Here is a 1,060,234-nt window from a genome sequence, read left to right as displayed (position 1 = left end):
CTAACACCCATAAAGGCTTGTGGAGGAGGATGAACGCTATCAGACAAACCTCTGAGGTCCTCCCAGGATGCGCAGAGGGAGGAGACTAGCAATCATTGTGTGGCTCCAATGGGGTCTGGAGGTCTCCATTGGCCTACAGTGTCTCCCTTGTGTGTCACCGTCACTTCCATGTTATAGGTGGGGAAGCAGGTTCACAGGGGTAAAGGGGGCTCCCCAGGCCATACAGAAAGCCTGCCTTCTAACCCGTGGCCCTGGTGACTCCAAAGCCAGCCCTCATTCCCCTGCGTGAGGCAACAAGTACTTACTAAGCACTGAAGTATGCCAGCTACTGTTCCAGGCACTCGGGATTTATCAGTGAGGCAAATAGCCAATTGTCAGCAACTTCTGCCTGTGGGAGGCCTAATAGATACTAATTTCTGCCCTCATTCTAGTTGGGCAAACATAAGAAAAGGAATCAGTAACTACCTGGTGAGGTTAGATATTGAAATCTGGGAGAGAACAAAATGACATGGGGAAGGAGGATTCTCAGCTGAGTAATCTAAGAGAAATCTGAGGGGTAACTGCGATTTGGGACTAACTTCCTTCCAATAACAAAAAGCACATTCTTTGCAACTGAATACATACACCCTCAATTTTAGCAGTAGAAAATTAAGATTAAGGCCGGCACCGTGCCTTAACAGGCTAATCCTCCGCCTTGTGGCTCCGGCACACCGGGTTCTAGTCCCGGTTGGGGTGCCGGATTCTGTCCCGGTTGCCCCTCTTCCAGGCCAGCTCTCTGCTATGGCCGGGAAGGCAGTGGAGGATGGCCCAAGTGCTTGGGCCCTGCACCCGCATGGGAGACCAGGAGAAGCACCTGGCTCCTGGCTTCGGATCAGTGTGGTGCGTCGGCCGCGGTGGCCATTGGAGGGTGAACCAACGGCAAAAAGGAAGACCTTTCTCTCTGTCTCTCTCTCACTATCCACTCTGCTTGTCAAAAAAAAAAAAAAAGAAAAGAAAGAAAGAAAATTAAGATTAAAAAAAATCCAACGCTTGAGCCACCATCACTACTTCTCAGTGTCTGCATTAGCAGGGAGCTAGAATCAGGAGCAGAGCCAGGTATCCAGCACGGGTCCCCTGACCTGGGACAGGGTTAGTCTAACCCGCACCTCAACCCCTAGACCAAATGACCATCCTCGATTTCAACATTTTCTGCACCAATATAAACATCCTTCAATGAACATTTTGAAGTAGTCTTATAGTTATCCTAGAAATAGCACATTGCATCTGAATTCAATTACTGTCTTCTTTTTTTATATATTTTTAAAATCACTGTTTGTTTGAGAAAAAGAGAGACTGACATAGCTCCCACCTGCTGGTTCACTCCCCAGATATCTACAATGGCCAGGACTGGGCCTGGGCCAGAGCCAAGAATCAAAAACTCAATCCAGGCTCTCTCCACATGGGTGTCAGGAACCCAATTACTTGAGCCATCATTGTTGCCTCTTGGGTAGCTGGAGCCAGCAGCCGTAGCTGAAGTAGGCACTGCAGCATGGGATGTGAGCATTTTACACACGCGGCTAGCTGTCTGCCCCCCCCCCCCCCGCCCCCGACTGCTGTTACCATAACCGTCTTCAACTGCATTTCACTTACTCGTTTCTCTGACCAGGCTGGAAGTGTTGGAATAAAGACAAAATCTTACCCACTTTTCTCATCTGAAGGATCTAGCATATCAGTTAACCTAAAATAACAATTCACAATGATTTTTAAAATAAGAAGCCTAGAAGTAGGTATTTCTGGGAAGAATAATTATCCAATGGACTTCCAGTTTCTGATCTGCTCTGCACAGCAAAGTCTCCTCAGAATCCCCTCCCCCTCCAACATCACATGGGGACATGACAATGTGCAGCGACAGAAGAGAATGACTTCTCCTAAAAATACCACCATTTTTAATTTTTATTTTTCTATGATTTTTTTTTTTTTTTTGACAGGCAGAGTGGACAGTGAGAGAGAGAGACAGAGAGAAAGGTCTTCCTTTGCCGTTGGTTCACCCTCCAATGGCTGCCACGGCCGGCGCACCGCGCTGATCCGAAGGCAGGAACCAGGTGCTTCTCCTGGTCTCCCATGCGGGTGCAGGGCCCAAGCACTTGGGCCATCCTCCACTGCACTCCCGGGCCATAGCAGAGAGCTGGCCTGGAAGAGGGGCAACCGGGACAGAATCCGGTGCCCTGACCAGGACTAGAACCCGGTGTGCCGGCGCCACAAGGCAAAGGATTAGCCTATTGAGCCACGGCACTGGCTCTATTATTCTATGATTTTAAACAAGATTTATTTATTTGAAGGGCAGAGGAACAGAGAGAGACATAGATAGACAGATAGGCAGACAGATCTTCCATTCACTGACTCACCCCCAAAATGGCTGCAGCAGCCAGGTCTGGGCCAGGCCCAGATCACGAGCTGAGAACACCATCTAGGTCTTTCACATGGGTGGCAAGGACCCAAATACTTGAGTCATCTGCTGCTGCATCCTGCAGCCCATAGTAGCAGGAATCTAGATTGGAAGTGGAGTTGGGACTCGATTCTATACACTCTGATATGAGAGACAGGCATCCCAATTAACATTTTTTTAAAGATTTATTTATTTTATTTGAAAGGCAGAGTTACAGAGAGAGAGAGGCAGAGACAGAGAGATCTTCCATCCACTGGTTCACTCTCTAAATAGCCACAACAGCCATAGCTGGGCCAATCTGAAGGCAGGAGCCAGGATCCTCCTCCAGGTCTCCCAAGTGGGTGCAGGGGCCCAAGTACTTGGGCCATTTTCTGCTGTTTTCCCAAGCACATTAGCAGTAATCTGGACCAGAAACAGAGTAGCCAGGACTCAAATCAGCGCCCATATAGGATGCTGGCACTGCAGGCAGAGGCTTTACCTGCTATGTCACAGTGCTGCCCAGCCCCCAACTAACATCATAACCCCTGCACCAAATGCCCGTCCTCCATTTTTTAAGATAATAGAAAAACCTATCCTCAAAGCCAAAAGTGTGTCACAGCCCAGTGCTGGCAAAGGAAAGGCGATCATCCGAACTTGTTAGACCAACTATAATTCACCTCAGGAACTGGGCTTGCAACTGAGATCGGGCCCAGACTTCCCTGTAGCCTCTGACATGGAAAATCATAGGGAGAAGCACAAAATTGGGTTGTGGGGCCAGCACTGTGGCGCAGTAGGTTAATCCTCCGCCTGTGGCGCCGGCATCCTGTATGGGCACCAGTTCTAGTCCCAGCTTTTCCTCTTCCAGTCCAGCTCTCTACTATGGCCTGAGAAATTAGTAGAAGATGGCCCAAGTGCCTAGGCCCCTGTACCCACATGGGAGACCTGAAGAAGCTCCTTGCTCCTGGCTTCAGATTGGCCCAGCTCTGGCTGGTGAGGCCATTTTGGGAGTGAACCAGACGATGGAAGACCTCTCTCTCTCTCCTCTCTGTCTGTAAGTCTACCTCTCAAACAAATAAAATCTTTTTTAAAAAAAAATGGGTTTCTATTATTAAGAAAAAAGTGAAGGAACTGGAACTGGTGCTGTGGCATAGTGGGTAAAGCCACCACCTGCAGTGCCAACATCCCAGATGGACTTCGGTTCCAGTCCTGGCCACTCCACTTCTGATCCAGCTCTCTGCTATGGCCTGGGAAAGCAGTAGAAGATGGCCCAAGTCCTTGGGTCCCTGCACCCACGTGAGAGACCCGGAGGAAGCTCCTGACTCCTGGCTTGGGATCAGCCCAGCTCTAGCCATTGTGGCCATTTGGGGAGTGATCCAGTGGACAGAGGCTCTCTCTCTCTTTCTCTGCATCTCCTCTCTCTGTGTAACTCTGACTTTCAAATAAATAAATATTTTTTAAAAAGTGAAGGAATTGTTACCAAGCAACATACTACAATGTGCACTTCAATTAAGTACCTAGAATGTTACAATCACTGGATAAATAGTTGTTGAATGAATAGATTTCCGTACAAAGAAAACAACAAGAATTTTAAGAGACACAGTAATATCTTATAAACTACATATTAAGGGAAAGTGAGTGTGCCATGTGTCATTTTATTTCTTCTCAGTTCCAAATTCATCCTTCATTGCCTGTTCTGTTAAAATACAGCTAGTCCCTAATATGTTTCTTCACCAGATGTTATGATGCTAAACTTCATCAATAGAGGGTGCTAGAGAGACATAGTAAAAGAGAAAGCTTTTCCTCTCTGGTTGACTCAAGCTTGTGTTCCCTCTGTGGTTCCTGCACCAGGGTAGCTTCTCTGGATCCTGCCTCATGGGCAGCTTCCGTGGTGTGCAGCTGCTGCAATGTGCATAGCTCCTGCACGCTCAGCACCAGTAGCACCCATTGACTGAGACTTTCCCTCCTGCCATACCCCACCCCTTCTCCAGGCAGCTTTTCTTCAATGTGTCCCCCACCCCCATACACCTCACCATGAACAGCTGCCTCTGCAACCTAAGGGGAGGATTTCTGGAAAGTTCCAGAAAGGACAGATTTCTAGTAAGTTCTGCCAGCGTGGACCCACAGCAACCTCTCTGTCATTCAGCTGTTTTCTCTCCAGTAAGGTCTGGAACATGGTCTTGTGGGGCCCATTCCCTGGATGCTACACCTCAGTGCTCCTGGTATCTGCCATTCCTACTGTTGCCACTGTGAGCAGCTGTAATGAAATACCATACACGGGTGGCTAATGGACAACAGATGTACTTCTCCCATTCTGAAGGCAGGGAGGTCTAGGATCAGGCACTGCAGCTTAGATGTCTGCTAAGGGCCCATTTCCACGGATGACCCACAGCTGGCCTCTTCTCGCTATGTCCCGACATACTGCACAGGGTGAACAGGTTCCTCAAGCCTTTTTTATTAAAGCGCAACCGCCTGTCCTATCCTAGGGGGGTCCACTTTCAAACACTACTACTTTGGAGATTAGAATCTCAACATAGGAATTCTGAGGGACACAAGCCTTGGAGGTCCCTTTGCTTCTTATTAGCCAGTCCCTTGTTCCTGTAATCCTCTATTATAGTGAATGAGTCTTTGTATTAAACTTCCTCTATTCCAATAAATATGTGATCTCTGTCTTTTGTGGTTTCCTTTGGGTCAGGTTGCAATGAAAGCAGAGAATTCCAGGCCCCACTGCAGACTCAGGAAAATGATCGATAAGACCAGATGGATTCACTTTCAGTTCGATGTATAATTATCTACACCAGCAGTTCCCAAACTGTTTGGTCTTAGGACCACTTTACACTCTGAAAACCTTAAAATGCTTTCACCGCTGTGGGTTGTATCTATGAATATTATGAAAGTAAAACTGATGGGGCCGGCGCTGTGGCTCAGCAGGTTAATGCCCTTGCCTGAAGCGCCAGCATCCCATATGGGCACCAGTTCTAACCCCGGCTGCTCCTCTTCTGATCCAGCTCTCTGCTGTGGCCTGGGAAAGCAGTAGAAGATGGCCCAAGTCCTTGGGCCCCTGCACCTACATGGGAGACCCAGAAGAAGCTCCTGGCTCCTGGCTTTGGATTGGCACAGCTCCGGCCATTGCCGCCAATTGGGGAGTAAACCATCGGATGGAAAACCTCTCTCTCACTCTCTGCCTCTCTTCTCTCTGTGTAACTCTGACTTTCAAATAAATAAAATCTTTTTTAAAAAAGAAACTAAAACTGAGAAATGTTTAAAACACAAGAACATACAAGTGATCCCCATACATTACATGCATCCAGAACATTCCATAATATGCTCAGGAGACAATAAAAATGCAAAATGCAAACATATGTCTGAACACTGTTTTATGGTAATTTTGATCTTGTGGATTCCTTGAAAGGGTTTCAGGTACCCCTCAGAAGTACCCAGATCACACTTTGAGAACCTCTGGTCTACATGAATTTTATATAAACATAACCCTACCAGGGGACATATAGAAGATATGTTCCTTGCTCTTTAAGAAGAGTTTTGTTGAAAATACATATTATATATATATATATATATATATATATATATTTTCATTCATTCATAAAAGAGTAAAATAATGGGCCAATGCTGTATGTAATAAATAATGAGTATGCTATAGTTCAAACTGCTATGGACTACAGCAAAATAAAAATGTGTTCCACATCAAATCTACCCTCCTTCTCATCAGTTTTAAAGGGGAATATTTTCTGTTATACACAAACATGAGTCCAGCAGAAGCTGAAGATCTTTCAAAACACAGCAGTGATTGGTTAAGACAGCGAACGCTTAGACAGAGCTAAGGGACAGAAAGGAATCAGCACTAAGAACCGGGTGAACTCCATCAGTTGAAACACCTCAATGACCAGGCTTCAGTTACCTAAATATAAGGAACTTAAATCCATAAACTTCTCTGCTTTGTGCTTTTCTTTTGTATGTTTTTAGTTTCTGGTTTCTTTTCCTTCCTACCTATGGTTCCTATGAATAATTTCTTCTAACTAGTCTTGACTGAACCAAGCAGAAGGGAGAAAGACTGAAAGTGTAACTAATATTTTTGTCCCTGTCAAACATTCTTTCAGTTAAAATTTACTTATTTATTTTTTCAAATATTTATTTTATTTATTTGAAAGGAATAGTTACAGAGACAGAGAAAGAGATCTTCCATCCACTCATTCACTCCCTAGATGGCTGCAACGGCCAGAACTGTGCCGACACGAAGCCAGGAGTCTGGAGATTCCTGGGTCTCCCACATGGGTACAAGGACCCAAGGGCTTGAGCCATCTTCTTCCACTTTCCCAGATTCATTTGTAGGGAGCTGGATCAGAAGTGGAGCAGCCAGGACTCCAACCAGTGCCCATATAGGATGTCAGCGCTGCAGACAACCTGCTGCGCCACAGTGCCGGCCCCAACATTTACTTATTTAATTGCTAGACACAGACAATGAGGAATGGTCCCCATCAGGAACCTATGAGGTTGTCCTATTAAAGTTTATCCTTGTACTTCTTTTCAAAGGGAGTGATTCCCTCACAAAAGATCTTTTTTTTTTTTTCCTTAATAAAGTGATTATTTTACAAAATTCACCCACGGAATACCTTCACATGGTTAATTTCCTTCAATCAGTTAAGCTATGACTCCAATTTCAGTCTTCACTGAAAAAGGGGTTAAAATAGCTATCATTTCTAAAATTTCTTTTAAAACAAATAATCTAAGGTATTATAAAAAAACTATCTTAAGGGCATCTTGATAATAAATAAGTCATTACTCAAACATTTTAAATAATTCAAAAGAGAACAAACAGAATTCTCTGACACAAAATCAGTTGTTATAAAACACCATTGTTATCTCTTTATAGTCAGCCACAAATAAAAGGCAGAAGTATAAGAGAGAAGCTTCCGAATGCCAGATTTGTGCTTAGTCAACTGAAATTATTTTGAGAAAAATAAAAAAGTTGAGAGTAAGAACACTGAAAATATAAACATAATTTAAAATTCCTTTATGTATTAGTTATCTACTGTTGTGTAACAGATTATCCCAAAACTCATCAATTTCATTCAGCATGCATTTATTATCTCCCAGTTTCTAAAAGTCGGGAATCCAAGCACAGCTCAGCATGATCCTCTAACTCAGGCTGTAGTCAAGATATTGGCCAACTAGGAAAGCAAAAGAAGATGGCCCAAGTGCTTGGGCCCCTGCACCCATGTGTGAGACCCAGAAGAAGCTCCTGGCTCCTGGCTTTGGATCAGCCCAGCTCTGGCCATTGCATCCATCTGGGGAGTGAGCCAGGGGATGGAAGACCTCTCTTTCTCTCTGTCTCTGTCTCTGTCTCTGTCCCTCTCTCTCTGCCTCTGCTTCTCTGTACCTCTGCCTTTCAAATAAATAAGTAAATCTTAAAAAAAAAAAAGTTGGCCAAAGCCATGATCGCCTCAAAGTTTAACTGGGCCATTCAACCCTTGTTGGCATAATTCAGTTCCTTGTGGGGTGTTGGACTCAAGATCTCTGTTCCTTGTTAGCAAATGGCCAGGAGCAATTCAGATCTGTTCCATGTGGCCCTCGGTGGGGGGCGGGGGGGGGGGGCGGGAGGGCAGCTCACAGCATGGGGTCTGACTCATCCACATGGGCAAGACGGAGAGCAAACAAGATGGCTGTCAGTCTGTTGTCACCTAGCCACTATCAGCTAGAAGGAAATCACTAGGTCTAGCCCGCACTCAAGGGGAGAGGTTTATACATGGTTTGAACATCAGGAGTGATGGAAATGTTCATGATTCTGATTGTGAGGATGGTTTCACAGGTGTATAAGTAAGATCAAATGGTAAGCTTGTCAAGCGATATACAAATGTTCAGTTTATCGCACGTCTATTATATCACAATAAATAATGGTTAAGATGCTTGCATCTCATATCAGAAGGTCTGGGTTTGAGTTCCAGTTCCAGTTCCCAATTTGAACATCATGCCCATGCAAACCCTGGGATGCAGTTCCTACCACCCTTGTGGGAGACTTGGATGGAGTCCCCTGTTCCTGGCCAGAACCAGCCCTTGCCAAGCACTGGGAGAAGAAATCAGCAGATAGGAATGCTTCTTTTCCCTTTCTCTCTCAAATTAGGCTTAAGAAGTCTTATTTTATCCAAGTGCAAAATGGAGTTTCTTTAGAGCATGAAGTATTTTTGCAGTTTTACCTTAAAAATAAAAAAAGAAAAGTAAAAAACTGTCTACTGGAAAATGTAAGAAAAATACAACAATGAGGAACAACCAAGCATCTTTCTAGCACAGTGGTTCTCAAACTTCAGCATGCATCACAATTGCCTGGAAATTCTTTATTCCTAACAAGTGGTGCTAATACTACTGATTCGGGACCATACTTAAAGAACCACTGTTCTAGATCGAAAGCAAGAATCAATTGGAAATGTAAAAGAGAAAAATATAACATTCATAAAGATAACAAGCCCTAAAAAAAAAAAAGCTAACAAGCCCTGTAAAATTAACAATAAACTGAATGAAAATATACAGGGCCTCTATGAATACACAAATTAGTGAGGGGTGTATAAGATCTGAATAAAAGATATGCCAGATTTTTAAATGAGAAGACTCAAAATATAAAATTCTCCTTGAATTAATCTATAAATAAGGTATAATTCCAATTCTTAAAAATCTCAAATTAATTGTTTATGGAATGTAATTTTTTATGGAATGTAACAAATTAACTCTCAAGTTTCAAGAGAACAGAAAATACATTGGAAGAGCCAGTAAGCTTGAAGGGAAAAGAGTAGTAAGGTGAGACTTGTTCTGTCAAATGGCCAACCATATAATAAAAACACAGAAATTAAAACAGTGCAGTATTAATTGAAAAATAGATAAATTAATATATGCAATGAATAGTAAACCCAGAGTACAACCATTTTTATATAGAAATGTTGTGATAACGTGATATTTTACATTACAAAGAATAGGTCACTCCATAAATTGGGATAGGACAACTGACTCTGTATTGAGGAAAATAAAATTATATCTCTTTTATTTTTAGATTTTATTTATTTATTTATTGGAGAGGTACAGTTACAGCCACAACAACCAGAAATAGGCTGATCTGAAGGCAGGAGCTCCCTCTGGGTCTCCCATTTGACAGTGCCGGCATCCCTTATGGGCACCGGTTCAAGTCCCAGCTGCTCCACTTCTGATCCAGCTCTCTGCTGTGGTCTGGGAAAGCAGTAAAAGATGGCTCAAGTCCTTGGGGACCTGCACCTGCATGGGAGAACCGGAAGAAGCTCCTGGCTACTGGCTTCGGATCAGCCCAGCTCCAGCCCTTATGGCCACCTGGGGGGTGAACCATCACATAGAAGATCTCTCTCTGCTCTCTGGAACTCTGCCTTTCAAATAAATAAGTAAATCTTTAAAAAAAAAAAAGAAAGAAAGAAAGAAAGAAAGAAAGAAAGAAAGAAAGAAAGAAAGAAAGTAAGTTTCCAGCTCCTGGCTTTGTGCTTGTCTGCCTTGGATATTGCAGGCATTTGAGGACAGATAGGAGCAGATGTGAGCATTCTCTGTCTCTGTCTCTGTGTCTCTCTGCCTCTCAAATAGATTTTTAAAAACAATTGCAAAATACAATGAGAGAGCATCCCGCAAAAAAAAAAAAAAAAAAAAAAAAAAGATTTGTTGTGGCACAGTGGGTTAAGCCACTGTCTGTGACGATGGCATCCCCAGTGTGAGTCCCAGCAGCTCTGCTTCCAATCCAACTCCCTGCTATTGCCCCTGGGAAGGCAGCAAAAGATGACCTGAGTGCTTGGATACCTGCCACTCATGCAAGAGCCCCGGACGGAGTTTCAGGCTCCTGGCTTTGCAGCCATTTGGGGAGTGACCCAGCAGATGCAAGATCCCTCTGTCAGTCCCTCTCTCTCACTCTGTAACTCTGCTTTTCAAATACATAAATGAATAATCTTTCAAGAAAAAATTTGGGGGCTGGAGCTGTGTTGTAGTGGGTAAAACCACCTCCTGCAGTGCCAGTATCCCATATGTGCGCCGGTTCGAGTCCCGGCTGCTTCACTTCCAATCCAGCTCTCTGCTATGGCCTGGGAGAACAGTAGAAGATGGCCCAAGTGCTGGAGCTCCTGCACCCACATGGGAGACCTGGAAAAAGCTCCTGGCTCCTGGCCTTAGATTGGCGCAGTTCTGGTCATTGTGGCTAATTGGGGAGTGAACCAGCAGATGGAAGATGTCTCTCTCTGTTTCTCCCTCTCTCTCTCTGTAACTCTGCCTTTCAAATAAATAAATAAATCTTAAAAAAAAAAAAAGAAAAAACTATTTGAATGGTTAAAAACAAATGGGATACTCCAAGCTTATGGAAGCAGAGGACCTCCTCGTTACTTCAGGGTGTCCACATAGAGCGACTCCCTTCTAAAGAACAAAGTATGAAAGAGGGGAGGGAAAATTTACAGCAGAGAAGCACTGCATTGGCGGGATGAAGATTAACAAGAGTGATGAGGGGCCGGCTCCATGGCGCAGCAGGTTAATCCTCTGCCTGTGGTGCCGCCATCCCGTATGGACGCCGGTTCTAGTCCTGGGTGCCCCTCTTCCAATCCAGCTCTCTGCTGTGGCGTGGGAAAGCAGTAGAAGATGGCCCAAGTGCTTGGGCCCCTGTACCCGCATGGGTGATCTGGAAGAAGCTCCTGGCTCCTGGCTTCGGATCAGCACAGCTCAGGCCATTGGGGCCATTTGGGGAGTGAACCAGCGGATGGAAGACTTTTCTGTCTCTCCCTCTCACTATCTGTAACTCTACCTCTCAAATAAATAAAATAAACCTTTAAAAAAAAAAACAGTGAGGAGTCGTATTAATGTGTGGGATATGGATTCAATGAGATGTCATGAGAAGGGCGCTCGGCCTCTGTGTCTTCCTCCTACACACGCACATCTTGTCTCATTCCGAGAATACCAGCCAGATGCCAGTGGAGGGGCGTTCCACACGGTGTCTGAGCAGCACTCTCACTACTGACAAGATAGTTTTCAAAACCAAGTCTGAAATTGTCACAGACCACAGCTGGGGAAGAGACCCGAGGACTAAGCAAACAGGGCATCCCAGATGTATTGTGAGGCCTGGAGAGTAGGTAAAGACAACATAGAGAGCTACTTCAATAAACACTGGTTCTTAATTGGGACAATGAAGATGTTAATAAGAGGAAAGATTGGATTTGGAGTATATGGAAGCTCTCTCTGCTATCTTTACAATTTTTTGTAACCTTGAAATGGTCCTAAAATTCAAAGTTTATGTTTAAAACTTTTAAACAAATGAGAGACTCCTCAAAAGTAAAGCTTTTGGAAGAGAGTACAATAGATTTTGATAATCACTAGGAAGAAGATCTGATCAACAAAACAGTAAAACTCAGCACCTAGGACAAACTCAACAGATTCGATCACATAAGAATTGGAGACTTGAATAGAGGACTGACAATAACCAATGTTAACAGATACCAAAGAGAACAAAATAAAAGTATTTTCTTTCTTTTTTTTTTTATTTTTTGACAGGCAGAGTGGATAGTGAGAGAGAGAGAGACAGAGAGAAAGGTCTTCCTTTTGCCATTGGTTCACCCTCCAATGGCCGCTACAGTAGGTGCGCTGCGGCCGGCGCACCGCGCTGATCCGATGGCAGGAGCCAGGTGCTTATCCTGGTCTCCCATGGGGTGCCGGGCCCCAAGCACTTGGGCCATCCTCCACTGCACTCCCTGGTCACAGCAGAGAGCTGGCCTGGAAGAGGGGCAACCGGGACAGGATCGGTGCCCTGACCGGGACTAGAACCTGGTGTGCCTTGCGCCGCAAGGCGGAGGATTAGCCTAGTGAGCCACGGCGCCGGCCAATAAAAGTATTTTCTAGGGGTAGGAATTTGTCTTTGTTTTGAAGACATGACTTGGGATGCCCACATCCCATATGGGAACACCAGGGTTCAAGTCTCAGCTCCATTCCTGACTTCAGCTTCCGCTATGCACACCCTGGGAGGCTGCAAGGATTGGTTCAAGTATTTGAATCCCTGCACCCACATGGGAAACCTGGATTGAGTTCTGCGGCCCCGGCTTCCACCTGGCCCAGCCCCAGCAGCTGCGCACATTTGAACCAGTGAATGAAAGATTCTCTATCACATTCTCCCTCTTTCGGCCTTTCAAATAAATTTTAAAAAATTTTAAAGAAATAAAGGTATTTGTAACATATATAAAAATATAGGATTCATAACTAGGATGCATTAAGAGATAAAAGAGGCTAATTAGGAAGAAGTCTAACCAGACAAAGGGTGAAAAATGTAAACTGACAAATTCATAGATGAAACACAAATGGCTAGAAAACATGAAACAATGCTCAAGTTCAGCAATAATCAGAAAAATGCAAATGAAGGGAACAGCAATGTTTTGAAGTCATTGTGGAGAGAGCAGCAGAAGAAAAATAGCAATGGAACAATTATATGATTGCCCGTGGAGCAACTTGTTTATCATTTTGCAATGTGTAAGTCACTGTATAGTGCTTCAAGGAAGCCTCTGAAAGACAAATTGTTGCAAAGCTTAATATAGAATTTAATGAGGTAGAATAAAAACTGCTGCTTTAGGTTAGGAAAATATCTTAGTGCTTCCTTGGCTGGGAAGGTGACTTGCAAAGGTTTGCTCTGTTCTGAGGCAATACATAAATAGGCAAAGTGAGCTGGAGTCAGAATTGGAAATGTGTGTAAGTTTCAAATGTCTTTGGACCCTAGGAAGAGAAGTAAAGTACTGAACTAGAGACAACTAGATTTGAAGTGTATTCAAGAGTCACTAAGTGGGCCTTACGGATCGGCATATTTTAAAACCCGTGTTCGATTTTATCTGTTCTTAACATTAGGTTCTGGTAGTTACTACTGTTTACTATTTAATCTAAGTTTGGGAAGTACTTGTGGAAAAGTGTAGGTTGTAAGCTTTGGTGGGAGGAAGCCTGGACTTTGGCATGCAGCCACGTCAAGGTCAACCATTTACCTGGGGGCACCACATTCTAGGCATGTGCCTCATATGTTTTAACTTACAAACTCATGGCAAGCTTCAAATGTGGATAGGGTTAATTTAAACTGACTCCAAAAATATAGGAGTATTAGCAGGGGAGGATGGCTCTTCAAGCTTCACAGAGACAATATTAATATTACAAAAGTACCAATGTTCTATAACAGGAACTCATTACCTCATGCGATCATATAGATTGAACCTATAAACAGATATAAGAAAGGTCTGAGTAATGCTATCATTATGGTTATCTTTATGATTATTGCAGACCATGGATCCATTATAAAGCCTTTTTTTTTTCCTTGAAGGAGAAGGAAATTCCTAGCATTCTGTAAGTATTTTGGAATTGTCATCATGGAGAATAACCATCTCTTCCCCACAAAGCCCCATGTTTAATCCCAAAGCCTTCTTCTCCATGATCAGTATCATAACCTCACCAGCAGCAGCAGCAGCAGCAACACTCACTGAATACACGCTCTGTGCTGAGTACATGGATTTTTTTTAAGTGCCTAATATTTTAAATCTACAAATACCTCTGAATGCCATTGCAGTTTACAAAATAGCAGTGAATCCCTGGGTTAGAAGGAAGGGAACATAGGGGCCGGCGCTATGGTGTGGTGGGTAAGACTGCCACTTGCAGTGCCGGCATCCCATATGGGCGCTGGTTCGAGTCCCGGCTGCTCCACTTCCAATCCAGCTCTCTGCTATGGCCTGAGAAAGCAGTGGAAGATGGTCCAAATAGTTGGGCTCCTGTACCCGCACGGGAGACCCAGAAGAAGTTCCTGGTTCCTGGCTTCGGATTGGAGCAGCACCGGCCATTGTAGCCAACTGGAGAGTGAACCAGCAGATAGAAGACCTCTCTCTCTCTCTCTCTTTCTGTCTCTCTGCCTCTCCTCTCTCTGTGTAACTCTGAATTTCAAATAAATAAATAAATAAATCCTTAAAAATAAAAAGAAAGAAACCAGAGCCAGGATTTGTACTCAGTACTCTGATGTTGGATGTGCGCATCTTAACCACTAACTGAAATGCCTACTCCAGTCGTATTGTATTTTTATTCAGCTTCTTTCTATCAAATGCCTCAGGGATAGTCATCAAAGAAACTACTGAATATCTAACAAGTGCGGAACATTTTCCTAAGTGCTCTTATTAAATGTTGATTTGCTTGTTTGTTTGTTATTGGAAAAGTGTAGCCTTCTGCTATGGTCTAAATGTTTGTGTCCACCCAAAATTCATAGGTTCATGGTGATGACATTAGGAAGTGGTGGGATTCTCTGGGAAGTGATTAGATCATGGGGGGAGGGCCCTCATGAGTGGAGTTTGGTCCCTATAATATAGGCCTCTCACCCTTTTTCCCAAGCAAGGACACAGCAACAAGGCATAATCAGTGAACCAGAAAATGGACCCTCACCTGTCACTGAATCTGCTTTGATTTTGGGCATCCAATTCTTCAGGGTGGTCAGAAATGAATTCTGTTGTTTATGGTATTTTGTTACAGCAGCTTGCATGGACTAAGACATTTTCATGGAAGAAAATCAGAGCAATGGAGAATATAGCAGGATAAGTGAAAGAATGCAACTTTAATAGGTACACATCCAAAAAATTATCTTGAACATTTTAACTAAATTTTTAATAATTACATCCTGCCATTTTCAAATAACATTATATCATGAACAGTTTCCATATTATTAAACTCTTTGTAATCGTCCTTTTAATTGCTGCACAGTGCTCTACAATAAATTAACTGCTCTATTTTAAAATTTATTTTTATACAGCTTTTCACTGTTATGTATACTGCTACTGCTACAATGCACATATTCATATAAGATTCATTTTTGTATTCGGAATTTTTTTTAGGTATAAATGTCCATAAATAAAATTTCTGGGAGAAGAAACTTGAGCAGTTTAAAGTTTTTGATATATTATTAGCAAAAATTATTTGCCAAGAGACAATTGAACATATGCACTCATTTAGAAATACAAATTATTAAAGATTTTTAGAGAGTAATTTTATAGCATCTTTTGAAATAAAAACACACATATATGCTTTGAACCAGCAATCCCACTTCTAGGAATCTTTCCAAGAAAAATATTTTCACACACACACACACAACTGTGGATGTACAAAGTTTTGTTTTAGCATTGTTTGAATTAGGAAGCAATGTGGAAGTACCCTAAAGGGAAATTGTTAAATAAGTGATGTCGTGACTATACTGTATTATGGAAAGCATGAAGCTGTTAAGAGTGAAGTGGCTCTTTGTTGATGTAGAAAGATTTCTTAGACAAGTAAGTGGAGAAAAAAGCTAATAGTTGATCAGTCAGAATAACTTCATTTATAAAATAATCAGTAAATATGTGTCTGAATGCATTTAAAAACCAATAAGCATTGCACACTTGTGGAATGCTAGGTGTCCCACCAACCCAATCTCCCCTTCTTCTTTAGAAACAGAAACCGAAGTCTTAGCTGGTCACATTTCCCAGCTTCCCTTGTAGTTAGAATTGGCCACGTGACCACATCCTGGCCAGTGAAGTATCTGTGGCAATTCCTGGGACGCTTCCTTAAGAAAGAACCAGTACACTTTATGGACTAGCTCGCAATAGTTTAAAACAGCATGATTTGTTCCCATGGCTCTGTGTGTAAGCGGGGGCCATGGTGCTCCACGTGCTCCCCCAGGGGCCCAAGCTGCAAAGGCAGCTGCTCACTACACAAAGTTCCCACAGCAGTGGCAACAGAGGGGCTGTGGAGGCTCCATAAGGCAGAGGCCTGCCACTGAAACAGGTGGCACTGAAAATAGCTCGTCACAAGGACCCAGAGGGCCCAGAGGCAGGGAAGTACTGTTCACTCTGTCCATGAGACCTCGGCAAGGATGTGTGCGTGGGGGTAGGCTAGCAGGATAGGACAGTTCCTTTCTATAACGCACACTTGGCTTAAGGTTAAGTTAGAGGACCAGTGCTGTTGTCTAGCCGACTAAGCCAGCATCTGGGCCACCAGCACCCTGTATCAGAGTGCCAGTCGGAGTCCCACCTGCTTCACTTCTGATCCAGCTCCCTGCTTAGGCACCTGGGAAAGCAGTGGAACATGGCCCAAGTGTTTGAGCCCCTGCATCCACATGGGAGACACAGATGGCTCAGTCCCAACTGCTGTGGCCATTTGGGGAATCAATGAACGGAAGATATTGTCTCTCTACCCACCCCCTCTGGCTGTACCTTTCAAATAAATATACAAATAAACCTCTAAAAAATTAATTGCCAAGTAACACAGCTACTCTGTGTTAGAGCCTAGAATCCAAACCTAAATCTACTGTGCCTAAGACCCATTTTTTCCCCCTTCTCGCCACTATGCATTTTTGTACTTTCATTTTGTTTGAATTCTGGTACAGTAAATTATCACTCATTACCCTAGTTTTTCACCTTTTCCTCTCCCATTATAATGTGTCTATTATTGCAAACGAACTTTAGAATCATTTTGTCAAGATCCCAGAAAACAAACAAGAACACAAACCTATAAGAAAGAGGAACACAATAAACCTATAAAGTAATTTGGGAGGTTCTGAAGTCTATTAAATGGCTAGTTTTTCCTGAAATGAAAATGGCATGTCCATCACTATCAATTTCATTTATTCAGGCCTCTCATGATAATATTATTCACAATCCTTTCAGAGCTCCGAGGTCTTCAATCATTTCATCTATAAATATTAATAGCGTTGTCACTCTCTAACACTTGCAATTCTTAGTTCTGTTTTCTGCCTTTTTATGTTGAATAAAATTTCCAGAGGGAAGTTATTGAGAGCTTCTCACCAAAACTACGATGACAGGGTTTTTTTTTTTATTTTAGATTTATTTATTTATTTTTATCTGAAAGGCAGAGTGATGGAGGGAGAGAGAGAGAGAGAGAGAGAGAGAGAGCAGAGATCTTTCATCTACTGGTCTGCTCCCCACATGGCTGCAATGGTCAGGGCTGGGCCAGGCTAAAGTTGGGAGCCAGGAACTCCATCCTGGTCTCCCATATGGGTGGCAGCGACCCAGGCACTTGGACTTGCTGCTTCCTTCCCTTCTTGTAAGTGAGCTGGATCAGAAGCAGAGCAGCTGGAACTCAAACTGGCACTCTGATATGGGATGCCGGCATTGCAAGTGACTGCTTAATCTGTTCTGCTACAACACTAGCCCCTATGATGACCCTTTATTAAAAAAAAAAAAAGATTTGTTTATTTATTTGAAAGCCTGAGATACAGAGAGAAAGGCGAGAGAGAAAGAGATCTTCCAATTGTTTGTTCACTCCCTCCATGGCCACAACAGCCGGGGCTGGGCCCATCCCAAGCCAAGAGCCAGGAGCTTCCTCCAGGTCTCCCATGTGGGTGCAGGGGCCCAAGAACTTGGATCACCTTTCACTACTTTTCTCAGGCACATGAGCAGGGAGCCGGATCAGAAGTGGAGTAGCTGAGCCTGCACCCGTATGGGATGCTGACACTGCAGGCAGAGGCTTAACCTTCTATGCACAGCACCAGCCCTGATGATCCTTTAAAACATCTTTTTAAATTACTGTTTAAAATTATCCTTCTTTTATACATTTTAAAGGTTTTTCCGTTTACATTAATATTTGTCAGATGACACCCAATAGTCATTGTTAGCATTAAGAGGATTTTTAAAATTATCCTTAGGCTATCCTAATATCTTTCCTAATATTGAAAACTCTTAGGTTCCTAGGACATATACTCCTTGGTCAGTATAGATTAGTATTTTAGGATGTAGTTAGTATTGGTAGACTAACCTTTATTTAGGATATTCAAATCTGTGTAATCTACATGTCAATGGGTATATATCAAAGCTTTATAATCAGGAAAAGATTGTTTTCATGTCCACTACATGGTTTGCAAAAGTAAAACTCTTCGTATAATTTCTATAGATTCCCAGAGAGTTTAACATTGCCGTGGTCTCCTCAAATGTCAAGATCCTGGTTTTGTTTTTGGAGCAGCTGATAGATGAAATTGACGGACTGTTTCTCACTCCTAGTCTTCCGGACAGTTATTACAAATTGACATCTTCCCTTAGATTTCCACCAGAAACACACTCATATATGGCGTATATGGCATGTATGAGGGTACTTTTAAAAGCCCATGGAAAATGGGCCTGGTGCCGTGGCTCACTTGGCTGATCCTCTGCCTGCAGTGCCGGCACCCCATATGAGCGCCGGTTCTAGTCCAGGTTGCTCCTCTTCCAGTCAGCTCTCTGCTGTGGCCTGGGAGGGCAGTGGAGGGTGCTTGGGCCCTGCACCCACATGGGAGACCAGGAGGAAGCACCTGGCTCCTGGCTTCGGATCAGCACAGCGTTGGCCATAGCGGTCATTTGGGGAGTGAACCAACGGAAGGAAGACCTTTCTCTCTGTCTCTCTCTCTCACTGTCTATAACTCTACCTGTCAAATTAAATTAATTAATTAATTAAAAAATTCATGGAAGAGGGCCGGCGCTGTGGTGTAATAGGTCAATCCTCCGCCTGTGGCGCCGGCATCCCATATGGGTACCGGTTCTAATCCCAGCTGCTCCTCTTCTGATCCAGCTCTCTGCTGTGGCCTCGGAAAGCAGCAGAGGATGGCCCAAGTACTTGGACTACTGCATCCATGTGGGAAGAGCCAGAAGAAACTCCTAGCTCCTGGCTTTGGGTAGGCTCAGCTCCAGTCATTTTACCCATTTGGGGAGTAACTAGCAGATGGAAGACCTTTCTCTATGTCCCCCCTCATTGTCTGTAACTCTACCTCTCAAATAAATAAATAATATCTTTTTTTAAAAAAGTTCATGGAAAACGGAATGAAAAGCATGAGTTTATTTTGGTGGATACTGTAAAAAATGCATGAATTTCAAAAATTTTTGCACCAAAATAAACTCATATTTTTAATTCTAGATTTTCCACAAAGCTTTTGAAACATTCTTGTATATGCAATAGACTTAGCTAAAACAGAAGGTTTATAAAATTCCAAGGTAGTTATACTTGGCCTGAACATGCTTTAACAACTGGGGGATGGGGAGCAGGCATTGGAGCAACATTTAACTTACTGTTTGGGATACCTGCATCCCACACAGGAGTGGCTAATTTAAGTCTCAGTGTCCCTGTTTCCCATAAAGCTCCCTACTGATGTCCACCCTAGGAGGCAGAAGATGATGACAGGTACCTGGGTCCCTGTCACCCACAAATGAGACCTGGATTGAGCTCTGGGATTCTGGCTTCCACCTGTCTGTCCCAGCCCTGGCTGTTGCGGACACTTGGGGACTAAAGCAGAGGATGGAAGATGTCTCTGTCTGTCTGTCTATATGTCTGTATGTCTCTCTCTCTGCCTTTCAAATAAAATGAAAATAAATAAATGATTTCCAGTTTTATTGCTTAGACCTCTGTTCTCTCTGCTGTATTTCCCTAAGCAATTTCCCCTCTACCAAATGAAACAAAATTTTCTCACTTTCTTATACGAGGAAATCTAGCTATCTGTAGTTTATAATCTTAAACTCAAACTCGGGTGTTGCTTTGAATATCTAACCAAATCCATCAAAGTGCTGAGCAAAATATGTATATATAAATAATATTAAATCACTTCATGTATCATAATCAGATTTGCTACAGTAACAAAGTCAGTATCTTTATTGCCTCTAGAAAACTTTTCTTTCTTACTCACAGGACTAGTCTGTAGCTACAACTCTGTTCTACGTGACCTCACTGTGAACCTAGGCTGGAGGGACATGCCTTTCTTATGGTAGAAGGAAAGCAAAGGAGCAGGCACAAACACACACTGCCTCTGGAAGCTTCTGTGTAGAACCCGTATGTTGTCATTTCCTCTCATCATCCGTTAACTCAAGTCCCATGGCTAACCCAGAAGACAGGACATGAAGATACTTCACCATCCTTTTATACAGCAAAGATTAGCTGGAAACATGAACACAATTTACGATAATAAATAGTCACCTCTCTTATAATTAATTGTAAATAGCAAGCTTACCCTTCCCTTGTCCTGCATCCACAATGAAGATGGTGTTTAGCAGTGGTTCTGCGGGCAGTGAGTTGTGAGTTTAGGAGTTTCCAGTATGCATGGCCTCCCAACCCTCACCTCCACCATCGTTCAGATCTGACCCTGGGAAGGGAAGGGTCCATTATACAGAAGCTCTTTGAGCGAGTTTGATACTTTCCACTCTCAACCATTTTGATTACCATTGGAAGATGGTTATTTGGGGAGCAGGGGAGGGATGCTCTTATCAGATTTATTGTCTGCACCATCCCCAGTACCTTAAATACAATTAAGTGAGCCAATGCATATATGGGACAAGGACAGACAATAACATCTGCCTCCCATATTTGGCCAGGACCGGCCTTTTGCTAAGAGGCTTTCACACTGCAAGGATTACAGGGACTTACTACTTTAAATAAACACTCCTGGTGGAGTTTTTGTGAGAATATATTTTGAAAGCCGTCAACCAAGAAGAGCGAAACATAATTTTAGACTGGGCTGAATTTGTCAATCGGGACACACTTACCAGAAGTGCCGCCTTGAGTGCTGCTCAAGCAGCTGGGTGTCTAACTGGGTTGGACAAGGCAAATCAGACTCCAACACTGGCCCTCATTAAAGCAAGTGCAGATGCCAAAAATCCCTTGGCACGTATACAGGAAGGAAATTGAAGACTCCTTGAGATAGGAATGCTGGAGCAGCTCCACCGAGCGTATCCTGCTTGCACAGCCGAAGCTGTTGTCCCGAAAGCGATTGGAGGGCCTCTCCCTTCCCTAGTGCCTTGAGACTGGCACAAAAACACTTCACTATTTTCTGAGTGCTAACAATTGTTGGAGGGAAATGCTATAGTTGAAATGTGGGCCCCCCCCCCATTTCAATCTGGCTAAGAGAACAACAGGCTCGTATTGGTGAGAGAGCCGTACACAGCACTCAGAGGCAAGTGTGCGTGATTACTACGGGCCTGAACACCTGCTCAGCAATCAGTGATCTCACCCCCAGAGATCTTGAGCTATGCCTATTTGAACATAGGATCCCTCGCTAAAGTCTTACATGACCTATGTACCCAAAATGCCTTAAGTGTCTCCAACAAAGGTCTGACTTGAGGCAAGACAACACAGAGTCATGACTCTTCATCCAATTTCCAGAGAAGAATGCATAAAGCATAGCATTCTGCTAGAACAGGAGGTAAACTACCTACCATGTTATAAGAGACAAAGTTCACTCTTTGACTATTAATCCTAGAGATCCCTGAAGACAACTTAATAGGATAACTATGTAGGGTGAGGAAAGTAATTAAGGCTCTTGGGAAACTTTGATGCTTGCTCTGAGCTAATAGCAATTTCTGACACACAGCAATCAACCAGAGCGCCTATCACAGGGAATATAAACCTAGGTCAGGTAAAATAAATAAGGTTTTGCCAGTCCAACCTTATTTATTTATTTTATTTGAAAGGCAGAGAGACAGACATGTATTTTTCATCTAGTTCACTCCCCAAATGCCCACAACAGCCAGGACTGGACCAGGCCAAAGTCGGGAAGCTTGAACTCCCTCCAGGTTTCCCATGTGTGGGACAGGGACCCAACTGCTTGAGCCATCATCTGTTTCTTCCCACAGTGTGCATTAGCAGGAAGCTAGATGGGAAGCAGAGCAGCCAGGACTCAAACCAAGCACTCCAATATGGTATGTGGGCACCCCATGCCATGACTTGTGTATACTGTGGTATACACATGTCCCATGCCCTGTGCCCTTCCACCCAACCCACTCAAACTTTAAACCTATTCCTTCAGTGGATTTTCTCTAGTTCCTATGTTGGCTAAAACATTCTCAACAACTGGGGAAAATGCACAATTCTTTGCCCTGTCTATGAAGTAAGGACTACAGAGGTAGGAAGAATCAAATGGAAGGCCTTGGCGCTCCCTCTGTCAATTAAAAATAGCAAATCAAAGTCCATACCGCATTGCTGGCAGCATTTCAAATATTAATGGCAGTGTTTATAGCCTCCTGAAAGCTGTTTGTACTTGCTAAACAAAACACTTGGGTTTGTTTTTGTTTTACACTTCCCACAAAGGAGAGTAATGTAGATGAAAAGATGGCGAGGGCGAGGTATGGCAGAAGAGTTTCCATGCCCTCCGTGGGTGTTCCATCCCCCAGGAACATCCGCATGTCCAGCCATCCAGAAGCTCTCCGTTTTCTTTTCTTTGGAAAATGGCCAGTTATTTTAAAGAAAAATTTTCAATATAGTAAAAGACGGCAACAATTGCTACATACATTAATTCAAATTATTTTCACTAAGCACCAAGTAGCATAGCTTTCAATCATTTCACCAAGAGTGCTTTTATTATTAAAGGACTAAAATTTGGGGCTAGTGGCTGGTGTTGGAAAGTAGCGAGTGGGTTAAGCCACTGCCTTCAGTGCCAGCATCCCATAGGAGTGGCAGTTTGGATCCTGGCTGTTCCACTTTCAATCCAGCTCCCTGGTAGTGTCCCTAGAAAAGCAATGGAGGATGGCCCAAGTGCTTGGGCCCCTGCCACGCTTCTGGGAGACCCAGATGGTGTTCCAGGTTTCTGGCTTCAGCCTGACAGGGTCCTGGCTGTTGCAGCCATCTGGGGGAGTGAGCCAGCAGATGAAAGATCTCTCTCTCTCTCTCTCTCTAGCTCTGCCTTTCAAATAAATAAATAAATCTTTAAAAATAATAATAAAGACACAATGAATTTTTTAAAAAGGACCAACAATTAAGTTCTTTTTAAAAGATTTACTTATTTTATTTGAAAGGCAGAGAGTTATGGAGAGGCAGAGGGAGAGAGAGAGAGAGAGAGAGAGAGAGAAAGAGGGAGAGAGAGAGAGAGAGAGAGAGGTCTTCCATCCACTGGTTCACTCCCCAAGTGGCCACAATGGCTAGAGCTGGGCCGATCTGAAGCCAGGAGCCAGGAGCTTCTTCCAGGTCTCCCATGCGGGTGCAGGGGCCCAAGGACTTGGGCCATCTTCTACTACTTTCCCAGGCCATAGCAGAGAGCTGGATCGGAAGTGGTGCAGCCAGAACTCAAACCGGTGCACATATGAGATGTTGGCACTGCAGTCTTACCTGCTAACGCCACAGTGCCAGCCCCCAAACTTAAGTTTTTAATCAAGAATTGAAAGCTGCCAAACAGGGGCCAGCGCTGTGGCGCGGCGGGTTGACGCCCTGGCCTGAAGCAGCGGCGTCCCACGTGGGCGCCGGTTTTAGTCCCAGCTGCTCCTCTTCCAATCCAGCTCTCTGCTGTGGCCTGGGAAGGCAGTGGAGGATGGCCCAGGTCCTTGGACCCCTGCACCCATGTGGGAGTCCTGGAGGAGGCTCTGGCTCCTGACTTTGGATAGGCACAGCTCTGGCAGTTGTGGCCAATTGGGGAGTGAACCATCGGATGGAAGACCAACCTTCTCTTTCTCTGCCTCTTCTCTCTCTGTGTAACTCTGATTTTCAAATAAATAAATGAATCTTAAAAAAAAAGCTGCCAAACAGAGAAGCTATCCATTCTTTAAAATGTATTTTAAAGTTGTAAAATCACCCTGAGCTTCAAAGACACTGATCTCCCCAAAACACAAGAGTAGACCTTATTTATATTAAGCCCAAATCTCAATTCATTGTATTAACTGATACAGGAATGGGAATATGATGCCATGCTAGCTGGTGACATGAGAAGAAATCCTGCTGGGTGCTAAGTGCTCCAATGGCCTTGAAGAGTGACAATGGATTTCTGCTAGCCTGAGTAGATGGTGATTGTGTTCTAGATCCGTACACTTGTCCCTCTTCATCTGTGGTTTCTATCAGCAGTGGTCCACAAGGAGAGTGAGAATGGTACAGTAAGATATTTTGAGAAAGAGAATGAGAACATTTATAAAATTTTTACAATAATGCATTGTTATAATTGTTCTGTATTATTGCTGTTGCTAATCTCTTACTGTGTCTAATCTATAAATTTTATCATAGGTATGTTTGTATAAGGAAAAAAACATAGGGTACACAGGACTTGATAATATCAATGGTTTCAGATCTCCACTGAGGGTTGTAAGATGCATCCCCCAAGGATAAGGGGGCGCTGCTGTATGGGGGAACATACAACAGCCTCAGGCGCCGGGCATTTGGGGCTGCAGTTGAGTTGCCACTTGAGACCCTTACATCTCAGCATGCCTGCTTCAATTCTGGGCTCCTCTGCTTCTGCTCCAACTTCCTGCTAATGTACACCCTAAGAGGCAGCAGGTGATGGCTCAAGAACTTGGGTTCCAGGGAGGAGATGTACAATTTGGGACATGCTCAATCTGACCTGCCCCAAATGGTAGAGTTAGAAACATGCCAGGGGATTCCAATTCAATCCCATCAAGGTGGCATGTACCAATGCCATCTCACTAGTCCAAGTGATCAATTTCAGTTCACAATCGATCATAATGTTAGGACTAAGAGTCAAAGGGATCACATAATCAAGACTAGTGTCTGCTAATACTAACTGATAGAATTAAAAAGGAGAGAACGATCCAACATGGGAAGCAGGATACACAGCAGACTCATAGAATGGCAGATGTCCTAAACAGCACTCTGGCCTCAGAATCAGCCCTTAAGGCATTCGGACCTGGCTCAAGAGCCCATGAGAGTATTTCAGGCATGGAAAGCCAAGACACTTTGGGGAAAAAAAAAAAAGACCTAAATGGAAGATCTCTGTGAGTGAGATCCCAGTAGAAAGAACTGGCCATCAAAGAAGGAGGTACCTTTCTCTGAAGGGAGGAGAGAACTTCCACTTTGACTATGACCTTGTCTAACTAAGATTGGAGTTGGTGAACTCAAAAGGCTTCCATAGCCTTGGCAACTCATGACAAGAGCCTAGGGTGATTACTGACGCCATAAACAAGAGTGTCAATTTGTTAAGTCAACAGGAGTCACTGTGCACTTACTCATCATGTAGGATCTCTGTCCTTAATGTGTTGTCCAATGTAAATATAACTAGTACTGAAACAGTATTTTACACTTTGTGTTTCTGTGTGGGTGCAAACTATTGAAATCTTACTTATTATATACTAAATTGATCTTCTGTATATAAAGAGAATTGAAAATGAATCTTGATGTGAATGGAATGGGAGAGGGAGTGGGAGATGGGAGGATTGTGGGTGGGAGGGAAGTTATGGGGGGGGGGAGCCACTGTAATCCATAAGCTGTACTTTGGAAATTTGTATTCATTAAATAAAAGTTAAAAAAAAAAGAACTTGGGTTCCAGTTACTTATGTGGGGGACCCAAATGGAGTTCCTGATTTGCGGCTCCTGAATTTGGCCTGGTGCAGCCCTTGGCTATTGTGGGCATTTTGGAGAATGAGCCAGTGGATGGAAGACATCTCTGTCTGTCTCTCCATCTTTCAAATAAAATGGAAAAAAATAAGTTTAAGTTACTGGTATACAGCAATGAACTAGGAAGTGTTCTTTTCTGCTTTGTAATAAACACAGTATACTAGAAGCACTTTCCTTTCACCTGAAAAAAACCAACAACAGCTGGAGGCCTCAGGAAGTTCCTTTGAGATCCCTGAACTGGCTGTGGTTCATATACTTTCTGACAACTGATTCTATAGTTATTCTTTTTTAAAAAAGAGAACAAAAGTATAAAGTATTTTATTTCCTTTGCGATTCTAATACTCTTCCAAAGTTCGCAATGTATTCTGGGGCAGAAGTGATGATGATTTTTTTATTAACACATAATTATTGTATATATTTATAGGTTATAGCATGACTGTTCAACACATACAAACATACATAATGTGTAACAATGAGATCATGGTAATTGGTATCTCCATCACTTCAAACATTTCTAATTCTATAGTTCTTGTTTTAAAGATTTATTTATTTGGAAGACAGAAACAGATCTTCCATCTACTGATTCTCTCTCCAAATGGCTGTAACAGCCAAATCTAGGCCAGGCCAAAGCCAGAACCCAGAAACGTCATCCTGGTCTCTAACATGGGTGACATAGTCATCACTGGCTGCCTTCTCAGGCACATTAATAGGAAGCTTTATTGGAATCGGAACTCGGACCTGCACTCTGATGTGAAATGGCAGTATCACAAATGGTGGCTTAAACTGATGTGTGACAATACACACCACTAGTTTTTTATTCTGGTCACCCTATGGCTCTCTAATCAACCTTTGTTCTTGCTTAAGTTACTTAGGTTTCATTTCTATTGCTTGCAAGAACTGAGATAGATATCCCTTCTTTTCTTTCTTTTTTTTTTTTTTTTTGACAGGCAAAGTGGACAGTGAGAGAGAGAGAGAGACAGAGAGAAAGGTCTTCCTTTTTGCCATTGGTTCACCTTCCAATGGCCGCTGCAGCTGGCGCGCTGTGGCCAGCGCACCACGCTGATCCAATGGCAAGAGCCAGGTGCTTATCCTGGTCTCCCATGGGGTGCAGGGCCCAATCACTTGGGCCATCCTCCACTGCACTCCCGGGCCACAGCAGAGAGCTGGCCTGGAAGAGGGGCAACCGGGAGAGGATCGGTGCCCCGACCAGGACTAGAACTCGGCGTGCCAGCACCGCAAGGCGGAGGATTAGCCTATTGAGCTGCGGCACCAGCCAATATCCCTTCTTATAAAAGGAAATCTTGTTTTATATTGAGTTTCATTATATATTCATCAGTTTTATTATGTGCTAACTTGATATTGTTACATATCAGCAGTTTCTTTTCTACTCTAATTTCCCAATTTTTTAATTCTTTAGTTTTAACAAATTTCTCAGTAGAGTCCATCCTTGAGGAATTTTTCAGATAGGAATCATAGATGGTCTAATCCTGAGATCTTTTATTTCTGAAAGTGCCATTCTTTTGACATCACACATAATTACAGCATTCCCACCCTCAAGTTTCTATGGATATTGCTTTATTGTTTTATGGTATTTGGTGTTGCCCCGAAGTCTGAGGCCAGTCTCAGATTTTTCCACTGAAAATAACCATTTTTCTGTGTTTTTATACTTGGTACTATTCTCATATGTTTTGTTGCTATTTCTGCTTCATTTGTTGGTTTTTCTTGTTTCACCTTCAGATGCGCTACAAAATTAGTGTGGACTCTTACAGTTGTGATAGAAAATCAACTAAAAATTCATTATGTGGTTAGAGTTCAACGGTAGACAAAAGAATTCACTCAAACCAGGCCAAGCAGAGAGATACTTACTACAGAGGACTGACGTGCTACGGAATGGTAGGGAAAACCTACGCTAGGGGACTGGCTTCCAGAGTCAGCTCCTGGAGCTACATCTAAATCTGCCTCAGCAAGGCTGAGGCCACTGCTTGCCCCTGCCACTGCCATTGCACCTGCTTCTGGCTTCCAGATCATGCTGCCTCTGCTGTGTCCAGAAAACCCCCAGACCATTGGCTGGCCACACAGAGCGAGGGACTGAATTGACACAGTCCCATAGAGCTGCTGACATAGTCCCAATGCCTTTGTTACCGTAGCCCCTTTCCAGATCTCATTCGATGCATCTACTTGGTGGGTACGAAAAATCCTCACGGCAAAGGCAGCTGGGTAATAGAGACTTTAAATTTCCAGTCTCTGGTGTACATAAAGCCATGTTAGTATGGCGTTGGGTGGTATTGAGCGAGCAAATTGCAATATGTGCCACACTAAGTAAGAGAATAAAGGGCATTTGCTGGCCTGTACCTGCCAAGTCCAAGGGGGTAGAACTGGCTTTAGACACAACTGGAACCACAAGTTCAGACAATGACATCAGCATTCTTCTCTTTTATCAGTTCTGATTTTATTCCTTCGACTAGCCTTTACTGAGCTCCTACTATGTGCCAGACACTTGTTCTAAGAGCTGGGGTGCCATTGTGAAAGCGCACGCACACACACACACACATCATAAATCTTTACTCCCTTGGTGACTACTTTCCTCTGTGTTTACTCTTGGTGATTGCTTTTTGCTTTGTTCTCTGGAAGATTTTCTGAAAATGGCAGCAAAAATCGTTCCCAGTAGCTGCAAGCTTATAGGTTACTTAGGGCATGATCACAGGACAACAGGCTTTTCTCCTCCAGAATCCATCTAAATTTCACCCAATAAAAAGATCCTAGTTGGTTATATCACGTGATGCACCCGACTACTACTCTGAGTACTGCAGGGCCATGTACCATATGTACAATAATTCATATGTGCACCAGATGTTGGAGAGGCGGTTCCCAAGCAGAAAAGGTGCTGAAATGACAAAGACAGAGTTGATGTCTATTACATTCCATTCCCAAACTACCCAGAATCCTAAACACACACACACACACACACTCTCATCTCCATCTATTCATTTTCAAACGTGTCTTTCCCCTCCACAATGAATTTCTCTTCCATGAACAAAAGCACACTCTTTCTCCCCAAGCCAATCTAGTCAGCACATTGTGCTCTAAAGTTAAGGGTTTTAGGTCCAGATATGACTCTTCCTCATCTAACAACCTCTGGATAAATGAGAAATATAACCAGCCCAAACATATTCACTACTTCAACACATGAGATAAAACAGGAAATTACATCAGAAACTCTCATTTGAAAACAGGAAACCCACTTCCCATGGCCATCACCCTTCAGCCCAGGCCGACGCCGCTGGATGGAAGAGCACAGTGGGTCTGTTGGCCTCATCAACTCCACGGGCTACCAGCCAACACCGGAGAGCAGGCAGGTCTTGGCTCTGGAACCTAAAACCCCAGCACCTGTGGCTTTTCCTCTTTGCACCAGACCTCAAAGTTCTGCACGACACCCAGCCCTTGGTTTAACTGCTTCTGTCCCTAATGTGACTGAATATTCCAACACACAGTCATTTTCCTCCGACCCACATCCCAGTGGGCCCCGGAATAACTCTTCCCTTTGTACTACAGAGAAGTGACGGTGGGAGGTGTCGCCGTGAGTAGCAGGAGGTCAAGCTTCCACCTTGGCCAGGCTTCCCCATTCTCATCTCCCTGCATTTACACTCAGTAGCAGCAGTCTGAGGTTCAAGCAGAGAATACCGTTCGTAGTTTCTCCTGGCACAGGAGTAGCTGGCTCCCAGGTTTGGATTGCTGACTATAGGCAGAAAAGGCCTTTCCCAAAGCCCACTGGCATTTCCTCTCTGTTTGCTGTGTAGGCTATAGCCTTCAATTTAATGTTGTAATTTCCATATCATACAGCGTACCCACTTAAAGTTTACAATTCAGTGACCTTTTAGTATATCCATTCAGTTGTGCATCCATCATCATAATCCATTTTCAAACAGTTTCATCAGTTTAGTACTCACCTCCCAATCATCCCATCTCTCCAAGCTCTGGGCAGCTACTGATCTTCGCTCTGTCTCTATAGATCTGTCTATTCTGAACATTTACCATAAATAGAATCACACAATAAGTGGTCTATTGTGACTGGCTCCTTCCACTTTGCATAAGGATTTGAAGATTCATCTATGTTGTAGCAAGTATCAGAACTTCACCTTACCTTTTAAAAACAAAATTAAGAAGATAAGCTTTTTATTTGTTTGAAAGGCAAAGAGATAGACAGAGAAGAGACAGACAGACAGATGGAGTCGACAACTTCCATCCACCGGTTCACTCCTCAGATGCCCACAACAGCTAGGGTTGAGCCCTGCTGAAGCTGGGAGATGGAGCTCAATCCAGGTCTCCCAGGCAGGTGGTAAGGACCTAGGTACTTTCACCATAACTTGCAGCCTCCGAGGTTTGATTTCCAGGTGCAAGGGAGTAGGGTTGATCAGCCTGGGTTACATGCCATTCCTATAGCAGAGATGGAAAGGCAAAATGATTAACATTCACAGTAGTATAGCAAAAGAGCTTACTGAAGGGAAAAACACAGACGGAAAACAGAAAAGCAACAGCTGTCCAACAACACACTTTTCGTATCTGTTATAGTTTATCTCATCATTTTCATCTCTTAACCAATGTTCTCTGTGTCCTTTGAAAGCACTCTTAATCTGCCCTGTACATCATTTACTCAGTTTTCTGTAAAGTTAAGTCTGTAATTTGTAAACATTTGGGTTTCTATGCTGTTTGAAAATTTTGATTTATGTGGGGCTGGTGCTGTGGTGTAGTGAGCAAAGCCGCCGCCTGCAGTGCCGGCATCCCATGTGGGCACCAATTCTAGACTCAGCTGCTCCACTCTCTGCTATGAGCCAGCTCCCTGCTATGGCCTGGGAAAGCAGTAAAAGATGGCCCAAGTCCTTGGGCCCCTGCACCCACATGGGCGACCCGGAAGAAGCTCCTGGCTCCTGGCTTCAGATCAGTGCAGCTCCCGCCATTGCGGCCAATTGGGGGGAATGAACCAGTGGATGGGAGACCTCTCTCTCTCTCTCTCTCTGTCTCTCTCTCTCTCTCTCTGCCTCTGCTTCTCTGTAACTATTCCTTTCAAGTAAATAAAATAAATCTTTAAAAATAGATGATCTATGTATTTAAGATTTTCATTATGAGTCTACTCTGTCCTGGATATTATGCTAGGACAGGGACTCTGTCTTCAGAGAGATTATTGTCTGGTAAAAGAGGAATCAAATAAAAAGAAAATTAGGCTGGCGCCGTGGCTTAACAGGCTAATCCTGCGCCTTGCGGCGCCGGCACACCGGGTTCTAGTCCCGGTTTGGGCGCCGGATTCTATCCTGGTTGCCCCTCTTCCAGGCCAGCTCTCTGCTATGGCCCGGGAAGGCAGTGGAGGATGGCCCAAGTGCTTGGGCCCTGCACCCGCATGGGAGACCAGGAGAAGCACCTGGCTCCTGCCTTCGGATCAGTGAGATGCGCCGGCCGCAGCGGCCATTGGAGGGTGAACCAGCGGCAAAAAGGAAGACCTTTCTCTCTGTCTCTCTCACTGTCCACTCTGCCTGTCAAAAAAAAAAAAAAAAAAAGGACAATAAAAAGAAAATTACAACAAAATCATGTGATTATAGTAAATTCATGGTGCTGGCGCTGTGGCGTAGTGGGCTAAGCGTCGGCCTGCAGAGCTGGCATCCCATATGGGCGCTGGTTCACGTGCCGGCTGCTCCACTTCCAATCCAGCTGTTCGCTGTGGACTGGGAAAGCAGCAGAAGACGGCTCTGGGCCAAGTGCTTGGGCTCCTGCACCCATGTGGGAGTCCAGAAAGAAGCTCCCAGCTTTGGATCAGCTCAGCTCCAGCCACTGTGGCCATCTAGGGAGTGAACCAGAGGATGGAAGACCTCTCTCTCTCTCTCTCACTGTCTCTCTGCTCTCCCTGTAACTCTACCTTTCAAATAAATAAATAATCTAAAAAATGTAAATTATATATATGTGTGTCTGTGTGTGTATATATATATATATATATAGTGCTCTGCACAGGTGTCCAACCCTGCCTGGGAGCTTGCTGAAACCACAAAGGTGAGAGACGGTGCGCACCTCAATTATGTGCAGGTGGCAGGTAGGTGACCCTCCCACGCCCGGGGCCTCCTTCCGATGGAATCAGAAACTCAGCTGGCATCTCCTTGGTGATTTTCTCTGCCTTCCTAGAAAGTGATTTCATAGGGCTAACACCTCCTGATTTTTAAGGTAGTCACATTCTCAGAGACCTTGGCCAGCCAGGAGCCTAAGGAGGCAACACCCACAAAACACAGCCTCATTCAAATGCAAATTCCTGAAGGTCACTGACCTCTGTCTCCTAAAGCCCAAGGAGCTTAAGAACATGGTCCAGTGGGGGAATGTGGAATGAACTACAGCCATTCTCATCTCCGGGCAACATACAGAAGCCCCTCAGGTCCAGGCTGCTGGGGAGAAAGGCTCTTGGGGTGAGGTCAAGGTTGAAAGGACAGCGGCCACAGAATCAGAGGGGAGATCTTCGGGGGTGATCTTTGGGCCTCTCTCTTGCCTTCCGTGTCACTACAGTTCTCCTGGCCTGAACTGTGTTCGTGAGCCCTGCGATCAATGTGCAGCCTGAAGCAATCTGAGATGCCTCTTTGTCAGAGGTCATCCTCCTCAGCCAGAGACGGGAGGACCCATCTACAGAATGAAGCAACCAGGTAAGAGAAGAAGAGAAGGAGAGGGAGAAGTCAGGGACGGGTTAGGAAAAGAGGAGGAAGAAAAAGCCGAGAGCTAGAAAAACAAAAGAATGACGGAGAGCGTGCAGCTACGTAGACTCTGCCGCTGCATGGATCAACAAATCACCGTGGAGTTAAGCTAACTCGTGTTGGTTTTTGAACTCTGAACTGAAAGAGTCCTGGCCCAGCTAGTAACAAACCCAGGAATCTATCTATTTACCTGTCTATTAACGCATTTCTTTAAAGACAGAGTTCAAAAATTCATTTTTCTAGGTTTTTTTTTCCTCTTTTTCTACTCTTCTAGGAATTTTTATCTTTTCCTTGAGATTTCAAAAGAGCCAGAGGGTGGAAAAAACTTTGTAGGGGTGATTCTCACAGTTTATTTTTGTTGTGTTTCTCCCAAATCTTCTTACATGTTTATGTTAGATACTACTGCGGCTCTCTGTTATCCACAGAATCTTAAAAGGGATTATTAGCATAGCTGTGGCTTTCCCCCTTTAAAATAAACCCCATCTTAACTTGGAGTTTTTATTCCTCCAGGGACTGTCTTTTTCCAGATACACATAATACTAAATATCTTAATCAAATATGTGATCAAAAATATTTTCCATTTTACTCCTTTTATTTATTTAATGGAGTCATGTTACCCATTCTTTTTAAAAAAGAATGGATTTAGAATAATAGCTCAGCTTTTACATTTCAAAATATGAAAAAATAATTTCTTGTTTCTGGGACGAATAACATGTCAGTTTAATCATGCATCATTTGGTGTAGGTCAAGAATAGATTTTAATATTCTATTTATACAAATTAAATTTAACATTCTTGGGATGTCGCCAAGCCATTAAGGGCATCGGTTTAGGGTACACCGAGATCCTTTTAGAATTTTCACACATTAATTCAACTCTGACTGTCATTCCCCAGTGTAGTCAGATAGTCCCACATGGCTTCCTCTTTGAATTCTAGGGCACCACGCTCAGAGAGTGGTTTCCACCTTCACCCCAAGCTCAGAAAGTGTCCCGGGTTGAAGCATACAACATTAAACTCTATCCTTTCTGCTGGTCTCTGATGTTTCTGTCCCAGACCTATTCTGCTTTTCCTTCTATTGCTGTTTTCCCTCCCAGCTTTGCGCTCCTCCTGGTTCTTGTCCGCCCTTTGGGGAGTGACCACCCACTGGCTCTGTTTCATGGTTGGTCTCAACTTACCTGCTAATGCACGTTTGGCTTCTACTGCTCCACAAGTTGCTAACTCCTGACTACTTTTGATTCCTTCTAAATCTCAAATCCAGCCACACTCACTTGTGGTCCACAATACTGATACTGATTCACCACATCTGCCAGCGATGTTTGGAGACAATCAAGAGACAATCATAGATGGGCATAATGCTAAGTGGATAAGTCAGTTGTAAAAGACCACTTGCTGTATGATTCCATTCATATGAAAGTCCAGCAGAGAGAAATCTATAAAGAAAAGGGAGATTAGTGGTTGCATAGGGGAAGAGGAAGTGGAAGGTAAGGGAGGAGATGGCTAAAGAATGGGAGTGGGGAGGGCAGCAGGCCCTATGGTGCAGCAGTCAGGCTCTGCTTGAGACATCTGCACCCCACGTTGGAGTGCTTGGAGAGTGAACCAGCAGACGGGAATGCTCTCACGTTTTCTCTCTCTCTCTCTCTCTCTCTTTCTCTCTTTCTCTTTCTTCTCTTTCAAATAAATACAATAAATATATTTTCTAAAAAAGAATAGGAGGCTTTCAAAGGTGATGAAAATGTTCAAAAGTGTATTGTGGTCATGGCTGGATGTATTTGTGAATGTGCTAAAACCATTAAATTCTACACCGTAAATGTGAATTGCACATTGTAGAGTTACATCTCAATAAAGCCGTCAAAAATAAACATTAACCAAATCCACCCAGTGATTGTATTTGATGACTCCTCAAAACCTTAAAAAACTTTGAACATCTAGTTCAGATTCCTGAAGGTTTAGCTTCATGGATCTGTTTGTTTTGCAGTTAATGGAGGTTAAAGGAGCATTCTCGAAAATTGTTACTTGGGAGCTTAGAATTTCTAGTTAGGACTCTAAGCGCAAGTAGAGCACCTGTCACATCTTTCAAAGGAGGATTTATTTGCCTTATTAACAAATCAAGAGTGCTAAGCTTCTTTCAAGGAGTACAGAAAAAAAGAAAAAAAGACGAAATGTTTTATTTGCCCATTGTTTACAGAAGCATGTTATGAATAATGGATAGGTTTAAACTTCTTTAAGAGTTACCAATATTTCAAGTTCTTAAAAAGGAATAATGCATAAAAGTCCATTTGAAACATCTGAGAGTGACTTCAATGACCAGGGTTTCAAGTGAAAATTAATGACGAGACCAACTACCGGCCATAAGCAAGGAAAGTAAATACAGAGTTATTGAGTTAGGACCAAAAAGAAGGGAAACATGCAGCACCCAAGGAATGAGCTGTATTGATATCCGAATAGAAGGATGATAACAGAACCAATTAGAAGGCAAAACTAGAGAAAGGAGAGAAAGAAAAGAAGAAGGCATACAAAATATTAAACTGACTGCTGGAAAACATGATGATTCTTATCAAATCTTTTACTAATTTTCTCACAGGTTTACCAGTGGCTGGATGATACATATTGACTGGACAACACTTTTCAACATGCAATAAAGTAATTTTTCAAAAATAATCAGGTAGGCCTGGTGATTTTTTAAATGCTCGCTTGTATCTGCCTCTAGCCATATATAGCAAAGAAAGATGGAAAATTGAGGCTCCAAGCTTAATCATGACTTGTCTAGTTTGAAGAAATAGTGGGAGAGGCTCAGGCATCTGAAAGGAGCTGGCTGCACCCACGTGGACATGCGCACAGGAAAACAGGATAGCTACATGGTTGTCAGTGAAAGGAAAGAGAACCGAGTTTCTGTAAGAAGAAATCATGCTGGGTCAATCTATACACATTCTTTCAGGAGGAAAAGACGCTTGAGAAGAAAAGGAAAATCATGAATGTATTTTATTCTTAGAAAAATCCTTGAAATATTGTCACATCGATAGCTGCTTCTTTACTGAGTTTACCCTAGGATCAAGCTGAGGGTTTTATTATGGATAAAGAATTATTGTCAAAGTAGGGAGGCAAGGGTAGTATCAAATGGAGAAGTGTAAATTGTAGTATTTCCCAAGGAATCAATTCTAGGGCAATCTGATTTAACGGTTTATTATGTTTTGGAAACGAGCGCTGTAAAATCTCTAAATCTGAAAATCGACTAAGTTTTTGTACAGACTGATACGCCAAAATGGCAGGGATAAACTGTGCAGAGCAAAAACGGCAGAGGAACTTGGCCTACGCTAAGTTAACAAGCACATCAGCGGGAACGTTTTTCCAAGTGCTAGTTGTAAATGGATTTGATTGCTAAGTCACAAGGGGACACAGGGTTCTAGGTGTCACTGAGGCTTTTCTTTAGAGATAGCCTGTGATACTGCCAAAGTTCAAAAGCATCAGGCTATTGGAAATAAGGCAACTGACAACGTTGATTTTTCTATCCATGAACAATACTGCTCTCATGACTGATACCAGGCACTCTGGGCTCTGGGTCCCACAGCAGGATCTTGGGCAATGATATCACACAGCACACCCCGATGCTAGGGTATCTCAATTAAGAAAGGACTATTGATTGAAACAAGTTCAAGGATTTCTCCAAGCATAAACTACATGCATGACTTTCCCTTTCTTCTAAAACATCTTTTCCTGATGAAAGAATGTGCATAGATTAGTCAAGCATGATTTCTTCTTATAGAAATTGAGTTTGCTCTCCTCTAATTGAAAACAAAATTTAGTCATCCTGTTTTTCATATACACGTCCACTCCCGTGCTGCTGACTCCAAGATAGCTCCTGAGGCTGGCACTGTGGAGTAGGGGTTTAAACCTCCACCTGTAGCACTGGAATGCCATATGACTCAAGTCCTGGCTGCTCTTATTCCAAACCAGCTCTCTGCTATGGCCTGGGAAAGCAGTGGACGATGGCCCAAGTGCTTGGGCCCCTGCACTCACTTGGGAGACCTAAAAGAAGCTCCTGACTCCTGGCTTTGGATTGGTGCAGCTCTGGGCCATTGCAGCCATGTGGAGAGTGAACCAGCAGATGGAAGACTCTTCTCTCTGTCTCTCTTCCTCTGCCTCTCTGTAACTCTGCCTTTCAAATAAATAAATAAATCTTAAATAAATAAATAAGAGATAGCTCCTGGATCATTGGTAAGAACCCAAATGGCATTTCTCGATTTCCTGGTCTATGCAGAGAAATTAGACAATTGCAGTATGGGGGCACTGGGAACAATGCTACATGGAAGGTTTGGATTTGGAGGTGCAGAGGAAGGCAAAGTTAAACAGCATTACTCATGTGTTCATTCATTCAGCAAGCTTTTGTTGGCACTGCTATTCATTTATGTATTACATCAGTGTGTGCTTACTGCTTATTGAGTGCCAGCTGCTGTTCTAGGTGCTGGAGATGTAGCAGTGAATCAGATGAGGCCCCTGTTCTCATGGAGTTAAATTAAGGGTTTTTTGTTTTGTTTTGTTTAAAGTGTCCAAAATATGCCTGTTAACAACAGATCAACAAGTACTGTGGGGGCCTGCTCTGTGGCGCAGTGGGTTAAAGCTCTGGCCTGAGGCACTGACATCCCATATGTGGGAGACCCAGAAGAAGCTCCTGGCTCCTGGCTTCGGATTGGTGCAGCTCCAGCCATTACAACCATCTGGGGAGTGAATCAGCAGATGGAAGACCTCCCCCTCTCTCTATCTCTCTCTCTGTAACTCTGTCTTTCAAATAAATAAAATAAATCTTTTAAAAAAATGCTATGAAGAAAACAAAGCAGACAGGTATGATTAAGTGTTTGGAGGTTAGCAGTTACCTTACATGGAATCAGGAAAAAGTCTCTCATCTGACCTCACACCTGTTGATGAGAAAAAGACTGCTGCATGAAGATGCAAAGGAAGAGAGCAGAGGGGACAGCAAGTGCAAAGGCCCTGAGGTGGGGAAGAGGTTGTTGTGCTCAAGAAGCAAAAATAATCCCAGCTAGATAGGTCAGTGAGCCTGGAGAAGTTAGACAAGATGGGAAGCCCGATTCGCCTTCTGAGGATCCCTGACAGCCCAGCAGAAAAAAGAGAATATGGATGCAATTACATTCTCACATGGGGAGTGCTCAGAGAGAGGAAGACATTAATTTTATTTTAAATATGAAACAGGAGTGAAAGAGGATAGGTGGTGAATCACATTTTAAGGAAAAGCTGAGAGCATAAAGCTGAGGAAGAGGGACGATGGACAAGGCTACTACAGACACAACCATCTGGACCCCAGGCTGAAAACAAGCTGTCCTGTGGAGCAGAAGCGAAGAAGAGGGAATGGAGAGAAGGTGCTGTCCAGGGCTGGTACAGGGCTGCAGGAGCTGAGCTCAAAACATCACAGAATTTGAAAGACCCCTGGAAGCTCCATCAGGCCCATCCCACCCCTCCCCCCGAAACAGGAACTAATGCTCCACCAGGTCACATTGTGTCATCCTTCTGTGACTTAAGATTTTGTCAATTAAAACAAAGCACCCTGGGAGGAAAAAAAAAAACACTTTATACATAGTTACCTCACAGCGTATTATTAGCGCTTCATTTCTTTGGACATTTAATCTTCAAGAGATCTCTGTTAAGAGCGAAAGGCAACCGATCGATTTGTACCTGTGATTGTAACTCATCCATCTTTATAATGAGGCAACAGACAGTAATGAGGCACTTACAGATGTTGAATCACAAAGGCTGAAGCGGTGGTTTGAGGAGGTCTTATGAACCGGGGGCTGTGTTTCACTGTAGACCTGGGAAGAATGGCTCTGTTATTGGAAGTCCCGGGCTCCTCATCTCAAAGAATGGCAGCCCAAGAGATCTGTTGTGGAGATTTCACTGGATATTGTATATCAAAGTGCCTGCCAGACTCAGGAAATGTTCAACGGTCTCTCTTTCCCACTCAAGCCCGTGGCTGCAATGCAGGGGCATGGCATGGTGGGATGTGCTGGGAGACCCAGTCTGGGGGGGAACAGAGAGTCCACAGATCCTGAGCAGAGAGGGTAGAAGGAAGATGGGGTCATTAGGAGAGGCCAATCCTACTTAGTAGGCAATAAACAGATTCTCTCCCTTCTTAATGCAGGAAGCTAACACCAACATTGGTTTCAAGCATGTTAAGATACAATAGGGCTAAAATCACTTACTGCTAGGGTTTTGATAACAAAATCCAAACGTAAGACCCACCTACCTCGCTTGCCAGAATTTTAACCAAGTTAGGCTTAAATCAATCCACAGGACATCCAAGGGAAAGCATTTTTTACACTGTATGACCTGGGACTCCAGCAAACAATCTTCAACTCTGTAAACTCATAGGCCTCTTTAATTCTATGTTGGTTTAGGTTCACATTAATTGTTTCTTGCCAGGAAAATAGATTTTTCATTTGGAGATGGCTCAGTGCCAGACCGAACAGGGCTCTGTGGAGGCATTGGAACTCCTAAATGTCACCAGTCACAGTCAATGCAATTTCAGCTCATGCGATTTTAGTTAATGCGATCATTGAAAGAAACGAGAAGGCAGAAATGATGATACTGGACTGCAGGACCCATGGAGATGGCATCTACTGGAGAAGGAGTCAGGTGACCTACACTACGATCTTAGTTCTATTAATAAACTAGAAGTGGGACTTAATTGGATGAAGTGACAGATGTCTAATATTTTTCATTCTTATGTACACAAAACAGGTTCAAACCAGCCTGGCAGAGATTCAGGCACTCACCCTGTGGATTGGCCAATTTACTCGGCGGCGAGGAGGCACTCCCAAACATACCAGACTCCTTGGAAGTATGTTAAGTGGTATTGATGATGGCCAGGGCTGCCAAGGATGTCAAATGTATTTAAAAGTGAGCAGAACCCAAGCCCGCTGCCCTCTGGGTGGGGACACAGTGGATTTCAGGAGGCTATGGTTCCTTTATTGTGGTGTGTGCAGGAGGCCCCCAGCCAAGGATCTCACTCAACAAAGAGCACATGGAGATCATCTGAGGGATGGTAGAGATGCAGCTCTCGGCTTTATGAAAATAGTGAGAACGGTTGATACTCGCAGCCTTTGCCTTCTTTTCTTTACCTTCTTTGTTTAATTCCCCTCTTGGAGTGGCAGTACAACACAGATCAAGCACAGACTCTCAGCGAGACTCCCCGGGGCTTAAACACTGGCTCTTCCCTCTAGTGAATCGATTCACACCGGCCAAGTCTCTTAATGTCCCTTGCCTCTGTTTCACCCTAAATATAATGAAAATAACAGCAGCACGCACCTCAAAGGTTCACATTGTGGAATTCATACACATATATCCTGTTAAGACCAGGCCTACCATGTGGTAGTAATCAATAAAGTTAGCTGTTAGTCTATGTCTGTGTGGATGACTGCAGCAATAATGCATGTTTACAATGAAACAACCAGTATACAAATTTTTTTTAAAGGAAACAAGCCACTGGCGAGCATCTTCCCACTAGCCACAGACACTGGGAACATTTTGAGAAGGAAGTGCAGGTAGCAGAGGCAGAAGCAAGCCTGTGCTAACCAAGATGCATTCCTCCCCTCTCCCTTAGCAGCCACATCCTGCTTTTGTTGTGGATAACCAACCACAGCCCCCAGGCTTCTTCGCAGATGACGCTGGTCATGTGACTTCACTGATAACGTTGGTCATGTGACTCACTAGAGCCAAGGAGGCTAAAATGGAAGTCGCAGGATAGAGCTTCCAGGAGAGCTCCTTTAAAAGAAGGCTTTTGAAACAGTCAGGTTTTGAAACATTTTGTTATCATTGAGCCCACCTCATTGCTGTTGTCCTAAACATGGTCCTGACGACTGACATTCCAGCCACTGTGTTGCAAACCCGAGCATAAAACCCATGCCACGGGGATGACAGAGTGAGAAACCACAAAGAGGCTGGGTTGGAGAACATGAAGGAGCACCTTCAGGTACCTTCATGCACCAGCTAGAAACTGCTGTCCTGTGGACTTCTCACTCGGTGCCAGAAAAAACAATCCTTCTCACTGGAGCCACTAGCTACGTCAAACGTCTGTTTCGTATGTAAGGGGAAACTTCAAAAAGTTCATAGGAGATGCAGATTGTGTAAAAACGTTGTGTGGATTTCAAAAATCTTTCACAACAAAATAAACGTTTCCTTTCATTCCATTTTCCACAAACTTCCCGAAGTCCCATCATAACTAAATCCCTGAGTGCCTGCGTTGTCTCTGCCTTGCATTGTACCCTCTGTTTTCTGAGTCTCATGGTTTTCCCTTGGTTGACTCCCTTGTGTTAGTGGAGCACAGCTCGGACTGCATCCAGGCACACTGTGAGAGATTTGGGGTCTTGGGCAAAAGACGGAGGTAGCTGCTATTTTGTCAAAGAATAAAGTAACCATGTCCTGAGTAACACACACATTTGGCTCTGCCTTGCTTAAGCAAAAGCAGCCCAAAGCTAATGTGATGAATTCTGGCCTTTTCTCCTATTTCTTCGTCCTCTTCCACAAGTAGCTTTTCATGGTCCACGTTGACTGTCTTGACTCCTCCCACTACCCCTTCGTTTCAGTCAGGAGGAAGGAAAGAAGAGGAAAAGGCAAGCTCCCTTCTCTTTAGAGCATGACCCAGAAGTTGAGTATACTCATTCCACTTCAGTTTTTAATCTCATTTCCCAAGACCTTGTCACATGGTCACACCTAGCTGCAGGGGAGGATGGGAAATACAACCTTGGGGTAGGCATTTAGGGCAGTGGGTAAGTCACCTCTTGGGATTCCTGTGTCATATATCAGAGAGCCTGATACCTGAACCAGCCACATCTCCTAATTTCTAATAGCAAAGAAAGTTTTATATTAAAACCTCCTGGGGCCAGCATTGTGTAGGGGGTAAACCACCACCTGTGACACCAGTGTCTCCTATGGGCACTGGTTCATGTCTCAGCTGCTCCGCTTCCAGTCCAGCTCCCTGCTAAGAGCCTGGGAAAGCAACAGAAAACAGCCCAAATGCTTAGGTCCCTGCCATCCACATGGGAACCTGGCTTCAGCCTGGCCAAACCCCAGCTGCTGCAGCCATTTGAGGAGTGAACCAGTGAATGGAAAATGTCTCTCCCACTCCTTCTCTCTCTGTCATTCTGACATTCAAAATTAATCAGTTAAAAGAAAAACTCCTACATGGAGCATATTGGAAAATATTAAGTGGTGTCAATTAAGGTTGAATAAATGCATACACACTTTGCAACCTAAAAATTCCTCTCTTAGGCATATACACAAGAGAAAGGCACAGATATGTTCTGCTAAAAGTCATGGTTATAGCAACTCAGTCCATCATAGTCCCGGAGTGGAAACTACCTAAATGTCCATTGACTATACAAGGCATAAGTCAATAGAGGAACAGAGTGTTATGCAGCAATGGAAATATCTAAATTGCAAGGCAGCAACCTGAGTGAATTTCACAAATACAGTGTTGAGTCTAACGTGTACTGTAGTCTCTGTTTCCTCATTTGTGATAAAGAGAATAATACCAACTTCTCAGATCTCCCATGTAAAATTCCATCTTTGGAGACCAAGAAATGTTAGTTACTCTGCACTGGACGTAGTAACCCTCTGCTGGTGATTTGCTTTTATGTAGCTGTTTCTCACTTTGAAGAAAATATCTACTGCCATCTTTAATTCCTGGTTGCCCACTGAAGCAAACTTGCTTAGCAAAGATTTCCCTCAAGAATGCCAAATAAACTAGCTTCAGTACTGCTGTGTTCAGGACTGGTCTCATCCTCAATGAGGTGCTGAATTCCAGATATTTCTCTTTTTTTAAAGATTTATTTGAAAGACAGAGTTACAGAGAGAGGTAGAGACAGAGAGAAAGGTCTTCCATCCACTGGTTCACTCCCCAGATGGCCGCAATGGCCAGAGCTGCGCTGATCCGAAGCCAGGAGCCAGGAGCCAGGAGCCAGGAGCCTCTTCTGGGTCTGCCACGTGGATGCAGGGGCCCAAGCACCTGGGCCACAGCAGAGAGCTGGATTGGAAGAGGAGCAGCTGGGACTAGAACCAGCGCCCATATGGGATACTGGTGCCCCAGCCCAGGGCATCAACCAGCTGAGCCACAGCACTGGCCCCCCAGATATTTCTTTTGTTAATGTCCCTCCTTCCCATCCTTCTTCATCTCATGAATGATGCGTGGACTTTTACCATCAGAGGCTCATATTTGTTCTAGAATTGGAAGAAATATAATCTATGTGCTGAAATGTACACATATCACAAGTATACAGTTCAATGAATTCCACACATGGAACACACTTGTGTAACCATCATCCAAATTAAGAAACAGGACACTAACCGGCATCTCAAAAGCCTCCCTCATCTCTCTCACCCCCAGGTGCCATCCTTCCAGAAGGAACCAGTCTCCTGATTTCTGTTAGTATATTTTTCCCGAGTCTTTGCTGTTTGTCTTTATATAAATGGAATCCCACAGAGACTACCCCATAGTGCCTGACACCTTTTGCTCACCACGCAGTAGACTCCTTGAAAAACCATTGATGGCAGTCCTCCAACTTGACATTAAGCCCAATATTTCCCAGGACTCTATTGGCTGCAAGTGCCCATCACTGAATTCACAGACTTCCGGGAAGGGGAATTTTGGGGGGCTCCCCCATCTGGAAGGGGTAGAGGTGATGCTAGTTTCTAGCAGGGCTGCATCCAGGGACTCAGGTGCTTTTAGGCTCTGTCTCTGTCTCCCCACCTCTTGGATTGGCCCAGCCCAGGTGGCACCCCCAGGTTTACATCCTACCAATCCAGCACAAAAGATTGTCTTCCCCACTAGCTCTGGGAGAAAACTCTGCGGAAGGCTCCATTGATTCAGGCTGTGACACGTGTTCATCTCTGAGCCAGCTGATGTAGTCAGGGGAGAAGGGCAATTACGTTCTCTCTCCTTGTGGCTCGAGAACATACGGGCATTGCCAAGCAGGTCAGAGAAATGAATTTCCCACCGGAAAGGGATGTTCTGCTACCCAAAGAACAGGCAAAAGCCACGGTGGTCTCTCTGCAAAACATAAGGAAGGTTTCCTAGGGATCCAGAAATGGTAGACCAGCAAACGTTTAAATATCACCCTTTGCCCCCAGTGTACAAATATCTTTCACTGGGTGGCATTGCACTTCAAAGGGCTTCAAGGTGACTGTTCTCATTTAATCCTCACAACAAACACTGTGAAGAAAAATCATCTTCATGGACGAGACAACAGGTCTTTGAGGTTCAGAACTTGCTCGAGCTTACGCAGCTGGTATGTGGTCCCAGTGTGAATTGAGGCCAGTCTCAGCCCAGAGCCTGTGCCCCCTCCCCATCCTCTCACCCTCCAGCGACAACCATCCACAGAGGCCTTTCTATGCCACTGTCGTTCCAACAGAATTTGGTTCCCAAGCTCCTGCAGGACGGTAAAGCTCCAAATCACAAGTTAATGGTGCTAAGAAGATAGAAACTTAATCCAACTGTGGTATGCAGGAGGTGGCCTTGGTGGGAGAGTCCTAGGTCATTGAAAGCCTGCCCTTGTGAGGAAGGTCTTGGGGAGGGTTGTTTATAAAAGCCGAGTCAGGCCCAGCCATCGTCTCTGCTCCTGGCTTGCCACGTGATCGATCCTTCCTGGGCATGAGTGCTGCCATTCCTTGCAAGACTGTGGAATATCAAGGCCCACTCTGATCCTGTCCATCTAGCAGTGACCATCATGTGGAATATTCCCTTGGCTTTTCCGTAAGACCCAGAGCTTGCCCACAGGGCCGTGCAGAGACTCAACTCAGATGTGGCCACCCAGTCCCCTAGCGTGGAGTGGGCAGAAGCTCTGCAAGCCATGCTCCCAGGGTGCAGGCCCACATGCCCACTTGCTGTGTATGACTCTCTGTGCCCATGGTTGCTACTCCCTGCTCCTTATGTACCCTACAGATTTGAGATCACAGTGCTCGGATCACTCAGGCATGTTGCTGATGGTGTAGAAATTCCGAATTTTGCAAAATTCTCAAAGCGCTTACTGTTGAGAGTGTCTGTGTCTAGTTTTTGCATTCTATTTATTTGGAAGCTGAAAACTGAGCGTTCATTCTTCAGGGTCGGGAGCAGCCTTCCATCATCAACAACAAACTTTCACTGAAAGCCTGTTGTGTCCGGGGCTGTGGGCAGCTATGGATGTGGGGTAACTGGCTCTCCTCCAGAATCAGGCTCTTACCCTGTGACTGCCTAACACAGTCTAGGGATGCACCCTCCAGGTGGAAAGACATTCACTGGCCCATCACTCGACCAGCTCTAGACAAGGTGCTTCCCCTGGCAGTGAGCTGTGGGACCACTGAGATTTGGTAAGGGAGTCAGAGGCACTGAGCTCTCTGGGGTGGGAGACGTTAGAGTAGGGAGTGTGTGAGGTGAGTAGGAGCCCTGGAATGAGTTGATTGCATGGCACTAGGAGTCAGACACTGGATGTACATTCACTGTTCTAGAACAGACTCCCCAGGAAACAGACTGCGAGGTTGGCGGTTTGTGTGTAGAATATGCATTGGGAAATGATCTCAGCACCAATACCTGAGACAGATGAAGGAGGCAGGAGCAGGCAGAGGAACACGCGGAGCCGTGATGCCACAGAGGCCCCCATCTGTCCCCCTACAGAAAGCCTCTGGAGCTGGGCTGGCACTCAGAGTTGTGCTGGGCGGAGGTCAGGCAGCAGGTGCTCTGGGAAGGGGCATGATTTGGTGACTGACTCCCTTCACCTGATGGTAATTTCTAGATGAGGCTCAGCTGTGAACTGTCAACAGGCACCACTTCCAGCAGCAGGGATGGGCATGGGAGGGTGGAAGAGGGCTTTGGTTCTGAAATGGTGATCGGGGCCGCACACCACAGCACTCACTACACTCTATTCCTCGATCCACATGACAACTCTACAAAGGGGCTGCCACAGGCTCTGAGGCTCAGACGGGTCACTGAATCTGTCTAGGGTCACATAGCCAGGGTTTAAACTCAGGTAAGATTGACTAAAAATTCATACGCTTTCTACTCCACTATCCTGCCCGATAAAGGAAGCAAAAAAGGAAAAGGAGGGAGAGTTGGAGCGATACTGGAGACAACCTCGCTCCGTCACAGTTTTGCCAGAAATGGGTTAGGAGCTGCAGATAGCAAAGGCTGACAGCACAGTCTCTAAACCTTCCCCGACTGGCTCTGAAGCTCATCTTTGCTGCTTATCAACCGCAGCCCAACATGTAGCCTCTCTGGCCTCAGACCTCATTTGTAAAATGGAGATGATGCTAGTATGTGCCTCACCAGGTTATTATAAAGTTTAAATGAAAGAACAAATGTAGTCCATGCCAGGGCATAGCACTGTGCCAGCCCTATAGAAGCACCTGGTAAAAGGTAGCTGCTGTTGTAACATTCCCATTTATGGAAACTCTTGGTGGTGCAGGAAATGCTCTCTCCGGGTCTGTTGAGCCATGCCTACAACTTCTAAAAAACTTCCTGCACACCATATATGGTCTCATCACCGATAACAATGCTAGATGCTCCATGGGCCTGGGTGTTTCAAAAATCCAGCTTTCAGATGGTCAGGGTAGCTCCAGAAACCTCAAAGGGGACCAAGTTCCAACCACACCTTAAGCATCGATGCATGATCCTGGAGGCAGAGTAAATAAAACTGTTAAAATAGTCCTTTATTGTCTGCCAAACAAAATATCTTTTATTGAAGTCAGCTTTTTAGAAATCTTGGGCAGTGCATGTGTGGAGCCTGTTCAAGTCTCAAAGAAGCCTCAGCCGAGTTCTGTAATCTGAGTCCCACAGCCCGGGGAGAGAGCTCATTAACCTTATTGCAGCAGTTTCACCACCACTTCCTCTGGGTAGCAAGCTCAGGGAGCTAAGCCCTCAGTGTGCGGCTCCTAGGTGTGTGGCCAGTATTGCATTACCACATTTTCCCCCTGGAGCGACTCAAAGCTCAAACAAAGTGAATTCTGCCGTCAGCTCAGTGCTGCGCATCCTGTAGCAAAATGCAAAAAAAGAAAAAAAGGACATAGAAGTTTAAATCAATCACACTTTTTTTTCAAAAAGGGTTTTGATTTATTTTTTTTGAAAGGCAGATACACACACACACACACACACTTCTTTCAGTTGCTTGTGCACTCCTCAAATGCCTGCAACAGCCAGGGCTGGGCCAGACTGAAGCCCAGAATTCAGCTGAGGTAGCCCACATGGGTAGCAGGGACTCAAGTACTTGAGCCATCACTTCTGCCTGCCGGGGTCTACACTAGCAGGAAGTCAAAGTCAGGCGAGGTGGGAATCCAATCCATATGGAACAGGATATTCTTTATTATTCTTTTTAAAGATTTTATTTATTTATTTGAGAGACAGAGTTACAGAGAGAGGGAGAGACAGAGAGAAAGGTCTTTCATCAGCTGGTTCACTCCCCAAATGGCCGCACTGGCCAGGGCTGGGCCAATCCAAAGCCAGGCACCAAGAGCTTCTTCTGGGCCTCCCATGTGGGTGGTAGGGGCCCACACACTTGGGCCATCTTCTATTGCTTTCCCAGGCCATAGCAAAGCTCCAGATTGAAGTGGAGCAGCCAGGACATGAACTGGAGCTCATAGGTGCCACAGGTGGAGATACAGCTTACTCTGCCACAGTACTGCCCCAGAACAGGGTATCTTAACTGCTAGGTCAAACACCTGCTTCTAAAATATAATTTTTAAGAAAATTATTTAAGTGCAGGAGGTTTAGTGATGGCTCCCCGAAAGATATGTCCACCTAGAACCTATGAATATGACCTTACTCAGATCAAGGGTCTATGCAGATGTAATTAAGAATCTTGGGATGAGTACTCTGAATATTGTGGGTAGGTCTTGAATCTGATAGCAGGAGTCCTATAAGAGAATGCAGAGGGAGGCATGAGATTGACAGGTGGAGACAAGTGCCCTGGCCCTGCTCAGGAACACGCCTGTGGCCACGCAGAAGCTGGGAGAGGCAGGGGGAGGGTTTCGTCCAGAAGCTCAGTGGGCATGGCCTGCCGACACCTTCATTTCCCACTTCTGTCCCACAAAACTCTCAAGGAATAAAATTCCATTGTTTGCAATCACAAGTGCCCGATAATTTGTCACAGCAGATGCAGGAAACAAATACACCCAAACTAGCCAACTCAATCGTGCGGGCCTGCTTTATTGTCCCCTGCTTAACCCGCAAGTATACCTGCATCAGCCGTCAAGATGTCTATGATTTTTAATATACTCAATAAATTAAAAGTACAGGTTATAAACACTGTAACTCAGTTTTTGAAAAACACATAACAACTACCCATTGCCCAGTAAAGCAGAGCTCTACATAGTTTTTCTGAATAAAAAAATCAGAAGGCTTTACACCCTTAGATATACCTACAGATCCTATCCTGTCCTGATTTGTTGAAGTCAACTCTGGGATTGGGCCAGTCTTCCTCACAGGTGTTTAAATATCCAGTGCTTTTCCCATCAATAGACCAGACTAAAGATCAAACACCTGGCCGGCGCTGCGGCTCACTAGGCTAATCCTCCGCCTGCGGCACTGGCACCCTGGGTTCTAGTCCCAGTTGGGGCGCCGGTCTTGTCCCGGTTGCTCCTCTTCCAGTCCAGCTCTCGGCTGTGGCCCGGGAAGGCAGTGGAGGATGGCCCAAGTGCTTGGGCCCTGCACTTGCATGGGAGACCAGGAGGAAGCACCTGGCTCCTGGCTTCGGATCAGTGCAGCGCGCTGGCCGTAGTGGCCATTTGGAGGGTGAACCAACAGAAGGAAGACCTTTCTCTGTCTCTCTCTCTCACTAACTCTGCCTGTCAAAAAAAAAAGATCAAACACCTGAGTGTGGCACCAGCCTTGTGGCACAGTGGGTCAAGCCATCATCCCTTGTCAGAGCACACATTCAAGTCCCAGCCGCCCCACTTCCAATCCAGCTCCCTGCTAATGCAGCTGAGAAAGCAGTAGAAGATGGCCCAAGGACTGGGCCCTTGCCACCCCTGTGGGAGATCTGGATAGAGTTCCAGGCTCCTAGCTTCAGCCTGACCTAGCCCCAGCCATTGCAGCCATTTGGGAAGTGAACCAGCAGATAGAAGACCTCTTTCTATCTCTCCCTTTGTCTCTGTTATTCTGTCTTTCTAATAGATATAAATCTTGAAAGGATTAAACTAAAAGAAAAAAAAAAAAACTCAAGTGTGTAGAAACCAGGCAGCAAAATTCTTCAAGGAAGTGGGAGCTATGGAAGACTCCCAGGTGCACTGGGTACTGTGGCAAACTGGAAGAAGCACCCTTGTCTCAAGGAGCAGCTGCAACTCAGTCCCAGCTGCTTATTGTCACAGAGGAGATAGACTAGACCCAAATCTTCTGATTTTTCAAGGGACACTGGAAATTTGGATTTTTAGATGAAATTTCCTGTTTTTTGTTTTTGTTTTTGTTTTTTTATGTGAGCATCTAACTCAAATTCCCTGAAGACATTTTTCAGGCCAAATACAAGACAGAAGCTCAGATCTCTAGGTTTCCACTTGTGATTTAGAGCTTGGTAAATAAAGGCCATTTCATTCTTCTCAAAGGTTAAAAGAAATCTGGGCTTCAGAACACAATGCCTGAACTCCTTTGCTGGAAGAGATATGGAAAAATTCTTTTCATTCTTTGCTGATAAGTGTACAGCCTTGAACACGAGATACAGTTAATTTTGTAATCAAGTTCTGCCCCATGAAGTTTTTATAAACCAGCCTGCTAAGCAAGCGCTGAGCAGAGGTATAGTAAGTGCTCATGGAATGGTAGCTATTGTTGATACAACGGGTATACATTTTTTCCTCCTCCTCTTCGTTCAGATAGTCCAAGGGTAGGGATAGGAGTAGGATAATGTAGTACCCAGAAAACGGTGGTAGAGTATTCCTTCCTCTGGCCATTACAGTAGCAGCCACTCACTGACCAAGCCTGAAGGGCCTATCCAAGGGCAAAAGGTTATATTTTCCCCCCATTACCCTCAAGGCCAAGCAGTCATAGGAAACCTCCACTGTGGTATCAAAGGCAACACTTTTTAGTGGTCGGTCTGCTTCTCTAGCACCACTGCTTCTGTCTCCATCGGAAGCTCAGTTCCTGTGGGATACAACATGGGAACACCTGCTCCACTTGGCCCCTTTCAGCCCTCAGGGCCTCTCTGCCACTTGGCCACCCCAACACCTCTAGGAACCTAGGACCCGGGGATTAAGCGAGAGAAAGTGTTTGAATTCTTCAGGAGAATAAAAGCAGGACCAACCACCACGCAGGCTCACCCATCTGCTTACAGGAGTGGGTCAGGGTTTAGAAAGTTCTCCTACTGTTTTCCTGTTTTCTTTCTATCTGCAGCATAACAGAAATGAATTGCACAATGGCTCTAGCTACCACATTATCATATTTGGAAGAAATGCCCCTCAAATCTAGACTTCGGAGTCCGCACGGGAGTCCGAAATCACTGATCTCTGGCTGCCATTAGCAAAGCTAACAAGCCAAGTATTGCCAGGAATGTCAGCAGGAGACAAAAGCAAGGGAAAGAGACAGAGAGGCCTCGTGCTGGGAAGGATGCAGGAGAAGCGCCCTCACCAGGCTGGTCACCAGAGCTTCGGCCCACCGGGTCTTGGGGCCAGGATATGTGGCTTCTGGGCCTGGGACAATGACTAGTGAGACTCTGTGAAGGGCACTGCTTCCTCATCTCTAAGACACTGTGTGAATGCAAAAAAGCCTCAGTCTCTCTGTTTCAGCTTCTTGCACATGTGACTAACAGCACCCCTGCCTGTCACTGAGACCTCGCTGCAGACGGAAAGAGAAAAGTACATGTATTTGTACACGTAGTCAATATGCTCACACAATGTGCATTTTGAAAAGCTAGAAATGTCCTTGAGTAAACTGCCAACTGCTTACAGAAAAGATAAAGGAACTTTTCTTCTGTCCAGAACAAAAAGATCCTGGCTATCCGGTTAAACCACTAACATAGCCTTGTAGTGTTATCTCAAAACGCGTTGCGCATTTCGTAAACTTCGTTAGCTAGAATGACTCCGATTAGATAGATAACTGTGATTCTGAATCAATATTTATTCCAAAAGGTTTTCAAAACAACATGCATTACCACGTATTACAACTACAGATTCAACGTACACAGTTCTTTTAGGGTTTACCTTGGCTATGTAACGGCCATGTTACCCATAGGTTAATACAAAAGGGCATTTTGATGACCAAGCAGTATTAGGTCAGCACTTAAGAGTACAATTGTGAGTCTCTCAGCTGTGAGTCTGGAATAAAAATAACAGGCACATTGGTATCCTCTGTACTCCCTCGGTTTAGCTCTGGAGATGGAACCATCTATTTTCCAAATTCCAGAGCTTAAGATGTTGAAGCAATGACTCTGATGTTTTTTTAGACTTTGATTCTTAGGCTCACTAAAAAATTAAGCAGTAATACGACGTTAATAAGTTCAGTCACACCATGTTTCATGGGAAGAACACCTTGAAAAGATATTGGAATAACTACTATTTAGTGTTTTTAAAAGATTTCCAGACATTTCTAAGATATAGTTATAAAACAAAAGAGTTGTGGAATTTAAGGGAACCTTAGAGAATTAGTAGATTCTCTCATTTTTAAAGATTTATTTATTTATTTGAAAGTCAGAGTTACAGAGAGGAGAGACAGACAGAGAGAGAGAGAGAGAGAGAGGTCTTCCATCGGATGGTTCACTCCCCAATTGGCCACAATGGCTGGAGCTGCGCTGATCTGATCCACAGCCAGGAGTTTCTTCCAGTCTTCCACGTGGGTGCAGGGGCCCAAGCACTTGGGCCATCTTCTACTGCTTTCCCAGGCCATAGCAGAAAGCTGGGTTGGAAGTGGAGCAGCTGGGTCTCGAACCAACATCCATATGGGATGTCAGTGCTTCAGGCCAGGGCATTAACCCTCTGTGCCACAGCACTGGCCCCAGCAGATTCTCTCATTTCACAGAAGAAACAGCTGGGCCCAGATCTAGATGTACTGGTATTAAACTGTAATGAAACTTGTCGTAAAAAAAAAAAAAGAGAGAGAGAGAGAGAGAATTAATAAATTGAACTTATGATCTTGAAGGTCTACTTGCTAAGTGTGTAAAGCAAAGGGAATCTAGTTAGAGTGAGTCAATAGAATATTCCAAAAATGGGTGAAGCTGACCTAAGATCCAGTTTACAGTCTTCCGTATCAGAATCACCTAAAGTAACAACATTCCATGTTTTTTGCTAACAACACTTAAAGAGAACTTTTTAAAAAAATATTATTTATTTCTCTTTTTTAAAATTTTTTATTTTTTATTATTTTTTTTGACAGGCAGAGTGGACAGTAGAGGGAGACAGAGAGAAAGGTCTTCCTTTTTGCTGTTGGTTCAACCTCCAATGCCCGCCGCGGTAGGCGCACGGCGGCCGGCACACTGCGCTGATCCGATGGCAGGAGCTAGGTGCTTCTCCTGGTCTCCCATGGGGTGCAGGGCCCAAGCACTTGGGCCATCCTCCACTGCACTCCCTGGCCACAGCAGAGAGCTGGCCTGGAAGAGGGGCAACCGGGACAGGATCGGTGCCCCAACCGGGACTAGAACCCGGTGTGCCGGCGCCGCAAGGCGGAGGATTAGCCTAGTGAGCCGCGGCGCCGGCCTTAAATATTATTTATTTCAAAGTCAGAGTTACACAGAGAGAGAAGCAGAGGCAGAGAGAGAGTTCTTCCATCTGCTGGTTCACTCCCCAACTGGCTGCAACATCTGGAGCCGCGCCGATCCGAAGCCAGGAGCTTTTTCCCAGTCTCCCACGCGGGTGCAGGGCCCCAAGGACTTCGACCATCCTTTACTGCTTTCTCAGGCCATAGCGGAGAGCTAGATCGAAGTGGAGCAGCCAGGTCTCGAACCAGTGCCCATATGGGATGCCAGAACTGCAGGCGGGGGCTTTACCTGCTACGCCACAGTGCTGGCCCCAATAACTTTTTTTTATCATAGGTTTATGTAGCTATATTGATATAATTTCTGACATAAATATAGAATTTTTTTTTGACAGGCAGGGTGGACAGTGAGAGAGAGAGGAGAGAAAGGTCTTCCTTTTCTGTTGGTTCACTCCCCAGTGGCTTCTGCGGCCGTCGCACCACGCTGGTCCAAAGCCAGGAGCCAGGTGCTTCTCCTGGTCTCCCATGCGGGTGCAGGGCCCAAGCACTTGGGCCATCCTCCACTGCACTCCTGAGCCACAGTGGAGAGCTGGACTGGAAGAGGAGCAACAGGGACAGAATCTGGCGCCCCGACCGGGACTAGAACCCAGGGTGCCAGCGCCACAGGCAGAGGATTAGCCTATTGAGCCACAGCGCCGGCCTTATAGAATTTCTAAAATCAGACAGTTACACACAATTTAAATGGATCTAATATGATATAAATCCCACAATGATTGACTGCCATTATGCATCTTGTGTCAAGAATGTGGTGCAGGTTAAGCTGCCAGTTGGGACTCCAGTATGGAGTCCCAGTTGCTCTGCTCCCCATCCAGCACCCTGCAAAATGCCTGTGAAGCCCAGGTACATGGGTTCCTGCCACCCACATTGGAGATCTGGATAGACAGCATTCCTGGCTCCAGGCTTTGGCCTGATCCAGCCCCAGCTGCTGCAGGCATTTAGGGAGTGAACCAGTAGATGGAAGGTTCTCTCTCTCTCACTTTGCTTTTCAAATAGATTTAAAAAAAAAAAAAGCAAGAAAAAAGAAAAAGAGGGTGCAGGCATTGTGGCCTAGTAGATGAAGGTGCAGCCTGAGGCAACAGCATCCCAAATGGTCTGTCTCAGCTGCTCCATTTCTGAACCACCTCCATGTTAATGGCCCAGGAAAAGCAGCAGGGGGCTCAGTAGGTTAATCCTCCACCTGGGGCACTGGCATCCCGTACGGCACAGGTTCTAGTCCCAGCTGCTCCTCTTCCAATCCAGCTCTCTGCTATGGCCTGGGAAAGCAGTAGAAGATGGCCCAAGTCCTTCCACTCACGTGGAAGCCCAAGGAAGAAGCTCCTGGCTCCTGGCTTCAGATTGGTACAGCTCTGGCCCTTGGGGCCACCTGGTGAATGAACTAGTGGATGGAAGATTTTCTCCGCCTCTGCCTCTTTAACTCTGCCTTTCAAATAAATAAATAAATCTTGAGAAGAAAAAAAAAATAGTTCATGTATCCATGGATTAATATGATTTATTGCTAGAAAAAGGTTTTATATAACTTTATATTCCTTGTCTTCATTTTTTAATAAATGTAAGCACTGAGAAATCACAATAAAAAGAAGATAGGAACCAAGGGAATTTTGTTATGGTAATGCCAGTCAAATTTTGAATTCCTTCCAAGTTATATTTCAAAAATATATGGCATCAAAATGATGTTTAGTGATCTACCAGCTGACAACTGGATTAGATCCTTCTATGATTGATAAAGGTATATAGTTGGAAAATTTTTAATTCACAAAAGGATTTATTACTCAGTCACAAGAGTCACTCAGTTTCTCTACTTCCGGAAAATCTACCAAAAGACTTTACCAAGGCTCATTAATTGACCACGCCTATCCTTGTTTCTGTTTCACTTACGGGTACCACGTTTTGTCCTTTGGGCTTAGACAAAGTTAGGAAAATCAAATTAATCTTAATTTTATTACTCTTCTGCAAACTCAATTTTTTTCAGTAAAATGTTCTTAATCAACACAAGCTTTAAATGTTTATTGTCAAAACTTCTAACTGAAGATATAACATATTCAGCTTGTGGAAAATATCCATGAAATTACCTAAAGAGTTAGTCCTCTTTGACAATCCAATCAGCCATGTTTACTCGCACAAAGAGCCTGATTTCATTTTCCAATTCACATTAATATGTTAATTCATATTTTAAAAATGTTATATAAACCCTGTGAACTATCTGCAGGAAAGTACCATATAAGATTACTTGAAAATTATATTGATATAATTTAATTAATATATCCATTTTATTTATAACATGCTATTCAAACATGACAAGCAAGATAAATCAATTTGCTGTTTCTCATTACTTGTAAACCATAACATAATATGTTGCTAAATTTTGGGGTTATTTGTGCAGTGAGTAGTACCATAAAAGGCATAGTATTCCTTTGGTAAAGATGTTTATTTCAAATTCTGGTATTCAATTTTCAGGAAAAAGTAAATAAGAATCAAGATTAAAAATCAAACTCCATTAGGAGAATAAAAAACAAAACAAAGACTTGGAGAAAGTCTTTTACAAAATATGTATCTGATAAAGGACTGGTATCGAAAATATACAAAGAGCTCTAAAATTCAATAATAAAAAAAGAAACAACTCTATTTAAAAATAGGCAAAAGATCTGAATAGAACTCACCTCCCCAAAGAAAATATACAGATGGAAAATAAGCCTCTGAAAAGATGTTCACCATGATATGTCATGAAGCGAATGTACATTGAAACAATGAGATCAAACATAGCTATTAGAATGACTACAGCTCCTGGGCCGGCGCCGCGGCTCACTAGGCTAATCCTCCGCCTTGCGGCGCCGGCACACCGGGTTCTAGTCCCGGTCGGGGCACCAATCCTGTCCCGGTTGCCCCTCTTCCAGGCCAGCTCTCTGCTGTGGCCAGGGAGTGCAGTGGAGGATGGCCCAAGTGCTTGGGGCCCTGCACCCCATGGGAGACCAGGAGAAGCACCTGGCTCCTGCCATCGGATCAGCGCGGTGCGCTGGCGCAGCGCGCTACCGCAGCGGCCATTGGAGGGTGAACCAACGGCAAAAGGAAGACCTCTCTCTCACTGTCCACTCTGCCTGTCAAAAAAAAAAAAAAAAAAAGAATGACTACAGCTCCCAACACTGACAGTGCTGGCACTGGTGCTGCTGAAGGTGCATATGTGGAACAACAGAAACTTCTGTTTATTGCTGGTGCTAGTGCAAAATGGCACAACCCAGTCTGGAAGTCATTTTGGCAGTTTATCACAAACTGAACACACCTTTCCTTTTTTAAAAAAAAAATGTATTTATTTTATCTATTTTGAGAGAGACAGAAACTCAGAGCACCCATCCACTGGCTCATTCCCCAAATGCTTGCAGCAGCCAGGGCTGGGTCAAGCCAAAGCTGTGAGTCAAGAACTCAATTTGGGTCTCCTAAATGGGTGGTGGGACCCCAGCTACTTAAGCCATCACTTGCTGCCTTCCACAGTGGGCTTTAGCAGGAAGCTGAGATTGGGAGCAGAGCTGGGATTCAAATATAGGCACTCCAGGGTGGGATTGTGGCATCCCAAATGGCATCTCAATTGCTAGGCCCAATGCCCCCCCCAAGACATACTTTTAAGAATATGACCTTGAAGTTTCACTCCTTGGTATTTACTCAAATGAATTAAAAACTTATACATTCATAAAACTTTGCATACAAATGATTATAGTAGCTTCATTCATAATTCCCCAAACTTGGACATGACTAAGATGCCCTTCAACAGATGAATAGATAAACTATTTCACATCCATACAATGGAATTTTCTCACATCAAAAACAAATAAGTTATCAAGTTATAAAAAAAGGGCCTTAAATACAAATTCAAAGTGAAAGAAGCCAATCCCAAAAGCTACATGTTGTATGATTCCAACTACATAACATTTTGAAAAAGATACAATGATAGAGAGAGTGAAAATATTAGTTGGTAACTGCAGTCCTGGGCAGGGAGAGGGAATATGAATAGGTGGAGCACAAGGAATTTGAGGGACAGGAAAACTATATTCTGTATGATACCATTATGGTGAATATATGTCATCATACATTTATCAAAACCCATAGAATGTACAATGCACAGAGTGAACCCTAACATAAACTGTGAACTTGATTAATATTAATATATCAATATTCACTTGCTAGTTGTAACAAATGTATCATTTTTTTGACAGGCAGAGTGGACAGTGAGAGAGATAAAGAGAAAGGTCTTCCTTTTCTGTTGGTTCAGCCCCCAGTGGCCACTGCGGCCAGCGCACCACGCTGATCCGAAGCCAGGAGCCAGGTGCTTATCCTGGTCTCCCATGTGGGTGCAGGGCCCAAGGACTTGGGCCATCCTCCACTGCACTCCCGGGCCACAGCAGAGAGCTGGACTGGAAGAGGAGCAACTGGGACAGAGTCCGGCGCCCCAACCGGGACTAGAACCTGGTGTGCTGGCGCCGCAGGCAGAGGATTAGCCTATTGAGCTGTGGTGCTGGCCTAAATGTGTCATATATTAATGCAAGTATATTAATGGGGAAACTGGGAGAAAGGAGTATAAAGAGATGTGTAGCATGGGACACCTTTGTACTTTTCACTAAATTTTTCAGTAAACTGAAAATTTCTCTAAAAAATAAACTCAATCAGATTTAAAAATATCATCTACAACCAAATAATCTGACAAAAGAGCTAAAATCAATTCTTGGAGAAAAGAAAGTCTCTTCAACAAACAGTGCTGGGAAAATTGGATCTCTGCCTGCTGAAGCATGAAGCAAGACCCAAGACCCCCTACCTTACACTTTATACAAAAAACAACTCAAAATGGATCAAGGACCTAAATCTATAACCTAATACCATCAAACTGCTAGAGGGAAACATTGGGGAAACTCTGTAAAACATTGGTATAGGCAAAGACTTCTTGGAAAAGACACTAGAAGCACAGGCAATCAAAGCAAAAATAGACAAATGGGGTTACATCAGCCTAAGAAGCTTCTGCACTGTAAAGGAAACATTCAGCAAAGTGAAGAGGCAACCTACAGAATGGAAGAAAAGAGTTGCAAACTATGAAACTGATAAAGGGGGCCAAAGCTGTGGCACAGCAGGCTAAGCTGAGGCCTGCAGTGCCAGCATCCCATATGGGCAATGATTCAAGTCCCAGCTGTTCCACTTCTGATCCAGCTCCCAGCTAATGAGCTGGGGAAAGCACTGGAAGATGACTCAAGTCCTTGGGCCCCTGCACCCATGTGGGAGACCTGGAGTAAACTCCTGCATCCTGGCTTCAGCCTGGCCCATGCCTGGCCTTTGTGGCCATTTAGGGAGTGAACCAGGAAATGAAAGATCTCTCGCTCTCTCTTTTTCTCTCTCTGTAACTCTGCCTTTCAAATAAATAAATCTTTTTTTAAAAAAGAAACTGATAAAGGATTAATATCCAGAATCTATAAAGAACTCAAGAAACTCAACAACAAAACAAACAATCCAATTAAGAAATGGGCAAAGGACTTGAATAGGCATTTTTCAAAATATGAAATTCAAATGGGTAACAGACACATGAAAAAAATACTCCAGATCACTAACCATCAGGGAAATGCAAGTAAAAAATCACAGTGAGGGGGCCAACACTGTGGTGCAGTAGGTTAATCCTCCGTCTGTGGTGCAGCATCCCATATGGGCGCCGGTCCTGGCTGCTCCTCTTCCATTCCAGCTCTCTGTATGGCCTGGGAAAGCAGTAGAAGATGGCCCAAGTGCTTGAGCCTCTGCACCCGTATGGGAGACCTGGAAAAAGCACCTGGCTCCTGGCTTCAGATCGGCACAGCTCCAGCTATTGCGGCCATTTGGGGAGTGAACCAATGGAGGGAAGACCTTTCTCTCTGTCTCTCCCTCTCACTGTCTTTAGCTCTACCTCTCAAACAAATAAATAAAAATCTTTTAAAAAAATCACAGTGAGGTTTCACCTCACCTCAGAATGGCTCTCATGCAGAAATCAAAAACCAATAAATGCTGGAGAGGATGTGGGGAAAAAGCTACCTAATATCCTCTTAGTGGGAATGTAAACTATTTCAGCCATTGTGGAAGACACTATGGAGATTCCTCAGACATCTAAAAATATGAGCCAACTATTCCATTCCTGAGAATTTCCCCAAAGGAAATGAAATCAGCATATGAAAGAGTTATCTGTACTTCTGTGTTTATTGCAGCTCAATTCACAGTAGCTAAGAGATGGAATGAACCCAGATGCCCATCAACCAATGACTGGATAAAAGAAATGTGATGTAAATATATACTATGGAATACTACTCAGCTGTAAAAAAAGAATGAAATCCTGTCTTTTGCAGTAAAATTGATGCAACTAGAAACTATTATACTTAATGAAATAAGCCAGTCCTAAAAAGACAAATATGTTTTCCCTTATCTGTGGTAACTAATAGAGTACAAAAAAATGTAATGTATATGAGTGAAGTTGACATTATGAAATCTGATTATTTTTTATAGCCCTTGTCTCTATTGTTGGGGAACAGTGGTTTTTTTCTTCTTACTATCTGTTGAGTTCTTTAGTTAGTGGAGGGTTAAGTTTATGATTATAAAATAAACTGAAAGTATGTCATTGTGAAAATTAAAAGAAAGAATAAGAAAGGAAATAAGAGTAAGGGTCTGAGCATGGAGGAAGAGAGGGGGGTATAGTGGGAAGTATCACTATGCTCCTAAATCTGTATATGTTAAATACGTGAAATTTGTTCACCTTATATAAATGTTAAAAAGTAAAAAGAAAAAAAACATTTAAATATCAAATCTTTTAATTTTTTTTTTTTACTTTTTGACAGGCAGAGTGGACAGTGAGAGAGAGAGACAGAGAGAAAGGTCTTCCTTTTGCCGTTGGTTCACCCTCCAATAGCCGCTGTGGCTGGCGTGCTGCGACCAGCGCACCGTGCTGTTCCGAAGGCAGGAGCCAGGTGCTTATCCTGGTCTCCCATGGGGTGCAGGACCCAAGCACTTGGGCCATCCTCCTCTGCACTCCCTGGCCACAGCAGAGAGTTGGCCTGGAAGAGGGGCAACCGGGACAGAATCCGGCGACCCGACCGGGACTAGAACCTGGTGTGCCGGCGCCGCTAGGCGGAGGATTAGCCTGTTGAGCCACGGCGCTGGCCTTAATGTTCTTTAAATATATGATCAAAATTTTCCAATGAATTAATGAAAGAAAATGTATGCATTGCTAAAAACTCATGAATTCAGAAGTTAACATATAACTTTATTAATAAGGATGCCCAGGTCAGAGCCACAGATCTTATTGGCTCTAAGCTGAAAAGCCCTTCTCTCAGCCCAACTTCCAAAGTGACCACTGCAGCTGAGGGGATGGTCAAGTAGGGTCAGCAACATTGCAGGCAGAACTGTAAATTTCTTGTTAGAGATGCCCCCTGACTTTACCTGGCCAGCTCTCCTCCCAGGCCAGCCAAGTCATGAAAGTCAACAGAGTGCCTTCCCCCTAGGAGGTTCACACCTCCCTTAGGATATACCCCATGTGAAGAGATAGATAGGTCTGGGCCTCTGAATTTACAAGGCCTAAAGCCCACCAGATTATTATCAAGCCCCTTCTATCAGGTTCTATTTGCCTCTCAATCAGAAAACTTAATTGTAGCTTAGACAGCACCTTTCTTAGCTCCTCTAATAATGACTCTGGCCTTTGTTCTAGGCCCTGTCTAGTGCACTTGGGCCTCATTCCTTTGTAATCATAACCTCTACTCTACCACCAATGGCTCTACTCCCAACATGTGTGTACTGATGGTCCTCTTCCCCACTAAATGCTGTATAATTGTTCAAACCTGGTAAATGCCACTCTTAGGATCATTGGTTACTATCCTCACTCTGTCTTTTATGACCTTGTCTAAATATGATCAGAGTCGGGGAACTTGGAAGGCTTCCATAGCCTTGGCAACTCATGACGACAGCCTAGGATGGTTACTGGCGCCATAAACTAGAGTGTCAATTTGTTGGGTCAACAACAGGAGCCACTGTGCACTTGCTCCTCATGTGGGATCTCTGTCCTTAATGTGCTGTACATTTTGATTTAATGCTATAACTAGTACTCAAACAGTATGTTTCACTTTGTGTTTCTATGTGGGTGCAAACTGTTGAAATCTTTATACTAAATTGATCTTCTGTATATAAAGAGAATTGAAAATGAATCTTGATGCAAATGGAAGGGGAGAGGGAGCGGGAGAGGGGAGGGTTGCGGGTGGGAGGGAAGTTATGGGGGGGGGGGAAGCCATTGTAATCCATAAGCTGTACACTGGAAATTTATATTCATTAAATAAAAGTTAAAAAAATATATACATTTGGGATCAGTGTTGTGGCACAGTGTGTTAAGCCACCACTTGCGATGCCACCATCCCATAGGTTCAAGTCCCAGCTGCTCTGCTTCTGATCCAGCTCCCTGCTAATGCACATGGGAAGGCAGCAGAAGATGGCTCAAGTCCTTGAGTCCCTGCCATCCATTTGGGAGAATAGGATGGAATTCCTGGCTCCTGGCTTCAACTTGGCCCAGACCTGGAGTTGTGGCCATTTGGGAAGTGAAACAGCAGATAGGGGATCTTTCTCTCTCTCTCTCTCTCTCTCTCTCTCTCCCTCTCTGCCTTTCAAATACATAAAATAAATATTTTTTAAAATATGAAACACTTGATAAATAAAGACAAACTTGGCCATAGTTAGAATAAATATTTTATGATAGTTGATCAAGTTTAACTATATACTGTACTTTATTGAATAACACAAAAAAATTCCAAAATAAATAAAAATTTATCCATGGGTTCATCCTGAAACATTAGGTACTCATGAAAAACATTTAAGATAATCAGAATCACCTCTACTGCTTTGGCTATCCATAGCTACTTCAGCTGCATTGCTAGACTGCTATTTCAGCCTTATCTGAAGGAACCTCTAAGACAAGGAATGCTCAGGTCAAAGAGGGAAATTGTGAAACAAAAACTGTTATTTCTGCCTCCCAACTCTACCAAATATCATAAAATCCACCAAAACACCAATTTCTAGTGGAATACCTATTTTTCAGAAATAAGCCTGATGACTCACCATCATAGGGGCCTTCTCTTTTGTGTTCTGGATGTTTCCATACCCAAGACCAACACCATTTGGGATCATTGATGGGGTCTGTCTATGTAAAGTGAGAAATGGGCTTTGGTGAACACAAGCAGGCTGTCAGGTAAGTCTTTTTAGATGAAAGATTGCAAGACTGTTGAATATCTGAAGCAGAATCTCCCAACACTATTCAGTTGGAAGATCATTAACATAGAGAACTTTAAAAAACACAAATTTCTCTTCCTGCCCCTCTCCAAGTGTTCTCTTTCCATAGCCAGAGGGGAAAGGGAAACCCAGAATCCACACTGTTAGAAATACCTCAGGTTGATTCTGAGGAATAAACACCCAGTTTGGAAACCTCCAAACAATTCACATTTGCTGGGGACTACTGAGGTCGGTGTCCACCATCCATCACCTTCCTTAGGGATTAGCCTTGACCTTCAGAATGAAAGCACAGCACATTACAAGATGGCATCCAAACTGTCTCTCACTCCTTCTCTTGTGTTAAGACATCTACAAGGAAATCCTAACACTTTTTTGCATTACTGATGTCATTTGGTTTCAAGGAATACCTCAACCTATGAGAACTAAAAAGGGAATTTATTTTAATTATACTGAAACATCTCGGGGAAACCAATGCCAGGAATGCTGCACAGCAGACAGGATCCAGGCATTTCTCTGCCTGTCTTAAAATTCTGTCTTCTCCCTGAAGACAAAGGGGATGGTCAGTTATTAAAGCAGAAGGTGATAATGTCACCACCCAGGAGGAGTAACATTGCCTCCAACTCAGAGTCTATCCAGGAAGCATCTCCCAATCCTGTTTCCAAATTCCTGAAGAAAGGACACGGGCTGGCCCTTCTGGAATGGAAAACTCACTTCTTAATCCCATCAACTGAAGCTGAGGTATGTGTAGGGGGAGAAGATTCACAGATAAATAAGGTTGCCAAGGACAACCTCTGCATATTAGAGAAAGGTCCAGGGGAGAGTGCAGGAAGCAGTTTAACGAAGACTTTCCAAGTAGAATTCTCCAAGATGGCTGCTACATCCCCTGAGTTCAGGACAGCCAATGAGGACACAGTAAATGAAATCCTCCAGGCCGGCGCCGCGGCTCAGTAGGCTAATCCTCCGCCTTGCGGCGCCGGCACACCGGGTTCTAGTCCCGGTCGGGGCACCGATCCTGTCCTGGTTGCCCCTCTTCCAGGCCAGCTCTCTGCTGTGGCCAGGGAGTGCAGTGGAGGATGGCCCAAGTGCTTGGGCCCTGCACCCCATGGGAGACCAGGAGAAGCACCTGGCTCCTGCCATCGGATCAGCACGGTGCGCCGGCCGCAGCGCGCTACCGCGGCGGCCATTGGAGGGTGAACCAACGGCAAAAGGAAGACCTTTCTCTCTGTCTCTCTCTCACTGTCCACTCTGCCTGTCAAAAAAAAAAAAAAAAGAAATCCTCCAGATATCAATTACTATGTGTGTAAGGAACAAGGTCATTGAACACCTACCACCAGGACTACTTCGCTGTCTTCTACTTTTCAATAATTTTATTAACTTGATTGCCCACGTGATTCCCATGCCCTTACATGTAGTCTATTTTTTCCCTCTCTGAAAGCCTTCAAGGATATTTCATTATCTCTGGTGCTCTGAGATTTCAGAATGATATTGTAGGATGTCAGTCTATTTTTATTCATTACACTGGGCATTTATTCAGGAACTTTGTTTTTTATGTTTAACATTTTTTAAAAATTTCATTTTGAGATGATTTCAGACTTTCAGGGAGTTGCAAATGCAGTATAAAGAGTTCCCAGATTCTGCGACAGGCATTTGGTACAGCGTTTGGGATGCGGCTTGGTATACCTGTGTCCCGTATCGGAGTGCCAGGATTTGAGTCCTGGCTGCACTTCCCTTTCCAGCTTCCTGCTGAGGAATGCCCAGGGAGGCAGCAGGTGAGCGCTCAAGTTCTTGCATCCTTGTCACCCACATGAGAGACTGGAATTGAGTTCTAATCTCTTGGTTTTGTTCTGGCCCAACCCCGGCTGTTGCAGGCATTTGGGAAGTGAACCGGTAGGTGGAAGATGTCTCTCCCTCTCTCTGTATATCTGTGTCTCTTGGTGTTTCAAATAAATTTTTAAAAATTAAAATGTATAGGCCGGCGCTGTGGCTTAACAGGCTAATCCTCCGCCTTGCAGCACCGGCACACCGGGTTCTAGTCCCCGTTGGGGCACCGGATTCTATCCCTGTTGCCCCTCTTCCAGGCCAGCTCTCTGCTATGGCCCGGGAAGGCAGTGGAGGATGGCCCAAGTGCTTGGGCTCTGCACCCACATGGCAGACCAGGAGAAGCACCTGGCTCCTGGCTTCGGATCAGCGTGGTGCGCTGGCCGCAGCGGCCATTGGGGGGTGAACCAACAGAAAAGGAAGACCTTTCTCTCCTCTCTCTCTCTCTCACTATCCACTCTGCCTGTCAAAAAAAAAATTAAAATATATCATCCAGCATAATTGGCTAAAGTTCCTATTTAAAAAAAATAATTCCCAAATTCCCCACATTTTAACATATTACATAACCACAGTAAAATTAATCAAAATTAGGAAATTAACATTAATAAAATAATATCTCTACAGACCTTACTCAAATTTTGCCAAATCTCACATATTTCCTTTTTTTTCCCCTTCAGGTCCAAGACTGAAGTAGACTGAATGTTTGGGTCCTCCCAAATTCCTGTGCTGAAATTCTCACTTCCAAAGCGATTGCATTTGGAGGAGAGGCCTTTGGGAAATGGCTCAGTCATTACACAGTTTCATAGCCCTGTGGACCTCTCCCTTGTAAAAGTTATCCCGGTTGTAACTTCACATTTATCTGTGAGATTATTGGATTAATTTGTCACCCTGATTTAGAATACCAACTTTATGAGGATAATAACCATGTCATTTTGAAAGTAAGGTCACTATTATATTCCCAGCATCCAAAATGATGTTGTCTTACATATACTATGTGCTCAATGAATATTTACTGATAAACAAATGAATAAGTAAGTCCTTTCAAAGGGCTTTGTGATGCTGGAAATCCTTGTTACAAAGATTATTTTGCCTAAAGCCTAAAAAATACTGCAATACTGTCTTCTAGTTCCCTGTGTGGTGGAGAATGGCTTTCTAAAAGAAATTAATAAATCTCAATAACTGAACCGCCCTATTAACAATGAGGGATGCATCTGACAAATCTTCTATAACTCAGTTGCAAATGGCCACATTATTATGGAGAATGGCCTTTGGTATTAAATGTACTAACAAATACATTAAAGTAATTTGCCAGAATTTGACCTGACCATGGGATATAAAATCACTGGGCAATTCACTGAATCAAGACTGGGGCTGCCGCCATACTCCAGGACAGAGGAGCACTGATGTCAGGACTTTGTTTAGTGGTGAACAAAGCAGGCTTCAGACCAAGAACTTACCAGGGCTCAGTAATGCTAATGCCAGACTTTTCCCTCTCTTTGTAGAGAATAAAGATGATATCATCTTCAACACGTATTGTGCTCCTTTGTTTTTTTTGTGTTTTTTTTTTTTTAGAAACACAATGCATTTATCTGTAATAGCCAAAAATTGGAAACATTTCAAATATTCTTCAACAGTTGGACAAACTGTTATTATACATCTATACTATGGAATGCAACTGAGCAACAAAAAGGAAGGCTTTCACATTTTTATTTATTTTATGTTATTGAAAGGCAGAAAGAGGAAGAGAGCTCCCATCCTCTGATTCATTCTCCATATTCTTACAATGGCAGGGGTTGGGCCAAGCCAACGCCAGGAGCTAGGAACTCAATCTAGGTCTACCATGTGAGTAGCAGGAACTGAAGTCCTTGAGCCTCTCCACCTGTTTCCTCCTCGGGACATGCATAAGCAAGGATCTGGAATCTGGAGTAGAAACCAGAAAATCTGGACAGGAATCCAGGAATTTGATACGTGACGAAAACGTCACAAGTGACATCTTAACCATCATGCCAAACGCCTGCCACAGGAGCAAACAATTGATTTTTTTTGTTGTTTTTTTGCAGCTGAAGGTTTATGCATTATTTATTTTAAATTGCAGGTCTGGAAGCAGCACTGATTTTTTTTTCTTTTTCTTTTTTTTAAGGTTTTTTTTTTTTCTCAAAGAAACTTTTTATTTAAGGAATACAAACTTCATGCATTTTGTAAACACAGCTTTAGGAATATAGTGATTCTTCCCACCATACTTGTCCTTCCACCCACTCTCCCACCCCTCCTCCTCCTTCCTCTCCCATTCCTAGTCCCATTCTCCACTAACATCCATTTTCAGTTAACTTTATACACAGGAAACCAACTCTATACTAAATAGGGTTCAACAGTTTGCAAGAAAAAAATAAGAAAAAAACTGTTCCTCAATAAACTATCGATATCTGAGGGCAGATGGCTCTCAGTAAAAAGAAGTCAATATCAAAAGATTCTGTGCTACACAACTCCAATTATATAACATTTTCAAAACGGCAAAGTTAGAAATGGAGAACTGTGAGTGCTTTCTAGCGTGTGCAGCTGAGGACAGGGAAGAACAATAAAGGGATAGCATAAAGCTCTTTGTGGTAGAACACTTCGCTGTGTTAATTATGGTGAAGTTACCCAAATCTACCTGTGGGAAAATTACACAGAATTTGATGCATACACACACACACACACACAACTGCATGTAAAACTTATGAAATCTGAATAAGGCCCATGTATTATACCAATGTAGCAATATCACTTGGACCTAATTTTGATACTGTACTGTGTAGTTAGCTGAGGTTTATCCAGTGAGGGAATCTGGGTGAAATGTAAATGAAACCTCTCTATAATTTTTGCAACTTTCTGTGAATCTATAGACTTCAAATACAGGGGTTTTTTTTTGTGTGTGTTTTTTTAAATAACACAAGGAATTTCTAGTGGAACAGACTCAGCATACATGTTTACTTTCACTTATTCCCCAAATTCTTAGCAAAAGGAGTAAAGGAATAAAAAAACTATGAACATGAGGGCTGGCACTGTGCGTAGTGGATAAGGCCACCGCCTCCAGTATCAGCATCCCACGTGGGCACCGGTTCGAGTCCTGGCTGCTCCACTTCCAATCCAGCTCTCTGCTGTGGCTTGGGAAAACAGTGGAGGATGGCTCATGTCCTTGGACACCTGCACCCACTTGGGAGACCCAGAAGAGGCTCCTGGCTCCTGGCTTGGGATTGGCGCAGCTCCGGCTGTTGCAGCTAATTGGGGAGTGAACCATCGGATGGACGACCTCTCTCTCTCTCTCTCTCTCTCTCTCTCTCTCTCTGTAACTCTGACTTTCAAATAGATAAATAAATCTTATAAAAAAATCTATGAACATAAAAGTATACACACACACAGGCCATAGAAATCAAGAGATGACTATAAACATAGTGGGAAGTGGAAAACAGATGGATATAAAAGAACTATTACAGCCAGGTAGTCTGAAACTGTACAAGTGGAGATGACACAGGCCAGGCGCAAGCCCCCGGGGCTGACACCATCAGGGACCAGGGCTCTAAGGACACCGGATCATGTAAGCCTGGACAAATTCCCACAAGGCCAAGCAGCTAAAGAGACTATGTGGCTTGAGAGGCCTCTGCTGGCTTCCCCGTCTTTAAGGCAGGTGCTCCGCAATTTGATCAGATGCCGGCCAGCTGGAGACCAGGTAGGGCAGGCAACATCTTCAACAGAGCGGGATCTCTGAGCATTCCCACGCAAGGGTAAAGGGCCGCGAAGGATGGCTGGATGTGGGGCCTGCGGCAATCTGAAGTCTGAACTACTGTGCAAAGCCAGTGCCTAGACTGCACTGGGGCTGAGGAAGCGTGGCTGGCAGCAGACACAGGGTGGGAGGCTTGCCTTGGGGACTAGCAGGTGAATTCACCGGAGTCACCAGGCAAGGGTGGGCAGGACGCCCCTAGTCTAAACCAGAGGCTTTCGGCTGGCGCCGCGGCTCACTAGGCTAATCCTCCGCCTTGCGGCGCCGGCACACCGGGTTCTAGTCCCGGTCGGGGCACCGATCCTGTCCCGGTTGCCCCTCTTCCAGGCCAGCTCTCTGCTGTGGCCAGGGAGTGCAGTGGAGGATGGCCCAAGTTCTTGGGCCCTGCACCCCATGGGAGACCAGGAGAAGCACCTGGCTCCTGCCATCGGATCAGCGCGGTGCGCCGGCCGCGGCGGCCATTGGAGGGTGAACCAATGGCAAAGGAAGACCTTTCTCTCTGTCTCTCTCTCTCACTGTTCACTCTGCCTGTCAAAAATAAAAAAAAATAAATAAATAAAATAAAATAAAAAATAAACCAGAGGCTTTCAAACGTTCTAATGCAGAGGAACGTCTTCTCCAAATGAAGGGAAAACAGAAACACCAGAAACTAAGTGGAGTTGCTCTGGCGGAAGCCGGAGGTAGGGATCGAGGTCCTGCCATGTTGGGCCTGCAGTGCCTCCTCCCTGGCCTCCAGGTGGCCCCACACCCAGATATCCAAGCAAGGAGGAATTCACAAAAGCAGTAGTAATTTTCTCTACTCAGAAGTTAAGTTTGCATACTTTTGAAGTCTGCAAGTTCACTAGAAAGTCCGAGGTCCCCCTCAGACGGAATCTGCCACAGGGAAGTTCGCCCTGCACAGCAGTAACCATTTCCAGTCGGCTCCCTGGGCCGTGCCCCACAGGCCCCGTAATGAGCTGGTTAAACCCTTTCCTGGAGCCAAACAGCTAAACCTGAGCCAGGTGGGCCTCAGCGCACGAACCACTCCAGTTTACCGTCCGAAGATGAGAGAGAAAGGTCGGCCAGCGCCTTCGGCCCGTCCACACGGAGTCCCCAGGAGCAGCACGCAGCCCTCCCCCACTGCACACGCCCAGGGTAACTTGAAACGGAGAGACCCTGAGCCCCCTGGCAAATCGCATCAAAACAAGCCAAAGCGAATGCAACTGTCTCTCCCAGTTTCATAAAGGAATTGCCTGGGAACCATTCCTTTTCAGACCTAATTATAAAGTCAGTTTTGAATTACAGAACAAGATGGTATGAAAGCCAGCGTTCAACAAGCAGAACAAACAAACACGCAAAGATAAAATGCAGCCGTCTTTGGCCCCGGAGCTGCTGCCAGCCACAGCAGAAATGGCTCCTTCAGCCAAGTGTGGGGTGCCCTGGAAAACTTCATACATCTCCAGGGAGACAGTTCCCAGAAGCCTCCTCCCCTCTTTACAAAGCACGCCTGTAGCAGATAAGTAAACTACATTTCCCAGAAGTCTCTGCCTGGGCCTAAGGTAATATTTTGAATGACTCCGAAATTGTTACTAAAAAAAAGGAGACATGTTTAAATGTGACAGCCTTGTGTCATGGGGGGGTTGACTCAGCTCATTTAATGTCTCTCCTTATCACGAGTGCCCTTGGGCATGTTTTTGAAGATCAAAATGCCAAAATGTTAAACTATGTCAGGACCAGCAAAACAGAAGGAAAGTCCTGTGCTTTTCACACTCAGGTACACACCCACACGACCCTTCATTTGGATCGGTGGTTCCGCAATGTGAGCATGCATCAGAATCACCTGCAAGGCCTGTTAAAACAGACCTCTGCCCTCCCCACCCCCCACCCCAATCTAAGATTCAGCTGGTCTGGAGAGGCAGGGGACCCAAGGAGTGTGTATTTCTAACTTTCCAAGCCATGTCAGTGCTGCTTGCCCCTGATTGCTGTTTAAGGACCACCAACAGGGGCAGGCACTTGGCACAGCTATGAAGACCCTGCTTTCTATCCAGCTTCCTGCTAATGAACACCCTGGAAGGTACCAGCTGACGGCTTCAGTACTTGGGTCCCTGCCACCCTGCCAAGTGGGAGACCTGGGTAGAGTTCCATACTCCTGGCCCAGCCCTGACTGCTGTGGGATTTGGGGAGTGAACCAGCAGATGGAAGATCTCTGTCTCTCTGTCTTTCAAACAAAGTCAAAATAATAAATTCAATATTTTTGGAAAGAACCATCTATGGAGTTGATTTACAAGGCCTGGTCTTACTCTCTAGGGGAAGCTGGCAGGCACACAGTTACCAGTTTCTCCGACCTGTGACCCGGCAGAAAAATGAAGACTTTAGTCTCCTCTACTACCAATGGGAAGGGCACAAAGCAAAAGAATTAGCTCAGGACAATCCAGAAAGTGACACTGTCTGGTCCAACACTTTCATTTTCCCAGTGAGGAAATTTAGGCTTAGAACCAATTTGTGTGAAGTCTCCCAGTGAGTACACGGTTGTGCTGGGACAAAGTACCCAGATGTTGTAGCTCCGCTCTGGTGCTCTTGCCACAACTGGAGAAAATGGGACTTGTGGGCTTGGCAGGGAACAAGGAGGCCAACATGATTCTGATTCATACCAATTTTCTCCACTGGCTCCTACCTGGTCATTTTCTCTACATTGGCACAGCTATAATTCCTCTGCTCAAATTCCCAGCCCAGGAATTCATACTCTCCCTTTTCCTAGTGTCTTTGTAGACTAAGAAAGGCAGTCAACTATGGGCAGCCTATTAGCCACACAAGCTCGAGTGACAATAGCTGAGGGATAAACAAGTGAATGGAGTGGCATTTATTTACTTTTCCCTATCTCCCTTGTCTATGTCAGAGCAAGCAAGGATAGGGTCATAGGAAACACTGACCAGACACCCTGCATCGATCCACTACTGTTATTATAAGGAAATCAGCCTTTAAGAAAAATTATTTAGGCACACCAATCACTACCACCAGCCACCAGGGGTCACATAAACAGAAGTTTTCATGAGAACTTTCTAATTCACAAACCTACCCTCTTCCACCATGGGCCTTGGTACAACACATAATTCAACAGCTTAGAGTCTCTTGAACAAGAAAACATCTATAAAGTCTGTTTGTAACTCCAGAGATGTGAGTTTAGGCCAGGGTTCATGACAATCCATTATCTGAAAACACAGATATCCAGATAAACCCTTATTCTGGTACAATATCTATCTTCTAAACACCACTCAGCTCAGGGTTGTGTTTGTCCTTGGATTGAGGAACGACCTCATGTTATTGTCTTAGCCTTGAGCACCATTATCAGTGCCTGTAGCTGAGAGGCCTAATTTTGAAAGATGGCCCTGCTGCCTGACTCACAGATGACTTTTATTCAGTTAAAAGGTACTGCTCCAAGCACATCGGACAAGAGGAAAAGCCAACTTCGCAACAGTTCTCAAAAGCACCAAGTTAGACCCCTGCGGGTCACTCTGCTGGGCCTGGGAGTGTGGAGCCTTTTGCAGTTCAGTGCTGCGTGGTACAGCTATCTTATTGGCCTAAGAAAGTGCTCAGCCCCAGGAGAAAGAGAGACTTAATTCTCTTACAGGAACTTTCCTGAGTGAGTCTTTCAAAGAGCATTTAAGGCAAACCAGGTGCATTTATTTGTTTATTTATTTATTTTTGGCAATCTCATTGCTTTGTCAAGTCTTCCCATTCAGACTCACACTCTTGATGTGCAATGTAAAGCCATCCTGTGTTGCATTAAAATTATAAGCACTTATGAAATATATTTACTGATAATGATTTCTGGGTAAATTCCTTTGGATGCATATATTTACACTGTAGCATGCTTTTTTTGTTTTTTATACATATAAATTTTATTTAAATTATATAAGTTTCATATATACAGATTTAGGAATATAGTGATACTTCCCTTCCTCCCACCCACACTCCAACCCTCCTTCCTCCTCCCTCTTCCATGTCCACTGTTAATTTTTGCAGAGATTTACTTTCTATTCACTAAATGATTGTAAGATTAACCCCACACTGAATAAAAGAGTTCAACAAATAGTATGAAGAAAAAAAAAAAACACTTTCTCAACAGAAGAGACAAGGCTGTAACAATCACTGAACCTCAAAATGTCCATTTCACTTTAATACACTACATTTTAGGTATCCTATTAGTTACCCCTAATCAGGGAAAATATATGCTATTTGTCTTCTTAGGACTGGCTTATTTCACTAAACATAACGTTTTCTAGTTGCATCCATTTTGTTGCAAAAGATAGGATTTTTTTTAACAACTGAGTAGTACTCCATGGTGTATATATACCATAACTTATTTATCCAGTCAACAACTCATGAACATCTGTGTTGATGTTATATCTTAGCTATTGTTGATTCAGCTGCAATGAACATGGGGGTACAGATCACTGTTTTAGATGCTGATTTCTTCTGACTTGGGTAAATTCCCAGGAGTGAGAAGGCTGGATCATGTGGTAGGTCTATATTCAGATTTCTGAGGTATCTCCATACTGTCTGCCACAGTGGCTGCACCAGTTTACACTCCCACCAACAGTGGATTAGAGTACCTCTTCCCCTACATCCTCACCAGCATTAGTTGCTTGATTTCTATATGACAGTCATTTTAACTCATTGCGGTTTTGATTTGCATTTCCCTGATGGCTACTGATCCTGAGCATTTTTTCATATGTCAGCCATTTGAATTTCCTCTCTTGAGAAATGCCAGTTCAAGTCTTTTGCCCACTTCTTAACTGGATTGTTTCTTTTGTTGTTGAATTTCTTGAGCTGTTTATAGATTCTGGATATTAACCCTTTATCAGTTGCATAGTTTGCAAATATTTTCTCCCATTCTGTCAGCTGCTTTTTTAATTTGCTGAGCAATTCCTTTGCAGTGCAGAAGCTTCTCAGCCTGATGTCATCCCATTTGTCAATTTTATCTTTGATTTCCTGTGCTTCTGGTGTCTTTTCCAAGAAGTCTTTGCCTATGCCAATGTCTTGCAGAGTTTCCCCAATGTTCTCTAATAATTTGATGGTATTATGATGTAGATTTAGGTCTTTGATCCATCCCAAGTGGATTTTTGTGTCAGGTGTATGGTAGGTGTCTAACAGTTTCATACTTCTGCATGTGAAGATCCAGTTTCCCCAGCACCATTTGTTAAAGAGACTGTCCTTGCTCCAGGGATTGATTTTTTTATATAAAGACAGAGCAGAAAAATCTTTACTTTCTCATCTCCCATAATGTTGACAGTTAACCATTTATTTTTTTTATGTATATGGCAGGGATTGCAATTTAGATTGCCTGGAATTTCATTACAAGTTTTGTAAGCCAGGCATACTTTTAACAAAATAAAGCCGTGTGTGTGTGTGTGTGTGCAATCCACAATGTTCAGTAGTAAAGGAAGCTGATTCAATTCTGTATGTCATGCTGCTAAAAGACTTCCAGCTGTCAGTTGCTTCCACTATAAACAGGAGGCAGGGAGAATGGGATCCAGAGGGAAAGGAGATTGCAGAAAGGTGAACCCTCACAAAGCGGGGGCCAGGGGTTGGACTCAAGTCGCCATTTCAGTGAACTCTGCCAATAACCAGAACATGAAGGTACTCCAAAAGGTTCATGGAGAATGAAAAAACTATACATAGGTGTCAACATTTTTTTTTTGTTCCAAGATAACTTATCTTCAAATTCCATTTTTCCACAACCTTGTACTTCTAGGAGATGCTCTGAGGTCTTTCAGCGGACTTGGAACTATCCGGTACTTGGTCCACAAACATTCCCAGCCGTCACAGGACAGAAGACCTCCCTAGGCAGGCAGTAAACACGAGGGTCAGTGACATCCTTAAAAGTATAAATATCTGGGGGGCCAGCACTGTGGTGTAGTAGGACAAGCCTCCGCCTATGGCACCGGCATCCCATATGGGTGCTGGTTTGAGTCCTAGCTGCTCCTCTTCCGATCCAGCTTTCTGCTAATGGCCTGGGAAAGCAGTGGAAGATGACCCAAGTACTTGGGCCCTGCACCTGTGTGGACACTTTGAAGAAGCTCCTGGCACCTGGCTTCAGATTGGCCCAGCTCTGGCCATTGAACCATTTGAGAAGTGAAACAATGGATGGAAGACCCCTCTTCTCTTCTCTTCTCTTCTCTTCTCTTCTCTTCTCTTCTCTTCTCTCCTCTCCTCTCCTCTCCTCTCCTCTCCCCTCCTTTCCCCTCCTTTGCCCTCCCCTCCCATCCTTCCCTCTCCCTCTCTTACCCTCTGTAAGTGTGACAAGCACTCAACACCCCCACACACACACCCAAAAAAAATCTATGCTGCAGCCCCAGGTCACAGTCGTCTGCAATTCTGCTGTTAGGGATGTGCCAGTCAGAAACCCAGGAACCATTCTGACTCCTCTCTCCAGTCCCTGACTCCATTTAGTCATAGGCAGATTCCTCCCATTTGGTCTTGGCTCTGTCCTTGTTTTGTCTTCATCCTCCAACTCTGCCATAGCTCAGGTCACCATCCACACCTGCCAGGATGACCAGTGGCCTCCTAACATCTTGTTTCTGCACCTCAGGTCTGATCCCCACACTGCAATGGCCACAGATCTACACTTTCTAAGACACAGGTCTGATGGCCACAATCCCCAGTGAGAAACCATGCTGTTCCATAGGCCCTAGGATAAAGGCAAGGCTTCTTAGCAGATTTTACAAGGCCCCCGGGGTCTAGCCATCACCAATCGCTCCAGGTCTATCTCTTGCGCTGTCTCCCCATCAGCACTCTCACCTTTTCTTGGCCCTTCCTTTCTGCTTGTCACATAAGTCAACCAGTAAATATTTGTTGAATAGATGAACAAATGAATTTCAGTGAAAGTCTTATTTTCTATTAATATACTAACATTGACAACTTACACTTTAGTGTGATTTTCCTTGCTGCATCTCTCCGGGAATATATTTGAAATGGTTAGAGAAATAAAGGCAGGGCCAGAATCTGGCATAGCTGGTAAAGCCAACACTTGCAACACTGGCATCACACATCAGAGCACTGGTTTGAGTCCCAGCTGCTCTGCTTTTGATCCAGCTCCCTGCTAATGCACCTGGCAAGCAGCAGATGGTGGCCCAATTCTTGGGGGTTGTTCCACTCACATGGGAAACCCAGGTGGAGTTCCTGGATCCTGCTTTCACCTGGCCCAGGTCCAGCCATTGCAGCCATTTGGGGAGTGTATCAGTAAATGGGAGATTTCTTTCTGACTCTCCCCCATCTCTATCACTCTGCCTTTCAAATAAATAAATAAATAAGTAACAAACAAACCTTAAAAAAAAGAAAAGATGAATCAATGTTTTAAAATAAAAGGAGAGACCCAGAATTGGCTCTGGAGAACCAAGGAACAGTGTAAAAGCAATGACCAGCCAAGAGAGAAAAACGCTGGAAAGGAAGAAAGACGAGGTATTTCCGAGAGAGGATAGGAGGGCTTTTTGTGGATGAAAAGAAAATAGCAACTCAGACTTGAGTTCCATCCCTAGTTTTGTCTCTGAGGCCACAGTGAATGCTGGCTCTACTGCAGGGTGGAACACTGAGGCACCTGCACTTGACCCAGGGTCTTTGCCTAGGATTGGCCGGATCACTGTGTTCCATTTCCAGGCCTCTACCATGGAGAAGTCTCACGGCCAAGGCATCGTGCCCTGCATAGTCTATTCATCCTAGACAACTTGACTGTGAACTTGTCTAAACATGAGTGGCTCTAATTTTTTGCTTTTCCAGGAAGTGTTAAAGTTTCACCAACCCGTACTTCACATTTTTCCCCCATAAGTAAGCAGTTTTATCTATGAGCAGTACAGAGAGAAAATAGTATGTGAAATTAGTTTCTTCTACAACTGACCTCGATCAATCACTCAGTGAAGTTTCTGGCAACAATATCTTCTTCCAGCCTATGGTTAGGGGCGACTCCAAGGCTCAGCCACGAGCTCATGTTCTGTTCCTTCTGGTTTCTTTCCTTGATGAACAAACTCTCTATCATGGCTCTCATTTTTAGATCTAGGCACCAAACTAGTGATGCCTAATTCTAAAACATCCAACTGACTCCAAAAGCAGACCCCAGGCTCATCCATTCCCGGACCACAGCACATTTTCCTTTGGGTAGCGCACCCACAGCTCCAAGACAACCAGGCCAAACTAACTCAGCATCTTTTCTCCCTCCCAACTCATCCACACCCTCCCCTCCCCGCAAGTAAAAAACAGCTGAGCTGTAGCAACAGTGTCCTTACTTTGGCCAGTAGCAGAACCATTCTCCCAATCACATCAGAAAACTTCCCTCCTTCCTCTAGAATATAAAATGTCACTTCCTCAATGAGGCCCACCCTGACTACCTCATTTAAAGTGGCAACTCCATGGCTCCAGAATTCATCATTGTCCCTTAAATTGCTCTGTTTGTTCTATGGCACTTAAGGCTTTTTCTAACAAACTACATAATTTACTTGCCTACTATGTATCATCTCTCCCCCACCCCTACTAGAATATAAGTAAGCACAACTGAAGGCAGGTATTTGCATTGTTGTTATTCACTGATGGCATCTCAATGTCTAGAACAGTGCCTGGCACACAGTAGGCACTCAATAAATATTTGCTGAATTGGTTCATTCACTCTACGAGTATAAATAAAAAATCATAAAATGTAACATATATCATCCCCTCTGGATAGAACTTCAGCCCCACAAGTGGGATACTTTCTCTACTTTGTTCACTGTTGTGTCCCCAAACTCTTAGAATGGTACCAGGTATCATAGGCAGTCAATAAAAATCTATTGAATAAATGAATGAATACATTCAGTATCTTTTGGTACCAAGCGCTGAGTTAGGTGCTTGGGGAATTCCAAGGTCGTTTGAACAAGTACATGAAACCATGCAATAGAGACAGGAACCAATGCCACGGGGCTCATGTGTGACGGAACCACAGTTAATTCTTCACACTTGGGTCCACACTCACCTGCTCCATGAGCCAGGCGGAAGGCAGCAAAGGGATTAAATTGCATGGCATAGGCAATGCTCTCAATGGTTAACTGCATGGAGAGTGCCTAGACAGACTTGCAGATTCTGACTCAGTGGGCCGGAGCTAAGCCCCAAGATGTTACCTCTCTGACAGAGCCCCAGAGGCTGCTGGTCCTCAAACCACACACGGAGCAACAGGGCTCTCCACTGAGCACCCCTTCTCCCAGAGGTCTTTCTCACCAGGTTTCAATCATGCTCACGTATCTAGCCCTCTCTCCTCCAGCATTCAGAGGTGGTCCCAGGCCCAGCACCAGGGTTACACTGGATTTGTTCTCAAAGCGAATCAGCACAAGGCATTCTCTGGCTGATCACAGGACGGGAATAGGAGCCAAGGATTTCTGTCCATGTTTAAGGGAAAAGTTCTCTTTTCCTTCTGCCAGCCTGGATCAGGCAAGCATGTAGGTTTTGATCACTACAGGCAGCCATGTTGGAACATGAGGAGCATCACTGGGTTGGGTCCGGAGCCTACTCTACCTTTATGTTTTTGTTTGTCTAAGGAACAAATATTTATTGAATACCTATTTTGTCCTAGACACCATCCTAGGTAAGCAAGATAGGCATAATTCCTTACACTCATAAAATGTACAGTCTAGAATATAAATTAACTTGATAGAATCCAAATTTCTGAGATGAATAAAATTTCATTTTTCCCCCACGGACTGAAAACTTCTTCTCCCTCTTGTCTGTGCCTCTGAAAGGGATCTTACTAATCATCTCCGCACTGGTACAACTGCCTTATTCCGAAATCAGATCTTCGTCCCCTCACACTTGGACATTCATACAATTCCCTACACCCGCTTCAGGTCTAGTCTACAAACCTCATGTACCTTCCTGACGCATTAGACCCATGCAATAAAAGTCCCTAGAGGCCCTCCACTGCTTCTTTCTGTGATTTGCATCTTGTTTCATTGAAACAAGAAATTGCTTCAAAGGCAAACGTCCTTATACAAAATCCCCATGGACAAACTACATAGACATGTGCGCGGCAGAGGTAGAGCAGCTTCCATTTCACCAGCCCCACCCCAGAGGAGTCCCAGAGTTCACCCGTCGCCTTCATTGCACGTGATTTCACAAACACCGGAGTTGTCATGGGGTAAAATCAAATACTTCCTCTTGTCATTCCATTACCTGCCCCATTCATGGTCCAGCAACGTCAGTCTCCCCACTACAAACACCTAACATGCTCGTTCTCAAAGCTTTACTAGGGCTATCGCATCAAGAACTCTGCGTGTCCACCTCTGGAGGGTGCCGCAGCTCACTAGGCTAATCCTCCGCCTGCGCTGCCGGCACCCCGGGTTCTAGTCCCAGTTGGGGCGCTGGATTCTGTCCCAGTTGCTCCTCTTCCAGTCCAGCTCTCTGCTGTGGCCTGGGAGGGCAATGGAGGATGGCCCAAGTGCTTGGGTCCCTGTGCCCACATGGGAGACCAGGAGGAAGCACCTGGCTCCTGGCTTCGGATCAGTGCAGCGCGTCGGCCGTGGCAGCCTTTTGGGGGGTGAACCAACGGAAAAGGAGCACCTTTCTCTCTATCTCTCTCTCTCTCTCTCTCTCTCTCACTGTCTAACTCTACCTGTGAAGGAAAAAAAAAAAAAAAAAAAAAAGAACTCTGTGTGTCCACCTCTGTGTCTTGGCAAAACTGATCTACCTTCAATAGAAACCTGAAAACAATGCAACGGGCATGCTCCCACCATCCACCCAGCAGACATTACCAATCAATCCCGACCCATCAAATTTTCCTTCCTCGAGTCTGGTAGCTCCACAGTCCTTACCTAGGTATCACAGTAGTCGAGGACTACCAATCGGATGGCGGTACTGCGAAAGAAACGTTTGTTTATCTGCCTTAGTAAATGCAGCTCTCCTTTCATCCATCACTCTCGCAACTCAAATTTTCACTTACTTACCAAATAGTTTGATGTGTGGGCTTCTTTGGTTAGATTGTAAATATAGTAAGGCCTATATTTTTCTCTTTCTTACCCCTCATTCTCGAGTTCAGCTCTGGCCATTTAGCAGGCTCTAAGTAAACACAGCATGAATTAGTACTATGCTCACTACAGCATACGGAAACCCAGAGCAGCACCATTGTGTGAAGAACAAGTGGTGAACTGGGAAATCTGACCACTCCCAGGAGAGCTGCTGGTTAACCATCCGGCCATTTTGCATTCTGGGCCTTAGTTTTCCTCATCTGTAAGGTGGGACTTCACTAAATTGTTTCTGAGGTTCAATATTAGGGAAGTTTTTTGATTTTGCTGGGAGAGAAAGTACTCAGCCTGCCTGTGGGAGCAGAGTTCACCTTCCAGGGCTCTGGCTATACCGTAGGTACAAGCTGTGGCCATTTGCAGCCCCTGGAGACCAGGAACAGCAGTTCCTGACAGGAAACAGCCCAGCCACCCCTCTCTGTGGGACCTCATTGGCAGTTGGTCCCTACAACAGGGTCTGTGGCCAAATGTCACAGCATATCCTGTCGGTAGCCATTGACCTCCTGCCTATCCAACCTCCTTGTGAGTATCTCCGGCTTGTACACTCATTCTTGGTCTAATCAGTGACCATGGTGTCAGGGTCAGTGTCACTCAGGGAACATGCAAGTAACTTTTCAGAGAGAATAACTGGTATGAGGCCCAATTCTCAGAAAAGTGGACTGCAGGTGTGGCACAAACCCGGCACTCCATAATGTTGTAGGGTTTTACCTACTGTCAATCATCATAAAAAGCATTTAGATATATGCATCATGGATGAAAGATTACATTAGCAACAGCAAAATCTTTCTGTGCTGCAGAAACGTGTAGAGAAAATAGATCCAGAGAAGAGACGAACTACACAAAAATGTAAAACCAACACCCTCAAAGTCGTTCAGGGCCGAAAACTTGAATAAAATATCACTTTACTATTAAAAAACAAAACATTTTAAAGAAGACAAGGGGGCAGATGTGTGGTGCAGTCATCATTGGGACACCTGCGTCTCATCTCAGAGTTCTACTTCCTGCTAATTCACACCCTGGGAGGCAGCAGGTGATGGCCCAAGTGCTTGGGTCCCTGCCACACAGGTGGGTGACCTGGATGTAGTTCCAGGCCTGCCTTAGCCCTGGCAGTTGTGGGCATTTGGGGAATAAACCAGCAGATGGAAAAGCTCTCACCTTAGTCTGTCTGACTCTATCTCTCTTTGTCTCCTCTGTCTCTTTCTCTGTATGTGTGTGTGTTTCTCTGCCTTTCAAATAAAATGAAAATAAATAATAATTTTTTAAAAATTTAATTTAAAAAAAGGATAAAAGAGTTTCTTTTGATGTGTGATTAATCCAAATCTTGGCGGCTGCAGAGTCACGTGTGTAGTACCTCACTTCATTCTGACATGCCGAGCCACAGCCAGTGGCAAAATCTCCAGCCGGCGGACTGGTCCCCTCTCCCATGTCCTGGGACACACCCACAGGGTGCTTTCTAGAAGCAACTGGATAGAGTGTGCTCACCCACACATCTCACGGATGCAGACAGATGAGGTGCTGGCCCTTGAATCCATGGCCTTTAGCCAAGGACACATTGATAAATAGAAAGACGTAGAATATACAGACTTTGTTTTTCGGCTATCGTTCAAAAGCAGAGCTGGAAACGCGCAGATCACGAACTGTTAGATCTGTAGGACAGGCCAGAGACAGCCAGAGAGTCCTTCAGAAAGCACCTTGAGGGAGGAGGAGTCCAGACTGCGCCCTCATCCTGCCCTAGGACTGAACTCTGATTTTGCCTCATCCCAATTGGCAAAACCTTTTGCAAGGTGTTTAATAATAGTTACCGTTTATCAATACTTCGTTCTGTGCCAAAAGCTTGGGGGCATAATCACCTTTACTCCTCACAAGAACCCTGTGAAGGGTTGAAATTACTGAGACCCTGAGACCCTGAGACGGTAACTTTCCTGCACCCAATTAACTCCTGAGACGGAAGCCAGGATGAAGCCAGGTCTCACCGAGCAATCTGCTGCCTTCCCTGCGCCTCTTCTCAGGCACTAATTTGCACTAATTCTCTAGGCCTTCATTTGCCTAGAACACAGCAGTTGCTCAATACATGTTGGTTAGTAATGTAAGTTTCTACAGGAAAAGCTGAGTTAGCAAAACGACCTGCTGGCCAAAAGCTGCTTTCCTTGATTTCCAGTCTGGTGTGTATTTTTTTTAAGTGTCAAATTTAACATTACCCAAAGGGCCATATGTAGAGAAGAATATAAAATGGAGCTCCCTGCTAATGTGCCTGGGGAAGCAGCAGAGGATGGCCCAAGTCCTTGGGCCTCTGCACCCAGGTGTGAGACCCAGAAGAAGCTCTTGGCTCCTGGCTTCAGATAAGCTCAGTTCCAGCCATTGCAGCCATCTAGGGAGTGAACCAGCAAATGGAAGACCTCTCTCTCTCTCTCTCTCTGTAACTGTTTCAAATAAATAAATAAAAATTAAAAAGTAAAATAAGATAAAATCAGCCAGAATCCCATCACACACACATAATTCTCCCACCACACACATCTTTACTGAGGTATTATTAATAAGTAAAAATTGTACATATTTAAGGTACACAATATGTTTCTATTGCACACAGAATTTAAATTGTTTTCTGCTGTTTTCTCATGTGCTATTTATTTTAAAAAATTATTTCAAGGGCTGGCGCTGTGGTATAACAGGTAAAGCCGCTGCCTATAGTGCCAACATCTCATATGAGCACTGGTTTGAGTCCTGGCTGCTCTATTTCTGATCCAGCTCTCTGCTGTGGCCTGGAAAAGCAGTGGAAGATGGCTCATGTCCTTGGGCCCCTGCACCTTCGTGGGAGACCTGGAAGAAGCTCCTGGCTCCTGGCTTTGGATCAACTCAACTCCGGCTGTTGCGGCCAATTGGGGGGAATGAACCAGTGGATGGAAGACCTCTCTCTCTCTCTCTCTCTCTCTCTCTCTCTTTTTCTCTGCCTCTGCCTCTTTGTAACTGCCTTTCAAATAAATATTTAAAAAATTATTTTAAAAGAAGAGAGAAAGAGACAGACAGAACGTACTCTCCTCACTGGTTCACTCCCCCAAATGCCGACAACAGCCAGAGCTGGTTCAGGTCAAAGCCATGAACAAGGAACTCAATCTGTGTCTCCCACACAGGGGGGCAGAGGCTCCACCAATTGGTGCATCACTGCCGCCTTCCAAGGTGCACATTAGCAGGAAGCTAGAATCAGAAGTGGAGGATCTAGGACTTGAACTCAGGGACTCTATATGGGATGCAAGCATCCCAAGCAGTGTCTAAACCACCAGGCCAAACGACCAGCACTGTCACGTGTTTCCTTAATGTTGCCATAGTTCCATATTCTGCTTTTTCATTTAGCACTGTCATAAATTTTACTGAGCTGTCATGAAGAATATGCTACTCATAACTATCATCTTTAATCACAAAGAGATGAGCCATTCTGGGATAATTTTCTCTCAGCCATAGCAGTGAAAATTTGGACCCGTGGGAGAGAAACCTAGAATAGAATCATCAGCTTACTGATGTGATTTTAGGAGCGTTGTTAACTCTCTAAGCCTCTGTTTGTTTGTTTGTAAAATGGGTAGAACGCTTCCTCCATCATAGGATTAGCGTGAGGATTAAGTGAGATACCACACCTAAAGTCCCTATGCTTTTGTCATTCACCATAACCCTTTGCTAACCACAGCTCTCCATGCTCCAGGCTGCTTCGGCATCCCGCTGCAAATGGTGCCATTTCACATTTTCAGTTTCTCAGTGGCTTTACAGATTTGCAAGTAGGCTCAGATCTCATTGGTTGAGGAGAAGGAGAACACCAGGGAGGGTGAGCTGGGAGCCTGGAGGCGCAGCCCGGCTCTCCACTGCTGTCCGGCCTGCCTGCCGCAGCCCTTCCCTGGCAACCACTAGCTGTGGCGGGTGCAGGAGCAGCAGGGGTTCCCAGCTGAAATTCCATTCCCAGGTAGCTCACAGGGCAGATCTGGTCGCTGCTGCGATGTGTGGGCCGTGCCCACCTGCTCCCTCCTGGCGGCCTCATTCCACGCTGGCTCCCTTGGGATGACCCAAGCCGCAGCGGCCTGGGCTGGAGGCAGCTGGGGAGGGCAGGGCAGCTTTCTGTGTCCTGCGAGAGCTTCTCAGTTGTCCGAAAGCCTCAGCCTTTCAAAGTAGGGCTGATCCCTCCATAGAAATGTGAAACTGCTGGGAGTCAAATAAATCATTAATAGGCAAGCTGGGAAAGAATGGGCAGTCCGAGGACAAAGGGTCAAGGCTGCCCCTTCTCCAAAGGATGCGCCCCGCCTGTGCTCTGCGGACGTTTGGCCGTCCCAGGAAGGTTCCAGAAGCATTCCAGTCCGCTGAGCACTCCCTGTCCTCCGGGCTTGCGTGATGCCATCCTCCCCTGGGCTTCCCCCGACTTCTCTGGCCGTTCCATCTCACCCTCCTGTGTCTGCCATTGCTCCTCCACCTGACCTCAGCACGTCAGCGCGCTGAGCCCTGACCTCTCGGTGAACTTTCGCTCTCCCTAAGTGAAGTCATCCACTTCCAGGACTTGAAGTTTCTACTTTTTCTGCTTTCCCCCTGCACCCTGGGCTTTCCTTCACGGCATTTTACCAAATGAATCACACATACGTATCACCGCTTAGTGTTTCTCTCTCCGGTAAGGGTAAGCTCCACCGGAGCAGAGATGGGGATTACTTTGATATCACTGTAGCCCCTGAGCCAGCGTGGCAGTAAAAGCTTAATTAACTAGTTAAATAAATTTATGTATTTATCTGCATGGAATACATAACTGACGCATATCAGTAAGATAAGCACTGTGTTCTCCAGTAGATAAATAGCGTGAATGATACCAATTGACAATGAACAGAATTGGAATCAAATAAACAAGTAGGGAAAAGGGTCTACCTTATTAAGTAAGCAGATAAAAAACAAATGGGATGTGCTTTTTTCCTATTTTAAAATAATATAATTAAATAATTTCATTGAATGAATAATGCTGATGGGGAAGTTGGCCTTTAAAAAAATTTTAAAGGCAGAGCGACAGAGAAAGAGAGAGAGAAAGAAATATTTTCCATCTGCTGGTTCACTCCCCACATGGCTACAATGGCCAATTTTGGGTCCGACTTCAGCCATCTGGGTTTCCCATGGGGATAGCAAGGGCCCAAATACTTGAGCCATCCTCAGTGCCTTCTCGGACACTTTAACAGGGAGCTGGATGGAAATTGTTGCTGCTGGGACTCAAACCGGCACTCTGATATGACGGCTTAACTGGCTGCACCACAACACTTGTCCCCAAGTTGGTCTTTTTATGTTTTAATGGTGAAAGCATTAAATGGTTTAAAAAAGAAAAGAAAATCCTTACCAAAAATAATTTGGCAGCTACCAAGAACCTTAAACTATTTACATGCTTTTATCTTGTAATTCTGTTTCAGGAGCTCTATTGTAAGAAGATAAACTTTTAAAAATTGCTTTTCTGTCAAAATACTTTATGTCAGCATCATTTATAATGGTGAAAACCAAGGTGCAGACAAATGTCTAAAAATAACTCTAGCAGATCCATTGCTCATACTGTACAGCCACTATGATTATGCTTACTGCAACTTCACGGTAACTGGAGGAAATGGCTAGGCTACAGCATGAAAAGCATTGAATAATTGCTCACATTATTGAAGGATGGTTTATATTATATATGCTTGAATATAAAGCAACTTTGACTACTCTCCAACCCCAAATTATCCTAATGAAAATGTTTAAGCAATTGGTTTCTTAAGAGTAGGCAGTAGAAAACAGGAATATGTAAACTTTGAGCAACCATGATGAAATATTCAACTTTCTTATAATAATATTTAACTTGCTAATTTAGTTTCAAATGTACCAAATCACATGTATAGAAAATATGCCATTTTTAAAAATTGCTTTTTGATGCTCCCACATTTCATGAAAAAAAAAATCAACTGAAGCTCTTCACAGGCAGGTTTGACATCACTGTCTTCCCTCATCTCCAGGGAGATGCTGACTTCCAGTCTTCCAAGCCACCTCATCTTTGCCTCTGTGTGAATTACTTGGAACATAGTGCATTTTTCTTCTTTAAAAAAAAATCCTATGACAGAAAATTTCAAACATAATCAAAAGTATATAGAACCCTTAACAATTATTGTCAACTCATGACCATTGTTTTGTTTATAATCCTCTACCTTCTCCCTCGTGTTTGTAAGCAAATTCCAGCCATTAAGTGACTTCATCCAAATATTCCAATATGTATCCCTAAATTAAAGATCCTCCTTATTATATTATTATAAAATAAGATCCTCTTTATTTTTCCAATAAGGTGTCTTTTAACATTTTTTATGTATTTATTGTCATTTTATTTGAAATGCAGAGAGACACAGAGATCTTCCATCCAGCAGTTCACTACCCAAATGTTGGGGCTGGACCAACTGAAGCACAACCCCCACTGCTGCATTTTTCTCTTTCTGTGTTCAAACTTTTCCAGTTATGTATAAAATACATAACAAGTTGTTGCAAACTAGAGTCACCCTACCGTACTGTGGAACATTGGAGCTCATCCCTCCCATCTGACTGCACTTTGGCACCCATTACTCAACTCCCTCCCTCCTTCCCACGCCTTACTTCCCTTAGCCTTTAGCGATGGCTACTCTACTCTCTACATCTTTGAAATCCATTTTTTTGGTTTCCACATATCTCATAAACTTTAAATTATACAAAGGTATAATCTTTAGGAAAGGCAGAATAAATGCTTCATTATTTATTTTGTAGATGTATTTGTTTTAATATTGATCAACATTGATCTAATGTGTATGTGTGTGTTAGTTTTGTTTTATTTATGATATACTGGTTTTCTATTATGCTCTTGGCCCTGGAAATTTTGTTGCAATTAACAAAGAACCAAATGTAAACTATCACTGGAATTGACCTTTCTTCCAGTAGATAATCATGGTTTTTTGATAGATAATTGAATTTTTTCAATAAAATTCGCATACCCTGCAATTCACCAATTTAAAGTGTAGAACCCAATGTTTTTTAGTATAGATGTATGCTACTATCAGCATACTCACTTTTGAACATGTTCATTGTCTAAAAAAGAAATCCCGGTGTCCTTTCACTATCATTTCTGTATATCCTCCCTCCCTCCCTCTGCCCTACGCAACCACCACCCACTGTTCTATAGATTCCTCTGCTCTGGTCTTTCAAACAAATTGGATTACATTGTGTATTACATGGTCTTTTGTTACTGACTTTTCTTCACTTAGTGTGTGTTTTCAAGGTTCATCCGTGATGCAACATGTGTTAGTACTTCATTCCTTTCTATCACCAAATAATATTCCACTGTACAACATCTTTAGCCATCCATCAGTTGATGGACACTTGGGTTGTTGTTCCCACCATTTGTCTCTAGTGAATAAAGCTGCCATAAATATTCATGCACAAGTTTCTCTGGGGACATATGTTTTCATTTTGCTTGGGTATATACCTGGAGTAGAATCGCTGGGTCGTACGGCAATTCTGTTTAATTGTTTGAGGAACTGCCAGACTTTTCCCAAGCAGCTATACCACTTTACTCATTAGCCACATATGAGAATTCCAATTTCTCCACATTCTTAGCAACACTTGTTGTTACCTGATTTTTCTGTTGTGGCTGTTCTAGCTTTCCTAGTGGGTATGAAATGCTATATTGGAGTAGTTTGGATTTGTACTTCTCTGACTAACGATGCTGATCATCTTTTCATGTGTTTATTGGTCGCTTGTACACCTTTTAATATGTATCCCTAAAATAAAGATCCTCTTTATTATATTATTCTAAAATTATTAAAAATAAGATCCTCTTTATTTTTCCAATAAGGAATCTTTTAACATTTTTTATGTATTTATTTTCATTTTATTTGAAAGGCAGAGAGACACAGAGATCTTCCATCCAGCAGTTCAGAGAAATGTTGATTGGAGAAATGTTGATTCAGACTCTTCACCCATTTTTTTAAAGAAAGCTTTTATTTAATGAATACAAATTTCATAGGTACAGCTTTAGGAATATAGCGATTCTTCCCCCTATACCCACCCTCCCACCCCCACTCCTGTCCCACCTCTTATTCCCTCTCCTATCCCATTCTTCAGTAAGATTCATTTTTAATTAACTTTATATGCAGAAGACCAACTCTATACTAAGTAAAGTTTTCCACAATTTGCACCCACACAAACGTACAAAGTATAAAGTACTGTTTGGGAACAAGTTTTACAGTTAATTCTGATAGTACAACTTATTAAGGACAGAGATCCTACATGGGGAGTAAGTGCACAGTGACTCCTGTTGTTGATTTAACAATTGACACTCTAATTTATAATGTCAGTGATCACTCGAGGCTCTTTACATGAGCTGCCAAAGTTTACCAATTTTAAATTGGGTTATTTGTCCTTTTGTTGAATTGTTAAATAAATTACTGTTAAAATTTGCCACACAGGTATGCATTTGGAATATTCATTAAAGTAATCACGCTCTTTAAAACAATCTTTAAAAGACTTAAAAATATAGCCAAAACTTAGAATTATGTAGTCATAACCTCAGGAATGAATCATTAACTCCATATTGGTTTTTAGTAACTTCTAAATATTATAACAGATGACCTCAGTAAACATGGAAAACTAGCATTGGCTGAAGTTTTTTTTAAGCTGAAATATCTTCCACAAACAATATGTTCTCATTCAAAATAAAATAATGGAGAAATAGCCTTCTTTCACATGATAGACTTTACAAGGATTTGGACATGTGATGACTCTCTTCTGAGGAATAATTTTAGGAGAAACCTTTCACTGGGTATATGTCATACATCATTTATAACTCGTTTAAAATCAAGTTCTCTAAACATGTTGCCTCCATGACTGCGTGATTAATCACCAGTCCCTCTGAGTTGCCGCTGGGTTGTAGGAGAGGCAGTGTTAAATTGATACCACCCAGGAAGTGTTCAGCACAGTCTACATCCTGCCCGCGAGAGTATCCTTCAACGTTCACTCCAGAGGAAATGAAGTCTTTCCACCAAAAGGCATTTAAGATGTCTTTGCCATGGTTACAGTGCCCAAGAGAAAACGAACCAGCCAAAAGGATTGCAGCCTGGAGGGTGACACAGATGCAAACCGAACCCACCGGAGGGACTTAGTGGTCAGCCATTGCATTCAGCAAGGAAGCAGCTGTGGCATCACAGAGTTCCCAACGAGCCCACACACAGCAGACAGCCAGAAATTTTTGGGGCAGCTGGAGGGGGAATATGCTAGCAAAATGTATCAGCAGTTCTTGTGCAGGGACGAACTAGGACTGGATTCAGACTCCACTGTACATTTCTTTGTAGTTTGTTGCGTATAACTTGTATTGGTTCTCTGCACAAAGTGGGTTTGGTCATTCTCAATAAGTTACCTTCTTGTCTTCCTGAAATTCTAAGGAAAAAAAAAAAGCTTCTTAGGTTTTGAAAAACTAGGTGGACCACAGCTGATTGCTAAGGCAAGACTGTGCCCTTGGAGTAACCAATGATACATTAGCAGCAGCCGCCCTTCCAGAATCACTAAGGCAGCTACAGGAGTGTGCTACTCCGAGAAAGTGTTCTAAAAAGAAATATGCTGTAACAGTAGTTTCGGTATATTTTGAGTTGTGGTCTTATTAGAGTATTTATCCTAGTTTTTTCCTACCTTCCAGATTGTATTATCAGGCATATGTTTTTAATGAGCCTAATAAACAAAAAAATGAAGAATAACATGTAATATTAAATTATTCATATTTATTACTATGTGTAGTAGTGCTCACTATTCTTGTAATAATGACCAAAATAATTCTCTTGGTGTAAAAAGATGAGCTATAGAGAAACATTATTAAGAATTTGCTAAGTCTTAGAAAAATAAGCACCGTTTTCCCCTTTCCAACTGAGAAGGTAGGTGTTTAAGATAACAGTTAAGATGCTGCTTGGAGTGCCTTCTCTGTACCCTGGGAGGCAGCAAGTGATGGCTCAAGTACTTGGGTCCCTGCCATCCTTGTGGGAGACCCAGAGGGAGTTCCAGCCTCCTGGCTTCAACCTGGCCCTGCCCGGGCTGTTTTGGGCATTAGAAAATGAACTAGCAGATGGAAGATTTCTCTCTCTCTCTCTCTCTCTCTCTCTCTCTCTCAATTCCTCCTCTCTCTCTTTATTTCCCTGTCTTTCAAATAAAATGAAAATAAATAAAAACTTTTGTTGTTTTTTTTTAAAAAAGCAGGCTCTTCCCCAGAAAAGAAGATAGACAGTGTTTAAAAACAAAAGTAAAACCAACCAAGAAATATGAGGATACTTAAAAAAAGTTCATAGAAAATACATATTATGAAAAAAGCTATGCATGGATTTCAAAAATGATTTTAAACCAAAATAAAGCTATCTTTTAATTGCATTCTCCAAAAACTTCCTGAAGTATCTCTCTGAGACACAAGGGCCAGACAGCTGAAGATCACAGCTTTACTTTGGTTACTGGTGAGGCTGGGCGGGCTAACGTGGCTATAGATCTGTGACCACAGTGGACTTACTCACACTGTGCCCCCAAATTAAACTTATCTGCCTGGTCACAGGAAGAGCTCAAAACCAACAGCTTTTCTCACAGGGAAGGAATGTGCCCCGCCAACACCACTATGTGAGGAGCAGACAAGAAACACGCTCTCTGCACGCAGCTGAGCCAACAGGGAAGCGAAATCCAAAAGAATGGAGCCCCATGTGCCCAGGTCTGAAGCCCAGACACAAATCAGAAGGTGGAGGAGTAGAGACAGACCAGGAATGTTAATTTAAGGAAAGTGTTCACTGCAGAACTATGAGACCAGGAAAAAAATAATAATAATCCCATACCATTTCCGACAATAATAAATGGTAAAAACTTCTGATAACCAAGGCTATGTAATCTTAAAAAATAATTTCGAATATGTTTTAGACAGAATTGATTTTTTAAATTTTTAACATTAAATGTCAAAAATTCACTAAACAAAGAAATCTTTTGTATTTTGAAAAGCAAAAAAGAGCTTTCTTTTAAAAATATGTAATAATATATTCATGGGACCAGCACTGTGGCCCAGTGGATAAAGCCTCCACCTGCAGTGCTGGCATCCCATATGGGTGCTGGTTCAAGTCCCGGATGCTCCACTTCTGATCCGGCTCTCTGCTATGGCCTGGGATAGCAGACATCCTCTGAGGTATATGCTTGGGCCCCTGCACCCACATGGGCTACCCGGAGGAAGCTCCCGGTCCTTGGCTTCAGATTGGCACAGCTTGAGCCGTTGTGGCCATCTGGGGAGTGAATCAGTGGATGGAAGACCTCTCTCTGCCTCTGCTTCTCTGTAACTCTTTCAAATAAATAAATAAAAATCTTTTAAAAAATCATTAATAATAAAATAATAATATATTTGCTTGTTTTATGATTCTTTCATATTCCAGGAATATGAAAAGAACTAAAAGTTCCTGCAAATTAAACTTTTATTTAGTAAGTATAAATTTCCAAAGTACAGTTTATGGATTACAATGGCTTTCCCCCCCATAATTTCCCTCCCACTCGCACCCCTCCCATCTCCCACTCCCTCTCCCATTCCATTCACATCAAGATTCATTTTCAATTATCTTTATATACAGAAGATCGATTTAGTATATATTAAATAAAGATTTCATCAGTTTGCACCCACACAGAAACACAAAGTGTAAAATACTGTTTCAGTACTAGTTATAGCATTACTTCACATTGGACAACCCATTAAGGACAGATCCCACATGAGAAGTAAGTACACAGTGACTCCTGTTGTTGACTTAACAATTTGACACTCTTGTTTATGGAGTCAGTAATCTCCCTAGGCTCTAGTCATGAGTTGTCAGGGCTATGGAAGCCTTTTGAGTTTGCCGACTTCGATCTTACTCCGACAGGGTCATAGTCAAAGTGGAAGTTCTCTCCTCCCTTCAGAGAAAGGTACCTCCTTCTTTGATTCAGGTTTTTAAAAATCAGATTGGAGCACACTGGTTTGAGTCTCAGCTACTCCTAGATTCTGTGCGAGTTTCTGATCCAGCTTCCTGCTAATGCACACCTTAGGAGGGAGCAGATGGTGGTACAGAATGTCTTTCCATTTATTTGTATCTTCTTTGATTTCTGTTAGCAATGTTTTGTAGTTAAGTGTATAGAACTTTCACCTCTTATCTTTTTTTTTAAAGGATTTATTTATTTATTTGAAAGTCAGAGTTATAGAGAGGCAGAGGCAGAGGCAGAGAGAGAGAGAGAGATCTTTTTTTTTAAACTTTTATTTAATGAATATAAATTTCCAAAGTACAGCTTATGCATTACAATGGCTTCCCCCCCCCAACTTCCCTCCCACCCGCAACCCTCCCATCTCCGGCTCCCTCTCCCTTCTATTCACATCAAGATTCATTTTCAATTCTCTTTATATACAGAAGATCACTTTAGTATATATTAAGTAAAGATTTCAACAGTTTGCCCTCACATAGCAACACCAAGTGAAAAATACTGTTGGAGTACTAGTTATAGCATTAAATCACAATGTACAGCACATTAAGGACAGAGATCCTACATGATATTTTTTAAAAATTGATTAATTTTCTATGCAATTTCCAATTTAAAACCAAGTTTTTTTTTTCATTTTCAATTATCTTTATATACAGAAGATCGATTCAGTATATACTAAGTAAAGATTTCATCAGTTTGCACCACACAGAAACACAAAGTGTAAAATACTGTTTCAGTACTAGTTATAGCATTACTTCACATTGGACAACACATTAAGGACAGATCCCACATGAGAAGTAAGTATACAGTGACTCCTGTTGTTGACTTAACAATTTGACACTCTTGTTTATGGCGTCAGTAATCTCCCTGGGCTCTAGTCATGAGTTGCCAAGGCTATGGAAGCCTTTTGAGTTTGCCGACTTCGATCTTATTCTGACAGGGTCAGAGTCAAAGTGGAAGTTCTCTCCTCCCTTCAGAGAAAGGTACCTCCTTCTTTGATGGCCCCATTCTTTCCACTGGGATCTCACTCACAGAGATCTTTCATTTAGGTCTTCTTTTTTTTTTTCCAGAGTGTCTTGGCTTTCCATGCCTAAAATACTCTCATGGGCTCTTCAGCCATATCCGAATGCCTTAAGGGCTGATTCTGAGGCCAGAGTGCTATTTAGGACATCTGCCATTCTATGAGTCTGCTGTGTATCCCGCTTCCCATGATGGATCTTTCTCTCCCTTTTTGATTCTATCAGTTAGTATTAGCAGACACTAGTCTTGTTTGTGTGATCCCTTTGACTCTTAGACCTATCAGTGTGATCAGTTGTGAACTGAAATTGATCACTTGCACTAGAGAGATGGCATTGGTACATGCCACCTTGATGGGATTGTATTGGAATCCCCTGGCACGTTTCTAACTCCACCATTTGGGGCAAGTCCAATTTAGCATGTCCCAAACTGTACATCTCCTCCCTCTCTTATTCCCAAGCTTATATTTAACAGGGATCACTTTTCAGTTAAAATTTAAACACCTAAGAATAATTGTGTGTTAATTACAGAGTTCAACCAATAGTACTAGAACAAAAATTTTAAAAAATGCTAAATTGGATAAAGTATTACATTGTATATCAACAGTCAGGACAAGAAATTGCTGGGACAGGTGTTTAGCCTGGTGATTTGGATACCAGTTAGGGAACCCACATCTCAAATCAAGAAACCTGTGATCAAGTCCCAAGTACACTCCCGGTTCCTGCTAATGCAGACCCTGGGAGGTAGCAGGCATTGGCTCAGGTAGTTGAGTCCCTGTCACCCATACAGGAGACCTGGATTGAGCCCCCAGCTCCTGGCTGTGGTCTGGCCCAGCCCTGGCTACTGAGAGCATTTAGGGAGTAAGCCAGCAACAAATGGGAGCTCGCTCTCTCTCTCTCTCTCTCTCTCTCTGTTTATTTATTTTATTTGAAATGCACAGTTAGAGAGAGAAAGAGAGAGAGAGAGATCTTCCACCCACTGATTCACCCCCCAAATGGTTGCAACAGCCAAAGCTGGGCCAGGCTGAAGCCAGGAGCCAGGAGCTTCTTCCCATGTGGGTGCAGGGGCCCAAGCACTTGGGCCATCTTCTGCTGCTTTTCCAGGCAAATTAGCAGGGAGCTAGATGGGAAGTGGAGCAGCTGGGACTCGAACCAGCAGCCAGATGGGATGCTAGTGCTTAACCTGCTACACCATAGCGCCAGCCCCGAGTCTTCTCTCTGTATCTCTGCTTCTCAAATTACATATACATACCTATATATGAATTTTTTTTAAAGACGAAAAATCGTTATGTGCAATGGAATTCTCTCTCCCTTCCGTAAACACAACTTAGTCAGAAATAAATAAAAACGTCTGTAAAAGAGAGTGGAGAAGCTGTTGTTTGTTTTTAGCGAGTTCCCCCAGTGTGTAAAGCCGGGAAGGAAAGCCCGTCCTCTTAGCTGGAGTTGCCTAATCTTCAAAGAAGAGTCCCCGGAGACTCATAACCTGCACTGTTGATTCAACACCCACACTTGCCGTGCTAGGCTGCTGGCCTCTGGCCAGACTCCCCGGGACAAGGTGTCCCCGTGCGCCTGGGTGCCGCCAGGGGATGCCGGGGAAGGAGATTTCACACAGCTATTTCAGCGTTCAAGCCTCTTGCACCACCACATTTGCCCACTCAGCCATTAAACTAAATCCCTTTCCTCACCGCGGTGTGACCAAACCTGAGACAAAGAACCTTCTGCGTCAGGCACAAATGGGTGAGCAGAGCCCAGGAACCGGGAAAGGTGACTGCCACCGCCAGCTGTCACACGGGAGCCTCCAGGCGCCTCTCAGCCCCCCTCTCTCTGCCTCTCTCTCTGCCTCTCTCTCTCTCTCTCTCTCTCTCTCTCTCTCTCTCTCTCTCTCTCTCATACACACACACACACACACACACACTCCCCACGCCCAAGTAAGGGGCTTGACGTCTCATTTCAATTATTTGTTCACACAAGCCCGAATTGCTCAACTTTGGGTTTCAAGTTGCCGCTATTGACATGTTAATTGTAGCGGGTTGTTTTCCGTCCCTTCAAACTGTCCTCATCTCTCTTTAAGCAGAGCGGATTTCTAAACGCGGGCCAGCCGTGGGCACGGGCCGGGCGGAGCCAGCGCCCTGCGCTCGGGGGCAAGTGAGAGCCCAGCGCGCTGATGCGCAGAATGAGGGCCTGAAAGATGGGTATGACACCGGGGCAGTACACGGTGGCTGGCGGAGGGAAGAGTTCCTGAAAACGCGAGCACAAACAACTCCTTCACGAGACAGAACCGCACCGTGTGTGGTCGGACCATGCCCGGCTTTAAAAAGAACACTGGATTGAAACCCAATCTCCCTCTCCCTCTCCCTCTCCCGCTGGTCACTGCCTGCAAAGTGTAGGTAAAATACCCACCTCCGTGGAAAGAGTGTGGTGAGGACTACACAGGAGACTGTCCGTGAAAGTGCCTGCTGGACTCAAAACTTAGTGGAGATTAAAATCAACCTTTTGGAACTGATGCTGTGGCATAGTGGGTTAAACTGCTGGCATCCCATATGTGTACTGGTTCAAGTCCCGGTTGCTCCACTTCTTTTTTTCTTTTTTTTTTTTTTTTTTTTCACAGGCAGAGTTAGACAGTGAGAGAGAGAGAAAGGTCTTCCTTCCATTGGTTCACCCCTCAAATAGCCGCTACGGCTGGTTGCTCCATATCTGATCCAGCTCCTTACTAATGCACCTGGGAAAGCAGCAGAAGATGGCCCAAGTGCTTCGGCCCCTGCACCCATGTGGGAGACCTGGAAGAAAGCTCCTGGCTCCTGGCCCAGGCTTGGCCATTGAAGCCATTAGGGAGGGAACCAGTGGACTGAAAATCAATCTCTCTCTCTCTTTCTGTCTTGCCTCTGTCTGTAACTCTGCCTTTCAAATAAGTAAATAAATCTAAAAAAAAAAAAAAAGAAAGAAAAAGAAAAAATAAATCTTATCATTTGAAGAATCTTTTTGAAATGCAAAGAATAATCAACACTGACTTTTATATGCATGTTATTTTCTTTTTTCTTTCTTTCTTTCTTTTTTTTTTTTTTTTTTGACAGGCAGAGTTAGACAGTGAGAGAGAGAGAGAGACAAAGGTCTTCCTTCCGTTGGTTCACTCCCCAAATGGCCGCTATTGCCAGTACTCTGCGCCGATCCGAAGCCAAGAGCCAGGTGCTTCCTCCTGGTCTCCTATGTGGGTGCAGGGCCCAAGAACCTGGGCCGTCCTCCACTGCCTTCCCGGGCCACAGCAGAGAGCTGGACTGGAAGAGGAGCAACCAGGACAGAACCGATGCCCCAACTGGGACTAGAACCCGGTGTGTCGGCGCCGCAGGCGGAGGATTAGCCCAGTGAGCCATGGCGCCGGCCCTGTGTGTGTTATTTTTCAAAACTGAGTCTTAAAAAAAATTTGTCCTCAGATAGGACACATTCATCACCTGTCACACAGAGCACCCACCACCCAGAGAAGAGTCACCCATCTCCACGCACCACCCATGTCCAGTTCTTCCATAAGGGACAGTTTGCCCCTCCCCAAACCAACATGGCTAGCCTCTACTTCCTTTTCTTTCTTTCTTTCTTTCTTTCTTTCTTTCTTTCTTTCTTTCTTTCTCTCTTTCTTTCTTTCTCTCTCTCTCTCTCTTTCTTTCTTTCCTTCTTTCTCTCTTCCAGATTTATTTTATTTATTTTAAAGACAGAGTTACAGAGAGAGGCAGAGACAGAGAGAGAGGTCTTCTATCAGCTGGTTCACTCCCCAGATGGCCACATTGGCCAAAGCTACACCGATCCGAAGCCAGGAGCCAGGAGCCTCCTCTGGGTCTCCCATGCGGGCACAGGGGCCCAAGGACTTGGGCCATCCTCCACTGCTATCCCAGGCCACAGCAGAGAGCTGGATCGGAAGAGGAGCAGCTGGGACTAGAACCGGCGCCCATATGGGATGCTGGCGCTTTAGGCCAGGGCTTTAACCCACTGTGCCACAGTGCCGGCCTCAAACCCTACTTCCTTTTCCAGTGACGAGATCAAGGACTAAAGGATCATTTTGCCAATCCTTCTACTTCAGGATCCACAAAAGGTGGGGAAAACGCTTCCTGGTTCAAAGACCTACAAAACTGCAGCAGATCCAGCATTTCTTGCTGAAGACTCTTATGAGGAACCTTTATTCACTGTTTCAAAGACACCTTTTGGTCCTGCTATGACATAAGCCTACGAAAGCTTAAGAGAACAGACTTCCTCACAATAAAGAGGGTGTTAACCCTTGCAGCTTCCAGTCGAGGGCTAGGCATGCAGTGAAGGATGCAAACAGTTTCAAAAGGAGAATAGGACAAAGCTCTGCGTTCAGAGGTCAGACTCAGTTTCTCCTTCTGCAACATCAGAATAATTGCCCACCCTTTGTCTCTGGTTATCGACAGGACCACGTGACTATGGGTGGTAGGAAAGCCGCAGTCAATATCACTATCATTATGGTTACTGTTGAGCATCATGCATTCAACAAACACTGAGAGCCTTGCTCTAGGCTAGGAGGATGTAGATTAAATAATCAGACTAAAGTTTCTGCCCTTTGTGTAGCTTCCTAAGTCACTGTAGAGCAATTTCAGCCTAGATTAGTAGTAGGTGAGAAATAAACAGGGTGACATAGTTAAAAAAAAAAAAAAAAAAAAAGAACAGCATGGATATGATGGATATGGGAGTGGTTTGGGGATAGTCAAGCCTCTCTGAGGATGGGGGTCTGGGAGCTGAAACTTAAACTATGGGAAAGAACCAGCTATGAGCCAGGCCGAGACAGGCACCTGTGCTTCCTGGTCCAGGTCCTGAGATGTGTCATGGGCTGGAGGCTGGAGTACGGTGAGCCAATGGGAGGACAGAAGATGAAATCAGAGAAGAGGTGGAAGGAAGGGCATCTAGGCCATGGCAAAGATTATTCCAGAAATCTGCTGTTCAATTGCCTCTACACACAACTGGTGCTTAACCAATCTTTAGAATCACTAATTTCCTAAAGACATTATGCCTTGGGTACACCTGCATTGAACAGTCGTCTAATTGACCAAGTCTCTGAGCACAGCCTTTGTAAGGAAGACGGCAATGCAGATTGTGTTCCAGGGGACAGAACCGAGGCAGACTTCTCAACTAGTATAGACGGGATGCCTTTTTCCACCCCCCACCCCATTCCCATCTTCACAACCTAACCCTGAGTGTCACAGTATTTGGAGGTGGTGCCTTTGGGAAGCAGTTAGGCCATAAGGGTGGAAGCCTATGGAAGGGATTGGTATCCTCCTAACAGAGCTCCTTTGCCCTCTCTGCCACCTGGAAACACAGAACCAGCAAGCCAGCCCTCACTGGACAAAGACTCTGCCAGCCCCTTAATGGTGGAATTCCAGGCCTGCAGAACTGGGAGAAAATACATTTGTTATTCCAAAGCTTCTGTTACACAGCCTGCACGGACAGAGACATCCGCTGTCTTGGCAGAAAGCTCTCTCATTCCATTATAAATTCCAGATCCCACCATTCCACTGCCAAACACCAGAACTAAGCCAAGATTCCTGCTGAGTCTTCTGGGTCCACGAATTCAGAAACCAAACCTGGGGGAGTGTGGCAGGGGAAAGAACACCAGTTTAAGACCCATTCCATGTTGCTCACTGGCCAAGAAATCTCAAGCAAATGAACTAATAATCAAAGCAAATGTTCACATGCGCCTTTCTATGGGACAGGTGCTACTCTCAAAACCTCACGTGTATTAATCAACACATTTGAGCCTCGAGAGGAGGTAATAATAGAATGGTAGTACCTACTTCTTTTTTACAAATTGTGTTTATTTGTTTTTGTTTTAGTTAAAAGGCAGAGATGTAGAAAGGGAAAACAGAGAGACAGAGAGATCTTCCATCCACTGGCCCACTCCCCAGTTGTCCACAATAGCGAACGTTGAGGCAGGCTGAAACCAGGAACCCAGGACTCAATCCAGATCTTCTACGTGGATGGCAGGGAGCCAGTTACTTGAGCCTTCACTGCTGCCTCCCAGGGTGTGTGTTAGCAGGAAGTTGGAGTACAAGCAGAGTCAGGACGCTGATATGGGATGTGGACACCCCAAGCACCATCTTAAATACTGCACCAAACACTGACCCTATGAGTGGCTGCTTCATAGCCCGTGATGTCAGGTAGAAATTGGTACACTTTAAATGTGTGTTCTCACTCTTTTCCTCTGAACACTAGAATGGCTATTTCTTTCTTTCTTTCTTTTTTTTTTTGACAGGCAGAGTGGACAGTGAGAGAGAGAGACAGAGAGAAAGGTCTTCCTTTTGCTGTTGGTTCACCCTCCAATGGCCGCCACAGCCGGCGCGCTGCGGCCGGTGCACCGCGTTGAGCAGAAGGCAGTAGCCAGGTGCTTCTCCTGGTCTCCCATGCGGGTGCAGGGCCCAAGCACTTGGACCATCCTCCACTGCACTCCCTGGCCACAGCAGAGAGCTGGCCTGGAAGAGGGGCAACCGGGACAGAATCCGGCGCCCCGACTGGGACTAGAACCCGGTGTGCTGGCGCCGCAGGTGGAGGATTAGCCTATTGAGCCGAGGTGCCAGCTAGAATGGCTATTTCAAAAGCACTAGGTGAGAAAAAGTGTATAAAGTGCCCAACATGTATAGCTAGCACAATAGCCAAGCCCTAGTTTATCTCAAGGATCCAAGGTCTGCTAAGCAACAAACAGAAGCCAGCTATTTGGGGTGCATTTTGCTGCTTCCTTACCTAAGAGGCTGCTGCAGAGCTTGGCATATAAAAGATGCTCACCAGGGGCCAGCTTTGTGACACTGCGGGTTACACTGCAGCTTGCGATGCTGGCATCCCTCATGGAAGCCCCAGCTCTAATCCTGGCTGCTCTGCTTCTTATCCAGCTCCCTGCCAATGCATCTGGGAAGGCAGCAGATGAGGGTCCAGATACTCACATGGGAGACCTGGAGGGAGTTCTAGCTCCTGCCTTCAGCCTAGCCCGGCCCCAGCTGTTGTAGACATCTGGAGAGTGAACAAGCAAGATGAAAGATATCTCTTTTTGCTTCTTCCTCTCTCTGTCACTCTACCTTTCAAATAAATAAAATTAACCTTTCAAAAAAAAAAAAAAAGATCTTCAACAAATATTCATCCTCTCTGCTGATACCCAGAGCTACATCAAAAAATCACCGCCTTACCTCAAAGAAGACAACGCCATACTGTTAACTGTAGGAAAAATACATCCCAGTCTTTGTTTGAGGGGGCACTTGCCAGCATTCAAACCCAGGCCTCAGCAGAGAGGCTGACAATCAGAACATGAAGAAGGGGCCTTGTGCCTCCATCAGCCAGGTCAGGACCAGCCTCAGACTAAGACGCAAGAGCAGAGTCACAGCCAAGAAGGAGAAAAGATCAGGGGAGCTGGCTCAGGCAGGTGAACTCCAAACAGTGAGAATAAGCCCTGGCGGTTGAGGGCAGGTGGAAGGGCGTGTTCGCAGACCAAGATTTCCCAAGTGAGATGTGCTTGTAACAGCGCATCGCCGCCTTATCCTCCCTAGCTGGCACCATCTACAACAGGCCCCAGGGTGAAAGTGTTGAGAGGTCTCCACCCCAGCTGGCCATGGGACCCAACCTTGGAAGAGGGACCCTCTTTGAGACTACTGTCTGTATCTCCAGGGCCCTCAGTGAAATGGCAAGATCCAACTGGAGAGGGCTAATGTGTCCATCCTTTAGCACCTACCAGGAGATGTGGTGTATTGTCTCTGCAGATAAGACATCTCTTGTCTTAGGAAACTGAGAGTAGAGTTCAGAGATAGGGTACAGATCAGAAGAATCTTTGTCAGTTCTGAAACAGGCTGCCCCACCCCCCAAAAAAAACACCAGAGCAATGGTTGCCTAGGGGAGGTGACTGGGAAGACACACGAGGACAATTTCAGGGGACATGGAAATTCTACTGTGATGGGTAGAGGTTACAAGGGTGACACAGCCTCCATCAAACTCAGACAGCTAAGAGCTGTGCATCTCAATGTGTGCAAGTTCCACCTTTAAAACGTGCAAAAAATACAGCAGTGTAGTGAGAGTGAGTAGAGATATAAATATATAGAAGCAGCAGGATGTGGTGGGTACATGAGGGCTCATTCTTTGTTCTGTTTTGTTTTTGTTTTTAAAGATTTATTTATTATTTATTTGAGAGGCAGAGTCACAGAGAGGGAAAGACAGAGATTAAGGTCTTCCATCCCCTGGTTCATTCCCCAAATGGCCGCCGTGTCCAGAGCTGACCCAATCTGAAGCCAGGAGCTTCTTCCGGATCTCCCATGTGGGTGCAGGGGCCCCAGGACTTGGGCCATCTTCCACTGCTCTTCCAGGCCACAACAGAGAGGTGGATCAGAAGTGGAGCAGCCAGGATTCGAACTGGTGACCACATGGGATGCCAGTGCCGCAGGTGGAGGCCCAACCCACTACACCAAAGCACCCACCCCATGGAGGCTCATATACTTTGTATATGTTTAGAATTTTGCACAATGAGAAGCTCAGGAGCAGAAAAGTTAGGACCAGGGACCACATCAGATGAGCACACATGGTCAAGGGCAGCCCGGTGAACAGACTAAAATGTCCATGGCAGGGGAACCCTTGGTTTCCTGTGCATTTCCTGTCAAATTTAATCCTATGTGCTATTTTTTTTTTTGTCTTATGAATCGAAGCATCCCCATTTAATTTTCTAACTGTATAAAAGAAAGCTCATACTGTTCAATATTTGCACGGGCCACTGTCTTAATAGTTGCAAGCCTTTGAAAGAGAAGGGGAACGAGAAGATGAGAACTGTTTGTGTCCCTGGCAGCCTTGCTCCTACTCAGGGACAGACTTCAGAGAAGAGGGGGCCCGCAAACCTAAACTGAAACTGCTGGAGAAACTTGCACACAAAGATCGTTGTATTCCCAGAAATGATTCTCATCAAACAAAAACTCGGGAGTAGGGGGAGGTGGGTGAGTAGCCTTCGTGTGTAGCTCGGTCTCACCACCAGGGGATGGGGTTGACAGAGCAAGGCCTGCAAGCTCATGGAAATTAGCAGTAATGACACATAAACAGTCAAACCTCAAAATAACATCTCTGGCCTTTAGAGTCAACACAGCTCTCCTGTCAGCCTGCACCTGGCCCGTCCGGCTGGGTCTGGGAGCCAGTGGGGTTTTAGGCCCCTTTAAACAGCTGCCAAGAGCACATTACTCACGGCCGGGATGTTGGCCTTTTATGTTGCCACAAGTGGCCCAGCCGTTGTTCGGGCCTGGTGGTGTCCATTGATGGTTTTTTTTTTTTCCCCCCTCAGGGCTGGGGCTTTGCTCTCTGATTTTTCCAGAAGCTCCAGTTTGTCCAAACGTTCCCCATGTACATTGTGCAAGCCCCCCAGGCTCCTGTGCTGGCCTGCAGCCATGCTCACTGCCTGACCACATCCTCCAGCCCCTGGAGAGGGAGAGCAAGAGGCTGAAGTTGGAACAGCAGACGGTTACAATCTCACCCTGAGCAACTGTTTGATCAACACTGTCAGTGCTCAGGGTTCCTAACACAAAAGAATCAGCCAGGAAGTACCACGTGAACACAAACATTGCCCACTGAAGACATACCTGTAAAACTGCAATGAAACCTGATGTTAACATCCGACTTTGAAATACATCCTTGAGAGGGATCGGTTGGTTAGGGGGTCGGTTGGTTCGTTAAACAGGTGAGGGAGTGTATCAAGTCAGTGAGTGGTCCGTTCTGGGTGTCTATGCTGCGGGTGAGGTGGTGGCTTAAATATGAGGTTAAATCCTAATGGGGGCCGGTGATGTGGCTCAACAGGCTAATCCTCTGCCTTGCGGCGCCGGCACATCGGGTTCTAGTCCCGGTCGGGGCACCGGATTCTGTCCCGGTTGCCCCTCTTCCAGGCCAGCTCTCTGCTGTGGCCAGGGAGTGCAGTGGAGGATGGCCCAAGTCCTTGGGCCCTGCACCGCATGGGAGACCAGGAGAAGCACCTGGCTCCTGCCATCGGATCCTCAGCGCGCCAGCTGCGGCGGCCATTGGAGGGAACCAACGGCAAAGGAAGACCTTTCTCTCTGTCTCTCTCTCTCCCTCACTGTCCACTCTGCCTGTCAAAAATTAAAAAATAAAAAATAAAATAAAATAAAAATTAAAAAAAAATCCTAATGGGGTTATCAATGTATGATGATAAATTCATCATATTTTACTGTAATTATCTGTTTGTTGTGTGCTTTTCCTTCTAGGTTTCAAGTTCTTCCAGGCTAGGAGTTGTGTCTGTCTTTAGGGCCCACCTCACAGAAACATCAAATAAATCTTTACTGAATGAATGATGTTGCCAGGTTTATAGTTCTGGCTAATAAGGCATAAGAGATGATGTTCTGAGTGTACTTCTGGGAAAGATATTGTGTTTCCTCATTTTAAAAAAAAAAATCAGGCAGCAAAAGAAAATGTTCCGAGACTGTCTTTTCGCCTTTTTTTTTGTTGTAAGTGTAGACTGTAAAACCTTTGTTGTAAGTGTAGACTGTAAAACCAGTCACCTTGCAACCAACAATGATGAGCATGAGAGAGAGAACATAGCACTGAGACTGTGGAGCAAAAGCAAAAATAGCCTGGATGCACAGGCTTCGCCGAGCTACTGAGTCATCCCTGGAATCACCTACCTCTTTCTTTACTATTCAGTGGGGTAATAGAAATACCTGTAGTGCTTGCTTCACAATTTCTCTCATTCTATTTCCTACTACTGCGTTCAAATACTTCAGTATTGCTATTTCCCCTTTTTTAATATTTATCTTATTTTTTTAAAGATTGAGTGACAGAGAAGCAGAGAGACAGGGGGAAAAAAATAGGGAGGATCTTGCACCCACTGATTTACTTCCCAAATGGCCACAATAATAAGGGCTAGGCCAGGCTGAAGCCAGAAACCAGGAACTCCATTCCAGTCTCCCGTGTGAGTGCAGCAGCCCAGGTATTCGGGCCATCTTCCACTGCTTTCCCAGGTGCATTAGCAGGAAGCTGGATCAGAAGTGGAGCAGCCGGAGTTCAAGCCAGCACTCCGATATGGGATGTTGACTTTGCAAGTGGCTCCCTAACCCGCTGCACAACACTGGCCCCATAACTGGTAATTCTCTTACTTCCACGCTACATAGATAAGATAGAGACTGTGTTTTTTCAACTTCTTTTTCCCAAGCACCCTGCTCAGAACCTGGCATGTGGTTGGAGCTCAGTAATCATTGGATGCACAAACAAACAAATAAGGAAGCAAATAAAACAGAATTAAGAAGCTCGTTTATTTGGGCTTCTATTACATAAAAGGCACTGGCTGGTTACTGAGTGTGGGCTGGTGTTAGAACTTATTACTTAGTTAAATATTTTAGACATTTAGTATTTATAAGACATTGTTTACAAACTATTGTAATTCTTGCTTCTTGCTCTTTGACGTCTGTAAATTATGGTTTATCAAAGTGCATGATGTTTGCTTATTTTCTTAGTGCACACATATTCGTTCATTTTTGAAGTTTGAATAAAAGTAACTGTTCCTCTGTGTTCCTGTATTATGTTTATTAGCAGAGCCCTTTCTATGAAATATGGAAACTATTTTTCTTCTTTGAAATTAGCTAAAATTGGTTCCGCTGAGGATTGTCAAACTGGCTGTTTGCTGACATCATTTCATTTAGAGCACTAGGATGTATACCATCCATGGGCTTTCAAAATGTTTCATGGTTGGAATTTCTAAATTAAAAAAAAATGTGCAGCCTTGATCAAATGGAAAGGCTTTAAAGATATCTAATGCAAATTGTAATGAAGCAAACTTTATACTAGCTCACAGTCAATGACCCATGTTAGAAGAAGGTCTGAAATAACAAAAAGAGCAGCAATAATGCAAATATTATGTTAATAAGTCTGGGGAATGAGTTTGTGGGAATTACAATAAAACTGCTCTTTTCCTTTCATGCTGGTCTTCATCAGGACTCAAGTGAAACAAGAGTAATAAATTTTCCATCGACAGGTGGCAACACTTGTACTGTTGGCTTTGTAGAGTGGGCCTTGATTGCATTTCAGAGCCAGTGTACTGATAGCTGGTAAGGATGAAGATGGGCTAGTTGTTATTTTTTTTTTTTTTCTAATATAGGAACCAGATCCAGAAATAACATCCTCAGACAAACATAAAATGAGAGCTGTGACAGAAGAAATCATAAAAACAAACAAGGAAACAAACCTAAAACCTAGCACTACTTGTAAAAGTGGCCTGAGAACCCCCAGGGGCGTGTCCTTAAACACAGGTAGATGGATTTTCCCCAGGCTGTGACAATCAGAGGTCCTCAATAGGAAGAAGACTAGTCATGCAGGCTGAGGGCTATAAATAAGAAGGACCGCTGGGTACCCCTTACAAGTTTGGAAGTCTGGGGTACCACTTAAGTCAGGCAAACATGCACATGGAATAAAATGGGAAAAAGCAGTACATAAAACTGTGTGTACACACAGATTACAGCTTTGCAAAAACGTGTGTGTGTGTGTGTGTGTTGACAGTGGTGGGAGAGAATTTGGAAGCATGTCAATGGTTTTGTGTTGAGCCAGCCTGTTCTTATTTTTGCTTTTCTATGGAAGTTGTTTAAGATTCATGACATAGGAAGAAAGGCAACCCCTAGCACTGCCCTGAAGCAGTTGTGCGGCATTTTTACGGGAGCTATAAAGGCTTGAAGGCCCAAAGAGTTCTTGTTCCGAAAGCAAAAGCAGCCTGAAGACCAGGATCCCATCGGTGCCGCTGGGGACTTTCTGCAGCCTGTGTGCCCCCTTGGCAGGCCTCCCTACTCTTACTTCTTCAGATTACAGTGTGGACAGCAGGGAGAACCCTTGTCTGTTTAATAAGTCTGTGCACAAAGGCTGATTGCTTCTCTTGTCAATAAACAACCATTACGTGCTTCTGTTTCTCTGCTAAATTGGGTTCCTGCTGACTCCAACTGGTTCTGGGAAGGCTCTGTGTACACAGGAAAAAGAAATGACAAGGTCGTGTAAGCAGGCAGCCCGGGTTGTGAAGTCAGTCCAGTTCATATCTGGTGGATCCTAGCTTCTGCTTCACACAGACTTTCCCCTCGTGGAAGGCCCAGATGGCTCTTGATGTCATTACTTTCATCTTGCATCAACAGATTAAGAAACCAGTGGATTTATTCTCAGCATTCTTTAAATTTAAAAAAAAAATGAGAAAGGACCCAGACCAAAGAATGAATCATGATAAACTGAGTTTGGGGCCTGGGAGTAGGGTTTATACTTGGAAATGACAATGTTAAATCACACCAAGTAGGCAACAGCCTTGTAAGAAGCCAGAACTGAGGAACAAAGAGTTTAATTTACTGGCTCAAGGTCAGACAACTAACAAGAGGGGATGTCATCATTCCAAGCTAGGTCTGCAGAAAGCGGTAGGTGCACTGAGAGGCTGTGAGAATTCAGAGGAATGTGGACGAACCCAGCTTTCTCTCCCCAAAGGGGAGTGGAGCCTGGGCACTGTGCCCCAACATGCCTCAGGCTTGTGGCTGGTGTGTGACACAGCACAGTACCCACCCAGAAGGAAGGAGATCATAGCCTCAGATTTTGACATAGCTAGTGACAAAGGAGGATACCAGGAGAAAAACTCCGCACTCATTATCCACGGCTTTGCAAAGTCTTAACATTCTCCAGGGTAGCCACAAGAGGGTCAGATTGATGGGATCCGGGGGGTACCCTGGTGCCCACCTGCTCTCCATCACCCATCAGCCTCTGATTGATACCAGGCTGCCTTTTCGCTCTTGGCAATCCCAAAGACAAATTTTTGATCCTTCTTTCTGTTCAACCATCCTAATTTTTCTGCCAGGTTTAATGATATTGGGGCTAATCTTCCAGTTGAAAAACTATAAAATAAGGCCTTACAGCATCAGAAGGTAGGGAAAGACAGTTACTGAAAAATCTAAAGCAAGACGCTGTGGGTATTCTGCAAAACAGTTCATTAGCGCTCACAGATCATGGAGCGATTTGGCGCAGAACTGGAGAAATGGTTTTCAGTACTGTTTTCCTCATTCACTCATATATCTGAGGACACAGACTTTGATTTCATAGTTTGCAAAATCCTTCACACTCTTGCAGTATAGAAAGCAGTTACCATAGCCTTCAATGTCAAGAACATGAACTCATTCAAATGCCTCCAATTTTCAAGAATTTTTTCATCCCCTCTTTCCATCTGAAATTGGTATTGTTGTTGGCTCAGACATCACTTTTTGATTGCCTCTGCTGCTTGCTGAGAATGCAATCTCTAAAACACTCTGTTTAATCTTTGAATCAGCTCAGGAAGATGGAATTACCATCCCTGGAAAACTATAGTTCAGTTTCAAGGAACTCACTGCAGCTGCAACAATAAGATGGAAATGTGACTGGTTTGGAGGAGGCAAGGATTAAAGGTACTGGATTAAGAGAGACCAGCTTGCCCCAGTGCGTAGAATGATCACATAAATCACGGGCTAACCTTGGCTCCGCTCAGCTCAGATGCAAGCATGTAGCGTCGCGGCCTCCCGGTAATCAGGATTTGTCATCTTGAGCATCAGAGTGGAAGGTGCAGATGCCAGAGTGGGGCCAGAAGAGGAACAGAGGATGAAGAGGAAGTGAATAATTTTGGTGACAGTGACTACTATTTTGACAGGAACCAGAACGTCTGCAATATTTCAAGAACCTTGTACAAGGGCAGGAGCTGTTGGAAATGTGCCTTCCTCCAACTTCAAAATGTGCCTGAGCATACGAACACGGGGAAGTGCTGGGGAGACAGCAGCTGGAGTCCTGCAGGCTGCTGTGTTTCCTTTCTTGATATTTACTCCTAGACCACATTTGCAGCTGCTTTTATCTGCTCCTTAGAAGTTCTTCTTTTTGAGGAATCATTATTGTAAAATAAAAACTTACTGACATGGAAAGGTAATTTATTAGCCAACTACAGAACGTATTGTTTAGTAATGTGCATATAGGAAATCTGGAACTTTCCACTCTTACCCAAGAAGCCATTTATAGAGACTTAAGTTTATTGCATTCCCCACAGTGCCCCCATATTAGTGATCTGAGCTAAGACATTGACAATAACAATCTCGGGACTAGTGTTGTGGTGCAGCAGGTTAAGTTGCTGTCTACAATGCCAGCAGCCCATATCGGAATTCAGATTGGAGTTCTGGCTGCTCCGCTTCTGATCCAATTCCCTGCCAATGCACCTGGGAAAGGCAATGAAAGGTGGCCCAAGTGCTTGGGTCTCTGCACTCACTTGGGAGACCCAGAGGAAGCTCCTGGCTCCTAACTTTAATCTGAACAGCCCTGGCCATTGCAACAATTTAAGGGAGTGAACCAATGGATGGAAGTTCTCTTTCTCTGTCTCTCTCTAAAGCTCTTCCATTCTGCCTTTCAAACAGATAAATGTTTTTAAGAAAGAAAATAAAATAACAATATATTCAAGAGAAAGTTATATACAATATATATAAAAGGGGCCAGCGCTGTGGAGCAGTGGGTTAATGCCCTGGCCTGAAGCACTGGCATCCCAAAAGGTTCGAGACCCAGCTGCTCCACTTCTGATCCAGTTCTCTGCTAAGGCCTGGGAAAGCAGGAGAATATGGCTAAAGTGCTTGGGCCCCTGAACCCGCATGGGAGACCCTGAAGAAGCTCCTGGCTCCAGATCAGCGCAGCTCCAGCCATTGTGGCCAACTAGGGAGTGAACCATTGGATGGAAGAGCTCTCTCTCTCTCTCTCTCTCTGATTCTCCTCTCTCTCTGTGTAACTCTGACTTTCAAATAAATAAATAAATCTTTAAAATTTATATATATATATATACATATATATATATATATAATGTAATGTGGGATGTATAGAGACTAGCACTGTGGTGTAGTGGGTAAAGCCGCCACATCCCATAGGGGCACCAGTTCATGTCCCAGATGCTCTACTTCTGATCCTGCTCTCTGCTATGGCCTGGAAAATTGGCGGAAGGTGACCCAAGTGCTTGGGTGCCTGCACCCACAAGGGAGACCTGGAAGAAGCTCCTGGCTCCTGGCTTCGGATCAGCACAGCTCCGGCCATTGCGGTCATTTGGGGAGTAAACCAGCACATAGAAGATTCTTTCTTTCTCTCTCTCTCTCTCTCTCTCTCTCTCTCTCTCTCTCTCTCTCTTTCTGCCTCTCTGTAACTCTGCCTTTCAAATAAATAAATCTTTTTTAAAAAAAGAAAAAGATACTTTGGGAAAAAAAAGAATACATGTGTGTGTGTGTCCCAGTCATACGAATGAGGAAATGGGAAGAGGTGTTTTGGTTTTGTTTTTCATTTCTACTTTATTTGAGAGACAGTGGGAGCAAAGAGAGAGACCAAGAAGGAGAGCTCTCATCTGCTGATTCAGTCTGCAAATGCGCACAGTGGCCATGACTACACCAAACAGAAGAGTCAGGAATTTAATCCAGGTTTCCCACATGGGTGGTAGGAATATGATTACTTGAGTCATTATCATGGCTTCCAGGGTCTGCATTAGCAGGAAACTAGAGTGAGACATCAAACCTAGCATCAAAAGGGCATCAAACCCAGGCACTGTGATGTAGGAAAGGAGTGCCCCAACTGGAACCTTTACTGCTAAGCTAAATGCCCACCCCAGCAAGAGGTATTTGAATAAAAACCAGTGCTCTGAAAGAATGAGCAATAGGGAAAGGCCAGCATGCAAATGGAGTTTATAAGGGCAAGGCCATTGAGAACAGAGCCTGACTCTGTTATAGCATCCAACACTTGTTGAGATTTAGGATAACCAAGGAGGAAGTTAGGGCAGGGCAGAGGTGAAGCCATGAGAAAACTGATCTCAGGACATCTAAGGCACTGTGTCTTAGGACGCAGTGAGCTTAGGTGTTGTTCAGTGCCAGCTGCTCTAAACCAGTGGGCAAGGCAGGCCAGGGAAATGTTCCAGGCAGCCGCGGTAGGTGGTAGTGTGGGTGTCCATCTGAACCATGGGGTTATATGGGACCAGAATCCAGACTAGGCTGTGTAAGGGCCACAGTGTGCCCCAGCTGTATACAGAGTAAGAACTAGGCTGGATAGCAAAGCAGCTTTGGAGCTGGAAATAAGGCATCTAGAGGGGCCCAGTTCTAAGAGAACAAGTGAAGGTGATGATGCTTCCACTTCAGGGCTACAGTAGACCCATGGCTCAACCTCTGAATGGAAGATCATGCTGGCAGCCCAACTCTTTTTTTTTTTTAAAGATTTATTTATTTATTTGAAAGGCAGAGTTATAAAGACAGAGGCAGAGAGAGGAAGAGAGAGAGAGAGAGATCTTCCATCTGCTGGTTCACTCCCCAAATGGCCGCAATGGCCTAGAGTTGGGTCAGGCCAAAGCCGAGAGCCCAGAGCTTTTTCCAGGTCTCCCATGTGGGTGCAAGGGCCTAAGTACTTGGGCCATCTTCCACTGCTTTCCCAGGCCCATTAGCAGGGAACTGGATCAGAAGTGGAGTAGCTGGGACTTGAACTGGCACCCAAATGGGATACCAGCACTACAGATAGAGGCTTAACCCGCTGTTTAAGCACCAGTCCAGCAAACCAACAGCAGTGGAGGTCAGCCTGAGTTTAGTTATCTCTTTCCTGTCGTGATCAGGGTTAGACCACGGATTGGCCCTGGAGTGGATGTACGCTATTTCTCGGTCCAGTAGTCCTTCCCTTAGGTCAGACTTCTTCATGATTTGACGCGGTTTGAAGATTGCCCTCCCAGTGCGTGGAATGAGACTGTGACTCAGATCTGGCCAGTCAGATCAATTGCTTGCCCCTCCCTCAGTGACTGATCCGGAGATAGGTATACAGCACAAACTGAGCCAACTCTTCCTAGAATTTAGTGAATGGTCACCATGTACTAGGAACTACTCTAAATGCTTCAGATACATTATTTTATTTAATCTTCATATAATTGGTAAGGTAATGCTGTTATTATCTCTCCTTTATAGATAAGAGAACTGAAACGAAGATAGAATGACTTGTCCGTGATCACACAGTGAGGTGCTAGAGACAGGCTGTCCAAATGGGTAGTCTCGTCCCAAAGCCTGTGCTGTCACAGGCAGGTAAAGACCCACACGTCTGCCCTGGGATTGTAAACTCTAAGGATAACGTGAACTGGAAATGTGAGTGGCCACTTTCCCACACTGCAGGGTGGGAAGTGTGTGCGGTAGAGAATGGGGCTACAAGGTATGAAGAGGAAAGAGAACGAGATCCTCACGACACGGTTTGAGTTCCTGGATCTAGGTGTGCCTGGAGCTCGCCCACCCAAGGACTTTTCAGTTACGTGCATCATTTAAACTCCCTTGGTTGCTTTCACTAGTTAGAGCTGGGTTTTTGTCACTTGCAAGTAAGAGTCTTAAGGAACGCTGGCTTCTTCAGTATGTAGGGAAGATGGGAGTAGAAATGAGTCAAGATGTTTCAACACAGGTTGGCATCCTATGACGTACGTAGGATCGCTGCGACGGGCCGCAGCTCCACTTGTCCTTACGTCACCATTGTGCCCTGCAGCAATGATGGCCTCTCAACACACTGACTGTCCCTCCACAGACACAGGCCACTGGCCTCTGGAGAGAAGGCTAAAGTCAAAGCAAAACTGGGCTATCACCTCACCAAGAGAAAACGTTTGATCTGCCCTATCAATGCCTGGGTTTAGCGCACACTGCAAATAACCTGTAGAATGCTGGTTGAACACGAAAAGGCCATACCTGTGAAACAGTGAAATGCAATATGAATGCAATATTTGTGCTTTGAAATGCCTCTTCTAAAAGGCTGGGGGTCAGGAGGATTGTTGGTCAGTTAGGCCCTCAGAACAGTTAGAGACCATTACCACCTGTTCTACCTCTGACTAGTTTAAAGAGTCTTTTCTAGGTTCCTGGGCTACATGGAAGTGGAATATTTGGTTTGGCTCAGCCTCAAGGTTAATAAATGAAGCCCTGGGGCCGGCGCTATGGCTCACTTGGTTAATCCTCCGCCTGCAGCCCCAGCATCCCATATGGGCGCCGGGTTCTAGTACTGGTTGCTCCTCTTCCAGTCCAGCTCTCTGCTGTGGCCTGGGAAGGCAGTGGAGGATGGCCCAAGTGCTTGGGTCCTGCACCTGCATGGGAGACCAGGAAGAAGCACCTGGCTCCTGGCTTCGGATCAGAGTAGCTGCAGCAGTAGTGGCCATTTGAGGGGTGAACCATCAAAAGGAAAACCTTTCTTTCTCTACCTCTCTCTCTCACTTTCTAACTCTAGCTGTCAAAAAAAAGAAAGAAAGAAAGAAAGAAAGAAAGAAAAGAAATGAAGCCCTTAGAACAGTGTCCAGCACAAAGTAAGTGCTCACTAGTCAAACATCATTCTTTTCTTCTCAGTTTTTCAAAGACTCCACAATACCAGTAAGATTTCTCTAATTAAATATATAATATATAAATAAAATATATATACATACATACGTATATGTATATGGGTGTGTAGGTATATATAGAGAGACAGAAACAGAGATGGCTACATCAAAAAGTTCATAAGAAGGGGCCGGCACTGTGGTGTAGTGGGTAAAGCTGCCGTCTGCAATGCCATCATCCCATTTGGACGCCGGTTCTAGTCCCGGCTGCTCCACTTCTGATCCAGCTCTCTGCTATGGTCTGGAAAAGCAGTAGAAGATGGCCCAAGTCCTTGGGCCCCTGCACCCACAAAGGAGACCCGGAAGAAGCTCCTGGCTCCTGGCTTTGGATCAGCACAGCTCCAGCCATTGCGGCCATCTGGGGAGTGAACCATCGGATGGATGATCTCTCTCTCTCTCTCTCTCTCTTTCTGCCTCTGCCCTTGCTTCTCTGTAACTGTGCATTTCAAATAAATAAATAAATCTTATTTAAAAAAGAAAAGGTTCATAAGAAATGCAATCAAAAGGTAAAATGGGTGTGAACATTGTGACACAGTGGATAAAGGTGTGGCATGTGACACTAGCATCCCATATGGGCTCCAGTTCACATCCCAACTGTTCCATTTTCAATCCAGCTCCCCGCTGGTGGCCTAGGAAAGCTGCATCCATGTGGGAGACCTGCAAGAAGCTCCTGGCTTTGGACCGGCCCAGCCCTGGCCATTGTGGCCATCTGGGTAGTAAACTAGTGGATGAGAGATGGAGGATCTCTTTCTCTCACTCTCGCTTTCGCTCTCCCTCTCCCTCTCTCCCACTCTCCCTCTCTCTAACTCTAACATTCAAATAAATCAATCTTAAAAAAAAAAAAAGGCAACAAACATTTTCTGTGAACTACTCTTCCAAGAGGAAGCACAAACTTTTTACTTAGAAATGGTTCCCCTCAAAACTGGCTCCATGGACCAGAGGACACTTTCTAAACCTCATAACAGATTCTGAGGTGAAATAAGTGAGAAAGTGTTTAATACCTGCATGAACTACTAGAAGAATCTCTAATCAATATTCAGACAGATGGACAAGTATTAGAGCAAGAAAGGATTTTTTTTTCTAAAGATTGATTTATGGGGCTGGCATCCCATATGGGTGCTAGTTGGAGACCCGGCTGCTCCATTTCCAATCCAGCTCTCTGCTATGGCCTGGGAAAGCAGCAGAAGACGGCCCAAGTGCTTGGGCCCCTGCACTCAAGTGGGAGACCCAGAAGAAGCTCCTGGCTCCTGGCTTCAGGTTGGCCTAGTTCTGGCCATTGCGGCCATTTGGGGAGTGAATCAGAAGATGAAAGATTCTCTCTCTCTCTCTCTCTCTCTCTCTCTAACTCTGCCTTTCAAATAAGTAAATAAATCTTTAAAAAGAATAAAAATTAACTTATTTAAAATGATAGGGAGAGATGATAGGGAGAGAGAAAGAGACAGAGACAGAAAAAGAGATCGCTCTTCCATTGCTGGTCAATCCCAAATAGCCCCAACAGCCAGGGCTAGTCCAAGCCAAAGCCAGGAGTCAGGAACTCCGTCAGGGTCTCCCACACATGAGTGACAGGGACCCAGACACTTGGGCCACCATCTGCTCCCTCCTAGGGTGCGCATTAGCAGGAAGCTGGATCAGAAACTCGCACAGAATCTAGGAGTAGCTGAGACTCAAACCAGTGTGCTCCAATCTGATTTTTAAAAACCTGAATGAACCATCACAGTCTCCCCTGTCATCAAATGAACTATCTTGAAAAGCAGAAAGTGTGTGGTCAGCAAGTATCTGAGGCTGAAAGGTATTTCAGAAACCATGTAGGGGTGAGGAAGACTGGATGACACAGGTGCCTTCAGTGCGGGACTTCTCAGAGCCTTGGTTGTGTCAACAGGGGCTTTGATTCTCCAGTGGACATCTACCATCCAGCCATGCCCAAACTTGTCTAACAGTGGCGTTTCCTTTTTTCTTAGCAAAATCATGAAAATGTTGAGGTGTCCTGAACACCATCTTGGGAAACAGTGGAGTCACTCTCTGAGAGCTCCTTCTGGGGCTCCCATTTGAGGAGGGGCCTTCACAAAGGTCATGGAAAACGCAAATTATGGGAAAGCCATGCGTGCAGTTCAAATCTTTTTGCATGCAACTGAAGTTGCCTTTTAGTTTCTTTTTTTTTTTTTTCCAAGTGTCTTCCTATTCCGTCGATCCTAATTAAGTCCCTTGCAGCTGAGGCCTGAAGTGACAACTCCTTCACCTCAAGTCCCTCACTGCCAGAGGTCCTGCTGGGACCTCCAAGTTCCTGTTCTCCCAGGCCCTCAGCATGTGAGGGAGAAGCCAGGAGCTGCAGCTGCTGCCCCAGGCCCCCAGCTTTGAATTCCCCCCGCGTGTAATTATAAAGTCCGTGTTCAGTTATTTACTTTCCCTGCTCCGTGCACAGTGTGTGACTGAATAATGCAGTTCACAAGTAAACCCAGCTTTTCTGCTGCAAGGTCTGAATTAAGAAGATTACAACCCTCCATCCCTCCAGTTTAAACAGAAACCACTACTTAGGTCGCTTAAAAAAAAAATGGAAACAATGATTCTCTGTCCTCTCGGAAATGCAAGCAGAATGGGAGAATTAAGACGTTTGCATGGATTTTGTTGTTTCTGACAGCCCTAAATTGCCTCATTTAAAAAGGTAGAAAATAAAATGCGTGTGTTGCTTGAATATCCAGGAACCATGTCTGGCAGCTGCTTCCCTCCTGTCTTCTAGTATCTGAAGCAAGAAAAATTACAACCAAAGTGATGTCAATTTGCTCTATTTATCTTGGGAATTAACTTTAAAGCTTAATTGTCAGAGACAGTGACCTCTATACTCACACGAAAATCCCCAGGGAATTACAAAAGCTGACTACTGGAGTGCAGTGTGAGTGTCATTCCAGGGTGAAGACGCGGAGCCCGAGAAGGGAATTGACCCTGCCCGCTTCTCTAGGCCATTTCTCAGCGCTCAGCTTAAGCTCCCAGTGCACTGCTTCTGTCTGACCCAGGTTGTCGCCGCTGAACAGGTCCCGGAGTTGCCTGTGGATGGACCCTGCCACCCAGAGAGGAGGCATCCCTGACATAAGCTGAGCTGAGGTCCAACTGTTGATGCTATGCAGCTCTCCAAGGCCCCTGGGGGAGGGGATGGGGGCGGGGTTAGTGCAGAGGCCAGGGCATGGATTGAAGACGTTTGCTTAGGAAGGCCTCTGGGCAGGGTTTTGTCTGGAAACTTCTTAATCTGGCAAAATTTGGAGCAAATGTTTGGCTGAAACCATATGCTATCAAATTAATAGAACAATTGTAGGATAGAGAACAATAAGTTAGAAAACAAAAATGCAAGCATCCAGCTCATAAAGTCTACTTTATAGAAGTAGTACAATGCTGAAAAAGTACTCATTGTCCTTAGCCGAGTAACCACCCCCTGCCTGCTGCAGTCCCATCCATTTCACAAAAATTTAACTTAAAAAAAAAGGAAAGGAAGAGGAGAAGAACATCATTTGAGCAAATAATGCCCAGGCCTCTGCTGTGGTCAGTGGTAAACCCAGATACCCAGGAGATAGCCCTGTGCTGTCATGGGGTAAAGTGGAGAGCAGGGTAGGACTGGCTTTCTCTGACAGGCTATTACAAGTACTGAAACTTTGCTCTTGCTCCCTTTGACCAAAGCTCAATTTCAGGAGGGACTCTGGTGGAATGATGAGGTAGGTGGATACCTGTACTTAGCCAACAAGATCAACAAAATCAGTCTTGGTGAGTAGTGGAATGACAGACGTGGAAGCCAGATCAACCCAATGCCAGGATCTCCGATTGCTCTAAACAGGACTCCGGTGTGGTTTGTGCCTGCTGGCAATAATAATTAACAGGATAAGTGGGGAGAGGTAATTTGGGAACCCAACTGGGAGCAAGGGAGAACTCAACAAAGCTGGGGGGGTGGGTATCGGAGGGAAACTATCATCATTAGGAAAACAGCTTTTGTGACTTGGCATCTGAGAAAAAAGAAGGGAGCAGGGAGCAGTGCTTGCTGTCTTTGCAAGGTTCACCCATTCTTAGTCATTCCCAAGCAGCATTCTGGATCAATAGTTCTTAAAGGGCGAATTTAAGCCCTTGTGAAGGCTGGTCCCCTGGGGAGGTCTTTCCACAGCTTCATGCCCAGATCCAGCTCTAGACAAAGCCCAGGCCAGGACCAGGGAATAGCACTCCCCAGGTTTAGTGAATAAATCGAGACTAGACTTTCCCAGCATCTGATGGGAATAGACACATGGTGGGAAGCCATCATCGATTTTGGAGGCCTCAGAGAAAAATGACTTAGAAGGGTTTTAAGGAAAGACTCTGTGGCAGTGGAGGCACAAGGGTCCACAGTCGTTCTCCCCACACTGCATCTGTAGGCAAATCACCAAGCCACCAGGCTTGCTGAAATGCAGATCCTGGGTCCCTCACCAGTCCCGGAGTGAGGATAGAGCTGCTTTGTCGAACTGAGCCCTGGAAGGCGGCTAAGGCTGGAGTTCTGGTAGCAGAGGCTCTTGGTATGGCACAGGACCCTGCTGGGATCAAGTCAACATCTTTTCCTGGGGCCAGACTCCAGTTTCAACCTGGTTGAGATTCTGAGCAAACTAGAAAGAGCCTTTGGGGCTGGGGGGCTGGCACTGGGGCAGAGTGGGTTAAACCTGTGATGTCAGAATCTCATTTTGGCACTGGTTCATGTCTGCATTCTCTATCCAATCCAGCTCCCTGCTAAATAGCCTGGGAAGGCAACAGAAGATGTCCCAAGTGCTTGAGCCCCTGTACCCACATGGGAGACTCAGCTGAAGCTCCTGGCTCCTTGATCCTTTGGCTACGACCATCTGGGGAGTGAACCAGCAGATGGAAGGTCTCTCCCTGTAACCTGACTTTCAAATAAATAAATAAATCTTTAAAAAGAAAAAGAAGTAAAGGAGAGAGGGAGGGAGGGAGGGAGGGAGGGAGGGAGGGAGGGAAAAATGGGAGAAAAGGAAGGAAGGACCATCACCTGAAATCAGGAGTTCCAGATCCCACTGTGGAAAAGGCGGCCAGCTTGAGAGAAGCATTTTCTTCCTAAGCCTCCATGGCCACCTCAGTAAAATGAGAAGGCTACTCAGAAGAGCTCTAAAACACTTTCATATTCTATTATCATGAATCCTCTAACCCCAACATGTGGAATAAGGTCAGACCAACTTAGGTGGCCTCGTCTCACTCTGCAGGCCATTAAGTACTGTATTTTAAGGAATCAACACAAGTATTTTCCACCCTTTGGTATGTTTGCTGTAAAACGCACACGTCCTTCCTACCCATCAATTGTATACATTACTATTTAGACATGGAATGACGCCCTGAAAGGGGGAAATACATGTGTGTGTGAAGGGTTGATAAAAGAAAATGCTATTGTATACAGACTGAAACACATTATACTTTATTTTTAAAATATTCTAAGGGCTGGTGTAAACAACCCATAGCTTACAGGTATGTGCAAATCTGCCCAAATTGTGCACATTGACAATGTGGAATGAAAGAAAACTCGGTTTTTAAAATTGTTTGGACTTTATGTTCTCTTCCTTTTTAGAAGGCTGGGGAGCCAAAAAGAATTGAATTACAGGGTAGAGTATAAAATACCTCCTTTAAGGAAATCAATGTGCAATAGGAACTATCTAGCCAGTTTTCGGGCTCATGGGAATCCCCCGGGGCTCACATACATGTGTGTATGAGTCTGTCCTCGGTGGCGCTCCAGATGTTTCTGCAGGGAAAGGCTCCCTCTCCCTGCACACTGCCACAAATGCCTCTTTCCTCAAGCCAGTGAGACTGAGGAGCTCCAGAGCCCTCCTACCCCTCCCTCTCCACCTGCAAGTGCGGGTGACTGAGTGTCCTTCGAGGCCTGAAAGTGTTAACACAGGATAAGGCTCAGAGGCAGAGTTAACCCGAGGCAGAGAGGTCAGGCCAGAACAACTTTCAGTGGTAATTAAGCCTCTCCACACTTATCTTCAGAGATTGTCCTTGGCTCTGGCTGAGCGGGCCCTTCCCACCGTGTGTGAGGTCTGCCTGCATTTTGATGGTGCCCCTCCAGGGACCCTGAGCTGCACATGTTTGCCAGCTTACAGAGGCTGGAACAAAGCCATGTTACTGGCTTTTGCAGTCGCCCCCAGCTCGGCTTTGTATGGCAATAGGGCCAGGAAGAATGTGGAGCTTCACTATAGGGGCTTTTCCACAAGTAATGAGCTGTCCCTTCCCTTCACCCAACTCCTGTGGGAGACCCAGGCAGTCAGCCCACCTGACCCCCAGGATGCACCCCGCAAAGAGAGCATGGCCCCGTGGTATAAGTGGCCTTATGAGCCACAAGATCTGCCCCAGTCAGGCTACAGATACCTCTTCTCCCCAAACCTGACCCACCTCCTTTGTTCATGCCTCTCAGTCTAAGCAGAAGGTTGCATACCAGCATCCACAACTACCAGTGAACAAGGAGCAAGGAGTGGCGATATGCCCAGATGTTTCCAAATAGAATCCTGCTAATACACGTAATGCTTCAAATTCACAAAGCAGCAAAGGAGACAGTGAAAACCAACTAGAACCTATGGCAGTGAGTATGGTGTCCACACATACAAAGAACAATCACTGGGGCCGGCGCTGTGGCATAATAGGCTAAGCTTCCACCTGTGGCGCCAGAATCCCATATGGGTGCCAGTTCAAGTCCTGGCTGCTCCTCTTCCTATCCAGCTCCCTGCTGATGGCTGTGAAAACAGGAGAAGATGGCCCAAGTCCTTGGGATCCTGCACCTGTGTGGGAGACCAAAAAGAAGCTCCTGGCTCCTGGTTTCAGATTGGCTCAGCTCTGGACACTGCAGCCATCTGAGCAGTGAACTAGCAGATGGAAGACCTTTCTCTCTGTCTCTCCCTCTGTCTGTAACTGCACCTCTCAAATAAGTAAATAAAATTTTAAAAAAAGAATAATCATAATACTTGTGTAAGAACCAAGCACCAAGCCTACACATCCTATAGCCAAGACCACTGCTTGTTCCCAGCATTCATTCTCTTTTTTTCTTTTTTTTAAGATTGATTTTATTTATTTGAAAGGCAGAGTTACAGAAAGAAAGAGAGGGAGAGATTTTCCATCCACTGTCTCACTCCCCAAATGGCCACATCAGCCAGGGCTGGGCCAGGCCAAAGCTAGGAGCCAGGAGCTTCTTCTGCACATGGGTGCAGTAGCCCAAGTACTTGTGCTATCTTCCACTGCTTTCCAAGGCACATTAGCAGGGAGTTGGATTGCAAGTGGAACAGCTGTTATTTGAACTGGTGCCCATGGGGGACACCAGCATTGCAGGCGCCTGCTTAACCCATTATGCCACAATGCTGCCTCCCTCCTTTTTTTCTTTTTAAAGGCGTATTTTAGGGGACAGCATTTGGTGCAGCAGGTTAAACCACCACCTGTGTTGCCAGCATCCTCTCTGAGCAGACTGAAGCCCTGGATGCTTTCAGCTAATGTGCCTGAGAAAACAGCAGAAGACGGCTCAAGATATTGGACCCATGCCACACATACGGGAGATCAATTTATTTTAATTATTTGAGTAGGCAGAGTAAGAGAGAGAATCTTGCATCTCTTGGTTCACCCCCTAAATGACTTTAACTGCTACCACTGGGCCAGGCCAAAGCCAGGAACCCAGAACTCCATCCGGGTCTCCCATGTGGGTGGCAGGGTCCGAGCACTTGAGCCATCTTCCTCTGCCTTCCCAAACACATTAGCAGGGAGCTGGATCAGAAGCACAGAAGCCAGGATAAGCACAGGATAAGCACAGAACCAGTGCTTATATGGGATGCTGTTGGTACAGGCAGCAGCTTAACCCACTGCCCCACTCCTCTTCTTCTTTAGCAATGTAAGACTGAGTTTTAGCTGGGCACATAGCCACCCATGTGACTAGGTTCTGGCTGCCAAGGTCTCTCCTTACAGAGGGGGGCATGCCCTCTTCCCTTGCTGGTAGCCAGAACACAGCCACCTTGGACCATAAGGCGAACATAGTGTCTTGAAGGTGATGAAACAACATGATAATAGAATCCCAAGTACAGCAACTGACAATCGAGGATCTGGTCACCATCTTGACACTGGCTTGTCTGTATTTACATGTGAGAGAAGTCAACTTCTCTGTAGTTTAAATTTATGTTATTTTGAATTTTCTGGTACTCCCAGTTCAATTGTATTCTGTTGCCATTTTTCTCATGCCAATGACATACCAAAATCAGTTGCATCATCATTACACTAGAGAGTATTTCCAAAAACAATGGCTTCCAGGCTGAGAAGTCTATTAATCATGGATTCACCCCATGTATTCTCTGGCTGCCATAAAAACAAGTGTACAATGAAATGAAATGCACAATATAAAATAAATCTTGAAAAACTTTGTGAGAATGTGCATTATCTTTTAATTCCATTTTTTCCCCACAAACTTTGAAGTACCCTCACAGTATCCCTACTTCTCAGGAAACAGTGAACTTGCAGACATTTTTCTCTTGATAAAAATCTCACTGTCAAAGATGACTGACTTTTCCTCTAACACGTGTTGCAGCGACTTAATTTGCGTACTCTCAACAACTAGATACAAGCCCTGGGTTAAATTTCTTCTACTGTCTCCTCTCCAAGTCTTTGCAGGAAGAGGAGGAATGATTTTATGCTGACAGGTCAGTTCATGTTAACGGGCAAGAAAGAGTCAGAACTACTAAGAACATTGCTATGCACCCATGTCATTTAACCCTCTGAGTATCCTTAATTTGCAGATTCAGAAACTGAGGCTTTGACAAGGGGTATGACTCGATCAACATGATAGAGCCATTAATTAGGAAGCTTACATCTATGTTCCTGATTTAAACTCTATCATAATTGCCTACTTACTTATCCATCTCTCCACGAGACTGCAGATCCTTATTTCCTGTTGCATCCCTACCTACCACTTGGTAGGGCCTACCTATACCAAATAGCCGCAATAAACAGATGTTACGTGAATTCATAGGTCTCAGATCCCACTCTGCTATTGCTCCCTTGCTCTGCAGGGATTCCACAAACCTTAATATATTCCAGGTCACTCCCAGGACATATGGCTTGTCAAGGGAATGTGGTCAAAGATGAGACAGAGGGAACGAGACTAGAGCACACACCCATATGACACACTCATGTTCTCCCCCACTCTCTCCTGGGCCTGGGCGGGCCCTCCACATAGGGCATTTGGATGGTTGCCTCAGGGCCTGGGAGACAGCTTGCACTGTGTGTTCTTTTCCAGGGAAAGGAAAAGGCAACCATGGCCTAACACATGTTAGAAACGCTGCTGCCTGGTGTCCTGCCATCACAGCATCCACCCAGGCTGATTCCTGGAGGCGAGCCCACTTACCAAGCATGGGTCGGGAAGGGTCTGTGGAGAAGACATGGCAAAAGGGGTTAGGTGGCTGTAAAACAGAGTACACGGCTACGACACGCAGTGCCATCAGGCATTATGAAACAGCATGTGGACTAAGTCTTCTCGGCCTCTCATGCCGGTGCCTTGAAGTTGCCTGGGTTTGGAACTCAGCAGCAAACGTAACAGAGCTCATTACTTCTGCTAAGACCTAGATTTTCTGAAACTTGGATCAGAGCGGGTCCTGGTCCAAGTTCTACCAAAGAACTACCAGGACTGGGCGAATGCAACCATCTGCCCCTGCCTTGTCTCCTGCCTTCAGCAAGGGGGCCAGGGGAAGAAGGATCTGTTTCCTCTACACAGTCAGGAGGTGAGAACAGGCTTGAGTGAGCTACGGTCACCAATCATAAGGAATCTACAGTTGAATTATCACCTGGCATCATGCGAAATAACATTATGGTAAAATGTTGTCTTCCAGTCAGAAAGCCAAAAGTTAAGCCTGTGTTGGCATTCACTTTCCAATAAATGAATGAGTTGGCTTAAATGCTGATTTTCTCTCCTTGACTTGTAAAAATGACCTAAAAATGTAAGAGAGAGTTCAGTAAATGTTTTAACAATTACTGTTAAGTACAAATACTTTAACAATTTAACAAAACCGGGGGGAAATCTACTTTCAAATCCCACTTTTCTTGCCTCCCCCCCAACCCCCAAGTCAGGATGAAAGTCCAGGATTTCAAACAGTAACACAATTGCCTAGTACCTGGTACATAGCAGACACTCAAATATATTTGTCTGAAAGGAACTATATGTGCCTTATGAGTTGGCACCTCACAGATGGTAGAGTTTGCTAACTTGGATTGGATTCAAGAATAGTGTATTAATCCTCTGGGGAATATTCGCAGGCAAACAGCTACAAGGATATACGTTTTCCTTTGTTAAAACTTGTATCTGAATTCAAATATTGGCCTTGGCATTTCCTAAGTGCTGGCTGGTTTGAATGTTACTATGTCAAACCATCTGCACTGGGAAGAAAATCCTGTTGAGAAATACGATCACTGGTTGTAAAGAGATTATCATGTTCCTGACCATTATACATTTTATATTTCGAAAATCCCATAAGGAAAGGTCACTTAAAGATAGCAAGCTTTGTCCAAGGAGAGATGAACGCTTGTGGACAATTGATGAGGGTCAGTGAACACATTGTTTTTGTGTGTGTTTTCCCCTGCCCTGACTCACTAAAATGAAACCTTTTTTTAAATCTGAAAACAGACCGGAGGCTTCTAGTGAGACTGGATTTTTGAGGAACTGGATACTGTCTGGAGGGAGAGGGAGGGGGCCCAAGAAGAGCCTTCTCTGGCTCTCACTGCCCACACCAGAGAATCTCCGAGGGAAGCAAAGGGTCCACGGTGGCCGCTCTTTGTCTGGCTGAGCTCAGAATCTCCCACCTAGAGTTGTGCACAGAGAAATCTGCAGGGTGGTTGATCTGGTGCTTGCGAAGGCTGGAAAGATGTTCAGGTACCCCAGGGAAAGGTGCGGGATGGGTGGACTGTGTTTTACTGCCCAGAGAAAGGAAAAGGACTTGGTCCAAAGTTAAAGTGCCAAATCACCGTGTCTAGAGTCGTACTTCAGCGCCCTTCCTGAGCTGCCTGGGGCTGGCCTATTGGGGCAGCCGGACTCAAGACGCCAGCAGGTGGGAGCCAGTGCGCTCGACCCCCGTGTCCCTCTCGGCTTTGCTCAGCGCGTCCCGAGCAGCACCAGGCACAGAGGCTGGAGCCCTGGTCCACTCAGGATCTGCGGCTGCGACACTCTCCTCGCCCCCCTCACTCTCCCCTCCCCAGCCCCTGCACTCCGACCCGACGCAGAGAGGGTAGGCGGGGTGTGGACAGGGTGTGCGAAGGTGAGTGTGCAAGCACGGCGTGCAGAAGAGACGCAGGGTCCCTAGAGCCGGATGCAAATAGCAAAAGACTGGCATCTGTCTGATCGAGAAGGGAAGGCAAGGGCACCAAAAGGTTGGAAACTAAACTCGGCTGGGGTGCTCCTGTTCCTTGAATGTGATCAAATCTGGTGTTAGATTATAATAATTAACAACAACCAGCCATGAAAGGGAAAGGCACCCGGGCTGCTTTTTCCTCCCTCGCTCTTCGTGCACCGTCCAGGGAGGGGCCGTGTTCAGTTCACCTGTGCAAACTTGAGCACCTTTCCAAGGACTTGGGAGATGCCTCCGCAAAATGAGATGCCTGAGCCAAAGAGTGAGTGAATGAATGAATGACCTTCTCCTTGCCAGATGCCTACCGGGCATTCTCCCAGGGGAAGGCAAAAGGAGGAGGAGGGAGGGAGGGAGCCGGAAAGGTAATCGCACGCCCGCGGTTGCTGTCCAGGGTCCACGGCGGCGGGGAGGTCAGTGGTTCTCAGGCTCCCCCGCGCATCACAATCAACCGCAGGCTCCTGACTCCGGAGGTGGGACCAGAGAACTGGCTTTTTGCGGCACGTTCCAGACGCTGCTGCCGCTGTGAAACCACACTTTGAGGACCTCTGCTTTGGAGGGTCCCTCTAGACCCATCTCAACGCCCCAGAAACCCGTACTCGGCAGCGAGAACCGGAAACTCCAGGGCACTTTCCAAACGGGCGTTCCTTGAACGCACGTCGGAGGCAGACGCTCAGAGCTAACCCAGCAGCATCCCGCTCACTGCCGGGGACCGTGACTTCCGCTAGAATCTCCCCGGAGTTTCAGCGTGGGCAACTGTGGGTACGCACAAAACACCGCGAGGACACCAGAACAAAACCTACGCTTACACAGCGGAGTTTTTTTTTCTAAGGATGATCCTTTGAGAGCTCGGTAACCGGGCCCGTCCCAAACCGCGCAAAAGCAGTTGCCCCGCAGGGACGCCCACCGAAGAGCCCAACGTCTTCCCAACACTGCCGGAATCCGTTAGAAGAGCAGCGAGAGTTTTCGAAGCTGTGCTTTGCCGTAGGAGCTAAGACTTGGCCTGGCTCTCCCCGGGGGGGGGCGGGCGCTGGCGGCAAAAGCACGCCCGGTCCGTGCGGCCTGGAGGCTGCCCAGCCAGACCCGGGCGCCACACGTGCGCAGGGCAGCCCGCGGCTCGGCCGGCTCCGGTCCCCTACACCAGTTTTGGGACAACGGACGGCGCGAAGGCGCGGGGCAGCGGGCAGCATCTCGAGGCGCGCCACGGGTTGGCGGGTCGTCGAGGTACCCGGCCTGGGGTTGGCTGTGGGCTTCGCTGCTACCGCGGCCAGAAGATCTCACCCGGGGAAATCTAAAGTCGGATTGCACCCGAACTCCAGGAAGGATCTGCTCCCAGGATCGGCTCCGGAACGTTCCCACGAGACAGCTCCTCGGCTTGGGGACCCCCGCAAGCTGGAGGCCGGAAGGGCTCTCGTCTCGGCCGCCCGCGGGATGAAGCTGGGAGAGGAAGCAGGCATCTGGAGAGCGCCCTTGGTCCCAACGCGTCCTCCTCACCTCTCCCCGTTGTGCACGGCACTGCCAGCCCCGGGCTCCGGGAACTAGCGGCCTGGCCGGACTCTGGGGTAGCTGGGCCGCAGGACCGGTTGGCAGGGACAGGGAATGGTGCGCACGCCCCTGCCGAGCCCCGCGCCCTCGACACGCGCCTGCGCCCGCTCCAGGCAGCCCCGTCGGGGAAACGTGCCCTACAAGGCCTTAGAGGCTGGGGTGCCGTGAGGCGCAGGCCGCGGTGTGCGGGGCCGCTGTGTAAGGAACCTTGAGAAACCCCTTACATCTCGCGCCGGGGCAATAGCCCTGGCCTTGGAAGCCGCCGCCTGCGAACTCCCCGCGCTGGGGTCAGGACGAAGCGTCTTTCTCCTGTCCTGGGGGAGTCAGGGCAGCCCGGACTGGCGCCGTGGGTCGGAAGCTCCATCTTGGAAACTGGCCAGGCGAGACGTCGTAGGGCCCCCCCCACACACACACACACGTGGAGCGCCTGCAAAGGCCTGGCGGGGAGGGCGGAGTGGTTTATTGGCGCTGACGACGTGCCCAGGCCCTCTCCCAGGACCCCTGCCGCGCGCATTGCCCTTTCCCTGCCGTGCGGGGGCTCGGCTCCAGGGGAACAGGACCTGGCCGCCGCTGGGGTCGCTGGCGTCCACGCACTCACACCCCGGGGCGGGTCGCCCAGGTGGCTGCCCCTGGAGTCCGCGCCACAAAATGCTCAGCCTGCGCCTCCAGGGGGCGCTGCGGCCCTTCCCGCCGGCTGCCGAGCTCCAGCCAGCGCCGGCGCTTTCGCACCTCATCCCAGCTCCGACGCACTTTGGAAAAAGATCAGATACTTCATCTTCTCCGCCCTGCCCCCTTTATTCGCCGACACCCTCTCACCCTCCTTTCTGAGCCCAGTGCCTTCGATCCCGCGTTGCCCCGGCCTCTCACTACTCCAGGACCGGAGGGAGTGCACGCACGCGGGGCAAAGCTGGGCTGCTCATGCCTCCAGGCTAGGGGAAAAAAAAAAAAAAACAGCACACAGTGCGCGAAGTTCAAATACAAAAGGTGTCCGCCCCGCAGAGGCAGAGAAAAGCGGGGGAGTGGGTCGATGAGATCTAAGGAGTAGAGGCAGCTGGGATCCCTGGAAGAAAAAAATATATATAAGGTTTCCATAAGCTGTGTTGCAAAAAAAATAAATAAAAGCGTTTAGTGTGTTCTCGGCGCGCGGCCGGAGAGGGTCGGAAACAGCTCTGGGGAAGTCCTTGTCTGACACCTGCTCGCCGCCCGAACTGGCAGCGCCTCCTGGGTGGGCCGGGGGGGGGCCGGGACCTGCGCGGCGTGCCCCCTCCTCCTCCAGCTCCTCCGCGTTTCCTCTCCCCGGCCTCCCGGGGCGTAAACCTGCAGCGGTCTCGCGCCCCTGGTCAGTCTGTGAGCCGTCCCCCTTGCAAGCGTCCTTGGTGTGGAACGCCCAGAGCCGTGAGGATAGCAGATGACCCGTCCGCCGAAGCGCAGACCGATCCGGCCGCCAAACAGCTGCCGAGGGCGCAGGGGGAGTGGGACGGCTCCGCGGAGACCCAGCCCACCCCGGGGCGCGGCGGGACCGCAGCCGGCTCTGGGACCCACTGCCCTGGCCGCACACCCAGACCTCGCCGCCGGTGGGCCCGGCGGCCTCTCTTCCGCGCCGTGCGCTGTAGCCGGGCGGGAGCCTGGCCGGTGAGCTGTGGTTTGTGGGCCCCCGCAAGGCGTGCGCCGTGGACGCGAGACGGGACGTGGAGTGCTCCGAGTCTGAGCTCGGAGAATCTCCAGGGCCGGCCCCGGGTGGGCGCGGAGGTGGCTGGGGCCGGGGGAGCCCCTAGCTCAGGGCGGCGCGGCGCTCCATCGGCAGGCGCTCGGCCGCTCCGGGCACGCACCTGCGCCTCGCGGCCGCAGAGGCCAGAGGCCGCCGAGGCGCTGCCGGGCCACGCGGCTCTGCCCTACGTCGGCTTATGGATCCTTCCCTACCTTCCGAGCGAATGCGGCGGCGCTCGTGGCCGCCGTGGCCGGGCCTCCATTTTGGAACCTTGGAGGCTGGGGTGGGCGAGGTAAACGCGTGCCTGCACAAAAAAAAAAAAAAAAAAAAAAAGAGAGAAAAGAAAAGAAAAAGAAAGAAAAATCCGGGCTCAGGAGGTTTGTGGAAAGAGGGCGCAGCTCGTGGGTGGTTGGAAGGTCGGGTGGTTCCGCACCCAACGTACACACGCGTAGGGCGGGAAAGGTGTGAAGCCCGCCGCCAGCGAACTGCCTCCGCTGGGGTGGAGAGGAACTACGAGGAGTAGGAACGTTCTTCAGGTCGCCACGCCGCCGAGGGTGCGTCCCGGGGACTCTGAAAGAAGAGAAAGTTCCCTCCAAAGCTCCCAAATTGAGAAAAGCTGCGGAAGGAATGAGGCGGTTGGAGAGAGGGGACCGCAGGCATCCCCGAAGCTGAGGCTCGGTACCGAGCGCTAAAATGAAAGCTCCCCTCTGGACCCCACCAGGGAAAACGGTTGTTTTGTTTTCAACTGCGAACTCTTAGCTACTTCCATGCTGTTTGTTAAATTTACCTTGAAGCAGCTAAGCACTGCATGCTCACTTTTTTTTTTTTTTTTTTACTCTTTCAGAAGTTGGAAAGACAAGGAAGGAGGAAACTGCTGTTCTTGAATTATAGTTAAGCAGAAGAACGAAAAATTCGATCCACCTCGGCATGAACAAGATAGAAAGAGTTTTATCTTAATAAAATAATACCTTGTAGGTTCTACCCGGCTCCCCACTCCGTGCATTCGCCTTTTGGCGGTGTTCAGCCTTCCACGTGCGTTTGTCCACTGCCCCCACAGGATTGAGATGGTTTTCAGAGCCCTCTGGGGAGGCTCATCCAAAACCATCTTTTGGTGGAACCGGTTCAAAAGTGCATGGCCTTTTTGGCAGGAAGACCCGCACCCCTGAGCGCTGGCTTGCCATGGGCTAACGCCAGTCCCCTCTGGCGACTCGTCTGGGACGAAGGACGGTTTTTTTTTGTTTTTTTTGTTTTTTTGTTTTTTTTTTGGGGGGGGGGTTTGCAGAGCGTTGCTCACGCACATTTTCTGCGAAAAGAGGCTGCTTAGAGCGGGTGCGTGCTGTTCTCTTTCTGTCACTCGGCCAGCCTATTCCAGAGGGGCCGAGGTGCGTTTTTGCAGTTCTACTCACGTCTGACCCAACGTTGGGGAGAACTTGGACAACCTATCACTGCACTTCAAATTCGGTTAACTTCCCTTCTCCAACGGTGGACTCAGTTTTCTCTGGGGATGAAGATGTATGCGTCTTGAGAAGCCAGGATCATCTCTGCCAAAAGGTTCTCGATGCTTGCTCACCCAACGCAGTTGGATTACTTAATTTTTTGCCAATGGGTTGCAGATGCCCACCCATTCTAACCAGGTTGGTTAACTGCGTATGAAATATACACGCGCTGATTAAAGCTCAAATACTGGAAGAAATTTCTTCTGGTGCATTCCACATGTCTCTGCAGTAATTACGAAATTAGTCAATTGTCACCTTTATAAACAAACTTCGTTTTGAAACCAGCAGGGGAAAAGCAGACTACACATATCGTCCTAATTGACCAAAAGCATGTCCAAAACTGTTTAAAATTGAGGGGAGGGTGCTAAATGCCGGAGGATATAATCTAGAACTGATTGCCTTTTACCCTGTGAAGAAGGTCGTGTTAAACTTGTTAAGATGTGGAAATGAAGCCAGGGCGCGCACCGAGTAAAACCACAACATGCCCTTTGGGCTTCTCTGCGGGGTCTTCGCCGAGTTTCTAACACTGTAAGGCAAAGTGGCACCACGAAGGAAGGGGGTGGGCGTTGTGTTCGCGCGGGAGTTTCGAACTGAGTCACGTTGGGCTCCATCTCTCTAACAGGGACACCTCAAGCAAACCTGTGCCTTTAAGACTCAGTTGCTATCCAAACACAAGTAAACAGAGTGGACCATTAGCGGGCGCCGGGCGCGGAGGCGGAGCCAGGGCGCAGTGGGCCCGGCTCGGCGGCGGGACGCCCGCCCGGAGGGGAGGCGGGGCCGCTACTAAAGCCCGGGACTCCCGGCCCGGGGCAGCCTGGGGTGGGACGCGGGCGGGGACGGAGCTCGGCGCGCTCGCTCCTGGAGGGGAATGGCCCTGCGAGGCTGCGGGCTCCGACCTCACCCGGAGTCGGCGACGAGAGGCTCGCCTGGGCGCGGAGTTTCGGGGGAGCGCTGAGCGCCGGCCCCAGGCACCCCCGCGTCTTTATACGTTCCGCGTACATTGCCGACGAAAACGAGGATCCACTCTCGCTTTCGCTGCCCGCCGTCCGTCCTCCAGATCATGTCCACGGCTCCCGGGACTCCGCCGGGAAGAAGTTTGTCCGGCGTGGACCCGATGACCTTTCCAAGCCTTGCGCCTCGCAGCCGGGACCTGGTCTGAGCGGGGCTTCCCAGGCAGATTTTTCTGCCGGAGGTGAGTGTCTGCTCTGGGAAGGGTCTGCAACGGACCCCTGCGGCTCCCGGGAAGGAGGGAAGGGCTTGGGGTTTGCAGGGGGCGCTCAGGTTCTCGGTCTGGCGTTGCCGCAAGTTCAGACACTGTGAAAAGAAATCGTACGGATGAGATCCTGGGGCATTGTGCTCACTTCCTCGGATCCCTGGGAAGCGACTTCCAGCTAACACCCAAACCACACACACACACACACACACACACGTAGGTGCTATTTCTCTAGTTCTGTTTGGGGGACATTTAATCAGGAAAGACTTACTTATAAAAGCCGATCGACTTTGGCTGAGATCAAACCCACAACCCCATGGAGTTTCTGTCCCCGCCCTAGGACACCCGAGTGGACCTGTCCCGGAACAGCAGCGGCAGCGCAGCGCGAGGGGCCTGGACGCGCCGTGCCCGCCTGGCCCGCGCAGCTGCAGGCACGTTTCAAGGGGGAAATAGTTCAGTGCTAGGTTAATTCTCCAACCGCCTGCTGGCTTTCTGATTTTCCTTCCACTCTTCAGTCCCAGCGGAGGAGACAGAAGGCAGACTCCGCAGGGGCTTAAAAACATTTGGCTCGCGACAAATAGCCACCGAAAAAGGGAGTTGCGGTTGTAAGAACGAGGGAGGAAAAGGTGTTTGCGGAGGGAGCGCCGGCGGTGTCTCCTTTACCTGTTAGTAGAAGACAAAAGAGGGCCGGGGCTCCCCGGAGCAAAGCGGCGCAGACGGCTACTTTCTCTGCTAAAGGAACTACAGCCCTGAGCAGAACGAGAAAATTACTCACGCAGGGGCAGCGAGAGAACAGAGAGAAACAGAACCCAGATTCTGCGGAAGGCATCTTAATTTAATTAACTCCTCGGGAAGGCAGAGGCGCTGTGAAGGGGCAGGAACCTCCAGTCTGCAACCTCTCCCCTCTCCACCCCCGCCCCCCAATGATCTAAGATTGCCTTAGACTATTGCTTTTCCATTTACTTAAAATTCTATTGTGGTTTGGGCTGAATTTTGTAAGCCTACTGATCCATCAGCCACTTCTCTCAGGTACCCATGCACAAGTTTCAGCAGATGATCCCTGCCTGTGAATTATTTTTAGATAATTCAGTGTAATAACACCATTTCCAAAGAGGGAAACTCCTTATCAAGTTACCGTGCTACCTTTTTCCCTCCCGTGGTTTGAAAACTTCCCTGAACTGAAATTAGTATGTAGACATCTCCCGTGTTGACAGCCAGTGGACCTCACAAAACTCATGTCGGTGCCTGGAAATCCTTGTGAAGGAAGCTGATGACAGAAAAGTAGCCCCAGCTCCACCGACATTATGTATGCCTTTTCCATGGTTTAAGTTCTCTTTCTTGCAAGATTAAGAGTAACCAGTGGTCCCAGGAATGGGATGGAGGAGCAGTGAAGGGCAGGAATGAGCGTCTTACCAGGAACCCAGGGTGGGAACTCCATGGCTCATCTGTGGACAAAACGAAAGTAGTTTAGATGTCTGCACTGACTGCAAACATCTTTGGACAGACATTTCCAGCAGCTAAACGGGCAGCATGTAAATCTAAACTCCCTAATTATGTATGGCCAAAGCATTGGGCCGCTGCTTAGGGCAGCTCGGTTTGTGAAAGGGTTTCAGAAGGCGCCCCTGGTTTGCTGTTCGTCCCTGAAGAAGCCATTTGCTCTGAAAAGTAAAGTGAACAATTCTGTGACATGCACTTTTGTGCCAACGTGATGCGGAATTAGAATAGTCACTAACTCTTGTATCATAAACCGTTCAGGGGAAAAGGAAGGAACATGGCACTCAACTCTACTGGAGAATTAATGTAACCTTTATGGCAAAGCTCACTCTGTGACCTTGGAATCCAAGTCATGGTGGTGATATCTATCAGTCGACAACACTCCCCTCCTACACGCACACCCCAGTGCACACTTCCCGTGGTGAGAGTTGGGCTTCTGCCTCCAGTATTTATAAGAAATCTCGTCTGGGAATACACCCAAATAATAATTTCGGTTTCCTCTCTATGGGAGAGAGATTGCTTTTCAACACTAAGGGAAAATAATATTTTGAATTTCTGGAATATCCTCATTATGCAAAGAGAATCAAATGAATGTGGAATTTATGGTTCTTAATCGGAGGAGAAATTTTCAGATGGGTTACCAGCGATGTTAACAGAATCTTCTTTTCCTACCTCGCCAGGAGAGAGGGCTTGAGGGTTGCCGCTGAACACAAATGCATCATGATTTGTGGTGGGAAAGTTTCCTGCTAATGGGGGTTTACTGATTCGGTTGAATGGTCTGACTGAGACCCTCTGTTAACACACCTCTCATTAACTCCCAGCCTGAGCTCCCAGACTGCATACCACCAGGCAGAAGCGGTTCGTTAATAAATCCCTGTCTCCCAGTCGTTCCAAACGGAGGAGGAAGGTGTGGGCCCCACGGAGACAGCCAGTTTCGGTCTTGCCATCTCGCGGTGTCATTAGCGCAGCCCCCTCGAACTACCCTCCAGTACAGCCACGGGCCACACCTCACAACGATTGGAGAAGAGAATTCGGGCGCAGTAAGGGTTGGCTGGGGAAGGGAGGCTGTATAAGCCCTCCTACCTTTCTGTCGGGTTCGAAGGCGCCACAGACAGGCCCGCCTGCCCTCACCCGGGGTAGACGGAAGCTCTGAGTCCTTGGGAGGCCACCCGCGGGGGAGAGGGGAAGGCCCAGGACCTCAAAGCCGGCTGAACTCACTTCTGAAGGGCGGGAGACTGTGGCCTACGGTGAATGCAGGTGAGGAGCCCGTGTGTTTCCATTGGGGGCGCAGGGAGCAGGCAGCTCCCTGCGGGCGCTCAGGCCGCAGACCTCAGGGCCACCTTCCCGGTGGCTGGAGCCCCAGTGCACACCTAGGAGCGGGTAAACAAGATTGCTCCACTAGGGTCGAGCTGCTTTGCACCCGGCCTGCTGCGGCTGCCCCCCATCCTCGCCCCACCCAGCTCCTTCTCTTTTGCTCCCCAGGGAGCCCTCTCCTCCGCTCGCTCCGCTCTCCAGGGGGCCTTCCCAGTGTAGGGGCTGCTCCTTGTGCCAGGCCGGGCAGCTGCTCGGGCCTTGGGAGAGCTTGGCGCTCAGTCTGGGAAAAGGGGTTCCGGCTTCAGGCACGTTCTCCGCCCCCATCTCACACTCCCCCCCCCCCCCAGCCTGAACCATCTGGAAGGGATCTTGGTGGTGGGGGGGAACGGGAGGGAGGGAGCAGCCCCTGGGAAGGAGGAGGGGCGATTCGAGGCTGGACCCGGCCGCCGAGGTGTCACTTTCTTTCCTGTGTCCCGTCACGGCTGATAATGGGACTGAAGCGGAGGAAGGAAAAAAGCAAGCCTCCAAGGTCAACGCGGGGCGAGGTGGACCCCTCTGCGGGCCGCAGGGCCCAGGAGGATGAAGCGCGCCCGGGTTGCGCTCCAGCATGCCCGGCGTGGGCCGGGTGAACGCAGGAAAGGCGATCGCGCTGCAACGCGGCCCGCGGGGCCGCAGAGGGCAAGGATTCGCCGCACTTGAGCTGATCCCGGTCCTCGGGCCCCAGGTCGGACCCTCAGCCCCTGGTTCCTCCGGCGAGCACCGAGCGACGGCAACTCAATTCCCGGCCTGCGGCCCTTGCTGTCTCCAGTGGTCGCGCTGGACTGAGCTTCGCCTGGTTGGGAGGGGCTGGGTGGGCTGGGCCGGGTGTGGACGGAGCTGGAGCCCCCTACCCACCTTTCTTCCACTGGGATCCGAGTCTCCTGCTGTGTGCGTACCCGGAATCCGACCTCCCCTAGGGCGCCCAGGAGGGCGGCTGGGGCGCTCTGCTCGTCAGGAGTTACTTCCTCCCCGGGCTGGGCCGAGCTCGGTGCGCGCTCGCTGGACAGACGCTGCACTCTCCGCTCCAGGTTCCTTCAGGGGGTCTTGGGGTTGGAGTGGGCACGAGACTGAGAGGGAAGGTGCGGTAAAAGCCCGCGCTAGCGCCAAAGGGCCCAAGGAGCCGGCTGGGATAATAGTCACGGTTTCGCCCTCTCTCCTGCCATTTTCAGGGCTATTTTCTGCGTGTTGTCGCCACTTTGGGTTTTTGCTGGACCCCACGCCCATTCGCCTGTGAGACCTGGAAGAAAGGGGCAGCTCCCTGCGCACCCCAGCATCCCGGAAAATGGGGAGCAAGGCCCTGCCGGCGCCTATCCCGCTCCACCCGTCTCTGCAGCTCACCAACTACTCCTTCCTGCAGGCCGTGAACACCTTCCCCGCCGCCGTGGACCACCTGCAGGGCCTATACGGCCTCAGTGCTGTGCAGACCATGCACATGAACCATTGGACGCTGGGGTACCCCAACGTGCACGAGATTACCCGCTCCACCATCACCGAGATGGCGGCGGCGCAGGGCCTCGTGGACGCGCGCTTCCCCTTCCCGGCTCTGCCCTTCACCACCCACCTCTTCCACCCCAAGCAGGGGGCCATTGCCCATGTACTCCCAGCCCTGCACAAGGACCGGCCCCGTTTCGACTTTGCTAACCTGGCCGTGGCCGCCACGCAAGAGGACCCCCCTAAGATGGCAGACCTGACCAAGCTGAGCCCGGGGCTGGGCAGCCCCCTCTCCGGCCTCAGTAAATTGACTCCGGACAGAAAGCCCTCTCGAGGCAGGTTGCCCTCCAAAACGAAAAAAGAATTTATCTGCAAGTTTTGCGGCAGACACTTTACCAAATCCTACAATTTGCTCATCCACGAGAGGACCCACACGGACGAGAGGCCATACACGTGTGACATCTGCCACAAAGCCTTCCGGAGGCAAGATCACCTGCGGGATCACAGGTGAGGCGCGGAAGGAGGAGGCAGGGAGGGCAGGCGAGTTGGCCCCGACTAGCTTTCCAAGTGCCTCTAAAATCCCCTGGGAGCCAGAATCTGCCTCCAAGGTCAGCCAACCGCGGGCCTCGGCATCCACGCTGCTCCCCAGCCGGCCCCCTGCTGCCTTCTTGTCAGGGGTGAAGCGAGGCCTTCCCCCCCACCTCACCCCCACGTCGTTGGGCTGGAAGAGTCTCTCGGGTTGGCCTTGGTCCTGGGATGGGTGGTCCTGAGGAGTGGGGAGGAGAGAGTGGTGGGTAGTGGAACCCTGGGTGGGTGCTGGTCCTGGCTGCCGTCAGACCATTCTGGAAGTCCCCCACCCACCCACCCCGGGGCCAGGTTCCCTCCCTTCCCTTCCCAGGTGCGCCCCAAAGCCCTTCTTTTGAGTTGTGTGCGAGGGTCTTAAGGTCACTGAATTTAGCAGCAGCAGCTCCCCGCCTCCCCTCCGCAGCCTTCCGCTGGGCGTTAGGAAACGACCATTAGAGAAATCCTGTGACGCAGGTGTTTGCCTAGGTGCACAACGCCCCAGACGCGGCAGAGGGAAGGTACTTTCTCCCAACTCTACCTGCTGTTGTCAGAGGTGGGCGTCTGTACCCACCCTGCCTTGCTGTCAAGGGATTCCCGAGAACGTGCCCCCCACCCCCACCCCCAGCCTGGGTCTAGGTGTAGGTTCCGATTTGGTCAGCCCGAATGCCAGAGAACACGAAGCGCTCCCGCGGGCTCGGTGCGCAGCGCCCGAATACCCGGAGAGGGCGATCCTGTGTACAGAAAAGCCCGGCGTGTTTCGAGGCATCTGTTAGAGGAGGTTGACCGTAAACAGAATTACACCGGGGGGGGGGGGGGGGGATGTCTAAAAACAATTACAATGGAAATTGTTTCTTTTGTCCTTCCAAGTGAGACAGCCCGGAGTGGACTCAGTAATTGTCAAAAGAAACTCAGGTGTGTGTGGGGGGAGGGGGGGCATCCGTGTCAACGAAGCCTTCTGTTGATTTTCAGGTATATCCATTCCAAAGAAAAACCCTTCAAATGTCAGGAGTGTGGGAAAGGATTTTGTCAGTCTAGAACGTTGGCAGTCCACAAAACTTTACATATGCAGGTAAGTTGGTTTTTCTTGTTTAAAAGCAGTGGCTGGTTCGGTTTCATCGTGACTAATTTACAAAAGGTGTTCCATCGCAATGTCTTTCTCTTAAAATGCTCAGAGATCTGTAGGTGGGGAAAGGCAGCACTCCGTATTTTTTTTTTTGAATATACAAAATCAAATTTTATATTTTTCTGAAAGTACAGGCCACTGTTTATGGCAAATCGTACTTTTGGGATTTTTTTTTTTTAACCGATCCGCCTTGCATAGAAAACTTTCGTGTTTGGGAGGAAATAAAGGTAATTTTGATAATGGAGGCAATGATGAAATCCCATACGTGCTTTTTTCCCAGGGGCCTCATAATTTGTAGCTTTCGGAACGTTGAGGAATAGTTTAATTTTCCAGCAAAGAGGAGCCTTATTACCCGGGAGAATGTCGTTCCTTAAGAGAGGATTAGAGTTTTTCCTTCCCCCTTTTCCTGCCTGTGACATGGTGATGAAATGGACGAGCTGGGGATCCCCCACACCGCCCGCCGCGGCGGCCGCGGGTCTGCTCCGCAGTGAGCAGCGCGGCGGGGCCGCCGTGTGCGCCTGCACGTGTGTTTTCGTGATTGGAGGATTAGGAGCCCAGCTTTGTTCCTGCAAGTCCCCTCTTTTGTTGTCGCGCGCTTGTTATGTTAACGCTTGTGATTACCGATAAGACTGGAACTATGGCGGTGGGAAGGATTAATCCTTTGCTTGCTTCACATCTGAACAGGAATCTCCACACAAATGTCCCACATGTGGAAGAACCTTTAATCAGAGAAGTAATCTGAAAACTCACCTTCTCACCCATACAGACATCAAGCCCTACAGCTGCGAGCAGTGCGGCAAAGTGTTCAGGCGAAACTGCGATCTGCGGCGGCACAGCCTGACTCACACTCCGCGCCAGGACTTCTAGAAGAGCCCCGGCTCCGGCCCGGGCGCGCCGCTCCCCTCCCCATGCGCAACTCCCCAACCCTTCACTGACCCCAGCTCTTCCCCGGCTGCAGCCGCACCTGCAGCTCCAAGGAGGGAACTCTTCTGGAGGACTGAGAACTGTAGCAAGCCACGCACTGCGTCCCTTCACCTGTAGATATTCACAGCTCATTTTAGAGCTCTGTACATATTGTCGTGGGTCTTTTGTTTTGTTGTTTTGTTCGTGTTTGTATCTTGTGGGATGCACCTAGATAATGGAAAATGGAAACCAAGTTTATCTTTAAGGACTGTATTTTCAAAATAAAACTTTTCCTTGTTTGGTTTCAACACTCCTGCCCCAGTGTCTTGCTAAGTTAACTTCTGTTTTCCCTTTGGATTCTGGAAGGCTGGGCTGTCTCTAAAAATCCCGATGCTGAGGGGGTATTCTTTGTTCCTAACTTTTAAAGAGAAGACTTCTCACGGCTCTCTTACTGAAACTCCAGCCCTTCCCTATTTGACCGTGGCATTTAGAATTGGACAGTGGTGCTGTCTCTTTGTTTTTCAAAGACATTAAAATTGATACTCCTCAGGTCGTACGTATCCCCTTTTATTCCAATTCTTTGTGTATTATTCCCCCAGATAAAAGTGATACACTGATCATGGTTAATAAGAGGCTGGAAAAGCCAGGCTGGCAAGTAGCATGCAGCAAAGGAAGAGAAGGGAGCTTCTTGCCACTTCATTTTTTAAAAAAAGTCCTTGACCCATTGTCAAAGTTTATGATGGGCAACTTCTCTTACCATCAGACTTTGATCTCTCTGATTTATCACTGTAGACAGACCTTATCCTGCCTTCAGGGGAGAAGTCTAAAATTCTACTGGAGAAGAGTGCAGGAAGATACAGCTTTCAAGAAGATGGGGGAGAAGAGGAAAAAAAGAGAAACTATTAAGAAAAAAAAAATATTTCTTTCCAAGGGTGGAGATCCTTGGAGGACTAGGACTTCTCTGCAAAGCTGAGTTAGGTCACCAGTGTGGAGTCGCCATCACTGGGTGGTCTTTGGTCCCTGGGAAAATGCCAGGAGCGCAGGTTTCTCCATGTACAGAATATTTAAGCACCTGCTGAGGCATTCCAGCCTTTCCCGAATGGTTCCTGGGGGATTTGACATCAGTATAATGGCCACAGTGAAGTGTAGTGTAGGATTTGCATAGAAGGCTCTGGATAGAGAGAGATGGGTGTGATATGGAGAGACTGGAAAGAAAATGACTGAAGTTAAAGAGGGAACAGCAGAGGAAACTTTGGCCCTGTGACCCAGTAGATTCTCACAAATTCTTTAATACCAAACAACAGGGTGAATGAATTATTATCAGATTTTTTAAAAATTTGTATATTTATGAGTGGATAGCATATCTCACCTTCAGAATAATACCAGACAACATGTCCTATGTTTGTACTTTAGAATCTTCCAGAAAGGTATGTACTAGGAGGTTTCAAAAATTATTCCAATTCACTGCTTAATCCTGTTCTCAAGGGAACTGGCTGAAGTCACTTCTGCTTCTCCCGGAAGATCAAGTCTCTCCAGCAAAGCGTCCTCATGGTGTAAGTGCCTAATGCTCACACCAGCGCATTCTCCAGCCAGGGCTGAGCCCTAGGGTTTCACTACCGAGAAGGGGCAGGGATGGAGCCTGGCGTGCGTGTGTGTGGTTCTTAGAAGAATGAAACAGTTGTTTGTTTTCTTTGTTTGTACAGAATTAACTCAGTGACCTCCCTACCCCTACTCTCTCAAAATCCTGCCTGCCTTCATACAGAAGATTTGAATACTTTAGGACAGGGTTATATATTGACTGTCCCAGAGCCCCCTAATCCCGCAGGCTCTTTCTGTGTAGTCAGTCTCACGGCCCCACCCACCCCCACTGACTTCAAGCGCCACAGTTTGATGGCATAAGGTTCAGTCGAATTATCAAAGACTGACCCTTGCTCACTATCAAGCTGCAGGCATATCCTTGAAGTCCCTGCCACAGGGATATGTAGATAGGTGTAACCAGAACGCTGTTCCTCTCTATTTGTTTGATTTGTGTGTGTGGCAGGGCAGGGAGGATCAGAAGTGAAAAAGAAAAAAGAGGGGAAAGTGGAGAAAGCAGCTTCCCTTGCCATACTCACACTATTTCAAAAATTAAAGTTAATTCATCTATTCATTAATTCAATAATTGCTTGGATGGGCTCTTCATGTGCCAAGCCCCTATCCTGGTTTCCACTGATTTTCATGATCAGTTTCTGCTTTTTGATATCTAGTGACACATTTTTGGAATCTTGACTCCTGTGGTAGGAATTACTGCCACAGAAACCCCTCAATTTATATTCTTAAATCCAGGTCTGTCCATGTAGATTCCCAAAGGATCTAGCTTCTATCAGAGTTGACTCTTCCCACATATTTTTCATGCTCTCAGGTGAACTTTTGAACAGTGGGTTCCTCTCCAAATTCTGGGTTTTGTTTTCTTCTTCAGAATGCCAAGTTTACAGGAAATGAATCCTACATGAAACAAACTTATGAGACATCCTAGGGAAAATGACATCTTGTACTTAGGAAACTGACCTGCTGGTTTTCGTGGTTCAGAGAAGAATCATTATTTGAGTTTTAGATTAGCCTGTGTTTTCCTTACACCCCCCTATCATAGTCAACTTATGAATCAATACTCCTGGCAAGAGACCAGGGCCAGGCAGTATCACGAGTCATAACCACAGTGCTGAAGAACTTCATGAACAACAGTTAGATGTGAGTCCTGAGCTGTGACTATCATTGTGTTTTGTCATCTCTGTGGGAGCTTTAAAAATAATTTCTAAAAATGAATTTCATAGTAATCAGTCATTAATGTAGAATTACAAATGTGTGTTAGGTGCTCTTATTAATGCACATGTTGAAATGCAGGTCCTTGTAGCAATGATGCTCTCTAATTGTAGTCATTAACATTGCTGTTGGGTGCAGGCACATTTCCTTTTATGTAAGGAGGCCTTTCTAAACTTGACTCCAAGACAACGAAATAGTTTAAGCATCCAACTAATCCAAATTGTAAAATAGGCCCAACTACTGTTAGTGATGGAATACAAGGAAGTTACCAGGATTTTCTTCTGCTCATTTGTCAGATGTTACCATAGACACTTAGATCTCTTCACTTAAATACTGTTCAATCAGATACCCTTGCCCCGGCTTTGATTGCAGAGGAGCTGCCTATTCATGGAAGGCATTTGAGAAATGCTAGTTGTGGAAGACTATCAACAAGACAGAGCAGATTCATTTGGATTAAACACTGTGTGGAATCTATAGCAAATTTTAATACAAGAAGATATTGGCACAAAGGACTGCCTTTTGTATTTTAATAAGGAAAGATAGACATGATGAAATCATATAACACTTTGCAAACAGGAACGGCTTTTGTATTTAGGAGGATTATTTGTGTTCACCTTCATTCGAGTCTTGTATAGAGACTGTATTTCTCAATTTTTCCTCCTAAAATGTAACTTGCCACTGATAACACCTCTGCTGACAGCAATGAGCAATAAAGGGAGTGGAGATTCAGAATGATTCAGCTTTGATGACCTGAGATATTTCAAGTTCATTCCTGCTTTTTTTTTTTTTTTTGCTTGTTGAGTTTTTCCCCTGAACATGTTACTTAATTACCTAAGCTATGTAATTTTTTTCTTGAAACTATCCAAGGCAAAGACTGACAATGAAAAAATGTAAGCAAACTAAATAGCCCACAAGAGGAAACTTGTTAAGTAAATTTTAATGCTATAGATGTTAGGATGCTTCCTACTTTAAGAAAAGAAATTCCAATTAAACAGGGCTTGCACGATAGGGGATTTATTGACATCTTAAGGTAGGGTCCACTGATGCACAATTATTTCGAGAGATGAGGTCATCTAGGACCCAGATCGTCCCATTTTTCTGTTCTCTTCTTAGTTTGTAGACTCAGCTCCCTTCATGGCCACAAGATGGCTGCAACAGCTCCAAGCACCAGCTCCACCACTGCCTCCTCACACACATTCCTCAGGCAGAAAAAGGGGTTATCTTTTCCTTGCATCAGTTTTTAAGAACTAAGAATCTGTCCCACAAATCCAACCTGTATACTTGCCCTTATAACTTATTGACCAGAAGCGAGTCACTTGCCCTTTTCTCTGACTGACCAAGGGGAAAAGAATTATACCATGATTGACTTAAACAACAGAAAAATCACCTTCCATGCCTGGAAATGGAGGCAGCCTTCCTTGAAACCCTTGACTACCTGAAGAACCCTGAGTTCTGTTAGCAGGGAATGAAAACTGACTATTGTTAATATCAGGCAGACGTTAAAATATTTCCATTAATAATCTTAATTTAGGAGGTGCTGATGTTAGATACAAGATATTTAATGTTATATGAACATTATATCAACTATATAAAACAAACAAAAGCCTCCAGAAACAAAAACCAGCAGAAAATATAGCAAAATGTTAACAGCAGCTGTACATGAGTGACAAATTAAGATATCTTTTTCTTCTCATTTTCTTATTTTTAACTCTTTGACCATGAGTACATATTACATTTGTAAAGGAAAGAGATGATAAGTGTTATTTTTAAAGTCTGAGATAAAGTCTTAATTTGCTCAGTGTTTTTCTTTTTATTCCTTTATCTTGATTTATTACCTCTGACCAGTCTTTGCTTGTCTCTCTTCACACACACCCACAGAAACCCTTGTGCTTCTTCTAAATCATTCCTCCAATTCTAGTTTCCCTTTCTTCCTTGATTTCCATTCAGGTCTCCTTTTCCTTTTATTTTTCTCCTCTTTTCCAGGTTTCTTCATCCAGGTTCTGTTTTCCCCCTTTGAAGAGTTTCAATAATTCTAGTGGTAAGCATTTGAATTACCCAAGGTACTTATTTCTAGGCCCTCCCTTAATGCAGTGGGTGAATTGGAATTTCTGGCAATAAAGACTAAAGGGCTCTGTATTTTAAACAAACACTTCAGGTAGTTCTTATGTGTATTAGAGACTGAGAACTTCTGCGTTAGCCTTTGACACCATCATTCCCTTTATCTTATCCATCAGCCATTCACTATGTGCTTACCATAATAAACATAAAACAAATCTCAACCCACTTTTCTTTACTTATTTACTCACTGTCCTTGAAGTTGTCAAACTTTCCTCTGCTTTGATTCTTACTGCTCTTCCACAGTCTCTCCCTCCGACTTTGCTTTTCTACTGTTGTTGTCCCAGATTTTAATTTTTCTTTTTTATGTTAATAGATATTTCAGGTTTTGAAACTTTATATCTTTATTCTTTATTGTTCTCTTAATTTACTCACTAATTTAAAAAGACAGAAGAAGAGAGAGGGAATGAAATAATTGATTAAAATGAGAAAATTACAGAGAGTAAAATTAATTTTCAACTTGCTTATTGTACTGTTGTCACCAAATGACTTCCTAATTCATTTCTATATGATTATTAATTTGCCTAAGAAATATCTTGTGTATTGTGGTGTGGATACATTATGCTGGTTTTCAGATCAGAGCTAATCTAAATTGCTTTTTAGATTCTTTATATTATTATTATCATACTAAGATTTCAGAGCAGGGAGGCCATTTTGTAATACAGCTATGACCATGAAATGAAATGAGAATATGAACTTAATTTTTTTAAACCCTGTAGGTGTATGGACAAGACCTTTAACCTCTCTAATTTCTCATCTGTAAAATGAGAATTTACATAATTTGTAAGGCCTCTATATTGTAAGATTTCTTGTCTCACTAAGGACTAAGTGCATTTTCAGTAAAGTATGTTTGACTTCACAAAAGCAAGAAAATATCAAGAAATTATGTCACTTCTGTCCCATAAAAATATGAATTCAATAAAAATAAACATGAACTCATTTTTTATTAAAACTACCAAAAGTTTACAACTCTCAAGACTTGATTGGAAGTGATGTTTTACACTGAAAAGTAAATGTATTTTTTCATGGGATAAAAACAATCATGCTTATTGTAAAAAAAAAAAAAAGTCAACCATATACTCATAGAAATGCATTTGTAAAACGTGAATCTCTTTATCCCTGCTCTCACCCTCTACAGATGAACCCCCTCAATGCCTATCCCCAGGTGCGGCCACTGTTAATATTTTTGGTATGTGTTTCTAGATGTTTTGCTATGCAGATACAGATAGAAGTGTATACTTAAACATACACACACACACACACAAATAGGATCATACTATTTTGCAACTTGTTCCACCACCCCATTTCTGACCCATTTAACAGTAAAACAATATATATTTGGTTTATTTTTCCCAGGGAGTATAAATAGATTGTTCCTAATATAATGGGAAAAAATAAACTAAGGACATTTAAACTTGAGAATTAATAATCAATCATTAGAATTTAACATGGAGAAATAGGAAAACCATTCTGTTACTACAATTATTTACAAAACACCGCCCTTAACTGGCAACCTTTAGTCCCCTATCTTTGTGAAGGCAGCTGAGAGAGTGCCTGAAGGGTTTTGCGGACTCTTCAAGGTGTGTCATATTATGGTTCACATCAGTGCACATTGATATACCTCCCTGGCAAGAACTGAAAGATACAGTTCTTAAATCCCCTGGTGACCCATTATCCACGGATCATTGACAAGATAGAATGTAATAGCTCCTGTCTTTTTACCAAGGTAAACTTCCCAGTGAAACTGGACTGTTCATGCCCTATATCTTTTATCTAAGTAAGACAATTAAACTAGGAAAAAGAAACTACATTAAGTAGATAATACAAATGCTCTCATATAGTCTTTATACTTTAGTATTTATTAAATCAGGAAACAGTAATTGTTTAATTGCAGAGTGAGACCGAGGAACCTTTCTCACAGCCTACCTTTCCAAATGACCGCCAGAAATACACAGGTAAACAAATTGCACAAGATAGAGCCTTTGGAACACCCAGTTAAACCAATAGACACTTTGCCTACTTGAGGATAGAATTAAAACAGTAGTTCAGTTGTTATCATGGGTCAGAATTCAACATTTCCCATAATCTTATTCTTAAAAGTCAGTGCTCCTCTGTCCTAAAAATCATTTTGTTTGTGAACTGGGTCACACAGAGTCGTGAGCTCTCAGAGGGACTTATTCACAAGCCTCTGCAATATTTACCACGTGGCACTGTGTTTTTGCAACATCACATATTGACAGTGCTGTGTTGTAAATATCATAATGTGATGACAGAACGTTGCCATGTTTTTATGTGGTTCTCATCTAGATCCATCTGAAAGCTCCTTACTTTGTTAATCTTCTTGACTTCTAAAATGATTCTGCCCCATTTCTATCTGTTCAGAGAAAGTTTGGAAATGAAAGGATGATGCACTTGTCAACTGGATTAACGCTTCATTTCCTGCCCAGGCCAAAGGAATAGAAGAAATAACTTGACCAACCGTTTCAGTAAGAATATGAGCAAGCCAGTCAAATACTGTGACCGGGACTAGCGAAACTGAAAACATCCCTTCAACCCCATGATTCCACTAGAGATATTCAAGTACATCTGCACAGACACAGAAGAGGATATTTTCTGAACTGTTGCTTATAATGGAAAAAAAACTCAAAAGAACATAAATGTCCACCAAAAAGAGAATGGTTATATAAATCATGTATGTATGTGCATGTAAATGATGTACTAGAGAGTGGTTAAAATGACCGGACTACACAACATGTATCAGTATAGATTCATCTCAAGCACATAATGTTGTATGTAAATAAAACAAGTTACAGAAAGACAAGTGCAAGTTATTCCTGTGAAGTTTGAAGAGATGATATGGAGTTTATATAAATATAATGAAAGTATGAAATGTTCTTGGAAATAATAAACACCAAAGTCTAGATCATGATTACCTTTTAGGAGATAGAAGAAAGAAATTAGGGACTAGTACACATTAAAGGGAGATTCCACTTATACTTATGATATGTGACTTCCTAAAATAATATCTGAAGCAAATACAGAAATTAAGACTTGTCAAAAAATTGAGTGAAGGAACCGGTGCTATGGTGTAACAGGTAAAGCCACCAGTACCTTTATGGCACCAGTTCAAGTTCTGGCTGCTCCACTTCCAATACATCTCTCTCTGCTAATTGCCCTGGTACTTGGGCTCCTGCACCCACGAAGGAGACCTGGAAGAGGCTCATGGCTCCTAGCTTTAATGTGGCTATTGTGGCCATTTGAGGAGTGAACCAGCCTGCAGAAGATCTCTCCCTCTCTCTCTTTCTAACTTTGCCTTTCAAACAAACAAATAAATCTTAAACAAAACAAAACAAGAAAACCTGAGTGATGGACATTGGGGCGTTTATTATATTGGTCTCTGTACTTTTGAACATGTTTGGAAATTCTCATTTTTTTTTTAAAGAATGTTAGAGCTGAAAGAAACTTTATAAAATTTCTAGTTATGAATACTTAATAAACAGTAGCTCTGTGATGCTAGAGAAAAATACTGGAACACCAGAGAGACAAGGTCACTGTTGGAGCTTACATTCTACCTGAAAAAGACCAAATTTCTTTTAAAAAGAGGATATTAATAAGGACTATATGGACGATTTTATGTCATTGGAGGATGAGAAAATTGAGGCACAGAAAAGTTAAATGATTTTCCCAAGATGCAAGCCAGTTCTAGAACCTTGCTTTCCCTATTTGTCTTTCTACATACTTCTATTTCTCTAGAAATACTAATTATTGACAGTGTTAGGTCCAACCACTTTGTGTCTCACTTGTTCCATTGCCATCTCTAATTTGAGAAATAAAGCATAAGGTACAAGTTTATCAAATGTTAAAGCTTAACTAAATAGCCTTAAAATTATTGGAATATTTTAACATGACATTATATTTATATAACCTTATTAGGTAGGTCAGCATTATGTTCATTTCATCAGTGAAGAAAGAGATGAATGGGGGAGTAGCAGTTAGGTGAAGGGAATTGCCTAAGACTCTGTGTGTAATAAGAGTGACAGACTCTGGATCAGAATTCAGAACTCTGATCTAATCTAAGGCAGAATCTTGACTCTCTCTCTGCTCTACCCTTCCAGGTTAATGTGTTTCACTTCCACACACTGCTGTAAAGCCAACATCACTTGTTTGAAAATTAGTTTGGAACTAATATCTTGTCAAATAAATTGAGTATTTTTTCACCTTCAAAACTGTAAATTCATTGGTAAAAAAATTAATGCAAGCTTTTGTGTCCATCTACATGTGCAAATTCTTCTTTCCAGATGGTCTCAAAGAATGTTTAGGAAAATCACTTCCCAGACTATAACTGTTACATTCAGAGCTTTGAAGGTAGATTTCAGGTGAGCTTTTATCTGCTGTTGGCAAGTAGAAGAAGAAGAACAAAATGGTTATGGTGACCTAATTTACTTCGACAGTATTATGACATCCATTCTTCTTACACAATTCTAGCATTCATAGTTTCTATTAAAGTGATTGTCTTCATTTCTATTAAAATCATTGTTTTAACATCATGATAGCTGAAGGTGATTTTTTTCAACTTTGTCACCCTGCATTCCTTAAAAAAGAAATGAGCACTTGTAGAATTGTGTTATGGGGGAAAATATGAGCAGAATTTAAATATTGAACATCAGAAGATAGAGTGGCTTAACACTATTGCTAATCAGAATTCCATGAGCAGATTTTACCCTTGTGCACCATATACTTCCCTACAAAGCTGATTATAGGTTCATGTTGTAAGTGTGCAATATTGACTGCTACAGGAACATTCTGGAATTACTCATTATCTTTATTTTCCAATGAATCCTTTCTTCCTTTGGCTGATGTGTGAAGCTAGGCTTCTAAGGACTTCTTCAGTGTCCTTATTAAGAACATCTGTAAAGAGCATCAGAATGAAGTGTTGAATTTCACCCATTTGGATTTCATTAAAGTGTCTATAGTTGTCAAGCATTTAGAAAGTCAAGACACTAAGAGTTTGGGGTTTGACCCAAAGGAAATTGGTCCTCATTTTAAGGCTAAACAGGAGGAATAACTGAGCCAAAGTTTTTTATAGAGTAGGGGATTTAAAAAAAATTCCTTTCAGATATATGCCCCAAAGAATGAAAGATTAAGCAGTTGTACTAATACTACATTTTCCATTTTACAAAAGCAAAGTATGCATTTATTGTAGAAGTTCTTAACCCAAAGTTCATGGACTTTTAGTAGGTAGGTCTATAGGCAAACTTCAGACAGCCCATAAACTCTGAGATCATAAGCAAATTTCATGTGCATATACACATGTGTATTTTTCCCTGAGAAGAGCAAGCTGTATCTTTCATCAGATTTTCAGAAGCATCTGTGATTCAAAAAAGGTTAAGAAAAATTGGTTTATTTTAATTATTCAATGTATCTAATAAGCAGTTTAAATTTTTTCTTTTTATTAAGAAGACATTATATACGTAAATTATCAAAACCTTCTAAGGTAGACTTATTTTAAAATATTAACAAATGACCAGAGTTTTGGTAATTGTGCAGTCACAATTATGACTGAATTTACCTACAGACACACCATGATCTGTCCAGGTTTAACCATAAGACAAAATAAAAAATCCTGACTGGTTTCATGGAACAAATAATGTAAAAAAAAAAAAAAAGTAATTTGAAAAGTGAAAAGATGTTGTGTTGGTGGTGTAAGTGAGAAAAAACAAAATAGCTTAAAAAATTTCAATTACATTTAGTAACAGTAAGTTTTCTATTTGGTTAATTAAGTAAGTTCTAATTATAGTAGTAAAGTGCCCTGAGTTAATTTATATGGTGATTCATATTTACAATGTGTAAAACCAGAAATTTCATTTGATAAATAACAATAAAAGAGAAATTCTGAAAAAGCTGCCAGATATTTTTAAGGTTTGTAACATCTAAAATGGATACCAAGGGCTGGTGCTACGGTCAGGCAGGTAAAGCCACCATCTGCAGTGCCAGCATCCCATATAGGGACCGAGTTGAGTCCTAGCTACTCCACTTCTGATCCAGCTCTCTGCTATGGCCTGGGAAAGCAGTAGAAGATGGCCCAAGTGCTTGGGCCCCTGCACTCGTGTGGGAGACCAGGAAGAAGCTCCTGGCTCCTGGCTTCAGATTGGTGCAGCTCCGGCTGTTGTGGCCATCTGGAGCGTGAACCAGCGGATCTCTCTCTCTGCCTCTGCCTCTCTCGAACTCCGCCTATCAAATAAATAAATCTTTGAGGGGCTGGCTCTGCGGCGGCGTAGCATAAAGCCGCCGCCTGCATTGCCGGCATCCCATAACTTCTCTCTCTCTCTCTCTCTCTCTCTCTCTCTCTCTGCCTCTCCTTCTCTCTCTGTGTAACTCTGACTTTCAAGCAAATAAATAAATATCAAATAAATAAATCTCTGGAAAAAAAATGGATACCAAGTAATCTGATCATCATTACTTTAATCCTAGCTCCATTTATACCTGGTAAAATTCAAGAAGTCATGCTTTAATTTTAAATAAAATATGCTATTTCTTCTCTGTATGTAATTTTTAAATAAGTGACTTTTAACTGGATCCTACAATTATGATGGGTTTTGAAAATGGGTTACTTAGGGGCCTGTCCTGTGGTGCAGTGGGTTAAAGCCCTGGACTGAAGCGCCGGCATCCCCCATGGGCACCCGTTCAAGTCCCAGCTGCTCCACTTCTGATCCAGCTCTCTGCTATGGCCTGGGAAAGCAGTAGAAGATGGCCCAAGTCCTTGGGCCCCTGCACCCTACATGGGAGACCCGGAGGAGGCTCTTGGCTCCTGGTTTTGGATCGGTGCAACTCCGGCCATTGCGGCCATCTGGGGAGTCAACCAGAGGATGGAAGACCCCTCTCTCTGTCTCTACCTCTCTCCGTAACTCTGTCTTTCAAATAAATAAAATAAATCTTCAAAAAAAAAAAAAAAGAAAAGAAAATGGGTTACCTCGTGTATGTTGAACTAACAGCATTTTTTTCAGTGTGGTTTTCCTGATGAATCATCCACTTTAGACTGGAATCAACACACAGAACACAGAAACACAACACATATCCGTGATTAATAGGCTGCCACTCGTCTTTGTTTTGCATCACAGGAGTGTGTACAGCTAATTTCCCCCTTGAGCTGAACTTCAGACATCAGCCTACTCTGTTTTATCTTCACTCCTTGTGTGGCAAGCCTTCCCTGGCCACCTTCTTGAATTACCTATCCTTTCAGACACTTCTTCAGCTTATGATACGTGAACCTGGCTTCTTTCCAAATTAACTTGGCTGGTCTCTTAATCTTTCCCATCCTCTTTCAAAAGCCCCGAGCCACCCTCGTGAAATTCACCGAACCAAACTTGGTTTCCAGGCATCACACTTCCCTGACATATCTGTACTACCTGTCATCAACGTCTCTTTTCTCATAGTTTTTTGTCAGATGCCTTTATTCTCTCCTACGTCTTTGTCTCTGATTTTCCCTTAAAATGTTTTCTTCTATTGATTCTGTTTTTAAAAACACACTTATCTTAAATATTAGTGAAACACGGACCCCTGAAGAGTTGCTAATTTGTTTAACAGGTAAGTCTTTTTCTATTCTTTAGCATCAACTTTATCTCTTACTATTTGAATAAGGTTAAGAATCAGTAAAAGTCATAAGACATGAATTATATATCAAAAAAGATACTGCAAAAAATCAAAGAATAAATTAAAGGAATCTTCATAAAAGCATTTTGAAATACATAAGCTGCAATATGGACCATATATATTTACCATAATTACAATTACTATTATATTCAGTATTTAGCTTTATGGATTTCATAAAGCCTCTCTATAAACTAGTAATTTAATCTTCCCTCCTAACTCATTGCCCTAGAACTATTTATCCAAATACAAACTATGTGAAAGCATCTAGTACAATGGTTGGCATATAATAGATGTCCAATAAATGATAGCAAGAGAAAAAAAAGTTAAAGTACAATTGATGGAGTCAATCACATACATTGGAATAGGGTTTAATGACTAAAATAACTTAGGCTGTCTAAAACAGGAATAAATTTTACATTTTTAAAATATTCTATAATTTCCTATTAGAAACAGCATATTCTGTTGGCACAAAAACAGGATTAGAAAACATGAAATTAAAAATTCATTTTTAGGCCGGTGCCGTGGCTCACTTGCCTGTGGCGCCAGCACCCTGGGGTTCTAGTCCCAGTTAGGGTGCTGGGTACTAGTCCGGGTTGCTCTTCTTCCAGTCCAGCTCTCTGCTGTGGCCCGGGAGGGCAGCGGAGGATGGCCCAAGTGCATTGGAGACCGGGAGGAAGCACCTGGCTCCTGGCTTCGGATTGGCTCAGCGCCGGCCATAGCGGCCATTAGGGGAGTGAACCAACGGAAGGAAGACCTTTCACTGTCTCTCTCTCACTGTCTATAGCTCTCTCTCTCTCTCTCTCACTAACTCTGCCTGGCCAAAAAAAAAAAAAAAAAAAAAATTCATTTTAGCTCCTTCATAGAGGACTGTAATTAAATACAAGCTCAAAACTGGTTTTGTAGAATAATATCATGATTTCTGGTTAGCGTTCTTATTATAGGAATCTCACAACTCTAGTGACCAAGGAGCATTTATTCCAATGTGGTTCCTTCTTTTGGAAACAGAGAAGAACATTTAGCATTTCAATAAAACCTATGCAAAAGTGAATATGTAGTTCAAAATATTTTTGTTGCTCAGGAAGTGTTTTGGCTTTTCCACATTTCAACCCCATCTCTTACTCAGGTTCTCAGAACCAATGAATAAGGGAACATCACTTCTCAAAAAAGATGTGGTACACAACTGATGGGCCATTGATTTGCCTGTCAGGACAGCTAGCACATTTTCAAAGTTGTGATCCTAAGTGTACTTCAAGGATAGCAATGTTTTTGGGTTAGAAGGAACTTTAGAATATCTTTTTTTTTAAGTGGATACTTCTTTTTTTTTAATTTTTAATTTATTTATTTGAGAGGTAGAGTTACAGACAGTGAAAGGGAGATGGAGAGAAAGGTCTTCCGTCCGCTGGTTCACTCCCCAAATGGCTGCAATGGCCGGAGCTGCGCTGATCCAAAGCCAGGAGCAGGAGACTCCTCCGGGTCTCCCACGTGGGGTACAGGGGCCCAAGGACTTGGGCCATCTTCTACTGCTTTCCCAGGCCATAGCAGAGAGCTGGATTGGAAGAGGAGCAGCTGGGACTAGAACTGGCGTCCATATGGGATGCCGGGGCCACATGTGGAGGATTAACCTACTGCGCCACAGCACCACCCCAAGAAATATATATTTTTTAAGATTTATTTATTTATTTGAAAGTCAGAGTTACATAGAGAGAGGAGAGGCAGAGAAAGAGGTCTTCTATCCAATGGTTCTACTGTTTTCCCAGGCCATATCAGAGAGCTGGATTGGAAGAGGAGCAACTGGGACTCGAACCGGCGCTCATATGAGATGTTCATATGAGTTGCCGGCGCTTCAGGCCAGGGCATTAACCTCCTGTGCCACACCCCTCAAGAAGTATCTTTGTATGTCCTTCACATTACTACTAATGAGAGAAGCACTTGCTATTTTGTAAATCTGTTTTGTTTGATAACTCTGAATGTTCAAAAATAGTCTTATGCTTAAAACTCTACCTCATTTTACCATCCAGTGATTGGTCCCAATCCTGCCTTAGATTTCTCCAAGCTACAAAACTTGGAAGAAATCTTATCCAAAGATGTGTGTGTTGAACTTTGTAAGATGTACAGAATTGTTAGAGAATGGTGTCACCTTATCAAGTCCTCAGAAAAATACATTGCTAATTCCTTTCTTGTTTAGATTCTGCACCAAAAAAATCTTATCTTCCACCCAAATATGCCAATGAATTTAGAGAATTTTCATTCTTCCGGTGAGCTCTGCCAATAATTACCAACAAACCAAGACTAGCACACCTTATGGGAGGAGAGAGAAGGAATTAGGAACTCATGGTTTTATTTCCTCCTTTGGTGGTGTGGTAGGAAGGAGGATTAACTGGTTTGAGCTGAAACCTTGCTAGGTATGAGTCTCTTAAATCCTTGGCCCAGATTAAATGAATGATCCCAGAGTTGAGCACACAAGTTGTCAAGTTGTGTGTTTCCATCACACTGATTTGCCTAATAGCTAATCTGATTGCCACCTCCTCCACCTCTAAGGAGGAGGTTCCATTGTCTTCCTCTTGCAAGTTCTAACATGCTCTGTTCCCATCCATCTTGATTCAAAAGGGCCTGATTTTTATGATAACATCTCAAGTTGCTAAAGGCCACAGCTTCTTTATTTTAGAGGAATGATTTATTTTAAAGAGAGAGAGAGAGAGAATGATTACAGATCATGTAGTAGGACTCTTAGCATCTACACCTGGCTGGTCCTGGCTTGGCACATCCTCATCTACTTATCATCCATATATTACCTTCAAAAATGTAAGAAAAAAAATGAGTCACCTTGGTACCAAGCCTGAGATAATGTGTATCAGCTTTGATCACATGCTCTGAGGTTTGGGAAAATGAATTATTATAAACCGGGTGTCATCCTCAGCTCTTCCCTGGAAACACTTTTCTTAAATGTTGCTTTTGATCATATTTTTAAGATGTAATTAAGGAGTCCTTTTCCCTAGTCATGTTTTCCTTCTTGAGCTAAAACCTTATGGAAACAATCCAATGGAATTATACAGCTATGGTTCCACTCACAGGAGCTCTTGGTAATGATTAAGTTTGCCTGGACAAAAGAATATGGAATAGGTGTTTGCCTAGTGGGTGTGTCAAGGGGGCTGTCCTTTTTATTTTTCTACAACCTGTGGTCTTTTGAGTAACCCAAAAGCATATCTGTAACTGAGAAATTTCTCTGACTGAATTTTATTTTTTCCCAATATTTTTCATTTATTTGATAGCCTCTCAACAAATATTTGAGTATCCCTACATTTAAGGTGCTTTTAAAATCTAGTAGGGTAGACAAATACAGAAGAACATGAATAAAGAAATATGTATGTTATGGTCTAGGTATGTCTAGGGTTCTATGGAAGTATGTGGAAATTTCCTCTATCTGTGAGGAAGGAGGGGGAGGGTCTAGGAAGACTCAGTGGAGGAGGTGAATGTGTTATCAATAATGAAAGACTATTCAAATGGCTTTCTCCAATGGAGGCATGATATCCTGGACATGATCCAACAGAAATGGAACAGCAGCTTTCTTTAAAGCATAATCTGATACACCAAATTCTCTTCAGATACTTTGAGACAAAAAGATTTTGTAGTGAAATACATCTGAAATTTCACTATGTCCTTTAACAACTAATGTCTCTGAAGAGTCTGGTAATAAAGAAACATGATTAATAAAGTATAACCAGGCATTTTCCATACCACCAGTACTTGCATTTCTGGATGGAGAGAGACCTATTGCTATCCTGATAGATACCACTAACATTCTTAACCTAAAAAGCATAATTTCCCAGGAAAAAAAAAATGTGTTGGGCCAATGACATGAAGTCTAACAATGCATATTGGCAAAAAAAGTACATATTGGCTTTTCCATGTTTCATAAGTAGTACCATAAAAATAGAGAGCGCTTTTAGAATGGGCAAACATGGGCCATGACTTGGAGTCTTTTGCATACTGGAGTTCTATGCCCAGCTCTCAAATAATCTGCATAGAACCCTCACCTTAGAGGTAAGCAGACTGAAGCCCTAAGGCAGAAAATATCTCCACATTCTTTGAAACAAACGTAAAGAAAAAATTTAAAGAACTGCCATTATTAATTGAACTAGAATGTGATCAAAAGTCTCTATACTCTGAAACTGAATTAATATTAGTAGATTAAAAATACAAGAGTGGACAGTAACCAATAATTTATTCATTTCTGCATCTATTTTAATCTTGTGAACATAAATATTACGGCTTCTTTTTCTTCCATTATACTGACAAAATATTTATCTTCAGTCAGTTAGTCTCCTTTTGCTATAATGTCTAGTACTTGAATTACAATCAGTTTCTGGCTCTAGCCAAACTCACTTTTCATAAGTGACTTTGAATATAAGACCTAAGTGTCAGGGTGAGCTTTGTAGGTATGGGTGCTGGCTCAAGTCCTGGCTGCTCCACTTCTTTTTTTTTTTTTTCTCTTTTAATATTTTATTTATTTATTTGACAGGCAGAGTTACAGACAATGAGAGAGAGAGACAGAGAGAAAGGTCTTCCTTCCGTTGGTTCATTCCCCAAGTGGCTGCAAGATCCGAAGCCAGCAGCCAGGAGCTTCCTCCTGGTCTCCCATGTGGGTGCAGGGGCCCAAGCACTTGGGCCATCCTCCACTGCTTTCCCAGGCCACAGCAGAGAGCTGGACTGGAAGAGGAACAACTGGGACTAGAATTGGCGACCATATGGAATGCCTGCGCCACAGGCGGAGGACTAACCTAGTGTGCCACCAAGGCACTGGCCCCTGCTCCACTCCTTATCCAGCTCTCTGCTCCTAGGAAAGCATGCAGAAGATGGCCCATGTCGGTGGGACCTTACACTCACAAGAGAAGCCTGGAAGAAGTTCTGGACTCCTGATTTCGATTGGCCCAGGCCTGGCCCTCGCAGCTGTTTGGTGAATGAATCAGCAAATGGAAGATCTCTCTCTGCTTGTATCTCTTCTCTCACTCTGTAATTGTCTTTCAAATAAATAACCAAATCTTAAAAAGAAAAAAGAACTAAGGGTTATGAAAAAATAAGAGTTCATACAAGAAATCTCATCTTGTCTGGAAATAATTAAAAGTATATAACCCCTGTATGAACCTTGGGCTTATTTTGTATTCTAATACTCTTGTCTTATTGAGGCCAAAGAGTAAGGCCACACCCCTAAAGGCAGACATGACCATCTCTGAATAAAGTGTGCATTCCTCATATCAATTGTCCAGAAAGAGTAGGTTCTCTGATAAGTAATCAGGTCTTAGAAGGGGGGTCTTAGACTTGAAAATGCACCTCTAGCTCCCTCTGGGACACACTGGTGTTGCAGTTTCATGTAGACTGAATTCTTTGAAGATATTCTCTGGTGATATGGGAAGTGTGTCTTCTCCCAGGGGCTAGACAAGAAGGTGGTCTCTCACTGGGACTCCTAAACAGAAGTGATAAACTTTCAGGTTATCTAGCTTCACGTTGTTCTATGTGTTCCTGCTCATGTAGCCATGTCCAGACTTTTAGTGAAGCCTCAGCATTATACTTTAGCCTCGCTTAGGTCTCAGTTCTCACTAAGCACCATAGGTAAGAATTTAAGGACCATGCTTGGACTGAAGGGCCAAAGAAGAGACAGCAGCACTCAAGTCAATGTATGATATGTGGACCCAGCATTCCTCTTCTGGATGGATACCAAAGGAAATGAAACCACCACCTTGTAAGGATATCTACTCCCACATTCACTGCAGCATTATTCACACTGGCTAAGATGGGGTGGGGGCGTTACGCACAGCAGTTGTTGCCACTTGGGATGCCTGTATCCCATATTCAAGTGCCTACTTTGAGTCTTGGCAACTACTTCCAATCCAGTTTTCAGCCAATACAACAAATAGCCCAGATACTTAAGTCTCTGCCATCCATGTGGGAGACCTCAGTGGAGGTCCAGGTTCCTGGCTTCAGCTTAGCTCAGCTACAACTGTTGGCCAGGAAATCTCTCTTTTGTCTATATCTGTTTCTCTGCCTTTCAGACCAAATAAAAATAAATGAAAAATAAAAAACAGTAGACAAGATAGAAAAATAACCTAGGTATGCACCAGTGGATGAATGGCTAAAGAAACCGTGTGTGTATGTGTGTGGAGAGGAGGAGAGAGGGGAAGGGAGAAAGAGAGGAAGAGAGAGAGAGAATGAGTACTATTCTGCCTTGAAAAGGGAAGCGATGATGCTACCTGTCACAACATGGATGGACCTGGAAGACATTAGGTTAAGTGAAATAAGCCATACATAGGAAGAAAAATATTGCATGATTTCACTTATATGTGGAATCTAAAGAAAAAAGGTCAAATATATAGAAATTGAGAATAAAGCAGTGGTGGAATGGGAGGAAGAAAGGGGGAGATGTAAATCAAAGGATATAAAGTAGCAAATATATGAGATAAGCAAATGGAAAGATCTAATGTACAACATGAGGGATATAGTTAATGATAGTGGCTTATATTCAGTATTTTTGAAAATGAGTAGACAATAGTTGCTGGGGAGGAGAAATGAGTAACCATGTGAGACGGGAGATATGTTAGTTTGTTCCACTATAGTAATCATTTTACTATATATGATTGTGGGTGCATGTGTGTATGTGTTTATGTGTGTATCTTATAACATCATGCTGTATATCTTAAATATATACAACATTTATTTAAAAAAACAAAGTACTATGGGGCTGTGGTCATTATCAAGGGTAATAATCATCAGTCACGTACTTTGTGTGGGGCATTTACACATTTTCTCATCGAATCTTCAGAACTATCCTCAGAGGTAGTAAGTTGTATAAACCCCATTTTTGTGAATGAGGAAACTAAAGTTCAGGGAAATGAAGCATTGACATGAGCTTAGCTATTGGGAGGTGGGATTTAAACCTAAGTTTCATCTGACCTCAGGGGTTCAACATATTCTAGTCCAGTCATTTAACTTCCCAGGAGTTAAGTTTTTCTATTTAAACCTCTACCTTTGTAGGGTTGCTGTAAGTATTCAATAAAATAATGTATAACATAAAGACCCTGGGCCATGGGCTAAAATACGACAGTTATCTCCTAAATAGCGCTTTTTTTTTTTTTTTTTGACAGGCAGAGTGGATAGTGAGAGAGAGAGAGAGACAGAGAGAAAGGTCTTCCTTTTTGCAGTTGGTTCACCCTCCAATGGCTGCTGCGCCCGGCGCATCTCGCTGATCCGAAGCCAGGAGCCAGGTGCTTCTCCTGGTCTCCCATGCGGGTGCAGGGCCCAAGCACTTGGGCCATCCTCCACTGCCTTCCCAGGCCATAGCAGAGAGCTGGCCTGGAAGAGGGGCAACCGGGACAGACTCCGTTGCCCCGACCGGGACTAGAACCCGGTGTGCCGGCGCCGCAAGGCGGAGGATTAGCCTGTTAAGCCACGACGCCGGCCCTAAATAGCGCTTCTTAACATTTTCTTTCTGCCTGTCTAGCCATTCTTTCTTAATATCTTTCAAGGGTTCCTTTTCCTCTAATGACCTGTTAAATGGATGTTCCCTAAATTTGTTCTTTAACACTCTTTTTGAGCAACTTCATCCAGAGTTTTGGCTACTTCTCTCTTCTGGTGACTTCTAAATCTGAAGCTTCTACTCAGATCCTGGCTAAACTCCAGACCCAGCTACCGCTTCCTCTGACATCCCCACGTGGTCAGCTCACAGACTACCAAACTCAGTATGTCTTAAAGCAGCTTGCATCTTTCTGTTCCCATCTTAGCTTCTCTCCAAGTGGCATCATCAAATCTCCAGATGTCTAACCCAGAAGCCTGGGAATCTTCCTGCAGTCCTCATTCTCACTCATTCCCCACACTCAATTAGTCATCAGGTTCTCTCAAGTCTCCCTTCTTATTATCTCTTGTATCAGTCCCTCCCGCTCTTCCTAGCTTCTTTCAATTTCATTTCCACAGTCACTATCTCTGCTCAAACTCAGACTCTCATCACTTCTATCAGCATTACTACAATAGTCTCCTAACTGGTTTTCCTACCTCTAACCAACCTGTTCTCACTATTACTGTCAAAGTGATGTTTCTGAAAAGCAAATAATATCATGCATTTCCCACTGAAAATCTTTTAAGAGCTTCCTGTAGCTTTCAGAGTAAAATTCAAATTCAACACACAATGACCTTCAAGACCCAGGCCCTACCTGCTTTTTAAGCTATATTTCCCATTATTTTATTTTTCCATTTATATTGCTTCTGCTTTAAAGGATTGTTTGAACTTCTCCAAAGAAGGCTATCTTCAACCTTGGGTCTTCCCCTGTTCTTGGTTGCTCAACCCTTCCCCCAATTGACCCCTTTCAATTCTTTCCTTAAAGCTTAGCTCAAGGAGTGTTCCTCTGGAGAGCTTTTCCTTGATCCTAACTCCGTTGTTTCCCCTTAATTATATGCATGTGTTGCTCCGTAACTGCTTTTTCATAATATCCGTATCTCTCTCTAGTTTGTAAACTAGTGATATTATTTACGACAGTTTATTATTTATAGTTTATTGTATTTAGTGTCCTCAGTGCCTAATCCATAGTGCTTTGCTCATCACAGATGCAGACAGTTGGTTAATGAAGGAGTGAATTCAGGAAGAGTTTTTAACCTTTGGCTATGTTGTCTGTAGACCCAAGAAACCAAGGGAAAGACAGCTGGAGATTTTCTAAGCCTCATTTCTCTCTTCCCAGTCCTTTCTTCTTCATTTTAAGTATGGCCAGGTTCTACCACTCAAAGAACATTAAGACACACAATTTAAGACATTCTATGGGACACACAGTTAAGACCCAGTGTATTCTATTTGGCATCCTAGGGAAGGAGATGATAGTGTGATTGGGACCTCCCAAGTAAATACACATCCTGCCCCTACAAACTTGAGCCTCAGTGTTCCTGCAGAACCTAACTCAAAGGGTGAGTTCGAAAGGGATCTGGTTTTACTGTCACTGGGGAAACTGAACATATTTTTATTAATTACTCTCCATTTGCTCAGTTTCCATTTTTTTTATTGTTTCTATTCTTTTTTTATTAAACTTTTATTTAATGAATATAAATTTCCAAAGTATAGCTTATGGGTTACAATGGCTTCCCCCCTCCCATAACTTCCCTCCCGCCCACAACCCTCCCCTTTCCCGCTCCCTTTCCCCTTCCATTCATGTAAAGATTCATTTTCAATTCTCTTTGTATACAGAAGATCAGTTTAGTATATATTAGGTAAAGATTTCAACATTTTGCCCATATAGTAACATCAAGTGAAAAAACTACCATTGGACTTGTTTTCTCCTTCTAAAACTATTTCTCACCTATCTCTGTGAAAATAAAAACTTTCAAATGTTTTAAAAGCTCTCTAAGTTGAAGGACATTAAGAATCATATAGCTCACTCAACAACTTTATTTCGTAAATGACAACAAAAGGGAAAGAGGGGGTTAGTGACTTGCCTGGAAACAGCCAGCTGACAGCAAGACTTGTATTTTGGCCCTAAGACCCCTAACTTTCAAGTTTTTCCTTGGAGACTGTCTTACACATGTTTGTACAGCTCATACATTCTGTCCATGCAAACCAGGGTAATTGGTAAAAACACAATTATATTTAATGTGCATCATACATAATTTTAAAGAATACGAAAGGTTAACAATACCAACTAAAGTAGAGAGAGTCCAACATAGTCCACGTGCAGGGCTCCGAGGTGGCTCTCTCTATTTCGCCCCTGGGAGAATAAGGGCGGTTGCCAAGAGACTCCAAGCTCACAGACCCCTCTCGGCCCTTTATCCACAGAACGAACTGTACCTAGGAAAAGCCTGGGCGGCGAGTGCAGGGGACGGCCATGGCCTGAGCAACCTGGAGGCGCTCTCTTCTCTGGTGCCTAGTGCGAGACCGTGGAAGTCCGGGCTGGCCTCAGCCTCGGGCTCCAGTGGCTGGCTCCTGGTAGGCACTCTGCGAGCACGACCCCCAGCCCCCAGGTCCCACAGCCCCGCGCCCGGCTCGGAGGAGCCCCGGCCTTTTCTGTGGATCTCCGGACCGAATGGGTGACGGTCTTAGAAGCAGTGTAGCCATCTCTGCAGTCCATCGACTTGAGCAACAGAGGAAAGCTTCGTGTAGAGATCCATTTCCTTTCTTTTTGAGCGTTTAGTCGATATTTATACTGATCTCCGTGTGTACCAGATACTATATTCTAAACTGTGGGCTTTAAAAAAAATGCAATTAGACGAATATCCGAGGACAGTTTATTTCCTAAACTAAAAAAAAAAAAATTAGGTGAGAAGGGGGTGGTCGCCGGGGGTCACTGGGTGGGGGAGGGAGGGAGGGAGGGAGGGAGGGAGAGAGAGAGAGGCCGGGGTCGAGTGGGGACGGGACAAATACAGGGAGGGATAGAGGATCTTAGAGACGCCAGCCTCAGTGCCTGGGGCCTCGCGTCGTGGCGCGTTTCCATCAGAAAAGTCTCCCAAGCGGTTGTGCCTCTCCGCTTCGCCCCACGCCCTCTCTCCCGGTGACAGCCCTTCTCCCGGGAGCCTCGGGGTCCCCGTGGCGGACGCACTTCCCGCTCCCCCAGGCTTCGAGCAGGCTGGAGGCCGCGCGGGCGTCCACCCCGACGACGCCGTGGGCTCCCCTCGGCGCCCTCCCGCGCGCACAACGCCCGTGACGCAGGCGGCGCGGTGCGTTCCGGGCCTCGGGGTCCGCAGCCCAGGCCCACGACCCCGCAGGGGAAAGGGAGGTCCTGCGGCACCCGAAGGCGCGGGCCGGCGACGGGCGTCCCTCAGCCAACACTTGGTGGAGCGACGTGGAGTGTTTTTCTTTACCCGTTGCCACGCGGCCGGCAGTGCGTCAGCGGGAGGCCGCGGAAAGCAGAAGAAATGAGACCCAGGCAAGAATCTGGCTGTGGTGCGGGGGTCGGGGGGCAGGAGCCAGGCCTTCTGCAGGCCTGGGGCCATGCGCGCTGGAGGGAGGGCGCGGCCGAGCGCACGGTCGCCGAGCTGTGGGGCCCCAGCCAGCGCGAGCCGAGAGACCGCGCGGCGCCCTCGGTGAGGCGTTCGGGGTGGACCGGGCGGCCGTGGGCGCAGGTGAGGTTCAAGGCCGCTGCCTTCTGGATCCGCGTGCACGACGGGATAACCGGGGCGCAGACGCGAGTTCCCTTCCCAGGTGGGAGCCGTGCCCTTCGTGTGGCGCTTGCTTGCGACACCAGGTGGCCAGCGCCGAGGCCGCTTCCGTTTTCCCGCCTTCTGCGCGCAGCCCGGGTCGGGAAGAGGGGAGGGTGTCCGAGTCCCGGGTGTCCACTGTCCCCGCGGCCTTTGGGGGGTCTGGAGCAGCTTTTGAAACCGGCAGGAGGCGCTGCGCCGACGAGTTCAAAAAGAAGACAAGGGGCCAGCAATGTGGCATAGCGGGTAAAAGCCGCCACTCCGGTTCCGGCATCCCAGAAGGGTCCTTCCCAGAAGGACGTCGGTTCAAGCCCCGGTTGCTCCACTTCCGATCCAGCTCTCCGCTGTGGCCTGGGAAAGCAGTAGAAGATGGCCCAAGTCCTTGGGCCCCTGCACCCACGTGGGAGACTCGGAAGAATTTGAATTCTTGACTATGAAGGGCTCGCCTATTACTGCCATTTATTAAAAATCCTAAGACTATCAACACTTGCATAAGATGGGCTTGTTGGTGAGTTTTGGTTGTAAATTACTTATTGATAAGATGTAAACCTTTCTGCTTATTACTCTCCACAAGGTCACATATCAGTAATAGGAGTCAGGCAAAGCAATTCCAATATACAACCGAACTGTGTATGATGGTCAGCATCAAATTATACAAATTCTGTTTGTGAATCCATAGTAGTCTGAGTCATTAATCAATCTTGCTGGCATTAGAGAAGTTATGCGAAATTTGTCACACGTAAGTATAGGTCCAAATCATACCAGTGAGTAATCTGAAAACAAATCTGAAAGCAGTAGAAGATGGCCCAAGTCCTTGGGCCCCTGCATCTGTGTTTTAGACCTGGAAGAAGTTCCAGGCTCCTGGCTCCTGACTCCTGTCTCTTGGCTTCAAATCAGCTCAGCTCTTGCTGTTGTGGCCATCTGGGGAGTGAATCAGAGGATGGAAGACCTTTCTCTCTGTCTGTCTCTCCCTCTCTCTGCCTCTGCCTCTCTGTAACTCTGCCTTTCAAACAAATAAATAAAAATCTTAATTAAAAGAGAGAGAGAGAGAGACAGAGAGAGACAGAGAGAGAGAGAGAGAGAGAGAGAGAAAGAAAGAAATCTGCCATCTGCTGGTTCACTCCCTCAACTGCCTCCAACAGCCACAGCTGAGTAGGCCAAAGCCAGGAGCCAGGAACTCAATCCCAGTTCCCTGTATGTGGATATCAGAGACTCAAGTATTTTAGCCATCATTTGCTGCCTTCTAGGAAATAGGATCAGAAGTGGAGGATGTTGTCCTTGAACGAGGCACTCAGTTATGGGATGCTGTTCCAAGCCACGTCTTAACTGCTGAGCCAAGAGTCCACTCCTGATGTGCAAGTTTCTAATGGGATTCTACCTCTTTGAATAGGCTAACCCCAAAGGAGGTAAAACCTGGTTAGATGGAATGATACATTTTATTTGCTAAGGAGTAGGTTAGATCGGTGGGTAATTTAAATTATTTTATTGAGTAAAATTACATGGGAGGCTAAATACATAAGAATCACATGTTACATTTGTGTAGCATTATACAATTATCTCATTTAATTCTCATAGTAAATCTTCTGAAGTAGAAACCTTTATGTTTGTTTTAAAGATAGGGACACTGAGACAGTGTTGGCTTCAAGTTCACCTAGCTAGTTTGTGTTGGAGTGAGGACTCAAATCCTAGATATGGGTGGAAACTTCTTTCATATATTCATATTTTAAATGGTATACTTTAAAAGCATGTGTTTTTAAATTAATCAAATTCCTTTCAAGTTAATCTAGGTATTTAGATATATATTTTACTTCAGTAAGGACAACATGAAGGGGCATGACGTTAAGTCATGTGAATGACTTAAGAAGCAAAAACTCAGATTCAAAAAGTTAAATCAACTGACACTTAAACTCCTTCTACATTAAGTATGCATGATTCTGCAACATCCCTCCTACTATTATTTTGTTGGCCTTACATAAATTAGATTAGCATTTAAAAAGTTATTTATAAAAGTACAACTTTTCCATCTGCTGATCTTCTCCCCAAATGCCTACAATGGCCAAAGCTGGGCCAGACCAAAGCCAGGAGCCAGGAACTCAGCCCAGGTCTCTAAAGTCAGTTGCTGGAATCCTAGCACTGAAATCATCACTGCCCCTCCCAGAGTCTGCATTAATAGGAAGTTGGAGTTAGGATCCAAAGAAGGGCATTGAACTCAGGCATTCTGTTGTGGTACATGGGCATCTTAATTGCTATGCTAAACACCCAGTCCTAGAGTACTTTTTGTTTAGTATTTTTTTTTTTAATGTTTCCCTGTGATAGATTCCTGGATATGTACTATCAACTTTCTTTTTTTTTTTTTTTTATCTATTTTTTCACAAGTCAAGTTACACAGAGAGAGGAGAGGCAGAGAGAGAGAGAGGTCTTCCATTCGCTGGCTCACTCCCCAGATGGCCACAATGGCTGGAGCTGTGCCAATGTGAAGCCTGGAGCCAGGAGCTTCCTCTGGGTCTCCCACGAGGGTGCAGGGACCCAAGGACTTGGGCCATCATCCACTGCTTTCCAAGGCCATAGCAGAGAGCTGGATTGGAAGTGGAGCAGCTGGGTCTCAAACTGGTGCCCATATGGGATGCTGGCACTTCAGGCCAGGGTGTTAACCCACTGCGCCATAGTGCTGGCCCCTGTTTAGTATTTGGATATGTGTTCCACTGTACTACGAATTTGGTGAGTTCAGAGTATATGAGATATTTTCAAAAAATTCATGGAATTCATGGAAGGTGCATATTATGATAAAAACACATGGATTCCAAATATTTTTTGCATTGAAATAAACTTTGTTAATTCCATTTTTTTCACAAACTTATTCAAGTGCCCTTATATGTTTATCCATCTTGTTAAATTTTTTTAAGATTTATTTTATTTATTTGAAAGATGGGTAGAGCCAGAGAGAGAGAGAGAGAGAGAGAGATCTTCCATTCTGCTGGTTCATTCCCCAAATGACTGCAACGGCCAGAGCTGAGCCAATCTGAAGCCAGGAGTTTCTTCTGGGTCTCCCATGTGGGTGCAGGGGCCCAAGGGGTTGGGCCATCCCCTACCATTTTCCCAGACCATAGCAGAGAGCTGGATCGGAAGTGGAGCAGCTGGGACTCGAACCTGCACCCATACAGGGTGCTGGCACTGCAGGCTGGGGCTTTAACACGCTGCATCACAGCACTGGCCCCCATCTTGTTAAAAAAAAAGTCACTTATGTGTGTTGGGTGTTTGGTGCAGCAGTTTATACTCTGCTTGGGAACCCACATCTCATATCAGAGTGCCTGAGTTCAAGCTCCACTCCTGATTCTAGCTTCCCGCTAAAATGCATCTTTGGAAGCAGCAGGTGTTTACTCAAGTGATTGTGTCCCTGCCACCCACAAGGGAGACTTGGGTTGATTCCCAGCTCCCAGCTTTGGCTTAGCCCAACCTCAGCCATTGTGGGCATTTGTGGAATGGACCACCAAATGGGAGTTTTCTATGTCTCTGTCTCTCAAAATTTTTTTAGATTTATTTATTTACTTGAGATACATAATTATAGACAGGGGGAGAGACAGAGAGCTCTTCAATCTGCTGGTTTACTCCCCAGATGGCCACAAAAGCTGGGGCTGGTCTGATCTGCAGCCAAGAGCCAAGAGCTGCTTCTGGGTCTCCCACATGGGTGCAGGGGCTCAAGCACTTGGGCCGTCTTTGACTGCTTTTCCCAGGCCATCAGCAGGGAGCTGGATTGGAAGTGGAGCAGCCAGGACTCGAACTGGCACCCATATGGGATGCCGGCACTGCAGGCAGATGCTTAACCTACTGTACCACAGCACTAGCCCCTCAAAATTTTTTAAAAGTTTAAATTAAAATAATTCCATTAACTGCAATGCAACTGGAGTAACCATAAACCAGTAATACTATGATTTTTAAAGTAGATAGAAAACTTTGGTGTCTCTGGAACTAGAAGAATGCAGAAACAAAGTTGTGATATAGTTTTTTTTTTTTTTTTGACAGGCAGAGTGGACAGTGAGAGAGAGAGAGACAGACAGAAAGGTCTTCCTTTTTGCCGTTGGTTCACCCTCCAATGGCCGCACCGCGCTGATCCGATGGCAGTAGCCAGGTGCTTCTCCTGGTCTCCCATGGGGTGCAGGGCCCAAGCACTTGGGCCATCCTCCACTGCACTCCCTGGCCACAGCAGAGAGCTGGCCTGGAAGAGGGGCAACCGGGACAGGATCGGTGCCCCGACCGGGACTAGAACCTGGTGTGCCGGCGCCGCAAGGCGGAGGATTAGCCTATTGAGCCGTGGTGCCGGCCTGTGATATAGTTTTGAAGTGGGAGTGGTGTTGGTAGTGAGGTGTTACTAGTCTAAGATTTAATGTAGAAAAGTATAAATTGTGTATATTCAAAATGCAGTAGTATGATAGGTTTGTAGCTAAAATAGTTCTGCTTTGTTTTCTTTCTTTCTTTCTCTTTCTCTCTTTCCTTCCTTCCTTCCTTCCTTCCTTCCTTTCTTTCTTCCTTCCTTTTTTTTTTTTTTAATCTTTTTATTTGAAAGGCAGAGTTACAAAGAGAGAGGGAGATCTTCCAGCTGCTGGTTTACTTCCCAAATTGTCTGCAAATGTTAGGGCTGGGCCAAACCAAAGCCAGGAGCCAGGAAATTCTTCCAGGTCTCCCACGTGGGTGCAGGGGCCCAAGCACTTGGGTCATCTCCTGCAGCTTTCCCAGGAGCATTAGTAAGGAGCTGGATTGGAAGTAAAGCAACTGGCACCCATATGGGATGCAGTCTTGATGACAGTGGCTCTACCTACTATGCCACAGTGCCAGCCAGCTCCAGTTCCGCTTTTTTAAAAAGGAAGAAACAACGCTACACACCTCAAAATTTAAAGTCACAATTCTAGAATGCCTCTTTTGGTTACTTTAACTAAATGAAAGCAACTATTAAAAGTTTATTTCCTGGTCGGGGCACCGGATTCTGTCCTGGTTGCTCCTCTTCCAGTCCAGCTCTCTGCTACGGCCCGGGAAGGCAGTGGAGGATGGCCCAAGTCCTTGGGCCCTGCACCCACAAGGGAGACCAGGAGAAGCACCTGGCTCCTGCCTTCGGATCAGTGCAGTACACTGGCCGCAGTGGCCATTGGGGGGTTAACCAACAGAAAAAGGAAGACCTTTCTCTCTGTCTCTCTCACTGTCCACTCTGCCTGTCAAAAAAAAAAAAAAAGTTTATTTCCTTAAACTTTGAAATGTAATATAGTTTGGCCAGGAGACTTGAAATAAAAACAGATAAAGATGACTTAGTGGTTGGTGAAACACCAGCCCAAAACAGCTCACTTTTTTTCCCCCTCTTCGTTTTCCTTGGACCAGCTGTTTACGTTTAACCTTCATTTACTATTTCAAGAGTCATATTTACACTTTGCCAGCAACACTTTACCCATATGTTCCTTGGCCTTCTGTGTTGTATAAGGTTCTTTTAGGGCACCTTCCTAGTCATCTCATTAAGAAAGTGTGACATTCACCACAAATAACCCTACAGACGATGTCAGATGCTATCACTATTGAAATAACCTCCTGGAAATGTCATCTGATATCACTTATAGGCTTCCCTTCATTTTTGCCAGTAATAGTCTTTGCCAGGTTGTTCTTCCCTTTAGGCAGCCAGGATGTTTCCTTTTCTTTCTTCAATTGGTAGGAAAAAAGTTCTAAAAATGCTTAACAATTCACTTGATAACAGATAATGAATTTAGTTTCCATAAGAGGATCGTAATGCAAAGGTATTTTTTCTTTGTTATAATCAATAGTCTTACCTAAAAAAAAAAATCATTATTGGTCTCTAAGTTCATATTGGAGTTTTATTGCTTTAACACTAAGAAGAGAATATTGCAAGAAACAACAGAATGGACTTTACCCTCTTATGATTTGCTTATTCCTTTAAGTTCCAGAAATGTGAAGAATTAACAAGTAAGGCTTTGGTAATGTTTCTATGGGCAAATCAATGTGATTATTTTTCTTTTCTTTTTTTTCTTTTTTCTTTTTATTTTTTTTGACAGGCAGAGTGGACAGTGAGAGAGAGAGACAGAGAGAAAGGTCTTCCTTTGCCGTTGGTTCACCCTCCAATGGCTGCCGTGGCCAGCGCGCTGCAGCCGGCGCACCATGCTGATCCAAAGGCAGGAGCCAGGTGCTTCTCCTGGTCTCCCATGGGGTGCAGGGCCCAAGCACTTGGGCCATCCTCCACTGCACTCCCTAGCCACAGCAGAGAGCTGGCCTGGAAGAGGGGCAACTGGGACAGAATCCGGCACCCCGACCGGGACTAAAACCCGGTGTGCCGGCGCCGCTAGGTGGAGGATTAGCCTGTTGAGCCATGGCGCCGGCCTTTTATTTTCTTGAGTATTGATGGTAGTTACACATATTTATTGGGAAAATCAGGTCAGTGGATTTCCAAATTGCTTTGTCTAGGGTTAGTTTCTGGTGGTTAATGGTGAGTTCATTGAAGTTGGAGTTAAGATTTTTGTATCTGAATCCTAGGTGGGCCTTTGACACAGGGGTTGAGATGCATCTTAGGAAGCCAAATACTCTATTGGAAGGCTGGGTTCACAGTGCAGCTCTGCTCCAGATTCCAGCTTCCTGCTAATGCAGACCCTAGTAAGCAGTAGTGATGATTTAAATAGTTGGATCTCTGCCATTCATACTGAGTTCCTTGCTTTAGGCTTTGAACTGGCATAATCCTAGGCCCAGTGTGGGCCACTGCGGGTGTTTTGGAAGTGAATCAGAGGATGGGAGTTTTTTTTTCCTCTCTCTGCCTCTCAAATAAATAAAATTCTAGAAAAGAAAATAAAACCTATCATAATAGACTAATTATCTAGTTGACCTTTATTCACTATCACAAGGCTCAAGATTTTCATCTGCAAAATAGACCTAATTATATACATTATCAGCTTTGAAGAATATTTCACATTTCTTTATTTTTAAGATTTTATTTATTTGAGAGGTAGAGTTACAGACAGTGAGAGGGAGAGACAGAGAGAAAGGTCTTCCCTCCGTTGGTTCACTCCCCAGATGGCCGCAATGGCCGGAGCTGCGCTGATCCGAAGCCAGGAGCCAGGTGCTTCTTCCTGGTCTCCCACATGGGTGCAGGGGCCCAAGAACTTGGGCCATCTTCTGTTGTTTTCCCAGGCCACAGCAGAGAGCTGATTGGAAGAGGGGCAGCCGGGACTAGAACTGGCGCCCATGTGGGATGCCGGCTCTGCAGGCGGAGGATTAACCTACTGCACCACGGAGCCAGCCCCTAACATTTCAACTTAAGAGATGCCAGATAAGTTCTTTTCTTTTCTTTTTTTTTTTGACAGGCAGAGTTAGTGAGAGAGAGAGACAGAGACAGAGAGAAAGGTACTCCTTCCGTTGGTTCACTCTCCAAATGGCCGCTATAGCCGGCACGCTACGTCGATCTGAAGCCAGGAGCCAGGTGCTTCTTCCTGGTCTCCCATGCGGGTGCAGGGCCCAAGCACTTGGACCATCCTCCACTGCCTTCCCAGGCCACAGCAGAGAGCTGGCCTGGAAGAGGAGCAACCGGGACAGAACCGGTGCCCCAACCGGGACTAGAACCTGGAGTGCCGGCGCCGCAGGCGGAGGATTAGCCTGGTGAGCCGCGTGCCGGCCTGCCAGATAAGTTCTATTGTAAAAATAAATGTAATATATTTCAAGTAATTATTAGATCACTTGTGTCTTTAAAGTTGCTTAGTGATTTATAAATAATGCATGATCAGAATGTGTCTCATTCCTCTCTGATTTGTTGTTGGCTCAAGAAGATGTTAACTTTTACCAGAATCTACCACTCCTTTCAGTTGACAAAAAGCCAAGTTGAACTGAAACTTCATTTTGTCAAAAACAATTTCCTGTTTGCCTAGAGTTACATTGTTTCATCCAGGGCAGTGCTGTGTGATGGTGTAGTGCTGAATGTCCACGTTCTTAACATCTCTACACTTTTAAGTCTGAAGAATCATCTCCATGAGTGTCCATTTCTGGAACCAGAGTGAATGAAACTGCCTGAAAAGCCACGTAGCTGAAGCAAAAGTTGCAGTAATTTTCAGTAAAATCCTTTTATGACTAATAGACTTCTCTAACCAAATTACACACTACTTCTTCTCCAGACTATAAAATCATGATGTCAGCCTTGACCCTTGTGAGATATTGATAGCTTTTGACTGTTAAATTTTCACTTTTAGACTTACTACTCCCAATTCTGATAGACTTATTACCTGGATCACTAGTTTTGGTGCTTAATTGCAGGCTTGCATTTTAGCATTTATTTTATGTTTTGTTCCTCTTGAGACTGCAATGCCCTTGAGGGCAGTTTCTGTGTATTATATTTTTGTTGCTTCATAGTTCCTGAGTATAGTTTTGGTACATGGTATGCAATCAGTAAAGAATTATTCAAATACACATTAACTGTTTTTGTTGATTGTTGTTGAAGGGACTTTTCTAGAGATATAAGGAATTCAAATACATGGTCTCTCTCCCTATAATAATTTGCAGTCTAGCCAGAAGACAGATAATCAAAACTAAGGGCCACATTACATATTGTGTCCATAATCATTATGTGTACCTCTGAAATCCAGCAATCTCTGAAAACATACTCTTTTTAATAAGTAATGCACTTGGCAGTAAAATATAACCCACCATTAACTCTTTTGGCAGAAAATCCTTTCTTGAACTGATGTGAAGCTATTTATAGTCTTCATGTGTTTCCCTGCAGAAATATTAGTGCTTTTGATTATGATGTATTTTTTTTCAGATTTATTTATTTATTTGAAAGTCAGAGTTACGCAGAGAGTGAAGGAGAGGCAAAGAGAGAGAGAGAGGTCTTCCAAATGCTGGTTCACTCCTCAACTGGCCGCAACGGCTGGAGATGTGCCAATCCAAAGCCAGGAGCCAAGAGCTTCTTGGTCTCCCACGTGGGTGCAGGAGCCCAAGGACTTGGGCCATCTTCTTTTTTTTTTTTTTAATTTTTTGACAGGCAGAGTGGACAGTGAGAGAGAGAGACAGAGAAAGGTCTTCCTCTTGCCATTAGTTCACCCTCCAATGGCTGCCGTGGCTGGCGCGCTGCGGCCGGTGCACCGTGCTGATCTGAAGCCAGGAGCCAGGTGCTTCTCCTAGTCTCCCATGGGGTGCAGGGCCCGAGCACTTGGGCCATCCTCCACTGCCCTCCCAGGCCACAGCAGAGAGCTGGCCTGGAAGAGGGGCAACTGGGACAGAATCCGGCGCCCCGACCAGGACTAGAACCCGGTGTGCCGGCGCCGCAAGGCGGAGGATTATTGGGCCATCTTCTACTGCTTTCCCAGGCCATAGCAGGGATCAGAAGTGGAGCAGCTGGGTCTCCAACTGGCATCCACAAGGGATGCCGGCACTGCAGGCAGCAACTTCACCCACTATGCCACAGTGCCAGCCCCATGATGTGGTACATGGTACATGTGCTATATATTTCTTTTTGAAATTTGAAAAATTCTTAATTCCAAAATACATCTGACTTAATGAGTTTTGAGGATTATGGATCTGTATAACCAAACAAAAAGTTAAATGATAAAATATGTAATGAACAACCAATGTCATAGTAGTAGAAACATCTGAAATCAGTATTTGAAAAATTATCAGTTCTTGAGTCATGGTGTCTTTGTTGGGTGTCCTCACAATTAAGTAGGTACTCGGTGTTAGATCCTAAGGGACAGAGACAGATGAAGTGGAAATATTTTCCTGACATGTTCAGGCATAAGAAGATTCAGAGTATCTGTAAAAACTGAGTCCTTCAGAGGCCACCAAAGGTTAAAAACCAGAAAACAAATTCAGTCATCAAGAGGTAAGAGAGGGCCCAAAAAAAGGAACCAGAAGATAGTAGAAAGGAAAGATGAGAGTTGTTACAAACAGGGGTGAAACATCTGCAATGTATGGTGCATAAGTGGATGGCTTTAATATATAAAGTTAGAATAAACTGGTACAGACAGATAGTGCTAGGGCCTTAGATTTGGAAGGGGCCTTTAGAGGTTGTTTACCTCTGTATTCTCTCTGTGTTTTATAAAGGAGTTCCATAAAGTGCAATAATTTTCTTTCTAACATCTACTTTGTGGTTGAGCTACTAACAGCAAAAGGAAGACCTTTCTCTCTGTCTCTCTCTCTCACTGTCCACTCTGCCTGTCAAAAAATTAAAAAAAAAAATCATGTTGTGTATCTAGTGCTCTGTCTACTACCATAGGGAGGGAGTATTTCCATGGGGAGTGGTCAGCACTTGACTTTTCAGAGATTATGGGTTTTGAATTGAGTAAACTAATTTGTGAAACTAATTTGTTAAAACTTAACTCCTCATAAATCTCTGAATGTTTTTGCGTTTATTTTCCCATTTTTGAGTACCTTGATACCAAAGATAGTCTTAATATTTGTAATCCCCAGATCATATAGGCAGTGTTTTGCATAGTAAGGAGTAAAAAAAAAGGTTCAAATAGAGACAGACCAAAAATAAGTGGTATTATCTTGAAAAGAATACCACTAAGAATCTTGAGTTCTAGTTCTAGCCCTGCACTGATCATCTGCACAAGCTTTGTGCAAATCATTAAACCTCTCTGAGACCCAGTTTTTATTCTTAAAGAGGGTATAGTTGGGTGACTTTTTAACTCTTTAATCTGTGTTTTAGGTCTGTGTCTTGTTTGTCAGAACACAAAAATTGCCATTAATACTCACTGATTTTAATTGTTTAAAGGTTACAAAAGCATGGTTCATATACATTTAGATTTTTCAGAATCTCTGTGTATAGAGATATCTGTCTTGGTAAAATGTAAAAAAATTAATATGAACAATACATTCAACAGTAATCATTCAGAATTCACTGTGTGTATGCAAAACATTGAATAAAATGTGTTCTTTGTCTTCAAGTTGTTTAGAATTAAGAGTTTAAATAGTTAAAAAAGTAAACATAACAAGCTCTGTAGAGCTCAGATAGGTTTGGCTGAAATGAATCAGCTTCTAAAAGTATGGAATGACTGGCTATTCAACCTTTTGTTGGGACTGTTTAAATTACTTAGTATTTCATAATGTAAATATTTTGATACTGAACACTCCTTGATTCCTATGAAGGTAGTTTACCATCATTGAAGAAAACCTACAATCCTTGCAAATCAACTCAGAATATAATGTTTCTCATTGAATATCGCCAAGAGTAATGTAACTGTATTCCTTACCTCCCTTTTCTGAGTTCCAAGCATATACTAGAGCAATATACTCAGCTCACGTTATGCTGTATTAACTAATGGTAAAAGTATTTGGTGCAACTGCATAGCATTATGATTGACTGGTGAATATTTTAATAAAGGAGATCTAAATAAAGATAACATTTTTCAAAATAAAGGCATTGCTGGTGCTTGACTACCTGTTCTGTAAGATATTTCTTTAGCCTTGTCAGTTAATTTAGAGTATTTGAAGTTACCAGTTTGTGACAGTCTTTATAGAATGAACTATTTTGTGAAAAGTTTTTATGGGTACTTTCCTAGTCAAGTAAACTTTTTCATGCTTTTTAAAAATTTTTATTTATTTATTTAAAAGAGTTACAGAGAGGCAGAAGCAGAGAGAGAGAGAGAGAGAGAGAGAGAGAGAGAGATCCTCCATCCGAAGGTTCACTCCCGAGATGGCTGCAAGGGCTGGAGCTGTGCTGATCTGAAGCCAGGAGCCAGGAGCTTCTTCTGGGTCTCTCACATGGGTGCAGGGGCCCAGGGACCTGGGCCATCTTCTACTGCCTTTTCAGGCCACAGCAGAGAGCTGGATAGGAAGTGGAGCAGCCAGGTCTCGAACCAGTGCCCATATGGGATGCCGGCGATGCAGGCCAGGGCATTAACCTGCTGCGCCACAGCGCCGACCCCCTAGCTCAATGATTTTAATCTCCATGTCCTTCCATGTTTTTATCTGTAGTTTACATGGGACTGATATTTGCTTTTGTTTTTGTTTATTTCATAACATAATGTGAAGATAATAGGAGATCATTATAAAAATGCTCTTTGTAAGTTTAAAAGCGCTCTACATGTATTAATAATTAGTGAGGTGGTGATGGTATAAGATGATATATATATATGAAATGCCCAGCACAATGTTTGTTTGATACAGTGAATACTTAATAATGGTACTGCTGTTAACATTATCTACTTGTATATGTCTCCATAACTTTTCAATCATTTTATATTTCACATATTAAAATTTAATAATGGGGGCCAGCCCTGTGGAGATGTGGGTGAAGCTGCCACGTATAATGCCGGCATCCAGTATGGGCACCAGTTCAAGTCCGGGCTGCTCCACTTCCAATCCAGCTTCCTGTTAATGCATCTGGGAAAGCAGTGGAGGATAGCCCAAGTGTTTGGGCCCCTGCACCTGCCTGGGAGACTGGAAAGAAGCACCTGGCTCCTGACTTCAGCCATTTGGGGAGTGACTCAGAGATGGAAGACCTCTCTGTCTATTTGCCTTTGCCCCTCTGTAACTCTGCCTTTAAATAAGTACATCTTTAAAAAAATTTAATAATCTATTAGCATAATTTTTACAGATTATTTTTCATGCTTCACATTTTCTGTGGTTCTCTTAAGCAGAAACTCTTTTGCCCCAAATATGATCTATGTTTTATTTCTTTTTTTTTTAAATGTTTGTTTATTTATTTGAGAGGCAGTTACAGACAGAAAGAGGGAGAGACAGAGAAAGAGGTGTTCATCTGCTGGTTCACTCCCCAAATGGCCGCAGCAGCTGGAGCTAGATGGATCTGAAGCCAGGAGCCAGGAGCTTCTTCTGTGTCTCTCATGTGGGTGCATAGGCTCAAGTACTTGGGCCATCTTCTGCTATCCCAGGCCATAGCAGAGAGCTGTATCAGAAGAGAAGCAGCTGGGACATGAACCGGTGCCCATATGGGGTGCCAGCACTGTAGGCAGAGGCTTAGCCCACTAGGCCACAGTGCTGACCCCTCTATGTTTTATTTACTATACATTTTTTCCATTTTGTAAGTCTTTCTGTATAATATTATTACTATTTATAATTGTATAATCTTAGAAATAAAAATTTCAAACTAATTGTTTAACAGTTATTCTATGATACTCAATTCTTTTTAAAAAAAGATTTGTTTATTTATTTGAAAGGCAGGGTGACAGAGAGGGAGAAAGAGACAGATATTGTCTGTCTATTTGGGTTCACCCCCAAATACCTGCAATAGCTGGGGTTGGGCCAGGCTGAAGCCAGGAGCTAGGAACCCCATCCAGGTCTCCTACATAGGTGGCAGGGGCCCAAGCATTTGAGTCATCATCTGCTGTTCTCCCAGGCACATTAGCAGGGAGCTAGATTGGAAGCAGAGTAGAGAGGACTTGAACCAGCACTCCAGTATAGGATGCAGGCATTCCTAGAGGTAGCTTAAGCCACAGGTACAACGGCTGCCCCCAAATATTTTGAATTCAATATTTTAAAGTATGTCAATCTGAATTGTTCAATACTTGATCATATAGTAATATCACATTTAGTTATTTGAGTAAAAGCAGATGTTTTGAATTATACAATTTTGACTAAATTTTATCTTAATGTCAGGTAAATATAATTTATATTTCATTTTATTATAAGCAACAGATATTTTGCCCAGAAGGAGAAATTTTAGCCAATTGAAGATAATAGAGTAAAATAGTTTAAATGTAACAGTTTAGAATCCGTATGGATAATTGTTTGACTTACTTTTAATATTGCTAGGATTTCCTTAATATTTTTTCTCAAACTGTTTTTTTCTTCCTACCAAAAAATGATTCCCTAATAGTGATTAGAGCTTTTACTTAAACGTTAATGACTCTCTTCAAAATTAAAGTGGATATTGTTATTCAGGTAGTTTAATTCTTCCTAAGGAGGAATAAAAGTATTTTTCTATGTAAATGTGATTCAAATAATCATTATTCATTCTTTTTTCCTTTCAGGAAACTTGCCTTTGATAGTAGAAGAGGGGTAGAAAAACATTTGCAGTTTTTGTTTCATTTAGTGAACTAGTCAGGGACTGTTTACGCACAATAATCCAATGTTAGTTTAAGGTTTTTGGCTATGTTTCCGCATGAGCAAGAAAAGATTTTGCTTCCAATTCCTGCACATTATTTTTTTTATTAGTTGGTTGGATTTCCTATTCAGCAGCATTTTGCTTTCTTTCCTTTGGTCATTAATCTGTTCATTTTGGAAGGCTAAGTAATTAAAACAGTTTTGAAAGGGTTTGTATGTATGTCAGATCATTTGTTGGAACATCTACAAAAGCAATAAAATCCTAATCCAAATCCTCAAGATGCAGATGGTGTCATGAATGTTTTGAAGGCAGGAAACAATACAATCCTATTTTGAGAAATTCTATTGATTTTTAAGTCAAATAAATTTTCTTCCTACTCTTTAAAATACCTGACTGGCCAGATAATTTTTATGGCATCTGTTTACAGAAAAAAAAGTCTTCTAGTAGATTGAGATTTGAGTACTGCAGTTCCTGAGGCCTCAGAAAGCTCAGGCTTACTGTGGAGTTAACTTGTGTTTTCACCTGCCTTTTGCTGACTTCTGTAAAATGTGTTAATTTTTTCATCTGCTTTTCCTATTTCCTTCAGTGTAATTACCTCATCTCCTTAACTAGTTACTGTCTGCTCCTCAGCTCTGTATCTGTAACTGTGTGTTGGGTTTCTTTGGTACAGGTTAGTGCCTGACTTGGTTTGCTACACAAATATGAACAGATCATTCTGCCTTTAAAAAATTTGATAACTCCCTCTGTGAATTACCAAAAAACAAACAAACAAACAAAAAAAAACCCTCACAAAAACCCAAAACCAAAAAACCAAAAAGTGATCAATGAACCAGCCCCTGCCTACCTTCCTGATGCTTATATAGGACTACAATGTAATTTCCAAAATTTGCTAGGCTATTTTCATTCCTCTCCGCCTTTGCTCTTGTTCTTCCTTGCCTGAAATTTTGATCTCTTTCTCACTCCTACTTTGCCTGGGTGACCACTGTTTATCTTTCAAGACTCTGCTTGGATGTCATTACTTCCAGGAAGTCTTACTGGTTTACCGTGTGGCCCTGTCTTATCTTCCATGACAGACTTTGCTGTTTCATAGCATTTATATTTTTACCTATGGCTACCATTCAGTAGAGAATGAGCTCATTGAGAACAGGAGCCAAATTATAGTTTGTTTTTTGACAGAAAATATTGTAAACAAAAAATCTGTTTTATTGACCTTTCCTCAAGTCTATGTAAAAAGAAAAAGTCATATGTACTAAAGGGTGCTGATAAAAAGGAACTCTACAGCAAACATAAAAGCATGTTATATGTCTCGGACAGCTTTATTGATAGAAGGCAACTCATCCAATAACATAAACATTTAACTGTTTTTTACTCTGAATTCATTCATGGTTAGGGAGTGAGCCACATCATTACACCCTGAAGCTTCTGTATCACAGGAATTTTCTGTTTGTTCTGTGGAAATACCTGACTTAACAGTTGGGCATGACTGGTCAACTCTCAGATCATTTCAGATATAAGTTCTGTGTAGCAGGTGCATTTCCCAGTGTATGTTGACAACAGAGAGAAAAATACAGCTAACTGATTCCAGCTCTAGAACAACCTCAGTCTGTCACCATTCTCCAAAAGCCTTTGGCAGGAGATATATTGGAATGCTCTGACTGTCCACAGGCTTGGAAAGATGGCAATAGGAAAAAGTTGCTTTCATCCAGCCAGCTTTCTACATTTCTACAGTTCATGAAGTTTAACCTCTCAAAGAACTTTTAAAAGACAACAAAATTTTAAACACATTTAAGGAACATATTAATGCTAATCTCTACTTCCACCACTTCTCAGAGAGCTTGGCTCTTTCCTCCCTATGTTTCTGGAAGAAGAATTTCCCTAGAATTTATGAGAGGTAAGCATTTTAAAAACAGTACAGATCCCTGAAATCCCCACAATAGCCAGGAGGCCAAAAGTGGGAACTCAATCCAGGTCTCCCACGTGAGTGGCAGGAACTTGACAACTGGCCTGCTGTCTCCCAGGAAGACAGGAAGCTGGAGTTGGGAGTTTAGGAAACCAACGCATTGTGTCTCAATTTAAAATTTAAAATAAATAAAATGAAAGATGAAAAATATCTCTCTAAAAAATACTTAAGTATTCTCCCTTTTTTTCTGGTTAGTTTGTTTATTTTTTCAAAAATCCAGCTCTTCATTTTATTAATTTTTGTTTCAATTTTGTTTCTTCTCTAGTTTTAATTATTTCTCTTTTCTACTATTAGGGTTTGGTTTGTTCTTATTTTTCTAGGTCTTTGAGATGCATTGTTAGATCATTTATTTGATGCCTTTTCAATTTCTTGATGTAGGTGCTAATTGCTCTAAACTTAAACACTGCTTTAGCTGTATCCCATAGGTTTTCATATGTTGTGTTGTCATTAAATTCATTTCTAGGAAGTTTTTATCTCCCCTTTGATTTTTTCTATGACCCACTCTTCATTCAGGAGCATGTTCTTCATTCTCCAATGTTTGCATATTTTCTAGTTTTTTTTTTTTTTAAGAATTTCTTAAGTTGTTAATTTCTAGCTTCAGTCTTTTGTGGCCAGAAAAGATACAAGGTATGATTTCAATTTTCTTGAATTTATTGAGACTTGCTTTATGGCCTAGTATATTGTCTATCCTAGATAAAGTTCCATGCAATGATGAAAAGAATGTATTCTGTACCTGTAGGATGAATTGTTCTGTTGATAACAATTAGATCCATTTGGTCAGTAGTATAAACTAGCTGTTTCTTTGAAAAAAAAAATAATAAAAACAGTACAGATCCCAGGAGACAAACAAAACCAGAGAAGATTTATTACCACCAGACCTGTCCTATCAGAATGCTAAAGAAAGCTCTTCAGACATTAAACTCAGTGGTAAGGGTTAACTACAGAGGCAAATTGAGATTGCTGTAATATTGTACAGATGTAGAAACCATTTATATCTTTAGCATGAAAGCTACAATAAGTAAAAATAATTATATAATATAATAAAAGAGAGACCATAGGAAACCATTGTCAAATAGGACATCAAAAATTCACCCCAAATAGCCAAAGCAGTCTTTAGGAAAATTAACAAGGCAGGAAGCATTACACTAATTTAAAACATATAACACGGGGGCTGGTGCTGTAGCTCAGCGGGTTAAAGCCCTGGCCTGTGGTGCCGGCATCCCATATGGGCATCGATTCAAGTCCCAGTTGCCCCACTTCTGATCCAGCTCCCTGCTGATGTGCCTGGGAAAGCAGTAGAAGATGGCCCAAGTCCTTGGGCCCCTCCACTCACATGGGACACCTGAAAGAAGCTCTTGGCATCTGGCTTTGGATCGGCTTGGCTCCAGCTGTTGCAGCCATTTGGGGAGTGAACCAGCAGATCTAAGACCTCTCTCTGTCTCTACCTCTCTCTCTAACTCTTTCAAATAAATAAAATAAATCTTAAAAAATCATATTACACAGCTATAATAATTAAACCAGCATGGTATTGTCATAAAAACAGATATATAGACCAATGGACAATATATAGAGAGAACCTAGAAGTAAGCGTACACATTGATAGCCAACTGGTTTCAGACGAAGGTACTAAGAATATGCATTAGAAAAAGAACTATTTTTCAATAGTGCTGGGAAAAAGGACATCCACATGCAGAATAATGAAGATAGACCCTTATCTGTCGCCATGTTCAAAAAATCAACTCAAAACACCTGAAAGATTGAAACTAGTAGAAGAAAACAAAGGAGGTGTTTCAGGATAATGGTTTGAGCCAGGATATTTTGGGAGGATCAGACCCTCAAAGCATGGGCAACAAGCGCTTTTGAAAAACAGAGTAATGGGATTTCATTAAATTAAAGACCTTCTGCACAGCAATAGAAAATCAACAGAGTGAAAAGAGCCTACAGAATGGAAGGAAATATTTGCAAGCTATGCAATGGATTAATAATCAGAATATATAAAGAACTCAACTAAAGAACAAACAAAAATAATTTAAAAATTGGCAGTTGATCTAAACATTTCTCACAGGAATACTTATAAATGGGTAATAGGTATGTTTAATAATTTTCCACATCATTAATCATATGGGAAATGCAGATTGGAACCACAGTGTAACCTCAGTTACACTGGCAATTATCAAAAAGGATGAGGAGAAAAGGCAACCCTTGGGGCCAGGACAGCAGGTTAAGTCATTGCTTGCGATGCTAGCATCCTACATGAGTACTGATTCCTGTCTTGACTGTTCTACTTTTGATTCAGCTTCCTGCTAATGTGCCTGGGATAGCAGCAGAGGATGGCCCAAGTACTTGGGTCCCTGCTGCCTACATGGGAGGCCTGGGTGGAGTTCCAGGTGGTCAATGCAAACATGGTTTTGGCCGGTCCCAGCCCTGGCTGTTGCAGCCATTTGGGGGAGTGAACCAGCAGGTGGAAGATTTTCTCTTTCTTTCCCCTTCACCCCTTCTTTCTTTTCCTGTGTCTTTCTCTAACTCTGCCTTTCAAATAAATAAATCTCTAAAAACAGGCAACCCTTGTACATTGTTGATAGGAATGTAAATTAGTACAGCCATTGTTGAAAATAGTATGGAGGTCCCTTAAAAAGCTAAAAATAGAACTACTATATTGTCCAGCCATCCCTGCTACTTGGTGTATATTCAAGAGCATAAAAAAATCAGTATGTGGAAGACATATCTACACTGTCATGTGTATAGCAGCACTATTCATAGCCAAGAAATGAAAACAACCTAAATGTACATACACTGACGAGTGGATAAAGAAAATATGGTACATATACACAACAGAATACTACTCAGCCATAAAGTGGATAAAATTTTGTCATTTGCAACAACATGGATGGAACCAAAAGTTATTATGTTATGTGAAATATAAGCCAAGCACAGAAAGACAAATATCACATGATCTCCCTCATATGGAAAGCCTAAAAGAGGTGATCTCATGGAAGTTGAAATGTGGTTAACAGAGGCTGGAGAAAGAAGGGTGGAGGGGGGGATGGGTAAAGGGTGATTAATGGGTATGAAGTTATGGCTAGATAGAAGTAAGTTTCTGGGGTTCTACTGCACAGTAAGGTGATATAGATAAATATTAATAGAGTGTATATTTATATCTTAAAAATGAGAAGATAGGATTTTGAATGTTTCACCATAAAGATGTTAAACATTTGAGAGGATTGATTTGTTTACCCTCATCAGACATTATACATACAATGCATACCACATATACATCAAAACATCACATGGTACCTCATAAAAAGTATAATTTTTATTTGTCCATTAAAATTTATTCAAAGATTAATTAAAAAAGAGTTACACAGAGTTAGAAGGGGAAAGAAAGAGAGAGATCTTTCATCTGCTGGTTTACTCCCCAGATAGCCACAATGATCAGGAATGGGCAAGGCCAAAGCCAGGAGTCAGTAGCCAGGAACTTCTTCTGGGATTCCCACATGGATGGCAGGGACCCAAGGACTTGGGCCATTTCCAGGGAGTTGAATTGGAAGTGGAGCAGCTGGGATACGAACCAGTGCTTCTGTGGAGTGCTGGCATCATAGGCAGACTCTTTACCCATTATGCCACAAAAGTAGCCCCTTAAATATGTTTTAAAAACATTTTTAAAAATTCAAAATGTGAGGCCGGCGCCATGATTCAATAGGCTAATCCTCCTCCTTGCGGTGCCGGCACACCAGGTTCTAGTCCCGGTCGGGGCACCAGATTCTGTCCCGGTTGCCCCTCTTCCAGGCCAGCTCTCTGCTGTGGCCCGGGACTGCAGTGGAGGATGGCTCAGGTGCTTGGGCCCTGCACCCCATGGGAGACCAGGAGAAGCACCTGGCTCCTGGCTTCAGATCAGCGCAGTGCGCCAGCCACGACAACCATTGGAGGGTGAACCAATGGCAAAAGGAAGACCTTTCTCTGTCTCTCTCTCACTATCCACTCTACCTGTCCAAAAAAAAAAAAAAATTCAAAATGTGGGAAGGGATGGAATGCAAGTATAGTTTTTGTTACCTTTTTACTTTTTTTGGTTTCTTTTCCTATCTTTATGATCATTGTTGTTACTATCATATCAAAATAGGTTACTATAACCCAAAAGATACTTTTATAGCCTTATGTAACCACAAAGCAAAAATCTATAACAGGTACACCAAAAATAATACCCTCGGGATCAAAACACATCACTAATGAAAATTATTTAACCACAAAGTCTCTAAAAGAAAGAGAAACTTCAAAAACCTAGAAAACAAGTAACAACATGGCAGTAATAAGATTCTACCTAGTGACAATTATGTTAAATGTAAATGGGTTAAATTCTCCAATTAAGAGACATAGGCTGGGGCAGGCATCTGGTTTAGCAGTTAAGATGCTAGCTTGAGGGGCTGGTGCTGTGGCATAGCGGGTAAAGCTGCTGCCTGCAGTGCCAGCAGCCCATATGGGTTCTGGTTTGAGACCTGGCTGCTCTACTTCTGATCCAGCTTTCTGCCATGGCCTGGGAAAGCAGTAGAGGATGGCCCAAGTGCTTTGGTCCCTGCACATGCGTGGGAGACCCAGAAGAAGCTTCTATACCTTGGCTTCAGATAGGCCCAGTTCAGCCTGCTGCAGCCATTTAGAGAATGAACCAATGGATAGAAGATCTCTTTCTCTCTCTCTGCCTCTGCCCCTGTCTCTCTGTAATTCTGCCTTGCACATAAATAAATAAATCTTAAATAAATAAAAATTTTTTTGAAAAAAAAAAAAAAGATGCTTGGATGAGGGGCCAGTGTTATATAATGGGTTAAGCCACTGCCTGTGATGCTGGCATCCCAAATGGGCACTGGTTTAAGTCCCAGCTGCTCCACTTCAAATCCAGGTCTCTGGCAAAGCAGAAGAAGATGATCCAAGTCCTTGGGCTGCTGCACCCATGTGGGAGACCTGGATGAAGTTCCTGGGTCCTAGCCTTGGCCTGGCCTAGTCCCCACCATTGCAGTCATTTGGGGAGTGAACTAGCAGATGGAAGATCTCTATGTCTATATCCCTCCCTCTTTCTCTCTAACTCTGCCTTTCAAATAAATATAAATAAATGAATAAATAAAAAAAAAAGATGCTGGGTTGAGACACCTACACTCCATATCAGAGAGCCTGGGTTCATGTCCCAGTTCTGCTTCTAATTTCAGCTTCCTTCTGTTGTGCATCCTGGGAGCCAACAGGTGAAGGCTAAAATATTTGTGTCTCTGCCACCCATGTGGGAGACTGGGCTAAGTTTCTGGCTCCTGGCTTCAGTCCCAGCCCAGCCACAGTTGACTTGGGCATCTGGGAGAGAGCCAGTGGATGGGAGTTATCTCTCAAAAAATAACTTGTTTAAAAGGTAGGTTAAAAATCCCATTTTTATATAGATAAATTTTACTTATGGCTAACAATTATAGCAATAATTATCTGATGCTATATTTAATATATCTAGACTAGTGCTATCTGATAGTTTCCTGTGATAATATAAATATTCTATGTTTTTGCTCGCCAATAGGGTAGCTGGTGGGTATATGTGGCTGTTGAGCACATAGTAGCTATTGTGGCTGAGGAACTGAATTTTTACTTTGATTTCATTTTAATTAAAATTAAAATTAAAATTTAAATAACCACATTGGCTAGTGGCTACCAAGTTGGACAATGCTATTCTAGGCTGTACAATATCACCAGAAAGGTTGCGTTTTTTCTTTTTAAGTAAGTAATGTTGCAATTCTTTATTTTCATTTTTATTTAAAAGTCAGAGAGAGAGAGATTGAGAGATTGAGATTCTCTGTGCTGGTTCACTCTCCAAATGCCTGTAACATTTGGAAGTAGGACAGGCAAAAGCCAGGAACCTTGAACTCAATCCAGGTCTACTATGTAGGTGGCACAGACCAAAGTACTTGAGGCATCATCCACTGCTTCTCAATTTATGCATTACAGGAAGCTGGACAAGAAGCAGAGGAGCCAGGACCTGAACCACACACTTCACCATGGGTGTGGGAGTCCCAAGTTGTATCTTAACTACTGAGCCAAACACCTACCCCATTGAGGTTTCTTAAAATATATGTTAAATAGAGGCCCGTGCTGTGGCATAGCAGGTAAAGCCACTGCCTGCAGTGCCGGCATCCCATATGGATGCTGGTTCAAGTCTGGCTGCTCTACTTTTGATCCAGCTTTCTGCTGTGGCCTGGGAAAGCAATAGAAGATGACGCAAGTTCTTGGGCCTCTGCACCCACCTGGGAGACTCAGAGGAAGCTCCTGGCTCCTGGCTCTGGATTGGCACAGCTCCGGCCATTGCGGCCATTTGGGGAGTGAACCAGCAGATGGAAGACCACACCCCACCCCATGCCTCTGCCTCTTTGAAACTTTGCCTTTCAAATAAATAAATAAATCTTAAAAAATGTGCTAAATAAAGCACTTGGTTGTAATAAAAGTGTTACCCATAATCAGTTGACACATAGTCTATAATACTGATTATATGTCTCTATTGAATGGAGATTTTTGTATGAAAAATACCTTCATGGCCTAAAAACTCAATGTGCTTGATAATGTTAAGTGAACAGACCATCTTAAAAGAATACTATCATTGTTCTTAAGGGATTTATAATGTAGATATAGAAAAGATGATGAATGGAGCTAGTTCATATTAATAATTTTAGTGTAGACTAGTTGGTATATTTTGTAATATTCTTTCATTATATTTGCTGAGAATCTCTACTATTTGACTAAACTTTTTGGAAACTTGAGAGACAGAAATTTTACATATTAATCATCATCTAAGAGTTTCACCACCATAAGGATGTAATAAAAAACTTTTTGTTATATTGAAGTCTCTGCTTTGGGGTTAACAGTGGAGAGAGTTACCAAAAGTAAAGTGTTAGAGGGCAAGGGTAAAAGAGGAAACAAAGTAAATATAATTAATTGGATTTAAGAAATCTAATTATCTAGAGTGGGTACACAGATTTTTAACCAGATTCTAGTGTGATCCCGGGTTACTTCATAGTTCTGGGAAGAACGATATTAGGAAACTGAATGACCACAAAGGAAAATTGCTTGGAAGACATTGTTGCTGTGTGGGAGGAGATGAAATTAATGGATAGCCTGAACAGTTCAAATTAAATCAGATGTATGATCTGGTCTAACCCCATTTAGTGCTTCTGTTAGATTGGAATGAAAATCACCTTTAATTGTCACTTATATTTTAATTTCACTTGGTTCTTTACATTTTGTAGAACATCACTTTCCTCAACTAAACATATGACCTGCTTGCTATGTAACATTTTACTCTTTCTTGGTTGGTACCTAAAAACGTTTTACTGTGTGAAAAGCCTCTATCACCTGTATCTGAAGCATCCTTCAAAAGAATAAAGAGGTTTCAAGTAAGGAAATCAATTACAGTGAATTTTTTACTACCCTTATAGGTGATCATTCCACCCATCTGAATTGTTAGACATTAAAAACAGTAGGAATGCATTATTTCCAGCTAAATAAAAATGAATCCAAGTCTTTACCATTAATTTAAATGATGCACATTTAAGATTTGGGTTAGCTTTCTCTTTCAGTCATATTAAATTTTGGTGATGTGTTTGTATCTCTGGGAAGGCAGGTTCTATTTAGATTTTCAAGTGGAAAAGCCAAATAAAATGTCTCAAGACATTCTTGGCACAGTTGGAAGCATGAAGTGCCAAAAAATTTCATGAGAAAAAGACAACCTGTTTTCTCAAGGTTTCAAGTGCAGTTAAGGAAATTCAAGAAGGAAGATTCTTAACCCCTACTGTTATCCTCGTTTGTGCAAGAGAAATCGAAGACCTGAGGTTAAGTAGCAGAAAGCAGAGTGTTAAAAGGGTGTTACTACGTCCTCCTTTGCTTGACAGAAAAGAAAGATAAGGTGTGCACATGTGTATACAAGCATGAACATGGGTATAAAGTATAAGCCTCAGGGTTTAAGGTCAGGCAAAGTAAGGAGTATTGAGGCTGTTTTGCTCTGTATTTCCAAGTTAAAAAAAAACAAACAGTTTGATGAAGAGAGAAGTTATATAACTTGCCTAAGGGCATTAATCATGGATGAGTGTGCTGTAAATCCACATTTGCCTGGCTCTAAAACCTGCCCTCTTCATTTTCCCTTTCTTTCCTTCCTTCCTTCCTTCCTTCCTTCCTTCCTTCCTTCCTTCCTTCCTTCCTTCCTTCCTTCTTTTTAAGATTTTATTTATTTATTTGAGAGGTAGAATTACCGACAGTGAGAAAGGTCTTCCTTCGGTTGGTTCACTCCCCAGATGCCCACAATGGCCCAAGCTGCTTCTTCCTGGTCTCCCATGTGGGTGCAGGGGCCCAAGGACTTAGGCCATCTTGTACTGCTTTCCCAGGCCACAGCAGAGAGCTGACTTGGAAGAGGAACAACCGGCACTAGAGCTGGCGCCAATGTTTGATGCCGGTGCCGCAAGTGGATTAACCTAGTGCGCCATGGCAGCAGCCCCGCTTTCGCCCTTTCTAGGCATTGTCCAACCGTATTCATACATCCTGCTCTTCTTTCCCTTCTTACCTCTCTGCTTTGACTCCAATTATTTTCTGAATTTTACTTCTTCTATTGTCTTTCCTAGCTTTTCCTCACTACCTCTTAAACATTTTTCCTTTTCTCTTAAATTACAGTTTTGTTTTTCTTCTATGGAGAAAGTAGAAGTGGCATCAAAAGGTGATTACATTTATGGTTTAAAATCTTTATTTATGGACATTGTGGCACACGGTTTAGGCCACTGCCTGGGTCACCAACAGAGTGCCAGTTTGAATCCCAGCTACTCTGCTTTGGATCCAGCTACCTGCAAACTGCCTGGGAAGGCAGCTGATGATGGCACAAGTTTTGGGTCCCTGCTACAGATATGGAGATCTTGGTGGAGTTCTGGGCTTCTGGCATTGTTTTGGTTCTGGTTGTTGTGAGCATTTGGGGAGTGAGTCCATGAATGGAAAATTTCCTTGTCTCTCCATTCTCTGTCACTCTGCATTTCAAATAATAAATAAATAAATAAATCCTTTTAAAAAAGAAAATACTGCAGGCAGAGTGTCAGCAGAGGATTAAAAAAATAAAAGTTTACTTGTTATGAAAACTCATATTATAGTTATCCTTTTTACAAGATAATTAAATACATTTAATTTAAAGAAAAATAAGCATGTTTCTATCACAACTTATTGAAAAGAACATTATCAATTTGTTTAAATGCCATTTTACAGTAAGTGAAAAAAACAAAAATGATCCTAAAAAACAGTAAAATATAGTGTGGTCAATATAATGTAAATTTAGTGAAAAAAAATGTATGTACAAGAGAAGACTGTGAATATATGCACTAAAATATCACCTTTATGCTTAGTGAAATAAGCCAATCCCCCAAAAAACCTAAATATCATGTTTTCTCTGATTTGTGGAAACTAATATACAGAGTACAAAAAAAGTATGAGTGAAATTTACATCATTTTTTTCCCCACTTAACTTTTCTCATTTTCATTTTAAAAGCATTCAAAATGTACCTTATGGGGGCCGGCGCCTTGGTGCAGTAGATTAATCCTCTGCCTGTGGTGCTAGCATCCCATATGGGCGCCGGTTCTAGTCCCAGCTGTCCCTCTTCCAATTCAGCTCTCTGCTATGGCCTGGGAAAGCAGTAGAAGATGGCCCAAGTGCTTGGGCCGCTGCACCCATGTGGGAGACCAGGAAGAAGCTCCTGGCTAATGGCTTCAGATCGGCTCAGCTCTGGCCACTGTGGCCATTTAGGGAGTGAACCAGTGGAAGGAAGATCTTTCTCTCTGTCTCTCCCTCTCACTGTCTTGTAACTATACCTCTCAAATAAATAAAATCCTGAAAAAAAAAAGTACTGTATGTAATTGTACAAAAGGAGTGCAGTGAAACAAGCAAATGAGGGTACTTCAAAAAGTTTATGGAATACGGAATTAAAAGGTAGGTTTATTTTAGTTTCAAAAAGTTTTGAGATCTATGTGGCTTTTTCATAATATACATTCTCTTTTTTAATTTTTCCTTTTTTATTTATATAAAGGAAGCAAATTCCATGTATTTCATATATACAGATTTAAGAGTATAATGATACTTCCCACCCTACCCTCCCTCCCCCACTCAGTCCCAGCCTCCCTCCCTCCTTCTCCTTTCCATGTTTCTTTTTAATTTTTGCAGTAACATACTTTCAATTTACTTTATATACACAAGCTTAACCCTATACTAAATAAAGAATTTAACAAGTAGTTTGTAGTAAAACCACTGTTCCTCAAGAGGAACTATCAACAATAATAAAATCTCAAAATGTCAATTCCATGCATGTACATTAGATTTTTTTGTACTGTGTCTATTAGTTACCAAATTAGGGAAAAACATATGGCCTTTGTCCTTTTGGGACTGGCTTATTTCACTAAGCATTATGATCTCCTGTCGGGGTCTCAAGTCCAAGGCTGGGCCCTGACCAGCAGGGGCCAGTACAGACACTCCCCAACAAGGCGAACGGGAAGGGTAAGGTCGACGGGTGATGAACACACCACAAGCACCTGTGGGTTCTGTTGAAGCAGGAACCGCTTTATTGAGGAAGTGTACAGGCTTATAAAGCTTACGAAGGACATGCGCAGTAGGGGAGCCAATCAGAGAAAAGGTCACACAGACACGGGTGGACCACGCACAGGGGCACCTTAAGTAAAGTATAGGGATCACGCACTGTCCAGGTGTCCGGAACTAAAACGGGCCTATCCCTGCCAGTGGTCTGATCTTAACCGCAGCAGCTGCAGACTCACCCCTCGAACATCCGAACATCCGCCAGGCGCCATGTTGTAATGGAGATTTTAGGCAATGCCCAACAATCTCCAGTTGCATCCATTTTGTTGTGAGAGACAGAATTTCATTCTTTTTTTTTTTTTTTTTACAACTGAGTAGTAGTCCATCATGTATATATATATACCACAATTTCTTTATCCAGTCATCAGTTAATGGACATCTGGCTTGATTCTCTATCTTAGCTATTGTGAATTGAGCTGCTAAAAATATTGGGGTATAGATAACTCTTTCATATGCTGATTTAATTTACTATGGGAAAATTTCCAGGAGTGGAATGGCTGGGTCATATGGAAGATCTGTTTTTAGATTTATGAAGAATCCCCATACTGTCATCCACAAGCTTATATTAGTTTACATTCTCACCAACAGTGTATTAGGGTACCTTTTTTCTGCAACATCTTCACCAGTATTTGTAATTTTATGATATTTGCATGATAGCCATTTTAACTGGGATGATGTAAAACCTCATTGTGGGAAATTGACATCTTGAGATTTGGTTTTTATTTACAGTCCTTGCCTATATTCCTGAGGACCAGTGGTTTTTCTGCTTAATACTTGTTGAATTCTTTATTTAGTGGAAGACTAAGCTTGTGATTACAAAGTAAATTCAAAGTATGTCATCACAAAAGTTAAAAGAAAAATAAGGGGAGGAGGAGGGAGGGTGAGAAGTATCATTATGTATGTTTTTTTACAACTTTCAAAAATTTATGTAAGGTAAACAAATTTCATATATTTAATGCATACAGGTTTAGGACCATAGTGACACTTCCCAGCCTACTCTTCCTTCCACCCTCCCTCCTCCTTCCTTTCTTATCCCTTCTTTTAATTTTTATGATGACATACTTTCAGTTTACTTTATAATCATAAGCTTAACCCTCTACTAAGTAAAGAATTCAACAGCTAGTAAGAGGGAAATACACAGTTCCTCAACAGTAGAGAAAAGGGATGTAAACAATAGTCTCCAGTTCTCAAAATGTCAGTTTTGCTCATATGAGTTACATTTTTTGTTGCTCTATTAGTTACCACAGATCAGGGAAAGCATGTCTTTTGGGGACTGGCTTATTTCACTAAGAATAATAGTTTTCAGTTGCATCCATTTTGCTGCAAAAGACAGGATTTCATTCCTTTTAGGGCTGGGTAGATTTCCATAGTTATATATATATATCACATTTTCTTATCCAGTCATTGGTTGTTGGGCATCTGGGTTGATCCATATTTTAGTTATTGTGAATTGAGCTGCAAAATACATGGGGGTACAGATAACTCTTTCATGTAATGATTCTGGGTAAATTCCCAGGAGTGAGATGATGGGGTCATATAGTAGATCTATTTTCAGATTTCTGAGGAAGCTCCATACTGTCTTCCACAATGCTGTACTAGTTTGCATTCCCACAGTGTATTAGGGTACCTTTTCCCCCACATCCTTGCCACATTTGTTGTTTTTTGATTTCTGTATGAGAGCTATTCTAACTGGGAAAAGTTGGTATCTTATTGTGGTTTTTATTTGCATTTCCTTAATGGCTATTGATCCTGTTGTCTGTTGGCCATTTGAATTTCATCTTTTGAAAAGTGCTTTTTAAGCCCTTTGCCCAATTCTTAACTGTTTTGTTTATTTAGTTGTTGTTGAGTTTCTTGAGTTCTTTATTAGATTCTGGATGTTAATCCTTTATAAGTTGCATATGTTGCAAATCTTTTCTTCCATTCTGTTGGTTGCCTCTTCATTTTGTTCAGTGTTTTTCCTTTGCAGTGCAGAAGCTTCTCAATTTGATGTAATCCCATTTGTCAATTTTGGCTTTGATTGCCTGTGCTTCTGGGGTATTTTCCTAGAAGTCTACCTATGTCAATGTCTTGCAGAGTTTCCCCAATTTTCTTCTCTAGTAATTTGATGGTATCATGCCATAGATTTAGATACTTTATCCATTTTTAGTGAATTTTTGAATAAGGTGTATGGTAAGGTTCTTGTTTCATTCTTCTGCATGCAGAGATCCAATTTGCCAAGCACCATTTTGTTGAAAAGACTGTCCTTTCTCCAGAGATTGTTTTTAGCTCTGTTATCAAAGACTAGTTGGTTGTAGATGTGTAGATTGATTTCTGTGGTTTCTAATCTGTTCCATTGGTCTTCACGTCTATTTTTGTGCCATAACCAGGATGTTTTGAAATCTGGTATTGTTATGCCTCCAGCTTTGTTTTTGTTGTTTAAGATTGTTTTAGCCTTTTGGGGTCTCTCGTGTTTCCGTATGAATTTTGGCATCTTTTTTTCCTAAATCTGAGAAGAGTGTTGTTCCTATTTTGATTGGGATAATATTCAATCTGTAAATTGCTTTTGGTAGTATGGACATTTTGATGACATTAATTCCTCCAATTCAGAAACATGGAAGATTTTCCCTTTTTTTTTTTGCATTGTCTTCTATTTCTTTCTTTAATGTTTGTAATTTTCGTTATAGAGGTCTTTGACATTCTTGGTTAAATTTATTCCAAGGTATTTAATTTTTTCTATATCTATTGTGAATGGGATTGATCTTAGAAGTTCTTTCTCAAACATGGCATCGTCTGTGTATACAAAGGCTATTGTATGTTAATTTTATTTTTTATTCTATTTTTTAAGATTTATATTTATTTGAAAGGCAGAGTTACACAGAGAGAGAAGGAGAGACAGAGAGGGAGAGGGGTCTTCCATCCACTGGTTCACTCCCCAATTGGCTGCAACAGCCAGAGCTGCGCCGTTCTGAAACCAGGAGCCAGGAGCTTCTTCCGAGTCTCCCACATGGATGCATGGGCCCAAGGACTTGCACCATCTGCTGCTGCTTTCCCAGGCCATAGCAGAGAGCTATGGAAGTGGAGCACCCGAGACTTGAACTGGCACCCATATGGGATGCTGGCACTGCAGGTGGCAGCTTTACCTACTACACCACAGTGCAGGCCCCCATGTGTTAATTTTTTTTTTAACTTTTATTTAATGAATATAAATTTCCAGTGTACAGCTTATGGATTACAGTGGCTTCCCCCTCCCATAACTTCCCTCCCACCCGCAACCCTCCCCTCTCCCGCTCCCTCTCCCCTTCCATTTGCATCAAGATTCATTTTCAATTCTCTTTATATACAGAAGATCAATTTAGTATAAAGGTTTCAACAGTTTGCACTCACATAGACACACAAAGTGAAACATACTGTTTGAGTACTAGTTATAGCATCAAATCAAAATGTACAGCACATTAAGGACAGAGATCCCACATGAGGAACAAGTGCACAGTGGCTCCTGTTGTTGACCCAACAAATTGACACTCTAGTTTATGGCGCCAGTAACCACCCTAGGCTGTTGTCATGAGTTGCCAAGGCTATGGAAGCCTTCCAAGTTTGCCGACTCTGATCATATTTAGACAAGGTCATAAAAGACAGAGTGAGGATAGTAACCAATGATCTTAAGAGTGGCATTAACCAGGTTTGAACAATTATACAGCATTAAGTGGGGAAGAGGACCATCAGTACACACAGGTTGGGAGTAGAGCCATTGGTGGTAGAGTAGAGGTTATGATTACAAAGGAATGAGGCCCAAGTACGCTAGACAGGGTCTAGAACAAAGGACAGAGTCATTCTTAGAGGAGCTAAGAAAGGTGCTGTCTAAGCTACAATTAAGTTTTCTGATTGAGAGGCAAATAGAACCTGACAGAAGGGGCTTGATAATAATCTGGTGGGCTTTAGGCCTTGTAAGTTAAGAGGCCCAGACCTATCTATCTCTTCACATGGGGTATATCCTAAGGGAGGTGTGAACCTCCTAGGGGAAGGCACTCTGTTGACTTTCATTACTTGGCTGGCCTGGGAGGAGAGCTGGCCAGGTAAAGGCAGGTGGCATCTCTAACAAGAAATTCACAGTTCTGCCTGCAATATTGCTGACCCTACTTGGCCATCCCCTCAGCTGCAGTGGTCCCTTTGGAAGTTGGGCTGAGTGAAGGGCTTTTCAGCTTAGAGCCAATAAGATCTGTGGCTCTGACCTGGGCATCCTTCGACTCCAGGGCAGGTCCATTTCCAGTGATCCAACTCTTGGCAGAGCTGCCAGTGCTCTTCACAAGCTGACTTCTGCTGAAGCCCAGGCTTACCACATTGAAAGCCACTGCAGTGGACTGGCCTGTTGGGTCTCCTTGAGGGCAGATCACTGTACAGATCAGCCATTAATAGGCCTGCCACCCATTGCTTCTGATGCCTAGCTTTCTTTTCCTCCTGGTTTGTGTTCAAGCAGACCAGAGGATGCAAGTCAAGGGAGTGCCCGTGTCCCATCTCTAATCTTCGGTGGCCTGAACTACAAGTCTATAGTCACAGGCATGTTCTGTAGTAGTTTTTCTAAGGTAGACAATGCCCATGAGGAAAATTATATTCTCACTTTAAAACTTTCTTTCCCTTTGGTCTGAAAGGGAGGTTTTTTCCTACTTACTGTATACTTCGCTGATGGCGAAGTGAATCTAGCTATGAGATTATTATTTAAGTTCTTATTTTGGCTATGCTATTGCAGAAAAATGTTAGCCATCTCTTTTATAAGGTCTAAAGATTTAATTGTGCATCCTACAGATTCCTTCATAATAGAATTAGTTTCCTACCTTGAAGAGAATAGAGAAATGAAAGAACAAGTTGGGCTTAGACTAGAGAAATGAGGGAGCAAGTCCTAGATCGCTTGCTGACAATAGCAATATCACATGAATACTTAGCAAACAGTTTCAACCATTAGATAACAACTTAAGAAAACATTTACCAGAAGGTCCAATGCCTTCTATAAATTTTAAGAATCATGTATTTGAAAACACCTCTTAAATATCTAACATGGTGTAGTTTGTTTAACCAGTAAACTTAAGCACAACCATCTAAAATGTTTTTAGTTTCTTTCTACCAACAAGTTTAAAACATATGATACACAGATTCAGGTCACACAAATTAAAATGTATCTTTGATTGATTTTAGCAGCTTAAATTTATGGACAATCTTATCTATAAGCCATTTAAAATAAAACTCTTAATAAAATTTCCCCATGTGGACATACAATATGTACACACATATAACATGGCATAATAGACCAATATAGCATTTTTAATAATAGCTTTTAAAATCTTTAACTCTTTTTGTAGATTGCCAATTGATTTGAATTGCTTTTTTAGTAACCTCAGTTAACCATACTTTCTCTCAGTTGGTACTGCTAATACATTATTGGCTTCATCTGTTTACAGAGCCATCCCAAAGTACTGAATACAATGGAAGTGGCTGGAAAAAGTCCATAGGAACCTATAGGAGGACAGCTACACACAGAACCAACAACGCTTTAGTTTTATGAGCAGCAAATCATATATAACTGTGGATGACAAAAGACTTTAAGTCGCCATGTTTAAAATTATAAACTCATAGACCAAATTTGATCTTGTTACAAGGTGATTATTCAAATCTTTGAAAATAAGCACATATTTACATAACCCATAGCTCTTAATAAAAATTCAGCGGGAAAGGGGAGGGTTGTGGGCGGGAGGGAAGTTATGGGAGGGGGGAAGCCATTGTAACCCATAAGCTATACTTTGGAAATTTATATTCATTAAATAAAAGTTTAATAAAAAAATAAATAAAAATTCAGCTGTTTTGAACAATTAGAATTTAACAGACATCAAGAGAACATAATAGATTACTTTAACACATTGCTTTAACAGAGCATCAGAGTTTAATTCTATGTCAAAGAGAAATTGAGCTTCCTGTGATCTTTTGCTGTGAGGTTTCCTTCCTTTACCTTCTTTCATATTGGTGACCATGTTTCTGTGTTTCTGTGTGTAACACATCTTTAAGCATCTTTTGCAGGGCAGGATGAGTGGCAACAAATTCTTTCAGTTTCTGTTTGCTATGAAAAGTCTTAATTTCACCTTCATTCACAAATGAGAGCTATGCAGGATATACTATTCTGGGCTGGCAGTTTTTCTCTCTTAGTACCTGGGCTATGTCTCGCCATTCCCTTCTAGCTTGTAGGGTTTCTGATGAGAAGTCTGCTGTGAGTCTAATTGGAGATCCTCTGAGAGTAATCTGACGTTTCTCTCTTGCACATTTTAGGATCTTTTCTTTGTGTTTCTCTGTGGTGAGTTTGATTACAACATGTCGTGGTGAGGATCTCTTTTGGTCATGTTTATTAGGGGTTCTATAAGCTTCCTGTACTAAGATGCCTCTGTCCTTCTCCAAACCTGGGAAATATTCTGCTAGTATCTCACTGAAAATGCCTTCTAATCCTTTCTCCCTCTCCATGCCTTCAGGAACTCCTAGAACTCGAATGTTGGGTTTTTTAATAGTATCCTGTAGATTCCCGACAATATTTTTTAGAATTCTAATTTCTTCTTCTTTTCTTTGGTTTGCCTGTTTCCTTTCCTGTTCTCTGTCTTCTAAGTCTGATATTCTCTCTTCTGCTTCGCCCATTCTGTTTTTAAGGCTCTCTAATGTGTTTGTCATTTGATCTATTGAATTCTTCATTTCATTATGATTTCTCGTCACTATCTCAGTTTCTTGTTTCACTAGTTGTTTCATTTCATTTTGATTCCTCCTTAATATTTCATTTTCACAAGAGAGATTTTCTATCTTGTCCATGAAGGATTTCTGTAGTTCAAGAATTTGTTTTTGAGAACTTCTTAATGTTCTTATCAATTTTTTGAGATCCGCTTCTTGCATTTCTTCGATCTCATCATCTTCATAATCTTGCATTGGGGTGTCTTTTTCATTTGGGGGCGTCATAGTGTCTTCCTTGTTCTTGTTACCTCGATTTTTGCATTTGTTGTTTGGCATGTTGGAGATATTTGGTTTCTTCACTGTGGTGTTTTTTCTTGTTACACTATGGCTCTATATTAAGTGGACTGTCTGCTTTTGGTGGAGCCTTAGAGGCTTGAGATGAGTGTGGACTGAGAGCTGTGTTTGGTTCCTCAGGGTTGAGGGTGTGTCAAAGATGACACTCCCAGGTTAGGCGTGGTAAATCTCTCTCTTTTTTTTTTTTTTTTTGATTCAAAGGGAAGTAATTCCACACAGCTGAACGTACTTGGAGGTAGTTAGCAGGCAAATGATATACCCACAGGAGCCAGAGATTGGAAGCTCTTTCCCAAGGACCACACAGGGAATCTGTGCTGCCCTCAGTGTGGGCTCCAATTCTCCTGCAGTCTCCCACTGGGTTGCCAAGTTAGATCCTAATCTCCTGTTATTTCACCCCTCCCCCCAGAGTCAGGTTTTTCTGCTAGGCTCAGGGCTGGTGCAGACCTGAGGTCGCCCTGCTTATGACGTATGTCCAAAATGGCGCCTGCTCTGTCTTGCTCGCCTTTGAGAGGTGAGCGGAGAGAGAGAAATTCGTGTCCGTATCGGTCACTTTTTTTTTTTTCCTCTCTCTCTTCTAGTTAGCCTGGTGAACTTTTCCCCACGGAGTTTCAAGCCTCGTTCCCTCTAGTCTCCTCTTTCCGCTTGCCCGCTGGTGTCTCGGGCTATTGTGGTTCGGCTCACCTCACGTTCCAGCGCTGGTGCGTTGAGTCTGCCGCTGGTGTCCCGAACTTGGGCTCCCACGCTCTCCACGCAGGTCCACTGTGAATCACTAGTTCCGGAAGAGTTTCCTCTGCTGTTTCTTCCCCTACTCTTCCTTGACCCTGCAGTATCTCCACTTATATTAACGTGTGTCTTGACGAACTATCAATGTGCTCCCTTCCTATTCCGCCATCTTTGTGTCTAAAAAAAAAAAAAAACCCCATGTGTTAATTTTATATATTGCCACTTTATCAAACTCTTTTATGAGTTCCAGTAGTCTCTTAGTGAAGTCTTTTGGTAGTAGACATTTTGATGATATTAATTCTTCCAACCCACGAACATGGAAGATTTTTCCTTTTTTTGTTTCTTCTATTTCTTTTTTAAAAAATTTTATTTAAGGTGTACAAGCTTCATGTATTTCATATATACAAATTTAGGAACATAGTGATTCTTCCCACCCTACATTCCCTCCCACTTGTACTCTTAACCTTCTTCCTCTTCTCTTTCTTATTCCCATTGTTATCATTACAAATATCTATTTTCAGTTAACTTTATACTCATAAGATTAACCCTACACTAAGAGTTCAACAAATAATATGAAGAAAAAAAAACATTGTTCCTCAGCCATCAAGATGTCTTATATTTCTTCAATGCTTTGTAATTTTCATAGTAGAAATCTTTCATCTTCTTAGTTGAATTTATTCTAAGATATTTAATTTTTTGTAGCAATGTGAATGGGACTGATCTTACAAATTCTTTTCTGCCATGGCATTGTCTATGCATACAGAGGCTATTGATTTTTGTGTTAATTTTATATTCTGCCACTTTATCAAACTCTCTTATGAATTCCAATAGTCTCTTAGTTCCCCTCTGTATAAAATCATGTCATTGGCAAATAGGGATAATTTGACTTCCTCCTTTCCAATTTGTGTCTCTTTGATTTTTTTTTCTTGCCTAATGACTCTGCCTAAAACTTCCAGAACTATATTGAACAGCAATGATGAAAGTGGGCATCCTTGTCTAGTTCTGGATCTTAGTTTGAATGCTTCCAGCTTTTCCCCACTATATATGATGCTGGCTGTGGATTTCTTGTGTATTGCTTTGGTTATATTGAGGAATGTTCCTTCTACACCCAATTTGCTTAAGGTTTTTATCCTGAAAACATGCTGTATTTTATTAAATGTTTTCTCTGCATCTATTGAGATAATCATATGGTTTTCATTCTTCAATTTGTTAATGTGATGTATCACATTTATTGATTTATATATGTTGAACCATCCCCACGTGCTAGGGATAAATCTCACTAGGTCTGGGTGACTGATCTTTCTGATGTGTTGGATTCTGTTAGCTTATATTTTGTTGAGGATTTTTGCATCTATGTTCTTCAGTTATATTGGTCTGTAATTCTCTTTCTTTGTTGTATCTTTTTCTGGTTTTTGGATTAAGGTGATGCTGGCCTCTAAGAAAGAGTTTGGGAGGATTCCTTACCTTTCAGTTGTTTTGAATAGTTTGAGAAGTATTGGAATTAGTTCTTCTTTAAAAGTCTGGTAGAATTAAGCAGTGAAGCTATCCAGTTCTGTCCTTTTCTTCATTGGTAGTGTCTTTATTACTGATTCAATGTCTGTCTTGGTTATTGGTCTGTTTAGGTTTTCTGTGTCTTCATGACTCAATTTTGGTAGATTGTATGTGTCTAGGAATCTATCCATTTCTTCTATATTTTCCATTTTGTTGGCATGTAGCTGTAGTAATTCCTGATTCTTTTTATTTATGTGGCATCCATTGTTACATCTCCTTTTTCATCTTCGATTTTATTGATTTGGGTCTTCTTTTATTTTATTTATTTATTTTTTATTTTATTTTTTACAGGCAGAGTGGACAGTGAGAGAGAGAGAGAGACAGAGGGAAAGGTCTTCCTTTTGCCGTTGGTTCACCCTCCAATGGCCACTGCGGCTGGCGTGCTGCAGCCGGCGCACCGCGCTGATCCGAAGACAGGAGCCAGGTGCTTTTCCTGGTCTCCCATGGGGTGCAGGGCCCAAGCACTTGGGCCATCCTCCTCTGCACTCCCTGGCCACAGCAGAGAGCTGGCCTGGAAGAGGGGCAACCGGGACAGAATCCGGTGCCCCGACCGGGACTAGAACCAGGTGTGCCGGCGCCGCTAGGCGGAGGATTAGCCTGTTGAGCCACGGCGCCGGCCCTTATTTTTAAAGATTTATTTATCTGTTTGAAAATCAGAGTTGCAGAGAGAGAGGAGAGACAAAGACTGAGAGAGAGAGAGAGAGAGAGAGAGAGAGAGAGAGAGAGAGAATGAACTTATCCATTTGTTCATTCCCCAAATGCCTGCAGCAGCTGGGGCTGGGTCAGGCCAGAGTCAGGAGCCAGGAACTTCTTCTGCATCTCCCACGTGGATGCAGGACACAAATACTTGGGCCATCCTAAGCTGCCTTCCCAGGTACATTATCAGGGAGCTGGACTGAAAGTGGAGCAATCGGTCTCAAACTGGGGCCCATATGGGATGCCGGCACTATAGACAGTGGCTTAGCCCACTGTACCACTGTGCTGGCCACTGATTTAGGTCTCTTTCTCTCTCTCTCTCTTTCTCTCTCTCTCTCTTTTTGTTACTTGGACCAATGGTGTATCAATTTTGTTTATATTTTCAAAAATCAGCTATTTGTTTCACTGATATTTTGTGTTTTTTCATTTTAAATTTTGTGTATTTTTTTCTCTAAATTTAATTATATCTTTCTTCCTACTAATTTTGGGTTTCATTGGTTATTGTTTTTCTAGGGCTTTGAGATGCATAGATAGGTCATTTATTTGATGCCTTTACAATTTCCTGATGTAGGCACTAATTGCTATAAACTTCCCTCTTAATAGTGCTTTTGCTTTATCCCCTAAGTTTTGATATGTTGTATTGTCTTCTTCATTACTTCCCAGGAATACTCAGAGGCATGTATGTGCTGAATGGGGCTGGGAGCTCAGGTCAGTGCTCAAATATCCAGGTGACAACCAAGTTGGGCTTGGTAGATCTCCTCTCAGGGGAGAAGGTGTTATCATGCCTATTGGCATAATCACAACCTCATTTCATCTTTTCCAAGTGATCAATTTCCCGGGGTTAGCCCACAGTGGATACAATCCTCACCCATGCTGGCACATGAACTGCACAGTGGATTGTGCAGTCCTCAGTGTGAGCATGGAACCCTCTGCAGTGACCCACCCCAGACAATCAGGGAGCTCTGAGCCTTTGATGCCAGACACAGTGATTGCCTAGAGACCCAGCTACATCCCATACCCTATTGTGCAGTCACAGCGCACAAGACACCCAGAGTCACTGGGTGAAGAGGATCCACTCTCAGCCCCACAAGCCTGCCCTATCCACGGAGATATCAGAGACATTCCCAGAGCCAGCTGCCTGTGGGCATTCTGCTTTGGCAGTTTGAGCGCTGGAGCCTGTGATATATTGAGAGGATGGCAGCACCCCACAATCCTAAGTGGGTGCTGACACCCTGTCATCCCTCCCAGGGAGACTCAAAGTCAGTGGGAAACACAGCTTTTTCCTTCTGGTACAGTCTCCTGATTGCACACATGAGAGCCACCGCAGCCTCTACTGGTGTCATGATGGCGCCTTCTCCCTGCTGCTTGAAGGCACCTTTGTAGGGGGATGGGGATAAAGAAATGTGCTTTTCCTTTGCTGGACTAAGTGGATACCCTGCCCCCTGCTAGGGCTGCAGGCTGGATTCAAAGTCAGTGTGGTCTGCAAGACTCTCTCTCATGCAGTCTCATCAGTGGCAATGGCTGCCACACTCTGCTCTCACGTCGTTGTCAGAAGCTGGCGTCTCCTCCAGACCCGAGCTGCAGGAGACCTGCGTGGTGTCCCTGTTGCTGCATATCTGCTCTTTCCATGTTGCTCTTCGGCATTCTTCTTCTTTCTGTAGAATTTCCACTGCAAACATCTCTCCAACTCTCGCTTTGGAATACACTTCCTCTGCTTTTCTTCTGCTATCTCCCCCTGGTCAAAATCAGCACATCTGTGCCCTATTCAGCTATGTCGGAAACTCCTGAAAATAATTTCTAATAATTAAACATTTGTCTTAAATTCTCCAACACTTCATTAGGAAAGGGTTATGAATGTTGCAGCAAACCCTTGGTGCAGGAGGAAAGACTGTAATAACAGTGATGTCTATAAAATCAGTATCATTATATATAACTGTATTTATGAAATACATGAAACTAGCTCCCTTTATCTATCTATCTACACATACACACATGCACTAAAATATTAGAAGGGGAAAGTTGGTACAGCAGTTTAGATGCTGCTTGGGATGTCTGCATCCCATATGGGAATGCCTGGGTTCGAGTCCCACCTCTGCTTCCAGTTCTAACTTCCTGCTATTACATACCATGGAAGACAGCAGGTAATGGCCCAAGTGCTCAGGTCCCTGCCACCCATGTGGGAGACCTGGATGGAATTCTAGGCTTCTGGCTTCGACCTGGCCCAGCCCTGCTGTTGTGGCCATCTGGGGCATGAACCAGCAAGTAGACAATGTCTGTCTTTGTTTTTCTCTGTCAGTGTCCTTCTCTCTGTCACTTCTGCCTTTAAAATAAGTAAAAATCAATAAAACATTAAAAGCTTAAAACATCAGCAATTGTTATTTCAGGATGATGGCATTGTAGGTAGATTTAATATTTTAAATTTATATTATTTTATTACATTCTTTTCAAAGGAACATTTGTCAGATATAAAATTCAAAAATCATACAAATATATACATTTTCATTAAACTTTCTTATTATTTTTCTTAGGAAAAATGTATATTGAAAAGTCTAGAAAAATTATTTCCTTTCATGATGTGAAGGCTATACTCAATGACTAGAATATATGAAGACTGTTCATGATTCACCATCAAACACATAGGTCTTTTTTTTTTTAATTTATTTTGACAGGTAGAATTATAGACAGTGAGAGAGAGAGACAGAGAGAAAAGTCTTCCTTCTGTTGGTTCACTCCCCAAATGGCCGCAATGGCCGGAGCTACGCCAATCCAAAGCCAGGAGCCAGGTGCTCTTCCCAGTCTCCCATGTGGGTGCAGGGGCCCAAGCATTTGGGCCATCCTCCACAGCTTTCCAAGGCCACAGCAGAGAGCTGGACTGGAAGAGGAGCAACCAGGACTAGAACCCGTGCCCATATGGGATGCCAGTGCTGCAGGCGGAGGATTAACCAAGTGAGCCACGGGGCTGGCCCCCACATAGGTCTTTAATTATCATTCTTCAACAATGTAGCAATAAAACTTTTTTGGCACAAACTCTTACAGGTGAATGGTATGAGAAAGCATAGATGTGTGAGTATGTATATTGAAAGTAGACAAGGAATAGTATCCTTACAAGTGACAACAATCTAAAAACTTATCAAAGCAGAAGCTTTGATTTGGATTTTTAAAAAACGATTATTTATTTGAAAGCAGAGTTACATAGAAAAAGAAAAAGACATGGAGAGATCTTCCATCCACTGGTTCACTCCCCAGATGGACACAATGTTTGGGGCTGGGCCAGGCTGAAGCCAGGAGCCAGGAGCTTCATCTAGATCTCCCACGGAGGTGGTAGGGATCCAGGTATTTGGACCATATTCCACTGCTTTTCCCAGGCCGTCAGGAGGATTGGAAGTGGAGCAGCTGGGACTCTAACTGGCTCCATTATGGGATGTCAGTGTTGTGGGCAGTGGCTTTACCTACTATACTATGTAGCTGGCCCCTTAATTGGATTTTAAAGGATGCAGAACATTTAGATCAATTTTGTCAAACTCTTTTTCCTTAGAATCCTTGTATAATATTCTTCAAAATTATTAAGACCCCATGGCACTTTTGTTTTTTCATTTTTAGGAATTAAAACTGAAAATTTAAGATTATTAATTTAAAATAAAATTTCATGCGAACAAAAATAATATATTTTCATGAAGAATAACTATGTTTTCCCAAACAAAAACATTTAGTTAGGAAAGTGGTGTGTTTTTACATTCTGCATTTTAATATATGGTTTAATAAAAGACACCAGAATTCTCATTCTTCTGTTGTGATATCACAAGTCATGTGGCCTTGGGAGAACTGCACTGTACACTTGTAAGAGAAAGAGGTCTCAGTATTATTATGAACGTTGTGTTGATGTTGTAGGCCCCTTGAGAACCACTTTAAGAACCACAGATTAAAACAGATGGCAACTTACAGTGTAATCTCAGAAGTGGGAAAGCATGACATGTATCACAAACAGTGACCAGACCAAGCTGATAGCTGTCATAGACTCAGGGGGATGTGGAAGAGGTATGACTAGAAATGTAGTTTGGGGATCATATTACATAAATTTAAATAATACCAGCATCCTGGTTTATGACCATCTTTACTGACCTCTACTTTTGGCTTCAGAAAGCTTCAGTGCAACAGTGACAGAAAAGAAATGCATATTTGGTCCCAGGAAATTCTAAAATAATATGTGTGGCAGTATTCTTATTGAGTGTGTTATTCATTCACTTTATTTAGTATTTATTACAGTCTATAAAGCAAGGTAAAATGAGAGATACAAAGATGATAAGGACACTATCTCTAACTTATAGGACACCTCAATTTAATGGGAGAATCAGATATTAAAAAGGTAATTATTATATATGTTACTCCGGAAGAACACGGAGAAGGCTACTAACTGTGACTGGGGGTGTAGTAGACAGTTTGTGGATTGGACAGGAAATCTTTAAATGAAGTTCCAAATATAACAAGTGATAGCTAACCATGGTGAGAAACACTAGAAGTGTAAGGGTGATAGGTACTGTACTAGAGCAAATACAGTAGAACTGGGGAAGTGGTCAGATGGTACTACAGAATAATTTGAATATATGTTCTCTTTTGAAACCATAAATGTACAAAGACTCTTTCTTCTGAAGCCCATTAGCATCTTTCTACCACTTGGCATGGGAAACACTACCAATTATTTTAAAATCTCCATTTTCTTCATTTGAATCACTTTCTTCAGTCTTTCCACTTTTGTCCCCCTGTGGTTCAGTAACTAGAGTAAAGGAAAGGCCATAATTTAGGTAATTACAACAGCTTTAAACTAAGTACTGAGAATTCTTTTACTAACCCAAATAATTCTGTAAATAAATAATTAAATAGAGAACCTATCTCCCAGCACCACCTGCAGGGGATGAGGAAGTCTGCAGCAAGATCCAGCACTTTCTTCTCTGCCAGAGTATCGTCAATCACTTTATTGAGCATCTACTAAGTAAACAGCTTGATATTAGTAGTTGGGGGAATACAAAGATCAAGGAGAGAGGCTGGCCTTATGGTATAGCAGGTTAAGCAGCTGACTGCAGTGCTAACATCCCATATGGGTGTCAGTTCAAATCCTGGCTGTCCCACTTCTGATTCAGCTCCCTGCTAATGGCCTGGGAAAGCAACAGAGGATGGCCCAAGTTCTTGGGAACTTGCACCCATGTGGAAAACCTGGGTGAAGCTCCTGGCTCCTGACTTTAACCTGCCCCAGCCCTGGGGCAGCCATTTGGGGAGTGAACCAGCAGATGGAAGGTCTCTCTCTCTCCCTATGACTATCTCTCTCTCTCTCTCTAACTGTGCCTTTCAAATGAATAAACTAAGTATTAAAAAAAAAAACAAAGCTCAAGGAGAATATCCATCCGTATTATAAAGGACATTGTTAGAGCTTGTGGATGTTTGTAATGATTAGAGCGCCTTGGAATGAACTGATGACACCTAAGACAATCTGTTTCTATTGTGAAGAATAGTAAAGCAATTAGTGCATTGCCTTTTTCCACTCTCCATTGATACAAACTAATAAAGGAGATTTGACAGTTTTAAGGAGTGGAATAATGATGTCTCTTTTTGTGGATTCAAGTCTGTGAAGCTGTGACATGATAAGAAAGGCTAGGTTGCACACTACTTTATGTGAACCAGTTAAGGTTGTTCTTTTCCTAATCAAATCAAATCAAATCAAATCAAATCATAGAAGGTAAGAAGAATGACCTTTTAAACATTCCTAGGCTTTTACAGTCTTGTAAACAAGTACGCTTTTTTTTTATTTCTAGAATTTAAAAATAAAGCAGCATGCACCAGACAAACGAAAGAAATGAGCATTCATCGTAATATTCTCAGAGCAAAGAAAAGACTTCTGCTGTGTGAATGACCAAGAATACGAATGGTGTTGATCTGCCAGATGGCTTTCAGTGGTTTTCTTTGTCTAGGTTTAGAATCTTTGATACATACAGGCAGGATTTTTAGGAAGAATCATCATCAGCCATCATCTCTATAACTCATCCCACAATCTCAGGCAGATCGTCACATGAATTGAGGTAGTCATATTCCAGAGTCCTTTGTCTTTTTCACTAGGTATTTGAATTGTCTAATGCAGATAAAAGCTTGAGTCAATGCTCCCAATTATATCAGTTTTCAAAATCACAGGATAAGTTTTGAAAGCAATGATATGGATGGGTGAGTAGAAAAATGCAGTCAGAAATACAGGGGTCTTAGATATCACGTAGTCCAGCATTAATTTCTTTTTCCTTATAAATGCAGACTATTGGGTCCCAAACTAAAACTAGTTGATATCAATCTCCGGGGCCAGCACTGTGGCGTAGCAGGTAAAGCTGCCGCCTGCAGTGCCAGAATCCCTTATGGGCTCTGATTCAAGTCCTGGCTGCTCCATTTCCAATTCAGCTCTCTGCTATGGCCTGGGAAAGCTATGGAAGATGGCTCAAATCCTTGGGCCCTTGCACCCGGTGGGAGACCTGGAAGAAGGTCCAGGCTCCTGGCTTCAGATCGGGACAGCTCTGGCCATTGCTGTCATTTGGGGAGTGAACCAGTGGACGGAAGACCTCTTTCTTTCTGCCTCTCCTTCTCTTTGTGCATAACTCTGACTTTCACATAAATAAAAAATATTTTAAAAAATCAATCTCCAAGAATCGAATCCAAAAATCTACATTTAGGCCGGCGCCGTGGCTCAACAGGCTAATCCTCCGCCTTGCGGCGCCGGCACACCGGGTTCTAGTCCCGGTCGGGGCACCGGATCCTGTCCCGGTTGCCCCTCTTCCAGGCCAGCTCTCTGCTGTGGCCAGGGAGTGCAGTGGAGGATGGCCCAAGTGCTTGGGCTCTGCACCCCATGGGAGACCAGGAGAAGCACCTGGCTCCTGCCATCGGAACAGCGCGGTGCGCAGGCCGCAGCGCGCTACCGCAGCGGCCATTAGAGGGTGAACCAACGGCAAAGGAAGACCTTTCTCTCTGTCTCTCTCTCTCTCTCACTGTCCACTCTGCCTGTCAAAAATAAAAAAAAAAAATCTACATTTGTAGGAAGTTTTTTAATTTGCTGTTGTTCGATAATGTTTGGGGACCACTCATGTAGTTAAACTTCTTCATATGGCAGATGAAGAAATGAGAAAAGTGAAATGATTTAGCCAAAGTGACACAACCAATCAGAATTAGAAACTGGACTGAGACTCAAATCTTGACTCTCAAGTTAGAATTTTTTCAATTATAAGTAGTTTGTGTTCATTTGTAAATTTCCTATAGACCTCAGTGAAAAGGGAATTTTAGTTCTTAATTCCTTGACATTCCCCTAAAGAGTTAATATCAATAATTTACCATTAATGGGCTCCTTCTACTTGCTAAGTAGCTGCTGCCTTCAAATTTAGGTAATATTGTGGACAAAGGTATATTGTTATCACGTTACCGTCTCACTCCCCCTCACCATAAGACATGCAAGATAATTTATCCAAAAGAACATTTGCTTATTTTTCTCAAATCATTAGAGACAACAATAAAAAGTAAATGGAAAATCTTGCTACTAGTGTTGAATAAGAATATCCCACCCTCTCTAGCAACATACCATATGGCATTTCCCTACCTTGTTCAGTATTTAACCCAACAATTTATTGCTAGGCGTCTTGGCAGCAAGCTGTGCAAGTTGAAGTGGAATCTGATTGAGGTGAGTTAATTAATGTGGTGGCAGCGTGGAATGTTGTCCAGCTGCCAGTGAGAATTATGTTTGTTTGTCTTTGGCCCAAGTGTGAAATGGCTGGCTGTTGATTTCAGAAGTGTGAGTGTACATTTTTATATGTTACACGAATGAATACATTTTTTGTATCCTACACATTTGGGGAAATGCTAAAATTTATTGGGTAATGTTATTTACCACTTGTGTGGCAGAAAGAGAAAGGTGGAATTTTCCCTAAAGGTTGACTTTGCATCCATCAAAAAGGCAAAAGCAGGTGGCATATAAATCCATGAGCAGGTAAATAAGCCATCTGAAATTAGCTCATCTAGTTCTAATGCTTTAAAGAATAACTTTTTTAAAAAATTTAAATTTTTTTGTTTTTTATCCCTCCAAAGAAACCTTTTATTTAAGGAATACAAGCTTCATGCATTTCATAATTGCATCTTTAGGAATATACTGATTTTTCCCACGATACCTGCCCTCCCACCCACTCTCCCACCCCTCCTCCACAAGGAATAACTTTTAAAAGAAGGTAAGTGCAAAGGAAACTGATTTCTTTTAGCAAATGATGGGAACCTTTCTATATGAGGTACTTTGAAAAGGAGATTTTGAGTCCATTCTAATCCTTTGTTTACATTATTAGCTTCCTACTAATATAAAAATAATGGAAATGTTTTAAAAATATTTATTTATTTATTTGAGAGGCAGAGAGAGAGAGAGACAGAGAGAGAGAGAGAGAGATCTTCCATCCACTGGTTCACTTCCTGGGTGGCCAACGTCTGGAGCTGGGCCAATCTAAAGCCAGGAGCCAGGAGCTTCTTCTGCATCTCCCACAGGGGCCCAAGGACTTGGGACATCTTCCACTGTATTCCCAGGCCATAGCAGAGAGCTAGATCAGAAGTGGAGCAGCTGGGACAATATATAATATCAAAACTTATGGATGCAAAAGCAGTGTTAAGAGAGAAGTTTATAGCAATTGATGCCTACATGAAGAAATTGGAAAGGTACCAAATAAATGAGCTATTGATGCATCTCAAGGGCCTAAAGAGACAAAAACAAACCAAACCCAAAATTAGTAGGAGGAATGAATAATTAAAATTAGAGGAGAAATAAATAAAATTGAGACAAAAAATACAGAAGATCAGTGAAAGGGCTGGTTTCTTAAAAAATAAACTAAATTGATACAACACTGGACCAACTAACTCAACATAAAAAAGTGGGAGAAGAGCCAAATCAATAAAATCAGAGATAAAAAGGAAATGTAGCAACAGATATCACAGAAATAAAAATAATCACCAGTAATGACTACAAAGAGCTGTATACCAACAAATTGGGAAACCTAGAAGAAATGTATAGATTCGTAGACACATACAATCTACCAATAACCAAGATAGACATTAAATCATAATGACACTCCCAACAAAGAAAAGCCCAGGACTGGATGGCTTCACTGCTGAATTCTACCTGACGTTTAAAGAATACTAATTCCAATTCTTCTCAAGCATTTCAAAACAATTGAAAGGGAGAAAATCCTCCCAAACTCCTTCTATGAGCATGCATCACCTCAATTCCTAAGCAAGAAAAAGATGCAAAAGAGAAACAATTATAGACCAGTATCTCTGATGAACACAGATGCAAGACTCATAAACAAAATACTAGCTAATCGAATCCAACAACACATCAGAAAGATCAGTCACCTGCACCAAGTGGGATTTATCCCTGGTATGCAGGTATGGTTTAACATTCTCAAATCAAGCAAAGTAATGCATCACATTAACAAACTGAAGTACAAACACCATATGCTTCATGCTGCAAAGGGTGTCATTGAGGGGCAGTAGGGTAGTCTTCTGAGGGTCGATCTAAGGGTCCTGGGTAGAAATGTAGATTTCCTAAGTGGCATTGTCTGAAGTATCACGTGGAGTTTGATGCCTTCACGCTGTTTAATCCTGGATAACAAAAAACATAAGGCACTTAGCATCTCTTTTTAGAGGTCCAGGGATCCTGCTGGAAGCCTCAACACCAGAGACTCATTTTTAGAGCTTTAGATGTAAAAGAATTGTCAAAGTAAGTTAAAATCTGAGCATCATAAGCCGGCACCGTGGCTCAATAGGCTAATCCTCCGCCTTGCGGCGCCGGCACACCAGGTTCTAGTCCCGGTCGGGGCACCGGATTCTGTCCCGGTTGCCCCTCTTCCAGGCCAGCTCTCTGCTGTGGCCCGGGACTGCAGTGGAGGATGGCCCAAGTGCTTGGGCCCTGCATCCCATGGGAGACCAGGAGAAGCACCTGGCTCCTGCCATCGGATCAGCGCGGTGCGCCGGCCGCAGCGCGCCTACCACGGTGGCCATTGGAGGGTGAACCAACTGCAAAAAGGAAGACCTTTCTCTCTATCTCTCTCTCTCTCACTGTCGACTCCGCCTGTCAAAAAAAAAAAAAAGTTTATAAAAAAAAAAAATCTGAGCATCATAAACAAAGCTGTGGACCAGAACTATTCAGATAAAGTTGACTCCTTTAAGATTCAAATTTCTAAAGCAATTAATAAAGGCAACAGAAAACACATGGAACTTTCCTCAGACACATAAAACTTTGTTACCTAGGTCAGTTAAAAAACATGGAAAAACTTTGACTGAAAAGGATCAGCATGAGCCCATCACTTAGCACACTTTAAAAGAACATACATAATTTTAACCCATGGTTATTTTAAAGCCACTTTTGAACTTTGAAAACATTAAAGTGCTTTTTTATTTATTTTATTTTATTTTTTATTTTTTTTGACAGGCAGGTGGATAGTGACAGAGAGGGAGAGAGACAGAGAGAAAGGTCTTCCTTTGCCGTTGGTTCACCCTCCAATGGCCGCCATGGCCGGCGCGCTGCAGCCGGCACATCATGCTGATCCGATGGCAGGAGCCAGGTGCTTCTCCTGGTCTCCCATGGGGTGCAGGGCCCAAGCACTTGGGCCATCCTCCACTGTACTCCCGGGCCACAGCAGAGAGCTGGCCTGGAAGAGGGGCAACCGGGACAGGATCCGGTGCCCCGACCGAGATTAGAACCTGGTGTGCCGGCGCCGCAAGGCGGAGGATTAGCCTATTGAGCCGCGGCGCCGGCCTAAAGTGCTTTTTCATTAACATTGGAAACATTGTTACTTTACCAAAGTGTTGTGAACTCTTAGGAGTCTCAGGAAAATATTTAGCCTAGAAAACAAGGCATTTGAGAGTAGTACCAATAACACTTTGTTAACAGACATAATATTTTTGAGAATTGCATTGTGGATGGTCTTTTTAAGTTTAATACATTTACATTTAAGGTGATTATTAATAAAGATGGGATTCTGCCATTTTGCTGTGTCTACTTTTTAGTTTATTTTCCTAGTTACCCTAAGGATTACAGTTATCAACTTTAATTTATAACATTTGAATTTATGCCAGTTTAGTTTTAATAGCAAGCAAAAACTATACAGCTTTGTTTCCTTGCTTGTTGTGGTTGTCGTAAATTATATCTTTACTCATTGTTGCCCATTATCATAGACTCATAATTAGTTTTTTTTAAAAAAAGATTTATTTATTTACTTGAGAGGCATAGTTTCAGAGAGGCAGAGGCAGAAAGAGAGAAGTCTTCCATCTGCTGGTTCACTTCCCAAATGGCTGCAATGGCCAGAGCTGGGCTAATCCAAAGTCAAGAGTCAGGAGCTTCTTCTGGGTCTCCCACGTGGGTGCAGGGGCCCAAGGACTTAGGCCATTTTCTACTTTTTTCCCAGGCCATGGCAGAGAGGAAAATCGAAAGTGGAGCATGGGGACGGTGCTGTAACGCAGTGGGCTAAGCCTCCACCTGTGGTGCTAGAATACCATATTCTGGTTCAAGACCTGGCTTTTTGGAAATTTGTATTTTAGTTCCATTTTTTCATGAATATTTTGAAAGAATATTCATCTAGGAGACAAAAACAGTTTCAAACTAAAAATACATAAAAATGGCTTTTACATTTCCTTATGTAACTGTAATTACCTCTACTGGTATTCTTTATTTTCTATATTTTGAGTTATTGACTGGTGTTCTTTCATTTCATTCTAGATGAGTCCTTTTAGCATTTCTGGAAGGGCTGGCCTACTAGCAATGAATTCTCTTAGTTTTTGTTTACCTAGGAATGTTTTAATTTCTTCTTTATTTTAAAAGATGGTTTTCTGGGGCTGCCGCTGTGGCTTAGTGGTTAAAGCCGCTGCCTGCAGTGCCAGCATCCCATATGGGCATCGGTTCCAGTCCCAGCTGCTCCACTTCTGATCTAGCTCTCTGCTATGGCCTGGGAAAGCAGCAGATGATGGTCCAAGTCCTTGGGTCCCTGGACCCGTGTGGGAGACCCAGAAGAATCTCCTGGCTCCTGGCTTCAGTTTGGTGCAGCTCTGGCTGTTGCAGCCAGCTGGGGAGTGAACCAGCGGATGGAAGACTGCTTTCTCTCTTTGCCTCTCCTTCTCTCTCTGTGTAACGCTGACTTTTGAATAAATAAATAAATCTAAAAAAATAAAAGATGTTTTCCAGATATAGAACCCTTGGCTAACTTTTTTTTCTTTCACCACCTTTGATATGTCATCCCACGACCTTTTTTAATCTTATTGAGGTTGCATGACACATGTTAAACCACTTTTCTCTTGCTGCTTTCAATATTCTGCTTTTCAACAATTTTATTATGTGTCCTGGAGTCGATATCTTCTGAGTTTAGTTTGTTTATATATGGGATTTTTATATATGGGATGCAAGTGTCTCATTATTCCTTTTTTAAAAAAAATTATTTATTTATTTTTTATTTATTTGAAAGACGGAGTTACAGAGAGAGGTAGAGACAAAGAGAGAAGTCTTCCATCTGCTGGTTCACTCCCCAGATGGCCACAATGACCGGAGCTGCGCCGATCCGCAGTCAGGAGCCAGGCGCTTCTTCCGGGTCTCCCATGTGGGTGCAGGGGCCCAAGGACTTGAGCCATCTTCTATTGCTTTCCCAGGCCATAACAAAGAGCTGTATTGGAAGAGGAGCAGCCGGGACTAGAACCAGTGCCCATATGGGACGCCGGTGCCTCAGGCCAGGGCTTCAACCTGCTGCACCACAGCGCCGGCCCCCCGTTAGTCCCTTTGTCTCTGCTAATTTTCTTCCACTATGTTTTCTTTCTGCTCCTCAGACTGCATAGTTTTAATTGTACTATCCTGTAGTCTGCTTATTTTTATTCTGTCTGCTTAAATTTGTTGTTTGGTTAGTTTTCTCTTATTGCAGCTACTGTACCTTTCAGCTACAGATTTTATAATAATTTGTCTTTATTAATATTTTCTATTTGTTCATACATTGTTCTGCTTTTCTCCAGTCTTTGTCCATATTTTTTTATTTGAATATATGAGAGTACTTCATAAAGTTTGTGGGAAAATGGAATTAAAAATAAGTTTATTTTGGTACAGAAATTCTTTTTATTTATTTACTTGAAAGGAAGAATTATAGTAGTGGCATGGAGAAAGAGAGAGAGAGAGAGATCTTCCATCCACTGGTTACTCCCCAAATGGCCACGATGGCCAGGGCTGCGCCAGGCTGAAGCCAGGAGCCTGGAGCCTCATTGTGGTCTCCCAAGTGGGTAGCGGGGGCCCAAGCACTTGGGCCATCTTCTGCTTTCTCAGGTGCATTAGCAGGGTGTTGAATCTAAAGTAGAGCAGCTGGAACAGCAACTGGTGCCCATATGGGATGCCAGCATTGCAGGCAGTGGCTTAATCTGTTAACACCACAATGTCAGCCCCGCTGCAAACACACACACACACACACACAACAACAACAACTCTTTGAAATCTAATCACAGTTTTTCTTAATAACATGCATTTTCCATGAACTTTTTGAAGATCCTTGATATGCAGGGATTTCAGGGTTTTTTGTTTGGTTGTTTGTTTTTGCAATTTTGAAACTTTTTCAAGTGTGCTTATATTGAAAACAGTTGACTTAATGTCCTTGGGTATTAAGTCTAATGTCTGGGCTTCTTCATATTTGGTTTCTGTCACCCCCCCTTTTTTTTTTTTTGCTATGTAATTGGCTATACTTTCTTGTTTCTTTGTATGCTTTTCCTTTTGTTTTATTTTGTTTTCTCAAAAATTGGATATTTTGATATTACAATATAACCCTGAAAATCAGATTCTCTCTTCTTCGCAGGATTTATTGTTGCTTTTGATGGCTGTAGTCATTCCACACTAAATTTGCTAGCTGTAGACGTTGCGGTCATCTGGGGAATGAACCAGGAGATGGAAGCCCCTTCTCTCTCTCTCTCTCTCTCTCTCTCTCTCTCTCTGGCTCTACCTCTCTCTGTAACTCTATCTTTCAAATAAATAAAATAAATAAATAAATAAAGACTGAAATGTGGCTATTAATTTCCCACTGAAATGCTTGCAAAATTTCCCTTGTTTGATGACAGGAACAAGCAAGAGCGTTGTAGTGATAGAGACGATCTCTCTGATAAAGTTTTTTTTTCCCCTGGGTGGGGGGCATTTATCTGATAAAGCTTTGGCTGAGTTTCTTGAAATACTGTTAATAAGTTGTTACTGTTATTTTTTTTTAAGATTTATTTATTTATTTGAAAGAGTTACACAGAGAGATAAGGAGGCAGAGAGAGAGAGAGAGAGAGAGAGAGAGAGAGAGGTCTTCCATCCGCTGGTTCACTCCCCAAGTGACTGCAATGGCCAGAGCGGGACCAATCTGAAGCCAGGAGCCAGGAGCTTCTTCCAGGTCTCCCATGTGGGTGCAGGGGCCCAAGGACTTGGGCCATCTTCTACTACTTTCCCAGGCCATAGCAGAGAGCTGGATCAGAAGTGAAGCAGCTGGGACTTGAACCAGCGCTCATATGGAATGCTGGTGCCGCAGGTAGTGGCTTTACCCACTGTGCCACAGCATCGGCCCTGAGATGTTTCTGTTCTTTGTCCCTTCTAAGACCAATAAGCAAAATACCTCGAATATCCAAAAATCTGCCATAACCTTGCTCCTAACTGGTCTGCTTTTGCTTTGAGTGGACTACTTCCACTTTTTGGTTAACCAGTGCTTTGATTGTGCTTTGACTTCAGGATCATACTGATAAAGCTCTGTTTCATTTCCTTTTGACATCTTTGAAGAAATGCTTTAGGATCTTGACCATACTCATTTAAAATTTCAATTGAAAGACCTATTCTTGTTGACAGCTGATCTGGGTGCAACAGTGTTGGCACCTATAATGTAGAAATAAATTTATTTGAAAGAAGACAGAGTGAGCAAGAGGGTAAGAGAGTACTCCTCCTTCTGCTGGTCTACTCTCCAAATACCCACAACAGCCAGGGTGGAGTCAGGAGGTGGAACTCAATCTAGATCTCCCTATTGGTAGCAAGAACCCAACTACTTGAGCCATCACTACTGCCTCCCAGCATCTGTGTTAGCAGGAAACTGGAGTCAGTGGTCAGAGCCAGGAGTCAAGCTCAAACACTCTGGTATGGGACACAAATGCCTTAACTGCTACCATATGTGCCCATTTCTAAAACTTGAGAATTTCAGTTGATCATGGTCTTAATATGTGCTAAATTTGTATTATAGTTAATAAACTCAGGCTATATTTATGAGTATATTTTATAGAAAATGAGAAGCATAATTCTTAGTAGTTTGATTATATCACAGTACTATTTTCAATCCTGAGGCTTAATGTTAAGTAGAACATTGTCAAACTTAAATACATTCATAGGAATTAGATTAGCACAAAAAGATGGGAAGAGGGAGGATTGGAGGAATGTGAGGTAATCTAGAAATAAAAGGACTAAGTGGACATAGAAGTTCTAAAATATTTGGGGCTGATGTTGTGGTGCAGCTGCTTCAGCTGTTGCTTGCAGTGCCAGTATCCCATATCAGATGCTGGTTCAGGTTCTGGCTGCTCTGCTTCTGATCCAGCTCCCTGCTAATGCATCTGGAAAGGCAGGAGAAGAGGACCCATTCGCTTGGGCTCCTGCCACCCAAGTAGGAGATCCAGATGGAGTTCCTAGCTCCTGGCTTCAGCCTGGTCCAGCAAGCATCCTGCAGCCATCTGGAGAATGAACTAGAAGACGGAACATTTCTTTCTCATTCTGTCACTCCCTCTCTCTCTGTGTTACTTTTCAAGTAAGTAAAAAAAAAAAAAAAAAAAAAAAAAAAAAGTTCTGGCTGGCGCCGCGGCTCAATAGGCTAATCCTCTGCCTGCAGCGCCAGCACACCGGGTTCTAGTCCCGGTTGGGGTGCTGGATTCTGTCCCGGTTGCTCCTCTTCCAGTCCAGTTCTCTGCTGTGGCCTGGGAGTGCAGTGGAGGATGGCCCAGGTCCTTGGGCCCTGCACCTGCATGGGAGACCAGGAGAAGCACCTTGCTCCTGGCTTCAGATCAGCACGGTGCACCGGCTGCAGCGGCCATTGGGGAGTGAACCAACGGAAGAGGAAGACCTTTCTCTCTGTCTCTCTCTCTCTCTCACTGTCAACTCTGCCTGTCAAAAAAAAAAAAAAAAGTTCTAGTCATAGTACTCAAAGGCTGAGTTTTCTCATTGGTAAAATTCATAGTACATAGGCCAGAGTGTTGTTTAGGACATCTGCCATTCTATGAGTCTGTTGTGCATCCCGCTTCCCATGTTGGATCTTTCTCTCCCTTTTTGATTCTATCAGTTAGTATTAGCAGACACTTGTCTTGTTTGTGTGATCCCTTTGACTCTTAGACCTATCAACACTCTGGCCTCAGAATCAGCCCTCAAGGCATTCGGATCTGGCTGAAGAGCCCATGAGAGTATAGTAGGCATGGAAAGCCAAGATATCATGGAAAAAAAAAAAAAAAGACCTAAATGAAAGATCTCTGCGAGTGAGATCCCAGTGGAAAGAACGGGGCCATCAAAGAAGGAGGTATCTTTCTCTGAAGGGAGGAGAGAACTTCCACTTTGACTATGACCCTATCGGAATAAGATCAAAGTCAGCGAACTCTAAAGGCTTCCATAGCCATGGCAACTCATGACTAGAGCCTAGGGAGATTACTGACGCCATGAACAGGAGTGTCAAATTGTTAAGTCAGCAACAGGAGTCACTATGTACTTACACCCCATGTGGGATCTGTCCTTAATGTGTTGTCTAATGTGAAGTGATGGTATAACTAGTACTGAAACAGTATTTTTATACTTTGTGTTTCTGTGTGGGTACAAACTGATGAGGTCTTCACTAATTATATACTGAATTGATCTTCTGTATATAAAGAGAACTGGAAATGAAAAAAAACAACCTGGTGTTAAATTGGAAATTAAATAGAAAATTAATTAATTTTTTTAAAAAACTATTATGTAGGATCTCTGTCTTTAATGTGCTGTACATTGTTATTTAATGCTATAATTAGTACTCCAATGGTAGTTTTTTCACTTTATGTTGCTATATGGGCAAACTGTTGAAATCTTTACCTAATATGTACTAAACTGATCATCTGTATATAAAGAGAATTGAAAATGAATCTTTACATGAATGGAAGGGGAAAGGGAGCGGGAAAGGGGAGGGTTGCAGGTGGGAGGGAAGTTATGGGAGGGGGGAAGCCATTGTAACCCATAAGCTGTACTTTGGAAATTTATATTCATTAAATAAAAGTTAAAAAAAAATCAAAAGTAGCAAAATTACAATACAACAGGCAAAATGATGGGATTCAGAGGTCAATTGAAAGCAAAATCATAAAACCTTTGAGAATACTGTTTCATTATAAAAGCTATATCTACATATGACACATTGGAAATTTTTCACTCAAATTTTAAATTTAAAAGTCTTACATAGTTTTTAAACCTAGTAGGGGAGTTTTAAACATATTTTTTTCCTTTACAGAAATCTTTGCTTTATATCTCTTGACAAATAAACTTCTTTTATGTATTCTTCAAAAAAAAATTCATAGTACATAGTACTTACTAAACAAATGTTATTTTTTAAAAAATATTTATTTGTAAGAGAGAGAGGGAGACACACACACACACACACACAAACAGGTCTTCCACCTGCTGGCTTACTGCCTAGATGGCTGCAATAGCCAGCACTGGGCCAGGTCAAAGCTAGGAGGCAGGAGTTTCACCAGTGTCTCTCACATTGCTGTTTTCCCCAGGCCATTAGCAGGGAGCTGGATCAGAGGTGGAGCAGCTGGGACGTGAATTGGCACCCATATGGGACGCCAATGTTGCAGTTGGTGGCTTTTTTGTTAGGCCACAATGCCAGCACCTAAATATTATTATTTTCATTTATTTAAATGTATTTGAAAGAAATAATTAGAGATAGAAGATTGATCTTCTATTCACTGGTTTACTCTCTAATTGGTGCCAATCGATAGGGCTGGGCCAGGTTGAAGCTGGGAACCTGGAATTCAGTCTGGGTTTCTGATAGGGTGGCAGGGGCCTAAGTACTTGAGCCATTATCTGCTGCCTTCTATGGTGCACTTTAGCAGGAAGCTGGATCGGAAGTGGAGGTGGGACTTGATCCCAGGTCACCTGGTATGGAATGTGGGTGTCCTAAGCAGCGACTTAATTGTGTTGCCACAAAGCCCACCTGACTTGTCTTATTCTTTTTTTTTAAAGATTTATTTTATTTATTTGAAAGTCAGAGTTACATAGAGAGAAGAGAGGCAGAGAGAGAGAGAGAGAGAGAGAGAGAGAGATCTTCCATCCGATGGTTCACTCCCCAGATGGCTGCAATGGCAGGAGCTGTGCTGATCCGAAGCCAGGAGCCAGGAGCTTCTTCCTGGTCTTCCCATGTGGGTTCAGGGGCCCAAGGACTTGGGCCATCTTCTGCTGCTTTCTAGGGCCATAGCAGAGAGCTGGACAGGAAGTGGAGCAGCCAGGTCTTGAACCGGCGCCCATATGGGATGCCGGTGCTTCAGGTCAGGGCGTTAACCCACTGCGCCACAGCGCCGGCCTGGTCTTATTCTTAAGCTCACTATAAGACAGTAGTGACATCAAGAGTCATTTTGTATGTGACAACTTCTAATGATTCACTGCTGACTGGGACATTTGTTTTATTAAAGCCTTCTGAACAGAATTATCAGTTTATTTGGAAGGTGCATCAATGCATTAGCTATCTGCTATGTAAGAATTTATAATCCCCTTCCATGGCCCATCATTGTGACATAGCAGATAAAGACACCCTCTGCATCACCAGTGTCCCATATGGGCATTGGTTCAAGACTCAGCTTCCTCACTTCTGGTCCCCGCCCCGCCCGCCGCTAATGCTCCTGGGAAAGCAGCAGAGGATGGCCCAAGTCCTTGGGGTCCTGCCACCCACGTGGTAGACTCGGAAGAAACTCCTGGCTCCAGATCAGCTCAGCTCCGGCTGTTGAGGCCATCTGTAACTCTACTTTTCAAATAAATAAATCTTTAAAAAATAACCCTAAAATTTAGTAGATTAAACAGTAAACATTTATCATCTCAGACTTTCTACTGTGGTTCTGGAATTTAGGAGCAGCTTATTTGGCGAGTTCTGGCCCAGCCTCTCTCATAAAGTTGTAGTCAAGGTGACAGCCACAGCTGCATTCATCTTGTGATAGTCCAGAAATAGGACTTGACTCACAAAATCAAGACCTTCCAGACCTGACCATGTATCCATCTGCAATCCAATCATCTATCCATTGCCCACCTGCAACCACAGACTACTCCATCAACATTCAGCCAATTGGGAAGAAGAAACTCCTAACTTGTAGCTACAGAAGACCCTCTTCAGCTCCATTAGGGACTTTCCCAACTTTTGTGTGGGCCCAGAATAGCCCAGTACAACTGACACATGACCTCCTAGGGTAGGTGATAATGTGTAACACTGCCATTCTGAGCATGCACTGTGCAAGAGGAGCAACAGCACCTGCACAGAACACTGAGCTTAATGAAAACTGATGTGCTGTGTACACACCAAGGGAGAGAAGCCAGAGTGACAGGGCATGGCTGTGATTCAACCTGAAGAAAACCCTTTCTCAACTTTCACCTGAGAGCCAGTCGGTAGAACTTCTCTTCACTGTGATGTCTCTCCTGTGCTTGAAGGTAAGTCCCCAGGAAACCTTTTCTGGGTTAAAGTTTGACTTCTTGCAATTTCTATCATAAGGGAGTTAAAGAACTTTGAGTTGATAACAACAATAAGTGTGACTCTGGACAAAAAGCCCAACTTGCTATTGGCAGGAAGCCTGTTTCTGATCAGGTAGACTTTTCCATGGTGCAACCTGAGTGTCCTCATGGTATGGCAGCTCACTTCTCTCAGCAAATAATCTAGATGAAAGAACAAAAAGGAAGCCACATTCCTTTCAGGTCCTAATTCTGAAAGTCACATTTTGTCACTTCTACCACAATGCATTAGTCAGAAGTGAGTTACTGAACACAACCCATACTCAAAGGGAGGGATATTAAAGCTCCACTTTCTGAAAAAGGTATCACAAACAATTTTGGACATATCTTCATGCCACTGCAACCAGCAAGGAAATACGTGCAGCAAAGATTTTTAAAGATGTTCTTATGTTGCTGACTTAGGAAATAAAAACATTCAGCTTCTTTCCCCCCAGCTAGATTGCTGGGCCCAGAATTCCTGTAACATTTCTTCTTCCCAAATCTATGTCCCCAAGTTTTCTTCCTGAACTATTGGGTTCACCTCAGGTAAAGGAATGTTTCTACTATTTATATTTGAAAGAGTCACAGAGAGGGGTAGAGAAAGAGAGAGAGCCAGGAACTTCTGGGTCTCCCATGTGGGTGCAGGGCTCCAAGGACTTGAGCCATCCTCCACTGCTTTCCCAGGTGCATTAGCAGGGAGCTGGTTAGGAAGTGGAGCAGCAGGGACTCAAACCTAATGCCCATATGTGATGCCAGCACTGCAGACCAGGGCTTTAACCCACTAAGCCACAGTGCCAGCCCCTCTACTATTTATCCTGATCTTATAGAGATAGCTGCAGATTTTCCTGTAGTCACCATTGGGTTTCTGTCTTTAGCAAATCAAGATAAAAATCTTAACTCACGTCCTGCTAGATTAGGCTTCATTTTCATGTTATAAAATTATATGAAGAAAATCTCTCCTGCCAATCTGCCCCAGTGTATTAGTTTCCTATGGCTGCTGCACAAGGTTACTACAAACGAGAAGCTTACTCTGTTAGCGTTCTGGAGGTCAGAAGTCTACATAAGGCATCACTAGAGTAGTACTCCCTTAGGAGGCTTTAGGGGAGAATCTACTTTGCCTCTTTCAGTTTCTGGCAACTCTGGCGTCACTTGACTTTTAGTTGCTTCGCTCCAGTTTGCCTCCATGGTTACAATGCCGCCTCTTCTGTTATCTTCCTTTGCCTCAATTTTATAAACACAGTTGTCATTGGATATAGAGTCCATCTGGGAAATCCAGGGCAATGCTCCTCTTTAGATTTTTGAAAAAGATTTATTTATTTGAAAGTCAGGGGGAAAGAGAGAGAGAGAGAGTTAATTCTACCTACTGGTGCACTCTCCAGTGGCCACAATGGCCAGAGGTGAGCCAGCCCAAAGCCAGTAGTCAGGAGCTTCATCCAGGTCTCCTACGCGGCTAGTGGAGGCCCAAGCACTTGGGCCATCTTCCGTTGCTTTTCCTAGATCATTAGCAGGGAGCTGGATTGGAAGTGGAAGTGGCCAGGAGAGAAATCAATGCTCATATCCAAGTTGCAGTTTAACCTGCTATGCCCTAATGCCGGCTTCCCTCTTTAAATTATTAACCATACATCTTGCCTTATAAGGCAATATTTGATATTTTGCCTCAAGGTTGCTATGGTTTGGATATTATATGTTCATCAAATGCCCAAGTTAAAAGTTTGGTTCTCTAATTCTTATGTTACCGGTACAAAGAGGGTAAAATTTTAACCTAACTATAGCATTTACAGGTAGAGCATTTGGGAAGTGTTTGGATGGGATTGGAATGATTAGGGTGGAACTCGTAAGATTAAATCCTGATAGTTTTATATGACACCAAATAGACAGATACTCCCTTTTGCTATGTGATAGTCTATGTTGTGTTGGGACCACCAGAGGCTGAACCAGTGGGGCCTGTCTGATCTTGGACTGTGAACCTATAACTGTGAACTCAAATAAAACTTTTCTCTTTGTAAGTTAGCGGTCTCACATGTTTTGTTATAGTAAGTAATACAAAATAAGCTAATACACAGGTTCTGGAGATTATCAGGATGTGGCCATATTTTTTGGTGGGGGAACCATTCTGCTCACTAAACTAGTATCACTACTAATGAGTTGGGGAAAAAAGATCCTTAAGACAACTTCTCAAGTATGATTAAAGCTTTTGTTTCTTTAAAATTTACTCCAAATGATTAAGATAATTAAATGATTGTAAATGCCTTCTTAGAGACTCATGATTCTTCAAAGTGTGATGTAAGTTTGAGAAATATTACCCTTTTTTGTTTAAGAAAATATTTTGTATATATAAACATAAATCTATGTACTCAATGCCTATTAAACTTTATTTTTCCTATTTAATATATTTAAAAATTAAATTTATTGAAAAAACAGAGAGAGGAAGGGGCAGGGGGTGGAGAGAGAGAAAGAGAGAGAGAGAGAGAGGGAGAGAGATCTTGCCCATCTGCTGGTTCATTTCAGACGGGGCTGGGTCAAGCGGAAGCTAGGAATTAAATCTGCGGGTCCCACATGGGTGGCAAAGACCAAACTACCTGAGCCGTTAACTGCTGCCTTACAAGGAAGCTGGAATCAGGAGCACAGCCAGAAATTGAACTCAAGCACTCTGAAATGGAATGTGATCTTAAATGTTGTGTCAAATGCCTACTTTGTTTTCTCCTTTTAGAAGACATAATTCATAATAAAATCATGGGAACTTCAAAAATTAATGAAAAATGGAATTAAAAGATAATTTTATTTTGGTACAAAATAATTTTGAAATCCATGCATAGTTCTTTCCTAATATACATTTTTCTGTGAACTTTTTTCCTTGTTCATTTGATAGAGACAGTGAGAGAGAAAGTTCACTCCCCAAATATCCACAACAGCTTGTGGTGTGCTGTTGGCCGGCAAAGCCAGGAGTTAGAAAGTCAGTCCAAGTATTTATGTGAGTGGCAGGAGGACATCATGCTTCCTCCCAGGATCTGCATTAACAGGAAGCTGGAATCAGTAGAGATGGGTATCAAACCCAGGTACTACAATGTGGGATGTGAGGGTCCCAACGGGTGGCTGAACTGGTAGGTGAAATGCCCACTTCGCGATGAACTTTGTAAGGAACCTTTGTCTAATTGAACTACTCTGTTTTCTTCCTAATTATCCCATCTCTTGAGTAATTACAATCCTGAACTTAGTGTTTATGAAAGGTTTTTTTTTTTTTTTGCAGTCCCGAGGTCTTTTATTATTTTATACTTATGCCATGAATTCATAGGGAGTAGGTGTAGGTTCCAGCAGCTCAGGCTCCTTTCCATTGGTTCTGACAAAGTGGGTTTTTCTGGGTGAAGCAGCTGGCGCTTTAGTCAAACCCAGGTACCTTTCTCTTTGGCTTCCTTTTCTGATCATTTTCCTTCACGTATTTCAGGAAGCTATCTCACCTCTTAGAGTGCTTAATATGTTTAATACACACATTTATTCTCTCGGCAAGAATCCTGCCCTTCACTTGTTTGTTTACAACAATGCCAACAGCCTGCTGGGTAAACATTGCAGACTCTCCCAGTGTTGCCATGGTAACATTTAAGGGGTATTCCTTTTTGAACAGTACCTATTTCCTTGATGTCTACAATGTCACTATTGTTGTAAATGCACATGTATGTGGCCAGAGGAACAACTACATGTTTTCTAAAAAATATTTTCTATTTAGTCATGTATTTGAGAGGCACACACACAGAGAAAGTTCTCATCCACTGTTTTGAACCCCCAAATCCTGCAATGGCCAGGCCTAAGCTGTGAGCCAGGATCTCAACTCAGGTGTCCCATGTGAGTAGCTGGGACCTAACCAACTTGAGCCATGCTGTCTTCCATGATGTGCATCAGCAAGAAGTCACAATGCAGAGCTGAGTTGGGATTCAAATGTAGGCACTCCCACTGGGGACACTGGTGTCCCAACCATCATGGCAATCACTAGGCCAAATGCCTTCCCCTCATGAAAATTTCAAAAACTAGTTGTAAATATATATGTAAGTATCACAGTTTAATGCAGTTCTTGGAATGTAAATGAATTTATGTATACATGACATGCTATACTTATTTGGTTACTTACGTTTTTAATATTTTCAGGTTTATTAATGTTGACAAATATGTAACTTTGTTCAATGTTTTTCAGATTGTAGGTTACAAATCATTAGTGACTGAAAATCACTTTAACAGGTCATGAGCTTAATGTATTCAAGTATTTTTTTGTGAAAGTCATTCTGAATACATACATATGAATATGTACTACTGTCAATATAACCAACTCTCCTTACAAGTTTTCTTCACAAGATTTAAGATCTTACTAAGATATGGGAACGGCTCTCTATTTGACATTTTTAAAAACATGAGCAATGAAACATTAATAAAAAGTAATTAAATTTATCTTCATTGCTTTTAGAAGAGGGCACTATGGAAGACAAGGTTGAAAATTACTAATTTTTGTTTTTCATTTATTTATTTATTTATTTTGGACAGGCAGAGTGGATAGTGAGAGAGAGAGAGAGAGAAAGGTCTTCCTTTTTGTCGTTGGTGCACCACGCTGATCCGAAGCCAGGAGCCAGGTGCTTCTCCTGGTCTCCCATGCAGGTGCAGGGCCCAAGCACTTGGGCCACCCTCCACTGCCTTCCCGGGCCATAGCAAAGAGCTGGCCTGGAAGAGGGACAACCAAGATAGAATCCGGCGCCCCAACCGGGACTAGAACCCGGTGTGCCGGCGCCGCAAGGTGGAGGATTAGCCTGTTAAGCCACGGCGCTGGCCAGAAAATTACTAATTTTTTGATACTTCAGAACAACAACAACAAAAAACAATGCCCAGATAATTTTCCCAAGTCAGGAATTTGGCAATTTTTTTTGAGTTGGCTCCAAGACCAAAATGGGATACTAGAAAAACAAAAAAAGCTCAGCATTGTATATATTGTTTAGATATCTTAATCACATATTTTCTGTTTATTTGAAATACCTGGCTAATTTCTCAATACAGTATTTTTATTTATTCGGTTGCTACACAATGAAACTAGGTCTTTCCTTTCTTCAGAAAAATGGTAAGACCCGGAGCTCAACCAAGAGCTCAGATTTAAGTAATTATGGAAGCCATTCTCTTTATTAAGCCCTCTCAGTCATGGCTTCAACCTGTTTGCTTTTCAAGTGAAGCAGATAACTAAAAATTTATTTATTTGGTTAATTTACAAGGTCTTCATAAAACCCAAATTATTTGAGTTACTCATTAAGGCTTTTTCTTAGGAAACAGCTGCTCTAAATTAGCTGCTGCTTTTTTTGGGGGGGGGGGTGAAACATAGTTCATTACTTGCAGTAACAAATCTGGATACCTGCACGGCCTCACGTACGCCTTTTTTCCATTGTTACTAAAGCTCTTCCAAGAAGCTGTTTTTAATTCCAGGGAAGAGCTTTAGGCATTTCCCCCCCTCTAATAACCTTATAAAAAAAGTACTTTAAAAATCTGGTGGTAGCTGTCTTCTTCAGGGGTTACCAAAAATAAACTGGCCAACAATTAAGCAGCACGCCCTACGCTACTGCTTTAAGCCGTTTTCTGAGCTGGGTGTTTTCAGTCTGGCTTCGTGAACTCACAGGCGACTAGAAGATAGTATTTTCCACAGCCTCCATCACACCAACGCTGACCCCAGAACGGAACGCATTTCTCGTCAGCTATTTTCCCTGTGTCTGAGTGGCTCTGCCTCTCCACAGCCGTCTCTCTACCATTCCTCGCCCGCAGCCCATCAGCTACCTAGGGAATATTTCACCGCCGCTTCCTGAAAGCTAACAACGCTCCGCGAAGCTCGTCTACTGCTTTGGTTACAACCAAACAAGCTCAAAAGCTGAGCAGCCTCAGCCCGCGATTCTCCTTCTGCGCCCACGCTCCCTCGGGCAGATAAACCTCGGATCTAAGTTGAAGTCGGTCCCCTATCTTGCTCTTCCCACCTGCGGCCGACCGCCATGGCCCTCCCCACGGACCCAAGGTCCTCTTCCCGGCCCGTCCATTTTGCAGGGGGAACAAGAAGCTCTTTTCCAGCGTTAAGGACCAGGAACCCAGCCTGGCCCGTCCGTCCGCCAGCTCTGGAACCACGGCGAGCGCTCAGGCCTCGCCACCCGCGGTCACTCTCGGCCCGGAACGCCACTTCCGGATCACTGGTGTCTCCACTTTACCGGTCCGCTGCCACCCCACCTCCGCCCCGGCACTTCCTAGAGCTTCGCCCTAACCGCTGGCCCGGTCGGAGCCGGGGCCGACGCTAGAGGAGCGCCAAGAGCTCTGCGGGAGGACGCATCAGGTGTCTTCCCCAGTGTGAGGGACCTGTACGGGCCGCGAAGGCCCGGAGCGGCGGCGGTGGAGGGACAGTTTGTTTCGGGCACCGAGCGGAGCACACCCGGAAGTGGCGCGGTACGGGAGCGGTGCGGCCGCCGGGGGGCGGGGGGCGGGTGCCAGGTAGGAGGTAGGGGAGAGGGGACGCCACGGTACTCTTTGGCGTGGGTGTCAGCGCACAGTGGAGTGTGGTGGCAGGGTGGAGTGTGGAAACGCGCCTGGCTCCGGCTGCAGCGCTGTTTCTACTGTGGTAGATCCGGCCAGGTTCCGGGAGGCGAGGGCCTGGCGGGGCGGCTGCAGCACCCGCACGGGAGCCCAGCGCTCACCGACTCCGGGGGACCCGCTCTCCTCAGGTCACCGCTTCTTCCTCCTGACCCTCTCCAGGCAAGGCGAGGGCGGTTGCTGTAGTCGGGAAGTCGTGGCTGGAGCCGGGAGACCGCTGGAGTGTTCCGTGCCGCCTCTTTGGTGGGGTCTGTTGCTTTTCCGCCTCTCCAAACGCTCCTGAGAAATACTTGTTCCTTCGCCGCACGGCTGACTCCTTGATGTTTCTGTCTTTATCCCTTTCAGATTCTGACGTTGGCTCCTAGCGTGAAAATATGCTGGAGTCCTATGTAACTCCAATTTTAATGAGCTATGTGAATCGCTACATCAAGAACTTAAAGCCTTCCGATCTGCAGCTTTCACTATGGGGTGGAGACGTGGTTTTGAGCAAGCTCGAGTTAAAGTTGGATGTCCTGGAACAGGTAAGCTGGGTGGCTGGCGTGGACTGGAAACATTTTTTAATGTGCTAGGATGCAATCCATTTCCTTGTCTTTGATTTCTATGTTACAATATGGTAATTTTTTCTGTAGTGTACTGCAGCTAGAGACCGTGTTTTACAGAATTTTAAGAGAAGGTTTATTATAGTAGACGTCGAAAAAGTTGCTTGGACTGAAAGGAAAACAATTTCATTGTTCTTCCTGTCGGAATTGTTCAGCCTGTTTCCCCAAGTCTCAAGCATTACCGAATATGCTAAAGGTACATTGTCCAAATTCTGTATGAAGTTGAAAATAATACATCCTCCCTTGTGGAGGAAGGGTGTGAAAGAGAGCAAGGTCAACTCTTGAGGGACGTTCTCTCTCTCTCAGAAGGAAAGATGACATTAGCTGTGGCATCCCCACAGTGTTGAATAGACACAGATTGAGAATGGCAGTACAAGTGGACATTTCTCTTAACTGCTGCTTTTTAGTTTCTTTCATTTAACATGGGAATAGTCGGATGCAGATGAACTGTTACTTCAAAGTTCACATGTTCATTCATTTAGTACTTTTATTAGTAACATATGTTAAGCAGTTCTAACAGTATTGAGGATGGGAAATATCTGTGGAAGCTCAGAAGTCAGACTTTTTAGGAGATACAGGGGTAGCTTAATCTGAAGGTCATTGTTACCAGTAATCTTTAGTTATATTTCCCTGCCTCTTCTAGTTAACACCAAGAAATAATACTCTTAGCGCCTTCTCCATTCTCTCCCCAAGGTTAATTGGATGCCTTAGTATTTACTGTAAGTGGACATAAATCCTAAGAGTAGCAATGCAACTTGTCAATATGTGTACACCTGTGCAACTACTATCCAGATCAAGAGAGAGTATTCCTTAAAAGATTCTCATTGTAATTAGTATTCCCCAGTGGTAAAAAGAGACGACTACTAATCTGACTTCTGTCAGCATAAACTTTACTTGTTCTTGAGCCTCTAATAAATTGGAATCACTTGTGTAGTTTCTATCATTTGCTTGGCTAGCAATTGGCTAAGATTGCTAAGATGAACCTATATTGTTGGATGAACAGTTTGTTCTTTGCATTGCCTTGTATAAAGAGTCCACAATTCAGGTTAAGCTGCCACATAGTATGTCCACATCTCGTATCAGAGGATCAGTTCAGGTCCTGGCCACTTTGCTTCTGATCCAATGTCCTGCTGATATGCCTTTTTTTGGAGGCAGCTGATGATGGCCTAGGTACTTTGGTTTCCTCCACCTGTGTGGGAGACCCAGGTGAAGCTCCTGGCTTCAGTCTGGCCCATCCTGGATATTGTGGGCATTTGGGGAGTGGATCAGTAGATGGAAGATCTCTCTTCTCTGTCTCTCCCTCTGTCATTTTGCCTTTCAAATGCAAATAAATTAATCTTTTAAAAAATCTGTGATTTACTTTTCTATTAATGGACATTGAGTTATTTATACAGTAGATGATGGTTCAAGTACTTGGGTCCCTGCCTTCCACATGGGAGACCTGGGTGGATTTCTGGACTCCTGGTTTTAGCCTGGCCCAGCCTTGCTATTGTGGGCACTCTGATATGGGATGCAAGTGTCCCAAGTGGTGACTGAACTGCTGTGCCACAAGTGCCACACATCCGCTCCTGGTAGTACCTATTAAAGCTAAACATGCCTACCACCTAGATACCTACCTGAGGAAAAATAATATTGATGTCCATCAAAATTCATGTATAAGAATGTAGAAGCTTGCTTCATTACAGCTAGAAGTGTGAACAACCTTGGGAGTGGGTGTTTAGCCTAGCAGTTGAGAAGCCAGTATCCTACAATGGATGTTGTGGGCATGTGGAGAGTGAACCAGCAGATGGAAGGTTACTCTTTGTGACTCACTCTTCCTCCCAAATAACATGAAGAAAATAAAAAAATAAAAGATAGTGATGAAATAGTTGTCTTAAGTGGCTATGCCAGTTTACAAGTTTACCAACACAATGTATGAGTTCCAGTTATTTCATGTTTTTGCTACTTCTTGGTATGTTTGTTATTTTAGCCTTTCTGCATAGTGTGTTGTGATATCTCATTGTAATTTCAGTTTGCATTTCCTTAATGACTAATGAAACTGAATATTTTTTCATAGGATTATTGGTTAAATTTTTATTTATTTGAGGGGTAGAGTTACATAAAGAGACAGAGACAGAGACAGAGAGAGAGGTGTTCCATCTGCTGGTTCACTCCTTAAATGGCCGCAGCTGGAGCTGGGCAGATATGAAGCCAGGAGCTTCTTCCAGGTGTCCTACGCGGGTGCAGGGGCTCAAGCACTTGGGCCATCTTCCGATCCAACTTTCTGCTATGGCCTGGGAAAGCAATGGAAGAGGAGCAGCCATGACACAAACCAGCGCCCATATGAGATGCCTACTCTGCAGGTGGTGGCTTAGCCTACTTTGCCACAGCACCAGCCCCTGTTACTTCTCTTAAGTCTTGCCTTTTTTTTTTTTTTTTTTAAAAAAAAAAGATCTATTTATTTGAGAGGCAGAATTACATGGAGAGTTAGATTTTCCATCCACTGGTTAACTCCCCACATGGCCTTAGCAGCCACAGCTAGTGCAAGAAATTGGATTTTTCTGTCTTTCCGATTGATGTGTTGGGATTCTTTGCTAGCTTATGGCTTATCTCTCAGTTAATGGCTTATCTTTTTACTTTCTCCAAAGTATCCTGATGACGGAAGTTTGTGATTTTATTGCGGTAGAGTTTGTCAATCTTGTAGTTAGGGCTTTTCATGTTGTACATAAGGAATCTGGCTTTCTAACTTGTCTAACACATTTTGGTAGGTTCCTTTGGGTTGCCTGTATACACACTCCTGCCATCTACAAATAATGAGTTTTATATCTTTCTATACAATACTTGTACCTTTAATTTCTTTTTCTTTCATTATTGGCACCAGCAAGGTTCTCTTATATCATTTGGAGTGGAGGTCATGAGAATAAATTTTGTTGATATTGTCCCCACCTTTGGTGGGAAAGTGATTGTATTTTATAAGGAGGTATGTTAGTTGTAAATGCTCTTTATTGGGTTAAGGAATTTCTCTTGATTTTTCCAGTGAGTTTATAAAATCACTGATGGGTGTTGAATTTTACCACATGAGTCTTTTAATGGTTACCTAATTTAAAGAAAATTGTTATTATGGTAAATAATACTGATTGAGTTTTTTAAAGATTGATTTACTTATTTGAAAGGCAGCGTTAGAGGCAGAGAGAGAGGTCTTCCATCCACTGGTTTACTCCTCAGCTGGCTGGGATGACTGGAACTGGGCAGATTTGAAGCTAGGAGCCAGGAGCTTCTTCTGGGTCTCCCACATGGGTGCAGGGGCCCAAGGATTTGGGCCATCTGCTTTCCCAGGCACATTAGCAGGGAACAAGATTGGAAGTGAACAGCCAGGACTTAAACTGGCTCCCATATGGGATGCCACAGTGTGGGCCCCGAGGTGTTTTTTTTTTTTTTTTTTTTTTTTTTTTTTTTTTTAATTTATTTGAGAGGTAGAGTTACAGCTAGAGAGAGGGAGAGACAGAGAGAAAGGTCTTCCTTCCACTGGTTCACTTCCCAAATGGCTGCAATGGCTGGAGCTGGGCTGATCTGAAGCCAGGAGCCAGGAGCCAGGAGCCAGGAGCTTCTTCTGGGTGCAGGGGCCCAAGCACTGGACCATTTTCCACTGCTTTCCCAGGCTATAAGCAGAGAGCTGGATCAGAAGAGGAGCACTCAGGACATGAACCGGTGCCCATATGGGATGCTCGTGTCATGGGTGGAAACTCAATCTTCTTTGTCACAGCGCCGACCCCACCAATTCCGTTTTTATTTTTATTTTTTATTTTTTATTTTTGACAGGCAGAGTGGACAGTGAGAGAGAGAGACAGAGAGAAAGGTCTTCCTTTTGCCGTTGGTTCACCCTCCAGTGGCTGCCGTGGCTGGCGTGCTGCGACCGGCGCACCACGCTGATCTGATGGCAGGAGCCAGGTGCTTCTCCTGGTCTCCCATGGGGTGCAGGGCCCAAGCACTTGGGCCATCCTCCACTGCACTCCCTGGCCACAGCAGAGAGCTGGACTGGAAGAGGGGCAACCGGGACAGGACCGGTGCCCCGACCGGGACTAGAACCTGGTGTGCCGGCGCCGCTAGGCGGAGGATTAGCCTATTGAGCCGCGGCGCCGGCCAATTCCATTTTTTAAAAAAAGATTTATTGGGCCAGAGCTGTGGCATGATGTTATTAAGCACCGCCTGTAGTGCAGGCATCCCATATGGGTGCCTGTTCAAGTCCTGGCCGTTCCACTTCTGATCCAGCTCCCTGCTAAAGCACCTGAGAGCAACAGAAGATGGCTCAAGTCCTTGGGCTTCTGCATCCACGTGGGAAACCGGGATGAAGCTCCTGGCTCCTGGCTTTGGCCTGGCCCAGCCCTGGAGGTTGCAGCCATTTGGGGAGTGAACCAGTGGATGAAATATTTCTGTTTTTCCACCCCCCCCAATTTAACTGCCTTTCAAATAAATAAATAGAGTGAGAAAGAGTTATAGATGTCTTCCATCTGCTGGTTCTCTCTCCAGATGGCTGTAATAGCCAGGACTGGGCCAGGCTGAAGCCAGGAGAAGAACTCCATCTGGGTCTCTCACGTGGGAGGCAGGTATCCATGTATTTGAGGCAACATCTCTTGCCTCCCAGATGCATTAGCAGGGAACTGAATGGGAAGCAGAGTTTGCTGGGACTTGACTTGGTGCTATAATTGCTTCTAGCAGCTCTTTAACTTGTGCTGCAGTGTCTACCCTTAATTGAGTTTTTAAGATTGATTTATTTATTTGAAAGAGTTACAGAGAGAGGGAGAGAAAGAGATCGCTCTTCCATCTACTGGTTCACTCCTCAGATAGCTGTGATGGTCAGGGCTGGGCCAGGCTGAAACGAGGAACCAGGAGTTAATCAGGGAATTTTTCCCAGGCCATTAGCAGGGAAATGGGTCAGAAGTGGAGCAACCAGGACATCAGCTGGCGCCCATAAGGGATGCCGGCCTTGCAGGCGGTGGCTTTACCTGCTCTGTCATGACCCTGGCCCCCAAATTGAGTTTTTAAACATTTGCCTTGCATTCCTGAAATAAATCACAGTTGGTTATTTTAAGATTATTTTTGTGTTATTGGGTTTATTAAATTTTGTATGCTTCTAAGTGTTATCTGCATGTCATTTTTTTTTTTTTTTGTAATGTCCTTGTCAGGCTTTGAGATGTACTTGCCTCATGATATTATTTGTGAAGTATTTCCTCATTTTATAATTCTTGGAAGAGTGTATATGATTGATATTGCTAGTTTTTTTCTTTATTGTTGCAAAAACTTATTTTACTACTTTTAGGTGTATACTTATGTGGCAGTAATTCTATTTATATTGTTGTACAACCATTACCACTGTCCATATCCAGAACTTTTTCTCCTCTTCACCCCTTCTAACCATATTCTATTTTGCTTCTATGAATATGGTTGCTCTTAGTACCTTGTATAAGTAGAATCATTCAATATTTGTCCTTTTGTGAATGACTCATTTCACTTGATTCATTATCCTCAAAAGTTAATCCGTGTTCTAGCATGTGTTAGAATTCTCTTAGATTTTAAGGTTGGAAGATATTCCATTGTACATCTGAGGATACTTCAAAGAGCTCAGGAAAAAATGGAATTAAAGTATAAACTTATTTTGGTGCAAAAAATTTTTGAAATCCTTGACTACTACTTTCTCATTGATCTGTTGATGGGCATTTCCATCTTTTGGCCACTGTGAATAAAGCTGCTATGAGCATAGGTGTTTAAATATTTTTTTAGAACTCTGCTTTCAGTTCATTTAGGTATGTACCCAGAAGTTAACTTTGTAGATGATATGGTAACTATGTTTAATTTTTTGAGGTAATACCAGTGTTTGTACGATTTTACATTCTTGCCAAAAATGCACAAGAGTTCCAGTTGTTCCTGTAATTCCATATCTTTGCCAAAACTTTTTATGTCTCTTGTTTTGATTGCTATTCTAATGAGTTGATATGTCATCTTATGGATTTCTATTTTTTGAAAATCTAGCTTTTATCTGTTGATTCACTTGTCAGATACCTCCTGTATCCTGGGCTGGGCTGGGCTGGAGTAGATGGGAACTTAATCTAGGTCTCATGAGGGTGGACAGGAACCCAATCACTTGAGCTATCACTGCTGCTTCTCAGGGTCTGCATCATGAAGCGACGTCAGGAGACAGAGCTGAGCATTGGACCCAGGTACTCTGATCTGGGTACGTCTTCAGCTTGACTGCTAGGTTAGATGCTTACCCCTCATTATAGGATTTTATTTATTTATTTGAAAAGCAGAGTTACAGAAAGAGAAGGAGAGACACACATAGAGAGAAAGATCTTCCATCCACTGGTTCACTCTCCAAATGGCTGCAATGGCCAGGGCTGGGCTAAGCCAAACCCAGGAACTAGGAGTTTTATCTGGGTCTCTCATTTGGGTGGCAGTGTCCCAAGCACTTGGAAGAGGGTACTGGATAGGAAGTAGAGCAGCCAGGACTAGAACTGGTGTCCATATGGGATGCTGGTGTCACAAGTGGTGGCTTAACCCGCTGTAGCACCATGCCAGTCCCCCTCATTATAGTTTTAATTTACATTTCCCTTATGATTAATGACATTGAACAGCTCATGTTCTTGGTGCATTTTTTAAAAAGATTTATTTATTTATTTGAAAGGCAGAAATACAGAGAGGAAGAGTGAGCTTCCATCCGCTGGTTCACTCTCCAAATGGCCACAATGGCTAGGGCTGGACCAGGCTAAAATCAGGAGCCAGGAGCTGCTTCCCTGTCTCCCACATGGGTGCAGGGTCCAAGTACTTGGGCTATTTTCCATTCTTTCCCAGGTGCATTAGCAGGGAGCTGGATTGGAAGTGGAACAGCTGGGACTTAAGCTGGTGCTCATATGGGAGCCGGCACTGCAGGTGGAGGCTTACCTTCTATGCCACAGCCCCAGCCCTGCTTGGTGCACTTTTGAATGAGTTTTGTTAGTGTTGAATTGTAGGAGTTCTGTGTGTAGTATGGATATTAATCTCCCTTATCAGATACATGATTTGCAGACCTTTCCTCCCACTCTGTGATTTGTCTTTTACTCTGTTGATGGTGCCCTTTGTTGCATAAAAGTTTTAAGTTAAGTCCAACTTAGGTGATTTTTCTTTTGTTGCCTAGGATTTTGATGTTGTGTCCAAGAAATTATTGACACGTCTAATTTCATGAAGCTTTTCTACTATATTTTCCCCCTCATTTTTAGTTCCTATGTAAAGTTTTTTGATCCATTTTGTGTTAATTTTTGTGTATGGTAGAAGGTAGGTGTTAAATCTTATTTATTTATAGATATTCTCAGCATCATTTGTTGAAGACTGTCTTTTTCTCTGTTGAATGGTCTTGGTACCCTTGTTGAAAATCATTTGTTCTAGGAACTGGTGCTGTGGTGTAGCACTGGCATCCCCTATGGGTGCCTGTTCGAGTCCTGGCTGCTCCACTTCTGATCCGTCTCCATGCTAATGTGCTTGAGAAAGCAGTGGAAGATGGCCCAAGTGCCTGTGCCCCTGCACCCACATGGGAGACCTAGAAGAAGCTCCTAGTTTCTGGCTTCAGATTGACCCAGCTCTGGCTATTGCAGCCATTTGGGAAGTGAACCAGCAGATGGAAAATCTTCTCCCTCTCTCCATCTCTTTTCCTCCCTCCCTCCCTCCCTCTCTGTCTCTGTCACTCTGCCTTTCAAATAAATAAATACTTAACAACAACAAAAAAGAATCATTTGGCTTAGATGTGAGCAGTTTTTTTCTAGGCCCTGAATACTATTCCATTGGTTTACATGTATGCCTTTATGTGTGACACTAAATCACTATCAAACTGTTTTGATCATTGTAGCTTTTTAGTAAGTATTGGGACAGTGTGAGATATCGGCTCCTTAGTGTTTATATTAAAAATGAATCATGGAGTTCGCTGGGTCATTTTGGAAAGTTGTAAATTATTGACTTAATTTTGTGACAGATACAGGACTATTTAGATTTTATTTCTTATTATATTGCTGAGTTCTGTTTTTCAATGAATCTCTCCTTTCTCTGAAAACTAGCTGTAAGCAAACTGTGGCCAGGTCTATTGTAAATACAGTTTTTTTGGGGGCACAGCTACCCTCATTTGTTTACTTATTGTCTGTGGCTGCTTTTGCATGAAAATGGCAAAGTTGAGTAATTGGGACAGAGATGGCATTGTTTGCAAAAGACTAAAATATTTACTATCTGACTGATTTAAAAAAAACCTGCCTGCTCCTGCTCTAAATTGACATATTTAAAAATATAAAATTGTTTGGTTTTTAAATCAGCGTGCTTTAAAATAATCTGTGAGTCTGCAGTGGTATCCTCTTTTCATTCTTGATATTGGTAATTTGTATTAAAGATTTGTGTATTTGAAAGGTAGAAATAAGAGAGAAGGAGAGAGAGTGAAGGAGAGATTGAGAGATCTTCCATCTGTTACCGATTTGCTTATTAATAATCTGAAACATTAATAAGCTGTGTGGGCTCTTGCCATATATTCAGAGAAGAATTCTGACTACTGGCACAAATAAATCAGGGAATATGGTAAGTTTTAAGCTTTTTATTCAGTGAGAGAAATGCGTAGAAGAGTGGGGACCCTATCTAAGAAAGAAAGGGAAATCTGGATTCATACGGAGCAGTAGGAGCCAGCCATGTGGAGCATGCAGGCCAGAAAGCTTGGAGCGGGTGGCCCGAAAGCACAGGCCACAAGGGGATCAAGGGCAGGGAGAGAAGAAGGGCAAAAGCAAAAAGGGGCAAAAAAGGCCTGGCCCACCGTTTTTCAGGCTTTTAATCCACTTCCAAAGGGGAGTGGTTAATTAGTCTGATTGGCAGGTGGGTGCACAGGTGTAGTCAGGTAGAGACCTGAGATCACAAAAGGGGCGTGGTGGAGGCCTGATCTTCCAGCTCACGAATCTAATCAATTTTACCCTGTATGCCTGCCTATATCACATCCACTGATTCAGTCCACAAATGGCCACCATGGCTGGGGCTAGGCCAGACCAAAGCTGGGAGCTAGGAGCTTCATCTGGGTCTCCCACATGGGTGCTTCTGCTGCTTTCCCAGGCACGTGAGCGGGGAACTGGATTGGAAGTGGAGCAAGTGGGTATCAAACAGGCACCTATATAGGATACCAGCACTGCAGGCAGAGGCTTAATTTTCTATGCCATAGTGCTGGCCCCAATTTGTATTTTCTTTATTTCTTTATCAATATTTCTAAGATCTAAGGGTGGGTGTTTGGCTTGGTGGTTAAGGTGCTGATTGGGATATCTGCTTCCCACATTCTGAGTTTGAGTACTGGCTCTGGCTCTGGATTCTAGCTTCTTGGCAATACATAGCTTGGGAGGCATCAGATTGGTTGGGTCTCTGCCACTCATGTGGGAGACCTGGATTGAGTTTCCTACCCCTGGTTTTGACCTGGCCTTTGTGGACGTTTGGGGAGTGAATCAGTGGATGGAAGATTGTGCGTGTGTGTGTGTGTGTGTGTCTGTCTGCCTCTTAAAAAAAAAGCAGAACCAACCCTGTATTTTGATGCACACACACACAAAAGAAAGGTCTTATCAATTTTATTAATATTTTCAAAGAATTTTTGTTTTGTTTTTGCATCATACTTTGTCATTTCTTTGGTTAATCATCTCGTTTGATTCCACTTTCTTTGTATTTGATTCACTATTTTTCCTTTCTTCCTGTGGTAAAAACTTAGATCATTGTTTTTTTTTTCCACTTCTGCCTACTCAAATACACTTGTATGCAGTTAACACTATAAATTTCTCTGTAACCGTATGTTTAGCTCCATTGAGTAGAATTGCATATTTTTTCAGTTAAAAATTTTTTATAATTTTTGGTTTGATTTTTTTCCCTTAATCAATGATTGTTAAGAAATGTGTTGCTTAATTTCAAACATTTGGGGATTTGCTAATTATCTTTGTGTCATTAATTTCTCATTTAATTCCACTGTGGTTAGCACATTCGCTGTGATTCCAATCCATTAATATTTGTGACTCATTATATGGTGTATTTTTATAAAGTGTTCCATGGGCAATGTCAGAAGAAAATAAATATTTTGCAGTTGTTGCTGCAGTGTTTTAGAACCAAATAAGTTACCAAAGTGAGTTCTTCAAATCTTGTAAGCCCTTATGGATTTTCACTATCTAGTTATTGCACTGAATATTGGGAGAGTAGTAATAATGTCTTCTGTGATTGTGCATGTCTGTTTCTCTTTTTTAGGTTTGTCAGTGTTAACTATCTTTGTCTTAAGATTATGTTATTAAGGCTGCACAAATTTAGAATTTTGATATTTTATTGTTGAATATACTTTTAAAATATTCTGATAGTTCCTTTTAGAACTTAAAAAAAAATTTTGAGAGGGAGATAAATAGTCAAATAGACTACTCTCATTGGCTGCTTCATTCCCCAAATGCTCTCAGTGGAGCCAGGAATCCAGTCTAGGTCTCCCACGTGGGTGCCAGGGACCCAACTTTCTTGTGTCATCATTGCTGCCTCCCAGGGTTCAAATTAGCAGGAATCTGGAGTTAGGAGCAGAACTGGGCATTAAAACCAGGTACTCTGATATGGGAAGTGGGTGTCTTCACTGCCATATAAACTACTAGACCTAACACTTGCCCCTGACATTTTGTTCTAGTAGTAGTTCTTTCCATAAAGATTTTTAACCATGTGTTATTAAAGATATATTTTGTGTATTTGAAAAGCAGAGTGATGGAGAGGGAGAGACACAGAGAAAGAGGTCTTAAATCCACTGATTAACTCCCCAAATGACCACAACCACTGTGGCTCCACCAGGCCAAAGCCAGGAGCCAGGAACTCCATCTGGGTTTCCCACATGGATGGCAGGAATCCCAATACTTGGGCCAGCTTCTGCTTTTCTTGGCACTTAACAGGGAGCTGGATCAGAAGTGGAGCAGCAGGGATTCAAACTGGGATGACTACATCACAGGTGATGACTTAACCCGTTCTGACAGAACTTTGACCCCTATTATATATTTTTAAAAACTATTATTTCAGAGGCTGGCGCTGTGGCATAATGGGTAAAGCTGCCACCTGCAGTGCCGGCATCCCATGTGGACACCAGTTTAAGACCTGGCCGCTCCACTTTGGATTCAGCTCTCTGCTATGGCCTGGGAAAGCAGTGGAAGATGGCCCAAGTGCTTGGGCCCCTACACCCACATGGGAGATCAGGAAAAAGCTCCTGGCACCTGGCTTTGTATTGGCCCATCTCCTGCCATTGTAGCCATTTGGAGAGTGAACCAGTGGATGGAAGAACTCTGTCTCTGCCTTTCTGTAATGCTTCCTTTCAAATAAATAAATAAATAAATAAATCTTAAAAAAAAAAAAGCCTATTATTTCAAATACTTAAACATGTATTTTGTTTATTAGAATTCTCCTTAAATCAGTACTTTTACCATTTCCTAATTAGTCTGATAGCTGTTTAACTTCATATACCCTTATCTCTACTTCCTTGTTTTTTTAAAAATTTATTTATTTGAAAGAGTTAGAGAGAGAGATCTTCCATCCACTGATTCACTCCCCAAATGGCCACAATGACCAGAGATAAGCTGATCTGAAACCAGGAGCCAGGAGCTTTTTCTGGGTCTCCCATGTGGGTGCAGGGGCCCAAGGACTTGGACCATTCCTCACTGCTTTCCCAGGCTGATTAGCAGGGAACTGAATTGGAAGTAGAGCAGCTGGGAGTTGAACTGGTACCCATATGGGATGCAGGTGCTTCAGGCCAGGGTTTTAACCTGCTGTGCCACAGCGCTAGCCCCTCTACTTCCAGTTTAAAATATTATCTTTTTTTGCTTATTTTGGGTTTAGTTTATTTTTTTATTTTCCCACTCTTAAGGTGGAAGATTTGGTTATTGATTTGAGGTATATCTTTTTTTTTTCCTATATAGGCTTTTACAGCTATGAATTTCTTTAGCTGTTTCCCATAACTTTTGGTATGTTGTATTTTATTTTTATTCAGTTAAAATGTTTTCTGTTTTCCTTTGAAATGAATGCATTTTTGCAGTTAATTGGATAGAGTTGTTGGAGGACTATCTAGGTCTTAACTGTTCTTGCTGATTATCTGGCTAGTTCTGTCCATTATTGTAAGGTATTAAAGTCTGCACTATTATTGTTGAATTGACTATTTTGTTGCTCTGTTTTATCTTTAGTAACTTCTTTTTCATAAAATCTTATTTTTTAAAATATTTATTTACTTGAAAGAGTTAGAAAGGGGAGAGGGGAAGGGGGAGATGAAGGGGGAGGGGGAAGAAGGGAGAGGGGAGAGGGGAGAGAGATCCTCTGGTTCACTCTCTGGGCTGGACTGAAGCCAGGAGTGTCTTTTGAATCTCCCACTCTGGTGCAGGGGCCCAAGAACCTAGGCTATCCTCTGCTGCTTTCCCAAGTGATTAGCATGGAACTGGATCTGAAGTGGAGCAGCTGGAACTGGAACCAGTGTCCATATGGGATGCCGATGCTTACCTGCTATGCCACAGTGCCAGCCCCCATAAAATCCATCTAATTTGATATTAATATAAATCACATTAGCTTTTTCTAGTTTTTGCATAATATCTTTTTGTATTTTTTAAATTGCCAACCAATTTTTATTTGTGAATCCAAAGTGCTACTTTTGATGAGAGCATGTTATTACATCTCAATCTAGTCTGAAAATCTTTGGCATTTTTTTGGAGTGTTTAATCCATTCATACTTAATGTTTTTATTCATATGCTTGGATTTCCATCTGTCATTTTGGTGTTTTCTGTTTCATGTCTTTTTTTTTTTTTTTAAAGATTTATTTATTTATTTGAAAGTCAAAGTTACACAGTTACATAGAGAAGGAGAGGCAGAAAGAGAGAGAAAGGTCTTCCATCTGATGGTTCACTCCCCAGTTGGCCGTAACGGCCGGAGCTGTGCCGATCCAAAGCCAGGAGCCAGAAGCTTCTTCTGGGCCTCCCACGCGGGTGCAGCAGCCCAAAGACTTGATCCCTCTTCTACTGCTTTCCCAGGCCATAGCAGGGAGCTGGATCAGAAGTGGAGCAGCCGGATCTTGAACCAGCACCCATATGGGATGCCGGCACTGCAGGCCAGGGCGTTAACCCACTGTGCCACAGCACCAACCACTCATGTCTTTTTTTTATTCCTCTGATATTCCTTTACTACCTTCTTGTGTGTTAAGTAGATATTTTCTTGTGTTCTATTTTAATTTTTTTGTTTTTTAATTATTTTGAGCTATTAGTTGTGGCTGAAAGGATTACAATATACATCTGCTTTGCCACAAAGTACTTGAGCTGTGCAGATCCGAAGCTAGGAGCCAGGAGTTTCTTCTGGGTCTCCCATGCAGGTGCAGGAGCCCAAGGACTTGGGCCATCTTTTACTGCTTTCCCAGGCCATAACAGAGAGCTGGATCGGAATTGGAGCATTGGGGATGTGAACTGGCTCCCATATGGGATACTGGCACTGCAGGTGGTGTGGCTTTATCTGCTACGTCACAGCGCCGGCCCCACAAAGTACTTGAGATTAAAGCTAACTTTATTTCATTAAAATACAGAAAATTTCCCCACTGTAGCTCTATTTCTTCTACTTTGTATTGTAATTGTCAGACACTTCTGTCTTTATATTATAAGCTCAACAATGCAATTTTCATGTTACTGTTTTATGAAGTTGCCTTTTTTTTTTTTTTTTTTTTTGACAGGCAGAGTGGATAGTGAGAGAGAGACAGAAAGAAAGGTCTTTCTTTTTGCCGTTGGTTCACCCTCCAGTGGCCACTGCGGCCAGCGCATCTCGCTGATCCGAAGCCAGGAGCCAGGTACTTCTCCTGGTCTCCCTTGTGGGTGCAGGGCCCAAGCACTTGGGCCATCCTCCACTGCCTTCCCGGGCCATAGCAGAGAGCTGGCCTGGAAGAGGGGCAACAGGGATAGAATCCGGCGCCCCAACTGGGACTAGAACCCGGTGTGCTGGCGCCGCAAGGCGGAGGATTAGCCTGTTAAGCCATGGCGCCATGAAGTTGCCTTTTAAATCAGGAGGAGGAAAAAGCACTTATATTGTCGTTTAATAGTTACCCACATAATTAACTTTATCAATACTCTGCTTTGTGTGGATTTGCTTTACTATCTGGTGTTACTTTTCAATCTGAAGATCTCCTTTAATATTCTAGTAATCAATTGTTTCATTCTTTATTTGCTCTCATTATTGAAGGATAGTTTTGTCTAAATAAAATTCTTGGTTGAAGATATTTTTCTTTCATAATTTGAGTATATTATTCCACAGCTTTCTTGCCTTTTTTGTTTGTAATGAGAAGTTAGTTGTTCATCTACTTAAGGTTTCCTTGTATTTGGTGAGTTGTTTTTCTGCTTTAAAGAGTTTGTTTTTGTTTCTGGCTTTCACCATTTTGGCTTGATGTATTTGGGTCTGACTTTGCTGATTTTCTGTTTTGCCAAGTTAAATCTGCTGGTGAGTCCTTCTAGGGAATTTTTCATTTGTTGTAATTTTTTAACTCCAAAATTTTAATTGATTATTTTCTTAGTTTTTTTTTTTATTGATACTTCCTATTTGCTGAATGATGATTGTCATATATTCATTTGTTTATTTAAATATCATTTCTTTGAACACACTTATAATAGTTGTTTTGAAGTCTTTGTATACTAAGTCCTCCGGATATAATTTCTGTTGACTACTTTTTTCTATGTTTTAGTTTTTTTGTTGTTGTTGTTGAAAATAGGATGCAAGATAATATGTTATTGTAACTGTAGATTCTGAGTTCCTCAACCTTAGAGGATGGTTGTTTTTTTGTTGCTAGTTTATTCGTTTAGTTACTTGCCTGGACTAATTTTGTGGTATACGTTGTGTATGCCCTCTTGATTTCTTTCTCAATTTTGTTTTTTAAAAATTTTTCATTATAAATATATTTTAAAGATTTATTTTACTTATTTGAAAGAGTTACAGAGGGGCCGGCACTGTGGCGTAGCGGTAAAGCCACCACCTGCAGTAGTGGCATCCCATATGGATGCCAGTTCGTGTCCCAGCTGCTCCACTTCCAGTACAGCTCTCTGTTATGGCCTGGGAAAGCAGTAGAGGATGGCCCAAGTCCTTGGGCCCCTGCATCTGCATGGGAAGACCCAGAGGAAGCTCCTGGCTCCTGGCTTCAGGTCGGCTCAACTCCGGCCATTTCAGCCAATTGGGGAGTGAACCAGCAGATGGAAGACCCCTCTCTTTCTCTCTCTGCCTCTTCTCTCTCTGGGTAACTCTGATTTTCAAATAAATAAATAAATAAATAAATCTTTAAAAAAAAAAAAGTTACTGAGAGAGGTAGACACACAGAAAGAGGTCTTCCATCTGCTGCTTCCCTCCCCAAATGGCCCCAATGGCCGGAGCTGAGCCAGTCTGAGCTAGGAGCTTCTTCTGGGTCTCCCAAGTGGGTGCAGAGGCCCAAGGACTTCGGTCACTTTTCACTGCTTTCCCAGGTGCATTAGCAGGGAGCTGGATCCGAAGTGGAGCTCAAACAGGCACCCAAATAGGATGGCAGTGTCACAGGCTGCAGTTTTACCTGCTGCGCCATGGGGCAGACCCCCTCCCCCTCACTTTTTTTTTTAAATAAACATTTTATCATTTTATTTTTTTCACAAAGCTAGTATAATAAAGTTGTTTCTTTTTTTTTTTTTAATTTGTTTATTTGAAAGGCAGAGTTCCAGAGAGGAGGAGGGAGAGGCAGAGAGAGAAAGAGAGATCTTCTATCACTGGTTTACTCCCCAAATGGCTGCAATAGCCAGAGCTGGGACAGTTGAATCCAGGAGCTCCATCTGGGTCTCCCACGTGGGTGCAGGGGCTCAAGCACTTGGGCCTTCTTTCGCTGCTTTTCTATGTGTATTATAGCAGGAAGCTGGATCGGAAGTGGAGCAGCTACGACTTGAAGCAACATTCACTTAGGAGCACTGTCAGTGTCACAGGTGGCATCTTAACCTGCTATACAACAATACTGGCCCTATGTTAGAATATTTTTGTAATAGCTTGCCTAAAATTGGATTTTTGAGAGCTGTTCAACCATCTTAAATTCTTTGCTACTAATACTTTTTGTGTGGTCATAGTTGTTTTGTTTTTAGGGATGCATTTTACAAAATGTAACTCTGAAATTATATATTTTTTATATTTGAGAGATGGGGGTGAGATAGCACATGAATGCACAGTGTCCCAGAGTTCTTATCTGCTGGTTCATACCTCAGCTGCTTGCAGTGGCTCTGGGCTGGGGTTGGGGAAGGCTGGAGTCAAGGTCTGGGAACTCAATCTAGGTCTTCTGTGAGGATGGTAAGAGTTAAGAACAGAGTTACTTGAGCATGCTCCCTTTTAGGATCTGCATTAGCAGGAAGCTGGAGTCAGGAACTTAGGCTAGGTATCAAATCCAGGCACTCTGATACGGGCTGCAGGTATCTTAACTGATGTCTTACCTCCTTGGCCAAATTCCCTCCTGAAGAATGTATTTTTAAGTGGTAGAATTGTATGTCAAGAAGGGAAAAGAATAAACAAAAAAAAAATTGTTTATGATCACTTCAAGGAAGACACATTTGTTAAAACAATCAGCATTCACGGTTCATCTTTTGCAAGATATATATATATTCTTGTCACAACAACTCTGAGGAAGCTATCTTCTAACAGATGAGTAACTAGTGTTGAACTTCAGTGGGATTTTCAGCATGAGCCATAGGTCTCAAAATCCCATGTTCTTTTGAAGAAATTATTTTATTTGAAAGACACTCGGATGGATGAATAGACAGAGACCTCATATCTGCTTTTTCACTGGACTAGGGCTGGGAAATCAATCCTGTATTCCATGTGGATGGCAAGGATGTAACTAATTTGAGCCTTTGCCTGCTGCCTCCTAGGGTCCACATTTGCAGGAAGCTGTACTTCGGAGTGGAGCAGAGACTTGTTACTCGGGCATTTCCTGTATGGGTTGTGGGTGGGTGTTCCAAGCAGCATTAGTGTCTTAACCTCAAACCCTTGCCCCCCAATTCCATACTCTAGTGTGGGAAGCTGCCTTTTTTGTTAATGTTTGGTTAGCATTCTGCTAACACTGATTTCTTGAGTTTGATTCAGGTCTTTTAACTTCTCCCTGGGAAAATCTGATTTGTGACCATAGACTTCAAAACCATGGGTAGCCATCTTGAAAACATAGCATTGTTTCAAGGGTCAGAGGGTGATAGAAGTGTAGATGTCATTTGCTTATTGTTCAAGTAGATCCTTTGCAGGTGGGAACATTGAATGCTCATAATGCAAGTGAAGAGGCTGTGTACTAGTGGTTAAGGGCAGGGCTCTGGCATAGTATTTCTCAGTTTTGAATCCTAGCGCTCCCAGATGATACAATGTGGCAAGTTACTTGACCTTTCTTGCCTCGGATTCTTCATTGTAAAATAAGAAAAGTATATATTTTTATGAGGATTTAATAATTGTATGCAGGTAAGGTGCTTAGAATAGTACCTGGGATGTAGTCAGTGCTTAGTAGGTAATGTTTTGATTGTAGACACTGATCATTCCTGTGCCAGCTGAATAATGCATGAAGAAATTGCTGAATCTTTAAAAATTAATGTAATAATAAAAATATTTAAAAATTGTGACATTCCATTAAAGAATAGTAACAGTAAGTATTTAGTATTTTGACTTTAAGAAACTGGAAACATAAATTAGGCTCACATGTTTGTAATTAAAACGACATTTAGCATCTTTATAATGATTTCTCTGTGAGGAAGACAGTGTTCTAAGCACTTCAGATAAATAAGTTCATTTAATCTTCAATATATTTTCCAGATAATGAAACTGAGATACAGATAATGAAACTGAGGCACGGTGTCATTGGCTTAATAAATGGCAAATGGGATTTAAATTCATGTCTGAGGGCTCCAGAGCTATTGGTCATAACCACCTTGCAGTACTGCCTGTAGTTAGCTATTGCATTCCTGATATGTTGCTAAACTAAGTAGTTAGGCAAAAAAACGAATGAATAAACTATCTATTATAACTTTCACAAATAACTAAAGATATGATGGAAATAGAATTTTTTCTTTGGTTTATAAGAAAAATTTTATATGGAAGTAAAACAAGTATAAAGTGGTTGTGTTGAAATTTGTGTTTTCATTTCTAAATTCTTTAATAATGGAAGCAGAAAACATGTAAAATTTGTGACTAAAGTATACAGGTACAATATATATAAAAAATTTTTTATTTGAAGGAGAGGCAGAGATTTCCACCTACTGGTTTACTCCTCAAATGCTGGCAAAAGCCAATAGCCAGGAACTCAATCCAGGTCTGTCGCATAGAGGGCAAGGACCCAAAAACTTGAACCATCACTTGTTTTCCAAGGTGTATATTACCAGGATGTTGGAAATGAGAGCCCATCCACTACCGGAATCATGGTACTCTAACCTGGAATGTGAGCGTCTTAATTGCTAGTCCAAATGCCTACCCCCAGTTATGTAAATCTTTAATTAGGTGAAGAATTATTTAGGTTGATCAGCTTTAATTTGTCAGGTAATTATCCTATTAAGCCTCCTTCTGAACTTGCCTCACAATTGTATCCTGCTAATTTGACTCACATTTTGATAATGTGATAGTCTTTTTAGAAGATCTCTCTCTCTGTCCCTCTTTCATTAAATAAGAAAATAAGTCTTAAAACAGTGAAAAATCTTAAGCACACACTAACTTTATCTAATGTTTTATGTTTTAAGGAACTGAAATTACCATTCACATTTTTAAGTGGACATATTCATGAATTGAGGATTCATGTACCATGGACAAAACTGGGTTCAGAACCAGTGGTAATTACCATCAATACAATGGAATGCATTTTGAAACTTAAGGATGGAATGCAGGTAAGAAATTATTGAACCCAGTTATTTCTGTTAACTAATCTTAATGGTTATCAGTATTTGATGTTTCTTTAAATTTTGGAATATGTCAGCCATGACATAAACAAAACTTAGCTTATACACTTACTGTATTTTTCTTTTTAAAGGTTAATTTGTTTGAAAGTCATAGTTACAGAGAGGGAGAGAAAGAGGAATTTTCCATCCACTTTCTCACTCCAGATGGCCACAGGGGCCAGGGCTAAACCAGGAGCCAGCAGCTTCATATGGGTCTCTCATATCGGTAGTAGGAGCCCAAACACTTGAGTCATCTTCTGCTTTTCTGAGGCCAATTAGCAGGGAGCTGGATCAGAAGTGGAGCAGCAGGGACAAGAACCAGTGCCCATACTAGATGCTGGTGTTGGAGTCGGTCATTTAACTTCCTATGCCACAATGCCAGCCCCATGCTGTTTTTTACATGCCCATTTTGTAGTAACATAACCATTTTCAAAAAGGTGTTCTTAGATTTATATAAAACACCTAAAGGGGCCGGCGCCATGGCTTAACAGGCTAATCCTCCGCCTTGCGGCGCCGGAACACCGGGTTCTAGTCCCGGTTGGGGCACCGGATTCTATCCCGGTTGCCCCTCTTCCAGGCCAGCTCTCTGCTATGGCCCGGGAAGGCAGTGGAAGATGGCCCAAGTCCTTGGGCCCTGCACCCGCATGGGAGACCAGGAGAAGTACCTGGCTCCTGCCTTCGGATCAGCGAGATGCGCTGGCCGTAGCGGCCACTGGAGGGTGAACCAACGGCAAAAAGGAAGACCTTTCTCTCTGTCTCTCTCACACTATCCACTCTGCCTGTAAAAAAAAAAAAAAAAAAGATTTATATAAAACACCTAAAGGATCTTTTCATATTAATTATACTTAATTGGTTATAGCCTTACTGGGGATCAATTAGATTGCTTATTAATTATAGAAGCGGGGACAGATTGAGTCCAATTTTTGAGAGTTTTGAATTTTTGCAAAGTAATTTATTTATATGACACATCTACGTAAGAAAAAATTTTAGGGAAAATGAACATGTATTTACCTTTATTTCAAATTTCATTGGCGCTGTTGAAGTTTCACTATCAGAAAGTGATATTATCCAAAAAATTTTTATCTATTTCTTTTCTGGTCCATTTTACATTTCTTGTTAGTGGTTTCGGCAGATGTGTAATATAGGTTCTAAGGAGCTTGTACCAAAATTTTTCTAATCTAGAAAGCAAGTAGGTCAGGACAGCAGCATTTTGTGAAGACATTTTTATTTTCAAGTTGCAGAAAAGTAACACATCTTTCATTCATTTTTATTACTTTAGCACACATTAAAATTTAACTGAGTTTTAAGGAAAGTGTCTAGAATTAAGTAAATTGATAAATATTGTTAAAGTGAATTTTCATAAGAACCTTAAAGCAGTGTTAGTAAATATAATTTACTAAATATAACTTCAGTTGCTATGAAATTAAGGTTATTTATGAACTGCTAAAATTATTTCCTATTTTAAGTACCATCTTTTTCCTGTTTATGAAATCTTTGTTGGGAAACTTGTACAAATATTATTCAATTTAACATAACTAATGTAGTTCCTGGAAGTAAATAGACCAATGTTATATTTCCTTGGAAATTTATTTTGTGAACTTTGAATATTTGAGAGATTTTGAAATCTATAGATAATTATATTACAAAATTTTATTTTACATTTGTATTTGGTAATACTTAAGTGGTTCTTAATCATTTGTTACTGGATTTTTTTTTTAAGAGTCTGGATTTGGTTATACCACCCATGTAGTGTTCCATATTAAAAGAAAAGAAAATCCAGACACTAAGTATTTTTTCAGTGGAAATGTGAAAGTTTCAAGGCCAGATGTCTCATAAGAAACACATTTTAAAAGAGGCAAATTACAACTAATTATAGAGGCTGCAGAGAAAGATTTGTAACACATGACTTTAGTGCAACCTAGAACTAATATTTGATATTGGGCCATGCAGATGGCTACTGCAGGAATGATCAGATTTCCTACTTATATGGCATTTGAGACTTAAATTTTGTGGTGTGTACAGCAAAAGGTCAAGTGTCATGAATGTAAACCACTCTCCAAACAAGTATTTTTTTTACAGATGTTTAAAATTTTGGTGTAGAAAGGTGTTTTGAAAATTGCAGTTGACATTTGGACAAATTATTTAGCAGTTTATACCCCTGGAGAGAAATACTTGTACTCATAGTAGTGATTGGAATGAAATTTTGAGTAAAACATTATGTATGAAACATTTAAAATAGTTTATTTTCTAATTTTAAGCTTTGATTAGTATGTAATTGTTCAATTATACATGTATTAGTAAAACTGAGTAACTCCAAATTTAAATTATTTCAAGTTATTACATTATAGAATCACAGTGCAACAAAGACTTATTTTCTAAATGAAACTGGGATGGATGATAGAGAAAGTGCCTTTTAAAGTTATATGTAGCTGAAGATATGAATATAAAAAAACTTACTCCTTGTATATGGGAATATATTAGAAATAATGAGAAGATAGAAATATGAGGCTTAGGGGATGGAGCTGTGGCGTAACTGGTAAAGCCACCACCTGCAGCACTGGCATCTCATATGGACACCGGTTCAATTGCTAGATGCTTCACTTCTGATCCAGCTCCCTGCTAATGTGCTGGGGAAAACAGCAGAAGTACTAAGGCCACTGCACCCATGTGGGGGACCCGGAAGAAGCTTCTGGCTCCTGGCTTCAAATTGGCCCAGCTCGAGTCCTTGAGGCCATTTGGGGAATGATCTAGTGGATGGAAGTTCTCTCTGTCTCTGCCCCTCTTTCTCTCTGTAACTCTGCCTTTCAAATAAAATAAATATATCTTTAAAAAAAAAAAAGGACATATGAGGTTTAGTTCAGATAAGATCATTCCAGAAGTACAGAATTATTAAGTGCCTTGATAGGGAGTCATATCTAGTTTGTAAGGCTTGATTTAATTCTGTTAGTATTGTTGATTGTTTTATGAACTGGAAAGCATTGCTAAGACATTTATATTAGTAAAAACCACTCAGAAAAAGATGTTTGATCGTGACTTTGTCATCACTTTTGATGACACTTTGATGGTTTTTTCATCAGTTTTAATTATAAGGATTTTTAGAGTTGGAGTGGTGGTGAAAAAGTTGTGGTGTTTGGAATAAAGGCCACCTTGATGTCCACTATGAATTATTATTTTTTTAATTTCTCAAAAGCTTCATTGTTTTTTATTTTGCCTTCTGACTCTGTGCTTCTACTTTCAACATTTTCACAATGATTTTTTGCTCTGTGATAAGGAAAGTGTGCTTTATTCCATCACAGATAGATTTAGCACACGTGGAACCACCATAGGTCCTGCTGACATGTTTCTTTGTTATAGGCAATCTCATCAGCACTTTAGTTCTCACAGCATGAATCCCTGGAAGTCTGCCCAAGCACATGCCTCATACAGAGTTTTGGTGCCTTCCCAACATTCTTAGTATGATGGTAAACAATTCTGTTACCAGGAGTTTGGACAGTCTAGTTTTGTTGGAGGCTGTATTGTAGGTATTGTTTGACATACTACAATATATCAAATGCTGGACCACTCTGACCATCTCCAAACACTGTCCTGGAAGAGATACTCTGAATTATTTTTGGAGTTGAAACTTTACTCATAAAATATTTATTAACTGTTTGCTCAGAGTGTAATATGTGTCAATCATGTCCCTACCTTTAGATCATGTGGACTTAATAGTTGGGAACTGTTTTTCTCTTTTGTGGACTTTAGATACACAGATTGATTCATGAATACATTATGCTATGGTAATCTAATCTAAAGAGCTACAGCATTACTGGCAACTTAGATTTGACTATGTACTTTTCTTTTTTGTCATCTTGCCTGTACAGCTTCTGTGGATTTTATCTGCAAAATAGGGCAGAATGCTATGCAGTTGTTTATTCTGTGATTGATATGATTTCTTTGTGCATTGTATTAGATCTTGTGAAAAATATTTCTACCTACAGAGAACTGTAAACTTTTAAGATTTATTTATTTCAGAGGCAGAGTTATAGACAGAGTGATAGAGAGAGGTCTTCTATCTCCTGGTTCACTCCCCAGATGGCTGCAATGGCCAGAGCTGGGCTGATCCAAAGCTAGGAACCAGGAGCTTCTTCTGGGTCTCCCACATGAGTGCAGGAGTCCAAGCACTTGGGCCGTCTTCTACTGCTTTCCCAGGCTGTTAGCAGGGACCTGGGTTGGAAGTGGAGCAGCTGAGTCCTGAACTGGCGCCCATATGGGATGCCGGCACTATAGGCAGAGACTTAACCTACTACGCCACAGCGCTGGCCCCCTGAATTTTTTTTTTAAAGTGTGTATATATTCTGGTTTTGATGTTTCTTGGGAAGTAAATGTTTTAAGATATTTTAACTGAATAAATGCAATTGTTTGTAAGACTGTTTATGGAAATACTATGTGTTCATGAAAAATTTTTATAAAAAGCTTTGAACCAAAACTTCAATTTTATAAAATACCACTAAAAACTTGAGTTAAAGAACTAAGATTTTTGTTAATGTATATACTTTTAAACCCTAGTTAATGCCTAAAGTTAAAGGACAATTTTGCCTGCATTCTTTCCTTGCATCTTAGTTGCTATGAAAATCCTTCGCTGCCTTCTCTAAAAAAGAATAGAGAAGCTTGAATAGTGAAGCTGTGTTACAGCCCTACTTTGCTAGAAGTATTGGTGGGGCAATTTACAATGTTTTCATGGCTTAAAAAAAAAGGACATTTAAGCTTCTTAAAGAAGGTTGGGTTCATTTGATTTATTATCAGAAGGGGCTCAGATATGCTGATGTAGGCTGTGGAATTTATTTTACTTTTATTGGTTCTTTCCTTTCCACTGCTGTTGGTTAATAATGAATGTGATGATAACGTAGTCCGTATTCAGTGTATAGCTTCCTTTTCTCAAAACTAGGAAATAAATGTTTCCTATAAATTATGGCTAATGTGTTTGCTTCCGCTGGGAAAACCCCTATATGTTGCGAAGGAGATGAGTAGTCTGGCACATACACCTGTGAAAGAACTCAGACTACATAATTGTTAATAAACTTTATAACTTTAGTTTCATATGTTTACGATCTGGTTGAATGAATGTCTTAGTTGAAGTGTGTGGCTAAGTAATTCCAAGGCAATGACCATATCTGTTACCTATAAACTTCAGACCTTGAGTGTGAGTTCTTGTTTCTGGTGTTGTAATTGGTATGATAAAATAAGGTTGGTAAGTAGGGCTTCTGACCTTTTGTGCAAAGAAGATGGAGGATTCTGCAAAGGTGGAACCAAAAGTAGCTATAAAATTTTAGAGTCTGCCCTAGTATTGGATTCAGACAGAAGAGTGAAGTTGTTCAAATCAAAACCAAGTAATGGGAGGGTGTTTGGTAGAGCAGTTAAGACACTCATTGGGGTGCTCAGATCCCATATCCGAGTTCCTGGATTTGAGACTTGGTTCTGCACCTGCTTCCTGGTAATGCACACTCTGGGAGGAAATAAGTGATGGCTCAAGTAGTAGAGTCCCTGCCACCCATGTGAGACACTAGGATTGAGGTCCCAGCTCCTGGCTTCAGCCTGGCCCAGTCCTGATTGTTGTGGGCATTTGGGGAATAAACCAATGGATGTGAGATTCATTCTCTCCCCCCACCCCTACACACTGCCTAATAAATATAAGTATCTAAACCTTTAAAACAAAATCAAATAATGTAGCAAAATGAGGATACTTCAAAAAGTTCATAGAAAAAATGCAATTAAAAGATAAAATTATTTTATTGCAAAATTTTGAAATTTGCATTTTTTCCATAATATTCATTTTCCAAGAACCTTCTGAAGATCCCTTATATGCGTGGATTTCAAAAATTTTTGTACCAAAATGAACTTACCTTATTTTGTTTATAAAATTTATTTCAGCAGCTGGGTCCACAGTTGTGGCATAGTGGGTTAAGTCACTGCCTGCAATGCCAGCATCCCATATGAGTGCCAGTTTGTGTCCAGGTTGCTTCTTTTGTGATCCAGCTCTCTGCTAATGTGCCTGGGAAAGCAATGGAAGATAGTCTAAGTGCTTGGGCCCCTAGACTTAACCTACTACGCCACAACATCAACCCTGTCTCATTTCTTTATTTGGTTTATAACTCTTGTTAATTTTTGGAACCGTCCTTTAAGATTATCTTAGTAGGGGTTGCCTTAAATGTTTAGATGAAGGCAGGGGAATTGGCATCTTTGCTAAGAAAGTACTCGAGAGGCCGGCGCCGTGGCTCAATAGGCTAATCCTCCGCCTGTGGCACCGGCACCCCGAGCGCTAGTCCCGGTCGGGGCACCAGATTCTGTCCCGGTTGCCCCTCTTCCAGTCCAGCTTTCTGCTGTGGCCTGGGAGTCCAGTGGAGGATGGCCCAGGTCCTTGGGTCCTGCACCCGCATGGGAGACCAGGAGAAGCACCTGGCTCCTGCCTTCGGATCAGCGCGGTGCACCAGCCGCAGCGGCCATTGGAGGGTGAACCAACGGCAAAAAGGAAGACCTTTCTCTCTGTCTCTCTCTCTCACTGTCCACTCTGCCTGTCAAAAAAAAAAAAAAAAAAAAGAACTTGAGAAAGTTTATTGAAATATTTTGATGCATTTTTGGTAATTCAAGCATAGATTTTACATAAATGAATTTTCTATGAATTTTGGAAGACCTCTCATGTTGAATCTGCCAGTCTTTGAACACCGTATGCCTCTCCAATTATGTTGTTTGATTTCTTTCATCAATGTTTTGTGTTTTCAGCATATACGTACTTTTTAAATACTTTATTTTTGGAGCAGTTATAAATACGTAAAGTCAATAATTTTAGTTTGGTATTAGGTTATTAAGGTATAGCTGGTTTTTGTGCATTGATCTTGTGTCCTATGAGCTTGCTTAACAATAATTCTAAGAGATGTTTTTGTGGTAGATCCTTTAGATTTCTGACATAGATAATAAAAACATCTATAATAGATCCATTTGATTTCTTTGTTTCCAACCTATATGCTCTCTACCTGTTTTAAATTTACAAGTTGGTGTTATGCCTCTCTTTACTGTGCCTCTACAATGCTGTTTTAAGCATTTTGGTATAGGTCATTTAATAATGTCATTGCTGCAAAATCCAGTGAACACTTGTCATTTATTTTTAAATTTCCACTTACTTGCAGCCAGTCTTGTGATGCAGCTTGTTAAGGTGCCACATGCCAGTGTCCCATATGGGCGCTAGTTCATGTACCAGCTGCTCCTCTTCCTATACAGCTCCCTGCTTATGTGCCTGAGAAAACAGAAAAAGATTACCCAAGTGCTTGGACTCTTTCACCCACATGGGAGACCCAGATGGAGTTACAGGCTCCTGGCTTTGGCATAACTCATTCTTAGGCATTGTGGCCATTTGGAGAACAAACCAGTGGATGGAAGATGTCTTTGTCTCTTTCTATAACTGCGTTTCAAATAAATAAATTTAAAAAAAAATGGTAGTATCACCTCAGGCATCATGGAGGAAAAAATGGCTTATTTTAAAATTATAAAATGTATATACAAATATCACTATGTTATGATTTTTTCTACTTTTTTATTTCTAATATGGTAAATTTGGGTATATAGCACACAAATCTAAAATGTTTATGTAATTCTCAGTAATTTTTAATAGAGAAAGAAGTTCTGAGATGAAAATGTTTGACCACTGGTAGAGTAATTTTTTTGTAGATCAGTTTCCTCATTTGCTCACCAAGTAGTTTGTAGGTTTGTAGGCAAAGAACCAGGCATGGAACTCTGGAACCAACAAAATTGCAACTCTATAGTTTGACACAATAACAATGTTGTTTTCTTTTGTAATATGAAAGATAATACTCTGATCTTTCAGGATATGAATATAACTATTTTATAATTTTAAAAAATTGTTTTTAAGACTTATTTATTTATTTGAAAAAGTTAGAGAGAGAGATGTAGAGACACAGAGATCTTTCATCCAATGGTTCACTCTCCAAATGGCCTCAATAGCCAGGTTGGGGCCAAGCTTAAGCCAGGAGTCTCATCCCGGTTTTCCATGTGGGTGCAGGAGCCTAAGAACTTGGACCTTTTTTTTGCTGCCTTCCCAGGCACATCAGCAGGGAGCTGAATCAGAAGTGGAGCAGTCAAGAACTCCAGCTGGCATCCTAATGGGATGCTGGCATTGTAGGTGGTAGTTTAACCCTCGGTGCCACAATGCTGGCCCCTCAAGCAGTGTCTTCACCACTGCACCAAAAGCCTGCCCCTGCATCATAATTTTTGATATGTAGAAAATCTTAAGGCTCTATGATACAACCATAGTATATCAGTAACTAACTGATTTAAGCACTAAGCAGATACACGTTTTAATTTAAATCAAAATATCTTTTTGTTTTGTGCTTTGTATTAAGCCTAAAATTTATTGCACATAAAAACCAAATTACATAAAGTAGTTAAGTGAAAATTTTTTCTTTTATTTACTGAGGAAATTTCAATTTTTTTTTTTTTTGCCACAAGTTTTTGGAGTTCTTTTTTTGTATTTTTGAAAAGACTTTTTCCAGTTTGAATTGAAAAAGGCATATTTATTTTTATTCTCTCATGGCTCTTCTAAGGAAGAAGAAACATTTGGATGGAGAGAACTAAGGAAAACTTTAGTTTCATGAGGGACTTTCTAAGAATGTTATCAATGAATGAAAATATGGGGTTGTAGTAGAAGTGCAAGTACACCCTGAATTAGAGTGTTTAATGCTTCGACACTATAATTTATGTGTTTAAGTACTGCAAACAGAAGAAAATCCTACTTTGAGTTTTTACAGGCTCGCTGGTTTCAAGTTTCCTTTTCCCTATTTTATGCCATTCAAATTGTTACTGGACACTAAAGGTAACAAGGAATGTAGATTGTCGCTTTGTTTGTGTATGGTGCATGGACTCCATAGCTTCTCTTCTAACTCTTCACATGTCACAGTTCTTTGACTTCTGTTTGGATGACTAGATAGATGCTGCTGATTTTGTTTTTTCTTGAACTTGTTCATTTTGCTCTTTTTGAAACTTTACATGTCTAGCATTTAGAAACTGTACTGAGTTATCTAAACTGAGTTTTCTATAGTCAAACTATATTTGGGTGTTACTAGTTTGAAAATTTCCATTTTGTAAAGATTTATTTTATTTATTTGGAAGAAAAGAGTTACAGAAAGAGGTAGAGGCAGAGACAGAGAGAAATCAGATCTTCCTTCTGCTGGTTCACTCCCCAGTAGGCTGCAACAGCCGGCACTGAGCCAATCCGAAGCCAGGATCTAGGAGCTTCTTCTGGGTCTCCCATGTGGGTGCAAGGGCCCAAGGACTTGAACCATCCTCCCCTACTTTTCCATGCCCATTAGCAGGAAGCTAGATCAGAAGTGGAGCAGCCAGAACTCAAACCAGTGCCCATATGGTATGCCAGCACTGCAGGCTGGTGCTTTAACCTGCTGCACCACAGCACTGGGCCCTGGTCTGACAATTTCTATTGAAGTGTTATAGGTTGCTTACATTTCATGTGATTTTTAAAATATGATTAAGTCTGATGTCTTTTGTTTTCTATTTCCTATATGATTTTTCCCCTTTTTTCTTTTCCTACTTTCCTCTGAATTAAGTACACAGTAGTTATCTTTTCCTTTCTGTGGTTCAGTTACTCAAGGTCAACCAAGGTCTGTAATATTAAGTGGAAAATTCTGGAAATAAACAATTCATAAATTTTAAATTGTGCAGTCCTAAGTAGCATGATGGAATTTTGTGCCATCCTACTCTGTTTCACGCTGGTCATGATACCTTTGTCTGGTGTGTTCCCAACTGTATGTGCTGTCTGCCCATTAGTCATTTAGTAACATTTGTCTCAGTTATCAGTTGACAGTTGTTGGTATCACAGTGCTTGTGTTCATGTGACCCTTATTACTACTTAATAATGGCCCCAAAATATAATAGTAGTGATGCTGGAAATTATAGTAAATTGCTATCTCATTATTGTTAATATTATTTGTCTAATATAATTTTACCATAAGTAAGTCTGTGTAAGAAAAAACATGCTACGTACAGGTATTGGTACTAAAGTCTGAGATATCCACTGGGGGTCTTGTAACGTATATCCTGGGTTTTTGGGTGACTTCTGTATTTTGACATTTCATTTTGTTTTTGTTATTACTTTAATAGCTAAATCCCTTTATTTTTCTAATGGTTATTTTAGGAATGACAGAATGCATGTTAAATTTATTGCTATCGACTTTCAAATAATATTATATCATTTTGTGAATAATGTAGGTGTTATCCTTTATATTAGTATACACTTCTGTTTATCTTTTGCCATAATTTTATGTTGATACTGTCTTAACTCTTCTATTTATGTTATAAACTCACAATGTATTATTATTACTACTTTATTATCTTTTTTTTGACAGGCAGAGTGGACAGAGAGAGAAAGAAAGAAAGAGAGACAGAGAGAAAGGTCTTCCTTTTCCGTTGGTTCACCCTCCAATGGCTGCCACGGCTGGCATGCTGCGGCCAGCGTACCGCACTGATCTGAAGCCAGGAGCCAGGTGCTTCTCCTGGTCTCCCATGCAGGTGCAGGGCCCAAGGACCTGGGCCATCCTCCACTGCACTCCCGGGCCACAGCAGAGAGCTGGACTGGAAGAGGGGCAAGCAGGACAGAATCTGGTGCCCCGGCTGGGACTAGAACTTGGGGTGCCGGCGCCACAGGCAGAGGATTAGCCTATTGAGCCGTGGCGCCAGCCATTATTACTAGTTTAAATAGTCATTTTTTAAGAAGTTGAAAATGGGGGCATGTTTTTGGTACAGTAGTTGAGATGCTGGTTGGAATACCCACATTCCATATCAGTGCTTCCAGTCCCGTTACCAGCTAATGTGCACACCGAGAGGCAGCAGATAATGGCTCAAGTACTTGAGTCCCTGCCACCCCATGGAATACTGGGATTGAGTTCGACTCCTGGCTTCAGCTTTGCCCTGTGCTGGTATTTGGGGCAGTGAACTAAGAGATATAAGGTCTTCTTTTTCTGTCTCTGTCTCTCAGCTTTTCAGATGAAATGAAAATTAAATAATTTGGGCCGGCTCTGTGGCTCACTTTGTTGATCCTCTGCCTGCGGTGCCAGCACCCCATATGGGCACCGGGTTCTAGTCCCGGTTGCTCCTCTTCCAGTCCAGCTCTCTGCTGTGACCTGGGAAGGCTGTGGAGGATGGCCCAGGTGCTTGGGCCCCTGCACCCACATGGGAGACCAGGAGGAAGCACCTGGCTCCTGGTTTCTTTCTCTCTGTCTCTCTCTCTCACTGTCTAGCTCTGTCAAAGAAATAAATAAAATTAAATAATTTAAAAAAATCTGTTACATTTACCCATATAATTGGCATTTCTGATACTCTTTATGAGATCAAAGGTTTCATCTACAGCATTTTATTTCAGCTTGAAGAATTTATTTTAATTTGTTTCTTTCTATAAATTCTTTCAACTTTGACTTCTTTGAAAAGTCTTTATTACTTTCTTGGCTTAAAAATTCTGATGTTTGTATTTAACCATGGGGGGTAATTCTTTTTTAAAGATTTATTCATTTATTTGAAAGAGTTACAGAGAGGGAGAGATTGAGATCTTCCATCTGCTGATTCACTCCCCAGATGGCCACAATGGTCAGTGCTGGGCCAGGCCAAAAACGAGAGCTTCTCCGGGTCTCCTACGTGGGTGGCAGGGACCCAAACACGGGACATCTTCTGCTGCTTTTTCCAGGCTATTAGCAGGGACTGGATTGGAAGAGGATCAGCTGGGGCAAGAACCAGTGTGCATATGTAATGCTGGCATTACAGGTGGTAGCTTTACCTGCTATATTACAACGCTGGCCACAGGGTAATTATTCTTTTATCTTATTTGCAAGCCTTTTCTAATAATAGCTCTATCTACTTTATTAAAAAGAGATAACAAGGAGTGCAATGAGAGAAAGATGACCCAAAACTTCAAAGATGAAAGAATATTAGAAATATAGAAACAGTTGCTTCCTTTTCTGACCTTTCACAAGTGTTCAGTGTACTGCTTACTGTTATTTTTCAAATCCTTTTTGTTAGGGGCCGGTGCTGTGATGTAAAGCAAGTAGCAAGTAAAGCTGCCCCCTGTGATACTGCATCTTACACGGATTCTGGTTCATCTGTGTCAGCTGCTCCACTTCTTACTGAGCTCCCTGTTAGTGCGCCTGGGAAAGCAGTGGAAGATGACTCAAATGCTTGGGCCCCAGCACCCACAGTGGGAGACCAGGAAGAAGCTCCTGGCTCCTGGCTTAGAGCTGGCTCAGCTTTGGCTGTTGTAGCCATTTGAGGAGTGAACCAGTGGATGGAATCTCTTTCTTTCTCTCTTTCTCTCCTCTCCCTTCCCCTCCCTCTCCTTCTCTCCTTTTCCTTCTCTATCTCTTGGTAATTCTGGGCTCTTGCAGTGTTGATATCTGGTGATTAAATGGAGCTGCTTATCTCAGTTTTGCTTGAAAGGCGGGTGGGCAGACAGAGCTCCCATCCATTGGTTCACTCCTCAAATGCCTGGGAACTGGAAATTCAATCCAGGCCTCCCATGTGGCTTAGCAGTGACTTAAGTACTTGGGCCATTACCTTCTGCCTCTCAGGGTATGCGTTAAACAGAAGTTGGAATGAGGAGAAGAGCTGTGATTTGAATCTAGGTACTCTGATAAGGGATGTGTGTATACCAGGCTTTGCTCAATTCTTTTTTTATAAGGGTTGTTTGCTTCCAACATCCTTTTTATATGGCTTCATGATATGTTGTTGGCAGCAGTTGGCAATAGTACTTTTTACCCTCCTTTTGGAAATTGGGGCTTTACTCTATATCAAGGGTTGATACTGGTAATAGTCTACCATAAGTGACCAATTTGAGTCCTGCTTATTCCTTGCCTGCCTCTTCTGAGTTTTGCATCTTGAAAATAAGCGTATGATGTCTTCAGTTTGATTCAGTGTTTTGAACTTGGCTGAAATTTTCTTCTTTTTAAATTGGTTACTGCATTTCTTGTCCCCCATACTCCCTCAACCCTGCTTTCAGTGTTTCTGTGTATCCCGTCTGCCATACTATCAGAAGCATAAATCTTTCTTTGTTATTGCTTCAGTTATCACTTTTATTTAAATAAGTCTGAAGTCTTTATGTAGCTGATCTTTGTTTTAATCTCTACTAGTACACCTTTGGCTGCCATATGGATGTAAATGTTCTTATGATGTGCTTTTACTGGAAACCCAGATGTCTAAAATTACATCCATTATTTTACTTTAAAACTTAGGTCTTCATTTGGAATGCCTGTGTTCGAGTTCTGGCTCTGCTCCTGATTCTAGCTTCCTGCTAGTGAATGTCCTGAGAGATAGCAGGTGATGGCTCAAGTGGTTGATTCTCTGCCATTCATCTGGGAGAGTTGGATTTGGCTTCTGGCTTCTGACATTTTTGAGAGTGAACCACTAGATGCTGGCTGGCTGTCTGTCTCTTTGCCTCTCAAATAAAAATCAGGACAAAAAATGGAAAGGATCCTTTTTTAAAAATTTCTTAAAAAATTCAATTAGTCTTTTCTTGTAGTCTGGAGCTTAGTGAGTATTGTCATCCTAAATGACTCATGGTCAGGTAGAAAAGGATTCTGCCAGGTTTACCAATGATGGCGATTCCCCCAAACTCCTGTTAGCCACCCAGCATTTACTTGGAGACCACTATGGGCAACACTGTGCTGGATCTATACTGGAAGCATGCTCCAAAAACCCATAAGAACTTTGCTGAGTTGGCTCCTTGAGGTTACCACAGTGGCACCAAATTCCACAGAATCTGCAAAGACTGAGGTGACTCAGTGAGGTGGTACATCGATCTATAGTAAACAGTTTGAAGGGGAACTTCATCCAGACTGGAAATTCAGTGGTGCTGGATTCTCACAGTGGCCAATGCAGGACTAGAGAGCAACAGCCGCCAGTTCTTTGTGACTTTCAGTCTCATCCAGTGGATTGATGGCAGACACACTGTGTTTGGCCAAGTATGTCAGGGTTGGTGGATTGAGTAGGAATGGTGGCAACCAATTTCCAGGACCACCCTGTGGATGATGTGAAAATCATTAAGGCACACTCTTCTGGATAGATTCTCTGCCTTTCTGGGCACACCCAGGTCTTCAGGGAGGGCCTGTACCCACCAGCTTCCACATGACCTAGAATGACGCACAACTATATACCTCATTTTGGCCTTATGTATCATGAAGTTAGGGAAGCTCGGCATCCTGGCTGAGTTAGGGATAGAAATGCACTCTGGCAGGATGATGCTCTTCTTTATCCTTCCCAACACCTGAGCTGACAGGGCCTTTGCATAAATTCCAGTCTACATTTACTCACAGGCTCCTGCTTGCTGGGAGTGACTGTACTTTCTTATGCTCTGACCCACTCAGAACAAAACGAATCAGACTCACTTCTGAGTGCCTGACCAAACTTCTTCCTGGGAGATTTATATTCTGGCCCACACTGTAGTCATTTGATGGCTGACAGCCACAAAATTCAAAACCAAGTCCTGTCTCTCAGCCTTCTTCACTCTGCATTTGTAGGGAATATATGCATCTATCTCTGTTTTCCCTCCCAAAGCCAGAAATCAACACTGTTGTTCCTGACACTTAGAATTTTTGCCAAATGAAAAATGCATCCAACTATCAAGTTTCTAAGAAGGTGTCAAGTGAGGAATGATAATAAGTAATAATTAAGAAGTGATTTTATTAAAAGGAAGAAACATTGACCACTTTTTTCCCCAAGAAGGAATAAAAATCTATAGTGAGCACAAGGCCAGACTGAATTTTCCTTAAAAAGCAGTTCTTTGATAAAGAAGCTCCTAAGTTTTTTTTTTTTTTTAACGTAAGACTTTAAAGAAATTAGATGAAGTTTTTTTTTTATACATTGTTTTGTTTTCTTAAAAAATGTTTTTGGATTTTGAGGGAAGGACTAGGGACAAGGAAGTTAATACCTATATAATACGTATAAACTTACAAAATAAATGCCATTGATGGTTGGGGAAAAAAAAGATTCATGGTTAGGCATTAATTTTTCTACCCTAAAATTTGCAAAACTCACTAGAATAATTTTCCAGCTAGATCAGATACAAAAGTAAGATCATGTTCCACTTTCTTGAAACTAAGAAGGTGGTAGTGTTGATTGAATTACAGCATAAAGGATATGGGGATGTTTTGGGGAGAGGGGGATGAGGAAGTAGGGGAAAGGAGTTGAATCAGTTGCAGAATTTGTGTTGTTGAATTTCAGGTGCTAACATTTCAAAAAAAATACTTAATTACAGCTTCCCTTGTCATTTAATTTCTAAACTTTTATAATTACTAATTTTTGATATCTGCTTCACTTATTGTCATATAAGAAGAAAATTCTTATCACTGAAGGAAGAAATCCATCTTGTAATTGTATTCATAAATTTCATTGACTTGTCAATATATAAAATAATGGTTAAATTTCTTGGACTGATGTTCTGGACTCTACCATTTGTCTCCCCCCCCCCCCTTTTTTTTTTTAGATTTATTTACTTGAAAGGCAGAGTGACAGAAAAAGGAAGATCTTGGGCTGGCAGTATGTCATAGCAAGTTAAGCTGCCACCTGCAACACTGACATCCCATGTGGATATCAGTTGCAATCCCTGTTGCTTTACTTTCAATTCAGCTCCCTGCTGATGCACCTGGGAAAGCAGTGGAAGATGGCCCCAATGTTTGGATCCCTGCACCTGTATGTGAGATTCAGATGGAATTCCTGGCTCTTGGCTTTGGCCTTGCTCAGTCTTGGCTTTTTTCAGCCATTTGTAGAGAGAACAAGTGGGTGGAAGATCTCTCTTTGCTGTCTCTCTCTCTGTAACTCTGCCTTTCAAATCAACAAATCTTTTTTTTTTTTTTTTTTTTTAAAGATCTTCCTTCTGGTTCATCCTCAAATGCTGGCAAAAGCCAGGTCAGGGCCAGCCCAAAGTGGGGAACTCTTTCTGGGTCTCTCATATGGATGGTAAGAGCCCAAACACTTGGACATCTTCTGCTGCCTTTCTTGGCATATTAGCAGGAAGCTGCACTGGAAGCAGAGCAGTCAAGACATTGACCAGAACCGTGATGTGAGGGATGCTGGCTTTGCAGTTGTTGGCTTAACCTACTGCAGCATACATAGTACTAGCACCTAGTGATCTCTATTATTAAAATGTGACCTGATGAACGTTCAGCTTTGGTTCAGTAAGATTTTAATTATTCCTCCTTTTGAGATGATCAGGTGAAAGAACTGCAAAGGAGAGGCAGCTCTGTCAGCCTATCATAACTCCTCCCCACTCTTGATGAGAGAGAAGATAGAAGTAATGTTTTCTCTAGGCTATAGTTGACAGGTAAAGAGATTGGTGCTGCACATTCCTCCTTCATTTAAGCATGCTTGAATAACTATCTTTGTTTTCTGTTGCTCAAACAAAATACCCAATGCCTGGTAATTTATAAAGAATAGAAGTTTATTTGGCTCATGCTTCTTGTGTCAGGGAATTCCAAGAGCTTAGCACCATCATCTGCTTGGCATCAGCGGAGCACCTTTTTTGCTGTCTGCTACAGAGAGCATCATCACATGGTGAGGCAAAGCAAATATGCTAGTGCAGGTCTCTTTTTATAAAGCCACTCATGCCATTGGTGGGGTGGGGGGCCCTTCATGACTTCATCTACTATTACCTCTCAAAGGGTTCATCTTTAAATACCATTTTCTTATGATTTGGGGGATTAAGTTTTCAACATATGAAAGTTTAGGGGTGCAGTCATACCATAGGAACAACTAACATTAAGTTTATTAACATTACTCTTAGGGTAGTTAATGTCTTCACTTTCGCTTTTCATGTTCTCAAAGCATACTTCTGAGTGAGTACATTTGCCTCTTTGACTTTTCAAAGTGTGATGTTACTTATATTCTCGATGGCATCTGACAGTTGCCTCTATACTTGCTAATGGAGAGGATAGAGGTGAATATTCCCTTAGAGCCTCATAAGAGTTCATTTCCAAGCCCCATTTGACTGTTTCAGCAGTCTTTTTAGTGGCCAAAGCTGCTAGAAGAGTCTTAGTCCTTTCTGCTTGCCAAGTTTGTTGCCAGAAGTTTGAAGAGGGTAAGGTACTCTTACTTTCATCATTCAGTTTTTCATTCTTCAGTTCTTTTTTGTATCTTAACCTATTGCTCTGTTTTTAAACAAGGAGGTGGAATGTTTCAGCTACTTGTTTTAAGTTTTGTCCTCTGTCTTATTCACAGTGTTGTAAATCTGGAGTTGATGGTTTTTAAGTTTTAGTAGATGAGCCCTATAAGGGCTGAGGGGAAAAGCATGCAACATGAACCCATGGTCTGTCAGTATGAAAGTAGCGGATCTATTTACATACAGTGTTTGTCACATTTTCCTTCTGTTAGGAACTTTTGTAAGGAAATGACATTCTTGCTTGTTTCATGAGGAGCAAAGGGCAGTATTTTCAGAAATAGCTATGTGGTCCCCAAGAGAAAACATTCTTTTGCCATGAAATATACTTGCCAGAAATTTTGGAAAAATTGCAACTTAAATAAGAAAGATACAACTGTAATGTGTTGAGGTTAAAATTATCTCAAAATATTTTAACTAGTATATTTGAGAACAGGGTTTCTTTTCTTAGTAATTGAATGAAGGAAAAAATGTATAATAGTCCAAAATGGTACCTGCTGGCTGAAAGCAGAAGATGAACTCAAAACTAATGATATAAGTAATTCTAGTTTAAGTGGTAAATATTATAATCTTGTTTTACTTTATTTTAAAAAATATTTATTTATCTGAAAGGCAGAGTTAGAGAGACAGAGAGAGGGAGGGAGGGGAGAGATACCTTCATCTGCGGGTTCACTCCTCAAATGGCTGTGACAGCTGGCCAGAGCTGGGCTGATCTGAAACCAGGAGCCAGGGGCTTCTTCTGGGTCTCCCACATGGATGCAGGGGCCCAACCACTTGGGCCATCCTCTACTGCTCTCCCAGGCATATTAGCAGGGAGCTGGATCGGAAGTGGAGCAGCTGGGACCTGAACCGGCACCCATATGGTGCCGGTGCTGCGTGTGGTGGCTTTATCCACTATATCACAACGCTGGACAGGATTTGAATTGAAGCTTACTTGTGATGGATAGAATTAAAATGTAATTAAATGAAAACAAATTCATATCAAAAGAATTTTTTGGTAAATATATGTGGTAGTAATTTCTCAACTGATTAAGAAAGGTTTACACATTTTTTATTTGTTGGTGTATATTCTTTTTTTTTTTTTTTTTTTGACAGGAAGAGTGGACAGTGAGAGAGACAGGCAGAGAGAAAGGTCTTCCTTTGCTGTTGGTTCACCCTCCAATGGCCGCCGCGGCAGGCGCACTGCGGCCGTCACACCGTGCTGATCTGATGGCAGGAGCCAGGTGCTTCTCCTGGTCTCCCATGGGGTGCAGGGCCCAAGCACTTGGGCCATCCTCCACTGCACTCCCTGGCCACAGCAGAGAGCTGGCCTGGAAGAGGGGCAACCGGGACAGAATCCAGTGCCCCAACCGGGACTAGAACCCAGTGTGCCGGCGCCGCAAGGCGGAAAATTAGCCTAGTGAGCTGCGGCACCGGCCGGTGTATATTCTTATGAGTACCCTAAATAATGCTGATTTTGTAACTATACCAGAATTTCAGGTTTATTATAAATTTTGTTTCAGCAAATAATTTCAAAATATTTTCTTTGGAATAATAAAAATGTGTAGGTTGTAGAAGAAGCTTTATTTACTTTTTTTTTTTTACTTGAAAACTCATATTTAGTCTACCTTACCCTTTTTTGCTGGTAATAACTTTTAAAAAATAAAAATAACATATTCCTTCTTTTGCTGTAAAATGTTTGTCATCTTATGTATGCCAGATTTATTAGACTGCTGTAGTTTCAGTGCATTTTGGCTGGAATGTTTATTATGACATCACTGTAATCTATATACAGTATGTGATTTCAGTTGGTTTCAGTGTCAAATGCTTTCATAATTATGCTAGTTTTGGCAGTTCACTTGGAACTTTTTCACATGTCTTTAATGAACATGTTTTACTTCTGGACTTTTGAGCAAAGCAACCACATGTTTTAAAAATTAATAGTGTGCTTTTAATGTTAATGTGCAGAAGGGTATGACTACAGATATTTCTATGGAAATAAGTTCAACTAGAAGTAATTACAGTAAAGTTTTTATTCACAGTAGTAGTCCTTTAATACTTAAAAACTATCTCATTCCTCAAATAACAGAAAATATAATCAAAAGATTGAATAATGAAATTGTTTTGTGGAATGAAACTCTGATGTTTGTTTTGCAATAACTTAAAATGAACATAAGTTCATGTGAAAAATTTCTTTGTTTATGATATTAAATGTTTTACTTTTTGCTTGTATCGAGTTTCAAGTCCCCCCCCCCCCCAGTGTATCACAGCATCTGAAGCCATATGCAGTATGAGATTTCACCTTTTATTGTTTATTTTGTAATATGGTGCTGGATAGAATTTTTGGTATTTAATTGGGTTTTATCATGGTTCTTACTAGCCTGTAGTATCAGATTGGGAAATTTAATATTCTTTTTATTTGCTCTAATATAAAAACTAAATTTGACTTCGTTATAAATATTATAAAGTGGTGTTATTGATTAATGGATTTAGTGGTGCACAGTGCACTGTTAGTTACCCTTTGTGTAGGTATGATTGTGCTCCCATTCCACATCTCCATCTTTTTTCCAGCATAAATATGGTATTATATTTATTTATTTTTAAACTTTTATTTAATGAATATAAATTTCCAGTGTACAGCTATGGATTACAATGGCTTCCCCCTCCCATAACTTCCCTCCCACCTGCAACCCTCCCCTCTCCCGCTCCCTCTCCCCTTCCATTTGCATCAAGATTCATTTTCAATTCTCTTTATATACAGAAGATCAATTTAGTATAAAGGTTTCAACAGTTTGCACCCACATAGACACACAAAGTGAAACATACTGTTTGAGTACTAGTTATAGCATCAAATCAAAATGTACAGCACATTAAGGACAGAGATCCCACATGAGGAGCAAGTGCACAGTGACTCCTGTTGTTGACCCAACAAATTGACACTCTAGTTTATGGCGCCAGTAACCACCCTAAGCTGTCGTCATGAGTTGCCAAGGCTATGGAAGCCTTCCAAGTTTGCCGACTCTGATCATATTTAGACAAGGTCATAAAAGACAGGGTGAGGATAGTAACCAATGATCCTAAGAGTGGCATTTACCAGGTTTGAACAATTAGACAGCATTAAGTGGGGAAGAGGACCATCAGTACACACAGGTTGGGAGTAGAGCCATTGGTGGTAGAGTAGAGGTTATGATTACAAAGGAATGAGGCCCAAGTACGCTAGACAGGATCTAGAACAAAGGACAGAGTCATTATTAGAGGAGCTAAGAAAGGTGCTGTCTAAGCTACAATTAAGTTTTCTGATTGAGAGGCCGATAGAAGCTGAGAGAAGGGGCTTGATAATAATCTGTTGGGCTTTAGGCCTTGTAAGTTAAGAGGCCCAGACCTATCTATCTCTTCACATGGGGTATATCCTAAGGGAGGTGTGAACCTCCTAGGGGAAGGCACTCTGTTGACTTTCATGACTTGGCTGGCCTGGGAGGAGAGCTGGCCAGGTAAAGGCAGGTGGCATCTCTAACAAGAAATTCACAGTTCTGCCTGCAATGTTGCTGACCCTACTTGACCATCCCCTCAGCTGCAGTGGTCACATTGGAAGTTGGGCTGAGTGAAGGGCTTTTCAGCTTAGAGCCAATAAGATCTGTGGCTCTGACCTGGGCATCCTTCGAGTCCAGGGCAGGTCCATTTCCAGTGATCCAACTCTTGGCAGAGCTGCCAGGGCTCTTCACAAGCTGACTTCTGCTGAAGCCCAGACTCACCACATTGAAAGCACTGCAGTGGACTGGCCTGTTGGGTCTCCTTGAGGGCAGATCACTGTACAGATCAGCCATTAATAGGCCTGCCACCCATTGCTTCTGATGCCTAGCTTTCTTTTCCTCCTGGTTTGTGTTAAAGCAGACCAGAGGATGCAAGTCAAGGGAGTGCCCGTGTCCCATCTCTAATCTTCGGTGGCCTGAACTACAAGTCTATAGTCACAGACATGTTCTGTATAAGATTTATTTTGAAAGTCAGACTTAGAGGAAAAGACAGAGGGAGAGAGATCTTATGTCCACTGGTTCACTCTCCAGATGGCTACAACAGCCAGCACTGGGCCAGGCCAAAGCCAGGAGTTTCATCTGTATTTCCCACATGGGTGACAGGGGCCCAAACACTTGGGCCATCCTCTGCTGCTCTTCCCAGGCAGGTGACAGGGAGCTGATCAGAAGTGGAGCACTGGGACATGAATCAGTACCCATATGGATGCCAGAATCACAGGTGGCAACTTTACCTGCTGTGCCACAATGCCTACCCCTATTTTATTCTTTAAAAGGTGGTAAGTTGCCAGATGCATTTCCTTCATTACTACCCCATCTATTTTCTCATTCAATTGCCTGTTTCCCTGAAGGAGCAATCTGTATTTACTGATTCCACTTTAACTTGTCATTCACTCTTGAGCAACTCATTTACTGTTCCCACACCTGTCCCTTTACTAGAACTATGACCTCTCTTCCTTATAGTGGCAGCTTCCTTCTAATTATCAAATCCTGTAACAGGTCAACTTGATTGAGGACTGAGAATTTCTTCATAGGCATTACTATGCCATTTTTACTGAACCGGTTCTTGTCTTTAACCTTCTGGTTTTGTTCTATCATTAAACATTTTTATACTCTGACTTCATTTGCTCAATCATCATTCCTTGTATGTGCTATTTATATTTATATCATTTTGTTTTTGCTTACGGTTTTCCTTCATGTTTAGGCTCCAGTCTTAACCTAAAACATTCCTACTCTTTGTTTTTTTAGACAGGCTTAATTCATTTTATTTTCTTTGTACAAAAACCTAGTTGGAGTTTGGGTCCCCTACACAGAGACTTTGGTGTGGGTCTTGACAAGACTGTCAGATTGAATTCCTGATAGGGGAGTCTTGGTGGACACAGTCTTTTTCTAGACGTCAGATTTCAAATAACTGTAGGTCATCATCCAGGTGGCCTTGGGAGAGTTGCTTAATGTGGCAGTGCTATTCCTGGCTAAGTTATAGCAGTTGTGGATGCCAGCCACCATCAGCATCTTTTGGGGTTTAGGAGCTGAGTGCATGCCAGAGTCTCTGGGAGCGGGGCTGAGTGCATCAGCAGGAGCCACTGTGGCCTGTCAGCTTGCAAGCCGTGGTGCGAGACTTTACACCTTGTTCTCTTAATAGCCTCTCTATACACTGGCACAGCGGAGACATGTGGCAAGGATGATAGCCCTAGGATGCAGGTAACTACCTCCTTGGAGCACTTAGTAGCCAGTTTGACTTTATCATTGTAGTCCCCATCGACAATATATGCTTCGAAGCTGATCTGTTGGCCACTGTGGACTTCTTTTGCACTGAAATAATAAACTTCAACCTTGAAGGATGCCTCTAGGAAAAAGTCAGTGATCTCAGATTTTTTATTGGGCATGGAGAAGGGATAGATCTCTTCTAGGGACTTGATCTTCTTGTCCTTGAGTAGACTGATTGGCTTGGTGTCTGGGAGCCACTCCTTGTCCTTGACTCTGCAAGCTCACACCCAGGTGCTACTGCACAAGCCACTGCAAAACAGCTGTGACTTCACATTCCAGGGCCTCTGGCCCTCCTGGTACACTGAACATTTGGTGTCCTCCTGGAGACCATATACTTGGTTTTAAGGCTTAACTTATCTTGTTCTTCCAAATAGAAGGACACTGTGTTCCTATTTCTTAGCAAGAAACCAAAAATATGCTGCTGTTGTAGAATTAGTTATATATGTATGTGCTTGATAAATTTGGAAATCCTTGGGAACAGGCATTGTATTTAATTAAGTGTAGTAAATTCAGCAACTGGGACATAAGAACATTTATATAAATGTTGAATCAGGACAGGAACAGTATATTCATTTGCATTTTATAAATAAGGGGATGGATTTCAGAAAACATGTTTGATTTAAATTTATGTTATCCATATCAAAACCTGATTTAACCTTTGGGGTGGGTTTTGACACAGCAGTTAAGATATCTGAGTGCCTGGTTTGAGCCTTCTTCCTCTGCTTCTAACCCAGCTTCCTGCTAATATGCATCATGGGAGCAGCAGGTGATGCTGAAGTACTTCGGCCTCTACTTCCCACACGGGAGACTCAGGCAGAGTTGTAGGCTGCTGACTTTAACCTGGACAACCCCAGACTTGCAGGCATTGAGGAGTGAATAAGTGAATGGAAGATTCTCTGTGTTTCTCTTTCTAATAAAATGAAAATAAATCCACTTAAGCCATATGTCTGAGTGTAAGGATGATTAAGATTAATCTTTAAAGATGACTAAGAATTTAGCTTGGATACAGAATAGTGAGGAATTCAACATATAAACAACACATAAAGGAAAAACTTGAGACCCTTTTCATTTGTTTTATACTCAGATATGCAAACTGCTTAAAAGCTTGCATCAGATAGCCTTTTTTTTTTTTTTAATTCTAACCACAACTATTCTTAGGGCATTACCAAGTAGTTTATTGTGATTCCAGCTTAAGAAATGAGGAATTTATATTTTTAAACTGCTTCAGATGATGTTTGAGGATGCAAATTGAGAAAGTTGTTTATATCGACTTTAAAGATTTATTTATTTATTTGAAAGAGTTAGAGAGTGAAGGAGAAGCAGAGAGAGAGAGAGAAATAGAGAAGCCTTTCATCTGCTGGTTCACTCCCCATTTGGCCACAATGGCTGGAGCTGCACCAATCTGAAGCCAGGAGCTTCCTCTGGATCTCCCGTGCAGGTGCAGGGGCCTGAGGGCTTGGGCCATCCTGCACTGCTCTCCAGGTCATAGCCAGAGAGCTGGATTGGAAGTGGAGCAACTGGATCTGGAACCAGCACCCGTCTGGGATGCTGGCACTGCATCCGGTGGCTTTACCCGCTACGCCACAGGGCTGGCCCCTATGTAGTTTTTTAGAGCTTAAAAAAATAGTCTATTTTACCTCCCCTGGGTACCCATAAACTGTATATAGGGAATAAAGCTTTTCCTAGTTCTTGAATATGATTGATGCTTTGCTTTTTCTTTCTTTAAAATAAAAACAGGATGACCATGAAAGCTGTGGTTCTAATTCCACCAACCGCAGTGTTAATGAGAGCACAAAATCATCAATAAAACCCCGAAGAATTCAGCAGGCTGCTCCTACAGATCCCGATTTACCACCAGGTAACTTCCAGTGGGATTGATAAAGGCATGTCAGTTGTTACTGAGCATTGTTTTAGTCCTTCGTAGAATATACATTTTCAGGCTTCTTTAATGTCATGCAGCTTTAGAACATGGTGTGTCCAGACCCTTCACAAATGGCTTTCATTCAGATTTTGATCCTTTTTTGCAGTAAGCTGTTCTTTGAGTTTCTTACAGTCTGTCCAAGCCAAGACTCAAGATCTGTTCATTCTCCTTGCATCTTGATAAACGAAGGATGCTACATTGTTCAGAGTATCTGGAAACTTTAAAATTCACTAATTGAATCACAGGATTTTCTAACTAGGAGAGACCTTTTATTTTATCTTTTTTATTTTTTGATGTTTTTATTCACTTGGGGCAGCAGTGGCTTGCAAAAAAACAATTCCTTCGTAAATAGTTAATGAAGGGAAAAATGATCATTACTTGTTGGCTCTGTGACCAAAGCATTATTAACTACATTTTTTACAGTTAGAGTTACCAGTCGCTTCTCTTTTGATTTTACTTATTGGTTACTTCTATTTTGTGGGGTAATAGACGTGGTCATAAGCTTATTTTCTTTATTAAAGGTTTGTAAGCTTTCTGCTGGTTTTAACCCAGTTAATTTTTGACAGTCTTCTGGTGCCATCTATTGTCAGAGGCCAAAGTTGTGTCCACTATTTCGTAGGGCCTGCTTTCTCTAATATATGTTCTGAGTTAAAGTTCATTTGAACATGGATGGCTAGTGCTGCAGTGATGGTATGCTGTTGCTTTGTGTTCTTCAGAACTCTACCTAATAGGCCTTGGTAATGTGTCTGGCTTTGGATAGATTAATTGCTACAAGCTGGAGAGGGTGCCAGAAAAAAGTATTTCCAGTTCTGCTTTAGAGTACTGTTACAGTTCCAGAATTTTCAAGTTGTTTTTTTTTTTTTTTCTTTTCTTCTTTTTTTTTTTTTTAACTTACTAACTCCTTGGGAAAAATTCCTGGGGAATTAAATTACATTGTAAATTAAACCTGTAGCTTATACTTATTTCAGAAGTAATATTAAAGCAACCTTTTACTCCTCCAAATATCGGGCTAGTCCTTATAATCTCTTTATTCCTCAGAACTTCCTATACTAGTTCATAGTACAGAAGTATTGATCTCTATGTGTCTCTGATTCCCTTTTTCTTTTTTTTGTCTATAATTGAGATTTTATTGGTGTTGAGAATCAGTACACACATTTCAATTTGTACATAATTCTTGACATATGTACCAAAAATCTAAAAAGCCATGAGTTGTCATTCTTTTTTAAAAGTTATTTCTAGGAATGTCACTGTGGTGTAGAAGGTTAACCCTTTGCCTGCAGTGTTGGCATCCCATATGGGTGCCAGTCCGAGTCCCTGGGAAAGCAGCAGGAGATGGCCCAAGTACTTGGGCCTCTGCACCCAGATAGGAGACCCAGAAGAAGCTCCTGTTTCCTGGGCTTTGGCCTGGCCCAGCTCCACCATGGTGTTTATTTGGGTAGTGAAACCAGTGGATGAAAGATCTCTCTCTCACTCTCCCCTTCTCTCTGTATCTCTACCTTTTAAATGGATGAATAAATCTTTGGGAAAAAGAAAAGTTCTAGTGACTTTCTAGCTTCAAATTTGGAGGCAGTTTGTCCTTAAGAGGCTATTGAGAACAGTATCTTCAAAGGTTGCTGTTACATAAATCCCATCAATTCACAGGTTAATACCATATACACTACCCACTCAAATTTTCAGTCTTCGGACAACCACAGCTAGAGATGTTGCAGAGCACACATGGTTCTGACAGCAAAAAGGAATGGTTTTCTATAGGAAGCAGTTCTACTAAACAACCTGGGAGAAGTAATTGAAAATATTCAATGCAGATTAAATGCACAATTGAGATTCCAAATTGCCATTGAGTATGTGTTATATTGTAGAATAGGAAAACCACCCCCACTGTGAATGTTACTTTGACACCTAAGATAGTCAGAGACTCCCGTAATTCAATATTCCATTGTTTTCTGGTTGTACCAAAAAATAACCTGCAAATGATTTTACCTCTTAAAAATAATTTATACTTTAGGCTGGCGCCGCAGCTCAATAGGCTAATCCTCTGCCTTGCGGCACCGGCACACCAGGTTCTGGTCCCGGTTGGGGTGCCAGATTCTGTCCCAGTTGCCCCTCTTCCAGTCCAGCTCTCTGCTGTGGCCAGGGAGTGCAGTGGAGGATGGCCCAAGTGCTTGGGCCCTGCACCCCATGGGAGACCAGGAGAAGCACCTGGCTCCTGGCTTCGGATCAGTGCGGTGCGCCGGCTGCAGCGGCCATTGCAGGGTGAACCAACGACAAAGGAAGAGCTTTCTCTCTGTCTCTCTCTCTCTCACTGTCCACTCTGCCTGTCAAAAAAGAAAAAATTTAAAAATAATTTACACTTTAAAAATGGGCTTCCCTCCTTTTTGAAAATGTTTCTAGAACTACTAAAAAAACTTGAATTTACAAGGTAGTGGCTAAAAATATTCCTCTGGGTTGTACAAGAAGGGAGACGGGCCACTGATAGGACACGGTGTATGATTATTATTAATCAGACTTTTTTCTCATCTGCTTCAGTAGCGGCTGGATCCCCTCATTTTTAGTTTCTCCATTTTCTGCAGGTAGATCTTTAGTTTATTGGTTAGCCACTTCTGCCTGTTTTCTCTTTGTTCCTCTCTTCCTCCTTGCTTGCTCTTTTATGTCTGAGGAATTATCCTTGCCTTCTTGGGCTGTGTTTCAACTTTTACAGGAGCTAGTTTAGCTGGCAACCTTGCCAGTCTTCCTTTGGGCTCTTCATTCACTGCCCATTCATTAGAACTGACCTTCCTCTTGAGCATCTTGGCGGCAGGGAGGGAGCATGCCAGGTGTTGGCAGGCTGCAGTGTGAGGAAAAACTTGGCGAAACTGGGCAGCCTGGTCGATGTCCCTCCTCCTGCCTTTTTTTCTATTTTTAGTGGCAAAAAATAGAATTGTGTTCTACTTGAATTACTTGCGGTAACTTTTGATTAGCATGTACTTTCTTACCTTACCTAACAGGATTCGTGCCCTCTTTTATGTTGACATAAATCAGTTAAGGGACTGCTTTAAGAAGTAACTGAAGCTGTTGACCAATTACTGGAAGGCAGAGTAGCTAAACTTTGCCAAAAGAAAAAAAAAATAATACTTTGAGAATTCAGTTGGACAAATGGTAAAGCATTTTATTTAAAGTTTAACTCATATGGTTATTTGAAGACTCATATATGGCAGCCTTCTCGTTGGCAGCCATATTATGTTTTTTCCATGGTAGAGATATATTCCTGTTTTCAATTTTTTTAAAAAAAGATTTATTTATTTTATTTGAAAGGCAGAGTTATAGAGAGAGGGAGAGAGATCTCCCATCCGCTGGTTCACTCCCCAAATGGCCGTGATGGCTGGAGCTGGGCCAGTCTGAAGCCAGGGCCAGGAGCCAGAAGCTTCTGCTAGGTCTCCCACATGGGTGCAGGGGCCCAAGAATTTGGGCTGTCCTCCACTGCCCACTCAGGCACAGTATCAAGGAGCTGGAGCAGCCAGAACTCAAATTGGTGTTCTTATGGGATGCTGGCACTGCAGTCAGTAGTTACGCTCACTACAACCACTGCGTCGGCCCCTCAAAATTTTTTAGGACAAGGTTATCTTTTCTTGTATCTGTCTTTAACAGTTTTGGAGTTTAAGCATTTGTATGGATCTAGAGATTTTTTTTTGACAGGCAGAGTTAGACAGAGAGAGAGAGAGAGACAGAGAGAAAGGTCTTCCTTTTTCCATTGGTTCACCCCTCAAGTGGCCACTGTGGCTGGCGCATTGCTGCTGGCACGCTGTGCCGATCTGAAGCCAGGAGCCAGGTGCTTCTCCTGGTCTCCCATGCGCGTGCAGGGCCCAAGCACTTGGGCCATCCTCCACTGCACTCCCTGGCCACAGCGATGATTTTTTATAAAAGTTTTGGTGTTACCAGTAGACAGGTATATACTTTATTTGTTTGAGGAATATGTGCTTCTTTATTAGTCTGTTTCTAATATCTTTGCAATCTTGCTTTTTGGTATCTAGAATAGTCTGTGGATCCTGACCAATTACAGCATTGCTAAAGCAATTTACTGGGTCATAGCAAGTATTTAAAAAATGTATGGCATAGAATAGAAACTCTCGAAGCATATTGGCATGTGGTGAAATAACATTTAAGAAACTTGTGTATGTGTATGTTCCTGTTCATACTTGTGATGTAATATTTCTTACTGGGAGAAATTCAAAAGACTTTGAATTTAACTGATTTGAAGCATATACATTTTCTTTAAATTATTGATATATAAGCCAAGACTTTGTTACTGATAAAAATAAAATGATTTGCATTTTGAGCTTAGCAGCAGTATTTGATGATAATTTTTTATTTAGAGAGAATTTAAGGCTATTTATCCATCTGTTCATGTTTTCCTCAGTGTTCAATGCACTTTGTCTCAGTATAAAATGAGAACACTTCAAGCCAGATAGAATGTTCAGTTATGTACTCTGAATTATATAGCCTTTGACTTTAATTCAAAGACATTATTAACTGATTTGTGGGCTGCTTTTGCCTTTCCTCTAAAATGGCCTTAAATGATATTATTCTTTAATTTTTTGGGTATGTTTTAATTAACTTTTTTCTTAGTAAAAAGTTACTGATTTTTAAATGTCTTGTTTGCTAGAGAGGTCAGAGATAAATTTGGTGTTTGTTGTATTAGCTTCCTCTTGGAAGCTCTTGGATTTAATCTCTTCCATTTTTTTTTCTTCTCCTTGACTCAGAATATGTGTATGTCTACAATGCAGTGCACACATACACATTTCAATGGGAATACTTAGGATATAATTAAAACTTATTTACTTTGTTGGTCAGAAGTTGTAACTTAGTCAATCTTCATCTTGCACAGGGAGGTAGCAAACATTTTCAGTAAAGAGCCAGTTAGTAAATATTTTAGGATTTGTTAGCTCCACATTTTCTCCCTCCCCTCCCCTCCCCTCCCCTCCCCTCCCCTCCCTCCACCCCTCTCTCCCTCAGAATTACAGAGAGGTAGAGGCAGAGAGCGAGATTGTTCCATCCACTGGTTCACATCCCAGATGGCTGTAATGGCTGGAGCTGTACTGGTCTCCTGTGCGGGTACAGGGGCCCAAGGACTTGAGACATCTTCCACTGCTTTCTGAGGGCACAGCAGAGAGCTGGATTGGGAGTGGAACAGCCGTTATTCGAACTGGCGCCCATATAGGATGCCAGTGCTACAGACCAGGGCTTTAACCTTTGTGCCCAGTGCCAGCCTCTGTATATTTTCTGATCCAGGTATTTTACTCTTCCTTTGTAGTGAGAAACCAGCCATAGGCATTTGACAGACTAAAGAACGTGACTATGTTCCAATTAAACTTTATGAAACCAGATGGCACAAGACTTGTTTGTCTAGAGCCTGATAAAATATAATGTCTGGTTCATAACAGGCATTTACTTGTTTACTCAGTTGTACAAAGTCAGACAATATTTTCCTCAGGCTTAGATAAACTGACTCTATGACATTTGCAATAAGAAGCTGTCTCAGACTTTCTGGTCTAACGGCCATTGTTTTTTAAAGTCATGGATCTTTGGAAGTCTGTTAGAAGAATCATAAACCTACAAATGCAGATTGACAATTTGTGTCTAACTTTAGTGTATTCACATATTTTCTGGAGTCCAAACATAAGCCCCAACTTAAGCCTCTGAAAGAGAATGAGAAAATGGAGGACTCTGGTATTTTGGCATATACAAAGGGAGTTATTCTTACATTAGTTAATTATTTAGATATTTTTCTTGTAGAAAATATTGTCTGTGAAAGACAGTATTGTTTGCATGTGTACATGTGCTTAAATGCTTTCGATCTTGGGCTTTTAGGGCTTAATATTTTGAAAAAATCCTGAAGGAAGTTTAATAGTGTCAAATGATTTAAGAATATTGTAATTGTTTGACTGTGGAAGAGCCTGAGCCAAGAAGTACAGTGTAACATTACAGAAGATAGTATACATGTTTCTTCTTTGCCTTAAGAGTACAAGAATTTAAAAGCTTTTCCTTTCTAGAACATCTAAAAGCAGTAAAAACTCTGTGGTGAATGATAAAAAAATAATGCAGAACTTATTTCATTTTTTATGCTTTAATATTTTAGTGTTTTATAAAACATTTTAACTGCACATGAACATTGTACATATTTACGGGGTTCCATGAGATGTTTTGATACATGTATATATTGTATAATAGCCTATTAGGGAGAACATATCTTCTAAAACTTTATGCTGAAAACATTTAAAATCCTTTATCCTTTTTAAAAAAGGAAATATACTTTATGTTACCATTATTTATAGTCACCCTACTTTGTAATAGAGCACGAGAGCTTTTTGAAATTTATTTTTTATTTGAAATGGAGAGCAAGAGAATAAGAAAGAGGAGATCTTGCATCCATTGGTTACTCCCCAAATGCCTACTACACCCAAGGTTAGGTTAGGCCAAGCCAAAGCATAGGAGCCTAGAACTCCATCCACATTTTCAGTTGTGTGGCAGGGACCAAATACCAACATCATCTGCTGCCTCCCAGGGCATGCATTAGTAAGAATCTGGAATTGGGAACAGACGTGGAACTTAAATCCAGACACTCTGATATGGAATGTGGGTATCCCAGCAGCATCTATACTGCTGTGCTGAATGCCAGCCCTCAATCCATTTTTAAATACCGACTCCTTCAAAATACATATATTTTGTTTATTATGACCATGGTGATAATGAGCAGTTATTTAGTTCTAGTTAAATTAAATTTCACACTTAACAGAGGGTGAAGGAGAATTTTCTAGAACAGCTTGTGGAAGACTGTCTTTGCCCTTAAAGAACTTACTGTTTAGGATAGGAGACTTCTGTAAACTAATGCAAAGCCAGAGGAAGAGCAGCACTAATGAAACCATGATTACTGTTTTTGGGGGAGTACTAAAGGGAGAAGTGGTTATGATTGGTATGTGTGAATCCTACAACATTTCATAAAGATGAAGAATTAAAGGATGAGAAATGACATAGCAGACAAATAATATGCAAAAGTAAATTATGATCTTAATATAAACATATGAGCCAGTGGGGCCAGTGCTGTGATATACTAGGCTAAGCCTCTGCCTGTGGTGCTGGCATCCTGTATGGGCACTGGTTTGGGTCCTGGCTGTTCCTCTTCTGATCCAGCTCTCTGTTTAGTGCTTAGGCCCCTGTACCTGGAAACAGGAAGAAGCTCCTGGATTCTGAGAGGCCCAGCTTTGTTGCAGCCATTTGGGAAGTGAACCCTTGGATGGAATACATTTTTGTGTCTCCCTCTCTCTGTAACTCCACCTCTCAAATGAATAAATAAAATCTTAAAAAAAAAAAAAACCCTGTGAGTCAAGATAAAACTTAAGGCAAAAAGCACTTAATGGAGATAAGTAATTGAGGTACTAAATTTTAATTAAAAGTAGATTTTTCCAAAGAATATACAGTAACTTTTATGTACCTAACAACCTAGCCAAATAGGAAAAACAAGTCCCAAATTAGATCTTGCATATCAGAATTACTTAGATTGTTTCAGTAGATACATGTGAATTTGCACTCAGCATGGAAGACAGTGCATGTTGTTTAGCGCACACATTGACAAAGATTTGTTCAAAAAGGAAATTTGACAAATTTCAGTGAATACTCATCTTTGATCAAAATGCAATTAAATTACAATTATTTATTGATATGTTTGAATTTACGTCCACCATTTTCTTTTTTGTTTTACCTTTGTAAGGTCTGTTTATTTGTTCTTCTCCTCTCCTTTTTTTTTTTTTTAAAGACTTTATTTATTTATTTAAAGGAGAGTTACAGAGAGAGAGACAGAGATCTTCCATCTATTGGTTCACTCCCCGAATGACTGCAACAGTCAGGGCTGGGCCAGTCCAAAGCCAGAAACATCTTCTGGGTCTCCTGCATGGGTGGCAGGAGCCCAAGCATTTGGGCCATTCTCTGCTGTTTTCCCAGGTCATCAGCAGGGAAGCTGGATCGAAAGTGGAGCAGCCAGCACTCCAACTGGCCGGGATGCTGGTGTTGCAGGTGTGGCTTTGCCTGCTAACCACAATGCCAGTTCCTATGGTTTAGTTTTCAGAGTCCTGAAGTAGCTATTTCATAATTTTCTCCAAGTTTTTAAGTTTAATGATTAAAAAAAAAAAAGAGAACATTTCCATACACTGGTTCACTCTCCAAACATCTAAGGACAGGAAATGCATGCCAGGTCTCCCATGTGGTAGTAGGAACCAAATTACTTGAACCACCATCTCCATTGCCTGCCAGGGCTTGCATTAGTAGGAAGCTGGAGTCAGGAGCAGAATCTTAATGTTGAACCCACGTGCTCTGATGGGGGGTGTGAGTGAGGGTCTTCACTAGTGCCTTCATTGCTAGGCTAAATGCTTGTACTCTGTTTTATTTTTAATATATAATTATACATATTTATGATTTATAATATATTGATGCATATATACAGTATGAGATGAAATTAGAGTAATTAACATATCCATCGCCCCAAGTATTTATTATTTCTTTGTGGGGAGAACATTAAAAGATCCCCTCTTCTAGCTGCTTTGATGCACATTATTATTAATGATAGTCACCCTGCTATGTGATAGAACATCGGACCTTGTTCCTCTTATTGGGGTGGGATGCTTACTTTATTTTACCCAGAATCAGAACCTGCTAACATTTAGGATTTGGGTATGTGACCTTGTGGAGGCTCTTTTTTTTCTGTACACACACACACATGTTTTCTTTTGTAACTTCCATTTTCTATTTGATGTTATGCCAGCAGTATTTTTCCAGGATCTTCATATTTTTTACAATGTTATTTTAATCACTGGCATGTATTCCATTATATATCTCTTCTATATTATATTTAATGAACCCATTTTTATTTGATACTTAGCTTGTTTGCCATTTTCAGTTTTGTAAAATGCTTAGCAAACATAAGGGTAGGTAAATCTTGGCATGTACCTGTGTTTATTTCCTTAGGAGAAAATGTTATCAATCTACAGAATAGTAATTTGTGCATTTGGATTTTCTATAAAATGATTTTTGTGAAATGATGATTTTGTGTCATCTTCACCAAAACTTTAATTGATTTTCTTCTTCTTTAGTTGTGTAGAGCTTTTGTGACCATCTTTAATACTGATAATATCTTCAATTCACAGCTGTTTTCTTTAGCTCATACAGTAGCTGCCTTGAAGTATAAGTTATCAAATCTGATGAATGCTTTTTAATTTGTGTTTTATTGGACCTCTATGCAAGCTTTGACAATAAAGCTTACTTATTCTTAGCCTTTTAAAGAAGTGTTTACTTTGAAACAATTTTAGCCTCCTAGGTAAGGCTAAGAGTATTTATCAAGAAATTGTTTTCCTGGGACTGGCATTGTGGTGTATAGTGTTAAGTCACTGCTAGTCCCACCAGCATCCCACATGGGTGTCGGTTCGAGTCCTGACTGCTCCACTTCTGATCCAGTTCTGATCCAGCTCCCTACTTTAATGGGCCTGGGAAAGCAGAAGAACATGGCCCGAGTGCTGGGGCCGCTGTACCCACATGGGAGACCTGGATGAAGCTCCTGGTTTCATCCTGGCCATGTGGCCATTTAGAGAGTAAACCAGTATATGGAAAATCTCTGTCTCCTTCTCACACTGTAACTCTGTCTTTCAACCGAGTAGTTTCTTCTTTTTAAAAAGGAAATTATTTTCCTTTTAACTGTTGGAGTATAAGTTTGCCTATATGATGTTTATTACCCTAGAATAAGTTGTACATCAAAAACTTCACTAAGATGTTCTTAGTTACTTTTTTTTTTAACTTTTATTTAATGAATATAAATTTCCAGTGTACAGCTTATGGATTACAATAGCTTCCCCCTCCCATAACTTCCCTCCCACCCGCAACCCTCCCCTCTCCTGCTCCCTCTCCCCTTCCATTCACATCAAGATTCAATTTCAATTCTCTTTATATACAGAAGATCAATTTAGTATAAAGATTTCAACAGTTTGCACCCACATAGAAACACAAAGTGAAACATACTGTTTGAGTACTAGTTATAGCATTAAATCAAAATGTACAGCACATTAAGGACAGAGATCCCACATGAGGAGCAAGTGCACAGTGGCTCCTGTTGTTGACCCAACAAATTGACACTCTAGTTTATGGCGCCAGTAACCACCCTAGACTCTCGTCATGAGTTGCCAAGGCTATGGAAGCCTTCCAAGTTTGCCGACTCTGATCATATTTAGACAAGGTCATAAAAGACAGAGTGAGGATAGTAACCAATGATCCTAAGAGTGGCATTTACCAGGTTTGAACAATTATACAGCATTAAGTGGGGAAGAGGACCATCAGTACACACAGGTTGGGAGTAGAGCCATTGGTGGTAGAGTAGAGGTTATGATTACAAAGGAATGAGGCCCAAGTACGCTAGACAGGGTCTAGAACAAAGGACAGAGTCATTATTAGAGGAGCTAAGAAAGGTGCTAAGCTACAATTAAGTTTTCTGATTGAGAGGCCAATAGAACCTGAGAGAAGGGGCTTGATAATAATCTGTTGGGCTTTAGGCCTTGTAAGTTAAGAGGCCCAGACCTATCTATCTCTTCACATGGGGTATATCCTAAGGGAGGTGTGAACCTCCTAGGGGAAGGCACTCTGTTGACTTTCATGACTTGGCTGGCCTGGGAGGAGAGCTGGCCAGGTAAAGGCAGGTGGCATCTCTAACAAGAAATTTACAGTTCTGCCTGCAATGTTGCTGACCCTACTTGACCATCCCCTCAGCTGCAGTGGTCACTTTGGAAGTTGGGCTGAGTGAAGGGCTTTTCAGCTTAGAGCCAATAAGATCTGTGGCTCTGACCTGGGCATCCTTCGACTCCAGGGCAGGTCCATTTCCAGTGATCCAACTCTTGGCAGAGCTGCCAGGGCTCTTCACAAGCTGACTTCTGCTGAAGCCCAGACTCACCACATTGAAAGCACTGCAGTGGACTGGCCTGTTGGGTCTCCTTGAGGGCAGATCACTGTACAGATCAGCCATTAATAGGCCTGCCACCCATTGCTTCTGATGCCGAGCTTTCTTTTCCTCCTGGTTTTTGTTAAAGCAGACCAGAGGATGCAAGTCAAGGGAGTGCCCGTGTCCCATCTCTAATCTTCGGTGGCCTGAACTACAAGTCTATAGTCACAGGCACGTTCTGTAGTAGTTTTTCTAAGGTAGACAATGCCCATGAGGAAAATTATATTCTCACTTTAAAACTTTCTTTCCCTTTGGTCTGAAAGGGAGGTTTTTTCTACTTACTGTATACTTCGCTGATGGCGAAGTGAATCTAGCTATGAGATTATTATTTAAGCTCTTACTTTGGCTATGCTATTACAGAAAAATGTTAGCCATCTCTTTTATAAGGTCTAAAGATTAAATTGTGCGTCCTACAGATTCCTTCATAATAGAATTAGTTTCCTACCTTGAAGAGAATAGAGAAATGAAAGAACAAGTTGGGCTTAAACTAGAGAAATGAGGGAGCAAGTCCTAGAACGCTTGCTGACAATAGCAATATCACATGAATACTTAGCAAACAGTTTCAACCATTAGATAACAACTTAAGAAAACATTTACCAGAAAGTCCAATGCCTTCTATAAATTTTAAGAATCATGTATTTGAAAACACCTCTTAAATATCTAACATGGTGTAGTTTGTTTAACCAGTAAACTTAAGCACAACCATCTAAAATGTTTTTAGTTTCTTTCTACCAACAAGTTTAAAACATATGATACAGAGATTCAGGTCACACAAATTAAAATGTATCTTTGATTGATTTTAGCAGCTTAAATTTATGGACAATCTTATCTATAAGCCATTTAAAATAAAACTCAATAAAATTTCCCCATGTGGACATACAATATGTACACACATATAACATAGCATAATAGACCAGTATAGCAATTTTAATAATAGCTTTTAAAATCTTTAACTCTTTTTGTAGATTGCCAATTGATTTGAATTGCTTTTTCTTTTTAGTAACCTCAGTTAACCATACTTTCTCTCAGTTGGTACTGTTAAATACATTATTGGCTTCATCTGTTTACAGAGCCATCCCAAAGTACTGAATACAATAGAAGTGGCTGGAAAAAGTCCATAGGAACCTAGAGGAGGACAGCTAAACACAGAACCAACAACGCTTTAGTTTTATGAGCAGCACATCATATATAACTGTGGATGACAAAAGACTTTAAGTCGCCATGTTTAAAATTATAAACTCATCAACCAACAAGAGGCACTTGCTTACTTCACAGTATTTTTGAAAGCACCTGTAGGTTTTTACAAGTATTTAACCCTTTAGGCCTCTGGTGCTTTCTCATTAAGATAACTATCATGTCTAGTAACACAAGATCATTAGACTTTTTAATTCTCAAACATTTGTATTAATAGCATTTTCCATTATAGAAACTTAAAGTTTGGTACCACATCACATCTTGACAGTCCTTCTAATATAATCCAAATAGCCTGATTAGTTGGTGTCTCTATAAGATGAGAGACATAGGTCCTTCGCTTTTTTCAGTTGGGCCCAAACTGGAAAAACCAAAGTCCAGGATTTACTGGAAATTTTAGAGACCAGATTGTTTGAAACTTTGATTTTTTGAATGCCTGTCAAGAATGCCAAGAAGGCTCAAAATCCAAAATATCTGGTTGAAATAAGATTCCTTAAAATCATGACATAACATAGACCAAATTTGATCATTGTTACAAGGTGATTATTCAAATCTTTGAAAATAAGCACATATTTAAATAACCCTTATCTCTTAATAAAAATTCAGCTGTTTTTGAAAAATTAGAATTTAAGAGACATCAAGAGAACATAATAGATTACTTTTACACATTGCTTTAACAGAGCATCAGAGTTTAATTCTATGTCAAAGAGAAATTGAGCTTCCTGTCATCTTTTGCTGTGAGGTTTCCTTCCTTTACCTTCTTTCATATTGGTGACCATGTTTCTGTGTTTCTGTGTGTAACACATCTTTAAGCATCTTTTGCAGGGCAGGATGAGTGGCAACAAATTCTTTCAGTTTGTTTGCTATGAAAGGTCTTAATTTCACCTTCATTCACAAATGAGAGCTTTGCAGGATATAATATTCTGGGCTGGCAGTTTTTCTCTCTTAGTACCTGGGCTATGTCTCGCCATTCCCTTCTAGCTTGTAGGGTTTCTGATGAGAAGTCTGCTGTGAGTCTAATTGGAGATCCTCTAAGAGTAATCAGACGTTTCTCTCTTGCACATTTTAGGATCTTTTCTTTATGTTTCACTGTGGTGAGTTTGATTACAACATGTCGTGGTGAGGATCTCTTTTGGTCATGTTTATTAGGGGTTCTATAAGCTTCCTGTACTAAGATGCCTCTGTCCTTCTCCAAACCTGGGAAATTTTCTGCTAGTATCTCACTGAAAATGCCTTCTAATCCTTTCTCCCTCTCCGTGCCTTCAGGAACTCCTAGAACCCGAATGTTGGTTTTTTTAAGAGTATCCTGTAGATTCCCGACAATATTTTTTAGAATTCTAATTTCTTCTTCTTTTCTTTGGTTTGCCTGTTTCCTTTCCTGTTCTCTGTCTTCTAAGTCCGATATTCTCTCTTCTGCTTTGCCCATTCTGTTTTTAAGGCTCTCTAATGTGTTTGTCATTTGATCTATTGAATTCTTCATTTCATTATGATTTCTCGTCACTATCAGAGTTTCTTGTTCCACTAGTTGTTTCATTTCATTTTGATTCCTCCTTAATATTTCATTTTCACGAGAGAGATTTTCTATCTTGTCCATTAAGGATTTCTGTAGTTCAAGAATTTGTTTTTGAGAACTTCTTAATGTTCTTATCAATTTTTTGAGATCTGCTTCTTGCATTTCTTCTATCTCATCATCTTCATAATCTTGAATTGGGGTGTCTTTTTCATTTGAGGGCGTCATAGTGTCTTCCTTGTTCTTGTTAGCTTGGTTTTTGCGTTTGTTTGGCATGTTGGAGATATTTGGTTTCTTCACTGTGGTGTTTTTTCTTGTTACACTATGGCTCTGTATTAAGTGGACTGTCTGCTTTGGGTGGAGCCTTAGAGGCTTGAGATGAGTGTGGACTGAGAGCTGTGTTTGGTTCCTCAGGGTTGAGGGTGTGTCAAAGATGACACTCCCAGGTTAGGCGTGGTAAATCTCTCTTTCTTTCTTTTTTTGATTCAAAAGGGAAGTAATTCCGCACAGCTGAACGTAATTGGAGGTAGTTAGCAGGCAAATGATATACCCACAGGAGCCAGAGATCGGAAGCTCTTTCCCAAGGACCACACAGGGAATCTCTGCTGCCCTCAGTGTGGGCTCCAATTCTCCTGCAGTCTCCCACTGGGTTGCCAAGTTAGATGCTAATCTCCTGTTATTTCACCCCTCCCCCCAGAGTCAGGTTTTTCTGCTAGGCTCAGGGCCGGTGCAGACCTGAGGTTGCCCTGCTTATGACGTATGTCAAAATTTCACCTGCTCTTTGTCTTGCTCGCCTTTGAGAAGTGAGTGGAGAGAGAGAAACTTGTGTCCGTATTGGTCACTTTTTTTTTTTTTCCTCTCTCTCTTCTAGTTAGCCTGGTGACCTTTTCCCCACGTAGTTTCAAGCCTCGTTCCCTCTAGCCTCCTCTTTCCGCTTGCCTGCTGGTGTCTCGGGTTATTGAGGTTCGGCTCACCTCGCATTCCAGCGCTGGAGTGTTGATTCTGCCGCTGGTGTCCCGAACTTGGGCTCCCACGCTCTCCATGCAGGTCCACTGTGAATCACTAGTTCCAGAAGTTTCCTCTGCTGTTTCTTCCCCTACTCTTCCTTGACCCTGCCGTATCTCCACTTTTATTAAAGTGTCTCTCCGCCGGACTAATAGTGTGCTCCCTTCCTATTCCGCCATCTTGCCACTCTTCGCCGATGTTTTTAGTTACTTATAACCAAGTCATCAACCATTGAATTTCTGGTTTTGTGCAGCTTGAAGTGGTCCCAGTGACTGTTTCAGATGATGTCTGTAATCAAAATTGTTTGATACATGCCTTTTAATTTAAGAATATCAGACAAGTAAAATACAGTCTTTTCCCTCTAGAATTTATTAGTTCAACAGAGAAGAGTATGTAAGTTGTAGTAGTAACAGAAGCCCAAGAGCGGTGGTAGAGGCAGTTTGCTTTAATGCTGATGTCTAGAAAGGGAGACATTAGAGCAGAAGGTATAATGGAGGGAGCAGTTATACTGGGTCTGTACAGAAGGGGAGAATGATAAAAAGTATTGTAAACAGAGGGAAGAACATGTGCAGTCAGTGGTGATCCATCGTATTTTCATCTGGTTTTCTGGGTGTTAAGGAGAATGGAGTCTGTGGGTGGGAAAGAAGAAGATACTAAGAATTTGTAGGGGCAGTGCCATGGCATAGCGTGTAAAGCGGCCTGCAGTGCCAGCATCCCACATGGTTGCCAGTTCGAGTCCCGGCTGCTCCACTGCCAATCCAGTTCTTTGCTATGGCTTGGGAAAGCAGCAGAGGTTGGCCCAAGAGCTTGGGTCTCCACTCACTTTGGAGACCCAAAGGAAGTTCCTGGCTCCTGGCTTTGGATTGGCCCAACTTTGGCCGTTGCAGCCGTTTGGTTAGTGAACCAGCAGATGGAAAACCTCTCTCTGCTTCTGCCTCTGCCTCTCTCTAACTCTGCCTCTGAAATAAATAGATATTTAAAAAAAGAAAAAGGATATGTGGACAGGTTGGCTAGTAACAGGCTATTTTAGAACCATCTAATAGTATATCTTACAGATTCTCATCCGTGACTCCATTTTCAGATATCAGTAGAATAGACCTGGATTAATCGTAAATTATTTAAATAAACACACTCCCAGGAGTCTCCATATATGGAGTGAGAAGAGCTCTTTGTCTGTTTCATACTATTCCGTAGCTTGCTTAGCACCAAGTTATTATGAAGAATGATAGTGTGTCATTTATACCATGGATAAGTCCCTGTTACTTTAGCATTGCATTTTTAAAAGATTATATAGTTTTCTGCAAAAGTAGTTTTTTTTAGATTCTTGATTCTTTCTTTGGTGAATTGGCTTATTTATCTCAAACTGTATGTAACTTTTATAATGAGAAACTGAGTGGAAATACTAAAAAGAGGTGAAAGACTCATCATCAGTGTTAGGTTAAAATGCATTTACATTTCTTTCTTTTTTTTTTTTTGACAGGCAGAGTGGACAGTGAGAGAGAGACAGAGAGAAAGGTCTTCCTTTTGCCGTTGGTTCACCCTCCAATGGCCGCCGCGGTAGCATGCTGCGGCCAGCGCACCGCGCTGATCCGATGGCAGGAGCCAGGTGCTTCTCCTGGTCTCCCATGGGGTGCAGGGCCCAAGCACTTGGGCCATCCTCCACTGCACTCCCTGGCCACAGCAGAAAGCTGGCCTGGAAGAGGGGCAACCGGGATAGAATTGGTGCCCCGACTGGGACTAGAACCCGGTGTGCCGGCGCCGCAAGGCAGAGGATTAGCCTAGTGAGCCGCGGCGCCGGCTGCATTTATATTTCTTTTAGGTAAAATGCATTTATATAATACTTTATTTTATTTTGCTATCCTTCATTGTATTTTGAAGATAATAAAAACTCATGACCTCTTGGCCGGCGCTGTGGCTCAGTAGGCTAATCCTCCGCCTTGCGGCGCCGGCACACCGGGTTCTAATCCCGGTTGGGGCACCGATCCTGTCCCGGTTGCCCCTCTTCCAGGCCAGCTCTCTGCTGTGGCCAGGGAGTACAGCGGAGGATGGCCCAAGTCCTTGGGTCCTGCACCCCATGGGAGACCAGGATAAGCACCTGGCTCCTGCCATTGGAACAGCGCGGTGCGCCGGATGCAGCGCGCCTACCGCGGCGGCCATTGGGGGGTGAACCAATGGCAAAAGGAAGACCTTTCTCTCTGTCTCCCTCTACTGTTCACTCTGTCTGTCAGAAAAAACAAAACAAAACAAAACCTCATGACCTCTTACATACTTTCTATGTGTTTTCTATTGATGACAAGTTTTTCTAAAATAGGAAAACCAAATTAATTATGTTTACCTTTTAGAAATGTTTATTTTTACCATCTGGGTTGAGTAGTAGTAATATACATTATGAAGTTAAAATTTTGATTCATTAAGAATTATTTTAACATCTAAAGATTTGCATTAAATCTAATATTTTATGTGTTTATTGTATCGCATTTCTTAATTGGTGCTGTAGAAGCTGATAATAGTTTCCATATAGGAGAAAACCTTGAAACTAGATTGCATTACATTTCCTTCTCATTTGCATCCATTGGGAGTGAGTGAAGTGGGCTGGTTTCTGTACATGTTATGCTTGAATAGAGTTAAATAAGCTTTCTCTCAACAGTCTTCTGGGCAGGTGTTGATACTGTCGATTGCTGGCAGAAATTGATTCTGTTTTATCTAGTAAAGTTCTGATTTAGTGAATATAAGCATGTGGTTATTTCATGAAATAGCTAAAATTTTAATTACCCCCCCCCCCCTTTTTTTTTTGACAGGCAGAGTTAGACAGTGAGAGAGAGAGACAGAGAGAAAGGTCTTCCTTTGTCGTTGGTTCACCCTCCAATGGCTGCCGCGGAAGGCGCACTGCGGCCGGTGCACCGCGCTGATTCGAAGTCAGGAGCTAGGTGCTTCTCCTGGTCTCCCATGCGGGTGCAGGGCCCAAGCACTTGGGCCATCCTCCACTGCCCTCCGGGGCCACAGCAGAGAGCTGGCCTGGAAGAGGGGCAAGCAGGACAGAGTCCGGTGCCCCGACCGGGACTAGAACCTGGTGTGCCGGCCCCGCAGGCGGAGGTTTAATTTGTTTTATGTTTTCAGTTAAATTTCCCAGTGAAATACCTATATACACACTTACAATGTAAGAAATGTTAGCAATTGTAGAGTATTCCACAGTAGCATGAAATTGAAAGAAAAATTTTGGAGATTATAAACAAGCTATGGAAAAGAAGTATGTAAACTGATTACTTTTGTTGTTTTGTTTACTTGTTGATTTCCCTGTGTTGGCACTCTAGTTTTATTCAGTCTCCTATACATTTGTTTGTCTTTTGTGTAGCTTCATTGTGTACTTTTTTTGAGCTTTCTTGAACTCTTTCTACATTTTCTTTTTTATTTTTCTCTTCTATTTCTCAGTATTGTTAATAAGTGAACATAGTTTAGATGGACATGTTTCTCTTATCCTTCCTCTCTTAGACATAGCTTTTGAATATATATGTATATATAAATATACATATATTCATATATATGAAAATATATGTAAACTATGTTCACTTACTAACAATACTAATAATACATATATATTCATATTCATATATATGTATTATTAGTATTGTTAGTATTCATATTCATATATATGTATGAGAGAGAGACAGACAGAGAGAAAGGTCTTCCTTTGCTGTTGGTTCACCCTGCAATGGCCGCTGCAGCCGGCGCACCGCGCTGATCCGAAGCCAGGAGCCAGGTGCTTCTCCTGGTCTCCCATGGGGTGCAGGGCCCAAGGACTTGGGCCATCTTCCACTGCACTCCCAGGCCACAGCAGAGATCTGGACAGGAAGAGGAGTGACTGGGACAGAATCCGGTGCCCCGACCGGGACTAGAAACTTGGGATGCTGGCACCGCAAGGCAGAGGATTAGCCTATCGAGCCGCGGCGCTGGCCAGAAACTTTTCTTCTAATATATTGTTTAACCTGCTTATAGTAATTTTGCTTTCTCTGGGAAAATGTTTTTGAAATAGAAACCAGATAGACCATTTTATAGGAGACTCATTGAATTAGATTTAATGTTATGTTACTGATAAGATTCAGTTTCTGTGGTTTCTCTTAGAACATATATACTTAATTTTAGAACTTCTTGGTTGTGTTTTTTGTTGGGCTGGATTTGCTGCTGATTGTGTTACTTCGGCAAGCTTCTTAATTTATATGAACCTTAATTTCCTTTGTAGAATAAGCTATAAGATATCCGCTTTTCACATACATTAAATTCAGTAACATTTTAAGAAGTAATTTATTTGTTGATGAACTGGTTGCTAATTGAATCATTTTTTCCTGTTTTATAGGTTATGTGCAGAGTCTGATTAGACGAGTTGTAAATAATGTAAACATTGTTATAAATAATCTCATTTTAAAATATGTTGAAGATGATATTGTTCTTTCAGTCAATATTACTTCAGCAGAATGCTATACAGTAGGTGAATTATGGGATCGTGCATTCATGGATATTTCTGGTAAGTAAATGTTAAGTGTGTTTTTTCATAATTGAAACAGTTGCCTTGATTCTTTTTTTTTTTTTTTTGACAGGCAGAGTGGACAGTGAGAGAGAGACAGGGAGAAAGGGTCTTCCTTTACCGTTGGTTCACCCTCCAATGGCCGCTGTGGCCGGCGCACCGCGCTGATCCGAAGCCAGGAGCCAGGTGCTTCTCCTGGTCTCCCATGGGGTGCAGGGCCCAAGGACTTGGGCCATCCTCCACTGCCTTCCCGGGCCACAGCATAGAGCTGGACTGGAAGAGGGGCAACCGGGACAGAATTCGGTGCTGCAACTGTGACTGCCGGCGCCGCAGGCGGAGGATTAGCCTATTGAGCCGCAGTGCTGGCCGCCTTGATTCTTAACTTTTTTGGGGGCCAAGTGGCTCCTTGATAAATCTAATGAAGGCTGGGAGAAAAATTCTCGCATGTAAAATTTAGTGTATAAGTACAGAAGAGTAATAGACTACTAGGTTAAGGAACTTTAGACTCATTTTTGAAAGGTCTGAATATTCTTTCATATTTGTTTTAAATGTGATGTGTAATATGAAGGTACTTCAGTAAGTTTGTGGAAATGGAAATAAAAGGTAAGTTTAGAGGAGGATATTTAGCTTAGTAATAAAGACACCAATTAAAACATCCATCCATATCCATGGAGCCGATGCTATGGTGCAGTGGGTTAAGCCACAGCCTGCAGTGCCTGCATCTTAAATGAGCCCCACAGGAAGCTCCTGGCTTCTGCCTGGACCAGCCCTGGTTGTAGTGGCCATTTGGAGAGTGAACCAGTGATCAGAAGATTGCTCCCCCCACCACCCCAGCCCCGTAACTCTGCTTTTCAAATAAATGAATAAAAAGTTAAAAAATAATCAGTGCCCAACATCTGACTGCTTGGGTTCAATTTCCATCTGTGGCTTCTGATTCCAGCTTCCTACCAATTCATATCCTGGGAGGCAGTGGTGATCATTCAAGTAACTGCCACCCATATGGAAAGAGAGCTGGACTGAGTTCCTAGCTCCCAGCTTTAGTTCTCAGCTGTTGTGAGCAATTGGGGGGGGGGGGTAGTAAACCAATGGATGGAAAATCTCCCCCACCTTCCAACCTGCTTCTCCCTCCATCCTGTCTGTCTCTCTCTCTGCCCTCTAAGTAAAATTAAACAATTTTTTTTTTTTTTTCAAAAGAGAGCACCTTATCAGGGGCGGGCATTTGGCACAATGTTTAAGATGCTGTTTGGGACACCCATATCCCATATCAGAGGGCCTGGGTTCAGGTCTCAGTTTCGCTTCTGATTCCAGTGTCTTGCTAATGTGTACACTGGGAAGCAGCAGGTGATGGCTCAGGTACGTGGGTCCCTGCCACCTACATTGGAGACTTGCCTTTAGTTCTGGCCTCCTAGTTTTGTCCTGGGCCAGCTATTATGATTTTGGAGAGTGAACCAGTGGATTGAAGACTCTTCTCTGTCTCTCTGCCTTTAACATAAGTAACTAAAAATTTAGCAAAGGAAACATTTTCAAAGATTAATAATGCTATCCCCTTCACTGAATAATAGACTATCCTTGAAGTAGGACTTCTTTACATTGTTACAGCGTAGTGAGAGCATGCACTCTATAGTATTGTTGCCAGAGTTTCAATTACAGTTCTGCTGTTTTATGAACTGTATAATATCAGGCAAACTATTTATCCTCGGTTGTGTCTGTTTCCACATTTTTTAAAGAGGGCCTTGTAAATATTATTATATAAGAGATATAAAAGACTTAGAACAAATAGTAATGGTAACTATTGTTATAAAAAGAAGGACTTAGAGAATTTCTTAAAGTGATTTTTGTTTCTATTCCTACCATTGTAATTTCTTAATTTGTGTATGAGTATGTGTATATAATATTGGTAACTAAATCATCTATTCATATAATATGTAAAGTTGAAAAATTATAAATCATTTTTCCAACTAATATACAAGTTTCAAACTCATCTGCTAGTAAAACTTTTCTGTTTTGACATATATGCATATTCTTTAAATTTACTTCTCAGAAACTTGATTCCAAAATACAGAAAATAAAACATTGGTTTAATTAGAAATTATGAGGATATACTCAGGAATAGTGGTAAAACAGAGTGGACTAAAGTTTATCTGTTTCAGAAACTTATTTAATTATATTTTTATTGCAAAGCAGAGGATAGAGCTTTTCCATCCATTGACTTCTCAAATGTTTGCAATAGCCAGGGCTGGGCCAGCCTGGAACCAGAAGCCATGGGTCTGCAATATGGGTGGCAGGGATCCAAATGCTGAGACATCATCTGCTGCTCCCTAAGGTACTCATTAGCAGGAAGCAGGAGTTGGGAGCAGAACTAGGAGTTGAGCCCAGGCAGTTGGTTACAGGTGTTCCAAGTGTTATCTTTACCACTGTGCCACAAGCCCACCCTACCTGATTGCTTTGAGATGTCCATTGCTTAGATATGGATAGCTGGTAACTTAAAATCAATGGCAAACTAGATTTGAGCTTAGGAATTTCTTGTTAATTAGAAATAAAACTATTCATTTGATAAAAGTTTAATTTTCTAATTTTATCCTATACCAATAGTTGTTTTATTTTTTCTTTGGTAACCTACTTTTTCAAAGTAACCTACTGTTACTGGTAATTTCTTTTTTTTTTCTTAAAGATTTATTTATTTGAAAGGCAGAGTTAGAAGGAGAGATTTAGAGCTTCCATCTACTTGTTTACTCCCCAAATGGCTACAGTGGCTGGGGCTGGACCAGGCTGAAACCAGGAGCCCCATCCAGGTCTACCATGAGGTGACAGGGGACCAATCATTTGAGCCATCCTTCACTGCCTGCTCAGGTGCATTAGCAGGGAGCTAGGTCACAAGTGGAGCATCTGGGCTCGAACCAGTGCCCATATGGGATGCCTGTGCTCTAGATGACGCCTTAATCTGCTGTGCCACAGCACCAGGCCCAGGTAATTTCATTATTTTTGCCATAGCAGTGCTATAACTGGAATTTTCTATGATGTTAGAGTTTTTTTTTTTTTTCTTTTTTAATCTTTACTGATCAATACTGTAGCCATTAGCTAGCTGCATGTGGCTGTTGGCCATTTGAGAAATGGCTAGTGCAACTAAGCACATGAATTTTTATTTTATTGATTTTTTTTTAAGGTTTATTTGAAAGAGTTAAAGAGAGAGAAGTCTTCCACCTGCAGGTTCACTCCCCAAATGGTTGCAATGGCCGGAACTGGGCTGATCCGGAGCCAGGAGCTTCTTCCTGGTCTCCCAAGCAAGTATAGGGACCCAAGGACTTGGGCTATCTTCTACTGCTTTCCCAGGCCATAGCAGAGAGCTAGATCAGAAGTGGAGCAGCCAGAACTTGAACTGGCGCCCATATGGGATGCTGGCACTGCAGGCAGCAGCTTTACCCACTATGCCACAGCATCGGCCCCTATAATTTAATTTAAATGTAAGTTTAGCCACATATAGCTGGTGGCTACTATAGTGGACAATGCAGATTTAGAGTAGCAGTGAGTTGTTAATATAGAAATTCAATAAATTATCACATTTTATTTCATTGTTATCTCATTGGACAAAAGGACTTATGATTTTTTTTCACAAATTTTGTCTCAAATTTGTAGTTTACAAACTGAAGGCATTCTACTTAAGCCTATATTTGATTCTTCAGGTGAAAAATGGGGATAATTGTACCTATTTCATAAGGTTGTTGGAAGATTTAAATGATATCATGAGAAGTTCTTATCACAGGGTAGAGCATCATGTGTTAAATGCTCCAGAAATTTCAATTTCTGCTGAATTATTTTTATTATTTGTACTAATAACTAATAGTTTGCTTTTCCTCCTAGTTTTGCTCTCACTTAAAATGTTTTTCTTCTCTTTTTAGCAACTGATCTGGTGTTGAGAAAGGTTATCAATTTTTCTGACTGTACCGTTTGTCTTGATAAACGAAATGCCAGTGGTAAAATAGAATTTTACCAAGATCCTTTGTTATACAAATGTTCCTTCAGGACTCGTCTGCATTTTACATATGATAACCTAAATTCCAAGATGCCCTCTGTTATTAAAGTAGGTGTCTCTTTAAGTAAAGTTCTGTATGTCTGTTTTTGTTTATTGGTTCTTGTGCTAATTATTATTAAAAAAGCAAAGAAGAGGGCGCATGTTTGGCCTGCTGGTTAGGATGCCTGCCTCCATTATCGGAGTGAACCTTGGTAGGCAGAAGTGACCATATACATAATTGGGTTCCTTGTGAGAGATCTATATTGAGTTCCTAGCCCCCAGCTGCAGCTGGCCCAGTTTTGGCCCTTGTAGGCATTTACGGAAGTGAACTGGGGGATAAGGGACTCTTTATCACTGTCTCTCAAGTAAATAAACATTTAAACAGAAGAAAAAGCAAGAAGAAATTAACTTCATAATTATATCATTTGTTTTCATAAAGCAGTTTTATTAATATTTATGATTACTTGCATTTATCACTTTTTGTATAGTATGTTTTAGTAGAGACGTTTTGTGTACAACTTTAGAACTTTCTCAGTTCTATAACTACGATTTCCTTTTTCATTTGCCTGGTTGCTTATTAGTGTTTCTCCAAGTAGATTTAGGCACTCTTCTGTGGATTGTGGTCTTTACTGCTAGGCCAAGCATCCTCTCTGATACATGTGAAAATTTGTTGTTCATCAAGTTAGTGGTATGCATTTTTGATATTTATAGTTTGTATCCAAGTATAAATCCTTCCATCTTTTGTTACCTAACCATTTTTCTGAGCTTTATCTAACAGCTTTTTTTTTTTTTTAAATACTTATTTATTTTGAAAGGCAGAGTTACAGAGAGGCAGAGAGAGAGAAAGTCTTCCATCCACTGGTTCACTCTCCAGGTGGCTGCAACTGCCAGAGCTGCGCCGATCCAAAGCTAAGAGCCAGGAGCTTCTTCCGGATCTCCCATGAGGGTGCAGGGGTCTAAGCACTCGGGCCATCTTCTACCACTTTCCCGGGCCATAGCAGAGAGTTGGATTGGAAGTGGAGCAGCAGGAACTTGAACCAGTGCCCACATGGGATGCCAGCACTGCAGGTAGCGGCTCCATCCAGTACGCCACAGTGCCAGCCCCCCACCACACTGACTTTTGATCTTATTTTTTATTAATGTGGATTAACTTTTTATTACTGAATTATGAATTTCTGACCATGGAAGTTCTAAGATGCAAGGGCTGGAGCTAATTTCTGAAAACTGGTATTGACCACTCTGCCTGTTTGAGTGTGACTGTATAAAAATTAGTTGCTTTTGGGGCTGGCACTGTGCCGTAGCAGGTAAAGCCACCGCCGGATCGTGAAACAGTGGATTGAAGACTTTCTCTGCCTCTGCCTCTGCCTCTCTGTAACTTTGCCTTTCAGGTAATTAAATAAATCTTAAAAAAAATTAGTTGTTCTTGTGCATTGTTTTAATAAAGCATTTTCTCTTTCATGTAGCCATACTTAAATTTACATTTATACATAAAATCTTGTTATTTTCTGATGAGGAGAGGTATTAGTTCTGTTTGCTTTTTTTCAAAATCAAGGTGCATGTTACACATTAGTTTGTTGGAATTCTGTTACTCTTTTCTTCTTTTGAATTAACTTCTGTGGCAGAGATAAGTATGGAAACATTAACTTGATAGCATTGATGGCTCTCAGGTCAATGGGATTTTCTTTTGTTAGCCTAGAATTTGTTACTGAAGTTTGGAAATGTGAAGGTAAATTCAGAATACATTTTGAAAGCCAGTAATGTTTTGAAGGTTTACTATATAAAATATTCTTATTGATCATTAGTGTAAATTTAGTTGTCTGATCTAGGATTTGGCTTTATTAGAGAAACGTAGAAATAAATTTACTTGAGAAACTTAGTGTTGGTTTATAAGTAAGTTTCTGTTATGAAAATTGATTAGCCAGGACATTTCATTGTAAAAAATGCCTTAACATAAATTATAAGCTTTTTTACATGTGGTTTTTTACTCTAGTAATAGCCACATTTGAATTACCATTATGGTCTGCTCAACTGATATCATTTTTTGAGTTTTTATTAATATTGTTTTTATATAAGGTTTGCCATTTGGATTAGACCCATCATTCTTCCAACTTATCCTAGGAACTATGTTCTAAACAGATGTAGTTAATCTCATTGATCACCTCAAAGACAAAGAGTTTCCAAAATGTTTCAGATACCTTAATTTTGTTTTAAACAAAATTACTTAAGTGACTTCTGAACTTATTTATTTATATTTTGGTAGGCTTCTTGTGGCTTTCTATCTTTTGTGTGAAATAAATAAGTCCTACAGATTATGACATTTATGAGATACAGAACATATGAGTATGTTATTTAATAGTTCTATTTTTCCAAAAATTTACTTTGCAGTTTTTAAGAGGAATTAAAGTCTGCACATAAATCATATCTGATTAATTCCTACAGAAAGATTTCTATGATTATAAATATCCTATTAATAGGTTTAAATATTTTTAAGACTTGTGATCTGTATTGCAAAACTGTTTCCAGAAAGGTTTAACCAGAATATATACTCATGCATTAATGGAAGTACTGCCTGCTTTCTTAAATATGATTATATTGTTAAAAGTCACAAATTTCTTGAACAAAATATATAATTTAATGGATATTTATCAGCGAATTTAGAGTTTTGAATATATATTCACTGGTTATTTGAATTATTCATTCAAGTTCTTTGTCTATTTTTTCTTTTTTTTTTTTTTATATACAGAAGATCAGTTTAGTATATATTAGGTAACGATTTCAAGAGTTTGCCCCCATATAGCAACACAAAGTGAAAAAAAATACTGTTGGAGTACTAGTTATAGCATTAAATAAGAGTGTACAGCACATTAAAGACAGAGATCCTACATAATATTTTTTTTAAATTAATTAATTTTCTATGCCATTTCCAATTTAACACCAGGTTTTTTTTTTCATTTCCAGTTACTGACGCCATGAACAGGAGTGTCAAATTGTTAAGTCAGCAACAGGAGTCACTATGTACTTACATCCCATGTGGGATCTGTCCTTAATGTGTTGTCTAATGTGCAGTGATGCTATAACTAGTACTGAAACAGTATTTTTACACTTTGTGTTTCTGTGTGGGTACAAACTGATGAGATCTTTACTAATTATATACTGAATCGATCTTCTGTATATAAAGATAATTGGAAGTGAAAAAAAAAACCTGGTGTTAAATTGTCTATTTTTTTCTATTGAGGGTTAGTCTTTTCTCATTGATTTTAAAATAACTGTTTACACATATAATAAAGATTCTGTGCCATTGTTTTTGCTAAGACTGCTGATCACTAGTGCTTTTGGAACAATCAATATTTAAAAGGATTTGACAAAGAAATCTTAATTAAGAAAAGCTTAGTAGACTGGCATACTCCTTCCCTATGCCCCTCCCCACCTCCATTTTCTTACTTCATGTTTTATTCACTGTGTGATTTTTACGTCCGTTTTAAAAAACCTGTGCTCATCTTTGAAATATACTATTTTATGCCCCCCATCCTGCTTTTACAACTTTCTCCTTTTGCAAATACATTGTTTTATGCTTTGAGCCCTAAAAGTACGTTGATTACCATTATTTCTTTTTCATGTTTCATAGACACTCAAATACCAGCTAGTCAAAATAAACCCTCTAAGAGACTTAACTTTATGGCTTAATTGGTTTTATTCCATGTTTATATAACAGCAGGAAACTATTACACTAAAGTTGTGTTTATATTCCATTGATGTATGTTTCTTTAAGGAGAACTTTGATTGCTCTATATCCTATTTGTTACTAATTAATCTTATTTCTTTCTTATAATTGATTCATGTTATAAATTTCATATCACATTTAAATCTGTTTAACCTTTTTCTGAAAAACTTTCTTGAATGTATATTACTTGGTTTTTCATATTTGACAATAAAAATTTTATTTCCACACTTATATAGTTACAATGTTAGTCTTTTCTCCACTTAACATATGGTTTTAGGATGTGTATGTATTCCTTTTGGTTAATAAAACTTGAAAGAGTGATTAAAGTTTTACTAAAATGACATCATGAAACTTTTATTCTTGTTTTGTCAGAGATCTTTGTTTTTTTGGAGGAAATACTATCATATTTTTAATGTTACAGAGTCGATATTTGGTTACATAGCTTTCTTCCTGGACTAGTTATCTGGAAATCTAATGTAAATATATTTTGTTATATAGACATATCTACATTATTTGGCTTAATTTTCTATCCAAAGCTTATTGATCATCACAGAAAAATGTTTATAATCCCTGAAATTTTAGAGTCAGTATTATTTTGGCTTAAATATTAGAAATGTTTTGGAAATCACTATTTTATGATATTGCATTTTAAGACTTTTAAAATTTCTTTACTTATCCTAAAAGATATTCCTTTAAACAAGTTTTTGTTAATACCTTGTTTTTTAAAATACAGATTCATACCTTAGTGGAGAGTTTGAAACTTTCTATCACTGATCAACAACTCCCTATGTTTATCCGCATAATGCAACTTGGGATTGCTCTTTACTATGGAGAAATAGGCAATTTTAAAGATGGAGAAACAGAAGATCCTACTTGTCACAATAAAGATATGTTAGGAAACATTTCGGGTAAGTATAGTAAAAATTTCATTTAGAGTTACTTTTTTTGTTTTGAAGATTTATTTATTTGAAAGAGTATCAGAGAGAAAGAGGAGGAGAGGTGAAGTGAGAGAAGAGAGAGATCTTCGTCCACTGATTCACTCCCTAAAAGGCCACAATGATTGGGGCTGAGCCAGTCCAAATCAGCAGGCTGGAACTCTATCTGGGTCTCCGATGTGGGTGACAGGGTCCCAAGGACTTGGTCTTCTCCTGCTGATTTCTCAGGCATGTTAGCAGGGAGCTGGGTCTTTCTGCTATTGCGTTTCTGAGGAAAGTTTGAGATGTAGGATTTTTGTTGTTGGTTGAGAGACAAAATTAATAAGTGAAATGTTAGTTAGCTTATTCTTTGTATTTGTCAAATACTTTTAAAATTACATGTGATTGATAAACTACTTTCCACATAACATTAACCCTATCTAGAAAAGGAAAATTACATAGTGCACCATAAAGAAACTTTGAGAATGATAATGGTAAATTATTGATTTGAAATAATAATAGCTAATATATGATTTGTTGTTACCTTACAATGATGAACGTGGGAAGACATTTTAAAGGATTTATAGTTCTTTTTTCCCCTAGTTAAATCCTGTTGATTTAAAATGACTTGATTTTGATTGATAGATACTGATGATGAAACAAGAATAGATATGCAGTATCCTGCTCAGTACAAAGGCCAAGAATTGTATCCACAACAAGAGGATGAACAGCCACAGGGATGGGTATCATGGGCCTGGTCATTCGTACCTGCAATTGTGAGTTATGACGATGGTGAAGAAGACTATCTTGGTAATGATCCTGCATCAACCATGCATCAGCAAAAAGCACAGACTTTGAAGGATCCTATTGTTTCTATAGGATTTTACTGCACAAAGGCAACTGTGACTTTTAAGGTATGTTTTCTTCCTCTTGTAGTCCATATCTCTGCCTATTTTAATCCTTAATTTTTGGTTGCTAGTAAGATTACAGCGTAACTCGTTTGTTTTGTGCTCAGTAGCATCCACTAGTTTACTCTCTAAATGCCTGCAGTGGCCAGGGCTGGAGCTGGGAGTTGGGAACACAGTTGAAGTCTCCCATGTGTTGGCCAGAACACAGCTACCTGAGCTATCTGCTGTTTCCCACTGTCTGCATTCACAGGAAGCTGGAATCAGGAGTCAGAGCTGTGGGTTGATCCCAGGTACTCCCATCTGGGATGTGGACATTTTAACCATTAAAAGCCTTCTCCCCACCAGTTTTGTTCTTTATCAACTTCATGGAGACTTTTTTTCCTTCTTGCCAAATCATTCATTTGCTGTACAATCATGCCTTATTACTTCCTTTTAAAAAGGAAAGCATATCAGAGAGAGAGAGAGAACTCTAGAGAGATCTTCCATCTGCTGATTTGCTCATTATATGGCCACAATAGCTGGAACTGTGCTGATCCAAAGCCAGTAGGTTGTTCCAGGATTCCCACATGGGTTTAGGGGCCCACGTGTTTGGACCATCTTTCACTGCGTTTCCAGGTGCATTAGTAGGGAGCTGGATAGGAAGTGGAACCTGAACTTGAACTGCTACCCATATGGGATGCTAGCAGTTTGGTGGTGGCTTTACTGGTATGCCACAGTTCCAGACCCCTCCCTGACCTTTTTCTGTTTTTAAAGATGTATTTACTTATTTGAAAGGCAGAGTGACTGAAGGGAGGGAGGGAGGAGGAGAAAGAGAGAGGGAGAGGGAGAGAGAATGAATGAATGAATCAGTCTGTCTCCTATCTGCTGGTTCACTCCCTAAATGGCTGCAGCAGTCAGGATTTGGCCAGGCAGAAATCAGGAGCTAGGAGTTCCATCTTGGTCTCCACAAAGGTGACAGGAGTAAATGAAGTACTTGGGCCACTTTCTGCTGCCACCCCCTAGTTGTGTTAGCAAAGAGCTAGATTGGAAGCTGAGAAGCTGGGACTTGAACCAGCATTCTGAATGGGATGCGAGGTGCCACAAATAGTGGCTTAACCTGTGCCACAACTCTGCCCCCTCCCTGGCTTTTTATAATACTGTGAGCATACATACAGCATTCCTTAACAGTATCTTAATTTATTCAGTATCTTTTTATTAATTTTTTAAAAAAGATTTATTTACTTATTTTGAAAAAGTTAAAGAGAGGGAAGGAGAGAGGGTTTCCATTTGCTGGTTCACTCCCTAGATGTTGGGCTAGTGCTGGAGCCACATGGGAGGCAAACACTTGAGCCATCTTCTAGTGCTTTCCCCAGGCCTTTAGCAAGCAGCTGGATTGAAAGTGGAACAGCTGTGTTCAAACTGGCACCCATATAGGATGCTGGCCAAGCAGATGATGACTTTACCCACTACGCCACAACACTGGCTCCAGTAGATTTTTATTAATACCAGCTGTATTCCTGGCACTATTGTCTGGAGATACTACAGTGAACAGATACAAATTCTTGCCTATTAGAACTTAAATTGTTGTTAAAAATAAGTAAGAAAGATGTATTGATGTTAAGGGCTATGTAGAAAAAAGAGGGAAATGGAATAGGGAGTGCTTTCAAAAAAGTTGTGAGCAAGGAATCCTTGCAGATATGTGTGAATTTGCATTCCAGGAATACAAATATAAGCACCCCAAAACTTCAAGGATCAGTAAGGAGGCCACTGGGGCATAGTGGGCCAGTGTGAAAAAAAGTATGCAGTCAGATCAAGAGGTTTAGGAGTCTGGAGCAATCTTTAAGTTGTAAAACTGTGTAGATTGTTTGAGTTTTTTCCCCTTTTATTCTGAGATGGAAACTTTTGGATAATATTTAGCAGAAGAGTTACATGTTGATCTGAGTTGTATTTTAAATTGGATCACTGTGATTATTATAATAAGAATATAGAGGAGGAAAAGCAGAAATTAGACAATCACATAGGAATGCAATATTCAAGCAATAGATGATAAAGGCTTGGATGAGGGTGGTAGCAAGTGGAGGTGTTTTGGATATGTTTTGAGAGTAGGTAGGATTTTTCAATAGTTCTTATTATGGGCCACGAATGAAATAAAGAGAATCCAAGAGTGGCTAGGTATAGGCTTCTAGAAGTTGTCTTCTGATTGTTTCTATCTTTGAGGAGTTCACTTAACTCAGAATTAGGATGAGGGAGGGAGGTAAAGATTTGAGGAAAGGGGATATATGAATCATCTTGGGGAGAATGAGGAGTAAATGGTCTTGGGAAATACTGTATACGTTCACTACTGACAGTAGGGACCTATCAGACAAAACTGATCGTGAATTTGAAGAGGCCCCAGTCATCATGGTTGCATAGTTTTTCTGTAGCCATTTTCTGCTACTTGTGTAAAGATAAATGGTGAAGGCTAGGTAGAAGACAATATCAACAGGAGCAGAGATTAAGAAATGGAGGAGACCAGATTTTTGGAATGATCATCTCTGTGAATACTGAAATCGCCAAGAATTATGACAGTGGTAATGTGGGACAGAATCGACGACTGAAATCTCCATAGAATGAGTGGAATGACCTGGGGATTTGATTTCATGACTACAGCAAGGAGGGGTGTTGGAGCATACAATCTATTCCATATTTTTGCTGCTTTGAAAACTGACATTTACAAGGTTACTTCAAAATGTTCAAGGAAGAATGAGATTAAGGATTTTTTTTGTTGTTGTTGTTCAAATTTTTTTTTACGTCCTGCCTCGTTTTTTCATAATACACATTTTTGAAGACCTTTCTTATGTTCAGGTTTCTCTCGATACGTGTATTTGCTATTTGAACACTTCCCTTTCTTTAAACATTTCATGTCTGATGCTTTTTCATACTAGTCTTTGCTGCTTTTCTTGTGCCTGATCTTTGAATTTTGGGTTATGGGGCTTAGACTTTTTTTTTCTTTCATTTTAAGATTTATTTATTTGAAAGGTTGAGTTAAATGACAGAGAGAGGGAGGTATCTTCTATCCGCTGGTTAACTCCCCAAATGGCTGCGATGGGTGGAGCTGGGCCTATCCAAAGTTAGGAGCCAGGAGCTTCTACTGAGTCTCCCACGCAGGTGCAGGGACACAAGAACTTGGGCCATCTTCCACGGCTTTTTCAGGCCATAGAAGAGAGCTGCATGGGAAGTGGAGCCAGCTGGGTCTTGAACCGGTGCCCATATGGGATGCTGGTGCTGCAGGCAGTGGCTTTAACCAAATACGCTACAGCGCCGGCCGCAGGGCTTGGACTTTTTCTAAATATTCTCTAATGTGTGGCTCAGTAGAACACAGCTAGATCTTTGTATATGCTTCTGCATTCAGTCTGAAATATTTTGGTTGGTGAATGCAAATACTTTTTGGTCTCACAAAAATATGTAGTTGGAAGGGGAGGAATATTTTAATAACTTACTAAGAAAATTGTGGATATTCTTTTTTGATAGTACTCTAAAAGTCATTAGGTGGTTATTTAAAAATGGTTTGTTGGGGCAGGTAGTTAGTCTAGCAGTTAAGATGTCAGCTTCCTACCTCACAGTACCTCGGTTCAATACCTGGCTCCTGCTTCTGATTCCAGCTTCCAGCTTCCAGCTAATGCACACGCTGAGAGGCAGCAGTGATGTCGTAAGTTTCTGCCACCTACGTGGGAGAACTGGTTTGTGTTTGTAGCTCCTGGCTTCCCAGTCCTGGCCATTACTAGCATTTGAGGGAGTGAACCAGCGGAAGGAAGATATTTCTGTCTCTTTGTTTTTTTTTCCAAAAAACAAAAACAAAAACAAATGTTCTCTTGTGTCTTGAGCACTTGGAAATTTTCTGGTATGTATTCTGACATCCATGTACCTACCCTTCTATTTGTTATCTGTGCACCGACCTATCTCTTCATCTGCTTTTCATCTTCCAAAAATTTATGGACCCTTTTTTTAGTTTTCGTTTCCTCCCCAGTTTTTCTTTGTGAGTTTATTTCTTCATTACTGCATTTTTGGGAAGTACGGAACTAAACCAGTAAAATGTTACTATAAGTATTATTTCAGGTAGCTTATTAGATTTTTGAGAGATAATAGTGTAAAAAGGAAGTCAAATTTATGCTATCATAATGTTTTTAATTTAACTTGGATTGTTTGTTAACTGCCTGAAATAAATTTAATTCATTTGGTAGTAAAGCTATATAATTTATAACTACAACAGATGGCAGGTTAAAATATATTTTAAAATATTTTTTAAGAACTTTTTCTAGTTAAAAATCATTTAGTATTTTCTATTCTGACAAAAACTGAAAAAATACATATAATAATAAGTTTCAGTGAAAGTTTGTCACAACTTGATTTAAACCAATCAAAAGGTTTTTTCTGGTTATTAGTGGGACAAAAATGATAAAAATTTATAAGCTGTGCTGTTTCAACACCATCATTTTTTCTGAATTAGTGAAACATTTTTATAATTCAATTAACTGATTTAATTTTGATTAGATATAAATTTGTAAAGTAAAAATCTTTAAAGATATAAAAAGTTACTGTTGCCAACAATTGTTAGGTATTTAGTCAATTTTAGAATATCAGATTAAGACACTTATTTTTAGTGTTGATTTGTAAAGTCAAGGTTTGCTCGTTCAGTTTTATCTTTTTGTGTAATTTTTGCCTACTTGCTTTGAAATTTAAAATTATTCTGGTGCATTTCTATTAACTCGATTGATGAGAAGAATTGTATTCAGCTGAAGATAGTCATTTACATATAAACTCTTACAGACTGTTAGGTAGTATTTATGGTTTGTGTATCTTTTCAACATTTTGAATAATTTTTGTTTCTCAGACTTTTCTCTAAGGAAAATATGTTGATTATTAGGAGGAAAACATTAGATTTCATTGTTCAGCTTAGATCTGAGGAATGTATGGAATTAATTTGTGGTTCATATTTTGGTCAGAAAATAAGGTCATATTTCTACATTAGCATTTTGAACAGTTGATATCAGTCCAACAAAAATCATGCCAAATTAAATGTAGCATTTTTCTAATAATGTTTAAAATTGTTCTTGTAATGTTTGAGTCCTTTTAATCAATTAATTGCTTTTTCTCTGCAATAATGGTAGACAGCTGAAGGATGATCAAGTTTAAAAAATTCAGTTTTACTTAAACATTGTAGATTATGGAATTGTACTTTTAAACAGCAACATTATATATAGTAGCAGTACTAGAAACATTCAAAAAAGAGCTTACGAAATACAAAATATATAAAAATTTCTCTAGTGTAAGAAAAGAGTAATTAGTTGATTCTTAATATATAGAAGTCAAGTTGATTCTCAGTATAAAGAAGTTATCATGCTTTGAGTGATAAGTTTTCAGTTCTGTAACTTATTTGGCCTAAGATAAATACTGGTTTTTAGATAAGATTGGGCTCTTTCAGTGTGGTATGGCTATAGACAATGCTGATTTTTAAGAAGTATGATGTTGACTTTGCATTTGAGTTTGAAGAATACTCTACCTCCATTTCACAAGAATAAGGGTGTTAAGTCATTTGCAAACAAAGGCAGAATAACTTTTTTTTAAGACCTTTTTTTGGGGGGTAATTTTAAGAATCACAGAAATGAGTTTACTTATATTCCTTACTAAGTGTCCTCTGTTTTTATGCTGTGTTACGCTATCGTAGTACTTTTGCCAAAGCTAAGAAATCAAACATTGATGCATTAATGTTAAATCCCAGAGTTTACTTAAATGTTAAACTATCCTTTTTCTGTGCCTTGATTCAAACCAGGATACCTCATGACAATTATAAAAATACTTTATAATTTAAGGCATCTGATTTTTTGATAAATTTAAATAATATGTTGTAAACTTAAGAGGAGCGACAACCTTATTTTTCTTTTGTCAGTATCTATCTTGTTATCTAGTAGGCACTCAGAATTTATTACATGACTGATTAGGTCTCTGAGATACACTTAATATGTAACATACTTTGACATTTTACATCCATAATCCTACTAATTGCATAAGAATTGGAAAGACATTTGTTGATTCTATTTGTGTTTCACAGCTTTCTTTTTTGTTAGAGATAGTGAGAAATCTTGGAAATGACCGAACTAAACATGGGTGGCTATAATAATGAATATAGAATGTCTAGGTTATTTTATGTAAATTTTTGGCAGAATAAATGAATTGTTTTATAAGTACATGAACTATTTAATGACCATTATTTATATAGCTTTCACTTTTAAAGCAATGTTAAGGAAGAGGAGTTAGAAAAAGTGGCATTTAAATAAGTTTAGACCAGCATATTCAACCTTCAAACCATGGATAATTTGTTACAGCTGTTTTTGTTGCACCTGTTTTCCTGCTTAATAATTAAATTTCCCGAATCTTAAAATTGGCCTTGTTCTCATCAGTTCATCATAATCATGACAGTTTATTGCCATTTAATGCTAATTTTGATTTACTTAATATTCTTATATTTCTTAGCTCACTGAAATGCAAGCTGAGAATAGTTATTACAGTCCCCAGAAAGTAAAATCTAAAGAAGTATTGTGTTGGGAACAAGAAGGAACTACAGTTGAGGTAATGTTTCAACAATGAGAATATTTTTTAAAAATCGAGTGGTTTTTAAAATTAATGTTTAATAAATACAGATGTTTATTCCAAGTAGCATAGTTGAAACCCTTATATTTATAGTTCTGTGTTTCTATTGTAGTAGTCAGCATACTGAGTTTATGAATTACTCCTTTAAGAAAGACTTTACTATTATATGCAGCATTAATTTATTCTTTAAATTTTTCATTTGCCTTCTATATGCTTGGATGTGTGAATGTAGACTGTTTATGAAGTGCCAGTCATTGAGGAAACAAAGATTTGAGGACACACAGATAAGGAAGATCTCCCTTCCTTCCTTCCTTCCTCCCTCCCTCCCTCCCTTCCCTCCTTCCTTCTATTTTTTTAAGAATAAAATAAATAAAATAAATAGGAAGAAGCAATTTGTTTTCATAGCGTTCAGGATCTGTGAATACATTTGGAAAGGCCATAATCCTAAAGACATTTGAGTAATTCAGAAAATATACAAGGAAATGTTATGACATTTTTTTTTAAAAAATTTATTTATTTGAAAGGCAGAGATACAGAGGTGGGAGGGGTGGGAAGAGAGACACAGAAAGATACGTGCATTGCTGATTGAGTCTCCAAATGGCCCCAACAGCTGGGGCTGGATAGGCCAAAGCCAGGAGCCCAGAACTTCACCTGAATCTCCCATGTGGGTGGCAAGGATGCATGTACTTGGGCCATCTTCTACTGCATTCCCAATTTCATTAATAGGAAGCTTGGTTGGAGATGAAGCCATTGGGACTTGAACTGGCACTCCTGTATAGCCTGGTGCTATAAGCAGTGCCTTAACCTGCTGCATCACAGTGCAAGTCCTCCATAACGTTTTTGTTAAATACAAGTTTTTAATTATAACATTTCCTTTCCTCTTAAAGGCGCTTATGATGGGAGAGCCTTTCTTTGACTGCCAGATTGGGTTTGTAGGTTGCAGAGCCATGTGCCTTAAAGGAATTATGGGTGTAAAAGATTTTGAAGAGAATATGAATAGAAGTGAAACTGTAAGTCAAAAACTCCCTTTCCTCCCTTTTGTAGATAGGATGTTGGTATACTGAAATGCTTACTGGAATGTAAAACTTGTTAGACTATTTATCTGTCTTTTTTTTTTTTTTGAAGATTTATTTATTTATTTGAAAGAGTTACACAAAGGAGAGGCAGAGAGAGAGAGAAAGGTCTTCCATCCGATGGTTTTACTCCCCAATTGGCTGCAACAGCTGGAGCTGCATCCATCCGAAGCCAGGAGCCAGGAGCTTCTTCTAGGTCTCCCACATGGGTGCAGGGCCCAAGGATTTGAGCCATCTTCTTCCTTCCCGGGCCATAGCGGAGAGCTGGGTCTGAAGTGGAGCTGCCGGATCTCGAACCGGCGCCCATATGGGATGCCGGTGCTTCAGGCCAGGGCATCAACCTGCTGTGCCACAGCATTGGCCCCATCTTAAAAGAGGAGCTTTACTGTTTTTCCTGCAAGAAATTATAGAACTCTGGGGAATTTAGAGTTGATAACATTTAAAACCTGGTTAGTAATTTCAAATAGTTTCCAATACATAAATGTTTCTTTTTTCTTGTTTATGCAATTACTTGGCGTTCTTTGTTGGCTTGTTAAAATAATAGATGATGAAAATGGAGAATGCATTCCTCATATTTTTATAGTACTTAAAGTTTTACTAATTTCTATTGACTGTTGAATGAGTGTTATAAAACCAAGAGGTTTGTTTCCCTTCACAGTGTAATGATTTTCATCTTGTTAATAAGTTTTGCATTTATTTTTAGGAAGCCTGTTTCTTCATTTGTGGTGAAAATTTGAGTACAAAAGGTTTGACGTATCTTACAAATTCTTTATTTGATTACCGGAGCCCAGAAAATAATGGTACTCGTGCAGAATTTATCTTGGATGCAGCTCATCATAAGGTCAGAAAATATATATATGATGCAAATTCTAGGCTATTTGAGTAGACACGTTGTGTGAATTTTTGTGATTAACATCTTTTCTCAAATAGTATCTTATGAATACTAATTACTTATTGACAAATACTGATACATTTATAATTTTGTGGCTCAACTTTTATATCTAGAAAGATTTGAGGAGTGCTAGGGGTCTTTAGTTTTATATAGTATATAATTGTTTATTTTTATCCTATGGTTAAAGTAGACATGGAAGAAAGCATATATGTAGAATTTTTATTATGTCTGGAGTTCCAGATTGGTGGGAGGAAATGAGGAATTTTACTTTTTACTATGTTTATTTATTTATTTATTTATTTATTTATTTTTGACAGGCAGAGTGGACAGTGAGAGAGAGAGAGACAGAGAGAAAAGTCTTCCTTTTTGCCGTTGGTTCACCCTCCAATGGCCACCACGGCCAGCGCACTGCGCTGATCTGAAGGCAGGAGCCAGGTGCTTCTCCTGGTCTCCCATGGGGTGCAGGGCCCAAGCACTTAGGCCATCCTCCACTGCAGTCCCTGGCCACAGCAGAGAGCTGGCCTGGAAGAGGGGCAACTGGGACAGAATCCGGCGCCCCGACCGGGACTAGAACCCGGTGTGCCGGCGCCGCTAGGCGGAGGATTAGCCTGTTGAGCCACGGCACCGGCCAACTATGTTTACTTTTTATTGTCTGAATTTTTAATGTAAGATTATAGTAATATATTTATGGAATATTAACAAGTTTATGGACTAAATTTAGTAGTTCAAAAAGTTACATGAATATTAATAGAATAAATATTTTGGTAGTTTAAACTTTTTTTTAAAGGAATTTCTTTCTTTTTTTTTTTAAAGATTTTATTTATTTATTTGAGAGGTAGAGTTACAGACAGTGAGAGGGGAGAGACAGAAAGGTCTTCTGTCTGTTGGTTCACTCCCCAGTGGCTGTAACAGTTGGAGCTGTGCTGATCCAAAGCCAGGAGCCAGGTGCTTCTTCCCAGTCTCCCATGCAGATGCAGGGGCCCAAGGAGTTGGGCCATCTTCTACTGCTTTCCCAGGCCATAGCAGAGAGCTGGATTGGAAGAGAAGCAGCCGGGACTAGAACCAGTGCCCATATGGGATGCCAATGCTGCAGGTGGAGGATTAACCTTCTGCGCCATGGCATAGTTTAAACTTTTTTTAGCATTTACTTTCACTGTTAGGTTAATACTGAACTGCATAATTAAACATTTATTTAGAATTTTTAGTTTAGAGTTTCAATTGTTTCATGTAAATTTCTTGAAATACGTAAGGGCTAACTCTTGAGAGTATACATTATTAGATTTTTGTGATAGTGATAAAGGTTAAGAGTGTATTATGGCCGGCTCTGCGGCTCAATAGGCTAATCCTCCACCTAGCGGCGCCAGCACACCAGGTTCTAGTCCCAGTTGGGGCACCGGATTCTGTCCCGGTTGCCCCTCTTCCAGTCCAGCTCTCTGCTGTGGCCAGGGAGTGCAGTGGAGGATGGCCCAAGTGCTTGGGCTCTGCACCCCATGGGAGACCAGGAGAAGCACCTGGCTCCTGCCATCGGATCAGCGTGGTGCGCCGGCCGCGGCGGCCATTGGAGGTTGAACCAACGGCAAAGGAAGACCTTTCTGTCTCTCTCACTGTCCACTCTGCCTGTCAAAAAAAAAAGTGTGTTATCCATTAAATTTTTTAAAAAAGATTTATTTATATATTTGAAAGTCAGAGTTACACAGAGAGAGAAAGAGAGGCAGAGAGAGAGAGAGGTCTTCCATCTGCTGGTTCACTCCCCTATTGGCTGCCAACGGCTGGTGCTATGCCGATCCAAAGCCAGGGGCTTCCTCCAGGTTTCCCATGTGGATGCAGGGGTCCAAGGACTTGGGCCATCTTCTGCCGCTTTCCCAGGCCTTAGAAGGGAGCTGTATTGGAAGAGGAGCAGCTGGGATTTGAAAAAGCGACCATATGGGATGCTGGTACTGCAGGCGGTGGCTTTACCTGCTATGCCTCAGTGCCAGCCCCCTAAAAATTTTTTTAAAAATTTTATTATTTGAAGGGCAGAGTTAGAGAGTGAGAAGTATCTTCCATCTGCTGGTTCACTCCCCACATGGCTGCTGTGGCTGGAGCTGAGCCGGACTGGAGCCAGGAGCTTTTTCTGGGTCTCTCACATAGGTGCAGAGGCCCCAAACACTCGGGCCATCCTCCACTGCTTTCCCATGCATTTAGCAGGGAGCTGGATTGGAAGTGGAGCATCGTGCAGGTACCACGGGTGGTTGCTTTACTTGCTATGCCACTGCGCTGACCCCATTAAAACTGTTGATTAGCTAGATATTACTGGTGAAGTAGCAAAAATGTCTAGTAGAATTATGTATATCCTTTTGTGTGTTCTGAGATGGGAGTAACATCACTTTTCTTAGAAGTAAATTCTTTAGATAACTTCTGTTCTTTTGTTTTTGGTAATCCTTTGAGTTGACACACATTGTATGTAAGGTTATATGTGTCTTACCCATCAGATTTTAAACTCAAAAATTTTTTCTATACTGTGTTCTGTTTGTTTCTTTGTTGGCAGGAGACGTACACTGAGATAGCTGGAATGCAAAGATTTGGGGCTTTTTACATGGATTACCTGTATACAATGGAGAATACCAGTGGCAAAGGTATTGGTGTCTTTCCTTGAACAACAGAAGCAAAGACATCTTAAGAATCAGTTGATGTTTTACCAGTTGTACTCTATTAGCCAGATTTATCTTCTAGTACTTTGAGGAATCGTGTAATTTTAATGTCATAGTAGGATTTATTTAGATTTTTGGCATTTAAAATCATTCTTTGTGCATTTGGTGGAAAGACACATTGTGTATAGCCAAGTAGAATCAGTTCTTATATAGCCAAATAGAATCAGTTATTGTACATACCAAATTTGAAAAATTATGCATCAAATTTTGTATTACATTTAAAGTTTTCAAATTTCCTTTTCTGTATTAAATGCATTTCAAAGGTTATGTGGATCCTTTTATTAAAAAAGTTCTTTATCAAATAAAAAACTAGAAATAAATTCTTACAGAGGTTATGAGTTCATAGATTTTTTGTACGTGTACATATTTTTTGTTTTATATTAAGAAACATGATTTCTTCAAGTTTAACTGTCATTATGTATTATGCTTATTATTTCAGCCTTTTATATTCAAATGTTAGTGACAATTCCTTTTTTGGGTTGATTTTTTTCTTGTATTTGAAGACTTGTTTATTTAAAAATTCAGATTTCCAGGTTCTACCTCAGACCAATATAATCGCTGTTCCAGGGGAAGGGCTTGGAAAAAACCACTAAAGCTCCTAGAATTCTTTAAAGGCAAATGTTGGTTCTTTGATCATGGGGACTCTTCACCCCATACCTGCCAGCTGTTAATACAACTTACTTTATAAATTAGAAACTGAGAACCAATTTCTTACTGCTGCCTCTGAAAAGAAATGCATTTAAGACCCTTCTCTGGCTTATATTCCAGGTTAGACTCTGGGAAAGAAAAGAGAATTAAATTCCTATCATCCTGTGCAGACAAATGTCTAAAGCTGGGAGCAGAAGAGCACTGTTTCTTCTAGGACCCTCCATCCCATGCCCTAACTCGGTTACACTGTAGCTAAGGTTCCTGGGCCTCCCTGTTGTTCTGGCCAGACACAGATAGTTGTGAGTGGTATAGAACTGCAGGTTCCTCTCTTTAGAAAATCTTTTTGTTTTTGGTGTCAATAGCATTTTTAAAAAAGATTTATTTATTTATTTATTTGAAAGAGTTATACAGAGAGAGGGGAGCCAGAGGGAGGGGGAGGGGGAGGGGGAGAGCGAGGGGGGAGGTCTTCCATCTGATGATTCACCCCCCCCCCCCCATTGGCCACAACAGCTGGAGCTGCTCCGATCTGAAACCAGGAGCCAGGAGCTTCTTCCGGGTCTGCCATGCAGGTTCAGGGGCCCAAGTCTTGGGCCATCTTGTATTGCTTTCCTAGGCCATAGCAGAGAGCTGTATAGGAAGTGGAGCAGCCGGGACTCTAACCGGCACCCATATGAGATGCTGGTGCTTCAGGCCAGAGTGTTAACTCACTGTACCACAGCGCTGGCCCCCTCAGTAGTGTTTTACATCCAATCAGTAATATTCAAAAGTTATACCAACATTTGTTCAGCATTGTGTCTTTTTTTTTTTTCAAGAACAGGGAGAAGAAGGGGCAAGTGTTTTATGGGGGTCTCAGGTGTATGAGACCTTTGGCAGTACAAGGACAGGATGAGATGACCAGGCAAGCCAGATGGAAGGTCCCCAGGATTCTTTTCCTATTGATTTCTGTAATTAAAATCACAGGTCCTGTGTAAGTCCTAGCATGTGGTATAGAATAAAAATGTCAGTTGCCTTTGTTAGCTGGGTGCCCAACAGACTAGGTTCTACCTAAATATCATCAACATCTTCCCTTCTGGGAATGAAGCTCACCTAGTAAACTAGGGAACTAAAAGTGCAGTACAGTTTGAGTGACACAGTTGGCTAGCTGTCCTCATACCCCAACTCCAGTGTGCCAAGGAGGGGCTGAGAGAATGTCTCAGGTGGCTTCCTTGGCCTGGCCAGCTTATCCTGGCAGATTCCACATGGAGGACTATGGGATGCAACTCTCTAGTGCATAGTCCTCTCTTTTTGGCAATGATAATTACAGGGAAAGAAGCGGATACATATACTGATTTCACATACTGATTTCATGGGCTGTCTTCAGTATTTCAACAGCCTTGCTGTGCTCAGTATCTTAGAAATCCTCATCATTGATGGCTAGTACCTGGTCACCTTCCTGACATCCTTCTTGATGTGCATCAGAGTCAGGAATCACCTTGCAGTTGAAGATACCCAGCTGTGAGGCTTTTCCTCCTTGGTTATTAAATCCCAGCTGAGCTTCCAGGAGGCTTCTTCAGTGTGATGATTTGGGTTAGACACTGGGTCAACCCATTGTTGTTGTCTGGGTGATAGACTGTCTCATGGGGTGGAATCTATGCTGGAGGATTCTCATGGGCAGTTAGGAAAACCACTGTGTAGTCATTGTAAGGAATCTGGCTGTCCATCTTTGGTGAGGCCTAGTGGGCTGGACTCAGCCACCTTGGGGCCAGTATGCTGCCAGTGAAGTCTGGGAACTGGAAGCGGATGTTCTTTGGGGTCAAAAAAACAGCAGTTAATTTTTCATAGCTTTACAAAGGTGATTTGTTGATCTAGATGATTAAACTAGATCTCTGTATAAAAGATGATTTGTTAAACTAGATGATTTGTTAATCTCTGTATACAAAGAAGACCAAAACATTTATCAAGAAGCCAATCAATACTTTTGAATTAAATATTTAGTTATAAGCTAGATTAATAGTTTAATGTTAAATTATTAACATATTAGTAGTAGTAATATTATTAATAGATCATGTTAAGACCAATTGTATAAAGAGTGAGCTAAGAGAGAGGTCCAAATGAGAAAGTATTAACTTGTTTGAGGAGTTGAAGACTTCTCTGAGGTGATTTTTTTTTTTTTAAAGATTTATTTATTTATTTGGAAGAGTTACACAGAGAGAGGAGAGGCAGGGAGAGAGAGAGAGAGAGAGAGAGAAAGAGAGAGAGAGAGAGAGAGAGAAAGGTCTTCCATCTGATGGTTCACGCCCCAACTGGCCACAGTGGCTGGAGCTGAGGCAATCCGAAGCCACGAGCCAGGAGCTTCTCTCGGTCTCCCGTGGGGGTGCAGGGTCCCAAGGACTTGGGCCATCTTCCACTGCTTTCCCAGGCCATAGCAGAGAGCTGGATAAGAAGTGGAGCAGCCGGGTCTTGAACCGGTGCCCATATGGGATGCCAGTGCTTCAGGCCAGGGTGTTAATCCACTGCTCCACAGTGCCAGCCCCTGAGGTGATCTTGAAGTAACTTTTTGGGATATACAGAGAAGAAGTGAGCAGTAATTTTCTGCCCTTTTCCTTTGTAGTGCTTCCTAAATGTTTTTCTCATTGGTCAGTCTCTGGATTCATTGCCTTCTCTGATCTCTCTTAAAGTAATCTAATTCTTTTCTATGAATTTTACTACTTCTATATGTTATTGATACTTGTATTTGTATTTCTAGTCCAGACTCCTTAAATGTTCAGAATTAAATATCCACTGCATACTTGACATATTCACTTAGGTGTCTCACAGATATTTCAAAACGAGTATAGGGGCTGGTGTCGTGGCACGGTGGGTTAAGCCACCAGCTGTGCTGCTAACATTGCATGTGCGCGCTAGTTTGAGTCCTCACTGGTTCATTTCCAATCCAGCTCCCTGCTGGTGCACCTGGGAAATCAGTGGAAGATGGCCCAAGTGCTTGGAGTCTTAACATCCATTTGGTAGACACAGAAAGAATTCCTGCCCTCCTGTGACCACACTGGTTTAATCCCTTAAAAATCCTCACATTTTTTGCATTGATTTATTTAAAAATAAAATGAGAGTAATTTTTCAGATTGTGTTCTAGAATTACTTGGTCAATAAGAATAACCATTAAAAAAAGCTAACTAGAGAGAAGAAAGTAAAATTTTTTTGAGGAAAAAATGTTGGAGGAAAGTACCCATGAACATTGAGGTGGAAATGTTCTTTAGTCAGATATGTGAAAGTCTGAGAAGTCTGTTAAATTTTTGCTGGTTATTATTGTGTTATAGTTGCAAATTGTAAGCTGGCAGGTTTCTTCTTGTTTAGTGTGATGTCTTACTCATACACAGTGAATATCATATCTTGTGAAAAGGTGGAATCATTAAGTAATCTCTTACACCTGCAGATTTAGTAGTCTTTAATATTAAAACCTTTGTAGTTGTTACATTATATTTTCTGAAACCAATAGTTTGACATTTTAAATTTTTAATATTTTTTTTTTACTTCTGTAAATAATACTCAATGCTATAATAGATACCTTAGTCCTTACCTTTGCTTTTTTATTTTTATTTTTATTTTTTAATTTTTTTTTGACAGGCAGAGTAGACAGTGAGAGAGACAGACAGAAAGGCCTTCCTTTGCTGTTGGTTCACCCCCCAATGGCTGCCGCGGCCGGTGTGCTGCGGCCGGCGCACCGTGCTGATCTGAAGGCAGGAGCCAGGTGCTTCTCCTGGTCTCCCATGGGGTGCAGTGCCCAAACACTTGGGCCATCCTCCACTGCAGTCCCTGGCCACAGCAGAGAGCTGGACTGGAAGAGGGGCAACCAGGACAGAATCTGGCACCCCAACCGGGACTAGAACCTGGTGTGCTGGCGCCGCTAGGTGGAGGATTAGCCTATTGAGCCACGGTACCAGCACCTTTGCTTTTTATACAAAATGTTAGAAGATAAAATCGTAGAAACAGTCTCTACATTTTATGTACTAAATAGTAAAGAATTGTAAAAATCTGTTCACACAAACGAAGAAATAACAAAATTTCTAGCAGCTAGGGAGCCTCTGGTGTGTTCCTTTTCTATCATACTTCTTTTTCACTAGAGGAATCTGCTGCTTTGAGGTTTGTAGGGAATCATTTTCTTGCTTTGATTTACCACTCATCCACCTATTTTCCTTTTTTTTTTTTTTTGGTTTGTTTTGAAAGGCAGAATGAGAGACGAGAGAGGGAGAGACAGAAACAGATCTTTGATCCACTGGTTCACTCCCCAAATAGCTACAATAGTTGGGGGCTGTGCCAGGACAAGGCTGAAGCCAGGAACCAGATTGTACATTCAGGTCTCAAGTGATTGGCAAGGACCCAACTACTTAGATCACTTTCTGCTTCCTTCTCATGTGCATTAGCAGAGAGCTGGATCAGAAATGAAGCAGCTGGGACTTGAACCTACACTCCAATATGGAATGCTGGCATTGCAGATGGTGGCTTAATGTGCCACAATGCCAGCTTATGATTAATTTTTTGATTGTGCAGATGAATTTTTTTTAAATGATATAATTCTGTTGACGATGTTACATGCAGTTTAAAAGTGTGTTCATTTTTTTCTCAATTATCTGTTCATTTATTGCTTGCTTTTAAGTAGCTCTCTTGCTATGTTTATATTAGTGTGAATCTGTATTTGCATATACAGTGATGGTGATGGTAATGATTGTATTGGTTTTAAATTTATTGGTTTTAAATGCAAGGCTTTGTTCTAAGTGTTATATATATTATATTTATGTATAATAAAAATAATGTATAGTTATATGTATATTATTTAATTCTCATAGTAATTCTGTAAGGCAAACAACATTATCCTCATTTTACAAATGAGGAAACAGCCAACTCTATACAGATTAAGTAACTTGCAAGATTATACACCTTGTTTTCTGGGATTTGAACCTGGTTAGTGTAGCTCTAGAGCCTACATTGATAACTACTGTGTTCGTATTTCTTTCCAATCTGATTTGAATCAAGAAATTAAAAGCTTGTAGAGTTTATGAACCTAGGAAAAGTATTTTGACTTTCCAACCAGAGTATAATTTTATATGCTTCTAATATGCATTTTATTTAAAGTTCTTGATTTGTTGTGTCCTGACATTCGTTTATTTCTATAACCACATGTTAGAGTAGGACTCTTGATTCTTTATTATTGTATTTAAGGATTAATTTTTTAGTTCAACCGATAGAGCTAAAACAGGTGTGTTTTTCTTTTCTCTAAAGGTGTGAGTCTTACACAGAGACTCAGCCTCATGTGTATAAGCTTTAATGAGTAGCAGTGGGAGAGGAAAGCCAGGGTATCTTTAGTGAATAAAGGCAACTGAAGGTTTTTAGTTTCTCATCAGTGAAGTCAGGGTTGCTTGCACTCTGACAGCACAAATAGTTGGTAGAATTGTTTGATAGCTTGCAAGTTTCTTAAGAAAATTGAGTTGGATAAGAAGACAACTTTTTGTCAGGAGGTATGAAATATAGTAGTACAGGTAGATGGGGATGGGAGTGCTGTACACTAGGTTTTAACTAAGTGCTATGAAAACCTTTTCTGTTTTTGTTTGAATAAAATGGCTTAAGAATTAAAAAGTGTCATACATTGTTATGTACAATAATTGATTTATGTATTCAAACAAAGAAGTATTCATATTAGATAATGTGAATATCTGTAGAAAGAGTCAAGATTTTCTTTAGAAAACAATCTTGGTTCTTCTTTAGTATATGGACATTCAAAGGATCAAGGAACTAGAATTCTGCATCAAGGAGAATGGCCATCATAATTTTAACCTGAAAAAAGTACAAAGCAGATGATACCTGTTTTCATTTCCACGATCCCTAGAAAACTCTCAAGGAGGGGCTGGCACTGCAGTGCATCAGGTAAAGCCGCCGCCTGTGGTGCCGGTATCCCATAGAGGCATGGGTTCAAATCCTGGCCCCTCCTCTTCCATTTCAGCTCCCTGCTATGGCCTGGGGAAGCAGTAGAAGATGGCCCAAGTCCTTGGGCCCCTGTGCCCACATGGGAGATTTGGAAAAAGCTCTTGGCTCCTGGCTGGCACCGTGGCTCACTAGGCTAATCCTCCGCCTGCGACGCCGGCACCCCGTGTTCTAGTCCCTGTTGGGGCCCCGGATTCTGTCCCGGTTGCTCCTCTTCCAGTCCAGCTCTCTGCTGTGGCCCAGGAGTGCAGTGGAGGATGGCCCAAGTGCTTGGGCCCTGTACCCGCATGGGAGACCAGAAGGAAGCACCTGGCTCCTGGCTTCAGATTGGTGCAGTGCGCAGGCCTTAGCAGCCATTTAGGGAGTGAACCAACAGAAGGAAGACCTTTCTCTCTGTCTCTGTCTCTCTCTAACTCTGCCTGTCAAAAAAAAAAAAAAAAAAAAAAAAGCTCTTGGCTCCTGGCTTTGGATTGGCCTACCTGTGGCTGTGGCAGCCAATTGGGGAATAAACCAGCAGATGGAAGACTTCTCTTTCTCTCTTTCTGCCTCTCTGTAGCTCTGCCTATCAAATCAATCAAGTAATCAATCTTTTTTTTTTTTTTTAAGATTTATTTATTTATTTGAAAGAGTAACAGAGAGAGAGGCAGAGAGAGTGGTCTTCCATCCGATGGTTCACTCCCCATTTGGCTGCAATTTCTGTCTGAAACCACGAGCCAGGAGCTTCTTCTGGGTTTCCCACGCGGGTGCTGGGGCCCAAGGACTTGGGCCATCTTCTACTGCTTTCCAAGGCCATAGCAAAGAGCTGGATCAGAAGTGGAACAGCCAGGACACAATCCAGTGCCAATACAGGATGCTGGCACTGCAGGTGGTGGCTTTACCCACTATGCCCCAGCGCCGGCCCCTAAATAAATCTTGAAAAAAACACACCAAAAAACAACTCTCAAGGTGTCCTATGAATGTATAATTAAAAAAAATCTTATTTTCAATGAAACTTTTAAGATATATTAGTAGTGTAATGCAACTTCCTCCAGAATCACCCTTTCCATTCAACACAATAGTATATTGGATATATGCTAATTAAATTTTATAGAGTAATTTCCTAAGAATGACCATTTTGATTTATAGCACTTGTTACCATGTTATTAAGCAGGTAACAGGGATAATTGTTTTTTGAATCAGTTGCTTTTGTTGTCAGGAATATCTTATCTGCATTGAGAAAAATACAGATCTTCAGAGTTTTTGTATCTAGCTGATAGTGATATTAAAGCGTGAAGGTACAAACAAGATGAGAGAGGACTAATATTAATGTGTGTACTTTATATCTGATTCTTGCTTAAGTTATATAAAATTTGGTTTCTTGTAGGTTCTACAAATCAACAAGACTTTTCCTCAGGGAAAAGTGAAGATGTGGGAATAGTCCAAGAGAAGTCTACGAAAAGCCTTGTTATAGGTCCCCTTGACTTGCGCTTGGATAGCAGTGCAGTACATAGGATTTTGAAAATGATTGTTTGTGCTTTGGAACATGAATATGAGCCATATAGTAGGCTAAAACCAGGTTGGTTTGTGATTTAATTCTTAATCTATTGCTAGCTGCTTTTCATTGATTACATAATTAAATTTGTCCTATTTTATTGAGTTTACCTTTTATTGTAAGAATTTATTGATTTCATTGTTAATTTAGAGATTAAATTTTATGTAGAAGTTATAGGAGAAGTCAAGATTTGGAAATTGTGTAAGTACTTTGCCAATATTTGTTAGTATTTAACTATCATACCTTTGCAATACTTTTTCCAGAGTACACTTAGGAAATGTGATCCTTTTTTCAAATTAATGATTTTTGAAGAACCAGGCTCTAAAGTTAGTAACGTAACATTCAAGAAAATTTAGATACCACTAATAAAAAAGAATTTGCTGCACAACAATTTTTTTCAACATGGTATGAAGATATAGTTCTCATAGTTTCATAAAATAAAAGTTTGCTTTTTAATGCAGTGAAACATCTCTTAAGAAGACTAGAACATGGTAGCGTAAGAGGGAATTTAGGATAATAGTTAAGACCCCAGACTGTGGTTTCAAATCTGGCTTGCAGTTCTTATTAATCTTCTCACATTGCCTTATTATAAACACACCCAAACTGCTTGCAGATTTGACTGTACCATTTTACAGTGCTTTCAGCAATGAATGATTGATTTAGTTTCTTTCCATTTTCCCAGCATTTGATGTTGTCCCTTCTCTATTTACCCATTAAGGCAGGTGTTTATTTTAATTGGTAGTCCAAGAATCTCATTGTTTTTGTAAATATCCCTTCCTTACTAGATAATGACGTTGAATATCTTTTCCTGAGCTTATCTGCCATTTTTTTTTTATTTTTCAGTGAAATGTCCATGTGTTTTGTACACTTTTAAATTTGATTGCTTTTTTCCAAAACTTTTATTGTCATTTTAAAATTTTTTATCTAAGTTCGTGACCTGTTTTGAGCCAATTTTTTACAGCATGAATAAGGTTTAGTTTGAGCCTTATTTATTTGCTTTTGAATTTCCAATAACCCCAACACCATTTCCTCTCTTGAATTGTTTTCCCACCTTTATAAAAATCAATTGAGTATATTTGTGTGGGTCTGTTTCTGGATCTTCTAGTCTGTTGTCTGTTAATAGACCTGTGATTTTCTCCTCTGTCATTTCCATACTGACTTGATTACATATAGCTCCATAGCAAATTCTTATATTTGCAACCCTAACCACAACTGTGTAACTAATTGTTCAAGAAGTAGAAGTTTACTAGTGCTTTCAGAAATCCTCGTTTTGCTACCTTCTTGTTACTGTCCTGACCACAAGATTATATATCATCGAGTCTAACATCTTCAGTATTGCTTATTTTTGAATCCATGTAAATGGGATCACACTCTATATGCTTTTTTATCTCTGTTTTAACTGACATTATGTTTGAGAGATTTATTCTCATTGTTGTATGGATTCCCATTGTGTGAATGTACCACAGTGTATTTTTCTGTTTTACTACTGATGAGAATTGGGTTAATTATTTTACAATTTTATTTATTATTTATTGGAAAGACAAAGAGATACAGAGGAAGAAAACAGAGAGATTGTGCACCCTCTTGTTCACTCCTCAAATACCTGCAACAGCTAAAGCTGGGGCAAGCAGAAGCCAGGAGCCCAGAACTTAATTCAGTTCTCCCATTTGGGTGGTAGTGACCCAGGTACTTATGCCACTGCCTCCTAGGGTATGCATCAGCAGGAAGCTGAAATTGGAGTTGAAGTTGCATTTTTTTTTTTTTAGATGTATTTTTGGGGCCTGCTCTGGGGTGTAGTAGGCTAAGCCTCTGCCGGCAGTGCTGACAGCCTGTGTGGGTGCCGGTTCGTGTCCCGGCTGCTGCTCTTCTGATCTGGCTCTCTGCTTATGGCCTAGGAAAACAGTGAAAAATGGCCCAAATGCATGGACCCATGCACCTGTATGGGAGACCCAGAGGAAGCTCCTGGCTCCTGCTTTGGATTGGCTCAGCTCCGGCCATTGCAGCCATTTGTGTAGTAAACCAGTGGGTAGAAAATCTTCCTCTCTGTCACTCTACCTCTCAAATAAATGAAACATTAAAAAAATTCTTTATTTACTTGAAAGGCAGAGTTACAGAGAGAGGAGTGGGGAGTGCGTATGAGAGCAAGAGCTTCCATGTATTGGTTCACTCCCCAAATGGCCAAAACAGTCAGAGCTGGGCCAAGCTGAAGCCAGGAGCCAGGAGCCTCTTTCTAGTCTCCCAGTTTGGTGCAGGGGTCCAAGCAGTTGGGTCATCTACAACTGCTTTCCCAGGTGCATTAGCAGGGAACTGGATCGGGAGTAGAGCAACCAGAACTCATATAGGTGGCATCTATATGGGATGTTGGCACTGTAGACTGTGGCTTTACCCACTTGGCCACAGCACCAGCCCCTGAAGTTGGGTCTTGAGTCTAGGCATTCTGATATGGGATGCTGTTGTCTATGTAGTGACTTAACTTCGGTACCAAATGCCTGCCCCTAGTTTTTTTTTTTTTTTTTTTTTTTTTTTTTTTTTTTTTGGATATTTTGACAGTGATTCCACAATCATTGTATTACCTATCTTTTAATAAACATAACGGTGCTCCAAAAGTTTATGGCAAAATGGAATGAAAAGATAAGTTCATTTTGTTGCAAAATATTTTTGATATCCCTGTACCATTTTTTCATAACATATTTGAAATGAACTTCTTTTAAACTTTTATTTAATAAATATAAATTTCCAAAGTACAGCTTTTGGATTACAGTGGCTTTGTCCCCCCCATAACTTTCCTTCCGTCTCCCGCTCCCTCTCCCATCCCATTCACATCAAGATTCGAAATCAACTTTTTGAAGGCTCTTTATGAATGTACACATTTTTATAGGGTATCTAAAAGTAGAAACACCAGGTCCAATGATTGCATGTATTCATCTTTAATGGCTATTGCCATGATGTGTTTGTTTCTGAAGGATTGAATGAACTCCTTTACCTTTCTGCTTGCAGTGTATAAGAGTTTTAGTTGTTCTTAATCAAATTATGATTCCTACCAGTTTTGTATAACTTGTGAGCAGAGAATGGTTCTTACATTTTAAATGGCTGAAAAAATAAAAGAATTACTGTTTTGTGGCTAATGAAAATTATATGAAATTTATCTTGAGGTTCTATAAAGTTTTATTTTAACATAGTCATGTTTATTTGGTTACATGTATTATCTGAGGCTGCTTTTGTGCTGCAGTGGTAGATTTAAGTAATTGTGATGACAGTATTGGCCACAAAGCTTAAAATATGTTCTATATAACTTTTTTTTTTTTTTAAAGATTTATTTATTTGAAAGAGCAATGGGGCCGGTGCTGTGGCGCGGTGGGTTAAAGCCCTGCTGGCATCCCATATGGGCACTGGTTCTAGTCCTGGCTGCTCCTCTTCCGATCCAGCTCTTTGCAATGGCCTGGGAAAGGAGTGGAAGATGGCCCAAGTCCTTGGGCCCTGCACCCACGTGGGAGACCTAGAAGAAGCTCTTGGCTTCGGATTGGTGTTGCTCTGGCAGTTGTGGCCAATTGAGGTGTGAACCATCTGATGGAAGACCTCTCTGTCTGTCTCTGCTTCTCTCTGTAACTCTGCCTTTCAAATAAGTAAAATAAATCTTTAAAAAAAAAGAGTTAGAGATTGAGACAGATTGATCTTCCATCTGCTGGTTCACTCCCCAGATGGCTGCAAAGGCCAGGGCTGAATCTGGCTGAAGTCAGGAGACCGAAGCCTTATCTGGGTCTCCCACGTGGGTGGCAGGGGCCCCAAAATTTGGGCAATCTTCCTCTGCATTTCCCAGGGCATTAACAGGGAACTGGCTCAGCAGTGCAACAGCAGGGATGGGAACCTGCATCCACATAGAATGCTGGTGTCACAGGCAATGGCTTTACCTCTTAAACCACAACATTCGCCCCTCTATATAATTCTTTTTTTTTTTCATAAGTTTTCTCTCCATTTTCTTCCTCCTCCTCCTCTCCCTTCTTCTCTTCCACTGCCTCCCCTCCTTTTCCTGCTGCTGCTATTCATTTACATATTTGAAAGAGCTACAGGAATGCGGTTGGCCGGGGGGTGGGGGGGGTGGGGGGGGGTGGGGGGGGTGGGGGGGTGGGGGGGTGGGGTGACGACACACCGACCAGATCCTTCATGCATTGGTTCACTTCCCAGATGGCTGCAATGACTGGGGCTGGGCCAGGCTGATGTCAAGAACTTCTTTTGGGTCTCCCACAAGTGTGACAGGGACCCAAGCACTTAAGCCATCTTCCACTGCTTTTCCCAGGCGATTAGCAGGGAGCTGGGTTGAAGTGGAGCAACTGGGAGACAAACCTGTGCCCATATGGTTGTGGCTTTACCTGTTACACCACAACTTGACAACAAGTTTGCTGACCTTTTTTCTATATGCTTGTCAACATGAATCTTTAATTTAAACATTTGAGAGTTGTGTAGTACCATCATACTGTGATTTTATTTTCATTTATCCAGTGACTAAAAATGTTGATCAGCTTTTGGCTATTTGGATGTGTTATCTCTTGTTTATTCAAGTCTTCTTTGCCTGTTTATCACCTTAAGTTTTTATATGTTTCTTAGTGATTTTTCGGTGTTCTTTAAGTTTTATCTTTTTAATATATACTGTGGATATAAATCTTTGTATATGTAGTTAGCTGTCTGTGGCAAATACTTTCTCCTGGTCTGTCTTGGCTTTACATTTATTTCAGTGGTATCATAAGTTGTTGTTGTTTTGAAGAAAGAAATTGAAAATTTCTTAATATTTTAAAATAAGCTAGTAAGTTTTTATGTAGCAAAGACCCATTTACATTCTAGAGTAGTATTTTATTTGTTAAGGGTAACTTATTTTTACAACTGTTTCATTATTGGAAAAACCAACAGAATTTGTCCATAAAATTTGTTAACAGATTAATTTTTCAGTTATGTAAGAAAATCATTTAAAATATTCATTAAATTTTCATTTTAATTTTAGATATGAAGGATGAAAATGAAAGAATACTGAATCCTGAAGAAGTGGCTTCTCTGGAGGAATATATTCCTACTCGACATACAACTATTACTCTCCTCAGATGTACCTGTACAATCTTCATGGCTGAATTCAACTTGTTGGACCACTTGATACCTGTCATTATGGGAGAAAAGGTATATTTTGTTATTCCCCTACATATATGCATATATTTAGTTATTACATAAAAGAACTTCTGTTCAAATGATTATCCTTAATGAAATAAAAGCAACGTAATTATTGTTAGTTCTTAGAAAGTAAAATGTATGTATTTTAATAAAGTGAACTTAAGCTAAAGCTGTGTAAAGAAATGTTGAAGATCATGGGTTTATTAGAAGTTAGAGCATATGTTAGCTTTTACAGCTTAGACAATTGCTTTTATCTCTAAATTTTGCTTTTTCTGGAAAACAAGAGTTTTATTTTTCCAGCAAGCTTACAGATTTAACCAATAAATAAATAATAAGCACAGATAGGTTCAGATATTTTATTACTACTTAGCAAAAGAAAAATCAATAATGGTGATAGATGTGAGATGACTAGTGATATGCATGGTAGGGCATCTTGTTGGCGAGGATGTCATTTCACACTGTAGCTTAGCAATTATGTATCCTGCTGGTGTACTCTAAGAGGGCTGGGTGGGAAGGACCGTATTATCTGAATGAGATGATGATGAGAAACTGTCTCAGGATGGCCCCCTTAAGGTGGGGACGATGCCTGAGAAATAGTTGTTTCACAACCCTTTAGAAGACTCCCTGTCTTCCTTTGTGTCTGCTGTGGGTAAACCTTGCCTTTGTGACGTGGATTTGTGTCACATTATCAGGTGCTGACACAGATCAGTTCTCCTTGGATTATTTTGAATATTGAATAGGATAATATATGTCAACCATTTTGCACATGCTAGGAACCCAGTGATTACTACTGTTGTTATCAATGAGGATTTATTTAATGCTTAATAGTTTAAAGTTCTTATGCAATGTTGCTTTCTCAGTTTGAGTTATACATGTAAGTCCTTAACTGTTAATTTAAATTTGTTAGTTTTCTTGGTCATATTTCTTTTGATGGCCATATGATGATTATAGAATTATAAAGCATCCTAACTAATAATAATTTCTTGAAGTATGGCAGGGAATTGCTTGATGAATTAGTTCCATTTTGTATATTTGCTTCCTATTGAGCACTCATAACTATTATATTGCATCACTTTATGAATAAGAGATCATCTAGAGAAAATTTCACTAGAGAAAATGAAAGCCATCAGTATTTTGTCAGTTCCATTTTTAATGTCATGTAATATTTTAAAATATTTTTTCAGAGCAGTTTTAAGATGATGTAAAATTTGAGATGGTACAGAGATTTCCCATGTATTGCTTGCTCATGCATATGCATAGTTATCCATTATTAACATCCCACACTAGACTGGTAAATTTGTTAGAATTGATGAACTTACATTGTCACATCATTACCTAAAGTTGCTAATTTATATTAGGGTTTACTTTCGTGTTTTATGTTCTATGAGTTTTGACAAATGTGTAGTGATATACATCTGTCATAAGTTTCATTCAGAGTACTTTCAGTGTCCTAGAAATCCTCTGTGCTCTACCTGTTTATCTTTCTCCCTTTGTAACCACTGACAACCACTGATCTCTATACTGTCACGGTAGTTTGCCTTTTCTAGAATGTCATACATTTGGAAGCATAGAGTATTTTAGCCTTTCCAGATTGGCTTCTTCCATTTGGCAATACCTATTTAGAGATCCTCCATTATTTTCATGGCTTGAAAGTTCATTTCTTTTTAGTTCTGAATAGTATTCCAATATCTGGGTATACCAAAATTATCAGTTCACTTGCTGAAGAACATCTTGGTTGCTTCAACATTTTGGTAATTAGGAATAAGCTGATATAAACATCTGTGTGCAGGTGTCGTGACTATAAAATTTTGTATTCTCACCAGCAGTGAATGAGTGTTCCACATCCCCTGCCAGCATTTGGTGTTGTCAGTGTTTTAGAATTCTCCATTCTAAAACCGTGTAGCGACGTCTCATTCAGATTTGTTTCCCTGAGGATATATGGTGTGAGCGTCATTCTGTAGGCTTACTTGCCTACATGAGGAATCTCTTCAGATTTTTCACTTGCTTTTTAATAGGGTTATTTGTCATCTTCATGATTTTAAGTGTTCTTTGTATACTTTGGATACTAGTCCTTTGTCAGATAAGTCATTTGCAAATATTTTTCCATTCTCCTGTGGCTTGTCTTCTCATATCAATAGCATGCTTCACAAAGTAAAAAAAAAAAAAATAATTTTAGTGTAGTCTGGTTTAACAGTTGTTTCTTTCATGAATTCTGTCTTTGGTGTTCTATCTAAAAGTTATCACTGTACCCAGGGTCCTCAGCTTGTATCTTTTAAGAAATTGGTCCATTTCATTTAGGTTATCAAATTTATAGACAAAAAATTTTTCATAGTATTTAATGTCCATGGGATTTGTAGTGACATTCCTCTTTCATTGCAGATATTTTAAGTCATGTATTCTTTTTTAAATTAGGTTATCCAGTGGCATATAAATTTTTATTGACCTCTCCAAAGAACCAGATTTTCTTGCTTTTTCTCCTTGGTCTGTTTTCAGTTTCATTGATTTCTGCTCCAGTGTTTATTATTTATTTTCTTATGCTTATTTTGGATTTAATTTGCTCTTCTTTTTCTAGTTTTAGGTTGAATTTAGATTTCTTCTTTTCTAATATATGCACTTAATGTTCTAAGTTTCTTTCTAAGCACCATTTTTACTACATCCACAAAATTTGGAATTGTGTGGTCAATGCATAGTGAATGCCAGTAGTATTTTGATACTTAAAAAGAGAAAACAGAACAATGAATTTGTTATTGTCATATTTTCAGATTCTTCTTGGGAGGGAAGTCATAGTGTTCTCCTTGAGTAACATGGGTTTGGCATTTTGAAGGCATTAAGGAAAAGCAGGAAAGGGTTACCTGCCAATCATTATATATGTACTCTGGGCATCTTTATTTTTTTAATAGATAACATATTTTTAAAAAAGATTCATTTATTTATTGAAAAGTCAGAGTTGGAGAGACAGAGGCAGAGAGATAGTCTTCCATCCCCAGGTTTACTTAACCCCAAATGGCTGCAGTGGCCAGAGCTGGGCTGATCTGAAGCCAGGAGCCAGGAGCTTCCTCTGGGTTTCCCATGCGAGTGCAGGAGCACAAGGACTTGGGCCATCTTCCACTGCTTTCCCAGACCATAGGAGAGAGCTGGATCTAAGTGGAATAGCCATGACTCAAATGGGCACCATATGGCATGCTGGCACTGCATGCCGTGGCTTCAACTGCTATGCCACAGCGCTGGCCCCTCTGGGCATCTTTAAAATTTATTGGAAGCTCAGAAAGGTTCTGTAACACTGAGAATACTGAGTCTTCTTTAGGATTCTTAGGACTTTCTGAGACTTTAACATGTATTTTTAGTAGATACTGTATGGAACATTGAAGTTCTTTTTTTCTTGTAAACTTTGCCTGTTGTGTGACACTTAGTTCTTTAGCTATATAAATGTGAATAAAGGGAAAGAAAAGTAAAAGATGACTGGCTGTTGGTATCTAGAAAAGTTTTTGCAATGATTGAGTTTATAGTGAAGAAAATACCTACATCAAGAAATAAAAAGTATTAGTAAAATGTAAGGATAATTTTGCCATAAATACATATTCTTTGAAATATGAGACATATTAAAAGTAGATGTTTGTGTTTGGTTATAGCAAGAGAGTTATATGGAAAGACATGTTTTCTAGATCGATTTGATGTGACTGCATTTAGGTTAAAGCCTTAATAGAGGGAACAGCACATCAGCCACTACTCTACTTCCTGAATTAATAAACTGAACACAATTTTTCCAGACCTCAAGTAACTTCATGAATGCTACAAATTTCCAGTCTCTTCGACCTTTGCCGTCCATTCAGATACTCGTGGATAAAGTTAATCTGGAACATTCCGTGCCAATGTATGCAGAACAGTTGGTGCATGTGGTCAGCAGCCTTACTCAGCCTTCGGATAATCTGCTTCATTATTGCTATGTGCACTGTTACCTTAAGGTAAGAAAAGTGATTGTTTTGTTTATTATTAATCTATTTGGCCTCAGGAGCATCAAGTAAGTTTTTTTTTCTCCTTGAAGTTGTAATTTCATAAATTTGATACTTTGAAACTTAAGATTTAAGTAATATATAAGGTTTATTCATTATTCCAATATACTTAAATAAGGAAAATACATGTGTACTTCTTTCGAAGATTTTTTGTCAGTTGCTTGAGGTTCATATATCAATATTTGTAAGGTTGTAGTAATTTGAACTTTTGGAGATTCTGTCAGTTTTTGTAAGCATAATGAAAGAGCATGTGATTTAATATGGATGCTTCAAAACACGGTTTTGAAGAGAACATTTCTGTGAGGCAACCTGTTTTGTTTAAAAACAAAAAAAAGGGAGGGCCGGTTTTGTGGCATAAAGAGTTAAGCCACTGCCTACAGCACTGGGATCCCATGTCTCGATGCCTATTTGAGTCCCGGCTGTTCCACTTCTGATCCAGCTCTCAGCCATGGCCTGGGAAAGCAGTGGAAAATGGCCTCAAGTCCTTGGGCTCCTGTACCTGCGTGGGAAACCTGGAGGAAGCTCCTGGCTCCTGACTTCAGATCAGCCCCAGCTCTGGCTATTGTGGCCATTTGGGTAGTGAACCAGTGGATGGAAGACCATCTCTCTGCCTCTGCTTCTCTGCAACTCTGCCTTTCAAATAACTTTAAGATTTATTTATTTATCTATTAAAAAAAAGATGTCCAGAGTATGTATAATGACTGGCAGGTAACACTGCACCCATGTGGGAGACCCTGATGAAGCTCCTGTTTTCTGGCTTTAGCCTGCCCAGTCCTGGTTGTTGAGGTCATTTGGGGAGTGAACCGGCAGGTGGAAGTCTCTCTCCCTCTCTCCCCTCCCCCACACCCCCTTTTTTCTCTTGCTGGAACTCTGCCTTTTGAATAAATAAAATAAATCTTAAAAAAAAAAAAAAAAGGTTTGGGGCTGGCATTGTGGTACAGGGGGTTAACTGCTGCCTGCAATTCCAGCATCACATATAAACATCAGTTTGAGTCCCTGCTGTTCCGCTTCCAATCTAGCTCCCTGCGAATGCACCTCACAAAGCAGTGGAGGATGGCCCAAGTGCTTGGACTCCTGTCACCCATGTGGGACCATATGGACTTCGTGTTTCTAAGCTTCTGTCTGGCCCAATCCAGGCTATTTAGTCTATTTGGGGGATATACCATTGGATGAAAGATCTCTCTCCCTCTCTTTTGTGCTGTTACTCTGCCTTTCAAATAAATGTGTCTAAAGGAAAGTTTAACCACATTTTTTGGTCACATTTCTTGAAGTTATATTAATCTCTTGATATAAAAGACAAATTTCTTGTTAAATAGTTATGTGAAGAGAATTATTGGAACTTTTGCCCAGCTATTCCATTTTTCCTTTTTTACATAAGCAGTGCATCCCAGCACAGGTTTACACAATGATGAACTGAAATGTTGAGTGGAAAGTGTTTTTGCTTATCAAAGACAATATATCCAATCAAATTGTGTTCTGTGAACAAAATTTGAATATCAGATAAGTATTTGCCTCGTTTTCTTGAAGCAGATGTAATTTTAGGCCTTTCAAAGATACTATGTTTATGTAGAATTCATGAATAATGATACTCAGCACTTTTTTTTAACATGTTTATTACTCATTGGCCATTTCCATTTATTCTTTCAAGAAACAGCTGTTCAAATTATCAGCCGATTTTTAAATTGGTTTTTCTTTTGATTGTTTAGTTGCAAGTGTTCTTGCTCTAATATTCGAAGTGATTTTATTTCTTCTTAAAAAAGATTTATATATTTGAAAGGCAGAGTTACAGAGAGAGGAGAGGGGAGGAAGAGAGAGAGGGAGAGAGAGACAAGAAAGAAAAGAAAGAAATCTTCCATCTGCTGGTTCACTCCCCAAATGGCTCCACCTGCCTTTGCTGGCTGAGGCTGAAGTCAGGGGCCTGGAACTCCATCTGCTACTCCCACATGGGTGGCAGGGGTCCAAGTCCTTGAGCTGGCGATTTTTTTTTTTTAAATAAAGATGACACCAGAACAGTGTTTACACTTAAAAAATTCCGAGTGGTAGAGAAGTTAGTGTTTAATATTTATAATTTTAGTTGCTTAAATTATTGGTAGGGGGAAAAAGCAAGAAATAATACTTCTTCCTTTCCCTCCATAATTGAAAAATATAAGTACCAGTTTCCCCATAGTTATTTTTTGTTTCAGTGAATACTTACCCAGAAACTAGATTGGGGAGTTTAAGAAGTGTGTAGGTTAAAAAAAAAGAAATTGTAGTAGACTTTGGGCTACTCTTTGAAGATACTTGCTGATGAAAGGAGACAAATGTTATTTTACTGCTTGTTGCAGAGGAGGTGGTCTGACAGCTTGTTTTTCTTTAAGGGTAAGTGGAGAATCAATCTTCCCGTTCCAGGAGAAAGGGACGATGATTACTTGTGTCTTTGTTGAAGCATCTTTAAGATGCTAGCTATATTATTATACTATGTGTCTTAAAATGGCAACAGCATAAAAATGATTTTACATAACTTATATTTTTGTTATCACTTGATTTTTATGTTTTTAAACTTGCTAATACTAATTCATCACAGTAATTTTTGTTAAAAATGAAATAATTTGTATTATGTTGCTACATTTATTACAGTTTTTTTGTTGTTGTTGTTGTTGAGATCTTGTCAGGAACATTTGTTTTAACATGTTTTATTATTTGCTAATTGCATATTTTTAAGTGGCCTTACATGTTTAACTTTCCATTTAATGTTGTTTGTAGTTTATCTTATTCAAGTTTGCATTTCCTTTTACTAAAATTGCTTCTGGTAGTTATTGCTTCATACATTTTTACTGTTTTAGACTATTAGTTTATAATATTTAGCACTTTATTCTATTTCTGGTTATATAAACTATCCTCCTTAGCAACTTAGATTCACATTTTACTGGATCTCCTTTTTCCAGATTCAGTATTTATAATCTAGGTCAAAAGATGCTGACAAATTATTATGTTACATAGTCATTGTAAATATGTATATCTTTGATGAAGTTTAGAAGAAGGAGTTTAAAATTTTTTGTTAAAATAATTATTTTAAAGAACTTCTGATGTTCATTTTATTTTAAAGACAGAGAGCCGAGGGAAAGACAGAGATTTTCCATCTGCTGGTTCATTCTCCAATGCCTGCAACAGTCAGGGCTTGGCCAGGCCAAAGCCAGGATCCCAGAACATGTGGGTGTTAGGGACCCAAGTACTTGAGCCAACATCTGCTGCCTTCCAGAATAAGCATTAGCAGGAAGCTGGATTGGAAACAGAGTAGCCAGGATTTGAACTAGGCCCTTTGTTCTGGAATGCATGTGTTCCACTTGTTGCCAAACACCAGTGTGAAACTGAAATAGTTACTTTTGATGTGGTGAGTGATAGGAAGCCCACTACCATCCTTTAAGTATAAAATTAATTTGGCTATCTATAGAAGATAATTACTTTGTTGAATACACCTTCTTCCGTACTGTTTTTATCTACTTGAATTTTTCCTTAGAAGCACCTTTGTGTAAAATGGAAATATAAACGTTTTAGAAAACAAGGGTGATAGGCAACTTCCCTAGTACTCCTTTGCAGTTCTACACACAACCAGCAGGGGATCTCCTCTGCAGTGCGGTTAATGATAGTGTCTCTGATTATACTGTTGGAGCATGTAATGGAAAATTAGAAAGTGGCTTTGAGAGAGTTCTTATTGAACATAAGGTGATATGGTATGTTAAGCTGTTATCCTTACTCACATTACTAGAAATATGTGAAGCTTAGAGATTGTTTGAATAATTGTGTTTGGGATTAAGTCATATTAATTCGTGATTTTCGAATCCTTGAAATACTGGGCCTTTAGAAGGAATTAGAAAGTGCTGCAATTGTGTCGTGCCCAGCACAGTTCTGGCACACAGAGTTGCTCAAAACAGGTCCTCAAAAGGAATGAGTGTGAAATACCTAAATTTTAATGAATGATTGTAAGCAATCGCTTCAGTATTAGAAGTGTGACTTTTCCTTTCCCTTCTTAATCCTGTATTTCTTACCAGTTGGTTAATAAAGACCTATAGAAGTTAAATAGATGCATCACCTTACCTTGATACATTGTTTGATAGTAATTACATTATTAAATGATGTGAATTGATAGTAATTGGGTAGGTCTTCTGAAATGATTTTTCTCTGAAAATGTCATTGCTAATAATGCCTTATTTCTAAAATGTTACTTTATTCAGTGAAAATTTATTCTAGAACAATTGACTTGACAGTTTGATGAATATTCATGACATAACTTTTTGAAAACATTTGGAAATGGATTAACACTTTTAAAAAAAATGACCACCTTATACTCAGTAAACAAAAATATTTTCAAAAATTAGTTATGAGGAAATTTTAAACATGTCTGAGAATGTAATTTTATAGTTAATCAGTCTATGTGAAGTTATTTCAAAATGCTCATGGAAAATAGAATTTAAAGATAATTTATTTTCAGTGCACAAATTTTTTGAAATCTATGCAGAATTTTTCCATAATATGCATTTTCCATGAATATTTTAAACTACCTTGTGTGGAAGTTGTTTCTTTGTAAATCCAAGGAATAAAAAATAATAAGACAAATTTTGGGGTTAAATTGCTTTTGCATCTTGAATAACAATAGCTCTTTGTATTGCTGTTTCAGAATTCCCAATATGAGATGTTTATCTTTTATCACACTGGGAATAATTGAAGCAGAAATGCCAGTTTTCTACAGTGTTTCATATCAAATGTGATGTTACATTGTTTCTTTCTGTTGGGATAGATATCTTGTCTATGAATTTCAAGGATTGCTTATAAACTCTTTTGTGTGATCTGCTCATTTTAACTATAAACATATGAAGAGTAGCTTATTTCAAATTTCCATATTTCAAATTTCCTTGTGCATAAAACCTCACAAAAGAAAATGGAATGAGTAGCATTCTGTAGATTCATTTTCATGTATGCATAATGCAATTTGAAGAAAAAACACATTTTTAAGATTGTTCTTGTACTTATTGTTACTTTAATTATAAAATATTAACACTTATTAAGGTTATTTTTTAGAAGGTAGAAAATGCAGTCAGCTGTTTATGAAAAAAATGAACATTTTAACAAACTACTATATTAGGGCTGTATATAGAAATGTGGAACTTACAAATTTAGTCAATAGAAAGAGTGGTGATCTTTCAGAGATGTGAAAGAAATACTGTATGTTTATATATCTTAATTTTGATTTGGTTAATGTCAAATTGAATAAAAGAAAATTCTGATCGCTTGCAAAGTGGAATAAGACATTGGAACACAGTGTGCAGCTGTCGTACAGCAAATTGAAACTGACGTATTTCATCCTGTGCTTATTAAAAGTTTGTCTCTGTGAACATTTGGATCTTTTCTTTTGTTTCAGATATTCGGTTTCCAGGCAGGACTAACGTCTTTGGATTGTAGTGGATCTTATTGCTTACCTGTACCGATTATTCCCTCTTTCAGTACTGCTCTTTATGGTAAACTTCTGAAACTCCCCACATGCTGGTAAGTATTATGTTAAAATGTGGTTTATGTTAATTTTCATTTATTATCTTGGAAGGGAAAAAAACCAAACGTCTTACGTCCATATGTTTGTTTTATGCAAAACATTAGAAAATATCTGAAGTACTGGCTTTTACTGATATACTAAAAAATCTTTTTAATTTCTTAAATATGTTCATAGTGTATTTTGTACCAGTAATAACTTTTTGGTTTAATGACAGTCCATGTTGGAGGTATTATAAAATACTGCTTTTTCATATTGTAATAGGACATAAAAAGGGCAAGTGCCCAATTTTTTTTTTTTTTTTTGTGGGGATATAAAGGTTCAAAAAAAGTACTGTGAGTTAATATCAAGGCCAGAATATTTATCTATTGAATAATAATTTGACTCATATTCATAGCCACTGAGTGAAAATTATACTCATTATAGAGAGTTAGAATATATTTGATGTCTCCAGTAGCTACATTTTGGGAAATGTTGATTTTAATCTTTTTCATTCAGGGCGGAGTTGCTTTAATTGAAGATCACATTACCTTTAATTTGAAGAGATTCACAGAAAGCAAGCCAATAGTTGCTAATCGTACATTTTTAGTTGAAAGGAATGCTTTCATGTATTAAAAGAAATAATTGCTTAAATATATGAAATTATTTTCTAGTGAAAATTGTTTTTAGTATTTTAAAAGGTGAATTATTTCAATTTGGAATACATCTTTTGCATTCTCATCATAGTGTGTAATTTATTTTTATAAGATATATGTTCCATTAAGTTTTTATTCAGTGATGTTTAAGAAAAATAATTTATCTGAAATACTTAAGTGTTCCTTTAATAATATATAGATTTAATAATGGAATCAGTAATGTAAATTCTTACATTTTCAGGGAAATTTTATACTGATACAGAAAATTAAAAACAAAATAGAAATTGTAGTTGAAACCAATTCCATTACTTGATGATTATTCTTGATTTATCTTAATAAATTTCATGCTGTTCTAACTCACCCATATTTTTAATGTTCTTTATTATGTTATATAGAGATACATTTAAGTTTTTGTTTGCAAATACATAGCACATGCTGCGTTTGATTCCAACTTCTATATGCTGATCTATCAAGAAATAGTGTGGGATTTATACCAGTTGATATGTTACTAGCAGTTTTAATAGCTATTTATGAAAACTTATTCAATTATGTGCTGATTTATTTATTATGTGTAAGGCTAAAATAATTTTAGTATAAATATTGCAATATACTATAGAGATTTCTTCTTCAAAAAGCCAGAATTTGCAAAATAAGTTATCACCTGTATAGGAAAGAATATTTAAATAAGAGAGGCTTATTTTAAGTATGTGTAGGACTTACTATAAATATTGTCTGTGGTTTAATATGTCTGTAGACATTTGTAACAAAATAGTCCAATTAAATAATGAAAGCCTGAGATTACAGAATACTAATATTTATTTGGATATGCTTTGTTTTTTTGTAGATAAGACCACTTCTGCATTATTCTTGTGGTGATATTTTTGCTATGTTTGACAGAAATATATTGCTTTCAAATAGTTGCTTTAAGTTAGTTAAGAAATAGGAAATAAATTATCTTTGATAGGTCAGTCTATTGTTAGCAACTCTATATTCAAAGTAGTAAATAGAAAATTCAATAAATTTAGATACTGCTTAGTTAAGTGCAGTTTGAACTCAGTGAAATACCAGATACATGATATATTGCTTGACTAAATCAAAATCAGTATGAAGATGGGGAAATTTATTTAACTCCTGTGGTAAGTGAGGATTATTTTCGTAGAGAAAATTTTTGTTATGTCATTAAATGTCAACTCTGTTCCCACTCATGGTTTCCCCATCTTCAAATTATATAAGCTATTTCATTTGGATTCCACATTCTAGAGTTTATTAAAGTTACAGATATGATTATGTGTATATTAAGGTACTTCAAAAAATTTTGTGGACAGATAGAATTAAAAGATACACTTATTTCAGCCCCCAAAAGTTTTAAAACCATGCAGTCTTTTATGTGGTCCATATTTTCTATGAACTTTTGGAAGACCTATAGTATTCATGGGTTTCCAATTTTTTCACACCAAAATAAATTTATCTATTATTTCTGTTTTTCCATAAACTTTTGGAAGTATCCTTTTATATTTTGTATAAAACACTTTTACTATAAGCTACAGCTTTTAAAATAAAGACTTTAGTCATTGTAAAAAATTTTAATGTTTTCAATTATTAATCTATGTAAACCAACAACAGTTTATATTACTTTTTATTTAAAATAATTTCTGAATTAAACTTAATTACATGTGAGCTAGAAGCTAATGAAATTTAATCAGTACAGATAAAGATGTACTGTAAGATTGAAAATAAGTTATTTTTCTCATTTACATTTTCCTATTAACATGAATACTTGAATATTTTAGCTTCCGTGGACAAGCTATTACTAGATTTCTTGGAATTTACTTTTTGTGAACTTTTTGGTTATATTTTATTGTTAATTCTGCTCTACATGGCTTCCAAATGAGTGAAAGTATACTTTTCAGAAATATTTTATTTGCTCACTATTTTGCATTGTATTTTCATTTAGTTCTGTTAGACCCTTAGAAAAGGATTGAAAAGTATAGGATCTGGTGTAGGTTCTGTTAGAGAAGACACATTGATCAGTAATGTTTAATGGCTGGAATCTCAAGTGCATTAATCAAGTTTGAATTTATCTCTTGTTAAAATTTGAGAATCACTAAAGAGCCGGTCAGTGGGCTTGCTCCTATCAGAATGAAGTCTTAGTCTTGCAGATAGTGCTGTGCATGTTTCTGTAGTGACAGTGCTGTTGGGGTTCAGGATGCTTCCTGGGTCTTAATGTTCTTTTTTCTTTGCAAAACAGAACAACAGTACATTTTCAATTTTGTTCTTTGAATTTTAATTGAAATATTAATTATCTACAGAAAAGTATATTGTGTGTGAACAGCTTGACATATTAATAGCTGAAAATTTGATAACCAATTCAAAGATCATAAATAACATGAAAAGCATCCACAAAATATTTTTTTCTCCTTTCTCCAAAGTTTATCATTATTCTGTTTTCTAGTAACATAAATTAGTTTCTTTTCGTGGACTTAATATAAATGGTATTGTACAACGTATATTCCTTTTTGACGTGTTTCTGTCACTCTACATGTTTGTTACATTCAGTATGGATAGTCATGCTGTGGAATATAGTTTTTATATTGTTTGGTTTTGTTGCTATACAGAATTCCATTACATGAATGTTGATGATTTATATATTCTTGAACTATAATTTTAATTTAAAAATAAGTTCCTGAAGTTTATGTTTACTTCTTTTTTGTGATCTTGCTATTTACTCTTTTTCTTAAAAAACTTATTTTATGAAAGATTTATTTATTTGAAAGTCATAGTTACAGAGAGGTGGGGAGAGAGAGAGCAGGAGAGAGGTCTTCCATCCCCTGGTTCACTCTCCAGATGGCCGTAACGGTCTGGGCTACGCCGATCTGATGTCAGGAACCAGGAGCTTCCTCCGGGTCTCCCATGTGGGTACAGGGGCCCAAGGAATTGGGCCATCTTCTAGTGCTTTCCCAAGCCATAGCAGAGAGCTGGATTGGAAGAGGAGCAGCCGGGACTAGAGCCAGCACCCATATGGGATGCTGGTGCTTCAGGCCAGGGCTTTAACCTGCTGTGCCACAGCACTGGCCCCAAAAAACTTACTGATAGAGGAGATTAGATGTCATTCCTTAAATATTTTTTGATTACCTGAATTATGATAGGCTCTGTGTTGGTTTGGGAAAAGAGTGCAGTAGAGTGCAAACAGGGTAAAACATAGTCACTGACCATGAAAACTTAGACTGATGGGGAAGACACATATGAAAATAATTGTATTTAAATTGCAAAAGTGAGGCCGAAGCAGTATCTCTTATACTTTGAAGAAAGCAGAAAATTTCCCTGGGACTTCCAGGGATGGCTTAGAAGACATCCTGTAGAATTGTGCTTTTTTTTTTTTAATTTTTATTTTTTATTTTTATTTTTGACAGGCAGAGTGGACAGTGAGAGAGAGACAGAGAAAAAGGTCTTCCTTCTGTTGGTTCACTCTCCAATGGCCACCGCGGCCAGCGCGCTGCGGCCGGCGCACCGTGCTGATCCAAAGGCAGGAGCCAGGTGCTTCTCCTGGTCTCCCTTGGGGTGCAGGGCCCAAGCACTTGGGCCATCCTCCACTGCCTTCCCGGGCCACAGCAGAGAGCTGGCCTGGAAGAGGGGCAACTGGGACTAGAACCCAGTGTGCCGGCGCCGCAAGGTGGAGGATTAGCCTACTGAGCCGCAGCGCTGGCCTAGAATTGTGCTTTAATGATAGAATTAAATACACAAATATCATTGGATTGGTGGAGGAGGAATTTTCTAAGTTTCTTTGAATGAGGATATATACTTTTTTATGTAAACCCTTAAAAATAGTTAAACTATTCATTAGCCCTCTTTCTTCCTGATTATATTTGAGAAAGACCATAATATAGTCTCAAATTCACTTTCTCCTATATTAGAAGGTTCCAAAATTGAATTTATTTATAGAGAAACACATGCTACCTATTTTCTATGTTCAGAGTATGGAAATAGTACTTGGCTTAGAAAGTCAGGGAGAACATGGAGAAGGTAACTTTTAAGTGTGTTATTACAGGATAGGTAAGAAATGAAAGAGAATACGGCATTTTTTATATAGTGCCAAGTATCTAATTTAACAAAGCTTTTATAACGACCCTATGAAATAAGATATATACTTCTTTTAAAACTAAAATTCAGAGAAGTTAATAAGTTATCTAAAGTCATGTAGTGGCTGGACAAGGATTTTTATGGAGGATTACGTTATTCTAAAGTGTTTCATACCTTTTTTACTTGAAGGAGTGAAGTTGTACATTATCCTTTTTCAGCTTTGAATTCACAGTGTGCTTCATGTCTTGTAGAAATGAATTTCTATGAGATTGAGAAGTTTCAACAGAAGAGCTATTCAATCTGAACTCTGCTAGTTTGCAATTAATAGTTTATAGATATTATTGTAATGCTAATCTCATAGAATTGTCAGTATTTGTGTTGAGTGGAATATTAGACATTATCTCAATCTCTGAGTGTTCATGACACATCTGATTTATAGTCATCTACCCATTGCGTGAACATTTTGTTCAAAGAATGTTAGCTACTTTGTGCGGCAGCCAGATTCATTGCTGTGCAGCTCTGAGTTTCTTTCTTTTATTGAAGCAAAATTACTTTTATGTGAAGTTTGTGCTGTTTGGAATTCTGCCTAAGAATGATGTTCCTCCTCTTCCATAATTATTACTTATATATGTCATTGCCATTTTAATTCTAAGAGGAATGTGCAAAAACACATTGTTTTTTAATATTGAGGGATCGCTCCAACCACCCATTCCTTACTTAGCACAGTGCCAAAGATTTGGTTTTAACTAGTGCTGTTGTTGAGCAATTCATTTGTTAGAGAAAGATGCTTCTGTGGAATCTGTTTTTCAGTTTGGTGTAATCAGAAGATAACAGGAATTGGTTCTAGTAGGCTTGTGGTATTGATCTGGTGTCTGAATTACAGGTGAGGCAGATACTGCTCCTCATATCCTTTCAGCATCAATGGAAGTTCGGCCCTTCAAGTCTTAAAAAAACCAAAAATGCCTGCAATACTTATTAGCAAATAAAGAAAATAAGTAACCCCACAGGGAGTAAAATAGTTTGCTCAACTACCCTGTCCTTAATCATATTAAAGTTTGTGGCCGCTGGGCCTTGAACTTAGATTTGGTTTTTTATTATGCTCCTGGAGAGAGAGATTTCTATTCCTTGTTTACCAGAGCCATATTTGTATTCATCTGTCTGCTTTTGTGATTAACATTCTCATTAACTGAACATCTTAAGAGGACAAACATTTAACTGGATGTTAATTCTTTTATTTCTGTTTGAGTGACAGCAGCCTTAATATCCAACTTTGGTTCTTCTGGCACCCAGAAGTACTTTTATGGAATGTTTTGAATTGAAAAGAAACACTGATATCATCTAGTATAATCTTCTTTCAAAGAATAGAAGACTTAGTCTCAGAGTGATCAAATTACTTGCCTGAAAACACATAATCAATATAAGTGCCTCAGTTTGATAATTTCTTTGTTGATTCCATACTCTTTACTTTGCATTGAAAATTTCTTCTTCTTATTATTACAACTACTACAATTTTTTTTATTGTAAAATACACATAACACAGAATTTAAGTAAAATTTTAAGTGTAAAATTCAGTGGCATTAAGTGCTTTCTCATTGGTTTCAATTCCCTTCAACAGCTGTGCCCAGAACTATCCCTCAATACCCTCTTTTCCAGCTCATTATAACTATTCTACTTTCTGTCTCTTATGAATTTGACTCTTCTAGGTACTTCATACAACCATTTGATATTTGTCCTGTATGTCTGGCTTATTTCATTTAGCATGATGTTTTCAAGATTCATCCATTTTGTAGTAGGTACCAAAATTTAATTCCTATTTATTCTTCATTCATTCCTTTGTAAGACAGAAATGTGTGTATTCATTATATATGTAAAGCATATTTTGTTACCTGCTTATCCATTGAATGGCACCTGGTTTCCTCCAGCTTTATAGCTGTTGTGAATAATGCTACTATGAACATGTAAGTACAGTATAGCTGTTTGAGTCTCTGCTTTCAGTTCTTTTGAATAAACATCTAACAGTGGAATTGCTGGATCATATGGTAATTCCATGTTTAATTTTTTGAGATTGCCATGCTGATTTCCACAGTTGGTGGCACCATTTTATGGTATATGAGGGTTTTCCAATTTCTCCACATCCTCATTTATACTTACTTAATTTTGTTTTTTGATAATAAACATCCTAATGAATATGAAGTAGTGTCTCATTACAGTTTGAATTTGCATTTCTCTAATGATTAATTATGTTCAGCATTTTTCTTGTGCTTAATTGGTCCTTTGTACATCTTGTATGAAATGTATATTCAAGTCTTTGCCAATTCAAAAAAATTTTTTTTGTTCGTGAGTTGTAGAAGGTCTTTATATTTTTAAAAGTTAAACCCATATCAGATAGGTGATTTTTTGTAGATATTTTCTCTCATTCTGTATGACCACATTGATTTGAATGTTAGGTCTCTGTCTTAACGTAACTCTAATGCCACAAGTTTGGGTTTTACCTCATTGGTACCTTTTGCATTTTGTCTGAGGTTATCCTTTAGATTTCACATAGTTTTTCTTAAAAACTGTTATAGGCTGACCAAATAAAAAGTAGTTAAGTATTTCTTTGGGATATTTCTCAAGTTGGAGAGAGATGAATTGTTGGAATTTTTTTGGGTTGTTTTCTAAGTTTATCTTCATAGTTTCTAAGTTTATCTTCACTATTTTCATTGATGAGTGACATGTAACATTGTCTGCAGAAAGATGTAATTTTTTGCAGTGTGGGAAAATCTTTTCCAACTTAATTTTCTTCTTTCTTAAAACATGTTTAGAAGCTTTGTGTCTGTTGAACTCCTCAGTAGATACAGTATATGACATATAGACGTTAAGAGGCTTAGAATATAGATGAGTTCAATACTACTAAAGAGAATCAAAATTAAAGCAAATATATGGCCAATTAAATGGCCATTTATTTGTATCTTAGTCTGTTCAAGCTGCTATTTCAAAATACCATAAGCTTATAAACAACAGAAATTTATTTCTCTTAGTTCTGCAGACTGGAAAGCCAAAGAAGAAGCCTCTGACCGACTTTGTGTCTGGTAAAGAATCACTTTCTGGTTCATAGCTGGCACCTTCCCACTATGTCCACAGGCGGTGTGGTGGGAAAGGAGTTACCTTGTTCCTCTTTTAAAAAGACACTCATCCTTTTCACAGGTTACTTTCCCCAAAGGTCCCACCTCCTAAATACTATCATGTTTGTGATTAAGTTTCAACATAAAGAATTTTGTGGAGACACAAACATTTAGACTGTAGCAGTTGGTTATTTTCATATATTCAGGATAGGTTTCAAGGGGATATAGGGGTTTTGGAAACAAAAGAAAGACTGATATCTTAGTACCAGATTTTCAGATGAGCTTATAAGTGCTTTATCATTTCCATACATCCTCTCTGACAGACATATATACATGAACATTGAATAGTTCATGGAAAATTTGCATACTCTGATATTTCCACTTTCTCGCAAAATTTTTAAAGCCCTCGTATTTCATGTTTTGAAATCTATAAACATGTTGGCTTCCTGACATTTTGTTATTAACAATAGTAATCATTATTGGAAAATGGGATTTTTAAAGGGCACTAATACTAAAGGAATCCATAATTATTTTGTGAACAGTGTTCATTTAAAAATACTATTGTAGGCCTAATTCTTCTTGATATTCAATTTTGAATTTTAAAGGGATGTGACAGTGTAACTCTTTGAGGCATTCTTAAGCAGTGAATCAGTTCAGCCAGGCACTTACATTCTGATTACAAACTTTATTTCTTAGATGGTAGATGTTAACATTGATTTTTCACCATCTGTTGAAAGCTATTTTCAAAATTCCAAGCTGATAATGAACATTAATCCTGTGTATGATCATATACCTGGACATTTCAGGATAGTCTGGAAATCATATATGCTAGATTCTAGGGGGAAAAAAAACCCCAGCTTTTTAGCTCTACGAAATCCTCCTAAAACTGACACAATTTCTGATGTATTTTTCTGCTTAAGAGGTAGATGAATCAAAGTATGATGCATATTTAATAAAATAAGATTCAAACTCATTAAAATACATGATGATTTCTGAAATTGTGACCTTATTTGATACAAGTGGGCCTACAGTTTTTTCCGTACTTAGAGACTTTTATTTTATAAAATTTTAAAACCATATTATCTGAAGATATATTCTCTTTGGTTATAAATGAATTAAATTTTGTTACATGACTTTCAAGAGTGGATCATTAAGCTATAATCACAACTTTGAGTATTGCATTCTGTAATCATTGAGTAATCTTTTTTCTAATTTGTGAGTATTTTATATTTTAAAAACTCATGAATAAAATTACTTTTCAGCTTGTATGTGTAGTTATGTGAGAAATTAGTGGGGAGAGTTTTAATGACCTAGAATTAGTATTAATAGCATATGTGTGTTAACTTTAGTACTGAGTCTTATATGCATTATTTCATTTAATCGTCATAGCAGCTTTATATGAGACACATGCTACCCACTTTATAATTTTAACTGAACATACTATTTATTTGTGGGAATCTTCAAAACAGTTTGTTGAAAATGAATTATGAAAAAAACATGTGCATACATATAAAAATTATTTTGTGCCAAAGTAAATTTCTTGTAATTATATTTTCCTTGAACTTTTTAAGCATCCTTGTGTACACTGTAAATAGTAAATCTGCAGTTTTTATCTTCGTTGATCTAAATCAGGACCTAAAATTAGGAGCCCTTTTTAGCACTGACAAGAGTACACTACAAATTGGTAGTATGTTTGAATCCTTAAATATCCTTCCATAGGAATAACTTTGATCAGTTGTATTTAAAAAAAAAAAAAAGCGCCCTTTTGAAGTATAATTTATATAGCTTAAAATTCATCTACTTCAATGTACAGAAATTTACTCAGTGATGGGACCAAGGACTGTTATCATAAATCACAGTAAATCATCCCTACAGTAAAGATCTTTTATGCCCATTTACATTTAATCTCCTTCCCTATCGCTAGTAGTCACTAATCTGCTTTCTTGGCTTGTACATTTGACTTTTCTGGCCTGTAAATGGAAGCATATACCGTGTGATCTTTTGTGTCTGGCTTCTTTCACTTAGCTGAATGGTTTTTGAGGTTCCTCAACATAGCATGCACAAATAGCTAACTTGTTTTTTATTCTGTGTCTCTGTGGCTTTTCTTACCCACATAAAATGTATTCACATTTATCAAGTAACTATTCTTACTCACATCCAGAGATGTTTAAATTCCAGTTGACGTTGCTATAGTTGCTGTTTTAACTGTGGGGACTTTGTAGAAAATCTTTTTTCCCCTCTTCATCCTCAAATAGCCATAAACTTTTGTCATAATTTTTGAGACATTGTAGAAGGGTGAATGGTGTTTGTGCTCCTTGCCCTGTGATTTTTCTCATTGAAAGCTCATTTAATTGTAGAGTTTAACTCTGTATCAGAGTTTTGTATGCATTTTGCATAAAGATCAGTAAACAGCAGTGGAATAGTTTTTTTTTTTAATTTAAATTTTTGATAACTGAATTGACTTTGAAACTTTGTCATTATAGGACTTAGTCAATTTTGCATTTTGACTAGTTTTACTTTTCATATTTGCATCTGTGACCTAGGACCTAGCATGTGGTAAAGTAATTGCAACTGATTGAACTGGAATTTAATTAATCAAATATTTACTTTTTAGCTAAATTAGATTTTAAGATAACCAATATTTTTTTAAAAATATTCATTTATTTATTTGAAAGGCAGAGTTACAGAGAGGCAGAAGCAGAGAGAAAGAGAGGTCTTTCATCTGCTGGTTCACTCCACAGATGGCCTCAATGGCTGGAACTACACCAATCTGAAGCTGGGAGCTGGAGCTTTCTCCAGATCTCCCTCTGGTGCAGGGGCCCAAGGACCCTGGCCATCTTATACTGCATTCCCAGGCGATGGCAGAGAGTCGGATCAGAAGTGGAACAGCCGGGACTTGAACTGGTGCCCATATTGGATGCCAGCACTGCAGGCGGCGGCTTCACCTGACTTGCCACAACACAGGCCCTAGGATAACTCATGTATTTAATCAACTTACTGTTAGGAAGAAAAACCAGTTGAACTATATAAGCTTATTTCCCTTCTTTTGTTTATCTTTTTAAAAATAAATGAAATTTTATTATTCTAAATATTCTATCAACTATGAGAGAGGAGTTTGGATGCTAGCATCTAAGTATCTTCGATTTTTATTTATCCTAATAAGTACAGATGGTTAGGTATTTCAGTGCTGTTGGAGCACCTCTGGATATTTGCTAGTTTTTTTAGGGGGGTGAGAGGGCAGAGAATAATATTTTTAAATGAATACTTAATTTTTCATAATTTATTTCTCAAAGTACTCTTGCATAAATTCTCAGGAGTAATTTAAAAATTACAAGAATAACAGAGACCTTGATTATACCTGGAAATAAATATAATCTGAACAAGCTGTCATAGAATTCTTCAAAATTGTATAGAATGTGGTTTATAACGTCCTGTTTAATAGTTTATTAATTATGCTAATGTTTTAGCATAAGACCACTGGTTGAACTCTGTGATCAATGCACAATCATTCTTAGGCATTTAAAATTAACAGAAAAGTGATCTCTGTTAAACATAGGAGTGGGAATAAGAGAGGGAGGAGATATATTGGTTGGCACATGCTCACTCGGACTTACCTCCAATGGTGGAACTAGTAATGTGCCAGGGGATTTCAACTCAATCTTAGCAAGGAGGCAGGTACCAATGCCAACACACTTGGTAAAGTGATAAATATAAATACACAACCGATCAAAAAGATAGGGTATGTGTCGAAGAGATTTCACAAATAAGACCAGTGTAAGCAAATAATGAAGGATAGAATTAAAAGGGAGAGAATGATCCTGCGGGGAAAGCAGGACACACAGCAGACTCATAGAATGGCAAACGCCCAAAACAGCACTCCTGCCTTAGAATCAACCCTTGGGACATTCGGATCTGGCTAAAAGGTCCATGAGAGTCTCACAGGCATGGAAAGCCATGACATGGTGGCAAAAAACAATCTAAATGAAAGATCCTGGTGAACAAGACCCCAGCAGAAGGAACAGGCCATCAAGGAGAGAGGCGCCTTTCTCTGAAGGGAGGAAGGAACCTCCACTGTGACACGGCCTTGACTAAACAAGTTCAGAGTCGGTGAACTCAAGGGGCTTCCATGGCCTGGACAGCTCATAGCAAGAGTCTTGGGTGATTGCTGACGTCATAAATAAGAGTGCCAATTGTTAAATCAACAATGGGAGTCACTGGGTACATGCTCCCCACGTAGGACCTCTGTCCTTAATGTGTTTTACTATGAAACTTAAAAACACTACTAGTCAAACAATACCCTATACCTTGTGGGATTGTGTGAGTGCAGCCTGTTGAAATCCTTGCTTAGTATATACCAAGTTGATCTTCAGTATATAAAGGTAATTGAAAATGAAACTTGATAAAGGGCGGGATGGGAGAGGGAGAGGAGAGGGCTACAGGAGGGAGGGAGGTTGAGGGGAAAACCACAACAATACAAAAGTTGCACTTAGTAAATTCACATTTATGAAATAAAAAAATGAAAAAAATGAATAAGCATATCAGACATAGAAGCACCTACTGTATGCCATGTACTGTCACATGGGCTTTCAGATATGTCTATTAATGCTCCTCACAGTAACTCTACGAGGAAGATGCTGGTTCCCTTATTTTACTGGCAACGAAAGGAAGCACAGATAACTAACTGTACACAAGATTCACAGCTGGTTAACAGTGAAGCAGGACTTCAACTCAGGCTGCCTGGCCCCAGATACAGCCTTCTAATGTTATGTTGGGTTTAAATACTTAGTTAACACTGGAAGATGCAATAAGGCAACAGGATGGGGAGGTTGTTTATGTGATGGAGTCTCTTGACCACTAACAGAGGAGTCATGGAGAACTGACTCCCCCGGTACTGACAAAAGGGGCCCGACCAGAAATGATGAGTCAACACGTCATAAATAAGAGTGTCAGTTTTTAAATCAACAACAGGAGTCACTGTGCACTTGCACCCCATGCTGGACCTCTGTCCTTAATGTGTTGTACCATGAGAATTAATGGTAAAACTTGTCTTCAAACTGTACTTCTTTGTGTGTGTCTAGGCAGGTGCAAATACTTGGAATATCTCTTTAGTAGAGAGTTGGTCTTCAGTATACAAAGTCAATTAAAAACGAATCTTAATGGAAAATGGAATGGGAGAGGGAGTGGGAGGTGAGATGGGAATGTGGATGGGAGGGCAGGAATGGGGGGAAGAAACACTATATCCCTAAAAGCTGTACATATGAAAATTTGTATTTATTAAATAAAAACCTTAAAAAAAAAAAAAAGTACAGCAGGGACTCAAACCAGCATCCATATGGGATGCCGGTGCTGCAGGCCAGGGCTTTAAACTGCTGCACCACACTGCCAGCCCCATGTTTTCTTTCTAATCTGGATGCCTTTTATTTCTTTTTTTGTTTAATTGCTATTGCTAAAACCTTTACTGTAATGTCGAATAGAAGATGTAAAAGCAGATATCCTTATTGTTAAAAAAAATTGTATAGAATGTGGTTTATAACGTCCTGTTTAATAGTTTATTAATTATCCTAATGTTTTAGTTACATTGTTTTCATTTTGGAATTAAAAATTTAAAATACACTGAAATTTAATACTTTTATATGTAAATTTCAGTGATTTTTAGAAAATACACAGTCATGTAACAACTACCACCAATATCAAGTTCTAGAACATTTCTGTCACCTCTATCAGTTTCCTCTTATTCATTGCAGCCAGTCCTTTCTTCTCATGGAGTGTCTCATCTGCTGAGGGTACTTAGTACATAGGAAAGGGCAATATCTGTTTCAGTTTGCCAGGTTGTAGGGTATGAACAGGGATGACAATGGATGACCTGCTGACTTCTGGTTAGCTAGCAACCCACTGCCCCTTCCTTTGTTCTCCTTCCTTTATCCAAACCCTGCTGGTGACCGATTCTCTTTGCTCCAGTCTCGAGTTTTGCTAGCCCACAGGACTGCCAGAGACTGAAGCACGTAGCATTTTCAGTACACAATAATGGGCTTGCTGTTTAGATTGTATACACATTCACATACTCTGATTTCATTTCATCGAGCATCTTTTGCTCAGGTAATTAAAAAAAAAATTGGAATAGTAAAAATGAAGACTAGAAAGATAATTTTTGTATATGAGATAATACAGAACTCATTGTATTTTCTGGATAATAAACCAAGTAGTCTACTTTTTAGATAAGTTTAGCTGTAAAAACTTTAAACTGTTTTATATACTTTGTTCAATTTGATAGCTTTATTCATAGTGTTGGATTTGTATGAATGTGAAAATTTTACCTGAATTGCATTTGAGTCTGAAGTATTATTTGCTCATAGCAAAAAGAATAGTTTTATTATATAAATCCATGTTAATATTTGTACTTAGTTTTTGCTTGGAAAGTTGAAAATAGAAATGAATCTGAACTTTGTTTTGATTTTGGATGTTTTCTGGAATTTTCTCTGGAATGAATGATTTTTAAGTAGCATCTACATTTTAAAATTTTGTAGAAATAATGCCTTCTGAGTAATCTTTATGTGAATAATAGCTCAAAATCTTAAATTTAACAATGAAGACATTGGTTCCAAACATGTTTTTGTCAGATGTCTTTGTCTTTTAGTGCTAACTTGTAAAGTCACTTCTAAGCTGATTTGAGACTTAACATTGGTTATTTTTAATACTTTGCCACCTTATAGGTAAAAATATTCACTTATGCAGTTATAAATATTGTTAGTAATTTGTATTTCTGGTGCTTTTTATTTTACTAATAAAGTATAGTGATTATTTAGAATATTAATACATTATTGTTTGCTTGAAAAGTCTGACCAATCTTTGTATATGTTAGTGACACTATTACTTTTTGTTTCTTAATGTGTTTTGGTTCTGATTTGGTAATGTATTTAAATGACAAGTTGAAATACATATTTTTATAGTTTTTAGAAGACTATTTGTGTATAGAATTATAAGGATATAAAAAGCATAACTATCAGTATCAGTTTGGTCTCCCCCCCCCCCCAATTTTTTTTTTTTTAAATTTAATGGCTCAAAAAGCATTTGACACGTTAACAAGCAAGGGAGTGTTCGTTCAGTGAGTACAGAGTTTCCTTTGATTTTGATTCTGGAAAGTTTGATGTTTTCCACATGCAATTTTATGATCACTTGGGTGTGAAGTTGTATAGGCAAATGTGATCCATTTCTAATTCCCTTGTTTAAAGTTTTAAGCTTAGTAAAATAATTTGTTTACTAGTGTACAGATGAGCACTTATAGCCCATTTTTAGATTATCATCTTAAAATTGATTCTTAGATATAAAGAATGTTGTTACATTGTCTCTCTGTGAAAAGTATTTTATTCACTTTTTCTTAATATTTGGTTTTGTCTATGTGAAACAATGTGAGACTATGATCCTGTGACAACATTCTATTGTAGTGACAGTATCTTTCAAGTATGTCTGTGTTTCATTATTTTCTGGGGGACTGAAACTTAGCAGTGTTTTTTCAAAAGAATGATATGTTGTGAGTATATTTATTAAAAGGAAATATCTTGGTTAGTAGTCACTGAATATAGTCCAAAATAGTTGTGTTTTAAAAACCACTGCCTTTAAACTTATTTAACTGTGTCTTGATGATTTAATGACTTTTTGAATTGATGACTGGAAATTTAAGAACAAATAGTCATTGGAGGTTCCCATATTTAAATGATAAAATAGTGCCTTTAAATGGCAGAGCAGAATCAGATGATAGCAGCACAGTCTTCTAGTATAGCATTTTCTACTTAACTAAGTTTTATTGCAAACTGGGATTTTTAAAAATTCCATTACCAGCATTTAGAATAAAGAGATATTATCGGGGCCGGTGCCGTGGCTCACTTGGTTAATCCTATGCCTGCAGCGCTGGCATCCCATATGGGTGCCGGATTCTAGTCCCAGTTGTTCCTCTTCCAGTCCAGCTCTCTGCTGTGGCCCGGGAGGGCAGTGGAGGATGGCCCAAGTGCTTGGGTCCCTGCACCCGCGTGAGAGACCAGGAGGAAGCACCTGGCTCCTGGCTTTGGATCGGCGCAGCGCCGGCCGTAGTGGCCATTAGGGGAGTGAACCAATAGAAGGAAGACCTTTCTCTCTGTCTCTCTCACTATCTGTAACTCTTACCTGTCAAGTAAATTTTAAAAAAAGTTTAAAAAAAAGATGTTGTTATCTTTATTTTTATAGATATGGAAATTGGTGATTAGGGAAGTTAATATGGCACACCTGGAGAAGTAGAGTTGTCTGCGTTAGACAACTTTTAATTAGTTAGTGATGGAACCATTAATAGCATATTGGTAACTGTTAGCAAGTTCTTGTGAATAACTTTGTATTATTCATTATGACTTGTAACTTAAAAAAGTATTGCCATTTTCCTAGAATAATCTGTGAATACTTAGCAGTCTTAAAGTTTCAACTGACTAATGAATTATTTGTTTGTTTAAAAATAAATTTTTGACACCTACCATGTGAAAACCATTGTGTTGGAGGCCTTGGAATGTAAGTATGAATCTATGTGTTTGCTTTTTCTTTTTTTTTTGACAGGCAGAGTGGATAGTGAGAGAGACAGAGAGAAAGGTCTTCCTTTTTGCTGTTGGTTCACCCTCCAATGGCTGCTGCGGCCGGTGCATCGCGCTGATCCGAAGCCAGGAACCAGGTGCTTCTCCTGGTCTCCCATGCGGGTACAGGGCCCAAGCACTTGGGCCATCCTCCACTGCCTTCCCGGGCCATAGCAGAGAGCTGGCCTGGAAGAGGGGCAACCGGGATAGAATCTGGCGCCCCAACCGGGACTAGAACCTGGTATGTCGGCGCCGCTAGGCGGAGGATTAGCCTGTTAAGCCACGGCGGCGTCCCTGTTTGCTTTTTCATTCTTCTTTTTCTTCTTCCTTTTTTTTTTTTTTTTTTTTTGATTCATTTATTTATTTGAAAGACAGAGGGAGAGGGAGAAAGAGATACCTTCCATCTGCTGGTTCACTTCCCAGATGGCTGCAACCACCAGGCTGGCCCAGGCCAAAGCCTGGAGCCAGGAACTTCTTTCAGGTTTCCACATAGGTAGCAGGGCCCCAAACACTTGGACATCTTCCACTGCCTTTTCCATGCCATTAGCAGGGAGCTGGATCAGAAGTGCAGCAGCAGAGACAGAAACTAGCTCTCATATAGGGATGGTGGCATTGCTAGAAGCGGCCTTACCCACTGTGTCACAACACTGGCCCCTCTTTTTTTTTTTTTTTAAAGATTTATTTATTTGAAAGGCTGAGTTAGAGAAGAGGATGAGGGAGGGAGATCGATCGGTTAATTGATCATCCATCTGCTGGTTCACTCCCCAAATGGCTGCAATGGCCACAGCTGGGCCAGGCTGAAGCCAAGAGCTTCATCTGGTCTTCTGCATGGATGCAGGGGCCCAAGTGCATGGGGCATCTTCCACTGCTTTTCTCAGGTATGTTAACAGTGAGCTGGATCCTAAGGAGAACAGCTGGGGCTCAAAATTGTCACCCATATGGGAGGCTGGCCATGCAGCAGCTTAACCTGCTGTATCACAACACAGGCCACTGGCCACTGTTTTTTCTGTCTTGATCCTCTAAAAATTGAGAGAAGTGTTCCTGAGTGCTTGCTAACTCCACATCTCCAACCAGCTTTATTTTTTTGAAAGTTTTAATGATATTCTTTAATGATATTCTTCCCACTACTAAAATATTTTGCTTTTCATAGTTAGCATGGTGAAGATTAAAATCATTAAAACATTTTGTGATACCCTACTGCATTTTTTTTTTTTTTTTTTTGGACAGGCAGAGTGGATAGTGAGAGAGAGAGAGAGAAAGGTCTTCCTTTTTGCCGCTGGTTCACCCTCCAATGGCCGCTGCGGCCAGCTCATGGTGCTGATCCGAAGCCAGGAGCCAGGTGCTTCTCCTGGTCTCCCATGCGGGTGCAGGGCCCAAGGACTTGGACCATCCTGCACTGCCTTCCCGGGCCATAGCAGAGAGCTGGCCTGGAAGAGGGGCCACCGGGATAGAATCCGGTGCCCCGACCGGGGCTAGAACCCGGTGTGCAGGCGCCGCAAGGCGGAGGATTAGCCTGTTAAGCCACGGCGCCGGCCTTGCCCTACTGCATTTGACTTTTTCTAGATTCATCTGAAAGGTTTTGGTCCCTATTCCGTCCTTCCTTTGTGTTTTCAAATTTTCTTTTAGTCCATCTTTCTTGATTTTATTTATGAAATTATTTAAATTTTATGTTTCATATATACAGGTTTAGGAACATAGTGATACTTTCCCCCCTACCTTGCCTCCCCACCCATGCTTCTACGCTTCCTCCTCCTTCCTCTTATTCCATCTTAATTTTTACAATTATCTACGTAGAGTTTACTTTAAACTCATAAGATTAACCCTACATTAAGTAAAGAGTTCAACAAATAGTAAGAAAAAAAAGACACTGTTCCCCAATAGTACAGGCAAGGGCTGTAAACAATTCAGTATATTGTTTCACTAAGATATAACTTAAGTAATCCTTATTCCTCAGATGTTGGCCCAGTTGATAATATTTTGGATTGAGTCACATCCTTTTTTTTTTTTTTTAATTTGACAGTTAGAGACAGAGAGAAAGGTCTTCCTTTCGTTGGTTCACCCCAAATATGGCCACTACGGCTGGAGCTACACTGATCCGAAGCCTGGAGCCAAGCACTTTCTCCTGCTGTCCCACATGGGTGCAGGGGCCCAAGCACTTGGGCCATCCTCCACTGCCTTCCTGGGCCACAGCAGAGAGCTGGACTGGAAGAGGAGCAACCGGGACTAGAACCTGGCGCCCATATGGGATGCCGGCACCGCAGGTGGAGGATTAGGCAAGTGAGCCAAGGCGCTGGCCCTGAGTCACATTCTCTTAATATAACCTTCATGGTATAATGCTGTTTTTCACAGTGATTTTTTACAGACCTAATTTTCCTTAGTTTGTGTCATTTTATTAAAAGCCTTTCCTACTCGCTTTATTTTAATCCCCACAAGGACCTCTCTGTTCTTTGCCTCTATGGTGGACATGAGTATATGTTGTCATGCAGCTGGTTATTTTTCCAGCAGTTTCACTAATTTTTTTTTTTTATTCTCTGATTAATGAGATTGTAGGCTGCATTCTTTTTAATTTTTAATTAATTTTCATTAATTAATATTAGAGAATGGGGTAGATTGATTTCTTGTCTGCTACCTGCAATGTCCAGGGTTGGGCCAGGCTGAAGTCAGGAGCCAGGAACATAATCTGCCACATGCATGTAGAGACCAAATTACTTGTTATCACCTGCTGCCCCCCAGGGTACACATTAGCAGGACCTAACTGGCAGCTTGTGCCAAATGCCTGCTCCTCAGTATGGTTTTCATTAGATCTTCCCTTATAACTAGATACTGGAATTTCTTTTATTTATTTATTTATTTATTTATTTATTTTTGACAGGCAGAGTGGATAGTGAGAGAGAGAGACAGAGAGAAAGGTCTTCCTTTTTGCCGCTGGTTCACCCTCCAATGGCCGCTGCGGCCGGCACATCTCGGTGATCCAAAGCCAGGAGCCAGGTGCTTCTCCTGGTCTCCCATGCGGGTGCAGGGCCCAAGGACTTGGGCCATCCTCCACTGCCTTCCCGGGCCATAGCAGAGAGCTGGCCTGGAAGAGGGGCCACCGGGATAGAATCCAGCGCCCCGACCGGGACTAGAACCCGGTGTACTGGCGCCGCTAGGCAGAGGATTAGCCTGTTAAGCCACGGCGCCGGCCTAGATACTGGAATTTCTCATGTGTTGAATGTATTTGTCCACGTGAAGTACTTCTTCGAGTTGTTTGCATATATCTTAAAATGATTGTGTGTCTTTTTTTTTTTTTTTTTAAGGTTTAATTATTTGAGAGGCAGAGTTACAGACAGAAGGAGAGCTGGTTTGCTCCCCAAGTAGCTGGTGCTAGGTTGATCAGAAGCCCAGAGCCAGGAGTTTCTTCCAGCTCTCCTGCATGGGTGCAGGGACCCACGCAGTTAGACCATCTTCCACTGCTTTCCCAGGCCATTATCAAGGCTGGTTCGGAAATAGAGCAGCCAGGTCTTTTTTTTTTTTTTTTTTAAGATTTATTTATTTTATTTGAAAGGCAGAGTTATGGAGAGGCAGAGGGAGAGAGGCAGAGGGAGAGGGAGAGGGAGGAAGGGAGGGAGAGGGAAGGAGGGAGGGGGAGGGGGAGGTCTTCATTCGTTGGTTCACTCCCTGGATGGCCACAATGGCTGGAGCTGTGCTGATTCGAAGCCAGGAGCTTCTTCTGGGTCTTCCATGTGGGTGCAGGGGCCCAAGGGCTTGAGCCATCTTCTGCTTTCCCAGGCTATATCAGAGAGCTGGATTGGAAGTGCAGCAGCTGGGACTTGAACTGGCATCCATATGGAGTGCCTACACTGCATGGGGTGACTTTACCTGCTACACCACAACACCAGCCTCAAGCATCCAGGTGTTGAATTAGCACCCTTATGCGATGTCCTCACTGCAGGTGGAGGCTTAACCTTGTGTGCCACAGCGCTGCTAGCCCTTGTCTTTTTTTCTTACTAAGCTACGAGAAGTGTTTTCCTAAAGATACGTTTTGGTTATAAGAATTTTTTTTTTCAGAGTGGACAGAGAGAGAGAGAGAGACAGAGAGAAAGGTCCTCCTTTTTGCCGTTGGTTCACTGTCCAATGGCCGCTGTGGCCGGCACATCTCGCTGATCAGGAGCCAGCTGCTTCTGGTCTCCCATGCGGGTGCAGGGCCCAAGGACTTGGGCCATCCTCCACTGCCTTCCCGGGCCATAGCAGAGAGCTGGCCTGGAAGAGGGGCAACCGGGATAGAATCTGGTGCCCCAACCGGGACTAGAACCCAGTGTGCTGGTGCTGCAAGGCGGAGGATTAGCTTTTTAAGCCACGGCGCCGGCCAAAGGTTATAAGAATTTTATCATGGGGTGGCCACTTGGTGCAGTGGTTAAGGTAGTGCTTAGGATGTTTGTAAGGAAAATGGAAGCAGAGCAGAGGCGAGATAGGATGCAAACAGCCAAAATGAATTTATTCAAGAAGAAAAATAAGTTTGTAGAGGTGGCCAATTGCCAGTGTGCACAGAGATGGAACAAGTGGCAGAGAGCACAGCCTTCCAGCAGGTTGGGTCCTACATACCTTAGGGTGGGCTAAGAGTAAGGGTCTGGAGGGAAGGGAAAGACAGTCGGGGGAGCTGAGCTAGTTCGTACAGATTTTTCACTGGCTTTCAAACTTGAAAAAGATTGCAGAGGATGGGGTGGGGAAGAATACTGGACATGGGACTGAACTGGTTTCTTAAAAGATGGTGGGGATAAATGAGTAAAGTGAATTTTATCTGCTTTCAGGCAAGGAGCTAAAAATGTCTGAGGCTTATGTCCTTGTTCCATCATTGCTCACATCCCAAATAGGAGTGCCTGGGTTCAAGTCAGGGGTTGTGCTCCTGATTCCAACTTTCTGCTAACATATGCCCAAGGAGGCAGCAGATAATAGGGCAGCTAGTTGGATCCCTGTCTTGTGCACTGGAGACCTGGACTGAGTTTGATTCCTGGTGCTACGCTTCTATCTGACCTACCCCCAGGTTGTTGGGGGCGGAATTTGAGGATTTAATCAGTAGATAGGGGCTCTGTCTCTATTTTTTCCTCTCTGCCTCTGGAATAAATAAATTAATAAATCAGATGCACTGATTATGATAATACCTTTATGTTGGCCAATTTCATACTGGAAATAACCCCATTGATTTTTTTTGAAGATTTTTTATTTATTTGAGAGGTAGAGTTACAGACAATGAGAGGGAGAGACAGAAAGGTCTTCAGTCCGCTGGTTTACTCCCCAAATGGCCCCAACTGCTGAAGCTACACCAGTCTGAAGCCAGGAGCTCCCTCTGGGTCTCCCAGGAGGATGCAGGGACCCAAAGACCTGGGCCGTCTTCTTCTGTTTCTTTCTTTTTTTTTTTTTTTGACAGGCAGAGTGGACAGTGAGAGAGAGAGAGAGAGAGAGAGAGAGAGAGAAAGGTCTTCCTTTGCTGTTGGTTCAACCTCCAATGGCCGCCGTGGCTGGCGCGCTGCGGCCGGTGCACCGCGCTGATCCGATGGCAGGAGCCAGGTGCTTCTCCTGGTCTCCCATGGGGTGCAGGTCCCAAGTACTTGGGCCATCCTCCACTGCACTCCCTGGCCACAGCAGAGAGCTGGCCTGGAAGAGGGGCGACCGGGACTAGAACCCGGTGTGCCGGCGCCGCTAGGCGGAGGGTTAGCCTGTTGAGCCGCGGCGCCGGCCTTCTGGGCCATCTTCTACTGCTTTCCCAGGCCACAGCAGAGAGCTGGACGAGAAGAGGAGCATCTGGGACTAGTACCGGCACCCATATGAGATGCCGGTGCTGCAGGTGGAGGATTAAGCTACTGCCCCCCACCCCCCCCACCCCCCCCCCTTTTTTTTTTAAAGAAACTCCATTGATTAGGTGAGCGAATTGTGGCATATTTATTCCATAGTATACAACTCATCAATAAAATATAATAAACTTGTGATAAACACAATTGTGTATCATTAGTGGGATAATGATACCTAAGATTATAACCTGTGGAATAGTTACAAATGTGTTAAAAAGGAAGATCATATTATACCTTGATACTGGAATTGGAGAAATCAGAATAAACCCATGCCTTTTAACTTAAAGATATTTCACATACCTTTTTCTTCCTGTTGCAGTCATTTTCTTTTGATTTAGCAACAGTTTGTTGAATTAGGTACTAGGATGTGTCATTATGCCCCCCATTTCTGCTCCACCTCAGTCTTAGAATTTTTTTAAACATATTTATTCATTTTCATCTACTTGAAAGGCAGAATGACAGGAGAAAGGGAGAGATTTTCCGTGTGCTGGTTCATTCCCCAAATGGTTGCAACAATCAGGACTGCGCCAGGCTGAAGCCAGGAGCTTGGAACACTATCTGGGTCTTCCACTTGTATGGCAGCGTTACAAGCACTTGAGCCATCATCCACACTGCCTCCCAAGATAGGAAACTGGATCCCAAGCAAGGAAATGGAACAGCTTGGACTCAACCTGGCAATCTTGGATGGGATATAGGTGTTGCAAATAGTGGCTTTGCCACAACACCTGCTCCAGTCCTGGGGTTACTAACGTAATAGCTTTTCCTTGTTGATGGTATATTGAAGCTTATATATACGTTAATGATTTATTATCTTGTGTTTTTGTTTTGTGTTTGAGAATCCTTTGTTTTGTTTTTATTTAAGGTATACAAATTTCATATATACCTATTCAAGAACATAGTGATACTTCCCATCCTACTTTCCCTCTTGCCCACGCTCTAACCCTTTTCCTCTTACCTTTCCTGTTTCTATTCTTAATTTTTTCTTAAATCTATTTTCAGTTAGAGTTCAAAAAATAGTATGAAGAAAAAACACTGTCCCTCAATAGTGAAGACAAAGGCTATTGAAAATCATACAATCTCAAAATGTCAACTTCAGTCCTTTAGATTACCTTTTAAGTACTCAATTAGTTACCACATATCAGAGAAAACATATGGTATCTGTCTTTTAGGCCTGGCTTATTTCACTAAGTATAATGGTTTCCAGTTGCAACCATCTTGTTGCAAAAGACAGGACTTCATTTTTTTTTAGCAGCTTAATAGTACTCCATAGTATTTTATATCATAATTTCTTTATCCAGTCAACAATTGATGGACATCTGGGTTGATTCCATATATTAGCTATTGTGAATAGAGCTGCAATAAACATGGGGCTTCAAATCATTGTTTTTATATGCTGATTTCATTTTGTTTATGTGAATTCCAGCAGTGAGATAGTTGGATCACATGGTAGGTCTTTATTCAGATTTCTGAGGTATCTCCATACTGTTTCCACAGTAGCTGCTCCAGTTTACATTCCCACCAACAGTGGGTTAGGGTACCTTTTTCCCCAGCATCCTCGCTAACATTTGTTGTTTGTTGATTTCTGTATGAGAGCCATTCTTACTGGGGTGAGGTAAAATCGCATTGTGGTTTTGATTTGCATTTCCCTGATGGCTAGTGATCTTGAGCATTTTTTCGAGTCTGTTAGCCATTTGGATTTCCTCTCTAGAAAAATGCCTGTTGAGTCTTTTGCCCATTTCCTAACTGAATTGTTTGTTTTGTTTGTGGTTGAGTTTCTTAAGCTCTTTATAGATTCTGGATATTAATCCTTTATCGGTTTCATAGTTTTTGCAAATATTTTCTCCTAATCTGTTTGGTTGCTTCTTTGCTGAGTGTTTCTTTTGCAGTACAGGAGCTTCTCAGCTTGATGTATCCCATTTGTCAATTTTTGTTTTGATTTCCTGTGCTTCTGAGATGTTTTTCAATCTTTTCTTTGCCTATGAGAATCCTTTCTTTAAATGAAATTTTACTCTGGGGCATAATACATAGAAAGTTCAAAGTGCAGATGTATAGGTGGGTTTAAGGAAATATACAGCCCAGTATATTGTAGTTGGTTTTTGCATTGCATATGTTTGAATGAGCAGTGAATATCTTTTGGTATGTTAGATGTTAAACTCAATGAAAACTGATGTTTTTTTAAACTGTATTATTGTATACTATGTAATTATATTTAATGCTTAATGTTTGTTTAATAAATCTGGACTTAGTGTAGTATTTTTTTGTGTCCAAAGTGTTAAAAATCATGATGGCTATTATCCTCTTGTAAATTTATAAGTATTCATTTGTTAAAAAACCAACCTTATTGAGGTATAAGTCACATACCAGAAAATGTACTTGTTTTAAGCATATAATTCAGTAACATTTAATTTACTAAGTTGGTCAATAATCACCATAATTCCAACACTCCAATTAAATACTCTTTCTCATGGTTACTCATTGTTCTCATCACAGTCTCAAAGAACCATCGACTTTTTTATATCTATAGATAGGACTTTTCTTGGTTATATTCAGTAAGTGGTAGTTTCAAGGTTCATCTATGTTGAAGCATGTACCAGTTGTTTACATTGCTGAATAGTATAGTTGGCACTTCGTGTCTATAGGTACCACAACTGTAGATTTAAAAATATTTAATTTAAAATATTTAGTTTAAAATATTTAATTTAAATATTTTAATTTAAATATTTAAGTATTTAAATATTTAAAATATTTGAGTATTTAAATATTTAAAATATTTTTAAAAATACTGCATTTATACTTAAGATATACAGGCTTTTTTCCTTTGCTTTGGTTTTAAAAATTTTATTCGAAAGGCAGAGTAACAGAGACAGAGAAAAATGAGAAAGGGAGGGGTGAGTATCCTCCTTCTGGTTCATTTTCCAAATGCCCTGGGGGAGGCTAAAACTAGGAGCCAGGAACTCCATCTAAGTCTCCCACATGGGTTGTGGAGACTCAACCATTTAGGCTATTTTATGTTGTTTTCCCAGTTAGCTGGGTCTGGGCACTGAGCTTCCATATGGGATGGCACTTCAACCTGCTGTGCCACAATGCCAGCCCTTTTTTCCCCCTTCCTATTTTGTTAACCATGCAGTTTAACAACTGTTTACATAGCATTTTAATTATTAGCTTTAAATTATTCAGAGATTAAGTGTATGGATGAATGTGCATGGGTTATATCCAGTTACTATACCATTTTATATAAGGTGCTTGAGTATCTTGGATTTTTGGTGTGGGGAAGGGGCCCTGGAGCCAGTCCCCATTGTTACTGAGGTAAAATTATAATCCATTGCGTGAATAAGCTGTGCCTTGTGTTTTTATCTGCTAGTTAAGATATTGGAGTTGTTTACAATTTTATGACAGTTATAAATAATTTTTATAGATTGTTTAGTAGTTTTCATGCAGGTTTACATTTTCACTTCTTGTAGATACCTAGAGTTTAATTATTTTTTAAAGAAATGAGCAGTTGTTTTCCAGAGTGACACCATTTTTTTACATTTCTTCCAGCACTGTATGAAGGTTCCCATTTTTTCAGTCTTGACAACAGTGACAGTTGTCTGTCATTTTGATTATGTCCATTCCAGTTGATGTGAAATGGTATCTCATGGTGGTTTTATCAGAATTCATTTTTCTTTGCTTAGTACATTGGGATACTTTGGATTTTGTAATACAATAATAGATATTCATTAGTTTTTATTATAATGATAGGCAATATTTCCCACTTTATTCATTTAAAATTTAAATTCACATAATATTTCAGAAATTTGAAAATAATAAAATAATATATTTCAGGCCAGCGCCATGGTTCAACAGGCTAATCCTCTGCCTGCGGCGCCAGCACACCAGGTTCTAGTCCTGGTCAGGGTGCTGGATTCTATCCCGGGAAAGGGGTATTCTGAAACATGGCTTCTGAAATGTGCTTTTTTTGGTGTGGTATATATACATGCATTAAAAAGCATGAGTAATCACACAGAAAAGGTTCAGTGATCTCAAGGATATATTGTTTGGTCATCAGAAGATTGTGGATACATTTGTATATGTTCCTATTAAAATTACGAATGCCTATTTGAATGCATGAAATCAATATACAGAGGTCTGTAGGTTTCTATCCTAACCTCTTAAAAAGTGGGTATCAATGGAGAATGGAGTCGGTTAAAGTAAGGAGTAAGAACTTTTAAAATCTTAACTTAAAAATTTTTTTTCATTGAGTGTTGATGTGCAAGTTGCCATTGTGCAAAGAAATGTAAAATTCCCATCCTTTTAAATGCTTTCATTTCTGAGTTTAGCAAAGTTTTATACTCATTTCATTTTTTTGAAAATCTGAACGAATCTTATTTTACTTTGCAGCCTATGCGTAATAACAAAAATGAATTTCTTTTTTTTTTAATCTTTTTTTTTTTTGACAGGCAGAGTGGACAGTGAGAGAGAGAGAGACAGAGAGAAAGGTCTTCCTTTACTGTTGGTTCACCCTCCAATGGCCGCTGTGGCCGGGGTGCTGAACCAGCGCACCGCGCTGATCCGAAGCCAGGAGCCAGGTGCTTCTCCTGGTCTCCCATGCGGGTGCAGTGCCCAAGCACTTGGGCCATCCTCCACTGCACTCCTGGGCCACAGCAGAGAGCTGACCTGGAAGAGGGGCAGCCAGGACAGAATCTGGTGCCCCAACCGGGATTAGAACCCGGTGTGCCGGCGCCGCAAGGTGGAGGATTAGCCTATTGAGCCACGGCGCTGGCCTTTTTTTTTTTGGACAGGCGGAGTTAGAGAGGCAGAGAGAAAGGTCTTCCTTCCTTGGTTCACCCCCCCCAAATGGCCGCTACGGCTGGCGTGCTGTGCCGATCCGAAGCCAGGAGCAAGGTGCTTCCTCCTGGTCTCCCATGTGGGTAAAGGGCCCAAGGACTTGGGCCATCCTCCACTGCCTTCCCAGGCCACAGCAGAGAGCTGGACTAGAAAAGGAGCAACTGGGACAGAACCGGCACCCCAACGGGGACTACAACCCCGGGTGCTGGTGCCACAGGTGGAGGATTAGCCTAGTGAGCTGTGGCGCCGGCAAAAATGCATTTCTTGGGAACAAAAACCTAGACTTTGCCTTTGGGGATTTGACATAAATCTTTAGATTCAGATATTCCTGAGAGTATTTCTTTAATTTATCTGAGGTATACTGATTGTAGAAGAGTGGATGGCTGCTCCTCAGAGTGTTCATATGGCAAAAATTTTATGATATTCCTATAAACTTGAATGGACGGTTTAAATTTTTTGTATTGAGTGATAATAACCACCGTTCAGTCTTTTGTTTTATTTTGAAGGAATGATTTTCTGTATACAAATCAGAATCATTCAGAAATTTCAGTTGCCGTTTGTTTGTCAGCAAATAGTCCAAACAGAATATTTCAAAGCATTGGTTAATTAGGGCATTTTTATTTTCAGTCTTTGCTGCTATGCATTTCAGGCCTACTTGTTTCTGTTTCTTTCAATTTATCCTGGAGTTTGTCCAAGTTGAGTTTTAATGAGTTGTTTATCCCATTAGTTACACTAGGATTGATTTTTCTCTAGAGAGTAATGTTTGAATTGATATTTTTAAACCTATTTGTAAAATGAGCATATGTTCAGACTAAGAATTCTGGATATGAGAAATAGGCATTTGTTAAATAAATTATTTTATAGTCACCTATTCATGGTTAAAGTGGAGATTCAATGATATTTCAGAAAAATTTGATAAGTCCACACGTTGTTAGATATTTTTGTATGAATTTGTATTGAGCTTGCTTTATTTTAAACAAAGTTTAATACATGTGTAGTGGTATAAATCACAAGGAAAACTACACTTTTAATGTGTGTTTTTATTGACATTTTAATGAGTCCCTCAAATAGTTTAAAAAAGTTATAAAAGCTATTGATCTTTTAAAAATTTCTGAAGCAAGTTCAGTTTTTTGAGGTAATAGGTGCATAACCATTTTTACTTCGTATATTTGTCAAGCTGCTGACAATATTTCAGAGGTGACAAAAGTATTAGTATTATACTATTAATACCAATAGCAAATGCATTGTGTAAGGTGTCATCTATTGGCCAATCATTAACTTTTATTTTGGCTTAAATGCTACTGGATTATTTAACAGAAGTACAATAAAATATACTTTTGTGGTCAGTTACAGTTGAATAAAAAGCAATCCACAAAACATGTCATGTGTATATTATATAATTAGCTTACTTATTAGTAAATTCTTTTGAGCCAAGTGAATAATTTCCTTTCATATTAAATCTGAATGAGAAAATTTTTCTTTACCCTTGGGGATCTCTAAATGGCAGAATAAATTAATCTTAAAAATTTGCATATGTTTAAGTTTTTATTTAAGTCTGTATTATCCTTTTGGGAACCATTTTATGTGGCATATGATGGATTTAGATTTAGAATACCATATACAGTAGCTAAATTTATTATGAAATAGTAAAGACCCTCTTGTAAAAAGAATTACATCTTACAAATAAGTATTGCTGTAGTTAAAAGAACATGGCTCCTACTACTCCATAGGGCCTTCTCATTGTAATAGGGTATGTGGATGAAAATAGAATGCCTAGTTCATTTTCAGATTTTACATAGGAAGTGTTCCAATTCTTAGCTTTTCTTACTTAGTATTACTACTAATAAAATGTTTCTTTGGGGGCAACCTTGCTATAAAGTGGGCTAAGCTATTACTTGGGATTCCTGCATCCCATAATGAAAGATTGCCTGAGAACCAGTCCCACTTTTGAATCCAATCCATTTTCTTGCTGATGTTAACCCTAGGAGGCAGCAGATGATAGCTCAAGTACTTGGATCCCTGTCACCCACATGGGAGACCTGAATGGTGTTCCTGGCTTTGGAGCCAGCAAATGGAAGATCTTTCTGCTGGTCTCTCTCTTTTCACTGTGCCTTTCAAATAAATAAAAATAAACTTGTAAAAATAAAAACTGGAGAACATGCTGGTAAGGAAAATAAACCAACTCAAAAAGAGACATCATGTTTTCTCTTGTAGTAGTTAATATATAGAATATAAAAATGTGTGGATGTTATATCATTTGGTATATAGTTATCAATAGTGCTTCACTCATAAAAAGAAAGACAAATATTTAATGTCAATCAAACATTTTTAGAAACTTTGTTTTAAATCTTTATCCAACAAATTGTTAAGGATTATATACTACTATAGTTTTAATGATCTTTTAAAATTTATATGAAAAAAATCACAGAAAAAGTGTATAGATAAGTGTAAGTTATTAAAAATGTTTTTTTTGGGCTGGCGCCGTGGCTTAACAGGCTAATCCTCTGCCTAGCGGCGCCGGCACACTGGGTTCTAGTCCTGGTTGGGGCTCCGGATTCTATCCCAGTTGCCCCTCTTCCAGGCCAGCTCTCTGCTATGGCCCGGGAAGGCCATGGAGGATGGTCCAAGTCCTTGGCCCTGCACCCGCATGGGAGACCAGGAGAGGCATCTGGCTCCTGGCTTCGGATCAGCGAGATGCGCCAGCCGCAGCGGCCATTGGAGGGTGAACCAACAGCAAAAAGGAAGACCTTTCTCTCTCTCTCTCTCTCTCTCTCACTCTCTCACTCTCTCACTATCCACTCTGCCTGTCAAAAAAAAAAAAAAATGGTTTTTTTGGCCAAGAACTTGAACAGAAATTCAAGAACATATCAGAGAGAGAAGAAGCTATTCCTTTTTTAATGCTTATAAAAGAAGGAAAATAAGGCAGAAATGAAAATGAGTTTTTTTTTTTTTTAAGATTTATTTATTAGAAAGGCAGAGTTAAAGAGAAACAGAGAGGGAGAGAGAGGGAGAGGGGGAGAGAGAGGTCTTTGATCTGCTGGTTCACTCCTCAAATGGCTGCAACGGATGAAGCTGGGCCAATAAGGAGCCAGGAGCTTCTTCTGGGTCTCCCACACAGGTGCAGGGCCCAAGGACTTGGGCCATCTTCTGTGCCTTCCCAGGCCATAGCAGAGAGCTGGATTGGAAGTGGAGTAGCCAGGGCTCAAACCGGCACCCATATGGGATGCTGGCACTGCAGGTGGTGGCTTAAGCCACCACGCCACAGCACAGGCCTGAAAATGATTTTTAAAAGGGTCCAAAAGTTGGAAAAGTGGAAGGAAGCATACTTTTGGAAAATCTGATATATACAAACTGGCTGCCTAAGGTAGAAATTGCTGTGATACCAAAGAAAAAAGGCAAATACATCTAGCATTATTCAGAGTGTGATTTATTAGGGACTTAAAGGCAGGAGAATTTAGGTAGTCATAAAACTTGAGGATCTAGAGGTAGAAGATATATGGACTAGGACAGTGTTTTGTGAATGAAGGTGGCCCATTGCTAACTGTAATTTTTTTTAAGATTTTTTTTATTTATTTGAAATGCAGAGTTACAGAAAGGGAGAGACAGAGAGTTTTTTTTTTTTTTTTTTTTTTTTTTTTTTTTTTTTTTTTTTTTTTTTATAGGCAGAGTTAAGAGACAGAGAGAGAGGTCTTCCTCTTCCATTGGTTCAACCCCCAAATGGCCACTATGGCTGGCACTGCGCCGATCCGAAGCCAGGAGCCAGGTGCTTCCTCCTAGTCTCCAATGCGGGTGCAGGGCCCAAGCACTTGGGCCATCTTCCACTGCCTTCCCGGGCCACAGCAGAGAGCTGGACTAGAAGAGGAACAACCGGGACAGAATCCGGCGTCCCAACCCGGACTAGAACCCGGGGTGCCGGCGCCGCAGGCGGAGGATTAGCCAATTGAGCCCCGGCACCAGCCTCTGTAATGTATTTTTAAAAGAAATACTGACAGGGGCTGGAGGTGTAGTTGGTTAAGTCACCCCATGTGACACCAGAATCCCATATCAGAGTCCTGGTTACTCCACTCCCTGTCAAACTTCCTGCTAAAGTGCCTGGGAAGGCAGCAGAAGATGGCTTAAATGCTTGAGTCCTTTCCACCCATGTGGGTGACCAGTATGGAGTTCCTGGCTTGGAGTTTTGGCCTGGCCACCCCTGGATGTTGGAGCCTTTTGGGGGAATAAGCCAGGGTGGGAGATTCTCTTGGTGCCTCTTTCAAATAAATAAATAAATCTTAAAAAAGAAACATTTCAGGTATTACTTCCTGGCAGGTAATGCTCTGCAGGTTAACTTAATTCCACCTTTCCTTTTCTGATAGCCTTTGTGATGACTGTCAGGGTCCTTCAAAGGGGAAAATGATGGCTAACAACTGAGATAGATAACAATGGGTAGTTAACAAAGATAAGAATCATGTGAAGTTTTATTCTTGCAGAACAATAATAATTATATTCAGATTTCTGAATTGCTTCAGATTTTTTTTTTTATCTTACTCCCAGTTTTGATCTTTACTATTGAAAATTTTATTTGAGAGGCAAAGAGACAGAGACATAGAGAACTCCTATCTGCTGGTCCACTCCTGAATGCCCACAAATGCTGATTGAACTGAAGCCAGGAGCTAGGGTCTTCATCTGAGTTCCCCATGTGAGTGGCAGAAATCCAGTTACTTTAGCTGTTACTGCTGCCTCCCAGGGTCTGCATAATCAGGAGCTGGAGCCAGTAGGTGAATCCAAGTACTCTGATGTGGGTTGTGGGCATCGTAACTGGAGTCTTTACCACTAAACCCAACACTCATCCTTTGTCTCAAGTATTTCAACTTTTTGCAAAAGATATTTTATGACTGCATATTTATTTTGTGGAAAAATATGCTCAAGATTGTGGTTTGAAGGATACATTTAGATAAGAGTCACATATTGGTGTTACGTACCAGAAAGTTGTATGAGCATTTAGGTGACATAACTGTATATTCTCATCATTTGACGTTAACAGTGATGGATGACACCAGGGTTTTGATGTTTTGTTGAATATTTTTGAGTGAGAGAAGGCAGTAGTGGTGCTTGGACCAGTGATCCTAAGAGTAAAGTTTTGAATACTTCTGGAACTTTTTTGTTTGGAGGTAAAATTCATGTAACATCAAAACACCATTTTAACCAGTTCCAAGTGTATAATTCATTGGTTTTTATTCACAGTAGGGTGCACTCAACACTACTATGTAATTCCATAACATTTCAACATTTCAAAAATGAAATCCTGTCCCTATGATTCTGTTCATTTCATATAAATAGAATCATGCAGTATGTGGTAATTTCTTTAAGTTAGCCTGGTGGTTTCAAGGTTCATCCATGTTGTAGCATGTGTGAGAATTTCATTCCTTTGGATGGGTGAATAATTTTCCTTTGATTCATTTGGATTGTTTCCACTTCTGGACTGTTGTGGATAATGCTGCTGTAACATTGATGTCTGGCTTACTTAACATGTACTCAGTTACTTACATGTTTTTGGTTCACTTGGGTATATAGATATTAAAATAATGGCCATTTGTGGGTCATTTGTGTTTTCCTTTTTGATGAACTGCCAAATTATATTTTGTATAGTTGCTACACCACTGTGTCTGATATTCCAATTTCTATCATCATGATACTTTGTTTTAGTCATTCTGGTGGAGATGCGTGGTATCTTATGGTTTTTGATTTTTACTTGGCAGTAACTAATTGTGTTGAGAGTCTTTTCATGTGCTTATTGGAGATTTCTATATCTTCTTTGGACAAATGTCTCTTCAAATCCCTTGTTAATTTCTAAAATTGTTCTGTGTATCTTTTTGTTAGTGAATTATTTTTATGTATTCTGAAAACTGGATGCTTATCAAATGTATGAATTTTATAAATGAGTATTTTCTCCCCTTTTGTATATTGCCTTTTCACTTTCTTGATGTTTTACCTTGATACACAAGAATTTAAATCTTGATGAAGTCCAATTTAAATATTTTTCCTTTTGCTGTTTTTGATGCCAGTTTTGGTGCCTGATCATGGAGATTTATATTTCCTTTTACTTTCAAGAACTTTACAGTCTTAACTCTGGTTTGTTTTGAGTTAATTTTGTATGTGGTTTGAAATATTAGTCCCAATTTATTATTTTTATTAGTTTCAATTCTTATTAACCTCAATTCTTATTAGCCCCAAGTCTTTTTACATTGCTTGACGCAAAGCCTTTTGTTGAAAAGATGATTCTTTTCCTTTGGATTAATCTTTTCACTGCTAAAAAAATCCGTTAACCATTGATACATGCCTTTATTCCTAGACTCTCAATTTTGATGCATTGGTCTGTATGTCTGTATTTATGGTGCTATTTTCATTATTGTTCCTTTGTAGCAAGTTTTGAAATTGGGAAGTTTGAGTATTGCATCTCTGTTCTTTTTGAAACATTGTTTTGGCCACTTGGGATGCTTTGCAATTTTGTATGAATATTAGCATTAGCTTATTTGTTTCTTCAAAATAGACACTTGCGATTTTGATAGGGATTGTGAAACTGAACCCCTATTCAAGCGTCCCTAAAAGCAAAGGCAAGAAATCACTGGCACACAGTCCCCTACTCTTAGCTCAAGATTTACCCTTTCCTTACAAAGGCTAAAGAAATTCACTGAATTGAGTGGTACAGCTGTCCCTACAAGATTCTAATCACCAGACTCAAGGAGTCATTTGATTCTCCAGTTGATAAAGCCCTGCTGGCCAGCATTGTCCCGAGAGGTCTGTTTTGGGGAATTTCAGATCCAGACAGTAATTCCTGGTCTGGGGCAGAATGTCACTACCACTTACATGTTACCCCTCAGACTTACTGGTGCCCAGTTGGCCACCTTAAAAATTGCCTAAAGAGCTTAGCATCACTAACCAGTCAAAGGAAGGTCACAAGCATCACTTACCAACCAAGAACTTGGACTAGAAATGGATGTGCACCTGTTAGCCCCAATTTCAGTGTGTGAGAACTTTCACCTGTGACTCATCGGGAAGCCCAGGAGTTAAGCAAAGCCTGCCTGGTTCCTTGCTCTGCTCTCCTACTTTCTTCCACCATCCTGATGTCGGTGGTTGGCTTTCTATGTGTTGAGAATGCAGAACCAGGTTTGAAGGTGTTAAAGTACCTCCAACTAGCTTGGGGGGCTGTTCTGACATAATTATGTTGAATCTGTTGATCAGTTCGGCGAGTATTGCCATTTCCATGGGATATCTTTTGTTTATTAAATTTTCTCATTTCTTTTTTTTTTTGTTGTTGTTAAGGGAAAGGGCTTATTGGAGAAAACCCAACAGACTGGAGGGAAGGGGTGAAGAAGGAGAAAGAGGGAAAAGGAGATCGTAAGAGAGAGAGAGACAGAGACAGAGAGCGACAGAGATCAGGAGAGAAAGAGCCATGTGTTCAGAAACAGGTTCTTTTAAAACTTTGCCAGGGGGCGGGCAGGGAAGTAGGAGCAGTGAATCCCATTAGCATGGGGGTGGAGCCCATGGTTGGGCCATGTGGCCACCTGGCTTCCAGCAATGGTGTGGGGGTTGGGGGTGGATAGAGCCTAGGATAGTATCAGGATATAGATTGTGCCATGAATAACTGCGTCATTTTCCTAACATTCCCCTCTTTTGTTTTTTATAAAGCAGTAGTTGTATGGGATTACATTAGTCCCAAAAATCCAGGAGGGGTAGAGTGATGATGATCTGTCTTTAGAGCTACTTCCTGCTGACATGGGGCGACGAGGTACTCTTCGTTGGCATGGGGCGATGTCTCAAGCCACTGTCTCCTGGGTGGGGAGCTGAGTATATCCCTGTAGCAGCAGCAGCATTTGGTTGACCGCCTGGTTGCTGAAAACGTTGGTTCCACTGTTAACTCCTGTAAACACTTAAGCAGACACAGTAGTATAAAAGACAAGGTGAGGCCAGCGCCGTGGCTCAACAGGCTAATCCTCTGCCTTGTAGTGCCGGCACACTGGGTTCTAGTCCTGGTCGGGGCACCGGATTCTGTCCCGGTTGCCCCTCTTCCAGGCCAGCTCTCTGCTATGGCCTGGGAGTGCAGTGGAGGATGGCCCAAGTCCTTGGGCCCTGCACCTCATGGGAGACCAGGAGAAACACCTGGCTCCTGGCTTCGGATCAGTGCGGTGCATTGGCTGCAGCGCGCTGGCCACGGCGGCCATTGGAGGGTGAACCAACGGCAAAGAAAGACCTTTCTTTCTGTCTGTCTCTCTCTCACTGTCCACTCTGCCTGTCAAAAAAAAAAAAAAAAAAAAAAAAAGACAAGGTGAGAATAGCAACCAATAATCCTAAGAGTGGCATTAACTAGGTAATGAGAGGATTTCATAGAGGAGAGGAAATGAGGGGGGTCTCTGGACCCTTGTGAAGACTGTTTGACGGACATGGTTTAAAGCTGAACCCAACCAAGACCGGGAGAAAAGCCACTCTTATTTATTTATTTTTAGATTTTTATTTATTTATTTGAGAGATAGAATTACAGACAGAGAGGGAGACACATAGAGAAAGGTCTTCCTTCGTTGGTTAACCCCCCCAAATGGCTGCAACGGACGGAGCTGCACCTATCTGAAGCGAGGAGCTGGGTGCTTCTTCTGGGTCTCCCATGCTGGTGCAGGGGCCCAAGCACCTGGGCCATCCTCCACTGCTTTCCCAGGTCACAGCAGAGAGCTGGACTGGAAGAGGAGCAACCAGGACAGGAACCAGCACCCATATGGGATGCTGGCGCCGCAGGTGGAGGATTAACCAAGTGTGCCACGGCGCCGGCCCTGCCACTCATCTTTTGCAGGTAGAGGGGTTTGTAGAAATTCTGAACAATCATACAACATTAAGTGAGGGAGAGGACCATCATCAATACACACAGGACAGGAGTAAATTTTCTCTTTTCTTTTAACAATATTTTATAGTTTTCATAATACAGATCTTATTTATTCCTAAGTATTTTATTATTTTTATTAATGCTAATGTAAATTATTTCAAAATTTTATTTTTGGATTGTTCTTTCCAAGTATATAGTTGTAAAACTGATTTTTGTATAATTACCTTGTATCCTGCAACTTTGGTGAATGTATGTATTAGCTCTTACAGTTTGTGTGTGTATGGGTATGTTTTCATTAGAGTTTTATATGTAATCTGTGTTTAGTGACAGTTTTACTTTTACCTTCATAGTCTGAATGCCTTTACTATATGGATGCCTACTTATTGTTTGGTATTTCTGTAATGTTGGATAGAACAGAAAGAGCAGACATCTAGTATTGTTCCTGATCTTGAGAGGAATATAAGTAAGGTGTGTTCATCATAAATGGCTTATATCATGTTGAGGTAGTTCCCTTCATAGTTAGTGGAATGTTTATTTTGTTTTTTTGCAAGTGTTTGGAAAGGATTGTATTTATTGTTTAAATGCTTATTGGAACTCATCTTTGAAGCCTTCTGTTCTTGGGCTTTCCTTTGTTGAGAGATTTGTTTTATTTTTTGAAATCTAGTTTTCCAGAATTATAATTCTTGGTTGACAGTTTTTTTTTTTTTTCTTTCGCACTTTGAATTTTTCATCTCACTGCCTTGTGGCCTTTGTGGTTTCTAATGGAGAACACCTTCAAAATTCAATGAGGTGATTTAGAACTGTTTTTTGTCCAGACTCTGAAAGTCAACCCAAAGTGAGAATTTACAGCTTTTCTGTTTCCTCTTCATGCACATAGGCCTGGACATGCATGTGACCTTTTATATCCTCAGAAAATTTCAGAGGTTTTAGAAGTTTCTGCCACAGGTTTTGGATATTCTGTTGTTTGCCCCATCTCTTATTCATTGTCCCACAGTGTGTACTGATATATTTTCCTGTACGCTTTATCTACAAATGTTCCCTAATAATGAATTCTTTTAACGTGAGAGTTCTGAATTAAGAGAGACAAGCAAACCCTTTGAATTGGTCTTCTAGGTAGCGACTAGACAGGTCAAAACAACTACAATTTTTTTGTGAATCAGAACTATTTTGCTTCTGCTGTTAGTGTTAGTTGCACTGGGAATGCAGGCTGTGTTCTACCATCTTTGCTGAGATGGGGAGCAGAGGACCCAGTGAGGGTAAAATACCACAATGCTAAGTATTCCTACTGGAAGTGTTTCTTCATTAAGTGTTCTGTTTGCTACAGGCTTTGGATTGATTTCCAGAGTTTTGAAAGTGTTAAATCCTGACAATTTTTGCCAGTTTTGTCTTTTTTACTGGGGGACAGATTTTTGGTATTCCTTGCTCTGTCATTTTTGTTGATGTCTCTTCTCTTTAGGAAGATTTTAAGTCAAATTTGTTTGAAAGAGGAGGTAAGAAATTGATAATCCAAAATTGGAGTGGGGGATAGTTGGGTACATTCCTAATGCTGATTGTTGAGGTTGCCTGAACTCCTGGCAATAAAGAGCCCTGATAAAAATACCCAGCAATAAGGAAATGACTAGTAATGGAAGAGCTCCGAGCAAGTGGAAATGTGCCTCAGATTTATTTCTCCCAGACTGTAGTCCATTGTTGCAGCATTTGTCAGCATGGCTTCTGGCCTTGTTAGCCCACTGCTCCCTTGCAGTGTTCGGCAACAGTATCGCCCTCAACCTGACCTGCCTGCCCACTGCTTCCTCTGTTTACTCCTTTTTGTGCTCTGGTCTGATGATTTCTTCTCACTGGCCTCAGCTGGTTGCTTTCTGTTACATTGATAATCCTAGCTTTCCTTTTTTTTTTTTTTTAAATGTGTGTATGAAATCAATTTGTTTTGATATAATTTATAATTTTATTAATTCATTCCTGAAATATCTCAGTGTCCTAATTTTTTTGAAAGGTAAATCCAAATAAGTCATACAGATTTCTTAAAGGACAAAATAAAATAATACAGACATTGAAATTGAAGGACAAAAGAACCGACCAGTTGAAAGTAATCAACTTTTCTTCTAGGAATAGTTCCTATTAATAGTTACATTGAGAAGTTTTAATCTCAGCATAAAAATCTACGCTGACATTGTTTTATCTCTGTGTAACTCACTACTTCCTGCTGTTACATGGGACCATGTGATTCTGTAACTGTGTATTTTTTTTTACTCAACTATGTTTCACAGTATCCTGTTACCCCAGTAGATTTACCTACTTTTTTTTTTTGACAGGCAGAGTGGATAGAGAGAGAGACAGAGAGAAAGGTCTTCCTTTTTGCCGCTGGTTCACCCTCCAATGGCCGCTGCGGCCGGCGCATCTCGCCAGTCCAAAGCCAGGAGCCAGGTGCTTCTCCTGGTCTCCCATGCGGGTGCAGGGCCCAAGGACTTGGGCCATCCTCCACTGCCTTCCCGGGCCATAGCAGAGAGCTGGCCTGGAAGAGGGGCCACCGGGATAGAATCCAGCGCCCCAACCGGGATTAGAACCCGGTGTGCAGGCACCGCAAGGCGGAGGATTAGCCTGTTAAGCCATGGCGCCAGCCCAGATTTACCTACTTTCTAATATTTAAGTATTCTTACATAAAGTCAGTGTACCATAATTTATTCAACAATGAAATGGTTTCAGCTGTTTTACATAACACTACAGAAAAATCACTGTGTACATTTTCCTGTGGACTCATGAGGATTTTTGTGTAATAGATTTCTAGAAAGTGGATTAAAGACTGACAGGCTTTACTAATCTGAGACATTAAAATAATCTTAATTGTTTTAATTGCATTTCTCTGTTTATTTGGGAGATTTGGAAGTTTTTCACATAAATTGGTCATTTCTTTTTTCATCTTCAGTGAGGTCCATATTTAAAATATTTGACCATTTTGTTCCCTATTTGAATTTTTTCTTTATAAAGTTAACAAAGTGATTTTTTTTGCTGAAGTCATCATATTCTCAAATATAACATCTACAGTTTACTCCTCAGTCTATTTCACAGGAATCTCTTTATAACTTTGGTCTAGCCCTAGTTATGCTGAATTGTAATTATTAATTTACTTATTTTTCTCACTACTAGACTCAATTATTTGAGTGAAAACATTGTGCCCATCTCCTGAAATTGTAGTAAAGAATGTTGTATGTGTTAAGATTTAAATATTAAATACAGTGTTTTCTCACTATAGTCATTTGTGCGATACATTGGGCAGGGGTTACTATATCTGTTTTTTACTTTTAAAAAATTTGAGAGGTAGAGAGAATACTTTTTTTTTTTTTCTGATTTACTCCCCAAATGCCTGCAGTGTCCAGGGCTGAATTAGGCCAAAGGTGGGAGCTATGAATGCATTCCATGTTTCCCATTTAGATATCAGAAACCCAGTTACTTGAGCCAACACTGCTGCCTTCCAGGATCTGCATTTGCAGAAATGGGAGCTAGAGTTAGTTACGAAACCCAGGTACTCTGATACAAGATGCATTACCTCAGATGGCATGTTAACTTTTTAGGTTCAATGCCTACCCCAGTATACTTGTTTTTTGAATAGGGAATGAAGCTTAGAAAAGTTGTGTGACTTTCCCCTAAAAACATGAAACAAGGGTTTCAGCTAGAATTATATTTTTATCCTACGTATATTATCTTAAATGTAAAGGTTTGAAATTAGGGTGTATTAGTCTGATTTGTGTTGCTGTTACAAAATATTTGACATTATAGAGGGTATAAAGAAAAGTGGTTTAGCTAGCTTATGGTATTGTGTGCTGGAAGTTCACAATCAGGCTCATGGCTTCAGCCTACTGACTACATCAAAACACAAATGGCATTTTGGTGGGAGCATGAGGGGAAGGTCATATGGTGAGACAGGAAAGAAGAGACTGGTGAAGGATCAGGCCCACTGGTTTCTTAGCAGCCTGATTTCTGGGAAACTATAACCACTCTACCAGATCTGATCGCTAATACTTTAATTCCTTCCATGAGCATTGGCCCCCAAGACTCAATTTTTTGAAAGTTCTACCACCTCAGCACTGCTGCACTTGAGATTAAGCCTCTTACACAGAAATCTTTGCAGGATAAATCATGCGATGAAGTTAAGAGATGGTATTTAAAAATACAAAAAAACCCTGGAAATCAATCCCTATCAAGTCAGATTTAGATGGAATCTTAATTGAATAGCCACATAAATTCTTCTTCTTCTTCTTTTTTTTTTTTTTTTTTTTCAGGTAGAGTGAACAGTGAGAGAGAGAGAGACACAGAGAGAAAGGTCTTCCTTTGCCGTTGGTTCACCCTCCAATGGCCACCGTGGCCAGCCCGCTGCAGCCGGTGCACCACGCTGATCTGAAGGCAGGAGCCAGGTGCTTCTCCTGGTCTCCCATGGGGTGCAGTGCCCAAGCACTTGGGCCATCCTCCACTGCACTCCTGGGCCACAGCAGAGAGCTGGCCTGGAAGAGGGGCAACTGGGACAGAATCCGGCACCCCAACCGGGATTAGAACCCGGTGTGCCAGCGCCACTAGGTGGAGGATTAGCCTGTTGAGCCACGGCGCCGGCCCACATAAATTCTATCAAAATATTTCTTATACATAGCAGTCATAGAACACCAACTGAATGAGCAAATTAGGTTATCAAATGGTGACAGGGTTCTTTGTTTTTTGTTCTACCTGAAGGCATTTCCACAAATTCTTCTGCGGGAAACACTTTACAGAGATAACACACTTTAGGAGGGCTCAGGTTTCAGTGTAGTAAGATCTGTTTTTATAATAGGGAGTACTGACCATATATGAAATTGCTCACTCTGTAGCAATCTCATTTCAGCTACCATGTTCTGTTTTTCTGTATTTTCAATGCTGTTTGTTATAATGTACTTATATAATTTGATTATTATGTTTATTGATTTTTGTCTTCCCTCCCCATTGGAATATAAGCTCCCTAAGGATAGGGGTTTTAATTTTTTTTTTGTTTTGCCCATTGACAATTTAAAATTACTAAAATAGGGCCGACGCCCTGGCTCACTTGGCTAATCCTCTGCCTGTGGCATCAGCATCCCATATGGGCACCAGATTCTGTCCAGTTGCCCCTCTTCCAGGCCAGCTCTCTGCTGTGGCCCTGGAGGGCAGTGGAGGATGGCCCAAGTGCTTGGGCCCTGCACCCGCGTGAGAGACCAGGAGAAGCACCTGGCTCCTGGCTTCAGATAGGCGCAGTGCCGGCCGTGGTGGCCATTTGTGGGGTGAACCAACAGAAGGAAGACTTTTCTCTCTGTCTCTCTCTCTCTCTTTTTTTTTTTTTTTTTTTTTTGACAAGCAGAGTTAGACAGTGAGAGAGGCAGAGAGAAAGGTCTTCCTTCCATTGGTTCACTCCCCTAATGGCTGCCACGGCCGGCACTGCACTGATCTGAAGCCAGGAGCCAGGTGCTTCCTCCTGGTCTCCCATGCGGGTGCAGGGCCCAAGCACTTGGGCCATCCTCCACTGCCCTCCGGGGCCACAGCAGAGAGCTGGCCTGGAAGAGGGGCAACCGGGACAGAATCCGGTGCCCGGACTGGAACTAGAACACGGGGTGCCGGCACTGCAGGCAGAGAATTAGCCAAGTGAGCTGTGGCGCCAGCCTAGGAAGACCTTTTTCTATGTTTCTCTCTCACTGTCTATAACTCTAAAAAATTTTTTTAAAAATAAAATAAATTTCCAAAATATTTTATATTTTTTTAAAAGGAATACTACAGAATAAGTAATTAATATTTTCTGTTTTTTTTTTTTTTAAGAGAATAGCTCCATTATGAAGCTTGAAGTCAGCTAGGTTTAATCTGAGACTTAAATAGTTAGAATAGCAGCAAAACATCATAGTTTTTGTATTTATGGGCCTATAAACTACAAAGTGAAAATTCAATCTTGATGAAAGGAAATTAGGTTTATTAACAATATGAACCCTGGCTACCATAGCAGTGACTAGGTAAGGAGCTCATTGACTTGAAAGGTGATTGAAATTCAAGCATTACTGAGTTATAGAAATAATAATTGAGCTGATAATATGAGTGTCTCAACTATGTTGAGTGGTAGTTTTCAATCCTTTTATATTCTTTTTAAAATTAATTAATTGAAATGGAGCGAGACAGCATGTGTGTGCATATGTGTGTATTCCCATCTGCTGGTTCACTCCTCAGATGCCTCTAAGGAGTGGGGCTAAGCCAGGCTTTAGCCAGGAGCACAGTCCAGCTCTCCTACATGGTTGGCAGGGACCCAGCTATCTAAGCCACTGCCTGCTGCCTTTCACGGTCTGCACTGGTAGGAAGCTAGAGCATGGAACCAAGCCCAGATAATCTGCTGTGGGACGTAGACATCTTAACTGGCCTCTTACCTGTTAGGCTAAATACTCCGTTTTCTTTATATCTTTTAAAGTTGAGTCGTATACCTAAATTGACTGTGTATACTAGACTAGGTTAGGGAGAATTATATGAATAATATAAAATAGGGAAATTAGGGAGAAATTGTGGTGCCTCCATGTTTATATGAACGCCCGTGGATTTCTTTCTCTTTATCTTTCTTGGAGTTTAAACTTTTGTAGGATAATAATCAGTCAGTATTTTCTGTGATACACTGTGCTTTGTAGATATAATCAGGTTTTTAGGCATAATTACTAGTTTTTTTGTTCTTTTTCTACAGGAACACTGATTATGTTATTTTGGATTGCCCTTTATATCAAATTCCTTTTCTAAAATTATTTCAAAAATTTAATTTTGTGTGAATTTCTGAATTTTATCTACTGTGCTCCTGACTGTATTTCTAATTAGATTTTCTTTATTTAAGTTCCAGTATTAGGGGGCTCTCTAGATATCTTTAAATTACTAGACTGTAGATTAAATACATTGTTATTAGCATATGCTCTCTGTGTGACTTTAGTCTTTTCATTGTTATTGATAGTTGTTTTGTGGCCCAGAATATAGTGTCTTGATTAATGTTTATTCTGCGGTTGTTTCGAGGAGTGTTCTAGAAGTGTCAGGCCAGCTTGACTGGCAGTGTCGAAATTTTTAATATTTATTGAGTGTCAACTGTTTTTGTCCATCAGTCACTGAGAGAGGATTGTTTAAATTGCTAGTTTGGGGATTTATCAGTTACTATTTTTATATATTTTGAAATTATGTATTCAATGCAAACCTAATTCTTTAATCACTATGAAAAAATCCCTCTATAATTGAAAATATTCTTTGTTCTTTCATCTGCTGTGCCTGAATTTTATATGTGACTCTTTTTTTATAAGATTTTTTTTACCCCCATCCATTTCCTTTTCCAGTCTCTTTCCTTTTGACCTGTTTTCTTTGTATTTAATGTGGTATTTTTATGAATAGAATTTGGTCTTGGATTTAATTTTTTTATTAATACAGTATGATAATCTCTGCCATTAATTGGTATGCTTAGACAGTTAACATTTAATATAGTTATTTATGTTTTAGAGTTTAAGCCTGTCATGTTGTTGTTTGTTTTCTTATTGTCCCATCTTGTTGTTTGTTTTTCTTTTCCTAACTATATTTAGGTTGATTCCAATTCCATCTACCCCATTCCATTCTTAGGATTCTATACTGTCTCCTGAATTTACTAGCCCACTTTTTTTGTTTTTGTGGCTTTAATTGTTGTAGATGTTAGCACTGGTTTTCAGCAATTTGAATACAGAATATCCTGTTGTGTTTTAAAGTCTGTTCTGTCTGGAGTGTGTTGAACTTATTAGACTGTTGGGTTTATAGTTTTCTTCAAACTTAGAAAAATTTGGACTTTATTTCCTTGAATGTTTTTTCTACTTGTCTTCCCTCACTTGTCTATATGCTTTTGGGACTGCAGTAACCTCTATTTGTGATATTGATCTAAAACTCACTGAGGCTTTGTCCAACTGTTTAGTCTTTCTTCTTCCCAGGTCCTGTATTTCTTGAATCAGAGATTTGTGAAATGCAACTTAAAATTGTCAGCTCGATGATGAAAAGGGGGAAACAATTATCTGTGCCTCCAGGGTCTGCATACATGAATGCAAAGATTCTTCCACCATGCTCACACTGCACTGTGGCCTTGGGCAGTGCCAAACAGTGTTTGCTGTGAATTCATGTCCAGAGCAGTGGCTAGAATAAGTGGAATTGAGAGGCTTTTGAGGTGATAGACAAGAGATTTCCAGTATTCTCTGTGTGGATGTGGTTGGGAAAATGACAAATAGTGGAGATTTGTGGGGTTGATGAAACAGGAGTGACTAAACCTCAGTAGCATCCTAATATGTTCTTTTATGTATTTCTGTCATTTCTTTCTTCTACTTTACTTCATATGTTTATTAACATTCAATATCAGCTTGTTGCTCACAGACATATTTAACTGTATCCTTACTTTAAGGTTTTCTTACTTGGAAAATTTATTAAATTGATTTTTGTATGTAGTGAGAGGGAACTCATTTCATTCTTTGATGTTGTATATCCAGTTTTGCCAACACACTTTATTGAAGAGATTATCTTTTCTTTAGTGTGTGTTCTGGGAACTCTGCAGTACAGAAATTTTAAAAATCATTTTTTATGTTATTATCAAGGAGGGGTGTGGATATATTGTGAATACTTCATAAATCCTTGTGAGATAATGTATGGGATAGAGGACTCTCCATCCAGATCACTGAATTTAAATTCTTACTTTTCTACTTAGTAAAATGATATTTAATTCCTGGATTTATCTGTGTGTGTCTTGGTTTGCCCATCCGAAAAATGAATATAATAATAGTTACTGCCTCACAGAGTTATTCTGAGAGAATTCAGTGAATTAATATGTACAAGACATTTGAACAATGCATAGCTGCAAGTAAAATCTCTGTAAGTGTTGAATGTGTTATTTTTTTTTTTCTTTAACTAAAATATCTGAGAAAAACTTCTTAAGAACAGAGAATAATTTGGCTCATATTTTTGGAGTTTCAAAGACCAAGATTAGGGAGCTCCATTGGTTCAGGCAACGGGTGGAAGTACAGTACAGTGACACATTGGGTATGGAGGAACAATTACTTGCTGAGTTGTGAAACAGAGAGAGCAGCTAAAGCTGAACACAGTCTTTATAACTCATCTTTCTAAGAGAACCACCTACTGAGAGCTTGCTTCTAAGGACCTGGGCACACCTCCTAGACACCATATTGGATCAAGTCTCCACCCTTATTCCTTTTTTTTTTTTTATTTTTTTTATAACTTTTATTTAATGAATATAAATTTCCAGTGTACAGCTTATGGATTACAATGGCTTCCCCCTCCCATAACTTCCCTCCCACCCACAACCCTCCCCTCTCCCGCTCCCTCTCCCCTTCCATTTGCATCAAGATTCATTTTCAATTCTCTTTATATACAGAAGATCAATTTAGTATAAAGATTTCAACAGTCTGCACCCACATAGAAACACAAAGTGAAACATACTGTTTGAGTACTAGTTATAGCATTAAATCAAAATGTACAGCACATTAAGGACAGAGATCCCACATGAGGAGCAAGTGCACAGTGACTCCTGTTGTTGACCCAACAAATTGACACTCTAGTTTATGGCACCAGTAACCATCCTAGGCTGTCATCATGAGTTGCCAAGGCTATGGAAGCCTTCCAAGTTTGCCGACTCTGATCATATTTATACAAGGTCATAAAAGACAGAGTGAGGATAGTAACCAATGATCCCAAGAGTGGCATTTACCAGGTTTGAACAATTATACAGCATTAAGTGGGGAAGAGGACCATCAGTACACACAGGTTGGGAGTAGAGCCATTGGTGGTAGAGTAGAGGTTATGATTACAAAGGAATGAGGCCCAAGTACGCTAGACAGGGCCTAGAACAAAGGACAGAGTCATTATTAGAGGAGCTAAGAAAGGTGCTGTCTAAGCTACAAGTAATTTTTCTGATTGAGAGGCAAATAGAACCTGATAGAAGGGGCTTGATAATAATCTGGTGGGCTTTAGGCCTTGTAAGTTAAGAGGCCCAGGCCTATCTATCTCTTCACTTCACCCTTATTCCTTTAACCATTAACATTGATCCCATTATTCATTAATGTAATACTATGAGGATAAAGCCTTCAGTACATGGGTCTTTGGGGAACAACTGACTGTTCCTCAACCATGGGAATAATAGCTACTATTATTTTAGATAATTGACTTGATTGAAAAATTATAATTGCTTGAGCAGAATATACATGTGTATGAACCTTATTCTGGCTTGTATTTTTGTATATCATTATTCTCATATGAATTTCTAAAATAATGAAACTTACCATTAGCACAAGTGATATCTAATTGGTATAATTTCCTCTTAACATCATAGCAAACTCTTACTTCCCTTACATTCTAATTCATTTATTAAGGTGTTGTTTAAAAATCCTTTTTACTGTCTTGTTATTGTGTTTGCTTATGCAGGTCTAAAAGATCTCAGATTGCTATAACTGAAGGTATATTTGAACTTCCGAATCTTACAATTCAAGCTACAAGAGCACAGACACTTCTGCTGCAAGCAATCTATCAAAGTTGGTCTCATATTGGAAATGTCAGCTGTTCAGCAGTGAATGAAGCTTTGATGAATGAAGTCTTCCAAAGTATAGGTAAGAGCATAATCTTCTTGTCAAATATATGGAAATTTTGTATTAGAAATGACTAATACTTTATCATTCATATCCATATGTGTAACATGCTCAAGTTAAATTATAATATATTTCTTTGAAATTAGACATTTATAGCTTATGTCTAAAATCCTGGTTATGAATTAATACATTCAATTTTGCTGAATGACATCAGTTTCTGGTTACATTTTTTAATTGCATAAAATTATTTTTCCATTAACTGCTAATATAATTTACTGTTTCCCCTGATATGTATGACTTTTGAGGGAATCAATATGTATATTTGAAATGATATCCAAATGAAATATAAGTGAAATTTGTTTGGTTATGCTGGTAAAGTGAAAGACTTGGTAAGCACATTTTCCTTTATTGTGGAAAACATTAATCTTATACCTTATATATTCATTACACCTTATATGAGTTAATTCACTATTAAAAGTTATATTTTCTGTGTTGATGTCAGTTTGTCCATCAAATGGCATTTAAACAAAAAGCTTATAGACTTAACTTTTGTATAGATCTGTTCAAAATCATCGTGTTAGTTTTGTCAGCTATTCAGTTTTTAAAGAATGTATTTTAAGTAAACCACACTTAATAACATTAGTTTTTGTTATTCCATGAATTTATTAAAATAATTTTTCTTTTTCCTAATTGATGCTCTTATCTTTTAATTTAAGATCTATAATGGGGAATTACTATAAATTATAAAAGAATTCATTGTAATTATATTCCTCTCATTTGATCTAGCCAGTGAGTAACATACAATGCTACAGCTGTTTGATTGCCAGGCTTAAGGATTCCATAATGAATGGTGATAAGACATCTATTGCCTTAACCCAGTGGTGCTTTACTTGGGGTTTATGAAAGAGGAGGTCTCTGAATCTCCTGATGCTAATTTATTGCATGTTTATATCTTTATGTTTTCATTTTGAATTGATATTCATGTTAAATGTATGATGTTCCTCTTTTGACTCACTTTTTTTTCTCATGTTAATGTAGTTATGACTGGCTTTCTTTTGGTTGGTATTTGTACTTTCTCTTCTAGTCTTTTACTTATAGCCTGTCTCTTGTTATAGATTGTTTGTCTTAGAAATAGCATATAATTGGATATACAGGTGGAGTTACAGACAGAAGCTCCTGCATCCATTAGTTTGCTACCCAAATGCTCATAATCGCCTGGTTTGCAGCTGGGCCACATTGAAGCAGGGAGCTTGGAATTCTATCTGAATCTCTTACTTGGGTGGCAGGGATGTAACCACTTGAGCAATCACTACTGTATCCCTCTATGTGCAACAGGAAGAAGCTAGAATCAGCAGCAGAGCCAGGATTCAAGCATAGACACTATGACACAGGATGTGGACATTCTAATTGGTGGCTATTACTAAATGAGTTTTACAATATATCTTCTTAAAAAAGATTTATTTATTTATTTGAAAGGCAGAGGTGGAGAGAGGGAGGGAGGGAGGAAAGGAGGGAAGGAGAGAGAGATATCTGCCATCACCTGGTTTACTCCCCAAATTGCTCCAACAGCTGTCGCTGGTCTGATTCAAAGCAGGAGCCAGGAGCTTCTTTCAGGCCTCCCAAGTGGGTACAGGGGCCCAAGTACTTGGGACATCTTCTGACGCTTTTCCAGGCACTTTAACAGGGAATGAGATTGGAAGTGGAGCAGCTGGGACTTGAACTGGCGTTGCAGGTGTCAGCCTTATCCACTAAGCCAAAGCATAGGCCCAATAATCTATCTTTTAACTTGTGAATCCAATAAATTTATTCAGTGCAATTGTCTTTTAAAATAAATTTTTGTTGACCCTTATTTAAGAAAGAGAAGAAGACAGTTAATCAGAGTTCTCATCCATTGGCTCACACCCAAAATTCCTGTAACTGCCAGAGCTGAGCCAAGTTGAAGCTGGGAGCAAGACTTCAGTTTGTCTTTCCACTGTGGTTAGTAGAGACCCCAAGTACTTGAGCCATCACACCTGCTGCTTCCCAGTGTGTGCATCAGCAGGAAGCTAGGATTGAGATGGGACCTGTGACTCAAACCCAGTTACTTTGAAAGTGAATTCAGGCATCCCAAGTGGCAGTTTTACTGCTGGGCCAAAGGACAATTGCTGTAATAGTTTGTTTACTTTATAATGTTAACTTTCTTATTTCCTTTTGCATTTTTTTTTCCCTATGATACTTGAAACAATTGCTATTCTTCTCAATTTTCCTCTTTCTACTTGTTTGGCATTTATATATTCTTATTGAATTATTAACAATAAAATAGATGGTACATTTTAAAACAGTTTGATATTTCTTCAAAAAGTTAAAGGTTGAGTTATATGACACAGAAAAATTTTTCTTAAATGTATATATTAGTTTCTCCTTACTGTAACTGAATATCTAAAACATGGCTACTCAACAACATAATTAGATCAGCTCTTCACCCTGCAGTACCATTAACTTTACAATTTGGGAATTAACTGTTGCCATGCATTAACTTGTATTCAAACTGTTGTACTATATACCCAATTAAAAGTCTGTATCCAAAAAATCTTTAACATTATTGTTAATAGCATTATATATTTAGAATATCCACAATTGGGAATAATAAAGTGTCCGCCAACTTGTCAGTAAACAAAATGTGAAATACCTATACAGTGGAATATTCAGATATTAAAGTGAACAAAGTAACTGATACATGCTACAACATGGATGACCATGAAAAAAATCATGCTTGGTAGGAAAAGCTAGGAATAAAAAAATCACAAAATCTGATTCCATTTACATGAAATGCTTTGACTAGACAAACTCATACTAACAGGTAGTAGATATATGGTTTTTAGGGGTGGGGAAAGGTGGAATCAGTTATAAGCGAATGCTTTTGAGTTTCTTTTTGTTTATTAAGAAGTAAAAATTTAATTTGAACAAAAAGCATAATTTTAGAAAATTATTAAATGAAATCTATCTGCATACATATGTGGCTATGTATTTTAAGTTTTTCAGAAATCTTGAAAATATTTTTTAAAAGATCTTACGAATTCACCAGTATATTGGTCAATAAGTATTTTTAAATTCACATAATTTTCACTGTTTGTAGTATACATTTCTTTTTTTTTTTTTTTTTTTTGTTTGTTTGTTTTTGACAGGCAGAGTCAACAGTGAGAGAGACAGAGAGAAAGGTCTTCTTTTTTGCCATTGGTTCACCCTCCAATGGCCGGCGTGGCCGGCGCTCTGCGGCCGGCGCACCGCGCTGATCCGATGGCAGGAGCCAGGTGCTTCTCCTGGTCTCCCATGGGGTGCAGGGCCCAAGGACTTGGGCCATCCTCCACTGCACTCCCTGGCCACAGCAGAGAGCTGGCCTGGAAGAGGAGCAACCGGGACAGGATCCGGTGCCCCGACCGGGACTACAACCCGGTGTGCCGGCGCCGCAAGGCGGAGGATTAGCCTAGTGAGCCACGGCGCCGGCCTTGTAGTATACATTTCAAGCTCAGTAAGGTTTGGAAAACTATGTTTAGAAGCACTGTATACATGAAAAATTTTAATAAGTCTGTTTAAGTTGTCTGTTGCTGTGTGTGAGATTACTACACACTAAGAAGCTTAAAACATACATTTAAATATTTTATTATTTTAAATTGAGAAGTCATAATTGCATATGCATGTGGGATTCATGGTAATATTTTTAATTAAAAAATTTTTAAACTATTTGACAGGCAAGGAGATGGCTAGAGAAGGATAAGAGAGTTTCCATCTGTTGGTATATTCTCCAAATGCCTACAATGGCCAGGGGAGCTGAAATTGGGAGCCTGGATCTCAGTCTAGGTCTCCCATGTGAGTGTCAGGAACTCAGTTACTTGAGCTATCATTGGTTCTTCGCAAGGTCTGCCTTAGGAGTCAAGAGCCTTAGATGACTATCAAACCCAGGTCCTCCAGTATGGGATGCAAGCATCCTAACCACTAGGCTAAATGTTCACCCTTCATTTTTTGATTTCCCTTTTAGTTTATTAAAAAATGAACAGATTTGTTATTCAAGAAAATGGTTCCTAATTTCTACATTTTTCTGTATTTTCCCAGATTTCTCCTCTTATTTAATTCTAGTTTCACAACAAAATACTTGATATGAAATTACATGTTAAGACTTGGATCTCACATAAAATCTATCCTGGGGAGTGTTTCTGGTGTACTTGTGAAGAATGTGTGCTTTATTGCTGTTGGATGGATGTTATTATATGTTTGTTAGGCCCATTTGGTCTCAAGTGTAATCAAAGTTCAGTGTTTTTTCACTGATTTTTTTTCTATATATCTTTCTAGCCTTTGTTGAAAGTGGAGTATTGAACTCCCCTCCCATTATTGTGTTGCACTTTATCCCTTGCTTTGGATCATTTAATGTTTCCTTTATACATTTAGGTGTGCTGATATTGAGAATATCAGTCTTTACAATTTCTGTATCCTCTTGATGAATTGGCAATTTTTCATTATAAAATGATATCTTACTCTTTTACAGATTTTCTCTTAGAATCTATTTTGTCTGATGTAAGGGTAACTACCCCTGCTCTCTTTTTGATTTTATCTAAAGACTTATTTGAAAGGCAGAGTGACACACACACACACACACACAGAGCAATATCTTCTCTCTATTCCCTGGATTGCTGCAATATCCAGTGCTGGTCCAGGCCAAAACCAGGAGCCTAGAACTCCATCTGGGTCTCCAACATGGATGGTAGAGGCACAAGTACTGGGACATCATCCACTGCTTTCCCAGGCGTGTTAGCTGGGAGCTGAGTTGGAAGCAGAGCAATAAGAATTAGAACTGGCACTCCATATGGGATGCCTGCGTTGCAAGTAGCAGGTTAACCTGCTGCGCCACATACTAGTTCCATCCCTGCTCTCTTATTTTCCGTTTGTGTGTACTATCTTTTTTCCATTTACTATACTATTGAGTTTTTTATTTTGTTTTGCTTTATGCTATTTATTAGCAACCTTTCCTTTCTGCTTAAAGAATTACCTTATTAATTCTGTAGATCAGGCTTATTGGTGACAAAGTCCCTTAGCATTTATTTTTCTTAGAAGATTCTTACTCTTCCCTCACTTCTTTTTTTTAATTTTTTTAATTTGACAGGTAAAGTTATAGATAGTGAAAGAGACAGAGAGAAAAGTCTTCCTTTCGTTGGTTCACTCTCCAAATGGCTGCTATGGCCGGTGCTGCGCCAATCCGAAGCCTGGAGCCAGGCACTTTCTCCTGGTCTCCCACATGGGTGCAGGGGCCCAAGCACTTGGGCCATCCTCCACTGCCTTCCTGGGCCACAGCAGAGAGCTGGACTGGAAGAGGAGCAACCGGGACTAGAACCTGGCGCCCATATGGAATGCCGGCACCGCAGGTGGAGGATTAGGCAAGTGAGCCATGGCGCTGGCCCTGAGTCACATCCTCTTAATATAACCTTCATGGTATAATGCTGTTTTTCACAGTGATTTTTACAGACCTAATTTTCCTTAGTTTGTGTCATTTTATTAAAAGCCTTTCCTACTCGCTTTATTTTAATCCCCACAAGGACCTCTCTGTTCTTTGCCTCTATGGTGGACATGAGTATATGTTGTCATGCAGCTGGTTATTTTTCCAGGAGTTTCACTAATTTTTTTTTGTTCTCTGATTAATGAGATTGTAGGCTGCATTCTTTTTAATTTTTAATTAATTTTCATTAATTAATATTAGAGAGCTGGACTGGAAGAGGAGCAACTGGAACTAGAACCCGGCACCCATATGGGATGCCTCACGCAGGTAGAGGATTAACCAAGTGAGCCACGGCGCCGGCCCCACTCTTCCCTCACTTCTAAAAGAGCTTTGCACCATGAAGTACTTTTGGTTGGAAGTATTTTTCCTTTAGCCCTTTTTCTGTGTCACCCCACTCTTCCTGACCATCAGAGTTTCTGCTAGAAATTTACTTAATTTATATGTGATTTTTTATATGTGACTTGTTTCTCATCAGTAATTGCATTCAAAATTGTTTTTAATTTTTTGTAGTTTGATCATAATGTGTGTTGATGAACTCCTGTTAGTTGAATTTGATTGGATGTCTCTTAGCTTCCTATACCTGGATATTGACATCTTTTCTCAGACGTGGGAAATTTCCATTCATTCCATTCATTACTTTTTTAGGCATGCTTTCTGACCCCTTTTCATTCTCTTTTGCTATTATTTGCAAGTTAGTTCTCTAAGTGTGTTCCATAATTCCTATCGACTTTCTCTGTTCTTGTAATTGCTTTTTGTTTTTGCTGCTCTGGATAATTTCAGATATCTTGTCTTAGTGCTCCCTTAGTTTCTGTTGTGTTTATTCTTCTCTTGAAGCTTTCTATGAAATTTTCATTTCATGTATTATATTCATCATCTGTAGGGTTTCTATTTTTAAGTTTCTATTTTCTTTTCAAAGTTCTGAGTTTCGTTTATGTTTTTTCCCATATCTCATTTAATATTCTACTTGTATCTTCTTCTTTTTTTTTTTTTTTTTTTGAACAGGCAGAGTTAGACAGTAAGGAAGAGACAGAGAGAAAGGTCTTCCTTCCATTGGTTCACCACCCAAATGGACGCTACGGCTGGCGCGTTGCACTGATCCGAAGCCAGGAGCCAGGTGCTTCCTCCTGGTCTCCCTTGTGGGTACAGGGGGCCAAACACTTGGGCCATCCTCCACTGCCTTCCCAGATCACAGCAGAGAGCTGGACTGGAAGAGGAGCAACTGGGACAGAATCCGGCATATTTTCTATTAAAAAAAATATTTATTTATTTATTTGAAACAGAGTTTCAGAGAGACAGAGGCAGAGAGAAAGGGAAAGAGAGAGAGGTCTTTCATCCACTGATTCACTTCTCAAATGGCCACAACGACCGAAGCTGGGATGATCCGAAGCCAGGAACCAGGAGCTTCTTCTGGGCCTCCCATGCAGACGAAAGGGCCCAAGTACTTAGGCCATCTTCCACTGCCTTCGTAGGCCGTAGCAGAGAGTTGGGTTGGAAGTGGAGCAGCCGGGACCTGAGCTGGTGCCCACATGGAATTCTGGCACTGCAAGCAGTGGCTTTACCCACCATGTCACAGCACTAGCCCCTGTATTTTCTTATAGTTCCTTGAAATTCTTTCAGAAAATTATTCTGAATTACTTGTCAGTCATTTCATAGATCTTAATTTCTTTAGGGTCCATTTTTTGAACTTTAACAGTTTTTGTTAGTGGTGTCAGATTTCTGTGACTCTGTTATTATTGCATATTCGCTTTGTTTTTTGTGTGTCTTCTGGCCTTCACAGGTACCCTTTGGTGGGGATGAGCCTTCATGATTTATTTTAGCCTAGGATGCTGGATAGTCAGTTCTTGGTGACCACTGACAGGCAGATTGTGCTATCAGATTCTCCAGTTGTACTTGGCCATTGTGTGTGTTCTCTGAGGTTGGGGCTGGGGGTACTGATTATACTTCACTGTTTAATGAAACCACTGGGTGTGATCTGCAGCAAGGGAGAGTACTGGCTTGGCACTGCGATGGCTTCTGGTTTGGTAGGGATACAGGTTGCATTACCTGGCTGGGCTGTACTGCTGTTTGGCATTTGTATTTGGGCATCGCTTATCAGGGTCATTGCCTGATACTAGAGACAGGTGTGAACCTGAGGACTCTGCTTTTGTGATTTGTGTGATTGGTGGCTTGCTTCCTGTCTAGGTAAGACTAATGCAAAACTGCAAGGTTGGTGTATTTTTAGCTGACCATGGGCAATATAGCATTGCTGATAGCTCCAGCGTTTACCGTAAGTGGAGAACAAAGTGGACACCCGTGAAATGCCCGAGAATGTTGAAGTTTGATGTGTGCTTCAGCTCTATTTCCACTGTAGAAACTGTGAGCCCAGGGCAATGTTTGTGTAGCTCTGGACTGGCAGGGGGGCAGGGGTGATATACTCAAAATAAAACCATTCCCGTTATTCTTCTAAAGTGGCTTTTCTGTAGTCCAGGAGAGTGTTTCAGCCTCAGTCCTCAAATCTAGATTATTCCTAAAGTTATTCACATATGTGAATAGTTTTAGTTAGATTTTTTGAGGGGGCTTGGAACTGGGGACTTGTTCTTTTACCATCTTGCAGATATCATTCCTCTATGAGTTTCTTTTTTCTTTTTTTTTTAAAGATTTATTTATTTAAAAGGCAGAGTTACAGAGAGGCAGAGGCAGAGGCGCACGGGTTGGGGGAGGCTGGTGGAGAGGTGTCTTTCATCCTCTGGTTTATTCCTCAAATGATCACAATAGCTGGAACTGAGTTGAGCTGAAGCCAGGAGCCAGGAAGTGCTTCTTCTGGGTCTCCCATATGGGTGCAGGGGCCCAAGGACTTGGGCCATCTTCTACTACTTTCCTGGGCCATAGCAGAGAGCTGGATCAGAAGAGGAGCAGCCAGGACATAATCCAGCGCCCCTATGGGATGCTGTCACTGCAGGTAGTGGGTTTCACCTGCTTTGCCACAGCTCTGGCCCCTCTGAGAGTATCTTTTTTGGGGTGATAAAAATATTCAGTAATTAGTGTTGATTTAAAGGTCTTGTATATAAGTTTGATTATATACTTTGAAAGGATGACTTTTATGGCATTTGAATTTTATCTTATTCAAAAACCTTTTAAAATCTATGGGTATTTGAGCATGTTATGTTAATCCAATATTTTGTAACTAATATGGAGTTAGTGTACAAAATCTTTTCATTTTGATACTGGTCCTTCTATAAGTTTTCTTTATATTGAGCTCTTCCTCAACAGTAGCATTTATCATTGCCTAAAATGATCTAATTTGCTTGTCATAGTTCTGTTTCATGTCATGTTCACTGTGGAGTTTCTTTGGTTTACTGTCTCATATTTTTATCTACCTTTATTTAATTTTTTTGTTAGTTGCCTTAGATAGCTTGACCATATTTTTAAGGTGGATGATATTATCATTTAGCTTTATAATTTTTTTATAATTATTCTGCAGATAATCCCATCTTTATATTTTTGAGCTTACGAAATGAATTGTGGTATGAAAAAGACATTATAGAAATATTATGTCCTGAAAGAATGCTGGCATAGGTGTTGAAAAAATGGATCAGACAAGTGACATATTATTTGTAATCTTGTCTTCTATTATTGAGAAACAAAGATGAACTAATTTATACAGATTGACAAGTTGAGAAAATTGGAATATTAGGAAGTTTAATTTGTTGGCAAAGAATTTTAGTTTTGGCCGGCGCCGTGGCTTAACAGGCTAATCCTCCGCCTTGCGGCACCGGCACACCGGGTTCTAGTCCCGGTTGGGGCGCCGGATTCTATCCCGGTTGCCCCTCTTCCAGGCCAGCTCTCTGCTATGGCCCGGGAAGGCAGTGGAGGATGGCCCAGGTGCTTGGGCCCTGCACCCGCATGGGAGACCAGAAAAAGCACCTGGCTCCTGGCTTCGGATCAGCGTGATGCGCTGGCCGCAGCGGCCATTGGAGGGTGAACCAACGGCAAAAAGGAAGACCTTTCTCTCTGTCTCTCTCTCACTATCCACTCTGCCTGTCAAAAAAATAAATTAAAAAAAAAAAAAAAGAATTTTAGTTTTATCCAATAAGTACAAAAGTTATAATAAATAGAAAATATAAACTAAAATATTTTTTTCTTTTTAAAAGTTGATTTATTTTGTTTTCATTTATTTGAAAGAATGAGAATGAGAGTGAGCCAGAGAGTGTGAGAGATTGATTTCTGTCTGTTGGTTCCGTCCCCAAATGCCCACATCAACAGGAGCTGTGGAACAGGAGCCAAGTCAGAAGTCAGGAGTTCCATCTGGATTTTCCATGTGGGTGTCCCGGACCCAAGTATTTGAATCATCATCTGCTGCCTCCGGGTATGCATTAGCAGAGATGGATCAGAAGTGGAGGTGGAACTTGATCCGAGGCATTTCAATATAGGATGTGGGCATCCCAAGTTGTGACTTAACCCCTGTGCTGCAACACCCACTCCTAAAATATTTTTAAAAGCCAGATTCCCAAGTGACTGTTTTTCTTAGGTCTTTTTAAATCCTTCCTAAACAATCTTAACTTTTATATTATTTTCAGTAGAGTGCTGATAGAATTATGCCTCCAGATTTTCTTTCTGATGTCCCAAGTGTAAAATTTTAGTGTTTTATTACATTACATCTGAGGAATAGTACTAGACAATGCTCAGCATTGTTAAACTTCATTTAATATGTTTGGTTCAAGAGTGTGTTTTGCTTTACATTACAACTGGTTCTCAGTTACTGTATCAGTAAAGAGATTGTGCATGCTGTGCACATTTAGACTCAAGTTCTGATGATGGATAGAAAAATATTTTTGTTGTTGTGTAGTTGACTGTAAACCACTTTCTGTCTTAATGTTGTACTTCTTACCTATCTTTGTAGTTCTCAGTATCTTCATATTGTTTTTAATTACTAACCAACAGTATTTATTTTTTTCCTGTCACTTTTTCTTTTTCCTACATTAAACCTAAACCTATTTGATTATATCCTTCTACAGTTTCTTCTTTTTGTTTTGATCCTTAGTTCTACTTTAACACATCATTCCCCTTGGCTTTAAGACTATACTAATAATAGTCTATTTTTGTTTTTCCTAAAAAGATTACATTTTCTTCCACATTCATGTCTTTGTTCCAATCTACCCTTATCCTCCATGTTAGAAATATTTTACTCTTTTTTTTTTTTAAAGATTAATTTATTTATTTGAAAGGCAGAGTTACAGAGAGAGAGAAAGGGAGGGAAGGTGGGAGGGAGAAGTCATTCACTCCCCAAATGGCTGCAACGGCTGGAGCTGCCCAGATTTGAAGCCAGAAGCTTCTTCCAGGTCTCCTACATGGGGACAGGGTTCCAAGGACTTGGGCCATCTTCTACTGCTTTCCCAGGTCTTAGCAGAGAGCTGGATCGGAAGTGGAGCAGCTGGGACTTGAACCAGTGCCCATATGAAATGCCAGCACTGCAGGTGGCTGCTTTAACCTCTACACTATAGCACTAGTCCCATGGAACTTCTTCCAGGTCTCCCATGTGGGTTCAAGGGCCCAAGGACTTGGGCCATCTTCCGCTGCTTTCCCAAGCCATAGCAGAGTGCTTGATAGGAATTGGAGCAGCTGGGACTCGAACTGGCGCCCATAGGGGATGCTGGCACTGCAGGCGGTGGCTTTACCTGCTACACCACAGCACTGACCCCTCTTTTCAATCTTATTGTCCATTCTTTTTAAAACTGCTTTATTGAGATATAATTCTCATTCCATATAGTTTAGCTTTTTTAAATGCTTAGTTCAGTGCTTTTTATATGAAGGTACTTCAAATGGTTCAATTACAATTTTGAAATCCATGCATAAAATGCATATTCATAAATTTCATGTAAAATGCATATTATAAAAGAACTGTGCATGATTTCAAAATGTTTTTGCATACAAGCAAATTTATCTTCCAACTTTCCATAAACTTTTTGAAGTACCCTTATATATTTATTATTCAGTTACATATTCCTATCACTGTAGTTAGTTTACAATATTTTCATTTTTGCCAAAAGACTTCCCACATTCATTATATGTTACTTTCCATGTTTCTCATTCCTTCAGCCCTAGGCAAACATTAATCTATTTTTGATTATTTGATTATAAAAACAGATACTTAAAGAATGACAGATATTAAGTTGTGAAATATGTATATTCATACATATGTGAAATGTATATAAATTTATCACTCAAAGGAAATAAATCAGTTTAATAGCTAACATTTAATATATATCCTATTTTACCTTTTATATAGAGAAAATTAAGCATATTAAAATCTTTTGTTTTTACAGGTACAGAATTAATTTAACTACTTCATTAACGTGATTCATTTTTTTTTTTTAAGATTTACTAATTTGATAGAATTACACACACACACACACAAAATAGAGAGGGAGAGAAAGAGAGATATCTTCGGCCTGTTAGTTCACTGCCAAATGGCTATAATGGCCAGGGCTGGTACAGGCTGAGGCCAGGAGCCAGGAGCTTATCTAAGTCTCCCACGTGGGTGGAGGAACCCAAACACTTGGACCATTTTCTGCTGCTTTCCCAGGCCATTAGCAGGGAGCTGGATCAGAAGTGGAGCACCCAGGACTTGAACTAGCACCAATTTTGGATGCCAGTGTTGCAGATGGCAGCTTAACCCGCTACACCACAACACTGACCCTGGTTAGTTGTTATTTTTAAAATGTAGTTATTTAAGTTTTTTCATTTTAATAATTTTTTAAAGATATCCACGCCTGTACAGCAAAGTTTATGCTTTTAGATTTCACTTGTTTGAAAAACAATATGCAGTAACTTTTTGTCTTAGTCTTCTCATTTGAGATGTTGGCCTAGCAACATTTAGAATACCAAATTTAATGTCAAGATCCTTAGGAAATGGCCGGCGCTGTGGCTCACTTGGCTAATCCTTTGCCTGCGGTGCCAGCACCCTGGGTTCTAGTCCCGGTTGGGGCGCTTGGGTACTAGTCCTGGTTGCTCCTCTTCCAGTCCAGCTCTCTGCTGTGGCCCGGGAGGTCAGAGGAGGATGGCCCAAGCGCTTGGGTCCCTGCGCCCGCATGGGAGACCAGGAGGAAGTACCTGGCTCCTGGCTTCAGATCGGCGCAGCGCCAGCTGTAGTGCCCATTGGGGGAGTGAACCAACAGAAGGAAGACCTTTCTGTCTCTCTCTCACTGTCTATTACTCTCTCTCTGTCTCTTTTTCTCTCTCACTGTCTAACTCTGCTTGGCAAAAATTAAAAAAAAAAAATCCTTAGGAAAGACTTTTTCTTTGATAAACTATAATATATTCACAAAAATAAGGCACAATTTTATGTGAATAATTATTTTAATTTTGTAAGTGAGATTTTATAGATTTATTTGAGAGGCAAAGTAACTGAGAGAGGGAGAAAAGGGAGAAAAGTTGAACTAGTGAGAGGTCTTCATCCACTGGTTCACTCCCCAAATGGCCATGGTAGGTGGAACTGGGCCAGGGATAGGCCAAAGCAAGGAGCCAGGAATTCTATCTAGGTCTCCCAAGTGTGTGTCATAGGCCCAGGTACTTGGGCCATCATCCATGACTTTCCCCGTCACATTAGCAGAGCTGGATCAGAAGGAGAGCAACTGGAATTCAAACTGGCAGGCCATATCTTTACCCACTATGCCTCAATGCTGGCCTACATGAATTAGTTTAAATAGATAACACTAAGCGAATATCTTTGTGAATTTTGAATTATATATTTTTTATAAAGCTACAATGATGAATCGTGATTCCTCAGCTCTTGCAAACATCAAAATTAAAAGTATATTAAAAAGTTGTATGCCAGTGCTTGCTAGATATTTGATTTTATGCAATCATTTTTATTAATTTTTTATGGATTATTGGTACAGTGAATTACTGGGCTCTGTCAGGTAAGAAAAATATTTTTATTTTTCAACTATTGACATTTGTGGAGAGATCACTAAATTATTGTGTGAAGATTCTCTCAATAACTGTGTGGTGCTTCACAAAGTTCATGGAAAATAAAATGTTTACTTTGGTGCAAAAATTTTGAAGTACATAATTTTCTCATAATGCACATTTTCTGTGACCTTTTTGAGAAACCCCCATGAATGGATTTTGATTTTTATTTCACCAAATAAATTCTTTTTATCCTTTTCTATGAATTTTTTGTAGCAATGCTGTATTTATGACTAAATGAAAGTCTTTGTTACAATAAATTTCAGTTATTTTTCTCATTTCTCTTACTGTCTTTGAGTACTTGGTGGAAATGACCTGTTTTTTGTAACCTGGGCATGGAATCTTGCTGGAATCATACCTATGGGTATATTACTTATGGACGTGTTTGTAGGATATAATGTTCTAGGAGACTGAGATGACCTCTGTCAGAATTGGAGTCTAGGTGATCTAGTGTTTTACCTGGGGGTGGGGAGGGAGCGGCTGATAGAGCAAAGAATAAGGCAAGAAAGCAAATTGGATAATGAATAGTGGTGTTGATGAGGAAAGAACAGAATTTAAGACTTTGGTTAGGTCTGAGTGTACATGGTCCTTTTAATGTACTCATAGCTGTTTACAGGAGGCAGCACCAGATCACAGAAACCTTTATTGAACTGTATAGTCTCCATTCTCCTTGGGATTGCAAAGGGGAATGCATCAATGGACTTGTAAATGGGTGTGACAGTACAATGGGATAATAGAAAAGTGAAACCTTATCTTTTCCTTTACTTTTCATATGTCTACTAAGCTGTTTCCTCTTATGAGCTACTTAAAATAGGAACTGTATACCAGAAGACTTGAATAGTCTGAATTGGCTCAACTAACTTAGGCTGCTATTTCTCATGTGCTTATTTCATGGACGGCTTTCCAGTAATATTGCTGTTGGCAGGTCATGTATCCTGCTTTATAGATGGGAAAATTTATGCTCAGAACAATATAGTATTTTTCTGAAATAATCCACATCTATTTGCCAAGTCAGTCCTTGAAGCCAGGCCTTTAGATTTTTCTCTTACTATTAGGAGTGTTATACCAAATTATCTTCCTAGCAAATAAGATTGGAAATAGAGTAAGATAGTTGAAGTTTATTATTCACTTAAAATCATGTTAATAAAAGTATAGCAACTATTGGAAATTTAATTAAAACAAAAGATAAAGCAAGACGTTAATATTTGAACTAAATATGTGTGATTAATTCAGATTATTGAATTATGTGCTTCTGTGCATGTTTCTGCTGGTACTCTGATCACAAAAATTCTAACCTTTGTCATTTTGTAGGAAAATAAAATACAAAGTCACACATGGCTGTGATTTGCTCTGTAAAACAGATTTGCTAGTACATGTTTTCTTATTTAGATAGTTTACTTTGTTGACAATCCAGTTCCAATAATCTGGTATTTGCAAGGAAATAATTTACAGACTTTAAAATCTGTGCTAAAGGTGATCAAATGGAGATCTGAATCCCTCATTTAAGTGGTATCTTAATGTTAAAATAGAAAATGTACTTTTAAGAAAGTAACTGTAAAACTATTTTATGTAAGATTTCATGTGGGATACCTTAATGGTTGAATAATAAATTTTACCTCATAAAAATGAAATTCAATAATACAGTAGCTCTCTCAGCTCAGTAGCATCTGGTCTATTCTCAAGAGAGCCAATATTTTCCAACTCATTAGGATCATGTCGTTCTGTATGTCGTCAACATTGACTTAGCCAAGCTACCTTTACTTACATAACCGCCAAACTATTAAATAGGTCTCTTGTGGAGTGAAGTCAAATATTCCTGTTACTTTACTTCTGCCTAAGAAGAGGGGAAGAAAATGTACATACTGTAACATTTAAACATCTGGTCTAAAACCACATCAGTGTAACTGAGCAAAGTTACGGATTTGGTATTCTTCCCAGGTGTGCATATAAAAAGGATTTTGGAGTTGTTGAATAGTTCTTTAACCACTTAGGAAAAAGATTGAGGCATAGTGATATGCTTTTTCTGTTACTCTATTTCCAAACTACTCCCTTCTATCTGAAAAACACCTCTAATATAATCTAAGATACATAATTTTGAGTTGTTAAAAATTTTTCTCGCCAGACATAAGCACTGTCTGTAAATTCAGTGTGATTGGCATTAACAACAGTAAGACTTCTTGATCTTTAAATTTTAGCAGTAAAACATTACTTTTGTGAATTTTGTTAGTTTTAAAGTGCCCTTTTATGAACTTTTCATATTGTGAATACTTAATGAATTTAAAGTTTACATTTTTTTTTGAATACATGTCCAGGTATTGAGTCACTTGCAGAATATATCACTATAATATGATTATTATTAACATGAATAATTTACAAAAGGTTCAGAAACTCAATTTGAATGTTAACATTGGTAGTTCAACTTGATTTTATTCATATATTCTGTCTCAGACATTTGATAATGTTTATAAATTTTTTCCCTCTTGGCATAAGAATATGTATTTCAGGTGCCATCTGATAAAGGAGAATAGAGTGATGATTAATTGAATAATTCTAAATAGCAGAAAATACTGTGTACAATATCTGAGTGTGCAGAGTAGATTTGAAAGATAGACTATGTTCTTAAATTATAATTAAGTATATTTCATTGGATTTTTGAAAATTAGTATAAATCTTTAGTATGATTTGTCAGTCTTATAGAAAATCTTCTATAAACAATCTCATAAAAACTGTTTTCATAAATCATTTTTGATTGTAATGTGATATTAATAAGAAGAATATGTTTGATTTATAGAGAAAAACAGAAAAAACACATTTTGCTTTTTTAACTGACTTCATTCTGTTGTTCACAAAGTATATTCCTTCCGGTTATAGTCCTTTATTAAATGTTTAAAAATATTTGCTACGCAATCTTTTCAGTTTTGGTAGCAGATAGCTGACAAGATGTCAGTGTGACTATTATAAGGGTTACAAAGTCTTCTGCGTCTGCTATGACAAGGCCAGATAGGGTTTTAAAAATGAACAGGGGTTAATGGCATTCTGTGAAGAAGAGCACTGTATTTATTTCTTAGGGATGCTAATGAAGTACCAGCAACTAGGTGGGTTAACAAGAAATTTATTGTTTCACTGTTCTTGAGGCCAGAAGTCCAAGAGTGAAGTGTTGGCAGTCCACACTGTCTCTGAATCTCCAAGGGGAGAATTCTTTCTTGCCTCTTCCATTTGGTGACCATCAATCTTTTATTTTTCTTAGGTTGCAGGTGAATCTCTAACCTGTCCCTGTCATGACATTCTCCTTTGTAAATCTGTCTCTCTTATAAGGATAGCAGTTATATAGAGGCCTACCTCCTCAAGTATGATTTCCCCTTAATTAATTACAAACGCAGTGAGTGTATCTCCAAAGAAGAGCACATTCTGAGGTACTGGCCACTTCATATTTTTTTAGGAGACACAATTAAACCTTCTGGCATTTAAAAATACTCCCTTTGACATAAAAAAGTGCTACATTTTTTAGAATAGCAAGATTTAAGAGTGGTGAAGATTTCAGAATATAGGGACACAACAATTTATATTAGAATAGAACAAATAAGATTAATTTAGAAGACTTAGGAAAAATCATTATATTTTCATAGGTATGTTTTTTTCTATACTGGAATTATTTATAAGACATTTAAAATGGAGCACATATGGTGGGCATTTGGCACAGTGGTTAAGATACCACTAGGAGTGAAATAGACATTTTGAGAATTGATGATTATTTATAGCCCTTGTCTATTCCTTTGAGGAACAGTGTTTCATTTTGTTTTCTTTTTCTTCATACTATTTGTTGAACTCTTTTACTTAGAGTAGGGTTAACTATACAATCATTAAATGTACTGAAAATAGATCATTGTAAAAATTGAGTGGGAATCAGAGAGGGAGAAGGAAGAAAGGTTGGAGCATGGGTGGATAGGAGGTTTTGGAGGGAACTAAATCTGTATATATGAAGTATATGAAACTTGTATAACTTAAATAAAACTTAAAAAAATGACAGCATAAAAAGAGATACCACTTGGGATGCCCACATTCCATGAAGAGTTTCTGGGTTTAAGTTCCATCTCTGCTCCAAATTGCAGGTTTCTGCTAACGCAGCATTCCTGGGAGGAAGCAGGTGTAACCCTTTAAGTACTTGGTTCCCTGCCACTCAGGTGAGAGACTTGAATTGAGTTCTGAGTTTCTGGCTTTATTCTGGCTTAGCTCCTGTAGGTATTGGAGGAATGACTCAGTGGATGGGAGATCTTTGTCTCTGCATCTCTATTTCAAATAAGATGAAAACAAAAACAAAAGACATCTATCAAAAGTGTACATTTACTTTGTATGCATTTTTTTTGGATCCATAAAAAATGGCTTTGTCGCCGGCGCCGCGGCTCAATAGGCTAATCCTCCGCCTTGCGGCGCCGGCACACCGGGTTGTAGTCCCGGTCGGGGCGCCGGATCCTGTCCCGGTTGCCCCTCTTCCAGGCCAGCTCTCTGCTGTGGCCAGGGAGTGCAGTGGAGGATGGCCCAAAGTCCTTGGGCCCTGCACCCCATGGGAGACCAGGATAAGCACCTGGCTCCTGCCATCGGATCAGCACGGTGCGCCGGCCGCAGCGCGCCTACCGCGGCGGCCATTGGAGGGTGAACCAATGGCAAAAAGGAAGACCTTTCTCTCTGTCTCTCTCTCACTATCCACTCTGCCTGTCAAAAATTAAAAAAAAAAAAAAAAAAAAGGCTTTGTCAATTAAGTCACCTTGATCAGAGTGTAAGTTGGTATCTGTTGATGAACTGCTGATTGAGAGTATAATGCTGATACTTAAACTTGTGATTTAATAACTGGCCACACTTAACTTCATATAAATTGTGTGTGTGTGTGTATGTATGTATGTATGTGTGACAATATTGAAATTCTAGATAAACCCAAAATGAAAATATTATGTTGAAATATTTGTTTATAGTGAAAAATAAGAAAATAGTATTATATATCATTATAATTTCATAATTGAAAACAAATTTTTGTTTGCAAAGTTCCATTAATTTGAGGCTTTTCAATTCTATCAAGTCTTTTAAAATGACACTTATAAATAAAATGTAACAGGGAGATGTATATTATCAATCAACTATGTGTAGATTTCAAAATTTTTTATACTAAAACATTCTTCAATTCCATTTTTCATGAGGTTTTAGAAATACCCTTGCATACTTCATTTTCTATACATCTTTATATTGTATGTAAGATAAAATATATATTAGTTTACTGAATTTTGTTTTTTTATAGAAAGATTTATTTGAAATTAAGTATTTAGGCCGGTGCCGCGGCTCAATAGGCTAATCCTCCGCCTACAGCACCAGCACACCGGGTTTTAGACCCAGTTGGGATGCTGGATTCTGTCCTGGTTGTTCCTCTTCCTGTCCATCTCTCTGCTGTGGCCCGGGAAGGCAGTGGAGGATGGCCCAAGTGCTTGGGCCCTGCACCCGCATGGGAGACCAGGAGAAGCACCTGGCTCCTGGCTTCAGATCAGCGCGGTGCGCCGGCCGCACGCCGGCCGCAGTGGCCATTGGAGGGTGAACCAATAGCAAAAAGGAAGACCTTTCTCTCTCTCTCTCTCTCTCTCTCTCATTGTCCACTCTGCCTGTCAAAAAAAAAAAAAAAAAAGAGAAATTAAGTATTGAGGCATTTTAGTTCTTCATGGAACACAAATAATTGCAACAAATTCAATAATAAAGCTTCATTATAATAGATTTACTTTTTAATTTCTAATTTTAAAGTAGTGCTTTAATTCCGCAGAAAAACTAACACCATGAAATAATTCTAAAAGTTGTTTTTAATCTGTAATTTTACTATCTCTAGTACATGCTTTGAAGTAGAAAATTTGAACCGTATTTTACAGGTTTGAAAGCCATAAAAGATATTTTGCAAGCCTATATAGTGGTAAGAAATAACAGAAACACAAGTTGGGGTTCAGGAAACTGCTTGTGTTTATTTATTTAAATATGCTATAACTTATTGTATTCCTAAATTTCAAAATAACTACTCATTATGGCAAATGCATTGTTAGAATACAGTTAGGCCGGCACCATGGCTCACTAGGCTAATCCTCCGCCTGCGGTGTCAGCAGCCCTGGTTCTAGTCCCGGTTGGGGCACCAGATTCTGTCCAGGTTGCTCCTCTTCCAGTCCAGCTCTCTGCTGTGGCCCAGGAGTGCAGTGGAGGATGGCCCAGGTCCTTGGATCCTGCACCCGCATGGGAGACCAGGAGGAAGCACCTGGCTCCTGGCTTGGAATCAGCGCAGTGTGCCAACTGCAACACGCTGGCATTAGTGGCCACCTGGGTACTGAACCAACGGAAAAAAGAAGACCTCTCTCTCTCTCTCTCTCTCTCTCTCTCTCTCTCTCTCTCACTGTCTAACTCTGCCTGTAAAAAAAAAAATAAAAATAAAAAAAGAATACAGTTAATAATTAACTTTTCATGGATTTATTAGAGTCCTTGAAACTTTCCCTACTGATCTTAATAGTATAGATAAGACCAATATATATGTGTTAATTTTTGTTCTGTTTTAGAAAGTAAAGGTATAACTACTTTGTAGCAGATTTATATTTTTCACTACTGTTTTATTTTATAATATAAATAATAAATACTTGTGTGTTAAAATGGTGTCACAGCTAAGATGTTAATACCAGGAATTTGCTGTATTGGTGATGAAGTGTGAGGCTATTGAAAGAGCAGACAAGAAGGTTATTAGCAAATATTTTATTGAAAGAAGAGAAAGGCAAGAACTCCTGTTAACAGTAGGGGAAGGCCATCCACTGACCTAGTAGTGGGGGTTGATATATGTACAGCAAAATGACTCTACAAAACTGCAAAAAACACCTTATCTTAGGACCTGTCAGGAGTGTTGCTTATCTTCATCATACTCTGAAAACATTTAAAGGCATATGACCACCATAAACAGGCCACTTGATCTGCTTGGCGCCAGAGCAGGTTTTTTCTGACTAATTACCAAAACCCTTTACATTCCTTTACATTACAAAGTCCTCAGTGGGGGAACCCTTAACACTCTTTGTCTACCTGACCTTCCTTACTGTAATTTCTCTCCATGGTACCCAAGTATATTAAGTGTACTTTAGACAAAGAAAAATATTGGAGCTACTTGATTCTATTAAGATCTCAAGTACTCCAGTTAATAGAACTCTAACCTGATAATACATACACCAACAGTTAATATTTGGCTTAGGGCTCAAGCTTCTTTGTCTAAAGACAATAGATACAAATTTTTAGGTCTCAAAATTCCATGTATGACAGTTACTGTACTAGACAATTAAAAAGGTATAACCATATACATAATTATTGGTTTTCTTTCATTATAGTTTGAAGAATTAAGAATTTACTAGATGTATTCTGAATATGTACACAATTTTTATGTATTTAAAACATTATTTGAGAGAGAGATCTCCCAACTTCTCATTCACTCCTCAAATGCATACAATAGCTGGGACTGTGCCAGGCCAAAGCCATGAATCAGACCTCAGCGTGGGTCTCCCTTGTGGATGGAAGGGACCCAAGTACTGGAGCCATCACCTGCTGCATCCCAGGAAGCTGAAATGGAATGGAAACCCAGCTGGGGCTTGAAATCAGGCACTCTAATATGGGATGTGAGAGTCGTAACTGGTAGGCCACATGCCCACTTCATGTGTGATTTCTGTGTAATAAATTATTTGGCTGATTATATGTTTAAGTGAATAATAAGAGAGCAGGTGAATGCTTCACTGGAACCCTAATTCCTTTAGTTACTTTTACTTGTACATTCTTGTATGTGCTCTCAGAATTAGGATTCCTTACCCTGTGAATAATTTTCCAAAGCAGAATAACTCAATTTATACTAGAAATTTTCCGCACCTCATCTCTAAGACCTGTGGTACAGAATTCTTGGCTCCAGTGTTCTCAAATTCACTTTCCATTGAGCTGTATTTTTGTGTGGCACATGAGTTCTAAAGCACTTTACTGTCATAGTCTTAAATGTCTTTCTGTCATGGCCGCTGTTGATCTCACTGGGTTAGATCTCAGCTCACTGTTGTAGTGTTTGTGTGTATCAGCATTTGTTGTCCTTGTATTAGACACAGAGCATTCCTAAAACTTCCTTCAAAGTTGAATATCTGAAAGTTCAATAATAGACATGTTTTAAGGGCTTAAACATAAACAAGAATAGACATGTCAACCAATGAAACCAGACTAGAAACTTCGGAAGTTAATTCACACATGTACAACCAACTAATCTTTGACAAATGAGCTAAAGGATAATCTTCAACAAATGGTGCTGGGAAAGTTAGATCTCTGCATGTAAAAGTATGACACAAGACCCCTACCTTACACCCTATACAAAAATCAACTCATGTGCAACAGAGATCTAAATCATACATCTGAAACCATAAAATTACTAGAGGAAAACATAGGGGGAAACCCTGAAAGACATTGGCATAGCCAGAGACTTCGTGGATAAGATTCCAGAAGCACAGACAGTAAAGGCAAAAAGAGACAGTTGGGATTTCATCAAGCTGAGAAATGTCTGCACAGCAAAGAAAACACTCAGTGAAGAAGCAGCTGACAGAATGGGAGAAAATACTTGCAAACTGTACATCTGATAAAGGATTAATATCCAGGATATATAAGGAGCTCAAGAAACTCAGTAACAACAACAAAGCAAGCAATCCAGTTAAGAAATCGGCTAAGGGTATTTTTCAAAGGATGAAATACAGGCACATGAAAAGATGCTCAGGATCAATAGCTGTCAGGAAAATGCACCTCACCCCAGTTAGAGTGGCTGTCATCCAAAAATGTAAAATTAAAAAGGCTGGCAAGGATGTGGCAAAAAAGGTACTTGATACAGTGTTGGTGGAATGTAAACTAATAAAACCATAATGGAAGACCATATGAAGATTCCTCAGGAATCCAAAAATGCATCTACTACATGACCCAGCCATTTCATTCCTGAAAATTTACCTCATCATATTAAAGAGTTACCTGTACCTCTATTTTTATAGCATCTCAGCTCACAGTAGCTAAGATATGGAATTAACCCAGATGTCAATCAACTGATGACTAGATAAAGAAATTGTGGTATTTATACACGCTGGGATATGCTCAGCCATAAAAGAACGAAATCCTTTCTTTTGCAACAAGATGGATGCAACTGGATGGATTACACTTAGTGAAATAAGCCAGTCCCCAAAAGACAAATATCGTCTTTTCCCTGATTTGTGGTAGCTAATATATGGAGTAAAAAAAAATTAATGTATGTGAGTGAAATTGACATTTTCATTTTTGATTTCTAAGATTATTTTACTTGAAAGAGTTACATAGAGAAGGAGAGGCAGGGAGAGAGGGAGAGGGAGAGGTCTTCCATCTGCTGATTCACTCCCCAACTGGCCACAATGGCCAGAACTACACCAATCCAAAGCCAGGAACCAGGAGCTTCTTCCAGGTCTCCCATACGGGTGCAGGGGTCCAAGGACTTGGGCCATCTTCCACTGCTTTCCCAGGCCATAGCAGAGAGCTGGATTGGAAATGGAGCAGCCGGGTCTCAAACCAGCACTCATATGGGATGCTGGCACTGCAGGTGGTGGCTTTACCCGCTACGCCACAATGCCAGCCCCTTGATTATTATTTATAGCCCTTGTCTATACTGTTGAGGAACAGTGGTTTTTTTTTGTTTGTTTGTTTTTTGTTTTGTTGTTGTTGTTTGTTTTTTTCTAGTTGAATTCTTTATTTAGTGGAAGGTTAAGCTTGTGATTATAAAGGAAATTGAAAGTATGTCATTGTAAAAATTAAAAGAAACATAAGAAATGGAGGTGAGAAGATGGGAGTGAGGGAGGGAGAAAGGCAGGTGGGAAGTATCATTATGCTTTTAAAACTATATATGAAATACATGAAATTTTTTTCTTACTATAAATTACAAGAAAAAATTTTAAAAACAATGCTTAATGTCTTTCCTATAGGTGTGCCTTCTTTGGGTTAGGAAATGAAGGATATATGTGAGAACTCTCTCAGGTGACCAATGTCTAAGGCACAGGAGGTAGTCCTTGATTGTGGGAGTCTGTCAGCCAGGCATCTTTCCTTCTGAAAATCCATTGATTCTTTACATTCCTCCTTGTTACCTTGATGGTAAGATGAGACATTTTCTTAATGTGAAGTCTTCCTGAAGTAAAGAGATGCTGTGAGGAAGGGTGGACAAAAGGTATCTTTCTTTTCTGTTGCCCTCTGATGACTGGCACTGTCTGTACTCACATCTGAGTACAAGCTTGAAGCTGTATGCTGTTTACTTCTTTTAACTCACACTGGATTCTTGCCCACTGGCTGGATTCTTGCCACTACTCGCATGTCTTCCACCTGTTTTCCATATGGCAGGAGTGAGGATTGCAACAAAAATGGAAAAAGCATAGAGGACTTGGTTTGCTATCTGTCCCAAGTAGCAGTGTGTTTACATCAGACCCTTGCCATTCAGGGTTTCAAATGGTCCTTCTTGTTGGATTTACAGAAGTTAGATTTCAGAGTGAAAGTTATGTAGTATATGTCACAGTTGGTAAAGTAAGGTGTCATTAGGGCAGCAAGATAGTAGAAGCTTTTGCTCTGCATAGAACCTGTTCCAGCACTTCTGTGTGTTAATACTTTTCATACTGTGTGACTCCTTTTCCAGGAGCACCTGCTGGTCCCCCACTGCTAATGAGAGAATTAGATCATTACCATTAGCAAGCAGATCTAAAATGACCAATTTTGCCACTTAAAATGTAATTTTAGAGATGTCTTTCATAATGTGTTTAGGTTGCATGACAGCTGTGGGTCTTCTCTGTCAATATGACATGAGAATACTTCCAAAGGCTCATGGAAGATGTGTTTTATCAAAAAACAGCCTGGATTTGATTTATTTTTGCATTAAAATAACCTTTAAATCTCTTTTCCATGAACTTTTAAAAGTATATGTATAGTGATTACTGACATAAAGTAATCAAAGTAAAGTTATTTCACTGTTAATTGGACAACCAGAATAGTGAAAGACAAACTTCAATGTCTGGTTATTTAATTTTTTTTCTGTATATCTCATATTGCTTTTTACTGATTTTTGATTACTTAACCACCATTGTAATTTTGTAAAATATTCTGTGCTTACTGTTTCCTATTTGTGTTACAGAACGTTGATTGTCTTGGTAAATGTCTTGGTAGCGTAGGGTGGGAAGAGAAACAAGTTTTATTTTAAACCTAATATTTGTATAGGTGCTTAGAATTAGCCTTTGTAAGTATTCTCTACAAGTACTACATATTATTACATATATCTTATGTAGTTTCATTATTACTACTTCATCCTGATAATTAAATTTATTTCAAATATCCAATTAAATTTTAAAAGTTGTTGGTTTTACTTGGCAAACAATATTTACTTCACATTTTTCTAAAAGTAAAGAACAGATAGTTCTCTGACAAAACTTATAAAAAAACTAAAAACAGATTTTTCTATTGAGTATGAAAAGAAATCATTAATATTTCATGTGCTATTAGCTTAATAATATTTTTAAATTAGAAAATAGAACTCATTAGTAAAAAATTGGCAAAATTTTTCTTCCCATTCTAACTTGACCTGCTTTATAGATTTTTTTTCCGTAAGTAGTCACATTTCAGCAATTCTTCATGTCTCAGACTGCTTCATACTCCATACCCACCCCACTGTTCCCTACAGCTGGAACCACTTGATCTCTGCCTATTTTTTTCAGCCATGCTTCAAGGTCTGGGACCCATCCTATGGTGAACCTGGCAATGATTTAAGAATACATATTCAATATTCAGCTGACTTTGGAGCATCTCTTCAACTTTACAGTTAATCCTCCTTTGCCTTTGTGCTTAGCCCAGTTAACTGTACATCTACTAGAGTTAGTAAGCTTCCATCTTGAACTGCCATTTCAGTTTCTGGATGCTTATTTAATCTGCTGGAACACATTTGGTGGTATCCTAGCTCATCGAAGATTAAGATTATGATTTTTTGGGGTCGGCACGTTGGCATAGTAGGCTAAGCCTTGGCCTGTGGTGCCGACATCCCAACATGGACATTGGTTCAAGACCTTGCTGCTCCACTTCCAATTCAGCTCTCTGCTAATGGTCTGGGAAAGCAGTGGAAGATGGCCCAAATAGTTATGCCCCTGAACCTGCATGAGAGACCTGAACAAAGCTCCTGGCTTCGGATTGGCTCAGCTCTAGCTGTTGAAACCATTTGGGGAATGAATGATGGAAGAACTTTCTCTTTGCCTCTTCTTCTCTGTCACTCTACCTCTCAAATAAATACCTTCTTAATCTTTTTTATTTATTTTTAAAGATTTTTCCTCTCTAGACTCCCATAGGTTCTGGGGATTTTTCATTAATTTTAGTCATCTGAATCTGGTACACACCACTATCTACTAGGAAACCTTTTTACCAGATTATACTCTGTTGATTACCCATTTTATTTATTTATTTATTTTTAGATTTATTTTATTTATTTGAAAGAGTTACAGAGAGAGGTAGAGACAGAGAGAAAGAGGTCTTCCATCCACTGGTTCACTCCCTAGATGTCCTTAACAGGCAGAGCTGTGCCATTCTGAAACCAGGAGCCAGGAGCTTCTTCCATGCAGGTGTGCAGGTGCCCAAGACTGCTTTCCCAGGCCATAGCAGAGAGCTGAATTGGAGCAGTTGGGACATCAGCACTGCAGGTGCTGACCCCTCTTATTGACACTTTTTAACTTTTGTTTAAAGTCATTCACCACATTAAATCAGTCATCAAATACTGTGAAATTTATCTCCTAAATAATCAATTTCATAATATCACTTTTTCTCCTTCATTGCGTTTATTACCTTAGAGAAACTCCATTTCTTTTAAACATTTTTTTTTTTTAATTTATTTGAGAGGCAGAATTAGAGGGAGCACAGACAGTGAGAGAGATCTTCTATCAGCTGGTTTGCTGCCCAAATTGCTAGAATGATTGGGCCTGGGCCAAGTGGAAGCGAGGAGCCAAGAGCTTCTTTAGGGTCTCCTTTGTGGTTGCAGGGGCCCAAAGACTTGGGCCATTTTCTGCTTTCCTGGAGCATTAGCACAGAGCTGGATGGGAATTGAAGCAGCTGGGACTTGAACCAGTGCCCATATGGGATGCCAATGGCACTGTGCCACAACTCTGGCCCTTTTTCCATCATTATTTTGAGCCCTTCCATTGTCTACCATGTGTCACAGTAAGCTTTGGAAAATTGAGTTGTGATCATATTACTATTCCATCATTGAATTTCTTATAATTGTAGGTTAAAAATTCAAAGCTAGCCTTACACTCTATTAACCTTTTAGCTTCTGAATTGAATTGTGCCTACTTTTAGTCTTGGATATTGTTTTTTTTTAAACCAAGTTATTTCATTTTTCTGCAATACCATTGTTTATTTTATCTGTTTATATCAAGTTGTCCTTTAGAACCCAGCTCAAATGTCAGTTCCTCAGAGGAGCCTTCTTCATGTAGAAAGTAGTTTCCCCAAGGACAGATAGATACTTCGTCTGATTTATTCCTTTGCCTTAGCCTCAGAAACTAGTATTTACTTTGGGGAATAGCTAAGCATAGTGTTATTCTGCTTTTGAGATGAATATTCTAAATGTATATAGTTTATAAATAGCTCTAATTCCTAAGGATCACCTCTCTTGTCCTTCTGACACTATCTGTGATATAAGAGATGAGATCTGCCTCTGTCAGGGAATAAGCAAAATGAGTCTCCTATCATTAAATCATGGGAGATAATTTAAGTTACTTGGGAAAACTGTTAAAATAGAGTCGATAAATGCATTTTTGTGTTTGTGATCTCCCCAGAGCATCCCTTCATTTGGAGATTCTCTGGAAGGACTCATGGGACTTGACTTATCATTACGCTCACGATGAAAATTTATCAGAACAATGTAGTAAAGATACATTGTTGGATTGTAAGGGGAATAGATACAGTCTGGAGAAATCCATGGACATTTTCCCTTTTGCCCTGTCTCTTGTGAGGGATTACATTTTAGTATATGCCTTTTTTCCCTAGCAACGAAAAATAATGTGTGCATTCTTTTATTTAGGGAAGCTCATTCAGTGCCCAGGTTTTTTGTTTAGGGCTGATCATAGAAGCAGCCTCTGCCTAGGATGTGCTAAAATTGCAGAGTCCCAGGAGGGAAGCAGCTCTTTGGTCTAAACTAAATTTTTTTTTTTTTTGGTACAAAAGTACAAAACCAATACTGGCACAGTAAACCAGTTTATCAGAGAATGGATGTAAGTCAAGTTCCCAGATGCCACCCATTGGAGCCACCTTTTTTTTTTTAATCTTTTATTTAATGAATATAAATTTCCAAAGTACAGCTTATGGATTACAATGGCTTCCCCCCCACCCCATAACTTCCCTCCCACCCGCAACCCTCCCTTTTCCCGCTCGCTCTCCCCTTCCATTCCCATCAAGATTCATTTTCAATTCTCTTTATATACAGAAAATCAGTTTAGTATATATAAATTAAAGATTTCAACAGTTTGTCCTCACATAGCAACACAAAGTGAAAAATACTGTTGGAGTACTAGTATTGCATTAAATCACAGTGTACAGCACATTAATGACAGAGATCCTACATGATATTTTTTAAAAAAATTGATTAATTTTCTATGTAATTTCCAATTTAACACCAATTTTTTTTTCATTTTCAATTATCTTTATATACAGAGGATCGATTCAGTATATACTAAGTAAAGATTTCATCAGTTTGCACCCACACGTAAACACAAAGTGTAAAAATACTGTTTCAGTACTAGCTATTTCATTACTTCACATTGGACAACCCATTAAGGACAGATCCCACATGAGACGTAAGTATACAGTGACTCCTGTTGTTGATTTAACAATTTGACACTCTTGTTTATGGCGTCAGTAATCTCCCTAGGCTCTAGTCATGAGTTGCTGAGGCTATGGAAGCCTTTAGGGTTCGCCGACTTCGATCTTATTCCGATAGGGTCATAGTCAAAGTGGAAGTTCTCTCTTCCCTTCAGAGAAAGGTACCTCCTTCTTTGATGGCCCCGTCCTTTCCACTGGGATCACACTCGCTGAGATCTCTCATTTAGGTCTTCTTCTTCTTCTTTTTTTTTTTTCCAGAGTGTCTTGGCTTTCCATGCCTAAAATACTCTCATAGGCTCTTCAGCCAGATTCAAATGCCTTAAGGGCTGATTCTGAGGCCAGAGTGTTATTTAGGACATCTGCCATTCTGTGAGTCTGCTGTGTCTCCCACTTCCCATGTTGGATCGTTCTCTGCCTTTTTGATTCTGTCAGTTAGTATTAGCAGACATTAGTCTTGTTTGTGTGATCCCTTTGACTCTTAGATCTATCAGTGTGATCAATTGTGAACTGAAATTGATCACATGGACTAGTGAGATGGCATTGGTACATGCCACCTTGATGGGATTGTATTGGAATCCCCTGGCACGTTTCTAACTCCACCATTTGGGGCAAGTCCGATTGAGCATGTCCCCAATTGTACATCTCTTCCCTCTCTTTTTCTCATTCTTATATTTAACAGGGATCATTTTTCAGTTAAAATTTAAACACCTAAGAATAATTGTGTGTTAATTACAGAGTTCAACCACTAGTACTAGAACAAAAAAATACTAAAATGAATAAGGTATTACATTGTACATCAACAGTCAGGACAAGAGCTGATCAAGTCACTGTTTCTCATAGTGTCCATTTCACTTCCACAGGTTTCCCCTTTGGTGCTCAGTTAGTTGTCACCAATCAGGGAAAACAAATGATATTTGTCTCTTTGGGACTGGCTTAATTCACTCAGCATGATGTTTTCCAGATTGGAGTCACCTTTCTAAGTAAGCCTTTCTAATGATAGCAGCTGTATGGGTACTCCATTAAGTCTTTTCTGTATAGTCCTTTAAATTATGTTACATAGTGATAGCTGCTTTTTTCTTTATTTTGTTATTTTTTAGAGATTGTTTTGTTTACTTGAAGGGGAGAGTGGCAGAGAGAGTGAGATTGATCTATATGCTGTTTTGCTCCCCAAATGACCACAGTGGCTGCGGGCTAATCCAGGCCAAACCATCAACCTGGAGCTCCATGCCGGTCTCCAACATGGGTGGCAGGGACATCTTCCGCTGCCTTCCAGGTACATTAGTAGGGAGATCGATGGGAAACGGAGTGGCTGGAACATGAACCAGTGGTCTGATATGGGATACTGGATGGTATCTGATATGGATGCAGGAGACATTTCAGCTTGCTGTGCCACAACACCAACCTCATGATAACTTCTTTTAATTTTAATTTGGGAGGTATCTTTTACTGGATACATTTCTTCCCTGAACAAAATTGAAGTTCTGTTAGTCCTTGGAGTTGAGAAAGGGCCATCATCTACTTTTTCTTAGGAGCATTAGCAGAGTCCTTCCCCTTTTAACTTGGCTTATCCTGGTCTCAATTTGGAGAACTTCTGTCATATCTCATCCCGCCACCCATGAACTGCATGTCTCTTGAGTTAACTGCTTTCAAGGTGACTTTTCAAAATTTGTGGAGGAATGGAACTAGAAGTTATGTTTATTTGTGTATAAAGAAATTTTGAAACCTACACATTGTATTTATAAGAATTTAAGATCTCTCATATTGAGATTGTTTTCCACTTGTCTCTTTCCTTTTCCTAAGGTAATATTTTCTCATCCTGCATTATGAATGAATGAATAAAAGATTTGGGTAAGGGAAGGAAAGGGGAGTGCCAGAGGAAAAGTAGGGAAAGAGATTATAAATCATATGCCATTTTTGAAAATTTTACATTTAATATTTCATAATTGCAATGGCTCATAATGTAGCCATTAATCACATATGACTATTAGATACTTATATGTGGGCTGGCTTGAATTGAGAAATATGTATTAAAATATTTAATGGGTTCCACAACTAGCAGAATTGTAACTTTTTACATTTTAGTTTTTAAACATTTTTATTTATTATTTGAGAGACAGAGACATAGAGAAAGACAGACATGGAGAGATCTCCCATTTGCTAGATCACTACCCAAATGCCCACAATCCCAAAGGCTGTGCCAGGCTGAAATCTGGAGCTAGAAGTTCAATTCAAGTCTTTTACATGGTTGTATGGAACCAAGTACTTGAGCCATTGTGTGTTGCTTCCTTGGGTGCACATTGGTGGAAAGCTGGAATGGAAAGTGGAAACTGTAGGCACTGCAGTATGGGATGTGGGCAGCTAAGTGGTTATCTTCAATGCTGTGCCAAATGCCTACCCCTTAGATTTTAAAATCATTAAATGATAATGTTTTGGATATGTTTGAATAAATAAGAATGTTATTTATTTCACCTATGTGTGCTAATTTAATGTTACAAAATTTTACAAATATGGCTTATATGTATTCATATTTCTATTAACACTTGCTGAGAAAGTGAGGCAGTGAGGTTTGACGTTATTGTGAGATCCTAAAAGTTTAAACTTTGGCTGTTAGCAAAAAAAAGTAACTGAAAACTGGTATGCTAGTTTTTGTTTTTTTTGTTTGTTTGTTTGTTTTAGTATTGTTTGGGAGGAAAACTGGCAGGAACTTATTTTTTATGTGATCAAAATAATTATATAGGTTTACTTGACATGTTTATTAAAATATAGTAGTTTTGGCCAGTGCCGTGGCTCACTTAGCTAATCCTTTGCCTGCGGCATCGGCACCCCGGGTTCTAGTTCCGGTTGGGGCGCTGGGTACTAGTCTCTGTTGCTCCTCTTCCAGTCCAGCTCTCTGCTGTGGCCTGGGAGGGCAGCGGAGGATGGCCCAAGTGTTGGGGTTCCTGCACCTGCATGGGAGACCAGGGGGAAGTACCTGGCTCCTGGCTTTGGATCGGCGCAGCGTGCCAGCTGTAGCGGCCATTAAAGGAGTGAACCAACGGAAGGAAGACCTTTCTCTCTCTCTCTCTCTCTCTCTCTCTCTCTCTCTCTCTCTCTCTCTCACTGTCTATGACTCTCTCTCTCTCTCTCTCTCTAACTCTGCCTGGCAAATATATATATATATATATATATATATATATATATATATATATATATATGGTAGTTTATGTTTAACTACCATGGTAATATTCACAATAGTGAGAGTAATAATTATTAAGATATAGTGATTTATTTCTGTCTGGCACTATTTTAAGTGGCTTATATATATTAACCCATATAATCCTTAGAATTGCCCTTTTGTTAGATACTATTCTGATTCCCTTGGTCCAGATAAGGAAAAAGAACACAGAGGTGTTAACTAATATGATCAAGGACACAAAATCTTTGAATCTTAATTTTTATTTCTGTTAATGATAGGACTTAAGAATGTAATTCAGAGGATTCAGTGAGAAAAATGTGCTTTCAGATCTCTGGCCATATGACTTACTATATATGGCTTCTCATATGAAGCAATCACTAGGTTTGATTTGAAGCAAACTGAGAATGTATAGATTTTACTTTGTACTTGTTGGCCATTTTACATGTATTTTTTGTGTCTTTTATTCTTGATAATATAATAGTGTTGAATCTCAGTACAAAAGAGGTACACATGCATGAAGCGCATTAACCTCACTAACCCTCATTGTAAAAGATACATGAGTTGACCAACTCCTTTTTTATGCAGATCCCTCCAGGATAAAATAAGAGGGATTTTATATAACAATAAGTTTTTCCAAAAAAAGTATGGAGAAAGAAATCTGCTTGGATTACTTTGCCCACATCTGATTATATTCATTTGTTTACTCATTTTCTGTGGTTATATTTATACTACAGTGGTAGAGTTAAGTAATTGCAAGGGAGATATGAAGGGTCACAAAACTTAAAACATATATTATCTGGCCCTTTGCATAACATGTCTCCCACCTCCTGATTCATGACCATGTCAGTCTGATTTTGAGACTCTAGATGACTTGACTGCAATTAAGGTAGAATCTTCTAGATTGTCTTTGGCTGGGCTGCTTCTTGGAAGGGCTGCTAGTCTGATTTGGGATTACATTTTGGAAAATGGACGCTTATCTCATAATTGAGACTGGTCAGAGTGAAATAATGAGTTTCACAGTAGGTTTATACCAGGGGGTGACAGACTGAAATATACAAGGCTAAATCTGGCTTGTGGTTTTTTTCTTGTATGGCTTACAAGTTAAAAGTTGAAATATTTTTTACTTTTTACAAAAGTTTTTAAAAATAGATTGTGGCAGAGACCATATGTTGCTTACAGTGCCTAAAATATTTACTATCTGGCCCTTAATAGAAAAAGTTTATTGATCCTTGGTCTTTATAATTTCTCACTGCTTTTTTTTCCTGATCATTGTCCTGGAAATGGCCAAAAGAAGATGAGCCCTGTGTAAGGACAGCTGCATTCATAACCATACTTTATTGAGTGTTACAAACCAAAAGAAGATGAGAGAGGTAGAGGCATAGATCTTTTTGAGTTTACTTATTAGGAGGTATTCCAGTGCTTGACAATATTATGTGCCTAACAGGGTGCATGGAACGTCAAATATCAAATATCAGAGCCATTGAGCTTTAGTTGTGTGCTCTTAATAATAAAAGGTATGCTGTTGTCACTTGGTAAATGATCTTGAAAACCAAAATTATTTAACAGCTTTATTTTGATGGTCACAGTGGTGTTTCTGATAAGGATGAATTGGGGTAGGTGTTAAAGTCAGCTGTAGTCAGTTTCCTGAGAGTCACTGGATAGGGATGTGATAGAATGCCCCATGCTGTTGCTGCATGTCTGTCATACTTTGTAATGTCTGCATTCAGAAACATGGTTTTTTACTTTTTGCCTCATGTGTATGTTGGTGGATATGATTTCAGGTCTGATACAGCTTGGATTCAGGCAGCAGCAGTGATAATTTCAGTGGTGTAGACTCATTCAGCTGCATGATTTTAGTTGGTCTCATCAGAGGATGACTAACCGAGATGATTTGATTGGCTGTGATATTCTCCTGTAATTTGTAGCTCCTAATCTTTAGATCTGCCACTATGTAGTTTTTCAAGTGGCAGAATAAACAGGCTACTGGCAACAACCAGTCAGTGTTGTATAACAAGATTCATTGGGAGTATTGTTGGCTAGCATTAAAAGGATAGCCTTGAATTCTGCCCACTACTTTATATGCCCAATTAACTGGAGCAGAGATGAACTGCACAATAGCATAGTGGACACCATTTAATTTCAGTTTAGTTGTCAAATAATTGGTGAAGTAGACCCTGATTTTTTTGGGGGAACTTTCATGTATCAAATGGTCTATGAAGCTTGCAGTTTTGCTTCATGTGGTGTAGTAGGGGTTAATATTTCTCTCTCAAGAGGTATGTTTATCTTAGTCTGTTTTGTGCTGCTGAAATAATACCATCAACTGGGTAATTTATAATGAACAGAATTGCATTGACTCACAGTTTTGGAGTCATTCTATGTGTTAGAGTGTAAACCTTTGTTGATATCCGGGGTCACTGTTTCCTTTGCTCTTCACTCCGAATCATAATTCTTTCAAATACTGAGACTCATTTCTTAGATGATTGAGATTTGTTATCATTGGGGCAGTTCAGAAGAATGAGCTGTAGGCCTTAAATGCAGTTGTGAGAGAGGAGTTTCAAAAATGTTTTTATCAATGAAATACTGGTTAGTTTATGAGTACTATTATATAGACTAAAACATTTTTCTATCTGTTATTTCACTGTACAGCATAGTCACTATCTGATGGTTTAAATGATAACCCCATTTAACCTCTTCTCTACTGTATGCTCATTATTGCCATTTATTACTGTTGGGATTATATGCAAGTTAATTAGATTCTTGGAATTTACAGTTGTTTTTTTTTTTTAATACTAAAGTAGGGGTAATAATACATTTTGGTTGTTATAAATTACATATATCACAGTGCCTGGCTTAATTATTGGTAACTATTTACTTATATGACATTGATCGAGTCTCAGTTTAAAGATGATGTTATTTCTAATCTGCAAAGAAAGGAATTGAAACTAAAAGAAATTTAGTTTGATGAAAAGAAGAACCAGGTGGGCCTTGTGGCACAGCACTTTAAGCCACTGCCTGCAATGCCTGCATCCTCTATTGGAGCACTGGTAAGTGCCCAGCTGCTCCATTAGCTTTCTGCTAATGCACCTGAGAAAGCAGCAGACTATGGCTCAAGTGCTTGGGCCTCTGCAACCATGTAGGAGAACTGGGTGAAATTCTAGGCTCCTGGCTTCTGCCTGGCCCAGCCCAGAGCTGGGCATTGTGGCCATTTGGGGAGTATACTAGCAGATGGAAGTTCTTTATGACTCTCTCTCTGTCATCTGCTTTCCAAATAAGTAAAAATAAATTATTTTTTTAAAAGGAAGAACGAGTAGGAATTTAAAAAAATTCGAATGGATTGAGTCACTTATTTTATGGCTTATATTATTTATTTTCTAGTACCCTTTCTCCACAGAAAGCATTTTGTATTTTTCTTATAATATCTAGCAATATACTTATCATAGGCATAGGCTATCATCTAGTTAGCTAAATGTCTCCATTTCCTGTAAATGGACTGTACGGGTATTTTGTTTCCACATACCTTGATTTTTTTTGTGAGTTGAGTAGTTTTGACTGTGTACTATAAAAGATGGTCTTTATGTATTGATCAGGTGTTCATTATTAGTATGTGTATACCAGTGTTGGTATTGGAGATGTGTGTAGGGCATTTTTTTTTAATTTTAGAAATTATTTTACTGTACATTGTGAAAAAATATATCCCTCATGTTATACCCATGATTTCAGATGTTGCTTAAGATGAAAGTACAGTAAAAGTATGATCATAAAATAAATTTATTTTCAATAAAAAGTAAAAAAATCATGAATTTAAAGAAAAACATTAGTAGTATAATTAGTTTCTTTCAGAATATTTATTTGGGCCAGCATTGTGGTGCAGTGGGTTAAGCTACCTGCATTGCTGGCATCCCATATGTTGCCAGTTCAAGTCCCAGCTGCTCCACTTCCGAACCTGCTTCCTGCTAATGCACCTGGGAAAGCAGGGAAAGGTGGACCAAATGCTTAGAGTCCCTGTCATCCACATGGGAGACATGGATGAAGCTCGTATTTCCTGCTTAGCCCTGGCCCAGCCCTGACTGTTGCAGCCATTTACTTGGTGAAGTTGCTAATGGAAGATGATTCTCCCTTTCTCTGTAACTGCCTTTCAAATAAAAAATAAATCTGTAAAGAGAGAGAGAGAGAGAGAGAGAGAGAGAGAGACAGATAGGCAGACAAACAGACATATAAATCTTCCATGTACTGGTTCACAACAGCCAGGGCTAGACTAGGACAAAGCCAGGAGCCTAGAATTCCATCCAGGTTTTCTATGTGGGTGACAGGAACCCAAGCACTTAAACTACCATCTGCTGCCACCAGTATGCATTAGTAGGAAGCAGGTTTGGAAGCTGGTAACTAGCAATCTGATATGTTTTGAGTGGCAAGAGTGGCAAAACCTGCTGTGCCACAGCACCCTCCCTAATAGTATTAATCACTTTTTAAAGATTTATTTATTTATTTGACAAGTAGAGTGACAGAGGGAGAATGGAGGGGGAGAGAGGGGAAAAGAGAAAGCATGGCAAGTAAGTTCAGTCTTCCATCCGTTGGTTCACTTCCCAAGTGGCTTGCAACAGTTTGGGCTGGACCTGGCACACCATCTGAGTCTCCCACATGGATGGCAGGGGCCCAAGTACCTGGCCATCCTCTGCTGATTTCCTAGGTGAATTAGCTGGAAGTTGAATGGGAAGCAAAGTAGCCAGGATTCAACCCAGCACTTAAATATCTGAAGCTGGTGTTGCAAGTGGCTTAACCTTCTGTGCCATAACAGCGGCCCCTGTTATTGAGTGTATATTATGTGCATGGCATTTTTCTAAGTGTTTAGCATACACTGAGTTATTTAGTCCTTACAACAGTTTTCAGGAGAAGGTACTGTTGTTATTCTCATTATGCAAATAAGAAACTGAGAGATTGGAGTGCAGAGGGATGAACAGTCTTGTCCCTTGTTGTGAATCTGCTAAGTGGAAGAGTTGGAATAGTCCATGTACTGTGATAGTGCCCAACCTCTTAGCTGTTGTGCAGTATTTCTTATTTGCTTTATGTGAATCATAGTGCAAGGACACAGGGATGCTGTAGTTGTATTAAAGTTCTGCAAATACGTATACATAGTTGTAAAAATTGCTCTAGGTAATATTTTAAATCTACAATGAACATGTATGCATGTGTGGAATAGAAGTATACTCCCAGGGGACAGAAGAGTCTCTGTTTCTCTCTCTCTCTCACTCTCTCTCTCTGCCTTTTAAAAAATTTAAAATCTACCAAAGTTATCCTAAGTATTAAAAGACGTATTATTTAATTATATCATTGATAGAATGAAATGCTTTATTTTTTAAAAACATCACAGTGCAGTGAAGTATAGTGACAGTTTTCTCACCCCTTCTGCACCTGCTTCTGTGAAAAGGAAATAGTCATAGTTTATAAGTAGTGAAAGTTAGTTTTTAGGTCATTCACAACTGTGTTCCAAACTGTTTGATATTTTAGTTTAAGGATTTCACTTCCTAACAAGTCATGTGACATCAGCAGCGAGGTGCAGTGAGTGCTCTCTCAGGAATACTCGTAATAGAAAGGAAGACTTTGGGTCTGTGAGGTTGTGTGGGCTTGCATGTGATTTTTATTTGATATATGAGCTGTGACATAACTATTGCATGACTGAGATGTACTTGTAAGTGCTGTACTATGCAGATGGGTTTTTTTTCTGAAACAAAGCCAGAAATAAAATCTTGAATGTGTTCATTTAGTGGGAAAAGAATACTTCATAGAAACATATGGAAACATTTCTAAGCTTTTTTCATTAAATGAACCTTTTACTTTCTAAGTATTTTTATGATTGTTCATGTTAATATGTCATTTACCTCATATTTTCCAAGTTTAATGAGACATGGGAAATCTTATAGTACTGAGATGTTTGGAAATAACCAGATCACTTTTAGAATGCATGTTTTAGAACTACATGACATGATTATTAAAAAAAATTGGGATTAAATCACTGGTATATTTTTCCTTAAGTTGTTAGTCATTAAGGCTGTCCTTAGCTAATTATTTATTTTAATATTGTGGATTTTGGTGAGGAGATGTATAGAGTGATTATTTTCTTTTTACTGATTTTTAAATTATAAAAGCATAGGAAAACATTAATGGAAAAATAGAACTGTTTTTAGTTTTCCATGCCCTTCTAACCCATGTCCTTATGTATAAAATTTTACATGGTTTTAATTTATTATATATATATATCATTTTATGTTATGCTTTTCTTTTCATAACATTATGTTTTAAAATTTCTGTTTGATGGCTACATACCACTCTTATTTTGAAAAGTATACAGAGGAAAAGTATTTTAGATTCTAAATTCTCAAGTTAACTTTCCTGCAGAAATTCCTAAGAGTAGAAATATCTCAGAGGTTAGGAATACTTTTTATGACTCTTAATTATTATCTTTTGGGTAATGGTAATTCTCCTTATCAATCTTTCCCCAAATACATAAATATAGAAATATGGTAATTTTTGAAAATCAAAACTGTACTGATCACATTTTTTTCTGTTTAAAAAATGTTTTATTCTGGCTGGCGCCGTGGTTCACTAGGCTAATCCTCGCCTGCGGCGCCGGCACCCCAGGTTCTAGTCCTGGTTGGGGTGCCGGTTCTGTCCCAGTTGCTCCTCTTCCAATCCAGCTCTCTGCTGTGGCTTGGAAAGGCAGTGAAGGATGGTCCAGGTCTTTGGGTCCTTCACCCGCATGGGAGACCAGGAGGAAGTACCTGGCTGCTGGCTTCAGATCGGTGTAGCTCTGGCCGTGGTGGCCATTTGGAGGGTGAACCAACGGAAGGAAGACCTTTCTCTCTGTCTCTCTCTCTCACTGTCTAACTCTGCCTGTCAAAAAAAAAAAAAGTTTTATTCTTAGAAAAACCAAATTACCTTTATCTAATATTTATTAATTTTTACATTAGTAAACATATGTGGACACTGTTGTATACTAGTCTCTGTGCAAGTTACTGGGTACACATAGAGTAAAACTCTTGCCCTCCCTGATTCTTGTCTTAGTTAATATTAAAAAAAACAAATTCCTCAGGAGCTTTGAATAGTTCTATCCGTAATATAATTTACTTACTAAAACTGCCTGTTAAATATGAGTATAAATTAATGTTGGTTTTAACCTATTAATACCATAAATTTAAAAGGTTTATTATTTATATTTGAGAGTAGCTTAATTACTTTAAATATTGCATTTTTCCATATTAATATTGTAGTTTTGCTATTACTCTTTAGAGGAAAGTTTGAATTGGGGCTAGTTTTAATAATGAATAAAAATGAGGTTTTTTTGTTGAAAAATATAATTAATAGATTGCTGAGTAAAGCTCAGTTTAGCAAGTTGAACTATTAATATTTATAATATAGTTGATATTTGAACTCTTATGGTATGGTTCATATTTTATTATTAAAATATAAGTTATAGTTCGTACATGGTATCTATACAAGAAGTCTTTGTACTATTGGCGGTACTGTTACACAGTTCCTTACTACACTAAGTAAATATATTACCTCAATCCTTAATCAGCCTTCCATTGCCACTGATGACCCAATGCTTAAGTTGTAACACTATGCTGCTGACCCAGACTCAGGGGGCTTATTTTATTATATTTTTTGATGCATTGCTGTAGGCAATTTTGAGGGTGTGGAACCTAGCTGTTTTCTCCATTGGACTCATTTCCACTTTTATTTCCTATGGGAGGCTTAACCCTCCTTTAAAATACTTGGATTTTTAAATTGTTCACCTAGTCTATGATTACGGGGTGGAGGAGTAAAGCTATTTACCCCATTTAAATTCGATGAATGAAAACAAGTAATATGACTTAACTGTTGGTGTTAAACAATACTAAAAATTGAAATTTTATAAATGCCTTTCTGGTAGATTTTTTTGTGTGTGTGCTTTTCATGGACTAGTTTTATTTTATGCTCATGTACTAGGAACATTTGGCCAAATTTTTTTCCTAGGAGGGTGTAATTGAGAACTGACAGGTTATATGAAGTTGAAAAGAAATTTAATGAGTTGTAAATCTAATACTTTACTTTTCCTTGGTAACTAATATGTTATTTGTAAGGAAGTAGCCCAAAATGAATAGGCCTCTAAATTGACCAATAGCTTTTATTTTAGCATTAATAAATATGTCTTGAAAACAATTTTATTCACTAGGAAAAATAGTTATCTTTTTTTTTAAACATATTTAATGATTATAAATTTCCAGTGTACAGCTTATGGATTACAATGGCTTCCCCCTCCCATAACTTCCCTCCCATCCGCAACCCTCCCCTCTCCCGCTCCCTCTCCCTTTCATTTGCATCAAGATTCATTTTCAATTCTCTTTATATACAAAAGATCAATTTAGTATAAAGATTTCAACAGTTTGCACCCACATAGAAACACAAAGTGAAACATACTGTTTGAGTACTAGTTATAGCATTAAATCACAATGTACAGCACATTAAGGACAGAGATCCCACATGAGGAGCAAGTGCACAGTGGCTCCTGTTGTTGACCCAACAAATTGACACTCTAGTTTATGGCGCCAGTAACCACCCTAGGCTGTCGTCATGAGTTGCCAAGGCTATGGAAGCCTTCCAAGTTTGCCGACTCTGATCATATTTAGACAAGGTCATAAAAGACAGGGTGAGGATAGTAACCAATGATCCTAAGAGTGGCATTTACCAGGTTTGAACAATTATACAGCATTAAGTGGGGAAGAGGACCATCAGTACACACAGGTTGGGAGTAGAGCCATTGGTGGTAGAGTAGAGGTTATGATTACAAAGGAATGAGGCCCAAGTACGCTAGACAGGGTCTAGAACAAAGGACAGAGTCATTCTTAGAGGAGCTAAGAAAGGTGCTGTCTAAGCTACAATTAAGTTTTCTGATTGAGAGGCAAATAGAACCTGATAGAAGGGGCTTGATAATAATCTGGTGGGCTTTAGGCCTTGTAAGTTAAGAGGCCCAGACCTATCTATCTCTTCACATGGGGTATATCCTAAGGGAGGTGTGAACCTCCTAGGGGAAGGCACTCTGTTGACTCTCATTACTTGGCTGGCCTGGGAGGAGAGCTGGCCAAGTAAAGGCAGGGGGCATCTCTAACAAGAAATTTACAGTTCTGCCTGCAATGTTGCTGACCCTACTTGACCATCCCCTCAGCTGCAGTGGTCACTTTGGAAGTTGGGCTGAGTGAAGGGCTTTTCAGCTTAGAGCCAATAAGATCTGTGTCTCTGACCTGGGCATCCTTCGAGTCCAGGGCAGGTCCATTTCCAGTGATCCAACTCTTGGCAGAGCTGCCAGGGCTCTTCACAAGCTGACTTCTGCTGAAGCCCAGGCTTACCACATTGAAAGCCACTGTAGTGGGCTGGCCTGTTGGGTCTCCTTGAGGGCAGATCACTGTACAGATCAGCCATTAATAGACCTGCCACCCATTGCTTCTGATGCCTAGCTTTCTTTTCCTCCTGGTTTGTGTTCAAGCAGACCAGAGGATGCAAGTCAAGGGAGTGCCCGTGTCCCATCTCTAATCTTCGGTGGCCTGAACTACAAGTCTATAGTCACAGGCACGTTCTGTAGTAGTTTTTCTAAGGTAGACAATGCCCATGAGGAAAATTATATTCTCACTTTAAAACTTTCTTTCCCTTTGGTCTGAAAGGGAGGTTTTTTTCTACTTACTGTATACTTCGCTGTTGGCGAAGTGAATCTAGCTATGAGATTATTATTTAAGTTCTTATTTTGGCTATGCTATTACAGAAAAATGTTAGCCATCTCTTTTATAAGGTCTAAAGATTAAATTGTGCATCCTACAAATTCCTTCATAATAGAATTAGTTTCCTACCTTGAAGAGAATAGAGAAATGAAAGAACAAGTTGGGCTTAGAATAGAGAAATGAGGGAGCAAGTCCTAGATCGCTTGCTGACAATAGCAGTATCACATGAATACTTAGCAAATAGTTTCAACCATTAGATAACAACTTAAGAAAACATTTACCAGAAGATCCAATGCCTTCTCTAAATTTTAAGAATCATGTATTTGAAAACACCTCTTAAATATCTAACATGGTGTAGTTTGTTTAACCAGTAAACTTAAGCACAACCATCTAAAATGTTTTTAGTTTCTTTCTACCAACAAGTTTAAAACATATGATACACAGATTCAGGTCACACAAATTAAAATGTACCTTTGATTGATTTTAGCAGCTTAAATTTATGGACAATCTTATCTATAAGCCATTTAAAATAAAACTCTTAATAAAATTTCCCCATGTGGACATACAATATGTACACACATATAACATAGCATAATAGACCAAAATAGCAATTTTAATAATAACTTTTAAAATCTTTAACTCTTTTTGTAGATTGCCAATCGATTTGAATTGCTTTTTGTTTTTAGTAACCTCAGTTAACCATATTTTCTCTCAGTTGGTACTGTTAATACATTATTGGCTTTATCTGTTTACAGAGCCATCCCAAAGTACTGAATACAATAGAAGTGGCTGGAAAAAGTCCATAGGAACCTATAGGAGGACAGCTAAACACAGAACCAACAACGCTTTAGTTTTATGAGCAGCAAATCATATCTAACTGTGGATGACAAAAGACTTTAAGTCGCCATGTTCAAAATGATGAACTCATCAACCAACAAGAGGCACTTGCTTACTTCACAGTATTTTTGAAAGCACCTGTAGGATTTTACAAGTATTTAACCCTTTAGGCCTCTGGTGCTTTCTCATTAAGATGACTATCATGTCTAGTAACACAAGATCATTAGACTTTTTAATTCTCAAACATTTGTATTAATAGCATTTTCCATTATAGAAACTTAAAGTTTGGTACCACATCACATCTTGACAGTCCTTCTAATATAATCCAAATAGCCTGATTAGTTGGTGTCTCTATAAGATGAGAGAGATAGGTCCTTCGATTTTTTCAGTTGGACCCAAACTGGAAAAACCAAAGTCCAGGATTTACTGGAAATTTTAGAGACCAGATTGTTTGAAACTTTGATTTTTTGAATGCCTGTCAAGAATGCCAAGAAGGCTCAAAATCCAAAATATCTGGTTGAAGTAAGATTCCTTAAAATCATGACATAACATAGACCAAATTTGATCATTGTTACAAGATGATTATTCAAATCTTTGAAAATAAGCACATATTTAAATAATCCTTAGCTCTTAGTAAAAATTCAGCTGTTTTTGAACAATTAGAATTTAAGAGACATCAAGAGAACATAATAGATTACTTTAACACATTGCTTTAACAGAGCATCAGAGTTTAATTCTATGTCAAAGAGAAATTGAGCTTCCTGTGGTCTTTTGCTGTGAGGTTTCCTTCCTTTACCTTCTTTCATATTGGTGACCATGTTTCTGTGTTTCTGTGTGTAACACATCTTTAAGCATCTTTTGCAGGGCAGGATGAGTGGCAACAAATTCTTTCAGTTTCTGTTTGCTATGAAAAGTCTTAATTTCACCTTCATTCACAAATGAGAGCTTTGCAGGATATAGTATTCTGGGCTGGCAGTTTTTCTCTCTTAGTACCTGGGCTATGTCTCGCCATTCCCTTCTAGCTTGTAGGGTTTCTGATGAGAAGTCAGCTGTGAGTCTAATTGGAGATCCTCTGAGAGTAATCTGACGTTTCTCTCTTGCACATTTTAGGATCTTTTCTTTATGTTTCCCTGTGGTGAGTTTGATTACAACATGTCGTGGTGAGGATCTCTTTTGGTCATGTTTATTAGGGGTTCTATAAGCTTCTTGTACTAAGATGCCTCTGTCCTTCTCCAAACCTGGGAAATTTTCTGCTAGTATCTCACTGAAAATGCCTTCTAATCCTTTCTCCCTCTCCATGCCTTCAGGAACTCCTAGAACCCGAATGTTGGGTTTTTTAAAAGTATCCTGTAGATTCCCGACAATATTTTTTAGATTTCTAATTTCTTCTTCTTTTCTTTGGTTTGCCTGTTTCCTTTCCTGTTCTCTGTCTTCTAAGTCTGATATTCTCTCTTCTGCTTCGCCCATTCTGTTTTTAAGGCTCTCTAATGTGTTTGTCATTTGATCTATTGAATTCTTCATTTCATTATGATTTCTCGTCACTATCAGAGTTTCTTGTTCCACTAGTTGTTTCATTTCATTTTGATTCCTCCTTAATATTTCATTATCACGAGAGAGATTTTCTATCTTGTCCATTAAGGATTTCTGTAGTTCAAGAATTTGTTTTTGAGAACTTCTTAATGTTCTTATCGATTTTTTGAGATGCGCTTCTTGCATTTCTTCGGTCTCATCATCTTCATAATCTTGAATTGGGGTGTCTTTTTCATTTGAGGTCGTCATAGTGTCTTCCTTGTTCTTGTTACCTCGGTTTTTGCGTTTGTTGTTTGGCATGTTGGAGATATTTGGTTTCTTCACTGTGGTGGTTTTTCTTGTTACACTATGGCTCTATATTAAGTGGACTGTCTGCTTTGGGTGGAGCCTTAGAGGCTTGAGATGAGTGTGGACTGAGAGCTGTGTTTGGTTCCTCAGGGTTGAGGGTATTTCAAAGATGACACTCCCAGGTTAGGTGTGGTAAATCTCTCTCTTTCTTTCTTTTTTTGATTCAAAAGGGAAGTAATTCTGCACAGCTGATCGTAATTGGAGGTAGTTAGCAGGCAAATGATATACCCACAGGAGCCAGAGATCGGAAGCTCTTTCCCAAGGACCACACAGGGAATCTCTGCTGCCCTCAGTGTGGGCTCCAATTCTCCTGCAGTCTCCCACTGGGTTGCCAAGTTAGATGCTAATCTCCTGTTATTTCACCCCTCCCCCCAGAGTCAGGTTTTTCTGCTAGGCTCAGGGCCGGTGCAGACCTGATGTAGCCCTGCTTATGACGTATGTCAAAATGGCGCCTGCTCTTTGTCTTGCTCGCCTTTGAGAGGTGAGTGGAGAGAGAGAAACTTGTGTCGGTATCTGTCCCTTTTTTTTTTTTTTCCTCTCTCTTCTAGTTAGCCTGGTGAACTTTTCCCCACGGAGTTTCAAGCCTCGTTCCCTCTAGTCTCCTCTTTCTGCTTGCCCGCTGGTGTCTTGGGCTATTGATGTTCGGCTCACCTCGCATTCCAGCGCTGGTGTGTTGATTCTGCCGCTGGTGTCCCGAACTTGGGCTCCCACGCTCTCCACGCAGGTCCACTGTGAATCATTAGTTCCGGAAGAGTTTCCTCTGCTGTTTCTTCCCATACTCTTCCTTGACCCTGCAGTATCTCCACTTTTATTAACCTGTCTCTCTCCCGGACTAATAGTGTGCTCCCTTCCTATTCCGCCATCTTGCCGCTCTTCCCGAAGAAAAGTTATCTTTAGAACATGTGAATGTTTGGGACTGAAATGGTGGCCGAAGTTATTCAACCTCACAGTTACATATATATAAACTATGCAAAGAGCATATGCTTCTGGTTTTCAAAAAATTCAATGTGATTTTACTTCATTGCCTCTCACCATCAAGAATTTTATAGGGGTGGTTATTATGAGTCAGCAGTTAAGTCCGTGGTTAGGACGCTTGCATTCTACATTGCAGTGCTGGGTTCAAGTTTTGCCTTTGCTTCCTATCTAGCTTCCTACTAATGAGTACTTTAGGAGGCAGAGGACAATGTACCTGACTTTCTGCCACCCACTTGGGAGAGCTGGATGGAGTTCTGGACTCCTCAGCCTGCCCCAGTCCTGGCTGTTGAAGGCATTTTGGAGAGTAGTAGCTAGAAGAGAGATCTCTCTGTCTCTCACTCTCACTCTCTCTCTCTCACTCTCACTCTCAATGTTGCTCTGCCTTTCAGATAAATGAAAATAAATAAATTATTTAAAAATTACAGAGTGTCTTACTTGTACCAGGAATGTTATAAAGCCCTGGGGTTATTAATGTGAGGCAGGCATAGCATGAAGGGGGCTATATTTTTAATATGCAAATGAACAGCATATAATTGTAATAGTGTGGTAAGTACTATTAGTTGTTCGAAAGGAAGCCACAAAAGAGCAGGTGATTGTATTTAAACGCTTAATAGATGAGTTGACCTTTTGTCTTTTGTTAGGGGAGAGAGAGAGAGAGAGAGAGAGAGAGTGAGTGTGTGTGTGTGTGTGTGTGTATAAATGTCAGTGGGGGGAGAACATGGTGGTAGCTCTTTGGTCATATCTTTGATATATGTGAATCCTCTTTGAACTATTAAAACTGACCATTTTATTTGTAGGTTAAAGGAGTGATTTTTTTTAAAAAAAAATGTTATTTATTTAATTATTTGAGAGACCAAGAGCTCCCATTTGCCGGTTGACTCCTCAAATGTCTGTAATGATTGGAGCTGGGCTAATCCAAAGCCAGGAACTTGGAACACAAGCCAGGTATTCAATGTGGGTGGCAGTAACCCAACCATTTGAGCCATAACCTGCTGCCTCACAGAGTATACATTAGCAGGAAGCTGAAATTGAGAGCAAAGCTAGGACTTGAACTGAGGCATTCTGATATGGGGTGTGGGCATTCCAACCAGAGTCTTAAACTCTAGGATAAGTGGCAGCCCATTTGGAAATATGGAAACAGAAGTAATGCTGGTTGTGTTCTCCAGGAAGCAGGCATAGAGATGGAGTTAGGTCTGCAAACTGTTTACTGGGGTGTAGCATTTGTGAAAAGAAAAGGGTAGGAACCGGATTGGACAGGAAGAGTCATCACATTGTAAAGCTGATTTGACAGAATAAGAGCTTATCTCAACAGAGATCATTGGAACACAGGCTATGAATATACCTATACTGGGTAGAGATGGCAGGACCCTTCTGCCACCATTGTTGAGTTGTTGGGTATTGGCTACTCAAGAGGAAAACTGGGACAAATTCTAAGCAAGAGCTGTCAGCTAATCATGGTGCTTGCAGCTTGATAGTGTGTTCTTTGTTGAAAGGTGATCTGAGGACCACATCTGTGGATCTGCCATAGATACCAGGGAGGGGATGGAACTTGGGATGGTGCTAGTTATTCTTTATTCAGTAATTTCATTATTTCCTGTGGTGTAGGGATAGTGCTGGGATGGATGATGTGAACAAAATAGGTATCTCCCTCTTTTGTAAGACAAAGGTAGGGAGAAATAATGTTTTAAACCAAAGGAAAATCATGTAGAAAAGTACATGTTATAGGCAAGAGGTTGGCATAAAGGAGCAACAGAATGCCACTTTGGAGAGTTCTGAAAAAATAATAATGAAAAAAAATAAAGGGAAATGAGGTCAGTGTTTGAAAGTAGCCATGTTCTAGAGCCTGGAAAGCGACATTAAAGACTTTGGATTTTATTCTAACTGCACTGGGAAGTTAGTGAAGCATTTTAACCAAATGGATGATCCAATTTGACTTATGGTTTAGAAAGTTTAATCCTGCTTACCAGTTTCCACATTTAATAATTACAATGCAAATATATCTTGACTTCTGATTTACTGTGACTTACCTTGTATGTAGTCACTTGAAGAATTATATTACTGGCAGCGGCAGAATACACATGTGTGTGTGTGTGCGTGTGTATGCATACATACATATTAATTCTATTAAAGTTTATTTTACCTGTTGCTTATATTTCTATAGTAACTAGTTAGTCATTTCTTTTGCTTTTCAGTAACTATTTGTTACCCAGTTACAAGAACTATATTTTAATTTTTTATTGAGTATATGGAAGTTGGGTATTTTTTATTTTTGTTTTTGCCTATTCTTAGGTCTGAGAAAAGCAAGTAAACACCTGTGTAGGAATTTTATTTAGGTATTTTAAACTCATGTGAATGTGTTGAGAGTCTTTAAAATTTAACTAGTCCCTCAATGGATCCATATAGTTCTCTGGTGTACTACAGGACACAATTTAAAGATCTCAGGTTTCTTGCCTGTAGTAGGGACCCACACAGTGCTGGCTTCCAGAGCTGCTTTCATTTTTCTTTTTCCCTCCTCCCATTTTTTGAAATTCAATTTTTGGACTGTATCCCCGTCAAGATATCGACTTGCCTAAATGAGAATATTAGTTATATTGACTTTTATTGAGAACTTAACATTGTTAACTGAGAATTAGATTCCAGTTCTCAGAAGTATCTTCTCTGTACCTGAGTTTGAACCTTGACTACATCATTGGTTAACCATGTGACTTAAGAAGTCTCATTAGATTTTAAGTTTCCATTTCTTCTTCTGTAGAATGGGATACATTGACAGTATCTGCCTTATAAGTCCATAGTGAGAAATATACAAAATAATATAGAATATCTGGCATGTTTTGACTGTTCTATAAATGGAAATTGTTCCTGTGGTTATTGTAACTTTTTAATATTATTTTATTAGGGATATATGGAAGTATAGATTCACTTTGGGTCTTCACCTATAATTACTTTTTGACTTAACCTCTGTCTATGATAGCCTTTGGAAGGTTTGATAAGAGAGTAGTCAGTTCAGTATCATTTCTAGCATTCTTGAATTTGTATGTGAAAATGATTACCATCATATATAGTAATCCAACAATATCACATTTGTAAATAAGGTATATAGCTTGGATTTAATAGTAATATTTCAATTTTAATTTTTAGAGACTAGTAAATGTAACCTGAGAATATTTCCTCCTAGTTCTCTTTCTTTAAAAATGTATTTTATTTTATTTGAGAGGCAGAGTTACAGATAGAGGGAGAGACAGAGAGAGGTCTTCCATCCTCTAGTTTACTTCCCAAATGGCTGCAATAGCTATAGCTGGGCCAATTTGAAGCCAGGAGCTTCTTCCAGATTTCCCATGTGGGTACAGGGGCCCAAGTACTTGGACTGTCTTCCACTGCTTTCCCAAGCCATTAGCAGAGAAGTGGATTGGAAGATGAGCAGCCAGGACACGAACCGGCACCCATGTAGGATGCTGGCTCCACAGTGATGGCTTAACCTACTGTGGCACAACGTCAGCCCTTCCTCATAGTTTTTTTTTTTTTTTTTTTTTTTTTTTTAAGATTTATTCATCTATCTGAAAGAGTCACACAGAGAGAAGAGAGGTAGAAAGAGAAAAGTCTTCCATCCGCTGGCTCACTCCCCAATTGGCTGCAATGGCTAGAGCTGCACCGATCCGGAGCCAGGAGCCAGGATCCTTGGGTGCCCCATGTGGGCACAGGGGCCTGAAGACTCCAGCCATCCTCCACTGCTTTCCCAGGCCGCAGCAGAGAGCCGGATCAGAAGTTGAGTGGCTGGGACCTGAACACTCGCCCACATGAGATGCTGGCACCCCAGGCCAGGGCGTCAACCCGTGCCCCAGAGCCAGCCCTGACCTCATAGGTTTTATGTATTAGTGTTCTTTCAGTGAGTTAGAATATAAATAGTAAGAGTGAAATATTATAATTTTCAGTGATATAAGTTCAATAATTAGGTTAATAGATTGACTTTTAGTATTAACCATGTAACATCATTTAGATGACTTTCTGAAGATCTTTCTAAGTTAAAATTCTCACTTAAAAGTAAGCTATTGATAGAGGTGGTTTTATATCATTTCATATAATTTATAGAAGTGTTTAATGTACTAGTGTCAATACAATTTTAAAATGAGTATCATTTTCTAATTACATGATTTGATTTTAGCAACAAGCCTCCAAAGGTAAATTCATATCGGGGAAGGCTTTACGTCTTGTAAGACTGAATTAAATGGAGAAATAATAATGTTTTTGGAGGGATAACTCCAAATGGTTAATAATATTCAAGAAAATAATTGAAATGCAATAATGAAAAAATATAAATATGAAAAGAAGGAAGTGCTGAAGAATGAAATATCTAGTTCATATCCTGTTTTCTCCATCTTAAGACAACAGACTTTTATAATAATACTTTACAGCTATTGCTATATAACTTTTTAGTCAATTATTTTTCTAGAGGAAGAAAAACTCAGTTTATTAGAAACATCAGCATCATCAGTGACAGACATTCTTACACTGATTTTTAATTAGTGGATGATTATTATAGAGGAAGAAACACTTCATTTGCTAGAACCATTAGCATAATCAGTACTAGTCAAAAACATCTTGCCTCCCCTGTCTACTTCAGTTGAAATTGAGCTCCTACTTTAGTACTAGAAATTTAACAAACTAGAATGTATAGAAATAATAAAGCAGTTGACAGCAGGTGAGAAATTGTATACTGTATTGTCATATTAAAAATGAGCTTTGGGGCCAGCACTGTGGCACAGTGGGTTAACGCCCCAGCCTGCAGCGCCGGCATCCCATATGAATGCCGGTACGAGTCTCAGCTGATCCTCTTCTGATCCAGTTCTCTGCTATGGCCTGGGAAAGCAGTGGAAGATGGCCCAAGTTCTTGGACCCCTGCGCCAGTGTGGGAGACCTGGAAGGAGCTCCTGGCTCCTGGCTTTGGATCAGCTCAGTTCTGGCCTTTGCGGTCATTTGGGGAGTGAACCAATAGAATGGAAGACCTCTCTCTTTCTGGCTCTACCTCTCTGTCTGTAACTCTGTCTTTCCAATAAATAAAATCTTTTTTTTTTTTTTTAATCAGTTCTAGGGAGTGGTTTTTGACACAGTGGTTAGAAGCCACTTGGTGGTCCACCTGAATCTCGTACTGGTGTGCCTGGGCTCAAGTCTGGGCTGTACTTCCAATTCTGGCTTCTTGCTCATGTTCCCCCTAGGGGGCAGCAGGTGATGGTATAAGTAGTTGGATCCGTGCTGCCCATGTGGGAGACCTGTATTCCGCCCCTATGGTCCCTGACAATTATAGGCATTTGGAAAGCGAACCAAGGGGTGGGAGATATCTCTGCCTTTGAAAAATTATCCCTTCATATACTTAATAGAAATATTAATGTATTTATGTAGACTATATTAATATATCTAATATATAACATATTAACATAGTATTAATATAAATTATTAATGTAATTAACACACCTAATAGAAATATTAATATACTTAATAGAAATTTATAATGCAAATTACTTTTTTGTTAAATGCTATAGTTATTCTTTATATTTCAGAAGTGCATTCCCTAGTGATATTTGTCTTTTGCCAAAACTTAGTGTTATATGTTTTAATAACGTGAAAAGCAGTAAAATCTATACATTTTTCTTCTGTACATACAAAATTTATTATTTCATCCAAATTATATATAGTGTTGGATAAGCTTAGTATTTTCAGCCTAAGTATTTTCAGAGGCTAGTTTTAATTTTAATTAGCAATTAAAGACTGAATATTATATATAGAATTTGAAGAAGTCCTTTATTTGAGTATGTATCATCAGAACCATTGCCAAAGACCTTTATTTTTAAATAGATAATGCATTACATTAAATTCACATTTAAAAAAGCTGAAGTACTTTACAATATCATTTATATACAAAGAAAGACTGCCATAAAGCATATTATCTGTCTGCTCTAAGATCAATGCGTGTGATATATGTTCTCAGTTCTTTCTTAAGATAGTTATTAAAACTACATACTGGGGCTGGCAACTGTGGCATAGTAGGTAAAGCCATTGCCTGCAATGCCGGCATCCCACATGGGCACTGGTTTGAGACCTGGCTGGCCCACTTCTGATCCAACTTTCTGCTATGGCCTGGGAAAGCAGTAGAAGATGGCCCAAGTGCTTGTGCCCCTGCACTCATGTGGTAGACCTGGAAAAAGCTCCTGGTTCTTGGCTTTGGATCGGTGCAGCTCTGGTCATTGTGACCATTTGCAGAGTGAACCAGTGGATGGGAGACTTCTCTCTCCCTGCCTCTGTCTCTGCCTCTCTCTGTAACTCTGCCTTTCAAATAAATAAATCTTAAAAAAAAAAACCAACCAAACAAACAAACAAAAAAAAAAAACACAACTACTTACTGTGAAACAGAGGGTGATAAGTAAAGCATAGTGTTGTGCTTTTTTTTTTTTTTTTTTTTTTGCTTTGGTAGAAAGTAGTTGTAACCACTTACTGATTTTATCAGCAATAGATACAGCAGAATGGTGTTTGCTATATTTGGAAGTGTAGTTCTTAAAGCTTAAAAGGCATGTAGTATACAAGTAATACTGTACATATTTTAATGCAAGAACTGAATTAACTGCTGTCTAACATGTTCATCTCACTCATGGTAAGCCACAAGTTACTGGTTGATGCCCCCAAGCACTACTATTTTTCATCCTCTTTCATTGACCAAGTCTGTCATAGAGGCATTATCTGAAGTCTGGAAAATAGTTTTATGGATTTTGCTTTAATGATAGGTCTCCATATTGTTATTCTGTTGATATCAATTCAGTGGATTATGTAAAATCTTTTCCTAATGACTTTTGAGATGAAACTGTCATGGTTTTATCATGTAGTCATTTAATGTTTGCTGAAGCAGAGAGCAGATGAATTAAAAGTATTTATTTCTATCTGCAGTTACCAGTGGTCATTATGTCTTACTACATTTATCCTATAAAATAGCTTTCACTTTTTAAAAGACAAATTGAGAATGGAGAAAACAATTCATAGATGTTGTGTACAGCATTCTGGAATTTCTTACCATTTATTGATGTTGTGTCAGCTGTCTTAGACTCAGAGTAATTTCAAAAAATTCTAGCTCTTTAACCACATTTTAACTTTTGAAGTAAATGAGATATCTGATAATATTTTTCTTCCACAGATGTTTGGTGTTTGTTTTTAGAGACACTTTTTGGATTACTTGGTAAAAACTTCAAAAATCACTATGAAAATAGAAGATTATAACTCTACATTCCATGGTCAATCTTTCAATATGTTACTCATGTAAGGGTAACAGTAGAGGCATTTTGTGAAAATGATGGGGCAAGTGAACAGGACAGTATAAAGCAGAGGCAAGGAAAACATTTTAGTAAGAATAAATAGACTGAAAATGTGTTGTTACTGAGAAATGAGAAGTAAATATTGAATATAAAATCTTGACTAAATGGAAAAAAGTAATGAATATTTTTGGACAATATGATTTATTATAGGGATATAGAATTAATTTAGGGACTATTTCTGATACCTGACTAAAATATGCAGATTGGGATAACTTTTTTTTTTTTTAATCTTGGGATTGGCCAAATTCCTTTTAAAATTCTTAGTGGCTCCCTTTTCAGCAACTTCATCTCTTAGCATTTTTCTGACTCCCGCCTGCCCACAGGCGCCACTCCCAGTGAGCTCTGTGAGTTCTTTTAGTTCTGGCTCTTTCCTCGTGTTTGTGGCTTGTGCTTTTCTTTTTTCTTTTTTCTTTTGACAGGCAGAGTGGACAGTGAGAGAGAGAGAGACAGAGAGAAAGGTCTTTCTTTTTCCGTTGGTTCACCCGCAATGGCCGCTGCAGCTGGCGCACTGCGCTGATCTGAAGCCAGGAGCCAGGTGTTTCCTCCTGGTCTCCCATGCAGGTGCGGGGCCCAAGGACTTGGGCCATCCTCCACTGCCTTCCTGGGCCACTGGAAGAGGAGCAACCGGGACAGAATCCGGCACCCCGATGGGGACTAGAACCTGGTGTGCTGGTGCCGCAGACGGAGGATTAGCCTATTGAGCCGCGGTGCCGGCCGCTTGTGCTTTTCTGTTCCCTCGAGTATTCTATCTGTCCTCACCATTTTTTCTTGCTTCTTTTTCTTTATTTTTAAAGGTTTATTTATTTGTTTACTTAAAAGGCAGAGTTAAAGAGAGAGACATCTTCCATCTGCTAGTTCACTTCCCAAATGCCTGCAATGGCTGTGGCGGGGCCAGTCCAAAGCTAAGAGCCATTTAAGCGTCCATTTCTCCATGTCAGTATATGATAGTTTTTGTGAGAAAAGACATGTCTGTGGATGGTAAACACAAAATAAATGTTTTGAATGAGTAGATTCTGGATCTAATATTTACTAGTTTTAAAGTGTATGAAACTTTTGTTAACTGCTTAAATATTACCAGTTAGTTCAGCCATATGAAGATAGGGGAAAAAAAGTGACCATATTTGAGCTGTATCTGGACTGGGTTGCTGATGAACGTAGGTTAAACTTTCTTAAGAACTTTTTCTCCTTTGTATTTTGGCACTGCTTTGAGAGAATTAAAAGTTTAAAGATATAATATTACAATAAGCTCTATACTGGGAAAATATATTTCATAAGAAATTAATTTCATATGAAAAGAGATTTTTAAGTGTAAACTGTTTAGATGCTTGATATTAATAATGACAGGTATTGGCCAGCCTATCTGTAATTCATCACAAAAAAAGTTAAAACAATTGTTTTTAGGCACTAAGAGACTAACTAGATGTTGAAAAAGAAATACCATTATTTACAAAACACATAATATGACTTATAGTGGCATTTCCATGCTCTAATGATTTATTTAAATAATTATGAATGTATTTTAGATATGTATGTTCATCGGTAAAGTTTGAATTTCTGATCTTATGAAACATTTGTCACCCCTCCAAAAAATCCTACTCTGTGAGAAATGTATTTGTTTGGCCTGGCTAAATCACACAAGACAGTATCTTAAACTTTTATTTGTGTAATGATTACTTGGGGGCGGGGTGTGCTAGCACAGGTTCTTAGGCTAGTTGTAATTTTGCATATGAAGCCCTTTCATCTGACTTTTAATAAGAATCTTAAGTGATTTTAGTACTCATGACTGACCCTGTTCTTTCAGCCATTCAGTGGCAGCACTCACACATTCCATTTGAATCTGAAGTTCCTTTGAAAGGTTACATCCATCTGTCATGAATTTTGAGGGCTCTTAAGTAAATTGAATGTGCTGTTAACTTGTTGAATGCATAGTTTCCCTGTAAGAATTGATAAAATTAGTCAAATTATTTTACTCTAATCCTCTTGGGTATACAGATTTTCAGAATAAATTGTGTTACAAGCAGTTTTGTTTATTATGGTCTGTGGGAGAGTAAAGATGAATATTCTATAAATGTCTGAAATCCTCAAGAGTTTAAAAATTATTTTTAGTAATTAGTATTTATTATATGGTTTGCTTTTCTACATTTCTGATAGTAATTATATCTTAATATCAGAGGTAAATTATCTGGATTTTAAAGAATTGTCAACATATATTACTATATTTCCCTAATAAACTTTGTAGGTGAACAATTTTCATCTTCATCATAGTTATTGTTTGATTATGGATTGCTTTTAAAGGATGCAAATCTTAGCCACTTACTTTAGTTTTTGCCTAATTTTTTATTAAATAAATACATGTACATTTTAATATGTAAAGCAATATGTGGGTGTGCAAAAAATTTTGTTTTAAAGTTAATCACGTTTCCATCTCTCCTTTATCCTACCTCGTTTTCTCTGTGTTGATAAAAACATTACCACATGTGTAGGTTTCTGTTGAGCATGTATGTGTATTTGAATGAGGTCATATCTGAATTCTGGAACTTGCCATTTTCACATAATACCATGTTATGGTTATTTTTACAACATTATCATAAAATGTAACTTATTATTATTAAAAGCAGCATGCTATTCCATAGTATAGGAATGCCATTATTTCTTTATTCATTGTATTATTGGAGAATATTTAGAATATTTCTCTCTGTTCCTCAGCTTATAATGGTACAATAAATATTTTTGCATATAAAATCTCTACATATCCTTTTTCCTCCTTAAATTAAAAATGGGGGTAGTGGGTCAAAAAAAAATAAGAAGAATGTCTACTTCAGTTTAATTTGCTTTATAAAATGTTTGATGTTTTATGCAGTTTATTTTAAATTGGGAGGCAGAGAGTCTCTCTCTCATACACACACACACACAGAGATAAAGAGAGAGAGAGAGAGAGAGAGAGAAAGTAAGTCAGTCTCAGAGCTTTCATCTTCTGGTTCATTTCCCAAATGCCTGCAGTGGCTCCCTGCTGAGGCCAAAGCTTGGATCTGGGACTTTGATGCAGGCTTCCCATGTAGATGATAGGAAACCAATCACTTGAGCCATCACTGGTGCCTCTTTTGAATCTGCATTAGCAGACAGATGGAATCAGGATTGGAGCCAGCAGTTGAACCCAGGTACTCTGATTTGGGACATGAAAATCTAAGTGGCATCTTAATGGCTAGGCCAAATGCCTATCACTACCCCTTTATTATAAAAATAGATTATAGTTAGGGAAATTACCAGGAAACACCAAGAATGAAATAAAGATCTACAAATCTAACACCAAAACATACTCAACATGATAAAGCTTATTTTTACAATTATTTTTCTTTAATTAAATATCTGCTGCTTTCCAGTGTACTATTACAAATGTGTTCATGTTTATTTTTATCTTACAAAGAAGATTTTGCAGAGTAATTTCAACTTCTTAATTTATAGGTTTTCTTTCTAAGGCCTTTAAATTTTAAGCACAGATCTGTATTTATTTTTCCTACTAACTTTGATAACAGAGAACAACTGAAAAATTCTGTAAAAGTTTGTAATATAATCTAGGAAGGTTAAAATTGAAAAGAAAAATAGCTCCAAAATAGGGCTGAGAAAACTTGAGTTCTGGTTATGAATTCTACCTGATTAGTGATGGGATTTTGGTTAAGTTTCTTGACCTCTCAGAACCTTTGTTGTCTCTAATATTTCCAAATGTGGATAATCACACTATTTGGGAGTCAGTTGTCTTTTGCAATTGAAGAAAAAGCAAAGATATATTTTTAAAAATACAATTATTCAAGAGGCTGAAAAATAGAGCTCTAATCCACTGGTTCAATCTCCAAATTGTTGGAATGGCTGGCCAGACCACAGCTGGGAACCAAGAACTCAGTCTAGGTCTCCTGCTTGGGTAGCAGGAACCCAACCACTTGTTCCGTTGCTTGCTGCCTCTCAGAGTGCATCAGCATGAAGCTGGAATCAGGACCGAAGTTGGGATTTCAACTTATGGACATCCCAACCATGTACTCAACCTTAGCTGGATCAGACTCCCACCCCAGAATCAAAGGTGTTAAATGGTCTGTTGATACATGTGCTTATTTGATATCTTAGAACCAAAAAATAATTTCAAAGTTTTCCAGATTGAATTTCAGAATGTTTCTTAGTATTCCCTTTTGGTTAATCCTAAACATGCCACTCCCAAATTCAGTTCTTGTTCTGATTTCTGTATTCACAGGTTACAATATGTGAAGTCCACTTCTTTACACACATTTATGTGTGTGTATTTTCTCTCTCTCTCTCTCTCTCTCTCTCTCTCTCTCTCTCTCTCTCTATATATATATATATATATATATATATATATATATATCTGTTATTAGTCAAGTCTGGACCAGGTTGATTTGACTCCAAGACACAGGAACTTCATTCTCTTCCACATGTGTGGCCGGGCCCCAGGTACTTGGGCCCATCTTCTGTGGCCTTTGCAGGTGGATTAGCAGGGAGCTGGATGGAAAGTAAAGTAGCCAGGACTTGAATTGCCACTCTGATGTGGGATACTGGCATTGCAAGTGGTGGCTTAACCTGTTGTACCACAACGGCAGCCCCTCTTCTTTAAACCTTTAAAGGCTGTGTAATTATGGGAAAGTTCTGTCTTTTATGTTTCATGGTTTTCTTTTTGTTTAAAAACTGTTTCAGAGGCAAATGGACAGAGGCTGAAAGAGAGAGAGAAAACGCGTGCGAACCCACACACACACACACACACGCATACAGGCAAGAACGAGCACATAATCCTTTCTGCTGACTTATTCCCCAAATGCTCGCAATGACTGGGGCTAGAATCTGGAGGTAGAAATTCAATCCAAGTCCCCCACATAAGTGGCAGGGACTCAAACACCTGAATCATCATCTACACTGTCAGGAAGCTAGGACTGGGGCCAGACCTGAACTCAGGCACTCTTGGTTGGAATTCAGGCATCTTTACAGTATCCTAATTGCAAGAACAAATGCTCATAGACTTAGTTTTTTTGTGTGTGTGTGTGTATTGAAGATTTTAAAAAAAATATTTTCACTTTATTTCAAAAAGCAGAGACAGCGAGACACAGGGAAATCCTACATTCACTGCTTTTCTCCCCAAATCTCCACAACTTTGAAGGAGTCTATGAAACCGACTTCAAATAGCAAAACATCTTACTGTCCCTTGGTCATCAAAATTTATAATCAAGTCCATGAAAATTAATATCATTACTAAATTAACAAATGATTACAAAAATATTGAATCACAAACAGGTTGTTAGGAAAAAATAGAAATAGTGGATTTTAAAAATAAAACAGTATTGCTTGACTGGAGTGTCCAGCCTCAAAGGTGGCCATGAGTAGGCTTCCCGCATGTCATGCCCTACTAAGGGCCCTTCCCCTTGAATTTAGACTGGCTCAGTGACTTGCTTTTGTCCAGTAGATTGTGGTAAAAGTGAAGCAGTTTTACTTCTGAGGCTAGGTTATGAGAATCCTTGTTGTTTTATCCTGAGTCATTTGGAATATTTGATCTGGGAGAAGCCAACCCTCCATCTTTGAAGTACATATTAGTAGAGTACCATGTTGTAAGGAAGCCCAAGCTAGCAACGTCAGTCAGTGTAAGGAAGGAAGGAGAGAGACATGCCTATGTGGCCCCTAGCTGTTAAGTAATTCCAGCTGGTGTATTACACATGTCAAAACCATATTGGATCTCCAACTCAGCTGAGACTTTTGATTCTAGCCACAACCTTCATCTGACTGTCACTGCGTGAGAGAGAGAAAAACAAGAACCAGCCAGATGAATCAGAAATGTACAGGATAAAAATAGATTGTTGTTTTAAGCCATCAAGTTCTGGAGTCATTCCAAAGCAATAAACAACTAGAATAGACACCATTAATTAAAATTTGTTTTAAATGTATTTTATTATGAAAATTAAGGAGTAAGATATTCTTCTCATCTTTACCACTTGACACATTTCTAGAAGTCATTTTTTGGGGGCCAAAGGATAATAATATAAATGTTTGAGTCATAACTGCAGATAGAGAGAGTGGTTGGGAGGTTAGGAATCAACCTCTGAGCCAGATCCAAACTGGAACATTTAGAGCTGGTAGGAAGCTTTAAAGAGCCATGAATGACACCTCAGGGATCCATCAGTAATACGGAGATCCAGATCCATTTTAAGCCTTTCCTATTTGTAGTTACACAAAACAATAAACTAAGACCTGATATAGTTTACCTTAAAGGAATTCAATTAAATAATTATAAACCTTTTATTCCTTCCCTTCATTTACTTTTTTTTTCCTACTTTAGATGGTATTTTGGTGGGTTGAGTAGAACTTAATAAAATTAGACTTCATATAAAAGGGTAGGGTTTGTATCAGAGTTTCATAATTTTTAAGAAACTTTATATGTTCCAGATACAAGAAAATATGCATTCCCTGATGTCAGAGACTGTTGTTGCTTGATGACTAACTCTTTGACCTCAGGTTCACTGAAGATTAGTATATTAGACATAATGCATTCAAGCTCATTTTCTAAGTTATCTTTCATGTTTTGTCAACTGCCAGGTGGACGCTGAGCATTTTGGGGGGAAATGTAGTTAAAGTAGTCACAATTATTAACTGCCTCAAGTGCTTCCTATGTATTTTTAAAGATTAATAGAGCCACATTTAATTTGTATGGGAACTTTCACATGGTTGTAAAGTGACTATGTTTTATGTTTTCATATATTTCTATAGTCATTTTTAGGTTAATATTCTTTTATATATATATATTTGAGAAGTATCTTAATAGTATTTATAGTCAAATACAGCATGTAACTTTAGTTAAAAGTTATGCATAATTCTGGACTCAGTTAGCTTGCATTGAGAATTTTATCTTAAATGCATATGAAAAAAGTATAACTCAAATACAATGTAATGTAGAACTGGCAAATGTATGAGACATACTAATTATAAAATATATATAAATAATACAGCTAAGGCATGTAATTACCATAAACTTCCCCAAACCAAAACTTTTAAAACTAAAATCTACTTTGAAAAACCTTTCCACATTTTGTACTTAATTTTGTTTATGTTTAAAACTAGGAAACAAATTTCAACTTTCTTTAGCCATTCTAAAGAAGTAAGTAGGCATTACTTTAAAAATGACACAATCCACCAGTTATTTGGTAAGACGAGCATAATCATAAATTTCCCATCCATGCTTTTTCCAAAAATACTAACCCATATTGTTCTCCCTGGACCTGTTGTAGGGATGACTAATCCAACTGCTGAGGTCTCCCTTTATGTGTTTGATGGAATACTTGGCTTGCTGGACTACAGCTGTGTGTTTATGTGCAGTGCACACCTGCAGGGGCCTGACAAATAGCTGTAGTATGCAGAGGATACAAAATTACCCTGGCAGTGCTGCAAATAAGGAAGTTTCTGTTTTGAAGTCCATATGTGTGTGTGCTTGAGATGCCAGCTGGTGTATTTATGTTGCATGCACAGATGTAAAGCTGCCAACTGATTTTATACCAAATAAAGTCTAATCTTTTTATACGTACTTTGTGTCAGAGTTATGAAGTGGTATGTAAGAATGTTCTCACGACTTAAGTCTTTTGAAATAGAAGCTGCTATTAAAAATATGAACTCAAGACATGATTAGGAAAGAGTATAGTGACATTGATGATATTTCTTAACTATTATAGGAATGTTGCTATATAATTAGTTTAATAAAATTTTTATTATAATAATTGATATATATCCTTTCATGGTTGGACTCATTCAGGTCTGTGTTGAATTCAGTTTATGAATACTGAAATGTTGAAGTCAAATTTGTATGTCTACTTAGCAAGAAGACTTTGGCTTTTATATTTTTTTAAGCATACTTAATTTCAAAAAGTTGAAATAATAGTGCAGTTTTCTAGTTTTACCAATATATTTAAATTTGTTTTGAAATAACTCACTATCTACAAATAGCAGGGATAATATTTTCCAAGTCTATGGAGATGTTAAAACCAGTTATTCAAAGCACTTTTGAAAGAAACAGTTTTTAAAAATATTTTGACCATATTTCCCCATCATTAAATGAAGAAACATGTTTTGTTTTATTTAGTGTTTTCACTCTAAACAAGAAATACTGGTTTAATCATTAGAAAGTTGTTCTTCAAATTATCACATCTATTACTTAACTACAAACTCTGATTTGGAACTCTGCTTTTTGATTTGTGTTTATTACAGTCATTCTCTAATAACTCTCAGAGCTTACCAGCTCATGATAATTTTTGCAGTATATAGTTGGTTTCTAGTATTAATAGGTCTGTTTCATTGACCCATTTTCAAAAGTACTAATTTTTACTGTATTTAAAATATATGTCCAAATTAAATATTTTTAGACCTTGCACAATATGATATTTGTTTTTGCTTTACCAATAAATTCTTTCCAGTCTTTATCTCATTCTATTTCATCTGTTCTGGTTTATAAATATTTCCAGGTGGGGAGAGAGAGCTTAAATACTTATCCATAGTCATATTGATATAAAATATTCACTAATGTTTTATAAGCTTAATTACTCATTTCTATTGACATAAAACCTATACATATTTTTAGAATGCTTTTGTTTTTATTTAAGTAGCATTTAAGGAGGCATGATTTCTTTTTCTTTAATAGTAGGCATGTTACAATTGTTCCTCATTAAAGGAATATATTTGATATTATTTCTGGCATAATTTTACTTGAATCTTTACTGTCAGTGAATTACAGCAAGTGGGTTGGGGGGGTTTCGGTGTTTAGCATTGTCCCTTAGCCTTAAAAGTGTGAATTTTGACTGAATCAATCTTCTCAATTCATGTTGACAGTTTGATTTTGAATAAGTTTTATGTAATGAGACAGAAAGGTGGAAAAGAAACCATATCTCCTAATGGTTGACCTGAGAGATAGAATGTTTTTGACAAAATGTTCAATTTATCATTACAACAAAAATATATCAAGAAACCAGAAGATCCCAAGAGAAGAACAGAAAGGCAATATGATATAGTTGAATGAATTCTTGATCAGAAGACCCACGGACTCCATTCATTTTACTCATAATTTATGACACTAAACACAGGGAACTTTAGAAAAGGAATAGTTCTAGTATAATATTGAGATGAGTATTAAGATAATGGACATGGAACTCTTCTGGATCAGGATATGAGACACATAGTAAATAGTCAAAAAATGTTGACTTTAAAATATAGCAGTACTAGTCACAGCTCGAAATATATAGGAAATGAGATGTGGAAATTTGACTCAGAAAAGGATGAAATCAAGAAAGCTTAATTGTTGCCTTATATTATTTCTCATAGAATATTTTAAAGAAAGAACCAAACCTTAATTTTTACAGCTAAAAGACAGAACCTTTTATTACTCATTTGAGAGATTATGTTCCTTATATTGCTTGGTTATTTAGTGCCAGGGCCAACTGCCTTTAGTCGGGTATCACTTCAAACACTACTGCCGCCACTGCAGGTTGCGAGCACATGATTGAAGGCTTCTAGTTCTCAGCTCGTGCCCAGATGTCTTTCAATAACTATAGCCAGTAATTTCTTCAAATTGCTCACTTTATCAGCAGCACATGTCATCAATCCTGAAGTGGTTGCTCAAGTCAAACTGCAGAATCTTTAGCTTACAGACACAGCTGCAAACAGGTGAACAGGCAGAAAGTAATTTGTGCAGCTTGGTGGCTGTCAGACGAAAGACAGACAATCTGTGTTTAAAACAGATTGCAGGCCCTGTATGGGCCAGACAAAAGGGATTTCTCCAACTGCAAATAATTCCAAGGTTAACATATTTTCCTTTCTGCCATTAGGTGATTTGTTAAAATTGGAAACAATGAACATTATAAATCTACACAGAAACTGTAGACAAGATGAAAGAGAAAATCAGATCACTAAATAGGTTTACATTTGTCTTTCCAAAGAAGTACAACTGGCATTCATATATGCTGTTTTCTCGCAAATTAAGCCAAGTTATGGAATAATTCTTTGAAACTTACACAATTATAAATGTTTCAAGTTGCATTAACATTTACTGATATTAAAAAGTAATGAAACCTAAACAGCATGGTTTTTCTTGATATTTTGATTTCATGAGTTAATTAATTTTTTGATATTGAGATGAACTTTTTCACATATTATTTAGTGTTTCCTTTAAAATATCATGCATATACCAGACATATCACACATTTCAACACATGAGAAACCACCCTGGTTACATAACAGATATTTTTCTGGAGAAAAAGTTTCAAGGACCCATTTATTTAAAAAAGTAATCCTCTCATTTTTTTCCTTGAAGTTATCTAAACGTGACTCTGGGAGAAATCTGAATCAGTCTATAAAATAGTCACATTTAGAAGATAGTTCCTTAATAACATTAATGGTATTCATCATTTTATACATAAAATCTCAAAATTGATAAACTGTTATGAGAGCCTGAATCAGCGGAGTATTACTTGTCAGTCCATAAAATGCTTACTCCCTAATCTAAACAGAAAGGACTGTATGAGTATTAGATTAGCGTACACATGCATATATTTAAATATTTAAGATGAATGTGCACGTATTCATGAATATGTGTGTATGTGTGTGTGTCTCCCAGAAGTAAGAGTTATCCTGCTTAGTTGTTATCTTCCAGAGCTCTTATCAGTGATCCAGAGAAAAAGTATAAGCAAATGTGACTGATTTATTTTCTCTTCTTCTTTGGCTCTTTTGGTTCTTCTCTCATGATTTCACAATCAATGTAGTGTTGTAATTGCTTTTACTAGGTAATGAGTCTTTATAACATAATGTTTAAGAAGATGATCTGCACTGTTTTATCTGACTGAGGTCCCAGTTTGGTCAGAACTTTGTGATGTCAAACAAATTAACCTCTCAAATATGCAATTTTTCTGTGATGATAGTGCTACTTAGCTCATGTTAATTTTGTGGTATTTAAGAAAAATCATGTAAAATATTACTTCTGGTGCCTTGCACTTATTCGAAGGTTCAGTGAAATTTAGCCATTTTCTGCTAGAATTCATACAATCCTGGTGAGAGGGAAATTTTTGTCTTGCTCCTACCTTCTTTCCGAGCATCTGTTAATGTGATTTGAATACTGGAAGAATTCAGTGAGAATATTTGATTCTGTAAATATCAAAGAGCCTATTTTTGGCTGATTTTCTTTAATGGTAATAATTCTTTCTTGTCAAACACCTTGACTTAGAAATAAGAACAATGCTGACTTGTTTTTAAAATATAGATGACGGGATATGAGTACTTTGATTTCTGTTAAGTTTATCTATTCTACGAAATTATTCTTGATTTTTGTTATTTTTCAGTTATCTTTGAGTTTTAGTGCCAGTTAATTCTGTAAATATATGTATCTTGGTTTCTGGACTGATTTATGCTGTCATGATTCCTCTGCATTCTTAGGCCAAAAATAGAAAGGTTCAAGAACATAAGTCTTCAGGGTTTGTAGTTTTTTGTTTTTTTTTTTTTTTGTTTTTTTTTTTTTATATCAAAACCTCTGGCTCTTGAGCTGCAGATAGAGCTTCCAGAATAAGGTCTGCACCAGACATGCTATTACAGAATCTGTGAGGATGCAATCTAGTAAAAATTATGAAATGAAAAGAACCATTTAAAAAAGAAAATTTCTGTGCTAATCTAATGTGGTACAGTTGAGAAGAACTGCTCTAGGACAGAGATTTGATGGCTCGGGGACTACATCTAGCATATTACCTGTTTTTGATTAGAGCATTGTTAACTTGGTTGTTCATTTAATTATTACATTTAGTTCTTTTGTGCTGCAGTAGTAGAGTTGAATAACTGTAGGAGACACTGTACGTCTGGAAAATTTGTAATATATATTTCTTTACAAAAGTTATTTGCAACTATGTTATTTACTTATTTATTTCCAATTTTATGTGAAAGGGAGAAAGAGATGTTAAAGCTGTTGATTCATTCCCCAAGTGTGTGCAATATCCTGGCTGGGCCAAGCCAAACCCAGGAACCTGCAACTTCAACTAGGTTTCTGACATAGGTGGCAGAGACCCAAATAATTGAGCCATCACCTGCTGTCTCCCAGCATATACATTAACGGGAAGCTAGAACAGAAGTGATGGAGCTGGGACTTGAACCAGGCACTCCAGTATGGAATGTGGAGTAATCCAAGTGGCAGCTTAACCACTGTACTAAATACATGCTTCTGCAGACCCCTACTTTAGATTATGAATTCTGATTATCATGTTTTTTGGACGTTTCTTAGCTTTCATGTTTAGTTAGTATTTCATTAATGAATTTGTTGCCTAATTGTGAGTTATTTGTAGACATGCACTACAATTTATATTTATTCCTTGAATTGCTCTGTATTTAATATAATTATGCTCTATAACTAATATAGTTAATTATGCTCTATATCTAATATAGTTAATTATGCATACAGTTAATTATTGATTGGTACTAGCTGTTGGCCCTAGGTTATTGCATGTGGGTACCAGCAAGGGGCAGTGTCAAACTTTTGCATATTTTCAATTTTTATATTTTCTTTTTAACTTACTCCTTTATAGTATAATATATAACATTTTCTCTCTTCTATTTTCTTCTATTTCTGTAAATCTTCTATCAGTACTACTTACATTTTACTTAAATTTTAGATCAACATACCACATTTTCACCATCATTATTTTACTTTAGAATTTACCTTCATCACTATGTCAGAGAGTTTTGAATATGACAGGGATATTTTGTTCTTGAAAATATCTTGGGGTTCTGATAGATACAAACTTGATCCAGTTTTTTTTTTTTTTAAGATTTATTTATGTATTTGAAAGTCAGAGTTACACAGAGAGAGGAGAGGCAGAACAAGAGCAAGAGAGAGAACTCTTCCATCCGATGGTTAACTCCCCAATTGACCGCAACGGCTGGAGCTTCTATCTGAAGCCAGGAGCTTCTTCTGGGTCTCCCATGTGGGTGCAGGGGCCCAAGGATTTGGGCTGTCTTCTACTGCTTTCCCAGACCATAGCAGAGAGCAGGATCGAAAGTGGAGCAGCTAGGACTTGAACTGGTGCTTATATGGGATGCTGGTACTGCAGGCCGTGGCTTTACCCACTGCTCCGCAGCATTGGCCCTGATCCAGTTTTAATAATAGTTTCCCCCTATATCCAAATCAATAACAGGTCAACATTAGCTTAGCTTTTTTTGACAGTGTGGTCACAATAATTTTAAAATTATGTGTGCTCAAGACAGAGAAAAGACACTAAAGTGTCCCATATAGACTTCCGTTTTATTCCCCTGGAATGATGTGTTTAATTACTTTTCAACTACTAACAGCACAAGTTTTGTTCAAGAGTTGTGTCTCATTATTTGCATTCCAAATACTACTTAGTATGCATACATACATACTAATGTATGTATGTTATATATGTATTCAGAAAGTAAGATCACCGTCTTAAGATTTTTTTATTTGACTTGTTAAATGAGTATTTTATTTAGAGCAGTGAAAAAAATATAACGCACTCATGCAGATTGCTGACGGCAGTCCAAATGGCTGATCAGAGAGTCTTTTTATGCATTGGTAATGTGTTGTGCAATATAAGCTGAAATATATTCCACAAGGGAGGAAAACGGAATAGGTTACATACGCTGTTCCTAAGTGCAATGAATATAAAACTTCATTACTCACTTTAGGCAGGTGCTTTTTATATGAGGCTTTAAAGAAATATAAAACTCCTGGTGAAATGGTTGGTTTGTATAGATAGCACTTAGCTTCCAGTGGTTTGACCAGGTAATATCAAGAAGCTTAGAGTATTGCAAAAATACCATTAATGATCAGGGTTTGATGGTTATCATTTTCTTGGTGCTTTAACCTGTCATTATAACATTGTACAGTATGTGAACTTTGTCTGTGACTTGGTTATGAAATGTTATTTTTGGGAACACAGGAAAAGTTTTCTAGTTTTTTTTTTTTTGTTAATGATAAAGGAATAACACTTTGAAAATTCCTTTTTTAAGATACATATATGTATTTGAAAATATTTTTGAAGAACTCCTAAATAATACTTCTTGTTAGTTTTCAGCTTTTGTTCTCCAAGAACTATAGATTATTTTATAGGCATTATGATTGAATAAATTTTATAGTGTGGAATAAATTGAAAAACTTTGCAATTGGGTATGAACACCCCAAAGCGTTAAAAAGTATGTCAGTCCATACAGATTTGCAGTATCCCACCTATAGTACATATACAAGTGTCTTTGTTTCTCTTGTGACACTCTAAATTGTAGAGAGAACAAGCACCTGCTTATTGCCTAAACAATAACCAAACGTTCACAAATTCATTCTTATAAACATGAAGTAAAAGGGAAATTGAAAGGGTAAAAAAATAGATCTTTTTCAAATTTGTTTTAGGTTTTTAACTCTTTGAACCAGTGTGTTTTCTCTGCAAACTGGTCATTAATTTGCCTCTCTGCTTCCAAGTCCTTTTCTGTATTAGGTGAAATTCATGTAACAGACAATTAACCATTTTAAAGTATACATTTCAATGATATTTCATGCATTCACATTAGTGTACAGCTACTAGCTTTCTCTAGTTTCAAACTTTTTTTTCTCTTTATAAAAATATCCTGCAGTCTTTAAGTAATTGCTTCCAATTTCTCTTCTTCCCCTTCCCCTAGTATCTTCCAGTCTTCATTCTGTCTCTGTGGGTTTTCAGGCCATATTATCTTAAAGGAATCATATGGCATGTGGCCCTTTGGAATTGGCATTTTTCTCTCAATATAATTCTCTGGAGATCTGTTCAAGTTCTATGTATCAGTAATTCATTTTTATTTTGGCATAATATTCCATCATATGGATGTAACACAGTTTAACAATTTACCTATTGAACGACACATGACATTTCTCCAGTTTTTGGCTGTTAACAAATAAAGTTACTTTAAACAATCATGTTAATTAAAATGTTTATTCCTTTTATATTACTGCCCAAGAAGGAAGTTGCTGGGCTATATGGTATCTGTATACTTAGAATGTTTTCTTTTTAAAAAAATGTTGTTAGTTTATCTGAGAGGCAGGCAGATTGAGAGGAAGAGAGAGAAAGAGGGTGTACACTTCCATTTGCTGGTTTATTCCTAAATGCTTATAATGGCTGGGATTGGGTCAGGTAACCCAATCCGCGTCCCCCATGTGGGAGGCAGGAACCCAGTTGCTTGAACCATCATTACTCCTTCCGGGATCTACATTAGTAGAGTTAAAAGTAAGGAGCTGGAGTATGGCATCAAACCCATGTAGTCTGATACAGGACATGGGTTTCTTAAGTGCTGGGCTTACCACCCATCTTCTATGCTTAGTTTGTTTGTTTGTTTGTTTTAAACTATCAAATTATTTTCAGAAGTGACAGTACCATCTTATGTTTCTGCCAGCATTGTATTACTTTCCAGTTTATTTACATACTCACCAGCATTTGATTTTGTTACTGTATTTTAATTTATCCATTGGATAGATGTGCAGTGATATCTCACTGTGGTTGTAATTTGCATTTCCCTGATGACAGTACAAATAATATTGAATGTCTTTCTATGTATTTATTTGCCATCTGTATATCCCTTCAGTGAAATGTCTGTTCTTACTGTTTGCCTGTTTTCTTATTGTTTGTATTTTACTGTTAATTTTTGAGGATTCTTTATATATTCTTGGTACTATTCATTTGTCAGGTTGTTCACCAATATCTTTTCTCATTCTGCAGCATTCCTTTCATTCTCTTACCAGTTTTTATGAAAGAAGAGCTTTGTAATATTTGTAATATTTTCCTTTTGTAGATTGTGCTTTTGTTAAGTTGAGGAACTCGGCCTAGCTCTGGATCCCCAAAAGTTCCCTGTGTGCTTTTATCTGACCTAATTTTTTGAGGTGGTAGATTTAGGTTGAGGTTTATTTTTTTTTCTATAGATATATGTTCTATTATTTGCTAAAAATCTGTATTTGCGCCTTTGTAAATAATTATTTGGCATATTTGTGTGTTTTCTGTTCTCTCCCACTGATAAATATATTTATTCTTTCCCCAATCCCATATAGTCATGATTATTAAAGCCATATATAATAAGTCTTCAATTGAGTGGACTGTTTCGTCTGACTTAATTCTTTTTTGAACTTGTTTTTAATTTTTCTAGTTCTTTTGTTCCTTTATAAATATTTTAGAATAATATTGTCATTATCTACAAAAAACATTCAATTTATATTTTTAAAGGTTTATTTTTTATTTACTTGAAAGGCACAGTTACAAAGAGAAGTAGAGACAGAGAGAGAGAGAGAGAGAGAGAGAGAGAGAGAGAGAGAGAGAGAAATCTTCCATTTGCTGGTTTACTCCCTAATGGCTGCAACAGCCAGAGCTGTGCCAGGCTGAAGCCAGGAGCTGGGAGATTCCATGTTTCCCACATGGGTGCAGGGGCCCAAGCACTTGGGTCATCTTCTGCTGCTTTCCCAGGCCATGGCAGAGAGCTGGATCGGAAGTAGAGCAGCCAGGTCTTGAACTAGCACCCATTTGGGATGTGGCCATCACAGGTGTCAGCTTTACTTGATACTCCAGATTGCCGGACCCATCTCTATCCAATTTTCATAGTTTTTTGCTTTATTTTTTTAACGATTTTGTTTGTTTGCATCATCCAAGTCTTTTATATGGTGTGTTAGTTTAACATCTAAGTATGCACTTACTTTTCTAGTCTTTGCAAATAGCATTGAATTTTTAAAATTTATTTTTATTAGAAATAAAAATAATATTTTTATTACTAGAAAGCACTTGCAAAAGGGAGTTCCCATCTTCTGGTTGACGACTCAAATGCTTGAGTTAGTTTGAACTGTGCCAGGCACAAACTGGGAACTGGAAATTTATTTGAAATGTTCATAAGGGAGGCAGGTTCTGAATTCCTTGAGCCAGCACTGCTGCCTCCCAGGGTCTGCATTAGTATGAAGCTAGAATCAGGAGCCAGAGGTCGATATTGAACCCAGGTATACCAATATGGGATGCAAGCCTTCTTCTCACTAAGCCAAACGATCCACCTTTGCTATTGCATTTTAGATTAAAGTACCTGGGCTAGTATTGTGGCATAGCAGGTAAGCCACTGCCTGCAATACCAGCACCCCCTATGGGCACTTGTTCGTGTCCCAGCTTCTCCACTTTTGATCCAGTTCCCTTCTAATGGCCTGGGAAATGCTGTGTAAGATGGCCCAAATGCTTCAGCCCCTGCTACCCACATCAGAGACCCTGAAGAAGCTCCTGGCTCCTGGCTTTGACCTGACCCTGCCTTGGCCATTATGGCCATCTGGGGAGTGATCCAGAGGATGGAAAGATCTCTGTCTCTATGTAACTCCTTTCAAATAAATACATTTTTTTAAATAAAGTGTGTATTTCGTGTGTGTGTGTGTGTGTATTCCTTGCTAGTATATGGAAATAGGAAATATCCTGATTTTTCTATTTTTGTTTTGTGTTCCATGACTTTACAAAGTTCAGCTATTTCTTATTTCTTTTGGGAGGTATTTGTGTAAGTGTGGTTTTTTTAATTTGACAGGTAGAGTTAGAGAGAGACAGAGGGAAAGGTCTTCCTTCCGTTGGTTCACCCCCCAAATTCCGCTACGGGCGGAGCTATGCCGATCCGAAGCCAGGAACCAGGTGATTCTCCCTGGTCTCCCATGCGGCTGCAGGGGCCCAAGCACTTGGGCCATCCTCCACTGCCCTCTCGGGCCACAGCAGAGAGCTGGACTGGAAGAGGAGCAACCGGAACTGGAACCCAGTGCCCATATGGGACGCTGGCGCGGCAGGTGGAGGATTAACCAAGTGAGCCATAGTGTTGGCCTGTGTGTGTGTGTTTTTTTTTTTTTTTAAGATTCCTTGAGATTTATACACAATGACATCTTATGAAAAGAGGGACAAGTTTCCCCCACCACTTATTTTCCATCTGTATACCTTTTATTTCTCTTGCTTACTGCATTGGCCATAACTTCAAACATTACATTGAGTTAACAATAATGAGAGCTAAAATTTTTGACTTTTTTTCAAACCTGAGTGTGAAAGAAAGAATTCTTTTATCATTCTGTAGTTTTAGGTGTTTTTGTTGATGCTTTTCTAATGTTGTAGAAATTCCTTTTTTATTTCCTTGCATATATTTTTTGTTGCTAGATCATTAATAGGTGTTGCAGTTTGCAAGATGATTTTTCTGCAGCAGTTGATATCGTCATGTGTTTTTTTCCTTAGCCTGTTTGGTGGATTACACTTATTTTTCCAAAATTGAAGCAGCCATTCAGTATCCATAATGTGCTGTGGAATATTATATTTATATATATATATATATACGTATATATGTAAATTCATTTATACACTAACATACTGCTTGATTTCATGTTTTAATATTTTGTTAAATGGTTTCATATATAGAATAATATTTGTAGATTTTCATTTTTTTTAACTTTTATTTAGTAAATATAAATTTCCAAAGTACAGTTTATGGATTACAATGGCTTCCCCCACCCTCCATAACTTCCCTCCCGCTCTCACCCCTCCCGTCTCCCGCTCCCATTCCATTCACATCAAGATTCATTTTCAATTATCTTTATACTCAGAAGATCGATTTAGAATATATTAAGTAAAGATTTCATCAGTTTGCACCCACACAGAAACTCAAAGTGTAAAATACTGTTTGAGTACTAGTTATAGCATTAATTCACATTGGATAACACATTAAGGACAGAGATCCCACATGAGGAGTAAGTACACAGTGACTCCTGTTGTTGACTTAACTCTTGTTTATGGTGTCAATAATCTCCCTAGGCTCTAGTCATGAGTTGCCAAGGCTATGGAAGCCTTTTGAGTTTGTCGACTTCAATCTTATTTAGACAAGGTCATAGTCAAAGTGGAAGTTCTCTCCTCCCTTCAGAAAAAGGTACCTCCTTCTTTGATGGCCCGTTCTTTCTGCTGGGATTTTCATTTTCATAATGTCTTTGGTTATGGTGTTAGGGTAATTTTAACTTGATAAAATGGAACCAGAAGTATTTCTTTCTTATGTCTGAGAGATAATGTGTATAAGAGATACTAATTTTTTAAAGATATGTTAGATTTCTGCTTGTGAATCTGGAGATTTACTTATTGCCCGCTTCTCCTTGAGGAATTGATCCATATAGTTATAGTTTTTTTATTTTGTTTTTGAAATTTTTTTGTGTTTTCTTTTTAATCTTTTGATATCTGTAGAGTCTGTAATGATATCCCCTTTAATTCCTTATGTTGGTAAGATATGACTTCTGTTTGATATCATCTGTTTGACTTTTGTTTGATAGTCTAGATTTTCTAGAGTTTTGTCAATTTTATCAATATTTATTTAGAAAGTTTATAAAGTAAATTTAATGGATTTTTCATATGTGTTTTATTTTCATCCACTGCTTGCATTAGATTTACTTTGTAGGTTTTTGAAGTGATAGTTCAGGTTATCGACTCTAGACTTACTATTTCTAATGTGTACATATAATGCAAATTTTTTGTGTATCTTCACTTTTGTCTCAGATTTTGATACATTGAATTTTTATTCAATTTCTAAAAAAATCCATGTGTCTTCCTCTTTAAGTTGTGGAACATGTAGATCTATGTGATTTCTTAGTATTGGGAGATTTTTGTACTTTTGTTTCTTTTTGAATTCTGATGTGAATGTGTTGTGGTCAGAGAATAAATTCTGTATAGTTTCAATTCTTTTAATTTTGTTGAGGTTAGAATGGCCCAGCAGATCTAGTTACATGAAAATGTGTATTTTGCTATTCTGTATACACACAGAACTTTATTGATTGCTGCTGGTTTGGACATCATCTATGTCCTTGATATCTTTCTGGTCTTTTGGTCAGTCGTTGATCTGGATATTGATGTCTCCCACTATAAATATAGATTCATTTATTTTCATTTCAGTTCTGTTTCTGCTTCACATTTTTTGTAGTTATATTGCTTGATTCATATACTTTGCCATGTCTTTTTGGAAGAAGAACAGCTCATAGCATTTTTCTTTTTTTTTTAAGTACACTATATTGAACATAACAAAAATCATTTGAATACAATGTTAGAGTTAGTAAAAAGAGTAAATTCTTGTGTTCAGTTGCGTAGTATGGTGATTATAGTTAATGATATTGTACTGTGCATTTCAAAGTAAGTAGAAGAAATAATTTTGAAGAAAGGTTACATATTAGAGGCTATGAGTAAAACTAGCCTGATTTGAACAAAGCGAACGCCTACTGGTTTGTAAACATCACATTATACCCAATAATTTTGTGTAGTGTTTGTGTCTATTAAAAAAATTCAGAATTCAGTTAAAAATAGTTAAAGGGCAGAAACTGTAACAAAAATATAACATGTATTATATACAATATTATAATATATAATAATTATATAATGAAATAATTATATATTATATAATAATAATAATTATATAACAATAATATAACTGTAACAATAATATAAAAAACATTAGGGAGTAGCTCTGTGACATTGATCTGGGAACTGACTTTATAGATGTGAACTCAAATATACAAGAAACAAAAGCAACATAATTGGATTATATTAAACTGAGAATTTTCATGGCCAAGGAAACAATCAACAAAATGAAGAGACAACCAACATATTTGCAAAGAATAACATCTTGTAAGGGATTGATACATAACATACATAAGGATCTGAAACAACTCAGTAATAAACAACAAAGGATCTGAAAAGATATTTCTAACAGAAAGACAAAAATTTGTCCCATAGATACATGAAAATGTGCCCAGCATCACTAATTATCAAAGACCAAGAATTTAAAACTCCTGTTAGCTAATATCAGACCTGTTAGAATAGCTTATATTAAAGGGACAGACAAGTGTTCGGGGATCTGGAAAAAAGGAAGCTCTGCACATTCTTAGTGAGAACACAAATTGGTTCAGCCATAATCAAAAACTGTGTGGCCGTTACTCTGGAAAATAAATATAGGACTACTAAATTATGCGGCATTTGAGTACAAACTCAAAGGAAATTGAATCAGTATGTTAAAGAGGGATCTATACTCTGAAGTTTATTGCAGCATTATTCATAGTAGCCAAGATATGGAATCAAGGAGTCAGTGATCAGAACTCTTATTGTTACCTGTGTGAAAATGGGACTTGCTGGTGTATATTTGTCTGAATGGAATGGTGACCATAGCAATGATCTGTTTGCCATCCTGGTTGCAACATTCTGTCTAGTCAGAGATAACATTCCAGCATTGTGGGAGTAGTGGAACATTGTCACAACTTCCTCTTGTTTTATTTTGAATGCTTCTTAAATAAAAATTTTATTGAGGCATAATGTACATAATAGTAGACTGCACTTATTTCAAAAGTTCGGTTAAATGAGACTTTTCTTTATTGTGGAATATACATTCCATAAAATTTACTTCTAGTTCAGTTTTAAGTGAGTAGCTCATTGGTGTCAAGCGCACTTACAATTAAGTATAATCATTGGCACCATTCTTCTCTGAAACTCTTGGCACCTTGCAGTTCTGAATCTCTGTGCCTATTAAACAAATCCTCCCCATTCGTCTCTCTTCTCAGACCCTGGAAACCACTGTTCTTTCTGTCTCTGATTTTGACAATTCTAAATGACTCAGATAAGTGGAATCATGCAGTATTTGTCTTTTGGTAACCATCTAGATATTTTACTTATGTCCTTAATGGGTTACCCTTGGTAAAGCACATGTCAACTTTCCTTCCTTTTTGATGCTGAATAGTATTCTGTTGTATCTGTCTAGCACATTTTGCTTTTCTGTTCATCCTTTCACAGATTCTTGGGCTGTGTCCATGGTTTATTCACTGTTGTGAATGATACATTACAAATATGAGCATGCAAGTATCTCTTTGATAACCTGCTTTCAGTTACTTTGGGTTTATAAAGTGAAGTGCAATTGCTGGATTATATTGTTCTATTTTTAATATTTTGAGGAACTACCATATTGTTTTCCATAGAGGCTGTACAATTTTATGTTCCCACCAGCACTACCACGGGTTCCAGAGTTCCAATTAGTGTTCATCTGTCCTTAATAACTCTTCTTTAGTTATCTTTTTTTTTTTCTGGGTTATAGTTGCTTTGCTGATGAGCATGAAGTGGTGGTATACTATTATAGTTTAGATTTACATTCTCCTGATGGTTACTGATGTTGAACATCTTTTTATGTGCTTATTGGCCATTTGTGTATCTGTGGAGAAATATTCAAGTCCTTTGCCTGCTTTTTGGAATAGCTATTATTTCTTTGTTACCGACTTTTATGAGTTCTCTATATATTCTGCACACCAGGCTCAGATTTATCAATATTTTTCCCCATTCTTTTCCTTCTTACGTTTTCACGGCATTGTATTCCTTCTTGGCACTTTCCACATTATCAGTTAGGTTTGTTTTGCTTCTTTAAGCTTATAATGTCAAAGGACTATTCAAAAAGTAGACTATTTTAGAAATCCTAAATTAATAAAGCAGGTTCTTTGTGTTGACTTATGAGTTCTCTATATATTCTGCATACCATTCTCAGATTTATCAATAATTTTCCCCATCCTTTTCCTACTTACGTTTTCACAGCACTGTATTCCTTCTTGGCATTTTCCACATGATCAGTTATTGTGTTCCACTTCTTTAAGCTCATAACATCAAAGGACTATTCAAAAAGTAGACTATTTTAGAAGTCCTAAATTGACAAAGCAGGTTCTTTGTGTTGACTTTGGGGGAAGGGGAGAGTGCTTTCCTGCAGAATCTGACCACAGCACTGTCCTCTCCTATTTTTATTTCTTAAATGAAATAGGTTCCAATAAGGCAGTCAGTTGTCAAATGTGATCCTGGGTGGGCTGGTTACATCTATGGATATCTAGTAGTATATACAAATGTTTGCTATGGCTTGTGCCCTCAACTCTGGCATTGTATTTGAAAAGTCCTATGAAACATAAATTCAAGTGTGAAATTACAAACAATTTGAAGATATAGTCCTTACAATAGCAAGTGTTTGTAGAAACCCACAATGGTAGTATTGGATTCCTAGAATGTCATGTAGTGCATTTACTGGAAACAGGATAAAATGACTGTTTAAGTGATTACAGCAGTAAAAGATGGAGTTGAAAATATAAGAGAGACGCAAAGGTATCAAAAGACTATAGAATTTTTTTAAGAAGAGAAATATAATCTTTAAGGTGAGAAGTTTTTGAATGGATTGAGTAGCAAATTTGGCATGTCCAAAACACTATTAGTGAACTTGATAGTGGTGTGATGAAATTACCCAAATGTAGCACTGACTGTAGAGAAAAAATATGAAATAATAGGCCAGTAGATCTGGATGCTAGAATGAAATTTTTTTTATAGATGTTCAGGAGGAGAAAGGATAGAAGCAACATTTGTTTATTTTTTATTTATATAATTTAAAAAGATTTATTTATTTGAAAGGCAGAATTACAGAGAAGCAGAGGCAGAGAGAGAACGTCTGTCTGTTGGTTCGTTCCCCAAATGGCCACGACAGCCAGGACAGAGTCAAGCCCAAACCGGGAGTCAGAAGCTTCTTCTCTGTCTCCTTTTGTCAGTGCAGGGGCCCAAGTACACCTGCTTGTGCAGGCACATTAGGAGAGAGCTGGATTGGAAGCAGAGCAACCAGGACACAAACTGCTGCCCACATGGAATGCCAGTGCTGCAGGTGGCAGCTTTACCTGCTACACCACAGCACTGGTTCTGAAACAATATTTAGAACCTTTTTTCCTGACAAAGTTGATAAAAGATGCTACACTATATCCAGAGGTTGTAAATCAGTATTCTAACTAGGCTCAAATAAAAACATAATTGGGCCTGGCTCAGCCCTGGCCATTGTAACCACTGGGGAAGTGAACCAGCAGATGGAGGTTTCTCTCTCTCTGCTACTCTGCCTTTCAAATAAATAAGTATTTAAACAATATATACATAAAAAATAAATATTCTGTCCTACTCTGTCCTCCTGAACATCTATAAAGAACCATCTCATTGTAGCATCCAGATATACTGGCCTGTTATTCCAAATAAAAGCATTTGTTTTTCTTGTCCCTTGTACCCAGAAAAGTTCACATTCTCATACCTGAAGTAGAACAATCAAAGTTAAGTAAATAAACTTAAAGAGGAACAGGTTAATTATATAAAATTTTTTTTAAATGGCAATTTTTAAAAGATTTATTTATATGAAAGTCAGAGGAGAGAGAGAGAGAGAAATATGAATGAGATTGCTTGAGCTCTCATCTGCTGGCTCACTTCCCAAATGGCTGCAATGGCCAGGGCTGGGCCAGACTGAAACAGGAGCCAAGAGCTTCTTCTGAGTCTCCCATATGGGTGCAGGGGCCAAAGCACTTGGGCCATCTCCTGCTGCCTTCCCAGGCACATTGGTAGGGGCTAAATTGGAAGTAGAGCAACTGGGACTCGAATCAGGTGGAATTTGAGCCAGCACTCCTATGGGATGCTCTGTGCCACAACACTGACTACCAAGATTATTTTTTTATAAGCCACTTTCCTCCATTGTTAAGGTCTATAAGGGATTACTATAATTTATCTTTCTTTGAAAATAATCTGAGTTTGTGGCACAGAAAGTAAATTATTCAGAAAAGCTTCTCAAAGAGACATGATAGGATAATGATTTAGTTATGAAAACAGATTTTTAAATATCTAAGATGTGGCCAGCGCCGTAGCTTAACAGGCTAATCCTCCGCCTTGCAGCGCTGGCACCCCGGGTTCTAGTCCCGGTTCGGGAACCGGATTCTATCCCGGTTGCCCCTCTTCCAGGCCAGCTCTCTGCTATGGCCCGGGAAGGCAGTGGAGGATGGCCCCAGTGCTTGGGCCCTGCACCCGCATGGGAGACCAGGAGAAGCACCTGGTTCCTGGCTTCGGATCAGCGTGATGTGCCAGCCGCAGCGGCCATTGGAGGGTGAACCAACGGCAAAAAGGAAGACCTTTCTCTCTGTGTCTCTCTCTCTCAATATCCACTCTGCCTGTCAAAAAAAAAAAAAAAAATCTAAGATGTAATCGTAAAAATGTAGAACTAAGTTCTTGGTAGTATTAAGTCTAAATCAAGATACGTTTTTTAGGTATATGAGATTCTTATCATTCAGAGGTTTTGGGCAACTTTCCTGATAATAGTCTTTTTTATGAGTATAATATAGGTAAGATATTTTAGCAAAGACTTACCATTTTTGATTTAAGGTAGAGCTCTAAACTTTTTAAGCTGTAGAAGAAGCAGAGTTATAAAATAACTTTAAAAACAAAACTATTGCCCCCAAATTCTTTTGCCTTTTCACTGGTAAATAACAGAAACTGATACATTTTTTTTGATTCTGAACTCTGTCAGCAATATTTTGTGAAAATCTTTGAATAGTTTTTATCAGTTAATATTGCTGTGTTTGAAAAATTTGCATAGAATGAAAATCCATGAGGCTTGAGAACCAGGGAGGGCATTATTCTGTATCTCCCTCTTCATCTAGCACAGTATATGGAACAGGGAAAATTATTACCGATTTATTTATTTATTTTAAAGATTTATGTATTTATTTGAAAGAAAGTTAGAGAGAGGCAGCGATTGAGAGAGACAGATAGAGAGAGGTCTTTCATCCGATGGCTGCAACTGATGGAGCTGCACCGATCCAAAGCCAGGAACCAGGAGCTTCCTCCTGGTCTCCCACATGGGTGCAGGGGTTCAAGCACTTGAGCCATCCTCCACTGCTCTCCCAGGCCACAGCAGAGAGCCGGATGGGAAGTGGAGCAGTTGGGACTCGAACCGGCACCCATATGGATGCCGGCAGTTCAGGCAGCAGCCCCACCCCCTATTCTACTGCACCAGCCCCTATTCACCAATTTATAACCAGCATATGTTAAATATGTGGTGCAGATATGTACCTTTTGTTAATAAGGAGGGAATGTTGCCCAGTCATTGCCACTTTTTTTTTAACTTTTATTTAATGAATATAAATTTCCAAAGTACAACTTATGGATTACAATGGCTCCCCCCCCCCCAACTTCCCTCCCACCCACAACCTTCCCCTTTCCCACTCCCTCTCCCCTTCCATTCACATCAAGATTCATTTTCGATTCTCTTTATATACAGAAGATCAGTTTAGTATATATTAAGTAAAGATTTCAACAGTTTGCCCCCACATAGCAACACAAAGTGAAAAATACTGTTGGAGTACTAGTTATAGTATTAAATCACAATGTACAGCACATTAAGGACAGAGATCCTACATGATATTTTTAAAAAATTGATTAATTTTCTATGCAATTTCCAATTTAACACCAAGTTTTTTTTTCATTTTCAATTATCTTTATATACAGAAGATCGATTCAGTATATACTAAGTAAAGATTTCATCAGTTTGCACCCACACAGAAACACAAGGTGTACAAATACTGTTTCAGTACTAGTTATAGCATTATTTCACATTGGACAACACATTAAGGACAGATCCCACATGAGACGTAAGTACACAGTGACTCCTGTTGTTGACTTAACAATTTGACACTCTTGTTTATGGCGTCAGTAATCTCCCTAGGCTCTAGTCATGAGTTGCCAAGGCTGTGGAAGCCTTTTGAGTTTGCCGACTTCGATCTTATTTTGACAGGGTCATAGTCAAAGTGGAAGTTCTCTCCTCCCTTCAGAGAAAGGTACCTCCTTCTTTGATGGCCCCGTCCTTTCCACTGGGATCTCACTTGCTGAGATCTTTCATTTTGGTCGTCTTCTTCTTCTTTTTTTTTTTCTTTTCCATGGTGTCTTGGCTTTCCATGCCTAAAATACTCTCATGGGCTCTTGAGCCAGATTCAAATGCCTTAAGGGCTGATTCTGAGGCCAGAGTGTTATTTAGGACATCTGCCATTCTGTGAGTCTGCTGTGTCTCCCACTTCCCATGTTGGATCGTTCTCTCCCTTTTTGATTCTATCAGTTAGTATTTTCAGACACTAGTCTTGTTTGTGTGATCCCTTGGACTCTTAGACCTATCAGTGTGATCAATTGTGAACTGAAGATGATCACTTGGACTAGTGAGATGGCATTGGTACATGCCACCTTGATGGGATTGTATTGGAATCCCCTGGCACGTTTCTAACTCCATCATTTGGGGCAAGTCTGATTGAGCATGTCCCAAATTGTACATCTCTTCCCTCTCTTTTTCCCACTCTTATATTTAACAGGGATCACTTTTTAGTTAAAATTTAAACACCTAAGAATAATTGTGTGTTAATTACAGAGTTCAACCACAAGTACTAGAACAAAAAAAAATACTAAAATGCACAAAGTATTACATTGTACATCAACAGCACAAGAGCTGATCAAGTCACTGTTTCTCATAGTGTCCATTTCACTTCCACAGGTTTCTCCTTTGGTGCTCAGTTAGTTGCCGCCGCTCAGGGAAAACAAATTATATTTGCCACTTTTCTTACTTAAGCTTTTGGCAAAATCCTTATTTCTATAAATCTTTGTTTCCCTGCATGTAACATGGAAATCATAATAGTTAGCTCAGGTTGTTGGTTTGGGTGTGGGTGTGGATGTGGGAGTGTGTGTGTGTGTGTGTGTATAAGAGGGAGGGAGGGAGGAAGGGAGTCAGGAAGAGATATAAACTAGGCGTTGTGCATGACATTAAGTACTCAGTGAATGTTAGGTAATACTGCTGCTATTATGATCATATAAATATTGCTGATGTAATTTAAGATTTTGAGATTTATTTCACATTTTTGAGTAATAGATTTTGAGCATCTCATACAAATTGCCTCAGAAAAATAATAAGTACACTGTATTTTAAATATAACTTCATAGATTTCATAAACTCACTGACGTTTGTTACAGACCACTGTTTTAGAACTTTTGCTCTGACAATAATAGATGCCACTTCTGATGGAAATGACAATGAGGGTAAAACCCTGGAAGACAACAGTCTGTCAATATACAATTACATAATGGAAAAATGCAAATTAGCAAATTTGTATCTCCTTGTGAAGTAGGCAGTATGTGATATGGTGTTTCTCAAGATGACAGCTTCTAACCATTTTCAGATCATTTAGTGTGTCAGCTAAATTACAGATTGCTGGGCAATAGCTCTCAAAGACTCACTCATAATCTCATGAGAGATTTTTGCATTTTCTTGAATACATTGATGTTTTGAAACCAGAGTTTTAAGAATAATATTTAATATGTCATGAAAATTTTAATATTTCTCTTAATTATTCAGACATAGTTAAAGAAACTTCAAATGTGAAAGGTAATATTACATATATAATCAAAATGTGAATTGGGAAAAGAAGCAAAGTTAGGTTTACTGATGATTCATGAATATAGGCAAAAACAAATGATAAAGTTTTCTGTGATAATACAGACTGTATTAAGCTCCTTAGTTCTTTTTGTTTCCTATTGTAGTGCTTTGGGCAAAAATTAGTGAGTTCCTGTAATCCATTGTAAAATCATCCGTAAAATGAGGATAATAGTATATCATTATTAAAAATATCGGGGCCAGTGCTGTGGCGCAGCATATGGGTGCCGGTTCTAGTCCCGGCTTCTCTTCTTCTGATCCAGCTCTCTGCTTTGGCCTGGGAAAGCAGTAGAAGATGGCCCAAGTCCTTGGGCCCCTGGGGTACCCACATGGGAAACCCGGAAAAATCTCCTGGCTTCGGATCCGCACAGCTCTGGCCCTTGAGGCCAATTGAGGAGTGAACCATTGGATGGAAGACCTCTCTCTCTGTCTCTACCTCTCTCTGTAACTCTGTCTTTCAAATAAATAAGATCTTTAAAAAGATTTATTTATTTAAAAAATAAACCTTTCATAAGGAATGGAAGAGATAATCTACATATCATTAGTGGGTCCCCAGTAGATGGTAATTTATTAGGATCCCCCACCCCGCCTCATCCCCAACTCCTTTCCTCTTGCTGTTGTGGTGATTTTCTCAGTATAATGTTCTTGAGGCTGCTTCATGTAATTCTCACCTATCCAGGACCAAAATGAGGTTCCTCCTTTCAAATTCAGTACCAGCCATTTATTTATGCTAATTATTGCCTCCTGTGCTTTTATTTCTTTCAACAAATAACACATGGTAGGGACATTAATATCTACTATTTTGATAATTGGTAAACATTCATTTTCTCTTTCTACTACACTTGGATTATAACCTATTGTATTTTTAACTTAGGAAGTGTTTTTGGTTACTTTGTTTCTGTGTCCTCTCTCCACCTAACTAGCCAATTTGGTCAATAAGTTACACAGGTAGTTTCTTGTTTAAAGTCTGCCTAAATGAAATAAAATTTGTAAGTTGAATGTGTGTTGAAAAAGGAAATCTTACTGTATATTCTAAAGCAAAAATTAATTTTTGAACTCTCTCATTCTTTAAACAAATATTTGTGCATTTACTTTTATTTGTTGAGCTTGACTAATCAAAAATGGACTGCATAAGTAGTCAGGAGAAATCAACCCATTCATTTGAAAATTGCATCTGTTTACCTCCTTAAACACTGAACTATGAAACCTAACACAAATTCTGTAAGAACATCTGAGGTAGATAATTAAAGTATAATTAAGTTTAAATGCCTTGGTGAAGGAGTATAAAAATTATTTAAATTCAATCGGCTAGTACATTTGCAGTTTTCTTTTATTAGGTGTGAAATCTAAGAATCCCCTGCCAACTCTTGAGGGCTCTATCCAGAATGTTGAATTGAAGTACTGCAGCACATCATTGGTCAAATGTGCCTCTGGGACCGTGGGATCAATAAAAATTTGTGCCAAAGCCCCAGGTATGTGCAGCTGGACCATGTAAAACTTTATTGCCTGTATAGGAGAATTGGCCTTGCATTTTACAAGGAGCGTTACTGAAACAAGAATTTACTCATTGTTCCTATGAATCAGAGGCTTTAAATTTTTTTTTACTTAATTTTTTTAATAGTGCCAGGATGATACTTCTTTACTTTACCAAAATTTTATTTAAGGGAAAAATTTTGTAAGATTGGTTATTAGGGAGGAAAAACTATTTATTCTTAAACTTTTTGGAGAGATAGGATATATAGTTATATAGACACTAAAATATTGTTAGTATATTAGAATTGAATGCAAATCCTATTTGTTTTAAAATTTAAGGTAATTGACTTCACCTTCCTACCGGTATTCTGTTATATCATTTTCTTTAAACTATTCATAGTTTTCTCAGCACAAACTAAATTTAAGCATAAGTTTATAGTGGTACAGATTCTTGAAAAATTTGTGAAGATAATGTGTTAAAGTTGTTTCCTATAAACTTTTCTGAACATGTTCTCCATTTGTTAGCAAAATGCTAAAACTTTCAAGAGTTAAAAATGTTTTTAATTGTATAGGTCAGTTTCTTTAGAATGTTACTAAATGTACTGGTAAAATTATGAATCTAAATTAAATGTTTTATCATGATATTATTATATTTTAAGATTCAGTATCCTCAAGCTACTATTATGTTTTACTTAATAAGATTTGTTGTTTCATAAATATTTCTATTCAGGTGACAGTGGAAAAGAGAAATTGATTCCTTTGCTTCAAGGTCCTTCTGACACGAAAGACCTTCACAGCACAAAGTGGCTAAATGAGAGTAGAAAGCCAGAATCCCTCTTAGCTCCAGATTTGATAGCCTTCACAATCCAAGTTCCACAGTGTATGGACTACTGCCACAATTCTGGTACGTACAAATTGATCATTATTCCTGTGTTTTGCATTTTCTTTTCCAGAAAGGCTTTTAAAATGGGGCATTTTTTTCCTTTTTAGCAATTTATGTTCATTGAGATATTCTTGACTGTTGTGCTTTTTCAAAATTCAAATAAGGATGTGTATCAATTTTGATAATTGAAGTGTGTTTACTAACAGTAATGATTGTTTTATGAGAATTTAACTTTATATATTGCACTTAACCTCAGATTTGCATCTTTGAAGTCCAACTCAGTTTTAAAAAATAGTGTATCATGTAATATATATTTTTCTGGGATACTAGCATTTTGGTTGTGATCCACAGTTTACAATATTAAAATTAGGTGATTGGCCTTCTGTAGTTTTGCAAAATGGGAGAGATTTTTTTCCTGGTACCCAGAAAAAGACAAAGGTTATGACTGACCCTCCCTCCCTCCATCCTTCCCTCCTTCCCTCCTTCCCTCCTTCCCTCCTCCCCTTCCTTCCCTCCTCCCCTCCTCCCTTCCTTCCTTCCTTCCTTTATTTTAAAGACTTATTTATTTATTTGAAGGCCATAGTTATACAGAGAGAGAAGGAGAGACAGAGAGAGGTCTTCCATTTGCTGGTTCACTCCCCAGTTGGCCACAATGGCTGGAGCTGAGCTGATCAGGAGCAAGAAGCCAGGAGTTTCTTCTGGGCCTCTCATGCAGGTGCAGGAGCCCAAGAATTTAGGCCGCCTTCTACTGCTTTCCCAGGCCATAGCAGAGAGCTGGATCAGAAGTGGAGTAGCTGGGACTGGAGCCAGCACTCATTTGGAATACCAGCACTGCAGGTGGAGGCTTTACCTGATAAGCCCAGTCTCCCATGCGGGTGCAAGGACCCAAGGACTTGGGCCATCTTCTACTGCTTTCCCAGGCCATAACAAAGAGATGGACTGGTAGTCGAACAGCTGGGACTTGAACCGGTACCCATATGGGATGCTGGCACTGCAGGCAGCGGCTTTACCCACTATGCCACAATGCCAGCCCCTAGGTCCCTAAAGATTTATTCTTTAATTTGAAAGGCAAAATGGAGGGAGGGAGGGGGTGAGAGAGAGAAATCTTCCATCTACTGGTTCACTCCTCAGGTGGCACCAAAGCAAGGCCTGGACCATGCCAGACTCCATTCGGGTCTCCCACATGGGCTGCACCACAATACTGGCCCCCGATGGAACTTTATTACAAAATTAAGAAGTGAACCATATTTGGCGAGTGCGGCTTGCCTACCCTTATTTTAAGGAGAAGGGATAAGTGGTTAAAAAAACAACTTTTAAAATGCATATTCAATCAAGTTCCTTAAATATACCCTCTAGTAAACTTGTTTATATAATTACTCATAATTTGGGGGCATTTGTTTTCAAGTTACTAAGATGTTATTAAAATGACCAGATAACCTAAGAAAGGATTACCTGAATCTACCTTATACTCTCCAGTTGAATAAGAGCTTCTAGTTTTTCATATATTTTTTGCCTCTACTTTTGTGTATGTTTGATCATATAAACAATTAAATGAGTGAATGAGTCAAGCCTATTTAATAATCTTTCTCCCAAGAGTATTCATATTGTTCTTTGTGATTTAAATGAATTTCTAGAGTCATAAAATTATATTTGCCTTTTAAGCTTTCTTTATAGATCTAGAAATGAACTGATATATGAAAAATTATCTATGACATCTGTGGCATTTAGAATGTGAAGTTTCATATTTATTGCTGTTAAGGAAATTCACTAATCTTCAACATTAGTGTTAGATTTAGTGATATGTTTATGGATCTTTCTATAAAAGTTTTATGTGATCATGTATTTAGTGCTTTGAAAATATTCCTTTGGGTATGTTTTAATCCTAAAATATAATGTGTTTTTAGCTAAACTACTTTCACATACTTATTTAGGACATGTTAAAATTTGAATTTCCCATCCTTGTTGGAACTGCCGTATACATTTTTGGCTTAAGTATTTATGATATGGTTTAGAGAGCCCATACGTATTATTTTTAAAAGCCATTTTTAGTGTAAGTTTGATTAATCTTTTATTCATTAATGAGATTTAAATTGGGTATTTTTGTGTGTGTGACTAATGTTATAGACCAGTAAATAAATCTAACACGAATAAGTAAATTATTTATTAACAGGCATGCAAGACTTTTACCAAAATATCATTCTCTCAGCAACTATTTTCTTAGCCACTGTGTCTAAATATTTGTTTCTTTGTTTTACACAGATGATTGTGTGTATGCACATATGCACAGTGATACATACTTGCCATTTCCCTGATCTGACAGTTTTACTTAGTACTTACCACAGTCTGTCATACTACATATTACCAATTTGCCTTGATTTTTTCCCACTGCTGTTAGAATTTTATGCTTCATGTGTGCTGGAGTTTTTGTCTTTTCTTGTTATTGTAGAATGATACCTGGTACATAGTAGGGTAATAGTAAATATTTAGTGCATGGATGGTCAAGGAAGTTAAGATTACATTTATTTTCCTTTGGTTTTTGAGACTGGAGTAGTTAATGGAAATGACACAAATATCTTTCCTGGGGCCCAAAAAAAAGTAGAAATGCTGGGTAGTTAAACCTTTCCAGACGAAAAATGAGAGTCAAGCACACGTAATCCCTGTTGGCTTTTTCCCAAACTGGTAGATATCCAGGTGAGGTTGTCAGTGACTTACAGAGGTTGAAAGTGGGCTTAGAGAATTTGAATGATGCCTAAACTCACTGGCTTCTGAAGAAAATGCCGTGATGTTTAGAAGATAGCTGCCATTGTGCATGTGCTCCTCAATCAAGGGTGAGGAGGAGACTAAAACCGGGGACCAGTTGATGGTGTGCATGTTGTCTAGAAGGCAGTAAGGAAGTGACATTTGAGAGAAGTTTAGTTAGGCTGCTCTCCTTCCAAGACTGTTTTAGGCAAAGCAAGTATTATTTGTGTGTTACAGAGGAGGAAATAGAGGTCTAGAAGTTAAATGACTTGGCAATAGGCCTACCAAGATGGACTCTGAACTAAACCCTGGTGTATCAGACTATAACATTTTATCACTTTCCTACGATGCTTACCATTTTGACTTTTTTAAAAATTTAATTTATTTGAAAGAGAAAGAGAGACAGACATAGAGAACGAATTGTCATCTTCTGGTCCATTCCCTAAGTGCCTGCAACAGTCAGGACTGAGTGAGGCTGAAGTCAGGAGCCAGGAACTCAGTCCAGGTTTCTCATGTGTGTAGCAGGGACTGAAATAGTTCAGCATCACCTGCTGCTTTCCAGGGTGCACATTTGTAGGAAGGTGAAATGGAAAGCTTAACCTTGACTGGAACGTTGTGATAGGAGATGTGGGTGCCCCTAGCAGCTTAACTGTTGCACCGAATACCTACCCCACCATTTTGTCTTTTAATTTTAGGATCCACATTGCTAAAAATTGCATCCTCCAGTATTTCCTATTTGGGGATTTAAAATAATCATGAAGTATTAGCAACTTAAAATCATAAGAATTTAAAAGGTCATTGTTCCAGTTTCTAAATCAGTGTTGAGAGTCTCTTTTACATGTGTCCCTGTTTGCTCTAGATGCTCTGTCCTGTTCCTGGATTTCTCATAACAGTCCTTGCTTTTCTATCCCCATTTAATCTCAGCTTAGTCTTAAGCTCTTATGTCAATTACCTGTTTAAGTCTTCTGATACTGCCTCTCCACTTCTCTCTGCCCACAAAATTTGATTAAGTATCTCTGTTCAATTCTTTCATAGCTCACTGTACTTTTTCTTCATAGATCCTGTGACAGTGCATATATTGTCTGGCTTCATCGCTTGATAGTTCCATTAGGGCAGTCACTGGTTGCTTACGGTTTTAAGATCATAACAGTGCTTTACACATAAGGAATGCTTGAGAAATCATTTGCTCAATGAATGAGTAAATGAATGAACCTTTTGACATATGGTCAAGGTAATGAATGAGTTTGGCATATATTATGTTCCTAATACATGTTAACTCCTTTCCATGTTACTCCCTGTGTTCCTCCTCTTCTCCTCCTGCATATATCTGCCATTTTGGAGGATATCCATCAGTATCTTCTGCTGTTAGATAGTTCTAATTACTAAATCCTTTGCTCTTTGGAATAAAACTTCCTTTTGTTGCCTGGTTTTGCTCTTATAAATGGCGTGAAGTAATATATCAGCTTTAAATATACCTGACAGAATCTTATGTCTCATAATCTTATTTTCTCTTTCACCTAGCATTTAGTCTCTAGCATTTAACTATATGATCACATCCTTTTCGTAGGAATATTCGTCTGCATTGGCTTCCACGTGTTAAGAATCAAGTCTTTATAGGTATTTTATTTATTTATTTTTTTGCAAATCTTGTGAATGTAGGCACTGGCTGTACTTTGTTCTGTCCATATTTTTTTCTAAGATATTTGTATAGTATAGAGTCTTAGAAGAAACAGTGTGCCATTTCTGTTTGAAAAAAAAAAAAAGATTGCATGCCTTCTGCCTGTAAAAAAAAAATTTGATTCATCAATTTAAAGTTCATCTCTTAATATATACTTCACTGCATGTACAACATCCATCTGGACAGATCCACATATTGTTACCTGATGCAAATAAGTTGATGTTCACTTCTACTTCCTATGCCATGAGTAATAAAGTTCTTAGTCTCTGATTAGGAGGTCTGGTCATCTGCAGCATTTATGAAGTATGGTCAGGTAAAATCTTAGGCCCTTCACAATTCTTAATAGATAGTGTATTCTTGGTTTTCTTTGCTTTGCTCTTTTCCTCAAACATACGTGTATGTGTGTGTGTGTGTGTGTGTCTTTAATATAGTTATTTATAAGATTATGTTATTGGTCTTTTTCTATTTGGGGTTATCACTTCTGTTTTTAGCAAATGACTATAAGTTTATATGCCTCTGTTCATTTGTGTTCTTATATACAGATTCCAAATTTTGACCACCTTGTAACCATGTTTCTATGGATGTTTTAATGCCCTAACATGTTTAAGACTAAACTCAATATACTTTTCTACTCTATTTCATAATCTATTATGCAGTTTCATTTAATAATACTACTTATCTCTTAATGCTGTTAATTTCAGTACTAGGTCAATTCTTTTTACTTTTTCCTTTCATTTGGTAGATGGTACACAGAAACTTGAAAGAAATTGATGAGTCCAGACAAAATAGCACACATTTATTTCAACCAGCCTCATATAATTCATCTTCAGATTCATTGCCATACTGATTACTTATACTACATGTTTGAAAATGTTTCTTTTATAATAGTACTTCAAAATTTAACAGAATTCTGCACATAGCACAACGTATAGTGCATATGCTTCTCAGAGTTGTTTAGTGGACTTGTATTTAGTTGCTATTTGATTTTACCTTATATGCTACTGGAAATTATAGATCTTTTTCAAATGAACAACTCTTAAACTGGTTTTCTGTATTTTTTTTTGAAAGGCAGATTTAGACATAGAAAGACAGAGAGAAAGGTCTTCCTTCTGTTGGTTCACCCCCCAAATGACCGCTATGGCTGGCGCGCTGTGCCGATCCGAAGCCAGGAGCCAGGTGCTTCCTTCTGGTCTCCCATGCGGGTGCAGGGCCCAAGCACTTGAGCCATCCTCCACTGCACTCTGGGGTCACAGCAGAGAGCTGGACTGGAAGAGGAGCAACCGGGACAGAACCGGTGCCCCAACCGGGACTAGAACCCAGAGGTTCGGCACCGCAGGCGGAGGATTAGCCAGTGAGCTGCGGCGCCAGCCTTTCTATATTATTTTTATCTATATTAGAATATGAACCCACATGGAGAGCTTCATACTTCCATGAAATTTTACATAATTGTTTTTGCTACACTATTAACAAATATCTTTTTTATGGCTGTTGCCATGGCTCACTAGGCTAATCCTTCGCCTGCAGTGCCGGCACCCCAGGTTCTAGTCCTGCTTGAGGTGCTGGATTCTGTCCCGGTTGCTCCTCTTCCAATCAAGCTCTCTGCTGTGGCTTGGGAAGGCAGTGGAGGATGGCCCAAGTGCGTGGGCCCTGCACCCGCATGGGAGACCAGGAGGAAACACCTGGCTCCTGGCTTCAGATCGGCACAGCACGCTGGCCGTAGCGGCCATTTGGAGGGTGAACCAATGGAAGGAAGACCTTTATCTTTCTCTAACTCTGCCTGTCAAAAAAACAAAACAAAACAAACAAAACAAACAAAAGAAAAACACCACATATCTTTTTTAAAAAATGATTTATTTATATATTTGAAAGGCCGAATTACAGAGAGGCAAAGAAAGATAGAAGTCTTCCATCCTCTAGTTCACTTCCCAAATGGCTGCAAAGGCCAGAACTCAGTCAATCTGAAACCAGGAACTAGGAGCCTCCTCCAGGTGTCCCATGTGGATGCAGGGGCCCAAGCACTTGGGCCATCTTCCACTGCTTTCCCAGCCCATAGCAGAGAGCCAGATGGGAAGTGGAGCAGCCAGGACTTGAATTTGTGTCCATATGGGATGCTGTGACTACAGGCAGCAGTTTTACCCACTATGCCATAGCACTGGCCCTTCAGAAATATATTATTAAAGTATCTGATTGGCTGTTCTTACTAGTGCAAGTCATGTGCACATTCTCTTTTTGCTTTTAATATATAAGCTCAAAATAACATTTTCTAAGATTAGGAAAACTGAATTATCAATTGTGATTTTTTTAAAAAAATAATATAAACAAATGTTTCTCTTAAAACATCATTAATTATACTGCCAGTTTAAACCAGTCTTATTCCTTAATCAGTTTCATAAATTAAATGTAAAGTTTTTGCCTTTACAATATTGCCACAAATAAAAAGCTACTTCATATTTTCATCAACTGTGAGGAACTTTTGGTCATTATTACTGGAAAAAAGAAAGTCCCAATTACAATTCTGTTCTCAAGATATTTACAATTTGAGAGGCAGTTCTCTTTCTTGATTAAAATATATCAGCAAACATACACTTTTAGAACATCAAAGTTAGTTGGTTAGAATATAAATTGTTACAGTTTGTTTTTAAATGGCAATAGTATTATACACTGAAAGTTTCAGCTTATGAGGAATGCCTTTTTTTTCCCCACAATATTCTCATAAATTAGGTGAATTGCCTTGAAGTTATGTTTTTAGTATTTTTGACAGAACACATGAGTAGGAATGCTTATATATTGTAGCAATTAAAGACAATTCACATTTGTGGTTTGGGCATAAATGTGTAAAAATTATACCCATCTATCTTATTACATTTCCTCTCTCCTCCCTGAGGACTTTACTATGTACTTTATCTGTAATTGTTGCCAGTATTCTATCATGTTCCCACTGGGCTTCTGGTGCAAAAAATCTTATCCTCTTGATGACAGAGCTTGCCTGAATGATTTCATGCTCCTAGCATTTTCGTTCACGGGAATTAGGGGCAAAATGTAACTACAGCTGAACAGAACGTCTATTTTTGTAATTTTGGAGTTTAGGCTCTGTTATTGGAACTAAATGAAGAGATGCAGGTGTTCTGCAGTCCAAGCCCTTTGGGAGTTTTGATGGTAGATGTTTGAAAGGAAAATGCATGTGTTTTCAGAGTCAAACAGCAGCTGTGAGACAAGGATTTATGTTTTTCTCAGAACTTTGGGATTTCAAAATGTTACATTTAATCACAAGCACAGAGAGGGGAGCAAATGTTAAAGATGTTACGCATAAAAGTAAGTTTACTGATCTTTTTACCATATGAACCAGTTGTGGGAATATAGGAACAAAGTGATTTTTAAGCATAATATAAATAATTTCTAAAGGATTATGATAGTTGCTAGGATACAGTTTTTTGAGAACATTGCATTTGTACCAAAGAAATTTTTAGTCTTACTAATTACTTTTAAAAATCTATTGTTACTCTTCTTTTAGAAACATGGTCACAATGAAAGGGTCTGTAAAATATTTGCCATATGCTTCTTGAGTATAATTTTTTATACAAATTTAGTAAATAATTTATAAAAGGAGTGCAGTATTTTTGAGTATAAGAAATATAAATAACAATTTAGGGAATTGATAAACATTTAAAATAGATATATATTTTAAGTTTCTAAGGCAAATACATATTTAAGGAATTTTTCCTTTTTCAGATCATGAAATTATTTTATGTTTCAGTTGCTCCTCAAAATCCTTATTAAAGAAAAACTTTTCAGTATTTGCCATTCTTATTTTTATTGCTCTACTTTTTAATGTAATCACTTATTTATCAAATACTCATTGCATGTTTTCTTTGTGTGGAAGTATAATGCACAGAGCCTTTACTGTAAAATAATTCCTAATATCTTGAAAAAATAGGTATATAAGCTACTGTTGCTGAATGGATAATAAAAATTTATATTCTGAATTCAGATTTGTCCTTTGTAAACTATATTTTTTGAGCAAGTAAATCTTTTGAGTATTTCTATCATATCTATAAGATGAAGATATTCTACTTGTTTGCTAGAATTGTTGTGAAGATTTATTTAAATGCTCTATCCTTCAATGCATTGTAACCTGTAAAGCATCATGTAAATTTTATGTATTAATTACTCTTTACCAAATAGTACCCTATATTAAACTTTAAAACAAGATTTTTCTCTGTGTCCCTTTTGTTCTCTGTGTCCTACCTACTCCTTACCCACTTTCAGTTTTTCTCAAATTAACTTTATAAACCTGTGGGTATGCATTTCAGAGTCTAGGAGTAAATCCTTTAGTTTGGTAGTTCCAAAGTTCTCTTTCCACATAGAAATGGCTCCTGGAAGCCATGATGCTAAGAGTCAGGAACAGTCACAATAGCAACAGGAAATTACTTTGCTTGCTCCTTTGAAAAGTCCCAGATTCTGGAAGGAAGCCAGAAGGGGAAATCCCTTGAGTCTTGTGGGTGACCAGTTGTTTCCCTCATTTATTGCAAAAGGTCAAAATTTTTGCATTTTTTACGATTTGTGTAGTAAAAGTAAAGTGGTATTCCAAGTAAATAAATAGTAGCTTCATTAGTAAGTAGTAAATTAGTATACAAGAAGTATTCAAGTTGCAGTGGCTACAAGTAAACTTCACTATAAAAGTTTAATGTTTTATAATTTATTTAAATAAGTATATTTTATATGAAATAAATACTACCATTATTACCTCAGCTTATTTTACATTTTAGAAAGTAATATAAATATTCAAAGTGAGTTTTCAATTTTGCAATTCTGAGCTTGTATGTTTAAGGTTCCATAACACTAACTTTGCCATCCTTTCTAGATTTTGAAGTTGGCTGTGTAGCAGCTTTAGTACTGGCTCAAAGAGAGAAGTAGAAGCCTTAGTTAACCAGTAGCAGTTAATTTTCAAGCTACTTAGGAATGAAATTCACAACACTCTTTGTTACTTGCCCCTTCTAGTTGTTCCCTCTAGAATAAACTTGAATCTTCAGGTAGCTGTGGTGTAAGTCAGTATAGGGTACATAGGAGTCATCCTGATATTATTGCTGTGTTGTATAAATAAGTAGTTGCCCATTAATATGTAAGAGTTAAGTGCTTCACTGAGGGTTATTTTGTTTTTCACCTTTGCCTGACTTTTGTCTTTTCTCTCCTTCCAATTAATCCTTTGTATCACCCTAGCACTTTGACTATATCATGCTGCAGACAGTTACAACTGTTTAGAGGATTCCTTCCCCATAAAGCCTGATGTTCCTAAGGCCAGGAAGCATGATGAGTAACGGATAGATGTTTTGTAAACATAGAATAGTGTAAAGGAAATGTTTTTTTGCCATTTTGTCTCTGTTCAGGATAACATGTAGTTTTGGTTTAGCCTGTTGGCAAATATTTTTTTTTCCTTTTAAAGAAACTAAAATCCTGACTCTTGTCCAGATATAAAAATGGACAAGTGTTAAAGTTTTTATGTAATTCATTGTTAATGAAAGAACCAGGCAGATGTCATAGCCAGATAACAAGAGTGTTCAAAAACAGACATTATTAGATCATTAATACTGAAATGAGTTTGGAAATGGATGAATTGTGTTCTTCTACACTAAAGAAATGATGTTCATTGAACCTGGCAGAATTTATTTGCATTTATGTAATAAAAATTATTTTGCTTTGCCCTCAACTGTCTGTAATTTCTTGATTTGTAGAGTAGCTCAAGAGCACTATAGAATCAGACTGAGATAACGTGGAAAGATGTGCTCTAAACAATGCAGAGCTTTACATTGAAGCACAATGTATTTCCTATAGGCTATAAATTCCAGATGGCTAGGCTATTTTTAGTTCTGAGTGGTTTAAATATAGAGGCAGGTCAGAAGCAATTTTGTGAAGCCAAGGTTCAGTGCATGGAGCAAAATTAAAGGGAAATGATACCACCGGCAGAGGGCAGTGATGAAGTAACAGTTTCCTCATGTCCAGAGGAAGTATTGGTTGTTGAGTAATTCTGGGCTAATTTTGTAGACCTTAATTTGAGTTTGACATTTAAAATCTTGGCCTACTAAATTGCCCTCAGCCAGTTGTTTTGTCAATATCTGAAACTTTCCAGAATAAGGCACTTTTTTTTTGTTTTGGTTTGCTTTTTGCTAGTTAAACAAATCAATAAAGTGTTCTAACTTGGTTTTTGTTAAGCAAATAATGTGTTCAAACTTTTTGAAGTGTTTTCTTGGGAAAAGTATTCATACAGAAATTTCATACAATAAATATTTGAATGTCTGATGTATGTTAAGGACTATTTTAGACATTAAGTAAACACAAAATTCCTAGTCCTTACAGAAATAAAATTCTTTTTTGTATCTTTTTGTTAATATATTTTCTCAAAAAAAAATACATTATGTAATATTATTCATCAGAGACCCTTCTTCAGATGTAAAAATCACATTTTAATTTCTTCCATTTTAAATACGGAAATTTAGAATATTGTGAAATTACCTGCAACAATATACTATACATAATTGTGTAAGACACAATTATAGACAACTAAAACACAAATACCCTAAAAGATAATGGCCAAAAGAGACAAAAGTAGAAATACAAATGATTAAAAGCACATGAAAAAGATTAAAGCTAGCAAGTAGTAAGCAAATGAGCATTAAGAAGGAAAAACTTCTGACCTGTGAAATGGATAAATATTTAATGAATTACAAAACTGAAAGCTAAGAAATTTATAATGAGAAGAGCACTTTCTTAAAATTCTGATTAAGAGTATGAATTGGTACAGTCTCCAGAAATCAATTTAGAAAAGTTTATGAGGGATTTAGGAGGGGTCATTCTTCATAATCTTTCTTCTGAAACTGTAAGGGAGTAATAATAAGATTCATTTAAAGATTTATATTTAAAGTATAAGGATATTCATATTTACTTATGAAAATCACAAATTATCTTTATTGTTTCATAGTTGGCAAAATGTGAAATAAGAGTTTATCTGTAGAATGGCATCTTGAAATCAGCCAGTAGAAAATATTTGATGTCACAGGAAAATTTTCAAATTATAGGTTTGTATTGGATGGGCATTGTGGCAAAGCAGGTAAGGATGCCCTTATCTGATATTGGAGTGCCTGGAATAATGTCCCGCCTCTGATTCTGATCCAGCTTCCTGCGAATGTGCACCCTGGTAAACAGCAGGTGATGGCTTAGTACTTGGATCTCTGTTGGCCACTTGGGAAACCTTATGTAAGTTCCTGGCTCCTGTCTTCAGCCTGTACTAGCCACAGCTGTTGTGGGCATTTGGGAAGTGAACCAGTATATGGAAGATCTCTCTTTTTCTGCCTTTCCAGTAAACTTAAAAATATGCTTTTCTGGAAAATAAAAATGCATACCTACATTTAATAAGATTCTAGTTTTATAATAATTCTCTAGGATGTGCATATGAATATGTGCACATAGATTCATGTATTCGTAGATTATTAATACATTAATGCGTGTTGGTATCATGAGTCATCTCCCACTCATATTTGCACTCTTCCATGGTATTAAAGATTTTATGTAAACATAATTTATAAATTTTTTGTCCTTAATACTTATTTTCAACTAAATTATTTATAGGTCATTATTTTGCCCACAAATAGGACTCATTGCACACTAATTCCTTTAATGTTTATGTTAAATTTCATTTTTAAACAATATGTGTATCCTTAACGCCAGATTGTATAGCTTAGTTTTTGAAGATACTTTGTGGATCTTAAGGTATGCACCTGATTAAAATGCCCAATTTTAAGATAGTTAATTCATATTTCTCCTTAAATAGTTTCAGTCTAGCTATTTTAAATGCCTTCATTTTTTCCCTAGAGCTTGTTTTCTATTTGTAATTAAAACATGTCTCCTTTTTGAAGTATAGTTGACATTTTGTTACCTACTTATCTGGAACAGTACAAACAACAAAATCTTGAACATGTTGTGATCTAAGCATTCACATTAAAACAGTTTTGCATAGGAACATAAATAATACCAGTGTTAGAATCCAAGGCCAATTCATGAAACTTTTTTTTTTCTTAAACCCATAAGGCATGTAAATATAGACAGTCTGTGACATATATTGGTTGCACTTAATATTTTTCTTCTTTATGATGGTGCTATAGTAATACGCATTCAGTAGAAATGGTACTTTGAATTTTGATCTATTCCCAGGCTAGCCATATGCAGTACAATACTCTCTTGCAATGTTGGGCAGCAGAAGCAAGTCATAGCTTCCAGTCAGCTAAGTGATCACAAGGGGGAAACAACTGATTCCCTACTGCTATACTAAGCTATTTTGGTCAGTTAGGCATATTAAATGCATTTTGACTTATGATGGGTTTATTGGTACATAGCTCCATCATAAATTGAGGAGTGTATGTACTCCAAAATCACTGAAGCTATTTGGATTTAATACTCTAGAAATAATAACTTTAAAAGAAGAAGAACAATAATTTGACTAATATCTAAAATCATTATTCTACATGGGTAAAAGGTTTAGTTAGGAGAAGAAGATAGTATAAAGATTCTTTATGGAGACACTGGATAGTATTTACCAGCATTTCCAAGACATTAGAAATTGATGACAGTGTTGATATTTTTCAGTATACTTGTCTTTTCTTGAGTCATTAACCATTATGTATTATTGGCTATAATTAGTGTTCCTTTTGGATTCAAGTTGAGAAGTAGAACAATTCCTTTAGGCAACTGTAGACAGGAAAAGTCCTGATTTAAAGAATATCCATTACTACATTTAAGCATGAAATTTTCTGAAATAATGAATAGCAATTGCCAATTCAGACCTTCTGAGGCAGTAGTTCTGGCTCCCGTAGTTTGGTTCCTACCACCCACATGGGAGACCTAGATTGAGATCCCAGCTCCTGGCATTGACCAGGCCCAGACATTGAGGATCTGGGCATTTGGGAGTAAACCTTCAGATGTAAGCACACTCTCATTTCTTTTCCTGTCTGCGTCTCTCAAAAAATTAAGGTAATAAAAATATTTTAAAGATGATTAAAAATATAAAAGCAAGGTAATATGAGTCAAGTTGAAGTGTTTATGACTTGGGAAAGGATTCCCGAAATAAGTCATGACCACGATGATTCCTTAATTCCAAGCTAGAGCAAAACCACTGGGTCCAGTTTGGGGAAACTATACATAATTCCTCCATAACTGAAGCATAAAATGGGGTGGAATCCATGATCAGAGTTTAAGCTTGATGAGATAAACAAGCCCCCTCAAATTATGAAAGGCCCTGAAAGTCATTTTAAAGGGGTTAGGCTCAGTTTTAATGGGAACAATCTAAAAACTTTATCATGTTAACACTTTAGGCAGGCGCGGCTCACTAGGCTAATCCTCCACCTGTGGCGCCGGCACACCAGGCTCTAGTCCCTGTCGGGGTGCCAGATTCTGTCTCAGTTGCTCCTCTTCCAGTGCAGCTCTCTGCTGTGGCCCGGGAGTGCAGTGGAGTGCTTGGAGCCTGCACCCGCATGGGAGACCAGGAGAAGCACCTGGCTCCTGGCTTCGGACAGTGCAGTGCGCCGGCCGCAGTGGCCTTTGAAGGGTGAACCAACGGTAGAGGAAGACCTTTCTCTCTGTCTCTCTCTCTCACTGTCCACTCTGCCTGTCAAAAAAAAAAAAAAAAAAGATTGATTTGGGCAACTATGTGGATGAGTATAAGAGGAATGAAAATATTGCAGAAAAAGATGGTAATATCAATGGAGAGAACTTAACAGATTTGTGAGATATTAATGTGTTGGAGTCAGTAAGAGTTGATGATTAACTGAATATGATGCCTAAGAGAAAGAACATAGCAGGCAAGCAATCAATTTGCTGGTTTGGAGAACAGAGTTCCTTGAGATTGGAAATAAAGGGAGAAAAATCAAGTTTTATTTTCGGTAATAGAGGAAATTGGTCTTATAGCCTTAGTTCTTTTTCAGCTGCTGTAATATAATGCCACAGGCTTAGTATATTATCAACAATAGAAGTTGATTTGATTTACAATTTTGAGCATTGGGAAATATAATATTCAGGGAGACACCTGGTGAGTTGTTTCCTATTGCATCACAGCATGCTGGAAGACATTACGCAGTGAAAGAGCTTGAGGGCATGCAGCAGAAAACACAGCTGAGCTCAACCTTTTTTTTTTTTTTAAGATTTATTTATTTATGTATTTGAAAGTCAGAGTTAGACAGAGAAGGAGAGGCAGAGGGGGAGAGAAGTCTTCCATCCGCTGGTTCATTCCCCAATTAGCCACAACACCTGGAGCTGTGCTGATCCGAAGCCAGGAGCCAGGAGCTCCTTCTGGGTCTCCCACGCAGGTGCAGGGGCCCAAGGACTTGGACCATCTTCTACTGCTTTTCCAGACCATAGCAGAGAGCTAGATCAGAAGTGGAGCAACCAGGACTCGAGCTGGCACCCATTTGGGTTGCCAGGACTGCAGGCTGTGGCTCTATCCCACTGCGCCACAGCACTGATCCCGAGCTCATCCTTTTTTTCTAGAACCCTCTTTGAGATAACTAACCCCCTCCACTCCTGTGCTGACGGCATAATCTGTTCATGAGGTGGAAGCGCTTGTGACCAATATGGGTCTTTCAGGTACTGGCAAAACTGTTAACAAATAATGGCAATTGAATTTCTTTCTTTTTTTTTTTTCAAAGATTTATTTTATTTATTTGAAAGAGTCCCAGGGAGAGGTAGAGACAGAAAGAGTTCTTATATCTGCTGGTTCACTCCCCAGATGGCCACAACGGCCAGAGCTGTGCTGATCCGAAGCCAGGAGCTTCTTCCAGGTCTCCCACGTGGGTGCAGGGGCCCAAGGACTTGGGCCATCACCCACTGCTATCCCAGGCCACAGCAGAGAGCTGGATTGGAAGAAGAGCAGCCGGGGCTAGAACCGGCACCCATATGGGATGCTGGTGCTTCAGGCCAGGGCTTCAACCAACTGCGCCACAGCGCCGGCCCCGGCATTAGTTTTGGAGAGAACGTTAAATCCATTAAATCCATTCTAGTTCTTCTTATATACCAGCTGTCATCCTACGAATTTTACATAGAACCTAAACAGTTTGATTCCGGACTCAAAATCTTCCCCATTACACCAAAGTTCATACTCTAAATAATGAGTTATTCACTTTTTTGAATCCTATTTAATTGTATTTTTTGCTAGCTGCATGTACGACACTGTTAGCTGGTATAAAATGATATTCTGTAGGGCCCTGGCCAAGTACTGTACACATCCAACTAATTCTAAAAATGAATATCACATTCATAAATGCTGAAACTGATTAGAAGTGGTGTTATCAGAAGATAGAGGGAGAGATCAATTTCAACAAAAGGAGAATTGAGGAATTTTGGGAAAGGTTTATGAATGAAGAATTGACATTTAAACCTTGAATGATGAAAGATGGCACTGTAGTTGAAAATTCTTATTTTAGCACTGAATACTTTCATTTGGATTATATTGCTTTAAGTGCTAAGTATTGAAGGGTATTATTTAGAAAAGTATGAAATGTATACTTATTGTTAAAAAGTGTTTGATATGTATACTTACATTAAGGTAATTTTCTCTCTAAAGCATTTCACGTTCCTTAATCTTAAGCATTTCACATTCCTGAATCTTAAAATGATTATAAAATGTAAAATTTTATATGTCATTTTAAAATTTTAAATGTCAGTGATGCTTTTGTTTTCTAAGATTTTAAAAGCTGAAATAAATATTGTTACCATTAGGTTATATTTAGTTTATGTGGTTTAGCTTGGAGTTAATTATTAAATAAAACTTGATTTTTTATCCTTAAAAGTACAAATGCAGATATGAATAAAGCTTTTTTTAAACTTGGATTTGTTGTTAACAAAGCATGGCATAAGTAAGCCTCATTCAGCATGTAGAAGGGATGATTTAACCCAACTGTTGATGCATTTGGAGTGAAACATCTTTATCAAGTTAATACAAGAAGCAGTCATGCCCTACTTGAATTACTCATTTATAATAACTGAACAGCAGCTTGCATGTGGACTTTGAAATCCTGGGAAAATAAGATGCCTGCTTATATACAAATGTTGAAAGCTTTTGCTCTTCAACAGCTGGTGAATGTTGAGCCCTGTTGTCATCTGCGAGGTTTTTAACCTTCCGGAAGATGTGATCAATTTAATTACTGACCTGCTTTATCCATTATTTGTAAAGATTATAGTCTGTGAAGTATGCCTTTGTGATTTGTAGCTTAAATATCATTTTTAGATATCATCTATTTGAAATTTATTAAAACACATATATTCAGATCACTAAAAATATCAATAATAAGTTATTAGAGAAACTGTTCACTTGATTAAATAGAGTATAAAGTGTGTCTCCAAAGTCACACAATATTTTCTCTGTATTGTGTTTTTGGGGCAAATTTGACACCGCACAGCCACTTGTGGGAAGATTTTTGTCATTTTCCTCCAATAAGGATGTTGATTTTTTTTGTTTGTTTTTACAAAATGGAAGTGCTTTTTTATTTTTGCTGTGATAGATGCTTAATGCTAAAATCCAAATGGAAAGAAAAATATTAAGTACCAACTATCATATGAAATTTTTTTTTTGACAGTCAGAGTGGACAGTGAGAGAGAGAGACAGAGAGAAAGGTCTTCCTTTGTCGTTGGTTCACTCTCCAATGGCTGCTGTGGCTGGCGACTGCGGCGGGTGCACTGCGCTGATCTGAAGGCAGGAGCCAGGTGCTTCTCCTGGTCTCCCATGGGGTGCAGGGCCCGAGCACTTGGGCCATCCTCCACTGCCTTCCCGGGCCATAGCAGAGAGCTGGCCTGGAAGAGGGGCAACCGGATTAGAATCCGTCGCCCCGACCGGGACTAGAACCCGGTGTGCCAACGCCGCAAGGCGGAGGATTAGCCTGTTGAGCCACGGCGCCGGCCTCATGAAATATTTTGACCTAAGATTATTAACTGTTAACATTTTGGCTAAGTTCCTTTTAGATAATTTTCTATGTAAAGATAAAATACAGAGGCCGGCACTGTGGCGTAGCAGTTAAAGCCACTGCCTCAGTGCCAGCATCCCATATGGGCACTGGTTCAAGTCCCGGCTCCTCCACTTCTGATCCAGCTCTCTGCTATGGCCTGGAAAAGCAGTAGAAGATGGCCCAAGTCCTTGGGCCCCTGCACCTGTGTGGGAGACCCGGAGGAAGCTCCTGGCTCCTGGCTTCAGATCTCACAGCTCTGGCCATTGTGGCCAACTGGGGAGTGAACCAGCAGATGGAAGACCTCTCTCTCTCTTTCTGCCTCTTCTCTCTCTGTGTAACTCCGACTTTCAAATAAATAAATAAATAAATCTTTAAAAAAAAAAAAAAAAGGCCAGCGCCGCGGCTCGCTAGACTAATCTTCCGCCTGCGGTGCAGGCACCGCAGGTTCTAGTCCCTGTTGGGGCACCTGATACTGTCCCGGTTGCTCCTCTTCCAGTCCAGCTCTCTGCTGTGGCTGAGAAGGCAGTGGAGGATGGCTCAAGTGCTTGGGCCCTGCACCCGCATGGGAGACCAGGAGGAAGCACCTGGCTCCTGCCTTCAGATCGGTGCAGCGTGGCGGCCATTTGGAGGGTGAACCAACAGAAGGAAGACCTTTCTCTCTGTCTCTCTCTTCTCTCTCACTGTCTAACTCTGCCTGTCCAAAAAAAAAAAAAAAAAGAAAATATGGTAGTACATGAATGATTTCATTATATATTTTCTCTTCTATTGTGTTTTAAAGCAATTTTTTTTTTTTTTTGCCAGTAAATAGACTTTTCATCTTCATTTTCCATGACATTATAGCATTCTGTTATTTGGCTACACTGAAATTAGTACAACTATTGGTGGCTATTGGGATTTTTTTAAATTGAAAGCAATGATGAAAACAGCTTTGTTACATTATCTTTGTGAACTTGCATAACAGGCTAAGATTTTTAAAAATATTTATCTGAAATGCAGAGTGACAGTGACAGAGGGAGAGACAGGGACATCTTCCCGAAATGATCAAGGTGGCCAGGGCTGGGCCAGGCAGAAGCCAGGAGCTAGGATTTCCATAAAGGTCTCCCAGGAGAGTGGGCGGTGCCCCCAAGCACTTGGACCATCTTATCCAGATGAATTCACAGGGAGCTGGATTGGAAACAGCAGCTGGGACACCAATCACTGCTCCAAGATTGAACCTATATAGGATTCTAAATTTGTTGAGTCTGCTTCTTTTCATCTTTTTTTCCGTAGGTCCCTTTAAACTAATCGATGTGTGTTTGTAAAGTAGAAATGCGCACAACTTTGCATTGCTCTCTCCAGCATAATATTGGTTATTATGCCCCTCCTTTTTTTTTTTTTTATGGAATCTTTCATCTCCATTTCCAAATACTACTTGGGGCACTTTATTTCTGCTTATGCCTGTGTGAATTGCACATGTACATTAATTTGCTTTTTGATAAACAAGAGGTCATTTGTTCTAGATATTATTACATCAACTTGGAAAACAAATTTTGTCAATTTTAAAAATACATACTTCTTGAAGACTGTTGATAAATTCTGCAATACTATCTGCAACACATAGTAGTTCTTCATAGCTTCGGAACAAAGTTGATGTTTGTATAAGCCTAATTTATTACAATAATATTTATGACTCAAGGCATAGTAAAGTGGTTTAATAGGTTTAAGCTGCGTCTTTTGAACCACTATTCGAGACAACTGAGCCCTAAATCAGAGTAACTGGGTTTGAGACCTGGTTCCCCTCCTGCTTGCAGATTTCTGCTAATGTACTGTGGGTGGTAGCAGGTGATGACTTTTAAGTGGCTGAGCCCCTGCTGCCCACATGGGAGACCTGGAATGAGTGCCTGACTCCCTGCCATTGTGAACACTGAGGAGTGAACCAGCCTTGTCTGTCTGCCTCTCTCTGCTGAATGAATGACTGAATAAAATACAGATGTAATAATCAGATTGATTACTGACTCCACTGCATAGGAAATCTGTGATCATGGGCAAGCTCCCGATTCTTCAATAATGTTGTTTTCTCATTGGTATGGGAGGAATATCACAGGATTAAATGAATTCATGTGAGTAAATCACTTAGGGTAAGATTTAGCACATCAAAAGGGTAGTAGTTACTGTAATGGCAGGAGTTTGTGATCAGAAGCAAAAAGCAAATTAAGTAGTCTTCTCTTTTTTTGCAGACAGCACTTCCCTATGGGAAGATATTCAGAGATAGACAGAATGAAAATTTTAATTAAGTTCTTATTTTCTATTGGCAAATGTTATAGTTTTTAAAGGGAATCAATTATTTTCATGAAATAAGGCTACAGTAGCTAAAATGAATTAATATTATATACCCAGCCATGCATAATTCTAATCAGTTTTGTAAAAATGAAATGTTAAAATTTTCCTATTCTCTACCATGTATGATCCCTTCATTTTCCTTGAACTGCAGATGAATTTTTAGTCATCTGTGGCACAATTGCTCTTGGGTAATTTTAGATATGTTACACCAAAACTTACAGGATAATTTTATGATTTTCCTCTAAGCTTTTCTTTGACTTGTACTTTTTACATATTGATTGGTGGTATCAACCCAGGAAAAAAGTGAGGATTACTTTAAAGTTTTCCTTCATTTCTCATCTTTCCTATATGATCAAATCCTAGGACTTTTCCATAAAATTTTTCTGTAAGACAAATCTGGTCAGGTCAATCACTCCTTTTTAGAATGCTTAGTGATCCCTGATTTTATTCATATTTTATTCTTACTATTTTGTTCAACTTAATGCATTACTTGCATTGAAAATTTGTTCATGGAAACCCTTCCTGAGACAGATTAAGTGCCTCTCAAATTTGATTTTCTTCTGCATTCTGTAATTTCTTTGTTCTTATTAAAGCACTCATCAAACACTAGGATGGTTAATTTTTGTCAGTATCTCCCGTTAAATTATGAACAGCTGAAATTGAGCAATGGGTGCCAGCATAAAATACAGTGGTTTGAGTCACTGCTAGCAGTTCCAGCATCCTTATTAGAGTGCTGGTTCAAGTTCCAGCTGTTCGGCTTCTGATCCAGCCCTCTGCTAACGTGCCTGGGAAGGCAATGGAGGATGGCCCAAGGGCCTCTGCCAATCATGTGGGAGAACCGGATGGCTTCAGCATGGCACAGATCTGGCTGCAGCAGTCATTTGGGAAGTCAATCACTAGATGAAAGATGTCTGCCATCTCTCCCTCTCTGTGTCACTCCACCTTTAAAAAAAAAAAAAAAAAGCTTTAAAAAAGTATTCAGGGGGCTGGTGCCGTGGCTCACTCGGTTAATCCTCTGCCTGTGGCACCAGCATCCCATAGGGGCACCCGGTTCTAGTCCCAGTTGCTCCTCTTCCTGTCCAGCTCTCAGCTGTGGCCCGGGAAGGCAGTGGAGGATGGCCCAGGTGCTTGGGCCCCTGCACCCGCGTGGGAGACCAGGAGGAAGCACCTGGCTGCTGGCTTTGGATTGGTGTAGCTCCAGCCGTGGCGGCCATTTGTGGGGTGAACCAATGGAAGGAAGACCTTCTGTCTGTCTCTCTGTCTAACACTATCAAATAAAATTCAAAAAATAAAATTAAAGTATTCAGGGACTTTTTTTTTTAATCTATGAATGCTTAATGTTGGTGTTGAATAGAAGTCTGTTAAATTAAGAAATGGTTTGGGGTAAAAAAAAATCTTGGCTAGCAGTTATTCAGTAAGCCTGTCCTTAGTGGGAAATGGAAATTAATTGGTAATAATTATTCCTGAGGCAAAAATAAGGGAATAGATTGATATCCAGTCTTTTACCCATTGATAGTAATCATTTTGCTAGTGTTTTCTTCTTATTTGTTGACCACGTTAGCATCACAGTTTGATCTTATCTGTTTTCTTGTAGTTAACCACTTTGACAAAATTGCCATTTCTCTTTTAACCTGACTATAACATCAGTCTTCTTAAATATTAGCTTTTTCATATTCTATTTATTTTAGTTTTATTAGATGACTAAAAATATAAAAGCTTCCCCCTGTTTTTGTCACATTTGTTGTAATGAATGTGAAGTAGACTCATTGAGCTCAAGGAGGAACATTGGTTAGGAAGTCTAATTGTTGGAGTAAATTAAGGGACCAGTCAGTTATAGGAAAAGAGGCCAGAGAACAATGTGGACAGGATAAATAGATCAGTTTGGGAATTTTCTTTAAAAGGTTCATTTATTTATTTGAGAGGCAGAGAGAGAGGGAGGGAACGAGTGTAAGAGGGAGAAAGAAAGAGAGATCTATCTTCCAGTTCACTCCCCAAATGGCTACAATGGCCAGAGCTGGGCCAATCCAAAGCAAGGAGCCTGGAGTTTCTTGTAGGTTTCCCATGTTGGTGCAGGGGCCCAAGGACTCGGACCATCTTCCACTGCTTTCTCAGGTGCATTAGCAGGGAACTGGATTTGGGAGTGGAGCAGCCGGGACTAGAACTGGTGCCCATATGGTATGCCGGCACTGCAGGCAGTGGCATTACCCACTACACCACAGTGCCAGCAACCAGTTTGGGAATTTGCTTTGAGCGTGGGTAAGAGGCTAAGAATCTGAGTAAATAGGTCTGGAAAATGTATACAGGAGGTAAAAGAGATGTTGAGACTACCACATGGACACATGTGATAGAGGCTGTGTGTTTCGTTATCATTTATGGGCATGAGACAATGAGTTTCCATAGAAGTTGACAGAGCATAAACTTAGTGAAGAATCTTGGCTTTGATAGTGACATCAGGTTATATGTGTTGTACTGACACTGTTAGGTTCAGAGCTATTTGTTTTGCCTACAAATAACCTAGTTAATAACCTAGGTTTTAATCAAACACTGGAAGGTAATGTTCAGATTTACTAAACGAATAAAGTGGAGTAGTTTTCTGTGCCATTGGCGGAACAAATTAAACTTTCACTGGTTGGGTGCTTTATGCCTACACAGTAGAGTGTGGGAGGATTATCAGCCACTTTGTCTTATTGGTTTATTGGCAGAAGAAAACTCTTAAATTGAGGTTTCCCATGGCAGGGGTATCTTACTGAAATCCCAGAACTTTGACTAAAGAATTTATGAACTGGGATGAAGATAAATTACTAAGGAGTCATCAAAGCAAGTATGTTATTAATTGACAATTTATTGACTTCATCCCCAGGGTCAGTTTAAAAGAAAGGGAGTAAAGCTTAGATTTCAAGCTACTTTGAATGCTGTGTGAGGTCTGTTGGAGCTTTTTTGGGTAGGCTGTAATTAATTAACTCAATTAAACAAGTATTAGTACATGACTAAAAGTACGCTCTCTTTTAGATCTATCAAAGATGTAGTAACAGGTCCTGTGCTGATAAAATTGTGAATCTGAGCATAATTAATATTAAAGGACACACAAAAATGTACCTTTCGCCTTTATTCTCTTGATAAAAGATTTGCAATAATTCAGCATTCCATCTGTGTACTTTGTGTCTCTGTATATGTTTGTATATGCTTATTTGGCTTCAAATGAAGTGGCATTAAGTTTTAAAAATATCTTTATAAATTGAGTTTTAAATATCTTTTAATTTAAAAGGTTGAGATTTCAGTTAATTTGACCCTTCAAAATTGTTAGAAATTCTATCCTTAGGCTTTATAGCTTGTGTACTTAAATGTATAATAATACTGACATATAAAAGCAAGGAAAGATATTGAAACTTTCCTTTTTTTTTAATTGTTTATTTGAAAGGAAGACTTACAGAGACAGAGGGTAAACTGTTGGTTTATTCCTGAAATGGCAGCATCAGGGCTCCAAACAATACCAGCTCTGAAAATTTCCATCTTTAAATGTTCATTAAGAAGGAGGTAATTGGAGCTGGCACTGTGGCATACTGGGTTATGCCACCATCTGCAGCGCAGTCATCCTGTATGGGCAGTAGTACAAGTCCTAGCTACTTCACTTCTGATCCAGCTCTATGCTGATGTGCCTGAGGAAGCAGTGGAGGATGGCCCAAGTGCTTGGCCCCTGTACCCATGTGGGAAAACTGTAAGAAGCTCCTGTTTCTTGGTTTTGTTCTGGCCCAGCCCTAACCATTGTGACCACTTGAGAGTGAACCAGCAGATGGAAGATCTGTCTCTCTATCTGTGTCTCTGTAATTCTTTTAAATAAATAAATGAATTCTTTTTTAAAAAAGATATATTTGTATTTCTGAACAATAAATTGAAATTCCAAGGGGCTGGCACTGTGGCGTAGCAGATAATACTGCCACCTGCAGTGCCGGCATCCCATTTAGGCACCGGTTCAGGTCCCGGCTGTTCCACTTCCATTCCAGTTCTCTGCTCTGGCCTGGGAAAACAGTAGAAAATGGCCCATGTCCTTGGGCCCCTGCACCTGCGTGAGAGACCTGGAAGAAGCTCCAGGCTCCTGGCTTTGGACCGGCGCAGCTCTGGTCATTGTGGCCATCTGGGAAGTGAACCAGCGGATGGAGGACCTCTCTCTCTCTCTCTCTCCCTCTCTCTCTCTCTCTCTCTCCCCCTCCCACTCTCTGTCTCTCTCTCTGTCTCTCCCGCTAACTCTCTAACTCTGTATCTCTTTCTCTCTAACTCTTGCTTTCAAGTAAATAAATAAATCTTTAAAAAAAAGAAATTCCATACTTAAAATTTTTTCCCTTGCAAACCCTAAACTATTGAGATACTAAGTTCTTTTCATGTTTCCTTTGCATGATTTCATTAGTTTGCTTTTATTAATTCTGAAAGTAGCTATATGCTCTTTTATAGTTATTAGACTTCCAATTTTCCCGATTTAAAAGTTTCTGAAATTAGAAGTCCTTGTATAATTAATGATGTTTTAAAATTCCTGTTCATCTAATTGCAGTCAGTTCTACTTCGGCAGGTATGGGTTTGCTTGTTTTGGTCATTTGGAGGCACTACAATTTGAGACTACATTAAATTATCTGAGATTTTTTTTTTTTTTAGAATTTGTTGGTAGTATGGATTCAGATTACAAATCTGCCTTAATAATGTCTTACAGTTTAAATTCCCAAAGATTTGCTTTTCTTCCTCCTCCCATGTAAAGCTTAAGTCATGTAATTTACTTTCCTGGCTGGTGGTCTCATTTCTGATTCCTGTTGCACTGGCAGCTTTGATATACTATTTTCATGCAGAACGTTTCCATGAGGTTCTGTTCCTGGACTTTTTTCTCTTTTTCAGTTGTAAATAATGCTGAGTCATATAACTAATAATATCTTTGATGTCATATAGTGCATGGACATTGATATAACCAAAAAGTAAACTGGGTGTAGGCTACAGGAAGTGGTACTTACCTTACCGATGAAACTAGTGGTTTAGAATGGCCTTTGTAGGATTTTGTTTAATGGATAGTGGTGGTAAGGAATTGAGCTACTGCATTTCTCTGTGTTTATAAGCAAGACCTCTTTGGCCATTACTCCACATCTGCCATTTCAGTGTGGTGTTGTATCTTACATAATTATTTTAGTGAGCAGCCCTAGATACAAACTTTAGAAAGACAGCTAGAAAAGCTGAATATTCATTTGTATAGTAAGGAGTATCTCAGTCTTTTCTCTGAGTTGAGAAAAGCTGAAGGACTCATTTGGTATTAATAAGGGTTTTCAGTGGAGCAAGATTGTTCAACACAGTGTTACTTTAAAAAAGAAAAATTGTCACCAACCTAGGTGTACAAACCAAAGTACTCCAAAAAATCATCAAGTAGTAGGTGCTACTTATTTCCTGTAGATTTGTTTTCCAGACGATAGCTGTATTTTGGGGAAGGAGACATAGGGGACCCTTGGAAAACATTTGAAATGTAAGCTCAGCATTGCGGTGCAGTAGGTTAAGCTGCAGCTGGCACTGCTGCTATTGTATTTCTGCTCTCCTTCTCATCCAACTGGCTGCTAATGGAGCAAGTCTCTGGGCCCCTGCCATCCGTATGGGAGACCACTGTGGAATTCCAGGCTCCTGGCTTTGTCTTGGCCTTGTAGTTGTCGTCATTTCAGGAGTAAACAGCAGATGGAAGATTCTCTCTCTCCCTCTCTTTCTCTCTCTTTCCCTTCCTCTCTCAATCCCTTTCTCATTCTCTTACTCTATCACTCTGCCTTTCAAATGATTAAATAAATTATTTTCAAAATTTATTTCAAATTTGGATATGACGCTTCTGCCATTGTGTGCCTGATTGATTTACTACCTCTACAAATTAAACATGGCTTCTGAATTTTCATGAAATAGGGCTAGTGTTAGGGTCTTTTCAGTCTAAAGATTGGTTAGAAGTCATTCATAAAATAGTTTCTACATTGGATTATTGGCATCATGAGCATAGTGAGATAACATAAGGATGCTTTGCAATCAGTTGTATAAACGCACGTTCATTGAATACTTGGAAAACAGCAATTAAAAGAAAAATATTGTTAAATAAATTCCAGTTATAAAATATAGCTTCTTTGAGGTGCTTCTAGTTTTGCACTATTATTTTAAGAAAAAGATAAGAATACATAAATAATAAAATAAGTAACTTTGGATCAATATAACGAAATATCCTGACATTGAGTGTAACTTTTGTGAACATTTTCATGGATAGAGCTGGTCTTATACTTGGGATGGATCAGTTGTGTTATTTTAAGGCCAAGGATATAGTCTAATCATAGTTAAGACCCAGTGATGAAGTGTAATGCTTTTCAATCCTGTCAGTTCTCATGTTTCTTTCTATGACATGTATTTTCTGGTGTCCCTTTACTATCTCAAAATAAAATTCCCAGTTTATCCTTCTAAACTTACAATTTAAGAAGAAATAAATATAATGCCATAGTCGTATGAAGAGGGAAAGAGGGAAGTACTTGATAATATAATAGAAATATGCATTTCAATGTTTAGTGCATAAGTAGAAGACATAATAAAGAGTTCAGGTAAGATATTCAGCCTGCTACATGTGTTATAATGGGACAATTACAGATCTTTCCTGACTACATAAGTCACCGGTTGAGAATGCAAATAATCACCAGGAATAACTATAAACACATCTTAATCAAATTCCACATTAGTTTCTCCTATATTCTTGATAGTCAAGTTTCTGGAACCATCAGGGTTTATTAAAAGTAGGTGAAAACCACTTTGTGTTTAGATTTAAAACAGACTTAGAGTCTGTTTCAATGAGTTATAAACTGTTTTTTTACTCATATGTATGTCTGACAAAATGTTTAAATTGTGCAGGACATAGATCATTCGTTTAATTTTCTTGAAGATTTACTGATTTATTTGAAAGCCAGAGTTGGGGCCGGCGCTGTGGTGCAGCAGGTTAAAGCCCTGGCCCGAAGTGTTGGCATCCCAGGTGGGCACCAGTTCAAGTCCCAGCTGCTCCTCTTCCGATCCAGCTCTCTGCTATGGCCTGGGAAAGCAGTAGAAGATGGCCCAAGTCCTTGGGCCCCTGCACCCGTATGGGAGACCTGAGAAGCGAAGTTCCTGGCTCCTGGCTTTGGATTGGTGCATCTCTGGCCGTTGCAGCCAATTGGGGAGTGAACCAGAGGATGGAAGACCTCTCTGTCTCTACCTCTCTCTGTAACTCTGTCTTTCAAATAAGTAAAATAAATCTTAAAAAACAAAAACATTGCATTCTCTGTAAAAAAAAAAAAAAAAAAGAGAGAGGAGATCTTCCATCTGCTGGTGCACTCCCCAAATGGCCGCAATAGCCAAGGCTGTGCCTATTCCAGGTGGGTGCAGGGTCCCAGCAACTTGGGGCATCTTCTGCTTTCCCAGACACATTAGTAGGGAGCAGGATTGGCAGTGGAGCAGCCACACTCAAACAGGCACACCCATGGGATGCTAGTACTGTAGGTTGCAACTTAAGCTGCTGGGCCACAGTGCTGGCTCCAGGGCCATTCTTTGTTTAGTGATTTTTGGGTTTTGAACTTACTCATTCATGGTTGATATATTCTGTCAGCAGTGTTTCCTAATCATTGTGACAATCAGAAACACTGTTTCTAAAAATGATACCACTGTCATACTGAATTAACTGACTATAGAAAGAGCAATGGCAATACGAGAGTCATAGTAATAGTATCAGTTTCCTTCTCTGGAAGAGTGAAATGATAATATTTCAGAGCTTTTTTGTATATAAAATACTACAGTATAGTCAACATACACATGTGTTTCATATTGGGATGGCAGTGGGTCTGCTAGTTTTGAATGCTAGTAGAAACTTAAATGGGATAGCATAATTGTAATGGGCACCAGAACTATCATCTGTGACTTTTGTCCTCTCTTTTGAACTCATTAATCTTAGCTGAGAATGCCAGGTATTTGAAATTGTGGTCTCCAATTTGTAAGAGAATGTAAGATAATACTAATGTACTCATTTTTATTGTATGTTGGGAATGTGAGATGAAGCTCTACATCAATAAGCACATTAGTTTCCCAGATTCCTAATGTTTACTTCTGTTGCTTTAGTTACGTCAGGAAGAAATTGGTAAAGAAAGAGCAGGAAGAAATATATAAAAGGCTCAAGGACCTCCCTTCCTTTGGAAATCCTGATCTTTGTTACACTCATCTTTAAAATACATCATCAGTGATTTCTTTGTCTTTTTCTCTTTCAGTTCTTTTTCTCTTACTTTGTGACTTGACCATTAATATTTGCATATTTTCTTAGTAAATATTTGTTTTTGTTTTTTACTTGATTTAATTTTCACCATAATCAATTAAAACCATTGACTACTATACTAAAATGAAATAGTTACTTTGGGAGATTTTAACAATAGGGTATCCTTGTCTTCCTTTTTAAGTTGTCATTCAGTTTATTTAAAAGAGGAAGCACTCAACCTGCAAATTATGCTCAGTGTTTTATGGAATTGGGAACCTTCCAAGAATTGAGGTTTTTTTCTCAAATAGGTGTTAATCAAATTTTAACATATTTATGTGCTATAGTGATTATTATGAGCAAGAGTTCTTAGCGCAGTTATTTTACGTTGATATTTACAGTGTGGAAAAGCTTAATTTTTCTAGTTACTTTCTCTTTTGATTCTTGTAGATCACCCTTCGGATCAAGCATTAGAAATCTGCTTGTCCTTTACCTTTGTTTACTCTGATTTTAAATGGGTTCTAAAATATTTAAACTAAATATTTAAAACTAAACAAATGATTAGCATTAATTTAATTTAACCAATGATTTGATCTTCTAAATAAACATTTGGTCAGTTACAAATGATAAGGAACTATTATCAGGGACATACTATGTTACCAAGGTCAAATTCAAGAACATTTGATAATGTTACTGCAAACCTATCAGGTTATATTTTAGTTGGTGAGATCAGACTGAAGTTTTAATTTATGTTTTTAATAAGTCATTAATGTTTTCACTTAATTAAAAGAGCTTTTTTTCTCAGTAGAGAGTCTGAATATTAGGTAGGCTTTTAAGGAGTATGTTGCTGCTCTTTATGTTGCTCTGGATGTAAAAATGTAATTTTTAAGAAGAAAAATATTTCTCCAGATATCCCCATAACAGAAATGACAGTTAAGTGCATTTTAAATGTGAAAATTAGTGTTGTTATGGGATGATGAAAATGATCTTATTTCTTGGCTCACATCAAAGAAGAATTTCCATGGGACAGGGACAGTGAACAAAATGTTTTACTGAAGTGATAACCTCCTTCCACATCAGGAGCAGGCCTGGAAGGGAGGATTTGCCAGGGAAGCCTGTGGGTTTTGGCTCCATTATGTGTTAAAGTGGCCATCTAGATTTAACCAGTCAGGGTAGGTATAGAATAACAGCTAACAGCCAGCCAAAGGGCTAGAATAAAAACCAATTTGAGGGCTAGGATAATAACCAATCAGAGGCAGGTATAAAAGCTCATTTGTAATCCTGTCTACCCTTCTCTCCTGATAAAATAGATGAAATTCAAATTGCCAACAGACACATGAAAAAATGCTCAGGAACGGTGGTCAACAGGGAAATGCAAGTAAAAGCACAACAGGATTTCACTTCACCCCAGTTATAATGGCTGTCATGTAGAAATTAAAAAACAATAAATACTGGCAAGGATGTGTGGAAAAAGGTACCCTACTCCATTGCTGGGGGATTGTAAACTTAGTTCAGCCAGTTGAAAGTATGGAGATACCTCAGAAAGCTAAAAATCAGTATACCAAATTGCCCAACAATCCCACTCCTGGAAATTTACACAAACAAATTGAAATCAGCACATGAAAAAATTTTATCTGTATCGCTATGTTTATTGCAGCTCAATTCACAATAGCTAAGATGTAGAATCAACCCAGTAGTCCATCAACTGATGACTAGATAAAGAAATTGTGGTGTATATTTAGTTTGGAATACTACTCATCCATAAAAAAAATGAACTCCTGTCTTTTGCAATAAAATGGGTGCGACTGGGAATCATTATACTTAGTGAAATAAGCCAATCTTAAAAAGACAAATACAATATGTTTTCCTCAATCTTTGGTAACTAGTAGAGTATCAAAAATGTATTTTAAAGGAGTGAAGTTGATATTTTGAGATTCGATGATTGTTTAGAGCCCATGTCTCTGCTGTTGATGAACATTGTTTTGTCTACTTACTATTTGTTGAACTTGTTACTTAGTGTGGGGTTAATCCTATAAGTAAATAAACTAGAAATTAATAGAGGGAAAAAGAGGAAGGAGGAGGAAGGGTGAGAACATGGATAGGAGGGAGGGAGGATAGGGTGGAATGTATCACTGTGTTCCTAAATCTGTGTATATTAAATACATGAAATTTGTTCACCTTAACATTTTTTAATAAATTAATTAAAAATAAGAAATAACCTTTCATAAAATATTTTAAGCTTAGTAAATGTTTTTGTTTGATTAATCTCCAAATCCAAAGTGTGGAATATGCTTACATAAATAAGCTATTAATTTCATTAAAAAAAATTGTCATCAGGCACAGGTGTTGTGGCACAGCAGGTTAAGTTTCAGCTTGGGACACTTGGCATCTCATAGCAGAGTTCCTGGGTTCTAGTCCCTCCTCTGCTTCAGACCAAACTTCATACTAATGCTAAGGCAGCAGTATTCGCTGAAGTACTTGGATCCCTGCCACCCATACTGGAGACTTGGATGGAGGATAGAGTTTGGCTCCTAGCTGTTGCAAGTATTTGAGGAGTGAACCAGCAGATGAAAGAACTCTGTCTCTATCTGTTCTCACTATTGCCCTTTCACATAAATAAACATTAAAAAATTGTCATGAGAAAGCTAATCTTCAGTGACCATGATCATTAGCTTGTGGCATGGGCTAGACAGACTTGGTCAGTTCATATTCTCTAGTTCCTTTTGAGCAAGAGAATAAGGAGTGTAGATGGATGTTTTTAGTTAGGTGCATGTTCACTTATGGTTACACACAAACCTCATTTTAGCTTTTCTTTTTCCTTTCATACTCACCCTGACTTACTGTACATCTGTAGGTAAAAAGACATTTCTTATTGATCTTCTTGGAAGACATGGCAGCACAATAGCTCTTAGTGAAGTTGGAAGTTTTCTAGAATGAATGAAGGATAGTGGGGGAGGAAATTAACAATTATTGGACATTTACTGTTGTCAGACACTGTGCTTGATGCTTTCTTCTAGCTTTTTAAAGCTCAGAATAGCCTATAAAGAAAGAATTCATTTAATTTAGTGTTCAGAAAATGTGTTTAGGTGTAGATATTACAAGGTGGTTTATATATCAAAGACACGAAGCTAATAAGTGGCAAAACCAAGAATTGATCCAGCATGTGTATGTTTCAGAAGTTCTGTATTATCATGCTGTCTCAAATCAAGTATTTGGAAAATGAGGAAATAGAGTTTAGTTATATGTAACTATAAGCACAGTAAAAACCAAGATAGACCACCAGGTACACTTGAAATCATATTGCTGCCGTTCTTGATAAGATTGTAGTTCTAAATAAATCAGTTTGTGTTTTGACTTTCTTGATTGTGCTCTGATGCAAAGTTTTACATTTATTTGACTTGCAACATGCTTTGTAGAGTTAGTGATTTATTGAATATCTTAGAAGCAAGTCCTTGACAGGCAGTATTTTAAGATGAAATTGCTGCGTGAGGATTTTGTTAACCTGACATTTTGTGGTTTCGCCTCATAAAACTGGCAAAGGACTCCCAGTGTGGAATGTTAATGGGGTGAAGTAATGAATGCGGGCTGGAAGCAACCAGACAAGAGCAATCCTATAGTTCATACTCCATGATTCTTGGGGGAGGTCTTGTAGACAGTAGCTTTATTAAAAGATAAAAGCAGTAGAAGATCTCAAACTTTTTTTTTTCCTGAAATTTAGGCTTAAAAGCCAGCCAGTGGTATGTGCATGGGAAAGTAATTAAAGTTAAGCTAGTCTAGTTTCTCATGGTAATTTTCACTTTCTCAGACTGTTGAAATAAATAATTTTCATGTACCTATTTCCTCCAACCAAATATTAGCCTTTTATTATTTTCAGCTTTCAAGTAATATCTGTGCCATTTATTTGCTTACTGCTGTCTGTTGATCAGAGAGCTAATTTAATTAAAGTTGTGCAAATTTTATTCCACTGCATTAAAGCAACGTGCTGTGTTCTCTTTTCCGTTCAAACTTCTACTCTGTAGAGCCAAAGATTTCTTAATGTTGCTGTGGGGTGGGGCTTGGGCTCTCACTTCTGAATGCTGTCAAAGCAGCTCTGGTTATTCCTCAGATTTGCTGGAAAATCCTGTAAGCTTTTACTTTTAGTGGAGAAAAAGATCTTGCTCCTAAGAAATTGTGAAGGCTAATTTAATGTTCAACTACTGTTTAATTCCAAAGATTGTTGATTTTTAAATACATTTTCAAAATATCTATGATAATGTATATCTGGTGATAGAGCATAACGGTGTAGATTACCTTGACTTTTGTATTTTAAAGAACTGATTGAGGGTCAAGCACTGTTGCGTAGCAAGTAAAGTCACTGCCTGCAGTGCCAGCATCCCATATGGATACAAGTTCAAGTCCTGGCTGCTCCACTTCCCATCTAGCTCTCTGCTATGGGCTGGGAAAGCAGTGGAAGATGGCCCATGTAAGCTGGTATGCACTGTGATTCTCAAGTAATTGACGATATATTTCAATCTATCCTCTCCTTTGCCAGTGTATAATTAGTTAATTGATCTTAAATTTTTCTCTTTGAAGTTTTCTTAAACTTACTCTGTGCTTTTTATTCCCAATTACCATACTGTTAACTATATTCTCAGCATCAATTACATGATTCAGAAGTTTGAATATTGTCTTGTTAATTATGCTGCCTTTTGAAAACTCATTCTGTATAGGTCTGTATTGTCTGTCAGATGAAATTCAAATGTTTCAAATTCTGAAAGTGCTTATTTTCTTCCTTGGTGAAATAATTAACTTAATTTTGTGCTTCCTTTGTTCTCCAGAACATTCCTTCAAGCTAAAAGATACTGACACCCCAACCTACCTCTCAAAAGCAGTTTTATAAAATTTATTACTAAGAGCAGCCTTGACAGAGTAATTCTAATCTCCATGTATGTATGACTTTAAGTAAAATCTCAGTCAACATAAATCTGGTATCTCAGTGGAGAGTTATGATTCAGTTCTCTTGACATTATTTTCCATGAATGACAAGGATGTAGCCAAGATGTTTTTCCTAATTCTTTCTAGAAAAAAAAAAAATCACATTTGGTAGGAAACAGGCATTTCAGCTTTCAAGTATTTACCAGTTTCTTGATTATATCCAATACAAAATGCTTGTCAATACTTCTTTTTATTTTATCCCTCTGTATCTACATTACACATAATTTACATCATGCATTCCCTTCTGGGTCCTTATTTTGTCAACAAAAATAACCTTTTCCTTCTTTGTATTTTTTTGTCCTCATTATTTATTTTGAAAGTCAGAGTTAACAGAGAGAAAGAGACAGCGAGAGAGAGCTCAATTTTCCATCTGCTGGTTCACTCTCCAAATGGCTGCAACAACCAGGACTGGACAAAGTTGAGTCTCCCATGTGGATGACAGGGCCCAAGCCCTTGGACCATCATCTGCTGCCTTCCCAGGTGCATTAGCAGGGAACTGGCTTGAAAGTGGGGCACCTGGGACAGGAACCAGTGCCCATTGGGATGCTGGCACTGCAAGGGGCAGCTTAACCCACTGTGCCACAAACCAAGCCCTAATTACTTGTATATCTTTGCAATTAGTTTTTTGAAAACAAAAAATACATCTTATTATTGTTTTTTATCAGCCATTCTCTATTAGGTATTCTTCTACCCTATGCGTCTAGAATAATAATTATGTGTAATATGAGGAACATTTGAGAAAATTTTCACTCAGATTTTCTGTGTTTTGTGGTATAGATGAGAAACCGTGATTGAGAAGACTGTGCAGTTGTACACACAGATACTCAGTGTACGTTGAGAAAATTAATTTGTGTTAGAGTAGTCTACCCTATCTGATTCCACTTTTCTCATTTGCAATTATCCATGGTCAACAATAATCCAAAAATACTAAGTGAAAAATTCTGGAAATAAAATAGTTGAGTTTTAGATGGTACAGTGTTTTGAGTTGTGTAAAGAAGTCTTGACTCCTACTCCATCCTGCCCAAGACCTGATTCATCCCTTTGTCCAGCAAATTCATGCTGATATCCTACCTGATTTCTGTAGACATTTATTTTTATTTATTTAAAAAGGCTGAGTGACAGAGAGAGACAGGTGGAGCAAGAGAGATTTTTCATCTGCTGGTTTGCTTCTCAAATGGCCACAACGGCTAGGGCTGGGGCCAGGCTGAAGCCAGGATTGAGTAACTTCATCTAGGTCTCTTACGTGGTTGGGAGGGGCCCAAGTACTTGGCTTGTCTTCTGATGCCTTCCCTGGCACACTAGTAGGAAGCTGGGTCAGAAGAGCAGGTGGGACTTGAAACAGTGCTCATCTGGGATGGCAGTCGTGCATTACAGTGTTGCAGTACACCACAATGCTGGCCCCATTATACTCTGTTTTTATTATTCTCTTAGAGTGTAGTAGTTCTGCTACAAAACAATATACATAGCGTTATACTGGCAACAACTTTCTTTGTCCTGTTGTTTAGCAAAGCATGACTTTGTTACTGTCCCTAATTTTTAAGTTAAGTTTTATCATAGGTATGTATATGTAGGAAAAAATAGAGGGTTTGATAACATCTGTGATTTCAGGCATCCACCGGGAGGTCTTAGAATAGATTGCAGATAAGGGGTGATTGCTGTACTTTTGTTTTAAACCTTAGGAGTGCTAAAACCATGAATTGTTCTAGCATGCAGATTTTTCTGAATGCTAAAAAATAACTAGTTCATGAAAATGTTAATAATTCAGAATGTGGAAGAATTTCTTTTTGTCCATTTGTCCAAAAGCAGATTAGTCTTTAAAAGTAATTTTTCTTATAAATGGAATTTGACAGATTGACTTTGACCTAAGATAATACTTGTAAGAGTTGAAAAGAAACTTGAATTTCCTAATACAGTATAATATGATTAATATGATTAATATTCATATGATACTCTTAAATTGTGTATAAATAAATGCCTAAAACGTTAGTTTCTTTGGTTACAATCCTGTGGTTACAACAGGAAGGACAAGTAGCACAAAACTAAGCTTCTTTTAGCATATGATAAAGTATTAAGATAGTTGGAAAGATGACTCTGTGGATGTACGTTAGAAATTCATCTATTGCAAAAATGTGTGGGGAAACTGATTTCATCATCAGCCAATTTAAAACCGCATGCACAGGGGCTGGTGCTCTGGCATAGTAGACTAAGCTCTGTGGTGCTGGCATCCCATATGGGTGCCAGTTTGAGTCCCAGCTGTTCCTTTTTCAATCCAGCTCTCTGCTTATGGCCTGCGAAAGCAGTGGAAGATGACCCAAGTGCTTGGACACCTGCACCCACATGGGAGACCTTGAAGAAGCTCCTGGTATCGGGTCAGCCCAGCTCACTCCTTTGCAGCCATTTGGGGAGTGAACCAGATAATGGAACAATTTTCTCTCTATCTCTTTGTCTGTAACTCTACCTCTCAAATAAATAAAAATCATTAAAAAATAAAATATAAAACTACATGCACAATAATTTATAGGTATTTTATGGTCTACTCCCCCTCTATATTAATGATGAAATTTCATCTATTTATAGTCTCTTTCAAAGATATCATTTTTCACAATATATATCATATATCATTCGTTTTGAGATAAATTTTCAGGTTTTAACATTTTTGAAATTAGCCTGCATTTTAAAATAGCCTTATACTGTTGGTAGTGATCTAAGTTGAAGACTAGTTCTAAAAGAGTGAGTTTGTATTTACTACTAGAAGTCCTCTGAGACACCAACAACCAGAGACTACTTTGAAATAATTAATTTGTTGGTTAATTTTTGGATTTTGCTGCTAGTGTGAATTTACATTTCTATATTATGTGAATACTTGATTTCAGCTTAAAATTTTTTTGTTTTAAAATTTATTTTATTTATTTGAAAGGCTGGGTTACAGAGAGAGAGTGTGTGCGGGAGCTTCTGTCTGATAGTTCACTCCCTAGATGGTCACAATGGCCATGGCTGGTCCAGACTGAAAACAGCAGCTTCTTCTGGGTTTCCCACATGGGTGCAGGGGTCCAAACAATTGGGAAATCTTTTGCTGCTTTCCAGGTGAATTAGCAGGGAGCTAAATCAGAAGTGGAACAGCCAGGACTAGAACTGGTGCCCAAATGGGATGCTGCTGTTGCAGGTGGAGGCTTTACCTGCTATGCTGTAACACCAGTCCAATCAGTTTAAATTTTATGAGGATTTTTCTTCCCCAAACCTTTACCAATACAAAAGTTAATTTATCAGTTTTATTCCTATTCTTGTGTTGTATTCCTTGGATCTTCCAACTCTGGGCACACATAAAATAACTGTTGTAATTGATAGTGCTATGGATAAGAAGAACTACAGTATTACATTCAGCATAATTGAGTGAAATGGCAGCTATAGGAAATAAAGTTGGCTCAGTTTACATTTTGAAGCTCACTAATGATTAAAAATGCCAATATTATTAATGAGTAATTACTTTGTGATTCCTCTAAGATGAAATTTGTTCTAGTACAGCATTTAGCCTAAGTGTATCACCTATGTCCAAATTATAAAATGTAGTATTTTTGAAATATTTGGGATAGCTTATGTTTTCTATACTAGTTTCTCTTTAGTTGCTTGACTCATTTCTTACAAAATGTTAATTTTTTCATCTGAGAAGTAGTACATTAAATATAAAAAACTTCTATTTAAATTCTGTGTATGCTATATAAATAGAAGTAGAAATATTTTAATCTATGGAATAAAAAGCTCTTCTGTCATTTAGTGTGATGGGTTCAACCTAAGTCACATGCTCATCTTTAAACAAGTAGCAATTGCCATGATATGCAGTGCATTGATTGGCTTTCATTTTCATTGACTTCTGAACCAAAGGGAATACTCTTTCCATGAATAGTTGGACCCAAAAGGAGGCACTAGGTTCCTGAATAAAATTAGAATTCTGTTCAAATGGAAGATGAGGAGAGTCACTACTGGAGATGAGTCAACAGGCTCTTCTACAGGACTTTATATAAATCCTTTGAGTTATCTTCCCTGTTAGTTTCTTAGAAGAAATTACCATTCTGTAGAGAATATCAAAAGCTCTCATTTAGACCTTTAAAGATGGTGTCTTGCTATGGTATAATAGCAGTACAGAAAACTGAATGTTTTCTATGTTGATCCTAATATTTCTTAGCCTTGATAAAATAAATTAAGAGGAAGCTGATATAAATATGTTTTAAAGATTGATAAATTTTCTGTACTCTCTGCTGGTGGGAAAACTCTGGAGAAATAAAGAGGAACAAAAAAAGTCAAAGCTGTATTTTTAATATTTCTTTGATTTAATATGATAGAGTCATAATGGGATTTTTAGCTTGGTGGTTAGAAAGTTTTTTTAAAAAATATTTATTTGAGAGGTAGAGTTATAGACAGAGAGATGGAGAGACAGGCAGAGGCTTAGCCTACTATGCCACAGTGCTGGCCTATTATAAAGTAGGTTCTTCGGGCCATCAAAGAAGGAGGTACCCTTCTCTGAAGGGAGGAGAGAACTTCCACTTTGACTATGACCTTGTCTAAATAAGATCAAAGTCAGCGAACTCAAGAGACTTCCATAGCCTTGGAAACTCATGACTAGAGCCTAGGGAGATTTCTGACACCATAAACAAGAGTGTCAATTTGTTAAGTCAACAACAGGAGTCACTGTGTACCTACTCCTCATGAGGGATCTCTGTCCTTAATGTGTTGTCCAATGTGAATTAATGCTATAACTAGTACTCAAACAGTATTTTACACTTTATGTTCTGTGTGGGTGCAAACTGATGAAATCTTTACTTAATACATACTAAATTGATCTTCTATATATAAAGATAATTGAAAATGAATCTTGATGTGAATGGAATGGGAGAGGGAGCGGGAGATGGGAGGGATGCGGGTGGGAGGGAAGTTATTGGGGGGAAAAGCCATTGTAATAGAAATTATATTTACTAAATAAAAATTTAAAAAAAAGTAGGTTCTTACAGTGTATCTTATCTTTCTACAAAATGTCAGGTTAACAAAACCCTTACTTGTAATTTTACCTTAAAATAGAAGTTTTTGTCAAGGACTTGCTTCTGAGATAGTCAACAAATCATTAACTCTATAAAACAAGTGTTGAGTAAAATAAATGCAAAAATTTGTGTCAGAATACAATCAAATTAATGAGATCACCAGAAGCAAGTGGATAGATAGGGCAGTTAGCATATAATTGTGGAAGTTTTTTTGTTTGTTTGTTTTTAAAGATTTATTTGTTTGAAAGGTAGAGTTAGGGAGAGGGAGAGACAGAGATCTTCCATCTGCTGGTTCACTCCCCAAATGGCCACAATAGCCAGGGTTGGGCCATGCCAGTGCCAGGAGCCAGAAGCTTCCTCTAGGTTGTTTGATAGTGGCATGATTGGCATTTTGTGCCAGATAATTGTCTTGTGTATTTTTGCATATTTTCTGTCTTCCATACCACAAAATAACAGTTGCACCCTTCAAGTTGTGACAGTGAAAATATGTTTCTAGACAGTGCTAAATGTTCTGTGAGTAACAAGTCATCTGTATTTGAGAACCACTTTTATGTTTTTCTTTTAAGAGTTATTTATTTATTTGAAAGAGTGACAGAGGGATCTTCCATCTGCTGATTCCCTCCTCAGGAAGGTGCAACAGCTGGGGTTGAGCCACGCCAATGCCATGAGCCAGGAGATTTATCCAGACTCCCATGTGGGAAGCAGGGTCTCAGGTACTTAGGCCATTTTGTAATGCTTTTCCCAGATCATTAGTAGGGAGCTGGATTTGGAAGTGGAGCAGCCAGGACATGAACCAGTGCCCATGTGGGATGTTGGCATTGCAGGCAGTGGCTCTCCCTGCTACACCACAGCGGTGGCCTAGAGAACCACCATTTAGAGTATGTGTTTCATTCTGTGAAGATATATTAACTTATAAGAGGTGCCTATTTAGAGAAATGTCTCCCTTTTTGAGAAAAGAACTTGTAATTAGTCTAAAATATTTGAACATATTGTTTGACTAATTATCTTAGTACTACTGTTTGAGAACACACTGGACTAGACATGTTTTATGTTAAAGTACCCCTTAACAAAAAACCTTTTGATCACATACATAATGCTAAAAAATAGTGGTACTATCCTCATTGTTATATTTACAGAAAATTTACAGGAAGTATGAAGTCCCATTTATAGAAAATATGAAGTCCTAATCAGGGGCCAGTGATAGGGTATGTATTTGTTTAAGGTTGAAACTTTGGAAGAGAAAGGAGAGTTTGGGAATTGAAGAACTGAATAGAGTGTGAAAAAACAGCATTTCACTTTCTGAATTATCACTTAACAAAGTTGTTTCTTATCCCTGAATTCAAGCTTATGCATTATTCCTTCTTTCCACCCGAACTCTATCCTTGTTCTGAATTAATTATATCTCCCACATGTTCTTTCTCTATGTCCTTCCATTTTTTTACCCAAGAAACTATCATTGGTATTTTAATGTTTAATTATCTCCTAACATCTAGGTCATGGGAAAGTGGAATGCTGATTTAAAAAGTTAAAGATTAGAGGGGCTGGTGCCGTGGCACAGCGGGTTAAGGCCCTGGCCTAGGGTGCTGGCATTCCATATGGGCACCAGTTCTAGACCCGGCTGCTCCTCTTCCAATCCAGCTCTCTGCTGTGGCCTGGGATAGCAATGGAAGAGGGCCCAGGTCCTTGGGCTCCTGCGCCCACGTAGGAGACCCAGAAGAAGCTCCTGACTCTTGGCTTCAGATTGGCGCAGCTCCGGCCGTTGCAGCCATCTGGGGAGTGAACCAGGGATGGAAGACACCCCCCCCCCCCGCCCCATGTAACTCTGACTTTCAAATAAATAAAATAATTCTTTTTTTAAAAAGAAAAGCATTCTTAGGTGTTTAAATTTTAACTGAAAAGTGATCCCTGTTAAATTTAAGAGTGGAAAAAGAGAGGGAGGAGATGTACAATTTGGGACATGCTCAATCGGACTTGCCGCAAATGGTGGAGTTAGAAATGTGCCAGGGGATTCCAACACAATCCCATCAAGGTGGCATGTACCAATGCCATCTCACTAGTCCAAGTGATCAATTTCAGCTCACAATTGATGGCTCTGATAGGTCTAAGAGTTAAAGGGATCACACAAACAAGACAAGTGTCTGCTAATACTAACTGATAGAATCAAAAAGGGAGAGAATGATCCAACATGGGAAGCGGGATGCACAGCAGACTCGTAGAATGGCAGATGTCCTAAACAGCACTCTGGCCTCAGGATCAGCCCTTAAGGCATTTGGATCTGGCTTAAGAGCCCATGAGAGTATTGTAGGCATGGAAAGCCAAGATACCATGGAAAAAAAAAAGACCTAAATGAAAGATCTCTGTGAGTGAGATCCACTGGAAAGAACGGGGCCATGAAAGAAGGAGGTACCCTTCTCCGAAGGGAGGAGAGAACTTCCACTTTGACTATGACCCTATCGGAATAAGATCAAAGTCAGCGAACTCTAAAGGCTTCCATAGCCCTGACAACTCATGACTAGAGCCTAGGGAGATTACTGACGCCATGAACAGGAGTGTCAAATTGTTAAGTCAGCAACAGGAGTCACTGTGTACTTACACCCCATGTGGGATCTGTCCTTAATGTGTTGTCTAATGTGCAGTGATGCTATAACTAGTACTGAAACAGTATTTTTATACTTTGTGTTTCTGTGTGGGTACAAACTGATGAGGTCTTTACTAATTATATACTGAATTGATCTTCTGTATATAAAGATAATTGGAAATGAAAAAAAAACAACCTGGTGTTAAATTGGAAATGGCATAGAAAATTAATTAATTTAAAAAAAATATTATGTAGGATCTCTGTCTTTAATGTGCTGTACACTGTTATTTAATGCTATAACTAGTACTCCAATGGTAGTTTTTTCACTTTGTGTTGCTATATGGGGCAAACTGTTGAAATCTTTACTTAATATATACTAAAATGATCTTCTGTATATAAAGAGAATTGAAAATGAATCTTGATGTGAATGGAAGGGGAGAGGGAGTGGGAAAGGGGAGGGTTGCGGGCGGGATGGAAGTTATGGGAGGGGGGAAGCCATTGTAACTCATAAGCTGTACTTTGGAAATTTATATTCATTAAATAAAAGTTTAATAAATAAAAAAAAAAAAAGAAATCAGTCCTAATCCTGCAGTAGGCTACCTCAGGAAGTTATTTGACCCACTCATTGTTTGCAAACAGAACTGAAATGATAAATACCTTGTACTTTTTTTTTTATAAAAAGTTTTTTTTTTTTTCGTTTACTTGCATTTTATGTAAAAAAAAAAAAAAAAAGAGAGAGAGACAGACAGAGATCTTCAATTCATTGGTTCACTCCGCAGAAGGCTGCACCAGTTATGACCAGGCTGGATGGAAACCACAAGCCTGGAACTCAGTCTGGGTCTCCCACATGGGTAGCAGAAGCCCAAGTACTTAAATGATTATTTGCTGCCTCCCGCGATGCACATTGCCAGCTCTGTCAGATGTAGAGAAGTCAGGACTTCAGCCAGGTACTCTCAAATGGGATGCAGGCATCCAAAGTGGCAATGAGCTGGGCTGTCAAACACCTGCCCATTTTCTTGTTTTGTTTTGTTTCAAATTAATTTTTAGAGATTCTCTAATTTTCCACGGTAATGTGTAATTCTAGTATCTAAAAGCTGTTAGGCAAAAATTTATTCCTTTATTCCTCTCTTTTTTTCAAAACATTAAGACCAATTTAGTTTTTTTATTGCAGTAGAGTATTGGGTGGAGTACTGGCTCTTCAAGAAAGCTCCTTTTTATTCAAGTTATGGATTGTTCTTGACCTTTCTGCTTTTATTCTTGCATATGTTAAAATGTTCTTCAGATTATTTTACCATAGATAATTTTATCAAATATCCATTGAATTCCCTCTTTTCCTGTCGAAATAAGGATAGGCATTCTGCTAAAATCTTAATTATTTGTTTTGTGTCAGGAAAAGAGATCTGCAGAAGAAAAATTAAACTTAAGTGAAGACTGCAGGACATTTACTTTTCTAATTGTTTTGAACCTTAGTCATATACTACAGTAGCTACTACAGTGATAGCTAAATGACTGCAGAACTGTCTCTCCAGCAACACTATATTTATAGTTTAATTGTGGAATCTGGCAGTTTGTTAGCTATATGGCAGATCATATCACTTTATGAGGATATTTTCTGTTATACTAGATTTCCTTTCTTACTAGCATAAGTGATGCTAGTAATTATATTGAAGTACAAATTTTAAAATGAATTATGAAAATTAAGAAATTAAAATTAGAGACAGGTTGTTATCAGCATGCATGACACATGGGTTGTATTTGTGCATTTCTGTACGAATCAATGCAATAAATTTGTTTATGCATTTTGATATTGGTGGTCCTTGCTTGGTATAGATTAAATAGTAAAATTTAAGGGTGGGAGTGAAAACTGCCATAGAAATAATGAATTTGATTTAAAGTGTTGGATGTGTTCATGAAAAAGAATATGTTGAGTATTATTACAGCATTTAATAGTTGGTTGAAAAGAAATTTTTTTGAGCTCATCATTGTAGCTACAAAGGATAATTTTCATAATTTGATAGAAATAGCCATAGTATGTTAAATTTAAATTCCATTTTCTCCAATGAATGTCTTCTATTTCAAAGTCATTTTTAGAAGTTTGGACATTTTTATGGCAGCATTTTTACAACTCCAGCAACGTACATTGGAATAGGATATTCTTTTTTGTTTACTGTAGAAAATTCTGAATTTAATGCATTTCTTACAATAATACTAATACATCAAATAGAAGAAATATGACTGATCTTCTGTGAAGCTATATCAGTTCAACCCAAAATAAAGATTTGTTGGATTGTTTAAATAATGACATATGACTTATCCTTTTTCCAGTATTTGCCTTGTGGTTCACACAGGAAAGGCCTCAATGTTAAACCTGAGATGATTGGATTAAAAAGATTATTTTTAACAAGTCTCAAGTACTTGCAAGGAAATAGGAAAATCAGGAATTAATAAAGTTAAGATTTATAGTTACCACATTAGTCCTTTCATGAAATGGCCATTTATTCAAGCAAGAGAAGAGTTACTATTTTTTTTTAATCAGTTCAAGGTCAAATCAACAGTTCTTTGATATATTCTGAGTAGTTCATTCAGTAAATTCTTTGAGTGTCCTAAGAGACAGCATGGAAAGGATGTTTATAAGTACAAAGCCAATGTTATACTTTTGCTATATCCTTACTTAACTTCACTGACTTATGTACATTGTCATAGTTTATCCTTCAAAACATTTTCTTTTTTTTTTTTTTAAAGTGGTTTATTGATTGATTTATTTGAAAGGCAAGGTGACACAAAGTGAGAGCAAGAGAGAGAATATCTTTTGTCTGCCTGTTCACTCCCCAAATGGCTGCAAAAGCTGGGACTAGGTTAGGCTGAAGAGAGAAGTCGAAAAACTCCATCCAGGTCTCCCATGTGGGTAGCAGTAACTCCAGTATTGAACCATCATCTGCTTCCCAGTTTCTTGTGTTGGAACTTGGATCAGGAGCAGAGTAGCTAGGATTCTAACCTGCATGGTAGGATAATTGCTTCACAAGGTGTAGCTTAATCCAGTATGCTACAACTCCTGCCTCTCAAAACATTATTTTATTTAATTTAATTATATTTAAAGATGTTTTTTATTTGAAAAGCAGAGTTGGAGAGAGAGAGAGATCTTCCATCTGCTGGTTCACCCCCACAAATGGCTGCAATGGCCGGGACTGGGCTGAGCCAGACCCAAGCCAGGAGCCAAGAGCTTCATGCAGGTTTCTCACATTTGCAAGGCCCCAAGCAATTGGGCCATCTTCCGCAGCTTTCCCAGGTGCGTCAACAGGGGACTGGATTGAAAGTGGAGCAGCTGGGACTTGACCGGGCACCCATGTGGGATGCTGGTTTCTCAGGCAGCGACTTTACCCACTAGGCCACAATGCCAGCCCCTCAAAAACATTCTTAAATGCATAGGAAACAATACAAAAATTCTGCATGAAGAGTTTCTACCCATTTCTTTCTATATTCTTCCAAGTAAAGGTTCATTAAACTTCCTATATAAATTTTATACTTTTAAATATCATGCTTACTGTTTTTGCACTTAGTTGTCTTGAAATTCTGGTGGAATTGCGTTAATCTTTTGTTGATAGGAAAGGATTGGTCACATAAAATAGTATTGTTTATTTTCCTTAGAGATGAAATAGAAAAATGTTTCCAAGGCCTAATTAGAGAAAAAATGTAGACTTAGATAATTATTTATTTACTTTCTTATTTATTTTTAAAGATTTAGTATTTGTTTTGAAAGAGTAAGAGAAATCTTCCATCCACTGGTTCACTCCCTGGATGGCTGCAGTGGCTGTCGCTGGACCTGACCAAATCAGGAGCCAGAAGTTCACTCTGGGTCTCACAAAAAGGTGGCAGATCCCAAGAGTTTGGGCCATTTTCTGCTGCCTTCCCAGGTCATTAGCAGGGAGGTGGATTAGAAGTGGAGCAGCTAGGATATGAACTGGTGCCCATGTGGGATGCTGTTATTACAGGTGGCGGCACCACGCCATAGCACCAGCCCCAATACTTTATCTTTTAATGCATACCTGAAAGAAATATAATTCTTCAGACTTCTAAGTATCAGGAATCTTCTGGTAATAGGTCATAGTACTTTATTTAAATAGTACTGGTTTAGTCATAACTTCATAATGGAAGTTTGAATTGTTGTGGGGTTTACGTATTTTAGAAAATCCAACACTGAAAACATAACTTCAGAGAAGGACATTGTAATTTAGCAGGGTAAGCCGCTGCTTGGGCTGCCCATGCCCCGTATCAGTGTTTGGTTTAAGGCTTGAGTACTCTGTCGGGATCCAACTTCCTGATTATGTGCACTTATGAGGCAGCAAGTGATAGCTCAAATACTTGGGTCCCTGCCATCTACTTGGGAGATCGAGGTGGAGTTGTTTTTTTTTTTTTTTTTTTTTCCCTCTCTCTCTCTCTCCTCTCTTGAATAAATAATAGACTTAAAAACCACATAAAGATAGTGTTCTATCTTTAAACTGTTTTCTTCTGAGGGGGACTAGAGAATCTGGCTCTTGGAGAAAGATGTGTAAGGAAAGTAGAGGCTATTGTGTATAGTGGTTTTTAAAAATTACTCTTTTAGTTAAATTTTATTTTGAGATATTTATATACTTGCATACAGTTGTAAGAATTAATACAGAGGTATCCTATATACCCTTTATATAGTTTCCATCAATGATAATATTTAGAAAGCTGTAATATACCCCAACCAGGAAATTTTTTTTAAAGATTTATTTATTTATTTGAATGTCAGAGGTAACACAGAGAAGGAGAGGCAGAGAGAGAGAGAGAGACAATGTGAGAGAGATAGAGATCTTCCATAAGCTGGTTCACTCCCCAATTGACCACAACGGCTGAAGCCAGGATACAGGAACTTCTTCCGGGACTTGGGCCATCTTCTACTGCTTTCCCAGGCCATAGCAGAGAGCTGGATTGGAAGTGGATCAGCCAGGACTTGAACCAGCACCCATATGGGTTGCTGGTGCTGCAGGCGATTGTTTTATCTACTATGGCACAATGCCAGCCCCACACTAACCAGGAAATTTACATTCAATTCAGTCTGCAAACATTTTTCAGATCTCCTCAATTCCTTGTACTTGTGTACGTGCATGTGTGTTTGTTTAATTATGTGTAATTTTATCATATATACAGGTTTGTATGACTCATGAATCCAAGTATAGAACAGTTCCATGATCATAATCCCTCGTGTTACTCTTTTATATTCATACTCAGTCTTCTCCCGCTCTTCCTTCTCCATTTACTCCAAATCCACATTTTAATCAGTGGCAACCACAATTTTGTCATTTCAAGACATTTCGAGGCCTGTGCTGTGGTGTAGCAGGTAAAGCCTGCAGTGCTGGCATCCCAGAGGGGCCTTGGTTCAAGTTCTGGCTGCTCCACTTCCAATCCAGCTCTCTGCTGTGTCCTGGGAAATCAGTGAAAGATGGCCCAAGTCCTTGGATCCGTGCACCCACGTTGGGGACCCAGAAAAAGCTCCTGGCTCCTTTCTTTGGATCAGCACAGCTCTGGCTGTTCGGACCAATTGGGGAATGAAGCAGCGGATGGAAGACCTCTCTCTCTTTCTCTCCCTCTCCCTCTCTCTGTCTTTGTCTCTGTGTAACTCTGATTTTCAAATAAATAAATTAATCTTTAAAAAAAAATGAGACATTTCAAGGTTATGTAATATGTAACCTTTTGAGAATTAGCTTTTTTCACTCAGTATAGTTCTATGGAGATAAGAATGTGTATACCAGTGTCTAGTGTTTTGCTTACATAATGTTTTCGAAATCACTTGTGTGTATATCAGATTTTTAAAATGATTTTAAAGTAGGTAATTCATTGTCTTTTTTGAACAACTCCATCTCCTTATTCCAAGTCTCAGTTTGTTTCTGCAGCCGCCTTAGTCAACATGAGGATCTCTTAGTTCATTAAAAAAAAAAAACAAAACAAAACAAAACAAAAAAACCTTAGGATATCCTTCAAGAAACAAGGAGTAAAAAGAGTGAAGCAAAAATGCTTGAGGTTTTTAGCTGTCAAATAAAGTATAATAACTTTTTAAAAAGATTTATTTATTTATTTGAAAGAGTTGCACACAGAGAAAAAGAGAGGCAGAGAGAGAGAGAGAGAGAGAGGTCTTCCATCTGCTGGTTCACTCCCCAGTTGGACTGAATGGCTGGAGCTGCACCAATCCGAAGCCAGGAGCTTCTTCTGAGTCTCCCACACAGGTGCAGGGGCCCAAAGACTTGGGCAATCAACTGCTTTCCCAGGCCATAGCAAAGAGCAGGATCAAAAGTAGAGCAGCGGGATCTCGAACCAGCGCCCATATGGGATACTGGCAGTGCAGATGGCGGCTTTACCTGCTAAGCCACAGCACTGGAGCCAATATAATAACTTAAAAAGTTTTTATTGTACTTATTTTTTTTTTTATTTGACTGGTAGAGTTATAGGCAGTGAAAGAGAGAGAGAGAAAGGTCTTCCTTCCGTTGATTCACTCCCCAAATGGCCACCACGGCCGGCGCTGCGCCAATCCGAAGCCAGGAGCCAGGTGTTTTTTCCTGGTCTCCCATGCGGGTGCAGGGGTCAAGCACCTGGGCCATCCTCCACTGCCCTCCCAGCCACAGCAGAGAGCTGGACTGGAAGAGGAACGACAGGGACTAGAACCTGGCGCCCATATGGGATGCTGGCGCCACAGGCTGAGGATTAACCAAGTGAGCCAAGGCTGGAGCAGTGCTGGCATCCCATATGGGCACTGGTTTGAGTCCTGACTGCTCCACTTCTGATCCAGCTCTCTGCTATGGCCTGGGAGAGCAGAAGATGGCCCAAGTCTTTGGGCCCTTGCACTCATGTGGGAGACCCAGAAGAAGCTCCTGGCTCTTGGCACAGCTCCAGCTGTTGCAGCCATTTGGGGACTGAACCAGTGGATGGAAGACCGACCTCTCTCTCTCCCACCCCCGTATGTAACTCTGACTTTCAAATAAATGTTTAGTTTTTTTTTTAAAGAAGGTTAGGTAGTAAAACATTTAAATGTATGAAGTTAGGTATAACATCCTTAGCATTCTAATTATTTGACATGTGAGGTTGTATGTAATGAGGGATTGAAGGGTTATTAGTATCAGGAAAATAAAAGTTGGCTCATAAATTTAGAGAGAGGGATAACCTCAGAGTACATTGACATGCTCCTTAGAGAAAACACAGTCTTAATTTAGCAGTTTGCTTACACCCTCTCCGTAACTCTGCCTCTCAATTAAATAAATAAAATCCTTATTTTATTTTATTTATTTTTTATTTATTTGATAGGTAGAGTTATAGACAGAGAGAGAGAGAGAGACAGAGAGAAAGGTCTTCCATCCGCTGGTTCACTCCCCAAATGACTGGCAGTGGCTGGAGCTGGGCCAATCTGAAGCCAGGAGCCAGGAGGTTCTTCAGGGTCTCCCACGTGGTTGTAGGTGCCCAAGCACTCGGGCCACCTTCTACTGCTTTCTCAGGCCAGAAGCGGTGAGCTGGATCAGAAGAGGAGCAGCTGGGACATAATCCAGCACCCATATGGAAAGCTGGCTCCGCAGGTGGAGGCTTAGCCTATTACCTCTACCTCACAGAACTGACCTCTCATTTTACCACTTGTTAAGCAAAGATAGGCCTGGAGACATTCCTGGATCGGTTTTTCATCATTCCAATTACTTGACCCTAAGTCTCCCCAAAAGTCTTTTCCCCCTAATGTGGCGTAATATATTCCAAGCAGGTCTTGAATTATATATTTTAAGGCTCATTTGTAGCAGTAAAAATACTAAATCTCTTTCTCATCCCAATCCCTCCATATTGTGGCACAGCAGGTGTCTTGGTTGCTGCACTTCCAGTCTAGCTCATTGCTAATGTGCTTTGGAAAACAGCAGAAAATAGCCAGGTTTTTTGGACCCCTGTACCCACGTAGGAAACCCGGATAGAGTTCCAGGCTCTTGGGTAGACCCTGGCCAATTTCTGGTCTTTTCAAGTATTTGGGGAGTGAACCAGCAGATGAAAGATTCTTTCTCACCCCCTACCCCCAACTTTGCTTTTCAAATAAATAAATCTTTTTAAAAATTACAAAAAGGATTTTGAAGACTGCACTGTGTTATTGTGTAATATTACCTGTGATTTTGATTGCCTTTCCATTCTAAAAAGCTTTGTGTATTTTATACACATACACACACACACAGAATTTGTAGTCCTTAGATTTATCTACTGCAGATAATGATGCCCATAATTTTCACAAAATTTATTTGCTCGCCATATAAGTTTTATTGTAATGAAATTGATTCCTTATAGTGATAATAAAAGTCTGGAAAACATGGTGTAGGTCTTTGCATTTCTATGTAGAGAAATCCTGAAAAAGTTTATGGAAAATGTGTATCTTGAGACAGTTATTCATGATTTTCAAAATCTTTTGGACCAAAATGAACTTGTGTTGTAATTCCATTTTCCAATGAACTCTTGGTGTACTCTTGTGCATGCATGTATGTGTGTGTGTATACTTGTATGCATGTAGCTTATATAATAAATGTGCCCAGTGGAAGCCCTCCATTAAAAAAAAATGTATATACTTAATTGAAAGGGAGAGTTACACAGAGAGAGAAATCTTCCATCCACTGGTTCATTCCCCAGATTGCTGCAACAGCCAGTGCTGCGCCAGGCCAAAGCCAGGAGCTTCTTCTAGATCTCCCACATGGATGGCAGGGGCCCAAGCACTTGGGCAGTCTTCTACTGCTTTCCCCAGGGCGTTAGCAGGGATCAGAAGTGGAACAGCTTGGGCTTTAACCAGTGCCTATATAGGATGCTGGTGTTGTAGGAGGCCACTTCACCTGCTATGCCACAGAGACCCCTTCCCCCTCCCCCCCCCCCCCCATTTTTTAAATAAATGGCAGCGGCTGCTTCTGCTGCTGCTGCTGTTTTTAGCCAGACCAGTTGCATTTCTTTCGGCCTAACTTCTTCCCTTCCTGCCCTTCTTCCCTTTTTCCTCTTTGCTATATCCTTCCCTCCCTCCTTCCTTTATTCTTTCCCTGCCTCCTTCGCTCCCACCCTCCCTCCCTTCATCCATCTTTCTTTCTGTAACTCTGTGTGTCTGACAGGTTCTGAGACAACATCAGGAATTCTGACTCCAGGAGTTGGCTTAGTGCCTTCAGAATCCCACTTGTGGGGAAACTCTAACATGTTTTTCTGAGAGTCCATTACATTCAGAGTATGATATGAGTAAGTATACAGAACTAAAAAAGGTATTAATCTGGGCAACAGATTTTGGCAGTATCAGTATGGGTTTCATAATACTAAGACACTTTATTAGTATTTACAGAAGTGTGCCACAAGAACACTTTAAATAAAGTAGTCTTGATTGTGGTTGACAGTAGTTTATTCATCATAAAGTGTAATTAATGTATCTGAGAGTAGTATTAAGATAGTTGCTTATAGACTTACCTCCTGTACATGGAAAATATTACAACCATATGACAACGAAGCTGGTGAACCCAAATATTAATTATAGAGTATTATAAATTACAAATTTTTTTTCTGGCTAGGCATTTGGCCTAGTGGTTCAGACAATGGTTAACATCCCAGGGCTATTGTGGAGGTGTAGCAAGTAAAGCCACCAGCTGCAATGCTGGCATCCCATATGGGCACTGCTCCGTTTACCATCCAGCTCCCTTCTAATCTGCCCTGCCTGGGAAAGCAGCGGAGGATGGCCCAGGTGCTTAAACCCATGAAACCACGTGGCAGACCCAGAAGACGTTACTGGCTTTGGCCTGGCCCAGCCTTGGCTGTTGTGGCCGTCTGGAGAGTGAACCAGTGGATGAAAAACCTTTCTCTATGTCCATCTATATTCTCTAACTCTGCCTTTCAAATAAAGGAAAATAAAAATAAATAAATAAATAAATAAATAAATAAAACGATGTCCATCCCATGTTAGAATAACCAGGTTCAATTCCAGATCCCTGTAGACTTCAATACTGGGAAGCAGCAGGTGATGGTTCAGATAATTGGATCCTGCTACCCATGTGGGAGACCTAGATTGAGCGTCTAACCCCTGACTTTGACCACAGGTCCCGCCATGGCCTTTGGTAGGCATTTGGAGAATGACCCAGTGAAAGGAATCACCATTCTCTGTCTCTCTCTTTCTGCCTCTCAAATAAATTAAGGCCACTTTTTTTTTTTCACATAACCAACTATCAGAAGCCTTCAAATATTATTAATTAAATTGTTCTTCTTTTTCTCTTGGACTAGAAAATGTGACAATTGGTAGCCACCCTGAAGGTTGGAGAATTTCACTTTAGGACACATCTAGATGGCCTCAGTGGTCTACCAGCCAATTATGAGAGGATATTAGCACCACCTTGTGGTGCCTGTTGTACCCTACCACTTATTTTAATGCCCTGTCATTACTATACAACTTGATAACCAGGAGAAAAAAAACTAAGGAAGACCTCAATTTAAAAGTTATCTTTTGCAATTATATGTAAGTTTTAATCATGGTACACTATGAGTTTTTTTTGCCTTTTTATTCAGATTACCATTTGTTGCAAAGGATTTATCTTTAATTGTGAAGAAATGGATAATTTCAGTGGTGCTGATAAAAAATGTGTCTGAATCAACACAACATTTGGGTTCTATTTATATTGATTTCCTTTTCCTATTTGCCAATCACAATAGCTAACTTGCTTTAAAGGAACATGGACTGTAAAATGGCCAGCTGCTTAAACTTAGGATTTTAGTTCAAAATTAATAGATCTTGACGTTATTCTGACTCCAAGGTACTAGAAGTGCTGTCATTGGGTTTTTTAATCCTTAGTATAACAATAAACATGAAGTCAAAGCCTGCTATATCATTAGGGGATAGAAAATAATGTTAATAGAGGAAAGGTTGGGGAAAAAAAGCCATGGGAACTAACATGGCTTCCAGTAAAACTTAATGGGGGAAAAGAAGACTTAGAACTTAGGGGACATAGAGCAAAGAGGGTATTTGCTTGAATTATGTATTTTATAAATAGCCATCAGTGGAGAATAGGCGAGTGAGAACTTTTTGAGAGGATTATAGAATAAAGGTTGTAAGTATAGGTCTTTGTAGTCTAACAGACCTGGTTTTGAATGGTTCTCTGAGGTTATTAGCTTTTATGATCTTGGATATGTTACTTCATTTTTCCTGGACTTGCTTTTAACATCTATAAAACGAGTTTAATGTATAACCTCGTCCTTAGATTGTTGTTAAAATTAATGAGATAAAGCCTAGGAAATGCTTAGAGTAATGCCTATCACATGAAAAATGCTGTTATTTTTATTTTGCAACCTGAAGGAAAATCATAAGAATCACGGTTCAGTTATTCTTTTTGCTTTTGTTTTGTTCTTGGTATTTATTTATTTATTTATTTTTTGCATATGGATATGATAATAACCACCATTTAAGGTGTTATCATTATGTTGCTGGCAACAACTCTTTGAAATCAGAAAACACATAGTTATGCTGGCTGGTCTCACTGTAATTACATGACCACTTTCTTAAATGTGACCTTTTACTGCTTCTTGCTCATCATCCTTTATTTCACTAGTCCATCTATCATCTACTTTCCTATCCTTGTTACTGGACATGTCCTCACTTTGGAGCAGAGCATTAGCATCATCTGGGAGCTTGTTAGAAATACATATTCTGCCTGTGGTGTCGGCACACCAGGTTCTAGTCCCAGTCGAGGTGCCAGATTCTGTCCCGGTTGCCCCTCTTCCAGGCCAGCTCTCTGCTGTAGCAAGGGAGTGCAGTGGAGGATGGCCCAAGTCCTTGGGCCCTGCACCCCATGGGAGACCAGGAGAAGCACCTGGCTCCTGCCTTCGGATCAGCGTGGTGCACCGGCCGTGGCGGCCATTGGAGGGTGAACCAATGTTAAAGGAAGACCTTTCTCTCTCTCTCTCTCTCTCTCTCTCTCTCACTGTCCACTCTGCCTGTCAAAAAAAAAAAAAAAAAACATTCTTAGAATCACCATCTGCATTTTTTTTTGACAGGCAGTGTTAGAAAGACAGAGAGAAAGGTCCTCCTTATGTTGGTTTACCCCCCAAATGTTCGCTACAGCCGGCACGTAGCACCAATCCGAAGCCAGGAGCCAGGTGCTTCCTCCCAGTCTCTCATGTGGGTGCGGGGACCCATATGTACTTTTAAAAATTAAATGTTACAAAATTACATATTTATCATAGTTATTTAACACACATGAAATTGTTCATCTCTTTTTATTGCCATATAATATTACATTTCATAGATTTACCATAAATTTTCAAATTTTTCTTTAACAAATTGACTTATTTTCAGAATTTAGCTATTAAAAATAAAGCTACCATGATCATTTGCGTAAATGTCTTTACATAGATATGTACTTTCATTTCTTCTTAGTAGATACCCAAAATGAAATGGCTACTTTGGCTATTCTTTAGTTTTTGCATTACCATATGACTTGGGGAATCTGCTTCTCATTTTTGATAAGAAAAAGCAGTCTGGGACTTAGATTGTATTTTTTGCACATCATTTTGAGAATAATCTATGTACTAATACTATTGACTCTTCTGATGTGTGAATACAGTGTATCTCTGTAATTGTTCATGAATTGTTCTCATCAATATTTTGAACTTACAGTATACATCTTTAGTCAGACTTATTTCTCAAATTCTGTATTTTTGAATTTAATGTAAATTGTAGGGGGCAGGTGTTGTGGCTTTGTGAGATAAGCTACCACCTGTGATGCTGGCATCCCATATCGCTAGATTGATTCCACGCCTGGCTGCTCTGCTTCTCATCCATCTTCCTGCTTGTGTGCCTGGGAGGTAACATATGTGGTCCAAGTACTTGGGCTCTTGCAACTCTCCTAAGTAAGACAGCAGTCTGAGTACCTAGCTCCTGGTTTTGGCCTGGACCAGCCCCAGCCTTTGTTGGAATTTGAAGAGTGGGCCAGTGGAGGGAAGATACTCTCTCTGTCTCTTTCTGCATTTCAGATAGGTAGATACATCTTTTTAAAATGTTGAGCTGAAATTCATATATAGTTATACATAACTTGATGATAGGAATAATTTCTGAAAACTTTCTTAGACAATTTCATCATTGTGTGAGTATCAGAGTATCTTACAGAAACCTGGATTGGTACAACTTATTGCATACCTGGGCTATATGATTTTATTATTTGGTATAGCCTATTGCAGCTAGGGCCATGATGTGCAAACAACACAAGATTAAATCAATCTCAAGAGAAAAATGCAATCAAATGGGAGAACATAAAATATATGAGGCTGATGCTGGCATGACGTGACATGTTTATTCATTTGAAGTTTAGAGGTAGATTTGAGGAGGGATACATATTCCTGGTCTGCTCTTTAATTCCTCAAGTGCCCACAACAACTGGGGCTGGACTGGAGCCAGAGCCAGTAGTGGGAAAATCATTCCAGATTTTAGGTATGGGTAGCAGGAAAACAATTAAGCTATCACTACTGACTCCAAAGGTCTGCGTTGGAGTTAGGAGCCAGAGCCAGAAATTAAACTCAGGCATTGTAATGTGAGCATCTTAGCTTCTAAATGCCTACTCCTAAATGTTCTTCTTCTGTAAGTAGAAGGAGTACACTCCAAAATAATGATCAAAAATATAGTGAATACATAAACCAGTGACAGCCAGCCATTTATGATAGTCATAATCACTTATGTACTGTCCTTAATCTGTCCTTGCTATACGTTTATATGACTGGTACCACAATAGGTTTTTTTTACATCAGCATCAGTACACATATGTGAATCATGTATTGTGCGATGATGTTAAAATTACTATTAGATATAGGAATTTTTCAGCTCTATTGTAAACTTACGGGAATACCACCATTTATGCATGCAGTCTGCAGTTGACTGAAAACATCATTGTGTCTGCATGATTAATAACAAATTAATCATTTTAAAACTTTTAAGCAAATATAGTGGTTTACAGTATATTGAAAATGTTAGGCCGGTGCCGTGACTCAATAGGCTAATCCTCCGCCTGCGGCGCCAGCACACCGGGTTCTAGTCCTGGTCGAGGCACCAGATTCTGTCCCAGTTGCTCCTCTTCCTGTCCAGCTCTCTGCTGTGGCCCGGAAAGTGCAGTGGAGGATGGCTCAAGTGCTTGGGCCCTGCACCCGCGTGGGAGACCAGGAGAAGCACCTGGCTCCTGCCTTCAGATCAGCGCCGTGTGCCGGCCGCATCACGCCAGCCACAGCAGCCATTTGGGGGGTGAACCAATGGAAAAGGAAGATTTTTTTTCTGTCTCTCTCTCTCTCACTGTCCACTCTGCCTGTCAAAAAAAAAAAAAAAAAAAAAAAAGTTGTGCACCTACCAACTCTATCTGGTCTGGTCCTACAGCATTTTTATTCATCTTTTAAGGAAACTCCATACCTGTTATATAATTACTCACCATCCCCCTTGCCCATAACAACCACTAATGTCTGTTTTGGCTCTATGGATTTACCTGTTCTGGATGTGGAATCACATTGTCAGTCTCTTTTTGTCTAGCCTCTTTCATGTAGATAATGTTTTCAAGGTTCATCCATGTTTTAACATGTATCGGTACGTCATTCCTTTTTTGGTCAAATAATACTCTATTGTATGAATAGACCATGATTTGTTTATGAGTCTCTTATGGATATTTTAACTGTTCTCACCTTTTGTCTTTTGTGAATAGTGCTGTATTTGGGTTCCTGTATTTCACATCTTTGCTGACATTTGTCACAACTGGCTTTTACTTTTTAATAGCTGTGATAATGGTTTTGAAGTATTAATGGTTTTGATTTATATTTCCCTAATTATTAATGATGTTGAACAGCTTTTCATGAGCTTGTTGGCATTTGTGTATCTTTTTTTCTTTCCTCCTTCTGTGGAACACTTGAGGAAGCTCTTTAGAAGACCTGTGGAACTGTCTCTTCTAAAGTGCCCTCTCCTCTTTGGTCCTCTGTTCTGAGAACTCTGCACTTGAGTCTCCTTTACTTTCAGTTCCATCTTCTCTACTTTGGAAGTCCTTGATTGTCTATGGGTTCCTCTCTGCACTGTGTCCCAGAGTGTCTGTCATGGTGGTAAAATGAAATGGTTTTAGGGCTCACTTCATTTGTTTTTCATATATCAGGGTTCAGTGTACCTTATTGTGTGATTTCCATAGCTTACAAAAGATAATATACATTGCAATATGTATTATATGTTATGTATAATTTTCCTATTACTTTATCTGGGTACAATGCAAAACCTTTTCATCTTTGATGAAGAAAATAAGGCCCAGAGTGTGCCAAATTCAAATTAACCCTGCTGGGATGCCTATGCAGGATTCATCTCATCAGACTGTTTATTGTCACCGTCTTGGGGGTTAAATGTTTGAGCTTTGCACTCTACTGTGAAGAGCAGACTTCATGGAGGTTGGTGTGTGGAAATAATCAATTGGTGTGCGTTGTCAGGAGTTGTGGACATTAACTATTATTCACCTAGGATTTCGGAATGAAATCTGAATCTCTTTTATGACTACTGGCAAAAACTGAATAATCCTCAATAATGAAAATCACATGTTTTAAAAGAAATAGACCAAGGAATACTTCATTTTAGTGATGTTTCATTTTTTCTTTATTTGTAATGGAAATATCTCTCCTTTCCAGGAATACTAAGAGAGTTTGTGAGACAGACTTTTTTCTTTTTAATTAAGGAGCATTCAATACTAGAAAAAAATTTTAAACCATGCACAAATGGGTCTTAACAGTATCATGTTCAAAAATGTAAATTTATATAAAAGTATGTCCTTGGTTAGTAAACAGACAGTGACATCTTTAGAGGTAAATGAGAACATGACTTCCAATTATTCTCAAATAGACTAAATGATTTGTGTTTTTTGTATGTATAAGTAAAGCAGTTGATTCCAAATTGTAAACAATTGGGTGATTTGTTTGACAGTTGTTTTAGAGTTCCTTGTATTAGTTTTGCAACTTTGAAGTTTTTAATTATGTTAAACAACAAAAAAAATCATTGTATCACAGTCAGTTACTATACTGTCTCCTCTTTGTTAAGTGTGATGCTGCTTTTGTTTTGGCCTGTTCAGCATCCGTTTCTTCCTTATTTGATAACGGCTGTAAGTTATTAGATTAAAATAGGATAGTTCCAAGCCGTAAGAATAAAGTGGAATAGATTTCATAGAGTAGTTCTAGAGTTGAGCATGTGACCTGAGCCTGGGAAATCGTGGTTTTTTTTTTGTTTTTTTTGAAGTGGTGATCCCATGTACCAAGTCAGGTTGATTTCTAAGAGTTTTATTGGGATTAATAAGAAAGGTAAATTATCATTGTGATTCCAAGAAAGTCACTTATAATCTGGAACTTTATTGTGGCCGTTTGCCCTATTTTAGGAAGCTTACCTGAGAAAAATGAAACAAATTTAAAGGAAAGAGAACCAGAGGGAGGACAACCTGAGTTAAGAGCACTGAATCAATTTTCTGTATATAAAGATAATTGAAAATGAAAAAAAAAAACCGACTTGGTTTTAAATTGGAAATTGCATAGAAAATTAATCAATTTTTAAAAAATATCTTGTAGGATCTCTGTCCTTAATGTGCTGTACATTGTGATTTAATGCTATAACTAGTACTCCAACAGTATTTTTCACTTTGTGTTGCTATGTGGGTGCAAACTGTTGAAATCTTTACTTAATATATACTAAACTGATCTTCTGTATATAAAGAGAATTGAAAATGAATCTTGATGTGAATGGAAGGGGAGAGGGATTGGGAAAGGGGAGGGTTGCGGGTGGGAGGGAAGTTATGGGGGGGGCATTGTAATCCATAAGCTGTACTTTGGACATTTATATTCATTAAATAAAAGTTTAAAAAAGAAGAGCACTATTTAATTCATAACATAACTTTTACAATTTTTTTCTTTTGAGAGGCAGACAGAGACAGATATCTTCCATCTGCTGGCTCACTTCCCAAGTGCTCACAGCAGCCTGGACTGAGCCAGCTCAGAACTCAGTCTAGGTGCTGGTGCAATGGTGTAATGGGTAAAGCCACCATCTGCAGTTTTGGCATCCCATATGGGCACTGATTCGAGTCCCAGCTGCTCCATTTCCAATCTAGCTCTCTGCTGTGTCCTGGGAAATCAGTGAAAGATGGCCCAAGTGCTTGGGCCCCTGCACCCACATGGGAGACCCAGAAGAAGCTCATGGCTCCTAGCTTTGGATCGCTGCAGCTCCGGCAGTTGCAGCCAATTGGGGAGTGCACCAGCCGATGGAAGACCTCTCTCTTTTTCTCTGCATCTCCCCTCTCTGTGTAACCCTGACTTCAAATAAATAAATAAATCTTAAAAAAAAAAAAAACAAAACAAAAAACAAACTCAGTCTAGGACTAGGATCCAAAAGTACTTGAGCCATCTATTAACTACTGCCTACTAGAGCATGCCATTGGCAGAAAGCTGAACTCAGAAGCGGAGCTGGGAGTTGAGCACAGGCACTACAATATGGGATGCAGGTTCATCCTCCAGTTGCCTTCAGTTGCCAGGAGTGGACTAGGCTGAAGCTGGGAGTAATAGCTGAATCCCAGAACTCTCCCAAATGGGTAGCAAGAACCCAATTATTTGAGTTATCATTGCTACCTCCTAGGGCCCATTAGCATCTTAGTTTTTAGGCCATGTGCCCACCACTCAAATGTTTTAAAATCCTGATTTGATCAGTATTTGGTGCTTTGGACCATTCTTTTAAAAATGCTGAAATAAGAGTTGCTATATGTCTTGATTCTTTTGCATCTTGACTATTCTTTTGGCAATTCCTTAATTTCCTTTTCAGATTTCTCTTTTCTTTTGGTATTCTGTTTATAACCATATTACACTGGTGATGAGCATGGTCCTTAAGTTATTTTTCACTTGGCTTTTTTGTAGCTAGACTTAAATATATACATGTATGCACTAGATTTGTCATTTATTTTTTGTTATCATATTTGTTTAAGATTTATTTAAAGGCCGGCACCGTGGTTCACTAGGCTAATCCTCCACCTGCGGCGCGGGCACCCTGGTTCTAGTCCCGGTTGGGGTGCCGGATTCTGTCCCGGTTGCTCTTCTTCCAGTCCAGCTCTCTGCTGTGGCCCGTAAGGGCAGTGGAGGATGGCACAAGTGCTTGGGTCCTGTACCCGCATAGGAGACCAGGAAGAAGCACCTGGCTCCTGGCTTTGGATCGGCGCTGTGCGCTGGCCGTAGCAACCATATGGGGAGTGAACCAACGAAAGGAAGACCTTTCTCTCTTTCTCTTGCTGTCTAACTCTGCTTGTCAAAAAAAAAAAAAAAAAAAGATTTATTTAAGATTTATATATTGATTTGAAGGAGTAACTAGGCCAGGAGCCAAAAACCAGTCATAATGCTCACATGGGTGGCAGGGACCCAGTTACTCCAGCTGTCATCTGCTGCCTCCCTGGGTATGCATTAGCAGGAAGCTGGATCTGAGGCAGAGGAGCCAGAACAGAAGCCAAGCACTTGGATATAGGATACAGATATCCTAAAAACATGTTAAACACTGCCACAAGCAGTTGTTTCTTAATTTTCTTATTGTCTTCACGATTCTATAGGTTTTTTGTTTTTGTTTTTGTTTTTTTTGACAGGCAGTGTTAGCGAGAGAGAGAGAGAGAGAAAGGTCTTCCTTCCATTGGTTCACCCCCAGACGGCCGCTACGGCTGGCGCTCTGCCGATCCAAAGCCAGGAGCCAGGTGCTTCTCCTGGTCTCCCACGCGGGTGCAGGGCCCAAGCACTTGGGCCATCCTCCACTGCCTTCCCGGGCCACAGCAGAGCTGGACTGGAAGAAGAGCAACCGGGACAGAATTCGGTGCCCCAACCGGGATTAGAACCCGGGGTGTTGATATCACAGGCGGAGGATTAGCCTAGTGAGCCGCGGTGCTGGCCAATTCTATAGTTTTGGTTTTTTAAGCCATTTTATTCATAGTAGTTTTCTATTCTGTATTCTAATATCTCCAACACTTGAAGGTCTAAATTTTTTTTAAAGATTTTATTTTATTTGAAAGTCAGAGTTACACAGAGAGAGGAGAGGCAGAGAGAGAGAGAGAGAGGTCTTCCATTTGCTGGTTCGCTCCCCAGATGGCCGCAACAGCCGGAGCTATGCTGATCCGAAGCCAGGAGCTTCTTCTGGGTCTCCCACTGGTGCAGAGCCCAAGGACATGGGCCAACTTCTACTGCTCTCCCTGGCCATAGCAGAGAGCTAGATGGGAAGTGGAGCTGCAGGGTCTTTAACCGGTGCCCATATGGGATACCTGCGCTTCAGGCCAAGGTGTTAACCTGCTGTGCACAGTGCTGGCCCCTGAAGGTCTAAATTTGTTATTAATATTTCTTACTCCTTGGACGTGGCGCACTGGTGCAGTGGTTTAAAGCCCTGGCCTGAAGCACCGGCATCCCACATGGCCGCCGGTTCTAGTCCTGGCTGCTCCTCTTCTGATCAGCATAGCTTCAGCCATTACGGCCATCTGGGGAGACCTCTCTCTCTGCCTCTACCTCTCTCTGTAACTATGTCTTTTTAAAATAAAATAAATCTTTAAAAAACAACAATGCTTTTAAAAAATATTTCTGGCTCTTACAATGACTTGCTTCTGTAGTGCTGACTGATGTTTTTGAAAAAACTGGATCTTAATTTGTGGCTGTTACATGAAAATGAATTGAACACATTTCAAAGGGAAAATCTGACTCTACCTTTTCACTAGTTTAACTAGAGTTTTACTCTAGTGAAAAAAAGCTAAGATTCATGTACCTTCCTTTTCTCTGTTCAGTTTCAGAATCTCAGTTACATTTTCTTTCAGGCAACTCAAACTCTTTATAAATGTTCCTCCACCTGAGGCGCCAGCATCCCATATGGGTGCCGGTTCTGTCCCGGTTGCTCCTCTTCCAGTCCAGCTCTCTGCTGTGGCCCGGGAGGGCAGTGGAGGATTGCCCAGGTGCTTGGACCCCTCTTCCCGCATGGGAGACCAGGAGGAAGCACCTGGCTCCTGGCTTCGGATCAGCGCAGCACACCGGCCGTAGTGCCCACTTGGGGAGTGAACCAATGGAAGGAAAACCTTTCTCTCTGTCTCTCTCTCACTGTCTAGCTCTACCTGTCAAATAAAAAATAAATAAATAAATTTAAAAAATAAATAAATGTTCCATTCTCAAGGTAACTATTTTCCTCATTTCACTAGTGATTTTGATGTTTACTTTTCATGTTTTTAAATAATCTGTCTTTACTTTGTCTTTTTTGATCATTTTAGGGCATTATTTATTGACTGGTTATGATAGAAATGCTAATTGGCCATCTTTCAAGTCCAGCTTTTAGTCCTTAATATTTTTCTATACATCTACTCTCAGTATTTGACTGATCTTTTTTTTTCTTCAGAATTCACAGTAGTCCAGTTATAAATGCTGTACATGATATGTTATATCCTATGATAAGTTATCTTTTTTTTCTTAAGTGACTTTTTTCCCCTTTGTTTAATAATTATGTTTTGTTAATGTTTTCCTTTTTTTTTTTTTTGTTCTAAGATTTATTTATTTATTTGAAAGGTAGAGTTACAGGGAGAGAGAGGGACAGACAGAGAGAGAGATTTTCCATCCTCTGGTTCACTCCCCAAATTATTGCAATGGTAAGAGCTGGTCTGGTCTGAAGTCAGGAGCCAGAAGCTTCCTCCAGGTCTCCCACGTGGGTGACAGGGACCCTGGAACTTGGGCTATCTTCCCACTGCTTTCCCAGGTACATTAGCAGGGCATTGAATGGGAAGTGGAGCAGCTGGGACTTGAAGTGGTGCTCGTAGGAGATGCCAGCATGACAGGTGGTGGCTTTACCCCCTATACCATTTTGTTGGCCCCAATAAGTTTTCCTTGTACTTGCCACTACATTCTTGTAATTCTGGAGATTCGTGTTATTTTTTTTCTATGTTGAATACTTTGTTTCTGGATCCAAACGAACTTTCTTGGTGTGATTCCATTTTTAGTAGAATATGCCCTTGTTAATCACATTATTTGTTATGCTTTTTATTTAGGTGATTTTAGATGTAAAACAAGTTACAAGTTTTACATTGAGCTCATATAAAAGGAAGAAATTCATGGAAATTTAATTCTAATTCTTGTTTCATGTTTCTATGTGGATTTTAGAAAAATCTTTTAAATTTTAAGATTGAAATATATATTCTTGAATTAAAATGTTTTTTACACTCTACTTGTATTTGCTTCATCTTTTAAAATCAAAAGGTCTTAGTAAATAATTTTTATGTTTGCAGGAAATTCTCTTGTTTTTTCGCATTTTTGGATAGAAGAAATTGTTATAAAGTTAGAACAATGCAAATTAAATATTGCTTTATATTATATTTACATTATGATAAGATAATAATGTTCTGTCTTCTAATAGAGTTGCTAAAATTGGTTGAAAATTGGATATAATTTTAACTAAGTCCTAGTCTCCTAATTTAGTGTAGCATTTTAAACCTTTATTTTGTATACTTGTGATACTTGAAAAGTAGAAGAATTTAAGTTCTTATGAAAACTTTGCAATCTTTGAAAGTAAAAAAAAATTTAAATGTAACAAATTTTAAATCTTTGTTTTTAGGTGCAGTACTCCTTTGTAATGTACAAGGATTGGCAGTTAATATTGACCCAGTCTTATATACATGGCTTATTTATCTGCCTCAGAAACGAACAAGCAGACATATGCCTCAGGTGAGAAATTTTTACAATTCTTTTTTAAAGATTATTTAATTATTTGAAAGAGTTAGGGAGAGGCAGAGAGAGAATTCTTTCATCCATCAGGACCCGAACCGATACCCATATGGGATGCTGGCATTGTAGGCAGCAGCTTTATCCTCTATGCCACAGCGCAGGCTCAATAATTCTTTTTCTCAATGAGTGAATCTTTTCTCAGTCATTTAATAGAGTTAGATTGTCTTTTCATTGCTTCTCTCTTTTTGTTTTTCTTTTTAAGATTTATTTTATTCGTTTGAAAGGCAGTTACAGAGAAAGAGGGAGAGAGAGAAAGAGACAGGTCTTCTGTCAGCTGGTTCTCTCCTCAAGTGGCCGCAACTGCCAGAGAGGGGCCAGGCCAAAGCCAAGAGCCAGGAGCTTTATTTGAGTCTCCATATGAGTGGCATGGGCCCAGACACTTGTGCCATCTTCTGCTGCTTTCCCAGGCACATTGCCAGAGTGCTGAATGGGATGTGGAGTAGCCAAAAATAAAACCGGCACTCATGTGGGATAGCAGCACTGCAGGCGGCAGCTTAGCCTACTGTGCCACAGTGCTGGCCCATTGCTTCTCTTTTTATAGCTACATCAGAATTTCTCTGTCTCCTTTTCAGTGCCTGTAAAAATTCTGTTTGTTAATTTCCATATGAGAAATAATGGGTGAAAAAATTTATCTATTAAATGGAGTTTGTGTACAGTTGCTTGCAATGGAGAAAGTTTATAGAGGACTATAATGGCAGTACTTTTGCTTGTGCGGTTTCCCTTTATAGTATTAGATTTCTGTTTTCACAGTAGATGTTGGGTTTTGTTTTTATTATCACTGTGTTTCTTCTTTATCTTTGAATGCCTAATCCTAGCATTGGGATGGTTGATGCAGAAAGGTTTAGATATACTTTGCTTAAAAATGTATAAATTACAAAGCGAGTAGTGGGTGATTGTGGTTTCTAGAATGCTTAAATGGAATTCTCTATGTCAGGACAGTTAAATATAATTCTGACAGTTTTATCATTCTCAGTTTAAAGATGAGGAAACTAATGCTTATTGGGATTTACTTACCTACAGTAACACAACTAGTACATGGTAGAACTACAAATTTTGAGATCATATTCCATACTAATTATAATTTTGCGTTATTCTGTTTTTAATAGTTTAGTATCTTCTTTATGAAGTGACATAATAATAGTTGGTAGCTGAAAAATAATTATATTATCTAAGAATTTAAAAAGGGAAATGTACATTGTAGGGAGCATCATTTAAAGGCTTTTCTTTACTTTCTCTTAGTTTCATTTGAAATTTCTGCTCTCATTCCATTTTTCCTTTTAACAAGTTGTAACAGAGTATAAGGCTGTGTGCCTGACACCAGATCTACAGAAACAAAAACTGTTCATTGAGAATATCCCTCCCAGATGTATTAAGTGTATTTGAGAATATTAAGGACTATAGTAATGCCATTTTTTTTCAAGATTTATTTATTTATTTATTTGAAAGAATGGGTGATGGGAGGGAAGAGAAAGAGGGAGAGGTGGGGCGGGGAGAGAGTGAATGAATGAATGAGAATGAATAAGAATCTTCCATTGACTGATTCACTCTCTAAATGGCTGCAGTGGTCAGGGCTGAGGGAGATTGAAGCCAGGAGGCAGGAGCTTCATCTGGGTCTCCTATGTATGTGGGTGGCAGGGGCCCAAGGACTTCAGCCATCTTCTGCTGCTTTTTGCAAGCCATTAGGAGGGAGTTGGATCAGAAATAGAGCACACAGGACACAAACTCATATGGTGTTGCAGGCAGCTGCTTTATCCACTGCCCCATAATGCCAGCCCCAGTAATGCCATTTTTGGTAATTGTGAAGTGTATTTCAAATATTTGTCCAGGGTTATATAAAAACAAAAAAGAGAACTCGTTCTCACAAGCAGAGTTATGTGTGTAAGAGAGCTGTTAATAAGCTGAAAATCATAGGAGTAAATGAGGGAAGGATTTTTTAGTCTGAACTGTTTGAGCAAAGGCAAAGAAGATGAAAAAAAACAAGATAAGAAAGACACCTTCATCCATTCTAGACTGGATTCAAGTGTTCTTACAGAGATTGGTAGAAATCAGTTCATAAAGGCTTTTGTATATACTGCTAGGTATTTGACATTTATCCTGTGGAATATGAGGAACTTTAGAAAAGTGACATAGTAGACCTAGATTTTAGAAAGTTTTGCTCTAGTAAAATGTAAACAATGTGTGATAGAGAAGTTAAGGCTATTGGAAGGAACCAAGAAACTTTTCATTCTAAATTTTTATTTTCATTGCAAATTCTTATTCTTAGTTATGACTTTCAGTGAAGGTCAAATTAAGTGTTCCAGCCCCTTAATTTAAGTAAATTAGATATGCTCTTATTGGTACCAAGTACATTCAAGATATTAGTTTTAAATTTTATTATATTTGTATTATAACTTTTAAAATTAAATTCATATTTTCTAAATTAAAAGCAGTAGTTTTGTTTTTATGTAATCTAACACAACCCCACTTATTCAGTTACAAATAACATTATAGTAAGCATTTTCACAGAATAGTTTTCATATTATGTTCAGACATATTATTTTCAGAAGTATAATTAGTATCTTTGAGCTGTACTTTGGCAATTTTAAAGCATTATTTTAGGACTTTTGTTATATTGCCAAATTGATTCCAAATTGGTATACAGTTTACATTTTCTTTTTTTTAAAATTTTTATTTATTTATTTGAGAACTAGAGTTATAGACAGTGAGAGGGAGAGGCACTCCCCAAATGGCCGCAATGGCCAGAACTGCGCCGATCTGAAGCCAGGAGTCAGGTGCTTCCTCCCAGTCTCCTATGTAGGTACAGGGGTCCAAGGACTTGGGCCATCCTCCACTGCCTTCCCAGGCCACAGCAGAGAGCTGGGTTGGAAATGGAGCAGCCGGGATTAGAACCTGCACCCATATGGGATGCCAGCACAGCAGGCAAAGTATTAACCTACTGCGCCAGGGTGCCAGCCCCCTACAGTTTACATTTTCACCAGCAATTTATAATGTTACTATTTCACTACAATTCAGCAATATTGAAAAATGGACTTAAAAATCCCCTTTAGGGGATAGCTGTCATAAGATACTTTTTGAATCACCTACATCCCATATTGGAGTATCCGAGTTCAAGTCCCAACTCCACTCTTCCTTCCAACTTCCTGCTAGGAGGGAGCGTGTGATGCCTCAATTAGTTGAGTCCTAACCACCCAGATGAGATACCTGGATTGAGGTTCTGTCTACTGTTCCCAGCCTCAGCCTGGCCTTGCCCCACTGGGAGTAAACCTCTCTCACCTCTCAAAAATACTGCTTCTTGAATTCTTTTTTTTTTTTTTTTAGTAGAAGATTAAGCTTGTGATTATAAAGTAAATTCAAAGCATGTGTCATCACAAAAATTAAAATAAGGAAGGAGGAGGGGGATGGTAAGTATCATGTTCTTTTTTAAAAAAGAAAGATTTATTTATTTATTTCAAAGTCAGAGGTACAGAGTGGGAGAGAGGGAGGGAGAGAGAGTGAGAGAGACAGAGACAGACAGTCTTCCACCTGCTGATTCACTCCTCAGATGGCTGCAGCAGCCAGTGCTGGGCGAGGCTGAAGCCCGGAGCCAGGAGCTTTATTTGGGTCTCCCATGTGAGTGGAATGGGCCTAAACACTGGGACATCTTCTGCTTTCGCAGGCCCTTAGCAGGGAGCTGTGTTGGAAGTGGAGCAGCTGGGACATGAACTGGCACCCATATCAGATGTCAGCATTGCAGCCAACAGCTTTACCCTCTGTGCCACAGTGCCAGCCTCCATTATGTTCTTAAAACTTTATTGATATATTACATGAAATCTGTTCTGTTTATGTAATAAAAATATTTCAAATAAATATCAAAATAAATACTTTTAAAGATTTATTTATTTGAAAGGCAGAGTTAAAGAAAGAGTGGGAGAGAGGACAGAGAAAGAGAGGTGGATCATTCAATCTATGTTTCTTCTGCTAGTTCACTCCCCAAATGCCTGCAAGCACCAGTTCTGGGCCATACCAAAGTCTGGATCCTGGAGCTCATTCTTGGTCTCCCATGCAGGTAGCAGGAACCCAAGTACTTGAGCGATCACCTGCTGCCTCCCAGGGTGCATGTCAGCAGGAAGGTGGAATCTGAAGCAGAGCTTAGCTTGAACCCAGGTGCTCTGATATGGAAGGCAGGCATCCCGCATGGTATTTTAACTTCTATGCCAAATGCATATTCCTGTATTTTGATGTTTTATACTGCAGTGGCCTATTTCCAGAATAGTGGAGGGAATAACTGGTCTTACTCCTTCTCAGTATCTCTTCATGCCTGACATGCACCATCTGCAGCCGGCACACCGCGCTGATCCGAAGGCAGGAGCCAGGTGCTTCTCCTGGTCTCCCATGGGGTGCAGGGCCCAAGGACTTGGGCCATCCTCCACTGCACTCCCGGGCTGGCCTGGAAGGGGGGCAACTGGGACAGAATCTGGAGCCCCAACCGGGACTAGAACCCGGTGTGCAGGCGCCGCAAGGTGGAGGGTTAGCCTATTGAGCTGCGGCGCCGGCGAGGATTTCTTGAGTACCATTTTAGGTATTTTGAATATAGCTATGAATACAACCTACAAGAGCCTCGCTTTCACTTTAGAAAGGGTTTGTGATTTGCCACTTAATGTATTTTTACTATGTGAAAATATAGGCACAGAAGGAAAGCTTTTGTTTATTCTTGGATGATGTCTCTGCCACAGCTTCATTAATCTCATCTTTCATTCACTGTGCTTGAATTCAGTATCACACTGTGCAGCACACATGTTTCCTGTCATTACTCTTGATGTATTAATTTGAATCCTGAAGTTTGTTTTAACTGATTAAAGTGCTTGATTGTATTATCTGTAAAAATTTTGGTTGTAGTGGTGTTGAGAACAACATCTGACTCCACTGCGGCCTGACCAGACCATGCCAGCTTCTCTATCTGATCCTGCAATATTACAGTTATCATCTGTTGTTTCCCCAGCTGCAATTTCCTTCTCAATTTGTGGCTAAAACCCAACATTTGATGATTGTTTTCCATTCAGTTCAACATTGATCTTTGATACTATAGCAAACTTAAAAATACCTTTGTTTTTTATTTTGCCAAAAATCTGACAAGATTGTATTGGGCATCATCAGCAGCAACATCAGATGTTATTTCAGAGAATAAAGATGAAACAGCTGCTTTATTGTCCAGCTCAGCACTCCTGCACTCAATATAGGATCATAATGTTTTCCAGCTTTTTGTAACTATAGATATTTTTATGTATTTTCTGTATGTGCTGTGAATATAAGTTGGTCAGACAAAATATAGAGATTTTCAGTATTTTAAAATATTGGAATGTCCATGTTACCATGGACATTATCACTTTAGAAAAGTATGCTCCTAAAAATATTGTTTGATAAGAATAACTCTAGGGGCCAGTGCCACAGCACAGCACAGTGGGTTAACGCCCTGGCCTGAAGCGCCAGCATCCGATATAGGTGCCGGTTCTAGTCCAGCTGCTCCTCTTCCGATCCAGCTCTCTGCTATGGCCTGGGAAAGCAGTGGAAGATGGTCCAAGTCCTTGGGCCCCTGTACCCATGTGAGAGACCCGGAAGAAGCTCCTGGCTCCTGGCTCCTGGCTTATGGCTTTGGATTGGTGCAGCTCTGGCCATTGCGGCCAGTTGGGGAGTGAACCATTGGATGGAAGACCTCTCTCTCTCTGCCTCTCCTCTCTGTGTAACTCTGACTTTCAAATATATAAATAAATCTTAAAAAAAAGAGTATTTTAATTTTGATTTATTCTTTTTGTATTATCCTTATGCTTCTTACTAAAATTTATGTTAGCTGAGTACTTCTAGTCTGTCTTAGTTTTCCCACAATTGTCAACCACAGTGTGAAAATGTAAGTGAACAATTGCAGAAATAATTTCATGATTTGTACTTTAAGAAGTTTTGTAATAGTTCTGTTTTATTAGTTATTGTTCATGTTTTATTTTGTCTAATTTATAAATTAAACTGCATCGTAAATATTTGTATTTAGGAAAATCAGTACAGTCATCCATCAGTGTCCATGGAGGATTGATTCTAAGGCCTATATCAAAATTTGCATAAGGTTAAGTTGCTTACATAAAATGACAAAGTATTGGCATATAACTTACATACATCTTCCTATATACTTCAGATCAACTCTAGGTTACTTAAAATACCTAACACACTGTAAATACTACATACATAGTTGTTAGTCTGTATCTTGGCAGGGGGGAATAATGACAAGAACACAAGTTTGTACATGGTCAGTATGGACAAAATTTTTTCAATGTTTACATTCAGGATTGGTTGACTCTTATGTGTGGAACCCATTTTATACGTGTTGCGGGGTTAGTACTACCTTTGGTTTTAGACGTCCACTGGGAGTCTTGGACCTTACCTGCTATGGATAAGGGGACACTCCTGGATGTTAGAGAAGGAGCGGGGAGATGGAGGCAGGTTGGAAGAGACAGATTAATTTAAATCAGTAAAGCCTCAACTTGTGAAGCATTGTGTTCAGTTATGACATGTTTAACTTTCAGTTTTTTACAAATATGTCAGTAATTCAGTTTTCCTTTCTGGTTCTTTCCAGCAGCCTGTGGTAGCTGTTCCTCTTGTTATGCCAATTAATAGAAGGAAAGAAGATGAGGTGTCTGTTGGAAGTGCACCCTTGGCAAAGCAGCAGTCGTATCAGGCCTCTGAATATGCCAGCAGTCCTATAAAAACGAAAACAGTAACAGGTATGTAAGGAGCTGTTATTTTACTGAACCTTGACTAACAAATTATCCTGTCATAGTTTCTTGAGTGCCAGCTAATGACACATAACTCTTGAGCTGGTGACAAAGTACTTTATTACCCACAACATTAGCAATAATCAGAGTACTCACATTTCTTTGTATTACTTCTGAGCTTAATTCCCATAGGGTAACATAAAAAAGGCTGGGTAACAACTATATATGGTAGAACTCTGAATGGAACCCTGAGTTTAAGGAACCTGAATTTTTTATACCGGATGGAGAGAATGCTTAACCTTTCCTTAAGATACCTTTTGTCTACTTTGGAAGCTTGTAACTAGGTTGCCCTTTGTTCAGAAGGCTAATGATAATTGTCTTCTGAGGCTTTTTACTACATAGATGTCCTTGAAAACACAATTGGAATTAAAAGTAGTCACTGCCTCTACTTGAAAGATACGTAGTAACGCAGGAGACCCATAAAGAAGTGACTCCCAATATAATATGTTCAGCCTTAAATGAATTTGAAAACCATAACATAGTGTGTCTCAATCTTCTTATTTTGTTTCTCTCTCACATTCTTAGCTAGGTCATCTATGCAAATATGAAATATATCTTCCTTAAAATGACTTTATTTACTTTTGTGTAGTAAAACTAATTTGTAATTTCATTTAAGTGGTATTTTTTCCTTTAACCTCAGCTTTTTATGTTTTATGGTTTCTATAGATGATAATCTAGTTTTCATTAGATCTTCAGCTTTATTTCTTATAATCAGATTTTCCCTACCATATTGATAATGATTTAATGTTTTCAATAAGTTAAAACCATTGATAGCATATCTGTTGTGTATAAGACTTTTAAGTAAAATTGAGGACAGAAATGTAAGACATCTTTCCTACTTTTAAGAAGTTTAATATATGATTGTATACACAAGAAAGTTCAGATGAACTTTTGTGATAGGAGAGAGCTTCCATCCAGTAGTTCATTCCTGATATGCCCAGAATGGCTTGGGGCAGGCCAGGGCCAGTGTTGAGAGGCAGCCTAGAATGCAGTCAGCAGCATCTCCCAGGTGGATAGCAGAAATCCAGATACCTGAGCCATTACTGGATCTGATTGACAGGAGGCGAGATTCTGGAGCCAGAGCTAGGAACCAAACCCAGGTACTCTACTGTGGGAGACAGACATATTAGCCACTAGGTTAAATGCTCACTCCATCATTTGTGGTGAAAGGAAGAGATAGTATCACTTTCTTATCAGACTTAATAAGAGAATGGTGAAATGAATTTCTGTGAAATTTTACATATAAGTATTATTGGTCTATATTTCTTTTCCAAAAATATGATGTTTTATTTATTGTGGGGAATTATTAACTTCTACCTAACCATACCCACGACCTTTTTATTGTGTTGAGATTTTCTTTATCATTGGACAAGAATGCATATGCTTAGTTTTGTGTCATGGACAGATTATCTGTAACTTGTGCTGAGATTTGATTATAAAATTAGATATTTTTTATTTAGATATCATGCTAAGGTTTTTTCAGACTTTAGTTTTCTTGATTGGGTAATTTACATACAGTTTTATAAATGAAACTTTAATAAAAACTGTCCATTGGTAAAAATACATTTATATTATATGCATATCAACCACATTTTGATCCCTTATTTATCATTTACATGTGTTCTTTAAATCACACTTGATAATTGGTTTAAAATAATTGTTCAGAAGGATTAATTATGGCGGGAAATGTTTTGGGGGGCAGGAAATTCTTATAATGTAAATGAAAATACATGATACAGAGCTGTATAAATTGTGATCATTAATTTTGAAATTCATCTGTGTGTGTGGAAAGTTTTATATATAAATTCACATGTGAATCACATCAGTTCACAAATGCTATCAAATATATGAAAATTCCTTTGCTTTATATGTCCTTATAAATTAATATTTCTAACTAAAATGAAAAATAAAACCTGAAAACAAATAGCACCTTGATTTTTGTTTCAAATTATAAATATGAACCATAGTTCTTTGCCCTAGAGTTGAAAATAATTGTTTTTAATATTTATTCATTTGAAAAGCATAAAGAGAAAGTGAGACCGAGAATCCCCTGCTTTTGATTTATTCCCCAACTTCCCACAACAGTGACAGTTAGACAATGGACAAATCCAGGAGCTAGGAACTCAGTCTGAGTCTCTAATGTGGGTGGAAGGGACCCAACTACTTGAGCCATTACTTGCTGCCTCTCAAGGAGCAATTGGAAGTGGAACAGGACTGGAGCCTAGGCACTCCAAAATGGGATGCAAACATCTCAAGCAGTATCTTATTAACTACTTCACCGGACACTCACCCTGTTAATTCCCCCTTTTTGTCCTTAGTGTTTCCCCATTTTTAGAAACCTGACATACGCTGTAACTACTCTTATAGATAAGGACATCAGTATTCTACCAAATATAGATTATTACCCATGTTGGCATAAAAATTAACATCTGTAAAACTAATGCCTCTTCTTTGGGATCTGTAAGCATTTACAGAAAGTAAAAAGTCCTGAGCATAACATTTATTTTTTATGTATTACATGTCATATATGTATATATGTATATGTATGTATATGATATATATCTTTCCTTCTCAGGTGCCTGTGGAACTTGGGGGTAGTGTTCTTTTGTTTGTGATAATAATCTGTGTTGAACATTTTCTTTACTTAGAATTAAGTTTCACAAGTTTGTTTTAGTTTTAATTCAAATATACAGTCTCTTTTTTTAAATAAAAAACATGTTTATTTCTTTGAATTTGTACGTACATTTAAATGTAATTATTATTGCTTTAAACATCATTTGTCTTAAGTCATAAGTCACAATTAATAGTCTTTTTATACCATGTAAGCATTATTTTTGTTTTCTAAGCTTTTTAAGAATTTTTAGATATACAATTCAGTAGTGTTAAGTATATTACCATTATTATATGCATCTTTTTATTTTTAATTGCATTTTACAATGGCGAGATACTAGTGTTGATTTTATGCTTGGATTCTTATTAAAATTCTTATTTTTATATTCAATACATGTGATTCAATGTTTATGTGAAGTTCATGTCTAACAAATTATAAGTATAGTGGTTTTGCTGCATGAAGTCCAAGACTTGCTCATTCTGCACTGTCTCTGATTTTTCTTTTTCACTATTCAACACGAAGCAGACCTTTTCCTCCTCCAATCTCAATTAGTATTAAGTAGCTGACTGCAGGGAATATGTGCTTGATGGTAAGGAACGTGTTGACAAAAAAATAGCACTATTTCAGTGATACAGTTATGTAGGTCAGGGCGAGCCAGAATAAAAGCATGCTCCTGCCGGCGCCGCGGCTCACTAGGCTAATCCTCCGCCTTGCGGCGCCGGCACACCGGGTTCTAGTCCCGGTTGGGGCACCGATCCTGACCCGGTTGCCCCTCTTCCAGGCCAGCTCTCTGCTGTGGCCAGGGAGTGCAGTGGAGGATGGCCCAAGTTCTTGGGCCCTGCACCCCATGGGAGACCAGGATAAGCACCTGGCTCCTGCCATCGGAACCAGGATAAGCACCTGGCTCCTGCCATCGGAACAGCGCGGTGCGCCGGCCGCAGCGCGCCTGCTGCGGCGGCCATTGGAGGGTGAACCAACGGCAAAGGAAGACCTTTCTCTCTGTCTCTCTCTCTCTCACTGTCCACTCTGCCTGTCAAAAGTTAAAAAAAAAAAAAAAAAAAAAAAGCATGCTCCTCATGAAGACAACGTATTATCATAAAATTCTAAATCATTTACTAGAGAATCTCTCTCTCTCTCTCTCTCCATATATATATATACTTTAAAATACAAAATCACTAACAGCTGTCCTATGTTTTGAAATATTATGAACCTTAATTTAGAACTCTTGGTGAAGTATTTTATAATGGAAAAGTAAATTTTTTAAAGAGTTACTTATTTATTTGAAAATGAGAGAGAGAGAGAGAGAGAGAAACTGTCAAACAGATCTTCCATCCACTGATTTACTCCCAAAATGACCACAATGGCTGGAGCTGGACTGATCTGAAGCCAGGAGCCAGGAGCTTCTTCCAGGCCTTGCAAGTGGGTACAGGGGCCCAAGTACTTGGGCCATCTTCCGCTGCTTTCCCATGTGCATTAACAAGGAGCTGGACTGGAAGTGGCGCAGCTAGAACTTGAAACAGCACCCATGTGGGATGCTGGCATTGAAGGCTACAGCTTTACCTACTGTACCACAGAGCTGGTCCCGAGAAGTTAACTTTTAAAAGCAGGATAAGAAGAGTTAGCATTATGGCACAGTGGGGTAAGCCACTGCTTATGATGTTGGCATTGTATGTCTTGGTGCCAATTCAAGTTTTGGCTGGTCTGCTTCTGATCTAGCTTCATACTAATGTACCTGGGAAGGAAGCAGAGAATGGTCCAAGTACTTGGGCCCCTACCACCCGTTTGGGAGACCAAGATGGAGTTCTTTGCTTCTAGCTCATGCCTGGCCCAGACCTGGCTTCTGTGGCCATTTGGGTAGCCTACCAACAGGTGGAAGATACCACTTGCTCTGTCTCCATGTGTCTGTCTGTCTCTTTCTGCTGTTCCACCTTTCAAATACATAGATTTTTTAAAATAAAAAACAAGGTGGGTCATAAATGATAATTCTGTAAAAAATACAAATAATTATTTATCTTAATGTTTATTCTAAATGAAACAGCATTAAGTATGTAGTGAAAATAATAGAAGTCTTTCATAGTCTGATTACTACCTAGATAATAATGAAGATGAGATAATGATGTAACATTTTGTAGACATGCTATAAACTAAAGTATGGCACGTTAGCTTCCTATTGTAAACAACTAATAAACTGGATAAAACTTAAGGGGAAAGAACCCAGTTTCTAGTCTTTGAACAAAAGACAGTTCAGGACTATGATCCCTCAGAGAAGGGAAACAAATGAGATTAGCCTTAGGATTGCCTTGGCTTTCTGGCTGAAGGCACATTCCAGAACATTGAGCAGGGTGGGACATCTCAAACGGAGCTTTCTAAATTGTAGAGACAGGGATTAAAGTTTAGGGAGGCAGAAATGACTGGAAATTATGGGATAATGTTTGTGAGAGAGAGAAAGCTTTGTAAAAAAAAATGCAGAAAAAGCAATAGATTTTTCTTTGAGTATATTTGCAGAATAGTAAGAGATACATGCATGATTTGAACATCCTTATGATCGGGTGATGAATGACATAAAACTGTGATCCTAATCATTCACAGACTCACACAGGGCTGGAATGCATTCACGTTCCGACTGTCATGGTATACAGTTCACATTGATCATTCAGTAAATGCAGAAGAGACCCCATAAGTGTGTCCCTCAGTTTTGGGATTAAAGTATATGCTTCTAAAAAATAGATTTAAATATATGAGTTAATTTTGATGCATGGAAAATTTTTATGGTACATGGAAAATTTTTAAATACATAAAAGCATTTTTCATAAAATGCATTTTCCACATAATAAAAAAATTTCACCAAAAATAAGTTCATGCCTTTAATTTCATTTTTTATGAACATTTTGAAGTACCCTCATATAACAATGTTAAACATTCAGTCAAAAACTACTGGAGATGCAAAGAAACAAAAAACTAGTCAATAGAAGTAAACTGAGAAATTAAGATGAATAGCTATATTAAATATGTTTATCTTATAAAAGTTATAACTGTGGGGCCAGCACTGTGGCTCAGTGGGTTAACGCCCTGGCCTGAAGTGCCAGCATCCCATGTGGGCACCAGTTCTAGTCCTGGCCACTCCTCTTCCAATCCAGCTCTCTGCTATGGCCTGGGATAGCAGTGAAAGATGGCACAGGTCCTTGGGCCTTTGCACCCATGTGGGGGACCCAGAGGAGGCTCCTGGCTTTGGATCAGTGCAGCTCCGGCCATTGTGGCCATCTGGAGAGTAAACCAGCAGATAGAAGACCTCTCTCTCTCTCTCTCTCTCTCTCTGTCTCTACCTCTCTCTGTAACTCTGTCTTTCAAATAAATAAAATAAATATTTTAGAAAAAGTTAAAACTGTTTTGAGGTATTTATAGAAAGTTGGACACACTGAGGAGAGAAAAGGAAGAGATAAAAAAGAACCAGCTAACTCTAGAGGTGAAAACTATAACATCTGCAGTAGAGAGCTCAGTGGAATTAGCAGATTAGGTATTTACAGAAGAGATCAGCAAACTTGAAGACCTAGTAATAGAAACATGCCAAAATTGAGCACAAATATCTTGAAAAGAGAGGTTAAAATGTACAGAGCTTTAGTGAACCATAGGAAAATTAATTAAGGTTGTGAGGGTAGTTCCAACCAGTAGTATGTATTTGATCATATGTTTGAAGCAGGTTAAAGTATGAACCATGTGGCTATTGGGTGATAAATTATTTGGGATTATTAATCCTTTATGTTCATAATTAAGGAGAATGAGTCATGAGGAGGTCAAGAACTTATCCAGGGGCCAGTGCTATAACATAGTGGGCTAAGCTTCTGTTTGCAGTGTAGGCATCCCATGTGGGCGTCAGTTCAGTCCCAGCTGCTCCTCTTCTGAACTAGCTCTCTGCTGTGGCTTGGGAAAGCAGCGGAAGATGACTCAAGTGCTTGGGCCCCTGCAACCTGCATGGGAGACCAAAAAGAAGCTCCAGGCTCCTGGCTTCAGATAGGCTCAACTCTAGCCGTTGCAGCCATTTGGGGAGTGAACCAGCAGATGGAAGACCCTTCTCTCTCTATCTGTCTGTAACTCTACCTCTCAAATAAATAAATGAAATCCTAAAAAATAAAAAAAAAAAAAAGGAACTTAACCAAGGTTAAAAAGATGCTCAATGAGACTTTTTCAAATTAAAGTGCCAGATAATGGTGATTTAGTTTCCTTCTTTCTTTCCTTATTGTCATACCCAGTCCTGAAAATGAGGTTTTTGCAAGCTTAGTAATCTATTTCCTCTCAGTACCTATTTTAGAATTATTTATCCAGCCAAATTCACAGGGTCTTTTTCCTTTTAACTAAGGAATATTCTTAATTCTCAGCCCAATCCCATAATACTAAAAGAATAAAGAATTTTATATCAGTTACCAGCATGGATACTACTAAGAAACACCTAACCTATGTTGACCATGCGTGGCCCCATCTATCTTCAATTGGATGTCACTTCATTGGTAAAGTTAATTCCTACTTGACACTTAAAAGTGAAATACTACGGTTGATGTAGTTTTCTTCCTTTTATTGTCAGATATATCCCAGAGTCATTGATACTTCTTCCAAGGAGAAAAAAAATGTATAATGTTTCAGAAGTTTCAAGTTTTTCCAGGCATATAGAAAATATATTCTTTTGAGTAGCTTGCAAAGATAATTAAATATGCAAAATACTGAAATATTCAAAAACATTTTGCTTTTATTGTAGATAGTGAAAGGTTTCTTTTTATTTAAAAAAAAAGATTTATTTATTCCTTTGAACAGCAGAGCCACAGAGAGGCAGAGGCAGAGGCAGGGGGAGGGAGGGAGGGAGGAAGGGAAGGAGAGAGAGGAAGGGGACTGGGGAGAGGTATTCCATCTGCTGCTTCACTCCCCAGATGGCTGCAGTGACTGGAGCTGTGCTATCTGAGGCCAGGAGCCTCCTCAGGGTCTCCCATGTGGGTGCAGGGGCTCAAGGACCTGGGCCACCTTCCACTGCTCTCCCAGGCCACAGCAGAGAGCTGCATCGGAGGTGGAGCAGCCGGGACTACAGGTGGCAACCTCACACACTACACCACAGCGCCAGCCCCGTGAAAGATTTCTGAGACCATTTTCTTTTAAGACTCTTTCTCTTGAGAATGAACTTTGATAATCAGGTAGAAAAATTCTAACTACTTTTTTTATAACATCATTCCAAAATATAATATTTTCAGTCTAAGCAAGACCATGTTAATTTGGCTATATTATTCAGGGTTGAATTAAGTGTGGCAGAAACTGAAAATCCTGAATATTGTTAGTTAGAGAAAATTAAATTTCTTTGGTGTTTCATTTGAAAGCTTGTGTGGGCATCCTAAAACTGTCATGGTCCTCCAAGATGAAGTAGTATCGTTGTCCATGCTACATGGCCTTCATTGCCAGGCTTATAAGTCATGAACCCTGCTTCTACTATTAAATGAACCTGCATTTCAGTGAACAGAAATGACTACATGCAAAAGAAAAGCATCCATTAACTGTTCAAAAACTATCCAGATGTTACATCCTTTACTTTTGTCTGAAGCTAGTCCCATATTCACAGCTGGCTGCATGGAGCTGGGGGGGGGGGGGGGTGTATTCTGTTTTCTTTCTGTCTCCTTTCAAGCTGTGTTCCTAAGACTGTGGGAAAGAAGGGAAGAAGAAACAACCCAAAGAGTGGATGTTAGGGGTCATTTAGCAGTTTCTGTCACAGTAACTTAAAATGGAATGACATAGTTTGAATTTTGGAAGGAAATTGGAAAATCAAAGTATTTTCCTTTTGGTAGGGATATTGAAATCCAAAGCTGATAAAAGTGTTTCTTGTTTGAAGTGTGGTTAAATTTTTCACAGTAAGAGATAAAGATTTGGGAGTTATCAATGTATGTTCCTCGTAGTTGAAGCCACGGAGTAAGATGTTTCTGGGGACGATATACAAGAGGATGAGAAGAGACCTCTTAAATTAAATCTGGTAGCTTTTGCATCAAAACCTAAGAGTAGGACCAATGGAGGAAGCTTAGAAACATTATGAGAAGTAGGCGGTAAGTCAGCTTATCTTAATGACACACTTGAAATGAGTTTCAAGGTGAGTAACTGCATGATGTGCTGTAGAGTCACCAAGAATAATGAGGCCAAAAACAGGTGGTTAGTATGAGGTTAGTTGGCTAGAGGAGCTTTAGTTGTTAGGGAATGAATGGGGATTGAGGAAGCAGGAACCACTCTTTGAAGAATTTTCACCATACACATGGTTGGGTGTGGATTGCTTTACAGAAATAAAGAGGAGAGGAAGGCATAATTAGAGATACAGAAAGATTCAGAATGATTTATTTGGTAAGATCACAGATGAGCAGGTTCTAAATTTTACACATTGATGTAGGATTTAACATTCAAAAGAATTATCTCTTCCTTTGGGGTAGATAAGAAACAAGAAAAGAATATATATCAATATAGATCAATTTGGTTATTTTACTTACCAGCATGCAAGTATTGTTTTTCTTTTCTTTTTTTGTTTAAAGATTTATTTTATTTATTTGAAAGTGTTACAGAGAAAGGTAGAGACAGAGAGGGAGGTCTTCCATCCACTGGTTCACTCCCCAGATGGCTACAACAGCCAGAACTGTGCCGATCCGAAGCCAGGAGCCAGGAATTTCTTCCAGGTCTCCCACGTGGGTGCAAGGGCCCAAGGACTTGGGCCATCTTCTACTGCTTTCCCAGGCAATAGCAGAGAGCTGGATTGGAAGAGGAGCAGCAGAGACTAGAACCAGCGCCCATATGGGATGCTGGCGCTTCAGGATAGGGCATTAACCCACTGTGCCACAGCGCTGGCTCCGCAAGTATTGTTTTTCATGCACAGTTCCAGAAAATAGAAGAGGAAATTTGTAATTTACTCAGTGCAAGCTCCTTACTTCCAAGTATTATGTTCCTTCTATGAAAACAAAGCAAGATATTATACTTGACTTTTGTTTATTTTTAATCAATTTAATATGTTATTTCAAGTTTTAAATCTAAGAAAATTTTTAAAGTCATTCCAGCCAGAGGTGCTGCATGTTGTAGGATAGTTTTAAGTAAAGGGACTTCCTACTTGTTTTTTTTTTTTTTTAATTTTTTTTTTTTTTTAATTTTTGACAGGCAGAGTGGACAGTGAGAGAGAGACAGAGAGAAAGGTCTTCCTTTTGCCATTGGTTCACCCTCCAATGGCCGCCGCGGTAGCGCGCTGCGGCCGGCGCACCACTCTGATCCGTTGGCAGGAGCCAGGTACTTCTCCTGGTCTCCCATGGGGTGCAGGACCCAAGTACTTGGGCCATCCTCCACTGCACTCCCTGGCCACAGCAGAGAGCTGGCCTGGAAGAGGGGCAACTGGGACAGAATCCGGTGCCCCGACCGGGAATAGAACCCGGTGTGCCAGCGCCGCAAGGCGGAGGATTAGCCTAGTGAGCCGCGGCGCCGGCGGGACTTCCTACTTGTAACAGTAATAGTTATTCTGGAAGGTACTGGTATATTTTGAATTTCTAATTTTGAAGAATTGTGGGTTATAAACAAAATGGATTACATCAGTACAGTGAATTATCTAAAAATGTTCAACTCATCTTTAGTTTGATTATCTTCAGTGTTGAGCAAGTATGTTAATAATTACAGTGTAAGAATTAGTAGTAATATAGAATTTTGGTAGACTTCTGTATATTTGCTTTATTCATGTGATTTAGCTTAAATCCATTCCATTATAATTAATTAGACAGTTAATTTCATTGAAAAATATTAAGCATGATAGTAGACACTAATGTATAATATATAATTGTTTTCATGGGGATAAATATGATTTAAAAATATTTTCCATTTTTGGAATAGAAAAGGCTCAAAGTAACCTGAAGTAGTACATCTAAAATAAAACAACTTTAAAGTATTCAATAAGACATCAGATAACCTAATGAAACTATAGATTTATTAAATTGTTTTCTCTTTTATACATTGTAAGACAAATTGTTTTTATTTCATAACCAAAAATTGAGGAAAAAAAGTATTAACCGTCTCTGCCAAATTTAAAATGATTCTGGAAATTTAAATTTTAAGTTGTTTCTATACATTATTCTGGACATTTTGGATAATTTTTTGCCAGATTATGGTGGCACTTTTTGTAGGTAACATTTTTTAGAAGATGTATTTATGTATTTATTTTTGTTTATTTATTTTGAAAGAATTACCAAGAGAAGGGGAGAGACGGAGAAATCTTCTATCTGCTGGTTCATTCCCCAGATGGCCACAAAAGACAGAGCTGGGCCAGCCTAAGCCATTCAACCAGGTCTCCCATGATGGTGCCAGGGGCCCAAGCAGTAGGCCATTTTTCACTGCTTTTCTCAGGCCACTAGCAGATAGCTGGATCAGAAGTGGAGCAGCTGGGACATGAACTGGTACCCATATGGGATGCCAGCATCATAAGCAGCAGTGTTACTCACTACAGCATATTGCCAGCCCCAGTATGTAACTTGTTAAAATTTAGTCTCCCAAAGGACTTCGGCAGATGTTGGATGATCATTTGATATGTTAGTCATACTGCAGGCTAGACTTAGAGCTATAGACTTGAGTTCCTTAACACTTAGGTTGTTTTAATATTTCATAGAACATTCTTGTTTTGTTAAACATTTTTTGATCACTTGAGGATAATCTCTTATAGCTATGTCTATAAGTAGTGCTAATCAGTTGGCATTTACTATATATGTGTATGTCTTGCATTGCTAGTGTTCATTTAAGGACTCACCTAAATTATCAGTTCATAAAGAAATGTAATGACATTTTTTAATGTGTCTCCCTTTGTGTTCTGTTGGTTTAGAATATATGGTAGTTAGATTTGTTGACTGGTTCCAAGAATGTTCAGTTTGTTAAGCAAATTAAGTTTACTGTTGTAACTTTTTTTTTTTTTTGAAAGATTTTACTTATTTATTTGAGAGGTAGAGTTACAGATACTGAGAGGGAGAGACAGAGAGAGATCTTCCATCTACTGTTTCACTCCCAGAATGGCCACAACAGCCAGAACTGGGCCAACCTGAAGCCAGGACAGGTATACACACACACACACACACGCACGCATGCACGCACAGAGACAGACATCGATCTTCCATCCTCTAGTTCACTTCCCAAATGATCACAGTAGCCAGGCCTAGGCCAGTTCAAAAGCCAGAGGCCAAGAGCTCCATCTAGATTTCCTGTGTGGGTGGCTGTCATGTGCTTCCTCCCAGAGGGCACATTAGCAGGAAGCTGGAATTGGGAACAGAGCCAGGACTTGGACAAGGCACTCCTGTATGGGATGTTAACATCCAAAATGGCCTCTTAACCATTGCACCAAATTCTTGCCCATGATTTCATTTATTATGTTCCAATTTTGCTTCTCATTTTTCGTCAAAGGTAGGGTGTAGACTCTATTAAATTTTGTCATTTAGGAGAAATTAACCATGATGTATATTATAAAAGAAAGTAATAGGCCAGCGCCGTGGCTCACTAGGCTAATCCTCCACCTGCGGTGCTGGCACTCTGGGTTCTAGTCCTAGTTGGGGCGCCGGTTCTATCCCAGTTGCCCCTCTTCCAGGCCAGCTCTCTGCTGTGGCCCGGGAGTGCAGTGGAGGATGGCCCAAGTGCATGGGCTCTGCACCCGCATGGGAGACCAGGAGAAACACCTGGCTCCTGGCTTCGGATTGGTGCAGCTCTGGCCGTAGTGGCCAATTGGGGGGTGAACCAACAGAAAAGGAAGATATCTCTCTCTCTCTAACTCCGCCTGTCCAAAAAAAAAAAAAAAAAAAAAAAAATCTAAAGAACACAGACTGGGGCCTGCGTTGTGGTGAAGTCACTGCCTGGGACACCAGCATCCTGTATGAGGGCCAATTTGAGTCCCAACTGTTCTGTTTCTGATCCAGCTCCCTGCTAATGCCCCCGAGAAACAGCAACTGGTGGTCCAAGTACTTTGACCACTGCCACCCACAAGGGAGACCTGGATAGAGTTCCAGGCTCCTGGCTTTGGCCTGCCCCAGGCCTGGCTGTTGTTGCCTTTTGGGGAGTGAACAGGAATGGAAGATCTTCTCATTCTGTTTCTCTTTCTGTCACTCTTTCTTCAAATGAATAAAAGTAAATCTTAAAATGAATGCAGGCCATTTTAAAATATTTTGAGCATTATAATAGTGGTCTTCAAATTTTTTCCTTATTATATTTCTATCAGTAATATTTTTGAGTAAGCATTCATAGTATATCATTTAATTATTTACATATTAAGTATATGTATCACTTTACTATAAAGTGTACAAGATAATTTAACTTATTAACATTTTAATCTTGTTATTCTGGTAGAATTTTAGTAATACAGCAATATTTCTGTGAGAAAATTTACCTCAGTTTTTAAATATTGTTTAATGCTTTGTTATTTTAGTTCCTGTCCTGACTTTAGATGTACAATGTAATACTTTATCCTTTTTAGTATTATTTGTTGTTGTTGTTGTTCTAGTACTATTGGTTGAACTCAGTAATTAACACATAATTATTCTTAGGTGTTTAAATTTTAACTGAAAAGTGATCCCTGTTAAATCTAAGAGTGGAAAAAGAGAGGGAGGAGATGAACAATTTGGAACATGCTCAATCGGACTGGCCGCAAATGGTGGAGTTAGAAATGTGCCAGGGGATTCCAACACAATCCCATCAAGATGGCATGTACCAATGCCATCGCACTAGTCCAAGTGATCAATTTCAGCTCACAATTGATAGCTCTGATAGGTCTGAGTCAAAGAGATCACACAAACAAGACAAGTATCTGCTAATACTAACTGATAGAATCAAAAAGGGAGAGAAAGATCCAACATGGGAAGCGGGATACACAGCAGACTCATAGAATGGCAGATGTCCTAAACAACACTCTGGCCTCAGAATCAGCCCTCAAGGCATTCGGATCTGGCTGAAGAGCCCATGAGAGTATAGCAGGCATGGAAAGCCAAGATATCATGGAAAAAAAAAAAAAAAGACCTAAATGAATGATCTCTGTGAGTGAGATCCCAGTGGAAAGAACGGGGCCATCAAAGAAGGAGGTACCCTTCTCCGAAGGGAGGAGAGAACTTCCACTTTGACTATGACCCTATCAGAATAAGATCAAAGTCAGCGAACTCTAAAGGCTTCCATAGCCCTGGCAACTCATGACTAGAGCCTAGGGAGATTACTGACGCCATGAACAGGAGTGTCAAATTGTTAAATCAGCAACAGGAGTCACTGTGTACTTACACCCCATGTGGGATCTGTCCCTAATGTGTCGTCTAAAGCCAAGTGATGCTATAACTAGTACTGAAACAGTATTTTTATACTTTGCATTTCTGTGTGGGCACAAACTGATGAGGTCTTTACTAATTATATACTGAATTGATCTTCTGTATATAAAGAGAATTGGAAATGAAAAAAAAAACAACCTGGTGTTAAAATGGAAATGGCATAGAAAATTAATTAATTTGAAAAAAAATTATGTAGGATCTCTGTCTTTAATGTGCTGTACATTGCTATTTAATGCTATAATTAGTAATCCAATGGTAGTTTTTTCACTTTATGTTGCTATATGGGCAAAATGTTGAAATCTTTACCTAATATATACTAAACTGATCTTCTGTATACAAAGATAATTGAAAATGAATCTTTACATGAATGGAAGGGGAAAGGGAGCGGGAAAGGGGAGGGCTGCGGGCGGGAGGGAAGTTATGGGAGGGGGGAAGCCGTTGTAACCCATAAGCTTTACTTTGGAAATTTATATTCATTAAATAAAAGTTTAATAAAAAAAAAGATCTATTTTATTTATTTGAAAGGCAGTGTTACACAGAGAAAGAGAGAGAGATCTTCCATCTGCTGATTCACTCCCCAAATAGTCTCAAGGGTTTGGGCAAATACGTGGGCCAGGCCAAAGCCAGGAGATAAGGGCTTCTTCCAGGTCTCTCATGTGGGTGCAGGTGCCCAAGGAGTTGGGCCATCTTCCACTGCTTCTTAGGGAGCTGGATCAGAAGTCGAGCAGCTGAAACTTGAACCAGAGCCCATGTGGGATGCTGGCATTGCAGGCAGTGTTTTTACTGGTTACGCCACAATGCTGGTCCCAAAGTCTAGTTTTTAATTCAGTTTATGTGAGTAGTTGATTTTCATGGTTTTCATAATTGAAAGATCACCTCACTAGCATACATAGATCCAAGAGGGAGAAAGGACATCATTGACTGCACTTGGGATACTTATTTTTCAGTTTCATCATTTTGCAGTGATCTGTGCTGGTAAATTTCCATCTCCCTATATGCATAAGATAATTATTGCAACTTAATGGAAAGATATTGCTCTTCTCTTAAATAGGTTAGGTTTGTCTTTAGCCCATAAAACTGAGTGTTTGTCTTGTACATGAATATTTTTAAAGTATGTATTCAGATTGTGAGGATTAATTTAGTTAAAAATAGATCACAATATTCGAGATTCTACTTAGTTATGTATATGTAAACTTACAGAACATCACCATTAACTGAAAACAAATGATGGATTGAAGAGCCACTGCCAGTTCCTCCTCCTCCTTGTTCTAAGTGCACCCACTTCCTTTAGTATGCGGAACATAGTATTATCTATGGCCTTCTGACACAACGAAGACTGGCCCCAGTGCCAGCCTCCTTTACTAAATATTAGTAAAGTCATACTTAGATAAAAGTAAACCAACAGTTTTCCTAACAGCTCTATGGATAGTCTTGGAGTTTTGGGGGCCACATTTGTGAATGGCTCTGCTGTTTTGGAATGTATTTACCCAGGTTACCTCAAGAAAGCCTCTTACTTGGGGCCTAGGTTGGAGATCTTTTGAACAGTTTGTGCATTGGTTACCAACTTGTCTGATGAGACAGAACACATATGTAACAAGTTACTGGGATTTATTACTTACAGATAGATAGCAAGGAACACCAGAAGCCTCCGATTCATTGTAGCTGTCCCTTAAGGCTCACCATAACTGCTTGGGGCATATGGTTTCTCCTCTGTGCATGCACTATGTGTACTGCAGTTGAGGGACCCCAGAAAGCGATTAGCTCTGGCTTTTATATCCCAGGGCCTTATGACTTGTCAACTAAAGCATTGAAGAGTCCTGTTTCTAGGTGCCTGTCCTTCACCATCTTAGGATATTGCGTTTCCAGCACATTCAGTAATTATTCTTGAGACCTATAAGCTAAAATGAGGGGAAAACTGGGTTAGTTCAGAAACCAAGGTGCAAGGTTTTGGCTGGCATAGTTAAATAAATCTTGAGTGAAGAAAATATCTGAGGAATATAAAAAATTGATAATATTTCTAAATCTGCGCAGTCAGGCAGTATCTCAGTGGGATAATGAGCAGTGACTATGGTAATGGAAGCACTGAGAACCCAGTGAGCTAGAAGGTGATAAGATTGAGTTAAGCTAAGGAATAGTGAAATAAGCCTTGATGATATGCTTAAAGCATGTTGGAGATCTGTGCAGGCTATGTAATGATGGTCTTAGAATAGGGTAGATAAAACACACATATTATCTACCCCCCTCTCTATATTGTGATTCTTTTACTGAGGAATGGACTTTTTTTTTTTTAATTAAAAAGGATTCTTTGATTGTGAAAGGCAGGAACTGTATTAATGATTTTAAGTAAAAAATAAAAACATGGTTAGAGAGTATACTAACTGTTGATTATCATAACCAAAATGATAAGAAAGTCAAAGACCAGTCATTTTCTTAGAATTGTTTAGTACCAGAGATCCGACACTACTGTCATTCTGTGTTGGATTAACTTTGTCTTACCTAGATTTCTTGACATAAGGTACATGGCTATGGTGGCTCTGAACTCACAGCCTTAATTTTCTGGGGTCACAGAAAATCAGATCTTGTTCATTGTCTTTTGAAAATGTACCTAAGGTGACCAGAGCTGTGGCATAGGTGGTAAAGCCACTACTTGCAGTGCCATCATCCATCTGGGCTCTGGTTGGAGTCTGGCTGCTCCACTTCTGATCCAACTCTCTGCTATGGCCTGGGAAAGAAGTAGAAGATGGGCCAAGTCCTTGGGCCCCTGCACCCATGTGGGAGACCTGGAGGAAGCTCCTGGCTTCAGATCAGCACAGCTCCAGCCATTGCAGCCATTTGGGGAGTGAGCCAGTAGATAGAAGACTTCTCTGTCTCTCTTTCTCTCTCTCTCTTTCTCTCTCTGCCTCTGCCTCTCTGTAACTTTGCCTTTCAAATAAATAAATAAATAAATCTTTTAAAAAAAAGAAGAAAAGAAAATATACTTGAGGAAGATTTTGATTGACCTGTCTTAGATCATGTGTCCACATCTTGGACAGTCACTGTTCTTAGGGAGGTGAGGCACTATGGTTGGCACACTATTGGCCAGGTAGGATTATGTTTCTACTTGCGTTCAGGGGTATGAGATACAATACCAGAAATGTAAGTATAGGAGAAGTATGGCTTATGAGGATAATTTTTGTGTTAGTCCACTTTCCACTTTGTATCTATGAATTTTTTATTTTACAATTAGTCACAGCAAGTGTGTGAAACAAAACACTTTGAGTAAGCCATATTCACACATTTCTGTTTTGATAGAAGGTAAAGGTTATAAAGATATTGCATATATTAACCAGAGATCAGGAGAAAAAAAAATCTAGGGAAAGACATGATATACATAGGACACAATGTGGACTTTACAACAAGTTTTCTTCAAGCAAAGGTTTATTTAGTTGGGGCATAGGAATCGGGGTATGTGTGTGTTTGGAGATTAGTTTATTTGAAAGGCAGAATTAGAGATATCTTTCATCTACTGGTTCACTCCCTAAATGGCTGCAATGGCTAGGGCTGGTCAAGTCCAAAGCCAGAAGCCTGAATTCCATCCAGGTCTCCCACATGGGTGCAAGGGCCCAAGGATGTGGACTGTCTTCTGCTGGTTTTCCAGATGTGATAGCAGAGAGCTGGACTGGAAGTGGAGTAGCTGGTACTCTGACCAGTGCCCATATGGGAAGCCGTTGTTGTACAAGGAGACAACCTGTTGTACCACGAAAATGGCCCCTAGAATGTGTTTTTTGTTGTATAGTTTTGAACAGTACAGGTCTGCTTTGTGCACTTAATTTTCCAATGTTATCTGTTTCGTTTTTAAAGGATTTTTCCCAGAGTTTCATTAATTTGAGTTACCATAAAATGTGATCTAAACTGTTAAGCCAGTAATTTGAAAGCTCTCTGAGAGTACATTGTGATGTTAAAAAGTACATTGAAAGTTTTTCAAATATGGATTTCTTTGGAAATAAGTTTCTTTTTTTTTATATGAACTGGCAAGAATTCAGAAATTCAACCAAATTGTTTTGCATGCAGTCTTTCACCCCCTTTTAGCAGTCAGAACAAGATTATAGTTTCCAGATGAAATTTTGAATGTCACATAGTGATGACATATATTTTCCTAGTTGGCTCAGCATGAGATGCAATTTTGCATGCCATGTCACGCTGACTTGCAGAATCCAAAAGCCATTATTTCCCAAGGGGCTTTCAAGAGTGATAGTATAGAACATAGCTTGTATTTTGATGAAAAGTCTCAGGCCTTATTGCAATTCTTTAGTAAATTGCTTTAAACTTTAAATATTATATAATCTTTAGAAATTTAACAGAGTATTAACCATGTAAAATCACTTTCTCTTTATTTAAATTTATATTGCCAAATAAAGTTGCTAAAATAATCAATATAAAATATATAGAGATAATTAGAAAGATATGGGAGGAAAGCCAGTAGACTGGGAACAAAATCCCCATGGTTTATTATTATTATTATTATTATTATTATTAATTTAGTTCAAAGGGGGAAAGAGAGAGAGAAAGAGAACTCACCAATCTGCCGGTTCATGCTCCAGATGACTGTAGTGGGAGCTGGGAACTCAGTGCAGGTCTTCTCGGTGGATAGCATGGACCCAGCTATTTGAGCCATTGCCTGCTGTCTCCCAGGATGTGCATTAGCAGGAAGCTGGAAGTGGAAATGGAGCTGGGACATAAACCCAGGCAATCTGATGTGGGATGCAGGCATTTGGCCAGTTGCTTAACTGCTATACCAAATGACCTTCCATATAGATCACAGTTTTAATGTTTGAATATTGAAAGCTGTTTATATAGAAGACCAACTCTATACTAAGTAAAGATCTCTACAGTTCGCACCCACACAGACACACAAAGTACCACCATATTTCTAAAGCTGTACCTATTAAATTTATATTTATTAAATAAAAGCTTTCTAAATAAATAAATTAATACATTTAAATTTAAAGAAAGCTGTAGACCTCACCTGTGGTGAGGTTAACAGCCCCTGATATTCTTTCTTTTCCTGTTTAGATCCCAGCTATCTGCAAGTTGCCCTAAAACCTAGTATATCAGTTCTTGGCTACGTATTTTTTATTCAAGATTGATGATCCTTTATTATTTGTCTGACATCAGTCTTCTTTTTCTCTATTTAAAAGGTGTCTCATATCTAATTGTTTTTAGTATCTCTGCTTAGATGTCTTACCAAGCACTCAAGCCTAACATCCTTTTCCCCTTGCCTTGTAAATCTGTACAACTTTGAACCTCTCCTTCCATCCCTGTTGACCATGTTACTCAAGGCTGGCATCTAGGATTTACCCTCATTATCTCTTTTTCTTGTCCACTCTGCTTCCAACTTGTATCTTAAATCTTACTATCTCTTTGTATATCATATCCCGACAAGCCACATCATTTCTTGTGCAGAACAGTGCAGGGGTATTCTAACTATTTTCATTGGTTTAATCCATCATTATTTCCTCCTGATTTCACTTACCCCATTCCATTTTCCAGATGAAAAAAACTTCTTACTAAAATTCTAAAGTGGGTCATATCAGTCTATGTTTAAAATATGTTAGTTGCTCCTTATTAAACTTTAGATAAAACCCAAGCTCCTTACTGTGGCTTCCAACATTTGACCTTTTCTCAAGTGTATCTGAGTGTTCTGTTCCAACTTTTGTCAGTTTTCTCAACATCAATCCTCTTGCATTTGCTCATACACTTCATGCTTCTTCTCTGGGGTCTTTTGCATATGCTGTTTCTATAGTTCCAATTATTTTATTCCTTTGTTCATAGCTATGTACTTATTTTATACTCCAAGTCTTATACTCCCAAATGTTTTTTGGGTGAGGAGTAGAGACAGGGTTCTCCTCTCTAGAATATATGTTAGGGACCTTTATGACTTGTTCACTTTTGTATTTCCTCAATGTAACAGCCATCTCTGGCACTGAGAAGACATGTAATAAATAGTATTTACATGAATGAATAAAATCTTTTTCTCTTTTGCTGTTTTTTATTGAGGAGCAGAAAAATGACATACCTTAATCCTTTCTACCACCTACCCTTTAATTGATTTAAATTTCTGTCCTTTTCATTTGTTTTCCCAGGTTTACCAAGTATATTTATAAAAGATTCAGGTGGTGGTAGGAGCTTGTGGTACAGTTTCTTTTTTTTTTCTTCTTCTTCTTCTTCTTCTTTTTTTTTTTTTTTTTTTGACAGGCAGAGTGGATAGTGAGAGAGAGAGACAGAGAGAAAAGTCTTCCTTTTTGCCGTTGGTTCACCTTCCAATGGCCGCTGCGGCCGGCGTTTCGTGCTGATCCGAAGCTAGGAGCCAGGCACTTCTCCTGGTCTCCCATGCGGGTGCAGGGCCCAAGAACTTGGGCCATCCTCCACTGCTTTCCTGGGCCATAGCAGAGAGCTGGCCTGGAAGAGGGGCCACCGGGATAGAATCCGGTGCCCCAACTGGGACTAGAACCTAGTGTGCCGGCGCTGCAAGGCGGAGGATTAGCCTGTTAAGCCACAGCGCCGGCCATGGTACAGTTTCAATTGGTGTACATAATCTTTCAGTCCTCTTACATCAGAAATTTTGATATGTTTTTAAAATGTTAAATTATAATCCAAGTATATGAAGGACGCTGAGGTAGAATTTTACCTTTAGTTGCTCAGTCAATAAATGTAATCTTAGGTTTCTATCATGTTCTTTTTCTCATAGATACGATTCTAAGAATATAGTTTGTGATGTTCTTAAGTTTGTGCTAAGTGCTTTGGGAAACTTAGCTAGCATATGCCATTGCTTCAGTTGTGAATTTTAGGTCCTAACTGGAAAAAGAAAAGTAAAATGCAATAAGATGGGCTTTTTAGAACTCAGCAAAATTTAGGGATAGAAACCAGTAGCACAAACTTTTAGAATTGGAAAAGTTTTCTCTGCAGAGGTACAACTTGAGATTGCTTAAATGGACTGAGTTTGGAGCCAACAAGAGAGGGCAGTTACTTGGATGGGAAAAACAGGGTTAAGACATTGATTGGGGTGGTGAGGTCATCAAAAAACTGTACTTCTAAGATTTATAATTTTTTTTCATATCATCCATTTCTTTAGAATGTAAGCTTCTCAAAGGCGTGACCCCAGTCTTATATGTGTTTATTTCTCTAGAACCTATCCACAACTAGGCACTCAGTAGTGCTTTTGAATTGAGCTAAGCAGCTTTTCTGTAGCTTCTCAGAAATCTTGGAAGAAGCCAGCATTTTGCTTTGTCTCATCTTCAAGTGTTTTCCCAGCCACATGAGTGGAATAGAAGAATTAGCAGTATAGTAAGATTCACAAATACATCTTGTTTGCCTTTATTCCTGTTGTTTTGAAATTCCCTAAATCCTTCTGAGATCTCCTAAGATTTGAGGAAATAAGGGATTGGGAGAAAGCTGGCAGAGAATGATCCCTTCTGCAGTTCCACAACCCAGTATTTTTGCCAGTTTTTAACCTTCATGGAATAATAACACAGACATCGCAGAGAGAGCACTGCAAAGAGGCATGGAGGAAGAACTCAAGGAGACAGGAGGAGGCCAGATTTTATTGGGACTTATAAACCATTGCAAGAACTTAATGGTAGTAAAAGTAAGATGGGATGCCATAGAAGGGTTTGAATAACTTTTGGGTTATTTTACTAGTATCTCTCTGGATGCTGTGTTGAGAAGAACTTGCAGGGTTGAAAGTACATAAGTAGGTCAATCAATTGCCATATAGCCATTGCCATTGAGTGTGCCTGTGATTGTGGTTACACGGACCAAGTTAGTTTCCTAGAGGATACAAGGTCAAATTCCATGTCTATTTTGAGATAAAGTCAGTAAGATTGTGATAATTGTTAGTATGTGTGATGTAAAGGAGAGGAGTCATTTTTTCCCCTCCTGACATACAGAAAAATAAGACTTGAAGGCCAGTAATATGAAGAATACGGAGGCAGAGAGAAACTCAAGAGTTCTCTTTTGGCCATGTTAAGCTTGAAATTTCCCTTAACTATCCAAATATAGGTATCAATTGGGCATTAGATAAATAGTCTAGAGTTCAGAGGATAAATCCAGACTGCTCCCTGGAAACAGAATCTTTGTAGAGGTTACGTAAATCCATGACTTTGAGTGAGATCATCTGAGAAGAGAGTGCTTGTAAAGAAGAGAAATGGTCCAAGGACTGAACTCTTGGACCTTCCACCATTCAGAAGTCTGGAAAATAAAGAACTAGTAAGAAAACGGAAAAGGATCTGCCAGTGAAGTTGGAGGGGAACATAGAGAGGAAGTGAAGAAAGTGTTTCCAGGAGGTGGTAATGACCCACTGTTTCAGCTGTTAGTGTTGTCAGATAGCTCTAAAAAAACTACCAGAGTCTCAGTGATTCAGCACAGTAGAATTCGTTTCTTGGTCAAAGAAAGATGATTATTACATTCACAGCCTGGTAGCCCTCCTCCAGCAGTGAGTCAGGCACTTTCCATGTAGTCACTCTGCTGGTCCTGAGGGCCTCATGCTCAGAGAACAGCTTTAGGAAGATTTGGGAGATTTTGTTAATGACGTAACATGAGTTCTGGATGGCAGAACCCAGGAGATTCCAATGTTGTGGAGTGAGAGATGTGGTTAGATGAGGGTTTCCTGAATCCGCTGGGTGATAAGGATCAGATCTTTCTTTTTCTTTTTCTTTTTTTTTTTTTTTAAGATTTACTTATTTATTGAAAAGCAGAGTTTTACAGTGGGCAGTTGGAAAGACAGAGAGCGAGATCTTCCACCCGCTGATTCACTCCCCAAATGGCTACAATAGCTGGTACAGGGCCAGTCCAGAGCCAAAAACCAGGAACTTCCTCCAGGTCTCCCATGTGGGTTCAGGGACCTAAGTACTTGGGTCCTCTTCCACTGCTTTCCCAGGCACATTAGCAGTGAGTTGGATCAGAAATGTAGCAGATGGCTCTCAAACCAACACCCATATGGGATGCTGGCATCACAGGCAGAAGCTTTACCCACTACACAACAATGCTATGTGTGTTGAGAACCTTAATTATCTGAGGTGCTCTTAGAATTTTTGGGCTTCACCCAGTTGCTGATGTAAATGAAAGATAAAGGGTATGAAGGCATTACACTGAGGTTTATAAAGCAGAATTAGATGACCAGGCTGTGGGGAGCGAGAGGGAGTGAGATATGGTATTTCCGGGATTACTTAGGTTGTGTGGCTTTCTCACTTTATAACAATACAGGAGTATATGTACCAGACACCATTTGCAGACCCTCTCAATCAGTTGTGCAAAATTTAACTATTTCCTGTAGCAGTTACAGAACTTTATTTATCTTTGATTCTCATTTCTATTGGGTTAAAGAAGTAAAGTAAATACAGGGTCAATGGAGAGTCTCCTGGAGTTGTGTCTGATCTTCAGGGGAGTGATACTAAGCAGGAATTTGACTCTTACCTGGATTCTATGTCATCATCCCCTCTCTCAGGCAATAAAAATAGAATGCTGGAGCAATCCTTAGAAGTGGGAACCTCTGTTAACCCCTGAGCATTTGAAACAAGTTTGAGGAAATGAAATTTAAATGATACAATCAATAAATACATCTTTATTGGATACTTACAATGATTGTAATTACATAGGACAACTTAAGTCACCAAATAAAATGCAATTTCTAGGCCTAGAAGTTTTCTTTTTACCACATGGACCCCCACAAAGTAGTGAAGGATCAGAACTTATTTTTCATTTCTCCACTTAAAAGAGTAAAAAATCAAACATAGGTCAAATAAATATTTTTCATGAATTTATTTTTTTAAAAAATTGGATGATGTATTGGGATCAAATTAAATTCAAACCAAATTTTCTGTATTACTAATCAAATAAAATGGGAATATTTGGGGTATATTAACACAACCGTTCCCCAATTGGTCTCTTTGTTTCCATTCTTTTCCACTTCTGATATTAATGTATCAGAATACTTTTGTATTAATGTAATACTTTTGTATTAAAGTAACTTCGGAGGCCCCACTGCCATGGCCGATGTGGGAGATGACTAGTAGATCTGCATCCTGTCCTCTCACTCCGGGAGCACAGGCTCCAGTCGGGGGACAGAATGTTCTTTCTAAAGAAGTGGCCATGTGGGGCTGGGACATGAAGTGCAACACATGTGCCATCTGCAGGGTCCAGGTGATGGATGCCTGTCCTAGATGTCAAGCTGAAAACAAACACGATTGTGTTGTGGTCTGGGGAGAATGGGATCATTGCTTTCACAACTGCAGCATGTCCCTGTGGGTGAAGCAGAAGAATTGCTGCCCTCTCTGACAGCAGGGCTACGTGGTCCAAAGAATCGACAAATGAGCTTGCCAGAGGCCTTCCCAGTGCCATTGTTTGGAGCCTTGGTGGATCTTGTTTCCAAGTGCCCTACAAAGGCTGCAACACTACAGGGATTAACTCTTCCAACAGGAGGCTGGGAGTCTGTAGGCCTGTTGGACACATCAGAGGTCTGGATTAGCATTTTTGTCAATCTTATTTTCAGAAATTTTTCACAATTAAGAGTATAATTTATTAAAGATGGTCTTTCCTACCTCTGTGTTGTGTGTCACACACACACACTATTTAGAAGTGCTATTAAAGAGGAGAGAGCCCAAACTGAATGACCTTTATAACTTACCTGTTGACATACAAGAGGCAATGGAAGCAGTTCCATTAAGAGGAGAACTTTTATATATCTTCTGGCACTCAAAATGTGGGGCAAGTGTTTGGCACAGCAGTTAAGTCTGCACTTGGAATATGCATATTAGAGTGCCTGATCTTTGTCCTGGCTTTCCTACTTCCAATCCAGTGCCCTGTTGATGCACATTCCAAGAGGCAGCAGGTGAAGGCTCAAGTACTTGGATTCCTGCTGTCAATGTGAGAGAGCCAGACTGAGTTCCAGGCTCATCATGACTTTGGCCTGGCCCAGCCCTGGCTATTGTGGGCATATGGGGAGTAAACCAGCAGAGAGAAGGTGTCTGTGTCTCTCTCTGCCTTTCAAATAAAATGAATGTAAATTTAAAAAAAAAAAAAAAGTATTGGAGCTGGTATTGTGGCACAGCAGGTTAAGCCTCTATCTGCAATACTGGCATCCTATATCAGAGTGTGGTTTGAGTCCCAACTGCTTAGCTTCCAATTAGCTCCCTAATCATGTGCCTAGAAGAACAGTGGAAAGTGGCCCAAATGCTTGGGCCCCTGCCACCCACTTGGGAAACTTGTATGGAGTTCCTGATGGGGCTCTTGGTTTCTGCCTGGACCAGATCTGTTTTCTGTGGCTATTTGGGAGTAAACCGCAGATGGAATGTCTCTCTCTGTCTCTCTCTCTTTCTCTAGTATTCTGCCTTTATAAGTAAACAAATATTTTTCAAAAAAAGAATTTATTTTATTTATTTGAAAGGCAGAGTTGCAGAGAGACAGAGAGAGAGATCGTCCTTCTGTTGATTTGGTCCCAAAATGACCTCAATGGCTAAGGCTGAGCCAGACCAAAGCCAGGAGCCAGGAACTTCTTCTGTGTCTCCCATGTGGGTGCAAGGGCACAAGCACTTGGGCCATCTGCTGCTGCTTCCACAGTTGCATCAGCAGGAAGCTGAATTGGAAGTGGAGCAGCTGGGACTCAAACTGGTGCGGCTTTACCCACTACACCACAACGCCGGCTCCATAAATCTTTATTAAAAAATAAGAAACAAAGAATCAAATTGTATTTTACTACCCTGCTTAAAAATTTCCACTGTTATCTTAGAACCTTAAGATTAACTTTGTTTATTACTGCAATGTTTTTTTTTTGTTGTTGTTTATTGGAAAGGCAGAGTGACAGGGAGAGAGAGAAAGAACGATCAATCTTCCATCCACCGTTTTACGCCCCAAATGCCTGTAATAGCCAAGTCTGGGCCAGGCTGAAATCAGGAAATGGGAACTCCATCCTTGTCTCCCACGTAGGTGGAAGGAACCCAAGCGCTTGGGCCATCTTCTGTTCCCCAGGCACATCAGCAAGGGGATGGATTGGAAATGGAGCAGCCAAGATTCCAACCTGTGCTCCCATAAGGAATGCCAGCTCTGTGGTAGCTTAACATGCTGTGCCACAGTGCCAGCCCCAAGAGTGATATTCATGACTAAATCTTGGTTACCAGTTTCACTCTACTTCAGCTGTACCTGTCTGACTTCTTGTGCAGTATATTTCACTCACACTAAACTACTTGTCATGCATTTTATACCTCTGTGCCTTTGTTCTTGTTCTGTCTGTCTTCAATTTCTGAATTTATCTCGGTTCAACTTTGTGCAACTTCCTTTGTGAAGACTCCTTTGCCAGTGGTTGCTTGAATCATTCAGTCTTTTTGTGTTCCTAGAACATGTTATAGTATAGCATTTATCATTCTTTATAGTAATCGTAGTATACTCATTCAGTGCTCTGGTATGTAGTAAAGAGGCATTGAATAATATTTTTGAGCCTATGTTGATCAAGATTATTTTCTACCTTCCATTTCCTCATTTCTTCTCTTTTTTTATAGCTTTAATTTCTCTCTAACCCCTTGTAAGTTACTGTCAAGATTAAAGTTCAAGTAATGATTTAAATACAGAATGAGAAAGAATATGGATACTGGTGAAGGTCAGGCATCAGATATTTATACTAGTTTAATAGTCCAACATGAAAATTAGCTTTCTTGTTTTATAGGCCCACTTTGAGCAATCTGTTTTTTTTATGAAACTTAGTTATGAGCATATAATATTGGAAAACAATGCCAGACTGGCAAGAGATACAGCTGTAAGCAAAAAGGCATCCTTTTCCAAGCTAAAAATTGTTGATGCTTAAACAAGATCTGCTGGTACTGTGAGGAAGCATTTTGGCCCATTCCCTACCCTGTACTGTTGTATCTGGTGGCAGACATGTTGGTTGTTGCTGTACATACACTGAGATGCTTATAGAAGATAAAACTTCATATATATATATACATATGTGTATATATATATGTACACACATATATGTATATATGTAGAGAGAGAGTGATTTGGGAATTAAGGTGAGGATGAAAGAATTTTAAAGGTTTCATTGGATCAGGGTGGTAATCTATAAATAACTTGAAGGGTAGATTCTAGAGACATTGGTTTCTTTGCTTTACATCAAAGTTCCCATGAACTTTTTGAAGACCCCCTTCCATGCAAGGATTTCAAAAATTTTTCACCAGGAAGAACTTATGTTTTAATTCTAGTTTCAAGTTCTACTGTTTGAAGTACCTTTGTACATTGTAAGAAAGTATTAATCAGTGCTGTCTTCCTCCCTACCCCCCCTCCCTCCCTCTCTCTACTACTTCATTGTTTCCTTTTATTTTTTCTTTTTCTTTCTTGACAGACCTTTAGAACCTCTACCCTGCCCTATGATCTTCCATTGAGATTTAAACTGTATTATTTCTCTCCTGAAAGTTATGGATGAACTAATTGAAATCTAATAACTGAAGTGATTTTACGATCTTGTATCTTGAATTGGTAGAATAAAAAATGAGACCTAGGTTTCCTGATTCCCTCTAGTACATTCCTTGCAGAAACATATATTAGTCCCACTGGTATGTGAAATTCGAGCACTGAAGAGTTTTAGTTCATTTTCATTTTAAATCTTAAAGCCAAGTATTTTTTTTTGACTTTTTGATATTATGAAGTAACCTTGTTATTGTGAGACTTGAACTTTAAGAACCTAATCCATTTGGTATTGAATGTCAATGTTTGGTGCCATTGGTTTAAACATATTATCAGGTACTTAGAGTTACCATTTACTATCATTACTCAACCCTTCAAAATAAGAACAGAGATTTTTGACATACTGAATTTGGGTAATTGTTACCAGGTTCCAGTTTAACCTGAAGAAGGTAAAGAAATGTTTTGATATAAATCATTGAAATGTTGAAATAAAAAAATGCCATCCTTTGATTTTGGGGACTAAAATTTCTAGCTCACTTCTTTATCAATTTTATTAAACTGATAATATGTTAATAAATGTGCATATAAAGATTATTTCTCAGTGGGGGAATGGGCATAACCCAGATATGTCTTCAACAGCCAAATATTAATGACTACCATGTGTTGGCTTTACCATATTATCACTGTGCTAAGTTACTTCTTTGGGAGAGAGAGACATTCAACAGGTTAAGATGTCACCAGGAAAGATGAAGTACTCTACAGCATTGTATTCAAATTCTAAGAGGTTATAGAGGGAAGGATCAAATAGAATTTTGTAGTCAGTTACCAGTTCTCAGAGTAAATGACATTTAAGTTAGAACTGAAAAAAAAAATCAGATTTTAGATCTGGTAATCTTCAAGTTTTCTTCTATATGAAATCATTATTGAGTTATGATTTTCATAATCTCTTTTTATATTATATATATTTTATATTATAGCACTTAAGCTTAATAGTACTCATTTTTGTGTAGATCAGGAACCTGACAATTTAGGAGATTAGATAGCTTTTCCAAAATCATCCAGCAAATGGCACAGCTAAAACATTAACTTAAGTTGGCTCCAAGTGTGGTACATTTTCCATGGTATGAATGAGGAATAGTATTGTACCAAGTTGGATCATACATCCATAAGAAGTAATCATCAACGTATTTAAAAAAAATTTTTTTTTAATTTGTGAGGCTGACATAGAGAGGCAGAGAGAAAGAGAGAGGTAGACAGACAGAAGGAGATAGCTCCTATCTGCTTGGTTCACTCCCCAGAAGCCCACAATAGCTAAAGCCAGGAGCCAGGAACTGAATTCAAGACTCTTATCTGGGTGGCAGAGACTCTATTACTTGAGCCATCATCACTGCCATCCAGGGTCTATATTGACAGAAAGCTGGAGTCAGAGGCCAGAGCTGGAGGGATTTAATATAGGTACTCCAAAGTGGAACGTGAGTGTCCTAAGTACTAGGCTAATCACCTACTCCTGTTAATATTATTTTAACCAATTAAGTTTGGGTCTCAGTTTACAGTATTTATTTATTGCTGAAGATAAAAATTGTAATAGTTATATTTGAGATCAGACTACCATGTTAAATGTAGGTTTTATATAGCTCTAGTGAGAATTAAAAAATCAGATTGCTTCTAAACTATTTGAGGTATCACCAACCTTAGTAGAAATATGATTCTGCACAAGTCTACCTCCCAGTACCAAACCCTGACAAGAGTAACAAATGTGGAACCGGCTTTGTGGTGCAGTGGAATAAGCTGCCACCTGTGATGCAGGCTACTCAGTGATCACCAGTTCAAGTCCCTGCTGCTCCACTTCCAATCCAACTCCCTGCTAAGGTGGCTAGGAGCTGTGGAAGATGGCCCAAGTACTTGGGCCCCTGACACCAACATGGACAATCTGGATGGTATTCCTGGCTTTGGTATGGCCCAGCCCTGGCCATTGTGGCCAGTTGAGGAGTGAACCAGCAGATGCAAGATGTCTCTCTCTCTTGCTCTCTCACTGTGACTCCCACTCTCTGTAACTGCATACAAATAAGTAATATAAATCCTTTTTATAAAAATGTTTCAAATTCCTTCTTGATAAATAATTTTGTAGCATAGAAAATGTAACATGAAATTTTATAATCTGATGAAAGTTATAATTTTAAAGAAAGAAACAGTCTTGAAAATACTTCTTGTATGTTTTTGCAAACATATAAGGTAGATTTCTGTTAATTAAGTACCTGTTTTTATGCTAGAATCCCGACCATTGTCAGTTCCTGTGAAAGCCATGCTGAGTGTATCCAAAGGCTGTAGAAGTCCAGAAGAAAGAATGAAAGAATTTATTGGAATCATATGGAATGCAGTAAAGAGACTCACACTACAGGTACAGTAAAAATTACAGATATTGTAGCTCTAATTTCTAAAATCCATTTTACTTTTCAGCATCATTAATATTGATGAAAATTTTTTCACAGAATAATGCTCATGTATACTATCTCATTTCCATAATTTAATTGGAGACATTTAATTGCTTATAGTGAGCAATAGTGTATGAATCTCCTATTTATAAACATGATAAAGTTATAAAACTACATTTTTGAGATGCTCATTTTTCAAAAAAATTATTGATTGATTTTTATGTATTTGAAAGGCAGAGAAATGAGACATGGAGAGCCATCTTACATCTGTTGGTTTACTCCTCAAATGCCCCAATAACGGGCTGAGTAAGGTACAGTTCAAGATCCCAGAAATCAATCTGGTTCTCCCAGGTGGGTGACATGGACCCAGCTAGTTGATCTATCACTTGCCACCAGAGTGTGCTTATAGTAGGAAGCTTGAATTAGAAGTGAAAATGGAGTGCACAGCGTGGTGGTGTCATAGGTTAAGTTGCTGCTAGTGAGGGGTTAGTGCTGGTTCTGGTCCCAGCTGTTCCACTTTTACTCCAGCCCCCTGCTAATGCTCCTGGGATAGTAGCAGAAGATTGAGTACTTGGGCCCCTGCCACCCATATGGGAGACCTGGATGGACTTCTGGGCTCCTGGCTTAGGCCTGTACCAGCCCATGCTGTTGCAGATATTTGGAGAGTGAACCAGCTGATGGAAAAATCTCTTTCTCTCTGTCACTCTGCCTTTCAAATTAAACAAATCATAAAAATAAGATCATGTTTTGTCCAAACACGTTAAGTCACCTACAACAATGGCATCATCCTATATGAACTACAGTTCAAATCCTGGCTGCTTCACTTCACAACCAATTCCCCACTTATGTTATTGGGAAGGCAGAAGAGGATGGCCTGAGCACTTGGGCCTCTGCCACCCATGTGGGATAGCTGCATGGAATTCCAAGGTCCTGGCTTTGGCCTGGCCCAGTGCTAGCTATTGTAACTATTTGGGGAGTGAGCCAGTTGATGAGTATCTCTGTCTTTCCTTCTCTGTAATTTTGCCTTTGAAATAAGTAATTGTAAAAAAAAAAAAAAAAAAAAAAACAGGCCGGCGCCACGGCTCACTAGGCTAATCCTCCGCCTCGCGGCGCCGGCACACCGGGTTCTAGTCCCGGTCGGGGCACCGATCCTGTCCCGGTTGCCCCTCTTCCAAGCCAGCTCTCTGCTGTGGCCAGGGAGTGCAGTGGAGGATGGCCCAAGTGCTTGGGCCCTGCACCCCATGGGAGACCAGGAGAAGCACCTGGCTCCTGCCATCGGATCAGTGCGGTGCGGCAGCCATTGGAGGGTGAACCAACGGCAAAAGGAAGACCTTTCTCTCTGTCTCTCTCTCACTGTCCACTCTGCCTGTCAAAAATAAAAAAAATAAATTAAAAAAAAAAAAAAAAAAAACGGCCAGTGCCGTGGCTCAACAGGCTAATCCTCCGCCTAGCGGCGCCGGCACACCGGGTTCTAGTCCCGGTTGGGGTGCTGGTTCTGTCCCGGTTGCCTCTCTTCTAGGCCAGCTCTCTTCTATGGCCCAGGAGTGCAGTGGAGGATGGCCCAAGTGCTTGGGCCCTGCACCCCATGGGAGACCAGGAGAAGCACCTGGCTCCTGCCTTCGGATCAGCACGCCGGCCACAGCGGCCATTGGAGGGTGACCAACGGCAAAGGAAGACCTTTTTCTCTGTCTCTCTCTCACTATCCACTCTGCCTGTCAAAAATTTAAAACAAAACAAAACAAAAAACAAAAGTGAAGCTGGTTTTTGAATCCAGGCATTCTGATAGGGGATGTGGATGTGCCAAGCAGCATCTTAACCACTATGCCAAACACCTGTCCTTTGAGATGTTTCTTGAATTTAAAAAATATATATTTTTTGTTTATTTTAAGCATCATTTAAAAAGATATGAAATGTTCAGTGTTCAGATCACATTTTACTGCAATACTGAGATAAAATTTTAATTGAATTAAATCGACATAAAATTTATCTAATTATATTTTCTGATTATAAATTAAATATGAAAGCTAATACTATTTACTTTTATTATTACTAAATTTTCTTCTTGTGTTCATTTTTTTTAATGAGTTGTTTTTATTTATTTGAAAGGCAGAGTACAGAGATTGAAAGAGAGGGAGATCTTCCATCTGCTGGTTTGCTCTCAAATGGCTGTAACAGCCACAGGTGGGCCAAGCTGATCCAGGACCCAGGAGCTTCATCTGTGTCCCCCACAGGGGTACAAGGGCCCAAGCACTTGAGTGGTCCTCTGCTACTTTCCCAGGAGTATTAGCAGGGACCTGGATTGGAAATAAAGCAACCATGATTTGAATTGGCATCCATATGGAATGCTAGCATTGCAGGTGATGGCTTACCCACTGTGCCATTCTTCCAGTCCCACTGTTTTCACTTTTAAGTACATACAACTCAAGCTTAGTGAATTATCTACCTTCCAGATCATGTCTAACTTATAAAAATATGTAATTATATCCTTATCCCACAAACATAGTTAAAATAACTCAATAGTTATAAATTTTAGTTTTTTTAAAAAATTTATTTATTTTTATTTAGTAAATATAAATTTCCAAAGTACAGTTTATGGATTACAGTGGCTCCCCCCCCCCCATAATTTCCCTCCCACTCGCACCCCTCCCATCTTCCACTCCCTCTCCCATTCCATTCACATCAAGATTCATTATCAATTATCTTTATATACAGAAGATTGATTTAGTATATATTAAGTAAAGATTGCATCAGTTTGCACCCACACAGAAACATAAAGTATAAAATACTGTTTCAGTACTAGTTATAGCATTACTTCACATTGGACAACACATTAAGGACAGATCCCACCTGTGAAGTAAGTACACAGTGACTCCTGTTGTTGACTTAACAATTTGACACTCTTGTTTATGGCGTCAAGGGAAGAAGAACTTTAAGCCAAATGATTTTGGTCTTCTGGTCTCATTGGTAAAAGCATGGCCTAGGGAACACGCAAGGCTCGAAGCTCGAATAGATATTCAACTACATGAATACATGATGTTATTAAATATTTAATGATTTCAATTTTTCTCTTTCTATACTTACCAAAATTTTAGGTTTTAATGTATGATATTTTCTCTTTGAATAAAATATGAAATACCCTAGAGGTATCATTATAGAATTTTATGTGTACTAGGCAGCAGTCCTGGATCCTTCCACTTCTGCTGAAGATCTAAAAATTTGCAAGTGAAAGTTGCTTTCACCTTAAAAATGAAAGCAAGCTAGATGGTCTGTAAAATTAGTTATTTGAAACACACAAAGAACTGAGGTCCCAAATTGACATTCCCGTAACACCAATGTGCAAAAATCCAAAAGTGAGTAGCAACCCAGAGATCCAAGAATCTAAGAAAGCTCTGAGCCGAGTAAATAAAAAGGAAACCACAGCTAATTAAGTTATAGTCAGACTCCTAAAATTCTAAAGATGAAGAGAAAAATTTCAAAGCAGGGAGAGAAAAAAGGCACTTTATGTATACAAATGAACAGTGGTAAGAATTTTTCCTAAAATCTCATAAAAAATAATGGAGGATAGAAGAAAATGGAATAGCCACTTTTGTATGCTCAGGAAAATAAACTGCTAACATAGAAGTCTATATCCAGCAAAAATTTTGGCAAAATAAATATGTAAAGATAGAACTTTTCTCCAACATACAGTTACTACAGGATACATTGAAAGAAGTTCTCTAGGCTGAAAACAAATGATAACATATAGAATCTAGGTTTTTCAAGCAGTAATGAAGTATATTACAAAAAGTGAATGTATTGAAAAACAAGTGAATATTAAAGAAAAATATGTTTTATTCAGAAATACATGTGTGTGTATGTTTTTTAAAGATTGATTTATTTGAAAGAGTTAACAGAGAGGAAAAGGCAGGGAGAGAGAGAGAGGTCTTCCATCCTGTGGTTCACTCCCCAATTGGTCGCAATGGCTGGAGCTGTGCTGATCCCAAGCCAGCAGCTAGGAGCTTCTTCCAAGTCTCCCATGTGGGTACAGGGGCCCAAAAACTTGGTTCATTTTCTACTGCTTTCCCAGGCCATACAGAGAGCTGGATTGAAAGTGGAGCAGCCAGGACTTGAACTGGTACCCCTATGGGATGCCAGCACTGCAGGTGGTGGCTTTACCCACTATGCCACAGCGCTGACCCCATCAATGTTTTTTAATATCTTGGCTATATCAGCTTTTCTTTCTCCTTTCAAATTTATTTCAGTATTCAAAAAAATGTGATATTTTGTCATAATGAAGGAGCTTTGATTCAGCAAGAACTCATTGGTTAAATGGAATTTTAGTTAATTATCCAGAAGATGTTTCCAAGATCTCTAGTTTGTCTTGTATTCTGGTCAGTTCTTGGTTCTACGAATGTAAGGAGATTATCACTGCTAAAATTCAGCTTAAAAGTTATATTTTTCCTCAGACAGCCTCTAAGTAAAAATACCAGTGGCTAGTCCCTTCGTTACAATTTTCTGAGTTCTTAATTTGAATGGTCAGGTGACCCATATCTAGATTCTTGACCTGCAGAAATGATAAAATGACAAATGTGTGTTGTTTTAACCTGCTACATTTGTAGTAATTTATTTTATAGGATAGAAAATAAATACAGAAAAAGGTACATCATATATACATATAATGTATTCATCTTAATTACTGTAACAAAAAATGCTTGCCACGAATAGTTTTTTAAAAATATGTGTAGCACATCCTCTATTGCACAGTGTTAGTGAAAATGACTATTTGAAATACTATTTAATGTAGGAGCCAGTAGCCTGCAATTTCACAGTACTTTACGGGCTCTTTTTTTGTCACTATACTGCTTATAAGGAGAGTTAAGAGAAGAGTGGGAAGGTTAAAGCATGGCTTGTCATTTTTTTGTTGTTGTTGTTGTTAGCTCTTAGCTTGCAGGAATGTGACTTTTTGCAGATGTCATCTGTCTCACTAATCTCAACCAGCAAAAGGACACCTTTTTCCTATTATTATTTCCCTGGTAACTCCTTGTGTTTGCTCACCTGCCCTTCCCTAAAGCTTCTTTCAGGGTAGCCATGGATCTCAGATGGGATGGATGAGATAAGATGAATCCAGGAAACATTTATTTAATCTATATTATAAGTGATTGTAGAAGTAGAATATCACAATTCATCCAAGTTGTTGCTGAGCACTGCTAATCAATGTTAGTCATTCATCTTGTAATCTGTTTCATTGCATACCACTCAACCTGCCTAAAGCCACATGGCCATACTCTCTTTCAGAGTAGGCTTAACTGAGCCAAGTGTTTTTGTTCCTGATAACTATATCTATTTACTTAATTATATGTAGCTTTTCTCAGTATAAAATCTTTATCCTAAGGGATGTCTTGCTATTAATGGAATGAAAATGGTACGTGATCTGTGTTCTCTTTCTCAATTTGATCAAACATGATCTGTCTTCTTAGATTTCTCTACTTTGTATTCATATAAAAATAAATTGAGCAAAATACTTTCTTATTTCTTAGATTTCCCCATAATGCCTTGCCAAACTTTATGTGCTCCTCTTCTTGTAGTGACTTAACACATTATTTTTTGTTAATTAAGTCATTAATAAAATGTTTTTTCCTCATGAGTACTACCTTACATCTTGGTATATATTATTTTAGCAATAATAATAATAGTTTACTATTAATAATAGTAATACTCTAATAATAAGAGTAATTTGTGGTGCACTTAGTATTCAATATTAGGTAAACTCTGAATCGATTAATAAGTAGTTTAAAAGATGAATAAGTTACTGCACAAAGCACAAACTCCTCTTGCAGTGGTTGTGTAATTACTAGTAACTTATCTGATTGTTTTAAATTATGACTACATAAATGATATTTCATGAAAAAAAGAATAATCTTAATATCAGATCTTTCTCCAGTACACTACCTTAAATATCAAGCATCTCACTAGCATTTCAAGCCTGCTGTATTCAGGAGTAAGCAGTATTTTTGTTTTACTACCTTTAATACAAAATGTAGTAGGATATATGTATGCTTTTATTTGCATCATTTATAGAAATTATTTAGTGTCAGTAGATCTTCATGGAAAATATTTCTCTTGAATTTTGAGTTCTAGCCTGTTTCACAAAATTGCTTTCTTTTGATTCTTATCTAAAGCTTTCTCTTCTAAGGAGTGTACCTCCTCTTTCCTTTAGTTCAGTGTTCCTGCTGTGTTCTAGTAAAAATACTTTAATATCCAAATCCAAAAAAACAAGCTTATATATCATTCCTTTGCATTTGTGTGTATGTACAGCAACTTCAAAAAGTTCATAGAAAAATGGAATAGAAAGATAAGCGTTTTGGTGAGAAAAAGGTTGAAATCTATGCATATGAGGGGGCCATCAAAAATTATTGAAAATGTATGTTATAAAAGTACTATGCATGGATTTCAAAAAAATTTTACACTATAATAATAAACATTTTCCATTAATTTTTTGGTGTGCCCTCATATGTGTATTTGGAGTGCTACAGTCATAGGGCTGTAGCAGGTCTTTTGGAGCTTATGTGTGTTTTCAAAGGTATTTGCCTTTTACTGTTCTCAGTTGTAGCCCTGAAGCTGGTGTAGAAGGCAGAGTAATATTTGAGGATTTACTCCAAGGCATTATACTCTTTAGTATAGTATCTTCTTTGACTTTCTGAAATTCCTTGTACCTTTTCTGAAAATAATGTATTTCAGAAGCAATTCCTGTTAATCTTTAAGTATGTACTTAAATTGTAAGTGTATTAACTTTCTAATATACTAGTGTAAATTTGTTTATTGTTTAAAACAACCAGTTACTTATGCATCATGGGATGCTTCCTTTGTCCACTCACTGCTACTTTAATTCCTCCTAGTGTTCAGCATTTAACTTTTCATGTCTCCTACTGGGTGCTAAGAAGACAAAAGAAATAAGAGTTCTTATGCTGTAGCAGGGAAAAGGCTACATGCCATAGTGTGAAGAAACTTGTGGGGCACCCTTGTTAGAGGGATCCTTTAGAAAACTTTTTGACCTCCAAAAGGGAAAATGAGAATGTTAAAATAAATATTTGCTGAAAGGATCCCTGTGGCATGCACTGCCTGGTTCATGATAATATCCCCAAATAGTGTGTGTGTGTGTGTGTGTGTGTATGTATGTATATATGTATTTGTTATTTGACAGGTAGAGTTATAGACACAGAGAGAGACAGAGAGAAAGGTCTTCCTTCCATTGGTTCACCCCCCAAATGGCCACCACGGCCGGCACTGCGCCGATCTGAAGCCAGGAGCCAGGTGCTTCCTCCTGGTCTCCCGTGCGGGTGCAGGGCCCAAGCACTTGGGCCATCCTCCACTGCCTTCCCGGGCTACAGCAGAGAGCTGGACTGGACGAGGAGCAACTGGGACTAGAACCCGGTGCCCATATGCGATGCCAGTGCCGCAGGCGGAGGATTAACCACGTGAGCAAAGGCACTGTCCCCAGCCATTATAATTTAAGATGATCGGGGTGGGCGCTGTGGCATAGTAGGCTAAACCTCCCCCTGTGGTGCCGGCATTCCATATGGGCACCTCTTTGTGTCCTGGTTGCTCCTCTTCCAATCCAGCTCTCCGCTTATGTCCTGGGAAAGCAGTGGAAGATGGGCCAAGTTCTGTTTCTGTACCTGCATGGGACACTCGGAGGAAGCTCCAAGCTTTGGATTGTGGCCATTTGGGGAGTGAACCAGAGGATAGAACACCTTTCTCTCTGTCATTCCCTGTCTCTCCCTGTAGCTCTGCCTATCAAATAAATAAATAAAATCTTTTAAAAATCAATCAGTAATTAATGGTCTTTAATGTTATTTTCTCACTATATATAAGTTGCTGTAATAAAAGTAACCTCTTTCCCTCTTATTGGTTCTACAAAGTACTGAATAATGTGGTATAGTTTCTCTTTTTTTATATAATTTTTAAAAAATATTTATTTATTTGAAAGGTAGAGTTAAGAGAGAAGGAGAGACAGAGATCTTCCATTCGCTGGTTCACTATGCAGATGGCCCAAAGGGCCAGGATTGTGCCTGGCCATAGCCAGGAGCAGGAGCTTCCTCTGGGTCTTCCACATGGGTGCAGGGGCCCAGAAAGTTGGGCCATCTTCCGCTGCTTTCTCAAGCATTTTTTCAGGGAGCTGGATCAAAGTGCAGAAGCCAGACATGAACTGGTGCCCGTATGGAATGCTGACACTGCAGGCTGTGGTTTAACCTGCTGTGTCACAGTGCCGTCCCCCTTGATATAATTCTGAGATGTCCTATAAAAAAGGTCATGGAAGATAGTAAATAGAAGGTTATATGATTATTTGACAGCTCTGGGAAAATGAAGTCTACTTTTTATATCCACAGGTTCTGCATTTCTGGATTCAATCACCCATGTAAACAATGCAGTATAACAACTGTTTGCATAGTATTGCCGTTTTGTTCGGTATTATAAGTAACCTAGAGATAAGTTAAAGTATACAGGAGAACTGCATAGGTTACATGCAGATACCTCCACCATTTTATCTAAGGGACTTAGTCTTCTTGATATAGAAGGGCCATTGTATTCCAATGTAAGATTCCAACTGGTATCTAAAATATAGTACGTATAAGCAAATATTTAGGCACATCGGTATTCCACAACATAAGCAAAACTGGAGACTCCCTGCTAACGTACTTGGGGAAAGCAACACTGTCTAACTCTGCCTATCACAAAAAAAAAAAAAAAAATTGAAATCTAGACTCTACAATGCAGACATAGAAAGCAAAGACACTGTGGCAAAAATATCCTACATGAAGGATCTATGTGAATGAGGACCCCAGTAGAAAGAAGGGGCCAACAAAGAAGGATGTACTTTTCTCTGAAGGGAGGAGAGAAATTCCACTTTGCTTATGGCCTTGTCTGAATACTGACGAAGTTTGTGGTCACAAAAGGCTTCCATAGCCTTGGCAGCTCAGGTGATCACTGAGGTCAGAAATAAGAGTGTTAATTGTTAAATTAACAACGGAAGTCACTGTACACTCATTCTTCATGTAGAACCTCTGTCCGTACTGAGTTGTACTATGAAAATTAACTGCAAAACTTGTTCTCAAACAGTACTTTTTACAGTCTGTGTGTATGTGTTCAAATTGTTGAAATCCTTACTTAGTATAGAGTTGGAATTAAAAATGAATCTTAAAGAAAAATGTGATGGGAGAAGGAGCAGGAGGTGAGACAGGAGTGGGGAAGCGAGGGTGGGTTTGGGGCAAAAAAACACTATGTTCCTAAAGTTGTACCTATGAAAATTGTATTCATTAAATAAAAGCTTTAAAAAAAAGAATAAGAAAATCTAGGCTCTAAAATTCTGAGTTTTTTTTTTAAAGTATTATCTGTTTTCCAAGATGTTTTATGAACCAACATGTAAAATAGAAAACTGTGAAGTTGTCATCAGACAAAGCAGAGCATCATAACTTTGAATCGTCAGAAGATAATTCTTTTAGTAGATGTTTGAGCAAGTAAATGTGTTGGGAATCAGCATTTTCTGGAAAGTTGATTTTTGGAGCCAAAGGTGGTATTTGCTAAGCTTGTCCTCTTCTTTACTTAGGATAGGAAGACTTACATTGCCTAAATATATAAACATTTGCTATAACTGATTTTTTTAAAGATTTTATTTATTTTTTGAGAGGCAGAGTTAGAGAGAGAGAGATCTTCCAACTGTTGATTGACTCCCCAAAAGGCCACATTGGCCAGAGCTGGGCCAATCCAAAGCCAGGGGCCAGAAGCTTGTTCTGGGTCTCCCAGGTGGTTGCAGGGACCCAAGCACGTGGGTCATCTTCCATTGCTTTCCCAGGCCATAAGCAGAGAATTAGATCAGAAGAGAAGCAGCCAGGGCACGACTGGCACCTGTATGGGATGCTGGTGCCACGGTGTAGGCTCAGCCTACTATACCACAGTGCTGGCCCCCTGATTTGTTTTTTTAATAAGAAAAAAGACCTTTCTTCTTCTGTTAGAATGGATTATTTTATAAATCTGCATGCAGTCTTGAGATTATTTTTCTTTTAATGTATGAACTTTATTTTGAGCATTTTAACAACAGGTTGTTATGACTCATTCTTTGCAGTTTTCTCAATGTATTGTATTTCAGAAAGTCATATTTTAAAAACTTTTTAAATTTTATTTTACATTTTATCTCGAAGCATTTTTTTGGTAATGGCATGCAGTTGATAAAGAGAAATACTGAGGCATGAAATTCACTAAGAAAGGAGAATATTGCCTTAGTTTTCTGCCTAATTTGGGTTTTTGTCTTTGCCCCATTTACACTGATGTTTGTATTGCATCCTATGAAATTTCCTATATTGTTCGGTAAGTTGGTTGGTATTTGATAATCTCTGAAGTGTTCAAAGTAGACAGTATAATCTAATGGGCTTTTAAATTTTTACTGCAGCCTTTTGCTGTAGGGGGGCTGCTTCCCACATTCTGTAGGATTTTGATAAGTGTCAGTCTAGTGTCAAAAGCACCGTAAGCTGATTAAGCAAGACCAATAGAATTTTCTCCCTTAGAAAATTAAATCATATTGCTTGATGTCCTGATATCTAGTGAACTCTCTAGTTTAACTTTAGGAATAAATTTAGGGCTAGACGTGTCAGGATAGATGGATCAACTGTCAGTCACTTTAATTATAAAATTAAGTTGTTTTATTTAATGCTTACAAATTATGCACACAGGCCAATATGCTTGTCTACAGATACTGAACAAGTGATAACCATTTCACAGTAGTTTACTAGGAGGAAAAAATCCTGAAATTCAGATTTAGGGATTTGGTTTTTTTTTCATGTTTTCTGCTTGACAACTTTTTTATGGAGAAGATGAGATTTATAACCTCTGGAAAAGAAAAAACCAGGGTTCATTTCTGAAATTTTTAATTTCAGGCCCTTAATTGGATATATTTATATTTCTACATATTTTCGCAATGCATTGAAAAGTTATAAAATCGGCCGGCGCCGTGGCTTAACAGGCTAATCCTCCGCCTTGCGGCGCCGGCACACCAGGTTCTAGTCCTGGTTGGGGCGCTGGATTCTATCCTGGTTGCCCTTCTTCCAGGCCAGCTCTCTGCTATGGCCTGGGAAGGCAGTGGAGGATGGCCCAGGTCCTTGGGCCCTGCCCCCTCATGGGAAACCAGGAGAAGTGCCTGGCTCCTGGCTTTGGATCAGCAATTATTAGGGCTGTAGTTTATGTATTTGTTGTAGTGCAGTTGGAATATTGTATTTTTGTGATCCCTATGTAGTACATGGTTTAGCCATAAGCAGTTGCATTAAAAAATGCACTGTTGACTATTTTATAAATCTATGGAAGTGAATATGTTGAATCTGACATACAGTAGATGTGTGGTGTTTGTTATTGACTTATTTAGCAAACATTGAGGTGGCATATACTGTGTAAAATCTTCATTCTGTTATGACTTTACTCTTTAAAGATGATGCAACTGAAGCCATAAAAGATTAAACAGGATCCCACAGCTGGAGTAGAACACATCTAACCAACAATTCAGTTTTATTAATTGTAATTACCCTTATAGGATGCTGCTACAGAGAGAACTGTTTTATACTTGTATAAAACATCGGTATAAAGCATCAATATCTGATGCTAATAAAAATAATTTTTTTCACTTATATAACAATTGTTTATTAAATACCTAGTACATACTAGTTCATGTACTAAGACTACAGAGTGAATAAGCTAGACAAAGTGTTTTACTTTATATAGCTTTTATTCTGGGAAAATTTTATAAGGATTTTAATATTGAAAAATATTTTAAGCTTTTAAGGGCTGGAGCTATGTCTTTTGTTTCTGTACTCCAGACTTCCAGCTGAGAACATGGTATATATTAAAGAATATATGAATAAAAAAAGGAAAAAATAATGGCATACAACCTACGATATTTCTTTTGTTTTTTATTTGAAATTGTTTACTGAATAAAATATATTCACACATGGTACATTATTTCATTCTATAGAAGTTTTGCAAATTATAATTATAACATGTTTCAAGTTTAAATAAAGAAATATGTTGCTTATTGGAGTATTATTTCAAAAGGCAAGAAATATGGTACAGTGTTTGACAGAGTTTGTATATAAAGTGCTATTTAGGATGGGCAGTGCATAATGACTAGTTTTAGAATAATGTGTAAGTGAAATCCTTCTTTGTCTGTTTTTAAATGAATTGTTATCAGAATTAAAGAGCACATAAATCAGAGCAGTCTGTTTGCCAAACCTCTCAGGTAGGGTTAGGAATACACAATGGTGTTTGTTTGGGTGTGTGTATACTCTAAGAACACATAAAGTTGAAACTTCAGAAAAATGCATGGCAATTATTTGGTTTATTAAACTGGGAATACCAAATTATTTTTAGTTTACTGGTTTATCTTCAGTATATAATACTTAGATATGTAGCCCTTGGCCAAATGGGAATGAAAATAGAGGTGGTTCTACTTCAAGAATTTGTAATAATCCCTTCTCTTTAACACATGAATGTGTTCAATATTGGCAAAAGAACACGTTGCTACCAAAACTGAAACAGGATCCTTGAAACAGAAAAGATGTTGCCATGGAAAAATGAAGTAACACTCAGTGCAGCTGTGATGCATTAATGGATAGGATATTTTTTTAAAAGATCATTTGTGTTTGGTGTGGCTCAGAGGGTCCCAACCAGATGGTTTCCATGAACATGATCTGACCCCCAGCTTGAGGACTTCTTACTGGCAGATTACTTCATTTTCTTTCCCTTGGATTGTCAGATCCTTACATTAATGTAAAATTTACTGCTTCAGATTTATATTCAGTAATATAAATCACTCAACATTTTACATTAAAACCACAATTTTAGACATACATTTTTAGCAGTTATTTTAAAAGTAAAAAGATTTATGTGATAGCTTTAGTATATATAATAGATGTAACATTATAGTATTTTTCAGTAATTTGGGTTAAGTATATGTTTTAATTCTTATCATTAAAGGCATCCTCAGAACATATATCATGTTTTAGAAAGCCTTTCTTTGGGTGGTGTTATACATGTCATGCTAATATATTATTGATTTTGTATTCATTGCTCAGATTGCTTAAATTTGATGAAAAATTTGATTTTTGAATTAGTGGAATCAAAGTATGTTTTATTATTCTGGTGCAATTTGAATTTGTTTCTAAGGGCATATTTAAATATTTGTGGCAGCTTTTTATACCTAATACTTCTCATGTCAAAGCATTTTTCAGCCTAGCATCAACACCTACATGAAATATGAAATACTGCCTCTTCATTATATGATGTTTCAACCTGATTTAATAGAGTAGAATATGCTGTTAATATACCATCTTAAATTGGTCTATTAAAGACCATGAACAAATTATGTTAAATATTTAAAGGTATAATTGTATCTAAGACAATATAAACTTTGAATTTTAGAATAAATGAAATATGTTTTGATCTTAGATCCATCAACTACTTAAACACATACTTAAATTATCTAAGCTGCAAAATAAAATTCTAGAACTAAAAAAATGAGCTCATATGTCGTGAACCAACACATTTATTTATACAGAATTTTACTTACATTTTTCTTCACTGAGTTCATTAGTTTGTCTAAGCCCAGAAATGTGAAACAAAGACAGTTTTGCCTATCAATAGGTTGGTGAAATTTTCATCATATCAAGGAATTCCAAACCTGTTACTTGTCATCTGTTCTCACTAAGGAGTATATTACCCCCATGAAAAGGAGTATTATCTTAAGCTGTAATTTTATAAAATTCTCACAAAATCTCTTTGCTGATGTAGTTTCCTAAGATGTCCAAGCATTTATAAAGTAAAAAAAAAAATTATCACACCTTCAGATTAATATCTTTGTATGCCAAGATCATAGAAAGTCAACAGGTACAAGTCTATATTTGTTTTAACAAATAATTCTGTATCTGGAGAGGAAAAAAATAATTCAAGTTTACTAGTTGTGGAAATTTAATAACCAGATATTTGTAAGAGCCAAGTAAGACTAACAGATTTTAATCTACATTGCTTCTGAATTAAGAACTCATACTGAATTCAGTATTTGGTTTGGACTTAACTTAGTTTTATCTTACCTCTCTAAGGTCCTGGCAACTTAAGTAACAATACTGGGAACAGTTGAACATAAAAACTTAATGTGAAATTACAATTTAGGTGATAATTTTAATAATGATAAAAGAAGAAATAATGCTGTGATTTTTGTCTTCTGATTTTTCTTATTACTATGTATCTGTTTATTCACAATACTTGGGTCATTGTATATAGGTGTTAAAAGCATGTAATATTATAAACATGTTCCTTAATGGTTGTTTAGTGCTATAAACTGAATGTTTTAAACATCTTTTTTTTATATTTTAAATTGTAAAAAAAAAATGAGAGCCAAATTCACATAAAAATAGCCTCCTACCCCCAACCTCTTTTTAAAATAAAAGCTGTAAGATACTAGTCAGTTCTAAGGCCTTATTTGGTAAGTGTCAAAGTGTTAACAAATTCTGATAAAGTCCAGAAGAATGAGGACTTTCCTACCTTGTTTTATCTGCAGCACACTTTCTAATTAAATCTTGTTTCTTGGGAAGAACTCTGGAAGGGCAGATATATTTACATCTCATATCACTGGGGCTTTTGATCAAGTTTATAGCAAGAAAGCAGAAGCTTTTCAAGTGTTTGTTAGGTCCCTTACTAAAAAGAACTTACATACTACATAAATAGGACCTTGGATTTTGTTTGTTTGCTTGCCTATTTATTCTTGGGAAAATGTTAGATATTTGAAGACTTGTTTAATCTGATTCAAATATTTTAATTCTGCTTTTCTTTTCTAGCTTGAAGTACAGTCTTGTTGTGTGTTCATTCCAAATGATAGCCTGCCTTCTCCAAGTACAATTGTGTCCGGTGATATTCCTGGAACAGTAAGAAGTTGGTACCATGGACAAACCAGCATGCCAGGAACACTTGTTCTCTGTTTGCCTCAAATAAAGATTATTAGTGCTGGTCACAAGTATATGGAGCCTCTGCAGGAGATTCCGTTTGTCATACCACGACCCATCCTCGAAGAAGGTATAATTTAAAATAATTCTTCCTATGGTTAATATTTTATACTGGTATTTTTAGTTTTGTTGTTTTTTAAACATGCCGGTGTATGTGTACATCAGGCTTTTCATAGATTTTTATGACAAAGTGGTGAACTAATGCCATTTATCTACCTTGTATTCCTAGTTATATATTCATATATGTAAATACAAATTGTGTATGAAAGACCATGTACAATGTATGGTAACATAAACATAGGAAAAATTTTCTTGGGAAGAAATTGGTTTTGGCTGTTTCCATTCGACTGAACTAAGGATAACAATTAGGTTGATCTTATTTAGTGTATTTGACTTAGGGATGGGTATATTTTATATAAATAATTGCATGGATATATTATTTACAAAACCATAATAAATTTCTAGATTTCTAATTAACTTGCAAAAATAATTGTTAAAGTTATGATTCTCGGCCAGCCCCGCGGCTCACTTGGTTAATCCTCCGCTTGCGGCGCTGGCACCCCAGGTTCTAGTCCTGATTGGGATGATGGATTCTGTCCTGGATGCTCCTCTTCCAGTCCAGCTCTCTGCTGTGGCCCGGGAAGGCAGTGGAGGATGGCCCAAGTGCTTGGGCCCTGCACCTGCATGGGAAACCAGGAGGAGGCGCCTGGCTCCTGGCTTCAGATTGGCGCAGTGTGCCAGCTGTAGTGGCCATTTAAGGGGGTGAGCCAACGGAAGGAAGAGCTTTCTCTCTCCCTCTCTCTCTCACTGTCAACTCTCCATGTCAAAAATAAATAAATAAATAAATAAATAAAATAAAGTTAAGATTCTCCCAGAAGTACTTGATTTCTGTTTCAAATTCGTACCTTTTTGAACTCTGACATATTCATTTCAAACAATATATGAACTTGGAAAAGTTTCAAGTCACAAAGTAAGTAATATGAATGTATATTTTTAATAGCATGGCTCAAATTTTTGACAGTGCTAAACAGGTCAATGCCTTGTTCATATTATTATATGTATGTATTTGAGTCCTGATATCATACAGATCATCACATATGCTTTTACTGTCACTGAGAAGTATACATTGTCTATGCAATTTTTTTTAAATCACTGTTGATGTTGATTTCTCCTTTTTTTCTGTACTGAAATTTTCTTTGAATTCTAGTTTTCTTATCAGAAATAAGCATGATTTTACTGCTGAACATTAATGTTGGTCCTTAGTGCTATGAATACCATTTTCATAAAATCATAGTTTTATAAGACTTAGAGGAACTTGTTTAGAGTTCTTTGGACCCATGTCTTGATGCAAGGTTCCTTTGTCTAGCATTGTTGACATATTCATTCTTTGCTATTTGTTTTTGGCTGTTGGGTGTTCTTATGTGCAAAAGCTGCTGTGCAGCATATCAAGGGTATGCTAGCTTCAAAACTATCTTGTGAAATGGAATGTTCCCTACATTCTTTCCAAACCCTGGAATAATTTTTTTGTAAAATCATAATTAGTTTTACTTTTTTTTTGTTAAAGCTCATTTGTATACATCTCACAGTTTTTCCAGACATAATTCATATCTATAATTCTCTTTGATGTGTAAAGCTAAGCAATTGTAGTATATTTGTTCTGTTGTACAACCGTTGCCCCATAGAGTTCTAGAACAGTTTTATCTCTCAAAAAAGAAATGCTATACCCTTAGGGGGTAACTCTACTTTCACCCTCTTGCCATCCTCTGGCAACCACTAATCTACTTCTGTCTCTATGAATTCTGTTTTATACATTTCATATGAGTGGAATCATGTAGTATAGGGTCTTCTGTGACCAAGGTTTCCTTCCCTTATCATAATATATTAAGGTTGATTAATGTGGCATATTGTAGCAGTCTTCACTTTTTTATGGATGAATAATATTCTATTTATGGGTATGCTGCTTTTTTTATGCAGTCATCAGTTGGTGGGCTTTTGGATTATTTCTGCTTTTTGGCTTGTCTAAACATAGCTTTATAGGTTTGTGTGGGCATGATTTAATTTTTATTAATTACGTTCCTGGGAGTGGAAATGTTGAGTGAGATAGAAATTGCCATACTATTGTCCAAAGTATCTGCACTATTTTATAATCCTTCATCAGTGTCTGAAGATCCTAATTGCTCCATGTCCCTGTTGTAATTTGTTATTGTCTATTCTCTGTTTGTATGGTTGGTTGATTCCAGCCATGAGATACAAAGTAGTATCTCATTGTGACTTTGATTTGCATTTCCCTAGTGATGATGCTGATGTTGTCGATGTTGTTATAATGATGTTGAACATATTTTCATGTGTTTGGTGGCCACTTATATATCTTGTTAAGTATAGTGCTGTTCAAATCTTTTGCCCAGTTTTTTCACTGGGTTGTTTACCTTCTCCTGTTAAGTCATAAGAGTTCTTTTTTATAATCTAGAAAATATATCCTTCTCAAATGTATGATTGCAAATATTTCTCCCAATCTTATTGGTTGTCTTTTTACTGTCTTGATATTCTTCATAACATATTCCTTAATTCCTCTTTTTCTACCATGTATTAAATCATTCCCTCACTATCATTAGCATTTTCTTCCACAATGTGAATTGCAGTCTTAGAAATATTAACAACATATTTAATTTATTAAATCATGTAATTAATCAATCTGTTCATGCTCCTGCACACAGCATTTATTTTTATTTTTTTAAAGATTTATTTATTTATTAGGGGTTCTATAAGCTTCCTGTACTAAGATGCCTCTGTCCTTCTCCAAACCTGGGAAATTTTCTGCTAGTATCTCACTGAAAATGCCTTCTAATCCTTTCTCCCTCTCCATGCCTTCAGGAACTCCTAGAACCCGGATGTTAGGTTTTTTAATAGTGTCCTGTAGATTCCCGACAATATTTTTTAGATTTCTAATTTCCTCTTCTTTTCTTTGGTTTGCCTGTTTCCTTTCCTGTTCTCTGTCTTCTAAGTCTGATATTCTCTCTTCTGCTTCGCCCATTCTGTTTTTAAGGCTCTCTAATGTGTTTGTCATTTGATCTATTGAATTCTTCATTTCATTATGATTTCTCGTCACTATCAGAGTTTCTTGTTCCACTAGTTGTTTCATTTCATTTTGATTCCTGCTTAATATTTCACTTTCACGAGAGAGATTTTCTATCTTGTCCATTAAGGATTTCTGTAGTTCAAGAATTTGTTTTTGAGAACTTCTTAATGTTCTTATCAATTTTTTGAGATCCGCTTCTTGCATTTCTTCTATCTCATCATCTTCATAATCTTGAATTGGGGTGTCTTTTTCATTTGGGAGCATCATAGTGTCTTCCTTGTTCTTGTTACCTCGGTTTTTGCGTTTGTTGTTTGGCATGTTGGAGATATTTGGTTTCTTCACTGTGGTGTTTTTTCTTGTTACACTATGGCTCTGTATTAAGTGGACTGTCTGCTTTCAGTGGAGCCTTAGAGGCTTGAAATGAGTGTGGCCTGAGAGCTGTGTTTGGTTCCTCAGGGTTGAGGGTGTGTCAAAGAGGACACTCCCAGGTTAGGCGTGGTAAATTTCTCTTTCTTTCTTTCTCTCTCTCTCTCTTTTTTTTTTTTTTTTTGATTCAAAAGGGAAGTGATTCCACACAGCTGAACGTAATTGGAGGTAGTTAGCAGGTGAATGATATACCCACGGGAACCAGAGATTGGAAGCTCTTTCCCAAGGACCACACAGGGAATCTCTGCTGCCCTCACTGTGGGCTCCAATTCTCCTGCAGTCTCCCACTGGGTTGCCAAGTTAGATGCTAATCTCCTGTTATTTCACCCCTCCCCCCAGAGTCAGGTGTTTCTGCTAGGCTCAGGGCCGGTGCAGACCTGAGGTCGCCCTGCTTATGACGTATGTCCAAAATGGCGACTGCTCTTTGTCTTGCTCGCCTTTGAGGGGTGAGTGGAGAGAGAGAAACTCCTGTCCGTATTGGTCACTTTTTTTTTTTTTCCTCTCTCTCTTCTAGTTAGCCTGGTGAAGTTTTCCCCATGGAGTTTCAAGCCTCATTCCCTCTAGTCTCCTCTTTCTGCTTACCCGCTGGTGTCTCGGGCTATTGAGGTTCGGCTCACCTCGCGTTCCAGCGCTGGTGCGTTGATTCTGCCGCTGGTGTCCCGAACCTGGGCTCCCACGCTCTCCACGCAGGTCCACTGTGAATCACTAGTTCTGGAAGAGTTTCCTCTGCTGTTTCTTCCCCTACTCTTCCTTGACCCTGCAGTATCTCCACTGTTATTAACCTGTGTGTTTCCAAACTATCAATGTGCTCCCTTCCTATTCCGCAAAGGAATCTGTAGGACACACAATTTAATCTTTAGATCTTATAAAAGAGATGGCTAACATTTTTCTGTAATAGCATAGCCAAAATAAGAACTTAAATAATAATCTCATAGCTAGATTCACTTCGCCATCAGCGAAGTATACAGTAAGTAGAAAAAACCTCCCTTTCAGACCAAAGGGAAAGAAAGTTTTTAAGTGAGAATATAATTTTCCTCATGGGCATTGTCTACCTTAGAAAAACTACTACAGAACATGCCTGTGACTATAGACTTGTAGTTCAGGCCCCCGAAGATTAGAGATGGGACTTGGGCACTCCATTGACTTGCATCCCCTGGTCTGCTTGAACACAAACCAGGAGGAAAAGAAAGCTAGGCATCAGAAGCAATGGGTGGCAGGCCTATTAATGGCTGATCTGTACAGTGATCTGCCCTCAAGGAGACCCAACAGGCCAGCCCACTACAGTGGCTTTCAATGTGGTAAGCCTGGGCTTCAGCAGAAGTCAGCTTGTGAAGAGCCCTGGCAGCTCTGCCAAGTGTTGGATCACTGGAAATGGACCTGCCCTGGAGTCGAAGGATGCCCAGGTCAGAGCCACAGATCTTATTGGCTCTAAGCTGAAAAGCCCTTCACTCAGCCCAACTTCCAAAGTGACCACTGCAGCTGAGGGGATGGTCAAGTAGGGTCAGCAACATTGCAGGCAGAACTGTAAATTTCTTGTTAGAGATGCCACCTGCCTTTACCTGGCCAGCTCTCCTCCCAGGCCAGCCAAGTAATGAAAGTCAACAGAGTGCCTTCCCCTAGGAGGTTCACACCTCCCTTAGGATATACCCCATGTGAAGAGATAGATAGGTCTGGGCCTCTTGACTTACAAGGCCTAAAGCTCAACAGATTATTATCAAGCCCCTTCTATCAGGTTCTATTTGCCTCTCAATCAGAAAACTTAATTGTAGCTTAGACAGCACCTTTCTTAGCTCCTCTAATAATGACTCTGTCCTTTGTTCTAGACCCTGTCTAGCACACTTGGGCCTCATTCCTTTGTAATCATAACCTCTACTCTACCACCAATGGCTCTACTCCCAACCTGTGTGTACTGATGGTCCTCTTCCCCACTTAATGCTGTATAATTGTTCAAACCTGGTAAATGCCACTCTTAGGATCATTGGTTACTATCCTCACTCTGTCTTTTATGACCTTGTCTAAATATGATCAGAGTCGGCAAACTTGGAAGGCTTCCATAGCCTTGGGAACTCATGATGACAGCCTAGGGTGGTTACTGGCGCCATAAACTAGAGTGTCAATTTGTTGGGTCAACAACAGGAGCCACTGTGCACTTGCTCCTCATGTGGGATCTCTGTCCTTAATGTGCTGTACATTTTGATTTGATGCTATAACTAGTACTCAATCAGTATATTTCACTTTGTGTTTCTATGTGGGTGCAAACTGTTGTAATCTTTATACTAAATTGATCTTCTGTATATAAAGAGAATTGAAAATGAATCTTGATGTGAATGGAAGGGGAGCGGGAGCGGGAGAGGGGAGGGTTGCGGGTGGGAGGGAAGTTATGGGAGGGGGAAGCCATTGTAATCCATAAGGTGTACACTGGAAATTTATATTCATTAAATAAAAGTTAAAAAAAAAACCAGATTTATTTATTTATTTAAAAAGGCAAAGTTGCACAGAGAGAGAGGAAGAGAGGGAGAGAGAAGAGGCAGAGAGAGAAAGAGATCTTCCATCTGCTGATTCATTCCCCAAATGGCCTCAATGGCCAGAGCTAGGCCAATCTGAAGCCAGGAACAACTTCTGGGTCTCCTATGTGGGTAGAATGGCTCGAGCACTTGGGCCGTCTTCTGCTACTTTCCCAAGTGCATTAGCAGGAAGCTGGATTGGAAATGGAGCAGCCAGGACTTTAACTGGTACCCATATGGGATGCTAGTGCCATAGGCCATGATTTTAACCAATATGCCACAGTGCCAGCCCCTAACAAATTTCTTAAAACAGTTTAATTTAGTCCTCCTGACCAGACTATTCTTATTATTGTCATGTATTTTAATTGTTTTAATTTTTAAAACATACTGTTTTATTTGGTGTGTAAAGGTGTTAAAAGAAGTTCGAGGAAAAAGTGTTATGATAAAACTGTGTGGCTTTCCAAATTTTTTTTACCAAAATAAACTTATCTTTAAATTCCACTTTTCCACTAGCTTTTTGAAATTTACTTATACGTAACTAGTGTAGGGATTGGAAAACATTTTCAGTAAAGGGCTAGAGAGTAAATATTTTGTTTTGTAAGTTCTATGGTTTCTATTGCAAGTACTCAGCTGTACCTTGTGGTATAGGAGCATTTAAATACAGTGTGTCAATGAATCGAGTTGTGTTTAGTAAAACTTTATTACAACATCTGGTAGTAGGCCAGATTTGGTCATATCCCACATTTTCCAACCTCTGCATTTAGTGTATTAGTATTCCCTTCACAGCTTAGTCCTTCTTTCCTAAATCAAAGTCAAGATTATTCCTAGGAGGCTGGCGCTGTAGCTCAGTGGGTTAAGGCCCTGGTCTGAAGCACCGGCATCCCATATGAGTGCTGGTTCTGGTCCTGGCTGCTCCTCTTCTGATCCAGCTCTCTGCTATGGCCTGGGAAAGCAGTAGAAGATGGCCCAAGTCCTTGGGCCCCTACACCTGCGTGGTTAACCCAGAGGAAGCTCCTGGCTCCCAGCTTCGGATTGGTGCAGCTGCAGTCATTGCAGCCATCTGGGGAGTAAACCAGTGGATGGAAAACTCTCTCTCTCTCCCTCTCTCTCTCTCTCCCCCCCCAACCCCCCTCTCTCCCTCTCCTCCTGCCCTCCCTTCCTCCCTCCCTCTCCTCTCTCTGTGTAACTCTGATTTTGAAATAACTAAAATAAATCTTTAAAAAAAGAATATTCCTAGGACCCAGTAGATCTCTATCTCTTCGGCAGTAGCTGTTTCTTCAGAAGCAAACCAATTTTTTTTTTTTTTTTTTTTTTTTGGCAGCCAGAGTGGACAGTGAGAGAGAGAGAGACAGAGAGAAAGGTCTTCCTTTTTTCTTTATGCGGCCAGCGCACCGTGCTGATCCGAAGGCAGGTGCCAGATGCTTCTCCTGGTTTCCCATGCGGGTGCAGGGCCCAAGAACTTGGGCCATCCTCCACTACACTCCCAGGCCATAGCAGAGAGCTGGAAAGGAAGAGGAGCGACCGGGACAGAATCCGGCGCCCCGACCAAGACTAGAACCCGAGTGCCGGCGCCGCAGGCGGAGAATGAACCCATTGAGCTGCGGCGCCGGCCAACCAAATTTTTTTTAAAGATTTATTTATTTATTTATTTATTTGAAAGGCAAAGTTACAGAGAGGCAGAGGCAGAGAGAGAGGTCTTCCATCTGCTTGTTCACTCCCCGAATGGCTGGAATGGCTGGAGCTGGACAGATCTGAAGCCAGGAGCCAGGAACTTCTTCCGGGTCTCCCATGTGGGTGCAGAAGCCTGACCACTTGGGCCGTCTTCTACTGCTTTTCCAGGCCATAGCATAGAGCTGGATCGGAAGTGGAGCAGCCAGGACTTGGACCATAGCCCATATGGGATGCCAGCACTGCAGGTGGTGGTTTTACTTACTATAGCACAGTTGGATGGGAAGCGGAGCAGCTGGTACTTGAACTGGCGCCGATATTGTATACTGGCACCACAGGCAGTGGCTTTACCCTCTGTACCACACCACCTGCCTGAATACCATATTTTAATATCTAAAAACACAGGTCAATTTTCCTGTTTTTGACCATTTAGCACTTTATTTATTGAATTTAACATTTTATTTTTTATTATTTGAGAGTTAGAGTTACAGGCAGAGAAAAGGAGAGACAGAGAAAGGTCTTCCTTCCACTGGTTCACTACTTGGATGGACACAATGGCCAGTGCTGTGCTGATGCACAGGTCAGGAAGCTTCTTCCAGGTCTCCCTCGTGGCAGCAGGGATCCAAGCACTTTGGCCATCTTCTACTGCTTCCCCAGGCCATAGCGGAGAGCTGGATTGGGAGATGAACAGCTGGGACATGAACTGTTACATGTATAGGATTCCATTGACATAGGCAGAGGCTTAGCCTACTACGCCACAGCACTGGCCCCTGAGTTCAAATTTTTATTCATCATGTTTTCATTTTCTTAACTCCTTAATTTTTATTCGTACTTCAAAATTCCTTTTTTTTTCTTTGTTCATGAAGCATTTTTATTATTATCTAAATCCTGCTGACTTTGCCCACTGTGCCTACTCTTGTTTGTTGGTTCTTTTATTTTCTGGGCTTCTTATTTTCCTTAGAAATTTCTGCACAGAAAATTTTTTTAAGATAAATCTGAAAGATTCCTTATATATACATTTCAGTTTACTTTTGATGTCTTAGGGGCATGCCTATTACAGGACCCTTGAAACAATTCTTGACTAGAGATATTCATGCCACTTAGAAAAATTCAGGCTGTACTTTTATCAAGACTGGATTATAGTTGTGAGATTGTTCTGTATTCTCCCCTCACCCCCAATCCTTCCTCTTCAAGGTTAATTTTTCTTGTAGCATTTGTGAGGGTCATACAGAGAGAATATGAGTAGGACAATTTTATTTGTATTTTCCCCTAACATCAGTGTGTACCAATATGCGTACCTGTTTATATTCCGTCAGTTTCTCCACTGTGAATGGCCTTTAAGGCTTTATCTTTAGTCCGCTTTAGTTGTGAACATGGAGGTTCAGTTTTGCTGTCTATGACATCCTCCAGGCATTTGCTTCACTTACCTTTAAGTTGCTGGATTCCCTAGCCTTAACAGTTGTTGTTTTTCCCTGTAAACTCTTTAATGAATTTAAGAAGGTATTTTTTTTTTGTTTTTTTTCCTCTCTTTTTTAACTTTTATTTAATAAATATAAATTTCTAAAATACAACTTTTGAATTATAGTGGCATTTTCCCCCCATAACCTTCCTCCAACCCACAACCATCCCATCTCCCACTCTCTCTTCCATTCCATTCATATCAAGATTCATTTTGAATTATCTTTATTTACAGAAGATCAATTTAGTATATACTAAGTAATGATTTCAACAGTTTGCCAGATGTCCTAAACAGTACTCTGACCTCAGAATCAGCCCTTAAGGCATTCAGATCTGGCCAAAAAGCCCATGAAAGTATGTCAGGCATGGAAAGCGAAGACACTGTGGCCAAAAAACAAAAACAAAAACAAAAACCTAAATGAAAAAGGCCTCCACAGCCTCTGCAGCTCATGACAAGAGCCTCGGGTGATTACTGACGTCACAAATAAGAATGTCAATTGCTAAATCAACAGCAGGAGTCACTGTGCACTTACTGCCCATGTAGGATCTCTGTCCTTAATGTACTGTACTATGTGAATTAATGGTATAACTAGTACTCAAATGGTCCTTTATACTTTGAAAATCAGTCTTAATTACTTTCCATTCTACCTTGCCCAACTATCATCTATCTAGATCAAATACTTCAGCAAATACTATCAAATTTGCATTAAAAGTATTTTTTCTACCATGCTTGTTTGCAATTTCATTATTTCTTTTTTTTTTTTACTTTTTTTTCTTTTTTCTTGTTTATTTCATAAATGTGAGTTTACAAAGTGCAACTTCTATATTGTTGTGGCTCCCCCCCCCCAACCTCCCTCCCTCCCGTGGCCCTCCCCTCTCCCTCTCCCATCCCACCCTTTATCGAGTTTCATTTTCAATTACCTTCATATACTGAAGATCACTTAGTATATACTAAGCAAGGATTTCAACAGGCTGCACTCACACAACCGCACAAGGTATAGGGTATTGTTTGACTAGTAGTGTTTTTAAGTTTCATAGTAAAACACATTAAGGACAGAGATCCTACGTGGGGAGCATGTACCCAGTGACTCCCGTTGTTGATTTAACAATCGGCACTCCTATTTATGACGTCAGCAATCACCCGAGACTCCTGCCATGAGCTCTCCAGGCTACGGAACTCCCTTGAGTTCACCGACTCTGAACTTGTCATTTTGATCTTTTCAGAATGTTGATACATATTTTCAATCATTTGTGTTCATGCAGATAGGGAATTCATACTACCTTCCTATTATACCTTTTTGCTGGTCTGCTTTAATGATAACTATTTTTTGTTCATCTCATTTTTAAAATGATTTTTATATAAATGATAGACTGGGAGTAGATGAAAGAAGGTATGAATACTGAAGGCAAGAGAAAAGCTAGGTATTACAACAAGCTATTAACAGTTGTCTGAAAGAAACATGAATGTTGGAATCCGTATAGTGGTGCTAAGGACAGATTCTAGGACAGAACAAAGAACTATTTGGGAGTTTAGACAAACTACCTGAGGGCTGACACTGTGACAGAGCAGGTTAAGCTGCCTTTGCAGCACTGGCATCCCATATAGATGCCTGTTTGAGTCCCAGCTGCTCCACTTCCAATCTAGCTCCTTGCTGGTGTGCCTGGGAAGCAGTGGAAAATGGCCCAAGTGCTTGGGCCCCAGCACCCAAGTGAGAGGCTGGGAAGAAGCTCTTGGTTCTGGCTGTGTTCTGTCCAGTCCAGGCCACTGCAGCCATTTGTCGAGCAAAGCAGCAGATGCAAGTTTCTCTCTCTCTCTCTCTCTCTCTCTCTCTCTCTCTCTCTGTGTGTGTGTGTGTGTGTGTGTCCCTCCCTCTCTGTAACTCTGCCTTTCAAATCAAATATTTCTTTAAAAAAAAAAAAAACAAAACACCTGAACACAGTGACTGGATTATTTATTAATAGTGAAGGAGAGGAAAAGGTGCAGAATAGCCCATGGACTCTAGGTTGGATGTCTGTGTGGACATTTTTACAGTTAATATTATGGTTGGGAATAGAGAAAGAGGTTTTGCAAGTTGCAATAGATGGATTTACTTTGGTGTCTGTTGTGAAGCATTTTTTTTTCCTTTAAATATAATTTGCTTCTGCTCACAAAACACAGGATGTCACAAGAGCAGTGCCTGGCTTCCCATCTTACCAGTCTGTATACCTATAAATACCCTTGTATAATACCAGGCTCAGAGTGTTCAAACCTTTTCTCCTATTCAAACAGCTGCAGAGTATAGGGGATCAGATCATAAGCTGAACAATAGACCCCCACCATTTACAGTGTGGGGGCTCCCTTCCAATGAGAGTTTTTCCTTGTGAATCTTTTCTAAAATAATCATGAATCAGCCATAGACCAACTCACATCTGCACAACCCTTAGGAGCTGTGCCTTACAGGAAGGCCTCCAATAGGAGCAGTAACTAAGACCCTCTTTTGTTTCCAGTTTTCTGGGTTCCAGGCTCCCAGAGCAGCCATGGAGGAAGGACAGGCCAGACTAAGCATGAGGCTTAAAGTCTTTATTGGGCTCTGATTAGGAGTCTATGAGTCTTGACATCCTCGGTGAATTAGTTAAGTTTCATCTCCACATTTTGTTTGGCCTGATAGGCTGTCTGTAGCCTCATGGGCTGCTTTTACTTCTTGTAATGGATCTTGGCTTTCTGCTTCCTCTTTTGTTCCATTGTGGCTGTCATTGCCTGGGACATTCAAATAAATAAATCTAATGTGTTACTGCATATATGGATCCAAAACTGAAAAGAGGGATCTTTGTGTAGGGATACAAAGTTACAGCAGGGAAAACCATGATAAAAGATGAAATCATTCAAATTCCAAAGTTAAAAATGAGAGAACAGACTTATGTTTATTAGATGAGATAAATATGATAGAAACCATAAATAAAAGGTCCAGTAAGTCAAAGGAAGACTATGAAACAATAGTGTTATGGAAGACAAAGGATTAGATAATTTATAAATGTGGCAGTGATGCCCAATGAGGTAGATCTAAAAAGTCTCAAAGGAATAAGATAGTGTTAGGTCATTGCTGTCTCTTATCAAAGTATTTTCAGAGGAAGAATGTGGTTTGAGGACTTAATAGAGAAGAATAGATAAAATAAATCTTTAGGGTTTTTTTCTTTTTATTGTTTGTGAAAGGAGAAAGAGGATGGTACCTAGGTCTCATATGTATATAGATGTGTGTGTGTGTATTCCACATTCTTGATATTTTTCATTATATGGAAACTAAAGTCAGGATAACAAAGCAAAAGTGGAACTTACTGATTTATTGTCTATATTTTACTATAGAAAGCAACTTTGACTTTTAAAATTTTAATGCTAATCCTACTGCTTCTTGCTGGTAAAGATCATGTACTCAAGTAAAAATTCCTTTTCTTTCTTTGCATTTTTTAACTTGTGATCATGACTCCTGAGATATTAACTTTCTTAATAAATGGTTTGCTTAGTTACTTAATTATTGGAAGAGAGAGCTACAGGGCCAGTGCTGTGCTATAGTAGGTAAAGCCACCACCTGCAGTGCTGGCATCCCATATGGGCTATGGTCCAAGTTCCAGCTGTTCCACTTCCAATCCAGCTCTCTGCTATGGACTGGGAAAGCAGTAAAAGATGGCCCAAGTGCTAGGGCCCCTGCACCCATGTGGGAGACCAAGACGAAGCTCTTGGCTCCTGGCTTCCGATCTGCCCAGCTCCGGCCATTGCAGCCATTTGGGAAGTGAGCCAGTGGATGGAAGACTTTCTTACTGCCTCTGCCTCTCTCTAACTCTGCCTTTCAAATAAGTAAAAAAATCTTTAAAGAGAGAAAGGGAGAGCGCACACGTGAGAAAGAGAGAGATAAGCTAGCTGTAGAAGCAGGAAGAGACACACAAAGAAAGATTTTCCATCCATACCCCAAATGGTTGCAACAGCTGGATCTAGGCCAAAACAAGCTCCATTCTGGTCTCCCATGTAAGGGTCAAAGTCACAAACACTTGGTCCATCTTCTGCTGCCTTCCCAGGAGTGATGGCAGGGAACTGGATCATAAGCATAGCAGACAGGATTCAACTGGCACTTCCATATGTGTTTTCCTGCATTGTAATTAGTATCTTTCATTTGAAAAAAAATTATTTAATATAAATTTCCAAAGTACAACTTTTGTATTATAGCGGCTTTCTGCCCCATAACCTCCCTCCCATCCACAACCATCCCATCTCCCACTCCCTCTCCCATCCCATTCTTCATCAAGATTCATTTTCAATTATCTTTATATACAGATGATCAGCTTAGTATATACTAAGTAAAGATTTCAAGAGACTGCATCCACACAGACACACAAAGTATAGAGTACTGTTTGAGTACTAGTTTTACCGTTAATTCACATAGTAAAACACATTAAGGACAGAGATCCTACATGGGGAATAACTGCACAGAGACTCCCGTTGTTGATTTAACAATTGACACTCTTATTTATGACGTCAGTAATCACCCAAGGCTCTTGTCATGAGCTGCCAAGGTTATGGAAGCCTCTTGAGTTCACAAACTCTGACCTTATTTAGACAAGGCCCTAGTCAAAGTAGAAGCTCTCTCCTCCCTTCAGAGAAAGGTACCTCCTCCTTTGATGGCCCGTTCTTTCTGCTGGGATCTCAATCACAGAGATCTTTCATTTAGGTGTTTTTTTTTTTTTTTTTTTTTGGCCACAGTGTCTTGGCTTTCCATGCCTGAGAAATTCTCATGGGCTTTTTAGCTGGATCTGAATGCCTTAAGGGCCGATTCTGAGGCCAGAGTGCTGCTTAGGGCATTTGCCATTCTATGAGTCTGCTGTGCATCCCACTTCCCATGTTGGATTGTTCTCTCCTTTTTAATTCTATCAGTTTTTATTAGCAGACACTAGTCTTGTTTATGTGATCCCTTTGACACTTATTCCTATTGTTATGATCAATTATGAACTTAAACTGATCACTTTGACTAGTAAGTTGGCATTGGTACATGCCATCTTAATGAGATTGAATTGGAATCCCCTGGCACATTTCTAGCTCTGCCATTGGGGTAAGTCTGAGTGAGCATGTGCTGAACTATACATCTCCTCTCTCTCTTATTGCCACTCTTATATTTAACAGGGATCACTTTCAGTTAAATTTAAATGCCTAAGAATAATTGTGTGTTAATTACAGAGTTCAACCAATGATATTAAGTAGAACAAGAAAAATACTAAAAGGAAAAAATTTTAAGTTGTTCCTTGACAGACAGGACAAGGGCTGATCAAGTCATTGCTTCTCATAGTGTCTGTTTCACTTCTACAGGTTTCCTTTTTGGTGCTCAGTTAGTTGTCACCAATCAGGGAGAACATAACATATTTGACCCTTTGGGACTGGCTTATTTCACGCAGCATGATGTTTTTCAGATTCCTGCATTTTGTTGCAAATGACCAGATTTCATTTTTTTAACTGCTGTATAGTATTCTATTGAGTACCTATCCCAAAATTTCTGAATCCATTCTTCTGTTGATTGGCATTTAGGTTGATTCCATGTCTTAGCTATTATGAATTGAGCTGCAATAAACATTGAGATACAGAGAGCTCTTTTATTTGCCAATTTAATTTCCTTTGGGTAAATTCCAAGGAGTGGGATGGCTAGGTTGTATGATAGGGTTATATTCAAGTTTCTGAGGAATCTCCAAACTGACTTCCACAGTGGCTTTACCAGTTTGCATTCCCACTAACAGTGGGTTAGTGTCCCTTTTTCCCCACATCCTCGCCAGCATCTGTTGTTAGTTGATTTCTATATTTAAGCCATTCTAACTGGGGTGAGGTGAAACCTCATTGTGGTTTTGATTTGCATTTCCTTGGTGGCTAGTGATCCTGAACATTTTTTCATGTGTCTGTTGGCCATTTGGATTTCCTCTTTTGAAAAATGTCTATTGAGGTCCTTGGCCCATCTCTTAAGTGGGTTGTTTGTTTTGTTGTTGTGGAGTTTCTTGATCTCTTTGTAGATTCTGGTTATTAATCCTTTATCTGTAGCATAGTTTGCAAATATTTTCTCTTTCTGTTGGTTGCCTCTTCACTTTCCTGACTGTTTCTTTTGCAGTACAGAAACTTCTCAATTTGATGTAATCCCAGTTGTTAATTCTGGCTTTGACTGCCTGTGCCTCTGGGATCTTTTCCAAGAAATCTTTACCTGTGCCTATGTCTTGCAGGGTTTCTCCAATGTTCTCTAATAATTTGATGGTGTCAGGTGGTAGATTTAGATCTTTAATCCATGTTGAGTGGATTTTTGTGTAAGGTGTGAGGTAGGGGTCTTGCTTCATGCTGGCCATGGCTTTTTCTGCATGTGGAGATCCAGTTTTCCCAGCAGCATTTGTTGAAGAGACTGTCCTTGCTTCAGGAATTGGTTTTAGATCCTTGATCAAATATAAGTTGGCTGTAGATGTTTAGATTGATTTCTGGTGTTTCTATTCTGTTTCATTGATCTGTCCATCTGTTTCTGTACCAGTACCATGCTGTTTTTATAACAACTGCCCTATAGTATGTCATGAAATCTGGTTTTCTGATGCCTCTGGCTTTGTTTTTGTTGTACAAGATTGCTTTAGCTATTCGAGGTTTCCTGTGCCTCCATATGAATTTCAGCATCATTTTTTCCAGATCTGAGAAGAATGTCTTTGGTATTTGGATTGGTATTGCATTGAATCTATAAATTACTTTTGGAAGAATGGACATTTTGATAATATTTATTCTTCCAATCCATGAGCATGGAATATTTTTCCATTTTTTGGTATCCTCTACTATTTTTTTTAAAGTTTTGTAGTTTTCAATTTAGAGATCTTTGACATCCTTGGTTAAGTTTATTCCAAAGTATTTGATTGTTTTTGTGGCTGTTGTGAGTGGGAGTGGTGTGTTAGATGTTCTTTCGCAGCCATGGCATTGTCTGTGTATAAAAAAGCTGTTGATTTTTTTGCATTGATTTATACCATGCTACTCTTCTAAGAGTTCCAACAGTATCTAAGTAGAGGCCTTTGGATCCCCTAAATAAAGAATAATGTCATCTGCGAAGAGAGATAGTTTGATCTCTTTCTTCCCAATTTGTATCCCTTTAGTTTCTTTCTTGCCTAATGGCTCTAGCTAAAACTTCCAGTACTATATTGAATAGCAATGGTGAGAGTGAGCATCCCTGTCTAGTACCAGATCTCAGTGGAAATGCTTCCAACTTTTCCCCATTCAATAGGATGCTGGCCATGTCTTTTTCAAAATTGCTTTGATTGTGTTGAGGAATGTTCTTTCTATACCCAATTTGCTTAGCGTTTTCATCATGAAAGGGTGTTCTATTTTATCAGATGCTTTCTTGGAATCTATTGAGATAATCATATGGTTTTTCTTCTGCAGTTTGTTAATGTGGTGTATCACATTGATTTGTGAACATTGAACCATCCCTGCATACTGGGGATAAATCCCATTTGGTCTGGGTGGATGATCTTTCTGATGCGTTGTTGCATTCTATTGGCCAGTATTTATTGAGGATTTTTGCGTCTATGTACATCAGGGATATTGGTCTGTAATTCTCTTTCTCTGCTGCATCTTTTTCCGGCTTAGGGATTAAGGTGATGCTGGCTTCATAGAAAGAATTTGGGAGGATTCCATCTTTTTCGATTGTTCTGAATAGTTTGAGAAGAATTGGAGTTAGTTCTTCTTTAAATGTCTGGTAGAATTCAGCAGTGAATCCATCCAGCCTTGGGCTTTTCTTTGTTGGGAGGGACTTTATTACTGATTCAGTTTCTGACTCGGTTATGGGTCTGTTTAGGTTTTCTATGTCTTCCTTGTTCAATTTAGGTAGGTTGTTTGTGTCCAGGAATCTATCCATATCTGATAGATTTCCCAGTTTGCTGGCATGCAGCTCTTTGTAGTAATTTCTGATGACTCTTTTTTATTTCTTTGGTGTCTGTTGTTACATTCCTATTTTCATCTCTGATTTTAATTATTTGGATCTCCTCTCTCCTTTTTTTGGATAGTTGGACCAATGGTGTGTCAATTTTGTTTATTTTTTCAAAAAAACAGCTCCTTGTTTGGCTGATTTTTTGTAATTTTTTTTTATTCAATCCTGTTGGTTACTTCTCTGATTTTAATTATTTCTCTTTGGCCGGCGCCACGGCTCAATAGGCTAATCCTCTGCCTGCGGTGCTGGCACACCGGGTTCTAGTCCTAGTCAGGGCACCGGATTCTTTCCTGGTTGCCTCTCTTCCAGTCCAGTTCTCTGCTGTGGCCCAGGAGTGCAGTGGAGGATGGCCCAAGTGCTTGGGCCCTCCACCCGCATGGGAGACCAGGAGAAGCACCTAGCTCCTGGCTTTGGATCAGCGCGGTGTGCCAGCCGCGGCGCGCCGGCTGCGGTGGCCGTTGGAGGGTAAACCAACGGAAAAGGAAGTTCTTTCTCTCTGTCTCTCTCTCTCACTATCCACTCTGCCTGTAAAAAAAAAAAAAAAAATTCTCTTCTCCTACTAGTTTTTGGTTTGGTTTGCTGCAGTTTTTCTAGATCCTTGAGATGCATTTTTAACTCACTTATTTGGTGCCTTTCCAATTTCTTGATGTAGGCACTTATTGCTGTAAACTTTCATCTTAACACTGCTTTTGCTGTATCTTATAAGTTTTGGGATATGTTGTGTTGTTATCTTCATTTGCTTCTAGAAAGTTTTTGATTTCTCTTTTGATTTCTTCTATGACCCACTGTTCATTCAGGAGCATGTTGCTCAGTCTCCATGTGTCTGCATATGCTCTAGGGATTCCCGAGTTGCTAATTTCCAGCTTCATTCCATTGTGGTCTGAGAAGATGCATGGTATGATTTTGATTCTTTTGAATTTTCTGTAAGTAGCATCTTAACTAACTATGCTGCAACACCATCCCTTGGTTACTTTTATCTTTATCTTTGGTATTGCTTGCCTTTTATTTAGGAGTTCTAAATTTCTATTATAATCATAATTCTCTAAAGCCAGTATTTTAGATATATCATGGAATGGACCACAAAGAATACTTTATTACATACATAAGGACGTATACTTCAGTCTTATTTTTATTGAAATATTTTGGTATACTGTACAGCTCCCCGAACAGAAAATATGACTTAAAATTTAATTGTTTTAAAAATTATTCAGGATTATCATCCGGAGTACAACCACAGTAGCATGGAGCCATTTTATTTGTGCCTTAAAGCTTTCTGAGACATCTAAAAGAATGAGAAAGTTGATTCTGGTAGTCCTTTAGAAAAATAACTGTATCACTATAGAAGAGTGAGTTAGACTTGTCTCAGTTCTGAAAATTTCATTTTTTTTTTTTAATTCCTACAACCTGGACTGTACTTTATTCAAGCATCTCTCTTGTTTATCTTGCTCAGTTCTCCAGCCTCTCTTTAATTAACTAATTTTTAGATTTATTTATATGAAAAGTAGAGTTAAGCCACTGCTTGCAATGCCAGCATCCAATATGGCTGCTGATTGGACCCTGGCTGCTCTACTTCTGATCGAGCTTCCTGCTAATGTGCCTCAGAAGGTAGCAGAAGATAGCCCAAGTACTTGGGTCCCTGGCACCCACGTGGGAGACCTATATGGAGTTTCAGGTTCCTTACTTTGACATAGTCCAGTCCTAGCTATTGCAGACATTTGAGAAGTGAACCATAGAATAGAAATTGATCTCTCTGTCTCTCCCTCTCTCTCAGTAGATTCCTGAGATACCTGAAAATAGATATACAATATGACTAGCAATACCACTCCTGGGGATATACCCAAAGGAAGTGAAATCAGAATATGGAAGAGTTTTCTGTATCCATGTGTTTATTGCAGCTCAATTCACAGCAGCCTTTTATGTATTCTTTGAACAAGAGCAGCAGTATCTTATCACTAGGACTTACTGTACGCTACAAACATGGCTTCCCCCTTTGTGGTCTCTTCTCCAGGCTTCCTTCTCCTTCTCATATTTTATGCTATCTCCCAATTCTGTCCTGTTATTGCACCTCACTCATTATGTCTACCACCTTTATCCCAATTAAAAAAAAATCATTTCACTCTGCATCTAGTTCCTGTTTTAGAGTGAAAAGAACAGGAGGCATATTTTGTTCACCTCTATGTTATCACTTAACTCAAAACATGGCACAGGAGACTGGCTTACTCTATACTTGTAGATGTTTTGATGATTTCAAGCTGTTTAGAGTGAATCATTTTGGATTATTACAAATAGAAAACAACTTTGAAAAGGTCAACTCTGACTTATAAGATCCATAAACAATTGAAAAAGAATTGGGTAGAGAAGCATGAAAGATATGATTAAAAGTGAACAAGAATAATCCTCATTATAGATTTGAGGAGGCGCCTTCTGTAGTGAACTTGAACTTCTGAAGTTCAGTGTGAGGGACTGTTGAAATGTGTCATCTCATTTCAGTTGTCATGGAGGAGAGACGATCTCTAACATAGCCAGATCCAATTGGTATAAGGTGTTTGTGTAAAAAAAAAAAAATCAAAATCTTTAGTTTTGTTAGGGAGCACTTGGAATGAGACTTGCAGATGTAATTTGCTGCTTCCAGCCAACACCTCTGAGCAGATGGGTTTTTGCACTGTGCCTAGCAGAGGTTTGTTTTTTCTTCTTTGAAAGAGTTGCCTATTACTTTAATAAAATATTTTGACAGAAGTGGAATATTGAGATCATTTGTAAGTTAAAACTTTGCTGTTGTTGGATTTACTGAGTTTTAATGGAAACTGATGTGAAAACTACGCAGCATCTGTGAAACACCAGGACTATTTTCCCATATAATTCTTATTTACCTTAGTGGTTTATTTGTATTACTCTATTTTTTAGATTTCTAAATCATGATTAGACCCTACTTAATGTTTTGCCAGTTGTCCCAGTAATATACTTTATATAAAAAAAATATGATTGAGGATCACTCATTGTGTTTAATTATCACTTCTTTTTAATTATTTCAGTGTTGGGTCTATTTCAGTCTTTGACTTTCATGGCCTTTGTAGGCCAGTTATTTGGCAGAATATTCGATCAGTGGGGTGTGTCTGATGTTACCTCATGATTCTATTCCTCTTCTGTAAATATAGCAGGTACATCTCAGAAACACAGAAGTCACAGTGTTTTCTTCTATTTGCATCCTATCAGGTTCTCCATGCTTTTAACATGTTCCATTATTGGTGATGTTCATTTTGAACTTGTATCCATCAGGTTTCTCCATTGCAAAAATCATCCAATTCTCATTATAGTTAATAAATATTTGGGGGAAAGCTTCAAATTGGACTTTAGGGCCATTCAATCCAGATCTTTCTTTTCTTTTTGCAATTTGGTTCTATTAATATATAAATGTATAAAGTCCTCATTGTTCACCAAACTTCCAGCTACTAATTTTAGCGTGTATTGATATATTTTAGCTAAGTAAATGTTTTATTATAATACAAAGAAAGATAGTTATGTACTCTTGAAATGATTTTTGTTCTAGTTTCACTCAGTGATTCTGACCTTAGTCCGTAAACTACGTAAAAGGGTCTTCATAAAGTTCGTGGGAAAATGAGTATTATCTGTACTGATCAAATCAGGATAATCAACATTTGGCCTTTTGTGAATACTTTATAATGAAAGCCTTGGGGTTTGTGTCTTTTATTTGCTCAGAAAACATAAGATAAGTTATTATTAACTATAATCAGCCGACTATGCTGTGTAATAATAGAAAGTTCTTCCTTCTATCTAACCCTTATTTGGTACCAATTATTTCACTGTCCTTTATCCTCATTACACCTCCAAGCCTCTAGTGATTACTATTCTGTGTTTATATTGAGTATTTTTTAGCTTCCACATATGAGGAATAGTGGACAGTAGTTGTCTTTCTGTGTTTGGCTTAATTTGAAAAACCAGATTCCTCCAGTTCCATACATTTTGCTCCAATTGACAAAATTTTTTTATGGATGAGTAATATTCAGTTGTGCATTTGTACTACATTTTCTTCATTCATTCATCTGGTGATGCACACTTGATTCATTCTATATCTTAGCTATTGTAAATAGTGCTGCAGTGAGCATGGTGATACAGGTATCTCTTTGATAGAATATATCTTTTGGTTCTGTACACAGTAGTGGGAATGCTGGATCAAATGATGTTTCTTAAAAAATCTCTATACTGTATCCATAGTGGCTATACTAATTTGCATTCATACCATCAGTGTATAAGAGTTCCTCATTCTCTATATTTTTGCTAGCATTTGTTACTTTTTTTGTTAATAGCCATTCTAAATAAAATGAATAAATAAAATGAAACTTGGGCTGGTGTTTTAGCATGGTGGTTAAACCCCAACTTGTGACACCAGCATCCCAAACAGCCTTTCATTCAAGTCTCAGCTTTTCCACTTCTGATCCAGCTCCTTACTAATGGCCTGGGAAAAACAATCCCCTAAAGATGGCCCAAGTGTTTGGGTCCCTGACACCCTCATGGGAGACCCAGATTAAGCGTGATGCCTGACTTCAGCCTGGCCCAGTGCTGGTTATTGTGAACATCTATGGAGTGAACCAGTGAATACAAGATCTGTGTGTGTGTGTATGTGTGTGTCTGTGTCTGTCTCTCCCTCTCTGTGTCTCTGACTTTAAAAATCAATAAGAACATCTTTTAAAAATAATTTTTAGGAGCCTGCAATGTGGCATATTGAATAAAGCCACCTCCTGCAGTGCCAGCATCCAATATGGGCTCCGGTGTAAGTCCCAGTTGTTCTACTCCCAATTCAGCTCTCTGTAATGGCCTGGGAAAACAGTTTAAGATGGCCCAGGTCCTTGGGTCCCTGCATCCTTGTAGAAGACCCAGAGGAAGCTCCTGGCTTCAGATCAGCACAGCCCTGGCCATTGCAGCCAGTTGAGGAGTGAACCAGCTGATGGAAGACACTCCCCCCCTCACTCTCTCCTCCCCGCCCCTGCCTCTCCATCTCTCCACCTGTCCTCTCTGTGTAACTCTGACTTTCAGGTAAATAAATAAATATTTAAAAAAGTTAATAATTTAAAAAAATGAAATGAGGTGTTATCTATTGTGATTCTTGATTTTCATTTCCCTGTTGGCTACTGATATCCAGCAGTTTTTCCTGTATTTGTTTACTGTTTTTATGTGTCTCTTAAGGTCATTTGCCCTTTTCTTATCTAGATTGGTTGTTTGTTGTTGTTACATTTGTTATAGTTACATTCATGTGTTAACTCTGTCAGCAAAACAGCAGGCAAGCACTTCCTGCCATTCTGACAGTTGTTTCTCCACCCTGTTGACTGTTTCCTTTGTTATGCAGAAGCTTCTCTTTTTGGTATAATTCTATTCTAATTTGACTTTTGTTGCCTATGATTTTGTGGTCTTATTCAAACAATCTTTGCTTGCCTAGGATGGTGGAAACTTTTTCTGCCAGGGGCATTTTTGGATATTTACAACATGATTCTTGGGCCATACCAAATTAACAACTTAAAAATTATCCTGCTATAGATTGATTGAATTTCGAGTCCTCCCTAAAGTTGCTATGGCTGGTCCAGACTAAATAATTTTGCAGGCCTTTTATAGTCTGTAGGCTGTATGTTACCCACTCCTGGATCTACACCAATGTCTTGAAACATCTAACTTTTGTTTTCTTCTAGCAATTTTGTGGTTACAGGTCTTACATTTAAGTGTTTGATTCATTCTGAGTTGGGTTGATTTTTGTACATAGTGAGAGGAAGGCATCTAATTCCATTTTTTGCATATTTATATTCAATTTTTCAGCACCATTTTTTTAAATTCCTTTTTTCCCTTTTTATTTTTTAGGTAGCAGATTTTTAATTTACGTTACAGTCATATGCTTAATGCTCTGCTAAATAAATAGTTCAACAAATAATAAGTATAAAGACCATAATGCCCGTGGAATACAGGCTGTACATAGTAATCGGAAGTTTTTCAACTTCACTCATTTAGAGTCAATTTTAAAATAGTTACAGATCATTAAAACTGTATTAGTATATAATCCCTAACAATTTGTTTTATCAAAGAAGTAAAACAACATTTGACAAAACACTATATTTCTTTGAAAACTATTTATTTATTTGAGAGATAGAGTTACAGACAGAGGGAGAGAGAGGGAGGCCCTCCATCTGCTGGTTCATTCCCCAAATAGCCACAGTGGCTGGAGCTGGACCCACCAGAAGCTGGGAACCAGGAGCCTCTTCCGGGTCTCTCACACAGGTGCAGGGACCCTAGGACTCGGACCATCTTTCACTGCCTTTCCTGGCCATTAGCAGGGAGCTGGATTGGAAGTAGAGTAACTGGGATTTGAACCAACACCCATATGGGATGCTGCCCCTACAGGAGGTGGCTTTACCCACTGTGCCACAGCGCCAGCCCTTCTTTGTTGCTTTTCTGTCTATGTTGTAAGTCCATTGATGACAGTGGTGTTGAAGACCTCAATTAATATTGCATTGGTGTCCACCTCTCCCTTTAGATTTAATATTTGTTTTATGTATTTGTATGATCTAGTGTTAGGTTCCTCAATACTTGGAATTGTTGTATCTGTATGTTTAATTTACCCTTTTATCAATATAAATTGACCCTCTTTGTTTATTAGACTTTTTGTTTTGAAGTATGTTTTATCTGATTAACTATACCTGCTTGCTTTTGGTTTTCATTTGTGTGGAATATATTTTTCTAACTCTTCACTTTTTTTTTAAACTTTTATTTAATGAATATAAATTTCCAAAGTACAGCTTATGGATTACAGTGGCTTCCCCCCCCCATAACTTCCCTCCCACCTGCAAACCCTCCCCTTTCCCACTCCTTCTCCCCTTCCATTCACATCAAGATTCATTTTCAATTCTCTTTATATACAGAAGATCAGTTTACTATATATTAAGTAAAGATTTCAACAGTTTGCCCCCACATAGCAACACAAAGTGAAAAATACTGTTGGAGTACTAGTTATAGCATTAAATCACAATGTACAGCACATTAAGGACAGAGATCCTATATGATTTTTTTTTAAGAATTGATAAATTTTCTATGCAATTTCCAATTTAACACCAAGTTTTTTTTTTTCATTTTCAATTATCTTTATATACAGAAGATCGATTCAGTATATACTAAGTAAAGATTTCATCAGTTTGCACCCACACAGAAAAACAAAGTGTAAAAATACTGTTTCAGTACTAGTTATAGCATTACTTCACATTGGACAACACATTAAGGACAGATCCCACATGAGACGTAAGTACACAGTGACTCCTGTTGTTGACTTAACAATTTGACACTCTTGTTTATGGCGTCAGTAATCTCCCTAGGCTCTAGTCATGAGTTGCTGAGGCTATGGAAGCCTTTAGAGTTCGCCAACTTTGATTTTATTCCGACAAGGTCATAGTCAAAGTGGAAGTTCTCTCCTCCCTTCAGAGAAAGGTACCTCCTTCTTTGATGGCCCCGTTCTTTCCACTGGGATCTCACTCACAGAGATCTTTCATTTAGGGTTTTTTTTTTTTTTTTTTGACAGAGTGTCTTGGCTTTCCATGCCTAAAATACTCTCATGGGTTCTTGTAACTCTTCACTTTCAAACTATGTATAGCTTTAATTGTGAACTGAGTTTCTTTTTTTTTTTTTTTTTTTAATTTATTTATTTATTTTTTTTAATTTTTTTTTTAACTTTTATTTAATGAATAGAAATTTCCAAAGTATAGCCCATGGGTTACAATGGCTTCCCCCCTCCCATAACTTCCCTCCCGCCCGCAATCCTCCCCCTTCCCGCTCCCTTTCCCCTTCCATTCATGTAAAGATTCATTTTCAATTCTCTTTGTATACAGAAGATCAGTTTAGTATATATTAGGTAAAGATTTCAACATTTTGCCCATATAGCAACACAAAGTGAAAAAACTACCATTGGATTACTAATTATAGCATTAAATAGCAATGTACAGCACATTAAAGACAGAGATCCTACATAATTTTTTTTCAAATTAATTAATTTTCTATGCCATTTCCATTTTAACACCAGGTTGTTTTTTTTTTCATTTCCAATTCCCTTTATATACAGAAGATCACTTCAGTATATAATTAGTAAAGACCTCATCAGTTTGTGCCCACACAGAAACGCAAAGTATAAAAATACTGTTTCAGTACTAGTTATAGCATCACTTCGCTTTAGACGACACATTAGGGACAGATCCCACATGGGGTGTAAGTACACAGTGACTCCTGTTGCTGATTTAACAATTTGACACTCCTGTTCATGGCGTCAGTAATCTCCCTAGGCTCTAGTCATGAGTTGCCAGGGCTATGGAAGCCTTTAGAGTTCGCTGACTTCGATCTTATTCCGATAGGGTCATAGTCAAAGTGGAAGTTCTCTCCTCCCTTCGGAGAAGGGTACCTCCTTCTTTGATGGCCCCGTTCTTTCCACTGGGATCTCACTCACAGAGATCATTCATTTAGGTCTTTTTTTTTTTTTTCCATGATATCTTGGCTTTCCATGCCTGCTATACTCTCATGGGCTCTTCAGCCAGATCTGAATGCCTTGAGGGCTGATTCTAATTGTGAACTGAGTTTCTTAAGTGCATGGATTATAAGGCGACTGCAAAACACAACAGACACCAGAGTAAGGGAAAGAGTTTATTGGCGGAAACCTGACAGACTGGAGGGAAGGGGCAAAGAAGGAGAAGAAGCAGGATAGCTTAAGAGAGACCAGGAGAGAGATAGAAAGATCAGGAGATGGAGAGAAGGGGAGCGAGAGAGGGAGAGAGCACACATGCCAGGAGTTCAGGAACAGGTCCTTTTAAAACTTTGCGGGGGGTGGGGGTAGGAAAGTAGGAGCAGGGAATCCCATTAAGATGGGGGTGGAACTTGACACTGGTGGTTGGGCCATGTGGCCACCGGGCTTCCAGCAAAGCCTAGGATGATGTCGGGGTGTAGAACGTGCCATAGATAAGACTGTACCATTTTACTAACAAGAATAGTTAGATCTTTGTTTTTTTGTTTGTTTGTTTGTTTGTTTGTTTTTCTTTTTTTAACTTTTATTTAATGAATATAAATTTCCAGTGTACAGCTTATGGATTACAATGGCTTCCCCCTCCCATAACTTCCCTCCCACCCGCAACCCTCCCCTCTCCCGCTCCCTCTCCCCTTCCATTTGCATCAAGATTCATTTTCAATTCTCTTTATATACAGAAGATCAATTTAGTATAAAGATTTCAACAGTTTGCACCCACATAGAAACACAAAGTGAAACATACTGTTTGAGTACTAGTTATAGCATTAAATCACAATGTACAGCACAGTAAGGACAGAGATCCCACATGAGGAGCAAGTGCACAGTGGCTCCTTTTGTTGACCCAACAAATTGACACTCTAGTTTATGGCGCCAGTAACCATCCTAGGCTGTCGTCATGAGTTCCCAAGGCTATGGAAGCCTTCCAAGTTTGCCGACTCTGATCATATTTAGACAAGGTCATAAAAGACAGAGTGAGGATAGTAACCAATGATCCTAAGAGTGGCATTGACCAGGTTTGAACAAGTATACAGCATTAAGTGGGGAAGAGGACCATCAGTACACACATGTTGGGAGTAGAGCCATTGGTGGTAGAGTAGAGGTTATGATTACAAAGGAATGAGGCCCAAGTGCACTAGACAGGGCCTAGAACAAAGGACAGAGTCATTATTAGAGGAGCTAAGAAAGGTGCTGTCTAAGCTACAATTAAGTTTTCTGATTGAGAGGCAAATAGAACCTGATAGCAGGGGCTTGATAATAATCTGGTGGGCTTTAGGCCTTGTAAATTCAGAGGCCCAGACCTATCTATCTCTTCGTATGGGGTATATCCTAAGGGAGGTGTGAACCTCCTAGGGGAAGGCACTCTGTTGACTTTCATTACTTGGCTGGCCTGGGAGGAGAGCTGGCCAGGTAAAGGCAGGGGGCATCTCTAACAAGAAATTTACAGTTCTGCCTGCAATGTTGCTGACCCTACTTGACCATATCCTCAGCTGCAGTGGTCACTTTGGAAGTTGGGCTGAGTGAAGGGCTTTTCAGCTTAGAGCCAACAAGATCTGTGTCTCTGACCTGGGCATCCTTCGACTCCAGGGCAGGTCCATTTCCAGTGATCCAACTCTTGGCAGAGCTGCCAGGGCTCTTCACAAGCTGACTTCTGCTGAAGCCCAGGTTTACCACATTGAAAGCCACTGCAGTGGACTGGCCTGTTGGGTCTCCTTGAGGGCAGATCACTGTACAGATCAGCCATTAATAGGCCTGCCACCCATTGCTTCTGATGCCGAGCTTTCTTTTCCTCCTGGTTTGTGTTAAAGCAGACCAGAGGATGCAAGTCAAGGGAGTGCCCGTTTCCCATCTCTAATCTTCGGGGGCCTGAACTACAAGTCTATAGTCACAGGCATGTTCTGTAGTAGTTTTTCTAAGGTAGACAATGCCCATGAGGAAAATTATATTCTCACTTAAAAACTTTCTTTCCCTTTGGTCTGAAAGGGAGGTTTTTTCTACTTACTGTATACTTCGCTGATGGCGAAGTGAATCTAGCTATGAGATTATTATTTAAGTTCTTATTTTGGCTATGCAATTACAGAAAAATGTTAGCCATCTCTTTTATAAGGTCTACAGATTAAATTGTGCGTCCTACAGATTCCTTTATAATAGAATTAGTTTCCTACCTTGAAGAGAATAGAGAAATGAAAGAACAAGTTGGGCTTAGAATAGAGAAATGAGGGAGCAAGTCCTAGATCGCTTGCTGACAATAGCAATATCACATGAATACTTAGAAAACCGTTTCAACCATTAGATAACAACTTAAGAAAGCATTTACCAGAAGGTCCAATGCCTTCTATAAATTTTAAGAATCATGTATTTGAAAACACCTCTTAAATATCTAACATCGTGTAGTTTGTTTAACCAGTAAACTTAAGCACAACTATATAAAATGTTTTTAGTTTCTTTCTACCAACAAGTTTAAAACATATGATACACAGATTCAGGTCACACAAATTAAAATGTATCTTTGATTAATTTTAGCAGCTTAAATTTATGGACAACCTTATCTATAAGCCAATTAAAATAAAACTCTTAATAAAATTTTCCTATATGGACATACAATATGTACACACATATAACATAACATACTAGACCAATATAGCAATTTTAATACTAGCTTTTAAAATCTTTAACTGTTTTTGTAGATTGCCAATTGATTTGAATTGCTTTTTGTTTTTAGTAACCTCAGTTAACCATACATTCTCTCAGTTGGTACTGTTAATACATTATTGGCTTCACCTGTTTACAGAGTCATCCCAAAGTACTGAATACAATAGAAGTGGCTGGAAAAAGTCCATAGGAACCTATAGGAGGACAGCTAAACACAGAACCAACAACACTTTAGTTTTATGAGCAGCAAATCATATATAACTATGGATGACAAAAGACTTTAAGTCGCCATGTTTAAAATTATAAACTCATCAACCAACAAGAGGCACTTGCTTACTTCACAGTATTTTTGAAAGTACCTGTAGGATTTTACAAGTATTTAACCCTTTAGGCCTCTGGGGCTTTCCTATTAAGATAACTATCATGTCTAGTAACACAAGATCATTAGACTTTTTAATTCTCAAACATTTGTATTAATAGCATTTTCCATTATAGAAACTTAAAGTCTGGTACCACATCACATCTTGACAGTCCTTCTAATATACTCCAAATAGACTGATTAGTTGGTGTCTCTATAAGATGAGAGACATAGGTCCTTCGATTTTTTCAGTTGGGCCCAAACTGGAAAAACCAAAGTCCAGGATTTACTGGAAATTTTAGAGACCAGATTGTTTAAAACTTTGATTTTTTGAATGCCTGTCAAGAATGCCAAGAAGGCTCAAAATCCAAAATATCTGGTTGAAATAAGATTCCTTAAAATCATGACATACCATAGACCAAATTTGATCATTGTTACAAGGTGATTATTCAAATCTTTGAAAATAAGCACATATTTAAATAACCCATAGCTCTTAATAAAAATTCAGCTGTTTTTGAACAATTAGAATTTAACAGACATCAAGAGAACATAATAGATTACTTTAACACATTGCTTTAACAGAGCATCAGAGTTTAATTCTATGTCAAAGAGAAATTGAGCTTCCTGTCATCTTTTGCTGTGAGGTTTCCTTCCTTTACCTTCTTTCATATTGATGACCATGTTTCTGTGTTTCTGTGTGTAACACATCTTTAAGCATCTTTTGCAGGGCAGGATGAGTGGCAACAAATTCTTTCAGTTTCTGTTTGCTATGAAAAGTCTTAATTTCACCTTCATTCACAAATGAGAGCTTTGCAGGATATAGTATTCTGGGCTGGCAGTTTTTCTCTCTTAGTACCTGGGCTATGTCTCGCCATTCCCTTCTAGCTTGTAGGGTTTCTGATGAGAAGTCTGCTGTGAGTCTAATTGGAGATCCTCTGAGAGTGGTCTGATGTTTTTCTCTTGCACATTTTAGAATCTTTTCTTTATGTTTCCCTGTGGTGAGTTTGATTACAACATGTCGTGGTGAGGATCTCTTTTGGTCATGTTTATTAGGGATTCTATAAGCTTCCTGTACTAAGATGCCTCTGTCCTTCTCCAAACCTGGGAAATTTTCTGCTAGTATCTCACTGAAAATGCCTTCTAATCCTTTCTCCCTCTCCATGCCTTCAGGAACTCCTAGAACCCGAATGTTGGGTTTTTTAAGAGTATCCTGTAGATTCCCAACAATATTTTTTAGATTTCTAATTTCTTCTTCTTTTCTTTGGTTTGCCTGTTTCCTTTCCTGTTCTCTGTCTTCTAAGTCTGATATTCTCTCTTCTGCTTCGCCCATTCTGTTTTTAAGGCTCTCTAATGTGTTTGTCATTTGATCTATTGAATTCTTCATTTCATTATGATTTCTCGTCACTATCAGAGTTTCTTGTTCCACTAGTTGTTTCATTTCATTTTGATTCCTGCTTAATATTTCACTTTCACGAGAGAGATTTTCTATCTTGTCCATGAAGGATTTCTGTAGTTCAAGAATTTGTTTTTGAGAACTTCTTAATGTTCTTATCAGTTTTTTGAGATCCGCTTCTTGCATTTCTTCTATCTCATCATCTTCATAATCTTGAATTGGAGTGTCTTTTTCATTTGGGGGCGTCATAGTGTCTTCCTTGTTCTTGTTAGCTTGGTTTTTGCGTTTGTTGTTTGGCATGTTGGAGATATTTGATTTATTCACTGTGGTGTTTTTTCTTGTTACACTATGGCTCTATATTAAGTGGACTGTCTGCTTTCGGTGGAGCCTTAGAGGCTTTAGATGAGTGTGGACTGAGAGCTGTGTTTGGTTCCTCAGGGTTGAGGGTATGTCAAAGATGACACTCCCAGGTTAGGTGTGGTAAATCTCTTTTTCTTTTTTTGATTTAAAAGGGAAGTAATTCCGCACAGCTGAACATAGTTGGAGGTAGTTAGCAGGCAAATGATATACCCACAGGAGCCAGAGATCAGAAGCTCTTTCCCAAGGACCACACAGGGAATCTCTGCTGCCCTCACTGTGGGCTCCAATTCTCCTGCAGTCTCCCACTGGGTTGCCAAGTTAGATGCTAATCTCCTGTTATTTCACCCCTCCCCCCAGAGTCAGGTTTTTCTGCTAGGCTCAGGGCTGGTGCAGACCTGAGGTCGCCCTGCTTATGAAGTATGTCCAAAATAGCGCCTGCTCTGTCTTGCTCTCCTTTGAGAGGTGAGTGGAGAGAGAGAAACTTGTGTCTGTATCGGTCACTTTTTTTATTTTTTTCCTCCCTCTCTTCTAGTTAGCCTGGTGAATTTTTCCTCACGGAGTTTCAAGCCTCATTCCCTCTAGCCTCCTCTTTCCGCTTGCCCGCTGGTGTCTTGGGCTATTGAGGTTCGGCTCACCTCGCGTTCCAGCGCTTGTGTGTTGAGTCCGCCGCTGGTGTCCCAAACTTGGGCTCCCACGCTCTCCACGCAGGTCCACTGTGAGTCACTAGTTCCGGATGAGTTTCCTCTGCTGTTTCATCCCCTACTCTTCCTTGACCCTGCAGTATCTCCACTTACATTAAACTGTCTCTCCCCGGGACTAATAGTGTGCTCCCTGCCTATTCCGCCATCTTGCCGCTCAAAAAAGGTGTTTTGTTTTTAACTTGACCTACTTGTATCTTTTGACTAGGAAATTTGATTCAATTATATTAAAAGTTAATATTGATGGGTTAGAATTAATTCTTTTCACTTGTTAATTGCTTACTGCTTGTTTTATATATTTTTCTGCCTCATATTATTTATCTTTGTGTTTTGGCAGTTTTCTGTCATTCTCTTTTCCTTTGGTAAATCTGCTCTGTTCATGAGTATTATATTTTCATGTGTTTTCAAGGTGGTTGTTAAAAATCCTTTTACTTCTCATGTAGAATTTCATAAGCATTTTTTGCAGAGGTGGTCTAGTCATTAATTGCCAAGAGTTATTTTCTTTGGTTACTTTGAACAATTCAGGTAACGATGTACCTGAATATTTATTTGTGGACAGTCATCCAATATGAAATTGTTTAAGGTGTGTGGCTATGTTTATTAATGTTATTTATGAAATTTGAGACAGTCACCCATAGAAATCTACTTCTACCTAATAGTACTTTTATTACATTTATATTATTATACATGATGTTGTTTTTCAAGTTTCTGGGGCACTTTAATTTTTTTCCAATTTTTTTTTCAGATTGGATAACTTCTCTTGATATGTTTTTAGGTCTCTCTTGCCATGATAAATCTGGTATTGAATTTTTCTAGGAAATTTTCCCTTTTACTTATTGTACTTTTTGTATTCTAGGTTTTGATTAGGTTTTTTTCTATAATTTTGGTCTCCTTATGAGACTCCTTTATAATTGTTAATTTATTGTTATAATCTATTTTAATTAAAATTTTTAGGAGGTTATAATAACCTCCTAAATTTTTCTTGGGCAGCAGGTGTTTAGCCTGTAAGTTAAGATTCCCACATCCCACATCAGATTGCCTGTGTTTGATTTTCTGGCTCCAGCTTCCCACTGGTGTAGACACAGGGAGGCTGTCACCAGCACAACAGACCTAGATTAGATTCTTGCTCCTAGCTGCAGCCCTGGCCCAGCCCTGGCTGTTGCTTACATTTGAGGAGAAAATGCAGTAAATGAGAACTTCTCTGTTTGTCTGTCTCTGTCTGCCTTTTAATTAACTTTTTCTTTTAGTATTAACATTTTTAAAAATTATTTTACTTACATTATTACATTTATTTTCATTTTAATTGAGAGACAGCTCTTTCATACAATGGTTCATTCCCCAAATGCCTGCCACAGCTGGGGCTTGCTCAGGCTGAAGCCAGGAACCCAGAGCTCAGCCTGGATTTCCAACATAAATGAAAGGGATTTAAATACCTGAGTCATCATTTGCTGCCTCTCAAGATGCACATTAGCAGGAAGTTGGTTTGGAAACTAAGGAGCTGAGCTTCAAACCAGGCATCCCAGTATGGGATGGAGGTTTCCAAGTCATGTGTCTTATTGTTGTAACAAATGTCTGCATCTCAAATAACTTTCTAATGTTTTTTCTTTACATTTTTTGAACATATTTGTGTGCACATTAGGTGTTGTATTGTGTTTCTGCCTTACAGCCAATATATATGGACACTCAGAATGTTTTAGTTGATTGTAGTTCCCCTACCACCAAGATAAGTCACACTTTCTTATTTCTTTGTATGTCTTACATTTTTTCATTGAATATTTTATATACACAGAAATTCCATATTCTGATTTTCTTCTCTGAAGTTTTTTATACTTTTTATTTTTATATTTGCTTCTTTGTTTAGTAACATCAGTGTGCTAAACCTGAAATTCTTTTCCCATCTGTATGACCTCTGCTGTCTCTGCTAAGTTTTGTTTTGTTTTTCTTTTCTTTGTTGTGTTTAAAATCCTCCCTTTAGAATTTAATGGTATTAATAATGGTGTTGCCTCTGTGTTTTCCTATATTAGTGGTCAACCAAAACTGAACAGAGTTTCTTCTTAGAATGCCAGTAAGGCCTTTGCCCTGTTTTAATGGAACTGTATTATATAATTCATGCATGCAGTATTCTGCCTGCATTGATATGTTCTTTGCTTTCGTTTTCATTCGAGCTCTTCCTCATGTCCTTTCTACATGACTGCAGTGTCAGGGTTGCTCAGGAGTATTTGCATAAGTCAGTTTTTCAGTTTCTTTTGTGTACTAACTTCATCAGAAAATTGTTTTTATATTTATTTTATATTTTAGGTGTGTCAGGAATGTCTCAGCATATTTTAGGGAGTACCCAGAACATTATTTTGCAAATATTAAAAATAGATTAGGTGGGGTTTTATGTTTCATTTTTTAGAATGTGTTTATTTGTGTGTGTGTAAAAGGTGTACCTATAAGGTTAATGGTTTTGTGAATTTATTCGTAGTTAATTTTGGAATTATCATTACATGTTAACATCTCACATATTAGGTAGTTTGTGGTTTTCTAAAATGGACATTCTGCTTACTGAATAAATGGATGTGAAATGATATTTTAAAAAGCTTTTCTAAGTGTATCATATCATAGACTCAATTTCAATTTATTGGTCTGATTTCAAAGAAGAAACAGAAACATAGATCTGAGATAGTATTAATGTCAATGGATTTAAATTTTTTTTTTAAATCCATGCAGTATAACCACCATTTAGCATTTCTTGGTAAAAATAATATTTTAAAAATATTATTATATAATATATAAAATATATAATCTACAGTATCACAAAATATCTTAAGAAATCTGGCAAAGTTTTTATTTTGTAAATAATGTGGCATTTGAAATGCAGATTTAAGAATAATTTTAGAATTAGATTGAAATTTGCCATTCTGGGGCTGGCATTGTAGCATACCTGGTAAAGCCGCTGCCTGAGATGCTGGCATTCCATATGTGTGCCAGCTTGAGTCTCAGCTGCGCCACTTATGATCCAGCTCCCTGCCAATGCACTTGGGGATGCAGTGGAGCATGGCCCTAGTGCTTGGGGCCCTGCACTGACATGGGAGATCCAGATGAAGCTCCTGGCTCCTGGTTTCGGCTCAGCCCAGCTCAAGTCATTGTGGCCATTTGGGGAATGAACCAGCAGATAGAAGACCTCTCTCTCTCTCCATCTCTCTTCCCCTCTTTCTAACTCTGCCTTTCAAATAAAATAAATCTTGTAAAAAAATTGTCATTTTTTTCTTAGGGGCAAAACATATTAAGTCTTTTTCATTTTTAATTCTTGTATTTACTTATTTATTTTTATTTATTTGACAGAGTTAGTGAGAGAGAGGGAGACAGAGAGAAAGGTCTTCATTCCGTTGGTTCACCCCCCAAATGGCCACTACCGCTGGAGCTGCACCGATCCGAAGCCAGGAGCCAGGTGCCGCCTCCTGGTTTCCCATGCGGGTGTAGGGGCCCAAGGACTTGGGCCATCCTCCGCTGCTCTCCCGGGCCACAGCAGAGAGTTGGACTGGAAGAGGAGCAACCAGGACTAGAACCCGGCGCTCATATGGGATGCCGGCACTGCAGGTGGAGGATTAACCAAGTGAGCCATGGTGCTGGCCCCCATTTTTATCTTTTAAAAGATTTCTTTATTCATTTTTGAAAGTCAGGCTTATAGAGAGAAAGAGACAGAGATAGAGATCAGTCAGTCTTCCATCTACTCGTTCCTTCCGAGCTGGCCACAATGGCCAGTGCTGGGCCAGGCCAAAGGCAAGAGCCAGAAGCCAGGAGCTGCTGCTCGGTCTTCCATGTACTTGGCAGAGGCCCAAATACTTGGGCCATCTTTCGCTGCCTTTCCCAGGCCAACAGCAGGGAGCTGGATTAGAAGCAGAGCAATGGGGACTTGAATCATGCCCACATAGGATGCTGGTGTCGCAAGCAGAGGCTTTACCTGCAATTCCACAATGCAGGTCCCAAAACATGTTAAGTCTTAATACAAGGAAGTACCACAGTGCTGACCACATTCTGTTATTCCATTATTATTGTTTCCAGTAAAATTATTGTATCTTACTATGTAACTGGATTTGTGCTCTTATCTGTTTCAGAATTTCTAATTTTATTGATTATATTTTACCAAGAGATTTTTGAAAGTTCAAACCTATAAGAATCTAGCTATAGAGCCTACTGAGTATCAAATACACATTGAAACTCTTTCATCATATATTAATAGTATGATCCACTTAGTAATTCACTTAACATTTTTTTTCCTTCAATGGAAAATATTGTGAAACTGTAATTATAGTCCTAATTCTGCCTGAGCATGTGTATTAGTCATAAGGGTCAAAAGTAAATATTTGCGAAAAATATACAGGTGTATGAAGGGCCTATAACAAGATGTTAAAGTCTTCATTATTGGGGGTGGCAAGGTAGAAGGTGAATTAAGACTGATACTGGTATTTCCCTTTATATATTTATATTTTCTAAATTATTTGCAGTGCAGCACCCTTATACCTTATATCTTCATTACTAGACATATGTTTTCACTTTATTTTAAAATAAGTGACCAACTTTTAGAAAGTCTATATTGGTATACTTATACAGTCAAAATACAAGTGAAAGGAACATGGTTTTCTAAGATTACCATCACAATAGTAAATGTTTATAAGTATCCTAATTCTTCCTGAGCTTTTTCTAAGTTATTTTACTGAGTACTTTATCTATAACCATAATAAAAAAGATGGCTTTGTCTATAAAGTTTATTAATGAATTAATCTTATTTAATATAGGCTAATAAAAAGTAAAGGTGGCCGGTGCCGCAGCTCAATAGGCTAATCCTACACCTGCGGCGCCTGCACCCTGGGTTCTAGTCCTGCTCAGGGCGCCAGATCCTGTCCCGGTTGCTCCTCTTCCAGTCCAGCTCTTTGCTGTGGCCCTGGAGTGCAGTGGAGGATGGCCTAAGTCCTTGGGCCCTGCACCCGCATGGGAGACCAGGAGAGGCACCTGGCTCCTGGCATCAGATCAGCACGGTGCGCTGGCCGTACTGCGCCAGCCGCAGCAGCTATTGGAGGGTGAACCAACGGGAAAAGGAAGACCTTTCTCTCTGTCTCTCTTTCTCACTGTCCACTCTGCCTGTCCAAAAAAAAAAAAAAAAAAAGTAAAGGTGTAGGCCGGCACCATGACTCACTAGGCTAATCCTCCGCCTTGCGGCGCCGGTGCCCCAGGTTCTAGTCCCTGTTGGGGCACCGGATTCTGTCCTGGTTGCTCCTCTTCCAGTCCAGCTCTCTGCTGTGGCCCGGGAGGGCAGTGGAGGATGGCCCAAGTCCTTGGGTCCCTGCACCCGCATGGGAGACCAGGAGGAAGCACCTGGTTCCTGGCTTCGGATCGGTGCAGTGCCGGCCATAGCGGCCATTTGGGGGGTGAACCAACGGAAGGAAGACCTTTCTCTCTGTCTCTCTCTCTCACTAACTCTGCCTGTCAAAGAAAACAAAATTAAATAAATAAAAGTAAAGGTATAAAAGAAGAAAGTTAGATTTTAATCCTGAAATTTATGCATGCTAATTTTTTGATAAAGTATACTTCATTTAAACATAGCTGATTTTTTTTTCTTTTTCTTTTTCTTTCTTTTTTTTTTTTTTATTTTGACAGAGTGGACAGTGAGAGAGAGAGACAGACAGAAAGGTCTTCCTTTGCTGTTGGTTCACTTTCCAGTGGACGCCACGGTTGGCGGGCTGCGGCCGGCGCACCGCGCTGATCCGATGGCAGGAGCCAGGTGCTTCTCCTGGTCTCCCATGCAGGTGCAGGGCCCAAGCACTTGGGCCATCCTCCACTGCACTCCTGGGCTACAGCAGAGAGCTGGCCTGGAAGGGGGGCAACCGGGACAGAATCTGGCACCCCGACCCGGACTAGAACCCGGTGTGCTGGCGCCGCAAGCTGGAGGATTAGCCTAGTGAGCCGCGGCGCCGGCCCATAAACATAGCTGATATTAAAGAACATGCAGCCAGTATATTGAAAAGCATCTTAAGTCTTACTGCCAAATATTCTAATTAAGTAGAAATTGAAGGAACCTCTATCTTTAATAAGCATACTACATGATTTGGGTCCAACAGACCATAGTAGATTGTTTTATCTTTCCCTCTCTCATTCCACAGCCAGATCTAACGTCATCATCCGTCTACACTATTATTATAGCATGTTCCTAATTTAATCCATTTTGTAGGGTCTCCAGTGTATAGTGGGTGCATTTCCAGCAGCTGCACAGTACCACCAACTAGTTTGAGGGAACAGGAAATTAGACTTTCTTTTTATGTTATCAGATTATTTCATATCTATTCATATATTTTAATGTTTATAATTAGTAATTTTGTATGTTATAGATATAAACATTTTAAAAGGTAACCTTTTAATAGCACATAAATTGTTTAGCAGTTTTGTTTCTAGTATATTATATGTGCTATTAATTACACAGTATTGAGTACTCTGTATTTCAGGTACAAACATTAGTTTACTATAACGTGACTGTTGTGTGTTTGTTCTTCCCAATTTCTTTATCAGGTGATGCTTTTCCTTGGACCATCAACTTGCATCATTTTAGCATATATACCCTCCTTGGAAAACAAGTGACTCTTTCTTTAGTGGAGCCTATGGGCTGTACCTCTACCCTAGCTGTCACATCTCAGAAACTCCTCGCTACGGGACCTGATACTAGACATTCATTTGTTGTCTGTCTTCATGTTGACCTAGAATCACTGGAGATAAAGTGCTCTAATCCCCAGGTTGGTACATTTGATTTATGAAAGGAAATTTAAGGTAATGCAATTTTAAAAGAATTGTTTTCTATTTTGGTGAAAGAGTTCTCTTCTATTAAGCATCTTATCTTTTTTTTTTTTTTTTTTTTTTTTTTTACAGGCAGTTAGACAGTGAGAGAGAGAAAGGTCTTCCTTTTTCTGTTAATTCACCCCCCAAGTGGCTGCTACAGCAGGCATGCTGCACCCATCCGAAGCCAGGAGTCAGGTGCTTCCTCCTGGTCTCCCATGCGGATGCAGGGACCTACGACCTGGGCCACCCTGCACTGCCCTCCCGGGCCGCAGCAGAGAGCTGGACTGAAAGAGGAGCAACCAGGACAGAATCCAGTGCCCCAGCTCCGCCGTAGGCGGAGGATTAGTCTAGTGAGCTGCTACAGTAGCCAGTATCTTATCTTTTTTTTAAACTGGGCCATCAGATCAGGATGGTTAAATTAAGAATTGCTTTCAGGGGCCAGCGCCGTGGTACAGTAGGTTAATCCTCCATCTGCACTGCCTGCATCCCATATGGGTGCCAGTTCAAGTCCCGGCTGCTCCACTTCCAATCCAGCTCTCTGCTATGGCCTGGGAAAGCAGTAGAAGATGCCCCAAATCCTTGGGCCCCTGCTGCCATGTGGGAGACCTAGAGGAAGCTCCTGGCTCCTGGCTTCAGATTGGTGCAGCTCCAGCCATTGTTGGCCATATGAGGAGTGAACCAGCGGATGGAAGACCTCTCTCTGTCTCTCCCTCTCAGTGTCTATAACTCTACCTCTCAAATAAATAAATAAATAATCTTTAATAAAATATTTTAGAAAAAGAATTGCTGTGAAACTCTCTCAAGTTTTGTAATTTAAACTCTTCTGAAAATGTCATAGTGACAGCATAAATGCATCTTTTGGCTGGTGGAATAAATTCAGTTACAGATGTAATGCTTCTCATTACTAAAGAACTATTTTGCTTCCTGACTAGAAGATTATGTTGTAATGGTAATTGTTTCACTCAAATTTGCACTCAGAACTTCTTGACTCAAAATGTAATATTTTTAAAAAGAGAATAGCATTGTTTACTATTTTGTTAATTATAAGATTTCAGTTGTCCTAGGATCATTATATTATTCAGTTTCATTATTTGATATGAATTCAGATCACCTAGGTTTGTGCAAATTTTTAATAGCTTAAAGCTTTTAAAGTAGGTTCAAATGTCATTCTGTGTTTTATAGACACTCCTTACTGATGACCTTTCCTTTCTTCTCCCTGCCTTCTCCTACCGTATACTATGCTGTTTAGTATAATTTTTTTATAAATTTGTGTACTTTGAAATGATTTGATCTACTGATAATATTGATGAGGGCCTTATTAAAATAATCCATATAATTAGAATTAACAAGGCATTGATATTAAACATACACTATTGTAAAATCTTTTTTTAAGATTTATTTTATTTATTGGAAAGGAAGAGCAACAGAGAGAGAGAGAGAGAGAGAAATAGAGAGAAATAGAGAAGCAGCAAGAGAGAGCACTTCCATCTGCTGGTTCACTCCCCAAATGGCCACAACACCCAGGGCTGTGCCAGACCGAATTCAGGAGTCAGGAGCTGCTTCCAGGTCTCCCACAAGGTTTCAGGGTCCCAAACCCTTGAGCCATCTTCTGCTGCTTTCCCAGATGGATTAGCAGGGAGCTGGATTGGAAGTGGAGTATCCAGGACTGGAACTGGTGCCCATATGAGATTCCAGCTTTGCAAACAGTGGCTTTACCTGCTAAGCCACACTGCCGCCCACCTCCCCCCACCTTTTTTTTTTTTTTAGATTTTCTGTCATAAAACCTTAAGAGCTCTTCCACCATTATATTTCTTTGAAAATAAGTGGTAAATACTTTTGAATGATACTAAATATTGTGGCTTTAGTGGTCACTTGCCATTCTTTTATGACCAATAGGGATATATTCATAGAAGAGAAAACTTATGAAGTGATTTACTATCTTTTAGATTATTCCCAGAATACCTCTACTAATGGTTGCTTAAAAATGTTTCCAAGGGGAAATGAAACTGTGATGGGTTGAATTGTGTCCCTACACAAAGACTTGTGAAGCTCTAACCACTTGTAACACAGGAAGCAGTCTTGCTTGGTGATAGGGTTGTTAGCAGATAATCAAGGTAAAATGAGGTCGTTAGGGTGAACCCTAATCCAATGTGATTGGTACCCTTATAAAGAGGGGAAACTTGGAGACCAACAGAACGTAATGTGAAGATGCACTTGGCAAGTACCATCTGAACACAGAAACAGACTTTGAATTGAATTGGTGCAGCCACCGGCCATCATGAGAAGCTCAAAAAGGAGGGAAGGAATGATTCTTAGAGTCAAAGAGGGTATATGGTTTTCATAGTACCTTGAGAATTTTAGCCTCAAGAACTGTGAGACAGTAAATTTCTCATTTGAAGCCACCAACTTAATTATACTTTATTATCCCAGTTCTACCAATAAAATTCAGAAGAACAAATTCAACTTCTGTAGATCCTGTGTCACAGAAGTTAAAAAGAAACTCATAAGAGATCCATTCATAATATAGCAGCATAAAACCACCTTAGCCTACCTTCTGTATATATACTGTGGTAAAAATGCAAGCATTAACAGCTGACTACCACAAAAATGAATGTTTTCAAATTCTTTTTTGACTCTCAAATTTTAAAAAATAATTAAATCGCAAAATGACTTGAATATAGAAATATTTTCATGATGTTTAGAGGAAAGCAGTGTGAATGGAGAAATAGAAAGTTTAAAAAATCAACTGAAATTAAATTTTAGAATTAAAGAATATATCTGAAAGAAGAAAAGTATATGATATGAAGGTAGTATGGAGTTGGCAGAAGAATCACTGAACTCATATATAAATCAGTAGAAACAATTTTATTTTGAAAACTAAAGCCATAAAATATTAAAAATGAGCAGAGCTTCAGTGGTTGTGGTTTAAAAGCATCTAATATAATATAATTGTAATTCCAGAAAAAGAGGAGAGATTCAGGCAGAAAAAAAGGGAAGAAATAATTGGGTAAAACTTCCCAAATATGGGAAAAGAGACAGGTTTTACATATTCAAGAAATTTACATAATCCCAAACAGGTTAAATGCAAAGAAAAATACATTTGGACACATTGTGTCCTGATAAAGAATGACATATTTTATAAGGTGTGTATTTGGCGAATTTGTTACATTGCCATTTGGGATGCCCACATGTTATATCAAGGTAGCTAGGTTTGAATGTTGGTTCTACTTCTAATCTGACTTCCTTCTAATGGGCACTCTCATAGGCAGCGAGTGATGACTCAAGAATTTGGGTCCCTGACTCTCATGAGGGAGACCTGGGTTGAATTCTGGGCTCCTGGCTTCTCTAAAAATTTGGGAATGAACCAGTAGATGGAAAATCTTTCGTCTCTGTCTCTTTGCATTTCAAATAAAATTAATAACTTTTTTTAACAACTAAAACATAATAATATAAAAAATCCAGGAGATCACTTATAAGAGAAGACACATTACATATAAGAAAGAATGATTTTAATCAGTGCAGATTTCTCATTAGAAACCAGCAAAGATGGATGGCATTGAAACTATATCTTTTCTCTATTTTCCATGAACATTTTAAATTTTTATCTCTTTATTTTTTTTAAAGATTTGTTTATTTTATTTGACAGGCAGAGTTACAGGAAAAGAGAAAGGGAAAGGCACAGAAAGAGATCTTCCATCTGCTGGTTCACTCCCCAAATGGCTGCAACAGCCATGGCTAGGCCAATCCAAAGCCAGGAGACAGGAGCTTCTTCCAGGTCTCTCATGTGGGTGTAGGGGTCCATCACTTGGGCTTTCCTCCAGGTCTTTCCCAGGCATATTTACATGGAGCTGGATTGAAAGTAGATCAGCTGGGACTCGAACCAGCACCCATATGGCATGCTGAAACTACAGGCGGCGGCTTCACCCACTACACCACAGGGCCAGCCCCTTCCACAAACTTTAAAAACAATTTTTTTATAATAAAGAGAACAGATTACATATATTTCATTGGTACAATTCTAAGAAGATAATGATACATCCTTCTCTCCCTGTCTCCTTCCCTCAATCCCCTCCTTCTTTTCTATTTTTCTTCACATGGGAGATCTGGATTCATTTCCAGGCTTCTAGCTTCAGCATGGCCTGGCTCAGCCATTGTAGCCATTTCAGGAATAAACCAGTGGATGGAAGATATTTCTCTCCCTCTCTCCCCCTCTCCCCCTCTCTCCCTCCCTCCCTCTCTCCCTCCCTCCCTCTCTCCCCCTCTCCCCCTCTCTCCCTCTCTCCCTCCCTCCCTCCCTCTCTCCCTCTCTCCCTCTCTCTCTCTCTCTCTCTCCCTTCCTCTCCCTCTCTTTCTCTCTCTCCTTCTCCCTCCCTCTCCCTCCCTCTCTCTCCCTCTCTCCCTCCCTCCCCCTCTTCTCTTTATATATATATATATATATATATATATATATATATATATATATATGGGATGCAGGCATTATAGGTGGCCCAATCCACTGAGCCACAGTGCCAGACCACAGGATGCCTGTTTTCAACAGATGTTCCATAGATTAAAGTCCACAGCAATTCACATTAATCTAGATAACTGTATAAAGATAAGAAAGAATATAATTTGTTGTACATGGAAAAATGCTAATAGAAAATCTCAGAGGAGTCTAAGAGACTACTACTAAAACTAATAAACATACCAGGATTTCAGAAAACAAAGTTAATGTATAAAAACCAGTTTTAGTTTTTTTATTATTTGTTTTTATTTTTATAAGATGAACAAATTTCATGTATTTTATTAATACGGATTTAGGAGCATAGTGATACTTCCAGTCCTACCCTCCCTCTTACACATGCTCCCATCCTCTCTACTCATTCCTTTCTTATTCTTTCTTTTCATTTTTATTAAAACATAATTTCAGTTTATTTTATAATCAAGCTTAACCCTCCACTAAGTAAAAAATTCAACAAATATAGTAAGAAGTAAAAAACATTGATCCTCATCAGAAGAGACAAGAGCTATAAATAATAAATCTCAGAATGTCAATTTTGCTCTTATAGACATTACATTTTTTGTACTGTATTAGTTACCATAGATCAGAGAAAACATACGATATTTGTCTTTTTCAGACTGCCTTATTTCACCAAGCATAATGGTTTCCAGTTGCTTTCATTTTGTTGCAAAAGACAGGATTCCATTCTTTTTTCATTACTGAGTAGTATTTTAAAGTGTATATATACCCCATTTCCTGTATTCCGTTGTCATTAGATGGACATCTGGGTTGATTCCGTATCCTAGCTCTTGTGAATTGAGCTGCAGTCAACAATGGGGGTATAGATAACTCTTTAATACACTGATTTCATTTCCTTTGGCTGAATTTCCAGGAATGGAATGGCTGGATCATGTGGTAGATCTATTTTCAGATTTTTTTTTTTTTAGATTTATTTATTTAGTTATTTGAAAAACAGAGTTAAACAAAGCGAAGGAGAGGCAGAGAGAGAGAGAGAGAGAGAGAGAGGACTTCCATCCACTGGTTCACTCCCCAATTGGCCACAACAGCCGGAGCTGCGCTGATCCAAAGCCAGGAGCCAGGAGCTTCCTCCAGGTCTCCCCACGCAGGTGCAGGGACCCAAACTTTTGGGCCATCTTCTACTGCTTTCCCAGGCCATAGCAGAGAGCTGGATTGGAAGTGGAGCAGCCGGGACATGAGGGATGCCGGCGCCGAAGGCGGCAGCTTTACCCAATATGCCATAGTGCCTGTCCCTTGCCTTTTTCTTAACTGGATTGTTTTGTTGTGGTTGAGTTTCTTCAGCTTTTTATAAATTTTGGATATTAATCCTTTATCAGTTGCATTATTTGCAAATATTTTCTCCCATGTCTGTTCCCTTTGTTGAGTGTTTCCTTTGCATGGCAGATACTTTTTGGCTTGTTGTAATCCTATTTGCTTAATTTATCTTTGCTTTTGCTTCTGTGGTCTTTTCCAAGATGTTTTTGCATATGCCAATGTCTTGCAGTGTTTCCCTAATGTGCTCTTCTAGTCATAGTAGCCCTGGACTTTTGTTTATTTGGAGGGGCTTTATTACTGATTTAATCCCTGTCTTGATTATTGGTCTTTTTTGGCTTCCTACATCTTCATGAATCAATTTTGATAGATTGTATGTGTCTAGAAATGAATCCATTTCTAGATTTCCCAATTTGTTGGAATATAGCTGTTGTAATTATTGATGATTCTTTTTATTTAAGTAGTATCTGTTGTTACATCTACCTTTTCATCTCTGATTTTATTAGTATGGGTCTTCTCCCTCCTTTTTTTTTTTTTTTTTTTTTGGTTGGGACAATGGTGTATCAATTTTGTTTATTTCTTCCAAAAAAAAAAAAAAAAAAAAGCTCTTCATTTCACTGATATTTTGTATTTTTTTTGTTTGTAATTTTGTTTTCTTCTTATCTAATTTTAATTTTTTCTTTCATCCTACTAATTTGGGGTTTGGTTTGTTATTGTTTTTCTAGGTCCTTGAGTTGCATTGATTCATCCTTTATTTGATGCCTGTATAATTTCTTGACAGACAGTAATTGGTCTCAGTTCCCCTCTTACCACTGCTTTTGCAATATCCCATAATTTTTTTTTAACTTGAAAGAGCTACAGAGAGAGGTAGAGCCAGAGGGAGAGAAAGAGAGGTCTTGCATCTGCTGGTTCACTCCCCAAATCGCCACAATGGCCAGACCCAAGCTGATCTGAAGCCAGGAGCCTGGAAGTTCTTCCTGGTCTCCCACAAAGGTGCAGGGGCCAAAGCACTTGTTCCAGACCATAGCAGAGAGCTGAATCAGAAGTGGAGCAGCCAGGACTCGAACCAATTCTCATATGGGATGCTGGCACTGCAGGCTAGGGCTTTAACCTGCTGCTCCACAACTTTGACCCCTCCCATAAGTTTTGATATAGTGTATTGTCATCTTCATTCATTTCCAGGAATTTCTTTATTTCCCTTTTGATTTCTTCTATTACTGACTGTTCATTCAGTGGCCTGTTGTTCAGTCTCCTTGTGTTTGTATATTTTCTGGAAATTCTTAGGTTGTGAATTTCCAGTTTCATTCCATTGTGGTCCAAAAAGATATGTGGTATGATTTCAATTTTTTTGAATTTGATGAGACTGTCTTTATGGCTTTGTGTATGGTCTATACTAGAGAAAGGTCCACACCCAGATGAAAAGAATTTATATTGTTGAACTGTGGGATGAAATGTTCTGTAGATATAAGTTGGATCCATAGTGGCAATTAGTTCTGTTGTTTCTTTATTGATTTTCTGTCTAGTTGGTCTGTCCTTTCATGAAAGAGTGGTATTGAAGTCTCTCATTAATACTGTATTGGAATCTGTGTCTCCTTTTAGATCCATTAACACTTATTTTAAATAGCCAAATGCCAGGCCATTGGGTGTGCATACATTTATTATAGTCACCTCTTCTGGTTGAATTGATCCCTCAATCATTATATAATGCCCTTCTTTGTCTCTTTGAACAGCTTTTGTGTCTATTTTTTTTTAAATTTTATATTAAGATGGCTATTTTTTTTTATCTTAGGATGGCTACTCCTGCTAGTTTTTGCTTGCTATCCATTAGCATGGAATACCTTTTTCCATCCTTTTACCTGCTCCTCTGCTCATGATCTAGCTTCCTGCTATTGCTCTTTCTGGGAGATAGTATGTTAATAGCTCAGGTACTTGAGTCTCTGCCACCTACATGGGTAACCTGAATGGAATTCCTGGCTCGTAGGCTAACCCTGGCTAACCCTGGCTAACCCTGGCTGTTGCAGGTATTTAAGAAGTGAATCAGTGGATGGAAGATTTTTTTCTCCCTGTGTCTCTTTCTCTCTCTGTGGCTCTGTCTTTTGAATTATTTTTTTTAAATATGTAAGAAAAAGATGAACTACTACAGAAGAAATAGTTGGAGATGATAGATTTTTTTTAATTCATTGTTTTGTTTAAAAGTAGCTTAATCTCTGCGTAAAGCCATAGATAATATCCCCCTGCTTGTTAGATTTGCATAGCAGGGACCTTAAGGACTTAGGACAGACTACTACAGCTGTGCTTACTACCGTGCTCAAATTGTAATCCCTGCTAAACAAAATCAATTCTTATCATATTGTGATTTTAGTCTTAGGCTCTGCTATCAGTAATCTTTTTGAAATTTTCTTTTACTTTGAGATACTCATTCGTTTCGTGATTTTTTTATGATATCTTTCAAATGTAATATTGTTACAATAATGTATCTTTATTTTTCTACCTCTTTTGTACCTAAGTCTAGATTTTCTTGTCATTTAAACATAAACCAAGTCAAAGCTGTGTTTGGCTTGATTTTTCCTACTTATATCTAGTCATTTTCTTTTACCCTTTCATTCATCATTTGGTTGCTAGTTACTCTCTCATCCAGCTCCACAGACACCAAGATTCACAAGATTGGCCAGGAAGTTTAATTGAGATAATTATTAAAATGCTTTGTTAATTAAAAAATGCTGTGTGAATATCTTTTTGATAGTTTAGACTGACCCTGATTAAAATGTGAGACCCTCTTTATGAATTAGTAATACTTTCCCTAGTGGGATGTTAACAATATTCCTGAAGACAGTTGAAACTACAACAATACCACAGCACTGAAAAGCCAGTGTGTTCTCTAAGATTTGGTGAGGGGTTAATGCTCTTAATATTCTCATGTGCTCTTAATATTCTCATTCATCAGCCTAAATTGTAATGTTAAAACTTCAAACTCAACTGCACCTTTTTTCTTTAGCTTATGCTTCCAGACTTGCTCTGTATTCTGTCAAAATTCTAAATGATAACTTGATTTTTGTTTCCCAAATGAGTTCAGCATATATTTACTGAGTACTAAATGTAAAACAAACCTAAGGGAAATAAAGATGAATAAAACAAAATCATGTACAGCTATATTATAATCCAACTATTGAAAATCACAGATATATGGCAAATCTTGAAAATATCACAGAAAAGTGCTATATAACACAAAATTATTGAACCTAGATTTGATCAATACCTTTTTACAAGACAGTATGAAGGACAGAAAAGTCACATCTTTACATTGTAAAAATAAAAAAGAAATTCAACCAAGAACTTTAAATCCAGCAAAAATGACTCATTTTCTCTTCTATTTCTACAAATTTCAAACCAGTTGTTTTTGGAGCAGTAGAACTTTGAGATATCAAATGGTCTTGTAAGACTTTCCTATTTGTTTACTTTTTGATGATATCCTGTTTGTACAAAACTTAACACTAAAATCTAAATCTGGATGTTGCTTTTAGTCTTAGAATTGGTGGCGATTGTCACACTACAGTTTTTCTTGTAACAAAGTCACTTGTCATTGACTACATGTACTTCTGCTTAAGTGGCTTTGATTACCATAATGTTTCAGTACAACCTGTATGATAAAAGTTGAACATTTATCCCCAAATTTCTTCCCTTATTTCTTTTAAAATTTGGAAAATATGAATTCTTTGTTAGCAGCTTTTTTCTTTGTAAATAAAAATGTTTAAGCTTTGTGTCATCGTTTGACACTTTAAACATACAATATACTTGTTGATATTTACACTTTTTAATGGAATCGATTTAAAAAGTGATGATTTGGTTTAATGGTTAAAAGAATCACAAGTAGTGACAATAAAAACAGCATCATTTCTTTAAATGTATAAACTTTATGCACTTAGAAGTCTAGGCAATCTGCTTTCTTTGGCTTACATTCTCCTGATTTATCAGTACTAATTGTTTAAGAAAAAGCAAGATAATCTTCAGAAATTTGATTGCCAATAAAGTTATTTTAGAGAGTAGCTTATTCATGAGTATGACAGAATAAATAGAACTAAATTTTTCAATGACCTTTTCGAGATAGATAGCCATTAGATTATTTTTAAACTAAAATAGCTAGAATCTAATATTTGCAACATTGTTACACAGAAAAGCAGAAGAAAACTGTGTGCTCAAATACTGTTTTATATCAAGTAAGGGTTGACAACACTGTTTTTATGCATCTGTTCTGCCCACATAAGAAGCCAGCTTCATCATCTGGATGTGTCCTGGGGCTGAAACTTCTTATAAATATGAGAATTTCATTTAAAAAAAAATGGCAAACAGAATATGGTATCCAGCTGTGGATTTGCTTATATATTGTGTGTGCATTTTTTTTAACTTGGGCTTGTTTTATACAGTATATGGCAATAAGTTGTCATACAAATTCCATGATTAATGCTTATTTATGAAGTCTTGTGTAAATATCTTAGAACTCAGTCAAACAATGTGCAAGTTAAACAGTTTTTTTTTTCCTGAATATTGGAATGACATATCCCAAGGGAATAGTAGATTGGCTATGTTCTTTATCTATGCAAGCCTCCTATGTAAGAGTTTCCTTTTAGTATTTTATGTTATATCATTCTTTTTCAGTTTGTTTTGCTAAGAAAGCAACCTACTTTCAAATTTATTACTCAGAAAAATAGAAAAAATTGTTTGGGAATTATTCAAAAATAAGGGTGGTAATTATTATTTCATATTGCACCAAATAAATACATATAGTAACACTTTTTTGTTTTATAATTTTGATTCTATTCTCTATTTATTTATTTGTATTTGTTCTCTTGTTCATATATTGAAGTGTTCCATTATCAGCTGTGTTTATATTACCATATTTTTAACCCACAAAAGTGCTTACTTGATTGTAAAATATCTCATTGTAAATATGAGGGAGACTGCAGGTATGAATAAGTAATGATCACTGAAATACTACATTTGTATGTGTATATTCTTGTTTCCCCAGACTACTTTACTTTCTCATATGTAGTATTTTAGTGTGTTGTGACTAGAAGTTGAAAACCTTCTTTCTTCTTTTTCTCTTACACTCAGGTCCAGCTCTTCTATGAGCTAACTGATACCATGAATAAGGTCTGGAATAAGATTCAGAAGAGAGGCAATCTCAATCTTTCTTCAACCTATCCAGAGACAATTGCCGGGCCTGTCCCTAATTCTCCAGTTAGAAGCAGTGTAGGCACAGCTCCTCCGGATACTAGCACATGCAGCCCATCTGCTGACATTGGGACTACTACTGAGGTAAGTGTTTTTGAAAAATTTTGTTACCAAGTGAAGGGTGATATATACATAACACAGAGTTCCCTATGGTGACTGTGAATGAAGATGACCTCACCACTCTGGAAGCTGTCAGATTTAGAAGACTCGTTAAAGAGCTGTGGTAGCTTTGAGTGTGTATTGCTGTTCCAATTTTAGGTACATTATTTTTTTAATGATTTATTTGTATTTATTTGAAAGCCAGAATTACAAAGAGAGATCTTCCATCTGCTGGTTCACTCTCTAAAAGGCTGCAGCAGCCAGGGCTGAGCCAGATCAAAGCTAGGAACTTGGAAATACATTGAGGTCTACTTTCTGGGTGGTGCGCGGCCCAAGTACTGGTGCCATCTTCAGCTGCTTTCCCAGGCACATTAGCAAGGAGCTGGATGGGAAGTAGGGCAGCCAGTACCTGAACTGACACTCAATGAGATGCCAGCATCATAGACAATGGCTTAACCAGCTAGGCCATAACGCTGGCCATAGGTGTAATGTTTTTATCACTGTGAGTTTGTTGTAGTAGTTCAGAATAGTACAGCTCTGTAGAATGTTAAAAACTGAGACACAGTAAAGGTACATTTCCTTACAGGTATGGAAATATGTAAAGTAAGTGAAAAAGAGATTTATGTTTCTCCTTTACCTCTTTGCCTCTCCTCTTTTTTGAACCTCAATATTGTGCCTTTAGTTAGCAACAGTTATCAACCCTCCCAGATGCAATGCATTCTCCTTCATTCCTACCCAACCTTAACTTCACCCAGCATACCAGTGCCCCTTCACTTAACAAATACTGCATAGTGCCCTCTCTACTATACTGAAATAAAATAATTTACATATATTTGTATTTTAAAAATGTATAATTTTATTCATTATTTTTGAAAGTCTGAGATGCACACATGCGCGCACACACACACAGACCTTCCATTCACTGATATACTCCACAAATACAAGTGACAGCTAGGGCTTGGCCAGATCAAAGCTAGGAGCTAAGAACTCCATCCAAGTCTCACACATGTTGGCAAGGACATAAGTACTTGAACTATCACCTGCTGCCTCACTGGGTATGCATTAACAGGAATCTGGAATCTGAAGTGAACCCAGGCACTCCAGTATAGGATACAGGTGTCCCAAGTGGCATCTTAATCATTGTGCCACATCCTCAACCCCAGTCTTTTAAATAAAATATAAGGCATAAATAAAAAAAAATTCTTTTAAGGTACAATAATTTGTATTCCATTATTTAATTGGGTTGGCATGGCCACAATAGAAGGCACAGTGGAATAGTCAGGTTCATGAATTACTCTGAATGTGATGCCTATGAATAGGCTTGTATAGGTCTGCTAAATAGCATACGTGGTATTGCTGTTGATGCTATGCTTTTCTGAAATAGTAACAAAACTCTTAATATAATTTCAAACAAAATGTCATTCAAGCTTCCATTTCAGTTCAGTAGTTGTCTTGTGGACTCTCTTAGTGTTGAAATCATGCAAAATTAAAAAACAGAATTGCTGGGGACGGCATTGTGGTGCAGCAGGTTACCCATCACTTGTGATGCTTCCATCCTGCATTGGAGTGCTGTTTAGAATTCTTGGCATTCTGCTTCTGATCCAACTTCCTGCTAATGGACTTGGAAAGGCAGTGGAAGATAGCTCAAGTACTTGGGTCCCTGCCACATGCATAGGATACCAAGTGCTGTTGCATTTGGGGAGTGAACCAGTGGATGGAAGATGCATCTCTCTCTCTTCTCTCTTTCTCTCTCATCCCCACTCCCCACCCCCTTTTTTGTCACTCTGTTTTATGAATAAATAAATATTTTTTAAAAATCATTTTGTATTTAGATCTGAAATGGATTTTTGCCCATATATTTTTGAATAGGATTTTCATCAAATTGAATATCTCTAGTAGGGCAGTCTTTATTTTCGCAGACTGCCCTATTCTGCACAAGACCTCTTGAATCATCCTTAACGCCTAATCCTCAAATGCCAGTAGTGATACTAAATCATTGAGTCAACCAAAATATCCTCATTTGTTTCCAAAACACCCCTTAGAAGGCTGAAGTTTCTCCTTTGAGATATACTTCTCAGTAGTAGATGGAGGCAGAAGTTGTGTTTTTGTTTCTGCGTGGGTAAAAACACCTTTTCCTCTAAATACAAAACCATTGGCAAACTATAGATTGAGAAAAATATAAAAGGAGATGTTCATTTCTTTTGTCTTCCAAATCAGTAAAAGCAAACCAGGTCAATTAAAAGGGCAAATTTCACCTATTAGGCTATTAAGCATGTTCAAGTAGATCTGTTTAACTCCTTGCATTAGCAACCTCTCTAGCCCTCCTCATTTCAAATCTTAAGAAATATAATAATCTACACGTTGGTATATCTTTGTTTCTTTTTCCAAATGAAGAAAATGTAGAAAATCTAAAAATGAGTCCTCATGAGTTTAATGGGGCATGTTGTTATGTTAAAGTTATGAATTGTTTCTTGGAGGTTCCAAATGTTATTAATGTATAAAAGCTTTGGGAAGAAAATCATTCAGCTGTATGAAATGCAGCAATTTGTAAATTTATTCAACTGAAGACCCCATTTTTCACAGTCCAATTATTAACATTGTGAAAAATACACATTGTGAAATACTTTGGAAGAGTAGTCAAAGGCTGAAGTTAGAAATTCCTGGATAAAGGTAGCACAAGTGAAATTTATAAATACAGTTAAATTTAGAGACATTCCAATGGCAGAAAGTAAAGTGTTCTATTAAACAAGTGTTTGCTAAGTACTCTGTTCACAGAGATGTCAAGCCAAACATGGCTTCCTATTTTGAAAGTTTTTTTGGGAAAAGACATTTGAAAAACATTGGAAGTCAAGGAAAGACAAGGCTCATGTGGAGTGGTCACAGCTGTTGGTCATATTTCTAGGAACTACCATTCACAGAAGGGACAGTATAAGTGGTACGCACTAGAATTATGTAGTAATACCCCTATACAAAAGAATCTAGTAGGCTTGATGCAAAACGTAATAGGAATAAACATTTTCTATGTTTAAAGAGGAAAGGTGAACAAATTCATTATGTGAAATCTGTGAATACTTTGTAGAGGAAGGAACATTGGAGATGAATCATAGAAAATGAGTAAAACATGGCTAATAATTTTGTTTTAGTGGGATTGTAATAAATCTGATAGACTAGAAGTATGGTGTCTTTATTAGCTAAAGTGAGGGTGTTAATGGCATTTAGAAAGGGATCGTCTCTTAAAAACATATTCTGATTTTAATAAATTCCTGCCATGATTGTAATTTATTGGAAATTACAATGTTGATAATTTGGAGGGTTATAAGTCATGAAAATACTCATAGTGGATTTGTAGTTTTGTGTTAGCTGTGGATCTACTGTGACCCATATGACAAGGATCTAAAAGTGAAAAGAATTAATTTAAAAGATTCATAAATTATTATTCAAGAAAGCCCATGTACAAGCTGCTCAATGTTATAGGATCTCTGCCCTGCTACCCAATCACACTCTATGAGTCCAGTTCTTTGAGGAGAGAGAGGCTTTATTGCTTATTATCATTATTATTATTCACCAGTGAGGAAGCAAGAAAATATATACTCAGTCTGCCTCCCTGCCTGGGGCGGGTAGGGAAAACTATTGATTGTGTAGGAGAAAGCTGGTATGAAGAACTACCCGACATGGCAGATCTTCATTGGAGATATGTGGAATCAGGCAGGCAAGGGAAGATGGACTTCTAATTCCAGATTTCTGTGTTTGAGGGACTCTGCTTCTGAAAGAGATCCTGTGTACTCACATTCCTGTGTTGCTGTGGGTGCGTTCCTTTGGTCAGATTCAGCCTCTGCACATGCCCAAGTCCAAAACATGAAGTTCTCTGCTTTAGGTTTACATTGTGTGTGTGCGGCCATTTCCTAAGAAGCAAAGACTTAAGATCCACTCTTAAAGCATAAAATGGAGAAACTTTCAGGAAACAAATGGGGACCCAGAGGACAGACATCTGGCACAGTTAAGATGCTGCCTGCAATACCTGTATCCCATATCAGAGCACCTGAGGATGAGCCCTGGGACCACTCCCTTTCCCAGCTTCCTACTGATGTATTGGCACCTGAGGAGGCAACAGATGATGGCTCAAGTGCTTAGTTCCCTGCCACTCATGAGAGAGACGTGGATGGAGTTCTAAGCTTTTGTCTTCAGCCTGGCTCAGCCCTGACTAGTATGGCATTTCGGGAATGAACCAGCAGATGGAAGATCTCTTTCTCTGCCTGTTGCTGTCTGCTTCTTTCAAACAAAATAAAAATAAACAAATGAAAATTAAGAGAGAAAAAAGAATGAGGAAGCATAACAAGAGACTTTTGTTGGGGAACATAAGTGAAAACCTTGGTAAGGAGCAGTGAGACAGGCAGCCAAGGGGTTGAGGAAAAGTTAGATGACAAAGAGACAAATATTTTCAAGATGTACCTGCCTCTCTGCTTTTCTCTCTTTTTTTAATAATGTGGTCCAAAAAAGTGTTGCCTGGTTACTAGTAGCATCAAAATTCTGTTCTTCTTCATGCATAATATTTCATTATATATATATATATATATATATATATAACATATTTAGTTTTGATTTGTTGAGGGATATTGGGTTGTTTTCCCCTTTTGGCAATCTTTTGTAACACTACTTTGAACATTTATGTTCAGGGATAATTAATTTTTTTAAAGATTTATTTATTTATTTAAAGAGAGGCAAAGGCGGAGGGAGAGAAAGAGGGAGGGATATGTCTTCCATCTGCTGATTCATTGCCTGGATGGCCACAACAGCCGGAGTTGCACCAATCCAAAGCCAGGAGCCAGGAGCTTCTTCCAGGTCTCCCACATAGGTGCAGGGGCCCAAGGACTTGAACCATCTTCTGCTGCTTTCCCAGGCCATGGCAGAGAGCTGGATCAGAAATAGAGCAGCCAGGACATGAACTGGTGCCCATATAGGAAGCCAGCACTGCGTATGGCAGAATTACCCACTACGTCACAATGCTGGTCCCTGATAAAGTTTTAAATAGTTTTTCCTTTAACAAATTATATGCATCTTATAAGGCTCGTGCCTGACAAACCCTTTTTAAAACGAATATATTACCAAAATTGCTATTTTATTTTTTCTTTACCTTTTGAGTATGTATACAACTGAGATATTTGGTTTAAAAATTAGAGGTAGGGGTAGGGAGAAGTTATGGAAGTTCATCCAAGTATATTAAAGGTGTTTGACTCAGTGTTGATTTTCTAACTTAGAAGAACATATTTCTTTCAACTCACTATGATTTGCTTAGTACTATTGTGGATTGTCTAGAATTATAGTAGCACTTAGAATTATTCCTGAATGTGTTCAAGCATATTTCAAAGTTTTGGCAGGAAATCTGTGTACCAAGGGGAAAAGGGGAAAATTATAGTGTGTTTAGTTCCCATAGTAACCTTTGAAACAAAAAAATAGAATGTGAGCAATTTATTCTTCTAAGGTATATATTTTTTTCCTCCTGGGGAAAACTAAGTTGTGTCTGCTACTCTCCTTTTCTTACAGGTTCTTTCCTCAGTCCTAATAATTTGTTTCCTCTGATTTTGTGTTAATAGTTTTGCAGAACTTAGTGGACAAAGGTCTTTCTCTTAATTCTGTCAATGTATAGCTGTATTGTAGAAAGATTTTTGTCAAAAAGAGACTTTAGACCACAGTTTTAATTTACATTCTATAAAAGCAAAACACAGTGAATAGAAATTGGAATCATACAAGGTAGGGACTGGACTAATTCATGTTAGAGTGATTTAAAGTTAAGGAAGTCTATAGAACAGAAATTGGAATCAGATAGCTTGGCTTTCTATCTCTGCAGGTTATCACATTATTTAAACTCTCTGCTTTAACTTCATCTACTTTAAAATGGAAATAATATTAATTCCTATATCAACTTACTTTATAACTATTAACCAAGTTTATGTATAGTTTGCTTATATGCCTTATGAATATAAAATACCCCCTATGTCCATTTTATTTCTCAAAGCTTGTATTTATTTGAGACAGAGAAAGACAGAGGGAGAAAAAGCTCCCATCCTCTTGTTCACTTTCCAAATGCCCACAATGGCTGGGGCTTGGCTAGGCTGAGGCTAGAAGCTAGGAATTCAATCTGGGTCTCCTATATGGGTAGCAAGGATCCAACCAGTTGTACCTCCTGCCCAGGGTACATATTGGCAAGAAGCTGTAATCAGGAGCAAAGCCAGGACTCACTCCACTCATTCCAATATATGAGTGTCCACTAGGCAAAATGCCCACCTCCCATCTGTATTTGTCTTTAATTTCAGTAAGATTTTGCTTTTTTGTTAGAGGTCTTGCTCATCTAGTAATAGATTTATTACTTAGAATTTTATATTTTTATCCAACTGAGATTATTATATACTTGACTGATCTCTGCTCTCTCCTTAGTTCTGATACTGTGACTAATTACATTAGGTAGTTTTCAAATGTCAAACTGACATATATCTCTGGAATAAACTTAATTGTGATATATTTTCCCTTTTTTTATTTTAAAGTTTTGTCTATTTGAGACACATGGACAAAAAGCTGTCACTCTATGATTTACTCCCCAAATGGCCCCAATGACCAGTGCTTGTCTGGGGCTGACACTGCAGCTGGAATCCCAACCAGGTCTCCCACGTGGTTGATAGGAACTCAAATACTTGAACTATCACTGCTGCGTCCCAGTTCTGCATTTGTAGGAAACTTGAATCGGGAGCCAAAGCTGGGGATTTAACCCAGGTATTCCAGTGAGGGACACCAACTTTCTAGTCTTAACCTTAAACATTAGGCCAAATGTTCATCCCATATTTTCCATTCTATAGATTGCCGGATTGAGCTTGCTAATTGTTTAGGTTTTTGGTATGTGTAGGCATGAATGAAACTAACTTTTAACATTTTTCTTTTGAAATGGCCTTATCATATTTTGGTATTAAGATCATGTGATTTTTATAGGATGAGTTGGAAAGTGTTCCTCCTTGTTCTGATGTCCATAAAATTATGCTTTCCTTATGAAAAGTCTCAGAGTCCCTGTATCATCCATGGAAATCAACAAAGGAATCCTAATGGAAATGGCATTTGACTGTTTAACTATAGCACATCCCCTTTTTGAACTGGACAATCTTAGTTTAGGTATTATTTGGATATTGAAGTTTCAACTTACAAAACTATTAGAAGAAAAATGAAATGGCAAGGACTGAATGGAACAAGGACAGTGATTTAATTAGTATAGAGGGAACAACTCAAGCATCTTGATCCTGTTCCCAGCTCTAATACTAATATTGCTGTGTTCCCAGAAATTGAATTAGCCTTTAGCCAGGAGCTTCCTCCAGTTCTCCCACTTGGGTTCAGGGACCGAAGGACTTGGGCAATCCTCTGCTGCTTTCCCAAGTGCACTAGCAAGGAGCTGTATTGGAAGTAGTACAACTGGAATTGGAATCTGCGCCCATATGGGATGCTGATGCTGCAGGCTGGGGCTTTAACCTGCTGTTCCACAGCACCAGCCCCTAGAAATTACATTTTATGCTATTTAGTAATAAAATAGCACTTAATTCTAAAACCTTGAAATCCACTGTAGTAGTCCGATTTATGTCAAATAAAGCAAATGATAACATTTATTATAGATGCTGAACATATATAATGTATTTTACTGTAGAATTATGATTTTATATTCTCATTAACTTTTTATTTTATAAAACACACAACATATACTTACCATTTTAAACATTTTTAAGTGTGATTCTGTGGCATAAAATACATTCACATTGTTGTACAATGGTCACAACCATCTATCTACAGAGCTTTTTATCTTCCCCAACTGATACTCTATATCTAGGAAACAGTAACTTACTATGTTAATATTAAGTCTACCAGTGTAGGAATGAGGGATGTCTTTTCACTTTTAATTTCATAGTTAGGTTTATTTCTAAATATTTTGTTCTTTAGGTGCTATTGTAAATGAAATTATTCTATTGAATTCTTTTTCTAACTGTTCACCATTAGTGTGCAGAAACACAAAAGCTTTTTTTTATTTGAAAAGCAAAGTTAGACAGAGGCAGAGAGAAGGAGGGAAAACGAGAGAGAAAGTCTTCCATCCACTGGTTCACTCCCCAAATGGCTGCAGCGGCCGGAGCTGTGCCAGTCCAAAGCCAGGAACCAGGAACTTCCTCCGGTTCACCTATGTGGATTCAGGGGTCCAAGGACTTGGGCCATCTTCCACTGTTTTCCCGGGCAGTAGCAGAGAGCTGGATTGGAAGTGGAGCAGCTGGGACTTGAACCAGCGCCCATATGGGATTTGGCACTGTAGGTGGCGGCTTTACCTGCTATGCCACAGCACCAGCCCCAAAAGTTTTTTTGTGTTATTTTTGTGTCTTGCAACTTTGCTGAATTCATTGTTAGTTCTGAAAGTTTTTCTGTGCAATCTTTTTTAAAAAAAATTATTTATTTGAAAGAATTACAGAGAGAAGAGGGGAGAGGAGGGAGATACCTTCTATCTACTGGTTCACTCTGCAAATGGCCACAGCTGCTGGGGATGGGCCAGGCCCAAGCCAGAAGCCTGGAACTTCATCCAGGTCTTCCATATGTGTGGTAGGGCCCAAGTACTTGGCCATTTTCCACTTCTTACCCAGGTACATTAGCAGGAAGCTGGATTGGCAGTGGAGCAGCCAGGACTAGAACTGGTGCCCATATGGGATGCTGATGTGACAGGCAACAGGTTAGCGTGTGCCTCAACTCGGAACCCAACTTCAGAGTTTGCTACATGTAAGATCATAGGGCTTCAAAAGGATTTCTTTTTGCTACTTCTCCATTTTGAAAGAGTCTTCTCTCTTTTATAAATCAATTGCTCTAGGATTTCAGTTGTTGTTTTGAATAAATTTTCCAGTTTATTTTAAAGATATAAGAAAATATATTAAAATTGAAAGTGATTTTCTTTTGGCCGGCGCTGTGGCACAGCGGGTTAAAGTCCTGGTCTGAGGCACCAGCATCCCATGTGGTTGCCGATTCTAGTCCCAGCCACTGCTCTTCTGATCCAGCTTTTAGCTGTGGCCTGGGAAAGCAGTGTAGGATGGCCCAGGTACTTGGCCCCTTGTGCCCACATGGGAGACTGGGAGGAGGCTCCTGGCTCCTGATTGGGGTCAGCATGGCTCCAGCCATTGCGACTATCTGGGGAGTGAACTGGCAGATGGAGGACCTCTCTGTCTGTCTCTGTCTCTGTCGGACCCTCGCCAGCAAGGGTCCGACGCAGTCACGACACGGTCACAGTTTCTTGGTTCTCAAGGAACTTTACTCTTGTGGACAGAAGGAAAGGGCAAGGGGAGAGGAGAAAAGAAGAGGAGGGGCGGCGGCCATGGCAGTGGCGGCAGTGGCCCGCCCAGGTCCCAATGTCCCTTTATATCCCAAGTCCCGTGGAGCATGCGCTCCACAGCCAATAGCAGTTCTCTTCACGTGCAGTTTATGCTGATATCGTCCAGTCAAATGAAAGGGCGCATATAGCCTCAGGTCGAAAGTTCATCTGTTTCACCTGGTTCTTCCTAGTTGTTTATGCAGAGTCCATCCTGCCTCAACTTCATCTGTTTCACCTGGTTGTTTTCGTAGGACTTGTGGTCGACCGATTGTTGCAAGCTTTGTAGATGAGGAGGTTCCCACAGGTGGCCAGCCTGCAGTTCCCCACAGTCTCTCTCTCTGTAACTCTGTCTTTCAAATAAATAAATCTTTAAAAAAATGATTTTCTCTTGATAATTTTCTTTTTTGTTAAGAGAAACTTCTAATAGTGTTTTGGCTCTAATTAAATTCTATACAAGTCCAGCGCCATGGCTCACTTGGCTAATCCTCCGCCTGTGGTGCCCGCACCCCGGGTCCTAGTCCCGGTTGGGATGCCAGATTCTGTCCCGGTTGCTCCTCTTCCAGTCCAGCTCTCTGCTGTGGCCCGGGAAAGCAGTGGAGGATGGCCCAAGTGCTTGGGCACTGTACCCCATGGGAGACCAGGAGAAGCACCTGGCTCCTGGCTTCGGATTTGCGTAGCACCAGCCGTAGTGAACATTTAGGGGAGTGAACCAACTGAAGGAAGACCTTTCTGTCTGTCTCTGTTTCGCTGTCTGTAACTCTGCCTGTCAAATTAAAAAAAAAAAAAATTCTATACAAATAATCAAACACATTAACAAATTGACTTTTTCTTGCTTTTTTGATTTCTATATAAATTGCATTTTTAACTTTTTTCCCATCTGAAAATCAGTATTAAATCAAACATGAGAGGTTAGCAGCAAAATGATTTAGACTAGGAGAATTCCATGGGCTGTGGAGTAAATATGTCAAATAATTATACAGCCGTTGTATCAGTGCCATGTTTGGTGTGTAATATAAACTCTCCACCACGATCTGTCACCCATTGGCTTTATTATCAGAGGATTGTGTCGGGTCTACACACCTTATCCCCTAAACTACTTATTCTTCACTATGTGGATGCTAATTGATTTTGGAACATCAACTCATATTATGAATAATTTTAATATAGTATAAGGCCTAGAGATGTCTACATTAAGTCTCCACAAATGTATTTTATTTAAAGAAATATAACTATATATAAAATACGTATTTAAATTTTGTTTTTTATCTTTAATAATTTCAAGTGTAATTTTCTATTTTTATCATATCTGCTATTTGGTTTTCTCTAGAGTCTCCTGTTACTGTTGTTAACTCTTATAGTTATATACCTATAATATACAAGACTGCTTGCATGTGTATTATGTAATTTTGTGTTGGGTGTTCTTCATTTATGGGACTTTACCTGTGAGGCTCTTTCAAAGTCATTGAGGTATTTCACCAGTGAAAAGTATTATGTGTTTGCTTCTCACAGGGACTTCAGGGGCTATCCCTAGCCTAAAACCTTTGTGCTTTTAATTCCAGGTAGCAATTTTTTGAAACATTTGGATAATAATAAAGCCTCAAATCTACAGATATCCTAGAACTGTGTTTAAAAATTTTCAGGGGTAACTTTTTCTTCTATTTAGGCTAAAATAGTTACTGCTTTTCATTTTGAATTTATTCCATTGTTTTTCTTATTTCTTAAATTTACTAAGCTTATTAATGCTCAACTTTTCAAAACAAGTAAGTATTTAAGACATAGTCCTCCTCTTTATAGGAATTAGAATAGTTGTGGTGGTTCATGGATACGTATGAAGAATCTTCAGAATGCTCATGCCAGATGCATACTATGAAAAAAACTGCACGAATTGAAAAAAATTACACCAAAATAAGTCTATTAGTACCATATTTTACAAACTTCTTGCAATATCCTTGTATATATACATAATGAAATGATGGAGTAAGGAATTTACCCAGTAGTTGGATTGCTGACTACAAAAGATTGTGTTAAGGAAGATAGAACAAAAACGTTGGTATACAAGGCAGCTGCTTCTGACATACTCACTGTGATATGGATCCAAAGATAAATGAAATATTACCAGTATACTTAGAGAACGTAATCCACTGTGCCTCAGCCAGATGAAGTTGTCAAAAATTTTTGTCTAGGTAGGTTTTCAGCAAAGTCAATAAGTATCTAATGATACTAATTACAGTTTTGATGTCATTTTTACTTACAGAATAGTCCAACAATAAGAACTTAAAAGCACTAACATTTTGGTGATTTCTTTCCATGGCAAGTAAACAAATCTAACTCGCAAAAATGTACAAATATATTCATTTTCATCTACTTTGCTTAGATGATAATTCATAATGTGTAGATCTTTTGGAAAGTGTTGTAGATATACCTAAAATGACATCTTAGACCTCTGAGTTTTCATGATTGGTTGCTTGTTTTTTGATGTTTAAAATTAAGGGTTTTTTTTGTTTGTTTGTTTAAAGATTAAGTTTGTAATCTGAAGTTTCTTACTTGTGCTTACTTGTATCAGTTATTTCTCTGGGGACCACACAGAAAATATAGTTTTGATTTTTAAAACATTTATCATTAAAATGTACATTTTAAGAGTTTTTAGAGATACTGGCACTGTGGCTCAGCAGGTTAAAGCCACAGCCTACAGTGCCAGCATCCCATGTGGACCCTGCTTCGGGTCCCGGCTGCTCCACTTTCGATCCAGCTCTCTGCTGTGGCCTGTGAAAGCAGTAGAAGATGGTGCTAGTCCTTGGGCCCCTGCACCAATGTGGGAGACCCAGAGAGAAGCTCCTGGCTTCAGACTGGCCCGGCTCTGGCCGTTGTGGCCATTTGGAGAGTGAACCAGCAAATGGAAAACCCCCCTCTCTCCTCTCTCTCTCTCTCTCTCTCTCTCTCTCTCTCTGTGTGTGTGTGTCTCTGTCTCTCTAACTCTGCCTTTCAAATAAGTTAATAAATCTTTTTTTTAAAAAGTGTATAGAAAGTTTTAAACACTTTCCTATCGTTGCTTGAGAGGGTCTAAACTATTTTTCTAATTCTTTTAAATATAGAAAGCTTACTATAAAAGAATACTTTTTAAAAGTACCTTCTACCCGGAACCAACGGCAAAAGGAAGACCTTTCTCTCTGTCTCTCTCTCACTATCCACTCTGCCTGTCAAAAAAAAAAAAAAAAAAAAAAGTACCTTCTACCAATTTTTCATATTGAATAGAATAAAAGTATTTATTTATATGATCCTTAGCTGTTTTTTCCTTTATGACTAAGTCTTTAAATGCTGTGAATTTGATAGGGAGCTCTGTATTCTTCTGTGAATATACTTCTCGTTCCAATATTTCAATCTGAGTCACAGTAGAATGGGAAGTGCAAGTGAGAAACTTAAGTACTGAACTTAATTAAAAAGAGTTAATCACTTTTCCCCAAGGTAGTAGAGACCACAGCAGGCCACTTGTTACTGTTGACTAAGTACAGAGTGGAATTGTTTAGCCCTTTGGGAAGTTTTGTGATTGAACAAGAACACTAGTTGTTTTGTGAAGAGAGAGTGGCATTTTGACTGGAAACTGTGATCATCCCTGAGCTCTGAAGCCCACTAAAGATGAAGTATTGAAGTGTTTGTTCTTCCAGATGAATAGAGACAGATTCACCTAGGAAAATAAACTCAGTATTTTGGTCAATTTGCAACAAAATTGTAAATGAATTGAACTGCTTATTCTAGAACTTGGCCTAAGGTGGTGTGGGAAAATAGCTCAGCATCTCCATTTCTGGCCTGATTTTATATATTTGGAAATGGAGCAGAAAATTAATGCATACACAGTTTTTAACAATACCACACCAAATCCAAAATGAAAACTGAAACTAGATGAGGAAATAGGACAAAGTTTTTTGTCAGGAGTGCTTACTAAATTGGAAGACACAGTTTTCTTAGGATTCTTAGTAAGTATACTCAGTAGTATTAAAAATTGAGGTCTCATTGATTGGAAGGGCTCTTTATCTGCATTTTTCTAATCTTGGGATAGAATTTTCTGAAAGTTGGAGGAAGGTTTAATTTATACATGCTTCTGCTCTAAGAAGCTAACCATAAAGAAAGGCATACTGGCTACATTGTGTTGTCTTTTATCTAATTTGATTTTGTAAAAAGCATCCTTTCCTGGGATTTGTTTGTACTTTCATTATTTGTTGTTATGTTAGAAAGCTAACCAGAAACTTGTATTTTTTATAGTCTGTCTATGCTTCTAAGAATTCCAATTGCAGCAAATTTAGGACTACTTATTTTGGAGAAGCATTTATATGAAAACTCTACAAACAGTGAAATACTTATTTGCTTGGTGTAAATAGAAAAAGGAGTTTCTCTACTATCTTCAGGTTTAACCCTATAATTTTCCACCAAGTATATCTCAGGAAACTGTTGCCTTGCTGTGCTTACTGCCCACATGTTCCAATAGTAAACACTTGGCAATCATTTTCTGAGTCTTTCTCATTGGGTTCTGTCTCCCTCTGTGGATTCGGGGAAATTGAATTTTCTTCTGATAGGAAGACGTAAACCACTGAGGTCAACATAAAGCCTTCAAATAGAAACTCAGTGTAACCTTGTCTAGATGGCATGTCCACAGTAAAACCAACAGGGGATTTGATTTACCTTGTATCGGATTTTATTTATCTTTCCTGTTTTTGCATGTTAAGCTTGACTTCAGGATTAGTGCCTTCTGTTCTGACAGGCTGCCCAAAGCAAATGGCATTTTGGCCATGCTATATTGTCTTAAGTGTTTGGTGGATGTTTAGTTCTAGCTATTGACTACAGATCATGACTCCTTAGCATAGGAAATGACATTCTTTTCAAGACATTCAAAGCAGCAATGAACTATTGGAAAATGTGTTTGAAGGTAAAAGGATGACAAAATGAGAAGGGCAAGAGGGATACCTGAGTCTGTTAAGTATGTGAACCAATTTCCTTAGAATTGGTTATGCTTCATACTTTTATATGGATTATATCCACCACTGGCGAAATGCTTGATGTATGTAAACGCTTCATTCATGGTCATGTCCTTATTTAATCTTAACTCTAAGAGGTAAATGTCATTGTAATAATCATTTTACAAAGATGGTAACAGACTGAGAAATTGAATTTACCCGTCTAAAATCACATGGCTGACCACTACAGTCTTTAAATTAGTACATACTGCCTGCTTATTTGCCTAAGCTTACTTACAGGTATATAACTAATGTTCAAATATATATACATCTATTTTTGCTTTAATATGTTATTTTTCCAAATGCACAATTTGTTGCACCTGTTCATGCATCTTCACCAGCAGCTGGTACACATTCACCTTGCTATTTCTGATATAAGATACCTGGGTTCTGTGCTTTCCTAGCAGCATGATAAGTTCTTTACTCAGCAGCTCATGAAGCACAGCCCTAGTCCTGATGAGGGAACCACAGATCTTCAGTTGCTCAGAAACCACAGGTGGGGCTGTAGGCTTTCAGTTGAGAACGTCCTTACAGAATCTGTAAAGCAAAACCAGGTTTTTGACCTTGTCCCGGCTTTGCCTTTGGATCACTTCTTTTTGGCTTTACCCCAGGTTTGTTCACTGAGTCTTTTTCTTGGCTGACTTTCTGGCATCTTCTTGTCAGTCTAGGATGGCATGGCAAAGTTTGGAGAACAGTGGCTACCACTACAGATTAGTAAGATACTGTATCAAATTAAAGCTGTATATATTTTAAACATAAGCATGTCAGATCATGTTTGACCAGTCCTTAGACTTTATGAGTTTAGACTCCCATATTTTTCACTTTTATTTTTGTGGTAGGTTTCAGATTAACAGAAAATATTGATATTTTAAAAACCCAAGTGCCTGGTATAGGTATTATGCCCAGCAGATTAGGCCACTGCTGAGGACAACTGCATCCTTTGTCCAGATGCCTCACGTAGGGCCTACCTCTGCTTCGGATCCAGCTTCTGTCTAGTGTTCACCCTGGAAGACAGCAGATGTAGCTCAAGTACTTGGATTTCTGCCACTCGTGTGGGAGATCTCGATGGAATTCTAGGCTCCTGGCTTTGTCCTGGCCCAGCCCTGTCTGTTGCTGGTACTTGGGGAGTGAACCAGCAGATGGAAGATCGATCGATTCTCTCTCTCTCTCTCTCTCTCTGCTTTCCAAATAAATAAAAATAAAAATACATTAAAAACCTTAAAAACAGCTAATACTTGCTAAGTAATTCTAAAACCTTAGTACATTGATGAGTGATTACCTGCACTGTCTTTTCCTGCATTTGAACCTGAAGCTATTCAGCTACAGATGAACTTCATATAAAAAATTTCTTTTATTCTGGGCCACTAAAAGCTGCCAAAAGCAGACTAATAAGCCTTTGTTTATTGGTGTACGTTTGTTAGCACTAACTTTAGGATTCACAGAAGTACAAATGTAGAGTTCAGCATGTGTTTGTCAAATTGAGTAATATCATGCTTCATTTCTATGAGGCTTTTGAAAATGTTTATTTTATTTGAAAGGCACACAGAGACCTTAAATGCCCACCACAACCAGGGCTGACCACCAGCCCAGAGCCAGGGAGGAAGAATTCAGTCTGGGTCTCCCACATATGTTACAGGGCTCTAACTACATCAGTCGTAATCTGCTAAATCTCTAGGTGCATGTTAACAGGAAGCTGGAATGGAGAGCAGAGCCAAGACTCAAATCCAGGCACTCTGATGAAGATTCACATCTCCCACACACTGGCTTACCTGTTGTTGCAAATGCCCACTCCTAAGAGACTTTTAACCATATAAAACGTGTTAAAAAAAATCTGTTGTTAAATAGTGGGATATCTTATTATATTGAAATTTGTGAAGTATTTTTTGTTTGTTTCTAAACTGTGCTAGGGCCTGGTGCTGTGGCCCTGTGGGTTAATCCTCTGCCTGCAGTGCCGGTATCCCATATGGTTGCCAGTTCTAGTCCCGACTGCTCCTCTTCTGATCCAGCTCTCTGCTATGGCCTGGGAAAGCAGTAGAAGATGGCCCAAGTCCTTGGGATCCTGAACCTATGTGGGAGACCCAGAAGAAGCTCCTGGCTTCGGATTGGCCCAGCTGCAGCCGTTGCAGCCTTTTGGGGAGTGAACCAGTGGATGGAAGACATTTCTGTCTGTCTCTCCCTCTTAAATAAATAAATAAAATCTAACCAGTTCTCTTTGGTTATTCTAGATTCATTCATAAATATCAATTTTTTCTTTTAATTATTTATTTGATAGTCAGAGAGGGAGAAACAGATAGACAAAAATCTGATTTGCTTGTTCACTCCCCAGATGCCCCCAACAACCAGGGCTGAACCAGGCCGACGGCAGGAACTCAAGACTTAATCTCAGGGGCGGGTGCCATGGCTCACTTGGTTAATCCTCCGCCTGCAGTGCCAGTATCCCATATGGGCGCCGAGTTCTAGTCCTGGCCGCTCCTCTTCCAGTCTAGCTCTCTGCTGTGGTCCGGGAGTGCGGTGGAGGATGGCCCAGGTGCTTGGGCCCCTGCACCCACATGGGAGACCAGGAAGAAGCACCTGGCTCCTGGCTTCGTATCAGTGAGGCACGCAAACTCAATCTCAGTCTCTCACATAGAGGGCAGGGACTCAAGTACTTGAGCTTCCACTGTTGCCTTTCAGGGTGTTCTTTAGTAGGAAGCTAGGGAATCAGATATGGAACTTGAACATAGGTACTCTGTATGGAGGGGTGGGTGTCCCCAGCTGTGTCTTACTCTCTGAGCCAAATGCCTGTCACAAGGAATTTTCTCTGTACAGGATAGAATGTAAATACATTTAGCTTTCTTGGAACATAGAATCTCTGTAGCAGTTTCTCAGTTCCACTGAAACAAAGCCATGAGAATAAAAACACAGAGATGTGACTGTGATCTAGTAAAACTTTATTGTTCGAAGGAGTTAGGTTTGGCCCTTCAGTGTAGCTTGTTGATTCTGCTTTGTAAGGAAATACTCCTGTGATCATGACTTGTTCTGCATCTTACATACTTTTAGAGGAAACCAGGATAACTTATGTGTGCATTGTAACTATAGAAACCATTTGAGTAGTATATGTTTATATGTTAGCATTATGTGTTATAATTTGCATTTATATGATTATTATTAACATATGGAAAAGTCCCAAATAATAATTGCCAATTTTAAATTACATTTTTAGTTACTTTTGTTTAAGATACAGAGTGTTGTTTTTTTTTTTTTTTTTTTTTTTTCCTTACCCCAGGGAGACTCTATACAAGCAGGAGATGATTCACCATTCTCAGATTCTGTTACCTTGGAGCAAACTACCAGTAACATTGGTGGATGCAGTGGGTACTCCCCAAAATTACTATCAAGCTGTTTGCTGCAGATCCTGACAATAAAGGCACAGGTACAAACTTACTTTTCGTCTCTATTTTAAGAGTTAGATATTAAACACTTTCATAAGCAAATTAGATTTAATTGTATTTTCACTTATAATTAGGGAAATGTGATTAAATCTAACTTAAGTTATTCGTATGTGTAACTGTAACATGTTGAATCTCGTCAATATTTTTTGACATTGTGATACCTATATCTTGTTTTGTTTGTATTAGAGTTCATCCCAAAGACAATGAGAAAATTTTTTTAATCATATTGATACATTATAACATTGTCGCTAAAAGTATTGCAGAGATCCTTGATATAAGATATAGCAATTCAAACATTAAGTTGGATGTCTCCTGTTTTGAAATACAAGTAGATGTCATCCTAATTGTAATACTTATATTGATAGTAATTTTGCTGTGAAGTTTGTTTGGGTTCACGCCTCTAGAGATATCCAGAATGTGTACGTCCATGTGAATTGTAAAGTTTTATTTTTGATAATGAGGGACTATATTGATAATAATGTTTGCTTCTTATTGCAGAGGTTTGTATGGTCAGTGAACTAGAGGATCTCAGTGCTTCCATAGATGTCCAGGACGTATATACTAAAGTGAAATGTAAAATTGAGAGTTTCAATATTGATCATTATCGAAGCAGGTAAATAATAATGAATGTAGGAAAAAGTATTTTCTTAAAGTGATTATAAGAATTTTTGTTTTCTTATTTGGATCATTGTTTTTAGAAGCTACTATACTCATTCCCAAAGAGGGTTGCTTAATATTGCTTAGAACTCATTTTACAGAATGTGATAAAATTTTGTTTTATAAGATGGCATATCACTAAATATGCACACTGCCATATCAAATGAATTAGTCTGCATTTACTAATCATTTCACACAATTTTTCATGTAGGTTATATATTTCCTAAGATGCCTAGCGTACAGTGATGGCTCTAAGCTTTTGCTGCATGCTTCCCAATCACATTTGGCAGCAGTAGATCATGTACTGATGTGGAGCAGCCGCTTAAAAACACTTTTTTTAATCACATAGATGATTTATATGCCAGTGGTGAATGTTTCTTGAACCATATTATCCCTTCCCTGATACATTTCCCTAGGACATATAATTCCTTACAAATATTATTTGTTTGTAATAACAAATAAAAGTGGTAAAAAGTTTTTCATATCTCACCAAGTTCTATTATCCGTTTTGTCATTTATTTCAAATAAAAACAATTTTTTTTGCTTTATTACTATTTTATTTTTTTAAAGATTTATTTATTTACTTGAAAGTCAAAGTTACACATAGAGAGTAAGAGAGGCAGAGAGAGAGAGAGGTCTTACATCTGCTGGTTTACTCCCCAGTTAGCTGTTCGGCTGGAGCTCTGCCAGTCTGAAGCCAGGAGCCTCCTCAGGGTCTCCCATGTGGGTGCAGGGTCTCCCATATGGGTGCAGAGGCCCAAGGATTTGAACCATCTTCTACTGCTTTCCCAGGTCGTAGCAGAGAGCTGGATTGGAAGTAGAACAGCCAGGACTCGAACTGGAGCCCATATGGGATGCCGGCACTACAGGCAATGGCTTTACCCACTAAGCCACCGTGCCGGCCCTTTATATTTTTTATTTTTTAATTAAAATTCATGTACTATAAAAACTCACAGATATAACTCATGTACCATAAAACTCACAGATGTTTTTAAAAATATTTTCAAATGACATCATATTATCAATTTCACAATATTTAGATTTAGAAACAGCCTTAAAATACATTCCTTTCTAGATTCATAATATTTATTCATTCAACAATTTTTATTGCATGCCTACAGAAGCACATAAGTGTTTCTGTGCATATATTGATAGATCACATGTCCTAAAATCTGGTGTCTTTTTCCTTCAGCAAAGTTTCTTGTTCTACATTGGAAACATTTGAGTTTTTAATCATTATAGAATATATAATATTGTTTATGTCAGTAACTGTCACATCTGTTAAAGCTAAAGATTTGTGTCATAGTTGTGAAATATAAAATATTAAGGGTGCTTCAAAAAGTTTATGGAAAAATTGAATTAAAAGATAAGTTTATTTTCATATAAAAACTTTTGAGTTCCATGCATACTTTTTAAATAATATGTATTTTCCACAAACTTTGTGCTGTTCCCTCATATTTTATTAGATATATATTAAGAACTGTTAAAGTAAATTATCTTACCAACTGTATGATTGTTACTTTTGTCATATTAAGTGAATCACTGATTGGCTTTTGATAATGAAATCTTTAGACCTTTAGTTCCTTTCAGATGATATCTATCATAAGGTTCTCTGCATGTGATACATCAATAGAATATTAGATTCCAAGTAATTTCTTGATAACGTGAATATCTTCTATGTTGTAATCTAATGGACTTCACTGTTAAATGTATGTAATTTTTAAGTATTAAAGTAATTTATTCATTCATTTACTCAAAATGAATGATGAATATGTATTAGGTTCCAAGTAGTATGCTAAGCATTGGATAAAGTGTTTAATATAAATGAACATAGATCCTACCCATATGGTCTTTATGTAAGGGTACTTCAAAAAGCTCATGGAAAATTGTAATTGAAACATAGGTTTATTAGGTGCATACGTTTTCAAAATTTTTGCCATGTTTTCATAATTTTTCCATGAACTTTTTGAATGCCTTCATGATTTCATGGATGAGATAGAAAGTAACAGCCAGTGAATGCATGTACAAATGCACAGTGCAGATCTCGCAGGGTGTGATGCCAACGTAACTTACTCTGTTGACTGTGTTATCAGATCTCTGTTTTAGTTCAGTTTAGTGTTGTTTACTTTATAACTATTTGAAATGGCTATATGTGCTCAATTTTTAACTGAGAAAAAAATGAAGAGAACAGATAAGGTGAACTTATGTTTTCCAGGCCAGGGGAAGGTTGGCAGTCAGGACATTTTGAAGGAGTATTTCTACAGTGCAAAGAAAAACCTGTGGTGAGACTCATTCAGTAATTATAATTTTAAAAAATCTATTTTAAACCATGTATCTTTGTTCTAAATGTAATAGGAGTAATGGTTACAAGAATTAGAGCTGAGAGTAAATTCTTTATGGCCTATTTCTCCAAAATTTAATTTTATAAATTGAAAGCTTCTTATTCTTTTGAGCTGCTCATGTATTGTAACCATCTCTCTGTTAAAGCAATTACATAAATTTATCAAAAAGGGAAAGGTAGGATTACTTTAATAAATACAGTTTGCCTTTTATGAATTATGATGTTGACTTTTTAGAAGTTTCTCTTACATTACAAGTGTGTTCATGCTGGATTGTCCTTTACCATAAACTAAAAAGTAGTAGTTTTATACTAAAAAAGTGATTTTTTTTGTTTACTTCCATTAACAATGCTTTTGCAGAAGATGGTCTATACAGAGGCCATACCTAGCACTGGCTCAAACCTAAATCAATGCAAATTTGAGCAGATTTAAAATTGTCCAAATTTTTTTTGCTTATGGCTTTTATTGCTTTTTGTCTTTTCACCTTCTTTGCTCCTGTCCATCACCTCAAGCCTTGGGGAAGAGTGTTGGTCTTTGGGGCAATGTGGAGGTGTCTTCCTTTCCTGTACCGACAAGCTGAACAGACGCACCTTGTTGGTTCGACCCGTCAGCAAGCAGGACCCTTTCAGTAATTGCTCTGGCTTCTTTCCTTCTGTAAGAAATCATTTTTAAATTATGCTACAGAACTCCCATTAGTAGGAACCCAGAGAAGGAACTGAGCTATCCTTTGAGTCAACTCCTGATTTTAATTTTCCTCTGTATCATTCACTTCATAAATTAACTTGAATGTAGTTTTAAATCGTACACTAGCTTTTTACTCTGAACGGTTTCTGAGACACTTGCACATGCTGTTGTCACTCTGGGTTTGTGAGTGCAAACAAATTTTACCATCAAATGAGAGAAATCAAAGTAGGATGTTAAGTATGTTGGTTTTTAAAAGTAATGCACGTATTGGATAATCCAGAGTTTCCATTACTGCTTTTATTCCTTTTATGATTCTTACTGAAATTGCTTTTTCCCCCCTCTTTTATGCTATTATCTTCTAACAGCTAATTCAGAGAATTTTATTTAGTGCCTTGTAAAATCTAGACAAATCTGAACTTTTGTCATTGAATGGATAGTAGATAAACACTAGTGAATTTCAGAAGATTAAAAATCTGCATTTTCTAATGATAAAACATATCTCAATTTTTTCCTTAAGCCAGTTATTCTAAGTGATAGTCTTAAAAAGAGTAAAAATATACTTCTAAATATTAATAGCAAATTATCACAGATGGCAATTGTTATTTAAGTACTAATTAAATCACTACAAAAATTACTAGGTATTTTCTCAGCATATCTGAACTATTTCTTTTCCTTTTTGGTAGCTCAGAAGAGATTTAAGACATGTATCCTATCATTATAAAAACACTTCATATAATTTTGTTCATACATTTAATATTTAATCATTTCTTTGTGAAGCACATGTTGTTTCTGATTTGAGTTTGAGCTTTTTCTAGCATATTCTGTCCTTATTACTGAGGAAAACAGTCTCTAAAATGTGACTTTTTGGTTTAGATTTTTTTCCTCAGTTTGTGTATTAGTATCTATTAGGAACATTGCTAATAATTTTAACATGTATCTATTAACAACCAAAATTTATTATTAATGTCCTTTAAAAATTTCTTGATTTTTTAATCTGACTTTTTAAAGTTAAATATCTATATTGAAATTTATATAATTGTTAGTGTTTTCTAACTTTTCACTTTAAATAATATAAAGTATTGATTGGTACTATATTTAAAGTAATATGTATATTACTTCAACTCCAGCAGGTATTCATTTTTTCCCCTTATTTAAAAAAGTTAGTGATGTGGCAATCTGAAAAACAAAAACTCTCCCTTTTATGTTACCTGCTTGTCAAGAGTACTTATGTTCAGTATGCTTAAAAATGTTTTCCAAATCAAAACATTCATACTTTAAAATACTTTTCCAGGATTCAGATGTTGTTACTAATAAAGATATATTATGAATTGGCCTATTTATATCAGTGGTCAGTGTCACCTTCCTCCCAAAGTCCGCTTTTGACCCCAAGAACAGACAACATTGCTGTGATCTCTTCCAAAGCCATCCATCTTCATTTATTCTTGCCTGCTGTCCAGCAACAGGGTAGTAAGATTGGAGTATTTCTTGCTTTACGTTGCTCTTGTTGCAACCACATGAGAGGAAGCAAAAGAGGTTTAGGAGTTATGGGCTAACATAGGCTCAGATACATATCACTGCTTTGCTACTTCTCCCTTTTTTCCTGTTAATGGGGATATATTTTTTCTTTTTTCTTTTTTTTTTTTTTTTTTTTTTTTGACAGGCAGAGTGGACAGTGAGAGAGAGAGAGACAGAGAGAAAGGTCTTCCTTTGCCATTGGTTCACCCTCCAATGGCCACCGCGGCCGGCATGCTGCGGCCAGCGTACCGCGCTGATCCGAAGGCAGGAGCCAGGTGCTTCTCCTGGTCTCCCATGTGGGTGCAGGGCCCAAGCACTTGGGCCATCCTCCACTGCACTCCCAGGCCGCAGTAGAGAGCTGGCCTGGAAGAGGGGCAACTGGGACAGGATCCGGTGCTCCGACCGGGACTAGAACCCTGTGTGCCGGTGCCGCAAGGCAGAGGATTAGCCTACTGAGCCACGGCGCCAGCTGGGAATATATTTCAGTCTTTTCTTCTTCTCCAGTTTAGGCTCCTCTCTTAACATCATCACTTTTGGACTCGAATAATTCAAAAGCTTTTTCAGATGTTGGAACAAGCATTGGGAATTGGGCATATACCAATTGTGCTCTAGTTTTATGTTTAGTAATTTGCAACATAGGATTTTATGTATCTTAATTGGTACTGCAAAATGTTTTTCAAGAGATAGCCTCATGTTGAGGAACACAAAAGTGTATATCTTACTCTAATTTTAAAAAGTATACTGCTTTACTGTGATTTGTTTATAGCATACAATTTGAATAGAATTAATTGAGCTAGTTTTAACAGAAATATTAAGGTTTTATGAAATATAGTTTAGTATCAGTTAAATATATGTGTACTGGTATGATAATATATCCAAAGAATATGAGTTTTTAAGAGAGTTGTTAGGTTTTATAAATACTGAGCCTAGTCAGATTCTGAAAGAAATGTTTTATTTTTGTATCACATTATCATTTTCAGTAAAGTATAGTGATTTGTTCTTTTATTGAAGTATGAAATCAAAAAGGCTATTTTTATGGGCTTGGTCTTTGTGTGAATTAGCCAAATTATTAAAGAAAACTCTTAATAAATTTTATGTCCTATAAAGATAAATCTCATTTCTTCAAGTTTCTAAATAATTACCCTTTTGTGATTCATATTATTATGGTATATTGGCACTCTTGATGAAAAATCATCCAGAAATGACAAAATAGATTCAGGAGACAGCCTCCAAATCCTTAATCTTATTAAAAACATAAAAATCATAGATGCAGACATAAAGAAATTAACTACCTCTCTTGAAGAGATTAGTTATGTTCCAAAACTCAGGATTCTCTGCTTTCATTTCGTTATTCTTAAAGTCTTAGACACTTTTCCAAAGCTGCAAAATTATCAGTCATGTGTTTTATTAAGTGGTATGGAATGAGTAAAAGTCCAACATGCTAAGGGTATTTTGTTTTTTCTAACAGCTTTCCTTTCATTTATTGTTTAATGAGATGTATATTGTGATTTCCTTTTCCTGGAACAGACAACTACAAAACTTCTAGATGGCTCTCATCAGCAGCATGGATTTCTCTCTCTGACATATACAAAAGCTGTAACGAAAAATGTCCGCCACAAGTTAACATCGAGAAACGAACGAAGATGCTTTCATAAATTATCTGAAGGTTTAACAGACGGTTCCCCTCATTTTCTTCATGAAATTCTTCTTTCAGCACAAGCCTTTGATATTGTCCTTTGTTTTCCTTTACTTAATGCCATTGCAAGTATATTTCAAGCAAAACTACCAAGAACCCAAAAGGAGAAAAGAAAGTCTCCTGGTCTTCCCATGAGGACCCACACATTGACTTCTCACAGTTTACCGTTGATTTATATCAACACAAGTGTGATCAGAGTTTTTGTTCCAAAAACAGAAGAAATGCAGCCAGCTGTTGAAGGTATTGTCTCCTGAAATTTTTTTGTCCTTATTATAAGGAATTTTCTTTTAGAGTGCTGAGTTTTCTGGGTTTTTAAAAAAATACTGGCAACTGCTTGAACTTTGCAGTTTAGTATATTTTACAAAGAGTAAATATAGTCATTCTCCAGCTAAATCTTTAGGAGATATAACAGGATACTGGGTTAAGTGTCCGACTTATTTTGTAGAGTAAGAAATAAGAGATCTTTTTTCTTCAGAGCTTTTGCTATTAAAGCTTATATTGCTTATTATTTGTTTCATTAAACAAATTAGGTTATTTATATCCAAAATAAAGTTTTGTTTAAAAATAGAATACTACTCATATTGATGGAAATATATAAAAGTTCTATGATTTAAAACCCTGCCTAATGATAGAGAATGGGCAAAAAAATTAATATAATACATCAAGGTTCCTTTGACTTTTTCTAGGCCTCTCAGTGCCTTCTAAAATTATTCTATGTCTTGAACTGCATTATGTTGATAATCTCCCTACCTCTACCTACAAGAATGATTTGAAATTTTTATTTCTCACCAAGTTATAAAAGAATGGAGAACTTTAATGGTTTTCAGAGACTTTATAGTTTAGTGCTTAATAAATGGACTTTGAAATTACACAGACCTGAGGTCAAATCCCAGTTATGAACTTACAAATCTTGAAAGAGTTAATCTGAGATCCTGAAGTCTAAAAAAATTAGTGATAAGGGCTGGCGCTATGGTGTAGTAGGTTAAGCCTCCGCCTACAGCACTGGCATCCCATATGTGCACCTGTTCATGTCCCAGCTGCTCCTGCTTATGACCTGGGAAAGCATTGGAAGATGGCTGAAGTGCTTGGGCCTCTGCACCCACATGGGAGACCCAGAAGAAGCTCCTGGCCCCTGGCTTCAGATTGGCCCAGCTCTGGTACTTGTGGCCATTTGGGGTGTGAACCAGCAGATGGAAGACCTTCTTTCCATCTCTCTCTGTCTCTCTCCCCTTCCTTTCCTCCCTCTTTCCCTCCCTCCCTCCCTCCCTCCCTCGCTCCCTTGCTCCCTTTCTCTCTAACTCTGCCTCTCAAATATATAAAATCTTAAAAAAAAGTGATAACAGTATCATACTTGATGGTAGGCTATATTAATATTTTATTTTCAAGTGATGAGAGTGTGAGAATGTGTGCATAGTGCCATTTCCACAGTAAACTCTCAATAAATGGCAATATTATCATGACAAGGCTGTATCATTTCTTTTAAAGTAGAATTTCCACATTTTACTACCACTTGTAGCTCTTTGGTCAAAACTTAACACAATTGTACCCAACTACAGAAGCTAGGATACAGTCTTTTATATAGATTGTGCTATGCTTAGTCCATTATTGGTACTATACCAAAAAAGCTTAAACTGGACCATTTATAAAAAAATAAAAATCTGTTTGTCAGAGTTCTGGAGGTTTCACAGTCCCAGATCAAGTCTCTAGCAGATTTGTTGTCTGGTGAGGCCTACTGTCTTGTTTCCAACATGGTGGCTTATTGCTGTGTCCTCACATGACAGAAGGCAGAGGGCAAAAAAGATCAAACTTGCTCCCTCAGGCCCATTTACAACAACAATTCCATCCATGTGCATGGAGCCCTCATGGTCTAATCACTTCCTAAAGGCTCAGTTTCTACAATCCATCATTTTGGGGTTTAAGTTTCTGTAAATCATAGTATATACTCTGATAATGATTAGGGCACTGTGACCTTGAGAAAAAAGAGAGAATGGATATTTGAGGGACATGTAATAATCTGTGCCACATAAATACAGCAGAAGTCTTTGTGTTTGTTTTTTCCTCTGAGTTAGTGTGCAAAAAAGGAAGAATTAAAGGTCCTGATGATAAATAACAATGGAAAAACACCTTGGCTCCCTTCCTCCGTTCCCTTCCAGTTCTGTCTCTTCATCTATCTACCATATTCATATGAAGTTGCAGAAGATAGTCTGTTTAACATCACCAGTAATTAAGATTTATTAAAAATATTAGTTTTCATTTCTGTAATTTTAAAAATTTCATTCTGTAATTAAAACAAAAAGATATGTGGAGCTTTGTGGCTCTTCAATGACTTATCCTCTAGTGCTGAGTATATGCACTACCAATTCTTAATACAAACATCCTACTTTTTATGTCTAATTTTTAGTAAGGACTGTCTTAAAATGGGTTACTTTGAGTTGTGCAGTTACTATCCCCTGAATATGCTATATTCTGATAGTACCATACAGTAACTCTCATCTGTAGAAGTACACGAAGAGTAAACAATAGACCTATTTTGTTTTTTTAAGTTTATTTATTTGAGAGGTAGAGTTACAGAGAGAGGGAAAAACAGAGATAAAGGTCTTCCATCTGCTGGTTCACGCCCCAAATGACTGCAACGGCCACAGCTGAGACGATCCAAAGCCAGGAGGTTCTTCCCAGTCTGCCATGTGGGTGCACGGGCCCCTAAAAACTTGGGCCATCTTCTGCTACTTTCCCATGCCATAAATAGAGAGATGAATTGGAAGAGGAGTAGCTGGGATGGAACCGGCACGCATATGGGATGCACGGGCTACAGCGCCTGGCCCCCACAATAGTTAGTCTACCTAACAGTTGCAAGTGATTTAAGAGAAAACCCAAGAGCCAGTGCTGTGGCTCAGCAGGTTAATTTGCCACCTGCAGTGTGCATCACTTCTTATATAGTTCCCTGCTAATGCACGTGGGAAAGCAACAAAAGATGGCTCAAGTGCTTGAGCCCTTGCCAGCAATATGGGAGATGCAGATAGAGTTTTAGGTTCCTGGCTCCCACATAGATGGAAAATTTCTCTGTCTGTCCTCTACTCTCTGTAACTCTGCCTTTCAGAGAAAAAAACAAAACTATAACCAAAAAGAAAGAAACTGCATATTCATTGCAGAAGCAATGGCTGTTGTGTTTTTTAGTTATTGTCATCTTTATTTTATCAAAATTTAATGAGTTTTAGATAATATATAGAATTTACATATTTTTGAAAAAAAGTTTTGTATACAAGAAAGGTCACAATTGGAGAGTTTTAATAGCATTTTCTCATAATCATGAAGGAAGAGACATGAACATAAACATTGCTGAGATTATCTAACTATTTTTTATTTTACAACTGAGAATGGGAGGGAAACACTATAGAAGCAGACGTGATTAGTCTTTATTACAGAAAATTTACCAGTATTTTGGTAAGGATCTAGGTTATTCCATTACATTTTAAAAAATGACATCATAGGGCCGGCACCACAGCTCAATAGGCTAATCCTCCACCTGTGGCGCCAGCACACCAGGTTCTAGTCCTGGTAGGACCGCCGAATTCTGTCCCGGCTGCTCCTCTTCCAGTCCAGCTCTCTGCTGTGGCCCGGGAAGGCAGTGGAGGATGGCCCAAGTGCTTGGGCCCTGCACCCTCATGGGAGACCAAGAGAAGCACCTAGCTCCTGGCTTCGGATCGGCGTGGTGTGCTGGCCACAGCGGCCATTGGGGGGTGAACCAACGGCAAAGGAAGACCGTTCTCTCTGTCTCTCTCTCTCACTGTCCACTCTGCCTGTCAAAAAAAAAATGACATCATATTGCATTATTGCAGTATCTGTAGTTATTTTCAATTAAAATAAAATCACAGAAATTTTGTATCTGGATAAGAAATAAGAAATTTTGTATCTAGATAAAAAGAATAAAGAAATTTTGTGCTATTTTATAAAAATTATAAATATGCAGGGGGCCAAACCACCTGAACCATCTTCTGCTGTTTTCCCATGCACATCAGCAGGGAGCTGGATCAGAAGTTGAGCAGCTGAGACACGAACTGGCACTCATATGGGATGCTGACATCTCAGGTGGTGGCTTTACCTGCTAAGCACAACGCTGGCCCCAACAGTATTATTGTCTAGAAATATCTATCTGGTGATATGAAGCCTTTATTTTCCTATCTTGAGTGTATTCCTATATTTTATTTAAAATATGTTAGTAAGGTTTTCTGATTTCCTGAAAATTTCTTCCATCAAATATTTTATATTTTTCATTTTCTAATTCTTTAATTATTTTCAATTGATGCATATACTTGGTAAGATCAACATTTTACTAAAACATGGACAAAAAGTGATAGTGTAGGTGAGCAGTCAGGTTGAGGTAGAGAAAAATACACAGAGGATATGAGAAAACCTGAGAAAATGACAGGCCATAGAGATGGAATAGGAAGTAAAGCATTGTATCTTTTATAGAACTGAAAAATGTTCATGATTTACAAATGAACCTCAAAATTTTATGACCTACTCAATTTCTGAATAATTGTATATTAACTGACCCTAAATTTAGTCCTTTTTCTAATATTTCTACCACGCTGTTTCAATTTAGGGTTTCCTCTATGGAAACTCATTTCATACCATAAGAGATCAATATTGGTCAATAATATAAATTAAAAACACATGTATGCTTCATTATTCATTTATTTTTTTTTTAATTAATTGATGTGAAGGTCGGAGTTAGAGAGAAGGAAAGAGAGACAGAGAACCATCTGCTGGTTCACTCCCCAGTTGATCACTTCAGCCAGACTGGGCCAAGCTGAAGCCAGGAGCCAGGAGCTTCATTCTGGTCTCCTACATCAGTGCCGGTGCCAAAGCACTTGATCTGTCTTCTGCTGTTTTCCCAGGCACATTAGCAGGGAGCTGGATCAGGAGTAGAGCAGCCAGGGCTCAAACCAGCACCCATGTGGGATGCTGGCACTGCAGATAGCGGCTTAACCTACTGTGCCACAACACTGGCTCCAGTTATGTAGCATTATTGGTTTGTAGATTTTTTTCCATTAGCCTGCCTGAGGTGTCCAATAGTGTTTATACTGGTTAACCGTCCTGAATCAGACATAGCTGTTCCATATACATATTTGCTCATTTCTCTTAAAATTTGCTCATTGGTATTAAAATATTTTATTGGTATATGGATTGCTTCATAAAGTCTTTGGGTTTCTTACTGGAGGAAACATTTTTCTCAGCAAACTGCTATTTGATTTCTATTTGATGTTCATGGCAGAGTTATTTTGAATGAAATATGTTACTGATTCTGTCTGTAGTAGAAATCTACACAACAGACAAGCTTGTTTCACCATTGGTGTCAGTGTTGATCATGGCCTTCGGGTGGACATCACTGGAAGGGTCTTATTTATAGTAATAAATGTTTTAGCCTAAGCCAGAGTTTGCCTGTAACTATAAAATTTCTTGATTATGGTTCTGGGCACCTTTTTTTCCTAATTTTTTATTGTGGTGAAATACATATACCATAAAAATTTTTATTTCTGTTTTAAGCATTTAATTGTATATTTCAGCCACATTGTTTGCATTCATAATGTTGTAAAGCCATCCCCACTATCTATTTCTGAAATGTTTGTGTTGCCCCAAACAAGAAATTTGTTAATCAGTAACTACCTTCTGCCCCTGGTAACCCCTAATCTATTTTCTTTTTTTTTTTTTTAATTAATTAATTTATTTATTTGAAAAGGAGAGTTACAGAGAGGCGAGGGGTACTGGGGTCTTCCATCCTATGGTTCACTCCCCAAATGGCCGCAATGGCCAGAGCTGGGCCGATCCAAAGCCAGGAGTCAGGAGCCTCTTCCGGGTCTCCCACTCAGGTGCAGGGGCCCAAGCAATTGGGCCATCTTCAACTGTTTTCCCAGGCCATAGCAGACAGCTGGATTGAAAGTGAAGCAGCCAGGACTCAAACCAGTGCCCATATAGGATGCCAGCACTGCAGGCAGTGGCTTTACCTGCTACGCCATAGCACCAGCCCCATAATCTATTTTATGTCTATAAATTTGCCTCATCTAGAAATATTATATAAGTGGAATCTCATAATATTTATCCTATTGTGTCTGGATTATTTTACTTAGCATAGTGTTTTCAAGGTTCATCCAAATTGTAGCATGGGTCAAGATTTCATTTCTTTTAATGATTGAATTGCCACATTTTGTTTATCCATCTGTCTGTTGAACACTTGTATCATGAACCCATCAGATTGGCTTATGTGAGTTATGATGCTATGAACGCTGGAATGCAGGTATCTGTTGGAGTCCCTGATTTTCAGATTTTTTAATGTTTTTACCTAAGAATGAAGTTTCTGATTCTTATGCTAATTCTGTGTTTAGAATTCTGTTTTTGAAAAAAAGCCAAACTGCTTAAAAGTCCTTTTGGATTAGAGAATTTGTGGTATTTTCTGAACAGTGCCAATCAATGTATAGAAACAGTTTAGTTGACAAGAAGAGCAATAGATGCTCATCCTCAGTGTGAGTAGTGGCAACTGTATGTTCAGCACTTGAGCTTCTCTGTGATGAGGCAGAGGTCATAAATTCATTAACTCTAGCTTGTTGTTGTTGTTGCCGTGCACACCAAAGATTTATTGAAAGAAGTTCCATACTTCACTGACAGATTTGCATGCATGTCAGAAGAACTACGAATCTGGCTATTAGAGAAATGGAAGGGAAAAATAAACATTATTTCCTGTTTGTATTTTTTATTTTGTTTTGGTTTTCTTTTGTTTATAGCCTGTTTTACTGTAATTGTTGGCAATACTACATATCACACAGTTTTATTGTTGCCTTTCAATTTTCCACAAGGCTGCTATAGCTGCTATAGCTGAGAAAATCTTCAATTAATTAATTGTAATTTGAAAAATATTTCCAGACTTCTGCTATATTTCCTCCCTCCCTCCCTCCCTCCCTCCCTCCCTCCCTTCCTTCCACTTTGCTAGATATTTTAACGTATAATTCCAGAATTCAATTGCTTAGGTGCTTTAAGGTAACTATGAATACATGCATATGACACAGAGAATGTTGTAGACATCTTTAGAAAATATAATCTGTCATATTTTTCTTGTGTCTTATGTGAACTTTTTTTTCAACAGTTTCTTGGTGGTATTTTTATGTGATTTGGCTATATATATCTTTAGAATAAATTCCTAACAAGAGGATTGCTAAACTAAAACATACCTTTAAAATATTAGGAGATGTTAAAGTGGCTTCTTATACAGCTCTGCCAGTTTATACTTGTACTGATTCCTTATTTCCCATTTTGAAAATACAAATATAGAAATGCATTCAAAATGCAAAGATTTTTAAGTTGTATTTATTTAGTTTTTTTTTTGACATTTTCTCTCTTCATTAAATCTCATAATTCAGATGAACATAATTCACCCATAAAATTGTTGCAGAAAAAATTTTATTGAAGTAAAATTCATATAAAACCAGCATTTTAATGTTTAAAGAGTATAGATCAGTTTTGTTTTTGTTTTTTTTTTTTTTTTTTTTTGAGAACTATGCATGCACACACACCCACAGGGATCTTCCATACAGTGATTCACTCCCCAAAAGGCTCATAACAGCCAGGACTAAGCTTTGCTGAAACTGGGGGAAAGGAACTTAATGTGGAGTCTACCGTGTAGATGACAGGGACCGAACTACGTGAGCTATCACCTGCAACTCCCAAAGTAAGCATTAGCAGAATCTGGAATCAGAAGCAGAGCCGACGCAAATCCAGGCATTCTGATAAGAGACTTAGAGATAACAAGCATCATTTTAAATGCTAGGCCAAATACCTACCCCAAGTGTAGATAAATTCTTAAATGATGTTTTATATAGAAGATTGGATGTTTCCTTTAATACATGTTAAGTGCTGTAATGTAACAAATAAGGAAGTCATGATTGGTGCAGAAATTCCATTAGAAATTGGAATCATTATTTAAATACTTAAATGACTCTAGAAAGATAGAATATTCACTTAATTCTAGAAAGAATTTCAGAGGAAGTTCACATAAGTTTAATCAGATTAATTAGATTGAAAATGTATGTGTAAGTTGTCTTAATGCATGTGATACTTAATTGTCACTACATCATATTTTCCTGTAGAAACTTTATTATAAAAATATCACCAAGTAATCTATGCCTATCACAGAGCCATCCATATCAGAGATGATTCATAAACTAAATGCAGCTAAACATTCCATTTATATGCATCATGGCTACACATCTATTAAACTGCCTTTCTGTCTTTAACTGCTAATATAGCAACAACTAATTAAACGTTTTGTTGATAACTTTCTGTAGGGCTGTCACAGTATTTAATGACTATAAAAGTATAACATGACACAGTGGCAATTTAAAATACTCCTGAGACTTTAGATGTTTTATATTGAGAATCTGACAGTTAAAATCTCCAAACATATTTATCTCATGCTGGACTAAAGAAAACTTAGTTGTAAACAACAGAATTTCACATTATCCAAAAGTTGTTTGAAAATTCTGCTCTTTATTCCAGTTTTTGAATAATGATGTAAGCTCATGATCTCAGATACATGTATAGCCTTTTCATTTGGCATACACACATGCACAACCATGCATCTGCACACACACACACACATACATAAGATGTTGCCCCACAAAAAAGATAAAATCTTTCACTTATATACATGCTACATTAATGTAAAATTTTCAAATAAAAATTTATATATCTAATAGTTAATGTTAAAATATATTTAGCATTCTAATATTTTTTCAGAGAGGTAATGTTGAAAGTCTGGATTTAAGCCTGAGTATTATTTGCATTATGTGCAATTATTATAGAGTCTAAATCTACAGGTGTTCAGCTTCTAGCTTAAGATTTTTATGAGTATTTCAGCACACAGGACTGTTTTTTGGATCTAATATGAGTTTTCTGGAGTGAGTAGTTTCTCATGAGACTCAGTTTTTAAAAATACAGTTAAAGCAAAGAAGGAAGGCATTCATTTTCATGTTGAAAATGCTTCGAGAGGGAACATTTCCTCATATGGTTCAACTATTAAATGCAGGTGAAATAAACCTAAAAAGGGAAGCTTGTTTTTTTTTTTTTAGCTGTAATGTAACTGAAGAAATGACTCAAGGCACAGTCTTATATAAATATGTATTTTATTATTTTCCTTGTATCTCAATGGAATATTGTGATAAGCTAAATAATTTTTTAATAAAATTAATTGTTTTAATCTAGTTTATGAATGATCTGCATTAAGTGCTTATTTTTTTTATTATAACTTCATAGCCAGTGTAATCTACTGAGAACATTTTTGGCTCTAACAGAAACAGAATTCTGTTCTTGGATCTGGCTTTGTATGTAACACCAAATACGTCATTTTTCTTCCATATGTACCTCGTTTACTGCAGTGTTTCTATTACATTTCAGACGTTCATATGGTGGGTAGTATCTGCAGCCTGGAAGAACAGTTAGCAAGTACACTAATTGCACTTTTGTGGTGTGGTCTATTCTCCAGGCTTACTATTATTGAGTTAATTGATGCCTGCTGCTTAATCAGAGGTTTTACCCACATGGAACTATTTGATAAGCTTGGCATAAAATGCAAGATCTGTGAAATGTAAACAATGTTCATAGTATAAGGCCCTATAATCAAGCCAGATCCTTCAACATTTGAAAACAGTGCAGCTGCATGAGAAGTAGTTTTCTATTTGATCTTTTTTGCTGTGGACATTTAAAAGCATTGTCTTTACTTTGGTTTCCACATGCTGGTACTTATTGTGATGGTTTCTCTCTTTTTTCCCCTCTTTGCTATTCTCCTTCCTCTTGCCTCACTGCCATTTTCCTTCCCCCACTCCCTTTATGATCCTCTTATTTTGGTTCCTTCTTTCTCTCACTGAATATCTTCCTTCTTACTTTTTTGGATTTTCTTAATTCTGACTTTCTTTTTTTGGACTAATCTAAGTCAGACCATACCAAGTGTACTGCTGAAGCAGCTGGAAATAATCTCCTAGCTTTTGCATTCTTTGGGCACCACAGTTTGGGAAATATGGATTGTGTGCCTTTGTAGGCATGTTTTGTTCAGGATATTTTCAAGATCTTGCAGCCAGCCCTTTTCTGTTCTATTTGTGGCAGATGAGAATTTCTTGAGAGAAATTACGAGTTTTAATATATGAATATGTTTACTTCAAAATCCAGGCTATTGCATAGTGTTAACAATTTTTAAACAATTGTAAACATTGTTTAAACAGCTACTACAGTGCAATTATCTGTTGGAAGATACAGAGTAAGATTTAACGAGTGTAGCCATCAGGAATCCCTTTCCATCCCAAAGAATCCTTACAAAAAAACATTGAATTAGCCCATGAGTTATTTTTTAAAAGTGTTGAATTTCATATGAGGCGAACATATTACTAAATAATGTCTCATTTAGTACAAAGCAGAGATTTAGAATTGATACAGATCTTTTTAACCTTTGTTTTCAAAGATTACTTAATTTTAGGTTTCATCAGGATATATAACTTTTAAAGAATGTGAAGTTACTACTTGTATCTCTCGAGCAATTTCACAGGAAAAAATACTAAAATGAAAAAGTGCTGAGAATAACAAGTTGACATGTTTTCCCATGTTAGACCAGTAGTTAGTCTTTTCCATTTTCAGCATTGTAGTCATCATATTTCTACTGGATTTTCTGATGCATTAGAGTTTTAAAGTACTGTATGTGAGTCTGTGTGCTATATTTAATTATTAATCATGTAAATTTGAATAGCTTTGAGAATTTGTTATTGACTTCAGGATATCCTTTAATATGTTTATAGAAAAAGAAAAGCATTCAAAACCATCACTTGGGAGAAAGAGTAGTTTAATATTCTGTAATCAGAGGCTTTTGTGGCACAGCAGTTAATCTGTCACTTGGGATGCCCACAACCTATATCAGAGTGGGGTTTGAAGCCTGCCTCTATTTCTTTTTTTAGAAGATTTATTTATTTATTTGAAAGGCAGTGTTAGAGAGAGGCAAAGACAGAGAGCGCGAGGTCTTCCATCCGCTGGTTCACTCCCCAGATGGCTGCAATGGCCAGAGCTGTACTGATCCATCAGGAACCAGGTGCTTCTTCTGGGTCTCCCATGTGGGTGCAGGGGTTCCAGGACCTGGGCCATTTCCTACTGCTTTCCTAGGCCATAGCAGGGAGCTGGATCGAAAGTGGAGCAGCCATGGCTGGAACTGGTGCCCATGTGGGCGCTGGCACTGCAGGTGGTGGCTTTACCCACTATGTCATGGCACCGGCCTCTGTTTCTGATCCAGCTTCCTGCTAATGCATCCCTTGGGAGTCAGCAGGGAATGACATAAGTACTTCAGTCCCTGCTACCCATGTGGGAGACCTGAAATGTAGTTCTGGGTGCCTGACTTTGGCCTGGCTATTTTGGGCATTTGGGGAGTGAACCAGTGAGTGGAAGACCTCACCTTTACCCCATTGCACTTTCAAATAAATGAAAAATTGTAAAAGTATTTTAATTGTGTATCTAGATAAGCATATGGCTTTCATACATAGCTTAAATGTATTTAATATCATGTGTTTTAATGTTGGGGTAGAGTTTATTTTTTCATCACTATTTTACTTGTGTATTTTAAGAAATAACCATCCAATGGGATATGCAGAAAATAGTTAAGAACAAATTTAAATACCTTGATTTTTAAACCTAACTTTATTTATTGGTCTTATATCTTAATGTGTCATTCTCCCATTCCCTCACAGATTTCTCCTTATGCTTAAAATTACAAGCAAATCTGCAGTGTATCCATAAGTCTCTTTCTTTTGTTACAGTGAATCAAGAAGCCAAAGAAGACACCATGGTTTTGAAGATCGGCTCTGTTGCCATGGCACCCCAGGCTGACAATCCCCTTGGCAGATCTGTCCTCAGGAAAGATATTTACCAGTAAGTTTATTTTCTTATGTTCAATCTTGCAACGATTTCATCCTGCCAAGAAGTACAGTGATCAATAAAAATTGTTAGTGTGGCCTGTAGAAGTACTTTTCATTTGGGGCCTTTTGATATTTAAAACCAGGTTTTTCTGATTTTCTTCAGTTGTGGGTTTTTAAATTCATTCAGACAAATCAAGTATTTCTGTGAAGTGTTGATGAATAACAGAATGTAAGTACCAAGTCACCATAAAACTGAAGAAGCGTAGTTTGGAAAATTTTAGCAGACTTCAAATTTGACCAAATCTCTAATCACATAAGAAAATGAGGTCCTCTCTAGAACTACCACATCCTACTGTAGTCATGTTGTATCAAAGCGAAGCGTTTTCTTAATTTAAGAATAAGCCATTATTTGAAATGTAGGGCTGGATGTCATATGGATCAAAGCTGTAAAGAAAAGCAAACTTCTAAGGAGAAATTTCACAGTAAACACTTTCTGTGAAAATGCCGTGCTCTGGATTTTGTCACTGAGTATTTGCAAACCGCACAAAGCATATATGGACAACTAAACTGGTGAACATATGTAATCAACATGATAAAAATACAACATGATTTGGACTGAAGTTGGCACTGCTGCCAGACATGAAAGTACAGTTGCAAATAATACCAAGTGAGAAAAGTCACAGAAATACAGATGAACAAGTGTCTTATTCTTCGTGCTGGTCTGTTTTTCAGATGTTCTAGTCTCCCTCTTCTAAAAAAGAAATTTCTACTGTTCACCAGTAAATATTCCTTGCCAGGAAAATATTGGTAATTCGCTTACCACCTAGAAGGTGACAGCTATCTTTTATTTTAAAGGGATTTAAGGATTTTATTTCTCAAGTGTCTCTGATACATGAGTTGATCATTTCTCCCTTGATTTATATATCATGGTCTCATCCTTCTTTTAATTTTTTCCGTATTCATTGATATTCATCCCCCAAGTAAATTTTTCTAACTGCTTTGCATAAAAACTCATTTTGTAAAAGCTAATGGAGGCTCAGGAATTACATAATGCAACTTCCCTAGTATTTCATAGATTGAGATAGTGAGGATCTAAAAGTATAGTTGTCTCTAGTCAAACAATGATAAAACCAAGATTATGACTCATATCATTTGCATCCCTTAAAACCTAAGGGAGGAATTATGGTAGAGAGTAGAATGTAGGTAAAAAAAAATACTTTAATTTTCCAACATTTGGAAATTCTTTGAGGTTTATTTATTTTTTCCACTTCAGATGTGAGTGGTCCTCAAATAGGGTCCCAGTTTCCTTTGAGTGGATGGAATCTGGTCATTATTTTAAAAATCCTTTCATTATCAATAAAATGAATCAGAATAGCTCCTTCCTACCTCTACTCTTTCCATTTCTGGTTCTTGCCTGAAATGTATCTTTAGTTAATTGGAAGTATGTACTCTGTGAGGCATTTCCTTTAGATTTTACAGCCATCCATCCAGCCACTTCTTTTCATTCTTCTTGTCTTCTTCCTAAAGAGTCCTTTACTGTTAGCATTACTTAAGGTCGATCTTTTATTCCTTTTTTGGGTGAGACCACCTAACCTCCTTGCTCAAGAGAACTTGAATTGCAAGCATGTATAATAGCTTGGCATACCTGCTATCCCCAGGGTAGCAATACACGTTAGAATATCAAACATCATAAAGATCTGGGTCCTGGACGGCATACTCAACCAAATTGCTTTATCTTGAAAGCTCATATTCCATAGTCATTTCTAAATAAATGAACTAACCAAAGGTATTCCCATAGGAGTTCATCAGAAACGCTTTAAGGTCTCCTTGAAATGCTGTATCATCAACATCAGAGGAAGAATAGCATGAGGAGGAAACCTCATTACAATGAAATAATCAATGTGGGAGTGGCTCAGTTAGAATAAAAATGTACACACAAGAGCAAAGCGCCTTGCATCCTCAGTCTATTTTTGTTATTCCTGTGATGATGATAACCATAAAATCTCAATGGACCAGATGCAGAAGGCTTCTTACTGTATTATTCCATTTATGTACAATGTCCAAAGTAGATAAATCTGTAGAAACAAAGTAGATCAGTGGTTGCTAAGGCCTGGAGGGAGGAGAAAAGGGGAAGTAATGTTAATGAAAATGAGGTTCATATTGGGGTAATGAAATGTTCTGAAATTAGATAGTGATGAATGTTACATAAATGTATGAGTGGACTGAAAATCATTGAGTTTACTTCAAAACCTGAATTTTATAGTATGCGATTTATATCTCAATGTAAAAAATCATAATGGAAAGAATGTTAGGCAAGCCTGAACCTTTTTAGCTAGTTCTATGGTAATTTAACTTTTCAACTACTACCATTTAGTCATTCTGGAGTTCTAAAACCTTTTGTGGAGTGAGGGAGCTAAGGAGTTTAAAGACTAGGCTGTGTGGCAGTTTGTGTTATATTTTCTCCATTTCTGTGAACTTTATTCTTAATTCTCTGGTGAAAGGTAATTTCCCTCATTTTGTGGTCCATTCCACAATGTTTCCCACTATGTGTTCCATAAAATACAAGTTTCATGGAATATTAATAGTTGCTCAAACAAGTTTGGCAAACTTTTGGTTATCCAAAGTTGAAAACACTTTGTAACAGCTTAGCTTCTCAGAGCTCTTAAAAGACTAGGAGCCCTGTGAATTCCTGAAAAAAAGGTAGAGGGCCAAATTTTCCAAACTTAAAGGTGGATATGTTGGAAAGCATATTTCTCAGTAGTCTAAAATTTTAAAGAACACACTAGAAATCCTGCTTCGGCCTTTTCGTCTCCTAACATTTGTCTCCTGTTGATTGTCTCACTCTCCAGATAATATGTTTGTGGACATCAAATGCCTTATCTTTAATACCTTCATAAGTTCACATTTTTTTTCAGAATATCATGTGAAATAGTTACATAATACATTGCTCAAAATGAGGGAATTTCATTTTAATGACGAGATAAAGGGAGAAGGACTGTCTTCTCTGTCTCCTTATTTACTGTCCTGTTTGTACCTACTGTTCCTTTCCTCTCTATATACCTTCCTTATGTAGCTTTTCTCTTTCTATATTTCTTTTTGCCTTCTTATTTCCTTCCTGATTTCACTGTTTTAATTATTTGACTTCTTTCATAGAGTATAGAAATATAATGCCAAAAAGTAAATCAAGTATAAAAAACTTAGAGTGTCTCCTTAGATCATCAGTGCCTCCTGTCATGCCTCATATAAAATAGGTACTTTGTTTCTATACTCTGTATCCCTATTTTCTTTTTCTAATATACAAAACGAATGCACATAGAATTCTTGAATGTTAACACATTTCAGTAACCTTAAATCATGTATGTAACTAATGGTGGAATATGTTAAAAGCTATTTTTTATGAATTCTTTTCTGAGTTCCTTTTTAAACTCATATTTCCAACAGTTATCCCCTCTCCCTGTTTATATAATGCAGTCATTTCACTCCCCTGCTCTCTTTCCATATGTTTTTACTTTCTCTTTCTTTTAATCTGCTCTTTGTGTTTCTTCTTTCTGTCTTTGTTTTCTAACTTTCTCCACCTGCTAAATGGCATTTACCATGCAGCCACAATTAATGCTGAAAGACTGGATGCTTTCACTGTTAGATCAGGAACAATACACAGATGCCCATTCATTTAAAAATAGCATTATGCTAAGGTTCTATCCAGGGGAATTAGGTAAGAAAATAAAATGAAAGTGAGCTAGATTATAAGGGAAAAATAAAACTATGTCATTTTGAAAATCACAAAATCTTACATAAAGAAAATCCTAAAGAATCCACTGAAAAATTATTGGCAAACAAGTTCAGCTAGATTTTAAAGTGCAAGATTAGGATAAAAAAAATTGCACTTAAAATGAACAGATAGCAGTCTAAAAATGAAATCAAGGTGATAATTCCATTTATAGTAACATCAAAAAAAAAAAAATAGAGCAAGCACGTTGGTGCATTTGGTTAAGCTGCCTCTTGTGACACCCACACCCCATCTCAGAATGCGGCTTGAGTCCTGGCTACCCTGCACTTCCAACTTTCTACTTATGTGCTGGCAAGGTCGCAGATGATGGTCCACATGCTTGCATTCCTGCTACACATGTGGGAGACCCAGATGGAGTTCATGGATCCCAGCTTCAGCCTGGCCCCGCCCCAGCTGTAGCAGGCAGTTAGAGAGAGTGAACCAGCAGATGAAAGATCTTTCTCTCTCTGTCTCTGTGTGTCTCTCTCTGCGTCACTCTACTTTTCAAATAAGTCTTACCAAGAAAAATCAATAAATAAATTTATCAAAAAGAAGTACAAAACTAATACTCTGAAGACCATAAAACATTTTTGAAAGAAATTTTGAAAAAAACCTCAATATGTGAAAATACAGCCCATCTTTATAGATCAGAAGACTTGGATTGTTAGGTGGCATTGCTCTAAAAAATTGATCTACAGATTCAACACAATTCCCATCAAAATGTCAGCTCCCTTTGCAGGAATTGATCAACTGACCTTCAGATTCATAAGGAAATCGGGGATCAAGGGATCCATAGTCACCAAACAGTCTTGAAAAAAAGGAATAAATTGGAGAGCCCATACTTCTGATTTTCAAACTTACGGGAAAGCCACAGTAATCAACACAGTATGTCACTGTCAGTGGTTTTGATAAAGGTGTCAAGATAACTCAGAATCTTTTAAATAAACAGCACTTAGACAACTGGATATTTACATAATGTTGGACGCCTATTTCATATCACATACAAAAATTAACTTAAAATGAGTGAGAAGCTTTAACATAAGACCTAGAATCCTAGTACCAGCACTGTGGCGCAGTGAGTTAAGTATAGCCTGCAGTTCTGGCTTCCCCTGTGGGTGTTGGTTCAAGTCCAGTGCTGGGCCAGACCAAAGTCAGGAACTAGGAATTTCTTCTGGGTCTCCCACATGGGTGCAGGGACCTAAGTACACGTCTCATCTTCCACTGCTTTCCCAGGCACATTAGCAGAGAACTGGATCAGAAGTGGAATAGTGGGAACATGAACCAGTGCCTATATGTGATACCTGTATGGCAGGTGGCAGCTTTACCCACTATGCTACAATGCTGGCCCCAAAATTGCAGTTGTAAGCTACAGGTTATGACCCATGCTTCTGATCTTCTGGTTATAAATTATGGTTTTGATGAATTCTTTCTTGGGTTCTATTAATCTGCTAGAGCAGCTCACAGAGTTTGGGGAAATAAATATCTTCATCCATGTTTTAAAAGATTTTACAAAGGATATTGATAAACAGTCAGATGGAAGAGAGTCCTAGGTAGAGTATACAAAAAAATAAATGGAGCTTTCATGCCCATTCCAAGTGCACCACTCTCCAGTTAATTCTATGTGTTCTGCAATCCAGAATCTCATCCAAACACTGTCCATTCAAGTTTTTATGGGGGTTTTATTGTGCAGATGCTAATGATTACATCATTGACCATTGGTTTTCATTTCGACCTTCAGCTTCTTTCCCTTCCCTGGATATTGAGTAGTTGAGCTAAAAGTCCTGACTCTTTAATCATGGTGACCACTAATCATGTGATTAGGAAATAAAACACATACACTTAACACTATGGAGATTATGGTTTTAGGAGCTCTGTGCCAAGAAACAGAAAGGGTGACGAAATGTGTATTTCATGGTATCAAAAGAAGCCTTATACACTTCTGGTGGGGATGTAAAATAATGTGGCCACTATAGAATAGTATTTGGCAGTTTCTCATAAGGTTAAACATGGTATTACCATATGATGCAGCAAATTTACTCCTAGGCATAAACCTAAGAGAGTTAAAAACACATGTCTACACAAAAGCGTGCTATTGTTCATGGTAGTTAAAAAGTGGAAACAATTCAAAGATTATTCATTTGATGAAGGATAAACAAAATGTGATATGTCTATATAATTGAATATTACTGTGTCATAGAAAGGAATTAAATAATGATAGATGCTATAAAGTGACTCAATCTTAGATTTTCATCACAAAGGGCCATATATTATATAATTCAATTTATGTGATATGTCCAGAATAGAGAAGTCAGTAGAGATAGAAAGCAGTGGGATAGTGGTTACTGGGTGTTGGAGGAAGAGAAAGCAATGAGATGCATGCTGAGTGATATGACGAGAGCACAGTGAAATATACAAAAAAACTTTTTCAAAGGATAGATTTTATTTGGTGTCAGTTTTATCTCCATAAAGCTGATTTTGTTACATAGGGATTAAGTGGAATTAAATTCCACAAAGGATAATGCCTTTAAGAGTGGAGGCTGGGCATTCCTTCAGCTCAGTAGTGTTTGTTAGTATTTCCTCATTAGAGTATAAGCGGAGGGATTTTATTGTGGGAAGGGGAAACCAGGAAGCATTTATCAGTCATGTGTACTAGACTAATAGATTGTAATCACAAAGCCAGTTATCAATAATACTTTTTCTGGGAGAAACTGCTGACAAGAAGAAATCGAGTTTCTCAACATTTGGCATTCCTTAAAGGAAAAAGATATACTAGAGATGCACTGTCTGCTATGGTACGTAGCCACCGCCTCCATGTAGCTGTTCTGTGTCTAAAATGTGGCTAATCCAAATTAAGAGGTCCTTTAACCATAAAATACACATCGGATTTCACAAACTTAATAAGAAAACAATGTAAAATACTTCATTATTATTCTTTAAAAAAAAAAACACATTTATTTATTTATTTGAGAGGCAGAGCCACAGAGAGAGAGAGAGAGACGGAGAGGGCTTCCATCCGCTGGTTCACTCCCCAGATGGCCATAACAGCCAGAGCTGAGCCAATCCGAAGCGAGGAGGCAGGAGCTTCTTCCAGGTCTTTCTTATGGGTGCAGGGACCCAAGTGCTTGGGCCATCTTCTACTACTTTCCCAGGCCATTAGCAGGGAGCTGGTTCAGAAGTAGAGCAGCCTGAACTATAACCAACTACCATATGGGATGCCTACTCCGAATTTGGAGGCTTATCCTACTGTGCCACAGCACCAGCCCCATTAATATTCTTTATATTGGGGCCGGCGCCGTGGCTAACTTGGTTAATCCTCCGCCTGTGGCGCTGGCATCCCATATGGGTGCCGGGTTCTAGTCCCGGTTGCTCCTCTTCCAGTCCAGCTCTCTGCTGTGGCCCCGGGAAGGCTTGGTCCCTGCACCGACATGGGAGACCAGGAAGAAGCACCTGGCTCCTGGCTTCGGATTGGCGCAGCACCAGCCTTGGCAGCCATTTGGGGAGTGAACCAACGAAAGGAAGACCTTTCTCTCTGTCTCTCTCTCTCACTGTCTAAATCTGCCTGTCAAAAAAAAAAAAAAAAATCATGTGGGATGTTGGCATGGCAGGCAGCAGCCTAACTGGCCGTGCCACAATGCCGGCTCCGAGACTATAAACTTTTATTGTTAACCTTGTTTGCCATTTTCTGTTTTTTAAAAAAAGAAAGGTCTTAAACACATTTTTTAAAATGCTTACTACTTTTGGAGCAAATAATATGACTAAAATGGCTAAAGATCTTAACTTTGAAGAGAAAACCACTAGTGGACATGATGTCACTCTTTAACACTTAGCTTTATTGAGCATCATAGGGAATAGTTTCACTCATTCTGAAGATGAGAACAAACCTACGATCATTAATCTGTCAACATTCCAGTAACATTAGTTACAGAATTAGTGATTTTCAAAATTATAAAAGTCATTCAGTAGTCATTGATTTAACAACTATTGGGAGCCTACTGTGCATCAGACCTGGTTCTCAATACTGGGTGTATATCAGTGAACAAGACAAAAATACAAAATTTTTTGAAGTCATGGAAGTTACAGTCTAATGGGGGGGGGGCAGAGATAATCACAAATTTTTTAAATTATGTGATATATTAGTATTTTTTTAACTTTTATTTAGTAAATATAAATTTCCAAAGTACAGTTTATGGATTACAATGGCTTTCCCCCAACCCATAACTTCCCTCCCACTCACACCCCTCCCATCTCCCACTCCCTCTCCCTCTCCCATTCTATTCACATCAAGATTCATTGTCAATTATCCTTATATACAGAGGATCAATTTAGTATATATTAAGTAAAGATTTCATCAGTTTGCACCCACACAGAACATAAAGTGTAAAATACTGTCTCAGTACTAGTTATAGCATTAATTCACATTGGACAACACATTAAGGACAGAGATCCCACATGAGAAGTAAGTACACAGTGACCCTGTTGTTGACTTAACAAATTGACCCTCTTGTTTATGGCGTCAGTAATCTCCCTAGGCTCTAGTCATGAGTTGCCAAGGCTATGGAAGCCTTTTGAGTTCATCGACTTTGATCTTATTTAGACAAGGTCATAGTCAAAGTGGAAGTTCTCTCCTCCCTTCAGAGAAAGGTAGCTCCTTCTTTGATGGCCCCATTCTTTCCACTGGGATCTCACTGGCAGAGATCTTTCATTTAGGTCCTCTTTTTTTTTTTTTTTTTTTTTTGCCAGAGTGTCTTGGCTTTCCATGCCTACAATACTCTCATGGGCTCTTCAGCCAGATGCGAATGCCTTAAGGGCTGATTCTGAGGCCAGAGTGCTGTTTAGGACATCTGCCATTCTATGAGTCTGCTGTGTATCTCGCTTCCCATGTGGATCGTTCTCTCCCTTTTTGATTCTATCAGTTAGTATTAGCAGACCCTAGTCTCATTTGTGTGATCCCTTTGACTCTTAGACCTATCAGTGTGATCAGTTGTGAACAGAAATTGATCAAATGGACTAGTGAGATGGCATTGGTACATGCCACCTTGATGGGATTGAATTGGAATCCCCTGGTACGTTTCTAACTCTACCATTTGGGGCAAGTCTGATTGAGCATGTCCCAAATTGTACATCTCCTCTCTCTCTTATTCCCATTCTTATATCCAACAGGGATGACTCTTCAGCTAAATCCAAACACCCAAGAATAATTGTGTGTTAACCACAGAGCTCAACCAGTAGTATTAACCAGAACAAAACAAACAAACAAAAAAATACTAAAAGGGATAAAGTATTAAATTGTACATCAACCGTCAGGACAAGGGCTGATCAAGTAATTGTTTCTCTTAGTGTCCATTTCACACATGGGCAGGCAGGCGCTGTGGCGCAGTGGGCTAACGCCCTGGCTTGAAACGCTGGCATCCCATATGGCGCCAGTTCTAGTCCCGGCTGCACCTCTTCTGATCCAGCTCTCTGCTATGGCCTGTAATATATTAATATTTAATGAGTACTGTATAGCCACCAAAGCAGGGAAGTGTGTAGGACGTGTGGAACTAGAGATAGACAGCATGGCTTGGTCAGAGGTTGCCTCACTGAGAAAGCTCCTGGATCCCATGGTAGAAGTACTTAAAAGAAGCCAGTATGAGCTGAGGCAGTGTGTGCTGGAGCAGTTTTATTAGGCTATGGGAATAGGGACCTTACAAAGTTACGTTACAGGCCATTTTGAGCATTTGGCTATTTGTTTGAAATGTGCTAGTAGAGGCACGGGGGAATCATCCATATGTGCAGAATGTTGAAATAATGCTTCTTACAGTTTATGGAATATCTACTTAAAGAAAGCAATGAGGGGGCTGGCACTGTGGCATAGCGGGTTAACGCCCTGGCCTGAAGCACTGGCATCCCACATGGGCACCGGTTTGAGACCCAGCTGCTCCACCTCCGATCCAGCTCTCTGCTATGGCCTGGGAAAGCAGTAGAAGATGGCCCAAGTCCTTGAGCCCCTGTACCTGTGTGGGAAACCCAAAGAAAGCTCCTGGCCCCTGGCTTCAGATCGGCACAGCTCCAGCTGTTGTGGCCAATTGGGGAGTGAAACATCGAATGGAAGACCTCTCTCTCTCTCTCTCTCTCTCTCTCTCTCTCTCTCTGCTTCTCTGCTTCTCTCCTCTCTGTGTAACTCTGACTTTCAAATAAATAAAGAAATATTTAAAAAATAAAAAGAAAGCAATGAGGGGATCACCACCAGGGACTAGGATATACATTTCAAAAGATGTCTAATATGAATTTTAATACAAAAGTTGTCACAGTTCAGAAAGACAAATAGAAGTATGACATTCGACTCTAAAAGAATCATGTTAAGAATGATTTCAGCTCCTTAATAGAATGTGTGATAGGAGGTTCTTTTAGTTTTTGAGGAGTTGAACAGTAATGATGTGATCCAGTTTATATTTAAGCAGATGAATCGACCTGCCATGTGAAGAATAGGCAGAGGTAGGGAAGGGCAACAGTTTTTGTGTTTACAATATTCTTGACAGAAGAAGAGGCTAGGGGCCGGCACCGTGGCACACTAGGTTAATCCTCCGCCTGTGGCGTTAGCATCCCATATGGGTGCTGGGTTCTAGTCCCGGTTGCTCCTCTTCCAGTCCAGCTCTCTGCTGTGGCCCAGGAGGGCAGTGGAGGATGACCCAGGTGCTTGGGTCCCTGCACCTGCATGGGAGACCAGGAAGAAGCACCTGGCTCCTGGCTTCGGGTCGGTGTAGCTCCAGCTGTTGCAGCCATTTGAGGAGTGAACCAACGGAAGAAAGACCTTTCTCGGTGTGTCTCTCTCTCACTGTCTGTAACTCTACCTGTCAAATAAATAAATAAAAAATCTTAAAAAAAAAAAAAAAAAAAAAAAGATGAGACTGGCTTGGCCCAGGCTATGGAGTTGGTAAGAATTGGTCAGATTCTGGAGATATTTTCAACATAGACCTAGGAGAATTTGCAGATGTATGACGTATAGGATTTGAGGCAGAGGGAACAAGCATAGTTCACGTGTATGGCCTATACAACTGGAGTGATAACATTAATGAATAAAAACTGTTGGGAGATTTGATTTGGAGGTTGGTCAGTGAAAACGAGCAGTTTATTTTTGAAAATGTAGACCATCTGATGAGTAGTGAATTTTCTTCATGGATGTAGCAGAGAGTGGTCAAGCACATAGAAGACTTGGAGTTATGATTTATGTTGAATTAAACTAGTACATGTTAAATTTTAATGTACATGCATATCACCTGGGAGCCTTGCTAAAATGCATGTGTCTACCTTGGAGTTCTTAGATGAGGTCTGAAATTCTGCATTCCTAACCATCTCCTGGGTAATTGGACATGCTGCTGTTTTTGCTTAATATTGATGGAGTAAGAATTTGATCAGTGATTTCCAAACCTAATGAGCAGGGAGGATCTTTAAAAAAAAAAAAAGACTTATTTATTTATTTGAAAGTCAGAGTTACACAGAGAGGGGAGAGGCAGAGAGAGAGAGAGAGATCTTCCATCCGCTGGTTCACTCCCCAATTGGCCGCAATGGCCGGAGCTGCGCCGATCTGAAGCCAGGAGCCAGGAGCTTCTTCCAGGTCTTCCACACAGGCACAGGGGCCCAAGGACTTGGGCCATCTTCTACTGCTTTCCCAGGCCATAGCAGAGAGCTAGATGGGAAGTGGAGTAGCCAGGTCTCGAATTGGTACCCTTATGGGATGCCCACGCTTCAGGCCAGGGCATTAACCCACTGCGCCACAGCGCCAGCCCCAGGAAGATTCTTTAAAAATACGTTTTCATGAATTCCGGCAACTTTTCATGCTAAAAATTCAAGCATGATGAAAAATTGATTATCCTGTATTTCCAGGCTTTTCTACTCCTTAACAAAGTTGCCTTAGGTGTATTTTTTTAACATCAACATTTTCACAAATTTCCACCTTGAAATGGTTTGTAATTTTGCATCTATGAGGAAATATAAAATAATAAAACCCTTGTATTAACTTAATAACACCTTATATGATTTGTACATTAGTGCATTTAAAAACATCTGATCTAGGGCGAGTGTTTGACACAGCACTTAGGATGCCACCTGCATCCTATTTTAGAGTGTCTGTCTGGGTTTGAGTTGTGCCTCAGCTTTTTCTTTCTTTTTTTTTTTTCCTTAAAGATTTTATTTATTTGAGAGGTAGAGTTACAGACAGTGAGAGGGAGAGACAGAGAGAAAGGTCTTCCTTCCGTTGGTTCACTCCCCAAATGGCTGCAACAGCTGGAGCTGCACTGATCTGAAGCCAGGAGCCAGGTGCTTCTTCCCAGTCTCCCATGCGGGTGCAGGGGCCCAAGCGTTTGGGCCATCTTCTACTTCTTCCCCAGGCAACAGTAGAGAGCTGGATCAGAAGATGAGCAGCCAGGACTAGAACCAGTGCCCATATGGGATGCTGACACTACAGGCAGAGGCTTAGCCTACTATGCCCCATCTCTGGCCCCTGAAATAATTTTTTAAAAACCAACTGTTCCATTAGAAAGCAACAGAACATGTGTAATATGTTTTTTTTTTTTTTCAGACTTCATGCAGTGCTTGACCCTGGTGTGTATTGTCATTGGGTTCTTCCTAACCCTCCACTTCATTACTTGCTTCCTCCTTGCCTGCTAATCTACCAGTTTACTCCTGGACAGGGTGATTGTCTATTACCTTTCAATTTAATCTGAGATCCTCCTATTCTGTGATGTATTCAATCATTTCTGTGCTTATTCTGTACTTCTTAAGCAGTCTGGAATGATCTGTTTTCTTTTGTCTTACACAAGTCTAATTGTGTGTGTGTATGTGTGTGTGTGTGTGAAATTGTTCACGTTCTTTTCCCAGGCTAAGAAATATAGGGAAGCAAGGATAAGAGGTTGTAAAGGCAGATTTTTAAAAAATTATCTGTGCTTATAGTGATCTATCATATAATAATTTAAGAAAATTAGAATAAAGTTGTGATTATAAACAAGCAGGATGAAAGTGTTAATTATTTGTAACTTAAACATATTAAACATTTAATCAGTTTGGCTTCACTTTTCTTGTGTAAGTATTTACAAATAATTTAGAAGCTTTATGTTATACATTGTGCTGGTACATCACCTACAGCTCAGTTTATACTGAATAGAATTCTATAAATGGGATAAAATGTCTCAATCACAACCTTGCTACAGGAAAATTACACTGGATTTGGTATTTGAACTTCTTATGTCTTTTTTGAAAACCCATTTTCTGTGATCCCGGATATTCCATAAGTTGTTTAAATTTATAGTCATCAATTATTTTCTAAAAATATTGGTATTATAAGAAACATAATAGCCCTATATCAATTATTAAAACAGTAAAGATCTTTGGTATACTTAGGCTATTTTGTATTCTTTTACTCATTACTTTTTTTAAAGATTTATTTATTTATTTGAGAGGATGATGGAGAAAGATAGCAAGATCTTCCATCTGCTGGGTCACTCGTCAGATAGCTGCAACAGCCTGGGCTAGGCCCAGCTGAAGCTAGGAGCCTTGAGCTCTTCCTGGGTCTCCCATGAGGTGGTACATGTCCAACTACTTGGGCCATTCTCCGCTGGCTTCCCAGGCACAGTAACAGGGAGTTGGATCAGAAGTAGAGCAGGTGGTATTTGAACTGGCACTCTGATATGGGATGCTGGGACTATAGGTAGCTCACTGTGCCACAATGTGCCACAATGCCAGCCCTTAACTCCTTTTATCTATTAATTATACATTAATTCTTTGAGTTATTCAACAGATGCTTATTGAGTATTTATGTTGTATTAGGCACTAGTGATAGGTGTGTGTGTTTGTGTGTGCGTGTGTGTTGACTAGAACATATGTTTATGGAACTGAAAACCTCAGCCACATCATTCTGAATCAGTGAAAATGCATTGTGACACTCTGATGTATTCATCATAATATTCCATGCTTTGCAACACCTCGATACCCAATTGATAAATAAAATTAACAAGCAATGAACTTGCACCCAAAACATGATTATAGTCTCATTTTTATTAAATGTCTTTAAAAAATTCTTTCTTACATCTTCTGAAAACTATGAAAAAGCACAGAATGGTTCTAGAAGTTCCATCTGTATTTACAGTTTTCAGAGAAAGAAATAGAGAAAAGTGGTCTTCAATTCCATTCAAAAATGTTTTTCCTTTAACAGTAGCAGAAATAAGAACATTATAATTAATTGTCATGAGTATGTTTAATAACTATATTAATCATTTGCATTACATATTAATGGTCTTTTTTCAAATTATTTTTGTAATCTGCATTTTTAAAAAATGTATTGATTATTTGAAATTTCACTATGGTTTTCTAATTGTAAGATTTTAAAAAGTGACAAAATAATGACATTTTTAAATTGATAAGAAAATTGGTAGAGAATGCATTTTGAAAGCAGATCTACATTTATTTTAGCCTGCTAATGAAACTGTCTAAGATATTAAAGAATTTTTTAATGAAAGGGTAGTGGGTTTTTTAAGTTATATAATATCAGAATATGTGCACTAGAAAATGCAGTTTTTCCCCTTGTCAGCACTATTTCTGAATGGGTGCCACTTCCTTTCTCTATAGGCACTGTTAATACTCTTTCAGCCCATTTTTGAATGTGTATTTTTCTTCAATATTGGGATTGCACTCCACACGATGTTCTGTAACTTGGCTTGTGTTTTAATTGAATAATGTATTATAGTTATCCTCTCATCACCATATTTGGAGTCACCTGTCTGTTTTTGAACTGTTTTTGACAGCATATATCTAAAATTTATTTAAATAAATACTACCTTTTTGAGGGTGGGCATTTAATCTAGTGGTTAAGGTACCCGTCTCCCACATAGGAGTACCTGGGTTTGATTCTCAGCTTTGACTCCTAACTGTAGCTTCCCACCAGTGTAGACCCTGGGAGGCAGCAGTGATGCCTTGGGGGCTGGGTTCTTGCTACTCACCTGGGAGACCTACATTGTGATCACCAATCTTGGCTCTGGCCTGGGCCCACTCCCAGTTGATGCATGAATTTGGGAAGTGAATCAGCAAATGGAGTGGACATGTGTTCTCTCTGTCTTTCTTCCCCTATCCTTATCTCCCTTCCTCCTCCCCTTTCCCTGCACCTTTCCTCTGTCCCTCCCTCTTTCTGTATAAAAAAAAAAAAAAAGAACCAACAACCACCACCAAAAAAACTGGCTGTTTTGAACTAATAAAATATTCTCCACTATTAAAAACCTCTGTCAATGCCCAGTTGTTATATGCTGTATTATGACCTAGACCTTCCAGACATCAAAACAGTATTATACATGATAAAATGTAAAAACAAAGATGACTTATTTCATTCATTGTTTGCAGTCTTTAGCAAACAATTAAATCAACACCTGTAGGAAATTAGAATTATTGAACTGAAGTATTCTTTGTTACCATTTGAATTGCAAATCTAAGTGACTCACAACTTAGCATTAATGTGTGAGTTGAAATACTATAGGAGTTTGAGCTTTAACATACCGCTCTAAAACATTGTTTGATAATACCAACGCTGATCAGTACCCATCAGTGTTCAATTTTTAGCATGACAAAATCTATCTTCTAACCCAACATGCATCTTCCTCTCTGATCTGACCTCATCTGTACTTCAAGTGTTACCACTAATTGCTTGCCTGTATGAGACACTTGTTCAAGTTAAATATTTTGCTTATTCCAGTAATACCTAGTATGTTCCTTTCTGTGGCTATAGTTCATTTATGGATTTTCAGCTGTCTTCAAAATAGCTCTTTTTCCCAGTTCAGCCTTTCAGGAGTTTTTGTTATAAAAAACTGCATCGCTCAGGTTGGAGCTTCCTTTGGTGTTCAACATTATTTTAAATTTAAAAATTCTTAAGAGTATTTCTCTTTGAGTGGCTCACTTAAATACTGTTCTTTTGAAAACTTTTTAAATCACTTTACATAGAAGTGATACCCCCTTTCTTTGGCCTTCTGTTGTAATGGCATAGCTACTTTTGTGCAGTTGGAACAATAGTAACAGCAGCAGCAATTGCTAACATCTATCAAAAAGTTTCTTTGTGTCAAAGAATATGGTTAATTCTTTTAAAGCAGTGCTTATATCTCCGATGATCCTCACAGATTAACAGTAACTTGTTAATCAGGTAGCTTGCTTTTGTATATTTTAGAAATTAAAAAAACTGAGTCCATAGATATTAGAAAATTTCTCCTGGATCACACATAAGTGACAGAACTAGAACTGTCAGTTCTCATTATCCATACTGTTTACCTCTACCACATCTTGCTGTTCTTATCTGAGTTTCTTGTAAGGAAGATTGGATTTAGCTTAACTTGCAGAAAACCAGTGTGTAACCTTAAGTTTTGTACTTAATTTTTTTGAAGCTCCACATTCATATTTCATTAAGTTTTATTGTTTAGATATTGTGGGAGGTTATTTTTTGGTTGTTACTGTTCTTAAAAATACATTTGCTAATAAGGAGTAAATTGAAAAAAAAAATGATTATGTGTCATTGTTAGTGCATTTTCCTTGAGTTGCTTAAAGTATTCTGAACTGGGATGGTCTTAATAGTATAGCCTTGGCTGGAATTTATGCTGAAAACTCTTATAAAATATCATTGTTTGAGTTCCTTGATCCTTGGATGTACTTGAACATAAAATCCATTTTAAGAGAATTTTCTTCAGAATGTACTCAGTGCTGTATTTGATCTACAGAAAACAGTTCCCTGCTTATGATTTTGATTGTCATCAAGATTTTTTCTAATAGCTCTTAAAAGCTCTGAAATGAATTATGGCCATATATTATTACTAACATAAATTTATCTGGCTAGTAAAGTCACTATGCTTTGTGGTTCTTACAGCAAATATTTAAAATAATATATAAACATAAATATCCAATTTATTAATATCTTAATAAAGTTTGTTAGTCTAGTTCTATCAGAATTACAAGTGAAAAGGACACAAACTAAGAATTTTTTGGTTAAAATAACTTTGGTTATACTTCCTGTCCATGAATATTCTTATATATCACTGTTTCTTATAAATATATTAAAGAGAATACTGATTTTATTTCTTTGAAATAATTATGTAGTGTTCATTGACAAGTATTTTTCACGACCTAAAATTTTATCAAAATTGAATTAGTATATTGTAAAGGATTCTAAAATCCTGGGGTTTTTTCCCTCCATGCTGGTAGTTTGCCTTTGAGATACATTGTCAAGCTACATGTATGAATACAGGACTTGTAAAATCAGATATATGAATTTAGAAGCCATTTAACATCTATATTGATTTACCTATAGTATTACTTTGTCATATTGTCTGAAGATTCACAGTTTTAATAACCTATGGTAATAGATTTTTAAATAAACTAGTAATTATAGCATAGTTTATTTCATATTTTTCCCAAAATAATTATTTATTAAAAGAACTTCAAATATTCAAAGCATAGCTTTTCTCTTTTGTAGTATTTTTAATTAGAAAGCTCCTTAACTTTCATCTTTTACTTGAGAGCTGTATGCTTTTTGTAATTGAACATTTGTGAACTTCTGCATACAGCTTTTCATTCATGCCATAAATATTTGTGGGTCTTCAGATGTCCCCACTGGGATTTTATCTGTGACTAATTTATTCCATAGCTCTTTAAAACTTTGTCAATTGTTAAGATTTTTCAGCCATTTCTTTTTTGCTAGTCCTTTTTAGTGCATTGAGTACTTAATAGATTTGGATCTGGTATTGGGTTTCCGTTTTACTCCATAGAGAATTTCATTCTCTTAAAAAATGTCTACAAGCATTATATAAAAAATGTATAATTTAGGCAAACTTTAAGTGAGGTATCTGACAGGTGTACCATGTTCTGTGGTAGTTTAATTCATGAAATTTTACCTTAAAGCAATTATGAAATATAGGGTATCTGATTCTTCTTTAGAAAACTTGCATTAGTAGAATTTTTCCATGAATGTACACAGAATTTGTTTTCATGTGCTTATTGCTTTTTTATGGGCAACTTTTGCAGCAGTGTTCACTCTCTGTTACTCCCTGTGAGCCTGAAGTGATACCATCAGTAACAGGAAGAGTGGAAAACATGTCTCATTTTTATATAGTCAATGAGAAAAATATAGCTTTCATTATAAGAATCTATATTATGACTAACATTTCATAGCATAAGTGTTCAACTTAGAAGATGCACATTTCCTAAATGGAACATCGCCATTTTATTAAGCATAGCAGAGCTTTTTATAAACTACTATAAAATGTTTTTTACCTTGATGTATAATCTATTTACTGAGATTTTAAAAAATCATAGTTTACTAAAAATCAGAAGTCAAGTACCTTTTTCAGGGTTTTAAATAAATAGATCTTTTTAACTACCAAATGATCCAAGATACAGATATTTGCAAATGACACAATTTTTTACACTAAATTTTGGTAATATTTTTTAAAAAACTTCTAACTGCTAGGTTCATTTTTCTTAAACACTCTTGGTGAATTTTATAATAGTTGCCCTGACTTCAAAGTGTTGTTATTCCTAATAAAAAGTAATAATAGATTGATGTGACTTGTGAAATTCATGTTTGAGATTAACTTGATTTTAATTTATTTGACACATATGCATTCATAGTTTGTAATTGAAGCATATGAGTTAAAGGAACCCATAGATGATATTAATATCATTTCACAGATGAGTTTAACTTCACAAATAATTATCTATGTATCCTTTAACAGATTGTGTCTCTTTAGACACAGGAAAATTATTCTTTGCAGACATTAGTAGCCTTTTTTTTTTTTTTTTTTACTGCTGATGAATGTCATTCCAGGAATGACATTTCTCCTTTAATTGGTTTTTGTAGTTTCTCCTAAAATCTCACTTAGTGTCTGCTTTAACACTGAGCTGTTGGTTTCCATATGCAATGTTCACATTAAATTCCACAAATCCCCATAAAACTATGTTTTCTTCCCTTCTCCGAACCTTTAATTTCTTCCCAGTTCTCTTTATATAGTATATAAAAATATTCTCAATCATTGTGTTAATTTTTGGCACATATATTTTATATCTAGTGGCATTATGACCCTAATCTTATAATGCTTAGTGTTGGTTTAAAATACCCCCCTTTTAGCAAGTTGCAGAGATTGGAATAATAGCTATTTACAGTAACATGCCTAAAAAGCTTTGTTTGAAAATACTGTTGGCAGAGTTTTAGTCCTCATCAGGTTCTTCAGCAGATCTAGTTGAAGGCTTTGGATTTAGAATTGACCCTCACGAAAGTAACTGCATCTTTTGTGGCTTCTTGTAGCAGGATGTAGGAATGTGTATGTTTCTATTTGCTGCCAAAAAGCTATCTCAATAACTTGTGTTTAAAATGACTAAGTTCTACTGTCGTACATTCTGGAATGTTTTTAAAATGTATCTTACCTGTTGTAGATATGTGTTATACTTTCCTCTAGAAATTCATATTGGAAAGAAGCTACAAATAATAGAATATATTTTTATGTATATAGTCTAAATATATATCATATAACATCACAATATATCATATTTATTATATGTAATATATATCATCGTATATGTTCTATATAATATATGCAATGTATTGTAATGATTTCTTATGAAATTAGAGAATCTAAATTATATTTATTTCAAATTGTTTCAGTTATATTAACATTGGATATGTAATATCTTATTGTATGCATTCCTGATTGTGTACTTTAATCGAGACACTAAGATTTTCATATGAAATTATTGTCTGAGTACCAGTGAGTTTAAAGATAAGCGGTACAGAAAGCATAAAATACTTATAAAATGCATCTTCAAAATATTTTAAATAAAAAATACATTTTCAGGGCATCTGGAATATGATAGCTGTTCACCATGACCACTGACATATAAGACAACTTTTTTAAGAGGGTAAAACCTTATGTTACTCTCTTAAATGCCTAATATAAAGGAAGAATACCCTCTTCCATTAATAACAAAGATCAGATATTACAACTGAAGAATAACGTGTGCATTTATTTCTGTAGTTATTCATATGATATAATCTACTCATCACTCTAAAAGGATTAAACAGGACTGGTCGATTTTTGAAAAAAGAAACCTGTGAATGTGTGGTATTGTGTGGGCTCTGCAGTTATAATCTGAGAAAGATCTGTTTTACCCTTTGTTGACTAGCGTCCATTTTCAGCCTTACCTAACTTATCCTTCCACCAATATAAAAGCTGACCACGAAGAAAATTATGAAAGAAATTTCTATATATCCATTTAGTATGTAAGATTAAAATAAATTATCTCTATATGTTATATAAGAGCACTTGCTAACCACTAGTAAGGTTGAATGCTGCTGCCTCAAAAATCCTGGTAATTTTTGCATGAAAATAAGAAATTAATTATTTTCTAAACCACCAGTTCAAACAATAGCTTTTAGGTAAACCTGCTTAGTTTTATTTCATATTTAATTCTCTATTCACTGAGGTTACTGTTCTAGAATAAATACCGCGGTTTTACTTTTTTATATACTAGAAATACTTATCTTCTGTTTGTCGACCTTGCTTCCTTGGGGGTGAAAACAGGTAGTTCTCAATCTGAAACACTTTTGCTCATCATTTCTAACGTTGAACTTTGAGAAAAAATCAGATGCCTGACAAGCATTTTACATTGGCAGTGATGATGAAAAATAAACACAATTTCAAAAAAATTTTTTACCTGGTTTATACTTTCTTCTTTACCTTCCTGGTTGTTGAGTTTTAACTTACAAACAAGGAAGGATATTAATAATTTGTATGTATTTAAATGGATTTTACATAAATAATTACATATATTATATATACATGAATCCGTAATTTGGGATCCCATAATCTGGGATCTCAAAACCCTCATTCCCTGCGCAGCCAGTGTCTCATACAAAGAAAAGAACTATTCTGTCCTCTATAACCATAGATTAGTTTTGATGTAACTAAATGTTATTGGCAATTTTTAAATTATGGAAACTTTTTTCTCAGTATAATTTATCACCTATTAATCTACCTGACATGGTTTCTGAACCAGTGTAAAATCATATAATTCAAAATATAAATGAATTCAATCAGAACCAAAGCACAGCTTTTAAATTTAGTTAGCTCTACCTGAATATCAATACATTCATTCACTATGATATTTTCTACAAATATCTTAATAGGCAACCATAAGGAAGTAATCCAAATTCCATGTATAGAGATTAAATTTTTGTTAATACCTGCTTTCATTAGATTAATATACTTGATAACAATGGTCATATTGTGAGCTTTTGAACCAATTCCTATCCATTTTTTTTATTGTGGCAGTTATTTAGTGAAAACATTCATATACTTTCGAATGTGGTATTTATGCATTATAGTATATAGAGATTTTCTGAAGAAGATAATGCTTTGTATCCTGTGACTCCATTGACCTCAAATTGAATTGACTGTCATCCAGTTATGGGTTTGATAAACTGACACAACAGTGAAAAGAGTCCCTGTCCCATGTCGGCTTATCAAACACACTATGGACAGCATGTCTTAGGCATTGAACACATTCTCAAGTCATTTAAATTCTGAGTTGGAGACACGAAGTTGATGTTCAGTGAAACATAACCTCAGTATTTCCAGGTGATTTTAAATAACACCTGATAAAACTGAGGTATAGTACCACTAAACTTTAAGAATTTTCCACGAACTAGAGGGGAAAATAACATGCATAGAGTTACTATATTGCATTGTCATCTGTTCATTTGATGACAGAACAGATATTGAGATACACAGAAAAGTAATGTAATGCTCTGTCATTCTGATATACAGTGTCAAATTATGCTATAAGCATATTTATGCTGTAGAATAAAACATGTACATTTTGATTTTATTTCTTAGATCATAGCACAACAGATATCCCCCTGGGAAAATTATCCTCAGTGTAAACATCTCACAATTTTTCCCAACCTCATTAAATTATTTTATTTGAAACTACATCCTCAGAAATTTAGCAGCCTTTTTCTGAAAGGTGTGCCAGAATGATTTGTACCTGTCCAAATTAAAGTGTGATCATGTATGAAAAAGATTGGAAAATGTTATTCTAGTATCATCAACACATTCCTTATAAGAAGCTAAGTTACAGAGCAATGCAGGTTAAAACATCCTTACTAGTAATCTTTAGCTTCGGCTATATATATTAACAAAATAGATACATCCATAACATTTCTTGGTCAATTTGCATGATGTTAAATACAATGTAAAAGCATTGTTTCAGATTCATTCTCTATAGTTTTTGTAACCCTTCAAAGAAGAAATGACATTGTGCAGTTACATTACCTCATCAGTGGAGCTCCACTTCTGTGCTGCAAGTGGAAATGTAGTGCAACTGTGTGAGCAGGAGTTGCTCTCCTCTTGAGAGAAAATTGCAGTATTCAAGAGCTTTTTTAACTAGGGAGTACTTTTAAAGTGTCTGGTCACCTCAGAGGATATGTAGAGCATTTCCTGCCAGTAGGATTAGAGGAAGGAAGCACCAGGCCAAAATGTTTGATGTGTGATGTACTGTAATTCCTTTCATGTGTTTGGTGGCTTTTATATGATGATCAATGTTCTGCTACCAATTGTGACCCTGGTGTGGTCCAGGTCATTAAAGTTCGACCTTCCTTAACATATAGAGTCATTAACTATACCTAGCAGCAGTATTATAATTAAGGATACCATTTTCTTTTAAATAACCACCTCATTTTCATTAAAATATTTATTTCTCCAAATTGGATAATCATCCTAGTGCCGGTGATTCTCGTGGAAGAGATGATTCCATACTAGAGACTGCCAGCACTAACATGACTGTAGACAGATGTGCTTGGTTTCCTCACTTTACCTTGAGGACCTGTTTTTTAAATCAGCATTTTCTCCCCACAGTCTCCCATGGGTATATAAAGTTCTAGATGGAAACTACCTTTATAGTGTAGTTTTTCTGGGTGGGTGAGTCTTACAGAAAATAAGTATTGACAGGATCACTATCAGCTATACCTTTAATGAAACAAAGGGTGCCACTTACACACATGTTCTTTATTATGCTGAGACCCCATGTTCAAAAACAGGAAAATGCTAAACTGCTAGTGGGTTAGACTTTAAAAAAAAAAATCATAAATGAGCAGCAATGACTGATTATATGTAATGGTAAAAATTTGTTAATCTAAGCATTCAGTTGTAGAGAATTGTTAATGTAGTATTAAAGTACCTATGCTATGAAATTCTAAGCAACCATTTTTAAGATGATATGTATGTCTGTTACTAGCATTAAATGTATATTCAGGTGTTTGCTAAGGAGTTTTTAAACTGTGTGCATGGTATTTTTCATCCATTACAATGCTCGTATGTGAATGGAAAACAGTTTGTACGGTTACATACTGAATTGCCTGTGATCGTGAGTCTATATTTCCTAGGTTTTTTAGACTTATTGGAACTCTATAACTGAGTTTTTAAAAGTAGAAAGGAAAATGGCAGCTTTGCTTTCAATTTTTAATTTGTTTTATATCTACTTAGTTTGAAATGTGGAAATAGATTCTTTAATCTTTCATATTTGTCAATACTATGACACTATATATGATTTTGAGTCTTTTTAGATGTTATTTTTAGTATGATGTCATTATTCCATCCATTCAATCTTCTTGATAATTTGTCAATAACAGTGGTGGTTCTAAAGGAATATTTGATCCATTCTCATGAGTGTGTTTGAGGGCTACTTTGGTTATATATTTGGGGAACTAGTTTCATTTTTTCCCCTCATGAGTATCAAAATGTTTTCGGAAGTTGCCTTTTGGTGAGTGTATATCATTATACACCAGTGTCAGAGAGAGAAATATATCTTCCATTTATTGGTTCATTCCTCAAATGGTCTCAGCAGCCAAATCTGGGCCAGGCTGAAGCCAGGAGCCTAGAACTCCCTTCAGGTCTCTGACATTGGTGGCAAGGGCCCACATACTTGAACCATCATCCACGGCTTTTGCAGGTGCATTAACAGGGAGCTGGATTGGAAGTGGAGCAGCTGGACTGCAAACCAGCACTCATATGAGATCCCAGTGTTTAACCCACTGAAGCAAAATACCAGCCCCAACGTACTAGTTTGAGTAAGAGTATAGGCATGCCTTAGCTGCTAAAAGGGCTTTTTCTTCCATATATAATAAATAGGTTTTATTATATGATTTTTTATTTATTTAAAATAACTTGTGAATGCTTACAATTTGCCAATTATTTGCTAGCTGTACCACTACACTGATCACAAAAAATTCCTAGCTGTCACCTCCATGGAACATAATTTAATCATCGTTATCAGTATACTTAAGTGTATTAACTGATTTTTTAAAAAGAATCATTTTCTACAGGCAAAGATACCTATGTGTGTGTATGCATAAATATGACATAGTTAAATTACAAAGTAGAATTAAGAATTTCTTTGTATATTGGTGTAACATCTGCATTTATTTTATCTTGTAAGAATATACTTCATCAGTTTTCTAAGTTAAGCTCTTATCACCATAGCTTAACTCATGTTTCAGATCTTGCCTTGTGATGTTAGTATTTACAATCTAGATAATCCTGATTGTGTTGTAAGTATAATAAGCACAAAGTGAAAACATTTTTTAAAAGTAATGGAGGAGTGGGTGTTGTGGTATACAGTGGCTTTAGCCTCCACTTGTAATGTAGGTGTCCAATTTTGGAGGGCCGATTTGGGTCCTAGCTGCTCTGCTTCTCATTCTGCATCCTGCTAATTTGCTCCCAGGAAAGCAGTGGAAGATGGCCCAAGTGCTTGGGCCCCTACCACCCCATAGCACAACAGGTTCATGGCTCCTGGCTTCAGCCTGGCCCAGACTGTTGTGGTGGCTATTTGGGGAGTCAACCAGTGGTTGGAAGATTCTCTGTCTCTGTCTCTATCTCTGTTGCTGAGTCTTTCAAATACGTAAATATTTAAAAATGAATAATAACTGAGATTTTTCACCATTATTTTGAAAACAGTTACTCGTTTGACCCTAAAAACAGATACAATAATATTCTTTATTCTTTGGCATTATTTAATATGTTCTGATATTGACACGTAACAGATATAATTTAAAAACATGTTCATGTGAACGATTATTTGCAACAGTTATTTGAAGGTAAATGTGATTTTATTAATATGCGCAAAATACAAATAGCAGATATTTTTAGTATTTGGAGACAGAAGTATTGATACATTATAAAATAAAAATATTGGAGTAAGTAAAAGCAGTTAGGGCGATTGGTTATTGAGATATGCGTGGAAGGAAGGGTAATTAATGTTTCATGACAGCAAGTGTTTGGCCTGGTGGTTAGGATGCCTGCATCCCATATCAGAGTGCCTGAGTTCAGCCATCTCTGACCCCTGACTACAGTTTTCTGCCAGTCATACCAGGAAATAGCAGTTATGGCTCAAGTAATTGGGTCCCTGCCACCACATGGGAGACCAGGATTGTGGTTTAGCTCTTGGTTTCAGCCCTGGCTCTGACTTTTGCAAGTATTGTGGCAGTAAACCATTGGACGGGAACTCTCTCTCTGTCTCTCATATGAATAAATAAATATAAAAAACAACTAATGCATTTTCTTACTGGAAGTATATTCTGTTTCTTACTCTCGGTACCCTAAAACAGAAAAAGGATACATTTATTTCTAGAAATAATTATATTTTGATGAAATTTTTACAATGTTTGTAATTTTTTAACTTTTATTTAATGCATATACATTTCCAAAGTACAGCTTATGGATTACAATGGCTTTCCCCCCCCCCCATAACTTCCCTCCCACCCACAACCCTCCCCTTTCCCGCTCCCTCTCCCCTTACGTTCACATCAAGATTCATTTTCAATTCTCTTTATATACAGAAGATCAGTTTAGTATATATTAAGTAAAGATTTCAACAGTTTGTACCCATATAGAAACACAAAGTGAAAAATATTGTTTGAATACTAGTTATAGCATTAAATCACAATGTACAGCACATTAAGGACAGAGATCCTACATGAGGAGTAAGTGCACAGTGACTCCTGTTGTTGACTTAACAAGTTGACACTCTTGTTTATGGCATCAGTAATCACCCTAGACTCTTGTCATGAGTTGCCAAAACTATGGAAGTCTTTTGAGTTCACCGACTCTTATCATATTTAGACAAGGTCATAGTCAAAGTGGAAGTTCTCTCCTCCCTTAAAAAAGAGAAAGGTACCTCCTTCTTTGATGACCTGTTCTTTCCATTGGGATCTCACTCACAGAGATCTTTCATTTAGGTCTTTTTTTTTTTTTTTTTTTTTTTTTTTTTGCTAGAGTGTCTTGGCTTCCCATGCCTACAATACTCTCATGGGCTTTTCAGCCAGATCCGAATGCCTTAAGGGCTGATTCTGAGGCCAGAGTGCTGTTTAGGACATCCGCCATTCTATGAGTCTGCTGTGTATCTTGCTTCCCATGTTGGATCATTCTCTCCCTTTTTTGTTCTATTGGTTAGTATTTTCAGACATTAGTCTTGTTTATGCGATCCCTTTGATTCTTAGACCTATCAGTGTGATCAGTTGTGAACAGAAATTGATCAAATGGACTAGTGAGATGGCATTGGTACATGCAACCTTGATGGGATTGAATTGGAATCCCCTGGTACGTTTCTAACTCTGCCGTTTGGGGCAAGTCAGCTTGAGCATGTCCCAAATTGTACATCTCTTCCCGCTCTTATTCCCACTCTTATATTTAACAGGGATCACTTTTCAGTTAAGTTTCAACGTTTAAGAATAACTGTGTATTAATTACAGAATTAAACCAATAGTATTAAGTAAAACAGACAAAAAAAGTACTAAGAGGGATAACGTATTACGTTGTTCATCAACAGTCAAGGCAAGAGCTGAACCCAAAGAAATTTAAAAGCCACCAGCAGGGCCGGCGCTGTGGCTTAGTAGGCTAATCCTCTACCTTGTGGCGCTGACACACCAGGTTCTAGTCCCGGTCGGGGCTCCAGATTCTGTCCCGGTTGCCCCTCTTCCAGGCCAGCTCTCTGCTGTGGCCAGAAGTGCAGTGGAGGATGGCCCAAGTGCTTGGGTCCTGCACCCCATGGGAGACCAGGAGAAGCACCTGGCTCCTGCCATCGGATCAGCGCAGTGTGCTGGCCACAGCGCACAGGCCGTGGCGGCCATTGGAGGGTGAACCAATGGCAAAGGAAGACCTTTCTCTCTGTCTCTCTCTCTCACTGTCCACTCTGCCTGTCAAAAAAAAAAAAAAAAAAAGCCACCAGCAGGTAACTTGGGAGTCATTTTTGTAGCATCCTTTTCGCAGCAATTTTTTCTTTTTGTTTCTCTGTATGTTTTACCTTGCTTTTTCCTCAACACACATTATAAAATTTGAAGACTGTCCTTTTATTGCCACTTTCATGTCTCAATATATAGGTAAGATACATCCTAGTTATTCCTTTACTTTTGACTATGTCATTTTTCAAAATTAAATTTTTGAAATCAAAGAATTTATAGATAAAATAATATTCTTTACTATATAAATCAGTTTCTTTTGTATTCCTTTTGAGAGATTTAAACCTTTTTGTTTTTGCCTTTCTTTTCAAAAAGCTCTATAGTTGTTCTCTGGAATTTTTCAGTGTTCTTGAGTCCCTGTTTGGGATAACTACACTTTTATGTTTTAAATGTTTGTCTTTGCTATTACTCAGTGTTTTGTTTTCTATTACAGGGTTATTTCCTTAAAACATGTAGGGTCATTATATAGAAGCATAAATACTGAATCAAAAATATTTTTGTAGTTACAATTCTGTTTATAAAAACTGTCAAGTGTACATTGTTATATTGTTCATATGTTGCCTCAATTTTCCCTTTGCCTATTCTGTTTTAAGTGTGGCTTAGAAAAGCTCCAAGTATAATGTACTTATATTGTATATTAGTATTGTTTAACTGATTTTAGGATTATAAAAGAATATTGGTCTCTGTCATGTCAATTAAAGATTATATAAAAATTTGCTAGCCAAAATAGACAGGATAGCTTAAATACTTTGGTCAGATAGCTCATAATATACTGCTAAAGTCACCACTATGTGGCTTATGATATGGTACTAAGTAAACTCTTGATGCATTAAGAATAAGCTTGTCACATTTAATATTGTTCTATTTTTATAATTCATGTCATGTTAAGACATTGATAACCAAGGTAAATCAAAATATCTCCATACTTTAGGGGATATAAAAGGAAAAATTCATTAATTCCTGAATGCCTTGATAAGATGCTATACTTGGATTACTTACATGTAGTTATATATATAGTATTTTAAATTTAATTATTACTAGAAATCTGGATTGTACTCAATCTTAAATTTATTGTAGGCCTTCCTGCTACCTTATATCTTTAAGTTTCTATTGGAACCAAGTTTCAAAAGGATCAATTTCTAAAGCCAAATCTCAAAATAGTCGACATGTCCCTTGACAGTATGTATGTATGACTGTCAGTAACCCTACATATGGTATTTAGCTACCTACATTTTCTCATTTGCAATGCAGGGTTAATAAGACTCTCCTCCTCATCAGCTTGTTATGAGTATTGCAGGAATTAATGCATGTCAAACATTTATAAGTTATCTGGCACATACTAAGTATTGAGAAACATTTTCTAAACACTTAATTGTATAAGCTTTCATTGTAATTGTTGGATATTTTTCAGATTATTGCTTAATTGGACTATAATATATTAATTGAATTCAGGAAAGGATTCCACTCCTTGTCAAACAGAATATCACTGACAGCCTAAAAAATTATGATTTGTGTGTACCACAGAAATACCATATAAGATCTCACATAAAAGATTTATATCAGTAAAAAGTTTACAAATTATTTTCAGTTTCTAGTTTTAAGCCTACCTAATATTAAGTCATTTTAATAGCTAACATTTGCATAACATTTTATAGTTTACAGAGTACACTCATGTTTATTACCTCCTTTAATTTTCCTCTTTTTTTAAAAGAGTTATTTATTTATTTGAAGGGCAGAGTTGGAGAGACAGAGAGCGAGAGATATCTTCCATCTGCTGGTTCACCACCCAATTAAAATACTACTTTTTTTAAAGATTTATTTATTTTTTTGAAAGTCAGAGTTACACAGAGAGAGAAGGAGAGGCAGAGAGAGAGAGGACTTCCATCTGCTGCTTCACTCCCCAATTGGCTGCAACGGTCAGAGCTACGCTGATCGGAAGTCAGGAGCTTCTTCGGGTCTCCCACACAGGTGCAGGGGCTCAAGGACTTGGTCCATTTTCTGCTGCTTTCCCAGGCCATAGCAGAGAGCTGGATCGGAAGTGGAACAGTTGGGACACGAACCGGTGCCCCTGTCGGATGCCGGCACTGCAGGCAGTGGCTTTACCCACTATGCCAAGGTGCCGGCCCCTAAAATACTGATTTTACTTTTTCTTTTCACAAGCCAGCCTAACTGTCCTAGGTGTTCTTTTGTTGTTTTTGTTACTCCTTTTTTTAATGTCAAGCATCTTTCCACATCACAGATGTTAGGTCTTTGAACCCTATTTTATAATTTTGCATTTGTTGCTGTTACATTCCATCTTTTATTTGTTTTGATTAACTTATTCAAATATTTTGTAAGATAGAATGTGCATTCTTTCATTCACCATATTACCATACTTCCCAACTTAGTTATCTGAAAATGTAATTACTAGTGAATATGAATGCCTTCAAATTAATAATAAAAAAGCATCTAATTGTCCCAGATCCTCTGCATGTTACTAAAGACTTGACTTCGTATAGACATTGTTTGGATCTGGTATTAAATCAGCTCCAAGTTCATTTTGCCATATTTCCCCCAAGTTCACATTTCTCTTTTACTAATGAAAATACCTTAAAGAAGTTTTTTATACAACTTTATAACATCAAGCTTCATAATACTGATGCTGTTTTTCATTTCTTATCTTGATCATGAGATCAAGAAAACAAATGGGTCTGGTTTAACTTGATTTTTTCTTAATTAACTCATATAACTTTCTATTTTAAGTGCTCAAAAACCTTATTTCAAATGATCACTGTCATAATAATTAAATTTTTTTTACAAAATGAAAATGGCACTCCCATTTCTCTCTATTCTAGTGTCTCTCCTTGTAATCCTTTATAAGATTTATTTTATTTATTTGGAAGGCAACATTAACAGAGTCAAAGAGACAGTGAGAGAGAGATCTTCTCTCTGCTGGCTCACTCCCTGAATTGCCACAAGAGCCAGAGCTATGCCAGGCGGAAGTCAGGAGCATGGAACTCCATCCAGGTTTCCCATTTGCGTGGCAGGAAGCCAAGCTCTCAGGGCTGTCTTCCATTGCTTTCTCAGGCGTTAGCAGGAAGCTGGATTGGAAGAAAGCAGCCAGGACTCCAGCAGGCGCTCATCTGAGATGCTGGCATTGCAGGCGGTGGCTTAACCGGCTGCGCCAAACACCAGCCCCTCCTAGTAGTTTCTGAGATCATACATTGGCTCTTTGATCACATTAACATACTTTCTGTATAATACTTGATTAGTTAGTGTGTTCCTTTGGGACTTCTACTAAAGTGGAAGTTGTTGCTTCTTAAATCATGAGGCCAATAAAACCCATTGCTGACATTAGCAAACTAAAGAGGATTTATGAACTTTATGACTGTTAGCTAGAAGGCAAATAAATAAGCAAAAAATACATGAAACTTTTAAGCTCAAGTTTTTCTGAAGACAGTGAATATTTTTTTCTTAATTAGACTGAAAATCGTCAAGTTAAAGAGATGAATATTTATCTTCTGATAAAGTTGCCTATAATTTAGTTTTGTCAAAAAGGTTGATAATTTGTTATCATGTATTACTTATACTCATTTGTGTTTGTATGCATGTGTCATTTAATTTTTGTATAATTGAAAAAGTGTAGGTTTTATTGCCTTATCAGAAAACCATTTTTAATCCAAAAGTGCTGTTTCATTGAAAAGATTGTATCAATTAAAATTTAGTTTCTGCAAGATATGAAATAGAATTTAATAACTGGTATGCTGTTTTTGTTACTTTTTTCTTACATATTTCAAGAATGCTAAATGCAGTAGTAATGTTTTTGTGTTAACTTAGCACTTGAACTAGAGCTACAGAAAAATCATTTTCTTAAATAATGTTCTGTTTCAACTCAGATTTAAAAGGCTCTCATTTAAAGTGATTTGTGGTATACAGTAAGTGAGACAGTTACATATATGCCATCTCAAAGCATGTCAGTCAGCTTCTTTCTTATCTACCATAGCAGTAACAATTACTAGGTATAATTTATTAGATACTACAGATGCTATTTAAAGTCTCCACATTTAATCCCAAAATAATCTCATTCTAGGGGAAGCTGATATTCAGCTGACTTTCCCCGGGATACATAGCTTGTTAAGTAGTGGGAACAGAATTTGAATATAATTGTGAGTACTTTTGAAATCAGACCCTAATACAATATTAACTTGCAGCCTCCTTGACCATGGAACCCTAAAAGTCACCTTACATATGTGTGTCATTCATCATGAAATTTACTGGACCAGAATTATATACCTCTCTCCTAGTAAACCTGTCTCCTTCCTTGGAGTCACAATTGAAAAGTGCACATACCAGCATTTGTGAATCAGTTGTACTATAAATGGTTGCAGATAAAGTGTAAAATAAGAGCGAAGGTAGAGCTCTGGAAAACACCAGTGTTGAAGGGACAACCAGAAGAAAGGAATCTAGTCAAGGAAATGAAGGAGGCATAGTTGAGGGTTGTGACACAACAGAGTCTAAGTATTGTGTGTATAAGGGTGAGAAAAAAGGACATGGCCTAACCTTCCAGGATGGAATGAAAAAACAGAGACTTTAGTAGCCTTGAAAAAGAGAAGAAATGCTTCCCGTAAAAGGCTAGTGAAGGGGGAAGTTTGCTTTTCCTTTTCTTTGCCTTGATTCAGATAGCAGATATAATGCTCCGGTCACAGGGATGTGTTGCTCCAGTATCAGTGTCATTTTTGGAGCCAATAGAGGAGCTATTTCAGAAGAGAAAGAGCAGATGCACATGCAAACATCTTCTTCTGCCCTCATCCAGACCTGCTGAATCAGAATCTGTAGAAGTGGGAATTTAACGTTTTCAGCGAGCTCCCCAGGTGATTCTCCTGCACTCTGAAGATGAGAACCTCTGCCCTCAGTAACTGCTCACGAGTCTCAGCGTTCTCTCAGCCTGACAGTCGACCATTGCATCCCCTGCCCTTGTTACTCTCAAAATTACTGTTACTTATGGAGACTCGGCGATCAAAATGTAGACATTTAATTTAATCAAGACATAAACATTCTTATTCTTTTTACATTCCTATTTTCTGGCTTGTTTAACATTTTGTAGATCTCAATTGAGCTATAAGTGAACGAATTTTACTTCTTTACAGTGAATTCCCGAGATATGCCTATTCAGCAGTGAGCAGTAAATGGTTCAACATGAGCTGTTCCTTATGTAAACATACAAAAGGCCTGACCCAGACTAAATCAATTTAAAAAGGAAAACATTAAAGCTATGTTTCCTGTTATATACTTAAAGTCTTCTTTGGTTCCTTATGATTACATTATTGACCAACTATTGCAGACTTTAGTTTATCCTCCTACACCACCTGCTGAACGGTTCAAATGGTATGGGAGAAGAGTTTCGGAAGGGCAAAGCAATTACAATTATAACTCCTACATTTTAGCCAATAAAGCAGCTTTTTGTGTTAAGGGTAAGGAAGTTATGGGCATCTGAACTCACCCCCTTTCCTGATTTGAATTGCTAAAAGGTTTTAAAGGCTGCCATAAGGAGAGAGCAAAGTTCATAGTGCTTTTAGAAGTATGTGAATTTGAGACAAGAAAATTTGATTCCTATTTATGATAGCAAGCATTTCTAGGAAAAATTTAATTAGGAAATGAAACAATAATAGAAGGCTTTTTTATTGTAGCAGTTACATTGCATTTTTTTTTTTACGACAGACATTGTTAATATTAGGCATTCTGGTCTTGGCTGAGTTATAGTTCTTTTCTAATGATTAGTTCTTTAGTAAAGTTTCATTGTATTAAAATTCTTTGCTCTAGTGATTCTGCAAGTGTTTTAAGTGTTTTTTGTGCTGTGAGAACTTAGTGCACTAAGTTAATGCTCTGAATAAAATATACTTTGATTTTTGGCATGGTAATCAGATTGTTTCTCACTCCTAAAAATCTGTTTTTTATTTAAGTTCTTTGCTTAGGGAAAGTAATATTTTTAAGAAATTATCTATTTGCGAGGCAGAGAGTAGGTGAATGGTCCCAACCATTAGTTTATTCCCTCAAAGCTTGAAATGGATTTGGAAGGGGGACAAACTCTGGAACTCAGTCCAGTCCACATCTCCCACAAGTACGATAGAGACCCAGATACTTGAATCATCACCTGCTGCCTCCCATGGTCTGCATTAGCAAAGGCTGGTATCAGGAGCTGGAATGAGATCTAGAATCCAGGCACTCCCAATATGGGACTTGGGCATCCTAACCATTATTGGTAACCATTCAACCAAACCACTTGTCCTAAAAGTAGCATTTTAAAAGTTGTAAACTTATAAAATTATTTCTAATCTATCAAAAACCAAAAAGATTATTTTTTAATTCTTTGTATTCCATTTATTTATTGTTTTGCTTTAAAAACCTCAGGTGTGCCATAAGATGTGAAAAATACCTTTCAGAGGGCATCTTAGTCTAATAGTTCCTAACAAATGTTAATGTACAGTTCTTGAGAACATTTTGAATATTTTTTAACTTAAAATTAAGGTGCTTCACATAGTCTGTAGTATAACTGGGGTTGATATTTAAGATTGCTGGGACAGAATAGCAGCATATCTTACACTTTAAAGAATAAAGCTCAGGGGCCAGCACTGTGGCATAATAGGAGCTGGCATCCCATATGGGCGCCGGTTCATGTCCCAGCTGCTCCTTTTCTGATCCTGCTCTCTGCAATGGCCTGAGAAAACAGTGGAAGATGGCCCAAGTGTGTGGGCCTGTGCACCCGCATTGCAGACCCTGAAGAAGCTCCCGGCTCCTGGCTTCAGATGGGCTCAGCTGCAGCCATTGCAGCCATTTGAGGAGTGAACCAGTGGATGAAAACCTTTCTCTCCATCTCTCCCTCTCTCTGTCTGTAGCTCTACCTCTCAGATAAATAAATTAAATCTTAAAAAATAAAAAAGTATAAAGTTTAGTGAAAATTTCAAGTTAATTACAAAAGAATCCACAAATACTTTCACTGCACCACTAGTAAGTTTTCTCCTTAAAGAATTGAAAATAAGTCATTCCAGTCATGGAATAAGAAAGAAAATTTGGATTTTTAGTATACATATCATGAAAAACAATACTTACTTTTATCGGAGGAAAACCAAACCAAACTTGTAAAGTATATACTTAGTAGCTAATCTAATCTTTTCAAATGTAATCTTTATGTGAACTAAACCTACCCAACTCAAGTGGCCTACTTTTGTAACTTATAAAATTACATTTTATATTCGGTAAACCGCCTGCAAAGGAAATGCATTGAAGTTTCCTGGTTTTTATATCTCAGTAGGCTAAGCAATTGTTGAAGAAAAGTGTGTTTTATAAAGATACAAGTACATTTTCAGCTCACCTTTTTCTACAATCAACTTTTTTGTGGCTTAAAAAGTAAGGAGTTTATTGTATTACCATCATGCTATTAAAATACTTTTGGGCTGATGAAACAAATCAAATTAGAAATGTTGAGGAGAATTCATTGAGATAAGTTCTTGAAATTGAGGGTCACTGGCCGGCTCCGCTGCTCTCTTGGCTAATCCTCTGCCTGCAGCACCTGCACCCCGGGTTCTAGTCCCGATTGGGGCTCCAGATTCTGTCCCAGTTGCTCTTCTTCCAGTCCAGCTCTCTACTGTGGCCCAGGAGTGCAGTGGAGGATGGCCCAAGTGCCATCCACATGGGAGACCAGGAGGAAGCACCTGGCTCCTGGCTTCGGATTGGTGCAGCACGCCAGCTGTGTCGGCCATTTGGGAACGGAGGGAAGACCTTTCTCTCTGTCTCTCTCTCTCTCACTGTCTAACTCAACTTGTCAAAAAAAAAAAAAAAAAGGAAGTCAGGGGCCATACGGGGACCTCGTGTTCCTAGGTCAGAAGACCTAACATATAGTACCTAGTAAATATCTGCTGAACAAAGGAACGCAGGTGGACTCACTGGAGGAAAGTCTGTTCGGAGAGAGAGTTTTGACAGCCCTAACAGGAGAACTTGGTTGTTTTCTTCCACTTACTATATGTTGCCAGCCTTTTTATGCTAAAATGTATTTATTTATTTATTTGAAAGGCAGAATGATAGGGAGAGACAAAGAGAGACACATCAGTATCAAAGGGTTACTTCCCAAAATGCCCCCAACAGTCAGGGCTAGGCCATGCTCAAGTCAGGAACTAGGTACCCCATCCAAATCCTTTTCCTGTAGGCAAAGAACTACGCATGGAAAAGTAACATTGTATTTGGTAGAAGAAATGAGAATGCAAGCCTTGTCCCACTGTAAAAAGGTTAAGAAATATCTTCTGAGAATAGTATGACAACTAGGAAAGATTTTTTTTTTTCACACAAAGTTATAAAATATTTGTGTTTAAGCTGGTGCCGCGGCTCACTAGGCTAATCCTCTGCCTTGCGGCGCCGCCACACCGGGTTCTAGTCCCGGTCGGGGCACCGATCCTGTCCCGGTTGCCCCTCTTCCAGGCCAGCTCTCTGCTGTGGCCAGGGAGTGCAGTGGAGGATGGCCCAAGTGCTTGGGCCCTGCACCCCATGGGAGACCAGGATAAGTACCTGGCTCCTGCCATTGGAACAGCGCTGTGCGCTGGCTGCAGCGCGCCTACTGCGGCGGCCATTGGAGGGTGAACCAACGGCAAAAAGGAAGACCTTTCTCTCTGTCTCCCTCTACTGTCCACTCTGCCTGTCCAAAAAAAAAAAAATTGTGTTTAATAATCTTCCTATTATTCTCTTATTACCTACTTAGTCTCCCTAGCATTGTCATTGTATTTCCTTCTTTTATTGCGTTACAGTTTATATGACCTTCTACCTTTATCTCCCTTTTCCTTGGATCCTGGAAATTTGTCTGTTTCTAGCTTCACTGATCTCTCTTTTATTTCATCAATTTCTCTTATTTCTTTTTTTTTTAATGTATTCTGCCTTTGTTGTATTAAGACTTTCTTCTTTGCTATAACTTTTTAGACAATAAATTTCCCTTTACATGCCACTTTAACTGCATCCCATAACCTTTAATACATGATATTTGTTTTATTAATTTTTATTATTTCTGCTAACACAATGACTAATTTGGAAATGTGTTTTTCAGTTTCCAAATACGTCATTTTGTGAGTTCTTGGATCTAATAAAGTATCTAAGTTAGCTTCATTGTGCTCTAAGGATATGATGCTGACTCACTGAAATGGGTTGCAGGTGATGGTGAAGCCTAGCAAGGGGGGCCAGTATTTTGGTGCAGTGCCAGCATCCCTGTTCAGAGAGCCTGTTCAAGTCCTGGCTGCTCCAATTCTGATCCAGCTTCCTGCTAATGCACCTGTGTAAGATAGCCCATGGAAGGAGTTACTAGTACGATAGTAAGATTGACCAGGATGCAGTTTCTCTCTCCTAACTTCAGCCTGGCCCAGAGCTGGCTGTGAATGGCCATTTACAGAGTGAACAAGCAGATGATAAATCTGTCTATCTCTGGCTCTGTTGCTCTTCCTTTTAAGTAAATAATAGATCTTCAAGAAAAAAAAAAATCCAGCCAAGTGGTTAGGGTTTTTGTTATTTTTGTTTTCTGGCTTTTTTAAAAAAGATTATTTATTACCCTATATGAGATGTGAGATTACCTGATATGAGATTACCCAAAATCAGATTAACCTGCTGTGCCACAATGCAGCCACAAGTGGTCAGTTTTGATTAATGCACCAGTGTGCTTGAGTTGTTGAATTATGTGTCATGTGAAAGTTCACATCATCAAGTGTACTAATTGGGTTTTTCAAATTTTCTGTATTTTTTTTTAACTTGTCTTACCTATTTAGTCAATCCATTACTGAGAGGAAGGTTAAAATTTTCTACCACGTGGGGCTAGCATTATAGCTTAGCAGGTAATATTGCTTTTGGCAATGCTGGCATCCCATATGGGACCAGTACCTGTCCTGGGTGTTCCATTTCTGATCCAGATCCCTGCTAATGGCCGGGGAAAAGCAGTGGAAGATGGCCCAAGTATTTGGGCCCCTCTCTGCCACCCATGTGGAGAGACCCAAATGAAGCTTCTAGCTCCTAACTGTAGCTTGACCCAGTGCTGTTGCAGCCATTTGGGGAATGAACCAGTAGATGGAAGATCTTTCTGTGCCTGTGTGTGTGTCTCTCTCTCTCTCTCTCTCTGTAACTCTTTCAAAATAAATAAATCTTTAAAAAATATTTACCATGAATAATAAACTCAATTTCTCCTCAGAAAACTGTCAGTTTTCCTTGTATGTGTCTTGAGATGTTATTTTTACAAACAAATATGGGATTATTTAAATTCTAGATGCAATGAAACATCTATCTAGAGGTGTTGATGTTATTTTTTTTAATTTTTACTGATTCTAATTTTATTTGAAAGTCAATGAGACAGATCTCCAGTCTGTTTTTTCACTCTCCAAATGCTTGCAACAACTGGAGGTGAAGCCAGGAGTTTGCAACTCAATCTGGGTCTCCCATGGGTGGCAGGGACACAAGTTCCTGATGCTTTCTGTAATACCCATTAACAGGAAATTGGATTGGAGGCAGAGAAGCCAGGACTTGAACCAGGCATACCAGTGTGGGATATGGGCATCCCAAACAGTAACACCACCACTGTGCCAAATGCCTGCCTCAACTGTATTTTTAAATAGTTAAAAGTCCATGGTGGCTAATGTCAGTATAACTACTTCAGCTTTCTTTTGGCAGGTGTTTTTGTGATATTTATTTTTCCATTCGTTGACAATCTTCCTGTGGTCTCAAGGTTTTTATATGTCTCATAAAAAAGTAGTATATAATTGTGATTTATTAAATGTGGTCTGTAGCTTTAACTTTTTAACTGGAAAGTATAACTCATTTATACTTAACTGACTCTTTTTATATTTGGACTATTGGTGTCTTCCCGATAATATGCTTTCTCTTTGTCCAACATTGATTTTTTTTCCTTCTAATTTTTACTTTCCTTACTCACAAATTCCGTTTCCCATGTCTGTTATCTTAAAAGATCATCTAACTCTTTTGACATGTCTACATGTGTCCAGAGCTAATCAATAGCTTTTCCTTCCTCCTCAAAAGTATGCAGAACTTTTCAATATTTTGGTTCAAATTACTTGGTCCCCTAATTCATATTCTATTATTGTCTAGTATCTTATTTTGAGCCTGTTTTCTTCTTACAGTTTATAGATCATTTTTACTACTGATTTGAAGATAATATTTGTTTAGGATTTCCAGTTCCTTCCTTGCCATTACTTCTTTATGGAATTTTTGGGGTGCCTGGATCTGAGGGTTGAACTCTTCAACAGTTGTTGACTAACTCTCAGATATTCTCTTCACGTAGTGCCTCCTCCACATTCTCTGTGTTATCTGTCTCAAACACCAGTCAGGTGGTTTCTATAATTTCTCTTTCTGCCGGCGCTGTGGCTCAACAGGCTAATCCTCTGCCTAGTGGCGCCGGCACACCGGGTTCTTGTCCTGGTTGGGGTGCTGGATTCTGTCCCGATTGCCCCTCTTCCAGGCCAGCTCTCTGCTGTGGCCCAGGAGTACAGTCAAGGATGGCCCAAGGGCTTGGGCCTTGCACCCCATGGGAGACCATGATAAGCACCTGGCTCCTGCCTTTGGATCAGCGCTGTGCGCCGGCCACAGCGCGCCAGCAGCGGCCATTGGGGGGTGAACCAACGGCAAAAGAAGACCTGTCTCTCTCTCTCACTGTCCACTCTGCCTGTCAAAAATAAAAAAAAATAAAAAATAAAAAAAATTTAAAAAATAAAAATATAATTTCTCTTTCTTTTCTCCATGTATCTTTTTTTTATTTTTTTTTATTTTTTTTACACAAGATATAGACTTTATTTCCATGTATTTCTTCAATCAGATGCTTTTTTTTAAAAAAATCTCCAATTTAGTCAGATTTACTACTCTTATATGTACTATTATATCAATAAGCAAATTCACATGATGATTATTCTTTTTTTATTGTGTATATTTTTATTTCTTCAAATTATTTATCAGGAGTGACTGAAATAAAAAAATGTAATTGAGTCTCATCATCATCATGATCATCATGGAAATGGCTTTTAGAGAAAACTGGTCAGAAGAGTATTATTGCTTCCCATTTTCAACCAGCATATAGTTGCTTTTGATAAGACAGACAAGAGCCTGTCAAGAATGCTCAAGATTATAATACAACATGCTTGTCTACAGGGGAACAAACCTAGGGAATAACTTATGTGAACTTCTTGATTTCATCATACAAGACAAGCACAAAAGCACCACCCATGCCTCTGAGGACGTTGGACCATGCACCCTTGAAAAACGCTTTGCCTCCTTCATCACCAGCAATCTTCCTCCAGCAGTCAAGTGTGCCTGTGTACATGATATCAGTTCCTTTACGCCCCGACTGCATCATCATGTGCCGACGAACAGTGTCAAATGGATAGGAAGTCAACCCAGCAACAGCAGTGACAGACTGCGCCATTATCCAGCTGATGAAGATGTGCGTGTTCTTGTTCTTGGGATCTGGAAGCATTCCTTTTGCGGTGTCATAGATCCCGAAGTAGGCAGCTCGGTAGATGATAATGCCCTGTACAGACACATTAAAGCCTTGGTACAGGCCCCTAATCCCATCAGATTTGTAGATCTTAACCAGGCAGTCACCTAGGCCTCTGAATTCCCTTTCAGCTCCAGCTTTGCCCACATCAGCTGCTAGACGGGTACGGGCAAAATCAAAGGGTACACGAAACACAAGGATGTGGCTCCAGCAGCACCACCTGATGCCAGATTTCCTGCAAAGTAGCGCCAAAACTGGGTCCTCCTGTCCATGCCACCCAGAAAGATCTGCTTGTATTTATCTTTGAAGGCAAAGTTGAGAGCCTGGGTGGGGAAGTATCTGATGACGTTGGCCAGGTTACCGCGCCAGAAGGACAGGACTCCCTGCTCCTTGGGGATATGAACCGCGCAGTCTATTTGTATTGCTTATCGGCAGTGATTTGCTTGCTGGCATGCTGCACCTGCAGCAGCAGCTTGACCCTCTCGATGGGCGCTACGCGGTCTTGGAGATGGCCACAGCCACTCCACCTGCCAGGAAGTCCTTGGCGAAGGACACAGTGGCATCTGTCATGTTGGAAGGAAAGAGGAGCCAGGCGACTGCGGGACAGGACTGGGCTGAGAACCGGCTTTGAATCCGGGACTCTGGGTTCTCCATGTATCTTGATACTCTTTTGTCTACAAGATTTATATGTCTTTTTGGATTACATTATGTATTTCTTTGCATCTTCTTTCAATTCACTATCACTCCATTTGGATTTAATCTGCTTGAGTTTTTTGTTTTTCTTTTAAAGATTTATCTATTTTATTTGAAAGGCAGAGTTACAGAGAGGCTGAGACAGAGAGAGAGAGGGGTCTTCCATGCTCCAGTTCACTCCCCAGATGGCCACAACGGCTGGTGCTGAACCGATCCGAAGTCAGGAGCTTCCTCCAGGTCTCCCACAAGGATGCAGGGACCCAAGGACTTAGGACATCTTCCACTGTTTTCCCAGGCCATAGCAGAGAGCTGGATTGTAAGTGGAGCAGCCGGAACTTGAACCAGCGCACATATGGGATGCCAGCTCTGCAGGCGGGGGCTTTACCCACTACGCCACAGCACCAGTCCCTTGAATTTTAAATTTAAGTAATTCCCTTTTAATTTGTAGTTCTACATGGTTCCAATTAAAATCTTAATCCCTGCTAATATTTTGAAGACTTTTTTGCTTTTTAAACTTTGTTTCATGTCTACTAATCCCCTTTTTAAAAGTCTTTGGGGGCTGTTTCTTCTGAATGTTGTTTCTGCTAGTCTCACTCAAGGTACCTCATTACCGTGTGTGATTTTTTTTTTCTTTTTTCTTTTTTTTTGACAGGCAGAGTGGACAGTGAGAGAGAGAGAGACAGAGAGAAAGGTCTTCCTTTGCCGTTGGTTCACCCTCCAATGGCCGCCATGGCCGGCGCGCTGCGGCCGGCGCACCAAGCTGATCCAAAGCCAGGAGCCAGGTGCTTCTCCTGGTCTCCCATGGGGTGCAGGGCTCAAGCACTTGGGCCATCCTCCACTGCACTCCCGGGCCATAGCAGAGAGCTGGCCTGGAAGAGGGGCAACCGGGACAGAATCCGGCACCCCGACCAGGACTAGAACCCAGTGTGCCGGTGCCGCAGGTGGAGGATGAGCCTATTGAGCTGCGGTGCCAGCCATGTGTGAATTTTAAATTTTGTATGTGATGTTTCAGTTCAATTGGAATCTGATCTGTGGAAATTCTTTGAATTGAAATTGAGCTCATAGCAAGAGACTTTTCATTCTCTTTTGTCTTTGTGTGCCATCTGGCAGCACAATTTACCTGGAGCTAGCCTTCCCAGATTGAAATTGTTTTCATACCACACTTTGAGATTCACATGCCCAAGTGCTAGCTTGACATTGCAGAATCTTGGAGGGTTGTTTTTGGTTTTTGGTTTTTGCATCTTGACCCGCAGCTGATGTTAAGATGGTTAGTTATTAAGTTTAACAAAATACTTAACAGATTCGCAACAACATTATCTGTACATATATGTAAGTTCTTTGGGTCTTTTACCCAATTTTCTTCAATGATGACTTTTTGTATAACATTAGTACAAAATCAACAACAGAAGATTTACATCAATACAGTATACAACTGTATTCTGATTTCACCACTTTTAATGTACCTATTCATGTTTAGGTATGTATTACTATATACAGTTTTGTTGCATGTGTAGATTTATGCAACCACCATCTCAGTCAAGATACAGAGCTATTTCATCACTACAAGACTCCCTAGAAGAGCTGTTTGTAAATCACTCACTCATTCCTGGTGACCCAAGTTTATGTGCAGGAGCTCCTAGTAAGTAGATTCATCACTTGCACGAGCCCCAAGTTTCATCTCTTGTGCAGTTACCGGACCAGAAAATCAGTGTATGTATGCAGAAACCCTGTGGGTGAAAGCTGATTTTGGCAAGTGTTTATTTATCCAGGTTCCTGGTCCTACTTTGGGGGTCTTTGCAGGTTCTGTTGCTTGGTGTCATCCCTAAAATTGTTTAAAAATAATGCCTACCGCGGCAGCCATTGGAGGGTGAACCAACGGCAAAGGAAGACCTTTCTCTCTGTCTCTCTCTCACTGTCCACTCTTCCTGTCAAAAAAAAAAAATAATAATAATAATGCTTAAGTTGTTTTTCAAGAATTACAGTAGTCTCAGGAAGCTCATTCAGAGTTTTTAATCTGCCGTATTTAGAAGCAGGAGACACTGGAAATGTTAAAGAATATGCACTCCTGTGTTTATAGTTGTCATTGTAAATTCCTTGGTAATTGCAGAAGTGGACTTCTTTTATCTTGGTGCCTGTGTATCTCCTCTAATTATTTAGTGATTTACTACTCACTCAAAATAATGTAATATATTTCAAGAGTGGTCATAAAACTTATAATTTACCTCTTTAAATATTTCAATTTTTAATCACATATTTTGCTTCTCTCCATAATAGTCCAGTTAATGTTAAAATAACTAGTGCGTGCAGAGGTTAAATAGTTTCTCCACATTCATGATCGTTGGGAAAGTGGGAGATCAAAGCTCACATGAATTGAGTACTTGTCCTGTACTCTACAACTCAGATTTGGTTGGTTTTGTAACTATTAAGTTGAATGTATAAACTCAAATATTATTGATTGCTTTGAATTCTCAAATCAGGTGAAATATCAAATATATGATTTAATTTTAAAAGCAAACAGAAAATGCAAAATCCCCAAACTGGATCCATAGGGAATTTGAAAATTAGCATGTTTAGAGAAAATTAGCATGTTTAGAAGTATCTGGCTATCTTAGTATGCATAGGGAAGAAGAACCTGTTGGGAATCAAGTCTTCAACAGATGGGTGATTGGAAGAATATAGTTTAAATTAAGCCAAGACAAAATACAAGGAATTTTAAGCCTAAGTGAAGTGGAAAAACGCTGATGAAATTCAATGTTTTGTGCTTATAATCTTGTGATTGTACAGTTTCTCTATGTGCCAAGGGAAATAGAAACACTAATGTTAGTGCTGGGCTGATTTGGTTTGTCTTTCCGAACATTCTAGATTTCTCTGGTTTGCATTGCCAAACTTCTTTTTCCTTCCTTCAAAGGGATTCTTGAAATACTTTAGTTCACTTTAAAAATATGTTTAGGAAGTGTATTTAAAATGTAAAGAGCTCTGGCTGTTTTAAAATAAGTAAATATAACTTTTATATAGGGAGTAATAGTCTCGGGAAATAAGCTAAGCTGTCAGCCAGCCATGATATTTGCCGAATGTCACAGTTTTATAATGGACCGGAAGCAAAATTTTACTGTTTGAAGACTGTGCTGTGCACAGATATGCTAACCACTTAAGACATGGAAAGATTTGTGTCAGGTTTTATCATTGAATTCAACAGCGCTTACTGATTGCTAGATAAAATAGGTAGTTCCTGACTTCAAGAAATTTATGGTATATTGGGGAAGGTTGACAAATTGTTGTACTACTGTTGTGCTTATCAGTATAGAGAGACCCTAAGAACACATGTTTGGGAGGGAGAGAGTTAAGAGAAGGGTTCATCAGGAAAGGCTTCATTGAAGAAGCTGTACCTGAGCTGGGCCTTTGATGGTTTAGCAGAATTCCTCCAATATTCAAATGAAACTAGAACATTCTACCACAGAGAAACTCTCAAAATGCCACTTCTTCCTACCCTCAGCCTCATTCATCCCTTTTCTCTTTACTGTTATTGGAACAAATTAAGAAAGGGCTCAGGGCTCAATATGAGCCCTATTTCTAATGTGTTTCTTGGATTTATGTAAAATTTGAGGTCAGCTTTTATTCGTGTCCATTTCTAAACTGCATTTTCTCCTAAAGTAGAAAGGGAAAAAGAAAACCATGTTTCGCATTTACCTTAGGAATCATAGCATTCATCCTTCTCAGTTTCTCGGGCTCCTGCCATGTCTTATTGACCCATGCCTGTTTGTTTTCCTGTGTCCTGTTGGCCACTCCCTCTGGCATCTTGCTGCCTGAGATGCCTGTTCGTTGAATTCCAGTTCCTTTCTGCTCCTTTTTTCACTTGAATTCATTAACGTCAGGACTTCTCCATTCATATATTTATCACTTTGAGCCTGAGTAGTCATTCACTGTCAATCATCATTTACTTAGTTCCTAGATGTATTAAGTACTGCTTAAGTAAGTACTCTTTACTTAGCCATTGAGGCATTGACTTAATAAGATTCTTTTTTTGTACTGTTCACACTAACACCTAATACCCCTACCACCACCACTGCACAATTAGTTGGATTAGTGGTCAATTGATGCACTAAATGTTTTTCGTAAAGATTTATTTATTGGGGCCAGTGCTGTGGCATAGCAGGTAAGACCACCGCCTGCAGTGCTAGCATCCCACATGGGCACCAGTTCCAGTCCCGGTTGCTCCACTTCCAAACCAGTTCTCTGCTATGGCCTGGGAAAGCAGTAGAAGATGGCCAAAGTCCTTAGGCCCCTGCACCTGCCTGGGAGTCCCAGAGGAGCCTCCTGCCTCCTGACTTCGGATCGGCACAGCTCTGGCCGTTGCAGCCAGTTGGGGAGTCAACCAGCGGGTGGAAGACCTCTCTCTCTCCTTCTCTCTCTGTATAGCTCTTTCAAATAAACAGATAAATATTAAAAAAAAAAAAAGATTTATTTGAAACGCAAAATTACAGAGAGAGAATCTTCCATCCCCTGGTTTAAGGCTGGGCAAGGCCAAAGCCAGGAACCTGGAACTCCATTCGAGTCTCCCATATCAGTGGTAGGGGCCCAACTGCATTGGAACCAGCAGCCATATGGAATGCTAGCATCACAGGTGGCAGCCTAACCCATTGCACCACAATATTGGCCCCTAAAATATTGGATTTAATTGTGTTTTTGGTAATGTCTACAACTGAAGCTTTTTTCATGATCTCTAAAGTAAAACTATTTTTATCCACTGTGTTAAATGTCAACTTTTCAGCTAATGAAAGCTTTCTTAAGAGCTAAATATTATTTCATTTTGCTCATTCATTTTAAAGTTTTTCTAAATTAGCAAAATTTAATGTAAGAAAAAATCCCAAACTCAGACAAAGCTAAAGCTTGTCTGGCTCCTGAACATTATTTTTCCTACCTGTACCATATGCCTTACTATTTCACTCTAAAACCTTCATGAAAAATTTTAAACACTTACTTCTTTTAATTTAGCTTTATGCTGCAGATAATTTATTCATTTGCTGAGTGTAGGGCTCAATAAGATCAAAGTCAAATATGCCAACTCTGTATGGGCAGTAAACCTCCTGGGATTCTGTAGCAGTGATTCTCACAGCTTCTCAACAATTCAGTCTAAGTGACAGGTGTTATATAAAGACCCAAAGAAGGGAGAGGGGCAGTGAGACAGATATAAAAAGCTCCATCACCTTTCCCAGCAGAAGGTGGATGATTACCATTGGGAAAGGTTTTGAGGAAAACAAACTAACAAAAAATGCGAGAAATTCTAAATTTTAATACTAGTTTTATCATATATTAGCTTTGTAACTTTGGCTGTTTAAAAACTTCTCTGAATTGTTTTGTCTTTGGTAAAAATGGAGATAATAGAATATTAAAATACACCAAGAACTGAACTGGACGCTTAGAGAAAGAGGAATAATGCAATAAATCATGATGAAGTAGATTATTGTTAAGTGGTAAGTTTAAGATACATTTTCAACTCCTAATTTGTGTTGACAGTCTAATATTAGTCTCGGAGACGTGATTAACCCAGTGTACTCACCAGTTTCACCTGTAATCCAAAGAATTAGCAATGATACTACATAAGTGAACACAATAAAATACTGAGTTCATCTATTTAATCTTCTTATTTTTATTCACTGCCTTTACAGAAGAGCCTTGAATTTAGGAATTCTTCGAGATCCTGGGTCAGAAATTGAAGACAGACAGTATCAAATAGATCTGCAATCCATCAACATTGGTACTGCACAGTGGGATCAACTGAAACCAGAGAAGGAAAGTGGCACAGGAGGGGCACTACCAGAGAGTGAAAGGAACTCCCAAAATCCAGCCCTCGAGTGGAATATGGCCAGCAGGTAGGGAATAACTGAGAAACTTTCTTCTAATATTTCAGTGCCATAAGAACAGGTGGTGATATTATCTTTACCATGTCTGACTTAAGTGTCTTGATATTGTGTCTGCTTTTCATTACAAACATAAAATATATTTTATAATTGTAGCTGATGATTTTGCTTGGAATCCTTGTAGACCTACCACTGTTACACTATAATTATTAAAAATTTAGGACAATCTCAGTATTTAATTTTTTTAAAGCTTGCTATTTGATGAAAAGATCCACTTCAGGCTAAAGGTTACATTCATATTTTCTCTAGAAACCCATTGTGTTCAGGGTTATCTATTTATTTATTTTTAATATTTATTTATTTGAAAGTCAGAGTTACACAGAGAGAGGAGAGCCAGAGAGAGAGAGAGAGAGAGAGGGGTCGGTCTTCTATCTGCTGGTTCACTCCCGAAATGGCCGCAACAGCCGGAGCTGCGCCGATCCGAAGCCAGGAGCTAGGAGCTTACTCTGGATCTCTAACGCGGATGCAGGGGCCCAAGGACTTGGGCCATCTTCTGCTGCTTTCCCAGGCCATAGCAGAGAGCTGGATCAGAAGTGGAGCAGCCGGGTCTTGAACCGGCACCCAGATGGGATGCCAGCGCTTCAGGCCAGGGTGTTAACCTGCTGTGCCACAGTGCCGGCCCCAGCTATTTATTTTTTAGCCTGTTTTCTGCTTCTGATTATAAAAGGAAAAAAGTAACAATTACAATGTGAATGTATGTGTTAGAGTAGGGGGGCAAACAAGATTATCTGGCTTTGGGTTTTTGCCTTCCACTTTAACTGAAACTAGCTATGTTCATAGAGAACATTTTTTTGTCTTTAAAGCTTTATTTATTTGAAAGGCAGAGTGATAAAAAGACAGAGATGTTTTCCAAACACTAGTTCACTCCCCAGATGCCCTGCAATAGCCAAGGCTGAAAAAGGCTGAAGCCAGTAGTCAGGAACTTCATTCAGGTCTCCCACATGGGTGGCAGGGGCCCAGTGACCTCGGCCTCCCGGGCACACTAGCAGGAGGCTGGATCTGAAGCATAAGAATAGCCAGATTTGAATCAGGCACTCCCACGTGGGATGTTGGTTTAACCTGCTATGCTATAACACCTACCCCCATGGAGAACATTTTTACAGGAACTAGTTCTGAATGTGAACTGCTAAGATTTGTAGAGGGACAGTTGTTTGGCACAGTGGTTAAGATGCTGCCGGCATCCTGGTATAGGAGTGTCTGAGTTTGGGTACTGGCTGTGCTTCCCATTCCAACTTCTGCTGATGCATACCCTGGGGGACAGCAGAGAGTGATTCCAGTACCTGGGTCCCTACCAACCATGTGGGAAGCCTAGATTGAGTTCCTAGCTCTTGAGTCAGCCTGGCCAAACTCCAGCTGTCATGAGTATTTGGGGAGTGAACCAGTGAATGAAAGGTCTGTCTGTCTGTCTGTCTTTACCTTTCAAATAAATAAAAATATTTTTTAAAATTTTATTTAAGGTATACAGATTTCATGTATTTAAATAAAAGGCTTATAGAGAGCCACTGCTATCTTGCCTAGGCTGTTACTAGTTCTTATCAGACTGACAGGTGGATTGTTTGCTACAAAGGCAGTACTAGGAAACCAGCGTTGCAGGACAGCAGGTTGAGCTGCTGCTTGCAATGTTGGCATCCATATTGGAGTGCCAATTTGAGGCTTGGCTACTTCACTTCTGATACAGCTGCCTGCTAATGCACTTAGGAAAGCAACAGAAGCTACCCCAAGTACATGGGCCTCTGCCACCCATGTGCGAGACTAAGATGGAGTTCCTGGCTCCTGGCTTCAGCCTGGTACAGTCTTGGCTTTTGAGGCCATTTGGAAAGTGAGGCAAACAGAAAGATCTTTTTCTCTCTCTGCCTCTTGCTCTCTGTTGCTCTACCGTTTAAATAAATGTCTTTAAAAAAAGAAAATAGTAGGCATTAAAGCTGCTTTATACTATAAAAAATGATTTTAAGAAGGTGTTTGTTATTTTTCATCTGTTTTTCTACTTATAAGAAGGAATCAGTATCATCTGTTGCTTTGCGATTGAATTTCTTTACAGCACTTTGTGCAGACTTTGTTGTATGGCTTTTTAAAAATACTTTGAGGCCGGTGCCGTGGCTTAACAGGCTAATCCTCCGCCTTGCGGCACCAGCACACCGGGTTCTAGTCCCAGTTGGGGCGCCAGATTCTATCCCGGTTGCCCCTCTTCCAGACCAGCTCTCTGCTATGGCCCGGGAAGGCAGTGGAGGATGGCCCAAGTCCTGGGGCCCTGCACCCGCATGGGAGACCAGGAGAAGCACCTGGCTCCTGGCTTCGGATCAGCGAGATGCGCCTGCCGCAGCGGCCATTGGAGAGTGAACCAATGGCAAAAAGGAAGACCTTTTTCTCTCTCTTTCTCACTATCCACTCTGCCTGTCAAAAAAAAAAAAAAAAACCTTTGATTGCTCTGATACTGTTTCTTCAGCACCGAGCTATATTTGTTCATGTTATGGCAATAATAATAACCACAACATTAATAATGGATTATAAAGTGTTTTTTACTCTATTTAACCTATCTAAATTTTCACAATGCTATGAGTTAAGAACTACTGTTTTCCCTGATTATAGATGAAGAAATAGAGGCCTAATCACATAAACAATTTGCCTAAAACCAAATAGTGAGATGGAGTTGTTCTCCTGTGCATGGTTTGCAAAGTTATTCCTCATAGATTTTTGTGATGATTTTGCCTGGAACTCTCATAAGTCACCCTTTTCAATTGCCTACCATTCATCTCATCTCTGATTAGATAAGATGTTGTCTAAGAGGTTTTCTCTGAGCCCAACACAAAACATAGCTATGTACCCATTGTTTTTGTTCCTGTCATGTATGTGTATGTATTACTTATACATATAATACTTATATGTATTTTTGTGTAATTATATTTTCTGGATCCTGAGGACAAAGATCATCACCTCCTGTTAATTTTGTCTGTAGAACATAGCACTGCCACAACATAAAATGTATTACTGGCCGGCGCCGTGGCTCAACAGGCTAATCCTCCGCCTTGCGGCGCCGGCACACCGGGTTCTAGTCCCGGTCGGGGCACCGATCCTGTCCCGGTTGCCCCTCTTCCAGGCCAGCTCTCTGCTGTGGCCAGGGAGTGCAGTGGAGGATAGCCCAAGTGTTTGGGCTCTGCACCCCATGGGAGACCAGGATAAGCCCCTGGCTCCTGCCATCGGAACAGCGCGGTGCGCCGGCCGCAGCGCGCTACCGCAGCGGCCATTGGAGGGTGAACCAACGGCAAAAGGAAGACCTTTCTCTCTGTCTCTCTCTCTCACTGTCCACTCTGCCTGTCAAAAAAAAAAAAAAGTATTACTGAAAGGGTTAATAACCAGAATATATGAGGGACTCGAGCCAATATTAAAAAAACACGCAAATAATCCAATTAAAAGTGGGCAATAGAAGTAAACGGACATTTTTTCAAAGGAAGACATATAAATGGCCAAAGATTCATGAAAAAAAATGTTTAAAATCACTAATCACCAGGGCAATGCAAATCAAAACCACCGTAAGGTACTACCTCACTCTAGTTATTTGGTCTGTTATGAATGAAAACCAAAAAATAACAGGGACTGATGAGGATGTGCAGGAAATTAGATCTTTGCACACTGATGGGAATTTAAATTAGTAGAGCCATTGTGGAAAACACTATGATGCTTCCTTAGAAAAACAAAATATAGCTACTGTATGATCCATCAGTCCCACTACTGAGTATAACATTATACTTCCAACAGTTCAGGAAAAAATAGAGTTAGGTGGCAGATATTTGGCACAGCAGTTATGTCACCACTTGGATGCCCACATCCTTTGTGGAAGTGCCTGTTTAAAGTCCCAACTCTGCTTCTGATCCAGCCTTCCAGAAGGTAACAGGTGACAACTCAAGTGCATGAGTCCATGCCACCCACATGGGAGACCCAGATTTAGTTCAAAGCTTCTGGCTTTGCCTTGGCCCAGCCCTGACTGTTGCAGGCACTTGGGGAGTAAACCAGCTCATGGAGGATCAGTCACTTTCTTTCTCTCTCTCTCTGTCTGTCTGTCTGTCTCTCTCTCTCTCTCTCTCTCTCTCTCTCCTCCCCTGCCCCCACCACTACTCCTTTCTCTCTTTTCTCCATCTCACCCTATCTCCCTACCCTTCCTCTCTCCCTGCCCTCCATCTCCTTCCCTCTCGCTCTTTTTTTGCCTTTAAAATAAATAAAATAAATTTTAGAAAGGAAAATTGAAACTGGAAGAAAAGTTTATTATGGTACAAAATTTTAAAACCCATTCATAGTTTTTTCATAATACCATCTTTAATGAACACTCTGAAAATCCCTCATATGCATGGATTTCAAATTGTTGTACCAAAATAAACACACTTTAAATTTAATTTTCCATGAATTTTCTGTAGTACTCTCATATGTCCAAAAGGAGTTAAAGAATTCTGTCAGAGACATCTGCATTTCTGGGTTCATTGTAGCACTCTTCACAATAGCCAGGAAATGGAAATAACCTAAGTGTATGTGGTGCATTATATGCAAGTGAATGCTACTTAGCCATTTGGACTTCTTGTCATTTGTAACAGTGTGGTTAGAACACGTGCTGTATGATTATATTTATATGTGGGATCTGAAAACATTGATCTCACTGAAATTGAGATTGGAATGGTGATTTCCAGAGGCTGGCAGAATAGGGAAAATAGGGAAGAGGAATGAATGGAGAAAGGTTTACTAATGGATACTAAATTATAGTTAGATAGTAATATGTGGTACTGATTGGTATTATAGCACACAATAGAATGACTATCAAAAAAAAGTAATGTACTATGTGGTTTTCAGAAAAAAAAAAAACAGAAGATTTTGAATGTTTTACCCTAAAGAAATCATAAATGTTGAATTTGAAAATTATACAATGTTTATATGTATTGAAACATCACATGGCACCCATGCAAACATGTCCCGTTTTATGTGTCAGATAAAAATGTAAACAACAAAAACAAATAAAATGTATTATTGTAGTCTTTCACGGACAAGTGATTGAATCTGCCTCTGAGGAGGAGTGTAAATTTGAGTAAAGAAGCAGGCACAGCCTGGCAAGGTGAATTTCAGCAGAGGGTTGGAATTAGCGAGCCTTTATTGGGCAGTGTCCCAGTAGCTGGAGAATGCGTGTTCTCTCATCCTGGAGGGATCATCTGGGTGGCACACTACAACATCCACTACACCAGTCCTCTTCCTTAAGTGTTAGATAATCAAGCAACAGCAGCAGCCCCCTCATTCCTCCACTTCACTCAGTTTGCTAGCTTTTTTAAAACCACAGCCTTGATCATCAGCAAAGAAGATCAGCCTTGTTTTTCTAGGAAACTTATGACCATCTGGCCTTAATTCAGTTGTGTCTCACCTATTCATTCTTTAATTCATTTAGCAGTTTGCAGAAGTTTGTGTCTTTTCAGAATTCATTGAAGTAGAATTCACATAGCATACAATAAACATTGGGGGTGAACACTCAGTGACATTTTGCACATCCACAATACTCTACAACTACCACCACTTCTCTTGTCCCAAAACCTTTTCCTCACCTGAATGTAACACCTCTTACCCATTAACCATATTCTTTCCATCCTCTCAGCCTTTGGCAGCCACCAATCTGTGTTCTGTCTCTGTGGCTGTACCCCATGGATATTTCATGTAAATGGAATCATGTATGTTTACTTATATATGTGGCTTCTTTGGTTTAGATTAATTTTTATAGGTTCATGTATCAATCCTTATTTATTTTTTTGTATTGTCAAATAATGTTCCACTGATGTATATAAAGGTTGAATATCCCTTACCCAAAGTGCTTGGGGCCAAAAGCATTTCAGATTTCAGATCTTTTTAAATTTTGGAATATTTTCGTAGGCTTTCTTGTTGACCAGTGCTAACTTTAGAATTTCAGATTTTGGATTTTTGAGTTATTCATGCTCAACTTGGACCACAATTTGTTTATCCATCTATCCGTTTTTGGATAGTTGCACTGTTTGCATCTCTAGGCTGTTGCAAATAATGTTGCTTTGGACATCGGTGTACAAATGCCAGTTTGAATACCTGTTTTAAAGTGTCTTGAGTATTCACCTAGAAGAATTAAAGGGTCACGTGGTAATTTTATACTCAATCTTTTTAAAGACTACTGCACTGTTTTCTGCAGTGATTAAACCATTTTTTATACCTACTAGCAGTATTGAACGGTTATAATTTCACCTTTAAAAAAAAAGATGAAGAATACCATCATTCTATGGTGGTATTACATGAGGTGGTACCTCTTTCTGGTTTTGGTTTACATTTCTATTATGATTGATGACTGAGAAGCTCTTCAGTGTGTAAAAGAAAGTATTAGTCAATTCTTTGAGCCATTTTAACTGTTTTTTTGATGATGAGTTTTAAGAGGCTCCCACATGGGTAGCAAGGTCCCCTTGGGTCATCTTCCACTGCTTTTCCCAAGCCATTAACATGGAGCTGGATTGAAAGTGAGCAGTGGAGCAGTCACGACTTGAACCAGCACCCATATGTGATGCTGGCATTGCAAGTGGCAACATAACTTGCCATGCCACAATGCCAGCCCATAAGAATTCTTTAATCTGGATCCTGTATCTTTTTTAGATTATATAATTTAGAAATAATCTATTTATTATGTATATAATGGGTATTGATGTACATGTTTTTAATTTTGATGAAGTCTAATTTGGTATTTATTTTGTTGCCCTTGCTTTTAGTGTGATTTCTGAGACTCCATTAAGATTGACCCCTATCGCTTATTTGAAAAGTTTTATAATTGTAGCTGTTACATTTTAAGTAAATGTAAGACTTTTTGTTGGTTTGTTGTTGTTTTTTGCAGAGGTTTTTTTTTTTTTTTTAATGATATGAGGTAAAAGTTCTACTTCATTCTTGTACATGGGGATATCCAGTTATCCTAGCATCCTTTATTGAAGAGACTACTCTCCACTGTGCATGGTCTTGTCAGCCATGTCAGACAGTTACAGACTCTTGAATGTCCAAGCTATGATATTGTAGGTCATTTACACTAAATAAATAGTATAACTTTTAATAGGTTCCTATCCTTTAAAGAGTTAACATTCAATCAGTGAAACAGACTGGTTAACCATTACAGTGTAGAAAATGCTGTGATAACAGAATGTCATTCTCAGTTTTAGTTTTTCAGTGTCTCTTTTCTTTCATTCGAATTAATTCTTGAAAATAATTGAATCTTCAAAAAAAATTAGTGGTTTTTTTTTGTTTGTTTTTGTTTTTTTAAGAATTATAGCCAGAGAGAGAGGTCTTCCATTCTGCTGGTTCACTCCCCAAATGACCTCAATGGCCAGAGCTGAACTGATCTAAAGCCAGGAGCCAGGAGCTTCCTCCAGAACTCCCACACAGGTGCAGGGGCCCAAGGACTTAGGCCATCTTCCACTGCCTTTACAGGCCACAGCAGGGAGCTGGATCAGAAGATGAGCAGCCAGGACTTGAACTGGCGCCCATATGGGATGCAAGCGCCGCTGGCTGGGGCTTTAATCCACTGTACCACAGCGCTGGCTCCAAAAAATTTAGTTTTTTAGCCGGCGCCGCGGCTCACTAGGCTAATCCTCCGCCTTGCGGCGCCGGCACACCGGGTTCTAGTCCCGGTCAGGGCACCGATCCTGTCCCGGTTGCCCCTCTTCCAGGCCAGCTCTCTGCCGTGGCCAGGGAGTGCAGTGGAGGATGGCCCAAGTCCTTGGGCCCTGCACCCCATGGGAGACCAGGAGAAGCACCTGGCTCCTGCCAACGGATCAGCGCGGTGCGCCGGCCGCAGTGCGCCTACCGCAGCGGCCATTGGAGGGTGAACCAACGGCAAAAAGGAAGACCTTTCTCTCTGTCTCTCTCTCACTGTCCACTCTGCCTGTAAAAAAAAAAAAAAAAAAAAAAAATTTAGTTTTTTGAAAATGTTCATCATTACCTCAAATACTTATCAGTAATATCACAAAAGGGAAGTTGGGACTGTATGCCAGAAAATTTATAGTTTTATACAACTATTGACTTATTTAAATTTCCATTTTATTTCTAAGGCCAGGTCTTTCATACTTTGTGCCACTGATTTAATCCACCACATCATGAGAAAAAATGTTAATATGGACGAGTACTTCTTTTCCCATCAGTGCTTTTAGTTGCTGTTTGTTCTTATTTGATTTGCTGTTGTCTTTTCCATTTTAAGGTGGTTTTAACACATCATATATTTTAGCACTCCCTAGGAGAACACATCAAATGTTACATGTTTCTCACATTGGTCATTTTTATGGAATTTGAGCTATTAGACTATAATTATGGTGTCTCTCTGGATTGCAAACCTTCCTCTGTATTCACAGATTTTAACACTTCTTCCTGCTACTCTCTCCTCACCAGATCTCTTAATTCTTTAAAATTGACTTTCTTGAAATCCAATACTTATGTATCACAGAAACAGATGATCCAATTTGCTTTTTTGGCAGACAGCATATAAAGCTCTGCCCATTTCAAGTTTAACAAAAAAGGTTAGTAGTCTCTAGACTATGCTGATCAAAAAGGATGTAGAAGGACTGAGTTTTATCTAGGCTTTTTCATGAGATAACTTACGCCAATTCTCTGATTTCAACTTTATCATTTTATTACAGAAGGGAATAATAAGGGCATATTTATAAGGAATATTAAATTAATGGTTTGAAGGAAAATTTGAGGTATTGCTTCTAATAAAAATATATTTTCATAAAATAGAACTAAGAATATTGATGGTAGACTTGAAGATCTGTTATCAGCAAAAGCTTTGGTTTCTCAGTTGTGTTTTCCAATTTGATCTTCTGCCATGTGTACAGTCCTTTTTTGAAATTATTAGCATTTTGAATATCAAGTCATTTTGAATGATTACATAATTTGTGAAAGAAAATAATGCCTAAAGAAGAATTACAATAAGCCCAAAGGCATTTTGGTATCACCTTATTCTCCAGGTAGAATTCTGAAAATTGTGTTTCCATTGGGTGGTCTTAGCCAGTCCCTGAACTTCATTTTCTTAGGTAATGTGGAACTAATGCTGGTCTTTCCATCACCTACAGCATTGTTTTGAGGAAGCAATCAGTGTCAGACCTCAAAGCCATTTGACTCTAAAGGTAGTGATAATCCATGAACTCAGATGGTTCTTAGAACTTAATTTACAAGGTATGCTCAGAAGCCTGAAACAATGGCTGTTGCTAAATGGAAGGTCACAAATATTAAAAATAGAAACTGAAAAATTATTACAAAACTCATAAGGTTATTGGTAGTAACAAAAGAGGTAAGAAACTATTTGCAAGAATAAAAAGAATTAAAAACAGGAAAAAAGGGAGGCTGGCATTGTGGCGCAGGAGGCTAAGCTGCTGCCTGCAATGCCAGTGTCCCATATTATAGTACCAGTTCAGGTCCTAGCTGCTCCACTTCAGATACAGCTCCCTGTTAATCTGCTTGAGAAAGCAACAGAAAAAGGCCCAAATGTTTGGGCACCTGCCACCCATGTGGGAGACCCAGATGGAGTTCTGGGCTCTTGGTATTGACCTGGGCCAGCCCCAACTATTGTAGCCATTTGGGGTATGAAACAGCAGGTGGAAAATGTCCCTGTTGCTCTCTATGTCTCCCTCTCTCTTTGTAATTTTATCTCTGAGTTAAATTTTTTAAAAAATCTCTTTAAAAAATAAAGAATAATTTGTTGAAAGTTTATGAGATGATAATATGAAACTACTTATTTCATAATTCTAATAATTTTTTATCTTTCATAAATCTTATGGATCTAGATTTAAGAAACTATAGCATATACAAATAGGCACTCTCAAAATAATAATGTAATTCTTTAACTTACCTACAACCTAAAGAAAACTATCCTTAAAAATGAAATGTCTAGGGGACAGCTTTGTGGCCTAGCAGGTTAAGCCACTGCCTGTAACACCAGCATCCCATATGGACAACGTGAGTCCCAGCTGCTCTACTTTTGATCCAGCTCCCTGCTAATGCACTGGGGAAAGCAGTAAGGATGGCCTGAGTAGTTGGACCCCTGCACCCATGTGGGAGACCCTGGAAGAAGCTCTTGGCTTCAGCCTGGCCCAGCCCCAGCTATTGCAGCCATTTGGAGAGTGAACCAATGGATGGGAAATAATCTCATTCTCTTTCTCAGCTTTGCCTTTCAAATAAGTAAATCTTAAAAAAATAAAATAAAATGGTTAATTTATTCTTTATCTTTTAGCATACGGCGGCATCAAGAAAGGAGAGCAATTCTTACCCCCATTTTGACAGATTTTTCTGTCCGGATAACTGGAGCACCTGCCATCACTTTCACCAAAATAATTTCTCCTGAAAATCTGCATACAGAGGTAAGAACATATTGTAGATTGAATTTTATTCTAGATAATAGAACAACTTCTTTTTGTATATTAGGGATTTTCCAGTATTAGCCCACAGAATACCAAATTAGCTGATTAACCATAAGAATTGCTGTCATTGCTAATATTTCTTGAGCACTTTCTAGTACTACTCAGCTGTTCCTTTCCATGTAATATTTCATTTAATCTTTAGAATAATCCTGTTAGCTACTATCCCCATTTTCAGGATGAGAGTGAGATCTAGAGAGGCTAACCAGATTGTAAATTTTTCACAAAGAGTAAGTGGAAGGAAAAGATATGAACCCTGCTAGATTGGCTTTGACCTCTGCATTTCTAACTTCTACAGCATCTTTCTAATGGAAATGACAATAACAGTAAGACAGATAAATGGTCTTCCATAGATTACCCTTTGTAGAGTTCTGCATGGATGACCTTATTTCGTCTTTACACATGTAGAGTTCTACATGGATGACCCTATTTAGTCTTTGCACACGCACACACACACACATACACACATGTGAGAGAGATTTTACTTATTTATTTGTTTGTTTAATTATTGGTGAGACAGAGACAACTCTCATCTTCTTCAGGTGCCCACCTGGACAGGGAGCTGAAGCCATTATCTGGGAACTCATTCCAGGTTTCCCAAATTGGTGGCAGGGACCCAACTACTTGAGCCATTACCATTGCCTCCTGTAGTCCATATTAGTAGGAAGCTGGAGTCAGGAGCCCAAGCCAGGAATGGAATCAAACCTACGCACTCCGATGCGAGACATGGGCATCTGGGGTGTCTAAACCACTAGACCAAACACTGCCCCAAATCCATATATTTTATAACTGAAGAAAGTGAGGTCAAAACAGATTAAGTAATTTTTTTAAAAAATTTTTAACAGGTAGAGTTATAGGCAGTGAGAGAGAGAGAGAGAGAGAGAGAGAGAGAGAGAGAGAGAGAGAAAGGTCTTCCTTCTGTTGGTTCATCCCCCAAATGACCACTACGCCAGAACTGTGCCGATCTGAAGCCAGGAGCCAGATGCTTCCTCCTGGTCTCCCATGTGGGTACAGGGGCCCAAGCACTTGGGCCATCCTCCACTGCCTTCCTGGGCCACAGCAGAGAGCTGGACTGGAAGAGGAGCAACCAGGACTAGAACCCGGCACCCGTATGGGATGCCGGCACGACAGGCAGAGGATTAGCCAAGTGAGCCATGGCGCTGGCCCCCAGATTAAGTAATTTGACCAGTGTTAATTAGTGAATCAAGATTTCAATCCTGATCCATGATCTACCTTCATGTGTGGAAAACAAATGTAATAATAATGTGATTCATCATAGCTCAAAAGAAAATTTCTGCATGTAAATGAATCCTAAATATATTATAAATGTTTCATAGAATTATATGCAGTTATGAAAAGTCAGGAAAAATTTGGTGTTTGATGGGTGTTTTTTGCAATGGTTAAAACATTGTTTGGTATACTTGCATGCCATATCAGAGTGTCTGGGTTCAAGTCCTAGCTTCGATCCCAATTCCTGCTTCCTCCTAATGCACACTTTGGGTGGTAGCAAATGACAGCTCAAGTGGTTGGGTCCCTGCCACACATGTGCAAGACCCAGATTGAGTTCAGCATTCAGCCTGGTTCATTGCTGGCTGTTCTGGGCATTTGAGAAGTGAACCGATAGCTCTTTCTGTCACTCTGCCTTTAAAAATAAAGTTTTAAAAAACTTAAAGCAATTATTTTGTGAAAATTTATTTATTGGGGGCCAGTGCTGTGGCGCAGCGAATTAAAGCCCTGGCCTGAAGCATCGACATCCCATATGGGCGCCGGTACTAGTCTTGGCTGCTCCTCTTCTGATCCAGCTCTCTGCTATGGCCTGGAAAGCAGTGGAGGATGGCCTAAGTCCTTGGGCCCCTGCACCCACATGGGAGGCCCAGAGGAAGCTCCTGGCTCCTGGTTTCGGATCGGCACAGCTCCGGTCATTGCAGTCAGTTGAGGAATGAACCAGCAGATGAAAGACCTCTCTCTCTCTCTCTTTCTCTGCCTCTCCTTATCTCTCTGTGTAAATATTTTTTAAAAAAAGATTTATTTATTTATTTATTTATTTATATGAAAGGCAGGGTTAGAGAGAAAGAGAGAGAAAGGTCTTCCATCCACTGGTTAACTCCCCAAATGCCTGCAATGGCTAGAGCTAGGCCAATCTGAAGCCAGGAGCCAGGAGCTTCTTCTGGGTCTCCCATGTGGGTGCAGGGGCCCAAGCACTTGAGCCATCTTCCACTGCCTTTCCAGGCACATTAGCAGTTGCTGGATTGGAAATGAAGCAATTAGGACTCGAACTGGCACGCATGTGGTATGCCTGCCCCAAAGGCAGAAGCTTAACCTGCTACGCCACATCATCAGGCCCAAGGCAATTTTTAAAAAAAAAAAAAATGAATGAATGGAAAAATACATATGGATTAAATACAGGTAATTCCCAATTTACAATGGTTGGACTTTACAAAAAAATTTTTAAAGGTTTATTTTCTTTATTTGAAAGGCAGAGTGACAGAGAGGGAAAGAGCTCTTTGAACTGCTGGTTCACTTACCAACTGCCTGCGACAGCCAGGCCTGGGCCAGCCTGAGGCCAGGAACCCAAAACTCCATCTAGGTTTCCCACAATGGCACCAGGGCCCCTTGAACTTAGGCCATCCTCGACTGCTTTGGCAGGTGCATTAGCAAGGAACTGGACTGGAAGTGGAGCTGCTGGGACTAGAACTGGCACTCTAATATGGATGCCAACATTTCAGACAGAGCTTTAACCTGCTGTGCCACAACATCATCCCCAGATTTTATAATTTTTTGACTTTTTGTTGGTACAAACGCAGTACCCTTTCAACAGAAACTGTACTTCAAATTTTGATCTCGCTGGCTAGTGATACGAGGAACAATATTCTTTCCAGATGCAGGGCAGCGGAGGAAGTCACAGTTCTCAGTAAACTATGGTGTCAGGAAGCGGAAAAAAATCCACGTTCATGGATTATGTTGCTAAGCTGTGACGTTCAGTGGATTTAATGTGTTACATAATTATCAGCTGTGATAGATTTAGCAGGATGTAACTGCATTGTACATTCCTCCTCTGAATTTTTCAAAAACAATATTTTTGTAAATATTTGATGTTTGTAAATAAAGAATTAGGTTAGGCCAGGCTTCTTTATATCCACAAAAGGTATATAAAGATTAAGTAAATCTACTTTCACCTTACAGTTACTCAGAAATAACACAATTGGTTTAGAATATGTGAAAGCCCCGAAATATCCTTTCTTTCATACTAATACTGTTGTGAAAATATAAATTCACACATTGGAATCACATTTTAGAATTTCTTCTATTTCCTTTGTACATTTGGGTGATAAAAATGAAATATGCATACACTGGCATAAGTATAACCTCTTCAATAAATGGTGCTGGCACAATTGGAGATACATATATAGAGAGATTATATAGAGATATATATGAATGAAATTAGATCCATACCTCTCACCATATACAAAATTAAACTCCAAATGAATCAAAGCCCTAATCTGAGACCTGAGACTATGAAGTTGCTGGGAGAAAATACAGTGAAAACATTCCAGGACATTGGTGGGGTGATGACTTCTTGGATAAGACCTGCAAAGCACAGGCAGCAAAAGTAAAACTAATCAGATGGGATTATAGCAAACTCAGAGCTTCTGCACAGCAAAGGAATTGATCAATACAGTGAACAGAAACATCCAACAGAATGGGAAAAATGTTTGTGAGCTACCTATCCAACAAACGACTAATATCTAGAATGTATCAGCAACTCAGAAAATTCAACAACAAAAGACAACCAATCCAATTAAGAAACTGGCAAAGGAACTCAATAGACAGTTCTCAAAAGCAGTACAAAAGGCCAAAAATTACATGAAAAAATGCTCAACATCACTGGCATTAGGGAAATGCAAATCGAAACCACAATCAGATAATACCTCAACCCCATCAGAATGGCTATTAACCAAAACTCAGAGAGTAATGCTGGCTAGGATGTAGAGAAAGGGGAATACTTATACACTGTTGGGGATGTAAATCAGTACAGCCAATATGAAAAACTGTATGGCAATTTCTTAAACTAGAAATAGACTTACCTTGTGATCCATCAATCCCCACTACTGGGTATGCACCCAAAAGACATGAAAACACTGTATCAAAGAGATACTTGCACCACCATGTTTCTAACAGCGCTGCTCACAATAGCCAAAATAAGGAATCAACCAACATGTCCATCATTAGATGAATGGATAAAGAAAATGTGGAATGTACATGAGGGAATATTATTCAGCTGTAAAAAAAAAAAAAAAGGATGACATTCTGCCATTTACATCAAAATGAATGCAACCGGAGTACATCGTATTGAATGAAATAAGCCAGACACAGATAAGACTACATGTTCTCCCTTATGTTAAATTAAAAAGGAAAAGAAATAAACCTGTGTATATCAGTATTGCTGCAAATATATTTTTATCAAACTGTTTTATGTTGTTGTCAAACCAGTGGTTAAGAATGTTATACTCCTATAGTTTTAGTGACCTGTGATTGTTTTAAAATTTACTTCATATGGGTGAAGTGATGGTCATCTTTCCATTTGATTATTGTTTATAACCCTTGCATATTACCGTTTAACTAGGATCTTTTTACCCTTTGCCTGTTGATCTCTATTTAGTGGAGCACTATGCCCTGGGCTATAATGTTAACTAAAAATATGTTCCCTCAAAAACAAAAAGGGGAAGAAAGGAGAGAATCAGAGAAAAAAGAATGAGAGTAAGGAAAGGGAGGGAGAGAGGGAAGGGTGTGCTAGAAGGGAAGAAGGGAATATCGTTACATTCTGTGAACTACATTGAATCTGTTCTCTTTGAATTAATATTACATTTGGATGAAAAATAAGTTTCAGTGAAAGAAAGGAAATACAATCACTTTGAAATATTATAACTTTTTTTTCCCTAAAAATACCCTTTATTTGGGTCCCCAAATGCTTGTCAACATAAAATTCAAAAGCAAGACTAATAACATTCAATGTTAACAGAAATACTATCCCATCTTAACTAAATTATCTTCTAATTGGAAGGCAGTATTAGAATTCCCTCTTCCCAGGTGAAAGAAGCATGAAGCTGAAAGTATTCTGAATCGGTGTACTTTGTTTTCTTTTTATCATTACTTGAGGAATAAAATAAGAATTTTAACTACAGTGAGTGAATACAGGAAACTTGTTGAAGGAAAGGCTATCTAACCAAAAAAGAGAATTTCAGTCATGCTCTTTTGATATCTTTATTAACAGCTGCTCTAAGCTGTCTAGTCTCCCTAGATTCATTACTTTAGATGACACTAATAATGGGAAGGCCTGTTGAAAGTTTCCAGATATTTGAACATTGTCCACGTACACTTCATGACAAGAGGCAGGATTTCTGCTTCTTAAATAAAGCTTCTGGATTATCTTTTCTCTTGTTTTCCTTCTCTGAATGGTATTTTTCCCCCAGTGATAAATGTTCACGTGACTCAGTTATGCAGTACATCACCAGTTTTGTAGTGGACATCTACCTAATCCTGCCAAGATCTTAGTAGGATGAAGAAAAAGTGAAATTAACTTGTCTAGTTATCTTTGGCCTCATTACTCTGTTTTGTTAGAAATCATTTGAAGTGTATCCTTTGGAAAATACCACACCATAGCATTTGTGATTGTGATTGCCTGCCCTCGGTTGTCTGTCTGCATCTCTCTGCTCCAGCAGATGATAACCTTCTCAAAGGCTTGTTACCCTGCAAGTCCACCCTTACTCTTTGTGACATCTTTAAAACTCTACTGTGGTGCCTGGTACTTAGCAGATGCTCAGTTAATATTTGTTGATTTAAATTAAGGAAAAGGATTTTGCCAGAGAATTACATCATTGCTTGCATATTGAAACAGAAATAGTTTTGGAGGTAAGAAAAAACCAAATGGATATGGAAAGATGAATGATTATTGTTAATCAGTTGCCCTGTGACTAGTACAAGGCCTGGAACATATCAGGGCCTTATAAATATATATTGAATTAATCCAATAAATTTTGTCTGGTTGCTGTGCTATTATTGACATTCTGAGAGTTCATCAAAGTGACAATCATATAATTAAGAATTACAGAGTACCATCTGAAGGCTGTCATTATTTTTATATCTATATTCAAAGTTTTTTTTTCCCCCCGCTTCAGGAGATTTTAGTGTGTGGCCATTCCTTGGAAGTGAATATAACCACAAATCTGGACTTCTTCCTAAATGTGGCTCAAGTTCAACTCTTACATCAGTTAATAGTAGCAAATATGACTGGACTGGAACCATCAAACAAGACCACAGAGGTAACTGTTACCTGATTTTGATTAGGTTTTGTACATTTGTGCCAACTTTACATTCACAGTAAAAAAAACTATAATTAGAATAAATGCTTGTTGCTCATTATTCTGTGTTTAACTTTATTCAAAATAAGGTCATAAGTCATTTTAGATTGATGTTCTTTATTTTTGAAACTTGCTTAGTCTCTGTTCCTCTTATTTGTCATTTGGTTTTGCAAAATTGCTGTGGCCTGACCTCAGCAAAATCTATGTTAGAAACATTATTTTATTACCCTGCTGAAATGTCTAAAATGCAGTGCAAGAAGCCTGGTGGAACTTTTATTTACTCAGATGCATTACAGGAATAGGTCTATTTTGAAAGTGAACTTCATAAAAATACTATGGGAATATCTTCAAGAAGCAGCTTGTAAAGCATTTGTTTCCCATGGTCATTGGAAAACAGACACAATCCTAAAAGTTGAATGCCTGCCTCGGGTTTTAATTTTGATCCCGTATTCACCAGAAGCTTGTGTTGTAACCACAAAGTCTCTCAGCATGAAACAAAGAAGGCCATTTATTAGGTGCTCTCCACATGCATTTTTTTGTTTTTTGCATTTTGTTTTCACACTTTCTCTTATCATATCTGTACTGAAAATCACTCTTTTGTAAAAATGTGGATGAAGCCGGCGCCGCGGCTCACTAGGCTAATCCTCCGCCTTGCGGCGCCGGCACACCGGGTTCTAGTCCCGGTCGGGGCACCGATCCTGTCCCGGTTGCCCCTCTTCCAGGCCAGCTCTCTGCTGTGGCCAGGGAGTGCAGTGGAGGATGGCCCAAGTTCTTGGGCCCTGCACCAGCATGGGAGACCAGGATAAGCACCTGGCTCCTGGCTTCAGATCAGTGCGGTGCGCCGGCCGCAGCGCGCCTACCGCGGCGGCCATTGGAGGGTGAACCAACGGCAAAAAGGAAGATCTTTCTCTCTGTCTCTCTCTCACTGTCCACTCTGCCTGTCAAAAATTTAAAAAAAAAAATGTGGATGAAAAAGCTATGTATAGAAAGTGTAACTTTTATTTTTGCCACGAGTTATGCACAAGGGAAGTGATAGGTATTCAGTGAAAGCCAATTGATGCCAGGCAGTGTAACCAGGCCTTTTTATGGACATTAGCTCACATATATTCAAGCAGGTTATAATTACCCTGTGAGGCAGATATGGGCATTACACCTGTGTTGTAGGTGAGGATCTTGTGCAAGTAGACTGCCAGAAACCATCATATACACATAGCAAAAGGTGATCCATCTTAAATCTGAATTTGGAGTGTTTAAGTCAGTGCTCTTTTCTATTATGTTTGCAACCTCATTCTGTCTTCTTTATTTTTAAAAAAATTATTTAATTATGATAAAGCTTTTAACTTTTTATAAGGAAGTAGCTCTAGCTTGGTCATCTTTTACTATATGTGATTTCTGTTTATTCTGCGTCTTTATTAAAAGGGACATAAAACTGGATTCTTAAAAATACTCGCTTTTTAAATATGCATTTAGATAATCCATAAAAATATAATTATATGACATGAAAGACAAACAGATTAAAAAATATTTCTCCATGCATTGTCAATGGAGTTCATAAAGTATCCTAGATTGGAAAAGAATCATTCCTCTATTATTTGTGCCTATTTTACAAATCTAATAACAGAAATCTCACAGATGACTAATCTGTTTTAATTTAAAAAATGGAAAAATTGTGAGTTATTGGGAAAGTAGAGGAAAAGATATGTATTTGTTAAACGTGTGTATACTGACATTGTTAATGACTTCTGTTTCGTGAGAATGATGGGTTAAAAATGAGAATCCCATTCATTAGGGACTTTGTGAATTGTAGACCACTGTCACGACTGTCCTAAACTCATGATTTGACACTATTGATGCAGTAGTTATAGATATGTGAAAAACACATAGTTTAATAAGAAGATATCGTGTATATGTAGTGTATTACCTTTTAATATTTTCAGACAACCTTGGCTAAGGTTTCACTTGAAAGATTAATTTTAAAAAATCCTTCAGGAATGTGATAGGATAATTCTTATAAGTGGAAGAATACACTATAGTCAATTAGAAGAAAAAATAAACTTTTCTTTGGAAATAGAAGTGAAAACAATAGTGCAATCTAAGGATTATTGCTAGAGACAGTATTTAATATCTAATTAAGTATATAGCTAAGATGTAATGAAACTGTTAACTTTACAGCTTCAGGGAACCATTTCTGGATAATAAAATGACCAGCTGATGGTTTAGGCAAATGGCTTCCCATATTGAGCAAAAATTTTTTAATGTTTTTACTCTGAAAAATGTCCTCTAGATGGGATGAGGATACTGGACCAAGAGGCTTGTATTTGTGTTCTTTGATTTTCAGTGTTCCCTCTCAGCATTATGACTGCATGATTTCATACGCCTAGAATATCCACCTTTTATAGATTTAATTTATTTATTTGAAAAGCAGAGTGATGCAGAGAGAAGGAGAGACAGAAGGAGCTTCATTCACTGTTTTACTCTTTACTCTCCAAATGGCTACAACGGCCTGGGCTGAGCCAGGCAAAAGACAGGAGCCTGGAAATTCATCAGGGTCTCCTACATTGTGTGATAGGGGCCCAGGTATTTGGGCCATCATCCACTGCTTTCCTGGGAGCATTAGCAGGAAGCTGGATTGGAAGCAGAGTAGCCGCAGCTCAAACCAGCACTCCAGTACATGATGAAGAGGTCGCAGGGGGCAACTTAACCTACTGCAGCACAGTGCTGGCTCTAATTTCCATCTTCTAAATTAACCTTTACTTGTTTCTGTCTATATATCATGACAGGTTAAGAAAGTACTTAAGATAAAGAAGTATTTAATACTCAAACAGCCAAAGTGCATACTATGTTATGAAGTTCATGTCCTTCCTTATCTAGTTTGCTGCCAGAGTTCAACGTCTGACACTGTTATGACCATGACAACAGACAGGTTAGGCAGGATTCTTGCATCCTTGTTCCTTGCCATTTACATGCAGTGGGAGTCAATCTTCTACACATCTGAAAAATCAAAATCAAATGTACAGTTCTATGTTGTCTCCCAAAATGCAGTTGTGCTACTCAGCCTTGGTTTCTTTACAATGTTCAGGCTGTGCTGATGGACTCAAATCAGTTGACTCTTCTGAAAATTCTTTACTATCTTACAAGATGGTCTTGTTCAATTATTTAAAAGTTGCCATTATTAACATAATTGTAACATGTAATACTAATTAGTAAAGGAGACTATTTAATTACATGTGCCAGTGATTCCAGAAATTTTTGCAAGAGAATGTGAACAATAAAATTTAATTTGTGTAAGTATGTTTATGGACAAATAATGCAATAATTGTTTTTTAAAAGATTTATTTCTTAACCCATTCACAAGTCAAAGATAGGTAGGAAGATACAGAGAAACAAACATCTTTCATCCACTGGTTCACTCACCAAGTGTCAAAGTCAGGAGCCCAGAACTCTATCCAGGTTTTACACATTGGTGGCACGAACACAAGTACATGAGAAACAATCTGTTTCCTCTTAGGGTACACCATTAGCAGGAAGCTGGATTGGAAGCAGAGCAGTTGTGACTTGAACTGGCACTCCAGTATGCAATGGCAGCATCGTAAGTGGCAGCCCAATCTGCTGTGCCACAGCACTGGCCCCTGGAGTCACTTTTATATGATAAGAAAATGAAACTAAAGGGCAGGTGTTTGGCACAGTGATGCACTCCATATCGGAGTGCCTCAGCTTGGGTCCCCACTCTGCTTCTGATCCAGCTTGTTGCTATTGGTGCACCCCAGAAGGCAGTGGAATGCTGCTCAAGTACTTGTGTCCCTGCCACTTACATGTAAGATCTGGACTGTTTCTGTCTCTTTTTCTTTTTAAGATTTATTTTATTTATTTGGTAGGCAGCATTACAGAAGTGGGGGGTAAGTAGAGAGGGATGGACTGAGGGAGGGAGGGAGGGAGGGTGAGGGAGAGAGAGAGAACTTTCATCCACCGGTTCACTCCCCAAATGGCCACAATGGCCAGAGCTGGGTCAATCCAAAACCAGGAGCCAAGAGCTTCTTCCAGGTCTCTCACTTGGGTGTAGGGGCCCAAGCACTTGGGACATCTTCTACTGCTTTCCCAGGCACATTAGTAGGGAGTGGGACTTGAACTGGTGCCCATGTGGGATGCCAGCATTGCAGGCAGCAGCTTTACCCACCACGCCACAATACTAGTCCCATCTTTTTTTATTTTTAAGATTTATTTTATTTATTTGAAAGGCAGAATTAGAGAAAAAAGAGAGAGCGCGAGCTGCCATACCCTGGTTCACTTCCCAAATGACCACAACAGCCAGGGTTAGGCCAGCCAAAGCCAGGAGCCAGGATCTGCATCCAGGTTTCCCACATGGGTACAGGGACCCAAGCGCTTGAGCCATCCTCCACTGTTTTCCCAGACCTTTATCAGGGGGCTGGATTGGAAGTGGAACAGCCAGGACTTGAACCAGCACCCATATCAGATGCCAAGCATTACAAGCAGCAGTTTGACCTGCTACACCACATTGTCGGCCCCATCTACCTTTCAAATAAAATGAAATAAGTAAAAATAAAGGGGGAAAAAAAGAAAAGAAGAGAAAACCAAAAACCATTATAAATTTTCCTAATGCTTTCTGTATATAAGAAATTGTAAAGAATGATTCAAAACAAACTTAATATCATTGAAAAATTATTTGTGTATAATTAAAATGTAAGTATTCAAAGATTTAGAATGAAAAGATGAAAGATATGCTTATATATTTATATATAATATATAAATTTATTATATATTTATAAAAGCATAGATAAGAGTTTTAAACTAACATGTTAATTTGAAAGGTTAGTTTATTTTTCATAATGGGGCTTTATCTTTATTGAAGGTAATACATCACATTTAATAATCAAATATTGCTAAAAAAAAAATCAAAATAGCATAAGTCCCGTGATACTCCACCTTCTCCTGCTCCAGGGTCAGCCATTTTTAATTCTGTAAGCTGTTTCTTTTGATATTTGTTTCTCTATTTCTGAATAACCCTGAACAAACTACCTTGTCTTCATTCACTGTAACTGTATCAGTTTCTACTCACTATAGATGAGGTTTCTGTCTCTTTAGGACTTTCCTTCCGTACCTCCAGCTTCTCAATATTCTTATACTTTTTTTAAGTCGATATGAATTGTTTTCAGTGTAAAGACTATGTAAATATTGTTCATTAGTTAGGAAAAATACATATTTTCTGTCTTAATACTTTTTTCCTAAATGTAACCATTGCCACAATTTGTATTTTCTCAGTTTTTAGAAAATCTCTAAATCTTCTAGTTCTCTGCCTCATACCCTTTTCTCACTATGGCTTTACATAATGCCTAGAAATTTAGTTGTTTATACCTTGAAACTTACCAAATAATATCACCCATGTTCCTGCTCACTTCCACCCCCTGAGCTATTTTTCCTAACTCTTCTGTTTTGAACTACTCGTTGTCCAGACCTACTGAATACTTGGCAGAAAAGAACCTAATGAGAGAAGATTGTGACTTTTGAAGTTGATGTAAAGAGTGTTGGAGAAAATGTAGAGTGTCAAAAAATATCAAGAAAGCAGTGTTTTCATCCATGAATATAAATTAGTAATTTTACCAATAGCTTTATTCTCCCATTCTGAAGTCTTGAACATATAAAACAATATAATTATATATTGAATATTATAATAGAGTCTCTTTTGCCTAATATTGCTTATTTGGATGATTTTGAAGTTTGTTATAACATGCTGAACTTTTTGGTATACAGTCTTACGGAGTCTTATGGAGTGATAGTAGAACTAACCTTCACATTTCATAGCTGATTTTGTCAGTTAGACTGGACTTGTCAATAGAGGAGAGCATATTCTTCTCAACAGATGGTGCTGGGAGGACAGACATTCACATACAAAATAATAAAGGCACGTGCCTGATTCATATGATTAATAACTCAGTATGGATCAAAGACCTAACTATAAGAGCTGAAACTGCCAGAAGAAACCATGGGTATAAGTTTTCATGATATTGGATTAGAATATGGTTTCTTTTAGATGTGATATGAAAAGTACAAGCAACGCTACCACACAAAAGGAGCAAATAAATTGTACTTCATAAAAATTTAAAACTTTCATGCCTCAAAGTACATTAACAAGAAAGTGAAAAGACAACCCAAAGAAACAGAAAATATTTGAAAATGATTTATCTGAGAGGGACTTCTGTCTAGAATAGATAAAGAGTTCTTAAATGACAAGTACCCTAATTTAAAACTTGATGCAAAGGGTTTGAAAAGACATTTCTTTAAAGATGATGTAGAAATAACCTTAAGGAAGCACATGCAAGCTAAACCCCCAAGAAATGCCATTTCACACCCACTAAGATGGCTGCTATCAAAAAGTCATATAATAAATGTGAGCAAGGATGTGGAGAAATTGAAACGCTCTTACACTGGACCAGAGTGTTCATGTGTGCAGCCTATTATTATGGTGACTCTTGAGGCAGATGAGAGTTTGAAAATTACTGTCCTAAAGTATCTTCTCTGAAAAGAACTTTGCTGTATATTCCTAAAAGTAAACAATAAAAGAGAAACCAGAAACTGTCATGTTCTGTGCTGTGTGACTGTAAATGGAGTCTAAGTAGCTCATGTATGGCCCTTCTGATTAAGGACAGATATCAACTTAAGAAACCAGATGGAAATCGAGTGGGTTTGAAGAGAAGTGTATAACAAAAATAGGGTTCTAGCATTTCGTTCAATGACTGCTTCAGTTGCATGTTACAAAAACCTGAAAAGGATGGAAGTTTATTCATTTTCTTAGAATAGTCCTTAGTTAACACTGGGTCATGGACTCTTCAGAAAGTTCATGGAAAATGGATATTATGAAAAAAACTATTCATGGATTTCAACATGCAGCTCTTTTCTTGGACTAAAATAACCTTACCTTTTGATTCCATTTTTCCAACAACTTTTTATTTTATCATAATTGGAGAAACAAACAGAGCTCCCATCCACTGACTGCATCATTCCCCAAATGCCCACAGTGACCGGGATTGGGCTGGACTGAGCTGAGGGCCACAAACTCAGTGCAACTACTTGAGCCATTACCTGCTGTCTCCTAGAGTCTGCATTGTTAGGAAGCTGGAATTGGGAGGCAGGTACTAAACCGTGGCACTCCAATATTGGATGTGGGTCCCATATACATGTTTTTAAAAAATGATTAATTTCCCTTTCATTTACATAAAAAGAGAGGGAGATATCGCCATTGTCCATCCATTGGTTTACTCCGCAAATGCCTGCCATAGCCAGGGCTAAGCCAAGCTGAATCAGGACCTGGAATTCAGTCTGAATCTTCCGTGTGGGTGACAGAGATAGATCTGCTTGAGCCATCACTGCCATTTCTCAAGGTACTCATTAGCAGGAAGCTAAAATTGAGAGTAGACCTGAGACTCAAACCTTGGCACTCCAATACAGGATGTAAGCATATCAAGAGAAGCCTTAACCACTGGGCCCAACACTCGCCCCTCCGTCAACTGTTTGAAGTCCCTTGTATGATGGCTGTGTTCCTTAAAGTCATCTAGAGGCCCAGTGTCTGTCTGTCTCCTTCTCCTTTGTTACTTTACCATCTCTAAGGTGTCCCAGTAGCCTCTTCCAGGGTAACTTACCATGTCTACCTTCTAAGCAGCAGGTAGCAGAAAGGTGAAATGAAACCCCTTCTCATCAGTACAAATCCTGAAGTTTCACACATCATTTATGCTCACATTAGACAAGACTAAATCGGAACACAGGACTAAGTGAAAACTTAGTGAAATGTGGCAGAAATGATGTATCTAACACCAGCTGAAAATGGAGCTGAGAAGCTGCATTCTTTCTACATGTGCCCTAATAAAATTATTTTAATGTTATGTGACCTACTAAATGCCTATTTGCTGTTCTGAAAATCATTTTACTATAAATGAAGAGGATATGGATATTGGGATATAACTGGCAGCCATGGCTATAGTGACTTCAGAATAACTGAGCAGTCAAAGCCAGACTATTCCTTAGAAAGCAGCATAGGTTCTTCAACAATACTTTGAACATATCCTCAAATAAAGATTAAAGTTCCATACCATAGAATGAGGCAAAAATAATGTTAACTTGCAAATTGTTCAGGGCTGCTACATGGACGTATATTGACTTTTCCCATAGTTTGTTTCTTTTCCTTTTTTTTACATACATAAGAAATAAAGGTAGATAAAAGCACATCTCATTTCCACATTTATTTTTTAAATTTTTTAAGACATTTTTTATTTACTTGAAAGGTAGAGTTACAGAGAGATTGACCTTCCATCTGCTGGTTTACTTCCCAAAATGACCACAATGGCCAGGGCTGGGCCAGGCTGAAGCCAGAAGCCAGGAGCTTCTTTTGGGTTTCCAGCATGGGTGCTGGAGCCCAAGCACTTGGATCATCTTCCACTGCTTTTCCAGGCACATTAGCAAGGAGCTGAATCAGCAATGGAACAGCCAGGTCTCCAGCCATTTCCTATCTGGGATCCCAGTATCGCAGGTGAAAGCTTAACCTGCTACACCACAACACTGGCCCTCCCATAGTTTCTTATCCTCCTCCTTTGACAATACAATTCTCCTTTCTGTGGATAAACAATATTTTGCTCTTCCATGGGATTTTGATGGGCTTTCAATTGTAGGGCAGACACATGACACAGACTTAGCCGATTATCATAACCCATTCTCCTGACCCAGTTACTGGTTGAGTGATCACAGAGCCCAGACAGGGTGGTGTTTCACATGAAGACACTAAAAGAATAAACGACCTTTCTTGAGTATAAGTAGATTCAGACTACTAAAACTTTCATTGGCCATGCTGTACCTTTCTTATTTACCATGGTCACACAAAGAAAACCTAACTGTAATTAACAGCAGCAGCAGAGAGGAAGTGTATGCACAGAAGTAAGCCAAGTGAGATGTGGAAAGAGAGAGATTTTATGACATTACCTGACTCCCATGACAGTGTTCTGGTCAATGATGTATAAAGGCAAGTATTCTGTAGATTTCTAGAAAAGTCTTTACTTTCTTCTTTCTCTTGGACTATCAGTGATGAAAATGACCACTTGTGTCCATGTGATAAAAAAAAAAAATTGAGAACAGAAGCCACACAATAAGCATAGAAAAGTAGACAGATAAAATGGTCTTGAAATATGAGTGACATTGTAGAGCTACTCCACCAGCCCTGAGTAGGTTATGTGAGAAAAGTAAACATAAGTTGTTAAGCCACTATAATATGAGTAATGAGTGAGTCTTCAAAAAGTTCATGGAAATGCACATTATGAAAAAATTGTGCATAGATGTCAAAGATTTCCACCAAAATAAACTTAGCATTTAATTGTGTTTTCAACAAACTTTAAAAAATGTTTTATCTTCATTTGTTCAAAAGGTAGAAACAGAGAATGATCCCCCATCTACTGGTTCATTAACCCAAATGTCGGTAACCTCCAGAGCTGGGCCAGGCTGAATCCAGGAGTCAGGAGCTTCACCCAGATCTCCCATGTGGGTGCAAGGACTTGGGCCATCTTCCACTGATTTCCCAGGTGTATTATCAGGGAGCTGGATCAGAAACAGAGTAGCTGGGACTCTAACCAGTGCCCCTATGGTATGCTGGCAATGCAGACAGCAGTTTAATCTGTTGCACCACAGGTTAAGATAAACAAAAAAGATTTATTTTGTTTATTTGAAAGGCTTACAGAGAGAGGAAGAGAGAGATCGAGATCTTCCATCTGCTGGTTCCCTCCCAAATTGACCACAATGACTGGGGCTGAGCCAGGCCAAAGCAGGAGCCGAGAGCTTGCTCCAGGTCTCCTACATGGGTTCAGGAGCCCAAGGAACTGGGCCGTCTTCTCTTGCTTCCCCAGACACTTTAGCAGGGAACCAGAATGGAAGTGGAGCAGCCAGGGCCAGAAACTCCATCCAGGTCTCCCAAATGAGTGTCAGGGGTCTAACTAGTTGAGCCATCACCTACTGCCTCCCAGGACATTAGCAGGAAACTGGAGTTAGGATCCAAGCCTGGACTGAAGCCCAGGAACTCTGCTGTGGGATTCAGATGTCACAAGCAGTGTCTTAGCTGCTTCACCAAAACTCCTGCACCTCCACAAACTTTTTAAGTACTTCCGAAATTACTTTTCTGTTACATAGGCCAAATCCAGTCCTCACTGATACAGATACTATTACAGTAACGCTGAGGTGATAAAAACCTGGGAAAGTACTGAGTACACATGGAATTGATGCTGTATAAATCCTTGCTATATGAATAAATGAATGGATTCCTTAATTCATACCAATTCCTATTTTGGTTCCTAGAAATAGAAGAGATAGTCTTATGCAGCATACACATCAAAAGAATTGAATTGGAAGAAACTGATGATTAACTGTGTTTCATGAGGACAGATTTGGTACACACTATGAAGTGCTTTGAACACTAGGCTGAAGTGTTATATTTAATGTAAGTGCAGGCGATAGAGAGGAGTCGAAGTTTGTTGAGCTGGATAATGACTTAGGTGTATGTACTTCAATGCATGGATTAATTTTAAGCTAAACCTCTTGGCAGTTTTCACACATTGATAATAGTCATCTGTAGGTGTATGCGCTTCAAATATAGTTACCTGTTCCCCTATTGCAATATAAAGGAAGACCCCACTATTGGATATTCTAGGAAGAAATTGACATATCTGTACTGTTAGAAGATGTCCCATTGTTGCTAGAAGCTATAATTATTTTTTAAACAGTGAACATACTTTTTAAATGAACCACATAGAACAGTGAGAAGGTTAAGATTGTCCTGGGTTGGGCCAGCGCCGTGGCACAGTAGGTTAATCCTTCACCTGCAGTGCTGGCATCCCATATGGGCACCGGTTCTAGTGCCGGTTGCTCCTCTTCCAGTCCAGCTCTCTGCTGTGGCCTGGGAAGGCAGCAGAAGTTGGCCCAAGTGCTTGGGCCCTGCATGGGAGACCAGGAAGAAGCTCCTGGCTTCAGATCAGAGCAGCTCCGGCCGTTGCAGCCATTTGAGGAGTGAACCAACGGAAGGAAGATCTTTGTCTCTCTCTTTCTCTCTCTCTCACTGTGTGTAGCTCTACCTGTCAAATAAATAAATAAAATCTTAAAAAAAAAGAAAAATTATTTTACTGGGTTATGTTTGACTGTAGTAATTATTGCTAGTCCTGAATAGCAAGTAATTATCATATTAAGCCTCCTTCCAGAGGTAGTATATGTAAAGAGTAACACATGCTCATTTTCAGATCAGTTTTAAAGTAAATAAACTTACATAGCAAAATATAAACCATGTTTTTCAGAGAAAAAAAATAGAACCACATTATTGAAGATCTGATGTGGGAGTACTTTGATCCACACACTACGTGTCCTGAAGGAGAATCAAGACAACTTACAATATTAATTGAGCATCCCTTCCTATGTCTTCTCTGCTTCCTCCTCCTCCTCCTCCTCCTCCTCCACTTAACCGCTATGTTTTGGGCACTTCCTTTTCTTTCTCTTTAATTCCCAGCACAGACTCATTTGTTAACCTGTCCCATACATGCATGGTGCCTGTTTGTACACTCTTTTTGATAGCTAAGGATTATGTTTTTAAGACAGATCTCATTTGTGAAACAATTCACTTTATCACATCATAAAATATATCCTATGATGCCGTGTTTCTTCAGTATTTAGGAAGTAACAGATATTTCTGCCCAAAGTAACATTTCTCTTTCCCCAGACCCAGACTTTTTACTATAATTTATTGTATTTGGCTTCTCTACAACTATCCAAAGAATAAATTACATAAAGTGCTACATTCAGCTCCAAGGTAAGATAAGGTTACGTTTTTAAAAATGTTATAGTCTAACTGGTAGGAGAGGTTGAAATGCCCTTCTCTCTGCTACCTGTCCTCTTCAGTCAGCCCCTGGCCTCTGAAGGCTACTGTCTGCCCTCATCCCTCTTTAGTCACCTCCCGTCTACTCTTCTGGAGTTGATATTTCTTTCTACTTCATGTTTGGTTATATGTTTTCTCTGAAACTGAATTTGTTCTCTTCAGTAATTAAGCCTTTCTCATTTGTTTTTCCCTAATTTCCAATGCTGTCTTTTTATGTTGTTGTGACCCACAAAAGTACTTGCATATAAGGAGGAAAGCCATAGGAAAGTAGGTTGTGGCTAGTTCATTATTGTCCCTTCTCTGAGTAAAACTGTCATGAGCTAGCTGTTCAGAGTAACAGAGGACTCATTTTTTTCCTTTTTTAACTTTTATTTAATAAATATAAATTTCCAAAGTACAACTTTCAATTGTAGCGTTTTCCCCCCATAACCTCCCCCACCTGCAACCATCCCATCTCCCGCTCCCTCTCGCATCCCATTCATATCAAGATTCATTTTCAAAAATCTTTATATACAGAAGATCAATTTAGTATATGCTAAGTAAAGATGTCAGTAATTTGCACCCACACAGAAACACAAAGTATAAAGTACTATTTGAGTACTAGTTTTACCATTAATTCACATAGTACAACATGTTAAGGCAGAAATCCTACATGGGGAGAAAGTACACAGTGACTCCTGTTGTTGATTTAACAATTGACATTCTTATTTATGACGTCAGTAGTAACCCAAGGCTCTTGTCATGAGCTGCCAAGGCTGTGGAAACCTTTTGAGTTCACCAACTTCGATCTTATTTAGACAAGGCCATAGTCAAAGTGGAAGTTCTCTCCTCCCTTCGGAGAAAGGTACCTCCTTCTTTGATGGCCCGTTCTTTCCGTTGGGATCTCACTCACAGAGATCTTTCTTTTAGGTCATTTTTGGCCAGAGTGTCTTGGCTTTCCATGCCTGCGAAACTCTCATGGGCTTTTTGGCCAGATCCGAATACCTTAAGGGCTGATTCTGAGACCAGAGTGCTGTTTAGGGCATTTGCCATATTATGAGTCTGCTATGTATCCCACTTCCCATGTTGGATCATTCTCTCCTTTTTAATTCTATCAGTTAGTATTAGCAGACACTAGTCTTGTTTATGTGATCATTTTGTCTCTTAATCCTATCATTGTGATCAATTATGAACTGAAACTGATCACTTTGACTAGTGAGATGGCATTGGTACATGCCACCTTGATGGGATTGAATTGGAATCCCCTGGCACATTTCTTAACTCTCCCATTAGGGGTAAGTCCGATTGAGCATGTGCTGAACTGTACATCTGCTCCCTCAATTATTCACACTCTTATATTTAACGGGGATCACTTTTCATTTAAACACCTAAGAATAATTGTGTGTTAATTAAAGAGTTCAACCAATGGCTTACATACAGAAATCTACCAACAACAGATGCTGGCGAGGATGTGGGGAAAAAGGGAAACTAACCCACTGTTGGTGGGAATGCAAACTGGTAAAGCCACAATGGAAGTCAGTTTGGAGATTCCTCAGAAGCCTGAATATAACCCTACCATACAACCCAGCCATGCTACTCCTTGGAATTTACCCAAATGAAATTAAATTGGCAAATAAAAGAGCTGTCTGCACCTCCATGTTTATTGCAGCTCAATTCACAATAGTTAAGACATGGAATCAACCTAAATGCCATCAACAGAAGACTAGATAAAGAAATTATGGGATATGTACTCTATACAGTATTATACAGCAGTTAAAAAAAAAAAAAAAGTGAAATCCGGTCATTTGCAACAAAATGGAGGAATCTGGAAAACATCATGCTGAGTAAAATAACCAGTCCCAAAGGGACAAATATCATACGTTCTCCCTGATCGGTGACAACTAACTGAGCACCTAAAAGGAAATCTGTTGAAGTAAAATGGACACTATGAGAAACAATGACTTGATCAGCCCTTGTCCTGGCTGTCGAGTATTTTTTTGTTCTACTTAATACCGAGGACTCATGGATTAACTTGGTTTCCTGTCTCACAGTTTCTTAGCATTTGGTTATAAATACATGAAAGAATTAACTTTTAAGAAATACTAACATCAGAATCATGAGAATGTACATAATTCTCATCTGCGATTTCATACATTTTTATAGCACTTATTTCTAAAATGTTAGCTCTTCACCAGAGGTTTTCCACAGCAAATAATTAAAATCCTCTCTGAGTATAAAGATCCATAAAATAAGTACCAAGGCCTAAGCCCAGTGAGCTTCTTTCTACATTTTCTAAGATTCCTGCACTTCAGCACATGTCTCATTCAAGATTGGCCCATTCAATAAAGGACCTTGGAGAGACAAAAGTCTACTGGAGAGAGGGAAATATATGATGATGGTGGTTACTCAGCTGTGTACATTTGTCCAAGCACAATTAGCAGTGCATTCTTAAACAGTGAATTTTGTTATTTACAAGTTACACATCAGAAAAGCTCACTCAATAGCGCAATTCTGGAAGACACAAGGTCCCACTGGCAATAGTGATTTCCATTAATGCCTGAATGCCTTTTACTGAGTAGCTCCCCAGAATATGATACCAGCTAACGTTTTAAGTATTTCGTCTTGTGTGAGATAATGGTCTAAGTGATTTATACAGCTTACTTCCTTTAATCCTCACAGTTCCTCTCCGACTTTGGAGCTGTGTTTTAGATATCACAGATACGGAAACTAAGTCTCAAGAAAGTCCCATAACTTGACAAAGTCACATAGCTAGTAAATATCGAAACCAGGTTCTCTTTCATTGAGGATATATTGCTTCAAAGTGCTGTTTGAGGTACTTTAGTCACCTTATTGATGTAAAGGTGTATGTTTACAGGGTGAGCTAAGGAAAAATGAGGTTTTACAAGGCCTTAATTGGCCTTTCACATGATAAGCTTTTTAAATTTTTTATCATATTGCAATGGTAAGCCATTGAAGAATCAAAATAAAAGTATGAGGTGATCAGATTCACTTTTGGAGTAGTGGCAGGTGGATTAGGCATGGCGGCCCAATACCATGAACTCTCATAGTAATTCAGATAACAAGAGCCTGAACTGAAGTGCTCATTTTGGGAAGGAGAGGAGAACAAGTGGTGAGATAATTCTGCATCGGCCCAAGCTGAAATATCTCAGCAGATGTATTGAAGGGTAGATAGAGGTGAAGATCATTCTTTGTCCGTCTATCCTAAATTGAATGACAAAGGGCAGTGACTCTTCTACATGTTTGCCTACAGGCTTTAACTAATCCTAAATTGGAAGACCACAGATTGTCATCTCCTGGCATTTTGCATCTCTTCTTGAACTCTCATCCAGCTCAGTATTCCCATTATTCCCCCAAATAAGAATCTTAGACTTGTTTGTTGATTTTTAGTTTCAGAAGAGGTTTATTATTTCTTTCTTTATTTCTGAATATGAATAAGACAAGCAAATTTTGAAGTATCAATGAGAAGGATTATATTGAAAGGTTGAAATGTATTTCAATAAGATAGACAAAGAAGAAAAACACAGAGTGAAATGTATTTGAATAATAAGAAAAAAGTAACGGTATAAGTTCCTGCAATAGTGAGAAAATAATCTCTCTCTAAAAAAAAAAAAAAAAAGAGGAAAAAGCAGAAAGTTGATGTTAGAATGCTGGATACTTCTAATGTAAATGAAAGCAAGAGATACCATCACAGATATAAATCAGGTTGGGAATTTGGACAATAGGAAATTGATGGGATGCCCATTCGATGAGTTATTTTACACTGATATAAGGTGACCTATTAGGAATGGTAGGTTTGAAATGATGGCTGGAACTTGATTACTGTATTGAAACTTCCATCTTTTTACCTGGCAACTCATATGAGAATCTACAAAGATATATTTACATAATAGAAAATATAAAGATTTCTAAAAATTAGGGTCAGAGGAACAAAAACAACATAAATTCAAGCCACGAAGCCTGAACTTCAGATGTAGCTTTAAATTTCATGGCAGCCCAAAAAAGAGGAAGATTCAGATTCTAATAAATTGCTTAATGATTTTACTGATTTTTAAATTGCATACATTTCTAAAAATGTTTATTTTAGAATAAGTTTATTTAATATTTTAAAATGTATTTGAAATTTAAATATTCTGTATAAATAATTTAGAAAGTTTCACTAATACCCTGCACCCACTTTGACCTTTTATTAACATCTTTTTTAAAAATTGTGTTTATTTGAGAGAGTTACAGACAGAGAGAGGGAGAGATAGAGAAAGGTCTTCCATCTTCTGGTTCACTCCCCAAATGGCCACATGGCTGGAGTTTTGCAGATCCAAAGCCAGGAGCCACGAGCTTCTTCCAGGTCTCCCACATGGGTGCAGGGGTTCAAATACTTGGGCCGTCTTCCACTGCTTTCCCAAGCCATAAGCAGAGAGCTTGATCTGAAGAAGAGCTGCTAGGACACAAACCGAACCAGCACCCATATGGGATGCTAATATCACAGGCAGAGGCTTAGCCTACTATGCCACAGTGCCAGCCCATTATTAACATCTTAGATATATGATTCATTTGCCACAACTAGTAAACCAACAGCGACACATTGTTAACAGAAATCCATACTTTTTAAGAATTTGCTCAGTCTTTCCTAAAGATTGAATGCTATTGTCTTTTTGTTGTTGTTCCAGGTATGCGGTGTAAAGTTGTTGTGGCTCCGTAGGCTCCTTTAGGCTAAGACAGCTTTGTATACTTTCCATGTTTTTGATGACCTTGACAATTTTTACCATTACTGTTAGATATTTTGTAGAATGTCCTTTAGTTTGGATTTATCTGACATTAGGAGATTTGTCTATTATTCATTTAGGATGTATATTGTAAATATTTTCTTAAAAGATGTGTCTTTAAAATTTTTTTTTACATCAGTTAATAGTATGAATTGCAACAGTAGTTAAAGCTCTTCTATACTGCATGTTTCTAACTCTTAGAAACTTCATGTCTTCATCTGTGCGATGAAAAATTTGAACTATTCTGGTTTGTCCTCACCTCCCAATCACCTTCATTAGTGCTTTTGATGACCTAATGGAAAGCCCAAGACTGACCTCCAGTGGCAACCCATGCTGTGCTCCACAAATTAAAAGCCTGCTTGGTGACTTGTGATGAACTGGAGCAATGACATCATTTTTAAAAACTATTATTCGCAGACATTTGCAACTTTATTCAGTATTTGTTTATATTTAATGAAAAGTCTCCATTTCCAGAAGTCATCCAAAAATACCTTTCTCTGTTGTCCTGAAATCTGAGCCATGGGGCCAGGGTGGGGGCAAGGGGAGGGAGTAGTATAAACTCTCTCTAATCTATAGATAAATCTGATTTGTAATATAATTATTTCATAAATTTTTCTTCTTACAGATTGCCTTCCAGGACTTTAGAGGAGTTTCTGACAGCCATTAATTTTAGTTCTCCTAAAACATTTTCTGAAGTTATCCTCCCATCTTCCAACATTTTTCCTCAGGCATATCTCTCCTATGAGCCATATTCACATAATTCTAAAAGATTTCCCTCCCAATTGCTTTTTAAAGAATACAAATTATAAATACAAAATTAGGTTCAAGGCCTTGAAAATGGCCAGTGCAAGTAAGAGACCTTGAAGTTGAAACTTCTTTCATATTAGAATAAATCCCCCTCGACCACTCTCAGTTGAAGACTGGCATATCACTGAAATGATTTTCAGTTGCTGCTATGAAAATTCAACTTAGCAGTTTACAACAATGCACATTTATTGTCTTTTAATTCTTTTGGTGAGAAGTCTGATACCGGTGCCTCATTGGACTTAAACAAGGGTATGTTGGAAATTCCAGAAGCTCTACAGCAGAGTCCATTTCCTTGCCTTTACTAACCTCCAGAGATCTCCTTTATTCTGTGGCTCATGAAACCTTCCCTCCTTTTCAGTGCCAGTATTGACAAGTCACATCCTATCTTTTATCCTCTGAGTTTTGTTTGCTTTGAGGGAGAGGGGGAGGGGCAGGGGGAAGAGGAGGGAGAGGAAGAGTGAGAGCTCCAGCTGTTAGTTCACTTCCCAGATGCCCTCAATGGCAAGGATTGAGACAGGCCAAAGTCAGGAACTCAATCGCAGTCTCTCATGTGGGTGGCAGGAACCCTATCATTTGAGCCAACATCTACTGCCAGATGCAAATTAACAGGAAGCTGGAATCGGCCCTGTAGCCAGGACTTGACACCAGGCACTCAAGTGTGGAGTACAAGCATTGCAACTGGTATCTTAACCACAAGGCCAAACATCCACCCCCTATTCACAGCATTTATGGACCCATGCTTATGTTGGACCTACCCAGATATGCCAAGATAATCTCTTTCAAGACAATCTGTGGTGTTCTAGCAACTAAATTGTGGTAACTTTAATCATTGCTGCAAAGTCTTTCTGGTCATGCAAGATAGTATGTTCACAAGTTCTGGAGATTAGCATGTGAATATCTTCAGGGGACAATTGTTCTGTGCATGCAATCCCATGGGAACCTGATATCTGTCTTCCTTCTTGATAATAACAGCCGTACTATAATCTTTCTGATGTGAAAAGCCAGCAGTGAGCTACAAAATTCACATGATGCTAGACATCTTGTCCATTGAGAAATAAACAAATGAGAAAATCCTTAAGTTTGTTAGGCAAAGTCATGGTACATATGTGAAATGCTTGATTCTGAATTTCAGAGTAACCATGATTTTTCAGCCACTCTTTCAAATACAAATGGTTTCCACACACACAAAAAGTAAGCTATTATAGCTGGCAGTGCAGTTACACATATGTTTTTCCTGAAGACAATTATACTATCATTCTTTGGTGTGCAGAGAATGCACTTTGTGTATACTTCCCATTGTATTACACTGAATATTTAAAAGGTCTTTATTGAAGAATCGGAACTTGATAAAATGAATAATTTTTATTGTTTCACTAGCAATATTCTTAAATGGAGGTTTTTGGGTTTTTTTTGTTTTTGTTTTTGTTTTTTACTGCAAGTGAATGGTTGAGAAAGGTACAGTCAAAAATAACTCCGTTAGGTAATGCTGCCTAGATTTCATGCTAAAGCATTAACCATTGTTAAGTGCACCACCAGTGTAAATGTCATTGTGATTAAAAGGACAAATGATGTCTCAATATTATAAAATTAGCTTTTATTTTAAGGAGTTCTTGATAGTATCTCTAGAACCTCAAACTATCCTTGGACCATGCTATGAGAAATGGTAAAGACACTGAAATTTCTGTCCCTGTTTCTCTCTTTCAGAAAACGATATTTCCCAGAAATGTTAAGATTAATGAAGAGTCATTTGTCATTTTGGGTAGAAACAAATATATTTTTTGTTATTTTGGACAGCGCTATTGTTTTGATCTTATTTGAACTGTCTTTAACAGTTTCATAACATAAAGAAATTGAAAAAGTCAATAATCTTCACCCTCACTTTAGAATGAGGCAACATTAGAAGTTAATTTTTATTTGTCTAATGTTCAACAGTAAACTTGCTGAACATGGTAAGCAGGAACTCAAGCCTTTCCTGGGCTTCTTTAGTGGAAGTCTATGAAGCGTCATGATGCCTCAGAAAAAGTTCAGAGTGTAGGCTTAATTTTCTGTCATATTGAATAATCTTCAAGGCTTCACAGATGATTATAGAAAAACTGTTAGATTTGAGAAATTGGATTTGAATTATACTGACATTCTAACATTCTCAAGTTAAATTTCCTTAAGCAGTTTTCTATGAGAAATGAATTTATTTGAACAGCTTGAAGAAATATTTTAAGAATGAGATGTGCATTTATTTATAAAACCTCTTATTGCTACAAAGAAACTGAATTAGTTATATAGAAGTTTGAAAGTGAACTTAAAATTCTCAGGAGTGCATATTGTCAGTGGTGGTGAGGATGATGACGACAACAGCACTGAGGAGAGTAGTGGATGATATTCTTGCCTGCTTACCATGTGCCAAGTATTCGTTGTGTTATCACACATAATATCACTTAATTCTCAAATAACTATGTTAGAATTAACAGATCTTGGGGCTACTGTTGTGGTTTAGCAAGTTAACCTGCAGCCTGTGATGCTGGCATCCTGCATAGGCACTGGTTCAAGACCTGGCTGCTCCACTTCTGATCCAGCTCGCTGCTAATGTGTCTGGCTAAGCAGCAGAAGGTGGCACAGTTACTTGGGCCCCTGCCACCAACTTGGGAGACCTGGATGAAGCACCTGGCTCCTGGTGCAGCCGAGGCTGTTTTGGCTATTTGGGGAGTAAACCAATGGATGGAAGATCTCTGTCTCTGTTTTACCTCTCTCTCTGTGTGTAACACTGCTTTTCAAATAAATAAATCTTTTTTAAAAAGGAAGAAACAGGGCTAACACTGTGGTATAGCAGGTAAAGCCACTACCCGAAGCACCAGCATCCCATATGGGCACTGGTTCAAGTCCTGGCTGCTTTAATTCTGACCAAACTCTCTGCTGTGGCCTGGGAAAGGAGTACAAGATGGACCAAGTCCTTGGGCCCCTGCATCCATGTGGGAGACCTAGAAGAAGCTCCTGGCTTCTGATTGGCACAGCTCCAGCCGTTGCAGCCATCTGGGGAATGAATGAGCAGATGGAAGACCTCTCTCTGTCTCTGCCTCTGCCTCTGCCTCTCTGTAATTCTTCCTTTCAAATAAATAAATAAATTTTTAAAAAAAGGAAAAACAAATAGATGATCTTACTAAGAACAAAAAAAAAAAAAAAAGGAAAGAAAAGAAAAAAAACCTAAACCTGAAGCTTTCAGTATGGTAGTCATGGACATTTTTACTGTAAGAATAATTTCATTGCCCTAATACAGCATTTTCAGCCTCTATGCAGTCATCTAGTTACCTAGTTGTGGATGTTTTGTTTTTCCTTTTTTTTTTTTTTTTTGGACAGGCAGAGTGGATAGTGAGAGAGACAGAGAGAAAGGTCTTCCTTTTTGCCATTGGTTCACCCTCCGATGGCTGCTGCGGCCGGTGCATCTCGCTGATCCAAAGCCAGGAGCCAGGTGCCTCTCCTGGTCTCCCATGCAGGTGCAGGGCCCAAGCACTTGGGCCATCCTCCACTGCCTTCCTGGGCCATAGCAGAGAGCTGGTCTGGAAGAGGGGCAACCAAGATAGAATCCGGTGCCCCAACTGGGACTAGAACTCGGTGTGCCGGCGCCGCAAGGCGGAGGATTAGCCTGTTAAGCCACAGCGCCAGCCTTGTTTTTCCTTTCTTCATCAGTTTGTTCAATCTAACTTTGATTTATGTATCAACAATGGTAAAATAGATGGGAAAGTCTCTTTGCCTTTCTGTAAACTTTAAAACATTTTCTTCATTACAGAAATAATGTTCTCAGAGAATGAGTATTGTGGAACTTTCCCATAAAATGTACAGATGGAGGATAAAAAGCAACATCTAAAATTTTAGGACCCTTTTGAGGACTTGAAATGATAAAGCTAATGATGGTGGTGACAATCACTTATTGTATACTTACTAGCTAAATTCGGTAATGAGTATTATCTCAGTTTTCTCTATTGCTCCCTTTTTCAGTAAAAGAAACTGGGGCACAGAGATTCCAGCTGTTTTCTAGAGATTGTATAATCAGTAAGTGTTGCAGCCATGATTCCAATCTAAATTATACTTTTGCCATTAACACTAGGAATCTGGATTCTTGATACTAGCTTTACCACTTACTAATCGTGTCTTTCTGCAGCTTTCCCTTTTTTTAAGATTTATTTATTTGAACGGCAGAGTTACAGAGAGAAAGGGAGAGCCAGATCTTCCATCTGCTGGTTCACTCCCCAAATGCCTTCAGTGGCCAGGGCTGGGTGAGACCTAAGCCAGGAGCCTGGAACTCCACGTGGGTCCCCCACATGGGCCATCTTCCGCTGCATTCCCAGGCACATTAGCACGGAGCTGGATTGGAAGTGGAGCAAGAAAAAAAATAGAAAGTGGAGCAGCTGGGACTTGAAGCAGCGCTCATATGGGATGCCAGCAGTCCCACTGCGCCACAACATCAACCCCCACAATTTTCTTGAACTTTAAACTTCAGTTGCCTCATCTATAAAATGGAAGTAAGAGTACCAGTTCTTAACATTTTTTTAAACATTTTATTGGGTGTAGATTCCTGTATGGCTTGTTGTGGGCATAACTAAGAAAGTAAACCATTCAACACAATTTGTGGCACACAGAAATAAATTCTCAGTAAATGACAATGGCTATGGAGATGATAGTAACAAAGACTCTGGGTGCCTCATTCCTATCCAATTGGCTGCTGTTCAGCATTACCAAATATTCTTCTGACTCTACTTTCCATCTCATTTTGAACCAAATTATACACAGCAGCCAGAATAATTATTCTAAAGTTAATTCAAGGTGATGCAGCTTTTTATTTTAAAAAAATTTCTGTAGTGATTTCTTTATGTCCTACTGAGCGTGTAAGAATTGGACCTGCTATGTGGGGCTCCAATTTATCTTTCTTGCTCCATGTTTTCTCCATAGTTCCTGCTTGGTATAGGGGTAGAGTTGTGCAGAAATGTTTTAGATTTTCAGCGTCAATAAAGGTCTACAACCAGCATTCAGGGGTGGGGGAAGGAGGGGACAGGGAAGATCCAGGTTCTTCCATGAGTGGGATAATCTCAGTCATGAACTGTTTTGCCTAAATATGGGTAGTCAACTTGTTCAGTCTCCTGCTCCCTGAATATCCTCCCTGTATCCACCTCATTATTCCTTTATTTTTGCTGTTGTTTGAACATTTCTGCCTCTCATCCTACATCTCCTTGTCATCTTGTCTAGCCTTCAAAGCCGAGCTTGAGCTATCACTTAAATTCCCACACTTCTTCCATATCTCCCTTGAACTATCATTGTTCCTTCTTTTTTTAAACTGCTTAATAAATTTACCCTTTATACCTGCCTATGAATTATTTTTCATGAAGAAGATAATTTACTATCCTTCAACCTTTTTTTAACGACCAAAATCTGATTCAGTTTTGAGCATCTTAAAATGCATATAGTGTTTTTTAAAGATTTATTTTTATTTTATTTGAAATAAAAGATTTATTTATTTGAAATAAAAGAGTCAGGGCCAGCGCGTGGTGCAGTAGGTCAATACTCCGCCTGTGGCACTGGCATCCCATATGAGCACCGGTTCTAGTCTGCTCCTCTTCCAATCCACCTCTCTGCTGTGGCCAGGGAAAGCAGTAGAAGATGGCCCAAGTCTTTGGACCCCTGAAAAGGACGGGGCCGGCCTGAAGTGCCTGCATCCCATTTGGGTGCCGGTTCAAAACCCAGCTGCTCCACTTCCGAGCCAGCTCTCTGCTATGGCCTGGGAAAGCAGTAGAAGATGGCCCAAGTCCTTGGGCCCCTGCACCCACGTGGGAGACCAGGAAGAAACTCCTGGCTCCTGGCTCCTGGCTTCAGATCAGCATAGCTCCAGCCGTTGCAGCCTTTTGGGGAGCAAACCATTAGATGAAGACATCTCTCTCTCTCTCTCTCTCTCTCTCTCTCTCTCTCTCTCTCTCTCTCTCCTTCTCCTCTCTGTGTAACTCTGACTTGCAAATAAATAAATCTTTTAAAACAAAGTTACAGAGAGAGGTAGAGACAGAGAGAGAGGTCTTCCATCCGCTGGTTCACTCCCCAGATGGCCGCAACAGCCGGAGCTGTACCGATCTGAAGCCAAGAGCCAGGAGCTTCTTCCTGGTCTCCCACGTGGGTGCAGGGGCCCAAGGACTTGGGCCATCTTCCACTGTTTTCCCAGGCCATAGCAGAGAGCTGGATCAGAAGAGGAGCAGCCAGGACTAGAACCGCGCCCATATGGGATGCCGGCACTGCAGGCCAGGGCTTTACACGCTGCGTCACAGAACTGGCCCCAAAACGCATATAGTGTTAAACTTCGTAGATATTTTTGGGGGCTGGGGACCTCATTTTAAATTATTTGAGCATCAACACTATGAATTATTTTTCTCGAAGCTGGCTGGTGCCTCACATAGTGCCAGGCCTATATATATAATCAGTAATAAATTCATGTTATGTAAATTAATCTTCTTAATAGACCAAAAGTTTTCTGAGGACAACTAAAGCAGTCCTTATTTATTTATTTACATTCTTATTTTTCTACCCACTCAATCCATTCAAAAAGGCAGTGAAAAAAGTGGTAGGTGCAGCATCTTTAACTTCACTCTATATGTCATTAAGTAGTATTTTTTTTATGTGGTAGGTATTTAATGTATTTTTTATGTGGGCCTTTTAGTATCCTGCAGCATCAGGGAAAAATGAAATGTTTTCATGTCTTCATATTGTGTGGTGATAAAGTATCAGACATTAAAACACCTCAGGACCCAAGTGATTATATAAATATTAAAAGTAAGTAATAATAACAGACAGAATTACAAAGGAGTGAATGCTCCAACATGGGAAGCAGTCCACCCAGAACTTAGAGAGTGACAATCGCTTTATATAGCAGTCTGACCTCAGAATCTGCCCTTAAGGCATTCTGGTCTGGCTGAAAAGCCCACTAAGAGCATTTCAGGCATGGAAAACCAAGACCCAGTTGCAAAAAGTGTCCTACATGAAGGACTGCAGGGGGTGAGACCCCAGTGGAAAGAAGTCATGCAAGAAGGACTTATTTTCTCTGAAGAAAGGAGAGAATTTCCACTTTGCTTATGACCTTGTCTAAATACTGTCAGAGTTTCTGGATTCAAAAGGCTTCCATAGCCAAGGCAGCTCATATCAAGAGCCTCAGGTGATCACTGATGTCATATGTGAGAGTGTTAATTTTTAAATTAACAAGAGTCACTGTGCATTAACTTCCCATGAAGGAAGTTCTCTGTCTTCAGAGAGTTGTATTATAATTATGTCTAAGTGCTTGCACAAGATGTATCATTCTTGGGTGCTTCTTTAAAGTTAATTAAGTGGCTGGTGCCATGGCTCAATAGGCTAATCCTCCACCTGCGGCACCGGCACACCGGGTTCTAGTCCCGGTTGGGGCACCGATTCAGTCCCGGTTGCTCCTCTTGCAGTCCAGCTCTCTGCTGTGGCCTAGGAGTGCAGTGGAGGATGGCCCAAGTGCTTGGGCCCTGCACCCACATGGGAGACCAGGAGAAGCACCTGGCTCCTGGCTTCGGATCAGCGCAGTGCGCCAGCCGCAGCAGCCATTGGGGAGTGAACCAACAGCAAAGGAAGACCTTTCTCTCTGTCTGTCTCTCTCACTGTCCACTCTGCCTGTCAAAAAAATAAATAAAGTTAATTAAGTTTCTTTAAAAAAAAAGTGAAATTAACTTCCAGGTGTAATTACTTTCAACAGCCCTTGTCTCGACTCTTGAGGAACAGTTTGTGTGTGTGTGTGTGTGTGCAAATTGTTGAACTCTACTTAGTATAGAGTTTGTCTTCTGTGTATAAAGTTAATTAAAAATTGATCTTAGTGGAGAGTGGGACTGGGAATGTGGGCGGGGGGGTGCGGGTATGGTGGGAAGAATCACTGTATTCCTAAATTTGTACTTATAAAATACATGAAGTTTGTATTCCTTAAATAAAAGGTTTATTTTGGGGAGTGGAAAGGAAAAAAAAATTAGATAGATAAACTTTGTTTTAATACATGAGCATAACAAAAAAATGTACTCTGAACAACCCATTTTTTTCCTAGAGAAAAAACCCAGTAGTGGCTTTGTCATTGTGTACAAGTATATGGGAACTCTTAGTACTTACTTAATTTTGATTCCTCAAATATACAAGCAAAATTAACAGAATCCAGTTGGTAGGTAGACTTAGGGAATAGTTGTAGTCTGTGCACGCTAATGTGATCTCACTATAGAAAAATAACTTTATTAAAAATCTTTTAAGTTCTTTTTAAAAAAATTTTTCAATATGAGCAGGAACTCTCATGGGCTACAGTGATTGTTTAAAAATATTTATTCAAAAGGCAAAGTTACAGGGGAGGGGAGTCTTCCATCTATTGGTTCACTCCCCAGATGGCTACAACAGCCAGGGTTTGGCTAAGCCAAGACCAGGAGTCACCTTCTGGTCTCCCAAATGGGTGGCAAGGACCCAAACTCTTGGGCCATCCTCCACTGCTTTTCTCGGGCAATTAGTAGGGGACTAGATGGTAAGTTGAGCAACCAGGACTCGAACTGGTGCCTATATGGCATGCCGGTGTCACAAGTGGTAGCTTTATATGCTGTACCACAACCTGGTTCTGGCTATAGTAATTTTTTGAAAGCTTCTATTTAATAAATATAAATTTCATAGGTACAGCTTTTGGATTATAGCAGTTCTTCCCCTCATACCCACCCTCCCACCCCCAAACCATCCCAACTCTTACTTCCTCTCCCATCCCATTCTTCATTAAGATTAATTTTTAATTATCTTTATATACAGAAGATTTCAACAGTTTGCACTAACACAGACAAAGTATAAAGTACTGTTTGAGTACTAGTTTTACTGTTAATTCTCATAGTACAACTCATTAAGGACAGAGGTCCTATATGGGGAGCAAGTGCACAGTGACTCCTGTTGTTGATTTAACAATTGACACTCTTACTTATGATGTCAGTGAACACCCGAGGCTCTAGTCACAAGCTGCCAAGGCTATGGAAGCCTCTAGATTTCACAAACTCCGACCTTTTTAAACAGGGCCATAATCAAAGTGGAAGTTCTCTCCTCCCTTCAGAGAAAAATACCTCCTTCTTTGGTGGTCCCTTCTTTCCACTGGGATCTCCCTCACAGAGATCTTTCATGTAGGTCATTTTTTGCCACAGTGTCTTGGCTTTCCATGCCTGAAATGCTGATATGAGCTTTTTGGCCAGATCCGAATGCTGTAAGGGCTGATTCTGAGACCAGAGTGCTATTTAGGGTATTTGTCATTCTGTGAGTCTGCTGTGTGGCATACTTTCCATGTTGGATCATTTTCTCCTTTTTAATTCTATCAATTATTATTAGCAGACACTTGTTCTTATTTATGTGATCCTTTTGACACTTATTCCTATCTTTATGATCAGTTATGAACTTAAACTTTTACTAGTAAGGTGGAATTGAAAACCTGCCAACTTAATGGGATTTGGAGTCCCATGGCAAGTTTTTAGCTTTACCCTTAGGGGTAAGTCTCCTCCCTATCTTATTCCCACTCTTATTTTTAACAGGGATCAATTTTCAATTGGATTTAAACCCTTAATAATAATTCTGTGTGAAGTAAAGAGTTCAACCAATGGTATTAAGTAGAAAAAGAAAATACTAAAAAGAATAAAATAGTAAGCTGTTCCTCGATAGTCGGGACAGGGCTGATCAAGTCACTGCTTCTCATAGTGTCAGTTTCACTTCTACAGGTTTCCTTTTAGGTGCTCAGTTAGTTGTCACAGATCAGGGAGAACATATGATATTTTTCCCTTTGGGACTGGCTTATTTTACTCAGCACGATGTTTTCCAGATTCCTCCATTTTGTTGCAAATGACCGGATTTCATTTTTTTTTACTGCTCTGTAGTGTTTCATAGAGTACATATCTCATAATTTCTTCATCCCGTCTTCCTTTGATGGGCATTTAGATTGATTCCATGTCTTAACTATTGTGAATTGAGCTGCAATAAATATGGGGGTTCAGATAACTCTTTTATTTGCCAATTTAATTTCCCTTGGGTAAATTCAGAGGATTGGGATGGCTGGGTCGTATGGCAGGGCTATATTCAGATTTCTGAGATATCTCCAAACTGTCTTCCTAAGTGGCTTTACCAGTTTGCATTCCCACTAACGGTGGATTAGTGTGCCCTTTTCCCCACATCCTCATCAGCATCTGTTGTTTGTTGATTTCTGTATGAATGGCTACAGTAATTTTAATCTGAGAGTTCTGTGAGAATTTAGATGTGATCTAGTGTAGAAATAGTTTTGCATTATTAATTTTAAACAGAACTTTGTGCTTCCATTATTTGAACTAATTGAAAGTTTGTTTCATATTGAAGTGGAAATCTGTGAACAAAAAGGTAGATGTATTTTGCCAGGTTTCATATTAAAAATCCACTTGCCAAAATCAGTATCAGGAACTTTTCTATTGTTTCAATGTAATGCTCATATATTATTATTGTTAATATTATGAGTCATGTTCTAAATGAAACTGCAGCATAATTCAAAAAACATAGGATGGCCAGTGCCACGGCTCAATAGGCTAATCCTCTGCCTTGAGGCACCGGCACACCGGGTTCTAGTCCCGGTTGGGGCGCCGGATTCTGTCCCAGTTGCCCCTCTTCCAGGCCAGCTCTCTGCTGTGGCCAGGAAGGCAGTGGAGGATGGCCCAAGTGCTTGGGCCCTGCACCCGCACGGGAGACCAGGATAAGCACCTGGCTCCTGGCTTCAGATCAGTGCGGTGCGCCGGCTGCAGCGCACCGGCCGCAGCGGCCATTGGAGAGTGAACCAACAGCAAAGGAAGACCTTTCTCTCTCTCTCTCTCTCTCACTCTCACTCTCACTGTCCACTCTGCCTGTCAAAAAAAAAAAAAAAAAAAAAAACACATAGGATGGTTCAAAAAGCTAAGTTCAGTTCATGGCACTACAACTCTGATAAATCTAAACTTACAATAAGAGACATTTCTCTAAAAGTTGCTTTGCAACTAACAATAGGATCTTGGTGAAGTCAGTTTAGCTCTGGCCATATTCCCTGCTATGTGAAGTAGACTATAGGAAGAGGAGCTGTTATATGTGTATTTTAAGACCACTGTCCATTCGAAAATTCAGTGATTATTTTTGACATATTATCAGTCTAATGATTCATTCAAAAGCCCTACTTCCTTCCAATTGTTTATTATTTGATACATATATGTGCATAATTGTGTGTGTGTGTGTGATAGGATGTTTAAAAACCTGTGTGACCATGATAATCAGCAGGAGTATTCATTAAAGCCAGTTTAAAATCTCCTTGTGAAATTCTGATTCAGTAGGCTGGAAGTAGCCTTAGGAATCAGTGGTTCAATAAGTATCCCGGGGGATTTTTATCATGCACCAGTTTTAGAACTACGGTATTCTTTTACTGTGCTTTATCTGAAAGTTACTTTGGACTTTTCTACTCTTTTTGGGAGTGGCTTTCTCAAGTTCATTAGCAGAGAGCTGGATCCATAAATGATGTAGCTGGGACTTGAACCTACACTCCAATATGGGATGCCAGCATCACAGGTGGCAGCTCAACCTGATGCTCCATAATGCAAGTCCCCAAAAAAGAAGTTCTGTTTTTAAAAACTTATTTAAAAGGCAGAGAGACAGAGTCAGACAGATAAAGGTCTCCCATCTGCTAGTTTATTTCCCAGATGCCTGCAACAGCCAGAATTGGGCAAGGACGAAGTTAGTAACTATGAACTCAGTCTAGGTCTTGGGTCGGTAGTAGGGACCCACTGAATCATCACCATGGCCTCCCAGAGTGCACATTAGCATCAAGCTAGAATCAGGAGCAGAGCTGGACCTCAAACGCAGGCACTGAATGGGATGTGGGCATTCCAAGTAGTGTCTTAAATGCTGCCACAAATGCCTGCCACTTTCCACTCACTATTTGAAGTTTGTACAGTAATTGAAATAATTAAAAGATTTGATAACTCAAATGGATCAAGTTCGGAGTTAAGATTGCATATTTTCTATATCTCAAAAATAATTACTTACCTTTTTGAATCAGTATTAAGCCTAAAAATGTAGAATGGGTATATAAAACTTACACAAGAAATATTGCTTTGAAATAATAAGACATTCACTTTTTTTTTTTAACGACATTCACTTTTTTAAACACATAACTTGCTTTGGTTAGAGTTTGCTATAATTCCTGTAGGGAACAAGAGGACAGTATGAGGCTATAATTAGACATCCATCACACTGAAAGATTTATAAACTTTTCCACCCTCAGTTCTTCTGGCCTTTGTTGTTTTAAGACAATATGAATAAATAGTGCCAGTCCCAGCTCAGGCAAAAAATTTTTTAGAAGAAATGTGTTGTTCATGCCTGTCACTCTTTCTTCTGTTGGTTACCAACCTTATACCCAGCCCTGACACCTGACCCATGATCTCCTAGCGATTGGATCTGTTTCTTTCTGGTAGTGTATTCCCAGAGATGTATAGTATTAAACATAATGGTAGTGTATTACCATCTTGGTAGGCGGCACTTTGCTTTCTGTTGTGAGAACTACATTTCGTTCCATCTATACCATATTCCAACCATCTGGGAAAGATAAGAAGAAAAGTACAAATGATCTGCTTCTTACTCTGTGGTATATTTTGATAATTTTCTTATCTTGTTTCTTATATATTAGTAAATTACAAAAAGCTCTTACAGCAGTGAGCAGTAGCTAACATCATATTTCCTTAAAAGTAATGTTTATATTTCGCAAATATTCTGACAGTTGCTCCTTAGAGCAATCCCAGAGATTTGCAGGTTTGGAAACAATCCCAGGAAGTTCAAACAGTAAAGGTAATTTGGTGGAGCCTGAGCTAGAGTCTGCTGCCTCCTAGGTGATAGTACCCTCAAAAGCACAAGGAGAGCTAATTGGATGACCAAGTGGTTGCATGAATGTGTGGGGGCTGCCAGCAAAGTCACATCCAGAATCTTAAAGCCAAACTAGAATTCATTCCTTTATAATGTTTGGCGGAAATATTGGGACAGTTATCCACGAAGAATGTAAGTTCTCTCTGTGACCAAGCTTAGAAAATTATTTCTGCTGCTGCACCCAATTCTGGGAATGAAATTCCACAGCATGATTACTGTTCCCTTGGCCTTCTCAACTCCGTGGACCCTTCATACAACTTTGTGCATATAATCCTTTGATTGCATTCTCTTTTAACTATTTATTTTTCTTTAAAATATTTTTCTTTGAAAATGTTTTTCCTATCAGCTATGATGCCTGTGGTATACATAACAGAAAACCCAAAGACTGTTCTTCAGTAGGAAATGCTTGGGACCTCAAAACTTGAAGTCCAGAGGAAGGGGAGACGTCCAAGTTATCAGTGTTACACAGCTTTGTTTTCCCCTCAACTCTGCTAAGCTGAGCTTGACACGATGCTTTTGTCTTTGGACTGATTTCCTCATGGTGGTGCCATGGCTATAATGGTTTTATATCTATCGATAACTCTGTATGTGAATGAATGAATGAATGAATGAATAAAAACAATATGGAAGTCAGGTGTAAATTTTCTGGGAGCTGTGGGCAGTATTTATAGCTAACATCGGTGTAACTCTTTATGACCCATGAAACTTTTCACTTCATTTATTGTAATCTCACATCATTCCTGTGAAGTAGGTATTTTCTCTATTTTATAATGTTATTAATGAGAGCCAAACAGATTAAGGTTGCACCACAGATAAGTGGAAGTCAAAGTCTGAACACCAGGTCTATTGGCTCGGTGAGATTAACATGCTCAAAATGGAACTCCTGGTGTTTCCCTTTCTCCAGACCTGCTTCACCTTGAGGCCTTCTCAATTTAGTCACTGACAGCTCTATTTTTCCAGTTGCTAAAGCCAAAATGTATGAAATCATACTTGCCTCCTCTTTTTCTCTTATACCTCATATCTAATCTGTCAGGAAATCCTTTTGGCTCTATCTTCAAAATATATCCTGGATTGCACTCCTTCTCACCACCTTCATGGTTTGCCACCTTCATGTCTCAGCTCTGCTACTAAGGTCGTCTCCTGTCTCCTTTTTTCACCCTGTTCTGCCCACCTCTTATTCTCAACACTACACCTGCAGTGATTCTTTTCAAAGCGAAGTCAGGTGATTGTATTATCCCCTCAAAAGCCTTCTTCAGGGGCTCCATCTCTCTCAGAGAAAGGTTGGTCTCTACAAGGATGACTTTCAAGGACCTTTAAGATCTAGCCCCTCCACCACTGTAACCTCCCCTCCCACAGTCCTCCCCATTGCTTTCTCTGCTCCGGCCACACTGGTCTCTGCTCCTGCAGCTCCCCTCACAGGGTGCCTTTCCAAAGGCTCTTTTCCAGCATCTCCTCAAGTCTTTACTCACCTTTCTCCTTCTTGATGAGACTTATAACCACACTGGTAAGGTCACAGGTTCCTCCCGGAACTCTGGATCTCTGTGGCTCTGCTTCTGGCTCTTGACATGTTATAGAATTTACTTAATTATTCTTCTGTCTACCTTCTCAGAATGTAGGCCCCATAAAGATAGCTTTTTTGTTTGTTTTCATTGGTGTATCTCCAGTGCCTTAAATTACTGGGCACATAGTAGGAGCTCAGTACAATTTTGTTAAATGAATACAAGTCTGATATAGTTCATGAATGCCTTTAAGCCAGGAACTTACAGTTTTATTGAGGAGATAATACTATGCTGGTTCTGATAGCGTTGACCAGTATAAAGCTCTATGTGACAAAACTGCAAGATAGATGTGATGGAAATGGGTGATACAGAGATTACAAAGGATGCTTTGATATACCTATGCAAAAGGGAGAAAAATGAAAAGTTCTGCTAGCTTATTAAGTTAGCTTGCCAACATTGCCGGTTTGTATTCACTAAGTTTTTTGAAAGTCAGATATTCTCCACATGGAAAGATGATACTACTCACCTGTTGTCAGTGGGACATATACTTTTCCTTTGCGATAATAAAATAAATGAGGTCCAACATTTGTAAGAGTGTTAGCCAGAGTTAGGAGTATAGGCTGTAACAATAAAAGACCTTTTTTTTTTTTTCTGTGTTAATCTAATTTAACTGATCCAGTATTAAATGAACTAACTTGCCTAGATGATCCAAAGACTGGAAAGGGTCACCAGGGGTTATATCTGTCGGTTGACGGCCAAAAAACAAGTTTGCTTTTTTTTATACTCTGGCCAGCTTAGTTCTTTTGAATTAAAGCACCATTTCTCTTTTAATGTAATAAGAGCATTTTCCACTATAAAATAGTCCATGCCTTAGACTGGAAATAGCAATTGGTCTTTGTGATGTAGGTAGTTTTTAGCACTAGATTTTTAGTTTGTAACAATATTTGATTTAGATGGAGCTTATGACCTGATGATATTTAGGAGAGTGCCAGAATGTAGCTCAACAGAAGATGCCAGTAAAAACCATAGTTGGAAGGGGTGAATAATGGTTGCGTCATTTTCCTGGTAGGTGTAACCAGGCCTAAAAATCCATCACTGCCATTTGTAAAATGTGTTTCTAAGGCATAAAAGGAACTGGCATTCTGTGAACTACATTAAGTATCAAAATATCTGCCAGAGCCTCAAGTCACTGTCCCAGTCTTTACATTGTTCAGAAAGTTTTGTTTCATCATTGTGTTTTACTGCCAAAAACAATAGTAATAGTCCCCCTTTGCTTTTGGTCATCATTTTTGTGCTTGAACATACCAGTTTTTTTCACTGGGATTTAACTTTGATAACAAGAAAATTCTTATGGACAAATAAGCCCTCCAAGTATTTTAAAACTTTGGTTCTTTTAAATAAAATCTAAAGACAAATATAGTATTTTTAAAAAACACAGTTGGTCAAAATAAAGTGATGTTTATGATTAATATTCAATACTCAGATTAATACAACAAATCAAATTTCTACACTAATATAAAACATATGCAAAAAATAATAGGAGTCATATGATGTACATTAAAATGTGTTTAATTCTCTTTGATTAGTGCAAGGGTACTTCTAGAAATACTGAGGATACAATTAACTCCTGCTGTGAATGAAGTATACCCCAATAACTGCTAACGTAGATTTGTTTGTCTTCAGTTGTGTTAGGACAAGAGATTTTAAAGGTAGATGGAATTGTAGAACCATCTCCAACTCCTTGTAAATTATAGGCCGAGGGCAGAGCAGGAGACTGGCTGCTAAGTTCCAGGCATCTGATACATGGGGATACGCTAACCGGGGTGTGGGAGGTAGGTAGCTCAAGAAGTATAATCTCTGCCTTTTCTTAGATCTGGACTCTCTCCTTGAAAAGAAGGACGATACTTCCATCTTCAAAATGGTGGCATTGTAGTGTAGTCTTCACTGAGGGGAAGAGGGCATGCACGGGCATATTCGAAGAATAGAAAACAGGGACAGAAGAAAGTCAGTAACCCTGGTCACAAGCCATTTTATTGTTTATTAGTAGTCCTTTAATTTCACCTACTGGTTGCACTTGTTTATAAGAGAATAAAAAGTACAGAAGGAGACAGAATAACTGAAAGCTAGCCTTTCATTTTTTTGTTAGTTGATCAACAGTCTCAAAAACCTCTTTTCTGCCATTCTCACTGCAAGTGTGTCTCTTTGAACTGATATTTCTATCATCCTTGCACAAGAGAACCATAGATTCAGACCAGAAGATTTTGTAACATGACCATATAATTTGTCATCTTAAGCAGGAAAGATTTGAGAATAAAAGTAGATGCTGTTACTAAATAAATTAAGAAACTATATATGAAATAGAAGTATCTCAGGCATCTCAGCCATGTGGTCATTTATATGGAAGGCTGGCCAGAAAGCCAGTCATTCTTTCCTAAGCCTCACACTCTTCACTTTCTCAAAGGCCATTGTAAAATATCAGGGGGCTAGAAATCAGTGTAGAGAAAATCAACAGAACCAAAACATGGTTCTTGGAAAAGATCCACAAAATTGGCAAACCCTTAGACTGATCAAGAAAAAAGACTAGAGCCAGTGTTGTGGCATAGCACACAATGCTGCTGCTTTGTGACACAGGCATCCCACGTGGGTGCTGGTTTCTGTCCCTGTGGCTGCACTTCTAACCCAGCTCCCTGATAAAGCTACTGGGAAAACAGTGGAACATGACCCAAGTACTTGGGCATTTGTCGCCTACTGGGAGACCCAAAGGAAGCTCTTGGCTTCTAGCTTCTGGCTGGCTCAGCTCCAGCCAACGTGGCCATCTGGGGAGTGAACCAACAGATGGAAGATTCTCTCTCTCTCTCTTCCCCCCCCCCCCCGCTCTCTCCTTCTCTCTCCTCTCTCTCTCTCACTTTTAAATAAATAAATCTTTAAAATAAAAAAAGAAGACTAAACTACTATCCAGAGTGAAAGAGGTAACATTAATATGGACTTAGATGAAAATATTAAAATGAGTTTTTGTGACCATAGACTAGATAGTGATTTCTTAAATATGACATCAAAAGCTCAAGCAACATAAATAAGTAAATCTTTATCAAAATTTATATAAACAATTCTTACATCTCAATAATAAAAAAGACAACTTAATTGAAAATTTTTTAAATTTTTAAAAGGGGAAAGGATCCTAGTAAACATTACTCCAAAGAGAGAATACAGGGAGGCTGGTGTTGTGGCATAACATGTAAAGCCACTGCCTGTGAAGCTGGCCTCCCATATGGATGCTGCTTTCTGTCCCAGCTTCTCCACTTCCTGTCCAGCTCCCTGATAATGGCCTGGGAAAAGCAGTGGAGATGGCTCAAGTGACTGGGACCTTGCCTCCCCTGTGGGAGACCTGAAAGAAAATCTTTGCTCCTTGTTTCCGCCTGGCTCAGCCCTGGCCTTTGAAGCCACTTGGGGGGTGAATCAGCAGATTGAAGATCGCTCTCTCGCTCACTCTCCCCCCCACCCCCACCATAACTCTGACTTTCAAATAAATAAATCTTTAAAAAATATACAAATGTTAAACACATGAAAAAAATATCATTAACCATCAGAGAAATGCAAGTCATCACCAGCTTCTGATACCACATCATACCCAGTAGGATAAAACAGTCTGACGGTTCCTCAAAAAAGATTAAACACAGAGTTACTATGCAACTCAGTAATTCCATTCCTAGTTATATAACCAAGAGAAATGAAAACATAAGTCCATACAGTAACTTGCACATTAATATTGATAGCAACATTATTCATAATGGCTTAAAAGTAAAAACAATAGTGTCTATCAGCTGATGAATGGTTGAATGAAATGTAGTGTATCCAGGCAATGGAACTTTACTTGACCATAGAAAAGAAATGAAGTATATGTTAACAGCACGAGTGAACCTTATAAACATTTTGCAGAAGAAAAGATGCCTGTCAGTAAAGACCAGTTGTGATATGATTCCATTTCTATCAGTTGCCTGGTATTACCAAATCAGAAAACAGGAAAGTAGGTTAGTAGTGACCTAGGGCAAACAGTGAGTTGGGGAGGTGGGGTAATAGTAAAGCAAGTGACTGCTGTTGGGTATGGGATTTCTTTTAGGGATGATAAAAGTGTCCTAAAATTGGTTATGGTGATGGCTGAACAATTCTGTGAATATACTCAAAACCATTTATTTGTACATCTATTTGTACACTCTAAATAGGTGAATTATCTCAATAAAACAGACATTTAAAATTATATCATGAGGGGCCAGTGCCATGGCTCACTTGGTTAATCCTCCGCCTGTGGCGCCAGCATCCTATATGGGCACCGGTTCTAGTCCCAGTTGGGGCGCCGGATTCTGTCCCGGTTGCTCCTCTTCCAGTCCAGCTCTCTGCTGTGGCCCGGGAGGGCAGTGGAGGATGGCCCAAGTGCTTGGGCCCCTGCACCCACATGAGAGACCAGGAAGAAGCACCTGGCTCTTGGCTGTGGATCGGCGCAGCACGCCGGCCGTGGCAGCCATTTGGGGAGTGAACCAATGGAAGGAAGACTTTTCTCTCTGTGTCTCTCTCTCACTGTCTATAACTCTGTCAAAAAAAAATTTATATCATGAGTAGCAAGTGTTGGCAAGGATGTGGAAAAGAGGGAACTTTTGTATATTGTTATGGGCATATAAATTATTATACCTGCTATTGACAGTGATATAGAAAGTCCACAAAAAAAAAAAAAAACTGAAAATAAGACTACCATTTGATCCAATAATCCCACTTCGTAGTATACATCCAAAGGAACTAAAATCAGTATATTAAAAGAATGTTTGTACTTCCATGTTCATTGAACCATTATTCACAGTAGTCAAAATATGGAATGAACCTATGTATCCAGCAACAGATGAATGGATAAAGAGATAAGTATAGATACTGAATGGAATATTATTCAGCCTTTTAGTAGAAGGAAAATCATGTCTTTTATAACAATATAGATGAATCTGGAGGATGTTATGTTAAGTGGAAAAAGACAGGGACAGAAAAACTAATACTGTATGATCTCACTGATATGTTGAACCTAAAAAAGTTGAATTTATAGAGGTAGAGAATAGATTGATGGTTACCAGAGGGAGGAGGGCATTAGGAGGTGTTGAACAAAGAGTACAAAGTTTCAGACAGGGGGCATGAATTTTGAAATCTGTTTCACAGCAGGGTGACTATAGTCAATAATAATAAATGTTTCAAAATAAGAGTTTCAAATGTCTCACCTGAAAAAAAAAATTGTAGGCAAATGATGTGACCGATATGTTAATTAGCTTGATGTAATCATGCGCCACTGCATACATACATGGGAACGTCACATGGCACTACATCAGTGTATGTCGTTATAATTTGTCAACTTGAAAATTGTAACAAGGAGTGGCTGACCCACCAGCTGGGCTGTGCTGCCCTCAAGCCACATGCACACTCACACACAGGACACAGTGACCTGCGGCTACTTTGCTCTTACCTCTTTTTCATGTTGTGCATACCCCTCCCCACTCCTTAGCCACTACTCCATCACCCATAAGATTTTCTTTGAAGACAGGATTCTGCAGCCAAAAAGTGGTTTAAAGTATCTGGAAACAATGAGCTCCAGAACCTCCTGCCGTTCTAACAAGCCTTGATTCTGATGCATTGAACTCAGAATTTGAATTTGCCCTAGATTATTCCATTTTAACTCCATGTCAACAAAAGGAAAACTGTGAACAAAGACAGTTTCTTCCCATGTAGCTGGACACAGGTGTGACTTAGTGGAAACTGTGGCACTCAGCCAGGTCTTCAGCTCCCTAGAGCAGTGCTCTATCTGCAAGCCCTACTTCCTGTTCTTGAATACAGTGATTTGCCAAAATACAGACACCTGGTCCCAGCACCTTGCAAATGGGCTTTTCCTTTCAACATTTCAAAATACATTCGTATATTGATGAAGACTTTCTCTGGGAAGCCATCTGTCTGAAATCTGTAGTGATAAAGAAAACTCCCCACCTCTTAGAAATTCATAGTGTTGTCTGTTACTTGCCTCCACTATTCCTCTGTCCTCCCTTTTCCTTACATTTACGAAGCATTTGTTTACGGAGCATCTGCTGTGTTCCCTGCACTACCTATATGGCAGTGACTAGTGTTAATTAGTCCCTACAGTTGCTGATCCGGCCATCTAGTCGGGAGACATACTGATAACAACAAAAGTTTAAATTTTGAGGCTGGTAAATGTGGGAAAGTGGGTTAAGCCACCTCCCATGATGGCAGCATCCCAGACTTTTGGTGAGTGCCAGATAAGTATTGGAGACAGTATGTCCTTCAGGATTATAGGAAAGAGAGTGGTTATTGTGGGCTCTATAAAGGGAAGACTTCACAGAGGAAATGAGCCCTAAAAAAGAGGGCATCCCAGGCTGGAAGGGTAGCATTAATGACAATTTGGAGGCAAAATGTGAAGAAAATCCCAGGATGGAGAGCTTATAGATAGAGAAGTAGTGAGGGGATAAGTTAAAGAGCAGGGCCCAGTGAAGTTTCTCCTCACCCCAGTTAGAATGGCTTTCATACAGAAATTAACAAGCAACAAATGCTGGTGAGGATGTGGGGGGAAAGGTACCCTAATTCACTGTTGGTGGCAATGTAAACTATTAAAACCACTATGGAAATCAGTTTGGAGATACCATATGACCCAGCCATCCCATTCCTGGGAATCTACCCAAGGGAAATGAAATCAGCAAATAAAAGAGTTATCTGCACCCCCATGTTTATTGCAGCTCAATTCACAATAGCTAAGACATGGAATCAACCTAAATGCCCATTAACGGAAGACTGAATAAAGAAATTATGGGATATGTACTCTGTGGAATACTACACAGAGGTTTAAAAAATGAAATCTAGTCATTTGCAACAAAATGGATGAATCTGGAAAACATCATACTTAGTGAATTAAGTCAGGCCCAAAGGGACAAATACCATGTGTTCTCCCTGATCTGTGATAACTAATAGAGCACCTAAAATGGAAATTTGTAGAAGTGAAATTGATACTTTGAGAAGCAGTAATTTGAACAGCCATTGTCTTGACTGTTAAGGAACATGTCTGTCTGTTCGTTTTGTTTGTTTTTTCTTAATGGAGAATGGAATTGGAAATGGGAGAGGTAGGAGGAGGTAGGAGTGGGACAGGAAGGGTGGGTATGATGGGAAGAATCACTATATTCCTAAAGTTGTACTTATGAAATTTGTATTCATTAAATAAACGGTTTCTTTGGGGAAAAAATAAAATAAAATTTAAAAAGGGTGCATTGCTAGAACTTACCTTCAGGTAAGAAGCTTCTTGCATGGACCATGAGAAATCTCTGTTTTGACAAATACCACAGTGGATTTTTTTTTATATGTATTTGAGAGGCATAGACACCAGCAACGAAACAAAGAAAGCTTCCATCCACTGGTTCACTTCTCAAATGCCAAGAACCCAGAACTCAATCTGGATCTCCCATGTGGATAGCAGGGAGCACCCACCATTTTTAATTTTTTTAAATGTATTTTCATTTTATTTGAAGAGCAGAGAAACAGAAATCTTCTATTTGCTGGTTCTTTCTCCAGTTGCCCACAACAGGCAAGGTTAGGTCAAGCTAAAGCCAGAAGCCCAGAATTCCATCTTTGTATTCCATGTGGGTGGCAGAGACCCAAGTAGTTGGGCCATCAGAGGCTGCCTTCCAGGATGCTCAACAGCAGGAATGTTGATCAGAAGCCCAGCAGCCAGGACTCAACCTAGGCATTCCGATATAGGAGGTGGGCTTCCCAAGTGGTGACTGGGGCACCTGATGTCCACCCCTCTCCCTACCCCCACCAGGGGATTCTGATTCAGGTGCTTCAGAGGCCCTGCTCTAAGGATGACACATAAAACAGAGCTCAAGTTCCTTAACCTGTCACCTGGAGTCTGTCCACCCTCATCTTTCCTTATTTCCATTAATAGATCACATCCTTTCTCAAATGAGACATTTTTCTATTGTATAAACTTACCTGTGCTCTTTTTTCCCCCTTGTTGTTTATGTGGTTTCCTCAGACTCAATATCACTAATGCCATTTCATTGAGTCCAAATGTTTGTTGGCTTCTTTTATCCCTAGTTCAAATGTGTCCAGAAATTTTCTTTAGTGAGTATAGCACTAAAATGGAGTGCAGGCTCTACATTTCCCTGATCCTTTGTCTACTCTGCCACCCAGAGATCTGACGAATATATTACAAATGATTCCATTCATTTGTTCCTTCCTTAATTCATCCATTAAGTATTTATTCAGTGCCTACTATGTACCAAGCATTGCTCCAGGTTCTGATGATAAAGAAGGAAAACACTCAAAAAAATCTTTTCCGTGGAACTTACATTCTTTTTTTTTTTTTAAGATTTATTTATTTATTTGGAAGGCAGTGTTAGAGACACAGGAAGGGGTGAGACCTTCCATCTGCTGGTTCACTCCCCAAATGGCTGCAACAGCCAGGGCTGTGCCAATCCACAGCCAGGAGCCAGGAGCTTCTTCTAGATCTCCCTCGTGGTTACAGGGGCCTAGGGCCTTGGGCCATCTCCTGCTGCTTTCCCAGATGCATTAGCAGAAAGCTGGACTGAAAGTGAAGCAGCCAGAAATGGTGCTCACTTGGAATGCTGGTGTTGCAGATGGCAGCTTCATCCGCTATGCCACAGCGCCAACCCCAGAACATACATTCTTACTGGGCTACTGTTTATAAGTAAATATTATAAAGTGTTTTGAGAATAGTCATCGGGCCATATTATTTAGGATATATTAGAAAAAGTAGAGACCCATGAAAGAAATTAATAAAAGAACTCTTGCCGGCGCCATGGCTCAACAGGCTAATCCTCTGCTTAGCAGCACCAGCACACCGGGTTCTAGTCCCGGTCAGAGTGCCGGATTCTGTCCCGGTTGCCCCTCTTCCAGGCCAGCTCTCTGCTGTGGCCCGGGAGTACAGTGGAGGATGGCCCAAGTGCTTGGGCCCTGCACCCCATGGGAGACCAGGAGAAGCACCTGGCTCCTGGCTTCAGATCAGCGCAGTGCGCCGGCCGCGGTGGCCATTGGAGGGTGAACCAACGGCAAAGGAAGACCTTTCTCTCTGTCTCTCTCTCTCACTGTCCACTCTGCCTGTCAAAAATTAAAAAAAAAAAAAAGAACTCTTACAAGTGGAATTTGTATACCGGGGCAGGCCAGTGAGAATAGAAAATACAAAGGACACAGCAAAAGTAATGAAATCAAAGTTTGACCAGCAGTGCTTGATGGGAATCATGAGGGTATATTTAATATTTGAGCCTTCTGAAGGAATTTGGGGGAAGTAGAGCGGGTGGTATGTAAGAGAAAAATATTTGTAAATCTAACAGCGTTTCACCTAGTTGTGTGGGATTTTACTACTAGGATATTCAAATAGAAATGCTTAGTAGCAGTTAGAAATCTGAAGGTTGATTGGAGCTCAGGCCACTTTCCATTTTCCCTTCTCCAGCTCAACTAAAAAATAGTCTTTTGGGGCAAGTGTTTGGTGTAGCAATTAAGATGCCAGTTGGGATGCCCACACTCCATATCGGAGTGTCTGGGTTTCCCTCAAATTCCAGCTTCCTGCTGCTGTGTACCCTGGGAGGCAAACAGCAGGTGATGGCTCAAGTTTGGGCCCTGCCACCCAACGTGAGAGACTTGGAATTGAGTTCCCTGCTCCCAGGCTTTTGAGAATGAACCACCATGTGGGAGGTGCCTGTCTGTCTCTGTAAAAATTCAGTCTGCCCCAGTTCCAAAATTTCTTTTTTTCCCCAGGAACCTTTTATTTAAGGTATATAAACTTCATGAATTTCATAAATACAGAATTACTACGTAGTGATTCTTCCCACCCTACTCTCCCTCCCACCCACACCCCCTCCCTTCTTCCTCCTCCCTCTCCTATTCCCATTCATATTTTTTATTAAGATCTAGTTTCAATTAACTTTATACACATAAAATTATCCCTATGCTAAGTACAGAGTTCAACAAATAGAACAGGAAAAAAAAAAAAAAAAAAAGCCTGTTCCTCAACAGTTGAGACAAGGGCTATTCAAAGTTATTGCATCTCTAAGTGACAATTTCACTTCTATATATTACATTTTAGGTCATCTATTTCCAGTTCCAGAATTTCTTGCCAAGAGTTTTCATTTTATGAACTCAATCTGAGATGCAGAGAGATAAACAGAGCTCCCACCCACTAGTTCACTCCCCAGATGCCCATGACAGCCTGGGCTGGGCTGGGGTGGAAGCTGGGATCCTGAAACACAACTCAGTTTTCCCATGTGAGTGGCAGTTCGCCAATTACATAAGCCATCGCTGCTGCTTCCCAAGATTTGCATTAGCAGGAAACTAGAGTATGGAACCAGAGCCAGGAATTAAACCTTGGTAATCCGCTACAGGAGACAGGTGTCTTAACTGCTAGGCTACAGTCAGCTCCCCAGAAGTATTTTATGTTTCATTCAGTTGATTTTTCCCAAGGATTGAGGCATGAATACATGTCTTAACCATACTTCTTTCATCTGTAAGTATTTTCCTAGAATGAGACCTAGGTGCAACTCCAGAAAACTATCTCTAATCACAGCCTTTTCTTGAATGGTTCTTCGCTAATTAGGATCTAGGAAGATGACATAATTGAACTAAAGAGCCCTTTAAACTTGTGTATAGTAGTGAACGTCATCTTTCTATATGAAGAGTCATTGTGGTCATTTGTGATTCTTAGCAAAACAGGAAGAGGTTGGAAAGAAAGATTGTGAAAGAATTGGCGTGACACACAGGATGGACAGCTGCTTTTAATGGCCTAAACAAGTATTTTTTTCCTCCATTCTTGTGGTTGCTTAGACCAGGAAACTCAAGTTATTCTTGACTTCTTTGTCTCTGTCATAGCACCCAGCATCCTATTTATCAGCAAACATAAGGCTGTATGTGTGTTACACATATATCTGAGGGTACCTCAGAAATTTGAGGCAAAATATGTTTATTTTGGTCCAAAACATTCTTCAAATCCTTGCCTAAATTTTTTCGTAATACTCATTTTCTGTGACCTTTATGAAGATCTGTCATAAGCATGGATTTAAAAAAAATTTTAACCAAAATGAACTCATCTTCTAGTTTCATTTTCCATTGTCTTTTTTTTTAAGATTTATTTATTTATGTATTTGAGAGGTAGAGCTACAGAGAGAGGGAGAGACAGAGAAGTGTTCCATCCGCTGGTTCACTCCCCAAATGGCTGCAAAAGCCAGAGAGAGGTGGGCTGATCCGAAGGCAGGAGTCAGGAGCTTCTCCCAGATCTCCCACACGGGGGCAGGGGCCCAAGCACTCAGACCATCTCCAACTGCTTTCCCAGGCCATAGCTTAGAGCTTTATCGGAAGGGGAGCAACCAGGATATGAACTGGCGTGGCAGGCAGAGGCTTAGTCCAATACACCACAGTGCCGGCCCTCCACTGTCTTTTTGAAATGTCCTCATTTTATTGTGTGACCTCCTTCTAGAATGTATGCTACATAAAATTAGGAGTTTTTTTCTGCTGTGTACCCAGAACATAGAAGATGCTTAATAACAATTTGTTGAATGAATGATGTTAGATTTGGCATTGGCTCTGACTTCAAGAAACTCAGGATATATTTATCACAATAAAATTATTGTAGCTAAAGCCCAAACATTCCAGTATGATTAACCAAATAATATTACAAAAGATAGAAAGAAACTATTCTTTTGTATACAGGGTTTATTTATTTATTTATCTATTTGAAAGTCAGTGTTAGAGAAAGAGATCTTCCATCCATTGGTTAACTTCCCAAATGACTGCAGTAGCTAAGGCTGTCCCAGGCCAAAGCTAGGAGCCTGGAAGTCCATCCACGTCTCCCACAAGGGTGGCAGAGTTCCAGTTACTCCAGGCATCATCTGCTGCCTTCCCAGGTACATTAGCAGAAAGCTGCATAAGAGATGGAATAGCTGGAACTTGAGCTTGCCCTCTGGTATGGAATCTGGGCATTCCAACAGCTGCAGCACAAGACTTGCTCCAGAAACTATTTGTTCTTAACTAGTTTAGAGAAATGTCGGTAAATTTTAAAGGATGAGAGCACTTCTCTTTAAAGATTATTTTTATTTACTTGAAATAGTTACACAAAGAGAGATCCACAGAGAGAGATCTTTGACCTGCTGGTTTACTTCCCAGATGGCCTTCAATAGCTGGGCCTGGGTCAGACCAAACCCCAGAGCCAGGAAATCCATCTGACCCTCTCATGTGGGTGGAAGGGATGAGAGTACTTGAGCCCAGGCATTAGCAGGAAGCAGAGCAGAAGCAGAGGCAGAGGTGGAACTTGATTCCTGGCACTCCGATACAGGATGTGGGTCTGCCAGCTGGTAGTTTATCCTTCTGTACCACAGTGCCTGCCCCAGGCTAATAGGACCCTTCTGTAATAGTACTAATTTTGTAATAGTTCCATCATGTGTTCTTCTAAAATATAACCTTAATAAGGAACATTCTGATAAGAGCAACTGGTAATCATATTGCAAGTAGGATTAACATTTAAATTCCAGGGTCAGGCTCTGTGGCATAGCAGATTAAGCCTCCACCTGTGACACTGGCATCCCATATGGGCACTGATTTGAGTCCCACCTGCTCCACTTCTGATCTAGCTCCTTGCTAATTTGCCTGAGAAAGTAGTAGAAGATGGCCTGAGTGCTTGGGCCCCTACAACCCACGTGGGAGACCTAGATGAAGCTCATGGCTCCTGGCTTCAGCCTGGCCCAGTCCCAGCCGATTGTGGCCATTTGGGGAGTGATCCGGCAGATGGAAGATATCTCTCTCTGTCTTGTCTTTCCTTCTGTCTTTCTGTAACTCTGCATTTTTTAAGAAAACTTTTATTTAATAAGTATAAATTTCCAAAGTACAACTTTTGGATTATAGCGGGTTTTCCCCCCAATAACCACCCTCCCACCTGCAAGCCATCCCATCTCCTACTCCCTCTCCCATCCCATTCTTCATTAAGATTCATTTTTAATTATCTTTATATACAGAAGATCAACTTAGTATATACTAAGTAAAGATTTCAACAGATTGAACCCAATAAATAAATAAATCTTGTTAAAAGAATTTTAGATTTTAATCCCGAGTTTTTTGCGAAAGTCCTCTGAAAATTTTCAAGACTTGGTTACTACTTTAATGCTGTAAAGATGTGACTTGATATTTGGGAGGAGGAAATCTTCCTAACCTTCAAACCTTTATTTAAGCAGTCCCACAAGACCAGAAATAGTCAAGCTTAATGTTTAAGTTGGATTACCTTCATCAGTGTACAGACACTTGCTTTCTTAGAACAGCAAGATTTACTTAGGGGCATATCAGCATATAACAATATGCTGCTGTTGTGAGGCCTGCTGACCAGAGCTGCTGTTAGGAATTTTTGCCTGATTTAGAGACAATTTCAGATTTCCAGGTACTGTAGGAAGAAGTGTTCCAGACCATTTGTTGGAAGGTCATTTTGCTGTAGTGATGATTTTCATGGAATAACAGAGAAGAATAATTTTTTTAATGGAAAAGAAGAATTGACAGCAGGGTGTAAACAAATGTTTCTCTCTCACATCTTGGCAATTTTGTATTTCAAGTCCTTTGCATCATTACTTTTTAATGTATTGATACCATATGGCAGAGAAAGAACCAATATGTGGGCTTAGTTCAATTTAGATTTGATCTGTCATCATGAAGTTGAAGGGTGGCCAATGAAAGTTTTCAGATGGCCCTCTGTTCTCTTATGTCTTGATGTATTTCAGGGAAACCTGGTAGAGAACACTGAGATTTGGATTTACTTTGAAGAGAATCAAGAGTTAACTGAATAAATAGAGTTATCATAGAATATATATATATATATGTAAATATATATATATATAAATCAGCTTAATAGGATGTTAAATAGCTGTATTCTGTTTGACAATAAGAACCAGCTACAGAATAAAATTAATTATAGCTATGCTTGGCCATATTCATCATTTTCCAACTTAAATGGAATATTGGGAAAAAGTTTTAAAAGTGTGCTCTTTTCTTGCTGTTGCCATAAGCTCTGCATAATTTCTTTAAAGGGGTGTGTGTGATGAAGGGGATAAAGTATCAAATAAAGATTTGTATATATTTTATCAATTGAAATTTCTCAATTCAGCTATAGTTTTCTTCTCAGAAAATTAAGTTTATAGTTATAAAGCAGAAACCCCCCCAGAAGAGTTGATAAGCATAGTTTACTTCTACATTGCTGCAGAAACTTAAATGCAACTTTTTCTACAACTCTTATAGAGAATGCATAGGCTCGGTAAACTTTCATCTGCTTCAGGGTCAGGGCTGATTCAATCTTAAAGCAAGTTTATGAGAGTGGTTGATGTGATACAGTTGTTTCTAGTAAAATCAGACTAGTCTAAGGAGCCAATCTAAGTCAGTCTTGAGTAAAATTCTATGAGAAACAGACTCCAACTCAGACACAATTGTAAACCCTGATATAATGAGGACTTGCAGCTGATTTAATCCTATTGAAAAATCTTTAAGCAGCCATAGGACAAAATGGTTTCCACATTGACCTCAGTGAAATGAACCTTGAATTTCATCCGTATGAGGAGTAGTTACCTTGAACACACACAGTAGCCACTTTTTGAGAATTAACATCATGGCCATTTCAAGGTAGGTTGTTATTTCTGATGGAGAAGCCCAGACTGGGCAAAGATTAATTTTTTTAAAGTAATGCATTACAAAAAGCAAACGAATCAAGCTTACACACAAAATTTAGTATAAATCAATTAGTTCTAGTATCCTTAAACAAGAATGGCCAGCCTATTCCTAATTAGTATATATGTCAGAGACATAGAGCAAGAGAGGAAGAGAATGAGAACTGTTCCGGAGTTAAGACCCTGTATGCAAAGTTTTGCCTTGTTTTTTTTTTTTCCCCCATGAACTTTTAGAAGCCCCTGAAAATCAGCTTATGCTGTGAAATCGTGTGTGTATGAAGGCACATGTAGACACAAAGTCTAAAGGTCAACACTGCACATAAAAATCTCCGTGGACAGGACTTGAACTTACTTGTGTGTGCCCATGTGATTAGGTTGGTGTGTATGCTTTAGGCTGGGGGTGGGACAGATCTATCATTTTGAAACAAACACTGATAATGATCTAGGTATTATAGTGAGTTTAGCACTAGTCCTGATCCCTTTTTGTAATATACAACCTAAAATAGAACAATAGACCAAACACAGACTGCAATAAAACACAACCTTGACTGAACTATCTCCATGCCTCTTTTATTGCACTTTGCTCTGCTCTGGAAATGTGAATATTTGAACTGATACTTAGCAGGCAGTAGTGGCCTCATACTGTTACTTCAAAGAGCCGGAAAAGTAACTTCATGAAAGGGAAAACTTGAAACTGGAGTACTCTTTACCATTCTATCTGTTAGGCAGTGATGGGTATCATTAGTTCTGCTCTTTTGCATAACTACTGCAGTATTGTGAAAACTTTTTTTGTGGTCCAACTGGGAACAATTATATTATGGAGGATCTTGTATAACATTTGGCTTAAAGAAATAAAATATAAAAAGGCCTTGTTTTCTAGCGCTCAGTATCTATAATACTCAACTTCACATAGTGCTTGTTCAAGTTTGGTTTCTAAATAAAACATAACATTGATTGTTGACATTGAAGGAGGTGTTTCACACTGAAGTCAATTTGTGCTTTTTAAAGTTACTTTAATTTGCTAAGATAAATTCTAGCAAGCACATTACTGCGGTAAGATGTAATTTATACATAAAATGATAAAAGTTTATGATCTATAATACTCATACCAACATCACTGAAAATTGGAGTTTAAGAATGTCCTCTTTCTATTTCCTTGGCCAAAATAACACGGTTTGCCTGAAGCTTCCAGTATAGGTGATGTCCGAGTTAAAAGCATGCCTCATTCCCTCTCCACCCCACAGACTTCCACAAAATACAGTTAGGAGTACTTTTGCAAATGTTTAGACAGTGAGACATGTAATTTTTTCAAGTAAAAATTCTCCTTTACAGTTCAAGTATGTTGTAAGACAAAATGTTTACTTCCTTGAAAACAACTACATTTTAATAAGGGCAATAAAATTAGGATAAATTTCACTGTGATGTACAGATGTGATTGTCACTTTGTGGCTTTATACTTGACATTTTTAAATTTACAAAATGTGAAAAGTGGTCTCATAATTAGCAAAGAATATTTTGAGCAGAGTTAAGGTATGGCTGTTGTCTAATAAAGTTATTAGTGTTGCTAATACATAATCACAATTATGATAAGAAGGTAGAAAATTTATGGATTTGTTTATGTTTGATATATAATACATTTTCCCTAAAAAAGAAACCAGAAACTTAAAGAAATAATGTGAATTAAAATACTGAAATAGATGCTGAATTTCCTTTTCTTGTTAGCCATTTAAACAAACATTTTATTTTAGTCCTTATCAATTCTCAAAAAGTTTGTTTCCATATATTCTTTAAAAATTTAAACATACACTTATCTCAGCATTTTTATTGAGACTGACTTTTGAATATGCTCATAAAATATTAATATGATTGAACAAGAAGTTTTATTCAAACTTACCTTTCCCCAGTCTAAAATGCTACTGAGGGAGGGCGGGTAGAGTAGGAAGTCTCATTATGCTCCTGAACCTATGTATGAAATTTGTTCAGCTTACATAAATAAAAAAAATTTTTTTAATTTCGTTTGAAAAATGTTACTGAAGGACACGTAATTAATCCGAAATTATTTTAACACATTCCTTGATATTGTTACATTTTTCAAATGTGTTTTTTTCCCCTACTGCTGAGATACTGTAACTCTCACCAGACTCCAGGGTGAACTGGTAAACTTACCTATCTCAGTGCTTTAAAAAGAGGAATTAGCCACAGTTCCCTAACTACTACTACAGCTTTCAGCACCTCCTCCATAGAGGCTAGTATCTGTACCGTATCTAGCTGTGAAAGGAAGAGAAAATGCGCTGAAATGGCCTAAGAAGTAAACTGTCAACTTGACATGTTTTCCTGCGATTGGAAACCTTCTCATATGGAAGCCCATTGATAGTGAAACTGTAGAATTCTCTGATTTAAGTACCATCTGGTTGTGCTCAAAGCCTTAAAACTGTTATCTCCGCATAAAATTTCATAGTCCTAGACTTTTTTCTTCACCAAACTATTCATTTTTAAGCCACAAATATTTTTCCAGTTCTTTCAGATTTTATCTAAAAGTATATTTTAACAGTATTTAAATAGTTCTTAAACAATAACAATTTATCTTGATAGATGGCATGCTGTGTTTTTTCATTTTATTTTAATTAGCCATTGTGGAACCAAATTCCCTTTTGTTTTAGTCTTTTGAATATTGTTTAATTATTGTTATCATGCCAGATATCTTAAAGGTTATTTTACCAATACAGTTTCATTTAACATAACCCATATGGAATCAATAGTCCGGTTTCCTAAAGTGAATGCTTGGAAAATCTTACATTCATATGTTAAGAGTACACATCCTTTCCTCATTAGTTGGAAAGTACAGGGATTTTGGCACAGGTTCTGTGTGGAAGCATTGTGCAGCTTTTATATGGATTTTGTTTTTAGCCTTTGATGACACTGTTTAGAATAGGAAGTATCTAATAAGTAAAGCATTTTGTCTCAAGTGCTGCCAGTGTGTTTAATATATGCCTGGAGGTCTGAAACATTATCTTCTTCACTACAGTAATATGCATTTAATTCTCTGAAAGTAGAAGGTCGAACTTTTAAAAGGGACTCAAAGTACATTTTCAAACAGAATAATTCAAAACATATGGAACAAGGGACCAAAGTAATGTATAGTTGGTTTTTATGGTTTAATCATGATCATGTTAATGCACACCAGTAGCTAATTAAAGAAAACTTTTATTGTTCATTTTAAATAAGTTAGGTAAAGAGTGGGAGAGCTGATGTAACAGCACTGCCCAGAGATGCATGTTCCTGCTACCCTCACTAGCAGCAAGCAGATAGTGCTGTGTTTGACAACTTAAGCTAGTAGCCTCCTTGGACAATAATAAAGCAACAGTTACTTTCAGAGTAACATTGTGAACTTTTTGCTTTCCACAAAGGAGTGGTAAATTGATGCCCGAGTTCAGGGTCCAGCTTATACAATTAATTGTTGAAATTTTTTCACTAGGGGGCCAGATACTCTTCAGCATATCAGATAAACCTGCAGTGGACTAGAGACAAATCAGTGGATTTTTACATATGTCTCAGACTCCTTGGTTTACTTATTTCAGGATTGCAAATAGTTTGGAGACTTATGGAGGAAATACTGGCTTTGAACAGTTTCAAAAATTTAGTTTTCTAGTACTGGGAAAGTTACACTTTTTTTTCTTCCAATGCAAGTCAGATTCTTTCATCTCTAGGTCAATGGTTCAAATTTCATTGTGCTCAGTAGTGACTAGAATTAGTTAGCATCTGACTCTGACTTCTGTTCAGTAACCTGCGTGACCCCCGCTGATAGCTGCCATCCTGCCCCTGCCAGTTATTTATGTCTCAAGATCACTCCACTTGACATCTGCAGAAGTCTAAGGCGACAAGCTCAACACATAATAAGGCTAGACACTCAATTTCTTTATCTTCCCTTAAAGGTGACTTGGTTTTTCATGTTAACACCTATGGGAATGCTTATTTCACCTTAAAGCAGGAGAGACTCGAATTTAAATATAAATCTGTAAATCAAAGGAAGAAAATGCTCTATGCATAGAAACTGAAGTCTCCTGGAGTTAGCTGTGGTTGACTTTCCTGATTGAGGGAATAAAAATTGTTCATAAAACTTGAGTTCTTGATTTGAATTTGCTGAGGAACTCAACCTAAAGTACTTTTTTTTCCCCCCTGTGGCCCTGCCCCCAGGGCCTGCTCTTCTAGTTTGTCTAGTGTGAGTTTTTTTTTTTTTTTGTACTTGCTTCATTAGAAAGCCTTTAATAAAAAGATTTATTTATTTATTTATTTATTTATTTGAAAGGTAGAGTTACAGACAGAGAGGGAGAGACAGAGAGAAAGGTCTCCCCATTTGCTGGTTCACTCCCAAAATGGCCACAACAGCCAGAGCCAAGCTGATCTGAAGCCAGGAGCAAGAAGCTTCTGGGTTTCCCACATGACTTGGGCCTTCTTCTACTGCATTCCCAGGCCACAGAGAGCTAGACCAGAAGAAGAGCAGCCAGGACTCAAGCCAGCGCCCATATGGGATGCTGGCACCGCAGGCAGAGACTTAGCCCACTATGCCAGAGTGCAAGCCTCCCTCAAGGACTTTCTACTCAAATTATTTATAGATATTTATAATGCCTCAAAACATGTGCAGTATGTCCTAGATTATTTAAGTTATATATTTGATTTTATTACTTTTTTTTTCTCTTTTTTTTTTAAACTTTTATTTAATGAATATAAATTTCCAGTGTACAGCTTATGGATTACAGTGGCTTCCCCCTCCCATAACTTCCCTCCCACCCGCAACCCTCCCCTCTCCCGCTCCCTCTCCCGCTCCCTCTCCCTTTCCATTTGCATCAAGATTCATTTTCAATTCTCTTTATATACAGATGAACAATTTAGTATAAAGGTTTTAACAGTTTGCACTCACATAGACACACAAAGTGAAACATACTGTTTGAGTACTAGTTATAGCATCAAATCAAAATGTACAGCACATTAAGGACAGAGATCCCACATGAGGAGCAAGTGCACAGTGGCTCCTGTTGTTGACCCAACAAATTGACACTCTAGTTTATGGTGCCAGTAACCACCCTAGGCTGTCGTCATGAGTTGCCAAGGCTATGGAAGCCTTCCAAGTTTGCTGACTCTGATCATATTTAGACAAGGTCATAAAAGACAGGGTGATGATAGTAAGCAATGATCCTAAGAGTGGCATTAACCAGGTCTGAACAATTATACAGCATTAAGTGGGGAAGAGGACCATCAGTACACACAGGTTGGGAGTAGAGCCATTGGTGGTAGAGTAGAGGTTATGATTACAAAGGAATGAGGCCCAAGTACGCTAGACAGGGTCTAGAAATAAGGACAGAGTCATTATTAGAGGAGCTAAGAAAGGTGCTGTCTAAGCTACAATTAAGTTTTCTGATTGAGAGGCAAATAGAACCTGATAGAAGGGGCTTGATAATAATCTGGTGGGCTTTAGGCCTTGTAAGTTAGGAGGCCCAGACCTATCTATCTCTTCACATGGGGTATATCCTAAGGGAGGTGTGAACCTCCTAGGGGACGGCACTCTGCTGACTGGTAAATGTTTTCTTAAGTTGTTATCTAATGGTTGAAACGGTTTGCTAAGTATTCATGTGATATTGCTATTGTCAGCAAGCGATCTAGGACTTGCTCCCTCATTTCTCTATTCTAAGCCCAACTTGTTCTTTCATTTCTCTATTCTCTTCAAGGTAGGAAACTAATTCTATTATGAAGGAATCTGTAGGACGCACAATTTAATCTTTAGACCTTATAAAAGAGATGGCTAACGTTTTTCTGCAATAGCATAGCCAAAATAAGAACTTAAATAATAATCTCATAGCTAGATTCACTTCGCCATCAGCAAAGTATACAGTAAGTAGAAAAAACCTCCCTTTCAGACCAAAGGGAAAGAAAGTTTTAAAGTGAGAATATAATTTTCCTCATGGGCATTGTCTACCTTAGAAAAACTACTACAGAACATGCCTGTGACTATAGACTTGTAGTTCAGGCCACCGAAGATTAGAGATGGGACATGGGCACTCCCTTGACTTGCATCCTCTGGTCTACTTTAACACAAACCAGGAGGAAAAGAAAGCTAGGCATCAGAAGCAATGGGTGGCAGGCCTATTAATGGCTGATCTGTACAGTGATCTGCCCTCAAGGAGACCCAACAGGCCAGTCCACTGCAGTGGCTTTCAATGTGGTAAGCCTGGGCTTCAGCAGAAGTCAACTTGTGAAGAGCCCTGGCAGCTCTGCCAAGAGTTGGATCACTGGAAATGGACCTGCCCTGGAGTCGAAGGATGCCCAGGTCAGAGCCACAGATCTTATTGGCTCTAAGCTGAAAAGCCCTTCACTCAGCCCAACTTCCAAAGTGACCACTGCAGCTGAGGGTGTGGTCAAGTAGGGTCAGCAACATTGCAGGCAGAACTGTAAATTTCTTGTTAGAGATGCCCCCTGCCTTTACCTGGCCAGCTCTCCTCCCAGGCCAGCCAAGTAATGATTTTATTACATTTTTACATTTGGGAATTCTTGATTGGTAGTGGATTTGGAGATATATTTAAAAAATTTGTAATAGGGATAAATAAAACTTTAAAAGTAAACTCTTACTTTGATCATAGTTACCTTTATTTTCATTTTATTGAGTTTTAAATGGAATCTTCTTATTCATTTATTCAGTCAATACACAGTTATTAAGCTCTCCTATAGGACAAACAGAAAGGTATGTTATCAAATGCTACCTTTTACCCATAGCCTACTTGCTATCTGACCTTGAACCTGTTGATTAATACCTTTAAGTCTCAATTTCCTCAACTATAAAATGGTATAAGAGTACTCCCTCTCAAAGGGTTGTAACACATAATAAAGCGTACATGAGAACAGCAGTGAACATACTCAGTGCTATCTACTTTTTTCTTCAATTGCTCAGAGACAGAATGCATTATGAATAGTGCTATGATAATAGTAGCTAGTTATGGAAGCAGGAAAGACTGCCACTACCTGGAAAGGTTGCTGAACTCTTCACAAACAAGAAGGATTTTATTTTTGTTTTTGTTTTTTGCTTTACCCTTTATTGAGTGCCTGTGTGTTTGTGTGTATGGTATATATATATTCAGTACATTAACATTTAATGCAGCAACCATATGGGGTGGATATCAACGTACTAATGTCAGAATGAAGACCTAGCAGAGACTGAATGGTTTTCTTGAAGTGTGGTCAGTCCACAGGTAGAGGATGCAGATCAGGAAGGACTCCTCTCGGAAGGACCCCAAAGAATGCGATATTGGTCTTCATCTCTCTCTCTCTCCCTGGCTCTACCTCTGTCTGTAACTCTTTCAAATAAATAACATAAATCTTTAAACAAAAAAGAACAAACATGTCCAACATTTATGGCATCTGTTCAGTGCTCTGCCCTTTAGTGATATGCAGACGCAGAATGGAATGGTTCATTCCCTTTAGCAGTTTTCTGCCAGGTGAAAGGGAGACATGTAATAGCTACCTGTTGTTTAGTGTTTTCTGTATGCCAGGCACTGCGGTGACTTCTTTAGCTCACTGATCCTCTAGTAACCCTGTAAGGTAGGCTTTCTTATCCCCATTTTACAACTAAGATGATGTAGCCTTAGAGAGGTTTATAATTTGTCTGAAGCCACACCATTAGGATTGGACTTCAATCCTGTGCCTCCCAGGTCTGATGACAAAGCCGGTATTTTGCTTTAGCACTGTCCCAATACGACACATCACCACAGAGCGTTTAGTGGGATATAATGCATCCTGTGATAGAACCACAAATGAAATACTAAGATCATCAAGAAGGAAAAGAGTGAGAGAGCAATTCTCAGATGAATGTCATGTGTCTTGGGTGACTAAAGCCAGCCCAGAAGGACACTGCAAACGGAGAAGGAGCACAGAATAGACAGAACGCTTTGAGAACACGCGGTCTTCCAAGAGCAGGGCTAAGTTGTTTTTGTTTCAAATAGCTGAGGTTGGGATGTTTTAGCAATGCGTCTTCCTCAACAACTGTAACAGCAGTTAGAAATACTTGAAAAAACTCTAATGACTGTTACGTCATTCTCTTGAATTATTAGTTCTTTACATTTTCACCAAGAGCCCACGATAAGTAGCTTATACAAATCTGAGGCATGTAGAAAATTGACATTTTTACCAAATTAAAAAGGATTCTAAAAATGATAAGCTATACCCAGTTACTCAGTACTGGGGATATTTTTCCGTTTGTAGTAATAATGTAAATTAGTGAAGCTTTTTGAAGAAAAGTAGGTGAGGATATTCAGTAAAGGTCAATTTTTTTCTCACCATTAATTCTACTTCTAGGATCCTGTCCTAAAGAAATATTACCAGATGCTTGGCATTGATGTTTGTTGACAAAAATTTAAAACTTGATTTTTTGATTATATGGGAATGGTTGAGCAAATTGTTCTTATAACAAAATGAAGTATTGAACAGTTTTTAAAATTATATTTATAAAGAGTATGTTTATTATGTCAAAATATTGAGTTTCAAATGTTGTCTCCATGTTTTAACACCAAAGGATATGGCTTTGGGGAACCCATGTGTGGGTAGAGAAAAAGGATGGAAAGAAAGTACACTGAGATATTACCATTGGCTACCTTTGGTGATAAGATGGTGATGGGGAGGATTTTGAGTTTTTCTTTATTCCTATGGTTTTTCCATGATTATTTCTATTATGTCACTGAAGGAGCAAGTGAATTATATCAGTGCTGAAAAACACTGGTTGGGAAACGTGAGAGGCGTGAAGGTCATGGGGTCTCACTGCAAGATGACCCTGATTTGTCTTTGGCCTCTACCTAGGGAGGCATTGATGGGAAATGTTGAGAACTTTATTGCATGAAAGAAAAAAATTTGCCTTCAAAAATTTTAATTGCTTAGTTCGTTACTGGCTTGATTTTACTTGATCACTTATATTTACACTTATTTTCCAAATCCTGTTGTGGTAGGGAATATAAATATCTTTTTCTATGGCATGCATTTATTTTAGTTCACTTTTCATTGTACTGCATAATTTAGAATTACTGAATTTTCCTTGTCTTTCTTATTATCAAAAAACCTGTAAGTCAGTTTTATAAACAGGCCAAGTGTATAATATAAACAACTCCTACATAAACTATATTTCCTCTTTAAAAAAAATTATTTGAGAGGCAGAGTTACAGACAGAGAGATCTTCCATCCGCTGGTTCACTCCCCAAGTGGTGGCAACAACCAGAGCTAGGCTGATCTGGAGCAAGGAGCCGGGAGCTTCTTCCTGGTCTCCCACATGGATACAGGGGCCCAAGCACCTGGGCCATCTTCCACTGCCTTCCCAAGCCATTAGCAAAGAGCTGGATGGGAAGTGGAGCAACCAGGACTCAGACCAGTGCCCATTTGGGATGCTGGCATCATATGCAGAGGCTTACCCTGTTATGCCGCAGTGCCAGCCTCAAACTATTTTCTTTTGAGAGGCAGAGTTGCAGACAGAGAGGTCTTCCATCTCCTGGTTCACTCCCCAGATGTCCACAATGGCCAGATCTGGGCCATTCTAAAGCCAGGAGCAAGGAGCTTGTTCAGGGTCTCTCACGTGGGTTTAGGGGCCCAAGCAGTTGGGCCATCTTCTGCTTTCCCAGGCCGTTAGCAGGGGGCTAGATCAGAAGTGGAGTATTCAGATCTTGAACCGGTGCCCATATGGGATGCTGGCACCACAATTGGATGCTTAACATTCTACACCACAGCACCAGCCCCCCAAACTGTATTTTCAACAACAAAAATGACTTGGAAACAACTTATTGCACTGCTTAGAAAATTACTGTAAAGAATATTAGCCAAGGCTGGCGCCACGGTTCATTAGGCTAATCCTCCGCCTGCGGTGCCGGCACCCCGGGTTCTAGTCCTGGTTGGGGTGCTGGATTCTGTCCTGGTTGCTCCTCTTCCAGTCCAGCTCTCTGCTGTGGCCCGGGAAGGCAGTGGAGGATGGCCCAAGTGTTTGGGCCCTGCACCCGCAAGGGAGACCAGGAGGAAGCACTTGGCTCCTGGCTTCAGATTGGTGCTGCGCCAGCTGCAGCAGCCATTTGGGGGGTGAACCAATGGGAGGAAGACCTTTCTCTCTGTCTCTCTCTAACTCTGCCTATCAAAAAAAAAAAAAAAAAGAATATTAGCCAAAATAATTTTTAAAGAGGCATTTTAAAAAATATGTGCTACTTTGTATTAATCCAAAGAAAGAAAGTCTGGAACTCGTGTTATTTTCATGGAAGAAATGCATATGTCAGGCTTTTTTGCCAGTAATTCTTTGGCATTTTAAGGTGAAATCTTTTTTGAATAGGCACTTACTTTGTTTTTGTGACTACTATGTTAAAAGTTATACTAGACCCATTTTTTAAATTCTCTTTTCAACAACATGGTTATGACATTGTTCTTACAATAACACTTGGCATGCAACTAGTTTGGACTATTTCATTATTTTTCCTTACAGATTTCTAAACAAGAACAGAAAAAAATGGATACATGTGATGGAGGCGTGGCTGAAACCTCATCTCGGTACAGTGGTGCTCAGGATAGTGGAATTGGCAGTGACAGTGTTAAAATCAGAATAGTACAAATAGAGCAACACAGTGGGGCCAGTCAGCACCGCATTGCCCGTCCTTCACGCCAGTCATCAATTGTAAAAAATCTAAATTTTATTCCCTTTGACATATTTATTACTGCAAGTCGAATCTCACTAATGACCTATTCCTGTACGGCATTACCCAAACCGAAATCACCAGAACAGAAGGATGATGAAAAAACAGACAAGAGTTCATCAGATCTCCCAGAAGTTGATTCCGAAGTTATGAAGCCCAGCCAAGCATGTATTTCCACCATGACAGCAGAAGATCTCTTGAGCAGCAGCGTATCTTTTCCATCAGGGAAAAAAATAGGTATCCTCTCTCTGGAAAGTCTGCACGCATCCACAAGGTCATCTGCTAGACAAGCGCTTGGTATCACTATCGTACGGCAGCCTGGTCGAAGAGGAACCGGTGACTTAGAGCTAGAACCTTTCCTGTACTTCGTTGTGTCCCAGCCTTCCTTGCTTCTGAGTTGTCACCACAGAAAGCAGCGAGTGGAAATATCTATTTTTGATGCTGTCCTGAAAGGGGTAGCCTCTGATTACAAATGCACAGGTAAGTGGCTTCAGACTCACTGCAGTGCTAGTCATTACCGCTACATCGTAAGTTTTATTCTCGTAGTTCCAAAATTGATCAAACATAAGACAGCTGGCAGACCAGACAAGATTTCTTTCTCTGCAGAATATGTAAAGTTCATGTTCCATGTTTAATTAAGTTTTTGGAATGTGTTGGGATGTATTTAGCCTGAGTATTTTCACCGTGCCACTGAATATTCATTTTTGTTCAGGAGCTGAATGAAACAGGGACTCTCTTGGCTCTAGAGAAGCTCAACAATTTGCATTGTGTGGGAAGCATAACCTTTTTCATATAATGATCCAGAGGTATGCTTTCCAAGTTAGTGCCACTGTTCAGAAACAAAATGGTAGACTGTACATGATGTGCATTGTTTTGGTGTTCTTTTGATTCAGTCGTCTTGCTGCAGCAGCATGAAATAAGTAACTAAACAAGTTCTATTAATAAATTAAGATGATTTTAAGATTTTTGTATATCTTCAATGAAGCTGTTTATTAATAGTGTTGGCTAGGTGGCTCTGGCTCTCCCCTCCATACCTTCCCTAGAACTAGATTATACCGCAATCCTTTACTATAATATTTATATAGAACTTTTGAAGCTTGTTGCCTGTTGAGACTGGGGAAGTAAGCAGAACTTCAAATTTCAGACCATCTGGTAAGTAACAAGGGCCAGTGGCAGGAGGATCAAAGAAGGTATGAGAGACCTTTTTCCTGAGTTGATGGAGACTTGGTGATTTGGCTACAAAGACTGGATATGGTAGTTGTGTCAACTAAGACTTAGTATTGGAAAAGGATCCTAGCAACAGGCCCAGGTATAGTTCAAGCATTGTATTACTATCAGGTGGTCCCATTTAGGAGCTGGAAGCCATCAGTGAAGCATTGGACAATTGGTCTAACTGGGAAGTCTGGGTGCTTGAATTGGTCTAACTGGGAAGTCTGGGTGCTTCATTCTTAGCTTTAAGGTGAATGTTTTACACAATAGGAGCTTGGAGAGAAGATGGTAGGTATAGTGATCAGTGTTTAGCTCAAAGAAGTGGGAAACTCTAGGCTCTTGCCAAGGTTTAATACTAGTCTCCTGCTTTAGAATGGGGTAGCTGACCATACTGCTGACTGGCCGGCCATCCAGTAGTGTGCTGGAGCCGGCTGGCACTTACTGGCTTGAAAGGCTTTAAGGAGCTTTGTAAGACCATTGTTAAACTACTGGTGGCTTAAATGGACCATGGTGAGAGTATTTACACCACATATGTTGTAAATGCCCTCAATCATCTCTCCCATTGTGAGAGCGTGTTATTAAGCATTTACCAGCAACCCCTGCCACCCTTCATCAAACTGCACTCACTCACTGAGTCCTATAATATAACAGATACTTCAAGGGTACTGGAGATGGGGGTGGTGCTGAGCTAATAGAACGCTCCATTATGTCATTCAAGGACTCATGCCGACATACCTGTTGGAAATCTGCCTACCTGTTTTGACAGGATGCAAGGTTTGAAAAATTCATCTTAATTCTTAAGTCTTAAATATTAATTAGGTTCACTCAGCTGAAGTTGCTCTACAGGTGAGTGGCTTCAATGACCCTTACTGGGAGATGATAAAAAAGGCAGAGGAAAGGAGGGGAAAGGGCCTCAAATGAATAGCTATGACCTGTGCCTTTATAGATGTATAGTGATCACTGTCTGCTTTAAATGCCTTGTCTCATTTCATCCTGTTAACAAATCTATGGGGAATGTTACAGTCCATCTTACAGATAGGCAACCTGGGAACCTAAGCTTAGAGAAGTAACTTGCCCAAGGCCACAGTCCTAGCAATAAACAAAGCTTTTTTTTGGAATGGAGAGAAAGATGAATCCATATTTCTGGCATGTGTATGGTCCCTCTGTAAGTTTTATTTGGTGAATTTGTGTAACTTAAGTGTGTTCATCATGTGACTACATAGTGCAGCCTCTCTCGATAGTATGACAAATCTGGATTTGTCACTTATGAGATGAATACTAATTTCATAGTGTTGAGAAAATGAAGAGATGACTCATGAATAATTCTGAAGTACTTAATATTGAACCTAGCAACTAGTAGGCTACCATAAATGTTTGCTGTTATTGCTTTAACTGTTATTATATAATAGAATACTAAAGTAGGAAGCAGAAGTTAGGATTTTATTACTGGCCTTCCCTTTAATTGGCAAAGTGATCTCAGCCATGTAGTTCTACTTTTTAATGTTTCTGTTTCCTTATTTATAAAATATGATGATTATAATAAATATCAACAAGGTCCATTTCAGCTCTAAAGCTTTATTATATAATTCAGAATTAATCTCCCACCCTTACCTTTCCAAAAATATTTAGAGTTACTGCTTTGGCCTCAGGGAGTTGACATCTATAAACCACCACCATACCAAGTTAAAATTTATTTTGAGGGCCAGCGCCACAGCTCACTAGGCTAATCCTCCGCCTGCGGTGCTGACACCCTGGATTCTGTCCTGGTTGCTCCTCTTCCAGGCGAGCTCTCTGCTGTGGCCCAGGAAGGTAGTGGAGGATGGCCCAAGTGCTTGGGCCCTGCGCCCGCATGGGAGACCAGGAGGAAGCATCTGGCTCTTGGCTTCGGATCGGCGCAGCACACCCACCAGCTCTAGCGGCCATTTGGGGGGTGAACCAATGGAAAAGGAAGACCTTTCTCTCTCTCTCTCTCTCTCTCTCTCTCTCTCTCTCCAGCTCTAGCGGCCATTTGGGGGGTGAACCAATGGAAAAGGAAGACCTTTCTCTCTCTCTCTCTCTCTCTCTCTCTCTCTGTGTGTGTCTAACTCTGCCTGTCAACAAAAAAAAATTATTTTGGAAATGCAGATTTTCTTTGATACTTCAGTGGAGCATTGAGGGGAAAGAGCTTCATGAACAGCTATAACCTCTCTCCAGGTGTGACTTTATAGCCATGTGCTCGATATGTAGATATGTAGTGATCACAGAAGACATTATTCAGTGTTTAAGTACATAAATGCTATCAAATTTAATAAAACTTAGTTATCAAAGACTGATTGAAGTTGTCCAAATCCCAATATCAGTTTGGTTATCCAGAAATATTTTGTATAGCACTTTGCATCCTGGGAAAAGCACTGTTCCATGTCCAGTAGTCTTTGGAAGCCCTGAGGTAGTAATACAATTGAATAAGAAAAAAATAGGGGGTGGCGCTGTGGCATAGCAGGTTAAGCTGCCACCTGCATGGCTGCATCCTCTACAAGCACCAATTGAAGATCCAGCTGCTACATTTCCAATCCAGCTCCCTTCTAATGCACCTGGGAAAGCCACATGGAGACTTGGATGAAGCTCCTAAATCCTGGCTTTGGCCTGGGCCAGCGCTGGCCATTGTGGCCATCTAGGAAGGTAACCAGTAGATAGCAGATCTCTCTCTCTCTCTCTCTCTCTCTCTCTGTTAACTCTTTCAAATTAATAAATACATCTTTAAAAAGAGAGAGAAATTTGAATGACTGCAATGTTAACATTCATGAAAGGAGAGGAAGTGGTAAGGTGGAGGTGGCTAGCCCCATTTCTGAATTCTAAAGAGAAGGTGTCATTGTGGTATCTTTTAATTGAAAAGACAGAAGCATCACTGTGAAGCTAACTTTCTGAAAAAGATCAAGGAAAAGATAAAGTCATCATAGTTTTAAAATGAAATAAGTAAAATAGTATGTCTGTCTATATTGTTGGCCCATGCCCTCTGGTGCATGGTAACTCAAGTGGCAGCCAGGCAGTAGCCATTCTAGCATATCTCAAAATGTGTATCTCAATAACTACCTCTTCTCAACTTTGTAACATGCCTGATTGTGTTACAGAGATCAGAGATATTGGGTGTTTTTCTTAGAGCACAACATTATTTAATTGTTAAAAAAAGTCCAGGACAATTTAGCTTGTAATTATTTATTTTCTATGTAAAGTATAAGCCATTATTACATGTGCTCATGTGACTCTATATGAAAATCATGTGCAACAAAAACATGTCAAAGATTTATTTTACCTTATTAATTAATGACTAATTTATTTTACTCACTAATACATGAGATTTTTACAACAGGTTTTGTATACAAGCAGCCTGGTCATCTCAAATATTTGATTCTAGAATGCATTATTCATTACATGAACATTGACTTTTTTATTCTAAAAGCATAGCTCTGAGTGAGTCTAGAGGGATGGAATATCTTTGACTTTAAATTATGAAGATTTGGTTTCATTTGACATAGTCATGAGACTGTAATAAAGACCCTGACAGCAAATGCTAAGGATCCTTTGAACAGTATAGGAATATGGTATGTACCTCAGTGTAACCATTAAATTAATCAGTGTAGTCTTTATTTTTTTAATATGTTTATTTATTTGAAAGGCAGAGTTACAGAGAGAAGGAAGGACACACAGAGAGAAGGAAGGACACACAGAAAGAAATCATTCTTCCATCTGCTTGTTCACTCCCAAAATGACAACAGCTGGAGCTGGGCCAAGCTGAACCCAGGAGCCTGAAACTACACCCAGGTCTCTGGTGTGGGTAGCAGGGGTCCAAGCACTTGGGCCATCCTCTGCTGCTTTCCCAGGCACATTAGCAGGAAGCCGGATTGGAAGTGGAACAGCCAGGACTTGAACCAGCATTCATACCAGAAGCCAGTGTCGCAGGCAGCAGGTTAAACCATTGTGATACAACACCGAACCATATCAATGTGGTTTTTAAAGTTATATTTTCATCCTGTCTTGTATAATCACCTGAGTTAATATTTTAGAATGCATGAACCTCTGATTTCTATTAAGCTTCCATTCCTACAGTCATGTATTGGGAGAAGTCATTCATTTGTTCCATTTCAACACCTTTTGTTTATCAAACTGGCACAAAATGCTGAGGAACCAGTAATAAATAAGACACAATTTCTGCCTCAGGCACCTTGTTTCATTTAGTAACCATACTCGCTGTGATGCATGGTGAAACTTTCACAGACTATAATCTTCCTGACATGGAGGGCTGTGAAACACTTAAATGGCTTAAGTCAGAGCTGTAACTTCTGCATCCGGAGAAGCAATTTACAGAGGCTAATATCAGCTGTGTGGGATAGTCTAAGGAAAACTGCTTGGTACAGAGAACTGTTCTTTAAATTTAATTATTTTTTATTAGTACTAGAGTCAGCCCTTCCCACAATTTAGAATATTTTTTAATATTCTGTTTAATTGATTTGCTATTTGGCTTTTTTTCCTTTAATATGTTTTAATGGTTGCCCTGAGGTTTTCAGTATATATGCCAAATCTGTCCTAGTCTACTTGGAGGTAATATTTTAGCATTTTTTAAAAAGTAGAAGCCTTACAATCATACAGATTTCTTTATCACCCATTTATAACTTTTACTGTATGTATTACTTCTGATTATATTGAAAACCCTACAGGAAGACTGTCTCAGTAATGCTACATATTTTTAAAAACTGATTACTGGAAAGTAGTCTTATATTCCCGGGTATCACCCTGTCCAGTGCTTTTCCTGCAGTCCTAGCATCCAGCTTCCTGCCAGTACATTTTCCTTCGGCAGGAAGAGGTGCCTTGTGCATTTCTCTCAGAGCAGGACAGCTTGCAGTGAATTTCCATACTCCTCCTTCATCTGCAGGTGTCATTTCTCTGTCATTCCTTAAGGATATTTTGTTGGGTTTGCATTTCTTTCAGTACTACAGGGGTAGCATTCCACATTCTCTCTGTAGCTTCTGTCAAGAAATTCATGTCTGTAGCCATCGCTGTTCCCATATATGTAATGTCTTGTTTACCCATTTTCAAGATTTTTAAAAAAATATTTGGCTTTCTTTAGGTTGATTGTGAGGTACCTGGATTTGTTTTATTTGAATTTATTCAGTCTGGGGTTCTCGGAACTTCTTGATTCTGTAAATTTGTGGGGGTTTTCCCCACTGAATTTGGCAGTGTTTTGTCCATTATTAAAATATTTTTCTGCACCAATCTTTTTCTTTCTGTCTGTAACACCTATGTTAAGCTTTTTAATATTGTCCTACAGATCTTTGAAACTCTTATATTTTTTTCTTTTTTTCCCTTCTCGTTTACAAATTGGATGGTTTCTATTGAATTTTTTTGGCTTTAAAATTTCCATTTGGTTGTTTTTTGTAGTGTCTGTTTCTCTGTTTACAACTTCTGTATTTTCATTCAAGTGTATTTACTTCTACCTCATGAAATAGAGTTTAACAGCTTCTTAGAGTCTTACATATTTATATCACTACTACCCTAGCACAGCCATCACATCCCTCCCTCACCCCCCAACACGACTGCATGTACACTCACCACACAAATACACACCGGCCACACTCTCATGGCAGAGTCAGGAGATATAAAAGAAAAAGCAAGATTTCCTCCGCACTCTCAAAACCACAATTCCCTTGGTTTCTGTTGGATTTTCAACTGTGTCCTTCCTGTCACTCTCCACTACAACTTAGAGTTCACTCTCAAGTCAAAGTTAGAGAAAAGAAAAAGTAAATATGGGAAACTTACCACTGTATGAATCATAGCCACATGTTTGCATTGTTTTCTCACTTTTCAGAATGGTCAGTATTTATACTTTTCTAAAATGTTTTAAAATTTATTTCCATTTTATTTCAAAGGCAGAGTAATAGACCCAGAGAGATCTGCCACACACTGGTTCACTCCCTAAATGCCTGCAGCAACCAGGACTGGGCTAGGGTTAAGCTAGGAACCCAGAACTCAGTACAAGTGTCCTATATGCAACCCAGGTACTTGACCCATTATCTGCTGCCTGCCAGGATGTGTTTTACCAGGAAGCTGGATCAGTAGTGGAGGAGCTGGAACTCAAACCAGGCATCCCAAAATAGGATGCAGGAGTACCAAGTGGCGACCTAATCACTGGGCCAAATGCCCACCCCATATTTACTTGCTTTTCATAAGATTTTTTTTTTTTTTTTTGGACAGGCAGAGTGGATAGTGAGAGAGAGAGACAGAGAGAAAGGTCTTCCTTTGCCGTTGGTTCACCCTCCAATGGCCGCCGCACTGCAACCGGCGCACCACACTGATCCGAAGGCAGGAGCCAGGTGCTTCTCCTGGTCTCCCGTGCGGGTGCAGGGCCCAAGGACTTGGGCCATCCTCCACTGCCTTCCTGGGCCATAGCAGAGAGCTGGCCTGGAAGAGGGGCAACCGGGACAGAATCTGGTGCCCCAACCGGGACTAGAACCTGGTGTGCCGGCGCTGCGAGGCGGAGGATCAGCCTGTTAAGCCACAGCGCCGGCCCATAAGATTTTTAATTGCATGCAACATGAGCATTAGGTTGCAGTGAGCTTACTCCATTTTGGCTGACACCAGAAATTCTGAAATTTTAAAATAATATTTTCTAGTCCATTAACCAGAAACTGATTTTCTGAGAAACTTTAATATAGGATTTCCTGCAAAAGTGATTCTCTTACCTCTGTGAGTTACAGTTCAGTTAAATATATTATAATGAATAATTACTGTTTCCAGGGAGTTGTCAGCATTAGCTGGATTCTTCCCTTGTCACCAGTAAGCAAAGAATGCACTCAAAATACTCCAAGGACAGCAGTGGTGTTCTGTGTGTTCCTTAGGGCTTTCCTTTCATATATTATAAAATCAGGTTAGAAGAGGAAAAGCTGTGAAATTCATTGCTCCTCTTGTCAGCCTGCCTGCCTTTCCCAGAATATGTGACTGATACATACATATTTAAAATTTTGAAATATAAAGGTGGAGTTGAATATATACCGGGGCTTCAAAAAGTTCATGGAAAGATGGAGTTAAAAGACACGTGAGGCAGGCATTCAGATTTAATAATTAGATGCTGCTTGAGACACAAACATCCCGAAACAGAGTGCCTGGGTTTGAATCCAGATTCCAGCTTCTTGCTAATGCACCCTGGGAGGCAGCAGGTGATGACTCAAATAGTTGGGCAGCCTATGAGCAAGTCCTAGATTGAATTCCTGACTCCTGCCTTTGGATGATAGGTGATCTCTGCCTGCCTGCCTGCCTGCCTGCCTCTCTTTCTCTCTTTCTCTACCTTTCAAATTTAAAAAAAAAAAAAAAGATAATGCAAAACTTTTGTGAACTTTTTGAAGCCCCCAGTAAGTGCATTTTATATGTACATATATTTAAAACCTAAATTCTGTAAGATGGTAATCACAGTAGATTTTAAATTAAATCTAGATCCATGCCTACATTGTAGTAGCAAACTAAAAGTGATGACAGTTACTGATGATTTGTAAAGTATCACTAATAAAGTATAATCCCTGATCTGCCAACCTAGTTATCCCAAATTACTCCAGCTATATCTGTAAAAATTTATATGCATAGAATTCAAAAAGTTTTCACCTAAATTTATTTTTAAATTCTGTTTTATATGAGCTTTTTGAAGGACCCTCATATATGCCCCATGTTTTACCTCAATTTTAAGTGCTAACAGATTAAAGACTGAGTTAGCTGGAATTTCTTTTTAGACTGTTAATATTAATAGTGTACTTCACAAAATTTTCCATGTAGTTCAAGTAGATAATACATTTGTAGGTTAGCAGATTTCTTAAAATGTTGAAATAATATGGCCGTAGTATTCCCCACGCCCTTCCCACCTGGAGCGACCTCGAACAGCAGTGAGGTCTTCTGCCAACACCTTTATATGCAGCAGCTGTATTATTGGCAGTTCTCATTTAACTAAAGATGTATGTACTTGTTTTTAACATAATCGTATTAGTTGTGTTTATAAATATTTAAAAATTGGTATTTGTTTTGCTTGAGGTAATGGAGTCCAGATTTGAAATTGCCTCATATCTGGACTGTGCAGCCCAAGGCAGCCTCAAAATGTCATTTTTCTTCGCATTTGTTTGGGGCCTTGTTTGTTTTTGAGGAAATTACTGTGCCATCTGGTCCATTGTGAAGGAGTCAAACCATTCTCAGGGAATTTCAGTAACTCTGGTACTTCTTAGTACACAGTCCAGTATCCTATTATTCATTATGTGTACTAGGACCTCACAGCGAAAAGACAATTGCTTCTGTCCTCCTGCAGCCTCTTTACCTGACTGTAGTTATTCAGGCAATCAGCTAGACTAAAACATGGAAGTCACATTGACTAGAATGAGTCCTGCTAAAAAAGCATATCATAGTAACACACGTTTCTGCAAGAGGTGTGATAATCCTGGGACGGCACACTTCATGCATTTTGAAGTTTTATAAATGGTTTAAATATGGTTTAAGGTCCAATTAAGAGAAAAACAGAATGGAGTCCTATGAGGTCTTTAGATTGGGAGTGGATCAGTCCTGAGTTCTAATACCAGTTCTGCTACTTCCAGCTGAGTGACCGTGGGTCATGTTATTTAATCTTCCTAAGCCTCAATTTCCACATCAATAATATGCTACCTCCTGGGATTGTTATGAGGATTAAATGATGTATATGAAGTGCTCAGTTAAGTGAGTGGTACAAGACTCAATGAGTGTTAATATTATTGTTTTAATATTAATATCTTCAAGTCTGGTTAAAATAATGATTTAATTAGGCAGAAGAATCACATCGCATCAGTGTAATTATAGCTGTTGTGTAGTTTGAAAAATTTCAATAGCAGTAACTGGCTTTTTTTTACCCTTTCATGAGTAGGACTGTAAAAAATGTGCCAAAGACATATGAGTAAACCAACTGTTGGAAAATCATAAACTGGCTTCTTACACCTCATAAATCATATCTTGATTTCATTTAGTTACTGTGACTTTAAGAAAAAGGATTGAATTACATGTCTCTTTAGAATTAAAGGTTTTGTTAATGTTCCTGGAAAGACTTAGAATTAACCTGTGACTTCAATGTCATAATGATCACAACTTGAACATTTATCTGAAAATTTAACTGCTGGTAACATTTCTTTCTGGCCCATAATGTGTAATGAAATTATTACTTTGACAGGAGTCAGCAAGTAAGTAGATCTCTTAAACGAGAGGCACCTACTGCCTCACTCAAGGAGAAAGGCGCTGAGAAGTTTAAATAAAAAATGACCCAGCCAGTGGGGGTGGAATTAATGTTATATGGGGAAGGATATTGGAGCAGAAATTGTAAAGCTTGACTTTTAGTCATTCTTTGCAGATAACTAAATTTCTTGGTGCTTTAGTTTCCTTATCTCTAAAATGCATATAATAATATCTGGTCTTTGTACATTAATGGGTCAACTCAAGCTCCAAATGAAAAATTTTTGAAATGCCATTGATATATGAAAGATATTTTAACTATGATTTGGGACTTCTGCAATTTCTAACAGTAGAAGGGAGTACCTAATGATCTTTGTTTTTGGATATGGTATTCTGGCCTTAGAGACACCCATTTTAATGATCAACATTTACTTGAAAATGGGAGGAATCATATAAAGGCACTAAAACGGCTTTAATAGTACAGAACCCAGACTTTGCTTAGAGCAGAGAAGAGGCTTCCAGCTGGAAATGAGTCAATTTTCCTTGGCTACGTGACCATGCTTTCAACTGGACAACACTCTGTGTTTACTTGAACTGGATGTTGATCAAATGTTGTCCTGTAAAATATATGAATTTGACATTAAAACAACAAATACAAAAGAGTTTTAAAAAACTGCAGAAAGGGACAGAAAATATATTAAAAGGAATTCATTCATTTGCTATTTCATGGGACTGATATTGTGGAGCGGGGGATTAAGCCACCACCTGTAATGCCAATATCCCATATGAGTGCAGGTTTGAGTCCCAGCTGCCCCACTTCGTATCCAGCTCCCTGCTAATGTGCCTGGGAAAGCAGCAGAAGGTAGCCTGAGCATCTGGGCCCCTGCCATGTATGTGGAAGACCCTGTTGGAATTCCAGGCTCTTGGCTTTCTCCTGGCCCAGCCCTAGCTGTTGCAGTCATTTGGGGGAGTGAACCAGTGAACTTTGCCTTTCAAATAAAGACAGAAAGAAAGAAGATATGTCTTTCTTGCAACATATGGAAAACTTAGTTCTAAGATTAAGAGCCATCAGACACTGAAGGTCAAACATCCCAATAGCCACTTTTTTTTCAAAGATTACATATTATTTATTTGAGAGGCAGAGTTAAAGACAGAGTGGGAGAGGAGACAGAGAGGTCTTTCATCTGCTAATTCACTCCCCAAATGGCTGCCATGGCCAGAACTGGGCCGATCCAAAGCCAGGAGCCAGGAGCTTCCTCCAGGTCTCCCGTGCAGTTGCAGGGGCCCAAGCACTTGGGCCATCTTCTATGGCTTTCCCAGGCCACCAACGGGGAGCTGGATTGGAAGTGGAACAGCTGGAACTTGAACAGGTGCCTATATGGGATGCCAGCACTGCAGGCGGAGTCTTAACCTACTAAGCCACAGTGCTGGCTCTCCCAATAGCCACTTCTAATCCCTTCCTCTTCCTGTTCCTATGGGCTGCAGACCTGGGGTTTTAGACCAGAGAATTCCCTCTTGCTCTTCCCATGATATCTTATGATGTACAGAATATGCATAATAGCAGAGCATGAGGAAAAATATCCATAGAGTTGGCTAGCTGTCCTGGTATCCACAAGGAGATGGTGGCACTTACCTCACGTCTGAAGTGGTTTGGAATTGGTGTGTTGCTTGTTTTGCTATACTGACATTAAATTGTTACATTGTTTGATGGATATGAATTCCTTCACAATTTAATATTCTGTCATTATAGTGGCCTTGTGGGCTACCTTTGTAACTTGAGTTTACATTTAAAAAAGAATAAATATAATGCCATTTAAATGGCATATCATAAGTATTTTGAATCAACGGAGGGAGGACCTTTCTCTCTGTCTCTCTCTCTCTCACTGTCTAACTCTGCCTGTCAAAAAAAAAAAAAGGTAAGACCAGTAAGCTTCACCTTTTACATGTCCAGTGGCCAAGAAATGACTGCTCCCATGGTGACTTCTCATTGCATGGGGTTGTCTTTCAGGCCACCAAGCATAGCCAAAACCACGCATTTAACCAATGGCCATTGGGAGCTTTAGCATCAATTTCATAGAGGGAGACAAATGGATTGGTCTTCCCAATGATTTCCTTTAAATTCTCTACAATTTGTTGTGTTTTTTTTTTTTTTAACGTTTATTTATTTATTTATTTGAAAGGCAGAGTTACAGAGACAGAGAGAGAGGGAGAGATAGAGATCTTCGTGTGCTAATTTATTCCCCAAATAGCTGCAGTGGTTGGCGCTGGGCCAATCTGAAGCCAGGAACTTCTTCCAGGTCTCTCACGTGGGTGCTGGGGTCCAAGCACTTGGGCCATCTTCTGCTGCCTTCCCAGGCACATTAGCAGGGAGCTGGATTGGAAGTGAAGCAGTCTGGACTCTTAACTGGCACCTGTATGTGATGCCAGTTCCACAAGCAGAAGCTTTACCAGCTATGCCACAGCACCAACATCCAATTTCTGTTGTTAAAACATCTGCCCTGTTGCTGGATGGGCCTATATAGAAGGATTAATCTAAAACACCATCAAGGAATATCTTGTTCCAAGGAACTACGAGAAGGAAGGGAGAGTAGAGAACCTCCTAAGTGCTCAGCTGGTACACTATTTCTTCTTAAGGTATTTTCTTCCCCTTCTGGTCTGGCTAGCTGTGAACACTGCTTGCTTTTCCTGAAAAAAGAAATCTCTGTAAACTTGAAACCTTGATGCGCGGACGATAGTTATTTGTAAATTAGATGTCTTTTTGACATCTCAGTTCAGTATCTTCTTTATGTAAAGGTGGAAATACTCAGATGACTTTGGAAAAGGAGTCACTACTCTAAGGTCTGCTTTAGAAAACAGAAAGCAGTCTGTTTTTCCTTGTGGATTATTTACTTCCTTGATCCATATGTAGGCCAAAGACTTATAAGGGATGAGAAAGGAGGTAAGAATATCATTTTGATAGTTACCAGAACCAAAATCAAAGAGTATTGTAAGAACTGCAATTTATTTTTTTGCCAGAGTTACTAATAGAGAAATAAAATAATCTGCCTATTTTGTTAAGTCTCAAAAATCATACTTGTTTTTAAAATTAAATATAAATAAGCTTAGCAGTTTTTAAGATCAAAATTGTATGCAATTACTAATAATGAACAAAGTTTTCTTTATCTTTTATAATCCTGTATTTTTAGATGGGAAATAAACTTTAAAAGTATTAAACAAAAACTAGGACAAGCAGATATGTGATTGACGTAGCATATACACATGCTCATTTTGTTTACAGTTTGGCTATAAGAAGCAACATAGTGACTGTTCTACCCTAATGAGTCCATTACAAATATATATATATATATATATACACACACACACACACACATATATATCTAATAAATATCCTCCTCAACAGTACTACAAATTGTGTTTATTTTCTCCATTTTGGAAACAAACTGGGTATTCATGAAGTAATATTTACCCAGTTAAAGGGATTAGGATCTACAACCAGATCTGAGAACCTCCAAAAATCAGTGTTCCATTAGCCCACACTCTTCCAGTTATAAACTCTGATGCAGAGCAGTATGTGAGAAAGTGCAGAGAAAGCCCTGCTCCTGGATCAGGGACAGACTTCTTCATGAACCTCTTCTATAGGCCAGGATCCTGCTGTCTTCCAGCTTCCCCTCCAAAATTCACCAGAAGTCCCCTCAGTAATGTTTCATAATATGAGAGCCCCATGTACATCGGGCCAAAGAGGAATCTGTCTCCCTATGTGGCCATAAATGTGCCTTGGTTCTATGGCACACTAAGACTGGCCTGGGCTCATTAACTGTGGTAGACTAGAGTGTGCTTGTAACCCCTAATAACAGTTCACTGAAACTTCATGAAAACATGAATAAAACATATAACTGTTATTTCTCTTTTAAAAAATCAGAGTACCTCAATCTTCTGGACGTTCTGGAACTCATAAAATGGAGACAGAAGTAAATCTTCAGGCTGTTTGCAGTGCTACATCACACAAGCATTAGTTTTATTATGCTTCTGAGGAGCTGGTGATGTTTCTGTCTTATGCTGCTATCAGAAAGAAAATTCAGTGTAATTTTATTTGACTCCAAAGCAGGAGGTTCCTGAAACATGAATCTACAGTAATAGTAATTTAGGAAAAAGATTAGTTTTAATTACATTAAAGCCAGTACTCAAACAGCCACTCCATGCAATGGTTGCAGGCAGCCCCTTAACCCACTGTGCCACAATGCCTGCCTGAGAGTTGGTGATACTGAGCAAGTCATGGTGCAACAACAAGCAGCAACAGCATCCAACTAACACAGCAAGCATCTAATACCTGGAGTAGGCTGACAGTTTATTTGCTTGCTGAAGAAAGCATGATTAAAATGAGGAGCACTAAAACCCAGTTAATCAAAAGTTTATTTAACGGGGCATGGCATTGTGGCATAGCAGGTTAAGCCAGTTCCTACATTGCCAACATCCCATATAAACACTGGTTTGAGTCCTGACTGTTGCACTTCTGATCCAGCTCCCTGCTAATGTGCCTGGGAAAGCAGTGAAAGATAGCCCAAGTTCTTGGACTCCTGCACCCACGCGGGAGACCTGCATGGTTTATGACTCCTAGCTTTGGCCTGGCCCTACCTCAGCTGTTGAGGCCATTTGGGGAGTCAGCCAGCAATGGGAAAATCAGTCTATGTGTGCATGTGGTCCATGTCCCCTCATCCCTCTTTCACTCTGCATTTCAAACAAATAAATACATCTTTTTTAAAAAGTTTCAAATTTTTTAAATCCCGATTTAATTAGTTAGACTTTGTCCTGTAGCGCAAGAACTTTCCACCATAGGGAAATTTAGTTTCCTTGACAGTGCTTCGTATTTAATGTACTATCCACTTCCATAGAAGTTGAAAACCTAGGGAATTCTGAGGAAATCAAATCAAGGGAATGAAAACATTAGTGTGGCTATAGTTACTTGGGTATCCTGCAACAAAAAATTTTGCTTGGAGACTTCCAAGGAAAATAACCATTGGACTGACTTTTCTCTCAGCCATTCCTTAACCAGTCCATTTCTGGAGGTGCTATTAAGCCAGGCGAAGTAAAGGGAGGCACAGATTATCAATTCCATTGTAAACTGGTGGTTGACAGAAGTAACTGTTCAGAGAAGAAAGGGAAAGAGTAAGGAGAAAAATGATGCTGGTAGAGTCTCACTCTAGTCACTTTTATAATACGTATTTAGCTTTGAAGTAAACAGATCTTTATGGTGCTTGGCTTTTAAAATTCAAAGTTCTTTTTTCATGCTGTAAAGACTATTGAAATGATTTGTATCTGTTGGGTATCCTGTAGAAGTAGTCAGTGTAAAAGTAATTGCACTCTATTATATATTCAGTGTCCCATAAATCTTAAAATGAAATAGTCCTTACTGAGATCTATGGGAAAATGTTTTCTTTAGGACCTTAGTAAAAATTCACCTGTATTATGAAAAAAAAAAAATACCCTGTAAGAGTGGAACAAAGCAGAAAATAATAAAACCTTTAAAAAGTGTAGCATTTAGCTGTTCCGTGTGAGCATTGAAAACAAATGTTCTGATAAGTAGAAGATTGCAAGGTTTCATTTTGAGTTGGCTGGACTCAATCGTGTTATTGGTTGTATAATTCAAATGGGTAGCAAAGATAGACTTTGTGAATGTTTGCTATGGATTAAAACAAAAAAGTGAGCAGCACTTCTAAAGGCCACATTTATCAGATTCAGGAAGCCCTCCAAAGCAGTTAAGTGAAGTTAAGGTTTTTCTGCAGAAGAGCAGAATAATCTACAAACACAAAGAATAGAGTCTTGATGGAGTGTTTTTGAAAGCCGTAACTTTTATTCACCTGGGAAATGAGTTAAAGCTTCCGAATCTCCACTTTAGCTATTCGTTGCAACATGGTATGAGGAAGTGAAGCCTAGATCAACTCAGAAGAAAAACAATTATAATAACTTTGTCAATACCAGTGTCTTGTTTCAGTGAGTTCTATCTCAAGTTGCAAAAGATTTACGGCTGTGAGCAATTTGTCTGTCTGGACCCACTTCCCAGCTTCTGTGTCTCTTCATAAGATAGAACTTTGTCCTGTTTCCTAGGCTTTGGGACAGCAGTATAAACGTGATCATTAACAAAAGTAACAATGTATTCCTTTTGAGAGCTATCGTAATTGAATAAATGAGTGTTTACTAAGTATGGAGAAGTGCGAAAGAGTTTCTAATATGAAACAGTAGTCTGTTTGTCACTCCATTTATACATGTGTTTTTACAGGCTCATTTAATCTTAGTTTATCTGGTGTTTTCCCAAGTACAGTGACCTTAAGGAATGTGTAATATGAATCCTGTTTTTGAGACTTGATGATGGAATTTAGGAGAAGTTCAGCTGACAGAAAGTCTAGAAGTCAAGCCACTGATCATCTCACCTTTAGAGCATAAGAGACTTAACTGGTTACTTTTGAACTTGGGCCATATCTTTGGGACTCTGACATATCCTTCTGCTACTACTACTGCTGCTTCATCTAACCACAAGGACTAAAGGCATATCCAGAGTTGAAATTTTAGTCAAAATGGGAGAGAAGCCATTAGCCTTATCATACGTGCAATGTTCCTCAACCATGAAACCTGTATTGTTCTGGATATCCCTAATTTAAATCATTCTATTTTATCAACCCTCTAAATTCAGGAGTACTTTTAAAACCAGTTGGCCTAACATTTTGTTGAAAATAAAATGGAAATTTTGGCTTCTTTGGATAGAACAACTTTTAGAGTTGTTATAATTTTAATTCTTAATTCCTATTCTGTTTCCTATTAGTGTCAGTTGGTTTATTTTATCTCCTATTAAATCATCTCCCCTTGCAATTGCTCCAGGGAAGACTCCTGCCATATGGTCCCTCTAACTTCAACCAAAAAACAGGTACCTGTACAAAACACACCTCACCGAACTGGAAAACTCTCATTTATGATATCTGACTTTTCTGTTTTCTTAGTTTATACCTTGGTGAGTGAAAGCACTGCTTTTTTTACCCTTCAATTTTTGAAAATTATTAGTAAATAGACCTGTTTTGTCTTCAACCTTGCATAGTCACTTATTGGTCTATATATCAGCAATATTTATGATCACCTGAAAAAATGATTGCCCTCTAATACTTTGAAGAAAATGTATGTCTGTATGTATGCAGATTAGTTCTTTACATTTGAATTTGATAAACATAATATCCTGCTTCTTTGTTTCATTCACTGAACAATCCATTTTGAAGGTCTGTATCAGTACACAAAATTCACACCATACTGTTTTTCAACAGCATAGTGTTCTGAGCAGTATTCATAGTGTGTTTTTTTTTTTTTTAAGACTTTTTTGTATTTGACAGAGTTAGTGAAAGAGAGAGACAGAGAGAAAGGTCTTTCTTCCGTTGGTTCACCCCCCAAATGCCGCTACGGCCGGAGCTATGCCGATCCGAAGCCAGGAGCCAGGTGATTCTCCCTGGTCTCCCATGCGGGTGCAGGCGCCCAAGCACTTGGGCCATCCTCCACTGCCCTCCCGGGCCACAGCAGAGAGCTGGCCTGGAAGAGGAGGAACTGGGACTAGAACCTGGTGCCCATATGGGATGCCAGCGCCGCAGGCGGAGGATTAACCAAGTGAGCCACAGCACCGCCCCTCATAGTGCAGTTTTAATTTGTTTTACCTTTTCTCTATAGATAAATGTCTAGTTTTATTTTTCCAAATTTAATGTTTCACATGATTCTGAAGTCAACTTCTTTGGATATCTATGTAAGTATTTATTTAAGATAGAATTCTACAAATGGCCTTTCTTATTCCGAGAGCAAACATAGTGCTTGTACACACTTACCCACCAAAGATGTGAGGATCTATTTCTCCTCCTACAGTCCCCACACAAGATTATATTGCTCTTTTTACTTCGTGCTATTTACCAGTTTGTATTTCTTGCTTTAATTTGTATATTCCTGGTTCACAATGAGGCTGAGCAGATTTTTCCTATTTTTTTCATGAGGCAATGCTCTCCAGGTGGATTAAACAACTAAAAGTTAAAAACAAAAAAGTCTTAAAAGTGTTTCAAGAAACTGCAAAAATATATAGTAACCTAAGGATAAATTCATAAAATAAAAGTTAAGATTTTTTACCACATCTATTAAAAAAAAGTATGCATGCCATGAGCATCGTAACAGTTAACCAACACACTGAGAGGAAACATCAGCTCTGTGTAGCAAACCAGACATTAAATACTCAGAATACAGAAGGGGCGCCTCTACATCACTAAGAACACGAGACCAGTGGGAAAATGAGTGAACACACACATTTTCAGCTGAATCCTGAGTGGCTAATGAATGAAGATGCATAGCCTGCTTGTTTTTTTGTTTGTTTGTTTTTTTCACTATTAACAATATAAAGTAGCTATCTTATGTCAGTGCATGCAGATTGTCTCCTAAACAGTTGTGTGGAATACCATTTTATTTATTTGAACATTAATCTGTTGATAGATATCTAGGTTATTTTCTATTTCTTTCTATGGTATTTCTACAATGAGTGTGCATTCTTACACATTTATCTGATTTCTTTTTTGGAATAAATTCTTACAAGTTAATTTGCTAGATTAAGTGATATTATACATTTAAAATTTGTTATACATTACAAAATTATCCTCCAGAAAGGCCTACTACTACTGTATAAGAGCAGACTTGTCATCAGAAACCACTGAGATATTATCAATTATTATAGTCTTAATCTGATAGGTGAAACATTCTACTTTATTCTAATAAATTTGTTTCTTTGATTATTGCTAAAATTTAGTATCTTTTGATGTTTATATTTTGAAATGTTTATGACATGTTTTCTTTATTGATTTTTCTATCCCACACTAATTTTTATATTGGTATTTTTCTATGAAGGTACTGAAAGTTTGTGGAAAACTGGAATTAAAAGACATGTTTATTTTTATGTAAAAAAGTTTTAAATACATGCATAGTTTTTTCATCATATATACTTTCCATGAACTTTTTTGATGTGTTTTCATATTAAGTGATATACCATGTCTGTTATTTTAATATATGTTGCAGTTTTGTCTTTTTTTTTCTTTTTTCTTTTATTTAATGAATATAAATTTCCAAAATACAGCTTATGGATTACAATGGCTTCCCCCCATAACTTCCCTCCCACCCGCAACCCTCCCCTTACCCGCTCACTCTCCCCTTCCATTCACATCAAGATTCATTTTCAATTCTCTTTATATAAAAAAAATCAGTTTAGTATATATAAAGTAAAGATTTCAACAGTTTGCCCTCACATAGCAACACAAAGTGAAAAATACTGTTGGAGTACTAGTTATAGCATTAAATCACAGTGTACAGCACATTAATGACAGAGATCCTACATGATATTTTTTTTAAAAATTGATTAATTTTCATTGTAATTTCTAATTTAACACCATGTTTTTTTTTCATTTTCAATTATCTTTATATACAGAGATCGATTTAGTATATATTAAATAAAGATTTCATCAGTTTGCACCCACACAGAAACACAAAGTGTAAAAATACTGTTTCAGTACTAGTTATAGCATTACTTCACATTGGACAACCCATTAAGGACAGATCCCACATGAGACGTAAGTACACAGTGACTCTTGATGTTGATTTAACAATTTGACACTCTTGTTTATGGCGTCAGTAATCTCCCTAGGCTCTAGTCATGAGTTGCCGAGGCTATGGAAGCCTTTAGGGTTCGCCAACTTCGATCTTATTCAGACAGGGTCATAGTCAAAGTGGAAGTTCTCTCCTCCCTTCAGAGAAAGGTACCTCCTACCTTGATGGCCCTGTTCTTTCCACTGGGATCACACTCGCTGAGATCTTTCATTTAGGCTTTTTTTTTTTTTTTTTTGCCAGAGTGTCTTGGCTTTCCATGCCTAAAATACTCTCATAGGCTCTTCAGCCAGATCCAAATGCCTAAAGGGCTGATTCTGAGGCCAGAGTGCTGTTTAGGACATCTGCCATTCTATGAGTCTGCTGTGTCTCCCACTTCCCATGTTGGATAGTTCTCTCCCTTTTTTGTTCTATTGGTTAGTATTAGCAGACATTAGTCTTGTTTGTGTGATCCCTTTGACTCTTAGATCTATCAATGTGATCAATTGTGAACTGAAATTGATCACATGGACTAGTGAGATGGCATTGGCACATGCCACCTTGATGGGATTTTTGACAGGCAGAGTGGACAGTAAGAGAGAGAGAGAGAAAGGTCTTCCTTTACCGTTGGTTCACCCTCCAATGGCCGCCACGGCCGGCATGCTGCGGCCTGCGCACCGCACTGATCCAAAGGCAGGAGCCAGGTGCTTCTCCTGGTCTCCCATGGGGTGCAGGGCCCAAGCACTTGGGCCATCCTCCACTGCACTCCCTGGCCACAGCAGAGTGCTGGCCTAGAAGAGGAGCAACTGGGACAGAATCCAGCGCCCCGACCGGGACTAGAACCTGGTGTGCCGGTGCTGCAGGCGGAGGATTAGCCCTTTGAGCCACGGCGCCGGTCGCAGTTTTGTCTTTTTTGATATTTAACTTTTCACTATATTTCATGGTAGCACTTAATAAAAGTTTTAATGGTCCTGTACATTATGGCACTTTTTTATGTTCTACGGTCTTACTGTTGCTGTCATCAGTATACAGTATGACAGTTAATGACTTACATTCCCTGAGTATACATTATCCTGCTACTTGAAATCATATTCCTGGAAAAGTTTAGAAAATGATTATGTTTTTTAAATGACACAAGGATAATGATTCTTCCAAGTTCATACAAATCTGAATATGCAATTCTTGTATCTTGTCTTAATTATCCTTTTTATTTTTAATGGACATATAGACATTGTATGTATCTATACGGTATAATGCAACAGTCCAATACATGTATACAATATGTGATGATCAAAGCAATTAGCATAACCAGCACTTTTAGTTTCTTTGTGTTAGAAACATTAAAAGTTATCTGTGCTAGCTATTTTGAAATCTATAGATATTAATCATAGTTATCTTACTGTGCTATAGAATATTAGAAGTTATTCCTCTTATCCAACTGCACTCTGTATCCATTAACCACCTTCTCTCTATCTCCCCTCTTCAATCTTAAATTCTACTTGCCATTTTTACATATCACATTAATATTTTATATCAATTTAATTCATCTCTTCAATATTTATTCTGTTAAACCACTGTTTTCTCTTCAAAATGAAGAATTGTATGCTTGTGCAGATCTAGCACAGTACCAACTGACTTGCTAATAAGCACTTTTGATGACAGCTGCATAGATGAAATTCTAGAAATAGATACCCAGTCCTGGCAGGTTACACAGTTCCTATAACCCGATTATAGATCCTACCAGGAACAGACTGCTGTCATCCAGACTTGACTGTTACATGTACAAGAGAAAATAGTATAGTGTTACTATGTAATGGGTCTTCTATGTGTATTCTCACTGCTTTAAATTCACTGATCATATAAAAAGGGAAGAATGCACTAGCTTAGTGTTTGATCTTTACCACATAGATCTAACGTCACGATCAATTGCTTTCAGTATTTTCTTTGAAATCACATAAAGGTTCATATGTGCCAAATTTCATAAGGATCACATGATAAGGTCAAGAAATACAAATTCCAATGCAGAATTTATGTGCCCAGTTCACATATGACAGTAATACTATATAACCATATGTTGACTATAATACACTGTATGTAAATGCTATTCTTGAAAGCAATCCAATCAATAAAAGCTAAAATAAATAACACTTTAATAACACATTGCAAATAGACTGAAAATGGAATAGATGGGCTTTATGGCAAGAACATCCCTATAAAATTGACATTCAGAGGCTATTAAAACAAAGTAAGACAATCATGAAACTAAAGAAAAACTGAATATTTAGAAGTTTCAAAAAAGCCTATTACACCATATGCCAAGATACAGCAGTCATTTTTATTTAAAGAGCTATTTCAATAAAAACCATAGATTTCCAAGCATTAAAAAGTAATTTCACTTTGCCATCACCAATAACCAAGAAATCTTTTTTTAAAAAAATATACAACATTGACCAGAAAAGGCATAGAGTACATAATGTTACAGAGAGAAAAAGTCAAAACAGAAAAATTCAAATTGTGGTCATAATTAGTTCTGTTACACAATTGACCAGTTTTTATCATTAAAGAAGGTTATAGGGAAGCTACCGAAGTGAACTTCAAAAGCCTAGCAGTAAAAAGTGATTGTAATGTCAATAAAACTCTGAAACATATCAAATAATTGCTAAGTAGTACTTATCCACTGTGTCTTTGAATCTGGATATGCCTTTTTAAAGCTGACAAGGTTTCTCCCTTTTTCCTTAATTTAGTTCCAACATCACTTTTTTTAAGTCCAGCTGTTAAACAGCAGCTCAAGAGTACAGAATCGTTACCTTTACCCGAAGATGATATAAGTTAAGATTTGAAATGTCTTTTCCTCTTTGTCCTGGTTCTAGGAAACCTGGTTTCATCATCCCACGTTATACGGAGAGAGCTTATGTCTTTTTTGATACAAGTACTTGGGCACCATATGTATGTGAACAAATGAAACAATGAAGGTTCTATGCCATTATGTAACCACTTTTTCTCTTACATAGCTACTCAAAATCTGATACCAAAATGAGAGGTCTGTGATGTAATTGATGTTTTTCATTTTGATTTTGTCACTTTAGATCCTGGGAAGACCCTGCCGGAAGCCCTTGATTACAGCACTGTGTGGCTGCAGACAGTACCTGGAGAAGTAGACAGTAAAAGTGGGATCCCACCTTCCCTCATCACGTTGCAAATCAAAGACTTCCTCAACGGACCAGGTGAGTCTGCAGTCAACTGTGTGCACATTTATTTTTCCTATGAGTAATTTTGGCATTCGTTGCTGAGAAGGAATAGTTAATTTGCAATAGTTTGCTTTTAAGAAGTTTAGACTACCCAGTCTAGAGATCAAAGGGGAAATATAAATCTGCATTAAAAGTTACCATTAGCCTTTCAAAAAGTGATTATCGTTTAACCACTCTGGAAGCCCAAAACCCAATATTTTATTTCTGCCTTTTCTGTTAGTTAACTGTGTGCTCTCCTGTGCGTTAGTTTCCTCAGCCGTCTATGAAGAGAATAAAGTGGAAGGATGGATGGGATACATGATACCCATATATAAGTTACTATGCAAAGTAAATTCGATAAGTACATGCTTTCAAATGCTTCGGAAAGTGTTTGAGACATAGTAAGCACGCAGCTTTTGCTAGATGTGGATATCAAAGAGTATTGAGTGCTTGTTTTGTCTCAGGCAGAAAACACTTTTCAAATTCACATACACCCAAGGAACAGGCACCGTAATTATCACCATTTTATGAGTAAGGAAGGTAAAACTTAGAAAACTGAATTCAGTTGAATATAGTCATAGTGATAAAGGAGCTATTCAACCCTAAGACTTTATGACTGCAAGGAGTAGCTATTAACATGGGTACCGCCTTGATCTTAGCATGACTGAAGATGTTCTAACCTCTTCTCCTTATCCTCCTCCTTTCTCCTGTTCCTTCTCTTCTTCCTTCATCTTGTGTTCCTCTTCCTCTTCTGCTCTTCTCCCATTACCTCAGTTTGGTCTTAGCTGTGTATTTAAGGAGAAATCGCTGCATTTCAGTTTTCTTTTGTCATTTTACAGTGTTTCAGAATGTGTTAGTCATCAAGGGAATGTTTCTTTATTAAGAATTTAAAACTATGATGTGATGCTGTGTTAATATCTCTAGCTGTACTCTACAAGAGGTGAATGTGGGCAGGGGGATGGATACCCATCTGTGGACCGCACCAGGAGTGTGGATTGTGGCATGCAGTGTGCTCACCATCCACAACCACAGAGGGAGAAAAAGGCCTGCCTGGAACTTCCTGCCCTGGCCCCTTCACTGGGGCCCAGTTCAGCATGTTTCTCCAGTGCTAGGCTTTTGAAAGACATGGAAGTATGAAGAACCATTTCCAGCCGTGATAAATATCTAGACAGGGGGTTTTAAAGACTTGAGGGGAAGTCAGAAACTGAGGGTGAAGGGTAAGGGAGTCCTTAAAGTGTTGGAAGTCTTTGGGGTGAGGACACGGATAAACTGCAAGAGTGTGTGAAGCAGTGTTTCACTGACTCCACACCACCATCAGTAGAAGGGAGAAGCCCTCAGTGTAGCACATACACATTCGGTGTACCATTTACACCAAGATGTAATGCTGCACCAATTGTAGGGTACTCCCTAGTTTCGGTGCTAAACACATATGAAAAACTGAACGCAATAGAATGGATGAAATAGGATGAGAACATGGTTAGTTCATGGAGGAGTAATGAGGAACTGAGTTTACCTCTTACTTCACATTTTAGTTTCAGGTTTCTGTTGATAGGCAGTCTTCACTCACTCTGGCTACAAAGTCCTTTTGTGGTTTACATTTGATTGATTTGTTTATAAAAGGGACAGAATCTGCACCAATGGTGAATTGTGTAGCATGTTATCAAAAGATTGAATTTAAGAGAAGTACTGATGAATGAATAAGAAATTGTACTTAAAATTCTACCGTTTAATATGCTTCTGTAGTAAAATTGTGATTTTTTAATTATCTGTACATTTGGGAAGTAGGAAATAGGTTGGGAAATAGGTCTGTACCTTCTCTGATTTTATATCCACTCAACAATAGTGATGATATTTTTGGAGAGTCAGATCTTAACAGTTATTTTACAGCAGTGCTTTTCAAAGTTGAGCCTGCATTTGAAGCATCTCTAGGGAGTTTGTTAAACTGCAAATGTTAACTTAGCAGTTTTAGATGGTATGGCTTGAGTCTATATTTTTAACAAGCTAGTGGGTGAAGTGAATGCTTTTGATTTAGGGTTTGTACTTTGGTAGAAAGGTTTTTTATGACTCATCAAAATTATTTTTTAAAATATTGATTTCTTATATGATTTTATTAAAGAGCATCAGTCACAGATTTTGAAAGGCAAACTCTAGAAGTTTTGAGGCACAGGAGAGAGAAATAATAGAAAGATGAGTGGTTTTCAGAATGTTGCTTTTATTACAGAAAATCAGTGTCCAATGAATTCCTTAAAAATCAAAGTCAAAGCATTTAAAAATGTTCTTTAAAGTCTACAACATTTTAACCCAAATACATTTTCTGTTGGAGTGAAGATTTGATAGGTCAGTTATGTAAGATTTCTACTAAAGCACTAACCTAACAGCCTTGAACTGCTCCAGTATTTTTTATCTCAAAAATGTCTTTGCCTTAAGCAAATTATCAGAGTAAATAAGTTGATGTGATTCCATGGAACATTTATATTCTGTCACTACATAGCCAGATTGCTACTGTATTTCAATCTAGAAATCAAAAAGGTATAGCAATTACTAAGACTAAATGGGAATAACAGGACAGATTAAGACATTTCTTGCCATATGAATGTATTATTTTTTAGATTTTTCTTAACTCAAGAAAATCATATTTAAGTGTAGTATCATTTACACTGAGACTGGAAGGGGGCATGGAGACAAACTTCAGTTTTATAATATTCTAATATTCCTTCATACTGAGTCCTTCCCTGAAAAATAAAAAGAAGCATTAAAAGTAATACCTCTAATTCTTAGGCAAGGTCCTCATTAAATTTTGTTAAGAGTCTTTTCTGCCTGTTAGTGTAGCCTCAAGCTACATCTCTGAAGTCGTATATTTCCAAATACTCTCTTCTTGTTCTTGAGTTTAGGTTACACTAACAATGAGAGTTATAGCCCTCAAAAATAGAGGACGTACTGATTGTTAACTGTCTGCCCTTAAATGATACCCAAAATTTGCCAGCTTTTGAATTTAGCCTTTTGGATTTTTTATCAAGGATTATTTCCTATAAGCAAGGTGATACAAATACTGCTCTTTAGCATTTGTTTTTGGACAAATAATTCAGAGTACTTGAGTATGCCTTCATTTCCTCTGTTCACTTAATAGTACCTCAGAGCAAATGGTAGGTTCCAACTTCTACATCAAAAACCCCTTCAAAGCTTCCCAAACCCCCACCGCCTACCTTCACAGGCAACAATCATACCCATTAGCAAGGTCAGTGGTTTGGAGAAACCTGGAGAACAGCAGCTACCAGAAACCCGCTAGAATAATATCTCCAGCAGGTGATAGATTAGTTGGAACAAATTGGAACCATTGCAGTTCAGCAGTCCTGGTTTCTTTCAAGCTGTTTTTAAAATGTCGTCATTTTAATACACAATCTAAGCCCCACGGAACAGTCCACAGCAGGTTAATTTGAATCATATGATGTGTCACTGCCCTCAGCTGACATGAGCTCTATTCCATGTGTGAAGCCATAATAAATCCATTCCCAACCGAGGAAAATTCCCCGTGAGAAGGTGAACTAATCCAGGCCTCACACTGGCATGCTGGCCCCTCCGTAATTGAAAGCAGGGCCACCTGTTCCCCTCACAGTTAGCCTAGAGAGAAAAAAAAATTAGCGTTAGATCAGATGCTTCTTACATTGAAAACTCATTCATACTTGCAAATTCAAATTCAGCTGTGAGGTGTTTGGTGTGACATCATACAGAAATGCAGGAATGTGCCCACTTGATCCTAGTTTAAAAGTTTTGCTAACCATAGGATTTCTTAACTTTGAAATGAGATTTTTTTTTTAAAAAAAATTAATTTAATGAGAACTGACATGTGAGAAGAACTGGTAAGGGTGCAGATTTTTCTAATTAACTCAGGGTCATTTGCAAAAACATTTGAGCCCCCTGGTATTTTTAACATTGTTCTTTTGCAGACCAATTTTTGAACCACTGTCACTGTAATGGTGAAATGACATTTGGATGACAACAAAGAACAAAAGTGCCAAATTAGGAGAACATTCTCAAGTCATTTCTGTTTTGTTATAAATTAATGATATGCATACCACATTCATCATATAATGTAAATACCATGGCTATATCAAGCACAGAGCTTTGAATGCAGCGTCACATTTAGTTTAGTGTACATGGTGTTGTAGTTGAGTCATATTGCAACTGATGTCTTTTTCCTAATAAAATCACCTCTTTAGTTTCATCCTGTTTCACTTGTGCACTTACCGATGTAGTTTTCAGTTTTTCTGATTTCATTCTAGCATTGCCTTGGTTTTATATTTGGTTTTTACTTTTGCTTTAAAAATTAATTTGACTAATTAGCTGTAATTCTGTTTTGAATGCTGTTTTCGTTTTATATTTTACAGGTTAATTTAGTGTCTTATAGGTTACCATGATTTTGATTTGTACTTCTAAAAGTTTCCTAAACATTCTAAACTATTGCATTTCCACAAACCTTTTTGATTTGAATTGAAATATATACTAAAGTGCTATATTCAAAAGACTTTTCAGAAAAAGTAATACATCATTCAAAGAGGTTTGTTTATGTGACTATGAAGTAGAAATTTAAATTTTACCTCAAATATGCATATTTTTAAATGTCTTTATTTTTCTCAGTGAACTCTACTTTTATGTTGAATTCATTACTAATTGGGGAATAATTCAAGTAAGTCTTGAAAGTGACTGATTCGGGGGAATTAAGATAACCTGAAACTCAAGATAACCCTTATAGGCTCCTGACATTTTCTGGAGTTGAAAATGAAGATAACTAAGATGGTTTTTAAATATAAGAAAATTTAAAGTGGAAGTAAAATTTTAAGAAGTGAATTTTAATTAATATGTTTTTGGGGACTGGCATCGTGGCATAGCAGGTAAACCTGCCACCTGCCATATGGGCCCCAGTTCGAGTCCTGGCTGCTCCACTTCCAATCCAGTTCCCTGCTAATGGCCTGGGATGATGGCCCAGGTGCTTGCACCCTGCACCCACATGGGAGACCTGGAAGAAACTCCTGCCTTCAGCTTGGCCCACCCTTTGCTGTTGGGACCGTTTGGACAGTGAACCAACAGATGGAAGGTTCTCCCTCTCTCTCTCTGCCTCTCCCTCTCTCTTCTGTAGCTCTGACTTTCAAAGAAGTAAATAAATCTGTAACTATACATATATACATAGACACTCACACACATATATTTATTTTTCTTACTGTTGTCTTGATATTTGACCCTTTGTCCTCTTTCTCTTTGCAGAATTAGAGCAAAGACCCATTTTCTAATTACTGGAGTCCTGCCTCTAGGTTAATCCAGTTTTATAGCTACACTAGCAAGCTATCTTCTACATTTAAGAAATGTAAACTAGTTAATAAAACTGTAAGAACCTTCAATTTTACATTTCCTGAGTTTTATGGCTTCCAGTTTCCAGCATCAGCATTATATTATCATAGTTTATTTTTCCCATGATCTACCAAAATTAAACAGTAAACTTGATGTCAGGATGTCAAATAGGGAATAGACTAAGAATTTTAAGATGCAGTAGAGTCTTGCATTACTTCTACTTTACTTTTTCAACCATAACTTATATTTTAGGCAGAATGAAAATGGATAATTTTTTTTTTTTGACAGGCAGAGTGGACAGTGAGAGAGACAGAGAGAAAGGTCTTCCTTTTGCCGTTGGTTCACCCTCCAATGGCCGCCGCGGTAGGCGCACTGCGGCCGGCGCACCGCGCTGATCCGATGGCAGGAGCCAGGTGCTTCTCCTGGTCTTCCATGGGGTGCAGGGCCCAAGGACTTGGGCCATCCTCCACTGCACTCCCTGGCCACAGCAGAGAGCTGGCCTGGAAGAGGGGCAACCGGGACAGGATCGGTGCCCGACAGGGACTGGAACCCGGTGTGCCGGCGCCGCAAGGCGGAGGATTAGCCTAGTGAGCCGCAGCACTAGCCTGAAAATGGATAATTTTTAATAAGCTCAACTTTTAGATAAAACTTTGAATTTTATTCAGATTTAAATATTGCAATTAAATAGGATCTCTAAGTCATGCTAAATATTTTCCAGCCCTGCTGAGTGAAGGGACTTTAGATATTTGAAGGTCTGACTGACAGTGGTTCCTCCTGGGGACTAATGTCTCCTCAGCTGCTTGGAGAAGGGATGGAAACCCAAGAGTCCCAGAAGGTGGGGTGCAGGCGGCAGGGTAGAAGGGCCAGCACCAGCTCTCATGTGGGAACATCAGTGGACTGACAGTTAATTGTTTCTTTGACCTAATTCTGTCACAATTGTTACCTCTGCAGAAAAAAATGAGGATAATTTGGGAGTGTCCTGGGAATATGGAGTAGGCTAAGGTTGAAAAGAAAAGGAGGGGCCAGAGCTGTAGTGTAGGGGGTAAAGCCACCACCTGCAGTGCCAGCATCCCATATGGGTGCCGGTTCAAGTCTCTGCTGATCCACTTCATATCTAGCCCTCTGCTTTGGCCTGGGAAAGCAGTAGAAGATGGCCCAAGTCCTTGGGCCCCTGCACCCACGCGGGAGACCCAGAAGAATCTCCTGGTTCCTGGCTTCAGATTGGTGCAGTTCCAGCCATTGTGGCCATCTGGGGAGTGAGCCAACAAATGGAAGACCTCTCTTTCTCTGCCTCTCCTTCTCTCTGTGTAACTCTGACTTTCAAATAAATAAATAAATCTTTAAAAAAAAAAAAAAAGGAACGTAATCTGGCTTCTCTTAAGTCTCCAACTTTCTGTTTGCGTAAGCATTTTCCCTATACCTCGCTAGGTCTGTGTCTTCCAGCCGACAGTCTTGGGCCTTCTGTTCTTATCTGTGTACTGTAGCCCCTCTCTTTTATGAGGACAAGTCCCAAATTCCTAGCTTTGGTTTTGACTTATGTTCCAGGCCAAGACTATTTCTGCCTCTGCCTATTTGATGTGTCATGTTATTTAAACATATTCACATTAAATTAAACCATTTTTCTTCTCAAAGTTCATTCCTTCTTTTAGTATAAACTTCACATTTCTTTATAACTGCTTATAATAACAATATTATTCCATTCATATTTTCTCATGATTTTATATCATATTTGATTCACCTTTTTTTTTTAAAAAAAATATTTTTATTTGAAAGGCATAAAGACAGAGGGACAGAGAGATCTTCCATCTGCTGATTCACCCCCTAAATTCCTGCAAATGCTGGGACTGAGCCAAGCTAAAACCAGGAGCTAGGAAGTCAATCTAGGTCTCCCCTATAGGTAGCAAGGACCCAAATATTTGAGCCATCACTCCTGCTGCCTCCTGGGGTACACATTAGCAAGAAACTGGAATGAGAAGCTGAGCAGGGACTTGAACTCAGGCATTCCGTTGTGGGATGTGGGCATTATATCCTGGGGTCTGAACTGCTAAACTGAACACCTGCGCACATCCTTTGTATTTTGAGTCCTTTTAGTTACTCCTTTGAAATCCTCCTCTGTATGTCTGCCACCTCTCTGATACAAATCTATACCATGATTGCTTCTTATTTGGTTTATAAGTGGCCCCAACTTCAAATTCTCTGTTTACTCAGTCCTGTCCCTTACGCCCTTGTTAGATTTGTCTCTCTGCCAAACTCAAATGAATCCCCACTACCTACCTCCTTCAGTTCATTGAGTCTAACTTTTCCTCAGCCCCTACCCTGTGAGCCCCAGTCCTCTATAGTCCTACATAGAGGTTGCTCTTTGGCTTAATCTGATTCAGATTTGTTTATGTATTTTTTTAAACAAGATTGTTTTTAAAGGTCTTGTATTTTACCATCAGTAGGCATATAGTATTTGATGGTCTCTCTTTTTACAATTTTAGCAACCGTTGATATGCAATGCTTAAGTTCATTGGAGGGTCAACAGTAATGTTATCATTCTAGCACTCCTGTTTTCATATATTAGCTGCTGCCATAAATTTATAAAGAGAAACAATCCCTCATGCATTATTGGGTTACTCAGTAGAATTGGTCCAAAAGGCCAGGGTGAATGCTTAATTCTTTTCCTTTATTTACCCATTTTCAAACAGGAGTTGGTTTTCTGGCATATCCCAATGGTAGTCAATTAGTGGATGTTGAACTCATTATTTTTAACAGTCCTCAAATTGTCTCATCAGTGGCAATGGAGGTCTTTATAAGTTGAGTTCTCTGTATTTTAAATCTTGTTCTCTCAGACTGGAATCTTGGCTCCATTTTTCTCTGCCCGCCCTTATTCTCAGCTACCATTAGGTTTAGCCCAAGTTCCATTTCTTTAAGTAATCCTTTTTTCCTTCATTTTTGTTGACTCTTACGGCACAGTAATCTTCCTTTTTTATAGCAGTTTGATAGTATCATTTTCACTAAACTTATCTCAAAAAAACATTTGATTCTTCCCCAAAATCCCATCCACTGCCTCCAAAGATGAGTAAATACTACATTAAGAAGAGCAAGAAAAATAAACAAAAATGACATCGATACCTGAAATGCTGCCAGAATTCTTGGAGCAATGGAATGCATTTTACCGTCCATGGTTACTTCATAGAGGAAGAAGAGCTCATTTAGATGATGTCCATTCACTACATTCATGTTAGAAAGCCAGTGCCATCTTTTACATTGTGGTTTTGGGGAAACAGTGAAGTAAAAGGTGAGTGCTTGATCATAAAAAATAAAGTGCCTGAATAATTTTGCTAGTAGTCATGATGCCCACATCCCAGTGATGGGCGCCTTGGTCTCTCTCTGAGCCTCCTCATAGTACATAGGACAGCATATACCTACTTCTACTTGATGAGCCATCGTTAATTAACACACTCATGCCTGCCACCACTGGATGTCTTTATGCTTCACACCTTTAATAAAAAATACATTGATTTCATTATCATGGGCAACTTGCCAGGTCTTCTTGCTCTCTCACCTCTGATTACTCAGTCTTCCATATTACCTGTCATAATGAATATCTTTACCTGGACACTGTAATAGCAATCTGAGTTTAAATCATTGAATAAGAGAAAAAAGGTACTGTAACCTAGTAATAATACAAATATTTTTATTAAAATTATTGTAATCCACAAAGTCTGGCTTGGTTATGGATTTGTTACTTCTGTGTTTGGCATTGACCATTCTAAGATGGAGAAAAAAACACCCATCAGTCCTGTGTCTGAATAGAACCACCAATGTTTGCACTGAATGTTTTCCAAGTAAACCTTGCTTGTCTTAAAAAAAACTATCTTTTACAAATAAAATTCCAAAGGAAGAAACTCTTAACAAAGAAGTTTTCTTTCATATGTTATGATATGAGTGTAACAAGCCATATTGAATCCATTGGGTTTTTGGTAATAGATTTCATAATACATCATAAATGTAAGTAATATGATGACTAATGGGTCAAGAAAAGTTGGAACATTTTAAATGAGAAAATAGCTGGAACGGTTTTCAGGAAACTTTTCCAGTTGATGTTTGGTCCCCCACAAGGTGTGCATTAACATAAACTTAGGGGAATCACCTCTGGGGCTTGAACTCCCTCTCTGATTTCATTATTACAACATAATTCTTTTCCTTTCACTATTAAGTCATCTTCTAGGGTGATGGGAGCATAAAATAAGTGTAATTTATTTGTATTTGTCTAATCTCCTTTTAGCTCAATAGTCATTCCATCATTCTGCTTCCTGGTAGCTATTCAGAAAGTTTTGAAGGGTAATTAGAATCTAATAATTGACAGGCATGGGTTTATTTGGTAACTTAAAGATATGAAACACACGTATGTTCTAGGGGTGGTGAGAAATTAGATCTGGCAGAGAAGGAGATGACTCAGCTGGGAGATTCTCTGTTACTGCATATTTCTGAAATCTAAACTTGGAAAATAATCCATTTTTTAAAGTTTAATGAGGATTATGAAAAAATTTAAAACTCTGAAACACAAGAATATGATAATAATTGGGATAAAAATTCACATTAACAATCTGTGCCTGGTGCTTTATCCAGTTATACTTCCAATTCTCGTAATATGTTATTCTATACAGCTTCTTCTGTATCTCTATTTAATAAAATTTTTTAGCCCATTTCATTATTGTTTTTAATCTTAATAGGGCTAACTCTTTTACCAATATTTTAAAGTATAAAAGACTAAAAATGCATTACTCAATTATTTTTTATATTTAAAAATGTAAAGCTTTCTTTTTTAAAAGATTTATTGATTTATTTGAAAGGCAGAGTTACAGAGAGAAAGGGAAAGAGATCTGCTATCTGCTGGTTCACTCCCCAAATGGCTGCAACCGCGGTGCTAGAGCAGGCCAAAGCCTGGAGCCTGGGACTCCATCCAAGTCTCCCACCTAGGTGGCAGGGGCCCAGATTGTCAGGTCATTTTCCACTATCTTCCCAGGCACCTTAGCAGAGAGCAGGATTGGAAGTGGAGCAGCTGGGACTGGAACTGGTGTGTATATGGGATGCTAGCATCACAGGCAACAGTTTAACCTGTGCCACAATGCTGGCCCCCAAAATGCAAAGCTTTTTTAAAATTCACTGTATTTATTTGAAAGATGAAAAGACAGAGATCTCGCATATGCTATTTCACTCCCCAAATACCCACCCACAACAATTGGGATTAGACTAGGCTGAAGCCAGGAACTATGAACTTAATCCAAGTCTTCCACACAGGTGGCAGGGACCCAGCTACTTGGATTAAGTTCATAGTACCTGCTTCATCCCGTGGCACTCATTAACAGGAGCTGGAGTTGGGAATGGAGCAAGGACTACACCCCAGGCGCTCCACCATGGGATGCAGGCATCCCAAGAAGCATCGTAACCCCTACACCCAATGCCTGCCCCTGCCTCTGCCCCGCTTCATTTTTACAGAGTTTTCCACATTTGTAAATATAATCATCCTGTCATTATGAAACTGAAAATATCTGCAATTAGCACTAACTTTCTATGAGAAAAATGACTGGGCAGTTCAAGGATGTGAAAGTCTGTTGACCCTGAGTAATAATAATAAAAAAAAATTGTTAAATTATCAGATGGAACAGCAATGTTAGGATTTCAAGTGAAGAATTCACTTTGTTGGTGTACTTTATACAATCATAAGGTGCTGTTTCATTTGTGGTGCTGCTTATTCTGATCTGTGGTTCCTGTCTCTTTGTGGATCTGGTTGTTTTGAAAGGAATACTTGGCATTACAATGTAGCCTCATTTTTTTTAACTTCTGTTCAGTTATTTATTTATAAACATGTTTTTCCTTTTTAAAATTTTATTTCAAGGCAAACAAATTTCATGCGTTTCATATATACAGATTTAGGAACATAGTGATAACTTCCCACCCCACCCTCCCTCCCACCCACGCTCCTCTCTTACTCCCTATCTTAATTTTTACAGTGATCTAGTTTCAGTTTACTTTTTTTTCAACTTTTATTTAATAAATATAAATTTCCAAAGTACAACTTTCGGATTATAGTGGCTTTTCCCCCTATAACCTCCCTCTGACCCGCAACCATCCCATCTCCCACTCCCTCTCCCATCCCATTCTTCATCAAGATTCATTTTCAATTATCTTTATATACCTTCCAGTTTACTTTATATTCATAAGGTTAACCCTACGCTAAGTAAAGCATCCAACAAATAGTAAGAAGAAAAAACACTGTTCTGTAACAGAAGAGACAAGGGCTGAAAACAATCATGGAATATCAAAGTGTCACCTTCACTCCTATACATTAGATTTTGGACACTCTGTTACCACAGATCAGGGAAAATATGATATTTGTCTTTTTGGAAAAGTTGGTCAGAACTACATTGTACTGTAGCCTCATTTCAACTCTTGATTTTCCAGCTCTTTCACATATAATTCTGACCAACTTTCCCTAGTGGGGTTGCCCCAGCCCCTCAGTTTATGCATAGAACATGATGTATAAGGAATGAGGCTCAGCACTTTGTCTTGTAGAGGTGGCAAAAGAGAGGGACTTGATCCAGGTATCAGTCCAAGCACCCCAGCTGGCAGCTTAACTGTGACATCAAACTCCAGCCCTGACCAAAGCTTTTGAGTTTTACTGGTTTAACTGACTCTAGGTGTTTCATTAAAGCCCCTAATTTTCATCTACCACAAAATTTGGCATTTTCAATAGCAGGAATGTTCCTGTGGCTCTCCTGACACTAGGGAATAGTATTCCATCTTTCTCACCTTCTGCAGAAAGCTGCCCTGATCTGACCACTAAAGGGCTCAGCATAAATCTTACATTACCTTATTGAAGAGGCTGTGAGAAAGACAAGTCTACATGAAAGTGGCACTGAGACTCTGGGGACCAACTACAGGAAAGAGTATGAAACTGGTTAACACTTAAGCCTACAGCAGTCTTCCTCTCTGTATAAGAGTCAGGAGCACATCCAAGCCTGAGTGTAGCCTTTTGAGAAACATAAAAGGGAAAAAAAAAATTCAGTAGAGTGGGAAAATCTACCATGTCACCAATATGACAGAGTCATTGAAATACTGTTTTTAAATTAATAAGCAGTAAAGTTGACCTTTTTGGTGTACAGTTCTGTGAATTTTCACACATGTATAGAGTCATGTAGCCACTATCACAATTAGGATATAACCATTCTGTCACCCCAAAACTCTTTCATAATACTACTATGTTCTCCCCTAAGTCCTAGTCACTGTATCACTGCTTTATATCACCTGAGTGTTTTTATTTGTTTGACCTTTTCAGAAGTAAACACAAATGAAATCATGCAACATTTCATGCTTTCAGATTGACTTTCCTCACTCACCTACTACTTTAGAGATTCATCCAAGGTTTTCATTCCTTTTGATTACTGAGTACTGTTCCATTGTATGGATATACCAGAGTTAAATAATTTATTTCTTGAAGGACATCAAAGCTGTGTCTTTGTTGATTATGGATAGAGCTACTCTGTGTATAAGGTATTGTGTGAACATAAGTTTTTATTCTCCTATGGTAAATGCATAGGCCTGGAATTGCTGGGTCCTAAGAAACTGCTAAAATATTTTCCAGAGCAGTGGTATCATTTCACATTCCCAACAGCCAGGGCCCCAACAGCTGCTGTCCTCTCCAGCACTTTGTCTTGCCGGTATATTTTGGTTTACTCATTGTAACAGGATGTCTCATTTTAATTTGCTTTTCCCTAATGACTCATGATGTTGAATGTCTTTTTTTGGGCTTACCTGTCATTCATAGGTCCTTTTTGGTGAATTGTCCAAATATTTTTTTCGTTTTAAAATTAGACTGTTTTGTTGAGTTTTAGGAATTCTTTTTTTTTATTAAACTTTTATTTAATGAATATAAATTTCCAAAGTATAGCTTATGGGTTACAATGGCTTCCCCCCTCCCATAACTTCCCTCCCGCCCGCAACCCTCCCCTTTCCCGCTCCCTTTCCCCTTCCATTCATGTAAAGATTCATTTTCAATTCTCTGTATACAGAAGATCAGTTTAGTATATATTAGGTAAAGATTTCAACATTTTGCCCATATAGCAACATAAAGTGAAAAAACTACCATTGGATTACTAATTATAGCATTAAATAGCAATGTACAGCCCATTAAAGACAGAGATCCTACATAATTTTTTTTTCAAATTAATTAATTTTCTATGCCATGGAATTCTTTACATTTTTTATAGAAATCTTTTGTCAAATGTGTGATTTGCAAATAGTTTTTCCCTTTGTATGGTTTTATTCTCCTAACTTTACCATTTGTTCTCTTAACTCACTCTTTCATTTTCTTACCACTATATGTTAACACACAACACTATCTTTTATACTACCATTCTCTTAACCCTACCTTTTACAAAGCAAATGCATTTTAAAATTTTGATGAAGTCTGATTTATAACTTTTAATAGATCATACCTTTTTGATATCACATGTAAAAACTCTTAACTCCATGGCTTAAAGATTTCCTAGTATTTTTCTTTAAAAAGATTTTATAATTTTACATTTTGCATCAAAATATTGTCCATTTTGACTTAATTTTTGTGTAAGGTATGAAGTTGAATTCAACGTTCTTTATTTCTTTTTGCTTATAGATACCCATTCACTAATGATGCTATCCTTTCTCCATTTAATTGCCTTCGAATTTTTGAAAAACCATTTAAGACTATATTAGGGGCCTTCAGAAAGTCCATGAAAAATTTATAATTCTAAAAAAACTATGCATTGAATTTTGAAAAGTTTTATACTAAAATGAACTTGTCTTTTAACTCCATTTTCTATGAACGTTGGAGTACCCTCATTTTTCTAGACCCTCTGTTGTGTCCCAATGATAGATAGTCCTTCTCTTAGATGATACTACCTTGATTGTGGTAGCTGTATAGTAACTCTTAAAATCAGGTAGTTTGAGTTCTCTAATGTAACTCTTTTTCAAAATTGTTCTGGCTATTCTAATTCCTTTGTTTTATTCTATAAGTTTTAGAATCATCTTCTCTAAAATAAATACTGTTGGAATTGTTATTGGAATTGTATTAAGTCTAGAGACTAGTTTGGAAGGAAATATTATGTGGAGTTGTCCAACTGATAATATGGGTTGCATATAGTATGTTTCTCCATTTAGTTTGGCCTTTTTTAAATAAGCATTTTCTAATTTTCAGCATACAGATGGATTCTGTGTTTGATTGAACTTTTACCTAAGTATTTTTTTATTTAATGCTTTTGTAAAGCTGTTTTGTCCTTGCGGCGCCGGCACACCGGGTTCTAGTCCCGGTCAGGACACCAATCCTGTCCCGGTTGCCCCTCTTCCAGGCCAGCTCTCTGCTGTGGCCAGGGAGTGCAGTGGAGGATGGCCCAAGTGCTTGGGCCCTGCACCCCATTGGAGACCAGGAGAAGCACCTGGCTCCTGCCATCAGAACAGCGCAGTGCGCCGGCCACAGCGCGCCTACCGCGGCGGCCATTGGAGGGTGAACCAATGGCAAAAAGGAAGACCTTTCTCTCTGTCTCCCTCTACTGTCCACTCTGCCTGTCAAAAAAAAAAAAAGCTGTTTTGTGTTTTAAGTTTAAGTTTTATTCTGACTGCACATTATTAGCTTGTGGAACCTCAGTTGATTTTTGTATGGTGGTCTTGTATTCTAAATCTTGTCAAATGTCTTTATTAATTTTAGAAGTTTACCTATAAATTCCTATTGGATTCTTTATATTCATCTGCATGTAGGCTTCATTTTATTTCTCCACTTTTAATCCGTGCTTTTTCTTGCCTTAGTGCAGTTTGTAATTTCCAACATTATGTTGAATATAAATTAGTGAGAGTGGTCATCCTTGTCTTATTCCTGATCTTAGGGATAAAGCCTTCAGTCTTTCATAATTATCATATTACTTATAGGTTTTCAGGTATGGCCATTACAAGGTTAAGGACGCCACCTCTCTATTGATAATTTGCTAAGAGTTTTTAATCATTGAGTAGATATAGACTTTTCCAAAATTTTTTCTGCATCAACTGATGTCTTTTCTCCCCACTATAAATTATCAGTATTGGTGTATTGCCTGGTGCAACTTTGTAGTTCCAAGATAAATCTTCCTGAGTTGTGGTATGTTATTATTTTTGTATGTTGAGGATTTGAGTTATTACATGTTTTTTGAGGGATATTCGTGCATAATTTTGTTATGCTGCCCTGGTTTTGGTATCAGTAATGATTGTTTTATAAAATGAATTGAGATGTATTCTTTTCTCTTTTGCTTTCTGGGATACAAATAGAATGAAGAAAAGAAAGAAAGGGGGCTATGGAGATGGTATATAGTCTCTCTGTGTGCTTAAGGTTCCTACCACTCTCCTCCAAGCCAGAAATATATTTCCCCTGTCTGCACATGATACCCACTTCTGTATTTGGATCAGAAGAGGCTTGAGGCTACAGAAGGAAAAATATGAAACTCACCACCATTTTGGCAATTGGCAATATTTTGAATTCTAGTCTTCTTCCCCAATCTATTTTTTGCCTTTTTTTTTTCCAAAAAGCTGCTCTGTGTAGCTTTTATGACTGTATACTCTCTAGTTTTTTAGAGTTTCATTCAGTGGGAGAGATAGAGTCATCTTTCCTGTAATCCTGAAATAATTTTTAGAGGGAATAGGCAGCTAAAAAAGATAGATTCATATAGATGATTTTTCATTTAGGGAAAAGTTTTTAAAAAGCTGAGACAAATACTCTTAAGGCCTTGAAAATTCACTTAGGCTCACATTAGAAACTGGAAATGCCACATGGATGTATGTACATATGTAATTTCTGTTACCTTTCTATGGATACATAACAAGTTACAACAAATGAAGTGACTTACAGCAATACACATGTATCATCTCACCATCCTGGAAGTCCAAAGTCCAAGTGGGTTCAGCGGGGCTCTCAGCTCCGAGTCTAACAAAACCAAAATCAGTGTGTCCATTGGGCTAGACTCTAATCTGGAAGGATCTGCTTCCAAACTCGTTCCCTTTGTTTGCGTTATCTAGTTTATGTGGTGAAAGGATTGAGGTCCCCCACTTCTTGCCAGTGTTGTCCAGGATGGCCCCCAGGTCTGGGGACCACTCGTTCCTTGTCACGTGACCACCCCACCATCCTCAAAACAGCAGTGACATATAATAGAGTCCTTCTCATGCTTCAGACCTCTCTGACTTTTTTAGCCTCCCCTAGTGAGGTCAAGCCCACTGGATAATCTCAGTGTCTGACTTGGTACTTTAATCACAACCATGAAATCCCTTCACAGCATAGCAATACGGAGATTAGCATTTGATTCAATAACCAGGGGCCAAGTATTTGGGGGCTGCGACTCACCTGTCGAATGCAGCCTGCCACGGAACCAGATTAGGATGTTCCGAAGTAATCCAGCATGAAGTGAACTAAATAGGTGCTGCATGTTGAATCTGAGTCTCAGTGCTAAGGATGAAGGATAAAAAATGTGTGCTCAAGGGTCTTCTAGACTAGCGGGCATAAATTTCATATTAAGATAGTTGGGTAAGGGACAGGCTTTTGGCCTAGCAGTGAAGGTGTGGATTAGATGCCCACATCCCATATCCAAGTGCCTGCATTTGATTCTCCATCACAGTTCCCAGTTTCAGCTTCCTGCTGCTGCAGACCCTGGGAGGTGGCTGGTGATGGCTCAGATAGTTGGGGCCCTGCCACCCACATGGAAAACCTGGGTTGAGTCCCCAGCTCTTGACACTGGACCTGACCCAGCCCCAGCTGTTGGGTTCATTTCTTGGAGAAATGATAAGCAGCATTCTAAAGATCAGAAGTTAGGCAAAGAAAGGTGCATTAGATAAAGGAAGCAACAACAGCAAAGGCATAGTGGTATGACAGCCTGGGCTGGAGGAAGAAAGTTGTATACACTCTGACAGTTTTGAAACTTTAAAGGTGAGGCAGGCAATGACTGCAGAAAAGAAAAAGTGAGACGTTTCCGCATTCTATGGAAGTTGGTCTTATTTCATAGGCAAAGAGGAACCAGTAAAGAGTTTTTAGCAGCACTGAGCCAATCAGGATCTCATTTAAGGCAGATCAGTTTGAAATTACTTTGGGGAGATTGCTTAAAAGGAATTGGTCTAGACAAAGAAAATATTTATAGCTGAGCAGTATCAAAGATATGGAGGAGGAAAATGGGGAGCGGTTGAATACTGGAGAGAAGGGGATTGGATTCAAGCAGTGTTTTAGAAGTAAAATTGACAGAACTCAATCTTTTACTGGATTAGGACCAGGGAAAAAGGAAATGAAATGAGGAGTCAAAAAGTCAGATTTCTGACTTTACCCACTTGGTGGATTATGCAGCCCTCATCTGAAATAGGGAACATAGCATGTCTGAGAAGAGTGAGTGGATGTTTGGGATGAAGGTCTTTGGTGCCCCTATGGGAATTTGTGAAAAGGGGCAGCAGGCTTTGGTATTCATTTATTCTGTCCTTCATCACATGATCGAGCTTTCACTTAGTACCTGCTAGAGACAGAACAGCAGTTTAGGGACTCAGAATATTAAGATGTAGGACAGCCCTGCCTATACAGGAGCTCAGAACTCCCTCAGCTGTGACATACCTAAGCAGGTGGCTACAGAATAATCGAGATGGCAAAATGCACAGGATATTCTAGGAGCACTGTGAAGAGATACCTTACTCAGCAACAGGAGTCAAGAAAGATTACCAAGAAATACTCCAGGGCTGAGTCCAAAAGATGTGTTAGGCAAGTAGCCAGTCCTGTGAACAGTTTTCTTCTGTGTTCTTGGTGCCACAGCAGTGCCTGGAAGATGACTGTCCATATGGAGTTAGCAGCTCTGACATGTGCCGCTCCATAGGTGCTTTGCCAGTCTGAGGTCAGGGAATATCGGTCCTTTGGGTTCAGCAGTTGATTTAAGGTATTTTGGCAGCATCTTGGGTAAGTCCCTAAATTGCTTTTGTGGTTACAAGATGAGCATTTCCGACCCTTAATCTTTTTTTTTTTTTTTTTTTTTTTTTTTTTTTTTTTTTGACAGGCAGAGTGGACAGTGAGAGAGAGAGAGACAGAGAGAAAGGTCTTCCTTTGCCGTTGGTTCACCCTCCAATGGCCGCCGCAGCCGGTGCGCTGCAGCCGGCGCACCGCGCTGATCCGATGGCAGGAGCCAGGTGCTTCTCCTGGTCTCCCATGGGGTGCAGGGCCCAAGGACTTGGGCCATCCTCCACTGCCTTCCCGGGCCACAGCAGAGAGCTGGCCTGGAAGAGGGGCAACCGGGATAGAATCCAGCGCCCCGACTGGGACTAGAACCCAGTGTGCAGGCGCCGCTAGGCGGAGGATTAGCCTATTGAGCCGCGGCGCCAGCTGACCCTTAGTCTTATAAGTCCTTATGTTATGAACCCAGGAAAACAAACAGCTTAGACCTGGTATCTGAGTCATCTTTCTGTTCTAGTTCCATTCTGTTTTTCTCTTATTACTATTGTCTACTAAGATAGTCCTCTTTTTTTTGTTGTGGTGAAAGGTGGGTATTATTTTCTATAAGACTGTAGAATTTGGAAGCCCACAGATAAGGATATGGAGGCCAAACAGGTAAATGTGTAGGTCGTTTGACCCATCCAGTTTCCCTAAGATGTTTTTACTACCAGCCTCTTTCGGAATCCAAAATTCTACAAGTCAAAAATAGCGCCCTTTAAGATATTTCCACAATACATACATGTATTTAAACATAAGTATATATAATGATTATATGTTAAAATTTTTAATGAAAACATTTCCCTTCACCATACTTCACCATATGCTGCCAATGGATCTGGATCTCCTAATGCCCCTCTAAATCACACAACACACAAAAATGAATTCATGAAGAATCATTGTCCTAAATGTGAGGTGAAAGTATAGAATTTTTAAATAAAACATAGGTGTAACTCTTTTTGATCTTGGGATAAACAGTTGTTTCTTGATACCAAAAAAACAAGCAAAGTAATATATATTGGACTTAACAAATACGAGAGTAGTTTGTGCTGTTTAAAAAAAAAACCTGAAAAGACAATTTTAAAAAGTGAAAAAAATCTTAAGAGATACCTGCACCACCATGTTTTAGAGCAGCACTGTTCACGATAGCCAAAATATACAGTCAGCCAAGATGCCTCTCATCAGATGAATGGGTAAAGAAAATGGGATACACACACACACACACACACACACGACGAAATATTATTCAGCTGTAAGAAAGTGAAATTGTGCCATTTGCATCAAAATGGATACAACTGGAGGACATCATTGAGTGAAATAAGCTGGACACAGAAAGACGATTCTTCATGTTCTTCCTTAGAAGTGGAACCTAAAACTAAAAAAGAAAAAAGTCAAAGACAAAAAAAAAAAAGAAATGCCCATGTGTACCAGTATTGCTGCAAATATAGGTTTGTCAAACTTTATTTTATACTTTTGTCAAACCAGTGGTTAAAAATGACTCACTATATTTTTAATGATATGTGATTTTTTAATAATTTACTGTTATGAGTGAAATGGGCATCTTTTCATTTGATTATTGCTTATAGCCCTGGCCTGTACTCCTGCTGAACCATGGTCTTTTTACTTGTTGGTTGAACTCTTTATTTAATGGTGCATTAATAAGCCTTTGACTATAATGTAAATTAAAAATGCAGGCATCCAGTATGGCCACCAATTTGTGTCGCAGCTTCTCCTCTTCCTGTCCAGCTCTCTGCTTTTGGCCCTGCAGTAGAAGATGACCCAACTGCTTGGGCCCCTGCACCCATGTGGAGACTCTGAAGAAGCTCCTGGCTTCAGATTGGCCCAGCTCTGGCTTTTGCAGCCATTTGGGAAGTGAATCAGCATATAGAAGGCCTTTCTGTCTGTCTCTCCCTCTCTCTGTCTGTAACTCTGCCTCTCAAATAAATAATCTTTCAAAAAATGTTATCTCAAAAAATAAAAAAGAAAATAAGGCAGTGGGAGGGAGGAAGGAAGGAAGGGAGAAGGTTTATATTCTTAATATTATATCCATGAACTACATTCAATGTTCTCTTTGTATTAGTGGCACATTAATTTGAGAAGTGATGAGAATTCAGTTGTAGTAACTATACAGTTGCTGTGACCCTGAGAATCTAATGTATTAATAAATTTCTGGGGGGAGGGGGTACCATGGTGCAGTGGGTTAAGCTGTCACCTGCATCCAGTCTGAGTCCCAGCTTCTCAACTTCCAGTTCAGTTCCCTGATAATGTGCAGTGGAAAGCAGTGGAAGATGGCCCTGGTACTTGGGCCCCTGCCCCCAAGTGGGAGACCAGGATGAAGCACCTGGCTCCTGGCCTCTGCCTGGCCCAGCCCTGGCCTTTGTAGCAAATGAAAGATCGTTCTCTCTGTGCCTCTGCCTTTCCCTGTCTAACTCTGTCTTTCAAATAAATAAATATTTTATAAAAATAGATAAATTCCTTAAAAATAAAAAGTAAAGATACTGTTATTTGTAATAGACTAATCCTCCGCCTGCAGTGCCAGCACCCCAGGTTCTAGTCCTGGTCGGGGCACCGGATTCTGTCCCGGTTGCTCCTCTTCCAGTCCAGCTCTCTGCTATGGCCCAAGTGCTTGGGTCCTGCACGGGAGACCAGGAGAAGCACCTGGCTCCTGGCTTTGGATCAGCGCAATGCGCCGGCCACAGTGGCCATTGGAGGGTGAACCAACGACAAAGGAAGACCTTTCTCTCTGTCTCTCTCTCTCTCACTGTCCACTCTGCCTGTCAAAAAAAAAAAAAAAGATACTGAAAAAGCAAACAAGTCAGTCTACAGAATGGGTGAAAATATTTGCAAATCATACCTGGTAACAGCTTGTATCCAGAATGTATTAAGATATCCTACAGTCCAATAATAAAAAGACAACCCAATTTTAAAGTGGGAAAAATATTAAGTAGACTTTTCCACAAGAGTATGTACAAACAGCATGTGAAAAATGCTCCCATCCTTAGTCATTAGGGAAGTACAAATCACAGTCACCATGGGATGCCCCTTTGCACCTACTAGGATGGCTCTAATTAGTTCTGACCCAGTGATTCCACTCCCACAGAGAGATTTAAGAAAATTAAAAAATGTGTTCACACAAAAATTTGCACAGAAATATTTGGAGCCACAGTATTCATAATATTGCCAGAAAGAAGAAACAACTCAAATATCTATCAACTGATAATGCATAAAGAAAATGTAGCATACCCCAATGTAAATTATTTAGTCACAAAAAGGACTGGAATACTCACATATATTTCAATATGCATGAGCCTCTAAAACATGGTAGGTGAAGAAAATAAGACACAATGGATTACATATTATATGGTTCCACTTGTGTGAAATGTGCTGGCTAGGCAAATCTGTAGACAGAAATTTGTTTACCTGAGGTGGGATGGAGGCACAGGTGAGGAGAGACTGCTGAGTGGCAGGGGATTTTGTTTGTGAGTCTGGCAATGAAAATGTTGTGGAGTTAGTGGTGAGATGGCTATAGAGACTTGAAGCATACTAACACCACTGAATTGTATGCTAAAAACAGGTAAATTTTGTGGCCTATGAGTTATTATGTTAATAAAATGTTTTTAAAGATGGTTCCTTTAAGTTAGGATGGTTATTCCTGTTTCAAAAGTACCTAGGGAGCAGAGCTGTTTTAGTATTATGAAAGGGTGACTTACATGTCTGAGCCTGTCCCACGGACAGCTGACTGGGACCAACACTCTCAGAGTTTTGCAAGGCCTGATAAGGAGACACAATGCCCAAGGGTGCGAGAAGGTGCACTTGAGAGGACTGGGACCCTGAGGCAGCCTGGCCATCCAGGAGGAAACTGAAAGGTGTTGACACGAGAAGGGGCCCTCTTTAGGAAGGCTGGTGCAGAATATTCACTCTGTGCACTTACTAATTTGGTTGTTACTGGATTTGTCTGGGATTATGTCTTCTGTTAGGTCCTCAAACTCCAATGAAAGATGCACTTGTTAGGTTCACTTAAGCTTGAACATGTATTAGACACATGCATATGGGATACATACAGTGCTAGGCACTGGGCTATACATATGTATGATGTGCTCTGCCTTTATGACATTTAAAATATGTCATGTCTTATGGAAAATAAAAACAAAAATGTGGTACAAGGTCAAACAAGAAGGTTGAAAATGAAGTAATAATGGTAGTTCATTTTAATGTTAAGTAACTGAGTAACAAATAACGACAACATCTGGTATATGGCTCACATCCAGTGCACTGTAGGTTTTAAGAAATCTCAGTCTACCTATATTACACTGGGTAAGAGATGAGGCCTTCATCAATGCAGAATGTAGAGAAAGGTACAGGCATTCGCGGTTCACAGCAGGTCACAAAGAGGTCATGCACTGTGAGGCTCCTTTAGTCAGTTAATTAAATAAGAGCTTATTAATGCCAATATTTGTGTCAAATATTGTTCCGAGTGTTAAGGGAAGTCTTTTTCCTTGGAAGAAAAGATGCCAGTTTCAGAGAAGTAACACACTGGAAAGCCTGCTTCGTTTTGCTGTGGAGTATGAGGGCAGAGGTGGAAATAGATGGCTCTCAGGTCCATGTGCAGCCGTCTCTGTACAGGAACAGCAGATGGACTAGCCAGAAATACAGGCATTCATGTCGTCCAGGGAGGGTGTTTCTTCAGGTAACTATGTAGGAAGAGTCAGGTGACAACTGAAAGAAATAGAACATTCAGCCTTGCTAAAGACTCTATCTATGATTTGCTTCTAAGGACACTTAAAGAGGAGGTGGCCAGGGAAATGGAGGTTTATATTCAATAAGAAATCTTCAGTGACATTCTTATCTTTTTCACTCCTATAGCCGACATCAACTTGGATATATCAAAGCCTTTGAAAGCAAACCTGAGTTTTACCAAACTGCACCAAATGAACCACTTTTTAAAGAAGGTAAAATGTGCACATGGCCTTGCACATAGCAAAGAGACTTCCGACACCACGGGGAATAAGGATGATCTCCTAGTCTCCAAAGGTTACCGTGCAAAGTTGTCCAAACCTAAAGTTCATGGAGATGGAGTGCCGAAGGTTTCTGTTCAGGAAAACATATGGAGAGCTATTTCCTCCTTTCAAAAAATTTCTGCCCATACCACGCAGATTGTGGTCTCCATGGAAACTGTTCCCCATCCTAGTAAGCCATGCCTGTTAGCATCTCTATCAAACCTCAGTGGAAGCCTTCATGTCAAAGCAGCACAAAAAGTACCTGGTAAGTCACAGATGAGGGAAAGGGAATAGGGGGTGGAAACATGGAGAGAAGCAGTATAATTTGTTAACATTGGAAAATGCACCATTTTGAACATTTGTATTGTGTAGATGTTAAAAGCTTTAAAGACTGGTTAGATATAAGGACATTCGGGCTTGTGATCTTGTTTTAGATATAAGTTTGTAATATCCATTGAGCCTAGATATTTAAGTGCCAGGGTGTTTCTGTCTACCACTTAAGGTATCTTCCTGCAGATGCCTGGAAGGCCGTTCATTCTTGCTTTCTTTTTGCCTACAATAGCTGTAGTGGAAACACAGAGTATCAAGTTTTGTGTGCAGTTAGGTCAGTGATTCTCAAAACCTGATTCCAGAACCAGCAGCGTTGGCATCACCTGGGACCTTGTTTGAAATGCAAATCCTCAGACTACCCTGACCGACTGAGTCAGAAACTGGGCCAGGAGCCTGGCAATCTGTGCTTCCAGAAGCCCCACAAGTGACTTTCATGTACCATGTTAAGTCACTGGTAACTATTTTGTAAAGAAAAATTGCTGGCTAGCGCCACAGCTCAATAGGCTAATCCTCCGCCTTGCGGCACCGGCACATCGGGTTCTAGTCCCGGTCGGGGCGCCAGATTCTATCCCGGTTGCCCCTCTTCCAGGCCAGCTCTCTGCTGTGGCCAGGGAGTGCAGTGGAGGATGGCCCAAGTGCTTGGGCCCTGCACCCCATGGGAGACCAGGATAAGCACCTGGCTCCTGCCTTCGGATCAGCACGGTGCGCCGGCCGCAGCACGCCGGCCGTGGCGGCCATTGGAGGTTGAACCAACGGCAAAAGGAAGACCTTTCTCTCTGTCTGTCTCTCTCACTGTCTACTCTGCCTGTCAAAAAAAAAAAAAAGAAAGAAAGAAAGAAAGAAAGAAAAATTGCTGTGGCAGCAGAGAGGACCCACAAAGTATATTAGAAGGCAAGGTTCAACTGTGCAGGAATGCCATGGGGGCATTTTACCAGGCAGCAATACCTGGGAAGACTGGCTTCTGGGCCTCCTCTGAACAACCAGAGGCCTGGGCCCTGCAAACTGACAGTCCTTGGTAGGGGCAGAGGTAAGAAGGTCACTACAATGACATCTACATTTTCCTCTTCTGTCACCTTGAGCTGTTGTGTGCTTTTCATACTGAATCAAAAAGGGTGGACAGAAGCAATGTGACGGGGAAAGAAAAAAGACAAGGCACAGGTGGGAAATAACAGTTTTCAGTCACCAAAACTGCTACTGTAAAGAGTTAGGGCACAGTGCCAGAAATTTTGCTCTGAAAGTAAAAGTAGCAAAAGAGAACCATCTTTTTTTTACAACTTTAATTTGAAAGGAAAAAAATTGAGGCTTGGGTATGGTGCAGGGAATAAAGTAAATCCTTAAATTGTGAATAGCATAGTTGCTTACCAAAAAACAAAATTGCAGCTGGAAACTAACTGTAACTTAGTTGCACATAGCTTTTGAACACAGTAGTTTAAGAGATACAGAAAAAGTTTTACAGTTGAGAAGTATGGCTTTCCAGCCAAAACATAGATGATTTATTTCTTTCTCACCAGAAATATTTGTGACCAAGCCAGCAAAAAGTTCTTTATTTTTTTATTGTCCTAAAAGTTAGAAATGAAAAATGTAAGGTTTATGGGACATAAAAGACTATGAAGCACTGGAGGGCTACAGTGTCCTATTTATCCACAAATAAATTGCAGTCTAGACACCACCAGACCCATTCCCACGCCTTTCCCATTGCACCTTAATCATAGCAGGGAAAAGTTTGAACTAAAAAGAGTAGAAGAAGTTAAACATACCATTTTCATTCTAGGTCCTCTTTTTTCATCCGTATTATTTTTTTTATTCATTTGCTATTCATCCACTTTTAAGGCTATCTTTACTTGGTAAGTGTGTATAAAATAAAAATAAAGTCCCTCTCTCAGAGCTATACAACTAGTCAGCTTATTCTGTTTTTATGACTTGTTCGTCCCTCTTTACATTAGAAAAAATACGTATCTTACTCCTTGCAAAGTTATGTTCTTGAATCGAATGAAACACAGAAGTAAAAACTACTGCTTTCACCAACACATCCTTTATACAACTCGAATGTGTAGTACCCATCAGATGTTCTAAAATAGTTATTGTGTCAAATCAAAATTGAAGTTAGTCATTTAATAGGAAAATTTTTATTATGAAACTATAACAAATATCAAAGTCTATTTTTTGTTTCTGCCTAATATGACAGCATACTCAGTTTAAGAAGATCAAATCAGCAAAATAATAAATTATAATTAAGTGAAATAAGATGTCAGTTTCTAGTTTTTGTAAAGGCTGATTTCTAGGAAAATTATAATTGAGATGCTACATATTTTCAAAAATTAATTTTAGCTTTATTTTTCAAATAAAAAGCTTTGAGCATCAATTTCACTGTGTAGTTGATATCTGACTATTTTCATGCTTTGCAATTTGGATTAAATATATGCAGATAGAGTTTTAGGATATAGTTTTAGTAAGCGGTAAAAGTACCCGACACCAGAAATACACACACATACACAAAGAACCACTTACCAGTAGTCATATTTTTTTGTCTTTTTCAAGTGATATCATTCTGCATTCAACCAGAATTTTTTATAATATATCTTTGAGCTCAATGGGGTTAATGTCAGATTTTTATAGTTTGAATCTAATACAGAAATACTTAACTGAGTCTTTGATTTTACAGTTTATATAACTGTTGTGACCATCTGCAGCAGCTGCACTTTTCAAATTATTTGCTGAACCAAATTGAGCACAGTGACAAAAGTAGTCATCTCAGATGTACTATTAAACAGAGAAAGAAAAAGGAGCATTGCCTTGGTACAGTATAGCCATCTGCTGTACAGATGTTATTGTATAGAATGACTTAAGATAAAATAATTGTAGAAAATTTTCATTAAAACCTCAACAATTTGCACTTGTTTATGCGAATCTGCATAGCTCCCCAATGAGACAACACACTTGGGGTTTCTTTGGTTCTCACTCACTTTCTCTTTGATCCTTTTTGATGTGCTGACTTTAATAAACACAGTCAAAAACACTGTGCGAAAACATCATGGAAAAAACTACAAAGGAACAATTATAGCGGCAGAAACTACTCTAATCCCTAACTTACGCAAGCTATTTTTAGTGAAATATTTTTTAACACTCTTTATGTGACAATGTTATATAAATAGGGAAAAAAATGGTCCTTTCCAGATGAATTTTAATTTAGTTTCTGAAATAGACTTGTAATGCTAGAAGAATCTTATGCGCTAAGTAATATTTAGGGAAACACCATTGGGAATGTGTTGTAGGCATGTTCCTTCATTTGTCAAAGGTACAAAAAAATTTGTGTTCACCTAATGATTATATTATCATCTAAATTGTTATAAATTGATGAGCGTATGTGGATATGTGGAAAGAAATAATAAAAGCATAGAAAGGAGAAGTTAATTTTCTTCCCAAAATACTGTCATTACATTTAAGTAATTAGAAACGCTCTGATACACTTTTTCGACAAATTTTTACAGATTACTCACTGAAGTGGTGGAAGTAATTCCAATTGTTTTTCCAGTGTTTTTGACATTTGGAATAAAATGAAATGGTTAAATATTTTCACTTTACCAAAAAAATAAAATAAGATCCATGAGTTCTTAGACTCCTTTACTGTTCTGCTTACCCCAAAGTAGGAGAGTTTCAAGGGCCTTGATTTTTTTTTTTATTAAAAAATGCCACTCTGCAGATGCTAGTATGATAGTAACTTTGTAACAATCTAATGTGTGTTTCAGCTGAAATACTGTGTTCTCGCATGTGTCTTCAGTAAAAAGACCCTAAAATTCTGATTTTAGTAGATATAATTCTTGTATTTTAAAAATTGGTATATAATACTGCAGAAAACCCTATGATTGCATTACCAATTATAAAATGAATTACATTAACAAATTATATTTTACATTTTAAAATATTTTTGGGCTAGTAATACTGCTATTGTTGTCCATTGAATCTGTTCCATTCTGTAGTATATCTCTGTTAAAAAACAGCCACTTTGCCATATGTATACACATAATACAATCTTTTTTGCCACTTGAGGTATGTCATTTTGGAGAAACTAGAAATATATAGCTATAAATTCTGACCTGGCTGTATAGCACCTTCCACAGGGAGGGTGCGGAGGGAGCTACAGACGTTAGCTCCCTGTCAGAGTAAATTATGGCTCTCTCAGGGTGGCACTCCTTAGATTTCGGCAAACAGGAGTACACAATTGAGAGCTGTGAAGTCACTGTGCTTGAGGCTGCCCCAGGCCTTCTCAGGGGCACTTACATTGGCAACCTTCATGTAGGTAAGGAAAGAAAAATAGGATGTGAAGAAGCTAGATGCTGCAGAGGACAACAGTCTGAGGGAGGCCATCTTGGCTGGCTAGTTAGTCAGCACTGGGAAAGTCCTGTGTCCACGAGGACTTGAGGGACTTTTCACCCTGGCAAAAAGCAGTGAGTGGAACCTCTTCTGATTAAAACAGCTGGGATTTAAAAGAACCTTCACCGCCCCAGCAGTACTTACCTTTGTGTATCGGCAAAATTAGAAAGAAAGAAAGCATGCTCACATTATTTTGCAAGTATATCAAATGGCTCTTCTCGAGTTCACCCAAGTTCCCAACCGGTAAAATATAAAGAACCTGAAGTTCCTTTTCATGCACTGAAAAGTGAAACTGGGTCGTTAGCTGATACAGAGCAGAGCTGCAGCTTTTCCTTCCACAGGTCACTGGATCTCCTGAGGCAAGGCCCCTCAGGCAGTGTCCGCGGCCTTTGGATGCTGTAGAGCCGCAAGTTAGCCTAAAGGGAAATAAAGCATTAAATTAGATATGACTACCTAAAAGAATATGTTGCAATAGTAAGCCATTTACAACACCCCAAAGACTCTTGTTACTTTTAGGAAGAAATAGCTTCTCTTTCCAACGCCTGAACAATAGGAAATGAATTCTTTGTCAGTGAAAACCAGAGGACAAACTTAACTTTTAAGTAGCCACTGAGGATTGAAGTGGAAATACAGCTTGTAGACAGCTATACAAATCACTAACAAACTTTAATGAATATTGGGTGTGGGCATCAGGGTCCTGTCATTTTTGACACTATGTCCCAAGTAGCTTAAACCCAACACTCGAGGAAAGGTGGAGACCTCATTGGGTCTGTAACATCTGGGATTTTATTTGTCATTTTGGCATACCCTGCAAGCGCAAAAGAAAGAGTAAAAGGGGATTATCTTGACAATGAAATGAGTTACTGAATCTTGTGATAATGAAAAGCAGAAGAATTCTAATGCCTTTCTATAGTCCCCGAGGTAGAGGTACGTTTATAGTTTTGCAGAAGTAAAATGTAGGCAGGCAGAACAGATGGCCTAGGGTCCGTGAAACTCGATGCCCCTCCTCCCCAACCTAGGACTGGGTACTACTATTAATCCTGGTCAGAGTCCCTCCTATTACTTTATAACAAGGTTCAAAGTTGCTACTGATGAACTGGCATGTGCCTCTTTTTTTTTTTTTTTTTTATACTCTTTAAATTACCTGTAGAGTACTGATTTTTTTACAGTGATATTTTTCTGTGTATTTTATTGAACGATTTAGTCATTCAAAATGACTAGAATATAAAGTTTTAAAACTTAGATGAGAAATAAGTTGACCAAGTAAAATTATAGCTTTTCCCCAAAATAAAAATCACAGATGCATGCGATACTATAATGCTCCTGTCCTCCTCTTAGAGGTCATCTGCAGTACAGAGAAAAGCTCCGTGTTAAGTTTTATTTTCCTTTTTCTGATTGTTATAATACATTATTGTGTAGACTTTTGGATAGTAGCAAATATTATCAATACCAGTAACTTAGAAAAGAACATCATTATACTCTTAAAAATTAGGAATATTTGAAATATAATGAAAACATTAGTAGATCACAATGGGATAACCATTTTTCACAGTAATGTATTATATACTAAAGAACTGAAAGAGAGGAGCTGACTGGCTACACACACACACACACTCGAAATGGAAAGGCTGCTTGCCTGGATTTGATTGGTTTACCACTGTGTATTTGTGCTGAGACATTGAACAGTACACTATAAATATGTCCAAATATTAACATGTCTATCAAAAATTTTTAAAAAGGAAATTTTTAAGTTTTTTTTTAATTTAAACATTAATAAATACATACTGTTCAGGCATGTTTATTCTTTAACAAATTTTGTTACTGTAGTGCTCCACCTTTTAGAGGGGTGTATTTACATTTTCCTGTGCTTAAGGGCTTATGCATTGCTTAAAATATCTATTATGTGATTATTGTTTCAGATAGATTTTTTTGTTTTAATGCTATGTGATTACTGTAGATGTTTTGGATTCCAGTGGGAAACATTTAAAATACATAAGATGGTAAATTCAGAGATACAGAAGGTAATCTCTGGGTTGAATTTCTGATGTATTAATTTCAGGGCTGCACGAAAAATAAAAATCATCTAATAAGCACAAACTTGGGTTATCAGAGCAATCGCATGTGCTTGGTGTAGTGAACATGATGTACCTGCCCAGCCTTTCGTACAGGGAGATGAGCTCATTTCAGAGAGATAACCATCTCTGACTCTTTCTTCTGATTCATCACTGACCTGAACTCCATTTGAACCTTGTTAGACAAAAAACAAGCAGAATTCCTGGCCCAAACTATAAAATATAATTAAGCCCTTTTGAAATGATGTGTAAAAGAACATTGCTGTACCCCCACTTATAACCGCTACCACCACCACAACCAATAAAGTTAAATCAAGCACTGCCTGTAATGGATTAAAATAATAAATGTTCCTGGATTTCAGTGTTTGAAGTACTTGGAGAAAACAGGCTCCTAGCAGCCCGGGTAGCTGAATGCAGGAGAGACATTTATTAATGACGAGTTCAAGGATTTGGCCTGTTTAAGATCATTACTTTCTGTTTACCGTGTGTGTTACACATCTCTTGTATTTTTACACAGCCCACATGTGTCCACACGCAATAATGAAAAGGTCTTTTTTTTTTCAACAAAAGAATTGTTAATTGTATAAATATGGTTCTCTTGGGGAATATGAAGTCTTCATAAGACTCTGCTCCCTTCTAATGAGAAATCCAGTGCAGTCATTATAGTCGTCCAGGTAAATCCGCCTTCAGATCTTGTCTCTGGCTAAATTAGTCTGTTTCTTGCCCTCAGTTGTAGTTACTGAATTCCAAACTTTATCTAGACTGCTTGCTAGAAAACTTTTGGCCTTAGGATATATATTTTAGCACTGTGTCTCATTATAGTAGACCCTGTATGTCCTGTGTTCTATAGGAAAAAAATCACTGCTCTTTATTCTCCTGCTTTTAACAAAGATGTGGTAAAGAACCGTTTCTGTTAGATTTGGACACATTTGGATAAGAGTGACTGATAAGAAATTTCACATCTACACATACAAAGCAGAATGTTGCTTGGACAGGAGGGAAAAGGGACTTTCTTTTTTTTTTTTTTTTTGATAGGCAGAGTGGACAGTGAGAGAGACAGACAGAGAGAAAGGTCTTCCTTTTGCCGTTGGTTCACCCTCCAATGGCCGCCGCGGCCAGCGCGCTGCGGCCAGCGCACCACGCTGATCCGATGGCAGGAGCCAGGTGCTTCTCCTGGTCTCCCATGGGGTGCAGGGCCCAAGCACTTGGGCCATCTTCCACTGCACTCCCGGGCCATAGCAGAGAGCTGGCCTGGAAGAGGGGCAACCGGGACAGAATCCGGCGCCCCGACTGGGACTAGAACCCGATGTGCCGGTGCTGCAAGGCGGAGGATTAGCCTGTTGAGCCATGGCGCCGGCCTGAAAAGGGACTTTTGAGACAACAAAAATGCTGTCAATTGACATGAAGACCCATCACTGTGCAAAATGTAATTGGGGAAGAAAGTTCGTGCCCTAGTAAGGAAGTATTTAGGGACCTTCTCCTTGGTAGCTGGCTCCTTTACATCCTAATGATTGCACCTGTTAGGTTTGTAGTAGGGAAACAGACAAGCATTGTAGGCCGGGCCCTGGGGCTGTGATAAAAGAGAGTTACAAGTAAATCTGTATCCTCCAGGGTACTGAGTCTGTGACAGCAATTTCATTTTGCCTGCAGTCACAGAAAATTGCCTTCTTGCCCACAGAAGCCAGAAGGCTGTTTGCTTGGGAAGTTTCTGGCAAAGCAACCCTGTGCAGCGATGAGTGATTGAAAACACATCTGAAATGTTCTTCTGTTCTCTGCTTGGGCCCCTGGGCCTGTTGGCCATGTTGGCATATAGCATACTGAGGTTGTGCGAGAGAGCTAGGGAAAAGCCCTTATTCACCACCCTGTTACCAGTTGGAAACATAAAATTACTTAGGGCTAACTAATGGTAGTAGTTTTCGTGAAGTGACATGGTGCCAGGAGGAGGCAGGCAGAAGCTGCATCCCAGCCCTGCTGCTTATTGACCAACTGACTGTGGCAAGAGTCATGCTCTAGCCTCGTCTCCCAAATGAAGGCGAGGACACTTAATGCCAGGGTGCCTGAGAGGACGGGTGACATAATATACGCAGACTAACTTACACAGTGCAGGGCACAAATTAAGGGCTCAGTCAGTATTAGGCTTTTTGTTTCTTTCTCATCTCTCTCTCAACTTAGTCACACCACATGAATGCCAGAATCATAGTTCGTTAAATTCCAGAGGTAAAAATAACCTTAAAAACCATCCTATTCTTTATCAAGAACCGATTTTTTTTTTCCTTTTCTCCCACAGACATCATAGTCTAAGCATACTGCCCTTAGGATTAGATAGCTAGCTAGATGAACTTGATATCCCAAAGATAAGAACATTAGTATCCCGCCACAGCCCTGTTTCACACAGAGTCACTGTTTCTTTTAGGCTCTTTGAGATACTAAACATACCTCATAACCTCCATTACTGTGGGGGGACCTGAAAGCGTCCAGGAACCCTGGGTTGAGACCCATTGAGCAAGGACAAGAGAGGTTAAGTGATTTGCCCAGGGTTGTCTGAGACAAAGTGAAGACCCCTCTCCTGGCTGCTAGTCCTTTAAAATCTGGATTATGAAGCTCAAGGCAGTCTCTCCGTGCCACTCTAGTCACTGTGCAAAGGCATTTGTTTTCAAAATGTCTTTACGTTTATCTTGGTTCTTTTATCTGTGTGACTTACTTTAAAAGAAATGATTCAGCAGTGGTTTCCTCATGCAATTAAATTAAGCAGCTACTGTAGTGTTCGTGGAAGCTTTTCAAATGTGGTCCTTTCCTCCATGAGGAGGCCGTTACGTACTTTCCAATAGGCACAGTCAGATCTGCCAGTTTGCCCTTTTTCTCTTTAACATAGCCACATGATCCAGTCAAGTTTTATTTTTCTAATAAACTCACACAACTGTAAAAATAGCACGATGGCAGGCTGCAGGGGAAGACGGAGGGAACGCACATCCTCCATCACTCTGGTAGCTTTAGTTTTTTTTTTTTTTTTTTTTTTTAGGATCACAGAGTTTTAAAATACTTCTCAAAAAACACCTTCCCCAGACAAGGGCCAAGTATAAGTAGCCAACTCGGTAGACACCTCTTCTCTCATGAACAATTCTCCCTTTCTTTGTGCGAAAGAAAAGAATTCCTCCTGGGCACTTGTTTTTCCATTTTCTTATGCAGAAAAGAAAAGGTTTGGAGTAGACTCAGGGTCCCAGCGTTTGCTCATCAGTAAGAACTAGATGACAATCTCTGGGAACCCCGGAAACCCTGCCTGTGAGAAGTCATCCAGGTGCTTAGGGGAAGGGATGCACATGCTAGGTGGGCCAGCCCAGCTGGCTCTCATTGTGATGACTTTGAAGTGAATTTGTTAGCAGGCATCCTTTAGTGTTTGGACTTGTTTCATATGTCAATTTTTCTTATGCTTTAGCTGACTGTTTTAATAGGTACAAAATATACTTCCAGTCTTCTTAAAAAGATTGAATGAATTAAATGTAATTACATAGACTGACCAATTCACATATTCTGATTGGTAGGAATGAGAATCTTTTATTTCATGATTAAGACACCAAGAACTATTTTCATGTACTTGAACATAATTAGTTGAAGGAACTAGAAATAAAAAGATTGCATTTTTTTTTTTCATGAACTGATCATACTTTAATGGAGCACACTTAGGAAAAAAGTCTTCGACCATTTGAGGCATCCTGATGTTTCATTGTTATGCAGATCAGCTTCTGGATGTATCTAGCACATGCTTGCTGCTTTCCTAATAGCCTAAGATTGCTTCCAGCTGGATTAAAAAAAAATACCTGGATATGCTTTACTTGCACATGTCATCATCACGTACTCTTTCTAATGATGTACAGAAGCTTGATTTAGATTGCATTTTGCTCCGTCAGCATGCAAAAAGTAGAAGCCTTCCTAAGGGCCTAGTAGATACAGATGATGTAGGGCTGGCAGCATTTCATAAATATTTTCCAAAACAAGTGGTTTGCGTTTATTAGTCTTCTGATGGAGTATTTTGAAGGTCAAGAAACTATTTGTTCCTTGAACTGAATTTTTATACTCAATGAAAAGTATGTCAGTATGCAAACAAAGCAAGACTATTTCTGTTTATTCCGCCAGTTGTTTCTGAAATTACTTCTCAATGTTGCTACACCTCATTTAGTTTAATTAAATATCTGCCATTAGTTTGCTACAACTGAAATCAAAAATATAAACACAGATTTTTGAAAACGGTCAATGGAAAAACTCAGCAGAAAAGCATTCTGTTGAATGAGAGGAAGCAGAGAGAAAAGGTTATATACTTGGTCAAAATGATCACACAATTGTTAAATGCAACATAGGAGCCTGGGATGGACAGAAAAGACATTATAGAAGAAACTGATGAGATTCAAAGAAGATCTATAAGTTAGTTACTAGAATTATGTCACTGTTAATCCAGTGGTTTTTGGAAATCATACTCTGGTTTTATATAAGCTGTTAACATTGAGGGAAGCTGGATGAAGGACAGCAACTTTGCTGAAAGCCTAAAATTATTGCAGGGGTGGGGAACCTATTTTCTGCCAAGGGCCATTCGGGTATTTATGACATCATTCACAGGCCATACAGAATTATCAGCTTAAAAGCTAGCCTGCTATAGATTTATTAAATTTTGAGTCCCACCTGTGGTTGCTTTGGCCGAACCAGGCCAAATGATTTCATGAGCCTTATACAGCCTGTGGGCTGGACATTCCCCACCCTTGCAAGTTTTTTTAAAAAATGACCTTATCCGTAATTATGCAACTGTAGAAATAGTCATGTTTTCAAAGGTTTAATGATGATTTCAAATCCTAAACTTCTGTGGCATTTCTTTACATATTTCCTTTCTACCCTCTTTTTTTCTTTTTAAGATTTTATTTACTCTACTCAGAGGTAGAGTTACTGACAGAGGGAGAGACAGAGAGAAAGGTCTTCTACCTACTGGTTCTGCACTGCCCAGAGTGTCTAGGGAGCTTTTCTTTCATTTCCATCCTGCCATGAGGAGGCAGAATATTTAGCAGGGCAGGAGGCCTGCTCTGTGAAGAAGGCAGGGTTGCCCAGGAATGAGGTGCCCCCCCAAAGATCCTTTCAGAGTCATTCTGGGCAATTTTGGAGGCAGGTTATAAGCTCAGCCACTATGCTAATGATGTTCTAATGAGCCTGGGGTCAGTTTAGAGGTCAGTATGGCTGAGGGTAATGGTACTTTTTTCTGTGGTTTCCTTATCTTATGATATGGATGGTCGTATGACTGTGGCTCCACAGGAACCTAGCTAGCTAATTACGCTGGTGTGCTTGCTTCCTGATGAAGAAGACAAAAAGGAAGCAATGATGTCCCCAGAGGCTGGCTTCCCAAACTGAAAGAGGAAAGGGGAATTAATAACCCCATCGTGAGTCCCAGGGATGATTTTCCTGTGTTGTGGTAACAGTGTGCAGTTTGGTTTGCAATCTATAAATGTCCCCTTGTGAAATTCATCCCTGTTCTTTAGTATTAAGTAATCACCACTATCTCTTATCACTGGTCACTAACACCAGTATTAAAACCACTTTAACCAGCATGTTTTCCTATTCTGATGTTATAGGTTTTTTTCTTTTAATAGGAAATGTTCAAAGGAAAGCTACAACTCAATTTTAAACCTAAAAGCCAACACTTGTGGGTGAAATTTTCTGTGGTGCTCAGATAACTGGATTCTCTGAGGAGCAGGATCATGGCAGGTTGATGTGTAGTGAGCATAGTGGGCAGGGAAGGACATAGGGTTGACTTGAATCTGTTGTGTCTCAGAAGTGACCCACACTTCATTTCCTTATGGGTATATAGCAAGAAAGAAAAGAAAGGGGACAAAAATGACCAGGATCACAATTTTGTATCTTTTGGTCATGTATTTTCTTAATGCCTTAAGGCAATATTCTTTTTTTTTTTTTTTTTTTTTTTTTTTTTTTTTTTTGACAGGCAGAGTGGACAGTGAGAGAGAGAGACAGAGAGAAAGGTCTTCCTTTTAAGGCAATATTCTTGTTTGAAATAGCATCTTCTTGAGTTCTCAGTGTCATTTGTCTGTTCATGTTAGGCCTGGGTTAATGCTGGTAGACCTGAAAAACAGGCAAGTACAAATTGTAAAAGGATTAGAAAAGGGGCAGTAGGTTATTGTAGAAAAGAAAGAAAGAAATAGAGAGAGAAAAAATAGCAACCCTAGGCATCCAAAATCAGTGGAAGAATTGATCGCACATGAAGTAAGGAAAAAGAAGCAAAATATTATAGCATTGGAATGATAGCAGGAAAGTGTTCTGTTCTTCAGTGTTTCACATGTGTTACAGAGTCAGCATCGTAAATATTGTTGGTTATCTACCCTTTACCCCTGTCCTCAGTACTTACTGTCTCGGAACTTGCAATTAGCAGATTACCAAGGGAGAATCTGATATGAAAGAAAATTGGAAATTACTTATTCTATCTCTGTGTAACCCAGTACACAGAGGATAACCTGTAAATGTTGACTGAATAATGAACACATGTGTACATACATTTCCAATTGCAGGTAAGCCAGGTGTGCATATACCTGATAGAGAGTTAAAAGCATGGGAGTAGGACCTGTTTGAAAAATCAGGCCTGGTTATGGAATTCACTAAAATAGGAAATTTATGGGAGACTAGAAGACTGAAGATCACCCTTTAAAATCCCATTGGTTAGAAGATAGGTATCATGGAGCCAGTGTTGTGGCGCAGCAGGGGAAAGCAGCTGAGGATAGTCCGGGTCCTTCGGCCCCTGTACCTATGTAGGAGACCTGGAAGAAACACCTGGCTCCTGGCTTCAGATCACCCCAACTCCGGCCATTGTGGCCATTTGGACAGTGAACCAGCAGATGGAAGATATTCTCTCTCCCCCTACCCCTCTATCTTTCTCTGTGTGTGTATGTATGTGTGTGTAACTCTAACTTTCAAATAAATAAATCTTTTTAAAAAAATCGGTATTAGTTGTCACACTGTGGGTTACAAGTGGCAGAAGATCTAACCTAAACTTATTTAAGCAATATCACATATGTTAAAAAAAAAAAAAAAAAAAACACTAAACCAGTTCTGCGCTTAGGCACGGCAGAATTCAGCAGGTTTCTGCTTCCTGTGTTACACACCTTCAGCCTCGGGCTCCTACATAATGGCTTCCAGCAGCTCTAGCACTTCCATTTCTTCAAGACCAAGGAGCAAGAGAAGGATCCTTCTCCCAAAAGTATTATTATATTCATTGGTTTTCATTAGGTCTAATGGTCATCCCTGAACCAGCTGAAACTCCAGAGATCATCAAACGTGAAATGATAGTGCGGCAGATCCCTAGTCCCACTAGACTACTTCTGGGAAAACCCATCATTGGATTCTGCTACTGTTGAGGTACAATTATAGCTGGATCAGTGCTTGCCTCAATGCCAGGGGCCCTCTATCTCAGCATCCTCCATGCTCACCTAAGTCTGACCCACTTTCTTCTTTTAGTTCCAGGCCCCCAAATGTTTGACCATTGACTTCTTAATTCTACTTTATCTTTACTCTGCTGAGAGTTTTAGCCATCCTGTCTCTCTGCCTAAGCAAAAATAGGATTTGTGTGACAGTAGGAAGTGTTCATGAGTTTAATGGTATATACAGTGGCACAAAAGCTGTCAAAATGTCTATGTTTTTAATAATAGTTTGAGTCCAGAATTCTTCATTCTATCTTTGCCACATATATATTTATATATATATATAATTTACATATAAATATTTTATATATAAATATAGGATATTTATATATTTATATTTATTATATAAATATGTATTTATACATAAATACATATTAATTGTATATAAATTTATATATAAAATTATATATATATAAATTGTATAACTTTTAGGGATTAAGAAGAGCCATGAACCTACTTAAATTCCTTAAAAATAGACACCTTCTGAGTAATATACATATTTTGTGATTCCATTTCTAGTTTTTTTAGACAGAACCTCAAAAATTAATTTAGACAGTTCTTAATCAGTATTTTGAAGTAGTTTCTGAATAGTAGATATATTTTTGTAAGATCCAAATTCTTTCTGTATTGTTAATTCTACAAAGATAGATTCTGTCATATGCTCACAAATATTCTTGTATAGATGAAGTTACTATAGAGGGAGAAAAGTAATCTTATTCTTCTTCATGTACCCAGTAAAATGTCAAGTGCATTTTCAAAGAGACTTCCATAAACTAATATCAACCCTTTCTGTCGATAGTCTTTTCTTTGATAGATAATTACCTTTGCTTCTATATAGTTATCCTTTATGTCTGTCTTGGTTCTTTTACTATAATTTTAACTACTCACTCCAAATGATATTGTAGGGATGATTAGAAACAAACACATCAGAAGGAGGTACTCATCAGGTTTTTCTGGTCATAGAGATTACAAATATAAGGAAAAAAATCTAGAAGCAACTCTGTGTTGTTGGATTAGAACCAGAGGTATCAGTATAAATACCTGTTTTTCTTTTAAAGTGCTATTTCAGTATTCGGTGTATATTTTATTTTTATTAATTTATTTTTATTTCATGTGAAAGAGACAGAGATTTTTGATCCATTGGTTCATTCCCCAAATGCCTACCATAACCTGGGCTGGGCCTGACCAGAGCCAGAAGCATAGAATTCATTTTAGTCTTTTGTGTTGGTGTCAGGGACTCAAGTCCTTGAGTCACCTCCTGCTGACTCCCAGAGTGCATTAGCAGAAAGCTGGAATTGGAACCAGATCCAGGATTTGAACCCAGGCACTCCAATACGGAATGTAGGTGTCCCAAGCAGCATCTTAACCACAATATCAGTCACCTGCCCAAATTCAGGGTTTTGAATATAAATGAATAGATAAATACAGGAATAGATATAAATGTGTGTATACATAGGGTAGTATAGAAACAAGTACATTTATACTTCTTAGTTCTGTCTGTTGAGAGGACCTAGGATCAGTGACAACCCATTGGCGTTGAGTATATCTACCACCAGATTTTGCTTTCTGAATACCAATCTTCAGCAAAAGAAACCAAACTCCTTGGAGAATTAGCAGACATCAGAGATGGGACTGGGGAAAATATAAGATGAGCATGAAATATCTTATGACCTGAAAGTAAAGAAGTTCTCAGAAAATGATGTGTGTATATCAGAAGGATATAGGAACCAACTTAAAGGTGCTCCCAATGGCTAAAGCTGGTTCAATTTAAACAACAAAGTAAATGATCATATTGGATTACAGCTCATTAAATAACTATTCATGAGTCCATACTGGCATGAATGATTGAATTAGTAAATGAAGTTGAAGGGTAGCTTTAAATAAGGAGAATCACTTATTTAAATTATTACCATAAAGGATAAAGGAGAATCAGTATCACATACCATAGTAATAATTGCAAGTCGAGAACCATTGATGCATTCACTTTAGTGGGTAAGAGTTTGTAAAAGAAAATATGTGTGTAGTCTTCCAGTATCTTCCCATAATGTATTTCTTATTTATAAAGGGGAAAATGATGCTTTAACAGTTGTAAAATTTGGCAGACATTACTTGAAGCAGGTGATCAGAGTTAATGTTGCCAGTAGTAAAACGGCAGTACCAGACGCCCTGCCCACTATCTTGCAGGAAGGGCTTCTTGCCTGTGGTATTCTTGCCAAAATATGAAAGTGTCAGATAAACCAAAATTGGCAGACACTCTGCAGAATAATGGGCCTAGACCATTCAAAAGTATCAAGGTCATGAAATGCAAAGCTGTATGGTCTGTCTCAGCTTAAAGACAGCCGGGGAGAACTGACAATTTTTTTTAAACTTTCATTTAATAAATATAAATTTCCAAAGTACAGCTTATTGATTACAATGGTTTTTTCCCCCCATAACTTCACTCCCACCCGCAACCCTCCCCTCTCCTGCTCCCTCTCCCATTCCATTCACATCAAGATTCATTTTCAATTATCTTTATATACAGAAGATCAATTTAGCATATATTAAGTAAAGATTTCAACAGTTTGCACCCACACAGAAACACAAAGTGTAAAATACTGTTTGAATACTAGTTATAGCACTAATTCACAATGTACAACACATTAAGGACAAAGATCCTACATGAGGAGTAAGTGCACAGTGACTCCCGTTGTTGATTTAACAAATTGACACTCTTGTTTATGGCATCAGTAATCACCCTAGGCTCTTGTCATGAGTTGCCAAGGCTATGGAAGCCTTTTGAGTTCGCTGACTTCGATCTTATTTAGACGAGGTCATAGTCAAAGTGGAAGTTCTCTCCTCCCTTCAGAGAAAGGTACCTCCTTCTTTGATGGCCCAAGAGAACTGACAGTTAAATTCTGTGGGAATCCTAACTTGAATTCAGAACCAGAAAAAAGACATTAATGGGGGGAAAATGGCAAAATTTAAATGAGATCTGTGGATTACTTAATAGTATTATATCAATGTAAGTTACCTGTTTTCAATCTGTACTATAGTTACACAGCTAGGTGAAGGGAATTTGAGAACTTCATATTTTTCTGTAATATTTTAATAGATCTAAAGTGATTTCAAATTAGAAAAAAAATTGTGTGTGTGTTTTAGAGGAAGGGGACTTAGGGCAGATAGCTTCTAAGGTCCCTTCTATCTAGCCATATTAGCCTCTATTGCAGTCATACAAAATGGAGAATGTCAAAGATTTAAGCACTTTTATTTCCTGTCTGCCAATTCAGTTTTTTTTTCTTTTTGTGAAAATTGTTAACTCTTTACTTAGTATAGAGTTGGTTTTCTGTGTATAAAGTTAATCAAAAATGAGTGGAGAATGGGACTGGGAATGAGAAAGGGAGAAGGAGGGGGAGGAGGGGTGGGAGTGTGGGTGGGAGGGCAGGTATGGTGGGAAGAATCACTATATTCCTAAAGTTGTACTTATGAAATGCATGAAGTTTGTATTCCTTAAATAAAAGGTTTCTTGGGGTGGGGGGAATGTTATCAAGACAGCTGAAAATAGGATCAAATTCTAAACTATCAACTGAGCTAAGTAGAACATGTCCTGTTGTGAGTAGCAACTATTTTGCACCATAGTACCCTGAGTAAGATGGTCCTTGCCTCCAGGGTAGTCAGTCTACTGGAGCTTGATGGCAAATGGTCTTACCTTTCAGTCACTGAGATTACTAATTTCTCTTCCTTGTTGGCTTAAAAAATAGTAGAGCTTAAGAGTGACATTGGAGAGAGTGAAATAAAAATTGGTGTCTTTGAAATTTATCCATGGAAGAAAGAATCCTCAAGAAGGACCTAAGAGTTTTCAATCTGGGTGTTTGAAGGAATAATGACAGCAATTATATAAGATAAGCAACCTAGGAGGCTCTTGGTGTAAGATCTTTATGTATGCAGGAACAGTAGGACATTCACATTCTGATTGCCACGAGATAACTGAGTTTGTTGATGTACAATGTTTCAAAGATATGAGTAATTGAAAATAAAGGATGATATAAGCCTGACATCCCCTAATGCTCATTCTCTAGATTACTGTACTGAAGTGAGCCTATACTTTTATCCCATGTGACCAATTGCTGGATGATGAATTGATATGCTCCATTTAGCAGATTTTTACTGTTGAATAGTATTAAAATGCCAGGAAGTATAATGCAGTTAGGTCAGGAAGTTATGGCTCCACCTCTAAACTTAAAAAACGTGATATGAACTCTTGGATATTTTTGAGCTATTTCTATTTTTTACATTTTCTGTTTTTATTTTATTTTGTCTGGGTGAAATGTGGCTTTGAATCAAGGTGATTGTATAAATGAAATGGAAATTTCAATGGCATGATCTATTTGATGAAAATATTAAGAAACTGAGTTCTACCATGATACTTTGTTCACAGAAGTCTTAGCTCTAAGCTTTTGTGGATGCAATGCCTTCTGCAGAGGATTAGAGGTTGTATATTTCATTCTGCAGTAGGATCATACAACACATATGAAGTTTTCGAGTCTCCAAAGAATTGAAAAGTCAATGTGGGTACTGTACTTTGAGACGTGGATACTGTGTGCCTAAGGTGTTTTTTAATCTTTCATCTTTTCTAAGGCTCAAGTATCATTAGAAAAATAAGCCATAGGCATTATAAATGTGGTCTGGTGAAACTCGATATTCACAATGACAATTTAGAATATGAGCTCCTTGGGAGGAAAGTTAACTTACCACTCTAACTTTGCATCTAAGTATCTTAAAGTGTGCCATTGGTTTTATGAAAAGGTTTTGATCTGCATTCCTAGTTTAAGTTCAAAAGAAAACCTACATTTTAAAGTGTATTCCTTTTCTGGGTGTAGTTACTTTGAACTACAGCATATAGTTTTTCTCATAAATCTAACCTGCCACTATCTGTTTTTAAGACTTTGTAAACTTCAAGTGGTTATGATGTGTGAAGTTTGGATTAAACTAAAATTTTTAGAAAACACATGTTATATATTTTGATTGTTTTGAATTTTAACATAGGCCAGTCAAAAACTTGAGTGTCTAGCAAAGTAATATACTGTACTCTGTTACTGTGAGAAATCACAGAAAATTGCCCTTTCCCATCATGTTAACGATAGACAAATGAAGCAGCTGTTCTTATTCTTAATGTAGTTGTTTGAAAAACTTGCACAATTTAATGAAAATGTCTCTACTCATAAAACTTAAAATGCTCACACATGGAAAAAGTCATAATGTTTTGGCAAATATTGCTTTGTTAGGAATGTGAATGAGGTATACCTGCTCCATAACTAGAATTCTGTATAAATGGCATGACGCTCTGGTGCGGAGCCAGCTGAAAAAGAAGACTCTGGCAAAGGATGAATTAACATTCTTTAAAAATACAGATAGTTCTTTCCCTAACTTTTGGTTTGTGTTGCTAAGGAAGATACATATCTCTCTCCATTTCTTTTTTTGTTTTTCAGGCATAATTCTTGGATCATCATTTCAACTCAGCATAAATGATTTTCTCCTTAAAACAAGTCTCAATGAAAGAAGTCGGATTTTGGTAGGACCATGTTGTGCCACTGCCAATCTGGAAGCTAGATGGTGTAAACACAGTGGCAACCAAGGTCCAGAACATTCCATACCAAAAATATCCATCGATTTAAGAGGTGGTCTGCTACAGGTCTGTGGCAACTGGCAATATTTTTCTCAAAAGTTTTTATGTCGCCTTTGTCCATTTTTTGAACTGTTTCACTAAAATTTAAATCTTTGTGTAGAGAGAAAGGGTACTGTCAGATTTTTAACAGTTTTATCATGATATAATTCACATGCTATACAATTCACTTATTTAAAGTATGCTATTTGATGGCTTTTTAGTACATTCACAGAGTTTGCAATCATTACCACGGTAAGTTTGAAAACATTTTCAATACTGTTCCCCCAGAAAACCCATTAGCAGTCACTCCCCATTACCATCTATACCCTTCTTCGGGCCTAGGTAACCAGCAATCTACTTTCTGCTCTATGGATTTGCCTATTCAGAACATTTCATATAAAAGTAATCATAGAATATTCTCTTCTTTTATGAATGATTTTTTAAAAGATTATTTATTTAAAAGTCAGAGAGAGGAGGGGGAAAGACAGAGAGATCGACCTTCCATCAGCTAGTTCACTAGAGAATGCTATCTTCTGGGCTCCTCCCAGGCCATTATCAGGGAGCTGGGTTGGAAGTGGAGCAGCTGGAACATGAGGTGATGCCCATATGGCTCTACCTGCTACACTACAACACTGGCCCTATGACTGACTTCTTTTACTTAACATAATGTTTTCAAGATTCATTCATGTTTTAGCAGGTGTCATGGTTTTATTCCTTCTTGAGACTGAGTTTTCCATTTTATAAATGTATCACATTTTATTTATTAACGGTTGGCAGACATTGAGTTCTCTCCATTTTTGGAAATATGGTGCTATGAACATTTGTGTCCAAGTGTTTGTGTGGATATATGGATTAATTTCTTTTGAGTATGTAACTAGCAATAGAATTGCTGGGTCAAACTTTTTTTTAATGTGAAACTTTCCTGAGTACGAAGTACTCAACCTGTCACAGCACAGTGTCTAGACTCATATAAAATACTACCTCCCTATGTTAGGCTCCTTCAATATTATGATATTTGATTATTAAAACTTAATGCATGTCACATTGCAACTTCTCATGCATTTGTATTTTTGTAAGATATATTTATTTATTTGAAAGAGTGATGGGGGTGGGGGAGAGAGGGAGAGAGATCTCATGCATTTGTCATAAAGCCAAGTGGAAAATGTAAGAGTATCCATCTTATTTCTTGTAATTTCTCTTGTGGGTAGATTTTACTTTAATCCTCATGTGATTTTATGTCTCTGCCCCCTCCCAACTTGACATGAGTCCAGAAAGCTTGAAAGGTTGAAGTGCTAGAAAATTGAAATAGCTGATTTGTCAATAGTGAAGGTATATTATTCATGAATTTCTTTTTTCATCTAAAAGTCTTATTGCCCCAGCTTTCTACTAATTTTCTTACTGATATAGAGCAAGATTGGGGAGATCCTAATCACTTTTTTCTGTGTGATGTTTTAGAGATTTTAAGCATCTCTCAAAAATCTCGACAAATTTAACATTAAGCATGAGATTTTTTTTGTTGCTTTATTGAGAACATTAGTTGTATTATCTTCTTTCCAAGGCAGCAAAGTCACTCCATATTAACAGTAACAGAAAGAGCAAAGAACAAGTCTTATCATCTCAACCTTCTGTTACTGTCACTTAGCAATTTAAAGGCTAAAGGATGGTGTTCTACTCCCCAAGTTGACTTCTCACCTTTTTCTATTTAGCAGCATCCAATAAAAGTCAGATTGACTAGAACAAAAGTAGGTTTACTGTAGAATCTCTTAATTTCCTAGAGTAGAGCCTAAACCTATAGATTAAATCTTGCTCACACCTCTGTATTCTTTTCTATGATTTTTGTTTCTTTCATCTGGTTCCCTTAGAATTAATTGTTGTATTATCTTTATCCAATATCTTTGAAGAAATTTAAAATTATTGAAAATTGTAATTATCTACTGGTCATACTTCTGCTATAGACTAGTATTCACATGCTGGAGAAGAAAACTTACTCTTCCCTGTTAGAAGAAAAACTAAATCCCTTTGTTCTCAAACCCTGCTTTACCTCCTGTCAGTTGATTCTCAGGATCTGTGAAATTCTGGATGTTTCCACATTGTCACTAAGCAGATGTTAGGGACCTTCTAAGTGTGGGGTCATTGAGCAGGTTCCCTCTCTTTTTCTCTAAAAAGTAAGAGTGCCAAGAAAGGAACCCTAGGATCAGGTTTGTTTAATCTCATGACCACATGTGGGAAGCTACCCCATAAGGTTATTATTATTATTCTATTAACATTTTGTCCTAGAGGATCTTGATATCTTGATTACCTTCTCTCAGAGTATAATAAATGTTCTCTTCTGTGTTTGCTAAATTATTTCATATACATTACTTCATATCAACATAATTTCATTAATGCAGCATTTAAAATTCTCAGGATATAATATATAATTTACTTGCTTGTTATATATTTATACAGGTAATAGAATTTCTCCCTGTGGATCAACTAATTTATAGAAATTATAATTATCAGTAATTAAATTGAAAAGTGTTATAGCCTTGCATTAATTCAAATATGACTGTACTAACTATTCTTAAGAAATGTTTGTATTAAGAATCACTGGAATTTTTCATATGATTTTAAAGGTCTTCTGGGGTCAAGAACATTTGAATTGTATAGTTCTTCTGCATGAATTACTCAGTGATTACCTCAAGAAAAATGGAAATGTACACATCTCTGAACCCATGCCTCAAATGTCATCTCCTGTGGAAAAGAACCAGACTTTCAAAAGTGAACAGAGTTCAGACGACCTACGCACGGGTCTGTTTCAGTATATACAAGATGCTGGTAAGTAGCAACCACTTCGGTATGAGAGACAGAGGAAGAGGGATACAGAGAGGGAGAGGGAGGGAGGGACAGAGAGAGAGAGGGAGAGGGAGGGAGGGACAGAGAGAGTTTTAAATGCACGTTAAGTAAAAAGACATCAAGATGACTTGACAAGGATGTTAATACATTACTATTCAGTCTCTCTTAAAAGGGATTCTTGATTTCCTTCTGCATCAAAACATAATCAACCAGCTTCCTTATATTCTTCTCTTATATTCTTCTTCACTGTAATAAACCAACATATTCCTCCTTTAAAAGCATACAATTAATTATATATTTATTTGACAGAACCTTTGAAACTACCTGGTGTCTATGAAGTCTTGTTCTGTAATGAAACTGAAGATAGCCCAGGGATGATGCTGTGGAGATACCCGGAACCTAGAGTGCTTACCCTTGTCCGGATAACTCCTGTGCCTTTCAACACCACAGAGGATCCAGACATTAGCACAGCAGACCTCGGAGATGTGCTTCAGGTGTGTGATAGCTCTTAATTTGAAAGTGAACACCTTGTAGCAAAGTGCTGATCATATATTAGGAAAATTGAAATGTTTGGAGCATATCATTTCTTTATGTCAGTAGCATCATAGAGAAATGCACACATGCATGTAAATAAACTGTATGTAATATACACATATATAATAGAAATTTTAAAATAAGGGAATATAATTATCTCTCAGTATACATGGGGAGTTAATTCCAGGGTTCCTGCTGATACCAGAATTCATCAATATTCAAGTCCCCTATACAAATATAAAATGGCATAATGTTTACATGTAACCTATTCTCATCCTTCCATGGACTGTAAATCATCTCTACATTGCTTATAGTACCTAAAACAACATAAATGCTATGTAAATAGCTGTTGTACTATATTGTTTAGGGAATAATAACAAGAAAAAAATGAACATGCTCAGTATAGATGCAATTTTCCCCAGGTATTTTCTATTTTTTTGAAAGGCATAGTGACTAAATGGATTGGGGGGGGGGGGTCTCTTCCATCTTGTTGTTCACTCCCCAAAATGACCACAACAGCCAGTACTGCAGGACTGGGCCAGGTCAAAGCCAGGAGACAGGAACTCCATCCTGGTTTCCCACTTTGGTGGCAGAGGCCCAAGTACTTGGACCATCTTACACTACCTTCCCAGGAGCAATAGATGGAAAATGGATTGAAAGTGGGGCAGCTGGGACTCCAACTGTCATTCCATTACGGGATGCAGGTTATCACAAGCAGTGGCTTAACCTTCTGTGCCACCACACCAGCACCTCCCTACATATTTGCAGTCATGGTTGGCTGAGTGACTTCAGAGCCTGAGGATGCAGAGGGATATGGTGCCATTAATTCAGATTCCTGATCCTTGACAATCTCCAGGGTTCTCAACTGTACTGTTCATCGTGTTCTGAATAGGTTACATGCGCTCTAACTGTGATGGAACAAGCACATTCAGTTTACCGCACATTTATCAGGTGCCTGCCATGTAGGAAGAGTTTCTAGGACTTTATTGCAAAACAAAATATGCCAGAATTGGGTGACAGTAGTTTTCATTTCCAGAGCTGAAAACAGTCTTACTGTTTGAGGTAGGTTAATTTCCTATCAAGAAAAACCATCTACCAGTGATCATATTCCCCATAGTGGAAAGTTTGTTGCTTGTTACTTCCCTGAGCTTAATGTAAATGTACTGGTGATGTCATTGTATTATTATTATTATTATTATTATTATTCTACTTATAAATATTCTAGCATTCTGAATTTCTCTGACAATTTGATTTTCCCCTAGTCTTCCACCTATTACCTAGGAGTTCATTCCTGATTGCTGTTTTTCCCCAACCTATCAACAGAGCCTTTCAGTTCTGCCTCCAAAATATTTCCTAGTCCATGTAATTTTTTCTCTGTTGCTGCCAGTACAAGTTGAGTCTAAACTGCCATCAACTTTCCCTACTCTGATTCCTAATTGGTTTCTATGGTTCCATTGCTTACTACTTGTAATGCATTCTGCAAACAGCAGCTGAAGTGATATTTTCAGAAGGTAAGCCATGTCACACAACTCTTCTAACGTAAAACCCTGAGGTGATGTCCTCTAATACTGAAAACAAAACTCAAATCTCTTGCCACGGCCATCTAGGCTCTGCCTATTTCTCGGACTGGAACTTGTGCCAGGCTCACCATTTCTCCCCATGCACCAACCACACTGGCCTCCTTTTTGTCCTTGAACATACCATCTCAGTCATTTCTCTTGTTCTTCTGTCACCTTTGAACATCACTTCTGCTCACTTTGCCCATCAGGTGCCAGCTCAAATGTCGTACATTGGCAAACCGACTACCCCTACCACTGTATGTATCACATAGCTCTTTGGCTACTCAAAATTATGTTTTTCATTTATTTGCTTACTTGCTTATGCTCTTGCTTTACCATTATAAAATAAGCTCCTTTTGTGTCTTCATCCCATGTCTCCAGTCTCTGGTACACAGAGACACACACAGATTTTTTAAAAAATAACTTCTGGCCGGCGCCGCAGCTCAATAGGCTATTCCTCCGCCTGCGGCGCCGGCACCCCGGGCTCTAGTCCCAGTCGGGACACCGGATTCTTTCTCGGTTGCCCCCTTCCAGGCCAGCTCTCTGCTATGGCCCGGGAGTGCAGTGGAGGATGGCCCAAGTGCTTGGGCCCTGCACCCCATGGGAGACCAGGAGAAGCACCTGGCTCCTGGCTTCAGATCAGCACGATGTGCTGGCCGCAGGGTGCCAGCCGTGGCGGCCATTGGAGGGTGAACCAACGGCAAAGGAAGACCTTTCTCTCTCTCTCTCTCACTGTCCACTCTGCCTGTCAAAAATAAATAAATAAATAAAAAATAGGTAAATAAGTAACTTCTATGTGGTTAACAAATTAGAGAAATAATACAAATAAGAGGAATTCAAGGAAAATATTAATATTGATATTATTATATTATTTAATTCTTTTTTAAATTCCTGGTTATAATGTATTTAGCCAAGTGTTCATCTTCTGCATGGATAACAATGAAACATGTGCAGAGTATGCAGAATGGTCAGATTGCCAAGATGTCAACAAGTCTCTACTTCTATTCTTAATTCTTCAGAGTTGTTTCTCCTCTGTCAAGGTCATATTCATGATTATGTTCGCTGCCAGAACTCTTGGATTATTTTTGCTGCATGAAATAGCAATAGCTGTGAGTTTTACTATCTCATTAAACTTGTCTAGAGGCAGAATATCTGTGTGTGGTTTTTCAATCACAGAAAGGATTCATACTTCTTTTCAGCTGATTTTTAGGTTCATATCTGTAGCTTAGTGCTGATACGTTTATTAGCAAATATTCATAGCTTATTATTAGTGGTACGACATCATTAGTATTAAATATGGTATGTAAGGTAGTAAGTCTGTTTTCTAATGGTGTGTTCTCTGCTCACTGCAATTAAAGGTGTGAGGCATAGAAGTTAGAGGAAAAGCTGCAGCTGGAATGCCTTGGTTCAAAATAAACCTCTGCCACTTACATACAGTGTCACATTAGATAAGTAACTTAATCTCTTAGAATTGGGTTTGTTGTTTTGCTTTTTTCTAACAGTAAAATCAGGCTAATAATAATTTGCTGATTGTTAAGAAATAATGTTTACCTAGAACAGTAGCTGGCACGTAACAAGTGTTACCTAAGTATGAGTATTACCACTACTATTTCTGTGACTCTTGTTGAACTCTTTTCAGAAAGCCAGGAGCACAGGCTAGACCAGAGAGAGCTCAAGTCTGACAGATGTCTCTACAGATCAGCGGGAGTAGTCAGAGACCTGGGGCAGTCTCAGAGGCCGAGGCAGTGAATTTGGCATATAAGCAAAGCGCTACAGTGCAGGCAGCCTTTCAGGTTTCAGCATGCAGAGAGTTAGTATTGGAAATGTTCTACCTTCTTTCATGTTTGTGGGAGAAATAAACCATCGTTGAGAGAGAGGAATACTGACCTGTGGAGCAAGACAAGGTTGCAGTAACTAGAAAAAGGGAGAGCTTGGATCTAATGATGGGAAGGAATGCATGCCCAGAATGAACAGAACAGGACGACAGCAAAGCTGGCCTAGTGCTATGCTGCCTAGCTCCTGATCCCATCCTCAGAATCTGACTAGGAGCAGAATTTGTCACAGTTTGGTGTGGTTCTCATCTGTGAAAAGAGCCCCCTTTGAATTGTAGTCTTAAAACCTTGCAGACTGTTCTGTTTCCTTGGTAGTTTTGTTGAGTACAGAAAATATGTGGCATATGTTGGACTCGATATAACAGCTCTTTTCTTGAATACCTAAAGCACCAGACTAGCTTGCTTCTGGGGATCCAGCTACAGATAAGGCACTGTCCATGCGTTGGGATCTCAGTCTAGTGGGGAAGTTTCTGTGGTTGGTCAGGATAGAAGAATCTCCCTGTCCTGGCTTTCAAGGAGGACCTGTCTGTCCTCAGGATCATTCCACTCCTTCCTCCCTCCCTCCCACCTTCTTTCCTGCTCCCTTTTTTTTTTTTTTTTTGTTTTTGAGATAATATATTTTAAATTGACATTACAGTAAAAAGGCTTAATACTTCAGCAAATGAGTTTAACAAGTAAAAGGCAAAAAGACTCTAGTAGAATTATAGACAATGGCTATAAACAGTAATTATATGTATAAATGACCATTTCATCAATATACATTTTTTGGTCAATTAGTCATTCATAATTTCTTTCAATGAAATACAGCTAATGACAGTGTAACATCTAAATATTTCCTGTGTGGTTATAAAACAATAATTATGTTCATTTAGACTTTAAGCCAGTTTATGCACAGTAATAATTTAATACAGATTACAATACAAATAATTATATTACATGTGTTGGTACTCTATTAGTTACCACAGATCAGGGAACACATATAATATTTGTCTTTTTGGGCCTGGCTCATTTCACTAAGTATAATGGTTTCCACTTGCATCTATTTTTTTGTCAAAGATAGGATTGCATTCTTTTTTACAACTGAGTAATATTCCATAGTGGATCAGTACCACAATTTCTTAACCCAGCTATCAGATTATGGGTATCTGGATTTATTCCATATGTTAGCTACTATGAATTGAATTCAGTAAACATAGGGGTACAAGTAACTCTTTCATAGGCTGATTTCATTTCCTTTGGGTAAATTCCCAAGAGTGGGATTGGCTGGGTCAAATGGTAATCTATTTTCAGCTTTCTGAGGAAACTCCATACTGTCTTTCACAATGGCTGCACTAGCTTGCATTCCTACCAAAAGTGGATTATATTGTTTTTTTATTTCTGTATGAGAGCCATTCTGACTGGGGTGAGGTAAAATCTCATTGTGGTTTTGATTTGCATTTCTCTCTTGGCTAGTGATCCTGAGCATTTTTTCATGTGTCTTTTGGTAATTTAATGTCATCTTTTGAAAAACACCTGTTCGAGTCCTTTGCCCATTTCATAATTGTATTATTTGTTTTCTTGTTTTTGAGTTTCTTTAGCTAGCTCTTTATAGATTCTCTATGTTAATTGTTTATCAGATATATAGTTTGCAAATATTTTCTCCTGTTCTTTCAGTTGCTTTTTGACTTTGTTAAGTGTTGGATCTGCAGTGATCTGCAGTGCGGAAGCTTCTTAGATTGATTTAATCCTGTTCATCTATTTTTGGTTTGATTGCCTATGTTTCTAGAGTCTTTCCCAAGAAGTCTTTGCCTATACCAATGTCTTCAGAGTTTCCCCAATATTCTCCTCTAGTAATTTGATGATATCAGGTCATAGATTTAGATCCTTGATCCACCATGAGTTGATTTCTGTATAAGGTGTAATATAGGGGTATTGTTTCATATTTCTGCACATATAGACCAATTTTCCCAACACTGTTTGTGGAAGATACTGTCCTTTCTCCAGGAATTGAATTTACCTCCTTTGCCAGAGGTTAGTTGATTGTGGATGCATGACTTGATTTCCGAGAATTCTGTTCTGTTTCATTGGTCTACATGTCTGTTTCTATGCCACTACCAGGCTGTTTTGATTACAGTTGCCCTACAGTATGTCTTAAAATCTAGTGTTGTGGTGCACCTGGTTTTGTTTTTGTTGTTTGCTTTAGCTATTTGAAGTCTTGTGTCTCCATATGAATTTTAGCATCTTTTTTTCTAGATCTGAGAAAAATATCATTGGAATTCTGATTGGAATCACATTGAATCTATAAATTGCTTTAGTTAGTATGAACATTTTGATAATATTCTTCCAATCTACAAACATGGAACATTTTTCCATTTTTTTTGTCTTCTTCTATCTCTTTCTCTTTAAGATTTTTATTATTTATTTGAAATACAGAGTTAGAGAGAGAGAGAGAAAGAAGAGAGAGAGAGAGAGGTCTTCCGTCCGCTGCTTCACTCCCCAAATGGCCACAATAGCTGGAGTTGAGCTGATCCAAAGCCAGGAGCTTCTTCCGGATCTCCCACAATGGGTGCTGGGGCCCAAGCACTTGGGCCATCCTCTGCTTTTCCCAGACACGTTAACAGGGAGCTGGATCAGAAGTGGAATAGCTGGGACTTGAACCGGCGCCCATGTGAGATGCTGGCACTGCCTGCTGGAGCTTTAACACACTGCGCCACAGAGCCAACCTCTATTTCTTTTTTTTTAACATTTTGTGATTTTTATTGAAGATATCTTTCACTTCCTTTTTTAAAAATTTATTCCAAGATGTTTAAATTTTTTGTAGCTATCGTGAATGGGACTGATCTTAGAAGTCCTTTCTCAGACATGGGATTGTTTGTGTATACACTTGCTATTGACTTTTGTGTGTTAATTTTATATCCTGCCACTTTACCAAACTCTTTTATGAATTCCAATAGTCTCTTAGTGGAGTCTTTTGGTTCACCTATGTATAGAATCATGTCATCTGTATTTTTCACTTTGTGTTGCTATGTGCGTGCAAACTGTTGAAGTCTTTACTTAATATATACTAAACTGATCTTCTGTATATAAAGAGATTGAAATTTTTTTAATCTTTTATTTAATGAATATAAATTTCAAAGTACAGCTTATGGATTACAATGGCTTCCCCCTCCCCCCATAACTTTCCTCCCACCTGCAACCCTCTCCTTTCCCGCTCGCTCTCCCCTTCCAATCACATCAAGAAGGGGAGAGGGAACGGGAAAGGGGAGGGTTGCGGGTGGGAGGGAAGTTATGGGGGAGGGGAAGCCATTGTAATCCATAAGCTGTACTTTGGAAATTTATATTCATTAAATAAAAGTTAAAAAAAAATCATGTCATCTGAAAACAGGGATAATTTGACTTCCTCCTTTCTAATTTGTATCCCTTTGATTTCTTTTCCTTGCCTAATGGCTCTGGCTAAAACTTCCAGGACTCTAATGAATAGCAGTGGTGAAAATGGAAATCCTTTCTGATTCTGAATCTTAGTGGAAATGCTTCCATCTTTCCCCATTCAATAAGATACTGGCTGTGTGTTTATTGTATATACCTTGGTTGTGTTGAGGAATGTTCCTTCTATACACAATTTGTTTAAGGTTTTTATTATGAAAATGTGCTTTATCAAGTGCTTTCTCTGCATCTATTGGGACAATCATATGGGTTTTTTCCTTCAGTTTGTTAATGTGATGTGTCACATTAATTGATTTGCATATGTTGAATCAACCCTGCGTACCAGAGAAAAATCTCACTTGGCTCAGGTGAATGATCTTTTCAATGTGTTGTTGGATTATATTTGCTATTATTTTGTTGAGGAGTTTTGCATATATGTTCATAAAGGATATGTCTATAGTTCTCTTTCTTTGTTGTATCTTTTCCTGCTGTTGGAATTACTGTAATGTTGGCCTCATAGAAGGAGTTTGGGAGGATACCCTCCCTTTCAGTTGTTTTGAATAGTTTGAACTTCTTTAAACATCTGGTAGAATTCAGCAGTGAAGTCATCTGGTCCTGGGCTTTTCTTTGTTGGGGAGGTGTTTATTTTGACTGTCTCCATCTTGGTTATTGGCCTATTTAGGTTTTCATTGTCTTCATGCCTTAATTTTGGTGGATTGTATGTGTTCAGGCATCTATCCGTTTCTTCTAGCTTGTCCAGTTTGGTGGAATATAGCTATTTGTAGTAATTCCTGATGATTTTTTTTTATTTCTTTGGTAGCCATTGTTACATCTCCTTTTCATTTCTGACTATTCATTTGGATCTTATCTTCCCCCTCTTTTTTATTTTTTTTTAGGTTATTTGGACCAGTAGTATATCAATTTTGTTTATTTTTTTTCAAAAACCTAGCTGTTTATTTCGTTGATTTTTGTTTCAATTTTGTTTGTTTTTACTCTAATTATTTATTTCCAACTACTAATTTGGGGGTTGTTTTTCTAGGTCCTTGAGATGTATTGATAGCTCATTTATTTGATGCCTTTCCAATTTCTTCATATAAGCACTAATTGCTATAAACTTCCCTCTTAATACTGCTTTTGCTGTATCCCATAAGTTTTGATATGTTCTATTATCATCTTAGTTCATTTGTAGAAGCTATTTCATTTTCCTTTTGATTTCTTCTATGACCCACTTGTTCTTTCAGGAGCAAATTGGTCGGCCTCCATGCGTTTGAATATTTTCTGGAGATTCTTGAGTTGTTAATTTCCAGCTTCATTCCATTATGGTCAGAAAATATGTATGAAATGATTTCACTGTTTTTTAATTTGCTAAAACTAGCCTTATGGAATAGAATATGGTCTGTCATAGATAAAGTTCTATGCACTGATGTGAGGAATGTATATTCTTCAACTGTAGGATGAAATGTTCTGCAGATACTAGTTAGGTCCATTTGGTCCATTGTGTAGATTAGCGCTTTGCTTCTTCATTGATTTTCTGTCTAGTTGATCTCTCCATTGATAAGTGGGGTGGTGAAGTCCTCTATTACTATTGTATTGGAGTCTATGTCTCCCTTTAGATCCATTAACATTTGTTTTTAAATAGCCAGGTACCCTGGCATTGGGTACATATAATTTATTATAGTCATATCTTATTGAATTGATCTCTCAATCATTACATAATGCCCTTCTTTGTCTCTTTCAATGCTTTTTGTGGTAGAGACTATTTTGTCTGTTATTAGGATAGCTATATCTATTGATTTTTGCTTTCCCTTAGCATGGAATGTCTTTTTCCATTCTTTCACTTTCAGTCTGCTTTGTATCTTTGATGATGAGGTGTGTTTCTTGTAGGCAGCAAATACATGTGTCTTGTTTTTAATCCATTCAGCCAGTCTGTGTCTTTTAGTTGGAGAATTTAGGCTGTTTATATTCAAGTTTACTATTGATAACTAAGGACTTGGCCCTGCTGAATGTTTCCATAAATATTCCTATTGATTGCTTTGGATTTTTGTTGTACTTTTGCTAGGAGATTTTCTTTAACATTCTCTCATTGTAATGACCACCTTTCTGTGTTTCTGTGTGTAGCACATCCTTAAGGATCATTTGTAAGGTTGTATGAGTAGTGACAGATACTTTGAATTTCTGTTTATTATGGAAGGTCTTTATTTCACCTTCATTCATAAATGAGAGCTTTGCAGGATACATTATTCTGGGTTGACAGTTTTGTGGTTTTTTTTTTTTTTTTTTTTTTTGTTGTTGTTGTTGTTGTTGTTTTTTAAGACTTGGACAGTGTCTCTCCATCCTCTCATAGCCTGTAGGGTTTCTGATGAGAAATCACCTGTGAATCTAATTGAAGATCCTCTGAAGGTAATCTGGTGTTTCTCTTGTGCACATTTTACAACCTTTTCTTTATGTTTTGCTGTTGAAAATTTGAATACATTGTAGTCATGTCTTTCAGGAGTTCTTTGTGACTTCTTTACATGGAGGTCTCCATCTTCAAATTAGGGAAATTTTCTGTTATTATTTCACTGAATAGGCCTTCTAATTCCAGTCTTTTATTTCTAATACCTGTATGTTGGGTCATTTGATAATATCCCATAAATCTCCATCACTGCTTTTAATTTTTCTAATTTCTTCATTTTTTTGGTCTGAGATATTTCCAAAAATTTTTTTCCAGCTTGTATATTCTTTCTTCTGCCTCACAAAGTCTGTTGTTAAGGCTTTCCACCATATTTTTTATTTGACATAGTAAATTGTTTATTCCCAGCATTTCTTTTTGATTTCTCTTCAAAATCTCAATATCATGGGAAATTGTTTCATCCATGTCATGTGTGGATTTCTTTAATTCATGAATTTGCTTCTCATTGCATCCGAGTAGTCCTATGATCAGTTTTTTGTATTCCTTTTCAGTTATTTCATCAATCTGTTTATCTTCACATTCTAATATTAAAGTGTTGTGTACCTTTGGGGAGTCATGCTGTCTTCCTTATTCTTATTTCTTGTATTTCTGCATTTACATCAAGCATTTGTAGGACACCTGTTGATTTACTCCACTTTTGGGTTTTATTTTTGAACTGTGCCTCTGTGGCTTAGAGGAGTTTCTGCTCCTTCAGTGAATACCCAGAGGTATATGCTAAGTGTGTCCAGGGAGCTCTGGTCAGTGCTGAAGGTTGAGGTGAGAATCCAGGGTTACACCCAAGTTGGGCATAGTACATATTCTGTATTGTCAGCAGAAGGGAGGGTATGATCATACCTATTGGTGTAATCACAACCTCATCTTCTCTCTTCGAAGGAAATCAATGCCCATGGTTAGCCCACAGTGGGTACAACCCTCCCCCACACTGGTGCATAAACCACACAAAGGATCTGTGCAGTCCATAGTGTGAGCATGGAACCCTCTGCAGTGACCCACCCTAGGCGTTCAGGGCACTCTGAACCTCTGAGAGATTGCTCAGAGACCCAGATATACCCTACACCCTATTGTGCAGTCACAGGGTTCCCGTGGTCACAGCACACAAGGCTCCCACACTCACAGAGTACAGAGGATCACCTCTCTACCGTCAGAGCCTGCCCTATCCATGGACAAAGCAGTCATTTCCAGAGCCAGCTTCCTGTGGGTGCTCTGCCTTGGCAGTTTGAACCCCAGAGCCTGTGATAGTTTGGGAGGATGGGAGTACCTCACAATGCTAAGTGGGTGCCCAGCTCCCTGTCACCTCCCAGCCAAACAGAGGCAATGGAAACATAGCTTCTTCTCTCCGCTAAAATCTGCCAGTCATGTATGCAGCGGTAGCCTCTACTTGTGTCAAGCTGGCTCCTTGTCCCCTCCGGTTTCCAGGCACCCATGTGGGGGGATGGAGAGAAAGAAATGCACTTTTCCTTCACTTCATTAGGGGGTACGCTGCTCCCTGCTGGGGCTCTCAGCCAGACTCAAAGACAGTGCTGTCTGCAGTGCTCTCCGCCAGGCAAAATCACCAGTACACAGGCTACTGCAGTCCTCCCTCCCCTCACTCTCAGAACCTGGCGTCTCTTCCACCCTCCAGCTGCGGGGGTGCTGGATGGTGTCCCCCCTTGCTGCTGTGCATCTGCACTTTCCACCCTGCACCATGGCGTTCTTTTTTTTTTTTTTTTTTTTTTTTTTGACAGGCAGAGTGGACAGTGAGAGAGAGAGAGACAGAGAGAAAGGTCTTCCTTTTGCCATTGGTTCACCCTCCAATGGCCACCGCGGTAGGCGCGCTGCGGCCGGCGCACCACGCTGATCCGATGGCAGAAGCCAGGTGCTTATCCTGGTCTCCCATGCGGGTGCAGGGCCCAAGCACTTGGGCCATCCTCCACTGCACTCCCTGGCCACAGCAGAGAGCTGGCCTGGAAGAGGGGCAACCGGGACAGGATCGGTGCCCGACCGGGACTAGAACCCAGTGTGCCAGCGCCGCAAGGTGGAGGATTAGCCTATTGAGCTGCGGCGCCGGCTATGGCGTTCTTCTTACTTCTAGAATTTCCACTTCAAACCTCTCTCCAGCTCTCCCTGGGTATACACTTCCTCCTGTCTTTTTCTTTATTCTGCTAGTCAGAATAAGAACGTCTTTTCCCTATTTAGCCATTTAGTCTTCCACAGTGAGATTTTAATAAATGCTTGTTTCCTTCCCTCAGCTCTTCCATCACACACAAATGTGTACATCACTAAAAGTTGCTCATAACTGGAATGCCAGCCTTCCATCTCTGTTTCTTCCAACCTATAAGTTCTTTAAAAAACAGGTATCTTGTATAATTCCCTGAAGAATTATAAATGTTCTTTAAAATACAATTAGAGTGTATAATTCCTTGATATCCTGCTAGATTGACCTTGAGTGCCTTGTAGAACCTGTCCCCCATCCCCAGCTTTGCCTTTTAGTCCCATAGGCAGGATCCACAGATCACAGTCAGACTGGCCTCCTGGCATTCCACACACCTGCCTGTAGCATACTACTTCCTCTTCATTTTTAACCTCTCTTCTTTGCTGGTTGAAACCATAACCACATTTTCAGAACAGAAAAAATATCATCTGTTCTATGAGACTTTCCTGGATGCCATGTCCAAATATGACGTCACCCTCCTCTGAACTCCTATAGCATTTAATGCCTTGACTTCCATGCTGTTTTTTCATCTTTACCTCACATTGCACCTTCTGTATCTACATCTTTTTTATGTTTTATTTATTTATATTTTATTTGTATAGCAGATGTAGAGAAGAATATAGATGGAGAGGGAGGAAAAGCAAGGGAAAAGGAGAGGGAGAAAAAGAGAAAACTACCTTCTATCTCTTGGTTCACTCCCAAAATGCCTGCAACAGCCAGCTGGAAGCCCAAAGCCAGGATCTCAAAACTCCATCCTGGCTTCCGGTGTGGGGGACAGGGACTCAAGTACTGAAGCTATTGTCTGTTGACTTCCAGGATACATGATCAGAAAGCTGAATTGGCAGCAGACTAACCAGGACTCAAACCAGTCACTGTAATATAGGATGCAGACAATCTAAGCAGCAATTTAACTACAGTGCCATATGCCTGCTCCACACGTCCATATCTTCTCTCTTTGCTAGATTGTTCATCTCTAAGGGAGGGGATCATATCTACTTTGTTATTTTGTGCCCCACAGTATTCGTTATAGCAGAAATGCTTGATAAATGGATTGATTGAATGAATGAACACATGAATTTCCATGTTCCTGTTTCAATTTATTCAAAAGCATTACGTTATTCATCACCATTTTCTGGAGCTAATAAATGCATTTTAGTTTTCCAAACCAAACTGGGCCTGGATATATTGTGTTATTCTTCAGTGGTGTCATCTGCCATAAACACACCATCTAATGTCATTACGTTACATGGCCTCTTGGTGAGATCATTGAATATTCTGCCAAAGCCAGTTGCCCCCTAAACAAAGGCTAGTTCTTAAATATAAGATAAATTAATCTCCCTGGCTTTAGTCCTAAAAACTAATGGATGGCTTTTTTTCTTCAGGACCACTTAGTTCATTTAGAAAAAAAAAATCAGCTTACAGAATTCAGTTATACTACAGAATCTTCAGATATGTCAGTTAATATTTTATCATTCCGTGATCATATTGAACTTTATAAACAAATTCCCAAGATCACCTTAAAGATTTTATTTTGCCGTTGTAATGAGAAATATGGAAAGCATGTCCATAGTATAAAATAAAGCTAACCATAGGTTCAGAATAAAAACCCTAACATGAATATTCATAGAAAGAAAAAAGCTTACTTTCTGTTCATGTTATAATTTTACCATGTTAAATTTTACATGTTAATAGTACAGTTGGATGTCATTAAAGTGAGGATCTGTAAGGTAGATAATATCAACAGCTTAGGAGTGTTACACAGTTGGAGTCTAAACATAGGAAATTTCAGGGACTATATACTAGGTTTTCCTTTCTCTTCATCCTACCATGTACACTGCCTACTGAGCCTTCCATTTTGGAAATACCCATATTCCCAAATTATGCATTTTTGTACACCTTTGTAGTAAAATTGGTGATGCATTTAATTCTTATATAAATATGTCACAATGCTTGTTCTTTTTTTTAAAGATTTATTGATTAATTTGAAAGTCAGAGTTACACAGAGAGAGAAGGAGAGGCAGAGAGAAGTCTTCCATCTGCTGGTTTATTCCCCAGTTGGCTACAATGGCCGGATCTGCTTCTACTGCTTTCCCAGGCCACAGCAGAGAGCTGGATCAGAAGTGGAACAGCCGGGACTTGAACCGGCGCCCAAATGGGATGCCGGTGCTTCAGGCCAGGGCGTTAACCTGCTGCGCCAAGGCATCGTCAGCTCCATTAGAGACATCATTAACCCCTTAGAGAAAGATGATACTCAGCCTGACCCATTGTTACATACTAAATAAAGACATCTAAAAGTTTATTTCAGGGAATTCTTATTTTTTGAAGTACCTACATTTGATTGCAGACTCTGGCCTCTCTCTCCAGCTTGCTGCCAATGCAGACCCAAGGAGGCAACAGTAATGGCTCAAGTGGTTGGATTCCTGACACCCATGTGGGAGACCTGGATTGAGATCCTGGCTCCCAGCTTCAGCTTGGCCCAGCCCCAGCCATTTTAGGCATTTAGGGAATGAACTAGTGCATGGATGCTCTCTTTATGTCTTCTCTCAAAATATATAAGTGCTTTTTGAAATTTTAGTATAACACACTAGTGAAAATAAATGAAAAACAAGAATACAATATGGATGGAACAAGAATAAATTCTGAAGCCTGAAGATACCTTTTTTTTTTTTTTAACCAAGAAGTACTGTGAAATTAGGGCAGCATTCGGTACAGTGGTTGGATTTCCACTTGGAATGCCTGAATTCCAGATCCCGTATCTGAGTACCTACCAATACAGCTTCCTGCTAATGCACATCCTGCTAATGATTCAAGTACTTGAGTACCTACCCCCCTGTAAGATACTCAGAATGAGTCCTGGCCTCTCGTCTTCAGGCTGGCGCAGCCCTGGGTATTATGGGTGTTTGGGTATTGAACTGGTAGATGGAAGATCTCCTCCCTTCTCTCTCTCTGTCTCTCTCTCTCTGTCTCTCTCTCTCTCTCTGCTTTTCAAATTAAAAAGGAAAAGAAATACTTTGTACAAGAGCTATGAGATCATGCAGTTTTAATATCAAATTTATTCTTTCTCCCAATTCTGTTTATCCTTCAGATGTCAAAATTCCCCAAGTAGCATGATTTTTTTTCTCAACAACAGCTTCAAAATTTTGTGCAGAATTCTTATATAAAAAAGTCATGACTAGAATTCTTAAAAGACATCTTTATAAGGGAAACAGGAAGAAAAAAGATAAAAGCAAGCTGTGTCATTTGTTTATTTCTGGTGGAAAAGAACAGTAAGCCAAAGAAATCAATGAACTCATGCCCAATTCACTTTTGTTTGTCCTGTTCAAAAGTCAGAGAAATTAGTTCTTAAAGTAATACTAATGTGATTATAAAAATCAAAGTAAAACCACATTGGAAGAATAATGAATAAAAAATGTTATGAGGTGAGCCCCCTCCTCATTTTACAAGTGGGGGAACTGAGACCACAAGAAGTTAGTTAATTGACCTTAAATCATAAAACTAAAAAGTGGGAAAGTTGTAACTTCATCCTCATAGGCCCATTAAGCCACTGCCTATGACGCCAGATCCTATATCAGAGTGCTGCTTAGAATTCTGGCTGCTCTACTTCCAATTCAGCTTCATGCTAATGTGCCTGAGAAGGCATGGAAGATAGCCCAAGTTCTTGGTTCCCCGCCATCCACGTGGGAGACCCAGATGGAGTTCCTGGCTCCTGCTTCAGCGTGGCCCAGACTGGCTGTTGTGACCCTCTAAGGAGTGAACCAGCAGTTGGAAAATCTCCCTGTCTCTCCTCTGTCAATGTTGCTCTGTCTTTTAAGTAAGTCTGGAAAAAAAAAAAAGAGAGAGAGAGAGAGAGAAAGACTGTCATCCCCAGTTTGACTCCAAACCTATGGTTTTTCTGCAATATGTAAAAAATTGGGATAATACTCTAGATAATACACTGGGGTGATAGCAAGCCACATAAGGAGAAATGCGGAAAGAAGGGAAATAAAATTAGCCTTTTACTCTTAAATTCGTGAAATAATTACTGTCCAGAAGAAATACACAGTAACCTTAAATCAGTAGACGGGTTCCCATACATACACGATGGAGGGGCTGTTAAGAAACAAAGCATGTTTCCTTCAGAAGAGGGACCAGTCAGCTCTGGAAGCCCCAGATAGTCCTGGAAGCATTCATTGGCACAGGCCTTCCTGGCAGCCTCTGAAGAAATGATGCCCAAGTGTCTGATTCACCTGGTAGCTTAATCCCCTTGATGGAGATGAATGTAAGCAGCTGTCAGATTTTTTGTTTCTTAACATTCAAATCATGTAACCACCTAAAAAATCTTCTAAGTTTGGCTCCCAGTGCAGTCTGTCTACAGGGTGTCACACACGGGTTGGGTCAGCATCAGTATCCAGGCTCCTTGGCAGTTATACATCTCATGGTAAATTAGCAGCTTGGCATCTGGTTTATATATCAGTCTCTCATGAACTCTGTTAGCATGAGTCAGCACTCCAGAGTTTAGTCAGTGCTAGGACACCACCGAAGTTCCAGAGACTACAAGACCGATGGCCAGGTCTTGGTCATGGGGAACCCATTCCGTTTGATCTCCCCTTGTGGCTACTGCCTTCCCAATCGGCTGGCATTTCCCAAATGGCATCTCGGTTGTTCAGCATGTCACACACCATTCCACCCAAAATTCTGCTCTCACTGTACTGAAGACTTACAAGGAGTAGGGAAATGCATGTATTCAGCACGGTGTCATATATAAGTAAAAAGTTTAAAAAGTCTTATGATACTCAATAAATGATTCTAATCATTCTGTCAATTGACCAAAGAATCTGGATCCTATTCATGTTAGGCCAACAAACCTTGTTCTCTGGAAAAAGCCATTTTTGTCTGTTAAAGTCATCAGCATTGTTAGGAATGCTAGCTCTGCATATGAGTAACAAATGGAACATTTCCCGTGACAGAGTGACTGCTACATGAAACACCCTTTTCCCACAGCTACATGTCAGTGGCCTCTGTGGTAGTGTGTCACCTACAGTTCCTTAGCTTTCAAGTAGCCAAACATTGCTGAAGCTAGCTTAAGCCAAGCAAGCACAAAGTGGCAGAGAGCTGGTGAATACCAAGTTGTCCTGGGGAGCTCTAGAGACCAAGTGGGCCGCAGGAAGCGCTGGGACCAGGAGAGGAAGACAGCAAACCAGGGGAATATTCACTCACTCTCGTTTTTCTCTGCTTTTCCTCTAAGTTTACTTTATTCTTTCTTTTCATCATAATAGATTTTGTCGCTACTTCTCAGGCCACCTGCTAGTTTCCCCGAGCTGCCAAAGTCACATTCACAAGTGTTCCCGTTCATGTGCTCTTGGCCCAGTCAACACAGCCATCAGGTGGCACCACATTTTACTAACCTGGCTGTGGATTCAGTCATCAAGGACTTGGCTGAAGCCCCACCAAGGGATCTATTCTGTGTCACATGGCTCTTCCTGCTCTCATTTTCCACCCAGGCTAGATTGGCTGAGCTCATGGTCAGTGTGGCCACACACACTGTCAGGTGCTTCATTCCAGTCTTGTATCACCTGAAGGTCGCACAGTGAGGTCTGCCGTTCTCAGAAGGAAGCATTTAATACACAGTCTGATCTTAGAGGAAGGATTACCACTAGCAGAGGGGCTCTGAAAGCACTGCCACGCTGGAAAAACGGGCTCTTTTTCTGCTGTGCTTGTCCTGGCTTTTCCCTTGGCAGCCATTGGGGAAGGCTGATTCTCTGCACATCAAGGACGTCTGCATCTGGAGAAAAGCTTTGAACTACCTTTTAAAACCTCTCATCCTCCACCACCATCTTCCCAAAATGTAGGTTGGACAAGGTCCTGTGCCTTACAGAATACGTGAGATGATTTCTTGTCCCTGGTGGGCCTTCTCAGCTGATGCTATGACTATGAGGCACACTGGGAACATTACAGATTCTATAAATACTCTTCCAGCTCAATGAGGTGTCAGAGCTTTCCATATTTCTTTGTTTTTGTTTTTGAAATTGACTTTACAATGTGATTAATGTCTGTAGTTTAGTGGTGATTTCATTGTGTTTAATTTTCTGATAACAGTTTTATCTGCTACTTATCCACAAACTGAACTAAAGCTTCATCAAATCTTAAAGTTGTGTGGATTTTTTTATTTTTCATAATTACATGGAAAGTACTCTAAGTCAGACAATAATTCCAATATTATCTAATAAATTAGAAACCACATTTTTGCTGCTTTAAACTTAAATTTACAACCTTCCTATAATTCTACAGCATATGGACCTGTTGGGCAAAGTTGTGATATTAGCACATAGTGACGCTAAGGAAGAGAATCCTGCTGAGAGTTATTTGCACACTAGTATGATCTGCTTCATTCACACACAGCTTAAAATGAATAAAAGGCAGTGTTCTTGCCTGTTTCTTTCCAGCAGTGTTGGGCAGTTCACTTAAGCTACACATATGTTCCCAGAATCCTGAGCTTTTTATTTTATAAGCACCTCCCACCTACTGGCAGCTGTACTAATGTGTCCCAGAAGGCTTTGCTCCTATCCATCATCTTTAGGAGGGTGCTCAAAGCCAGATATGAGACTCATTGCTGTTGAAATGCAGAAAAGAAAAAATCATCTGTAGGGCTTTAGGGAAGTAAGAGACTGTGCCAGACCCTTAAGAAATAAAAGAAAGAAAAAAAAAAATCCTGTGTACCCAATGGACACAATAATAAATGTTTTTGAATGATGGGTAATAATGCTGGATCAACTACTAAGTATTTTGTATCCAGAAGCCATTGCCTCCTTTTTTGGACAAAGAAGGGAAATCTAAAATAGAGTATTCCCTGAGTACACTGTTAATCATTCTGTCTTCATAGTGTTATAAAAATATGGAAAAAGGATCTGGGAGTGCACTAAGAGCCTCACCTGAAGATGTGATGAAAGGACCTGCTGTAAGTGATACAAAGGTAGCGAAGGCTCTAGCTCTGTTCTCAGGGCACCTGAGGGACAACAAATACACAGTTAAGGCAAGCCGGAACCTATGATGTGCCAGAGAAAAGACACTGGGAATGTGCCTTTTTAAATAAAGCTAATTTATATCTGGCTGGAGACATCAGGTTAAGACTTCAGTGAGGATGTGACTAATAAGGGGATTCCAAGAGCATATGTGAGGAAGATTCAGTGGGAGCAAGCTGACGGACGTGATGAGAGTGGCAGATAACCTGGTCTGCCAAGCAGCAGTGAGACAGGTATGGGTCAGTGTAGGAGTGGTCAGCTGCAGGTGTACAGACCTTTTTAGGCTGTGTCCATTGTGTGGAAGGCAAGGAAAAGGTAACACATTGACTGAGAACCTAATACATGTGAAGCATCCAACTTGTCATTTTGTTTTCTGTCTTCACTGTAATCCTGTGTCTCCCTTCCTATTACTTCTACTTTAGGGGCCAAGTAAATCAGGTTCTGAGAAGTTAAATAATCTTGCCAAGATCATAAAGTAAGGAAGGGGATAAAACCCTGATGTATTGCTCTACCTTGACTACATTTAGAGTATGGAGTTAATATTTCATTTGATTGGCATTGGAGAACCACTGACAGTTCAGGACTTGGGGTGAATTAATCTAGTAGTCTGGTAGAGGTGGAATGGAATAAGGAGAGACCAGGAATAGGAAGACCTGCGAGGGGTCTCAGAAAGAGGACAAGACGGTAACCTGAGGGAAGCGGTATAGAGAAAAGGAAATCAATGGAAATGTTGTGGAGGAAAAAAAAAATCCATGATCTTGACAACAACAAATATGGTAATTGAAGAAGCCGAAGATGACTGTGACATGTAAGCTCAGTGGGAAGTACAGGAAGGGCAGTTGCGTAACTTCGGCAATCAGGAGGGGTGTCTGCTACGCGAAGCATCGCTCCCTGCACAAGGAGTGCTGTCTTCTCCTTATGACAGAAGAGGAAGCTCGGGCGTTGAATGCTAAATGTGATGTCAGGGGCCGCTTCCCCCTGTGAAGTGCATGAAAGCACATGCAGGTGGCCATCCAGTTTCAAGAAGTTTGTAGGTGCCCATAAGCTGTGTCTGAATCTTTGGTAAAGAATCTCAGTAACACAAGGAACACCACGAGGGCTATTCAGCTGTGTATCAGTGAGGGTTAGATTCAGATACAAGAGACAGAAAATGTAAAATACTTGTAGTTTAAATAAAACAGAAGTGTATTTCCTCTCAGACAAGGGAACAATCTGAAGGTAGGCCATCAAAGACTGAGTTAGCTCTGCAGTCACCAGGCACCCGCGTCTTCCTGCTCCCGGTTGCTGTGCTGTCTCCAGCACTTGGTTCTCCTTCAGGTCCAGGCATCTTGCATCTATACCAGTCAATGGAAGAGGAAAGAACTAAAAAAAATTGTACTTCCTCCTGTCAAGGGCAATTTTGGAACCCACACCCTGGGCTGTTGTGCTTCCAGCATCCCAGAGTCTATAGAATTGGGTCACTCGTTTGCTGAGGAAGAAAGAAAGAAGGGATGTTGGGAGTCAATGGCAGTCCCTGCTGGCCTCATTCCCTGGGTCCCTAAGAAGCTGTGCCCTGGCTGTGCTGTGTTTCCCAGCCCCGAAACTTGTCAGCCTATGAGCGAGACGCATCATTGAGTCTGTGGTGCAGTAAAGAAGCAAGCTTTCTCACTCATTAATGAAAGTGCTGCTGAGGCAAAATTCATAGAGAAAAGGAGCAAATGAGATTTTTGAAATAAAAAAATAGTTTGAAACACTAACATTCCTTGCCTTTCACAAAAGTAGGAGGTGGGGAGGGAATCTGTCAGTAAGATGTGCTTTTAAAGTAAATGGAAAACATTTGCAAACTGGAAGAATACTGAAGTCATTTTGGTCCTGTCACTTTATTTGGTGGTAGAAATTTTATTAGTCTATTTCTCTTTTCCTATTAAATTTTTGTGTTTAAAGGGGGGAGTTATTTTCTGAAAACGAAGAAACTGTGCTTATCAGTCAGAATCTGTTTGATGTTTACTGCTTAGTATTAAAGATGTTTGGGATGTAAAAAAAGTTAAATAACAGAAACATGACCATCTCTGTGAATTAGTCTCCACCAAATGCAAATATTTTCTCCTCTGAGAGTCACAGTAAAAACTGTTACTCATTAAGGGTAAATTTTTTTTTTGAAAACTACATTGTTTAAAAGAGCAACAAACAGAAGGAAAAGAAGGAAGTACTAGAAGGCAGTGTAGCTCAGTTCTTAAGAGCACTGACTCTGGAGCTAAAGCTGCTGGGTCCAAATCCAAGGTCGCTAGTGACCTTGGGCGAGTTTCGTAGCTTCTCTGTTCTTCAGCTTCCTCGTCTAAATGAAGGATAGTGATAGCTCGTCCCTGATTGAGTTGTTTGGAGGAATGATATTTGGATGGGAAAGGACGTCAAATGGTGACTAGCACATGATTGGTGCTCTGTAAATGTTAGCCATTATTAGGTGCTGTCCAGGTCTCAGCATCTCCAGCTTCTACTTTGCCTCTCATTCTGCCCTAGATTTTTAATGTTGGAGGATCTTTGATTGCAAACTTTATCCAAATTGCAAACTTATTGCAAATTCTTTATCCTTTTACCTATCCTTTTCATAAAATATTTATCTGAAAAAATCATTTGTCACATTTTCAATCACATGCGCTTTCTAATTTTTAAATTCCTACCTTAGTTTAATAAATCAAGCTTGATTACATGTTTGGTAGTAACATCTTCTAAACTCCACCAGATTTAAGGATCTTGATTCTCTTATGCAGTTCACATTTTTCTTTTTAGCACTTTATGGAGATATACTTCATATACTGTAGAGATTATCCATTTAAAGAGTATATTTTGGTGGTTTTTAAGTTGTGTAGTCTCGCCAGAATCAATTTCACATCACTTTTATCACCTCAGAAAGAAACCTAGTGCCCTTTAGTCATTGCCCTCCAGTCTCCCCAAATCCCTCTCTAAGCAACCAGTAATTTTCCTTGTGTGTGTTATCTGCTTATTTTGGTCATATCCTATGAATGGAATCATAATACCCTTGTAGGCTTTTGTGACTGGCTTCTGTCATTTATCATAATGTTTTCATATATCATCCATGTTATATCATGGACCAGTATTTTATTCCTTCTTGTTGTCAAATAATATCCCGTGGCATGGATATACCAATTTTACTAAGCCATTCACCTGTTGAGAACATTTAGGATATGCAGTTTTTAAATTATGATTCCGTTTACCTAGACTCTGTTCTTTCCCACAAACTTGAGGGGAAGACCAAAAAGTGGTGCTAAGACGTAATGTTTACAAAGTGATGTTATATGAATTACCTCACACAGCTTGCAGTGTAGCTCCATGAAACACATGCACTGGTGTTGATTACCCAGAAGAACGCAGTGATTGTTACAAGTGCAGAGGACATTAATATGATAGGAGGTGAACTTGAAAAATAGGCTTTAAAGTAAGATATAGTAGATTGATTTTTTTTTTTAATATTTATGTTCATCATTGGGGCCAGTGCTGTGACACAGCAGGCTAAGTCACCATCAGCAGTGCCACATCCCATATGAGTACCAGTTCAAGTCCTGGTTACTCTACTTCTAGTCCAGCTCCCTGCTAATGTGCCTGGGAAAGCAGCAGCAGATGGCCCAAGTCCCTGAGCCCCTGCACCCACATGGGAGACCTGGAAGAGGCCCCTGTTTTCGGCCTGGCCTACTCCTGGTCGTTGCAGCCATTTGGGGAGCAAACCTGCAGATGGAAGATCTCCTTCTCTCTCTGTCTCTCCTTCTTTTTTCTGTAACCCTTTGAAATAAATAAATAAATCTTTTTATGTATGTGTTTATTTATCTTAGAGGTAGAGTTTCAGACAGTTAGAGGGAAACAGAGAGAAAGCTCTTCCATCCACTGGTTCACTCCCCAAATGGCCACAAAGGCCGGAGGTGTGCCGATCCAAAGCCAGGAGCCAGGAGCTTCTTCTAGGTCTCCCACACAGGTGCAGCAGCCCAAAGAGTTGGGCCATCTTCTGCTGCTTTCCCAGGCTATAACAGAGAGTTGGATTGGAAGAGGAGCAGTCGGGACTAGAACCAGTACCCATATGGGATACCGGCAGTGCAGGTGGAGACAGAACCCACCATACCACAGCACCACCCCTATAAATATTTTTTAAAAAATTTTACATTCATCTACTTGAAAGTCAGAGTCAGAGAGAGAGAAGGAGAGAGAGTGAGTCTTCTGTCTGCTGCTTCACCCCCCGATGCCTGCAAAAGCCAGAGAAGGGCCAGGCCAAGCCAGGAGACCAGAATTCCATTTGGATCTCAAGTGGGCAACAGGGATCCAAGCCCTTGAGACACCATCTGAACCTCCTAGGGTGTATTAGCAAGAAACTGATTCAGAAGCAGAATAGCTATGAGTGGAACTGGCATTCCAGTATGGCATGTGAGTGTCTCAAGTAGTGGCTTAACACCCTGCATCACAATACCCACCCCTGTGAATTATGTCAGTGCTATTCCAAAGGTAGACATTTTGCTTAACAATCAGGATGCCTCTTGGTTTACCACATCCCGTATCAGACTGCCTGGGTTTGTGTCTCAGCTCTAGTGCCTGATGCTGCCTTCCTGCTACTGTGCATCCTGGGAAGCAGCAGACCCCTGCCACCTACATGGGAAATCTGGATTGAGTTTCCAGCTCCCGGGCATTTGAGAAACAGATCAGCAAATAGAAGCTCTCTGTCTCCCAGTAATTATTTTAAATAAATAAATGCTGTGCTGAGACAGTTGGGCTTTATTCCATAGCACTTTATTTTGTGAAGGTGGATGTTAAGATTGTAGTGCTGAGCAATGACCATGGCCAGTTACTGGGGAAGGAATGAATTAGAGGATGCTGTAGATTGCATGAATAGAAGCCTCTTCAGAACACATTGCGATTGCTCAGAAATAGTAAGAATAGCAGTTAGAATGGGAAGGTGAAGGAAAGGAATGTGTGTGTACGTGTGTGGGTGTGTATGAGGGAGAGATTGAGATTGAGATTTGGAGGCAGAATAGATTTAGTCCCTGTATGTGGGCAGTATGGGAAGAGAAGGTCAAAGATGACTCTGAGTGGATCTGTCCTGGGTAATTAGGTGGGTGGAGCATCACCATTAATGGTGATTACAAATGTGAGGGAAAAATGAGGTGATTGGGGTGTGCAAGAGATTGTAAGTTCTTCATTGAACACTTACAAGGTTTTGAGGAATAATCACAGTAAAATTCCTACCACAAGTTTGAAAATGCGAGCTGGCAATTCAGAAAAAAGGCAAAGTTACTGAAGAAGTGGATTTTTTTGAAGATTTATTTTATTTATTTGAAAGGCAGAGAGGCAGAGGCAGAGAGACAGAGATCTTCCATCTGCTGGCTCACTTCCCAAATGGTCACAGTGGCCAGAGCTGGGTCAGTCTGAAGCCAAGAGCCAGGAGCCTCCCCTGGGTCTCCCATGTGGGAGCAGGGGCCCAACGACTTGGGCCATTCTCCATTCCCCTCCTAGGCCATAGTAGAGAGCTGGATCAGAAGTGGAGCAACTGGGACGCAAACCGGGACCCATATGGGGTGCTGGCACCTCACCTACTGTGCCACAGCACCGGGCCCAGAAGTGGATTTTTTAATTGTTCATTTATTTTTTTTTCATCTACTTGAAACTCAAAGAGATAGAAAAAAAAAGAGAGAGATCTTCCATGATGGTTTCACTCCCCGATGTATATGCAGTAGCCAGGGCTGGGCCATGTGGAAGCCAAGAGCCCAGAACTCTATCCAGGTCTCCCATGAGGGTAACAGGGGCCCAAGAACTTCACCTGTCATCCACTGTGTCCTAGGATTTGTTAGCAGGAAGCTGGATTGGAAGCACAGCAGCTGAGACTTGAACTGGCCCACTGATACGGATATGGGCATCACAAGCTGTGGCTTAACCCATTGTAGCACAAGCCCACCCTAAAAAATTGCTTTGATATCATGCTTGTGGGAGTAAAAATTGAAGCTATGAAAATAAAACAGAGACATAACATTCATGAGAAAGAGTTCAAAGGTAAGAACTGAGGATAGAACCATGAAAAAATCTACTGAGTCCACTAAATAGATCAGCAATTACGGTGGGTTCAACAGAGTGCTCCCCAATTCGTTTCCACCTGGAACCAGAGTGTGCCTTTATTTAGAAACAGGGTCTTTGCAGATGTAATTAAGTTATGATTAAGGCATGCTGGATGAGGTTGGGCTACAGTCCAATGACAAGTGTCCTTACAAGACAAGGGAAAGTTGGACAAAAACACACACACAGGAAAAAGACCATGTGCAGACAGCAACAGACATCAGACTGATACAGCTACAAAACAAGAAACCCAAGAGTTGCCAAGAGCCACCAGAACGTAGGCAGAGGCAAAGACTGATTCTTCTCTGGAGCCTTCAGAGCAAGCATGGACCTGCTGACATATTAATTTCAAACTTCTGGCATCCAGAACTGTGAGAGAATAAATTTGTTGTTTTAAGCCACTAAGTGTGTGGTAATTTGTTATGGAAGCTGTAGGAAACCAATACAGGAATCAAGAAAGGAGCAATCAGAGAGGAAGGCCTTAGAGACTACGGTTCAAGAAAGCCCTGGCATAGAGAAAATCCCAGGAAGCTTTGGGAGCTCAGTAGTGTCACATCTACAGAGTTCACTGTGGACTAGAGACAAAAAGAAAGCTAAAATGGACAGCTTGGAGGTGTCAGTACTCTCTCGCAGAGAATAGCTTTTGTTACCAGGGTGACATGGTGAAGCTGTTCACATCTAGTGACCCATCTCCCCTTGTGTATTCTGTGGTCTGGTCACAGTGAGCTTAATTGTGTGACATCCTCGATAGACTGTTAAATTCCTCAAGAATAGGGCCTCTTTCCTCTGTTGCCAGTTTCCCTGCTGTTAGAAGACAGGGGTACAGGAGTTGCTCAGTGTTTATGGAAGATATTGAAGGATGAAGAGAAGTTAGCAATTAGAAAAGAAGTTATAATTTTTTTTAATTTTTTTTTAACTTTTATTTAATGAATATAAATTTCCAGTGTACAGCTTATGGATTACAATGGCTTCCCCCTCCCAGAACTTCCCTCCCACCCGCAACCCTCCCCTCTCCCACTCCCTCTCCCCTTCCATTCACATCAAGATTTCATTTTCAATTCTCTTTCTATACAGAAGATCAATTTAGTATAAAGATTTTAATAGTTTGCACCTACATAGAAACACAAAGTGAAACATACTGTTTGAGTACTAGTTATAGCATTAAATCAAAATGTACAGCACAGTAAGGACAGAGATCCCACATGAGGAGCAAGTGCACAGTGACTCCTGTTGTTGACCCAACAAATTGACACTCTAGTTTATGGCGCCAGTAACCACCCTAGGCTGTCGTCATGAGTTGCCAAGGCTATGGAATCCTTCCAAGTTTGCTGACTCTGATCATATTTAGACAAGGTCATAAAAGACAGGGTGAGGATAGTAACCAATGATCCTAAGAGTGGCATTTACCAGGTTTGAACAATTATACAGCATTAAGTGGGGAAGAGGACCATCAGTACACACAGGTTGGGAGTAGAGCCATTGGTGGTAGAGTAGGGGTTATGATTACAAAGGAATGAGGCCCAAGTGCGCTAGACAGGGTCTAGAACAAAGGACAGAGTCATTATTAGAGGAGCTAAGAAAGGTGCTGTCTAAGCTACAACTAAGTTTTCTGATTGAGAGGCAAATAGAACCTGACAGAAGGGGCTTGATAATAATCTGTTGGGCTTTAGGCCTTGTAAGTTAAGAGGCCCAGACTTATCTATCTCTTCACATGGGGTATATCCTAAGGGAGGTGTGAACCTCCTAGGGGAAGGCACTCTGTTGACCTTCATTACTTGGCTGGCCTGGGAGGAGAGCTGGCCAGGTAAAGGCAGGTGGCATCTCTAACAAGAAATTTACAGTTCTGCCTGCAATGTTGCTGACCCTACTTGGCTGTCCCCTCAGCTGCAGTAGTCACTTTGGAAGTTGGGCTGAGTGAAGGGCTTTTCAGCTTAGAGCCAATAAGATCTGTGGCTCTGACCTGGGCATCCTTCGACTCCAGGGCAGGTCCATTTCCAGTGATCCGACTCTTGGCTGGCAGAGCTGCCAGGGCTCTTCACAAGCTGACTTCTGCTGAAGCCCAGGCTTACCACATTGAAAGCCACTGCAGTGGACTGGCCTGCTGGGTCTCCTTGAGGGCAGATCACTGTACAGATCAGCCATTAATAGGCCTGCCACCCATTGCTTCTGATGCCTAGCTTTCTTTTCCTCCTGGTTTTTGTTAAAGCAGACCAGAGGATGCAAGTCAAGGGAGTGCCCAAGTCCCATCTCTAACCTTCAGTGGCCTGAACTACAAGTCTATATTCACAGGCATGTTCTGTAGTAGTTTTTCTAAGGTAGACAATGCCCATGAGGAAAATTATATTCTCACTTAAAAACTTTCTTTCCCTTTGGTCTGAAAGGGAGGTTTTTTCTACTTACTGTATACTTTGATGATGGCAAAGTAAATCTAGCTATGAGATTATTATTTAAGCTCTTATTTTGGCTATGCTATTACAGAAAAATGTTAGCCATCTCTTTTATGAGGTCTAAAGATTAAATTGTGCGTCTTACAGATTTCTTCATAATAGAATTAATTTCCTACCTTGAGGAGAATAGAGAAATGAAAGAACAAGTTGGGCTTAGAATAGAGAAATGAGGGAGCAAGTCCTAGATCGCTTGCTGACAATAGCAATATCACATGAATACTTAGCAAACAGTTTCAACCATTAGATAACAACTTAAGAAAACATTTACCAGAAAGTCCAATGCCTTCTATAAATTTTAAGAATCATGTATTTGGAAACATCTCTTAAATATCTAACATGGTATAGTTTGTTTAACCAGTAAACTTAAGCACAACCATATAAAATGTTTTTAGTTTCTTTCTACCAACACGTTTAAAACATATGATACACAGATTCAGGTCACAGAAATTAAAATGTATCTTTGATTGATTTTAGCAGCTTAAATTTATGGACAATCTTATCTATATTCTACTAACAAGTTTAAAACATATGATACACAGATTCAGGTCACACAAATTAAAATGTATCTTTGATTAAATTTAGCAGCTTAAATTTATGGACAATCTAATCATAAGCCAATTACAATAAAACTCTTAATAAAATTTTCCCATGTGGACATACAATATATACACACATATAACATAGCATAATAGTCCAATATAGCAATTTTAATAATAGCTTTTAAAATCTTTAACTCTTTTTGTAGATTGCCAATTGATTTGAATTGCTTTTTGTTTTTAGTAACCTCAGTTAACCATACTTTCTCTCAGTTGGTACTGCCAATACATTATTGGCTTCATCTGTTTACAGATTCATCCCAAAGTACTGAATACAATAGAAGTGGCTGGAAAAAGTCCATAGGAACCTAGAGGAGGACAGCTATACATAGAACCAACAACGCTTTAGTTTTATGAGCAGCAGATCATATATAACTGTGGATGACAAAAGACTTTAAGTCGCCATGTTTAAAATTATAAACTCATCAGCCAACAAGAGGCACTTGCTTACTTCACAGTATTTTTGAAAGCACCTGTAGGATTTTACAAGTATTTAACCCTTTAGGCCTCTGGGGCTTTCTCATTAAGATAACTATCATGTCTAGTAACATAAGATCATTTTTTATTTCTCAAACATTTGTATTAATAGCATTTTCCATTATAGAAACTTAAAATTTAGTACCACATCGCATCTTGACAGTACTTCTAATATAATCCAAATAGCCTGATTAGTTGTTGTCTCTATAAGATGAGAGACATAGGTCCTTCGATTTTTTCAGTTGGGCCCAAACTGGAAAAACCAAAGTCCAAGATTTACTGGAAATTTTAGAGTTCAGATTGTTTGGAACTTTTATTTTTTGAATGCCTGTCAAGAATGCCAAGAAAGCTCAAAATCCAAAAAATCTGGTTGAAATAAGATTCCTTAAAATCATGACATAACATAGACCAAATTTGATCATTGTTACAAGGTGATTATTCAAATCTTTGAAAATAAGCACATATTTAAATAACCCATAGCTCTTAATAAAAATTCAGCTGTTTTTGAAGAATTAGAATTTAACAGACATCAAGAGAACATAATAGATTACTTTAACACATTGCTTTAACAGAGCATCAGAGTTTAATTCTATGTCAAAGAGAAATTGAGCTTCCTGTGATCTTTTGCTGTGAGGTTTCCTTCCTTTATCTTCTTTCATATTGATGACCATGTTTCTGTGTTTCTGTGTGTAACACATCTTTAAGCATCTTTTGCAGAGCAGGATGAGTGGCAACAAATTATTTCAATTTCTGTTTGCTATGAAAAGTCTTAATTTCACCTTCATTCACAAATGAGAGCTTTGCAGGATATAGTATTCTGGGCTGGCAGTTTTTCTCTCTTGGTACCTGGGCTATGTCTCGCCATTCCCTTCTAGCTTGTAGGGTTTCTGATGAGAAGTCTGCTGTGAGTCTAATTGGAGATCCTCTGAGAGTAATCTGACGTTTCTCTCTTGCACCTTTTAGAATCTTTTCTTTATGTTTCACTGTGGTGAGTTTGATTACAACATGTCGTGGTGAGGATCTCTTTTGGTCATGTTTATTAGGGGTTCTATAAGCTTCCTGTACTAAGATGCCTCTGTCCTTCTCCAAACCTGGGAACTTTTCTGCTAGTATCTCACTGAAAATGCCTTCTAATCCTTTCTCCCTCTCCATGCCTTCAGAAACTCCTAGAACCCGAATGTTGGGTTTTTTAATAGTATCCTGTAGATTCCCGACAATATTTTTTAGATTTCTAATTTCCTCTTCTTTTCTTTGGTTTGACTGTATACTTTCCTGTGCTCTGTCTTCTAAGTCCGATATTCTCTCTTCTGCTCCACCCATTCTGTTTTCAAGGCTCTCTAATGTGTTTGTCATTTGATCTATTGAATTCTTCATTTCATTATGATTTCTCGTCACTATCACAGTTTCTTGTTCTACTAGTTGTTTCATTTCATTTTGATTCCTCCTTAAGATTTCATTTTCACGAGAGAGATTTTCTATCTTGTCCATTAAGGATTTCTGTAGTTCAAGAATTTGTTTTTGAGAACTTCTTAATGTTCTTATCAATTTTTTGAGATCCGCTTCTTGCATTTCTTCGATCTCATCATCTTCATAATCTTGAATTGGGGTGTCTTTTTCATTTGGGGGCGTCATAGTTTCTTCCTTGTTCTTGTTAGCTTGGTTTTTGCGTTTGTTGTTTGGCATGTTGGAGATATTTGGTTTCTTCACTGTGGTGTTTTTTCTTGTTATACTATGAGTCTAGATTAAGTGGGCTGTCTGCTTTCGATGGAACCTTAGAGGCTTGAGATGGGTGTGGCCTGAGGGCTGTGTTTGGTTCCTCAGGGTTGAGGGTATGCCAAAGGTGGCAGTCCCAGGTTAGGCATGGTAAATCTTTCTTTCTTTTCTTTTCTTTTCTTTTTTTTTTTTTTTTTGATTCAAAAGGGAAGTAATTCCACACAGCTGAATGGAATTGGAGGTAGTTAGCAGGCAAATGATATACCCACAGGAGCCAGAGATCAGAAGCTCTTTCCCAAGGACCACACAGGGAATCTCTGCTGCCCTCAGCGTGGGCTCAAACTTTCCTGCAGTCTCCCACTGGGTTGCCAAGTTAGATGCTAATCTCCTGTTATTTCACCACCACCCCCCCCAGAGTCAGGTTTTTCTGCTAGGCTCAGGGCCGGTGCAGACCTGAGGTCGCCCTGCTTATGACGTATGTCCAAAATGGTGCCTGCTCTTTGTCTTGTTAGCCTTTGAGGGGTGAGCGGAGAGAGAGAAACTCGTGTCCCTATCGGTCACTTTTTTTTTCTCTCTCTCCTAGTTAGCCTGGTGAACTTTTCCCCACTGTGTTTCAAGCCTCGTTCCCTCTAGTCTCCTCTTTCTGCTTTCCCGATGGTGTCTTGGGCTATTGAGGTTCGGCTCACCTCGCGTTCCAGCGCTGGTGTGTTGAGTCTGCCTCTGGTGTCCCGAACTTGGGCTCCCACGCTCTCCATGCAGGTCCACTGTGAATCACTAATTACAGAAGAGTTTCCTCTGCTGTTTCTTCCCCTATTCTTCCTTGAAATTGCAGTATCTCCACTTTTATTAAACTGTCTCTTCCCGGATTATCAGTGTGCTCCCTTCCTATTCCGCCATCTTGCTCCATAAGCTGTACTTTGGAAATTTATATTCATTAAATAAAAGTTAAAAAAAAGAAAAGAAATAGGGGAAATTGGAGTGAGATGTCAGTTTAAAAAAACCTAAAAAGTCTATGATGCCAAGGCCTAAAAGAGGGTTTGGGCTGTATCTGTATGTACACATATACCTATATGCCCACAATCTTTGGCCAGTTGTGATATACTAAGGACAAAAAACCCACAAAACTTGTGACCCTAAGGTTTCAGGGCTGGAAAAGATGAATTTTTTACTTTCTACCTTTTTTTTAACTCTGATTTATTGTTTTCCTTTTTATTCCTAGCCATTATGTTAAGAGTTTTGCATAATTATCTCAATCCTCATACTGTAATAACTTATCATTCTTGTTTTACAAAAACTGTTATCATTCTCATTTTCCAGATGTGGGATCTAAGGCTCAGAGTTTGAATAACTGTCCCAAGGGCCTACTACTGGTAAATAGCAAAGCCAAGTGTCTGCCTCGGGCATTCTGGAGAACCTGTATTCTTATCTATGAGGATGGAAATCCGAGGTCCTTGAGAATGCCTTTTGAAGATGTACTTCCTGAAATGTGCATTCACATGTGATCTCTGTTTCTCACATTTGGCCAGTCCATGGATATGGCCCCAAAGCAGCAGCCTTCCTCCCCCAAGCACAAATTTTTTTTAAGTCACCTCTTCTTTTCTACCTAGATTCTATATACTGTAGTCCATGGTGCATTTTTATTGGCTTTACCGTTACAGAGCAATGTTCCACTTTCTACCTTATTGTGTATACTATTAGTTATTGGAGAGATCCTCTTAGATTTTATAAAATTCATCAAAACCAAAGCATGTGTCCATTTTCTCTATCTTGGTATCACAATATTATGAAAGCCTAGGTAAATGAGTAACAACAGATGACAGCCATTCTTTCACTGCTTTATTAGCCATAATAATGAGAACCTCTGAGTTGAGAGACTCAAAATGCTGCTAAAACACTAAATCTTATGGTTAGTTTTAGGTTATTGTTGGAAGGAACGTTGTTAGGTGCCTTTTCTTGGTAACTGTTCGCTTGTATCATATATTGGAATGGGATGGTTGCTTATCCAACATACAGCACAGGTGTATCTCCTTGTAACTATCCCAAGGAGATACTCGATAAAGGCATTTTTTGTGAAGAGAGATAACCAATGTACTTCCTTACTGTTGTGAGTCTCACTATATATAAGGTGAGCCAAGGTTCTCACAGGGCTCATCGTCACCACAACCAGCTCTGTTAGCACAATTCTCAAACTTCATTTTATTGCAGCAATCTTGAAACAAGCATAAAGTACATTCATAGTTGTATCTTGTATTTGTTGATTGGAAAATATTCACCCTTGGAGAATTTTGATTTTCTGCATGAGAAAAAGTCATTTGAGTCTTAAATTCCAAACACTGACCAGTGTCTTTTTGTCTTTTGCTAAGTCATGGTATATACAGCAAGCTTTCAAAGTGTCATTCCATTTCATTTAAAAAAACTTTTTGGCCGGCGCCGTGGCTCAACAGGCTAATCCTCCGCCTTGCGGCGCCGGCACACCGGGTTCTAGTCCCGGTCGGGGCACCGATCCTGTCCCGGTTGCCCCTCTTCCAGGCCAGCTCTCTGCTGTGGCCAGGGAGTGCAGTGGAGGATGGCCCAAGTCCTTGGGCCCTGCACCCCATGGGAGACCAGGAGAAGCACCTGGCTCCTGCCATCGGAACAGCGCGGTGCGCCGGCCGCAGCGCGCTACCGCGGCGGCCATTGGAGGGTGAACCAACGGCAAAGGAAGACCTTTCTCTCTGTCTCTCTCTCTCTCTCACTGTCCACTCTGCCTGTCAAAAATAAAAAAAAAAAAAAAAAAAAAAAACTTTTTAGGTGATGATTCAAATTACTGAATTTTTCTTCTTTTAAAAACATTCTTTAAGACACATTAAGAAAATTTAGAGCTAAACTTTGAGTTAAGCTACTTTTACTGATTGTTGTTTATCATAGTATATTCAGAATTAAAAATGGTGTTAAAGAATCTTTTTCATAGTTTATCCTGTTTTAGGTTTGGCTTTTATACACATAGCCCTATATATTTTTTTCAAGCAATACATTTGTCTCTTTAAAATTTGTACACCACATTGAATATCTTAAGGAGATGTTTTACTATTTTATGTAAAATACACCTTTAGAAATAGTCATGTTAATTTAGTCAGTGTAGGACAGTTAAGTAAATAATTATTGTCAATGCCATCATCTAGTATGAAATTATTGAGTACATTGACAGATATCATTTGATGCTATCAGTGATGGCACTTTGATTCAACTTTTAGGTTCTTTTTTCTTTTTTAATCTTTTTTTTTTTTGATCTGATATAAACTTAGTCTCAGCTTCAGCCCCAGCCAGGGACCATTGTGGGCATTTTTGGAGTGAGTCAGCAGAGCACTCCCCTCCACCGTGTGTGTGTGTGTGTGTGTGTGTCTGAGAGAAAGAGAGAGAGAATAATTCATATATATACATATACACATATATATATTGATTACCAACTGATCTTGACAGAAACCTCAGGTAATTTAGAAATTTTTTTCATATTTGATAAATGTCTTAAATTACTTCTAACATACTTCTGTCATTCAGTCAGTTTTAGTTGGGAAAAATTTCCAATGGTCTAAAAAAATATTTAGTTTCTATCATAAAAGATTTCAAAATCAGAGCCTATGAAAGTAGAGATTTGTGTAATAAACTGTATCTCACCCATCTTTAGTGATTATCAGTGTCCTAATACCTTGTTATGTCTCACCCCCCCACACTATTTATTGATATTGTTTTTCTTCTGGAGTATTTTAAAAGGAGTCTCAGATATCATATAATTTCACCTGCATTATCAGAACCAACAAAATTCATAATTCCGTGCTATCTTATAATACTCAATCTGTATTTAATTCTCCCCTGTTGTCTCAAAAATTTACTGTTAAGGTTGGTTGGTTTGAATCAGGATCCCATTGAGGTCTCACCTTGCATTAATTGATGTTCTTTAAGTTCTTTTAATCTTTAATAGTTCCCTCTCTTCCTCTATTCCCATGCCATTTTTTGTTTGTTTTTTGCTGAAGAAATTGGATCATTTTATTTGTAAAATTTCCCACATTCTGGGTTGCAGTCCATTATATCCTTATAATGTTGTTTAACATGTTCCTCTTTGCTTCATCTTTTCTGTAATCTAGTATTTGTTATAGAAGCTTGATAATAAGTTAAATTTTTAGAGAAAGAGTAATTCACAGTTCAATGTAATATTCTTCCTATTGATTCACCATGAGAGGCATGAAATGTCAGTTTATTTTGCTTTTAGCAAAGTTAAAATTGTTAAATGGTGTCAGTCTGACCCATTATTATAAAGTCCCCATCAACCTTTGATTTTTATTTTATTTTCTTTTTTGTGGGGAGAAATGGGGAGTGGGGAGACCAAAAGAGAAAGAACTCTAATCCACTGGTTCTTCATTCCCTACCACTTGAGCCATCACTTGCTGCCTCCCAGGATGCACATTAATCAGAAGCTAGCACTGGGAGTAGAGCCAAGACAAGATCCCAGGCACTCCCATACTGGATGCAAGTGTCTTAACCCAGCATCTTAACCCTTAGGCCAAACACTCACTCCCATTAACCTTGTTTACACAGCAGTTTTAGGACCCATTTATGTGAACTATAGTTTGTCAGCAATTTCTCCTGCCTACAGAAATTAAATTCAGTGTTAAATTTTTTACTAAGAGCAAAGGTGTAACCTGAATTGATTAATTTTTATGTGTCAGAAATTCTGCTTGGCAGTTGACCTACATTCTTTGCCTTTCTCTTCCTCACATCTTGCGTATTCCAGACACCGTTTAACAGGTAGGGAGACTGCAGATAGACACATTAATTTGTTCAAGGTCAAATAGCAAGCATGTGAACTCAGCTTCACAGGTTTTGGGAGTTATTCTTTTGACAAATTAATCTGGAAAGTATTAATTCTCATTTATATGTGGAGCTGGATAAGACAGATTAAAGACCAAACTGAGAATAGTAATAGTTGAGAGCATTTGCGATATCATTCAAGTGTTGCCGATTTCTTGTCAGCTAAGCACTTCCTTTGCCCCAATTCTGGATCCTTAAAGCCCAGCAAGTAATTTATTTCAATGTTCACTTTCCCTTGAATGAACTAAACATATAAACTATATGATAGTTCACTTCATAGAAAGCTATGACATCTACCAAATAACATTTTTATGAAATGAAAAACTGCAAAATATTTTTTACAAGTCTTTAAGCATCGCTTTGTTTTCAGGGTTTGGAGTTTGTCTCGTCCAGAGCAGCAAGTTGATGTGTATAGGACCTCCCAAAGCCCTTTCTAGTTCTGTGATTCTCACACTAATGCATTCAAACAGAAAGGGATTATTGGGCCAGAACTCAAAGTATCTTCAGAGCCAGAATGTAAGAAAAGTTACAAAATACAGATGTCTGTCAGGGATGGGATCCAAAGAAAAAAGCAGGCCAGAAGTTAGAAATAGATTTGTTATTGTACAAACAAAAAAAGTTTTTAATTTGGCTTTTATCCAGAAGAATTTTGTTAATGCGGAGATCAAGCTATTAAGCCATAATACCAGTATCAAGTTGAGGTACAGTGAAGTCCTGTGGTTGAGGATATATAGTTTTTAAAAGCATCATTGTTCACCACAGTTACGGGAAGGCAGAGCTAGCCTCTCAGACCTGTGCCAGATTCAGCCTTTTAGAGATGCTACAAAACTGTTTTTCATTCAATAATAACATCATTCTCATTGTTTGGAACCATCACTTTTTACATATTGAGAACTATAAATTCAAAACCTTTAAGATATTGTCCAATTATGTAAGCTACAGCAGTAATGTTTATACATTGAAACTGACATTCTTTTTCATTGCTTGTTTTATTAAGGAAAAAAATTAAAGCCACTTATTTTAATTGCATACTAAACTTTTAAGAATTGGTCACATTAGGGAGAATTTGTTCTTTGTGGTTCTTTGAATTTTTTAAGAGTAATTTGTTCCAAGAATATTGTTTTTCCCTTGGGCAGCAGAGTCAGGGGAAGAAGATGAGCATGAGGAGCAAATGAGACGTTTCCTGATTATCCTGTGGGAATGTAGGGACTAGTCTACGGGCACTACTGGTTGTAGGATGTTGTTTTTATATTTTGTTTTTATTCTTGTCCATTCTGTTTGTTGGTTTTCTATTGTTCCCTTTTATTTTTTTTCCTTTCCATGAATATAAAGAGAAAAATTTGCCACATAAAGTCTATGATGTACCCCCTAAATAGCAAATTAGGTGTCTGTGGCTTTTATTCTAGCCTATGATGTGTTGTGAATTTAACTAAATTGTCTAAAAAGCATTCCCAAAACTCATCTTTTCCACATTACATTCTTTCTACATGATGATCCACTTAACAGGACATAGGTCACCACCAAATAATGGTGGTCAGTACAGCCAGAAATTCTATCCGCAAATCCATGAAGAAACAACCAGTTATTCCAGTCCAGGAAATTTGCCTCTCTGTAGATTTTCTGAGATGATTTTGTAAGACTTAGAAAATTATGTATGTCTATGAGAGCATTCTTTGTTCCCTTAGCTACCTGAAACTTAAAAACAAACTAAGTGAACAGAGCTATGGTTGGATATGTTTAGTTGGTTATGTAAACAGACATATTTTCTAACACTCTATGACTGCTCTTACAGTAAATCCGGGAAGTAGTAGTTTAAGAGTGATTGCTGCTAAACTACTGTGAGTCATTATTTCAGGCAGATCTGACATGACGGACATTAGGAAAGAATCATGATGAATGTCAAAGACTCTCATGTTTCCTTAAATCATTATAGATATAGATATAGATTAGATATAGAGATATGCCTGACTCCTGTTTTTTACATTCCACTTCAGGGGTAGAATGTTGAGGTGGTTATTTAAGAATATTACTGTCTTGGGAAACAAAACAGTTTATTTGGGTTTGCTTTGAGCAAACATTTTGAAATTCCAATAGTCTTATGTGTTGAAGCCAAATTAATTTATATGTAGATGATAGAAACTAATGTTTCCTGATTTTTGCATTTATATCCAAATACATTTTATCTATTTATTTATTAAAGATCTATTTATTTATTTAAAAGGTAGACTTACAGAGAGAGAGACACGAAGGGAGAGACAGAGAGAGGGGGAGATCTTCCATCCTCTGGTTTACTCCCCAAATGTCTATGGCAGCCAGAGTTGGGCCAGTCTGAAGCCAGGAGCCAAGAGCTTCTTCTGAGTCTCCCACATTGGTACAGAGGCCCATGCACTTGGGCCATCCTCTGCTGCTTTCCCAAGTGCATCAGCAGGGAGCTGGATCAGAAGTGAAGCACCTGAGAAAAACCAGCACCCATATGTGTTGCTAGCATCCGCTATGCCGCAAACTGGCCCCTATCCGTTTTTAAGATACTCCACAGTGGCTTTTGCACACAATATTGTCATTTCCTAACAGTTAATGTTTATATATGTTTGAAATGTGACACTTGACACTTAGTTTTAATGGTATATGTTTTGTATTCAGTCACGATGAAATATTTCTAAGGTCAGAAAGGCCTTCAGTTGTGTGTGAACGCTGGAAAGATCAAACACTCTTGCATGTGCATGAATTTGTAATTTTTGTATGTTCATTTCTTAACCCTTCCTACCAAAAGCCCTCCCTGATATTCTCTATCTCTGCCCAGGCTGGGAAACTTGCCTGTCTTTAGGAGACTCATGTCACCGTGGACCTGTTTATATTGCTAAGTCTAGCCTTCACTTTGGGCTTCTCAAGGACAGAGTTTATGTGATATTTATCTTTTATCTCCAGTGCCTAACATGGTACTTCACAGGTGTTGACTGTGACTGGGTTAAAACCTGAAACAGAGTAAGATTAGTTTATAATATACTGAGCCCATCCCCTATAGGTAATTACACAAATTGGGCTTTGTCTGCATTTCATTATAGCCTGATGTTTACATACTGTCACCATGATCTCTTGTGTGTATGTATTTCTCTTAAGAGATTTTGACAAAAACATAGCAGCTGGGATTAGTGCTTGTTTTGTCCAGGGTACCGTTACAGCAATGCAGGGAGTTGCAAAGGTACACAAGCTAAATGTTCCACACGTGCAGATGTGCATAGATAACAATGGGAGATAGCATTATTGCCGAGTATCATAAGCATTCAAAACATGCATGTGTGTGGGGCAGTGTTCAGAAGAGAAATCACTTCTAATCTAGATGATGAGAGAAGGGTTTCTTTTGTTTGGTTTTTAGTGTTTGATTTTCTGGGAATCAGGTAGTGAGCAGTTTTGAAAGATTGATGTAATTTCAAGAAAGACTGATGGAGACAAACTGATGACAGCTAAAGGCCTATGTCATATAAAAGTGGGAGATAAGTCTGGGAGAGAGGTAGGTGCCAGATTTTGGACCTAATTCCTTAGGAATGTTAATGGAATTTGCATATAATTCTATTTTGACCATGCTGAGATATATTCTCCTAGGATACTTACCCAGAATACCAAAGGTCAGCCAAGGTTACTATTTTCAAAACTACACTGGACAATCTGCCTTTTATCCAGGAACTGATTATGTAGACCTTTTTTTTTAATTTTTCATACTTGTTTTGTCTTTCTTCCTGTTATCTCCCTACTAATAATTTTTCTTCCCGTCAACACCTCCATCAGAATTAAGTCACATGAGTCTCTCTTGCCTGCTTATCAGTAGCTCTGTAGCAAACCTAGCAAATAGATAATACGAAACTGGATTTTTGATATGAGAATATGATATCTTCCACTGATAAATAGTTGCATCACATTAATTTGGACCATAAAGACAGATTCAAATTCTCCAGAAAAACAGGGGATGAGTATATTGGTAGAGAAAAATTTCATTTCTGGCAGCCCACATACTTGACTAGATATTTACTGCTTTTTTGTGAATTCCAGAAAGGCAGGAATCATGTCTTGCTTGGTAACCATCATGTCCCTAATATACCCATACCATGGAAACCTTCAATAATATTTGGTAAATAAATGAAATATAGTTGATACTAATTAAAGCACTAGACTAATTAAAGCACATTCTTATACATACATTTATATAGAGAGATATAGATATAAAAATATCTAAGAAAGTGTAACTGTTGTCAGGAATTGTAAAGCATCTGAGTTTTACCCTCTTGGCAAGTTACAAGTTAGTCTATTGCAGGCTCAGGGAAACTGAAAGAAAACATGGGAGTAGGGGCTGGCATTGTGGGCACACTGAGTTAGACTGCCACTTGCTACACCAGCATCCTATCCATATTAGAGTGCTGATTTAAGTTTCAACTGCTCTGCTTCCAATCCAGCTCACTGCTGATGCACCTAGAAAGGTAGCAGATGATGGCCTGGGTACTTTGGCCCCTGCCACACATGGGGGAGACCAGAATAGAGTTCCTGGCTCCTGGTCTTGGACTGGTCCAGACCTGAATATTGTTGCCATTTGGGGAATGAACCAGCAGATGTAGGATCATATAGATGTATGAACATGTAGATGTAGGAGATGTCTCTCCTCTCCTCTCTCCCCTCCCCTTCCCTCCCCTCCCCTCTCCTCTCCTCCCCTCCTCCCTCCCCTCCCCTCCTCTCTGCTCTCCTCTCTCTTCCCCTTTCCTCCCTCCCTCCCTTTCTCTGTCAGTCTGTCTTACAAATATATAAATAAATATTTTTAAAATCTCAATCATCAAACTTATCTTTAAAGAAAAAAACAGCTAGGAGTGCTGAATCAGATAACGGACAGTTTGCTGCCTATACCAGAGTATCTGCAGATATGACACTTCCCCAGACCTGAATTCCATCAGGGAGCCATGAAAAGGAGTAGGTAATACCTACACATACATTGGTTATGCTGTAGAATAATTCTGCATTTAGAGTACTCAACCTTTTACAATAGCAGTAAACATGCTTGCCCTTTTCTCTATAGGGAGATACTGCTTCTGTCTTCCTGTCTGTTTGCTGTTACCTATATGCTTGAAAAGGTAATCTGGTAAAAAGACATCCTCAGTGCCATCATCCATAAGTGGAAGCATGATAGAACCATGGAGCATTATCATCTATCCAGTATAGGCCCTAAAGGGCCTCTGTGAGGGCATGACTTTTCATCTAATCAAGGGATCAGCAAACTGTAGCCTGTGGGCCAAGCATAGCGTACCATCTACTTTTGTAAATAAATATTATTGGAACATAGATATACTCATCTACACGGAATTTATATGTTACAATAGGTAAAGTCAGGTAGTTGTGGCAGAGCCCATATGAAAAAGCCTAAAGTGTTTGCTGCATAGCACTTTACAGGAAAAGTTTACTGACCCTCTCATGATCTAATCTAACCTTTGACATTATGATAAGGCTATATAAAATAGCTGTGCTTGCTGTTTGTTCTAAGATATTTTGCTATTCTCTAATTTCTGTTGACTGCTTCCCTATTTTGAGAGTTGCCCATCTGTATTCCAGTTCTCCCCTTATCAAGGGTTATTAAGAAACTGTTATCAATGATTAACTTTTTAACTTTAAAAATGATCATGGAAATTAATGTAGTGTAGGCATTTAGTCTATGAGCATTATTGCAACCAAGTTACTAAAATGTGGGGGTCAGTGAGATGAGGAACAAAGATCTTGTTAGGTTTTATAATCTGAGAGTCCTGGCTCTGTAACTTATTATCACTGAGATCCTTAGCATGTTGTTTAACCCTTCTGAGCTTTTCTTTTCAGTCCTATAAAATGGGATATATTCTTAGTAACTTGCAGAATTACCATTAAGATTAAATTAAGTAGTGAGAATCTTGATATAAAGTAGTCACTTTAAAATGTTCTCTTCCTAAACACTATGAGAAACAGTGACTTGATCAGCCCTTGTCCTGACTGTTGATGTACAATGTAATACTTTATCCCTTTTAGTATTTTTTTTGTTCTAGTACTATTGGTTGAACTCTGTAATTAACACACAATTATTCTTAGGTGTTTAAATTTAACTGCAAAGTGATCGCTGTGAAATAAAAGAGTGGGAATAAGAGAGGGAGGAGATGTACAATTTGGGACACACTCAATTGGACATGGTGGAGTTAGAAATGTGCCAGGGGATTCCAGTACAATCCCATCAAGGTGGCATGTACCAATGCCATCTCACTAGTCCAAGTGATCAATTTCAGTTCACAATTGATCACACTGATAGGTCTAAGAGCCAAAGCGATCACACAAACAAGACAAGTGTCTGCTAATACTAACTGATAGAATCAAAAAGGGAGAGAAGGATCCAACATGGGTAGCAGGATACACAGCAGACTCATAGAAGGACAGATGTCCTAAATAGCACTCTGGCCTCAGAATCAGCCCTTAAGGCATTCGGATCTGGCTCAAGAGCCCATGAGAGTATTGTAGGCATGGAAAGCCAAGACACTCTGGAAAAAAAAAAAAAGGACCTAAATGAAAGGTCTCTGCGAGTGAGATCCCAGTGGAAAGAACAGGGCCATCAAAGAAGGAGGTACCTTTCTCTGAAGGGAGGAGAGAACTTTCACTTTGACTATGACCCTGTCTGAATAAGATCGAAGTTGGCAAACTCAAAAGGCTTCCATAGCCTTGGCAACTCATGACTAGAGCCTAGGGAGATTTCTGACACCATAAACAAGAGTGTTAAATTGTTAAATCAAGTCACTGTGTACTTACGTCCCATGTGGGATCTGTCCTTAATGTGTTGTCCAATGTGAAGTAATGCTATAACGAGTACTGAAACAGTATTTTACACTTTGTGTTTCTGTGTGGGTGCAAACTGATGCAATCTTTACTTAATATATACTAAATAGATCTTCTGTATATAAAGATAATTGAAAATGAATCTTGATGTGAATGGAATGGGAGAGGGAGCGAGAGATGGGAGGGGTGTGAGTGGGAGGGAAGTTATGGGAGGGGAGGAGGCCATTGTAATCCATAAACTGTAATTTGGAAATTTATATTTACTAAATAAAAGTAAAAACAAAAGTTCTCTTCCTAAAATATGAACTTAAAGTAATTCCAGTATTTAGTAATTCCAGTATTTAGAGTAATCTTACATTATCCTAAATTTTTATGATTAAGGAAACTGAGGCTCATATTGATTAGGTGACTTTAATTCAAGGTGACAAAACTAGCTAGCAACAAAATAGAAGTTTGAATTAGGCTTTCCTTCATTCTCATCCATATTTGATGGCATTTTATACAAATGAGTAAAAATGCTTGACTTGTTAGAGATGAGACTAGCATGCAGCATAAATTTAAGGCTTACCGTCTCATTAAAAGAAATCATAAAATAGTACAGTTTCCTCTGCTCTGAGTTAGTTTTGACTCAGAAGTTCTGAATACATTTTTATTGTTTCTCTTTAAGGAAAAAGATTATTTTGAAGGATGTCATATTACACACCTGCATTTACTTGAAACCTAGTAGCTTGATAAATTGATAAGATAACTGGGTCATATGTTAAGTTTTTTGAAAAACCAACCCAAACATAGATCCTAATAAAAGAATGTTACACATTTCCTTTTAAAGGCTAAAAAGTATTTCTCAGGGCTCTTAAATTACCATATTCTGATACCAAGGGAAAATAAAATCTGGACTTAGAGTCTTGTTTGTACTTAGAGGGTTTTCCGGACAGGAAGGCAGTCTTGATGCAATACCATAAGCCACAATACCAGTGGGGCATCACAGGTGAAAAATCTGCAGCTGTACCCCTTCACCACAATGTATTACAACTGTATGCTGGAATATTTCCTGTACAGAAATAGGGTTTGGTTAACTTTGTTTCCCTAGAGTAGATCACATTAAAATGTTATAAAATCATGATTTCCTGCATTTGAATACTTGTGGTTTCTCAACTGGTTCCAATATTATAAAGGTTTTTCTTTCTTTCTTTTTTTTTTTTTTTGGTATGGCTTCTATTAGTTGAAGATGTATAGAAGCTTTTTCTTCTGAAAATCAACTAAAAAGCAGATACATAAAAAATATTATAAGCTAAAACATTTCATCACAAAAATGTGTTTTATCTGTGATTAAAAAGTAGGTTTTTACAATGAAGTGAAAACAAAAAGATTCCATTATGATACATTTTAATCATATTAACTATTGAAAATTACTTCTACTCAATTTGCTTTTATTCTATGTAATGAATATGTGACTCCTATGGTAAATTATAAATATCTGATTGTAAGAAGTGGCCTTTATGTATAAAAGGACAGTTAAGCCCTAAGATTCAAAAGTAGAACTCTCTTATTGCCTAGAAGCAAAGCTGTTTTTTTTTAACTTACTAATATTTTAGTGTTTATCAGTGCTATCCATTCATCCTTTTTTCTGCATATGGCTGTCTCTTTCAGTTGCTGAGTGTGTCTATTTCACTTTCTGTTTTTCAACTATTCACATAGTCTTCTCCATTCAGCAGTTAAAAACTCTTTCACCTACCTACTCTTTAATCTTTACAGTGAATTCTCTGCATTTTTGGTCTTGACACTACCTTGGTATTGTTAAAAGATCAGTATATACTTTTTTAAAAAATATTTTATTTATTATTTATTTGAGAGGTAGAGTTACAGTAAGAGGAAGAGAGAGAGCGAGACGTCTTCCATTAGAGAGAGAGAGAGAGAGGTATTTCATCAGCTGGTTTACTCCTCAAAAGGCTACAATGACTGGAGCTAGGCCAATCCAAAGCAAGTCAGGAGCTTCTTCTGGATCTCCCATGTGGGTGCAGGGGCCCAAGCACATGGACCATCTTCTACTTTCCCAGGCCGTAGCAGAGAGCTGGGTTGGAAGTGGAGCAGCCAGGACATGAACTGGTGCCCATATGGGATGCCAGCATCACAGGTGGAGGATTAACCTACTGTGCCACAGCACTGGCCCCAGAGCAGTATATACTTTTGCTTTGTTGATGAAGTAAAATGACTTTTTATTAATAGTGATTACTCTTTCAAAAGTTACCTGTAGCCGGCGCCGCAGCTCACTAGGCTAATCCTCCGCCTTGCGGCGCCGGCACACCGGGTTCTAGTCCCGGTCGGGGCACCGATCCTGTCCCGGTTGCCCCTCTTCCAGGCCAGCTCTCTGCTGTGGCCAGGGAGTGCAGTGGAGGATGGCCCAAGTCCTTGGGCCCTGCACCCCATGGGAGACCAGGAGAAGCACCTGGCTCCTGCCATCGGATCGGCGTGGTGCGCCGGCCGCAGCGCGCCTACCGCGGCGGCCATTGGAGGGTGAACCAACGGCAAAAGGAAGACCTTTCTCTCTGTCTCTCTCTCACTGTCCACTCTGCCTGTCAAAAAAAAAAAAAAAAAAAAAAGTTACCTGTAGCTTTCCAGTGTACAAAGCCTCACCACCTCTTCCCTCAATCTTTGGAGATGAATATCAAAAGCTATTAGAAGCATTTGAGTAATTTTAAAGTTGCTTGAAGCAATGGAAAACCATTGGAGTAAATAATAGACTAACCAGAAACTTGAAAAGGAAAAGTCAAGAAATGAGATGTCCACAGGGGATTTGAAAAACTCTAAAATATTCCTGGAAAACTACAAGGATATGCTGCACACATGACCACAGAAGATCTGAAGTGTCCTGAACACTCACCTCATGAAGGCTCTGTGAAAGCAGGAAGTGAAGACTAAAACAGAGTTGAAGGACTGTCCAAACAGGCACAAAAGGCCCTTTAGGAAAGAATTAAAGGTTAGTGATATCGGACTTGGAAGAAAATCTCCATCCAACCGTTAACTGACTACTAAGCTAACCAAGAGATAACATCAGTGGCCATGTGGCAAAGATTACAAACTTTACAAACTTAGTTCAGAAATATCACCAAACAAACAACAAATAGCAATGACAGTAAATCCTGGGTAAGGTGCAGATTCTGATTTTTACAGTTGCTATTGTTTATTAGTAATAATATATTACTTTATATAAAATATATTATTTATATAAATATAAATATTATAATAACAGATAATGTTATTAATATGAAATGTCATATCACATAAAATTTCACATTTACAGCAAAAAAATTGAGATATGCAAAGAAGAAAAAAATCAGTAAATAGAAACTATCCCTAAGGAAGTCTAGATATAGTACTTTATAAACACTTTAAATCACCTATATTGTGTCCAAAAAGCTAAAGAAAGCCATGTCTAAGAACTAAAGTATGAGAATTATGTCTCATCAAATACAGAATGGCAAAAAATAACAAAAAAAAAGAGAATAACAATGAAGATTAATGCATGTTGAACAACCCTTCTCTAAAAGACTTCTGACCAAAACTGTTTTGGATTTTTTTATTTTGCAATATTTGCATATCCATCGTGAAATATCTTGGATAGGACTCAAGTCTAAACATGAAATTCATTTATGTTCCACATATACCTTATACACATAGCCTGAAGGTAATTTCATATAATATTTTTTTAAAAAGTGTGGTGCACTGTGCACCTATGTTTTGATTACAAACATCAAATGAAGTCAGGTGTGGAATTTTCCATTTGTGGTGTCATGTTGGCACTTAGAAAATTTCAGATTGGAGCATTTTGGATTTGTGATTTTTTTGGATTAAAGATGTTCAACCTCTAGTGATGTTTAAAAAATAAATAGAAATTTCAGAATTGAAAATTATGTTGAATTGCAAAATTCGCTAGAGGGGCTTAACAGCATATTTGAACAGGCAGAAGAAAATCAGCGAGGGAAGATAATATCAAATGAGATTGAGTCTGAAGATCAGAAAGAAAAGAAAAAAAGGAAACTGAACGGAGACCTGTCAGACATGCAATATATGCACAATCAGAGTTCCAGGAGAAAATAGAGAAAGGAGAAGAAATATTTGAAAACATAATGACTGAACACTTCCCAAATTTGATGAAAAACATTATACATCTATGAAGCTCAGTGAACTCCAGGTAAAATAAACTCATACATACCACACCTGGACACAAACTGTCAAAAGACAAAGAATCTTGAAAACAACATTAGAGAAATGACTCATCATGTTAAGGAGACTTAAAATGCTACCAGGTGATTTATCACCAGAAACCATAGAGACCAGAAATGGCATATTCACAGTGCTGAAAGCAGAAGAGCAATGATGGGAAGAGGGGAGAGGGAGAAAACCCTCCAAGTGAAGTAACTATAAATGACAGGGATAAGTGACAAAAATCAAAGTTATTCTGCATCAGACCACTTCCTAAGAATCCACTTTAAAGAAGCTGGAACTAGAAATTATAAATGACACCTTATATGGTCTATTCTTTAAAAATAATTATCAGAGCATAAGATTTACAGCCAAAGGTGTGCCACTTACTAAATGTGTGATCCGGAGTATGTTACTTGACTTCTTTGCGACACAATTAACTTTTCAGTAAAGTGGGAATAATGTGTTCTTCACTAAGATAATGTGTAAGAAAAACCTTTGTAAGTTGTAAACAGGTATCCAAAAGACAGCTTTCTTATCACAGCTCCCCTCCCTGTTACTATTACTGCTGCTCCCGAGAACACAGGTGGAGAAGTAACTCTTCTTCCCCTGTTGTATCGCCGGCTGACTTGACATCCTAGGAGATGTGGCAGGAGGAGTGATGAGGGTAGTACCCTCTGCATTAACCAGGATGTAATAAGCGAGTCCAGGATGGAACCTGGCTTTGTTCTCATAACCTAAAGGAAAGTGGGAGCAGCTTGATAGGATATACATCAGTTGCTGGATCTTGCCTTCTCTACCTACCAGCTCTTTATTACTCATACATATATAAGGAAGATAATCCGTCTGTACCCTTTGCCTAGGTTGGTTAGTGGGACTGAGTGTACAAAGGTGTAATGCTTCGCTTCAGCAGCCTGTGCCCAAAGAGATTCAGTCTGTTCGTCCATGAGGACAGATGGCCAGTTATAACCCTGCTCGTAGTCTTGGCAGTACTGTTAAGTTATGAACACAAATTAAGTGCCAAAATATTCTTTGTTGCAAAAAAATATTTTTAAGTGGCCGACACACATGCAAATCTTCCCAAATTAGCCATCAAATGGAAACAAATTGAGGAATCACATCTTAAATGCAAAAATAGATGTGCTCTTACCAACTGGCAGATATACAACCTAAAATATACTCATATGCAAAGACCACATATGCTTAGAGTACAGTTTATTATGTATGGCTGGCTAATTTGTTAGGTCCTGTCAAATAATAGATAGGAAAACAAAATGTAATAAAAATATATATATATATAATCTTGACAGTCATTTGAAATGTACCATGTGTTATATGTGGAATGTTTTCCAGTGAAACCAATTTACTTGTTCCCACTTCCCATGACTCAGTATTAGATGTTCAGGCTTTCTGAACTATTTTTTGGCAACCAAACTGTCTTGGAATAGTCATCTTTCCTTCAGGTTATTCAGTACAGGCATTAGTAATAAATCCTCAGTTATAGATATGTAACTAAAGATCATTCACATCATCTCTTTCAAACCTAAAAGTACATAATAAAGTTATTTTAAATAGATCACACAAAATAGAGCCCAGAGTAACTCCTTGAAAATAATTAATTGCTACCATATGAAGCTGTAAGTACACTCTGACCACATTAGATATTTTTGTTTAATTATGTCACTACTAACCTAGAGACTGGCTGGGCGATGCCAGCACCTTAACTGAAAGATAAAAGAAATTAGTGAGCTAACTCAAGGTTTGTTAAAAATGAGTACTTGTTCCCACCCCTCCTAAATCAGGACCTCATTTCTTTTTTTTTTTTTTTTTTTTTTTTTTTTTTGACAGGCAGAGTGGACAGTGAGAGAGAGACAGAGAGAAAGGTTTTCCTTTGTCATTGGTTCAACGCTCCAATGGCCACCGCGGCCGGCACGCTGCGGCCGGCGCACCGCGCTGATCCGAAGCCAGGAGCCAGGTGCTTCTCCTGGTCTCCCATGGGGTGCAGGGCCCAAGCACTTGGGCCATCCTCCACTGCAGTCCCGGGCCACAGCAGAGAGCTGGCCTGGAAGAGGGGCAACCGGGACAGAATCCGGCACCCTGACCGGGACCAGAACCCGGTGTGCAGGTGCCGCAAGGCAGAGGATTAGCCTATTGAGCCACGGTACCGGCAGGACTTCATTTCAACACATGCCTTGCTTCTCTTCATCCTAATCACCCCTCAAACAATCAGCCATGTCCTTTGCTCCTTTCCTATCTAGATAGAAATTTGTGTCTCTCTGGCCAGCACTGTGGCTCAGTAGGCTAATCCTCCACCTGTGGCATGGGCACACTGGGTTCTAGTCCCGACGGGGCGCCGGATTCTGTCCCGGTTGCCCCTCTTCCAGGCCAGCTCTCTGCTGTGGCCCGGGAGTGCAGTGGAGAATGGCCCAAGTGCTTGGGCCCTGCACGCCATGGGAGACCAGGAGAAGCACCTGGCTCCTGGCTTCGAATCAGCACGGTGCACCGGCCGCAGCGGCCATTGGAGGGTGAACCAACGGCAAAGGAAGACCTTTCTCTCTGTCTCTCTCTCTCACTGTCCACTCTGCCTGTCAAATAAATAAATAAATAAAAAAGAAATTTGTGTCTCTCTCCTGATCTCTCTCACTGTCCACTCTGCCTGTCAAAAAATAAATAAATAGATAAATAAATAAATTTGTGTCTCTCTTTCCTGATCTTACCAACTTCCCTCTTTAGCTCCCTCACCCTTCTACTGAGCTCTCTGCAACTTCTGCTAAGACATGAGTGGACTCCCTAAACCTCATCATCTTCTTCAAACCTTTCTTTGGCACATTTCTTCACGTAAAATCTCACTATCCCCTGGAACCCTGCTCACCATTGCAGCCCTCTGACGTGGAGGCTGTTTGTTCTCACATCCTTTTGACGTCAGGTCTAGGAGGGGATGTGTTCTTGCTCTCTCTCTCTGCCTTTCAAATAAATAAATAAATCTTAAAATAAATAAATAAATAAAAGACTAATGGTGGATGTTCCTGTAGCTTTGCCTCTGCTCAGTTAATTCCCTTTTCTACCCTCAAGAATAGCCAACTCCTTATTCAGTGTTTTCACTTGGATGGCTCGCTGGTATCTAACTTGTCTGAAAATGAACTCATGCTCTACCGGACACATTCCACACATATATTCCTAGAGATCAGCATCAACATAGTTGCTTAGGCTAGCATCCTGGGAGTCATCTTTGACACTTCCCTTTCACTAATTATGTCTGATCAGTCATCCAGACACTAATTTTTATATCAATATCCTGTGCTATCCCAGTGCCACCAGCCATACTCTTAAGCTGTCAGTGTTTCTAGCTTCGACTTCCATATGGTGTCTTAAAACACCCATGTATGCCCCCTTTTTATTGCATTAGCTAGTACTCACAATTTTCAAAAAATATAAATATGACTATATCACTTCTTTGTTTAAAAATTGGCAAAAATGTACCATTGACATTGAGACAAAGTCCAAAAACCTTAATTTGACCTAAAAGGAGTTCAGGTTTTTATTACCCTCAATTTATAAATGAAGGAACTTAAACTCAGGGTTACTAAACAAGTTGCACAAGGTCATTGAGTGATGATTTAAGTGGCAGGTCTAGGATTTTATGGTAAGTGTAACACCAATGAATTTTTTTAGCATGGAAAAATAATGTGAAGATAATATATCTGTTATTTTATAAATTTATGACAATATACATTTGAATGGACCATTAAATAAAATAACTTTAAAATACTTATACACGTTATCATTGCTAACTTTTGTTTTGAAGTATTGAAGACAAATATATTCTTAAAATGTGAAAAAAAATAATGTGACTTGTGAATGTACTTACAGGGGTACAGTTTAGGTTTTTTGAGTTTATTAATATCACTTTATTAATTAAGGAAAATATTGCATATAAAGAAAATCCTAACAAATACATAATTGACGTATTTGGGGATGTAAATCTATAGTAGTTTTCTATTGTTGGCTGAATTTTCAGGGAAAATTGCAGTATTCTAATTGAAGTATGTAACCACAGAGCCAGCCTCATAGAAGTTGTGAACCAAATAAGGTTTTTCTTTGGCTTTCCTTCACATCTGTCTTTTTTAAGTCCCACAATTCCTCTTTCCGTAAGCCCCAGTTTTGATACAGTCCATTTTCATTGCCCTTAAACTGCATAATAACTTCCCACAATGATTCCCAGCTTGGATTGCCTTATGTTGTGGACCTCTTCCAACCTTCACTGTGGACAACAAGACTAACCAGTACTTTTTCCTTAAGGTCGTACTCTTCTTTCCAGTGTGACAGCTCATTTTCATAAGCCAGGACATATTAACTTTAATGTAGAACTTCTGGAGACAGTGCCAGAAACAAGTGTTTTCTCACCCCATTTGCTGCATAACCTCTCCACTAAGATTATATGGAACTTTACATTGTTGTTTGTGTTTCAAGAAAACAACAGGTAGATGAATGTGCTTTTTCTGAACTTATTTGCTGTCTTCCACTGACATTCTTAAATGCTTTTTGGGAATTTATGCCCCCCACACACACTTCTCTTCCACCACTGATCACGAGTGTCTTCAGTGGCAGGTCGGGGGGAGTTAAGCAATGAGGTATTCCTTCATCTCCTACGTCATAGCACAGCAGTTTGACAGGGATGCAGAAGTCATGTTGAACTCTGACTACAGCATTCATAAGCACAGTTTCAAGATTCATTATTTTCTTCCCACAAGTCCAGTCTCCTCTGAGGAATCTGACTAGTACCACTCTTATAGCTCACCTGATTCTATTGATACACAAGCTTCAGGAGTGTTCTTTGAACATGACTTCAGAACTGACATTCCTTAAGCTCTTACTATATGCATTAAATAAAATTGTGTTTCATTTAATCCTCACAAAAATTCACCAGAATAGTTCTCTTATTATCCCCAAGAACTCAGAGCTTATGAAACTAGGAATCAAATCTCAATATATTTGATTCTACAGTTCACGGTTTTATCTTCTATACTTCTTTGTGGAGAATCTTTAATGTGCCAGACATTGAATCACCTGGTATGTGTGTATGCATTCATTCACTCATGAATTATTCATTCATTCATTCAACAGTGTCTTTTTAACATTTGCTGTATACACTGTGTCAGGTGCTGTGAAAATCGAAAGCTTAGCCAAATGGAAATCATTCCTCAAGGAATGTGTCTACCAGGAAGGGTGTCAGGGAGGGTGTACAGAAATAACTATAATCTAGGTATACGGTGATAAGAGCTATGAGACAGACTCCCATTTTTAAATCCTATTTGCATTCAGAAAAGGAAAAGAAGTTTTCTATCCAGGGAGGTGAAAACACTCAGAAAAAGATGGCATTTGATTTGATCCTTGATAGATGAGAAGGATATAAACATGAGACTGTGAGAAAGCAGGGCATGTGCAGGTATTTTAGGCTGGGAAATAATATAGGAACAATGGCGCAGAGAGGGGAATTTAGAGAAAAGTATGTCGGAAATCAAGAAAAGAGAATTTCAAGAAGTAGATACTTGGCACAGTTGGGGACCATGGAGACCATTTCATATATCAAATCTATCCTTGTTAGAGTCTGCTCTTATTTATGTTTTCTCTCATTGACTTATGAAATCTCTCTGCTTTCAGGACAAATATTTCTTGATCTGTCATTGAATATTACCTGTCTTATCCAACTTGGCTTTTTAAAATGTGGTTTTATCAGTTTAGGTCCTCTGCCTGCCCTGGGCCCATACATGAGTTTCATTCCACACATAGAAAAGGCTGCACTATGATAAAATGAAAAAATAACAGATTTTTTTCTATTAGATTTTTACATTTTTAGACTTTAACATTTTTATCCTTTTAAAATTTACTTTGTGTGAAGAATCATGTAGGGATCCTCTTTGGTTTTCCCAGATAGCTAGCCTCTTCTTGCCCCCTTATTTTCCATCTACTTGTTTAAAATGACCTTTATTACATACTAAAATTTCATCTGTACTAACCTCTTTTTATGTTGTTTAATCTCTTTTAATCTTTTAATCTGTATGTTACTACACCCTTTTTTTAAGTGACTTGAACATTAGTCGAACTGTTGGTAGGTTTTTTCTAAGATTTATTTATTTGAAAGTCAGAGTTAGAGAGAAGGGGGAGAGATCTTTCATCTGTTGGTTCATTCCCCAGATGGCCACAACAGCCAGGGATGGGCAAGCCAAAGCTAGGAGCGAGGAGCTTCATTCGGATCTCCCATATGGATTGGGCCATTTTCTGCTGTTTTTCCAGGACATTAGTGGGGAGCTGGATAGGAAGTGGAGCAGCCGGGACACAAACAGGAGGCCATATGGGATGCCAGCATCACAGACAGAAGCTTTACCCACTGTGCCACAACACTAGCCCCTAACTACAACCTTTTAATTACTGTAGTTTTATAATACCTATAATGCCTCATAGAATTTGTTCCCCATTACTTTTTTATTAAAAAAAAAATGGCTGTTTTCATGTGTGTTATTCTTGAATGTGTCTTTTGAAATAAACCGGATGGATATAACTGTGAAAAGCAGTTCTGAACTACTGTCTTTGTAACCTTTAGAAGTCTTAATGTTATAACTTTGATGAAGGCTAAATTTGCATTTGAATAAACATAGAAGCATAGTTTCTAATTGCACCTTCTAAATTCTTCTTTATTTTTACATAGGTTCCTTGTAGTTTGGAATACTGGGATGAACTCCAGAAAGTTTTTGTGGCATTTCGAGAATTTAGTCTGTCTGAAAGCAAAGTTTGTGAACTGCAGCTACCAGATATTAATCTGGTGAAAGACCAGAAGAAACTGGTCTCTTCAGATCTTTGGAGAATTGTATTGAACAGCAATCAAAATGGAGCTGATGACCAAAGGTAAGCCCGTGAAAGATGATGTAGTGGCATTAAGCTAGGAAGCAATTACCAAGCTGTCTTTCCTATCTGATAACCCCTCACTTATCTCAGCTGCCCAGCAGCTGTCCCTCTTAGAACTACAGATGAGAATAAGGAAGAAAGGCTGTTTTTCTCAAAATGCAGCCTTGTCAGCCCTCACTAAGAACCTGTTCCTTAAATATAAAGAGAAAAAGCACATAAATAAACTAAAAGGAAATTCAGGTTTTCTAAACCCCAAAATACAGAAGAGCCATACATATCTCAGTAGATTCTTAGTGATGCAATAATCAATATACATAATGAAGATCCTGGGGCATAACAAGCATGTTAAATAAATTTCCTCATTTTAAAAGGCAATTCTTGGAAGTATTTACATCTTAGATGGTATTAAAAACAAGACAATTAGGAAAACTTGTCTAATTAAAATATACCCAAAGGATTTCAGATAGTCACTTTTATCCAGCCGTAAAGTCTGCCTGGCCAGAGTGATTTTCTACAGCAATGGACTTCAGGTATCGTGAATCTTGTCTCTAGAGCTTCCTTTTCCATACCTCCTATGGGATTTTCTGTTTAGTGGCAGCAAGGGCCTGATTATCCCCATTTCCAATGTTTGTCCACTTAACACATCCATGATTTATAGTGGAGAAAAATGGCTTCAGCATCCTATTCGTCAACCTTTTATAGTTTATACACCCCTGTTAAGCCTGTCTTCTCATTCTCCCATAAAAGACAAGACAATAAAATCAACCACATCAGCAGAACAGTTTTTCCAGGTCATACAATATGAGTTCTGCATGTTCTAGAAGGCTGTGCTGTCCAATGCTTTCAATGCCCCACCTTCAAATTCCCCTCAGGGCTTGGCTTCAGTACTATCTTACTTTTTTTATGATATCCCTCTTTTTTTTTTTTTTTGTCCACAAACAACATTCTCTAGGAAGGAGAACAACATCCACCATTTGAATACCTTGCCAATAAATCTTTTTCCCTTTCCTATGTCACCTTTATTTTTGTCTGTACGAAGACATATGTTATAGTACACCATTTTGCATTCTGATTCCTACTTCATATAATCAATAATTGTGAACAATTCTTCTTTGAAAGTATTTATTTTCATTAGTAATAGTGGATATCCACTGAAGAACATTGGGAACGTAAAGAAAATAACATCACCTGTAATCACATCCCACTGAGGTAACCCCTGTTAACATTTTGGCCTGTAGTCTCAGAGTCTTTCTCACTGATTACTTTATATGCTTAATAAGAATCTGTTCCATATTTCATAAATTCTATTTCAAGAACATTTGGGCTCCTTAAAAATTAGCTTCCTGAGGCAGGCCTTTGGTTCAGCACCTTCATCCCATATTGCAGTGCCTCGGTTCTAGTCCTAGCTCCACTCCCACCCAGTCCAGCTTCCTGCTAATGGTTCCAGTAGTTGGGTCCATTTCACCCATTTGAGAGACCTGAGTTGAATTTTCTGCTTCTGGCTTCAGCCTGACCCAGCACTGGATGTTGCACACATTAGGAGAATGACCCAGCACCTACAAGTACTATCTCTCTTACAAATAAATAATTTAAAAAAAACTACCTTCCTACTTTATTACTAAATAATATACAGTGGCTGAAATATATGTTATTTAAGAAAGGTCTTGATTTTACCTGAACATAGTGCAGCAATAAATAAGCGTACCCATCCTGTGAGGAATTAGCAGATGGATAGAAAGATTGTCTTTTCTAAATATAGGTTACCTAGTCAGAAACCAGGAAATCTCGAAATATGGAGCCGTGGATAATTGATTTTTTTAAGTCCAAGTTTCACTAGTAGTATCAAGTTAGAAATGATTTTTTTATTCTAATTATGAAAGAATGCATTTTCATCATTGAAGGAAGCATTTTAGACAAGGTTAATTCCTCTGAACCTGAAGCATTCATAAAAATTACTTGTGTGGAAAGCTTACCACTACAGAAATGGAGAGCCTTAAGGGAACAGAAATTTATGCCAGCAATCAAATGCAGGCAATTTTTCAACAAGCTTTTGACATTGTAATCTCAGGCCTTTGGTTCTCACCAGGGATTTTTCATCTTATCTAATATTTCACAGTTGATCTCACTTTAAATTGTTTGGGATTAATCATTTTTCAGGTAGAAATTGATAATAGTAAAATTAGAAGACCTGGTGTAAAAGTAGAAAAAATAAAATACTACGAAGATATTTTTCCAAAGGGAAACGCTAAGTAAATGTCATCCACTTTCTTTAAAAAAAAAAAAATGCTTTCATAATCTGCGAGTATTTCATACAAAGAGAAAACTTTTAGTTAGCTCCAGTACATTCTGTCACATGAGAAATCTAAATCTGGGCAAGACCTGGCACTTTTAAATGACAGGTTGTCTTACCATAAGTAGTGTGAGGAAATTTGTAGAAAACGGAGTTGAAAGATAAGTTTATTTTGGTGCAAAACAAAATTGAAATCCATACATGTTTTTTCATAATACATATTTTTCCTGAATGCTTTGAAAACCCCTTGTATTCTCAGTGGTTTGAGAAGGATGTATATCAGACTAGTGGACATTACTGAAAGAGTGGTCATAAAAATAAGCTCCATGCACATCAATATTTAAGAAAGGCCTCTTGCCTATAATTGAGATGAAGCTGGAACAGTTTAGGATGGCTTCCACAGTGGTAATGGCATCATGTTATGTATATAAATAAAAATAGTATTTTTAAAAAGATTTTATTTACTTATTTGAAAGTCAGAGTTACCAGGGGGAGGGGAGGACAGAGAGAGAGGGCTTCATCTGCTGGTTCACTCACCAAGTGGCTGCAATGGCCAGGGCTGAGCCAGGCAGAAACCAAGAACCAGGAACTTAATTCAGGTCTCTCACGTGATTCGCTGGGGCCCAAGAACCTGGACCATCTTCCCCTGATTTCCCAGGCCATTAGCATTAGCTGAATCGGAAGTAGAACTGACAGGACACAAACCAGCACCCATATGAGATGCCAGCTTCACAGATGGCACTTTACTGCCTGTGCCAAAATACCAGCCCCACAAATAGTATTTATAATAGAGAATTTCAAGTTAGGGGATATGGTATTAAGTTCTGGCCTCTCATCAGCAGACTATTTGGCCTTGAGAAGCTGATTTCCGAGCTGAGACATTAGGGACTGAGTAGGAGCAGAGCAGTTACTGGACTGGGCCACCCTGCCAGGTTCTCTGGGGTTGATGTCATTGGAGTAGAACAACTGTTTCCCTTGTTTCCCCTATGATCTTTACCCTCAAATGACTAACCTCAGAAGCACTTATTATGTCCATGTAGACCCCAAATTTTAGGCATTTATCATGTGACACAATGACTGTTCAGATCTTGATGTGTATGTCCATGTTCCTTGGTTATAAATTGATGGATGATAATGTTAAACTCTTGATCTGCACCAACTCTTTGTCACTTGTTGTCTGTGTGGCCTAGTCATCTCCTTGCAACATAAAACATGTGATACCCTCACCCCCAAAATGCTGGGTCACGATGAGCGGCATCCTGGAAAGAAAAAACGGCTTAAGGGTTTGTGAGCCATGTGGCTCATGCTGTGAAAATTGAACCTCTGGTTTATTTATCGAAGTGCTTTCATCCTTGGATGTGCCAAGTAAATATATAACTAGATAAAGATACAAATACAGATATACCTACAGATCTATTTGTATTGGTACATTTGAGAGCACTTTAAAAAGTATGTGGAAAATGGATTTATGAAGATAGGTTTATTTGGTGCAAAAAAATTGAAATCAAGTATATGAGGAGTTTTCAAAATGTCCATGGATATGCATATTATGGAAAATTATGTGCAGATTTCAAAGGGTTTTTTTTTTGTTATTTTTTAACCGTAAGTGAAGCTTATTTATTTGAGAGAGAGACTGCTTGACAATGAGCTCCCATTTGTTGGTTCACCCTCCAAATGTCTGCAATGGCTAGGGTTGTGCCAGGCCAAAACCCAGTGCTTGGAACCCAATCCAGGTCCCTCACATGGGAGGCAGAGACCCAACTCCTTGAGTGATCACCTGTTGCCTTCCAGGGTACACATTTACAGGAAGCTGAAAATGGGAGTTGGAGCAGCCACTCGAACCCTGTGAATTTGATATGAGACAGAGGCATCCTAACTGACATCTTAACTGTTAGACCAAATGCCTACCCCAAAATTAACTTATTTTTTAATCCCATTTTCCATGCCCTTTTGGAAGTGCCCTTCTGAGTATGTGCTTTTGCACATGTATGGAATTACTTTCCTCCTCCTCCCTCAAGGTCCCATCAAAGAAGTCCCAGATTTGGTCATCTCTGATACAGTGTTCTACAGATTTGCGTGTGTGTATAGGGACCTTTTCTTGTTTCTCTAAGCCTTGATTCTCACTTTGGGGAAATCAGAGAAAGAACAACAATGATTAAGTCCCCACCAGAAGATGACTGGGACCTCCAGGTATTATTCCCCTCCGTCTGACAACTTCAGTCTGCACTTTTAGACATACCTGGATTTGGGGGATAACTTTTTCTGATCTTTTGAGCTTCATAAGGCATTCAAACATAAATCTTGGCATTTGAAGCTGCTTTCTCACCAGTGTCTCTAGTCTGGTATGAACCAGGATTTATTCAGAAAAGTCTTTCACTTACTCTTGCCTAGGACTAACCCCTCTCTCCCTTGGGTACAGTACTTACTTTTTTTTAAAATTTTTTCATGAGAGGTCTTTTGCCATTTCCTTTGAGCTTGTTATTGAAGTCTTTTCACCGTGTAGCCCTTCTCAGATACACATTCCCTCAAAGTACTCAATGTGCCTCACATGTCCAAGTTCCAGGCTGATGGTACTAACTAGGTCTTTGTGTCATATTTGTTTTTTTAGGAATACTTGGAAGTTTCTTTCTTTCTCTCTCTCTCTTCAGTTATGTTTGAAGGAATCCTGTTCCTGAAGGCCTGTGTAAGGTTATTTTAAGATTTTATTTATTTATTTATTTATTTGAGAGATAGAGTTACAGAGAGAGAGTCTTTGATCCACTGGTTCACTCCCCAGATCGCCATGACGGCCAGAGCTGGGCCAATCTGAAGCCAAGAGCCTCTTCTGGGTCAGCCACAGGTGTACAGGAGCCCATGCACTTGGGCCATCCTCCACTGCTTTCCCAGGCCATAGCAGAGAGCTGGATCTGCAGAGGAGCAGTCAGGACACAAACCAGCACCCATATGGGATGCTGACACCATAAGCAGAAGTCTAGCCTACTATACCACAGTGCCGGCCCCCAAAGCTATTTTTAAAACTACAGATTGCAGCTCATTAGTGGGTCATAAAATAATGTATCAGGTTGTAACTGCAATATTAGTAAAGTAGAAAATATCAGTGTGATAATGACAAATATCATATGATGCCACTTAGATGTAATACCCAAAAGTAGTCAGATTCATAAAGAGAAAAACGGTAATGGCAGTTGCCAGGAGAGGAGAGTTATTCTTTAATGGGTATGGAAGTTCAGTTTGGGAAAATAAAAAAGTTCTGGAGGTGGATGGTGGTGGTCTTAATGCCACTGCAGATGTGCGTGTGTGTATCCTATCACAATAAAAGCTTAATATGTGCCATATTTTCAGAACACCTTTGCCCTTCTGTTCTATATGTGTTACAGGGTTACAATAAAAGTCTGTTTGTTATTTGGGATTAGGGGTAAGACATTTGAAAAGTGATAGCCCTCAGGAGTAGAGAAACATGGTGTGGCAGGCACACACATCATCCCAGGGTCCTCTCTGTCCTTCAGCTCTGGACTGGGATGGGCAGAGCAGTGTTAGTGCTGTAGACAGGAGAGAGTTGTTGTGAACCAACACTGAAGGATAGGGCCACACTCAGATGAATGTGACAGTGCATACTGTGAAATCACTGAACATTCAGTATTCAGTAACCAGTGTGGTGCCTTTTTTGCCAGCAAGAAAAAGAAGGATGGATTATTTTCTGTTATTGAATGCTGGACATTGTGTGCTAAGTAGTTTGTATTCAGTATCTTAGTTAATGCTTGAAAAATAGGTCTGACTCATGAAAACCTACAAAAGTATAAACTCATTGGTAAGCACACAAATGAGAAAGTAAATCAAACCTTATCATTGCAGTCACCAAACCACAAAGATTAACTATAAGAGAGGAAGAAAGTATCAAGGTATACAAAATAGTTAGAAAACAGTGAACAGAACAACAGAAGTAGGTTGGTACCTATTAATAAACACCTTGAATGTAAATAGGTTAAATTCCCAAGTTAAAGGATATAGACTAACTAAATGGATGAGAGCCAAGACTCAGCTGTATGCTGCCTACAAGAAACTCCCTTCAGACACACATTAAATAGTGATAAAGGAATCAATTCAGATAGGATATAACCATTGTAAGCATGTATATACACCACTGGACTACCTAGATGTGTAAATCAAATACTCATATCTAAAGAAAGGTAGAGACTCCACTGTAGTTTTAAAAATAGCCTTGGGGCCAGCACTGTGGTAAAAGTTGGGGACCTCAGCACCGCACTTGTCAATGGACAGGGCATCCAGACAGAAGATAAACAATGAAACACTGCTGTTAAATTGTGCTGCAGACCAAATGGACTTACCGTCTGAAACACTTCTTCCCACAGCTGCAGAAGACGCATTCTTACCGTATATGGAACATTCTGCAGAACAAACCCTACATTAGGCCACAAAACAAGTGTCAACAGATTTTTTAAAATAAAAATCATATTTTCTCAGACCATAGTGAAATAAAAATAGTACTTAACCAGAAGAACTGTGAAAATTAGACAAGTGCATAGAAATTGAACCACATGCTTCTGCCAAGTCAGTGGATCCCTTTCACCACTCTTACAACAATGCCTGGGAGTGCTACTCAGGGCAGTCAAGTGAGAGAGAAATAAGGGCATCCAGATTGTAGAGGAGGAAGTCAAATTGTCCCTGTTGCAGTTGACGTGACCCTATATATGGAAACACTAAAACCTCCACCAACCCACCAAAACAAACAAACAAAAAACCCTGTTAGTGCTGATAAATGATTTCAGTAAAAACGCAGGATACAAGATCAGCTTGCAAAAAGCAGTAGCATTTCAATACCCTAATAATAAATCAGATGGAAAAGAAATCAAGAAAGCAGTCCCATTTACAATAACAGCTGTAAGAACTGGAGAATACCTCAGAATAAATTTAAACAAAGAGGTAGAAGAGAATGAAGAGACCGCTAAAAAGTAGGAAGTCATCCAATGGTCATGGATTTGAAGAACTAATTTTTTAAATGTCCATTCTACTCAAAATTAATCTACAAATTCAGTGCAAGCCCTGTCACAATACCAATGACATTCTTGAGAAAAATAAAATGGGAGAAAATATTTGCAAGCTGTCAGCTGATGAGATGAAAGAACTCAACCCAACAAATATCCTCCCACACACACATCCAATTTAAAGAATGGGAGAATTATCTGAGTAGACATGTCTCAAAAGAAGATACACAAATGGTCAACAAGTATATGAAATACCATCACACCACAGTTAGAATAGCTGTTAACAAGAAATACAACAGATGTTGGCGAGGGTATGGAGAAAGGGGAACTCTCAAAACCTGTGGATGGAAAAGTAAATCAGTACAGCCCTCATGGAACAGTTTTCTCAAAACATCTAGAACTAGAACTACCATGTGATCCAGCAGTCCCCCGTGGGTAGGTAGATATCCAAAGGGAAAGAAGCCAGGATGTCAGGGAGATGCCCGTACTCCCTGTGCCTAGTGTAGCACTGCTCACAACAGCCAGGGGATGGAGTCAGCCTAGGCGCTCCGTTGCTAGATGAATGGAAAAGAGCATGTGGTTACCCATACACAGTGGCATAGTACTCAGCCATAAAAAACAGTGCAGTCCTGTCATTTGCAGCAACACGGATGATCCTGGAGGACGTTGTGTTAAGTGAAACAAGTCAGCACAGAAAGAAAACTGCAGATTCCCACTTACATGTGAAAGCTTAGAAAGTTGATCTCATAGAAGTAGAAAGTAGAGTAGTGATTAGCAGCGGCTGGAAAGGGGAGGAGGGAACAGAGGGAAGGGCGTGGTTGACGTGCACAAGGGTGCAGTTGGGTGGGAGGAGTAACTTGGGATGATCCACAACACAGTGAGGTCATGGAGAGCAGTTAACTGTGTCTCAAAGGAGCTGACAGGATTCAGAATGTTTCTAACACAAGTGACAAATGTTTGAGGTGATGGATATGCTAATTAACCTGGTCATTATATGTTGTATCCATGCATTGAAATATCACACTGTACCCGAGAAGTATGTACAGTTATGTGTGTCAATTATGAATAAACATAAGTTAAATTCTCTTTAGAGAAAAGTAGGTCTGATTCATATATTCATTTTACGAATGATAATATGGAGATTTAGCAGATGAAGTTAACTTTCTCAGTATTATAATATAAAGAATAACAGTGTGCTTATTTTAATATAGGTTCTCTCACCCTAGTCATTTTCTGCTTAATCTCTGTTACATAATAAAACTTATTTCCACATAGAAGTCTAGAGAGAAACTCGGGACTTTGTAATCAGGTCAGATCATTGTTTACTACCTGTGTGCTCTAGGTGTTCCCTGGAGAGTAACACTCAGGAATGGGTTTTTAGGGATTAGGCCTGAGTCCCCACAGTGCCATTAAGATGGACTCAAACTGCGTCCACACATACTGGACACTCCTTACTGAAAGGATTACTCCCCTTAGGGACAGCCTTGTGTGGTAAGGGGTTAAGTCGCTGCCTGCAGTGCGTGTGGGAAAGCAGCTGAAGATGGCCAAAGTTCTCAAACCTCTGCACCCATGTGGGAGACCAGGATGAAGCTCCTGGTTTCAGCTTGGCCCAGTCCCAGCCAGTATGGCCATTTAGGGAGTGAACCAGCATGAGGAAGATATCTCTTTCTTCTCTCTGTCTCTGTCTCTCTCTTTCTCTCTCTCTCCCCCTCTCTCTTTCCCCCTCTTCCTCTCCCTCTCCCTCTATAACTCTGCCTTTTAAATAAATAAAATAAATCATCTTTAAAAGAAGAAGAAGAAGTGCCGCCCTCCTGTAGGTCATGGAAGACTGCTGGGAAGTAAACTCTGTGCTAAAATGCAGGTGTTGACATGTAAAACTCCTGCCAGGTTCTCCACTATTTAGACTATTTCACTGTTGTGAAAATTTGAGTTTACATCGAAACTTGCAGATATTTGAACAGACTACTGAATCTTGAGTTCTGTTTACTACTTTTTGAGAGTTCTTGCATCTAGAATCCATTAGCCAAGCATGTTAAAAGTGAACAGAACCAGAGAATTCTAAGAACAATGTTTGGAAAATATTTTGAGAAAAGGAGAAGTTTTGAAATACAATATTCTACTTTACTTAATTCTCTTTCTGCCTCTAATGAATCTCATAAAGTATATTTTTACTCTTCTATCTGAATCAAATAAAAGTCTTATTATCATACCTAAGGAAATTATACAGCTGTAGCTACTATAAGTCTGTAACAGAGCTTTTGCTCCTAAACATTTAGTTCTTTCACAACTAGATCTTTTTAATCCTTATGTAAAAAATAAACATATAGATGGTACTTTAGTTATACATAGTATGGAATTAAGAATATAAAAAACCTATATATGTACTAATTCAAAATGAAAATATATTCAGATTATATATACAGTATCAATTTTGTGTTTAAGAAATGTTTGGTTTTGATATTACTCCTATTTTCAAACATAAGTTTTTGAATATAGAGTAGCCTGGTAGCCATTTTGTCAAGATTTTTAAGGTTGAAGGAGTATTGCTAACCATGTAAGTTTGATTTTATGACTCAGGGGTTACTATGTATATGTATCTAAAAATATCCCTTAGTAACCATTGATCTGTGCATTTAAATTTAGGAAAAATGGATAGTCAGCTTGTTTTAAATAAAGATTGTGGTGCAACCAGTTAAGCTACTAGCTGAGACTTCAGCATCCCATATGAGCACCAATTCAAGTCCCAGCTGCTACACTTTCAATCCAGCTCCCTAATAATGTGCTGGGAAGGTAGCAGAAGAAGGCCCAAGTGTTTGGGCCCCTATCATCTACGTGGGGGACCCATATGGAACTCCAGGCTCCTGGCTTCAGCCTTACCCAGCCCCAGCTGTTGCTTTTGGGAAGCAAACCAACAGATGGAAGGTCTCTTTCTCTCTCTCTCTCTAAAAAATAAATAAATAAAATTTTAAAAGAAGATTGTGGCAAATACTCATGGTATTTTAGCAACCTATTCCAATATGTTGTAATGTCTTATTCTCTCAAGAGATAGAAAAATAAATCTTGGAAAATTTCTGTGTCAAAAATTATAGTTGGCAAGAAAAATGCTTCAGATAAAATGTACTCGCTCTTTTAACACTGATCTCAGTAGAACACTCGCCTGGATTTTTAATAATATTTTGACTAACATTATACCCTATTTCTAACCACTTATTTAGTATAAGGGAAAGAGTTCAAATGTGTAAAACACATGTATAACTAATATATTTTTGCTCTCTAAATAAATAGAAGCTTTCATTTTACCTTGCCAATGAAACATTTTATTTGTAACTCTGTAGATAAATTCCTCGAAAGTTATTTGGATTCGTGTGCCCATTTATAGATGTTTTAAGAATATCCTTAGCTGTATTTTTGTACATGGCCTTTCAGTCAATAACATACGGCCCCAGAGTTTGTTTTCTTTGTGTGCAGTGGAGATTTGCTAGCACTGCAGTAAATTCCACCACGTAACTGAAAACTCTCTGAGGTTACAGAACTCAGTAAACACGTTGGAATGCCCCTAGCTTTCATTTCACCAGCCCTCTTCACAACCTCTTTAAAAACTTTGCCGAAGATTCACACCTCTGAGTGGATCCCACAGGATCCACTCCACGCCATTCTGAGTTCTTCCGAAGTCTCCACTCTGGCAGCACTTCGGACTTCCCTGTTCCTGGGTGGTGGCTCTGTTTTGTCATGTTTATAGATGTCTGCATAGTGAGCATCACCAGTGAGACCGTGAGTTCTTTGAAAAACCAAGGATTGATTTCTTTCGTTTTTCCTGTCATGGTTCTCCCTAGGATACTGGAAATCACAGTGTGTGTTGTCCCGGTTCCTCTTGGGTTTGGAAGCCAGGCTACCATAGCTACAGAACAAATGTCAGATTGGAAAGAGGGTGGAAGACAGACAGTGGGGAAAGGCAGCATGTAGTCAGCAGCCATTGTGGATGTCTTCCTTTGTATGGTTGCCTTAACTATTCATTTTAATCAGATTTTATTTGTATAAAATTCTGTTAAGAAGATGGGCCAGTGAAGAGGGGACCTCATGCAGTGTAACTGTCCATCGGCCTTGCATTCTTGTGGGCATGGTCGTAACTTCGATGGCACCTACCATGGTCTTCAGTGAGGGTTCAAAAGAGCGTTGGCTCACTCATGGGAATTTACTGGAGAAATGAAATAAAGGTGAACACTGATAATGAATCTGGAAGTATTGGGGTTTCTGAGCAGCAGAGTCATACCTGAATTGTTCTGGTCTTGTCCAGAAGTTATAGGAGATATGGATAGAAGAAAATTGGATTGGAAGTAGGTCAGCTAACCTAGGAGTTAAGGAAACCTTTGAAAGTTTTCTGCCAGGGGCTGGCACTGTGGCATAGCGGGTAAAGTTGCCATCTGCATTGCCAGCATCCCATATGGGCACTGGTTCGAGTCCCAGCTACTCCACTTCCAATCCAGCTCTCTGCTATGGCCTGGGAAAGCAGTAGAAGATGGCTCAAGCCCTTGAGCCCCTGCATCCATGTAGAAGACTCCGAAGAAGCTCCTGGCTTCTGGCTTCAGATCAGCGTAGCTCCAGCCATTGCAGCCATCTGGGGAGTGAACCAGTGGATAGCCTATCTCTCTCTCTCTCTCTCTCTCTCTCTCTCTCTCTCTCTCTGCGTCTCTGTAACTCTACCTTTCAAATAAATAAATAAATCTTAAAAAAAAAAGTTTTCTGCCCACAATTCATAGAAAATAATCAACAAGAACTTAATTGTTAAAAGCAACTAATTTTGTGAATTAATATTGATTTGATAATATATTGATTATAGGATTTGTGGTGCTAGCTTTAAAAACCCTAATAGAAAGACATTTTACTTATGTGATATTGGAAATGTAGGCAATTGAACTTATTTTATTACTTTTTTCCTATAGCTCTGCAAGTGAATCTGGTTCTCAAAGCACTTGTGATCAACTTGTAACTCCAACAGCCCTGGCTGCCTGTACCAGAGTCGATTCCTGTTTTACTCCATGGTTTGTCCCGTCTCTTTGCATTTCCTTACAGTTTGCTTACCTGGAATTCCATCTTTGTCATCACCTTGATCAACTGGGCACAGGTACTTTTTACTTTAGCTTCAGAATAGCATCCACTTAATACATACTCTTTTCTTTTGAATACTTCTAAGACACAGTTCATCAACTTTTAGCCAGATAATTTATTCTCAGGAAATATAAAGTGAGCACTGGCAAAGTTACTCTGAAGCTGCTCTGGTACAACATGGAGACCCCTTACTTTCCAGCCAGGTTAAGGATGTGTTATGTGAGTTACCAGTGGTACTAAGTGGACATGTTTTTGCACGCTTCCTATTGATAGTCTTCAAGGAAATTACAAAAATGCAGGTATTACTATTCCAGTTATGATCTTAAGAAAATGTATCTGGTTTTCTCTATCTTGAGACACTCCTTTAGTGGCAACTAGATTTCAAAAGTAGATGGTGTTGCCTGATTTCAAAAGTATGAATGCCTTCTATAAAAGATGGGCAAGGGCTTGGGCCACCGTAGTGTAGTGAATATAGCCGCTGCCTGCAGTGCCAGCATCCCATGTGGGTGCTGGTTCGAATCACGGCTGCTCCACTTCCAATCCAGCTCTCTGCTATGCCCTGGGAAAGCAGTTGAAGATGGCCCAAGTGCTTGGGCCCCTGCACCCACATGGGAGACCTGGAAGAAGCTCCTGGCTCCAGATCCACGCAGTTTCTACCATTGCAGCCATCTGGGGAGTGAACCACAGATGGAAGACTTCTCTGTCTCTACCTCTGCCTCTCTATAACTCTGTCTTTCAAATTACTAAATCAGTCTTTAAAAAATAAAGAGAGACTTGGGCACATTCTCAAATCAAAGTATTCAATTTTTTTCCAAGTCTAGAAGGAATACAATTAAATTTCTCCACACACTGAAAATGAGCTTTTACAAATTTGCTAGTGTTACTTGAATAATTATTTCTAAAGCATTATATTCTATGCCAAACCTTTTCTAGAAAGGTTTTCTTAGAAAAATTTTGGTTCAGGTATTAGGTTTTCAACCTACATGTAATGGAAAAAGGGGGAAAATCAGATTAAAACCAAACACAGCTGCTGTTAAGCATCTTGCCTTTTCAGCAAAAATGGAGTTTAACCTGCTTTTCCTAGCTCTCTTTGAGTCATGTTTTTGTTTTTAAGATTTGGTTGGTAGATACAGAGCACTCCTATAAAAACTCCTCTTGATGGTTACCTCTTCGTTTTATTTGTTGTGTTTTGTGATAAAATATTTGTCTTTGAAGGAGAGTAATGTTATATATCTAAGAGGCCTGATTGAACAAAACAACTTTATTTCCAAGTATCAAATAGTAATTGCAAGATTGCGATATCTTAAAAAGTGTTTGAATTTATTAAATTTCAAATATTAAATCCAGTAACCAAAAAGTAGATAATTTAAATGTCCATTCACTATTTCCTAAGTACTGGCTCCTCTTAATTGCTCTTTTTCTCATTTGTTTTCTCAACAGCCTCACCGCAGTACCTACAACCATTCATTTCTGATAAAAACGTGCCGTCTGAATTAGAATATATGATTGTGTCCTTCAGAGAGCCACACATGTATCTTAGACAATGGAGCAATGATTCCATGAGTCAGGAAATCCGGTTCTCGGCTCAGGCTGACTGTAGGCTGCTGGAGTGCAGAAATGTTACGATGCAAAGCGTGGTGAAGCCCTTTGGCCTCTCTGCACAGATCGCAGTCTCCAACCATGTGACAGCAAAGCTGCTGGACTGCACCGTGATGATGGACTCCGTATTTGTAAACTTTGGACAGCATGTAGTTCATTCTCTAAACACTGCGATACAAGCTTGGCAACAGGTATGCACATTCCAGAGCACTCTACAATTTGGCCACATGTGATCTTGTATTAGGTAATATATAGCATTGCTTTTAATAGTAAGTTAAATACACAATGCAGAAGAGAATGCAGAATTTGATAGGCATTGTAATAGTGGGGGCGGGGCCTTCCCTGGTCTGGCAAAGTGATGCAAGTTATTTTTTAAAACCTTTGGAGGATATGGGTTCTCTACACATGCATCAGAGATTATGCCCACATTTTTGTGACTAATGTACCACATCTGTATGGAAAGTAACAAATTCCAAGAACTTTTTTTCTAAGTATTGTGGCTTTTGTTTGCCAAAGTTTAAACTTAGCTATGTATCAGAATGTCTGAGTGTCCACTGCAGAAATGGTGAGCCTGTGTGATCCTTTTCTGATAACAGGCATTCCAGATTTTCAGACCAAAAAACAGTCAGGTGAAATATGTGAATACAATATAGTCTTAATTTTTCTTGTACTCGCCTTATTTCTAACTCACTAAAAATACTAGATAATGGGTTTTTTGGATCAGTTAAAGACTCTTCACTATTTTAGTAGTTTGTTACTGTATCTCATCAGAAATTAGCCATACCTAAGAAGAAATGAAGTATAAGCCTAAGCAAAATGGCATATTTAAAAGAGGAAATTTGTCTGTGTCTACGAGCATGAAAATAATATTATAGAATGTTAGGATGATATGTTTAGAAATTTAAGAGCAACAATAAAATCAAAGGGAATCCAGACAGGGAGCCAGGACTTTCTGTCTCCATTCTTAAGTTCATTTCCTAGGGGACTAAAGACACAAACCTAGGCCTCTGATAAAAACCAAATTAAAGTCCAAGTCTCCTTAAAAAAAAAAAAAAAGAAAAAGAAAAATTTAAGAGCAAATCACTTCTGCTTTCATTACTGATTCTTAGTGTTAGAACGTATTTCTTTCAGATTTGTGTAGTTATTTAAGCTGGGACATTTCCTCACATTCCCTGTTTGTATGTGCATGTGTGTGGCGCTGGCTTCCCCAGGAGAAATGGGCCTTCATCGTCCACCCTGAACCTCTTCTGGGGCTGGAGCAGTGGGGAACCATGGGGGAGAGGCTTTAGTTCTCTAGCTTAAAAATTTTGATGGAACTAAATAAAAACAATTTTGAAAGATTTTTATGGAAACAACTTTAGAATTGTTATAGAAATAGATTTTTTATAGAATAAATAGTTCTTAAAAAGAATTTTTAGTTCACTAACTTAAGATTTTTTATGGGAATAAAATTTAATGTTTTCTTTATATGTACGAAGACCTATACAAAAACTAAGGAATTAATTACCTAACATGGCCCTACAATAGAAAAGAGAACGAAGATAACACATCTGTTTTATATTTTAAAAATCTTTTTTAAGGGCATTCCATGGTTTTCTTGTTGCAAAGGACATGCGTAAAATAAGAGCTAGTGTGATCTAAATCTTTGCAGCTGGTTCGAATAGCAATGTGAAAAAAAGCTCCATGGGTCCAATTTCTGTTTTTTTGTCATATTTTGAACAATGCATTTAATACAAAACAAACGTAGAAAATATAAAAGAGTCATTGATAGAACATTTAAACCCAGGATGTTTTTGTCTTGGTATCAGAGCCATTATAAGAGGACTCGTGTGTAACAACTACTGCAAAATGGCCTTCAGAAATATCAGTTTCCTCCCAGGGTAAAAATATTCTCTTAGACACAGCTATACATATACATAAAATATGGTGCATAAATATTTAAATGTTTTAAACCACATCAGAGTGCGAATGAATGACTGGCTAACACAGTGCCTTGAAGGAATATTCTGAGTTTTTTTAAAAATGGAATTGTGTATTTGATTAAGTAGAGCCATATGTCACGTAGCATATTGCTGACAGGTACATTCTATGAATAGTTGTTTCTGATTTATACAGGGATTTGGCAATGTTAACATGAGCCACAAGAGGATACACTTCTGTAATTGTTGCTGTAATTTTCTTGTTTCCTCCCATGTCAAGGGTACTTGCCACCAAGTTTTAATGTGGTAGGCATCTAACCCTGTTGTATTCTAAAGTAAATATCAAGAGTACTGCTTTGAAATTTTTGGACATTTGACATTGAAATGAGCTGATAGAGGTTAATTAAGTTCATTGTTTCTAAGCTATTTTGAATGTGGTTTATCCCCTTTAGAGAGAAGTTGAGTTTCCCAAACTTGGATTTTATTGTGCGTACAATGCTCACACACAATATAATTGTTGCCAGTGAGAAATATGAATTTAATAAGCAGATAAGGAATTTGAGTTCACATATTTCTTACTGGATTCATATCGGAGATAAGTCATTTTTACCAAGTGTGGATGGACCAGACAGTTGAAACATGAAACAATTTGGCCTTCCACTGGTCAAGATTAAAAGCCTTCATCAGTGTCTGAGTTCTCTGGTTGTAGATTTTTTTTTAAATAAATGGTGACTGTTTTGTGAAACCGGATTAAGGACCCAAAATGCCACTTGCACTTTGCTTTATATCTCTAACACATTCTTAGATGTGGACCAATTAGCATGTTAAAGCTATTTTACACGTGTGTGTCTTATCTAACTCAAAAATAGTATCTCTGTTTACTTACAAATGCCTGTGTAGCATGCCATGAACCTTAGACATGAAGAAGCCATCTTTTAATCCGAATCCAAATGAGCATTCTGAGCTCAGTGTATACGAGCATGCTGTCACATGGGACATGGATGAGTCGTCTATAATATATCAGAATATGAAACATTCCAAGAAGCGCTTACATTTATTTCAGTTATAATGAGCTCCACAGATGAAGGAGCTGTACAGAAACAGTTCCCTGAGGACCCTGAGTATTCTTTAGAAAAATGTAAACAACCCCCTTGTGTTCTTTAATTTACATTTTTTCCTAAAACCCTCATCATTTATTAAAGGTCAGTTTTTGGAGATGAGGAAAGTAATACGATTTTTTCTTCTACTCAGGCTCCATCTGGTAACTTAACCTCTGTGTTTCCAGCAGATTGATCACAATTCATTATGAAAACTGAATTTTAATCTCAGGATGTGTAACTAAGTGGGAGATTGGAATCATATCCCTTTCTTCATGTTTGTACATTAAACCATAAGGAGAGAAAAATGTTTACAAGGAGAGCAGTTTCTGTTGATTATATAATGCTAAATGGAAAGATCTCATCAAAACTAATTATACACTATAATTCCAGTTTGATTAAAGGTTTGTAGATAAGTGCTTAAGATAGGATTGGATAAGATAGACCGTAACAGTAACAGGACATTCAAAAGAGAACAATTACTTGAAAATCCACCAAAATATGAATAGCAGTTATCACTGCATATAAAATTAGAAATTTTCTTTAAAAGGTCGTACAGTATTTTCCAACTTTTCTATGTGAACATATATTGCAAGTATAGTTTTAAAAATTAAATCTCTCCCTTTTTAATTATTCCTTAGTACTTATTTATTTATTATGTGTCAGGCATTAAGCTGAGCACTGGAGATAAAGTTGTAAATAAAACAGCCCTAATGCCTGACCTTAGGCAGCATGGAGTCTGATCCTGGAGACAGTGCTGAATGCAGAGTGCTACACACTCACAGATGTTCTGGAGGGGCACTATGGAGTGTTGTACGAATATCGGGGGTCCTAACCGATGACTATGGAGTGCTGTATAAACAACGGGGTTCCTAACCCGATGACTGAGGTTCTCTGAGAAAGTAACTTTAAGACCAGAAACTTGACAGCTGAGTTTCTACAGGTTGCTCAGGGAAGAGGTACAGAGCAGAAGGAAAATGCTGGGGCAAGGAGCGCTGGCTGAATTGGAAGGAGGCCAATGTCCCGGAAGCTGGTAGAGCCGGGGTGTCCTGAACAAAGGTCAGCAAGTAGAGAGTAGCTCAGGATGGAGCGGCAGCTGTGGCCTGGGCCCAGGTAGGACAGGGCAGCTTTGAAATCCTGGCTACTGGCTAAAAGCCACAGCAGAGAGTATTTTAGTAGACAAGGGGTGGCAAGTGCTGGGAATGATGCCTTGGTTTCACTTAGCCAGAGGCTGTGTGACTTTAAAGCAAGCTTCAGCTCAGTGACAGTAGAGAGGTTCAGTGAGAACAGATGGGTGATAGAGGCTGAGAAGTCCTCGAGAAGAATGACATCAGGACCTGCTCCCCACTTGCAGCCGCAGAACACTGCCCACACTCCGGCAGCAGTGACGGACAGTACGGAGTAGATTTTGCCTCTGTTCTCTGATCCAGGTCTGAGTCTGGTCTTAGTCCAGGCTGGGTTTCAGGTGTTTTAATCCGTACATGCCTCAGATCCGTGCCTGCCTAAACACTTGAATCACTATGCTTCTGAGTTGTATTCCCTTTCATTCTCTCTCTCTCCTCGGTAAAGCGGCAAATGATGGAGTGTGGCATTTTGACACTGTTTGGATCTACAGTCAGGAGATAGAGGCCAACTGGAGATGTATCAGTTGTATCTTATTTTCTGTTTAGCTGCAAATTGATTAGCTGCTTATGCTTTTTTACTTATATTCTCAAGTTGGTCATTTATTTAGCTGTTCTTTTAGTTTGCCAACAATGTGTCTCCAGTTTTTGTAAGCCATCACCTAACCAGAATGATCAAATAGGCTCAGAAATGCTGTCACTTTACCATTGGTTTTGTTTGTTTTTTGAGAAACAGACAGAGTATATTCCCACACACACTGGTTCACTCCTTAAAAGCCCACGCCAGGCAGGAACCAAGAACTCAGTACAGGTCTCTCACTTGGGTGGCAGGGACCCAAGTACTTGAACCATCACCATCTACATCCCAGGATCTGTATCAGGAGGGAGCTGGAGCTGGGAGCTGGAGCTGGGAGCTGGAGCCAGGAACTGCACCCAGGTACTCTGATATGGGATGCAGAGGTCTTAACCAGCATCTTAACAGCAGCCATTGGAGACATGATGTTCAAAAATGCAGGTGTCACAGCTGACATTATAGTACAGCAGGGTAAGCCACCACCCAGTCTCCCATATCAGAGCACTAATTTGAGTCCCAGCTATTCTACTTCCAATCCAGCTCCCTACTAAAGCACCTGGGAAAGCAGCAGAAGATGGCCCAAGTGCTTGGGCCCTTGCCACTGACATGGGAGACCCAGATGGAATTCCAGGCTCCTAGCTTCTGCCTGGCCCAGCCCCAAGCATTGCAGCCATTGAGGAGTGAACCAGTGGATAAAAATCTCTTTCTATCTCCCTCTCTCTTTATCATTGTGCCTTTCAGATCAATAAAATAAATGTTTTAAAAAGAAAAGAATAAGATTCCAACACAGGAGTGCAATACTGATTTGCTGAGCCTTAACTGATTAATGAACGACAATGTGTGACTATTAGCTGAAACAGATACCAAAACCAGTTTTCAACTAATATTTCTCTTGAAAACTGCAGCTTGGCTTACATTGACTCTGGAGTTGATCTATTTTGTGTGTTCGGCCTCTTAGCAATAGAGGAAAAGTTATGGTTCTATTTACATTTTTCCCTGAGCAGATTTACACGCATGCACGCACACACACACACACACACACGATGTATTACCTAAAGGATCCTTACTTTCTGTAGCGGCTTTGGTAATTGGTCTTGATTGTTGAGTTTAGAAGGCTGAGTGTATAGTAATTCTTGCCCCAGTACTCTGCTCAAACACGTGCACTACCCAAGACAGCATTCTTTATAGCACATTAATTCATTTTAAGAAATGTTAAAAGTTTGCGGGATCTCATTGTTCTTTTACTCTTCTGTGTGTGTGTGTGTGTGTGTGTGATTTATTTCATAGGAATATAAGTCAAAACACATTCTTGGAACTTTCAAGATGTCTTGAAGGTATTTCTGTGTGTGTGCGCTTATCCTGAAGTATAGAATACCTTGTATACCAGAGCTAATGACACCAGATCTTTTAGGGTTTCTGTGTTGTAACGATTGCCACTGGGCAGACAGCTGCCAAACATCTTGCAGTTAATCTCCTACACGTTGGCTTTCCCATTTTCGTCTTTCAGAACAAATGCCCTGAGGCGGAGGAGTTGGTCTTCAGCCATTTCGTGATCTGTAATGACACACAGGAGACACTGCGCTTTGGCCAGGTGGACACCGACGAAAACATCGTGCTGCCGAGCCTCCGCAGCCACCAGTACAGCTGGCGCGCCCACAAGTCCCCACAGGTATCTCAGCTGCAGCCTCGTAGATGCACAGTTGTTGAGGTTCTGGTTCCTTGATTCTGCATTGTATGCCCCTGTATCCAGGTCCTTCCCTTTTTAAGTCTCCCAAGGAACCACGCCACCCAGAGGGTGGAGAGCTGGGAGGCCAGCGCGCCCCTGCTCCAGCCTGAGTGCAGGGGGGGTTGGCAGCAGGCTCTGGTGCTTCTGTGATTGGGCTCAAAAGCCGAAGTATGCAGGCTTGGCTCCTGACTTGGTGTAACCTTGCCTTAACTTCCTGTGCTGCAATTTTCTCAAATGTAAAGTGGAGATGAAAACAGTACCATTCCATAGGCTTGCCAGACTCCAGTAGAAGGCACCAGGCTGGTGCATAGCATGCTGGAGACATTACGTGTTGGGTGTTGCCATACGTGCTCCCTTGAGCAGACTGCTCTCCGGAACACTCTGTGTGCCAGGCGCTTGCCGGGCACTGAGGATGGGAAGTCAGGTAGGTCACAGCCCTTGCCCCCAAGGACAGCTCACGACCTGTGGTGCTGTGAGCAGGATGACAACCCATGCCCCAGAGGGCACTGAGGAAAGACGTAGCGAAGGATGCCTGTTTTCCAAGCAGTGTAATTCCATTTTCCTGTCACTTTAGATGGTAATAATTAGAGGCATGTGCCCTGCAGGGATAATACAAGGATGGATTAAATACAAAGATGCGGTCTGAAATGAGTAAAAGAAATCCTAGGAAGTACTCTCCAGAATAATGTGTCTCTCCAACTCTGGGTAATAAGGAAACTGCTGTCTGCTTGTGATTAAAAAAAAGTCATTAGATTAGAGAACAAGTTTCCCCATCTGGCCTGTAGAGCAGCTCCACAGGATGGGCAGCCTCAGGCCCCATTGCTGCTGCTGCTGCTGCTGCTGCTTTTTTTTTCCCCCAGTAGCTAAATTCTGCCTTCTTACTTGTTTTTTTATCCAACTGCCACACTATTAATTTAAAATTTACAAAAGTAGATATGTCTTATTACCTATTTAAATATATTCAAATAAATCTGGCAGGACTGCATAACTCTTTAAAATAAAAGTTCTTTTTAAAACAAAATTTTCTCACATGATACATTGTACTCGTGTTTTTAGGGTGAATCACATGCCCTTCTTTTCTAATTCTGCACTTAAGAAATTTCCATATTAGAGAGTTTTTAAGTTGTTTGCCCTTTTCACATAGTTAGAGGACATTTTGTTTGTTTCAAAAGTAAGCTGCTTTTGATGGTTTTTTTTTTGGTACTGGTTGCAAAAGTGCGAGCGTGCAGATATGTAAACAAACAACTGCACACCTAATCTGAGCCACGCGGAGTGGCATGTGTTCACGCGGGGACATGTGTTCACGCAGGGACATGTGTTCACGCAGGTTGGCATGGCCTTTTAGGTCTTCTGAAGGCATCGTGGTGATTGCACTCCCAGCAGGGAACTCACAGTGCAGGAAGGAAGCCCCTGAGCAGCTGCAGTACCGTGTGGTTGCCGTGTACCTGAAGTCCCTCCCCTCAGATACACATGCAAGCGCTAGGCCTCAGAAGCTTAGCTCTCCTCTCAGTCCCCGGGAGATACAAGGCTAGCAGGGGCCTCTGTGACCCTCAGGATGCCCTAGGCACTGGAGCCAGGCTGGGAAGGGTGATCACTAGAACAAGTGGCTCAGGGCTGGCCTTTCCCCAGCAGTCAAGATGCTGGTGAAGACACCCATGGGCCGGCACCGTGGCTCAACAGGCTAATCCTCCACCTGCGGTGCCGGCACACCAGGTTCTAGTCCCGGTCAGGGCGCTGGATTCTGTCCCGGTTGCTCCTCTTCCAGGCCAGCTCTCTGCTGTGGCCAGGGAGTGCAGTGGAGGATGGCCCAAGTGCTTGGGCCCTGCACCCCATGGGAGACCAGGAGAAGCACCTGGCTCCTGCCTTCGGATCAGCGCGGTGCACCGGGCGCGGTAGCCATTGGAGAGTGAACCAATGGAAAAAGGAAGACCTTTCTCTCTGTCTCTCTCTCACTGTCTACTGTGCCTGTCCAAAAAAAAAAAAAAGAAAAGAAAAGAAAAGAAAAGAAAAGAAAAGACACCCATGTCCATTGTGGGGCAGGGAACTAAGGCTAAGGCACAGCAGGGTTAGGCAATTGCTTGAAATACTTGCATCCATTATCAGAGTGCTAGTTTGAGGACTCTCAAATGCTCCGCTTCTGATCCAGCTCCTGATAATGCATCCTAGAAGGTACCAGAAGATGGGTCAAGTGCATGGCCCCTGCCACCCATGTGGGAGATTCAGATGGCTCCTAGCTACTGGCTTTAGCCTGGCCCAGCCCTGGCTATTCATAGCTGGCATTTGGGGAGTGAACCAGCAAATAGGAAATTCATTGATCTATCTTTCTCTCTTCCCCCTCCCTCTCCTCCTCTCTCCTTCTCTCTCCCCCCCCCGTCTCCCCCTCCCTCTCTCCCTGTCTCCCCCTCCCTCTCCCTCTCTCCCTCCCTCCCTCTTTCTCTCTCTTTCTCCCCCTCTCCCTCTCCCTCCCTCCCTCTTTCTCTCTCTCTTTCTCCCCCTCTCCCCCTCCCTCCCTCCCTCTTTCTCTCTCTCTTTCTCCCCCTCTCCCTCTCTCCCTCCCTCCCTCTTTCTCTCTTTCTCCCCCTCTCCCTTTCTCTCTCTCTCTTTCTCCCTCTCCCTCCCTCTCTCACTTTCTCTTTCTCTCTCTTTCTCCCCCCTCCCTCTCCCTCTCTCTCTTTCTTCCCCTCTCCATCTCTCCCTCTTTTCCCCCACCCCCCCTCCCTCTCTCACTCTCTCACTCCCCCTCTCTCCCTCTCCCTCTCTTCCTATCCCTCTCTCCCTCTCTCCCTCTCTCCCCTCTCCTCTCTCTCTCTTCCTCTCCCCTTCTCTCCCTCTTTCCCGCACTCCCTTTCTTCCAATTGCATGAAAATAAGTAAATAAAGATTTTTTTAAAAATGAAACATTAAAACAAACTAAAAACAGACACACACACCCCAGATTGGTGTGCCTGGGTTCAGTACCCAGCTCTGGTTCCTAATTCCAGGGTTCCTGCTAGTGCAGAACCCTGGGAGGCAGTGGTGATAGCTCGAGTGATTAGGTCCCTGCCACCCAAGTGAAATACCTGGGCTGTGTGCCCAGCCCACTGCTTCAGGCCCTCAGCCACTGTGGTGAATGAACCAGCAAATGGCAGGGCTGTCTGTGCCCATCTGTCCCTCTCAGTGTCCCTCTGCCTCTCAAATGAAATGTTAAAGTATTAAAAAAAAAAAAAAAAAAAAGCCAGCAGATGGCTAGGAGTCTTGGTGCTGTGGCATCCGGTTTCTGGGTGGGGAAGAAGGAACGGATGACCGCTGTCTCCACCGCGCCTTTCCTCGTTATGCTCTTGTATTTTTCAGATCCTTTTTGAATCTATTAATAGTTGTTTTTAAGTGTCCCTATGCGATATGTATTCTTGTATGTATATTTTTATAGATAAGGAGACAAATACAAGTGCTAGGTGGTGGTAGAATTGGGGCTGAACCCCTTATCTTTTTATTTTCAATGTAGTGTTATTTCCACAGCATTGTCTCATTCCCCTAAATTTTGGCAGCATGATTTGTCAGACTAGCCAACCTGTGAGGTGTTAAGAAAAGAGCTGAGAAATCACTGGTCTAACAAACCCCTCAGAGTTCAGCCTGACTACTATGGGATCCTTAGTCCAAGTACGAACCTTTGCAAAGTCTTAATTCTGTTATCCAAACCTTAGGAACCTTTTAATGACAAACAGAAAACACAAGATAGGTGTCTGTTAACACCCTCTCTCTCTCTCTCTCTCTGTCTGTCTCTCTCTCAAATGTGTAACTGTAACACCTGGAGGCAAATGTTAAGATGAGCTGTAAACATGTTTCATCTTTTTAGGCTAAAACTTAGATCACGTTTGTGGAAACCAGTGTCTCTTACATAATGAATGCATAATGAAGTAAGTGTGTTTTAGGACTCTCTGAAGCCAGAGGCCTTAATGGGCCCAGAGGGTCTTCATGGAATTCCTTACATCCTTAATTGCAAATTCTGCTGTGTTCTAATGAGAGGTTACATCTGAGGATCAGGAAAACTAGCCACTTAGCTTCAAACTGCACCTGGAGCTAGTCGTAGACACACAAGTGAGCAAAATGTTCCCTTCTCCAGACTCCAAGTCATATCCTGCACTGCCCAGCAAGCTCGGTTTTAGGAACATTTGTGTCTGCGTGTTTATGCTACCTTGGGTGTTAGTCAATTCATAGTCTCAGGGAGAATTTCTAAAGTTCACAGAACTTAACTCCACTAAACAATGTGGCTTATATTGCAGAGATCAAGAGAGTGGCAATGACACCTGGAAAGGTTTCAAAGAGGTCAGGATATCTTAGAACCACACAGGAGGTTGCTAACAACAGTAAGTCCCAGTAGGATGGGAAGAAACATGGACACAACCAATTCCAGAAAGCCAAAGCTGAGAAACCTTTTAGAATTGAAAAGTCATAAACCCTCCTTATAGTTTCTAACACATGCTCTGAGGCAGAATCACTTAAAATTCTGGATATCTCACAACAATTTCTTGCCTAAACAAACAAAGGAAGAACAAAACCATTTCCTAGGGAATAAATGAACACATTCAGCTGCACAGTGATAAATGCCACCACAGAGAGCCCAGGGCAGTGCACTTCAGGTTGGAGAACACTAGCCAGCAAGAGATAGTCTTTAAAGAAGTGTTTCACAGTATGCAGAATTCAGTCTAGGGACTGGGGGTGAGAGGATACGGGGTCCTTCCCCAGAACGTGGGTGATAACTACTGTTAGAGTCAAGGAGAGCTTTTTTAAAGTTAGTCAAGCCTGATACAGTGACATTTGAATGTAGTCTGTTCAAGTTAGCTACATTTTCTGGTGAACAGAGAACACTGTTGATTAAGTAAATATCTGGAAATAGAAATGCCTCCACTTCATCAGTAAGGATTTTTCACTTTTTACTATCAAACATGCATAATTTATAAATTATGTGTATTTTTTTCAGAAGTCTAGAATTCCAATTACCAGTGACTTAATTTTACTAATCAAAACATCAGGCAGAATGGAAATTGATTCTCAGCAGAGGTTATGGAAAATACTAAAATATTTATCCAAAATGAATATAAAAGAAATTTTATAAGCTCATAAAAAATGACAAAGTACAAAATGTAAAAAGACAAAAAACAATTTTGATGAGTAGCACAGCATCTTGGAAATACTCATTAAAGAAACTTACTGTCAAAAAATAAATCCTATCACTCCTTGGCCTTTAAGATTAAGTGTAAAAAAATAAATCCTACATTACTTTAAGGCAGAAATAGGCAAAGATTTTCTGTAAAGGGTCAGAGAGTAAATACTTTAAGATTTCATGATGTTATGGTCTCTTTCATAGCTATTCAACTCTGCAAAAGTCATTTTTATGTAACAGCTATATAAACGAATGACTGTGATTACATTCCAATAAAACTTTATACATGGACAGTAAAATTTGAATTTCATATCATTTTCCCATATCATGAAATATTATTAATTTTTTCCAATCATTTCAAAATATAACATTATTATGTCATAGGTTATCCAGAAAATGGACAGTGTGCCTCATTTGGCCCGTAAGCCCAATTTTGCCAACCTTTGCTTTATTATGGTCTCTTGTTCAGTAAAATTCAGTAGACCGAAAGTTTGGTTTTTTTTTTAATTTACTTGAAAACAATTAAAGTTGTTTGCACTCTGGCCTAAATGATATTCCTATCACTTGAAAGCTTAGTAAAGAGTTTGAGAAGATAAGAAATGACTGATAATAGTTTAATTCTTTTTTTAAAGATTTATTTATTTGAAAGTCAGAGTTACATAGAGAGAAGGAGAGACAGAGAGAGAGAGAGACGTCTTCCATCTACTGGTTCATTCCCCAAATGGCTACAACAATGGCCGGAGCTGCGCCGATCTGAAGCCAAGAGTCAGGAGCTTCCTCGGGGTCTCCCACGCGGGTGCAAGGGCCGAAGAACTTGGGCCATCTTCTCCTGCATTCCCAGGCCATAGCAGAGAGCTGGATCCGAAGTGGAGCAACCGGGACTCGAACTGGTGCCCATATGGGATGCCAGCACTGCAGGTGGTGGCTTTACCCACTATCCCACAGCGCTGGCCCCATAAATCTAAATCTTAATATAATCAACCTGTACTCACCAGACAACAGTAAAATACTTCTATTGTACTCATTCTGGGCCTAATCAGTGAATAAACCAAAAGTTCTTCAGTTCCACTTTTGGATGTCAGAATATTCTAAAGTGAGATCTAATCATTTTTCCCTTTGTCTGAAAGAGGAAGGAATGGATTTTGAGTATCTGCCTCTTATGTGGTATTTTCAGCCAATTGTCATTGCATTAATTGGCTGTAATTATTATTCAATTAGCACTCTTTCCAAATCCATTTATATAATGCAGGTGTGCATACTATTTAGAGGACGAGCTTATTCTTTGTAGCCATGGTCACAGTTTAAAAACTAAAAAGAAAACTTGGGGAGCAAAAAAATAGTCCATGTTGGCAAAACTGATAAAATTTTCCAGGTGTCCCCCTACGCATGATCACAAATTAAAGTTTGTTTAGAAAGAACAATGAACAGACACTGTACACACTGAAGTTGCAAACGGATGGTATTGACTTTCTATTGGGTAATACGCTTCAGAGCTAATAAGGTGATCTTGTCCTTTGACCCAATAAACCTAATGATATACCCTCAGGAAACAATGCAAATTAAAACAAAGACTTTATATACAAGAAAATGTTTATTTGTAGAAGCAAAAATTTAACACCAAAATGTTCACTCTTAAGGAAGTAGTTAAATAACATCTGACATACCTATAAGATGATCTATTATGGAACCTGTAAAAATTTTACATGGAAAGGAACAGTGCTACCATATAAGTCAGAAAAGGGGAATATAAAATTCTATAGGTACACTATGATCTTAAGAACATGAGAACAAATGCAAAGAAAAATACTGGAAAAGGATATGTCAAATTATTAGTGGTTGTGTCTAATTGGTGAGTTAAAGTGATGTTTTTCCATTTATTGCATTTTTTATAAAGATTTATTTATTTACTTGAAAGTCAAAATTACGGGAAAAGAGGGAGAGAGATCTTCCATCTGCTGGTTCACCCTCCAGATGGCCAGCTGGGGTTGGGCCAGATTGAAGCCAGGAGCTTCTTCCAGGTCTCCCAAGTGGGTGCAGGGGCTCAAGCACTTGGGCCATCCTCTAGTGCTTTCCCAGGCCATAGCAGAGGCCCAAATTGGAAGTGGAGCAGCCAGGACTCAAACCAGTGTCCATATGCCACAGTGCTGGCCCACACCCACCATGCCACAGTGCCGGCCCCTATTTATTACATTGTTACTTTTCAACTGCTTTACTGCTTAATAAGAGGCATAGGTTTTTATATCAGAAAGAAATTAATTTTTTAAAAATTCTGTAGTCTAAAGGACAAGAATTTCCCAACATCCAAGCCGTGTACACCACCCAGATCCCATCATTTTCCATGTCAGTTCAAAATGGCTGAAGACTCAGCATATCCACCCCTTCGTCATGCAGCAAGGCCTCCCTTTCATTCATACGTCAGATGCCATCATGCCCTCCTGGAGCCCACCACGTACACTGCAGCCCCACCTCACATCCCGTCTCCTTTGGTTCTTCATCAGGCCCTCCCCTGAGCACCACCCTGATCCCAGCCTGGGTGGGCAGAGTTCTCCCTCTTGAGGTGGCCCACATTCACATCTGAGTATGTACTGTCTTTTTGGCTTTCAGTAAATCCCGCCGTCCTGTTCACCTCTAACATAAAAAGAATTTTAAATGCTAATTTAAACAGTGGCAAGTGTAATTATATATCAAAGAATGGCTATCTTTATTATTTTTCATGTGAACTTATGCAGTAGTTTCTCTTGATTACTGTCTTTGTTACCATTTGGCCTTACTCCAGTTTATCTTTTAAGACTACAATTCATGTAATCTTTGTAAATACTTTTACTTTTTATTTTACTTTCCTATCCAAAAAACCTTCCCAAGTTGCTCCATAACCTATTTAATAATATCCAGTAACTAACTCGGACTCCTCGAAGACTCCTCCAATCTGCCACGATTTCTCTGTGTGCTTATTTAGTCTTCCCTCCCCTTCACTTTTTAGCAATCTTTGTTAATTTGATATGATCTCTTACATGTAATGATGTGCACTCTTCTAAGGCTTGTACTGCCTATTGAGAGAGCCAGAAAAGCAAATTGTTATGGATATGATCAGTATCTGTCCGGATATTGCTGTAGTAGTTCAGAACAGAGAGAAATGATGGATAACTAATTAAAACACTAGCCTTAGAAAACCAGAGAATCAGGAAATGCAGTCAGTTGTATCTGGTTATCGACAAAGTCTTAATGGGAACCCAAAGGAAAGATGTTTCCAAATCCGACATGAGGATGGGAACCTGGCAAGGCTTCCTGGAAGAAGGGATATTTATATTCTGTTTTAATGCTAAGAGTTAGCTAGGCCAATGGAAGGAGGGCAGATAAAGAGGCCAACATGGTGAAAGCCACAGAGGCACACGGTAGGGGAACTTTACCAATTTCGAAGACATGTGTGGGCACCGCCATTTGGCCTAGCAGTTAAGACACCCGTTAGAATCCCTTCTTGTCCCCTCCTCTCCCTTCTCCTCCCCTCTGTATCCCATCCCACCCCCTGCCCCTGTCTTCAAAATTTAAAAAAAAAAAAAAAAAAGTTTTTAAATGTAGAACACGTGTGTGGAGCTACCAGAGGGGAAAAGAGGTGAGGGACCATGAGGGCTCCTATGTGCTGTGCTTAGCAGTTTCATTGTTGTCTTTAGGCTGTGAGAGCACACAGGTGGAATAATCACCCCCAGAGAGGCCAGCTCTCCACGCAGGGTGGGTTTGGAGGACAAGCACTAGAGGCGGGTCTGTGAACAGCAGTGGAGAGAGCTCAGAGCACAGAACCAGGGAGGTTCACAAAGTTCAAGGGGAAACGGAATGAAAAGATACATTTATCCGGGTGTGAAAATGCTTCCAATTCAGGCATACTTTCTTCATATGACACATTTTCTATGAACTTTTGTTTTTTAAGATTTATTTATTAATTTGAAAGAGAAAGAGATCTTTTATCCACTGGTTTACTCCTCCAGGTAGCCACAATGGCCAAGGCTGGGCCATGCCAAAGCCAGGAGTCAGGAGCTTCTTCTGGGTCTCCCACAGGTGTGCAGGGGCCCAAGCACTTGGGCCATCCTCCACTGCTTTTCCAGGCACATAGCAGGAAGTTGTGTTAGAAGTGGAGCAGCCAGAACATGAACTGATACCCATGTGGGATACCAGCATTGCAGGCAGAGGCTTTACCTGCTATGCCAGCCCCTTCCATGAACTTTTTGACAACCTCACATAATCACAGATTTCAAAACTTTTTTGTGTCAAAATCAACTTATTTTTACTTCCATTTGCCACAAACCTTTTTAAGTACCCTCGTGTGTAAGGGTCATGTCTTGGCCAAGGGAATTCAGGTTTTGTTTGGTATAACTCAGGCATAAAACCTTCATGCCAAGCTGAAGGGATGTGTTCTTTTTTTTTGTTTTTGTTTTTGTTTTTTTTATTTGACAGAGTTAGAGAGAGAGAGAGAGGTCTTCCTTTTTTCCGTTGGTTCACCCCCCAAATGGCTGCTAAGGCCAGCCGATCCGAAGCCAGGAGCCAGGTGCTTCCTCCTGGTCTCCCATGCGGGTGCAGGGCCCAAGCACTTGGGCCCTCCTCCACTGCACTCCCGGGCCACAGCAGAGAGCTGGACTGGAAGAGGAGCAACCGGGACTAGAACCCTGGGGTACCAGCGCCACAGGCAGAGGATTAGCCTAGTGAGCCGCGGCACCGGCCGGGATGTGTTCTAACACACAGGCTCTTAGGACAGTAGTGGTGGGGAGACCCTGAGCTGCCCAGTTGTCATAGCATAAGTACTCCTGCTGTAGCTAATCTTAAGCTGCCAATGCTTCACCAGCCAGCACACAACGTTTCTGAATATTTAATGATTGGCATTTACAAACAAATGTGAACTCGCTGCAGCAAACTACTGTTTGCAGGGTCATGTTCTGAAGAGCCTGGCACTTCATTTCAAGGAGAGGGATGATAGACTAGAAGACCTCAGAAACTGGTCTTCCTGTGAAGTACAGCTGTAAATTCTAAGCAGAACCTAAAGAAAAAATAATTAAAATCCTACTTAGGGTTCTGGAGACTAAACAATAGGCCAGTTCTGGAGGGAAGTCAAAACTATAAGCCAGCCACCTGCAGAGTGTTGCCCCACTATGTCTGCATGTATGTATGTACACATGTGAACATGGAAGTATGTATGTACATATGAGTGTATGTGTGTTTGTATGGCTTTCCCTTGCAGGCAGCTGCAGTTGTAACAGTGCAAGGGTGGCCTATCATCTTTCTGGCCCAGGTTCCAGGGGTGAAGGGCCAGGCAACCACGGCTGCTCAAGAGTGAGGTGAAATCCCTGGGAAAGAGAAAGCCATAAAATAGAAATTTAATATGTTTAAATTTGGCCCAACTGTTTGGATGAATCACAGACGCGCATGGGGCAAACTGAAAGCAGCACGCACCCAGTGCTTAAAAAACCGAATGAATCGGAACTGCCACTCCCCCAGGTGTGAGAGTTCTCAATCTGAGTCTAAGCAATTCTCAGTTAGATGAAAAATATCAGTACTCTTTGGAGCAATCATAAGAGAATTGAGAGTCTCGACAGCATATTTACAACATCTGGCAGGCACCGTGGCTCACTTGGCTAATCCTCCGCCTGCGGCACCGGCACCCCAGGTTCTAGTCCTGGTATGGGCGCCAGATTCTGTCCCGGTTGCTCCTCTTCCAGGCCAGCTCTCTGCTGTGGCCCGGGAGTGCAGTGGAGGATGGCCCAAGTGCTTGGGCCCTGCACCCGCATGGGAGACCAGGAGGAAGCACCTGGCTCCTGGCTTCAGATCAGCGCAGTGCGCCAGCCATAGCAGCCATTTGGGGGGTGAACCAACGGAAGGAAGACCTTTCTCTCTGTCTCTCTCTCTCTCTCTCACTGTCTAACTCTGCCTGTTAAAAAAAAAATTTACAACATCTGCAGTGTAACCCAAAATGACTTGATAGATGAGAGAAGAGAGATGTTACTTGGTATCAGGGAGTAGCCAGTGAACGGTTGCCAACCCCAGGACATCAGCACTACCAAACGTGCACTTTAAAGCAGTCATGTGGGAGGAAGAGGGGTTCTGGAGATGTAATTGAGGTCCCGAATTAGTTGATTTTTACTTAAGAGGGAGAAAATCCTGGATGGGTATAATTTGGTCAGATAAAAGCCCTGCAGGAGTGGTTTGTGATGAATAAGAGACACAGCCACTCCTGCCAGCCTTGAAGAAGCAAACTGCCAGACTGCTGCTGCCTCTGAAGAGTGGGCAGGGGCAGGGAGCTGCAGAGAGCCCCGGGGACCTGGAGGTGACCACCAGCACCACTCAGGAAGAGCTTAAGATCTTCATCCTGTAGCCACAGGAAATAAATTCTACACGTTGAGCAAACTTTGAAGGAGGTTCTGGATAGGAATGCAGCTGTCTGGTGAGACCCTAAGCAGATGACCCTACTAAGGTCTTCTCAGCCTCCTGACTCACAGACTCTGAGAGAGTAAATGTATGGATTTTTTAAGTTATGGTAATCAGTTACTCAGCAGTAGAAATATAATGTGACAGAAGGAAAACGTCTGTAAGCTTGAAGTTATATCAACAGAAATCATCCAGTCCAAAGAAGAGAGGGAAAGAAAAAAATCAAACAAAATAAGTAGAACCTCAGGGCTTGGGAAGATCTCAAAATGTCTGATATGTGAGTAATTGTAGTTCCAGAATGAGAGAAAAGAAAAAATGTGGCAAAAAAATAATTCCAGAAAACTTTGCAATTTTTATGAAAGCATCTAAAGGACTCAAAAAGCTCAGAAAAACTCTAACTAGAATAAATTCAAAGAAATTCACACCAGGAATATCATAATCTGCCTGGAAGATACATGGGAGGTTAAAATCCCCAGAATTTGGTTATTTGTCATTGAAGAGAAGGGTTTGAATTGACTCCAAGGTTTCAGTGTTAGATGACAAGATGGCAGTGTTGTGTTGGCCACAGCAGGGAACCGAGTAGCTGGACAATGTTTTAGAAACAGAGAAAGGGGCGAAGTGCAAGTGGGAGAATACAAGTGTTATCCTAAAGCCCATTTTGGAAACATTTTTGGTTGCTTTGGGGAGGAGGATAGGTGACATTTGGAAAAGCACAAATTTGAAGGTGTTACTGCCTGAATTTCAGCCGTGAGCTTTGTGAGCAACATAAGGTTGGACCATTCTTAATCTCCCAGAGCTTTGGCTTCCTCTTCTGTAAAATTGAGGGGTTGTTGTGACTATGACTTGAAAACCAGTTGTAAAGTACCTGGTGTAGAACTTGCCTCTCTAGAACCAAAGGTTTCTTTTCTCTCCTTTCTCTTTCTGGCTAGACATGCAGGTAGCCATGTAGAATAGCCAAACTGGATGTAGGTGTCTGGAGCCCAGCAGTCTAGCCTGCAGATACAAATTCTGACCTGGGTAGCACTGGGACCTGAATGCCCAAGGGTAGTGCCAGGAGCAGAGGGCACCATTGTCTGTTGCTGCGGACAAGTGGGCAGCCATGGCATAGGCCTGGAATAACTACAGCAGACACTCCCGTTCCTAAAAGGAGACGATGGGGGGCAAATGGGAATTACTGGCACCTAGGAATTCTGAGACACACCCGGAACGTCAGAAGTTTCTTAGTGCTCAGTGCCACCCCTGTTTGGGAATGATCCGCCATGGCAGCCCAGGCTCACTGAGGCCCGTGAGTCATCCATTCTTCTCCGGAAGTAGCCTTTGTCTGCACCTCATAAATTTCTCAGCCTGACTTCTACTGGTAGAATTTTGAAGGTTTGTAGTCCTCTTTATTTTGCACTGTCCTTGTTTGTCTCTGTCAATCTAAGTTGGCAGTCCTTCTGCTAATATAATCCTTTAAACCACCTTGCAGGTCTCTTGGTAATCTTACTGAGGTTCACCATATTCAGCAGCATCTCACCTGCATCTCTGCGGGATGAGCTGCCAGTGCTGAGGAATGTCACCCCGAAGAGTCGAAGAAGCCCTTTTATTTGAGTGGTTTTCAGAGATCCCAGTGTAGACTCCTCTGAGGTCACAGCAAAGAAACTCAGAGGCACACCCTTCGCTTCGTCTGAAAACCCAGTTTTCTTGGCCATGTCCTGAATTTGATCTTTGCCTGGAAGCCGTCCTTTCATTCTTAGCATCATTTGCCATCTGATAAAGCTAGGAAATTTCAGAACCAGCAAGTCTTGGCCCCTTTTTATTTAACAGCCCGTCCTTAAGCTGCGTCTCTGCTCAGATTTCAGTGTCTGCAGCAAGTAGGAGCCAGGAGGCACTTCAGGACTGCCTGGAAATCTCCTTCGCTAGGAAATCTCCTTCGCTAGATCGCATAGTTTATTAGGCACATTTTCTGCTCTCCTTTTTTAGTGCAGGTGATAATGTTGCTAAACTCCTGCCGCTGCATAGTAGTAATCCCCTTTTCACTCATTCCCAATAACATTTCACTGGCAGCCTCCTTTAAGGTATCAGATTTCTGTTGTTAATCTCTGTAATAAACTTTAGACATTCCTTACCACTTACCTGAATTCCTTCCGGCTTAGTGTTTAGTCACTTCCCTGCTACATCTTAGGCCATTGTCACAGTGGCTCCCCATTTGCAAATACCACAGTCTGTGTTAGTCACCTATTGCTGTGTAACAAATTACCCCCAAATGTAAGTAGCTAAAACAAAACTTTAGGATTGCCAAATGTTATTAGTTAGGAGTCTCAGGAGTGGTTTAACTGAGTGGTTCTGGCTCAGAGCCTCTAACAAGGTTGCAGTGAGGATATTGTGTGGCACTGTAGTCATTTGCAGGCTGGGCTGGGCCAGAGGACCCATTTTGAAAATGGTTCCATCACGTAGCTCTGGGTCGGAAGCCTCAGCTGCCTGCTGCAGGTGCTCTCAGTAGAGCTGCTGGAGTATTCTCATGATGTGGCAGCTGGCTTCCCCCAGATCAAGTGACCCAAGACAAACATGGCAGGAGCCACAATGCCTTTTATGCCCTGGTGTCAGAAGTCTTTCATTGTCATTTCTGTAATATCTAATGGTTAAACAGCTCAGGTCTATTCAAAGCAGAGGGAACTGTCCATACAAAGGCACAGATAACAAAAGGCAAGAGCATTGCATATGAACCAGTAGTAGAATTTGTGCATTGAGGTAAGAAATGGGATCTATTGAAGGAAAATAAGTCTGCAGAAAATGAAGATACGGCAGAAAAACCAGGACATATGTGATATTTTAAAAGTTTAAAAAGGAGAATGTAGAGCAATAGGATTATCAGTGTTGTGAAGGGATAGAGTGACATAAGATCCACAAGGAGGTTACCACTGTGTTTGGCAGTTGGGACTTGATTTTGACTGAAGGGGAAAGCACCTTCACTGAAGAGATGCAGGTAGAAGAAGCCAGACTATACAGCGAGTTGAGAAATGAGTGGAGAATGAGGGCGTGGAGAGAATGAATATGATTTTTTTTTTATCTTAATTGGATACTAGCTCTAGCCAGTTGCAATGTCACGGAAAGGTTTTAAATGAAATCAATTTAAACATGTTCTGATATAAGAACACATACATAGCAGAAAGCTTGAATAGTGGCATAAAAAGGGGGAAGGAGGAAAGACTCCAGATCGAGGGTAGAAGGATTGACTTTGGATGGGAAGAGGTTCCCACCAGATAACTGTTACCACTTAATAAGCCACTCCGGAACTTGGTGCTTAAAAACCATTGAGGAGTTCATGCGACATAAAGGTGCACTCACTTGGAACTCCTTCTGCCGACTCAGGAGGCTGGGGCGTGGGTGGTCTCGGATAGCCTCGCCCACATATTTGGTAGGTGGCAGACACTGGCCAGGGGCCGTGGTTCCCTTCCTGTGGCCTCACCCTCAGGCTAGCCCAGGCCACTTTAGAGCAGCAGAGACTTCAGGCCTCCTGAGTGTGTTGCTCAGAATTCACACGCTGTCATTTCTGCTGCATTTTATTTGGTAGAGCAGGTTGCAAGGTGAGGTCAGGGGGGTGGCACTGTGGCACAGAGGGGTAAGCAGCTGCCTGCATCGCCAGCACCCCATAAGGGCACTGATTGGAGTCCCAGCTGCTCTACTTCCAATCCAGCTCTCTGCTATGGCCTGGAAAAAGCACCGGAAGATGGCCCAAGTGCGTGAGCCCCTGCACCCACATGGGAGACCCTGAAGAAGCTTCTGGCTTCAACTTGGCCCAACCCCAGTCATTGTGGCCATTTGGGAAGTGAACCAGCAATAGAAAATTTCTCTCTCTCTCTCTCCCCCTCTCCCCCTCTCTTCTTACTCCCACTTCCTCTCTCCCTCTCCCCCTTTCCCCGTAACTCTTTTTTCAAATAAATAAAATAAATCTTTGAATAAAAGATTGGGTCAAATCCAAAGGGTAAGGGACTGGATTTTGATGAGAGTTGCTGATCAGAACTTGTGGCTATTTACAGTTTACCACGAGTGCCCTGCCAGCTCTGAGTCAGAAGGGAGGGAAGAAGCTAGGTGTGAACGTAAAAGAGATTGTAGTGGGTATTTGCTGAGAGTGAAGAAGAGAAGTAGGTATCTTTAATAATGTTTCCACAGTACCTAGTGTTGCATCTTGCTCTTACAGACATATAAATATTTGCTGGATAAATAAATGTTGGGGTTTCTCATAGCTTCCCTGATATTTAAAACACAGGCACTGTTCTCTGCATAGGATACTTTTGTGTGTGCTACACACACACACACACACACATACTCAAAGAGGCACATATCTCAAAATATATGTCTCAGTGCACTGTCAATGCAATGCGACTCATAATTGAGAGTCCTGGTATTGTCTCCTTTGTTGTCCCCACGGCTGCTAATGAAAACACGACAGGAAAACGCTGCAGGGGTTACTGATAACTGTGGAGTTAGTTCATATGGAACCGGCTTTCCGGTCCACGCATGTGCTCAGTGCTGCCACTTCTGTTTACCTTTGTGTTTATCCAATGGGAAGTCCTGACTGTTACACACTGAAAGTCCATAGCACAGTCCTTCGTGTTTATCCAATGGGAAGTCCTGTCTGTTACACACTGAAAGTCCATGGCACAGTTACTGCAGATTTTGTATGTAAAGTAGACTTCATTACAAGTGAAACTGGCCACATACTCTTGCTTTTCCTAATCACAGAAATGGTTGCCTGGCAATCTGGGGTCTCGCTGCCGCTGTTGTATGGGGCACAGCTGCCTACAAGCAGCATTTCCACGCGGGAAGGTAGGGTCTGCTGCCAGCGCTCCCCAGTGGCAGTAACAAAGTTCTTTTTATTGTTGCTGACGTTAAGATAGCTAAAATCAACCGTGAGGTAAACACTTCTTGGGACCATCTGGCAAGTGTTTTAATCCAAAATGTTCTCTAAACAGTGGCTCCATTTGAGTACTCAGGAACTACTGTCCAGTCACCAGCAACTTCGTTTTTATTCAGTTTCAAGCAGGCTGTAAATTTAGTCCCTTCCCTCATCTCTCAGAACGCTTTCAGTTTCACTGGGGATTCGAGGAAATTTACATCCTCGGAGGAGCACACGGTGCCTGGCGAAGTCACCTATAAAAGGAAATGGGACCCTAGTTTGGTCGTTTAGTATCTTAACAGGTAGAGCATATTTGGAATATCTTCATTTTCTGTTGGGAGATAGATTTAGTCCACCGAAATCAGAGCAGAAGTTTGGTATTGAGCTTTTTCCCTGTATGTTTCAAAGTTTCCTTGTAAAAATAGTTTGCAGTGTGACCTGTTTGAAGGCTTTTAAAGTCTTTCACAAGAAATGGCAACAACAGAACTGTGATAGGGCTTCTGGAGTTTTCTACGAACCTGCATGAAAGAGGAGGATCTGGGATGGTTTCAGCAGCAAGGCACCCGAACGCCTGCCAGTGCTGCTAACGGTCTCTCGGCCCCTCCCCTGGCAATAAATTGTAAATATTGAAATACGGCTTTGGAGGAAAAATACACTGAAGATCCCTTCAAGCTTTTTATAAGACATTCAAAGCCTTTTCACAAGCCAGTGCTCTACAAATGTGAACTCTTTGTATCTAAACATAAAGGTCCTTTACTTTTAAATGTGAATTTTAAGACAGAGAGCTTTGAGGAATGGAATGCAGCTGGACTGCTAAAACGCGGTGTTTTGCCATTTTTAAGTAATGGGAAATGCTGATTAAGAATGTTATAAACATTTCAGCATACATAATGTGATTGTCTTTAATCATAACCTATTACCAGGAGTCTGTGTAACCAAAGCATTCATTGAAAGACAATGGCATAGCTCATACTGTGGCACTTTTTAATTATTTCCATGCTTTTAAATTATTTCCAGGATATTGAGGAGCTTATTATTTAAAGGTCAGAATAATGCCCAAGCCATGGCCAAGCCCAGTGAGTGTCAGATGCATGGAATGCTGGATGACTTCATAGTTATGAAATTATTTCATTTCTCATGATAATTCCTGACTTGCCAAGTTAGTGAATTTGGAGAACTCTGAGAGCAGATTTTAAGATAAATTTGAAATAATCCATACTTTTGGAGTCAGGGACTTCCCTTCAGGCATTAGTTCATATTTGACTTGCTTGACTTACACTTGGGGATAAAATGAGTTAGGACAAGGTCTTAGATACCACATTCTCTCACTGGGAAAGAAAACCAACTTGCACAACTCTGGCTGGCTCATGTTTCTTGTTATACAGGCACTAAGAAGCAGCGGTTGCCATGAAATACTTTATTTAACCTTTACAAAAATGTTTTCTTAGTATGGCAAGGCAGTTTAGTTAAATGAAAATAAATAACTGTAAAAAAAATTTCAGGGTTTCTTTTATACCCATCTGTTGACTTCTTTTTCCTAATTAAAAATTGAGAGATAACAATTATAATTGTCTACATTGCTGTGATGACTAAAACTAAATTTAACATCACGTAAAACCACTGATCTTTTCTTACGACACAATTGGCAAGTCTTCTATTTTACATTAAACTAAGTTTTGCTGAATGATGCATGCTACATTTGAGAACAATTTAAAAGAAGGTTTTTATTCAAACTTGGAGTAGATTTCTCTATTGTTTATATTTGTATTTAGCTGTAATTGATCTTCAAACAAACAAGCAAAATTTGACAATTGGACTCACAAACTCAGAGTATTTATCCGAATCTGAATGACTATCACATGGTCCCTCCACGTTTCTTATCTTACTGGCTTCCATTTCTCAGCTCACCTAAATTATTCTTTATTATTTCCATCCAACATGCTTTTAACTCTTCCATTGAAGAATGGGGTCTAGCCAAGCACACCACAAGCACCAATTACTATTCTATTAAAAGAGTGTGTCTACACAGTACCAAAATCTCCTGGCTACTAGTACAACTCAATTAAGCGATATCAGAGAAAGTTTTTACTTTGTTGTTTAAATTTATTCATTTTAAAATAAAATATGGATTCTGTCAGATTCTACAGATACACACATACACAGACATCTCAAAGTTTTACTTTTCAACCTGTTGTGGTGGTGTCAGCAATAAACAGTCTGAAAAACTGCCTGATGATTCTGAACTTAAGGCAGCTCGCGGTTTTTCAGTCATGTATCATTTAACTATAGAGAAGCCCACACCCTTTAAAAACTTGAAAACAATAATATGCGCAGTGTTAAACTGACCTCTTTAAAACAAGGGTATCTATCATTTCATGCTTAATTTTACTGTGTACATTTATAATCTGATTTCATGATGAAAATGGTCAAAAAGTTATGCATAAAATTTAAAAACAAAATATTTCTAGTATATGAGACAACTTCTTCGTTAAGTCTTCTTGCAAAAATGTTTGAGACATAAGTTTACCCTAATTTAGATTTAGATAGTTTTTTAGCAAAGAGTACCCATGAGGCATCCCATTATTCTGTAAATAGTGTATAAATCAAAAGCACCACTACAATTCACCATACTCTTCTTTAACAGTTTTCATAAGCCAGAGATTGAACAGAGAATAATCCCTGAACAGCAAAAACCTATAAACAAATTTTTGAATTTAGAGTTCTATTCATAGTCATTTTTTAAAAAATACTTTAAAGATTCTGTGGGTTGATTATAGATATGAACATGAATTAAGCCTTTTAAATAAGTAAATAAATCTTTTTAAAACTTAAATAGAAAGGGAATTTATTTTTACTTGAAATACAGACCTTGTATATCTTTCTATTAAATGTTTTTCATTTTAATAACATTAATTTTATCTGATTATGAAATAATACATATTTGTGTAGAAAATTTAGAAATTACTTGAAAGCACACAAAACACACAGAGAAAGCACACTCAGACACATAACCCCACAACCTTAGATAACCACTGTTAAAATTCTGGTGCATTTCTAGCCTTTTTCTCCCTTAGAAATAGAAATATATTTTTCAGTTGTCCATTTTACACAAATGGGATGCACCACTCATACTTTTTGTCATGTGGTTGGGTTTTGTTGTTTTTTTTTTTTTTCCTGATAATCTATTGTTAACTGATAGCATCTTCATGCTGTTGGCTAAGAATAGAGGCTGTCTGTGTAAGCATGTGTTCAGATATGATATCTTGCCCTCCCCAGCTTTTGTGGCCTTGAAGAAGTCACTCAGCCACTCTATCCCTCAATTTGTTTTTCATCTGTAAAATGGAACAAAAATACCTACTTTACACAATTGTTAAGAAATAAAATAATCTATAAAAAGAAGGGCAGGCATTTGGTACAATGATTAAGATGCCACTTGGTATGCCCACATTCCATATTGGAGTTCTGGGACCCTAGCTTCACCTGGCCCAGCCCTGAATGTTGTAGGTATTTGAGAAGTGAACCAGTGGTGGATGGAATATGTCTTTCTTTCTCTCTCTCTGTCTCTTTCTCTCTCTATCTCTCTCTCTCTCTCTTCACCCTCTTCTCTCTCTTCTCTCTCTGCCTTTCAAATAAAGAAAAATAAATAAAACCAATTGGCAAACTTTATTAAAAATATAAAGCACTTAGCCCAGTGCTTGGCATATAATTAGTGTCTAATAAATGATAGATAATATTATTTTTACTATATATATTTTCAAATCTATTTGAAAAGCAAAGAGACACTGATAGATAGAGGTCTTCCATCTGTTGATTCACTCCCTAAATGCCACCACAACTGGGTCTGGCCCAGGAGCCTGGAACTCAATCCAGGTCTCCTGTGTGGGTGGCAGGGAACCAAGTACTTGAACTTGTCACCTGCTGCCTCCCAATGTATGTTGTAGCAAAAAGCTGGAATCAGAAGCAGAGCTGGGATTCAAACCCAGGCCCTCCAGTATTGGATGTGAGCATCCCAAGGAATGTCCTAACCATGGCATCAGACACCTGTAACTTTATTATATCTCATTTGAACAGTTTTCCAGTACTGCAAAATTTTCATTATTTAAAAAGTGCTAGCATGAACATACATCTAGATAAACCTTGGTATACATTTATAGTTATTACCCTAGGATAAGTTATTTCATAGAATTGATAAGTCAGTAAATATCTGGAACTAAAACTTTAGATACAAGAATTACCCTCCAACTACAATTTTCATTCCAACCAACATTTTATGAGTGTGTCAGGGTCCCAACAGGTTGTTTTATGCTAATTGCGCAGTACTTGTGACCTCGTGTGAATTCAGTGTTGACAGAAAGCGAACAAACACCCTTACTTTGTGGAAGAGTCAATTACCCAGCACTTGTACCACGACAGGGAAGCGTCCATGTTGCTTCTCCTTGAAGGACTCATTTGGAAGGGCAGCGTTCATTTACCTTTCCCGTTTCCCTTTTTGTTTTTTGTTGTTTTTTTTTTTTTCTGCAGTAAACTGCATCAAAGAGTCCAAGTTATACACGCCAAAATAATTCAGTTATATTTATTTCCACATGATCATTCTTTCTTAAGAGGCACACTGTATTGTATAAGCGTGAATGGATATCTATAAAATCCTAACTGTTGCAGTATTGAATTATGATGACACCAAACATTAGCCATTATCTAAACATTTTTCTGCTTGATATTTAGCATTATTTCAGATATTCTGAAGATCCCGAAATGCAGCTGCTTTGAAAAAAAAGAGCAATGTATTTCATTTTATTTATATTAATTTAATAGTGTGAAATGTAGTATCAGTTCCACTTAGACATGCATTGCAAATAGTCAGTTGAACTTTGGTCAGTTTAATTTACTGTCCAGACATTATTTTGGATAAATGTGATTTTCTTTTTCCATTGTAACTAAATTTTCATTTCTTCTCATCTGTGTCATTTTGGGTCTACTTGATGTTTTACTATTCTAATGCCTGAATTGTGGATTGTAGTGATTACAGATTGATTTTCAGTCTAATCTCATATTGTCATCCATATAAGACAAACCTTCTGTGTTGGAAGATCACTCAGAATAGGAAACCTTGCTAAATATTTTGGTCTGATACTCTTTTTATTATACAATGATATGCACAGATACCACCTCTGAATTTTTTAATATTGGCTTTTGATTATTTTTCATTAATATTGATATATTTATTTATTTGCAAATATTTATTGAATTTCTACTATGCACTAGGCTCTTGGGATATAATGATGAGTTTAGAAGTTTAATAAGTGGTACATGTTTTAATATATGTTAACATATAATGTAAAATTAAGTATGTATCATTTATGTTAATCTGTGTAATCAGTGGTTTATTTCACTGGGGTTATATGTAAATTTTTTAGAATTCCTAAAATGTCTACAGTGGATTCAATAGAGTGGGCAATTTCTCTTTAGATTTTCATGTTCCTTTTAGAACATTACATATTACTATGGGATAAATCACTATAAAATGCAAAAAACATACACAAGTGAATCTGAAGACAAATTTGTAAGTTGTGGTTATTGAGGTAGAAAAATCTTGACAGTAGTTTCAAAATGAACAGTGAAATAGGTAGTGTCACAGAAAATAATTTGATGCTTTCATCATGTACATTGTCATATCATGTAACTTTAAAAAATTTAAATAACCATCCCTTTGTCTCACTTGATGTATTCTGTTTTCCTAGTTTTCATCTCATTTTTCTTTTCTCCTGAATATACTGATTCAGGAGTTCTCCCTGTGGACCTGACTGTGGGTGGTCCTCAGAGCTGAGTCCCAACTCCCTGATCACTAATTCTTTCTTAAGTTTTACTTTGTGTAGAAAAAAAAATGAGCTGAAAGCTATATATGCTCCCAACTGAGGCCTTCCGTGGAAAAGCTACCTACTTAGTCTGGCTGCTGGCACAGTACTGGGGGGTCTGCTGGAAACAAAGCAGAAAATGTAGCCCCTTGGGACCACCCAAAGAGTGTGGCCACTGCACTACCTTCCTTATTTCCTGAGTTTCACTTGTAATTGAAAAGCTTCAACAAGAGTGGTTCCTATTTGACTTTTCCTCCCAATGGAAAATATCAGACACCAGCTAAATAGGCAAAGCAAAAAAAAAAAAAAAAAAAAAAAAAAAAAAGAAAAGAAAAGAAAGAAAGGAAGCCTAGATTGATGGGAAGATAGAGAAGGAAGTAAGTCAATAAGGGAAATTTTAAAAAAAAAAAAAAAGGTGAAAAAAATTTCCAAACTAATAATAGCACATAAAAATACCTTGGACTTCAGGCCACAGTGATAAGCCCAAGACTTTCCCTTCACCCATATTGACATCCCACATTGCCTCTCACCCTGCCTATTGCAATTTTCCTACATCTCTTACTCTTCCATCAACACATTTTTCACTCTACAGAAGGCTTCAGACTACGCACCGATTCCTAACAAGAGCACACACGCCTTGGTGTGGACAACCAGTGCCGGCCACCATCTATAACTACCTGTCTGACCTTATCCCCTATTTCTTTTTCCCCATGCTCCCCTCTCTCCCACGTGTGAGCCTCTTAATTTGGCTCCAAGCATGGCTTCTGTCTCCACATCTCAGATCTCCTCTTTGGCCCCAGACTGAACTGTCATCTACTGCAGTTGAAATCCCAACCAAACTGGGACCCAGCTGTTCCTATTTAAATACCCTCCTTGGCCGGCCCTTCCCTGTCAGGACTACTGTAGCAGTTCGTACTTATCCTGCTGTCTCTTGTTCAGTTTCCTTGTTGTGTTGTCCCTCTGAGATTCTAAGTTCCTTGTAGGGCAAAGAGTACATCTCTTCCTGCTTGCTTCCTTCTCAGTGCCTACCTTAATGCCTTCATTAAAATGCTTGAATAGTGAAAATATATTCAGTGAATGGTTGAAATAAATCTTATTAGAATCAGGTAGTGAACACAAATTTTATGTTTTGTTCCTTCTGGATAGAAATAAAAATAGATATGAGCTTTTGTTATTAAAAGGAGACTTCCAGCACCTAGAGAAGTGAAGTTTTAGTCTGTGAGTGCAATAGCAACAAAACTCCCCCACCTCCTGCCCCTGCTTGGTGTCTATGGCTATCTGAGCACTGTCGTGCAGTGCCCAATACTGGTGCCAGAGGTCCCAGGCACTGGTGATGCCACCATGGGAAGGAAGACTAAGGTCCCCTGGGCCTCCTGAATTCCTTTTTGGAGATTTCACTCATAAAAAAGAGTGCTGGGATGAGCGTTTGGTGCAGCAGTTAAGATGCCACTTGGGATGCCCATGTCGGAGTGTCTGTGTCCCATACGCAGTCCTGGCTCCACTTCCCATGCCAATTGCCTGCTAATGCCTACCCTGGGAGGCAGAAGATGATGGTTCAAAGTACCTGCTTGGGTCCCTGCCACCCACCAGGGAGACAGGGAGTGGCCCAGCCCTGTCTGCTGTGGGCATTTAGGGAGTGAACCAGCAGACAGACGTAAGAGACGTTCATTCTCCCCCGACCCCAGTCATTTTGCCTTTTCAAATAAATAAATAAAATTAAAGATCAAAAGGATGAAAATAACCAAATAATTTTTAAAGAGTGGATTCCTTTCCTAATAAATTAGATACATCTACTTTCCAGTGATATTTAGATTTTTTAGACATACACCAGACATTACAAATATTCCATTGATGAGGCATGTGGGGAGAAGTGTTATAAAATATTTTTCTCCCACTTAGCTTTTCTGTGTGAACTATATCCAAATGTATCTCAATTTTCATAATTCAAAGAAAATATCTGTGCCAACATTCTGAGAATAAATAGCTGCCAAGCAAAACCTGACAGCGTAGTCCTTGGTGACATTCGTTTAAGGCTGTCTACCCAGAGTGAAGCGCTATCTAAAACTGAGCTCGTATGCAAATGGGCACACTCCTCGATTAAAATTAAATTGTGTATATTAAAACTGTCTCTAGGGTCCATGGAATGATCAGGAAAAATATAGCTGAGCTTGACCTGAAGTACCTTTCCTCATGGTTTTTTTGTCTTTTCCAGCTACTAGTCCCTCCAAAGAAAACAACTGTCTTGTTTCTTTTAGTTTGCTGTGTGCCCTGAGTTTTATTCCCAGTTGCTGCTATAAAAAACTGAAGTGGTTCCAAACAGTACTATTGTTTTTTCTTTTTTTCTTTTCTTCCTGTAACTCATATTTAAACATCAAAGATACTCTGGTACTTTTATGTTGTAAAGTGTATGTAAGACCATATTTTCCCTAAAGGTATTTGCTGCCCAAGATTTTTTTTTTTTTTCCCTCCGCTGTTAACCTTCTCTGTTAGAAGTCTTTTGACTGGTAGCCTTTTGATTTCACAGCATCACTGGCAGTCTGTGGAGGCTGAATTTGAGTGGGAGCACAGCAAAAGCCGGGAGATAGTTGGGAGATTTAAAAAACACGTTAATCATGTATTTATGTATTTAAAGAAACAAGCAAAAAAAGCCCTACTTTAGTCATGCGTCAAAACTCATGTTGCAATGGCCAGTGACCTTGGGAAATTTTAAACCTGAAGCATGTTATCAGGGCACCTCCTACAGTTGGCACTAGAAATAATCTGCTTCCATCCAGACTCTTCTGATAATGGCAACTGCCGGGTAAATCCTGTGTATTTGCGATGATAACTCTTACAGGATGCTTTCAACCTTTTATTGACTGTTCATTGAGAATGTTTTATAAGATTCTCCTTTAGTTAGCTCTGTTAAAAAATAAGAGAAGTAGTCATTTGGCCTAGCACTTAAGATGCCAATTAAGAAAAGAAAAGAAAAAAAGATGTCAATTAAGACAACTACATCCCGTATCAGGGCTCCTGAACTCAAGTCCCAGTTCCACTCCAATTCTGGCTTCTCACTAATGTACACCCTGGGAAGCAGGAAGTGATAGCTCAAGTGTTTGGGTCCTGCCACCCATATGGGAGATGGGAATTGAGTTCCCTGCCTGGCTTGGCCCCAGCGTTAAAGGAGTGAACCAGTGGGTTCTCTCTCTCTCTCACTCCCCCCTGCCTCTCAAATAAAATAAATTAAATGAAAGATATCCTAAAGAAGTACTGATTACTATGTTTTTTTTTTCCAGATATCCATGTAAAGATTTATTTATTTATTTTAAAGGCAGAGCAACAGAGAGGGGGGGGGAGAAAAAGAGACATCTCCTATCCTCTGGTTCAATCCCCAGATGACCACAATAGCCAAGTGTGGGTCAGACTGTATCCAGGAGAGAGTAATTCCATCCCAATCTCCCACAGAGATAACAGGAGGCCAGTATTTGAGCCACCATCTGCTACTTTCACGGGCACATTAGCAGGGAGCAGGACTAGAAGCAGAGCACCAAAGACTTGGACCTGGCGCTCTGATGCAGGATGCCAGTGCTACAAGCCTCAACCCTCTGCAATGCTGTGCCACAATGCTAGTCCATTAAACTGATGCCTAATTTTTTTTTAGCTGTTGTTAGCGGGTAGGAATAGAAATAAGAAATAATTGAATGACCACAAAAGAAATCAATACTGTATGACTAAATATAAAAACGAATCAGGAGACTCAGTTGGTAAAAGTTACAATAAAAATAAGAGCAAAGACTTTTATCTTACATTGAATATGTTGAAGGTATTTCTAATTTGATATATGTGATCTCATAAGGAGAGTATATTAAATGAACCACGTCTTCAAATTGCTATTTTGTTCTTTATCAAAAGAAAAAATAAGGAATGCCAATTTAGGATAAAAAAATGCCATAAACCAAATTTAGCTTTAATTACTGTCTAGCCATAAGAAGGAATAAACTATCAGCCAAGACCAAGGTTCTTTGATCTCACATTTCAACCTTCTTGTCCTCCAGATGAATGAAATGGTCTTTTCTCAAATGTTCAACAGGCCTTTTACCATTTGATAGGACAATTATTTTTAAGAAGGTTTAAAATGTGATCTGGAAAACCACATTGACTCTCCGTGGCATATTTGCTATTCTTAGCTTAGTGGAATAAGCTGGAAGTGGATGAATAATGCAGGTTAGAAAGAAAACAGATGCTAAATATTACAAATAGAAAGGTTTTCCAGCAATGAGACTTTCATTTTAGGACTAGATTTTTGTTGGCACGTTTGGCATTATGACGATTATTATTTTTCTGTCCAGCTGCTGCACATCTGTATTGAAGGTTGGGGCAACTGGCGATGGTCAGAGCCCTTCAGCGTGGACCATGCCGGAACTTTTATTAGAACAATTCAGTACAAGGGCCGAACTGCTTCACTCATCATCAAGGTTCAGCAACTCACTGCAGTGCAGAAACAGGTGAGTATCTTCCTGTTCATGATTCAGACAGCTCTGAGTTGCTTGAAGGGATGGAGATGACACGTAAGTGAAAATAACTAACCGTGAAAAGCCACAGTGGCTGTGATGCCTACCGCCACCTTGTAGGGCAGGCACTTCCTACAGTCTGGTTGATGATCCTGATAATCATGCTGAGGATGGCTTCAAAGCCGTTGTCCCATGTCTTTTACTAGAGCTGCTAACGAGCAGTAAAATTTACTGATTTTAGTTTCACCTCTTCTCCCTGTCATCACCTACCTTCTGGGAGAGGTGCTAATGAGCTGTGAAACAGCCAAAAAGGTCTTCACTGAGCAGGAAGAGAAGTGAAGGGTAGCAAGGACCCTGGATAATCCACCAGTGGAGAAGCAAGAGTTGGTGCTCCTGCCTGGGAGAACGGTCTGTGTGAAAGGGCTGTGATAGCTCTCCATGACAGGGGCGGGGTCTCCAGCAAGCCCTGCTTTGCCTAGAAGTTAATATTAACTGCAGTAAAACTCCACTGCAGTCTAACTCTTGGCATATAAAACCTCAGCTCTCAGCACATATTTTTAACGTATTTTATAAAACTTCCTTTTGGCTGTTTTTGAAGTTCTAAGACTGCAAAGGGGAAAAAAAAAGTGTCTGACACTTTTTTTGTGTTCTTAAGATGTGAAAATGTGGTTTCTAAAAGATGTTTTTCAAGCGTAGAGCATATGACAAGAGTAGAAAGAAAAAAAGGAAGTATTAAAATCTGAAAACTGGCTTCATGGCACACATAATAACTGGATTTGTCATAAGAGTTTTAGCATATACATCTGCATCTGGATTCTCACAGTCTATCCCAAGCTTATGTGAGCTGAGGACATGCTACAAACAGCACTCAGAAGGGGAGCTTCCCTGACGGAGCAGCAGGGGCTGGTCTTTTGCTCTATGCCAGGGATAAGCAGGAAGCAACAAGATGAAGAGTAGGACCTGTACCATACGTTCTTGATCTGCAGCTAATCAGGGGGCTGATTTCATGTTCTCCTTGTGGACAGCAGAAAGGAAAAGAGAGCTGTAGCAGAGGATTCTCCGAAACAGCGCATGAGAGATTCTTAGTTAGCTGATCAGTCATCAGAATAGTTACTGATTGCCTAACAAGGTCGATATGGGAGACACCAAGTAGGTGACACAATCTTTGCTCTTCAATCGCAGATGTATATAAACCCAACAATACATACAGGTGGTAATGTGAAGGGAACTTACAGGTGATTATAAAGGAAATTCAAAATATGTTATTGTGGAGCTGGCATTGTGGTGTAGTGGGTAAAGCCACCACCTGTGACACCAGCATCCCTATGGAAGATGTCCCAGCTGCTCCCCTTCTGATCCAGCTCCCTACTAATGTGCCTGGGAAAACAATAGAGGATGGCCCAAGTGCTCAGACCCCCACACTCATATAAGGAGACCCGGAAGAAGCTCCTGGCTCCTGGCTTTGGACTGGCCCAGATCCAGCTGTTATGGCTATTTGGGGAGTAAACCAGTGGATGGAAGACTCACTCTCTCTCTCTTTCTCTCTCTCTCTTTCACTCTCTCTCTCTCCCTCACACACACACACACACATGCGCATGCGCAAGCACACACACAGTCTCTCTCCTCTCTCCTCTCTCTCACTCTTACTATGCCTTTCAAAGAAATAAATATATGTTTAAAAAAAAGTAAGAAAGGAAGGAGGAAAGAGGAGGAAGATATCATTCTTAGGGTTGTATCTGAACTGCATAAAATCTGTTCTCCTTATATTAATAAAAATAATAAGAAGAATTGTATCTGTGGAAAAAAAAAAGGTAAGACTTGAGCTAGGCTTTGAAGAACATGTAGTGTTTGAATTAAGAGAGAGCATTCCAAGTAGATGGTATTACATAAACAAAGGCACAAAAACGGGACAGAAGAGCTTTGACCTAGAGTCAGGAGAGCAAGCAGTCACTAACCCCACCTTCCCTTAGGGCTCCCTGTGTGGCTATACTTTCACTAAATATCTGTGCAATAAATACAGATCAGTTTCCTGATTCTGTCATTCACAGTCCCTCCGAAATGCCTTATCCACCTTCCCTTTCACTAGCATGTCAGAAACAGTGGTTCAGCCTCTGTTTGAAGAGTTCAGATGACAAGAGGCACACCAGCAGCCCTTTCCCTGGCCAGTCACCACCAAAATCTTTTACCCTACTGCCAGCTTGTACCATTGTCCAGGACTATGAGACATACACAACAACTTGTTGTGAGGACTCCACAAGTAACGCTAACAGCCCTTCAGATGCATGCAGGGAGCTGGTATGTTTCCGGATAGTATCCCACTCTCTAGACCAGTGGTTCACAAACGTGGAGCATGCATCTGAATTCTCCAAGGGACGTGTTCACACACAATTGCTAGGCCCCACCCCCAGACCTTCAGATTCTTGTGTGTGTCCTGAGAATCTGCAATTCTAGCAGGTTCCCAGTGATGCTGATGCTGCTGGTGTAGGGGCTGCTCTTTGAGACCATCACTCTGATCCACAGTTTCCAAATTTGTTCAGCTCTTTTGCGTGTGGTCGCTAGAACACACAGCAGTGGTAAAATGTCAGTGTTCTCCCGTGAGAAATGCTTTTAATGCTATGTCGTGGTAGTTAAGATCATAAGCAACCTGGCTCTATCCCTTTTATAGCCATGTGATTTCCAGCAAATTATTTAACCCCTTTGCAAATGAATTTCCTTATCAGTAAAATGAGGATAGTAATACTGCCTTTTTATAGAAGTTAGCACAAGGATTAAATGAGTTTGTATATACAGAGCATTTACAACATACCTGGCTCACTGTCATAGCCCCATAAACTTTAGTTACAAATATGATAATACAGTATTCTCAGGCATGAATAACACTGGTTGGACTCTGTTGTATTATTACAATAGTGTCTCGTTCTTGCATGGATAATATGTATATTCAAGGAATGACGTTAACTTTCAGTGATAAATTAATATGTGGAATACTCTTGCATAGGTATAACACAGTGCAGATGTCAAAAAAGTTGGTCATTTAAAAATTACATTCTAAAATATTCACTCAAAGTGTTTCCCTCCTTCTTCTTCTCTCTCTCTCTCTCTCTCTCTCTCTCTCTATTTCTCTCTCTCTCTCTCATACACACACACATGCACACATACACACCTGCATGCAAAAATTTGAATTGTCTTTTTCAATTGAATTTCATTTTTTTGGTCAGGGTAGTTTAATGTTCAGATTAGCTCTAGTTAAAGTACATCAGAGACATAGGATTTCCTCAGTTGGCAAGGCTAGGAAGGAAGAAAGGAACCAAGCTTCAGAAGAACTTCATGGACCTTTGCCTACCTCACTTCTTGGCTGCCTTCCTGTTACCCCACCTGGGCCTGGAAATGTATAATAAACCACAGCTGCCTAATTACCAAGGCCCATTTGGGCAGGAGAGTGCACGCAGATCCCTGATGGACCTTAACCACATTAATATGCCCCTGGATAATGGAGAAGGCTAAAGCTCTTTTTAACTTGATGTTTAGTTATCTCTACTCTGCCTTTCCTATACGCCTCTCATTTCCCCAAATAAGTGAAAATGGACCACATGTAACATTTCTCTGGAACTTTGTACATTATAAAACTACTCATATACACATATTTGCTTCTGTGTTTCCCATCTTTCCTTGAGGAAAACATTACCACTCTCAAAACTTAAATGTAGTTAGATAAATGTGTATATTTGTTTCTTTGTACATGCACTTTTAATCATGGTTAGGATATCATTTTCCAGTGCATCTGGTGCGCTGGAGTTGTTATTTAACATCACTATTCTTCTTGGCACTGATCTAATAGGAGTTCTGAAACCTGCTAAGTAAAATCATATGTGGAAATCTTCAATACACATCTTGGTGGCTTGGGGGAGAAAGGAGAATTAGTGTGAAAGCTGGAAATGTGTATTAAAGAGAAATCCTACATTTTAAAAAATTAAGTAGCTGTCTTCAGCTGATAAATTAATCTTGAAATTCTAACTATACTTTTCAAAATAAAGGCATTGTAAGTTTTGCCACTTTGAAGAAAAGCAGATCTAGCTCCCCGAAACCCTGGCTGGAGCAGCACTCTGGTGAGCGGCCATTTTAGATCCCCCTTCATCTAAATGGCCTTCCCTCCCGGCCCACTTGGAAGGATTCTCTTTTTTATCAAATTTGAAAGCCTATTTAATGGGCTTTTTAGTAGAAAATGAAACTGTAACAACCCACCAAGAGGATCTTTGTCTTTAAACAAAGCAAGTCCCAGATGGTGGCCGGGGTTCTGTGGTTCCTAGGAGAGACAGCAAAATTGTCTTCCAAATCTCCAGGGCTCCAGAGGCTCTGAAGCAAGGGCCACGTGCCTACCTTGGCAGGCCTGGGCACATCAGGAGTAAGAGCAGAGTTCAGTACTGCCTTGGAGTTTTCAAGTATTTCTTTCAATTTAGGTGATGTTCTGGCATAATCAGACTTCCCAGGAGTGTCAGGTAACCCCTAGCACATGCTAAAGAAAGCATGCCTGCTGATTTAACACTCATGAGTCTTTGGCTTTTGTGGCTTGTTACTGTGAAAGCATGGTTTCCAAGGATTATAATGCTACAGGCTGGCGCTGTGGCTCACTAGGCTAATCCTCTGCCTGTGGCGCCAGCATACCAGGTTCTAGTCCCGGTTGGGGTGCCGGGTTCCGTCCCGGTTGCCCCTCTTCCAGGCCAGCTCTCTGCTGTGGCCCGGGAGTGCAGTGGAGGATGGCCCAGGTCCTTGGGCCCTGCACCCGCATGGGGGACCAGGAGAAGGCACCTGGTTCCTGGCTTCGGATCAGCGCAGTACGCCAGTGGCAGCAGCCATTGAGGAATGAACCAACGATAAAGGAAGACCTTTCTCTCTCTGTCTCTCTCACTGTCCACTCTGCCTGTCAAAAAAAAAAGGATTATAATGCTACAGTATCAGGGGGACTTACAGCAGTTAGGCACAAGTTGGTTTAAAGACATGCCCCTTCTAAAGAAAATTCAAATGAATAAACAGATAGCTGGAAAACAAATGTTTAAGAAAATGCTAAATCTCACCTTTCTAATAATGCAAGTGACAACAATAATATCTAATTTTTGGTTTATCAATCTAGCAGGTTTATTTTGGGTAACTAATAGTTCATTCATATTTGTGTAAATGATAGTTCATTTAAAATGATTATAGAGAATTCTTAATGCTTCAGTTAGGATGCTTTCACCTGAAGTTGTGAAATATGTATTTTAATTTTTATAGCAAGTTAATGAGACACACACTATTCTAAGTCCTTTTAAAGCTTGATTGTTTTACGTAACAAGAAAAAAAATTTTGCAGGTTCTGTGTTGGTTAACTGAGCAACTCATGCTGTGAACGCTCCTCTACCATGCTTTTGGTTGTGCCTCCTGGTCTCAAGATGGTTGCAAAAGCAGCATGCCTCCTTTCATAGCTCCATCTGTGATGGGAAAGCAGGACTTTCTGTTTTCAAAGTGTCTCTCTAGAGCCTTTTACCAGTCTCCCCTGTTTATGTTATTAGCCAAAACAGAGTCCCACGTTCACCCCTAAACCAGTCATGGGGCAAGAGAGTATGGAAGTACCAGAATCATCTTGTTACAGTTATGCTACAGCATGTGGGGACAATGCAGAAGGCCGCCTTCCCCGAGTGCTTTGCTGTCTTTTGATATCTAAACCAAAGCAGGATTTTTAACCTCGAGGGAAAAGGCAGGACCAGCTATTGGGAAGAGAACCAGTGGTGTCTGCCATAGTAATGTCATAATGGGCAGCCTTTATTCTCTTTTTGCCTTTTCTAAGTTCTCTTAATGAGTAGGTTTTAGTTTTATGAGTAACAGACTATCAGGGTGTTTATCAACACAGACTCAACCAGGCTGGATAAGAGCTGGCAAGTTATTCAATACCTCTGTGCTGACATTTTCTCCTTATTAAATGGGAAGACATAGTAGCACCTAACAAAGGTTGCTGGAAGGATAAGAGAGTTAATTTGTGAAAATGCTTTGTATGAATTAGGTTTCTCCAGAGAAACAGAACCAGTAGTGGGGGAGGGGTGGAAAGGGGGAGAGAGGATATGATTGATTGAGTATAAATTAGCTCACATGATTACAGACACGGGGATGTCCCCACACCTATAGTCAGCAATCTAGAAAGCCAATGTATATTTACACTCTGAGTCCAAAAGGCCTAAGAACCAAGAGAGACCGTGGTGTAAGTTCCAGTCCAGAAGCCAACAAATTCAAGACCCGAGAAGAAGCATTGTTTCAGTCGAAGTGTGAAGGCTGAAAGGGACCAGTGTCCCAGCTCAAGCAGTCAGGCAGAATGAGTTCCCTGGTCCTCAGCCGTGTTGTGATTGGATGCTGCACATCCACAGTGCAGAGGGTGACCCACGTGACTCAGTCCACCAGTTGGAAAGTTCATCTCATCCAGTAAACCCATTACAGACACATTTGCAATAATGTTTGACTAAATGCCTGGGCACCCGGTGGCCCAGTGAAGTTCATTAAAACTAACCATGCTCTGTGTGTGTGTGTGTGTGTATTCTCGTTATTTGATAAGCTGAAAAGATATTACAAATAGGAAATCCAATATGTAAAAGTCCCATTTTCTGAAATCATATTGAATATTCATATTACATAAGGATTCTTTCTGAAAGTATTCCAGGCATACGTGTAAATTTTGCATTATCTTTTCCATTTCAACCACTTTAAGAAACATTTCTTTGGGCAACTCTTGTGGTGTAACCAGTTAAGCCTCTGCCTGCAACACTGGCATACTGTATGGGTGCCGGTTTGAGTCCCAGCTGCCCAGCTGCTCCACTTCCCATCCAGCTCCCTGCTAATGCGCCCGAGAGATCAATGGAAGATGGCCCAAGTTCTTGGGCTCGTATACCCCCATGGGAGATGCAAAAGAAGCTCCTGGCAAAAAAAAAAAAAAAAAAGAAGCTCCTGGCTCTTGGCCCAGCCCTGGCCATTGCAGCCATTTGGGAAGTGAACCAGCAGATGGAAGACTTGTCTCTCTCTCTATGACTCTACCTCTCTCTTTAACTCTGCCTTTCAAATAAATAAAATAATTCTTTAAAAAAGGAACTATTTTTTAATACCTACTATGAAGCATAGTCAGGTGCCAAATCATGTAATCCATGGGATTAGTGGATAATTCTGTGTGTTTTATGAAGATACTTATACAATATAGTAAAAACCTGAATCATATAAAATTATGCACCTGAGTTAAAGATTGTATCACCAGTTTATACAGAGATCTCTTACTGAATAAGAATGCAGTAAACCCTGGAAAATTAGCTTCCAGAAATAATCACAATTGCCTTCTGACTTGCAGAGCTAAATGTGCAATCACCATCCTTTCCGACTTCTGTCTTACATGACAGCGCGACCATCACCCACCTTCCAGTCAGTCATTTCTCTCATTGCCTCAGTAGAACTGCTCTCTCCTGACCTGTCTTCACACCCCCTCACCCTTCTTCTCTGGCACCTTCTCTTCTCACGGAGTCTGTCCTCTCCCCTCTGCCCCCCAGTACTGGTAGTCTCCTCCAGGTAAGCTGTTTCTGCTGTGCAGGTTGGCCAGGCTTTCATCACCCAAGTCCTTACCTGCAGCTGCAGGATCCCTCTCAAGCCCCTGGGCCGATCCTGCAGACCTGTCCTTTAAATGCTCACGTACTCAATGTGACCAACTCAAATCCGGCCTTTCCTTCAAGTCTCTTTTTCTTTTTACGCTATCTAAGCTAATGGCTTCATTTTTTTCCCATTAACATCAACATAGCTTATGTAAATGATTGCCTAGTTCCAATTAATGAAGACTGGAATAATGAAGTCTTATGTATTAATTTGTTGTCTTTTAGATTATCATCTGTGGGAGGCAGATCATCTGTAGTTATTTGTCTCAAAGCATAGAACTGAAAGTCGTTCAGCATTACATTGCTCAAGATGGACAGGCTGTGGTTCGAGAACATTTTGACTGCCTCATGGCCAAACAGAAACTGCCTTCCTATGTCCTGGAAAACAACGAGCTGACAGAGCTGTGTGTGAAGGCCAAAGGAGATGAGGACTGGTCAAGGGACGTGTGCCTGGAATCCAAAGCCCCTGAGGATAGCATTGTCATTCAGGTAAGAGAAGTTGTACCGAACAGAGAGGAACAGCTTCAAAGCGGAAACTTTCCCAGTATGCCTTTACTTGCTATAGCGCTTTCAGTTCATTGTTAAAATGGCACATAGAAAAGGTTGGAGGTCTGAAATGACATCAGAGGGCTTGAATAGAACTCCTCAAACTGTTTCCTCCCCCTCCCACGACAACCACTCCTATAAGTTCCAGTATTCTCGCAGCCAAGACGCTGTCACTCCCAGGAGAGAGATTTCTTGAACGGTAATACGATGCAGCAGGGCTGGGGGCGAGGGAGGGTGGGGTTGGGGTGGGACTGTGGGATGGTGTTCACTCCACGCGAGGATCTTTGTGATGCTGTCTTCCTTTTTTAACTCTTCTGAATCTTCACCATCATCACCGTCATTCCTGTGAAGAACAAATCCTCCCAGTCATTCTCCCAGGAAGTCTTGTACCAACCGCTCCTTAGACAGATCCCTTCATCCTTATGGGAAGACTTGGCTTCACCAACTCACTGCACATTCTCTTTATGTCATAACGAAGTCTGTTTTTGCTTACTTGTCCTTTCTTTAATGGATTTTGTCTATACCTTTAAATTTTTCCTATCTTCCAAACTGATACTGTACGTGGACCTTATGCTGATTAAGTAGTGAGTTGTTTAGTGCATAACAGAGCGCTCTGCTCTCTCGTGTGCAGGTGCCATCTTCAAACGGCTCCATTATTTATGTGTGGTGCACAGTTTTGACTTTAGAACCCAACTCTCAAGTACAGCAACGAATGGTGAGTGCTTTCCCAATCCTAAAATACGGTATATGACCCTGACCTTCCCTGTTCTGAAATAAATTAAGGTCAGAGTGACCCAGGGAAGAGATTTATTACAAGTGCGTTTCAGCATCAAACAGCTGGAATACTGCAGCAAGGCAAATATGAAAGTTGTTCTGGCCTTTTATTTTTATAGATTGTGTTCAGCCCTCTGTTTATCATGAGGAGTCATCTTCCAGACCCCATTATCATACATTTGGAGAAAAGGAGTTTGGGATTGAGCGAATCACAAGTTATTCCAGGAAAGGGCCAGGAAAAAGCACTGCAGAACATAGAACCCGACCTTGTGCATCACCTGACATTCCAAGCAAGGTATTAGAAGCATCCTTTCCCTTTTCCTAAGAGAAATTCAGTAGAAACGGAACCGTGTGCTGTCGGGGAGGGGAAGCACACGCGGGGTTTTATGTGTGTTATCTGATGAGAATGTTATTTTAAAATTGCTTTGCCTAGTGTTCTCTTATCCTCTTTTGTAGTTTTAGATAAAATTCAGACTTGCAGATTACACTTGGAAATAAATGAAAGGTAATTGGGAAATTTAGATTTAGAATTAGATGTAAATGATTTCTGAAGTGAAAAAAAGAGATGCCTAGAGATCTCACCCATGTTGGAGGCCAGGGGGCGGGGTGAGAAAGAGGAAAAACTCGGACTCAGATCCTCTCAAAGCTGTGTAGTAAGTTCCTAAATTACCCTAAATTGACTCAATCCTACAAAACCATATTGGTTTATAATACATTTGTTGGTAGATATTGTTCAATAAACTATAGACCACCTTATAAAGCTGACATCATTCTTGTATTTTCTTTCCACTTCCTAGAGAAGAATATGATCCTTCAGATTGTGCAGTTCCCATCTCAACATCCCTCATTAAGCAAATAGCCACCAAGATACAGCCTGGAGGCACGGTCAATCAGATTCTTGAAGAATTCTATGGAACAGAAAAGTCCATTCAACCCATGTGGCCCTATAATAAGAAAGATTCTGACAGGTGACATTCTTTGGCAATCTTTTTCTAAAAACATTTCTCAACATTAAGAAATGACTTTTCACCCACCAAAACATTAGATAATAAATGGTATAAGAAAAAAAGAGACTTGCATGTATCTATAAGATTCTGACCTTTTGTCATTTTAGTGGACATATTTTATAGATTTCTGAAGTCTTAATCTAGCACATAATTGCATGAAAAATTGGCCTGTCCTACATGCAAATCTAGCATTGAATAACTCTGGTGAGAAGAGGTATCGCACAGTAAGATTGTGTGTCTGGAATCCTTAAACGTATTTCATGAATATTGAAGTCATCATATTTCATTGAATCTCTTGGATGGCATATTTGCAACAGGAATGAGCAGCTGAGCCAGTGGGATAGCCCAATGCGAGTGAAGCTGTCAGTCTGGAAGCCATATGTTAGAACCTTGTTGATAGAACTTCTACCTTGGGCCCTGCTTATCAATCAGTCCAAGTGGGACCTCTGGCTGTTTGAAGGAGAGAAGATTGTTCTACAGGTTCCTGCTGGGAAAATTATTATTCCTCCTAATTTTCAGGTACCATAACTTTTAAACTAATATGAATTCTTTTCTCTCAACAACTACATTTTATTCTGAGGTTGCATTTATGATCCTAACAGAACGAATCAGTTGTGGAAAACTGCCCTCCTAGATGCATACCTAAGGGGTATGGAATGTTCTTTGATATTCAAAGACTTTTCAGATGTCTTTTTTTCCCCATCAGCAGTATTCATGCTTGAGCTATTATTAAATTTGATACCTTGTACTAGATACATTCTCATTTCCATCGCATGCAGGATATTTGACAAGCATTAGGGTTGGTCTGCTCAGTACAGAGCCATATTGTGTGCTGAGATGCCCACTGGATGCTCTTTATGGTTCTTCTGGAAATTCTCGGAGCCCTGCAAGGTATTTAGGATTTCTGAGCAACCGTTTTCGTCAGGGCCTTTTTTCCTTCCTAGGTGAACTTGGTGTCCATAATTATGAATGCTGAGCCGGTTGATTAGAACAACATGGACTCAGTCATGACCCAGGGAAGAAAAACCTTACTGCAAAACAAACTTTCCCAGGAAAACTTTATATTCTATCACAAGAGAACTTTCATATGGCTAGCCCATTTCAAGAAGACACGTAAATCTATAAGGAAGTAGAATAAAAGGAACTTTTACATAAAAGGTTTTCCTGATAAAAAACAATTTGAGTCGTTTTTTTAAAAATTCCAGTTCCTAAACATCTTTATTCAATTGCATTCTTCCTCTTTGTACTTTAATAATCAGATGATGTTACTTTATGGAATTGGAATGTTGACCTATATGGACCTAATGTTGCATGTTATTCTCTTGTCAAATGAGATGAAGCCCTCAATTTTTAAGCCTTTGGTATTTACAGGATAGTCACCTTTTGGATATGGTTATTTCCCCCTTCCATAAATATGAATTCCATTGTAAATCCAAAAGGACATTGGGAATCAAAGTGAAATGTATGTTCCTATTACAAAAAGAAAAAGAAAAGTAAAAACCATAGAGGGATATTTGGTTGCCTTAGTAGACTTATTATATAATAAAAAAAATTCCTGAGGACTGAGGTAAAAAGTATCAAAGTTATGAAAAATACTTTATAATTGAGGTATTATTTTTCCAGGAAGCTTTTCAAATTGGAATATACTGGGCAAATACAAACACTGTGCACAAGTCAGTAGCAATTAAACTGGTCCATAACCTGACATCTCCAAAGTGGAAAGATGGAGGTAACGGGGAAGTCGTGACATTGGATGAAGAAGCATTTGTTGATGCTGAAATAAGACTTGGTGCTTTCCCAGGGCATCAGAAGGTAAGATCAGAGTCCATGTGGCTGGGAGGGGGACATGGCAAGGCATTCTCTTAGCCTATTTCTAAGGAATCTGTCCTTTTCTTCCTTAATCCCTTTTTGGTATTGCTTGTTCTCAGTAATTTATAACAGTGAAACACTTCTTAACTTCTTAGACCGCTCTGTTTTACAGTATTTTTTTCTTCTTCACCAGTGATAAAAGCTGTGTCACATAATTTATCCAATAACCACTCTATTTCAGAACTCTCAGCATTCACTTGATTTATAGTATGTGGTGGGGGATGTGCGGAGGTGGAATGAACTTACTCCAAAACATCCACGAATTGTACTTGGCCTGCTTTTGTAGAACAAGAAGTAGAGTTGCTAACATTCTAGCACTGAACACAAGGACAAAGGCTCTGCAGCAAACGTTCTGTCCCTGACAGGGGCATCCTGGGCAGAGAAGTGTGGATCAGTTCTGATTCTCCCATGGAACCAATGCTATAAGAGGGGGTTGAGTCCTTGAGTAGTGGACAGGCACCCCTGTTTTTTAGAGATATGGATACAAAAAACCTACTTAAGGAGGTTTAGTCACACAAATGGCGAATGCTTTCCAGCACATATAAGTCTATGAATACGAGTTAAATGAATAATATAGTAATAAGCAAGCATTCCGTTTTGTTTGGAAGTACAGTACCAGGTAGAGGTCTCCTGCTGTCCTTACAGTATGGTCATTATCTTCCAAATCTAGCTTCCTACCAGTGTGTGCCCTACCAGTGGTGAGGCAGCAGGCAGTGGCTCAAGCATGTGGATCCACACAGCAGATCAAGAGTGAGTTCCCAGCTTCTGGCTTCCGCCAGGCCCAGGCGAAGCCATGGTAGGCATTTGGGGAATGGACCAGGAAATGAGAGGTTTCTCTCTGTCTCTCTTTCATATAAGCAAAAGTAAATAAAAATTTCAAAACAGGACAGATACTTTATTAGAGTAGCCGAGATCAGAATGACCTTTCTCTGGGCAGGCGTTGTATTTTTGATGGGCATCTTTGAAGAGCCCTTTGAGAAGAGTTAGGGTTAATTGGTGACTTTGAAAAAATAAATTTCCCCGAGACAAGAACTTGGTCGTTCTTCAGTATTCAAGGCTGGTATCCATTTCCTCAAAGTTGTCTGGGCAACACATGTTTGTGCTCTGCTGGCCAAAGTACTGTAACATGGGTGTAAATGGCAAAGAGCTGTAAGCATGAATCACCCCAAGTTGAATAGTTGGGAGTTGAGAACTACCATCAAAACTGCGAGAAAAATGTTATAACATACAGTCAAATGCCCCATACCTCTAGCACCTCCAAAGCAGCCACAGCAAGTACTGAGTAAATGTGAGTGAATAAATGAACTGTCAGAAACCGTATTGATGTCTTATTATTCTTTACTAGTAACTCTCAGACTTTTTAGTCTCAGCACTAAATGCTCTCAAAAATTATCAAAGACCCCAAAAGGTCTTTTTTTCCTGTGGATTATATCAATATTTACCAAATAACAAATTATGACAAATTTTCAAAGCACAAGAATATGCAAGCATATACCTTCTTACCCATCTCAGTGATGACATGATGTGCCGTGTTTTGTGTGCTCATGAGGGAATAAAGAAGATAAATAATACTTTCTTATTATTCTAAAAGTAATTTTTACCTTGGGACCCTCTTTTCAGAGACCCTTATGGTTCCCAGAACACCCAGTGAGAACAGCCACTAGTCTGACCTCACCACCTACTGCATGGGTATCTTTAGGCAAATAATACCTTCTCTAAGCATCCGTTCCTTATGTAACACGGTAGGGCAATGAGGTGGTCCAAGCAATTTAGAGTGGCGCCTAGATCCACACACCCTGGCCTCCAAACCCAACTAGACCCTCTCTCATCTTTGTGACCATGGGCAAGTTACTTAGCTTCCGTGTGCCCCACCTTCCTGTTCTGTACAGTGGGGTAATAGTAACTCTCTTGCATAGGCTTTGTGAGGATGTTGTGAGTGAACACACGTAAAGTACTCAGAACAGGTAGAGTATAGTATAGCAACATGATATATGAGATGCAGATGTTATACCTTTGTTCTTCATGACTGCCATCATGGAAGGTCTCAGAACTCTCTGTGGCCCACAAGCAGTGACATGGCTGCTGTAATAAGAGTGAGTAGGAGGCAGCTGGATTGAACTCTGTGGTTATAGTGAGTGGCACTTGTTTACAAATGAGTGTTTTTTAAGTAGGTATTCTGTGATGTGATTTGTGCAATAACCAGAAAACAAGTCTCTTATCTGTCACTACACAGTAGCAACAAGAGCTGCCGCTTTGCTAAAGTACCCTAGTATAAATACCAGCCCATTGTCTTGGGCCAGGATGTTTTGAGGCTGAAATGAAATGCTTTGAATGCTGTGGAAAAGGGTAACATTGGTGCTGCTGCAGGCAAATCAATAGGTAAAATAACCTTTAAGAATAATCAAGAGGTTTTTATCCCTTGTAATATTGTCAAAATGACTCTCTCCTACCTTACCTTGCAGTTATGTCAGTTCTGCATCTCCTCCATGGTACAGCAAGGTATCCAGATTATTCAGATTGAAGACAAGACTACAATAATCAACAATACCCCATACCAACTGTTTTATAAACCTCAGTTAGCTGTCTGCAGTCCCTGTTCTGGAAAGGAGGTAAGCCGTCAAGCCATGGTCTCCTTGTCTATGTTAGGATAAATTAACAATACGTAGGATAGACTGTTTTAACCTAGGGCAGATAAAAAGCTACCGCTCAATATAAGTAAAGAGAAACTCACTTATTTTTACTGTAACCAAAAGCATGGATGTTCTGGTCAGTGCTTCCAAGGTAATTAATAAGCAGAAATCCTACAAAGCAGCTGACACACCACAGGACTGGTGCTGCCTGTGCCCCATCTGCTCGGAGGCTGCAGCACGGCCCACTCGCACACTTGCTAAACCACCAGCAGCGGGGACGTGGGCCTCAGGATGGGCTCCCAAGCCCCAGGAAACCAACATCTGCCTCCCAGGCCACTGTGCCTGGAGGAACCATCTGGACAGAAGGCTAGGGCCTGAACTGAGGCCCAGGCCTGGGAGCGGCGAGGTCTGTGTCTGCAAGGACAGTGGATATGAAAATGTACCAGCTCATCTCTGGTAACATTGCAGGGGCAGGATATGTAGACAAAATCCGGGAACGTTCAGAAGGATTTTTGATTCAGCTCTTTGTACAATTAAAAGGAACACTCTTTTAAAATATTAACATTAAATAAATATTAAAATTAATAAAATAATATTTTAAAATATTTTACGAGAGTAAGGAAAGATTTAGCGGAATTTAAAGACCAAATGTGCTATGTGATATGCTGTCATGTTGCTAGTGAAACTGTTATATAGGAAGGTCTTAGCCACCTTTTCTGCATTTACTGTTGCCCCTGACTTTCAGCCCCTGAAATTTATATTAGAATAAACAAACAGGCTTCAAATATTATAATGGGCTTGTGGTATTTATAAAAATGTCAGGCATTTCATCCTGATTCATTCATGTATTGATAAAATAAGTGACCAGAAGTTCCCAGTTGATTGCCCACCTGGGAAGTAGAGGTCAATGATATTTGCATTTTGAGGATTTGACCAGAAATCAGCATGTGTCTGATAATTTTCCTACCTCTCCCTACCTTAAAGTTTCTGGAGACACTGGATCAGGCTTCCCATGCTGCCATTTTCTCCTTTTTTAAATAGGCATAGTTTTGAGTTCCCTGAAGGGTATTTTGAGAGTTAAATCAGCAGGGGCTGTCATTGTGGCTTAACATGTCAAACTGCCACCTGCGATGCCAGCATCCCATATGGGCACCAGTTAGTGTCCTGGTTGCTCCCCTTCTGATCCAGCTCCCTGCTAATGTGCCTGGGAAAGCAGTGGAAGATGGCCCAAGTGCTTGGGAGCTTGCCACCGTGTGATAGAATCCGAAGAAGCTCCTGGTTCCTGGCTTCAGCCCTGCCTTTGTGACCATCTGGGGAGTAAACCAGAGAATGGAAGATCTGTCTCTGTGTCTCTCCCTCTCCTTCTCTCTATAACTCTGCCTTTCAAATAAATGCATAAATCTAAATGAAAAGGATGATCGCCCAGGAAATGAGCAGGCAGCAGTGCCTGATTTGCCTCTGCTCTCGGGGAGAAGGAAGACCCTGTTCTTCCCTGCAGCTAAGGAGTCTTCCCCCCTTTTCAACTCTAACCCTACTTCAGGTAGGTCTGAGATATTTTTTAAAAAAATATAATAATGGCTCTGGTGTTGTGTAGCAAGTTGAGCTACCGCTTGTAACACCTGTATCCTATGTCAGAGAGCTGGTTTGAGTCCCAGCTGCTCCACTTCTGAACCAGCTCCCTGCTAATGCATCTGGAAAGACTGCAGAAGACGGCCCAAGTGTTTGGGCCCCTGTTATCCACATGGGAGACCTGAAAGAAGTTCCTGGCTTTGGCTTAGCCCTGTTTGGGGAGTGAACCAGTGGATGGAAGATATTTCCCTCCCCCTCCCCCCTCCCCCTCCCCTCCCCCTCCCCTCCCCTCCCCTCCCCCTCCCCTCCTCCTCCCCTCCCCTCCCCCTCCCCTCCCCTCTCCCCTCCCCCTCCCCTCCCCTTCCCTCTCCCCTTCCTCCTCCTTCCTCTCTCCCTACTCTTCTGTCTTTCAAATAAATAAATCTTTTTTAAAAAGCAAACACTAGTCTAGTCCCTCGTCTCTCAGGGAGACTGTGGGACCTCAGGGAAAACCTAAGCTCCAGAGCTGGACAGCTGGCTTCTGGCAGGGCTTTGCAATCGAATGCCGAGTGCTCAGCTCCCTGGAAAGCAGTGTCCTCGGCTGCAAAAGAGGAGGTTCAGGTCAGGTATCTCCAAAGGCTCTTCTGAATTCTAAAATCTGGGGACCATGCCGTGAGCCAGGTACCATGTGGGATTCCATGTGAGGGCTGGGATCAGAGTTGGCTCCTCCCTCAGAATGAGCCTCAGACAGAATTTGTCTTCCAGCCCCGCTAACCTAGCCTGTATATCATGCAGATCTCTGCATGTCCCAGAACACTGCACCCTTTCAGGGCATCCATACCTGTCCAGAGGACTCCCTCCCCAGCACATGGCATTGCTACCACATGGCACCATGTTTGTAACACTGGGGAACCATGAGGACCTTGTGTCACCCTGTGTCACCTGTGTAATCCCAGCCATGATGCTTAGTCAGGGCCAAGCAGGCAGACCCTGTCCTCACTGTCATGAGGAATGGTGTCACAGGCTCACTGGTGGGAACAGCGTTACCAGCATTCCATGTCCCCAACCTGGCCGCTTTCTGAGAAAATGTGCTTACGGTTTCTTGGAAGGCATGCTTTAGAAAGCCTGCCTTTGCTGTATGACTGTAGTAAATGTGCTGTGTCTGCATTGTGTCTTTTCAGCATTTCCACGTTCCAGACAGTGCGACTTTTAGCATTTGCCCAGGTGGAGAGCAGCCTGCACTGAAATCCAGTTCCCTTCCTTGCTGGGACTTAATGCCTGACGTCAGCCTGTCGCTGTTGGATGCTTCGTTGCTTCAGAAACAGATCTTGCTGGGCTTTTCCCCAGCCGCAGGGGCCGACGGCCCACAGTGCTGGAGCCTGCCAGCCGTGGTTAGACAAGAGTTTCCCAGACAGAGCGTGGCAGTGCCCTTGGGGGATTTCAGGGAAAATGGTTTCTGCACCAGGTACTTTGCATATATGTGCGTGCCCTTCCTTGCTCCTCAGTATAGCTGTTTGTTGAGATGCCAAAAGAGACAGGAAAATAGTCACAGTGCTCCCCATGTGTAATCACGAGCTTTTATTTTTCTTTATAACGGCTTCTCGGCGTGTATACAATTGGTCAAGTGTCGTGATCACGGGTGGGTTGTCCCAGGGTACTCCGTGGGAGACTTCAGCTCCCGCAGCTTGTCCGCGGAAGACCGTGACAGCCGCAGCTCCTCGTGCTGGGAGAGCGCTTTCTCCTCTGCCTCCTTAGGCTCCACACAATGATGAGAAACAAGGGTTGAAATGTGAGAAAGTCAAATTGGAAAACCTTTTGATTTTCCTGTATCTTTCTTCAAAATGGAATTTTTCTCGAAAAGTCACTAAGAGAGATAAGTAAGATCAACACAAGTCACAGAAGGCTCCATGCTGCGGTTGTTTCTGCACGCAAGCTGCTCCGATTCCTGATTACCAATTATGCAAATGACAACCACAGAATCAAGCCCGAGTCGTGTAATGGTTTGTTCATCCTGGGCTCCCATTTGTGGTTGTTTTGCATGCAGTCCATCCTTTCTGCAGCTGTCAGGAATAACTTATTTATGGTGTCTGTAACAACTACAAAAGAAAACATATTGTGACCTTATGAGAGGTACCTGATTCTCATGATTATAAATTCATGCGCTTTGAGATTTTAGCCAGCCTAACTTTTTTCTTTATCTTTTTAAAATGACATACAGAAACTATACATATTTATGTCTTAATATATACACATTATGTAATATTATAGAGGTTTTTTTTTAATAGCATTTTATTTTATTTTGAAAATTGTGTTTATTTACTTGAAAGGCAGAGTTACTGAGACAGAGAAACTGATCTTCCATCCACTGGTTTACTCTCCAAACAGCCACAGTGGTTAGAGCTAGGCCAACTTCATCTGGGTTTCCCACATGGATTCAGAGAACCAAGCACTTGGGCTATCTGCTGCTGCTTTCCCTGGTTCCATAGCAGGGAACTGGATTGGAGCTGGAGCAGCCAAGACACAAACCAGTGCCCATGTGGGATGCCAGCATTGCCATCAGTGGCTTAACCCACTGTGCCACAACACCTGCCCCTTTAATAGTATTTTAAAAGATAGGAGCTTAACTCTAGTTCTCCGTAATGGTAAGGTCCTGTCCCCTGCACACAGCCTTTCTTCTCTCACAACATTTACAAACTAACTCTGTAGTGGAGTGATTATACTTGTATTCTGGCTGGAGATGTTGTGTATTGAGTTTAAGGAAGTGTGTTTGAAAGATGTGTGAACTTAAGCCTATAAAGCAAAACCTGTGTTTAAACTGAGAAGGGGCCAGTGTTGTGGCATAGCAGGTTAAGCCACCAGTGGCAACACCAGCTTCCGATATAGGCACCGGTTCAAGTCCCAGCTGCTCCACTTCTGATCCTGCTCCCTGCGATGTGCCTGGGAAAGCAACAGAAGATGGCCCAAGTACTTGGGCCACTGCTCCCATGTGGGAGACCTGGAGGAAGCTCTTGGCTTCGGTCTGACCCAGCTGTGACCATTGAGGCCATTTGGAGAGTGCACTACTGGTTGGAAGATCTATCTATGTCTGTCTCTCTCTCTCTCTCTCTCTCTAACTCTGCCTTTCAAAAAAAAAAAAAACTGAAAAAAATTTGAATCAAACTTCATTTGGAAATTAAGTTTAAAATTCTAAAAATTAGAGCATAATTGAATTTTCTCTATAAATATAAAGCTAGCTTTCATATTCAAAATATCAGACTCTGTTCTTGGCCCCCAGCTTTCTTGGCTATCAGAGGAAATTCTCTGAGGTTGGCTGGCCCACCTCTTTGAAAATTAGGCTGGCTGGGGAAAGAAAGGACTTTACTGTGAGCCCCACAGCCGTACTCCAAAGATGACTTCATCCCTTGCTGTCCCAGCCCCGCGTGGCTTTCCTCCCCTCAACACAGCAGCGCACAGTGGCCGGCATCTCCCCACACGCCGCCACCATGTGCCTCAGAGGACTACAGTCTGAAGGGCCAACAAGTAGGGTGGATGAGGTTGGGACAGAGGGCCAGTGGCAGTTTCTTTAGTACTTTACTGACCCCTTTTCATCAGTGTGAATGAAGGCCTACACTTGTCAAATTGTCTGTGCTCTTTGATTAATTTTGATGGTAAGTCCATGTTAAACTTTAGAGAATTTTTTTTCTTATTTGATTCAAAATACCATTTTGTAGTCTATAGATCTGGATAGGATAATGTCTCTGGGTTCATCATAGAGAGCAACGTATGCCCATGCAGGTGTTTTTTCTAACTCCAAACAATGCAGTTTGCTCCTGATAGTGACTTACAGTGTAGATCCTGTAAGTATCATTGTGACAGTTGACAACATTAGTAGCCTGCCTACATTTATAATTTAAAAAAAGAAAGAAAGAAAAACCTGCACCAGAATTCTCTAGTACTTCTAAAAGGTAGTCAGCGCCTCCTTTATCAAAATGTACTCAGCACGTGCGAGGAAGAAGAGAGGCCCCTGTGTGAAGAGTGTAAGGTTGTAAGGTCCGTGTGCATAGAGCAAAGAGCAGCAAAAAGCTTAGCAGGGGCCAGCTGTAATGGACTATAGTTGTCTTGGAGGAACTAGTTTTTTGTTTTAAAAAAGTAGTTACATTTCTCTAATATCTTATGATAACCATGTTACTCAGAAAAACCAGTAAGCATTTCATTAGTATATTGTATTAATAAATGAGAGAATGGCCTCCTTTTTCTGGAAAACATGTCCCCCGAGTTGCAAAGGAGAAGATATGTTCGAGTCCAGTGATTGTTCCTCAGCCATTCCTGACAGTGGACTTGATTGTGTTCCAGGGCTGTAGTGCTGACGTACCAAGAACACTTCGGAGTGACTTACTTAACCCTCTCAGAAGACCCTAGTCCTCGAGTGATTTTCCACAACAGATGTCCAGTAACGGTGCTTATCAAGGAAAATAGTAAAGGTATTTTTATAGCATTAATTCAAACAACACAAAGCTTACATTCTTTCCAGAGGTTTATGATTTAGTTGTTGCCTGTACCTCGTGAAGAATGTTTGAAAATATTATTCATCCTTCCTTGAGGAGTTTCTTTTGCCACATTATGTGTAATACCCCTAAGTCTTTGTCTTTATGGTCTAAGTCTGCCTATGCCTTTTTTTCTTCCATTTCAGATATTCCAAAGTTTGAAGTTTATTGCAAAAAAATTCCTCCTGAGAGCTCAGTTCATCACGAGCTGTATCATCAGATTTCCAGTTACCCAGACTGCAAGACCAAAGACTCCCTTCCTAGCCTCCTTTTGAGAGTTGAACTACCAGACAGAATAATAACTGAGTGGAGTGATGCCATCGACATCAACAGTCAGGGAATGCAGGTCAGTGAGCCGTGTGTATCCCTGCCAAGGCCCACAGAAAAATCCCCTTTTCTAAGGTTGTGTCAGTTTGGTTTTTAAACATGATTTTCTAAATGCTGAACTTGTCTCGGTGTGAGGCCACTTGCATATCCATTTTTACATCCTAATTAGGTTATAAATTCTCAGACACAAGTATTTGTCTCCAAAGTACACTATATAGCTATTTACCGGAGAGAAACACTTGGTAAAAGCAAGCCATCTTGGATCTGATCCAAGGTCAAAAATGAAATAAAATTGTTAGACTTCTTTATGTAGAAGGTAGTCCAGCTGTCTGGATTTTTGGATAATTATAATACCAGTCCTATATTAACTCCCTGTCTTAAAAATTCAGACATTTATATATGGTACATATTTGTTAATGAATAATATTATATACATTTAATTATATACTATAATAAGTTATGTACTTTTAAATGCGTATATATTATATAATATATGTGCATATATATTGATATGTAATATATGTGCTTTATATACACACACACACACACACACATATATATATATATATATATCTCCTAGTAATCCATAAAACTGTGAAAGTGTGAGTACAGTTCTTAAAACCGGAGCGAAGAAAATGTCCCAATTTGTTTCTGTCTTCCTCTGGGTGCTAGTGGGCACCAATGTCATTGAAAATGGCACAAGAGGTAGCCTGTCCTTTCTGCTACTCTTCAAATTTATCACTTTACGTGTATAATTCAGTGGCATTAAATAACATTTACAGTGTTGTACAATTACTGCCACTTGTCTGTTTGTGACTCACTTTCATCATTCCAAATAGAAACTCTGTACCCATTAAGCAATCACTTTTCTTTTCCCCTCCCCCTCACCCCCAGTAACCTCTGTTCTATTTTCTGTGTCTGTGAATTTGCCTATTTTAAGTACAGCAGATAAGTGGAGTCATAAAGTATTTATCCTTTTTGTGTCTGGTTTATTTCACTGAACATAATGTCTTCAAGGCTCACTGATGTTATAGCATGAATTAGAGCTTCATTCCTTTTTATGGCTGAATAATATTGTGCTATACTTTTTTAAAGCTCTTTTACATTTATTGGTTCATTTGGTCTCCACAACAAGCCTTGTGAAGTGGGTTCTCTTGTACTTGTAGTGGTTAAAAAAAAAAAAACATATTTTAAAGTGACAAATATATTTACAGTAATAGTAATGGTTATCATTTAATAATCACTCTATGCCAGGCCTTGCCCTAAGCACTTCCATTCTCATCTAACCTGTACAGCAGCCATACACAAATTAGGGACTCTCACGTCCACATTACAGAAGTGGAAACTGAGGCCTCCAGAAATGGCAGTCCAGGCAAGAGCCGGGGCCAGGGCCCTGCTGAAGCCCTGTGCTGCGTGTGTGGCTTCCCCGCCAGGGGCTCCCCGCCTCCTCGTCCCCAGTGCTCCTGGCACGTTCCTTCTTCTCTCTCAAGATCAAGTTAGAGCTCCCGGGAAGGCTCCTCCTGTAACATCTGTAACGTTTAATTGCACTTACTTCTGTGAATGGTTTCCGACCACGTCGAGATTGCTGGCAGTCAGATACTTGCTTCGTTCCTCCTCGCACCAGAGCGCCTGTCAGCACGGGGAGATCGCAGTAAACAGCGAATGAGTAAATGCATGGCTGCCTCCATGGAGAGACATGGAGGAGGCCAGGCCTGCCCTTGGGAAGCTGCCTCTCTCGGAAGCGCAGGGCGGGCACCCGGGCACCCGGGAGGCCCTGGCAGGAGAAGGGCTGCCAAGTGCAGAGCCTTGGGAAGAAGCCAGGCAAGACCATGATTAGAAACCGCACGCTGGAGAGGAGAGAAGTGAGGGAGGGGCAGATGACAAGTAGGCTTTCCAGGAGGGCGGCCATGAAGAACGTGAGATCAGCATGGGAGACAAGCTGGGCAAGGAGAGTGGCAGATAGGAGCGGGCGGATGCCCAGAGAGACAAATCCACAGCGCAGGCAAAGGAAACAGACTTTTCCAGAAGGGCCACTTCCACTTGCTTGGTGGGGGGAAGAGGCAAGAATGGGCACAGGTGCAGACAGATATGCAGAGTACTGGGGACGAGCAACCGATTGTTCTTCAGTGGCCATAAGTCGATTTGTGAAGTGTGGATGAACTGCTCTCCTAGGAGAGACCGGGAAGGAGGGGACGGCCTCAAAACTGGCGAGGGCCTGAGGGCCACGCTCGCCTGGGAGACCTGGCGTGAGTAGCAGTCCCAGCTGCTGGGGTGTGCTTTCCGTCTGCAGTGCTCACCTGCTGAACACCAAGAATCTGCTGGCCCTGTGCCCCAGGGGACGCTCCCGGTCTCGGTCATCTACCAAATAAAGATTGCAGGCTTTGCAAAGGCCCCTGCACTCCCCCGCATGGGTTGGAAGATTTTAGAAATCTTGCTTATATCTGACTGGGGAATTCTTTACAATGAGCAGTCTGCCTGCCAAACCGTATTTTGGGGATTCCCGTTCGCTGTAAATTTCCTCAGGCCTTTGTAGTCAAGGCTACTTCAAAGCTTAGCCGAGGTGCTCTTTCCCACACCCTTCCCGCCGCCCTCTGAGGACGTAGGCAAGCCTCCTGTTCCCGGACAGCCCGGAGAGCTGGGCGCCATATGTCCCGCAGGCGCGGCTTCCTTCCTCTCTTCACCCCCGGTGCTGTCCCACGGGCTGTGTCCTGAGGAAAGGAGTGTGTCTTGCACAAAACCTTCCCTCCATCCACGGTCTCAGGCCCCGGCAACACATTTCCAAGGTAGCATGCACAGGCAGAGTTTACAGGAAGAGAACTCCTTCGGTGGCCAGTCATCTGGGTCTCAGGACACTCCGTGTGGTGTCATATTTGAAGTGGAGTGGATATGTGGAAATGGCTTTATAATCTCCCCGAGAAGCGGTCTTGGAACCAGGAGTCAGGAGGAAGACCTGCCAGCCTGTGGCTCGCCAGTGGAGACTGGGAAGCTGCTGTGTTTCCCGGCTTCAGAGCTGCTCAGAGACACACTGTGCTTGTTCAGCTGAGCCCTGAACCTGGCAGGGCCCCTCATATCCCTACCTTGACACAGGGTGGTGGCCTGATGGTAGGGGGAAGACAGTCTTCAGGTTCTCAATAGATCAATACAAACAATAACTTTACAAAAATGATCATTTCAAGTCATAATTTGAACCTATCAGGGAAGTAGTTTAGAATCCTGCCTTAGTGTATGGGATTCCAATTTTTGATCATCAGAAACCTTTTTGTTGGAGTTTTGAAAACTTCAAAAATAAGGTACAAAGGAAACAGCCCATAAACATCTTGTGCCTGCCATGTTCATTTGATCAATAAGTACTTCTTGAATTCTGGATAAATGCCAAACATTTAAACTTGGTAGAAGGACTGTATAAAGTATGCTGGAAAGAGTGGAACATGGCCCTTGCCTTCAAGGAGTTTACATGGAAGGAGAGAGATTGAAGCAAGCAATCACATGGATAGTCGTGTTACTATAAACTCTGCTAGGAGACAGAGCTGCAGAGTAGGGGCCGGTGTCCTGGTGCACATGGAGTCCACTCCTATGATGTTGGTGTCCCATTTGAGCACCAGTTCAAATCCCAGATACAGCACTTCCAATCCAGCTTCCTGTGAATGCTCCCAGGAAAAGCAGGTGGCCCAATTGCTTGGGCTTCTGCCACCCATGTGAGAGACCTGGTTGGAGTTCCAGGCTCCTGGTCCTGGATTCAGCCTGGTTCAGCCTTGGCTGTTACAGCCATTTGGGGAGTGAACCAGAAGATGGAAAAATCTCTTTCTGCAACTATGCCTTTCAAACATAGAAACAAACCAATCAAGGAAGGGAGGGAAGAAGGAAGGATGGACGGAGGGAGTGCAGACTAGTTTGAGAGGTCAGGGAATATGTCTCTGGGTGCAGGCTTTGTGTCTGTGCCTTCACAGAGGAACAGACATTACGAAGACCAGAGGGTGGGAGATTTTTCTAGGCAAAAAGAGCTACAGATCTGAAGCCTTAGAGTTCCTGATGAAGGAAAAGGGGAAGGGAGAAGAGGCAGGCAAGGCAGTGAGAGCCTGGCAGGGGCCTGGCTGCCCTGTCCGATAATTTGGTTTTTATCTTAAGAGCCATAAGAAGTCATCAGATTGCTAATGAAAACTAATTTCCGAGCCATTAAAACAGCAAAGAAAAATGTGCAGTTGGAGCCCCCTAAAGTGAATTAAATTGATTCACTCACAGGTGAATTCCTTTCTAAAAAGATCCAGTAAATTCTCATGATCTTTGACTCTTAGCTGTGTTTAGCAGGGTCAGCGTCACTGCTGTTTCTTCCCAAATTGTTTGTATTTCAGGGGGCTGGGGCAGAATGACAGCCCAGCAGATTTATGGAACTCTGTGCTATTGACAAAATGCCTGCACATACACAGTCTCCATTCTTTCATTCGTTTGTTCAACAAACTTTTATTGAGGACCTATCAAATGGCAAACCCTTTGCCTCAAATAAGGCACAATTCCCACCTTCAAGGACTTGAGTTAACTAAATAAATGCAGTAAAGTGTAGTAAGTCCTAAGACAGAGCCTTTGATCACTGCAAAAATTCAAACATACAGCAGTAACTTTTATGTTTATTTACTGATGGAAGGCTTGAGGCTTAATGAGTTCTCAGCAACAGGGGGCTCACAACCACGCGGCACCTGCTCACACATAGCCCAGTCCGGTTTGTCCTGCACCACGCTGCAGTCACTGCCTGTGCTTTGAAGTCCTGCCCTGGCTGTACATCCTGCTGCCTGCAGATCCCTCAGAGCACAGGTCAGAAGTGCTCTAGTGCTCTTTCTCACTAGTACAGCAGTCCCTTCCCTGGCATCTAGCCGCAGAGGGCTCCCAGCGCCATGGTCATGCCTGGCTCCAGTGGTGACTAAGAAAGTTTCCTCTTTGTTTTTTTTTTTTTTAAAGATTTATTTTATTTATTTGAAAGACAGAGTTACAGAGAGAGGTAGAGACAAAGAGAGAGGTCTTCCATCCGCTGGTTCACTCCCCAGATGGCCACAATGGCCGGAGCTGAGCTGATCCGAAGCCAGGAGCTTCCTCCAGGGCTCCCTTGTGGGTACAGGGGCCTAGGGACCTGGGTCATCCTCCACCGCCCTCCCAGGCCATAGAAGAGAGCTGGATCAGAAGAGGAGCAGCTGGGACTAGAACCGGCGCCTATATGGGATGCCAGGGCTTCAGGCCAGGGCATTAACCCACTGCACCACAGCGCCAGCCCCGAAAGTTTCTTCTTAAGCTAACTGGATGCTGCCCTGTAGCGTGCACTCGCTCACCCTTGCTCTGCACCCTAGGACGTCACAGACCGTTCACTTGCCCTTCGACTGGAAGGCAGCTTTGGCCTCTGCTCTAAGTGTCCTTTATCCAGGCCAAACATTTCTGGTCCCCAGTTCAGTCCTTTAGCGAATGTCACCACAGTTCCCCAAGGCTGAACACACCAGTGTGTTTGGTTCCTTTATAGAAACTCGGGCAGCCAGAATTACACACAGTATTCTGAATGTGGTCGAGCCAGCTGTCACCTCCCTGTGCTTCCATTAATAAAATAGAAGAATGAGCTAGCTTTTTATTAATGAGCTCAGACTGTTTGTTATTAGTGAACTTGTGGTCAACCACATCCCCCAGGTCTTTATCTTTAACTTGCTGTACAGTTGACTTCATGAACTCAATGACAAGACTTTACATTTATCCCCAATAAATTAAGTCTTGTTGCTGTTGGCTTACTCCAGCTTGTTGAAATCAGTTCTAAAAAAATTCTGATGCTGTCATCTAATGCATTAAATATCCATAGTAATTTTCTGTCAACTCTAGATGTGGTGAGCATGCCTTCTGCATCTACATCCACATCATTAATAAATGTGTTGAGCAGAACAAGTCCAAGGTCCACATACTGTAGAGAATCCTGGACACTACCCTAATGACTGATCTAGTCAGCCAGTGACACACCAACCTCCATGGTCCTCTAGCCCACATTTCTTTTTTTTTTTTTTTTAATGTTTATTTATTTATTTTCATCGAGTCAAAAGGTAGAGTGAGAGGGGCAGAAATATCTTCATCTACCGGTTCTCTCTCTGAATACCCACAACTGCCAGGGCTGGACCAGGCCAAAGCTAGGGTCCTGGAACTGCATTTCCCATGTGGTGGCAGGAGCCGAGCACTGGGACGCATCAGCAGGAAACCCGCATGGAAACAGAGAGCTGGGACTCTAATCAGCACTCGGATATGGGATGTAGGTATCCCAAGCAGTAGCTTAACTGGCTGCAGCAGAACACCCACTCCCAGTCCCTATTTCTTACGTAAGAAATATGTCTAAAGGTACGTTGTAACGATACTATGTAAGATATTTCTTATGTACAAGAATATTACTGGACACTGTTGATTGTCTTGGTGACTCTGATGTGTCACCAGTCCATGTGGTGCAGATCGCAGGGAGGCAGGCCTGAGCACCGATGCTTAAAGCAGCAGGTGGTCATTTTCCCAGAACTCCAGCCTCCAGCCAGGAATTGTTACTTAGAAACAAAGTCATCATTCCAAGTGTCTGACGGAGCGAAGGTGTCGTTCAGGCTTCTTGCTTACTTCACTCACCTTCTCTCGTGTGCTGTACCAGGGCCAGACAGATCCTGGCAAGCTGGCATCCCCTCTGAGTGTCTGCCAAGCGCCCTGGTCTGGATTCTCCTTTGTGTTCGCCGTGTGTTCTGCCTGAGTCATAGCTGTTTCCAAAGATATTCAGGAGTAGGGATTTCCTGGAAATAGCTTTCAAAAAGTATATATAAGAAGAATGACAGCCAGAGTACCTGCTGGTTCCCTTTCATCCCTAGACAATGTGTTCTCCCTTGATCATCTTGCGAATTCACACCACTTCTGTCTCCTCGTGGGAGACCTCATTTCCTCCTGAGCTCCAGCTCGGTCTTGCCAGCTGCCCACCAGACATCCTAACTTGAGGGAACCATAAGCACCTCAGGCTCAGCGTGTCTGAAAGCAAGGTGATCATCTCCCATACCCAAAGCCAGCTTCCCCTCAAACTTCTACTTCAGTTTAAGTCGTCACTATTTTCCCAGGACAAAGACCTTAGATAATATTATGTAAATTTATATTGAGTGCCCGTTTTATCTCAGACACGTTGAAGGAATAGTCATGACTCCCTATTGTATGCCTTAAAGGTAGATGCTACCTGTTTCTCAGAGAGATTGACTTGCACACGTGTACCAGGTACATCTGGCTTCCAAGCCTCGCTAGCTTCTTCCTGCTGTGTCCATGCCTTCCTTGTCTTGTCTTCCTTGGATCATCCAGTAGATCACCAGATTCTCTCAGAAATACCTCAGGATTATTTCGGAAATCTGCCCCTTCTCTCTGTGACCAGGGTCTAATTCAGTCCCTAGATTCACCATCTGTGTCCCATCTTCTACTGCTTTCCCAGGCCACAGCAGAGAGCTGGATCAGAAGTAGAGCAGCCAGGACTCAAACCAGCGCCCATTTGGGATGCTGACACTGTAGGCAGCAGCTTTACCCACTATGCCACAGCGCCGGCCCCCACAGCCTCCTTTTTTAAGGTCACTCATTGCCCCCCAACGTTCCCACCTGCTGATACCATCACCTTGGGGGTCAGGATTTCACCATTTGAATTTGGGAGGCACATGGACATTCAGATCAGAGAAGGTTTAAAAGCATTTCTAACTTTGGAAGGCCCTGCATTTCCGGAACATCTCTGTCCCTTTTTGTGCATCACTTGAACAGCTGTTTCCTGAGACTGTCTCTTCTAGTTACAGCCAACACACACTATTGTTTTGTTTTCAGATCTCATCTTCTAGAAATGCAAATGTGTTAGATTTGTGATCTACCTCCCAAGCAGTCTTAGCAACAGTTTTACTAAATGCCTTGCTACCCCAAAACACAGATTCCCACTGTAATGGCTTTTAATGTCAATTGCTAGTACCTGATCATTAAGCCAGGGTCTCATGTTTTATGTTTTTCCTAGGATCCTATTCCGTCACAAATATCTATAGTAGTAGCATAAGCTAAATTACTCTGCCTTTCAGAATCTTAGCATTTATTTCTTGCCCAGTGTGTGTCATTAGGTGGCTCTGTCCTACATGGTCACTCGGGGACCGAGGTTGATGAAGGCTCCGTCATCGTGTATCTTCCCCATTGTAACAAACCACCCCAAAACCTAGTGCCTTAGAGTAACACTGATTGACAGCTTTTCGTGATTCTGAAGAGTTGTCTGGGTGATTCTTCTTCAGGATGAGCCACAGGTCACTCATGCGGCAGTCTGCAGTGGAGAGTCAGCTGAGGGGTGAATTCAGCCGGGGAGTGTGGACTTTATCCCCGTTTCTCTCTGTGCTCCTTCTGCCTGAAGGACTCTAGACCCAGCTTCCTCACATGGTAGCCAAAGGGTAAATCCTACTAAGCAGGCTGCACCAAGCTTCCTGTTTGCCAGTGCCCTGTTAGCAAACAGCCAAGCTTAATGTCAGTGTGGGAAGGGACTACAGGAGGGTGTGCATGCTGGGATGTACCCAGATTGGTCAGTGACCAATCTGCCACAGCCATGTACGGTAGGAGTCAGCAACCTTTTTCCTTTAGATCAAGAATGTAAATGTTTTGGCCTTTACAGTCTATATTATCTCTTTTGTGACTTATTTTTAGATTTATTTATTTATTTATTTGAAAGGCACAGTTACAGAGAAGAAGGGAGAGACAGACAGAGAGGTCTTCCATCTACTGGATCACTCCCCAAATGGCCACAATAGCCAGGGCTGAGCCAGGCCAACACCCGGAACCAGGAGCTGCTTCCTGGTCTCCCATGTGGGTAAAGGGGCCCAAGTACTTAGGCCATCCTCCACTGCTTTACCAAGCACATTGATAGGGAGCTGGATCAAAAGTGGAGCAGCCAAGACTTGAACCAGCACCCATATGGGATGCTGTCATCATAGGCTGTGGCTTTACCCACTACACCACAACACCAGCCCCTGTTGAAACTTCTTAACTCTGCTGTTACACGGAGACTATATGTAAACAAGTAGCACAACTACGTTTCAGTAAAACTCTGTTGGCAGCATCAGGCAAAGGACCAGATTTTCCCACCAGTATTCTGTAACACAAAGCCCCTCTTCAGTCTCTGAAGCAGAGGAAGGAGACTAGCTCTTTTATGTTTTGAATCAGAAATTTTATGAGTCAGTTCTGCCTTCAGCACGTTGGCCAGAACTGGTCACATGACTGTAGCGAGCGGCAGGGGAGTGGGGAGGATAATGCTGCTTTTTGTCCCGAAGAAGGGGTGAGCTTGAACTTGACGTGGGTGGACACTAGGAGTCGATAGCACAGGTGCTCCCCTTGGCAGATGTCCTCTCAGATCACCAGCTAATGTGTACTTCCCTGTGATGTATACTGCACAGACCAAAACAACGATGCACTTTAAACTTCTGGGGGCCAGGGTGTAGGTGCCTAATTCCTCTGTCACTTCATTACCCCACTCCCTTATCCCCAGAGCTGCCACTCTACAAGAGGCATGAGTGGTTTCTCTGTAGATGAGAGGTTCCAAGGCTGAAAGTCTGTGTTTCTTCCTTGTCTCGTGGTGAGTGGAATGGACAACCAGCAAAAATTTCCTCCCATAGTCCAGGTTTTTGGCCTGGAGAAGTACCTTAAAGGTTTAGGTTAATTTGCTTGCTTTCAAAAGTCCCTTGAGCAGTTAACACAACCCAGCAGTTTGCCTTATCTTTATGATTTAGAAAGTATGAGTATCCTCATGTCTTAATGCTTGAAGATTACTTTGAGACTGAGCAGAGCAGTAAATATTCCCTGTGCTGAGCCTCCCTCCCTCCTTTGAGGGACAGTAGTTCTGGTTTTCAGCCCTGTCCGCCAAAAGCCAGGGTTACACACCAAAGTAACGCACAGTCACAGAGAAGGAGGAGTATAGAGGGGAGCATCGCTCTGTGCCAAGTGAACAGTCCCATCATCCTCCAGCCTGGTAAAGGAGTTCACTTACTTTATATGTCAGCCAGTAAGACGGCTTACATAAATGCGAGTCAGAATGTCATGGAAGATCTTTTTTACACATCCAGGAGCTCAGTCATTTTGAAGCCATTAATTACATTTTTTAAAAGATGTATTTATATATTTGAAACCCAGAGTGAGAGAAAGAGAGATCTTCTATCCACTGGTTCACTCCTCAAATGGCCATAATAGCTGGATCCATGCCACAGCCAGGAGCCAGTAACTCAATCCAGGTGGTCTACATGGGTGACCGGAGCCCAAGCACTTGGGCCATTCTCTACTGCTTTCCCAAGTGCATTTGCAGGGAGTTGAGTCGGAAGCAAAACAGACTCAAACTAACACTGTGATGTGGCATGCTAGCGTTGCAAGCAGAAGCTTATGCCACAGAGCCCTCTCCCCATTAATTACATGTTTGTTTGTTTTAAAGAATTTATTTATTTGAGAGGTAGAGTTACAGACAGTGGGAGGAAGACAGAGAGAAAGGTCTTCCATTCACTGTTTCGCTCCCTAAATGGCTACAGTGGCCAGAGCTGAGCTGATCCAAAGCCAGGAGCCAGGAGCTTCTTCCAGGTCTCCCATGCAGGTGCAGGGGCCCAAGGACTTGGACCATCTTCTACTGCTTTCCCATGCCATAGCAGAGAGCTGGATCAGAAAAGGAGCTGCCGGAACTCGAACCAGCACCCAAATGGGATGCCAACACCACAGGCAGAGGATTAACCTACTGTGGCACCATTAATTATGTTTTAATGCCAAATTATATCATAATCAAGTTCTTACCTTGGAACAAATGGGATAAATTCAGGATACAGAGTATGTTGAAAGATATTTTTGCGGCTGGTGCCATGGCTCACTAGGCTAATTCTCCACCTATGGCGCAGGCACCCCAGGTTCTAATCTGGGTTCAGGCACCAGATCCTGTCCCGGTTGCTCCTCTTCCAGTCCAGCTCTCTGCTGTGGCCCGGGAGTGCAATGGAGGATGGCCCAAGCACTTGGGCCCCTGCACCCGCATGGGAGACCAGGAGGAAGTGCCTGACTCCTGGCTTCGGATCGGCACAGCGCCGGCAGTATCGGCCAATAGGGGAGTGAACCAATGGAAGGAAGACCTTTCTCTCTGTCTCTCTCACTGTCGATAACTCTCTCTCACTGCCTAACTCTGCCTGTCAAAAAAAAAAAAAAAGATATTTTTGCAAAATGATCCATTTGAGAAACATGACCATAGAGAATACAGACAGCAACAGATTGATTGTATTCCTGCCCTCAAGAAGCTTGCAGTCTAGTGATGTGAGTCAGGTATCTAACAGGTAACCTCGGTACAAACAAACATCTGACCAGATAGAATGCAGGCATAGGCATCAAGCTGAAGAAGGGAATCGAAACGTTCGGGACAGGAATAAGTGTCCTCTAAGCTGGATGTGAAGGGGTCGCAGGGTTTTGAAAGGACCTGTAGGGGAAAGTGTCTCCTAGGCCAGGGCGTGGTGAGTGGCAGCCAGAGGGCCCGGGTGAGAGCAGAAGCTATGAAATGAAAAAGCAGCAGCAGAGGGAAGGCCAGGCTGGGCTGCAGGGAGGAGGCAGAGGTGACGTCCCCAGGCCCTGGAAGCTGAAGCAGGGGCCGTCGCACGAGAGAAATGCCCGGCTCTTCCCAACCGGAGTCCGCGGCTCTTCACGTGGTCAGAATTAGAGCACGCTCATTGCTTGTCAAGCAGGCACCCAGCTTTGTTCCCTCATCCAGGGATTTTTCAGCCTTCTTTCATTTGCTGTCGAACATTAATAAAGAGCCCAGATGTGCACAGAATTGGGGTGACCACTAATCAGAACCAACACTGCCGAGCACGAGGAGGTTCCCGCCCCTGCTCTCAGGTAATCTTGGCCGTGAACATGATGTTCTTAGAGTTGTTTTTCACATAGTTCTGTTCTGTTTTCAAATATTTATCCATTTAAGCAACATTGGTATTTAATGCTGAAAGGACATCTGTTCTGCTGGCCTGGCACCTGGCTTCTGAGATAGAACTTTTTTTTTTAAGTTTTAATCCCCCTTCTCATGATGGAAAAAATAACTTTGACCGCAAGCAAATTGGCACCTCTAGCATTCTTGTTATCGGCTCTGTGAGGGTCCTGTTGGGGGCAGGGGAGTTGTGACTTGTATGGGTGTGGCCAGCCTGGAAGGGCACCCCATGGCAGGAAGTCAACACTCACAAGCCTGAAAAGCTTTTGCACATTGCATTTCAAGGGCTGAGTTTCAGGGGTTTTTTCCCACAAAGATTCATATGCGCACATAAAGCTGGCCCATGGCTGGGCTCCAGCCATCCAGAGCACTTGCCAACTCCAGACTTGCAGAGAATGAAGACACTCGTGCCCCGTCATCCATCATTTGTTTCTGTGAACCTTACAGCTGGATATTGAAAAATCTGGATTTGATCGATCTTTCTCTTCTTCCTTTTTTTTTTTTTTTTTCATTTCAAGTGAACCAAATGGCCTCGACACATGGATATGAAGTAGAACCAGGAAGTATTCGTGGCATTGAATCAGAACCTGAGACGTGAAGTCGGCCATTTCAGTAGTGTTTCTTATTCCTTTTTAATAAGATTTTGAGTATTCTTTCTGCAGGTCGTGTTCTTGACTGGCTTTGGCTCTGTGTATGTGGACGTTGTGCATCAGTGTGGAACAGTCTTCATCACTGTGGCCCCAGAAGGGAAAGCAGGACCTATGGTAACCACGACCAGCAGGTGGGTTCAATCGTTTTCTGGTGGCAGTACAGTTAGCCTTCTCGTTAGCAAGTCGTAAGCCTGCTCTGTACCATTCTTTCTTATCCCTGCACACATTGAAGCCTTGGTTAATGAATGGGTAATCCATAAGAGTATGGGTATTGGGTACTTTTCCATGTCATACAAGTTGAACAAACTGATCACACCATTATTATTAGCATGAAATTCAATATAGTAATTACACTTAGCAATTAGAATTTCAGGAAATCTAAAACACCCCATAGAGCCACATTCCCCATTTGACCTGTTTTCATCAAGTTTTAAAAACATGAACCAAGGGACCAGTGCTGTGGCATAGTAGGCTAACACTCTGCCTGTGGCGCCAGAATTCCAAAAGGGAGCCGGTTCATTTCCCAGCTCCTCCTTTTCCGATCCAGCTCTCTGCTATGGCCTGGGAAAGCAGCAGAAGATGGCCCAAGTGCTTGAGCCCCTGCACCTGCATGGGAGACCCCGAAGAAGCTCCTGGCTTTGGATTGGCCAAGCTCTGGCCGTTGCGGCCATTTGGAGAATGAACCAACAGATGGAAGACTTTTCTCTGTGTCTCTCCCTCTCTCTGTCTGTAACTCTATTTCTCAGGTAATAATTTTAAAAAACGACCAAAGAGTTAGTATTCTTAATTTAAAGAACCCATATAATTCAATCAGAATAATGTAAAGATACCCTGTCCAAAAAAAAAAAGGGGGGGGGGACATGAACAGAAAATTCTAGCAAGAGGAAATACGAGTAATCAAAGAAATGTAAACAGATTCACACACTCACACTTAGAAAACATTCCTAAAAGAATGAAAGGAAAAGACAATCAAGTTGTTAATAGATGTAGGGTTTATAAGTGGTTATTTAATAATTTCCATATTTTAATTTTCAACTGTAGCATTTTATAATCAGAAAAAGGTTGAAAATTAAAATGTAAAATAATACTAGCTTTCATGCATTTGTTTAAAACCTTCTTTGAAAAGGTTACTTTGCTATTCATATATGGTTAAGAAGCCTATAATTTGAACTTTGCTGATTTGAATTTAAAATATTTCAAACAGTGTTGGATAGCATATTTTCTTTGCCTAAAAGTATTTGTGACAACTTAATAGTCTAGGAACAGGCATTTAGCCTAGCAGTTAAGATGCCTACCTCCCACATCAGAGTACCTGGGCTTGGTTCCTAGCTTCAGCTCCTGATTCCAGCTTCCTGCCCTGGCACATCCCAGGAGGCGGCCATGAGGGTACCAGTAATTGGGTGTCTGCCACCCATGTGGGAGGCCTGGCTCCTGGCTCCAGCCCAGCCAGCTCTGGCCCTTGTAAGCATTTGGGGAGTGAAACAGCAGATGGATGAGAGTGCTTTCTCTATGCCTGTCTCTCTGTCTCTCTACTGCTCAAATTTTTAAAATAACTCATTTTAAAGACATCAGTTAATAGTATCACGAAATTAGAGACTCAATTTTAAATAGTAATCATTTCGAGCCTACACAATGACTTCAAAACAGTTTATCTAGAGTATAAATGTTTGTGACAGTGGCAACACTCACATACTCCGTGGTATAAATAAAAATACACATTTACTTAAACTTCTTTAATTCATGCATCCAGCAACCCTTTGTCAAGTGCTTACTAGATGCCAGGTGCTGTTCTGGGCTTGGGATGCATCCGTGAACAGAAAGAGCCTCCTCCCTGCCCCTTGGTTGCAGTCGCATAGGCGTGGGATAGAGGGAAAGGACAGAGGAGCAACATAAAGAAGGAGGTCTCGTGCTGCATGGAAGGTCAGCATTCTGCAGGGCTAAACACAGAGCCCAGGGAGAGAGGCCGGGAGTGCCGCAGCCTAGGGACAAGGAGACTATAGTGTAAAACAAATTGGCGTGGGGAAGCCTCACTGAGAGGCTAACATTGGAGCAAAGCCTGGAAAGCAGCTTGGTAAGGTGATTGTCTGAGGGACAAGCTGTCCACGCCGAGGGCAGCCAGTTCAAAGGCCTGGAGGAGCTTGCATGGCAAATGGTAGGATTAAGGAAGAGGCCACAGTGAGCCCATCAGAGGAGGGGTAAGTGAATGGACTACAGGTGGAGTAATCTGTAACCAATGTGCTTGCGACCAGAGTGTTGCTGACTGCATTTCTCTTATTCTGGAATATTTGTACGTATTTAATGATATATCCTTGTGAAGGACTCATGTCCAAGCATGAAATCTAGGAGCAATCATTTAGCCAGTGGTTAACACAACCTCGTTTCACATCGGAGTGCCTGGATTTGATTTCTGGCTCTGGGTTCCAGTATCCAGCTTCCTGCCAGTGTAGACCCTGGGAGGCAGCAGTGATGGCTCAAATAATTGAATTTCTGACCCCCACATGGGAGACCTAGATTGTATTTCCCACTTCTAGCTCTGGTGCTGGCAAAGCCTCAGCTGTTGCAGTCATTTGTGGGGTAAGCCAGGATACAGGAGTGTATGTGTGTGTCTTTTTTATTTTTAAATTTTTTTAAGATTTGTTTACAGAGAGGCAGAGAGAGAGAGAGAGAGAGACAGAGAGGTCTTCATCTGCTGGCTCACTCCCCAGATGGCCACAAAGGCCAGAGCTGCACTTATCCGAAGCCAGGAGCCTCTTCCGGTCTCCTACATGGTTGCAGGAGCCCAAGGACTTGAGCCATCATCTACTGCTTTCCCAGGTCATAGCAGAGCTGGATCGGAGGTGGAGCAGCCAGGTCTTGAACCAGCATCCATATGGGATGCCAGCACTGCAGGCAGCGGCTTTACCCACTACACCACAGCACCAGCCCCTGTGTGTGTGTGTTGATTACATAAATAATGTTGAAATAAACATGAAATTCATTTGTGTTTTATATATACCTCATACCCATAGCCGAAAAATAGCTTTATACAATATTTTTAGCGTACCTGTGTTGTTATTGCAACCCCTCACATGAGATGCAGTGTTGAATTTCATAATTATGACATCATGTCAGTGCACAAAAAGTTCTGGACTTTGACATTTCCAGTCAGGGCTGCCTAGCCTGTAGTACAGAGACCAGAGAGATCCAGCCTGGAGGGAGGGACATGGCGTAGGCCTCGGGAGTCGCCATGGTGAAATGAGCAGGTCAGAGTATTTTGAGCAGGGCAGTTACAGCTGTGACCTAAACTTCCAGAAGACCCTTCGTTGAAGGAGACAACAGGAAAACATGGGTAGCAGCAAGCAGGGAAACGAGGTAGGAGATTGTGACAGGTACTCGCCCCAGAGCTCCTCGTGGCTTACCCTCCAGTGGATGTATCAATTCAGGTGGCCAGGTGGTCAGATGCTCAATGTACTGTCAAGGAAGAGCCCACGGGACTGCCCCCCAGTACATCAGAAAACAGTTGAAAATGGAGGCGTGAAAGATGACTGCAGGATTTTGGGCAAGGCACTGGTAGGGGGTGGTTGCCATTAGCTGAGATGGCAAAGGCTAGATGTGAGTTGAGTGGGGAAAGTCGAGAGTTTGGTCCCAGACACGGGAAACTGAGATGTCAGTCAGACATCCGAGCGACCACGTGGATAGGCAGCTGCGTGTGCAGGAGCTGAGGGCTTCCGAGTTCCAGTGCCCTTTCAAGTCGCGAGACCGGATGCAGTCCCCAGGGAGGTCAGGGGCGAGGGGAGGGGAAACGGTAACGGGCTGAGCCTTAGGTCCTGTCGGGTCAAGGGGTCTAGTGCAAAAGAAGGGTCTTATTCACGTGAGCACCTGCGGGTGAGTGGCCAGGGGGGAGGAGGCTCTGAGAGAGGACAGAAGTGTTGGCAGGAGCCGGGAGTTCCCGTTGTAGTCAAATACACTTGACTCTACTGACCTGGACCAGAGCTGTTTTGTTAGTCTGATGGGAAGCAAAAGCCTGCTTGGAGCAAGCTTGAGACAGGATGAGGAGAGAAACAGGAGACTGAGTGTGGACGTTCGTGTGTGAAGACGAGTGGTAGCTTGAGGGAGTGGAGAGACCTGAGGGGCATCTGAGGGAGAAAGAGCAGGTGTGACGGGTTGTGAGCAATCAAGGAGGGGGCGGGACCTGCTCAGCACTGTCCCTAAGCAGGAAGAGCAGGGTGGCTCAGCGCACGGGGAGGGAGCGGCCAAGGCAGGCGCTCCGCAGGCCTGGGCTCCGGCACTGGCAGTGGGCAGCAGCGCTGGGAGTGCGTGCAGCGTTTTCTTTGGTTTGCTCCACTGCTTCACTTGAAGGCATCTTCGTTCTTTTCTTCTTTCTGCACAGTGATTATCACGATAGAGAATGTGTGCGCAGTGTCTCAGGGATGTGGGAGTACAAATCTGGTGTTGATAAGGGACACACCTAAAGAGCCGTGACAAGAGCTTGTAATCGTCCCATAGGGAACTTTCCCAGGAGCGTCCGGCTCTGTCCAAACACTTGAGTTCTCGCTGTGTCTTGTGAGACCCTAACGTCCCATCAGGAGGTGTTAAGTGAGGCGCCATCGTCAAAACAGAAGGGAGGAAGGGAGAAGAGCCAGGGGCACTAAGGTTCTTTCCCCTTCTGCTCTAGGACCCTGGAGAAGATCGTTACGTTTAAAACGTTCGTCACGCAGCTGAGCCTGGCCGTGTTTGATGACCTCAGCCACCACAGAGCGTCCGCGGAACTTCTGAGGCTCACGCTGGACAACGTCTTGGTGCGCGCGGGCCCTGGGGCCAGTGCGCTGCCCGGGGAGGAGCCCGCCGCCGCCCTCTTCCAGCTTCACTGTATAGAGGTCTACTGTGGGGACCTGCAGGTGGACAACCAGCTCTATAACAAGTCCAACTTCCACTTTGCGGTCTTGGTCTGCCAGGGAGAAAAGCCAGAGCCCACCCAGTGTTCCAAAACACAGAGTCTCCTCGCGTCCGCCACCGACCTGGAGGAGTACAAGGAAAACTGCTTTATCAAGCTTTTCATCACCTTAACCGATGGCAAGAGCTCCTGGCTTGATATTAACGAGTTCACCTTTGAATTGAAGCCCGCCCGGCTGTACGTGGAAGACACGTTTGTGTACTACATCAAAACCTTGTTCGACTCGTACCTTCCCAGCAGCAAGCCGGGGGCGCCCTGCGGGGCTCATCAGGAGCTACCGGTGCAGGTGACCCAGCACGCCAGGGCCCTGGTGAATCCTGTGAAGCTCCGCAGGCTGCTGATCCAGCCAGTGAGCCTGCTCGTTAGCGTCCACGCCTCCCTCAAGCTGTACATCGCCTCGGACCACACGCCTCTTGCCTTCTCCATGTTTGAGCGAGGCCCGGTCTTCACCACCGCACGGCAGCTCGTGCACGCCCTGGCCATGCACTACGCCGCCGGGGCCCTTTTCCGAGCAGGTAAGGACACAAGCCGAGGGCCTATGGTGCTCTCGGGCCGGGCAAAGATGGCACGCCTTGGGGTTTGCTTTCACTGTCTAGAGTTACAAGGATGCAGTGGGTGAGAGGGGACACAGGGGGCTTTCTCATGAAACAGAACAGGATCCAGATCTAGACTCTGCCCCGTTAGATGTAAGGTTTGGGGCAAGGTATTGAACCTGGCCGAGCCTCCGTTTCCTCATCTGTAAAATGGGTTTTAAGAGTTTTCAGGAGGGAGGAGCGTAGTGAGACACTGGCTTTGGAACATCACAAAGATCGCATCCCTCGTTTGTCAGAGAAGTAGTTTGGTGAAGATGGAAAAAGTTCTGGGGTGGAACGAGTCAGCCAAGTGAGTTCACTCACGTCTTTCCCGTGAAGTTGTAAGGTTTCATTTCCTCTCTTCGGAAGCAAAGCTCTACAAGAGGTGGGAGATTGGGGGGGGGGGGGAGTAGGGGGACAGAAAAAGAGAGTTTTGAGAGGATCAGATGAAAATATGTCAAGTACGCAGCATTTGGCTTGGCTGTTGGTGAACGCGCCGCTAAAAACAGCTGTGATATTAGCTGTTCCCTAACTCGGGTTTTCAATTCAGTCTAGGAAATGCTTGCTTAGCCCCTTGCAGGCACTGAGGCCCTTTCTTAGCATCCTAGCACAACCAGAGAGCCTAGCGCCGGCCCTCCGTTCCCCAGGCCTAAAAGAACTCCAGTTGTAGCTGGTTGGGTTTCTTCCTTGCTGCTCATGAATAGCCGGAGGTGAGGAATTCCGAGGATTTGTGTGCTCCTAAGGTGCACAAAGAGCCCTCTACCTACCGAGCCGCTGTGGCACTGCCCGGCCAGCCAGGCTGTTGGCGTCTCGGCCTCTCCACAGAGCTGAGACCGCAGGGGAAGAAGGGCCCTTGTGCCAGGCAGGTGGCCTCCTGTGCCATGCCGGGGCCGCCTGGGGAGGAGCGGGCTCCACTTTCCAGACTGGCAGGGCAGAGCTGCAAGAGGCGCGGGATATGTGGACAGAGTGCTCTATGCAGAGTACTGTGCACGGGACATGGACCTAATGTCGCTGGCCGTGTGCACTCCCTAATGCACAGGCCCCAAGTAGAGGCCCAAGTTCCCACGGCGAGGCCGAGCTAAAGTGCTCTCGGTTTGATGACCCGCCTCCTAGTGGTCTGCAAGAACTAAGGCGGCCTGGTCAGGCCTTTCCAGCAAAGACCCTGGAGATCTGACTTTGTGAATGCGACAAAGGAGAGACCCCTTGCTCTGTCCTCTGAGTAGCGTCGTGTTCCGCAGTTCATCCCTGCGTAAGATTAAGACAGCGGCAGTGAGTGACCCTTGCTGCTGTGGGTAAGTGGCCAGGAACCCTGCCCTGCCGGTAGATTACGTTTTCCCCATAATGAAACGCATACGATCTGCAGGGCCATGCAGAACTCTCTTATAAAAGAAAATGACAAGATCAGGGAGAGGGGCCCTGCCAGACGTGTCGTTGGGATGGCTTGCACGACAGTGAGGAAAGTATCTCCCTCTTGCGAAGAAATCATTTAAAAATAAGCAGTTAACATTTCCAATGTCATAGACGGGTATATTTCCAAACTGTTCCAGAAACTCACTCTTCCAGGCAGCTTTTGCTTTTAACATGAGAAGCAGGCACGTAGGTTACTGAGCTCTGATTCAGGCTCCCACGCGGTCTCTGCCTGGTGCCGAGCACGGGGAGCGCCTGTGTGACAAACTGGTAGAGGAGCTCCACCACCGTGGCCCCAGGAGCTGTGCCCCCGCCACCCCGCTGCTTGAGCCATCTCTTTGTGGAGCATTTTTCATGAGTCTCCACAGAAGAGTCTGTTTGGCTGCTTTTGTTTTTGTTTTGTTTTGTAATTCACCACCTAGAAATGCTGACTGTCCCAATCTCGCCGTATACTGAGACAAGGAATTCTAAGATAGAGGTCAAGTTTTTCGAACCCATTGGCAGCTCACTCACTAAACAATCTGTGGGCAATCTGAAGGTGACCTCAGAGAAAGCAGCGAAGGATTGAGCAGTGGAAGGCGGCCAGGGATCCCCAGGCCCCAGGTAGAGAAGGAGAGGATGGAGGATTATTCTCGTAGAGGAGGAGCCAAGGCTGGCCTGGGAGGGGCACGCTGCCTCCTCATCTCACTGGGGTCAGCACTCACCCATCGGACACTGGAAGCTTCCCGGCTGCCATTGTTGAAACACCCTGACCTCATTTTTAGAGAAGCTTGTGCAGTCACTGGAAGGGAACTTAAGTAAAAGGCAGTTAGAAAGGAATAGCCAACCTGTTTGCAGGAAAACATGTGGCCTCATATTTCCTTGAGGTCCCTCTCCACCCCCAAGTCTCAATGTGATGGGAAGCCAGGAGACTCCCTTTTACAAAAAACTCCCAAACAAGTAAGCTAAAGACTCATACGTTCAACCTCCATATCCATGGGTTCAGCCCACCATGAACCAAAAATATTCCCAGACAATGCAGTTGACTGAAAATGTACAGACTTGCTTGTCATTGCTCCCTAAACAATACAGTACAGTAACTGTTTACATAGCATCTACATCCTACTGGGTAATCCAGAGATGACTTAAAAATACATGGGAGGATTATACAGGTATAATTATACAGGTATACAGTATGCAAATACTGCCCACTTACTGTGAGGGACTTGAGTGTCCAAAGATTTGGTGTCCACGAGGCATCTTGAAGTCAATTCCCCACAGATATCAAGGGACAAATATATTTACTGTTGGTGGCAGTAACCAAATAAGGAGCACCTGCTCTTTCTGCCCTTTCTGGCCAGCTCAGATGCCACTGAGCTTAGTTAGCTGTGGTCCACACATCCCCCTCCCATTAGGTACTGGTCCTAATCCTGGAGACCCCCACCCACCTTTCATATGGCTGGAAAGAGGTGGCCAGGCTGGGACATTTCCACTGCATGTGCCCACTGTACTCACCCAGGTGGCATATGGGAGCATAGTCTTTGCTTGGCAAGACTCCCTTGTACACTGTTGTTTTTTTTAAGTTTTTATTTAATGAACACAATTTTCATAGATACAACTTTAGGAACACAGTGGTTTTTCCCCCCATACCCACCCTCCGTCCCCTACTCCCATCCCACCAACTACTCCTCCCATTCCATTCTTTAAGATTCATTTTTAATTAAATTTTTATACTGAAGACCAACTCTATACGAAGCACACACGCACACACACACACACAATGTAAAAAGTACTGTTTGAAAAAAAGTTTTGCAGTTAATTTTCATAGTACAACTCATTAAGGACAGAAGTCCTACATGGGGAGTAAATGCACAGTGACTTCTATTGTTAATTTAACAATTAACACTTATTTATGACCTCAGTGGTTACCCAAGGCTCTTGCCATGAGCTGCCAAGGTTATGGAAGCCTTTTCTGACCACAAATTCCATCAGTATTTAGACAAGGCCATAAGCAAAGGGGAAGTTTTTTCCTCCCTTCAGAGAAAAGTACATCCTTATTTAATGGCCCCCTCTTTCCACTGGGGTCTCATTCACACAGATCCTTCATGTAGCATATTTTTGCCATAATGTCTTGCTTTCCATGCCTGCATTGCTCTCATGGGCTTTTCAGCCACATCCAAATGCCTCAAGGGCTGATTCTGAGGTCAGAGTGTTACTTAAAGTGATTTCATTCTATGAGTCTGCTGTGTGGACTGCTTCCCTTGTTGAACATTCCCTCCTTTTTAATTCTGTCTATTGTTATTACCAGGCACTTGATGCTATTTCTCTAGTTTCTTTAACACTTAATCCTATCTATAAGTTCCTTGTATACTCTTTGGAGAAAAGGAGAATTAAGAAGTCTCTAGGTCACCCTTCCTCTTTCATCCATCCCAGACTACATGGAATCTGCCCTTTCTTTACCTCCACACCCGGGCCCTCCCACAGAATATTGCCCAGCACCCTGCGTGTTCTTTGCAACCTGGGCTCCTGCTAGGGGGAGGGGTGGGGCTTTGGAATCAGGTAACCCTGGATCGGAAGTCCAGCCCAAGGGTCTAACAAGCTGATGGTTTTGAGTGTTGGGCTCATCTCTGAGCTTCAGTTCCCTCCTTTCCCTGCCTGTGAGACCAAGAAGTTGGAGTGAGACTGCGCTGGACTTGCCTCTACTCCTGTGCCAGGTCTATTCCCGGGCCCCACACAGCAGCTCAGTCATTGGCTTACTTGACTCTGCTTGAAGGGGGATAGTCATACCTGTCTCACATGGCTGCCGTGAGCATCGGCTGAACTCCCAGCACCTGCAGGTCCTCCCACCACGCTCCTCCTCCTCTGGAACCCACACCTACTCTGAGCAGCCCCTGGTGTTGGCTTCCCAGTGTTGCCGAGAAGTGGAGGGCTCGCTATAGGAGAAAGTTCCTGTCCACACCAACTGGGCCTGAGAGCCCCGCGGGACCCTGCCTTGGCCTGAGCACTCAACCTTTGCCATCCCCTCAGACCAGGAGCTGCACAGAGCGCCTGCCGCCGAGGGAGAAATGGCCCTCACTCAGGTCCTGGCCCCACAGCCTTCCCGGCAGAGGGGAGGTCAGCAGGGTCCCGGAGCAAACTGCCTTTTCCGATTCCTCCTCGCTTTGGCCTCCTGCCCTTGCGTGTCCCTCCTGTCCCCTGGGCCTGCAGCTCCCAGCCCCCAGCCTGTGTGGGCCAGGGCAGCCCCGGGGGAACTCTGCACCCCAGCCTCATTCCCACGAGGCAGCACAAGCTGCACTCCGGCTGCCGCACAGGCCAGCTCCTGGCAAGCCCAGGCCTCTACAGGAAACCAGATCCAAAGCCACCCTCCTGGGACCTTCCCAGGGAACACTCCCCTCCTGCTAACCTAATCAGTACGTCCCTGTCACTGATGTTTACACAACCGAAGCCGGGGTTGAAGGGGAGACATTTGTCTGGCTCTAGCTCTGCTCCAAAGGGAAGCACTCAACTGGGTAGGATTGGGAAAGATTAAAAATAACTCCTCCAGCCTTGTCAGAAGTTCGCATCCCCTTTGCAGTGCCCCACTTAGCATCTGGCCTCCTCCCCGGGCGGGCCCTGACCTCTCCTCCGGGCCCGGGGCCTCGGCTGCCCTGTGGAGGTGGCAAGCAGGCACCACCAAGGCACCTCCCCTGGGCTGGCCGGTGCGCGGTTCCTGCATGCAGATCCCTCTCCAGGCACACGGGAGGCTCGGGCCAGGAAGTCTCCTGAAAGCCACCTGTGGGCTGCCCGAGGGTTGCTGATTTATAAAGTACCAAGGTTTTCCATGCATGCGTTCACCCTGAATGAGCTCTTCCCCATCTTCTGCCCTCGAGCCTGGTGTGAAAAACAGGCTGCAGGGAGAATGGGGTGTCGCAGTTTCCCGGGCGTCCAAAGTGCCGTGTTGGTGGCGCAGTAACCCCTGCCCTCTGTCCCCCGCAGGCTGGGTGGTTGGGTCCCTGGAGATCCTCGGCAGCCCGGCGAGTCTGGTGCGAAGCATCGGGAACGGCGTCGCCGACTTCTTCAGGCTTCCGTACGAGGGGCTGACGCGGGGCCCCGGCGCCTTCGTGAGCGGAGTCTCCAGAGGAACGACCTCGTTCGTGAAGCACATCTCCAAAGGTAGCATCCCTGCCCCGCCTGGTGCCACCTGCCTTGCCTTCCGTCCCCGTCTCCTGCTCCCTAAAGAACGCTGCGCGCTTCCAGCGCATTCCGCCTGCCCCTGGCTTTGGCCTGTTAGCGAGCAGTGCGATGGTGGGTCTGTAACAAAGCTCGTATGCAATGGCTTATGTTTTAAACATTTCACTGCGTGCCTGTAGTGTGTGAAAATGTTTCAGAAACTTCAGAATTTTAAACCTCCCGTTGGGAAAACAAGGATTGGCCCAACTGCTCTTCCGTGTGATAAACACACAAATGTTAAAGGTGTTCAAGATTTCTGCTAAACATCAGAAATCCTACACCGCGTTGCCTCATCGCAGTTTTTAAAATGTAGATACAGTTACTTTGGTAAGGACCCGGACACGCGGTGACAAGGATGGGGACTTAGAGGGGGAATGGCCGGCTCTCCCAGGGAGCTGTGTCAACAGTGCCATCTTGTGGCCCACACGGGTGCAGGGCACCGATACCAAGCTGCCTCTGCCAGGATTCTGAGTGTGAGCCGAGTGCATTTGCTTGGTGATATTTTGGGCAGGTTGGCAGTGGCTCGGGAGCTAACAAGGGCCATGTGAGTCCCCTTTTCTTCTCTGCGGGAGGCAGGGGAACCGGGCAGAGGCCTCCTTCCCATAAAAGGCATCTTCCCGTAGACAGTGCTGCCACTCCATCGTAAGTGGGCAGGTTGCGGAAGTCTCTAGAAGGCCTCAAAACACTTGGGTTTGAAATATGAGAATCCGTGATCCGCACAGGGGGGCCGGAGCCTCTGGGTAGGAGGTTGGCAGGAGGACAGCAAGAGGAAGAAAAACAAATTCCAAGGACAATGAAAAGGACCACTCCCCCAGCCCCCAAATCACCGGGGAGGCCTGGGAGTGAGCCACAGAAACTCACCCGATGAGTCATCCGGACACTCATTTTAAAGTAAGACGATCAACACCTGCTACAGTGAACCTCATCGGTAACTCTAGCAGCCTGACTCACTGCGAGTTTCCTACGCTTGTTCTCCCCTTCTCTCAGCAAGAGCTGTTTGGTTTGCTAGCATCTCTCTCCCTCCCTCCCTCCCTCCCTCACTTGTCTCTCTCTGTATGTGTGTGAGTGATCTTTTCAGATCACTGGTAGAGATGCACCTGTGACAGTGCCATCTGCCATTTCTTCCTGAAGCCAGAGATCTGAAAACAGCTGAGCTAGTCCGTGGGCTGCAGGCTGTGCCCGCTGATGCCCCAGTTTGCTGGTGAGATAGAAGCAGTCTTGCTGGAGGGGCTCAGGGCGTTCTGAGCAAGATGCAGGAAGGAGCCTTCCCGAGGAAAACCACGCAGCAGCGAGGCTCGCACACGACCCTCTCCCTGTGTCGTGCTCCGCATTCCTGCTGCTCCCTGACTGTGGCACAGGGACTGCCTCGAAATGCCACATGGTAGGCTTGGTGCTGCCCTGTGCCACGACGGAGGCGATAAAGAGGGAACGCCTTTAACTCCTAAGGTGGGAAGCAAACCCTACCCTTTAAAATCCGAGCAGACAAATGTTCCGCTTCCCAGCTTGGCCTCCGGGAGCGGGCCTTTAGCCTTAGAGTTAAGACATCCCAGCTCTGGCTACTGCCTCTAGCTTCCTGCTAATGCTCCTCCTGGTGGTTGGGTCCCTGCCACTCACAGAGGAGACCTGGGTCGCATTCCTGGCTCCCAGCTCCAGCTCCATCCTAGCCCCAGCTATTGCAGGCGTCTTGGGGAGCAAACCAGCAGATGGGAGCTCCCTGGCTGTCTCTTTTTAAGGAGCCTCACTGAGGACTTTGAAATTGGCCGGAGTGAGCCTTGGCCATCCAGTGGTAGGGAAGGATGTGCAATTCTTGGCTTCTGTGTGGCGACAGGGACTCTCGCCTCGCCCTGGGAAGGGTGCTGCCTGCCTCCTGCGCCCGTGTGACTCCACCTCGCGGTCCTAAGGCTCCCGTGCCACATGACCCAGGAGAGGACATGTCCCGCCACTGACATGGAGACTAATGCTGTGTTCTTGTCCCCTCAGGTACCCTCACGTCCATCACCAATCTGGCCACCAGCCTGGCCCGGAACATGGACCGGCTGTCGCTGGACGAGGAGCACTACAACCGGCAGGAGGAGTGGCGGCGGCAGCTCCCCGAGAGCCTGGGCGAGGGGCTGCGGCAGGGCCTGTCCCGGCTGGGCATCAGCTTACTGGGTAAGGGGAGCACTCCTGGCTGTGTGCACACAGGCTCTACAGGCCAGGCTGGGCGCCACTGGGCCTCCGTGGGTGTGGGGGCAGCAGGGAGCTGGCCCCTCTCTCTGCAGACAGAGCTGAGGCTCTGAGAGCCCCGGGGCCAGGAGCCTGCTCCTGGAGACATCCTAGACCCTGGTAGCAGCAGCCACCCGCGCAGACGCACACGCGCTGCCCTCCTTTGCCTCGGCTCTGAAGCAGAGTGTGGGCCTCCGAGTGGCTCTCTAAAGGACCGAGACATTCCCTGGCTGTCCCCTGAGCACGGTGGCAGCACCACAAGGACAGCCGCGTGCAGCTGTGTGCGCTGCCAAGCACGGAGCGGCCGCCCTCGGCCCTCCCTCGGGGAGGCCCAGCAGGGGGCCTTGAGTGAGCAGCACCATGCCAGCCTGGTGCCAGCTCCGGGGAGGAGCCCGCCCCGGCCTGTCTCGGTGTCACAGTTTGCGGGCAGCCCGCTGGGACGCTGAGAGGTGCACGTTGCTGTGGCTGTTTTAAAATAGCACAAATGTTTGAAAATAAGAGACTTTGGAAAAATCTATAAAAAGGAAGCTTCAGTGCTGAAAGTTTACAGAGCAGGATTTTCAAGGGTAGTTTTGTTTATTTGCTTGCAAAGGAATTTAAAACTGTATGGCTTGGCCACCAGCCTGCCGCACATCTGAGCGAGCGTGCGCCTCCCGGAGATCAAAGCGGCCAGCGCAGCGCAAAGGGGAGCAAAGATGAGCCTGAGAGGCTGCTCCGCGCTCTCTCCCACCTTGGGTTCTCTGCACAGCTCTCGCCCTTGCAACCGCCGCCAGCTGAGGCTCTGGGAGGAAGCAGTAAAACGTTACAAGTTCAGGTTAAGTTACTAGAAACGGCTGTAACATTCCGTGGTGTGGGGCACTGTCATCTGATAACGCGTGGAAATGGGGACGCGAGTGAGCACGCGCTGTGCTTGGCTCGGCAACCCCAGGCAGCCTGTCCGGGGAAGGTGGTGTGGTGCAGTGGGTAGACCACGTGCCCCGCAAGGCCAGAGCCCATGGTTGGGCATCCACGTCTCCTCTTTATGACCTCAGGCAACGCCTTCTCTTCTCTGAATGTGGGTTTCTCTCTTGTAAATTGGAGCCGCTGATAGCACTATTAGAAATACGGAAGGTTGGGCGCGTGCCGGGCACGCAGCGCCTGTTTGGTAAACAGTGCCTGTCATTATTGTGGATGACAGCGGAGGAGCTGGAAGAGTCCCCCACTTGCAAAGAGTGTCCCAGCGAAGGCAGACCCTCGACAGGTGCCAGGGGCGCTTTGGCTTTAGTTTAGTGCAGTGAGTGAAATCGCTGTAGCCAGAAGAGGTGACGGTGAGGATATCTTGAGGACCACTGTCTGGACTCTGGAATCTTCTTGTGCCCTTTGCTCAGTTCTACTTGGTGTTGCCAGGTGACCAGAAAGAGACCTGAGCAGGCTGGCCTGTGGCTGTCCCCACCTTGACACCATGAGCCCTATAGCCACAGGGTTGTGCATTCTTCTCATCCAGAGAAGTCCGAGCCGCTGCTGCTCACTGTCACTGTGTCAGACTGTACCCGATGGTGGCGATCAGTCACGTGAGGAGCCTGGACTGCACCGCTGATGTCACCTTTTGTTGTTTTAAGCTTTAATTTATTTGAGAGTTAGGTGTACAGAGAGGGAGAGAGAGAGAGAGGTCTCTTCCATCTGCTGGTTCACTCCCTAAATGGCCGCAATGATCAGGAGCCAGGAGCTTCTTCCAGGCCTCCCACGTGTGTGCAGTGGCCCAAGCACTTGAGCCATCTTCCACTGCTTTCCCAGGAGCATTAGCAGAGAGCTGGATCAGAAGTGGAGCATTGCAGGTGGCCACAGCACCAGCCTCTGATGCCACCTTTTGGGCCGTGGCTCCTGTTGACAGGGTAGAGAGCCGTAGAGCTCTGATCTGTGCTGTGCCTCGTACGACCTCATCCACACAGGACATCCTCCAGTCTGTGTGCGGAAACTGCCCCGCGCACCTGTGATCTTTCCCCATCTCATCCTTTCCAGAGACCTGTGCATTCCGGGGGTGACGTAATTCCCTCCCTGGTGTATACCAGCTGCACCTGCCAGCACTGGCCCACCCTGGGGCTCCTGGGAGCATGAGTCCTAGCCTGGCTCATGCCCTGAACATGCACCTGTTCCTCGGCCCCCCACCCCAGAGTTCCCAGCAGCCCTCCCATCTCCGCCTTCCTTGCGTCTAAGAGGTCAGAAGCCTATCTGTGTCCATATTCTCTCTGGATTCTCCCAGGTCTGCCCGGCACAGGGAGGGGTGAGTCTGCTGGCTTTCGATAGACTGAAGTCGGAGCCATTAGCACGCGGTAGCTTGAAAGCCAGTCCCCCCTCCACGGGACCGAAGCTCTCCTTGCCCGGGGAGTGAAGCGGACCTGCAGGTTCCGTGTTGCCTAATTCCATCTTCATGGCCCCAGGTGCCCACACTGAACAGTGAGTGGCGCGGGTCAGGTCAGGCCAGCAGCCGGGGCCTCTGCTGTACACCCCAGGCCTGGAAGCAACTCGAGTGTGGGGAGACGGTGGGGAGACCTACCGGTAAAAGGAGAAAGGCCACACTGCCCACGAGCCTCCAGGGGCTCTGCAAAGCATGAGGCAAGAGTGGGGCTCTGTATGGCCCCAGGGCAGCAACGAACCTCCCTGCTGGCCCAGAGAGGCTGCTGAGGCTTTTGGATGAGCCCATAATGGTGTTTGTCCAAAAGCGACAGCTTTGGAAAACCACGGCATAGCCTGCAGAACTGGCATCAGCCTTGCCCACATTGACCAAATGTGTTTCCCCAAACACCCACACTCCCCACCGTGCCCGGAGCCTGTGCTGGGGAGGCAAGTGCAGTGCCTGTCCCCGCTCCCTCTGCGGCCCCACCCGACCCTGGTCCTCCCTCAGATACCCAGGGCACGCCCCCACTGGCCACCCACCGGGGGGAGCGGCCCAAGGTGCCGCCTGTCCAGCTCTGACCTTTTTGGGCACTAGGGCTGGCCTGGGCAGGAAGGGACACACACTCTGGGACTCCCATTTGTGTCTGGCATAGGAAGTGCTCGCCTGGGGTCCTGGCTTAGGCCTGTGTCTCTGTTGCTGTGACAAGGAGCAGGTGGCAAGGCCAGCATCAAACCGGCCACGTGGGTGGCTGGGACTTGGAGAGACCGGTGGCCTAGCAATTCTGCCAAAGGCCAGGGAGCGAGTCCCAGGGGAGAGAAAGGGCACCCAAGGAGTCCCCTGGCTCCCAGGGGAAGGCACAGGACACACAGCTCCCCACATCCTGCCTGCCCCAACATGGAGGTTGGGGAGACGCCCTCCCAGGCGCCCTGTGTCCCGCACCTCGCCTCATCACGTCACAGCCGCCTCCATGTGGCTGCCCAGCCACAGCCCGATGCCAGCCGACGAGGCTTGAGATCAGTTTGCACCCCGTGGAGCCTGGGAGCCAGTCTGAGTGGATGACGGGAAGTAGCCTCCCAGCTGCAGGCACCAGAGCCCACCTCCCCACGGCAGTGCCGCGAAGCAGCCGCTGGTCCCTGCCTGCCTTGTACCCCCTGGCTGTGGCACCTGGTGACCAGTGAGGTGTCTGGGTGTATGGCAGGCATTTCCCCGGGTGTGGCGCTGGGCTGAGGGCAGGTGACCTGGGACAGCTCGAAGCTTATCAGTGACCTGGAGAGCATGCACCCAGCGGTCTGCTCTTCAGCACGGACACCTTGCAGAGAAATCAGATAAGGGGACCCCAAAAGCAGCTGTTCACTCGGAGCCCTGTGCCGTGAAAGGATCCCAAGAGGAGACCAGGGTTCCTGCCTCGGCCAGGGTGGCCCTGGGAGCCCCGTCTCAGAGCTGGAGAGCGGAGCCGCAGAATGTGCAGAGCTGCGGTGACCCCCAGCCCAGGGCGGCTGGGAGCAGCGCCCCCTGGGGAAGGTCTGGGTAGGGACGCCGCAGGCCGGGAAGCAGCCCTGTCACCTCAGTGCTTCTCCGTCTGTCAGCACACAAACCCCAAGGGCGCTGTCAAAGCCTGGATGCGAACCCAGGAGGAGCACGCCCGTAGTGTGACTGGATTTTGTGCAGCGGACTATGACGTGAAAGGAGCAGGTCTCGCCTCGAGCCTGGGGACTCCCCGTTCTCCCAGGAGACCGGACTCGGTGGCACCATGCGGTCTACACTGCAGGGTCTCGTCAGGAGGACTGTGCATCTCGCCATCTCAGCAGGTGGGAGCTGAACAGAATCCTGCGGCGCCCTGGAAGTGTCCGCCGTTCTGAGTTGGGAACCCTCCGTGCCGAGCGAGCTCCGTGCAGCACACCCAGCTGCCCCGCCTTTGACAGCCGGGTGACCTCGGGAGCTCCTGAGACTCCCTGCCTCGGTCTCCGCACTGGGACACGGTGGAAACAAAAAGCAAAACGAGGATGGTGAGGATGAGCTGACCTCATACAGGCAAAGCTCTTCGCACAGCCTCAGCACCTCAGCAGCACCCAGCGTGGATGAGCTACGTCAGAAACGGGTGCCACGCCAATCGCTGCCATTAACTGCATTGCTGTTTTTTTTCTTTTTTTTTTTTTTAAGATTTATTTTATTTGAAAGGTTACACAGAGAGAGGAGGAGAGGCAGAGAGAGAGAGAGAGAGGTCTTCCATCTGCTGGTTCACTCCCCAAATGGCTGCAACAGACAGAGCTGTGCCGATCTGAAGCCAGCAGCCAGGAGCTTCTTCCCAGTCTCCCACATAGGTGCAGGGGCCCAAGCACTTGGGCCATCTTCTGCTGCTTTCCCAGGCCATAGCAGAGAGCTGGATGGGAAGTGGAGCAGCCAGGGACTTGAACCTGTGCCTAGATGGGATGCTGGCACTGCAGTCAGCGGCTTTACCCGCTACGCCACAGCATCGGCCTCAAACTACATAATTATTACATTTATAGACTGACACTATGCAGGTTTGGTTACTATTAAAAGTGGGAACCCACAAAGGAGCCAGCCCCTCCCACTCCCCTGAGAGCCCTGGCTGCCCGTGGCCCATGCGGCCTTCTGGAATAGTCTGACCAGTTGGCCACATTCTGGACTGACCCTCTCAGACCCGAGCTGGGTGGGCCAGACCGGGTGGGAACATTGTTTTGGTGAAGACAGTGTCTGACTTGAGCAGCCCTCGGTTCCTCAGCCACGTGGTACCGGAGTGGATAGCAGCGAAGTGCATGAGAGTGGGACTCACTTCCCGTGTGCAGGACCGCACTCCCCACGCAGGGTCTCGCGCATGTCGCGGCCCTGTCCTCACCGAGGCCTTCATCCTTGCAGGGGCAATCGCGGGCATCGTGGATCAGCCCATGCAGAACTTCCAGAGAACGTCGGAGGCCCAGGCCTCGGCGCGACACAAAGCCAAGGGCGTCATCTCGGGCGTGGGGAAAGGACTCATGGGGGTGTTCACCAAGCCCATCGGAGGCGCGGCCGAGCTCGTGTCCCAGACCGGCTATGGTAAGTTGGTGGCAAGCCCAGGGGCCCACTCCAGCACTCGGGGGCGCTGGGGGACCTGAGCCGCTCTGGCCCTTCATACAGCGAATGAGCAGGTGACGAGTAACTTTCCCTGTGCCTGTTCGCTGGTGGAACCACACTAGTAACAAACCAGGACGTGGCTGAGTAATTTCACAATGTAGCATCACGCAACCTGTTTGCAGTACAATTAACAGACGTGAAGAGCAGTGTGGCGAATCCGTAGTAGCAAAGGAAAGAATCCCTCCTTTTCCCTGGGAGAAATGCGGGGGGCCGACGCAGGGGCAGGCAGGGAGCAGTCTGTGAGCCGCAGGGGCCCGTGCGCCGTCCTGCACCTTGGAGCCCTGCCGAGTCTTCCGGCCACACAGCAGAAACACGCAGTCCACAGCCACAGCCTCTCGGCTAGCAGGCTGCGGGGAGAGTGTGGGCCTGCGGCCCCACGTGCGTGTCCTTGGGTGAGGGGGGCGCATGCCAGGGCCTCCCCCGTGCGCCCAGTGCGGCTCCGTGCGACCATGTGACCGAGACTCGGCTGTCATTGTTCGGGTCACGGGGCAAGCGGGCTGCCCGGCAGTGCCACGCACCACGCATGGGCTCTCCTGCTTGTCAGGCGCAGGGCACTCTGGGTGGCCTCCCACTCCTCAGCGGGCGGGAGCAGCCAGGACGCTCCTGGACGTGGCTCGGGCGAGCTCCAGTCGGCTCGTACTCCGTCAATGCTCTGGGCTCCGAGAACGCCCCCGGCCCTCCCCACGCGCTCCTCGGGCCGCAGGGGCCCTCGCTTATGTAAGAGCCTCTCGGAGCAGGGCTTCACACGGCCCTTTGGGTTTCCATCACTCTTGTAAAACTTTTACTACCGCACTGAAGGTTTTACAGACCACTAACTCTTAGTCTAATGACTGTGCCTCGTTCATAAATGTTTACAAGGCCTCAGAAAGCACACAGCCGGGGCCATCTTTGGCTCGCGAGTCTCTTCGGGGCCCTGTGTGGCTGCTGCTGGGTGCCCTCATTGGGTGCTGGCCCCAGGGCCAGCACGAAGCCGGCCTCGGCCCCCAGAGCTCACGTACACGGCCGCGGCTCCGTGCTTCCCAGCTGTGCTGTCCCCTAACGTTTAGTGCCGCAACCAGGCAGGCCGCGTGCCTGTGCGTGTGTGCCGTGTTCTAGCCTGTGACCAGCCCTAGCACAGATCCAGTCCAGGGGTACCTAACGAGCGTGGCTGCTCTGGCATCGATTCCGAGCGGCGTGAGCGCGGCCGCCCGTCTGTGCCCGGACTCGGGCACTTTCCCGCTTCAGTTTGCAGCTGATGTTGGGTCACCAGGGTTAAGAGCATTGTGATGGTTAGTGACCACCTATACGCCTGCCTCCAAAGATGTGACGTCGTCCTGGATCTGTAACATGTGTGGACGCCTCTAGGCAGATGACGTCACTGCCGCACAGAACCGCTTCCCAGAGCACGCCAAGTGAAACCCCTTCCTTCCTCTCCACAGGTATTCTCCACGGAGCTGGGCTTTCTCAGCTTCCCAGACAGCGCTATCAGCCCGGCGATCTACGTGCTGACCAGGCCCCAAACAGCCACGTCAAATACGTCTGGTAAATCTGCTCACACTCGCTCGGCTTCACGTGCACACCGGAGGTTTACAGCTCCTGGCTTGCACTCAGGCTAATGGGCCGTGTGCTTCCAGGGGGACCCAGGACGAGCAGCACAGGGGCATCCCCGAGGGCCACGTCTGCAGCTGGCTGCAGAGCCTCAGGGAGGGGCCGCCTGGTGGCCTGGGGGAGCGGGCGGGCACCTGGTGGAACCAGTGTTCCAGTTAGGGGGCCGCTTCTGATGGGAAGAAAGGCGCTAATGAAGTGGAGGAGATGGGTTCTTTTAAAAAAAAAAAAAATTATTTGAGTTACACAAAGAGAGGAGAGGCAGAGAGAGAGAGAGAGGTCCTCCATCTGCTAGTTCACCCCCAAGCTGGCTGCAACAGCCAGTGCTGCGCTGATCTGAAGCCAGGAGCTTCCTCCGGGTCTCCCATGTGGGTGCAGGGGCACAAGCACTTGGGCCACCTTCCACTGCTTTCCCAGGCCATAGCAGAGAGCGGATCAGAAGTGGAGCAGCCGGGTCTCCAACCGGCACCCATAGGGAATGCCGGCACTTCACGCCAGGGCGTTAACCTGCTGCACCACAGCGCCAGCCCCATGGAGATGGGTTCTTTGGACCAGACTCTGAGACCCAATTCGCCAGTTACACTTCAGCCTAACATTAGCAGTGTGAGCGTGAAGGCCCCTTCTTGCTATGCATGGGGAACTTGTGTAGGGTGGTCCCAACCCTGGGCAAAGGGGGCACTGAGCTCCTGGCCTCTTTTCTCCACCGCAATAGGAAAATGCTGCAGTCTCTGGGCCGCCCAGAAGTCCACATGGCCCTGGACGTGGTCCTGGTGAGGGGCTCGGGCCAGGAGCACGAAGGGTGCCTGCTGCTGACGTCAGAAGTGCTCTTCGTGGTGAGCGTCAGCGAGGACACCCAGCAGCAGGCCTTCCCCGTCACGGAGATCGACTGCACGCAGGACAGCAAGCAAAACAACCTGCTCACTGTGCAGCTCAAGCAGCCGAGGGTGGCCTGTGACGTGGAGGTGGGTTCCTGCCGACGGGGTGCCTGGGGCAGGCTGCCCGGGAGGTGAGACGCAGGCTGGTCACTGGCGCCCAGGCATCAAGGAGCTGTTGCCTTCATAGTGGCTGCTGGACAAAGGGAGACGGGTGGGGTCTGGGTGCCCTGCACAGGAAAGCCCAGCAGGCAGCCCAAGGGACTGTGCCTGGGGCCAGGGCACCATGTGAATTAGACAGGGCTGGGGTGCTTAAGTGGGTGGGACAGTGGGGCTCCAAAATGAGTGAGAACCAGTGAGGGTCACAGCAGCCGTCCCAGGCCACTGCTCCACAAGGGCCCCAGGGCTGCCTGCAGCAGGGCTGTGGGTGCAAGAGGGCCCTGCCCACACCCAACCCCTGAGACTCCAGGGGTCAAATGCTATGATGGGGCTCCCCCCGCCACCGCTTTGTAATCTGCGGCCATGTGTTCCCTTTCCCGTGGGATAATTTCCCATCTCTTAAGTACCACAGGGGCTCCTGGGGCAGTTCCATGGCCCAAGATGTGCTGGCCGACAGAAGTGGAAGTGGAGGGGGTGCTCCCAGGGGACGTACTGAGTGCCAGGGGTCAGAGGCAAGCCCTGAGCAGGACACGAGCGTCCTGCAGTGCAGCCCAGGGTCAGCAGGTACAGCCACTGCAAAACTGCTCTCTGCTCCGACTCCCGGTGAGCGCCTGCTCCACGGGGCCTGCGTGTGACCTGCGAAGCTTCTTTCCCATGACGAGGACTGAGTGCCCCCAGCAGGCCCAGCCCGATTCCTCCTTTCATTTTCTTCCTGATATGGGAGCTTGTGTCTCCCTCACACCCGTTTGGGTAAAATTATCTGAGAAGGTGGAGAGCAGCCAAGCACAACAACTCTATAAGATTTCTCTAGTTTCTTGGATCCTAATCAGTCAGGCTTTAAGCTGGGGCTTGGCACCGGGACCACACTGCTGCTGCAAGTTGATGACTTTCTGGGAATAAACAGAGGTCAGATGTCCAGGCTGACTTTATTACATCTGCCGAAATCTTCTGATCCAGTTGACAATAAAGCAGCAGTGACCTGGCTGCAGGACTTGGCAGGGGATGGAGTGGGATCATTATCTGCACGTCCTCACGCCGAGGCCCTAACAGGGTCTGTGGCCGTGGTCATCCCTTAGCTGCTTGGTCAGTATCTGACATCTTACAACTCCCGAGACCAGAAATTCAGCTTTTCCTGTTAAACTCTTTACTGTCTTCAGTTGTGAGCGCTTGCATTTCTGTGTGAGGAGGGTACAGGGAGGAGTTACCACTGCTTCTCCAGGGGCTGTTGGGAGGATCGCTGAGGTCACCGCCCCTAGAGGTTGCCAAGGATAACCCAGCCCATGCAGTCAGACACCCAGGACACCATGCGCGGCGCTGGTTTTCCCTGGGTGTCCAGGCCCGAGGGTCAGGGTTGAGCGCTGGCTCCAACAGAGGCAGGGAAAGGTGGCTGCGGAGCAAGCAGGCTGCCACCGGAGACGGGCCCTGAGCTCCGCCGGCGCCGGCACCAGCTCCTGGCCCCGTGTGCCTTCACCTGATGTCTCCTTCGCTTGACCCATCCAACCCCTCCCCTGACCCCAGCCCAAAGGAAATTCAAGCTGCCAGCGTTTTTGGTTAGAAACAAAGCTGCTTATCAAAGGTGCTGTGATCTAATGTATGTCGGGGTGTGGGGGGTGTGGGGGTTCGGCTGCTTTGACACTTTTCTTCAGTTGCCCTTCTCACATCAGCACACAGAACACAACCCAGATACGCAGCTGGGTTAGGAAGCCTGCTGCTGTCCTGTAGTCAAAACCGCGAGCGCTCTTCCAAGATCTTTACATAAAATGGCTTTTCTGATTTATTGCTTTTGCCTCAGATGCTAGGAAACACAGCGCCTTTGAATTTTGGAAGGAATTAATTTGTAGATGACATCATTCAGTACATTCAAATACGGCAGGATTCAGCTTTTTTAAAAAAAATCTACATTTGCTTTTCTTGGTTAAATGCAGCCATTTTTAGGGGTAATAATTGCTTAATATGCCTGGCACATTATTGAAATCCCTTCTGAGAGGCTCAAAATGAGTCAGAAGGTCAATTTATTCCTTGGCCAGGTTCCTTTCACAACACGGGTTTTCCTGTGCTGCTGTTCAGGAGGAGCAATTAAGACGTTCTGTGTATTCAGAGCTCTCCAGCTGAATCCTGGCCCCATCAGATGATATCAGAGCTCTGGCTCTTGCCTGGTGGTACACAGCTTTCATCTGTCAGTGAATCTTTAGGGGCCTTTCTTTTCTTTCCCAAGCTGAAAAATACGAGACCCAAACTCTTAACGCTGCCCCCCATCTTGCTCTGCCAGGCCGCTCTCCCATCTCACTGGGTTTCTGCAGCTTGTACACCATTTGGGGCTGTCTTGTTTCTGAGCCCCACATAGACACCTATAGGAATTCTTTGTTACCACTACTTGGAGGCTTTAAAAGCCCTTGTTAAAAGTTTACAACCCATGCGGAGTGGTTCTGCTAGGAGGGCAGCAGCTGCCTGCCTGGCCCAGCCAGTGGCTTGCACGGCGAACTCACCACCCCACCTGATCTGCACACTAGCTAGCCCAGGGCTTGTGTGGGGAGGATTTACAGCTGTAACTGCCTTTGACGGGTACTTTCTCCGAAAATCTCACTGAAGAACTGAGGTAGTTTATCTCCGCTCTCCTATTCAAGTTCCACTGAAGATGAGCCAGACTTTTATGAACTATAAATGTACTTTGTATCCTCCCTTTTTCCATAAAAATTTCCCCTTCCTCTGCCCAGTTTTTCTATTTTCTCTGGCTTTAAATCCTTGTATTTATAAAAACAGAAAATGTTACAGTTCAAAAGGTATTTTTTTCAATGCTGTGTCCAAAGCCACTTTTACAAGAGGTGCTCTGCTCCACTTTGTTGGGGGAGTCAAATCAGATTTTACCTAAAGAGGTTTTTCAGGGGTTCGGGGTACTGAGGCTGACACAGCTTTTACTTCCGGGAGCTGAGTTTACTTTAACGTTGCTTAGATCTCGGCTGGTTGGTAAAGGGCACTGGCGGACATCTGGAAGCTGCAGTCAGATCAACTTAAACTGTGCGTCTGACCGCGCTTACCCTAACGGAGGTGGTCCTGATGGTCTCACGCCACAGCTGCGGTGCTAGAGGAGAAATAAAAAAGGAGGCTGTTTTGGATAAAATGACTTTATTAGATGACCTAACAGGTACAGAGGCAAAAGACCAGGAATAATTTTGCTGTGAAAGTCTCATTACAAGGGTTTGGCAGGTGACGAATCTCTCTTGTTGGGTCCCAGGTGGATGGAACGCGGGAGAGACTGTCAGAGCAACAGTACAACAGACTTGTGGACTACATCACCAAGACAGCTTGTCACCTGGCCCCCAGCAGCTCTTCCGTGCAAACACCTTGCCCCGTGGTGGCTGTGGAGCCTCCCCCCTCTACTGTTAAAACCTACCATTATTTGGTGGACCCACATTTCGCTCAGGTCTTCGTAAGTAAATTTGTCATGGTGAAAAATAAAGCCCTGAGGAAAGGGTTCCCTTGAGACCCCAAAGGTACCGACTCCTGCTTGTGCACTTTATTTTTGAAAAGCAGAAACCTGGCTACACAGCCAATGTGAATACAACATCAACATCTTGCTATCTAGTAGTAACCTTCTCCGTAAAACACAGAAGATTCTTTAAAATCCAGTAACCAAAAGTTTGTTTCCCAACTGGAGACAACAGTGTACAGAATCCCTCATGTTGCATTCTAAGTACTAAGTACACACAGAAAGTGCATTCCCTTCTGCTCCGTAATGCCGTCTCCAAAGACTTCCACTATAATCTGGATCTGGTCACTCTCTAAAGCAAAATGTGGTCAGGAGTGAGTGAGGAGAATCGGAGTTAAAATGTCATTCCTAATTGCATCTGGTTGGGCACTCAGTGTGCAGAGGTTTCGATTCTTGTTTAACTTGGTAACTCTAACTTGTATGTGATGCTACTCTTGCTAACAGCTGCTATATACATACTCCCTTTGAAGTCTGCAAACTACTAGAATTTGCAAGTCTGATAACAATGCAGGTGCATTTTGGAAAACAAGTGTTTGTCCAATTTGTGTTTACTAGACAAGCTCACAAACCTTCTGTGTCTATCAGTACCCAGGAAGCTTAGTTCCGTGAAAGAAACCAAACCTCCTAGGAACGCCCTGGGCACCGGAGGAGAGTTAAGAACCCCAGTGTTAATGCTGACAACAGAGGTCCAGATAGTTCACTCTGCTGAGTTGACTTGATAAAGCATATAAATATTCCCAGTGTCTAAGAATGGGTTTGGCTCAAATTCCCAGGTCACCAGAATTCTTCAGTGTTCAGTAAATATCTCATAGTCTAATGAAATTAAAACATGTTTTCATAAGACATCTGAACCTGGAACTTACAATTTTGAAATGCAATTTCAAATGTCCACTGATCTTTAATTCTCCCGTGTTGTTGGATGTAAGAATTCATTACATAACTTCCTGGAAACTACGACTGTAGAGACCATTCAGGGTGAATATGACAAATGGATTTAGGGAAGTGACAGTTTTATCAATCTCCAGAGTATTTTTAAGAATGTAAATATGTATTCTTTTACCTTTTATGGCAATTTTGCATACTGCTTCTAAGAACCATTATATAAAAATGTTTAAAATAAAAGGTATCCTTGAATCACCACACATTCTAAACGTCTGCAGTCTCTCACGGATACGTACGTTTAGTACAGGTCACGTCACTGAGAAGAATTCTGCACATGGGCAAGACAGTGGCCGAGTGAGACACTAGCGGTCCTCCCCCACAGATACACCCACATTCACGAGGCCGCCTTGACAAGTGCCAGTGCAGCCAGGCGAGAGTGTAAGACACTGAAGGGAGGAAGGAACAAGTTGCCCATACACCCCCTCCCTAGCTCCAAGGAGAAAGAAAAATGCTTCTCACTTAGGGGAGGGAGAGCAAATTAAATCCAGACTTTGGACTTGAAACCTAGTACCAGGCTTGCTGGGTGAAACGTAAAGCCAGACAGAGCCCCATGGCCTCTGGCGCCCCCTTAGCTGGACCACTTCTAGCACCTGGTTCCCAGCCTCCAGTGGACAAGGCAGCAAGACTCCAGCTGCTGGGAAGTAAGGCAGGAAAGGGAGCCCAGTACCAGGCCTTCCGGGTGAAGCCCAGCAACTGACGAAGCGCCAAGGCCTCGGTCCCCAAGCCAGTGCTCAGACGTAGCCTCTAGACGTGGCCCATATCGGGGAGACATGCCGGCAGGACGACAGAGTCCCGTTTCAGCCTGAACCATTCCCAACAGGAAAGGCAAGCATCTGCGCAACAGCACAGGGCCCTCTCCTGTCATCCGGGGCAGCCAGAGGACTTTACCACACCTCTGGCAACCCCGGGCAAACAGCAACCAAGACTCCAGGCCACCAAACGTGGTACTTGGTGCCATGCAGGTAAAACCCCACCACTGGGAGATCCTAACAGTCCCTGTCCCCAGGCCAGGACCTTCCCTGGTAAAGTGAAGACATGCAGTCCAGTGAGCCAGACATACATCCCAGCCAGCATCACTCGCAGCCGCGGACTGCAACGTATCAGCAGTCCACGTAGCAGTGTGGGCCTTCTTCCTGCTCCGATCCTGCACTAGTCTTGTTGGGCTGTAAGCTCCAGCTGTGATCTACCATTGTAGCCAAGGCATTGCCCCTCAATTCCTTCCCCACCCCAGGCAGCACAACTGGGACAGACACGGACATCAAGACATTACCCAGAAACCAGGAGCTGGTGCTGGCCCCGTCAGCCATTGGGCCAGCACTACCATGACCCTGCCACTGCAAAGGCCCCAGTGACCCGACTCAAGAGCCAGAAAGCCCAAGCCCACTCCACAGGCTGCCACTGAGCACCTCATGCCCCTGCTGGGAAGGAGCAGTGCCCAACACCCCCGATGTTGCCGTCAAAGATACAGGGACACTCCACTGGAGCAACCAAATACAATTCAAGCCAAAACAGCCTACCAAATGGAGGAGACTCAAACCTTACAATACAGCAAACTGGCAAACCACAAAGGGGAACAAAAGGGGAAGAAAAGGACAAAGGATATTCAAAATAAAAGACATTTTTAAGAATCATAGGACTGAGTCATTACTTGTCAATGATAACCTTAAATGTAAATGGATTAAATCCCCCAATTAACAGACTGGCAAATGGATTAAAAATCAAGACAACAAAATGCTGTCCACAAGAAACTGACTTTAGTAAAAGCAGACACAGGCTTAAAGTCAAAGGATGAAAAAAGATACTCCATGCGAACAGAAACCAAAAGCAAGCAGCATTACTTATACTTAGACAAAAACTTTAAGACAAAAACTAAGAAGAGACAGGATCACTGTATGATGATGAAATCACAAGATCTAACAATCATAAATATGTATGCCAAGTACCCAATTCTATAAAACAAAGGGAGAGAGACTTCAGTACCTTTCACCAATGCACATATCATCCAAAAAAAATCAACATCAGAATTAAACTATACCACATTACACAAAATGGAAGTTACCCCAGACATTAAGCACAATTCATGCAGTTGCTACAGAATGCACATTGTTTTTAACAGCACATTGAACATTCTCTAGGATAGACCAGATACTAGGACAAAAAAAAAATCTCACAACACATCGAAATCCCATCATGTATGTTTTCTGACCACAATGCAATAGAACTAAAAAGCACTAACAAGAAACTTCAGTAACAAATCCATGGAGACTGAACAACATGCTTCTGAATGAACAATGTGACAATGAAATAACAAGGGATAGCCAAAAATTCCTTGAAACAAAAATGGAAACAATGTACCAAACGGATGGGATACAGTGAAAGCAGTTCTTAAGAGTTCATAGCAATAAGCATCTATGTCCAAAAAACAGATACCAAATGAACAATATAAAAGTGCATCTCAAAAGGACCTACAAAGCCAAGAACAAAACAAATCCACAATTCGGAAGAAAAAACAAAGGTCAGAGCTGAAACAAATGAAAGAGACTAGAAGAATATAAAGGATTAGTGAAATGGTGGATTCACTGTTTGAAATGAAACAAACCTTTAGACTGACCAGCCCCCCCAAAATGAAATGAAAATGAAATTTTTCAGATGAAAAAAGGAGGCATTATAAGCAATACCATAGGAATGCAAAGTATCATTAGAAACTATCGAGTAACTGTATACATCCAATAAATTGGAAAACCTAGAAGAAATGGGTAACTCCCCCAAATTTAAAGCATGAAGCAATGTGAACAGGCCACTAATGACTGAGATTGAACCAGTCAAAAAAAAAAATTCCCAAGAACAGCTCAGAAGTAGATAGCTTCACTGAATTCCACCAAACTCTGAGAAGAACTGATATTAGTTCTTCCTTAAAACGATCCCAAAAAGTTGAAAGGGAAGGAATCCTAAATTCCGTCTATAAGAGGAATATTTCCTTTGATTCCAAAACAAGGAACACAACAACAAAAACTATACACTAATAACCTTATGAACAGAGATGCAAAAATCCTCAGTAAAATATTAACAAATTGAATCCACCATCACATCAAAAAGATCAGCCACTATGATCAAGTGGGATTTATCCCAGGGAACCAAAGATGGCTCAAACAAATCAAATACAATACATCACACTGGCAGAATAAAGGATAAAACTCTCATGATTTGGCTTGGCAGGTGGGGTGGGCAGTTTGGCATGGCTTAAAACTCTGACATCCCATCTGAGTGCTGGTTCTAGTCCCTGCTGCTCCATTTCCAATCCAGCTCCCTGATAATGAGCTTGGGAAAGCAGTGGAGGATAACCCATTTACACAGGGCCCCTGCCACCCACATTGGAGACCCAGATGGAGTTCCAGGCTCCTGGCTTTAGCCTGGCTGTCCCAGGCATTTTACCCATTTGGGAAGTCAACCAGTAGATGGAAGAACTGTCTCTTCCTCTCTGTAACTCTGCCTTTAAAATAAGTAAATAAATCAGTCTTTAAAAACATAAAATCACAAGATCAGGGTAGTGTCTAGCCTAGAGTAGGAGCAGGGAGCATCTGGCCTGCAGGCAGTAAAAAGCCCGTGAAACCATCTGGTCTGGCCCTGCCAAGGCAACTGAAAGGCCCTTGGCAGAGAAGTTTCCCAGCCCTGGCCTAGAGGTTATCAGCGTTGTTGGATTCTGAAGTAAATTCTGGTTCCTGACTGCTGGTTTCTGCCACTCATGTGGGAGACCTGGAACGATTTCCCAGTTTGGGAAGAGAACCAGTGGATGGGAGCAGACATGCACGTGTTCTTTCAAATAATTTTTGTACCTCAAATAATTTTTTAAAAAATCTTTATCTCTGGGGCCAGCACTGTGGTGCAGCGGGCTAATGCCCTGGCCTGAAGCGCCGGCATCCCATATGGGCACTGGTTCAAGACCCGGCTGCTCCGTTTCCCATCCAGCTCTCTGCTATGGCCTGGGATAGCAGTAGAAGATGGCCCAAGTCCTTGGGCCCCTGCACCCGCATGGAAGACCTGGAAGAAGCTCCTGGCTCCTGGCTTCGGAGCGGCGCAGCTCCGGCCGTTGCAGCCAATTAGGGAGTGAACCATCAGATGGAAGACTCTCTCTCTCTGCCTCTCCTCTCTCTGTGTAACTCTTTCAAGTAAATTAAATAAATCTTAAACAACAAAAAAAAAAATCTTTATCTCACTAGACTTACAATAAGGAATTGATAATATTAAACATCCATTCAAGATAAAAAAAACCTTGAATAAATTACATATACAAAGAACATACCTCAACATAATAAAGGCTATGCAAACCCAGGGCCAACACACTGAATGCAGGAAAGGCTGACAGCATTTCCTGTAAGATCTGGCACCAGAGAATGGTGTCCACTCTCACTACTCCCATCCATTGTGGTATGGGGAATCTTAGCCAGTGCATTAGGCATAGGAAGAAATAAAAGGCACACAGATAGAAGGAGAGGAGGTCAAATTACCCAGCTGCAGATGACGTTTCTTTACACAGAAAAACCTAAAGGCTTCACCAAAAGCCTCTAAGAAATGATAAATTACAGACTACAAAAATCAGCATTTTTACCAATAACAAACATGCTAAGAATTATAAAAGTATTACTATTCACAGGAACTCCCCCTGCCTCAAAATAAATGGTATAAATCTAGCCAAGCACAGGGAAGACATCTACAATAAAAACTTCAAGATGCTAATGAAAGAAAGTGAAGACAAGAATATGGAAAGACTCCCATGTTCATGGATTGAAAGAATGTTATTAAAATGTACACACTACCCAAAGCAATCTACGGGTTCAATTCAATCTCCATCAAATTACAATTGAGACTCTTCACAGAACTACAGAAAAACCTTCCAAGAGGCATAAGTTAGTGCAAAAAGACCCTGAATAATCAGAGCAATCTTGAACAAAGAGCCAAACTGGAATTATCATACCACCTTATTTCAAGACCTACTACAGGCCAGCACCACGGCTCAATAGGCTAAATCCTCTGCCTGCAGCACCGGCACACCGGGTTCTAGTCCTGGTCGGGGCACCAGATTCTGTCCCGGTTGCCCCTCTTCCAGTCCAGCTCTCTGCTGTGGCCCTGGAGGGCAGTGGAGGATGGCCCAAGTGCTTGGGCCCTACACCCGCATGGGAGACCAGGAGGAAGCACCTGGCTCCTGATTGGTGCAGCCATTTGGGGGGTGAACCAACAGAAGGAAGACCTTTCTGTCGCTCTCTTTCTCACTGTCTAACTCTGCCTGTCAAAAAAAAAAAAAAAAAAAAAAGACCTACTACAGAGCTGTTGTAATCACAACAGTATGGTACTGGCCTAAAAGCCCATATACAGACCATGGAGCAAGATAGAGATTTCAGAAATGAATTCACACATTTACAGCAAAGTGATTCACTACAAAAGTGCCAAAACCATACACTGGAGAAAGGACATTTTCTTCAATACACAATGCTGGAAAAAGCAGATATCCACATGCCTAAGAAAGAAACTTGACCCTTTCTTCCCACGTCTTACTCTGTACAAAAATCTACTCAAAATGGATCCAAGACCTAAATTTAAGACCTCATACAACAAAACTACCAGAAAAAAGTTTAGAGAAAACAGTTAAAGACACTAGCCTATACAATGATTTTTTTGGATACAACCCTTCAAAAATACAGGCAGCCAAAGCAAATGGGATCAGATCAAACTAAGTTTCTGCAAAGCAAAGGGAACAGTCACCACAGTGAAGAGACGATACAAAGGGGAAATATTTACAAACTTTCATCTGAGAAATGCTTAATATCCAGAATACATAAAGAACTTAAAGAACTCAACAAAAACAAAAGACATTTAAGAAATGGGCAAAGGATCTGAATAGCTCCTTCTTGAAGGAAATACAAATGGCCGGTATATGAAAAAAATGCTTAATATCACTAGCCATCAGGTACATAAACACCAACCAAAACCATAATGTGGTACCACCTCATGCTTGTTAGAATGCTCAGTTATTATCAAAAAGACAAAAACCACAGAGGGAGGCTGCATAATGGATATCAAAACACAGAAGTAACATAATGTAGTAGGACAACTAGTTTCCAGTAATATAGAACATTATGGATAAAGTACTGGAAGAGAGGAGCTGGTAAGCACCATACACAAAGAACAGGAAACAGAGGCTGGCTGCCTGGTTGGATCAGTTTATGCAGCATATATATGTTGAAACACTGCACCCCAAAAAATGTGTAAATACATGTTAATACAAAAATTTAACTAAAATAATATTAAAAAAAAAAAAAAAACAAACCACAGGGGCCGGCAGTGTGGTGCAATGGGTTAACGCCTGGCCTGAAGCACCAGCATCCATATGGGCGCCGGTTCGAGTCCCGGCTGCTCCACTTCCAATCCAGCTCTCTGCTATGGCCTGGGAAAGCAGTAGAAGATGGCCAAAGTCCTTGGGCCCCTGCACCCACGTGGGTGACCCAGAAGAAGCTCCTGGCTCCTGGCTTCGCATCAGCGCAGCTCCAGCCATTACAGCCATCTGGGGAGTGAACCATCGGACAGAAGACCTCTCTCTCTGCGTCTCCTTCTCTGTGTAACTCTTTCAATAAATAAATCTTAAAAAAAAAAAAAAAAAAAAAACACACACACACACAATAATGCTGGGGCAGTGAAGAAGAGGGAATCCTCATACATTGTTGGAATGCAAATTACTACAGCCATTTATGGAGAACAGTATGGAAGTTCCTCCCAGAACTAAATAAAAATCGATCTACAATATTACCTAGCTACACCAGTTCGGCACATATATATGTCCAAAGGAAATGAAGTCAGCATAGCAAAGAGATAAGAAATACTGTCACTCTCATGTTTGTTGCAGCACTCCTCACAAAGAGCCAAGACATGGAATCAACCTAGGTGTGCATTAATGGATGGTTAAGAAAATACTGCGTGTACCCCCCCACACACACACACGGAGTATTATTCAGCTGCAGAAAAGAAAGAAATCCTAACAACTACAGCAAAACAGATGGAACTGGATATCATTAAGTAAAAAAAAGCCAGACAGATGAATACCACACCATTCTCTCAGACACCGAAGTTTGAAAACATCCATCTGTACTTGGAATAGCGATTGCTAAAAGAAGGTTGGAATGAGTTACAAAACAGAAGTACAAGTTCTAGTGTTCAACAGCACAATGGAGCAACTATAGTTCACGATAATGTATTAAATACTATATAAAGAACTGGAAGAGAGGGGCTGGTAGGCTCCCAAACAGAGAAACAAGGAAACAGAACTATTAACTGCCTGATTTTATCAGTTTATACTGTATACATATCTTAAAACATGGTGTTGTACCCCATAAAATGTATGAGTATTATAGGTTACTCAAAAAAAAAAAAAAAAAAAAAACCTGGTTTTAATTTTAACAACAAGAATCCTGCACATGAGCTAAGAAGGGTAAGACAGTTTTTATGCTACTAAAGTGATGGTCAGTGATTAAACCAGCTTTGGAGAAAATAAACAGTTTTTAAAGCTCTACTTTTATTACAACTAAAACATGATAATTAAAGCAGAGAAAGGTCCTAAGATCTCCATAAAAGAGTCAGCACACTGTTAATCACTAGCAGACATTAGTCAATTCTACTTACAAAACGAAAACGACTATTTTACCAGATTAGATATGTATTCTGAATTCTGTATTCATACTGTGAGCTCTTTAATAAAGCAATACTGAATAAGGATCCTTCTGTTTCAAATATCTACTTCTGTCTGGCAGTAGCAAGACTATTCTTCACAGTCAAGCCCAAGAACTGATTTTTATTGGAAAGGCTGTCTAAGATGTATTTGAAAGGAGAATGACAGAGTGAAACAGATGGACACAGGCAGAAAAGACAAATCTTTCATCTGCTGATTCACTCCCCAAATGGTCTCATACCATTGGGACCGGGCGGGGTTGGAGCCAGAAGCCTACAATTCCACTTGTGTCTCCTACATGGGTACCAAGGACCCAAATACTTGGGCCACCTTCTACAGCTTCACCGGGGCATTAGCAAGGAGATGCATTAGAAACAGAGCATTTAAGACTCAAAAGTCCAAGCCAATATAAGACGCCAGCTTGGCAAGCAGCAGCTTAACCTGCTGTGCCACAGCACTCCTCCTGTTTGTCCTGAAATCACTTCAACCCGTGGCCCAGGACCAAACTAACTGCACCTAGGATTTTCTCAGTGAAATCAATAAAATATCAGCGCAATGACAGGTGTATTGAAATGTTTAGGAAATACTAAAATCTTAATTATTTTCACGTGACTCATAAATAGCTAAAATCCCCAAGCAATCATGACGCCCTGATTATCAACAGAATAGTGATCAAAGACTTACTGTCCAGTAAGTATTTATTTATTTATCAAGAGAAACTATTCCTTAGCCCGTATAGTTCATGTTTCATAGTTCAGGAACACAGGTCAGTGCCAAACTTCTACAGAATTCAATCCAAAGAAATTCTGCGGAGAAAACAGAATGGCTAAGTTAATGACAAAATCATTCTCTAATAGCCACCATCCTTCAGGTCAGCTGAGATCCGTTCTTCCTAATGCATCCACACTTTGACCACTTACCTTTAGCCCCAGCAGAGGCTCTGCTCAGCTCTGGGGTCCAGGGCCACCTTCCCCCAAGCTCCGGAATCGCCCTGACTCCAAGCACCACATCTATTCTCTCATTATTTACTTTCATTAATAAATTTCGATTTTTTTTTTCCTTCTCAAGCCTACCCTGGCTCCATTCTCACTTTCTTTAAAGAAAGGAAGCTCATCTGTTCCAAACTGTTCCTGTCTCCAAACCTGTTTTTCTTTTTTCTTATTGCTTTTTAAACACAACCAACTTTGACTCAAGAAGAGTAAAAATCCAATAAATATATATATATATAAATTAGCCTAATAAAATCTTGATTTTGAAACAAATTCCCACTGTAGAAATCCTAAAAATTTCAAAGTTAAGAGAAAATAGCGGCCTGTAACGCAGCTCAGTAGGCTAATCCTCCGCCTTGCGGCGCCGGCACACCGGGTTCTAGTTCCAGTCGGGGCACCAGATTCTGTCCCGGTTGCCCCTCTGCCAGGCCAGCTCTCTGCTGTGGCCAGGGAGTGCAGTGGAGGATGGCCCAAGTGCTTGGGCCCTGCACCCGCATGGGAGACCAGGAGAAGCACCTGGCTCCTGCCTTCGGATCAGTGCGATGTGCCGGCTGCAGTGGCCATTGGAGGGTGAACCAACTGCAAAGGAAGACCTTTCTCTCTGTCTCTCTCTCACTGTCTAACTCTGCCTGTCAAAAAAAAAAAAAAAAAGAAAGAAAGAAAAGAAAATAACAATGTTAAGATTATAATGCGGGGCTGGCACTGTGGCACAGCAGGTTAAAGCCCCGGTCTGCAGCGCCAGCATCCCACATGGGCACCAGTTCAAGTCCCAGCTGCTCCACTTCCGATCCAGCTCTCTGCTGTGGCCTGGGAAAGCAGTGGAAAATGGCCCAAGTTCTTGGGCCCCTGCACCCGCGTGGGAGACCCGGAAGAAGCTCCTGGCCATTGTGGCCAGCTGGGGAGTGAACCAGCGGATGGAAGACTTCTCTCTCTACCTCTCCTTCTCTCGCTGTGTAACTCTGGCTTTCAAGTAAATAAATAAATCTTTTTTTTAAAGATTATAATGCAACCAAAATATTTGTTTCCCTTTACCTTTTCCTTATCAACACAAATCATCCTTTATAAAAAAATTTTTAAGTTTCTATTCCATGTCATTTTGTGAATATCATTAGTACTGGATACATCATTCAATGGAATGGGAAAAAAAATCCTAATTTTCAAAACATCAGAATTTCTATTTTACTATGATAAATATACTTTGGATATTTATCTACACATCTACTTTATTTCAGATATCTCCTTTAGGTAAGCAACAAGCTAAATAATGCTGTAGAATCAAATCTTATATTAGGAAAAGTCACTGATAATCTGAATTCCCCTTGGATCTTTTAGAAAACTGATCTAAGTCTAACACAACAGGTCTCCTTCCCCTAGCCCCAGATCTTGGCACTATTTTTACGACAATGCACTTGAAATGACCATTTGGGAAGTCTGCCTGGAAAAATCGAAGATTTTCATTCCCCATGTGACATCAAACTCATTTACAGGGCATAAACCCAGATCGAATGGCAGATATCAATCTTTCAACTCTCTCAATTGTTACTTTACCATTTGTTGAGATTGAATAAAGTGAAATACATGCACAGTAAGATTCCAGAACATGGAACGTCTCATCAGGCACTTAAAACACACTTTAATAGCAGAAGCCTATCAGTCCTTTCCTAGATATACAACCTTAATTTTCACTCTACCAGGAGGGCTGTTGTGAGGCAGGCCAACAAGAAATCTTGGGAAAGCCACCAAGTCGCTGTTTTGCCTTCCAGCAGTCATTTCTGAAAGTGTGATTTTCCTCAGTAACAGCATAATTGTTTTCAACATAAAGCAACTTCATACATCAGTAAGATGGTGAATTTCAAAGCTCCAAACCATTGATGTCACACAGCAAGACCAAATAAACCTATGGACCAGGATAGCTTTGTGAGAACTCTGGAAGCCATCTAAACTTCCGCAACCAAATGAACACCTAACCAAGGACCACCACATTCAAAACAGTAGGGAATTTCTTGGCATTTTTGCGTGTCCTTTCTTCACACTCTCCTTAGTACAGTGCAGCTCGATCAGGAGTTAACAGCCCAATTCTTGGCTCCTCCCTCAGAATAGAAAGTAAAGGGTGGAACTTGCTTGCAACATAACATTACAGCTTGCAGGGGGCTGCCCAAATGACTGGTTTCTACCTTGCCCAACTCAGAGCACTGTTGGGAATGATGGCATAATTTGAATTATCAGGTTGGAAACTGCAGAAAGCAACAGCAGATGCAGAAGCATGAGAGAGTTGTAAGGATACTGAAGACTTACAGGCATCTGTCAGCGAGAGATTGTGGGCAGAAGGAAGCAGGGGTGACACTCGGCAAAGAACGCTAAGCAAAAGTCAGTAGTTGTGTAAGAGGACACTTGAGAAAACCCATGGAGTGATGCCTTTAAAGTATCAGTTTGGGAGCGAGTGTTTAGACTGGCAGTCAGGATGCCTCATCCCATGCCAAGAGTGCTTGGATCAATTCCTAGCTATGGCTCCTGACTCCAGCCTCCTGCCAGTGCAGAACCTGAGAGGCAGCAGTGGCAGCTCAAGTAATTGGATTCCTTTGGGAGTCCCGGATTGCATTCCTGCACCTGCACGGAAACCTAGCCCCAGTTGTCACAGGCCTGTGGAGAGTAAACAATCAAAATCCTCTCAAATAAGGATTTTTGTTTTAAAGGTTTATTTATTTGAAAAGCAGTTAGAGAGATAGAACAAGAGAGACAGCGAGCGAGCAAGCGAGCAAGATCTTCCATCGGCTGGTTCATTCCCCTAAATGGCTCCAACAGCCAGGGCTGGGCCAGGCTAAAGCCAGGAGCTTCATCTGGGTTTCCAACATGTGTACTGTTAATTGTATAGAGGCTCACTTGTACATGGTGATTTCCATTTTCCTTGCTACTTCCAAGATTCCTTAATTTTTGACAGTTTGAGAATGTCTTGGTGTAGCTTGCTTTGGGTTTATCCTACTTGGAGTTTCTTAGAGGGGTATATCCATTTTTGTCTTCAAATTTGGGAAGTCGAACCTTAACATCTTCCAACATGCGTACTGAGGGGCCCAGTCACCTCAACTATCTTCCCCTGCTTTCCCAGGGAGCTAGATCTAAAGTGGAGCAGCCAGTACTCAAACTGGTGCACATACAGGATGCCAGTGGCACAGGAGACGGTTTAACCTGTGCCACAAGGCTGGCCAAAAAAAATGCAAAGCTTTTTAAAAATTTGTTTTATCTATTTGAAAGAAAGATGGAGATCTCACCCACTGCACCACAGCGCCGATCCCTAAAGAAAGATTTTTTGGAAAATTGAGTTTATTTTGGTGTAAACATTTTTTGAAATCCATACAAGAAGTCTCCATGGAAATGTATACTATGAAAAAACTATACAAGGATTTCAAAAATCTTTTCTATCAAAATAGATACCTGGTAATTCCATCTTCCATGAACTTTTTGAAGTACCCTCATTACAGGGAAACGAACAAAAGCATGTACATGGCCCAAGAAGATACACTCCCACAAGAACTGAGAGGACCACCAAGTGTTTGCATCAGACTGACTGTGCAGGCTTTCCCCAGCACAGAACCAGTCTAAGAATGGGCAAAATGGCAGTTTTTCTCAAGTGACCAAATTTCAATAATGGATCACAGGCAAACAAACAAAGAACTAAGACTTAGCCAAAGGAACAAATCAAATCTTCACAACCCTCAAGAAATGTGGGTTCTGGGCCGGCGCTGCGGCTCACTAGGCTAATTCTCCACCTGCGGCGCTGGCACCCCAGGTTCTGGTCGCGGTTGGGGCGCTGGTTCTGTCCCAGTTGCTCCTCTTCCAGTCCAGCTCTCTGCTGTGGCCCGGGAGTGCAGTGGAGGATGGCCCAGGTGCTTGGGCCCTGCACCCGCATGGGAGACCGGGGGTGGGGGGGGTGGGGGGGGGTGTGAGGAGGAACCTGGCTCCTGACTTTGGATCGGCGCAGCACGCCGGCCATAGCAGCCATTTGCGGGGTGAGCCAACAGAGGGAAGACCTTTCTGACTTACTGGACAAAATCTTTAAAACAAATGTCTTAAATTTTGCTAAGGCAAACAAGGAAAGACAACTAGATAAAAATCAGGAAAACAAAATGAGAATATCAACAAAGATAATTACAGAAACGAAGCCAAGCAAGCCAAACCAATCCGGAGCCAAAAATAGAACTTAAAAAAAATTACTAAAAGGGTTTAAGAGCAAACTCAAACAATTAGCAGGAACAATCAGCAAACCTGACAACATCATTTTGAAAACTACAAAATCTGAAGAACAGAAAGAATAAAGAATGAAGGGAACAAACCCTAAGCAACATATAAAAACACCATCCAGAGGACCAACATATGTATTACAGAAATCTCAAAAGAGAAAGGGGCAAAGAGCTTATGTGAAGAGTAATGGCCAAGGGGCTGGTGCTGTGGCGCAGCGGGTTAACGCCCTGGCCTGAAGCACCGGCATCCCATATGGGCATTGGTTCTAGTCCCAGCTGCTCCTCTTCAATCCAGCTCTCTGCTATGGCCTGGGAAGGCAATACAAGATGATCCAAAGTCCTTGGGCCTCTGCACCCATGTGGGAGACCCGGAAGAGGCTTCTGGCTCCTGGCTCCGGCTTCGGATCGGCACGGCTCTGGCTGTTGCGGCCATCTGGGGAGTGAGCTAGAGGTTGGAAGACCTCTCTCTCTCTGTTTCTCCTTCTCTCTCTGTGTAACTCTTTCAAATAAATAAATAAATCTTTAAAAAAAAAAAAAAAAAGAGTAATGGCCAAAAACTTCCCAAATTTGAAGACAAAAATGGATATACCCCTCTAAGAAACTCCAAGTAGGATAAACCCAAAGCAAGCTACACCAAGACATTCTCAAACTGTCAAAAATTAAGGAATCTTGGAAGTAGCAAGGAAAATGGAAATCACCATGTACAAGTGAGCCTCTATACAATTAACAGTGACTGCTCAGTTAAAATTTTGCAGGCCAGAAGGCTGTGGGATGATATATGAAGGCACGTCAAAAAGTGCATGAAAAATGAAAGTAAAAGATGTTTATTTTGGTCCAAAAAAATTGGAAATTCATACAAAAGGCCTTCAAAAAATATTATGTAAATTATCTATACTACGAGTGGGTTTCAAAACTTTTTTAACAAAAATTTACTTTTAATTCCATTTTTCTATAACCTTTTTGACGTACATGCATATTTAAGAGAAAAACAAATTTAATGTTTCTCACATGATGTAGGAGCCTTCAGAAATGAAGAAAATAGAGATAACTACTTTTTTTAAAGTTTTATTTTAAAAAAGACTGATTTATTCAAAGAGTTACAGAGAAGAGGAGACAAAAGGGGTGTGGGGGAGATATCCATCTTCCATCAGCTGGTTCACTCCCCAAATGGCCACCGGGGTCTCCCACGTGGATGGCAGGAGCCCAAACACTTGGGCCATCTTCTACTGCTTTCCCATGTGCACTAGGAGGGAGCTGGATTGGACGTAGAGCAGCTGAGATACGAACCAGAGCTCATATGGTATGCTGGCATTGCAGGGAGAGGATTAACCCGCTGCACAACTCTGGCCCTGAAAAACTGTATTCTTAGGCACAGACATGCATAAGTATGATTGGAGGAAAAGTGCATGATATTTAATAGTAATAAATTAAAAGGAACTTAATAAGGCTTGTTTGTTCAAAATCTTCTCTGTATCCCTTTGTGATGAACTCATATTAAATGGGCTGGATAAGATACCCTCAACTGAGAATACTACATGCAGCAATGTCATCTTTTAAAAATGAGGAGAAAAAGGGGTCAGCATTGTGGTGCACTGGGTTAAGCCACTAGCTGCAATGCTAGCATTCCATATGGGCACCAATTTATGTCCCAGATGCTCTATTTCCAATTCAGCTCCCAGCTATTGGCATAGGAAAAGCAGTGGAAAATAGTGCTGACACTGTGACACAGCGGCTTAAAGCCCTGGCCTGCAGCGCCAGCATCCCATATGGGCGCTGGTTCGCATCTCAGCTTCTCCTATTCTGATCCAGCTCTCTGATAATGTACCTGGGAAAACAAGGGAGGATAGTCAAAGTTGTACCCACATGGGAGACCCAGAAGAAGCTCCTGGCTCCTGGCTTCAGATCAGCTCAGCTCTGGCCATTGGGCCATTTGGGGAGTAAACTAGCAGATGGAAGACCTTTCTGTCTCTCAAATAAATAAAAAATAAATCTTTAAAAAAAGGGGTGGGGAGCAGAAAATGGCCAAGTGTCTGGGTCCCTGACGCATACGTGGGAGACTAGAAGCTCCTAACATCAGCTTGGCCCAGCCCTAGCCATTGCAGCCATCTGTGAACCAGCAGATGGAAATCTCTGTGTCTTCCTCTCTATATACCTGTGACTGTCAAATACTTAAGATTAAAAAAAAGAGGAAAGACACTCCCAGATTAATAAGAGATCATTACCACCAGACCTGCCCTACAAGAAGTGCTCAAGGAAGTCCTTTAAAAAAAAAAAAAAGAAAAGGATACCAGACAGTAACCTGAAGCAATTCAAAAATAAAGTTCCTGGTAAAGGGGATATATAAAAATCTTGTATTATAATTTTGACTCTAAGCCTACTTTCAATTCTTTTTATAGGATTTAAAGGACAAAAGTATAAGAAATAACCATAAAATCTGTGTTAACAGGTATACAACATATGAACACGTAATTTGTGAGGTGGGGATTTAGCTTAAAGATTAAGACAGGCCGGCACCGCAGCTCAATAGGCTAATCCTCCGCCTTGCGGCGCCGGCACACCGGGTTCTAGTCCCGGTCGGGCACCGGATTCTATCCCGGTTGCCCCTCTTCCAGGCCAGCTCTCTGCTGTGGCCCAGGAGTGCAGTGGAGGATGGCCCAAGTGCTTGGGCCCTGCACCCCATGGGAGACCAGAAGAAGCACCTGGCTCCTGCCTTCGGATCAATGTGGTGCGCCGGCCGCAGCAGCCATTGGAGGGTAAACCAACGGCAAAAGGAAGACCTTTCTCTCTGTCAAAAAAAAAAAAAAAAAAAAAGACACCCACATCTCACACTGTACCTGGGTTCAGTTCCCAGCTCTGGTTCCTGACTCCAGCTTGATGCCAATTGAGACCTGGTAAGCAGCAATGATGGCTAAGTAATTAGGTTCCTGCCATCCACATGGGAGACCTGGATAGTTTCCAGCTTCAGCCCTGGCCACTGCAGGCATCTGGGGAGTGAACCAGTAGATGTCTCTTCCTGCATCTCAAATAACTAAATAAATTTTAGAAGACCTAATTTGTTATATCACTAACAAAGTTAGGTCATGGCAATGTAGAATTTATGCAAGCTTTTTTTTTTTTTTGAAATTTATTTGAAAGTCATAGTTACACAGAGAAAGAAGGAGAGAGGGAGAGAGAGACAAAGAGAGGTCTTCTATCTGCTGGTTCACTCCCCAACTGGCCACAATGGCTGGAGCCGCACTGATCTGAAGCCAGGATCTAGGAGCTTCTTCCAGGCCTCCAACATGGGTGCAGGAGCCCAAGGACCTGGGCCATTCTTCTACTGCTTTCCCAGGCCACAGCAGAGAGCTGGATCGAAAATGGAGCAGCCAGGACTCGAACCAGCACCCATAGGGGATGCTGGCACTTCAGGCAGCAGCTTTACCTGATATGCCACAGCGCCGGCCTCTATGCAAGCTTTTGAGTGAGATCAAATGGTACATTCAAAATAGATGCACTAACATGTTCATGTAATCCACAAAGAAAATGAGGAATACACATAAAAGTAAGAGAATTGAAACATACCACTAAAAATAATCAATAAGGCAGGCAGGAAGGAAGCAAAGAATTTTAAAAAGTTGTAGGACACATAGAAAACAATGTGACTGTAGTATGTCTTACCCTATCAGTAATTATTTTAAATGTAAATGGATTAAACTCCTAATCAAAAAATAAATAGTGGGGTCAACATAGTGGCAACAGTGGATAAGCCGCTGTTTGAGAGAGAAGCATCCCAAATTAGCACAGGTTCAAGTCCTATCTATTCTGCTTCCCATATAACTCCCAGCTAACACTCCAGGGAAAGCGACAGAAGAGGACTAAGCTCTGGAGCCTCCGTCACCCATGTGGGAAATCCAGATGGAGTCCAGGCTTCTGACTATGGCCTGGCACAGCCCTAGCTGTTGTGGCCATTTGGGGAGTGAACCAGCAGATGAAAGATCTCTTTCAAATAAATCTTTACAAAAACAGCAGAATGGATTAAAAAACTGAATCCACTAGTAATATACTGTCTCTAAGAGATCCACTTTAGGCTTAAGAACACACACATGCTGAAAGTTAAAGGATGGGGAAAAAAATTCTACACAAATAATCAAAAGAGAACAAGGATGGCTAACTCAGTATCAGACAAAATAGATATTAAGCCAAAGCATCTTACAAAAGGGACATTATATGATAAAGTCAATTTACCAAGAAGCAATTAATTTGTAAATACACACATGCACCGAGTAATAGCGACCCAAATGAACAAACAACTCAAAGGAGAAGTAGCTCCACAATAGGTGGACACTAGAATTCAGTGACCAGACAGAAGCTCCATGAGCAAACAGAGGACTTCAGCAACACTCTATAAACCACTGGATCTAACTAAACATTCTACCCAATAGCAGTATATATTTTTTTCATGTGCACATGGAGTGTTCTCCATAACATCCTAAATGTTAGGCCACAAAACAGTCTTGACAAAAATAAAGGAAGTCATACAAAGTATTTTATTCTGATCAAAACAGCATGAAGCTGTAAGAGCAAAAAAAAAAAAGCAGGAAAATCCATAAATATGTTGAAAACACACTATCAGGGCCGGCGCTGCGGCTCACTAGGCTAATCCTCCACCTGCGGTACCGGCACCCTGGGTTCTAGTCCCTCCTCTTCCACTCCAGCTCTCTGCTGTGACCCGGGAAGGCACCAGAGGATAGCCCAAGTGCTTGGGCCCTGCACCCGCATGGGAGACCAGGAGGAAGCATCTGGCTCCCAGCTTCGGATTGGTGCAGCGCGCCAGCCGTAGCAGCCATTTTGGGGGTGAACCAACGGAAGGAAGACCTTTCCCTCTGTCTCTCTAACTCTGCCTGTCCAAAAAACAAAACAAAACAGAAACAAAAACCACACTATCAACCGATGAGTCAGAAATGAAATGTCACAAGGCAATTTAACAATCCAGTTAACAGCCTAGCTTTATACCTTAAGAAATCAAAACAAGGCACACTAAATGCAAAGCTAGCATAAGGAAGAAAAGACAGATTAACAGTAAAAAATTAATAGAGAAAAGGAAAGATATCCCATGTTCAGGGGTTACAATACTTAATATTGTTAACATGTCTAGGGGCCAGCGCTGTGGCGCACAGCAAGTAAAGCTACCGCCTGCAGTGCCAGCATCCAATATGGGCACCAGTTCATGTCCCGGCTGCTCTACTTCCAATCCACCTTTATGCTATGGTCTGGGAAAGCAGTGGAAGATGGCAGAAGTCCTTGGGTCCCTGCACCTGTTTGAGAGACCTGGAAGAGGCTTGAGGTTCCTGACTTCGGATCAGCCCAGCTCCAGCTGTTGCGGCCAGAGTGAACCAGCAGATACTTTCTCTTTCTCTGTAACTCTGCCTTTCAAGTAAATAAGTAAAAAAAAAAAAAAAAAAAAAAAAAAAAAAGAGAGATGTCTAGGCCAGCACGGCGGCACAGTAAGTTAATCCTCTCTGCCTGTCGCAACGGCATCCCATGTGGGCCCTGATTCTAGTCCTGGCTGCTCCTCTTCCAATCCAGCTCTCTGCTTATGGCCTGGGAAAGCAGTGGAAGATGGCCCAAGTGCTTGGGCCCCTGCACCTGCGTGGGAGACCTGGCAGAAGCTCCTGGCTCCAGATCAGCACAGCTCCAGCCGTTGCAGCCAACTGAGGCATGAACCAGCGGATGGAAGACCTCTTTCTCTGCCTCTCCTTCTTTCTCTGTGTAACTCTGCCTTTCAAATAAATAAATCTATTTTTAAAAAGTCTTTAAAAAGATGTTTAAAAAAGTAATCTATATATTTAATGTAATATCTAATAAAATCTAATGACTTTTGGAGAAAAATCCAGGGACTAGCACCGTAGCATAGCAGGTAAAGCCTCTGCCTGTAGTGCCAGTACCCCATATAGGCACCAGTTCCAGTCCCAGCTGCTCCACTTCCGATCCATCCCCCTGCTAAAGTGCCTGCGAAAGCAGCAGCAGATGGCCCAAGTGCTTGCGCCCCTGCACCCACATGGAAAACCCAGAGGAAGCTCCTGGCTCCCAATCAGCCCAGCTCCAGCAGTTGCAATCATTTGGGAAGTAAACCAGCAGATAGAATCTCTTAACTCTGCCTTTCACAGCCGGCGCCACAGCTCACAAGGCTAATCCTCTGCCTGCGGCACCGGCACCCCAGGTTCTAGTCCCGGTTGGGGCGCCGGATTCTGTCCCGGTTGCTCCTCTTCCAGTCTAGCTCTCTGCTGTGGCCCAAGAGGGCAGTGGAGGATGGCCCAAGTGCTTGGGCCCTGCACCCGCATGGGAGACCAGGAGAAGCACCTGGCTCCTGGCTTCGGATCAGCACAGCGCACCAGCTGTAGCAGCCATTTGGGGGGGGTGAACCAACGGAAGGAAGACCTTTCTCTCTGTCTCTAACTCTGCCTATCGATAAAAAATAAAAAAATCACTTCAACCAACATTAAAAAAAAAAAAGAATCTCGGCCGGCGCCGCGGCTCAATAGGCTAATCCTCCGCCTTGCGGCGCCGGCACACCGGGTTCTAGTCCCGGTCGGGGCACCGATCCTGTCCCGGTTGCCCCTCTTCCAGGCCAGCTCTCTGCTGTGGCCAGGGAGTGCAGTGGAGGATGGCCCAAGTGCTTGGGTCCTGCACCCCATGGGAGACCAGGAGAAGCACCTGGCTCCTGCCATCGGATCAGCGCGGTGCGCCGGCCGCAGCGCGCCTACCGCGGCGGCCATTGGAGGGTGAACCAACGGCAAAAGGAAGACCTTTCTCTCTGTCTCTCTCTCTCGCTGTCCACTCTGCCTGTCAAAAAAAAAAAAAAAGAATCTCTAACTCCACCTTTCAAATAAATAAATAAATAAATAAATCTTTTAAAAAAAGCTTTCACTACTCAATTGAAAAAACAACCCAACTGAAAAATCAATCAGGCAACAGACTTGAATAAACTTTTCTTCACAGAAGATACATAAATGGACAATCAGTGCATGAAGAGATGCTCAACACTGCAAATCATTAGGGAATGGCAAATCAAAACCACAAGGAGATACCACCTTACCCCTATAAGGAAGGCTACTATCAAAAGAAAAAAAAGGGGGGGTGGTGGTTTGAGGCTAATGCTGTGGCACAGTAGGTAAGAATCCACCTGTGACGCTGATATCCCACAAGCACACCGGCTTGAGTCCCGGCTGCTCCACTTTCAAACCAGCTCTCTGCTATGGCCTAGGAAAGCAGTGGAACATGGACCAAGTGCTTGGGCCCTTACACCCCTGTGGAAGACCTGGAAGCAGCTCCTGGCTGCAGGCTTCTGATTGGCTTAGCTCTGCCACTGTTGTAGCCATCTGGGGAGTGAACCAGTGGATAGAAGACCTTTCTCTCTGTCTCTCCCTCTCAGGTTAGGTCACCACTTGGACACAGACATCCCATTTAGGAGTTCCCAGGAGTAAGTCCTGCCTCTGCTTACAATCCAACCTACTGCTAATGCACCTGGGAGTACTTGGGTTTCTGCTCCAACATGGGAGACTGGGATAGAGTTTCTGGATTCTGACTTCAGCCTGGCCCAACCACATGTTACTGGCCTTTGGGCAGTGAACCAACAGGTGAGAGCTCTGTCTTTGTCTCTCATTCTTTTAAATCAATCAATAAATCTTAAAACATATCAATACACACAAAGCAGCAAGTGCTTTCCAAGATGTGGAGAAATCAGAACCCTTTGTGCAGTGTTAGCAATATAAATTGCAGCCAATATGGGGAGAAAAACATGAAAAACTTTACTATTACAATCTAGCAACTCCACTTCTGAGCATATATCCCAAAGAACTGAAAGCAAAGTCTTGAAGAGATATGTTCATAATGGTAGAAGTAAGCCCAAGTGTCTGAGAAATGAATAGCTAAAGAAAATAAGATATATACACAAAATGGAGTATTATTCAGTCCCAAAAAGAAATTAAGTTCTGGTACAAGCTAGAACATGCCTGACTCTAGAGCATTATGCCAAATTTAAAAAAAAAAAAAGCCGGCCAAAAACAGACCAATGTTGTGGGACCGCACTTACATGAGGTATCTAGAGCAGTCACATCCAGAGACGGTAGAACACTGGCTGCTAGAGCTTAGGAAAGGGTACCCGGGAGTAGCTGTTTAATGGTATAGACTGAAGAGAGTTCTGGAGACTGGCTGTACAACAATGTGAAACTACTTACCGCTAATTAAAATGGTAAGATGGTAAATTGTAAAATTAAAAGGGCTAAGATGGTGAATTATATGCTATTTGCATTTTACCAAAATTAAAGACATCTTTAAGAAAAGTTAATTTCAAAAGACCACATTACCTTTACATCCCAAATCACTTTGCACTCTGGAAGATACCAGCTTTCTTCATCTCCTCAAAATCTTTCATGGAATCATAATTTCTGTAGAAATCTGCGTATGCCTTCTTTCTTGGTTCCGCCACTGCAAACTAAAAAGTAACAGCCTAATAGAGTTTTCCAGATTATTGGAAACTTAGTAACTGAAAGCAAGGTAAATAATAAAATGTTTGTGTCAACCTTTTAATGTGAACCCTACATTTCTTCTGACAAAGGGTGAAAGAGGTGACAAATCAAAGGAAAAACAGTTTCATAGAAATATACCTTGGCTAGAACAGATTATACCTTTTTCTGGGTGTGTTTTGTGGGAGAGGGGTACAGACTGGCAAATGCCAGAGGATGAGACTCAAAAAGATCAGAGAGAAAATAGGGCAGCCTTCCCTATAGCAAAGCCTAAATATGCCACTCATGAGGTACAATGAAATATTCTGATTCCGTTTACAACACAATATGAATTTCAGAGGAATCTGAAATTGATGTGGTAACTATTTGCCACCTGTGAAAGGCACAAGAAACTTTCCATCTGCAAGAAGACTTTAGGGTAATTTATACCACAACACAGGAGAGCTTGTGTAAGTCCTCAGACTAGACACTGACCTCATCTACAAATAATCATGATGGCTACTAATCACTTCCAGAAAAATAAACTCCTGAACCTGCAAAGTCTATAGCATCATCAAGGAAAAGGATGGGAGGAAAGGGTTATGTTCATTTTTTTATTCTTTTGAGGGCTCTGTATAAGGGAGAGGTCAATGGAAAAAACAACAAAGATTCAAGAAAGAAATGGAGACCTTAAGTGACTTGATCAAGGAAGGGGGCCAACGTTATAGCACAGCAGGTTAAGTCACTGTTCAAGTAGCAGCTGCTCCACTTCCAATGCCCCTGGGAAAGCAGCAGCAAATTGCCCACGGGTCGGGCGCTATGGTAACTTTCAATCCATAGGTGGCACAGTATGAAGGTGCCAGTCTGTGCTAATTCCTCCCAATCCCATACAGAACTGCCTTCCCCATTCCTCTGCCATGGGCTAGACTGCGTTCTTTCAAAATTCATGTGTTTAGGCCTTACCTCCCAGTACCTCAGAACCTAACCATATGAAGAAACAGGTTTTCAAAGCGGTAAATCATTAGAAATCGATCGTACCTTATACAGAGCTGCAACGCTCAAGGACACGGCAAAGGCTCCAACAATATGAAAGCGCAGGCGTTTGGCCAGAAGGCCCCGCATCTGAGGTTTCGCCAAAGCACTGGGCGCCATGCTAGTTCTTGTCCTTCGTAGGTCAAAGGAAAGAAAACCTTAGGACCAACACGGTAGCGAGGGGACTCCTAAGCATGATGCCTGTCCGACCGTCTGGAGAGACGCTCAGGACCACAGGCCACTGACTCCGCCCACAAAGCCCGGGGTGGCCCGGGGTGGCCCGGGGTGGCCTCCATCTTCCCGTCCCCCAGCCCAAATGCTGAACCACCACCCAACTGAAGGCCAAACAGCAGCACCACACCTTTCAAGGGGAGCCACACCCGTGGCCAATGAGCAAAAACTTCCAGAATCTCCCCCAGCTGTAGGAGAGATACGCAGGCGTGCAAACTCCTTTACAGCCCCCCCTCTAGACCTCCTACGGCTATTCTACCTCGCCGCCGCCAACCCTGTGAGCTACGAGGTGCGGGGGGTTTCCAGGCTCGCACAAAATGATCAACACTGCGACCGGAACCCGGCAGTTACCTCGAGGGCCCTTGACTGCTCCTTAGTGCGGCCCCAGCCGGGGACGGTCCCTGCGGACCTGCGGCCCCCGGGGGAGACCGCGCGGGAGTGTGCAGGTGAAACCGATCTGCCTGCCTACATCACAGGGAGGCTGCGGAAGCCCACCTGCGACGGGCCAGGCGCCCCTCCCCAGCTCCATGCCCAACGCGGCAGCCAGCGGGCCCCGGCCGAGCGCCGACACTGCGGGCTGACCCTGAGCCTCTCCACCCGCCAAACACTGGGCACGGGCAGGGCAGATGACCTGACCAAGGTCACAGCGACTACAGCGGGAGCTGGAAGCCGGCCAGCTGACTCCGAAGCCTGCAGGTTCCTCGGGGCCCCTGCGCCCAACTCGGCTTCCGTGGGGCCGCCTCAGCCCACCCGGTCCGCCGCCCGCCGCCCTCCGGAGGTCGCCGAGGGGCGAGCGGAGGTCGACGCGGATGGGAGGTCCCAGGCTCCACCGCGACGGAGCTGCGGAGTCGCGACTCAACTCCGAGGCAGAGAGAACGGCAGACACCAGGTCTGAGGACCGAAACGCTGAAAGAGACAGCGACCAGACTCACCTCCACACCAACGTCCTTCCCGGTTGCTAGAGAAATGGACGACACGCCGGTACTGCGCAGGCGCATAAGGGAATTCGCGAAGAGGCTCCGGCGACGGTAGCCGAGAGAGTCCAAACCTAGCGCGATTCCGGTCGTTCTCGTTCTCAAGTGAAGTTCATCCGCTTGTTCGGTTTCTTGTGTGATCTAGGAAAAATAGGACTTGACTTCCTAAAACGGATTATTTAGTACATTGGAAGTATTAATCTTTCTAATAACAGGGTTATGAAATTACTAGGGAATTAAGAGATATTTAATATGTGAAAAAAAAGTGAATGTACTCTTAGAAATGCACCAGCAATCCTCCTGGGCCCAAGAATTGCCGAAATTATGTGCACAAATGAGCGGGTTTTTGTTTTTAAGACTTATTTATTTATTTATTTGAAAAACAGGGTTTACAGAGAGAGGGGCGGGGAGAAATAGATCTTCCATCTGCTTCCCAAATGGCTGCAACAGCCAGAGCTGAGCCAGATGGAAGCCAGGAACTTCTTCCTGGTCTCCCATGCAGGTGCAGGGACCCAAAGACTGCTCTCTCAGGCACACTAGCAGGGAGCTGGATGGGAAGTGGAGAAGCCGGGGCAAGAACCGGCACCCATATGGGATGCCAGCATTGCAGGAGGCGGCTTTACCCACCATGCCACAAACCAGCATTTTCATTCTAGCCACTGTTACCCAAGTAGCCGTTTGGTTTGTGCAAACGGTGAATGGCTGTCTTCTAGGAGCTCACGTCTAACAGACTGAGTCAGACACAGAGGTTATTACCAATCCCTTGCAGCAGGCACTCCACAGAGATGTGACCCAGCCACTGCAGAAGCGGTTATCCGCCTGACACAGCTGAGCAAGTTTTGGTTGGAAGGGCTGAGGCTTTTATTAAAAGACAAGTGTTTTGCAGGAAGGCAAATGAAAATTTGCAGAAAGTGGGGTAGGAGGGCAAGGCTCATGTGCCTTAGGGATATCAGGCTCAGCTTTTATTGAAATTACCTAGATTTGCAAGGTGTTAAGTCAATTTAGCAAGCAGTGCAGAAGATAAAACTGGGACATAAAGGACACACGGCACAGATTCAACAAAGATTAAGTGACTTCGATGTGCCAGGAACAGATCTGCCAAGAGAGGTATTCTTTTCAGGTAGTCTCTGTCTTCAACTGGACACTCTGGGGGAGTCAAACCTTTCAGACACACAGAAGAGTGCTGAGTCATTAGTGGGTTTGGACCTCAACAATATTTTTTTCAGGCCTCGTGTCAAGGGCTTACCTAGCTGAAAGTTTACAAGGAATTTGCCCAGGTGGAAGATAATGTGTTCCCACTCTCTCTCCACCCCACACACACATCACTGGCCTAGAGAACAAGCAGTAAATTTCACAGTTAACCACGATTAGTGTGTATTGAAACCATCAGGGAAGATATGGAAAACATGGAAGCAGAGCTGCATCTCTAATGGAAAAGTGGAGAAATCAGAGACAACACAGTCAGGGCACACAGCCTAATATATTAGTCTGCTTTTGTTCCTACAACTGAAATACCCAAGCAAGCAGAGAACAAGCAGGCCAAACCTGAACACAAGTCAATCTTCTAGAGACAACTTCTCTCCCAGAGTACATGACCTAAACACTCCCCACCAGATCCACCTCTCAGATGCCATCATTAGATCAAGTCTCCACCCTGAATCCACTGAGACTAAAGTTTAAACATCTGTGTGGGTTTGGGGAGACAAGTCCTACTCAGCCTACAGCACCTGGCCTGCATGTAGTACTGAGTGGTTGTTTAGGAACAGTAGTTAGGGAAACCTGGATCCAATCACAGTGAGCACAGTGAGTGATGGAAGGTGGTAGGTGACTGGAACCTGAATGATGGAGGTGAGCAGAGATGTGGTTGCTATGCAGTAATTCTGTTCTGGAGACTAATAGGCCTGGATTTGAGTCCAGCTCACTATCTCCTACCTGGCAAATTTCCTTAAGAAAAAAAAAATATTTATTTTAAAGTAGAGCATCAGGAAAAGTAAGGGGGGGTAAAGAGAAACATCCTCCACCCACTGATTCACTCCTCAAATGGCAGCAACAACCAGGGCCAGGCCAGGCCAAAGCCAAGAGCCAGAAACTTCATCTGGATCTCTGGCATGGGCAGCAGGGGCCCAACATCTGACCCGTCATCCACCACCTTCCCAGTTTCACCGACAGGAAGCCGGAGAGAAAGCAGAGCAACTGGAATTCAAACCAGAACTCTGACATAGAATGCTGGAGTCACAAGTGAAAGTTTAACCTGTTGTGCCACAATGCCAGCTCCTTTTGGTAGATTTCTTAATCTTTGTAAATCTGCTTTATCCTCTAACATGGTACCCTCTTTGTTGGGTTGCAGTGCAAATTAAATGGGATAATGCATGTATGGTGTTTGATAAATAGATGCTTTAAATATGCATTCCTCATTCTGTCCTTTTAGCCAGCCCCGCCTGCCTGCCTGCCTGCCCTCCTTCCCTCTTTCCTTCCTTATCTCTTTCTTGTAGTAGCAGTACCTGATTGTCTTCCCAGGAATCAACCCTTCTTCACTTCCAACACTGGATTCTAGAAGAGTCAAACCCTATTCCAATTGGACATATGACTCACAAGTGGCTAAACAGTGTAGCCCATCCCTCTGGCCACAGTAGTTTAGTGAAGATGAGCATGGGACTCTGGTCAATGAAACTTAGTTCTAGAAGTTTTGCTCAAAATACTGGGGGAGGCCAGCGCCGTGGCTCACTTGGCTAATCCTCCACCTGCAGCGACGGCACCCCAGGTTCTAGTCCCAGTTGGGGTGCCGGGTACTAGTCCCAGTTACTCCTCTTCCAGTCCAGCTCTGCTGTGGCCCAGGAAGGCAGTGGAGGATGGGCCCTGCACCCACATGGGAGGCCAGGAGGAAGTACCCGGCTCCTGGCTTTGGATCAGCATAGCACCAGCCGTAGTGGCCATTAGGGGAGTTAACCAACAGAAGGAAGACCTTTCTCTCTGTCTCTTTCTCACTGTCTATAACTCTCTGTCTCTGTCTTTCTCTCTCTCACTGTCTAACTCTACCTGGCCAAAAAAAAAAAAAAATACTGGGGGAAAAGATTTTCTCAGCAAGACAGGGGGTGGGGGACAGTGTTGGGTGATGACATAGGAGTCTTTTTTTTTTTTAAGATTTATTAATTTATTTGTGAGGTAGAGTTACAGATAGAGAGAGGGAGAGACAAAGAGAGAAAGAGTGGTCTTCCATCCATTGGTTCACTCCCCAAAGGGCCTCAATAGCCAGAGCTGGGCTGATCCGAAGCCAGGAGCCAGAACCTTCTTCTGGGTCTCCCACGTGGGTGCAGGGGCCCAGACCCTGGGGCTATCTTCCACTGCTTTCCCATGCCATAAGCAGAGAGCTGGATCGGAAGAGGAGCAGCCTGGACACAAACTAGCACCCATATGGGATGCTGGCATCACACGTAGAGGCTTAGCCTACTACACCACAGCACTGGCCCTGGAAGGTAGGAGTCCTGCAGATCTTTGAGAGTATGAAGCCAGAGCGTATTGTGTGCCTTTAATGTGTCAGGCACTGTTTTGGTGAACAAATGCTATAAACAGCCCGTCTTCCTGAAGCTTAGATTCTGGAGGGGCTGAAGGAAACCAAGACACATCACATGGAAATAATTACAATGAAAAAAAAGGAGAGTAGAGTGGGGTAAAAGAAGTTTGTGTGAAGAGGTCTCCCTTGATGCTGGAAAGTTGAGAATTACTGTAGCAATCTGACTTGAGCCCATGGCTTACACTAGAAGCAAACAAGGCTCAGTAGATGGGCTTGTTTCGCTTGGCCTTAAGGAATAAACTAGACTGTCTGCTGGAATATACTGAGATTTAGATTTCAGTTCTACAGGGACAGTTCTTAAATCAGCTGTGCCGTGAACAAGGATTTGCATCTAAAATCTTGGAGGATTAGCCTCCTGGGTTCAATTCCAGACCTCTGCTCCTATCTGCTAATGCAGTCCCTGGGAAACAGGGCAATGGCTTATACAATCAGGTTCCTGTCGCCCACATGAAAGACCTGGATTGAGTTCCTTGCTCCCCGTTCTGGGTTTGGCCCAGCCTTGGCCATTGTGGACATTTGGAAAAGAACCAGTGAATGGGCACGCCCTCTCTATCCCTGACACAAAAATAATTTTAAATATTCAAATAAAATGTTATGTATTAGAAAGTGCAATAAAATGCAAATCTCAACTAGCCATAAGGGTAAATGCTCCAGGAACCACATTAAAAAGCAAACAAACACAAGTGAAATTGATTTTAATACTTCTAGTCAAATATAGCCAAAATAGTATTCAATATGTAATCAAAAGTAAACATTAGATGTTTTATTTTCTCGTTCCATACTAAGGCTTTGAGACTAATAATAATAATCACATGAGAGAAACAGACATCCTTGTTTTTCAGACAACAAATCTGAGAGTCGTAGTGGTGAAATAGGACTAGAATCTGCAGTATGGGGCCCCAAGGGTTCCCTCCCATAGCAAGACTGTGGAGAGCACCTTCAAAGAACCAAATCTGTCTCGACACCATCCATTAGTCTACAGGGAGTAGCACACCTACTGTGTGCTCCGTGGTGTTGTCCCTAATGGCTGAGAGGACGGTGCCCAGCAGCCACTGAGGGCGACTCTTCAAAGCAGATCATTTTGCAGTCTTAAGTTTCTGTTAGTTGTGGAAAGATACCCTCCTAGGTTCTAACTCGGAAAAATCTAAGGTTATTTATAATCAAGCTAATAGTGGAGAGATCTGAGCAGTAATGAAGTTCCACATGTTGCTGCTCCTTCGGGCATTTCAGAGCCAGTAGTTCAGAGACGTTTCCCAGAATCGGGCTGGCTGACATCAATCACAGAAGCTCTACCCAGAGATGTCCTGGAGTGATAAAGGCCCTTGTGGAATGAAGCTGTTAAATCAAAGAGTCATGTTAAACTTGACTGCATTAAAAATAGAGACAGCGTGAAAGAATCAAAGTGTACGCAAAGGGGAAAACCATCAGGAAAGGGAAGGAAAATACCACACTTGAACTTCTGAGAGGATATAACAAAGTCAAAAGACATAAATTATTCTAAGATAGGATGCTTGATAATGATTTTTTTAATTGATTTGGTGGGGGGGAGGATCTGTTAGTAGTTACTTCAGAACCCCACTTTGAGCTGATGTTTATTTTAATTTATGAATGTGGTGAGCCAATTGAATCCAGTAAACATGGCTATCCGGAGCTTCCACGTAGTCTTCTGGGTAGACAGTCACCGGGAGCCAACAGGACGTGGTGGTAAGGACTGCACTGCCTCTCTGATACTCTGTCACATTTACAGTGCAGGGCCCCAAGCAAACCTTTCCGGAAGCACCACCTTGACCTTTACTACGTGAAAAATGGGTAGAACGCCTCGCTATAGTCTCCTCTGGCTTACAGATTACGGCATAAGAAGGATGCACACATCTATGTGTAATGTTTAAACTTCATTTTCAAGAATAAGCTAAACCAAATCCCTATAATTCAAAAAGTATTTAATCAGCACCTGCTCTACCTACCATGTTCCCTGATCTGTGCCAGCCATTTGGGGAAAGAGAGAGGAATGTTTCAGCCCATTAGCTTAGTAGCTGGGAATTTTGCTAAGGAAAAGAGCCATGAAATCCAGTAACAGAGAAGAGCATTCAGGACAAAAATGAGATAGAAATATTTAATGCAAAAGAAGTCTACAGGATAGAAGAGGTCATTTATTCAACACGTACCAAACATCTGCTGCATGCTACCTACTGTTCTACGCACTAGAGACATAGTTTGAAAAAGATAAAACTTCTTATTCTCCTGGAATTTATGTTCCCACATGGAACCCAGGGAGCACATGAATCAACAAATAAATGCTTCTCATAACTTCTGACAATGTTAAGTTCTATGAAGAAGTGAAGCAGAGTGAGGGTGGGCTGCCCTTTTAGACAAGGACCTCCTCTCGGAGATAGTGATCTTTGAGCAGAGTCCCTGCTGGAGTGAGGAATGAGCTGCATAAAGATCTAGGAGAAAAGTGTCCCTACTCAGGGAAGAGCAAATGAGGCGGCATGAGGTTGCTGTTCCAGAAACAGCGAAAGAGCTCATGGGACCAAGTAAGCAAGGGGGAGAGGTTGGACCTGGCCTGGAAGACTTCCCTCACCAGGCGAGATCTGCAGTGGGATGGGCCCCTGCAGGCTGAGCACAGGAGGACTTGGCCGCAGATTGCATAAATTTTCACCACCTGGTGGCATGATGGCTTATAAAAAATTGGGCTGAATAGAGAAAAGCAATGAGAATTAGAGGGTTGTATGTCCTGCATACCTAAAGGGCTTACATTTCAAAACCCAACAATTCCTACAACATGAACTATCATGCATCCCCTTATGAACTATTTTGGGCTTTAATTGCCTATACTTTTGTTAACAACTCTTATATTGACGATGATAAAAAGGAACAAAGCAGGACTGAGTAACACTGTCTTTACATCACCTTCTGCTGTGGCAGTAGTCTTCCTCCTCTGAACAGCTTTAAAATCCCTTTGACAGCCTCTGTTACCAGTTTCCAGGAAATACAAGGGACAGAGGAACGTGTTACCACCACCACAGCGATGCAGTTAACAGAATCCAGACTGTGGGGAACTCAGGACAACTTGGTTTCTTCCTAAGTAAATAAAGTGCAAGGGATAAAATAAAGTCGGAGAGAAATGCATGCAAAACCGGTAGAGTAGAAGAGATTTGGGGGGCAGATGTTGTGGCACACTGGAACATATTTGGATCTTGGTTAAAACAAACTGTAAAAAGGAAAGACAAGAAAACTGAAGAGGGGTCGGTCCTGTGGTGTAGTTAAGCCACTGCCTGCAGTGCTGGCATCACATATGGGCACTGGTTTGAGTCCTGGCTGCTACACTTCTGATCCAGTTCTCTGCTGTGGCCTTGGAGAGCAGTGGAAGATGGCCCAAGTCCTCGGGCCCCTGCACCCTCATGAAAGACCCAGAAGAAGCTCCTTTGCACCTGGCTTTGGATCAGCGCAACTTTGACCATTGCAGCCATTTGGGGAGTGAACCAGCAGGTGGAAGACCTCTCTCTGCCTCTCTGTAACTCTGCCTTTCAAATAAATAAAATAAATCTTAGAAGAAAGAAAGAAAGAATACTGAAAAGTTATGGCCTGGAGGCAGTTGAAAATTTCAACTGGTCATTTGATGCTATTAAGGAATTATTGCTAAATCTCTTTTTAGAAGTGATAATAACTGTTCATAAATACATATGGTAAATATGTGATACTTACCAATCAAATGACACCACGATAATGATTGGCTTTGAAATAATACAAGTGGGATTGGCAGCAGGCAGGAGTGGGGGTGGGGGAAGGTTTATCATGGGGGAATAAAACCACAAAAACAAAATTTTAAAAGGGCCAGATAGTAACTGTGGACAAAAGACTCTGTTGCCACTAACCAAATCTTGTCATCAGGAAACAAGAGCAGTTACAGCCAAAATATAAAGAAATGAGTATGACTTTTTCAATAAAGTTTATTTACAAAATTAGAAGAGGGCTAGAGTTGGCCTTTGGGCCATAATTTTTTCACCCCTGAAAATAATCATTATTGTAACTGGATTATGTGTACATGGGAATTCACCAAATTAATTTTTACTGTGCAAAAAAAGTTTGATGTTTTCCATAATAAGCTATTTAAAAACAATGGAATGTTTTTAGCATTTTTTGAAACCTCAGACCACTCTTAGGCATTCTTGGTAATATGTTTATGTAAGTAGTCCTCTTTATATCCCATAGGAATCACACATCTTTCATTTCTCCTTTTTTTTTTTTTTTTTTTGACAGGCAGAGTGGACAGTGAGAGAGAGAGACAGAGAGAAAGGTCTTCCTTTGCCGTTGGTTCACCCTCCAATGGCCGCCACAGCCAGTGCGCTGCGGCCTGCACACCGCGCTGATCCGAAAGCAGGAGCCAGGTGCTTCTCCTGGTCTCCCATGGGGTGCAGGGCCCAAGGACTTGGGCCATCCTCCACTGCACTCCCTGGCCACAGCAGAGAGCTGGCCTGGAAGGGGGGCAACCGGGACAGAATCCGGCACCCCGACCGGGACTAGAACCCGGTGTGCCAGCGCTGCAAGGTGGAGGATTAGCCTATTGAGCCGCGGCGCCGGCTTCATTTCTCCTTTTTTAAACAGGCTCTTTAAAAAAAAAAAAAAAAAGATTTATTTATATATTTGAAAGGCGGAGTTACAGAAAGACAGAGAGAGAGAGAGAGAGAGAGAGAGAGATCTTCCATCCACTGGTTCACTTCCCAAATGGCCACAATGGCTGGAGCTGCACAAATCTGAAGCCAGGAGCCAGGAGCTTCTTCCCGGTCTCCCATGTGGGTGCAGGAGCCCAAGTGCACCATCGTCCATTGCTTTCCCAGGCCATAGCAAGAGCTGGGTTGGAAGTAGAGCAGCTGGGTCTAGAACCAGCATCCATATTGGGATGCCAGCCCTGCAGATGAGTTTTACCAGTCCCTACATAGGCTCTTAAATGCCACTTCTGTGGCCGGCACCGCGGCTCAGCAGGCTAATCCTCTGCCTTGCGGCGCCGGCACACCAGGTTCTAATCCAGGTTGGGGCACCAGATTCTGTCCCGGTTGCCCCTCTTCCAGTCCAGCTCTCTGCTGTGGCCAGGGAGTGCAGTGGAGGATGGCCCAAGTGCTTGGGCCCTGCACCCGCATGAGAGACCAGGAGAAGCACCTGGCTCCTGGTTTCAGATCAGCGCGGTGCGCCAGTTGCAGTGCGCCGGCCGCGGCGGCCATTGGAGGGTGAACCAATGGCAAAAGGAAGACCTTTCTCTTTGTCTCTCTCTCTCTCACTGTCCACTCTGCCTGTCAAAAAAAAAAAAAAAAAAAAGCCACTTCTACCTGAGAGTGCCCTGAGAAAGCATATTAATTTTTTTTTTTTAAATTTGAAAAGCAGGCCGGCACCGCGGCTCACTTGGCTAATCCTCTGCCTGCAGCGCTGGCACCCCGGGTTCTAGTCCCGGTTGGGGCGCCAGATTCTGTCCCGGTTGCTCCTCTTCCTGTCCAGCTCTCTGCTGTGGCCCGGGAGTGCAGTGCTTGGGCCCTGCACCCCATGGGAGACCAGGAGGAAGCACCTGGCCCCTGGCTTCGGATGGGCGCAGTGCGCCAGCTGTAATGGCCATTTGGGGGGAGGGGGGGTGAACCAATGGAAAAAGAAGACCTTTCTCTCTGTCTCTCTCTCTCACTGTCTAACTCTGCCTGTCCCCCCCCACCCCCCAAAAAATTTGAAAAGTAAAGAAAGGCACAAACATATGACATAGAGAGATCCTCCATTCACTGGTTTACTCCTCAAATGCCTGTAATGGCCAGGACCAGGCCAGACCAAAGCCAGAAGCCAGAAATTTAATCCAAGTCTCCCACATGGATGGCAGGGACCCAAGTATTTGAGCCATCACCTGCTGCCTCCCAAGGTATGCATTAGCAGGAAGCTGGAACTAGAAATGGAGCCAGGATTGGAATTAGAACCAAGGCACTCTGACATGGGATAGGGGTGTCTCAAGCAGCATCTAAACCACTATGCCAAAAACCCACTCCAGCGCATTCATTTCATTTTTATCTTCCCTATTTGCTGCCATGTTGAGATTAGCTATCAGTATACTATAATTTTATTTGTTCCTTTATTTTATTATATTTCCATTTTTAGGTGTTTTAATTTCTCTTAAGCCATTGTATTTTAAGTGGAATCAGACCATACTGAATATTTCTCTAAATAGCTTAAATACAAAATTTCTTTTGGGATGGGTATTGTGGCCCAGGTTAAGTCACCACTTAGGATGCCTGCATTCTAAATCAGAGGGCTAGGTCAAGCTTTGGTTATCCCACTTCTGCTATAGCTTCCTGCTAAAGTACACCCTGGAAGGCAGCAGATCATGGCTCAAGTTCTTGGGTAACAAACCATCCACATGGGAGACCGAGGTTGAGTTTTGGCCTGGCCACTGCTGGCTGTTGAGGGCATATGGGGAGTGAACCAGTGGATGGAAGATTCATTCTCTCTCTCTTTTCTTCCCTGACCCCCCCCCCCTTGCTCTGCTTTTCAAGTACATGGAAATAAACAAGAAAAATTCTGCTTTCTCTCAATCACAGTTTTTTTCTACAGCTGCTTACTGAAGCTACTATTGGTCAGACCTGTGGTAGTTTCTGCAGAAGCAAAGATGAATAGGTTCAATCCCAAACCTTGGGGACCTCCCAGACTCCTGTAGATCCCTCATTTCTCACCTGAACCCCAAAACACTGTCCTACAAGCTTCCCATCTCTGTAACATCACCAGTTTTTCCCACTACTGGTGGAACTAAGCTCAGTGTATCAAGGACCTGTGCTTTGCCGTCTGCCTTCTACAGAGAGAGAGACTGACTCAGGACAAATAAAGAGCCATGAAAGCCTTGGGCTGCTGGAAGCTTAACTGGTTTCCCAAGCTCCAGGGATTTATATACCCCTACACTACTCTTTACTCAACTTTTTTTTTTTAAATTAAACTTTTATTTAATGAATATAAATTTCCAAAGTATAGCTTATGGGTTACAATGGCTTCCCCCCTCCCATAACTTCCCTCCCGCCCGCAACCCTCCCCTTTCCCGCTCCCTTTCCCTTTCCATTCATGTAAAGATTCATTTTCAATTCTCTTTGTATACAGAAGATCAGTTTAGTATATATTAGGTAAAGATTTCAACATTTTGCCCATATAGCAACATCAAGTGAAAAAACTACCATTGGATTACTAATTATAGCATTAAATAGCAATGTACAGCACATTAAAGACAGAGATCCTACATAATTTTTTTTTCAAATTAATTAATTTTCTATGCCATTTCCATTTTAACACCAGGTTGTTTTTTTTTTTTCATTTCCAATTCTCTTTATATACAGAAGATCACTTCAGTATATAATTAGTGAAGACCTCATCAGTCTGCGCCCACACAGAAACGCAAAGTATAAAAATACTGTTTCAGTACCAGTCATAGCATCACTTGGCTTTAGACGACACATTGGGGACAGATCCCACATGGGGTGTAAGTACACAGTGACTCCTGTTGCTGACTTAACAATTTGACACTCCTGTTCATGGCGTCAGTAATCTCCCTAGGCTCTAGTCATGAGTTGCCAGGGCTATGGAAGCCTTAATGGTGGAGTTAGAAATGTGCCAGGGGATTCCAACACAATTCCATCAAGATGGCATGTACCAATGCCATCGCACTAGTCCAAGTGATCAATTTCAGCTCACAATTGATAGCTCTGATAGGTCTAAGAGTCAAAGAGATCACACAAACAAGACAAGTATCTGCTAATACTAACTGATAGAATCAAAAAGGGAGAGAAAGATCCAACATGGGAAGTGGGATACACAGCAGACTCATAGGATGGCAGATGTCCTAAACAACACTCTGGCCTCAGAATCAGCCCTCAAGGCATTCAGATCTGGCTGAAGAGCCCATGAGAGTATAGCAGGCATGGAAAGCCAAGATATCATGGGAAAAAAAAAAAAGACCTAAATGGGTGATCTCTGTGAGATCCCAGTGGAGGGAGCGGGGCCATCAAAGAAGGAGGTACCCTTCTCCGAAGGGAGGAGAGAACCTCCACTTTGACTATGACCCTATCGGAATAAGATCAAAGTCAACTTTTTTTTTTAAGTTGACTTGCTTGTGAGAATCAATGTAGCCATTAATATATTGAGATGTCCACTGAGACTGTCTTACTGTCCATACCTCTACCACATACCTGGGAGGAAGAGCTTGCTATATTTACTGTCCTCAGGGGTGGTCATTTGTTGAAATGATTTAAGCCTCCCAGTAGGCGAATAGGCTTCCAAGCTACAGGTTTTGATTTGTCTTTTTAAGGAAAAATTTTAGGCAAGCAACAATTAAGCTTATCAGTCAAAAGGCAATCAAGTTAAATGAAAGGAGGAGAATCAGGGAGAAGGTAGCTGGGGCTTAGGTGCTTCATGCGTGGCACAGAGGGGGCTCATGCCAATCCTAGAGGGTGCTGGAGAGCAGTGCTTCTTAAACCTGCACGTCACACAGCTTCCGACCCAGGGGGTCTGGTGTGGGGTCTGAAATTCGGCTTCCCTAGAAAGCTCCCAAGGTGATGCAGATGTTGCTGATCCCCAGGCCATGTTTTGAGTAGCAACGCTGCCTGCCCCAGAGGACAGGATCAGAGACTGAGCTGTGGACCCAACCCCAGAGGAGCCAGAAGACAGGTGCAAAAGACAAACAGCAGGCGTCAGAAGTCAGGGCCCAGGCATGGTGTGAAGAACTCAGAAAGTTAAATGGCTCCCAGAGAAGGAAGAGAACAGAGATGGCACCTTGTTCTTCCCTGACACAAGAATGAGACTTACTCCCGAGAGAAGAGCAGAGGGGAGGGATAATTCTAAGGAGAATCCCTTACTGACTCTAGAGATCGGATTTTAGATTGAGATAAACTGAATTTGGTCACATTTTCTCTTGTTAAAGAAGAAATAAGGCACAAGAACTCATTGGAGTGCAATGATAGGGAAATAAGTTTGCAAATCAACTTCAGTTATAGAGAAATATAATTTAAACTTTTGCATGTGGGAGCGCAGTATGTAAAATTCATACTTCTAAATTTTTTGTTCAAGAGTTAGTGCAGTTATCAATACTTTGCCATGCTCACTGGGGCTTTCCCAGTGATATAAAATGATATAATTTTTTTTTTTTTACTTGACAGGCAGAGTTAGTGAGAGAGAGAGAGAGAGAGAGAGAGAAAGGTCTTCCTTCCGTTGGTTCACCCCCCCCAAATGGCCACCACAGCGGTGCTGTACCGATCCGAAGCCAGGAGCCAGGTGCTTCTCCTGGTCTCCCATGCGGGTGCAGGGCCCAAGCACTTGGGCCATCCTCCACTGCCTTCCCAGGACATAGCAGAGAGCTGAACTGGAAGAGGGGCACCAGGACAGGACCGGTGCCCCAACCGGGACTAGAACCCGGAGTGCCGGCGCCGCAGGCGGAAGAATAGCCTAGTGAGCTGCGGCGCTGGCCAAGGTAAATTTTCTATCACTTCAGAGCTTAAGGCAGGAGATTACTGAAAAATCAAATGATTTTGGGAATGTGTAGTTGAAATTTCTGAACCTGACTTTATAAGGTTAGAGACATTCCCCTTAGTCTAGTAGGATGAAAAGGGATTACCTTTTTCATTGTATCATTCAGCATTTTTAAAATTTAATTTTATTTTTTGACAGGCAGAGTGGATAGTGAGAGAGAGAGAGACAGAGAGAAAGGTCTTCCTTTTGCCATTGGTTCACCCCCCAATGGCTGCTGTGGCCAGCACGCTGCGGCCAGCGCACCATGCTGATCTGAAGGCAGGAGCCAGGTGCTTCTCCTGGTCTCCCATGGAGTGCAGGGCCAAAGCACTTGGGCCATCCTCCACTGCCCTCCAGGGCCACAGCAGAGAGCTGGCCTGGAAGAGGGGCAACCGGGACAGAATCTGCGCCCCGACCGGGACTAGAACCCAGTGTGACGGAGCCACAGGCAGAGGATTAGCCTATTGAGCTGCAGCGCTGGCCAGCATTTTTAAAAACTTTAAATTTGGGGGCTGGCACTTTGGCATAGCATGTAGTAAAGCCACTGGCTGCAGTGCTGGCATCCCATATGGGCACTGGTTCTAGTCCTGGCTGCTCCGCTTCCAATCCAGCTCCCTGCTGATAGCCTGGGAAAGTACTAGTAGATGGCCCAAGTCCTTGAGTCCCTGCACCCACCTGGAAGACCCAGAGGAAGCTCCTGGCTTCAGATCAGCCCAACTCCAGCCATTGTGGCTGTCTGGAGAATGAACCAGTAGATGGAAGATATCCTCTCCTCTCCTCTCCTCTTCTCTTCTCTTCTCTTCTCTTCTCTTCTCTTCTCTTCTCTTCTCTTCTCTTCTCTCTCTCCCTCCCTCCCTCCCTCCCTTCCTCCCCCCCGCCTCTCTGTAACTCTGCCTTTCAAATAAATAAATATGCCTTTTAAAAAAGGTAAAAAACATTTAAACTTAGGAATTTTCAAACATACACAAAGTTGACCGAATAATATAATGAAAAGGTCTCACTTGGCCCCAACAGTGGTCAAACCATGAAGCATCTTTGTTGCATCTCAACTCCCTATCCTTCCTAGATATCATTTAATTTCATCTATAAATATGTCATTATATGCATCTAGAAGATAAACTATTTTTTAATTTTTTATTTTTATTTATTTATTTATTTATTTTTTGACAGGCAGAGTGGAAAGAGAGAGAGAGAGACAGAGAGAAAGGTCTTCCTTTTTGCCGTTGATTCACCCTCCAATGGCCGCTGCGGCCGGTGCTTCTCGCTGATCTGAAGCCAGGAGCCAGGTGCTTCTCCTGGTCTCCCATGCAGGTGCAGGGCCCAAGGACTTGGGCCATCCTCCACTGCCTTCCCGGGCCATAGCAGAGAGCTGGACTGGAAGAGGGGCAACCGGGACAGAATCCAGCGCCCCGACCCGGACTAGAACCCGGTGTGCCGGCGCCACAAGGTGGAGGATTAGCCTGTTAAGCCATGGCGCCGGCCGAAGATAAACTATTTTATAATAGAATTACAATATCATTACCAAACCTGAAACAATGATACACCCTCACTATCGTAACAAAGCCATTGTTTGAATTTCTGTTTCTGTTTATAACCTGCTTGACTCTGAACCCACATAAGAGCCACACACTGCAACGGATTGATATGTTTTCACATCTCTTTTGATGTGTAAGTTCTTCTACTTTTTTCCTTGTAATCTGTGTGGTTCTTTTTAACGCAGTGGCCACGTGCCACTTAAGATCATATCGCAGGATCACAGCAGTGTTTAGCCTAGCAGTTAAGGCGCCCACATTCCACATCAAGGTGCCTGGGTAACATTCCCAGCTTTGGCTCCCGACTCCAGTTTCCCACCAATGCAAACTCTGGGAGGCAATAGTGATGGCTCAAGTAATTGGGCTCTTACCACCCAAGTGAGAGACCTGGATTTTGTTCTATGCTCACGGCTTTGGCCCCAGGCCTGGCCATTGCAGGATTTGGGAAATAAATCAGCTGATGTTGTCCCACACCGTAGGGAGTACTGACTCTCTGGACAGTATTAACACATTCAGGTTCCCAGAACATAGGAAGCATAATAAATGTTTGTTGAAGAAAAGAAAGGAAAAGGAAGACGAGAGGGAAGATTGAGAAGATGCAGGAACAAGAAAGGCTATTGCCTCTCTCCACCCCTGTCCGAGGACCATCAGTGACTCCTTAGGCTATACTATCTCGGTATAACTGACCATTTCGCCCCCAGATGAAGGTTGTCAACACTTTCTCATTGCCTGCAGGGCCAAGTCCATGCTCCTACCATTGTTAAAGAATGTTTTCCAGTCTACCTGTTCACTTTCTTGCCTAGAGTCAACACAGTGATTACAATGAAGTTGATCCACCCTCATGATGATGAAATGAAATGCTGCACGTGGGCTTACGATGAAGAGCCACAGGCCTCTATCTTCATACACTCCACTGTTAGCACATTTTCCGTAAGCAATTACTCCCACCTATAACTCTAGTTGATTATCTGAACATCTATAAACCCATTAGTCAGCTTCTTCCTACTAAAACGAAATAGCTAAGCCAAGCTACTTTTGAAGGAAAGAGGATTATTTTGGCTAACGGTTTTGGAGATTCACAGTCCAAGACCGGGTAGCCTTGTTGGTTCAGCATCTGGTGATGCTGGAGGCCCAAGGGAACATAAACATCATGTGGTAAGAGGGAGTGTGTGCCTGTCTATGTCTCTTCTTAAGAAGCTCTCATCATTTAGTCATGAGGGCTCCACCATAACAACTAAATCCAACTGAGTCACTTCCCAAAGACTCTTGTAGACACCATAATTGGATTAAGTTTCCACCTTCTTAGTACCATTAATGTTAAGACTTTGGAGACTAAGCTTTTAACATATGGGCTTTTGAGATCACCCAAACTATATCCAAATCATGGCATAAATAATATGCTATCACTGTTCCGTCACATGCCATTACATGGTGTCATAATATGGTATCAAATACATTTATCAATATGATATTATCTACTGACTTCCTACTCTGATAGATGAGCATTGAGCCCACTTATGCTTTATTATCCCTCCCTTGCTTCTCCCAATATTGCCTTCTTAGATACTCTATTAGTTACCACTAAATGCCAACAATATAGATACCTCATTCGTGTGTTAAATGCCTTTGTCCTCTTCCCTTTTTTAAAATTTCATGACATTAAGTTTTTAACTTCTCCAGCTGATCTCCCTTTTGGTGGCAGCCAGGGTTGGTCCTTGAGACTTCACGTGAAAGAACCCTAGAAAGAAAAGAAAAAGAAAAATGTTCCTATTTCTGAGAGGAGATTTTAAAACTATTTAGGAAAAGGTATCACGTTCCTACCAGAGACGGTGTGACCAGGAACAAGGAAGACCCAGCCAATACAGCCCTCGCCAGGACCCAGGGGCTCCAGGTCACCCACTGCTTCTTCTTGGGAAGCCACGGAAAAGAAATTAGCATCTTAGAGCCAGGCTCTGTGAGGTGATGAACACCCAGAGTACTCATTACTTCCTTCTCTGGTGTAGAAACTTGTGCAAAAATGGATCCAATTTTATTTCCTGCTACCAAAACACTGTAAGTTATTTGTACACAGATGTCTGAAGAATTATAAACTTTACGATCATGTCCTTTGGAATCTGTGACCCCTGCAAGTCTGCAGTTATACTCGGCTATCTCACTCAATACTTCGGGCCCTACTTATTAATACTTAACGTTAATATCACTGGTTTCTGAAAATTGTAAGTAACTAGGAACTTTCTTTTACAATTTTTCTTCTTTGAGCAAGAAGATGATTTTATGTATATGTTAAAAGTGTTATTAAAGAGTTTGAACTCTGTTTCATTTGAATTAGGTTACTCTTAAGTAATACATTTTTACATTTATCTTTTGGTCCATCAGTTAGCGATATTTCGATTCTCCTCTTTTTAGACGATGATATAAGTGATCTTACCTTTCCTTTCAGCGAGGCCTATTCCCTTCTACCTCCTAGATTTTATAATGTGTATTTTGATAGAGGGGGGCATTCTGCTCTCAAGGGTCTTTTTTCTCTCTTCCCCAGTTTTTAAAAAATTATATCTTATTTATTTGTCTTATTTACTCATTTGAAAGGCAAAGACACAGAAAGAGGGAGAGACAGAGAGAGATTGTTTACCCCTTGGCTTACTCCCCAAATGCCTATAACAGGACAGGGCTAAGCCAGGAGCCAGAAACTTTATCTGGGTCTTCCACATGAGTGGCAGATCCTAACATCTGGGCCTATCACCTACTGTTTCCCAGGTACATTAGCATAACTTAGATCAGAAGCAGAGCAGCCAGTACTAGAGCTGGCACTCCAATATGGGACGCAGGTATCCCAAGCAGTGGCCCAATCTGCTGTATCACAACACCTGCCCCAATAGTTCGATTTTAAAAGCTGAAAATCAACAAAGCTTTTACATGATCACAATTCTTTCAGTATGGCTCAATTCAGAGCCATAATTAATTATAAAGTTCCTTTCTTACATTCTCTGCAGAGATGTGTGTCCATCGAATGTTCTGCCTATAGCCTTTCCAGTAGCTCCTGATTCTGCCCTCCCCACAGGATCTGCCATTTCTAAGCCTCTCCAGGCTCTGAGGAGTACGGGTTCCTTCACTACAGTATGTGTTTCCAGGAGGTGCTGCGTCCTCATTCAGTACTTACTCCATCACGCACTTCTAGGCTCCAGGCATTTGTTGGAATCTCTGATCAAGGGATGCCCCCTATTTATTTCTGTGGGATTGTAACTTTAGCCTTCATAGTGGTTTTTAGGGGTTGAGAGGGAGAGTAGCTAAACACCAGTGCTTAAAACACCATAATGAATTCCATGTCTCAGTACGTACTCTGACCATTTCCAGTGTTCCTTGGTCTTCTTGCACACGTGGGCTTCCACATGGGATCATTTCTATTCAGCCCTGGGAACTTAGTATTTCCTGCAGTGTGGATCTCATGGCAACAAGCTTCCCCAGCTTTTGTCTAAAAATGCCTAGATGTAGCCATCACTTTTCCAGTTTTTAAAATGTTGAACTTTGTGTTAAGTTTACAGAAAAATTACAAGAATGGTCCCCAAAACTCCCAACTCCTTTTATAACTGATAACATTTAATTGTTAGCATTTTGCCACATTTGTTTAATCATTCTCTGTCTCTCCAGGCATGTGTGAGGGGGATTATAAAAGTTCATGAGAAATAGAGGGAAAAGATTAGTTTATTTTGTTGCAAAAAATTTTTGAAATCCTTGTATATGAAGGCTCTTCAAAGAGTTTATGGAAAATGTGTATTTTGAAAAACTATGCAAAAATTTTTTTGCAACAAAATAAACATCTCCTAATTCCATTTTTCCTAGAACTTTTCAAAGAATTCCTGCATGTATTCTTCAATATACACACACACACAATACAATTTTTGAGCCAAAGTAAGTTATAAATATAATGACCCATATAATGAAATCCCCAGATACAATGTCCTCACCTAATCCACAGATTCCATTCAAATTTCACTTCCGTCCAGATTTGGTTCTACTCCCCCTCCCAACTTTATTAAGGTTTAATTGGCAAATAAAAATTCCATACATACATATTTGTAGTGTATAACAGATGCTGTTATTTGTGTACATTGTCAAATGACTATATGAGGTAATTAATCATCATTTCATATACCTTTTTTGTGGTGCGAACATTTAAGATCCACTCTTAACAATTTTCAAGTATACATTATTATTGGCTATAGTCCCCATGCTGTACAGTAATTTCTAGAACTTATTCCTCCTAACTGAATGTTTGACATGCATCTTCCCCTCTGCCCTGCCTTCAATCCAGGTTCACACATCACTTTTAGTTATCATGTGTCTATTCCTTCAATCTGTACAAACTCATTCATTGTTGTCTTTCATGGTCTTGAACTTTTGCAGTGTACATGCCAATTACTTGCCAAATATCATTCAATGTGGGTTTGTCTGACACATCCTCATTAGTCAAGGCAGCTTACTCTTTTGGGGGAGAATGGCAGGAATGCTATGGAAGTGACGCTGTGTTGTTCTCTGTGCATCACACCAGGAGGCACACGAACATCAACTGTCCTCATTACTAATGATGTTGACTGATTACTTAACAGGGCCGCTGCTGTGGTGCAGTAGGTTAGTCCTCTACCTGTGGTGCTGGCATCCCATATGGACGCCAGTTCTAGTCCTGGCTGCTGCACTTCCAATCCAGCTTTCTGCTGATGGCCTGTTGAGCCACAGCGCCGGCTTGTTTTCAAATTTCAAAACTACTACCGGTCTGCAGTGATCAAAACAGTGTGGTACTGACATGAAGACATACTAGAATGAGGTCATGCTTTTAAGATGGCTACCTCAAAAAATGGTAAGAGCTGGCACCGCAGCTCACTAGGCTAATCCTCCGCCTTGCGGCACCGGCACACCGGGTTCTAGTCCCGGTCAGGGCGCCGGATTCTGTCCCGGTTGCTCCTCTTCCAGGCCAGCTCTCTGCTGTGGCCAGGGAGTGCAGTGGAGGATGGCCCAAGTGCTTGGGCCCTGCACCCCATGGGAGACCAGGAGAAGCACCTGGCTCCTGGCTTCGGATCAGCAGGGGCCATTGGAGGGTGAACCAACGGCAAAGGAAGACCTTTCTCTCTGTCTCTCTCTCTCTCACTGTCCACTCTGCCTGTCAAAAAAAAAAAAAAATGGTAGGAGTCTAGAAAACGAAGGCACTGCTTCAAGGACAGCCACGAAGGAAAGCTGATTCACTAAGACCACTGTAGGAAAGTAAACAAGCAAAAGCCAGTGACATCTCAGGGCTTATTATAATAGTACAGCCTAGCCTTACCTATGTATCCATCACAGCATATAATAAGATTATTTTTTAAAATGAAGGAAGTTACATAGCATTCATATTGTTATCACTCATGAACAACAATGAGCCTATGCATTAATATTTGAATGGCAAAGTTTACATATGAAAGCCAACTTAGTAACCCCCCCACATACACACAAATATTTAAGTTGCCATGTCATTAAAGTAGAGCTCAGAGTCTATTAAAAAATAACTTCCACATTTAGAAGATGGACATTGGCACTTCACACTTTGAGTTCAGTGACTAGTCATTTTTATAGGACCAACAATATAAAATTACGCTTATAAGCACTGTGTTATCAATCACATTTGAATAGAAAAAAGACTATGTCATCAAAATCAGTATATTTTTAGGCCAAATATTACATTAGAGTTTAAAACCAAAGCCAAGCAACACATTTTAAAAAAAAAAACACTTCTAAAAAGATCATTCTACCTATTATGCCACAAAGATATGAGATCTGTACTTGCTACTTGATAGTCTATTCCACTTAAAGGAAACAGACTATGTTATTTTAAAGCCAAATGAAAATTGACCATTTGGGTTGATATGAAGCTTGGTTTTTAATTCTTCCCAACAATGATGCTAGTTGCCATGACAATACAAATTTCAGTTGGTCTTTGAGGGGATCAAAAGAGAATTCATGATGAAAAGTGTAATACTTTCATGATAGAAGATATGACAGTATCACCATGGAAAAATTACTTCACCTCTTTGTTCCCTACTATCTCGGCTGCAAAATAATTTTTCCTGATAGTTCTAGTTGTTGTGAGGAATGCATAGAGCAGCCTGGCACATAAAAATGACTTAATAAATGTTTACAATCATCACCATCATTATCATCATCGTTGTTGTTGTCATCAATACCACCATCACTACTGTAAGGAAATCCAGATGTTATACTGACCAGAACTTTTCATTCACTTTGCGTAAAAACGTGAAAAAAATGTAAAAACTATTTTATATTTTAAGGCCCTTCTTCTCACCCCTTTAGGAAAAGAGGGATACTGTTATAAATGGCTTACATATTAAAGCACCTGGAAGATTGTCACAGGTATTCGAAAAATAAGAGACAGGGAATCGATGTCTCAATTAGATGTTTCCAAATTTTAAAAGAAACTTTCAATTAAATGTTAGAAAAATCAGAGCATGACATCTTGGAAAAGATCTTTTAAAATTATGAGGAAAACAGGCTTCAGTAAGCCACATACAGCTTTTCCCCTCATACTTTTAAAAATTGTTTTGGAACCAACTGATCATTCCTTTGTGTTTGCGCACACATGCATCTGACAGAACACAGGGGCCATATTAACAAATACTGCCCATCAGAGCTCAAGGTAAATGTATTATAAATTATCTTTTCACTAGCTAATCCTGGAAGTATGGAGGAATCACATTCATGAGAAGGTCTCCAGGGACACATAAAACGTTCAAATACATGAGGATTTGGAGAGAAAGAGAACCTGGCAGAGAGTTTTGAACTTGGCAGATGTAAGTTGCTACATCTACACACAGATTCACAAAGCATCCTTTCCCATCTCCTTTGGTTTATAGGCAGCAAACCGACATAGCCAAGTCAGCCCACTAAACAAGAATGTTATGTTCCAGGCTCAATGAATTTTGAGTTTCAGTAGTGGTTTGTCTTACCTCTTTATTACTTACCTAGAGTTGAAAACTTAACTATAATCTCATAATCTACAAGGTAGAGTGTTTATGAAACCACCCAGCTATTTCTCCAAAGCACTTAAACCTACTAAATGGTTGCTCAAAAAATAATGACCTGATATCTACTGACATCATTCTGAGACAGTGTGCAGAACAAATGACCTAAGAATCAAGAAAAAATGTCTGGCACCTTCTGGATCTGCTACAAACTTGGTAGGCAAATCAATACAAGTGATTTTATGTTAATTGAATTCAAAGTAAGAAAGCTGTGCCACAGCACCAACCAAAGTTTATTGAGCTGAACCAAAGCTGCAAAGCTAAGCTTGGCTGCCTGTATAGGGTTTCCAGGCAGGCCAAAAACCTATGGAACTGGAATAGTCTTTAACTTAGTATTGCTTAATATAGTCATAAGGGATTTGCAAAGCCTGCAGAATCGCCCATTTTAAAATGGAGTGATGTTGGCTTTTGCATTCTTGGGACCTTCAGAAATCATAAAATGGCTTGTTTTTTTCTTTATTGTCTTGCTTGAAAAAAACTGAATTAGGAAAAAGTAGCTCTCATATTTCTGTTGCATTGAAAGGTTTGAGCTTCATTACCAGTACTGGTAACATATAACAGTGTAAACAATACTCTCTAAATGCATTTTGATTAAATAAAATTTAGAGTTTCACTTAAGATGCATTTGTTGTGTTCAGTATGATGGCAGACATGGGTGGAAAAGCAGCAGATATTTTTCCAGGGAGGAGACATGCAATTATTAAAATCTTCAGCCTCTACCACAGTATTAATTAATGTATTTCACCAATCAAGGCTGTAAGATTAGTAAATGAAATTCTAGAAGGGGCATCAAACTAGAACAGTATATGGAAGCCAAATGAAAAACATGAACCAATAAAATAAAAAAAAACAACCTTAAACTAGCTAGAAATCTAAGTTTAGTCTTTGAAGTCAGTTCAAGTCCTGCATGCTTTAGTTCTGATGTAATCTTAAAATGGTGGGTACAAACAAGAACTCAGAAACAGCTTTTGTAACTTTTGGACCAACTGCACATGAATCAATTCGTTGATGGCTGTAATGATTACACAGTGATCTTTGGTGAGTTCTTTCTGAATTGAAACAGCCATTCTCTTTAGGTTGACACATAACAATAAAGGCTTATCAGTAAGAATGGCCATCGTGCAAACACATATACCCCGTACATACTTATAAAAGTTTTACACAGTAAATTACATTTTGCTGGTATATCAAATTGTCTTAACAACAGTAATGCATGAGCTCTTGCACGCTAACACATTTTTCCTGTATGACAATGTGTTTGTTCCTTGTTCGTCCTGTCATTTGTCTCATTTCACATTCTAGTTAATGATTATTTTTCTGAGTGCAAAAATATTTTCTGAGAAGAATATTTTTCTGGCAGGATAGGAACTTTTTTTTTAAAGATTTTTTTAAAAAAGTTATTTGGAAGACAGAGTTACAGAGAGAGGTAGAGACAAAAAGAGAGGTCTTACATCTGCTGGTTCATTCCCTAAGTGGCCACAATGAATGGGCTGGGCCAGGCCGAAGCCAGGAGCCAGGAGCTTCTTCCAGGTCTCCCACGTGGGAGCAGAGGCCCAAGCACTTGGGTCATCTTCTGCTGCTATCCCAGGCACATTAGAAGGGAGCTGGATCAGAAGTGGAATAGCTGGGACTCAAACCAGAGCCCATATGGGATGCCAGTGCTGCAGGCCGAGGCTTTAACCCTCTGTACCACAGCTCTGGTCCCAGGATGGGAACTTGAAACCCATATTGAGTAAAAAAAATCAGGCCCATAGTAGTCTTAGTGGACAAAAATATTCTTCAATTAAAATAACAATCCATTAAGTGCATTTTTCCTTTCCGTTAATAAGCCTTATTAATGAACAGAATACAAAATGAAAAGTGCATACTGATTTTTTGTAATAATTCATTTTTAAAATCCTCTAGAAACTGATAAAAATAGGACCTTAAGTTTTACAAAGATCAAATGTATAGGACCATATAGACATGATCAAGAGTTTATCATATTAATGAGACTAAGTGTATGGAAACAAGAATAGACAATTAAAATGGAATGAGGGCTTCAACATGGGAAGCAGTCCAAACAGAAGACTCATAGAAGGACAATCGCTTTAAGTAGCGCTCTGACCTCAGAATTAGCTCTTAAGGCACTCCAATCTGGCTGGAAAGCCCAGGGGGAGCATTTTAGACATGGAAAGCCAAGACACTCTGGGAAAAAAATGTCCTACATAGAGGACCCCTGTGGGTGAGACCCCAGTGGAAAGAAAGGGTCACCAAAGTAGGAGGTACTTTTCTCTGAACGGAGGAGAGAATGCCCACTTTGCTTATGGCCTTGTTGAGCTACTGGATCCAAAAGGCTTCCATAGCCATGGCAGCTCATGTCAAGAGCCTTGGGTGATCACTGATGTCATACATAAGGGTGTTATTTATTAAATAAACAAGAGTCACTGTGCACTAACTTCCCATGTAGCACCTCTGTCCCCAAAGAGTTGTGTCATGAGACTTAACAGTAAAACTTGTTCTCAAGAATCACTTCCTTTTCGTGTATTAAATGGAGAATAATATTATGTCTCATAAGTTATAGTCATGTCTAAAAGCTCACAAAAGATGTATCACCTGGGACCGGTGCTGTGGTGTAGCGGGTAAAACTGCACTGCTGCAGTGTTGGCATCCCATATGGGCGCCGGTTCGAGTCCTGGCTGCTCCACTTCCGATCCAGCTCTCGCTATGGGCTGGGAAAGCAGTGGAAGATGGCCCAAGTCCTTGGGTCCCTGCACCTGCATGGGAGACCCGGAAGAAGCTCCTGGATCCTGGCTTTGGATAAGCGCAGCTCCAGCTAATGCATCCATTTGGGAGTGAACCATTGGATGGAAGACCTTTCTTTCTCTCTCAATCTCTCTCCCCACCCCGCCCCGCCTCTCTATAACTCTGCTTTTCAAATAAATAAATAAATCTTAAAAAAAAAAAGATGTATCATCTTTGGGTTCTTCTTTAAAGGCAATTAAGTTTCAAAAAGGAAAGAAGGTGGGGGGAAGGAAGGGAAAAGAAGAAGTGGGGGGAAGAAGTGAGCACAACTGCAAGAAGCAATAACAAAGAACAGTCTGAGCTCAGATTGCTGAAGAACAGTTATCTTAGCTTTTTTATTCCATTCTTTCTTTCTCTTCCTTCCTTCCTTCCTTCCTTCCTTCCTTCCTTCCTTCCTTCCTTCCTTTCTCTTTCTTTCTTTCTTCCTTTCTCTTTCTTCCCTTCTTTCTTTCTTTCTTTCTTTCTTTCTTTCTTTCTTTCTTTCTTTCTTTCTTTCTTTCTTTCTTTCTTTCTTTCTTTCTTTCTTTTCTCTCTCTCTCTTTCCCTTTCCCTTTCCCTCTTTTCTTTTCTTTTTCAGACCAAACAGGAGAAAGTGAGAGTAGGTGGGAGGACAGGGGTGATGCAAAGAATTACCATGTTCCTAATGTTGTATTTATGATACAGACACATAATATAAAAATCCTCCAGAAAAAAACAAATGTTACTGCTGTGTTATAAAGTATTTTTCATATGAACCAAATGAATTTTTTTAAAGAAACCTCAGTTACTTTCTTCATAACAAAGTTTAGTAAGTAAATATTATCTTAATGTAAAAAGAGGACTACATATGGGCAGATTTTTAACCCGCAGTTAAGACAACCATGTTCCAGTACAGTGCCAGGGTTCACCATCCAGTGCTGGCCCCTGGCTCCAATTTCCTGCGAATAAGGCACTGGGAGGCAGCAGTGATGACTCAAATGGAGACCTGGATTGTGGTCCCAGCTTCTAGCTCTGCCCTGGTCCCGCTCGGGTGCCTGCAAGTATTTGAAGATTGAACCAGTAGATGGGATCTACTTGTCTCTCTGCCTTCAAATTGAAACAAACAAAAACTTTTTAAAAAAAATAAAAAGAGAGGGCACATAAAAACATATGTAATTAATTTCAGTCCATGTATGATGGGAATTGAATAGATGAGCATATGTAAAGAATTAACAAGGTGATCCAACTAAGAACCACATATAGGAACACACTATTGTTGATGAATTCAAACAGCAAAATAGATCAATGGATTTTGATACAGCAGATCATGGAAATTTCACATCTTAAATAACCTACCACTTTTTCTATCTTCTCTCATAATTTATACTTGCTTTATTTTGGGGCATTTATATATATATATATATATATATATATATAACTCATATATATATATATATATATAAAACTCATGAGAAATCTATGGAAAATACATTTTAAAAAATTTATTTATTTGAAAGGCAGAGTTACAAAGAGAGATGCAGAGGCAGAGAGAGAGATACATACCTTCTATCCACTTATCTACTGGTTCACTCCCCATTTGGTCAGGGCTGGACCAAGCTAAAGCCAGCAGCCTAGAACTCCATCAGGGTCTCCCATGCGGATGCAGGGGCCCAAGGCCTTGGGCCATCTTCTGCTGCTTTCCCAGGTGCATTAACAGGGAACAGGATCAGAAGTGGAGTAGCTCGGACTCAACTGGCACCCATAATGCTGGTGTTGCAGGCAGTAGTGCCACCTTTTTAAGATTTATTTATTTGAAAGGCAGAGGCAGAGATAGAGATCTTCCCTCTGCTGGTTCACTCCCCAAATGGCCACAAATGGCAGCAGCTGGGCCGATCCAAAGCCCGGAACCTGGAGCTCCTTCCAGGTCTCCCACGCTGGTGCAGGGGCAGAAGGACTTAGGCCATCTTCTACTGCTTCCCAGGCCATAGCAGAGAGCTGGATGGGAAGTGGAGCAGCCAGGACTCAAATAGGCACCCATATGGGATGCCTTCACTGCAGGCAGTGGCTTTACCCACTACACCACAGCGCTGGCCCCTCAATATTTTAAAGTAAATATTTACACCAACTTTTCCCCATTTCTTAATTTGATTTTTTTAAGTCCTGCAGTTGTACCCAAATAATCAGAATGGAAAAAGCTAGGCTACATTTGAGGGAAAAAAACAGGTTAAAGTTCACTGACAACTGCACTTGGCCTTCTAGTATTTACTGTCTTATATTTGCCATAGCTCTTTGTGTTATTTCTATGATCTCCATTTTCCAGGTCAGACTCAGCAGGAAAAAAGGGCCTGTCCAAGGCTACAGATCAGAAGAGATCCTGACTTTACTCAGTCCATCTTAGCCATCACTCGGGAGACTGGAACTAGCAGCCACGCAAAGATGTGGTCCATCAAGATGTGCTGCCTGGCCTTCATCTTGAGCCATGGGCAAGTCTTGTCCCCCAACTTACAACTTTTTCAAGTGTGGTGTAGTATGAAGAAGAATATTCATTATTTCTGAGAAGGCTACTAAAATATTCCTCCTTGTCCCAACCACGTGGCACCTAAAATAACAGGCTGGATTAGGATGGCAACACCTTGACCTTGACCTTTGTTACAAGGCTACCATTTTCCAGATGAAGAGTCGTAGTGACAAACTTCTCAAAAGGGCAGTGACCAAAGGTTCTGCTTTAGTTGCAGCTTGATTTTCCCAAATTTGAGATCCAAATTGTATTTAACATGAATTTTACTTGTAAGCCACAGTAAGAGAATGTCCCACCCTTAGGTGAGTTGTACTCTTCCATTACCACTTTTGAATTGGTTGATTCTTGCCTAATATAGCTCTCGTTGTACCTGGACAAGAGCAGCAAGGAGCAGCCAACACAAACATATACCAATGCTCGCTTTCTCCCTCCCCTCTCCTTTTTTTTTTTCACTTCTTCCTTTAGAAAGCTATAAACACAACAGGTACACAGTCTGCCTTCCATGTTATCAGAATTAATAATTTTACCAAATATTTTACCATGATATTATAAAGGTCACCAATTTTCTAGCCTGTAATTACCTGTTTCCTTGCTGTCAACAGACTGACTACTTGATCACATTTAAATTTTTGTTATGGTGGTACCCTACTCCTGGTAGCAATTTTTGCATTGGATAAGGTAAAGGATAAGATGTTAAAAAATGTATGAAAATTAAGTGACTCAAAAAGATAGGGATTTTTCTTTCACATAACAGTCTAAAGCAATGCAGCTCTGCTTCATACGGTCACACAGAGACACAGACTCCATAATTTTTTAAAAAGACTTATTTATTTGAAAGGCAGAGCTACAGAGAGGCAGAGAGAGAGAGAGAGAGAGAGAGAGAGAGAGAGAGAGAGAGAGATATCTTCCATCTGCTGATTCACTCCCCAGATGGCTGCAACGGCCAAAGCTGTGCTGATCCAAAGCCAGGAGCCAGGAGCCAGGAGCTTCTTCCAGGTCTCCCATGTGGGTGCAGGGGCCCAAGGACTTGGGCCAATCTACTGCTTTCCCAGGCCATAGGAGAGAGCCTGATTGGAAGTGGAGCAGCTGGGACTTGAACTGGTGCCCATATAGGATGCCAGGACTGCAGGCAGTGGCTTTACCCTCTACACCACAGTGCCAGCCCCTCCCATAATTCCTTAAACATCCCAGCTACATGGTGGGAGCTTGACATGCAGCCTCACAGCTGTGGAACAGTTTATAGGCAGGGGAAAGAGAGAAAATAGCTGACAAATATTTTCATTTTTATGAGATGTAAGTGGACATTATACACTTCTGTTTCCATACCCTTGGCTTGAACTTGGTTAGATATCTGTGAGGTAGAGTAGGAAATGACCGTCAACTCCAGTTAGGTAGTCCCAGCTGAAACTTGAGATTCCCTAACTAGAAATAAGAGTAGGGGGGATGTCAGCGAACAGCAGACTCTGTCACAATGGGAGTAGGGAAGGAGAGCACTATTTAAAATCTGCATATACTGGCAAATTTTTTACTAGGTGCATATATTGGTTTTATAGAAAAAACAATAAAGAAGGGGTTGCTAAAATACTGTTTCAGGCCAGGCACACGCTGAGTATTTGACTCTAGAAAATAAGTACAGAAGTTGCATCATTCTTTTCAACTTTCAATCTAATTTTCTAATTAAAAATATAGAAATAACTGATCATTGAAGAATAGCTCAAAATGTTATAGACAGGGGTCGGCGCTGTGGCACAGTGGTCTAACGCCCTGGCCTGAAGCGCCGGCATCCTATATGGGTGCCGGTTCGAGACTCGGCTGCTCCACTTCTGATCCAGCTCTCTGCTATGGCCTGGGAAAGCAGTAGAAGATGGCCCAAGTCCTTGGGCCCCTGTATTTGCATGGGAGACCCAGAAGAAGCTCCTGGCTCCTGGCTTCAGATTGGTGCAGCTACGGCCATTGAGGCTATCTGGGGAGTGAACCAGCAGATGGAAGATCTCTCTCTCTCTCTCTCTCTCTCTTTCTGCCTCTCTGTGTAACTCTGACTTTCAAATAAATAAATGTTTTTTAAAAAATGTTATAGATGGTTACACATTAAACAGCTGTAATATTATAAAGTCATAGAACCACAAATTACAGCTAAGAAAGGATTCTGAGTTCTTTACATGTAAGTAAACTAAGACTTGAAGAGATGAAATAGATGGCCCCAAATCAGAAAGGCAGCAACAGATACAGGAATAGAATCAAATTCTACTGAATGACTGCATATATACCAACTGATACATTTTTGAGGCAGAAATTTCACAATAATTTAAAAAAGAATATGCCAGTTAAAAAAGAAAGAACTATTCACATATCATGTGACATAATTTTCAACATGACAAATGATAAAGATGTACATTTAACAAATGTGATGTGAATTAAGTTATGGCCTGATACTGCATTTGCCTTTTTCAAAATAGTAAAGTTAAGTTGAATCTGGTCCAACTGGTCAATTTACTTTTGGATTACTTCACTATTGTATTTATTTCAAAATACATTTATGCACCCCAAATAATAATATCAACAAATGAATGTGAGTTAAATTTTCCCATGTTTTGAAGGGTATAGGTTGACACAGTATATGCAGTAGTAAGTGTGCTTTTAAAGCCTAGGAAACTTCCAGAAGTTATCTTTTTTTAAAATGAGAACTCATAAAATCAAGAAGCACATTTGGCACAAAAATATAGCACAATTAGAATTTATTTAAGAGTACTTGTATGACTAACTAAAATGTAGTATATGCTACATTAAATTGTAAGGAAGGAATTTAAGTATTATTAATTCAACAAACTTTGGCTGAATATTTCTTTTAGGCATTATGCTTCCAAAGATGATGGAAGAGAACACACATTTTTCAAGTAATAATAATAATTGTGTTAGTGGAGATGGGTGGTAGGTTCTTGTCTTCACGCAAGAAAGAATTCATCATCAAAGATACCCTTGGCCAGTGCCGCGGCTCAGTAGGCTAATCCTCCACCTTGTGGCGCCGGCATACCGGGTTCTAGTCCTGGTCGGGGCGCCGGATCCTGTCCCGGTTGCCCCTCTTCCAGTCCAGCTCTCTGCTGTGGCCTGGGAGTGCAGTGGAGGATGGCCCAAGTACTTGGGCCCTGCACCCCATGGGAGACCAGGAGAAGCACCTGGCTCCTGGCTTCGGATCAGTGGGGTGCGCCGGCCGCAGCAGCCATTGCAGGGTGAACCAATGGAAAAAAGGAAGACCTTTCTCTCTGTCTCTCTTTCTCACTATCCACTCTGGCTGTCAAAACAAAACAAAACAAAACAAAACAAAAAAAACCCTCAAGC

The 1,060,234-nt window shown here is 40.4% G+C and overlaps 3 protein-coding genes and 4 pseudogenes across 4 annotated transcripts; 4 read left to right on the top strand and 3 right to left on the bottom strand.

The window, feature by feature from the left end:
- The first annotated feature begins 127,570 nt into the window (after nucleotides 1-127,570).
- On the top strand, nucleotides 127,571-135,092 carry OSR2 (odd-skipped related transciption factor 2). Of its 2 annotated transcripts, none has more exons than XM_062188182.1 (4): nucleotides 127,571-127,659; nucleotides 131,697-132,465; nucleotides 133,492-133,591; nucleotides 134,412-135,092. In XM_062188182.1, exons 2-4 carry the CDS (start codon nucleotides 131,810-131,812, stop codon nucleotides 134,484-134,486), a joined length of 831 nt encoding a protein of 276 aa, XP_062044166.1. In that variant the 5' UTR covers nucleotides 127,571-127,659; nucleotides 131,697-131,809; the 3' UTR covers nucleotides 134,487-135,092. The 2 variants fall into 2 exon arrangements, with proteins under 2 accessions (XP_062044166.1, XP_062044165.1); XM_062188181.1 differs by having other exon boundaries at nucleotides 134,330-135,092.
- An 86,092-nt stretch (nucleotides 135,093-221,184) lies between these two features.
- Nucleotides 221,185-1,006,859, top strand: VPS13B (vacuolar protein sorting 13 homolog B). The gene is given in 63 exon segments (XM_062188180.1): nucleotides 221,185-221,491; nucleotides 221,589-221,764; nucleotides 240,572-240,715; nucleotides 264,971-265,091; nucleotides 284,217-284,384; nucleotides 288,281-288,462; nucleotides 292,848-293,022; nucleotides 293,674-293,942; nucleotides 300,426-300,521; nucleotides 301,430-301,552; nucleotides 302,319-302,456; nucleotides 305,035-305,122; nucleotides 313,161-313,352; nucleotides 318,322-318,491; nucleotides 322,250-322,444; nucleotides 327,888-328,012; nucleotides 374,361-374,542; nucleotides 456,523-456,657; nucleotides 457,389-457,562; nucleotides 519,701-519,810; nucleotides 526,469-526,616; nucleotides 556,295-556,422; nucleotides 571,306-571,540; nucleotides 609,116-609,336; nucleotides 620,259-620,462; nucleotides 638,116-638,188; nucleotides 638,191-638,262; nucleotides 638,780-638,894; nucleotides 641,154-641,220; nucleotides 645,004-645,412; nucleotides 657,010-657,121; nucleotides 703,017-703,220; nucleotides 713,512-713,638; nucleotides 719,872-720,015; nucleotides 777,177-777,864; nucleotides 800,514-800,651; nucleotides 823,852-824,250; nucleotides 843,687-843,889; nucleotides 846,478-846,679; nucleotides 847,007-847,191; nucleotides 899,559-899,755; nucleotides 911,989-912,170; nucleotides 913,595-913,944; nucleotides 919,972-920,133; nucleotides 946,797-946,952; nucleotides 954,835-955,098; nucleotides 955,787-955,870; nucleotides 956,049-956,224; nucleotides 956,727-956,897; nucleotides 957,254-957,455; nucleotides 958,560-958,748; nucleotides 961,268-961,414; nucleotides 964,165-964,448; nucleotides 967,316-967,443; nucleotides 967,653-967,852; nucleotides 980,461-980,579; nucleotides 985,103-985,896; nucleotides 991,315-991,491; nucleotides 993,529-993,699; nucleotides 999,005-999,181; nucleotides 1,000,678-1,000,780; nucleotides 1,001,556-1,001,805; nucleotides 1,005,107-1,006,859. Coding segments are annotated over 62 exon segments (11,940 nt in total). The 5' UTR covers nucleotides 221,185-221,491; nucleotides 221,589-221,617; the 3' UTR covers nucleotides 1,005,356-1,006,859.
- On the top strand, nucleotides 254,404-254,873 carry LOC133758327 (peptidyl-prolyl cis-trans isomerase-like 1; annotated as a pseudogene).
- On the bottom strand, nucleotides 267,655-267,940 carry LOC133758162 (non-histone chromosomal protein HMG-14-like; annotated as a pseudogene).
- Nucleotides 550,619-550,881, top strand: LOC133758326 (RING-box protein 2-like; annotated as a pseudogene).
- On the bottom strand, nucleotides 696,307-697,263 carry LOC133758325 (ADP/ATP translocase 2-like; annotated as a pseudogene).
- A 7,838-nt stretch (nucleotides 1,006,860-1,014,697) lies between the features above and the next one.
- Nucleotides 1,014,698-1,029,989, bottom strand: LOC133758324 (cytochrome c oxidase subunit 6C). Its single transcript, XM_062189490.1, has 4 exons — nucleotides 1,029,920-1,029,989; nucleotides 1,028,763-1,028,889; nucleotides 1,027,587-1,027,714; nucleotides 1,014,698-1,014,823 (listed from the first exon to the last, which is right to left on the bottom strand). The coding sequence occupies exons 2-3, from the start codon at nucleotides 1,028,874-1,028,876 to the stop codon at nucleotides 1,027,601-1,027,603; spliced, it is 228 nt and encodes a 75-aa protein (XP_062045474.1). The 5' UTR covers nucleotides 1,028,877-1,028,889; nucleotides 1,029,920-1,029,989; the 3' UTR covers nucleotides 1,014,698-1,014,823; nucleotides 1,027,587-1,027,600.
- Nucleotides 1,029,990-1,060,234: the final 30,245 nt, after the last annotated feature.

Source organism: Lepus europaeus, chromosome 4, assembly GCF_033115175.1.
Source record: "Lepus europaeus isolate LE1 chromosome 4, mLepTim1.pri, whole genome shotgun sequence".
Taxonomy (NCBI): Eukaryota; Metazoa; Chordata; class Mammalia; order Lagomorpha; family Leporidae; genus Lepus; species Lepus europaeus.
Note: the sequence above shows the minus strand (reverse complement) of the source record. Positions and strands in the feature narration are given on the sequence as shown.

Excerpts from the sequence above, each read along its gene's own strand:
- OSR2 (XM_062188181.1), top strand. The coding sequence starts at position 131,810 with ATGGGGAGCAAGGCCCTGCCGGCGCCTATCCCGCTCCACCCGTCTCTG. Across the intron at positions 132,466-133,491 it reads GATCACCTGCGGGATCACAG|GTATATCCATTCCAAAGAAA; the intron begins GTGAGGCGCGGA and ends GTTGATTTTCAG. Across the intron at positions 133,592-134,329 it reads ACAAAACTTTACATATGCAG|GAATCTCCACACAAATGTCC; the intron begins GTAAGTTGGTTT and ends ACATCTGAACAG.
- LOC133758324 (XM_062189490.1), bottom strand. The coding sequence starts at position 1,028,876 with ATGGCGCCCAGTGCTTTGGCGAAACCTCAGATGCGGGGCCTTCTGGCC. Across the intron at positions 1,027,715-1,028,762 it reads GCGTTGCAGCTCTGTATAAG|TTTGCAGTGGCGGAACCAAG; the intron begins GTACGATCGATT and ends GTTACTTTTTAG.